This window comes from Homalodisca vitripennis, chromosome 3 (genome assembly GCF_021130785.1).
Source record: "Homalodisca vitripennis isolate AUS2020 chromosome 3, UT_GWSS_2.1, whole genome shotgun sequence".
Lineage (NCBI taxonomy): Eukaryota > Metazoa > Arthropoda > Insecta > Hemiptera > Cicadellidae > Homalodisca > Homalodisca vitripennis.
The window spans coordinates 165,400,558-166,553,990 of record NC_060209.1 but is presented as its reverse complement, the minus strand read 5'-3'; the positions used below and the strand labels follow the sequence as shown (position 1 = coordinate 166,553,990).

General features: G+C 34.3%; 14 protein-coding genes, 2 non-coding genes and 1 pseudogene across 23 annotated transcripts; 10 read left to right on the top strand and 7 right to left on the bottom strand.

Annotated features, from left to right (window-relative positions):
- Positions 1-6,894: 6,894 nt before the first annotated feature.
- LOC124357755 (signal recognition particle receptor subunit alpha homolog) lies at positions 6,895-32,023 on the bottom strand. Its single transcript, XM_046809789.1, has 12 exons — positions 31,815-32,023; positions 21,281-21,478; positions 18,381-18,555; positions 18,084-18,231; positions 17,213-17,348; positions 16,636-16,784; positions 12,883-13,027; positions 11,897-12,088; positions 11,554-11,725; positions 10,344-10,471; positions 8,164-8,340; positions 6,895-7,245 (listed from the first exon to the last, which is right to left on the bottom strand). Exons 1-12 carry the CDS (start codon positions 31,929-31,931, stop codon positions 7,120-7,122), a joined length of 1,863 nt encoding a protein of 620 aa, XP_046665745.1. The 5' UTR covers positions 31,932-32,023; the 3' UTR covers positions 6,895-7,119.
- Positions 32,024-32,162: 139 nt separating this feature from the next.
- Positions 32,163-58,887, top strand: LOC124357756 (upstream stimulatory factor 2). 3 transcript variants are annotated; one of them, XM_046809790.1, is made up of 7 exons: positions 32,163-32,464; positions 37,085-37,260; positions 38,907-39,050; positions 44,845-44,978; positions 45,134-45,271; positions 45,836-46,056; positions 52,754-58,887. In XM_046809790.1, the coding sequence occupies exons 1-7, from the start codon at positions 32,433-32,435 to the stop codon at positions 52,836-52,838; spliced, it is 930 nt and encodes a 309-aa protein (XP_046665746.1). In that variant the 5' UTR covers positions 32,163-32,432; the 3' UTR covers positions 52,839-58,887. The 3 variants fall into 3 exon arrangements, with proteins under 3 accessions (XP_046665746.1, XP_046665748.1, XP_046665747.1); XM_046809792.1 differs by having other exon boundaries at positions 32,167-32,464; positions 45,836-46,060; positions 52,757-58,887; XM_046809791.1 differs by having other exon boundaries at positions 32,171-32,464; positions 45,836-46,060.
- A 3,713-nt stretch (positions 58,888-62,600) lies between these two features.
- Positions 62,601-104,312, top strand: LOC124357754 (alpha-L-fucosidase). Its single transcript, XM_046809787.1, has 10 exons — positions 62,601-62,934; positions 65,863-66,009; positions 66,186-66,327; positions 71,150-71,256; positions 77,477-77,646; positions 79,679-79,880; positions 94,664-94,804; positions 100,165-100,330; positions 102,048-102,186; positions 103,915-104,312. Exons 1-10 carry the CDS (start codon positions 62,883-62,885, stop codon positions 104,089-104,091), a joined length of 1,443 nt encoding a protein of 480 aa, XP_046665743.1. The 5' UTR covers positions 62,601-62,882; the 3' UTR covers positions 104,092-104,312.
- A 1,012-nt stretch (positions 104,313-105,324) lies between these two features.
- Positions 105,325-124,087, bottom strand: LOC124357753 (U3 small nucleolar RNA-associated protein 15 homolog). The gene is made up of 11 exons (XM_046809786.1): positions 123,773-124,087; positions 116,328-116,420; positions 114,728-114,912; positions 114,304-114,427; positions 113,315-113,498; positions 112,172-112,392; positions 111,349-111,549; positions 108,691-108,821; positions 107,479-107,612; positions 106,252-106,506; positions 105,325-105,816 (listed from the first exon to the last, which is right to left on the bottom strand). The coding sequence occupies exons 1-10, from the start codon at positions 123,860-123,862 to the stop codon at positions 106,274-106,276; spliced, it is 1,596 nt and encodes a 531-aa protein (XP_046665742.1). The 5' UTR covers positions 123,863-124,087; the 3' UTR covers positions 105,325-105,816; positions 106,252-106,273.
- A 5,206-nt stretch (positions 124,088-129,293) lies between these two features.
- On the top strand, positions 129,294-159,250 carry LOC124357751 (tyrosine--tRNA ligase, cytoplasmic). 2 transcript variants are annotated; one of them, XM_046809784.1, is made up of 11 exons: positions 129,294-129,337; positions 131,215-131,436; positions 144,940-145,115; positions 146,682-146,803; positions 146,910-147,050; positions 148,147-148,332; positions 148,982-149,203; positions 149,765-149,875; positions 150,612-150,762; positions 155,288-155,432; positions 156,538-159,250. In XM_046809784.1, the coding sequence occupies exons 2-11, from the start codon at positions 131,221-131,223 to the stop codon at positions 156,646-156,648; spliced, it is 1,581 nt and encodes a 526-aa protein (XP_046665740.1). In that variant the 5' UTR covers positions 129,294-129,337; positions 131,215-131,220; the 3' UTR covers positions 156,649-159,250. The 2 variants fall into 2 exon arrangements, with proteins under 2 accessions (XP_046665740.1, XP_046665739.1); XM_046809783.1 differs by having other exon boundaries at positions 129,322-129,454.
- Positions 159,251-159,965: 715 nt separating this feature from the next.
- Positions 159,966-178,089, bottom strand: LOC124357752 (cytochrome P450 4C1-like). The gene is made up of 12 exons (XM_046809785.1): positions 177,856-178,089; positions 170,783-170,995; positions 170,542-170,648; positions 169,595-169,685; positions 168,551-168,806; positions 167,189-167,315; positions 165,894-165,981; positions 164,692-164,801; positions 163,615-163,683; positions 162,888-163,056; positions 161,714-161,893; positions 159,966-160,556 (listed from the first exon to the last, which is right to left on the bottom strand). Exons 2-12 carry the CDS (start codon positions 170,988-170,990, stop codon positions 160,390-160,392), a joined length of 1,572 nt encoding a protein of 523 aa, XP_046665741.1. The 5' UTR covers positions 170,991-170,995; positions 177,856-178,089; the 3' UTR covers positions 159,966-160,389.
- Positions 178,090-230,123: 52,034 nt separating this feature from the next.
- Positions 230,124-232,329, top strand: LOC124357750 (beta-1,3-galactosyltransferase 5). The gene has a single exon (XM_046809782.1). It carries the CDS (start codon positions 230,496-230,498, stop codon positions 231,561-231,563), a length of 1,068 nt encoding a protein of 355 aa, XP_046665738.1. The 5' UTR covers positions 230,124-230,495; the 3' UTR covers positions 231,564-232,329.
- A 5,856-nt stretch (positions 232,330-238,185) lies between these two features.
- Positions 238,186-288,393, bottom strand: LOC124357749 (acid phosphatase type 7). Of its 3 annotated transcripts, none has more exons than XM_046809779.1 (10): positions 288,270-288,393; positions 280,636-280,799; positions 275,181-275,372; positions 273,809-274,017; positions 271,278-271,375; positions 270,847-271,024; positions 269,924-270,066; positions 247,188-247,359; positions 243,257-243,394; positions 238,186-240,059 (listed from the first exon to the last, which is right to left on the bottom strand). In XM_046809779.1, the coding sequence occupies exons 2-10, from the start codon at positions 280,787-280,789 to the stop codon at positions 239,985-239,987; spliced, it is 1,359 nt and encodes a 452-aa protein (XP_046665735.1). In that variant the 5' UTR covers positions 280,790-280,799; positions 288,270-288,393; the 3' UTR covers positions 238,186-239,984. The 3 variants fall into 3 exon arrangements, with proteins under 3 accessions (XP_046665735.1, XP_046665737.1, XP_046665734.1); XM_046809781.1 differs by lacking the exon at positions 288,270-288,393 and adding an exon at positions 288,201-288,260; XM_046809778.1 differs by lacking the exon at positions 288,270-288,393 and adding an exon at positions 288,150-288,168.
- Positions 288,394-385,073: 96,680 nt separating this feature from the next.
- LOC124357748 lies at positions 385,074-913,941 on the top strand. 2 transcript variants are annotated; one of them, XM_046809776.1, is made up of 11 exons: positions 385,074-385,129; positions 549,004-551,873; positions 553,145-553,418; positions 808,449-808,505; positions 860,937-861,653; positions 897,995-899,113; positions 900,203-900,387; positions 904,420-904,582; positions 907,135-907,303; positions 908,430-908,660; positions 911,338-913,941. In XM_046809776.1, exons 2-10 carry the CDS (start codon positions 549,138-549,140, stop codon positions 908,629-908,631), a joined length of 5,622 nt encoding a protein of 1,873 aa, XP_046665732.1. In that variant the 5' UTR covers positions 385,074-385,129; positions 549,004-549,137; the 3' UTR covers positions 908,632-908,660; positions 911,338-913,941. The 2 variants fall into 2 exon arrangements, with proteins under 2 accessions (XP_046665732.1, XP_046665733.1); XM_046809777.1 differs by lacking the exon at positions 808,449-808,505.
- Positions 390,421-390,492, top strand: Trnag-ucc. The gene has a single exon. It is a non-coding gene; the product is annotated as a tRNA-Gly (tRNA).
- Trnat-ugu lies at positions 833,392-833,463 on the top strand. Its single transcript has one exon. It is a non-coding gene; the product is annotated as a tRNA-Thr (tRNA).
- Positions 913,942-946,555: 32,614 nt separating the features above from the next.
- Positions 946,556-976,915, top strand: LOC124358447 (cytochrome P450 4C1-like). The gene is made up of 12 exons (XM_046810743.1): positions 946,556-946,649; positions 958,617-958,829; positions 958,989-959,095; positions 963,308-963,398; positions 965,154-965,409; positions 966,360-966,486; positions 967,647-967,734; positions 970,121-970,230; positions 970,497-970,565; positions 972,565-972,733; positions 973,761-973,940; positions 976,383-976,915. Exons 1-12 carry the CDS (start codon positions 946,556-946,558, stop codon positions 976,547-976,549), a joined length of 1,671 nt encoding a protein of 556 aa, XP_046666699.1. The 3' UTR covers positions 976,550-976,915.
- Positions 976,916-991,284: 14,369 nt separating this feature from the next.
- Positions 991,285-991,765, top strand: LOC124358446 (cytochrome P450 4d1-like). Its single transcript, XM_046810741.1, has 2 exons — positions 991,285-991,477; positions 991,632-991,765. Exons 1-2 carry the CDS (start codon positions 991,285-991,287, stop codon positions 991,763-991,765), a joined length of 327 nt encoding a protein of 108 aa, XP_046666697.1.
- Positions 991,766-991,863: 98 nt separating this feature from the next.
- Positions 991,864-1,009,625, bottom strand: LOC124358445 (annotated as a pseudogene).
- Positions 1,009,626-1,014,327: 4,702 nt separating this feature from the next.
- On the top strand, positions 1,014,328-1,029,748 carry LOC124358444 (cyclin-dependent kinase 2-interacting protein-like). Its single transcript, XM_046810740.1, has 4 exons — positions 1,014,328-1,014,350; positions 1,014,523-1,014,742; positions 1,015,546-1,015,666; positions 1,029,490-1,029,748. The coding sequence occupies exons 1-4, from the start codon at positions 1,014,328-1,014,330 to the stop codon at positions 1,029,684-1,029,686; spliced, it is 561 nt and encodes a 186-aa protein (XP_046666696.1). The 3' UTR covers positions 1,029,687-1,029,748.
- Positions 1,029,749-1,039,587: 9,839 nt separating this feature from the next.
- LOC124357746 (39S ribosomal protein L14, mitochondrial) lies at positions 1,039,588-1,054,207 on the bottom strand. The gene is made up of 3 exons (XM_046809775.1): positions 1,054,110-1,054,207; positions 1,049,349-1,049,528; positions 1,039,588-1,039,892 (listed from the first exon to the last, which is right to left on the bottom strand). The coding sequence occupies exons 2-3, from the start codon at positions 1,049,524-1,049,526 to the stop codon at positions 1,039,639-1,039,641; spliced, it is 432 nt and encodes a 143-aa protein (XP_046665731.1). The 5' UTR covers positions 1,049,527-1,049,528; positions 1,054,110-1,054,207; the 3' UTR covers positions 1,039,588-1,039,638.
- A 13,595-nt stretch (positions 1,054,208-1,067,802) lies between these two features.
- On the bottom strand, positions 1,067,803-1,136,405 carry LOC124357745. Of its 2 annotated transcripts, none has more exons than XM_046809774.1 (2): positions 1,136,148-1,136,405; positions 1,067,803-1,071,998 (listed from the first exon to the last, which is right to left on the bottom strand). In XM_046809774.1, the coding sequence occupies exon 2, from the start codon at positions 1,071,943-1,071,945 to the stop codon at positions 1,071,067-1,071,069; it is 879 nt and encodes a 292-aa protein (XP_046665730.1). In that variant the 5' UTR covers positions 1,071,946-1,071,998; positions 1,136,148-1,136,405; the 3' UTR covers positions 1,067,803-1,071,066. The 2 variants fall into 2 exon arrangements, with proteins under 2 accessions (XP_046665730.1, XP_046665729.1); XM_046809773.1 differs by lacking the exon at positions 1,136,148-1,136,405 and adding an exon at positions 1,089,769-1,089,941.
- Between the last annotated feature and the right edge of the window lie 17,028 nt (positions 1,136,406-1,153,433).

The window sequence follows — 1,153,433 nt, the reverse complement described above, 5'->3', positions numbered from 1 at the left end:
CATTGCTTGGAAACCTGTATCCATCTTGACAGATGGATTGTTTTGTCTGGTGATTTCAATATAGATTTTTCCACCATTAGTCAGTCATCTAAAATTTTTATCGATCTGATGAATTCGTTCGGCTTGGTGAGCACAATAGACACTTTCACTCGAGAATTTAATGGTTCCAGTTCACTCATTGACAACATATTTAGCAATATTCCAAAGGAATATGTTTTCACATCCTCAGGTTCTAATTACTGGAATTTCCGATCATCATGCGCAAATTGGAGACATTGCCTCATTTTGTTCCTTCAACCCACAATATTATTAAATTTACATTCAAGCGGTGCTTCACCCCGGACGGCATTCGGGTCTTGAGGAGTCTTCTGGAGGGTGAATCATGGCATGAGCTTTTTGGAGCCGCTGATGTTGATGAAATGTTTGACTCATTTCTTGCAATTTTGTCATTTTATATTGATTGTGTTTTTCCTACAAAAAAGATTAAGTTCGGTACATGGGGCACTCAGATGAGGATTCCTTTGGATGAAGATCTAAAAAAAACTTCATAATCGCCTTTTGTTTCTCTACTCGCTGTCTAAGCATCTTGACTCTTCTCATCCTTTGAGAGTTTCTTTTATTCAAACCAAGAAGGAGTTTAGGAATCGCATCCATTCCGCCAAAGCGAAAAAAGTATTGACCTACATCAGCGGGGCTCAGAATAAAACAGCGAGCTGCTTGGAATGTGGTTAAGGATCTCATTCCTGATAAGAAAGCTAATGCCTTCACACATATTACGCTTAATGACGAGAATGGCGATTTGATGAACAATCCTAGGATGATTTCAGAGAAATTCAACATCCATTTTTGCAGAAATAAGCCAGAGTTTGAGAGATTCTGAGGGTAATTCTTCATTTGTTCCTCCAAGATCATTGTCTTCATCAAGTATGAGTTCCTCTATATTTTTTGCTCCAACTGATTAAGAATGAAATCATCTCAGTCGTAAAGTCCTTGAAAAACAAGCAATTCAGCAGGATTTGATGGAGTTTCATCCAGGATTTTGTTGAGCTGTATAGATATATTGGCTGGATCCTCTTGCACAGATTGCGAACTCGTCATTTGAATCTGGGAAGTTCCCATCACACTTGAAGCTCTCAATTGTAAAACCTATATTTAAGAAAAAAGGAAGTCCAAATGAACTTAGCAATTACCGCCCCATTTCGATCCTTTCTACATTTTCAAAAGTTCTTGAAAGGCTTGTGCTGACCAGACTTTCCAATTACCTGTCTGTCAATGGGAATTTTACATGACCATCAATATGGCTTTCGTGAGGGGTTGTCTACAGTCAATGCAATTTTTAGTCTTCTAACTGAGGTATCAAAACTCATTGGATAACAGGAATCACGTGTTTGGCCTATTTTTGGATCTTACGAAGGCTTTCGACGTTGTGAATCACGGGTTGTTGCTCAGAAAACTTGAAAACTTGGGTATTAGAGGGAAAGCTTTTGATTGGGATTGCTTCTTATCTCCTGAACCGAAGACAGATTGTTGAAATTCCTTTTATTGATGATACAGGGTGCTTAAGAAAAACAACTTTCTGAGGAGCGAGAAGTACGCACTGGAGTTCCCAAGGCTCCGTACTTGGTCCTTTATTATTTTTACTATTCATAAATGACATCCATCGAAGCGTGAAAGGTTCCAAGTTGTTTTTGTTTGCTGATGATACCTCTTTGGTCATCTCTGGTTGCAATCGAGCCGAGCTTGAAATCCAAACCTTTGTTCAGGCCAGTAATTTGCTGCAGTGGTTGGGTGAAAACTCTCTGTTTGTAAATACATCTAAAACCAATTTTCTTGATTTTGGAATTAGAAAGTCTGCTAAAACGTTGATTGAATCTCAAAACATTATGATTGGAGAGTCAGAAATGTGTCCTTCTTTGAATGTTAATTATCTTGGAATTGTTTTGGATGATCAGCTAAACTTTTTTAGTCACATTGATAAAGTCACGAAAAAAACTAAGCAGCTGCATATTTTTGATGTATAGACTATCCTGTTTTGCTAGTGAGGAAATTCTTTGCTTACTTACTATGGCTGTTTTTATCCTTACCTTTGCTATGGAGTCTCTATATGGGGATACGAGAGTAAGAAAACTCAATATGTTTTTCGTCTCCAGAAAAGAGCTATACGGATTATTTTCAAGTTGAGTCGTTCCCAGTCTTGTAGAGGTTTCTTTCGCAGTAATAATATCCTTACGTTCCCATCCATTTTATATCCTTCAGTGTCTTTCTTTTTACAAAAAGTATCCCACCTTTTTTCAGTCAACGTTAATCCAGCCCATAATTACTCCTTAAGAAAAAGAAACAACCTAATCCTACCCTGCCATAAAAACATCTTTTTTTGAAAAACAAAGTCTTTACTCCTGCATCCGCCTTTTTAACTCTTTGCCATCCTGCTTGAAAATTGTTGTGGACGATAGGGAATTTCAAAATCGTCTGAAAAAAATTTCTTATTTCGAGAGAATATTACAGTGTCCGGGAATACGTTGAGGATAATAAATTGTAGATCACTCCTGTTATATGATTTGGTCTTGTTGTGTTTGATCTGTCAGTAGTCTATACTTTAAGTTAGGATATTATAATTTTCTTGACGAATGCCTATGCATGTTATGTTTTTGGCAATAAATGAATTGATTGATTGATTGATTGATTGATTCGTAGTTTATTTTTGTTTAATCGAAGGTACAATGGTGCAGGCTACTCAAAAAGCTCACTGTATAAAGAAACCATTATTATTCAACAGCCTGCTTTCGATGTTTGTTACAGAAAAATGGGGTTTCTTTGATTAAAGTTTATTTTCGACGATGGAAGGATTGTGAAGGAAACAGGATTTTCCCGGACATTTGCCATCATTCAGTGAAACAAAAAAATCAGTAACACTACGTCTCGAGATCTGGAATCTGATCTCTTATTCAATGGCAAATGTCCGGAAAATCGTGTTTCCTTCAATATGTGGTTGTCAACGTTATATAATTTTATATTAATAACCTATATGGACTTCATAAATGTTATTCCAGTATAGTTATAATGACGGTTTCTTTATACTATAGGAGATTATAGAAGATAATTTACAATAAAAGTTGCGTTTATTCCTTTTAAAAAAATCTAGGAATGATTGGATAATAACATAAAAGAGTCAAATCCGAACTCTGAGGACAGTGAAGGAAATTGAGATACTGTGGATAGATTAAGAACAATAAATTCGGGCTCTGCTAACATTAAAAACATTTTAGAGAGACAAATCAACTAAGGATAGAGGCGTGTTAGGATTGATGCCGACTCACCAAGGTGGTTTTCCTCCTCTCTCTCACACACACGGCACGGCTGGCGTTGTACTCGTATCCTACGGCGGAGCGCCCATGGGGTTGACTCAGTGTCCATGTGTGGATGGGCAGTTGGCTACACTGCTAAGAACTCAGCAAAGTCATTGGCATCGGGGGATGACACGTGATACAATGAGAGTCACTTGTCTCGAGCCAAAAGTAATTCAACCACAAATATAACGAGTTTAACAGTATCTGACGGGTGGAAAGAGTCGAATATCCCATACCTTGATAACAATATACCGCTGCCGGGGCTTGGTCATATCATGAACAACGACTTCAAGCGGTAGGGAGATAGATACCTGTGTGTATTTCGTAAGAACCAGACATATCTGCATTGGCCCTCCAGTTTACCGAGGACGCTATGCTTATGACGCTGTCACGTGATTTTTATTTCAATTGGTTCAACCAATGCGGAGCATCACCTAATTCTATAGCAAAGTCCATGTGCAACTCTACGCAATTGATGAATTATTTTATACAGAGAAGACAAATGCTAACTAAATTATTCTAAGTAATAACATTGAATCTTACTTTAATAAAATATAAAATTAGTTTTTTCTGAAATCCATACAATTTTGATAAACGTTTATTACATTTGAAATAAATTAATTTCTTTTTATCACTTTTCGGGTCGGAATATATATTTTATCTGTCCGTCTGTCCGCACGAAATTACGAAAACATATATACTTAAAATTTTGCATAAAGCTTCATTTCTGTATGATGAACGTCGAATTCGATTATTGTGCCTGTCATTCCATGGGATTTGGCTGAGTGTTGGCCATAATTTTTACTTCGTCTTACAGGAATACAATGTTAGCAACGAGAAACTCATAGAATACACAAACAATGTTAACAAAATTGAGTAAAATATTATGCCACTTTAACATGTGACATAGTAACACTTGTAACATAACAAGCCCAACTTATAAAGAGTTTTATTTCTTAAATGCTGCCATCAAATCCAACTTTCGTGTTCCTCTTTATCTATAGACTTTAAAGTTTGCATAACATTTCATTTCCACATAGACAAGAATGATTTCCGTTATGGTCCATGTCCATCGATGGTATATGGCTGTTCATTGGTCTATCACTTAGTAGGGCACTATTTCTCTTTTGTCTGCCGGGAGATGAAAACATGTTTCTGTGTGATTGTCTGTCTATCAGTCTGTCTGTAATTACACAGGACATATGAAGAATGTCCCCTTAGCATAGGGTTCCCTTATAATTGGGCTTATGCCTGTAAGGGCTACCTTTTGCGGGAATTTACATATTTATAGTATATATTTTAGTAGTAATTATTGTTAGTTGTAAGTAATTATTGTTTATTTATAAACTTAATTTTGTTATTTGTTTAATTTCATTTGAAATTGAGTTTGTATATTCCTGCAATAAAGAGAGTTTTCTATTCTATTCTATTCTAAATGCGCTGTAGATTGAAATGTTCCATGCAACCTTACTGAAACCTGTTACGCGACACGTTGTGCTCCTACCTCGTTATTAAAAGATTACACTCATATTCTGTGATATGGGGTTCAATATAAACTTTATTATCAGCGTTTAACGTGTCCCATACATGTACTATACTTTCGTCATGTAAACTTAAAATCAGTGCCTATCACATTGTTATCACTTCGTAAGCAGAAACGACAGATACAGCAATCTCGAACGCATATGTGAAGCGGTGAAATTGAACGAATTTAAAATCTGTTTTGTTTTTATACGAGGGAAATATTTTTTATGGTCAATGAACTAAATAATTGTTACAGTACTCTCCTCATCATGTTTTTTACTCACGTTCATAAACGTTTTGACCAACGGGGCTAGATTGGGTTTTGTTACTTCGTCCCTTAGTTTGACCTTGTCTGTACACATTATTGGTTGTCATATTTGTAATTATTAATATACAAACAATTATGATACACATTTGTTATTGCCAGAGTTAATATTCCAGGACGTCGGATGAAAACCAACAACAATGTAATTACAATAGCAATATCCTCCATATCGTAGCATATGCGTTTTCCAATTAAACAAACAATCTGTAATTGAACTTCCATACTTGTTTTCCCGTATTGTGTGGTGATATTATCCTTCTCGTTCTTTCCTCTTCCATCACTCTTGTGGCGATAAATAGTTTTTATTGTCCATTATGTCCTAGTGTCCTGTTTGTTATTCGATGGGAGTTTCAGAAAAGCTATTTCTACAGTTAAGTATTCTCACTTTACAAAAGCAGCATAGAAATTATACTCAGTTCTTACGTATTAACCTTGTGAGATAGCGTTGACACAAAGCCTGAAGCACTCTCATGTCGGGTCGCCCCTAGTGGCTGCTGTACTTTGGGGGGGGGGGGTGGGGGGGGGGGGGGGTGGGGGGGGGGGGGGGTGGGGGGGGGGGGGGGTGGGGGGGGGGGGGGGTGGGGGGGGGGGGGGGTGGGGGGGATAACAGGTAGCAAAGAGCAAAGAATAAAGGACATCTGTTGTCTGACATTCAATCAACATTCCAGTGCATTTTATTGCCGATTTTACAAGCAAAAAAGTTCAAGACAAAAAAATTTAAAATTATATGAGATTTCAAAACTGCATACGTGTTTTGAGGAACCATGCGAGATTTCCTTTAATATGTGTGGGAGGGCTTAATACTCACAAAATAACAATCACAACAATGTATTTCATAACAGATTAATCATGCAGTTTGCTGTGGGACAGTTATCATGTTTGAAATATTGAAATATTTAATAATATATGTTACAGGAATCTTTATGCAGTATTATAATGCGTCTTATTTAATACGGAAAAATTGTATAAAATCATGCTTCATATCACAATTACCGAAACAAGCTGACAAATCGACCTGTGGTATTTATCACATAATTTATCAAGGTCGAACAATTCACTGGTCCAGAAGAAAAAAATGCTACGGACAATAATTAACTTTTAGTCCTCAAAGAGTTAAGTTGAATAAAAAGATCAACATCAATCATGCACGTGGAACTCTGGAGATTCACAAATACAATAAATAAACACTGATATTTTTCCATCAATAAGGAATTCATGGTATTAACGATAACTTTACATTACTGGTAATGTTTTCCAACTGTCTAAATAACATGCACTGTTTTTGTGATTCAAAGTGTATTATTTTAAATATTGTATCATAATAGACTTCTATGTAATGTTAAATAAATTAAAATGTTTAAAACATTATTCAGTTTTCTTAACACAACATTTTTATCAAATTTTAATATTACAATTATCTTAATTTATCTTTAAGTAAAGTACATGACCTCCTTCTCAACAACATTAAAACTGGGGAAAAGTCTTAAAACCAATTCAATATTCTTGCAGAGTTCTAATGCAGTACTGTAAAGATTTTAACTAATACTGAACATTTAGTGTTATTATGTACATTTCTCACTTTAATTATAAACTGAATTTACATATATGTATTAATCTTTCATGAAAAAAGATGAAATAAAGGATAAATACTCAATATGAGAACTAGGAGTTCGGTTAGGAATACCAATAACAAACACAGGAATTTCAAAACCTTTATATATACTTTCAAAATTAATAAAATTTTAATATTCCCAATAATAAATATTTTCTTGATCTTGTCATGATATAATAAATAATGGTATCTCATACCCAACTGGTTGCAAAAGGTCTATTAAACTGGCAGAAAATTCTACAAAAAATAAAAAATCCACATGGTTCAAGTGAGAGCAGCTCAAAGGCAAGATCAAGTCTGAGGGTGAATAATTATTTCATGAGAGCGTGGACAACTGCTTTAGCATTGAGAGACTTGAGGTCAGTGTAGGTTTGACCAGTTCCCACAAACACGATTGGTTGCCCAGTGATGTAGGTCATGGATATGGCTGCTCCCACCTGAAATATAAATACTTTTATCAAAGGCAATATATGATCACCAATTATCAACAAATACAGTTTGACTATTCTAGTCAACACTTCATCACCATACAGTTTGCTCTATTGTATTTTGTTAATAGCAAACAAAGATTTATTGGAATTCGTGTACATTGATAATAAAAACTGGCTTCAATTATTGATACCTTATGGTGTGAAAGTAATACAATGAAAAGTGGACTAAAAGGCTTTTAAGAGAAAGAGAGATAAACTACACTAACTGTTTCTCTCGTGGATTTTTTGAAATGTATGGTTTATTCCGATAAAAAATGGACTTTTGGTCATAAAACCAGTTAAGAATATTATGGATAGCACAGTTTCTCACATACTCTGTCTGGATCTCCTTTCTCCCTCACCACATCTAATGCCACTGTTATTTGATGTAAGTTGATTCAACACTAACCATGCTTGAGATCCATACAGGTAACAAATTACAAGAACTGAATTATATTTAAATTTTTAGCATAGAGTATATTTTATGTTCCTATTTGACAATGTCTATTACAATGTTGTATGTTGTTTAATGACAATAAAGAATTGATTGATTGATTGAAAGGATAATAGGATTTAAGATATTTTCCTCTGTTATATGTTACAAAAAAAGTATAACACTATTATAATGTGTCAGTTTCTCGTAACACATAACAATGACGTATATCCAAAATCCTATTATCCTTTCAAACCTTCCATCGTCAATAACAATGTCTGTTAGAAAAGAATCTGACCTTACTATTCTGCAAATTCCTGATGGATATGAATCAAGAGGACCTTTAACTTAATCAGTTGGGATTGATTGGTCTAGATTGGGTAGTGCCTTTATTAATTTTGGTGTGTGATAATTATTGCACGAGATAAAAAAGATTTAACCAGATTACTTACCTTATCATCAATTGTGTCAAACTTGGTAAGTACAATGCCATCGATGAGGTGAGGGTTGATGGAGCTAGAGTAGTCAGCCATAGCCTGGTTGAACTTGACCAACTGGTCCACTGCTTCATTGCCAACCAAAGCCTCTCCCACAAACAGCACCAGGTCTGGCTCGTTCACTTTCACCAGCTGTCCACCAACAGACAATTCATAATTTTATCAAGCATATGTTAAAGATTATAACTGTGTCTCTCATACAAAATTGTCCTGACACTTTCATAATAATTAAAAACTTTATTCTTACAATCCATTATAATTTTTCTCAATAAAAGCCCAAATTCACCTTTTAATACATAAGAAAGACATAGAAAAGTGTTAGACTTGTTTATCATTTATAGTTTTCCCCATAATAGATACTACTGTACCTTGAATACTCCATAGACCAATGAAAATAATTTTTGGTGTGACAAATGATATTATAAAATGTTGCCGTATTCTTCTCAACTACAAGGACAAGCTCGGGGTGGCTACAATTTGAGGAGACAATAACTGTTCCAAGACTTCATACATGTAGGCCTACTAGGTAATTAAGAAAGCAGACTACTGAAAAACAACAACGATGAGAAATATATATAATCAGAATATTTTCTTATCATCACTAGTAGTTTTGCATGACAAGAGAAGCGCATTTAATAATGATTTGGTTATTTTATTATTAAGGAGCAGTCTGTCAAAATTCACTCCTAAATTTCAGTACTAATAGGTATTACCAGAAAACACTAGGGTGGTGTCCCTGATTACGGATTGTTCTTATACAAACGGTTTTCCGTTGTTAAAGGCAAACACATCAAGTTTTCACTTATATAGTTTGCTAGTGCAGGATCGTGCAAGCGGCTGTTACATTAAAGATAGCTGCATTTACTCTACCAGAGGGTGCTGGCTGTGTGTGGTTTGAAGAATCAAAGTTGGCAACAACAGTTCAGTGTAATTTTCGTACCAAGTACACACAAGATTCTTCTAGTAGGCCTACAATTTATGAGTGGCATAAATGTTTTGTAGAAAAGGGGTGCTCAGGAAAACATAAGAAATCATCAGGTCATCTAATCAGATCTTGCGAGCAAGAGAGAAAGAATTTTGTCAATAGCTCTACAAAATCAACTCTGCATGTATCTCGTGACCTGCAAGTCATAGACCTGGTGCTACAAGTCTGACGGTTTGGTGTGTGTTGAGAAAACGTTTGCATTTGAAACCTTTCAGATTGTTGCTTTTATAAGCAATTTAAAACACTGATAAAATTGCCTAGAAGAACTTCTGTGCGGATATGTTAAATCGATGAAAATGGATGATGAAGATTTCTTAGATAACATAAGACAACATAATCATTTCTGACCAATTAACTTTTCACTTAAGTTTAACACAAATAACTGTATGATATTTAAGGCAGTGAAAATTCACATGAAACATTGCAACATGCTTGCCCTAAGCTGAAAATGTTTTGTGCATTGAGCAAGAAGAAAATGTACAGCCCCTTTTTTTCTAAAAGAGAAACATCAACAGGACAGTGTATTTTGATATGTTGCAACAATCTTTGATACCACAGTTTGATGAAGATCAACAAGAATGAAATGTTTCTTCATGCAATATGGCACCATCACACTCTATCTGACTGTTATTGGGTCAGTGTTTTCCAGGATTGCATGGCCCCTGCGTTACCCAGACCTGAAACAGTAAGAATTTTCTTCTAGGGCTTCACCAAGTGTATGGTGTATGTAACTCCTTTGTCAGCCACTCTACCGGAATGCGCAAGAATCTTCACCGCCGCTGAGAAAGTTATACCTGCAATGAGCGAGATTGGGAAGAAGAATTTGGGGTAGTGCATACCAATGGGATATCTCCAGGGTAACCAACAGAAGTCACATAGAACATCTTTGTGAACCTTAGTATAAGGTAAAAAACGTGATATGTTTTCCTTTAAAATAACACTAAAACCAGCACTGTACCTTTTTTGAATAAATTTATACGAATTTTCAAAGTTGTATAGTCCTTTTGAAATACCCTGTATATAAATAAATAAAAATAAATAGCTTGATCAACTTCAAGACGTAATCCCTATCAATATAAGAGATTTGGTACTGGTGTTTGTATTTGCAACAAACAAAATGATGTTCAAACAAGTGAGAAAAATAATTTACCTTAGCCAGGGCACGCATGAGAGGTTCATTGTCCTGCATTCTGCCAGCAGTGTCCACTAATACCACATCGATGCGAGAATCTCGTGCAAAGTGGATTGCTTCCATTGCAATACCTGCTGCGTCCTTTCCTGTCAACACACATCAGATATTCTCCTTTAAAAAATTCCACCTTAGCCAGGGCACCCATGAGAGGTTCATTGTTCTTCATTCTGACAGCAGTCTCTATTAATACCACATCAATGCCAGATTCTCGTGCAAAGTGGATGATATGATAACATGATATTTTGACCATAACATTAACAGAAAATCTTTTTATTATCTCTGCCTTAACTCAAAATTTAGTTAGTGAAAGTTAATGAATTACTAAAACAAATATAATAAACAACTTACTATTACATAAAATGTATTTATGAGTAATCAATAAAGAATATTTTCAATGGAATATCTCCATTGGCAATTCCAATCAATTTCTTGAAATATGAGGATTTAATCCATTACCTTCTTATCAAGACAAATTGTGCAGGATGATCAACTATTACAATAAGTAAATATCTGAAATATGAGCATGCTATACACTTGGAGTTCCAAAAGAATATGAAGGTTTAGATCTTAACGTGAAGATCATTTCAGTATTCAACCAGAGGTCAGAGACCATCTTTTATTTAAAGGAGATACCTTTTAAGCCTATCCTCATGGGCCATTGGCCTGTGCAAGGATCTTATCAAACAAAACAAGGAGGAGAGTCGGTACAGTACAAGGTCAATGGTACTAATAAAAAGTACTACCAGCACTATCTCTAACTCGGATATCTCTTTTAGGCCGTGCGACCATCGATATCTATTGATGGCCATGTTGTATAATATAGAAATTCCAAATAAAGACAGCCAAAAGGAAGGCAGTGCTTTAATTCATAGTGCTGGGAAAATAAAGATTTTTGCCTTAAAAATATTTAGCCTCAACACAAGACACAGAGTTCCTTCAAAGGACAATGAACAAACTTGTATCCATGTGTTTAAATATAAAAAAGTTTTGCATCAGAAATTCCAATTACAAAAGTTCAAACCACAATGAAGATCAACCACAACCCACATAAATTGTGGCTTCTGATAATAGAAGAACTTAGAATGCAGAATCCAGAAATACAAGAAACTTACTGTATGGGGTGATTAAATGGTTCCATTAATCACACAAATCAGACTCTTTAACTTACCATAGCCTTTCTCGTAGAGTTGTACCATCTGCATGCCATCATGTTTCTCAGGAGGATGGAGAGCGTTGAGATGTCTGGTGTGGGTGCGCAACTGTTCCACCGCTCCAGCACGGAAAGTGTCGCAAGCCGCGATCAACACACGCAAGTTGTTTTCAATCAGCCAGAAGCAAATCTATTATCAATTAAAGTTGTTAGTATTTTAAACTATTTTCTACACTTGATATTCTTCACAAAATTATTAGTGATTCCTAGCCAACTATTTTTGGAATAGTATTTGTAAATTAATGTCCATATAAAACATTCATAAAAACATAGCTGTGAGAAGAAAATTTAAAATTATCACCTTTGCCAAATTGGTAGATTTCCCAACTCCATTGACACCACAAAAAGCCATAACGAAAGGCCTTCCTTGTCTCTTGGCCTCCATAGCATCTCGAAGTATATCCACCCTACGTCTGGGAGACAAGATTTGCACCAAAGATTCGGTGAGTGTGTTCTTCACTGTGGAGGCAATGGTTTCAAATGTTCCAATCACCTTAAAGAAACAGAAAAATATTCAAATCATCTACTTAAAATTCAATTAATTTTGATGTCATGTATGATTTATGTACATGGTTCTCAAAACTTAGCTGGATATCTTGAACTGTGTTATACAGATGAAAACAGTTTAAAATTCTCAGTGAATATTTTTACAAAACTTGTTCTTACTAAGATCTCTAAAATCGCTAAATATATTTTTGAGTCTAATCCTCTTATATCATGTTTTTATGCATATTTTAAATCAAACAAGAGATCTGTTCAAAATCGATCTGTATTTCCGATTTACCGACACTGAGAAGACAGTGAAACTGTACACATTCATGGCTGACAACTGATAATATTAATCAATGAGTCAGTTTCATCAAACTAATATTTACTAACATGTTTGGAAATTTTAAATATTTGAATTTAGTAGGACAATTATCAAATATTAAAATATTTTAAAGAGGTTTTGAAATAATTATACTTTTGAACACAGTACCAAAATTGTGGGTTACAGATAAACTAAACTGAAATACAAAAATTTTACTGGATAGCTAACTTTCTCATGAATATTTGAGTTTATTATAAAACCTCCTATGTGGCATATGAAAAACTAACTCTTCATAGGGAGTAAAGACAATAATTAACTAAATAAACATTGTTAAAACAAGATAAAAGGAAGATAAATGTTCTAAACGTGAATGCTATTATCTTAAATAAATAACCTATTTTAGTGTATGAAACAGAAACAGATTAGAATAGGACCAGAACAAATGAAGGTATATGAGACAAATGCTACGGACTCACTTTCCCTTCCAGTTTGGCAGCCACAGAGTCGCACAGTTTCATAGAAATGTCAGATGCCACGTTCTTGGCAATCAGGTGGTCTCGCAGCTTCTCCAGCACTGGCTGCATCCCCTCCCTGGTCAGACTCTTGTTTCCCACCAGCCCTCTGGAGAGAAGTAATGTTGTAATTAAGTATTTCATAATGTATTATTTCACTGATCACAAGTACAAAGTGACTTATTACAATACAATACAACATGTACCAACAGTTACAAACTAAATAATTCATTATTTATTATGCTATTGTTATAAAGATCTAGAAAGCATCCTAGCAGCAGCAGCTTTGGACTAGACTCACATGAATTACATGATAACAATAAAATGTGTGTTGGGCTTTCACTTTTTCAAATAATGAAAGAGCTGTTTACAACTTAGTATTAAAATTACAAGGGAAAGTATGAATATAGCATAGTGTATGGCAGAAATCATAAAGTTTATATTTTTGCCATTAATACAATAGGTAAAATTTTTTTGTTTATATTTCTGTTAAAATAGTGCTTTTTATTGTATTCAACACTTAAACACTAATGACGCAAGAGTCAAGTTGCCTACATGCCACTCGCAGTAATTACATTACTCTTGTGTTTTTGTATTTATCTTAAAGCTGTTTGAATGTATGTGTTGCGATCTACTTATTTTTTTGGGAACCACCCTGCCAACCCTCAGTGAGTTTTAGAAGTAAATTGCAAATAAATATCAATATAAAAAAGTTATTTTACAAATTTGTTGAAATCACTTACTTGTTGGGCATTGTTAGATGTTTAGTATGTCATTGTTCATTGGGTTAGTTCCTAGTATAATATTCCTATTATATTATTCCTTGCATAACACTGTACTTGAATTATATTATGTTTGGTGTGCTTAAAAAATTATAAAATAATTTAAACAAAGTTATTCCAAGATTATTTTTGTCATTTATTTATTGTGTTTGGATGTATTACCTTTCACAATGACGACACCTAGTCTTGCGAAGGATATAATTTTATGACTACTACATGAAATTTAAAGGGTTAAATAATGAACATCTACGAGGGCTATCTAGAAAGTAGACTACGTTTTGCCCTATAGACGGTGGGACTATCGTGGCCATTTTGATGTTAGGGCGTTTCTCGGTTCAGTGGCTATCCAGCCGTGCTAGTGAGAGGTTACAGTCACTGATGGTTATTTTACAATAGCAGTTTTAAATGTGTGACGCAAATGAATATCCCACGAGTTGTGAAGTGCGGTCAGTAATACAGTTTTTGTGGGCTAAGCACAATAAACCAATTGAGATATGAATATCACCAACTCTGTGAAGTTTATGGGAACAATGTGCTTACTGAAGGTGGAATGTGTCAGTGGTGCATTAGGTTTAAAAATGGCCGAACTAATGTACATGACAAGTGCCTAAATTTGTAAGTTCACTATGTAGAAAAATGTTATTTTAATGTCACTTTCAAATGTATATAATAAAATCTTTTTCTTTTACTTTATTTTTTGTTTATATTGGAACGTAACCTACTTTTTTGATAGCCCTCGTATGACATGCTCACTACTAGGGCTGGCAGAAACGTTATTATTACACTATTAGAACTGTGCCACTTAGTAGTTGTAAGTTCAATATATACGTTCAATTTCATAGATATATTTATTTATTAATATTACTTACCCGGATCTCCTATTTGTCAGACAAGGATGCTAATACATATATTGTTATACTTTGATTTTTATTAGTTTTATGAACTATTTTATGCTTAATAAACTACAACACCTTGGAATAAATGGGATACCAGGAAACTGGTTCAGGAGCTACCTCAGTGGGAGAAAACAACTAGTGGAACTGAAACACAATTTAAATGGAACAACTAGCAAATTTCAGTCTGAAACACTCCCCATAAACCGAGGAGTGGGATCGGTCCTTGGGCCAGTTCTTTTCCTCTTGCTTACAAACGATTTACCTAAGTGCATGGACAGGTTCTGCCAAACAGTAATGTATGCAGATGATACTGTACTTACACTAGCTAACACACATAAAGACCACCTTAAAGAAGAAACACACATGGCTTTCAACTTAGTTAAACAGTACTGCAATTCAAACAACCTTGTTCTAAATGAAAATAAAACAGTACAAATTACATACAGCACAAGAGGAAGGGAAATTGATGGCCTACCCACTGTAAAAGTGGATAAAAACACAAAATACCTTGGTATTACCCTTGACATGAACCTTAAATGGGATGCCCACATTGACATTTTATGTAAAAAAACTCGCATCAGGCATTTTATGTCATAAAAAAGAATTTAAAAAATATCTGGAACACCTGCAGCAAAAACTGCTTATTTTTCACTCTTCGAGGCCCACGTAAGATATGGCATTGCAGCATGGGGTGGAACAAGTAATCAAAACATGGATAGAGTATTTCTGCAGCAGAAAAAGGCAATGAGGAGTCTAGCAGGCATAGGATACAGAGACAGTTGTCGACATTTCTTTCAAGAACAAAAAATACTCACAATACCAGCACTGTATATTGGTGAGGTGATTCTACTGGTGGTATCGTCAAACAAACCAAAACTTGGAGACTACCACCAGTATAACACCAGAAATGCCTCAAACTTCTCACTCCCGTCACACCACCTCAGTCTATCAGAGAAGAAGCCAACTTACAAAGTAGCAGTCTACTTCAACAAGCTACCTGATCACCTTAAGCAAGTTACTGGAAGAGGCTTCAAAAAATGGCTTGAAGACCACCCGTTTTATTCAGAAAAGGAATTCCTGGAATGGAGAAATTAACTGGACAGTTTCTTAAGCACATACTCTTCTTTATAGTCTAGTCTTTAAAAACATAACTTTAGTAATATGCTTTTACTTTTTGACGCCAACACCATTCTCTATGATTGTGTGAATAAAGAACTTTTTGATTTGATTTGATTGATTAGTAATCTGATTTTAAACATAAATTCAATTTAAAAATATAAACTGTCTGTACTGATATTTAAACAGAGAACTTAGGATACAAATACACAGGCATCAACACAATGCAACGCAACACAAAAATATCAAACAGATGTTTTATTCCATATGTTCACTGTATATGATATTTTATGATGAATCACAATGCATTGCGTAATGTCACATCGCTGTCTATGTATACAGGATGATTATTATGTCTTAGGACAGATTTTAAACTACATAAGATATCACAACCAAAATCGGCAAACCATTACTAGTAGAAGAAAATCTTGTCATTGTCAATCCGATTAGCACATTGACAGACAGCCGAAGGAGGACACTTGAACACCTACTTTAAATTAGTTCACTCAAATAAGTATTACCTTCAAAGTATTAAACATTTTAAAAACTATAATAGCAATTTCTACTATTATAGTTGGATCATCCTTTTGAAGACTGGTTTGCGGCATTGTTTTAGTTCAACTAAACATTTAAAATTGTGTACAACTCAACATAGGCTATCACTAAAGATTTTCTTGTTACCCCCAACAGGCTGTCCCCCATAGGTGACATCCAATCACCAAGTACACAGAAATGTAGCTTACTATTACCAGTAATGGTTTGCCAAATTTGGTTCTGATATCTCTTGACATTTGAAAGTCTATACAGTAGTCCTAAGACTTAATTGTGACCCAATATACATACCCTTATAGTATATAAATTATACAACAAATTTGAGAGAAGATTTGTTTATCATCCTCAGAGATATATTTTATATGCCACACCTGAACATTGAGAAAACACTAGAAGATTTCGTAGAAGCCGCTTTCTGGTTTTGAGATCCAGAATCTTCTTCATCCTCAATGTCTTCTTCATCTTCAGAAGAACTATCGACCTCCAGATCTTGAATACCTCCTTTCATACTGCCAACGAGCTACAAAAATGAGCACTATTTGAAGAAAATAAGTTACCTTGTACATATATAGTAACAGTAGGGTTTCCTTTACTCAACCTAAATAAGCGGCTTCAGATTACTGAAAATGTCCGATAATCTAATCAACAAAATAGATAGAAGCAAACAAACTACAATATATATTAATATGTTTTTAATACACAAAATATCATTTAAATTATTTAATCAAAGTTTTTATTGAATTCAATTGTATAAAATGGTAAAGATTTTAATTTAATTTCCAGACACTTGCCACACTTTTTTATATTAAACAGTTTGACAACATAAGCTGCTGTATAAGTAAAGAATGGATAAGCAGGACTCTAATGTAAATAAGATAAGAACAATCACCCTTTTTATGCCTCTCAATACGGTTTTCAACAATAACTCAGATAATTTTTAAAACTTACACTAATATCAGCCTGTACGTCTCCATCCTCCTGAGGTTTGTCCTTGGTACGGTCCAAGTCTCCGAGGTCCTTGTTACCCCCTCCCAGAGCCCACACTCTTGGCTTCTTGCCTTCCTTGGTTGGCTTTGGACTCTTCCTGTCAGCAATGATTAAATCCTTTGATACAATTGAAACAATTTGACAAGCGTACTTTACATTCTCCCTTAGATATCATGTTAGATATAAAACTTAATTTTTAGACTTTGGTAGATTTATCTACTTTAAGATACACATAGTTTAAGAGAATAAATCTCATCCAAAAAATATCTGTTCATCTGTGGTCACTGTAGAGACCGAGATATGTTCAGAGTTTGAAGACATTTGGTATCTAGTTGTAGATTGAGAAAATCCCTTAATATCCTTAAGCAGTTTTTAATTTTAAAATTGTACTTAAAATGTTTCTAGAAAAGAAACAAATTTCTTAAATATAACAATAAACACTTTTATTAATTTAAAGAATTTAACTTATTCTATTAGATGCTTAACAAATGCACAAACCAAATCACCTTACAGTTCAAAAATAAAAGACTGAATTTTAATTTCGGCAAACATATAATTTCATGATAGAAACCAAATGGTACAATTTTGTTGTTGGAATTTTACCAAGTGGGTCTGGACTGTATCTTTCTTTATACTATTCAATCATTTTCAATAACTGTAAAATTTATTAGATTTTAAACACAATCTATGGTTTTGTACCAAAAACAAGAAAATGCTTTAATTTTTTTTGACAAAAATTGTGTTGGATAATACTGTTATCACATTATTAATATAATAGCTTGAGAACTCAGTTGAAATATTTCAAAACCTTAAATTGTAAGTAAATACTAACGCTTTTGTTTTCCTTGAATTAGGAGAGCCCATCTTTTGCGCAAACTTAAGACGATTCTGTATTATAATTTCTTCGCTTGATAACTCTCCATTTGTAGCAGCAACTTCTTTCACCACTTCTTTTTTAACTGGTTCTGCGATCACTTTCACTGAAAGTATTAAAACACTATAAATGTTGATATTGTGGTTACATTTTTAATAGAAAGAATTTTATATAAATCAAACACTCTAAACGTACATGTCATTTCAATCATCTCATTAACCTAAAAAAAATATGTATTACGATTACACTATTTACCTTTCTTTTTTGATTCTTTCTCGTCCCCTTTCCGTTCGATCATAGATGCCACCGTTTTCTTCGACTTCTGGGACTCCTCGAAGGTGCGCATCTGTTTTGGAATGCGTGCTTGCTTCTTACTCCACTGCTCTGCAGCTTGCAAGACATCTGAGTAGTTGCTTGAGAATTCAAATTCCTGAACAAATAGAACAGTGAGTTAATCTGGAATCAAGGTTAGACTACTGCTCTCTCATATTGGTAAATCAAAAGTTATTTTCCTTTTTGTTATGTTTTTATTATTGTAATTCTTGAGGAATTCTTTTAATCACTTTCTGAATCAACAAAAGATAATATTTTATAATTAAATATGTTCAAAATTTGTTACTGTTCTTCTAACTTTTACAAGTATATATTAATTTGTACTAGACATTGCTTACAAATATATAAAACTTTATAAACACAGTATGCCATGTAATAATTTGTTTCATAAAACTTAAATCCCTTTATAAATTAAGTGTTTTAATATACTTTGTGACACGTACCCAACAACAGATGATTAAAGTAATGTAACACTCTAGTTTTGTGAATAATACTTTACTTGAAGTTCGTTTACAGTGTCTATATTCTTGTATTATCATATCCGCTCATTAAAAACCATTTTCAGCAGGAAACAAGAATATCACTAAAACATGCTTATCTCTCACTTTGTGTAGTTGTATTTGTATATCCTCTAAAGTAATAAAAAAGGTTTATGCCTTAATAATTTATTATAATAGAGAAGAACAGTTTTAAAATTGTTTTAGATTTCAAGTATTTAGTTCACATTATACAAATACAAGTAATATAAATACACACATACATTTTTTTTTTAAGTAGACACTTATTTTGGAAACCTATTTCGTAATATATTAAATTAAAGTAACATGCAGATGATGAGCAGATAATAAAATGTCTAAGCCATTATTTTGAATCTCTACAAATTAAAAAAAAAATAACTTCATGTAACGATCTAAGGATTGCAAGGATAATTGCTAATTGTGTTCGCCGCATGTGTTAATAGCTAAAAGCTTTGTTTATAGTCCTAATTTAAATTTTTTATACGCATATCTCAAGCGTTAGTTTCCAGTACCAAGATTCACACCACAAACCAATACTGTAAAATTTAGTAGCAAATGTATTGAATAGATATGCAATTTAATCTGTGTTTACATCTCAGTATTTTCGAAGAGGTTTATGACTGTCACTCTTAGGTTCAAGTATGCTAAAAGCTCTACAGTAAAGACATACATGTACAGTATACTACTAAATTTTAATACTCAAACTGTTTGCTAATTTAATTAATTCCATATTTATTTACAACAATATTCACACGAAGAATTTACATGTATAGTACAGTTTTATGGTTGGTTACAAATATTTAGTCTCAACATATTATAAACAATAAGATTCCAATTATAGAACTGATAAAATAACAAATAAGAGTTAAATAATGTGCTGAATAATTGCAATAGGTATGACAAGTCATAACATCTAAAGGAGGCAAATCAACATTAAAATCTTTATTGGATATGCATAACATTTGTCTAATATTACACTAATCAAAAGTAGTTACGTAACATCAACTATGTCTCATGTGCATCAATTATTCTTATCTCTCAATCATATAAATACAACTTTAAATAGATACTATGTTGTAATTTTCAAGAGGAGTAACAAGTAAAAATACAACATTTTCTTCAGAAAACAGCTTGTTTTTATTTCCAAAAGTTAATTTAGAAGATGTTGTATTTTCAAACCTTAATTGTATTGTTATACCTTTGACAGCCTAATAATGGCTTAATAAAATCAGTAAACTAATTTCGCTTAAAAAGCATAACTACAACTCCAGCACTACCAAACCCTTTTGTAATACAAAAGAACCTGCTCCATGTAGGAGCAAAATATTTATTCCAGGGAATAATAAATGTACATCAATAGAATAATAAATAATGGTGCAAGGCAGAATTATTGATCATTCTTGCTTTTTTTATTGTCCTGTTGTGGATATTTTGTTGATGAAAAAAATTTGGGCCCTAAATGTGGGCCTTGAAAGTTAACCCATCTATATGCAGTGTTCTTGATGGTAAATATAATAAAATCAAAGTAACTGCCTCTTCTATGTTAAACTTGGGTGAAAAGATGCATTTAATCCCCAGATACACTATCTGGACTTGAGAATTTTTTCTTTCTTTTTCTTTTCTTCTTCACAATAGTGTGTATGTGCTGTATAAGTGTTTAGTATTGGTGTACATTATTAGATGGTTATTCAATTGCTAAAAGAGTATATTAATGAAAAATAGATAGTTGGTCTTCCCTTAAAATTTTTCCAACCAACCTTATGCTTGTGAACTGTGGATAAAACTTGAAACAATAGAACAACTCATGTTGACGCTGGTGGTAAATTTAAAATACAATGGAATTCTTAGCCATGCTCTGAATACATAAATAGATTGGCATTGAAATATTTCAGTAGTTATGACAAATAATTAATGTATTTGTAAGAATGTTAAAATTAAAATATTATAGGAATGTATAATTATGTAGTTCATAAAGTTATTATGACTTATTACATTTATACAGAGCTTCAATCAAGATCTTTTTAAACAATCAACAATAGGACAAAATTAGTCTTAGTTATTATTGATCAAGAATGTAATAATGCTTTAAATAAAAAATTATTATTGTTCTTATTAGACATTGCTTTTATCTTTTATTAAACCCAAATTGGAAAATTAGCCAATAATATAATGATATATTGGTACTTCTGTACATGAACCTTTATAAATAATCTTGAGGTTATACATGTATTATTTACAAAAGTAAAATGTACTTAAAATTCTTAGACAAAATTCCTAAAGAAAATTCACAGTCCCAATCATTACCTGGAAATATCTCCCGTTCTTGAGGTCATCCTTGTATTTGTCCCGGAACTCTAGATGTACGTCATCCAAGAACTTGTCTACATATGACAGTTGGAGAATCTTCTGGTATGCCACCACAAACACCAGTTCAAACTCATTGTCGAGTTTATACTGCAGTGTAAGTGCATTGTGATCAAAAGAGTTACTTCCTGTCCGTTCCTATAAAAAAGCATTACAGTCTACAAAAAGATTTCAAATTGCTAGGCCTAATTAAATAAATCTTCACATAGAAATTGCCTCTTGAATATAATTCAACAAATAATACATCTCAGAAAAACTTCTGTAAAATATTTTATTCTACAGGTTTCTAATACTACTCAAAATTAAATGTTTTTTGTAGTGACTGACAATAGGCTACTATCAGAAAATAACAGTTTTTATATTGAGAAAACTCTATGAAATGGCTAAGTGACGAGAAAATAATGGATACTGGTTGCTGAAAGTAAAACAATGGTTTAATCAACCATTATTATTTTATCTTTTATTCTTAATTTCTTGAACTATTTATGAACCACTAGCTGTTCCCTGCGGCTTCGCACGCTTTTTATAAGCTTTGCTCATGTATGAGCACTTCTGGTTCTGGAATTATATTGTCAACGCCGATGTAGAGTTTACCTTGTTGACACTATCTGTAAAAAGTGTATGTTTATAGCCATTGTACACGTACATGTACTTAATAATAAAGTGGTCTAACATTCAAGCTATAAGGCGAAACAGAAATTCATTTGAAAGACAAATATCCATAAAAACTTAGCACCTCCACACAGTGTGTGGTTATTATACACAACTATCTCGTAATTGTAGTTTACAATGTGCAGGCGCTTTGATAACTTATATATTTTGCAGCGACTCCTGGTGGTGAGTTACATTAATGGGCATAGCATATAAACCTTCTACATGGAAAAATACACATACATACAAATTTTCATAATATCGGTCAAATAGTTTCTGAGTCTATAAAGGACAAACACACAAACATTCATTTATATATATATATATATATATATATATATATATATATATATATATATATATATATATATGTTAAATTGTATAAATGGCAATAGCCTTATTTTAATTTCAATAAACATTGAATCACAAAAAGTACTCCCGGCGGAGCGAGTACTTTTTTGTGATTCAATGTTTATTGAAATTATATATACATATATATATATATATATTATATATACATATATATATATATATATATATAGAAGTGTGCAATACATTGTCAAGGCCAATTACAGGATACTTCTTTATTGTAATGGGATTTTGTATAGTTGGCTCAATCAGTTGTTGAAAATGTAAATTTTCTGTGTAAGAAATGTAAAAAATCTACCAGACTGTATTATTTATATCTCTGAATAGCAGTGGCAATACCGAATTTTGTAGTTCATTAATTTATTAGTTTCTTGAGACCTGAAGAGAAGGGTAGTCTTCAATCCTCAAAATCTAGTATTATACTTATATGTAACATATAAAGATAACAAATATCCAAAATGTTACTATTCTTTCAAATTATAATCAATAATACACAACTAATTAAGCCACGTGATATCTGCTGCTTCTTATCACATCCAACCTAAAAAGGGGTTAAGGGACTTATGTGGTCTGGGTTTGATATTTAGATTGGTGCTATCTCATGTGATGGTTTTTTTTTTCTGCCTGCACTGATAACCAGAGAATTTGTGATCAATAGTTTCCAGTAATCAGAACACAATGAATGATTTGGCACGGGGAAGTATTAATCACAAATACTAGATACTAGTATGGGCTTCTAACCCACACTTCTGGTAGGAAAAAAAACATCCCTTACAGTAATACATTAACTAAATTCAAACTGAGATCATGTTAAGCGCTCTAATGTTGTTGATTGGTACTACACTGATTAATTAAAATAAAATGGGTAATGATGAGAATCATCATCACAGGACATATTTGACTGTGTCCCTTATATACTAGTAATGACATTTTGACTCTGAACCTTCCTATACCTCAGGACCGTCAACACAGCTCTTCAATAATTAATTTTTGTGTTTCTTACTTTCCAAGAACTGTTTGGTCAGCATACTAAATTATGAACAAATCTGAAGTTGACCTAATAATTACTCAGAATTATATATGGCCTGCAGTATAATAAGTGACCCCCAAAACGATCAAATCATCGATAATCATGAGTAACAAATCCACGATATAACAACTGAAATACAATTTCTGGGTACGGTACGATAAGCGGACCCGGTTTTTTATATCGAAACTGGCAAACGATATTACTTAATCATAACCATCGATACAACCAATCGATACTGATTAATTATTTTGAACAATTAACTTAATCTATATCAACACTTCTGTAATATAATTTGTAAACACTTTCAAATAATACACGTAATCGTATTATTATATATATGATTACGTGTGTATAATTATAAACAATTCAATAATTATGATGAATTGGGGTTCACAATTATTTATGAGTTTGCCTGTTTGATCGATCTCGTTCTGGTTCGTTTATTATTTATGTGATTTCTTAATTATTTATGAGTTTTCCTATATACTCATATTTTAATTTAAAACATATGATTGTTATTTAGGATTATAGATACTTTTATATCAATTGATAGTCTAGGATTCGATATGCGAATATTAGGAGTCGATGATTATTCAAATTCAAATTCAAATTCAAAATTTCTTTATTCAGCCATGTAAACAGATTACAAGAATAGCGTCACAATAAATCTCAATATAAATTTATAATTGTATATTAAAACATAAAAAATCAGTTTGACACTCACTGAAAAAGTAAGATTTGGCTATGTAGCCTTCTACAGAGTAAGTTAAAACAATTTTTAAAATCAAGACAGTTATTAGTTAAGGTAATTATTAGGTAATTTAAGGGGATTTTATACATTTCTAAACATACCCAACAATACTTTAAATGTTTACTTACATATTGAAACAAAAAAAGTCTTCAAAAAGAATACAAGGATAATGTTAATAAATAATTTTTTAAGTAGTTTTTTGAATTTTTTCATAATTTTGCTCATTTTGAATATTGAGAGGAAGGTTAAACAAAAATGTTGTGCCAATGAAACCAGTTTTCTTTTCATAAAACTTCAGCCTATGTTGTTCCACATATCTGCTACGTCTTAAATTATGATCATGATGATTTAAAATACTAATTGGGTTGTTGTATTTTTTTACGTATAAAAACAGTTTCATAAATGTATAGATTCATATACAGTTAAAATTTGAAGTTGAGAAAAAGTATGGTTTCACTGTATCTCTTTGTTTTAGGTTAAAAATTATTCTTAGAGCTTTTTTTTGTTGTAATAAGATTCTGTCCAGATTTCTTTTAGTTGTGGCTCCGTATATTCCTATATTGTAAGACATATGGGAATTTACCATAGCAAAGTAGATGGCTTTCAATGTCTCAATTGCTACACACCCTTGACATTTGGCGTAAAGCAAATAGACCGGAGGACATTTTTTTTACCACATAATCAACATGTTTTCTCCCAACCCAAATTCCGATCTAATATTATTCAAGAAACTTTGTATTGTCTACTTGATTCAATTTTGAATTTTCTAAATATATGTTAGGCTCAAAATTGTAATCTTGATTGTTTAGTACTGAACGATACAAAATTTGATTTATTTGGGTTTAGCAAGAGATTCTTGGAACTCAGGAAATCTTTAACAGTTAAAAGGTTTAAAAAGACAAAAAGCTCAATGTCTTCCTGTTTATTACCTGAAACCGTAATACTTGCATCATCAGCATAAAGGCATATTGAGCTCCACCTGGAACCGTCCCAGGGTGCCCCTTTAAATAACAGAGAAATAAAAGAGGGCCCAGGATAGAACCTTGAGGAACGCCATGTTTAAACTAATTTAAATTTTTGAAAAATAGGTTCTAATGTAATTATATTGACTTTCAGCATAGTTTAAAATGTGTTGGATTTGAGTACACTGCTGTCTATTCTTCAAATATGACCTAAACCAATTGTATTCCTTGCCTTTTATATTAAAATCACTAAGGACATTGAGCAACCCATCATGTGACACACTGTCGAATGCTTTGGTAAGATCAAGAAAAAATTCCAATAACTTTTTCATTTCTGTCAATTGAGTCTATAATCGATTCAATAAATTTAACACTTGCTGTAGCTGTGGATCTGCCTGGTCGGAAAACCATGTTGCTCGTTATCAAGTAACTGATTTAGTTCCAAATATTTCATAAGCTGGTTATAAACTACTTTTTCATAAACCTTTGAGAATACGGGTAAACAATGATATAGGTCTGAAACTTGATGGGTCATTTGTGTTTACTTTTTTATGAAGAGGTATTACCTTAGCAATTTTTAATTGACATGGGGAAAAAAAACCAGAAATTAATGATGAATTAATAATTGTGCGTGAGTGGCTGAGTGAGTGGCCTGGAGATGAGCGGGGAACGATTGTTTTACCAAAGCCATTGGAATTATCATCAATACCAGTTGAAAATTTATTTTTAAAAAGTCATAACAATTTTTTTTACTGCATCTTCATTAACAGATTCAAAAGTGAATTTTCTTGAACTTTTGTGTTTTAAAGGACAACTCACTAACAATTTTAGGTTGGATGTTTGGAATTACTAAATTATCTACAGCATTTACAAAATAATCATTAAAAATATTGCTGACAAGGTTTGGCTCTGATACAGTTTTGCCCTCTACAACAATATGTATATTTTCATTTGTTTTAGTAGTGTTGTCAACTTCAGATTTTATAATTTGCCATGTAGATTTTGATTTATTTGTAGAATTCATTATTTTATTATCCAAAAACTGTTTTTTTTTTTCATTATCAATTTGCAATTTAACTTCTCTTTTTAACTGTTTAATTTTCTGTTTTAAAAACTCGGTTTTTCAGCAATCTATACTCTTTTTCAAGTTTCACAATTTCATCATTTTTAATTTTTACATCATTTGAAATCCATTTAACATTGTTATTTTTTTTTCTATTGTTAGTAGTTTGGGAAAGCTAAGTTTCAAAGGCATAAGCAAAATTTACAATAAAAAACATTGTATTTAGTTTCAACAGTAGCTTGATAAACATCTAACCAATTTTCGTGTGCCAGAAGTTTAAAAAATAAATCTGTGTTAGCCTTCGTAAATTTCCTACAGTATTTTTTTAGTTTTTATGACCAAACTCATTTTCCAAACCATAAATTTCCAACAACTGTCCATCATGGTCTGATAAGTGTGTTATTATACCCGATTATTTTTAACTTTTTACATTTAATGTTAGTGATAAAGTTATCTATTGCAGTTTCAGATTTATGATGTAACTCGGGTAGGAAAATCTACTTTATACTCGAGATCATAAGAACGTAAAATATTAACAAAGGCATTATAAGTTTTATCCTTATTCAAAACATTTATGTTTAAGTCACCTGCAATAAGGATATTTTTTGTATTTTTTGGCACAATAAATCACAAAGGAAATCAAATTTATAAAAAAAAAGATTCAAGTAAGCATTGGTTGGGGGGATCTGTATATACATACCAAGATAAATGAAAAATGTGTTTACAGTTATTTCTGATAAACAGCATTCAAATTCTTTCTCCACCAAAAAGATTTTGTATGGGCAGGAATTGATACTTTTTTACTCTTGATGCAATTTTTAACTAATATCAATACACCACCGCCCAATGAATGACATCTACTAAAAAAGGAAACACTTTTTTGTAATTTTGTACATTTAAATAAGTAATTTCTGTTTCGGTCATTTTATGTTCAGATATTGCGACAATATCAGGTTGAATTTCCTCTAGATTAATTTTTAATATGTTTAGGCGTGATGATAAATGTTGAACATTGTGATGTAGTATTTTTAAGAGATTGAAGTTGAGTGCCGTTTAGATTGTTGTTTAAATTGTAATAGTCTTTACCAAAAGTATTATTGCTATTGTTATTAAAATACATTGAGTTTAAATTGGTCTCTACCTTATTAACATCTATACCAAGATTATTATAAACAGATGCAGAAGCGTCTTCATTGTCATAAAACATTAGTTTAAACCTAAAGGAGAAGAACATAAATCAATAACACTAGATTGCCCATGAATTTTTTCCACTTTCAACTGGCCACTTCTTCTAAACATATCTAATGGTGGATCTGCACTGCAGTCCAAAGGTGTCTCAGTCGGTGAAGTGGTTTTCCAATGTTTTATTTGGACTGTCAAACGGTTGGTTCCTCGGCGTAGCTAACCTCACTTCGCTCAGATTCTGCTCATCGAAAGGGTTTGTTGGACATGAGATAATGCAGTCATCAAAAGAATTCACACAATGGTTTGCTCTTCTAGATGATGTTGAAGGCTCTTCTTTTTGTGCTGTCATCATGGAATGTCCTTGAAGATGTTGGATGATGGTTTCCATCCTCTTCATTAAAATCAGGATGCTCTAAAACCATTGTATAATCTTCTTGTTGATCTTTCTTCATAAGACACAATTGTGACATCTACTCCAGAGGATTTTTGAAATTCTATGAGATTTGATAAGAAATGTTCCAGTTGTATGTTATCCCTAACACAGCCCATTGGTGAACAAATGAGCTGTTTGTGTCCTCTATTTATGAAGTCTGCAGCGAATTGATGGAAAGCTGTGTCATAGTCTGCAGAGGTTGGTTTCTCAAATGTTTTGTCTTTGTAACGAGACCATAAATACCAGCTTTGCCCTTTTCTTGTTGGTAGGTTAAGTGGGAATTTAAAGAGATGAGCGGTTGATGGCTTGCCAAAGTTTCTGCCAATAACTACTGCAACGCCTGCTGTCATGTGTCTGTCCGATCCAATATCCGCTGATATACAATGGCTGAAAAGCTGTGTTAGGGTCATTTCTGAATTCTTTTATTACTTTACTCATATCTTCTTGTATAATTTTAATTTTAATTTTGCTAGATTTGGTGATGATTGGGTTTCTGTTGGCTTGAGACACTTGATCTTCTTCTATTAGTTCATGAAGTACAGCACGACTAGTGATGGGGGTTTGGGGGTACCTGGTGCAATACGATATCTGCTGAAGGGTTTTTTGAGCTCAGCAGCCACACTCAGTGATGTTACACACAGCTGCTCTAATACCATACGATGTTGCCTCATTTCTCTCGTAGCTCCAACAATCATTTGACAAATCTTTTCCTTCCCAAGCTTGTTGAGGTGAAGACGTGTTTGGTGTAGAAATGTCTAGGCAGTCTGTGAAGAGGCAGTATAGAGACAGCTTCAGCACCAGTAGACCATTTCATCAAGTTATCATTGATGTGTGAAATTTGTTCATCTAAATGTGGTTATTGTCGTTTGTCTCATTGTTAAGGTTGCCAGTATGAGATTTGTATGTTTAGTAAAAGAATGTACTTCTTTAAGTTGATTGACGATGCTATTAGGTTGTTTTTTTCCCACAATCATTGGTTCCTCCAATGACCACTACATAGTCGTTAGCGGTGAAATCATGTGTAAGCTGCTCAATGTCACTAGTCACATGTTGTAGTGGAGCTCCAGGGTCTCGTTATCACAGTCACATTATCGAATGATCTACTTTGGACCCCTCTAAACAAGTTTTTTACCATGACTGTCTGATAGAATCAAACACTTTCCTTTGGAGTTTCTGTGTTATGTGCAGAGGTTCTTTGTGTTTCTTTCTTTTTATTAGTGTTAATATTGTTAAGAGATTCAATACCTGTAGAAGTTGTATTTTTAGTTGACAGTGGGGGAAAGTCTCTCCATATTGAAAACATTTAATGTCTCTGAGTTTCCATTGTCAATTTTTGTTTAAAATATTAAAACTATTTTTCAATTCTATGAGTTCTACTGTTGTTAGGTAAAGCTGCTGCTTTAAAAGTTTTGCGGGGAACAGTAAAACTAGATTCCTTGCTTGGAGGTGTAGGATCTTCATTTCTGTTATCTGCTTGTAGTACTTTTATAACCGTTTGAAGATTTGTCACTTCATTCTTAAGGGCTTCATTTTCTTTCTGTAGAACTTGATTTTCTTCATTAATAATTAAAAGAGACTGGTTTTCTTGTTCAAAAACTTTCAAACGTTCAGTCATGTTTTTAATTTCTTCTTTGTAATTGATGCATGTCTTACATGGATATTTTAAAATTTGGATCTCACTTTTCAGATTAGAAATTTGTTGTATTCAATTCAAGGTTTACCATATTACATTGTTTTCAATTTTTCCTCCAAATATTCAGTTTGTTTATTTGCCAGGTTGAAGTTTTCCCAAATTTTCTGTTTTTTGTTTCTCAAAATAATTTAATTTAGCTTTTAATTCGGTTTTCTCCGTATCACTCTGGTGAATCAACTCGTTTCTAATTTTCCTTTCCTGTTTAAATTTATTTTCTAAGACTTCAATTCTCATCATAAGATCCTTTTCTTTCTCGTTTGCTTCATTTATTAATTTTTTAATTTGTTTGCTAGATTCTTCTAATTGATCTTCCAATTCTAATTCAGAGTAGGATTTTTCAAACTTTGTTACATGTAATTGTTGCCGAAGCTCATCATTTTCCTGCAGAAGAGCAGTGCCCACCTCCGCTGCCAGTGTCAAAGATTTTTCTAAGTTAATCTCTTGAAAATTTGAAATTAAAGAGAGTATTTCTTCCAAATTATTTATGGAAGAGTTTTTCTCATTATTTATACTTGAACATTGATCTTCCAAACTTTCTTTACAACTTAAGCATGTCCAATTTTCTATACTATTATTTGGGATTTTTTTTCACTTCAGCATATGACATTTTCAAACATTTCAGATGAAGCCATGATTTGCACTGGACCATTACAGTAAATAGCTCCCGGATTTTATTCCCTTTTTACACATTTTTACAATGTATATGTTTTCCTGTTAGTTAAAACATTCCATTTTTTCAAAAAAAGTATTTTAAAATTGTAGAGTAAAATTGTCTTTTTAATTTACTTAATTGTGAATCAAAATTCTGAACAAAAAATATTAACTAAACATTCTTCAGTATTCAGCACTAATATTAGATCTCAAAGTACCTTGCAAAAAGTTATGCCTACAATGTGACTTGAACCCTGGACCTTCAGGTTGATAGTGACAGATGATCAACCAACTGAGCTATCAGTAGTTGACAAGGTCAGTGACAAGTTCCTGCCTCCCACCTGTCAGTTCAAGTTCATGTAATGTCAGTTTAATTGGAGAAAATTTTCAATATTTCTTGTAGGAAGCTATTTAAAAGTTGGTAATTAAATGTATTGTATAATTTCTTGTTTAAACTACAACTTGCCATGCAAGTAATAAATAAATTATAATAAGACAACAGAAATTATAACATGACTATTCTGGTAAGCCTAGGTTTACACGTTATGAAAGTTTAATCCCTTATGTGCGTACTGATTTTTAATATTGTTAGCCTTGGCACTTTTTTAATTCTTTGTCACAGTGTTAAAAATTAAGTGGTTCTTGAACTTAAAACTCTCTGCAGCACAAGACATTATAAACTTTAGCATTTAGGTTATGTTAGTCAACTTGCAGTTTAATAAAATAAATATGAAATCATGACATTAAAAAACTATAAAAATTATTTATTCTTCGATATAAAAAAAACCGGGTCCGCTTATCGTACCCTACCCCAATTTTTTATATTTTCTTTTCTCCAGCCAACAATTATTTTGCGGCCTAGATTTTATCCTAACCCGAAAAGGAGAGGCCACGGATGGAAGAACCCAAAACTGGATAAACAGTATTTAATGTAATGTGTAACAATTTACGTTATGGGTATTTGAAATTACAGTACCGGTAACTTATAGTTCAGCTGTTTTATAGGATAAAACGTAATATTTTAATGATGAATAAAAAATCAAATGTTACAAATAAAACAGTGTACCATTTAGTTACTTTATACTATTTTGAAGGATAAACGTGTTTTGACTGCCTGCGACACAAATAACACGTTTACTTGCGGCCGGCCATTAGTCAAATGTTACATACGATTTTACTATTTGAATTAAATTGGAACAATAACGTCAATGTAGGCTCAAGGTTGTATCAAACAATATTGTTGTACTGTAAAATAAAATAGGCTTAGTGGTAATTAATAAATTATTAATATATAGGCCTATAGGCCAAATGTTGTTATATTCGATAGTTAAAATATTTCTAATCAATAGTAGATTGGATTGTTGTGGTGGCCACTTATTATACTGCAACCTTATATTTGTAAGCCTGATGAAAATTGTCAACTATTTAAAAAAAATAAAATATAAAATTATGTTTTTAAAGCCTATAATCTAATGTGTTAACACTATTTTTTTGCAAAATGATATTGTCTATATTCACGAAATTTTAACTAATGTTTCAACTGTACTACTATTCAAATTTAATATAGACTAAATTGAACTACTAATAACCAAACATCGATTAATTCCACGTGAGGAAGGCCTCTACCATGAGTCCAGGCCTAATTTTATTCTAATATATTGATTATTACAAATTGGAAGAACTAACCTGAAGGAGAACAGTTTTGATTAAGGCATTCACTGATGGAGTAAAAATTTGGCTTGTTCCCTGGAAACACCAAAGAACAATTCCACCTTTACTAAAAATTGTAAATAAATCTAACATATTGAAATCAAATACCTGGTATACTACTTTGCTACACAGCTGTTTGTGTTATGTGTTTTACGTCGTTTGTTGTGGAATTTTGGCAACATCACCACACGTCATCATATGTTAGTGTAGACAACGTTCGACAGATAGCAGCAATTGTATAGTGCTGCCGTCTACTTTATTTGGAGGATTTATTTGAAACTAAGTCATATTTTCATTATTGACAAAATAGATCTTAGTTTAACCAATAATTCTTCTTTTAGTATGATTTTTGCTAATTCTAAAAAACTTTATTTTGGTGAAAAAATATTTTGAATTGTTTTATTTCTAATAAGATATGAGATAATTTCGTTCTAATAGAATACACTGCGCATGAATTTTAATTTCAGTGGCTCAGTTGGTACCGTTGAGGCAGCCATTTCACGATAGGCCTAGCTTGCTCACATGACCTGTTGTTTGTTCCCGTGATCAAGTTTTAGTTTTCTGGCAAATTCAAAACTTCACCTTCGAATTGTAATGGATATAATAGATCACTCCTTGGATACCAGGTAGTTAAATAATGAGTTCTTAACACATCCGTTGTGACACTCTGCTGCTGTTATCATAGTAAACCATTCATTTTATCAGTAGCATAATCTTATGCTTGTAATCGTTTGATTTAGTAACCTGCCTTTTAATTTCCCGTTTTTTTTTTTCGATTTTGATTTGTCAGAATATTTCTACCGGTCTTATTTAATTTATTGGTAACTACATGATTAATTTATTTTAGTTAAAGTTAGGCTATGTGTAACTATTTATAGGTTTGTTGAGGTTAACCCATTAGTTTATAATGTATAGGCTAAGCTTTGTTCACTCCCTAAAAACTTTTTAACTTAACTTAGAAGCTCTGCCTAATTTAGGCATAATCTTCTCCACAAAACAGGGGCTATATGGTTGCAGGTCTGTATCAGGCCACTAAAATATTTTAATATAATATGGGTACAGTACAATGAGTGGCCACCACAACAATCTAATCATCGATATTTCTGATTATCTAAACTACCTAATAAACTTGCAGTATAATAAACATCCTAAACTCGAATCATCGATATTCATAAGTAAAACATCCTCGATATAACTACTAGTATGAAACGAAATTACTTGATAGGTATTTCAAATTCCAGTATAAAAAGTAATAGTGTTATTGTGAATAAAAAACAATCTAGGCTATGTGTATGTATAAAATATAACAATCGAAACAATATAACATTTACTTTTTACTATTTTGAAGGATAAATGTGTCTAACACAATAATAAAACAAGTAACCATTTTATGTATTGCCATTACAGATGAACAGTATTAGTGTCAATAACAGGTAATTCAAAAGTAACCTATTACCGGAATTTCAGTAACAGCTTGGCTAAATGATATGGTGTTCTCATAATGATGTTCTGGTTTTAGGTTACTCTGTAACCAGTTACAGGGCAAGTCCATTTTGTGCAAGTTTTTTAAAATTTTTTTTTTAGGGAGAGGCAGGAAAAATGCTTTTGCGCACACAGGTGGCCAGCCTGTAGTGTGGGACTCCTACTTACGTAGAATACCCACTAAAAACCTCCTCTACTCTTAGGATTCTAGCCTGGAAACCGCTTATCGCTTTAAACTTCGGGCTAGGCCTAATTTTGGCTTACGCCCAGAGGGCTCGCACCTATCTAGCCGTTCGGATCTTGGATCTGTCCCATGTTCCGGTCCAGATCACTCTTTTTGGCGCGGAGTATACCCTGTGCAAAGCTGTGTCCACCGAAATCATACCGAAAGTGTGAGTCACTTCAAGGCGGGGCCTTTCCCAACGTGGGCAGTGGAAGAAAGTGTGTTCCGCGTCGTCGGGAACGCCTGAGCAATAAATGCAATCCGGCGAAACAGCCTTGCCCATTCGGTGTAGGTATGACTGGAAATAGCTGTGACCACTCAAAAACATTGTGAGGTAGAAATCCACCTCGCCATGCCGCCGTTCTACCCAAGGTTGTTTGATAAGTCTGGCAGTCCAACGTCCACAGGTGTCTTGTTGCCAGCTGTTTTGCCATTGCTGGTACGCAAGTAATGAGACTAGAAATGTAAATATTACACTATGGAATGTTACCATGCGATATAAGTAACTTTAGATTAGGTTATCGTAAATATGTTACTAGTAGTACCGAAGTTAAACATAATCTTTACAAGCGCCCACATGATCTTGAATTTGGATACTACCTATCTTGAGGGATGTTTTTCTTATTTTGCAAGAAGTAAGTCCCACCGAAGCACGCACTGATGGCCAGGGGCATTTCTTATCAGTAGTTTTGCAACCTCAAATTACGTCCTAGATTGTACAATGTGATCTGACATCTGAGAACTTTGATGCTCTAGGATGTGATCTGAGGTTGGGAAAATGATGATGATCAGAAATGCCCCTGGCCATCAGTTTGGGCTTCGGTAGCACCATCCCGCACTTCTGGCGAAGTAAGAGAAACATTCTTCAAGATAGTGTGAAAACTCAAGCTGAAATCACATGAGCACTAGTAAATATTACTGTAACTTTTTATATTTATAATATGTACGTATGTATAGCCTAATAATAAATAGTAGATACGGACTTTGCAGTATTCAATAGTTGTGTTTTATAGTGAAGATTTGAATTAACCCATTTATAATTTTATTAGTTTATCAATGTATGTTACATTGTAATGAATTAGTTTTGTATACTAAAGTGACACCACAGTAACAGGTTACTGGAATTTAATTCCTCAACAAGTTATTTTATAATATTTTATAGACAAACAACAGTATTTCCTGGCTCTAATGGCTAATACTCAAATACCAAACACATGATTTAACTTTGTTTGAATTAATTTGAAATAATAGTGCAACACTGAATTACATTCTAGACTTTTAAGATTGTATTATAGTGAAGCTATATTTTTGTATGTCAAAAAAGTATACACATTTTAGATTATATAAAATTAAATTATAATTAATATTTTTTTGGTAGGTCAGTTGACCCAAGGGTACAGTGGTTGACCCTAGGTAGGGTGGTTTGCCTTTGGGTAGGTCCTACAGTCAGTAGTTATGTTGCAAGCAGACCTTCACACCTCTACTCCATATTGCATAACAGAACAGTAATAAAACATAAATGATTTATTAGTGTTAAAATCAGTTGTATAATCCCAAGTATTGACATTCAAAAAAATGCTGAATTGCTTAATTTTTCAAATTTAATTTCCAATTTAAATTAGGATTTTGTTAGACTTAGTAATTTTTGTGATGAATACATGGAGCTTAGCCAAAGTGACTATAAGTTATTTCTGCATTATTCTTGCAATTAGTTTTATGGGGCACAAAATGTCTTCTGAATAGGTCTGGATCCTTTACAGTTGAGCGGCCATCCCTAGTGACGGTTGAGATTGGTTCTCATAGTTAATTGGCTGTAGTTCTCCAAAATTCTCCTTTTGAAGACGACAATGTTTCTCCAGTAGAATCCAAAACTATTTTGCAAGATTGTTGGTATCGGTATAATGGGACTGGAGTCAATCGTAATTTGGTTTAATAATTTGTATTTAAATCAATTTTAAAAAAGGGAAATATAAGAAATGAGGATAACAGCTGAAGATTATTGCAGAGCCATGGGAATTAACTTCACCAAGTAAATATAATTGTTTTATGAGATATATTTTTATAAGGGATAAGAAGAAAAGCACATTGTTGTATGAATAGTTATCAAATGAGCGATTGTATTTCATAAGTGTAATGCAATATTTATAAATCAAAGGTGTGTCTTTTATATTACATGATGGAAAAGTCGTTAACGGTACAAATTTCTATGAGGAATAATAATAAAAGCAATAATTGTGTATGCTTATTTCTAAATAACTTGTTCATTTATTTATAAATGAAATATATATTTATAGATCAGTGATGTGAAATGGATAAATTTGTTTGACAATAGTTTTAACACCCTTACCAAAACACCGATTTGTGAGACTCCCTTGGAAATTTAACTTTATTGTATTGACAGCCCTGCTGTACATGTGACACTGTCTGCCACAAAAGCTGCCCTCCTAACTTTTCTTTTCCACTAGAACCTGTTGTGGTTTAGTCACGCTTGACCTTGACCACATTGGACTATTGAACCATTACTGACCATGCGTTTTGGTTACTGAGTACGAGTTGTGAGTCTGAGTGACCGGGTATTTCTGTTAGTGTTCTTTGACTACAAGTGAAATATCTCAGTCACTGGGTGTTTCTGTTGTGTAGTTATATACTCAATTTATATTGAATACTAAGTATTCAATTTACAATTCAAGTCTACATTTTGAAAACATTACTTTTCCAATTTTGTGTATATTTAACACTTTTTATTTGTATTTTTGTTTTGATTGGGTTTGTTATATCAGTGCTCTATTACAATTTTTAACTATCTTCCGGGTAATCACCTCGACAGGGAGCATGGCGCTAAAGTCCAATATTTTAGAAACTACCATATGAAACTTCTACGTACAGTATTGTTGTCATTCTTTGAATGGTTTTTTGCCTAGGGATTCTATTAAGAAGTAATGTACAAAATGTTTGTAAAATCGTAATTATAGGGGATTGGTAATTTTTTATCTGAATTCCTTTTGACTTGTGCCCCTATCCTATAGAATTATAGAAATGATTAGTAACTTAATGCAACGACTGTTTTACTGACATCATATTTTTTTCACACATTTTAGTTAATTCGTTCTTTACTTTTAGAGTTTAATAATGTTTGCAAAGATGTATAATATGTAACAACTTTGTTCAAATAGAGTTATTAAAATAATAAAAACATCAAAGTATTCTGCCATGACAGAGCAGCCAAATCAATTCAGCCTGGTAGTACCAGAAGCGTGTCACAGTAATTCATCCAGGAGAGGATTGATTGGTAATACATATGAATGACATTTCTAACTGTTACAGATTCTCGTTAAATTTATTCGAAAATATCCTTTTTTTACAAGTTACTTGAATTGTCAGTAATTTAAATATTTGCCAGATAATTCATTTTAGGTATCAAGAGTGAAGGCTTTTTACATTAGTTAGTTAATTAGATTTAAGTTTCAATTATATTATATCAAAATATATCTTAAAACACAGTATGACAGCTGTATTTTTATCAACTTGATTATTTTAACAGTGATGAAAAAGATGTGGATACAGAATTGCTTGGGAAAGAGTTGGTGACTGCCCAACCATTAACAATAGTAGAAGAAGATGCATCTCTGTCACCCGACGACTCAGGACAAATTCCTCAGAGTCTGTTAGATAATGGTGACGAGGAAATAACATACCAACTGCGAAGTGCTGAAGGAGGTACAAAATTATTTTCTTTCTCATTGTTGAAATATTTGTATATAGTTTTGTAATAGAATAACAGAACTATGTGTTAACCACAATTTAAAATAGCTGTATTATCTACTAGCAAAACAAATAATTAAGAAGATTATTATATGGCTAATAATTAACAAGAAGAAATACTTCACAGGCCAGCCTTGGCTACTTAGCTTTCCTACCTCTTTGGTATTGCAATAGCCATAGTCACTAGTTTCTCATCTACCTCTTTGGTATTGCAATAGTCATAGTCACTAGTTTCTCATCTGTAGTTACTTGGTTGCGCCTTTAGACAATTAATAGTTAAAAGCTGAACACTACAGAGTTGCACTGCTTTTTTTTTCGTAAATGGTACTGTGCTTTGTTATTGCTGTCTTTATTGTACTGGTTATAACATTTAAATACTTTATTCTCAGTATGTATTTTCATTGTTAGCAGTTTATTTTTTATATTAGTTTTATATTTAGTAATTTTATTTTGTTGCTGTTGTGTAGAAACTTTATATTCAAGGTTCAGGTATTTATTTTAGGTATTACTACGGTGAGTAAAGCTCAGATGTTGGTTTTACTGTTATGTTTATAAAATAACTCGTATGTGATTTATTATGTGATCAGTAATTTATGTATGTTGCCGTAATCCTTCCAATATTTAAAATGTGAATGAACAGATAAATCAATAACTGTTTGTTAACTATAAAAAAGTGGCTTCCCTCAGTGTTGAAATAATATATTGTGTACCAAGTGGAAGAAACACATGGGATTGGAGATTTCTGAGATCGTAGTTAGTAATAAATACTCAATATGAAAAGTTTACTTATAAAATTATGGCAAATAAAACCTACAAGCACCGCTTTTATATGTTAAAATAAAATGTGACTTGCCACATTGCTGCCAATATAGATTAATTATTAACTAAAGTAATATATGGGGGTGGGTCTAGTGTTTCCAATGTTCTTTGGAATTTTGCCTTTGAACTTAATCACTTAATAAAACTTAAGTGACTCCTTCACATTGACATCGACTCACATACCTTAGCGTCAGCATCTTAACTTGACATTTCAGTTGTATTCACATAAAGGAAGTTTGAATCAAAGTAGTCCTCAAAGAAGAATCATTGTAGGACTCAAGATCTCGCCTAAAACAAAATCGCAACGGTATTAGCCATTTATCGAAGCAACTTGTAATTACAACTACGTGGTCTTGTCAGAAGGACACACCAGAACTTAATCTGGCAAATAATCCATCATATGTAAGTTACTTTACTATTTATACATTTACTTCATAATACATTAAAAATGATGTTGATGAAAGGGCTAGTTAATAATACAAAAAATGTAAATTTTAATTATAGACAAGGCACGTGAGGAGTTGATCGACAGCAAGATCTTCAACTACAAAGTTCAAAAGAGAATATATTGACTAGGTTATTAATCCGCCAAGAATTTAGTTCCAAGAACAACGAAGAAAAATAATAGTAACGAGTAACAGGGTTGTGAAAATATATATATATTATTATAAATAACGGTACAATTCTTTAGTATTCGATTACATAATGTAAATGGTTTTCACTGAAAATAAAAGTAAATTCTGACGTATTCAAAATTTAAATACCCTTACTTTTGCTTTCAGTGACATACAGAGTTGTGTCTGTGGGAGCAGAAGACCTGTCTGATGCTTTGCCGCAACTTGTCACTACCAACGGAACCAGTTTTAGTAACTCCTCCTCACCCCCTCCTGGTGTTCAAGCTCTTCTGACAAACTCTGTTAATGGAGGTAAGTGGTATATGACTTGTTGAGCTTTTACTCTTTCTAATTAAGTGATAAGGAAGTCCACTAGTGTTCATCTCTAATATGTGCTGCTACTTTTAGGTTGTTTCATAACCATTTAAACACAGTTTCATTGTTAAATCAGTATTATAAACTTGAAATACGAGGTATGGCTATTAAATAACGGGACTGACGCTGCAGAGGAACGAGTGCGCATACGCCAACCAACAATGACCAACAGCTGTGTAGTTTGAGACTTCCTCTTCAGAATGCAGTTAGTCTCGTTTCTGTAAACAACATCGTTGTGTCATAACCTTCATTTATGTAAGTGTTGTTATTTTGTTTTGTCGGAAAAATGGTTAGCGTAATAATAGAGCAACGAATTGTTATTAAATTTCACGTTAAACTTGAAAAACCGCTACCGAAACCTATAATTTACTAAAAGAAGTGTATGTCAGTGAATGTTTATCGCGGACTCGTGTTTTTGAATGGTTTAAGCGTTTTCAAGATGGTCGACAAGACGTGGAAGATGATTCGCGGCCAGGTCGTCCTTCAACATCAAAATCTGAAGACAATGTCGAAAAAGTTGCTAATTTGATTCGGCCTGACCGACAATTAAGCATTCGTGCAGTTGCTGAATCTGTAGGCATTGACAAAGAATGTGTACGGAAAATTTTACATGACAATTTGAACATGCGAAAAGTGTGTGCAAAAATTCTTACGATTGATCAACAAGCAGCTCGTAAAAATGTTTGTACTGACACTTTGAATGCCATTGAAAATGACTCAAATTTATTGGAAAGAATAATAACATGTGATGAATCGTGGTTTTTTACTTATGATCCGGAAACGAAACGCCAATCCATGCATTGGAAGACCTCAACTTCACAGAGAGCCATAAAAGCAAGAATAAGCAAGTCAAAATTTAAAGCAATGATGATTGTTTTTTTCGACATTCGTGGGATTGTGTACCTTCACTGGGTTCCTGAAGGTCAAACAATTAATCAACATTACTATCTTGAGGTACTTAATAAACTATGTGAAAGAGTAAGAAAAAAACGACCCGAAATGTGGAAGGACAAATCATGGATTTTGCACCAAGACAATGCGCCAGCTCATTCCGCGTTATCTGTCAAGTGGTTCCTGACCAAGTACAGCATCCCAGTGTTAGAACATCCACCTTACTTGCCAGACCTAGCACCATGCGACTTTTATCTTTTCCCTAAGGTGAAATCTGCATTGAAAGGTACGAGATTTGGATCCGTAGAAGCTGTTCAAGAAAAAGCGGCAAGACTCCTGAAAGAGTTGACAGAAGATGACTTTCAGCATTGTTTCCAACAATGGAAAATTCGCATGGAGCGTTGCAGGGATAGAGAAGGGGTGTATATTGAAGGTGATAATAAGTAATTATGTTTAAAATGAAAATACATTTTTTTACAATATCAGTCCCGTTATTTAATAGCCATACCTCGTATTGTTGTCTGATTTGTTGGTAAAATCCTTTAGCTCAAACAGCTGTCTGCTCGCATTTATATTGTTTTTACATTCAACCTGTACCTGATGTTTACTTTTGTTAATATTGTTGTTAATTGTTCTTATTAGTGATTCTTAAGAAATAATATGTATGAAGAGTTGGCAATATAAATTGAGGAGTAAATGTGTGCTTTTCTTCATCCCCTTAGCAACAACTTCGCATCTGAGATAAGACAATTTTAATAGAAATGATTTTTTTATGTTTCTATTGTAAATGTGTTAAAAGTAAAAATATTTAAAATAAAATAATAATGATTATTAAAAAATTATACCTGTAAAAAATAGTAATTCAACAAACTGTAAACCACCAGAGAACATTATAGTAGATCTGATTTTCCGGCCCAATGTGACGGATAGGAGGCCAAACAATCAATCATATTCCATTTTGAGTGGGAACATTTTTAATGTTAATTTTAAAGTGTTTAGTATTGATGATTGGTGGTTTGAGAGTATCACAAGATTATGTATGTTTGCTGTTCTCTTTTTTTCATATTATTAACATTAAGATTTTTTTAACTGAACAAGAGAATAGAGATTCTAATCTTTGAAATATAGTGTTCAATTTTTGTAACAGATCTGTGTTATAATTTTGTATTACATAGATGACATTTTTGTAAAGTTTTACTTTTTTTTATTATTATTATTATGCTAAAAGTACCTTTTTTGGCTAGCTTTTTTCAGTTAACCCAGGATCGGTAGTGTCTTTAGGTAGCGCCTAACAAAAATATTTTGTTATATAGAAATTTTTTTTATTTTTGACTCAAACATTTCAAACTCCAGCTATTCTTAAATGAGTGTGTGATTCCGATTTTTGACGTTGTTATGCAATGTTTCACATACACATGGTTTGTCAGGGGGAGGGGGAAGTGCACCCTGCTGGCTTTTTTAGTCTGTGCCTCGCCACGATACTGATCGCGTCACTGACAGTGTTAGCATTCTAACCTCCATACCTTTGACGTTATTGTCTTGTGCGTTTCACGCATATTTTTTACCACAATTAGTGAAATTTATCCCAGAAAACAACCCGCCGGATGTCCTTAACATACACATAAACTTGCAGCCGCTGTTGTAAAGAGAATATTCTAACCGATTGACAAATCTGGCAGAAACATTACTATAGATAACTATTTCACTTTAGTTCCACTTGCCAATGATCTGTATGCTAACCATAGGACGACAATAGTAGTCACAATTAGAAAGAACAAGTTAGTTACCAGCAGAATTTTTGAATGTTAAGGAAAGACCAGTTGGAAGCAGTATGTTTGCTTTCAGCAAAGAACCTAATAATACGTTGTTAGTTTCATATGTGCCAAGCAAAATAAAATGTTCTTATGCTTTCCACCCTACATGATGATACCATTGACTCAAACCGGAGATGACAACCAGAAGTCATTACTTTTTATAATCTAACGAAAGGAGGTGTTGTTGTTGATAGGAAGAAAAAAAGACTATGATGTCAAAAGAGTTAACAACAAATAGCCTTTAGTAATCTTCTGTGGCCTTCTTGATCTGACTACTGTCAATGCCTAGATTATTTATTTCCCAAATATGGGAGATTCAATTTCTAGAAGAAATTTCATCACCAATCTTGCAATGGACCTGGTTAAACCAAATCTTTTGAGACGTGCCTCAGTCGTTGTGCCGTCAGTTGGACTCAGACAGTCAATCAAAAACGTACTTGGCCAAGATCACCCTGTCAGGATTGAGAGACCAGTTCATTATTGCTCAATATACTTTATGTTTCAAATGAAAATTTAATTGAACCCCAAATAGTATTTATATAAATATAAACACTAATCAGTAATTATAAACATAATTAATTATTACTAAAACTATTATTTGTCTTTATCTTTGCAGAAACTCTCGGGCAGAAACCAAGTTGTGCCTACTGCCTAGTCCGAAAAAAACCAATTTACCTCAGTCTGCTGTGGTCAATGCAGAAAATCTATTTGCAAAGAGCATACTGGTCAAACAAAAATAATATGTGTAAAATGTGAATGTGTTTCCCAACAAGTCCAAACAACTCACTGAAAAGGGCAATGTTCGAAAAGACTTTGTAATTGATGATTTATTTGAGCAATTTTGATTGAACTTATACTAAACTGACATGAAATTTAATTGAAAAATTCAAATTATACTTTCTCTTAGCAATGCTTAGATTACTCAGTTCTCTCATGATATTTACTGTAATATTTACAAAAATCTAATAATTTGAAATAGTTTCTGATCATGTCACAATGTAATACCAGATATAAATACACACAGGTATAATGGATGTAATATTTGTTAATATTTATATGAATACTATAAATGTTATGAGAATCGATTCAAACAGCCTGTAAGAAGTCTGTGTAAGCACACTTACCTGATGTTAGGGAGTGCCTATACGCGCTACCTCTTGTGTTCTTTAAGATATCACTCCCGATCCCGAGTTAAGTAGATGAATATATAGCATGGTTATGAAATTCATATATTTAGAATTGAATTTACAATTTTGTTATATGTTTAAATATCTTATAGCAATTAAATAATTTGTAGTCAATTTTTATTTCGTAAAACACTAATACCAGGGTGGCCACCCAACCGGAAATAAGCTGGGAATTTTTCTGAGAACCGGGAAAATTTTGAAAATAATATTTCCGTCTCCAAGAACCTACAAAATCAAAACATAATTTAACAGTTTCTTGAATCAAGAACTGATTAACCCATCGCGGATCACTGACGAGCTGGGCTCGTCACGCAGCGGCCAGGCCTAACGGCACGATGTCGAACTCAGGTTGCAAAAGCGGTCTGTTTTTAGGTTTCCCTGCAAATAGTTCTATTAATGTCTGATAGATCGGGCGATCGTCTTCACTTGTCAACTAAGAGTGTTTAACAACGGTCTACGTTTAGAGTTTTCAAAAGTTTTATAAATATCCTACAGATCGCAGTTGTATGTCGAAGTTGAAAAATCATTCCTATGAGTTTACTCTCTGCTTATTAGCGCTTCTGATTGGGTGTTTCCCTCAGTTGTTATTATAATACTTTAGAGGTTAGTGACAGAACTAAACGACGCAGACGTACATATTGGCGGGTTTAGTCTAGACAATGGCCCGGATGTTGTAATCGCTTCGCACGAGCCGCTTTATTTAGACTATGATTCAGACATCATCCCTGCTACCCCGGAACCTTGCTTGTGTGTTATCGTTCCTACATCACAGATACCCCAGCATGCCCATGTTCCATCTGAACGAAAACCTTCACAGCTGAATTTCCTAGTATACAATAGCGAGCGATACGTTATGGCTTACCATTGCTGTTCGTGTGGCCGCTGACCGTAAATTAATTCGTGCCCGCGCGCCAAAACAATACGACCCGCAATGGGTTAATCTCGAAACATTGTATTTTACGCGACGGGTATTGTGAAATTGTCAATGAAGATCGACATATGTTCATGAGAAACATCTGACGCCGGTAGATCTAAGGTTACCTCCACCAGTGTAGTGAGTTTATCTTGGTTAGTTCTACTCCTGTGCCGCGGCAAGCCTCTGCCCCCCCCCCTCACCGTCAACCCTAAAACATAACTATACATTGGGCAATTAAAATTGGCCGACCGATCGTTTCGGATTTCGGCATTAAACGAGTGGTACGCTTTAAGCGGCAGAGCGGTAGTAACCGTGATACAAACGACACATCAAAAGACACAGAGATAAAAATTAAGGAGCTTATATTAGGTAATTGTCACCCAATTTCTCTCATATCGCTAGCGAGAAAATGCTAGAGCACTATTGTCATTGACGATAAAACGTCATCATTGCACTTGGCGTAAGAGTTAAATACAGAACTACAGTTGTCTATTTGGTTTTAAAATAGACTAGATAAACAGAAATTTTCGACCACGAAAAAACAGAATTTGAAAAGAGATTTTGAGTGGCCACCCTGAATACTTATTTTTTTAAACTAATGAAACCTCAGAAACATTTTGTCTAAGCAAGTCTATAAACATCCTGTGTTTTCAGGGCAATTATATGTGATTGGCTCCCCTCAGGAAGTGTTTGGTCAGCAGAATCAACGGAACATTGTAACTCTATAAACATTCTGTGTTTTCAGGGCAGTTATATGTGATCAGCTCCCCTCAGGAAGTGTTTGGTCAGCAGAATCAATGGAACATTATAACTCTAAACATTCTGTGTTTTCAGGGCAGTTATATGTGATCGGCTCCCCTCAGGAAGTGTTTGGTCAGCAGAATCAATGGAACATTATAACTCTAAACATTCTGTGTTTTTAGGGCAGTTATATGTGATCGGCTCCCCTCAGGAAGTGTTTGGTCAGCAGAACCAACGGAACATAGTACCTCGTGTGCCTCAAAACATACAGTTGGAGACAATGAGAGGGGGTTCATCATCTTCTCAGTGCAGGCCTGTGAGTATTTCTCATGCATAATTTTCTAATTCTAGGTCAAATTTGCTCATTTAAAAAATTCTTCTCTTTTTGTAAAAATACTAGCATTTCACTAGGATAGCTAATGCTGTTATTTTATAATATTACTTAATGCTTATGTTTTGTTTTTCATTCAGAGAGATGATAGGCGAAGAGCGACACACAACGAAGTGGAACGGCGAAGACGAGATAAAATTAACAACTGGATTTCAAAACTGAGTAAAATAATTCCCGATTGTTCTCAAGACACGGGTAAAGGAAGTTTTGAAACGCAAGTAAGCAATTTTTTTATTTCTTGTTGTGCAAATGTTTTACTCTTCTTCTGTATTATGTATTTGTATCTACTTTGTAATTAATGTTGTACAGCTGAGTATACAAAAATTAAAGTTTGCAGTTTTATTAAAGAATTGGTGTTTAATATTTTTTTAAATTGTTAATGTTTAACATTGGGTAGTAATGTATTGAAAATAGTGATTACAGAAAGTGAGTTATTGGTTAATTTTGGTCCTTGCTTAACAAAATGATAAGATTATGACACATGAAAACAGAGTTGATTATAGGTTTTCTGAACACTATGTTTAAGTTTTTGTAACACATTAACTGTCAAAATCTTCATTTGTTTACAAAAAGGAATGCAATAGAACGAATTTCATACCTTTGCAGTATTCTTCTGTGAAGTATATACTAATTTGTTATCATTTTTAATGCAACAATTATGATTTGCGAATATTTGCACAATATGTTTCTGATTAAAAAAATACTATATGTAATTTGCTGTTTAGTGCCATATGGTGCAACAATTAACAAGCTTTTCTCAAACCTGAAATGTTGGCTTCCAGAGTAAAGGTGGTATATTGGCAAAAGCATGTGACTACATAATGGAGCTGAGGTCATGTAATCAGCGACTGCTGGACTATGGAAAGGAGAATGAACAGCTGGTGTCGGATCTGGAGAACATGTCCCGACAGATCGAGGAGCTCAGGAACGAAAACAACCAATTGAAAGCTCAGCTGGCTGAGCATGGCATCAGTCCGTGCCACGGCTCTCTCTCCATTACGTAGTAGGTATGTTTTATAACCAGAATATTGAGTCTTTCATAAGCTTTCAGTGCCATAAACTGGAATTTTACTTTACTGAAAACCAATAGATTACTTACACAAATATCCATAACGTCATTAATTATCGCCCGATTGACAGTACACCAAATACCAATCGCTAAAATGTTTTTATGCGTACTTTGTAATTTTGTAAACTATAAATACATAAACTAATCAAATATTTATCTTTGGATGGTGGTTGACAGCTGGACGTCATTATGCAAATTACCAATCCCAAAAACATAATTTTGTTTTACTTTGTGTGTGTTAGATATGTAACCTAATTAACAAATTATCGTACATTTGTAAATAATATTTTGATTGCAGTTAGTATTTCATATAATTATTTTTATACGTTGCTGCATCTATTTGTAGACGACTGCTGATCGGTATTACGTAAATTATTGATCGCTAAAACATGTTTTTATTGTATTTTGTTTATGAATAACAGTAAATATATAATGTAATTGACAAACTGTAATTTTGTAAATAATATTTTGCTTGCATTTAATATTTTCTAAAATATGTTTTGTGCATAAGTCTGATGCTTGTATGTGCATCCGGATGGCAGAAGCAAATTTTTGTTTATTTCACAATTTTGTAAGTTGTATGAATATTTTTCTCTGTAAAATATATTTTGTTTTTCATTTTATTTTTTGATCGTTATTAAGAGTGGTTTAAATGTTTTAAAAACTTAAGTTTAAAATATGTGTCGTAAGTGATATAAATGTATGCTCATATTTTTGCAAATTAGAAGCATATTCTGGAAGCTCATATTTAAATGTATCAAATTACTGTATAATCTATTAGATTATGTAAAAGGTAAGGAATATGACTTGGTTCTTAAAATGTAATAGCTATTTCTCTTAACCTCTGCTAATCCACTTGCAACAGAGCGGTCTTCTTGAATTACTTTGCATATTATTAGACAGACACCAAAGATTTAAGAATGACAGAAATTGGATTGGGGCTGATTTTGTTTCAATCATACTTCGGTTAAAAATAAGCTCTTTAGGATTCAAATTTTGAGAATCAGGAATAGATATTTTAAGATTTGGAAACAAGATTTGTGATTAAAAAATTTTAGATTTTTCCAACACTAAAGAACAGTTAGTAAGATAGCAAGTCCTAGAATTATAGAACAATCAGCTGACATAAGTCATTGATTTATATTCAGTAAACAGCTAAATAAACAAAAACATGCTGATTAAGTTAATATACCTTGTGTTAAAAATGTTAAGCACACTGAAGGATCTTGGAAATAGCAAAGATTAAATGAATAAATTTGTGCATAATAAGGCCAACAAATTAATGTAGTTAATCTAATTATAGGTTGCATCATTCACTTGTTGTGCTTAAAAAACTGTTTTTGGTCAAAATATTCAAACTGTCACAGTTCTTTTGTGAGTACCTATATTGTAACATTCTTACATGAAATGTCTTTTAATTTTTTAATATTATAATGAAAAACCTTGAAGACCAGCAAGCTAAAGGTGTAGGGTTTAAGTACAGTTTTCAATGCCACAACCCATTTTTTACTTTATTAAAAGAAAGTAGGTTTTTTTATTGATTTCAAAAATACCACACATATATATCAGGGTGTTCTGAAAAAAGGTGCCCATAAGTCTGGGGCGTGATTCCTCACATCAAATAAGAAAAAAAGGTCTAATTAACATAAGGGTCCAAAATGCTTAGGTACCAAGTTATACAGGGTGAAAGATTTCGGTCTGAATTTCAGGTCCCCTGCTGCAACGAAGCCCTACGGGTATCTGTTTGGCTGTTAATTAAGTGTACAATTTAGCGTACTTTATGTAAATGAACTGAACAATTGAATAAACCGTTTCCAGACCTGTTGCTTCAGTAATTTTTAAGATATGTGCACGAAAATACGCGAAACTTGGTCCCGAAAAACAAGTTACATTTAGGTTTGAAGCAGATTTACTATGTTAAATGTACACTATACACAAAATATTTTTTCTCGGTTCTTGTTGATAATTTAAGTTCGAAGAGGAAAGATGTAAAATAAGTCTTAATAGACAATACGCAAACTTTAATATAATAATCCTTTAATTACATACAAAAACGCATGAAAAATAGACTAAATCTGTTAAGCTCCTACAAATGTAATATTGAAATTAAAACAGCTGTTTTATTAAAACAATTAATGAGTTACTATTATTTTTTTATCAAGTAAATAATTTTTAACAATCATACATTATCATTCATTAAAAAAAGTTATCTGAATTATCATGCAACAATAAAGTTACCACTTGTCCTAAAAAACTAACACCGCACTCAGTAGATGTTCAATATGTTTCCCCTCATCAATATACAAGCATCCATGCCGTCTTCATCATAGACTGCCGAAACTCTTTCGATGATACCACGGTGTCTCTCTTATCCTTTGAATTCCCGTGTAACAATCCTTTTTCGCATCTACTTCTATGGTATCACAGGCGAGTCGTAGACAAGCGTCTTTATGTCCCATAATGAAAAAGTCTAGAGGTGAGTCAGGTGACTTGCAGGCCATGCTTATGGGGCATCCTCGACCTTTTCCATCTGTTTGGATTTCTTCATTTAAAAATTCTCTTACTTGTAATGTGTATTGAGCTGGAGCTCCATCACTGCATGTAACCACTGGTTGGTGGTGTGTTATAGTGGACATCTTCGAGTAAGCTTTTCTGATTATGTCGTCAAGAAATGTTAATAATTTTCTCACAAAGCAAAATAATAAAAACCTACAAGTTATCTTGCATGGGAATTCTTTGAAATTGGTTTGGGGATTAATTTTATTTTGTTAAAGTTAGTCGTATTTTTGATTGGCTTGAGTTGGGTTAGTGTAGTTGTGTGTTAGAGAGAGAGTATTGATGAATGTTGGGTGCTGGGATTGATAGGGGTTTTTGGATTTTTTTTAGTTGTGATGGTGTGATGGTTGTGGGTTTGGTCGTATTTCGTATCGTTGATTTGTCTGGTTGTGTGGGTTTTTTGTTTAAGGATCTTGTGTGTTATGGTGATTAATGGTTTGGGTAGATTTTTTTTAATGTTGATGTGTAGCAATTCGTATAGAGGATGTAGCGTTGGATTTGGACTGGTTTAAGTGGCATTTATCTGGGTGATGTTATAGTGACAATATGTGTTGGAGGTGTGTTTGGATGGTTGTTTTAGTTATGAGGTTTACGTTTTTGTGTTGATCAATTTCGTGTTTGTTTGTTTATGTGTTTTGGTGAGTTAGACTGTGTTGGTTCTATCGTTGGGGGTAGGTTATTAGTTTGTGTGTGTATGGCGTTGTGTTAGTCTTATTATGAGTGGAATTGTGGTTTTGCTTATTTGTTTCTTTTTGTATTTCGTTGAGTTTGAGGCATTTTGTTTATTGGTTGAGGATTATGTTAGGTTGTTGTTTTTGGGATATTTTAGTTGGTTAACTGTTTTGGTTTATGTTGTTGGATTGGGTTTTTTATTGAATTCTGGTGGTAGGGTGTATATTTTGCTAGTGACAGAATGATGAATGATTGACATGATTTAGCAAAAACACACTCTTGCCAAGTCACCCACACAATACATAAAACCCCAAGCCACAAAACCCAACAATCAACTGACCTTGCAAATGGAGGAACAACTTTGTGACACTGAACATTTTTTTGGGTGTTTTTTATGGAAGATATTGTTAGTAAATTTTTTATTTCAGGGTTTGTTCTTGTAATAATATCGAGGAAGCCACGCTAGATATTAGAAAGAACAGAGATCATATGGAAATGCAAAATTATTAATATGAGAAATAACGAATAATATACCAATTATAATTGATTGATGATCCTCGGATCAAGAATATAATTAGAGAGATAAGCACAATACTAATTACCTTACTCAATATAAGATATGAATTACAATTCTACTGAAGGTAACACATTGATAATGAATTCGATTGTGTCAATGAGACACATACAAATAGATACTTGAGCGTATCAGGTAAAAAAACTAATAAAAATTTTATCACCCAGAATAGAAGCCCATAACGTTTATTAGAAACTGATATTGGTGACGGCTTCTTTTTGAAAATAGCACGTGGATTTTCAATTGCCCACATTGTGAGTATTGTGGGTGTTAAGAATAGCAATTCTTGAAAAATTTTGCTCATCAGTAAAGATATTGTAATTTTATAAAATGTGGATTTCTGCACCTTTGGATAAGCCATTGGCATAGCTGAACACGAGGTAAGTAATCTCGAGGCAAAAGAGCTGGACCTTTTGATAGTTGACATAAATTAATATAAAAATATTAATGTTAAGAATGCATTCTGCTGCTCGTGTAAAATCTTCTACAGACAATTGAATTACTAAACACACGAAATCCAAGGCTAAGTCTCTAGTACTTCTTTCCAGGATGATTCTCTATTTCGTCCAACACGCCCTCCTCCAATTCTGCTGTAACGTTGTACGTGGCCAGTCCTGATCTACAACTTTTCCAGATTTAAGGGTCCCAGTCTCGCTTAGCCTTCCATGAATGGAAGAAAAACATTTTATGAGTCGGAAAAACTGTCCTATGTGGAATTGTTCCCCTTACTGATAGAGTCGTCTAGCCTGGACGTCTGTTGCAATGTGCATTGAACGTACATTAAATGCATGTCTGCACATTTCACCATTAGTGTACTATTATTCATATTACCTGACATTGATGATTAAGATATTATTAGCTATCAAAAAATTAACTTCCATCGGCACTAGCACTAACTTGGATTTTAATGTTAACAGATTCAACACACGCACTTTAATGAGCAATGGAAAAAAATAGCTGCTTGGAATGTTTATTTTAATTATTATAAACAAAGTTACATTGTAAAAAAATATGTTTTAAATAGAAATTATTTTGGTTCTCAAATCAAATATTTTAATTAAAACAGCCTGTTTTAATTTCGCAATATTACATTTGTAGAGTGCTTAACAAGTTTTTGTCTATTTTTCATGCGTTTTGTATGTATTTAAGGATTATTTTTTAAAGTTGACGTTTGTATATTATAGACTGTATTTTTACATCTTTACTCTGCGATATTAAATTTTCTTCAAAGTACGTGAAAAATTATTTTTGTTGTATAGTGTAATTTTAAACATAGTAAATCTGCTTCAAACCTAAATGTAAATTGTTTTTCGGGACCAAGTTTCGCGTTTATTTGTCACATATCTTAAAAATTTACTGTAGCTTCAGAGTCTGAACTATACGGGTTTTTATTATATATACTGGGTCAGTTAATTTATACATAAGTATCGCATAAATTGTTACATCTTATTAACAGCCAACAAATTCCCGTAGGGCTTCGTTTGCTGCAGGGGAACTGAATAATCAGACGAGTATCTTTCACACTGTATAACTGGTTAACTAAGCTTTTCGGACCTATGTTTTTCAGTCATTTTTTTCTTATTTGATGTGAGGAATCCACGCCGCTGACGTGATGGGCACCTTTTTTTCAGAACACCCTGTATAATATATATATATATATATATATATATATATATATATGTGTTATACTTTATTTCAGGTTTTAAATAATAAAAACCCGATTTTGTATGGTCATTAAATAGAAACTTTATTCTATTACTCGGGTGGTTGGTAAACCTGACTGATCACCTCATACTGCACTGCACTTACTGTTGGGATCAGCTGTTACAAAATACACCATTCATTTTTTATTATAAGGGATTTTTTATTACAATAATTGTTGGGTTAGTAAACTTGTAAGGTTTTACAATCAGCTGTTTAACAATGTATAAATATATACAAATATCAGATGATCAATGTAAAGTGTGTCTACTAAATAATAATCATTTGATTTGTTACTTTAGTCACCTTCACAAGTATACATTATAAACATACACTGGTTGTGCAATGGAGAGACGGAAATAAATTTCAAATTTACTGTCGGAAATCTTTACAAAATATTGACAATCACATTGATCATTTGTTGCGTCATATTGATGAAAAATATTATCCCAAGTTTTATTAACCCTAACTTTGCCCATCCAATTAAAAGAGCTAGCTCAAATAGGGTATGTATCCTTTTGAACTACACGTGTCATGTTGCATTATTCAATCAAGTCAAGAGACCTGTGATATGGTATAGTGATATTGCACAGCATCCATTTAATATAACAAATATCAACTCTATCAAGAGTATTAACCCAGTTTTTTAAAATTAATAGACATGGGGTTATTTCATAAATCTCAGTCCATGGTACATTGTACTAGAACGTGTGTTTTTGATAATAAAATCGCTTTTGTTAGTAAAATTATGTTAAAGAAAGTTACTCTTGATTAATTTGGGAAGTAAGAGAGCCACAATCCTATTCAAGATTTCCTATTTGATGTAACCTTTTCTAGTTGGTGGGAGTTAAAAGTACTGTAATTTATCTAATAAGTCACAATCAACTTGATGTGATCGTACATAGTTAGTGGGAGTTGACTGAATTATGATCTAATTAAGAAGCCACAATCCATTTTGATATAATTTTATCTGGTTAGTGGTTTCAAATTGAATCAATTCCCGACAAATCACCTGCATTAAAAAGTAAAACGGTCAAATTATTCGAATTTGTTTGTATTCAAATGTTATGTTTAAATCCACTTCAATGTTTTTCCATGCAACATTGTAATGTTGGTTTTACTTTGCAGCAGATCATCCTCATGCAATGTTTATGGTGTAGATCCAACTACAAACAGTGAGATTTTGCAACGTGGACCGTCAGCAGTGAAATAAGTAATTTAAAAAAGTGAACATAAATATTTTTATTAGTCCTGTAAGAAATCACAAAGTCAGATTTCTTTAAGTTTAGTCACTGTATTATTATATTAGTTCATATCAACATTTAAAAATGATGTTGTTCTTCCTTACATCACAAAACACAGCTAAGTCATAGTTACCATTATATGATTATTCATCGACTGTTATGTTATTTTATACGTAAATGAAGTTTGGTTTTGCACGTGGTTGAATAGTGATTTAAATAACCTCCTTATATATTAGGTTATTTTGGCAGTGTTACTAGTTCTGTGGCTTGTAATTGTTCTGTTTCTCAAGCACTGTATTTTACTAAACTTCATTTGAAGGCTGAATTTACAGGATAAGGAATAACAACATAATTGTTGTAAATTTGCTAACTTGCTCAACACAACATGATTAAGTTCTTGAAACGGTGAACTACTTACTTAGTGTGAACTTTGGTGTAATATGAAGCTCACAAAGCGTTTAGATTTATTCTTTACTTGTTTTCTTTTCATAGAACTGATGTATCGTAGTTATTTTTTCAGTTGTTGGTTCCACAAATTGAAGGGAACCAGCAAGATTCACCTAAATGGAGATTAACAGTTACAAATGGAGTAAACACAAATTTAAATTTGTAGCAACTTCTGAGTCACATGAATTTTAGTGGTAATTTCTAAACCTATATGACGTGTTTTTAGAGGATTTCAAGTCATCAATTTTTTTAGGAAGTTGTTCAAAAAATAGTTTCCTACAGTTTTTGTCTTTCCGTATAAGTGTCACAGACTGACAAATTTATTCTTTTTCCTGGTGTTATAATTGTGTAGAAAATCGTACATAATATTTTAAAGAGTGAAAATTCCTTATTATTTGTAGCATCTAAAAATGGCTCTCTATTAATTTACTTTGGAGTTCAAATTTAATATTATTTTTACTGCTTGTTTTTTGTGATATTACTGATGCTGAGATTTCATTGATTTTTATGTACACTTAACATATTCAGTGTGTGTGAATGAATAAAAATAAATGTATTACTTTCAATATAGAGAAATCATATAAGAAAGGTCATAATATTTTTCTCAAAGAGAATAGGCATAAATTTTATTTATTTAACAGTGTTCTTATGTTCATCTTATTATCAGTAGTCAATCTAGCGAATTCTTTTCCACTCAAATATATCGTTTGTCATTCAGTGTGTGCTTTAGATTTGTTATTATAACTGATTAAATGGGAAATTGTTCATTCACATTCATTAATCATCTTTTTTACAAATTTTCAGATTTGTTTAAGGATCAGAATATTACTGTTTTTATTAATTTTATTTATCAGTGCAAGCCGTTACTTTTGTTGGATCTTTGGCAACTATTCAGAATTATATTTATATATACTCCTGTCTTCTTGCTTGAGCATTCTTTCTGAAACACGAATTGTTTGTTGAATCTTTTGGATAGTGTACATTATTTTATTTTTGGTCTTTTTGGTTCAGAAACAGTAAATGGAAAGATTATCCAACTTTAAACATAAATTATGTTTATTGTATTTGTAACTATCCCTAATGCTCCCATTTAGATGAATCTCCAATTTCCTTTTAATACATCTTGAATTTTTTTAATCCTTTATTTCTTGAGCAAAAGTTTGTGTTGTGTATTCATTATCCTAAAGAATATTCACTATTGCCTTTCAGGTTAGAAACACATTCCATGTACCATAACTATTGTTAATGTAAGTTGTTAAATATGTAAATAATATAAGAAAGTTGTTAAGGTAATCAAAAAGTGTCTTTAAAATATTTTTTATCATTATTTCTGATTAATCCGCCATCCGTTTTTAATATTATTGGTATGCTGATAAAAAATAAAATTATAAAATAAGTTTAAAAGTTGGGTTTTGATGTTCTTAATTACTATTATAGTTTAATGTTACCAATACATTAGTTTTAGCTTATTTTTAATGTTATAAGCCTGTTTTATACCCCAAGAATGATGAATTTAATTATTACATAATGCCTGAATTTAATCATTTATGATTTATCTTACTATTTGTCATTTTTATTTCAAAATAATGTTTAAAATATTGAATCTGCTAGCAATACTTAACAGGCTCACTATCGTTGATTTTATTCCTTTTGCATTTAGCATAAAGTGACTGAAGACATCGTAATAGATGTATATGCATACTAAGCTCATTTAGTAAATGTATCTAATTGTAAAACTATATCACATTTAAAGGCAATAATCACATATGTTATTGTCAAATAAATTTTACCTAATAAGTTCAACTAATGACGTAATACTTGCTTTTAAAGACAATTTTATACCAATGGAGTTTAATAGTCAATTTTCCAATACAATATATAAAATAGTAAATCATATAAATTTACTTTACATCCCATATGTTATAGGCACCTGCTTCAGCATTACTGATAATTCATTACTATTCCATGAATAACAAACTAAGAGAAACTTAAAATTTTCCCAAAAACTAACTATATGAAAACCAACACCTGTATGTAAAAGATTAGACAGCAGCGTACAAACTTTGTTATAATTTGTTTCACTCCTTAGCACACACAGGGGCAAATATTGAACCCTTTTAATGCCAGGTATCTTGCTCCGAGACAATGTAAAAAGTACGCTTAAGCGCCGAGAGTCTCGCTCCAAGACAATACGTACCTTTGGGAAAGTACCAGATTTCTATGTCATTTGTAGTAACTCTATAACTTATTCCATACTGGCTGACATCATACCAAAGGCCAATACATGAACTGAACTAACCTTTTCACTTGTTATTTCTACTTTGTATTGCTGTTAGATTATGTAAACAACCAAAAATACAACTCTCTCGTTTAGTTGGCAGTGTCGTAATGAATGTATTCTAAGTTGTATTGTTATTAGAATTTTTTTAAAGTGATGAAAGTCAGATAAGAACACTTTTAGAAGATGTCTGTATAGATGATACATCCAAGTGTCCATGTTGTAGAGTTTGTTTGAAAATTGCCCAAGTAAGGTTATGTTTGAGTTTCGTTTTAGTAAGTAATGTTTTATTACACATGTTTTTACATGCTCTTTAGCAGGAAAATTTTAAAATTTCAAAATAAATTTTTGTTGTAGTAGCCTATATATTTGACTTAAAAACTGGATTTTTATTTTTTTCCGTGGAAATTTTGCTGTCTACAGTGATTTTTAATTTTTTAAATTATATAAAATCTGAATGTTACATAATTTCTGATACATCATTTAATTTATCTTTAAAAATGATTAAAAAGGAGCTTTTTATGATAAAAAATAAATTTTAGGTGAATGTTTTTCTAAAACCTTGCATTTTCATCCAAAACCCACTGGTACTTTTTGCGCAGTCACACAAAAAATAATTCAGCATTTTTCAACGTGGATTTTTTCTCCTCTGGCACTAAAAGGGTTAAATTTCAAATTAGACAGTATAATTTACTATATTTTACTTCTGCTATTATCACTATAGTAAGTACTAATAATCAATTTAACACGAATACACTTCAGCATGAAATCTATGTGTACATTCTGTTCATATAATTTAAACCTTCTTGCCTTTTGTTTGCTCCTACATAATTTATATGTATGCAGCATCAGATAACACAATGGTCATTATCATGACTTTTGTGTTAGATACTATTGAGCAATTGTGCAGACTCTGTCTGGCTCAGCCGCATGGCTCAACAGCAAACTAGCGATTATTAAAGCCACAAATATTTGTGAAATACATGTCAAAACTTGTTCACACACATATTAGTGGTGTCAATGGCAAATATTGTCCCAGTGGAAATGGTACATTATATGCAGAAATGATGGTAAACCATTTGTGGGTATAGACCATTGGTTTACATGACATGGTAAATGTTTACTGTACCTTATTGAACATTTTCAACAGGCATGTCTGAGTGTCATCATGCAAATAATAGCAGAATGATGGGGCACCAGTAACAATCATTTGGTTTACTGAGCACAAGAAATTGTATGAAACATAGCAAATAAATACACCAGACCTGTAAATATATATAAGGTCTGTGAAGTGTATATTTAAAACCTTATGAATATAATGTGACATGGTCACAAATACTTTTTTCATATCTGGAGCACCAAACTAATGAACTCAACTGGACTATAGCACCAGTACAATAGGCTGATATCAACTAGCATTTGTGTTTGTATGTCAAACAAATATAAACATCAGTGCCATGGTTGGTGATGTCGGGCTGACTATCAATGTAAATTGTGTTGTAGGTTTAAAACATTATAAGTTATATAGGTCATCTTGGATTGTACTGATGCTTAATTTAATGTCATTGCAAAGAATTTTTATATGGAGACCATTACATAGGATATACATTTGGTACTGTTTGGAAAATTTTGCATTGTAAAATGAATAGGCCAAAACTATAGCATTTGGTGATTTTTATGAACATTATTTTATTAAAGATAAATATATTGGAAATTTATTGTACAATATGACAAATCTCTTCTATTTATAATATGATTTTTTTCAAGTATAGAGGTATTTTTAAACTCTGTAGTGCCTGTATTAAAAAAAATACTACAAGCAATATACAAATCAGAATGTGGTCTCTTCTACTGGATCAATAGTTTTTTTGGGTTTTTTTCCGTTTAAAATATACATAATTTGTTAACGAATTTATTTCTGGTAGAGTGAGGTTTAATTATGATTTCTCCTAATAAACCAAACCAAGACTTGGAGGGATTTTTTTTAGTTTTTTTTTTTACTCAATATTATGATTTATATTTTTCAATATTAATCTGTTCATAGTTGTGTGCTTTTTAAACTAGTTAATCATAGCTAAATTAATATACAAATGTATTTGAAATACCACAATACAAGCCTATATTACCATGAATCTATGTGTTGCTTTTAATTTACAATGATATTAATTTTATTATATTAAAAACAAATTGGTTTAAAAAAATACTTGAACTAATGCTACATATAAGTTATTAAATGTTGATATTTGTTTATATATGTGTAACGTTCATAGAAAAATTAAATTTGTAAGTTATGTACACAATGTTGTAAATTTTTCAATCTTAAACTATATTTATTTTATTTTAGTTTTATATTTAAATGTCATTTTATGGGATTGTTATCTCTTTACTATATACTTTTTATTTGTTTTCAGAATGTTTTGTTTACACACTTGTTGATATTTGGTTTTCATTAAGCTTTAAAATGATCTGAACATTGTTTTACTTGTTTGTTTTAGATATGTTATGCTATGAGAGATTTGTACAACTTTCATTCAGTTATACGGTTAGCTCTTTATTTATTTGTTCTCGATACATCAAAACACCAATGTTATATAAAAATACAGTGTTATAATTTTTATTTTTTTGGAAGATGTTGAACTTATTATTTTTACTTTTGTTCTGTATCAAAATTCATAATGAAATGTTACACATAATATGTAAGTTGGCATCTCACAAATTTAAATCTGATCTAGATAACTTATATATCTAAGATTTAAAGTTCAAACTAGGTTTGTGTTGGTAACAAACATTTCTATTTTTATTTGTACAAGTTAGAATTGATTCCATAGATATTAATATTTCCATTAAGATTAACATGTTATTTATAAGTAACAGTTTCAACATAGTATAGTTTTGGTGTCTCAGGGTCATGATCAGCAAAAATAGAAGTTTTCTACAAATGCTCATTTGACAGTGAATGTAATTTATAAATAATTACATAATAATAATAGTTTACATAATTACCTAAATGGTGTGATAGTTCTATTTGTGTTTTTAATTCAATGTTTACTGTTATATTAATAAAAGTTGCCTTAAATATTAGCTTTTTTATTGTTTTTTCTTATCCTTGTTGATAATTATTTATGTTAATTAGTTACTTTTATTTATTATGTCTGCAGTTTTAATTCCAAATCAAACAATGAAATGTTCAATAATGTTAGAAAGTCAAGTCAATGTAAAGCAATCAAGTGTATATAATATAAAAAGAGTGATAAATGTTAAATAATATAGTAATTAAAGTGTTAATAAGACTGTTTTGTAGTTTTATTTAATAATCTCCCACTCATTTCTTTATACAATAAAAGCATTATATACTTCTATAATAGTAACAATTGTTCAAATAAATAGTCACAGATTTTTATTAGAGTCTATCTTCTGGTACTAGTTCTGTGAGCCTAAGACGCAGTTTAGTGTGTGATAAAAATCACATTTATTGTGCAATAGAATTCATCATATTGGGTCCTGAGGCTTACATAATAATGGGCTAAAAATCGTTAAATTTCAAGAGCCTGAATATTCAATCTGGGTTTAAATAATTTAAATTTTCCTGTCAAAAATATGTGTACGATAATTAAACAAATTAAGTATCCTCAACAATGTTGTTATTCAAAGAAAATATATTTTCAGTGTTATAATAATTTTCTATTTGTTATTTAACCCCTTAACTGTTTTATTATTGTACGTAAAATTGTTAAATTGCTGAATTTTTTTTACATAACAGGTTTGTACAGTTTAGATTTATGCTTTTGTAGGTGAAAAAGGTTGCTTTTATGTAATTTTCCAATTTTTTGTTAGTTTTGCTATATTGTCAGTCACCAAGTCTTTTTCACTATCCGTGTCCAAGCCATCAAACGTAGCTGGTATTGCTATTTTGTTTGTTATCAAACAAATTCATCACAAGTCACTAACAGGTAAATCGTAATCAATGTTTAAATTTAATAGGATTTCTCAATTTTAGTATATGGTACCTCTCACTATGCTATTTGCCTAAGCGTAAAATAAGACTTCCTTTACTTTTACTTTCTTTTATTACACAGAAAGTGTTTTCAAAACAAGTGGTAGACACTTTGGAATGCTCTAAGTAAGGCACGGATAGGAGAATACAATGACTTACTGAATGCAAGTAATGAAAATTAGTATTTTTTGTGCCATGTCTAAAGCATTCAAGATAAAAATCAAACTTGAAATACAAAAAATTTTAGTTTTTAAGACTGCTCTTGATAGGTGTAATAAAAGTATTATCTTGCTATTTTAAGTTATTATATTTTACAAATTTGAAATAACCTTAATTTCAACTATTTAAAAAAAAATAGAAATTTGCTGAAAAGTAACAACTGTAACATATTTTTAGAAAGAGTACTTCTTTGGTAAGCTTGAATAACATTTTGTATTTGCTGAAAGTTTAAACAAGTAGCAGCAAAAAAAAAAAACTGTGAAACCATACTACTGACATTTTGGACCACCCTGTTTACAAGCTAAATAAATTTAAAATTTTTTCAAAATGAACGGTGAATTTTAGAGATCTTTAAAATGAGGTACGACTCGACCTACCTTTACATTTGGAAATTTTTTAAAACTGACCCCTACTCCTTCCTCTAATGTGCCATTTTAGGGTTTTCAAATTATTTGCTGAATTCTTCAGGGTCGAAATATGGGGGTTTTCGTTTAAACGAAGAAGGTAGGTTTCTCGGTTCAGCCACTAACCATTGCGGGGTGGTGTACCTCAACCTGTATTAGAAAAACGGCTATAAAAAAGAAGCAAAATGCAATGCCCCTAAATTATATACAGTGAACCTTTAAAATAATTCCATCCAATCTAAGGAATATGGTGTATCAAAACTTGGGTTTACGGGTTTGAATCTTAAAATTTTTTTAAATAAACCTATGGCATTGCACATTTAATAAAAACTATTGACTAACATTTGGTGAAGTTTGTTTACAAAACACTATACTGTTTCAAAATTGTGGATCAAAACATAAAAAAATGTATATAGAGTTTATATAAAAACCAGTATTAACGTCTTTTAAAATGATATGTCACATGAAACATTTACTAAACATTCCCTCTCCCAAAAAATAAATATTTTGAAAAAGTTAAAATCGGTATAACTCAAAATATTTAAAAGGAAAGTTTTATGATGTACCTAATTTGAAATATCTTTGGAAAATAAATGTTTTCTGTATTAAAACCATATCTTTTTTGTGAGAACTAAACATCTCTTTTTTAATGTTATATAATATTCAGTATTATTGCTGTCGATTATAATTACTATATTTGTTTTAACGTAATACCACTATGTCACATGGTATTGGGTTTAACATTTGTAAAAGAAATATTTTTGTGGAATTTGTTCAATCAATAAATATTTGAATTTAAAAAATATCCCCTATTAAAATCCTTTACAACTGTATAAAGTATAAAACATTAAAATAATTAATATGCTATGAATATCTTTTATAATTACACGACACATAAACATAATTTACACAATTTCCCAAATCCTAAAAATTAAATATTTTGAATAAAGATTGAATGGCCGTAACCAAATAAAATTATTATTTGCAAGGCTTTACAAGTTGTTTTTACTGTAAAACCATAAGAATGATGTAGCATCTTGGTGGACAGCATGTAGTATGTGTGTGTTCGCTTCTCTGTGTATCACAACTGGATCACTGATGCATTTCTGTTTGGTAGATCACAAATAATTATCTGTGAGTTCTCCAGACACAATAACTTTGATGGCCCCAAAGCCATGTTAAAAAAGTTCAGGAAGGAAGTAGGTATAGTCGGCCTTGTTTTATTACACTTCTAGAAAATTCTTCCAATATTGTGGAACACAAGAAGTGTAAGGAACATGGCTATATTCACACAAATTTTAAATTTAACTATCTCCGGACTTTTTATAAACAAAACTTACAAGTATTTTGTTCTGAAGGTAACTTTTAAACTTTAGGGGATTCTCCCTAGTTTGTCTTAGATGGTAACAAACAAGAGTTATCGATATGTAATCTTCATTTCTGGTGGAAACTAGAGTCTAAAAGTATTTCCGCTTGGGAACGCCCAAATTTAAAACAATTTTAGCTCCTTACTCATCGAAGAAATAGCAAATTAATTATAAACTTAGTGAGTATCACGTTTTTTAAAAACGATTATCTCAAGTAAATTTATTGAACTTTTCAATGTTTTTAGGTGAAGTAAAGTGATTTCGTTAAAATTTTATTAACATCAAGTAAAGTACAGAGAAATCAGCCATATGTGTATTACCATAGTTTAATTATTACTAGAGATCGATTACTCAGAGCAGTACCATTAGTAAACGCACCGGCTGGAGTAAATTAATACTCGTATTATTAAGTTTTTACTACAAAAAATTACTTTTGCTATTCATTCAGGTTTCTTACTTTGCTTGCTTCCATATACTAAGGGAAAGACGAGAACCACTGTCTGAATATGTTAAAATCGGTTCAGCGGATGATAGCACGTTTTATGTTATATATTTAACAATTTCTACAGTTTTTGTCAGTATTTTCCCAACACCCTGTACTTTTAACCAATAATATTAAAAAGAAAGAGCTCGAACCAGCCATAATCTTCTTCCCGTCGATGAAGTATAAGATCGTTACTTAAGAAATTCCTCTAGCGGAGGAATCTTTGCTACGCAATTTGTGATAACATTAACTCTTAAGACCTGTTGCCACTTGAAACTAGTTGCAACTCATCTAGCTGCAAACAAAAGCCTCCGTGGTTATAAATACATTTCAGAATCGTTAAATATATAGAGGAAACTGACAACAATAAACAATTATCTTAAATTCAATTCAACAACTTTAGGTACTTTTACGTAATAGCTCGTGTGTAGCAGTGGTCACAGGCTAGTCTAGATTTTTACGGGTTAAAACAGCTGGCACATTGGTCAGCTGATTTTGATGGAGCAGACAAGCAATAGGCCCTGGTCAGCCGGCTGTGTAATGTACAGTCGTCACGTCACTCGGCTTCAGTCATAATCATTTCTCAATCGATCTAACGAGTGAGACTGGTCTGGGAGCTCTTACTTATTGTTTACTCTGTAGATGACTGATAATCTGGGAGTTGATGTGTCGCTAGGAGCGTTGTAGTCGCTAGGCGTACATTTTCTGGAGAAGTGACGCTCCTACAATAATAGTGTGTGTGAAGGATTGGTGATTTTCATCCAATAGATATATTGCTATCTGCTTAGTCAGTGGTTGTTTGCTTAGTAGGCGAGCTGTGATGGCAAGTGTAGCCACTCTAATCCTGATAATAATTGGACTCCAATTCTCCTGTAAGTATTTATAGTTTGTTAGCTGTTAAATAATAAACTAGTAATTACACGGTAAATACAATGTATTATAAAAATTCATTATTGCATTATGAGTCTATAACTAGTATGATAATTTTCGTAGTAAGTTTTTTACAAACTGGTTAATATAAATACATGTTAAGTAAAACTAATTTGCACATATTATACAGAGTGGCTGGTCATCAGTGTTACAAAAATGTTTGGGTGAAATTACAAAGTAAATGAAGTGTAATGATGCATGTAAGAGGTTCCAAGTCAAAAAATTGGCTTCACAAAGAATTATTTTAATTTTTTCTAAAGTAACCATGTTTTTAAACATATTACAGCAATGCCTCAACTACCGGTACCTGTTAACGGATTTGAGGATTGATTTGAGGATTTGAGTAAATGAGTAATTTTCATATTCTACATTAAATTTTGAATAGGAATAAGTGAAAATTTTAAAGGATCAATAATAAAAACTGCATTGTTGATAGTTGCAAAGTTTAAAATTTAAGTATCTGTTAAAAATTAAAAAAAACATTGGTCTATTGTATTTTTCTACACCCTGTATACAAGAAGGTAGCTAAATATTTTTAAAACTGTGCCATTTTATAAGCTTTCCAACCATACACTACACTATTGAAGTTTGAATCAATTATTATAATTGCCTTGTGGTCACTCATTTCAAGTTTATTCATTTACAATGTATTAATTGTTTAAAATTATAAGGTAAAACTCAATACTGTATGTATTTATTAAATGAGTGCAACAAAATAAGTAGTCGGAAATAATTTCCAAAATTAATCTATTAAATAAACAGAACAAATGGTTTATTTAACTTGTTTGAACTCTGTTTTCATATTTTATATCAGGATAACAAAGAAATTTTGAGATTCGTCCCATTTTGGATTATTTACTACAGGTTCCTTTGTTCGCCGAGTTATAACTCTTATAGAAAGATCCAAGAGACTTAAAATTTGTTCCTAGGTTTCTCTTGGTTAAAGGAATATCGTTATTGGTCAAAATGACTAAATTTGCCTGTTTGTTCGTCTGTGTGATAACTTTTTTGTTAAGTTGCATTTGGTCCCTTGATACTCTGTTGTATCAGTTTATTCACTACATGATTTTGCTTGCCCGAATAATAATCACACTTGTGCCCATATATTTACCCTCTCATTTTAAACATCTCTTTCCAACAATTTTCTTTTTCCTGTGTGGAATTTTTATGGATTTTTGGAATCTTAGGAACTTTTTTTAAATTATTAATACAACAAAATACAGTAATAGCAATTCCTTCTTCAACCTCTAATCCGTGTAGTTGAACTGCTAGTAACACTTAATACTTTTGTACTTTTTTTACTTTACAGTATTCAAAGCTTTGAGGGCTTTTCCTTGAAAATATGCTGGAACTTAAAATGTACAAATTTGATTTCATATTTCCAATAAAAGATAAAGATAAAGTAAAAGATTTTGTCACATTTATAGGGAAATTCCATGCAAGGAGTCTGTAAAGTCTCAAGTTGTAATGTGTCTATATTGGAGGTTTTTAATTTGGAATGGCTGTTTTACGTTTTTGCTTAAACATTTTTAGAACATTGAACATTGTTTATTTGCTTATCTTTCTTATAATTGGATTAGTAAATTTTTTCAATGTATCCAATTCAACTTTTACCCTAGACTAGCTGGAAAAACTAATAAATTTGAAACCCCCAGTTTTCAAATGAATCACATTGAGAATTTTCTATTTGAAACTATGACCCATTGACCTGAGAATATGGACACAAATTAAATTTGGATTAAATATAATATTCTAGCAGGGTTGGTTTTTTATCATCTTGAATAGATTAATCGAAGGATTCAATATTCTTGAATTGTTTGTTCAGTTGAAAAAAGTAATGTATATAGAACATAAGTGATAGTGCCCACTGCCTCAGCGATTGATAGTGTGTCACTGTTGAGAGATTAAGAGAGATGTTGCTGTAAGTCATGGATATAGAGAAGATTTGTCAAGACTAACAACACCTGAAATGTGCACAAGTTAACTGTCAGCTGCCGCTATAAACATGTGGTGCAGGTTTAATTAGTACTTTTATTTCTTTGTATCATGTGACTTAAGAGTTTTCTCACTTACAAATGCTTATCAGGCTGTGTTATACATTGTTCCTATTTGATTAGCTTACTAGCTGCTACTCTGTTAGTTTATAATTAAGCATAAATGGTGTTTTAATATTCATTCATAAAAAATGTTGAGCTTAAAACCATTTTAAAATGTTAGAAAATAACATTTAAACGTTTTACAGGTGTCACACATGTGCCAGAAAGTTTTGTTTCTCTAACAGACCACAATTTTTTGAGAAAAACACATAAAAAATTAATAATTTCAGTTGTAATTTTAGTATATTTTATATGTTCTCTCTTTTATACATTTTAGTGGATGTGTATACTGTACAACAAATGATTTTTTAGGAATATTTTTGGATTTCTAAATTTATTGCAACTTATTTGTTATTAAAAGGGATTTAGCAAGAAAATATGTTTTATTTCATAAACCATTTGAGCATATTTAAACATATTTAGATATTTTTATAAATATTTGGGATTTATATAAAAACAAAGTTTTGAAAAGCTATAGAAATAATGTTTTTCTCTAAAATATGTTTTTAAATATTATTTTATTCATTCACAGATAGTGAGCACAGTTTTAGATTCTTATGTTTTTCTAAACAAGCTGCATTACTTTGGAATCTGTGATGCCACATAAACGTGTTATTTTGTCAAAGACTTTTATGTGGCAGTTTACGTATGTTCAATGTAGCCAATCAATCATCGATACCAGATATATGATACAACAGTATGAATAAATATATTTTTATTACTATGCAAAATGTCAGTATTGTTATGAATGAAATCTTGTTCTCACTGTGACAGGTGGAGAATACAAACCAACATGGGATAGTATAGACTCTCGTCCATTGCCGCAGTGGTATGATGATGCAAAACTGGGTATTTTCATCCACTGGGGTGTATTTTCCGTCCAGAGTGTAAGCAGTGAGTGGGCATGGAAAAACTGGAAAGGTAAGGCTGTTTGTTTACTTTACTTTATATTCATTTTAAACATATAATGACGTAGTAGTTAAGTATTTTAGAAAACTATGTTCTAATTTGGCTTAAATATGGGAATAAGTAGAATGTGGTTATAAGTTATGAACACATGGAAGCTATAAATCAAATACATTATGTTCATTTTCCAGAAAACCTGAGTCAACCTCTTATCAAATATATTGAAAATAATTACCCAAAGTATATGACGTATCAGGACTTTGCGAAAGAATTCACTGCAGAATTATTTAATCCTGAGCAATGGGCGAAGATTATACACTCATCAGGAGCTAAGTAAGAGCTAAAAATGTTTTACAGATTTTTTGTTTAATATTTAAGACCAGGGATGTATCAAGAATTGCAATTCTTGGGGCAATTACAGTATCCATCTATTTAACCTACGATATTTTATATAGTGTTATTAATAGCTTTACTGTTATTAATAAAATTAGTGTTATATGTTCATAGTAAATAAAAATTATTACTAAAGTTAAATACAAACTTAATCATTAGTTGAAAAAGAAACAATTTAAACCGTGTTGAATGTAGAGCTTATATTGGCTTTTCTTAATTCAATAACTAAATTGAAAAATCACAAACAACCAATAATAATAACTTTTATATTGTGAGGCCTTTCGATAGCAAGGCCTTATTTAGATACATTAAGAAATTGTGGTGTGTCTGAAGAAGATATCATTGCTATCGAAAGGCTCATCAGTATACAAAAAATTGAAATTCATCAATGTCAACAATTTTTCCCACAGTTCTTATTTTCCACAGTAAACACACACATTTCTCTCATATAATCATTCCGATTGACAACAGTTTTGCCGGACATATCCAACTGTTTCTCACATCATTTTGTTCCTCAACCCATAAATAAATAAAACGTACCATTGTGGTGTAGAATAATTTACTATCTTCGAACCAAGTACCGATTCTAGGAGTAATTTTTTACGACAAGATCACTAATTATACTGCTAGAAAGGATATTCTTTTCCAAAATACAATAGAAATAGAAATAGAAATAGAAACATTTTTTATTTCCAAAAACATATATACATAGATATTACATTTATTTACATTTTAAGTATAGTATTTGGATAATATTATTTATATAATTTAAGTATTTATTACATATTAATATATATTCTAAATGGAAATTAGCCTACATGGGCAAGCAGCCTGTGCGTAGGCTAGAGTTGTACTAAAAAGTGTATGTTATCTAGATGTCGAAAAAAAGTGTTACTGTTAAGTGTCGGTGTGTTTTAAGGCATAAATGTAGAAATGTAGTTGTGTGATGAAGGAGATAAGAGATAATATTGTATTAGACAAAAAGAATTAAGACCACATACGATATGACGAGCGCTGGGGGATGAGGAGGGGTTAAGTGAATGAATCACGTCAGTTTGGTCCCCAGTCTGAGTGAATGAAAGTCTCGGATCCTTGGACTCCAATTTGTAACAATAGTTCTGTGACATTATATTTAAATTTTGTAATACTACCTGATTCAAATAAATTTAAATGCTGAAATTTGTTACATATGTTTCTAAATAGAATATGTGAAATATAGTAAGAATTGGTTTTTGAAAAGGATTTATCTAATCTAATTACATTAATACCAACATGTTCTGAATATCTTGTTTGGTAAGAGTGCACAATTTTTGGTAATATTGTATTAGCATTTTTGTAGATGTGAATTAGTACATTTTTTATATATAACTGTCGTAGTGAAAGTAGGGAGGATTCCTGAAAGAGAGACTCAGTTGGATAACGCACATTTTTCCTCAACCCTGCCTTTAATATACTCTTTTGCGTAATGAAAAGAGGTTCGAGAAGAGTTTTACACGCACCGCCCCACGCAATGTTACCGAAGGAAAGAAGTGACTGAACGTAAGCATAATACACTAATTTTATCTCGTTTCCGTCTAAAATTTCACTTAGTTTCCTAAATGCATAAATATACTTTCTAATTTTGTTAAGGACATAATCAACGTGCTCAGACCATTTTATGCGAGAGTCAAAAACAACTCCTAGGTATTTATAGCGTTTTACGAGCTCTATTTCTTTGCACCCACATGTCGAATTGGAGTAACTACCGCACTGATGAATTATTAGATCTGTCAAATTATATTCTGTACTAGAATGCAGAGAAATAGGCATAAATTTTGTTTTGGAAATATTCAATGAAAGAATATTTTGGTCAAACCATTTTTTTAACGTTTTTAAGTCACTCATTGCATTTAATTTAACATCTCGCCAGTTTTTTCCTGAAATGAAAATCAAACTGTCGTCGGCAAACAAATAAAGCTTCCCAAATAAATTAATTCTGGAAATATTATTGATATAAATTAAAAATAAAACTGGTCCTAACGTACTGCCCTGGATTACTCCGTAATCGACAGTTTGTTCGTCACTATTATGTCCACAGATTGAAACCACTTGACGCCTTTCTTTGAAATAACTACTAAACCAAGCCAAAGCAGTGCCGCGGACGCCTATAGCTACTAATTTGTCTAATAAAATACTGCGATCAATTGAGTCGAACGCCTTTTTCAGGTCTAAGAATATGAGCATGCATCTATTGTTTTTAGATAGATTGGTATTTAAATCTTTATTTATGTCAAATAAAGCATCATTTATACATTTGTCCCGCCTAAATCCATACTGATTTTCACTTAAAATGCTATTGTTTTCCAAGTAAGATACTAGCTGACTTTTAACTATTCGTTCTAGTACTTTAGAGAACACACTAAGCAAAGAGATTGGACGGAAGTTGCTTTTATCTGTAAAGTCGTTAGATTTGTATATGGGAATTATTTTTGCCAATTTAAATTTATCAGGGAAAATTCCTGTTGAAATACTGGTATTAATTAAATGTGTCAAAGGTTTTAAGATAAAGTGAATATTATTTGTAAGAAGGTTAGCCGATACCCCATCAAGTCCCGGGGCAGACCCTTTCCTAAGTGCAGTCACCTGTCGTAGTACATCTTGTTCCGAAACAGTACACAGTGTGAAGTGCGTGTCCAGTGTGTAGTCAGAGTCCCTCACTACTAGCTCCCCTCCTGTGTCTATCTCTGTTGCCAGGTTACTTCCAACAGCGGAAAAAAAAATATTAAAATCATTGGAAACTTTTTTTAAGAGCATTGGATTCATGATGGCTCCTGGAAGATGCTTTGTAATGGGAAACGAGTCCTTGGTGTTGACTCTTCCAGCTAACTCATTTATAATACCCCAAAATAATTTTGGATCCCTTTTTGTCTCATTTAATTTTGTTCTATAATATTCTCGCTTTGCAAATTTTACAGAGTTGGTTAAGTGTTGTCTAAGATCAATGTATTGTTTTTTCAATTCACGGTTAAATGGTTGCCTTTTCAAAATTTTGCTCATTTTATCCCGTTTACGTATCAGGTTTATTAAATCAGTAGAAATCCAGGGCTTAAGCTTTTTCTTTCGGGTGGTCACGTTTTTTATTTCTTTTTTTGCTTGTGAAATTGAATTATTTATAATAGCATAAAAATTAGTAGAGCACTCATTGACATCAAAACTGTCCAGGACGGTTTCCCAGTTTGAGTTAGAGAGCATGTTAGTGAGCAATGTTTGGTCAATGTATGTGATAGGTGGTAGTAGAGTATCAGTAGACCTACTGATACTATTAATAATAGTATTATTATTATAGTATACTAATAATAATACTATTAATAATTAATAATAATAAATAAATACAGTTTCATTTCGTGATTATTAACGCACACTTATGTTGAAGGCACTTTTTTTAAGGAATTGAAGACTTTCCTTTTCAGTTTGAAGTAAATTCCAGAACCAAACATAATTATTCATGATGGAATTTTGCATTAAGCAAGTGCACGACAAGCAATGAAAAAAAAAACTAAATGAACAACAATTAATTATTCATTAGTGACAGGTGATTTTTGCGTCTAGGCCTACTTGAATGGTCGCATATCTAGGCCTACTTGGAGGCGATAGGAAGTATGACTCATCATCGGGTATTTTTCGATTCGTTATGAAACAAGGGAAGTATTAGTAACAAATAATGAAGTTTATTTTGGTCCCTGATAAGGAAAACTTAGTGCCCTCTGGATAATACCAAGTACCAGATAATACCAAAGTACCAAGTACTGGATAATTCCACAGTACCAAGTACTGGATAATACCAAAGTACCAAGTACCGGATAATACCAAAGTACTGGATAATATTAAAGTACCTGCAACAGTTAGAAAAGATTGTTTTCATATTTGCATTTTGGGTTAAAGGTGCTATTATGGTTTATTAACAATAATTTTACAATCCAGAAAATATTAACAGTGTGATTTTAAATGAAGTATGATTTTTAATAATAAGGTCAGGCTCAGAATATCCATGGTTAAATAAATGTGCAAAAAAGTATGTGCTTTTATTGAAAATGAAAAGAATTTATTTCAAATCTATGTTGATCATGCTACTTTATGGTTTGCACAGGATACACATGCTAAAATTAATTACTAATAAAAATTATAAGATTTAAAGTTAAAGTTTTATGTTTTTTAACTTAAAGTTAGTTTAACAATTTTTTTATGGAAACAAATTTTGTCAATAGTGTTCTATTTGCACCAGAGTCAATGAAAACCTTATCTTATCTAAGAGTCAGATGTGGTAAAATAATTTAGAGTTTTACACCGCAGGAACAGTGTTTCTTCAAATTCAAACCCTTTTACACCTTTATTTTTGTTTGTGGGATTATGATAGATGTTTTAGTTTAAGAAATGATTAATATACATTAATTCTTTTTAGTTTTTCTTATGAAGAGGGAGCCCAAGGGAGTAACTATCTTTTAGTAGGAATAAGTAGTAACTATTTTATTCAGAGAATAACTTTTGGAGTAATTATTTTCAAAGCATTCTATACCTTTTGAGTATATAAGCAATGAAGTATGATTAAAAATAAGCCTGTAAAAAGGGTTTGAAATTTAACGTTGTCCTTATGAAATTAAAATAAAGATGGTTGCCAGTACAGCTAGTTCATAAGATTCTTATGATGTTGGATAAGAGGATGAATATATTTATACTTTACGTTTAAAGAAAATTGAATGTACTATAATGAGATATTTGTTCAAAGGTATGTTGTGCTTACCAGCAAACATCATGAAGGTTACACTCTATGGCCATCTAAGTACTCCTTCAGCTGGAACTCTATGGATGTTGGACCACACAGAGATTTAGTTGGTGAGTGACTGAAAGTGTTTTTAATTATTACTTTCTTGCAGAATGAGGTATAGTTATTATTTATAACTGAATGATTGTGATATATATTATATACTAGCTGGTACCCGTGGCTTCACACGCATTTTCAAAATCGAAGTTCTGATACTAGTCAGTAAAAGTTCTTATGTTGCAGTATGATTACGTCCTATGACATTTTTCAAATGTAAATAGGCATAATCAGGCATATATTATTTGAGTAATCATGGTTAAGAGGATCAGTGTTTAACTTGACTCTTAAATCATGTTTTATATGTGTAGGAGCATTTCCGGTTTGAATTAATTATATTACCATTACCATAGCTAAGTTTGCCTTGTTGCTCCAATTAAGAAAATACAAATACATAGGTATCAGAAACCTACTTCAGTCAAAAAGCATTAGCCCTTGTCATATACTTCCAAGATATTTCCAGTGTCATAGTTGAGTTTATCACTATGAAAAGAATAAACATATGTAGAAATGAGAAACCTATTACGGTCTAAAAGGAATTTCTATCTTTTTTTGTTCTCTTAGGACAAGAGGCTTAGAAAATATAATCTAATCTTATAAGGACCTTTGCACTGCTTCCGGAGTGACAGAATATCTTGGATGGGTAAGGTTGGGAGTAGGGGCCGCATCCTGTCAAGATTCAAGAGGAAAAGTTTAGGGCACTAATTTCAAGTCATGTCTTCTAGAAATAAGGAGATGCCAGCTCTGAACTAGCCTCTCCAGTCAAAGCAGGCAGGGAGTTGTATACCCTTATATATAGGGTCGCAAGATCTCTTAATGAATGAACTCTTAATGAATTTAACAATGTTAAGGACATTCACCAGTTTAGAGTTCCTTATGTGAAAACATTCACAGCTTTGTTCATTAAGGTTGGTTAATAACAGTATTTGAATAGTATTTACAATGGCATTAAATGTTTTTAATTCGTCACTGACACAATCTGGAGTAAAAGTTGGATATTAACATTCTCTTTGCCATCTGCATTATACTACTTCTTTAAGTTAAGAGGACTAAATACAGTTGGCTAGGCTTGTTAGTAGTTGTGACTTATTTTGTAAGTTTATCAGTACAGTGATACAAAAGAAGAGCCTTGAGGGTTCCATCATCAGTTATCTAATCTGAATAAAATCTGTTTGTTCTCATTCAAAAGCTAAGAAATGTTGTGGGGTAGACTTTATGGACAGCCTATTTACATACTTTTTTGTAAGCATAGTGTTTTAAATGAAGCCTATTATAATTAATTAGTAAATTTTATAATGATTATGTGTGTTAGTGAAGTAGCAGAGCGTATTTCCTCAATGATTTATATCACTATGTTATGAAACTCAACACTGATAACTTCATGAACCTTGCAAATTTTGCTCAATCAGTCAATTATCTATTGAACCTTCTAAAAATATGTATTGATACAAGCTTCTATACATGAATAAGAAATACACGGAAACACTTAAAATACGTTTAGTGTTTTAACTTACAAAAGTGAAACTCACCTATATACCAGGCGTGATGAAACATTCCATACTATTATATAATACTATTCCATACTATTATTATGATATATTAAAGGGATTTATAAATCATTTCCTATAATGATTTATAAATCGTTATTATGATGTATTGGTGGAAAATCATAATATGATAACAATGCAATTTCCTTATTACTGATTAAATTTAACTCAAATAAATTGGCTTAACACAAGACATTAGGTACCTAGTTATGTTAACTGACTAAGTGTACTTGACCAACCTTAACAGATTAATGAAAATTTAATCATCACACTAGGTAAATTCATAAAAAATCTTAATAAATATTTATTTTTTATCTTAAATTTTACACTTAAAGATAATGTCAGAAGTTTCTCCTTAGATCCAAGCCTATTAATACATAAGCCTAGGTTTTTTAGTTTCACATCATTTTTGCAATTCACTGCCTAGAAATGCCAGCTTTCTTTGGAGTGTTTGTACAGTGGTGTACTAATTTGCCTGTACTTTTTTGGTATTTAACAATATTTTATTATTTTTTGTTTCGTTTGTCTACTAACAATATTTACTACACGAATAAAATACCAAATAGTATTTCAATCCTAGCACTTTTTTAACTGTGGAAACAAAAATAAATTAAATGTTTTTTACTTTGAACTAAAAACATTATAAAATTTAAAAAAATATTTTATTGTTAAGAACACTTTTTATTTGAAAGTATACTTTGACTGGATACAACCTCCCAGGCTATAGCACTGACTACTGTGGATTACAAGGAGGTGCATGAGGCTTGTCAATCAGAAGTAATACAATATGACATATCATATTACATCTTACCGTCCAGCAGAGGTGTATTCCAGGTATTGTTTAGTATCTCTTGTAAATTGAATTTAGAGGTATTGTGGGACTTATTCAGATGAGTTTGCTAGTGGTAAGTATAATATCTTTTGATGAGTCCTAGATCAGTGTTAGCTAACACTTCTTGCCACTCTATTATTTTTTATAATATCAACTATACTATAATATTGTGCCTAATTGTTTGGAACAAACCATTAGAAAGCTGGGTATTCAGTTTACTGTTTGCTTAACCCTTTGATTGCCAAGAGCCAATGAGATCGGTCCGTAGGTATTTCCAAAAAGTGCCAAGAGCCAATGAGATCGGCCCATGGGTTTTTCCAAAAAGTGCAGAGGGCCGATTAGATCGGCTTTTTGAATATTTATTACTCTGTTACTAAATATTGGCATAATATGTCATTGTACTTAGTCTCATAAATCAAATACATATAGATTATCTATCTTGATTTGATTTGTTACAGCTGGTATAAGCTCTCTGCCAAATGAGAGACAATTATGCGAGTGCAGATTTTCAATATTTTGCACTAATATATATATACAGGGTGTATATTATGTCTGGAAACACCCAAATATATCCTTTAATAATTTAAATATAAATTTGTAACCTCTTACAATCGTGATAGAGATTGGGGCATCTACTTTTTGGAACAATGTTTTGTTATGTCACACCAACGGGGGACGTCCTGCCGAGGGTATCGTGAATATTCTTAATGGAAGCCTATACCTTGTGATACATAATTTTAAAGGTAATAGCTTACTGAATTGAATGCCACAAAACCGCATCTCAAAGGAATTATTCTATCAGAAAATAGAGCATTTTTAGTATTGAAAAATTTACTGATGTTCAACAATGTAATTTTAACATGGTTCTTGCCACAAAAATGTGTTACACTAATTTTTTAGCATTTTTTAAAATGTTCAATTAAATTAAAACAAAAATTTCAATTTTAAGCTGGTTCTATTAGCACAAATTTGCCAGTTTTTATTACAGTACAATTATGGAAATACTTATGTTATTGATTTCTTATTACAAATAAAAAATAATGTATGCTATTAGAAAAGTCTTACAACAAACGTTTTACCTGCATTTGGTGTCAAAGCAATTGTTCGAACTGTGTTCCTTCTACGGTTTGACAATGAGCCAATCTTGTGTAAAAATGATTCGACAGAGTTGCCCTAACATTTCTTCAGTTATCAAAGCAATCTCCTCTATAATCCTGTTTCTTAGGTCTTTCCAAATTATGAGGCTTTCTTCTATAAACATTGGATTTTAAATGACCCCATAGGAAATAATCGATTGGTGGACAAATCCGGAGATCTTGGGAGGCCATTCGATTTCTCCTCTTCGGCCAATCCATTTATGAGAAAACCTTAAATCCAAATACTCTCTTACCTGTCTCCCATAATGGGGTGGAGCACCATCCTGCTGAAACCATACATTATCAAAGTATTCTCCTGATGCAATTTGAATAGCTGGGATTATTTCATTTTGGAGCATATTGTAGTAAAGTTCGGCATTTAAATTTCCATTGATGAAAAAAGGGTCCAACAATTTTGTTACCTAAAATTCCACACCATACGTTCAGTTTTTTGTGGTTGCTGTGAATGGGACTCAGTAATCCAATGTGGGTTTTCACTAGCCCAGTAACGGCAATTGTGCCTGTTAACATTGCCATTTAGGAAAAAAGTTTGCCTCATCAGAAAATAGTATGTTGGTCAGAAAATCTCTATTGTCATCACATTTGCGCATCACAAGTTCACAAAACTCAACTCTTCTGTCGTAATCATCCTCACTTAACTGTTGGACTAAATGAACTTTAAATGGTTTGTATTTATTAATTTTCAAAATCTTACTCACAGACATAGGGTGCATATCATGTTGCTGTGCAGCTTTTCTGAGCGATGTATGTGGGTCTTCAATAAATGTTTGCAAAACATCTAGTGCATGTTCTTCATCTGTTGCAGATTGTATCCTACCCGACTTTGGCCGATTACGTACACTCCCTGTCATTTCAAAACGCTCAATAGTTTTTGATATTGTTGAAACACTTATGGGATTCCTTTCTGGGAAAGTGTCATTAAACAAATTACAACTTCCCCATAAGATCTTTGACGATCGCCATATCCTCGCATCATCAACAGAGTAATTCGTTCTCTTTCAGACAATTCCATTAAAATGCCAAATAAAAATGAACTACTGTAATTAGATAACTTGTTGACAGCAATGCTTCAGAGACATGATTAACTCGACAGGGAATGATATGACCTTTGTCCATTTGTAATTCCCAAGCTTAGACCTGTCTAGTGAAAGCTCCATGCTCAACAAAAACTGAAACCTGTAGAACCAGATGATTAATAACACAATAATGTTTCTCATAGGCTAGTGACCTGTGTCTCTTTTAAACCTTCCTGCTGACTGGAAAAACACCAAGTACAGATTCATAAGTAATCAGAGAAAGTGACTCATAAGTTTTATTCATTGTAATAAAAACTGGTAAATTTGTACTAATGAAAACCAGCTTAAAAATAAATTGTTTATTTTATTTTAATTGAACATTTTAAAAAATGCTAAAAAATTAGTGTAACACATTTTGTGGGAAGAAACTATGTTAAAAATTACATTGTTTGAACATCAGTAAATTTTCAATACTAAAAATGCTCTATTTTCTGATAGAATAATTCCTTTGAGATGCGGTTTGTGGCATTCAATTCAGTAAGCTATTACCTTTAAAAATTATGTATCACAAGGTATAGGCTTCCATTAAGAATATTCACGATACCCTCGGCAGGACGTCCCCCGTTGGTGTGACATAACAAAACATTGTTCCAAAAAGTAGATGCCCAATCTCTATCACGATTGTAAGAGGTTTCAAATTTATATTTAAATTATTAAAGGATATATTTGGGTGTTTCCCAGACATAATATACACCCTGTATATATATATATATAAGGAAATTCCTACTCAGTATTACAGATACTTACTATTTTCAAACTTGGTAAGTTATACTTGTTCATACTTACATAGAGAACAATAGAAAAGTTGCATACAAATGTATTAACATAAAAAAGTTACAAATTTTCTTTATCAATGCATAAAAACAAAATTTTATTGTGTTTTTTTTTTAATTAAAAAATTTCATTAGATTTTACCATACAAATAAATATTATGTCATATCCTACGTTTCCCCTAACACAATATAACAAAATCATCCCATTATGTGTATTTTTGAAAAAGATTTGAATTATTTTGTGGAATGCTACACAATTACCAAATTTAAAAACTCAGTTATACAAAAAATCTCAACTCAGTTATACGGATACTTACTTTTTTGAAATTTTGTACGTTTGTTCCTATGCACATAAAGAACAATAAAAAAGATACGTATAAATAAATTAAGTATCATAAAATTACAATTTTTTATCCCAAAGTTGTACAAAATTGTATTTGTTTGTTATATTTTTTTATTTTAAAACGTGTTATCGTTCATATACATATTACAAGATATGGCTTATTTTCTTCCCTACATAATAAAAGAAAAATCATGTAACTATATCTTTAAGTTTTTAATTGTTTGGCTGAACATTACACAAACACCAAAAGAGTGCTTGGCACTGAGATAGGTGACCTGTTATAAATGCTTGGCACTGACAGCACCACCTCCTCAAAAGTGCTTGGCATTCAAAGGGTTAATCTTCACAACATTCTGTATTAGAGACATCATAAACCCTTTGGTCTAGCCATTCTACACTTCAAAAATTCAGCATCTATTTTATAAATGCTTGTATCTGTACTTAAATCCCTATTAGTAATTTTTTTCCTGTAACTCTATTCAGTGAAATTTGTGCTTTATTTTCAGGTGAACTGAAAGCAGCCTTGGAGAACTATACTGATATTACATTTGGTCTTTACCACTCAATGTTTGAATGGTACAATCCTCTCTACCTTGCCGATAAAGCTGCAAACTATTCAAATTTGAGTAGTGTAAACTTTGTTGACTCCAAAATAATTCCAGAATTGGTTGAATTGGTAAGATATTGACTATGTATTTGTATATGAAAAACTTAACTGTGTACCGTCCTTTCTTCCCTCTTAGAACATATTAATCTAGTAGTGTAAAGTCCACACTTAATATTATAAGATATTCAGAACTGTGTAAAAAATGAATCAGAAAATGTATGGAATGATAACTTAAGATTCAAGCCAATTTATTTGACATGTAAATCTACTGGGCAGAGTGGGTCACCGAACATAGTCCATCCTAATAAAATCCTTCCTCTTAGTCACTGCAAAGTGGCTGCCCGGCATACACATGAACATGTGGCCACTGTGCCATAGTGTTTGTATTTGATTTTTTTAAATGTTTTAATTTGTTTGTGTCGTGTATTGTGTATTTTCATTTAAACATACACACACACACACACACACACACATATAAAAGTTAAAATGAAACTTATATATAAGTTACATTACATACATATATATAATGTCAGTGATCCCAGCAGCTACTGGTGATTACTGTCATTCCTTGTGTGGCTATACAACAGTAGCCCTGTTAAAGACACTGTTGTATTACATTACAGGTAGAGATGTACAAGCCACAAGTACTTTGGTCTGATGGTGATTGGGATGCTCCAAGCAACTATTGGTGATCACTGTCATTCCTTGTGTGGCTATACAATAATAACCCTGTTAAAGATACTGTTGTATTACATTACAGGTAGAGATGTACAAGCCACAAGTACTCTGGTCTGATGGTGATTGGGATGCTCCAAGCAACTATTGGTGATCACTGTCATTCCTTGTGTGGCTATACAATAATAACCCTGTTAAAGATACTGTTGTATTACATTACAGGTAGAGATGTACAAGCCACAAGTACTCTGGTCTGATGGTGATTGGGATGCTCCAAGCAGCTATTGGTGATCACTGTCATTCCTTGCATGGCTATACAATAATAAGCCTGTTAAAGATACTGTTGTGTTACATTATAGGTAGAGATGTACAAGCCACAAGTACTCTGGTCTGATGGTGATTGGGATGCTCCATATTGCACTGTCAAAGGTGATTACAGGTACGTACTCTGGTCTGATCATTGGTGATCACTGTCATTCCTTGTGTGGCTATACATTACAGGTAGAGATGTACAAGCCACAAGTACTGTTAACTCCAAGCTAATCACTGTCATTCCTTGTATACAATAATACCCTGTTAAAGATACTGTTGTATTACATTACAGGTAGAGATGTACAAGCCACAAGTACTCTGGTCTGATGGTGATTGGGATGCTCCAAGCAACTATTGGTGATCACTGTCATTCCTTGTGTGGCTATACAATAATAACCCTGTTAAAGATACTGTTGTATTACATTACAGGTAGAGATGTACAAGCCACAAGTACTCTGGTCTGATGGTGATTGGGATGCTCCAAGCAACTATTGGTGATCACTGTCATTCCTTGTGTGGCTATACAATAATAACCCTGTTAAAGATACTGTTGTATTACATTACAGGTAGAGATGTACAAGCCACAAGTACTCTGGTCTGATGGTGATTGGGATGCTCCAAGCAGCTATTGGTGATCACTGTCATTCCTTGTGTGGCTATACAATAATAACCCTGTTAAAGATACTGTTGTATTACATTACAGGTAGAGATGTACAAGCCACAAGTACTCTGGTCTGATGGTGATTGGGATGCTCCAAGCAACTATTGGTGATCACTGTCATTCCTTGTGTGGCTATACAATAATAACCCTGTTAAAGATACTGTTGTATTACATTACAGGTAGAGATGTACAAGCCACAAGTACTCTGGTCTGATGGTGATTGGGATGCTCCAAGCAGCTATTGGTGATCACTGTCATTCCTTGCATGGCTATACAATAATAAGCCTGTTAAAGATACTGTTGTGTTACATTATAGGTAGAGATGTACAAGCCACAAGTACTCTGGTCTGATGGTGATTGGGATGCTCCCAGCAGCTACTGGCGATCACTGTCATTCCTTGCGTGGCTATACAATAATAAGCCTGTTAAAGATACTGTTGTGTTACATTATAGGTAGAGATGTACAAGCCACAAGTACTCTGGTCTGATGGTGATTGGGATGCTCCCAGCAGCTACTGGCGATCACTGTCATTCCTTGCGTGGCTATACAATAGTAGCCCTGTTAAGGACACTGTTGTCGTCAACGACAGGTGGGGCAGTGACACTCTTTGTAAACACGGTGGCTTCATGACATGTGCCGACAGATTCAATCCTGGTAAGTACCTCCATTTTGATGTAATCTTAAGTTGGAAATATATGGAAAGGCAGTCGCGGGACTAATCAACAGAAGTGACTACTTCTTTTAACAGACTATAAATATATATATATATATATATATATATATATATATATATATATATATTGAAAATATTTATATTTTCTAATAATTTTATACATATTTTTGTAATAATTTATAAATTTCCTATATTACAATGACCGCTGTCTTCTAAATATTAAAGTAATAATTATTTATACATTTTCATTATTATCGTTTATATTAGTTTCTATAATTTGGCCAGTATCATTTTCACTAACTGCAATCTCGTATTTCCGAACTAATTACTTCATTTTCATTGCCATTATATTCTAAAAATGAAATTATAGGTTTATAATAACAGAAATAACAATTCTGGAATCAAATCTTGTTAAATATCTTGTAAACACAGCATCTATTGTTGTTCCGTATCTTCTTGTATTTACGTTTTTATTGTTTGACATTGTTAAATTTAACGTAACTTTAAAAAAAAATCAATTAATGGTTTTGACGTTTCTTCAGCAAAATTTGTAATAAAATCTGTTTTATGTAATTTATTTTATTTGTGGGCAAGAACCAATGTAAGTAAAGGTTATAATTATAATCAACAGAAAGACTAATTTTCTTCCAGGATTAGAATACTAATGTTTACATTGCAATATTGTTTACATTTTTACTGATTGACTTTGCAGGAATTCTTCTACATATTCCCTAGAACTATTACAATGGCATATTTTTACTCAATTTATTTATAATAATATATTAATATTATTTACAATTTATTTTGCGCTAATTCACAAAAAATAGATCTGAAGCAATCAATTACCCATTATGACCTCAAAATCAAAACCAACCAGCTACTCAGCTGGAGATATGGTTTTCGCCAAGGTAAAAGGCTATCCTCATTGGCCCGCTATTGTCAATGATGGTGACAATACTGGCAATAACACCAAATACAAAATCACCTTCCTTGGAACTTTGGAAACCGCAGTTATAAAACCGGCAGATATGTGTCCTTACCTTAATAATCTACAATTTTATGGACAGAAAAAAATAAAAAATTCCAAAAATAAAAAATTTAACCAAGCCCTCATTTATGCCGAAAATATGTCAGCGGCTGTTTACAAACAGACCGAACAAGCCCATGAATGTAACACCGAGACACCGGCAATGGATGACTCAGTACAAAGCCTAGAACAACATCAACTAAATAATACTCCTCAAACCGAAAGAGATAGCCTAACCATGGCAGCAAAGCTGGGTTCGGCCCTACTAGAAGAAAACGAACTTCTTAAACACCAAAACAACATAATGACCGCCAGGCTACAGGGTTTAGAAGCAAAGATTGAAGATTTGGAGAATGAGGAGAACAAACATCTTGCCAAAAACGAACACCTTCAACGAATTATTTTTGAGCTTGAGGCACAAATGGCCAAGGAGAAAGACTGTATCTGTGACATAAAATCCATATTTGAGGAGCACGACGAAAAACAGGAACTTAAACTACAGGAATATGAAATCAAGTTAAGTAAGCAAGAGGAAGAATTATCTGCCCTCCGGCTAAAACTAAGAAACAAAGCCCACTTATCCGATGAATATATGAGTACAAAGGAATATAAACACTCCGAATCACAAACTGATTCCGCCACAAACTCCAATATGGCTAGTCACTCCATGCTCATAACGGAAGTAGGCCTCCTAAAAAAAGGCCACAGCTTACTGGAAGAAAAGATGCAAATACTCGAAACGAAACTTCTCAACATGCAGATAGATAATGACAAGGGCGAAGCAAAACAGGATGATAAAGAACATCCTCAACCTCCAGCGGACAAAACTTTATCGAGGGTAACTGAAAACGATGCCCCACCATGTAATAAATCACAGCATGGTGGCACACTTTGAGGAAGAAGAAAGAGCACCGACATGAGAAGAAATACTTTTAGCATCTCACTACAAGCTCAAAAATATAAAAAATTTTGCTATGATAAACTCAACCCGTCATCCGAAAGTTATAAAACATACAGTAATTTTCAGGACCCCAGACCTAACCTGAAGAGAAACCCACCAATGACAGCCAAGACTCGTGGCCCTACAGAGAGTGCTGAGGACTTCTTAAACAACTACCTGAGAGAGCACCAAGTGAAGGCATCCATCTGCAACGATGCAGGGAAAGGCGGCTCAACTGCTGATCTGCCACAGTGTGACAGCCCAAGCAGCATTGTTGATGCATCAACACTACCACCCGAAATCTGTGTGCCCCCACAGGCAGGCACAAAAGCCGGCTCTCTCTTGACTGATTTTTTAGATGTAATGGGAGCAAAAAAAGCAAGACACAAAACCATCCAAAAAGGCAGAATCTACCTAAACTCCACACTGAAAATGAAAATGAAGAGCCACCAAAGAACATAAAGAACGGACAAAAACTGAATAAATTGACCATCCTTCATCAAAACATAAGAGGACTAACAAAAAAGGTTAACAGACTTAACCATATCCTCAGTGAAAGATCCCCAAGTCTGCTGATCCTGACGGAGCACGGTCTTAGTCGAGGCGAACTTGAGAATACAAATATCACTGGATACTCGCTCATAACGGAGTATAGCAGAACCAATCACAGGCTGGGAGGTGTCGCCGTTTACTCTGCGGAGTCTCTGATGAGCACTGTTGAAGTCGTTGATGTGTCACAGCACAGCCTGGAGCTCATCTGTGAGGTAGCGATGATCCGAATCAGGGTTAGAAACCACAACATAAACATACTTGGGTTGTACCGCCCCCGGGAGACAACATAGATTCAAGATTCAAGATTTATTTCTGTCATTAAACTTTAACAAGCAATAGACAATGTCAATATAGTAATTCAGTACAGTATCAATGTACCTAGAACACAAATTAATATAGTTGCATAACAATGCCTACATGTCATAACTATTTACATAAATGGTTGATTTGTCGGAAATTTAAAACAACATTTACAATAAAAACATCTAACTGGTTTAAAACACTAAAATATAGATCAGGCATACATGAAACATTTACAGTACAATAAAATAGACATTTTAAACAACACATCAATAAAACAAGGTAGCCTACAGAAAAAAATGGGCTAGCCCGAACTAAAAGCAGTAATGAATTCCCTAGATGGTAACTCAAAAAATTCCTTAATATCATAAAATGGCCTAACCACTAGGAAATTGTACACGGAAGACCGAAATTTGCAAAGGCTTACTTGATGAACACAAGGTGGTAACTTATTGAACATTTTAAGACTGACACTATCAAGCCAATTTTTTGTTAGACTTAGCCTACAGAAGGGTTCTTGCAACTGATAGTCATTTCTGGTGTTATGTTGGTGGTTATCACAGATCAGCTTAAAACTATCAAAACTTTTCCTTAACTTTACTAAGACATACATATATATATATATATATATATATATATATATATATATACATTTACTACAGTTAAAATTCCCTCAGCAATAAAAAAAGGTTTACAATGAGCATTTAATGACGCCCTTCTCATAATTCTGATTGCTTTTTTTTGTAGTAACAATACACTTTTTAGATGGTGACTTCCACCCCAAACACTTATCCCATACAACAGAATGCTATGGAAAAAAGCAAAATAAGCATTTTTTAATAGTGGCTCTGGTAACTTATTTCTTAAGTTTCTTAATAAGTAGATTACTCTATTTAGTCTAGCACAAACCTTTTGGATGTGTGCACTCCAGTTTAGACAAGGGTCGAGTACGAAGCCAAGGAGATTTACATTACTGTAATTTTCGTGACTGACATGGGCTCTGCTTAGAGTAAAAACTAAGTGTTGTGTTTTAGTTTGGTTCAAAGATAGGCCATTCGCTTTAAATCAATGTATGCTTTCTTCAAGAGCGTTTGACATAAATAGGCTAAGATTGTTTAGATCCTTATTTGGCATACTATAGTACAGTGTAGTATCGTCAGCAAAAACTACAGAATTACAGCTTAAACTAGATGGTAAATCGTTTATCAGGATTAAAAACAGAAAAGGGCCTAGGACCGATCCCTGTGGCACGCCACTTACAACCTTCGCAATATCAGAGAGTGAATTTTGAATATTTACTCTTTGTGTTCGGTTTGCCAAATATGATTCAAACAGTTTGAGCTCCACACCTCTTACTCCATAAAAGTGTAATTTTGAAAGAAGGATGTCGTGCGGCACACAGTCGAAAGCCTTAGAAAGATCGCAAAGGATGGTGTGTGTACTAGCATGATTTTCAAAACTTGTAAGTACAGATCTTATAAGGCCCTCGACCGCGTCAACCGTCGACCTACCTTGTCTAAAACCAAATTGGAATTTAGAAAAAAGTGAATTACTTTCAAAAAACTCACTTACCTGGTGTTTCATTGCTTTTTCAAGGATTTTTGAAAATACGGGTACCATCGAGATGGGCCTATAGCTGCTAGCAGATGACTTGTCACCCTTCTTATATACGGGTACAACTCTAGATTGCTTGAGGGAGTCTGGAAATGTGCCAGCTTTTAAACACTGGTTTATACAAACCGTTAAGGGGTAAACTATAACAGGTAGGACACTTTTTACTAACACTGCACTAATGTCATATATATCTCTACTGTGACTGCTCTTCATGCTATTTACAAATTCCACCACCTGCTCACAAGACACTGTCTTCCACTGGAATTGATCCGTGGCGTCTTGGGTACTGGAGAGGAAATCCATAGCTGTAGTAAGTGATTGTCCGACTTCCTTCGCAATATCAGCCACTGCAGAGATGAAGTACGCATTGAAGTCATCAGCAGAGAGAGAGTGAGTGTCTTTGTGGACAGTCTCTTTTCTTGAAGAATTTATTATTTCCCATGCCTTTTTTACTTTGTTAGGCGCTGCTTTTATTGCTTCTGCATTTGCCTGTATCTCCGCTAGATGTAACGATTTTTTGTATTTTTTCCTAACTGCAGTATACTTATTTTTGGTTTCCTCCACAAGCAGGCGGTAACGGAGGGCCCATTGTAGCTTATGAAACCAGCTTTCCACTTCTCTCTTCATTTTTTGATGTTCGCTAGTATACCAATTTTTGCGATGTAAGGCTGATTTCTTCCTATTTATTTCTTTAATGGGGAAGCATTCATCCATTCCAAAAATAAAGACTTTTATGAATGAATCAAAGGACAAAGGTGGGTTTTCCACTATTCTATTCCAATCTATCATACTGAGGAAATCCATAAATTTGCTGATATTTCCTTGAGTAAAGCTGCGGGATTTAATTTTGTCAGGACCATTTTTATCTCTCTTCTAAACAGTTTGGCTTACACAAGATCCTAGCTGCCAACGCTAAGTGATCTGAGATTGGTTCCTTAACCTCAACAGACACATATTCCCTAGGAAGGTTTGTAATAACATTATCCAAGCATGCAGACCCTCTGGTAGGCGTATTGTTTCCAAAATAACAATTTACGCTTCGTAACATGTTTTGAACTTTAATGTTGCCATGTCGTTTACATTTAGGACATTAATATTTATGTCACCACAAATTAAGATAGGCCACTTCTTGTTTGACATACTTAATATCAACTGTTCAATCGAGTCTAAAAAAACTTCAAAGTCACCATTTGGTATGCGGTATACTGATACAAGTCTTACCCTGCAACTGTTGAAACACAAAGTCACAGCCACCACTTCACAATGACTTTCCACACAGAATTTTTCTACGTTTATCATCTGGAAATCAACGCCATGTTTAATGTAGATTGCAACCCCTCCTCTCAACTTGTTGCTTCTACAATATGCTGCTGCTTGAAAATAACCTCTCGGCTGTGCATAGGCTATGTTCTCAGAGGAACACCAGTGCTCACATACACAGATAGCGATATAGTTTTCATTTTCAAGGATATGTTCTAGTTCAGCCAATTTATCAGCCAGTGACTGTGTATTAATTACATATATGTCATATTTTAATGTCTGGCCACTAATACTAGGCTTATCTACAGATAACGTCACTTTTGGACCTAAGTTCCGCTTTGCATGCAAATGTCCTGTGAGTTTAAAAGCTCTGGTGTGCTATTTAAATTATTCTTTTTAATTTTGTGTTTATAAACAGCAATGTAAAATTTTTTAGGCCAGAACTTAGGATTGTAAATGTCTTCAAATAGGTCTACAGGTACGCCTATTTTAAAAGATGAGTATTCGTCAGGATACTTAGACTGTAATTTTTCAACTACATAGTTTGCCTCTATCTTACCTTGCATAAAAGATTTTACACTTTCACAACTTATTTTTGGAGCCATGCGGGAGACAAACAAAAACTTTTTTCTGTCAGATGAGGTTAGGTTGTCATCAACATCTGACTGACCAATAATAAAATTTTCCCTCTTCTTCCTGGGAAATTGTGTTAAAGAAGGCCTATGTCTAGTTTCTACATTTAAGCTATTTTTTTGCTCTTGATACCGATTTCGTCTCGTTTGAGCTCGTGACTTCACCAACTGGAAAGGAGGTTTACCCAGTGATTCTTTATTGTCTTCGTCCACAAGAGTAGGCATAATTAATTTAGCATCGAATCTTGCCCTAGGCTTACCAGTGTTTAAGTTTGCATCTGGTAAATGGCTTGCATTACAATCAATGCACTTACTAACCTGCTCGACTTTTTGAGGATCCACTGATTTCACTTTCAGAGCATCTGCATATGATTTAAAGTCTTTATCATACCGATTTTGTATCATGTCACTGATAACCTCTGCTTGGGCATTAAGAGCTGATTTTAAGTTAACATTTTCGCCTTGAAGACTGACAAACTGTAAACTAAAGTTTTTATAGTTTTCTGAAAGGTTAAAAATTTGATCAGTAAGTAATTTTAAGTGTTCTGGATTTGTAAGTCCATTGTCATCATTTGCTATTTTCTCATTCACACTACAGCACAAACTTACTTCAGCAGTCGCCGGTAGACGACATCTGTCACATATGTACAAAAAGTTTACCCTTGAGGGTTTTAATTAGTTCATACTCTTCATTCGATATATTTATGCAAGTAATATGATGCCAAGAATCACAGTTTCCAGCACATAAAAGCACTTTGCTATTCTTGGCAACATTTTTATTACACGAACCACACTTTGACTGTTTACTATGTGCCGCCATCTTGATGTGATATGTCAGGCACAACCAGTTGTTATTGTAAATAGAAGCAGCTCTTCTGGGTGACAAAGTCAAGTTATCAGTAGTAGTTTATAGCCAGGTTCAAAGGTGAGCACTGTCTTATCTACAGAGAGAGCCCTTCTTATCTATGACCCATCTAATCTTGATTCCAACAATTATGCCAATATTTTCAGAAACTTTTTGTGAAAAATATAAAACTGTCAGATATTACCTTGCAGCCATTTAAACTATTTACTTGTAACTGTTCCTGGTGTCAAACTGAACACTAAGGTGTAAATTTAGTTTACAATTTCTTTAAAAAACTAGTGAAATTTCTTCATAAATCACAGAGCACAACATGATCACAAACATCACCCATTTGAAGCTTCTCAATATTGCATAGGACCTGCAATGGAAATTTTGTCAAGTATCTTGGAGGAAAACCAGTCTCACAACAGGTACACAATCATTATTGGTGACATCAATATTGATAACCTAAAACAAGATGTAAAAAGTAGAGTCCTCGAACAAGAACTCACCACACACAATATAAGAAGGCTGGCCCTACCCGCAACTCGAGTAACCCCTGAGTCAGCAACATCAATTGACTGCATATGTTCTAACCTCCCACAGACCAACATCAGCGCTGAAGTTTTTCAAACAGGCCTGTCAGACCACACTGCACAGCAGTGCTGGGTGAACATTCAACTTGAAGATAACAGTATAGGGGCCACAGTGAATAGAAATCTATGCACTAGGAACTTGAACCGACTTAAATCACTCCTTGCACAACAGAACTGGGACAGTGTACACCAGAGCACTGATGCAGAGACAGCTTACAACATATTCAATGCAATCCTACAAGCAGCTTTGGAACACACATGCCCTAGAAGAAAATCAAACAACAGATACAGAAAAGCAGACAAGCATATCATGTACTATGATCAAGAAGTTAAAACTCTCAGGGAAGACTTCATCAGAGCGTTGAACAAACATGAAACAACAGGCAACATACGGGACAGAGCAGAGATGATCACCAAAAAGAAAAGTTATGATCTGAAACTGAGAAACCTAAGACAAACTTCAACAGCTGAATTCATCGAACAGTCCGACAATAAATCAAAAGCCTTATGGCAGATAATAAACTCAGAAAGAAGAGGGAAAAAAGAAAGGAATACAAAAATACAGCTGAAAATCAACAATCAAATGACCAGTGATCCAGCAGAGGTGGCTGAACACCTGAACACATTCTTCACCTGGATAGCTGAAACCACTTTTCAACAACACTCGGACTTACCAGAGAAAGTCAATGATGTGATCAACCTACAAACATTAGGAAACACCCATCAAGAGCTCCTTTTGAGTAGAACCACCCCTAAAGAAGTGGAAGATATAATTGACTCCCTAAAATCCAAATCCTCAAGTGGTGTCGATGACTACTCATCAAAGATGGTGAAACACCTCAAACATGAATTGACAGCCCCCCTGGCAGGCATAATAAATAAATCCTTTCAAAATGGTCACTTTCCCTCAGATCTCAAAATAAGCAAAGTATACCCTCTGCACAAAAAAGGAGAAACGACAGAAACCCAAAACTATAGACCGATCTCTTTGATATCGACATTCTCCAAAATAATCGAAGAAATAGCACTGAGAAGACTTATGAGCCACCTCAACCACCAACATCTTGTAACAGAAAGCCAACACGGATTTTTAAGAGGTAGGTCAACGACCTCTGCCATAGTGAGCCTGGTAGAGTTTCTTGTAGAACAAATTGACAAAGGAAATTTTGTCACAGCTGTATTTCTAGACTACAGCAAGGCCTTCGACTGCCTAGGACATGAATTAATCTCAGAAAAACTAGAAGGCCTTGGAGTAAGACATTTGTCAAAAAGCTGGTTCATAAGCTACCTGAAAGGGCGAACGCAGGTCACAGAATTGCAACAAACCAAGAACCGTGTCACGAGCAAGCACCGCTCCAACCCATTGCCAGTAACACGTTGTGTGCCCCAAGGATCCGTCCTGGGACCAGTCTTATTCATACTGCTGACAAACGATTTTGCTAGCTATATTCAGAACCCGAATACAATGACAGTAATGTATGCAGACGACACAACGATATTGCTCAAAAACACCAGTGCAAATGATCTTTACACAGACACAGCAACCGCTCTGAATAAAGCATTTCAATACTGTAAAGCAAATTACCTAGCAGTAAACCCCTCCAAGACATCCCAGATGAATTTCAGCAGGAAGAGAGAAGAAATTCTTGAGACCCCAGGCGTACTGATGGAAAGACATATGAAATTTCTCGGGCTAACCTTGGATGATAAGCTTTCCTGGAATCACCACGTAGACAGCATGTGCACGGATCAGCTCAGGTATTTACGTTGTGCGAAGGATCAAACAAATTGGTGGCCCTCAAGCAGCAAAAACAGCATATTATGCACTAATAGAAGCCCATATCAGATATGGCCTCATTATATGGGGAGGAACATCAGCTGCTAATGTCAGCCGAATACTTATCCTTGAAAAAAAAGCAATAAGGGCTCTTGCAGACCTTGGGCCGCTGGAGTCCTGCCGAAAAGCATTCGAAACACTAGGAATAATGACTGTGGTGGCTCTCTACATACAGGAAGTCATATTGCACGTCGACAGAACAAATGTCCCTACAGGAAGAGACCTCCACTCCTATGATACCCGGCATGCGTCACAATGCATCCTGCCAATACATTGCACATCCCTTAAGGAGAAAACACCAACATATGCTGGCCGAAGACTGAAAAATCTGCTCCCGCCAACCCTGGGAAGCCTGACAGGACTGGAGCTGAAGAAGGAACTTAAGAGGTGGCTGCTTGAGAGACCTGTCTACACTCTTCAAGAATTTATAGAAAACACCAACTGCATCAGGACAACATGAACATTTGAAGCAGAATATTAAGCCTTTAGTTTGAATCACTAATTTTGTACCTTGACTCTATCACATGTCTTGATGATATTGTAATAAAGAATGATTGATTGATTGATTAAATTACACTAAGGCTTTGTTAGCTAAAAAAGATCTAATCAATTTATTTTTAATCAGTTTTTAAATCTCGTTAGGACGAAACTGGTAGTGGACTGGAAAAGGAATTAACATTAACTGTGCTGAAATTCAATTTAGAATCTGATTAGCTTTAAATACTGCTATTAAATGATGCAGTAAGTTAATAAATTTTACGTTGGATTCATTAATGATAGAGCGTACAGTCCCACGTCCTGCTGGAAGGACCTTCCGGAAGTACTTTTGTACGCAGCGTTGCGTCCTGCCAGCAGGACTTAAGGCACTTATGGCGAATGTTTCAACTGTCCTTCCAGCAGGACGCGTCCTTCCGGCAGTACTTTTGGTAACCAGAGCGCATTAGTGGTAGTAATACTTCAGATATGGTGTTGGGCGAACAATAAACTACTGTAAATTTTGTAAAACTGTTTAATATGACTCTTACTGACTAATACAACAACTGCCTTGTAATCTATTTTATAAATGTAAAATAAATGTATAAACATACGAAGTATAAACTTGTTCCGTTACACAACAGAGAGAGAATACATGAATAAATTAAAAGTATAGAATAAGTAGTAAAAATTAAGATCTACCCAAGAAAACTTTATTAAGTATTTCAACTAATTAGTAAAATTCATTATGTATTCATATACTTAGGAAAGATATTGAAAATCTTGGGACTTATTTTCTAATATGTTTAGCTATCTCAAAGAACTAAATTTAAAAAAGTATGATTTCTATCTTGATAGCTACATAGTCATCTTTTTCAATACATATCTAGTTCTTACGACGTAAGGGTATACCATTTTTTATATGGTATTCAAAACAATCTCTGCCAGTTTGTGGGCTACACATGACAGCATTAGGTCTGCATTTCTTGCAAAAGTAGCTTGCTTTCATTTGCTTTCCGTGCACTCTCGAGCAGATTAGACACTTCCTTTGAACTCGCTTCCGTTCGTCTTCTTTAGAAAGGTTAACAAGGACGTGCGAGATTACCTCCACAGGTAAATTCACTTCATCGATTAACAAAGGTTCTGCAGGTCTTGTTTCTGGTGGAAGGCCAAATTGGTTTTTTTATTAATTGCAAGGCTAGTGCCTTAGTGAAGTCTGTGTGAGACTTCTTTTCAAGGGCAGGTCTGTGAAGGCTATATACTAAAAAGGCATTAGTTTCCATAATACCAAATATACAAGCAAACATTCTATGATGCCACTGTTGATTTTGCCACACCGTTTCTAGTGCTAGTCCATCTTGGCGAATGTGGTTATGTATGTCTATGGCAGGAGCTCCCATGAAGTAATCTTCTACTAGTTTTGGACGTGCTACTTCTTTGGTGTAAGGTTTTCCGTCGTCATCATATCTTTTTTTTGTACATGGTTTTCCAGGTAAAGTTGTAGAGCAGGTACCTACAAACGTATGAACCTTACGGTCTCTCCATCCTACACAAATAAGATCTACATTTTCCGAGCTTGCTGTAGCTGATATAAAAGACCCCTTTTCCTTAGGGCACCTCAGGACAGTTTGCTTCAGAGGATAGTTTCTATAGGCGGTTTTAACCATCCCTAAAAAATACAAACCTCTTTCCTTTAACTGAATACTGGTCTTTACAGAAGAAAACCAAGAATCTCCTACAACTATTCGACCAGTTCCATGCCACGGTTCAGTCAATCGTAGCGTTGTTGCAGTTCCGGCACCAAAGTCCTTTTGCCATTTTTTATTTTTCATTTCTTCTTTCCCCTCATTGATTTCCAACCCAATCATGATTCTTGATGTGCTATCACAAATAGTTTTTACTTCACAACCAACTCCTTTAGGTTTCCTTTTAATTTTCATCACAGCAGGCATGCCATTTTCACGGTAGTTGCCTTTCCCGTACCAAGCAAACATGGATTCATCTACAGTTAATTTGAAACCTGGGGAAAAACTCTGCCTCCAATGTGTTACGGACATGTTGATGAGAGGCCTAACTTGATACCACCTATCTCCATTCCTTTTATCTTCAGGCATGGCAAATGCCATTGCCATTAAAATTTCTTCAAAACGATGCAGACCAATCACAAACCTAGAACCAAAAGCTGGAGCAGGAAAGAGGCCGTCGGTTTCCGTAGACCAGTAGTTGCGGCGGATCCCTAACATATTTATACTCATGTCGTACAAAATACCAATTGACTTGAAAAACTCATGTCTCGAAATTGGTTTTCTTCTATCCCTCAAATGAGCATTTGAACAAACTAAAATATGGGTTATATCATCAATGGGGAAAAAAATCAGCCAAAAATCCATTTCATTCAGGGATAGAATTTCTCGATTAGTATTGAGCAAGTGAAAACGAGGTTTGTATTGATGGTCCTTGAATTGATCAATATTTATATGTTTACCAAAGTCCCATTCAGTGTCATTAACTAAAACTAAGTTTGAATTAATATAGATTTCCTCTGCATCTGCAGGTAAATCAATAATATTGTTTGATCCGCTATCAAGGTCTTCATCTTCATCATTAGATTCATCGGATGATGATGACGACGAACTGTTTTCAGCACTGGTCAGTTGAACGGTAGTCTTCCTCCTTTTACTTTTCTGGGCATCATCTGAAACAAATAAATTGTTTCACATGATGCCTTTTTAATAATAAACAAACATTTATACAAACTTTTAATGTGACAAATATTACGAGTTTTACGTGTGCCAAAAGTCCGTCATCTATACTTGTCCCCTTTGAAACTATCCTGGTAATGAATACCGTTACTATTCAAGTACGACCTAAATATACTAAGAAACCCAGTTTTAATTTATCAACTATTATAAATGGTAGAAAGTGAAAAGTTTTCTCTTACATGATAGCGTTGCAGGTGATATGAGCTGGCGGGGTAGGCCTATAGCAGCGCTGGCAGCAGGCGTCACACCGGCAGCGATGACAGCTCGACCATCACTCGAGAACAAGTCTTTTAGCAAACATCTAGTTGTGTTTTTGTCAATGTCCCACAGAACTGTTGCACAACTACACGTCACTTTAATTACATTACCATTACACTTAGTGGTATCATAACTACTACCAAATAACGAGCGACTCCATGCATTTCCACTATTTGGAGTATCAAAATAAGTAGCGAAAACATACACACAGTCACCCTTTCCTATAATCGCCGCCATTTCTGAACGGTCAGAGCTACCAACTTCAGACTTGTATGCGCTAATTAGTTACATTTCCCTCTTTCTAATGGGACCAAGAACGGTCCTGCCAGCAGGACTTTTCGTCCTCGTGTAAGCAGTTGAATTACGTCCTCAAATGAGAACGTAACGTCCTGCCGGCAGTGCCTTGTACGCTCTATCATTAATAAATAAATTAGTAGTTCGTAGATTTATTCAAACCAGTATTTTATCATATATTTTAGTCTCTTTGCAATGATTGTTTGGCGTTGGAGGTTTTTTAACGTGTTAAAGTCAACATAGCTACTGATAGCAGAGTATGAATTGTTTTATAAATTTTTACAGCTTTTAAGCTTCAGTAACCTAACCTGAAAATTTCGTAACCAGGGTAAGTCTGCAGAAGCAGGGATAGATCCAGATGATGCGATATTTTGGACATTTACGTCAATAATAATATGAGTAAACTGATCAAACAGTTAAAAAGCAAATCATTGTAAAACAATACTAGATTAGAGAAGCGTTTCATTATTTTCCTTATCATATATAATGTTATATTTTATTGTGGTTTTATTTCCCTTTTAATCTCTCCTAACAGATTTTTCATTAACGTCAACTTTTGTTAGTTCAGATCAGATTTTTATATAACGGTTTGTTTACATTTCGGTAAAGCTGTCTACTTTGAAAGCATGTTGAATACACATGTAGTCCGCAAAAGAAGTAGTCATTTCAACAAAGAATGATAGTAACCTTTCACTAGCATGTCTGGATACCCACTGAACTGTTTTAATTATTTTTATTACTCTAATTCACACTTTTACATGGTAATAATCAAATTTTATTTATACAGAATTAAATGCAGCACCATATGATGTAGTAGTACATACATTGTAGTAGCATATCTCGCTAAAGTTTATGTATTATTTTAATTTGTTTTTAAGAAAATCCATAAATACTATTACTTATGTTGTGCATTTTGTTTTGAATGCTCTTAATTTCTTTTTCACTGTATTTTTACAACACACAAACTTGAATGAATGATGATAATTATATCTTGTTTATAATTGGCAGATAACATTAATTTTTCAATTAGGTAACAGAAAATCTCTTTAATGTATAAATCTTTGACTTTGGTCCTATATGTTTTTAGAAGTGTAGCATATTGTTCTACGGTAAATTGTGTTACATTAACTTGTAGTAAATTAAATTACATTCAGCTCTCAGTATTTCTTTTATTTTTGTGAAAAAATGTTTGAGTGTCACACAGTAAATTGTGGAAATAATGATCCTCAATGACTCATATCTATTATTTGTTGTTATTCTTGTATCCACCTATTTTATTTTGCAGTGTTGAAAGTAAAATACATTGTCATTATCTTATAGTTAGAATTAAAATGAGAAAATAGATTTGAACTAATTCAGAGTTTTACTTTTTAGGAGTTCTCCAAAAAAAGAAGTGGGAGAATGCAATGTCAATTGATAGCAAATCCTGGGGCTACAGAAGAACTGCATCTTTAGCAGATTACCTTTCGATATATGAAATCCTTACAAACTTGACTGTTACTGTTAGTTGTGGTGGTAAGTTTTGTACTTTTGTTTTGAAAATAATTATTAAAACAATAGTTGATCCGGCCACTACTGGCTTCAATTGGCTTCGAATTATGCATTATTATGTTAAATTCAAGTACAATAAATAATATCAAAATTTTGTATTGCTTATATATATATAAATTTACTTTCGTTTGTACTGTTTTCTTTTATATTTTATACAATTTTTGCACCTGAAGACGGTTTTCACCGAAATATAGTGCCAATGTTTTAAAAACAATTTGTTTTAATTGTAAAGTAATTCACTACAAATAATATATATATATATATATATATATATATATATAGAGTGTGCCCACAAATTCATGTCATATTATTAAATTACTTTATTTATAGAAGTATTTACAGTAAAATAATAAGATAAACATATGATTAAAGAGTACTTTAAGCAGTTTTAAATAAGTTTATATGAACTCGACCATGAATAGACCTGCAGAAGTACAAGCCAACTTTCATCTCCTCCCAAACCTTCATCAGGATTTCTGGGGTAAATGATCGCTGCTCGGATTAGTTTCTTTAAGCGTCAATATTTTGAATAAGTTTCTTATATAAACTTAACTTTTAACACAGATCCATAAATTTAAATCTAATGAGATAATGTCAAGTGAACGTGATGGGCAAGTCTTCCACTCACTTTGACCTTTCCAACTTCCAAGCAATTTCTCATTAAAAAAATCACAAACAATTTTTTTATAGTGGGAAGGTGTTCCATCGTATTAAAAAATCTAACCCCCATTTCATGAATATAGTGTTCTAACATATCAAAATAGATAAATCTGTTGATAGTGTTTTCAGCATAGTAAAATGGACTAAAAACATAGTCTAGGGGCAAAGCACACCAAATGTATATTTTAAGTAAATCACGCTGATGTTACAAAAACGTAACCAGACATTACTAGATGTCAACAGTTGTTAACTAAGTCAATGAAAACAAAACTTTATGAACAGCAGTTTTAATTTAAACCTATTTCACGGACCTGTGATAAATAACTATTAAAAGTGTAACATGACTTTATGGGCACACTATATGAATTAAATTTTATTAATCAGGTATGGTTATTAATAAAAAGGTTGATCCTTACTCCAAACAACTACTCCTAGCAGTTACCCACGGCTAAATCTGCAATTTCGTAGGCTTTGCATGTGTCTGAGCATTTCTCGTTCGAGTGAATTATATTTCCTTCACCAATATTCAAGAAAATCTGTCGTGTAAGTATAAAATGTATATTCCTTTCCTTGAAATTCCTTTTAAAAACAAGATGTAGCCACTGGTCTGAACAGAAAGTGTTATCCCTATTAGGCAGCCATTCCTAATATACTTGTGGATGCTTTGGATGCTTATGATTTTGATTCTCCATACTCAGCTCCTTTATTAGACATTACTAGTAGACTTGATTAGTCACTAGTAGAAAAGATAATTAGACTTTAAATTATATCATAAATGGGATTTGTTTGATACAGTTCTACTTCAGTCCTTCCCTCTTGCTTAAAATTCAATATTTTCTTAGGTGAATAGTAGCACAGAAATTTTCTTTTAACTTATCTTAAATTTGGTATTTTAATTTTTTTGAACGATATATTAAAGTTATTATGACAGCTTTTTAATAATCAAGATTTGAAGAGTTGGTGCTCACACCACACAATGCTCCTATAACTTTTGGTAGCAAACATGTTAAAGAAATGTTCTTGTTCCTTGCTCTATTTTATCAATGCCTTTATTATGATACAAAATTTGACTTACCTATGCTTACTTTCATAATTTTCCACAGACTTCAATTGCAGCTGAGTAAGTGAAAAACATAATGGAAGATCTAAAGCAGATATGTGAATGTTTTATTTCATAAGTGAATATTCAGTTTAAAATAGTAGTAGTTTTCTAAATACTACTACTGAAGACTGTTAAAAAATTATGTCCTTTTTTCATCATTTCTTTATATTTATCAATTACAGAAGTAGATTTAATTTACAATATAGCTGTAGATAACATGTCAATTCAATTCAATTCTCAATTCTTTATTCAGTTTGTACATACATACAAGAATAGTGTCATATATGTAGAATAGTACATAAATTATGTATTTAACCCTAAACTACAATTTAGTTAGCCTATTTTAAATCAAATAAATAAAAAATGACATTTCTGAGTTAAGATTATACTAAGTCCTATTATTTTACCAAAAAGCATCTCAAAATATAAATATTTTATTGGGATTTAGGAAAAAAAACTCTTCCAATGAGTAGCAGGGGCGTTGCAGCAAATATTTCTTTAAAAAACACCGGAAGCCCTTTTCATAGATTTTGCTCTTTATATTTGTCGGCAGGTGATTTAAAAATTTAATGCCCATATAAGTGGCTTTCTTTTTGTAGAAACTAAGTTTGTGTTGGGGTAAATCTAGGTTGTTTCGGTGTCTAGTGTGATAAGAATGAATATTACTCCGCGTATCTAGTTTGTCAAGATTACTTCCTACACACATAATGCACTCTAAAATGTATTGATCATATATTGTTGGGATTTCTAAAGTGGAAAATTTTTTCTTTTACCGAGATTCTCTCTTCTAAATTTTAGAATTGTTCTTAGTGCTTTTTTTTGAAGTATCAAAATTGTGTCTAGGTTTTTTTTTTAGATGTTCCACCATAAATGGCCAACCCGTAAGCTAAATGAGAATGCACGTGTGCATAGTAGATTGACTTTAATGTCTCAGTGCTACACAGTAAAGACATGCGCCTCAAGATGTAGAGCCCTGATGAAATTTTGCTCGCTAAATATTTTATGTGACCATCCCAGCTAAGATTATTGTCCACATTAAGTCCTAGAGAATTTGATACTATTAATTTTTTTCAATTTTAGTTTGTTTAACTGAAATTGGTATTTCTAAAAATATCTTTACTTTGTACAGTGGAAAATATCATTTGATTAGTCTTGCAGCCATTTAAAAATAGACTATTTCTTTGAAAATAAGTTTGAATGGTTTTTAATTGTTCTTTACAGGCTATTTCCAGATTTTCATAAGTTTTAGCAGTCACAATTAAGTTAGAATCATCAGCATATAAGATCAAATTACTTTTTGTACCATTAATGGTTGTTTAAGATTGAGGGCATTCCTTGGATGTAGCATAAAAAACAGCAATGGTCCCAAAATAGAACCCTGAGGTACTCCATGCTTGATTTTTAGTGTGCTAGATTTATGTTTTACTACTAGAGTATTTTGTTTTGACGTAATCTCAACATACTGGGATCTGTCCGAGAGGTATGATCTAAACCAGTTTAGAGAAAGGTTTGATAAACCCATGACTTTAAGTTTGTCAAGAAGGACTTGGTGAGAAATACTGTCAAATGCTTTTGACAGGTCCATGAAAACCCCCTATGGACTTGTCCCCCTTGTCTATAGAATCTATTATAGTTTCCGTAAATTCTAGCAGAGCTGAAGTAATGGATTTACCTTACTCGGAATCCATGCTGCTGCCTATCAAATAAATCATTGTTTTTTAGATGATCTATAATCGACTGTACATAACTCGCTCATAAATTTTTGACAAAGAAGGTAAAACCGATACCGGACGATAATTATTCATTTTAAATTTTTCTCCCTTCTTAAAAATTGGTATTACTCTAGACACTTTTAAAACTTCAGGGAAATTTCCAGTTATAAGCGACGAGTTAATTAAATGAACTAAAGGCTTCAACAAGGACTTAACCAACATACTTAATTAGTTTCAGCGGAACTTCGTCATGGCCCCGACGATGATTTATTTTTTTAATGATGAAATAATTCTATCTAATTCCTTTTCATCTACGGATTACACCGAAAAGGGTTTTGTATAAGATTTTGATCTAGAAACATTTGCACCTGAATGATTGCGGACTGTGGTTCCTTAGCTGTATTTTTTGGATTTAAATCTCCTATTACATCTATGAAATAGTTATTGAAACAATTTGAGATGCTTAAAGGGTCTGATTATTATTACATCATTATCATTTTTTATACAATTTATAGAACCCTTTAGGACATTAGAACTTTTTCCAATCTCTTTATTTATAATTTGCCATGTTTTTTCTTACTGATATTATCTGAGTTTCTAATTTGTCTGTCATAAAAGGTTTTTTTTGCATTAAAACTAGCTTAGTTTTGTAATCTTTGGTTTTCATTTACAATATTTCATGAAATCTTCACTACCACTACGTTTAGCTTGTTTTGTAAGCTCAACAATATCCTTCTGTTCCATAATCAATTTGTCACTAATCCAGCTGCATTTACTTTTACCAAGATATTTTTTTACTTTTTTTTTAGGAAAAATTAAGTTAAAGTTGTATTGAAAAATACTGTTAAATACCTCAAACTTTTTATCTACATCAGCTAAATACATTGTCAACCAATTTTCATTGGACAAGACATTCTTAAAAACACTCATATTATTTTTCGAAAAGTCCCTAAACTCTACATATTCAAATTTTTTTTCAAGACCATTCACAACTGGTAGATTGAGTTCAAAAATTTGTCCATCATGATCTGACAGTGCAGTTACAATACCAGTCACCTGTGTTAGAGACTTATCAAAATTTGTAACAATATTATCTATAGCAGTAGATGAATTTGAAGTAACTCTTGTTGGAAAATCTACTAAGTAATAAAAATTATGCCTTTTAAGAATATTCTTAAAATTTTTGAATTTCAGATGAAGTGTTTTAGAACATTGAGATTAAAATCTCCGGCTATTACACTGTTTTTTACATCCTTAAGACCAGCTAAGGTTTCAAATAATTTGTCTAACCTATTTAAAATTCGAGAGTTTGTAACTGTGGCTTCCTGTAAATTCCCACTAGAACAAAAGATATTTTATTTATTTTATATTTAGCCACACAACATTCAAAAAGTTTATCTTCTGTCAACTCTTCAATCTTTTCAAGTCTAAGAGCCTTTGAATTTAAACTCCTCTCCGACAGGATGACCACCCCGCCTCCAGTGGTGGTGGTACGACTGTACTCAGATGTAATAGAAAAGCTTTCCAGATAAAATGTTTGTAATTCATTCGGTTTCATATTGTGCTCGGTCAATACAATTAATATTCGGTTTAATTAGATCTAAAATGATATCTAATGATTCTTTTCGCGATTCGAGGTGCTGAATGTTTTGGTGAAAAAAATTGAAAGAATATTTGTAGATTTATGCTCAGATTTACTTTTTAATGAAACATTTTGAAAGTCTAAATTGGACTTCTTTGAGCTATCAGTGGGGAGTTTAAATCCAGAGTTTGGTGTGGTGTAAAGTTACATGTCATGTAATGAAATGTTTAAAGATTAAAATTAAAATTAACACTCCATTTGTTTTTAGGAAATGTACTATTGAATGTGGGACCAACCAAAGATGGAATAATTACTCCTATTTTTGAGGAAAGGCTGACCCAACTGGGGACTTGGATGAAAGTTAACGGAGAAGCTATTTACAAATCCAGACCATGGACTGTTTGCCAGAACGACTCTATGACATCTGGGGTCTGGTGAGAGCCAGTTCACTATGTATAACAAAGTTAATTTTCATACTTTGATGGTATCTCACGTTAGAATAGGTTAGGTTAGGTCTTTTTAAGAAGTGATCATAAGTCCAAAAACAGTATATATCGAGATGTCCCATTAATGTCAACATTTTTGTTGTGTTGGTATGGCTTGCTATGACCAGTTGCATCTTTGTATTATAAGACAAATAACAAATACTGGGAACAAATTGTAAAACATGTCTTATAATATTAGGCCTACTTCTCTTATTTCAAAGGAATAAGCTGTGCATGCAGTACATACAGTTCTTCTACACTAGATCACCTGGGGTTAAAGAGGTGCTATAGTGCTATAGCGTCTACGTCGTAGACGCTGCTTTTATGTCGAAAAGTGCTAGCGTCTACGTCGTAGACGCAGCGTATTTTTATATATATTGGTTCAGTTTATGCAAGTTACTGGCTGCAAACGATGACAGTTCATCCAAAAGCCATAGAGTAACGATATTTGTATATTTATTTGCCGACGACCAGCTGTTTATACGTCATTGGCGTGAAATAAAAAGGTCAGTTCGGATGTTTACGTTGCGAGCGAACTAACGCTGTGCTTTGTTTACTCTGTTTTATCTTATTTTATCCATTAAATTGTGTTATAATTGTGAAATACTACTTCATTAGTATTCCAAATCATTGCATTACTTCATTTTTCATTTGTGTTTTCCGTGTGTGTGTGTTATATTTTACTAAGTTACAATGTTTAATAAGAACATTGCAGGTTATGATTAGTTACTTCACCTTTTTTATAGTTTTATTACTGAATAAAACAATTATTAAGGTAAAAAAAGTGTTAACTGTGTTTGAATTTCTTCTCTTATAAATAATAATAAAGTTAGTAAAACATTTATGCTAATAATAGTAAGTGTATTACTTTTTTTTCTTGAGCATTTCAAACATTAGGCCTATATGTAGGGCAAAATTTGGCGCGGACAAGTTATTATATTTTTAATCCACACTTCTTATTTATTGTGTAAAAATAAAATCAAATATATGTAATTTGTTTAGTTTAGTTTTAGTTGCTCTTTCCGATGGTAGCCTCAGAAAAATAATATAAGATTGTTTACATAATAAAATTGTATGCCAAAGTAAAAAAGAATTATAAAAAAACATTTATATTATAAAGAAAAATTTTTTATAACAATCCAAATAAGTACAAATGTATGTTTTTGTATTTATTTCGGTTTATTGTTTAATTATCTTCAATACAAAAAAAAATTTAATAAGATGTGACCTCAAATAAGGAAATAGTAAAGAATTTACTAAAACTCTGCATATATGCACTAAAATGCATAGCACTCTTGGGTATGGCAATGTGCCAGACCCCTTAGCACTAAAAGGGTTAAGGGGATGATTTCACTAGTTATAAAACTATTGAATCTGTGCTAATTCATGGGCGGATGTATGCAGGAGATGCACTGCATCTTTAAATGTTTTATATTAAATTTTGCAATAATATATGAGAGAGACATGCATGTAAAACAACCAGTACTAAGGTAATTATATGACTTACCTTAATCAATACTGAGTGCACATATAGCGCGTTTCTGTGAAGTATAAAGAATTTTTGCTGAATAAAATAAATTAAAATTAGTCGGCTTAAAGTTAAATTACGTACTTTTGATGTGTACATTTCAAACACGTCAAGTTTTTACATGACTTTTTTCCACAGGTACACAACAAATAAGAAAATGACTGTTCTATACGCCACGTTTTCCCCTTGGCCAAATGACAATTTTATTAAATTGGGCTGTCCAAAATTTACATTTAGCACAAGGGTCCAGTTATTAGGACATTCTGAGTACTTGGAAGTAAGTATTTAGTATAATATATCTTATACCAATTAGTTATTTTTAATAAGAAATAGGGAACTATCTCCAGTAAAAATTAAAATGTATAATTTGGAACAGAAGACCTCATTAAATTGAATTAGACAAATTTCATAATATTAAAAACAAATTAAGTTTTTGATTAAATAGTTCACACATTTAAACCTGTATTATTAAAAAGACAACAAATTATCCTAGATCTGTCATATTGACACTCACATGTTGCTGGTTACAGTACCAGGATCTGTGGCATCAACACGTGTTGTGTTGGTGATGTTTTTTCATAATATTAATTATAATATTATTTTCAGAATGGAAAGTCCATTTATTTTGGTACTAAATCAACTAAAAAGTTCCATAACATAACAAGATTTTTTCACTTACCTGGATGCCTTACATTTATAGTTAATAGAGTAGAATGAAAAAAAAAAGATTTTTTTTTGTGTTAAAGTTTTACTGCTAAGCAGTAACACTTTTGCGTTGTTTTGGTTGGTTATAGTGTCAGCTGTTATGTTTCAGTAAATAACCAACATCAACACTGCAAAGTAAGATTCTCCTTCTTTCTATTCATGCGAAAATATTTATAATGGCTTATGCTAGTGATTTTATAACAATTATCTTGCTAGCAATTACAACTTGTAGCATCCATCAATACATGAAAACGGTGATTAGTTGAAGATTCAGAAAGGTTTTAAATGCAATTCTTATTGCATGATCAAATGAGCAAAGTTCAAATATGATTATCCCAATCGGTAATAGTTAATAATGAGCCAATAAATAAAGTCCAAATTTACTATCTCACTAGTTAGGATTGGTTAAATAAATATATTAATTGTTCAAATTCTTAAACTTAACACAAATTTGTTTGTATTCAAATTAAATTACTTCAGGAGTATAAATAAACAAATACAAATATTTAAAACTGTAAATTAAAGAGCTTCCTTGAAAATTAAGGCTATTTGAAAATGTTATCATGCTGTAGAAAAATTTCAAATAATTATTTAAAATAGATTTTGTGCCAGAAGTTGCTCACACAATACACTAAAGTGGTGTCTTGGCTTTAATATATATACTTTCTTTCACTCCACCTATTCCTCTGATAAAAATTGAATTGTCCTTCTTCTTTAAACATTGCTAGTACATGTCTCTAGCATTTCTTAAACATTTCATTACTGTCTCGACCTATCCGAGTTAATGCCTTCAACGTAAAATATTTTTCAGTAAAAACTATATGCAACATAATGGTGTCATGGCATCTTTTGATGTGTGTTGCAAAAAATAATACTACTTTAGCATTTTTAATTTTACATAATAATTCTTTTTAGTGGATTTATTTTTTTTTTTTAATGTAATTTACTATTGTTTTAATTGATTAGAATCATTGTCATCTGATTAGTAAAAGCAGACAGTACAGCCGAATATTATTATTCAATGTAGAAACATTAACAGTTAAAAGTAAATACTAATTATAATAAATTATTCACAATTATTTTTAAAATGATACAACTTTGTTTTAGGATGATTTTATTTTATTAAAACTTATACTTTATTGTTTGAGCTTACAAAAATAAACAGGAATACATCTATATAAGATTTGGAATTAGATTCAACCATTACAAATAACAAATTTTAATTAACGAGAATGTAAGAAATCATGTTAATTATTTAAAAGTAAACATACTATGATATTAATTTGGTTCTTTATTTCAGTACCTGAACTCCAAGCCATTTGTGGAGGTAAAACTTCCAAACAAGGCAAACATCACCAGTGAGTGGGTGTGGACTTTGAAGATAACTGGTGCAAAGAATCTGAACAAATACTACGAATACACAAGCGAGAAGAGTTTCCAAGATGAAATTTCCGTGACAAAAGCTGTAGATCTGTAAAGTCTTTGCATAGCTATAAATTTTCTGGATATGAGAGTTATTTAACTAGTTGTGCTTAATATAGTAATTAATCCTATTAAAACTTAGTAAAAAAACTAAAGAAGCTTTGAAAGTGAAACATTAATTTTTTATATAATTTCGTAGGTGTTTTAGTAAAAGATTTTCTGATTGAATGCTACAAAATTGTTTTGAATAAAAATAAATAATTATTTTTAATAACAGTTCTATTAGTATTTCCTGATGTACAACCAAATGAACAAATATTTTTTTTAAGCTTTTGGATCTCTCAACAAAGAACTCTTCCACCTGACCATTTTAATAATAGATGGTGATACAATATACATATAATGTCCTACAAAAATTTCACATAGATCTTTTAATCTTCTATATATATATATAAATGAATGTTTGAGTGTTTGTCCTTTATAGACTCAGAAACTATTTGACCGATCATTATGAAAATTTGTATGTATATGTATTTTTCCACGTAGAAGGTTTATATGCTATGCCCATTGATGTAACTCACCACCAGGAGGCGCTGCAAAATATACAAGTTATCAAAGCGCCTGCACATTGTAAACTACAATTACGAGATAGTTGTGTATAATAACCACACACTATGTGAAGGCGCTAAGTTTTTATGGATATTTGTCTTTCAAATGAATTTCTGTTTGGCCTTATAGCTTAAATGTTAGACCACTTTATTATTAAGTACATGTACGTGTACAATGGCTATAAACATACACTTTTGGCAGATTTTCTTGATAGTGTCAACAAGGTAAACTCTACATCGGCGTTGACAATATAATTCACTTGAACCAGAAGTCCTCATACACGAGCAAAGCTTACAAAAAGCGTGCGAAGCCGCGGGGAACAGCTAGTGTTTGATAAAAATTTGTTCATTTCTGTAATACTTCAATATATTACTCAGCAAATCAATTGGGAAGTCTGTAGACTGTTGGACATTAGCTGTGTTTATCAAATATTAAAAATATGATTACATTATTTTTAGTATATAAATGATTTTATTATTCTACATTATATTCAAAACTACTAAATCCAACCATTGTAACTATATTTCATTTTTGAAGAATTTACAAAGTACAAGGTGTTCTAACAATTAAACTTTAGTTAATTAGACTTGCTTGTTCTTTACATCGATATGTTTTCTAAACATATTTTCTTCTTATTTGTACTGGAAATTAGAAGGTGACAAATATAGTAACAAACAAGTGATGTCATAAAAATACTTTATTTGAAAATAAATTACAGTATATATAACAAAAAAATGAAAAGACAAAATGTAAAAGTGTTATAAAACAAATCTATATAAATTTGTTTAGCAAATAAAGGGTTCTCTTTTAGAGTTATGTGTCAATGCAGTACATATTTTCAAGAAGAGTGAAATTCGTTTACTGCATTTTGAAATTATATTTGTTTTAAATGCAAAAGAAGCACAAAATGCTCAGTGAATGTTTGAGGTGAGCTCACCAGCATTATGTTGTCTGCATGTCACAAAAGTTTTCAACTCTAAAACATGCATGACTTTCAATGCTGTGTCATTGCATGGTTTTTGTTCTGAGGTTTCAACTGAGCAGCAGATCAAGATGGAAGGAGGAGGCAGATGGATGCTCCAAAACAGGTAACAGGTGGGTTTGATTCATGAACCATTGAGTTATTCTGGTGACCTGCATTATCATCTGATCCTTGAAGTTGCTTAGCAACCTGAAAAAAATCATTACATTCTATCATTTCTTTACTTCACAGGCATGCAACTACAAAAAAATACTTAATAAAAAAAGAGACGAAATTGACAAATTTTAAAGTTTATAAAATATAAGCGTATCAAAAGCACTGTATATTTATTGCTGATTGATTCACTATAAAATCCAATAAATAATCAACTGATATGTGACTACAGCAAGTAGTGCTTTACTTGTACAGAGAAAATAACATTTTCTTTATTCGCCTTTGTAGTTCAAGTTAGATAAACTTCAAAGGCATTTTAATCTGTAAATAGAATTAGATTATAAAATCCCAAAAATATAATTTTTTTTGTAAAATGCGAAAAAGGTTTGCAATTTGTAAAGGTACTTAACCCGCTTTGTGGAATGTAGCTTTATTCCCCCTTCCCAACTCAAATGACAATTATTACATTACCTGATCACTACCATTAACTTTGTCACGAGACGCTGATAACCAAATTCTGTCGGGCCATGTCAGAGGGCTGCATGGTCTCCATCATGTCTTTGTTGGCCTCCCCTGCACTGGAGCCTGCCAGGAGCATCTGCATGGCACCCTGCAGTGACAGCAGAGTCATGGTCAGTTGTTCTTCTTCTCTCAGCTTCTTGGCCAGCCGGACAAACAGCTGACATGCTTCTGGCCCTGTGTCTCCCAGGTGGTCACCGTAGATGTCTGTAGAGAACATTAAGACTGCAATTAATATTTCAACTTCTGGGAACTTAATAATTTGGAGTGTGATATTATAATCATATTTAACCCTTAAAAGATGAAGAAGTTTTGGCCTGTATTCAATAAGCATGCATCTAGAGATTTTAAAAAAATTAAAATTTATTCCCTGTTTATTGGAGGAAGAAATAACAAGAAAATCTCTACTGGTACGGGCAGCTACATTTTACATGTAGCCATAGTGTACAGATATATCCGCAATCCACGCCACATATTGTAAGACAAAACGACAGAAAAAGAATAGCAATGGTTATTGATGATTTGTTTTTGGCACCTTTGCTTTCTCAAGGTCATAAATCAATACATTTACACATTCCTACATATTCACGGCACTTTTGTACGTTATAATGTACACAATAAAACAAATCAGACAAAACGGATGCCGCGTTAAGCGCAATTTCGATAGTATGGAAATATCCTTATTCTGCTTTTAAGGTTAAACCATATTCTGTAAAATTAAATAACCAGTTTTTTTCTCAAGAAGCAGTGAAACATGGGAAACTGACACATCCCTGTGACATTGAACTATGTCTTAAACTGCTTTGTGTTTTTCAATAAACTATATGGGTTACAGTATGTTTAATTGATTAGTTCTACTTTTCCAAACCCATCAGAACAAATATTACAAGATAGCTTTACAAAGCACTACAAACAAGAATAGTCAATTGAAGAGGGCACCATAATGCTAAAAGGCGTTTTCAACAATAACTGTTTGAATGTTGTTCCAAATCAAAGAAAATGTTTTAATTTTTCATTAACTTTGCTAGAATCAGATTGTATAAAATATTTATGTTATTTACGAACAATTATTATGCATACAACCATGGAAAATTCCTTCACAATACTAAAGTATATTTTTAATTTTAAAGTAGTTAAAATAAATAAACAGAAAATGAGTATGATTCTACAGTTACTTACCTAATACACAATTAGCAACTTCTATGAGAACTCTGGTAAACCTGTAGTCTCCTATAAACCTTACAAGAAATCTTAGAATAGATGCAAGAGATTTGCCATCTCGACCTGCTAGTGCGTTTATCAGACCTTTCCGCCTGCAACAAAATTACATTATAAATTTTATTGTAAGTATTATTACAATTTTAACTTTAGAAAAGGTGCTCTGGTACTACCAAGATAACTGTCATGAACATGCTTGTGATTTATACAAGATTCTACTCCTATTTCAGAACAAAAGTAAATGAAACACACTTATTATAGAAACAAAAACTGATTGTATAAATATGGCACTAACTGTGATTAATACAGAAGAAAGAGATTAGTATGCTTGATAGTAGGGAACTATTTTTATTTTTCAGTAGGACACTTTCGCAACAGCAATATTGTATGTAGCTGAGTAATATCTTCACTGTATCTAAAACCATTCTATACACTCAGACAGCATTTTTCAGCCTCTAATGGCTTGCTTTTCATTATGGTCAGAATCTTAGCCTTTATCAGCTTCTTCTATGGAAATTGCACTGAGAAACATTTAATTGTCATTTAACTGATCAAATCTTGTATTTACTTTCATCACATTCTAATCAGTCTGACACTGTGTATTGCTTGGTACATTGTAGCAGAGCTATACCATTTCGTTCAGTATGCCTCATCTCTACCGTTCCTTAGATTTGACACTGTAAAATCACCTATGTACTGATAATATAAAAGTCGCATTCTTTACCTTAAGAGATGTTGCATTTTTTTGTATTACTTAAAAGAAATGAAATTTCAATAAACTTTCACAAAAAATTTACAATTTGAATGCCCAGTTTTTATTTTCTAATCAGAAGCGGGCTTAGCATATGGTTTAACTGCTATTTGCAACTACTACAGTGGTATCCTTCCGCACTTTAAAGCCTGGGGTCATGTTTTTCAAAAAAACGATTCTATTGTCTTTTGTAATCCCAATTATATATGTGGTTGATGCTGCACAAGTCCACTTGTTAAGTTTTGTCATACCATGTACTATTGCATGTCCTCTCTATAGATACTCAAATACATTAGGTTGGAACAAGGTTATTTTGTTCCTTTTAAGATGATTACTAAATATGGTCATACCTATTATCAAAAGTCAAGAAACAATAACTAAAATACAGTATCTTAGTCAGATTGAAGGAACAAGTTACTAACCTGGATAACTCTTGGAAGAGTGTGACTGTAACGTGAGGAGTCTTGTTGACAATGTAAGATGAGAGTACACTGTCCAGGGCTTTGGAGTACTCAAACTTCCGCAGGTGGGTGTCATGTTTTGACTCTTTTATCTGTATTGCATATTAGAAAAAAATAATAATCCAAATAAAGCAAGCACTAAAGTAATACTTAAATTTACTTAACTACGGTTTAGGGATAGACGAATTTCGATTCTTGATACCAGAATCATTCAATTCAAAGTGCTATTAAGGTTTGAATTTAAATTGGGTTCATATATGTTTATTCCAAAACCAATGACAAAATATAAACTAAAATGGTTCACAGTTGCTTCAGTGCTTTCTAATGAGAACAAGTAGTAACAATTGGACAATCAGACTGACCCGACGGTTAAGTAAAAATGTGACATATATTGAAACAAAGTATTATTTTGACTGTACTGCAAGTAGATAAAGGTATTGATGCAACATACACTATTGAAATTTCACAGATTTTTCTTAATATCAGGAACTGATTACATAGTATGAAAGGTGGGTGGATAACTGAATTAACCCTTTGAGTGCCACAGCGTCGCTAATTTTGACGCTACGAAAAGTGCATAAAGTGCCAGCGTCGCCAATTTTGACGTTTCGTATTTTGATAATATTTTATATAGTACAAGATTATTTTGGCCAACAAACCAGACAGCTGTATTCAATAGGTTCCAAACTATCAATAAATACGAGTTTTATGTTGTTTCTCTACTATTTTATCTGTGAAACTTGTGTTGTTTGGGTACTTATCAAGAAGCCACTATTTTTGGACGAGTTTTTCTTATCGGGGACAAAATAAATTACAGTAGTAAAAATAACTGAATTTATTTAACCTATTTTGGAATTTACAAGTTATTACGACAATCAATTAAATAAAAAACTACAAGAACAACGTTTCATTATTTGAAAATGTCAGGTCATTCGTGTGTCTATTTGGAGACGATTTGGAGATAGGAAGTATGACTCATCGAGTATTTTTCGATTCATTATGGAAGAAGGAACGTATAATGAAGTTTATTTTGATCTCTGATAAGGAAAACTCGTCCAAAAATAGTGGGCTGTGTTAATACCGAAGTTCCTGTGTGATGATTCAGTCTTCCAGTCACGCGACGTAGCGGACGAGTACTGTGTTGCATAACGGACTTTCTTGTTGTTTATGTCCCGATAACCAAGCATTTGAGTAAATACAAAATAAAATAGTAACTTTTACAGTATTTTACTGTATTTCTTTACAAAATTAATGTAGTGATTTGAGTTGTGTCCAAGCGAAAAACGTGAATTTTCAGTGTAAATATTATTAGGGTTATTATTTAGTAAATGTAATCTTTTATGTAAATATGTTAGCAAGTATTTGTTTCTATATTTACTAATCAAATTTATTTGTGTTAGTTATATTGATGTTTTATTAGATTTATTGGGAAAACTACATCATTACTAAGTAATTTCTAAACTCTGACAAATGAAGTACAGTTTATAAAATGTCGGTACCGGGCAGCATTTTGTTAATACATATAATACCATGTTTTTAAAATTCTAGAATAAGATAATATTATACATGGGTTTTATTTAGAATCATATGGCCTTTATCATGGTATAAAGAAAAAAAAATCTTAAAAATACTGTATACACACAAATTAGGTTGAAACTTAACTTTTTATACAAAAGTAAAAAACTGTTTTCATAATTACTGAAATTTTCATATTTTTATAAATCAAATTTTATTTGTAACAACATGTATCATATTCTGCATTTTATAAGAAAAAAAACAACAACAAAATGATGGAAATCTGTTTGGTAGTTATTTTACAACAGCTTTTTTCCCAAAAGCTTACAAATATGCTTACAACGCTGTTTTTGGCACTTTATGCATATGCCTTCGGAAAATACCTGTGGCACTCAAAAGGTTAATGGTAAGAAAAGAAAATTATTCAATCTATAAATTTTCAGCATCTTGCAAACAAAATTTTACAAATTGTATTAGGTAAGAATGTACCTATGTAAGAACTTAAGGTACAAAAGGCCTGGAATCGCTATTAGTTAGCTAACTGTGATACTACTACTGTATGAATTACTTTCACCCTGTAAGCGTTACGAAACATGACATATTTGAGCATTACCATAGTGATAAGTGAGTGAGCGTTTCTGGAGTGAAATAATTGTTAGTGGCCTATCTGCACGTCCGTATTTATGGATAAGTGTACCAGACCCAAAACACCCATTTAGCATTTTTATCTGTTATTAAATAAAACCACTAAATTACATTTTTGTTTCACAATTTTCACTATGGTGAATATAAAGTCTGCTACCTGTGCAGCTCACTTTCACATAAATCGGAGGAAAGATATACATCCTGGACTGAAAATCTGGTGTGTATGTTAATGATTATCCTCATATTGCATTCAATTACAAAAGTAACTTCGTGTACAGTGTGTTGTTGCAATTGAAATATTAGGTGATATAATGTGAGTTTTAGATAGAGATGAAGGGATAGGTAGAGGAATGGAACCAATTGTCTACTGTAGTTCAAAGTTGATTTAGTTTAATGAAGTTCCGTATTATTAATTTAAAATTGAAAATGTTTCTGGCATTAGATAAATCTATCAATTACCTTGGTGGGATTGGACACCAAAACCTGGTTACCAGCAGAAATAATTGTGTCGTGTGAGAAACTTGAAGATGGCAGAAAGTCTCCAACATTACGATAGGTGACTTTCTTGCGTTTAGTGGGACCTGTGGCTACATCTTCTTCCCGCCTCCGAATTGACACCAGACCATCCACTGTTCCTGCTACCACAGTGGAGTCCCTTTGCTATAAAAAAAGTTATAAACGTTAATAATAATATAAAACAATGAACTGTCACTTCCTCTCTCAAAAAGTTAACATAATGTTCAAATATATTTTTTTTTAAAGTAATAACAAATAAAGTAAATAATTCTCACAGACAACACTCCTTAGACCAGAGTCAGTAGTATGTACACAATAGTAAACAGTAAACCAGCACTTGAAAGGAATTGTTTCCTTTGTAAAATCTTATATTTACAATACCTTCAAAAATAATGCTTTAAATTACATGCACCCCACATGTAAAAGATTTCTCAAAAATAAAAAACTGCAGTTGATCAACTGTTTCAACAATTTAAAATATTGAGATTTTACAATTATGACTGAAATTCAATTGAATGTGAGCTAGGAATGAAACAGTGAAATATGCAAGTAAAGTAACTTTTAAATACTGAACAAAACAATTTTCCAATTAAAATTTATAATGTTTAATATTAATTAACAATTAGGAATATAAATGATTTTATCTGGATGTTTACATATCTTTAATAGTTTTTGACATTTTAGAAAAAACTTACGGATGTTTATAATGTTCTTAGATTATCGGGTAACATTTGTATTTAACAGGAGAGATATGTGGAATACGTACACTGACAGCAAGACTCAATATAGGACTGGTGTAGTCAATGGTGTGTACAGTGCGGTAGGAGGAAATGTCATAAACTTTGACATGACGGTCGAGAGAGCCGGAGAGAAGTCGCCGGTTGTCAGAGGCCAGATGCAGACATGTGACTGTCTTGTGGTGTTGACAGAGTTTGGCCAGTAGTCGGCCACCAGCCAATGCGTCCCACACCCTCACCTCTGTGCCACCTGTAGGGTGAGTTAGTTCAAATAGTTACATTATATTTCAAGGGGATTTGAGTCGTAAATGAATGAAAATGTTACACTCGTTTTAAGTATATTATGGAATAGATACCAATCATGTATTTTAAAATAATTTATCTTAATGAATATTAAAAATAGATAATACCAATAACCAAGTAACTGGTCTTGATCACTGCCCTTTTAGATGTTTATTTTTAAACATATCAGTACACTGAAAAAAACTGTTTTATTTCAGCCTAGTTTAAATTTTTATTTTGATTGCTTATATGAATAAAATTGATTTACTATTGCTTAAATATGGTCAAAAACACATTTAGTTTACTATCTAACATTTATCTTTTTGAGTTATTATGACAAATAAAAATTATTCTATTTTAACTTTGTAATTATTTTGAACCTCCATAGGTTTTTATGCATAACAATAATTTGTATGAAATTAACAGTCTCAGACAATTAAATGTGTGTTAATGTTTCAAAATTTTATTGGTAGGTTGAGATTAGGTATATACGTATGACAATTGAAAAGGTTTGCAAAATTATATAAACCGTACCATTTTTATTGTTCAACCATTGTACTGATCTATGGTTTAATTGTTGTACACCCAAAACATTTCAGTTATTGCTTCGTCAATTTATCAAATTAAATATTTCTAAATTTACACACATCACTAAAGTTTGTAAAATATAACAGAATAAGAGTATATTTGAAAGAAGTATGTACAAAATAAGTCAATAACAAAGAAAAATATTAACTACAATATTAGCATTGAGTTAAATAAAGGAAGGTAATGAATATGTTAGAAAACAAAGTCACATCAACAAGTATTACTTAATTATTTTATTTTCACCTTGTGGTTTATTCCATAATAATGATAAATAAAATTCAACTTATTTAGAATATGCTTACCTGCAGAGACGAATATTCCACCAGAAGGTAAGAATAGAACACTTTCGACTGGAGCACCATGGTCTACTGTGAATACAGGGTCAGTCTTGGTGCGTGAGTCAAACATTCGAACATGCCGGTCATAGCAGCCTGACAGCAGAATGGAGGGGGAGACTGGAGACACAGCCCCTGCCCTCACATAGTCCTGCACATTGACTAAAGTTGAGGTATAAAAACTAAATTCGCTTTAGGCAAAATAGTTAATTAACCCTTTAAGGAGTATGGACGTCTTCTTTTGATAGGCTAAAATGAGTAATGGATAAAATCCAAAAAATTACCAAAAGGAGTAAAACATTAAAATCTTTAAAATCTCTTAAAAAAATGTTTATTTACATTTGAAAGTTTAATAAAAAAGGACTACGTGTTCTACAAGTCAATATTTCAGTACTTTTTCATAATCAAATGTCTTATTTCCTCACTACGGTAGACTCAATAAATACTGTCTGCCATTTGGAGAACAGTAACAAACTTGATGGTTGCTCAACAAATATGTCACTCCCACAAGATAAATATGGGCACAGTATGCAGTATACAAGAAATGGCTAGTATAATGTAGCGGCATATTCAGACAGCAAAGCGATGTGTGTGCGACGCGACCTTGAGTCAGTGGCTTCTACCAGGTGGCTACTGCGATCTGGTGGTAAAATCAGATTACAAGTGAATGCGAGCACAAACATGGAAGTTAAGTATGTTGCCAATAGATGGAACCACTTTACAGACAAATCGACTTAAAGGCAATCGGTAATAGCAATGCATTTACGATAATACAAAAATACAGAGGCTAAACGTCATATAACGTCTGTACTCCTTTGGGCCACTATAAGAATATATGTCATATATTACGTCCTTACTCATTATGTAGAGTTTACACGTACTCCTTAAAGGGTTAATTATATGGTTTAATTGATGTAGGATAGTTCAAAATGGAAGCAGCAAGAATGTCTACTTACATTGTGATCTGTAAATGTGTGCAGTTTCTTCTCACATGGGACGTCCCAGAGGGCTACTGTTTTGTCATCGGAGAAACTGGCAATATGGGTTTTGTCAGAGGTAAAAAAACATCTATGAACGGCACTGAAAAAAGATTAATTTATTACATCTAGATGGCAATTTATGGATTTTGTAATTCATATTTAATTGATAAACTTTTGAGAAACAGCCCATTAAAAATTGTAATTATGGGTGTAAACTATAGTTTTTCGGGTAAGTTTAATTCGAATTCTTGGTTTCCTTATTAACTACTGTATATTGTAATCATGTTAAATAATAGTGGCTCACAATATTTCATGAGAATGCAATCCTAGAACTGAATATCAATTGACTGCTCATTAATCTGTTTTAAGCCTAAAAATAAAGTGTAAGCTAATCACTAACCTTGTGTGGCCATGGAAGACCCTAAGTAGAGACTTGGACTCAACATCAAAAAGCTTGACTTGAGATTCCTCACTTCCTGCACACAACAAGAGTCCGTCTGAGCGAAAACTTCCACCATAAGCTACGTCTCTAAACTTGTTCAGGTTTTTCACGGGTAATTTCGTCAAGGCACTGTACACTTGAACCTTTTTAACAGAGTACAAATCATTTAGTAAGTAAATATTTAGTAATAAAATAACAGTAATAAAATAATTATTAACAGATTGGCTGTGGTAAACACAAAAGTAATATGGACCTCAATTTAGACCAGCAGGATAGGTGTAGGAAATAATATAACATAAAAAATTTAAAGTTTTGATGGTTTAGAGAAACTTAGCTTGCAAGTTATATAAAGCTAGCAGTTACAATATTAATGTGATTATTTCATTCTAAAAACAGTATCATTAATATTTCAAGGCTACAGTATAAAATTTACATTAAAAAAACGGAGTGGCTATATGCCCGGTCACCGGTCTTAGTTTCAAAGGACGGGAACGACTATGACGTCACAGACTGTGACGCCAAAGGTTATGAAGTAGCTCTAGCACTGTGCATTGTTATTAAAATGGCGGGTTGTAGAAAGTTTAGTTCTTTTGACCAGTTGAAAGCTTTTATCAATAATAAAGAAAATACGGACCATATTCAATTAAGAATAAGTGATTCGAGGTTTGCTATATACTTTAAACTGTACCAATATCCCTTCTATAAGAACCTACTGTCCTGATAAAGTCCGATAATACTTAAGTGATTAATAATAAAACTATTTTTAATTGGTAAATGGAAGAATTAATTTTCAAATATCTCAAGACGAGAGACTAATTTCCCTCTTACCACTTACATACAATATACAATGAAATCATAACTATTTGAGTGTTATTAGTAAATAAAACAAATGTTCCAGTTATTTTATGCTATTAAATGACATACATATTTAATATGACAAAAATTATTTATAATTAATTATGATTTCTCTTAATGACTATTAATTGAAACATTCCAGTAAAATTGCGAGAAACAAAACTATATCTTAATAAACTACGAAGTGTAGATTGTGGTACATGGTTAATTTTTAGTTGTATATTTTTATTCTTTTTTAATTTATTTAAGCGTACACTTTTATTACATTAACGTTCAATACATTAGCAATGCATAATATGCAATTAATAAAATAGTCTACAAATTGTGTTTTTTATATTTCTAAGGCACTGGTGTTAATGTGACAGTTATGGCTGCCCTTTCGTTACGTCACGGTGACGTCACCACTCATCGCCCGTCTGTCTAATCTACAGACGGTAGCCGGCCATATAGCCACAGCGTTAAAAAAATCATATGGATTATTTTTTAAATGTTATTTACGATTCAGAAATGTTTTCCGTTACCAGAAATTCACAAAAAATGTAAGATTTTTAAGAATAAATTAACAAACAATTCTCAAATGATTATTTTCAAAGTTTATTTTATATTTCTTTATAAAGTTTTCTGGGTTATTTCACTCAGTCTCTAAAGTTATGTTAAAATCCTTTTAAACATCAAATACTAACAGCCATATCACAAAACTTACCCTCACTGAACATGTCACTGCAAAATAGTTTGGTTCCAAAGGTGAAAAATCTATGTAGTCAATAGCGCCAAACTCTTTAAGCAGAACTGGAACCTGAACAAATTAACAGTTTAAACCTACTTACAACACAGATCAGAAAAATTGCTTGAAACACAGAGGATAACCTCCTATTAACTCATAAAATAGTTGTGAGTACCTAACAAAGTATCAAAAATTGAATAAGATAGTATACAACATGGCAAGACACCTAAATGCGAAAATCAAATAAGTTTATTCATAGGCAATGATTGTCACATCTAGAAAATTAAAAGTTATTACAACTTGGTTAATCTAGTAATTTCCAAATTATCATCCATCCTATAGCATAAAAATTTACTGGTTAAAACTAAAACATTGCTGATAGAGTGTAAGATACAACTTATGCCAGATACTGTTACTTGATGCTCATAATTTTTAAAGGCAGTTATAATGAAGGCAGATTCAGATTGTAGTGTCATGAATGTAATTTAATTATGGAGTACATCTTAATTTAAATAGTTAATATTTTTACCAAAATTTTTAACTTTTACTACTTTTCAGCATCAAGAAAAAGCCAAAATGTGTAGAACAGAAAAAAAGTGTGATTAGTTTACAATAGAAATAAAATTGGAATTTCTGCAATGTGTTTTGTAAAAAAAATGCAGAAGTTACAAAACTGCAATGTGTTTTGTAAAAAAAAATCCAGAAGTTACAAAACTTATAAACAGTACACTAAGACCAGTGTTTTATAAACCATTGTGTAAGTGTAAAATAAAATAAAAAATGTGTATACCCTGTTGGGAAATAACACTGTAACTAATGTTGTAAAGATATAATTTTTACAGGCAAAAAATAAAACAACTGTGGAAAGCAAATCTGTTGTGAAACCCCTGTTAACAAGCTACAAATTAGGCCTTACACTGAATTTTTATATTTGTGTTGAAAATATATTCCACATAGGAAACTAATTAGGTAATAGAAAATAAGTCTAAAATAAAAGATATTTTGAGTAATAAATTAAATATAACATAATATGTAAAGGGCCGCTCATTGTCATGTATTTTTATTAAAAAAATTTTGTTATCTTGGAAAAATAAATCATAAAAATATTTATTAATTTTTGTATAGCATGTTCTGTTAGAACACAAATATGTGAACAAACAAATATAAAATATGTTGTGATATACCAAAAATAGAAAAGATACAATGTATACCTAAACATAGCCTTCTTTTTAGAAAGATAAAAAGCAGTTTATAAATAATGAAATAAGACCTTTTCTATTCTATGAATAATTTTTTAAAAGCATAAAATGTAATCCAAATTATAAGAAACAATGAAAAAATCATTATAAAATTACGTATTCATCTAAAGAAATGTTGTAAATTAATATTCCGTTTTGGGAGAGATAGGCATATAGGCCACAAAAAAAGAACTTTGTTGCATAAATAAATTATGGTTATAACCCTAAAACATGCCACTTTGGAAGAAGTTTATTGTAAACAAAGTTGGGCACGCAATGAAATGGCAGTCACAGTGCTGAAAAGATAATTAATTTCTGTATTTTCTGACATTTGGCAATGATGTGTCAGTTTGGTCATATCAGTCCTTAGTTTCTTCGGACCGCTGACACAAGCTTTCAAAATTATACTTTTGTTATGCGTTTACCAAACTAGTTAGATTACAAATACAGATTTATAAAATATATATATATTTGTATATATACAAATACGTAGTTTAGAACTTCCTGAATACATCTGTATAAATATCATCATAGTCATTTTATACAATAATCCTGAAGCGCATTAATGATGTCTTTCCGCACGACACACAGATTTTCTAAGTGTATATGATGTGCTTCACATGCTGCTAGGGTTAAACCAACTTATTCAATAGATTCCAAACATTTTATTTGTCCTATCATTGTCTAGCAAATTATGTTACCAAACTGTGTTAAGTGAGTTTAGTAAGAATTCAATTAATTAGAAAGAATCTTGAAAACCTCATCTTGAGGTGACTTTGGCTAGACTTTAATAAGCGGCCTACACTCGTCATTCGATTGTTTTGATTGAACGTTTCGATTCTAGATTTAGAATTATTAGATATTGCAATAAATTAAATAACATATGTTTTTAACTTATTAATTAATAACGTTTAATGAAAACATTAAACAACAATCAGTACCTTTCTGAGAATTTGAACAACGTGAAAATGGCAATTAATATGAGGAAATTGTGTGAGATATCATTACAAAGTGACAATATTTGTTTGAAGTGGCTGCAAGATGTGGGTTTGGCTCCTGGAAACCCATTTTGTGATATCTGCAAAAATGAAGACTTGTGACAGAGGTGCAAACATGGTGGTGTTTAGATGCCAAAAAAGAGATGAAAATGCTCTACTGTCATGAAAAATGCTTTTGCCAACACTTTTCTTGAAGGTTCTAAGTTTGGCATGAGAAATATAGTTACTCTCATGTACTATTTCTCTATGAACCAGACAAACTATGATTTTTTTATGTTAGAATGCAGTGACGAAAAGTATAATGTGTCGAGCAAAACTATTTGTGACTGGCTTTCTTCCTGTAGAGAAGTATGTTTTATTTGGCTAGATGATAAGTTTGACAGGGAGGAAAAGTTGGGTAGCCCTGGGGTTGTAGTATGAGTTGATGAATGTAAAATAGGCAAAAGAAAGTACAACCGTGGGAGATTAGTTGAAGGTATTTGGGTGTTAGGATTAATAGAAATTGTACCTGAAGGGAATAGAAGAGGGTATCAATACAGACTCGAGATCTGTCTTGACAACAAGAGAGACGCAGAAACTCTGATATCTTTGATATTAAAACATGTGAAACCATAATAGTCACAGACTTGTGGAAGTCTTACTTGATCATCGATTTGTACATTTTACCGTAAACTGTTCTGAAAAATTCATTGATCCATTAACCAGTGCAAATACCCAAACTATTAAAAGTTCTTTGAGCAGTAAAAAGAAGTTTAAGAAGTGGAATACCAGCAGACTGTCTAGCGAACCATGTCTGTGAATTTTTTCCAATGTCTGGGGAGAATCCTTTCATTCATTTTATAAAAGCGGTTGCTCACTGGTATACGGGAAAATAAATACTGTATTGTAAAGTTTATTTAATATGTTTTATGTTATCGTTAGATTTAAAAGTCGTATTATTATTTTGGTTAATGAATTATAATTCTTGTTGCTTATCCTGGCAAAAGTAAATACTGTATTGTCAGGATTATGTATGTAATATGTTTAAAAGTTTTATGTTAATGTTAAATTTAGTTTATTAAAAATTGAACTATTCTTGCGGCTAATGAATTATAATTCTTGTTGCTTACAATTAACAATGATATTGAATTACAATTAATTATATAATATCAAAGTTTACAATATATCGAAACGTTCGATCAAAACAATCAATTGACAAGTGTAGGCCACTTATTAAAGTCTACACGTGACTTTAATAAACAGTTACACTCGTTATTGTTGAACCATTCAGTATATTATCTAACCTTTAATATTTAAATATAAATGTTGTGTTATATTATGTAATAATAATCGTACACAATAATTATTATATAGGCCTGTTAACAAGAATGTTAGTGCATATAATTTTTAATAAAATAACAAAACCAACAGTGGCCTACAATAGTAGAGTAACTTTACAATATTTATAGTTTGCCCGGATAGCAGTGAGCACCTGCTTTTGTGAAATGAAGGATTCCTTAAGGGGAGTCCAACACTAAAAAATTTTAAAATTTTCAAATTTAGTTTTTTTGTTTTATTAACAAATTTAGTATTTTCTGAACATTTTAATACCAAAAACATGGTGTCAACTTGATTTTAAATATTTTTAAATAATTTTTGAAAACATGCCATCGCACATTTTGATTGCTAGAACTTCAGCACCAATTGCCTCACATCAGTGGGTTTTCATGCAATAGCTATTTATAGTACATGTATTATTTGAGTGGTTTTAGTTTGTCGTTTTTGTTTATCAGGTTGGCAATAGTTATTGTTTCAATTACCCAGAAATCTGTGTTGAATCAGCTGACGACTTTCAGTTTCAACAACGTTGTGTGGACCAGGTTGCCGAAAAATGTTTTTGTTGGGCGTAAAACACTCGAACTAGGGGTGTACGATGCCATAATAACTTGCAATAATGGAAACCTGGGTAGATTAGAAGTTTTTAAGCATTTGGAAATCTCAGATATCGGCAGCAGTAACACAATAGACGCTTTGAAGGTTGCTGACAAAGTTCGAATCAGAAAATCGGAGGTTACGCAGCGGGGTTAGCCATCCAAGGAGTCCAGGGTCAAGAGAAGAAGGGAAAGATTAAGAGAAGAAGAAGTGGATGATACTGAGTACTGCCCTGGAGGATTTTAAAAGTGTGTGATCAAAGATTATCAGTAAATTGTCAAATTAAAGTACAATATTCAAAGAATTTTTTGTTTATCGTTGATTTCCGAAAATAAGTTTTTTTTCATACTTAAGTACACATAATCTTAAGTACCGTTGGAGATATTTTGATTGACATTTTTTCTGCACTTCCTTTATTCTATAAGTAAGCTTTGGACCTAAAAGATTTTAAATTGGTAGAAAAACTGAACAAGGAAAAAATATTTTTATAAATAAATTAATTGTAAAAAACATGTTTTTAAATAAAAATTGTTAAAAACTTTTTTTATGTATTTTTGAACATATATTTTTCGTCCAATGCCTCAGCAAACCATACATAAGTAACTGCAAAAAATTTCAAAAGTGTACTATTAGTAGAACAGGAGATAATGGTACCGAAAATATGTCATTTTAACATGGGCGGTATAGGGACTCCCCTTAACCCATTTGCGGAATCAACGACGTGAGGGTGACGCGGAGCGAGGCGTGGACCAAAAGCACAATGACGTGACCCTCACGCGGATGACATGGTACGGATGACTCATTTGTTTTGAACGCTTATCGCTGTTATAAGCCTCGGAGAGATATTTATAGTCAGTTTTCCTGGACTGGCTTCCTATCTTATCTCTGGTACTCGTCCACAAAATACTCCCCTCGTTATCGGTCAATAATGTAATTATTTGCGACAAATTGTTTGTCTGAGGCGTACAGTCGTGGCGTTCGATTTTCCTTTGCCTCGTGTGCGTGTACGTAAATAAAATGGGTGACAATTTACGATCATCTGAATAAGATAGGACTATTATTAGAAAAGTGGGGTAATTCTAAGCAATATATGGGTCAACCTCGATTTTTCCCATATTACAATATAAATGTTCCAATAGTCAATTAGAAAAGGAAATGACTAGAATTTCTTGCCGGAAAGCAGTTATAGGGAGGCAGGCAACCGCCAGACGGTCATATATTGCTTAGAGTTACCTAATTAGTGATCAGGGGCACTGACGTGATCTGGGCTTCAAATTTGGAACTACTCGAGTTAATTTTGTCTTAAAGAGCAAGAAGCGCGAAGCGCTGCGCAGCGGGCAGGTATCGTGCGCGATCCTTTTTTTTATTAAAAATTTCTGATAAATTGTTATTACATATTACAATATAATGTATGTAATGTGTGTACAAACAATTTTAAACACATAATTTACAATGCTGGTTTACATAATTACAAAGTAAACCAATATAATCCGCCCAATACAAAAATCTCCGTAAAAATCTGGTAAAGGAATCTGTGTCATTTCCTTTGGCCTGAATCAATTCAGTATAAGACGAAGATCACGCACAATGCTTGCCCTCTGCGCAGCGCTTCGCGCTTCTTGCTCTTTTAGAAAAAAAATTAACTCGAGTAGTTCCAAATTTGAAGCCCAGATCACGTCAGTGCCCCTGATCACTAATAGGTAATTCTCGCGGTTGCCTGCTCCCTATAACTGCTTTCCAGCAAGAAATTCTAGTCATTTCCTTTTCTAATTGACTATTAGAACATTATATTGTAATATGAGTTGCCTGCTCCCTATAACTGCTTTCCGGCAAGAACTTCTAGTCATTTCCTTTTCTAATTGACTATTGGAACATTATATTGTAATATGAGAAAAATCGAGGTTGACCCATATATTGCTTAGAATTACCGAAAGTGGAAGTGATGAAAAGTGATATCGATAGTGTTATTGAGGATGGAGACGGTTTCTATCACGCGTATTTGTCCACGTTTTCATAATTACGCGGATACTAATGTTGACAGTGACGAGCGGGCTAGTGACCATGATTCAGATGTTCAGACTATTTCAGACATTGTTCCTGGGACACCACCGGATGTGAAAACTCTATTTCAACATCATTTCAATATCAATAAAAACGCTCAAAGTAGTGCTTCCGAGGATATTTATGAATATACTTCTAGTATAATATACTTGTCTAATATGATCTGTATAATGTTTATATAACATAAATAACAAAACATGTATAATTAGCGAGCGCGCTAAGCAGGCAGGTAGGCGTGCAAACACTGCGGGGTGCTGCGTTGTAATACGGATTAATTCGTACTCTAAGGCCCGCGCTGCGCGCCTTTTTCACGATCTGCAATGGTTAATGGGTCAAAAGGAGCCAACTCACATCCTGAAGCTACTAGAAACAAATCTCGACTTATTAAGATAATTTTCAGGTAGGATACGATAAGCGGACCTGGTTTTTTTATATTGAAGAATATAATCATCGATACCTAATATTCGCATCTTGAATCCTAGACTATCAATTGATATAAAAGTATATAGTCCTAAATAACAATCATATGTTTTAAATTTAATTATGAGTATATAGGAATATAGGAAAATTCATAAATAATAAAGAAATGACATAAATAATAAACGAACCAGAATGAGATCGATCAAACAGGAAAACATATTAAAATAATGATGGGCCACTATTTGTATGGGTTATGTCATAATTATTGAATTGTTTATAATTATACACACGTAATTATATATTATTACGTGTATGTATAATAATAATAATTATTGTTATATACACGTAATCGTATATAATAATAATACAATTACTATTTGAAAGTGTTTACAACTGTTGATATAGATTAAGTTAATTGTTCAAAATAATTAATCAGTATCGATTGGTTATGATTAAGTAATTTCGTTTGCCAATTTCGATATAAAAAACCGGGTCCGCTTATCGTACCCTAACCTTAATTTCCTTGTATTCAACCCATGTTCAAATTTAACTTATTCTACTATTCTGCATTTATACATTGAAAATTATTGTAATTAATAAATTAAAATCATATATTAAGTTAAATTATTCATTGGATAAAGACTACAAAAAAAAAGGAATTAACCTCACCCCTCATCTTAAATAACAATACATTGGATATTGGGAAGTAGGGATGGAATTAGGCTATATCCACTCTTAGTTTAAAATACATTAAGAAACTAATCATGTATTGTACTGAACTCAAAGTTGTACTTACACCAAGTTTTTTCCAGTATTCAATATCAGGTGTTAACTTCTGGGTTGGCTTGGAATAAAGCTTTGAATTTGTTCTCTTAAAACTTGCCATTCTTACTTTAATAATAAATATTACACCATATCAATGAAACTACAAATCTATTGACATATTTTTTGTATTGATTATAATGTATGTAAAACATCCAATCACTAATTACAGAGATTATCTAAGCAAATCCACTACTGCATACATCACCATTAGCACTTGCAGCATAACATAAGTAAAGTAAATTGCCAGCCACATTATTTATTCAATCTCCATGTGTTCACGTTCAAACAGTTGATGTCTAGCTCTAGCAGTGATGCCAATGTAAACTTCAAAAATATTTTTATTGAATCAAAACCTATAACGTATTTCCGAATCGAAGCTTATTTTTTTTACATTTTATTTATTTAAACTCTGTTCAATTTCAGAACGATAAGTAAGTATTATGTACAGAAACAACATTAACAATTAAAATTGAGTTAGATGTTAACAATTTTTAACACTAACTCAAGAACCAGGATAAAGGGTAGTTCCAGGATAGCAGATCGGTGGAGTATGTACACAGTTTTAGAATTATCAAGTAGATTTACCGCAAGGTGGTTTGGATGATCTTTTAATCTTGAAAGATGATTGAGACTAAATGTGATAATTTCTTCTTTGAATGTTGGGGTGGTGAAATCTTCACGTGGCGTTTTATTGGAGACATACCAAAGTGCTTTTGCAATTTTGATTGATACTGTTGAAGTTTTTCCAGATTTTAGTTGCTATCTGTACCCTCATAACTGCACACCATATGTCCATACGCGTTTTAGTATAGTTTAATATAATAGTATCTTGTTCTTCAAACTAAGTTTTGATTTAGATCCGAGTAGCCAATTCATTTTATGTGTTGTTTTTTATTTAACTGCTGCCTCTGTCCAATTGTGAGATTTTCATGTAATCCTTCTGTTTAAGTGTATAGCCAGATAATTTACTTCAGTTACTTGTAGTAAATGAACGTTATTCAGTGTAACTGAAGGACAAGAATGTTGATGTTATTAAGAAGTGAATGTTGTAAAAGTTATGTGAATTTATTTATTTTCGTTAATTTTGATTTCTCATGTCTTTAAATCATGTACATATAAGCTCTGTTTTAAGTAATGAGATACTCGAACAGAATCTTTATGGATTGACAAAATTGCAGTAGGTATCATCTGCGAATGTTGTAATTTTAGTATGTTCATCTTCAGGGAGGTCAGCCGTATATAGTAAGTATAAAATTGAACCAAGTACACTTGCTTGAGGAACTCTGGATTTTATTGAATGTAGCTGAGTATGAACATAATTTTATTTTAAAAGATCGGTTTAAAATATATGATTTTAGTATTGAAAAAGTAGCATGAGGCATACCGACTGACAAAAACAAAATTGTCCATTCTCCTGAATTATTAGCATCGGAAAAGCTTAGGCATTAATGTTAAATTTCCATAAATATGCTTTAAAACAACCTACCTATTTCAAATAAATATTACAACTATTACTATTAATTTCTATTGCTCTTATCAGGAAATACTGATTATTATACCTCTGTTTACCCAATTTTCAAATGTCTAAGAATATTTAGTACAGTATATTTAGACATTTTCTCTCTAAATATAGTGTGTAATCAAATCTTCGGATATAAAGAAAATCTACGAACGTTCAGAAAATCAAGTATTAGAATAGTACCAATACTTACGGAATGTGAGTGGCACTTATATAACACGTCCATCCCGATTTGTTAAAATAAATATATAAACAAATCAATATGCCGACCTAGGAAAGGAGTTGTTAGTGATCAGAAAGCTCGAAGGATTTATTAAATATTAGTGGCAATAAAATGTTATGGGTAGTCTTAAATAAAAAGTATAGTTTTAGTAATAAGATTACGTTAGTAATGGTTATGTATTATAAGCTTTCCATAACGATGCATGTGGAATTGATGAAGAACATGCGTTTCTTGTGTGAGAAATAGTCTTTCTATTCCACTAAGTTAATAACTTTACAACCCGAATATGATGGGGTCTGCAAAATTTGCTTTGTAACCAACGCCAAGGATGGCCATAAACCAGAGTTTCTGACGGTGTTCTCAAAAGAACATTTACCGCTCCAAGGTACAAACTAGTACACTACTGCTACTACAAGCCATAGATATAAGTACTCATTGTTTTAATGTTTATTTTACATTTATTATTATCATTATTGTTGCTAATTGTAATATGTGTACTTTTAATTTCTATTACGAGCTTAAAAATATATTTTCCCTCTAAACAACATACTGAGCTTTTGTCCTTTGATTCGGTTTCTAGCCTACATAATACCAAAATCACTAAACTGTACCACTATTTTTTTAATAAATCCCGGCCCAAACTGTTTAAAACGCTTTCAGTTAAAGTGTAGTACTGTATTCGTAGATTTATATAAATTTAGTTTTGTTATGATCTATGCGTTTTGCATTGTTGCGAGAGTAGTAACACGTACAAAGTTTTCATTATGTTACAGTCTATTTCAGTAGTCTATTACAGTCTAATTTCTCTATACTAGTCTATGAGAGACAAAATACATGTTTACTTTCTACGTCAGCTGTCATTCTGCAACAATCCACGTCGTTACAACAGAATTTGGTGTAGACTGTTTTCTTGTGAGAGACAAAATACATGTTTTCTTAACTACGTCAGCTGTCATTCTGCAACAATCCACGTCGTTACAACAGAATTTGGTGTAGACTATTTTCTTGTTCTTCCTAAAGTATGGTCAGGAGAGGGTAGATGTGTCAAACAATCGATATCACTGCATTCAAATCGATAGTATCATAGTCCATTTATATTAATTCGAATTTCTATACTGAATAATTATTGTTTCAATTATAACTAATAGAGAGGAATTATTTATTCTGATAAATACCTATTATTTTATACACCAGTAGCTAATAGCCCAACGCTTGTTTTGGTTCACCTTGATGTGGTATCCACGTTAACAATAGCCTTGCAACTCATTCCTCTAAATCATTAGTGGAGGGGAAACATCAGCCAATTCATGGCGCAGTGGTTATTTATTATATTTCCTTATTTGGGAGAGGAATGATCGAGTTTTAAATATTCCCCTGTTTTTTTTTTTTTTTTTTTTTTTTTTTAGTCCACCAATGGTATGGTGCGAGGTGAAATTAATTAACTACTGAATAATCTCTACTTGAGAAAACAGTTCTTTTATAACATTATTGGTAAATTTAATGAGGTAAGTTCACTTCCTACTAAGTTCTAAAGATCTATTATAAGAATTCATTATTCCACGCAGATAGAACGTTTTTGTGACTTCTTTGAGCCGCACACCTTGCTGTTTCTAACTACCTTAGTTTTGGATTTTTTTAAATATAATATAAGACAATCTCTAAAAAAAGTAAAATTTAGAAAATAGCCGATATAATTTAATCGTCATAAGCCTATAGAGGTTAGACAAATAATTAGGCTAGACACAGTTTTCTTAACAATTTTTGTTAAAGCATTTTTAAGTTAGTAAACAAAATTGTATTAATAATACTTTGTGTGCATGCCCTTGTTGTTTATTAATATTTTAACCCAATTTGGTAGGCTGTGCACAGTATTGCACACATTTATTTTCATTCCTTCGTCATGGTGCCACACTTGTACTAAAATCTCAATTAGCCCTTGATGCGTAGTTACTCTTTGCTCTAGCATTCTTCTCTTCAGCAAGGACCAACAATTTTAGATCGGATTCATGTTATGGCTATTACCTGGCCAAGGAAGTACATTAACCTCTGTTTCATAAAGAAATCTAGTCACTATCTTTGCTTAATTGCATGCATCACCATTGTTTATAAAAATGTACTCAGAACCAGGAAACTATTATTTTACTTTTGAAATTGTCCTCCTTTGCAATACTTTTAAATATTGATTCTATCTCTTTGTGTTTTCAACAATGTATAGCCTTTCTAGTCCACGTACAGACATTATTCTCCCTACCATAACTGACAATGGATGCAGTTTTCATTAAACTCTTTTGCAGAATTTCTAGGCATAACATGAGACCTTTCATCACCGATTTGGAATATCGACTCATGAGAGAATCACACCTGTACTGTAATAGGACAAGTAACTACACAATATGTTAGGTTGGGCTAACTTATGTTAAGCTAGGATTGGGTAGATTACGTTAGGTTAAAATAGGCTACCCTTTAGTTTCCTGACCAATTTTCAAAATTTTCATTCATTTAGCTCGTTAGGAGACTTGCCAACTCGATGCAGCTCATTATTCAAGTTCCAATATCACAGGCTAACTTGATTGAAGTCACTGACTTTAGTGAAATGATTCCTTTTGGCTGTTGAGTTTGTGAACAACACTTTTTCCAAAAGGAGCTTTACCGAAGCTTTTTTCCTTGGAAACATATTTATGCCAATGGTTGGATAACAGTTCGTATAATCTTAAATTAGCCTTACAATATTATTGTCACAAAAATCATGGACATTGATTGTTTAAAAACCCTGAACCCACTAGAAACACTCTTTAAAGCTTTTATGTCAGTGAGAAATTACTAGAACGTGAACATTAAAAGCATTAAAGGGAAACGTACGAGGAGGTTACGTTAAGCTTAAAATCGGTAAAATACGTCAGCTGATTTCTGTGACTGCAACTGCTGCAACTTTAACTGCAATGTATTAAAAAGTAATAAAGAATGATAATATTGCATTGAATACAAACGTATGTAATTATAAAAATATAATGCAGAAGAACAAACCGTCATTATTATAAAACTTGACTAATTAAGAAAATTTTAATGCCTTGTGTAACAATTTTGCCATCCTCATTAAATGTATAGTTCCAACAAGATTTAACATACAGTATTCCAGTTTAACCCCTGTCATTTATAGTGGAAATGCAAATCACGAAGTATAGATTTCATTAAAATCCCTGATGACGGTTTTAGAATACTACTGTGATAATTATAAAAATGTGTATTTTTCAAACTATTTTTGTATTTATACAACTCCTCTATCATCTATCTTTCACAAAATAATATTAATATTCTTAAAAAAATAACTACATTGAACAGTATAGGATCAAAAAGAAGGAACACTCGACAGTGCATACGCTCTACGAGCTTAATTCTATTTAATAACCCAAAATTAATATCTGATAACAGATTTATAAAATAAAACAACAGCAATATGTAACAACAAAACGTGTTACAATATGATTTACTTTTATGAATATCACAACAGCTTATATTTTTATTTGATTTGATAATATTATGCCTTAACATGAATGGCGAAATACATATACCTGCCCCAAACTATCAGAAAACAGAAGACAAATCCTTGTTACAAAATTATTAATAATTAAGGCAAACAATATTAATACAGAGTTATTAAAGCTATTATTTTACGAATATCATGTCTGCTATCGATTGTCGTAGATTTTCACTCTCCCCGAGCCGTATCACTGACAGTGACAAGTGACAAGTGTAAGAAGAAGAAGAAGAAAGTTGAGAAATCGTCTGTTCGCTTGGTGAGTTATTCTAACAGATGTTTAAATTTACTTCTGGTGTTTCTTGGTTATAGAATTGTTACAAGTGGTAGAACTTCTCTGACAAAAAGTTTCAATCCTACTAAAATTTGTATACTTGTAAGAATCTATTAATTAACTGCATTCCTTCACATTATCTGAATTTATTAATTTTAAGGACAACACAAACATAACCTCAAAATATTGTTCTACACATGTTGCAAGTTCTCAAAATGCTGATACCTACTATAATAGAATAAATAAAATAATTTGGACAAGAGCTGGCAAATTTGTAATAAACAAAACTGAAGTAAATGATTAAGTTATGTTCAAATTAATTACATTAATTGTGTAGATCTAACTTATTAATCAACAGAGGAAAAAAATCTAGTTTAGTAGTGAAAACTTAACTATTGCACATAATTATTTAAATTAACATATCACATTCACAGCAGTTTGTCACACTTTTTGGAAAATTCTGTTCTGTTAGTTGTGTAACAGTGATAGCAATATTACTTTTCGTATAATCAATGATTGGCTTGTATCATAATATGTATCATTGGCTTGTATCATTAACATGATATTATCTCTTCAAGGCTTGAAATTGAAATCCAAAAACCTTGTGGATATCGTAAACATGTTTTTGACTGCATTGTGTTGACAGGCTAGCCTTTAAAATTCTGAACGTATGTTATATGGTACTGTTACTTGCTTTACCACTTAAAATAGTTCTTTGCATTTTGTAGTGTGTAGTAATCCTTTTGCCCCGGTCTATTTTGTAGAACTTGCTAAAAAGCCCAGGGTGAAAATTATAAATGGTTTAGCGTTGATGATTCAGATAATTTTCTTATGTTATTATACAAAACTATAAATTAAAACATGTAGGTACTATTCTACATAACTTATATAGCTACACATAGAAAAGCTGTCATAAAAATATTATATTTAGACATTTATAAAGAGCAGATAAAAATAATTATCTCCAAAAATACATACATTTTGTTTTAAAAATAAAGACTTCAGTATAATAAGTGGCCACCATGCCAGTTAAATCAACCTATCTCAACTATTGTTTAGAAATATCTTAACCATTGAATATAAAAACATTTGATCTATAGATATTTATAATAATAATTGCCTTTTTATTTTTATTTTGCAGAATAATAATATAGTTGAAAATTAAGTTGATTAGAACAAAATAAAATAATTTGCGTAGTGATTAATGACATCGCCAGGTGATGAATATTTTCTATACCAAAATGTATTTTTAACATTTTAACATTGGACAATTTTTTATATGGCTATGAAATTATGATCTTGCTTCTTTAAATCCAACATGTTCATTTTTATAGTGAGGAATGAAAGCTAGAATTAAAGATGGAAATCAAATAGTATTTTGATGCAAGAAAAATCACAACAAACACGATGTTAAATACATCACACTTGAGAAGACTTTTTGAACACTCAAAATTTTGTTTAATGAATATATTAACAATCATGTACTTTATTTTATTTTGAACCAAACCAACTATGACTTTTTAATAAATAAATGTAGGTATGGAAGTATCAGTACATGCAGAAATACCATTGCAGATTGGCTATCGTTTTGTAGAAATGTTTGTTTTGTATGGATAGATGACAAGTTTGAAAATGAAGGGCACTTTGATATTATACGGAAGCCACTCTATCCCATCAAATTACACTGTTACTTTAACCATCAATGTTTTATGACAGATTGTTCAGGTAATGTATGATACTGACATGAGCTTACGGTCAAGACTAAAAAGTAAACTAGTCTAGTGAATTTTATTAAACTTCATGTAATGTTATGTTATTTAATATCACATTAATTATGTCTGATTTTTATCATATCTGTTTAGTTACAAATGGACGCTGTAAACGGAGAGAATATGGGTGTGGAAGATAAACAACAGCTGATCACCCGTAATCTGCAGGAGGTCTTGGGAGAAGATAGACTGGCAGCTGTACTTAAGGAGAGAGACCTCAAGATCTACTGGGGCACAGCGACTACTGGCAAACCACACATTGCCTACTTTGTGCCAATGTCGAAGATAGCTGACTTTTTGAAAGCTGGCTGTGAGGTAATTTGTGCTTATTTTGACGGATTCTGTGTTCTAAGTTATAACTTCAAATCGTATATAATCTTATAAATAAAAATTAATGGTAAAATGTGTTGGTAAGCGCTAATCTCGATAATGGCTGGACCAATTCGGTTAATTCTTTTTGTAATGTCACGGAGCTGGCCGTCGCGCGGCGGCTGCGGTGGCGGCCTGGCTGTTGACGTAAGGGACCGCCATAAATCCTTCTGCGAGAGCCATCAACACCCTCATAAATGGCTGGGCCAGTCCTTTCTTCTGAATAGGCTGATGACAATAGAAAGTCTAGAGCAGTCTTCCTGGTAAAAAGACTCACTGCCCATTAACTCCGGAATCTTCTAGACCTTCCAGAGCCCACCGGTATAGACCCTTCTAGCAAGAATGCTAGAAGGTAATATAAGGCCGTCTACTGGGGAGCCGGGAGAGTTTGTGAGTACCAGTGAGGCAGTGTAGTGAGTGTCGTGACACGATCCTGTGATAGTGAGTGCCTGCGGAGATACTGCTGTGAGAATCGTCGCATCGTGGGATCGACCGGAAGATTCAGCGCAGTTTTGGACAACTCCTGTGGAAGGATACGACACCGGGGAAACCGTAAGCAAATTGGACTTAAGCAGAAGAGACAGTAAAGCCACTTGTTAATTAGCTATATTTGTGATTGCAAATAATATTAGTTTTGCAGAAGCCATCTTAGTCATTTAGCAAATATTAATAATAGTAATTGTAATTATTGGAGTTGTAATTAATAGTAATAATTGTAAATAGTAATTTCTTTCAATTAAAGTAATTATTTGTCCTTATTGTAAATTAGCTTTAAATAAACATTATTAATGGTAACTAATAATCGTGTTGCTTATTTGTAAACCCACATAAGAATTATTTAGTTTGTAAAAAAACGTAACATTGGTGTCAGAAGTGGGATTGATTTGTTAAAAGCAACACTTTAGATATTATTTATTATTTATTTATTGTATTAATATTATTTTAAAGTAATAATATAATAAAACGATGGCTTCTAGTGGGTTTAAGTTAGCAGATTTGAAAGTGGCTGATTTAAAACGGGAGTTAGAAGAAAGGGACTTAGATACTTCTGGGACAAAAAACAGTTTTAGCTAATAGACTTAAACAGGCGATGATAGAAGCAGGTGAAGATCCCGAAATATTAATTTTTGAAACTGAAGCAAGTAAGCTTACCAAAGTGTTACAATCTAACTTAACTAAAAACATTGGAAGAAAAATTAAATAGTAATTGTGAAACACTTCAAAATGACTTGAAAAGTATGAAAGATGAATTAGCTACAGAGTTTAATTTAAAAATTTGTAGAGTTGAAGAGGAATTTAAAAAGCAACTAGAAGCAGGTATAAATGGTTGCTCCAAACAATTAGAAGACAAGTTAAATGATTATTCAAAAGAATTTGGTGATAGAATTAGGATCTTAGAGGAAATAGCTCAGAGAAACAAGGGCTCAGAAACCTGCACAGAATCCATTGTTAGCCCAGAAGATGGAAAACCAGAATTAATTACGGAACCTCAGCTTAATTCATGTCCACCAATGAGTAATGCAGGGGTGCCAACCTTCGACGGTAAGATGACCTGGGAGGATTTTCGGACACTGTTCGAGACTGCTGCCGCCGTCCACCGTTGGCCGTCATCAACAAAAGCGTCCATGCTCTGCCTTTCGCTGCGTGGAGACGCGCTAAAGGTCCTGCAGACTGTGCCACCTGCGGAGCGCCAAAAACTATGGAGACTGGTTAGACGACTGGAGATGCGGTTCGGACATAAGCACATGGAACTGGTCTACAGGTCTCAACTCAGGAGTCGCCACCAGAAGTCCAATGAATCACTGCAGGAATTTGAAGCTGATGTCGCACGACTTGTAAGAGGTGCTTTACTCTACTTGTGATGAGGCTGTCTGCGAGAACTTATCCATCGACAAATTCCTCGACGGCCTTCGAGACGCTGAAACACAGCAGGCTGTAAAGTTGGCTCGTCCTAAGACATTACACGAGGGCGCTAACACAAGCACTAGAATTTGAAGCAGTAAAAACAGTCTGTGCAAGGACATGCACGTCTTCGAGGGGTCTGCGTGGAAGAAGGTTTTAAGATAGAAGACGTAGTCCAGAGAGTGCTGGATGCGCTGAAGAACAGGAAGAAGGAAATCCGCTGCTGGAGTTTGTGGAGAGTTGGGCCATCCCCGAAAGCAAGTGCCCAGATAGAGCCTCTCGGGGGCAGATGCAGGAAAACTAAAAAGGGTTGACAGGAAGGGGCAATTTGTCAACCCAGCAAACTGAGGCCCCAGCCGACAGCATTATTGTGGCATCTTTGTCAGGACAGACTAACAGCCTCTACATAGATGATTAGTCAACGGGAAGCCCAGAAGCCTTCTACTAGGACACTGGGGCAACCGATGACCATAGTAAATAGAGATGTTTGTTCACCTCCCAATAAAGTCACTCCAACAACCTGGACATTGAGGACTGCGACTGGGGACTTGGCCAGTGTTCACGGGGAGACAGTTGCCACCTTCTGCATCGGGAGTACATGCTTTAAACATCGCACTCTCGTTGCTAACATCATCGAGGAGGACGTTATACTCGGCATGGACGTAATGATGAAACTTGGCCTTCAATTAGACCTCAAGAAAGGGGTGACGACTGTTGGCGGAGAAGAGAAGTCGTCCTTCAGCTTAGAAAAAATCTTACTTCTTCGGTGCGGTTATTAAAAGATACCACACTGCCATCTCATCGTGCTCAGAAGATCGTGAGAGCAGAAGTCGACAGAACTGTACCGGAAGGACAGAACTTAATGTTAGACCCAGCTGTAAACGAAGAGGAGCTTGGCCGAGGTGTCCTTGTAGGGAAGACACTGTTTTCAATCTTCCAGGGAAGTTCCAGTCTGCATAATGAAACTTAAACGACTATCCGTTACTTTAAAACAAGGCAAGCTCTTAGGTACCTGTTACTCAGTTTTCTTCTGTATCGCAATCTGTTAGACAGACAGCATCCTGCCACAAGAATCTTCCAGAAGACATAGCTAAATTTGTGAGAGATGCTTGCAAGGGAATGGACTTAGAACAAACTAAACAAGTAGCTAAGTTAATAACAGAGTACCAGGATGTTTTCGAAACTGCTACAAGGGCCAAGAGGGCAGGACGACTGTAGTTCAGCACAAGATAAATGTTGGAGACGCACAACCAATCCGCCAAATTCCTAGGAGACTACCCTGGGCGAAGAGGGAGGAAGCTGAGCAAATAACAAAGGAGATGGAGCGAGATGGGGGTGATCGAGCCTTCCAGCAGTCCATGGAATTCGCCGGTGGTACTAGTGAAGAAGAAGGATGGGACTTCTAGGTTTCTGCGTGGACTACCGACTACTCAATAACGTCACCAAGAAGACAGTTACCCTTTAACCGCGGATCGACGACACACTGGATGCTCTGGGAGGCGGCAAGTTCTTCTCGACCCTGGACATGAAGAGTGGGTACTGGGCAAGTAGAGATTGCTCCAGAGGACAAGGAGAAAACGGCATTTTCCATAGGGAATGGAAACGGACTGTGGCAGTTCACCGTGATGCCTTTTGGACTATGCAATGCACCAGCTACCTTCGAGAGATTAATGGAGAACGTGCTTAGAGGTCTAACTTGGGAAACCTGTCTAGTGTATCTGGATGGATATCATAGTCATTGGAAAGACATTTAAAGACCATCTTCAGAACCTGGAAAAGATCTTTATAAGGCTTCGTTCTGCCAACTTGAAGCTTAACCTAAAGAAGTGCAACTTATTTAAAAATAAGGTAAACTATCTCGGACATGTAGTCTCGTCAGAAAGGAGTCTCTGTGGATCCAGAGAAGATACGAGCGATAAAGGAATGGCCCACACCACGTAACAAACATGAGGTAAGAAGTTTCCTCGGGCCTGTGCACCTATTACCGCCGCTTCGTGAAGGGTTATGCCGATATTGCTAAGCCACTGACCAAGCTCACGGAAGAACAGCGCAAGTTTGAATGGACCTCAGAGTCGAGTGAAGCATTTGGGATACTCAAGACTGCTCTCTGTAGTGCTCCGATCTTGGGGATTCCCTCGCTTTGGAGAAAAGTTCATTGTCGACAACTGACGCCAGCGACGTGGGCATAGGAGGAGTACTCTCGCAAGTTCAGGATGGCCAGGAAACCGTGGTAGCCTATTTCAGCAGAACACTATCTAAGGCCGAAAGGAATTACTGCGTCACAAGGAGGGAACTGCTAGCAGTCGTGAAGTCCCTAGAACACTTTCATAAATACCTCTATGGACAACCTTTCCATTTAAGGACAGATCACTCCGCCCTGACTTGGCTACTGAACTTCAAGAACTTGGAGGGGCAGACAGCGCGATGGGTGCAGCGGCTTCAGGAGTACAACTTCACGTCTGAACACCGACAAGGGAAGAAAAACATTCCAACGCTGATGCTCTGTTCACGTCGTCCTTGTCCAGAAGGCTGTAAGCACTGCTCCAAGGTAGAAGAAAAGAATCCTTCGGCAGAAGTACGTTGTGTCACCGTGGAGCCTGCTAGTGGATGGGAAATGAGTGAACTTCGGAACGAGCAGCTAGGAGACACGGAGATCGGACCACTCCTGCGAGAGGTGGAAGCTGGAACTCGACCTAGTTGGGAAGCACATCGCGGCTAGAGATCACCTATACAAGAGCCTACTGGGCACAGTGGGACTCTATGAAGATCAAGAACGGAGTACTAATAAGGATCTGGGAAGCTCCTAACGGGAAGAGGAAAAATCGAACAGATCGTACTCCCAAGAAGTAAGAGGTGGGAAGTCCTTATGGAGTTTGCATAACGGAGCGTCTGGAGGTCATCTTGGTGTCAACAAGACAGTGGAAAAGTTGCGACAACGGTTCTCTACTGGCTGCACCTTAGGGCTGATGTTGAGAAATGGTGCCGTCAATGTGATGTATGTGCTGGAAGCCGAGGGCCCTCAAACAAGAAGTCGAGGCAGGATGCGGCAGTACAACGTTGGATCACCCTTCGAGAGGATCGCCATCGACATCGCTGGACCATTTCCCGTGACAGACGCAGGGAATAAATATCTCCTGGTGGCCATGTGATTACTTCACGAAATGGCCAGAAGTATATACGCCATACCAAACCAGGAGGCATCTACTGTGGCAGGATGCTTGGTGAACGACTTCGTCTGCCGGTACGGGGTACCCCGTGAGCTACACAGCGACCAAGGGACGAACTTCGGTTCTATCTTGATGAGGGATGTTCTTCAGCGTCTGGGAGTGCATAAGACACGGACAACCCCGCTTCACCCGCAATCCGATGGGATGGTTGAGAGATACATCAAGACTCTCGTCGGTCATCTCAGGAAAGTTGTCTCCACCAGCCAGCGGGATTGGGATAAAGAAGGTGCCAGTTTTTCTGCTGGCCTACAGATCTTCTAGCCATGAAACAACTGGTGTTACCCCAGCAAGAATGGTCTTCGGAAGAGAACTTCGGCTACCAAGTGATCTCATGTTCGGCCTACCACCTGACAAGGAGAGGCCAGCGACTGACTTCGCCTCGGAACTCGTTGATCAATTGCACGACACTCACGAAGTTTGCTCGCCAGCACCTGAAGGTCGTCAGTGACAGTATGAAGGCTCGCTACGACCGACTAGCCAACTCAGCTGGATTCCAGGAGAACAACTGGGTTTGGCTCTACAGTCCCCTGCGGAGGAAGGGAAGGTGCCCAAAGCTTCAAACAGGACTGGATTGGACCTTATCGTGTGGTGACACGAATCAACGACGTGGTCTACCGAATCCAAAAAGACACCCAAGAGGCAAGATGCTCGTCGTCCACCTAGATCGTCTAGCGTCTTACCATGGTTCCAACACTGATCGGGACGATCAGCCTTAAGGAGAGGGCAGTGTCACGGAGCTGGCCGTCGCGCGGCGTCTGCGGGTGGCGGCCTGGCTGTTGACGTAAGGGACCGCCATAAATCCTTCTGCGAGAGCCATCAACACCCTCATAAATGGCTGGGCCAGTCCTTTCTTCTGAATAGGCTGATGACAATAGAAAGTCTAGAGCAGTCTTCCTGGTAAAAGACTCACTGCCCATTGACTCCGGAATCTTCTAGACCTTCCAGAGCCCACGGTATAGACCCTTCTAGCAAGAATGCTAGAAGGTTATATAAGGCCGTCTACTGGGGAGCCGGGAGAGTTGTGAGTACCAGTGAGGCAGTTGTAGTGAGTGTCGTGACACGGATCCTGTGATAGTGAGTGCCTGCGGAGATACTGCTGTGAGAATCGTCGCATCGTGGGATCGACCGGAAGATTCAGCGCAGTATTGGACAACTCCTGTGGAAGGATACGACACCGGGGAAAACCGTAAGCAAATTGGACTTAAGCAGAAGAGACAGTAAAGCCACTTGTTAATTAGCTATATTTGTGATTGCAAATAATATTAGTTTTGCAGAAGCCATCTTAGTCATTTAGCAAATATTAATAATAGTAATTGTAATTATTGGAGTTGTAATTAATAGTAATAATTGTAAATAGTAATTTCTTTCAATTAAAGTAATTATTTGTCCTTATTGTAAATTAGCTTTAATAAACATTATTAATGGTAACTAATAATCGTGTTGCTTATTTGTAAACCCACATAAGAATTATTTAGTTTGTAAAAACGTAACAGTAAAATGTCCATTGAAATCCGAGGAAGTTTTTATAAAGAAAAAGTTAAGATAAGTTACCTGGAATATTTTGGAATTCAGAAAAAATTGTAGTTTTTACGTTTCATAATTCAAATTAAACTGGCACTAAACAGCTGTTAATAGCTATAGTTTGACAAACTTTCTGAAACATCTGTTTACATTGAAATTTTATCAATAATAAGTAAACAGTGCTTGATCGGTAGTGTAATGCAGATAGTAAATAAAACATTAATGTATAAATTTTACTCCAGATTACGTCAGTGACGAATTAAAATCATCTAATGCATTAAAAACTGTTATAAAACTAATCTTAATGAACAATGATTATGAATGTTTTAACACAAGTTACTTTAAACTGGTGGGCTTCCTTGACAGTATGATATTACATTTTAACAATGGCTAATGGAAAAACAGAGAAATGAATACTAACATGCCTCAACGATTCATTCTCTCCCTGGCTACAGTTCAAATAACAAGTGTAATGCAAAACTTTAATAACGATTATTTTGGAATGTTGCATAACCTTAATAAGGATTTCCCCCTTATACCGAAAGTGCATAAGAAGTAGGTAGGACTTCCCCCTAGGTCGTAATAGGCTTTTCAGTCCTACTTATGTGTGTATTTTCTTCAGGACAAGGCAAACTCAACTATGTCAACACGATTTTGACCAAAATATATTTCCGAGAAACAGATAATCAAACATATTATACAGTATTTTTATTGAGGCAATATGGTAAGCTAAACTGTGACATAGTGGGAAACTGAATTTAAACGGTTTTAAGTAGGCACTTTTTAACCGAAGTAGGCATCTCGGCCCTGTATAAGTATATATATTTTTTCTTCGTCAGAACAAGGCAAACTCTACTATGGTACTGGAAATATCTTAGACCTGAAATATATGACAGGAAATATACGCTTTTTGACCGAAGTAAGTTTCAGAGATTTGTGTTTTCTTGATCGGGATGACAAGGCAGATTCAGCTGTGACGTTATGTATATAATTATATAATATATAATATATATAATATATAATATATAATTATATAATATATAGTATAAAATAGTGTAAATTACACAACAGTATGCAATGCATCAGGGAAATGGTATCAGAAGTCAGTAAACAAACCTAAATTGGCAGTTAAGTTAACTAAGAATAGTAACTTTAAAGGAGGTAAAGAAACCTTTGCTCGTGGAAATGTTTCCTTGCCAAGAGAAAAGGTTTCTAGTGGCAAAGTCAGTGCTGAGTCTAGAGAGGAATTAAATTTAACATATCAGGAAAAGACCATGTCCAATGTTTTGCTGATCGGTGATTCTCTTTTACGTTATTCGGGGAAAAAATGTGAAGAGAGAGGGCTATTGTGGATATAAATCCAGGGGCTAGAATATCTCACATCAGAGATAAGATCAGTAAGTATAAATCAGCACAACCTGAGATAATATACATTTTTGTTGGAACTAATAACCTAGTTCGCGGATACAACGGTGGCCCTGGATACAATGGGGGCTGTGGCAAGAGAGCGGTGCTCCACGCATTCGCGGACCTGTTGAGTACTGCCAAAAGAACTTTTCCTAATGCTACTGTTTATTTTAAATAGTATTATTACAAGGAGGGATATCAAAAAGCAAGCACTTTTCCACTTAAATGAACAGTTAATGCTCATGTGCAATAACTTCAATGTTGAGTTTCTCAACAACAGCGATGTTATCCGAAACTATCATCTTTCCCGTGACGGGAGACACCTCAATCGAAACGGGAATAATCGTATGGGGGAGTTGATTTTTCAGTCACTGAAAATAGTCTATGAGGCCTGTCACGCCCGGTGTGGAAGTGAGATTGCTCCGGATGTCATCCTGTCCCAGTCCTCAGGTGTCTCCTGTTAATGATTGTGCCCCGGTGAGTATAATCCAGTCGGGAAACGAGATCGAACGACTGCCACTTGTTGTAGAGTAGCGCAATGTAAATTTTAGATCGCTTAACACAGGTTTTGCAGAGTTGTGTTCGGTTGTTGATGATTTTCAATTTGACTTGTTGGGGTCTCTGAGTCATGGCTATCCGCTGATGTTCCCTCGTATGTGTTCGATGTGCCGGGCTACACACTTCATCGTTGCGATAGGCCGTCTCTGATGGGTCGTGGAGGAGGTGTAGTTCTGTATGTAAGGTGCATTAATTAAGTTTACTCCTGTTAGACTTCTCAACGTGGATACTGACATTGAATATATATGTGGCTTGGTTTGTCTGAAGGGTCAGAAGCTATGTGTCTGTATTGCATATAGACCACCAGCTGCGCCATATTCTTGCATAAGTTCTTTGATTCATGCTTTGTTTATTGACATGTCACCCGAGGTAGACTCAGTGATTTTGTTGGGTGACTTGAATGTGAATTTTCCTGGACAGGAGAAGAGCAGATGTGAAATATCTCGAAAAAAATTAATTCAATCTTTGGGTCTCGTCCAAATAGTTAGGGAACCCACTCGCATCACTGAGAGTACATCGTCTCTTATTGACGTCATAATTGTAGATAAGAATTTTTAATCCAGATGTAGGAATAGTCGACACCTCCAATATCTTGGAGCACAATGGTAAACGTATCACCGACCACAAGCTGATATACTGTGACGTGTTATGTGAGAAACCGAAATCCAAGGTTAAGTTCATATCATATCGCAATTTTAGAGATTTTGATTATGAGAAGTTTATTGAGATTGCCTCTAGTTTTTGTTGGAAGACATAATAACCCTGGAAGACGTAGATGACATCACTAATAATTTAACTTCAAATATTATTCAAATCTTTTGACGTGTGTGCCCCTATGGTGCGAAAGAGAATAACCAGGAAAAAAAGCTCCTTGGAGGGACTCCAACCTGATTGACCTTACACAAAAAAGAAGATAGGTGTAAAAATGTCTATCTTTCCCTAAAAACCCAAGAATCGAGACTCGAAATACTGTAAGGCTCGTAACGCACTCAATGTGGCTGTAAGATTGGCGAAAAAGAAGTTTTTCGCCGATAATTTAAACATAAAAAACACAAAGAAGTTTTGGGCTACGTTGCGGGCTGGTGGAATTCTGAATGCAAATGAAGAAAAACCTCATCAATTTTCACCTAAAGAGCTGAATGACTATTTTTTCAACCATGGGTTGTGGACGAAAACATAAGCATTGGATAAACTGAGTTTCTTTAGCCAAAATATGTGTGCAGGTGTAAATTCCCCTTTCACCTTTATGCGCGTGTCTGAGCAAAAGGTGAGGGAGCTTATGAACACCATTTTAAGTACTGCTTTTTGGCGTGGACGGAAATATCCATCGCTATGGTCAGAGGCTTAAGCCCTTTTTGTATTGGAGCAATCACCCATCTAATCAATGTGTCTCTAACTTCTGGGAAATTTCCTTCCTGCTGGAAGGAGAGTTGTAGTGATCCCTCTTCCGAAAACTAACAATCCTACTTCGATTTCTCAGTTTCGACCAATATCGATCCTCCCGGTCGTCTCTAAAATACTGGAGAGGGTTGTGTCAGAGCAGATGGTCAGCTACTTGGAATCTGAGGATTTACTGCCTGAAGCACAATCAGGTTTTAGACAGGGTTTTAGCACCTGCTCCGCTCTTCTCAATGTCACTGATGACCTGCTTTCTGCTAGGGATAGGGTTTTTCAGAGCTTGATTACGGGATTAGACTTTTCGCAAGTTTTCGATTCGGTTAATTTCGATTTGTATTAGCTAAGCTTAAATTCTATCATTTTTGACGAAAATTCAGTCCGATGGTTCTCGTCGTATTTATTGGGAGAACCCAGCGAACAAAAGTTGATGGTCGGCTGTCTCCTGCGTTGCCCCCGTTTTGTTGGTGTCCTGCAAGGTAGTTGCCTGGGGCCAATACTCTTTCTTGTATACACTGCAGACTTGAAAGACCAGCTGGAGTTCTGCTCTCTCTTCATTGTTATGCAGATGACTCACAGCTATTATTGTCTTACAATCCTTTGGAGAGAGAGCAGAGGCTGTAAGGAAGATAAATTCAGATTTGGATAGGGTAAAGTCGTGGTCGGATGATCATGGGTTTCTGCTTAACTCGGATAAATGTGCTGTTTTGCAGGTGGGATCATCTCTGAACTGTCAGCCACATGGTTGCATTAGTCAGTTTTAGTCACTTTGGATGGCAAACCTTTAGTTATGAACAGTTCTCTAAAAATCCTTGGAGTTACTTTGGATTCCAATCTTGATTTTGCGAACCATGTAAAATCCATATGTAACAGCGTTGTGACCAAACTGAAAACCCTTTATAGATGTGTAAAAGTACTGCCTGTGTGTCTTCTAAGCTAGAAATTGTCCGCTCAATAATTTTTCCCACTATATATTACGCTCTTCCATCTTTTGCTCGTTGTTTGTCTCAGGAGTATGTCACGGTTCTTACTAGATTGCAAAACAGAGCTCTGAGATTTGTTTATAATCTCAAGAAATTTGATCACATCAGTGAATTTAGATTAAGCTCTAAGATACTATCAATTGGAAATTGCTGTGACTTACAGACTGCCCAACTAATCCACAGGGTTCTTCAGACTGGCAAACCTAAATATCTCAGGAATAAACTTATTTTTAGACATGAAATAAATTCTCGCAGTACTCGGCAGGACAGCCTACTTCATTTGCCTAGGGTCCGCCTAGAAATTGGCAAGAAAGGTTTTAGCTACTTTGGACCTGAAATATATAATGCTTTGCCCCCTGCTTTAAAGACCCTTAGTTATAGTACATTTAAAAATCATGTTAAAGAGATTTTTTATATAATTTTTATAAGTTAGAATAATTATGTAATTTTATATCATTTAGAATAACTATTATTACCTTTAATTTATGTAATATTACCTGTAAGTTATGACAAAAGTTGTCTTGTAAACCAGAGTCTTACTTTGAAGAACGCTTGCTAAATAAAGACGTTATTATTATTATTATTATTATTATAATTAATTAGAACCAGAAATGCTCCTACACGTACCAAACACGATGTAATAATTAAGTTAAACTCTGATACTATTTACCATGAACTTAAATAATATCTACCTGATGTATACCTACTTAGAAATCAGAAATCAAAATTCTTTATTACATGGACTTTGAGAACAGTAATAGTGTCAGTTAATACAAATACATACATACAATGACAGTACGTGTTTTCCCAATGGAAATCAGAATAAAAAGATATAGTCTTTATGGCAGTTTTCTTATAAACTCCTCCACTGTGTAGACTGGATTCTCGGTCAACCAGGCATTAAGCTTGCGTTTCAAGGCATCACTTGTCACTCGTTTAAAGTCTGCAGGAAGAAGGTTGTACAGTTTGGCACTAATAGAAGTGGATTTCTTGTCATGAAGGGCCGTAAGGTGTCTAGTGACTGGGATTCTTGACGCATGTCTGGTGTTGTAATGGTGTATTCTGATGTTGTTGGGGAGACCAAGTCGGTCTACGCGGAGGATTAATTCTTGAATGTAGATTGCTGTGGCAGTTTTAATTTTTAATTCCTTAAAAGCATCTCTACAGCTGTCACGTGGTCCCAGGTTGGCTAGGGTTCTGACTGCTAGCTTTTGCCCTGTCAACACTCTCTTGAGGTTATAGGCTGATGTACTGCCCCACACTATAATGCCATACCTTACATGAGTTTCTAAGAGAGCGTGATAGGCTACTTTTGCTGAGTCAAGACTACATATATGCTTAATTCTGCGTATTACGTAGACTGCAGAGTTGAATTTTTGCAGAGAGCATTGATGTGTGGTCCCCAGGTGAGATTGGCATCCAAGGTAATTCCCAAAAGTTCTGTTTTTTCTACTTGAGTAACATCAGGTAGAGGAGGAATTTGGCTTCCCCGTCTTCCAAAGTTTATTTGTTTGGTTTTGGATGGGTTTGCAGCCAAATCATTCATCGAGCAGTACTCATACGTCATATTAAGGGATATTATATGCTTATTAAGCATAAGCATATATGCGCTTATGCTTAGGTCTTCAGGATCGTCATTCTGAAAAAGCAGTGTTGTATCGTCCGCATACATTACTGCTGTACTGTAGTCCTTAATTATATTGGGGAAGTCATTGGTCAGCAAAATAAAAAGTACAGGCCCAAGCACCGATCCCTGGGGAACTCCTCTTGTTAGGGGCAGTAGCCCAGACCTTGTAGCTTGAGAGACTCCATTGATATTGTGCCTCAGCTCCACTAGCTGACTTCTGCCAGTCAGGTAACTGTCAAACCACCTGTTTGCAATTCCTTAAATTCCCATTGACTGAAGTTTAGCTAGGATAATATCGTGCCCTAGGCAGTCAAAGGCTTTAGAGTAGTCCAGTAGGACAGCTGAGGTGTATTTGCAGTTGTCGATTTGGTCAATGACATACTCAACCAGGTCTATGATAGCCGTGCTGGTAGACCTGCCCTTGATGAATCCATGCTGATTTGGAGTTAAGAGGTTAAGGCGAGTGAGATGTTCTACTAGTCTTTTTAGGGCAATTTTTTCGATTATTTTTGAGAAAGTGGGCAGGATTGATATTGGCCTACAATTATTTAGATGAGTTTGGTCTCCTTTCTTAAGTTTAGGGTACACTTTTGCTATCTTGAGTGCAGATGGGAAGACGCCACTGTGAAAAGACTTGTTGATTACAATCAACTTACGTTTTAAAATTTGTATAGGACTCCCATCATATTACATCATAATTGCTTTTACTAAGGATTAATATAAGGACTTCTGTTCTAAAGATTTGCATGCAAAGCTGCGGGTAACAACTAGTTATAAATACATTTTTATATTTATTACATTATTCAAACACTGTGCTGTTGTTTTCCAGGTAACAATTCTGTTTGCTGACTTGCACGCTTACCTGGACAACATGAAAGCACCCTGGGAGCTTTTATCTCTCAGGACTCAGTACTATGAACATAGCATCAAAGCCATGTTGGAGTCAATTGGAGTGCCTCTTGACAAGCTAAAGTTTGTGCGAGGCACAGAATATCAGTTATCCAAGTAAGACCACTTACAGAATGTATTCTGTAACAGATTTCTAGATATTCTTACAATATAGATAGACTAGAAATATTTTTAAACTCCCCTATTACCTTGAAAAGTTAGATTACAATCCTCCAAAAGTTAGATTACAGTCCTTGAACAGTTGTTTTCTATTTTAATAATATATAACAATGGCAAATGTCCAAAATCCCATTATTCTTTCAAATTATCCATTGTCAATAACAAATTTCAAACAAAAAAATTGTACTATACTAAGCTTTTAATACTTTAGGCATTAATTTATTTAAACATGTATTTTAAATGAGTATTGGCCATTTTTAGTGGTTTTATAAACATTAGTACTCAAACAAATCTACTAAAAAAATAATTTCATGCTAAAATCTCTTACTTTATTATTCTCATAGTACTAAAATGATTGCACTGTCTTAAAAGTTTGAATACTGGTATGGAATAATTCTTTTTAAGTGCATGTTGTAAGAAAATATGTTTATGAAACAGATTTTATTACAACCAAAGTAATTTAAACACACTAACCATATAATTTAACACATTTTTGTATACATAACAATTTTCTGTTTACTGTACCAAAAAATTGTTATGTTTAAGTTAGTTAAGCCTACAAAAGAAAAACTGACGGAAAGCTTAAAGATTCTATGTTATAAACAAGCTGAATAAATACAGTTTATGCCTTCTAACGGTATATTGTGTTAGTAACATTCTTACAGATAACACTAGTGAGCAAAACCCGTTCAGATAAGACCATTGCATTACAATGTTATATTAATGCATTATTGTTATAATTAAATTGAAATCATTAACCTCATTCTCTAGAAGTTTCGTTATGATGTTTTGAAACATAATCCGCTCTTAAAGTGTTAGCCTTATAGGAGGGTCTTTTTTGTTTTCAACTTCCGATCTCACGCCAAGACGGACAGACATGTGAATCTTATACAGAGATCCGTGGTGTGCACAGTAGTCGATTATGCATCTTCCCCTCCACAACATTTGTCACTGTCGAGTTCAAGTAGTCAGTTTGCGCTGAGCTGCAGTCGCATAAACATGACCATCTCTATTGATTATCCTGCCAAACGTAAATTGAGAAGTGCTATTTATTTCCCGCAAGCAGAAGGGTATAGTGCAGCAGAAATCCATTGGAAAATGTACCGAGTTTGCGAAGAAAACATGAGTATTGGTGATGTAATTGAATCACATCAAAAGTTTGAAGATGGCAAAGTCTCAAATGTGAAATTCAAGGATCAATTCAAGAAATGTCATAGCAGAAGCTTTATACACCACCAATGTACAACACTATCACTTAATGTCACTATAACTAGCCGTCGTGGTGTGAGATCGGAGGTTTAAAAAAAAACCCTTCGTACTATGAAAATTAATAAAGACAAAGTTAACAGTATATTCATTAATTAAAACAATTATACAAACCAAAGTTTTATATTAACTTTTTTAATGTGGTGAACTCAAATTTTATTTTAAAAGAAAAATGAACATAAATATTTTTATTATAAACATAGATATTAATTTTTATATGTAATCTTTTTGTTAAAGGGAATACACTCTGGACGTATACAGACTTAGTTCAGTGATAACTGAGCATGATGCCAAGAAAGCTGGTGCAGAAGTCGTCAAACAAGTGGAACACCCATTACTCTCCGGACTCTTGTATCCTGGTAAAACTCTCGATGTTCTCTCTAGGAATACTTTTCTATGTCCAATAGTGGTACTGTTTATTCTGTGGCTGTCTATACAGATTGCATATTTGTTTTGTTCTTATAGGATTGCAGGCTCTTGATGAGGAGTACCTCAAGGTTGATGCCCAATTTGGTGGGGTGGACCAAAGAAAAATATTCACGCTTGCCGAAAAATACCTTCCCAATTTGGGTTACACAAAAAGAATACATTTGATGAATCCAATGGGTGAGTAAAATAATGTACTTTCATATAAATTTGAATTAATCTTTAGTGACAAAATATACGAATAGATGCTACTAATTAAATGACTCAGTAGCTACTCAAGAACTACGAGGAATTAATACTTTTGAGAGTACTACATTTTAACAGACATAAGATTTTTGGCCAGTTATTTTTATTATACCTAGGTGGAAGTGCCTTTAAGAAAGAAAGGATTATAATAATATTGCGAAGAATTATGCTGTAAAAAACTTAATGAATGACAGTTTTCTCTTGATCTATCATCTTTTCACCTGTTGCTACCTATTGAAAAAATATTTTTCGTACCATATTAATCTTTTCACAGCAAGACATAAATTGCTGTACACCATGTTTCACAGACATATAAGCTGTATAATATAAATATAATTCAAAATGGTTTTCTCTTTATAATGTAGATTTTGATACACATAAGTAAAAACTTGTTAGAAAAACTTTTTTAAGATAAACTCATAGAGCAATACTAATCTTTTATATTAAAATCCAAAATATATAAAATGATAGATTTTTGTAAATATGTATAAACATTTTAAAGTTATAATATATACAAATAAAATTAAAATTCTTCAATAAAAATCGCTGCCATAGAAGACGAATAAAAGTAGAAATATGTATTCCAAGTCATTTCTGCTACCAAAACTTGACAATTGCTCAATAAAAATCGTAGATCATCACTAAAGGCAAATCATGATCCATTGCGGATCACAGCATAACAAGAAATGTAAAATAAGAACGGAACAACTAAAACAGCAGATGCAAACAATGACAATTGGTGAACTCATGTCAAGCGTGTATGAGTCTTTGGTTTTTTAACGACTAGTCATCGAAAAAAAGGAATTTTAAATAGAAAATAAATAAAATGTGGACTCTGCCAATTAAAGTGATATAACTTTTAGCTTGAATTACAACGTAATTGGCAAAATAATGATGTTTTTTGAGTTTGGCGCTATCCATTCTGCCATTTGAAAAGTGAATAAAATGCGTCATAATTTACAGCTTAGCCAGTTCTGGGGTTTAACAATATTATAATTTTATAAAAGCCTTATTTGATGGCTTTTTTCAGTTCCTGGTCTGGCAGGAGGTAAAATGTCATCCTCAGAAGAGGACAGCAAGATTGATCTGCTAGACGCTCCGGCAGCTGTCAAGAAAAAACTGAAGAAGGCATTCTGTGAGCCAGGCAATGTAGAAGACAATGGAGTTTTGGCATTTGCCAAGCACGTGGTGTTCAGTCTCTTCAAGCCTGGGGAGAGTGAGTAAACCATCTAGTTTTTCTTTAAGTTTACGTTTTCTTAATTGAGTTTTAACATTTGTAGACATAATTAATAGAACTTCACTCTGAACTAAATAATGGGGTTATTTGAAACTGCAACAAAATCTGATAGTTGAAAAACATAATATACATAATTTATACAGGATGATTGAAAAATCTACACCCTTTCTACTAGTCTTTGAATGGTTGTATATTTAAAGAGGAAACTTGGGCAATATAACTTTGTAATAGGACCTACTTTATCTCTTAATTCAAAACTTTTAGAGGATGTTCCCCTAAGTGGGGTGTGGAATTCCACTTGAGAAGTTTTGAAGTTTTAAATAACAAACCTTTATAGTGATACATTACTAGGAAATAAAAAGTGAATCATTTTGATGTTTATTAGATGCCTATATTTAATCCTTTTATAGATATGTAAGAACAACTACTACATTTTAAGTCAAACTGCTTTTCATTGTTATTTGTTCTCTTTCAAATGAAAAATCTCAAATTGATGTTGTCATTTGAAAATATTGTGTCCCTTATCTAGAGAAGACATTTAAAATTTTTCCCATATAGATATAGAAATTTAGCTTCTACGCAAGAGCACAGATTCACTACTAGTTACATACGTGTTTACTTATTTTAGAGTTCCTTATTAAAAGAGATGCTGCTCACGGAGGAGATCTGTCATTTGACACCTACCAGGAATTGGAAGACTCATTTGCCAAGCAAGACCTTCATCCTGGAGATCTCAAGTCAGGGGTTGAGGACTATATTAACAAGTTATTGGAACCCATAAGGAAGAAGTTTGAAGCAGCAGACTTGAAGAAGCTCACTGAGAAGGCTTACCCACCTCCTAAGAAACAAAGTAAGTATTTTCTCTTGAACCATAATTTATACAAAAGACAAATTACTAAGTTCTTATTCTCCATTCAGACAGATTTCATTTTCAATTTACTGTGTTCTTCTTGACAGAGTAAAATGGGAAAGTGAACATTATTGTCATAGTATTTTCATTCCATTAAGGACTTTTCTAATATATAAATTTCACTTGATTACTCTAAACAAATACAATTTTGTTTTCAAGAAGGTTGTTTATTCAATTTGTTTCCTTCATAGCTAGAGACTTAGGCAAAACAAACATCTTCATATTAATAACATTTGTGGTTTTGTAACAAATTTTGAACTAAATTCATTGTAGCTCCACGGCTTATGAGCAGAAACGGTTACACCTTCACTACTGCAGCTTACGCAAACTTCCTTTTGCTGATGTTAGTACAGTACATGAGACACTGCCCTGTCCAGTAGTCAAATATTAATTATAAGTTAAAATAACTGAATAGAAAATTAATATAAATTTATTTTTGGCATAGTAAATATTTGTAGTGATGCAACTGCTATTGAAAGTGGTACCGTGTTATGATTTTAGCTGCAGCAGATGAGATATTGCCACATCGTCTGGATATTAGAGTGGGGAAGATAGTTGAAGTGTCGAAGCACCCTGACGCAGATGCTTTGTACGTTGAAAAAATCGATGTTGGTAAGTACTGCAGGCTAATATTACTTTAAAAAGTATTACTTACAAAAATAATATTACTTTAAACTTTACTTGGAAAGAACAGATCATGTTCACTGCTGCAAGGTGGGTAACAAAAACGTAAAAGTGTAGCCGATGTGCTGCAATATTTCTTCACAAAGTTTATTTTTTGGGCTTATAATTGTTGAAAGTGCTCAAAAAAGTATATAATTGAAAGTAATGTATTTGTGATTACCAAGTCATTTGCTTCTGGAACAAACCCTTAGTGTCAAATAAGTTCCAACAGTGCTACTTGGCTGATGTGAATGTGTGTTTAGTCTGTACACATCACGATTGTCAAAGGGCGTAGCATGTTATACACAGTATATAATTCCTTCAACATTTTAATTTTTTAAGTAAAATAATAAATTATCTACATTACACATAAGCATTTTGTTAACATTATAAACAGCTTTTTGTTTTATACCATACTATCACTCAGGTTGAGTGTAAGAAAGGACCATGTAAACCTAACTTTGCCTGGATAAATAAAGAATTTTTAATTTAAAGAATATAGCTGTACTTTTGGCCAGTGATTCCTTACTTCCCACAGTCAGCATCTTAACTTGTGATTAAGCCAAAGGTTTTCGGAATATCATTATGAAATTGTTGTCTTTGTGATTGATATTATAAATTTTTGTTGGGAATGCAGTAACTGGATAATATGAAACGCCAAATGTCTGTACAAGTTGATGTCCAGGTGACAAGGAGCCTCGCACTATAGTGAGTGGGCTGGTGCAGTATGTGCCCATAGAGGAGATGCAGGGCCGCAGTGTGCTTGTGCTGTGTAACCTCAAACCTGCCAAGATGAGAGGGATTGAGTCCTGTGGTATGGTGCTTTGTGCCTCCCTGTGAGTACCTTTCTGCTTTAACAATAGTACATTTCTACTGAACTCAATGAACCCTTAAAGCATATGTCGAATTCCGTACTATTGTAATCGCTCTATTTGCGGCTCATGAACATATCCGTATTTCAGTTTATAACATTAAATTTCAAAGTACAATTCACAAAAGTCCTGTGAATATTCAGGAATACATAAAGGTATTAATTTGTGCCCGTCTGGAACCAAACTGGAATGCTTGTCACTCTGACAATAAATTAATAACCAAGTATTATTATCTATGAGTTGTTTTGTCTTTTGATGCATAGAAAGGTATGTGGATATACATGTACAATGCGCCTATACAACTGCGACTGTCAGCAGGTGGTCAGCTAGGAGCAACCCAACTGTCACAACTGAATGAACTTTTTTGTAAAAAAAAATGTTTTTTTTAAATTATTTTGTGTTCCAATCAAAAGAAAATATAATGAATGTTGGAAATAACTAGGCTGTATTTCACCCAGGGCAAGAATTTAATTTGACACCCTCCCCTCACCTAGGCCTGATACCAATGACCCAAAAAATATAAATATTATTTATTTCATTTTTCCACAATTTAAATACTCTTATTTTAATAGGAAGAAGGTATGGTAAATAAGTGCTTTATGTAAGGTATCAAATTACCATTATTTAATTTCACAATGAATAAATATTAAATCAATTGTACAAACTAAAAGCCCTAAACAAACTTTGAAATGAATTTTTTGGGCTTTTTTACTGCAAATGTTTTAACAATATCATCAAAAGATAGTGTTAAAGCTATTTTGTGCTCTATTGATATGATGGTCAAGTTGGTTAATCGTTGTTGTCCTGTCAAGTTTCTGATATAGTTTTTTACTATCTCCAGTTTACTAAAACTTTTTTCATTTGATGCAACTGACACGGGTATTGTAAGAAAAATTCTTAAAGCTGTGGTAATATCGGGATAGGTATCAAGGAGACTGTTTAGGCAAATATATACCAAAAGTTTGAGTGGAGTAACTTTTTTTATGTTACGGCTTAAATCCAACCTGTGGTATTTGAAACTTTCCACTTTTATTTCCAACTGGCTGTTATCTAAATCATCCTTGTAAGTGACAGCCAGCTCATTTGCATGGTACTTTATTTCCTTTTCAGACATTTTTTCAAGTCCAGCTCCATTCAAGAAACCAAATAACCCATTCATATGTTGGATGGCTTCAAACCTTTGTCGCGGTTCAGACAGGATCCTATCTATTATTTGAATAATCAACAGTTAAAACAGAGTGGGTAAAACAGTTTGCATGTTTATTTTTGCCAAATTAATAAAACAAAAATAGTATATCTTTTTAACTGTTTCTAACTGGGCAAGTTTTTTGATAACAACAGCCCACTCGCATATAAACATTTTACTCAGGTTTTTAATTGACAAATAGATTCCATATGGTATCAACCCAGTGCCCTTTGGTCGGAGGTTAAAAAAATATTATGCATTTTTTGGGCGTGAACTGCTTGCCTAATCTAATGGATTTAACAAGAATCAGATTCCAATAAAGATAAAGTTACTGTTTTATTTAGTTTAGATGCAGAAGGACATCATTTTACTGAAATACAATACAATAAAATTGAGATATCTTACTCACATTTTCCCTTCAAGTCGTTAACATTAAGCCATGATAATAACAGGGCAGAACATTTTTGAGCTACTTTTTTTCTTTCTTTAGCTCTTTTACAGGACTCTGAGTCACATAGTTTTTTAACATGATTTTAAATATTAAAAGGGGAGATGTCACCGAAACGTCGCTCCATAAGAAACACATGTAAACTTAAGGAACACTTTTCTCAGCTTTAGATTGTCCTAGAAGCTTGAAATTTTTACCACACAACAATCATGTTGTTTTGCATGCTCCGTAGCAAAATTATTACTCTATTATAAAAATAATCAGTTAAAAAAATTTTTTAAATGTTGTATTTTTTTAGTCTACGTTTTTTTCTAAATATAAATTTATAAATGCAAAATTTATGAGGGAAAAATTGTTATTTTGCTACCCAGCCTAGGCACTAAGTCAACATATAAGCACAAAAAATTTCAGAGATCTATCTATTATAGGTTCTGAGAAAAGTGTTCCTAAAGTTAAAAAATACAACTTTCGAGAAATCAAGAAAAACTAAAAATTTTTTAATCTTACTTTTAAAATGCACCAGGTTCATAAGATTGAGTGTCTGCTGATTCCTTATCTTCACATTTTCTCTTCTGGGATCTTCTTTTTTGCCTAGCTTCTTTTGTCAGTTGAAGAACAGCAATTTCAGCTTTTTTTAATCGATCAGTGTCCGCTTTTGCGAATCTGTCAATCGCGTTGACACCTGGAGTAATTCCCATTTCTTTAAGAACTTTTGCACGAGCCATTGCTCCATCATTAAATGTAATTACTGCATCTAAGACTCCTATTCTTAATGTGTTTAGACCAACAAATGTTGACTTTGGAATCCTAGACCATATGATGTTGTTTAAACTTTCGTTTGGATTTTGCATTTTCCCATGCTTACATTTAGATAGTAAATCTTTATGGGACAAATCTCTAAATATATGTTTTATACTTTTTAAAACTTCTGGTGCAAGAGCATTTTTGTGGTCATAACTTTCATTTGCATTTGTTGCTGCCAATCTATTGTATTTGCACCAACTTTCTTTTCCCGTTGGGCAAAGGCCATGTTCTGGTTTGTCGTTTGTTGAGTTCTTGTGAAAATATATCGCCCACACTTCTCTTTGCATTTTTTCAACATCTCCAGCATTTCTCCTAATTGCCAGTCCATAATAGTTTTGTAATCTATCAATTTCTGCGTCAGTTAATCTCCCCTTACCCTTCCCACCTAATACTTTACCATCTGCTAATTTTACACCTTGCATTTTAGTTTTAAGTCGCCTCAACCTTGAGCCTAGCCGCTTCTGCACGTGTCCGATACATTCTAATTTGTCAACAGTAACTAAGTTTCCATAAGGTTTTTTTTCACAAACTAAATTATAACTGTTCGAGTCACCGTCTCCCAAGTATTTTAAATATCGAACACCTCGAGTTTGTTCTGACCGTGAAAAAATTGTAAGCACACCTTTACCTTCCATGCCGCCACTTGAGCCACTATAATTTTTTATGCAGTCCTCTTCTTTACACACAGTTTTATTTAATACAGTAATAATTTTTAAATAATAGAGTAATAATTTTGCTACGGAGCATGCAAAACAACATGATTGTTGTGTGGTAAAAATTACAAGCTTCTAGGACAATCTAAAGCTGAGAAAAGTGTTCCTTAAGTTTACATGTGTTTCTTATGGAGCGACGTTTCGGTGACATCTCCCCATATGATTTAAAAATTTAAAACGATAAAAACAAAGAAAAAACAAAACTATTACAAATTACACATGTCCCTTGCTACTGATTGTTTTCTATAGGATATAATTAATATGTGGCCATGACAGTGGAAAACCCATGACTAGGAGACTGAGGCGAGGGGGCATGCGCGGCGACAGTGAAAAGTCCTTGACGTGGGCAAACAGTGACGTGATTTGCCTGTTTGGCGTCCCTCTAATTTTGGCACTCTAAAAATAACAGACATAACAAAAAACTGTATGCACGTAAACTGTATCTAGGTTAAAACACTAATCCTTTACACTATAATTTTCTTTTACCAGCTCGTACTTATTTAGGTATATTTATAGTGAATAACAGCTGTCTAGCAGCAATTACTTACAGGCATATGTATACTTATATTTAATTTAAAATTCTTAATACCTATGTATTATTTTAAGATATAAAAAAATACTCAATAAAGTTTTGTATTTCACCATGGTGTGAATTCTATTAAAAATATGTCTCTCGAAAATACATTTACAAAAATTTGTTGGTGAAAAACCCATTCAGACGAAAAATAATCTTATATAGATGGAGTTGGATTCAGTGCCATGTTTAGGATAGTGACATTCAGTTGATGATGTCACCAAATGAGGTTAACACACCGACCTCATGTAATAAAAGTGAAAAAAAAAACAGCAGATGACGATTGTTTTTGTTCAGTTGTTAGTATTAGTTCCTAAGAATGCTGTGTGATCGCAGCACCAATCGAAGACATCGTTGACCGACTGGAAATAAAAGAAAACTGACGTCATGGCGATGTCGGATGCTGTCTGACACTCAAGTGGAACGGTGAAATTGCAATGACGGATGCGGTCTGAAATATGAGTTGTAAGGGTTAACTAAAAAAGTATCAGTAAATAAAAAATAATAGACTCAACTCTCCAAGGTAATGAAATTTAGATATATCTGTAATTTGGCAATTTATCCGTTAATTATGTAAGATTCTTCACATTTATCTCAATTTTATATCAATGTTGATTTACATTCCATCCTTTATAGCCAAATACTAAAGCGTGTTTATAAAAGGTATTAATTAAATAAATATTTGACAGTTGCTAATTGTGTAAATACATGACATGTAAATATGTCAAATTATAAAAAATTAAAACTTTATATTATGTTTGTAGAGAAGAAGGAGACGTCAAGAAGGTAGAACCTCTTAATCCACCATCTGAGTGTGCTGCAGGAGAGAGAGTATTTGTTGAGGGATACGAGACTGGTTCACCTGATGATGTTCTTAACCCGAAAAAGAAGATCTGGGACAAACTACAAGTAAGCTTTTGAACAAATTTAAAAGATTTTTCATAATATTATTAGTTTAAATAAAATATTGTAATGCATTTATAATTTTCTTCCTCTCTTTGGACCAATGAGAAAGAAATGATAAAAGACCAAATGGGTGGCAGGCCTTTATATTTTGATTGATTATTCTCTTTATGATTCATTTTATATCTCCTTATTTTATAAGTTACTCTTACAAATGTATGAGAGTTCAAAAGGTCTTAAAATTCTCAGGGCCACTTTGTCACAATAGGGAATTTCATGGAGTAACTTTGGGGAGTAAAGATACTTTATTACTCAATATACATGTATTTTAGAAATAAATAAAAAACCTGTAATAAAAAAAAATTGAAAAAAGAAGAAATCACAAATTTAATAAATTACTTTCCAATTTGATATAATAATGAATTTATATAGTGAATTTATTACATAACTCATTCAAATTAAACATATTTAATCCCTTGATGAAGTCACTTAGTATGCATGGTAACTGCTGTACACGACTTTTTGAACAAAGCTACCAATATTAAAAAACACATAGGTTCAAGTATATATATAGCTTAGTATTGTAGAAGAGTTTCTTCATGCTTTTTCACAATTTATATTACTGCCCCAAGCTGTTATTCTCACAACTTACAATTTTGAGACAACATATCACTATAAACACATTTTGAAAGGAAGTACATTTATTAACGTAAAAAAACATGCATCCTAGTAAGCAATCCTCACTGCTTTGTTCACTTCCGCCACCATAACTGCAAGCAGCTGACAGAAGCCTATTGCATACTGTCATTATTCAGCAAGTAAAAACGCGATACAAACATGTGCTACTTGTTTACAACATTCTTTATTGGGTACTTAAGTCGAAATTATTAAAGAATCAACCGTAAGAGAGAACCATATGACAGGCTCAGAAACATGCACATATTAAACCTTATAATGGGTTCATAAGTCAGCCTGTCCATATTACATAAACTCTTCATTGTTGATCTTAATCTGTGAAGTTGAACTTGAATGTTGTGAGGTGGTAAATGTTGGACCAAGTTATAAAATTGCAAATTAACGAGCAGATTCAGTTGAGATTGTTGTGTTACAGGTGGACTTGAAAACATCATCTACCTGTGAGGCTCAGTGGCAAAGCAATCCCTTGGTCACCAAGTTTGGTAACGTCACCTGTAAATCACTCAAAAATGCTCCCATAAAGTAAATGATTCTTTTTGATTATCAGTCATGTGTACAATAAGTTACAATATTTCTTTATCTGCAAAACGGTCCAAAAAGAGGTTGCATTAAATTGTATCACACTTTCACGAATCATGTATTACATGAGGAGATTTACTTACTATATTATTTATTAGGTTTCTAAAATCTAATATCAAGGGATAATAAGATGTGCAGGAAGTAGGCTCAAAAAAAATAAGTTATATTGGTTTTTCACGCATGTAGGATTGTTCACCAATTTTATTATATTCTACATGTTTATATAATTTTAGTACTCTATCGTACTGTACTAATATCTAAAAAGAAATCATAAAATCCAACAGAGCAGCCAGTGCAGGCTAAAAGACAAGGCATAGTTCCCATAATAACCACTTTACTTTGTGTTATTTTCTCTTTATGATTAAATTATTTTGATACTATTTTTATTGGACCTGTGCTCACCTCCTACTTTCCTTACAGATAAAAATATATTTGAGTCTAAGAAAAGGAAAGTTACAATGTTAGGGTTTTTTAGAAAATAAGGTCCAATGTGTTATAAAGAAATAAATTACTATGGATTTTTCTCTACTAATCGTTTTATCTAATTTTTTGAATCTATTTTCTGCATAGTTCAAATTTTTGTTTCATTTATCATAACGTTCAAGCTTTTGTATGTTGAATTGCTAGAAGTCTGTGAGGATGGTCAGTAATCAACTGCTTCATTCACTTAGGTAAAGAAGCAGTTAGTGTCAAGGTCAAACAGACAATCTCAGTAGGTAAGGTTATGGCAGTTGTGTTTTTAAGATGGATAAGGAGTCTTTAGTGGATAGTTAGTTAAGTTTATGCAAGAGGATAGTAAAAATGCAGCCACTTATTGTACTATTGAGAATAAACTTAAGTCCGGAGGTTTGTTGCTGCATGACAATGTTAGATATAAGTCTTCAATTAAAATCCGAAATGTAACAAAATCTTTCGAATGGAAACAGATAAACCATCCATGGCACAGTGCAAACTTGGCACTGAGCAATTTTCACTTTTACCGCTATATGTAGGAATTTCTTAGCAGCCAGCACTTCGTCACAGATGGGGTGAAAGGAGGAGTTAAAAACAAGTGGTAGACTTCTACGATTTCAACCAATTAAAGCTTGTAGAACGTTGTGATAAATGTTTAAAACAATGAAAACTATGTAAAAAATATAGGATATCTTATTAAATACAAACTTTTTGGAGAGTTTTCATTTATTTTTCATAAAATTGGATAATCTTTCCAAATAATCCGTAGTAATTTATCATGTATGCAGACTCAACTAATTGCAAGGTGTATGGTTGTCTTGCTCGATATTATACTACATAATAATTATTAATGGCAATATTTAGTATTGTATATAACTATAAACATGTGCCTTTATCTACTTATGTTGCAGTTTTAAATTTCTGTACAAGAAATGTTACATGTAATTTGTTTAAAATTTATTTGTATAACTTGTGCTGTTATGTACTTTATTTTATTTATTTATTTTAATTTTATGAGGGCTGTCCTAAGAAAAATGTCCTAAAATGTGTACGATCCTTATTAGTTATTAGTTCTAAATATTGAATAATGACATTGTGAAGTGATTGTGTTACGGACAATGATCTTCCTGCTACTTTCACCTCTTAGCATCAGTCTTGTGGTTATTCATTGGCTTTATCGTACAATATCAGAATCTATGGTTATCACAGTGTTGATCTATCAACCAGTAGTTTTTTATCAAGGCTTATAATCATCCCTAACCCATCCAAATTTCTCAACAACGGTATCAAAACTCAGCAGTATATTTTTTCTTATGGAGAGGTTGATTTCCCTTTTAATCTCATCTTCCCAATTCCTAAGAGTCACTGGCCTGTGCTAAGATCTTATCAAACAGAATAAGAGGAAGAGTCAGTCCAGGACAAGGTTAACAGTACTGATAAAAGCGCATCAGTCACAGACAGGATTCACTAACCTCCGCTATCTCTAACTCTCTCAGTCCTTTCCCTTAGATTGCTCGGCCATCAGCTCTCCCGAGTGAGTGACTCAACCCAGTCATGTTTTATATACAATTTTCAACTGCTGAAAAATCAAATGCTAAATTTGTCCATCATTTTCATATTTTGATAAAATTTAACCTGTAACATCCAAGTGTAACCATATGGTTACAGCAGTGTCTACAGTAAGAATGTTCATTCTCAATCTTTATTATCTGGGCTGATACAGGTTAAAATAATTTTTTCCTTTACCAGTTCCAAGATTATTACCAAAAAATTAAAAAACTTTTATGGCTCAATGTTCTATTAAAGTTAAAAATCATACTTTTTTGACAATTCTGACAAGTAATCCTCCATCTGTCGAAAAACCCTTTTACTAGGAAGTATTGCATGGTGAATAACATTTTTAAAAGTAATAAAATTATCATTTACTTACAAAATTGTTCATTCAAAAATAAAATTATTTGATTTTTCAATTGCAAATTAATTAAATTTGTTTAGTCTTGTTCAGTTGTTATGTACATGAGTTTTTATGAAAAGATGTTTTATACTTTATTTTTTACTGTACATTTGATTAAGAATAAAAATGATCAAAATATGAACTTTTGTCATTAATTCACCCCATGTGTAACTTAATATATATAAATTTTGCAAATCCTAGTAAAAATATACTAATGAAAAACAAGAAATGATTCGCCTTGGTAAGCTTATGACATACAACTAATTTTTAAGTGAAATGCAGATTATTGCAGTGGAACAATTGTGGTAAATTTAAGTACGTAAAAAAATATACTCTCTGTTGTTTCAGGTTAATTCTGTAACATTTTGATATATGTGTAACACAGATCTGAGGCAATAGCATGGTATGGGTTAATTTTTTTCATAATTAGATCAATTTACAGAATGAAAGTACTTTTATTTGTGTACAAATTAAAAGAGGATATTAAATGTGATTTATATACTGAGATTTCACTTACCTGAATTCATTAGAACGATCATACTTAAAATAAAAATAAAGGTTTTTTTTACTATCAAATTGTATTTAAAGCAAATAAAAAGTTGCAATATTTGGATTGGTCGTTGTTGATCCATTATATTTCATAATACTACTATCAGAAATTGAAATTCATCCACTTCATTCCTGCTAACAAAATTCTGATAGTATAAACTGATGATTTAACATGAGATAAACTTAAGAGAATCCCTATTGATTGGTACAAGTACATGACAATAGTATTTTTTTTATTTCTGTTTGATACTAAACAAACTACAAGGAACTGAAATAAATATATTTTGTTTTGTTTTTTAACAGTTTTATTATAATTAAATTTAAAAAAAGCTAAGCTTTTAAATATCTTAATGTGTTATTTACACACATTATGGCATAAGATAACATACATAATGGTTTTAAAACTACAGTTATTATTATCAGATTACAAATAAATATTATTACCTTAGAGTATTTTCAAAAAACTTCTGTTGGAAACCAAAAATTAAATTTTGAATTGTAATGTTTTAATACTTTGATATATTATTTACTAAAAGTTTCAGTTTCATCTAGATGACACTCCAAAATATGAATTTATTGTCCATCCTTGAAATTATGAAATACAAAATTACAAATATAGTAAATATGAAATAATTTACCTATTATTAAAACTAAAATATTTTACAATATACAGTACAATCTAAATCTGTCATCAGACTCTTGTAGGACTAAATGTATACAGAGGATTCTTTGTTATGAGTATTGTCTCGGCTCCAGTCTCAGTCTGAAACCATCAACACTCTTCATCAAAAATTCAAATTTCAGTTTGATGTCCTCCATTTTGACAGATGTGGATAGTTTGTAGTTCCTCAGTATTGTGGAGATGGTTGTCTTCATGGACAACATTGCGAATTTTAAACCTGTAATTTGATAAAATCTTGTAACTGATATAAAAAAAATCTGAATGATATTGTAAGCGTTATTTGTGAGAGGGGAAGGTGTTAACAATTAATTTAGTCCTTAAATTTAATTTTAAATTAATTAGATGGCTCTCATACATTTTTCCATTTATAATTAGTTCCAAAATGAAACTAAAACCTTTGGAAAACATTTATTATTTTGAAGATTTGTGTTTTTTAACCTAATTATAAAGATAACTTTTCTTTGTAGAATTATTAATATTTTATTCATATTACTAATCTCAAAGTGTATATTTGGATGTTTTTTAACAATTAGATCATAACTTAGTATCTCTTAGCTGATATTTAGCTTCATGAAAGAAGGAAATAGTCAAGTCTGCCTGCGATGCTTAATTGTTTGGTTACCGATAATTTTGAAATTATGTGTGCAAAATTTTTGTTACATGAGGTTACTTAACATCTCTTAAAATATCTACAATTAACTGCAAGTTAATCTGTGTTGTTAAATGTGGAGTTCCAGTAAATGTTTTTCCTGAAATGTGCAACTAATCTTGGCCCTAGCTTTTCAATAAACAGCATTAGACATTAATTTTATCCATGTCTTTTGTTCAAAATCCACTGTACTAACTTTAAACCCACAGCATCTATGGCTGTGTCACATCGTTTGCTTAAAGCTGCATGAGGGATTCTTACTCTGTTGGATTCCGCGGCCTTCTTAATCAGCCTCCAAAAATTATTGAAGATGGGTGTAAATATTTAATAAAAACGAAATATTTGTACAATTTCAAGATACTCCCAATGATTACTTGTAATTCTTATAACTCCTTCTTTAAAAAATATTTGTTTATTTTTCTGTTCTTCAGGGCAATTCTTAAGGGCTGTGACTGCACCTTTCTAAACATACTATTAATAATACAGTTAAATCTATTTTATGTATTAATCAAAATAGAATAACAGTTTTGAATAGTGTGATGATTATTAATGGCAGGGTATTTGTGATAAAGACCCTTCATGCATTTGTGAAGATGATTTGTAAGTAGCAGGTATTTGATGGATTGTAGCAAATGGTGAGCTTACAATAGGCTGGTGAGCTGGTAATAGTGTTTTCTCTACAATAGCATTCACACAATGTCATCAACATATGAACGTATTATTACCTATACATCCCCTTGGTCCACCACTGAAGGAGATGAAGCTGTAACGGTGCCTCATGCTGAGATTCTCTGGGCTAAAACGTTCAGGGTTGAACCTCTTAGGGTCAGTGTAAAGGGTAGGGTTCATGTGAGTTGCTATGGGGACAATGCCCAAATTGCACCCAGCAGGCAGAATATAATTTGCTGCACATATTTCAAACATATATAAAGTAAAAAATTATAAATAAATAATAGCACCGTTTTATCACCATTAGATTATAATCTAGGAGCCAAGAGCCAATATGTATAAGTACATAGACTGGTTTTTTTTAAGTCAATAGAGGAATATTATCTGAGAGAGAAATGAGTTGTCAGTCACACCAATTTTTGTAGGGGTGGAAATTGGAGGGGATCAAATATGAATCAATAATTTTTCCTTAGAGTATATTTTTCTTAGCGTGACATATTTAAAACTAAACGTCAGATATGTAAATTATTTTCAAATCACAGTCAGCTAACCATATACAGATCAACTAATTGTCTGAAAGTATGACTTTCAATATCTTTTTTTTATTGTTTGAAGATGATACAATATTATTTATGATTATAATGGTTGGTTTTATTTATGTCAAGCTAAAAAGTTATAATCTGTGAAAACATTTATTATCTCATATTTTTAACTCTTTCAATACACATCCATTTTGGTCTTTTATTAATTTCAAGACAAACTAGGTTGTTTGCTATTTCAATGAAAATTAGCTCTATACGACTAGCTAATTAACATTAATAATGAAAGTTTTGTTGTTACAAGGTGCAATAAATAAAAATAAATACCAAATTTTATAAATTTGTTGTTGAAAATAACTTTATATCCAAATACAGTGGGAGGCATGTAGCAGTGCCAGCAACCTTGGCCATTGTAGGTAGTAGCAGGGCATGGTACGGGACAGAAAACTGCATGCGTTTCTGCAAACTTAAACTTGGCACTGCCAGCAACTAATCTTTCCCGCTCACTGGTCGATCTTATTAGACATGACTATACCAACTTGGGCATATTCCGTTGCACACACGGTTAGATGCCTCCTACTGTATTTCTTTAATATATATGTAATTTAGATTAATAAGAAAAGAAACTTGTTTTTGAAAGTTTAACAGGCAGAAAACTTTTAATTTTTGTACAAATGTTCAAAATTCTTACTCAGTTCAATGTCCTCTTTGACTTGTCGAAGAAAAACTGGTGCAATAGGGAACATGCGAAGAGTTTCTTTCAAAACCATCTCGAGGTACACCATCTGGTCCAGATCTTCCATTGTGACCTCTCTGCCAGAGTTCCCAAAAATGTTGTATACTTCTTCAAATACTTTATCCTGCAATGAACAATTCATGATGACATCCAACAATTATAAATTTAGTGAGCACTTACTATGTAAGGTACCTAATAGAGATTATTTGTCCACATTTGGTTTCTCTAACTGAGTTGTTGAGAGTTGTACTCCCCTTTCTTTGATTTCAATGAAAGTGTTGTTTCACTGTATTACTCATAATTATCAATATTAAATTACTGATTCTAATGATAATTGTGTTTTCCAATGTAGAAAAAGTTAATTAGAAATTATATTAATATTTATTCTCTCTTATTAGAAAACATCTCACATTTTCGATATTTTTGTATATAAGTGGCAATACATTTTGAACAATCTATTCACCATTGCCTTTCTTAAGTATACTGCCACCATTTTAGGAAGCCTTTTTTTCCTCCCATGTGGCATCATGGTGCAGTGAAAGGGTTAGACAAGGGCCACTCAGGTAGTTTTAGAGGGAATCTAACATGTGAGTAGTCATGTAGCTCCATATGTTAGTAAAATTCTAACCGCACAAATAATAGACATTAAAAAGACTTATAACAGTAATTTAAAGAAACTAACTTGGATATCCTCGTGCATTGCCAGCATTAGAAGACAGAAACAGTCAGTCATCGCGCTGGTCTCGCTTCCCTGTAGACAAAAGTCATGACGATATGTAATAGTGCAGTTTCCAGTTTTATATTTTCAAATTACTCATCTACTATGTAATTATTTAGTACATTTTATTTTAAACCACATTATTTCTATTAAAACACAGTGATAGGTTTCTGAGTTAGAATTGCTGGTGATCTGACCAAAGTGTATTAAGCGAAATATATAGGTCCATATATCATGAAAGTAAATAGTAAGAAGTAACATATTGATTTAAAGAATGTAAAGTTTTATGTTAATTACTTATTAATATAGATATATTTTAGAGTTAATTCATTGCTAATGCTAACATGTAGTTTTCTAAATACATCATGATTATTTGAAATTGAGAGCCTTAATTATTATTATCATTGTAAAAATTTGTATACAATGTTAGCAATAACATCAAGTTCAGTTGTAATTCATTTATAATGATGTAAAATAATGTATAAATAAATGCAAAAAATCAATGCAGAATTTAGGAAACAACATGTAAACGGACAAATATAGTTATACCAAACTTGTTTCCTCATAAAACACTTGTATTCTTGTATGTTTTAACAATAATTTGTGAGTTTCATCTTCACGTTTTGTGGCAGTAATTATGTGTAGTTTTATAGCACAGACAGTTATGTACCATAATTTGATTACATAGTTAATTTACTCACTGAAGACACTGAACTACGATTGCCAAAAAATACTGGGTCTCTATAATTAATGTTGCAAGAGGTTTCTCTTTATTAATTAAAGTAATCCAGAAATATGTTAATGACTCCCTTATTTTTTGGAACAGTACACTAAATTGAAATTCTAATAAAATTTTTGTCGGAAGTAACCCAAATAAATAGTTGGTTTCTATTTTACCTGTTGTTTTGGTTTCTCAAAATCGTTTAAACATTAGTTTTTGTAAACATTCTTTATGGCACTATTTTAACTTGATTTTAAATATGAAAATCTTTCCTCTAACATTTAAATGACAGATTTACTGCTTAATTGGTCTTCACTCACCCCCACCATCATTGTAACAACTTCATCCCTCAAGTCATCGTCTGTGAATGTGTTTCCTCCGTCATTCAGTTCCAGCAGAATATCCAGGAACACTTTCAATCCTTTCTTGCCTAATTGGCATAGATAATATTTTTTTAGATGCTTTGTACAGCTTTGTAGCTCATTGGAGGTTTTAGTATAGATTATAGTGATTCACAATTTGATTAGAAAGGTAATGTGTAATTAGCCAAAGAGCTCCAATTTTTACTGCTTCACAATTTAACCAAAATTAAAAATTAAACCTTTGATATGTTATTTTCAATGAACACAAGCTAGTGAACAAAAACAATATTATGACTTAGGATTTTAAATACCTTTGAGATATACGTGACTATGGAAACATGTCATCAACGTTAGCTGTGACACTGAATAAACAAATGGTTGTGAAAATATTTGAACTTTCATAATATATTGTCTTCCACAGTGAAAATTTATACTTCTAAATTTCTAATTTTATAATTTGTCATCAATAGTAAATTGTTTACATTTTTATTACAATTTTAAATAAGTATAATTTTTTAATGTTTTTGGAAATATTATTAAAATTTTCATAATTTACTTAGGACAACACAATCCCATTCTTATTGTCATTGTGTTACATTTTTTATATAAATAATCTGGTACTTCAATTACCATTCCATGGAGTTGAGTATGGAACAGCCAGTCAGAAGCCTTTCTACTCTCCGCAGTTCTTTCATAACACCAGAGCGTCTGATGTAATTATACTCAGAATATGAGTTACAGAAAGTCACAAACTAAAGCCAAGAGTAAGCAGAACAAAAATGTAGCTTATAACTCACTATTTACCTTCTGTTTCCTGCCCATTTTTAAACGCTGGAAAACAAAACAAAAATATTTTTCAAGTGTAAATTATCTGTAAATGTGATTATCATCACTGATAAATATATAAACTAATAGTTTGTTTAAAGTTTGTTATTGTCGATGGATGGTTTTTAAGGATAGTAGGATTTTGGACAGTTGCCATCGTTAAATGTTACAATCAACATATGAGCATAGTTTTATACATGTACAATATTCAATTTAGTGTTGTACATTTTGAAACATATAACAATGTCCTAAATCCTACTATCCTTATAAACTAATATCCGCTGTGTAACTTAGGGTTGAGAATAATCCTTTAAAATAAAGATTTTGGGCTGGACCTTTATCATCTGGGTTTTCTATTTGTTGAGGACTCTTCAAGGCTGCTTCCTTTTTCTTTCGAAATTCTTCCTTCTTCTGTTGAATAACCTAAAGATATGGAATATAATTATAATAGTTAGTTATAACGCTAAGCAATAGAAGTTAATTGTTTATTGTATTGTAAGTAAATATATTATGTGTAAATGATTGTTTATTTGTAACCTAGACTTATGATTATTACCATTAGCATTTGAACTTTTTTTGTAAGGTAAGTTTTATCTATAAACAAGTTTAAGGATAGATTTGATAGTTTTATTTGTTGTGGGTTTTCCTCAATGAGGTTCTTATTTCCCTCTTTCACTTATTGATGATTCCCTTTACAAAGATAGGGGGTACCTCAGGTCGAGGTTTTCATACCAGCCAATAAAGTGGTTAATTCTTTTTTTGCCAACAGTTCCACTTCCTCGTTTCCCCCGATGCCCTCATGGCGTGGCACCAATATTATCTGTAATTAGTTATGTTTTTCAGTTCCTCCAGTACGAGTATGTGATGGCAGCTTAGCTCTAGCCTTGAATCAAACCTGTGCACTTGTTGTATAATGCTTACAACTATTTTTTATTAGCATAAGATACTAATTTGTAATTTCATTGTTTAGAATAATTTGGTTTGTATTTGTATGCTCTGTCTAAATAATCAATAAGCTAGGTTGATTTGGATAATGGACCAAGCATAAGATCTTGTTATTGCTCCTCACTAGTCGAGATGATTTAATCTGATATCACCTGAGATCACATGATCGCTTGATCTTTTAGTATAGCGTTCTCTTTACGCTGCCAGGCACAGTTTGTTCATGATGTGTACTAGGGCCAAAGGGTGAGGGTCTCTCTCTCTCTCTCCCTATCCCTCCCCCTATCTCTACTCTCCCTCACTCTCTCTCCCTCCCTCACCCTATCTCTCTCTGTCTCTCACACCCACGAAGGAATCATGTAAGCGTAAATTTTTGTTTAACCTTACAATAAAATTATAGGTTTATCCAACATCCAAACATTGTAATATTTTAGGCCATTCAAATTATTTATGAATATTTATTATGTATCAAGACCTATAAAATGATATACGTACAACTTGACCTATGGTTTTAAGATTTTCCACTGACTCGTTTCTATCTCCTATCGAATAGATGGAGAATTGAATGTGACGTAATAAAAAAGTATGCCAGGCTCTCTATTGATGTGCAGGGTTGATAAGCTGAACTATAATATTTAATAATCTGGTGCTTTCAATAACCTAATCCCACACCTCACGTTATACTTACCGCATTGGGCAGAGCATGCAACTGCTTGTAGGCTTGTCGAAGCTCCTTTCCGTAACTCATTCTATTGAAGATGAAGTTGGGGTGAAGCCAGAATTTATAAATTCTCTTGAAGCCCAGATCTATTACTCTGGAACATTTATTTGTCATGACATTTATTTATGTTCAATAATTGAAAAAACTGCAATTAGGAAATTTTTTTCAACTAAGATGGCAGCAAAAAATTATCAAAAGGCTGGCAACCTATTATAACTAACTCAATGTTGTTTAATTGGTGGTTTTTTTCATCGAGTTTCAGCCAATCTATTTATGTATTCTTCCAATGGAATTACACCAGTAGTACACATAAATAATTGAAAAAGACGACATAAATAATTTAAACGATTAATAGGACTAATAATATTTACATATAATTAAATACCAAACAGTGTTAAAAATAAAAATCCACAAAAAAACGAACAAGTAAGAAATATAAGTTTACAAATTACAATTACAAATAATCAACAAAAATTTAAAAAAGACAATAATAAATAGTTAAATATAAAAACGAGCAGCAGTAGTAAATTTGTGGTTTATGATAAGAAATAAATAACAACAAAGTGATAAAAAATGTGACAAATAACCATGTGCAAAAATAACAATATTTAACCAGCAACATGCAAGAAAAGATAAATAATCAGGGACATGCGTGAACATAAATAATAATCAACAACATCTTAAATAATTAAATAATTTAAAATAAACATGAACTAAATCCACTACATGCATACCAGAGTGACGTCCACTCACTTTTTATATAAGCAAATTTGGATTACTTACTCTGCCAGGTTCATTTTAACGTAATGTATTTAAAAAAATGTCTTAATAACCTGAACGTCTTAAGAACCCACTTCTTGCTCAGTAATAATCAGATAACGCACAGATAGCATAACAATCAATAGTATTACCTTTGAAAGAATTACAGTATTTCGTACATTATCCATCCCTATATTTTACAAAAATAGAACACAATGTTTTGAGGACTGAAATCTTTCCTTCTCATAAACTGTTAAAAACACTAATAAATAAGATTAATCATTCACAATAAACACACAAGTAAAAATGGACTAGGAATTTGCAATGAACTTGTAAGAGGAAGGCATCTTAGGAAGAGGGTAGATTTCAATCTTCTAAATGTAATGTTTTATTTTTGTGATATGGCACACCCTGAAATCCTATAATCCTTTTAAATTATCCATAGTCTATTTGGTAATGGTTTGATTGTACCTAAATATTTCATTGATCAAATATTTCTAAAATCAGTTTTACCAGGTTTAGAGAAGACATTATTATCTCACAAAAGGTATAACTGGGGTATCACCTCACCTCGACAAGGTTTGTGCGAAGTCAGACTCCGGGTTGTCCTGAGCCTTGACGTCCACCCCCAGAGCTGTCTGACAGATAATGTCAAAAGTAGCAGGACTGACGTAGTCCCAGACGTCGAAAAGCCCATGGCCCACCCTCTCGCCCAGCTTGGCCACTAACAAACGGTTCTGCTGGTTGAACACTGGCATAAACTGCTCCAGCAAGCGAGTGTTGAAGGCTGGGGTAATCGCTCGTCTGTTCCGCTTCCATTTATCTACTGGGAAGCAATATTGATAGTAAATAATATTTACAAGTGGGATATGGTAAGTGATCAAACACAATTTTAAGCTGCAAGAATAATTAAGACAACCTGACTTTTCACAATATCCCCTAATGAGTGAGTTTCATAATTAATGTAATGTAATTTTTTTGTGTTATAATAATTTAATTAGTACTGTAGTTCAGCTCATTCCATTTAGTATTTGATATTGGAAAAAGGAATCTTACTAATGTTATTACTGATTGTAACTCATTTTATGGAATTGAACTGTTGATGTCGAAAGACATATATCTCAGGTATTTCTACAAATTTTGGATGAGCAGTTTTTATTTGTAGAATATTAATTTATATAGTTTTGGAATAACTTATCTTTTTTTACGGTCCGTAAAAACCGAAGAGCCAGTATAATTAATCTAATATCATGTTGGGGGAATTCACTCCCATCATGTCAAAGCTTGTGAACCCCAAGACAAATTATGTACCACTGTACCCCTCAATTACGTTTTATACACAGGTAAACAGCATTCATTCACAACAGCGATTCCTATAGGATAGCTTAGTGTCACTTCACACCAACAAACAAACATTGAAGCTGTAAAAACCAAGTGATCCAAACATCTGAAAACAATGTGTTATGTTATGTCAGTGGATTTGTTAATAGCATAAATTCTATTAATAATAATAAATTGTTGATTTAATACTTAACAATTTATGTGTTTTATCCGAAGTTCTCAGGTAAACCCTGTTTTGATTGTTTTCACTATGTTAATGAATGCTACACTTACCAGGAGCTGTGAAAAGTCCTGTTCCCGCAGCGTCCCTGAAGAACCTGTAGAGTGAGCCCTTCTCTAATGTCTTGGAACTGTTCAACACGATCTGTAATAACATGAAAATGTTATTTTCTCAAGTGAGTATATCGTATGAACAAAATATGGGTTATTATTTAAAGTTAGAATTAGGAACTTCAAGCCCCGCTCCCATTAAAGCTAACGCTGAAAAGAAATTAGCCATTTCGAATTACTCTAAAGAAATTAAAGCTTTACCTCTATCTTAAAATATAACGTCTCAAATGCAATATGGTTACTCTAAACCACTACATCTCCATAAGGCATGCTCATTGGAAGAACAATACACTTGTACGACCTACACCGCCTATCTGCTCAATGCCATGTTTGAAAGGACTCCCTAAGGAGGGTATCTAGAGCTCTGGCATAGATTGTTGTTAATCTATTTTAATTACCTAATGTCTATTGATTGTCAAATTTATAAATGGGGAAGAAAACTGTCTTATTCATGCCATTAATTGACCTTGTCAAAATTATTTCTGGGTATGCAGGAAGAATTTACAACAAAACAAAATAACGATCAAACTTAAATTTTTGCAATTTTCGGACCATCGTATAGACAGAGATAATCACAATTTAAAACTTATTCCGAAATTATTATAAAACGAGATGGTATATAATCTATGTTTACCTTTGGAAATTTTTATATTCTAAGCCTCGCATCCAAAGTCTATGGCGCTATGGGGCTTTCAACAGCTTGTTGCGCAGACTGTGGCTACAGACCACCGGAGGCGAGTGATTTATTTATGATGGTAATGGGAAGGAGGGCGGGAAGCGATGGGTGTATTTCTGGTGTGTAAACCACTTCAGATCACCTACACTGAAGAAGGTTCTTAAATGCGAAAATCCACGGTTCTAGTTAGAGTCTAGAGTTGGATTCTACTGACCTGGAGGTTGTCCGGATCACTGACCATAATGAGCAGGATGGGACCCATCCAGATGCGGAATGGCGACTCGTACCTGCTACATAGCGCGAGTATCTTCGCCATCACCTCTGGAACAGTCCAACATTTAAGGGTGGTTTTCAGTCGCACAGAAGAAAATTATTGTAATTGTTATGTGAAACAATAATACAGCTATCAAGCAGACTGCTTTAAAAAAATGTGTAGTATAATTATCAGCACTGACCTTCTGGACCTCCCAAGAACTCGAGGCCGTTGCCGATGACAGGAAGGGCGGGCGGGCCCGGCAGCTGTGAGGCCAGCTTCTCCAGACGACGACGCCTCCACTTGAACAGCGCCACGTACACGATGCTGAAGAACACGGCCAGAGTGGTCAACACGCTGAACACGTTGACGGAGGCCGACCTCACAGAGTGCAACTGATAGCCCTCCATCTTACCTATGCCATCACGACAGTATTTAAGTATTAGAGATCTACATCGGATGAAAGGCACTTAGAATTTGAATTCTTTGGCACAGTAAATGGATGAAAAATGCTTGGATGGAAACTAAGGATACTGTCATTAATACAGTGAATGGGTTATCAGAAACATCGGAAAGGTACAATAGACGCCGTTTATTAAACAGTAGACAAATTATGAATAGCTTCCTTAAGCATCTCAAAAATGACTTCTCCTCCGGGTCGAGGAGAGGTCCAAAGGGCAGTTTTTCATTTTTTTTTCTAATTTGGGGAAAGGAGTTATGATTTGGACTACCAGCTAGTCAAATAAAAGAATACCTCAAACGATTATGTGAACCTTTAGCAGGTAGCTTCTATGCTTAAAAGTTTAAACTGATTATCCTGAGGGTTCTGAACCAAAGCGAAATTTTAAGTTGGTAGCCGATAATAGTACCGTAATTTATTAATAAGTCTAATTAAATGTATCGGGGTTGTGGGTAAACTGAAATTTATATACAGTTAACACCAATCAAATTAATTTTAGGAATTCAATTAATAACATGAAAATATAATGATGCTCACGGATGTTAACTTAATGTTTCTACGAAATATCGGTGTTTTCAAAATAATTCCAAATTACATACATAATTTTAAGAGCCAATACCAAGTGGACTAAGGCATCGGAGTTTGGGTCTAAGTTACAGTAGCACAGGTTAAAATCCTGTCTCTTAAAATGAATTGCACTTTTATTAGTACAGTTGATCTTGTAATGTACCGACTCTTTTTTTCCTTTCACTGAGGCAGTCTGGCGGACGGTGTGTTCAAACGAGCAGGCGCTGGCCGCGGCAAATTAATAATTTTATTCAACTGTGTCAAAAATTAAACATTTTAAATAGTGGTTATCAAAACTACACTGCTGGAAAAGACGACAACGGATTTTGAACCCCCTAAATAAATACCTACGATTGTAATGACCAGATCCTACGAAAATACCAGAGAATCATAGTCTAAAGGTGTCGTGACGGGAGATTTAGGTTTGCAAATAATGACCAAGAAAGATGAAGCAATAAAGGCGTGTTCCACGACAAGCTTCCCCTCTCTGGGTTTTATCCAGTCGTGGGATGGATATATGAACTCGCCAAACTCAATATATAGCTAAATTTTGTTCTTACTGTAAAAAAAAAATAAATTATTTGTAAATAACTTGATTTATATGTCGATATTGAAACTTCAAATCAAATCAAATCAAAATCTTTTTATTCATACACATAAAACAATTAAAATATACATTTCCATAATTTAAATGAATAATTCCCCATATAGACTATAGGTCTGTGTAAGGGGAAGAGTCCATCAATCAGTCTTTTCTTAATTGTACTTAATTGTTCTTAATTGTAAATCGTAATTGTAATTGTGTACCATACTTTTAACCTAAAGATTTACCAAAGATCTGTTTAAGTAGTACAAAATACATTGTTGTAAAAATTGTATATACATATACTTACATACATGATACGCATACACACCCACCCACACACACACACACACACACACACACACACACACACACACACACACACACACACACACACACACACACACACACACACACACACAACACACACTCACACACACACACACACACACACACACACACACACACACACACACACACACACACACACACACCCATCTCTATACAGTTTAGGCACCGCTTAAACCACCATATTACTATTAGATGGATGGAAAACAATCCAACAGCACCACCAAACCACATCCCACAACAATAATTCCTACTTACACAAAATTCCCAAATAATTTGCTATTAACAGGCTTCTTCGTAATTTTATTGGTAACTGGAACGAATCAGTGCCTCTGCAGCAGCATCACCAGGCTGAGCAACCACCGACCCACCTACGCTTGTACTCGACTACACTTCCACCCTCTGCCTCCAATATGTGCTCTGGTAGATTTTTATAAAGCACATGAGCTATGTAAAAAGAGTTAAATTTTTCTATGCAACAATTTGGTCTTGGTATCTGATATCCAAACTGTATTCTATTTCTGGTAGTATAGTTGTGGTGAAAGCGCTATAAAAATAAAATCTTTGTATTTTTGTATATCAGTAAAAAGGATTTTTTATTATAAAATTGCCTTACACTTAAAACAGGAAACTCATTATATAACAGATTAGAAGGATATCTGCGGCTTTTCCTCAAAATGATCCTTAATATACTTCTTTGTGTGACCGCAAGTGGTTCCAGTACAGCAGACGGACACTCCTCCCCACGCGAGAATACCATACTGCAGAACCGACTGCACGTAGGCAAAATAAACTGACCCTAATACGATCCCCACTCAATACCGCGCTAAGCTGATTAAATGCAAATAACAACTTTCTAACTTTTTTCTTCACGTAATGGATTTGAGGTACCCAGTTCAATTTAGTGTCAAAAATTACTCCCAAATAGTTGTATTGGTCCACACGACCAATGATACCACAACCGCAGGACTCGGAGTAAGGATCACCGCAGGAGTGCAGTTTGAGGCATCTCTGACCCGGATTAAAATCTATTCTAGAAAACAAATGGTAAATATTTTGTTTTTGTTAAGTTAATAGTCAGAGTATTGTGATCACACCAATTTTTTTTATTTTTGACAGATCTAAGGAAGCTTGTTCAAATGCCTCCTCCCACGTACTGCCAGATGACACCACAGCTGTGTCATCAGCAAAACAGAAACAACTTACTATTTATGTCAATTTTTTGTTATATTATTTATATAGACTAAGAACAAACAATGGCCCAAAGGTGTGCTTCCCTGCACCACTCCGTAGTCCACATTTGTTTGGCTACTCTTAACTCCATTAATTGAAACAAATTGCTGGCGATTATTAAAATAACTGACAAACCAATTGAGCGTTACGTTTTTTTACTGCAGCATATTCTAATTTTGATAGTAGTTTCCGCCTATCTAAAGAGTCAAAAGCTTTAGCAAGATCAAGAAAGGTGACCAGGACTCGCTTTTTAGAACCAATTTCTGACGATATGAATTTAGTTATGTCATAGAGAGCATCTGATGTATTTTTACCACTCCTAAAGCCATATTGGTTATTTGAAAGGAATAAATTCATCACTAGATAATTCATCAATTTGGACTTTGATACATTTTTCAAGTAGCTTTGATACAACAGCAAGCAAAGAGATCGGCCTAAAATTATTCATTGCTGATTTAACACCTGACTTATAAATGGGAACAACTTTGGCAACTTTAAACGCATTAGGGAATTCTCCTGTTCTAATACTACAGTTAATGATATGATAAAGGGGTTCCGAGAGTGCTTGAATATTATCTTTAATTAATTTTGTAGGAATGTTATCCCATCCTGGTGAAGAAGCTTCCTCTTAGACCAGCCACTATATTAAAAATTTCCTGCCGTGTAACCGGGCGGAAATCAAACACAGCACTCGCGGCGTGGTCCGCGTCGTCCACCACCGCAGGGTCGCTGGGGTGCAAAGCTCCCGCCAGCATCGGTCCCACAGAGGGCAAAAAAGTTATTAAATGAATCGCAGACATTTTCCACAGATGGCGATGTATCAGAGTTTTCCGGATCACAGAATGCCTCAAACAGGAAATCGCTCCTTATCAGATGTCCTACCAGCCACCTCATTAACCACGGACCAGAACTTTTTCATGTTACCTGCAGTTTTTCAGCAATTTTATTATTGTAAATAAACAAATTTAGCTCGCTTTATCGTCGAGTGTAACGTGTTACGGTACCGAAATAAATTTATTTCGCAGTTGAGTATTAAATGGGCTCTTTTATTAACGATCTACTGAGTTTATCCCTATATCGAATAGATTTTAAAACAAACCCATAGTTATCCATGGTTTTAATTTTTTATTTTTTTTTGCGTTTATCTTTACTTTTCTAGAATTAACGATTAATAACCGAGCGTAGAATATCAATAAATGTATCAACAGAAGCATTAACACAATTGCTCTCTAAAACAGGTTCCCCAATTTGTGTCCAAAAGATCTTTGCCAATATTTACCCAGTCATACGTATTATAAAACGGTTCAGGCATTGAGTAGTGTGTATGTTTTTGTAAATATAGCTGGGCCAATACTGGATAGTGATCAGTCACTGTAGTTTCTAGAATTATAGAATTAATTTGACTCAAATTATGAAATTTTACAAAAATGTGATCGATACAAGTGTTACTAGACGGTCGCGTTACTCTATCTATACACCCCACGAAACCTGCATCGCTCAGAATATCCATGTACCGTTCTTCCTGTGAATTCGAATTAATATTAAGAATATCACAATTAATATCCCCTACTAAGAAACAAAGTTTGTTTCTGTTGATATTATAGTACTCATCCAAGGCGTCATTAAAGAGGACAATGTTTGAATTAGGACTGCGGTAAATAGCCAATAATTGACAAGGGAGACCGGCCCAATTGAAGTCAAGAGATAAGGCGGTGGCCACCCCTCCAAGTCTCAGCTCACCGCAAGACACCGATAACGCACTATCTATATAGATAACAAGCCCATCTGATCGATTAATGTTGTTGTAGGATCTAAATAATTTGAACCCATTCAAATGCATTAGTTCACTTTCGTTATCAAGCCATGCTTCTGTTAAGACTATGCAGTTGAATTTAATTTTTAAAACTATCCAATAAAATTAAAAATTCATCTATATTTTTATTGTAACTTCGAATATTTTGGTGTAATATATTGAATGTGGTTCCGCGGTTACTAGTGGACCGCTTGAAATATGTCGAATTTTTAAAATTTGTTGATATCCGAACAGGTTTCAATTTTAATTATCGGCTCGTCGAGGGGATCGTCCTCTAGAATCATTCTGTTATTTCGATGCCGCCGTCCGGTGTTAGGATTATATTATAGATAATCATTTGGCGATTGAAATATAATCTCTAATTAATTGTAAATTTATGTATCTAACAATGGCATATGTAGGCTGAAATCACATATAGGTATTTATATTTTTTAGGTGTATAGCTTGTGTTTGAACACATCTCTAAGAACAAAAGCTTGTATAAAATTTTATTTTTAATATATAATTACTCTGTGGATTTAGATTAACTAGTTAATGTGTGGTTAATGATCAATATTAGGTATCTATACTTTTTAGACTAGTTAGATTCAAGGTGTTTTAAAATATAACCCGCTCTAACGTTTTTGAGACGTTTGAATTTAGACATAGAATGTTATGTTAAATAATTAATGTTTACTATACGTTTTTTTATTACTTAGTAAGTGAAAGTGATATTTTTTGTTCTCATGTAATGTAACAGACAATAGTTTTATATTTTTAAACAGCATCTGCTATAAAAGAGAAAATTGTTTAAGAAAGGATATAGTATCTTAATTATTATTCACATGTAAAGTCAGAATGGGTTTAGGGAGAACGAAGGCTGGATTACTGGAAGCTGTCTCAAGTCAGTTTCAGTTACAATGATGACAAGGTCGCTTGGGCCTGAGGTCAACTACATCGATATAGCAAGTTCCCATCGACTGACTACCTGTTGTAGTTGGCGATCTCAAGTTATAATGCTGATCATTTGCATTACTTTTTACACGTTAATGTTCGTAACTATAAGTATTCTTATACCAGTATGTTCGAAATACATTAACTGTTGGGATATAAATGTACTCCTTATAATAATAACATTTTTGATTTGCAGGACTCTGGCTCATTAATGAGTCATATTGATTAGCCAAATTGGTGGCACTCTAGCTTTCACCGATACTTTTATGAATTACATTTTTTTAACATATACATCGCACAAAAGCATCGCAATAAACTACTGTAGTTAGCCTATCAATTTGTTAAACTGATTTAAAAATACCATATTCTCCACACTGCAATTTATCCATCATTTTTTTTACTGAATTTGATGTCCGAAAGTAGCGTAGACTTTTTTTAACCTTAGGGTCTTAGGGCTGTAAAACCAGCTGTTTGTTTAGTTTAAAACTTCAATGTAAATACTGTATGTCATAAGTTATAATACAACCAACAAATTAAGTAATTTTCGGCATTTGTTACGAAATACGCTGCGACAGTTGTTTTCTTTCTTTTCTTTGCAGACAGAAGTTGGGCCGGAAGTGTTCGACGCACTATTTGTGTTAAACAAGGTCGTCGATGAGGCACGAATCAACAAGAAAAAGCAATCAAAGATAACAGATTCTTTCAATTAATCATTAGAAATTAATGTTCTTTAAGTTTTGATAGTTTGCCGTATGACATTGTGTGTTTAATAAAAAAACTCTTGGTAATTCGAATAGTTTTCCTTTCCTCTCAATAAATCGAAACTCTCGGTAATTCAAAACTCTCACTAATTCGAATTTTTTTGCATGTCCCGCCAATTTCGAATTATCGAGAGTCGACTGTATATACAAGGTTTGTATTAGAACTCCTATGTTGTAAACGATTACTTGAAAATTCTAATTTCATTGTTCTATTACTAGCGGTCTCTTTCTTTACTCTGATTTTCGCCGGTAAAACTTCCGGTTTAATAACAAAAATTATTATTATGAGAGTAATTTGGGTTTTTAAGGATTATAATTATAACATTTAAAGGTTTTCTGGACTAAAATATTAAATTAAGCGTCACTTCAAATAGGATAATTTAAAACAGGTAAATTATTTATTAATGTAGAACCCATAAAGTTTTATTTTACTTTAGTTTTATGGAAACCGTTAAAAATAATTCTAAACTAGAAATTGTAGTTGAAATATTTTGATATAATATATTAACGAGGTTCACTGCATTAAGTAAAGTCGTGCGATGTTATATATTATATATCAATCATAATACATTATTACCTGAGTTTCTGGATCTTCACACCTTTGATAAACTGGGACAACAGCTAGCTCGTTAAATAGTGACCGTATATTGGCCAGGTTCCTTACATGCAATGGTGTCGAGTGAAGTAGTACATTAAAAATGCACTTCTTTATCTAATATATTTAATAACGTTAGAACAGAGGTTGTTTGTTAAACAATGTGTGATAAGTAATATGATAATAATAATATAGTGATAACAATTACACTGCATTGAGAACTATATCTTGTCATCTACACAACTAGGGACATGGGTTAGTTCTCTAGAAGTTCATTGCCTCTTCACCAGTGGTGCGGATAAAGTGCCTGAGTTGGTCATACCCAGGAATATATCGACATAGCTGAATATTTAAACTGCCTGAGTGATTCTGCCTGGAGGTAAAGTTTCAGCCCCTGGACATGACAGGAACTTGTGCTTATACTACCTGAGGAGTCGTGTCATGACCTCAAGTGTGGTTATTTTCAGGTTTTTAATTCAATGTTAGACACCAGGCTAGAGAATTTCATTGCATTCTCACCCGTGGCGGGGTGTAGGGCAAGTTTGCCAATGTTTTGCCAATTCCGACTCGGTATGTTTAATCAGTTATGCATCAATGCACTAATTCTAGTTCTGTCACGTATTGTACTGGCAGGGGACTAATTTTCAACTTATTTTCTAGCTTTAATTGCTCCAACCACTCACTTTTCACTCCGAGCTAGCTATAGGGCAACGATTAACTAATTAATGAACCCGCTAAAATAGCACAATAACTAAACGTCAGGACTTTCAAATCAGCCCTTTTGAGTAGAATGTAATTAACTTTAGACAATCGTTTTGTAGAAATGAGTTTTAAACCACTAACATAAAATTTCAGATTACCAGAAAGATTTAATATTTAGAAAGCCGTAAAAGAAGTAATAACTTCAGAAACGTGCTTGCCAATTAGAGAAGCAAGAATGTGACGCAGTTGTGCAGTTTACGCACAAACCATCTGTATAAGGAACAATTATTTGAAATTTTATTGTGAGGGTTGGCAAAACGGTGCAGATATTTAGTTGTTTTGTGATGCATATAAACGAAAATATAACATTTTGCCACTTATACTAATTAATAGAAATGCTTACAAACTTGCTCTGTATTGTATTGTTCAATTTATTCGTTTTATTTTGCTTATTTGTAATCTTCATTATCTTTTGAAATATTGTAGCATGAGGAGGTTATTTATAATTGATCTTGAGCCAGTGAATGTAGCTCAGAGATCTATTTTTAATATAGAATTTGGAAAATTGTGATGATTCTTCAGTCAGCAAGCTCAATTCGAAAACAACATCTGTTATACGTTAAAACTCTATTAAAATTATACATCTAACAAAATTATAACAGCATTTTAAGATATTTGTTATTCCCACAGTATCATTTTTTTCTACAATTGGAAGTACTATGTTAAAATTAATAGAGTAACTAATGATTTATCAATAACAAATTCTAATGACCCACTATCACGGCTCGTATATAAATCCATTGGTGTGTGTTCTTAATTCCTTGTGTTCTTTGTCCCTTCCTTATCGAGCCTTATAGGTCGCAGTAGGTGCATGATGTTCTACCCAATCTCCAAATATGCAATTCAAATAGTTAAATGATCTACAATTATTTAAATCTCCTCTCAAAACATTTCTATTTTAGACTAGCTGACTAGTTTCGTACGGGTACATAGCTACATATATTTTCTCAAAACGAACGGAGGATTCCTTATAGCGATATAGAAAGAATTACTTAACTATTCTTTAAAACGTGGGATTCGGTAAACGTACATGACAATAGTTTTTGTGTTTCTATTTGATATCAAACAAACTACAAGGAACTGAAATAAATATACTTTGTTTTGTTTTTAACCGTTGGAATGTAATTACATTAAACAAACTAAGCTTTACACATACAGGGTGTCAATTAAGTCTGGAACCTCTTTTTTAATTTTTAAACCACAATATAAAACAATACCAAAGTTCACACGTGCTTACTGGTGATAGTAACGCACATATCTGCCCAATTACCGACCAAATAATCCCTTTGGGGGACGGTCCACAAGGAGTCGGACAAAATTTTTAAATAGCAGCATAGGTCGAGTTTCATATCAAATTAAAGGTGCTACTTAGCAGAGTACAGTGCCGCAAACCGGACTTCAAAAGGTGGATTCATTCAGTAGTTATAGCTATTTGAATTTTAAAACAATTGAACAATGTAAATTATTAAGTATTACAAGTAAACACCAATTTTTAAGTACCTGTGATCAAAGTAAGTGTTCAAAATGTTCCCCTACCATCGTCTGGCAATGTCCTAGGCCAAAAAAAGGTAAAAGCCATCCACTGCATTTTGAAGGTAGTCACGAGGAATATCTTGAGCTTCTTGGACTATGAGATTTCTTAGGTGCGCCAAATCTCGAGGCTTAGTACGATAAACTTTATCTTTGAGGTATCCCCAAAGAAGAAAAACCAGCGGAGATAAATCAGGGGAACGAGCAGGCCACTCTACTGCACCACGTCTTCCAATCCATCTGTGAAGGAATATTGTATCCAAGTATTCTCTAACAGGGAGAGCAAAGTGTGGTGGCTCGCCATCTTGTTGGAAATCAATTCTTTGAAATTGTCGACCAAGAGCAGCTTGTAGTGCATGAATTATCTTATTTTGGAGCATTGCTAGATACGAGTCACCATTTAAATTACCATTGATAAATAATGGGCCCATAATTTGATTTCCTATAATACCTGACCAAACGTTAAGTTTCTGTGGATGCTGTGTATGACTCAATCTGCCACTTTCACATTCTAACAGTAGTTGTGTTATTGGTAATAATTATTGATTCCTGGCTTCGATTACTACATTGTCAGATGATGGGAGGGGAACATTTTGAACACTTACTTTGATCACAGGTACTTAAAAATTGGTGTTTACTTGTAATACTTAATAATTTACATTGTTCAATTGTTTTAAAATTCAAATAGCTATAACTACTGAATGAATCCACCTTTTGAAGTCCGGTTTGCGGCATTGTACTCTGCTAAGTAAGACCTTTAATTTGATACCAAACTCGACCTATGCTGCTATTTAAGAATTTTGTCCGACTCCTTGTGGACCGTCCCCCAAAGGGATTATTTGGTCGGTAATTGGGCAGATATGTGCGTTACTATCACCAGTAAGCACGTGTGAACTTTGGTATTGTTTTATATTGTGGTTTAAAAATTAAAAAAGAGGTTCCAGACTTAATTGACACCCTGTATAATGTGTCATTTAAAAACATAAATAAAGGTATAATATAACATAATAGTTTTAAAACTACAATGGTTATTATCAGATCATAAATAAATAGTATTATTTTAGAATATTTTCAAAAAGCTTGAGTGTAGCAAATTAAAAGTGCTGTGAAATTTTGTCTCCTTGTGAACATTAAATTTCAAGTTCAATGCATTGATATCACGTTTACTAAACATTTCAGTCAGCCATCAAGATTTTATTTCAAAACACGAATTTGGCATCCAGTCATAAAATTATAAAATTCGAACTTAAAAATATTGTAAATATAAAATAATTGACTTATTATTAAAATTAAAATACTCGTACTTTACAATATACAGTACAATATAAACCTGTCGTGAAACTATTGTAGGACTACACTAGGGTCTACTATATACAGAACATTCCTTCTCATGAGAGTGTCATGAGTATTGTCTCGGCTCCAGTGTCAGTCTGAAGCCATCAACACTTCTCATCAACAAGTCAACTTTCAGTTTGATGTCCTCCATTTTGACAGACGTGGATAGTTTGTAGTTCCTCAGTATTGTGGAGATGGTTGTCTTCATGGACAACATTGCGTATTTTGAACCTGTAATTTGATAAAATCTTGTTACTGATTTTGTTGAATTGTTTAATGATATCGCGAGGTTTATTGTGAGACGTGAAGGTGTTAACAATTGATTTAGCGTTTAATTTTATTTCAAATTGATTAGCTCTCACAATTGTTATTTATAATTAGTACCAAAAGAAAACTAAACCCCTTGGAAAACATTTGTTACAGTGAAGACGTGTTTCAGTTTAATTTTTATAATAATTATAAAGATAACTTTTCTTTGTGGAATTAATAATAATTTATATATATCACGATATAAAATTTTTGGGGGTTTATTGTAACAACTAGATCATGACTTGATATCTCTCAGCTGACTACACGTCTGAGGCCATTTATCAGCCATGATGTATCCTTAGCATCATGGAAGAAGAATACAGTCATGTCTGCCTGCGTAGCTTTATTGTTTGGTTACCGATAATTTGGAAGTTACATGTGGAAGATTTCTGTTACATTACTTAGCAACTCTTAAAATATCTGCTATTGGCTGAGTTAATCTTTGTCGATAAATGTGGAATTCCAGTGCTTTTCCTGAAATGTGCAACTAATATCGTCTTCAGCCGGTCACTTAACATCATTAGAAATTCATGTCAGTCTTGTTTCTTGTTCTAAATCCACCGTTACAACTCTAACCCCACAGCATCTATTTCTGTGTCACATCGTTTGCTTAATGGGGGGGGGGGTGGGGGGGGGGGGGGGTGGGGGGGGGGGGGGGTGGGGGGGGGGGGGGGTGGGGGGGGGGGGGGGTGGGGGGGGGGGGGGGTGGGGGGGGTACTATCTATTAATTTGTGTAATTAAAAAGTACCATCTTATTATTTTGTGATGAATCCCCCTTTGGGGTGGGGGGGCCCCCAAAAAGGATTTCGTAATAAAATAATTACTGAGATCATTTAACTAACAGTTCTTATACCTCCCATAGATAGATGCAACCTGTTCAGGCTGAAAATAATATACACTTCTTGAAAACGTTGCTTACCTTCAGAATCTGTTAGATTATTGGCTCGTATCTAATCGGCTGAGAAGTCCTGTTAGAAACATGCAACATAATCCGAGGCCAACCAGCATAATGGAAAGACATCATCCTACCCCAGTCCTACAGATCAAGAATAACAATTAAATGCATAAGTAGAATTGTTGGAAAACAATAACTAATTGCACACTTTATTGGAATGGTTTGATAAGTATCCTGATATGTCTTGAATTGTATCGTAACATCCACATGTTTTTGAAAGTCATACAAAAGAATGATTCATCGAATGCACCTAGGTACTTAACAATACATAATCTTTGATAAAAGTTTAATGAATGTTCTGAAATTTAAAGTAATGTTTGAAGATTGATACATGTACTTTCCTAAACTTTAACATTAAATGTCCAAAAACCAGTGGTCCTATAAAAATATCATTTCTAATGTGAAAATTATTTAAAATACAGACGACTATTATGCTATTTAAGTAAATATTTAAGATTCCTGTTAAGTTTTTTTTTGTTTCCGGAATATTTAATAATAAAGAATTTCTGAAAATATTTGTTGTGGAATATACACAAAGTGGCATATCCTGGTTGCTATAATTACAACATTACTTGTTTTCCAGAACTTTATCTAAAACTATTCAAAAGAAGGTTATCAGTAATACGTAATAACTTTGTCTGTATACTGCATACACAAGTAAACACATCCATGGCTACAAAAGATGTTCACATTAAGGCATAATTTTATTTTATCTCCCAGAAAAATTATCTTTTGGCACATACTCTATTCCATAGCGCATATATATATTATATATTATATATTATATATATATTATTTAGCGCCTTATCTCAGATTTATACAGGAGCTTCAATGTGATAGTGTATAGTAGTGTTGTGCTGGTATACAAATATGTTTTGACAGTGATGATTTACAATTTAAAAATTAGTTTATTCCGAGACTAATTTTACCTTTCAAACCAAAAATTAATACGCTTCTTTCCTTAGACCAAGAGGAACCTTTTATATATCAAGTTTCAAGTTTTGGATCCTTACTATAAAGACAATCGCACAAACTGATAGACAGACTTTCAGACAGGCAGGCAAACTGCCTTTTGACTCCAAAATCAATAGACCTCTTCCTTGAATCATGAGAAACTAATATACCAAGTGTTAAGTTTCTCAGACATTTCTATCAAGACTAATTGCATAAACAACAGATAGTACTAATTCTAGAAGTACTTACAATTAGAATAAAGTGTACAAAGTGCTGTCCTGTTGTTTGGCAGGGTAGCACCCTCAGTTTTGTTTCTCCTACCAATTCTAATTTATTATTTATGTCCAGTTAAAAAAAATATATATTTGAACAACATTTTGTAATACACCAGGAGACATTTGCTTTCAGCTGTTAATTATTAAGAAGATTTTAAAAAGTGGCTTGTTTTGTATTTTTTCAAGCCATGTGTTGAAGATAAATATGATATTCAGTCTCATGTTTGATGTTGATATTCAGTTTAAAAGTTAATTTTATGATTAAGTGAAATGGAATCAATAACTCTATTTATGATGAGGGGATATCATGCCTGTGTATGATCTTTTTAAGAAGTTGCTTCTTTTTTTTAATTACAGGTCCCCATATTGAAGTCTACTACATTCAAAACAGCACAACATTTTGAGGAGACTAGCAGTAATTAAAGATGGTCAAAGAAGGAGTAGACCCTTATCTGCTATGAATAAAGGTGAATCCTTAGAAATAATAAACATCTGTCAGAGTCTACATCATCCGTAAGAAATGCTGTTTCAGATCACGATATAACCCTTAAACAGTTCTGAAAGTGTTCAAGAAAACTCAAATCATGTATAAGGTTTAATTTGGCCTCAGAGCTTTCAGATGATTTCAATCTGAAGACTTCAATTCTCTGAAATAATGATGCAGATAAGTAATGATAATGATGTGAATAATAATAAGTGTGATGATTCACACAACTATTTAGCTAACATTGTGTTTTCTCACAAACCCATCTTAATCTGAATTGAAATATAAGTAACCTTTGCTAGAACCGGAAATTTAATAGGTTATGGGTTTCAGCACGATGATGCAACACCTCATTAGAGTGTACACATAAGAGTAATGCTGGATGTAGAATTTCACCGTCATTGGATAGGACGTGAGGGGGAATAGAATGGCCACCTAGATCGCCTGATCTAAATCCTCTAGAATTTCTTATTGGGATATTTGAAACAAAACCTTTAATTTACATACATATGCCAACCATATGACAGCTAACCCAGCACATTACTGAAGAAGTTCAACGGAGGTTTCCTGGTGTATAACAAAATGTTTATTAAGGGATTACCCCCAGAGTAGCCACTAGTTTTTTTTGTACAAGGAGAGGGAATGAACCGGGAGCTTATAGCTGTCAATGATAAGATATCTCCCTACACACATTGCTCAATTTGTGAAACACTCTCCAACAAAATTGTCTAGGTTTGTTTCTCCTCTGTATTTTTGTCCTGGGGACACACTGATGATTAAAGATGGAGTACATTCCACAGTCATTCCATTGCTCAGAAACTGCATCCAGGTGTTTCAAGAATTTTCTAATAGGATTTAGTAACCTTTGACACATCTAACAGTGAAGAATTGCTTCACACAGAATAGTTTAAAGGTATAATGTTGACAAGATTACTAAGATAAACTCCCCTGACTTAAAATCCCACTGATAATCTTTGAGCTATTTCCAACTGAAGACTCAGGAAAGGTGGATTACACAAAAAAAGACTAAATGATTTTTACACTTTTGAAAATCTGGTTCCAGGATGAAAAGTTCCTTCAATAGTGCCTAACTCTTGCCAATTCATTGCTTAGATGTGTAAAAATGGTAATAAGCTGGTTGCAATATAATAATCGGGCCACCACACCTATTGAATCATCAATTTTCATGATTATACCGAAAACCAAAAATGCTGTACCAAATAGGACAGGAAATAGTAAAAAAGTAACTAAATGCCACACTTTGTTGTTAGTTACATTTTATAAATACATATATTCCAGATAGTTTTTATTCATCATTAAATTATTATTTTTTTAGATATAAAAAAAGTTTGAACTATACTGTAATTTGAAACACAAATAATGTAATTTGTTTCCAACAGCATTAGAATCATTGAGGATTGGAAACAAGAACCGATCATCATAAAAGAGATGTAATTTTCCACAGTAAGTTAAATAAAATAAGCATTTAAAGCCGCCGGTAAAATAAACCCTTGCAAAAAGAGGCCTCCAGATAATACCAAAACTACTAAAGAACAATAACAACTTATAACAATACAGATAACCATTAACAACAATAATACAAGGACCATATTACCAAAAATAATTACAAGGACAACACTAAAAAATAAATAATAACAAGAAGAATGACAAGTAAATTCTTAGTTTAACACAAAAAGAAGCAAAATCATTGAAGATTCCCGGATGATTGGTTGGTTCTAATTTTCTTTAGCCATGTTAGCTATAATGATTCAAACCACTTTTATCAATTTCTTAAAATAGTATGTTTTTCATTTCCAGAAGGAATTTTTAAGCAGTCACGATCCATAACTGCACAATAAACTGATAATACGTTTTAAAATTTAGGTTATATCTCAAATAGTCCATCAATCTAAGGAACCAAGGGGAATCTGGGTTTCTGGGTGGAGGAGATAATAGTTAGAGAGGGGTAAGCATTTGTGGAGGAGAAAATCAGAATACTAACATTCAGGCGACGAAAAAAGTACAATGAATTTTAGAAGGCCAGGTTTTTTCCTGTAGTTAATCTGTAAAATCGATATATCTCCAAAAATAGGTGCGACGAATGAGGGTTATATTGTAGTATAGTATACCATGTATTGAATGTGTATAGAAAGTTTTTATCAAAATCGGCTTGTACATTTTTAAGGAATGGCCACCCATAGGTTATTCCTGTAGTTATCCTGTAAAATCGATATATCTCCAAAAATAGGTGCGGCTTAAGAATGAGGATTATATTGTAGTATAAGTAGACCATGTATGGAATGTGTAGAGAAAGTTTAATCAAAATCGGCTTGTACATTTTTGAGATAAAGCCATCCACAGATTTGGGTTTTTATTATTTGACATGCAAACTCGATAAATCTCCGAAAATAGGCTCAGCCTGAGAATGAGGGTAGTAGTATTAATATATCGTATGACAGCAGCACAAAGCAAAGGGCGTTGATAAAGCAGCTGGAGGCGTTTGGACTTTAGCACCAGGCGCCCTAGCGAGGCGTTTGCCCGGTGAGAGTAAACTTGAGCAACTATTTGTAAAAGACAATTTTCTATTTTTGAAATCCCAACAATGATCAATACATCTTACAATGCATGTGTGTAGGAAGTAAACTCAACAAACTGGATACATACAGTAATATTTAATCTTATCATACTAGACACAGAAACACAAACGCAATTTTCACAAACAGAAAGCCACTTATATGGGTGCTAAATTTTTTAATCACTTTCCTTCAAATATAAAGAGCAAAATTTATGAAAAGGCTTCCAGTATTTGCTAAAGAAATATTTGCTTCAGCATTCCTCCTACTCACTGGAAGAGTTTTTTTCCTAGATCTTTATAAAAAATTAAGATGCTCAGTAGACACAAAATTTACTTAAACTACTTAGAAATTAGGCTACTTAATCTGATTTTTAGATTAAATACATAATTTATGTACTTTTAAACGTGTTCAGACACTATTGTTGCATGTATGTACAGACTGAATAAAGAAATTTGATTCTGATTCAGATTGGATGTAAATATAATTCCAAGGTCACAGATCTCCATGCATCACTGAAGAATGTTTGAGACAACCTTTTCCGTTGTTATTTAAAGCATAACTGCAGTATAATAAGAGGCCACCAACACAATCAGATGATGATTATCGAATGACATGGAATCTTCGATATCCATGACCATTCACAGGACTGAAAGCAAAATGTCGGACCAAATTCGTAATAGATATATTTCAAAGAAAAATATGGTTTTACTTTTTTTAATGAAAAAAATTTACAGTAAAATATTAATATAATTTACAAATTAAAAAAGTAAATAATTAAGATAATTACAACAAAAAAATAACATTTACTTACATAATTTATTTTTAAGGTTAAACGTGACTGCTTGTGAAACAAAGAAAACGCGTACAGTCACTGTTCTTGCCACCATTAGTCAATAACAAAGCATGATTTTACTTTTAAATTTATTTCTAAAGAAGTTTTTACTTTAAATGCATTTTAAATTATGATGTCGAATTGAATTAAGCTTTAAAATGTTAATATAGAGATATAATAATTTATATGTAAAAGAAATGAATTTGTTTTTTAAAATGTATAAAGTAGCTAAATTGTATTTAAAGTACTCTTGAGCTGCCATAGTACTACTACTTCACAGGATAGACATGTGTTGTAGCATTTTAAAAAATGCTCCAATGGATCACCACAAATAATTATAATTTCTTGTTAATACATATTCTGCAAAATGGTTGGAAATGCAGATAAAGACCAGTTTTTAAGATTTCTTTATTAATAAAAACATTTTGAGCCAATATTTGCAAATTCACTGCCATCGTTCTTGTCATTGTCACTAACCTTCTCCTAGGCCTACATAAACGAACTGCTGGTAAAGACGTCACTAGCAACAGCTGGTAATGATGTCACTAGTAACAACTAGTAATGCCGTCACTAGTCTAAATAAAGAAAGCTTGCAATTATTAATTATGAATCAATATCTATATGTTCAAATGTCGTATTCTATAGTATCAATATTTACAATCGATAATCATAATCCGATTGTGTTGGTGGTTGCTTATTATACTGTATACCTACCCTAAAGCATTAAAAAGAGATGACAATAATTCATTGCAGTTAACAAACACAATGTTTTTTTATTCAATAGCTTAGGCATTTCTAATCGATAATTTGGTACACTGATTCAACTGTAATGGTGGCCGCTTACTATACTGCAGCCTACATCTCTATGTAAATGTTATAGGACAAAGGTTATTTTGTTTAGGAGGATATCCTATATAAATATTATGTGGATGTCCCTAAATTAAATTAGTTATGACACAATATTTACTAAACATGATGAATTTCATATTTCATTGATGTTTTTATAGCAAACGCCTTACTAGGCAATTAAATGATTATTTTAAAATTCCTTTTATGTGCTATACATGCACACTAATTAGGTCATTTCATAAGTAGCTAAAATATATAACACAAAAATAAAGCCTAATTAGACTAGGTCAAAGCTTATGTCTAAACTGAATCGGTTAATCTTGAAAGCCATATAAATCCAAGGCCTAAATAAATTATAAAAAATAAAATAAAAATAAAAGTGCATAATACATTTTTACTTAGATCAAATAAACAACGTCATTGTCTTTACAGAAAATATAATAATCTAATAGGCAAAACATAATTTAACCGACGTACATTAGACAATTAATAATTTGGTATTTCTTCCACGAGTCACTAATTACCTACTTATAATTTTATAACTTCGTTCTGCTGCAGATCTAATCTATTTACACAATTTGATTTTACTAAACTAACCTGTTTCAAAATAACGCCCCCTCTGTTGACTTTTCTTTGTTGTTATTATTCTTCGTCTTTTGCGTCTCTTCCTATTGTCCTAAACAATACAATCATGGTCAGGTCAGTGTCGTCGTCTGTTGTTGATTCTAATGTTGTACGCACACGTCAGTAAGTGCCACCTTAACAAATCATAAGATCCTAAAAACTTTTGGATTTTAAATTACCCTTATAATTCACTAGTAAGTTAATAAGAATATTCCACTTGAGTTTCTCGTTATTCGTGTTTTAGGATTGATTGATTCATGTATAAGTGCTTGAAAAATTAAAAAAATGAATTAAATAAAGGCTTGAAACGGTGTTGATGAGGCGACAATATTCACGAAAAATAATAGATATATACCAATTTTTATTTCTAAAAATGTTTTCAATTTCAGTAATCTAATTAGTTATCCGAATTTGGCTTTTAATGAGATTTTTATCGAAAATAATAGTATTTTAAACGATTTGAGAACGTATCTAGTTACGTTTCAGTAATAATTCACAATAAGAACTATACAAATCTGAACTTTCCGTACTTACTTGCTGCCCAACAAATGGCTGATACTACAAAGTTTAGTAAAATACATCTTAGTAAATCTCGCAAATACAAGTATGTTACTACTTCTCATAATGTTTCAACCTTTATTTTATTTTATTTCTTTTAATCTTCAAACTAAAAAGGCCGTTTCAACTATTTATCAAGTGGTAACGATCAATAGTGTAAAAAATAACAAATATTCAGTTTTTCAATTTAAAAGATCTCTAATTATTCTTTATTTTTGTAAACTAACTTAAAAAATTTACTTATATCAAAATTTATTCTTCAATATTAGCCTAATATAACGATACAGGTCTTAGACATGCAACATGATTATTTATGAGTGTGGTGATTATATAATTATTGCTGGTGACCTGGCTAAACACACATCATGCGATGCACTTTTGTATTATTGCCTGGACTTTAGTGAACTATCATTCGCGAGGCTGGAAATATTTCATTTCTGTCTATCTATCTGTCTTCCGCACGATATCTCGAAAAAAATACTCTGTAAACTTGTAAGTTTCCATGAATCTTCATTTTTATATGATCAACACTGAGTTTAATTATGGCGCATCTCACTTCATGAGATTTGGATGAGCGTTATTAGCGAATATCTTTACATCGGTCTTATGGGTAACCACAATGGCAACGAGAAAATTACAGAATAAATAAATTTGGAAAAAAGCTGAGTACAGTCATACGATGTTCAACATGTGACATTTGATTTTGGAGGCAAGAAAACATAATAGATTAGAAAGCCAATGTTATAAATTTGTGACAATATTTCTTTTCGGTCTACTCTTTCGTTTTAGTACCATCCTTAGATCAACGAAACCTTTATTATTTTAACACTGATTTGAAACATAACTTATAGAATAAAATAGTGAATTATCATGTACCAAGGTATCATGAGAAATATTTCATATGTAAGCTTTAAATTTTGCATTAAACTTAATTACTACATTGAATTTTGCTGAGTATTATTGAAGTCCTTTACTCACTGGATGAAACCATATCACTTGCTAATGGATTTACAATTTCTGTTCTGTCTGCAGGAGAGATGCAAAAATTGATGTTATGCGTGATTCTCTGTATGTTTAAAAATCTATATTTGTTTGCAGGACATCTCAAGAATGAAATTAGCTATATATTTGATATGTCAAGCAACCTCACTGAAGTCTGTTATGCGACACGAGGTGAGACGTTCTCCTACCTTGTACTGTAGAAAGTTTAAATAATAATATAGATCGCTTCTAATGGTTTTAAGAAGTTTAAGATATGTTAGGCATATCACAACAGATCAATCAATTAATATATTCTTACATATTAACGATTTTCATTCACATAATTTCACCCTGAACTTCCGTCTTGTTGCAGTATTTTCTAGTTATAAGAGTATTGCGGATTGCAGTGTAGTATCAATTTCAGAATTAAAGGCCTTCAATGCAATTTCTAAATTATAACTCCATCGCATCGTTCTCTTTAAGCGCCATATTGACGTACACTTCAAAATACGTAGTGGTTGAGCGTTAGCGAATCATATCATTTGACGAGCTGTACAAATTTAATTCATGTCTATTTCTGCTAACTGACCTATACACTTGGAAGTTTTGCATGGAGCTTTATTTCTATAGGTTCACAATGTTCCGTGAGATTTGAACGAACCGTTAGCAATTATTTGTTCATTGGTTTTACAAGTAACCATGATTACAACTAAAAAAATAACATCTATACTATTATATACAAATTTAATGGTTTCTATGTGGGTGTCTTAGCGTGTGTTACTCAATTACGAAAAAACTACTCGACCGATTGTATGCTACTGTAATTTTATATGGACATTTTTAGGGTCCCTGGTTGTCATAAAGGCGTATTCCTTTTTTTAACCCCTCCCCCCCCTAGAAAATGTTTTTTTTATAATCTACCAAAATCAAGAATAATAAGTATAATAATTTATATACGTAAAATTTTATAAATGGCAATAGCCTTATTTAATTCAATAAACATTAAATCGTATAAAGTACTTGCTCCGCCGGGACTCGGGCCCGGATCTCTCACTTGCTGGGTGAATGTGCTACCATTACACCACAGAGCCCTCACTTTTTACTACTCAATTATTTTGTATTTTTAAATAACCGTTTGGTTATTTAAACGCATATGTGACAGATACGGCCAAAATACAAAATAACTGAATCGTAAAAAAGTGAGGGCTTTGTGGTGTAATGGTAACACATTCACCCCGGCAAGTGAGAGATCCGGGTTCGAGTCCCGGCGGAGCAAGTACTTTTTGCGATTTAATGTTTATTGAATTTATATACCATTTATTTATATACGTATAAACAGATGATAGTAAAATGTTTGTTATTTATCTGTCGGGGTCAGTTACACGTTATCATCAGCTGTTTCATTGTAAAAGAACGTTAGTGTTTATTTATAATATTTTAAAAAGTGAAAAGCCTTTGTTTGTTTGGCTTTCACGCGTAAACTATTCAACAGATTGTACTGAAACTTTACAGGCATTTATAGACATTTTTACGGCACTTGGGATGAATATCCTAATTCAAAGAGCATGTCTAATGTAATCAACTGTTCCGTGCAAAAATGGTTTATTATTTTAAATTTATTTACATTTAGAGTGAGGACAATCTATACAAAATTCCAAATATTTTGACGCAGTTTTAGATTTCAGCGATTAGGTAAGTTCTCATCTACCTTACAAAACACCATAAAACATATTTGGAAATTTGACACCGAAGCCTCTATCGAAGCAGTCGGTAAGAACTATGTTAGTAAAAGTTCGCTGGACTGTACTTTTCAACTAACTGTTACATCCTTACTGGATATAATGTTGCCTTTCACTTGGAAATTACTGGGGTTTTAAATAAGACAGTTAGTTGTATATTAAGAAACGCCACTCGTTTTTCAACTCGTGGCAATGCATACACTCTGCAAAAACATTTTCCCAACAATCAACTATTATAGAACAAAATACACCCCGCTTCCGCTCGCCCGTACCAAGCTAGCCAAAGAACGTGCTCCCATTGGAGCGGAGCGGGGCCCGACTCACGGAGAGAGAGCAAGGAAAGGCAAAGAAAGAACGTGGATGGCCAGCCATAGTGAAAATATATATATATATTTGAGAAGAAAAAAAAACAAGGGGACAAACGCAGACAAAACTACCCAGAAAGGTGGCCTACTCAGGTGCACCTGGAGAACAAAACTATAAGTGGTCAACCCAGACTTATGGATAAAATTAAAAATCTTTATAAATTTAAGTTAGATAGAATTTAGAGCGCCAAATTTCAAACAGGACAAGCCAAAATCACCCGGAGTCCTGTGGCACAGGGCGGGTTCCTGAAAGGATAGAATTAACCTAAACTTAACTACTTAAAACTAGATAACAAACTGGATAACAATACTTAAATAACAGGCACACTGAGACAATAACACAGCAGGGTATCACAGAGAAATAATGTCCTCAGGTAGGAAAACCTTAGTAGCCCGCCATGGCACCGGTGTAAGGACCCGGCCCAAGAATCATGGGAGAGGCGGACATTGGAGCTGGAGCTCGTGAACCTCGTCAGTTGATACAGCCGTGTTTAGCCAGACATTTGGGGCAAAACAAAACCCAAAACTAAATAAAAGGGTAAAAACAAAATAAACTTCACTAGTAACGGTCTGAACAGAAGTGAAAGTCGCTACTCTCTCGATCCAGTCGCAGACGACACCAAAGCCTCGAAGAGTCAAAGAGAGCAAACACCAACAACAAAATAAAACACTATAACAAAAAAGAGTCGGGAAAAAACCGAAAGGGGCACGAGAATTTGACCCAGCTCAGACACCCCCCCCCCAAAAGGGAGACTCCCCTCTCCAACAAGGAAACTCAAGAAGCTCTCCCCAGTTAAGGAATTCCCCGGCAAGGCTTTAGATGAGAAATATGTGCCTTTCGATAAACCTTGCCGGTTTGGGGATCTCCCAACAGAGCCGTCACCGGAGTCAGAAACCTAAAGATACGGTGGGGGCCCTGTCCACCGATAAGACAACTTTGCAGCCCTTTTGTCCACGGCCGAACTGGTCGGATGAGCTCTACAATATACAAGTTCCCCCTCTCGGAAAGGGTTAGCCACACGCCCCTTGTTATACTTCCTCCTCAGCAATTCCCTAGCCCTGAAAAGATTTCGCCGGGCAGCTGCCCAAGTGCTAGCAACATCAGGAGTACCAGGCGGTGGCAGAAGGTCCCCAATCCTCCAAATATTAGCCAAAGGGTTGTTGGGTGGAAACCCAAACAACAACTCGAAGGGCACCGCCTTGTGACTTTTCATGAACAGCTGTGTTAAAAGCAAATTGAATCCAAGGGAGTTCTTGGTCCCACGTCTCGTGATTTTTTAGCATGGAAAGCGATGAGGGCTGATCGCAGATTACGGTTAAAACGCTCTGCGTGGGGAGGGCTGTGGGTAGTAAGGAGAAGTCGTCACATGGCGGATACCGTGCCCAAAGCACATTCTCTTGAATTCATTGGACAAAAACTGAGTTCCATTATCGGATACTATAGTGGCGGGAATTCCGAAATGTTGGAAAAAGATTGGTACGGAGCACCTTAGTCGTGAGCTGAGCTGTGGCGCTTCGTAACGGAAACAACCAGACGAACATTACCTAACTTGCTACGAGGGAAAGCCCCAACGTAGTCGATGAAAAAGCTTCTCCAGAGGTCTCTCCGCCACTTCAGATGACAACAGACCCAGCTTAGCGTTCTGGGCGGGCTTGCTTAACGAGCACAGTTGACATGACCGTACTCGAGCCGCAATGTCCCGATCCATGCCCTTCCAAATGAAGAGGTCCCTAATCTTCGCGATGGTTTTATGTATACCTAAATGACCGCCCACGGGAGAAGTATGGAAATAATGAAAAACCATCGGTACAAGAAGACTTGGCAGCACTAATTTGGGCTTTCCCCGCTGCCTAGCTCGACAGCAAAGGGTACCTTGGGACAGAAAGTACGGGGGGTGGGCACCTCCCCCTTGAAGCTCACAGATAATATTGGCCAGCTCGGGATCATTTAGTTGATGAGGGAGGATATCCGAAAAGGCCAGAGGACAGTCAAGCAGCACAGCCCCACATACCGGCTCCAAATCCTGAAGTTGGTCGCCGGGAGTATGGTACATCCTAGAAAGCGTATCGGCAATGATATTTTGCGTGCCACGCACATGTTGCACAGTAAATTTAAGGGAAGATATTTGAACGACCCAACGACCAATTTTCCCAAGCTGACGAGGATGAGCGAGGAGCCAAGATAGTGCCTGGTTGTCGGTTTCAAGGAGAAAACTCTTTATGTTCTAAAAAACCTTCGAAATTTATTTATCCCGAACACAACAGCCAAACACTCCAGCTCATAAACAGATGAAACTCCTTTTTTCACAGGGTGTCAATGTGCGTGAAGCATAAGCAATTGGCTGTCTGACGCCATCCACCTCCTGAGACAACACCGCCGCAATAGCCAAGGAGGACGCATCAGTTTGTAAGACGAATTTTCGACCAAAAATCCGGCATAGCCAACACAGGAGGCCGCATAACAGCTTCTTTCAACAATTGAAAGGACGTCTGCTGTGTTTCACCCCATTCAAACTTAGCACCCTTCTTGCGAAGCAGATTAAGAGGAGCGGCCAACTCTGCAATATTGGGTATGAAACGCCTGTAAAAATTTTATCATTCCCACGAAACGTGCAACTCCCTTTGCATCTTTGGGAGGAGGAAAATCCCTGATCGCCTGGGTCCGAGCTGGATCTATGCAGACGCCCCGGGTGGAAATAAGGTGACCCAGAAAAGAAATCTCACTTTGGGCGAAACTCACCTTTTCCGGGTTGACGGTAAGGCCAGCACCACGCAACCTAAATAAAACTTCCTCCAGATGGGTCAAATGTTCTTCAAAGCTCTCACTGTATACAAGAAGATCATCCAAATGGTTAAATACAAATTTAAACTTGACGTCATGGAAAATAGAGTCTAATAGTCGGGTAAGAGTTTGAGCTCCCACAGCTAAGCCCATTGGAACACGGGTAAACTGATATAAATTCCAGGGAACACAGAACGCAGTGAGAGGACGAGATTCAGGCTTCAAAGGTATCTGGTGGTAAGCCTGGTTAAGGTCAAATATGGAGAAAAATTTGGCCTTACCGAACCAATCAAATGCCGAATGTAGATCGGGGAGAGGTACCGAGTCAATCTCAATCTGGGAATTAAGCTTTCTATAGTCCAGGACCATTCTGGACTTACCATTTGGCTTAGGGACCAGGAAAGCGGGACTGGCATAACCTGAGCAAGAAGGTTCGATAACTCCATTCTCTAGAAGTTCATTAATGATGCTCCTCAGCGTTTCCATTTTAGGTGGAGCAAGTTTGTAGGCAACAAATGCCACTTATAGCCTCAGCCTGCTCCACGGTCAGATGCCCCAACGGATCAGGAATGGAAACCCTATCTCCCTCCGCTTCGACTGCGGCAGCCCCATGAGAATATTCATCCGAAAAAGGTATTGACACCCGCCGAGAAAAGCGAAAGAAACACCGGCCATTGCCCAAGTCCAAAATCATGCCAGTCCTCCGAATAAAATCAGCCCCCAAGATAAAAGGAAAACACAACTCCCCCTGCCACCAAAAACCGCCACACCCAAGAAAAATGGTGGATTTTGATTTTAAACTGGACTTCATGAGTGATGGGCAAAGGAGAGCGAGACGCCGTCCAGCAAATTAAAGAACTAGGTTCAACCTGTCGGATGAGACCAGAGGCTGACAACTCCTGGAAAAAACGCAAGGATATTCAGGCTGCGTGCTGAACCAGAATCCACAAGGGCCTTCCGGTTCACATCTCCGACAAGGACATCTACACGTGGGCAAACCGAGCAACCCGCTCTCACACCCAATGCAGCCAAGGAAGCAATGGTCTCCTTATTGGTGGATACCTTACAAGATTTGACTTTATTACCCCTGTTCTTCACCCTAGCAGACATATTTAGTCCGGCAACTATATTATTACTAACAATATTAGGTTTTCTTGCCGAAGTGACGGAGTTAACAAGGAGTCCAGTTCCAGGTCCCGGAAGATTAACTAGTCAGGAGGAACCAAAACTCCCACGTGCCCGAGGACAATCCCGCCTCAAGTGACCCCTCTGGTTACAACCAAAACAAGTTGGGGGTTGCCCACGCGGGAGTTGCACCCCCTGCCCTGACCCTGCTGAAACCCGAACCTTTCCAGGAGGTTCACTGAGCAGATGTCCCATCAATCTCTCCCTTAGGAAATCCGCATCCTGGACTCCTCTGGATGCAATGCAGAGACGGTCTAGATCCGCCCAAGACGTGGGTCTTGTGCAGAAAACCAAACGACAACGGTCCTCCAGGTTGATTCCCTCCAGAATAATGTCCACCAGTTGCCTTTCGCTTAAGTCAAGACGTAGTATTTGGGCCACCCCTCGTATCTCGCCGACAAATTGACTAAGCGTCTCTCCCGGGTGCCTGTGGGCGATAAATACGTTCAACTCGCAAACGCTCCATGACACGACCAGGTATAAAATATTCAATAACTTGAGCATGAAACTCATCAAAAGGTGCTCTTCGCTTGAGACAGTCAAGTAGGCGGTCACTTAGTGGTCTCAAGCAAAAGGGGGCTAAAATTTCCATAAGTACCAAATCGGTCATTCCAGGAAACTCCTGAATTTTGAAAGCTTCCTGAAGAAAAGCAAGGAGGTGATTTAACTCCAATCCATCGGCCTTGGGGCATGCTCTTAAGTATAGGTGAGAGTGGGTGGGACAACTTGGCAAAGGCTGAACTAAATAGACCTGAGACATCATGGCCATCAACAACCGTCCCACAACCTACATGATCCATGAACACAGGATGTACCGAAGACTTTGAACCTCCAATTGCAGCAGAAATGGCAGAGGATACCAATTCCGAATCCCGGCACCCTGGAGCAACACCCTGAGGACCTGCAGCTCCTCCAAGCTCAGCAATACGAGAATCCGAAATTGACAGAGTAGGAGGCTCCTGAAAGGAGGCCCCTCTCTCTCTGACGGACCTAACCTCACCTAGACTCTCCAGGGCTGACTGTAGTTTTTCAGAAGTAGTAATGGCCCATGCACCAATATCAGCGGTGAGTCCAGGAGCCTTATTAAGCAGTTGCACCCTGGCGCACCAGTGAATAATCTGGGAGCCCAAACGAGCCTTGGCCGACCCAGTTAAAGGCAGTGACCCACTATCAATGTCATCTTCTAATTCTTCCATCCTAGTCTTGCAGCTAGCTAATTCATCTTCCAAACAAAATGATTCCTGCCATGTCCTCTCTAAGTTCAAACAGGCCCTGAGCTGAGCTCTCAACCCCTTTACGTCCTCCCGAGCCTGCTGCCCCCTAGACACGACCTCAAAAAACCAGCTCCGGCTTCCGGAGATACTCAGGCACCAAAGAGACGGCCATATCAACTTCAAGACAAACAAAATCTAACTTACTAAACTTAAGTAGTCTCAACTCAAAAGGCAACCAACTGACGAGGCTCAATAAGAGTACCCAGCTCCTACTTCCCTGAGGCAAAAAAAAAAAAAACCCAGTAAAACCCCGCACAAATACAATACTATAAAACACGGAATAACTAACACACAAAACTCAACATTACATGCTCCCAGCCCGGGAAAACCGCTTGGCAAGCCATAACCACGCTCTGCTACCATCTGAGCCACACCCCGCTTCCGCTCGCCCGTACCAAGCTAGCTTAACAAAGAACGTGCTCCCATTGGAGCGGAGCGGGGCCCGACTCACGGAGAGAGAGCAAGGAAAGGCAAAGAAAGAACGTGGATGGCCAGCCATAGTGAAAATATATATATATATATATATATGTATATATTTGAGAAGAAAAAAAAACAAGGGGACAAACGCAGACAAAACTACCCAGAAAGGTTGCCTACTCAGGTGCACCTGGAGAACAAAACTATAAGTGGTCAACCCAGACTTATGGATAAAATTAAAAATCTTTATAAATTTAAGTTAGATAGAATTTAGAGCGCCAAATTTCAAACAGGACAAGCCAAAATCACCCGGAGTCCTGTGGCACAGGGCGGGTTCCTGAAAGGATAGAATTAACCTAAACTTAACTACTTAAAACTAGATAACAAACTGGATAACAATACTTAAATAACAGGCACACTGAGACAATATCACAGCAGGGTATCACAGAGAAATAATGTCCTCAGGTAGGAAAACCTTAGTAGCCCGCCATGGCACCGGTGTAAGGACCCGGCCCAAGAATCATGGGAGAGGCGGACATTGGAGCTGGAGCTCGTGAACCTCGTCAGTTGATACAGCCGTGTTTAGCCAGACATTTGGGGCAAAACAAAACCCAAAACTAAATAAAAGGGTAAAAAACAAAATAAACTTCACTAGTAACGGTCTGAACAGAAGTGAAAGTCGCTACTCTCTCGATCCAGTCGCAGACGACACCAAAGCCTCGAAGAGTTTTTGTTATAGAGTGTTAAAACACTATAACAAAAAAGAGTCGGGAAAACCGAAAGGGGCACGAGAATTTGACCCGGCTCAATCCGTACAGCTCTCTTTTGGATCAAAAATGGATGTTCTGCAGGAGAGGCACCACCCCAGACCTCAATCCTATACGCCAACAACGAAGCGAAGCATCCGTGGTAAGTAGTCACCAACCCATCTCTGTCCATAAATGTATTCAGAGTTTGCAATGCAAAACACGCTTGACTCAGTTTACCACACAACCTAGATACATGAGTCAACCTACATACTGCAATCTACTATCGATGGTTACACGCAGAAAACACGTAGCTTGATACGGTTCTATTGAAGTTTTTATGTTAACCTACATACCAGGAGGGTTGTTTATCGTTTGTTAGAAACTGAATAAAGGTGACTTTCTTAGCATTTAACATTAGGTTACTTTTCGAGAGCCAACTGTCAATATTTACGAGCCATCAAGAAGAACAGTAGCATCATCCGCGTAGAGTACCAAATTGGCGTTCCCCCTGCACACATGAATCTCGTTGATGTAGTGGGCCCAGAATGGAACCCTGCGGCACTCCATACTTGTTCTCAATTAAATCTAATTTCGAAAACTCAAGTTGAACGAACTGTTTCCTGCGAGAGCAACGCCTCTAACTCCATATCCTTCGAGCGTAGAACACAATATGCCATGGTCTACACGATCGAACACATTTGAAAGGTCGCAACAGATCCCTAAGGCTGTCTGGCTTTTTCTAGGTGGTCAATAATTTGGTCAACAATAGAAATCACTGCGTCAGCTGTTGAATGATTGTGTCTAAATCCAAACTGATATGGGACCAGTACATTGTGGCGATGTAAAAATGCAGACAAACGAGAACAAACCGGCATCTCCAGCACATTAGATACAGTAGGCAAGAGAGACACCGGTCTATAATTGTCCGCAGATTCCCGATCAGCTTTCTTAAAAAACTGGCACAACTTTAACTATTTTGAAAACAATTTGGTAAAACACCACCTACAATTGATTCATTGAACAGAATACGTATCAGATTTAGAAAACAACCGTAATGTTGCTTCAACAACCAAGCGGACATTTCGTCAACACCCGAAAACTATTTGGTTATCATTGATATGATGCTTTTGTTCTGTCTCATCCGGTGTGATTGGTGTAAAAAAATTATGGTTGCCTGTAAAGTCGGTTTTACGGGCGAAGATTTTACGTGACAACGTCTTTTTCTCGGTAGAATATTTATTGATATGAATATTATTAAATTGCACAATAGGAACTAGGAATTGAATGAAAATAAGAATTGCACAAATTTTAAACTATAGAAATATATTTTGTTTACTAAAACATTGTACATAATTTGAAATTAATTATAAAATTTGTTATTGTAAAATGGTAAAGTTGAATAAAACATTTACTAAAATTGGAATTTGAAATTCTTGCTAAACACAGTTAAATTCTAACTTCGCGCGTGGTGATTGGTCGGTTTAGTTCGTTTGTTTGGTCGCACTGTTATGACAGGTTAGAGGTTATAATTTGTTATTTTAAATGTTTGACTAGCAATACGCGCTGTTTCTTCTCAATCGACTGAATTACGATTGATTGCAGAGTGATTTAAACTAATAATGTACTTAACACTATCAAACATTTGTCAATAGTATGACATAACCTATAAACTCAGTTTCTCAACTTTTTTGTGTCAATCTAACAATTAATCAATCAATCATAGTTTACGATAATGAAATATCAGTGTACAATTATTTACCTTTATTGTTGTAGTTGTTGTAAATGACGAATCTAAGCACTCCACATTTTTCACGAATAAACATAGTTATCTGCTTTATCCCGTGCGGATCCCGTGCGGTGGACCCAACTGGGACGGGCATCGTAACGTTACCGGGCGTTACACTTTTTCATGAGTGACTCCGAGCCGCAACCTATTTAAAGACGTTGTCACGTCAAAAAGAAAGATTGAGGGACTACTCTTCCACTTGAACAGCTTCCAAAAAGTTCTTTTTTCACCTTTTCTTTATGAAAAAAGGTAATGGTCTTGGTTTGAAATATGTTGGTGAAACATCAGGTTTTAAATTAAGTTCGATTAGTTTATGTTTATAATTTCCTAACTTATCTGTAAGTACATTTGAGTACTCTTGATTATTCACTACAGAACTACTTTGACTGTTATTTATATCTGGTTTGTTCAATTTTTCCATTAGGCCCTAGTTAGTTTTACTATTCTAACTCCTTTAACCAATCTCTCCCTAGAAGAGGATTCACTCCATTAGCAATAACATACATGGTTAAATATTGAAATTGATTTTCAAACTCTACTTGAACATTCAGTTCCCCAATAATTTGATTTGGTGGTTAGTACAAGAGCTCAAAACAAGGTTTGTTGACAGCAATTCAACATTTCAAAAATTACTTTGATAATACTTGTCGGAGATTACACACACACACACGCTTCCGTGTCAATTTCAAAGGGAATTACGTTGCCCTCTAATTTTAAATCAATTTCAATTGGCTCAACTCTCGGTTTTTATTTTTCAGTAGGTTTTACACTGTATAACCTGAATTGATCAGACAAATCAATCTCGTCCCTGACTGGTTTATTTTCTACATTTAGTCCTTCCCCATTATCAATGAAGTTTTGTTTAGGCTTAGGCCTATCCTTTCTGTTGTAAACACCTGACTGAGGCATGATCTTACTTTGTAATTGAACATTTAATTGAGCTTTGTTTTGGCTTAGGCCTAGCATTGGACATAATTTTACATACTTTAAATAGATTCCCTATCTTATTACAATTATTGCAAATGTACTCACGGTACATGCACACTTTGGCCACATGCCCAGTACTACCACAACAATAACAAACATTGCCGCTGTAACCTGCACTTGATGTAATACCGCTGTTGTTGTCATTTACTCCCCTCGTTGATGATATGAGACGGTCATTGCGGGATTTCTGTTGTCCACTGCTCCATGTGATGTTCTGCACCCTCGTCGACTGCGATGTGGATTGAAACGCCAAGGCTGCTGTATCGTTGTCGGCTGCCTCTGCCTCCAATGCCAACGAGATCTGCCACCGAAGGCAGTGGCCTTCTCATATGTCAAGTCTGCCTCTCCCAATAAACGTTTTTTCATCGAGTCACTTTTTAAAGCAACTCACTAAACTATCCATCAAGTAATCAGACAATTTGTCTTTGAACGCACAATGAATTGACAAATGTTTTAAATGAAGAATGTATTCCGCTACAGACTCATGTTCATGTTGCATTGGTCAACCTTAATATAAACTTATAAAATGATGGTTTCGATGATAAACATTCACTAACTTGACTAAATCATCATATGATTTAGTACTTGGCTTGTCCAGAGTACACAGATCTTTCAATAGATTGTAGGTTTTTATGTCAACCACAAAAAAACAGACTAAAGTACACTTTTTCTGTGCCTTTATGTCATTACACTCAAAGAAAAGGTCAAAGCGTTTAAATATATGAAAACCATGACTCCAGCACTGTCAAAAACACCGACATTGCCGATAATACCTGCAATTTTGTTTCCGCCAAACAAAGGGTCGAGAAATAATGGACTTGGAATGGCCATACATTAAAATTAATTGTCGTAAAAGTGCACCTTCCTTCACTATACGCCACTTAACCTCACACAGTGCACGTGTTCATACTTGTCGCAGTAAAAGTGCACCTTCATACACCTTTAAGCGAACTCTCTGTTTGTCCTCGTCGCCACTGTTTCATCCTTATTGGATATAATGTTGCCTTTCACTGGAACATTACGGAGTTTTACCGGCAATAATTGATTCAACTCGTGTAATTGCATACACTCTGCAAAAAACATATTGCCAAACATTCAAATGTTATAGAATAAAATACTAAAAGTAAGATACATTACACAAATGTACAAATTCCAGCTCTAAATGTTCTAAAACATTAACAATATTTGTCAGTTTATAAAACCCAACAAACGCATAGTATCAAATATTAAGTATTATATCTAAAAGACAATGTTATTATCTAACTTCTACTATAAATTTAAAAACGGATAAAAAACCCATCTTACTTCGCTTTTGACAGAAGTAGGTTTATATTATATATCATGTACCTGTGTTTAGTTACCTCAGCGGTGACAATAGACGTGAGGAAGATCTCCTCTTCATGCTAGTACACAGCACTCTCTCCTGGCCTATATACGAACTAATGGTGTCATATCTTCAATACCGTCGTTTTGCTGGGTCAGTAGGGCTAACCATATCAATTGATCCAACAGTCTCTGCAGGTATGTCACATGGATTACTACTTGGATCCATATTATACCTGTGGTACACCAATGACATCCCGCTATCTCACAGAATAGACCTCGAACTCTACGCCGACGTCGCATTATTTGTTAAGCGGTCAGCGCATCTTTATCAATCGTGCATGTAACTATATTGAACTCCTGTAACTATCGTTCAAGAAGTGGAGAATAAAGCTGAACATTGCCTTAAATGTGAAGATATATTCTTCACTAGTAAGAAGTGGGGACCAGTTCTTCACCTCCATGGTGAAAGACTACGGTGGACCACCAAATGCTTGGGAATAGTATTAAACCACATTTCTACCACTAAATCAGCCTCATCTGGGAAAAGCCTCTCACAACGATATCTTTTAGCTGCTTAAACCAAGATATCATCCTTCAGAGAAGACTAAGTTGCTGCTGTATATAATCATCATTGGTCTAGTACTTACTTACGCCGCACCGCCCTGGTACCCTTTACCTGTCACGACCAGGAAAAGACTAGAAACCTTTCAAAACTCCACATTGCGTTTTCTGATGAATCGCCATGGTACGTCAGGAACATAGTAATACTTCGTTCCATGGGTCTACCTTCGATCCACGTTAAGGACCAAGCTCGTTAGCTCTACTCAGCCGCTGAACAGTCTGAGTAGGACTACTCGTACATCAAAGAGTGGTTTTCCTGGAAGTGTGTCCCATCCAGAAAACTATAGGGACTTTAGTAGGGCATGTTTTGGACGACCTGCTCTTGGAAAAATCACATCCAGAATACTACTGACCCAACGACCCCTCTTCTTACATGACACACTATATTGAACTCCTCTCTCCAGGCAAACGTTCAAGAAGTTTGTCTTCCTCACATGCATTATTGCACAAACGCTCCTCTGTGAGCTAGGAGCTCTGACCCAACGACCCCTCTTCTTACATGACACACTATATTGAACTCCTCTCTCCAGGCATACGTCCAAGAAGTTTTTCTTCCTCACATGCATTACTGCACAAACGCTCCTCTGTGAGCTAGGAGCTCTGACACAATGACTCCCCTTCTCACCTGATACACACTGTATTGAACTCCTCCTCTCTCAAGGAAAAATCTTCAAGAAGTTTGTCTTCTTCACATGCATTATTGCACAAAAGATCACCTGTGAGCTACGTGTTCTGTGTCCTGCAGCCATTGGGATTATTTCTAAAGAGAGGATTAAAACCTGCCTGGAGCTTGGAAGAGTTACACTGTACAAACGATATGTTGCATGTAGAAGTTTTTATTTGTCTGGGTTTATTATTATTGGGATTTTGAACAATTACAGTAAAATGCCACAATTTATTACATGATACTTGTGTTAACTCAAATGATAAGGATTTTGAGTCTCCCTTTAGATTTATGATTTCTCATACAACACCGGCTTAAAAAAAATTCAATTGTTACAGAAATAGTTGGAAATATTCAATATCATGAAATATTGGAGATAAATTCAAGACTTTCAGAGGTACTTATAAAAAATGTTTACCCTACGACTTCAAGCCCTCATCTTTAAACTCAAATCTAAAATGAATAAATAGATTGGAATACTTTTCAGTGACTATAACTTATCTCAGGATTGTTTGGAATGCCGTTAACAAAAACTCGTATACTAATGGTGTCCCTGTTTAAATAAATGAAATTTCGTGCGTAACTGCAGGTAACTGCTAGTATAAACATCACATTTGTAAACAAACTGAGTACAATCATATAAGATTATTTGACATGCGACATTTTTCGCATTAATTATACAAATTATACAAAAATTATGTACAGTAAACGAAGGTGACAAGATTTTATTTTAGCGCACTCTTGCGCTGTAGTAGCTTTCCCGGCCTACAAGAACTTTTTTTTATTTGAACACTATGAAACGTAATTGTATGAATAGAAAGATGAATGTATCATGTGGTAAGATATTTAGAGAATATTTCATCTGTAGACGGAGCTTCATTGAAGCCTATCACTCAGCAGGCTGACAAAATAAATTTCTCCTTTGTATCGTATGAAATATTGTATTGGAACCCTAGCGAAGCCTGTTAATCGCCATGTGGCGTAGCGTACACCCACCTGGTAATATATCGTACATCTTACACATAGTAAAATACAATAGGTACTTCTCTACAACTTCATATGACCAGTATTGCTAAATCATTTATGTGACTATGTATCGTACTTTCACCCTTTGCAAATTCTCCAACAAATCGTACGAAAAGCATTTATGCTGAATTAAATTAATAGATAGTTTTAATTAGTTATTTCAATAATCATGTTTACGTAATCAATTAAGCTTACTATCTGCTAACTGCTACATGTGTTAGTATAAAAATACCGTAATGTGATTCCATATGAAATTAAGAAGAACGTCCACATTATAGTGAAAACTATATTTATTAACAAGTTAGCGATATATTGTAATTAAAACCCTTTTTCAAAAGCTGTAATTAATATAACCAAAATATTATAATATACCATTATATTATTTATACGGCGATGTCAAAGTGTATTATACAATATTATAGTTTTTTTAGAGAGAATAGCTTTTTATTAAGAAAGTTTAATTCATTACATAGCTAACCTAACCTAGTAATTTGGTGCCAGTTGAAGTAAGCTCTGTCGGGTCCTTAACCGTTGACAATTTTCATAATAATTTAAAAAGTTCCTTGTTTTTTATAATGGTTTACAAAATTGTATGTCAAAAAACTATTCTTTTTTTTTTAATTGTCTCACCGTTTCTGTGGCTCTTGAAAACGTTCAGACGAAGCAATGTTCAGAATTCTGATTTTATTCCCGTCTATTCTAACACAAGTGGGGCACATACTTTAGTTTATCCGCAAAAACAAACGGAAATAACAAGTTGCATATTCAATCTTATGACTTCCGTTGTATCCGTAAATCTTATAATTTTGCTCTCTGATATTAATTTCTAGGTAGGTAAAGATGGAAAATATTATACAACTAAAAAGCAGCAATGTCTTTAAAACCTTCATTTATTTAACTAAGTAGATTATACATGTCAAATATAAACTCATTGTATCTACTTCTCAGAAAGTGGGAGAAACAAGTGACGTGTCACTTGGATATATTTGTGTGTGTGTGTGTGTGTGTGTGTGTGTGTGTGTTGTGCGCGCGCGCGTGTGTGCGTGTGCGCGCGTGCGCGCGTGTATGTCCATTATATCTAGGATAAGTTTTTGCCAAGAATATTTTAAAGAAAGTATTATTATTAATATATTTTACTATGCAAAACTTATAGGAAACCATGGAGTTTTCTGATAATGTGATAATTACATTTATGTTTGTCAAAATAGTTTGTGCGAATAAACCTTACAAAAATATTTTAATACTTCGATTTATTAATTTTGTAATACCAGTTGATTCCCTAAAGGTATGCAAATAGTTGTTGAAAATGGCATGGGGGAAAGATGACAAATGGTAAAATCGGAGACTTTTGTTAAATTACTCATTTTTTTCATATGCATCAGCAAGGAAAATGTCGATTCCTGGAATTACTTATAACGTAACACCATCATTATCTGACCTCTACAGAACATGATCCGAGAGCAATTTGCATAAGCACACTACCTAGTTTTCCTCCAAATGTAGGCCTATAGACAAATTTCTCCTAAGAATGAAATCGATCGACAGACGTACTATTTTATGTAAAGGTCGAAGTGGGAAGTTGTCAAAAAGGGGTAAAGATATGAAATTATATGTTTTTTGTCCAGATCATACTTTTTTTAACTTTACATATTTAAAACCAATCCTTAGACTCGCAAATGATTGTAACATCTGCGTAGTTAACCAAATACATACCCTTAAGTGGCGATTTTGTATATTTATCTAGTTTTTTACTGTTGTACAACTATTATGTATATGTCTGGTGGTCGGTTTTAAGTGTATCAAGCTAAGAAAAATATGATCTGAGGAAAAATATTGTTCATATTTTTATTTCTTATGATACCCTCCCATTTCGAGCTCAACCTAAAATAGCGTGGCTGACGATTTATTTCTTTGTCAGTAAATATTCCAGTATAGGTTTTAAGAAAGCCAGGCTGCGTGCTAATACCCTTGTTCCTAGAAAAAAGCAAATTTGTGTTTATTAAAGGCCTGTAAATATTTGCACAGTTTTTGCACCAAAAACCGTCAAAATTTAGATTTGGTTTTATTGCCGCGAAACTTTCAAGAGTTTTCAAGGAATATACCTCTTTTTTGGCATCATTATAAAACCGATAGACCTATAAAAAAGTTGAACGAAGTTTGCGTCATATTCTTTTTTAATCAGTTAATTTCCTAAAAGTCTATAAATAGTTAAGAAAGGGTCGGAAGGAAAGCACAAGGATGGATCGGAACAATAATTGGAAATTATACAATATCATGTGTTAGACTACCAACAGGAAAGAATCAGCTCTCCGAGAACTACTTGTCAGTGGCATACTCTAGCGGGAATAGCGGGTATTGCATGATCACCGAGTAAAGCAACGAACGCCGAGTTATCCTGTCCTTGCAAGCAGCCTACATGCCTAGCCATTGATGGTGGTTCCAGGAGTCACCTTTGGCCCCCAGGTTGTGTTAGAGAAGGCTGCTTAGCCCTAAGGTTACCTGAGAAAATAAGAACATCATTTACATATTTTATTTTTTTAATTACTTCCGATGCGACATGGGGCCAATCTCAGTCTTCGACTGGCATAACACATACGTTCCGGCGCGGTCACCGACATTAAATATAGATTTCGTAAAAACAATTTCGGTAGGTGAGTTTTATATTTAAAATTATGATTTCCACGAATTAAACTTTATAATAGCTTGACAATATAAAATTTATTGCGATACATCCTTACAATTATTATTAGCAGATATACAATAAACAAAAGCATTCCTTCTTTTCTTATACGACTTTCTGAAACGCATACTAATAAAATAATAATAGGAAGAATTGTAAAAGTTCAATTTGTTATACAATTTGTTCTTATAATTAATACGGCTATGTAACAGACAAATACACCTCTTCTAAAAAGAGATGTAATTGAAAAGTTTGAGTCTAGAGAAGTTCGTAAATTTATAGTGGCTCAAACTTTATTATGTAGCACTTTTCAATGACCGGTGAAGAGCTAAAATTATGAGAGCTTACCAAATGGCGGCACTCTACCTCAAGCTTGAATACTAGCCTTCTATCATCACGTCTATTCGAGCTTTTAATACAATTTTCGAGAGATTAGTGATAAAATTAAACCGTGGAAACTATTCTTTTATAAAGTATATGTTTTTTCTGGTTGGTTAAGAAAATATTAGGCGTACTATTCTACAACTAGTGTTGAAATTTGATGTTTTAGAACGTTTCAATACCCCTGTTATTGTGATTGTCACCAAAACCTGCGAGACTGATGATCGAATACTTAGGGAAAATTCCTCCATCGATTTCACGAAAAACTACGTTTTATATTTAGGTGTCATAACTCGGAATGAAAGGCAAAACTTTGCGTTTAGTAATAAGTGTTTATAATAAATTATTTAAGAGATTTTTTTAAATTTTTAGTGTAGCAAAGTAAAAATAACATTGTATTAAACTTAACTTCAATGAAAATTGGCTTTCGCCCCCGGACTATAGCCCTCTTTATCAGCGGGACAATCTTAATCTACCTTCAGCGCTCTCAGTTGAGGGAAGTGAGACTACTACCTCTAAACATCCGGCTAAGGAATCACTCTCTCGGGATTGCTTTCCCTATTACTACAAGAGAGAACTCCTTAGAGAGGATTAGAACATTGGCTCTCCATGTCTCCTCTTCACCCATTCTTCAATAAATCTTAACCTTGCTGTCCATTTACTTCTTATCTTTTGGGAACTGTCTTGCCTGTTTTGGAATTTAGGTCTTAGGATTTAGGACGGTTTAGCTTCACTGAATGTTCAAATCGGATTCAGCCCAGTCGGAGAAGACCGACCTACTGAGTGACTACCACATCCCTGACTACAGTTTGAGATTGCTTCATTGTATGTGAATGGTAAAAACTTATGTATATTATAGCACGGACCAAGATCACGGTAGGCACAATTTAAGGATCGACTCTTGTCCCGGATCTATAGAACATTGCATACAATGGAGTCCCCATATGGAAATGTCCAAAGAGAGGTTCCCCTTGGAGCAATATCGCTGCTGTAAAGCAGAGAGCATGAATGTAGAACGTATATCTTAAACACACACACACACACACACACACACACACACACACACACACATGCCCACACCTACGCACACACACACACACTCACACACACACACACACACACACACACACACACACACACAAACACACACACACACACACACACACACACCACACACACACACACACACACACACACACACACACACACACCTCATGTATAAAGCCAAAGGATATTTCGACCTTGAACTGAGTAAGGCACATGACTTCTGTAGACAATCTCACTCCAAACCCAATATTTGATTTTTCTTAAATTGTGTGTAAATTGTATTATATGTTGTGTCTGGATTGAGAAAATCCTTATACCGTATTATGTAGCAACGTAAAAGACGAAAATCGTCCTTTTCATGAAACGGAGGGTAAACATTGACATTTAAATCCGAGTATACAGGGAAGACATCGCGACCAAGAACAGGAACGTTGCGACAAATGTTGACGTGGGTCCTGGCATCATACTCGGGTTCCAGAGTAAATTAAGCGGATTCACGATAAGACACCGGTCCACAATATATTTTAGTAATTTAGTAGGATTTAACTTAATTGTGAATTAAAAGCTTTGAATTCTATTCTGAACCAATAACTTAAGAAAAGTCTGTGGATCAGGAGTCATCATTGTTTGGTTAAATGTTTACATTAACAGTAAAAATTAAGATAAACCAAAACCGGTTTGTTTGAAATCGCCAGTTGTACATTCGAGTATTAAGGATATCGGAAATAGTGATAAAGTTTAGTTACAAAGTCTATCTGCGTCCCTAACGTTTATTGATGTTTATATTGTGTTAGTATTAAGAGTTCGGCTTATTCGATATATAGTTTTCTTCATATAAATAAGTACGGTTTAATGCACAGTGTGAGTATAATACGGTTAATTCAAGTATGAAGGACTGGATTGACGAAATTGAATCACGAATTAAATTGAAATTAAAAACTTGGATCCAGTAGTTCGAATTACGATGGCAAGAAAGCTATTGAAAACGGAATTTTTTTAAGCAATGAAGACTGGATTTTTTTATATGTACTATATATAGGCTCTTAAACCGAGGCTCAACCTACAACCTGTACTGCCAACGCCAATAAATTTATGGACTTTCATAAAAGCAGAGTTTAACAGAATGGACGAGAGAAAAATCTTTGAAGATAAAAGCTATAGCCGCTAAATTATAGTTATTTGAAGGAAGGAAGCGGGATCCGCAAAATGTTAAAGCACTCTCCCAAGCTTCACCTGCCTGGGTGGGCTACTATTTTTATTATACGGAAACTATGTTCATTAATAAGTACTTGGCAATGTTTATTGATGCCAATTTTTCTATATAACATAATGGGAAAACAAAGCAATAATCATTATAGAAATATGTATCCATATTATTACAACATAAAACAAGCAAACAGCAATTTTATCCTTTAGATGAACACAAAATACCTCTGGTCGCAGTGCATTGGGCCTATTAACCATACCATAAAAAAAACGCTATTCTTCAGTAACTGATGTCACGGATACAAAAGCCGAAATTCCCTTATAGTAATTTTGTGACCATAATATCCCAAGTTTATTGTCCATGATTATAGCCCCTGAGCTGTTGGATATAAATAAGACTGGATTACTTACAAGACCGTTGTTCATCTCAATTGAAATACGTTTGTAGGATATGTTTCTATACCACTGCGTCCATCTATGTAATCAACCAATCTTGTTCGTCATATTGTTGATTAATCACGTGACATCGACAGATGAATTGTAACAAGATATTTAGGCTAACCAGCCTTAAGATTCATGTTCATTTCGGTTGAATTTAGTAAGCCTAGAATATTAAAACGTCATTGAACAACCTGGTTCCGTAAAAGTCTCAAAAATGTACAGTATACTAACTTTGAAAAACCCTAAGCTCCCGTCTACTTGAGGCTCTGTCAGGCCCCTGATTTTGGGACCTCAAAATTCCGAAAAGTTTTCAGCCTCTAGGCTGACTTCTCCAAATGTCCTGACCTTTAGGTTCTCTCAGCCCCTGGCCAGTCCCTTCTCCAGCAGCTCCCCAGCTTTGGTAATTCCCGGACTCTAGCAAGCTATGGCCTCTGGGAGCTATCAGCCTCTTGTGATTTCCTGGTCACTAGGACTTCCAGGTCTCTAATAGGCCCTGGCCTCAGGCCTTTGGCAACCCCAGATAGTCCTGGCTTCTTGCACCTCTCGGTCTGGGCGCTCCGCATCCTTAGCTTAACTACGGCTGTTTGCTCTCCTTGGTATTTTTTCTGGAGAATATTACAAGTTAATTTTGTCCATGCAAACAAAGTGTTCAGAGTAACTGTACATATTATGAATGTAACCCTAGAACTCCACCCCCATTGTTTTTAGAGGCACTGAACAAACATCCTTGATTAATATTTTATTATATAGAACGTTCCTGGCAATTATGGTTAAAATACATCGGCTTTTGCTGAAATCTATCTTACCAAGAGTTGTTCTGAATAATTATGCACATTATTGATTTTTTCCTAGTATTCCGCTCGTGTTTATGATCGTGCTAACTTTATCAAAACATATCCAACCGCAAGGGGTCTACAGTAGTTATCGATAAACTGTTATGTTTTGGACTGGAGGCTTTACCTTGATGGCTGCAAAGCCGGTAATGGGCTACCCTTGGTTTAAAACTTACTCTACAAAATATTCCTGTAAATTTTGGCTGAAATATATCCAACTACAAGGCGTCTAGCGTAATTGTTTATAATATGGTGTTAACTCTAGGGCTTCGCCCCTTGCTTTAAAAACTTATCAAGACCCCATCAAGGGCAAACATTTATCTTGTAGGACCTTCATCCAATTCAGATTTAAATTCGTTCTACATAATGCGTATGTAGTAGTCATGTAGAAAATAGGCTTTATCCTGAGATTCTGCCTCCCTTGCTCCGACTGGCCCCAACAAACAACTTAAAGTTGCCAGTCACTTGTATAACGGTATATATATTTGCCTATTTTTGTTTATTAAATAGATAAAAAAACACGACACATTTAATGAATAAATGGCACGAAATTCATGATGTAATAAAATAGTTTACAGGACTGTCGACACAAACACGATAGCGGTTCGGCACGCGGGAAAGGGTGGTACAAACATGAGCTACTTCAATTGAGCTGAACGACGATACTCGTAAGTAATGTAGTTTTACCTATCCAAAGACAAGGCACAGCCCAAGGAGAGGTTTTAGCAATATTCTAGAAGTTGGCAATATTGAAAGTTGAATTAAATTGCGATATTATAGGGCTACAGAAACTCGATATAAAGCCGACCTTCTACCCCAGGGAAAACCGATCTGTGGTGAGGTAAAAAAATTAAGAAATTGTAATAGTATAATTCTATTCCATGGTTAACTTGATATTGTAGACCAATAAGTTTATTTTTGTAAAAGAATCGACAGAAATTATAACAGATACACGTCACAAAATTAAGTAACAAATAGAATTATTCATCCCAAACTTGCTTCTTTTGCTACGCACAAAGTAATAAATAGTCCAAGAAAACAAACACTTAAACATCATTGTAGATGAAAATCCCTAATATGTGAGTGACATACATTGAGCTATGTAATAGCTTGGATCAACTTCATTCATGGTTTCCAATAAATAATCTACAATTCAATATTGATGAGATTAAGATTATACAATTTGAACTGATGAATATGCTTCACGAGGCATTTCACTACAACGGGTAGTCACTCGCACATCCAGAATGATAATGTATCGTTTATAGGATATTAATATTGATTCTGATCTAAGATTCTGAAGATTTCTCAAGTTTATCAGCTTTACAGGGCGCTTTATTGTTTTCGGTATATATAATTTGTGGGGGGGGGGGGGGGTGGGGGGGGGGGGGGGTGGGGGGGGGGGGGGGTGGGGGGGGGGGGGGGTGGGGGGGGGGGGGGGTGGGGGGGGGGGGGGGTGACTTTAAAAATATTTGATACCAGTAATAGCTTTAATTTATTTTAATGTTGATTTTTTTATTATTCAATACTAAATAATTGTATGCGACACGGAAACGTTATAAAAATGCAATAACATAGGCCTGGATTTTTTTGAATAGTTGCCCTTCTGTTTAGCCAAAGTTTCTAAGTTACATTATCCTACGTATCGGTGAACCTACTATTGTCACCTGTAGAGTACGCACCTGAGTGTACTCCATGTCGGTTCTGTTACTGACTGATAAGCCAAGGCGGACCAATCGCTTTTATAACACATGGTATGTTTCATAGAAAGTCTAAACGCCGTTTTTTTCGGCAGCTGCGCAACTGGACATGCGCTGTGACTAAAACGGCTCACACCGTTCTGCTTAGCGACCTCCCAATAGCCGTTTGGCCACCCATGCATTGCGCATTATTTGGGCAATAAACAGTATACTGTTTCCACCTTCATTTAATTGTCCCTTCTGTTGATCAGCGAGACTTCCCGTGGGCCGTAACAAGCATGTTATTTAATCTTGTTATGCTTGTCTTTATGAGTCAGTGATTTAATAATGTTTTACGTTTCCAAAAATGCTAAACCACCGCTGAATTCAAGAGTACTAGATAGATAAGGACACCATTCTCGCTAACTGAAATTTCGAGAGATATTTCATAGGCATAAACATTTCTAAATCCTCACGTTCATTTAATTGGCTGAGCGTTAACAAAGTGTATGGCTCGAGGGGCTGGAAAATATTGATTACCTTTTGTTTTTCACCACATCTCCAGAACGAACTGACCTACCAGACATTAACAAATTGTATTAACATCATATAACATAGCTAGAAATGTGTCAAATCTTAACAACATATCATAAACCTGAGTACAGTCATTTGACATTTTAACATGTGACATAGAACATAATAATATGTAATGATGCACTTGGTTGATTGAACTGTAGAATTTCGTTACCTTTAGTCGGGTCTATCAACATTCTGTTTTAATCGATTTATATATGGACAGAGAACATAGAATTCGAAGATGGCGCACGTCCTTTCGCGGGTTTATGGCTGGGCGTTAGTAAAGCTAACAGTTCAGGGTAGCGTTGCTATATAATCGGATTTCCCTGGAGATTACCGGATTTTTGAGGTTAAAAATATAGCTCTGGGAAATTTCACAAAAATACTAAATTGGACTCGAAATTCTAGCATGCAACTTCAACGAATTCTGTTTTGCAACATGTGGTCTGGCGTACCCTTGCCTTGGATATTACGTGCTTTCTAAAGACACATTACATTAACTCTCTAATTAACACAAGTAGGCATATCACTGATTTTCAAAGTAAATTGTTACTTCCAAAATTATTATATACTAACGAGATAATAATTTTGGGTTTATTGCTTTCAATGTCAATAAACCCATGAAAACAGTATGAACTGTATGTCGAAGAATACAAGTCCAATCAATATCTGTCGTATATATATATCGTATGGGGGACAAAGGCAGCTATCCATAAATAAATAAATTAAAAATTACAATTATTAAAAAGTACGTAAGAACAAAGTTCTTGAGTCATTAAATTAAAAATAATATTAAAATCCTCCCGTCACAAAGCTAAAATCCAAATTTACTGTGAGCCAGTTTAGAGACCCATCCTCTAAACCACTCAGACCAGCCAGACCACCAGAAAACAATCGCAAAGGGCAGTCGTTTACAATGTGCTCAATTGTCTGAGAGTTTGCGCCACAATCACACGTCTGGTCGTCAGTAAATACCCCACTTGAATTTCCAGTGATTGCTTCTCCCAACCCCAGTTTCGAAAACGATTCAATAAAACGCCATTCCTTTCGAGGAATTTCCAAGCCACCCGCTGCTTTCGTAGGATCGGATATCAAGAACTTGTTCCGTCCATCGAATGATTCCCAGGATGACGCCCAGTTTAGCATTAGGCGTAAAGTTCTCCTCTATCAACTGGGATGCTGTTCGTAGTGATGGCTTGCGTGATTTGAGCCGGCTATCTTGCTGAGGAAGGTCGCGCGTAACGGGCAATTCGGGATTGGACACGATCTTATTGAACTCTCTCAGAAGAGCCTCTTTGCGTCTAATCTCAGGTGGTGCTATATTGCTCAGCACTGGGAGCCAAGGTGTTTGGTGTTGCCATGAGAGTTCCAGTTAATTGTCCTCATGGCCCCTATTAAGAACGACATCGACCTCTCGCACATGTGCACTATTAAGCCACACAGAGAGCACAATATTCAGCAGCGGAGTACACCAAGGGACAAAGAAGTGGTACGCAGTACTTTAGCGTTGGCTCCCCAAGTTGATCCAGCAAGATGCTGTACTATATTAGCCCTTGTTTTTCAGCTTTGCTGCTTGTCCCTTTTGAAGGTGACTTTTAAAAGTGAGAGATCGGTCTAAGGTAACTCCCAGATACTGCGGATGTTCATTATGTTTCAATTTGACACCATCAAGAGTTTATATTTAACTTGTAGTTCGCCAGTCTGTTATTTAGGTGGAAACATGATACTTCAGTTTTATTAGGATTTGGATTTAGCTTCCAGGCTCTAAAATAATCTGCGAGGACTGAAAGATCATCAGTGAGTGCCTGTTCTGTTTTCTTTATGTCATTATGTTGGTATGCTAAGGCAATATCATCCGCATAAATAAAACTTTCTGGATAAACGTTGTTGGGATGTCGGCAGAGTACACACGTTGAACAACAAAGGAGCAAGTACTGAGCCCTGTGGAAGGCCGTTTTTAAGTTGCCTGAAAAGAACTTTCCTCACGGCCAAGGCATACTTTTATAAGCCTGTCGCTAATCATTGAATTAAGAATCCGCAGAAGGAAAGGGCAAGGAATTAGATTATAGAGCTTTTACTAAAAGGCCTTTTCTCCAGACAGTGTCGTAAGCTGCAGTAAGGTCTATAAAGGCTGTAGAGGTTTTTGCTCTCCTTTCAAAACCATTCTCAATAAAAGTTGTTAGCGCAAGCACCTGGTCACAGCAGTTACGACCAGGTCTAAAGCCAGCTTGATCTATAGGAATGCTGGCATTGAGAATGGGAAATATTCTATTATAGATCAACCTCTCCAGCAGCTTATAACACACACTCAGCAGGCTATGGGCCTATAGCTCTCAATACGCTCTGGGTCTTTGTTGGGCTTCAAAACTGCGATTATTTTAGATCTTTTAAATGCTGCAGGCAGGTTACCTGTAGCCAGTATTTCGTTGAACACTGTAAGAAGCCAGTATTTAACTTTGATTCCTGAGTACTTTAGGAATTCTGGGAAGACATTATCGATACCGGCTGCCTTCCCAACTGACAGAGCGGAGATGGCCACTTCAATTTCATCAAGTTCAAATGCTCTCGATATTTCCAACGGAGCTTGCCGACTGCTTTTAAATTCGTTTAACTTGTAGTTAACCAGCTTGTCAGATGGGTGGCGAACTGACTTTGGACAAAGCAACAATACGCTTTGCTATTGCACAGGGTTTCGGATGTGACAAAGAACTGTTCGTCGAAGGCTTGCCGGTGGAGAGCTTTCTCAAGAGGGACCAAGCTTTACGGCTACTATGGGTGAAGTTAAGGTTTTCCATTGTGTGTACCCACTTTTCTCTTCTTGCTTTGTCAAGAGATTGTAGCAGCCGATCAGCTGTTTCTGTGTTCCCGGTGTCATTGAACTCACTGTAAAGGTCCTCACACTCTTGACTCCAACCTGGCACATAGCTCTTTCGAAATCCTCGTGGAATGCACAGTTTAGCAGTAGCCAGGACTAGCTTTGTGAACCGGTCATAGTTTCTTATCGTGGGAGGGATGAACCTGATGCCATCATCAAGTCTAGATGTAAAGGCTTTCCAATCAGCTTTGTTAAAATTCCAGCGAGGCCGAGGGAAGGATCTTACAAGAGGAATCTTGATTCCGACTGAAATAAGCACAGGCCTATGCTGAGAATGAGGAAAGGCACCAAGAACTTTCCTCCCAACTGCTAAAGGCTTAAGAGAGCGGGCACAAGAGCAAAAACATAGGTCTGGAGTATAACCACGACGCCAGCGGGCTGAATAAAAAGTGTGGGCGTCTTTGGCATCATGTATTAATATTAAGTTGTTATTTTCAGCCCAACTAGTTAAACTCGTACCATTGTCGTCATCCGATGAGTATCCCCACGAGCTGTGATGACTGTTAAAGTCCCCAATGTAAAGGACGGGGTGTCCAAATATGGGAAGTACTGTGTCAGACCATTGTCTATTAGGTGGTTTGTAGACATTTACTATAGTTGTTTCTGACACTTTCACCACCAGTACAAAAATATCGTCATCACAGCTCTTGTAAATCGGGACACATCATCGATGCCCTGCCTAACATAAGTTGCCACTCCGTATTTTCTGTGGCCAATGGCTTCTACAAGTGTATATCCAGGGATATTGCCTCTTGCACAGGTGTTAGAATTCTCAATGTGAGTCTCCTGGAGTGCTAGGACATCGACGTTGTTCTTTATCATAATTTTGCTTAGGCACTCACATTTAGATCTGCTCAGACCCTCGGCGTTAAAATAACATATATTTAAAAGAGAGCCAATATTTAAAAATCAGTATTTGTTTGGCCCTGAGAAGGACCGTTTGTTTTGGTCTTCGATAGCTGCCATAACTGGGAGATCACAAGAGTGACGGTCCAGCTACCAAAAATTGCTGTTCGTTTAGCGTTACCCAGGGAGCACGTGTAGCAAGCTACGGACGCGAACAACTTCACCCCCCAATATCTGTCGTGAAACACCCATTGTACTCGTACTATTGTGTGTGGTCGGTGGTTTAATTCAACTTTAATCTAATGTATTGATGTAAACAACATTATCTGTGATAAACTAATTTAAATAAAACTTTATAAACCGAATATAAATTTAATTAAACGCGTATCGAGATTTTTTGTAATGACTAATTCATAGGTTAGGAATGCCAAAGGACCATGAGGTCATGAAAACCGATCGCAGAAATGCTTGAATGAAAATTTGTTTATATATTACAATTTTTTTTTATAAATTATAATTTTAATCATATATAGTGAGTATATAGTTACTGTTCCTACAACTACACAATTAATCTTGTTACTTTGGTTATCTAATTTCGGAGTTGTATACACAAAGTATGGCACAAAAACAAGTAAGCGATGGGAAAATAACTTACGTAACAATGAGCAAACACCATTTACACAAACATAGATCGATGAAAATCAAATCTATTTCATTTGGATTTTTTAATGTTAGGTTAATTCCTCATAACAAAGACTCTAATACCATATTAGATATTCTTTTTGGTCACAGTTTAAAAAACCTTTTTCAGGCATATAACCTGAGATATGATAGAGGAACCACAGTACTGTTGCTAACATTATTTATAACATCTTTCACATAACAATGTATTAACTCTCTTACCTTAGTTAATACCACAAGTTAATTACTACATATTTTCCAATATTTGTTTTTATATTTTAGAAACCTTTCATAATCGAAGATTCCATCGTCAGGCAACTTCATAAAAAAAATTAATATTGGAAAATATGTAGAAATTTACTAATGGTATTAAATTAAAATATTTCGAATGCTCCAATAATCATCATTCTCCTACCTCACTTATCTGACCACAAATGCTTTTTATTTGGCAGTTTCTCAGTAGCAACTATGCTTAACCTAAATAAATCAAAGCAAATCCTTTAATTAAGAAAAACAAATAATACTTACGTAAAATATTGACACCTTGAGTTTTGGAATAGTGTTTTCAATAAAGCAGACGTTGAAAAACCTTTTAACAGTGCGTTCCCTTTAATAAATAAAACAATATCAGTGTATAACAAGCACAAACTGTTTTAATCATGATATTAGAAAGAAAAGACAAGAACTTCAAGATGCTTATATTGTACAGACTAATGGCCCAGATTTAAGAATTGAAAAATTACTACATATTAAGGGGGAAGGGGGTCGGTAGACACAGACATTTATTTTAATTTTTTGTTTGAAATTATTTTATAAATTCTTAGCTTTAATTTGATATAAGGTTTATGCTGAAATATTATAGGGAAGTATTATAAATGCTTTTTCAAAGAGAACGTGTCATGCAAGAAAAGGACGACGTTGGTCCTGGGCTAGTGTGAGGAAATTCGTTGTAGTGCACACTATACTTCGTAATGTTTTTTGTTTTCATAAGTTGGCAGCTTGCTTAGAGGCTTTGACAGTCAAGACAGATGATTGGTCAGAAGATTTGTTTTCTTGTTTGCGTCTAGAGTATTGTTTACGTCTTGTACATCTATTCAGTGTTTGTTTACAAACCGTATTGAGTATTCTTGTGCACCTATACAATTATATTTTGTGACAATGATAACACCAAAAGGGGATTTTAAAAAGAGGAAAAATGTTGGTAAAAGGAAACTCATGGTTATAGTTAGTCCTGCCAAACCAAGTTCTTCCAGCCAAGATGAATCAATCCTGCCTTCACAAAACTAACCTACCAAAGTACAAGTGCGAAAAGCGGAAACGCTACTGAAGGCATTCAAAAAGAAGCTAGACAGAAGAAATTATTTGCTAAGAGAAAGCTGGAAGATGAGTTTTAAGCTGAAGAAGGCCCAGATAAGCTTTCCTATGGCCTTTGAATGTTTTAGGTATCTAAAATAAAATTGTAGTCTCTATATTCTTCTTTTGTAGCTGTTTTCCTAAACTTAAATATTATAACATAAATAACCCATTACCTCAGAAACCAATCAATATATCCCAATGAAATTTTGTGTGCTTATGCATACAGTATAGATAAAACTTTTAACTGAGGAATTTGTTGTAATTATTATCATCAAAAATACTTTTTTAATTATGTAAATTTAAAAAAAATTTAGATACGTAGTAAAATTTAATATTTACCAAAATTACAAGCTTAAAATTCAACCCACCTATCTTTGTAATATATACAGTATATGGTTGAAATTTGGAAGTGATCGTTAGATCGTGGTTACACTATTTCAGGGTCATTAACATTTTCAAAATAATATGGGGTAGATAGGACCTAGCGACTCCCCTTAAAGAAGTTTGAACATAAAAAATTACTGCTAGAGTAAAATCGGACCTTGCGAGGGACTACTCGATTGTTGCTAATTGCAACCCTTTGGTATAACCTAGAAAATTATCAACAGTTAAAAATTATCATCTTCGTCATCTAACCGAGAGGTGGGTGAGTTGAAACTCAACAGTATATCATACACGATAGCCAAGAAATCTCTACAGAATTACTTTATTGGCAACTGAAGTAGATTAAAATCTAAATCCTCTTCTTCCAGCAAACAGGTAAGTCTTACAACTGTTCCATCTAAGTTTGTGAAATTCTCTATTACTAATTAATATGTCAAATTTAATTTCCTTTCACAAAATCCAGTTCTTAAAAAATCTAGATGAACTTACTTTTCTCGAAAGAGTATTTCCACTGACTTTTCTTGTTTCCCTTACTTGTCAATGAAATAAAATGACAAAAACTATAAAAATAAACTGTTAAAATACTTATACTTTATAATACAACGTAATTAAAAAGACTTGACTATCTTGACTTTCTAGACTAGTTCCTCTGCAACTCAGAGTGTCTTTACAACATATTTGACGATTAATAAAACTATTCCCATTCTAAAAACATAACAATTTTAATCTTGATAGTTTGAGACTAATATCGAATACTCAAAACTTCCCCAAAATATTTTAGAAAATTGTATATTCCTGCATAACGAACATACTAACGTGCATTATTGTAATACAGTACACTAATTTAGTTCTTTACTGAACTGTACTTCTTTATTGAAACAAATAATATATGTTAATCTCAATTTAAGTTTCATCATAATCCCCCCACAATTGCCGCTGTGTCTTTATTTTTTCGGAAAGCTACAGCACTTTTGGTTCTCAACAATCTAAAAATGTAGAAAAGAAATTTATTCTTTTTCCTGAGATAAATAAGGCTTTTGGCGTTGTGGACTACAGACTGTCAGGGTTTCTTAAGATAGTGTAATTTGAGTCAAGACTAAGATATGAAATAGTTTTCCGGGGATTCTTTCTTCGAAATGTCAAAAGAATTTTTGTTGCGCATGGTTCTCCGTATAGTCTACAGTGTCAGCCAGCGAGAGAGTTGTAGAGGTTAGTTTTCGATCAGATAGTGTCTTAACCCTCCCCTCTTTATCGACTTATCATTGTATTAGTTTTGGTTTTAATAACGACGATGTGTTTGAAATACTAGGTCATATAACAATATAAACTGAAATCTAAAGATTTATAAGAATTCAATTCTCTATTTTCGTCCTAAATAGTTTAAACCTGTTTCTTGAAATAAAACTGCTTCAAGTTTACTGTTATTAAGGGCCAAATTTAAACGTTATCGGTAGGTCTGATAGATATTTACTGTTTGCTGGCAACTGTCGCAATTATTTGGAAATGAGTGTAACATTTACTTGCTAATAAAACGTTTTTTATTTGTTACTATTTATTTACATCACAAAAACAACGTTCCCTTGTGTAAATAAAAAAGTTTCAAGAATACGAATCTCAAGTCAGATTAAGAGACCACGGTATTTCCTTATTTTGGTAGTACATACAGTTGTGTTTTAAAATCAATTCAACACATCATTGCATAACTTTAGCACACTTAGTGGTAATTTTATTTCTATATATAGATCAACTACAAAAAAACACGTTTTGAAAAATATCAAATGTTCTATATGTCCCTATTTTAAGTTTTTTGTAGAATTGTCTACCATAGTTTGACAATTTGATAGAAACTTGGTGAAAAGTGTAACAGTAACAATGAATGAAATAAAATATTTAAAACATTAAAATCGGAAAACCAAAAGCTGTGCTTTTATTTGTTCGTTACTACTAACACTGTTAGCACTTATCATTAACAAAAGTTACTAATATACAACTACTTTCAACGTTAATAGAGACAAGAATGATATTAATCAAAGTGATATTAACAGTGATTATTAAGAATGATATTAACAAACTAGCCTTTCAAAGTGACGATCGATCGGTAAGTGTTCAATGCCATTACTCGTAGTCTCTCTCGCTCGAAGCGCGGGAAGTGTGCGAAAGGGGCTGTTTTTATTGTATTTCTTAGTCCCTACTGGTTGTGCTTGAACTCTTAATTCCGAAAAAGTACTAGGCGCAAGTTTTGTATTGTACCATATGTTATCTGTTATAGATAAGAATCCATTTAGGTAAGAATAAATCAAAACAAATAGAAAGGAAACTGAACTATGAGTATGGTTTGACTACGAGTGTAATTTTAGTTTAACACAAGTTAAAATTTACCTCGAATTCCACTAATATTATAAATGCGAAAGTTTGAATGTTTGGATATTTGGATGTTTGGAGGTTTGTCCTCGAATCACGCTGAAACTGCTATACGGATTGTGCTGAAATTAGGAACAGGTATAGCTTTTGGTCTGAATTAACATTTAGAGTGCTTTTTACCACCCACAACACATTCATTTCACCAAATAAAGTCGAATTCAAACTTATATATATATATAGGCTATATATATTTCTCCTTCGTCAGAACAACAAGGCAAACTCTACTATAGTACTGGAAATATCTTAGACCTGAAATATATGACAAGGACTGGAAAAAGACGCTTTTTGACCGAAGTAAGTTTCCGAGACCTGTGTGATCTGAGATTTGTGTTTTCTTGATCGGGATGACAAGGCAGATTCAGCTGTGACGTTATGTACACAATTAATTAGAACCAGAAATGCTCCTACACGTGCCAAACATGATATAATAATTAAGTTAAACTCTGATACAATTTACCACGAACCTTAATGATATCTACCTGATGCAGTCGCGTAGTGAGGATTTTGGCGCCATGGAGCGACTCAGTCCCTGGCGCCCCTCCCCCAACTTTTTTACCTACATGATCAATCAGTGCCGACAGTTCACCTCACTACCGTAACAAACGTTTCTTGGCCATAATTTATCAGCAATGTAAGGCGTCTTTGACCAAACATCATTTTTTTATAATAACTTACAGTCTACTATTCTTTATAAAGTTTTGTTACTTGTAAGAGACCTAGTTTACGTGTATAGCAATATGTATTTAAATCTCAATTCAATTCCATAGGGTTTAGAATGAAAGTACAAATTTCAATATATTTAATAAATATGTATTGAAAACCCTAGTTTAAATTTGAGTACATTATCTAAAACGTGAACATAGTAGTTAAGTAGTTACAAAACCAACTCGCATATTACTATCTTAACTAATCTTCTTTCGTGACTTCATGCTAGCAAACTGTGTTATTGTGTCGTCCAAGTTGATGTGCCTGGCTCTGCTGCGCTCTATAAATATGGTTGCTAAGGCACTCAGACGTTCTTGGGACATGGTGCTGCGAAGATAGTTCTTTATCAGTTTAAGTTTTGAAAATGATCTCTCTGCACTTGCAGTTGTAACAGGTAGTGTCAAAAAAATCAAAGAAGCATTCACAACATCTGGAAAGCTGGAACCAACTTGAGCACGCACTATTAAAGTATCTGCAAGATCCCTTATACTTTTGTGTTTTTCCACGTGACTTAAAAAACAAGTTTTTAGCCTTACAAGCTGTGGACCTAAGTTAAGGGAGACGTCATCTTGGTAGTTTAATATCAAAATTTTGCTTGATTCTAAGATTTCTTCATCACTTGCTCCAACTAAAAAAGAAGGCTTCAGACATTGGAAACTACTAGTAATGTGAGTAATAGCCTCAAAACGCTCTGTCAGCTGTGTTGTGATTATGTCAAGGCTATGGTTGAACACCTCAACCCGGAAACGTTTCTCATTGTCTTTAATAGGGTCATCAACTTGCACTTCATCAAACATTCTTGCCTTCTTTTTTGTTCTTGAGTCAGTGAAATGTGGTACAACTTTCCATTGCAAACATAGCTTAGTTGCATCTGCTTTAACTGTTTGCCACTCATTCCTAAGTTTGTTAATTTTTGTTTTAAGATTTAAGAGCATTTTTGTTGCGTGTTCCAAGTCTTCCAGCGTGTTCCAGCCGCCCACCTGTCACCCCCCCGCCCTGGAGCGGTCGCTCCACTCGCTCCTCTGTCGCTACGCCACTGACCTGATGTATGCCTACTTACGTTTTAAAATGTTTATAGGACTCCCATCATATTACATCATAATTGCTTTTACTAAGTAATATAAGGACTTTGGTTCTAAGATTGCGTGCGAAGCCGCGGGTAACAGCTAGTATTTTAATAAATAAGGGGGTTACGACCCCTAACACTCCCCTCCCTCCCGAATACTTCTATAGCATTAAGTGCTCCAGAGTTGACACAGTCACAGTGGTTGGTTCAACATGTTAACCGCATAGCCCCTACTGCCACTGCACTACCAGCATACAATTCTGTTAACAACTAGCTGGCTAAAAATTAATACTTTTGTAAACAGAAAATCTAACAATTAGAAACATTTTTCATTATTTCCATGGTAATCAAAATTAATTGCTCATTCCAAATTCAAAATTAAACCGTTAACATGCTACTAGGTTTAGGCCAAATTTATTTCGATTTATAAAACCCTAGCTGGCACCTCCATATTGGATTTTCCTCCATAAGGAATGATAGATTGTTAAAGAGCTTGTTAATAGCATGTCGACCAGACTTATACCCCGTTTGGGCGAAGAAGAATGAGCCACCTCTGGCTCAGTTTGGCCAGAGGTGAGTGTATGGTACTTTGGCAGAGAATGCAGTATAACGAAGAGTGGACGATGATGGCTATTATTATGGACACCGGCCGGGTCGAAATTGTACGTTCCTGTATCTCCACATTTGACTGCTGAAGCCACGCAGAGTGGACACCGGCTGGGTCGAATTTGTACGTTCCCGTATCTCCATATGTGACTGCTGAAGCCAAGCAGAGTGGGCACCGGCTGGGTCGAAATTGTATGTTCCCGTATCTCCATATGTGACTGCTGAAGCCAAGCAGAGTGGACACCGGCTGGGTCGAAATTGTATGTTCCCGTATCTCCATTATGTGACTGCTGAAGCCAAGCAGAGTGGACACCGGCTGGGTCGAAATTGTATGTTCCCGTATCTCCACATTTGACTGCTTGGGCCAAGCAGAGTGGACACCACCGGCTGGGTCGAAAATGTACGTTTCCCGTATCTCCACATTTTACTGCTGAAGCCAAGCAGAGTGGACACCACCGGCTGGGTCGAAAATGTACGTTCCCGTATCTCCACATTTTACTGCTGAAGCCAAGCAGAGTGGACACCGGCTGGGTCGAAATTTTCCGTGACGAATCTCCGACATTTTACTTCTGAGGCAAACAGAGTGGATAGCTACCGCACATTACGCCTTGCAATCATTATGAATTCCTTTCGGCTGGACCTTCAAATTGTACGAAGTAGCATCGTCTTAGTCTTGTAACACAAGATTGAGGGGTGGCAGAGGGTTGATATTATGTAACTATATTCATATTGTTATTTTCATTAAAATTTGAAAAAATGTTTCTGTGCTTTAATGGTTAAATTTTTTTATATAAAATGGTTGCATTTGCTAAAGAGAGAAAAAAGCGTGTTCTCAAAGGAAAGTTGTGGTTGGTAAGAGTCACATTCGTCTTAGCTGTAAACATTAATTCTAATTAATTGTAAAATTAGAACAATTGCTGACACAGAAGCTAAGCTGATTATAATTGAACATTTCATTTCCTATAGGACCTGGCCATTTTTTCATTCACAGAAAGTGTTACGGAATTGTAGAGCAAATTGTTGTATAAGTTTTACTTTTAGTTGTTGGTCATTTATTATGGGGGTATGTGAGCTATTGGTTGTTGGTTCTATGTTAAAACAGTGACTGCACCAAAGCTATTAAACTCTATTTCCATCATCATGCTCTACATATATAACAAAATTCAAATTATGGCACATATTGTACAAAACAATTTGTGATAATAACCATAATGATCAAATATACCAAAAAATCTTTTTAACTCAAACTATTAAATATTAATTTTATATTCTTAAAACATGTGTTGAACATTTCCTATAGGACCTAGCCATTTTTTCATTCACAGGAAGATTCATAGTTTTTAATTTTTATATAAATCAGTGATAAAGAATTATAGAGCAATGGTAACTCTTGTTTCATACTAAATTATTATTATAAATATAAACATACCTAAGTAGAATATTATATTTGGTTACTGTCAATTTCTAAAGTTAGCATGACATGGAGGGAGTTGATTAAAAAGAAAATAATTTGATACAGTATTTATTTTTAGAAGTTCATGGATTTGGGTCAGAGACCAATATAACAGGCTTTGGTAAAAACTTCATAGCCCACAATTAGATAGTGGGCCATTTCCTTAGTGGGTCTTTTAGTATAGGACTTTAATTATTTTCATTATGAAACTGAAGAATGTTTTATTGTGGTAGAAGTTTTACTTCTTGTTGGTGGTGAGTTATGGGGGTATGTGAGCTATTGGTTGTTGGTTCTATGTTATAAACGTGGCAGTGGCAATGACTGCACCAAAGCTAGTAAACTTCTATTTCCATCGTCATTGTCTAGATATATGACAAAATTCAAATTATGAAACACATTGTATACAAAACATTTGTGACAATAACCATAATGATCAAATGTACCAAAAAACCTTTTTAACTCAAGCTATTAAATATTAATATTATATTCTTAAAACAACACGTGTTAAATTCAACATTTCATTTCTTATATGACGAAGCCATTTATTCATTCACAGGAAGATTCATAGTTTTTAATTTTATATAATTCAGTGTTACGTAATTATAGAGCAATAATATAATATACCTACTACAATAATACACATTTTAACAATTTTTGATAGATTTCATCTTGTCCAATGTACATTTCGAATTCAATGATTTCATCAGGTACTTGTAGGTTAAGGTAAATGAAATAAATAAATAATTGATTTATTTACTTCATTTACGTATTTTTAATTCCATTATTATTATTAAAAACAAAATTTCACCCACGTAAGTCAAATACTATATTTACAGAAAATGAAACAGAGCTTCCTAACAAGGGACATATAATTTACACCTAACAAATAGAAAAGATTACATAAGCAAACTGATACTGAATAGTGAAACAGTAATTACAAGTTTACCTGTAGACAAACAAAATCAATCAAGAGTGTTAGTCGATCAAACAATGCACAATAATTATTTTTATTATGAAACTGAAAAATATTTTTTTGTGGTAGAAATTTGACTTCTTGTTGGCATTCCTTTATGGGGGTATGTGAGCTATTGGTTGTTGGTTGTATGTTATAAACGTGGCAGTGACTGCACCAAATCTAGTAAACTTCTATTCCCATCATCATGCTCTACATAAATATGACAAAATTCAAACTATGACACACATTGTATAAAAACATTTGTGACAATAACCATAATGATCAAATGTACCAAAAAACCTTTTTAACTCAAACTGTTAAATATTAATATTATTTTCTTATAACAATTTAGATAAGGCACTCCCCAATTCAATAAAACCGCTTCTGAATCAGATAAACCATTGATTGCTTATTGAAAATGGATCATCTTTTCAGTATTATGGTTGAGGGAGAGGGTTTTCTGGACGTAGCTCCAGAACTTTAAGGCAGACTAGTTGTGGGCGTGTTGCAAAATTCTAACGATATAGGCCAACCATAATGCGGTACAATTCGCTTATTTACAGGTATAATAAAACAAATTTAAAGAGTACTAAGGTGTTGAGTCCCAAACAAGAAGACCATACTGTAACACAACCTGTTCGAAGTATATTACCTTAAGTAAATCTATATAGCAGTATCTTTCAAACTGAGACACAAGGTAAGATGAACACAAAGATACAAAACATAGCTAATGTGAGACTTCCAAATCAATTATTGTTACAACGTTGGTAATGGCTGGTGTAATGGGTGTGAAGATTTCAAACACTATTCATTGAATCCTTAGTAGACAAAGGAATAGACAAAACTTGAAAAAAATAATATTTTAAAAAATGAAAAGATTTCTTCTTGCTTCTTCCATATTAAGAGATTTGTGGAAATTTTAAACAGATTGGCATAGACATGTTCATTTTTACAGTCTTTTTTTACATCCCATAAATAACATGTTTTACCTAAAAAATCATGTTTTTGTCTAAAATAACTTTTTTAAAGGGCTGTAGCTATTCTGGTTAAAATTTAACAACTTACAGTATTATAAATGGTTAAATATGGGCCTACACCTGTAACAAAATCAATCCTAACAAAACTTCTAATCTAAGAAATGAATTTGTCTGAAATGTAATTGAAAACTGACTTTCCATGTTGTCTTAAAGGAAAGATATAAAAATTACTTTTAATCAAAGCCTGTAATATTTTTATCTAAAAGTTGAAATAAAGAATAAATCTATATGTTTGACTTACTCAAGTTCTATTTTATATGAATACAACATATGCTGTTTTTACCAAGGAAGTGCATGCTTAACTGTCATGAATATTAAGGAAAACTATTTACCTGATTAACATTTATTTATATCATAGAAAAAATTATTTTATGTAATATACAATACAAGCATTATTGTATGGTGTCTGTGTTACAACTACTAACATTTATCATTGTTGTATTGTATATATATACGTAATTTAACCTTTTTAAGTCAATAACTGTTTTAACACTCCTGTTTGTTATTGTGTTAGCACCAGAGATATAAATTAAAGAATTCAAGGATATTCCTATTGTTGTATGAAATTACATATGAAATAGTATAGTAAACATGAGATAGGTCAAGGTTTCTGACACTTTTAGTGAATATGTGTTCAATTTTACTTTTAGAAATATTTAGGTAAATAGATGAATTAAACCCTTCTCTGTACCTTACTATGATCAAATCGTGATTTTCTGTTGTGTTCTCAAGACTGTTTAGTTATGAACATTTTTATTGTGATATTTAGTATATTTTCCATATACCTAATTTAGTGGAACAAATATTATTGCATATAAGCATCACAGATGTTACAAGATTTGAAATAGTAATAATTAAATTAACAGTAAAATTATTTTTTGTCATAAAATAAAGATTATTTTTAATTTGAACATTCTATAATTTAATACAATTTTTAAATCTAGTAACCACAAACTTGTTGTTTGATATATTTATTATGTTGAAACTATTATAGTAGTAACAGCTGTTGGTGGGAGAGAAAGAGTTGGGGCCCCAGTGAATGACCTTGGAGTTGACAGCTCAGGCAGAGGGGGGGGGGGGGGGCAGTGGATATGTGGGTCTTACTCAGTGAGGTTATAACTAGTTGCATCAGTGGGTGCTGTTTGTTATTGTCTACCTGTGATAGTGCACTATTTCAGTTCCATTTTAGTGGACAAGTGGGAAAACATTTCACATTTTCAGTGCAATGCAACACTCAGTTTTATACTCTTGTTGACCTACTTTCCTGACTTTCACATTCAATTGAACAATGGTGTATGTAAACAAAACTCAATCACATTCTTTAAACAAAATTAAATCAAAATCACTAATATTTATAACAATTAATTTACTACGTTTTAATTGTACTTGATTTGTATGAGTAAAAATGGTGCAGATGTAATAAAAAAATGATATGACATAGCTTTGATAATGATTTTCAAATATAGGTATATTCTCATGAGTTTAACTACAATAATAATTGTGGTTTATGTGTTTTTTACTTATCACACTGAACCTCAGTACATGCGATTTGTAAAATATACAGAAACTTACAATTCCACACATATATTTGATCTGAAATTTAACTACATAATCAGTAATAATTGTACAAAAGATGGTGCCATAAGAACAATTCAAATAGTGACATCGTTTACTGGGAATGTTGAGGCTAGAAGTGCTCTAAGAAGGGCTTATCCTAAGGAAGAACTTGCAAAGTTGGGAGTGTACCGAGTATTTCTTCTTGCAATGTTGAAACCTGGTGTGAGCGAGGTTAATCAAAATGCAGTCCTCCACGAAAACAATCGATATAACGACATTGTGCAGGGAAACTTTTTAGAAAATTACAGAAATTTAACTTATAAACACATAATGGGATTAAGATGGGCTGTGACACAGTGTAGGGCAGATTATATTATTAAAATGGATGATGATATTATCACTGATATGTATTCGTTAATGGAACTCATACACACTAAAAGTAATACAAATTTTGACTTGTTGGGTTACGTATTCAAAGACATGAGGCCTATCAGGATAGAAGCTAACAAGTGGTATGTGACTGAAGATGAGTACAGGTCTGATAGTTACCCTTCATTTGTCTCAGGATGGATGTATGTCATAAGGAGCGGTTCAGCTAAGAAATTACTGACCGCATTGAAGTTTGAGCGATACTTCTGGATAGATGATGTGCTTGTTACTGGCGTCCTAGCTGAAAAGGCTGAACTAGGCTTTGAGGACATGCAGGAGTATTTTACTACAAACCCTGAGTATTTCGAGTGCTGTATGAGAGACAAAGTGAAATGTGGTTTCGTTGTTGGTCCAAGTGGAGGAGATTATAACATCAATATTGATTTCCAAGTACATTCAAAAATGTGCCATGAACAAAACAACTGTACATCTTACAAGAACGGGAAAACCTTCCGAAACTCTTGTGTGGTGAGTAGAAAGTTCCCTCCAATAGGGAAAGGGTTTGCCAAACTTGATGTGATAAAGTTGTAAAGTATTTTTGGTTGTGAGTAAACAGTCAAACTCATTTTCTTTGCTATGTTTTGTAGTTGTTGATAATTATAATTGTGTTTAATGTCCATTATCTTCACTACTAGTCATGATTGGTGATCATACTAATTACTAATGCAATACTTGTTTATCTTAAGCTCATCAAAGTTCACTGTGGTGTTGTTTACCAAAATATAGTTTGTATTGAACAAAACTCATTCTACATTAAAACCTAGATATATCAAACCTCAATGTACCAAATTCTTTGATTAATCGAAGTTTGTTTTTATTCCCTTGAAAGTGCCATTTACTTCAATGTTGTTTACCCCTATGTAACTACAGTTTAACGTAAATAACCTCAATATATCTAATTTTTGCCTTTAATTTTGCCTACTGTTAACCTCTATATATGTAAGTTTTAGTTTATCAGCACAACAAATCAAAGTACAGTACTATATTTTACATGTCAAGTCTTGGATCCACCACCACCGACAATCCTTTATTTTCTGTTGTTGCCACTGGTAAATCACCACTGCACCCTCAGTTGGTAGTTGATGTGGACTTCTATATATTGAAGTCTGCCAATTTAACCTTGATATAATTAACATCAGAACAACAATTTTAAATCTTTTATATATCAAAGTTTGGCCCAAACAGCCTTGATATATTGAACCTCATTATATCGAAATTCTCTATATATCGAAGTTTTATATTTCCCCTTCAGGTTTGATACACTATACCACTATATTATACATATTTATCCTAAAAATCTAGCTTGATTTTTATATTTCAGTTGGTTTTACAACAAAACAAATATTTTGCCCAAGATTTAGTTATGCAATTTTTTCAATTCTGTTGAAAGAGAATTATCATAAAAAAATAAAATAGTTTAGATTTGGAATAAAGTTAGGCTATATTTGAAATTATGAGAAGTAAACTGAAACAATGTTAAAAATAAGTGTAACAGTGATAGGAAATTTTTCGTCTTTCATATGTTCATAAGAGTATGGTTTTTACTAATTTTACTGTCCAACAACATACACTATAATGTGTCAATAAACAAAAATCTTAAAAATTAATCTTATTAAATATAGTTTAAATTGTTAACTATGCAGTAATTGTTATATTAATTAAATGTATAGATTAATCCCCATTATATGACACCTATTGTTTAGATAATAATAAAAGAAGATGAATGTTGAAAATTAGAGATCTCTTAAAAAACATATCAGAGCTTTTGTCTCATCCAGACTTTATTTTAAATTTTATTTTGTGGGTCATCCTAGTTTTGGAGTTGCTCCTCCCCCTACCACTTCCTATTTTTGAGGAAGAGAAATCATTTTTAAATTTCTAAAATAACTATTGTTATTACATATTCCCAAAGGAGATTCAAAGTCCTTAACCGTTCAATGGTGAGGTGTTAGGACATGATACAGAAACTAATAGAACTAACTAACACATGCAGACAGATAACACTGTAAAAAGTATAAAAGTGACAGAGCAACTAGCTTAACACCTTTAGTGTATGTTTAACATAATTTTGTGCAGAGATAAATATAATGTACGCATAGTGTACAAACTTGTTTTAATGTTCTTTTATTATTATACAATTATTTATTGTAATTATTAGCAATTTGTCAATTAAACATCATTAATTCTGCTGTGTATGCATGTAATTTAAGAAAATCAATGTAATTGTAGCCTCAGTCTTCATTGGGGGAACAAATCATTTCATAACTACACAAGTTAGTTATAGTGACAAATTAGGCACATGAAACGTCAGAATACAGAAAAACCAGCCATAGAAGAACACAGTTACCAAATCAAACATGCAATAACTTTGCTGGTTTGACGTGTATTTGAGCTACCTGACAAAACAAAATTACTAGCGAAATTTGATATTACTAACAAAGGATAGTATGATTTGAAACAATAGAATTAGTAAAGAAAAACTTCAACAAGAAAAATAATGTAAAATTATCCAAAATCTGGCAGACCGTAAAGACACATTGATGACTCTTTTGTCATATTGCTTGTTAATTGTTAATTGGTAAAATAAATAGCAAACCACATTACAGCCCCACCCCCTTAACACACCTGTATAAGCAGATACGTTTACTGGCAGTTTCAATTTAAGAGCTGGCTGTGGTGAAACAAACTTGAATTGTTCCTTCATAAGAACAATGTTAAACATCAATACATTTTTGGGCAATTAATTACTGGAGATATATTGTTTTAAAGATGTCTTTACCAAATGTTTTTACTTTTTTCTTGATATGTGTACAGTTTGAGTATTTATTCAAAAGAGAGCAAAAAACCTTTTCTAAATAGTCAATAAAAATATCCAAAAAAACTAAAAAGCATTTGGATGTTTATTAAATATATCTTTACAATGACACACCTCCAATAATTCTATGACCACAATAAGGGCGTAAGAGTATTTGATGTTTAACACTGTTCTTATGGATTTTAAATCAAGATGGTCATCATCATACTCGGCTCTCACATCTGTTGGCTTTGGACAGCTTTTCACATGGAGGTTTGAAATATATCAACAATTTAGTTGCATTAATAATGTTTCGACACAGTGTGAACCAGTAGACTTAGATGATAGCCATCAGTACATGATTGATGTACTAATTAATATATTTTATTCCCATTTCATGAAAAGTATATTTCAAACAGGTGAGTGTTGGAAATTTAGCTCCAACCACTTCATTGTGGTGTTATGGCAAGTTCCACCCGTTTACATGTCATAAAATGGTAAGAGTAACAATCCTAACTGTTGTGATAACATCTTTGATCTACTCCTATTATTATCTGTTGTGTATATATCTGTTGTTGGTTGTTAGCTTCATTGTTTAATTTTCTTTAGTTTTAATTATTGTTAAGTTTTGTTAATTAATTGTTGTTATAATTCTCACCAATTTACTATTGTATAGTTTCATGTAATTACTTGTATTAATTACTAGCTATACAACTCAATTGATATAACAGTCCATAATAGCCTCGACATAGTCTTTAATTTTATATAAAATACAATTATTACTCATATATTTTTATATCAAAACCATTATTATTTCATACCAATCAAACACATATGGTTTCAATTTTCATATATAAAAGGCAAAGCACTGACAGACTCTCACACTTATCACTATTCTCCAACTTACTTTGTACCTGAGAGATGGCATTTATAAAAACATGTATCACTGGCTGCTAAAAAATTAATTTTATGGGTTATTCAGCTAATATTATGATTTAGACTGTTTAATACATTGATAATTCCTTACTTGGTTTTTGTTTTGATTCTTATATAATAAATCTTTACATCTTCACTTTTACATATAATTTATTACACATTATTTGTTATTATTGTTATTTGGTATTGTTAATTTACACCTAAATACCATACATTATATTATCTAGCTATTTATTTTCTTGTGTATTTCAACTAATTCATTATTTATAATTTAACTTATCACAGTGATATGGTGATACGACGACACTTAACCTTCATGGTGCACATAATACTAGAAAAAGTTTCATTTTATTGCATTTATTCACCACATGCATATTTAGATCCCTAAATTACAAAAGTAAGGCACTAAATTGTTCATACTTTTAGTTTTAGTAACTTCAAAGATATTAAAATTTTGATTTTCTTAATACTGGTCATACGTGTAGCTACAGAAAATGTGAAATGACAACCATGTAAGCAATAAATCTTATACACATCTGTTGTTAGTGTCTCTTTTAATAAATTGAATTCCAGTATAATTAAATGGTAATCACGGTAATCTCTACGCCAGGTAAGTATTTAACAGTATCCCAGAAGAAAGGTTCACTTCTGGCTGGTTTATAGCTTCCAGTTGAATTTACACTAGGTACACAACAAAAACCAGTGTTTCACTAATACCTGAGCAACACCATGGATGCCCGGGAGAGGCTCATCACTAATCACAAATGTCGATGTATTGAGATAGAAGGTGGATCGATAGGTCTAATCTACTGCGGAGGATGACTATTGGAATGGGTGTTAAACTGTTGACAGTCTGAACATGGAGTTGTTCCGAGTGCTGTCTTCTGTCTGCTTTGATGGGAAGATGCTAAAACAGATCAAGCATCCTCTTCTTCCAAGGTGACATTACTGGTAGTGCTCACTACCATCATGGGATCTCGACAGGATATACCCTCAACTTTACCCATCCTCAATATCCTATCACTATGGAAGCAAGCACAAAGGTGCTTTTAGTACTGAGTGCAACAAGAAGTAATTCAGCTTCTTGTCCTAAGTGAACGAAAAAACAATTAAATGGTGATCTCTGTAAACGCTTGAGGTACAATAGTACCAACAGTTGATACCTAATAAGATTATTCTCACTGTAATAATACAAACCATTAAACTATTCACTATTTGACAACAGATCCAATCTCAAGTAGTGAATTAAATGAGATGTATAGAATGAATATGTAGGTTTAACAAGTAATTCATTTTTAATCAATAATTGAAACTAATTTATTGAACACAAACATAAAATTGTATGCTTTAAAATACAGGCAAAACCCAAAATCTTGTAATCCCCCATTTCAAAACTTGTAATCTGGTAAACAATTTTAAGTTTTCAATGAAGTACACTTTTATTGTTTGTAGTTAAATTTTGAAATGGTAAAAAGCAAAAGTAATATTTAAAAATAGTACAAATTACAATGAAGTAATACAATTTTAGTTTATAAGATTTGAGGGGCCCTGTTCTCTTTAAGGGGTGAGGAGATAAGCTCCTAGGAATTTTTCCTGATTTTGCATATAGCAGGATAGTTTATCCATATATGTTCCACTGATTCTTCTGCTTCTCTGCAGTCTGCATTCATCTGTCTCTGTTACACCTACCTTCATCAGATGTTTGCTAAGAGTGCCATGTCCTGTCAGTATCCCTAATACTAGTTGTATATCCTCCTAGGAGTACTTCCAGATTCAGATTCAGATTTTATTCACCGTTAAATAATATCTTGTATTACAATAGGTTTCGTCATTGGTACATAAAAGTACTAAAACTAGGTTAAAATATCTAAACAATCAGAAATTAAGAATTCATGGGTAGTGTAAAAGGCTTTAGAGATAAGCCACTTAGAAATAGAAATTTTAAACTTGTTAATAGGCTGATTCTTAAATAACATTGGTAACTTGTTAAACATCTTTAACCCTCCGAGCGTCGGCCAACTTGTTTTAGGTCGACGGCACCTTTCTCTAAACGTCGCCGTCTTATTTTAAGACGATCAAATTAATTCAACCCGCACTATTATTGGCGTAATATTATAATATTATATTAATATATATATAATATTATAATAATATAACAACAGAGTGTTTATTTTAGAAGAGGGCCTGTGTTAGCAGTAGGGTACAAACAAACAAAAAACCCCGAAAACCAGTATACTTTTTGTCAACAGCTTGTCATGCCCAAGACCTACGGGTTCAAAAGTCACCATGAGGCTGTAAAGCCATACATGATACAGCAGTATAATTTATACATGGGTGGAGTGGACATGAAAGATAAATCCTCTATCACATATCATGCTCGCGGACCACCACTCGCTATTGGAAAAAAATCTTTTATAATCTCCTTGACATGGCAATTTTTGACTCCTTCATCTTATATTCAAAAAAACACAGACAAGCCTATGCCCAGAAGAAAATTTGTGATGGTTCTAATATTGATGAACTCACAAGAAGAACAGCACCAGAAGAAGTAGCCCCTCAGCCTGCCCCAACATCAGTAGAACATTTTATTGTTGTGTTACTTACTTAGCAATACCAAATAGGCAAAAATTCAAATTTGTGCATATCCAAGTAAGTTTGTATAACATTATGAATATATTTACAGAACCCTATAACCCTGTATATTTATGTGTTCATGACTAAATTTGCTATAGTTTGCCTATTATGAAATTGTTCTAGAAGTAATATAATAATAACATGTGGATACTTTTATATTTTAAAAAATTTTCTAAAATATTTTTTTCCCTTTCACAGGCTTTTGCAAAGAGAAAATTTCTCTTTTAATTTTAATTTTTATATAATCATATTCTGTGATTCTTTACAAGAAAAATGATGTATAATACTCTATATTTAAACCATTCTTAAAATTTTTTATGAATTATGCAAAAAAAAGACTGCAAAACCTATAAAAACCGGTGGACGTTTAGGGAAATATGATGGACGCTCGGAGGGTTAACTGTTGGTAGCTAAAGCTCTTATGGCTTTTATCAAGTCTTATTCTAGGCAAGACCAAGTTAGACTTATACCTAGTGTCATATTCATGTATTGAACTCTGACTGTCAAATTTATTTATATTTTCTCTAACATGAATTAAATTATTATAAATATATAGAGAAGCAAGGGTCATAATATTCAAGTTTGTAAACATTGACTGTAGCAAATATCTTTTGGCATGTTAAGTCCGATGAAACCAGTCCAGATCACTCAGTATAGATCAGATGGTCCGCTGAAACCATTTAAACCAATTATTTTCACAAACCGTACCAATTTAAATAGCTTTTTATGACTAAAATTAGAGCTTGTTTGCGTTGGGAAGGTTAAATCTTAAATAAAATTAAGAAGACATTTCACCCAATAATTTTTATTGCAGCAAATATACAAACATAATTGATAAACTTTTAAATACTACTTTTACAAGTTAAATGTAATATCTGAAGAAGATCTACATGTAATATATTGCTTTTATCATTAGTACAAGAGGAAGTTAAATTATGATCTATATATCACTTTCACTTTACGCCAGTTGAAATGTTGCAGTTGACTAGAGCTAAATCACAATTATTCTATCCTCGGTTGAATATTGATATGTCAGTTGTTAACTTAATCTAATAAAAACTAAGTTTACAAAACTAACTCAATTTTAAGTTTTGATCAAATAAAGGAATATGGTTTCATTACCAATTTAATAATAAGTAAAGGTAAATGTTTGATTCCATTAGTAAATAAATATGAGATGGTATTAAAAAGTTTCCAGTATATACCAGATTTCTGTTTAATTGAGGTAAACTTGCCTTCATACATAAAAACTCTTCACAATTCATGACTTTTACTGCAATGTTTGCCACTGTTAGAATTTACTGAGATAAAATCAAGTACAAATAATGTTTGTACGGTATCCCCTTAAACTAACTAGTATATCAATTGTTTAATCAGTAACAGTCTAATGGTTCTATATGGACACAACAGTGTGTATAGCATTACTCCCAAGTGTGATACTATCACTTCATTAGCTGGGCAAATAAAGGTTAAATTAGCTAGTACAGCAATTTTTTAATGAATCGTTTAAGCAGATTTTCCTTGAGGAAGAGGTGATCAGATAAATATGGATTACGATAAACATTGGATTTTTGCAAAATATCTGTTAAATTTCTTTTTTGAAGGTAAACCATCTGTGACAAACTGTAACAATACACAACTGAAGACATTGATATGTTGTACAACATAGCATTAGCAATCGACATTGTTCTAATAAAAAGTCTTCCATCTGACACGAGGCAAGAGGCACTGTTGGTGTTTTTTCGGTGCACTCGGTCCTGCCAAGTGATGCTGGATGCTCAGGAACACTGGGCCTGTTTGTTGCACTTCGTCCAGGACATTCTACATACAAAGAAGGCTGATCTGGATTGTCATGTGGTCTGGAGCTTAGTTCTTAGAGAGCCAGTTCGGCACAAACCCTGAGGGCTTAGGTTAAATCAAAATCAGACCTAACTAAAGTAATGTGACAAACAGTTACCGGGTTGGAATCCTGAAGTATAGAGGAGGTTTTTAGTGGGTAGTTCATGTCTCTTGTGAGAATGCCACACTACAGGTTTTCCTGCATCTTCCTCAAAAAAAGAGAAAATAAATTGATCTCCTCCCGACACTGTCACTGGTCCTGTAAATGATATTGCAAGTTTCCAAGTCTAATGCTAAATTTAATGCTTGCTTTTTTCAAATATATGCTCCACATGCAAACTTTCAGGTCCCCTCCTACATTTTAACAAACCTCAGAACTGGCTGCGATATTAATGAAACCATCTCATTGTTTATTTATTGCCAAGTAATGCGTGATGTGCCTTACAATACAATGTACATATTACTGTTTTAAAAATAATAAATAATTACGTAATCTATCTGATATTAAACTATAACTAATCAATTGTACACTCATACCATAATATTATCAGGAATGAAATATTACCCTATAAACTGAATATTTATCACAAACATGTTTTAACTGTAATAAAATGCCATTTTCTAGTAAAATGCAACGGTTTAAAGATAGTAAAATAAAATCATGGTACATTTATTAAGGTACTGTACATAACAAGGTACATGTATTTTACATGTTAAAAGAGCAATTTGAGCAAAATATATTATATATTCTATATATCTACATCGAGCTCATACTTTCCATGGTGATCTTTGATAAGCCAGATGTGATCCAACACAGCTCCGCCCTACACAAACATAAACATATTAAATGTTATACATCAGAACAGTCAGTTCACATTAGTTAAATTTTAACAAGTTGAAAATAAGAAAAAAATACAGTAGTTTCATGCTTACAACCAACGTGGAGACATTGAATACAATTGTAGAAAACATATATAAATTGATTCACAATACACTTATACAAAGTAATTAGATAACCAATAAAAATTATAATAAATGGAAATTCAGTCATTTCAGCGGAATTTTACTCCTCAGCATTCTTTGAAATTGGTAATACAAGAAATACTGAATTACCTACAATTTTATGCAAATGAAGCAATTAAAGATTATAAGGCAGGATTTCTTTAGGATAAACAATCTGATATGTATTAGAAAAGATATTGTATCCACATATTATCAGGAAATCTATATTCCAAAAAGTAAATAAAAGAACAGATGTAAGGGACTCAAGATAACTATTTTGAAATGTTTAAAAATTACTCATCCTTCTCACCATGTAGAATGGACAAAGTAATATTTTGGAAATAGTTTTCTAATATGGTTTTCTAATATGCCTGTGGTGAGTAAACAGTCCTGCTCATTTCTATTATGCACTCCATGCTTTAGACGGGTACAAGACATGGGAAGATGTCCAGTGACATTAGACACAATAAGAAAACACATTAGAACCAGCTGTCCTCGTTGCATGAGATATTCCCATCAATCTGCTAACTTTCTAGAGAAAGTAGGTTTACAAGGGAAGGACACTCATCCAGTCCCAAAGCCTGTGTATGCACCACTATAAGAGACTGGTATAAACAATGACACCAAGACATAAGTCAGGCGAGTGATTAACCAGTTTAATTGATCAATGCGAACCTTTTTTTTATCAATCAAAAAGGGACATATAAAAATACTATTACAGAATTTTAAGAAGGAACTTTCATTGTATCGTCCGGTTTCATTGTTACCAGTGTTTTCCAAGCTATATGAGAAAGTAGTAAACCATCAATTACTATACAAATACCTAGAAAAAATAGTCTGATTACTGGATGTCAACATGGCTTTAGAAAAAATTAAAATTACTCGACTGACACTGCACTTACCAACCTTGCAGAGGAAGTTTACAGTGCTTTGGATGGATCCCAGTCTACAGTGGCAGTGTGCTGTGATTTTTCAAAGTCATTTGATTGTGTAGATCATGACATCTTAATGAAGAAATTAGAATTATATGGAGTGGAGGGCACATCTTTAAATTGGTTTAAGTCATTAAACGGAGGAAACAACAACTTTAGTATCAGACTATAAAATGTATCATTCAGAGTATAAAAATGTAGTGTTAGGAGTTCCACAAGGATCAATTTTAGGACCATTACTATTTACATTGTATGCAAATGATCTACCACAAGACATACACGAAATTAGTCTTATATGCTGACAACACCACAGCTATAATCAAAGAGAAAAACTTACATGTGATGAAATTATTGGTAGAACAAACTATAGTTAAATTAGAGAAGTGGTTTAAAGTTAATGGAATGATTCTGAATGCTACAAAAACAAATATTATTCACTTCAAAAACAGACAGCAAAAAGAAGACATGTTTACAGTCACCTTAGATAATGAACAAATAAATAGCTGCAAATATGTAAAACTATTGGAAGTTTGTTTTGATGAACATATGATATAGACAGGACAAACACAAAACTTATGTAAAAACACTCAGTTCTATTTGTTTCAATATGAGCTGTGTTACACACATCACAAGTTTAAAAACAAAGATGACCCTATACTATGGCTATTTTTACTCAATTATGAAGTTTGGAATTACATTGTGGGGCTCGGTAGAACTAGCTGAAAAAGTGCTAAATATCCAGAAAACGATTATAAGAATAATGAAATTTTCATCCAGAAGTTCTTGTAAAGAAAAATGATAGAAACTGAAGATACTCACTGTCTCTTGTGTGTACATGTATGAAGTACTGAACCAAGTTCATCAAAATTTGAACTGGTTTTTTAAAGAAAAAACTATTCATTACCACAATACTAGAAATACCAATTTGTTAATATATCCCTTACACACCACAGCCATATTTTAAAAAAGTATTTGATTATATGGGTATAAACTTTACAAGAAATTGCCTAATAATTTCAAACAAAAGCCACAGGTCAAATTCTTAGATAGAATAAAAAGTCTGTTTGTCGAGAAGGCCTACTATAAGATTTCCGAATTTCAAAATGACAAAAACATAATAATCTAGTTATGTAGATCCAGTGTTTTCTCCTAAGAAATTTAATTTTATATAATAAGAAACTCAATACTTAATCCCATTTTGTTATTTTGAATATGTTATATTGCTACCAATGTTATTGTTTTATTTATTAATAGTTTTACTATTTTATTGTTTTATTTTTTAATAGTTTTACTAATTGTATTGTTTTATTTGTTACTTGTTTTAATGAATGATTGTTATTACATTATAGTGTGCTACAATTTTAACGTTATCTGACTCGGCAATGCATTACAAAATAAATCTTTGACATAGGTTTTAATACTGTTAATTAGTTTATAGTTAATTTATTCATAACTGATAATTAATTGTAGTACTGTTATTTATATTAGAGCTTATTTATTTGTTAGTAAATCTTTTGAGCTGGAATCTTGTTTTTGTTAAATTGATTACTAACCAAAGAAAGGGAATTGTTGGATCTATATGTTTACATTTATTAGCAGCGTTATTACTGATGTCAAAGTTTGACAAATTTCATTGTTTATCCTGTTAATGTCTGACATCTTCGTAAAGCTTTGATGTGCAGTTTATTAATGGTGTTTAATTTTTAATATCATATAATATTAGGTTATATTATGTAGCAGTGACAATATTTATAATTGTTCTATTTCTGACTATGTCATCTGTCTTACCAGCATAGCTGGATATTGTAAGATGTATTATGACAATAAACGTTCATTCATTCATTCTTATTGATAAAAGTATTGGACATCAGAAATATTTACTTATTACTAATATACAATCCAATACTTGTACTTTGACACTTCATCATCAATCAAACTCTATACTTCTCAGTCATTACATTTTTTTCATCCAGCAAAATATGTTTTGCTGGAATATTTAACAACAGAAATATTTAACAACAGAAATATTTAACAGACACTTAAAAAGTAAACTATCTACTAGTGAAGATGTGCGTGTTCAAACTCACCAAGTTGTCGGACACCTGCTCCAGGTAAAGATGGGAAGAGTTGAAGATCTGCATGCGAGCATAGCCATAATCAGACGTTCGGAAGGCTGACCAATCTCGAGGATGAGGAATGAAGGGATCTGTCTTTTCCTCACAGCCCTAGAGAAAACAAATAAACTTTGTTTTATCTACAAAAAACAACTTTTATTTGGTGCTAGGTGAAGAGAATGACTTGAAAGCTAATAAGTAAAAAAATTCCAATAATAAAAATCCAACAACACAACAGTTTTATGTTTAGTAAAGAATTTGCTTTAATTGACTGTGTTGCTATAGTATATGAAAATAGTTCAATACTAGTGCAGTCATTGAAGCATTGTTACTCCGAATTTTTTTACTGTGAACCGAATTGGCATACAATTTTGGAATTAGGATCATCTTACCCTTAACTTCAAAAGTGAAAATTATTTGAACTCCGCAACCACCCTGGGGGGTGGTTGCTACCCCTTCTCGGGAGTGAATTATTTTTTTTTCAAAATAACCTCGGATATCGATAGAAAGCCTAATTTTAAGCAAAAAATCATCTATAACGTTTTTTTCGAAAAAATCCAATACTTTTTCAAGTTATTGGCAATTGAAAATTCGCAATTTTTTCACGTTTTTCATCGTGTTTTGCAAATATCCCCAAAAATATACGTTTTATCGAAAATTTTATAAAGAACATAAATTGTAGCAGATAAAACAATGAACAATTTTGTCTTTTATAAAGTATTCTAAGTGCAATATGAAGCTAGATATTAAAAATCAAAACCGTTTTTTATTTTGTCTGAAATTTTAAATCGATGTGGTCAATGCCATCTAGCGGCGAGCAGATGCATTTTAGGCATTCTAATAAAAAAGGCTTTTGTAGTGCTTGAAATAAGCTTTAAAATGAGCACTATTAAAAGTCTTTTGCACGTAAAAAAGTGAGCTGTATTGCAATAAGAGGAGCATCTAATGTTTTTTCTTTTAAATCAACGGGTTTCATAAGTGCCATTTCCACCAAAATTAAAATTAATCGTATTCCGCCTAGAATCAACTTTATTATGAAGAGTTTTGATAGATTGTATCAGTTTGGCTGCTTCAGGACACATATTTTTCAAAAAAAGTCACAATAAAAAAAATTCAAATTTTTAAAAAAAAACTACCTTTTTTCTTTAATATCTCAAAAATGACGACATATACGTATAAAAGTGTAGGGATGAAAAATGTAAGTATATTTCTGACAAACAATTTGGATTTTTTTTTGATTTTTCTGTCAAACAAAAATTGACAGAAATATGATTGTTTTAAAGAGCGCGTGGCAGCGCAATCACAGCCTCTCTTAAGCCCTTTAACCCTTCAACCGTTTGAGAAAAAGGTTTTTTATTATATATTGCAATGAAGGATGTTGTAGCTCTCTTAATTACCTTTTACAATGGTTTTTTATAAATTGTAATAGCATGAAAATTGAAGGAGTTATGATAAAAAAACATTTTTTTTCTACTTAGTAACTGTAAATTTCGGACTGTGAATATTTGGAGCAAATGTGAAAGTACGCAGTATAATAGGGATCCAAAAACTATTGTAATGTGTATATATATATATATTTGTGTGGCTCATATATTTTGGAAACGTAGGCATGAATACATACCAACGTTCTTATATGTATATATAACACATTTGAGTGAATTTTATATAATTTTGTAAATATTTTTATTCAATAAATAGCAATTTTTTACTCTAAATTAAATTATTTTTTAAATATGTAATCATATATATTTACTGTTTTAATTTAGGGGTAGTTTTAAGGGTAGAAAAGCTTAAGAATATGATAATCATTTTCGAGAGTGTGGAATAATATTTAAATTCTTTTCATTTTATTAAAAAAATTTTTAACAATTTTTTTATCAAGGGGTAGTTTTCAAGGGTTGAAATGGGGTTAAAAATTTGATAATTATTATAGAGAATATAAAATATTACTTACTCTATACTTACATCTTTTATGTCATACCAAAGTATTTTTTTTGAGATTTTTTTCAATTTAGGGGTTGTTTGCAAGGGTTGTAAGATTTTCAAGGGTTGAAAATGATTTTAATATGAGGTAATTGTGTTAGAAAACACTTTTACAATTTCACCACTTACTATTAAACATGTTTTCTAGCGATTTAAAATGGCTCAATGTCGATTTTTCCATCAAGGGGTTGTTTACACCCCTTAAAAATAATAGGCGGAGTTCAGATCATTTTCACTTTTGAAGTTAAGGGTAAGATGAGCCTAATTTCAAAATTTCATGCAAATCGGTTCACAGTAAAAAAATTCGGAGGTAAGACCGTATTTTTCGCTTCAATGACTGCACTATATATTCTTTATTTCAATTAAATTCATAAAATTATTTTTGTATAAAAAAACTCATTAAAGATGGTGGAAAGTCTTGTACTTTGATTCTCAGAGAAGGATTCAGTAAAAGCTTTTGCTATGTAGCAACCAGCCTAAATAATGAATTTCAATATGGCAGTTTATAACGCAACAAAAGATAGAGTTAACTCACGCTTACATCGTAACATGGTCAATATCCCAACACCACATTCAATCCCACAGGTTTCCTAAACTCATGTGGTTTCTCAGTAATTGAAAATCAATCATCAAAATTATTGACATGATGAGCTTTTAACTAAATTTGTTATTAAAACTGTAGCATTGCAGCGAGTGCCACAATAGGTTTGAATTTGGCATGTAATTTATCAGTAGCCGTGGACATGATAGCCAGCTGGTCCGACCAATTAATTATGATCTCAACAATGGGAGCCTCCTACTATCTGAAATACTGAAGGACAGGTTCTGAGCAGCATACGAGTATTCCTACCAAGGATAGGTAAGCTGCCAGGGCGGATGTTGTGTTAGGTCGTTGTGCAGCTATTGTGTAGAGTAGGACAGGTAGCAGTGTAGGTTCGGTGATCAAATTGTAATGTTAGGGAACAATTCAAAATTATATCATAATAATTAACTTAAGTAATTATCTCATCAAGGCTGTTTAGTTTTGAATACAGGAAATTTAGTGGTGGATCCGCAGTAAATAATGTTCTAATTAGTCCCCTGGACCTATGTCCTCTTCTGGTTACGACAACACAAGGTTGTAGCACTTCAAATTGTAGGTTTATCATTAGTATTATGATCATGTTGTGTATCACACCATATTAAAGATTAAGTCTACCATGGGAGATAGTATCACCGATGAGACAGGATGTGCACAGGATCCAGAGGGTTGCGGTAAGGCTTGTCCCAACAACCATTGTACACCTTGTGATTGTAGGCAGGCCAGAGTCTCTCATACGAATGCTCATGGGCCCAGATCTCCAGGTCCACCAGACTAAGAGTAGCTCTCTCATGTGAGATAGTACTTACCGCTGAACCAGTAATAATGTGCACAGGAGCCCCAGGGTGGCGGTAAGGCTAGACCCAACTACCATTGTACACCTTGTGATTGTAGACAGGCCAGAGTCTATTGTATGGGTGCTTACAGGCCCAGATCTCCAGGTCCACCAGACTAAGAGTAGCTCTCTCATGTGAGATAGTACTTACCGCTGAGCCAGTAATAATGTGCACAGGAGCCCCAGGGTGGCGGTAAGGCTAGACCCAACTACCATTGTACACCTTGTGATTATAGACAGGCCAGAGTCTCTTGTATGGGTGCTTACAGGCCCAGATCTCCAGGTCCACCAGACTAAGAGTAGCTCTATCATGTGAGATAGTACTTACCGCTGAGCCAGTAATAATGTGCACAGAAGCCCCAGGGTGGCGGTAAGGCTCGACCCAACTACCATTGTACACCTTGTGATTGTAGACAGGCCAGAGTCTCTTGTATGGGTGCTTACAGGCCCAGATCTCCAGGTATACCAGACTAAAGAGTAGCTCTCTCATGTGAGATAGTACTTACCGCTGAGCCAGTAATAATGTGCACTGGAGCCCCAGGGTTGCGGTAAGGCTCGTCCCAACTACCATTGTACACCTTGTGATTGTAGACAGGCCAGAGTCTCTCATATGAATGCTCATGGGCCCAGATCTCCAGGTCTACCCCATATTTATAAAACAGATCTTCCAGTCCAAACCTACACATAGAATAGATGATGGAGTTATCTGATGTAGACATCTAAACTAAATGATATACTGCAAAATGTATCACAAAAATTAGGAGAGGAAGATTGATGTGTCTTTAAACACATGTTTATATTTATCTAATATGATAACATATGTTTATATTTACGATTTTGATCTATGTTGTTTTATTAAAAGTAAACTGAACACTATGAGTTTTTAAGATATTTTAATTTTACACTTAAGTAAGATATAATACACTCTATGAAATGCATTGTGTGAAATCCTGTCTCTACAGAAATTCCAAGCCTATTTCATACTTTAGGTTTTTGTTTACCTTAAGTTTGATTCATAGACATGTAAAATATACAAATATATTTGCCAGAACTTAATAGAGACCAACAATGATCGTTTACCAGACAAAAGTCAACTCAGAGTGTAGAAAACCATAATAATTGCAGAAATGCTTGCATTTCTAGCTGTTCTGTGCAACATGGGTATAATAAAAAACCCACATTAGCTTTTTATCGGTCCACTACTCTAAGTCAATATAATTCGTTGGTTCAGTAATATAATGCTCATAACTGAGTTTTCAGGCTTTCTTGACAGTTTTCATTTATATGACATACATTTAGGAATGAATAGGTATCCATTCCTAAATGCTCCATACCAAGAAATTATAACAAAGTTACTGTCAATCCTGTAATGATAAGGAAGGAACTACAATGGTCAAATGAGGTAAATTGATGTATTTGACCTGTAGCTTTACCAGTATTTAGAGGAAAGGAGAACTATTAATATGTAAAATAATGGCATCAATATTATTGGAAGAGTGGTGCTGAATTCCTATATCCTCTATAAACAGAATACTGATAAACTTATAGCCAGGTTGAACTTCATTTTATCTGTAATAGAAGACCTTTTCAATGACTGGTTAAGAAGTAGAACCATGCAAAACTATGACTGGTAAGCCTAAAATGAGAGAAGAATAATAGAATAGAAGCGGTGTGGGAGGTGATTTTCTGGAAAAGCTTCCAAATAAAAAAGAAAATTGATCATTTTGCAAAATATTTTTTCTACAAAAAGAAGACTTCTTTTTTTATACTTTATATGTTTGCTAATAAATTTAAAATTTTATTTTCTAAGTATACTGATTTTTTTAAATTTTTTAAGTCTTTTAACTATTGAGGTTTTAAATATTTGACAACTTTATAAATATATATATATATATATATAAATGTAAGTAGATAACAAACTGGCGGTCCTGGACCACTTTTGGAGCCAACAGTAAATTGAGTATAAAATACTGTTTGAAGGACCATAAACGAATCTGTAATAACCAAACAGGAAAGCACGAATGGAAAACCGAATCTACAGCTGTTTGCTTCTATTTTCTTAAGCAGTTTTAATGTTAAATCTCCTTAGAATCAATTTAAAATCTTCGAAATCTTTATTCTACAAAGTTAATTGTAACACATTCTTTATCTTTTATTGTCTTTTTCCCAGTAACAATCAAGTGTAATTTATCATTTTTGTTCAATTCTTTAACCCTCTCCCGCTCGCATTGTTTCCAGGCTCTCACGGTGTTTGTAACCTCAATTAATTCGCTCTGCCGGTCGCGCTCGGTCAAAATACGTGGCGCCTCAACTTACATATGTTCTGTAATTTTAATTAACTATAATGATATATATGAATTATTTTACTATATATTGGTTCAATGAAGTTGATTGTACGAGACCAGGGAGGGGCACATGGACAGCTGGGCGCCGGGTTGTTTGTTGCGCAGTTACTTGGTGAAGGTCATTGTCTGGCTCGCCGTCACTGCCCCTGCCACTGTGATCACTCCGAACTACATCCTCAATGCCACCAACCACTTCACAAAGCTCTGATACATCACTACACTCAATTGAATCGTCGCAATCACTACTAATAACGAGATCGATTTCACTGTCACAAAGTGTACGACTACAACCCGCCATTGTTTCCGCACAACTAATATAAAAAGCAAAATAATGGAATAAATCTACTGTAGAAGTAAAGTAAATGGTCTCCTGATAGCAAATAACCCGTAGTAGTACAAACTATTGCTACTCGAGAGCAGCACGAGTGCGTGCCGATCTGTGCCGTTTAGGCTGCAGTGGCTACGTTGTGGCCGTGCCGATTCATGCCTTGCGAGCAGGAGAGGGTTAATCTTTTTTTCATCCAAAACATTCAAAAATCTGTTCGGCAAGTGTACTTTACAATCTTCCAACTCTGCAATTATTGTCATCCCAAATTTATCTTTCATTTTCTCCAAATTCAAAATTTTATATTTCTTTTTTTCTTTTAATTCCATTAATTTCTTATACTCTTTGAATCTTAGTTCACCAATCTCATTTAATTCCTTTAGTAGCTCCATTTAGATAGAAAAAAATTGGGGGGAAATCGACATTATACCACCACACAAAAACCTTGATTTTGATCCTAAACTGTGATTTTGACTCCCAAAATCACAGTTTTAGGACCAAAATCAAGGTTTTTTAAGGTACATACAAACTGGTACTAGAGTTTTTTGAAAAAATCCTGAAAATCTACCGAATTATCTCAAATTATTGCCAATTTCAGCATTTAGTTAGTAAAAATATACTAAAAATATTGAAAAAAAGTATAAACAATTTAAATTTCATCCTACAACCCGATATTTGAAACATTCAAATTTTTTCTAATTAAATGGAGTCAGAAAAAATATCATGTCCGTTTTGTAAAAAAGAAATTTTAAGAAAGAACTATGATCGCCATTATAATTCTAATTTTCATGCCAAAAACAAACAACTTTACGAAAACGAACTAAATTATTTAAGACAATGGGCTAAAGAAAACCAAATCGATAACTATCAAAACATGTATAATATAGAGAAATTAAGGGAATTAAAGAGAAACTTTAAGGAAGATAAAAAAGATCTCAATCTATTTACTGACGAAAAAATTCATTCAATCGCCGAAAAATTGTCTATCAAAACTAACGATAAAACTAAGTCTGAAACGATCGAATAAATAGACAAAACTCTTAACGAAAAACCTAAAAATATCATTGATGTAGGAGTTTTATCCTCTATACAAGGTCTATTTAAGCAATACATTTTAACGAATTTAAACGATAAGTTCATGTCAATTTACAAATATCTATCAATTATGAGGCCTGAAATTAAAAGTTTAATCGAAAAATTTCAAGAAAATGTTAAAAATATGAAGGGCTATCTCTCTTTAGAATGTGAATACGAACGAACTTTAGTTAACGGTGAACCACAAATATGTCCAATGTACTTTACTATAAAATCCGATGAAGTCTTTGACGTAAACGATTTTATCACTAAACAATTTAATAAATTAACGCATCGTGAACAATCTAATCATCCAAATCGAGGTTCTGGATGGACATTAAAACGCTGTAAACAACTGATTTTGAGCCTTAATAAACATGAATTTATGAACGCAGGATCATATATCGATTTGCCACAAGAGATAAAGGTAAAGAAAGCTTGTGTAAATATCAAAAATAAAGATGATTTCTGTTTTGTTTATTCTATTCGATGTGCTATTGAAAAACCCGAGACTCATGTTGATAGAGCAAAGCAATACGAGAAATTTGTAAATGACGAGATATTTTCGGGATTTGAGTATCCAATGTCTTTAAAGGATATACAAGCATTTGAGAAACGCAGCTATAATTCCAAGTACAACTATCCAAAAATGTCTGTGAATGTCTACAGTTACGACGAAAAAATTAACATTGTTCCGTTACAAATTTCTGAAAAATATAATGCAGAATTAAATATTGATCTACTGTATGTAAAACAAGAAGACAAATCTCATTATGTTTTGATAACTGATTTAAATAAGCTAGTTTCTTCTCAGTTATCTAAGCATGAGCACAAAAAATTTCTTTGTAGAAGATGTTTAAGCCATTTCTACAAATATAGTGCTTTATCAGATCATTTAGAAATTTGTAAGCAACACGAAGTTTGCAAACCAATTATGCCGTTTCCAGGACAAAAAACATCATTTATTAATTATCAAAAGAAATTTAGCCATCCGTACGTTATTTATATGGATTTTGAAAGCATATTAGAAAAAATTCCGACATGCAAGAAAAATCCACAAAAATCGACTACAAACAAGATTCAGAAACACATTCCTTATGGTTTTACTCTATATTTAGTGTCGAATGTTACCAATCGCATGTACAAACCGATATGTTATCGAGCCAAAAATGAAGAAGATTTACCTAATGTTCCAAAACAATTGTTTGAAGAACTCAATAAATTATCGAAATACATAGCGAAAAAATATAATTCAAAGAACATGAAACCTATGAAATTGACTGAAGAAGAAGAAATTTCGTATCAAAAATTCAAACGTTTGTCATATCTGTGAAACAGAAGGTTTTGATGAAGAAAAAAGATTAAAAGTGAGAGATCATTGTCATTTAACCGGCAAATTTCGAGGTGCTGCTCATTTATGTTGTAATCTGAATCTCAAATTTCCTCAAAATATTCCAGTTTTCTGTCACAATATGAGTAACTACGATACTCATTTGTACATAAAAGAATTGGCTAAACAATATGGAAACGTTGATTTGATTGCAAACACCGATGAACGATATATAAATTATTCTGTAAATTCTGGATATGGATATGAATTCGAAGGTAATAAACCTAGAAAATACATTAAGTTTTCTTTCGTAGATACGTTCAGATTTATGGCCTCATCTATAGAAAAGTTAGCTAAAAATCTAAAGACAGAAGATTTTAAACATACAAATCATTTTATACAGGATGGAAGAATATTGAATGAAATTCTAAAAAGACAGCCAAATGACGACAACGAGATTTTTAAAATTCTATCTGGAAAAGGAATATTTTCCTATGAATTTATCGATAGTATTGAAAAACTTGATTACACAGAAGAGCTAAAAATTCAAGATTTCTATTCACTTTTAACAGATGAGAGCATATCTGAGAAAGATTTTCAACATTATTTAGCTGTTTGGAATAAATTAAAGGATAAAAATCTTGGTAATTACTCAGATCTCTATAACATCCAAGATGTTTTATTGCTTGCTGATATTTTTGAAAACTTTAGAAACATTTGCTTGAATTGTTACAAACTCGATCCAGCACATTATCTGACTGCTCCAAGTCTCGCATGGGACGCTATGTTAAAATTAACGAAAATTGAGCTTCAGCTAATTAACGATTATAATATGTATTTGATGATTGAAAAAGGTATTCGCGGAGGCATTTCTCAATGTATTAAACGATATGTTAAAGCAAATAACAAATATTTGAAAGATTTTTATGAATCAAAGCCTGAAAACTATCTGTTGTACGTCGATGCCAATAACCTTTATGGTTACGGGCTTATGCAAAATTTACCATATAACGAAATCAAGTGGATGAACCCGAAAACATATACAAAAGAAGAGTGGCAAGAAACAATTTTGGAACTCACTGGCGACGAAGATTATGGCTATATTCTCGAAGTTGATCTTGGATATCCAACAAATTTACATGAACATCACAAGGATTTACCTCTTGCTCCCGAACATTTTAAAAACAAGTTGTGCACAACTTTATTAGATAAAACTGAATACGTTGTTCATTCGAGAAATTTGAAATTCTATCTAGAACAAGGTATGATTTTGAAACATGTGAATAGAGTTATTGCATTCGATCAGAAGCCTTTTATGAAAGATTACATTGATTTTAATACTAATATGAGGACCAAAGCTACAAGTGACTTTGAGAAAGATTTTTACAAGCTTATGAACAACTCAGTTTTTGGAAAAAGTATGGAAAATGTGCGAAATAGATGTGATATCAAACTAGGAAATGAAGAATTTTCAATGAAACAGGCCAAGAAAACAAACTTCAAATGCTTTAATATCTTTGACGACAACTGTATAGCGAGTCACATGTATAAACAAAAGGTTAAATTTAACAAACCGATCTACATAGGATTTTCAGTTCTTGACCTATCAAAATTGCTAATGTACGAGTTTTATTACGATAAATTAAAGAAGTTTGACCCAGATTTGAATCTTTGTTACATGGATACAGACAGTTATTTTCTAGAATTGAAACGAGATCCTTTTAAAATTATTAAAGAAAATATAGAGGACTTTGATACGAGCGATTATCCAAAAGATCATGACTGTTTCGCTACTAAAAATAAGAAAGTTATTGGTAAATTCAAAGACGAGCTAAATGGTGCAATCTTAGAAGAATTTTGTGGATTGAGATCGAAAATGTATTCGTACAAATATCTAGACAAAAATCCAGTTCGGTGTAAAGGAATTAAGAGAAATGTTGTAAATAAAACAATAAATATCGAAAACTTGAAAAGATGTTTGTTCGAAGATAAAGAGGAATTTAGAGAGATGACTGTAATAAAAAGCTATAAACATGAGTTGTACACAATTACCATAAACAAGCTGGCACTGAGCGCTAAAGAGGATAAAAGAATTGTCCTAGAAAATAAGATCGAAACAGTACCGTATGGCTATAAAAATGAAGCAAAATGTGGTATACTAGACGAACTAAATAAACTTGGAAACTTTGATATGTAAATGGAAGATGATTTAATTCACTGTCACAAATGTAAGAAAAAAATGAAAAATATTGATGCTAAGATTGTTCAAACTCAAAACGGATTGTATAGAACTGCTGCAAAATGTTCAAAATGTAAGACAAATAAGAGTAAGTTTATAAAGAATCCAAATGAAATACCAGTTAAAAAAGAATTAAAAGATAAAAACGAAATTGAGATTGAAGCTAAAGAAATTCATGCACCAGTACGAAAGAAATTTAAAAAGAGAAAAATTATAACTTTAGGAATTGACGATTTATGGGCAGCAGATTTAGTTATAATGTCTAACTATTCAGATCAAAATGATGGATTCAAGTATATGTTAAATGTTATTGATACTTTCTCAAAATATGCTTGGTCAAGAGCTATCAAAAGAAAAAACGGCAAGGATGTTTCAAAAGCTTTCGAAGATATAGTAAAAGATGCTATAAAGATCGGGCATAAACCTCCGAATCTTCTTCATACAGATAAGGGTTTAGAGTTTAAAAATAAAGAATTTAACGATGTTTTGAGGAAATATAACATTAAGATTTATCATACTGAGAACGAAGAGAAATCAAGTATTGTAGAGAGATATAACAGATCTCAAAACGAAAGGATGAAAGTTATTTTTGAGTTTAATAAAAACTTTAAATGGATCTATATTCTTCAAAAAATAGTCACAAATTATAATGATACGGTTCACAGTATGATTAAAATGAAGCCCAAAGACGTAGATAAGGATGCAGAAAAGGAGTTATTAGAGACCGTTTTCAAGTATGTTCCACCTGAAATTCACACGAAAACTAAATTTAAAATTAATGATCATGTAAGAATTGTTAGTAAAAAGAAACATTTTCGAACAAATATAAGAACAATTGGTCAAGAGAAATCTTTGTGATTTATCAAATTAATAACACTGATCCTGTAACTTATAGTATAAAAGATTTAAACAACGAAGAAATAACTGGAAGTTTTTACGAATATGAATTGAGAAAGTCAAAGCTATAATTTTTTCTATATAAATGGAGGCTCAAAAGAAATGTTCAATGTGCAAGGAAATAAAAGGTTTTGAAGAATTTTATAAAAATAGAACTAAAAAAGACGGATTTGGACAATATTGTAAAGATTGTCATAATAAATATCAAAAAGAATTATACGATAAAATAGAAAAATTAACTCTAGAGGAGAAAGAATGTTACTTTTGTAAAGAAGTTAAGAATGTTTCTGAATTTAACAAGTGGCATTATAGTAGAGATAAAAAACAAGCATATTGTAAAGATTGTACTATAAGAATTCAACGAGAAAGTCGAAAAAAAGAGACTCATTGCGAATGTGGACGAATTATTCAATGGTTACCTAGTTATGCTAAACATTTACAAACAAAATATCATAAGTCAAGAGTTTTTAGTAAAATTTAGAAACATTTTCATTCCTTTTTCAATCTTAAATAAATTGTTGTTTTACTCTCATTTTTCAATAAATTTCCATCAGAGTCTTGAACAGTTAAGGCGATTTTTTGAATTCTTGTAATATTTGTTCTAATTGGAATATAATCGATTTCATTCGGTTTTTCACTGATTTTTGATCCATAAGCAACATTTGGAAAAAAAGTGTACAAAATTTCAGATTCTTTGTGTAAATGTTCGGTATGATTTTCAAAACTAGGTTCAACGAGATTACAATGTACTTCAATTACATCGAACGGTCTAAATTTTGGCGTTTTATTTCCTAAATATACCTGATTTGGCTCAATAGTTTCTTGAACAAACCCTAATAAATCTACTATAATTGCTGAAAACATTATTCTTACTGGTGATTTTATTTGAATTTTATTAGAGAGATAATTTTTTTGCATTTCAAACTTGTTTTCGTCAAAGTTTAAAGATTTATCTGATTGTTTGAATGTTTTCAGATAATTTTTAAGGGAATTTTTTATTTGATCGAAGGTATAATATCCTTTGTTTAAACCATAATATTTTGTTATGTTCTTCTCACTAAATCCTATACAATAAGGAGAGCTTTCACTAATATTTATTACAAAATTGTCAGAATAAAAACCGCTTAAACCGATAAAATAATTTGATTCTTCCTCTAAATGAATAGGATGTTCCAAGTTTAAAACTAATTTAGAGCTTTCTGAAGTCAACTTGAACAGCTTCATTTTCGCTATTTAAATGGAGAAATTTTTAAAGCAAAAAGATCAGATAAAACTTCAAACGTTTGAAGAAAATAAGAAAGATCAACCAATCAGATTGTTAATTGTTGGTTCAAGTGGATGTGGAAAAACAACTTTATTATTGAATTTTATCTACAATAGGTTGATTCCTTATTCCAATTTGTATGTTTTTAGTAAATCTTTAGAACAAGACGCCTATAAAAAATTACAAGAAAGATTTGAAAATATTGAGAAAAACTTAAACAAAAAATATCACATTTTTATAATGCTTCCGAGGACATAGTTCACTTAAGCGAATGTAAACCAAATTCTTTAATCGTTTTCGATGATTGTATTTTAGAAAATCAAGACGTTATTAAAGAATATTTCGTAATGTCTCGTCACAAAAACATATCTTGTATCTATCTTTCTCAATGCTTTTCAAAGGTTGATAAACAAGTTATAAGAAATAATTTGAATATGTTGTGTGTTTTTAAACAAGATGATCATTATTCCAGAAAGATTTATAACAATTATGTGGGATCTGATATGAGTTTTAACCACTTTATTGAGTTGTGTGATAAAATTTGGAAAGAAGACTACGGTTTTTTTAACTATTAATCTAACTTTGAAGCCTAAAAATGGAAAATATTTGAATAAATTTTCTAACATAAATGCTGCTCAGTGGTCTGACAAATCTACTTGATAAAATATTTGTTACAACTATTTTTATATTATCTTTAATTTTTATTTACATTATGAAAATAACAGAAAAACGGTAAATCTGTTCATGTTCCACGTTCACGTTCATGTTTCACGTTGGTGTTTACGTTTCACGTTCATGTTTTACGTTTCGTGTTTACGTTTCAAAATTTTTCTTAATAAATGGCGAACGTAACTTCTGAAGAGGCGAAAAAACTTGATCAAATCGAAAAAAGATTAATCAAAGAATTTAAAGAACAGATTCGAATTGATGAAAAAGAACAAGAATTTATTCAAAAAATCAATCAACCTGTAACTTCTGCAATAAAAAACGTTGAGGGCAAAATTGAAAATGTTTTAAGTGATAATCAAAATTTGATGAATTTGGTTCCAGTTGTACGACAATTTGCCGATATTTCAATTCCAGAATCTGAAGTGGAAGAGTTTGAATTGCCAAAATTACCATCTTCAACACCATTTAGACCTCGAATCATTGAAGACTCTACCATAGTTGAACCAATAAGTCCTGGAACAACGGATATAATAATTGGTGAAATTGGTAAAAAATTTCTTCCTAGAGCAAAGGATGATAAATTTGGTTTGTATTGGGACAGAAAAAAGAGAAGTTTTATGATTGGAAATTTACCCGTTAATTTTGAACATAATGATATAATTATTGAAGATAAAACATATGAAGGAACTCAAGGTTTATGGAGATTATTAACAGACTATGACGCACCAAAAGATAATTTATATTCTGAAGAAGATTTGAAAAAGTATACAGAAATTTTATGGGAATCTGATTCAATTTACAAAAATAATGATCCATCTACTAAGAAGCCTAAGTCAAGTAGAGGTAAAAAATATATGAAATTAATTAAACCAATTTGGGAAAAAAGAATCGAAGGATCAGGTGTGAGAAAATACAGTAATAATAAGATTGAATACAGATATATCGACGATTTGACAAAACTCGATGGAATTATTAATTATATTTATGCTCAAGAGAAGGCTGGAAATAACAATTTTTTGAATGAAAAGAAAGCAATTAAAGATTTTATTTCGAACAAACTTGACGAAATGATTGAAAAACCTGATGGAATTAAATATTTAAAACGAATTTTGCCGGCAATAAGTTCATCTATGATTGAGGGTAGTGGACTTTTGAATGATTTTATCAACAATTTACCTTTCGAATTACACGTACCAGGCTATGAATATCTAGGACCTGGCACAAGACTCGAAAAAAGATTGAAAAGAGGTATAAATAAATTAGATCAAGCTGCTATGGAACACGATATTTTTTATGCTAAACATAGAGACACAAATTCAAGACATATTGCAGATAAAATTTTGCAAGATAAAGCAATGGATAGATTTTTATCAAAAGATGCTAGTTTAGGTGAAAGATTTGTTGCACTTCCAACGGCTGGAGCAATGTTTATTAAAAGAAAATTAGGAATGGGTATCGAAGAGAACTTGAAATTTTAGCTATATAAATGGAGGTGAACGTAAATTTCAGCAAAAATCAAAAAGAAAAAATAAAATCCGCTTTTAAGAAAAAAATACCCGTTAGTATTCAATTTAAAATAGATCAACTAAAAAATGGCGAAGATAAGATATTTTTAACAAATAGACAATACAATAAACTCGAAAAACATAAGAAAAACGATAAAGGTGTCAGAATAGAATTTTCTTATAATCAGTTGAAAGAACTTAAAAATGGTGGACTTTTAAAAGATTTATTAGATTTTGGAGAAGACATTCCTATCGTTAAAAATGTCGTTCCTTATGTTAGAAAAGCCGCTCCAATTGTAAAAAAAGATGTAATTCCTATTGTGAGAAATATTTTAAATTGGTTGGATAAAGAGTTGGAAGATGTTACAGGATCTGGATTAGATGAAAAAACTTTGAATTACGTGAAATCAAACATTTAAAAAAAATTTGAAATAAAACCATTAACATTTGGAGAATTGGAAAAAATCTGCAAAAACATTAAACATTTTAGAGGAATATTCATGAGAGATACATTACCTGAAAAAGTTAAGAAATATGAATGTGGAATTGTTAATTTAGACTCGATGATGGGAACTGCAACTCATTGGATTTGCTATTATAAAACTGATAAGAATGCATTTTATTTTGATTCGTATGGAAGAATTGAGGACAAACCGCCGATAGAATTGATCCAATATTTGAAAAAATCAAACGTCTACTACAATGACTCTCAGATTCAAGACTATAAAGATCCCCCAATTTGTGGTCATTTATGTGTTTTTGTTTTGAATGAACTGACTGATGGTAAAGATTTTAAAGACGTTGTCAACAAATTATTGCTTAATAAATATGGATTCGCAAAATATTTTTGACGTATTTGGAACACAAATTATTCAAAATGTAGATAATAGTTTCAATTTTGATAGTTTGAGAAATGAGTTTGATAACAAGTTAGAAAATTTATTACAAAACCTTCCAGATTTAGATATGTTTGCTGTTGAGATTGAAGATTTTAAAGCAGAATATGATAACAAACTTGCAAATTTCATGAGTTCAAATGAAGTTGCTGATAAAATAAAAACATTGGAAAATGAATTTGATGATGGTGCAAAAAAATTATTTACCAATTTAATGTCTCATATCGAAAAAGCTGATAAAATTACTGAAGCGATCAAAGTTGAAAAGAATTATGTTAGTTTGACTAATAAGAAAAGAATTGTCGGTGTTCGACCTGGTATTGACAAACATGATGTTGTTGTTAAAGAACAAATTTTAAAACCTCTAAAATTATCAGAAAACATCGATATTGTTGATTTACATGATCCGAATGTTAAAAATGCCTTAGATTTTAAAGGAAAAAGAATTAGCAGTGTTAGTAAAGGAATTAATCCATTTGATGTTGTTGTAATGATTCAATTAGAAGATCCTATTAAAATGTTTAATGAACTAAAACCAAATTATGAGAATCATAAACAGCATGTTAAAGATTTTACAACAGAAGTCTATGGAAAACTTGATGAAAGAAGTAAAAGATCAGTAGACGATGTTGGTGAAATTAATGAAAAACTTACTAAATTTAAAGTCTTTTGATAAGTTTAGTTTAGATGCTACGAAAACTTTTGAGAATATTGGTCATAAATATGTTGAATACAATGATTCTTATGCTGTCAAATTTCAAAAATTAGAAGAAAAACTTAATAATATGGAGGAAGATCTTACTGAAATAGGTATTCGCGTAGGGTTTTATACATGATAAAATTTCCTTATATAAATGGCGCTTATATACTGTGTGAGATGTAAAGAAAAAACTGAAACAAATGATATAAAATACTATGCAAACATCAATGGAGTTAAGAGAATATCTGGAAAATGTGCTGAATGTAACGCTAAAAAGAGCCAATTTATAAAAACTTGAAATTTTTTCTTAATAAATAGAGATGGCGGGACATTACAGTGCTTTCGATCTTTTTATAATGCAACACGAAAGAGATTTGAAAAAAGAACATTGGGATGATATTTCTCAAAAATATGAATTATCCGAAGATATGATGAGATTATACGTAAACAAATTGAATTGGTATAACATTGCTAAATATCAAACTTTATCATCAGAGTTCATTCAAGAAAATATACATTATCAATTAAAAGATCATATGTCTGTTCTTTGTCTCTATCAACACTTGAGTATAAAATTTTTGGATGAAAATAAAGATACAGTTGATTGGAATAATATTATAGATAGTGGTTACTATCCTGTGCAGATTTTATTGAAATATGTGGCCGAAATTGCAAAATTTAAGGAAGAGAATCCCGAATATGACGAAGTTGATCATTAATAAATGACTAAGATCTTTTCTTATCGACTTATACATGATTAAAATTTTCGTAAAAAAATCTTGAAATTTTTTCTATATAAATGGCGGACTACAAAAAGTATGCTAGTGATATTGAAAGGGCAGAGTTTAAAAATTTCTATCCAATTAGTAAACAACATTTGAATGAACCGAATAAAAGAACTGAGTTCAATATTGATTTTGGAGATAATTTTTGCTCGTCTAACTTCCAGTTTTATATTTCTGGAACTTTGACAAAACAAGATGGTCAAGCATATCTTGGAACTGATAATGTTAGATTAATCGATAATTTTATACCGTTTTTATTTTCTAAGATTGAAGTAAGAAAACACAATAAATTGATAGAAGAAGTCGAAAACTGTGGCCAATTAAGCACAATTAAAGGAACTATTTCGTATTCAAAAAGTGATGTTATTTCTCAAACTTCTAATGGCTTTGAATCAGATTTTAAATTTGGTGTTTTTGAAGCAGCTGGAAATTTATCTCATTTTGGATTAGGATTTTTTGAAAATGTTACTATTCCGATCTATAAAGGAGGATTTTATCTAAGTTTTATAAGAGCAGAAGACGATGATGTGATTCTGAAGACTGCAACTGGAAATGTTATGCCTGTTGATGGAAAAATAACAATTACAGATTTTTTTATTAGAGTTCCAATGATTGATTATAAAACCACGAGTAAAATTAGATTGATTGATGAAATTACAAAAAGTCAAAACATTATGTTTAATTTTCTAGATAGGCAATGTATTGAACAAAAAGGTATTTCCGGAACAACTTATTCGTTCGATATTACAAATATTTATAGAAATATCTTCAATCGCAAGTTCGTTATTATAGGTTTTCAAACAGATAGACAGAATAATCAAGAAAAAAATCCTTCAAAGTTTGATAGTTTGAATGTAAAAAAATCAGAGTAAAATTGAACGGTTCTTATTATCCAGATGAATTACAAAATTTAAACATTTCAGGAGGTCTTTTCAGAATCATGTATCAGATGTATCAAGATTTTAAGAAAGTTTACTGTAATAATAAGGAAATGTATTACAATCCTAAAGAATTTTTAGCGAATAGACCTATTTATGTCATTGATACAACAAAGAGTTTGACAAATATTTCTAGTTCAAAGAACGATATAATTATCAATATGGATTTTCAAAATGCTGTTACAAACGCGATTTGTTATGTGGTTGTGGTTTCTGAGAAATTTTTATCATATGACGTGATTAAGAACGATATTAGAGAAATTCAGTAAAATTTTAGATTTATGGATTTTTCATTCCATTTCAGAGATTTTTTATTAATATTTTAATATATTTACAACAGAATTTTCATTGATTAGAAGCAGATATGAGATCAATAGATTGATTCGAAGCAGATTTGACTAAGTTTCAGCTCAAGAAAGTAGAAGCAAACAGCTATAGATTCGGTAATTTTTCATTCGTGAGTTACAGATTCGTTTATTGTCCTTTAAACAGTATTTTTCCCTTGATTTACTGTTGGCTCCGAAAGTGGTCCAGGACCGCCAGTTTGTTATCTACTAATGTAAATATTGGTTTCTGGAGTATTATAGAATCTCCCACGGAACACCAATGCTATCACAATAAGTGCTACAAGCCAAATATTTTTGCTAAAATGTCTAAGAGCTTGTAGCATTTTTGATAAGAAAATTTTTATCTCAGCTTAAACCCTAGTTGTATTTCTTTAACTTACAATCAAATTCTTCAAAAATCACATTTTTTAAGCTTGAATGTACTTTTTTTTCGAGAATTAAAAGGGATATCTGGATGGCTTTTTGTTTCTTTAGTTTAGTTTACTAACCTCTTTAGTTTAGTTTACTAACCTCTTTAGTTTAAGCAGAATATACAGGCCCATTTTACACCCTGCCAGCGCCCTAGGTACAATGAAGAGTTGCGCCTCTTTTTACACCCCTGCCAGCTGACTATTCCCCCCCCCCCAACCAACGCCAGCTTTACTATAACGCATATACCCCGTAATTTAGATTTAGTCTGAAATGTTAGTTTTGATTCGGGAGAGACTTTACACTTAATGTCCCTTAACACATTCAGTGCTGACGACGCGTAAACGCGTCTGCAGGTAACCGAGTCATGTGCGGGAGACGCGTAAACGCGTTCTTGCGCGCGCACCTGCTTCCTCCTAATTGGTAGCTTAGCTGATTGGTTTATTGTAAATCAGACGTTACGACAGTGAAGATTATAGGTTACCTTACTCGAAAGTTAGTTTCGTTTTTGATTTATGTGATTTTGAAGTGTTTTAACATGAGTGACAAAGATCCAACATATTTTCGTAATCCTGATAATTTAACTATCAGTGAAATCGACAGATATGCTCTTTACGACTTTTAATCTGATGAGTATAGTAGTGGCGATAGTTTTAGGCCGAGTGGAAATGAATCAAGTGATGAAGATGAGTTTGATAACACCACGCTCGAGAACAGTTCTGTCCTTGACATTACTTCAGCCGAGCCCAATAATGCATCACCTGCTGCCAGTGATAACGATCTTGCTATACCTGGTCCTAGCCATATAAACAGTCTACCCTCAGCTAAACCAACTTCTCGTCGAGGGAAAAAAGCTTCTCGTCCTGTTTTGCAATGGAGTGAATTGCCCCAATTAAAAACATTTTTATTTAATGAACCAACGGGTTTAAGAATTCCTCCACCAGGTAATAAACCAATAGATTGGTTTAGACTTATTATTGATGATGTGTTTCTTCAAAGTATTATCAAAGAAACCAATAGTTACGCAGAAAAGGTGTTCTTATCTGAACAAACTAAAGAAAAGTCACGAATATGTCAATGGAAAGATCTGACTTTGCAGGAATTTAACATATTCCTTGGTCTTTTATTTCATACTGGAATTGTCCGTTTGCCACAACTACAACATTATTGGAGTACAGACAAGTTATTCAAAACATTATTTGGTGAGTACATGTCACGAGACCGGTTTTTGTTAATTTTAAGATGTTTACATGTTGTTTACTGTGATGAAAATAATGATCGATTACATAAAATAAACCTGCTGTTGATTATTTCAACAACAAAATGTTGTGTATAAACTCACCCAGTAAAGAGTTGTCGTTAGATGAGTCTATGGTTCTATTTAGAGGCAGACTTAAGTTTAAACAATACATTAAGAATAAAAGACATAAATATGGAGTAAAGCTATACATTCTTGCTGAACCAAATGGACTAGTAATGAAGTTTGCCGTGTACGCAGGTGCTATGGACATTTTGTCTGGAGAAGGACATGCCGAGAAAGTAGTGTTACACTTGATGGAACCATGGCTTGGAAAAGGGTATTCAATTTTTGCTGACAACTTCTACAACAGTATTTCTCTGACAAAATCTCTTATAGAGAAAAGAACCTACATTACAGGAACCCTACGATCAGACAGAGTAGGTGTATCAAAAGATGTGATAACTAAAAAACTTAAGAAAGGCGAAACGGTGGCAAAATACCATGATGGTATAATGGTAGGGAAGTGGAAGGAGGTAAGAGAGGTGGTTTATATTAGTAACCAGTATGAAAATGACATGAATCTGTCCGTGAACCGATGGGGTAAGGAAAAAATTAAGCCCTTACCTATAATAGAATATAATAATTATATGAGTGGAGTGGATAGGAAGGATCAGCTCATGAGCTACTATCCATGTGAGCGGAAGACCATGCGATGGCACAAAAAGCTGCTGATCCACATTTTACAAATGGGTATCCTCAATGCTTTTATTTTGTATAACAAGTTTGTTATTGGCAAGAAAATGACAGTGCTGGACTTTAGATTGGATATCGTGAAAAACCTTCTAGGGCCTGACAGGGAACATCAACATGAAGAAGAGGAAGACAACGAGGGGGAAGTGAAGCACCTACCTACAAAGCTGCCTTTGAATGACAAAGGAATCAGAGCAAGAAAAAAGTGTAAAGTGTGTACTCGTAACGGACGAAGAAAGGATACAACATACCAGTGCAAAGCTTGTCCAGAAACACCAGCTTTGTGTCTTCAAGACTGTTTTGCTAGTTATCACGCCTAGAAGAAACGTTCTGTATATAGTGTAAATATTTGTAGTAATGAATTTATTATTGTGTTTCGATCCAGAGATGTAAGTAAAAGAAATTCCATTCTATTATTATTATTAAATCAAGTGCTATTTGTCACTTAAAGCTCCTGGACTCGTTAACGCGTCTTCAGCACATAGCGTCAATATGTGATGCTATATGCTGCCGACGCGTTTACGAATCCATTATTAATTTTTTTCTAATAAGGTAAAATTCGTAATAAAGTTTATTTTTGTACCCAAGACAAATATTTTTGAGTGTCTACACATCGAAAAGTAAAATTTTTCTTTTCAGCACAGCCCAACTCATAGGTAAAATTAGTCAGCAGTTAATGTGTTAATACTCCTTTACAAATTATCCTGATTCTTTTCGAGAGCCTTCCCATTATCCACCACCTATGGACCCGCCATGTCCCAGACTGGCAACCGGTAAATGTGAGGTATCTATTGGCCTCCGGTGGGAATGCGTGTAACATACCCCATGGAAAACCCACCCTTCCTTCTTTACATTTGAAGTATTTACATTATTTATAGAATTCGTTTAATCAAATTTTCTTTGGATTATTTTTGGTTTGTTGGCTTACCACTAGACTGACTAGAGATTCATACAATAGCTTTTTTCTGGGCTTCCGTGTTGCAAAGTCGTCAATAACGTTTTTGTAGTCTAATTTTAAAGGTATGTCGTTTTTGGTGCACAGCAACAACAAGCCATTAAGTTTTTCATCAACCATCGACGATCTAATTTCTGACTTCTCTCTTTTCAAAGCTGAAAAGCTAAGTTCAGCTGTGCAGTTCGTCACAGGTAAGGTTAGAAATGTCCTGAGAGCGACCTCCAAATTGGGGAAAGTGTTCTCTAACTGTTTGATTTTATGTAGGCTTTGATCTTAGAAAGGTTTTACAAAACCATGTATTTTTTGAAATGGTTACCTATTAATATCGTTCTTGTATACTTCTCCTAACAATTTAGCTTCACAAGCCACCACTTTGGAATTTTTCTCTTCTAGATTTTGTAAGATCTTAAATCTTGTGTCGAGATTTTTACAGGCCTCCCTTCTTTTGTTCTTATGTTGTCAACAATGGCAATAAACACACCAGTGCAAAATCTTTCTCGAGGAGATATTTCTTCCATGCTTCTGTTCTTCTTTTCATTGGGCAATAACTTTATTTCACTTACTTTGTCATATACAGCTTTTGCTTTTTCTGCAAGTTTCAATGCTTTGAACCCGAAATAATCAAATAAATCTCTCTTTTCAGTCAAAAACGAGGATAGTGTTTCAAGTTCCTTTCTAGTACCATATAGGTCTAAATCTTGATTCTGAAGATTCTTACTTGTTTTATCAACTCTCTTGAGAATTTCATCCCAGATCACAGTTCATAACGTGCTATGGAAATTTCCAAGTGTTTTTAGAAACCCAGCGGCTGTGCATTGTGTTTCTGGTGTCTGAGTATCGTCTTTATTTAGCTCTTCAAGAGCATCTTTTAATTCATGACGACTTATTTTTAAAGCTCGAAGTGAGTCTGCCTTAGTAAACCATCTTGTATCACTCAGGGGTTTTACCATTAGCTTTCTCTGATATTTCTTTCATTTTCCTTCGTTACTTCTTTCAATATGACTTTTTAGGATGCTCCACTTGTAAGTGGATGCCGAGAAAAAAGAATACAACCCTTGTACGAATGTAAAAGATATTATGTGTTACCCGCTTTCTCGGCAGCAAAACACCCAGCAAGGTTTAGTGAGTGAGCTGTATATGGTATATAGTCAGCAAGATCATTTTTGCTGTTAATCCTTGCCTGAAGACCTGAGTATATGCCTGACATGTTGCCCGTAACTTTGTCCACGACACTTATCGACATCCAGCTCAAGTAAACTGAGGATTGCTTCTTCCAAACTTCCAGATTGGTGGCATACAATTGGTAAGAGTTGTATCAGGCGTTCGTTGGCACAAACATTGGGCAATGAAACATACGGAAATACTACAGCTAATTGGTCTGTGTGAGACACGTCAGGTGTAGAGTCTATGATTAAAGAGAGATAGCGAGCTTGCTTTGATTTCCTGTAAGATTTGTTTTAGTACTTCTTTGCTCATAATCTCAATAAATTCACTGCAAATGTCAGACGAAAGGTATGATACACTACCTTTGCCTTTATTACCATGTGTTGGATGAGAAATGGATTAAATTAACTTATCAACTCAAGACAGCCTAGAAAAAGGTCCATTTGATGATGATGCATGCAGACACAACCACAGCAATTTGTTTTTCCATTTTTTGCGCCCTCCAAAAACATCAATTGCCTAGCGCCCTAGGCACGTGCCTACCATGCCTATTCGGTAAAACGGGCCTGAGAATATATACTGATATCTTTCTTATTTTCTTAGTTACAGAAGTATTGAAAAACAACTTTGTCCTCAAAAAAAAGAATGAACAAAAAATTATAAATAAAACAATTTTACTTATATCAGTAAAGTCTTCATTGAAATTATAGCAAAAGAAAAGCTTTTATACAAAAAAAATCAAAACAATGGGACATACTTTTTTTTTAAAGTACTTCAAACATGGCTAATTTAAATTTAACATTGGGAAGATAGGGACACCTAACTCACCCATTAACTCAAAACAAATGTTTTCTTACAAATTACTGTAATCATAAAAATTGTACTCAGAAAAACAGACTGGGTAGAGTGTCAAAGAAAATTTAGTAATGATAATAAAACTAGGAGATAACATTAATGTATTTTTGTTATGGATGGTAATTTCTCTCTTATTGGTTTTCCTAGAACATTGTCAGCAATGAGTTTTAAAAATTATTAATCTCTAAAATTAGGAAATTCTTAATAGCTATCAACACAAAATATTTCTGAGTACAACACTCTGTGAATAATCATAATTATACCAGATATGAAAACATATTTCCATATTCAATTATAGATACAACTAAGTTGCTTAAACTGAGCCCTTAATATAGTAAGGTAACATTTTAACACATTCCCAAAATATAATATTTACTGCTACACACATTTTTTTCCATTCAGTTAAAAAGTATTCTGATTGAGAAAACATCTTACTCTGAAAGAATAATTTTCTGTAAGACACTGGTTTTTGATTTGTATAATATATTTTCTAATATAGTTTTCTAATTGTATTATATGGCAACTTGTTTAACTAATTTTAGGCATGTTTAGAAATGACTGATAAAAAAAGTATACCTTCTTATTTAACTTTAGGATAGGTACTCTCTGCATGGTATGAGTCACCAGTTTACTACAAAATACCTAATGTAGATACTTCACTGCAACATGACTCAAGTACAGAATTTAAGGACTTCAGGACAGTGGAAGTAGTAGTAGTGTGCATCCCCCACAGTTAATGTTATATGACAATAAATATTAATTCTGATATCTTGTATAAACTGATTACATAACCTAATTGATATAATTTATTTGACTTTACCCACATACAAATGTTTAGGAGGAAGTATTTCTAATGTTTTAGATTCATTAGATAGGATTCCTTGCAAATAAATTCTTAATACAGCCATTTCACAGTGAGATAAGAGTTTTACTGGTAAAACTAGTGTATTTCACTTCTTCTATTTCACCTGACTCAATAGCTCAATATTAGCTTCAAGCTGATGAGATGTGTTGCTGTCCAAGTCATATATTTATAATTACACTTTGAGTCTGGCAATACTGAGTTGATAGCGACGCCGTTACACTAAAAATACTGCCTAGAATTTGGTAGTATAGTCTTTCTGGAGAAACTCTTATCAATTTTAGGGAAGCTTAATAGCCTATTTCCAGTAATGGAAATGAATTTTCAATTTCAACATTGACATAGTAAGATTTCTAGAAGCCAACAAAGACTTTACATTTTTTATTCCGTCTTAAAGCTCGTGCAATACATTTTCTTGTTAAGCTAGTGCCTTTAAATACAGATTTAACTCTAGCAAGATAAGATTGTTGGTGAAACTGGTATATTTCCAATCCCATAAAGAGGTTAACAAGAAAGGATTATTTGCAAAGCCTGTATATTCCAAATTCCAACTTAAGGTTGAAAAGATAGAGTTATTGATAAAGCCAATGTATTTCTTACTCCATCTTCAAACATGGGATTCCCTGTACGGTAACAGTATTTCAATTAATGCCTTGAGACTGATGAGATATGTGGTCTGCTAAATTTTGTGTATACTCAATTCCTCTATGAAACTGTTGAATCTTCTGGATACCAATCCCAGCAAAGCCGGTGTATCTCTTTGTCAAGAGACTAATGCAATAGTTTTTCTGAGAGCATCACAATGTTGATGAAATAGGGTTGTTGGCAATTTCAATTTATTCCCAACACTGCCTTGAAATAGATAACATTGAGTTACCTGGGATAAGTATCAACTAACTATCTTCAGATTAGTAACTTGCCAAAGGTGATAACGAAACATATAGCACGTACCACTCCATAGAAAATAAATTTCTTTTATGGAGAGGTATAACAAATTACTTACCAAGCATAACTATTGGCTGACACTAGTGCAATCTAACTCAGTTTATTAGTATAATAACTATTTATAATGTATTCTTTATTATTTATGTTATTAATTAACACTAATAAACTTCATGACATTGAGACTGACTTACACTCAAGAAGATTTTGGATAAGTAATGATATCACTTTAGGAACTGGGTATTTATTTTGTTTATGGCAAAATGTTTCCCTTTGAGTATGTCAACATATGTGTATTAATTGGTACACATAATTACTGTTTCGTCAATTATCAACATTTATTGTTGTTGTTTTGGGAATCATTTGTCAAACTTGTATTTATTTTTGTTCATTTATTTTCTTATAAATATGACAGCCATTTGTAAATATTAATAAGTAATCTTTAAAAAAGTTATGAAAATTGTTCTATCAAAGGAATGAATCACACATGTCCTTTAATGAGTTTACTAAGCATATGGATATTGACATTCTAAGCAACAAAAACAAAGTGGGTTAGTTAAAAGAGATATCATGAATTTGTGTAACATCTTGTGCTGTTTCATAGCATGACTGACATTGATATATCTGCTCAGGAGACTGACAAAATACTACACATGCACCTGGGTTACTGTTAGATCATAACTGACATACAATGTTATCATATCTACGAGTACATCAGCAAGAGTATTTAAAATTTGATATAGTTCACGTACCATTTGACAATAGGCAGCCCAGATCTAATGAGAGACTCATCGTTGAGACAATCATCTTTATCATCGTCAGAGCAGTACATGGGACGATGGCCAAACGTGATTATCCAAGGTCGCTTGGCCCTGTTCTCTGGCTTTGTGGCTTCCTGAAATAAGCTTATTGTCAAACTCTAGATATGTTATTAACAATAAAATTGTATACTGTTTATAATACAAAAACTTAATCCTATATGATAGATGGTATTATAAAGTTACTAGGCTGACGAGAATAATGTAAATTATACAATAATAAAGGCATTAAGTTTGACATTACAAAACTAAATGAAAAATCTTGTTCGTTATAAGATTTTGGTTTCACTTATTGTATTCTCTAACTGTAATATGTGTTTTGAAAGACAACATTTTTTTATTGGTAACATTATATTTTAACAAGACAAACCGTGTATAACAATATCTTATTTGCCCAAAACTTGTTGACGATTTAAAAAAAAGTTTTTTAAGTACTGTTAACAAATTGGCTATTTATACCTTTTCCAAACCATTATTTACTAGTATATAGAATGCTAGACCACTCTGTATAAAATTATAAAGAAATAAGAGAAATGTTATGCAGTTATTGTAGCATTGTATTTCTTTTAGATCTGATTATTAAAGTTGTATTCTAATTCTGACTGTTCTGGACATGCTATTACAGCTGTATATTACAACTAATACACTTTTTTTAAACAAAATAAAATATATTAACTGACATGTTTAATTTTTGCTTACTTTTTAAACAAAGTACAGTGTAAATTCTGTTTTATTTGATGTTTTACAAAATCATGTTTTTCCACTCCTACCTGTTACTGATTTATCACTATATACAGCAAATCTTAGGTGTTATTTCATTTTTGACAAAGATAATGTGATGGGTTACAAAGCCATACCTTGAGGTCATCCTCCAGCCACTGGTATTGTAAGACAACCTGTTTGATGCCATAGTTCAGGAAGTAGTAAGCCTCTGTGGAGAAGCCGATAAAGTGGGCAGGACCCAGGTTAAAACTGTAGAACATGTTGTCCTTGGTCCTAGGCATGGAAAAACGCTCACTGTAGTGGCTGAAGTTGCTGTGGACAAATGTTACCGGATCATTATGAGGAACAAAGACGTGATAATTATCCATTACGGTATTTACTGAAATTGTTCCAAATTTTGGTATAAATAAGCATTAATGACTGATTTCTTTTGTTAGGCGGTCAGAACAGAATCCTTGACAGTCTTTACTACATATAACAAAAAAACATAATTACTTTGTATAAAGATATAAAATTAATGTGTACCACACACTTAACACACTAAGAAAATGTAATTTAAACTTACTATCTCTCTTCATGATTGCCAACAGCCACCATATAGGGAGCATATGCCGCAATTGGTTCTATCTGCCTCATGAACTCATTACCAATCTCTCCATTCTCCTGTACAAGCGCAAAACAAGAGTAATAACTTTAACATTCAATTCTGCTGTATCATCTACTACTCATATTTTGTGTTTTGTAAAACCACAAGTTCATTGTAAATATTTGGTGAAAATTATTACCTCAATCTGTGAATCAATAAAAAACATGGTCACCATTTGTTAAAACAATTTATAACTAAATGAAGTATACACTGCCCATGCATGCTTGACTGCATGGGTATTAATGACTGGAAAGAACCAAATAACACATGTCCGATGTATCAGGTACTTATCAACACGGATGTTTCAGTTTACAGTCAATCGTGGTGAGTATGATATTGACTGACAAGACAGACTGATGTTGGTACTGAAATTGCCTTTACTAAGACATGCACTGTGGTGATTGCTGCCACATCTTCTCTTTTTTTAACAAAAACTTGAAAAAGAAGGCTCTTTAGCGAGAAATTAAGCTTCTAAAGGTAGTAAATTACTAGACTCAGAGTCCTCCAAGAGGCAAGAACTACCAGTGTAAAAAACTCTTATAAACTGACAACTCTCAGCAACTGGGAGCTCTTAAGAGGGTAGAAGCTTCTAGGGTCAGAAACATTTTATAGACCTCTTTGTCCAGGGGTAAAGAACTTTTCAGAGGCAAAAAAATGTAAAATGACAAACTTCCAGTTGTTAGAAGCAGCTAGTAGCCAAAACCTTTTAAAAGGTTCTTAGCTTTCAGAGGATGACAATCTTTAGAGGAAAGCAGTCCTCAGAGACAGCCTTCTAGATACAAGGAGCTACTAGACCTCCAAAAACCCAGAGGCCTCCAAACTTTAGGAAGTGTTAGAAGCTGGCATCTTCCATAGACCAATACATTTTAGAGCACAAGACATTTTTTGAAGATGGGGAGATTGTAGAGATCAACCCTTCTAGAAGCATGAAGCTCATTGTGGTTGGAATTGCCCAGAATACCAGAACTTGTAGAGGCGGAAAACCTTTAATTATTACAGACAGATCTTGTATCTTTTACACAAAAAGAGCTTCCAAAGGAAGAGAGATTTCAGACACTGGGAGCTGAGTCTAATTACCCAAAACCTCTATTAGTACAGAAAATTCTAATCCTGATTCCATAGCCTGATGCACAAATTGCATATATCAAGATTCTCTTTGGAAGCTCATAACATCCACACCATTAGACTCTAGAGACCTAAAGCTTTTATAAGCAAGAAGTTTCCAGTAACCAGAACTCCTTAAAGCTCTGAAAAGTTTAGAGGCTATAAGAACAGGAAGCTCATTTTAAGAAATAAACATCTCTTGAGATAAGAAGATTTCAGAGTTCACTCCCTACGTTTAGATCTTTTAGAGGCCAAAAACATCAAGATATGAAACATTTTGAATTTTTTGAGTTTCCAGATGACAGAACTCACTTTGACCAAATAGCCAAAATCTTCCTGAGGTTCCAGATTCCAAGAGTATTACATGGTCCGGACATTTCTAGATGAAGAAATCTCAAGAATGTCAACAACTTACAAGAATATCAGCATCCAAAGTTAAAAGGATACTGGATATTCCCTCGACTTCTGTAGTAAAAGAATAATAACTGTAATTACTGCAAAGCACAATGTAAGTAAAGACCATATTGTTCATGTGCTTAGTAAAATTAGAATGTGTTTCTTACTCTAAAGTCGGAAGGAAGAGAATAAAAAAATTATAGAAGGAGTTGATTGAACGGATCACTTCATTTCTAACGACCAATTTATAAGAAGAACCAAAAAGTGATACCGAAATCTCTATTTCAGTCAGATGTTGAGAAGTCCTACGTTCTTTACACATGTATTTGAGAACACCATAACATTAGACCAATAACTCAAAACATATTCCGATACCATATGATTGAGGATTTGGTCCAAAGTCACCCCACCTCAAGAAAGAATAAAAAAATTTGAAGGAAACCCACATTTTGAGGCATATATCACACTAAGATGGATTATTGAAAACCACTGAAATAGAAGTATGCTGTGTAAATTAATTAATTAATCTAACAAATTGTGACATTTACTTCTGCAGTTATAAATAAATGTTGATGTTTTTTCTAGGTACAATGTTTTTTATTTCACCCATGTTTTTCAATTATATTTACAACATTAATACCAAAAATAACATAAAATTAAAATTGTAATTTATAACAAATAAATATTTTAAGATTAAGTTTTCACAAGCAATGGACGAATATATATATATATATGTAACAGTGTGTTTTATAGTGAGCCTTAAACACGTATTACTAATTATGGTTATTAAAGTTATTTCTGTAATGAAACCATATCTAATGGTCTTCTGTTATGAAACAAAATTTTGACATCTAATTTGAAACCCAATCACTAAATGAGCTTGCGTACTAAGTAGGGCTTCACCAGCCGGTCACTGCTCAATAAGGGTTAAAACATTCCATCACACTCACTTGATACATGTCATATGCAAAATCGCCAACGTGTAAGAACATATCATAACGATTTTTAACAGTCTCCTCCTGGAGTCTTGGTAGTGACTGAGCATTATCGTTGCCCAGATCTCCATACACGGCGAGACGAGGTGACCAGTCCGTGCCGACAGGCAAGGAATTGAAATAGAACACTGGAGACCAACCCAAGTCACTCCCACAGTGATAAACTGTAAGCAGACTTTACAATTAATACAACTTGTCAATAACAATACACAGCATACATTTTTTAAATCTTCAGATATAAAAACATGAATAAATATTCACTTTAAATTTTTCACTGAGCAACAATAAACAGTGTATAAGCAAAAACAATCTGTGTCTTGGTATATTAACTTTCAATGTTTTTTGAGACATTTGTAAAACATTAATTTCAACAAGCAACAGTCCTAATCCAAGCCATACACTATATTGTTTTTCACCTAGTCATCTTTCTGTTACAATGCAACCATTCATACCATAAAAAACTAGCTCCACTGTTAATTTTGCTATATTTCCATTATTACAATGTTTTTTTTTTTAATTTCACAACTGATGCTCAATTATCTCTAATTACCAAGACCATACTGTATCATATTTCTACTAAACATGGATTTAATAGGGGGTTTTACAGCTCATTAGACCCAAATACATTTTAGATCCTTCTGTGATAATTCTCTAAAGTTTTTAAGCTATACTAAAGCTTAAACATTGCAGTTACTACTGTGATAAGTGCACTTGACAACATGTAGGAACATATCACAATAAGCTTTAAGATTCTGGGATGTGTTTACTCTATTAAGTATATTTAATTAACACGTAAAACTGAATAATACACTTTTTTACCTTGAACAACAGTTCATTTATTACATTTATGCGTACAAAATAATGTGATTTTACAACATTTTTAGACAAAACTATTCACTGGAGAAACTCCTAAAACAAATGTTTTATGATTTTTGACACAAAACTACAAAAGTAAAAAAATAACTACCAAATTTCTTTAGTTTGTTTGCTATGTAACTGCAAACTACTGAATTCCTATTCACCATTCTTTTGTGCCAATATTAGCTCATTTGGCACAGTTGAAAAGATTTGTAATTTTAGAGTATTGAAAAATATTTATTACATGACTATAAATCGTTCTACTTTTGAAATTATCAAAAGTACAAGTGATTATGTGTAAATTTGTAGAATTGAATATACCAACTGTCATGGCAATATAGGAATACATGGTCAGACTAATTGCCAGTGGTCTACATATTATCTATCCACGCCGATGGCCCTTGGCAGTTAATACACCAAAATGTGGCTGGTAAGAGCATTAATTCAACAAAAATGCATACTGACTTACTGTAATGAGTTTTAGGCAGCAGCTTGTTCAGTGTGACCCTGTGTATGTACTGAACCCGTTTGAGCGTTCCTCCATCTACAAATGTGGTAGTATTCCCTGTGGCTCTCAGAACTAGTCCATTGATACCGTACTCAACAACGGAGTCAGTGTAGTTAAACGTTGACCAGGTCACTACTATAGAAGATTCATTTTCTAAAATATAACAAAATTGTATTAACTTAAATGAAATGTAATTTCATATTTTGGCCGATTATAGCATCTTTCCTTTTAAGTCCTGCGCTTAAAGTTTAGATACATAGTCCATATATAGCAGATGTGTAATGTAAGTTAGCTCGAATTGGTTTCAGAAAAAAATCGAACTAAACTTATATATTACCTCTCCTTCCACATCATATATGACAAATGCAGTTATACAATGTTTAACTGCATATACGACGTTATACGATGTTGAACACTAGGCATACCAGAGAGTCAAATTTGAATTATTATTATTTTATCTATATTTCTTATACATTATAAAGAAAAACTAACTTTTCAGTCTATTCTTCTAACTAAAGTATTTAGAGTTGAGTCCTATAAAAATAACACTCTGTTGTTCTAATACATGAACATAAACAATGCATGGAATACAAGTGAATACACTTGATATTAAAATATTTAACACGGCTAGATTAAATTCACAGTTTTGGTACATTTTAAAATTTGTCACATTAGGTCAATTGGAAATAGAAAATTGGATAATGATTGTATTGTATATTGTCTAAAAGTTCATCCATATAAATAATTGCCCAGCACAAGTAATAATTTCAATTATTTTCTTACGAATAAGTATAAATTGTAAAATTTCTATAACATCTCTAAAAGCCACCTATAAGTTCATAAAGAAAACAAAATAGGAAATTAAAAAATATTAAGATCAGATAACATCTGATCCACCCTAAGAAGTTCACTGTTTTTTTTTGTTTTTTTTAACAAAAATGTTATTGCTATGGTAAATCCGATATAAATAGGTATAAAAGAAACTAAAGCTTAACTAAGCAGTATATTTAAGTCTTTTCCAAGTGACCCAGATGTTTATTTAAGGTAAACATATCAATTTGAGTATCAGTTATTTCCATTGTAGTTATAAATCATCCATACATTTTCTGCTATTTACTGACTATCATATAATACTGAGAAAGTAATTGCATCATTATAAAGAAGAAAAATATGCAAGAACTGAACTTTGGCTCCCAACATTTCAAGTAATATTAAATGCTTTCTCCTAATAACTTCATACTGATTGCAGTTTACTACATATGCAACTCATTATTTTAGAATTTTTTAATAATTTATCATAGAAACTTCATTTTTCATGGATACAAAAAGCCTTGTTTTAAACAAATATAGATAAAGCAACTGATTAATATCCAAAAGGTTAGACCATTAACATACATTACTACTATAATTGTGGGGCACCCAGTTCTACAACCAAATATTGAAGAGTTTAATTAAATTCATCAAGATAATATTCATGTATGAAACTGTGCTATTTGTACACGTCAATGGGTTTAATTAATGCATGAGTAAATTACTAATATATCCATGTTAAATTAGGACCAAATGGTCCTTTCTTACATTTAACCTAATGTTTTGACACCTATAAAAGTTTTATACGTATGGTACCTAGAATTGCCAACATTAAAGTTGCTGGTTTGTAGTGTGAAACGAAAACAAATCAAAACTTCCTCAACATAGCAATAATATGTTTTGCTGCTCTAATCAAAAATATGGTTCTTATGTAATCCATGAACAAAAGTGACTGTTAATTAACATAAATGTATGACTATGGTAAAACAAAAAATTGATATGACTAACAATAGGTTTTTAACCTCCCGAGCGTCCATCATATTTCCCTAAACGTCCACCTGTTTTTATAGGTTTTGCAGTCTTTTTTTGCATAATTCATAAAAAATCTTAAGAATGGTTTAAATATTACAAATTTTCCTTTTGCAACAGCCTGTGAAAGGGAAAAAAAATATTTTAGAAAATATTTTTTTATATAAAAGTATCCACATGTTATTATTATATTACTTCTAGAACAATTTCATAATAGGCAAATTACAGCAAATTTAGTCATGAACACATAAATATACAGCGTTATAGGGTTCTGTGAATATATTCATAATGTTATACAAACTTACATGGATATGCACAAATTTGAATTTTTCCCTATTTGGTATTGCTAAGTAACACAACAATAAAATGTTCTACTGATGTTGGGGCAGGCTGAAAGACTACTTCTTCTGGTAGTGTTCTTGTGAGTTCATCAATTAGAACCATCTCAAATTTTCTTCTGGGCATAGGCTTGTCTGTCTTTTTTGAATATAAGATGAATATAGTCAAAAATTGCCATGTCAAGGAGATTATAAAAGATTTTTTTCCAATAGCAAGTGGTGGTCCACGAGCATGATATGTGATAGATGGATTTATCTTTCATGTCCACTCCGCCCATGTATAAATTATACTGCTGTATCATGTATGGCTTTACAGCCTCAAGGTGACTTTTAAAACGGTAGGTCTTGGCCACGACAAGCTGTTGACAAAAGGTATACTGGTTTTTCGGGTTTCTTTGTTTGTTTGTACCTGCTAATACAAGCCCTCTTCTAAAATAAACACTCTGTTGTTATATTATTATAATATTACATATATATTAATATAATATTATGCCAATAATAGTGCGGGTTGAATTAATTTGATCAGCAAGTGCCCGCCATCTTATTTCAAGACGGCGACGTTTAGAGAAAGGTGCCGTCGACTTAAAACAAGTCGGCCAACGCTCGGAGGATTAAACAGTATAATATTAACAATGTTGATAACTGATAAGAAAATATCAGAAGTGCATATGATACTAAAATACACCGCCCATTTATTAACCCTTTGAGTGCCGGAGCATCGCTATTTGCGATCCTGCGTTATATGCAAGAAATGCCAGAATCGCTATTTGCGACTTTTGCAGTAACCCTTATATTTTTTTATATAGTATTTATCTAAATTGGCTCAATGACTATACATACGCATTCCAAAGGCTTTAACGTAACTTTTGATGAAGGTTTTGTTTAATTTTGGGTAGATTCTTATTTTTACGGTGGTTGTAAAGAGAGCGCATCCTAGTCGAGTTTAGAATCGACAGAGACACGGACGAGCCGTCACATCTTTTTTGATTGCGCTGGTGTTTATTTCACAAATTATTGTAAATATTGAAAGTTTTTAAGTGTAAATGGGTTTGTAGTGTTAGTATCTTCATATTTTTTTGTTTGTTTATGTTGTTCTAGTCTGTGTGTAAGTAGAACAATGACTTGACTGTGAGTTACGGTGATCGTAAGCGGCTAATACTTTACTAAATACATTTGTATATTTTTTATGTTTTTTGTGTTTGTTCAGTAATATATATCAAAAATGAGTCGTAAAAGCATTGCTGACAATGAAGACCTAGTATTGCAGGCATTAAATTCAAGCATTAGCAATGTAGACAAGACACAGAGTGTTAGGTTAGGTTAGAAACTTTCTGGTTTTGTAGTGGTTCATATTTTCATATTTATTTTCCAAACTTTAATTATAAGTATAAAAAAAGTTGTTCTATGTTTGTGAAGAATTAAATGGAGTATAAGATAGCATAACTGAAAATGAAAAAAATAAAATATTTCAATAACACTATGTTGTGTCAAAATAAAAAACAAAATGTTTTTGTTAAAGTTTTTTTTTATTGGTATAAAAACGTTAAATTACTAATGAATGTATTATATTTATAAAGAAAATATATTTATCTACAAAACAAACAAAAATCCAGGACATTATACCAATAAACAATTCTTTTATAAATTTTTAACCAGACCCTTGCAAAATCAGGCATTTTGGCTCGGGATTTCATGCATACCATATAGCAAAACGCCGTGGCACTCAAAAGGTTAAAGAAATTCCATTTATACATTCTAAATTACTCCTGTAGTAAATGACATTATGGACAAAATTTGTCTAATGTTTTATTAAACCTTTTATCACAAATATTCTTTCAACTTTGAATGTGTTAATATTGATGAAATATTATTAATAACCATACAATTATATTTATAACCCTGATTACACAAATAACAGATTCACTGTTTTCCTTGAATAGTCTTAAGTGGTTTTATCACCAAATATACCAGTGAAAAGTAGCGTTTCACAATTCCAAGCGCACTATCTACCAGCATTATCCAATTACCAAACTAACAAGGTAGGAAGTTCACCACACTATATGTCACGTGGCAGGCTTTGCTGAGATTGCTTGCTAATTTCAAATCTATAGCTCATTTCATTCTTGAGATATCCTGCAGCAGACGTCTTACAGAAAATAAATGTTTAAATCCCCATTATACAAAAGAGAAATAGTATCAGCCAACTGAGTGGTTGGCATCAATGATGCTAAGACCAAAATTCCACGGTTGAACATGTGGCTTCTTAGAACTCTCTCTTGTCTATATAGGAATGAAGTTTTATGGAAAAATTCAAGTTTACAGATAACATATTTCACCAGGCATCTCGCCTCATGATATATTCACATGTCTGATCATTGAGTTAGGTTTCAAATAATAAAAGTTCTGGTGACCTAGGGAGGGTACTACAACCCTAGATTACACTGAAATCAAATCTTGTCACAGACTTTTTATCACCGACTTTTAAGTCTATTATTTTTTTCTTTTTACTCTTCAATAAAAAAGTCACATCTTAAATTATCATATCATTGTACAGTTTGTTTACAAATTTATTATACTGCTATATTCTTGTTGCTATTATGGTAACCCAAAAGACCACTGCAAAAATATTCCATAATGCTCAGCCAAATCCAAGGAATGACATGCACCATCATCAGTCAGTGGTTGTCTATACAAAAATAAAGCTTCATGCAAAATTTCAAGTCTAAAGGCCATCATGTAAACAGAGAGCAAACAGACAGACAGACAAACACAGACAAAAATGCATTTTTTCTGCCCTTTGAATGATAGGCTTCGCTAACGCTCAGCCAATAACACACAGATAACTACTAAAATAGTTACTATTCTAATATAATATTTCTTTAATCACTTAATTAGCCAATAAAGTCAGAGTTACATGAAGAAAGTTAGTGATGAGCAAAATTTAATAGGCTTTGCAAAACTTATAAGTTTCACCGCAATATTTAGGCAAACTATACGAGTACAAGTTTACCTTGTCTATTTAAGAGTGTTTTTGACACAGTTAACATGAACAATTTCTTGAAGAGCGAGTACATCAGTCAAGTACTCAAATTTACCAATCCAGCCACTATTTAGCAGGTCAACACTACCCTAATAAGTGTACTATCTATTATTTGTGTAATTAAAAGTACCATCTATTATTTGTGTGATCAGGATTTGTAATAAAATATTACTGAGATCATTTAACTAACAGATCTTACCTCCCATAGACAGATGAACCTGTTCAGGCTGAAAATAATATACATTCTTGACGCTGCTTACTTCAGAATCTGTTAGATTATTGCTCGTATCTATCGCTGCGAGTCCTGTTAGAAACAGCACGTATCCGAGGCACCAGCATAATGAAGACATCATCCTACCAGTCCTACAGACAAGAATAACATTAAATGCATAAGTAGAATTGTGGAAAACAATAACTATTTGCACACTTTATTGAATGGTTTGATAAGTAACCTGATATGTCTTGAATTTATCGTACACAGTTTTTAAGTCATACAAAAGAATGATTCACATGCACTAGGTACTTAACAATACATAATCTTTATAAAGTTAATGATGTTCTGAAATTTAAAGTAATGTTTGAAGATGATACATGTATTTCTAACTGTACATTAAATTTCCAAAACCAGGGTCTATAAAAATATCATTTCTAATGTAAAAATTATTTAAAATACAGACGAATATTATGCTATTTAAGTAAATATTTAAGATTCCTGTTAAGTTTTTTTTTTTGTTTCCGGAATATTTAATAATAAAGAATTTCTGAAAATATTTGTTGTGGAATATACACAAAGTGGCATATCCTGGTTGCTATAATTACAACATTACTTGTTTTCCAGAACTTTATCTAAAACTATTCAAAAGAAGGTTATCAGTAATACGTAATAACTTTGTCTGTATACTGTATACACAAGTAAACACATCCATGGCTACAAAAGATGTTCACATTAAGGCATAATTTTATTTTTATCTCCCAGAAAAATTATCTTTTGGCACATACTCTATTCCATAGCGCATATATATATATATATATATATATATATATATATTATTTATCAGCCTTATCTCAGATTTATACAGGAGCTTCAATGTGATAGTGTATAGTAGTGTTGTGCTGGTATACAAATATGTTTTGACAGTGATGATTTACAATTTAAAAATTAGTTTATTCCGAGACTAATTTTACCTTTCAAACCAAAAATTAATACGCTTCTTCCTTAGACCAAGAGGAACCTTTTATATATCAAGTTTCAAGTTTTGGATCCTTACTATAAAGACATCGCACAAACTGATAGACAGACTTTCAGACAGGCAGGCAAACTGCCTTTTGACTCCAAAATCAATAGACCTCTTCCTTGAATCATGAGAAACTAATATACCAAGTGTTAAGTTTCTCAGACATTTCTATCAAGACTAATTGCATAAACAACAGATAGTACTAATTATAGAAGTACTTACAATTAGAATAAGTGTACAAAGTGCTGTCCTGTTGTTTGGCAGGGTAGCACCCTCAGTTTTGTTTCTCCTACCAATTCTAATTTATTATTTATGTCCAGTTAAAAAAAATATATATTTGAACAACATTTTGTAATACACCAGGAGACATTTGCTTTCAGCTGTTAATTATTAAGAAGATTTTAAAAAGTGCTTGTTTGTATTTTTTCAAGCCATGTGTTGAAGATAATATGATATTCAGTCTCATGTTTGATGTTGATATTCAGTTTAAAAGTTAATTTTATGATTAAGTGGAATGGAATCAATAACTCTATTTATGATGAGGGGATATCATGCCTGTGTATGATCTTTTAAAGAAGTTGCTTCTTTTTTTTAATTACAGGTCCCCATATTGAAGTCTACTACATTCAAAACAGCACAACATTTTGAGGAGACTAGCAGTATTAAAGATGGTCAAAGAAGGAGTAGACCCTTATCTGCTATGAATAAAGGTGAATCCTTAGAAATAATAAACATCTGTCAGAGTCTACATCATCCGTAAGAAATGCTGCTTCAGATCACGATATAACCCGTAAACAGTTCTGAAAGTGTTCAAGAAAACTCAAATCATGTATAAGGTTAATTTGGCCTCAGAGCTTTCAGATGATTTCGACTGAAGACTTCAATTCTCTGAAATAATGATGCAGATAAGTAATGATAATGATGTGAAATAATAAGTGTGATGATTCACACAACTATTTAGCTAACATTGTGTTTTCTCACAAACCCATCTTAATCTGAATTGAAATATAAGTAACCTTTGCTAGAACCGGAATTTAATAGGTTATGGTTTCAGCACGATGATGCAACACCTCATTAGAGTGTACACATAAGAGTAATGCTGGATGTAGAATTTCACCGTCATTGGATAGGACGTGAGGGGGAATAGAATGGCCACCTAGATCGCCTGATCTAAATCCTCTAGAATTTCTTATTGGGATATTTGAAACAAAACTTTAATTTACATACATATGCCAACATATGACAGCTAACCCAGCACATTACTGAAGAAGTTCAACGGAGGTTCCTGGTGTATAACAAAATGTTATTAAGGGATTACCCCCAGAGTGGCCACTAGTTTTTTTTGTACAAGGAGAGGGAATGAACCGGGAGCTTATAGCTGTCAATGATAAGATATCTCCCTACACACATTGCTCAATTTGTGAAACACTCTCCAACAAAATTGTCTAGGTTTGTTTCTCCTCTTTATTTTTGTCCTGGGACACACTGATGATTAAAGATGGAGTACATTCCACAGTCATTCCATTGCTCAGAAACTGCATCCAGGTGTTTCAAGAATTTTCTAATAGGATTTAGTAACCTTTGACACATCTAACAGTGAAGAATTGCTTCACACAGAATAGTTTAAAGGTATAATGTTGACAAGATTACTAAGATAAACTCCCCTGACTTAAAATCCCACTGATAATCTTTGAGCTATTTCCAACTGAAGACTCAGGAAGGTGGATTACACAAAAAAAGACTAAATGATTTTTACACTTTTGAAAATCTGGTTCCAGGATGAAAAGTTCCTTCAATAGTGCCTAACTCTTGCCAATTCATTGCTTAGATGTGTAAAAATGGTAATAAGCTGGTTGCAATATAATAATCGGGCACCACACCTATTGAATCATCAATTTTCATGATTATACCGAAACCAAAATGCTGTACCAAATAGGAAGGAAATAGTAAAAAGTAACTAAATGCCACACTTTGTTGTTAGTTACATTTTATAAATACATATATTCCAGATAGTTTTTATTCATCATTAAATTATTATTTTTTTAGATATAAAAAAAGTTGAACTATACTGTAATTTGAAACACAAATAATGTAATTTGTTTCCAACAGCATTAGAATCATTGAGGATTGGAAACAAGAACCGATCATCATAAAGAGATGTAATTTTCACAGTAAGTTAAATAAATAAGCATTTAAAGCCGCCGGTAAAATAAACCCTTGCAAAAAGAGGCCTCCAGATAATACCAAACTACTAAAGAACAATAACAACTTATAACAATACAGATAACCATTAACAACAATAATACAAGGACCATATTACCAAAAATAATTACAAGGACAACACTAAAAAATAAATAATAACAAGAAGAATGACAAGTAAATTCTTAGTTTAACACAAAAAGAAGCAAAATCATTGAAGATTCCCGGATGATTGGTTGGTTCTAATTTTCTTTAGCCATGTTAGCTATAATGATTCAAACCACTTTTATCAATTTCTTAAAATAGTATGTTTTCATTTCCAGAAGGAATTTTTAAGCAGTCACGATCCATAACTGCACAATAACTGATAATACGTTTTAAATTTAGGTTATATCTCAAATAGTCCATCAATCTAAGGAACCAAAGGGAATCTGGGTTTCTGGGTGGAGGAGATAATAGTTAGAGAGGGGTAAGCATTTGTGGAGGAGAAAATCAGAATACTAACATTCAGGCGAAAAAAGTACAATGAATTTTAGAAGGCCAGGTTTTTTCCTGTAGTTAATCTGTAAAATCGATATATCTCCAAAAATAGGTGCGGCGAATGAGGGTTATATTGTAGTATAGTATACCATGGGTAATTCTAAGCAATATATGGGTCAACCTCGATTTTTCTCATATTACAATATAATGTTCCAATAGTCAATTAGAAAAGGAAATGACTAGAATTTCTTGCCGGAAAGCAGTTATAGGGAGCAGGCAACCGCCAGACGGTCATATATTGCTTAGAGTTACCTATTAGTGATCAGGGGCACTGACGTGATCTGGGCTTCAAATTTGGAACTACTCGAGTTAATTTTTTTTTCTAAAAGAGCAAGCAGCGCGAAGCGCTGCGCAGCGGGCAGGCATCGTGCGTGATCTTTTTTTTTATTAAAAATGTCTGATAAATTGTTATTACATATTACAATATAATGTAGGTAATGTATGTAAAACAATTTTAAACACATAATTACATGCTGGAAAGCAAAGTAAACCAATATAATCCTCCCAATACAAAATCTCCGTAAAAATCTGGTAAAGGAATCTGTGTAATTCCTTTGGCCTGAATCAATTCAGTATAGAAGAAGATCACGCACGATGCTTGCCCGCTGCGCAGCGCTTCGCGCTGCTTGCTCTTTTAGAAAAAAAATTAACTCGAGTAGTTTCAAATTTGAAGCCCAGATCACGTCAGTGCCCCTGATCACTAATAGGTAATTCTCGCGGTTGCCTGCTCTCTATAACTGCTTTCCAGCAAGAAATTCTAGTCATTTCCTTTTCTAATTGACTATTGGAACATTATATTGTAATATGAGTTGCCTGCTCCCTATAACTGCTTTCCGGCAAGAAATTCTAGTCATTTCCTTTTCTAATTGACTATTGGAACATTATATTGTAATATGAGTTGCCTGCTCCCTATAACTGCTTTCCGGCAAGAAATTCTAGTCATTTCCTTTTCTAATTGACTATTGGAACATTATATTGTAATATGAGTTGCCTGCTCCCTATAACTGCTTTCCGGCAAGAAATTCTAGTCATTTCCTTTTCTAATTGACTATTGGAACATTATATTGTAATATGAGAAAAATCGAGGTTGACCCATATATTGCTTAGAATTACCATACCATGTATTGAATGTGTATAGAAAATTTTATCAAAATCGGCTTGTACATTTTTAAGGAATGGCCACCCATAGGTTATTCCTGTAGTTATCCTGTAAAATCGATATATCTCCAAAAATAGGTGCGGCTTAAGAATGAGGATTATATTGTAGTATAAGTAGACCATGTATGGAATGTGTAGAGACAGTTTAATCAAAATCGGCTTGTACATTTTTGAGATAAAGCCATCCACAGATTTGGTTTTTTATTATTTGACATGCAAACTCGATAAATCTCCGAAAATAGGCTCAGCCTGAGAATGAGGGTAGTAGTATAATATATCGTATGACAGCAGCACAAAGCAGAGGGCGTTGATAAAGCAGTTGGAGGCGATTGGAGGCGTTTGGACTTTAGCACCAGGCGCCCTAGCGAGGCGTTTGCCCGGGAGAGTAAACTTGAGCAACTATTTGTAAAAGACAATTTTCTATTTTTGAAATCCCAACAATGATCAATACATCTTACAATGCATGTGTGTAGGAAGTAAACTCAACAAACTGGATACATACAGTAATATTTAATCTTATCATACTAGACACAGAAACAACCTAGATTTACCCCAACAAAAACTCAATTTTCACAAACAGAAAGCCACTTATATGGGTGCTAAATTTTTTAATCACTTTCCTTCAAATATAAAGAGCAAAATTGATGAAAAGGCTTCCAGTATTTTCTAAAGAAATATTTGCTTCAGCATTCCTCCTACTCACTGGAAAAGTTTTTTCCTAAATCTTTATAAAAAATTAAGATGCTCAGTAGACACAAAATTTACTTAAACTACTTAGAAATTAGGCTACTTAATCTGATTTTTTGATTAAATACATAATTTATGTACTTTTAAACGTGTTCGACACTATTGTTGTATGTATGTACAGACTGAATAAAGAAATTTGATTCTGATTCAGATTGGATGTAAATATAATTCCAAGGTCACAGATCTCCATGCATCACTGAAGAATGTTTGAGACAACCTTTTCCGTTGTTATTTAAAGCATAACTGCAGTATAATGAGAGGCCACCAACACAATCAGATGATGATTATCGAATGACATGGAATCTTCGATATCCATGACCATTCACAGGACTGAAAGCAAAATGTCGGACCAAATTCGTAATAGATATATTTCAAAGAAAAATATGGTTTTGCTTTTTTTAATGAAAAAAATTTACAGTAAAATATTAATATAATTTACAAATTAAAAAAATAAATAATTAAGATAATTACAACAAAAAAATAACATTTACTTACCATACATAATTTATTTTCAAGGTTAAACGTGACTGCTTGTGAAACAAAGAAAACACGTACGTCACTGTTCTTGCCACCATTAGTCAATAACAAAGCATAATTTTACTTTTAAATTTATTTCTAAAGAAGTTTTTACTTTAAATGCATTTTAAATGATGATGTCGAATTGAATTAAGCTTTAAAATGTTAATATAGAGATATTATAATTTATATGTAAAAGAAATGAATTTGTTTTTTAAAATGTATAAAGTAGCTAAATTGTATTTAAAGTACTCTTGAGCTGCCATAGTACTACTACTTCACAAGATAGACATGTGTTATAGCATTTAAAAAATGCTCCAATGGATCACCACAAATAATTATAATTTCTTGTTAATACATATATTCTGCAAAATGGTTGGCAATGCAGATAAAGACCAGTTTTTAAGATTTCTTTATTCATAAAAACATTTTGAGCCAATATTTGCAAATTCACTGCCATCGTTCTTGTCATTGTCACTAACCTTCTCCTAGGCCTACATAAACGAACTGCTGGTAAAGACATCACTAGCAACAGCTGGTAATGATGTCACTAGTAACAACTAGTAATGCCATCACTAGTCTAAATAAAGAAAGCTTGCAATTATTAATTATGAATCAATATCTATATGTCAAATGTCGTATTCTATAGTATCAATATTTACAATCGATAATCATAATCCGATTGTGTTGGTGGTTGCTTATTATACTGTATACCTACCCTAAAGCATTAAAAAGAGATGACAATAATTCATTGCAGTTAACAAACACAATGTTTTTTTTATTCAATAGCTTAGGCATTTCTAATCGATAATTTGGTACACTGATTCAACTGTAATGGTGGCCGCTTACTATACTGCAGCCTACATCTCTATGTAAATGTTATAGGACAAAGGTTATTTTGTTTAGGAGGATATCCTATATAAATATTATGTGGATGTCCCTAAATTAAATTAGTTATGACACAATATTCACTAAACATGATGAATTTCATATTTCATTGATGTTTTTATAGCAAACGCCTTACTAGGCAATTAAATTATTATTTTAAAATTCCTTTTATGTGCGATACATGCACACTAATTAGGTCATTCATAAGTAGCTAAATTATATAACACAAAAATAAAGCCTAATTAGACTAGGTCAAAGCTTATGTCTAAACTGAATCGGTTAATCTTGAAAGCCATATAAATCCAAGCCTAAATAAATTATAAAAAATAAAAGTGCATAATACATTTTTACTTAGATCAAATAAACAACGTCATTGTCTTTACAGAAAATATAATAATCTAATAGGCAAAACACAATTTAACCGACGTACATTAGACAATTAATAATTTGGTATTTCTTCCACGAGTCACTAATTACCTACTTATAATTTTATAACTTCGTTCAGCTGCAGATCTAATCTATTTACACAATTTGATTTTACTAAACTAACCTGTTTCAAAATAACGCCCCCTCTGTTGACTTTTCTTTGTTGTTATTATTCTTCGTCTTTTGCGTCTCTTCCTATTGTCCTAAACAATACAATCATGGTCAGGTCAGTCGTCGTCTGTTCGTTGTTGATTCTAATGTTGTACGCACACGTCAGTAAGTGCCACCTTAACAAATCATAATATCCTAAAAACTTTTGGATTTTAAATTACCCTTATAATTCACTAGTAAGTTAATAAGAATATTCCACTGTTTTCACTTGAGTTTCTCGTTATTCGTGTTTTAGGATTCATTGATTCATGTATAAGTGCTTGAAAAATTAAAAAAAGGAATTAAATAAAGGCTTGAACGGTGTTGATGAGGCGACAATATTCACGAAAAATAATAGATATATACCAATTTTTATTTCTAAAAATGTTTTCAATTTCAGTAATCTAATTAGTTATCCAAATTTGGCTTTTAATGAGATTTTTATCGAAAATAATAGTATTGTAAACTATTTGAGAACGTATCTAGTTACGTTTCAGTAATAATTCACAATAAGAACTATACAAATCTGAACCTTCCGTACTTGCTGCCCAATAAATATGGCTGATACTACAAAGTTTTGTAAAATACGAGTACATCTTAGTAAATCTCGCAAATACAAGTATGTTACTACTTCTCATAATGTGTCAACCTTTATTTTATTTTATTTCTTTTAATCTTCAAACTAAAAAGGCCGTTTCAACTATTTATCAAGTGGTAACGATCAATAGTGTAAAAAATAACAAATATTCAGTTTTTCAATTTAAAAGATCTCTAATTATTCTTTATTTTCGTAAACTAACTTAAAAAATTACTTATATCAAAATTTATTCTTCAATATTAGCAGAATATAACGATACAGGTCTTAGACATGCAACATGATTATTTATGAGTGTGGTGATTATATAATTATTGCTGGTGACCTGGCTAAACACACATCATGCGATGCACTTTTGTATTATAGCCTGGACTTTAGTGAAGTCTATCATTCGCGAGGCTGGAAATATTTCATTTCTGTCTATCTATCTGTCTTTCCGCACGATATCTCGAAAAAAATACTCTATAAACTTGTAAGTTTCCATGTATCTTCATTTTTATATGAGCAACACTGAGTTTAATTATGGTGCATCTCACTTCATGAGATTTTGATGAGCGTTAGCGAATATCTTTACATCGGTCTTATGGGTAACCACAATGGCAACGAGAAAATTACAGAATAAATAAATTTGGAAAATAGCTGAGTACAGTCATACGATGTTCAACATGTGACATTTGATTTTGGAGGCAAGAAAAACATAATAGATTAGAAAGCCAATGTTATAAATTTGTGACAATATTTCTTTTCGGTCTACTCTTTCGTTTTAGTACCATCCTTAGCTCAACGAAACCTTTATTATTTTAACACTGATTTGAAACATAACTTAAAGAATAAAATAGTGAATTATCATGTACCAAGGTATCATGAGAAATATTTCATATGTAAGCTTTAAATTTTGCATTAAACTTAATTACTACATTGAATTTTGCTGAGTATTATTGAAGCCCTTTACTCACTGGATGAAACCATATCACTTGCTAATGGATTTACAATTGCTGTTCTGTCTGCAGGAGAGATGCAAAAATTGATGTTATGCGTGATTCTCTGTATGTTTAAAAATCGATATTTGTTTGCAGGACATCTCAAGAATGAAGTTAGCTATAGATTTGATATGTCAAGCAACCTCACTGAAGTCTATTATGCGACGCGAGGTGAGACGTTCTCCTACCTTGTAGGCTACTGTAGAAAGTTTAAATAATAATATAGATCGCTTCTAATGGTTTTAAGAAGTTTAAGATATGTTAGGCATATCACAAAAGATCAATCAATTAATATATTCTTACATATTAATGATTTTCATTCAAATAATTTCACCCTGAACTTCCGTCTTGTTGCAGTATTTCTAGTTATAAGAGTATTGCGGATTGCAGTGTAGTATCAATTTCAGAATTAAAGGCCTTCAATGCAATTTCGAAATTATAACTCCATCGCATAGTTCTCTTTAAGCGCCATATTGACGTACACTTCAAAATACGTAGTGGTTGAGCGTTAGCGAATCATATCATTTGACGGGCTGTACAAATTTAATTCATGTCTATTTCTGCTAACTGACCTATACACTTGGAAGTTTTGCATGGAGCTTTATTTCTATAGGTTCACAATGTTCCGTGAGATTTGACGAACCGTTAGCAATTATTTGTTCACTGGTTTTACAAGTAACCATGATTGCAACTAAAAAAAATAACATCTATACTATTATATACAAATTTAATGGTTTTTATGTGGGTGTCTTAGCGTGTGTTACTCAATTACGAAAAAACTACTCGACCGATTGTATGCTACTGTAATTTTATATAGACATTTTTAGGGTCCCTGGTTGTCATAAAGGAGTATTCCTTTTTTTAAACCCCCCCCCTAGAAAATGTTTTTTTTATAATCTACCAAAATCAAGAATAATAAGTATAATAATTTATATACGTAAAATTGTATAAATGGCAATAGCCTTATTTAATTCAATAAACATTAAATCGTAAAAAGGACTTGCTCCGCCGGGACTCGAGCCCGGATCTCTCACTTGCTGGGTGAATGTGCTACCATTACACCACAGAGCCCTCACTTTTTACTACTCAATTATTTTTTATTTTTAATAACCGTTTGGTTATTTAAACGCATATGTTCAATTTCAAGTTCAAGTTCAAAAGATCTTTATTCAGAGAATTACAAAAGTTGAATACATGCAAAACATTAACAGTACATGCAGTTTATATATCTATCATTACATGCATTTTTAACCGTACATTCCCAATGCCCCTATAATGGCGCGTGCGGGAATTAAAGTTGGCTTACTAAATTACATTGCTTATTTTTTGATATGTGGCAGATACGGCCAAATACAAAATAACTGAATCGTAAAAAGTGAGGGCTCTGTGGTGTAATGGTAACACATTCACCCGGCAAGTGAGAGATCCGGGTTCGAGTCCCGGCGGAGCAAGTACTTTTTGCGATTTAATGTTTATTGCATTTATATACGTATAAACAGATGATAGTAAATGTTTGTTATTTATCTGTCGGGGTCAGTTACACGTTTCATCAGCTGTTTCATTGTAAAAGAACGTTAGTGTTTATTTATCTTAATAATATTATAAAAGTGAAAAGCCTTTGTTTGTTTGGCTTTCACGCGTAAATTATTCAACAGATTGTACTGAAACTTTACAGGCATTTATAGACATTTTTACGGCACTTGGGATGAATATCCTAATTCAAAGAGCATGTCTAATGTAATCAACTGTTCCGTGTAAAAATTGTTTATTATTTTAGATTTATTTACATTTATAGTGAGGACAATCTATACAAAATTCCAAATATTTTGACGCAGTTTTAGATTTCAGCGATTAGGTAAGTTCTCATCTACCTTACAAAACACCATAAAATATAAAATGGTCAGTATTTGACACCGAAGCCTCTTTGAAGCAGTCGGTAAGAACTATGTTAGTAAAAGTTCGCTGGACCTGTACTTTTCAACTAACTGTTACATCCTTACTGGATATAATGTTGCCTTTCACTTGGAAATTACTGGGGTTTTAAATAAGACACAGTTAGTTGTATATTAAGACCGCCACACGTTTTTCAACTCGTGGCAATGCATACACTCTGCAAAAACATTTTCCTAACAATCAACTATTATAGAACTAAATACTCAACGTTAGATGTTCCTCCCCTTTTAAATTCTGACTTACATCCTGTCAGAATATACAATACAGCAATGTAGTGATAACACAAAACATGGGCTATTATTATAAAAGAGTACAAAGAATATAAACAAGCTTTACTTAATAAGTGATACAATGATATATTAATTAATATATCAATTAACCAAATTCGTATGATGAGCATGTTGAAATAAAAAACTTAAAATTAAACACTCTACTCAGAAAAATAGTCTATCACAAGTTTAGTCGATCTACTGGTTTCCTAAACCTACTTGGAAAGCGGCTCTGTATATTGCCCGGTCAGCTTGCGGTGACGTCGCAAGTGGCGTTGAGCGTACAGGGGTGGAATGAGTGTGAGAAGGACCCAGCTCTATTCTTGGAGTTGACCCAGTGGGTCTCGGGGTGGAGGAAGGGGAAGTACCGTTCACTGGTGTCCCCCTTGGTCCAGGTGATTGCTAAAAATACTCGTCAGCTGACCTGTTACAGACTGGGGTAACAATAAATCTTCGGGGTGTACTTGCCTTCCATTGTTAAGATTTTCAGTTTGTTTTAATAACAATTAATTGATTAATGTGTAGCGTTTCCATACCATTTCACCGTGTACTTTTACTAAATACGAAACATGACTTAACATCTTTAATATTGTCCTCTCAATCCATTTATTTTGTCTCTAAAGTCTCGCACAAGTAAGATTTATCCTAAAAAAAAACTCTGACACTACTCCCTCCTACATAATTTAACTTGTTTATTCTAATTTTTAAGTACTGTTTTAGATACAGAGGGTCTAATTAAATCTAGTCTGCTTCGCAACTATCGACCAAACATAAGTTCAGCCAGTAACACTTGCGTTGTACTGTGGATAGCAATTCTATAGGCTAACAACAAAATTTATTTAGCACTTGGTCTGCATTATCTTTACAGCCTAAGGTATGTTTTAGTAATTTTTTAACAGTTTTAACAGAATTTTCTGCTTGGCCATTGCTGGTTGGATGATACGGTGGAGTAAACATGTGGTGAATACCATATTTGCATTCAAGAAACACATGGGAACAAAAGAGTGGACAACTATCCGACACAAATTGTTCAGGAATTCTAAACCTTGCAGATAAAGGTCTTAATTTAGATATTGTTTATTTAGCTAAGGTTGATGCAACTTCCTCTACTTCTAACCATTTAGTGTGAGCGTCTACTATTATCACATACAGTTTGGATTTAAGGGGTCCTAGAAAATCTACATGTAACCGTAACCTTTGCCACAGTTTTTGGTGGATACTCTACATGCAGAAATACTTTTCCCGGTGCTTGGCGTTAAAAAAAGACATAATGGGCAACTAACTGCCAGCAATAAATTCAATATCTCTATCAATACCAGGCCACCAAAAATATGACCTAGCCAATTTCATTTTCACGACGCCCAAGTGTCCATAAGGTATAATCACGCGGTGCCCTCACATTAAAATTTCTTGTTCCACAGTTAGTTCACTCTGTCTCAGGAAGTAAGGCTTTAGTACACTGTTTTTATGTTTTACTGGCCAGCCGTGTAAAATAAAGCCTAAGATTTTATTACCGAGGTCTTGTCTTTACTGGTTTCTTTCTTTACATCATGAACATTTAAAGGGATTTCATTTCCCTTTAAATATATAATTCCTTTTAAGTACCAGTATAATACATATCATCAGTTGTGCCATACGGTTGATTTTAGGTTTGTACATTTAACGGTAACCTAGATAGAACATCAGCAGGACCATTCGTTTCAGATCTTACATATTCAATGTTAAAATCGTAACCATATCAAAATAGTGCATAGCGTTGTAATCTACTTGTTGCATACGCAGATAACCCTTTGTTATGACCAAAAATGGGTAAAAATGGTTTGTGATTAGTCATCAATTAAATTTCTTACAAAACAAACACTGGTTGAATTTCTTAATATCAAATACAATTCCCAAGGTTTCCTTATCAATGACTGAGTACTTGAGTTCGGCTGAGGTTAATGACCTCGATGTAAAACTGATAGGTCTTTCAGTACCATCGGCTTCCTGTTAGAGTTAAGAACACTACCAAAGTCATAGCTTTGAACTATCTGTATACAGGCGTAATGGTAACTCTGGATTATAATGTGCTACAATATAAGCGGTCACTGATTTTTGTCTTCATAGATTTAAACGCATGTTTACAAGCAGCTTTCCAAATATATACAGTGTCCTTTTTCTATAGTTTAAACAATGGTACAGCTAAGTTAGACAAGGTTGGTACCGTATAGACTTAGCATAATAGTTTACTAAACCTAAGAAAAACCCTTTAAGTTTGGTTACATTCTCCGGTTCCGATGTCTTCATAATCGCTTCAATTTTACTAGGTGAAGTTTTTTTACCCTTCATTTTAACCCTAAGTACATAATATAATTACTCTACAGACTCACAAAAAAACTGACAATTGTTTTTACTGACCGTTAGGCCACTACTACTTAGCCAGTTATATACTTCTCTTAGCCTAGCTAAGTGTTCATCTTGAGTTACTAGAATGTCCTCCAGAAAACATACTACTTCTGGGATAGCCATTAATAACTGTTAAATAATCATTTGGAATATTCCTAGCGTAGTGAAAATTCCATACGGTACTCGGTTGTCTAAGCTAATTTGAAGACAGATCAATTTTAGAATACGTTACACCTTACTGTAAAAATTCAACAAATCCTCGATCGTAGGAATAGGATGCCTGTCAACTTCTAAGTAAGGATTTAACGATACCTTAACATCTTCACATATTCATTACTTTTTAATACTGGAACGATAGGCGTTCAATTCAATTCTGTTTTCTTGCACAAGATATACAGAAATAGCAATCGGCAATGTAGAATAAATCTAAACATAAACATAAAAGTGCTATCAACAAATCAAATGTCATAGTACTCAAAAGAAAGGAATAAGCATAGGTACAAACAACAATTATTTACATTCAAATTTAAAAGCCACTGTGAGAGAGGAACCATTTACATAATACCATTCCTTTACTATTGAGTACCTCCTCAGGTTCCTTTTAAAAATTGTTTCCTCACAAACACCTTTCAAATTTTGAGGGAGAGCATTATAAAAAACTAGCTGTTTCCCGCGGCTTCGCACGCTTTTCGTAAGCGTTACCCGTGTATGTGCACTTCTGGCTCAAGTAAATTATATTTCCAACGCCGATGTAGAGTTTGCTTTGTTGCCACGATCAAGAAAATCTGTATATGTTTATAGCCATTGTACACGTACATGTGTTTTATTATAAAGTGGTCTAACACTCAAGCTTTAAGTTCAACCAGAAATCTATCTTCAAGACAAATATACATCATAACTTAGCGCCTTCAACTAGTGTTTGGCTATTAAATATTCGTAAATGTCTCGTAATTGCAGTTTATAATGTGCAGGCGCTTTGAAAACTATTATCTTTGGCAACGCCACCTGGAGGCGAATTACATCAATAGACATAGCATAAAAACCTTATTTGTGGAAAAATACATATACATACAAATTTTCGTAATGATCGGTCAAATAGTTTACGATTCCATAAAGGACAAACACATAAACAATAATGTATATATATATATATATATATATATATATATATATATATATATATATATATATATATAGACTAGCTGTTTCCCGCGACTTTGCACGCTTTTTGTAAGCTTTGCCCGTGTATGTGAACTTCTGGTTTAATTGAATTACATTTACAACGCCGATGTAGAGTTTGCCTTGTTGCCACGATGAAGAAAATATGTTTATGTATATAGCCATTGTGCACGTACATGTACTTTATTATAAAGTGGTCTAACACTAAAACTTTAAATTCAATCAGAAATGTATCTTAAATACAAACATACATAATAACTTAACGCCTTCAAATAGTGTTTGGCTATGTAATATACGTAACTACCTCGTAATTGCAGTTTATAGTGGTATGTCTAATATTTTGCAATTCTATAAAGGACAAACACACAAACATTCATATATATATATATATATATGTGTGTGTGTATGTATGTGTGTGTGTGTGTGTGTGTGTGTGTGTGTGTGTGTGTGTGTGTGTGTGTGTGTGTGTGTGTGTGTGTGTGTGTGTGTGTGTGTGTGTGTGTGTGTGTGTGTGTGTGTGTGTGTGTGTGTGTGTGTGTGTGTGTGTGTGTGTGTGTGTGTGTGTGTGTGTGTGTGTGTGTGTGTGTGTGTGTGTGTGTGTGTGTGTGTGTGTGTGTGTGTGTGTGTGTGTGTGTGTGTAAACGATGTAAGGGAGTACGAAGCAAAATGCCGTGCCTTGTCGGGTAGGCATGAGTGCTTCTCACTAACGGAATCTGACACAGATGCTTCCTCACATACATGAAAACTCTAAAAATGTAAAGGGGTGTCATTGTCAGAATGGTGAGATTCCTAAATAAACCATGCCATGAATGAGGATTTGGGCCCCTACATATGATCCGTACAGCTCTCTTTTGGATCAAAAATGCATGTTCTGCAGGAGAGGCACCACCTCAGACCTCAATCCTATACGCCAACAACGAAGCGAAGCATCCGTGGTAAGTAGTCACCAACCCATCTCTGTCCATAAATGTACTCAGAGTTTGCAATGCAAAACACGCTTGACTCAGTTTACCATATAACCTAGATACATGAGTAGATCACTGCAATCTACTATCGATGGTTACACGCAGAAAACACGTAGCTTGATACGGTTCTATTGAAGTTTTTATGTTAACCTACATACCAGAGGGTTGTTTATCGTTTGTTAGAAACTGAATAAAGGTCACTTTCTTAGCATTTAACATTAGGTTACTTTTCGACAGCCAACTGTCAATATTTACGAGCCATCAAGAAGAACAGTAGCATCATCCGTAGAGTACCAAATTGGCGTTCTCCCTGCACACATGAATCTTGTTGATGTAGTGGGCCCAGAATGGAACCCTGCGGCATTCCATACTTGTTCTCAATTAAATCTAATTTCGAAAACTCAAGTTGAACGAACTGTGTCCTGCAAGAGCAACGCCTCTAACTCCATATCCTTCGAGCGTAGAACACAATATGCCATGGTCTACACGATCGAACACATTTGAAAGGTCGCAAAAGATCTCTAAGGCTGTCTGGCTTTTTCTAGGTGGTCAATAATTTGGTCAACAATAGAAATCACTGCGTCAGCTGTTGAATGATTGTGTCTAAATCCAAACTGATATGGGACCAGTACATTGTGGCGATGTAAAAATGCAGACAAACGAGAACAAACCGGCATCTCCAGCACCTTAGATACAGTAGGCAAGAGAGACACCGGTCTATAATTGTCCGCAGATTCCCGATCAGCTTTCTTAAAAACTGGCACAACTTTAACTATTTTGAAACAATTTGGTAAAACACCACCTACAATTGTTTCATTGAACAGAATACGTATCAGATTTAGAAAACAACCGTAATGTTACTTCAACAACCAAGCGGACATTTCGTCAACACCCGAAGACTATTTGGTTATCATTGATATGATGCTTTTGTTCTGTCTCATCCGGTGTGATTGGTGTAAGAAAAGAAAGATTGAGGGACTACTCTTCCACGTGAACAGCTTCCAAAAAGTTCTTTTTCCACCTTTTCTTTATGAAAAAAGGTAGTGGTCTTGGTTTGAAATATTTTGGTGAAACATCAGGTTTTAAATTAAGTTCGATTAGTTTCTGTTTATAATTTCCTAACTTATATGTAAGTACATTTGAGTACTCTTGATTATTCACAACAGAACTACTTTGACTGTTATTTATATCTGGGTTGTTCAATTTTCCATTAGGCCTAGTTAGTTTTACTATTCTAACTCCTTTAACCAATCTCTCCCTAGAAGAGGATTCACTCCATTAGCAATAACATACATGGTTAAATATTGAAATTGATTTTCAAACTCTACTTGAACATTCAGTTTCCCCCAATAATTTGATTTGGTGGTTAGTACAAGAGCTCAAAACAAGGTTTGTTGACAGCAATTCAACATTTAAAAAATTACTTTGATAATACTTGTCGGAGATTACACACACATAAGCTTCCGTGTCAATTTCAAAGGGAATTACGTTACCCTCTAATTTTAAATCAATTTCAATTGGCTCAACTCTCGGTTTTTATTTTTCAGTAGGTTTTACACTGTATAACCTGAATTGATCAGACAAATCAATCTCGTCCCTGACTGGTTTATTTTCTACATTTAGTCCTTCCCTATTATCAATGAAGTTTTGTTTAGGCTTAGGCCTATCCTTTCTGTTGTAAACACCTGACTGAGGCATGATCTTACTTTGTAATTGAACATTTAATTGAGCTTTGTTTTGGCTTAGGCCTAGCATTGAACATAATTTTACATACTTTAGATAGATTCCCTATCTTATTACAATTATTGCAAATGTACTCACGGTACCTGCACACTTTGGCCACATGCCCAGTACTACCACAGCAATAACAAACATTGCCGCTGTAACCTGCACTTGATGTAATGCCGCTGTTGTTGTCATTTACTCCCCTCGTTGATGAGATGAGACGGTAATTGCGGGATTTCTGTTGTCCACTGCTCCATGTGATGTTCTGCACCCTTGTCGACTGCGATGTGAATTGAAACGCCAAGGTTGCTGTATCGTTGTCGGCTGCCTCTGCCTCCAATGGCAACGAGATCTGCCAACGAAGGCAGTGGTCTTCTCATATGTCAAGTCTGCCTCTCCCAATAAACGTTTTTTCATCGAGTCACTTTTAAAGCAACTCACTAAACTATCCATCAAGTAATCAGACAATTTGTCTTTGAACGCACAATGAATTGACAAATGTTTTAAATGAAGAATGTATTCCGCTACAGACTCATGTTCATGTTGCATTGGTAGACCTTAATATAAACTTATAAAATGATGGTTTCGATGATAAACATTCACTAACTTGACTAAATCATCATATGATTTAGTACTTGGCTTGTCCAGAGTACACAGATCTTTCAATAGATTGTAGGTTTTTATGTCAACCACAAAAAAAAAACAGACTAAAGTACAATTTTTCTGTGCCTTTATGTCATTACACTCACAGAAAAGGTCAAAGCGTTTAATATATGAAAACCATGACTCCAGCACTGTCAAAAACACCGACATTGCCGATAATACCTGCAATTTTGTTTCCGCCAAACAAAGAGTCGAGAAATAATGGACTTGGAATGGCCATACATAAAAATTAATTGTCGTAAAAGTGCACCTTCCTTCACTATACGCCACTTAACCTCACACAGTGCACGTGTTCATACTTGTCGCAGTAAAAGTGCACCTTCATACACCTTTAAGCGAACTCTCTGTTTGTCCTCGTCGCCACTGTTTCATCCTTATTGGATATAATGTTGCCTTTCACTGGAACATTACGGAGTTTTTACCGGCAATAATTGATTCAACTCGTGTAATTGCATACACTCTGCAAAAACATATTGCCAACATTCAAATGTTATAGAATAAAATACTAAAAGTAAGATACATGACACAAATGTACAAATTCCAGCAGCTCTAAATGTTCTAAAACATTAACAATATTTATCAGTTTATAAAAACCAACAAACGCATAGTATCAAATATTAAGTATTATATCTAAAAGACAATGTTATTATCTAACTTCTACTATAAATTTAAAGACGGATAAAAAACCCATCTTACTTCGCTTTTGACAGAAGTAGGTTTACATATATATATATATAAGTACAGTATATATATCACCATCACCAGCTACCTTAACGTCATTATAAGGTCTGAGAGAGAAGACAATTGAGACACAATTGGCTGCTCAGTTGACATCATGTACCTGTGTTTAGTTACCTCAGCGGTGACAATAGACGTGAGGAAGATCTCCAACCGCTTGTGGAACGAGGGACTTTTCTTCATGCTAGTACACAGTACTCTCTCCTGGCCTATATACGAACTAATGGTGTCATATCTTCAATACCGTCGTTTTGCTGGGTCAGTAGGGCTAACCATATCAATTGATCCAACAGTCTCTGCAGGTGTGTCACATGGATTACTACTTGGATCCATATTATACCTGTGGTACACCAATGACATCCCGCTTTCTCACAGAATAGACCTCGAACTCTACGCCGACGTCGCATTATTTTTTAAGCGGTCAGCGCATCTTTATCAATCGTGCATGTAACTATATTGAACTCCTGTAACTATCGTTCAAGAAGTGGAGAATAAAGCTGAACATTGCCTTAAATGTGAAGATATATTCTTCACTAGTAAGAAGTGGGGACCAGTTCTTCGTGAGAGCCTTCACTTCCATGGTGAGAGACTACGGTGGACCACCAAATGCTTGGGAGTAGTGTTAAACCACAATTTTTACCACTAAATCAGCCGCATCAATCTGGGAAAAGCATCTCACAACGATATCTTTTCGCTGCGTAAACCAAGACCTCATCCTTTCTTCAGAGAAAACTAAGTTGCTGCTGTATATAATCATCATTGGTCCAGTACTTACTTACGCCGCACCACCCTGGTACCCTTTATCTGTCACGACCAGGAAAAGACTAGAAACTTTTCAAAACTCCACATTGCGTTTGCTGATGAATCGCCATGGTACGTCAGGAACATAGTAATACTTCGTTCCATGGGTCTACCTGCGATCCACGTTAAGGACCAAGCTCGTTAGCTCTACTCAGCCGCTGAACAGTCTGAGTAGGACTACTCGTACATCAAAGAGTGGTTTTCCTGGATGTGTGTCCCATCCAGAAAACTATAGGGACTTTAGTAGGGCATGTTTGGACGACCTGCTCTTGGCAAAATCACTTCCAGAATACTACTGACCCAACGACCCCTCTTCTTACATGACACACTATATTGAACTCCTCTCTCCAGGCAAACGTTCAAGAAGTTTGTCTTCCTCACGTACATTATTGCACAAACGCTCCTCTGTGAGCTAGGAGATCTGACCCAATGACTCCCCTTCTCACCTGATTCACACTGTATTGAACTCCTCCTCTCTCCAGGAAAAATCTTCAAGAAGTTTGTCTTCTTCACATGCATTATTGCACAAAAGATCACCTGTGAGCTAGGTGTTCTGTGTCCTGCAGCCATTGGGATTATTTCTAAAAAAGGATTAAAACCTGCCTGGAGCTTGGAAGAGTTACACCGTACAAACGATATGTTGCATGTAGAAGTTTTTATTTGTCTAGGTTTATTATTACTGGGATTTTAAACAATTACAGTAAAATCCACAATTTATTACATCATACTTGTGTTAACTCAAAAAATAAGGATTTTGACTAGAGCCTCCCTTCATATTTATTATTTCTCATACAACCCCGGAAACTTTTCAACAAAATAGTTCAATTGTTACAGAAATAGTTGGAAATATTCAATATCATGAAATATTGGAGATAAATTCAAGACTTTCAGAGGTACTTATAAAATAGGTTTACTCTACGACTTCAAGGCCTCATCTTTAAACTCAAATCTAAAATGAATCAATAGATTGGAATACTTTTCAGTGACTATCACTTATCTCAGGATTGTTTGGAATGCCATTAACAAAAACTCGTATACAAATGATGTCCCTGTTTAAATAAATGAAATTTCGTGCGTAGCTGCAGGTAACTGGCAGTATAAACAAATTTGTAAGCAAACTGAGTACAATCACATAAGATTATTTGACATGCAACATTTTGTTCATGGAGTAAAGTGTAAGAATTATTAAAGTTAAATTAAAGTTAATTGTAAATGTAGGTGACAAGATTTGTTTTTGCGCTGTAGTACTTTTCTCGGCTTACAAGAACTTTAATTATTGAAACACTATGAAACATAACTTAATGAACAAAAAGATAAATGTATTACGTGGTAAGATATGTAGAGAATATTTCATCTGCAGACTGAGCTAGTTTGAAGCCTATCATTCAGCAGGCTGACAAAATAAATTTCTCCTTTGTCTTGTTTAAAATATTGCATTGGAACCCTAGCGAAGCCTGTTAAGCGCCATGTGGTGTGGCGTTCACCTCCCTGGTAATATTCTCGTAAATCTTACACATAGTAACTTCTAATAGGTACTTCTCTACATGTTCACATAACCAGTTTTGCTTAATAATTTATGTGATTATGTATGGTAATTACGTTCTTTGCAAATACTCCAACAAATCCTACGAAAAACATTTCTGCTCAATTAAATTTATAGACAGCTTTAATTAGTTATTACAATAATCCTGTTCACATAATCAAAGCTGCCAGCTACATGTGTTAATATAAAAATACCGTAATGTGTTTCCACATCGAATTAAAGAACGTCATATTTTAGTGACAATTATCTTGATTAAAAAGTTAGCAATTTATTTTTAGTAGAAAAGGTATAAAACTTGTTTTAAAGCTTTAAAAACTATAACCAAAATATGATAATGTACCATTATATTATTTCTAAGACGATTTCAAAGTGTATTATACAATATTATTTCATTTAAAAATGAAAGAGAACAGCTTTTTATAATTAATTCATACATAGAAAACCTAGAAATTTAGTGCTGATTCACGTAAGCCCTGTCGGGTTCTTAACAGCTGATCATTTTTATAATAATTTAAAACATCTCCATGCTTTTAATTGTTTGCGAAAGGCTATGCCAAAAACGATCCTTTTTGAAAAATTTGCTCGTCGTTACTGTGATTCTTGAAAACGTTCAGCAGAAGCAATGTTCAGAATTCGGATTTTATTCCTCCCTATTATCTCATAAGTGGGGCACATACTTTAATATTTATCCGCAAAATAAAGGCAAATAACAAGATGTATATTCAATCTTATGAGTTCCGTTGTATCCGCCAATCTTATAATTTTGTTCTCAGATATTAATGTCTTGGTGGGTAAAGATGGAAAATATTATACAACTTAAAACGCAATGTCTTCAAGCTTTCATCTATTTAACTAAGTAGACTATACATGTCAAGTATAAATTCATTGTACCTACTCCTCAGAAAGTGGAAGAACAAGTGACGTGTCAGTCAGATATTTGTTTTTTAAGAGTCAGTCCGTTTTAAAATTATCTATAAAGTTAAAATACAATAAGTTAACTAATTATAGCTGGCTGCACTACCACCGAAGGATATGAGTGACAGCATATATTCACTTGAGATATATATATATATATATATATATATATATATATATATATATCCATTAGTATCCAACGATAGTTTTTGCCCAAAATATTTTATAGAAAGTATTTTTTGTTACACTTATAGGAAACCATGTAGTTTTCTTATAATATGACAATTATATTTATTTTTGACCAAATATTCTATGCTAACATATTTTACAAAATATTGTAATACTTCAATTTTTTTACTTTTGTAATATCAGTTGATTCCCGAAAGATGCAAATAGTTGTTGAAAATGGCATGGGGGAAAGATGACAAATGGTAAAATCGGAGACTTTTGTTAAATTACACATCTTTTTCATAGGCATCAGCAAGGAAAATGTAGATTCCTGGAATTACTTATAACGTAATACCATCATTATCTGACCTTTACAGAGCATGATCCGAGAGCAATTTGCATAAGCACACTACCTAGTTTTCCTCCAAATGTAGGCCTATAGACAAATTTCTCCTAAGAATGAAATCGATCGACAGACGTACTATTTTATGTAAAGGTCGAAGTGGGAAGTTGTCAAAAAAGGGTAAAGATATGAAATTATATTTTATGGCTCAGATCATACTTTTTTTAACTTAACATATTTAAAACCAATCCTTAGACTCGCAAATGATTGTAACATCTGCGTAGTTAACCAAATACATACTCTTAAGTGGCGATTTTGTATATTTATCTAGTTTTTTACTGTTGTACAACTATTATGTATATGTCTGGTGGTCGGTTTTAAGTGTATCAAGCTAAGAAAAATATGATCTGAGGAAAAATATTGTTCATATTTTTATTTCTTATGATACCCTCCCATTTCGAGCTCCACCTAAATTAGCGTGGTTGACGATTTATTTCTTTGTCAGTAAATATTCCTGTACAGATTTAAAGAAAGCCAGGCCTCGTGTTAATACCCTTGTTCCTAGAAAAAAGCAAATTCGTGTTTAATTAAAGGCCTGTAAATATTTGCAGTTTTTGCACCAAAAACCGTCAAAATTAGATTTGGTTTTATTGTCGCGAAACTAAGAGTTTTCAAGGAATATACCTCTTTTTTAGGCATCATTATAAAACCGATAGACCTATAAAAAAGTTAAACGAAGTTTGCGTCATTATCTTTTTTAATCAGTTAATTTCCTAAAAGTCTATAAATAGTTAAGAAAGGGACGGAGGGTAAGCACAAGGATGGATCGGGACAATTTTGGAAATTATACATCATGTGAAACTACCAACAGGGAAAGAATCAGCTCTCCGAGAACTACTTGTCAGTGGCGCACTCTAGCAGGAACGGCGGATATAGCATGATCAACGAGTAAAACAACGAACGCCGAGTTATCCTGTCCTAGCGAGCAGCCTATCTGCCTAGCCATTGATGGTGGTCCGAAAGTCACCTTTGGTCCCCAGGTTAAGTATTAGAGAAGGCTGCTTAGCCCTAAGGTTACCTGAAAAAATAAGACATCATTTACATATTTTATTTTTTTTATTACTTCCGAAGCGACATGGGGCCAATCTCAGTCTTCGAATGGCATAATACCATGCGTTCCGGCGCGGTCACCGACATTAAACATAGATTTCGTAAAATCAATTTCGGTAGGTGGAGTTTTATATTTAAATTAAGATTTCCACAAATTAAACTTTATAATAGCTTGACAATATACAATTTATTGCGATACATCCTTATAATTATTATTAGCAGATATACAAATAAACAAAAGCATTCCTTCTTTTCTTATACGACTTTTTGAAACGCATACTAATAAAATAATAGTAGGAAGAATTGTAAAAGTTCAATTTTCTTATAAAAATTGTTCTTATAATTAATACGGCTATGTAACAGACAAATACACCTCTTCTAAAATGAGATGTAATTGAGAAGTTTGAGTCTAGAGAAGTTCGTAAATTTGTAGTGGCTCAAACTTTATTATGTAGCACTTTTCAATGACCGGTGAAGAGCTAAAATTATGAGAGCTTACAAAATGGTGGCACTCTACCTCAAGCTTGAATACTAGCCTTCTATCATCAAGTCTATTCGAGCTTTTAATACAATTCTTCGAGAGATTAGTGATAAAATTAAACCGTGGAAACTTTTCTTTTATAAAGTATATGTTTTTTCTTGTTGGTTAAGAAAATATTAGGCGTACTATTCTACAACTAGTGTTGAAATTTGATGTTTTAGAACGTTTCAATACCCCTGTTATTGTGATTGTCACCAAAACCTGCGAGACTGATGATCGAATACTTAGGGAAAATTCCTCCATCGATTTCACGAAAAAACTACGTTTTATATTTAGGTGTCATAACTCGGAATGAAAGGCAAAACTTTGCGTTTAGTAATAAGTGTTTATAATAAATTATTTAAGAGATTTTTTAAATTTTTAGTATAGCAAAGTTAAAAATAACATCGTATTAAACTTAACTTCAATTAAAATTGGCTTTCGCTCCTGGACTATAGCCCTCTTTGTCAGCGGGACAATCTTAATCTACCTTCAGCGCTCTCAATTGAGGGAAGTGAGACTACTACCTCTAAACATCCGGCTAAGGAATCACTCTCTCGGGATTGCTTTCCCTATTACTACAAGAGAGAACTCCTTAGAGAGGATTAGAACATTGGCTCTCCATGTCTCCTCTTCACCCATTCTTCAATAAATCTTAACCTTGCTGTCCATTTACTTCTTATCTTTTGGGAACTGTCTTGCCTGTTTTGGAATTTAGGTCTTAGGATTTAAGACGGTTTAGCTTCAATGAATGTTCAAATCGGATTCAGCCCAGTCGGAGAAGACCGACCTACTGAGTGACTACCACATCCCTGACTATAGTTTGAGATTGCTTCATTGTATGTGAATGGTAAAAACTTATGTATATTATAGCACGGACCAAGATCACGGTAGGCACAATTTAAGGATCGATTCTTGTCCCGGATCTATAGAACATTGCATACAATGGAGTCCCCATATGGAAAATGTCCAAAGAGGTTCCCCTTGGAGCAATATCGCTGCTGTAAAGCAGAGAGCATGAATGTAGAACGTATATCTTAAACACACACACACACACACACACACACACACACACACACACACACACACACACACACACACACACACACACACACACGCACACACACACGCACGCACGCACGCACGCACGCACGCGCACACACACACCGCATGTATAAAGCCAAAGGGTATTTCGACCTTGAACTGAGTAAGGCACATGACTTCTGTAGACAATCTCACTCCAAACCCAATATTTGATTTTTCTTAAATTGTGTGTAAATTGTATTATATGTTGTGTCTGGATTGAGAAAATCCTTATACCGTATTATGTAGCAACGTAGAAGACGAAAATCGTCCTTTTCATGAAACAGAGGGTAAACATTGACATTTAAATCCGAGTATACAGGGAAGACATCGCGACCAAGAACAGGAACGTTGCGATAAATGTTGACGTGGGTCCTGGCATCATACTCGGGTTCCAGAGTAAATTAGCGGATTCACGATAAGACACCGGTCCACAATATATTTTAGTAATTTAGTAGGATTTAACTTAATTGTAAATTAAAAGCTTTGAATTCTATTCTGAACCAATAACTTAAGAAAAGTCTGTGGATCAGGAGTGATCATTGTTTGGTAAATGTTTCCATTAACAGTAAAAATTAAGATAAACCAAAACCGGTTTGTTTGAAATCGCCAGTTGTACATTCGAGTATTAAGGATATCGGAAATAGTGATAAAGTTTAGTTACAAAGTCTATCTGCGTCCCTAACGTTTATTGATGTTTATATTGTGTTAGTATTAAGAGTTCGGCTAATTCGATATATAGTTTTCTTCATATAAATAAGTACGGTTTAATGCACAGTGTGAGTATAATACAGTTAATTCAAGTATGAAGGACTGGATTGACGAAATTGAATCACGAATTAAATTGAAATTAAAAACTTGGATCCAGTAGTTTGAATTACGATGGCAAGAAAGCTATTGAAAACGGAATTTTTGTAAGCAATGAAGACTGGATTTTTTTATATGTACTATATATAGGCTCTTAAACCGAGGCTCAACCTACGACCTGTACTGCCAACGCCAATAAATTTATGGACTTTCATAAAAGTAGAGTTTAACAGAATGGACGAGAGAAAAATCTTTGGAGATAAAAGCTATAGCCGCGAAATTATAGTTATTTGAAGGAAGGAAGCGGGATCCGCAAAATGTTAAAGCACTCTCCCAAGCTTCACCTGCCTGGGTGGGCTACTATTTTTATTATACGGAAACTATGTTCATAAATAAGTACTTGGCAATGATTATTGATGCCAATTTTTCTATATAACATAATGGGAAAACAAAGCAACAATCATTATAGAAATATGTATCCATATTATTACAACATAAAACAAGCAAACAGCAATTTTATCCTTTAGATGAACACAAAATACCTCTGGTCGCAGTGCATTGGGCCTATTAACCATACCATAAAAAAACGTTATTCTTCAGTAAACTGATGTCACGGATACAAAAGCCGAAATTCCCTTATAGTAATTTTGTGACCATAATATCCCAAGTTTATTGTCCATGATTATAGCCCCTGAGCTGTTGGATATAAATAAGACTGGATTACTTACAAGACCGTTGTTCATCTCAATTGAAATACGTTTGTAGGATATGTTTCTATACCACTGCGTCCATCTATGTAATCAACCAATCTTGTTCGTCATATTGTTGATTAATCACGTGACATCGACAGATGAATTGTAACAAGATATTTAGGCTAACCAACCTTAAGATTCATGTTCATTTCGGTTGAATTTAGTAAGCCTAGAATATTAAAACGTCATTGAACCACCTGGTTCCGTAAAAGTCTCAAAATGTACAGTATACTAACTTTGAAAAACCCTAAGCTCCCGTCTACTTGAGGCTCTGTCAGGCCCCTGATTTTGGGACCTCAAATTCCGAAAGTTTTCAGCCTCTAGGCTGACTTCTCAAATGTCCTGACCTTTAGGTTCTCTCAGCCCCTGGCCAGTCCCTTCTCCAGCAGATCCCCAGCTTTGGTAATTCCCGGACTCTAGCAGGCTATGGCCTCTGGGAGCTATCAGCCTCTTGTGATTTCCTGGTCACTAGGACTTCCAGGTCTCTAATAGGCCCTGGCCTCAGGCCTTGGGAAACCCCAGATAGTCCTGGCTTCTTGCACCTCTCGGTCTGGGCGCTCCGCATCCTTAGCTTAACTACGGCTACGGCTCCTTTGTATTTTTTCTGGAGAATATTACAAGTTAATTTTGTCCATGCAAAACAAAAGTGTTCAGAGTAACTGTACATATTATGAATGTAACCCTAGAACTCCACCCCCATTGTTTTGAGAGGCACTGAACAAACCCCCTTGATTAATATTTATTATATAGAACGTTTCCTGGCAATTATGGTTAAAATACATCGGCTTTTGCTGAAATCTATCTTACCAAGAGTTGTTCTGAATAATTATGCACATTATTGATTTTTTCCTAGTATTCCGCTCGTGTTAATGATCGTGCTAACTTTATCAAAACATATCCAACCGCAAGGGGTCTATAGTAGTTATCGATAAACTGTTATGTTTTGGACTGGAGGCTTTACCTTGATGGCTGCAAAGCCGGGTAATGGGCTACCCTTGGTTAAAACTTACTCTACAAAACATTCCTGTAAATTTTTGGCTGAAATATATCCAACTATAAGGCGTCTAGCGTAATTGTTTATAATATGGTGTTGTTAACTCTAGGGCTTCGCCCCTTGTCTTAAAAACTTATCAAGACCCCATCAAGGGCAAACATTTATCTTGTAGGACTTTCATCCAATTCAGATTTAAATTCGTTCTACATAATGCGTATATAGTAGTCATGTAGAAAATAGGCTCTATCCTGAGATTCTGCCTCCCTTGCTCCGATTGGCCCCAACAAACAACTTAACATTGTCATTCACTTGTAGAACGGTATATATATTTGCCTATTTTTGTTTTTTAAATAGATAAAAAAACACGACACCATTTAATGAATAAAACGGCACGAAATTCATGATGTAATAAAATAGTTACAGGACCGTCGACACAAACACGATAGCGGTTCGGCACGCGGGAAAAGGTGGTACAAACATGAGCTACTTCAATTGAGCTGAACGGACGATACTCGTAAGTAATGTAGTTTTACCTATCCAAAGACAAGGCACAGCCAAAGGAGAGGTTTTAGCAATATTCTAGAAGTTGGCAATATGGACAGTTGAATTAAATTGCGATATTATAGGGCTACAGAAACTCGATATAAAGCCGACCTTCTACCCCAGGGGAAACCGATCTGTGGTGAGGTAAAAAATTAAGAAATTGTAATAGTATAATTCTACTCCATGGTTTAACACGATATTGTAGACCAATAAGTTTATTTTTGTAAAAGAATCAACAGAAATTATAACAGATACACGTCACAAAATTTAAGTAACAAATAGAATTATTTTGTCCCAAACTTGCTTCTTTTGCTACGCACAAAGTAATAAATAGTCCAAGAAAACAAACACTTAAACATCATTGTAGATGAAAATCCCTAATATGTGAGTGACATACATTGAGCTATGTAATAGCTTGGATCAACTTCATTCATGGTTTCCAATAAATAATCTACAAATTCAATATTGATGAGATTAAGATTATACAATTTGAACTGATGAATATGCTTTCACGAGGCATTTCACTACAACGAGTAGTCACTCGCACATCCAGAATGATAATGTATCGTTATAGGATATTAATATTGATTCTGATCTAAGATGTAATTCTCAAGTTTTATCAGCTTTACAGGGCGCTTTATTGTTTTCGATATATATATAATTTTTTAAACAAAGAAACATTACAATTTGTTTTAATTCGGACAAATTTTTCCTGTTATCAGCTATAGATTCAAGTTTGTAGGGGCCTTCTCTATCTTTTTTTGGCAAGAGTTTTCCTTCAAACAATGTGCTTTGGATTATTTGTGGCCTCAGAGGAATAAGTTGTAGATGATATATTCGGCGAGATTGAATCTTAAACTTTGACCTCCATTTGTTAAATCTGTTTCCATTTGTGTTTTCAATAATAAAAACCTCTTTCCTGAATATTTCGATCGGTATAATACAAGAAACAAAAAACAGTTGCATAATTCCTAAACATTAAAGCACTTCAAAAAACAATTACTATATTTGGGATCACAAATATTAATATCTTTTCCTGACTCCATAGAGCACTGCCTGAAAGTAGTCCTTTTAAACTACCGTTGGTATCCTTTCTTATAAGTGGTACATTTTTCAGAATAGTTTATCTGGTATTCATATTCTTCCATAATTGTAATAATTGTATGTATGTTAATATTATTTTAAGAAAATAGTAATTTTATTCATCGTGACTATGTTCCAAGCATCGTAATATGTCAATAAGCAATGAAGTATTCAATTATGAAATAACTAATATATTCTTTATTATTATTCATAACATCCCTTGTCACTACTTAGCGTACTAATCTTTCATAGTTCTCCACACTGTGCCTTTGGGCTTTTCAAATCATTTTATCTTATGGATTTTTCCTTTAGGACTGTATATCGTAAGCTTTATTTAGGTAGGTATGTGCATTTTCGTATATTATATTTACTTTCTATATAGGTGTATTAGAGATTTGATGATAAAATCTATTTAAAGTTAAAATTTGATCATTCTTTCTTTCTAGTTTTTACATGGGATAAAAAGCAATACAAAGTATCGTGTGTAATAAAAACGTTTTGGATCTGAACCGGGAAAGAAGTGAGGAAAATGTCACTATTAAATATCTTGACAATTTTCTAGGTGACATCTTACAACTCGAGAGGAAAACACTTGTAAAATAAATGTACTGAGGAAGCTCTTTACACAAACTTCACTACTAGGTACAAGACTATTTACTTGCGATCTACAAGGAAAGTGCGCGGCTCCAAGGCCGGCACGCCTCTATCCAGCCGAGTCACCAGCAATCATTAAACAATCATTACCTCAGTCATAGAGAATACATACTAATACACATACATAATATGTATAAAACCTGTACTGTATCATTTCATAGATAAAACTGCGAAGCACAACTTTTGTTCACGTATCCTTTTACACAAGTTGTGTAAAAGGATAGTACGTCACACCAGGTGTCGCATAACGGGTTCCATGCAAAATTTCAAACCTACAGCTCATTTCATTTTCGAGATGTCCTGTAAACAGATAAACGGACAGACTCATACAGAAAGCATGAAAGGCTTCAATTAAGCTTAAACAAATTCCATGGTTGGACATGCACCATCATGGAACCCATTCCTGTCAATGCAGAAATGAAGTTTCATGCAAAATTGGAAGTCTACAGAAAAAATTGTCTTTCAAGTTATCTTGTCATATGATACATTAATATTTTTCAGCAAGTTCAGTTGAGGTAGGTAAGGTAGACCTACTAAAACGCAAGAGGGCATTGAAAACAAACCTTGTCTTCAACATCGACTTTTCACTCTATCTTTTCAATGAATAAACATGTCACTTGTCAAAACCACATATGATTGTACTCAGTTGCTATTTTGTCGTCGCCTTCATGATTATTTATAAGGTCAATGTAAACATATACGCTAATGCTCAGCCAAATCCCGTGGAGTGAGATGAACCATGATCAAACTCAGTGTTGCTCACATAGAAATGATGTTTCATACAAACTTACGAGTTTATAGATTACTCCGTTTTCTAGATATCTAGATATATAGAAAAGAAATTATTCCAGTCCCTCGAGTGATAGACTTCAATAACGCTCAGCAAATCAGAATAAAAAAGAGATAGTGAATATTAAAAAAATAAATAATTTGGTCTATTATTTCTATGCCATTAATCTTTACTGCTTAAGAAAATATATATCAGAGTTTAAGTTAGAGGTGTTATAAAGTAATAAAATAAAATAAAACCAGAAATAATATGAGATGTAATAACGCATTTGCGGAGGAAATTTAGGTTTTTTTCCAGAATTGTTTATTACATTGCGCATTTAATTCACTTTTATTGACTTTGCAACACCATATAGTCTTACCGTGCGAAGATATATTCTTGAGAAATCCTAAAGTGAATGATGACCAGCGATATAACATTCTGTATCCGCACCTTGTCCTATATCACTTTAATTGGTTCTCTATGCTCGTGTTCTCAGATCAATTACACAATTTAATTATTCTTCTCGCCACACAAGAATTGAAGCTCATTGTTATGAATATAACCCTTTTCTCCGGGAATACCTAAATTGTGATACATGACTGGGAGTAATACTGAAATAGAACAATAGAACAGCAATTTGTATTGTATATGCTCATAGTCTAGTCCTTCATAAAACCGATAGAAGAGTTTCACCTAAGAAGAAAAATCGATCGTCAGCTGCACAAGTTTTGGTGGGGATTGAAATGGGCAAATATGATAAATTGTTAAAAATATCAAGCGATAGTTATTTCCTCATACCATATGTTTTTAGTATTACAAAACTAGCAGACAGATAGTACAAGTTAAATCAGTTCATCCATATGAACATACTAGCCTTAGCAGTATTTGTTTATCCTTGATAACGCTCAGCCAAAAAAGTTTATTTCAAAAGTCATAAACACCTGAAATAGTAAGATTTAAAAGTTGAATGTATAATTTCATTCCTATATTTATTTGTCGAGTAAATTACACAATCTAAAATTATTCTGTTAAGTTATCTCAACAATGGATTTGAATTTGATAATGATGACAAATTAACCCACAATTTTTTTACTAATTTAATTAAAATAAGTAATATTCTTTGTTTTAAATTTTGTTATAGACGGACGATTTGAAAGGATTTCAGACATTTACCATCGTTCAGACCTTTTTATAACGTAAGGTTATATGTTATAAAAAGTATAACCTTACGTTTCGAGGATTGTAATCTACCCACTTTTTCAGGTGTAAAAAACTGTAATACTTTAAACAAAATTAAATTTTCTAGCCGTACTTTTTTGGTTTTTTAAGTTTCATTTGTAACATATAACCAAGGGAAATGTCCAAACCCCCGTTATCCTTTCAGAAATGATACATTTTAGTGACCATTTGATTTTTTTACTCTCTGAAGCTACTACGATGAATGCGTTCAGTTAGTTTTTTGTTAACTAAAAAGATAGGGTTTATAGATTCCCATCGGATTGTATTCTAGAGTTAATCTGTTAGGGAGTGAAAGTACTTTTTCGATTAATTTCAAATGGAATTCGTGGGTATAACCAACCTCATTAAGGTACGAGTATTCAATTGGTTTTTTCTTTAATTTTAGTTATAGTTCACAAACAAAATTCTCCTGAAGATAGTAGCAATATCTTTTGATTACTCCACGACATATTTTATATATATATAAAAGAGGGAATTTTGAGCAATTATGTGACCGTGCTGAAGGATGAACAGTTGAAGATAAGAAAAAGGACTTTAACATTAAAAGATATGCAGACAAGACTCCAGATAAAGATTTAATGATTTATTACCTCATGTTTTGTAATAAAATATTATAAACATACCACTCTTTATAAATAAACAAAAATATATGCAACTGTTTTCTGAGGGTCTATTATAAGATAACTAAATAATAACTAAATATTATACTTTATATTACATCTAGTGTAATTATGCACATTTGTTTGTACATTTATTTTCTTCAGAAGAGGTTATATTAAAAGGTTATAACTGAAAATATTTAAAAATTAATCTAACAGAATGCTGATTGCACTGCCAAATAATTAACTCCCATCTGCCAGAAATTAAAGCGACCATGATAACCAAAGATATTTAATACACAATACCAGGGTGTCCTACAGGTACCAGTAGGAGCATGTGGGCTAACTTCTACATTAATAATATATAATTTTCATAAAAAATGTAGTTGAATTTATCATATTAGATGATATTTGTGACTTCAGCACGCGTAAGGCGATAAGCTAAAATAAAAATTTTAAATAGCCTGACTTTGAGAAAAAACCTACATAAAAGACTTATTTGTGTATACAGGGTGAGGCAGACCACCCGTACAGTACGTATAGCGGCCAAACCAAACGAGGTAGATTATTCGTAACAAACCCCCCTATTTCCACCCCAAAGAATTGGGAGAAAATTCATTTAATACACACATACTACCAATTACCCCCACCCACCTTTAAATAAAAATTTTTTACTTTTATTAAAAATTCCCAAAACCATTACCCTTACATAATCTAAAACCACCTAAATAACCATTACAATCAACCCCATAACAAAATCATCACCCCTAAAGCCCACAAATCCCTCAACATAACTTTACCCACCCACTTAACCCAATTTTTATAAACATTTTACCCAATCAATCCCACCATCCCCACCATACTCATCATCATCACAAAAAAATCACCACCCCCCAACATCTCATTCATCACTGTGTCACTCCCACACAACTCCATCCCCCCTCCCACCAAAACCCCCCCCCCAATAAACCACCAACACCACTCCAAAATCCACACAAACCCCCTCCCCCCATCACCCCCACCACCAAAATCCCTCTGTAGTATATATCACCACCAATCACTGTACATATCCCACCACACCCCAAAAATCACCCAAAACACATAATACACTCACACCCCATTAAACCCACACCATATACCCCCCACTACAAAAAACCACAAACACATACCCTTAATTAAATCATACACCCTACAAGTATGTTACACACAAAACACCACTTCAACACCAACCAACCAACCAAAAAACATAAACCACACACCACACTTAAACCATCACATCCTAAACAAACAAAAACCCCACTAGATAAACACCCTACTACCCCCACCCCCCCCCCACCCCCCTTCAACACCCACCCACAACAAAACATTCCCACCACCCACCCAAACACAAACCCCACCACAAAGTTGACTCATTAATAACAACCCTAAACCCCCTCAAATCACCCACCAATGTACTTAGCTCCATCCTAATCAAACATCAACCACATACTACCTCAAAACATTACTAATCACTAAAAAACCAAACATATATAACACCCCTTTTATAAAACACCAACAACCACTATACAAATCCTATCTCATAAACCATATAACCATAAAAATCCTAATACAAATCAACACACACATACAAAGTCTTAATGTCCAATACCATAACTTGGAGATTGTAAACATCAATAATCACACAAAAAAATTACATTTACCTCTAATACTTATATTATAATACACCACACCCATCCTAACCCATAACCTATACCCCCACAAACCTAACACACCTAATCAATACTTACACACCATCACATATCACACCAACCATCATCTACATTTAAATTTATCTTAAACATCATTTGTATTTAAAGTTACACTTTAATCAATAATAAATACACCTAATTAACCTATGAATATACCTACTAAACCCTAGCCCAAATTACACCCAATACCCCCATTGAAAAAGCCCGAAATCAACAAATACCTTACCTCTCAACAATACCCTAATAAAACACTTTAACTGAACCCCACCAAATGCAACCCCATTTAATACAAACATAAACACTAATACAAAAAACAAAGCACCATACCATAACCCAACCCCCCCAAAATACTTGACTACCTCCATAACACCCTATACCATATAGGCTATTGATTTCTGTTATCCCATCAATTACAATCTAATCATATACTATCCTCTAAATACATCACATTCCTTCCCCTCCATCTTGGATGATGTACCTCAATATTTATATTCACCCCTATACAATATATTTACTTGTGGTGTTATCAATTGCCTACATCGGTATGTGGTATATTTCTAAGGTACGTTTTACAGTTTGATTGATGAATTAGACTACAAATGTGTCAATAGGCTAATAAGTATCCGAAACTAGATTCACTATTAGAGCGGGAAAACGTAAAGTGACTGTTTTACATTCAGTTGAAGTGGGGGTGAGGATCGATTTCTCGCCTCGCATACAACTAGACCTACATACAATAAACATTTTAGTTTACTTGTTTGTACAATTAATTTATTAATTGCCCAAGTCTACAGTGAGTAATGGTTAGCTCAGTTTTGGATTCTCAGTTTTAAAATGAGCTCCCCAGCAACATTGTATTGATAAGGATGTCATCCAGTAGATAAATATTTGTTTAACGTGACGGACTGAATGCACTTAATTCCATTGACCTACTAATATATTTTATTTGCTGTGCCTCGAAAACGAGCCAACTGGTCCATATACATTCTACCGGTCCCTAAATATAACATCAATCACCTTTCATATATTCAGTCGGAATTTACATTGATGAAACACAAATAAATAAATACTAATTCCGTTATATTGTACTGTAGGACCTTTCATATCAATTAAGTGCATTAGAATATTATTTTAATGCTATAATAATGGTTTAATATTATTGCTAGGTTTTAATAATTACCACTTAGAATTTTTATAGTGATAATAATTTGAATTTCAAATGATAATTAAATAGTTGTGTTAGATAAGTTTATTTTATATTTTTATTATTTTGGATAATTAAACGGTTTGTGTTCTACACCTGTAGGCTTTTGTATAACATTGTATTTGCAATATATGAATTAATTTTGATATGACAGTTTAATCATCAATTTAATCAACTATAAAAAACAATAGGATAACAATTAATGCCCAAAACTAAGTTAATAGCTTTTTTTATTGTGACGATCATCATTAACGATTCACAAAATGTGACGGATATTAATTTTATAATATAAAATATCGTCTATTCCTAGGGGACGTTCCATGTTTCAGTCAGCGAATTGCAATTTTATTTATTATTACTTTTGGGCAGTAGAGTATTAATTTACTAAAAGGAATGTGAGCCCTAGGTCTTACATTACAAATGAAAACGAATGTAATGGTATAAAAACTGGCTTAGTTTGTTATTTATGGCACAACGCCCCGTTACATAAATGATGTCCAAACTTGGGACCGAGGATGTACCGGTAAAATTGCCTTAATTGGTCATACCTTTAGTACTTGAAGGTGATACCGGTTGTTATTTATGGCTTCTAGTTTAAAATGCGCTGGAAATCTAACCTAATAATTTACTGCGTTGTGGTTTTTCTTCTCAGTATTACATTCCTTTCTATAAAAAAGCTGTCCTTTGAAAAGTAAGATTGGTCTTATTGTTTTTTTTATTATGAAAATATCATAGATTTATGTGTATGTAATAATTAATGCAGTAAACATAAAAGTAGAAACAGAGTCTCTCGTTCTAGTTCTTTAACTATTAATAATTTTTTTGTTTGGGTTTTCACTATTAGTGATAAGTTTTATTTTATAGTATAATACATCATCATTTTTAGAAGATGTATTTAATTTTATTACATTGTCAGACATTTTAAAATAGAGAATTTTTATACGTTTTTGTTTCATTGTAATATTCTTACATGGACGGCAGCAAAATAGTTTATCTTTTACTGTATTCACTCAGTTTCGTTTTATTCTATAACAAGTTAAGCTTATAACAATATAAACAAGTTTTTGTAAAAAAATTTATGTTTTTTAAAATATGTCAAAATACAAATACACGTTGAATTAATTGTTCAGTTAATCCACCATTTAAAAATGTTTTTTTTTTTTTTAAATGAAAACAAAATTATGTAGTTTGAGCTATAAGCCTAATAAACCGTCCCGTATAAGAATACAAAATCGGGGATTACAAAACTGGCGTGTCAGTGATAATTTAATTGGGGAAAAACTCTTTTTGCGTCACCGAGGTATTGATTGGATAGTAAAAAATTATTCTAATATTGTTCTTTTTAGATAACTTTTTCATTAACATTTTACTTCTGCAGCTATTCATATACAAGTAAATGTCTTAATTACATCTATTGAAATTCTTACTCATAGAATCGTATGTACATTTACTAGAGTCTATTGTTTTTTAGAGTTCTTTTAAAAGTAATTAAACATGAACGGAAATGTTGACATTATCTCAATCAATAAATATTTTCACACAGTAACTAACGTTCAGGAACATTGGTATTGAATTTGCCTAACTGCCACAAAAATATACAACCTTTTCACGCGGTTTTTTGCCTTGTTTCCGTAGTTACTAGGGATTGTAATTGGAAATTATGTCATCCAATATTATGCTAACATGGACTCATGAAACACGTATTTAAAAAAAATATTTAAACATAGTAGAAATTATATATTTACTTAAAATTCTTGCAGTAGATGCACGTTATAATATCAAAAATATGTTTTGTGAAAATGTTTGAAAACATAATTATTACGGTTAAAAAAATCATCGCATGAGTAATAAGTCCCTAAATATAAAGTAAATAGGCTACAACTAAAATGTTTCTATTATGGTTATCTCACCGTAAACAACATTAATCACTTTATTCGTATAAATAATAATGCAACTAGTTGTTCGTAAAAATTTATGTTAGCCATTAGTAATTATTTTCGTGGTTAATGTCTTGTTATGAAACATCATCGTATCTATACTTTGTTTGTAAAATAACGACTAATAAAAAAAACAACGGCTTAATCTGGCTCGTTTGGTACTTAACACATCTTTGATTAAAGTCGTAAATAACATAGATAAACAAGATCTTTTGGAATGAATGACTCTCTCCCTCCACCGAAGGACTGATCAATACACGATAATAATTCGAGCTCGCCAAGAAAAAAAAAACGGGATGCATAATGCCGTAGGCGTGCACTGGATATTTCAACTCCATCCTTTCAGGTTATGGAGCTAAGCCGGGAAAAATGAATCACTATTCATTTATTCAATAGCGGGTTGAACTAAGAAAGTGTTCATTTTTGTGCGGGACCACGGTGAAAGTGAAAGTGTGAATGTGGGAGTGGCAGTTGATTCTGATCCGCTACATTTCATAGTCACCCACACCACAGAGGAATCAGTGTATTCGTATTATCCTCTGTGGCTGTTTAGTGTGAACAGGTCACTACTCTGTTGATATGTTCCCGTTTGAACTTTCAATGGATTGTGTTTTTTTAGTTAAAATGTATCCAATATCTGGTATTATATACTTTTTAAAACACAAACAACCATGTTTTTTTAAAATGTTTGGAATTAAATTGACGTAGGTAAATTAGGTGCCCATTGCTTATTTCAAATCCAAAATACCAACTTTGAAAGTCTATGCCTGTAGTCTGAGGGAATGTTGTGTACTGATTTTGGTATTTAATATAGATGTAATGTTGCCTAATAATTTATTATTTTAAATCAAGAAAATTGAAAATGTAGCCGACAGTTTAATTTTTGACGGGAGATAATAAATATGTAGGCCTACAGAATGTTTCAATTACTAAACTAGCAAAAATTTGTTTAAAAACTGCAAAAGTACTTAAAATATTTCCTTTGCAGGTTTGTCCCCAGAACTCTCTACCATACTTAATATTATTCCTGTATACTAAAAGTCAAACCAAAATATCATATTCAATCTTTCGAAAAACATAATAGTTCCCGTATAGCCGCCATTTTTTTTTTATTTTTTTTTTTTCTTACTCAACTGTTTTTTTAATTTCAAAACGGCTTGTTGTAATAAGTTAAAATTTGGTATATTACCTTTATAACTTAAAGGCTCTAAATTTCAGAAGCTATTCCATCTTTTTAAAATGGGTAGATAGTTATTAAATTTAAGATAGAGAATTTTTATCAAAAACTCCAAATATTCCAAGTGTTAAGAAATCTAGTATGTGAGTAAGTAAGGAGAGATTTGTATAATTTACTTTTTTTATTATCAACCACTTTTCTTGAAATGGGTATCGTTGGATTTTTAATTAAAGTAAAAAATCTTACTCAAACGTAACAACATGTCTCTGTTGTATCATATTGTATTTTTCAGTCATCAAAAATTAATTTTAGTATACCGCCATTTTGAAAATGAAGATTCTAAAAATTGAAATATTTTTTGTGTGAAATGCTTCTAGGTCATAAAGATATATACAAAATTCTCAACTTAAAACAAAGCCGTTATCATCATAAATTAAAAAATACTTAAGTTTAAAAGTTCGAACAATATGGTGGCTATTTGGGTTACTTTTGGCGTTTTTTTTGAAAGTTTGAAATATGATATTTTGATTTATTGTTGGATTCCAAGAATTAATACCTGAAATATATATTAGAGTTCTGGGGACACCTTGTGTGGAGAGAAGGAAAAACGATAATATAACCATGGGTGCGGGAATGTATATTAAATTTACAGCTTTGGTCAACTAGTATGAATTCAGCATGTTGGAACAGTAACATCCTGTTAGCCAAGGTGGAACACTCAGGAATATGCTCAGTTACTTTCCCTCCTGTCTCAATACAAGCTCTCCGCTCATCATTTCATGGAGTCACAAACACACACACACACACACACGAGCCCAACATAACCCGGTGTGGTGCGCCTGTCTTAGTCCACTAGGTTTGTCACAGTGTCCGACTAGGAGAGACGGCAACGGAGTCAATCTACGAGAGAATCTACATTCAAATATCATTTTACATGGAAAGGATACAATAGAGTCTGTTTTTGCTAAATACAGTGTTTATTTCAGGACCAACAGTGTTTCTTTTTCTTTTTTTCTTACCCTCTAGACCGAGGGGTCTGTTCAGGAATGTTTGGCGTTGAGTTTTGAAAACGCTATCTTACTGTATCCATATAGTAAAAAAAAGTCATACCTCATTAAACTGTCTATTGTTACCGCCTCTGTGATTTCGCATTATGAGTCCATTAGTGCCTGTCATAGGTGGCGAAAGGTTTGTTTCAAAATGGCGGGTATCCTAATCGCTGAGTAGTGGTTTCATGAAAAAAAACGACATAGCAAGGAGAGATGTAGGCTAATAAAAGTATATAAAATAACAAACCATTAACCAATTACAATGCATAGGTTTGAATGAAAAAAATGACTAAAACAAAATAAATCAATACAATCGAGAGTCGAAGGACTTTGGAAAAAGGTAATCGAAAGTTATTGGACATTTAGTCAGAACGGAAGTTCCCCTTTTTAGTCCCTTATTTTCAAGAGGATGCTAATACCAAGTTTCAAGCCCTCTTTAGGATCTTTTAGATAATTTGGGATCAAAAGGTAAAACGTTACAGTCTAGCTACTCCGCTTCCATCTGTACGATATTATAGTTTGTGATCATAACAAGGTGTGACGACTGCAATTTTAGCCTTCTGACCTACTGTTCGATGAGTCAATTAAGTGTTGCTTCTCTCCGATGAGGTTCAAAAGACAATCTTAATGTTTACCTATTTTTGACTTGAAGTATAGGGACCTTTTCTTTTGTATCAGAGAGAACATTGCATCAGTCGTAAACATGAAACAGGACTAGACACAAATTAGGAAGGTCTAATTGGTGTCCTTAAGGAATATGATTGGCTGTGCCTGCCTCTCCCCCTCCCCTTAAATACTCTGCCATCCATCTCTGTTGTCGCGTCTATCATGTGGTAGGAACTGTGACCGTACTGGACTTATAATTCTGCTTAAAGATCAGCAAAGGAAGCGCACAGTCTACTCTGACTGCTCAGACAGTAGAATTTGGACTACTTTCTGCGGTCAAAGCAAGAGTTACCTAATTATGTAAAATCTTCATGTACCAACAATTTTTTAGTAAATGTAAATTATTGGATTATTTTGTTTCCCCGATCAACCATTGTTTCCATTGAATCAATAGATTTCTGAGCTTCTTTATTTCTTTCTTAATGTTTCCTTGTTTTTAAAGTATCTGCACCTAAAGAAGATAGTTGGCTGCTTCATTGTGGACATTAACTACTATTATTTAATTTAGCTTAGGTCCACAAATTTTATGGCAAAAAATCATGTTTTTTCATACATTATGCTTAATATACTCGAGTTATATGCAGACGGAAAATTGGATTTTGTGAACCACAACTAGCTATCTCGTGCCTAATTGGTCGGTCAGGAGATAGGTTTAATTTGTGTATATTATAGATTAATTATCCGCGAATATCAGCCGAAAACTATATTAAGAGTGGTTCTAAGGATAGTTTTGCCTCCTTAATTTACGTCGTAATAAGAGTCATCTAACCTTCTTGCGCTTATGAAACTAAGGCAGAGACTCGATTAAATTGTTCTCCATTAATATTGAAATATTTATATTTTATTTATTACTTATTTTTTCTGCTGCTTCTTAACAGATTTTCAGACGCAGTTTTCGCATACATGTTTAACCACCAAGTGGATCGCATCATGAAAGGTAAAAAACCTGAAATTATCTAACTCCATGTAATTGTACATTACAGAAACTTATTATAAAAATATTTTTTTTGAAAGGGACAACTCTATTTTGTAGTGCTTTCTATTAGAATAGTAAAGTTCCTACTAGCCTAAGCGTATAATCAAATTTCTAACAACTGTGTCCTTCGCTAGATAGAAGTAGTACGATATACGTTTTTTGTGTGCCTAAAAACCATCGCTCAGCAGATATTTAAAAAGTTTAGAACCAACATCTAGTTCACCGATTTACTTTCTAACAAAAACCAGTTACTGTACAATGTTACAATTGTGATTTTTTTTTTTTTTTAATTAGATCATTTTAATTGGACTGTGTAATCATTTGGAAATCAGTTCAGTGCTTTATAATTTAGGGCCTAACAATATATATTTTAAACCCCATGCATAAAGAATATAAGCATAGTCCAGGATGAGGCGGTGAAGCCAATTTTGCATTTGTATAAGCACACAGACCTGAGTTATTCCTTGAATATCGGTAGAGAAATTTGTATTGTAAGATAAGAAATTCCATCAGACCAACTTTATAGTTTTAGTGGAGGTCGTATATGAGAGGTCTAACCAAAGGGTTATACATATATAAAATGAAATTTTTTGACAAAATCTTTTCTATAGATTTTACTCTGAAAAACAACCCGCGGCCGGCAGTGTTACGCACGTGAGCTTGTCAATCACTATCTGGAACAGTGATATCTAGACTAGGGAAAAAAATATCAGAAAAAATGTATATAGTTTCATAAATTTTTGGGAGGGTACCATTTCGACATTAGTTAACCACCAAAACTAGCATGGCTAACAGTCGATTTCATGAGAGACCACGTTGTGTGCTTGTACAGTGTAAATGGACTCCTACTTTTATTCTCTGCAATATCACCACGAGTATTATCAAGGATAGAAACATAATGACCAGGTGACGGTTAATCATAACGATAAGGCATCTTTATTTCATGCAACGCAGCCTTAAGATGTCGCTGGCGGAAAAGGGTCTCTTGGTTGCAGTTCAAGGACCCGAAACTACTTGACTAGCGGGGTCACAGAATATTTGGGCAAACGCAACGATAGTGGATTGAAAGGAGAGAATGTGCTTACGTCCTGCACAGTCTCACGTGTCGGGCCACCATTATCGATTGCTTAGTAGAGTAGAATACCATCAAGAGTATATTCAGTTTTCTGTTGGACAAATCACGTTAATTAAAATAAAATACAGTGTAAAGACGTATACATCGGGTGTCTGGATAAATACTGGTTATTTTGTCTTTATATATAGACATACAAATTCATATTACAAAAAGTGTGGGGTTTTTATTAACAACTAACAAGGTAGGTAAAAGTTTCATGTATGCAAAATATCTCATAGCCGCATTATACTAGAGTAGCCTACATGTGTTACAATGTCATAAGGTTGTACTCAGATTGTTTATACTTTTATTTATTCCGTTACCTGTCTCTTTGGCCATCATGATTACCCTCAAGGGCCAGTGTAAAATATTTACTAATGCTCTAAATCCCATGGAGTGACATCCACCAAAATCAAATTCGATGTTGCCTATATAGAAATGAAGCTTCATGAAAGGCTTCAAAGTCAATAGGAGAGTTCGTTCTCGAGATGTTTACGTGAGGAGAAACATACGATAGGCAGACTGACAGAATGAGATTTGTATAGCCCCTCGAGCGTTTCCTAACACTCAGTCTATTAGGGGCCCGATAGGCCCTTCCTAAATTTCGTGTAGTTGTTTACCGCCTGTCTATCTGTCTGTGCGATAACTCTTTTCTGATTGGTCCTGGAGACTTGAAATTTGTTAGATACGTTCATCTTGGTCCAAAGAAGAATTCTATAATTTTGGCGTAAAATAGTCAAAATGAAATGTAAAAACCGCATTTTTTTAAGTTTGTTGTAAGCAAACATAATACAATCTTGTGGACATTTTACCGTGACACAGTTGCACATGTGGTAAGTTACTTTGTTACATTGTTTGGTTAAAACGTTCATTAAGTTCGCTACTTCCCGTTATACTAGGTAATTAATTAAGGAAAATTTAAATTATTTTAAAATGTAACTTTACTACTGTAGTATAGTATCTCCAGATTTTAAGATTGTGTTTTGTACAGTTTTCCTGCTACGCTATAACTGATTGTTGTGGGTCCTCACAGTATCGACGGTCACATACTGTGAGTGACGGGTGATGTGTACAACACGGACGGCCGGACTCGGACTCGTCTAAATTATTGTTTGTTTTATTGTTACACAATCTGCAATAATATCATTATTCTTTTCACATGTATTTAATGGATGCGTCATAGCTGGACACTAATTGCTATATCACTACGTTTTATAAACGACCGGTTAACAGTGGTGCATCTATCAACATGTTATGTCCGGGTTTTATTTCTAAAATTTCGTTGTAAAACATTTGGACACGAAACCTACAGTCAAACCAATTATTCTTTGTACGCACTTGGATGTTTGACCAAGCGTCGGTAATTCCACTAAAATATTGCCATTTTAACGCTGCATGTTTTCGTATATGCGTTTTTAGAATAGTCATCAAAGCATTTCTTCTTTTTCGACCTTTGCTAAATTCAAAACGGTTATGCAGAGCAGTAAAAGACATTAAAAACCTAAATACGGATTAACTTGAGTTGTGAAACTGAGAAATATGTACTCAAGAAATATTCTGAACAGAAATTGTGTTTTTATGGAAAATCCTATTAGTTTAGTATATTGTGACAAATAATGATAAAGTAACGTTAAATGTTTGTTTCTTTTATTAAGACGTACAATATCTAAACTATTAATGGGCACTATATATCACATTGGCAATCGTCTATGTTTTCATAACAAAATGTATTTTATTTTTGCAGTTACAACAAATTTCAATATTCTTCGACATTTTAATTTATTCTGATTTTTTTATGTTTCTGAACTTATAGTTTATAAATGATTGATATATATGTAATTAAAGGAAATGTATTCAATTTTTGGTTTATTTTATAAACGTATTGTTATTTTTAACGAATTAATAATGTAATGTAACTACTTTTATTGTGCCTTCGTTTTCGGTCCTATTTTTTATAACATTAAATTAAAAATATAAGCCTGCGTGTATATGTTGATTCCATAACGATCACTTGAGAACAATTTCCAATGACCCAACAGCGACAAATTTATAATTGTGGGCAAGAACAGGCGTTTTCTCTATCAACGTATTGTGAACCATATAAGTTCGGGTTTTTTACGTCAACGATTTTGTCTTACAAATTTTGTTACCTTTTATAACATTTGTTGAGATAAAAGTTTTTTCTGAGATAAAATCTCCATCCATGGATTTTAACTACATAAAATCTTATCATATAGTAGACAGGTTGCAAGTAAGAAGCGTCCATTTTTATTACATAGAGCGTTGCGTTATACTTGTATTATAAGGACTATTCATTTTTAGAGATTTTTTACTGGTACAAATTTCTGGCGGTTTTTTTTGTCCCGATGAATAAGAAAACTATTTAAAACAATTTCCAGTGTTAAAAATTGAAAAATAATGCTTTTCTGAATGATAAAGGATATATTACACACGGCCTTCTAAAACCAATGTCTGTTTGTCTTGTCTATATGTGCTGTTAACTCTTGATTTGGGAAATGTTCTAAGGACTTGAAACTTGTACATAGGTTTTTTTTGACCCAAGGAAGAACTGTTTTGATTTTGGAGTCAATATTTTTAAGGGCTGTTGCGTTTTTCGTATTTGCCGCGCCTGAGCGACAACTCCTAACGTTCTATCGGACTGCGATACTTTGTTGTGTGTCGGTTTATTTCCGTTAAAATATTTCAAATGGATGCCTTAGTGTTGGAACTATTTTCTTTTTTAAACTAGATTATCTCTTTGTGATAACGTACAGAATGTAATCTGGGTTGTTTGATCTAGTAATTTGTCAATGACAAGTATTCGCTCGAAGTAATTTTTGAAATACTTTTATCTTTATTAAACAATGTTTTTTAAAAAGTCGGATACCACAAATTGTAACAATTGCAGCATTATGATTGTAACATTATGAAGTAAGAGCAAGTACTATACGACACGACGTAGTATACAGTGAGAGAAATCCGTAAACCCTCTCAAACAATAACAAGAGAAGACAAGATGGACGTTGGCGCGGGTAAGTATAACATAACATAACGTAAGTTGACATAACGTAACTATGTGAGCGAGTCGGAGTCCCATACATAATACATAATGTAGCAGAGCAGCCTAACTATGTTCTGTATGCAGCCGCAGGGCATTTTCTGCATCTATAGCGTTACTCTACCAGTTCCCGCTCCCCCGTCTCGGTAATCACTATCGTTGTACCACTCTTCTATCTGTTATTTTACTGTTACACACTACAGGCGTTCTCTGCATTATAGCGTTACTCTACAGTTCCCGCTCCCAAGTCTCGCGTAACTCTATATCGTTGTACTCTCTTCTACTGTTATTTTACTGTTACACCACTACAGGCGTTCTCTGCATTATAGCGTTACTCTACCAGTTCCCGCTCCCCAGTCTCGCGTAACTCTATCGTTGTACCACTCTTCTACTGTTACTTTCACTGTTACACACTACAGGCGTTCTCTGCATTATAGCGTTACTCTACCAGTTCCCGCTCCCAGTCTCGCGTAACTCTATCGTTGTACCACTCTTCTACTGTTATTTTACTGTTACACACTACAGGCGTTCTCTGCATTATAGCGGTTACTCTACCAGTTACCGCTCCCCATGTAAGCCTTCGCGTAACTCTATCGTGTTGTAACCACTCTTCTACTGTTATTTCACTGTTACACACTACAGGGTTTCTCTGCATTATAGCGTTACTCTTACCAGTTCCCGCTCCCCAGTCTCGCGTAACTCTATCGTTTGTACCACTCTTCTATTGTTATTTTACTGTTACACACTACAGGCGTTCTCTGCATTATAGCGTTACTCTACCAGTTCCCGCTCCCCAGTCTCGCGTAACTCTATCGTTGTACCACTCTTCTATTGTTATTTTACTGTTACACACTTACAGGCGTTCTCTGCATTATAGCGTTACTCTAACCAGTTCCCGCTCCCCAGTCTCGACGTAACATCAATCATTGTACCACTCTTCTAATGTTATTTCACTGTTACACATACAGGCTGTTCTCTGCATTATAGCGTTACTCTACCAGTTCCCGCTCCCCAGTCTCGCGTAACTCTATCGTTGTCACCACTCTTCTATTGTTATTTTACTGTTACACACTACAGGCGTTCTCTGCGTTATAGCGTTACTCTACCAGTTCCCGCTCCCCAGTCTCGCGTAACTCTATCGTTGTACCACTCTTCTATTGTTATTTCACTGTTGACACACTACAGGCGTTCTCTGCATTATAGCGTTTACTCTACCAGTTCCGCTCCCCAGTCTCGCGTTACTCAATCGTTGTGACCACTTCTTCTAATGTTATATTTTTACTGTTACACACTTTTTTATATTTGCATTCATATAAATTCAATTCCAATGAAGATTGAAGACAAATATACTTTCTCTGTCTTGGACTCGGACCCGGATCTCTTACTTGCCGGGGGAGTATGCTACCACTACACCACAGAACAACATACTTTTTATGATTCAATTATTTTGTATTTGATTGTTTCTGTCACATATGTGTTTCAATAACCAAACTAAACATATGATCGGAAGACCAAATAATTTTGTATTTACATTCATTAAATTTGTATAAACGGTAATAGCCTAGTTTAAATTTCAATAAAGATCGAATGTACAAAATGTACTTGTCAGCCCGGACTCGAACCCCAATCTCTCACTTATATAAAAAACAATATATAATAATATAATATGAGATGCTGAGCTTTTTATAACATTTGAAAAATAATTATTAATTAAGTAAATAATTATATAAATTAATTACTTTGTAAATGTTTCTAGCTCAAATTTCTCCTCCAAAAGTATTAGTGTTTTAAAATATGTAAAGGTATTGCATTTTATATCTAAACGATTGTCCGTAGTTATTTTAAAGCTACTATGTCCATTAAAACAAAACTAAATGTTACCTATTTGGTGCTTCTATGTAACTGGTTTTTATTATTGAGTACATGTTACTAGAGCTTACTCTATTTTATTAAGACGGTAGGCAATTTATTAACTATCAGTATATTATTTGAAGATTACTACTAAATGTACTCCTGTATAAAACTGTGTTATTCCACACTGATGTACCCTATATTGAACAGTTACCGCTAGAAGTAATGCTGTTTATCGCAGCAGTTAGCCAAACCGCAATAATATTAGCCTTATCGCTGTAAGAACACTTCCTTGTCCGGCTTCAGCACACTGTTGCCAAATATACGACTGTTATTATCCACTTCAGCAGACCTTATATTTACGTTACTAATTCCACATTTCGGAATGGTGGTATTAGGGTAACATTGGAGTTAGCGTAACATGGTATGCTCTTGTTAGTAACCGTGCAGCAATATCATCATTGCCGCATTTACAGAGTTTACAAAAACCTTTATTTAAAAATTAAATTATTTTACAAAGTTAGTTGCTTCGAATGACGTGTGAATTTATTACTACAATATAACATGCATAAATTACAAAAAATATACATTCATTTCTGTTGACAAGTAAACGTTTTTTTATTATTTTTTGTACAAAAAATATATAAAAATAATGGAATAATGTTTTTCCATTATGGTTCAGAATACCTTATTTATACTATCATGTCCATTACATATAAATTAGTTTACTACTTGTACTATCGAGATTGCTAACACGAAACATCTAACAAAAAACAAGGAAGAAAATAACAAGTTGTAAGAAATAAATAAGTATATAAAATATATATATATTTAATATTGGCCAATCAACACTATATATCTCCATCAACAAGCAAAAATGGTAAGATCAACAAATAATATTTCTAAATATCGACAAGGATAAATATATTTACCAAACAAATACGTATTCAAACAGCAACACATCGATATAAATACCAATGACATACAAGACAGAATCAGACACAACAACAATCTAATATTGTATACAAGTATTAATATAATGTATAATTTTCATTACTTTATGTTAATATTAATTCCTGCTAGTATATTTCTTGCTGCTGAGTCAGCTAATATACATTGTTGTTGCCTTTATCGATGAATTATGTTAATTAAGGATGAATTTCACTGTGGAGGAGTTTGAGATCTTCCATAGAGTAATAAACTGATATGGTGTATAATCTTCCTCTATGCTCTTACAAATGAAACAGTGTAAAAAGGTTATTTAGAATTTATATACACACATCTATTGTAAAGTATCTTTTTAAATTGTAAACGCTATACATTTAGAATCCAATGTAGTTGGATAATCGTTTAGTCTAGAGTAATTGCCCACTTCAAAATGTTTTAAAAATTAAAAATTACAGTCTATCATAAGTACATATTTTTATATTATTGGTCGGTAATATGAGAAAAATGAGAAGTTATGTGTGTGTAGTATATGGTAAAAAATGGAAACTATTATTTTTAAAATGCATTGTACAAGCGATTTTAAAATATAACAGATATGTATATAACGTGTTTGTGGGAAGAAAACAAAATATTCACATTTACCATGATGTCGAAGGTCTTTATAATTGGTAGCTTTTCAGCCTTAATATTAGTCATTTATCATTCCCTAAGTTCGGTGAAAGTGTAAGAATTATGAAGCACTGAAGGAAAACACACAAGGAAACTTTCGCATTCAATTAGTTTTAATTTATTGTTTACATTCCTCCCCCCCCCTCTCTCTCGTAGCACACAATTCATAAACAAATGTCGGGAATGACTACGCGAGTCACAAAGTCGATCTTACTCGGTAATCCGATGGTTATAACAACAGCTTATTTGACTTGAGTGGTGCAGACGCGACAACAATGGGTTTGGACAACGAATGAACAAAGAGTGTAAGCCGTCCTACAGTAACTCGGCCAGGCTTAGAGCGATTATCTGTGATTAGCGTTCGGGCGTCTCCGTGACAGTTCGGCTCTCCGAGGGTCAACTCGGCTATTAGTCCTCACATTAGTTATACTCGGTGATGTTGATGGCTGGACATGGCGCTGTCACTGTTGTGTGTTCTGTCACCTAAATACAACTGACACTTGCTACTACCTACTAACTAACATTCACCGACGTGTTGTTACAAATTTATGTTATAACTGCTCAGTTTCGTGTCTTTAAAATTATATATAAATTCGTAGCCCTCATTTCTTTATCTTTAGGACCTTCTCATAGTATTTTGTTTAAAACGATTTATAACTTAAATGGTTTATTAAAATAGAGTAATTGATTGTACATTTAGATTTACTCTTTGAATTTACCAGTACAGTATACAATACGCTGTTATCACGTCTATATCAGAAATTTATTTCTTTACCTTCCAACATTTGGTTTACAGACAGTATTAACAACTTTAAATTTGCTCCTCAATTTGTAGCCTATACATAATAATATTTCCTATACTTTATTGACAATATTTTGACAAATATTATAAGAATGATTTACTCAATGTGATAAGGAGAGCAGGACTTCCGAAACCTTTTGAGAAAAAATAAAATCCTCAGAAAAGGTTTACATTGAAATAAATAAACATTAATGTTATTTTTACATTTCATGTATTTTCAGTTTTGATTAGTAACCTAACAATGAAAAGTTGGTTTGAAATTGAAATGTGATAGATATGCATTTGTTTATTTACACCCTACCATATTGGAAATTTCTTATTGGAACAACGACTGGGTTTATTTGATTTTAGATTATTACAACTGGAATTTTAAATTCACATAAACAACCGTAGAGAACGTAACGTTTTATAAAAGTAAATAGCCTAAGAAAAATATTTAATTTTATAAATACATTACAAAGGCTGTAGGCTATATGAATCTCGCTTCTAAATGAATAACGAAAGAGGACAATCAAATCTTTAACCATATCTTAAAATTTCAAAGTTCATTTTAAAAACACGTTCCAGGAATAAGAAAGAAAGATTGAATAACCTCCCCCATTTATGAAATTTTAAATGATAAATTTAGAGCCCCAGACACCACTACTTAGGTGTGCTAATTGTAGCGGACTGAGCTAGCCATGGCTAATATGACGTAGCCATTTGTGTTTTAGAATATTCGATACTAAATGAGTTACACAAGTTTTTTTACTGGAAACTTGTTAAAAATGTTTTTAACGTAAATGGTTGATAGTAAGAACAAAAAACGTTTACACTGCACCTGTATACTGAGTGATCGAGACTAGTCTCATGATGCAGCACGTTTTGTGGCGTCTGTCGCATTCAGTGTCAGGTATAAAAAATTACTTAATTTTAAAAAATACCATCGTAATATTTTTTTTATTCCTATGTTATGTTTTCTTAAATTTATGTTGAAATGCATTATTGTAAACGACTCCGCAAAAAATTATATGATTTTACTCGAAGTTAAAAAATAAATGGCGTAATTTTTTCGTTGTCATCCAATTTTGTTCTAGTCCGATATAGGTATTTTCGTTTCACGAAGGTATTTAAAATAATTGTATGTACTATGCGTGTGGATTTCCTTCCAGCTCCTACAGGGACATCCCAACGAAAAAAAGTTGAAAACTACCAATTTGAGAAAAACAGAATACCTTGTTTGAAAAAGATAAGTACTTACATTTTTTTATCAGCAGTACAAAACAATAAGGCATGCATATCCTTTTGAAGCAGCCTGTAAATCACATACCTCGTTAGGCCTGATGGCAATCAGCTGATAGTATTGCCCTGTGACCTCGTCGAATCAGGTGATGAGGTCTGGTGCCATGATTGGCTCCGGGCAAATTGAGGTTAGGTAATGCATTTGTGGCAGTAGCGACAGCGTCACTCCCAGCCGTTGTTGCCTAGGTTACACGTGCCAGCCATAGATTATACAATACAGGTTTGCACGGTACCGCAACCGGTTTACAAAACTGATCTGCCGCAAACTACTCTTCACTTGGTTATTAAGAGAGAACACGAGGTACTGAAGAGTAGCTGTCCGTCAGCCTGCTACTGTGTGTACTAATTATTTTCTTGCTCGTTTTTTATCTGTACTAATATGTCCATGTACAGAACCCAAGAGCAGGGTTTAGAGTTGCGGCAGGCTTTTTTATAAGTAATTTGTATACTTTTGAAATATTAAATGCTCAAATACAAAAGGTTTTGAGATTTTCTAAAAAAACATATGGAACAAAAAAGAGTTTTTGTGCGTATTAATCATGTCTTTAAAATAAGGACATCTACCATAATTCTATGACTAAAAGTAAGGCCTTTAAAGTGCTTGAGGTTAACATTGTTCTTATGGGGTTAAAATCAAGATGGCCACCAGTGCGGCCAGTTGTATTGGAAGCCATCTTGATTTGTATTTCGTAAAAAAAGATTATAAACCTTTGAATAGTTTTAATCCATATTAATGTTCATCTTAAAGTGTTGTCTGGCGTCTCGTTCGTTGTAAGGGTGTAATTCATATGTATCCAATGGTTTTCTTTTTTTTCACAGATTCAATTGTTCGTAATAAACAAAAATGTCATTCATTTTAACAAAAATTTCTGTTATGATAAAAACACCTACATGTAGCACAAAACCGCAATAGCAGTTAGATGGTAGCAGTTAGAACGGGCGCCGCTAATTTGGGAGTAAAATAGTTTTAAGTCGTGCATTGTTCTCGTGTGAAAAAGTCAAGGCCGTTTCCGTACATGGTTCTGAGGAACCGGTTTACTGAAGACTGTCATTATATGCATCTCAGCCAAATATTGTTACACCCGCTATTATAATATTTTATCCGTTTACAGTAAATTATTATCTATTCAATACAAAACCGTATTTTTCATTTAAACTTTCAATGATAAACACATCGTTACCGACGTTTATGCTTTTTAAAATCGGGTGTACGTTTATTACATAAAGCATAAGTCAACATTCCTGGAACCAATTTTAAGGAATAAAATTCTGTCATCTTTTAAGGAATATAGCCAGGTCATATATTTTATAGTCTAACTAGTGGATTATGGCCCTTTAAGTATTATGAAGCCTCTCCGACGTCACTCACGCACGCGCACCGACATGCCCTAATACCCGGGAAGCCCTTTGATCCATCGTACAGACGGACGGACTACCCTTTGATCTGTAGACTCTTTCAAAATCAATATGGTCTACCTTGGACCAAGAGGATCATGGACGAAGTTTTTTTGACAGTTCTATCAAGAGTTATCCTACAAACGGGCAGAAGTACGAACTGCTTTGTGACCTTTTGACCCAAAATGAATTATTTCTTATACAAAAAGGAACATATGTTACAAGTTTGAAACCCCTGAGACCTTTCTATCAATAGTTATAGAACAAACGGGTGGGAGGGCTGTCCTTAATCCCTTTGACCCCAAAATCAATAGGGTTCTTTCTTGAACCAAGAGGGTCCAATATACCGAGTTTTATGTCTCAATGGCATTTCTAACAAGATATTGCACAGATGAGCAGAGGGACGGGCTGCTCTTTGACCTTTTACCCCACAGTGAGTTCTTCCTTCTACCAAAAGAAAACTATGTCACAACTGTCTCTATGACCCTTCTATTACTAGTTATCAGAATGGCGAGCAGACGGACTGTCCTTTGTCTATCAATATTTTAATTCCACATTACGTGTGTTTAAAGGGTGGCAGTATTCTACACGTTTTACATTTTCACTCTTGTATAGTGTATATAATTAAGGTTTTCTTCGAGTTGTGGTTGAAATCAAATCAATATATTATTAAATTGAGCAGTGAGGTAGCCTATGTAAGGTGTCGATTTTGTCGTAAGCGCATAATAATATTCTTGTGCGTGCGTTGTGTATAAATACTCTTAGTTACCTAAAAGAACGGGAAAACGTGCTTAAAATGTGATTTTATACACTTGTAATAAACATTCCAGAGAACCTATAAAGAAGAAAAATTAATAGTTACGGTTTCTTATAATTAAAAAGATTGTAGCTCATTGTTTAGTAGCAAACTTGATTTTTCTGTAAAAATATATTTTTATTGGAATATAGTTTTTCCGTTGCGTCAAGAGTCCCAGAGGATTACAAGGCGACCCTTGGACCCTGAAAGAGAACACGCCGCGCCGTCGCGCAGTCCCGACCTACCTGCCGCCCTTTATAGCCGATGACTCACATAGTAGCCTTTGTCTGTTGCACTGCTTTTGTTTATTTTTTTATGATGGGTTAATGTTTTTTATGTAAAAAATCTACGTTTTATTTAATGAAAACAAAGAGTCCTAATTCCAATTTATTACGGTATTCCTGACGTATCTTACTAATAAATACTTGTAAGATGCGTCAGGAATGTCGTAGGCATTTCGAGTTTGGACTCTTCATGAAATAAAGTTCAGAATTAAAAATTAAAAGAATATTAACCTAACAAAAAATATATAAAAATTAGCAGTGTCAGACTAAAGGCTAGTAATATGTGTGTCATCGAAACAAAACTGAAAGTAGGTAGGCCGGGCTGCGCGTGTGACGGTGTGTGCGCGTAGGGGCGTGAGGGTCGCCAAATATTTAGGGCTCTTGGGACTTTGGACAAACAATAAAGCGCAAAGGGTGAATTGATAGTGAACTAAATTAATCAAAATAAAGAAGAATATTAAATGTGATTTTAAATATTAGATATATTTCTATTAAACACAATTTGATTTAAACACAAACGATCATTGGTACTGTAATTCTATGAAATTGAGGAAAGTTAGAGTTGAAATTGAGTTTGAAATTAAAGTTCATTATGATTAATTTTATTTTCCGAGAAAAGTTAGTTTATTACAATCATCGCTGAAACCGAGAATAACTAGAGCCTTGCTGGACGCGTTGCCCTGACACCGCTGCTTCTATTGATCATCGGTGATACACGGTAAGAGCTGACGGCCGTTCTCTAATGTTCCACGCGTTAGTTAAGTGTACGTGTGTGGCACATCCTTAGGCCAGTACCCCAACAGAACGTTACGACTCTGCGCAGATGCGGAATTAAAATGTTCGGTCTTTATATGAAACCAACCAATGCAGCAAAGTAAATTCATCGCAGGAGTATGATAGTGTGAAACTTACTGAAATGTAGCATGATCTACTTCATAGCTAGCCCGTTTGTTAACTGTAAATCTGCCCGCACCAAAATAGTCCAATGGTGGCTGTTGCGTTTCAATCCCCCCTCTCTACTCCTTTTCCAGCGCTGTTGCCAGTTTTACGTGTTTGAAAAATTACTGATCCGTCTGATGCAATAAGCAAACATCATTAAATGTTACCATACAAAATATAAGTACGTTTGATTTCAATCAGTCATCTGTTTTACAGACACCATGTAAAAAAAAAAAAAAAAAAAAAAAAAATATGTAGACAGTAGTCACCGTAAACACGTCATTGAGGGAACAGCCAGGGGTGCTCAGCAGCGATATGGCAACATTGCCTCAATGACATCGGACTATTTTGTTGCGGATTGTTCTAATCGGTTTATCCCGCGTTTTTCTCGTTGCGATTATACGCATAACACCAATGTAAAAGTCGGGTATACCGGACTCGTTGGGCTGGACAATTTTTATTTATGTCTGTCTGCCTGTCTGTCCGCACGATGTATCAAACTAACCTATACTTTAAATGTTGAATGAAACTTCATTTCTATGTTGGCAACACTGAGTTCCATAATAGTGCGTGCGTGTCAGTCACTCCATTAGATTTGGCAACTATTTTGACATCGGTCTTATGTGTAGCCATGATGAAAACTAGAGAATAGCTAAATAAATAAATTTGTAAACAAACTTAGTACAACCTTATGGATTTCAAAATGTGACATAGTAACACATAAAGCTTATTCATAAAGTAAATAATTATAAAATGGAAAGTCAATATTAAAAGTCGGTGAGACAATTTGATTTCAGAGAGCGTTGTTGTGTTGTATTACGATATCTACCTCGTAGAACTTTTGTTATTTAAATTCTGGTTAGAAACGTAGGTCAAAGGACATAAATGTGAATTAAATGAGCACTTTAAATTTTGCAAGCAACCTGAGCGATGCATGTTTGCGACACTTGGTGTGGTGTACTTCTACCTGCATATTATAAGGCTTTTAATGAAAAAGTTGACATAGACAAACTGGAAGTATTAATGTTTAAGCTTTCAAATCAGTCAAGGCTAATATTATAATTTAAAAAAATCAAGAGCTGGTCAGAAGGAAAGCAGAACGAGTGGTTAGCATGCACACTTGTGACAAGATTTACAAGTGGTATATCGAGTTATGCGTCTGGTGTCATTAAACAAACCGGTCACCTGGGAATCCCATATTCGGTTAAACTCTACGTGCGGCTGGTCTCTGCTGCACAAATTATTCTCTCGCAGTTCTCTCTCTTGACTACCCTTTGACAAAGGTCTGCACAAAAAACTGTTTAAGAATGTCAACTTGTTTATTTATTTATTTATTTTTTAGATTAAATTTGAGCTAAGTATGTGTGTAATATGGTAACTATTCTATGTTATGTGACTGTAAAAATATGAAACAAAACTTATCTCTAAGTAATATTTTTAGCCAAGAAACAGTTCATGAATAGCACTAAGAGAAAATATGAAGATCAGGGGAGGAATTGGGGAGGTTTACGTTATTGCTAAATGGTAGGTAGTGTCATTCTCGTTTGAATTAAGAGTAATTCTCGTTTAAGCTTTTATTAAGTTTCCTAAATTCACAACGAGATGACAGCTATCATATAGCCTAACAGCATAAAATAAGAATACGCTACACCACGTGTCGCATAACAGGCTTCACCGAAGTCCCATCCAAAATTTCAATCCTGTAAGTTATTTTAATTAGGCTAAATGAGTTACTAAGTCACAGTCTACAACACCATATGATTGTACTCAGGTTTTTTATACATTTATTTATTCTGCTATTTCCTAGTTGCCATCAAATAATCATTTTGGTTGCCAATTAGACCAATAGGAAACCTTTTCGCTTACACTGCCAAATCCCATGGAGTATGCTTCATCTTTGAATTTAATGTTCCTTGGATAGAAATGAAACTTTATTCAAAGTCTATAGGTCTGTTCGTTTTTTATATATTGTCCGGATAGACAGACAGACAGGCAGACATAAATGACATTTTTCTAGTTTCTCGAAGGATAGGTTCGACATCGTTCAGCCAATGCTTTTTGTAGAGATCTCTTAATTTTCAGATAGAAAAGTATTTTTATTTGCATAGTTGTTGCAAGGGGAAACGGAAGGACTATAACTTGTAATGAAAAAACAATTTAAAATTTAATTTTAAACATTTTATTATTTATGTATACAACTTTTTTTGTATTTTATGTTTTGTATACAACTAAAATATTGAGTAAACACATTAAATAAACGCATGCCTGTTTCTACAGTATAAGTACTGTGTAAGAATGTCAATACAATATCTTTAGTAGTACCTAAGAAACTGTCCCTTTTATGTGGAAAAAATGTATTTTCGGAAACTCATGAAAACTAAAACTGTTACCATTTATTCACTTACGTCAATACATTCCTGCTTCTTAAGGAGTATGTATGTTGGTTGTATTCTTGCTCTAGTCTCCTCCTCTTAAGCCTGTCCTGTCATTTTTCATATTCAGAAATAGAATTTTCTGCTTTACGAACACGTTCTTAGTAAAAACATTTCATAGTTTCCACAATTCTCAGTCCTGGTTGAAGTTTCCAGTCAACCCTAAAAGTTTAAACTTGGTGATATTTTCCATCATGAAATTTACACCACGTGTCTTCGAATTTCTTCGAAACTTAATGCTTCGAATGTCCTAAATTTAGACTTCTGATTATCGCATAATTTGGTTTATTCGAACCTTAGTCCATATAACATTATTAAAATTGTCCTTGACAATTTGAGAATTGTTATGAAGGTTCATTCTTGATAAATTTATACCCAGAAACGGCTTTGAATATCGCTGTAATTTCATCTGTAATATTTTCAGGAAATGGTCTTGTGTTTAAATACAGGTAGGTCTATTTTATTTTCTTTAAAATTGGAAAGCATGTATCTCGAAGAATGAAGAATCAACCTATAGTGTTAACATTGAAATCCGCGTTTGTGGTACACTAGTATATTGAGGAAATACAAGTTAGGCGGTTTTGGACAAATTAGGAGATTTTAATCGTTATTACTTCTTTTTTTAAACATTGAAAAGACTTTAAATTAAACACAAAAGAAACATTTGTAGTCTTACCTAAAAATTCATAATAAGACCATTAGTGAATACTCAGAGATGCGAACTCCATTTTGAGGGCCATTTTCACAAATTTGAAATTAAAATAAAATTAGATCCCACTGACTTGAAAATATTCTCTAAGGTTCCTTTTGTTAATACTGTCGTCCAAAGATTATAGCTTAGAAGATAATTTTTATTATCATATTAGATATTGTTATATGGATAATACTTAGTACACTTATTCATATTGGAAATCCATGCATCCAGTTTTGATGTAATTAATAGCTATAAAACTTGGCTAGATGCTTATTATCGCGTTCACTGGCAACCCCAAGGTGTATTAGATATAAACGTCATTGTACATGGTAGACCTTAAATACATTAGCTATGGAGAAATGAGGTTTAATTGTTGAGTCAGAGAGTTCTTAAAATATTTTCATTGTCTATCTGTCTTAGCGACAACTCTTGATACAGAGGTGTTAGAGACTTAAAATGTGATATATGGATTTCGATAGGGCCAAGTAAAGGCGTTATAGATTTTTGATGAAAAATTCAAAAGATACTCCGTTTCTTTGTCTGTCCGTCCAACTGTGCGGTAACATTTGATATAAACGTCCTAGAAACTCAAAATATGGTACTTTTTTTGGGTTCTTCTCGGTTGAAGGGAAAAACTATATTAATTTTTGAATTAACAGGAATTACACTAGTCCGTCCGACGTCTGTCCGTATGTGCGATCTGTATTTCGTTACGTTCATGTCAAGTTCTTCGATACTCTGTAGTATCGGTTTGTATTCTCGTATTCAACATCAGAACCGTATTGAGGGTCACCTGACCCAGTGGTTAACAAAAGTGTTGGGTCAGGGTCTGTTGACGTTACCGTTGTTTTGTAACGTGGATTTACCACGCCATGCAAATGTGTAGGACTAATCTGAGAAATTTTTGATTACAAATAACAGAGTTCGTTGGATTTTGGTAATTGGATCCGTCCGATTACTCATAACAATGAAGTGTATAAAGAATGCTAGGAGGTGGTTAATAGCAGAATAACAATAAGGGGAATACGTTCCAATAAGTATTCATGTACAGCACGTAATCATTGATTAAATGCCACGCTTATCGGAACTTATAAATTATACTTCACACTCATACTCCTAAAAACAAAAGTCACTCGGCTTTGATCTGTTGTCTGAAAGGGAAAGTACGAGTTGAGGAAAGTTCAGCCAACAGACTGTGTCAAGTAATAATCTCTCCGTGTTGGCGTGAGAGTCGAGTGCTAGACAAATCCACGGCTGCCGCTGGAATTAGTTTCCTGCTATGTCTTAATCTCTCCATCTACTTAATTTAATATTTATTTACTTCCTCTCTACGGCTTCCACGTTTTTATCACATCAGTATTACCATCTCTCTTAAGAGAGTTTAAAACAACAACACTACTATTTTAACGATTACCAATTAATTCTCCTGGAAGTTTAGGATAATGGTTTTGGGTAAAATACTTTAAAACAACCACCGAATAGATCCTTCACCATTCAGTATCTCGGACAATATGCTGGGAGGGAAAAATGAATACGGCCTGCCTTAAAAGTAGAATACTTGCTACTGTGCAATAAGTTTACAATGGGGTTTCGGACTTTTGCCATCGTTATATGTTACAAAATATCATTTTTTCCCTATGTTTATATTTGAAGAAGTATGTTTGACCTCTTTTCATTCTCATCTTATTTCATGAACTGATTATATCATCACCTGACGAAGAGGATGGATTACAATCGACGAAACGTTGTGTTATTCATTTTGTAACACATACTAATGGCAATTGTCCAACACCGCATTATCCCTTCATACTTTCCATCGTCATTAACAAACTTGAAATACAGAAGTTTACGTTACGTTAGTACTTTCAAGTATAATTTTGTTGAAAACATCTTTAAGATAGATAGAATATTTATGAGGACAAGAATAAGATAATAACAGGTTTTCGGAATGTGTAATCGTTAATGCTACGAAAATAGAACACTTCTATCCAAGGATTTAGATACTATCCCCTTCTGCATTAGTTATCAAATCTTACGCCATCCAATCATTGGGGACTCTCAAGTATATACTATGTATGAATGTGAAGTAAGTACATTTGTTGTACGCCATGTCTAAGGCAAGTTCGTCGCCACATTGGATTAATTTTATATTTTTGTACACTTATCCTTATAACATTAGGTTTTTTATCACCTGAAGAAGAGAATAGATTACAATATTATAAACATAGTGTTCTATTTTCGTAACATTAAGGATAGCAAATGTCTGAAAACCTGTTATCCTTTCAAATTACCCGTGTTACTTAATACACTTTAAACAATGATGAATATTAAATGGTACAAGAACAGAACATGCTTTATTTACATTTGGTTTATAAATGCCATAGCTACAAACTACCAACGTGTCATTTATCAGAGAGACTTTCCTGGGTTTTTCATATGCCGTAAAAACCCAAGGTCACGTTTAATTCTTGCTCGTACATCTGTCTATGTATCAGTTCTGAACAGTGTGATCTTTAACTGTTAAAATAGATTTTTTTAATTAAAAATGTGTGATTTAACATGATTATTGGCAACGGCAAGACAGATAGAGTGGCTGAAACCAAATTTAATATTCAATGAAATTCCTTTTATTAGCCTACATTGCGTAAATCCTGCGGCCTTGAGGTTATCGCATTTGGCCTTCTAACTTACATGCAGCTGCCTCCGTGGACTTAACTCGCGCTATTCCTATGCACATGATACGTCCAAACATAAATATTCTGCTCTCCGCATCAAACAGGTTTAAACGATGGAGATCTCAGTTACAAGACTTAAGAGTTTAGTTCCTAACAGGGTTTCCGATGACGCAGAGTAAAATGCAAAGTGGTTTATCGCAAGATAAGCGATTCAAACAACAATGAGCGTGCTGCTCCTTGGATGGGTGACCACTGATACATCCTGTCCTTCAAAGCAACCAACCCGGGAATTAGTAAAGTTATCTTTAATGTGTTTGTACTCAGAAAAAAATTTTACGTGTTAAATATGACATTTATGAATTTTTATTTCTTTTATTTTACGCACTGAATTTATTGGGGGTTTAAATTTAAATGTATTATAAGAACCTTTCTTTCACTGTCTGTTTAATTTGTACAAAAGGTTCATTTAATTGACAGTTTTCCGTTTACCAATAGTTTGATGACGGAAGTAAGTCCGAACGGACCGTAGCCGGAGGAGGCCTGTCGAACCGAGTGGCGGGGCGGGGGTTTCCACAATAGAACGGTGAAAGCGGCTCGCGCTGCTGGAGGAAGTGTGACAATAGTCGCCGCTGAGACTTCGGCTACCATTCACCCCTAGGTCCTCAGCCATTGTGAGAGTGGGGCGGTTGTAAGGGTGGTGGTGACCCAACTGTTCTGCCTCCTAACCCTTTCTAAACAACGTGATTTTCTGCTTTTGCTGTCATCAGGATGTAAGCTGTGGTAAATCGTTTGTGTACGTAAATAAAGCCTTAGGACAGCTCTTGCGTTTCCTAGTGTTTTGACGATGAATAGTTAAAACGAATATTTTATAATAAGGATTTCAACAAACTATCTTGTGTTCGAAAAACCATTGCCTCTGAAGAATTATAGGTCGTTGACAAACACCTCCCCCTCACAGCTCTTTCAGTCATCTACTATGTTCATAATGCTGACATCTATTACTATATTCCTAATACTGTAATCTGCTATGTCCCTAATTCGGTCATATAATATGTCCATAATGCTGTCATATATTACTATTTTCTTAAGACTGTCATCTATTAATGTTTTCCTAATGCTGTCCTCTGCCATATACTACTATGTTCCCAAAGCTATCATCTACTAATATGTCCCTAATGATAAACCTGTGGTAAAATTTTTGTTAAGCTCTCTACTTATATTGCAGGTACTAATTAACCTCACTTAACACACCTTATGATTAAAAAACACCAAATACATCTGTAGCAAACGTTTTAAAATCTCTGTACAACCACACGTATCCGTTCTGTTACGATCATTTTTCTATTCACTACTGGCTTATTGCAACCAAAAATATACAAATAAAAGCGTCCAAATAAAAATTGTTAATGTTCGCTGCAATTACAGTCTTCGTTCATTTGAAATGTTATTTGTGTCAGTAAAAAAAATGGCTTGTTCACCCTGTGAGTGCCGTACTGGGAGTATTGATAAACTAGAAATCGAATTAATAATCTGATATATTGGTAATGTACGCAAGAGTACAACTGTTCGAATGAATACTCTATTAGTAAAGTTTACTTATATGTTTTAATTGTGGCAAATAAAATTAGAAGCACCACTTCTAGATGTTGAAAATAAAATAATGTATTGCCACGTTGCTGCCGAATAGAGTGATAATGAACTAAAAGACATCATGAAGGGCCTATTGGTTCAAATGTCGTATGCGAATTTTCGCATGCGATCTTAAAAATTGATTAAACTTTAAGATTGACTTCCTTTCACACAGATGTAGGGCGTCAGCATCTTGGCTCGACATTGAAGTATTAAATCCAATGTATATATGCATATACTACACAAATTAGAGTAATTTGAGAGATTCGAATCATATCATTTTGCTGGCCCCTTTTTCTACTGTTAAAAATCTTATGGTAACACGCTTCTTGAAACTTTTATATGATTAAGCTATATTGCATTCAATTCGGCTGATAAACTTTATTTTTATTACTTGTGTGAAATGGAATAATTAATATTCAAACATAAGTGTAATTGGTTGCATTGCAAACAAGATTCAGTGAAAAACTCTGCTTTCAGTATAACACACAGCAAAATAGTATGACTCCAAGTATAATATGAGAATTTGTACGGAGTTTTAATTTTAGGTTGTGCTCAATACAAACATAATATAATATTACGTGTAACTTTTTAAGTCGGACACTCTATCGTTCTTTGGTATTTGTTTATTAAGATTTTATGTTTATTGTTGTTTGTTTATGTCCAAAACTACGGTTGTGGAAGAAGTATACATAAGAAAGGATTGTACTTGTAGTGGTCAAAGCGCCTTACGAATGGATGAGTAATAACCAATTTCTGTATAGAGCCTCAAAGCGTACGATAGGACAGCCTAATCTATAAGCAACTTTCAATTAAAGTAATTTGAGATGATTATCAATCGATATACTTAGATTTCATAATCGGTCTTGCGTACGAAATAAATTAAGTTAAAGAGCCGAACATTTATTCTTCAGGTAGATCTAGGTTTTAATTATATTACAGGTATTATTGTTAGTTATGATTAAAACACCAAATAAACCTGTGGTGAACATTAAATAAACTATGTGCTTGCATTGCAGGTAATACTCTACCTCACTAACATACGTATCCGTTCTGTTACTATCATACTTCTAGTCACTACTGGCTTATTTCAGCAAAAATATAAGCATACAAATAAAACTTGTTGGTTTTCGCACTAATTACACTCTCAGTTTTTTAAATGTTATTTGTTTCGATAAAAAAATGGCATGCTCACCCTGTGAGTGCCGTACTGGGAGTATTCCTAAACTACAAGTCGAATTAATAATAATCTGATTTTGCTAATGTACGCTAGAGTACAACTGTTCGAGGAGCCCTCATTTATTACCAACCGTTCAACCAGCGCACGGGCACCAGGAATTCGTGGTTTTAGTTGAGCACTTCTAGAACATCCGCGAATGTTACAAGTTTTTGATCTTTTGAACGCGTTAATAACTGTGCCATCGTGGCACGCACTCCCGAAGACTGCTGAGATAAATTTCGTATATATCCTTAGGCGAACAAAAGTGTATCTGTTAGTGTCTTAGGGCCGATTTCATTGATATTAATAAATACTAACGGTTTTATTTTTAATAATAAACACTTTTTTACATATAAGTATGACATGTATAAAATGTAACGCGGAATCCTATATAAATGTAACAGACAATATAATGCTGTTATCAGCATCGTAAAGTGTAGTGCCTCCCGTGATGTCGGGCGATCAGGCGACGCTACTACTATCTAGTGAGAATAACTGGAACTACTAGGAGGACGTACTAAACCGACCGGGATCTAGAAAGCTGCACAACCTTTCAGGGCTAAGTTTCTGTGGTCTTACAACATGTGTTGGTAGTTGTCTCTTGACGGTTATATGTCATTTGTATAACTCCTTTCCATAATGATGTGTGTGTTCATGAGTAATTGATAAATGTTCTTTTTTTTGTAGAACCATAGTTTTATTTTATATTGTAGGTGACATTTTTTAACAGTTATTAGACTAGCCTAAACCGTGTTATATTACACAATTGTGTTCTTTACAGTATGTACTATATTTTCTCTTGATGGAATTTGGCTTATATGTAACATAATAGTACACAAACATTTCATATAACTCACAAAATCATGTAATTGTTCAGTAAATAAATCAAAAATAAATTTATTACTGATGTGCATGTTTAATAATCATTAAGTACCTTTAGAAATTAATGAGAACTTCCTTATTTTAAACTTCTTAGATCAACTGCGCCTGAGATATTTTCTTTCTAAGTACCAAAGTTGACTTTTTCACATATTTAATTTCTCATGAATCTGTGCTGTAAATAGCTAAATTTAATTTTTCTCATACAGTTGACAATACTGATAGTTAAACAAATCGGGGGGCCACTATTTCCAGGTTCTGGTAATATCCGATTGGTTGATTTGACAATTAATTGCACTAAGGTATGTACCGTGTGGACGATGCACGTAGGGTTGGATACCGCTGAGGTTGTAGTAATGAATAACTCTATTAGTAAAGGTTACTTATATGATTAATTGTGGCAAATAAAATTAGAAGCACCACTTCTAGATGTTGAATATAAAATAATGTATTGCCACGTTGCTGCCGAATAGAGTGATAATGAACTAAAAGATATCATGAAGGGCCTATCGGTTCAAATGTCGTATGCGAACTAAAAAATCAATTGAGCTTTAAGATTGACTTCCCTTCACAAAGATGTTGACTCACATGCGCAGGCGTCAGCATCTTGGCTCGACATTGCAGCTGTAGTCGGAAAAAGTGAATATTAGTAGGTTAGAAATCTTAAAAGCGTAGTTAAAATAAGAGACTCGAAGTTAAATCAGAGACTCGGTTGAACTCCCTAAAATAAAATCACGCTGGTATTAGCCATTAATCGACAACTTAAATTTCATGACAAAGTGATCTCTTCAGAAGGACATCACTACATTATTATCAATATTAATCTGCCATATAAAACATTAACCTAGGTCAGTTACTTTACATTTTACAACTTTACTTCATATTACATTCAAAATTAGATTTCCCGCATGTAAGGGCTCATTTATAACACAAAAATATAAATTTTACATACGGAAATGTCGCGCGAGATATTGCTCGGCAGCAAGATGATCAGCTACAAAGTTCTCGAGAGAAAAGATTAATACGCGTGCCAATTAGGTTATCAATCCGCCAAGAATTTAGTTCCAAGAACATCGGATGTAACTTATACAAACGACTAACGAGTAACAGGGTGGCGAAAATATGTATTATATAAAATACAACTTAATAACGGTACAATCTACCATACGGTTTAATTAAAAAGTTCAGTCGGTTGTTTTCAAAATGTTTGACGTAATTAGGATTTGATAGAACTAGATAGCATTAGAAGTATTAAATCCAATGTATATATGCATATACTACACAAATTAGAGTAATTTGAGAGATACGAATCATATAATTTATCTGGCCCCTTTTTCTTCTCTTAAAAATGTTATGGTAGCACGCTTCTATAAACTTTTATATGATTAAGCTATATTGCATTCAATTCGGCTGATAAACTTTATTTTTATTACTTGTGTGAAATGGAATAATTAATATTCAAACATAAGTGTAATTGGTTGCATTGCAAACAAGATTCAGTGAAAACTCTGCTTTCAGTATAATACGCAGCAAAATAGTATGACTCCAAGTATAATATGAGAATTTGTATGGAGTTTTAATTTTAAGGTTGTGCTCAATACAAACATAATATAATATTATTACGTGTAACTTTTTAAGTCGGACACTCTATCGTTCTTTGGTATTTGATTATTAAGATTTTATGTTTATCTTTGTTTGTTTATGTCCAAAACTACGGTTGTGGAAGAAGTATACATAAGAAAGGATTGTACTTGTAGTGGTAAAAGCGCCTTACGAATGGATGAATGATAACCAATTTCTGTATAGAGCCTCAAAGCGTACGATAGGACAGCCTAATCTATAAGCAACTTTCAATTAAAGTAATTTGAGATGATTATCAATCGATATACTTAGATTTCATAATCGGTCTTGCATACGAAATAAATTAAGTTAAAGAGCCGAACATTTATTCTTCAGGTAGATCTAGTTTTAAATTATATTACAGGTATTATTGTTAGTTATGATTGAAACACCAAATAAACCTGTGGTGAACATTAAATAAACTATGTGCTTGCATTGCAGGTAATACTCTACCTCACTAACACACGTATCCGTTCTGTTACTATCATACTTCTAGTCACTACTGGCTTATTTCAGCAAAAATATATAGCATACAAATAAAACTTGTTGGTTTTCGCACTAATTACACTCTCAGTTTTTTAAATGTTATTTGTTTCGATAAAAAAAAAATGGCATGCTCACCCTGTGAGTGCCGTACTGGGAGTATTCCTAAACTACAAGTCGAATTAATAATAATCTGATTTTGCTAATGTACGCTAGAGTACAACTGTTCGAGGAGCCCTCATTTATTACCAACCGTTCAACCAGCGCACGGGCACCAGGAATTCGTGGTTTTAGTTGAGCACTTCTAGAACATCCGCGAATGTTACAAGTTTTTGATCTTTTGAACGCGTTAATAACTGTGCCATCGTGGCACGCACTCCCGAAGACTGCTGAGATAAATTTCGTATATATCCTTAAGCGAACAAAAGTGTATCTGTTAGTGTCTTAGGGCCGATTTCATTGATGTTAATAAAAATACTAACGGTTTTTATTTTTAATAATAAACACTTTTTTACATATAAGTATGACATGTATAAAATGTAACGCGGAATAATATATAAATGTAACAGACAATATAATGCTGTTATCAGCATCGTAAAGTGTAGTGCCTCCCGTGATGTCGGGCGATCAGGCGACGCTACTACTATCTAGTGAGAACTGGAACTACTAGGAGGACGTACTAAACCGACCGGGATCTAGAAAGCTGCACAACCTTTCAGGGCTAAGTTTCTGTGGTCTTACAACATGAGTTGGTAGTTGTCTCTTGACGGTTATATGTCATTTGTATAGCTCCTTTCCATAATGATGTGTGTGTTAATGAGTAATTGATAAATGTTCTTTTTTTTGTAGAACCATAGTTTTATTTTATATTGTAGGTGACATTTTTTAACAGTTATTAGACTAGCCTAAACCGTGTTATATATTACACAATTGTGTTCTTTACAGTATGTACTATATTTTCTCTTGATGGAATTTGGCTTATATGTAACATAATAGTACACAAACATTTCATATAACTCACAAAATCATGTAATTGTTCAGTAAATAAATCAAAATTAATTTATTACTGATGTGCATGTTTAATAATCATTAAGTACCTTTAGCAAATTAATGAGAACTTCCTTATTTTAAACTTCTTAGATCAACTGCGCCTGAGATATTTTCTTTCTAAGTACCAAAGTTGACTTTTTCACATATTTAATTTCTCATGAATCTGTGCTGTAAATAGCTAAATTTAATTTTTCTCATACAGTTGACAGTACTGATAGTTAAACAAATCGGGGGGCCACTATTTCCAGGTTCTGGTAATATCCGATTGGTTGATTTGACAATTAATTGCACTAAGGTATGTACCTTGTGGACGATGCACGTAGGGTAGGATACCGCTGAGGTTGTAGTAATGAATAACTCTATTAGTAAAGGTTACTTATATGTTTAATTGTGGCAAATAAAATTAGAAGCACCACTTCTAGATGTTGAAAATAAAATAATGTATTGCCACGTTGCTGCCGAATAGAGTGATAATGAACTAAAAGATATCATGAAGGGCCTATCGGTTCAAATGTCGTATGCGAACTTAAAAATCAATTGAACTTTAAGATTGACTTCCCTTCACAAAGATGTTGACTCACATGCGCAGGCGTCAGCATCTTGGCTCGACATTGCAGCTGTAGTCGGAAAAAGTGAATATTAGTAGGTTAGAAATCTTAAAAGCGTAGTTAAAATAAGAGACTCGAAGTTAAATCAGAGACTCGGTTGAACTCCCTAAAATAAAATCACGCTGGTATTAGCCATTAATCGACAACTTAAATTTCATGACAAAGTGATCTCTTCAGAAGGACATCACTACATTATTATCAATATTAATCTGCCATATAAAACATTAACCTAGGTCAGTTACTTTACATTTTACAACTTTACTTCATATTACATTCAAAATTAGATTTCCCGCATGAAAGGGCTCATTTATAACACAAAAATATAAATTTTACATACGGAAATGTCGCGCGAGATATTGCTCGGCAGCAAGATGATCAGCTACAAAGTTCTCGAGAGAAAAGATTAATACGCGTGCCAATTAGGTTATCAATCCGCCAAGAATTTAGTTCCAAGAACATCGGATGTAACTTATACAAACGACTAACGAGTAACAGGGTGGCGAAAATATGTATTATATAAAATACAACTTAATAACGGTACAATCTACCATACGGTTTAATTAAAAAGTTCAGTCGGTTGTTTTCAAAATGCTTGACGTAATTAGGATTTGATAGAACTAGATAGCATTAGAAGTATTAAATCCAATGTATATATGCATATACTACACAAATTAGAGTAATTTGAGAGATACGAATCATATCATTTATCTGGCCCCTTTTTCTTCTCTTAAAAATGTTATGGTAGCACGCTTCTATAAACTTTTATATGATTAAGCTATATTGCATTCAATTCGGCTGATAAACTTTATTTTTATTACTTGTGTGAAATGGAATAATTAATATTCAAACATAAGTGTAATTGGTTGCATTGCAAACAAGATTCAGTGAAAACTCTGCTTTCAGTATAATACGCAGCAAAATAGTATGACTCCAAGTATAATATGAGAATTTGTATGGAGTTTTAATTTTAGGTTGTGCTCAATACAAACATAATATAATATTATTACGTGTAACTTTTTAAGTCGGACACTCTATCGTTCTTTGGTATTTGATTATTAAGATTTTATGTTTATCTTTGTTTGTTTATGTCCAAAACTACGGTTGTGGAAGAAGTATACATAAGAAAGGATTGTACTTGTAGTGGTAAAAGCGCCTTACGAATGGATGAATGATAACCAATTTCTGTATAGAGCCTCAAAGCGTACGATAGGACAGCCTAATCTATAAGCAACTTTCAATTAAAGTAATTTGAGATGATTATCAATCGATATACTTAGATTTCATAATCGGTCTTGCATACGAAATAAATTAAGTTAAAGAGCCGAACATTTATTCTTCAGGTAGATCTAGTTTTTAATTATATTACAGGTATTATTGTTAGTTATGATTAAAACACCAAATAAACCTGTGGTGAACATTAAATAAACTATGTGCTTGCATTGCAGGTAATACTCTACCTCACTAACACACGTATCCGTTCTGTTACTATCATACTTCTAGTCACTACTGGCTTATTTCAGCAAAATATATATAGCATACAAATAAAACTTGTTGGTTTTCGCACTAATTACACTCTCAGTTTTTTAAATGTTATTTGTTTCGATAAAAAAAAATGGCATGCTCACCCTGTGAGTGCCGTACTGGGAGTATTCCTAAACTACAAGTCGAATTAATAATAATCTGATTTTGCTAATGTACGCTAGAGTACAACTGTTCGAGGAGCCCTCATTTATTACCAACCGTTCAACCAGCGCACGGGCACCAGGAATTCGTGGTTTTAGTTGAGCACTTCTAGAACATCCGCGAATGTTACAAGTTTTTGATCTTTTGAACGCGTTAATAACTGTGCCATCGTGGCACGCACTCCCGAAGACTGCTGAGATAAATTTCGTATATATCCTTAAGCGAACAAAAGTGTATCTGTTAGTGTCTTAGGGCCGATTTCATTGATGTTAATAAATACTAACGGTTTTATTTTTAATAATAAACACTTTTTTACATATAAGTATGACATGTATAAAATGTAACGCGGAATCCTATATAAATATAACAGACAATATAATGCTGTTATCAGCATCGTAAAGTGTAGTGCCTCCCGTGATGTCGGGCGATCAGGCGACGCTACTACTATCTAGTGAGAATAACTGGAACTACTAGGAGGACGTACTAAACGGACAGGAGTCTAGAAAGCTGCACAACCTTTCAGGGCTAAGTTTCTGTGGTCTTACAACATGAGTTGGTAGTTGTCTCTTGACGGTTATATGTCATTTGTATAACTCCTTTCCATATTGATGTGTGTGTTAATGAGTAATTGATAAATGTTCTTTTTTTTGTAGAACCATAGTTTTATTTTATATTGTAGGTGACATTTTTTAACAGTTATTAGACTAGCCTAAACCGTGTTATATTACACAATTGTGTTCTTTACAGTATGTACTATATTTTCTCTTGATGGAATTTGGCCTATATGTAACATAATAGTACACAAACATTTCATATAACTCACAAAATCATGTAATTGTTAAGTAAATAAATCAAAATGAATTTATTACTGATGTGCATGTTTTATAATCATTAAGTACCTTTAGAAATTAATGAGAACTTCCTTATTTTAAACTTCTTAGATCAACTGCGCCTGAGATATTTTCTTTCTAAGTACCAAAGTTGACTTTTTCACATATTTAATTTCTCATGAATCTGTGCTGTAAATAGCTAAATTTAATTTTTCTCATACAGTTGACAGTACTGATAGTTAAACAAATCGGGGGGCCACTATTTCCAGGTTCAGGTAATATCCGATTGGTTGATTTGACAATTAATTGCACTAAGGTATGTACCGTATGGACGATACACATAGGGTTGGATACCGCTGAGGTTGTAGTAATGAATAACTCTATTAGTAAAGTTTACTTATATGTTTAATTGTGGCAAATAAAATTAGAAGCACCACTTCTAGATGTTGAAAATAAAATAATGTATTGCCACGTTGCTGCCGAATAGAGTGATAATGAACTAAAAGATATCATGAAGGGCCTATCGGTTCAAATGTCGTATGCGAATTTTCGCATGCGAACTTAAAAATCAATTGAACTTTAAGATTGACTTCCCTTCACGAACATGTTGACTCACATGCGCGGGCGTCAGCATCTTGGCTCGACATTGCAGATGTAGTCGGAAAAAGTGAATATTAGTAGGTTATAAATCTTAAAAGCGTAGGTAAAATAAGAGACTAGAAGTTAAATCAGAGACTCGGTTGAGCTCCCTAAAATAAAATCACGCTGGTACTAGGCATTTATCGATAACTTAAATTTCATGACAAAGTGATCTCTTCAGAAGGACATCTACATAACCTTTGGAAAGCATAGTTGTATAGTCCCAATTTTAATCACTTCCTTTTTGACACTGCTGGTTTTCACAACTATACTTTCATAACAACTAACAATTTTTCACAAAACAATACCTCCCTTTATATGAACAATTAGCGTAATGTAAAACTGGTTCCACAAAGATTGACACGCACGAAGTGTATCACGACATTTTGGCCAAGAACATGTCAATCAGTGTTTACAAAATTTAATTTATTAGAATCTTATCCTTACAATGAAATTTGCAATGAAAGCACGACTTTTGACAATTTTTATAGTATTTGAATGTTTGAAAATTTTCAAAATTATTGTTAGGTCTTACATCAGTCCTTTAATTTCTCCTACAATCTCCCACTCCTTTATAACAAATCGCGATGTTAAATAGAAAACTGTATTTGGTGTAATTTACCAACCAACTCCAAATTCTCCGTAAATATCAGAGTGTAAAATTTAGGAACGTAACTTTAAGCCGCTATTTAGTCTACATATGTGTTTAGAGGATAAGGTTATTTCATTACATTCATGTAAATGTGGGAACATATTTTGTCAGAGTGGTATGTGTCAGTATCTCGGTTGTTGTAGTCAACAATTTACACATGCTGTTGTTACTGCTGAACTGAATATCGCCAAACCTCAAAACGCGCTCTAAAACAGGTTTGCTATCGGACCTCAAGGCTCCGCCTATTGGCCTTGGAAGTGTTTATAGAAACTACCAAATATCAAATAACTACTGACCTAATAATTTCAATTATTGCTGGGAGGACATTTATGTCACCTTAGTTACTAGGTAAAACATTGTTTTATCTCCGAACTCCGAATTATATCTCGTCCCCAAACATTAAGATTTCTGTAATCGGACAAAACCTTAGTGTTTTTCCCCTCCCCTCACTCCACCAAACAAACGTAATAAACCAAAATACTAGATACTATACATAATCAAGAAATTATGCAACTAATATGTCAATTGAATACCTACATAACCTTCAAATGCAATCAATCAAATTTTGAAGTAACTCTGTACTGTTCCTGTTATGTACTGTTATGTAACTATGTACTGTTCTGCACTGAAGACGTGCGAAGTCGTTGGTAACCAATGATTACTATGTAATCATTGTTGGTAACAGCTATAAATTTTACAAACCAAGTAGAACAAAACCTAAAAAAATATGCTGAATAATAATAATTGCAGAAAATTCCTGGTTTCGCACTCACAGTTTATAAACAACACTAAATCATTGAAAAAACTTTTAAAGAAAACGAATCACGGTTACAAGCTATTTTACGGAAAACATCGTCAACAGCTGGCAATAAAATGTTTAAAAAATGTATTCAAGGTCATTGTACAATCTCCACGTGTTCAAATTATCATTACTTATAGTAGGTCAACCGAGTATATTGTCTTCCACTGTGACACTCAATACATACAGTAGGCTATTGGCCTTCTCCCATATTTATCCTTGTTGTAAAGCCAATTTTAGGTTTAGGGAGAAATTCATTATTCCATATAATTATGAAACATTGTCATCGCCAACTGCCAATGTTACTTTATTTTCGCAGTGTTGAAACCGAATATTTTTATCATATCCCGGCTTAACTTCAAATATCCTTTGGGACACATAAAAAGCCATAAGAGTTAAGAATATCATTGTAGTCGACTTCTAAGTTAGGTTAATGGTATTAGGTTTAAATTAAGGCTTGAGTAAACCTTTAAGATATATGCAGTACCAATTACCGTTGTGTAATATTCGAGCATTGTAGATATTATAAGACATCTCAGTACTCGATATTTTTTTTTAATTTAGGCATATTTGAAAAATTCATCACTTTCTGCTGGTGTCATACATTGAAGCGATAGGGGAGTTGGGAACAACTTGTTGAGCTATATCTTTAGCCTAATTTTTGTCCGAAGTTTTGTGATCTTCAACAAGTAAACGATATTCTGTCACCTTTATCAAATACTTCAATCCTGAGATATTATCCAACAAGCAGTCACAAACAAAAGATTGAACGTTAGGTGACTAATCTTTATCCAAAATTTCATTTGATAAATTACATTCGGCGTGAGAGTCGAGTGCTAGACAAATCCGCGGCTGCCGCTGGAATAAGTTTCCTGCTATGTCTTAATCTCTCCATCTACTTAATTTAATATTTATTTACTTCCTCTCTACGGCTTCCACGTTTTTATCACATCAGTATTACCATCTCTCTTAAGAGAGTTTAAAACAACAACACTACTATTTTAACGATTACCAATTAATTCTCCTGGAAGTTTAGGATAATGGTTTTGGGTAAAATACTTTAAAATAACCACCGAATGGATCCCTCACCATTCAGTTTCCCGGACAATATGCTGGAAGGAAAAATGAATACGGCCTGCCTTAAAAGTAGAATATTTGATACTGTGAAATAAGTTTACAATGGGGTTTCGGACTTTTGCCATCGTTATATGTTACAAAATATCATTTTTTCCTATGTCTATATTTGAAGAAGCATGTTTGATCTCTTTTCATTCTCTTCTTATTTCATGAACTGATTATATCATCACCTGACGAAGAGGATAGATTTCAATCGATGAAACGTTGTGTTATTCATTTTATAACACATACTAATGGCAATTGTCCAACACAGCATTATTCCTTCATACTTTCCATCGTCATTTAGAAACTTGAAATACAGAAGTTTACGTTACGTTAGTACTTTATAGTATAATTTTGTTAAAAACATCTTTAAGATAGAATAATTATGAGGACAATAATAAGATAATAACAGGTTTTCGGAATGTGTAATCGTTAATGCTACGAAAATAGAACACTTCTATCCAAGGATTTGGATACTATCCCCTTCTGCATGTGTTAACAAACCGTACACAATTCAATCATTGTGGAATCTCAAGTATATATACTATGTATGAATGTGAAGTAAGTACATCTGTTGTACTCCATGTGTAAGGCAAGTTCTTCGGCTCGTTTTATAACTTGTACATTTTTTGTATACACTTATCCTTATAACATTAGGTTTTTTGTCACCTGAGGAAGAGAATATATTACAATCTTATAAACATAGTGTTCTATTTTTGTAACATTAAGGATAGCAAATGTCTGAAAACCTGTTATCCTTTCAAATTACACGTGTTAATTAATACACTTTAAACAATGATGAATAATAAATGGCAAAACAACAGAACGTGCATGCTTTATTTACATTTGGTTTATAAATACCATAGATACAAACTACCAACGTGTCATTTATCAGAGAGACTTTCCTGGTTTTTCATGTGCCGTAAAAACCCAAGATTACGTTTAATTCTTGCACGTACATTTATCTGTCTATGTATCAGTTCTGAACAGTGTAATCTTTAGTTGTTAAAATATTTTTTTTTTATATGTAAAAATGAGTGAATTGACATGATTATTGGCAACGGCAAGACAGATAGAGTGGCTGAAACCAAATTTAATATTCAATGAAATTCCTTTATGAGCCTACATTGCGTAAATCCTGCGGCCTTGAGGTTATCGCATTTGGCCTTCTAACTTACATGCAGCTGCCTCCGCGGACTTAACTCGTGCTATTCCTATGCACCTGATACGTCCAAACATAAATATTCTGCTCTCCGCATCAAACAGGTTTAACGATGGAGATCTCAGTTACAAGACTTAAGAGTTTAGTTCCTAAAAGGGTTTCTGATGACGCAGGGTAAAATGCAAAGTGGTTTATCGCAAGATAAGCGATTCAAACAACAATGAGCGTGCTGCTCCTTAGATGGGTGACCACTGATAATTCCTGTCCTTCAAAGCAACCAACCCGGGAATTAGTAAAGTTATCTTTAATGTGTTTGTACTCAGGAAAATGTCATAGAAGGCTGCATGCCTTAAATATACGTGTTAAATATGACATTATTTAATTGTTATCTCTTTTAGTTTACGCACTGAATTTAATGAGGGTTTAAATTTAAATGTATTTTAAGGACCTTTCTTTCACTGTCTGTTTAATTTGTACAAAAGGTTCGTTTAGTTGACAGTTTTCCGTTTACCAATAGTTTTATGACGGAAGTACGTCCGACGGATCGTAGCCCTGTCGAACCGAGGGGTGGGGCGGGGGTTTCCACAATTGAACGGTGAAAGCGGCTCGCGCTGCTGGAGGAAGTGTGACAATAGTCGCCGCTTAGACTTCGGCTACCATTCACTCCTGGGTCCTCAGCCATTGTGAGAGTGGGGCGGTTGTAAGGGTAGTGGTGACCCAATCGTTCTGCCTCCTAACCCTTTCTAAACAACGTGATATTCTGCTTTTGCTGTCATGTTAAACAAATCAGGGGGCCACTATTTCCAGGTTCAGGTAATATCCGATTGGTTGATTTGACAATTAATAGCACTAAGGTATGTACCGTGTTGACGATACACATAGGGTTCGATACCGCTGAGGTTGTAGTAATGAATACTCTATTAGTAAAGGTTACGTATATGTTTAATTGTGGCAAATAAAATTAGAAGCACCACTTCTAGATGTTGAAAATAAAATAATGTATTGCCACGTTGCTGCCGAATAGAGTGATAATGAACTAAAAGATATCATGAAGGGCCTGTCGGTTCAAATGTCGTATGCGAATTTTCGTATGTGAACTTAAAAATCAATTAAACTTTAAGATTGATTTCCCTTCACGAAGATGTTGACTCACATGCGCGGGCGTCAGCATTTTAGCTCGACATTGCAGCTGTAGTGGGAAAAAGTGAATATTAGTAGGTTAGAAATCTTAAAAGCATAGTTAAAATAAGAGACTCGAAGTTAAATCAGAGACTCGGTTGAACTCCCTAAAATAAAATCACGCTGGTATTAACCATTTATCGACAACTTAAATTTCATGGCAAAGTGATCTCTTCAGAAGGACATCACTGCATTATTATCAATATTAATCTGCCATATAAAACATTTACCTAGGTCAGTTACTATACATTTGACAACTTTACTTCATATTACATTCAAAATTAGATTTCCCGCATGAAAGGGCTCATATATAACACAAAAATATAAATTTTACATACGGACATGGCGCGCGAAATATTGCTCGGCAGCAAGATGATCAGCTACAAAGTTCTCGAGAGAAAACATTAATACGCGTGCCAATTAGGTTATCAATCCGCCAAGAATTTAGTTCCAAGAACATCGGATGTAACTTATACAAACGACTAACGAGTAACAGGGTGGTGAAAAAATGTATTATATAAAATACAACTTAATAACGGTACAATCTATCATACGGTTTAATTAAAAAGTTCAGTCGGTTGTTTTCAAAATGCTTGACGTAATTAGGATTTGATAGAACTAGATAGCATTAGAAGTATTAAATCCAATGTATACATGCATATACTACACAAATTAGAGTAATTTGAGAGATACGAATCATATAATTTATCTGGCCCCTTTTTCTTCTCTTAAAAATGTTATGGTAGCACGCTTCTATAAACTTTTATATGATTAAGCTATATTGCATTCAATTCGGCTGATAAACTTTATTTTTATTACTTGTGTGAAATGGAATAATTAATATTCAAACATAAGTGTAATTGGTTGCATTGCAAACAAGATTCAGTGAAAACTCTGCTTTCAGTATAATACGCAGCAACATAGTATGACTCCAAGTATAATATGAGAATTTGTATGGAGTTTTAATTTTAGGTTGTGCTCAATACAAACATAATATAATATTACGTGTAATTTTTTAAGTCGGACACTCTATCGTTCTTTGGTATTTGTTTATTAAGATTCTATGTTTATATTTGTTTGTTTATGTCCAAAAACTACGGTTGTGGAATAACATAAGAATGGATTGTACTTGTAGTGGTAAAAGCGCCTTACGAATGGATGAATGATAACCAATTTCTGTATAGAGCCTCAAAGCGTACGATAGGACAGCCTAATCTATAAGCAACTTTCAATTAAAGTAATTTGAGATGATTATCAATCGATTTACTTAGATTTCATAATCGGTCTTGCATACGAAATAAATTAAGTTCAAGAGCCGAACATCTATTCATCAGGTAGATCTAGTTTTTAATTATATTACAGGTTTTATTGTTAGTTATGATTAAAACACCAAATAAACCTGTGGTGAACATTAAATAAACTCTGTGCTTGCATTGCAGGTAATACTCTACCTCACTAACACACGTATCCGTTCTGTTACTATCATATTTCTAGTCACTACTGGCTTATTTCAGCAAAAATATATAGCATACAAATAAAACTTGTTGGATTTCGCACTAATTACACTCTCAGTTTATTTAAATGTTATTTGTTTCAGTAAAAAGAAAAGAAAAAAAATGGCATGCTCACCCTGTGAGTGCCGTACTGGGAGTATTCCTAAACTACAAATTCGAATTAATTCTAATCTTATATGCTACAATTTTTACCTGAGATCCAATAGCAAGTCTAAGCAAGAGTAATCACCAGTTTCTTTATCCACCGTAATATACGCAAGAGTAGTGTTCGAGGAGCCCTCATTTATTACCAACCGTTCAACCAGCGCACGGGCACCAGGAATTCGTGGTTTTAGTTGAGCACTTCTAGAACATCCGCGAATGTTACAAGTTTTTGATCTTTTGAACGCGTTAATAACTGTGCCATCGTGGCACGCACTCCCGAAGACTGCTGAGATAAATTTCGTATATATCCTTAAGCGAACAAAAGTGTATCTGTTAGTGTTTTATGGCCGATTTCATTGATTGTAATAAATACTAACGGTTTGGCTTTTAATAATAAACACTTTTTTACATATAAGTATAACATGTATAAAATGTAATGCGGAATCCTATATACACATAACAGACAATATAATGCTGTTATCAGCATCGTAAAGTGTAGTGCCTCCCGTGATGTCGGGCGATCAGGCGACGCTACTACTACCTAGTGAGAATAACTGGAACTACTAGGAGGACGTACTGAACGGACCGGGATCTAGAAAGCTACACAACCTTTCAGGGCTAAGTTTCTGTGGTCATACAACATGAGTTGTTAGTTGTCTCTTGACAGTTACATGTCATTCGTTTAACTCCCTTCCATATTGATGTGTGTGTTAAAGAATAATTTTGATAAACCGATTTTTTAGCGGTTGTTGGTGTAATTGAGTTATATTATAAAATTTATTGTGTCCATTACAGTATGTAATATATTTTCTCTTGATAGAATTTGGCTAATAGGTAACATAAAGGTAAAAACATTTCATTCCCTTCCAAAGTCATTTGACAGTTTAGCAAATGAAGCAAAATGTGTTTATTACTGGTGTGCATATATAAAGTTAAATAAATTTAGACAATGAAGAAAAATACCTGATTTTAAACGTATTAGATCAACTGTGCCTGAGTTATTACCTTTTAAAGAAGAGAAAATGTCTTTCATTTAGATTTCATGGTACTTTTGTATGTTTATGTCAAAAACTACGGTTGTGGACAAAGTAAAGATAATAAAAGATTGAATATGTAGTGGTCTAGGCTCCTTATGAATGGATATATGATAAATAATAATTTCTTCATAGAGCCTGGAAGAGTACGATAGGAAACCCCAATCTATAAGGAACTTTCATTTAAAGTAATTTGAAATGATTATCAATCGATATACTTAAATTTCCTATTCGGTCTTGCATACGAAATTAATTAAGTTCAAGAGCCGAACATCTATTCTTTAGGTAGATCTAGTTTTTAATTACATTACAGGTATCATTGTTAGTTAAGATTAAAACACCAAATAAACCTGTGGTAAACATTTTTAAAACAACTCTGTGCTTGCATTGCAGGTAATACTCTACCTCACTAACACACGTATCCGTCCTGTTACTATCATATTTCTAGTCACTACTGGCTTATTTCATAAAAAATATATAGCATACAAATAAAAATTGTTGATGTTCCCTGTAATTACGGTCTCAGTTTATTTGAAATGTTATTTGTTTCAGTAAAAAGAAAAGAAAAAAAATGGCATGCTCACCCTGTGAGTGCCGTACTGGGAGTATTCCTAAACTACAAATTGAATTAATTCTAATCTTATATGCTACAATTTTTACCTGAGATCCAATAGCAAGTCTAAGCAAGAGTAATCACCAGTTTCTTTATCCACCGTAATATACGCAAGAGTAGTGTTCGAGGAGCCCTCATCTATTACCAACCGTTCAACCAGCGCACGGGCACCAGGAATTCGTGGTTTTAGATGAGCACTTCTAGAACATCCGCGTAATTCTTCCTTTCTTTGTTTCTTTTGACCGCGATACTAACTGTGCCATCGTGGCACGCACTCCCGAAGACTGCTGAGATAAATTTTATATATATCCTTAAGCGAACAAAAGTGTATCTGTTAGTGTTTTATGGCCGATTTCATTGATTGTAATAAATACTAACGGTTTGGCTTTTAATAATAAACACTTTTTTACATATAAGTATAACATGTATAAAATGTAATGCGGAATCCTATATACACATAACAGACAATATAATGCTGTTATCAGCATCGTAAAGTGTAGTGCCTCCCGTGATGTCGGGCGATCAGGCGACGCTACTACTACCTAGTGAGAATAACTGGAACTACTAGGAGGACGTACTAAACGGACCGGGATCTAGAAAGCTACACAACCTTTCAGGGCTAAGTTTCTGTGGTCATACAACATGAGTTGTTAGTTGTCTCTTGACAGTTACATGTCATTCGTTTAACTCCCTTCCATATTGATGTGTGTGTTAAAGAATAATTTTGATAAACCGATTTTTTAGCGGTTGTTGGTGTAATTGAGTTATATTATACAATTTATTGTGTCAATTACAGTATGTAATATATTTTCTCTTGATAGAATTTGGCTAATAGGTAACATAAAGGTAAAAACATTTCATTCCCTTCCAAAGTCATTTGACAGTTTAGCAAATGAAGCAAAATGTGTTTATTACTGGTGTGCATATATAAAGTTAAATAAATTTAGACAATGAAGAAAAATACCTGATTTTAAACGTATTAGATCAACTGTGCCTGAGTTATTACCTTTTAAAGAAGAGAAAATGACTTTCATTTAGATTTCATGGTACTTTTGTATGTTTATGTCAAAAACTACGGTTGTGGACAAAGTAAAGATAATAAAAGATTGAATATGTAGTGGTCTAGGCTCCTTATGAATGGATATATGATAAATAATAATTTCTTCATAGAGCCTGGAAGAGTACGATAGGAAACCCCAATCTATAAGGAACTTTCATTTAAAGTAATTTGAAATGATTATCAATCGATATACTTAAATTTCCTATTCGGTCTTGCATACGAAATTAATTAAGTTCAAGAGCCGAACATCTATTCTTTAGGTAGATCTAGTTTTTAATTACATTACAGGTATCATTGTTAGTTAAGATTAAAACACCAAATAAACCTGTGGTAAACATTTTTAAAACAACTCTGTGCTTGCATTGCAGGTAATACTCTACCTCACTAACACACGTATCCGTCCTGTTACTATCATATTTCTAGTCACTACTGGCTTATTTCATAAAAAATATATAGCATACAAATAAAAATTGTTGATGTTCCCTGTAATTACGGTCTCAGTTTATTTGAAATGTTATTTGTTTCAGTAAAAAGAAAAGAAAAAAAATGGCATGCTCACCCTGTGAGTGCCGTACTGGGAGTATTCCTAAACTACAAATTGAATTAATTCTAATCTTATATGCTACAATTTTTACCTGAGATCCAATAGCAAGTCTAAGCAAGAGTAATCACCAGTTTCTTTATCCACCGTAATATACGCAAGAGTAGTGTTCGAGGAGCCCTCATCTATTACCAACCGTTCAACCAGCGCACGGGCACCAGGAATTCGTGGTTTTAGATGAGCACTTCTAGAACATCCGCGTAATTCTTCCTTTCTTTGTTTCGTTTGACCGCGATACTAACTGTGCCATCGTGGCACGCACTCCCGAAGACTGCTGAGATAAATTTTATATATATCCTTAAGCGAACAAAAGTGTATCTGTTAGTGTTTTATGGCCGATTTCATTGATGTTAATAAATACTAACGGTTTGGCTTTTAATAATAAACACTTTTTTACATATAAGTATAACATGTATAAAATGTAATGCGGAATCCTATATACACATAACAGACAATATAATGCTGTTATCAGCATCGTAAAGTGTAGTGCCTCCCGTGATGTCGGGCGATCAGGCGACGCTACTACTACCTAGTGAGAATAACTGGAACTACTAGGAGGACGTACTAAACGGACCGGGATCTAGAAAGCTACACAACCTTTCAGGGCTAAGTTTCTGTGGTCATACAACATGAGTTGATAGTTGTCTCTTGACAGTTACATGTCATTCGTTTAACTCCCTTCCATATTGATGTGTGTTAAAGAATAATTTTGATAAACCGATTTTTTAGCGGTTGTTGGTGTAATTGAGTTATATTATACAATTTATTGTGTCCATTACAGTATGTAATATATTTTCTCTTGATAGAATTTGGCTAATAGGTAACATAAAGGTAAAAACATTTCATTCCCTTCCAAAGTCATTTGACAGTTTAGCAAATGAAGCAAAATGTGTTTATTACTGGTGTGCATGTTATATAAAGTTAAATAAATTTAGACAATGAAGAAAAATACCTGATTTTAAACGTATTAGATCAACTGTGCCTGAGTTATTACCTTTTAAAGAAGAGAAAATGTCTTTCATTTAGATTTCATGGTACTTTTGTATGTTTATGTCAAAAACTACGGTTGTGGACAAAGTAAAGATAATAAAAGATTGAATATGTAGTGGTCTAGGCTCCTTATGAATGGATATATGATAAATAATAATTTCTTCATAGAGCCTGGAAGAGTACGATAGGAAACCCCAATCTATAAGGAACTTTCAATTTAAAGTAATTTGAAATGATTATCAATCGATATACTTAAATTTCCTATTCGGTCTTGCATACGAAATTAATTAAGTTCAAGAGCCGAACATCTATTCTTTAGGTAGATCTAGTTTTTAATTACATTACAGGTATCATTGTTAGTTAAGATTAAAACACCAAATAAACCTGTGGTAAACATTTTTAAAACAACTCTGTGCTTGCATTGCAGGTAATACTCTACCTCACTAACACACGTATCCGTCCTGTTACTATCATATTTCTAGTCACTACTGGCTTATTTCATAAAAAATATATAGCATACAAATAAAAATTGTTGATGTTCCCTGTAATTACGGTCTCAGTTTATTTGAAATGTTATTTGTTTCAGTAAAAAGAAAAGAAAAAAAATGGCATGCTCACCCTGTGAGTGCCGTACTGGGAGTATTCCTAAACTACAAATTGAATTAATTCTAATCTTATATGCTACAATTTTTACCTGAGATCCAATAGCAAGTCTAAGCAAGAGTAATCACCAGTTTCTTTATCCACCGTAATATACGCAAGAGTAGTGTTCGAGGAGCCCTCATCTATTACCAACCGTTCAACCAGCGCACGGGCACCAGGAATTCGTGGTTTTAGATGAGCACTTCTAGAACATCCGCGTAATTCTTCCTTTCTTTGTTTCGTTTTGACCGCGATACTAACTGTGCCATCGTGGCACGCACTCCCGAAGACTGCTGAGATAAATTTTATATATATCCTTAGGCGAACAAAAGTGTATCTGTTAGTGTTTTATGGCCGATTTCATTGATTGTAATAAATACTAACGGTTTGGCTTTTAATAATAAACACTTTTTTACATATAAGTATAACATGTATAAAATGTAATGCGGAATCCTATATACACATAACAGACAATATAATGCTGTTATCAGCATCGTAAAGTGTAGTGCCTCCCGTGATGTCGGGCGATCAGGCGACGCTACTACTACCTAGTGAGAATAACTGGAACTACTAGGAGGACGTACTAAACGGACCGGGATCTAGAAAGCTACACAACCTTTCAGGGCTAAGTTTCTGTGGTCATACAACATGAGTTGATAGTTGTCTCTTGACAGTTACATGTCATTCGTTTAACTCCCTTCCATATTGATGTGTGTGTTAAAGAATAATTTTGATAAACCGATTTTTTAGCGGTTGTTGGTGTAATTGAGTTATATTATACAATTTATTGTGTCCATTACAGTATGTAATATATTTTCTCTTGATAGAATTTGGCTAATAGGTAACATAAAGGTAAAAACATTTCATTCCCTTCCAAAGTCATTTGACAGTTTAGCAAATGAAGCAAAATGTGTTTATTACTGGTGTGCATATATAAAGTTAAATAAATTTAGACAATGAAGAAAAATACCTGATTTTAAACGTATTAGATCAACTGTGCCTGAGTTATTACCTTTTAAAGAAGAGAAAATGTCTTTCATTTAGATTTCATGGTACTTTTGTATGTTTATGTCAAAAACTACGGTTGTGGACAAAGTAAAGATAATAAAAGATTGAATATGTAGTGGTCTAGGCTCCTTATGAATGGATATATGATAAATAATAATTTCTTCATAGAGCCTGGAAGAGTACGATAGGAAACCCCAATCTATAAGGAACTTTCAATTAAAGTAATTTGAAATGATTATCAATCGATATACTTAAATTTCCTATTCGGTCTTGCATACGAAATTAATTAAGTTCAAGAGCCGAACATCTATTCTTTAGGTAGATCTAGTTTTTAATTACATTACAGGTATCATTGTTAGTTAAGATTAAAACACCAAATAAACCTGTGGTAAACATTTTTAAAACAACTCTGTGCTTGCATTGCAGGTAATACTCTACCTCACTAACACACGTATCCGTCCTGTTACTATCATATTTCTAGTCACTACTGGCTTATTTCATAAAAAATATATAGCATACAAATAAAAATTGTTGATGTTCCCTGTAATTACGGTCTCAGTTTATTTGAAATGTTATTTGTTTCAGTAAAAAGAAAAGAAAAAAAATGGCATGCTCACCCTGTGAGTGCCGTACTGGGAGTATTCCTAAACTACAAATTGAATTAATTCTAATCTTATATGCTACAATTTTTACCTGAGATCCAATAGCAAGTCTAAGCAAGAGTAATCACCAGTTTCTTTATCCACCGTAATATACGCAAGAGTAGTGTTCGAGGAGCCCTCATCTATTACCAACCGTTCAACCAGCGCACGGGCACCAGGAATTCGTGGTTTTAGATGAGCACTTCTAGAACATCCGCGTAATTCTTCCTTTCTTTGTTTCGTTTTGACCGCGATACTAACTGTGCCATCGTGGCACGCACTCCCGAAGACTGCTGAGATAAATTTTATATATATCCTTAAGCGAACAAAAGTGTATCTGTTAGTGTTTTATGGCCGATTTCATTGATTGTAATAAATACTAACGGTTTGGCTTTTAATAATAAACACTTTTTTACATATAAGTATAACATGTATAAAATGTAATGCGGAATCCTATATACACATAACAGACAATATAATGCTGTTATCAGCATCGTAAAGTGTAGTGCCTCCCGTGATGTCGGGCGATCAGGCGACGCTACTACTACCTAGTGAGAATAACTGGAACTACTAGGAGGACGTACTGAAACGGACCGGGATCTAGAAAGCTACACAACCTTTCAGGGCTAAGTTTCTGTGGTCATACAACATGAGTTGATAGTTGTCTCTTGACAGTTACATGTCATTCGTTTAACTCCCTTCCATATTGATGTGTGTTAAAGAATAATTTTGATAAACCGATTTTTTAGCGGTTGTTGGTGTAATTGAGTTATATTATAAAATTTATTGTGTCAATTACAGTATGTAATATATTTTCTCTTGATAGAATTTGGCTAATAGGTAACATAAAGGTAAAAACATTTCATTCCCTTCCAAAGTCATTTGACAGTTTAGCAAATGAAGCAAAATGTGTTTATTACTGGTGTGCATGTTATATAAAGTTAAATAAATTTAGACAATGAAGAAAAATACCTGATTTTAAACGTATTAGATCAACTGTGCCTGAGTTATTACCTTTTAAAGAAGAGAAAATGTCTTTCATTTAGATTTCATGGTACTTTTGTATGTTTATGTCAAAAACTACGGTTGTGGACAAAGTAAAGATAATAAAAGATTGAATATGTAGTGGTCTAGGCTCCTTATGAATGGATATATGATAAATAATAATTTCTTCATAGAGCCTGGAAGAGTACGATAGGAAACCCCAATCTATAAGGAACTTTCAATTTAAAGTAATTTGAAATGATTATCAATCGATATACTTAAATTTCCTATTCGGTCTTGCATACGAAATTAATTAAGTTCAAGAGCCGAACATCTATTCTTTAGGTAGATCTAGTTTTTAATTACATTACAGGTATCATTGTTAGTTAAGATTAAAACACCAAATAAACCTGTGGTAAACATTTTTAAAACAACTCTGTGCTTGCATTGCAGGTAATACTCTACCTCACTAACACACGTATCCGTCCTGTTACTATCATATTTCTAGTCACTACTGGCTTATTTCATAAAAAATATATAGCATACAAATAAAAATTGTTGATGTTCCCTGTAATTACGGTCTCAGTTTATTTGAAATGTTATTTGTTTCAGTAAAAAGAAAAGAAAAAAAATGGCATGCTCACCCTGTGAGTGCCGTACTGGGAGTATTCCTAAACTACAAATCGAATTAATTCTAATCTTATATGCTACAATTTTTACCTGAGATCCAATAGCAAGTCTAAGCAAGAGTAATCACCAGTTTCTTTATCCACCGTAATATACGCAAGAGTAGTGTTCGAGGAGCCCTCATCTATTACCAACCGTTCAACCAGCGCACGGGCACCAGGAATTCGTGGTTTTAGATGAGCACTTCTAGAACATCCGCGTAATTCTTCCTTTCTTTGTTCATTTTTGACCGCGATACTAACTGTGCCATCGTGGCACGCACTCCCGAAGACTGCTGAGATAAATTTTATATATATCCTTAAGCGAACAAAAGTGTATCTGTTAGTGTTTTATGGCCGATTTCATTGATTGTAATAAATACTAACGGTTTGGCTTTTAATAATAAACACTTTTTTACATATAAATATAACATGTATAAAATGTAATGCGGAATCCTATATACACATAACAGACAATATAATGCTGTTATCAGCATCGTAAAGTGTAGTGCCTCCCGTGATGTCGGGCGATCAGGCGACGCTACTACTACTACCTAGTGAGAATAACTGGAACTACTAGGAGGACGTACTAAACGGACCGGGATCTAGAAAGCTACACAACCTTTCAGGGCTAAGTTTCTGTGGTCATACAACATGAGTTGATAGTTGTCTCTTGACAGTTACATGTCATTCGTTTAACTCCCTTCCATATTGATGTGTGTGTTAAAGAATAATTTTGATAAACCGATTTTTTAGCGGTTGTTGGTGTAATTGAGTTATATTATACAATTTATTGTGTCCATTACAGTATGTAATATATTTTCTCTTGATAGAATTTGGCTAATAGGTAACATAAAGGTAAAAACATTTCATTCCCTTCCAAAGTCATTTGACAGTTTAGCAAATGAAGCAAAATGTGTTTATTACTGGTGTGCATATATAAAGTTAAATAAATTTAGACAATGAAGAAAAATACCTGATTTTAAACGTATTAGATCAACTGTGCCTGAGTTATTACCTTTTAAAGAAGAGAAAATGTCTTTCATTTAGATTTCATGGTACTTTTGTATGTTTATGTCAAAAACTACGGTTGTGGACAAAGTAAAGATAATAAAAGATTGAATATGTAGTGGTCTAGGCTCCTTATGAATGGATATATGATAAATAATAATTTCTTCATAGAGCCTGGAAGAGTACGATAGGAAACCCCAATCTATAAGGAACTTTCAATTAAAGTAATTTGAAATGATTATCAATCGATATACTTAAATTTCCTATTCGGTCTTGCATACGAAATTAATTAAGTTCAAGAGCCGAACATCTATTCTTTAGGTAGATCTAGTTTTTAATTACATTACAGGTATCATTGTTAGTTAAGATTAAAACACCAAATAAACCTGTGGTAAACATTTTTAAAACAACTCTGTGCTTGCATTGCAGGTAATACTCTACCTCACTAACACACGTATCCGTCCTGTTACTATCATATTTCTAGTCACTACTGGCTTATTTCATAAAAAATATATAGCATACAAATAAAAATTGTTGATGTTCCCTGTAATTACGGTCTCAGTTTATTTGAAATGTTATTTGTTTCAGTAAAAAGAAAAGAAAAAAAATGGCATGCTCACCCTGTGAGTGCCGTACTGGGAGTATTCCTAAACTACAAATTGAATTAATTCTAATCTTATATGCTACAATTTTTACCTGAGATCCAATAGCAAGTCTAAGCAAGAGTAATCACCAGTTTCTTTATCCACCGTAATATACGCAAGAGTAGTGTTCGAGGAGCCCTCATCTATTACCAACCGTTCAACCAGCGCACGGGCACCAGGAATTCGTGGTTTTAGATGAGCACTTCTAGAACATCCGCGTAATTCTTCCTTTCTTTGTTTCGTTTGACCGCGATACTAACTGTGCCATCGTGGCACGCACTCCCGAAGACTGCTGAGATAAATTTTATATATATCCTTAAGCGAACAAAAGTGTATCTGTTAGTGTTTTATGGCCGATTTCATTGATTGTTAATAAATACTAACGGTTTGGCTTTTAATAATAAATACTTTTTTACATATAAGTATAACATGTATAAAATGTAATGCGGAATCCTATATACACATAACAGACAATATAATGCTGTTATCAGCATCGTAAAGTGTAGTGCCTCCCGTGATGTCGGGCGATCAGGCGACGCTACTACTACCTAGTGAGAATAACTGGAACTACTAGGAGGACGTACTGAAACGGACCGGGATCTAGAAAGCTACACAACCTTTCAGGGCTAAGTTTCTGTGGTCATACAACATGAGTTGTTAGTTGTCTCTTGACAGTTACATGTCATTCGTTTAACTCCCTTCCATATTGATGTGTGTTAAAGAATAATTTTGATAAACCGATTTTTTAGCGGTTGTTGGTGTAATTGAGTTATATTATACAAATTTATTGTGTCAATTACAGTATGTAATATATTTTCTCTTGATAGAATTTGGCTAATAGGTAACATAAAGGTAAAAACATTTCATTCCCTTCCAAAGTCATTTGACAGTTTAGCAAATGAAGCAAAATGTGTTTATTACTGGTGTGCATGTTATATAAAGTTAAATAAATTTAGACAATGAAGAAAAATACCTGATTTTAAACGTATTAGATCAACTGTGCCTGAGTTATTACCTTTTAAAGAAGAGAAAATGTCTTTCATTTAGATTTCATGGTACTTTTGTATGTTTATGTCAAAAACTACGGTTGTGGACAAAGTAAAGATAATAAAAGATTGAATATGTAGTGGTCTAGGCTCCTTATGAATGGATATATGATAAATAATAATTTCTTCATAGAGCCTGGAAGAGTACGATAGGAAACCCCAATCTATAAGGAACTTTCAATTAAAGTAATTTGAAATGATTATCAATCGATATACTTAAATTTCCTATTCGGTCTTGCATACGAAATTAATTAAGTTCAAGAGCCGAACATCTATTCTTTAGGTAGATCTAGTTTTTAATTACATTACAGGTATCATTGTTAGTTAAGATTAAAACACCAAATAAACCTGTGGTAAACATTTTTAAAACAACTCTGTGCTTGCATTGCAGGTAATACTCTACCTCACTAACACACGTATCCGTCCTGTTACTATCATATTTCTAGTCACTACTGGCTTATTTCATAAAAAATATATAGCATACAAATAAAAATTGTTGATGTTCCCTGTAATTACGGTCTCAGTTTATTTGAAATGTTATTTGTTTCAGTAAAAAGAAAAGAAAAAAAATGGCATGCTCACCCTGTGAGTGCCGTACTGGGAGTATTCCTAAACTACAAATTGAATTAATTCTAATCTTATATGCTACAATTTTTACCTGAGATCCAATAGCAAGTCTAAGCAAGAGTAATCACCAGTTTCTTTATCCACCGTAATATACGCAAGAGTAGTGTTCGAGGAGCCCTCATCTATTACCAACCGTTCAACCAGCGCACGGGCACCAGGAATTCGTGGTTTTAGATGAGCACTTCTAGAACATCCGCGTAATTCTTCCTTTCTTTCATTCTTTTGACCGCGATACTAACTGTGCCATCGTGGCACGCACTCCCGAAGACTGCTGAGATAAATTTTATATATATCCTTAAGCGAACAAAAGTGTATCTGTTAGTGTTTTATGGCCGATTTCATTGATTGTAATAAATACTAACGGTTTGGCTTTTAATAATAAACACTTTTTTACATATAAGTATAACATGTATAAAATGTAATGCGGAATCCTATATACACATAACAGACAATATAATGCTGTTATCAGCATCGTAAAGTGTAGTGCCTCCCGTGATGTCGGGCGATCAGGCGACGCTACTACTACCTAGTGAGAATAACTGGAACTACTAGGAGGACGTACTAAACGGACCGGGATCTAGAAAGCTACACAACCTTTCAGGGCTAAGTTTCTGTGGTCATACAACATGAGTTGTTAGTTGTCTCTTGACAGTTACATGTCATTCGTTTAACTCCCTTCCATATTGATGTGTGTTAAAGAATAATTTTGATAAACCGATTTTTTAGCGGTTGTTGGTGTAATTGAGTTATATTATAAAATTTATTGTGTCCATTACAGTATGTAATATATTTTCTCTTGATAGAATTTGGCTAATAGGTAACATAAAGGTAAAAACATTTCATTCCCTTCCAAAGTCATTTGACAGTTTAGCAAATGAAGCAAAATGTGTTTATTACTGGTGTGCATGTTATATAACGTTAAATAAATTTAGACAATGAAGAAAAATACCTGATTTTAAACGTATTAGATCAACTGTGCCTGAGTTATTACCTTTTAAAGAAGAGAAAATGTCTTTCATTTAGATTTCATGGTACTTTTGTATGTTTATGTCAAAAACTACGGTTGTGGACAAAGTAAAGATAATAAAAGATTGAATATGTAGTGGTCTAGGCTCCTTATGAATGGATATATGATAAATAATAATTTCTTCATAGAGCCTGGAAGAGTACGATAGGAAACCCCAATCTATAAGGAACTTTCATTTAAAGTAATTTGAAATGATTATCAATCGATATACTTAAATTTCCTATTCGGTCTTGCATACGAAATTAATTAAGTTCAAGAGCCGAACATCTATTCTTTAGGTAGATCTAGTTTTTAATTACATTACAGGTATCATTGTTAGTTAAGATTAAAACACCAAATAAACCTGTGGTAAACATTTTTAAAACAACTCTGTGCTTGCATTGCAGGTAATACTCTACCTCACTAACACACGTATCCGTCCTGTTACTATCATATTTCTAGTCACTACTGGCTTATTTCATAAAAAATATATAGCATACAAATAAAAATTGTTGATGTTCCCTGTAATTACGGTCTCAGTTTATTTGAAATGTTATTTGTTTCAGTAAAAAGAAAAGAAAAAAAATGGCATGCTCACCCTGTGAGTGCCGTACTGGGAGTATTCCTAAACTACAAATTGAATTAATTCTAATCTTATATGCTACAATTTTTACCTGAGATCCAATAGCAAGTCTAAGCAAGAGTAATCACCAGTTTCTTTATCCACCGTAATATACGCAAGAGTAGTGTTCGAGGAGCCCTCATCTATTACCAACCGTTCAACCAGCGCACGGGCACCAGGAATTCGTGGTTTTAGATGAGCACTTCTAGAACATCCGCGTAATTCTTCCTTTCTTTGTTTCGTTTGACCGCGATACTAACTGTGCCATCGTGGCACGCACTCCCGAAGACTGCTGAGATAAATTTTATATATATCCTTAAGCGAACAAAAGTGTATCTGTTAGTGTTTTATGGCCGATTTCATTGATGTTAATAAATACTAACGGTTTGGCTTTTAATAATAAATACTTTTTTACATATAAATATAACATGTATAAAATGTAATGCGGAATCCTATATACACATAACAGACAATATAATTCTGTTATCAGCATCGTAAAGTGCAGTGCCTCCCGTGATGTCGGGCGATCAGGCGACGCTACTACTACCTAGTGAGAATAACTGGAACTACTAGGAGGACGTACTGAACGGACCGGGATCTAGAAAGCTACACAACCTTTCAGGGCTAAGTTTCTGTGGTCATACAACATGAGTTGTTAGTTGTCTCTTGACAGTTACATGTCATTCGTTTAACTCCCTTCCATATTGATGTGTGTGTTAAAGAATAATTTTGATAAACCGATTTTTTAGCGGTTGTTGGTGTAATTGAGTTATATTATACAATTTATTGTGTCAATTACAGTATGTAATATATTTTCTCTTGATAGAATTTGGCTAATAGGTAACATAAAGGTAAAAACATTTCATTCGCTTCCAAAGTCATTTGACAGTTTAGCAAATGAAGCAAAATGTGTTTATTACTGGTGTGCATATATAAAGTTAAATAAATTTAGACAATGAAGAAAAATACCTGATTTTAAACGTATTAGATCAACTGTGCCTGAGTTATTACCTTTTAAAGAAGAGAAAATGTCTTTCATTTAGATTTCATGGTACTTTTGTATGTTTATGTCAAAAACTACGGTTGTGGACAAAGTAAAGATAATAAAAGATTGAATATGTAGTGGTCTAGGCTCCTTATGAATGGATATATGATAAATAATAATTTCTTCATAGAGCCTGGAAGAGTACGATAGGAAACCCCAATCTATAAGGAACTTTCATTTAAAGTAATTTGAAATGATTATCAATCGATATACTTAAATTTCCTATTCGGTCTTGCATACGAAATTAATTAAGTTCAAGAGCCGAACATCTATTCTTTAGGTAGATCTAGTTTTTAATTACATTACAGGTATCATTGTTAGTTAAGATTAAAACACCAAATAAACCTGTGGTAAACATTTTTAAAACAACTCTGTGCTTGCATTGCAGGTAATACTCTACCTCACTAACACACGTATCCGTCCTGTTACTATCATATTTCTAGTCACTACTGGCTTATTTCATAAAAAATATATAGCATACAAATAAAAATTGTTGATGTTCCCTGTAATTACGGTCTCAGTTTATTTGAAATGTTATTTGTTTCAGTAAAAAGAAAAGAAAAAAAATGGCATGCTCACCCTGTGAGTGCCGTACTGGGAGTATTCCTAAACTACAAATTGAATTAATTCTAATCTTATATGCTACAATTTTTACCTGAGATCCAATAGCAAGTCTAAGCAAGAGTAATCACCAGTTTCTTTATCCACCGTAATATACGCAAGAGTAGTGTTCGAGGAGCCCTCATCTATTACCAACCGTTCAACCAGCGCACGGGCACCAGGAATTCGTGGTTTTAGATGAGCACTTCTAGAACATCCGCGTAATTCTTCCTTTCTTTGTTTCGTTTGACCGCGATACTAACTGTGCCATCGTGGCACGCACTCCCGAAGACTGCTGAGATAAATTTTATATATATCCTTAAGCGAACAAAAGTGTATCTGTTAGTGTTTTATGGCCGATTTCATTGATGTTAATAAATACTAACGGTTTGGCTTTTAATAATAAACACTTTTTTACATATAAGTATAACATGTATAAAATGTAATGCGGAATCCTATATACACATAACAGACAATATAATGCTGTTATCAGCATCGTAAAGTGTAGTGCCTCCCGTGATGTCGGGCGATCAGGCGACGCTACTACTACCTAGTGAGAATAACTGGAACTACTAGGAGGACGTACTGAACGGACCGGGATCTAGAAAGCTACACAACCTTTCAGGGCTAAGTTTCTGTGGTCATACAACATGAGTTGTTAGTTGTCTCTTGACAGTTACATGTCATTCGTTTAACTCCCTTCCATATTGATGTGTGTGTTAAAGAATAATTTTGATAAACCGATTTTTTAGCGGTTGTTGGTGTAATTGAGTTATATTATAAAATTTATTGTGTCCATTACAGTATGTAATATATTTTCTCTTGATAGAATTTGGCTAATAGGTAACATAAAGGTAAAAACATTTCATTCCCTTCCAAAGTCATTTGACAGTTTAGCAAATGAAGCAAAATGTGTTTATTACTGGTGTGCATGTTATATAAAGTTAAATAAATTTAGACAATGAAGAAAAATACCTGATTTTAAACGTATTAGATCAACTGTGCCTGAGTTATTACCTTTTAAAGAAGAGAAAATGTCTTTCATTTAGATTTCATGGTACTTTTGTATGTTTATGTCAAAAACTACGGTTGTGGACAAAGTAAAGATAATAAAAGATTGAATATGTAGTGGTCTAGGCTCCTTATGAATGGATATATGATAAATAATAATTTCTTCATAGAGCCTGGAAGAGTACGATAGGAAACCCCAATCTATAAGGAACTTTCATTTAAAGTAATTTGAAATGATTATCAATCGATATACTTAAATTTCCTATTCGGTCTTGCATACGAAATTAATTAAGTTCAAGAGCCGAACATCTATTCTTTAGGTAGATCTAGTTTTTAATTACATTACAGGTATCATTGTTAGTTAAGATTAAAACACCAAATAAACCTGTGGTAAACATTTTTAAAACAACTCTGTGCTTGCATTGCAGGTAATACTCTACCTCACTAACACACGTATCCGTCCTGTTACTATCATATTTCTAGTCACTACTGGCTTATTTCATAAAAAATATATAGCATACAAATAAAAATTGTTGATGTTCCCTGTAATTACGGTCTCAGTTTATTTGAAATGTTATTTGTTTCAGTAAAAAGAAAAGAAAAAAAATGGCATGCTCACCCTGTGAGTGCCGTACTGGGAGTATTCCTAAACTACAAATTGAATTAATTCTAATCTTATATGCTACAATTTTTACCTGAGATCCAATAGCAAGTCTAAGCAAGAGTAATCACCAGTTTCTTTATCCACCGTAATATACGCAAGAGTAGTGTTCGAGGAGCCCTCATCTATTACCAACCGTTCAACCAGCGCACGGGCACCAGGAATTCGTGGTTTTAGATGAGCACTTCTAGAACATCCGCGTAATTCTTCCTTTCTTTGTTTCGTTTGACCGCGATACTAACTGTGCCATCGTGGCACGCACTCCCGAAGACTGCTGAGATAAATTTTATATATATCCTTAAGCGAACAAAAGTGTATCTGTTAGTGTTTTATGGCCGATTTCATTGATGTTAATAAATACTAACGGTTTGGCTTTTAATAATAAATACTTTTTTACATATAAATATAACATGTATAAAATGTAATGCGGAATCCTATATACACATAACAGACAATATAATTCTGTTATCAGCATCGTAAAGTGTAGTGCCTCCCGTGATGTCGGGCGATCAGGCGACGCTACTACTACCTAGTGAGAATAACTGGAACTACTAGGAGGACGTACTGAACGGACCGGGATCTAGAAAGCTACACAACCTTTCAGGGCTAAGTTTCTGTGGTCATACAACATGAGTTGTTAGTTGTCTCTTGACAGTTACATGTCATTCGTTTAACTCCCTTCCATATTGATGTGTGTGTTAAAGAATAATTTTGATAAACCGATTTTTTAGCGGTTGTTGGTGTAATTGAGTTATATTATAAAATTTATTGTGTCCATTACAGTATGTAATATATTTTCTCTTGATAGAATTTGGCTAATAGGTAACATAAAGGTAAAAACATTTCATTCCCTTCCAAAGTCATTTGACAGTTTAGCAAATGAAGCAAAATGTGTTTATTACTGGTGTGCATATATAAAGTTAAATAAATTTAGACAATGAAGAAAAATACCTGATTTTAAACGTATTAGATCAACTGTGCCTGAGTTATTACCTTTTAAAGAAGAGAAAATGTCTTTCATTTAGATTTCATGGTACTTTTGTATGTTTATGTCAAAAACTACGGTTGTGGACAAAGTAAAGATAATAAAAGATTGAATATGTAGTGGTCTAGGCTCCTTATGAATGGATATATGATAAATAATAATTTCTTCATAGAGCCTGGAAGAGTACGATAGGAAACCCCAATCTATAAGGAACTTTCATTTAAAGTAATTTGAAATGATTATCAATCGATATACTTAAATTTCCTATTCGGTCTTGCATACGAAATTAATTAAGTTCAAGAGCCGAACATCTATTCTTTAGGTAGATCTAGTTTTTAATTACATTACAGGTATCATTGTTAGTTAAGATTAAAACACCAAATAAACCTGTGGTAAACATTTTTAAAACAACTCTGTGCTTGCATTGCAGGTAATACTCTACCTCACTAACACACGTATCCGTCCTGTTACTATCATATTTCTAGTCACTACTGGCTTATTTCATAAAAAATATATAGCATACAAATAAAAATTGTTGATGTTCCCTGTAATTACGGTCTCAGTTTATTTGAAATGTTATTTGTTTCAGTAAAAAGAAAAGAAAAAAATGGCATGCTCACCCTGTGAGTGCCGTACTGGGAGTATTCCTAAACTACAAATTGAATTAATTCTAATCTTATATGCTACAATTTTTACCTGAGATCCAATAGCAAGTCTAAGCAAGAGTAATCACCAGTTTCTTTATCCACCGTAATATACGCAAGAGTAGTGTTCGAGGAGCCCTCATCTATTACCAACCGTTCAACCAGCGCACGGGCACCAGGAATTCGTGGTTTTAGATGAGCACTTCTAGAACATCCGCGTAATTCTTCCTTTCTTTGTTTCGTTTGACCGCGATACTAACTGTGCCATCGTGGCACGCACTCCCGAAGACTGCTGAGATAAATTTTATATATATCCTTAAGCGAACAAAAGTGTATCTGTTAGTGTTTTATGGCCGATTTCATTGATGTTAATAAATACTAACGGTTTGGCTTTTAATAATAAATACTTTTTTACATATAAATATAACATGTATAAAATGTAATGCGGAATCCTATATACACATAACAGACAATATAATGCTGTTATCAGCATCGTAAAGTGTAGTGCCTCCCGTGATGTCGGGCGATCAGGCGACGCTACTACTACCTAGTGAGAATAACTGGAACTACTAGGAGGACGTACTGAACGGACCGGGATCTAGAAAGCTACACAACCTTTCAGGGCTAAGTTTCTGTGGTCATACAACATGAGTTGTTAGTTGTCTCTTGACAGTTACATGTCATTCGTTTAACTCCCTTCCATATTGATGTGTGTGTTAAAGAATAATTTTGATAAACCGATTTTTTAGCGGTTGTTGGTGTAATTGAGTTATATTATAAAATTTATTGTGTCCATTACAGTATGTAATATATTTTCTCTTGATAGAATTTGGCTAATAGGTAACATAAAGGTAAAAACATTTCATTCCCTTCCAAAGTCATTTGACAGTTTAGCAAATGAAGCAAAATGTGTTTATTACTGGTGTGCATGTTATATAAAGTTAAATAAATTTAGACAATGAAGAAAAATACCTGATTTTAAACGTATTAGATCAACTGTGCCTGAGTTATTACCTTTTAAAGAAGAGAAAATGACTTTCATTTAGATTTCATGGTACTTTTGTATGTTTATGTCAAAAACTACGGTTGTGGACAAAGTAAAGATAATAAAAGATTGAATATGTAGTGGTCTAGGCTCCTTATGAATGGATATATGATAAATAATAATTTCTTCATAGAGCCTGGAAGAGTACGATAGGAAACCCCAATCTATAAGGAACTTTCATTTAAAGTAATTTGAAATGATTATCAATCGATATACTTAAATTTCCTATTCGGTCTTGCATACGAAATTAATTAAGTTCAAGAGCCGAACATCTATTCTTTAGGTAGATCTAGTTTTTAATTACATTACAGGTATCATTGTTAGTTAAGATTAAAACACCAAATAAACCTGTGGTAAACATTTTTAAAACAACTCTGTGCTTGCATTGCAGGTAATACTCTACCTCACTAACACACGTATCCGTCCTGTTACTATCATATTTCTAGTCACTACTGGCTTATTTCATAAAAAATATATAGCATACAAATAAAAATTGTTGATGTTCCCTGTAATTACGGTCTCAGTTTATTTGAAATGTTATTTGTTTCAGTAAAAAGAAAAGAAAAAAAATGGCATGCTCACCCTGTGAGTGCCGTACTGGGAGTATTCCTAAACTACAAATTGAATTAATTCTAATCTTATATGCTACAATTTTTACCTGAGATCCAATAGCAAGTCTAAGCAAGAGTAATCACCAGTTTCTTTATCCACCGTAATATACGCAAGAGTAGTGTTCGAGGAGCCCTCATCTATTACCAACCGTTCAACCAGCGCACGGGCACCAGGAATTCGTGGTTTTAGATGAGCACTTCTAGAACATCCGCGTAATTCTTCCTTTCTTTGATTCTTTTGACCGCGATACTAACTGTGCCATCGTGGCACGCACTCCCGAAGACTGCTGAGATAAATTTTATATATATCCTTAAGCGAACAAAAGTGTATCTGTTAGTGTTTTATGGCCGATTTCATTGATTGTTAATAAATAAATACTAACGGTTTGGCTTTTAATAATAAACACTTTTTTACATATAAGTATAACATGTATAAAATGTAATGCGGAATCCTATATACACATAACAGACAATATAATGCTGTTATCAGCATCGTAAAGTGTAGTGCCTCCCGTGATGTCGGGCGATCAGGCGACGCTACTACTACCTAGTGAGAATAACTGGAACTACTAGGAGGACGTACTAAACGGACCGGGATCTAGAAAGCTACACAACCTTTCAGGGCTAAGTTTCTGTGGTCATACAACATGAGTTGTTAGTTGTCTCTTGACGGTCATGATGTCTTTTTGTAAAAGACATCATGACCGGATGACATAAAAACGGTGACAACCAAACTGTGCGTGTATCTTGTGTGTGTATAGGGGGCCTTTTGGCAAAACGCTATGGTTGGTACGTGTCATTTTTTATGTGAGAGACTTTCTATCGTTCTGTGGTCTGTGTATTAAGTTTTTTATGTTTAATATTTTTTTTTTTAACTCCAACCCTAAGGTTATGGAAAGAAGTACAGCTTAAAACAGTTTCTTCTTGTTCTGGTCTAAACGCATTAGGAATGGATCTATGAATAGTAAGCAATTTCTTCATAAGGCCTGGGAGCGTGGGAAAGGAAGTCCTAAGCAACTTTTATTTTAAGTGAATTTGACAGAATTGTATTAAATCTAAAATTTCGTACATATTCAGTTCGGTGTTGTATACGAAATTGATGGTTTTCAAGAGCTTAAGATTTTAGTTTTGAACATACATTAAAGACACACCCATAATTGCAGAAGGATTTTGTACGCTAATTAAATAGTTCTAAGGCTTTTTCAGTGGTCAAAATGATTAATTATTGCAGTGTAACTATTTAACTGGCAAATTACAAGGAGTAAAAATATTTAACCGACTTATATTTACATAACCTATGGAAAGCATAGTCTGTAGTCCTAATTTTCATCACTATCCTTTTTGACGTTGCAAACTTTCACAACAATTCTCTACACAACAATACCTCTCCCTTTAATTAAACAATTACAGATAAACTGGCTCCACAAAGATTGACTGCTACGAATGTTTATCAACGATATTTTGACCAAGAACATAGCAATTAGTGTTCACAAAATATAATTTACTAGAATCTTATCCCCCCACATAGAAATTTGCAATTAACGTATCACTTTTGACAATTTTCATAATATTTGAATGTATTAAAATTTTTAAAATTATTGTTAGGCTCTACATCAGTCCTTTAATATTTCTCCTAATACGACAATTTCTCACTCCGTTATAACAAATCGCAATTTTGAATAGAAAAAGTGTATTCGGTGTAAATTTACCAACCAACTTCCAAATTCTCCGTAAATATCAGAGTGCAAAAAAATTTTGAAACTTTGAGCCGCTATTTAGTCCTACATATGTGTTTAGAGGATAAGGTTATTTCATTACATTCAAGTAAATGTGAAACATATTTTGTCAGAGTGGTATGTGTCAGTATCTCGGTTGTTGTAGTCAACAATTTTACACATGCTGTTGTTACTGCTGCTGAACTGAATATCGCCAAACGTCAAAGAGAGCACTAAAACAGGTTTTGCTATCGGACCTCAAGGCTCCGTCCATTGGCCTTGGAAAGTGTCTATACAAACTTACCAAATATCAAATAACTACTGAACTAAATAATAATTCTGGTTCTAAAACAACTGGTAAAAAAAAGTTGTTTTCTCTCCGAATTATGCCTCGTCCACAAATATTAAAGTTTCTGAAACCTGGCAAAACCTTGGTGTTTCCCCCCTCCCATCACTCCACCAAATAAATGTAATAACTAAAATATTATAAACATAATCAAGAATTTATGCAATAATATGTAAAATGACATCCTACATAACCTTTAAATACAATCAATCTAACTTTTGGAGTAGCTCTGTACTGTTCCCCGTTATATGTCTGAAGACGTGAGAAGTCGTTGGTGTAACAGCTATAAAATTACAAACCACGTAGAAAAAGACTGAACAAATATGCTGAATAATAATTGCAGAAAATTCCTGGTTTTCGCACTCACAGTTTATACACAACACTAAATCATTGAAATAATACTTTAAAAGAAAAGGAATCACGGTTACAAGCTATTTTACGGAAAACATCGTACACTGCTGGCAATCAAATATTTGAAAAATGTATTCAAGGTCATTGTACAGTCCTCCACGTGTTCACATTATCATTACTTGTAGTAGGTCAACCGAGTATATTGTCTTCCACTTTGACAATCAATACAGAGGCTTCTCCCATAATAAAATTATCCTTGCTGTAAAGCCAATTTTTTAGGTTTAGGTGAAACTAGTCATTTAACCACTAATTTATTAGAAAACCGAATTTATTAAGAAATTCATTGTTCCATATATTTTATGAAACATTGTCTTCGCCAACTGCCATTGGTTGTTTATTTTTGCAGTGTTGAAACCGAATATTATCATCATATCCCGGAAGCTTAACATCAAATATCCTTTGGGACAACATAAAAAGCCATAAGAGGTAACACAATATCATTGTAGTCGACTTCTAAGTTAGGTTAATGGTATTATGTTTAAATTAAGGCTTAGTAAACCTTCAAGATAATATGCCCCCCAGTACCAATTACCGTTGTGTAATATTCGAGCATTGTAGATAATTATAAGTGACATCTCAGTACTCGATATTTCTATTCAATTTAGGTACCCACCCAAAAATTTTAAAAATTCATCACTTTCTGCTGGTGTCATACATTGAAGCGATAGGGGAAGTTGGGAAACAACATGTTGAGCTATATAACCCCCCTATAGCCTTATTTATGTCCGAAGTTTTATGATTTTTCACAAGTAAAACTATCTTTTTCTCACCTTTATAAAATACATCAATGTCTGAGATAATTATCCAAAAAGCAGTCACAAACTAAATATTGAACGTAGGTGACTAAATCTTTATCCAAAATTACATTTGACCTTGTAAACTCAGCTTATCTTTCGTATTTAGATATTTGAGAGTAATTTCTAGAAAAGTGTTCCTCTACGAAGTTTTGAAAAATAAGCAAACCCTAGGCGTATTTCATAACGTGCAAAGTGTCTATTAAATTAAAAAATATTTTACTACTACAAAAAATTTAGTTTTCTTAGTTCCAACTTTCATAATAGACCAGTTAAGACAAAAAAGTTAGTAAAAAATTAAAATGTTTTAATTATTATTATAATGAAAAGTATTGTCTCATTACTCGTCCAAAACAGTTGACTTTTAAATATTTAAGTAAATATTATACTACTTGAAAATAATAATAACTATACAACTTATTGAAATTTTCTTCTTCAATTTAAAAAATAAGAAGAGTTTTATGGGACATCGAACATCGAAGATTAGACTGGCATATCCGCAGTCTTAATATCAAAATTCATCGTAAACACATATAAAGCTGCAAAAACATCATAACCTGTCAATAATAAACATCATAACTGTTAATTCCGAAAACAGTTTATTTTCATACCCTGTTTGCTACACTTATAACTGGAAATTTACTTTTATATTTATATCATCTTAAGAAATCTTTACAACTCGGTTAACCTTGAGGTATTGTCTTCTTTTTAGTCCCCCAATTTTAAATAGTGACCTCAGGATATGTCAGGTTGTTTTTGTGGACACTTTTGTAATACTACATAAGCAATCTCGGCCGCGATGTGCCTTAGCCGAACCGGGCGAACGGATCCCGGCCAAGGTTGATTGAGTTTACCTTGAACACGAGCCGCGGCCACTCGTGCTATACCCTGGCTACTATCTGCTACCTTACCTGATAGCAGAACTATTAGGCAGCCTATCAAGGCCACTTACTGTATGTCAACATAGTCCTGGCTATAGAGCGACGAATCCCGGCCAAGGTTGATTGAGTACCTTGAACACAGGCCGCGGCCACTCGTGCTATACCCTGGCTACTATCTGCTACTTACGTGATAGCAGAACTATTAGGCAGCCTGGCAGGCCACTCACTGTGTGTCACATCGTGTTGCTATGGAACGGCGAATCCCGGCAAGCGAGTTTTATAATAGATTTAGAATTTTAAAAATATTTAATTTTAACAGGCGCCTGTAGTGGCGGCCATCTGGATTTTATCGTCACAAGAGCAGGTTTAAACCTCATACACTTTTACTTACTGTTTTCAGCTGAAGGACTAATGAAGGTTTTTATTTTAAAATTATACACATCCAAACAGATATTTGTATAGTTTATCCAAAGTATAAAACTCACACTTTTTTATGTCCCTCGTCTAAATATTCGAAAAGTATACTTTACAAAAGAAAACAAAAAGACAAAGAAGTATGGATGCGTAATAATAATATGTTTAAAAAAGAGATTTCCCATAATGCTACGTGCAAAACTCAACGCTTCAAAGTTTTTGATGTTTAACATGTTTCTCATGTTCACTACAGCTGGCTTTTATTGGAGCCTTTTCAAAGTCAAATGTATTTTTGTTTGAAGTAACCCTAAAAACGAGCATTAGATTTAATCAAATAAGAATATATGAACATAATATTTAATTTATTAATAACTAACCTGATACATAAGATAGTCCTGTACAGAATAAAAACATTTTTCTAGTTAAAATATCTTGAGCTTCCGTAAAAACTATCTAGATTTATCCTGATTTAAACAGTCAGATAGGGCGTTGAATAATACTATGGAATTATAGAAGTTGATTGATTAAAAAAGTCTGTAGTGTGGAAAGGAATATTTAATTTATTTTTGTTTCTAAAAGTGTATTTAAATTGTGGAATGAAACTAGAATGTTTGAAAGAAAATTAATTTGTAAAGTATATGAATGCAAGGAAAATTCTTTGTTTGAAGTTTATTTTTGACGACGGAATGATTGTGAGGAAAACAAGATTTTCCGGACATTTGCCATCGTTTAGTGATACAAAAAAATCAGTAACACTACGTTTCGAGATCTGCTATCTGATCTCTTCCTTAGGTAAATGACTGACCTAACACATAATTACAAACTAGGTTAAAATAAACAAATCATACCAGAGCGTAGTAACACGCGTATGTCAGGAATCGCAACCACCATGTTGTGTGTCAACTTCACGAACTATAAAACATGCATTTAATAAAAAAAAAAACTAAACACAACACTAATTATTAAAACTGAACTACAGAATACAAGTCTCAATAGGTCTGCATCCGTAGACCAACCACCTGCGACTAACCAGAGGCCAATAGCAAATGGCCATCGTTTAAGTCTTAAAAAAAGTCATCAGTTGTTTGCATACATGAATGGTTATCGTGTCCAAAGTGAAATCTAACTTGAAGATAAGTCGTGGAATATAATAAAACGAAATTGTTCACTACACTTTCATCTAAACAATTTTTCTCCTCGAAAAATATTTTAGTACATCAATAGCTTCTCTTGCGTCTTTCGTTGACAGCTCAGGTCGATCACTCCTCCTCTGTGCACCCTCCTCATTATCTTCAACTGCTTCATATTCTTGAGGATTTTAGGGTGGAAAATAAGCCAGGACATCTTTATCCGTTCGATCTCCACATACTACTACATCATCATTGAAGTAAACCAATTCTTAAAACTACATTTCTTGGCCCCCAGTACTTCGCTATCTTTGCTCCACTTCTGAGGAAGTATAGGTAGGGTGCCTCAGCTGCGATTTCATGTTAAGACACGCGTTTGAGTGAGTTTTTTTAATACGTACTATAGAGGTCGAATGCGTAAACTATTCGTCATATAGAGGTCGCGATCGTCTTGTAGAGGTTCTGTGCTAAAATATTAGTTGTGTAGAGGTTAATCAGTCTTAGCACAAATCACAAACATCCGTCTTATAATTATTTTCATCTAATTATTACGTTGTATATAAAGTGTTTTTAGCAATGAGTGTTATGAAGGTTTCAAGGGGATTTATTTAAAAAAATTCATCTTATCCAGTAATTCGTTTTATTAAGGTTTGTACTAACGAGGTTCGACTGTATAGAGATGTGCGGACAGACATACAGAAATTAAATGTTTCCAGCTCCTCGAGTTTATAGGCTCCACTAACGCTCAGACAATAAATGTCTAGCTATGAAACATGTAATTAAACTATTGTACAATCACTGTCTACTTGTAATTTACGTAGTTAAGCGTATTTTTTTGAAGTTTGCAACTAAGTGAAGTAAATGAATAAATCAGAAACACGGCTTGGACTGTGCCATACAAGTTTGACTCGTTTTGGTTTCACTTTAAGACGTAATTTAAGATGTCTCTGTGCAGTATACGAGTCCTTGTGTTATAAGTTTCTATATTGTATTAATACACGATTATCGTCTGTTTCAGCGATGGGCTAACCACAACTCACAAGCTCCACTGCGGTGCTTCTTTAAAAGGTATAATTTACTAATGTTTATTAGTTCAGCAATAATTACATAGATACATAAATACATATTTAAACCATTTTTGTAATTATGGTGTATATGCTACTACTTTTAGGTGATACGCTTATGAGGTACGCGTCATTAATACCTTCTAAAGTTTTCCGGTCATACAGCATCGAAACATTGTTATCACAGTTGAAATATTTAAATATTTCAACCTCGCTGCTTCATCCAACACGTTAAACTGAAAGGTTTAAGGTCTTGGTTTGACATATATTATTAAACATTTATTACAAAACCTCTATGATTACTCACATTTTGGTCCTCAGAAGATATGCACCACTTTTCCTGCGTTTTGATATCATATCTACCTATAATATGTTATCTTCTGCACAGTTCAAAAACTATCCTCGTGCACTGATACCATGAACTATCACAGTTCAAAACCAGTTGACAGTTCAAAACTATCCTTGCTGAGAGATATTTATTTCCAGTATGTTCAGTGTAAATATTGTTTATATTCAGAATTAACTTTAAGCAACATTAGATGATATGAGATATATAAACAGAGAGATCTTTTTGAACCTACGGAATATCTTTTTCTCTATCATACTTTCTTATGATCTCGTTTTTGAAGTTGTTAATTCACAATAGAATGGCAAAGCGCCTGTGGCACCAAGCGCAGGTGAGTCGTACACCAGTGAGGAGCGGGTTGCCGGTAGGCCTGCTGCAGGCGCCACCGCCACAACAACCTTGCACTGAGCCTCCTAGCCTTGACGTGCCAATGACCCCGACCCCGAGTAACGGACCCATTCATGTTTTTATGTTCTCGCACGACGACGGACGCGGCTCACGCACGCAGCCCCGCTCGTACGCTCGTACATTGCCGTAAACCGCTTAGCTCCTGACTGCTACCTCCTTCTCATCTCCTGGTAGCAGTTTAGAAATTGACTCCATACATTTAATCTACTTAGGATTTTCCAACTTCATTTTTATATGAATTTATGTAACTAATAGATTTATAAATAATAAAAAACCAAAAAAACAGGAAATTATTTCCAACCACCTTACCAAGATTTACGAATCTTTTATTGTTCGTTACAATGATAAGCCAACACTTGATAAAACCGACAAAAAAAAAACCTCAAGATATCCTACAGGTAACGCAGCCGTATCCATTGTTCACGACAGGTCAACTATGGGTAGAACCAGAGCAGCGCAGCGGCCCATCACTAAGTTCCTTTGACCTTCGCTTCGCATTGTTCTAAAAATAATTATAACTTTATCAGGATTTTATGATCTTCCTTAGGAGGTTACGCCACCACATGAAAACATTTAAGCAATAGTCTCCTTATAATCCTAATAATATTATAAATATAAAAAATTGCCTTTGTATTATTCAACCGATTGTACTGTAATTTTACATGGAAATTCTTAGGGTCCGTGGTATGAATATAGTCCTTTTCTTATTTCGAAAATCCCTCTAAACCTCGAACTCTAAATCTCTTATTTCAAACTGGTCTCTAAAGTAGCAAAAAGTTCAAACTTGGTCTCTAAAGTTGTGAAAAGTTCAAACTTGGTCTCTAAAAGTTGTGAAAAGTTCAAACTTGGTCTTTAAAGTTGTGAAATATTAATTAATTGAAAGAACCTGTGTAATGTGATCAACTGTTCTGTAAAAAAAAAACTTTGTGAAAGCACAACCATACGCATGTTTAATTAATTTAACAAAGATTTATAATTTGCTTACATTTATATGGGAAAGCATAGAGTAAACTTTATACTAACATCACTTCTCAGTAAGAAAATATCCAAATAAGACAATTAAAAGTGTCAGTACAAATATACTTTGAACTGTACATTTTATAAAATAATAAGTATTAGATATAAAAGACCACGATATTATCTAACTTTTACTATAAATTTAAAGACTGTTACAACTAATCTTAGTTGTCTTTTGACCGAAGTTCGCTTCCCACATCTATGTAGGCCTGTCTATTTACACATATTTCTTGATCGGGAAACAAGCCATAATCAATTAAAGGAATAATAAATACTAAGACCAGAGTAAATTACAACGGAGATAAATATACACTTTTGGCGGATTATGGCCATGACAACAAGGAAAACTCAACATCAGCATCGGAAATACACTGGAAGTAGAGCTTATAGACACGTAAAATGCCTACGAAATTGTGCGCGAAGTCGCGGGTAACTGCTAGTATTTATATAATTTTTACATACACATCTTCAACATATTCCTGTAAATTTGTATGCATATCTGACCATATTTTCGCTAAAATAAAAAAATTTGTTATTTTGTTTATAAATGTATGAACATTACTAAACACAGATAAGTTCTTTTGGTATAGCCTACTATACAACAACCATATAACTGTTTATTATTATTACAGCCATGTAATACAATTAGTTATTCGCAAATAACAGTTTTGATCTGGCCTACCTAATTTTAAGCCACACCACTGAAATTAACCTTTAATAATTTTAATAATACAATTCAACTTTACACTCCATTAGCTTTCCTTTTTCTAGTTGATTAAAAAAAGAAGTTTTTTACTAGTTTCTACCCTACGAGTCAATATAAAATAATGCCGTTTTGCCTAAGAATATATTTATAGAGATATTTGTATATATATTTTTATTTGATATATTTATAGAGTTTGGATAAAATTTCACAGCCCTAACTTAATAAAATCCAGTAACTATAAAATATGAAACTTTCATGCATGAAAATACTACCATGATATTTTTCACATTTTTCCTTTTTTTCCTCTTCCATTATTATGTAACTGCCATATTAAAATTTATCTTGATAAATGTTATCATGTTAAATATATACAGAAGGAATACGAAGTGAATGTTTTCTACCAACATTGCATGTAATTTTTGGTTGGGAAATAGGGAATTATTTTGAAAGTTTATACATATTTTTATTGGTTTAAAAAGTGTACCGTATATTTTTTGTTCCTATACAGTAATTGTAGAAGAATTTTGTTAAGTCAGCTATCGGCATTAATTTTTCTAATATTCTTAGTTTTGCCTAATGAACTTTCATTTGAACCGTTATATGATAAGTAATGCAAGAAAACAGTGTTTAATTGCCCCCAGGTATTTTTTATTGAATAGAAGGCCGACATTCTGATAAGGTGAGCGGAAATTGGTTTCCTTTGAGACCCCGCAGCCTCGGTTATTCTAATTGGAAGTGTCAGTCGATAGAGGTTGTCTCATTTACTGTTTTCTAATTTCCCCTTTGTCCCTCTTAGGACAAGGGTGAGTTAAGTGAAAAACCTTTAAAGTACTACGACTGCTTTATTTTTCATTAGTCTCCTAGTTTGTAATGTTGGCAATGGTGCATGTTATGGAGTCAGCTTCATTTCAACCTATCTGAGAAGTACAAATAATTTTCTTTAGTTACTTCGGCACCTTACTTAGCTAAGCGGTAACCAAGCTTATCATTAGATATGCTGTAAAAAATTCATTTTTTGTCTGGCTGTCCGCACTATATCTTGAGAAAGATCCGACTTGTGTACTTGCAATTTTACATGTAACTTCACTTCTCAATAGGCAACATCGAGTGCTATTCCGAGTCTATGGAACTGGCTTAGCGTCATTGCAGCCTATCATTAAACAGGTTGACACAAGTACTCTTATCGGCCTAAAGGATGTTTTTTTTTGTATGATTGTCTGCCTCTCTGTCCACAGGACATCTCAAAAATGAAGTAAGCTAATAAGCTTGAATTGGGCATGCAACCTCAGTGAACCCCACAGCAGTGATGAGGCGTACTCGTACCAAGAACGTAGCCAGGAAAAAAATTTGGGGGTGGGGTCCAGACAATAGATATTTCCCGTAGTGGACAGAAAGAGTAATACTCCATTTTGTTGTTTAAAAAGTTCTTGACCCGTTTCTTTGTCGATAACGATATGTCATCAGTACATGTCAGTAATACTGAATTGTTTAAATAATAATAATCGTTTACTAAAAAATTAATTGACAAAATTGAAAATTAGGAGGTTGCCTGGACTCTTACCTAGTGCGTACTATCTATAGACAAATATCAACTATAGGAAAAAATTTCTATGAATAAAATGTACGTTTCCAGGATTAGCCTACATAAAATGCAAACCTTTTTAATTGGTATATTATAAAAATAAACGATTCAGTTGTTTAACAAGTTACATAGTTTTTTTTTGACGTGACAACGTCTTAAATTAGGTTGCGGCTCGGAGTGACTCATGAAAAAGTGTAACGCCCGGTAACGTTACGATGCCCGTCCAGTGGGTCCGCCGCACGGGATAAAGCAGATAACTGTGGGTCCGCCGCACGGGATAAAGCAGATAACTATGTTTATTCGTGAAAATGTGGAGTGCTTAGATTCGTCATTTACAACAACTACAACAATAAAGGTAAATAATTGTACACTGATATTTCATTATCGTAAACTATGATTGATTGATTAATTGTTAGATTGACACAAAAGTTGAGAAACTGAGTTTATAGGTTATGTCATACTATTGACAAATGTTGATAGTGTTAAGTAAATTATTAGTTTAAATCACTCTGCAATCAATCGTAATTCAGTCGATTGAGAAGAAACAGCGCGTATTGCTAGTCAAACATTTAAAATAACAAATTATAACCTCTAACCTGTCATAACAGTGCGACCAAACAAACGAACTAAACCGACCAATCACCACGCGCGAAGTTAGAATTTAACTGTGTTTAGCAAGAATTTCAAATTCCAATTTTAGTAAATGTTTTATTCAACTTTACCATTTACAATAACAAATTTTAATTAATTTCAAATTATGTACAATGTTTTAGTAAACAAAATATATTTCTATAGTTAAAATTTGTGCAATTCTTATTTTCATTCAATTCCTTGTTCCTATTGTGCAATTTAATAATATTCATATCAATAAATATTCTACCGAGAAAAAGACGTTGTCACGTAAAATCTTCGCCCGTAAAACCGACTTTACAGGCAACCATATTTTTTTTTTTTTTTTTTTCAGAAATAGTATCAATTAGATTGTTGTTATGTAAATAAATCTCTAAGCCTAATTGACATTTAATTAGCCTACATTGTTTGTCAAAGAAATGAGATGGTAAATCAGTATTAGAAACTCTATTTTATAGCAATTTTTAAAGCTACATAAACTGGAAATAGTTTCTTTCGATTGTGTTTAGATAATTACAATATTGCAAATAGCTTATATTCAGCTTTTATATCTTCTAAAAATAGCACATTTGCTACAGTCTTAGGAAGATTACACTACCTCGACGTGCGATGGTGGTGTAATGGTCAGCATAGTTGCCTTCCAAGCAGTTGATCCGGGTTCGATTCCCGGCCATCGCACTTACTTTTTGCGTGTTCTTAATAAATCACAATTTTAATATAATAATGATTTATGTTATTTCTAACATTTTTCTATTTATCGTACTTGATTTGATCTAATTGTTCATTCGCTAATTATTGTATAAAAATTCAAAAAGCATACTTTTGGTAATATTTATAAAATTAAATTAATGTTTTAAAATAACGTTGTAAGACAAAACGTTTTATTCACTACTAACAGCTACCCGTGGCTACGCACGCAATTTCGTAGGCTATGCACGTGTATGAGCACTGCTGTTTCGAGTGATTTATATTTATGTTTTTGTGTATAGTGTTGTTACCTTTAGTAAAATTTAGATAGTAACTTTGTCTTTGATATCTGCATTACATTACTGTCTAAGGGCTGCATACTTAATATTTGCTAAACATTTCCAGTTACAAATATATTTGTACTAAAAAGTTTAATTTTCCTATCAGGACACTTTCTTAGTCTGAGCTCAACAGAGATTGGAGAAAAGGTTGAAATAAGAATTGTTACTATCAAACTTACTCTATGCTTTCAAGAATAAAAATTTAAAAAAATTGCAATAGCGGTTAAATTAATTTAACACATGGTTCTGCTGACAAATCACTGTTTACACAGAATAGTTGAATTACATTCAGCAGCTCTTACACTAATAATATTTGTTTGATATAATGCAAGTTTAGAGACTAAGATGGAGTTTTCGCGACTTCAGAGACTAGTGGGGCCTAGACCGGAGCGATTTTCGAAATAGGAATAGGCCTATATTTTAACCAGGAATCCTAAGAATATCGGTATAAAATTTTATACAATTTACAATAGTACAGTAGTATTTTGATGTGATTGAATAACACACGATCACGTACTCATACACACACATGCCATTTGGCTGTTATATAATAGTATAGATTGAATACATTGTGTAACACATACTATGATGAAATAAGGGGTATGGTAAAACAAACACTGATTGAATATAAACTGTGCACTGAAAGATGAAACGATTTTGTTCACAAAAGCCGCCAATAAACAAATCTGGGCGGTCGAGTGGAGGAGGCTGCCATTGTAAATAACCGATGGCGACCCAAACAATGCAGATTCAATATTGTCTAAATCTGTATTTATTTGAATAACAACAGCAGCCACTTATACCTTTCCTTTCTCCATTACTCTGAGCTTGGGGACACGTTGTGTAATCGAGAGAAATGTTTGTTTACTTTTTGTAATTGGAAACATTACAGCTGTGGCCAGTGTTAAGTCTGTAATTAAACTAGGATCTAATCCAGTTCCTTTTATTTCCAATGTTATATATATTACATTCTAATTAATTAATCAATGAACTATTATTGTCAGTTAGAATTAGAAGTAGGCTACTACATCTAAATTAATCCCTGTTTTCTCTGTATCCATTTCAAACGCTACTATTTTCTCAAGACAACTAATTAAAAATCTTTCTTTTACCATAGAAGAAGAATTTTCTGTTTGCTGTGGTTTGATAGGAAATCCCTGCACTGAAAGAAATAGTAATAGTTTTGTCGTAAATTGCAGAATAATGAAAACTGACCCAAGGCTTCTATGTTTTCACTTCTATCATTTATATATTAAACATTACTACTACACAAGTATTATGGGTTAATAATCATAGTTCAGATGGTTACATTAAAGAAGGTGAGGTAAAAATTTGAATTGATTTAAAATTGTTTTTTCAGTTATAATTTTAGAAAATTGGTGATGATATTACGTCATTTCTATGAATCACAAACACATTCATTCCCATGATCAGTGCGTTTCACAGTTATCAGACAGGACACTATCAAAATTAAATCCTTAATCTTTAACAGTATTTTATAAATATTTTATTCTGTGGACCTTCAATGTGGTGTACGGCTAAGATCGAGGCAATTAATCAAGAGATCATTTGTTCGAATTCCGAGGAGATCAATACAATTTGCAGATTTCCTTCTATGTCCTGAAACACGTTTAGAATAACACTTAACAGTATATTGGCGTAGAAAGGACTCAAGTTAAGATTCTAAACAATATCGAATACCTTACTATGAAATTCCCAACTTTGTCTGCCCATCCAAATTGAAATATTTTGGATATAATACCCATATTTATATAAGTATTTTATAGAATCGGACAAATATAATTCAACTTAAACATCATTTAAAGAGCCGAAATGTCTTTCATATCGTGTCGTTGCTGCCCGTTAGTCTGCTATAACTCTCGATAGAAAGGTCCTAGAGATTTGAAACTTGGTACATTGGTTCCTGTTGGTCCTGGGAAGAACTATTTTAATATTTATGTGAAAAGACGTAAGGGAAGTCCGTCTTTGTGTCCATACGTATGTCTGTGCGATAACTCTTTCGTTACGTTCTGTCCAGTCCTTCGTTGTATAGGTTTTTCGTAATGTATGTGCAAGAACTGTATTATTATTACTAAAATAATCATTTCATATAAGTTCGTAAATGATAGTTGTATAACATTATCCTGCTTACATTCTACGAATTTAGAAATATTTATTTCACTTTCGGCGCTGATATTTATCAACTTATAACTACCAACAGTATTATTCAAGAAACTGTAGTTTATAATTATTATACTGTTGTGGAATTTTTTTTAGTAATTTCTGGTGCTATGAATCCTCAATAAACTATGTCATTAGAAACGAAAAGGCTTAAAGTCCATTTTGAGTTCGGGTACCTATTTAAATAAGTAGGTGGCATTTCACTGAGTGCCTGTTGGCAGCGATCGAACATTGTATTTGTCTTACGACTCACCGAGTTATATTTGTTTCTGGGAATAAGAAGTGTCATCTTTGGGGCTCATGGGCCTGCATAAAACTGTTGACTCACAACAATTAAGTGATTTAAAAATGGCACATCACAGGTAACGAGTTGCTATACACGGATAGAACAAGTTTGTGATGACAATATTCTATTTCGAGGTGGATGGTGTAGGTGCTGAAGAGGGAAAATATATTATTTGGTTAATTAATCCCCAACCAAGCTATTTGGTTAAATTTATGGTGTTTTATTTAACTTTTATGCGTCAACGATAAAGTAACAGAAATTTGATGAACGTAATATAATATAACGATAAGTATCGTTATTAAACACTTTTAATGATCTTGATTCAGTCATTTACTATTTTAGAGAACATCAGCAGTTCAGTATGATACTTGGTACCGAATCCCACTAACAAATGTTTTAATGTACTATTGTGGATAACGTTATTACGTTAGAATGTCTTGTTCCAAAACCCACTTAATAGTTTGTAGCGTCAGTCCTGAAAACAAACATTTTTACGCAAAGTAAAAAATAATATGTACCTACCAAGTTTTATAATATAACGTTATTTAGTCATGTTTGTTGAAATATTTTATTCAGTTTCCTATGAGGATACATTGGCATAAACAATTGTCTATTACTCTTTCGTCTCTGTAACATGGCGTACGTTGAAACCATGTTCTGCGAAGCACATTATAAATACTGTTTTCACCATGTGAAAGAAAATTGGTTTAATATACAAAAATACATAGTTCCACACTAGTTCTAAATAGTTATTCCTGCTTTCTTATACAAAGTTAGATTAGTTTTAAGCTAATATATAAATCCCGAATTGTAGGAAAATTTTTATTCCAAAAGTTCCAAATACAAATGACATTCATAGAATATTTGTTTGCAAAAATTGTAGATCTTAAAAAAATGTTCCAACTCTTGAGATTATGTCATGTGATTAAATAATTAAAATTCGTACTACGATTCTCCTAGGATTTTACAAAATGTTAAGAACGAACAAAGCTATTATTTTCTAACTTTTATTCAAAAGCTGGACGTTTTAAATATTTATAAGGTGTTTTGATGAATAAATTCTAGTTTGTACTTATACAGTGTACATTATTAAAGTACGCTTACACATACACGCACACAATTTAAAAAGTTCCTTTTAAATAAAATATATTCCTTATTGTTTTCGCAAAGCTCATTGACATAAATTTTAGTTTCTTCAGATGAGTAAATGTATTTAACAAAATGAAAAATGGATTATTTAAATCATACCCTGACTATGTTGATAAATTAAAAGATAAAACCTTTCAACCGTTAATATGCAAAAGCCGCCCATAAATAAAACCTGGCCAGTGGGCTATCAATGTAAATGTACAGTAGCGACCCAAACAATGCAGATTCAATATTGCCTAGAACGACCATTTATTGAACGACAGGAGGTAGTCATCCCTTCTCTCAGGCTACCCCACCACTTTAGTCGGCCACGTTCATCTATACATTCTGGTTAATACTGGAAAGAGAGAGAAGTTATTTTGAGAGAGAAAGCCCTGCAACAATTTTATTGCTATAGATTTTCAAGTTTGTACGAAACATTATCTCTATACAAGCAACTCGAGTTTGATGATGATGCATGTTACTGAATGGGATTTGGTGGACAGATAAAATTTTTCCATTGAAAAATATTGGCAACAAGAACATCGCTGACTAAACAAGGTAGGAATACGCCAGACCAAGTGTCGTGTAACAGGCTTCACTGAGGTTGCATGCAAACTTTAAATTTATGGCTCATTTTATTTCCGAGAAAGATAGAAAGACGGACAATTATAATGTTTACATCCCATCCGGCAGGGAAAGGAGAAACTGTGCCAGCTTGTTGCGTCATGTCCTTCAATGACGCTCAACCGAATTCCATGGACATGCACCATCATAAAAAACATTCTTAGGTATGTAGAAATTAAGATTCACGCAAAATTTTAAGTAAACAGATAAAACCCTTCTTGATATATCTTGTTATGTAATGCATTCCCATTTTTATTTATTTAATTAGGTTTCATAGCAGTGTTACAACAATAACAGTTCAGATGATTTAAGGAGGGTATTACAACGCAAGAGGGAGCTGAAGTCATATCTTGTCACCGAGTTTTAAAATTCACTTTCCACTATTTTTCTTTTCACTTCATGAATAAAAGTCACTTGTTGGAGTCTCAAGTGATTGGGTTCAGTTTGTTTACAGATTTATTTATCCTGCTTTATCTCGTTACCATCATTGTTACCCATAAGACCATTTTAAGAATATTTGCTAACGCTCAGCCAAATCCAATGAACCTATCAACGAACTCAGTGTTGTATACAAAAAACTTCATGTAAAATTTCAAATTTATTGGTTAGCTCGTTTACGTCCCTTATACATACCATCGTCCGGACGGACTGATAGAAATTAAATTTGTCCAGCCCAACGAGTGATAGGCTTCGCTAAAGTTCAGCCAATAAATTCGTAAACAAACTGTATACAAGTATATAACTTTTAACATGTGATATAGTACACATGTAGCCTAATGAAATCGAGCTCGGCATGGCGTGACAGTACACTTCTTTTAATTATGCTGTAAAGAGTATACTGTCCGATTGAATCTGTTGTTTATGTATAAATACTGAATAAAATTAAAATTTACTATTCATTTAAGTAATAATGTTGTAATTTGTTGCTACAAAATTTCTAGGCAAGCGCTAGAAGATATTGTATAAATCCTGGATAACGTCGTCCATATTATTATTATTTAACAAATGTTGTAAAAGTACTTAACGATGTTCAAGTTGTATTCATATATGTGTGAGTAAACCCATATTTGTCTTCGATTGTGATTTTTTGCGTTTAAACGTTAAAACAAACGCTACCGCTATCCGGCGATATGTGGGGGGAAACAGCAAGCAGGTGATATTGGATTGTTTTGTTTGAAGTTAAACACAGACAGTTTAGTGGTTGTGGAAGAGGGGTTGGGGTGTCAGAGGCGGTGACAAGTACAAATAAATTTCTCTGCCGAACTGATCGCTTTACCCAATTTAAGTCTTAATACCCCCATATCACCTATCATATTTTATAATATGAACATCGTCTAGACTGAGTTAACGTGTACAGAATAACAATAAAACACAATAGTTGTGGTTTGAACAGTTTAGCCTTAGCATCAGACTTTTTCTCTCCTTTTCTCCTATCTTACTCTCAACTCCCTCCTCCACGCATAATAAATAACACTTATTTTGTTCTAAAAAACCTTACGGAAGGAAATTTCACTAAAATTAATGTTAAAAAAATAAACGAAAGTTGTATTAATTCTACCATGTTTCACGATCGAATATCTCATAACATTTTATGTGCGTTCTCCTCTGGTAATATCCTTCTTGCTCCAAAATTCAAAATTTGATATCGCTACGTTATCGCGACAAAACGCGCCTTTTATATTTTTTGTTGTGGATAGATTTGTTATAAACTGATTTTTAACATGGGACATATTGACCTAGTAACACATGTATGGGCTTGAAATGTTGCATGCAATTACAGCGAAGCACGTTACGGGTCACATGATGTGGGGTACTACTACCTTGTATCATAAATGAATTCAATTATTAGCCCTTTACATGGCAAGTATACAGTTAGATACATCATCTTAGTTCTGTCTGCTCTCACTCATGTGTCTGTCCATACTCGTATGTACTGCATTACCGCCAAGACAATACAGTAGGAATTTGAGGAAAATAATAAATATTTACCGCACATGAATAAATAAATGAATAAATGAATAAATGATTTTATTTCCATCAATAAAATAATTTTTAAAGTAACACTTTTATAACCCAGGAAATAATGCTGGTCAGTATCAAGTAAGCGACCAGCATGAAAAAAATATACATCTAATTTAAAAAGAAATTAACCAAATTTGAGTCCAGTTCTACTTTAAAAACTAAGAACTAAGAGCTCTCCGCAGCGTCCAAATAACACCATGCATCTAATATAACTAAAAAAGAAAACAAACTAAATAAAAAATAAAAATACAAAGCATTTCTTCTTAAACTAAATAGGTCTTTTCCAAAGTATTATCTTCTTATACAAAATAATATATATGTGTAATATTTGTAATGATTTTAACATAAGACTTTGTAGTTGGTTATAATTTAAAAAAAAAGAGAGAATAAATAAATAATAAAATGAAACTATGAGAAATACTATTATTATTGTTGGTTTTTTTTTTTTTTTTTTTTTTTTTTTTTTTTTTTTTATATATATATATATATACATACATATATAAGTACAAAACTAGACTAAAAAGGAGTTTAAGAACTCAATGCACTTATTTTTAAAAAGCCATTCTTTTAATTTTTTTGAAAATAATTTAACATTGCTAATTTGTTTTTATTTTAAGCGGCAATTGGTTGAAATACTTGGGTCCATTATAAAGAAATGATTGTCTGAGCACAGTTTTGTTGACCTTTGGAATTCTATAAGTTATTTTTTTGAGTGTTTCTTGTAGAGTAATAAAGGTTGTTTGTCCCCTGATTTCCGCTTCTAATGTAAAATAATCTTAGGACTTTGAATACAAAAAGATGTTGAACAGGTAGAATATTTAATTGTAACGAATAACGGAAATGAACTTTCTTGTTTTTGTTTGTTTAAGATTATTCGCAAATAATGGTTTTGTGTTATTCTCAGTCTATTTAACAGGTATTTTGAAGCATTTCCCCAGCAAATTATTCCGTATTGGATTACGTGACTGAATTAAACCAAAATAAAGTGATCGTAAAAGAGATTCATTACAAAAATTCCTTAAAAAATAAAATTTTCGAATACTGATGGAAATAGATTTATGTAATGCAAATATATAAGATGTTGCCGTTATTTTTCTTTTTTCATCTAAAGTTATTCCCAAATATTTGACAAATTTGACTTTTTCTATAGATTGACAGTTACAATCGATTAATCGATTTGTACATGTGTAATCGTGATATAAAATATTTTTTTTCAAAGTCAAAGCCTCTTAAATCGAAATTTACATACTTTGTTTTGCTGACATTTAATTCCATTTTATTTAATGTACACCAATTTCTCAAAGTTTTCAAGTCTGTGTTTTATATTTTCGCAAATTACATTAATGTTGCTATGCGAATAGAATAGCGCAATGTCATCCGCAAAAGCGTTTACTTGTCCAAGAAAAATTTTGAGAGATGAGATCATTTATAAAGATCAGGAACAGATTTGCTGAAAGTACAGCTCCTTGAGGCACACCTACAGTGACCGGTAGTGGCGGGCTTAAGGCTGTTGCCGACCTTCACCCTCTGAGTGCGGCCTGTAAGGTAACTTCGAAACCAGTCCAAAGCCACACCTCTTACACCCATCGCTCTCTTCATTTCTAATAAAGTGTCATGGCTTACTAAATCAAATGCTTTTTTGAAATCAATAAAAAACACCTGTTATTTTATTATTTTGATTAATACTACTATAAAATGCTATCAGTTACTTTTATTAGTGCGTCCTCCGTGGATTTTCCTTTTATGAAACCAAATTGGTTGTTACTTAATAATGAATTTTTGCTTATGTAATTAATTAATCTGATTCTCATGCTTTTTCAATTATTTTAGAAAATACTGATAACAGGCTTATGGGTCTTAGATTATTTACATTGTGAACATTTTCCTTTTTTAAATAATGGCACAACTATACTAAGCTTTAATTTGTTTGGAAATACTCCTGTGGTAAAGCTCAAGTTGATAATATAGGAGAGTAATGGAGCAATTTCATCTGCAATACGTTTGACTAAAACTATATTGAAGCTATCATATCCCGAGGATTTTTTATTCTTTAAACTGCTAATTATATTTCTACTTCATTTGTTGTTACTACTGGGCTTAAAAATAAGAGTTCAAAACTGGATTGGGGATTACTTATATTGTGTAAGTGGAACGATATTGTTTGTGCCTATTTGTGATTGTATGTTTACAAAATGTTTATTAGCCTCTTCAGCAATCATTTCCGGATTTACAAGAATTGTTTACCGTCTTCAAGTATTAGCTTGTCCACGGTTTTTACCACCCGGCCTCCAGTTAAGTTGTTTATTATTTTCCATTGTTGTGAAGCGTCTCCATTACAATTGGAGAGTTTATTAGAATAATATTCATTTTTTGTTAAATCAATTTTTTGTTTTTTAAATCTTTACAAAATGTACTATAGTAAGTTAAAAAAATGTGTATCGTATGGCCTTTTTTTTGATATTTTATACAAACTTTCTTCTTTTTTCTATGTTTTTTAACAAATTGTTAGTTATCCAAGGACTTCTAGTTCTAGCTTTATCTATCTTTTCACATTTACTTTGAGACTTTGTATTATTGTTAACAATATTGCTTAGTGTTTCGTGAAACTTATCGTAACATTCATTAACATTATTCATTGTGTAAAACTCATCCCAATTAACATTTTTTAACTGAAGGCTAATACTATCATAGTCAACTACTGTTTTTGTTTGCAAGCTGAGATTTTTATTTGTTTTCAATAAGCTAACTTCTTTTTGTTCCATGATTAGTCCTATAATGTAGTGATCTGTGATATTTATATCAAAAGTTGCATATTTAAATGTGTTTTATATTTCTGTGTTTTATAAAAATGTGGTCAATACAAGACTGTGTTGTTTGCGTAATTCTAGTCGGAGTGTTAATTATAGATGCAAAAACCGTTATTATTCATTAAACTTAAATAGTGTTGTGTGTGTGTGGATGATAAGTCTAACAAGTTAATGTTAATATCTCCAATAATAATAGCGTTTTTGTTTATATTTGACAATATGACTTCTAGTTCCGTGTTAAAAGTATTTTCTGAGAAATTCATGTAACCTATACATACATAATAAATTGAAGTATATTTTGTTAAGTTTTATTTCAAGTAAAAGTACGTCAGCCGTTTGCATATTTACGTTGTAAATTTGTGTAACATTAATATTATTTTTTACAAAACAGACAACGCCTCCAGCCCTGTAATTGTCATTGCAGTGATAAAAACATGTCGTAAGCCCTCAATTGTGTATAAACTAGTTTCATTACTACTGATCCATACTTCACTTAATACTATAAAATCAATTTTATTTTCTAATTGGCATAATTCTAATAAAAGTTGTTAAAATTTTTTCTCATGCTTCTAATGTTGGCATATATGAAAAATAAGTTATCTTCATTACTGTGAGACGAAAAGAAATCGCATTTTAGAGAATTAAAAAATTTGTGTGTTTTCAGTACTCATAAGGGGACACATACCTTAATAAAATTTGTGTCGAATCTGAAACCTCAGTTCTACATATTTGTAAATTTTCGATAAATAGGCTTGAGCGTGAATTAATTTTAGAAAATGAAAAATCCGCGAATTAGATTTGACGATTAATGTATGTCAAGTTGTTTTATAATCTTAAAGTTAATCTTTCAGAGCTCGCCCAACTATTACATACCCTAGTACATTGGTTAAAGCATTATACTTAGTCGGACAACGGCAGCATGAGATTCTTGTGGTTAACTAGCAAATCAAGGAATTGACAACTTATTCTTGTTAAATAATGATGACATTGCGAAATATTTTGGGTTTGTTTAAACAAATTCTGTCAGTACCACAGAACAGATAGAGCATGTGTCACTGGAACACCGCTCAAGCACCACCTAACGGCCAGGCTTAGTATCTACCATTGATGGGACATTGCATCACTAGCGGATTCTCTTAATTGGTCCTACTCTGGGACCAAAGAGTTTTAATACCCGAGTTTAAAATTTAACCTCAAACTAACCGGTATATCTACAATTATGGGCTACAATGAGATTAAATTTAGTTATTTTATTTAGAGTTTCGAAGAATAAAGAAACCATTTAAAAACGTTGTATGTCGTGGCAAAACCGCCCGGGGCAGCCTGGCGGTTTGCATGTTCAGACGAGCTGGCGGTCGCGGTAAATTAACAAACCTGCTCAGTTAAATCGTTGTCAAAAATTAAACTTTTCAAACAGTGGTTTACTTTAAAAATTCCATATAAACTCTATAACCAGTACCGAAGTTTTACTGACCGGCTGATTAGAAATAAAAGTTAAGATGGTAATTTAATAACCATTTTCTTCATAGGCCTATAACTCTGAAATAAATACCCAAAATAATAAACTTGTACCCATCTTGTATAAAAATGTTGCCTTAAATAGATTAAAAGTTTACAAATGTTCAAAATTGCAGTAGTCGAAAAAAAATAAAATAAAAAGCAGTGCTTTTTTGATGTTATTGACATAAAAACCATAAGTTATTTATGCATCTAATCGCAGAATAACATATTAAGTTAAATTGTAATGTAATTCAGCTCCAATGTTAGTTTTTAACCATCATGTTTTTAACCGTGAGTAGTTTCCAATGTCAGTGAGATGTTTAGATTTGCATTGTATTGATCAACACTGTTGTAAAGGGGAATCGCCACTCCGCTTCGCTTTCAGAGTAAAACTTGACTTTCATAGCACTAACTCGGGGAGTGAATGGGTTTATGGATTTATACCACGGATTTACATTTTTATGCTTTTGGTCAAATTAGTTACATCAGTCACAAAACTTTTATTTTGTTTCCCTTCAAGGAATATTTCAGCTGAATCATTAAACGCAACAAATTATTACTGTCTGTAATATGTTGTGTATACAAATTTAGTTTTATGTATTATTTTGTTACTTGTTAGTAATTTAATTATTTCACATTTAACTTAAGTAATATTAGGCTTTAACATAAAGTAGGTGCTACCAAAAAGTATATCTTGTTCATTTGCACTTTTCTGACCGGTTATGTATATAATTGTCCAAAACAATTAATTTAGTAAGGAACATTACCTAATAATCACACCAAAGATAATTTATTTATACATTTTTAATCCCCGAAATCGAATGTACAAAATGGTGTTCATCATTTTACAACCTGTCCCCCACGGCTACGATCGTTCTGTGTAAAACCATCAGACAGAATAAACAGTGAATTGTTTTCACTGTTTCTATTGCCTCATTTTATTGACTCTCCGCTAAACTTTCAATCATTGCTTGAACACGATAAAAGTTCTGACGCGGACAACAGCTCGCCGACAAAGTACTTTGAACTGTAACTTCAGTAAAAACCATACATCTCTTGTTGTGCAGGAACGTTGTTTAAAACAACGTATTGTTGTTGTTAAAGTTACCTCAGGCAATTCAAATAACTGAAACTTTTCGAATGTGATTAAATATAAATCAAATTTATGCCACGGATTTACATTTTAATGCTTCTTCTGGTCAAATTAGTTACATCAATCACAAAACTTGTACTTTGTTTCCCTTCAGTTTCACTAGCACTGGAGTTCCGTCCCAGGACGGCTATTTTCAAGTACTTATATAAAGTATTTTTCCTTTCAATATAGCAACTTTGTTATAAATTTTCAACTTTAGAAAACTACAAAAGATTCTCTTAAAACAATACAGACATGATCTTTAAATATTGCTTCGTTCAAAAATTATGATGCGAAACATAAATTTGTGCATTGCTCATGAACTATTCAAAATTGAACCGGTTCGCTTAGGGTCCCCGCGCAAACAGCTGAAGCGGCCGGAGCAAGGATAGTTCTACAGTGTGTTCCGTGGTAGTGGAGTTATCAGCAGAGTAAGTACCATAGACAGGGCCGTGCGCAGAATTTTATTTAGGGGGGGGGGGTTCTATACTTATTTTATGAAATAAAAAAGAAGAAACTTAAATAAGTAATAGATTAAAAATTAATTCGTATGGAAAATGAGTTTATTATAAAATTTTAAAACTACATACTTTTAATACATTTGTAACTCATTCTTTAAACAAAGTAAAAACTTTTTCAAATAAAAACATATGTGATCTACTCTTTCAATAAGTTGATGCGTCGAGGTACAGAAAAAAATTCATCTAATACTGAGTTCACATCTACTTCAATGTCTCGATGAATGTTCAGTGATGCCGCGTAAACTGACGGCGCAATAGAGCACAATTAAACTGGTATATGGAAACAATATGATATATCCCAATCTTCAAGGGGGGGGGGGTTTGAACCCCCAAACCCCCCCCCATGCGCACGGGCCTGACCATAGATATAATCTTCTTGGGATAATTAAATTACAATAATATGCCACTTCTAAAACTCTATTAGTTTCATTGACATGACAAGCGGTAAGGAGACAATCAAATAAATTATTGTAGATCATTGTGTAACAGTCATAAGTACCGAATTAAGGATACTTTCAGTTCTGTATGATTATTTCTTTACTTGTAGTTTACTGATCGTTGTTCCATTGATTGGTTACAGTCTTAAAGTGCCGATATAAGGATGTTATAGTTCTTTATGCCAATTCCTCTACTTTAAAAGTACTTAACTGAGTCTTGGTCTGGTACGTATTGATCGGTCATCTAGTTCACCGAAAAAATATCACCAATTATTGTATTTTAATATATGGTATTCAATCTGGACATTTATTTAATTCCATATTGAATACAAAAAAAAGGAATAACCACATTTATTTTAATATAATGATATTGTTTATGTCAGCACATGAAGTAGTTTAAGGATTTATTTTTAATGTTATTTGTTAACGTAAGTGACAATGGCAAATATTTCCGCAACCATACTATTAGGATCTATAGTAGTTTGATACCACTCGCAAATATGAATATTATAAGACTTTATTCAGCACTTATTTTCTGATATCACCACACGTATGAAATGACAATAAAAACAGAAGGAGAAAGTAAAGTCAAGAGTGAGAGTTGATGGCAAGGATGTGTTTGGAAGTCAAATGTTGACTGACACTGAGAGTTGACACCGGCAATTGATGGCTTTGAGCAAACTTAATTAATTTATCTCTGTGTCTTTGCCTCAAGGAGTTCCATGCTATCAAGATGATCAGTCAGATATACTGAACTGATAATGTTTGGAAGTCAAATGTTTGCTGACACTGAGAGTTGACACCGGCAATTGATGGCTTTGAGCAAACTTGATTAATTTATCTCTGTGTCTTTGCCTCAAGGAGTTCCATGCTATCAAGATGATCAGTCAGATATACTGAACTGATAATGTTTGGAAGTCAAATGTTTGCTGACACTGAGAGTTGACACCGACAATTGATGGCTTTGAGCAAACTTAATTAATTTATCAATGTGTACCCGTCTCAAGGAGTTCCACGCTATCAAGATGATTAGTCAGATATACTGAACTGATAATGTTTGGAAGTCAAATGTTGAGTGACCCTGAGAATTAACGCTGATAATCGATGGCTTTAAGTAAAATTAGTAAATTGTTCTTTGGGCGATCGTTTTTTTTTTACCTCCAATTTCAAAGTTTTGGGCGTAGGGGTCTTATTGTCCTCTAGCGTGAACGCCCAATTTTGTTGTTGTATCTTATTGTAATTTTATGTAGCATTTACTACATGTTAGGGATTGCATTCCAAATTAAAAGCAGTAATTTATATAACTTAATAACAGTTTGTAATTGCCTTTAAGACAATTATTTTGGTATTTATATGTTTTGTATTTAATTACTACTCAGGATAATTAAATACTATAATAACTAGTTTTGTTAGAAAAGAGATATAAATAATTTATATAGCCTATTGCGTTTCAACATGGGGCCACGTAGAAATTTTATTGTTTTGTAATTACTAATTATTTTTACATATAGAGCACACACGCCAGTATTAGTATTTATTACTTTGAAATTCGTGTTTAAATTAATTTTTCACACGTTAATCATTTTACATAAAAATTCTTTACATTATTTCTATTTGTAATATTACTGATGGTAAACTAAATGTATGTATTATATTCTACTTTGGTGTTCTAGCCTTAGAAATCTAATTAGCCCAATGTGAAAAATCTAATTAAAAATAAGCTCTATCGAACTTTTATATGGGATAACAGTTTTTTCTAATTTACTAACCTAATCACTTGAATGTAGAACCACAAACAGATGAAGCCGATATCAGGAACATATGTTTCCCGGAAAAACAACCGCCAGCGCGGGACGAAACGCTGCGTCGCTTACTTTGTTTTCATTGCCTCGTTTTATTTGTTTTCCCATATACTTTCAATAACGGCTTCAAATAACGATAAACCTGTACTCTGTCGAGCTGAAAATCACTCTACTGAAAACAATTTCCATCTCGGTTTATCTAAATTACGTTACTGAAACCTATATACCTAACACCATTTTATATTCTGATATGTGTATTTACGAGTCATTAGGGAATAAATGAATTTTATCTTGGTCACATTTAAAATTAAACTTCTCAAATAGTGACTGTAGCTTGGGCTCAATCAGATCCGGATTTTTGTTATTTTATCCAGGGGTGATTAGTATATATCGATTGTAGACATCATAACAAGAAAAGTGATACTAAACAAATTATGATACACTTAAGCTATCACAGTGTATTGTTTTTTTTATATATCTAAGACGAATAACTTGGGCAGGTGCTAGATCCACCCCTCTGCGCTCGTGTGGGGGTGTGTGCGTGCGAGGCGGCTACCTGGCTCTTCAGCCCCAATCCCTAATTGCCAATACTGTAGACAAAGATATTCACGTTAAAGTTAGTATCAGTTAGGAAGTGGATAATAATTTTCAACCTGGACTGGTATTTTTCCATAGTATTCGGGTAGTATTTCCCGTTTTATACGGAAACCAGCTGTTCTTAGGCTTACGACTCAAAAGTAAGAAACATTTCTTTTGTTCGTCTTGAATATAGAAGTGCTAAAATCTGTTGTTCATAAAGTTTGTGAAGGAAAGTTTTTATTTCTCTGATTTTAAATTTTATTTACCATGCAGAGCGCAGTGAGCAGTATATTTGTATTCCTAACGTTAATTTGCATTGCATAGAATTAGGGATTTTTGAAAATTATTATTTTTGTTATTAGAAAGCTTAATTCATGTAAACTGAAAAAGAAACTGTATCTTTCAAACTCTATCAAAATAAAGAAAATGCGAGTAAATTAAGTTTTTTAATTACTTACTTAATGTTAGGTTGAAGCAGTCAATTATCAACGTTTTTAGTACAGTTATCATTCATTCTTACGGCATCTGATGGTGTTTCGGCCGTCGAAGTAGTCTACTTTTCGGTAATTTCTGAATCGGCAAGTCTGTCAAATCTGAACACAAAAGTTTGGGTGTACTAAGTGGACAATCCAATAAAATTAGTTGGATAAAGGTCTTTGTTCTCAAGGTTATTAAAATGTAATATGAAATTGATCAACAATGTGATAAAATGGAACATTTAAAACTATATTGTTTAGTTATCTACTTAAATATTTAAAAGGGTTTAATAAATGTATATAATGTGATGTTTGATCTAGTCATATGGTATTGCAGTATTTCTACTAATAAACTTCAAGATTCACCATCTGATTGCTGATTAATAACGACTTATAAGGCAATCAGAGAAAGATCGTAGGTAACGTTAGTTGTTTTACACTAAGTATTCGTACTAATACGTGAATTAATTTTGTATTAATATTGGTAAGTTCAGGAATTATACGAGATAAACCTCATAAATAATAAATAATCTGTGTTGAAAATTACAGCACAAAAGAATATTACACGTACACTCGACAAACTTCCCAAACAAAATCTGAATAGTTGTCAATACCAGTAGACTACCAATAACTCAATTCTTGAATTAGAAGAATTTCAAAAGGAACTAAACGAAATCATACTGTTACAAACAAACCATAAGTCTAAATTTTAGGTTTTAAAACTATGTTTACAACTTAGATGTCAAATTTAAATGTTTTATAATATATTTTAAGTTTCTTTAAGGTAAATCCAAAGTTCAATTACACAAAATTTACTGATTTTTTCTCATCATAAAAAAATATTAGTGCTACTATTGGCAAATCAGGAATTTCAATCGTTTATAGCGTACAGGAAAAGAGCTGTTCGTTCATACAAGGAAATTAATGTTTGGGATAGGGAAAATCAGATGACATAGCTACGAGGAAAACTATGACTTTCAGCTTTATTGGAAAGTATAGTCCACCTTAGAGAGTGATGAAAATAATATTGTTTTATATATATATATATATATATATATATATATATATATATATATTGTGGTTTACAATTAAGACACATTATAGTATTAAATATTAAACATACTATATGTGTTAAATGACTACACAAGTGTAATAATTAGTAATCACTTTAAATTAGAATAATGTGTGGCGTGTAACTGCGATGAAAGACAAATGAATCTCCCTCACCACTAATTAACTCTTGTTGTCCCCCAAACATATTTCACACGAGGCTCTTTTACTTTGTTCTTTTCTTTTCAAAGCTGCCTCAAAACCTGTTACATTTTCTTAGTGATTATTTTTCAAAGTTACAGGCACTTAAAGTAAAAGATATTCTGCATATTTTACATATATTATGCGTTTGATATATTTGCATTTGAAACTTAGTTCATTGAGAAAACCTCAAGTATAAATAATATTGTTAAAGAGACAGGAAAGACTAATTGTCAGATCTTGAGCAATTCAGAAGTTTGAGTTACTCGTGAGTTGTACAGACGGTCTTAATTCCAGTGCTTAAAGTCTCATTTAAAAGTTTAACGGTAATTTACATTAGACATAACGTCGTTTTGTTGATAGAAGTTCAATTTGGCTTACATTATGGGTAATTGTCATTAATATATGTGTATACTGTATACATTTCTTACATTTTTCTACAACTAACTTGAAGGCGGAGGGATTTTAATTAATTAAACATGCATATTACAACAAAGTGCAACTCCTTTATCGAATCATTACGTTAATTAATTGTTTAAAATAGTTAACCTATACATATAGACTCAACAGAACGTAATTACAGATTAATGCACATCCGGACAGAAAGACTGATGGACTGTTCAGCTTTTAATACTAAAATGAAACACCTGTTATTTAGACCATGGAAACATGTTTCAATCGTGAAGTACATTACGTTTAGTTTAGTTTGCGATCTTTATATTAAGAGTAATCGTACAGACATAAGGATGGACTGCTCTTTGATTAGTAGTGGGTTTCCTTGGGCTAACAGGAACGTACGTACAAAGTTTCAAGTCTCACCGTTTTCACATCTCACCACCTTATGGATTCAAAAATTAGTTACATGAAAGCTCGTAAAGTGTTTTATTTTACGAAGATCGAGGTTCAAATATATTCGCAGTATAAAACCTGTTGAGAGCGCCTTATAACCTTATATTATTTGCAAGTCAATCGAGCATGTTACGGTTGGTAATAAATATTGTTTAGAGACCATAACCATCCTTTAGTGACGTCACATGTTATTTGTTCCTATTAAGAGCCTGGTAGTATCTGCTCAAAACTGTTTCGTCACGTCTCTGGCTGTCTGTATAACCTTTGATGGAAAGATCTTAGGAACTTGAAACTTGGTATATAGTTCTTCTTGGTCCAAGGAAAACAGCTACTGATTTTGGGATCTAAAGTCAAATGGCGATCTGTCTGTACGTCTGTCTGACCATCTACCCGTCTGTACGACAACTCTCGATAGAAAGGTCCTAGGGACCATTGTACGTGGGATCCTCTTTGTCAAAAGAAGAAGCCTATTGATTTTGGAATCAATCGAAGGCCTTCCGCTTGTCTGTCTGTTCGTATCCACGTCTGTACGACAACTCTCGATAGAAAGGTCCTAGGGACCATTGTATGTGGGATCCTCTTTGTCAAAGGAAGAAGCCTATTGATTTTGGAATCAATCGGAAGGCCTTCCGCTCGTCTGTCTGTTCGTATCCAAGTCTGTACGACAACTCTCGGTAGAAAGGTCCTAGGGACCATTGTACGTGGGATCCTCTTTGTCAAAGGAAGAAGCCTATTGATTTTGGAATCAATCGGAAGGCCTTCCGCTTGTCTGTCTATTCGTATCCACGGCTGTGCGATAACTCTGTACGTTGTTACGTTCTGTACGTTTCTTCGATATTTTGTCGTATAGGTTTATTTTCATTTGCTAAGATAAATAGAATAGTGTTTTTAGTCAAATTAACCGTATTGAAACAGATCCCACTATCGAGTCCGAATCAGATAATGTGAGTCCATTAGTTGGTGGTTAGTGCAGCAAGACCATCATCTGAAAATAGTCACTACTCGAGCTACGTATATAAATAGGTCGTACGAGGGTTGTTCAATAAAGACTGAGACTGGGCCCGGGATTTTCCCATACTGCTCTGATAAGACATGATGCCAGGTTTTTCCAATACCTTTGGACCCTATTGTTTACCAACAGACATTGAATTGCTTTATCTCTATCACAAAGCCATCAGTGCTCATTTGAACATCAGCTTGGTAAGTGCCGCCTCCAACGTCTTATCATGTCCAGTTTGCGTGAACAACGATATGCGATTAAGTTTTGTGTTAGACTCAACAAAACTGCGACTAACACTTATGAAGACATAAAGCAAGCTTTTGGGGATGACGCAATGTCTCGTGCTTCCTGTTTTCGCTGGTTCAAAGATTTTAAGGAGGGAAGAGAGGACCCAGAGTTGCAGGGAGGAGATGGTGCCCCAGTTACTGCTCTCACTGAGGAAATCATCAATACAGCAGCGGCAATGATCAAAACCGACCGACGTCTGACCGTCAGACAGATTGCTGAACTCCTTGACATATCGGTAGGTAGTACTCACACAATTTTAAAAGACAATCTTAACATGTCTAGAGTGTGTGCTCGTTGGATTCCTCGTTTACTCACACCTGAACAAAAACAAAACCGTGTCGATGTTTGCCTTGAGTGGAAGCGGTTCGTTGAAGAAGATAGGGATTGGTGGAAGAGTGTAATCACTGCTGATGAGTCCTGGGTTTATCAGTATGACCCTGCAATGAAAATCCAAAGCACTGAGTGGGTAGAAAAAAAATGAAGGTCGCCCGAAGAAAGCTAGGGCAACCAAATCTGCAAACAAAGCAATGGTCATTACTTTTTTTGACTATAAAGGAATGGTGTACACTCATTCAGTTCCACGTGGACAGACAATCAATGGAGACTATTACAAACAAGTTTTGGCTACATTAATGAATGATCACATTTCTCGAAAGCGTCCAGAACTTCGAGGAAACTGGAAATTACATCATGACAATGCGCGGCCTCACATTGCACACGTTGTGACAGAATATTTGGCCAAACGAAACATTAAGGTCGTGCCCCACCCACCTTATAGTCCTGACCTTGCGCCCTGTGACTTTTTTTTGTTTCCTACTGCAAAAAAGGAATTAAAGGGACGTCGTTTTGATTCGGAACAGGATGCAGAAAAGGCTTTGGAGGTGATCCTGAAGAACATGTCAAAGGATGGCTTCTCTAACGTTTTCCAGGCATGGCAAAGGCGCTGGGACAAGTGCATTTCACTTAATGGGGAATACTTTGAAGGTGAAAAATTTGATGTAGATCAGAATTAAATAATAAATGTTTTATAGACACAGTCTCAGTCTTTATTGAACAACCCTCGTATATAACCATGCGAACTAAAACAGTTATGTGGATTGAAAGAGGACGCCGTGTTAACCTCTTGGAAAACGCTGCTGCTGAAACAAAGCTGATAGAGTGGGGGCAGGAGACCAGTAATGCAAATCTTGGATGTCCGGGATTAAACTGATGTTGATTATCAAAAGAGGTTCAACACTGAAATATTCATTGCTGTCAGACATTCTTGTTTTCTTCTCCCAGACTTCATCCCTTCCCGTGTCGTCTTGAGGTAACAAACGTTTCTTTAATGTCTTTTCAACAAAATTTGAAATTGTTTGATATAGCCACATTATTATAAATTAAGTACCGTGATGAACCGACGATGCACATGTTCGCACTGTTTTCGGTGTAAAACTTACTTTCCTTTAGGTTTTATTATAGGCCATTTCTCACATATTCGTGACCGAAGAGTAATTGTAATTTACCTTAAATAATGCTAGTAGTGTCTCTTCTACGGTATACACTTGTAGGCAAACCGTTGTGGGAGCCCAAATTTCAGCATTAAAAATTATGTTTCAAGCACATTTAATCTCTAGGTCGAATATGGCACATGGTATTTTCGTAAACATAAATATTATGTAAAAATACACAGATACTATTATGAGACGTAGCCTACGGTTTTAGTTCTTGCATTTTCCTAACTATTGTTTACTCACCCAAAGTAATGCCCATTTATGCTCGTAGGCTATTTTAATGGCATAAATAAGGCAAGATTGTTATCTTGATCTTTATCACCGATGCCCCCAACCTTCGGTGTTGCCTCGGGGGTGATACCGACGAACAAAAATCTACCATCGAGATATTACTTAACACTAAAGTATAAAAATCCTAGACTCTGAATTTTCTTTAAAAAGAGTATTGTGAATGCGGTGGTAGTGAATTTAATGAAAAGGTTCAGTATGTTTGCCATGTGTGAGCAGATACTATGATGTAGGTATGACCTGCTGTAACATGTTATTGTCTTTGTTATTTATCTGATTTGTACACGTATTCCGTAGAACATATTATTAACAAATTCTTAGTTAGATCTCACACTCTAGACGGTATATAACAAGTGTTGTTATTGCGGGAACATTCTGTAAATGATCACACTTATCACCCTCCTGCAGGATTTGGTGTGCCTACAATGGTGATCACATTAGTTATTTTCCCCTACAAAAAATCGCTGACACCGATAATGAAATGAACCCAACAATGAATGGAGTGCTAAATAAACACTGAAAACATTTAATTTAAATCATTCTCTCGAAGCTGCCCGCTCGGAAGCCGGCATTGTTGATACAGGCCATACGTTTATACAACCTCTTGTTTAGGAAATGGACGGTCCGCATATTGAAAACAGTTTAATTAATTTTTGGCCTCCAGTTTAACGAATCAATCTACCTACACTCATAGTGGCTGTCTCGCCAACACAATTTTGATGAAGAAGAAATGTGTTGTAAAACATAACTCATACATGTTTCTAGTGACATACATATTTGGTGAGGGAAATTACAAGTTAATATTTTATTTCTGACTTATGAAATTAATTATTTGTAATTACGGTGCATCTGTGATTGGGTTTTACAAGATAGAAATAGTGAAATTATAGTTAACATTTTATTATTCCACTCGCTGTTGTTTTATTATTTGATAGATGATTTGAAAGGATTAGTCCATCTTGCGTGCGCTTTGGTTTGCTCTCATATTCTTGTTTTAAATTCCAATATCATGTAAGTAAGCTATTCAAACCCATCATAATGAGCATACCAAAGAAAAGTTTGCGATAAAAAGGTTGTAAGTGGAAGAAATCATAACAGAATCCCAACACCAAAGAAGGGATTCACAAATTAAAACCAGAACACACAATAAAATGCATCATTTACACATATAATACACGCATAACGTGCCTGAGGTGTGTTTTAGTGGTACACCTTCTAACTTGATACTTTGATTTCAGGTATACGTTCATTTTTACTTAACTTTTCTATTGCGATACTTGACGAAGGTATTTAATTGTATGTTTAAACTTACGTTTTAACATTTTACACCTGAAGAGGAAAGAAGATATCGGTTTTCGAAACGTTGTGGTTTTTGTCTATTCACAAACACGGGATGTCAAATGCCCGTAATCTTTATTACTCTAGGGTGATAAATGGAGGTTAACTAAGTAACATTATTCCATCCCCAGTTTGTTCTTACTAAGGTCTTTTCTGAACCGTCTTAAAATGTCTGTTCATCTGTCTGTGAGATAACTGTTAATAGAAGTGTCTTTTAGAATTGACTCTAGTTATATATATATTCCTCTTTGATCAAGGCAGAACGCTATTGATTTTGGGGTTCAAACGGCAGTACGTTGGTTTGTTTACTTGGCTGTGCGACAACTCTTCATAGAAAGGTCACAATCTCGACACTTGTTACATAAGTTCCTCTTCTTCAAAGGAAACCCTCATTGATTTGGGATCACAACGTCATAGTGCAATGTGTTCGCCTGACCCTCGGTTTGTGTGATAACTCTTGATTGAAAAGTCCAAGAGACTTTAAACTAGTAGAGGATTCTTTTGGTTCAAGGAAGAACTGTATTGATTTTCAGGTCTAAAGGACAGTCCGTGCAGACCAAAACTAAGCCGTGCTTTATCCGGGAAGTATAGACGCATTTACACAGTCATATTGTACATTTTTCTATAGATAAGAAAATGTAGGTAAAAGGTAATCCGTAATAGTTATTTAGATTTTTTTCAATCATGGAGTGAGTTACAATATTAAAAGCCCGGGGGACGCGGCAGGTTGCGCCACTGCGCCATTAATTTACTGAATCTACAACACGGTTCTGGCAGGTCCAACCGAGGGTTGGCGATTGCAGGAATTAAATACAGCTGCTGGCTTAATGGATCTGGCGTTTAGCTGTGCATATCCACTTTATTGCTAGCTCGTTAGGAGTCGGTACAATCTGTGGGCGATTTATTTTGCGATGAACAGTTGTTGTCTTGTCACAGCTTTGTCATTTTCTCCCTTGATTGAATACTCCTAGCAACTGTAATACAATAGTTAGTTTTTTATATAGGGTAGAGTTTAAAGTAAGTTCTCTACGTGAACGGTAAATCTCTATGGAACTTGATTGTAAATTACTATTTACACAAGTGATGTAGACTCCCGTACCTAAGTATGACCTGTTATATCACACTTTTAACTTGATATAACAGTTCAGAAGCCAGGCCCAACTAGCAGCCAGTGAAAGTGCTCTTTGTGTTTCAAATGCAATTGTAAATCTTGGCTGAAAGTACACACTCGCGCCCTTGGTTTTCTGTAATCAATACGAATGACAGTCCTTCTTTCTCCAAATTCAATTACTTTTGTCTTGTAAATTACGAAAATAAAATTTTATTGAACCTAATCAGGCGCAAGGGAGTGGAGACTCATAATAAAAACCACGTTCAGCAATGTTTATAAAGTATTTAAAGTTTTTAGTTTATCTGATAGATTGATTCAAAGATCACGGCTTGAATTCAGTCAAGTATGTCTAGTCGAGGCAACATTCTAGGATGGAGGCAATGAATCAAGCGACTGGTCTGAATCTCTGTTATTTATTGGGCAGATCTTGTCCAAATCCTTGGAATGGGTGTTTTATTGTTTATTTTATCATTCAGAATTGGTACTGAAATGTTAGAGCCCAAGTTAAAAACTGTACTGCGAAAACAATACACACCCGGTTGATAATATGTACTTAATATGGTTGCAATTAATACAAAACCACTTTTATTAACACGGCTTCATCAACTCCGTTTGGTAGGTTTGTAAATTGTCAACATTCCAGTGGCAAACTAATTTGAAATTCACTCTTAGTTCAGTCTATGGCGTGATCCATACTGCATACATAGTTTATAGCAATATCTGGGAAAGTTTTATAATGTTTCATTTGCTCGTGTTTCTAATTAATTGGCTGTGTGGTAGCGCCGAAGAACTAGAAAAATGTCTTTCTATCTTATCTATCTGTGGGCACCATGTCTTGAAAGCAAACTCACCTTTTGACTTGAAATTTTGCACGAAGCTTCATTTATATATAAGTTTTTCATTATTAAAAATAAGTACATTCATTCTGTGTGTTTGTTACGGACAAGGCACTTTTAACAGTAGACATTTAACTATTTTTTTTTCGAAAGTTAATATTATATATCAGTAAAAAAATGACAGTTTTGTAATGAAAAAATTAATGTTGTATATTTACTATGTATCTATATTGATGTTAGATACTAATTGTAATGCTTTAGTATGTTTTTAACTCTATATTATTTATTATTTTCTAACATGGAAACACCCCTATAGAAAAAAAAAATGGTTTCTTCTTGTACTTTTTCTCTCTAACAAACATTCGAGGTTTTAATTTAATGCCTAGTACCTAGTTTTGTTAACGTGAACATTTTCGATGAGTAGAATTTTTTGCCCTCAGATTCAAGGGGTGCTTTATCATGGCATGGCCGCTGATATAATAGCCCCTTTCGTGACGTTAAATCGACGTCCAGAGCAATAGTTACTTTTATAAATAAAACTACAGTGTACAAAACCTACCTTTCTTGAAAAATTTGTAATTGAAGATAAACTTGATAATATATATTGTTATATAAAATATCATTCATGCTAAATTCTGTCACAATCGGTAATTGCATTTGATCGTAACTGTGAGATTGACAACCGATAAAAACAAATCGACAGATTTGAAAACAGCACCTCGCTTTGCCTGATCATTTAATCTACTCAGTCTTTGTTTGAATAAAATAATCTGTCAGCAGCACTTGAAGGATTAAATTCGTAATGGATTAAATTATACATAGTACGAGTATGCAACTCCACATGACTTTGCTGAAGTTGCATGCAAAGTTTTTAGCTCATTCATTAGGCTACATATGTTAATATGTCAAATTTTAAAATGTCATATGATTATATTCATTTTATTCATCCGACGGCTTCACGTTAACATGGTTAACCATAAGACCTATGTAGAAATGTTCGTTAACGCTCAGCCAAATCCCATGGTGACATGCAGCTGCATCGAATTCGATATTCCTTTTATGAATATGAAGTTGATACAGAATTTCGAATCAATAAGTTCCTTCTTGAGATATTATCCGGGTGGACATAATGGAATTTTATCAAAACTTCGCTAATGCTCAGCCAATTAATGTGGTCAGTGTGGGGATAATAATAACAGCTTTAAACAACAACTCATTTGGTTTAATATTTCTGTGTAAGAGACCATGGGATAAAATAAACGGTGAAGCTACATGAATGCATCTTTTAGGGAAATAGACCGTAACCTTTTCACATAATAAGTTGGATAGACACAGAGATAATTACTTTCATAACCCTTAATTCTTCATCGAGCTATTTTACAGGAAGCTTATACAATTATGGTTTACTTGAAGGTTCCTCAATTTCGTTCATAAGAAAATATTTAAATATTTTCACGTGTCAAAAACGGAACTTCATCTACCCAGAATTTTAAGAGAGCGCGCGTGAGAGCTTTGTGAGTATTTATAATTTATTTATTTACATCACGTTTTCTACTTCATTGGAACCTAAATCTTCCAAATACCCATAGTCTCTTCTACATTTACATTCTACAAGTAGCAGCACACTTATGGACCATAAGTAATGCCGGTAGCCATAATTTCTTGACATGGCGCCACGCGGGATGAGTTACGACTTCCGGTTCCGTTCATGAAGTCCGGCCAGTTTGTCCACTCAAAGCAGCTACAACATTCAACAGTGTATTTTTGTGTTGAAAACATATTTTCACATTTGTATTTTATGTGTCAAAACGATCATATTTATGGATGATAATATTGTTAAATCTCTAACAACAAAGTATACATTACCTAACTAGTTTATACATAAATTCAAAAGGCAGAATCGTGATAGTACAAAACTATGACGCCAATTTTATTTTCTCACATTATATTACATTTATTTTCACTTTATTTGAGATTCTCCACAAATGCCCTTGTGCCGTTTATGTTGTAATAATTGCTTGAAATACATTTTTACTCTAATTCAAAATTAGTACCACGTTTTAAAAAGAATTGGTTTTGCAACAGGTTTGAATGTAATATGAATTTTATTTTGTCTTTTAACAAAATCGAGCTTTTTAACAATTCATGCCATAAACTTAATTTGTTTGGGGATTTTTAATAAACTTTTTAAACCACATAATTGGATCTAACTAGTAGAGTAAAATTAAAATTTTAGATTAGCGGTTTTTTATATTTTGTTTTGTGTCAATAAAGTTTGTATATCCTAACATTTTAAAAGCCATGCGTGTCCAATCCCTTGATGACATGTATATTTTTCATAATCCACTCCTTTTACTGTACTAGTTTTAAAACAATATTAACTATGGATATGAACTGGTTGTTTATGAATGAATGATCCTCATCCACTATTATTTTTTAAAGCGGCGTTCTTAATATATTTGTACACTTTATTAGCATATATATATTTATTTGTAGTTACGGTTATTTTTTGCGTTGTATTTCATTGTTCTATTTAAATTGTATTTCTATATTTTTGGAATCAATTTGGGTACTATTTAATTATAAAGGTGCATGGAGTTTTACTGGGGAAACGACAATACACTATTGTTGAATGTCTGCATTGTTGTACGGTATTGCTTACGTGATATAAGCGTGAATTTATGTACTGTTTCAAAGGATTAAATTCTTTTTTCACCAGAAGCGCGGGGTGGCGCAGCAGGCACTTCTACCAAAAAAAAGAAAAAGACCCCTCGATATGGTACCTCAGGTCACTTAAGCGCTCGTAAATGTTAAATTATTAAATATTGAATCACTGGAACAAACTGAATGGAAATAAATTGGAGCAGGCGGTAAGACTGTAGAGGATGCGGTGTCGTAATCAAGCTACTACTGGCAGCTGCGAGAATTATCGGCGTTATCCGATATAAACTGGCTCGCGTTATCTGCGTACGTTTGGCGGTGACCTTGAATGTGCTATGTGACAGTATAATAATTAAAAAAATCACGCACCTTTGTAATTATCACGTGCATCAATCTCATAGTTCAACAGCAAAGACAAAGTGTAATAGTAATATTGACCCTTCTCGATTCTTCAGTTATGACTGTGCTAGCGGCGATAAGCCCCTGCCTGGGTTGCTAACGACATGCGATCGGATCTGAGTATTGACATTGACATCAGCGGAGGACGGGATGTAGCGCCCCGGCGAACACCTGTCGCCCTCCAGCCAAGTAATCGCTGCAGTTAAACACAACGACTACCCTAATGGAACTGACAGTACCGTTACTTATGTATACTAAGTGGAGAGAGCTTCATACAGGCGTCTTATATTTTCCTTATCCTGTTGAGGTAAAATTGACAGAATAATCCTTAAATACACCAAAACTCAATCTAGTGAGAATATTTTAAAACAATTACACTGCTTGTCACTCTGATGATAATGTACCTTTAAAATCATTTGAGATTATATATTGCAATTATAAGTTGAGTTCTCTTGTCAGATTTGATCTAAATCAACAGATATCTCATGGACTTTAGAATTAATAAAAATCTTTGGGTAGATTCGTTCAGGAAGAGAATATCTGGTATCCTAATAAATTGCAATAAATAAAATCGCCTTCATAATCTAGGAAATGGTCCCTGTGCATTTATTATTGGTAGCAGTTTAGTTCACGGCACTGTTGTATGCCTCCTTTGGTTCAGAGTTCACTGATTCTGCCATCGGTAGTGTCCTTAACGCTGATTCTGCCAGCATTGGTATATTTAACACTGATTCTGCCAGCAGTGGTATTCTTAACACTGATTCTGCCAGCAGTGGTATTCTTAACATTGATTCTGCCATAAGTAGTGTCCTTAGTACTGAATTTGTCGTCACTAGTGTCCTTCAGTCCTCAGCACTGATCGTACCACAGTAGTATTCTTAACTATGATACTGCCATAAATAGTGTCCTTAACACTGAATTTGTCGTCACTAGTGTCCTTCAGTCCTCAACACTGATCGTACCACAGTAGTATTCTTAACTATGATACTGCCATAAATAGTGTCCTTAACACTGAATTTGTCGTCACTAGTGTCCTTCAGTTCTCAGAACTGATCGTACCACAGTAGTATTCTTAACTATGATACTGCCATAAATAGTGTCCTTAACACTGAATTTGTCGTCACTAGTGTCCTTCAGTCCTCAGCACTGATCGTACCACAGTAGTATTCTTAACTGTGATACTGCCATAAATAGTGTCCTTAACACTGAATTTGTCGTCACTAGTGTCCTTCAGTCGTCCTCAGCACTGATCCTGCCATCGGTAGTGTCCTTATCACTGTATCCGTAATCACTAGTGTCCTTCCGTCCTCAGCACTGATCCTTCCATCCTTAGTGTTCCATCCGTTGGTAATGCCTTTACATTAAACCTCCCAACGGTAGAGTTCTTAGCGTATTACAGTAATGATTTTTTGTTTAAAGTATGGAAACATTTGAAGGTTACTTACCATAATCAGTGTTTTCTTTAGTAAGTTTTAAATTTCAGTCCCAATTAATATTAACTATTGTGAATTTTTCCCTAGCATCCCACCTATCACCCACCTGAAAAGATGAGTTCATTATTTTGTTTTACTTTCCTCGTCAGTGATGTCTGGATTTTCCTTTAGACGCTCAGTCTTTCCTTATCCGTGTCGCTAAGGTTTCCCTGTACGGCTGTGTGGGCTGGCTTGGCTCTTTAATAAATATAGCCTTTACTCCAAGCCTCTTATCCCAACTCGCAAGTACGTATTTAACATCAGTTGGTCACTAAATCCTGTAATATACAAAAACCTACGTTTTACGAACAAACCCACAATCTGATAAGAATGCAATGTATCACGAAAAGTGCAGCAGAAGTATATTTAGGTTGAGAATGATCCTGTGAGAGGATTATGACGTCTCAGGTATTTTTACGGGTCAGATAATTTGTGGCTTCCTCTCCGCGATTATCATTTGCGATCAACTCTCGAGTAGCTAGCTATTCCTTCTTGTACTAATGAGAGTTTAGAGTGCCTAAAACTCCCCCGTTATGTTCGGATCAGTTTGTTTATTCAATAGAAATTATTAATTTAATTCGTAATTGTGAATAAGTTCATTCGTGTGGATATACAAGATTCTTTTAATGTCAATTAGACTTTCAGAGTGAATAATCCTGAATAAATTGTTTTTAAAGGTAAGACATGGAGGGGTAGAAAGATTGAGGGAACTAAAAGTTTAAGAAGTTAAGATAAAGCTGGTTATTTTAGCAAAGTAACCGTACAATTACCCTCAATTGCACTTTGCATTAGTGACTATTAGGGGCTGCTACCCTTTACCTGCTTTGAATAATAAAGTGCTACCACACCTTTATTGAAGAATAGTCTTAACTCCTTATTGCGTGGATCTAATATGTTCGAGTAATTTAGTATATACACTCGTATTACGACGAAGAAGTGAAGATGAGCGATTCGGTTATTGTCCCAGGATTTCACCGCAGGGTCCCGAGTTCAAGTCCCGGTTTGTGTACGACATTTTTGCTCCAGATAAAAAAACCACCTTGCATTATAAATGTATTAGTAGGTTATTTTAGTAAATAAAATCAGACTATTGCAAAGGTCCTCATCGTTGCACTAACGGAAAAATTGCTATATAACTTCACTGAACATGATCTCCAGAGCCGGCAACCACCCCCCAGTTACAACGTTTATATAATATCCTATCGCATTTCAGTTTAAACCGCATCTTGCAGGATAATTGCCCCTCAAAAGCCTAAACGAGTTGGAGCTTGGTATAAAAATTTACTTTTTAAATATATATCTCGTACTAAACCGTTTTTTATCTCTAGCGGTTTGAGACGTTGATTGCATAAAGATCCCATAAGAATGTTTCGATCGCTAAGAACTAGGGAATTAAATACTGAACAGCGTTCAAATTTGGTACAAAATATTATATTACGTACATTTGACTAAGTTCATTCGTCAGCTTTAACGCAGTTTCATTTCAATATGGCGGCCATAGAAATTTAAAAAATACAACTCTAATGTTATGTTATTAACTCCACATTACAGGATTATCTTCATAGTAGTATAATGCATACTACTGTCAACTAGAACCCTTTTTAAAATTATATTATTGCCATACACGTGTTTCGGTATTCAACCATCATTTGTGTAAAATTTAAAATGGTTGGGTCATAAATTCACAGATGTAGGGAACATGAATTCTCCCTAAAAGACTTGCTGGATCATTTGAATCGTCCCCGCACACGTTTTCCTCACAAGAGGCAAAGATAATTACCGTATGGGGACACACCGGACGGTGTTTTATGAACATTTACCCTCACAGACTCATCTGTTCATTTTATAAAAAGATTGCCAAACTCAATTTAAAATGCCTCAACGCCCAAGGTGTTACAAACTCGTATCAAACTCTGCCTGGCGTCAAACGCTTTTTACAGTGTTGATGAGTTTCTGACATTTAACTTGTAACTGGAAAACCACGCGATGAGGAAACTTGACTCCAGCGGAAGTGGGTGTAATTGGCAGGGGATGAATGGGGTGTGAATGTTTGAATGCTGTAAGTTTAAATGTAGCTTGAATTTAAAAATTTTAGTTTTAATAAATGAGGTTTGCTATGCAAGGTGCCCGTATGTTGTTGGTTGCAAAAAGGCGATTTGATTTGAAAAAAAACGTAAAAAAATTTCCCGAATTTTAAGTTTCGTAATTTTTGAGGGATAACTGACTAAGGCTTGAGAAACACTCGCACTGTACACTGACAGCCGACTTATTAAGGTATGTATGAATGAGAGCTATTCTCGGTCCAAGCAGGAGAGTACAGAAATAGTGCATGCTGAATCTGACAATAATAGGTTACAGGTTACGTAGGCTTTTAGTTGCAGTCAAATGTCTGATGCTTTCTGGATATAGTTACGGTGGGCTCATAATTTGTATTGTAAATTAATAATGAATTTATTGATAAGAGCATTGTATTAATAAAATTACGGCGTAACCTAAATAATTCTATAGACTTATGTGAATGATTAAGTTAGTGTAGACTGTATTCGATGGCAACAAAACAAATGACGGCAGCGACCGCCTCGGTGGGGTTAGTATTACATCATATATCACGGCCACTCGTTAAATAGAGCTGTAAGTGGTTGTAATTGCTGCAATTTTATTGCTAGCCTCTCGAGATGGTTTTGTTCATTGTCAAGTGCCATTGTGGGATAAAGGATGAAATTAAATTCAATTGAAAACAACGTAACGATAGCTAACTCGCGCCGTCTATTACTTGATTGATGGCGGCCATTAGCTGAATTGCAAACAATTCAATTATTTATCCTTTTATCGATAAATGACAGATCGTCTAAACTTTACTCACTTAAATAGATTCCATAAAGACCTTCAGTTTCCTAATAATGTTTCAGTACAGGTCAGCGACTTCGATCTATAATCTATTTTGTCGCTGCCGTAACATTCGTTCAACGTTGTTTATTCGTTACTTTATGCAATTAAGCAATTTAGAAATGTTGCTCATAGTAACGTTGAATGTAACAGGCTATTTAAAACATTTTAATTTACTCACCTTATTGTTTATCCGTTCAAGCGGAGTATAAATTTCAAACTATCTTCGCGAAGACCGACTTGAAATTTTGAAAGTAGTTCCAGTGCTAGAAGGAAATGCAATAACATTTAATAATATATTTTTCATTGACAATTAAAAATGAAATTCTCAAATTTGTACTATGTGTGACTATGGATGATAGTGACAACAACACAGAATAAAGAAAGTAATAAACAAACACAGTGTGAAGATTCATCACTGTAAATATTTTAGTGTGTTACCAAAACACGGGTTACATTGCCTTGTGGGTTTGGTTTCTGTCATAAAAGTTTTATCTTAAACTGCAGTGTCGTTTTCTTAGTGCATGGCGTGTTAATATTTTTACTGTGGATTGATTGTTAACGATTATTAATAAAAAAAATAGATGGTTGTTCATGTTTAAATGTACGTTAGTATGAAAGGGCATGTTTAATTTTTTTTCCTGCCACAAAGAATATAGTAAGCAATCTATAAAGTTTTTAATTAACATTGCTACTTTAATAAAATCAATTATTATAATTTCCTAATGCAGTTCTTATTTCGTTGCTTCGTTTTGCAGATGGAATGGGTCTCGGTTTCACAGTTTGTGTCTACTTGACAGAAGGTACACAAAAGATGTTACTATATAAGTTCAATGATTGCTACATCTATGTTTGCTCTATCAAAACATACAATTGTATTCCTAAACTTGGCAATAAGATAATAAACTTATCATGATATATATAGTTCTTCATTTATTGAATGTATAATTTGTGTTGATATTAATATTGCATTAAAAAAAGTTCTGAAATTAATCTTGTTTATTGTTTCATTTTTATTTTAATAAAATAACCACTATTTAACTAACTAAAGATAGTTTCTAATTTAATATTTAAAAAGTGGTGACTACCAGACTGAATAGCAGAAAATAATTATAATCATGAACTCGTTTTTCAACACACTAAAAAGAGTAAAATATTTGTTTCTACTTTCACATGGTTAGAATGAGGTTATTGGTCGAAAGTTCATGAATTCAAATTTCAATTTTTACATCCGTTTTCTGATTTAAACATTTACAACTATGTTCATATATGTTTAATTTTACTATTACAAATCTTTAGTACAATCTCAGTAGGATTATGAATGTGGTTGAATGTTGAAAAATTGTCCTGCTTTTAGTGGTAATTTTAATTCAATTTAATATTTTCTTATTTTTAAATAATTATTTAAAGTTTGTACCGACACTAGCTTATTTCGAAGCTTTAGAAAGAGGACAGTTTACTAATCCCTTTGAACAATAATGGTTTCATTGCACTTTATAATAAAATTATGTACTCTTTGTTGATGCATAATCACAGTAAATAACAAGTCTTCCCCTACAGTAATTATTCCACCTGATCTAGGATTGCCTTTGCATTACAAATGTAGCTAACAACTGTGGAAAATCAAAATGTGAAATTTGAATATCACTTTAATTTAATGCAATAACTCAAATACGCTTCACGATCTCAGTAGGAATGTTGGTTTGATCGTGTTCCTCTTGTAATAGTTATTAAAAATCACTTAATTTTGATAAATTGAGTTACAGCCTCTTAAGATACTTTTATGTAAATGAATTTTAACAGTGTATACATGAAACAGAAAATTGTATGTATGTTATTCTATAAACGAATTAATTACCTAAATACTAAATTTACCATAAACGTGTTTTTTAGTATATAGTTCATTAAAAAGATATAATTTCCTTCTCATAAAAATTCATCCTCTGAAAATAAATAAAACAAATACGTACTATTAATATTTAAATATTCATATTTAACCGTGCTTATTTTGATAGCGTACAAAACGGCCTAAAATCTCCTTCAATAAGTGCCTGCAAATCCTCTTGGACTGATAATTGTTTGATATGTTTTCTGTTTTTAGAGAAGTTATCTTAATTGGCCATGACTTTGAAATAAGATAAAAGCATCGTATCAAGTAATCAATTGTACATCTAAATACGAAATAAATCCATAAAATTATTGGACACTTTCCGGAGGCCACTATTTTTCCAAACATGGTGGTCTCCGAATAACACGAAAGTACCAAGTAATGTCTACCTGGAAGGTGACGTGAATACACTTTACCCTATTCAAATGCACCGTGTTACCATAATGCAAATATTGATAGTAGTTCAGCACAGAAGTAATTAGTTCAACCACGCAAGACCTTTTTACTCTTATCAGACATCGAGACAGGCCAGCTTGCAAACTGACTGTAACCAACACTAATGGATTTAGAACTTATTTCCAAGTATAAATAAAATATTCGTATTCGCCATGCACGCATACTTCAGACACAATTTCTTACGCACGTTTCGCTCACGAGTACGGTTTCAGAGTTACTGTTAATGGTCATATAATTCATTGCGATTTACATTGAATAAACAGAAAAAAACCACAGATGGTCAGATAATTACAAACATTTACAAAATTAAAAAACTCAGTCTCGGTGTTCAACCTCAGTTTGCATCGAAGCGAAACTACAGTTCATCTACTCATGTTAGTATAGAAATTGCAGTTTTCTTTTATTTCTTGTTAGCATACATTATGACGTTTTCGAAGTTAAAAAATATGTTTTAAAAATGTTAAGTCGTTCTTTGTAGTTAAGGCAACTGAGATGTTCATCATTCCTTATGATTTGCTTAGACGTTCATCACAAGTCATTTCCTTAAGAAACTAATCCTTATTGCTGGTTAACACGAATTTAATTGGAAATATCCCACGTATTTTCAGTGGGACGTATTAAAGGTGCTTAATGTATTAAAATGGGGTAGTCTGTATTTATTTTGTCTGTCGCATTGCCAGTCGTTGTTGATATATGCTTATTTTTGTAATGTTTATTTACTCAAAATATTTACACTGGTGGAAATATGTTTTTGATTGTCTTGGTTCATAACACATTTTAAACACTTAACAGTTAACTGGGATTGTATGCTACTGTACTTCAATGAATGTTGCTATTTTATGCAATGGTACTAATACTATGTCACAAACACATAGCGTACTGACTAAAACAACTGGCTCAATGGTCGCGTACACATTTGTATAATATCAGTAGTCCCAATGGGGTGACGTTGGAGTATGATTTATTTATTAAGAAACTATTTTCATTTTTGTGCTTGGTAAAAATTAATTAGTCTTTACCCACTTAAAAAAATGTAACGTACCGGATGTATCTTGCACCAAGTAACAAAATTCACTTAAATATTCCATTACACTAATTTCCAAATAATCAACTCAGAGTTCATCTCGTTGCGCCTGTTTTGTTCTCTCTTCGACATTGCAAAGGTGCTTTTTCATTTTCTGCTTTGTATCCTTGGTGGAAGTAAGTTGGTTTTAATGGAAAAGACATTTTTTGTATACTTCCACATTGCAAAGATGCCTTCATTGAGGCTTGTAGTTACGGGACATTTATGTTGATCTTATAAATATCTAATGTAAGGATATTCAAGTTTAAAGTGATTTATTACAATCCTTCATTTCTAAAACCTCCTAATCCAAAACTTGGCCTTACTCCAATATTCCTCGCAGATTTTAAATACATATCGTAGTGTAATGAATCAAAGGGGTATGTTGGGAGGTGTACGAGAACTGTGTTTCCAAATAAGAGACTTCAGATCAGTGTTTCTTTAGCACGTCTTGAAATATAGCAATAATTATCTTACACTACATAATAAAATGACTTGAGCATCTTTGGCATAATTGTTATACGAAGTTGTAAGCCGAAAAAAACTTGATGTGTTGAAATTTGTAGTTAATTGTTAGCCACAGTTGCAGGCTAAATAGACTTTGCTACTTGTGTTTTCTTAGCATGAGACAAAGTATAATTTGGTACTATAATTCAATTTTCGTCATGCTTAAATTTTGTGTGTTGTTCTACACACCATGTATTTGTTAACATTAATTTAAAAATTATATATTTAGATCAGTTTCAAGTAAAAAAAAAGATATAAATAACCGTCACAAGAACCGAGGACAAGAATCTTCTGATTAATTAACTAAAATAAAACTTACCATTAATTTAGTGCATTGTTTAGTTAAAAATGGCGTGACTAAAATTACAACAGAAATAAATGTGCATGAGAATAACCTAAGAACATGCTATTACTGCGAACAATATTATTGCAATGGTGAACATCACCAATCACGTACTAGAACTAAATTTTAGGATCTCACGTTATAAAAGAGCTAAGATGAGTATCGTTTCTCAGACTTGTTAAGTATCGATACGTAATCCCTCAACTAACCTCAGGGGACAAATAAAGATTTGTCAGCCACCTAACGATTCCGATACGATCGTTGCCCAGCCCGGAGGATCTCATAAAGTTACTATCAGGTGGAAGTAGTAAAAGAAACTACCATAAACTCGAAATTCCTATACCAAAGTGAAACCGGAGTAATGCTGCGGAAGCAGACGTCCAGAACCAAAAAAGTAGATTTAATCAACCTTAAAGACAAGCGATAATGATTTTTATTCTCAGGTATGGAAAATAAAATATTGTGTCGACCTTTAGCCAGTTAAAACATTTTGACATTGAATAAAATTATATATTAAAAAAATATTTATACCGATATAGGAAAACGTGGTCATTATTCTAGGGTTGGGCAAACGAATTACATCGTATAAAAATCATACTTCATAGGTGGTGGTTTTCAGATTACTGAGACAGAGAAACTTGATACTTAAATTGAGTTTGTAGCTTTAGTTGAAACCTTAGTTATTGTTACTGTATTGTTGCAGAATTACAATACAAGTAACTTCAAGATAAATAGGTATACAGTATTGGAAGTAGAGAGTTAGGGTGGAATATTGTACCCGTACATGTGGTAAATCTGAGATACCAAGAAACATTCTCATGTTATGGACTTATCCCCTATAATACAGAGCAAAGTTTTTAAGATGGACATAAAGCTGTTCAGTCCTGGAAACGTTATCAAAGCCAGAGCTGCTTCTACCATTACATCTCCCTTCTACCAACCCCCCACAACCCCCATTCTCCATCAGTGAAGTCCTCCTTTCATTCTGCGGTCGTCACAGAAGCGTTTGACACCAAAGTTTCATCTTACACCCCTTCAGTGATTTAATTTTGTATTCATTAAGCAACTGTAATTTGGTTTATTCAGTAGAAATCAATTTAGAAAATGAAATCTCACAGTTCAATTTCCATGTACCAATTTTCATCGGTTGGTTGTATTTTATTATATTTGTGATGAAAAATACCGAGATGTCAACAATACATTGGCTGAACGTTAGCGAAGCTTGTCACTTTTGTGTTGAAAAATGTCGTTTCTGCTTGTACTCTGCACTACATGGGATTTGGCTGAGCGTTAGCGAACATTTTTACATTAGTCTTATAGGTAACAATGATGGCAACGATTTGTGAATAAACTTAGTTCAATAATATGATATTTCAAACATGTAACATAATAATACATGTAGGGATGGACATGAATTGTTGCAAACCAACCTCAGCGAAGCCTTTTATACGAAACGTGGTGTAGTGTACTCCTGCATTATTACTCGTAGTGTACTAATCAGAGTTAATATGTTATTATCTTTATCGTGTGCAGTGTCTCAGACCACCTGGGCCAATACCTGTATCGGCCAAGCGAGTTGAAATAGAATTTTAGTTAGTAACTCCGATATGTAAACCCCAAACATTCCAGGAAGTATGTTATATGCAGGTAAAAAAAAGAAAACAAATCTGGTTTCTTCAAGTAAGAATAGGTTTAAAATTTCGTCTCTTTTCAGTCACATTTCTAGTAGAAAAAAATAAAATAATAAATAAGGTACTATGACTTTGGTTGAAGAGCCAGTATGTTGGTGTGCATTTTAAATTTTAACGTATTTATACATATATGTTTCAAAATATTCGTATGTTACTATTTTACTCTATGTGCCTCGAACGTTGTAGAGAAACAAATGTTGATTTGTGAAGACCGTGTCAAAATCTTATGACATTCCCATTCTGAAAACTGAAGTGAGGCCGGCACTTTACTCCATTAGCCCATTTTGAAAAATGTATACTCCTTAGGAAAAAATAAAAATAATATCTTATGACTAAATTTTTAAATAAGTATTCGTATTGCACATCCAGATTAACGATAATAAAACACATTTGTATATTTAAAGTTTTGTCATATCTCCAACGTTTTTGATCAAACAATTAAAATGAATCGCAACGTGACATTTTAAATGTATATTTCACTAAGTCATTTTGGGCCATGTAAATAATTTAACTGACTTCTTAAGAGCATGTGGGGTTAATGTTGGAACAAAGAATCTATTTCGCTTATTAATTTACGTTGAGTAAATTACTATCAATTTTACAGTAGTGAGGACTTGTTGTTTATCGGCTAATTAGGTTAATGATTGCCCAATTGTGGCACTAATGATTGTGTGTATGTGGGCGGCTCCCTGCATGCCAATGATAGCTCTATGTTGATATTTGCTTTGATGTATTGATACAGCTGTGTCGATTGCAAGCTTCGTGAAACGTTAATTAGTTTCATGCTGAAGGAGAGATTTCATCATGTAATGCCTACAAATTACCTCTACATAAGATTTAAATATACAAAAATTAACGGTTAAATTATGAATAATGCTGTTTGTAATTCTTACTGTAGCGCTTTTGTGAAAGGTGGATAACAGCTATCTTTGAGCTACTCCAGCTTTAATTGTACTTTTTGTTTAGAGAGACTTTAATCAACTAGAAATTAATTACAAATTTAATAACACATAGTAACATTGAATTCTGTCTGTGCTCTTCGAGCCAGACATTTCTTTAAATGTAAGCTTTAACGTAGATACCATTTCCAAATTAGTACTGCGAACTTCTAAAAAATTAAATCTGTTATGTGGGTCACATAACATTTTCTCAGAGATTTTATTCGTTTTATATGTAATGCAGTAATGTTAGGGATTAGCCCTACCATTCCTTTTATTTAAGATTGTTTTGTAGCAAAACCTAATAACAAGACAAAATATTGTGATATTTGTCATTATGTGATTCTTTCTCTATCTCAAAATCTATGTATCTTCTAACTTACGGAGGTTTATGATAGGTGACATGTACTTTAATCATTAATAATTAATTTAAAAAAATCTTAAGTAGTATTACGAAATAGTCTCTTTATTATCCCATACTACATCCAAGAGGGTAAATTGTTTGATCCTTTACGTACGCCAGCTCTCTCCATTCAAGATGAAATCTAACAAAATATGATGTATTCGATTTTTGCAGCAATCATTCAACTTAATCATTCAATATTAGAGGCGTTAATCCGTTGTGTGTAGCAAAACAAAAAGGAAAGGTGGATTTTTAAAGAGCCTCTATCTGTTTTTAATTGTTACACAGATAAATCATAATGCTGACATTTTTGTAGGGAAAGTCGTTATTTACTGATTGTTTACAGTGTACGGTATCACCCTGTATGGTTACGCTTAGCCCATAGGAAAAATTGTGTAGATGATGGGGATCACAATTTATGTAGTTTTTACATTTGTGTTGTGGATAAACATGATGGAAACGTGAAAAACGTAGCATAAACTTTTTGGAACGAATTAAGTAAATCATATGACAATTTTCATTAAGCTAAATATGATGAAATTACTATCTTGGATTCTTTTGTGAATGTAAAGTTTCGTTACTTTCTGTCGATTGCGTCGTTATTTCATTATATCGGTGTACTATAACTGAAGTTTTCTTTTTAAGTACGAGTACATAATCTTTACTATCCCGAAAATTCTATCTCTTCTAAAAGTATACCTAGTTTGTAATTTGTGATTTAAGGTATAGTACAGAATGAATAAACTCGAACACAATTTTAGTAATATGAATGTTTGTTTCAGGTTTGTTGCAGATTTAATGGGTTTAATCGGTAAATATGCAATTAAAATATTTACCTAAATAGAACAGTAGTAAATTAATTAATTGTTAACCACGGTTTACCACTGATCATTGCAAGTACCATGAATTGTATGTTTGCAGATCATACTATCTTTTTTACAGAAATTATTTTTGTACTGTAATAAATAAATTTTATTAATGTTTTAAACTTTTTTATGTCTTGTTAAAAAATTCCTTGTTTTCAAACAAAATTTTACTATGCACTTTAAACCATAAAAGGCAAGACATCTTCCTTTTAGCACAGTAAAGTATTTGTATCCAAATAAGTGTATTGATTGTATTCATACACCTTAACATTTTTCTTCTCTTGTATTGTAATCAGCTAGAACCAAAAGCGAGGTAAAAGGATAGATGAAACCTATCATAGACCGTAAATGACCGTGAAACAAGTTAAGATATGTGCACTAAATATACAAAAGAACAAACAACTACATAAATATCATCATAAGTCGTGTGAAATTTTGTATATAAACATGGTATTGTTATGAGAGTTGCATCGCAGAGGTTTGTTTTCTTGGCAACTTTACTTCTAAGAAGTACCAGATGAAGGCGTTACAGCGTCACACAGTATGGCAAAGCGCTTTAAACTTCAACACCAATCATATATTTTTATAACATGTTCCTTATTATTGTATTTGAGGCTCGTGGTTACGAATAACTACTTCGAATGTTTTTAAAACATAATGAAAAGATAATTTATATGCATGTTACCAATTTAAATTATCATTTACTTTATCAGAAACTACAGATGTATCATGTTAAACTGTACACTGTTCTTTATTGGCTGAGCTTTAGCGAAGCCTGCTACCTGTGGGGCTGAAAAAATAGCATTATTCCGTTTTGTCTGTCTGTCTGTCTGTCTGCACAATATATCTAAGACGAAGTGACCTTTAGACTTCTAGGTATTCTGAGTTCTATGATAGTACATGCCCAATCATCGAATTCGTCTGAGCGTTATTGAAGGATATGTTTCAGTAACCGTTAATATTAAATATAGTAAGGAACATATTTTCTCCGACATCCCATCAGGAGTGATATTAAGGATCGCTATTCGAATATGTTAATCAATTTGTTTCCGATTAGGTAGTGGTTATTTGAAAAACATGTAGATTTAATCTTTTAATTTTTCATCTATATACAAACTTGATTTGTTTGCCCAACATTTAGTGCTTTTATAAGCATTTACATAAACGGAACTAAAAAATGAATTGTGTAAGATGGCTTTAGTTTATTGTGAAAGTTTTTAAAAAGAAGTAGATTATATCATGTTTAGTTTGTAAATTTACACAAAATACGAGTTTCTAAAAATTATTAATTCAAATTTGACAAATGAAAACTTAAATTGTAAAATATTTTTGAATGAAATACACTAGACATACTTAGAGAATATATACATATGGCATGGATATCGTTATGCTATATAATGTAAAAACCAGGCAGTTTTAAACTTTTACAATATTTTTCACCGAATGGACCGATTTCTTTAGGTGTGTGCTTTTACACTGATTTCAAGAGAGCCCTTAAACGAAAGTAGGCAAAAACGTCAAGAACCGGAATAGTATGCGAGGACTTCCACCGTTAAGGATAATTAGGTTCTAAAATACTGCAGGCTTACTTAATTTTTGAGTATTTGTCACCAATTGAGTAGTTTTGCCACACTGTGCGGCGTGTCACTGGGCTAACTCCAGAAGTAGGCTGCGACGTAGATTCTGCCAACATAACAAAACAGAAACCTTGGATGTTAGAGAAAGTTCATTGTGGGCGGTACGGCTTTTTATGTTTTGTGTACTCTTACGGTTCAATGTTTTCTCATATTAATTTAAAATATTTTTAGAACTTATCAAGTACGTGAGAGTAAAGACATACATAATGTAATTATATTTGGGTTCTGTTCATTTCAAACGTTACATATCTTTGTAATAGTAAAGATTAAAACAGTTCTTGAAAAGTGAATTCAAATGTTTGTTCCCTTAATGCTAACTGTCATATATTGCTTAACGTAATTTCTTAATCTAACACCAGGTCATTACGGAATTCATGTAAGGGTGTTGTGTATAACAAAACAAAAATATTTCGGGACATTAAGTTCTAATAACACACTAGTTACGTGATCTTACTATTTCATAATACAAAGACAATAGTCGTTATTTGTAAACGCGTGCCGATTCCCCCTTTTATATACCAGTGTTGATTAGTAAACAAGAAACTCCTATACTATGTGGAAATTTATCCTTGCCTCAGTTGTAAAATACATTTTCATGCATTCTGGGGGGAATTTTAAAAACAGTTTGTGTCCAAAAGGTTAATGAAATACACTTTCTCTGTTGTCCTTTGTTTATCTACTAAGTAGAATTAGACTTTGTAGCTCTGTATATTTCTGAAAGTGATAGCTTGTAATAATTTTACTTTTTTTAGAGTGACTTTTTACTAGTGACGAGCCAGTAGAGTTAGTCATTGTTAGGAATGGAAATGGAATGTGGCAATGGCTTACGTATATAAGTATGAACCTATACCAGCAGCTTACTCATGGTACGTGTCCTTCAGTCCCCCTTCCCTAACCTTCTGATAAAGTAATGTCAAATGGAATTTTACATAAAATTCTTTTAGTTTTAAGAAAGCATATGGGTATAAATATTGTTTTTTCCTAATAATGAGTATAACTTTTATTTGTTATTTCCAAAGTTTGAAGAAAAACCCATCGGTTCATTTCCGGAAGAGCTGGTTTGCACGTAAAAAAGTTCAAATATTACTCGAGGCTGTGGTATATTCATACTTTAACCCCATACATTTAATTAGCTCGTTATACCCCTCTTTCTCTGTACTATAAATATGTTTTCGAATTCAATTATGAAATAAAATAAGATATGCATTTAAATTTTCACTACCAAAGCCTACTTTGTCAATATACCTTGCATTTGTTGAATTTAGGAATTTTACAGCTGTACCCATTTCCAGAAAGGTCTGCCAGTCGACAAGTTTAGGAAAGTAAGTATCCTGGTTATTACAGGTTGTTAAAAATAAGTATATTCTTAAATAGATGAAGGATAGACCGTAATCCCTGGTGCACCTGATGAGACAATGAGAACACCTACCTATTCATCTAGATTACACTGGATTACCGTCTGGATACCAGACGTAGCTCGTTTGTGCTGTAGGTGTCTCTGATGTCAAAACGATGTAAAGACTTCATTTGAATGTCTTCGTCGCCGACTTTTTTTTATCTCTTCAAACATACTCCATACTCTATGAGTCAAGTCTGTGACAGCGTCAGATTTCAAACGCTGCACTGATTGGAAGGTGGAATAGAGTTAAAGTCAATATTCATGATAACGTTTTGTTAGAAGAAATGTTTGTTAATCAATAAACCATTTTAAAACCATTCTCATTTGAAGCTATTCTTCGTGTTTTATTCACTCTTTCCAAACTGCCTATATCTTTAAAATATCTATCCTTCCTTTCACGGTGAATACACAACTGTTTATAATGATTACGATTGAGAAAATTGTGTACTGCCATTATAGTAGTTTATATTAAATCACGTAATGCATATAGTAGTAAATTATGGAGCCAGTTAAGTGGAGACTACGCCGGCTGTTGCGACAAGATAGGATAGGGTATTGTGACATGTGACCTCGACACGGTGACGTGACCTCCAGTGATAACACAATCAGCTGACGTCACGCCTCATCTCAGCTGTTTATGTGACTCCCGGCTCAAGTGTTCTGTATATCCTGACACTCATCAAGTTTATTTCCGCAGTTGGTAGTTCTGTCTCAATAAAAAAACTGTGAAATTGTGTTCTGGGTCCTGACAAAAAGAATCACTAAGTAACTAATTACACGCAATAAACACAATATAATTGTTATATTCATCAACTTAGGACCGATTTTATTTGGATCCTAGAAGAAGCTCATTTTAATCTGGTACCAAACTGCTTTGTTTTTTTTTTAAATTCTTTAATTAGGAACACATTTCAAAAGCTATGTACAGTTGTCAATTCAATGTTAAAGTATATCCGTATTTATTAGTCATATATGTCCGAACTTAAACTGTTAACATTGTCGTTTTATGTACTAGTCTGAAAGCCTAACAACATTAAAAATATTTTATATGTATTAATAATTCATTAACTCAATATATTTTCAATTTTTATTCAATTATATATTTATTATTTTCAATTTATATTTATTCTTGGTTACCATTATGATTAACTATATTTATATTGAGAATCGTATTTATAATAATCAAATCTAATACTCTAATACGAGCCTATTCTTCTAAATGGATCCCAAAACACATTTTGCAAGTTTGCTAAATATTTTGTTTACCCATTTTGTAAGTTTAGATGAGGCATAATATCATTTAGTGCAGGTGATTACTCATAAATTGATTAGTATGATCCTTAAGCATAGGAAACTATTGATTTCTTTGAAATAAAAAAAAATAGAATTGTTACATTTTAACATTGGGTTTATTGGGTTGGCAGCTATTCAAGAGCAGAACAAACAAGTGAGTAAACATTACACTGTGATTTGTAATCATGTGACATTTTCCAGTTAGTTGCCAACACGTGGCGAGGTTGTTTTGTAGAGAGTTTGTTTGATAAAAACCTTCAACATATTGGTTTGGATCGCAAAAACAAATTGTGATGACCCTCTATCTCAGGAAATTAATTTCGTAATACCCAATTAAGCATTGACAGAAACCGACATAGCATCGCTAATAACATAAATAAAGAATTGCCTGAGGCTACTAATATCATTTCGTCCATAAACTCGCTTTTAGTACTCTATGGTATTACAGGCTACCGATTTAAAACAAATCTAGAAACATTGAAGTTAATATATACATAACAACCATATGTACTGTAAAACTGCATTGGTAACTAGATGTGATTCTGTACACAAGTAAATAGATTGACTGCAATAAAGAATTTATCAAAATACTCACAGTTTTATGTATACCCATTACAAAGACAGGTGTAGTCCTACAAACGTGGTATTGTAACCACGATGTATCTAACTGATTGTGCACTTATCAAAAGTACTTTGTAAGAAAGTATTGTACATTTCCCAGTCTCCAAACTTAACACGTTCATAGCCCACAAGTGGTTTTCTTTCAGCACCTCCCCCTTTCCCCCACAGTAGCTGATTAATGGTCTGTACCAGACTACGCGATATAGATACATGTCCTCCTCATGGTTGGCAATAATAGTTATAGTTATTATCGCTACGCTTGACACTGGTCTATAAAATAATACCGTAATAATGAAACGTACAATACCACACACTACACTGGAATAGATTAATTATTACAGTTCATAGTTACATTACTTAAGGTCCCAATATTTAGCAATAGTGTTTTTATCATCATGTTTTGTAGTTAGAATAGAGCTACATTAAAAAAAGATAAAAAGAATTTATATAAAATTGAGTTGGAAAATGTTCCATTTTTTTATAAAAACCTTTATACTGTTATTGTGATATTTATTATTTATAACAGAAGTCTTATGTAAATTCTACACAAACTAAAAGTTGAATTTGTTCACACTGAGGAAGTGTAATTAAGTTATTTACGAGTTTCAGTTACTTTATGCAAATAAACTGGAGATTCCAAATATTGAATGAGACTTACCAAATTTTTAGTAAGGCGGTGGGTTTACAATCAAAGTAATTTTTACATTGTAAAGTTATATTGGGAAAACTATAAGCATTGTTGACTAGAATATCAATATTATCAGTCAGTGTGTCTGTTCTATTTCTACAAAATAACGCGGTCATTGGAAAGACTAAATGTAAAATATTTTCAACCTCGTGTTGAAATAATAAAAATGTATACATTTCTAAAATAAATACTTTAATTTGACTTTTAACAACTCAATTGATGCAAAGAACATTATTAGTAGCATAATTGTACCATAAACAAAACATAGAAGTCGTGATGATTCCAGCGCCTGGGTTAGTGTGTTGATTCCACCGTCTCCACCATAACTTACGGGTTTTTTTATTAGAATTCACCATAGCACGTTGTATTTCTCACTTCAACGCAGAATGAAGTCCTACGCTGTATACTGTGAATATAACAGATGGATGGATCCCAACAGACTTTGCCACTAGACACATTATTGTAGATTATATTTTAGCTTGTGTGCATTTTCAAAATTTACAGAAATGCATATCAAAAGTAAATTGTTAAATGAAATTTTCTGTAGCCACATTTTCCACAGCATATTATTTCCGCTCCATTTGAAAAGTCTAAGGAAATGTTAATTTTAATGTTGAAAGGAGTAAAAGCAACAACTGAGTTGAGTCGTAGAGTTGGAAGAAATTCCATATCTAAATAAAACTGTACCTTTTCACAACTGGTTTTAGACGACTTCCAGAAAAGGAGCTGGAAACTGACGTGTCTGTCATGGTAATTTTAGAAATCACAATCTCTACACTGCATCTATCTATCTCACTGCTCCAGGCCAGACAGATTACACACAGCCTCGAAAAGGGACATCGTCGGGAACTCTGACGCAAACAGGGAATATTCTCCTACCATATCTGATACAAATTATAGCTACTTGGACAAATCCCAATTATGGAACTATATCTGGACTTGTTCCATCCCCTCATACACCTCGATATGTTATATTTCTTTCACTCCGAAACATCGCAAGAACAATTTGTTAACCGCAACGTCATAAATTCTGTTTCTATATCATAAAAAAACAATTTCCTTGATATTTTAGATTTCCTAGAACCACGCCATTACTGAAGGAGAAAATCCATTAGGCATTTCCACGATTTTAGTTCCATAATGACGAAATTATTATTTTGATTTTTTAAATTTTAGTTTACATTGTTTAGACAAAACCTGTGAACGTGACACTACTTAACTTTGTACAAGCTTTTTGACAAAAGTAATATTTTTTTCCTAACAAGACCTTTTATGAATTTATGTGACTTAATTATAGTTGTTACTTGTTACATTAATATTTTCAATTGACGCCTATGTGTGTTTAACATGGTTTATAAAACAAATACGTTTAGTGGGGGATCTGGTGTCCCTTAAGGAGGTACGTTGGGACTTGTATTATTGTATTATATAGATAATAGAGAAACACGATATTTGTTTTTCTTTCAATACCAAATATAAATGTACGCCGACGATTTAAAAACATACAATACCTTCAGAACAGAAGAACATTGTTTAGTATTTCAAGATAATATAAACTTACCGTATTGTTTCGTGGGTGCCAATAAATAAGTTTTTGATTGCTTCTAAATATTGTGTTGCGCAAATGTATCGGAAACCAAAACCGCCTTTGTTTACTTTATAACATTGGTAGTATAAGTTTCTAAAGTGGACACATTTCGCGATCTCTGGTTTTGTGTTGATGAAATACCATATTTTACACGCAGGGAACTTCGTTAACAGTGCTGTGTGACATGTAGGGCTTCATTACCTACACAAACAGATTATTTAATGGTCGTAACACGTTTGTCAGGATGTACAGAGCTTTAGTTCGCGCGTAAATGGTGTTTAATAGTGTCAATTGGCCTCATCATACGACGATACACGAGAGTTAGAACATTTGTTACACCACACAACTGTAGTTGAAATAACTGGTACATTTGTGATTAAATATCAACTAATATGTGTTTTATTTTGTATACACAATACAATAAATCTTTTTCAGATTGTTCTAGAAGAAAATTTTATTCGTGAAAACCATTTCTCTCGTCGGTTAATGTCATGCTTCAAACGTTTTCTAGACGGTCGTTTAGAACCCTTACGTTATCAGGAAATTGTTCTATATTAACTCTGAGGTTTGGGTTATGCTTTATCCAAACGCATAATCATTTGGAAAGATCCTCTGTAGTTGTTCCAACGTGGTTCTCCAGAAGCTCAAGTGTGTTGTCGTACAATACAATTTTTTCGTGAGCATAATCAAAGTAAGTCGTGGTCATTTGAAGAAACCTGCATCTCTCAAATGTACTATGACCGGTGTTTTTACAACGATTGTGAACGACTTCTAAAGGGTCGTCTTGAACCTAGTTTACTACCTAATAAACTGTAAAATGACATACTTCTATCTCATGGCCAGAGCTTTCATCTTTTTCAAATCTCTAAACTTTACATCTGCAGGAAAACATAATTTAAACAATACCAAAAATATTCATATACGATTTAATTTTAAATTTTGGAAAATGCTAGTTTAATTTTTCTTATTACTTTTCTTAAATTCAAACAATACAAGTGTTCATTAACTCAAATTAAAATGTCTGATTCACTGAGTGCACATAGATCAAAACCAACATCACATATTAGTTATTATTATTAGAAATAAAACATGCAATTTACACTTAGAGCAACAGAGCTCGTAGCTGAATGCAGCATAGGTGGAACAAGTACAAATTTGAGAACTTCCTGTTTTTTATTACATATCTTTAAGAATGAAATAAACTCCTAAAACATCCAATTGTGATATTTTTTTATAAATTATATTAATATATATTTAGATGGATAACATTATTATTACTTTGTGTTTATACTATATTTGTAAATCTAGTACATTTCACTACAAACCAATAATCTGTTCCAATTTTGAGAGCGAGTAAATAAATAATTTGTCTTGACAATCTAGAAACTACATAATCCCGAGCAAAGATGACCTAAGCTGCTAAGCCCAGTGTGTATTAATGCCAGGCTTAGTTGCTCCTCCTTTGCTCATCGCTCTCATCAGGGGGTTTAAATATTTATTACGCCCTTACCAATACTTTTCTTGTATGTATTGTATCAGTAAAACATATTGTAACTGGTATTAAATTCAGAATTTCACAGTTAATTTCCAAACTCTAGTATATTAATGTGTTGGCTCGTAGACGAACTCTAAGAGTATTTTATACTTAAATAGTGGCTGCCATAGCTTAGACTAGTAAATATTTAGAATAAAATGGTGTGGAAAATGAAAAAGTATTTATTATTTACACGTAGGAACTTGAAATAAAAGTTTGGGACTCCTTAACAACAGGGCCAAATAAAAACGTTTGAAGGTGTGGTTATTAACGTCTTACAGTATTTAAATAACAGATAACCGCAAGGAGTGCAATGATTTTTATTATTATTATCCTTATGAAAAACATTTATTAGAACAAAAATCATTTCTTGAAATTACACATAATTATAAATATAATTTTCTTAGGTCTTACATCAATAAAACAATCTCACTCTCCCATACAAGCTATAACCCATGTACGCACTGTAACAATAGCACAAGTTATATTCTCCCAACTTTATGTATCCCGAAGGTACAACATTACGAAATTTCCTAATTTAAGGGTCTTGTGGTTCCTCGTAGTATAAAAAACATGATCTACTTATGTTGTTTTCTACGCAGTTATTTTAACATTAAACAATTTTACCCAATATCCATTGTACCCCCTCAATTACTAAAAATGTCGATTAAAATACAAGGTCCATATCCGAAAAATTCCTGTTTCCGTCACAACCCTCCGTCTACAAAAACAAAGGACTCCATAGTTAATCTGAATAAATATGTAAATCTACAATTCTTCAAAACAATAATATTAATATCTAATTTTAGAAAGACTATAATGAACAAATTTCAGATTATCTAATTTTATTGATTTAGCTTATGTTTGTACTAAATTTGTATGAAAATTATTTTATTAAAATAAAATTTTTGCCGCTGAATATCTCTTGCTAAAAATTATTAATGCTGTAAGTACATACTACGACCAATGAATATTGCAACTGTTTATTAATGTAATTAAAAATATTTGTTATCGCGTGATGCAGTTGACCAACTCTCGTGAGTGCGACGACTGGTCGTAGTGCAGTGTCGCCAACACTACAATAGCAATGCTATGGTAAGGGCAGTAATCTGTCAGCCAGCCTGGGGCCATCAATCAGCCATTGTGGGGAGAGGAAGATTATGGAAGGCTGTGAAAGGATATCGCCTTCTAAAGTGACAGGGTGAAGAGTCTATTATTGGTGTTCTCTTATTGTAAATGTTTATACCAAAGAAGATTACTCAAAGCGTATTTCATATCTACACGATGTTATTTTAGTGGGAAATTCTGATCATCCTACAAGTTATTCTATCCAAACAACAATGTATTCATAATATAGAACGTTTTCTACTATTTTCCCTTTGTTTAATAATATAACTCTTTCAAACAATCATTTTAACTCACTGGTAATAAATTTTAGAGATTTACGTAGCAAGAGACGTGGCATGTAGAACTTAACACAGTCACTAGGCTACTGAAAAGCTGTGGTCAGTGAGTGTTCAGTACTTTACACTTGGACGACCTAAATTTTAGAAGGCCACTGTATATAAAATCTACTGCCTGATAGAATCATCGAGCAAATGCTCTTTCTAGTCTTATGCTGTACAATACAGTTTATTTTGTGAATACAGAGTTTGGTCAGAAAATATAATTTATCGTGAATGTTGAGTTTAGCTGCAGTTCATCGTCCTCTTAGTGCTGCGTCTGGAATATGACGCTGTTTCAGATTGCTACAGTCGTGTTTACCTAGAGAGATCCGTAAAAGTCGGCGACGAAGAAACCCAAGATGAACTCCGTAAATAGCTTCGACATCAGAGACAACTATGCTACAAGATATAGTGTAATCAAGGTGAAGAGGTATTCTCATTGTTTGATCAGGTGCACAGTTGAATGCACTACGATGTTTTAGTAACGGTCTCTTAAACACGGCGGAACAACCTACTTTCCACCTTCCCACCATAATTTATTATTTATTTATTGAAGAAAAAATTGAATTAATTGAAGGTTTTAGCCCATTTTATATCTCTATGTGTTCTAAAATGTATGACGCCGCTTTTAGAGAACATCTGTCCTCTTCTTTAAGTGTAAAACATAAACAAACAAATCATATCGAGAAATGATTGTCATAATTAATAACATAAATTTTACATAAAAAAAAATCAAACGTTCTTAAATCTTGAAGCCATTAACCTATTAGATTCTATTAACCGTTTTATTAATTCTATTAACTAGTCGTTGACGGCTTGCTACCTAAACAGACAGTAGACAGGAGTTTGCTAGGAGGGGAGCATGAGCACATGCTTTTGGTCTTACCTGTTATTTCTTATCCTTTTCTCTGTTTTTTTCGCCTATATTGTGTAGTCGCACAGTATTTAAATTCCTTACACAGCCATGGCCTAAACTCCTTCCAGAATCTTAGATGACCATCGTCACAAAAATAATGGGATCATCACCACTACATAATGCGTCTACCATTAGTTTTTTAACAACTTTATATTTCTTGTGCGGTAACGTTTGATACGAGACAACCATTTAAGTTTATTCCGATGTGTGGCAATCCGAAGCTGGTATTTCTAGGGAGTAATGTCCATGTAGACTGTCGAGGTGGTGACGTTCTGACTCTTCCACAGTGTCTGATCTACCACTTATTCCGCAAGTACTCACTACATATTTGCTTTCTGTCTTGGCGAGGGAACTGTACCTTGAAAAATCCCCAAGGGTACAAGCCCAAAGCGAGAACAAATTGAACAGTTTTAACTGTTCCAAAATTTACTTCGCCATACAAAAATTGTGGTAACAACAAAGAAGCATCTAAAATTGTAATAGCAGCTGTGATATAATGGAGGTTCTTTCAATATCCGATTAGTCTGTAGGGGAATGAATATATCCGTTCACATACGAGTCGGTCCCGACTTGACCTTGCGAGATAACGTCAATGCTCAAAAGCAAATATCGTAGTGGAATATACTCACCTTCACCTATTACGAACTCATAAATATAAACTACCTTTATCTTATTTGTATATTTTCACACCACTTCGTGCAGACTTTGATCGTCTAGGAATGCGGAGTATAGACCGAAGACTGAGAGTATTTTCTAGATACTTTGTTTGTGTCGTCAATTTTGGTTGGTAGAATGAATTTATCCTTAAGGCTGCAGGTGCTTTAAGTCGATCCATTCAAATCACCGTTAACATTTTGTCTGTTACTGTTATGGCAGTGTAAAAATACAACATTATCAAGATTGAAAGCAACTCCCTGTCATACGACTGCCTAGTCTATCTGATCCATAGTATTGTGGAATCTCCAGAAAGAGAAGATTGTGACGATTCCGCAATGTAGAGAATATCTTCAAAAAAAGACATTGACATTAACGGATTGTTTTCATTCTCTAAATTCTTGGATCACGTGGGACAACAAAACAACATTCACAAAGAGGTAAACCAAACTCGTGATTTGCTTATAAAATTATCTAATTCACTGAGATTGAAAGAAGTTTACTTAAAGAGATTTTTACCCTCTCCAACAGTTCAGCCAGCGTCATTCAATTAACCTTTCATTAAACCCTGTGAATATTCATCAGTAAGGCAGCAGAGTCTGTCGATAAAGTGATTCTATTTGCGTAATATTGAGAAGTTAATCTATCGGGTGTAACAGGTAGATCAGAAGCAATTATCATCAATACTTTAGATCCATATCATTTTGTTATTTGTATTTTTAAATTTTGGAAGACTCCTAATCGCTTTGCTGTTCTTCTCATAGGCCAACGATATCCTACTACTTGAACTTTGAAAGTGTCTAAAACATTATTGAGGCTCACACATGCAACCCTAAAAAAAGTCTTACAGTCACTGCTCACATGTTCCTCCTTGTATACACTTTCCAAAACCTGAATTCAAAAGTCTTTGTAGTTTGCAACTATATGTACACACACACACACACACACACACACACACACACACACACACACACGCACACACGCACGCACGCACGCACGCGCACGCACGCACGCACACACACACACACACACTTTAAACAAATTATATTTTTCATAATATACTAGCATGGTCATATAAGAAATACATATCAAGTTGCATTTCAAAAAACCAATGTTATATCTTTTCTAGATTGTGGCATGGCAAATAGAAACCTTTCGCACATTTCACGAGGTAACGTGTTTAAAATCCTGATTTTACCCGTTTACATTATTTCATTTATGTTGTACGGCTATTGGTTTTGCGAGTTGGATGCTGTGAAAGGGGAACATTCTCACGAGATTTTGGGAATTCTGTTGTGAGCCAGATTTTTATTGTCTTTTTTACTTCATAACTGATTTTTAGAGAGAAATACAACTTTTAAACAAATTGTACGCTTTATTTGATTTGACATTTTCCCATTAAGGTCTTACACATATCAGATAAAATACATATTCTGTGCAACACTAAAATCTCGTTGATTCTTTTTAAAATATATATATATAAATATTTCATTAGTTTCTTATATTATGATAGGTTAGCTCCAAGCTATGAGTTAAAAAAGTTTAAACTCCTCTGCAGGCTCAAAATTGAAAAGTGCATGGTAATTTTAAATAGTTATTCTTTTCGGCTGAATTCATTTTTAAAAGCTGTATTTTATGTTCTTTTACATGATAACATGTCGCTCCCAGACCATCTTAGGAGATAACAGAAAATTAACAAAGATTAAGATTAATTTTGTAGGGTTAAAGAGTTTTTATTAACTTTTGTCTCATATTTCATAGATTTTAAATTAATTTTTTGACATGTATTGTATTCGATCTTAATAGAATCGAATTATAAGTTTGTAATCAACTTCATCTCTTATCTTACGGAAGTTCCTTTTATTACGCTTCACTATACATTTTTAACGCCTTGCTGACCTGAATATTATGATGCGCTGTTTACAGTAAAGGTCCTAACTAATATGTAGTAATATACTATAAAGCCTGTACGGTTAGTTATATGACAATGAAACATCATGATGTAAAAGAATATGTAAAATGGCCTTGGCCTCCAAGCGATAACGTAATCAGCCGATACTACGCATTATTACTCATCTTTAAGTGACACTTGTGACGGACAAGTGCATCTTGTTAAGCTTGGTTTCTTCGTATTTTATCGCTTCCTATTTCCATTTTTATTTAATTATATCCCATATCCTTAATGAGGTCATCATTCATAATTATTAGTCTTTCGTTAGCATTAACCTCAAGTTTGGCATAAGCTATCTAGAATCTAGGGAAATGTATAAAAGACACTATTGTTAAATGTACGTTATCACAAAATTAGAAATATTCCTGTATTTCAAATAATTAAGGTGCAAAAGAATATTACACGTTATGGTGGTCATACCTTATACAAAATCGTAATTATGTCATTTAAATTAACTGTTTCTACTACCCCTTCCTACAATCATGTCCCTACTGGACAGAGTACATGAATTTATGAACCAATTAGTAGTGATGGGATAACCGATTGCATTTTTCAACCGCCTTTTCAATCAGTTCTGTTTACATTTAATTGAATAATACCCTTTTGCCTATTAAGTTTAGCTTCCACGATTACTCCTATTTACCATACGAAATTAATATATTCACAATAATACTTCAAACCAATTACCAAATTTAAAAAAAAATTGCTCAAGGAAATAGAAATTTCGTATTTACTAGTGTAGATACGAAAATTACATTTAACAATAAACAAACGTATGTTTTTGAAACTAAATAGGAAATTAAATTTACTGAAAACAATTGGTGGAATACGTAATCTGATTGAAAATTCTGGAGTAATTTCGGCAAAATACCGATATAATGTAGTTGACTTGTATCGTTCACGTTGTTACTGTTAGAACAGAAGCAACCGAATGAAACTGCCGATTAACTCATTTCCAAAGCAATTAAATGATCCATTCAACACATACAAAAACCTCTCACCAAATAGATCGGAATCAAATTTCAATCAGTTTTCAATCGGTTATAGCCATCACTGCGTATCGGTTACTACTCGGTTGAACTCGAACTACAGTATCCGCGATCTCTGACATATCAAAGAATGTTAATTAATTTCTGGTACACGTGTAATTATAATGCTGTTTGGTACTCTATATTTGTACTAGCTGAGAAAGCTGCTAAGCTTTTTTTGTCATGCACCATCTGGCTAGATAAAAAAATTTAATTTATTTCTAGTACACCGGTGCATCATTTATATGACAGCTCCGATTTATTACATTGAAAGTATTATTATAAACTTGTGCAATACTGAGTTTACAAAACATTAATTCCACATTGGGGTATGTGGAGTTTAATATTATTCTACCATATCTATTGTGGCCAATTTCTCTGTGATTTCAAGGTATACAGATCGAAACGTTACAGTTTCATTTTTAATTCTCCCATTTTCAAATACATTTATGGGTGTGGATTTATGTAGTTTTCTCTAACTCTTCTACTTAGAGTTTTAAGTAGAACGTACATTTTCGACTATTTTGTATGTAAAGAATGTAATCCGTGACCCCCAAAACAAGGCAAGCTATGAGTTTGGACCTTGAATTTCAATTAGCAAAAAATTGTTGAATAGCAAACTTGTTTCCGCGTACCGACAGTATCGATAACCGAGTGCTGTGTAGTTGGCCGTGTTGACAAAGAACCTGGTAACAATGCTGTGTAATGAGAGCCGTTTGTCGGGTTTGGAATTTAGTTCAGCACATCGCGTCGCATCGTTGTCGTTACTTCTTTTCCGTCACTATTGATACAGACTATTTGCTTTTCATCTAAAACTTGTTTTGCAGTGTCCAACTTCTACCTAGAATTAAATACACTAATGATTTGGTTTCAAATTGAATATTATAATTCTTCAATTTATAACAGTCATGTTTATTTCCCTGTTTTATTATTTTGTGAATGCTAGATTATTAAACAGCAATACTAATATGCCAAATGCAAGTTAAGAATACAATGGAGAAAATATTAACAGACAAGCACCAGCTATGTTATGCTTTGTGGTGAGCATTTTTTACCGATTTAAAGGGAATAACAGTTTTAATCTCTAGAAGTTCAGATCATTGGATTTAACAAACAATATGGCCAGGAGTGGTCCATAATACTCCTAATTTAATCTTACACGTAATACCATGTGAGTGTAATACTACCTCCTGCATTACAGGTAACACCATGTAAGTGTAACGCTTCCCCTCCTGCAATACTGTACCAATAAATTTCAAATTCACAAACACAATTTCAATTTTCATAAAGAAATTTTAAGGAAATAGATACTAAACATAAAAGAAACTATATGTTACTTTTAATGTGGTGTTTATAACATATCATGTAGCACACCAGTAATTAAGCATAACTTTATATTCTTAATTCGCCCAAACGTTTTAATTCTTTTTTTACATCGTAATAAAATATGCGTTATGGTTAAAAATTTGTAGTTTATATAATATCATTGTTGCACCTAGGGCAACTAGCAGTATATAATTACATAATACAGCTATTAGATGTATTCACTTGTAAATTAATGGCAATCGTTTAGATAGACAAAAGTGTTACAAGTAAATTTGAGTTGTAGTTTTATTTGTAGCTTAGCAAAGTACCATTTTATAATTCAAGAAATAAAATTTAAAATGAATAATAATGTATTGTAAATAAAGTTTATTGTAAAAATTTTCGACTTTTGACGATAATTTTTGTATTGATTAACGTAGTTTATTTATAGGGGCATAAATCTGCAGAAATAACACAATTTTGAACTCTAATTTTCCTGTTTTGTTTGCAATGCAGATATTTTGTTTTTATCACCCTAAATAATAAAAAGAAAGAGTTCAAATAAAATCCTTCGCCGTCTTATGCCGCTGAGTTTCTTATAAAATATCAATAATAAATATTTTTATTAAATAGATAGAACAATGTGTACATTACAACGCAATTTCAACACATTTTATCGCACTCTCGCTGACAACTTGTCTCACTTCATTTTTATACTGACACCAGTGTTGGGTATAGTTCAGCACTAATTCATTTGTCAAGAAATCTGGAATTCACAGCCAATTATTATTACACGTCTGTGGTGTGACAAATCACAACTGAGTTCGGAATAGAGCATATATTTATTAGTGGCGCCAATAATTCCAGCTTCCTGAAGACGTCCGTACATGCCTTGCTTCAACGGCCTTGGGCGGTCTGTTTTTTATGTTGTATGAATAATTTTCCGTTTGCATTTGTCTCGGCTTTCCCATAAAATACAATAGAACGTATTGGACCTTAATATCAATTTTTAGAACTCATAGAAGGACCAGAATTTTAAAGATTACGTAACGCATAAATAAAATTATACATGACACCGTTATTACGTTATAATAGCTTAATATTGCACAATTATTATTATAAACACGGGTTCCTTGTTATATATATATATATATATATATATATATATATATATATATATATCCTTTACATCTCTATAGACTTTACAGAATTAACTTCCTCTAAACGAGTATAATCGTATAACACTGCATATCGAATGTCATAGCCTCCATAACGAAAGGAAAGGTTATAGAATTAACCCTTTGTGTTCGTGTTTAGATTTACTCATAAAATCTACACTTGAATAAAGGATTGATCCTCAGTTCTTGTGCTGTGCGTGCTTTAAAACGGAGTGTCGTGACATCTGCACACTGAATTAATTATCTCTCCAGGCGCCGGATCGAAGAAATCCAATTGCCAACATGCATGCATAAGAAACAATAATGGCTTTATATAAGGTTTCTGTGGGACATTTTGAATAATATTATTCTACAGAGGACGGCACTTCCTCCTTGCACAAATTGGTTTCCCTGCCTCGGACACAGCGAGTCCCTATGCCATATGCTTATATAAGTACACGTCCCTCCAAGCCATTTATTTATTTATTAACATTAACTGTAATACACTATTTAAAATCAAGTCTAGAAACTAACGGAAATATCTGGAGAAGGCAGCCGCACAACAAGAAACTATGATATTCAAGAGCTTAAAAGCTAAATAATAACATGACAACAATAGGTTAATAACCATAATTATACAGGAAAATGCGATAAGAAAACTAAATTAAGAATGATGCACCAGCAAACATACTAAAATAATAAAACAATCACCAACACAACAAACATTCCTCACTTTGTAATACATTTACAGAACTGATCCGTTTACAAACCAACCAGAACTAAATAACAACCTGTAGGTAACGTTGATACAGGTTAGAGGCAGAGCAATGGATCAAACATTGTGCAAACAGATATCTCACTTAACTCGTAATAACAATAAAATAAGTAATAATACACAATATTAACAACACCAAGACAGATTTATATAATAATTGGATAAGATAGCGCCTCAATAATTGATATGTTGCAATGAAAAGAATAAAATATATAACAATAGTAAGTCATATTAACATGTGATAAATTATTTTAAGGATTGACCTTGTGCTAAATAATAAAACAAATTAATCAAAATAATTCTGTAGTTGATCCACAGTTGGTGACACGTAAAACACGTGATAAGTAGTTGAGAACTGGTTGAACAGTTTTCACAAGAACAATAATTTAGGACCAGTCTGTTTATGGTAGATGAGTAATTTAGTCCTACTCCCATAAAAAGATGGCCAGTTTCCTGCGGAAGAGCTATAACAAAACACCTCTTCAGATTTAACGAGCCAAGGGTGACGTTACGCCGTGCCCATGGCAACCAGTATACTACCTCAGTCTGGGGTGCGTTACGTTCACAGCGGTAGAGGGCGCCATTGTGCACTATACTCATTGTCTTTCTCTCAGTCAAACATTTAGGGATTGGAATGATGACGTTTAACAGCGGTAGTGATACGTAACCAACTTGCTGGCGTAATATTTCTCTTCAATTTGGATGTAATCAGAGGGGGTCAAACGGTAATTGTTTAGAACCAGCTATTCCAGGCTCTTTCACGCTCCATACTTTTGGAACTCAGTTTAGATATTTAACCGATGTAATCAATTAGCCAGGTTTCAGATTCCTCATTAGGTTTTTTTGTCTTTTGTGGATGCTGGAATTGTTTGTTGATGAAGAACCTGTCGATGAGAAGTAAAACTTTCTAGTGAATGCTATCAGTAAATGAACTTGATTGCCATCAATAATATCACGTATTGTATAATTCAAATATAATAATTTGAATTTAATAATATTTAATCTAATTTCTTTAGTCACTTAAAATAAATTACAACCCACCCTTCAAATCAGTGATTTTAAATATGTCTTTTCACTGAAACATTTTGTATTTATAAACGTATATATTTGAAACTCCCCCCACATATGTTATACTTTGGTCCAAAATTTTGAAATGGTTGTCTTTTTAAAGTAATTCACAAACATGTTTAAAAAAATTCAAGTACCAAATGATTCCAAAAACGAAAATTTTGATCCGAGAACGGAAACCCCAGTTGGCACACTTTGTACATAAAACCTTGTGATACTATATTAAATGTATACCCAGTATTTTAATGGTTGTACCGTTTCGATCTGGTTTAGCCATAACTTACAGTTCTCTGTTTTCATGGCGAGGGTAAAAATCTATTATAATCGATGTATAAAAGACTGGCTAAGGCTATTCAGTAAAACAATCCGTTCTGATCACCTCAGTCAGGTATAGCTCTGAAGGTAGTGAGTATAAATGCAGTGCGGGTCCCAGAAGCGAATATGATACTGTGTGATACTGATTCTTTTAGTTGTACGCAGTACGAAAGCAGAATTGAGAAATTATTTAGTTATCGATGATAACTCATGTCATTCGGTACTTCCCCACTTTAGTAGTTTACAAATGGTCCCTTCACTTCCCTCTCAACCCCTCCCCCCAATACACTTGCCAGCTGATTGATCGCTTATCGTTTCCAACAAACGATGTGTTACTCGTAACAGACTGTGACGTCATAATTTCATATAGTTTGCTCCTTATAAACATAACCAGCCGTTAAAAGTGGAACTTGTAAAATAATTGAGTAAGGTAATAATTAGATTTTAATGAAATTTGAATCGGTCAGTGTATTATTGTTATCTAAACGGCATTTATTGTTTGAACAGTGAAAGAGCTTTCCTCATTTATGTGAGCTATAGAACGAAATAATAACAGGACTTATGGCGATTGAGTCTTCAATGTAGCCTAGCGGAAGTTTGCGGCCTTCTAACCGATAGGTCACAAGTTCGATTCTCTGGGAGTGCAATACAAATTCACGAATGGTTTTAAACCTATCCCTTAGAAACCTTACACTTAATTAAAATTCCATTAGAATTATAAAACCACTAAAGAGATTCAATGCATAAGATTTGAAGTATTTTTCAAACTCATGTTCGTTCAAAGACTTTTATGAAAGAAATCACAAAAATTAACGCATCACTCTACAATAAACGACTGAGCGCAACAAATATTATACGGATAAACCCTCAGAAAGCTTTTGTTTGGTAATGAATGGCCAGAGTAAAGTTGGGATTAGGTTTGTCTCCGTCAGACAGGAAACTCGTCCAGTCAGTCCCCCCCCCCCCCCACAATCACTCCCCTTACAACACCTCTTTGTCACGTGACCGATTGCTGCTTTTGGAGTACGATTGTTTGTCTCGTCATTGCAGCAATAACTTTGACAAACCATTGGAGATTCCTATTGACTTTTTTGTCTCATTAAACGAAAGATTCTCATTAAGTATCTTTTTTAACTGCATGTCGATAATTGGTATTTATTAAGCGTTTGGACGTTTGCAAATAAGTACTTTAAATGATTAAATTTTGTGTGTGTGTGTGTGTGTGTGTGTGTGTGTGTGTGTGTGTGTGTGCGTGTGTGTGTGCGTGTGTGTGATATGATATGATTTTCTACTACAAATGTACAATTAGAGTTGGTATGAGATGTAGTTGTGATGCTATGTATGAATATGGTGAGCACAATGCATGACGCCTACATACTAACTAGGATTGACATGTTCACTGTCAGACAGTTCATTAAAGATAAGTTACTGGTAGTAACCCCAGGACTCGTGACCTCTTACGTTTGGTTCCGGCTACTTATAAATACTACATTTCTGCGTCAGATATCACATTAAAACTAAACGTCACGGACGAACTATTCGCCCACAATAAAAGCAGCTTTTATTAGTCATTGTCATCATCATCGTCATATCATCATTAACTGCACGGCTTATGGGGAAAGTATACTCAATGTTATAAGTGTAGTTCCTCTTCATTAATTCTACTTGAAGCGATTTGGATGATATGGAGATGAAGGTGAATATTATATTTGACCCAACCGCCTAAGTAATATATTAAGAGTCGGTTGCACTGGTGGCCATCTCAATTTTTGCCCTTAAGAACAATGCTAAACGTCATGCACTTTTATCACGTTATTTTTAGTCGTAGAATCATAGATGTCTCATTTTAAAAATATACTATTGATTGGCACCAAACGCTTATATAAATTAATATGAAACTTAATATAAAGATAAAATATGGACTTTTTAAAATATGTATACGAGTTATAGTATAGCTTCCAAGGAGTATCATGTTTTAATTTATTTCTGCCTTATGCAATTTAATGTTTAATAACTATAATGTAAGACAATTTCGTGTTTTAAATAATTTTTACAACGAAAATAAGTGTTTACAAATAAAAACATACCTCTCCATCAAGCTATAACTCAACTCATATTTTACATTTTTATCTTTGGCATTTTTATTTAAGCTTGATTTCAAATTACCTACTTTTTCTGTATTTAGGGATGTAATCTAAAAGAGCTATACATTTTTAATTTAACATTAAAACATGTCAATAACAAATTCGATGGCACAACCTTAAAGACGTCAAAAAACTGATTCCAAGATAACGAACATGTTCAGTACAATTTGTAAAATCAATTTGAGGATGCAAATAGGAATATAGTTTTAGATATTTTTCTGTCTATATATTATGATTTACTAACCCTATCCAAAATTTGTCAACAAGCGTAAAATAATAAAGCAAATGGGTGAGAAGGATGGACTAAAAGACTAACTTTTTACTGTAGCTTACAAATTAATATAACTGACAAATGTATTGGATTTATCATAAATATGAAAATGTTGCTTTTACAATTATCTGGATACAAATTTAGGCATTGTGTTCATATCTATTTGGTCTTCATTATATATAAAAAATTAGAACATTTCCATATTTTTATTATTTTTATTTTGAATATTTTTGAACAAAATTGTCTTGTATGTACTTCTTCAGGCGTATTTACTTTCTAAATAATGTTTTCCGGACATTTTGATTACGATAATATGTGTAAAATAATGCATAATTCCCCTAAATAGTATTCACAAGTGTACAAATATTTTTATTGTGTTCCATTTTCAGTTTTGTTTATTGTTTAATATTTTAAACGAAACGTTAGGTCAATACACAAAGCACGCTTTAAAATTATGTCTAACGCGATTTAGCTGAAAATGTTGAGAAGCGAAATGTGATTGTGTACATCCTGTAATTTGAAGTAATTAAACTACAGTATTTGTACTACATTCCTCACGGGACTGTTTGAATTAAGAGTGGATTTAATCAATTTTTGTAAACTATTTTGTTCTCGTGTATTTTATAATGCTTTACGTCATTATATCTGTTATTACAAATGTAGCCCTACCTGATTTTTTGTAAGCTATGCAACTGTGTAAATAAATAGTCATAGATGAATACCACTAACACAGATATACACAATGGGTATACAATACATTCTGTTCCAGGTATGTCGCAGTTGGCATCCGTGCATGTCGGGTAGATGTGCTTTATCCACAGTCGAAGGGAGTGTCAAGTGAGTTATTATACCACATTGTCACAATCCGTATATAATCGTTTTGTTTGACAACAAATGAAACAAGACACAGTTGTAAATGATAAACAAGTTAAGAGTATTCCACACTTCGTTTGACGTAAGAGGCTACTCTGAGATTGCATACAAAATTTCAAATCTGTAGCTAAATGTGTTACTATGTGACTTATTAAAAATATCATCATATTGCACTTATTTATGTATATAATATTATTATTATTTATACAGTTTCTTGATGTATCTAAAAATATTCACTAATGCTCAGCCAAATCTCGTGGAGTAGTAAGTACCACCGACGAACTTGATGTTGCCATAATAAAAATTGAAGCTTCATACAAAATGACCAAGCCTATAGTTCAGTTCTTTTTTTTAGAAATAGTGCACACAGACAAACAGAAATACAATTTGTTAAGCCCGTCGAGTGATAAACTTCGCTAACGCTCAACCAAGTATTGGAATGATCTGGATTATACAATCGGTGCATTTCGTATTTAAAACAAATAGGTGAGGACAGAGTAATAATGGTAAATTTTATTGAATTGTAATTGAATTTTTGTCGGTCGTATGATATACAAGCAACATCGCGTGATAAGCTTCGTTAACGCTCAACCATTGATTGGAATGGTCTGGATCGTACATTCGGTGCATTTCCTATTCAAACACAAATTGGTCAGAAAAGAGTATTAATAATATTTTTATTCACTATATATTTAGAAGTTTGTTTTGATCATCGTCATCATCGTATTTTTAAAACATTCTTCCTAAAAACAATAAATCTTCAAAGAAACTGCAAAATTGTAATTGCATCCATTGTGTGTATTGTATAATGATCTATTATGATACTGGAAAATTATATCGAAGCTATTCAAGAAAAATAATTAATTAATATTTTAACAAAAATGGAACAATTAATTCCATGTAACAATTAAGATATTCGAGTTGATAAATTAATGTTTTATTGTATTCAAGCGCACGCACCGTTATTTACGGCTCATAATGTAAAATTAATATTGCAAAGTTCCGCTGCCGCGGGGTAAATTGTACAAAGCTAAATACAAGTCGGTAGTAATTAAACTAAACTGCGGTAATTTAATAGACTGAAACAGAGCCGGGATATTCCCTCTCTGATAATGCTAAATAAATGTTTCAATATCATTCACTGCGTTTATAATCGGTTTGCAGATTCTGACTCAGCCGTTTAAGCGGTCCGCGTAATTAAAAACAATTACTAGATTTTAATCAAGAATCAGATAAAGGTTTGTTGATGTAAATTTATTAATTTTGTTCCAGATTACTTTTTAACTTAATGGAGGCGTTCGGAAGTTACAACGTGGAAATTAAATGGAAATCTTTAATTAAAAATTCACAGTTAACTTTATAGGCAATATACGTTTACACGTAAATAGTAGAATGCCTAAAGATTGTATCAGTATACTGTCGGTTAATTTCTTGTATTATATAAGTGGACAGTAGAACTTATAAATACTACGAGTCTACCATTTTACCACAATATTAGTGAGGCTTTTTAACAAAGACTATGTGGTCGTGCTTTTGGTGGAAGACGACATTGATTCAGGAAATCACAATAGTTACAGAGACACATGTTTCGACAAACTTCTTAAGATACTTCTTATTGTGGTACTAAAATCGTACCTTGAGTAAAGTAAGTAATTACTCAATATAACTCAAGTAACGTTATCAGAGTCTCAAATCCTAGCTATGTTGTGATTAGTATTTCGATATGCTTATTAAAAACTATCTATAGTTTTATTAAGAACCTGACAGAGCCTTGTCGAAATATTTTCGTCATCTGTGCGTCTTTACGATAACTCTTGATATAAAGACACTTTAGACTTGAAATTTGTTATACAGGTTCTCCAACGTCCACGGAGTGTTTATTGTGAAGAAAAAAACGTCAAAATTATATTGCTTTTATGACTAGTCCAGATAGCGACATCGAATAATAAAGAAATTTGTTCAAATAAACAAACTGAACATAATCATATGGCATTTAATCATGTGAAATAGTAACACATGTGATAAAGTTATTTTGTTGGTTCCGTTTCATCGGATCCTTCGAAGGATGGATATGTGACATTGCGGACATATAGTATTTTATCATGTGAAATAGTAACACATTTGATAAAGTTATTTTGTTGGTTCCGTTTCATCGAATCCTTCGAAGGATGGATATGTGACATTGCGGACATATAGTATTTTATCATGTGACGTAGTGACACATGTGATGAGGTTACTTTGTTGGTTACGTTTCATCGGACCCTACGAAGGATGGATATGTGACATTGCGGACATATAGTATTTTATCATGTGACGTAGTGACACATGTGATGAGGTTACTTTGTTGGTTACGTTTCATCGGATCCTTCGAAGGATGGATATGTGACATTGCGGACATATAGTATTTTATCATGTGACATAGTGACACATGTGATGAGGTTACTTTGTTGGTTCCGTTTCATCGGATCCTTCGAAGGATGGATATGTGACATTGCGGACATATAGTATTTTATCATGTGACATAGTGACACATGTGATAAAGTTATTTTGTTGGTTCCGTTTCATCGGATCCTTCGAAGGATGGATATGTGACATTGCGGACATATAGTATTTTATCATGTGACATAGTGACACATGTGATGAGGTTACTTTGTTGGTTACGTTTCATCGGGCCCTACGAAGGATGAATTTGTGATATTGCGAAAATATAATGTGACATAGTAACACATGTGAAGAAGGGTCGCATGTAAGCGATCCTGCGAAGAGCCTAGGAAATGTGACATTTGCGGACATACCTTTGCTGACAAAAGGGAAAGGCCCATCACTTATGGTAAGCAAACACTGTAATGCTGATACAGTTTTTTTATAAACTGAGTTTCGTAATATTTTGACTTCTTCAGTAAAAATAAAATCCTTTGGTCTTTTAAGAGGAGGTCCACTGTTTGTAGTTGAAATGAATTTGTTCAAAAAAAGTTAATTTAATTTCATGTTTCATTAAGAAACAATTCACTTCAAAAATATATCAGTGTCAGCATTTGTTAGGACAATAATTCGGCTCTCCGTTGTTCTGGTTTATAGTATTGTTATGTTATTTTATAGCCGAAAATATCACGTTCTATTATACATTATAAATATTAATGTTGGTATTTTTAAGTTTTCCTCCTGCTCTCTTAAAATTAACGTAATCAACCAAAATCATACAATATACTTATTATTTCTAAATTTAACAAATTCTTAGCATACTATTTTATTAGTAATACTGTCATATAAAAATTAGTGTTCCATATAGAAAATATTGGAACTAAGAAACGTCCACAGATATACGTATTGAGGCAGGAGCTCAGTGAGCTGCCCAGTACAGTTACAGTAACTGCAATAGTATGAGATATTACTCGGTAGCACACATCTTAACAGTGTCGTAAAGTTAATTCTGTCGATGGTGGGTGATGGAGGGCGAGGCTGGGGCTGGCCTGTGGCCAACACATACTGCCGTAGTACCGTACAGTCACACCACACCGTGTGTCAGCTGTCACTTATCTTTATGTTATCACTGTATTACTGTTGTCACTTTACACACCAATCAATCCGGTTACAAGAAAACGTGTATTTAATTAATTCAATTTAAATACATGTGCTTGAATGATATGTCTATAAAGTTATTAATGTAATCGCGTTATCTAATGTAATGCGGTTGCAATTCGTATCAGAAAGATAAACATCACAACCTCTGACAGAGGTATTGAACCTGTTAACAATTCACATTCCTATCTGATCACATATCCAATAAAATTCTTTTTATAACATGAAATGTGCTGTTATGTGGTTAATGATTGAACGTACTTGCATAGAAATTTATATTAATACATACCCCTCCCGATCGCCAATCTTGAACTGTTGAAAATATATAAATAAGGATTTGAATTTTTCCAAAATTCTGTATTTGAGTAACTCGTGAAAAATTTAGAAGTTCCTTCCGAAAATTAAGGAATGCCATAACTCGAAATACTAAAATAATATTTAAATATTGAATATAACAACCACTATGCATGATAGATTTTAGGAAGAGGTATACATTTAAGGGCTTTGATGGAAACTGTAAGTGTTGGGTGCGCATCAAAAACGTTTCAAGCCCTTTTAAGATAAAATTACGATAACATTTGCACAATCCTTATCAGGAAGTGTTATTACCAGCGTGAAACGTTGTGGCCCTCCTTGGTTCTTACAAAATTATTAAAGCACTATTAGTTAACACTTCGTATCGGTGTGCGGGCCCCAAAATTTTGAACTCGAAATGTGGGCCAGTGTAATGCAAAGCCATCACAAACTATTTCATCAAATTTTTATCCAACAATCATTCTAGCGGTACCATACTACCTATCATGGGGCAAGTGAACTTTGCGAACGCTCTGTAACGTACTCATCATGTCTACCTTTCTTCTTGCTTACTTGAAGGTTGAGTTGTCGTTAAACACTTTCCGGAAAACATTAAATATGTTCCTTGCGGCTCGGTCGTTTTACAGTGTCTGAGCTGTCGTTAGAGATATGTTAAATATTTAAGCTGTAATTCACTGAAATAATGTGTAGAAAATTCTATTAGAAATTAAGGACTTAGCTTTTGCTGCTTTTTTCATTAATTATGTAACGTTAGCGTCTTTTCGTCTCTAATTTCGTAAGTACAGTGCTGTTTGTTCAAGAAATTGTCAATGAAAAAAATACTAGTTTTTCTATTTACAATTACTGGTAATTTAGTAGTTTAAAATACTGTTGTATTAGACATTATTGGAGAAGACAGAGAGTTTTCTGAAAGTTTTTAATATTACTCAGTATACAGTACAGGTACAGTTGCATTGCTAAAGTTACATTAAACTAGACAATTTCTTTTATCTGACAACACATTTAATTAAGATACACAGTTATATTTTAGGAATACATATACATTGTTTGATAATAAGTACTTGTTAAAATTATATTAAATTTCAGTTTTGCATTATATTATGTCAAATGACATCATACTACAAATAGAAACCAAAAACCTCTCCAACCCCTTTCTGTTGAAAGAGTTGTTACTGAGAGGAAAATGAAAAACAATGTTTTTGGCATAAAGTGACATTTTGGGAGCGGAATAATATCAACACAACTCTTTGTGATAAATGGTGCACACAGCGAGTTTGAATAGGTGTTCCTACTGGTTTAAAAAGTTTTTAAACCAAGAGTGATCTCAATATTTCGCTAATGGGATAAAACATCTGTTTGGGGTTGTTCCGAGGCTTCTCCGGCAATTTATCCTAAACAGGTTTGAAGTTGTGCTTCTCCTTAATTTACCTTTTTATCCAAATGTTGGTTTTTCTTGTAACGTCTCTATCAAAGAATCATAAAGGTGTTAATATTCGAAATTAAGAATTGGAGCACCTTCAGAAGGCACAAAAAACGCATGAGTTCACAAACAATAGGATCATAGATATACAATATTCCAAAAATTGATGTTTTTTATGCCCCGCTGTGTAATTTATTGGTGTAACGAGATGGATAGTATGAACATCTAAGTTATTAAATCAATCAAATTATTAATCGTTGTTTAGCACAGTCTATGTCCTTCAAGAATAGAGGTTATGATTGGATTTCAATGCAAGGTTAAACGCCAGACTTATCTGTTTAGCAGTCAAAGTGTCAACTACCCTGTACATGTGAATAACAGCAAAACTATGCCTGAGGTTGTACGTGAGGTTTCCTCCATTTCGTTATCTGTCGCAACTGCAGTGCATGTTTTCTTGAGCAATCATAGGCAACTAAAATAGTTCACTTGTGCTGGCGATGGCTGGTTCCTAACAGATCGCGTGTTTGTGAGGGAAACTTTAGTGGCTGGCAACCAAATCGCTTACACTATCTTCACCCATTCAACACGTAAAGTCCGCGATCAGCTAACTGTAGATGTAACGAAATTCATTATTGTAAACGTAGATCAGAGTTGTTTCTGCTGCTGATTTGAAACTGTAGTTGGGAACTGTTAATTACGTTACTTCAGGTTTAAATAGTTATTTGGTGACGTTTGCCCAAACAAGACTCGAACACGGGGCTTTGCGTGAAAAGTTTAGGTGCAAATCACTCATCCACCATTGACGGTAATAGCAAGGAGAGAAACCAACTGGTGACAAATCTATCACAGGACATTGTGAAGGATAACCTCGAGACAGTCACGTGACCTTCGGCTGTCAGCTGACGTCATAGCTGAGTTGTGACATTGCACACAGATGAGTCGTGAGTTTGTCACACAGAAGGTCAATAATAATTCAAATATTTCTAAAATTCGTATTGATTCAATTACCAAATGGTACAATAAGTATAATACAATTCTTATAATTATCTCAAATAATATTAATTATTTATAAATCGTACAATTGTAACTTTCTTCCCAGACATAGTAACGGAGAAACAATCAATTCAGTACCATTCCCTTTCCCTTTCTTGTTTTTTTAGTAATAACACCTTTCAAACGTGCACTGTAAAAATTGTGAGCGGATTAATAATAGTACATAATTTAATCGTTAAAAGAGTTTAATGTGTTGTGGAATTCGCAGTAAAATAAAAAAACAACACGGTTTCTTTCCGCATCAAAGTAAAATTAGCCGCCATCAGCGGCGGTGAATCGCTTTACGAAGTGTTCTCATATCCATAAATCGATGCCAATTAAAACACGATTTTCACTGACTGACGTGGGTGGATTTATATCTGTATTTAGTTACAAATGGAATTCTACATTTATGCTTTTCAGAAAGGGAAAGTGTGAACATGATAACTATACATAACTATGCCTAAATTCTAGGTTTTTTATCATAGTTTTTAATAAAATACCTTTACTAATTGTTCGAGCGTTAGTCTCACTCGATGGACAGACAAAATGTAATTTTTGTTGGACTGTCCGCGCGCACTATATCTCGAAATATAACTGATTTATAGACTCGGAATATAACATGAAGCTTCATTTCTATATATGCAACATTGAGTTCGATGTCACTACTATATTAAGCAAATATTTTTACATTGTTCGTATGAGATTGAAAATCTTGCAGAGTAAATAAATGTATAAAGAAATTGAGTTTGGTAACTTGGTGTGAAAACTTTTATTATTTGAACACTGCTATGAAACAAAACTTAATGAAAAAAAGTATAAATGTATTATGTGGCCAGATATCTCATAAATTTCCAAAAAAATCATCATTTATACATTGATAAAAATAAGTTCGTGGTGTGGCGTACTTCTACCTTATATATGCATAATATAAGCAGCAAAAAGTACATTTTAAAACTGCAAAACTTTTCTTAAAATAAAAAGTCGATATCACACGTCTGGAGATTTGTTTGAATTGCATTTAAAATGAGTTCTTCTTTGTAAATATTTTAAATTGTTTTCATAACATCCTAATATATATATATATATTAAGCTTATCTGATAAATAACGTTTCATGTTATGTAAACCACTTAGATATATAAAATAAAAACATACACATCAAAAAGGAATGAAAAATTCAATTTGTGTAAACAGCATTACCCAAAGCATCATAAACCAAGTGGTGAAGCATAAAATTCATGAAAACTTTATAGGAATTTTAATCAATGTTACTGGAATAACATCTTCATATTCTGGTGAACATTACAAACAGTTTGATCCGAGACCCTTGCAATCAGCACATCAAATCAAGAAACTCGGTTGAGATTAGACATTTAATTTTTACTTCAAGTAAATTTTAATCTTTATTATCACTAACGTTTCGAAACATGTGTTTACATTCTATGCCATTCATTTTAAATGTATAACTTTGTAAAATATTTGAAAATTTATCATGATTCAAAGGCATCTCGGCTCGATGTGCTCGTTTCTTTTCACACTTTTGGTAACCTATATGCAACGTTATTTTTGTATGAATATTATTTACGATGTAAAAAATAACGTCTTAAAACAATAGGATTGTTGCTGTTACATGTAAAATAATAAAAATAATTATTTAGATGCAAGCGAGATCGTGTAAGTAATTTCATTATGCGATTGAAAATTGGAAACATAACAAACATAATATTTTATAACCCAGTAAAGAGTGAAAATTGAAACCGCATGAAATGGAACTAGATAAGAAATAATGAAATATTAAATAACTGTAAGTAATATCATCGTGTACTGTTATACTTGTGGTACCGACACGTAAAGTTAAAAATAATATTCATTTTTGTTTTTTATTAAAAAGTGAAACATTTGTGAAGTTAAAATGTTGAACTTGACGTAAACTAAACAATAATCTAATAAGTGCAACGATTATTAATATTAGAGTTTGCAAAAAATATATATATATAAATATATATATATATATATTTGCAATATATATATATTGCAATATATACATACAATATATATATTTGTGTATTTGCAAACTCTAATATATGCGAACTGTAATATTAGTATAACCGTAATATTGTGGATGGTATTATTTATAGTTATCAATTACTTCAGCATTTTTTTCACCTACTGACATTTGATATAGTCTAAATTTCGCTTTTTACTGAGTTAGATCATATTATTTTTTTATTGTTTGAAAAATTTTCAATCCCATAATAACATCACCAACACAACCTTCTTTGACTCGCTTACGTCTGAACTTAAAAATGCAACTGTTGGTAAAGTAAATTACGTCATAAAGACGTAAATTACATCCCATTACGTGGCGTTAAATTGTGGCCAGTTAATAGTTATCGCATCCATTACTATTATCAACACGTTTAGGAGCTAAAAATGATTACACCATTACCGACGTAATGTGCGGATATTCCCACAATGTCTGGTGTTTTTACAGCGTTCAGTCTCGCTCCAGCTCAATCTACCTCATTCATGGCTCTTGATGTTTAGCAGCAGAAGCATTGGCTCATTAACAAAGCTCTTAGTTGTTTTCTCTGGCTTTTTGCGTGTTTAACTAACGCGAATATTTGTATCGACCAGCGTAGTTTACCTCATTCATGGCTCTGTGTGTTTAGCAGTAGAAGCATTGGCTCATTAACAAAGCTCTTAGTTGTTTTCTCTGGCTTTTTGCGTGTTTAACTAACGCGAGCCATGAGTATTTTTAGACATTTGTATCGACCCGCATAACATGGCTCTTGATTTTTAGCAGGAGAAGCATTGGCCGATAAGTTCATTAAGTTCTTAATTGTCCTTTCTGGTCTTTTGCGTGTTTAACGTGAGTAATTAGTACTTTTAGATGTTTGGAACGACCTGTGTTTGTTTACCGAGTATTAGTAAAATTTACTTAGACTAAACGAGTGTAAACCATTATCAGTTGATGCTAAGTTGCTTAGTGGATTGATAATTGTCTGAACAACACGTAAGTTTTAATTATCAGCTGTTGTAAACTTTACAAAAATATCTTCATAAGATTAAGAATTAGATTTTCGAAGTTCGTGGAATAGACATAATAGCCGTTTATTAATAACGTTGTTGCAAAACAAAAGCAAATCTAGAACTTTCCATCCATACCAGTTATGTATACAAAATTATAGCTTCAGATACTCATAAAATGTTCAAGCATGGGCTATTAATTAAAAAAAAATGAAACCTTTTTATTTTATCCTGGTAGTTTTGTCTAAAGAAGTATTTTCCTTTATTTTGCTATATTTGACACTCTTCAATTTCATGAAATCTTAACAAGTTCTTTTTAGACTTTTTGAAAGTGATTTTTATCATTTATAAACAATATTTTTCTGTACACATCGAAACTGCGAAGAAAATAAATAAAAAGAACCACATATATTAGGTGTCTTGTTTATGCCATATCACAAAAAAAGCGTTTTTAATGATAAAGTAACTAAAAATCAACATACCAATTATTGTAGTTTTGTTTTATAAAACAGTTTAATGGGGTGTAATTTTTTTTTAATCAGAATAGTTTTAGGTTGCTCACAACAATTTTACCATTTATTTATTTACTAAATGTAAACATTGTTTATATTTTTAGTTTTCATAAAAAAAGTGTAATTGTATGAACGGATCGAATAGGATAATGTAAACGAAGTTCTGAATATTTTGTTTAATAAATCTAGGAACAAGTTGTTTGTTTGGAAAGAACCCTTTGGTTTCTTGATTAATTAGAACATTTTATCTTGTTAAGGATACCATTGTGTGATTTTATTCGATTAACTTAACTCCAAAATGTTTTTGTTGTTTATTTGCCGTTCTTTACAAGCTTCCGAAGCTCTCTTGCTGTGAATTTTCTGAATTTGTACAGATTATATAAGTTAAGTGTTCACTTGTTAAGAATCTATCGCGGACTACTAAGAGTCTCAGCACGCCATAACACCGCACTTGGTGAAATCCTAGTATCATTTAAAATACTTTTACAGACATCTTTGTGGTATCATGAGTGCATAATCTAATGCTTAACATTAAAAAAAAACATGTTTTACTCAATAAAAACTTAATGTTTTCATGCATGGTGATTTTATTGCGATTCAATATGCAGATAAAAAGTGAAAATCAATTACTGGACATAAAAACAGTGTCCGTATGCATGGAGCCGGTCAAGCACTCAGTACATGGGCGGGCACTCGATTGTATTTGACTCGTGGAAGAGTTGTACACGTGCTTGACTCGTACTCGGGCGGTGTCTATTTTAAGCTGCGCTTGATTAATAGTTTCTGCGCTCTCGTACACGGGCGATGATAGCTGTAACCGCGACAGCGAGTTATTGGCCGTGGGATATCAAACACTTTAGATTTATACATAGACTGTGAATATTCGACTCAATTTCACTTTCAGTTCTTATTCACAAGGCTTTAATAAAATCGCTTGCGTAATTAGAATAAGTTGTAGCAGGAATAGAACGCCTAAATTTCCGCCAATCTCACTGTAAGTTTATGTACAAGTATACTTATAATAATAATGGATCTGCCTAGTGTCTGTATTTTGAGGGAATTTAAAATCTGTTTAGCGTCCTACGAATTTTATAATTTTGACGAGTTTTTGGCAATAAACTGGGATACCACAGAATCATTACAATGATTGCGGATCGAATTGGGAATCATTGGCGATGAATGAATGGGAATGAGCAAAAGGTAAGTCTGTGTGAGAGAAATGTGGTACGGAAGTCCTGGTTATTCTACCTATATCAATTTGCATTGAAGTAGTGGCACTATTGAGATTTTCATAGATTCCATACTTTATAGGCGCATTGTATGTAATTTTTATGTTAAATACATATTTACATAAATTTAATTATGTATAAAATTGCATGTAAATAAATACTGGACAATCGACTGTAACAGGGATGCTGTAAAACACAGCATATATTGAAGATAACACATTCTATCCTTTGAAATCTCACGGGTTTGTGATAGTTTGCGTATTAATGAAATTAGTTTTGTGTATAAAATAATTCGATGATTCCAAGTTATTTTCAAAAACAAAAGGAAATAATACGATTGAAGATAAAACAATTGTTGTTTGTTTATGTTATGTATTGCTATCATTATACTTATATGTACCTGTAGTATTATGCCGAGAGCACTGTGGAACGATCCACAGAAGAAACTGTGTTGAAAGGTCACCGGTGTAGCTTTCAGAGTATTATGAAACGTACCAATTTGCTATAAAGCCGGTGGCTCGTTGTCATGGCGACCAAATGGACTGGACCCTCTGACTATTACACAGGACACCAGTACCGCTCCTCTTGCCAGGCGACAGCGACATGGTTACAATATAATGACGTCGTTCTCACCACGAAAATTGTATTCGTTGAAACATCCAATTAGATTCCCAGACAGTAATGGGCTTATATTTCTAAGATACGTGCAGACAAAGAAAGATTGGTTTATTGTTTCTCACATTATGTTACTTAACGGTTTGCGCTTAATACACTTAAAACAAAAATTATGAACTGCATTAAAGTTGAAATTTGCATTTCAAACTATCGATAAGAAATATGTTGATATGAAATGGTTTCTGGATTAAGAATGAATGTTCGAGCTTTACGGTGTTTTTGTAATCAGATGTCTTAAACTAAGCAAAAGTAATTTCATACGATTAATATCGAAACTTTGAAAGCCCCTAGGGTAGAGCCTATAGACGAATGCATTTCCACAAACAGCACATCTAGAGTGTCAGAACTTTTGATTTATACCATATATGAATTCAAATAATCGTTTTAGATACCTAAAGTCACTGATACAAAAATCAAGAAATTCTTTGAATCTAGATAGATTTTGACGCCAAGTAAGCTACAGAATGCTAACTGCTACTTTAGTACTAAGGGTGAAGCAGATGACCCGTCTGCGATGTGTAACGGCTGAAGCGAGAAACTTACCTTCTTCGTTTTAACAAATCCCCCATTCTTCGACAGTGAAGAATTCGGGAAAATAGTTTTCAACACCCAAAAAAACTCGAACATTGTCCATTGGAGGGAGGGGATAATTTTTTTAAGATCTATAAATGTAAAGGTAGGCCGAGCTGTACCTCATTCTAAAGGTCTCTATTTTGAAAAAAATGTTTTAATTTATTTCGTTTCTTGTATACGAGGTGCCCAAAAATGATTAAGTTGTACGGTTTAGCTTGTTAAAAGTTTTAGAATTTCTTGATATTTGTTTCTGTAACTGTAGTTATCCAACGTCATTATTTCGGTATCAATCAACTCACATTTGGTACGGTATGCCTCTCCCTCTAATTATTACGACACTGACCATAACTTTTTAAACCGTGGGGAGGGGGGTGTTGTCAATTTATATTATGCAGATATTCTTAAACCTTTCCTGTCGCAACTTTTCAAATGCGAGCCCTTTCTTAACGTTCATGAAAGACAACCTATACCTTATTAAAATCAAAATGTCTACAGTGTGAAACGATATCACCATTCAACGGTCTTCTTCCAAGCTATTTTCACTCCTCGTGTTGTTTATCTATACGATATAATACATTTAATGAATCTTTTAGGACGCATATATTAAGAAAAGGCCATTTTAATAGGTAGGTATTGGTCTGTTAGTTTCTAATTTAATATTTATTAATGGTGAATTAGAAAAATATCGCGAACTTGCGTTTGTTGTGTAGCGTACAACATGGTTGGTAATTTCAATACTTTAATACAAAGGGTTTTATTGGAGTAATTTTAGGTGTTCCTGAATTTATAACAGCTTTGAGAAGTGGTTTTAAATAAACATACCTATTCAGTATGCTGGAGTATATTTACTTGGATGGCAGATCCGCTTTTGTTCGTGATGTAAACTGAACAGTATACGAGGATTTGTGATCTAGAATACTTTGATTAATTATTGATTTACTTAATTCGTATGACTCTTATTCTATAGACTCACGGTAATGGGCTCAACTGTGGTTAGTTTCGTGTCAAACACAACACATGATAACAATTACTTAGTACACTGATTACAATTGTTTTTTACACATCTGTGTTCAGTTGCCGTCAAGTGGCGATAATTTATAACATAGACATCAGTGAAGTTCTTATAAACGTTTATTATTAGTGGTGTGCACAGAAATATACAATCGTTTATAAAATAGTGACTTGTAGAAATTGTTGTAGTACAATCGAGTGCGTAACGGTTCAATTTGTCATTATTAGTAAGATATTGTTTTTAAGGTCACGGTCGTGTAAGAAGTTTACTTGCATCAAGTTTTATAATCGTGTTTAATATGACCGCGGTCCTCCTTTTTTCTAAATTTTTTATCCAATCAGCACACGATTGCTTGCATTCGGTTTACAAACAACACAATGTTCAGTAAAGTTTGGACTTGTTGTAGGACTATGAACAATGATAAACGTTTTACGTTACGTGGTGTTTCTGTAAACATTAAATCGAATAAATTTGAACGCGGCCTTAAATCTCAGCTGGTACTAAATATTCTGAACGCGTGCTGGTGAAATATTTGTCATCTGATTTCTTCGCCGGGCATCAGGTGGCTGTTCTTGTATAATCTCATACCTACACACAAGAGTTACTGACGTTGCCGTCACTTTTATACTCTACAAAAACGTGTCCCCCTGTGTGTTCTTGACGTAATACCAACACGTGACACATCACGTCATGTTCTTTATGTGTTACCGGGATTTTCAAAGAAGAGAGTGGATGGTAAATTACGTTTTTACCTTTGACACGACTGTTATTAAAGTTTTTTATATTTAAAAAAAATAAGTTAAATACTTGTAAGATATTGTGGATAATATTCATTTCCACAATCATGCTTCATATATTTATTAAAAAATTGTAAAGGGTAGTCGAAAAAATTACGTTTCAATTATTAAATGGTTATTTATGTTTTTTTTTTTAATGGAATGGGGCACTAAATTCTGTTATCATAAAAAGTTTTATATTTTCTATTATTTGTATACATATTTTGTAGTTTTTTTACATTTCATGTATTACAATGATCACTGAGTTCTAAATATTAAATCAATAATAATATATTATACAACAAATATTTATACATTTCCCTTATCATCGTTCATATTAGTTTCTATAATTTGGTCAGTATAATTTGTACTACAATCTTGTATTTCTGAAATAACTACTTCATTTTAATGGTCATTATATCCAAAAAATGAAATTATGGGTCTAGGAAATAAGAAATAACAATTCTGGAATGAAAATCCTGCTAAATTTGTTGTAAACGCAGCATCTATTTTTGTTCTATATCACATTCTTATGTTTTTATTAATTGACATTGTTAAATTTAATTTATCTTTTAAAATATCAATTAATAAGGTAAGGCCCAATTTTAATTATAAGGTAAAGGTTATAATTATGATCCACAGAAAAGACTAATTTTCTCCCACGATTAAAAATTACACTACGGCTTTGTTAGATAGGAAAAATCTAATCAATTTATTTGTAATACTTCATATATTCACATCTTGAAATAAAATGTCATTTATAAATTGTTGGACAAATTTAAATATGAATGTGGCTGTAATTGATAAAAATTGTTAATCCATTTTTACTGTTGTTTTAATAATAAAAATAATTTATAGTGTGACCCGTGAGTTTCGAAACAGTTGTTAAATTAAAAACGTGCAATCAAGTCGATTTGGGAATCCAGGCCATTTGATAAAACCACTTAACTTGTCGATTAAATTGTTGTGAGTGAGCTAACATTCGGTGTCGAAACTTTAGCTAACACATTACTAAGTTTATGATTGCGCTAATCAGAAGGGCGCCAGTCAACTGTTGTTCCAGATTTGTTATGTTTACTGAACACGAGAAATGATACGGAGAATATTGACGGTGATAGTAATTATCTCAGTGTTAATGTATCGACTCATTGACGGCCGTTCCACGCAATGCCACTGTTTCAATTACGGATTGACGCCATTGGAGCGGCTCAACTACACATCAACTTCAATCGAGCGTTTTTACAAAACAATTTAACGCAATTTGCTGTCGTCATACAAGTATAATTAAATACTCATTTCCTAGAACGCATCATTGATACGAATAGTCATCAGAATTAGTGTTGAACAGGTCAATCCGTATTTATCTACACACGGCTTTTGTAAATTCTGTGGGTTGAAACGAATATATTTCGTGTAATCTTATCATTTATGCCAATTTTCCGTCTGTATGTTGTGTTATACATTTTGTTAACTCATAACTCATTTGCAGTAAGGTTTGCAGTATTGCACTTTGACATATTGGCAACTATTTAATGTTAAAACAATGCTTTTGTGATCTAAATGGTGGCCAACTTCCATACATCATAATAAAGAAATGAGTCTTTAGCACAAAATGCCTAGTCCCTCATTTTTAAGACATTAGCTTCTTGTACAATTAAATTGAAAACATCTTCAAGTAAATTTGGTTGCATATTATTTAAAAACATAATTTAGACTTATTGGTCACCAGATATATGAAATGGGAGGTTTTTTCTGTATGTATTACAACCATTTTTAACTATTGCTATTTGAAAATCAGGTCATAATTCATTTCTATCACCTGTTAGGCAAATACCCACCATGAATTTGTTTTGTTGTAACGTAAATGGTGTATGACCTATGGACTATAAATAATGAAATCACAGACGGGAAAAATATGCAAAGAACACTGCTATTTGCTCTTAAATATATTTATTGTGTGCAAAGAAATTCTCTGAAAAGGAGATAAACTAGTTCTACCAATTGTTTTATTTTAAAATTAGCTCATTTCCAGGTAATCCTATGGAATATCCCGTCAATTAAGGAACATTTTCTTTACAATCTACATAGCCAGATTTAACTAGGAACTTGTTAGTATTTAGTTCCACCGATTACGTGTACTTATCAGTTAGATAAGAAAAGTGATAACTCTTATCATGTTGCGGTAGGCCATACAAACATCAAAGTACACTCCGTTCACAGATAACAAATATAGTGAACCTTTGTCGTTAATACACTACGACCGCATTTACATTACTTCGTGTTTTTTGTTTATTTTGTTTTTTTAAGTAAGATTTAGAATTTATATAGTTTACTAGTGGGTACTATCTCGAAGGAATTTTCATTCGCCTCTAATATCCACGGTACAACACCCTCAGCCGGAGTCGTCGATGATGAAGATTGAGATAACAATTGCACCTTATTATATGTAATTAAAATAGACAAGGCTAAAATAAACAAATATGGACAACCCTTTAGTTGCGTTTATAATAATGTAAGTATGAAATGGATTGGTAAAGGCGGGAATGTTTAAGAATAAAATTAATATTTTAATAATGAACACTTAATCCTTTGTGTTGCTAACTAACATTTTGGTATTCAACTGTCAATAAATAATACATTGCACACTCACATACATGCGCAGGATCCCGAATTCCACTGGTTCTCTGTATAGAATGTGTTTACAGATGTGCTAATCCTAGGATTGCTGGAACATTCTTGTTTTACATTTGTTTTGTAAATTAGTGTAATCCAACAGTTTCTACTCTGACTTCAGTTTGTGTTTTAAGTGTTGTGACGTACTACTTGATATGATATAGCAGTTTATAGTGTAATGGTTACATTGTTCGTGCATTTTTAGTAATGTTACTTAAATAGCGTATTCCGTGTTGGACTCTACTTTTTAGTGAAATATAAATTTAATGTATAATAGTGTAAAATGTTTATTAAATAGTTCATTCAAATACAAGAATAATTTAATTAATTGCACGAAATTCCAAAGACAAAGCTGTATGTTTAGATATAGTTATGGCGTTTTTACTAGTTTATTATAACTACTGCAATGTTTATGATAAATCATGACATTAAAGTATATTACAGTTTATTGTTAGTTTTTAGTTTTAACTGCAAATATTGTACAATCCCTCAAGAAGAACAAATTGGACTTATTCAAACATTAGTAAAACTAACAATATTGTAAACTCATCGAATACTGAAACAAAGTTGTCTCGTTGAGAAGCAAAAGCGTAGTTAATTTGTTTTGGTAACAAGCAAAAGTGTAGCACATCGAATGTCTAAGTACGTAGGCTAGTCTAGAGGACAAACAGAAGCGTAGCTCAGCAAGTTTTTTTAAGCACGTAATCTAGATGAGAAACAACAGCGTAGCACTGCGAGTATCTAAGTACGATGTGTAGGTGAAAAACAAAAGCGTAGCACAGCGAATATCTAATTACGCTGTCTATGTGACAATCCAAAGCGTAGCATAACAAACTTTTAAGTATGTTGTTTATCTGAGAAACAAAAGCGTAGTACAGCGAATATCTAAGTACGTTGTCTAGTTGATAAACAAAAGCGTAGCTTAGTGAATTTCTATGTCCGTTGTCTAGGTGACAAACAAAAGCGTAGCACAGCGAATATTTAAGTATGCTGTCTAGGTGACAAACAAAAGCGTAGCACAGCGAATATTTAAGTCCGTTGTCTAGGTGACAAAAGCGTAGCACAGCGAATATTTAAGTATGCTGTCTAGGTGACAAACAAAAGCATAGCACAGTGAATTTCTATGTCTGTTGTCTAGGTGACAAACAAAAGCGTAGTACAGTACTGTTACGCCACCTCCTTTGTTGTGACGCATTGAGTCGCCGTGGTAGCCTATCCATGTAACTTTTGTGTTGCCGTTCATTGTTGCAAGCCGCCTGTAAGCCGAACACTGTAGTTAAGTTGGGCGGAGAACATAAGCCGAATGTAACGAGGCGGCACAAGTGACAGCTCGGCTCGCCTCTCTGAGGTCCAATCCCACATTCGCTGATAGATTCTTCCTTTCACCATTTAAATTGGCGCATTTTCATCAAAACTGACTTTTTACATCACAACTTTAATGTCGTATATAAATGATGCATGGACATTAAACACTTCCACACAGGCAGGGACGCTTTTACGATTACTGTAATTAGACTTACTTTATTATAAATGTTACTTAGCTTGTTATTTCTCATATTGTAATCTTATATTCCTAAAATAAACATCCGATTAATATTGACAGGAGTAATCGTTAAGGTTTTCAATTTTTACTGATTTCTTTGTCATATACACCTCATAATCTAAAGCAAGTAGTGGCGGCCATCTTGATGAGAACATCGTTAGACCTCAATTACTTTTACTACCTTATTTTTAGCCGCAGAATTATTGAGGTGTCACATTTTGAAGATGTTATTAATACTCATTCAAACTTTTTACTTATACAATATTTTTATTTGTCATTCAGAAAAAATCTCAATCTGTTATGTGCTTCTAAAAAAGTGTAAATTAAAAAGCGTTTAGATACTTATTAACAATATCAGTTCATATATCAACAATATGAGGTTTTGTTTTGTTCTTATGGTGTTATAACGTCTTGGTAACCAAAAACGTAATCGTAAATTTAATACTTTTTCTGTTCATCGTACGACAGCCATCTTGATTAAAAAAGAACTTTCACAAATTTATTTATTACTGCATTTTAGCTGTTATGAGGTAAAATTTTGGATATTTTAAATTGTTTAATATGTTAACAATTGTTCATTTCCATTATTCGTATCTACTATGCTTGTTATATTTGTCTCGATAAATGGTTATTGGATATCCAAAACAAAATAAAATATTAAAAATATTAAATGAAGCTGTGAGCATGCGGAGCTGTTATCAGGGATTGATTAATTAACACCTCATAATCAACAGAGACTGTCATGAGCTAAATGGTGTTTGTTCAACTGCATTACTAATAATAGATAGTCTACGATCAGGGAACAAGCCGGCAAACACAATGAAGCTGTGAGCGTGCGGAGCCGTTATCGGGGATTGATTAATTTACACATCATAATCAACAGAGAATGTCACTAGCTCAATTTTGTTTGTTCAACAACATTACTAATAATAGATAGTCTACGATCAGGGAACAAGCCGGCTTGACACAATGAAGCTGTGAACGTGCGGAGCTGTTATCAGGGATTGATTAATTTACACCTCATAATCAACAGAGACTGTCATGAGCTAAATGGTGTTTGTTCAACAGCACTACTAATAATAGAAAGTCTACGATCAGGGAACAAGCCGGCTTAACACAATGAAGCTGTGAACATGCGGAGCTGTTATCAGGGATTGATTAATTTACACATCATAATCAACAGAGACTGTCATGAGCTAAATGGTGTTTGGTCAACAGCACTACTAATAATAGATAGTCTACGATCAGGGAACAAGCCGGCTTGACACAATGAAGCTGTGAACATGCGGAGCTGTTATCAGGGATTGATTAATTAACACCTCATAATCAACAGAGACTGGCATTAGTTCAATGGTGTTTGTTCAATAATAGAAAGTCTACGATCAGGGAACAAGCCGGCTTAACACAATGAAGCTGTGAACGTGCGGAGCTGTTATCAGGGATTGATTAATTTACACATCATAATCAACAGAGACTGTCATGAGCTAAATGGTGTTTGGTCAACAGCACTACTAATAATAGATAGTCTACGATCAGGGAACAAGCCGGCTTAACACAATGAAGCTGTGAACGTGCGGAGCTGTTATCAGGGATTGATTAATTTACACATCATAATCAACAGAGACTGTCATGAGCTAAATGGTGTTTGGTCAACAGCACTACTAATAATAGATAGTCTACGATCAGGGAACAAGCCGGCTTGACACAATGAAGCTGTGAACGTGCGGAGCTGCTATCAGGGATTGATTAATTAACACCTCATAATCAACAGAGACTGTCACTAGCTCAATGTTGTTTGTTCAACAACATTACTAATAATAGATAGTCTACGATCAGGGAACAAGCCGGCTTAACACAATGAAGCTGTGAGCGTGCGGAGCCGTTATCAGGGATTGATTAATTAACACCTCATAATCAACAGAGACTGTCATTAGTTCAATGTTGTTTGTTCTACTGCATTACTAATAATAGATAGACTATGATCAGGGAACAAGCCGGCTTGACACAATGAAGCTGTGAACGTGCGGAGCTGCTATCAGGGATTGATTAATTAACACCTCATAATCAAAAGTGACTGTCCTTAGCTAAATGGTGTTTGCTCAACTGCATTACTAATATTACCAAGTACACGATCAGGAAACGAGGATGCTTGACATAATGCAGCTGTCTACAAGTTGGCTTTTTATCAGAGATTTAATAATTTACATCTCATAATCTACAGAGGCTGTCATTAAGTTAAAGGTGTTTGCTCAACTTCATTACTAATAATACGTAGTCCACGATCAGAGAACAAACAGGCTTGACACAATGAAGCTGTCATCGAACAGGGCTGTTATCAGAGATTGATTAATTTACACCTCATAACCGACAGAGGCTGTCATTAGCTAAATTGCGTTTGCTCAGATTCTGATTAACCATTTAAGCGAATTCTCTGATAATATGATATAAAACTGTTGTTAAACGTATTCAAGTCGTTTAGTTATCAATTATTCTCTTAATATTATTTTTATTATATGTTTTCAACAATATATGATTGCAGATTTAATACTTAACGGCGGTAATAATTCTGATTTCTCTATACTTTGTAGCATAATATTTGGTATCAGTTGTTTGCACAGAAAACCAATATTTTAAAATAACGTGAAATAAAAAAAAAATAATAATAATGGCTGCATACAAAAGAATGTATTGTTATCCCTAATTTATATGGCCAGTTATGGGAATTATTCATCTTATAAATTTTATCATTTGTTAACTACCAAGACATTGCAACACCTTTATGAATGTAATCATTTCACCTCGTCCATTCATATTGCCGACAGTCCTTATTATACTTAATCCCGAAAGTACCTTTGCTCATGCTCCGGAATAATAGAATTTTCCGGATGGGTAAGTTTGGTGGTAGAGGCCACCACTTGTCGAGATCCCATGAGGAAGGATACCGGGGTCTATGTATCAGTTATGTGACCTTGAAAGAAAGGGAGACTGTGTTTCAGCCTGTTCCTGACAAAGCAGGTAAGGGAAGATACTCCCTCATGTTTAGGCTAGTAGCTGCTTTTAACACCTTGGAAATTCCAACAGCCATCCTCCACAGTAGGCTAGACCTATCGATTCACCTTTTTACCCCGATATCTCAACATTATTTGCTCGACATTGTTTATGGTGTACCGTAAATAAACAGCCATGTTATTAAGTAGATGTAAGTGACAAATCGGGTTTTCTCTGAGATAGTGTAGGTTCAACTGAAAGGTATAAACCAGCCAGAAGTGAGTCCACATTGGGATAGGGATTAGTCACATAAGATATTATAAGAAGAACAATATACATAGTGGTTAAAAGAAGTGTAGAGTTTTGATAAATTATTAAATGGGTAAAAAACCAGAAAAATCAATTGAACAGCTTAATTGAATGTCTGTTAAAAAGCATAATCCTAAATGGTCATTTAATATTGTTACGTTGCTATATGATTATATACCCTACTCTAATTTAACTTATTATTGTTAATTTTTTTTGACGTGACAACGTCTTAAATTAGGTTGCGGCTCGGAGTCACTCATGAAAAAGTGTAACGCCCGGTAACGTTACGATGCCCGTCCAGTTGGTCCGCCGCACGGGATCCGCACGGGATAAAGCAGATAACTGTGGGTCCGCCGCACGGGATAAAGCAGATAACTATGTTTATTCGTGAAAATGTGGAGTGCTTAGATTCGTCATTTACAACAACTACAACAATAAAGGTAAATAATTGTACACTGATATTTCATTATCGAAAACTATGATTGATTGATTAATTGTTAGATTGACACAAAAGTTGAGAAACTGAGTTTATAGGTTATGTCATACTATTGACAAATGTTGATAGTGTTAAGTAAATTATTAGTTTAAATCACTCTGCAATCAATCGTAATTCAGTCGATTGAGAAGAAACAGCGCGTATTGCTAGTCAAACATTTAAAATAACAAATTATAACCTCTAACCTGTCATAACAGTGCGACCAAACAAACGAACTAAACCGACCAATCACCACGCGCGGAGTTAGAATTTAACTGTGTTTAGCAAGAATTTCAAATTCCAATTTTAGTAAATGTTTTATTCAACTCTACCATTTACAATAACAAATTTTAATTAATTTCAAATTATGTACAATGTTTTAGTAAACAAAATATATTTCTATAGTTAAAATATGTGCAATTCTTATTTTCATTCAATTCCTTGTTCCTATTGTGCAATTTAATAATATTCATATCAATAAATATTCTACCGAGAAAAAGACGTTGTCACGTAAAATCTTCGCCCGTAAAACCGACTTTACAGGCAACCATAATTTTTTTATTATTGGTTTCAAAATTGTGTCTATTTTAAAACTGTCATGCTAAACTTCACCAAAAACTATATATATTTTGGAGGACCTAAAATAAGACTAAACGTTTAATACCTCATTTGTTATCATCAAGTGATAAGAAATAAAATACATGTGTAATGCGAAATTAAATAAATTGACGTAAGATTGCTCTTATTAAACATTAAAACCTGCTATAATTTTGGATTCGGGAATTAAAGAACAAATAATCTAAAAGTTTTCTCTTTATGTGTACTAGCTTGTTTACGTGTAGATAATCATTTGTTCTTAGATCGGGCAGGGCTATGAAACTAGGGAATTATTTGTTAAATGTTTTAATGTAACTAGCTCTTAGTAAGATGGCCGAAGTGCAGTAATACAACCATTTGGATCAATTAATTACTCGATACATAAAAGAGTTAAACGTTAAATAAATAGTCTACGGAACTGTATTGCTGATTTTAAACATTAAGTCATTTACAGTGTAATCAAATGTGGGGAAGTTCTCCTCTTCATTTTAGTTACTTTTTTACTTCACGGTACAACATAAATTGGATGACGAAATAACGCCAAGTGGAACGGCAAATATTATAATAGTATTAGATGAAAACCAGTAATGGCAAACATTCATCGGTTTACTCAATTAATACAACCCCATTTCTGTTTATTAATATCTCTTGATAGGAGGACTGTGTAGCGTTCATACACTGTTGTTGTCCATTGTTTATCGAATACCGATATTTGCACGTACATATTACCTGTAGCAATGATCTAACTAATACCTGTGATTGTAGGAACTCTCTTCAACGTTTCCATTCAAGGGTTCTATAATACTCACTGAACAGTTTCTACAATCCAAGTTAATAGTGACTATAATCCTTCAAAATATATGCAAATAGAATTTTTAATAATATATATTTATATTTTCGATCATATATTAGTTATATAAATTAAACTGTAGACTACGTAGAATAAAGTTTATACGTCAAAACTCAACTGTTTTAACAGAATAATATTTTCCACAAAATGTTATATACTTATTTGTACAAACAACTCCGAAAAGTGAATTGCGAGTTCTATCTTTTTCAATACATTTTATTTCATTCTTTAAGAGTGTCATGTATTAGTTACTTTGTTTAAATATTCGTGAGAGTTATTTTTCTTATTTTGTGTTATTAGAAATAAGCATTATAAAATATTTAGAAAAGTTGCTAGCACTAATTTGGGATATGTAGCATGTGATTAATATGATGCTCTAACTAAAAGAATTCAAGTATAATATGTTATATTTGGACAATAGGATTGCAGATATTTGCCATCGTTATACGAGTATGTCACAAAATTTTTAACGTAACGTTTCGAGAATTGAAATCTATCCTTTCATCAGGATTTTTCTCTTATTTTTTCTTTCTTTTTAAATGGACTAAATATGTTTTACACGTAATGAAGAGGATAGATTTCAATCGTAAAAACGTTGTGTTTTACATGTAACATAGAACGATCGTAAATGTCCGAAATCATATCTATTCAAACCTTCCATCGTCAATAACAACTTAAAACAAAGAAGAGTTAATTTTAATAATAATATCAGTTATTCATTTTTTTTTAAATATTATTTAAACTATTTCAAGGTTTTCTTAGTTTTATGTTGTAAACCTAGACAGAATTTGTAATCTAATGTATTATTAGCGTAAGTTATGCGCCTTGCTTCTGTATTGAATTACTCATGTATTCATGAATGTTTAATGCACTCTATGAATATGCAAAACTGTTTTATACAATACAGGTGTGTTGTACGTGTGATAAGTATTAGTCTACACTTCTTATTGTCGAATATGCAACGATGTCTTTAAGGTGGTCCAATCTGTTATTGTTTGGAATATGTTTTTAACGTCGAAAGAAACTTTTAGCAACAGCTCTTTATGGTAAATTTCTTGAAGACAAATTAAATTTAAAAAACAATGTGTAAATTCTAAGAGGAATAGTTGAAATTTGAAGCAGAATTAGGTGCATCTTATAATCCGGCCCAAAAATCCTATCGGTAAGGATTTGAATTTTATCGCGTATTTATTAAAATAATGACTGGGGAGATGAATATTAAAGTATAAAATTTGATGAATTATATTTAACAATAAAAATAACCTCAAGTCACAGTAAAACCACGTCACTTCCTAACACGGTGTCTGCGAAAATCGTCCTAGTGCGTTTGCTCTCTTATGAGAATACTTCACTCAGTATAGACAAGCAGTTAAATTGTTAAAACTAAAACTATAGAACATACTGCCTTGTTGCTAAATTGTCTAAAAGTCATAGGCTACTTTAAACGCTTCTAACTCTTCTTGGAAAAATCAAAAAAAGGTTTTAAGTTGTTCTGTATTCAGAGATGTCAATTTGAAGGGCAATGAGTTTGAAATAAAAGAGTTATCCCAACCTTTACATCGATACTCTCACTGTCAGGGTAGTTTTGACAAATTGCGTTATACAGTGTAAAATATATCGAGGCTCAATATTCTTGATTGCTCTTTTTGATTAAAATCTTTTGAGGTGGAGGATTTTTTAAGTGCATTTGTAGCATGTACGTTTTTAAATGGAGAAGTCAAATTATAGTAAATATATTTTCATAAATTGTTAGATAATCCAAATAAACATATTTTTGGGTATTGTTACCCAGCAGCGATCCAGTGTAACTAGACCTAGAAGTGTCCTCATTGTCCTGTCAGGTGCATAATTGAGTTGACTGCGATGTTTTAGACACGATCCCATTGCACGGTGGAGCAAACGAGTTTTCTACACATAACATAGCTATGGTGAAAGGATTGATTGAGTAGATTCATTTCACCTACCGCTCATTTCACCTCCTTTAAACTCAACATTCGCATTGGCTCAACCCATCGCACCACAACATAGCACGTGTAGAAAACTCGGTTGCTCTTTCGTGCAGTGGGATGTAAAAATGGAATCGAATTAAGAAGTCAAACTATGGAGTAATTTGAGTTCAGAATTAGTTGTGTGGTTATAGCTCAACATAAAGTGCGGCATATTAAAGTAGAAGACTTGTATCATATTGTTTCACTATTTTTATCACCGTACAAAAATACTTTATAAATGGATCACAAAGGTTTGTCATAAAAATGTATAATAACAGTAGTAAAAATGTGTGTTTTTAAAATTTATCTCCATTTATAAAAATATGTATTTTTATATCATAATGAAGTAATATATTTACAATGACAGTATTCCACGTTATTTTGTGCTTTCATTCTAAAATTTCGTACAATGAAAAATTCTGAAAACAATAAATAAACAAGTGTGAAAATATTCATCACAAGCTTTTAACGGGGACTAATTAATGCTATTATAATGGGCGCCATAATTTCCTAGCTGAGATTCCATTACATGTTCACCACAATTATATGAATACCGGAAATGGGATAACAGTGGGAGCGTTTTATAGATGCAATAAAGTCCTAATTAAAATCCCCTGTTCAAATCAAAACAGTTTATCAATATTGGCTTGAGTGTTAACGGTTAATATGTCCCTCGTAAAATGCTCTAAATAGCTGTTTAACAACGATTTTAAAATAATTTACTTAACATTTCAAGTCCCACCCCTGTTCGTCGAAGCCTGTGAAAGGGTGCTCATGTACCCCTATATACGCAATATCATTGCAAAGTTCCTTTCGTATTCTCCTTCAAAACAGTCACAGTGATCATTCAGTGGCGATGGGTAGAGATTCCTACCTAGTGAGATGTAATCTGCATAAAAGCGGATAGGTCTACCTACTTATAATTACCATTTATTTCTAACCATTATGTTTAATGCGAATGTCGAGTTTAGCTCCATCTCACTTTCCGCTCAATGGTCGTCTGGTCATTGCAATGCCACAGACTCGACTCCTGGAATCTGGAGTCCACGTCCGTCTGAAGAGGTCCAAAAAGGAGACCAAAATGAACTCTTTGCATCTTTTGGAGCTCTGCCAGATATATCCAACAGCCGTCCTGCTACTGGAAGAGGAGGTTCCATTATCACATCACATATACTATTAAGTGCACTACGATGTTTTAGGCAGGAGCAACCGAGTTTTCTTGCACATAACGAATCTATGGTGTGAAGGATCGATTTAAAGCGAATTTCGAGTTACCCTCCTTTTCACTTACTGCTCACCTTCCAACTCAACTATGTTGTTGTCTTTTCTGCCAAATAATGATCTCATTCCGAAAGTATAGTGGTGTAGCCTACTCGTATATAGGTATTATAGAATATAATAATATATTGATAAAGGATTTCAAAATTTTGTTGTGATTTATAGCACCTTGAATAAACGATTTAAATATAATATTATTGAAACATGAATATGATTAAGTATACTAAATAATTTATAATGATACATTTTCAAACCATTTCAGGTGGAAAATTTTAAAATTTAATTAACAAATCGTGAAAATAATTTTACAAACGAGTTTAACCTTTGTGTGAAAAATATAATTTTTGTATGAAACATGGTTTTAATTAGAAATTATGTACAATATTTTTGTAATGTACACAGTATAAAAGTTTAAAAAGTGTTAAAAGGTTTATAATTATATACATATTTATCAAACACTTTTCGAGGTTACATCTCTAATACAATACTTTGCTTAAAATTTGATATAGTAAGTATCATACACACGCCATGCTTTAGAAAAATGTGCCCTGTTAGTGTTTTGGTTGTCCACGCACATCAAAACTGTTTGAAAAAAAATCTTGTTAGGTATTAGGAGACCTTAAAATTATTTTTAGAAATTTTTTCGAGGCTACATCTCTAATACAATATTTTGCTTAATATATTTTGGTTACTCCGCCGTGCTTTGGGATTCATAAGTGCAATCGAAACTGTGAGAAGCCATACGATGGACTAATTTTAGTTCAGAATTGTTAATGTGGGAACAGCGAAATATAAAGTGTGGCATATAAAAAAGAATACTTGTACAATATTTTTGAACTATTCTTTTTGCTATAGGTTAGTGTGATACAACAACACACCAAAGTGGTCTATGTTTATAACTTATCACCTGTACTATAAATTAACATATCATCGGATCACTAAGATATATTCCACCAGAGATTTACTGGAGTAGTTCTAGGTAAGGAACCCATTATTTCATACAACTATAAACTTAACCTTGACCATTTTCAAGATTTTTAAAATGTTAAATGTAATATAAATAATTGATCAACTAAAAATCGTAATTAGTGATTTAAAATAAGTTCTAAAGGGTACAAAATTATTTAGTGCTCCTCGAGTAGTATGACTACCCAAGTATAATTATTTTATAGAATAATATATAAGTATGACTACCCTGAAGGAAATTATTTTAAAGAAAACTTTTTATTCCTTAGTTATTCTTTCCCCGGTTGTAAATATTGTTAAACTGTATTTAAATTTGCATTTAAAAGCCATGTAACGACTTTGCGTCATTCTGAAAATGTTTTTAAAGAACTACACCTGAGCAGGTTAATATTTTGGTAAATATTAAACTGATGGTTATTAACAACAGTGAGAGCAATACCGTTAGTAATAGACAACTGTTTTAGTCTATTGTAACGTATATTTATCACCAAACCAATGTAACGAGCCATTAATTTATAACATAATTATTAATTTAATTCGACAATTACCAGCAATAAGCTGCAATTTATACTTATCATTATCACAAACACAGTCCTCCACGGAAGAAAGATAATGGGGGTTTGATACGAGTTCTGTTGTGTTCTAGTTGGCAGATTCTACGCTAATTGAATTTTAAAACATGCCGACATAACACAGTTTTCAGTGCGATTAACATCAGAGCGTGATTAATTGGTGTCTCATATCGCCCCTTTGAGTGATGCCGACGTGGTACTGTTAAGCGAATCATCACTGAAATCCTGTAACAGTGATATCATCCTATTAGGATGTTTCACACTATTTGTCATCTACCTACGTGTATTAGGGTTAATCATATTTTGTACACTGACCTTTTTCTGTTTGAATATATTGGATCTGGCAAATTTCTTCAAAACTATGGGTCGTCGCCAAAAACTTCAAACCTAGACTTGAATGTTTTCTCTTTTCTGTGGTCATGTCTAATTAATACAGATGTCATGAGGTTAGTTAAACAAATTTGTACGACTACAGTCCATTTAAAACAAGGTAGGAGTATATTACAGTATATTACACCACGTGTCGCATAACAGGCTTGGCTGACTTTGAGTGTAAAATTTCAAACCTATAGCTCATTTCATTAGGCTACATGTGCTACTATGTCACATTTTCGTATGAACGCACGGTTCGGTTCAGTTTGTTTACAAATGTATTTATTCTACGATTTTCTCGTTACCATCCTTATTAACCGTAACAAAATTAATAATGTTCGCATAGCTCAGCCAAATCCCATGAATTGACAAGCACTCACCTCTGAATTCAATGTTGCTTATGTAATAATAAAGCTTCATGCAAAATTTCAAATGCATAGGTGAGTTCGTTCTCGAAATATCGTGCCAGACAGACGAAGAAACAGACAGAAGTGAAATTTGTCCACCCTCTCGAGGATTTGTTAACGCTAATCCAAAAAGTAATCTCATGTATTAGCACATATACTTATGGCCTTTATAGTTTTATGTTCATATTTCACACTACATACAGTATTTAGTACAGTGGAACAAAATTGCCGAGTTTCTTCCATTTGCTTACCGTGTTTTACATTAAAATTTAACTACTTTAGAGAATTGAAAGAATTATTTTTTTGCGAAACAAAAACTATTCATACGTTATACGGTTATATGTGCTTTGACAACAGTGTCAGTAAATACATTTTTTTTAAATCATTGGATTCATTAACAGATTTATTTGCTAAATATTCATATTTGTGGTAAGAAATTTAAAACGATTGATATAACAATAAGAAATTATGTTTAGATTCTTTTCAATATTAGACTGTTTTTAGGGTTATCCCCCACTAAACAGAAGTTAGCAATATAATCGTAGTAACTTTTTCATAACGAAAAAGTTGGTTTGTAATGGGATTGATGACAAATCTCATTGATTTATATTTCTGTAAATGTCTAAAATATATATATATATATTTTTTTTTTTTTTTCAAAGTAAGAAAACTTTACTTGTACTATTCGTGAATACGATACCAAATTTAACGAGAGTTAAACTCATACAATTCCTACCATTTCAATTCAGGTTTTACCACCGGAATAATAAATTAATATTTCAAAGCATCATTAGAAAAATAAAGTTTGGAAAATTAAAAAAAAAACTATAATCACAAAAACATAGTTTAAATACCAAGAAATTGAAGTTACAAAATATAAAGTACACATTAGCGTACGCGTAACTGTACCATGCATAAACATAAATGAAACAAATATTTTCTGTCAGTATTGTTAGAGTTGTGAAATATTGAATAAATAAATTTGTATAAATAAACTTTCGCTATTTGGGTGAAAATAAAACATCTCGTAATTATGCTACCTAAACTGTCATGCCCCTAAACGTGTAGCTCTATGCATTGACGGCTTTGCTTCTATTGATATTAAAAATGGCACTGTTTCTATGCTGTGATACATACCAAAAGCGTCAAAAGCGTCTACATACCACACAGATAGGATAAATCAATTAGAAGTGTCTGATTACATACACACAATTCATCCAATAGAATGAAAAATAGTAGCGAAGTGTAATTAATGAATGGCTCACTTAATTCTTAAAGTTTTTGTGTGCGTTTCATTGAGCAATGAAAGTTCTATATCCCTGATTAAGAATAGCCGGCATTCTTCATACGGTATACCTAACAGATTGGTTCAATCAATTACAAGTAGCTTAATTTGAACTTGTTTTCATCTAATGGAATGAGAATTAATTATTATTGGATCACTAGTAATTTGTTGCGTAATTGAGTGTGTATCTAGATATAAACGTAGTCTGAATGTGTTTGTGCGTTTATGGCTATATATCTCTGGTTATGAAATGCTGTTGTGGGTTAACAAAAGATTCATTATGGTAAACCATAAGAAAGGTTTTTATATATGTTACTTGGAACAGTATGATAATTTTTAGTACTTTCAAAGTGGGTTAAATATAGTTTTAAAAACTGTTTTTATAAATGCAGTATAAAATGTTTTATACAATATGTATTCTAAAATAATGTGACGCGCCAGTTTATAACAGTGTTTTAAAACTTCTAAATAAAAGCAAGGTTCAAAATGTTGTTTATTCGTTTAAGATAAGAACTCTTTCGAATTGTGCCAAAATCTTAAAATTCATTGTTTAAAAGATTTACCCCATGCAATTTTATTTAGCGTCTCTATGTGTTTTTGACTGCATAAAAATAAATATAAAATCAATGTTTTGACGGCTTTTCCCATCCTAGTAATTCAACACAACGTAGAGGTTCCTCTCCTGTAAGGGGTTCCCGAGTACAGTCACTGCCATATTTCAAGCTCTACAAACTCGTTCACCGTAATTCTCAGTCTGACTTGACATCGCCTATAATTCATCTTAACTTGCCTTTAACGTTTTCATTTGTTCAGATAGAAAACATTTTCGACGTGAAAGAATGTGTTCATTCAAAGCATATTCGTTTAAAAACATGTACAGTTTTATTAAGTGGATTTAGTTTTATACTCCATTCAGATTACTAATTACTGTATTTGAGCAAGTGGGTTCAAATTCCGTTGGAGCTCGAAACATTTTTCTACGATACTGTAAATACTACAATAGCAAAGCAAACCAAAAATGGTAGTCATCAATACTAGAAGCAGACGTGGTTGTTTTCTGTGCGCAATCTTGTTTTACGAATGAGGCGAAGCCAAGGAACCTAAAGAAATTTTGCTCCGTGTAGTGAAAAACGGATTTTATCCTACGGAAAACAAAATTAAAACTTACTCGTTTTACTTTATTTTGAATAAATAATAACTCAGCATAGGAATATCGCCAAGTTCTAAAATAAGCTGTGTTTTGTGCATTTATTTCTACTGAAACAATAAAAAAGTGTTAGGTTTGCGCACAGAAAAATAACTGAATTTTGTTCGAGCTGATTTTTCAGAAGTCTGTTGTAAAGTAGTCAAAAATAAACAATTTATGGGCCAACTTTAGTATCACAAACAGCTATTATTTGTGCTGTAAGCAATTTTTATGGTTAAACAGTATTTCTAGTTTCGGAAAGGTCTGACATATATGGCGACCAACGAAAACGTTCCCTCGAGATAGTACGTATTAAATAACATGTAAATTCTAAGATTTCTGATCACTAATCTCTGATGGAACCATCCAATATTATAAAATTATTTGCGGAGATGTATTTTTATAGAAATAAGTTGGAGTTTCAAACCCGGCTGAATGATTGTTTATTGCCAGTGCTCGATATTTGATTAAAATAACAAAATAACTGCAACAGGTATTCAGAGAACGAGTAAACGTGAACATTACATGTTTAACGACAGATTCAGTTGTAAACATGATTATACCGGCTGTTGATCGTGATTATTATCTTTTGCGGTGAACTCCCCGCCGATGCTCAATCCAAGCCTGTTGCTGGCGGTGTTTGTCCACCGCATTAACGGACGGATCAGTGATCACTCGCTGTACGGTTTACGAGTTATTTGAATTACCTATCAACACTATGCTATATTATTCAGCACTTCAGAACGTTAATGTTGGGAGGGTTGTTGCGATTTCCAGTAAAAATTAATCGAGTAATTTCGTTTTTTTTTTCGGAAATTTCATTGTTATTTTGTATCCCAAATTGATAATTTTTTTACAGCATAAGAATTAAATGTATTTATCCAGAGATTCGTTTACACATGATTGTAATGTGAATGTTATTTAATTTAGTTCTTTGAAATGTTCGAAGGGAAATCATTCCTTTACAAAATTTTTATATTTCTTTTATCCGTAATCCATTCTTCACCTTTTCTTAAAAAAAGTGTGATTAGCCTACGTGTTTAATTTGTGATTAGCCTACATGCAAGTTATATCATATTTTGTCCCTAAAATAACAAAATAAATGGCTTAATTAAAGTACCATTACAGTAAGAAATAATTTTAAACATATATTTTTCACAGTGATAATAGGAGAGAAGACGTAAACGAAGAGAGATGACGTTTATGAACTAATTTTAATCTCTCGCTGCCTTAAGTTAATTTTACATATTTTCTTGTAAACCGTATAAATAAAGCGATTGGCTTACGCAATACCTTTGATTGTATTAGTTACACAAAAGCTAACTAATTCAATACAATAAATTGAGTCAAGGCAAATATTAGCACTAAAACTGTTTTCTGTGGAGTGAGAAGCTTACAGGTAGATAGCAAACATTTGAATGGTTAAAATCGAAGTTACGTGGCGCAGCCTAGCTTCGGACCTCAGAACTAACTGAAATAATCCCCCGGACCACCACATACCTTGTCCAGATGAGCGTTTTATCTCCCTTGTAACTGATACAATCATAGGTAATAGCTACCAATGTACTATTTCAATATAAAATAATTGCTAAAGTTGCTCAAAGGCAAATTCCTTCTTGTCGTCACATTAGGAATTTTAACACTCAGTATGCTTGATCTTAGCTTACATAGAACATTTTCTATCGCACTCTCAAGAGTTCCCATGGCGTTGATTGAGATTCACTGTTGGAGATTAGCCCGAGCCTCTTATATTCATACTTGTCCCAACAATCAGTTGCATTATACACTGTAGCAATATTAGCTAATATTAGTTAAACAAGCATTCAGACTGATTACTACATAATCGCCCGGTATTCACAAAATACTTAAACCATTGTTGTTAATGTGTTACTAGGTTTAATGAGATTATTAAATGTGGTTCATTGTGTGTATGGTATGTTAACGGACCACATAGCAATGTGTTGTTGTCTTATTGTAAATAGAATAATTCAGTATGTAATAGTTTATATCGATATTTGATGTGTAGTAGCCTTCATAATTAATGTAAATAAGTATCAGATTTAATCATTTGTTAATAAACGTTATAATTACAGATTTGTGATTAATTGGGGTGCTTTTATGTGCATTTGCGGTGCAACCATAAGTGAAAAAGTTAACAGTTCTCCTTGAAAGCGAGATATGTTATTGGATATTTAAAGGTAATTATTACTTTTAAAATACGTTTGTCATGTCATATGTGTTGTTGCATACTACATGTAATACACAGAATTGTTTCATCATATTGATGTTGAGCTATTACTTGCCAACCCTATTTTTGTTGAACTCGATTTACGATTGTAAAGAAAAAAATAATTTTAAAGACACTCGTACACCTTAGTCAGTGTCACTAAACGCATGGCTTAGGCAGATGATAACTTTACATACAAACAGTAACGTTTACTATTTCCACAAGGCAAGAGTACCTACCTTACACATGTGTTGAGTAACAGGCTTCACTTAGGTTGCAAGCGAAATTCCAAGTCTATAGCTAAGTTACATGTGTTGCTATGTCACATGATTGTACTCAAGATTGTTACAGATTTGTGTATTCAGCGATATTGTGTTGCCATCACGATTACCTATTAGACCAATGTATGACTGTTCACTGGCGCTGAGTCAAGTCCCATGAAGAGTAACATGCACCATCATCAAACTTGATTTGGCCATATAGAACTGAAGCTTTATGGAAAGCACCAAGTCATTAGGTCAGTTCGTTCTCATCGTGCAAGCAGGTAGGCAGGCAAAAAAATTTCCAGTGCTAGGTTTTGTTAACGCTCAGCCAGCGAGTTTCGGAAAATACCAGTTATTAGTGTTTCTATCTTCTCCTATCGAATTATTTGTCTATAACAAGTACTTAAACATCGTACTGTGTTTTAATAAAGTAAACCATTCATAATTCCAGAGCGGTATATTTTAATGAATGAAAGCTCCTATTTAGTGTAGTGCCACAGCTTGTAACAGCTTGGCCTATGACAAATGACCATGTATGCTCTCCATAGGATGGGTGGGGGAGGGGAAATAAGCCGGTATAAATGGACGCCGACACGGGCGGCTTTACAGCTCAGGTAAGTAGTCCTTTACTTGCTTGTGTGGCGAGAGACTCTAGCCTCGAGTGAGTCTTTAAGTACTATGTTGTGTTTAATGAAAACCAAGAGTGAATGAGAGAATTTACCTCCTCCTAGAATGTTTCAGTTTTTTTATTTAATTGGACCAAATATTTAACATAGACGGTACGGTCTTGTTTTATCTTTCTTGTTACTCAGAAACATAATGTACAGATTTCTTTCTATAGCCTATTTATATTAAATGTTAACTGTATTATTAGTAATGTAAATTCATTATACAGAACTTACAAATATACTTTGATAACTTTTCATTTTAACACCTTTCCCTCTCCTCCCGAGATGACCAGTGTATTGTATGTAAACTGATACGTTTGAAACCTCTAAATTAACATAGAAACCTCTAAATTATCAAATTTGCACTATTTTGGCATCTGAAACGTACCGAATATATATGTTAAATTATTTATTCCATTTACAATGGTTAAATTAAGGAAAAACTGGCATAAGCGTAAAAAAATGGTTAAAAACTATTTTGTACTTATGTATAAGCTTTTATTTCACAAAGTGCGCAATTTGCAAAAGTGAATGATCTATTTTTCCTAAATTATAAAGATTTATTAAATGCCCATTTAGAAGTAGTGTAATTGTTTTATACTTGTCTCACTTTTCATTTTAAAACACACTCGTAACTAAAAATGACCAATGGATTACAAACTGATAAATTTGAAAAACACTATATTAATTTGTAAATTTGCATGCATTTTAAGCATGTAAAGTATTAGTTATGTATCTATATTTATTTTAGCGTGTACCACATACACTGTTTAAATTAAAAATTGAGGGACATTATTTTAGGGAATTATTGAAAATTACTTTTTAGCTTTGATACAACTGAGGTTGAGAGGAAGAGAGGTCTTGATAACCGCAACTCTACATCCATAATAATGGCATTTTTCATTCATAAATAATATGTGGTACCTCATATTGAACAGTAATACTAAAACAATGCTAATTCCACAGATATTTTTGTACACTGTTACCACAAATAGTGCCAGAGACTATTTGTAACCTATATTATATACGATACTATTTCGCTATTTACTATTGTGTTTGGGATATGGAATGTACATTTTAAAATATTTCATTGATCCTTTTACAACCATTTTCGTGATTAAGAGCCGTTATACTGCGGTATAGGTTGTTCACACAAACAGTTTAAATGTGAAATTTCCTATTAAATTGTAACATTTTTGGCCGTAGATTGAAATGATGACTAAATTTCCAATTTTGCCCATATTTTAAACCGTCCCCGGATCGTGTAAATTTATATGGGTGTATAGAAGTGAGATACGAGGCTATGAATATGATATTTACTAAGTAAACAATGCAGGGTTGGTTGTTTAATGGCTAATTAGGTTAATGATTACCCAGTTGTTGTTGGCTAATGATTGTATCTCTGTGGCACCGAGCACATTGGTTATAACTCTTTGATGTTGATATTTGCTTGTTGTACTAACTAATACAGTTGCAGTGATTGCAGACTTTCGTGGCAGCGTAATGCAATAATTACTTTACAGTCCAGAACCAGTGAGCCAATTTGTCCTGTACAAGCACACGACCTGGTTTTGGTGCAGGTCGAATCAAAAAAAGTATCGAAAGGGTTTTAAGTACGACATGGTAACTTTTTCCCAAATAAATTTAAAATCATTGTTAGCTAACTATATATAGATCCTTAAAGTGGTGACTTATAGTTTCTTCATCTAGTCTCAACATATAAGGAAAATATAAACTGAGTCAAAATTATCATTTCATATTTTTAACCCTTTTTGATACCCTCTCATTTTAACCTCAACAACAATTAGTGAGGCTGAGATAGATTTTTTCTTAAGAAAAATTCCTACATCGATTTCAAGAAAAAGAAATTTGTGTACAGTTATTACTTTGCAAATTAGCTTTAGGCTTCTACACTTTCAGAACATTATCATTACGATTAAGTGCTAGAAAATATGTTCCTAAATAAATTAAACAATATTATCATAACATATTTCCACTACAACTTGTTTCCATCATACCTTTACATTACCTAATATGACTGCCTGAATTGCAAGCAATCCTATTTCTTAAAACCCGTTTTTTACCTCAGCAATTTTACTGGGAGAATATTTTACATTTGGTTGCAGCGTTTTGTTAAATATCTGATGATTAAATGCATCTATCTGGTATTTAGTTGTTTGGTGTGAGGCTCCATTCACACCTACGTCTCACCAATCCATCCATTCGTTAGTAATACTCTATCAGCTCAACACTAAAAAATCAATTACACAAAACATCCGTAAGGCAAAGTTTGCAACACTTTAGGAAAATTATGTATTACTTAACAAACTAAGGTGTTAGAATAAGGTATGTCATTGATAACTAGCAACAAAAAAACGTAAGCCGTGACGTTTTCCTTACCTACACCACAAATTAATCAGCAACGACATTTTCAGAATACAACCTACCATATCACGAGAAAATAAAAACCCTTAAGTAGTGATTAGGTGCTTATTAAACACATTTTGGAAGTGAACACGGATAATATCATAATCACCTCTTTGCTTAACCACAGCATCAAGTACAGACAAAAACCAAATTTTTCGGTATTCTTATTGGTTAATTAATGTCCCAAATATTTGTTTGCTCGTGTTCAAAAAAATTGTGAACACGTGGTCAAAAATGACAAGTACATGGCAGAATTATATTTCTTTAACATGTTAATATCTCTAAAATCTGTACGACCAAAAGTAAGATGGTTTATGGCATATAAAATGGTTTAAGGTCTAAATCTATTACTTTTTAGTCAAAGCTAAAATTCGATTAAATATATATCTTCATCTAACAGACAATTTTATAGTTAGGAGGTACTAAATTCATCTGCAAATTCATGCAAATATTGTAATGTTAATTTTTGTTATTTTTCATTTAAGGAGGTGAGGAAACTGTTTATTGCGTAGTCCTTAAAAGACTTTTTTTCTTGTTTTCCGAGTAATCGGAATTTAATGATGGGTAAGGTCGGTGGTACGGCCCGCCTCCTGTCCAGATCCCATGAGGAGGGATAGCGGGATGTATTTTAGTCATGTCACCTTGTAAGAAGGAAAGGTCAGCTTTGTACCAGCCTCTCCTGTCAAAGCGGGTCGGGGAAGGTAATTCCTTATGTTTAGAATAGCAACAGGCTTTAACACTAAGAGAGCTCAAACCACTCCAGCACTCAGTAGACTAGACGTATCGATTCACACTTTTTCCCCAAAATCTCTAAATTTCGGTTAGTGATGTGCCCCTCTGGACATTCAAGGGATGCCCAGATAAAAGTGACGCATCGGTTTTTGCCATGCCAGATTTAGGTTCTTCCGGAAGGTATAAGCCAGCCAGACGTGAAGCCTACTGGAAAACCGTTTTGTCACAGTAACGATGATATCGTAAACTAGACGTTTGTAAATAGGTCTTTTTACTATATTGGTCGAATATTTGTCAATTTCATCCCACAAACAATGAAAAGAGTTCTACTCTCGTACAAGATAATGTAAGAAGATATGAGTGTAATTTCGAGTGTTTAAAAATGAAAAGGTTAGCTACATCTCAGATTGGACAGGTAAGAGTGAGGCATCTGTAACCAGCTGTGATCTACAGAATGAGTCGTGCTCATGAATTATTAATACAAGTCATAATAGGCTTTGTATGTTTCAGTACAGTGTACTGAGATTCTACAATGGTTTCATCAAGTAACATCGTCCCTATGTTTATATTGTGGTTCACATTGATGGTTACTAACGATAACGACTCAGTCTAACTGAATGGAATAAAACCAAAATGAATTTCAGTGACAATACTTAACTTTGGTTTTTGCCATATCCATATTTACTTCCATTTATGGGGTGGTGGGTGGGGTGTTAAATAACAATAAAAAGGGTTGGTTTAATGCAATATATTGATGTTTCCTAACACTAAAAAAACAAAATTAATTTGGAAAAAGGAAAAATAACAAAGTAGATTATACAAACATTAAATTAGATCAATAATGATGGCAGTAAAACAAGTGTGAAATATGACTATTCCAAGAGTTGGCTGCACTGGTGACCACACATGTTGATTGAAGCCTCATAATAAGAATGTTTTATTACTCTCATGTCATTTTTACTCTCTTGTTTTTAGTCATAGGATTATGAGGAATGTGTAATGTTAAAGATATACTTAATATGCATTCCAACGGTTTTTTTCCAAATTTTCGTTATTCTTATTGGTTATTCAGAAAGCCCTCCAACTTTCTTGTACGTTATCATTGAATATTAAAAAATTATACGCTAAACGAGGAAACATAATTAGTATTTGGATGCATATCGATCAGAGACATCCCTTAACTCAAAAATATGAAATAATTCCTTAAAAATTATTGTAGTTTAAGTCTGTTCTTGTGACAAAGTTAGGTTCTTTAACTACAGTCGGCTTTAGACATCTAGATTGTATTGCATGCAAAGACAGGATAAAATTTAGCTATGGTTGGACAATTGGACAAAAACTTCACGTGAAAGAATGATGACTGTTGTATGTATCACTCAGTTTTACAAATATGACCACTAATCACTTGGATGTGATAGCATAAATTTGTTGACAGTTTAGAGAAGTTTGTGGACAGCAACTGTAGGAGGAACGCGCGCATCTATCAGTGTCCTCCCACGCAGACACACATTGTAGCCCCCAACTGGTACTGTTTATATCTGGGTATTTATAGCAGTGTTGATGTCGTGTTTACTGGAACATTAATGTTTTATTCGGTTGCGTTGTTGACTTTGTGTGTTGTTAATATACCCATCAACCAGATTACTGTAGGGGAATAAAACATAAATTCACACGCACACTTTGGCTAGTTTTGTGTTTCACCTGGTAATCTTTTTTGTGTTTGTAATTTTTTACTGTGTTCACTTTTCCGATCAAGTGTCGAAAGTTCGTGTGAATTGTGAAGGAGAAAATATCTGAGTGTTTTGCTATTTATTGGAGCAATTTTTGGATGCTGTATTAGGCATAAAAGGTTTGGATGAATTCAATACTTAGGTTCTTAGAAAAAGAACCTACTTTCCTTCCTACTTAGAAAAAGAACCTACCTAGGTACAAAAAATAATCAATCTTAGCAAATTAGTTTATACGTCTGAATTCCGTTTTTTTAGTGGTTTAGACCAATTGAGATTTTGACTAATTATCTAATAAAAAGTATCTTCATCAAATAAGATTAGCTGTTTAAAAATTATTTTCGTACGATACGTAAATGATTTTGGCAGAGACTATATCGATTTCAACTAATATGGTAGAAAGTAATAGTAAAATGTTTTATTTGTATTTGAGCCTCCTTTTAAAATTGTAATTTAAGAGACGATTTTTGGTGAGAATAACATGAGCTGTACCCCATAACATCTGTGTTAAACAGTGTTATTCATATGTAAATTAAATCATATGTTTACTGTATGTTTCACTTGTCATTACAAATACAAAATTACAAATATTCAAGGTAGTTTAATAAATATTTGTGCCACTATTTATTTTACTTATATCACAGTTAAATTTTTAAATCGTTTTTCTCGTATAGTTTACACTTGTTTAACGATACAGAATATAAAAGTTCGAGATATTGTTTGAATAACCGATGAAATATAACAAAATTAAAAAGCCTTTGGATGCGTATGAATTATATCTTTAACATTAAACATCTCCTAAAATCTTACGTTAAAAAATAATGGCTTATCAGTATTTGAAGTTTACATTGTCCGTATAGGGTTAAAAAGTAGACAGCCGACTTTTTAGACTTATTAATAAACACGGTAGATCTTAAAATTTACAAAACTAAAGGAAGGCTTTCCTTTTTTTTATGTTACTATTTTAGATGGTTAATGTCCTTTAATTATACTAGATAGCGGTTACAGTGAAATACTCATAACATATTTATATTTATTTTAAAGCAATTTTTGTATTTAGATTAATATTTGACACCTGATAAGACTAAAACGCTAACGTAGCCAGCAGAAGGGCTCAGCGTAGATTATATTTACGAGTATGTCTCGCCTGAAAGTTCAGCCACAAAGTGGCAAGTACCCTCGTGATGAGACACTAACCCGAGTTATGACGCTCACGCCCACTGCGGTTATTGGGTCCATTGATTTGGCTCTCACGTTCTCTGCTCGCTTGCTCCGCACTCACTATCTATTTAGAGACCTTGCCGTCTTCGCGTAGTGTATGACCCTTCGGTAGCCTAGGCCGATGTTATCAACACAATACCGTCAGTGTGTTAAACTGTGGTTATGATAACTCGTATAGCCATAGTCATCAATTTCGCAGTTTATAAAATCTGGGATTGTTAAGATAATGAAATTCTTTAAAGCAATAATTTGAAGTAAAACATTCTTTTGGTTTGAATGATAACTTACATGTAGCATTATAATGAAATCATAAATTGTTAAAAATAGATTGAAATAGTAAGACTTGCTAGGTAATTAAATCTCTTCACTCCTTTTGTTGGGAAAATGATAGTGGGGAATGTTTCTAGATCAATAGTCTTTAATTGAAAATCCCTGAAGTTCAAATTTTAACCACTTCCTCTAATGTAACACGTATTTGGTAAGAGAATATAAAATTGTGATTTTGATGTAAACTTCTTCTTGAGGTATTCGGGATCAAAGTTAAAATTGGAACCATCTCCACAAATTTATAACATTTATTTATTTTACTTTCGACGGTAAACCAAATGTATAATAATATTAAAAAAGATCTATTAATATAAACATAATCATTTTGTGTTAAATAAATGTAATCAAGTAATTTATGTAATCAGGTTAGGTTTACGCCGGGCCAAGTGTCGCTTACCATACTTTGCTGATAGAAAGAAAGACGTCTCGTGGAGGATCTATCTCGATCCTTCTTATCTTGAAATAAAATATCTTTCACAAAATTCGGGAAAATAAGATTGTGCTAAATACCAGCCATGTTGAACCACAGAATACCAGATAAACCCTTAAAGCGCTCAATATGAAATATTTTAATAATTTATTGTTTTAAATTGAGACTCAATGGATGCCATAGTAATTCACTTTTTAGAAACGTTAAGAAAATCCTCTCAAATAAATTTAAAGAGCAAAAAAGTTAAATATAATAAAAAAAAACGTAAAAATGGAAAATGTAAGTAGTTAAAATGAAAGTTTTGAGCATTATCTTTACACTGTTATGTGTTAATAAATGTTTTACTGGTAATAAAAATCTGCTCATGCAATGGTAATGAAAACATTAAAGTTTACTAAATATTCATGGAAAATAAAACAAGTTTAGAACAAAAAATAATGTGTTACAAACGAACAAATTATTATGTACATAGTTGTTTTACAATGCTAAGCCGTTAATGACCGGTGATAAAATACTACACATTAATTGGCCTTGAATGCGTTTTACATGATCATAAACCTAACCAATGTACGGGATATGAATCAACTACCTTACACTTTTAACTGTGCATTCTCGTTTAAAACGGACACACTGGGGCTCATTCTGGCACAGAGGACTGGTGATAAAGATCCTGTACATTGAAAGCCAAAGCGGCTGTGAATGTGAATAGAGATGATAGGAGGGAGGGGCAAATAACTCTCCCACTCTCGGTGCAGTGACCCCCCTCCACCCCCCCTGGGTCGATACCGCCCCTTGATCTGATGCACTCTGGGCTGCAATCTGTGTGACGTCAGACGTTCATAGCAGGCGTGGGACTCACTCTGGGAATTCACTTACTTTTTCTACTGTGTGGAAAAGGTGGTAAATGTTTAATAGCTCCCTCCCCTCCACCCTCCAGGGTGTAATCCAATACACCCCTGTTGTTGCATATGGACTAACCGGCACTTATTGGTCGATATTAGACTTTCTTCAAATAAACTAAGCTCTATGTTTTGTTAATACATTGGAAAGTTATTAAATCCCTTTAATTTTCGGTAAAATTCTATAACAAATTGGTTTTAAACAAGTTAGGGGTTTGCCATAACAGGCTTCGCTGAGATTGCATGCAAAAGTATATGGCTCGTTTAATTCTTGAGATGTCCTGCGGACTGAAAGACACTGACATAGAAAAAGATTACATCCTCCCCGCAGGCAAAAGAGAAACTGTGCCAGCTTTCTGAGTGATAGACTTTAATGGCGCTCAGCCAAATCCCATAGATGGACTGCACCATCATCGAATTCAGCGTTGCGTTCATAGACATGAAGCTTTATGACAAATTTCACGACCATAGTTCACTTTGTTTTCGGATAAACAGAACAAATTGTTCTACCTTCTTGAGAGATAATATACGCTAACATTCAGGTAATTAAATATGGTGCATAGTTTCTTCCCTCAAAGTATACGACTAACCCTTACTGAAATATACTCCATCGTTTCAAGAGGTGAAATACACAAAAATAGAATAATTTTTCAATACTTAAATTTTTATAAAGCACTCAAATTTGGATTTTGATATTTTTTTAAGTTTTTAAGTGTACGACTTGAAAAGAGTAAATTTTCCTTTCAAAACTAAAACGCATTCAAGAGTTAAAAAATTTGCTTTAACTTTTTTTAATAATAACAGTTTTAAATTTACGCTTTTTACTTTCAGGTAAACGACGTGTAAAAAAATCAAATCCATAATATTAGCCATATATAAATACTGTACTATACGATATTAATGGCAATTTGTTATGCAATGATAAAAAATAACTGATTTAATCGATTTTGTTACTTTGGTTTAGTAATTCTAAAAGGGTTTTCATTAATTTTAATTTACTATAAAAATAATTGTTTAGTTATGTTTTACATGATTTTCTTATAATTTTATAATTTTCTTTTAATTAATTAATTTTCTAATTTTTTATCGTAATGTACTTTGAAATTCTGGAATAAAGTACCTGAATACGTAAATAAATTTAACTAAACATGTCTTTTAAAGAAAGTATGTAAATGTTACCTTAAATTAACAGAGTAATGTATAAAAACTCGGTTCTAATCAAATGTTCCCTCTTCTAGAACAATAAAACTTCCTTTGAATAAATATGTCTAGATTCCAGTGAACTACCTGACAAACCTTATGGATTAAGAGTGAGATATTGTCTTATTTTTACATCATATTTGAGGAGAAAGAAAGTAATTGTGTTACTTGAATCAGGGAGACGTCATTTTGTTTGCGACTCTGAACTCTCACTTCTGTAATAAAATTTAAGGTACAGTACGTATTTCTCAATACCATTAACAACAGTAACACTTTGGATGCATGTGCGTTTTCAGAATATACAATATATGGGAGAGATAGAGTTTATAAGTCTTTGTATATTCGGGTACTTTGAATATTGTTGGAGGGACTTTAAATCGATTTTAATTAATTGATGGTGAAGATTTTAGCAACTGTATTCACTATTTTTGTGTTCTTATGATGTAATATAAACAATTTTAGCCCTTCTCAAACAATGTTTTTTATTAGGCAATTCTCAAAGCAGCTCGATAGCAGTCTCTTAAAAAATTAATTAAAGGTACTCACGGATTTTTATATTTAGTGGTATATGGTGTATACCACCTTCTTTTACAGGAGAATCAATGCAGGATTGAAAAGGTAAAAGATAGGGAACCCCAAAGACGGAGAAGAGTTATTTTAATAATAGTCTTCCATAGAGACAGTGAAGAATCTTGGACTTGATAGTTCACACAATGTTGATGTGACCAAAATTCAAAAAGCAGAGGGCCTAAAATAGAACCTTGGGACTCTCCTAAATTAGTGATAAAAGTAGTATACAATAGTAGAGGCCTTCCAAAATTATAGAAAACGAATAAAGCCAGAAGAAAATCAATAGCAGGAAGTCTCAAAATAAACTGATGAGGGAACTTGTCAAACTTGTTTACTCGATGCGAATGACAGTCTAGGGAGGTATCGACTTGTCACTCAACCACAAAATCAATCATTCTTTGCTAAACCGACAAGTTTATGGCTGTTTTGCAGTCTTAGATGAAGATAACATGGAAATATATCTTACTAGCAAAACTCCATTCAAACTTGAGGATAACTTTGGTATGACTCATATAACATAAATCGATTTAAAACAAGAGAGAGCGTTATTTTTTAATTAGCAGATCACCCGTTGAACGATAATCAATAATCAAACTCCTCCTGAACATAAGTACAGGATGTTAGATATGCCTTTGATAATAAATGCGGGAATATCATTAATTCCATGAAAAGGGTTAGCGGGTTTTTAGGCCCCCTAAATTATTTACTAATGGCATTCGTGGACAAATTTAGCATTAAGCTCATTGCAAAACCCAAACCTAATCTAAGTATTAATTCCTAAACACGCTCTAATGGAGTTGATAAATAGTGGTAAAATTATGTACCTATTTAGATCCCGATTTTATTGCAAGCTTTTATTTAGCATTAACTTAAAAAATAGTCATATTTCAAAAATAATGTTATAATTATCGAACTTTCCTCTATTTTACATAAACATTATAATGTTGTTTAGTAGCATTTCTAACTATTCAGGAATTAAAAAAATGAAGGTAAAGAATATCCTATTTCACTAGACGAAGAAGCAAGAAACCCTATGTGACACAACCTGGCGGACACTTAGCTGGGACTGGCGGCTTAAATGTGACTTCCGAATGTTCACAACCAATGGTCGAGCAGATGAACTGGTTGCAAAGGGTCAGTCATCGTTCACTCATAAAAGTAGCAACCAGATTTTTTAGAGGAGAGGATACTTTCAAAAGGTACCGGCGTCCCGATTATGTGGGATTCCCACCCAAAAAAAACACTGCTGCCAGGTCCATTCGTACCCGTAAAGTACCCGGACCCTAGATCCATTGTATGTAGTGTGCGTTGAAAACAAAATTGTTAAATCCATAGACAAATTAAGATTATTGGCCGGGAATACAAGATGAAACATATTTCTGCTTATTTCTGATTCGTGCTCTCCCATGCATTAGTTAACCTACGAAGGTTTGTCCAAAATTGTAGCGGAACATCGCCTATAACATCTGCGCCGTCGTACGGCTCTGTGACTTTGTGAGGGTGCTTTGGAGCTACTACCGTCCTGGAGAAGTTCCCTGCTGACGTCCTCGCAATTTCTATGATTTGAATCTGCAATGAATTTCGAATTCTCGCATGGTGGGTTGTCAGGTGATGGAGAGAGTTCTTTTTTTGTTGGTTTCGAAGGTTTTACGATTCGATCGGCTGCAGTTGCTCACCAAGCCGCGGATACATACATTATTACAGATATTAGGCCGCAAGAACATGGTGCCTTTGACGATCGTAGGCGACGAGTCGAGCGACGATTTACTTACACAACCACGCTTGATATTGCTTGAGTCGGTGATCTTGTGATGACCGTCGTACCCGTGACACTGCGTCATATCATATTTTTAAATATAATATGTTATGATGATGACTAATTAGGAAGTACCCTCGTTATTTTTCACATACACTCGTTTTAAAAATATCTAATCGTAAAATTTGTATTTTAAACGTTTTAGAATTGAAATTCGAGTACATTGCTAGAAATTTTATTCAAACAGTAAATTAAAATTATATAGGCCTTCTAGGTTTCTCACACACTTATTATTTACATGACTTTAGAACAGATTTGATTAATAAAAGTGACTTTTTTGGAAGTAAGGTAACAAAATCCATATTATTGAGAAGTGTTTTAAAAAATGTTGTAATTTTTAAAGCAAATTTAACAATACTGAGTAAAATATTTTTTTATTATAAATATGTTTCGATGAAAAATAAAATTACTAATTGAGTAATAATAATAATAATAATTTAATGTATGTAGTTGTTGAAAAATTAGCACCTAAAAGAAAACAAACAATGAAAACAATACTATTAATTTTCTTAAAATTATTTGTTTCGTATTGAAAATCTTGTGGAACACAGAATAAAAACTTGTGAAACGTATACAATTTGTGAAATGCACAAAGTAGCATGTTTAGTCTATTTGTCAAACATTTCACAGCAACTGAAACCGTGTTTGCGTTAACAACGTAAATATGTGTAGGAACTTTAATTTATGAATGTCGGATCGTGACATAAGTTGTATGTTACTCCGTATACGCAATCAACATCAAAGCTCGTATTAATATACCATGAACTATATTAACATTTGAATAACAAAGTCTGCTGTATTACAATATTGAAACTTAATAATACACAAATTGAGTGTATTTCTTTATTTATTTATTTATTTTATCTTTACCACATCCGATAAGAATCAAAGTAAAACATTTCTCTTCAATTTGATAAAATAAACAAGTTGACTTGAGTAAAGAAGTCGACGTCTACAGAAACGTTCCACTTAACCACTTAAGCCTAAGAGAGTTTTCTCAGGTGAACTCGTTTGGCGCCAAAGTAATCAAGAAAGTAATAAAAAGATGTAGAAGTTTGTCGAGTACTCTCGTGGATCCAGTGAGCGGGATCGAGAGGCGAGAGGCAGAAGAAGCTCTCCAGCTGAGCGAGCGCGGGCGAGCGACCCGTGTGTCTGCCTGCACTTATTGAGTTTATTGGTCGGACAGCCTGCCTCCTCCAAACTGGAACAAATTGTTCTCTTTACATGACATGTCTTGATCAGTTACACTTCACTGGGTCTGGTCGTGGCCACTAATGTTTTTGTCTTTTGTAATACTTCATCTATAGTATGTTTTTAAATTTTACAACAATCAAAAAATATTGTGTACCACTACACAAAATTTTGCACGACAGCTATGTGGAACCCATGAGGGAGATTTCAATAGGCAAATTTTTCTAATAGTGGATTTTTTTTGGTGTTGAAAAATCCATTTGCAGTCAGTCAATACATATGAAAATGGAATAATTCAATTTTTATACTAGTAATTAAATTTAATAATGTTATATCGACGAATACTACTTTTATTATTAATATAGTTTAAAATAGTGGACAAACCACCGGTTACTATAGCACCGCTATAATATGTAACGTTTTGTGTCAAATTTGAAAGATTTGAAGATTTGAATTTGAACTCATCTCTAGAGTTCAAGTTCAAGAGCGCGGATGTGATAGGAATGAGTTCTCTCTCTAGCATTTCTTACCAGCCGTCTTCGTATCACTTCCTGGTAGTTTAATATGCGTGAACATGGTATATATATATATATATATATATATATATATATATATATATATATATATATATATATACCATTTATTATAATTTTTATATTTCATTTTTTAATTTTACATACAATTTTGAAATTTCTTGGTTTGAGTTCTGTAATATTAGAGATTCCTATAATTTGTTTTGAAGCTCCAAAAGGATATAAATCGAAGAAGATAAACTGTTAATTAGTGAGGGAACATATATTGTGTAATACGAATGTATATGCAAAGTAGTTCAGTAGTTTATGACACTTAGAATTTAATTTGTTGCGCACATCATGATCTGAAGTACAAAACTGTCTCCAAGGCAACGTTAAATGTTGTAAACCTGCAATTAAACGTCACGTTATTATTTGGCTTTAAGTGTAATACTGATAACGTATCAGTGTAGTGTGTATATCAGTTTTACTGCTTTAACAGCAATATATATTTTCTTGATATTTAGTAATCACGGAATTATAACCATTATCATTCACTTTGCTTGAAAACTGTTAAAAACTTGTGGGATTTAAAAATATGTTTATAATTTATTGGGGTTTTACGTGGATTTAAAATAATTTCTCATATTAAATTTTATATTTTTTAGGAATTAAATTGTTTTAAACTTATCCTTTTTAATAAATACTGACAAAATTGTATTGTTATGCAATACAAGCTGAAACCCCAAAGGATTGCTTTAGATACAGCTGTCATCAAATAGCCTTGAAATCGTAATTTTGGCATTGAGGATGAAATCTACCAAGTGCTTAGATTACATTAACTTCATAGTTCAACTATGTTGGATTTATATCCTGAACATAAAGTAGCAGTAACAAAATACTGCAAGACATGTTGTAACCCTAAAGGATTGATTTAGAATAAAGCTGTCATCAATAACCTTGAAATCTTGATTTTGACATTGAGGATAAAATGCACCAAGTGTTTAGATTACATTAACATTATAATTCAACTATGTTGGACTTATTTCCTGAACATAAAGTAGCAGTAACAAAATACTGCAAGACATGTTGTAACCCTAAAGGATTGATTTAGAACAAAGCTGTCATCAATAACCTTGAAATCTTGATTTTGTCATTGAGGATAAAATCTACGAAGTGCTTTGGTTATACTAACTTCATAGTTCAACTCCATTTTCTTTCAAAACTAATTGTATTTAGTACAGAAGGTGATCAGAACTAATTACGGGTAAGTAGTATGTTTAGAACAATAATGCTCTTGTGTATTACTAAAAGACTGTCAGTAATTTATAAAACGCTATTATAAGATAACTAACAGCAATAATGTTAAACAGTTTTATGCTGTTTAAGATTGTGTTGGTACAAAAAAATAAAATAATAAAAATACCTTAGAAGCCGCAAACAATTAATTAATTTTAATACAGCTTATTAGTACACTGGATCTACGAAGACTCTTATGGAGTTTGGTAGCTACACTAAGAGTTAAAATGAAGGTTTTCATTGTTCATCGGAAGAATTGTAAGCTGTAGAACCTCTAGTTGTCGTTTGTTATGACACACACCGGCATGCACGAGACGTAGTTCAATGAACCACACGAGTAATTGGATGATTGACTCGTTAACAATGACGGTATAAACCCGTCGTTACAAACAGAAGTAAAGTGTTCGACGGGATAAATTCGCCGGCTGTAAGGTTTAAGCGGGATGGATTGAAAGTAGCTCTCAACGAATATTTCCCGAGAGGCTAAAAACTCTGTCAATAATAAATAGTGCGCTCTCTCCTGCATGATTCCCTTCGGCGCATTGTGTAAGTGTGACGATTGGCCTTCAACTGTGTCTTTTATTTACGTGGATCGACTGATTACCATTTCAATTAGCTTAGATATTTCAGTTTAATTAAAATATATGCTCAAAATACAGGCGATACAAATGTCTTGCGTTTAACTGTGAAGTTAATTTGTTTATTTTATAATTTCAAACTTAATAATATTATAAATGCGAAAGTGCCTTTGTTTGTTTGTTTGTTTTACTTTCACGTGTACACTATTCAATTCATTTTACTGACATTTTATATGGACATTCTTACGATCCCTGGGATGAATATAGGCCTATTCTTATTTCGAAAACCCCACGCCCCACTGGTCTTTACAATAGCGAAAAATCCCGTCTTGGCCTCTAAACTCGTGAAATATTAATTGAAAAAGCCTGTAAAATGTAGTTAAATTGTCTGTGTAACATTTTTTTTAGTACATAACAACTATATATTTAATTAATTCAACCAATATTTTTAATTTGTTTTCAAGTAGTGTTTCAAGAAGTGCTCATACAGGTGCAAAACCTACGAAACTGTGTGCGGAGTCGCGGGTAACTGCTATTATAGTTCATAAATTAAGGAGATATTTTTCTGATCTCTTAATTTCCACCACATCATAATTTGCAGTGTCGACTCAGTAATTATATAGTTTTTATTATATACAGAAAAACTGTTGAAAATAAGGGTATTCACTTTTTATATTTTGTTAACGACGGAGGAGTATAACAGTAGCCTAGTTATTATTAAATAAAAACATTTCCCTACCTGAAGTTATGTTATACATTCAAAGAATTTTGCATTTTGATGTTTAGTAGTTCTTATTTTAGCCATACGTTTTCTCAAATTTCTACTTTAAATTGCTATAATTCGTAATAAATGGTTTTTAATGTTTCTGTCATCAGGGAATTAATTTTAATGGCCTACTAATCTCAAATAAAAACGTATTTTTCCAACAACAATAATTCATTGCATCACCTAACCGACACTGCAGTCTGTTCCACCTTCTTGTTAGATGAAAGTGAAAAGCCTAATTAGTGAGCGATAAATAACATTGTAATCTAATAGAGATACAATTATGATCATACGCTACCAATCCAGCACCTGCATTAAGTGGGACTGTGTTTATATTAAAGCGTGATCTGATAAGCGTGGTAGCGATGCATATAGGGTGTAGACACACGGTCCTCTATCTGTATCAGGAAAACATTTTTTTCCAACTGTACCCCACATTTACGAACCCAAATTATTTTAATTCTTGTTCGATCCAAAATTGGCACTTTTGAGGAACTGGGATCGGTGTTGGAAAATATCCATATGTGTGTTACACCTACTTCGTTACATTTATTTTATTTTATTTATTTACACCTAATTAAATTGGTCGTATGTTACACCTCATGTTAAACATTTTCGAATCTGGATTATTTTAGTAAAGTGTATAACGATTAACAATACCTACATGGTGCACCTACTCGTTAAACTCCATTTTGCATTTTATTTTACTGCAACCTTTTTGTGCATTGCAGAGAACAAAGATTTTCTAGTGCTCTGGATAACATACATTTTTGTAAATCCCAAATGTAGGGTACGTTTTTTGTTATTTTCCAACTTAAGAGTTTAAAACAGTGCGACAGTACCAAGTTTGAAATCAAATTAAATTAAATGTAAATAAAACAGTAATCTTGTGTCTATAACAATTTTTACCACTTCTTTGTTAGTAATTATTTTCTGTAATCATTTTGTACTAACAACAACATTTTAAACAAAGATTCTTTTTCAATTCGTTTGTCCTATACAGATGGCCTAATACATCCTGTAAAAAACCCAACGATAAAAAATAGTTCTGTTATACAAAGTTAAATCAATTCACCATAGTAACATTTATAATTTTGTAATATTATGAATATTCAACTGTTACTGCACTATCATATCGTTAAAGTTTGGATAATAAATAAATCTCTAGAATAATACATTTTTATCTAGTTTGTATTTATGTGTCAGGTTAGTTATTTACGTGAAGAAGAGATCAGATTGCACATCTCAAAACGTAGTGTTACTGATTTTTTTTTATCGCTGAACGATGGCAAACATCTGGAAAATTCCTGTTTCCTTTACAATCCTTCCGTCGTCAAAAACAAACTTCAAACAATATATTTTAGTCATAGAAGAATTAAACAGTGATACAATAATTAACTGATGATCCGTCTGTTTATAATAAATATACATGTAATTTCCGGACAATTATCAATATATAGAAGTGTAAAGGTTGATCGATAGTGTCAAACGACAAACATAACGACTTTATTGTTATTGGATATACGGATATACCAGTGTATTGGATATCTACTTACTGTCACTACAAAACTTGTTTCTTTCATGAATCCCACGCCTTTTCTAAAAGTCTAAATCTGGAGTGAAGAACTCTTATACTGTGCTTATTCCAAGAACTAGTAGGTCTCGGTGAAAAATTCGTTCCCAGTTTCTTTATTGTTTTGACGATCTAAAATGGTCTTGTTTTAAAATTAACTTCTGCTTTAAAATAATTTTAATAATGACACTATTTCCGCGAAGAGGTAATTGTAATGATACATCATTGAGGTTTACCTCGTAAGAACATAGTTAAACATTTTAAGCCCTAAGTTTTGTTTCTATAATTATGGGAGATGAGTCTATTTCAAAGTATAGTTATTACGCTTCCAAACGCATTATAAATTTTCTTGTAAAGTACAATTTTTTGATCTTTAAACCTTGAGTACATAGAAATTTGCGATTTTTTATAAATAACCAATCAAAATGCCACAAGAAGTAAAAAGAGTTTTAATGTGGATTAATAATATGTAAAATAACACATCTTTCATAATTCTGTGACTAAAAATATGTAAATATAAAAATATGAGTTAATGAGTTTTACTTTGTTATTTAACATTGTTCTAAATCGGATAAAATACAGTGGCCCGGCACTATAACCGGCTGTTGGATGGAATCAGGACATATTTTAAAACGCTGATAGATGTATTGGGCGAAACTTTTGTTTAGCGATATTTTGATATTAAAGGTGTAGAATACAATTGTCTTTATTTGATAAAAACAGCATTTTTTATTTTGAAAATATTAAAAACGAAAACACTCTAGATATTATACTCAATATATTCTATATTACGCCAGATCATTCGTAAATGTGTATAAAAAGTAAGATAACTGTTGCCGTAACGGTGGACAAGTGTTGCGCGAGTGTAATGACAATGTTTGTCGTTGGCTTTACACAGCAAACATCTGATTCATTTACAGTCGATGTCAAAACATGTGACAGAGGATTATTGGCCACAACATGTGACACGTCTAAATATTTAACTGGCCACACATCGTCCACAAATCCACCGACTCCTATCGCATCGCGGTATCATATTATACTTCACAATCGCAATCATTTACAGTCGACATCAAAACGTGTGTCAGAGGATTATTGGCCACAACATGTGACATGTCCAAATATTTAACTGGCCATACATCGTCCACAAATCTCCTACCGCATCGCGGCATCATATTATAGTTCCCAATCGCAATCATTTACAGTCGAGATCAAAACGTGTGTCAGAGGATTATTAGCCTCAATGTGACAAGTCTAAATATTTAACTGGCCACACATCGTCCACAAATCTCCTATCTCATCGCGGCATCATATTATAGTTCCCAATCGCAATCATTTACAGTCGATATCTAAACATGTGACAGAGGATTATTGGCCACAACATGTGACATGTCCAAATATTTAACTGGCCATACATCGTCCACAAATCTCCTACCGCATCGCGGCATCATATTATAGTTCCCAATCGCAATCATTTACAGTCGAGATCAAAACGTGTGTCAGAGGATTATTAGCCACAATACAAGTCTAAATATTTAACTGGCCACACACATCGTCCACAAATCTCCTATCTCATCGCGGCATCATATTATAGTTCCCAATCGCAATCATTTACAGTCGATATCTAAACATGTGACAGAGGATTATTGGCCACAACATGTGACATGTCCAAATATTTAACTGGCCATACATCGTCCACAAATCTCCTACCGCATCGCGGCATCATATTATAGTTCCCAATCGCAATCATTTACAGTCGAGATCAAAACGTGTGTCAGAGGATTATTAGCCACAATACAAGTCTAAATATTTAACTGGCCACACATCGTCCACAAATCTCCTATCTCATCGCGGCATCATATTATAGTTCCCAATCGCAATCATTTACAGTCGATATCTAAACATGTGACAGAGGATTATTGACCATAACGTGTGACACGTCTAAATATTTAACTGGCCACACATCGTCCACAAATCCACCGACTCCTATCGCATCGCGGCATCATATTATACTTCCCAATCGCAATCATTTACAGTCGAGATCAAAACATGTGACAGAGGATTATTGGCCACAACGTGTGACATGTCTAAATATTTAACTGGCCATACATCGTCCACAAATCTCCTATCGCATCGCGGCATCATATTATAGTTCCCAATCGCAATCATTTACAGTCGAGATCAAAACGTGTGTCAGAGGATTATTAGCCACAATACAAGTCTAAATATTTAACTGGCCACACATCGTCCACAAATTTGCCGACTCCTATCGCAAGGCTGCATCATATTATACTTCCCAATCGCAATCATTTACAGTCGAGATCAAAACGTGTGTCAGAGGATTATTAGCCACAATGTGACAATCCTAATTATATTTAACTGGCCACATATCGTTAACAAATCCACCTACTCCTATAACATCGCTGCATCATATTATAGTTCCCAATCGCAATCATTTACAGTCGAGATCAAAACATGTGACAGAGGATTATTGACCACAACGTGTGACACGTCTGAATATTTAACTGGCCACACATCGTCCACAAATCCACCGACTCCTATCGCATCGCAGGCATCATATTATACTTCCCAATTGCAATCTTTTACAGTTGATGTCAAAACATATGACAAAGGATTATTGACCACAACGTGTGACACGTCTAAATATTTAACTGGCCACACATCGTCCACAAATCCACCGACTCCTATCGCATCGCAGCATCATATTATACTTCCCAATTGCAATAATTTACAGTTGATGTCAAAACATATGACAGAGGATTATTGACCACAACGTGTGACACGTCTAAATATTTAACTGGCCACTGATCGTCCACAAATCCACCGACTCCTATCGCATCGCAGCATCATATTATACTTCCCAATTGCAATCATTTACAGTTGATGTCAAAACATGTGACAGAGGATTATTGACCACAACGTGTGACACGTCTAAATATTTAACTGGCCACACATCGTCCACAAATCCACCGACTCCTATCGCATCGCGGTATCATATTACACATCCCAATCGGATCCATTTATTACTTTAGACTGATTAACAACATTGAAATGATTGGATATTAAACATTCGAATACTCTATGATAAAGAAATTTGTTGATGTGAATTAAACCATCCTCACATAATTATAATCATAACCAGGGACAGTGATAATCATCTAAGGCTAGATGTAGGCTACAATGTAGTAGTACCCCACACCATGTGTGGCGACACACGCTATACTAAGGTTACATTAAAGTTTGAAGTCTATATCCCATTTCGTTCGTGAGATTTCTTACAGATAGACAGACAGAAATGAAATTTACCCAGCTTCACAAGTGTCGGATTTGCTAACGCTCAGAAACAAATGTACATGTTATGCATAAAACCTTACCCGTCGGCTTGAAAATAAAATGTTGAATATTAAAACTGTGGTGGCCTCATTTATATAGTTTTATAATTGTTACTAGTATGAAACATTTTAAAATAAATAGTTTTAACTGTTTGATAAGTTAATATGTTTAACACATGTTTGATAAAGGATATTTTTTAATTTGTATAATATATATTTCTTTTATTACTACTTTTCTATTTATTAAACGATTAGATAACATGATGATTCCGTAACTAAAATATCTCGTTACCAACCTTTGTACATAATTAAGTTAAAATTCCTCTTATATGTGTCCAAATGTATTTCATATAAACGTAATGATCTAATTCGCAATGAGTAGTTGAATAAGATTGTTTTTAAAGTAAAAGTATTTCTTAGCTCTCGAAAGGTCTACCACTAGTGTAGCGGGTACAACGGTTATCGCAAGATAACCGGATCAAGCAACGTCGAGCGTGGCTGCCGCTTGGATGGGAGACCGCGGAGCGATCCTGTCCTTGCAAGCGGCCCGCCTGCCCGGCTGTTGGTGGTGATTCGGAAGTCACCTTTATACGTTGGTCCCCAGGTTGTGTTAGAGGGAGCTTCTTAGCCCTAACTTGGTAAAATAAGACTACTTTACTTATTTACTATTGCCTCCGGCCACCAATGCAGTTTGTGCTTTCGTACACTGATGGCAATGAAGTAAAATAAACCTCGCTCGAAATAGTGCGTGTTAACATGTCACAGAAGACAAATACTATAGTGTCTGGTCACAAACGCCTGTAATACCTATCAAATATTATAAAGCCATCTGCATTGATGTATCCTGTAGGAAAACGTTGGAGTCCAACCCCAAGTGACCTGATGATCTTTACATATTTATAGCGATAAAACGTTTGATATGTTTACTGATAACGTCGATTTGATATGCATACGATTAACTTATAGTAGTCATTAACAACAATATCGAATAATATAAGAAATTGTTGTTAGATCGTTATTTAAGTATATACACAATTTCAAACTTAGTGGAATACAAGTGGATTTTGATGGGTAATTGTGTGTTGTTAGTTGCCATATAATTATGTACATTTTTAAACAAATAGGCAATATATAGTAGTAGAGTTGTATTATCAGTTTAAGCGGTATTGTATGTTTTTAAACAAATGTACAGTTCTAGTTCTTAACTAGAAGTCATAACTACTATCCCAATTTTTACGATTCACACCGCGTAAAGATTGCTTACCGTTATAAATCCAATCGACTTTAGGGAGGTAAGAGTTACATTATTAGGTATGTAACGGATGGTAAATTTCAAAATCATTCAAATGTGCTTTATAATTGTTATCTAATAAATCGAGATTCTGTCTTTAATACTTGTGCAGTTATGTGTGTGTGTGTTGGGATCGCCAGAGAGAAAGCGCGAGAGAGCAAGAGAGTAAATATTTATCTGAAACGCTAAGCGGTGTCAAAACGCAGCGGGCGGCGCGTCGCGTGGGGGAAAGTTGAACTAACATAGCGCGAATTGTCTGAATACCTCCAGCGTTACTGATATCGAGTAGTCTCTGAAGCTGGTCACGTCTGCATTTGTGAGTTTTTACACACAACACTTGGCCTCTTGCACCACCTTTTGTCACACGTTTGTTGTTTGACGTTTGTTTGTCGGTCTTGACTTTGAAGAGTGAATTATAAGAAATCACTACTTTTGTTTATCCTCACCGTAGGCCGCTACATGTCATAATTAAATTTAGGCTTGCGTTTGGCTTTGTTACTGTTTATCCAGGAGAAATAAAAAATTTGTCTTCTACTATTCATATTTTCTTCCATTACTGTGCGCTAGTTCACACTAATTCTTTAAATAATATTACGGGCTCGTAGTGTGGCACGTAATTGAGATCTATATAAAACACAATACTTACAAACATCACAAATTTTTGCTATGCAGTTGACAATTCTGTCAATTAGTCTGATGATAGAGTAATTTATTATATGCCACTCTGGTAAAACACCAGAATCCTAGACTACCACCTCTAGACGTCAAAACAATAAAATCTGCATGTTACAGAATAAATGGGTATCCTCATACTTTTAAGATTATTTTTCAGTTAAAACTAAATATATTTGTGTACATCATGTAACTGTCACACAATGAAAACAATAACAAGATGTTTTTAAAATGTTTAACTCAAAATCATTGTTGTTTCAACTTTTTTGCTCGTTGCTCTTATAAATTGCACACGTTGTTCATCCAGCTACGATAGATTGAATGGTGAGTTTTCTATTGAGGCAAGCGTTCAATAAATTTGCTGAAAGATGAAAACGAGTTACACAGGTAGTATCTGTAATATACGTCACAATTACAGTAGTTGGTCTACTACACCAAAATAAAGGAATTATGTCTAATAATATTGTGCCCAAAATTGCTTCATTCTCTGACTGTCCGTTTTTCACACAAAATCTTATATTTTACAAATAAATTTCCATTTTTATGTATAGAACAAAGTTTTAATAGCTCATGATTATTCCACGTAATTCTCTCATTTTTGGGAAAGAGAGTACTGCTGGAGTTCGGATATCTGTCTCATTTGCATATATCTACACTTCGCTCAAAGTTTAAATAAAGTATCCTACTACGAACATCACTGCATGAATTAATGAAGTAAAACCAACATGAAATACAAAACATCACCATCAGCATCTACTTATAAAGGATAGAAAGATAAATTATATTGCTGGCATTATATATGGCCCTATAGTGTGATAATACGTTTATCAAGAACAGCAGCAGATAATAGTTTTATAGTGCGACGGTTGCAACGCTGATTGGCTAGACATCTGATAGGAAGTAATATCAGCTGTTTGGCGGGAACATCATCATGTGACAACATCATGTGGCGGTGATGCCTCGCCTTGCTGGATCCAGTTGGCACGACGATCAGGCTTTTATCGTTATCCATTAAACGACACTGTGTTTCATGTAACAGTTTTATCTGTGTATCATGTTTTAGTATTCACACTAGTTAGTTAATTGTATTACATGTTGAAAATTATAACGAAGAAATCCACACAGGTTATGAAATAATCGCTTATAGTGTATCAAGGGTTAAACATGAATTTAAAAAAATAATCTGTTTGTAAATATTTAAAAACTTAGTTTAACACCGGTTTTCATTTAACACCAAATATTTATGAACACAACGGATATTGTATTAAAAAAGAAAACTATTTAATCATAAGGGTGATAAATTTAAGGTTTGCATTCTTTGAAGTGTATTTTTGACGATGGAAGGATTGTGAAGGAAACAGGATTTATCCGGACATTTGCCATCTTTCAGTAATACAAAAAATTCAGTAACACTGCGTTTCGAGACCTGCAATCTGATCTCTTCTTCAGGTGAATAACTAACCTAACACATAATTACAATCTAGGTTAAACTCAAAAAACCATACCAGAGCGTTGTAACACGCATAAGTTAAGAATCACAACCACCATGTTGTGTGTCAACTTCAGTAACTCTAAAACACGCACTTAATACTGGCTGTAAACTTAACTATAGAATTAAAACAACAGATTCGGTAGTTCAGTTTTAATAGTTATTGTTATATTTTGTTTTTATTAAGTACATGTTTGATCAACGTGATTCTTGACTTATGCGTGTCACAACGTTCTGGTATGATCAGTTTATTTTAACCTACGTTGTAGTTTTGTGTTAAGTTATGAATGGACCTGAAGAAGAGATCAGATTGTAGATGTCGAAACCTAGTGGTAGTGATGATTTGTATCAATAAACTATGACAAATGTCCGGATAAAGCTTGTTTCCTTAAGGTTTTCATTGAAAAAAGTTACTAAAGGTATTTTCTTGTGTTTTTCTATCATCATATTTATATGAATTAATTCGTATTCGTATACATAAAACCTTTCATAATTACCGTTAACACCTTCAGAGTTTGAGTGATACTACCCTCTGTTAAGTAGTAGTACCTTTAACACCGCGTTGTAAGGCGGCTGCCGTAATAAACGTTTTTAAATTGTTGTATAATAACTATCTAGCTATAATACATGTGTTTAAGGAAGTCAAGGCTTGGACAAAAAGAACAAAACAGAGCTTAAGAAAAAATGTGTATCTTTATGTATAAAAGGTTGACGAAATAGACAGTTAGCATGAACTGAAGATCCCTGAAGCGTGTACTATAAGTGGAATTTAAGCTCTATGAAAAAATCCAATTCAAGTAATATCATCTATTAACTAAAAGTACATGACTTTACGTATTGGCTACGTATCTAGCATTGTTTGTAGAGGATGGTCACCTGATCGTATATACGGTATGTTATGGAATACTCTGGGGTGTAATACTATATTGTCACCACGGCAACACTGTAATAGCACATGAGACAAGTAGATCACGCGCTCGATAGATCTACCTACCAAATACTCTAACCTCACTCAGCTGACTCGGATGCGTTCAGTAACGTTAGTTTTAATGGATGTCGAAATGAGAGGCTATCAATATGTTTAAAAGTATGAAATGATAATTTTATCCCATTTTGTGTTTTTTTTCTAATTTGATACGCTTAGAACCGACTGTCAGGCACATAAATAATAGTCATATTGCCGTCAGACAACTAAATAAAGAGACTGAAGGTTGCCACTTTAAGACACTGTATATGGTTAGCTGACGTGTATTTAACATTTTTTACGTGGCTGATGATTTTAAGTATGTCAAGTTTAAAAAACATTACCTAAGGAAAAATTACCGTTTCATATTTCTAACCTTTATGATACCCTCTCATTCTGACCTCCACCAAAATTAGCGCAGCGTACAATCAATTCCTTTCTTAGGTAAAATGTTTAAATCGATTGCAAGAAAACCAGGTAGTGTGTTTATACAGTTATGATGACCTTGACACGTGTGAGCAGCTCACTTGTTCACTTCTCACTCTGGCGAACTTCAAAACTCATAATTCGTAATTGCTGGCATATTTATGATTTAAAATATTTATAAGCGTATTTTTACTGAACGGGCATCTTTCTTGTATGATAATAAGGTTCATTGTGCTATAATTAGATGTTCAACCGAGATGGTCGATGACCTGTGGATGCAGCTTAGCCTGTGTGAGGTTGGTTTGCTGCTCAGTAGTGGATGGGTGTGGAAATGCAGAGAATTGTGATTATCTAACAAAACAGTGCTTTATGTGTTCTAGTTTATGTACGATGTTAGTATAGTAGTTAGTGTAACTATGATACTACTAGGTTAGCCAACTGAAACTAAGTGTGTAATGTGATAATATCTGTGAAGATTTATCTGTTAACACTTGGAAATTATAATATTTACTTGTAGAACCCAACTTAATTTTATAACTGTAAATAAAGAGGTTTTTGTACAAACAAACCTTTATTACAAGCAACCAATGGTAGTTCTGTAACTGTAGACTGTTTTGTAGTATATTTTCTTGGCACAATCATTTTATTTATGATTGCAGGAAAGTTGTGTCATCTACTCGTACTATAATTTCTAATTTATAGGCTCTTAGTAGCCGTAGTAGCCGAGCAAGGTTCGAGTTTAGAACGACGTTGGTACGTGTTGGTTTTATAATACCATTGTACAATAAAATATATTTAGGTTCAAATGCAGAGTGACTTTCTTTCGGTCCTAGGCCTATCCTACGACATTGGGTATAGCGAGAGACACTTGATCTAATACGTGACTTCTGGACGTGGGACACACGGCCTAGCAAGAGATAGTCGGTATAATATATGACACTTATAAACATTAGACACACGCCCTACCGTGGTTACTCGGCAAAGCATGTAAAATTAATCCTAGCAAGTGATACTCGGTCTAGTAAGTGACACTTTGCTATGCATGGGACACACGCTCTACCGTGGTAGTCATAGCATGTAACATTAAGCCTAGCAAGTGATACGGTCTAAGTGACACTTTGCTACATGGGACACACGCTCTACCGTGGTACTCGTCATAGCATGTAACATTAAGCCTAGCAAGTTGATACTTGGTCTAGTAAGTGACACTTTGCTAAGCATGGGACACACGCTCTACTGGTAACTCGTCATAGCATGTAAAATTAAGCCTAGCAATTGATACTCGGTCTAGTAAGTGACACTTTTCTAAGCATGGGACACACGCTCTACTGGTACCTCGTCATAGCATGTAACATTAAGCCTAGCAAGTGATACTTGGTCTAGTAAGTGACACTTTGCTAAGCATGGGACACACGCTCTACCGTGGTAACTCGCCATAGCATGTAACATTAAGCCTAGCAATTGATACTCGGTCTAGTAAGTGACACTTTGCTAAGCATGGGACACACGCTCTATCGTAGTAACTCGGCCTAGCAAGTGACATTGTGGGCCTAACATGGAGCATTCAGCTTAGCAGTATTTTTTGTGTGATTTGTGATAGCGGTGTGATTTGTTTGGCTTATTTACACACAAATGTGTGACTGAATAGAGCTACAAAACAAGTGATAGACAAAGTGATTTAATTGTCAGCAACTCTCTTGATATTACATATATTTCTAGCTTTATGATATTTAATAATTTTATATATTGGGTTTCTCAAGAGGATCAAGCTGGTGGATACACATTGCTCGGTCACTCGTCTTATAACCAAGCCCTCTTCTCTGAAGCTTACGGGAGTGGTTGTGAGACAAAGGAGTTTAGAACCACTCGTTGTGTCTTTATCTCGGTTAGTTGGTGGTGAAATTTGTATTGACTTAGAGACTATGTGCGAGTTTACGCACTGTTAACTAATGTTTGTACGGCTTCAGTGATGATCCGACACACGTAAACTGTTTATTCATGTTCAACTACAGAGTTTTGATGTATCATTGATCAATTTAAGTGCTCATCGCTACAGTCACGTTTGTATTTAATTTACACGTTTTCTGAATTTTCACATAGATTTATTTTATTTTCTCTGTTTCAGGTATCCTGGATGTTCAAAGATTTTTCTAAAAAGTGATTGTAAGTGATATAGTAAGATTTAATAGTAGGTCTACTTTTAGGGTGTATTAAAATTGTAGCTTAGTTTCACAGATAAACTACCATTATAAAATGTGCTATAAAGGGTGCGGCAAAGTTAGCTGCTATTGGCTGGCGACATGGTTGTAGTTTTGATTTATTTTTGTCTAAGTTGAATTGGTCAGTCAGTCACAGGCAACCCTGAATTTAAGTTGTCGAGGGTTTTATTTAATTTTTTAAATAATAATTTGAACGTTTGCTAATATGAATAGTAAGATATATCTACATCAACGAATTTTCCTTTAGAGAAAGTGGTGGTAGTTTCATCGAATTGCATCAATGCTATTGAAGCATTAGAACATTTTTCTTGAGCTCAACTTTTTGTCGGCAAGCAATTTATAAATGAAACAAAATGTTTGAAGAGACAGTCAATGTAAATTATATACCGTGAAGTGCTTACTATGGATCAGTATAATATACCCTTAAACATAAAGAAGTTATTGCTCGGGCATTTATAAAATCCTCACAAAAAAATAATGTAAAAGGTATGGCTAAGCTGCATTTTCGGGTAACTGACAATTTCCGCATACTTATTTGTCCCTAAAATCAAGTTCCAAAACGTGAACTACAAAACGTATTTGGATTTAAACAAGTTTAAGACTACAGCACAATAGATCCAAATTATAAACGCAAATAAGCTGCTTATAGGTGAGAGCACACAACCTGGTTCTTTTTGAAATCGATAGAAAAAATGTTTCATAATAAAGAAATTTTTCGTCATCCACACTAGCTTTGGTGCAGGTTGAAATTTGGGTGGGATGGGAAGGATAAAATATACGAATTCCTAAATTTTCTGAGATTCTATTTTTTCATATCATTATATACTCAAAACTGATCGTTGGACATGTAAATGATGGTTATATCACCGTTAGATTACTAGATTAAGAAATTGAAAGTTGAAAATGTAAGGGTCTGCGTATGATCAACTGACGTATGACTGATTTAACAGCTATTAACGTGTCTGATATTTGGTCAATAAATGTTTTCACAGATTAAATTTTTTATTTAGCTAACATAACAAAACTGAACGTCAGATAAATAAAAGTTAAATCAGCGTTAGTCATCAACATCAAAACTGACTAGTGTACTGTACAGAAAACGACGATTATCAGACTCTTATCTCGTTAAAATTACCCCGCTGCAATTATTATTTAGAAATCTTGCGTTTGGTTATAAGTGTGTAAAACAAAATACAATACGACCCCATGAGAATAGTTTGAGTTAGTATTGTTATTGGTTATATATATCCTATTTCTACTCCTATTGATTACTGTGGCTGAGAATCAATTTTTAGTTGAATTCCTCTATAGATTTCACAAAACAGTAGGTAGCGATAAAATGTAGATCTGGTTTTGACTCTCTGAATATAAGTAGAGATTGATTCGAGAAAATTAACAATGAAAATATTTTAACTTAAATGTATGGATTTTATGCTTTTGTTCTCCAACCAACATAAACGAATAGATTTAGATTATATTGGCATACAACATGGACAAACTGTTGGATATTGTGAAAACTCCTACAGCGCAGTCAGATGTCACTGTAGTAATACAATCGTTGCGGACTTGTTGCACGACAACGTCATCCGCTCCAGTCGTTGACTGCGCCTCTCACTCTCTAATCTGAACCCTCTCACTCACCGCTCTCAGTCTCAGCTCAGCACTCAGCAGTGCCGGGATGATATCGACCCGTTGAGGGGAAGTTCGTGGTGGGGGGTAAGTTGAAGAAGTGGGGGGCCTCCCCCTCTCTTATCTATTCACAAGCCGCTTTGGCTTTCAATATGCGAGATTTTTATCACTCTGTGCCGGTCTCTCAGAAATATGTTTAGTGTGAGCAGCTTGCCGCTTGTTCATCTTTTATATCACTTTCAAAGGCCTCTTTCCCTTTTCATTTCTGTCGCTTTATTTAACGTCTCGTCTTTTTTCGCGATCGTTTTTATCATCTCAGTTAAAGAGGCTCTGGACAGTTTGCGGCGCGGTGAAAGCCTTTTGTGGATTTTAATTTCGCAAAAGCCAGTTTTTGCGTAAATACAACCCTTTTCATATCTTAAATACGTTCTGTCTGGGGGGAAGCTTATTTGGACTGTTGTTGTAAAACAGTTTGTCTCCCATTTGTTTTGGTTAAAAATAATTCTGGAGGTGCTGCTCGTTGATTTTGAACCCTAATCACACTCCCTTCTTATCTAAGTATTTTGTATTGATCATTTGGTATTCATTTAAACGCTCGTTTCAAATGTTTGACAAACACTCACATTAACTATAAATTCCGTACGTTAATTACGTTATTCCATTTTTCTTTGATAATTGGGAAGTAGTTCAAAGCCCCTTTTCGATAATTATATATAATAAAATAATAATCATATATATATATATATATTATTATTATTATTATTATTATTACTTTATATATAGTTAACATATCTGTGCGCGTGTGTACAACGTTTTAAAATTCCACGTGTAAAGACTATTGGGATAGTTTTCTTACTACTTTCATAATATAGCTAACATTTAACTTTAATTAAGACATTTTATTGGCCTTTGTTAAGTAAAAATATATTTTTTATTGTTATATGAAAATAACAATTTTAATTTTTACGTTATGACGCAATAAAAAATTGATATTTGTTTGTGTAATAACTTCTAACACTAACAATTATCGTGCTCACATTAATTGAAAATTTAATATTATTTATACATTTTAATATTCTATTTTGTTTAAGAAAAAGGAAACTAAAAATCCATTATTAATAAAACTTTGCCAAAGCTCAGCCAATGATTATGGCCAAAGCTACATATAAGGTTGATATAATTGTCGTAGTAGGGAGAAATACATCAATTTTTCATACCCCACACGAACTTGTGCCTCACTAACTGAATAAGACATGCAATACTTGTATACAATTTATAACATAAGGGAGGCTCTTAGCTTTTTATAATGGCTCATAAACTATCATAAAACTTCGTTTAAGTGGATAATGCGCCATAGACACCACTCTAATATTTAAATTTTCAGTTTACATGTTTTTATAGTTATAGCACTATTACAAATAATTTAAGCAAATTGTATAATGTTTTTAACTGGTAAATTAATATCTGAGTAAAATCCTAACTTAGTTTCAACCTTACACAAAACAAGTTTTTATGGCATTTAAGCTATTAGTTTATGAGCATTCATATGGTATAAATCAATAACTTTCTAAAAATCGCATTGTCTCTATTTCTTCTTTCTAACCAAGGAAAACAGAAATCAGATATGTTACCAATCCAATGATTTGGGAACAACAGGTTAAACTATATATCCTACAAGTAAAGACAAAAAATGTATTGACATGGCTCAAATTATTAGATCGAATGTGGTATGAAATATTTCCTGGTGTCACATAAGTAGATATAAACATCGAATTTGGTTTTGTTCATCATATTTATTTTTAAAAGTGTTGGACAAGTTACAAATGTACTACTATCATTCTTAGAGAAAGGCCATTAGTTTCCTTTCAGGTATTTATGATTCTTTTCCTGGCTAACCTAGTTTACTTTAAGAAGAGAGTTAAACAAGCTAAGTTATGTTCATCAATATAATTTCGCACAATTTCAGACCAGTAGAAAAATTAATTATTTATCATATACGAATTTGTCTGATATCATAGTTTCTTTATAATGTTTATAGAATCATCTTCAAATAACAAAACTATTTTTCAAATTATTTATATTATAATTTACTTCTTAGTTTCGTAAACTTCCAGTTGGAATAATACGGAACATGTACTTTTACATCCCAAACAAAATGTTGTACTTTTATTTGTGGTAATAATTAGGGCCTTAAGAGATATTCGTTAAATAAAAGTTTAGTATTTATCTTTTTAGTGAAGGTTTTTTTCATATTTTGAACGTTCTTTTATCCATACATCAATATTATAAGTTCGTAGATTTATTCGAATAGTGCTTGTATAAATTATACACCCACTAATTAAAATTTTGCCCAAAGCTTCATTTATATATTAGCAACACTAATCTTGATTATGTCACTATATCGGATTCGGCTGAACGTTAGTAAATACTTTAACATTGCTATTATGGGTAACTATGATGGCAACGAGAAAATGCAGAATAAATAAATTAGTAAACAAAGCTATGAGTAAGAAGTACAATCATATGAGATTTTAACAAGTGACTTGTACATTTAAATTATTCGTAACAGTTTTAAAAAAAGTGAAAAATAATGTTAAAAACTTATTATTTAAACGCTGCTTTGAAACCTAACTCAATGACCAATACTTTGAATGTATTATGTGCCCAGTTATCTCGAGAAAGATTATGCGTATGATTAAATTTTGCATGAAACTTTCATTTCCTCATACATATGAATGAGTTCTATGATGATGACCCAACCAATAGAATTCGGTTGAGTTGAGGTTTCATTGAAGCACATAGTAGCCTAACAAAATCTGATCGCAGGGCATGAATGACATATATGTTTTAGACATGAAATTGTTGTATTCAACCTCAGCAATATCTGTTAACGCGACACGTGGCGTGCCGTACTTTTACCTTGTTTTATTATAATATTGTCGAGTCGAGACTTCACCAAAGTATCAAGTTTCATTTCTATCTCTTCTTCAATATTTTTTAAGCTGTTATAAATTGTTTCTTAAACTATTTAAACAAAAAATAAATATAAATTCAGAAGATTTTGGAAAATTTAGTACAATTTCCAGTTCCCAATCGCAATCATTTACAGTCGATATATCTAAACATGTGACAGAGGATTATTGACCATAACGTGTGACACGTCTAAAATATTTAACTGGGCCACACATCGTCCACAAATCCACCGACTCCTATCGCATCGCGGCATCATATTATAGTTCCCAATCGCAATCATTTACAGTCGAGATCAAAACGTGTGTCAGAGGATTATTAGCCACAATACAAGTCTAAATATTTAACTGGCCACATCGTCCACAAATCTCCTATCTCATCGCGGCATCATATTTAGAGTTCCCAATCGCAATCATTTACAGTCGAGATCAAAACGTGTGTCAGAGGATTATTAGCCACAATACAAGTCTAAATATTTAAACTGGCCACACATCGTCCACAAATTTGCCGACTCCTATCGCAAGGCTGCATCATATTATACTTCCCAATCGCAATCATTTACAGTCGAGATCAAAACGTGTGTGTCAGAGGATTATTAGCCACAATGTGACAATCCTAATTATATTTTAACTGGCCACATATCGTTAACAAAATCCACCTACTCCTATAACATCGCTGCATCATATTATAGTTTCCCAATCGCAATCATTTACAGTCGAGATCAAAACATGTGACAGAGGATTATTGACCATAACGTGTGACACGTCTGAATATTTAACTGGCCACACATCGTCCACAAATCCACCGACTCCTATCGCATCGCAGCATCATATTATACTTCCCAATTGCAATCTTTTACAGTTGATGTCAAAACATATGACAAAGGATTATTGACCACAACGTGTGACACGTCTAAATATTTAACTGGCCACACATCGTCCACAAATCCACCGACTCCTATCGCATCGCAGCATCATATTAATACTTCCCCAATTGCAATAATTATACAGTTGATGTCAAAACATATGACAGAGATTATTGACCACAACGTGTGACACGTCTCTAAATATTTTAACTGGCCACTGATCGTCCACAAATCCACCGACTCCTATCGCATCGCCGCATCATATTATACTTCCCAATTGCAATAATTTTTACAGTTGATGTCAAAACATATGACAGAGGATTATTGACCACAACGTGTGATACGTCTAAATATTTAAACTGGCCACTGATCGTCCACAAATCCACCGACTCCTATCGCATTCGCGGTATCATATTACACATCCCAATCGGATCCATTTATTACTTTAGACTGATTAACAACATTGAAATGATTGGATATTAAACATTCGAATACTCTATGATAAAGAAATTTGTTGATGTGAATTAAACCATCCTCACATAATTATAATCATAACCAGGGGACAGTGATAATCATCTAAGGCTAGATGTAGGCTACAATGTAGTAGTACCCCACACCATGTGTGGCGACACACGCTATACTAAGGTTACATTAAAGGTTGAAGTCTATATCCCATTTCGTTCTTGAGATTTCTTACAGATAGACAGACAGAAATGAAATTTACCCAGCTTCACAAGTGTCGGATTTGCTAACGCTCAGAAACAAATGTACATGTTATGTATAAAACCTTACCCGTCGGCTTGAAATAAAATGTTGAATATTAAAACTGGTGGTGGCCTCATTTATATAGTTTTTATAATTGTTACTAGTATGAAACATTTTAAAATAAATAGTTTTAACGGTTTGATAAGTTAATATGTTTAACACACGTTTTGATAAAGGATATTTTTTAATTTGTATAATATATATTCTTTTTATTACTACTTTTCTATTTATTAAACGATTAGATAACATGATGATTCCGTAACTAAAATATCTTGTTACCAACCTTTGTACATAATTAAGTTAAAATCCCTCTTATATGTGTCCAAATGTATTTCATACAAACGTAATGATCTAATTCGCAATGAGTAGATGAATAAGATTGTTTTTAAAGTAAAAGTATTTCTTAGCTATCGAAAAGGTCTACCACTAGTGTAGCGGGTTACAACGGTTATCGCAAGATAACCGGATCAAGCAACGTCGAGCGTGGCTGCCGCTTGGATGGGGAGACCGCGGAGCGATCCTGTCCTTGCAAGCGGCCCGCCTGCCCGGCTGTTGGTGGTGATTCGGAAGTCACCTTTATATACGTTTGTCCCCAGGTTGTGTTAGAGGGAGCTTCTTAGCCCTAACTTGGTAAAAATAAGACTACTTTACTTATTTACTATTGCCTCCGGCCACCAATGCAGTTTGTGCTTTCGTACACTGATGGCAATGAAGTAAAATAAAACCTCGCTCGAAATAGTGCGTGTTAACATGTCACAGAAGACAAATACTATAGTGTCTGGTCACAAACGCCTGTAATACCTATCAAATATTATAAAGCCATCTGCATTGATGTATCCTGTAGGAAAACGTTGAAGTCCAACCCCAAGTGACCTGATGATCTTTACATATTTATAGCGATAAAACGTTTGATATGTTTACTGATAACGTCGATTTGATATGCATACGATTAACTTATAGTAGTCATTAACAACAATATCGAATAATATAAGAAATTGTTGTTAGATCGTTATTTAAGTATATACAAAATTTCAAACTTAGTGGAATACAAGTGGATTTTGATGGGTAATTGTGTGTTGTTAGTTTGCCATATAATAGTACATTTTTAAACAAATAGGCAATATATAGTAGTAGAGTTTGTATTATCATTTTTAAGCGGTATTGTATGTTTTTAAACAAATGTACAGTTTCTAGTTCTTAACTAGAAGTCATAACTACTATCCCAAGTTTTACGATTCACACCGCGTAGAGATTTGCTTACCGTTATAAATCCAATCGACTTTTAGGGAGGTAAGAGTTACGTTATTAGGTATATAACGGATGGTAAATTTCAAAATCATTCAAATGTGCTTTATAATTGTTATCTAATAAATCGAGATTCTGTCTTTAATACTTGTGCAGTTATGTGTGTGTGTGTTGGGATCGCCAGAGAGAAAGCGCGAGAGAGCAAGAGAGTAAATATTTATCTGAAACGCTAAAGCGGTGTCAAAACGCAGCGGCGGCGGCGCGTCGCGTGGGGGAAAGTTGAACTAACATAGCGCGAATTGTCTGAATACCTCCAGCGTTACTGATATCGAGTAGTCTCTGAAGCTGGTCACGTCTGCATTTGTGAGTTTTTTACACACAACACTTGGCCTCTTGCACCACCTTTTTGTCACACGTTTGTTGTTTGACGTTTGTTTGTCGGTCTTGACTTTGAAGAGTGAATTATAAGAAATCACTACTTTTGTTTATCCTCACACCGTAGGCCGCTACATGTCATAATTAAATTTAGGCTTGCGTTTGGCTTTGTTACTGTTTATCCAGGAGAAATAAAAAATTTGTCTTCTACTATTCATATTTTCTTCCATTACTGTGCGCTAGTTCACACTAATTCTTTAAATAATATTACGGGGCTCGTAGTGTGGCACGTAATTGAGATCTATATAAAACACAATACTTACAAACATCACAAATTTTTGCTATGCAGTTGACAATTCTGTCAATTAGTCTGATGATAGAGTAATTTATTATATGCCAACTCTGGTAAAACACCAGAATCCTAGACTACCACCTCTAGACGTCAAAACAATAAAATCTGCATGTTACAGAATAAATGGGTATCCTCATACTTTTAAGATTATTTTTCAGTTAAAACTAAATATATTTGTGTACATCATGTAACTGTCACACAATGAAAACAATAACAAGATGTTTTTAAAATGTTTAACTCAAAATCATTGTTGTTTCAACTTTTCTGCTCGTTGCTCTTATAAATTGCACACGTTGTTCATCCAGCTACGATAGATTGAATGGTGAGTTTTCTATTGAGGCAAGCGTTCAATAAATTTGCTGAAAGATGGAAAACGAGTTACACAGGTAGTATCTGTAATATACGTCACAATTACAGTAGTTGGTCTACTACACCAAAATAAAGGAATTATGTCTAATAATATTGTGCCCAAAATTGCTTCATTCTCTGACTGTCCGTTTTTCACACAAAATCTTATATTTTACAAATAAATTTCCATTTTTATGTATAGAACAAAGTTTTAATAGCTCATGATTATTCCACTTAATTCTCTCATTTTTGGGAAAGACTGCTGGAGTTCGGATATCTGTCTCATTTGCATCATATCTACACTTCGCTCAAAGTTTAAATAAAGTTCCTACTACGAACATCGCTGCAAGAATTAATGAAGTAAAACCAACATGAAATACAAAACATCACCATCAGCATCTACTTATAAAGGATAGAGAGAAGAAATTATATTGCTGGTATTATATATGGCCATATAGTGTGATAATACGTTTATCAAGAACAGCAGCAGATAATAGTTTTATAGTGCGACGGTTTGCAACGCTGATTGGCTAGACATCTGATAGGAAGTAATATCAGCTGTTTGGCGGGAACATCATCATGTGACAACATCATGTGGCGGTGATGCCTCGCCTTGCTGGATCCAGTTGGCACGACGATCAGGCTTTTATCGTTATCCATTAAACGACACTGTGTTTCATGTAACAGTTTTATCTGTGTATCATGTTTTAGTATTCACACTAGTTAATTGTTTACATGTTGAAATTATAACGAAGAAATCCACACAGGTTATGAAATAATCGCTTATAGTGTATTCAAGGGTTAAACATGAATTTAAAAAATAATTTGTTTGTAAATATTTAAAACTTAGTTTAACACCGGTTTTCATTGAACACCAAATATTTATGAACACAACTGATATTGTATTAAAAAAGAAAACTATTTAATCATAAGGGTGATAAATTTAAGGTTTGCATTCTTTGAAGTGTATTTTTGACGATGGAAGGATTGTGAAGGAAACAGGATTTATCCGGACATTTGCCATCTTCCAGTAATACAAAAAAATTCAGTAACACTGCGTTTCGAGACCTGCAATCTGATCTCTTCTTCAGGTGAATAACTAACCTAACACATAATTACAATCTAGGTTAAACTCAAAAAAAACCATACCAGAGCGTTGTAACACGCATAAGTTAAGAATCACAACCACCATGTTGTGTGTCAACTTCAGTAACTCTAAAACACGCACTTAATACTTGGCTGTAAAACTTAACTATAGAATTAAAACAACAGATTCGGTAGTTCAGTTTTAATAGTTGTTGTTATATTTTGTTTTTATTTTAAGTACATGTTTGATCAACGTGATTCTTGACTTATGCGTGTCACAACGCTCTGGTATGATCAGTTTATTTTAAACCTACGTTGTAGTGTTGTGTTAAGTTATGAATGGACCTGAAGAAGAGATCAGATTGTAGATGTCGAAACCTAGTGGTAGTGATGATTTGTAACAATTAACTATTACAAATGTCCGGATAAAGCTTGTTTCCTTAAGGTTTTTCATTGAAAAAAGTTACTAAAAGGTATTTTCTTGTGTTTTTCTATCATCATATTTATATGAATTAATTCGTATTCGTATACATAAAACCTTTCATAATTACCGTTAACCACCTTGAGAGTTTGAGTGATACTACCCTCTGTTAAGTAGTAGTACCTGCAACACACCGCGCTGTAAAGCGACTGCCGTAATAAACGTTTTTAAATTGTTGTATAATAACTATCTAGCTATAATACATGTGTTTAAGGAAGTCCAAGGCTTGGACAAAAAGAACAAAACAGAGCTTAAGAAAAAAATGTGTATCTTTATGTATAAAAGGTTGACGAAATAGACAGTTAGCATGAACTGAAGATCCCTGAAGCGTGTACTATAAGTGGAATTTAAGCTCTATGAAAAAATCCAATTCAAGTATATCATCTATTAACTAAAAGTACATGACTTTACGTATTGGCTACGTATCTAGCATTGTTTGTAGAGGATGGTCACGTGATCGTATATACGGTATGTTATGGAATACTCTGGGGTGTAATACTATACTGTCACCACGGCAACACTGTAATAGCACATGAGACAAGTAGATCACGCGCTCGATAGATCTACCTACCAAATACTCTAACCTCACTCAGCTGACTCGGATGCGTTCAGTAACGTTAGTTTTAATGGATGTCGAAATGAGAGGCTATCAATATGTTTAAAAGTATGAAATGATAATTTTATCTCATTTTGTGTTTTTTTTCTAATTTGATACGCTTAAAACCGACTGTAAGGCACATAAATAATAGTCATATTGCCGTCAGACAACTAAATAAAGAGACTGAAGGTTGCCACTTTAAGACACTGTATATGGTTAGCTGACGTGTATTTAACATTTTTTACGTGGCTGATGATTTTAAGTATGTCAAGTTTAAAAACATTACCTAAGGAAAAATTACCGTTTCATATTTCTAACCTTTATGATACCCTCTCATTCTGACCTCCACCAAAATTAGCGCAGCGTACAATCAATTCCTTTCTTAGGTAAAATGTTTAAATCGATTGCAAGAAAACCAGGTAGTGTGTTTATACAGTTATGATGACCTTGACACGTGTGAGCAGCTCACTTGTTCACTTCTCACTCTGGCGAACTTCAAAACTCATAATTCGTAATTGCTGGCATATTTATGATTTAAAATATTTATAAGCGTATTTTTACTGAACGGGCATCTTTCTTGTATGATAATAAGGTTCATTGTGCTATAATTAGATGTTCAACCGAGATGGTCGATGACCTGTGGATGCAGCTTAGCCTGTGTGAGGTTGGTTTGCTGCTCAGTAGTGGATGGGTGTGGAAATGCAGAGAATTGTGATTATCTAACAAAACAGTGCTTTATGTGTTCTAGTTTATGTACGATGTTAGTATAGTAGTTAGTGTAACTATGATACTACTAGGTTAGCCAACTGAAACTAAGTGTGTAATGTGATAATATCTGTGAAGATTTATCTGTTAACACTTGGAAATTATAATATTTACTTGTAGAACCCAACTTAATTTTATAACTGTAAATAAAGAGGTTTTTGTACAAACAAACCTTTATTACAAGCAACCAATGGTAGTTCTGTAACTGTAGACTGTTTTGTAGTATATTTTCTTGGTACAATCATTTTATTTATGATTGCAGGAAAGTTGTGTCATCTACTCGTACTATAATTTCTAATTTATAGGCTCTTAGTAGCCGTAGTAGCCGAGCAAGGTTCGAGTTTAGAACGACGTTGGTACGTGTTGGTTTTATAATACCATTGTACAATAAAATATATTTAGGTTCAAATGCAGAGTGACTTTCTTTCGGTCCTAGGCCTATCCTACGACATTGGGTATAGCGAGAGACACTTGATCTAATACGTGACTTCTGGACGTGGGACACACGGCCTAGCAAGAGATAGTCGGTATAATATATGACACTTATAAACATTAGACACACGCCCTACCGTGGTTACTCGGCAAAGCATGTAAAATTAATCCTAGCAAGTGATACTCGGTCTAGTAAGTGACACTTTGCTAAGCATGAGACACACGCTCTACTGGTAACTCGCCATAGCATGTAACATTAAGCCTAGCAATTGATACTCGGTCTAGTAAGTGACACTTTGCTAAGCATGGGACACACGCTCTATCGAGGTAACTCGGCCTAGCAAGTGACATTGTGGGCCTAACATGGAGCATTCAGCTTAGCAGTATTTTTTGTGTGATTTGTGATAGCGGTGTGATTTGTTTGGCTTATTTACACACAAATGTGTGACTGAATAGAGCTACAAAACAAGTGATAGACAAAGTGATTTAATTGTCAGCAACTCTCTTGATATTACATATATTTCTAGCTTTATGATATTTAATAATTTTATATATTGGGTTTCTCAAGAGGATCAAGCTGGTGGATACACATTGCTCGGTCACTCGTCTTATAACCAAGCCCTCTTCTCTGAAGCTTACGGGAGTGGTTGTGAGACAAAGGAGTTTAGAACCACTCGTTGTGTCTTTATCTCGGTTAGTTGGTGGTGAAATTTGTATTGACTTAGAGACTATGTGCGAGTTTACGCACTGTTAACTAATGTTTGTACGGCTTCAGTGATGATCCGACACACGTAAACTGTTTATTCATGTTCAACTACAGAGTTTTGATGTATCATTGATCAATTTAAGTGCTCATCGCTACAGTCACTTTTGTATTTAATTTACACGTTTTCTGAATTTTCACATAGATTTATTTTATTTTCTCTGTTTCAGGTATCCTGGATGTTCAAAGATTTTTCTAAAAAGTGATTGTAAGTGATATAGTAAGATTTAATAGTAGGTCTACTTTTAGGGTGTATTAAAATTGTAGCTTAGTTTCACAGATAAACTACCATTATAAAATGTGCTATAAAGGGTGCGGCAAAGTTAGCTGCTATTGGCTGGCGACATGGTTGTAGTTTTGATTTATTTTTGTCTAAGTTGAATTGGTCAGTCAGTCACAGGCAACCCTGAATTTAAGTTGTCGAGGGTTTTATTTAATTTTTTAAATAATAATTTGAACGTTTGCTAATATGAATAGTAAGATATATCTACATCAACGAATTTTCCTTTAGAGAAAGTGGTGGTAGTTTCATCGAATTGCATCAATGCTATTGAAGCATTAGAACATTTTTCTTGAGCTCAACTTTTTGTCGGCAAGCAATTTATAAATGAAACAAAATGTTTGAAGAGACAGTCAATGTAAATTATATACCGTGAAGTGCTTACTATGGATCAGTATAATATACCCTTAAACATAAAGAAGTTATTGCTCGGGCATTTATAAAATCCTCACAAAAAATAATGTAAAAGTTATGGCTAAGCTGCATTTTCGGGTAACTGACAATTTCCGCATACTTATTTGTCCCTAAAATCAAGTTCCAAAACGTGAACTACAAAACGTATTTGGATTTAAACAAGTTTAAGACTACAGCACAATAGATCCAAATTATAAACGCAAATAAGCTGCTTATAGGTGAGAGCACACAACCTGGTTCTTTTTGAAATCGATAGAAAAAATGTTTCATAATAAAGAAATTTTTCGTCATCCACACTAGCTTTGGTGCAGGTTGAAATTTGGGTGGGATGGGAAGGGTAAAATATACGAATTCCTAAATTTTCTGAGATTCTATTTTTTCATATCATTATATACTCAAAACTGATCGTTGGACATGTAAATGATGGTTATATCACCGTTAGATTACTAGATTAAGAAATTGAAAGTTGAAAATGTAAGGGTCTGCGTATGATCAACTGACGTATGACTGATTTAACAGCTATTAACGTGTCTGATATTTGGTCAATAAATGTTTTCACAGATTAAATTTTTTATTTAGCTAACATAACAAAACTGAACGTCAGATAAATAAAAGTTAAATCAGCGTTAGTCATCAACATCAAAACTGACTAGTGTACTGTACAGAAAATGACGATTATCAGACTCTTATCTCGTTAAATTACCCCGCTGCAATTATTATTTAGAAATCTTGCGTTTGGTTATAAGTGTGTAAAACAAAATATAATACGACCCATGAGAATAGTTTGAGTTAGTATTGTTATTGGTTATATATCCTATTTCTACTCCTATTGATTACTGTGGCTGAGAATCGATTTCTGAGGTAAATTCCTCCATGGATGTCACGAAACATTAGGTAGTGGTAGAATGCAGATCGTCTTTCGACTCTGAATATAAGTGGAGATGATACGAAAAAATTAATCATGAAATTTTTTTTAATTAAATATCGATTTTATGCTTTTGTTCTCCCACCAACATAAAAGAATATATTTATATTATATTGGCATACAACATGGACAAACTGTTGGATATTGTGAAAACTCCTACAGCGCAGTCAGATGTCACTGTAGTAATACAATCGTTGCGGACTTGTTGCACGACAACGTCATCCGCTCCAGTCGTTGACTGCGCCTCTCACTCTCTAATCTGAACCCTCTCACTCACCGCTCTCAGTCTCAGCTCAGCAGTGCCGGGATGATATCGACCCGTTGAGGGGAAGTTCGTGGTGGGGGGTAAGTTGAAGAAGTGGGGGCCTCCCCCTCTCTTATCTATTCACAGCCGCTTTGGCTTTCAATATGCGAGATTTTTATCACTCTGTGCCGGTCTCTCAGAAATATGTTTAGTGTGAGCAGCTTGCCGCTTGTTCATCTTTTATATCACTTTCAAAGGCCTCTTTCCCTTTTCATTTCTGTCGCTTTATTTAACGTCTCGTCTTTTTTCGCGATCGTTTTATCATCTCAGTTAAAGAGGCTCTGGACAGTTTGCGGCGCGGTGAAAGCCTTTTGTGGATTTTAATTTCGCAAAAGCCAGTTTTGCGTAAATACAACCCTTTTCATATCTTAAATACGTTCTGTCTGGGGGAAGCTTATTTGGACTGTTGTAAAACAGTTGTCTCCATTTGTTTTGGTTAAAATAATTCTGGAGGTGCTGCTCGTTGATTTTGAACCCTAATCACACTCCCTTCTTATCTAAGTATTTTGGTATTGATCATTTGGTATTCATTTAAACGCTCGTTTCAAATGTTTGACAAACACTCACATTAACTATAAATTCCGTACGTTAATTACGTTATTCCATTTTTCTTTGATAATTGGGAAGTAGTTCAAGCCCCTTTTCGATAATTATATATATAAATAAAATATATATATCATATATATATATATATATATATAAAATATTAATTATATATAAATAAAATAATAATTATATATATATATATATATTATTATTATTATTATATATATATAGTTAACATATCTGTGCGCGTGCGTACAACGTTTTAAAATTCCACGTGTAAAGACTATTGGGATAGTTTTCTTACTACTTTCATAATATAGCTAACATTTAACTTTAATTAAGACATTTTATTGGCTTTGTTAAGTAAAAATATATTTTTATTGTTATATGAAAATAACAATTTAATTTTACGTTATGACGCAATAAAAAATTGATATTTGTTTGTGTAATAACTTCTAACACTAACAATTATCGTGCTCACATTAATTGAAAATTTAATATTATTTATACATTTTAATATTCTATTTTGTTAAGAAAAAGGAAACTAAAAATCCATTATTAATAAAACTTTGCCAAAGCTCAGCCAATGATTATGGCCAAAGCTACATATAAGGTTGATATAATTGTCGTAGTAGGGAGAAATACATCAATTTTCATACCCCACACGAACTTGTGCCTCACTAACTGAATAAGACATGCAATACTTGTATACAATTATAACATAAGGGAGGCTCTTAGCTTTTATAATGGCTCATAAACTATCATAAAACTTCGTTTTAGTGGATAATGCGCCATAGACACCACTCTAATATTTAAATTTTCAGTTTACATGTTTTTATAGTTATAGCACTATTACAAATAATTTAAGCAAATTGTATAATGTTTTTAACTGGTAAATTAATATCTTAGTAAAATCCTAATTTAGTTTCAGCCTTACACAAAACAAGTTTTTATGGCATTTAAGCTATTAGTTTATGAGCATTCATATGGTATAAATCAATAACTTTCTAAAAATCGCATTGTCTCTATTTCTTCTTTCTAACCAAGGAAAACAGAAATTAGATATGTTACCAATCCAATGATTTGGAACAACAGGTTAAACTATATATCCTACAAGTAAAGACAAAAATGTATTGACATGGCTCAAATTATTAGATCGAATGTGGTATGAAATATTTCCTGGTGTCACATAAGTAGATAAACATCGAATTTGGTTTTTCATCATATTTATTTTTAAAGTGTTGGACAAGTTACAAATGTACTACTATCATTCTTAGAGAAAGGCCATTAGTTTCCTTTTAGGTATTTATGATTCTTTTCCTGGCTAACCTAGTTTACTTTAAGAAGAGAGTTAAACAAGCTAAGTTATGTTCATCAATATAATTTCGCACAATTTCAGACCAGTAGAAAATTAATTATTTATCATATACGAATTTGTCTGATATCATAGTTTCTTTATAATGTTTATAGAATCATCTTCAAATAACAAAACTATTTTTCAAATTATTTATATTATAATTTACTTCTTAGTTTCGTAAACTTCCAGTTGGAATAATACGGAACATGTACTTTTACATCCAAACAAATGTTGTACTTTTATTTGTGGTAATAATTAGGGCCTTAAGAGATATTCGTTAATAAAAGTTTAGTATTTATCTTTTTAGTGAAGGTTTTTTTCATATTTTGAACGTTCTTTTATCCATACATCAATATTATAAGTTCGTAGATATTCTGATTTATTCGAATAGTGCTTGTATAAATTATACACCCACTAATTAAAATTTTGCCCAAAGCTTCATTTATATATTAGCAACACTAATCTTGATTATGTCACTATATCGGATTCGGCTGAACGTTAGTAAATACTTTAACATTGCTATTATGGGTAACTATGATGGCAACGAGAAAATGCAGAATAAATAAATTAGTAAACAAGCTATGAGTAAGAAGTACAATCATATGAGATTTTAACAAGTGACTTGTACATTTAAATTATTCGTACAGTTTAAAAAAAGTGAAAATAATGTTAAAACTTATTATTTAAACGCTGCTTTGAAACCTAACTCAATGAACAATACTTTGAATGTATTATGTGCCCAGTTATCTCGAGAAAGATCATGCGTATGATTAAATTTTGCATGAAACTTCATTTCCTCATACATATGAATGAGTTCTATGATGATGACCCAACCATAGAATTCGGTTGAGGTTCATTGAAGCACATAGTAGCCTAACAAAATCTGATCGCAGGGCATGAATGACATATATGTTTTAGACATGAAATTGTTGTATTCAACCTCAGCAATATCTGTTAACGCGACACGTGGCGTGCCGTACTTTTACCTTGTTTATTATAATAATTGTCGAGTCGAGACTTCACCAAAGTATCAAGTTTCATTTCTATCTGCTTCTTCAATATTTTTTAAGCTGTTATACATTTTTTCTTAACTATTTAAACAAAAAAATAAATAAATTCAGAAGATTTTGGGAATTTAGTACAATATATAAATATAAATTATCCATAAGTTTTTTTTATGGCACCTTACGTTTTGTTAGCGGGCGTTTATTATGTTTTTTTTTGTTACAAAATATTTATTATTATTTCAAAACCTTTTGTTGGTAATTATTTCACAGATTTCGGTCGCCTCATGCCATCTCTATTTCGGATAAAATGACAAATTTAATCAAATTCTTCGTAAATCACTTAAATTTATATAACAATTATGTCCTAAAAAGGCCTTTTGTTTCATTGTAATTACAGAAATAATTGAAAAAAGGAATAAATTTATGTTTTTCAAATTTTAAATGTCCACTATTTATTAGAGCGATAACGTGTAACGTTAAGCGTTTAATCTGAGTAGCCTAAAAATCAAAGGTTAAACTCTTTCCAATGCTTACCAGCTTGGGAGAGACACAGGACTGAATAGTTGACAGGTACTACAGTAAACACGTGTCGCCTCACAGTACCTCGATGTTAAGCGTATAATCTGAGTAGGCTTAATATCAAAGGTTAAACTCTCCCCAATGCTTACCGGCTTGGGAGAGACACAGAACTGAATAGTTGACAGGTACTACAGTAAACACGTGTCGCCTCACAGTACCTCGATGTTAAGCGTATAATCTGAGTAGGCTTAATATCAAAGGTTAAACTCTCCCCAATGTTTACCGGTTTGGGAGAGACACAGAACTGAATAGTTGACAGGTACTACACTAAACACGTGTCGCCTCACAGTACCTCGATGTTAAGCGTATAATCTGAGTAGGCTTAATATCAAAGGTTAAACTCTCCCCAATGTTTACCGGTTTGGGAGAGACACAGAGGCTAAAACACGCCGGTAATACTTAATGGTGTTAATGACTTCCACATTTTATTTACCTCTTTTTACGAGTGAGAGATTATACTCGCTTTGTTGCGTTTGTATTTTTAAACGCTTTTTATTTTGACAGTTTTTCGTGGAAGCCTACATTAAATCATTGTCATTTATTTAATTATTATGACAGAATGGCCATGACAACATCGCGCCAGGCTGAGCCGGCTGGAGTGAAACATCTTTATCTAATTTTCAAACATGAAATAATTTTACAATTTATTTTAGTTTCCTAGAATCATGGTTGGTAACTCTTTTTAAAAATTTGATTAATACGTATCCAGACGTTTATTCATTTGTCTTATAAAGTGCAATAGAGTAAAAAAGTTGAGATTGTTTGATGGAAAATCAATAAATATATCCCAAAACTCAAAAGAGACTAATGCGTATAGATTATATATTTTAAATGTTAAAGCTCTTATTAATCTGTGATTAAAAATAACGTAATTCATGTTTTTGAGGTTTAACTTTGTCCTTATGTGGCTAAATTCAAGATACTACCGGCTCTTAAAAAACCCTCTAGAAAAGAGCTACTTAAAGACGATGCCTTGTAGTTGTATTTCCTGCTTACAAATATAAATAAACAATTAAGAATTTCGTTTAGTCTTTGTGATCTTTGTAAAATATTTAATTGTAATTATCATTCTGTTATTCCATAATTGGTTCAATCCAACAATGTTCAAGGACAGTATATCGCCAGTTGTTCATTGGAAATCTAAAATAAGAACCTAGGGGAAAAACAGTACGTGAGCTACACAATACCAATTAGAGAGATAAGAAATACTGGACCAATTACCAATACGTATATAGGACGTGATATTGTTTTATGGTTCTTACCAGGAACCGACCGTGTTAGTCATTTCAGAACGATAATGACGTGATTGTTGTTGCTATATATCCCAACTCAAGATGTGTTCTAATAACCAGTCTGTATTTTGTTCTTCACGTTTTCCTTTTCTCTTCCAGAATAAAACACAACGTGGAGTACGATGCACAACGTGTCACAGGCTTATGTCCTGTAGAAAGACAGTCATACAGAAAAGAAATGATTAATTATTCCCAGGAGACAAAAGAGAAACTGTGCCAGCCCATGGAGTCATAATGATTTATCACATTAGTAATAATTTTTATTTATCTTCTAAATGAATTTTACTATTAAATGTGTTCTGCCAAGCTATAGTTGTTGAAATTGTTGTTAAATAACTTAATAACTTTGTTACAGTTTGATTCATTTTTGTATTTAATCATGTATTACTGGTATGATATATTTTAAATCTGTCTAGGCAGTCCTTAAATTTGTTAAGTATTTTACAATTAATTGGTTTTGTTTGATTTATGTAATGATTTATTTATTTATAATATCTAAAATTTTTGAAACATGTTATTTATTTAAATTTAAGGTCACTCTCTGCTAAAAGATGACTGGATAGGCTTTGGATATACTTTGCCTACTGTAGTATATAATGCCAGTAGGCTATATTAAAAAAGAATTTTTTTCTCTTCCACACGTGCTCTGTATAGCACATGGAATAATTCAATACAATTATTGTATTTTTTTAATATTTGGAAAATAAAGTTGTTGTGAACTGTGAACTGACGCTCAGCAAAATCCGATGGCTGGATATACACCATCAATTCTTGTCTAAGCACTATAATGAAATCATTCTTGTCAATGCATAAATGAAGTTTCATGTAAAAGTTACGTGTACGGATGAAATGTTTCTCGAGTTATCTTGCGGACAGTTAGGCTACTTGTGTTACCGCATCACATGTTAAAATGTCATATAATTTTACTGCAATTCCCCTTGTCTTCATTGTTACATTAAAACCAATGTAAAAATGTTCGCTAAAGCTTAACTAAATTTCATGGAGTAATATGCACCATATCGAACTCGATGTTGCCTACTATTCGCTCTCGAGATATCGTTCGGACAAAAAGACAAAGAAAACATTTTCCAGCCCCGCGATAGATATGCTTCGCTAACGCTCAGCCAATAATGTTAGTGCCGAACCACCACCCACGTGACCAGAACGCTGCCGTGTCAGATCCCTGACACTGAAGTGATACATCAAATAATTGACACCATTGGCAGCCATTTATGCTGCGATGATGACTGCCGAAAGCTCCACCGTCCAGTAAATTGTTGTTTCAGCAGTCACCCATCCATCATGTTAGCGCCAGGGCCGCCCCGACTGTTCCGCGGAACAATAAATACTCCACGGATTAAAACAGCTGTTGTGTGCTAATGATGTGATTGATGAATTTACCGCCATTGTTAACAGTGATGGTGTTGCTCCCCATATGATACTACTGCTGGCAGTGTTTATTGCTAAATAAACTTTTTAAATTGAGTCATTGTTAGTGTAAAACCCAACGGCTTAACTGCTTTCAGTCTAATCAGACACTTTTACTACAGGTAAATACATGGTGAAAATATCAGGAATAAAATGTTTTAAATTAGAGTAGTGTAATCGATTTTGTAAATTTTATTTTTTAATATTACGTTTGTCACAGCCCTTCTAGATCAGTAAATCTTTTATTTCGTAAATAAAAACTCCCTGCAGTCATCTTACATGTCCATACTGTAAAATGTTGGTTTTCAAATTTATCCCAAAATGCTAGTTTAAATTCCTACCAGAAATAAACACCCATACATATATATATTTGCTTTATTTATTTATTTGCTGCTTTGCTTCGCATCATATAAATAATCCATTACAAAGCAGAAGTTACGCCAAATGCTGCTTCAATTACTATTAACAGGACAAACACGCTTTGATTTACGCTCCAAAACTGTTCTCGTTAAACGAACGGCCTTGATCCATGATCCAAAGTGCTTAAGTGATTTCCTTGTTACTTAAGTACTCACCTACCTGTATCCGTAATCGAAAGTACTTCAGTGATTACCTTGTTACTTAAGTACCCACCTACCTGATTCTGTTTTCGAAAGTACTTCAGTGATTACTTTGCTACTTACACACTCACTTATCACTATCCGTGATTTGAATTACTTCAGTGATTACCTCGTTACTTAAGTACCCACCTCCCTGTATCCGTTATAGAATGTACTTCAGTGATTATCTCGTTACTTAAGTACCCACCTCCCTGTATCCGTTATAGAATGTACTTCAGTGATTACTGTGTTACTTACGAACTCATCTACTGTTATTCGTGATCGAAAGCACTTCATTGATCACCTTGTTACTTAAGAACTCACTTATCACTATCCGTGATTTGAATTACTTCCTCGTTACTTAAGTACCCACCTCCCTGTATCCGTTATAGAATGTACTTCAGTGATTACTGTGTTACTTACGAACTCATCTACTGTTATTCGTGATCGAAAGCACTTCATTGATCACCTTGTTACTTAAGAACTCACTTATCACTATCCGTGATTTGAATTACTTCAGTGATTACCTCGTTACTTAAGTACCCACCTCCCTGTATCCGTTATAGAATGTACTTCAGTGATTACTGTGTTACTTACGAACTCATCTACTGTTATTCGTGATCGAAAGCACTTCATTGATCACCTTGTTACTTAAGAACTCACTTATCACTATCCGTGATTTGAATTACTTCAGTGATTACCTCGTTACTTAAGTACCCACCTCCCTGTATCCGTTATAGAATGTACTTCAGTGATTACTGTGTTACTTACGAACTCACCTACTGTTATTCGTGATCGAAAGCACTTCATTGATCACCTTGTTACTTAAGAACTCACCTATCTCTATCCGTGATTCGAATTACTTCAGTAATTACCTTGTTACTTAAGTACTCATGTACTGTCATTCGTGATCGAAAATACTTCAATGGTTACCTCGTTACTTAAAAACTCACATCACTATCCGTGATTACTACTTGTGACGCAGACTGACCGGGAATGACAAGTTTTCCCTGTACATTTTATTTGCCAACATTAACTGACCACGGCGCAGTTCGTATTTTCTGTCTGGTTGGTTATAAACTTATCATACAAAAATGTTTGCCATAATTGTGCACACATTTCATTTATACACTTCGTTCCAATATAAACGGTTTTTGTACAAATGTTTGAAATAAATCTCATATTTTAGAAAGGGTTACTGAATTCACGCATTAATTAGTATTGTTTGATGTATGCAGTAATACTCGTAGGGCCTACTATGTACGTTAGTGAACCTGCAGTTTTCATATGTGCACAATATTAACCATGTGATTAGTAATAATGTGATATAAAACTTGTCCTTGTTCACTAACATAATAAATAAACTATGATGTCTCTGGTATAAATGATTTAAACCAAAACCAGTATCTCTACTTTCCTATGCAGAAGCCATTGCCCATAAATTTTAATTTTTAATATATTATTTTATTTATTTAGTTATAGTGAGACCCTTGCTTTTTGTTAACAACCAGTTTTTTTTCTGTAAGATATCCTTTCTCGCCTACCCATGAATGATAACTTTTTACCGAACACAACTGAGGTCGAGTGTGAATCAGTGTTTGCCGATTATGACTAGAGCTACACCGCAGTTGCGTCGAGAATGTTCGACAATCACCAGCGGGCTGTAAACACGTGCTGTACCCACAAGGTCGGTTCATGTTATGACTCTGACGTCATAGCGCATAACGTTAGGAATTCCCATCCCGCTTTACTACTCGATTTGCAAACTATTTTAAGTTTCCAATTGGCGTTTGAAATTGGATTAAGTCATTTTGAAATACACAGCACATAAATTCGAGAAAATTATTTTGAAGCAGTAACTGCGGACAGACAATCATGTAGAAATTAATTCCTATAGCACCCAGACAGAAGAGAAATTGCGCCACTCTCTGAGTGATAGGCTTAATGCTGCTATGCAAAAATAAATGTATTATTTTAAGAATATTTAAGTTCTATAGTTGAAATCTGAATACGTTACTACGCCAGGTGTTAAAATGTTTAATATCTGTACCTAGTTTTTCACAATTATTTTAATTCTACGATTATTTCGTTGCCATCTTGGTTCCCCATAACACCAATGTAAAAATGTTTGCTGACGCTTAGCCTAATCCCATGGAGTGACATGCTCCATCGTCCAACTCAATGTTGCCCAAATAGAAACGAAGTTTCCTGGAAAATATCAAATCTGTAGACAAGTTCACTCTGGAGAAAATATATTGCAGAGAGACGGAAGTGAAATTTTATTCGAATTATAGGGCCAATTCGAAGGGCCCTAAAACTAATTCGCTAAAGCTCACCAATTAGTAATGCAAACCTCAAACTATGACACCTCTTTTGGTTTTCCTAACTTATGAAACCCACTTAAACATTAATTTGATGATCATTTGGTCAGTTAAATATAACTTAATTTTTGTTAGTTCTATTTGTATTCGAACAACTATTATCAGAGAGACTCTTGATTTCTCGTGGGTCAGTCAGTCGCAAACCTATAATTAGTTGGCAGTTTTACCATACCGATCAGTCATTGTGTCTCAGATTTTTTCCGTAAAAATACGTATACTCACCCGTTATTATTGAATAACTTATACAGTGACGATGACAAACAAACGATAGTTTTGTGTTTTCTGTGTTATGTTGCGCAATCTTTACTGCAATTTTTTTTCATTTGATGCATGTAGTTTCGTACTAAGGTCTGATGATAGACTGTTACCACGAAACACGTAACTACTAGGAGTACTTTGATAATTAATCGTACATTCAATCCAACAAGGGTAAATAGTGATGAATTTTAATACAAAACAAATACTTTACTAACTGTTTACTATAAATACAAGTACAAAAAACTTGTTCAACTATCGCACGAAATGAAATCTTAAGTCTGAATATAAGTTCAATTAGACAGATGATCGTTGTTTTAGAGTATATCACTATGTTAATTGACTGAACGAAATGTTTTCAAAATTAAATATATTACTACTGATATTCTTTAACGTCTTAAAAAGTTCTTTTAAAAATCAGCTGAAAAATGACAAAGTTTAATATAAATGAGCGTGACAGAATTGCTATTTATCTATTAAAATGCTTTGAAACAAACCTAGTGGTGCAATTAAAATTTAATGCAATATTACAATTATAATATTCTACCATATAGCAACTCCACTGCTTGTCCCATTTTCATTTTAAAAGGATAAAACATTTTAAAACATAATATGATTCAATCATAACCAGGAAAAGAGGCTCTCCATGATTCGAGTGATACGGTGTTTAAGTTGTGAATCAATTCCGATTTGAGGAAGGATTTGCGCAAGATAGCAATCTGAAACATTGAGCAGAGCCTGATTGATATGGTTTCATATATTGGGAAGAGATTGTGGCCTACAATGTTGGTCCTATTATACAGCCGGGGGGGGGGGGGGCTGCCGGTAGGGGTAAGTCGGGTGAGACGTGACACATATCATGTCATCGGATATTCCTGTGACCCCATCCGTGGAACATTGCCTATTTGCGCTAATAGCTTCATGATCAAGTACGATAAGTAATCCACACATAGATGCATATACATGGGCTTTGGTTGATCTGTTACCATTAATTTGTTTAAATAACCCGTTCGTACTGACAGTTTAACGACCAAGCATGATGAAGAAATCATAAATGATGCAAATATATGGGCTTTTGTTGATCTGTAACATTAATGTCTACAATAACCTATTTTTAGTAACAGTTTAATGATCAAGCATGATGAAGAAATCACAAATGATAGATGATGCAAATATATGGGCTTTGGTTGATCTGTAACCTTTATTTCTTCAATAACCTATTTGAACTAACAGGTTATGATTAAGCATGATGAAGAAATCACAAATGATAAATGATGATAATATATGGGCTTTGGTTGATATGTAAAATTAATTTCTTCATATTCTTCAATAACCTATTTGTACTAACAGTTTAATGATCAACCATGATGAAGAAATCACAAAATAGTAAATGATGCAAATATATGGACTTTTGTTGATCAGTAACATTAATTTCTTCAATAACCTATTTGTAGTAACAGCATGATAATGAAATTACAAATGATAATGATGCATATATGCGGGCTTTGGTTGGACTGCAACACCCGTTTGTTTAAAATAGGCTATTTTCCCTAATAGCTCAATGACTATTTTCAGAGTTTTAATAGATGTTGAGTTTCTTCTTTAGCGAGTTTTTAGTTACATCAGTTCCTCTGAGTTCGATCTAAAAATCTAAAACGTTTTATTAATTCCTTGGATAATTATAAGGTTAGGTGGTAGCTAGTCGTATAAGAAAACAACCCTATAACCATAATTGTCTTAGAAAGGAATTCGCAGTTCAGTCGAAACACACCGCCCTACGGTGCATTTAAAGTTCTTTGCAAGTTCGAGTGGTGTCTGTTGACTCAAGAAACGGCTTGGGAGAGTGCAAAAGTTGAAAGTATTAAGAGGTGCAAAGTTAAGTCGCTTAGTGGCAAACAATGGGAAGTGGGGAAAGTTAGACTGCAGAGCGCCACATAAATACTTCCGTATCTTATTTACCTTCAGGATTTCCACAGAGGGTGTGCATGAGCCTGGGAGAATAACTGGCACTGATATCTTCTGCTAGCTAGTAAATATTCTCTCTCGGAAACATTCCATAGAATATTGCACTAAAATATTCATTTCGGTGCTGTGTTTATACGTGGATACTGTTGGTGTAAATTTTATGAAATAATAGAGAAGGGTGAGTTTTATACAGGGTCAATGAAAAGTCAGGGGCCACCCCGTAATTTCTATGCGGTTGGACCTATTGAAATAACATTTTTGGGATCTTTATAGTTCAATGAAACCTACTTTTTAGCGAATGTGACTAAGGGGTGGGGGCGCACTCCAGCTTAAAAATTTCAAATGGCAACCCCTCCCCACACATCGCTGGACAGAGTTATAGTCGCTATATATGTATCACAGTTCCAAGATGGTGGCCGCTAAAAGGCAGAAAATAGTATTTCAGCTATTTAAAAAGGGTTTGCACAAAACTTATTAGCCAACAAAAATCCCAATTTTTTTATTTAAATCGGTGAAAATGTCTAGATATGACAAGGGTGGTCTCTGACTTTTGGGTGACTCTGCCTTTCTAGTTTTTATGAAATTATGTTGTGTGTTATTTTTTTGTCATGAAATTATACGTTGTAAGAGCTACTTCTCTCACGTTGGTTAGTCCTGAAGGGGGATGCAACGTGTATGGTTGTCCGCACCATACTATAGTTTTGCATTGGTGTTTTCACATTTACCTATACTTTAATAAAGGTTTTTGCCATTTTGAGATTAGTAATTTGCTGAATTCTGCAACCTTATCATGACAGTATCTATGGTAATAAATGTAAAAAAGGTCAGGTTTTTAGCTTTTTCTGGTGAAAAGTTAAATTTTACAAAATATTAAAATTTGGAAAGATTGAGGAACCGCGTACACAGTTCAAGTTGTTTACCAAGTTAAATATATTGATGGAAAAAATAGTTTTACTCTATAGAAAACGGCAATAAAGTTAACTGTTTTTAGAAGACTGTGAACTAGTTGTGTAGTCCAAAATTTCAATTAGGTTTGTTTAAGAGTTCAAATAATCAACTAAATATTATAAAGACAGAAAACTGGTGATTTTAAGCTCAGATACATTGAGCCGAATTCACTTAACAAAAATATTAAACCATTTATTTTAATCTTGCTGGACATACACAACTGTGCCATCCATCATTATGAACCATAAATGATGAGAAATGTTACTCCTGTTGGAATCTTGTTGGATCATATTCAAATCTTGTCTCTCGTTCTAGATGAGAACTGCTTTGTTTACATTATTTATTTCACCCCTTTCTCCCTAACCTCTCGCCCTTCGCAGCCCTCCAACCTCACCCCTATTGTTTAACCTTTACATTATACCCACAGTGTTGTTCATTATACTGCGTTATTTAATATTTACAACCTTGCTTATAGTCACTGCAATAACCTCTTGTTTTGTTTGTTTTCGAAGTCCGATTGCACGAGCGGGTAAACAAATCTTGATCAAATCAAATCGTATAAATTATCACAGCTTTTAATCTTAGGATAACTCTGGAAACAAAATGTTCTACATTATAAATTAGCGATTCATGACTGTCACAACGATTGTAACACTCGAATAGTTTTCATATCAATTCCCAGTTTTGGTTAGTTTGTATTTGATCTTATTTTGTTCTGCTTGTTCGACTCAAGGCGCATTCCCCAATTCCATTTATGTATTAAATAGTAGTAAAATATTTATTCAATTGGAAATCTATTCCTGAAAAACTGATACTAAATCTACTATAGCATTATGACCTGATTACCACAATTATTAACTATTAGTGTACCCTATTACCCAGAGAGGTTGGAAAACTCCATATCCATCTGCACGATACTGATCTATAGAATTGTTTGTTTGAACGATATCTCGAGAGCGAACTGACGTCTAGAATTGAAATTTTGTACGAAGCTTTATTTCCATATCGGCAACACCGATTTCGATGACGGTGCTTGTCACTCCATAGGATTTGGCTGAGTCTTCGAACACTTTTTACATTGATCATACGGGCTACCAAGATGGCAATGAGAAAACACATGAGTATAAATCAATGTGTACAAAAACTGAGTACTTTCACATACGATTTTAATATTTGGCATACCCTTTCTTGTATTTCTTGATAATCTTCAACGTAACAGATGAACAAGCTGCGTAAGTTTCAGTTAAAAAAATAAAAATGCTTGTACATTTATCTTTTTTATTTAGGTTTTATTTGACATTTAAACATCAGTTGTAGATTTTAATCCTGTAATCTGTGTTTGTTATAAGCTTTGATTAGTTATAATCACAAGGCTCTGTTAATTTTCCTTTCAGTCGCTGACTTTACGACTCAATTTTGATGGGATTTAAATTTTTTACCGCACAATAATATGAGATTTACAAAACCGATAATTATGAAGTTTTACAACAATTTGGGAGTGCCATTTGCTGACCGGTCTCAGACGCAGGACATTGAATCTGAACTAGAGATAGTGCAGGCTCAAATCCTGTTTGTGACCGCAGTAGTTTATATCAGTATCATTTACCTTGTACTGTATCGACTCTCTCCCTAATTCTATGTAATAAAGCCAGTGGCCCATTGGGACGGGGGGAGAGTAACGCTTGAAAGGGCTTGAAGGCCCCTCATTTTTTTAAAATAAAACAAGAATAATTCTTATTACCTTTTAGTGTTGTCTTAGAAAACCTTGCTATCTTTGATTTCAGGGTCCCACCCTTCTTGTGATTCATTCTTTTTTTAAGCTGAAAACTATTGAATTGCATACATTAATGAAATAACTACAATGTCTTACTTCCACATACTTTCATACTCACAGATACTCACTAAGCTCAGATAATCTCCCACTTCAGCTACCGCTCTCTAGTAATATTAAATATGTTAATGATTACTATCGAAATCTTCGCAACTATTCATGTAAATCCCATATAGTTTTGAATATAGCTCATGTTTAATTGTTGCAATAAATTACATCTTAGGTGAAGGAACTCTAAAGGTCGGGGCACACATACCCGCTCCGCGCCTGACATGTGAATCGCCCGAGTGTCGGGCGTCATACGGTAAAAGAATTGCAGCGCGGTATTCAACCTGAAAAGTCCATAATGTCAGCAACGAACCGGGCCGTCAAAGCCGCACCGTCACCGTTACGCTCCTTTCACATAGCACGTTTTCGCCTGTACGGGTAAAACTGTACGGTTTAAAGTAGCTTAAAGTAGTTTTCACACTGGACTGTCTCGCGAGCGACCTGAGTTGAGCATTCGCAGTGTCGGATATACATTAATGTACTTGTCTGTGTGTTGTGCTAAACAATGAAATGCAAAACAATCCATTAATTGTATAGTAAAATATCTGTTAAATTATTTATTGTTTAATAGGTTTGACACGGAGTGTGGTCAGTGAGCAGTAGATTGAGGAGGGCTAAGTGAGTGGGCAGAAGGGTGAGAATAGTAGCAATGAGAGTATTCTGTAGTCATTGATAGTAGATAAGGGGAGGTATTTTGTTAAGATTGAAAACTGTGCTTTTACATACTAAAGAGATATTTTCCTTATTATCGATAACATCGAAATTTGGTATCAGCGTCAAACATACTGCAAGAGTCTCGTCCCACAACACAGGCTTTGATTCTACCAAAGATATAAGCACCTCAACATCAATTTCATACACTATCTACTGAACACTGAGCAACATGCACTTGCCTGTGAACAGACCGCACGATTGAAACCTGTCTGCAAGGGGCTGTTTACTCCAATGCGCTACTACGCAGTTCGGCGGGGACGGCGCGGTGCCCGTATAGTTTTAGTGGCAGACGGCAGCTGCTTCACGGGGAGGAACCGTCGCCGTGTTTGTGTGAAAGATCTATTGCGATTCTTCGCGCCACTATTGGGATGTCTCCCGTACGGGTGAAACCGTGCCGTGTGAAAGGAGGGTTAGTTTAGGTTTGAGTTTTGAAGGTATGGTGCAGTCTGAGAACATCATCAATCACGGTTATAGAGAAACTTGTTGCAGAAGTGAGGAAGACTTTTTTATAGTAAACTAGTAATGTTTTCTTACTGTGCTAAAATTACTACAAAACACATTAGATAGTATTTTAATTTTTTTTTACTAATACAAAATTATAAAAAAATGTACCGTACACTTAGTGATTTTAGAGCAACCAAATTAAAATAATGTAATTAGAATGTTTCTATGACATTTAATATTTGATTTATTCTTCTAAAATACAGTACAGTCTTAAAATAAAAATATTTTTTTTACAGTCTTAAGGTTTGAGAGTACGACCTACAACAACATTTTACAAATATTTACTGTTTTGTTAGTTATTATAAAAAGACTTACTAATGATTGTCACTCCTTTTTAACTTGACGATCGTTTTTTTAAGTATCTTTCACTATAAAATCCAAAAGAATATGCTCTAGTACAGAGATATTTGCGCTCGGACAGCATACGGATATGTGTGGCTTCACAGTAACCGAGCCGGGCCCGCACAGACACTCGGCCGACTCACGTGTCGGGCACGGTGCGGCTGTGTGTGTGTGTGTGTGTGTGTGTGTGTGTGTGTGTGTGTGTGTGTGTGTGTGTGTGTGTGTGTGTGTGTGTGTTTGTGTGTGTCTACCTACTGCGTGCACAAACATAGTGAACTGTTTGATTCAGACTCTTCGTTTTCTTATAGACATTTTACAATACGGATATTAATGATAATGTATTTTGTTTAATTAACAATAATTTAAATAGTTGTACGAATAGAACGTTTTAGAACAGAAAATTGTAAATCTATTGTAATTTACTTAATTACATTATAATTTTAAAATTATACCACTTGATTTGCTTTTATAGTAGGAAAATATTTACACAGTTAGCAAAACAAGTTAACACGCAAACGTAATTTTAACTCATAATAAAGTCGGCGAAGCCGCAATATCACATTTGCGTAATAACAAATGGCATATTAGCTAAAGGGCTGCGGCAGCTAATAAATATGCACAGCTTAGTTTACATGATACTCTCCCCCTCCCCTCACCATTCTCTGTCCTCCCCGTAGTGTTTGTGTTAACCTGGATTCCCTCGTGATGCCCTGATAAGCCATCTCTTTAACATAATTGCTTACCCCTGCTTTTTTGCTCGTTGACCTTTTTGGGTTTATGAGACGTTTCAGCATTACAATATTTACACTTTACAGTATTCCTTTAAATGACAAATTATCACTGTACTTCTTGTATTTTTTCAGTTTAAAAGAACACAAAAGAATCTATTGTACACAATATCTAAGAATAATGCCTTCATGGCTTATTAAAATATGTGAATTTTCCACTGTAATGTAATATATTTTATGAATTTATGCTGCTTCTTACTTTATTACGTGTTTCTTTTGTCTAAATAGCCATGTACTCAAACAATAAGTCATTTTTGTCTATGACAAAATTTAATAAAATATTTAACACATTTTTGTCAATTTCCTAATCATATTCTTTTAGTGCGTTGGTGAGCTTATTTTCAATTTTTATTTAATTCTTACATATTACTTTAATTTTCAACATTTTTCAGGTTGCTTTATTGGATAAACCTTAACCACTTTCAAACGTAATGAAATAATTAACTGTCTGTATTAACTTTTTTATATAGCTGAAGTTACGTTGGGGGATGAAGGTTCGGCTCATAAAACAAATAATCCCTTGGTCTTATGTGACGTGTTATTAACGAGAATATATTACAGTATTAAAATGTCCCGGGCTTAAAGTATGTAAACGACCAATAACATTCAAACTGTACATAGCCCCTCAGTAGAGGGGACCAACTTAGATTTCAAAATTCCGAAATAGCCCAAAAATACTTTAGAGAAATATTTCAATATAGGATAGTTTAGATGTGATAGAAATTTGCTCATAGTATTGTACGTGGAAATTTCTCATTTCATTCACCTAAATTGGAAAAAAATCATTTATCAAGGGGTTGTATACATTAAAAAAAACTTTACTGAGACGGCTATTTTAGATTCAATGACAAATAATACTTATGTAAAAAAATACATTCTGAGTTTGACCTGTTTATTAGGTTCTTTGAACTCAGCGATGAGATGTGAGCCAATGTTATGTCCATAAGCCGAACAATGGTGCCAAGTTTGGTCAGACTGGTAGTAAGGTTTACCTAGTTTGGGCAAAATATTGTTGGATGTATCCAGAAACGCCAATTTACCCATAGAGTTTTCAAGTTAAATTAGATCCGTATCATAGACATACATATATGGATTTTTGAACGCAGAACCTTGGAACTTGGAGCCTTGGAAGGGTTGTTGTGAGGAATGTTTAGTATACTGCATTATACTAGCATAATGTCTTGTTAATAATACCTGCCTTCAGATTTATCATTTATACATAGGAATAGTTCATTTACAGGTAGTAACATGATTACAAAGTCTCCTTGTAAATGTATGGTCAGCTGTATGTGAGGAATTATATGACTATTCAATACATTTTGTAATATTCCGTTCATTAGCTATCAGTAAATCCTCCGGTGCGTATGTGTATATATACAGAGTTGGTTAATTACGACTATGGTACAACAATAACAAGTTTTGCTGAGCTGAACCGATACGATTACACGGTTACCGCCAACAAGTCAATCCTCACGTTAGTCATTTAAATTATATTCATAACCCCCAATTCTCCTCAGTTGTTATAACATTATATTACAATAATAGTGTAATACTGTAACCTGTAATACTGTTAGGCTTAGTGTAATGTGTAAAGACAAAAAACAGTGCAAGAAGATTCAGTGTTTTCGAATATTGGAAGGTTAGATATTGTAGTGTAGTGTACATGGATAAAGCACAAATATATAGGTGTAGTGTACATGGATAAAGCACAAATATATAGGTGTAGTGTACATAGACAGATCAAAAATATATAGCTGTTGAGTGTACATGGATAAAGCACAAATATATAGGTGTAGTGTACATGGATAAATCAAAAATATATGTGTGTAGTGTACATGGATAAAGCACAAATATATAGGTGTAGTGTAGGCCTACATGGATAAAGCACAAAATATATAGGTGTAGTGTACATGGATAAAGCACAAATATATAGGTGTAGTGTAGGCCTACATGGATAGATAAAAAATATATAGGTGTAGTGTACATGGATAAATCACAAATAAATGGGTGTAGTGTAGGCCTACATGGATAGATAAAAAATATATAGGTGTAGTGTACATGGATAAAGCACAAATATATAGGTGTAGTGTACATGGATAAATCACAAATATATAGGTTGTAGTGTACATGGATAAAGCACAAATATATAGTTTTAGTGTAAATGGATAGATCACAAATGTACAGGTGTAGTGTACATGGATAAAGCACATTGAAAGTAGAGGTGTTTGTTTCCCGCCTTTACACCAACTGCAAGGGGTTGTAAGCCGGTAGCTCTATTGTTCGCTCTCAAAGGCTCTTGTTTGGTTTCAGATGCGTGCGGTTCCCCTCTCGGCACTCCCCGGCCCCTGTGCTCCGCCCCGCCGCCCCGCGTCGTGCCCCGGGTGTTCACCAGTGTGCTAGTGCCGGTGTTGTGTTCGAGACCGAGGTAGTCGGCTACTCCAGAGATGCGGAAAGAAGTCCCGCGTGACTCCGCACCCAACCGTACATCGCGCGCTGTCAACAAACCGTCACCGTCCTCCGGCAAAGGACAGAAACGCGCCGCCGCGGCCGCGCCGTCCGTCGGTAAATCCATCAAGAAGAAGAAACCGTCTACGAAGTCCTCGGAGGGAGAGTCCAGCAAGTCTTCCTCCGGCCAGAACCAACAGAGCGACCCTAAAGGGAAGAAAAAACTGTTGAAACCCAAAGTCGTGCTAACAAAACTGAACCCCGGTAACTTGCACCAATTAGCGAAGGTAAAACCAGCGAAAGAGGCAAAAAAAGAAACGTGCCCTAAGCAAGTGAAATCGAAACCAAAGAAAGTTATTGTCAGCAAACCAACCAAAAAAATAATAAAAGTAGAGAATGATTCTAAGCGAGCGACCGCAGCTAAGATAGTTCGAGCCGTCAAAGACGTTAAGAAGGCAAGAAGTGTTGTCGCTTCTAAAATTGCAAAAACTGTACCAAAAAAGCTATCAGATAGCGGCAATGTTAGGAAAATATCTAGTAGTGGAATAAATGTAGTTAAAAAGCATAATATTGTTAAAAGTGTTAACAAAATGTCTGGAAAGAAACCATGTGTCGTATCGGTTAAAATTAGTAATGCTCACAGCACGGTGACCTTGTCCGTTAAACAAAACAAGCAGATCGCTAAGAAAGATTCTACGAAGAGTTCTAAATCAAGTGGAGGAAGAATTACAGACAGAAGTACTATTTCAATTGTTAAGAAAGGAATTGCGTCGAGACGGAAATCTGCATCGAAAGATTGCACGTCACAGGAGTCTACTCCTTCTCAAAGCCCCACAAGAGATACTTCACCGGTTAGAAGTAAAGAAACTAAATCTTCTACAAAAACTAAATCTGTAAGATCTGAAAATAATAAACCACAGAAAAAGCTTGTAAAGCAGTCATCACTAGAAAATAAGAAAGTTACAGAAGAAAAGGGTAAAGATAAGCAATGTGAAAGCTTACAAGAACTCGAGGAACATAATCAAAGTGATAAGACAGAAGTTATTATCAACGACACACTGAAAATAAAAACTGAAAATGTGGGTGAAGACCAGAATATGGAAATAGAGTTTACCAACAGTTCCGAGAAAGACCATTCCGAAGATAAGGACACCAAAGATAATTTAAGTGTTCATAAAGATGATGTGGCTAAAGATTTGAAATCAAAAGCTGATGAACACTTAATGGAGACGAAAGCTAAATCTCCTCTAAATGATTACAGTAATCTCAAAAGCATTGACTCTACTACTTCGGATGAAATTCCACTTGAGGATCTTAAATTAAAACAAAAAATCAAACAAGAAAAAGACAGTGAATGTGCGTCCCAAGAATCTACTCTATCCGAAAAACATAAGAAGGGAAAAGAATCTCCTGTATCGGATGCAACTGAAAATATTCCTCTTAGTGAACGCGAAGAGGTTAATCTTGGGCCAAGCATCAACTTGGAGAAAAAGAAATCCGAAGTAGAAAAAACGGTAAAATCTGTTCGTATGTCTAAAACTGCGTTAAAGAAAGTAGTGGATCAAGAATCTGTTGCAAAATTGAAAATATCAGCCAAAAGCAAGGAAAAGCTGAAAGATCTAGCAGTCAAACAAAAAGTTGCAAAATTAGTTAGGAAATCCAGGCTTACAGAACAAAAACAAAAGAAAGTCCTAGTTAAAGAGGATTCTGACAAAGATCCTGACGGTGACTCTGATCAGTCTCGTAAAAGATTAAAATTGTATAAGTTTTGGAACGGACCAAAGAGACATCGAGTGGCTTCTCTGAACGCCATTGCCAAAGTACACTGTCTATATGAGAATGAGAGTAGAGGTGCTCTAAATGACGTGATAAGTTCTGCAGCAGCGTTACAAAGAGCAATACAGGAGTCAAAGAAAATGGCTAGGATGGAAAGTAAAGATAGAAGAGATAAGAAAGTAGTCAAGAAACAGGCAACAACGGTGGAGAAAAAGACGGTGGAACCAACAAATACTAGGAATCTCAGAACTAATCCCGGAATAAGAAGTGTTGGAAGAAACTTCGATATCCTAAACGTCATTTCATCGACAAGTTTATCCTCGAGCTCATCATCTGAAGAAAGCAGTGACTCAGGAGAAGACAAAAAGCAGTTGGTTTTGCTTCCTTCGGTAAAGCAAAAGCAGCAGCAGATAATTAAAGAAGAGTCTGAACAAACAACTGATGACGAAGCTGTTAAAAAACCCCAACCCACGCCGAATGAAGAAAATAAGGATGGGGTGAAGAAAGTGAAGAAGAGACGAAGAAAAAGGAATGAATTGACGATGGATTTGAAGGATATGGTAGTACGTAAGAGGATGGCGTCCTTAAATGCGTCTGCAATAATGACTGCAAGTTATTCAACAGAGAAAAAAGATAAGAGGAAAGATGAAGAGCAAGTGAAAGAAAAGAAGGAAAGGAAGAAGAAAAAGAAACCACCAGTTTCTTCTCCGGCAGAAGAATCCAGTGCTGACGAGGACGTTATCGTTAGAACAACGAACAATAAACAGAAAGTGGCCGTGATCGTGAACCAAGATACGGACGTGACTATCACGGGAGTGTATGTCAACAGCACGACCAGATCCACACATCATGAGGGCTACTGCAGCATCGCTGGCATGCAGTATCGGATCAGCTCGACAAGCCACACACAGACAGAGGCAACTGCCGTGGCAACAGAGACGGTGCTGCATGCTGAGCATGTGAGTATTACAGCCACCCGTATAGCAATAGTCATTATTGTCATATTAGCTTAAAGAGAATATATTAATTATTTAAATATTTAATTAAATACTAGAAAGTAAAGAAAAGCTTAAAGATTTAGCTTAGTCAATAGGAAATGTAGTTTTCCAAAACAGATACAAAACAATGTCCTAGCAGGTTGTACAGGTTTTCTATTTTTACAATTTAGTTTTAACCTTAAGCGCATAGTTATAAATTAACATTTTGGTTTTATTACTACTATATACTAGTTGAGCGCAGCCATTTCAGAAGCAGATTGAAATGAGTTCTTTTGAAGCATTGGTAGTTTCACATCGATTGGGATAAAAAAAAATTTATTTATATGTCATAAATAGTATATAAAATTGATTAAATAATTTATTTCTTTCATTGAATCAAAACTAGATATGTCCTACGGTTTTGTTTTATTGTTGAAAATTGTTTCCTTGTTTAAATAGTGTTGTATGACTGAATATTTTTATAATTATGCATGTTTTATTTATTTAACTGTTGCAGCTTTGATAATCAAAAAACACGTGGGTGATTAAATTAAATTAATCTGTTTAGAATATATGCACGACTAAACAAACTGTCCACCGGGAATGGAAGTTTTGTGGTCTTTGAAGCTTTATATTGTTCAACCTTCCGTTGACCGTAAGCTGCCTCAGGCTGTGAATTTCCATAGTTTCTAAACTCCCATGAGTGTACAACTAGAGGATACTCCCGTTTAGGGAGCGTAGAGTGGTCAGCACAGTGTGAGAAGTTGTATCAGCAGGTAGCCTCTAAATACAGACTTAGAGGTTTAATGGGCAGGTGGCTTAGTGCTCATAAATTTCAAAATGTCATGTTTATAAGTATCAAAACTTTGCTTTAATCTTTTGGGCAGTGTTAAAAACTTATTTTTTTCCAATTTGGACTTCAATTAACAGTCGACAAAACCTTTTGCTTGATGTCTAAGGGATGTAGAAGTATTAGTTACTGGTTTCCGTTAGAGAGATAACGATAATATTTTGTGATGTTGTGTTTCCAAAGGACATTCATCAGCACCCCAACATTGTGCTCCATTATACATGCTCTTCTACTTATGTGCAGCTGCTTACTTGCAGCTACGCTCCGCTGTTTGGCATGTATAATGAATCTTAGAATCTTTCAGTCAGTCGTGAACTTAATTTAAATAAAATCATATGTAGACTGATCATTTTGGTAGGTTATATGAACATTTGGCCTATAATTTGTACCTGTTACTTTGCAGCCGCCATGTCTACCAGACGCTGGACCTGCTCAGACCGTGGTCACTACTGCCCTCAGCTCACCGTGCAAGTCTTACACTCCTCTGAGTGCGCTGAGCAGCATGCAGCCCCCTGGGCACCACCATCCGCACCCCCCGCCGTGCCAACCCCCGCGCGGGCCCCCCCTCAGCCCTTTGCAGCGCCGCCACGGCTGCAGTAGCGCCTTCACCGCGCCCCCCAACTACCCGCCTCCCACGGGTCCACCTCCACCGCCGCCCCCGCATCCTGACGTTCATGGTAAGTCCACAACTGTCAGTGTTATTACCAATCATACTCTCCATAAAACTACAGCATGGAGTTTTGGAAACGTTTTACCTTTCACAAGTGTTTGCTCATTAAGTTTATCTGAATGATTCAAGTTTTCAATCCAGTAAGTAACCAGATTGAGCATAATACTGAAATCAATACAATAGTGACAATTTTCTTTTAAATCCAACATCCTTTCCTTTCAGCTTCTTTTTCTTTTATCAGAATTGCTTTAAAAATAGATCAGTTAATTTTAAAAAGATATAACAAATTAAGAACAAATGTCTTCCAAGAAGAACAATTTATTACATAACACATTTGGTAAAGTAATTAATTAAGCACGAATAAAATATAAACAGTATGAATCTTTTTGTAATTGGAAAAGTCTAATGTTTTTGGAAGAGAAAACTATGAAGACTATCAAATTTAAAGTTGGAAGTAAGCTCTTTTGCAAGAGTGGAAGTTTATTATCGTAATACTCACTATATTGCGTTCTCTACTACATATTATATGATAGGGTGTACGATGTATGCATGATGGGTGGAGACTCTGTAGCTAACAAGTAATAAAATTATATAAAAGTGATGTATGCATTTCACTGACTGGAATAAAGGACACTTACTTAACTGGTAAGAATGCTTTTTATTTACTTTAAACTCAAACAAGCTGAAGTGGATTCAACTCAAGTGGCAGTTATAGTGTTGAAATGTAAAAGTTGAGGATGTATTAGCTAGCAAGTCGACCCACTAATACTTGTTCTTATAGCACTTGTTACAACACTGCCAACTTCGCGCCAACTTTGGCGGAGTCCAACTTTTGAGATCGGAACTCGATAACAGTTTTTGTGACTGATTCTAAATCAAAGACAGTTAAAGTCAAACATACAGATTGAATTATAACTTTACTTCTTTCCAGCTCAGCTTTTTGTCCGGGAAGATCTTGATACTTTGCACTGTGACGTTTTTATGTTTTAATTTAAATGTATTAGTTAACATTGTTGTAAACCGTGCTAAATTGATTGAAGAAAATAAACTCCGTAAAAGTTTATTAAAATATTATACATTTTGTATTGTATCTGTCTCAGTACGCCATGTAAAAGTTCAAGTCTACAGCTTATTTCATTCTTATGATGTCCTGCAGACAGATATATAGTCATACAGAAAAGAGACTTTTGCATCATCTAGCAGACAAAAATAAACTGTACCAGTCAACTGAGCGTTATCAATGACGGTTAGCAAAATAACCATGGATGAGTATGCACTATAATAGAATTCACTCTTACCTGTACTGAAAGTTTCATGCAAAATTTTAAAATCCGATTACATTTTTCCTCGAGATGTCTTGCGGATAGTTAGGCTAAGTGTGCTAATATTTCATATGTTACATGATTGTACTAAGTTTTTACAGATTTAATGATTCTCTGATTTCTCATTGCTATTATGGTTAGGTACCCATAAGACTGAAGTAAAAATGTTTGCTAACGCTTACCATAGGTCCTCCTTTATACAACTCTATGTTGCCCATATAGAATTGAAGCTTAATGAAAAATGTTAATTCTATAGGTCAGTTTGAACTCGAGATATCGTACGTAGAGTCAAAATGTATTATTTTCTAGTTCTCAAGTGATAAGCCTTCGCTAACGCTCAGCCAATAATGCAAACACTTATGTTTCATTTTGATAAATATCATATATAAACATGGATAATGTTTATATACAGTGTGTTCCAAATTATTTGTGTTCCATTTAAACCTTGCTTTATATCTCATAGTTTCCATGAACCCTTCATTGTGCATTAAATTTGGAACACACTGTGTTCATAAAGGCATATAAATTTGTTGATTATTCTAAAAGTATTTGTGTCTGAAGCATTTGTTGTAGTTTCAAGATGGTCTGTAAATGTGCTTCATGGATTGGTCCAATGTTGCCAATGTATTGAATAAATAAACAAGTAGCCCTAGAGTTTGAAGAAACCAAATTGTGTTTAAGAATCGATAAAACATTAGCTCAAGTTAAATATATATATCGCCCCTTTCAAGCCAAAAGGGCGTATCTCACTTTTTGCGACTTTTCAGGAGAGTCAATTTTGTGATTTAACCCAAGTTAATGAAATTATCATAGACTAATGTAACTCAAATGATTTTTCTCAATTATATGCAAAATAAGAAGATTATGTTGTAATTTTAACCTTTTTATTTAAAATTTGTATTTATATTTTTTTCTGTTTTTTTTTATATTGAGATATAAACTTATTGTCCTGAAATATATTGAATAGTAATCATACGAGTAAGATGCGCCTTTTTCTAAATAACTAATATTGTACTTAGTTTATTCAGTATCGCAAAATAATGGCCACTGTTTAAATCATTTGGATGAAAATAATTATCTGTGATATTGTTTATTACAAAATTGTAATTTAAAAGAGTTGGTATGTTAAAATAGGAACTCCATTGTCATCACTGTGGAAAGAAAATATTGAAAATATAAGTAGTAATAAACGTAAAACTTTATTAGCAGAGTAGTATGCATCATAAAATATTGCCATAGTATTATGGTAAGGCAATGTTTTCTTTATATAATATAAAGTAATAATTTATAATGCAATAAAGTATAAAATGTCATTAAAAAGACGACTTTCTTTGCTAAACATGGCTAGAAATGGTTAACGTAGGGGACCATTAAATCATCATACTTTGCCTGTGGAAACAGTGAGGTCTCCGCGTTCAGTTTTTGGACGGTGATGCTTGAAACGGCAGAAGGTTTGGCTTGTTTTGAAGATAATGTATCTATAACATCTCTAAAGATGTCTGGTTTAGAAGAATATCTTACTTATGTCAGCTTTCTTAACGATTAGTTCACACATGGTTGTCCAGTTGAGTTCCTTGTCTAAGTGATCTTCTCAGACTTGTAAAAACTCCTAAGGTTTTGTAACCCTCCTTAGAATTAAGGATATTTTCTGCCATATGCTGGTTTACAATGTATGGCGTAGATATTCAGACCAAAAAGTGATTGGTACCAATTGGGGTAGTAAAAATACGAAAAAGCGATATACAACTATTTGTAGCATCTACTACGTTCTGACCATGGTATGATTCAAAGAAGATGAGGGAAGTTGTTTTTAGATTTTTGACGGCGTTTAGGGAGTCTGAAAACTCGAGTTTTTGTTTTGCCCGATATAACCGTTAGCAACCAAATCAACTTTTTTCACTTGTTTATTATCTAAGTCTGCCAAGTACATGAACTGGCTGGTGTCAATTTCGCAAGAGCCTCTTTTTGCCAGACCGTCAGGCCAAACATATAAAAGTGGGTCTCTTTAGACATGCCTATATAATAAGCTACGTAATCAATAACATTATTTTGTTGGAAATAATGAAACGTGATTGATCAAGATATATACTTAATGGGGGTATTACCTTCTTTTTTTAAATGCTAAATTGATTATAATATACATTTAAATTCAAACGTTATTGCGAAATTTCAAACTTTGATGAAGCTAACCAAGTTATGAGTTTTGTTCTGTAAAAGCACACTACGATTCATTATCCAAAAGCTTAATTTGGTAACAAAAAATTAAAAATATGACTTTCACCTCAATATCATCTCAATTTTTATAATTATCAATCAATTCACAATCGACCCAATTTGGCTTCAGTGAACCGTATGTTTATACCACCTCTAATGTTGGTTGCTCAAAAATGAGTGTTGTAAAAACAAACCCCTTTTCGACAACGAGTTGATAAAAGAAATAAAATTAGGTCAAATAAATAAATTAATTCCATGAGCCGAGAGGCTATTTGTATTGTATAGGCTCTAAACTTGGGTTTTCGAGAAATCGATAGAGGAATTTCTCTTGAAGACATCGATTGTCAACTGCGCTAGTTTTGTTGGAGGCCGACATGAGAGGGTATTAAGTGTTAAAAGTATGAAACCAAGTTTTTCTCATATCATTATTTTTAGCTTGGCTCATTTAAAATAAACCGTAAGACACCTAAATATATTTTAATCAGTGCCGAGTGACCATGTACAGACCCTTCGGTCTCTTTTTTTGACGGTGATATAACAGTTATTTATGCGTCAAAAGTTCGGTTTCAAGTGTGTCCAGCTAGGAAAAATATAAAACAATAACGTTTCATATTTTAACCCTTTTTTATACCTTTCCACTTCGACGGTGCCAAAGCTAGCTAACGATCAACATCTCTGTTATAAAAATTCCTCTCTTGATTTCAAGAACAATCAGGTTGTGTGCCTAAACAATACAAATTTGCTGTCGGCCCGTGTAGGAAGATGGTGCACTCAGTTTGTTTGTGATTTTCGAATGAAAATGTCCGGCAACAAAAGTGATTGTTGAAACACGCTCACAGTGTGCTTGTATGAAAGATTAACGCTGTCGCCATCAAAGTTTGTCGCCATGCGGAATGACAGATCAGTGGCCGAAGTTGTTAACTGTAACTGCCGTGGTGCGGTGGCAACATTGACGGTGACAGTTGCATTATTGAGCAGATATGGAGGCCGTTGCCGATAACAACTGAAGTTGTATTGGCTCAACATTGTTGTCGCTTGCAGTTATGTTTGTTTAATCCGCCATGATATTTTAATTAACTTTCCTCTGACTTTATTTGCACTCGTGTTGTTTTATGACTAATGAAATGCCGAACTTGTTAGACTTCTCGTGTTGCCCCACCCTTCAAGTGTTTGTAGCCAAGATAAATATAAATATTAGGCAAATAATGATTAGCAACTGCCTTGTTTTCACATTGAGTGTTGCCATGTAGATGAATCATACCGCAGTGCGACCACGTGCAGCAACTCAACAACGTCATGTCAAGCTACTCATTCTTCCTCTGTAACGTATGGCTTATTGTATGAGTGATGTGACCTACACAAATCATCGTACTGACAATGACTATAACAGTGTATTCACAATTGTGGTTTTATTTAATTACAAAAATAGGAACTTGATGTAATTTTTATCTGCAGGTATCTTCAAAGGGATGGTCAATTAAATCTTAATACAGATTAAGATGTAGGTTTGCAAATTCGGGGGGGGGGGAGGGGACAGCAGTAGCACGCCTTTTTAAGTAAATACCATTTTAGCCATTTTTAGGGAGCCAATTTTTCCCATCTCAATTTTGCAACTAAATGATTAATTTAATGAATTTATTAGTTAATATAAGTTGCTTATACTTACATTTAAATACCGTCGTCTCGTGGGCCATCATTTCCAGTAAGGATAGAGTCGTTTAGTATGTATTACCAGATTTAATTATTTTAAAATCACATTGTAAAGGAAACAGGATTTGTCCGGACATTTCCTAAATTTACCTGAGGAAGAGATCAGATTGCAGATCTCGAAACCTAGTGTTACTGATTTTTTGTTTCACTGAACGATGGCAAATTTCCGGAAAAAATCCTGTTTCCTTCACAATCCCTCCATCGTCAAAAATAAACTTCAAACAAAGAATCACATTGTAGTTTGCAAAGTGTCCGAGATAAGTTATCGTGTTGATGTATCATATATCAAAATAAGATAAACTCTATGGTTTTTTCAGATAAAGTGACGTAAATGCGTGGGTATCAGGTGTATAATCCCCTCCAGTCAAACCGTATTAATTAAAACGTAGTATCAAAAACATTTCGTGCGAAGATTTTTACAGTTTTTAGTAAGCTATACTTCGTTTCTCGTTCAGAATGCAGTACTTCTCGTATAGATAGGTTCACTGTTGTCGTTTAAAATGTCGTTGTTTGTAGTACTACTGCTACTATAGTATTAGTTTTAATATAATTTGTATTGTATCGAATGGGCAAAGAACTCTCCAAGGAGTAGACCCAAACCCTTATATAAAAAGTACAGTATCACATGTCACAACACCCCTCCCCCAATGGAAAAAAACCATATTCACGCTACTGCTCAGGTACGTAGTAGGTCAATGACAGAGAAACTTTAGTAATTCTACATATTCTTACAAATAATATGTTTACTAGAGAATAAAAGTTACGTCCTGAAGTGTTATGATTTAACAAATCTCATAACGTTGCACTTAACTTTGAAAGATATAAAAATGTGTTATAAGAAGAATGGTGACGACATATTTACATGACTAATTAATTTGTACTTTACATGTAATATGAAATTTCTCATTTAAGGCGAATCAATAATCCAAGAAATCCAAGTCAAGAAATCCAAGCCTGTCTCCAATATTTCCAGACAACCTGATTGTATTTTCTGATTTCGTTAATACAAAGAGAGATCACGATTTCTTGTAAGGATAATCTATTTTCGATTTAGTACTCTCCAACTTGTTCCAGCTAACGGCAGGTAGAATCTACGTTTCCCCGTCTCATTATGAGCTAGTAAAGCCATCCAAGTAGTACACGAGTAGGTCGTTTGAAATTCCAGCAAATTGTCAGACATAATTTGGGGAAACTGTTCATAGGTTTTCTATTTATTTTTTAGCTACAAAAGTATTATGACGGTGCCACAAAATAAATGCAACATATTCGTATATCCGTGAAATTGTGTTGCATTATTTGATGTGTGTTTGCGGTTTAAACATAGAAAATCCTCAACCTCCCCAAAACTGCACTGAGGTGTCCTGTACGTCAGTATGAAGTACCATCGTCAAAGCCCAATATAATGATGATGCCGAACCACCTTTAGTATTTTTTCATATTTTTAAATCGGTATAGTAAGAATAGTTAAGAATCCACAAGAAATATTCCGAATAAAATGGTATTACCATTACAATATATTGCGTAGGTTTTCACGTGTTTCTCAAAATCATGTTTTTTTTACATAATTTACTGTAATTTATTTAAAGAGCCATGTCAAAAACCACATGTCAAATTATTAATGTTTATTAACCACATGTTATTAATTGTTATACTCCTCTTAAAACATGTTTGCGTATGTTAGTTACAAGTGGGATTTATTTTTGTTTCTGTTCATAAATGTTTTATCATATTTAAAAAGTGTTGATCACGTTTATTAATTTAGTTTAAAAATTCTCCTTTTAGTTTTAAAATAATGTTATTTTTTATTACACCCCAAAATGCGTTGAGGGGAGTTCGAAATAATTATATAATTCTTAATATTAAAACAAAGAACACGTTCACCTATTTTATATATAAATGATGGTAACACACCTTCATTATGTACTTATTAGTACGTGAAACAAACTCATGATTTCTATAATCGGATATATTTATTGATTTACGATAATGATATTATCCATCGAAGTAACCGACGCGTCGGGAACAGAAGCAGGAAGCCAGTGAGTGAATGAGACGAAGCAGGAAAGGAGTATGAAAAGCCCACGAAAAAGAATGCATTGAGGAGTCGGTGGGTGAACGACGCGACGTCAAATCGTGGTTGTTGACCCTGCCGCACGCCGCGCCACAGTCAATGTCGCAGCCGCGCATGCGCATCAGACCTTCCCGGCGAGTTTACTACATCGACAGTGAAATTGTCCGCGTTTCTCCGTTTTAATTCTTGTGTTTATGTGTGTTTTGTGAGTGTCGTGAGTTGACAACTGCCCCACGACGTTGCGGCCCACGTGGTGTATCCTGTGGCAGGACGTGGTACAACCAGGACAAGCGGCAGATGTTTATTTACGCCGCTACGAAGGCTTAGGCAAGCCCTCTTTCTCATTCTTACTTAGTTTTTGTGGTGCAATCTAGTCACTTTTTTACCCGAATACGAAATGGGTTATAATAAATCAAGGAATTATACGTAAAACAGGGCTTATCCAATGATTTCAATCTCTGAAGTAGTTAAATTCTCTCTGTAGTTAGTTTTAACATATGTGTCACGAATTTCAAGGAATTCTAAGACATACAGGATAGGGAGTTTTATGGAATTCCAGGACATAAGAGGACAGGAATTAAACAATTTTACTTTATATAAACGGTTTTATCTTGAAATAATGAACTCAGATTTATAGCCTTAAAACTTCATTTGCCTTAAAATTAATGCTTTTTGTGTTAAACCGACTATAATCTGAAAGGAATTCCCCAAATCTTACATTTTATAATATATTGTCACACTTCTGATGTTACATTGTACTATCATTCTTGGATTTTGAAATATTTAATAACGATAAAGTTGGGGGAATTTTAAGTACAGCCTATGTTGTACTTACTGATATGTTTTAAAACTGGAAGTTTCACGAAGGGCCATCATTCATAATTGCAGAGCAAGCAATCTTGAACTTGGTCGCTTAGATGCATTGTCCAACAAGGCATTGCATAATATTCCTTCACCCTCCATTTAAAACGCCCATTTAATTATGCGGTGTACTTAGCTAGTATACTACTGCACTTAAAAATTTCAAGTAGTTTATTACTTTTGTTGTCATTTACAATTATTTAGTACTTTGCACGTATTTGACGATTTTTACTATTTACTCCATTGTAACAATTTCATATCGAAATCTGAAATAATAAATAATAATAATAATAATATTATCTGGGAATAATTTATCATTGTTTTAAATTATTCCCAGTTTTGATATATTTTGAATACTATATATGTGTTATTTTAAGGCAGTAACTTTATTTCAAATCTTAAGATGTAACTAGTTTACCAGATGACACATTTTACGACATCAACAATTTGGTCTCCGGGAACTCAAACACGAACTATAGCGGTCATCATATATGTCCACTATGAACGTTTCAACAGAAATAATTTAATTTGCAGTTAAGTATGAGAACATTGATTAATGTTTGGAGACTGGTTGGAAAGTTTGATTCCGGTTTGCCCTGCTGCTCACACACACACGATGGCAGTCAAGCAGATTGTGCTGCAAGCTTGAAGTTCTGCTTGAATGTGTCTCACACCGATCTATGTTGGCGAATTCAGCCCTAACAAAAGCACACATTTTAAGGTTCAGAATTCCTTATTTACATATCAATGGTAACATAAAAATTGTTGAGATTTTCAGTATCAGTTAATGTGGCTACATTTACAGATTTTCCATTTAATGATAATTCCGTTTTATGATAATCCTGCAAGAACTGAAATAAAATTTAAAATTCTATTTTCAAAAGTGGGCGTGCATGTACTTCAGGAACAGGTGGTGGAAGTACGGGCACACAATCTAGATATTCGTGAAATGGACAGAGAAATTTTCCCCAAGAAAGTAATTAACAGTCTGGCATAATTCTGGTGGGAATCAAAATATAAGGTTGAAAAATATCAAACAATACTTTTTTTCTTAGATAATTTTTTTTAGTTACACACATTTAAAAACAACCGTCAAACGTCTTTAAATAAATGTAAAATCAATGTAAGATAACCATATACCAACTGATTAGTTATCGAATTTTCTGCCAGTTGTCTGGCTTCGATAGAAATAATATTTATTTGTCTGGCGGTCGATTTAAGTGTGTCAAGGGAAGAAAAAATATGACGAGAAAAAATTATCGTTTGACTTTTGTATACCTTTCGAGCTCCACCGAAACTATCGCGGTTAACGATCATTTCCTTCTAAGTGAACATCTTATATCGATTTCTCGGAAAAAATTAGGATGTGTGCTTACACAAAACATTGGCTCTATCCTAAGCTCTTGAACTATTGAGATTATAAAGTGGCAGTGAACACCTCTAAATCCAAATGAAAGCAGATTGTTGTTACATTACTAAATGCTGTAGATTTCGAGGATTGATTACAGAAAAACAATCCCCCAAGCTATTAATTATTGAACTTTTGTTTTCAAGTTTTACTTTGTAATGGAGGTTTGGAAAACATAATTAATGTAGGTACCGTAAATAAATAATTCATGTATTAAAACTGCAAATTTATATAAATTCTAAAATAGGTGGAAAAACTGTATGAGATAACTATAACATAAATACAAATGTATGTGCTAGACCCGACTTTGTTCTTATAACAGTTATTGAGATGGATGATGGTCAACAGTTGTTCTAGTATTATCTTGACCAGTTCACCTTTATTGTACGTATTCGTACCTATACGTACCTTTACCCTCTATTCGTGTGGGTAAACTATACGTGAATGCATGTGAATTGTGATCAGTCACCAGGAGACTTACTTGCAAGTTCCTTTTACTTTGGTGAATCGATATAAAATTAACAATTTTATTTTTATAGCCACTGTTTCAAGATGATCGTGGAAAATGTGTCTGTTGTAAGTGGAATTCAAAATATAGATGTGTTTACTACAGATTTACTTTTACAGAATTTGGAGATACTCAATTTCTTAACTTTGAGTTGTTTGCTTGAGATCTTAAAAATTTATGAGAATGATAAAAACAACCTCGGTTGCTGTTTCACGCAATTAGCTAAAAATTATTATGGTTTTTACCACAATCTTGATGAGTCTCAATACTCAAGAGCAAAACTTAGTTTAATTGTGGAAATATAAAACTAAAACAGCAATCATTTTATGCGCTGTTAAAGCACAGCAATGTTCCGAGGCTTCTAAACTTTAAATTTTATATACCGGAAGTTCCAGAATCAACGATAGCAAGACGTCAAGTCTTGGGATCTTGCAAACTATGAAACGTCATTAAACCGTGACACTGTCATTGTCTTTCGTGATCTGTGAAATTTATCACCTCAACCTGCTGCTAATTCTGAATCATTAATACTGTATACGGTAACCCTTTGTTCATTCTATAATTCATGCGATAATTGTATTTCATACAGGCATCATAAAATGAGTACTGAACAATGGTTGTGTAAAATGACTGTAAATTTCAGTAGCCTGCATAAACAATACGATAAAGCTGAAACACTGTAGAACAAAAATAGTAATGTTTACGAGTATATACGAGTAGCTCCGCTGTCACATTACACAACTCTCATGGTTGTATGGATATTTTCAGACGCAAAGATTTCAGAATTTGTATGATAGTGACTTGCTGATACCTCTGAGGTTGTCCATAATAATCCGCAGTACAATATGTTTTCCTACAGTATTTTAGCTATCCACTGAGATAAGCGATGGACACCTTTCTATTCTATTTCTAGGCGTAGCCCAAGAGGTCCTTGGCCTCCTAGAAGATTTTGGATTTAAGATTTTATGATAATGGTCTTCAGTCTTTAGTGGCCGGGTATATTTTTAAGTATAGTCATAACCATTTTTTTTATTGATATTTAAACATAAATTTATATAAGGAGCTATAGTAGAACATTGCTTCTTAGATTTAAGACTGGCTACATGCTGAATATATAGTTTCAAGATCAAGACCTACAATTTTGCAATTTCATCCCACTATTTTGGAGACAAATTAGCAAAACAAGAGATTTTCAAGTAAAGGCTGGAAAATACTAACTGACAATTTTCTAATAAGGTGCCAAAAATTATGGTCACGTGGACCTGTATCTAAACCTCAAATAATAGTAAAATTAAATGTCTCGTCTAGTGATTTACAACTTTTATTACCCTGTGGATTTACTCTGTGGTAGTACCATTATTTACAGGTATCAATGTTTGCCTAACAACATAGCAATGAAAGGCTTATAATTAGAGATTTTCATTATTCACCTTGAAGTGTCCGTCTTAAGTCCACAAACTCAATTATGCTTTACATGATTATAATGTTTACATTGTAGGCTTAGCATCGATCACTTACGGCTTGAAGTGTCTGTCCTAAGCACACAGATCCTTCTCAGAGCTATCTCTTGTTGTGCCGAGGTTGTATCAAATGATGCTTCACATGATTGTAATGTAGATTTACAATGTAGGTGTAGCGTCGTTTACTTACGGCTTGAAGTGTCTGTCCTAAGTACACAGATCCTTCTCAGAGCTATCTCTTGTTGTGCCGAGGTTGTATCAAATTATGCTTCACATGATTGTAATGTAGATTTACAGTGTAGGTGTAACGTCGTTCACTTACGGCTTCAAGTGTCTGTCCTAAGCACACAGATCCTTCTCAGAGCTATCTCTTGTTGTGCCGAGGTTGTATCAAATTATGCTTCACATGATTGTAATGTAGATTTACAGTGTAGGCTTAGCGTCGTTCACTTACGGCTTCAAGTGTCTGTCCTAAGCACACAGATCCTTCTCAGAGCTATCTCTTGTTGTGCCGAGGTTGTATCAAATTATGCTTCACATGATTGTAATGTAGATTTACAGTGTAGGCTTAGCGTCGTTCACTTACGGCTTCAAGTGACTGTCCTAAGCACACAGATCCATCTCAGAGCTATCTCTTGTTGTGCCGAGGTTGTGTATCAAATTATGCTTCACATGATTGTAATGTAGATTTACAGTGTAGGCTTAGCGTCGTTCACTTACGGCTTCAAGTGTCTGTCCTAAGCACACAGATCCTTCTCAGAGCTATCTCTTGTTGTGCCGAGGTTGTATCAAATTATGCTTCACATGATTGTAATGTAGATTTACAGTGTAGACTTAGTGTCGTTCACTTACGGCTTCAAGAAGTGTCTGTCCTAAGTACACAGATCCTTCTCAGAGGTATCTCTTGTTGTGCCGAGGTTGTATCAAATGATGCTTCACATGATTGTAATGTAGATTTACAGTGTAGGTGTAGCGTCTTTCACTTACGGCTTGAAGTGTCTGTCCTAAGCACACAGATCCTTCTCAGAGCTATCTCTTGTTGTGCCGAGGTTGTATCAAATTATGCTTCACATGATTGTAATGTAGATTTACAGTGTAGGCTTAGCGTCGTTCACTTACGGCTTGAAGTGTCTGTCCTAAGTACACAGATCCTTCTCAGAGCTATCTCTTGTTGTGCCGAGGTTGTATCATATGATGCTTCACATGATTGTAATGTAGTAGTATCTTTACAGTGTAGGCTTAGCGTCGTTCACTTACGGCTTGAAGTCCTGTCCTAAGTACACAGATCCTTCTCAGTGCTATCTCTTGTTGTGCCGAGGTTGTATCAAATTATGCTTCACATGATTGTAATGTAGATTTACAGTGTAGGCTTAGCGTCGTTCACTTACGGCTTGAAGTGTCTGTCCTAAGTACACAGATCCTTCTCAGTGCTATCTCTTGTTGTGCCGAGGTTGTATCAAATTATGCTTCACATGATTGTAATGTAGATTTACAGTGTAGGCTTAGCGTCGTTCACTTACGGCTTCAAGTGTCTGTCCTAAGTACACAGATCCTTCTCAGAGGTATCTCTTGTTGTGCCGAGGTTGTATCAAATGATGCTTCACATGATTGTAATGTAGATTTACAGTGTAGGCTTAGCGTCGTTCACTTACGGCTTGAAGTGCCTGTCCTAAGTACACAGATCCTTCTCAGAGCTATCTCTTGTTGTGCCGAGGTTGTATCAAATTATGCTTCACATGATTGTAATGTAGATTTACAGTGTAGGCTTAGCGTCGTTCACTTACGGCTTCAAGTGTCTGTCCTAAGTACACAGATCCTTCTCAGAGGTATCTCTTGTTGTGCCGAGGTTGTATCAAATGATGCTTCACATGATTGTAATGTAGATTTACAGTGTAGGTGTAGCGTCGTTTACTTACGGCTTGAAGTGTCTGTCCTAAGTACACAGATACTTCTCAGAGCTATCTCTTGTTGTGCCGAGGTTGTATCAAATGATGCTTCACATGATTGTAATGTAGAGTTACAGTGTAGGTGTAGCGTCGTTCACTTACGGCTTGAAGTGTCTGTCCTAAGTACACAGATCCTTCTCAGAGCTATCTCTTGTTGTGCCGAGGTTGTATCAAATGATGCTTCACATGATTGTAATGTAGATTTACAGTGTAGGTGTAGCGTCGTTCACTTACGGCTTGAAGTGTCTGTCCTAAGCACACAGATCCTTCTCAGAGCTATCTCTTGTTGTGCCGAGGTTGTATCAAATGATGCTTCACATGATTGTAATGTAGATTTACAGTGTAGGTGTAGCGTCATTCACTTACGGCTTGAAGTGTCTGTCCTAAGCACACAGATCCTTCTCAGAGCTATCTCTTGTTGTGCCGAGGTTGTATCAAATTATGCTTCACATGATTGTAATGTAGATTTACAGTGTAGGCTTAGCGTCGTTCACTTACGGCTTCAAGTGTCTGTCCTAAGCACACAGATCCTTCTCAGAGCTATCTATTGTTGTGCCGAGGTTGTATCAAATGATGCTTCACATGATTGTAATGTAGATTTACAGTGTAGGCTTAGCGTCGTTCACTTACGGCTTCAAGTGTCTGTCCTAAGCACACAGATCCTTCTCAGAGCTCTCTTGTTGTGCCGAGGTTGTATCAAATTATGCTTCACATGATTGTAATGTAGATTTATAGTGTAGGCTTAGCGTCGTTCACTTACGGCTTCAAGTGTCTGTCCTAAGCACACAGATCCTTCTCAGAGCTATCTCTTGTTGTGCCGAGGTTGTATCAAATTATGCTTCACATGATTGTAATGTAGATTTACAGTGTAGGCTTAGCGTCGTTCACTTACGGCTTCAAGTGTCTGTCCTAAGTACACAGATCCTTCTCAGTGGTATCTCTTGTTGTGCCGAGGTTGTATCAAATGATGCTTCACATGATTGTAATGTATCTTTACAGTGTAGGTGTAGCGTCGTTCACTTACGGCTTGAAGTGTCTGTCCTAAGTACACAGATCCTTCTCAGAGCTATTTCTTGTTGTGCCGAGGTTGTATCAAATGATGCTTCACATGATTGTAATGTAGATTTACAGTGTAGGTGTAGCGTCGTTCACTTACGGCTTGAAGTGTCTGTCCTAAGCACACAGATCCTTCTCAGTGCTATCTCTTGTTGTGCCGAGGTTGTATCATATGATGCTTCACATGATTGTAATGTAGATTTACAGTGTAGGCTTAGCGTCGTTCACTTACGGCTTCAAGTGTCTGTCCTAAGTACACAGATCCTTCTCAGAGCTATCTCTTGTTGTGCCGAGGTTGTATCAAATGATGCTTCACATGATTGTAATGTATCTTTACAGTGTAGGTTTAGCGTCGTTCACTTACGGCTTGAAGTGCCTGTCCTAAGTACACAGATCCTTCTCAGTGCTATCTCTTGTTGTGCCGAGGTTGTATCATATGATGCTTCACATGATTGTAATGTATCTTTACAGTGTAGGTGTAGCGTCGTTCACTTACGGCTTGAAGTGCCTGCCCTAAGTACACAGATCCTTCTCAGTGCTGCCTTATGTTGTGCCGAGGTTGATGCTAGAAATTTCGTAATGTAGGTTTACAGAGTAGGCTTAACATCGTTTGCTTACGGCTTGAAGTGTCTGTCCTAAGTACACAGATTCCTCTCGGTTGTGCCTCGAGTTGTGCTGAAATTGTATCAAATTATGCTTCACGTGGTGTAGGTTTACGTTGTAGGCTAAGCGTCGTTCACTTAAGGCTTGAAGTGTCTCTCCTACGTACACAGATCCTTCTCAGTGGTGCCTCGTGTTATGCTATGGTTACATCAAATTATGCTTCACATGATGTAGGTTTTCAGTGTACGCCTATCTTCGTTCACTTACGCCTTGTAATATCCGTCATCCGTCAAAAAAAAGTTTTAAATTCAAATAAGAGCAGACCCTGGGAACCTCAGTTGTCTAAGAAGCTAAAAACCCTCTACTGTATTTCGCGGTCTCCTGCATGACTTATAGGGGTCTCCTGCCGTGGTCACATGGTATAGTCATCGCGAGGAGGGAAACTAAGTATTAATTCATCCAAGGCCACTTGGTTTGAAGGGGATCTATTCCAATCTCTTAATAGTTAAAGTGGACAGAGGGATTTTCCTCAGCTGCCAGCTAGCTAAAACCTTTTATCACTAAGGGAGCTCCACCCCCTCCAACACTCATTCTCGGCACTGAATTAGACCTATCAATCAGGCAATCCGCCCACCCCAATGTTTTGATATCTGGTTTTGTTAACGTTTTTAGGTTGTCCAGAGGTAAAATCTGTTTTTGCTGTATCAATGCAGTTTCTACTAGTAGGTACCGACCAACCATAAGAGAATCCTTCTCAAGGGCAACAGTGATCGACTGGTCTGGAACGTTTGAATTCCGTGATGGTCTATGATTAATACTGAACATGTTTAGAGACAAAAGATGCACAGCCTCAGGGAGAACAATGTTTAATATCACTGTTCTAGGAGCTTTGTTAGTGATGGCAGCCTTACAAACTTGACATGCTCCACATTTGGCGTAGTCATTCTTTAGTTTTAATCTCCCAACCCTGAGTTGGTACTTGCACTTGGTACTTGTATAATACACTGGTCTGTCTAGAGTGACTAAATCTTTTCATGGTGATTCCGTAGATATGTAATGATATATTTTCAAACAACTGTGGTCAAACTTTTTCGTCGTCTTTATTCATCATTCAGCCTATTAGGACGTCACTAGATCGTGCTAATAAAAGCACAATATATTTCATTCATAAATTGGGATTTTTAAATTGATAAACCGTTTTAACGAAAAGTCATTAGTATTAATTAAATTTATTGTAAAATTACAAGGCTTGAAATGAAAGACGATGTGATTTCCATATTTGAAAGAAGGAATCAATCTAGTTCATTGCGAATGTATGCTATACCAAAATTTCGACAGCCAAAATTCCGGATTAAAACTATTTATAACAAATGTTTATACTATACGTTATAAGCATTTGTTAAAGACTTAATTGTGATAGTCGCTCATATGTTGTGAACTGTAGATGTCCGTAAGCGATATATTCTCATTCCTAAATGATTGAACCAAACTAGATATATATTCAGGTGTTCTTCAATATATCTCAGACACGTCCCCTGCCAGAACTTTAAAATATCCCCGTTACAAGTGGGATTTTTTGGTAACATTTATGTGTATATGGTGTCTTTATATGACCTAGAAAATGAACAATTAATATTTCTAAATAATTTTTGTGTAATGAAAAATTACTGTAGTGTTTTGTGTTCGCTACTTCCGAGACAAATGAAACATATTTCTTACTAAAGTGTTTTACTTCGAAGAGCTTTTTCTGCTATAATACTATTGTATCTTATTGAGTCTGCCATTTTGTGCAATAACATCCTGCCTCAACTGAGAATCGCTTTCAATCATCATTTCTTTCTTGTTTCTTACCTCATTTTTCAGTCAACATTATTCCAGTTTCAGTTGACAGTTTAAAAATAATACAAACATATTTTTAACTGATATCTAGTGTTTTGGAAATTTAATTCACAGAATGACACATCTTTACCATTATAAATTTAAAAAATCTAATAATTGTCTTTTTCTTTTGTAAAGTTTACGTTGTTCTTTTGCTTAGTTTCTTGGTTTTTCATGTGTATTGCTGTAAATTCTGTCGGATCAAATTTTCTGATTAATGAATTTCATGCATCAATTATTTTCAAACATTGTTTCTCTCTTTTTTAACAAAATTTTCTTTCCACCTGCGGCGTATTTGTTCCTAACATAAGAACTAAGTCAAGAATCTCAAGTATCTTCATTCATTTCTATTAATAACGAAGTATTAATGGACTAGATTTATACATCCTTCAAGTACGCTCTAGGTTTATGTTCGTCGTATTTTCGGTGGATAGGTTTTCAGTTGTAGCCTAGGAATCTCTTCCACATTAACCACTAACTTTTACCTCACCAAAAGTGTTAGTGCCCGTACTTATTACATAGTTTGAATAATTGAAATTGTTTACTTGGTGAGTACTAACAACGATGTTATTTACAAAATTAATACAGCACACAATTAGGCATTTAACAAAATCTGAAAACACTTTACTTTTATATGCAATACAATGCCAGTTTTGTTGTATAATATATTTATTTTTGTACCTTTAATTGACATTTGCTTTACGTTGTCTTTTCGTCTAAAATGTTGATAAAAAGTCCTAAATTACTTCCTTATCCCTGTGCTCATAAAACACCTAATATTCCCAAAAAAACGCTTCAACGTCAGTTTTACCTTTAACCAATTTATATTTTTAATACTTGTAAGATATTTATGAGAAAATAATCGCATTCAAAAGAATACATGTGACCAAAAAGTTATAGTGTAGAATGTTTTGTTTCTTTACATTCTTTGACATTTTCTACAGCTCCATGGTACGGCCGTATACAATTTTGAAAAGTATACAGACAAGTATGAGCGTATCGTACATATAAATAAGACTGAACCCTATCAAAATCTCTAACCGATTATAACCAACAAAAACGCTACAGCACAAATTAACATTTAAAACTAATAATATATAAATCCATGCTAATAAATTCACTAGTTAGAATATTTAAGATATAACTACAGATGAAACCTAGTTTCCACCCTAATATAGATATTGTGAAAATCACTGTATTTGTGAAATAGTGGATTATACACTTCCTCTTAATGCTAGTCATCGCTTCAGTACTTTCGGAAATATGAAAAACTGTTCAATAAAACCGACATTTTCCTTAAAAGTGGTGCAATTGGTTTATGTTTGAAATGTTTCTTAAAAAGAAATATTTTTGGATACGGCCCTTAAGGGTGCGCTCTACCACAGGCCAGAAATCGCAGTACGTTGTAGAAGACAAAGCGAAGGAAAACTTTCTTTGCGATTATTCTACGAGGAGTGGTTGTAATTTTAAGAAGAATTTTAGGACATATTATACTCAGATTCAAATAAAAACGGTTGAACGTAAGGATATGAATGTTTTACAGTATGTAAATTAAAAATTACTGCTTAGGGTGACGTGTCTTGTATTTGTAAAACATTTTTTTTAAGAATGGATTATTGCAAAATGTACTTTTCAATAAACTTAAATAAATGTGTATAACTTTCTGAAGTTATAAATGAGTGAAAATACAAATCCAAAAAAGCTATAAACCCGCAAAACATTTTTTTTATTTAAAATTTTTATCTTTAGCCGTTGTTATAAGCTAATTTGCCGACATTTCCTTCTTTAAATACTTGTATGGAGTGACAAAACATTTTGCAATTTTTCTGTCTCTAGTTCAGTGATCATAAAAGGATATAAATTTAAAATAAAAGTATACGTTCCCAGCCAAAAATCGATTCCACCACTTTATGAGAAAGACAAGAGCCAACCAGTCCTGAAACAACGGAGTGTAGGAATACAATACGACAGCACAGTGTGGAACACTTGAGAGGGGAAATCTTATACAAACCTTTTCACATTTGCCGCCAACTCCACCTCCTTCCCCTAACCGCTACGATGTAAGACGGTTAAATTGTCAGTTAACAAGCTGCACTCGGGGCTTCTCTCTTCCACTACTTGTACTTTACTCGAATCTTGAGCTGTGGCACGAGTTGGAGAATTGTTTTGTTTTAGTTCCAATTTGGCTCTTGCCACTTGGATACCAGAGTTTGTTACACATGTATGTTGTATTCATTACAGTAACAGAGGAGATTTCAAGTGGAGAGGGAGTATCAAGAACAATTTTCCTGTCTACAAACGAGAAACAAAAGTGGAAATAGCCGAACTGTTTAATTTTTCAATTATTTCAAAACGAGGCAATCCAAATGCATCCATCCAATTCTTTGTCTTAATTCCGTATTTGAAAAAATCCAAATAAGTCCTTGTTTTACAAAATTCTCCTTTTGGTGGTTGTGCTCTATATCTAATTTTACTTTTTTACGTGTTCGGTGCTCACGGATAGGATTCTACATGTTTATTTTTCAATCGCCATGTTTGAAGTGTTTTGAATTATCTTCTGTTAATTTTTAACTTTTACATTTTGTAGATAATTTAGTAGTAAATTTATATCTCCTAATAACGCACTATTAGGACTTACCAAAGTAAAACGTTATATACATAAATCAATTACTTTTTTATGTATTGAGTACTGAGATGATTACATGATTTGCTTAATTGAATAAAATTCTAATTTGGGTTTTTTAATTGGGTTTAAGAAATGTTAAGAAGTAAAAGGTTTTTATGTATACATAAAAGTATCTTTCCTGTTTTAATGGCCATTAGTAATTGAATTTTGAAAGTTGTTAAAAATATAAACTCTTAACCTTTTAATTTGGAAGTTTTCTGCAAAAAAAAAAACATTTTAGAAACTAGACCACTCTCCGTTCGCACGGAGAGGCTATTCAATCCATAGCGCATGTATCAACTGAAGCACGTCGTTACTGTGTCGGCGAGAGTATCTGCTCATACCTGGCTCGCGAGTATCGAGTGCATTATCCTTATCTCCGCAGGAAATTGTCGCGATACTCTCTAGATACTCCAGTAGGGGACACTACAATGGTTAGTCATTAATGGAATGGTGAGCGTTAGTTAATGCTACCACTTTTTCTCTCCGCCCAGTCCTTTGTCTGCGATGTCACGTCCTTGGAGCATGCTCCTACTGCAACTCCCTATTCACGCTGCCATGCCCCATCACGCCTTTGTCTTAATGCTTCTCATGCGAATTGATTTTCCCCACCCTCCCATAAATCTCTCTCACTATGCCTTTATTAGATTCCACACATACACAATATAATACTTCAGTATATAACTTATGTAAAACGTATGTATGTGTACTACAGTTTTACCCTAACGTAATAAATTCAATTCAAATATGTAATTTCTTAAAACTTTACAACGAATGTCTTTATTTGAATTTCATTGTTGGTCATGGGTGGTTTGACAGAGTTAAATTCAACATTCGCCTAAAATAACGTATTACGGACATTATTACCATCGTGTGATGAAACACCTGAAACACTACGTTTCTGTGACTGGTATCTACTCTCTTCTTCAGGCCCCAATCTTAGTTAATTATGCGTGAAAGCTACGTTTAATTATGAAGCATTCTCTCCATGGCTCTTGTGAGAGTCCCTCCTGCTCTCTGTCGTTTAATGATAGCTCTGTGCTGTTAAAGCTCGAAGTTACTTACAGATTTCACTTGAAATCTCTCTGTTATACACTTTACGTATGCGTGATCAGAGCTTTGTGTCTTGTTTCGTTCCCTTTGCATGATAAGTCTTGTAATTTAGTATTTGAAGAAAGCAATTGATTACAGTATACGCAACGTCACATATACTTTCTTATAGCACAATGGACGTAAATAACTATTTCAATAAAGCTATTATACCTTTTATACAAATTGTAAGACGGGTGCACCTCAGGTCATGATTTTTAGATGTACAAGTTAGTTATATCAATTGGTCCACTGATTATTTTTACTTGTGATAAAACCAATTACAGTCCAAGATGATCGTATGTATACATTATTGTTTATGATATCATTTAACAAAAAAACTAAGTACAACTGTCTTGATTACTTATTTATCGGAGAATATAGTCAACTTGTGCATTTTCAAGCTAATTGTGGTTTTTTAAATTTAATCCTAAAAGTAATCCAGAGAATGTTACACAGCAAGCCAAGACGTATTTGCATCGTCTATGTTTAGCAGAAAATTCTTAAATAAATTAAATTTGGCCTATAGCGTTCGTTACTTTGAGAAACTGGAAATTGTTAATAGTTTTATATCCAATACTATTGAAATAATGTTATTTAGTATAAGTTCTCGTTTATATTTCAGAATACGATATACTGGAAAACCGTTCTTCTGTTTCCTATAAAAATTCTTTGTTTTAATTCTTATACTTTTTTATTCAAACCGCATTCAATACTTATCACGATTCAGATATGAAAACATTTCGCCCTCGCTGTGGAGAGCCATCTTAGTTAAGAAATAGCTAGGACTTAAATGTTTAAAGATCGTTCTCTACAATATTTCAGATGGAGACTACAGTATTTCAGAATTTGAATTGTGATAATAAATACTTCCAACAAAAAACTATAAACAAGTCTGGTACAAGAATTTCTGTAGTTATACTAATTATGTTAAACAAGTTTTTTAATTAGAGTTATAATTTCAAAGGGTAAAGTGTAAAAACATCACGTCTTGCAAATCAACCTATAATATTTAATAGGGTTTACATTTATTAAGTAACTCTTTTAAAAATTGAAATATCATAAATGTAATAAGCCCTACGTTACACACTTTATTAAGATCTCATATTTGAAAAATTGATCATTATTAAAACATTAATATGCTATTCATTTAGTTTGTGTTTGCCATATTTTTTATTTGCGATACACATAGTTCCATGTAGTACATAAATGGAGAATTAAAATCTAGTAACCTCCAAGGGTACCAGACCCGCAAATCTATCAAGACATTCCTTGGACTCTTATATACAAAATAGTTCTGGAACACTAAAGAAGTTGTTTCTCGTATAAAGAGTACTGTTGTTGAAAAGATATAGGGTAATTAATATGTTGTATGTTTGGATTAACGTGTAACTGTAAGGCTCTGAGCACCTGTCATCTAAAGTGCTGGTACATGTTATATTCGAGTTAATCTGCCCAGTACCTTAGTGCGGACGAGCAGGGGCGAGATAACACTTCATGGCAGGGCGGTGCACATTAATCTGCTCTTTAGGTAATATGCTCCAAGATGACAGATGTACCCTTGTTGTGGTTTAGTTTTTAAATGCCTTTTGAAATGTCATTGCGCACTTTGATGCAAAATTATTCCCGATTTCTGTTTAATTCTGATGGAATGTTGTATCCTATCGTACAGGATATTTTTTTATTTCGTTATATGCATCATTTCTAACGCTTTTATACGATATTTTCAGCTAACTACTGCAGTAATTGTGAACAAGATTTACTATTATATAAGAATTGCAGATGTGGGAAAACCACTAAAACTTGACGCGATAGAATTTGGGGTAGTAATCCCCAAACAGCCTTGGTGCTTTGTGGGGGGACAATAATGGACTTACAAATGTATTTGGACTTCGAATTAGAAGCAATAAATCTAATACAATTAATTCCTTTTAAAAGTAGATTACTTTTTAGAATTTACATTAGAGGTTCCATATTGTGAGGCCCACAATTACTTATACAAGTTATAAATTTAATTTAATTTTTAAAATTTGTTCCTAAGGACAAGGCTAAAACCGTATTAATTATTCCCAATCAGGGTAAGGCTTCTTGAAAATCAAAAGTTAAATTAATATTCTTTGCGAAACTTTTTCTACCGTTTCTCATTTTCCACGTACCATTTATACCGTCACATTATTGGGGGGAATTCTATCGTTCGAGTGCCAGCTTATACGAACAAGTAACACAACATCGCTGGCCTTACTATGTTGGACAATCACGAAAATCATTATACTACAATTTAGTACCCATTTTCTACTAATTTGTACACCAGTATCAGCATTTGTATCCTACAAAGTAAAAATTCGCCATGCCATCAACCCCCTGTCTAAGATCATAAATTCTTCATCAACTCAAACTCTTATTGCAGCTGATTCGGAATGTCGCCTATAAATATCCGAAGCAGGCCATGACAATCGCTAGGCAGTAGTGACGACCGCTATGAATAGGAATTACCAATTCTATATTACCCGAGCCAGCCGAGACAATCGTAAGGACGGAATATGACTCACGACTAAGATTACTTAAGGTAGCCGTGAGGACCGCTAGGATTGAATAGGAATCACCAATTCTATTACCCGAGCCAGCCGAGACGATCGTAAGGACGGAATATGACTCACGACTAAGATTACTTAAGGTAGCCGTGAGGATCGCTAGGATTGAATAGGAATCACCAATTCTATTACCCGAGCCAGCCGAGACGATCGTAAGGACGGAATATGACTCACGACTAAGATTACTTAAGGTAGCCGTGAGGATCGCTAGGATTGAATAGGAATCAACACTACGGATATCCCAGGCAGCCATTGCGTTTATTAGGAGCGATTAGAAATCACGACTACTGTTACCCAAGGCAACCATGATGTTCACTTGTATGGCTTAGGAATCACGATTACAGTAATGTTATCCGAGTCAGCTATGACGTTATCTATGAGGATTAAGGAATCACGATTACGGCTTTCCGAGGAAGACATACGGTCATTAGGAGGATTTAGGAATCGTGACTATGATTAGCCATGAGGTTCAATAGGAGGAATAAAATTGCACCAGAGCTGGGGATACACCTGCGCGGTGTCAAGTACTGCGTCCGTTTGTCCCAGGTGTGCGAGTTTGATGAATTAAAAGACGCAAGTATTGTGTGTACCAGGACCTATAATTCTTTTACTCTCTTATTTACATACTTGTACCCATCCATATTTCTGGCAGTGTGAAAAATATCACTTCACGTTATTTCTAACTGTTGACTCCCTACAACAACTCCGGTCTCTCTCCCTCTCTGATCACTGACCATGTAGACCCACAAGTACTTCGCTGTGAACTGTGTACCAGGGGAGGAAATGTTAGCCAAGCCAAGTTCGACCTTTGACATTTGCCGCCAACTCTACAGCTACTCCCACTGCTGAGTAAGGTTTGTGTTGGGCGGTTCAATTAACAAGCTGCATGAGCACTTCTTTTACTCCGATATTGTTTAACCCCATTACTATTTTTAAGCTTACACATTACACAATTCTTTCTTTGTATATTTTTTAAAATGTTTTGAGATTATAATTTTGTACATTTTGTTGATAATTTTTATGTGTTGACATTTATTTGGTTTGTTTTAATTAACCACGACTCTGCAAGGAAAACAATGAAGTGAATTATTCAAAATTTGTTATTGTTTTATTAGTATGGATATTAAGTTTCGCTTCATTAGTAAACAAGTTTTGTTGGACCCAATGTTAATTTAAATTTTCACTATTTATTACATCTGAACGACTCCTGATCACGAGAGTCTTATAATAATACAATGAAGTGATAACTTAATATACCGGTTGTCTTAAAAGTCGCCCCTCCTGTTAACTTTCGTATGAATAGAAATGGAATGATTTACATAACAAACAGCGAATTTTTTTAATGTATGGAAATGTTTAACTCACACCCCCAAAATGGGTTAATGTAAGTCAAAATGTTTTAAATAGGAACCCCTAGCAAAGTGTGTTGACACAGTAACTGGACTGAATAAGTCTCACATACTAACTGGTAACTGATAAGAAATTGCTTGGCAAAACCAGCTTTTGGTATTCCCAAGACTTCCTAATGGGCTTCGGTCAAACAAAACAAAATCTAATAAATGCTATGTTTATTATAGTTTTTTATGTTTTTTTTATTCTTGTAAAAAACTGTTTTTATAATTTCTGTGTCATAAGTTCTCAAAATAACTAGTGAGGGAATGTTTTATCTGCCTTAAAATAACTTTAAATGTAACTTAAACTCTAGGGGTTTTATAAAAAATTCAAACTTTAATTGGCCACTAAATTTGATACATCTAGTTTGCTCAATTCTTCTTCTTTTTATAATACCTTTAAAGTAAGGTATCACTTGCTAGGATTTCCTATTTAAAACTTTGACACCCTATTTTGGGGGAGGGGGGTAGTTAAACATTTTCATACATCAAAAGACACCTTAATTGCTGATATAAATATCCCCCGAAGTAAATCACTCCATTCCTATTCATCAGAAAGTTATTAGGGGTGGGACTAGGGTGGGACGTATAACACACCCGATATACTTGTTATAGATCATACGTAAAAGTTCTTAAATTTAATGTCCCATCTTGTTAAATTAAAACTTATTTTGATTCAAATATTATACCTGGCATATGAGTCAATTATTTAAACATTTGGGGTTTTTTGATCGGACTTTTTATTTGTTTATTTAGAAATTTAGCTGGATTTTACAAGATACGCCTCAAACTGTGACTGTACAGGACAAATTTTACTATAGAATAAACATTTAAGTTAGATTACGTTATTTATAGTCTGAATCGTGAAAGGCAACTGCGTATTTGGACGTTATTTGAAACTAAAATCTCTTTTTTCTCTAGAGAAATATTACAATTCATAAATTCAGCTCACACCTCTCAGTATCACACACTAAGGTGGCGTCATTAAAACTTCAATAGCCATAGCTAATCTTTTCCAGTTGCAAAATGATAAAATTATCTATCGTTTCGTTTTTCACTTAAATCTGTCCTCTGATTTTTGTATGTTTTCAGCGCCTGAAAATGGGCATTTCCTTCAATAAAGGAAACAATGTTGGTCCTCATATGATATAAAAACAACATTATATGTAAATGTAAGAATAAATTCAGTAAAACAGTATGCTTAAACCTTCAGTAAGTAAATTTAAGATGAATAAGCAAAAAGATCGAAGTAGTTGTAACTCAACACGTCCGAGTACTACGTCTAGTTTTATAACTAGAAGAAAATAGGTTACGTGGAAACTGCATCTTCAAAAATGAATACTTTATGCTTAGGCCTATTTACACCTCGTAGTAGTAAAATGACAACAATTTTTAGTTTTTGATTTGCTAATGCAGAGCATTCCCTCTGTTCATTCTCATGGTTTGAACTACTTATTATTATTAAGTGGTGAATTCTTAAAAAAAAAAAAAACAAAAAAAAAAAACAAAAAACACACACATTATTCGTAAACATAATTTATTGTTTTGCAAACTTGACAGTAATAGATTGTTCACATCCTCTGGTGTTTGAAGAATAAGAAGAGTAAGAACCTCAGGTCATTAGTATTTTATGTGTCTTCTAAGCCTACAACTACTCTTTTCTTTCTTCGCTTGATTGCGGAAAATGTGCAAAACTACTTATGTTTTTACCTTTGAATTGTAACAATGTTATGTTATGCAAATTTCGTTTAATAAAATAATTTTCCTCTACTCTGCTATCCTGAGCAAATTTTCGAAAGGTTGCGCTGTTTATTCTGTACTTCAACATCAGTTTTTTTTTTTTTTTTTTTTTTTTTTTTTTTTCCCAAGTAAATCATAACTTTATTTTCACAGCTTGAGTGCCACAACTCTAATTTAACCACTAATCTACCACCCAAGAACTATAATTCTTTCTCTTATAACCTAAAATTTCCATAATATTTCCATAATAACTTTGTTAATACGTCCTCCTAAAACCCACCTATAGTTAAATTAGGTTGTTTAACAATATTTGTGCCAATACAAATAATGTGTGTGTTATGTTTCTAGTTTTCGCTATGAAAAAGTGAACAATAATAAATATTACGTACTAGAATATAGTGTTAGTATTTAATAACTTCGATTGTAAGTTTTACTTTTAGTAATACAGAAATATATAGTAAGAGGATTAATTGATATTAACTTTTTTAAATCTTTACAAAGTTGTTAATAATACATTTTTTATAATTTAATTTTTACATGTACAAATAAAATTAAATAAATAATTAATTGTATGTTTGTTTAATTTTTGTGTAAAGCTCTTGGCTCAATAACACCATGTATGATGTAGCCTACTATTGAATAATAGCGTCAGTTTTAGCCCCAATCGTATAGAGGTGGTAAATCTCTGTGCAGTGTACATGCCACGATGTGACCAGTGCAGCGCTGCGTTTATGTAATCAACTCTGTTTGTATGAACAACATCACGTGACGATGGTGACGCCTTCACTTACACTACACCCGGATTATCGTTTCTATATTGACACTATCGGTCTCACCGGTATACAGTTGTAAATCTCTGTGCAGTGTACATGCCACGATGTGACCAGTGCAGCGCTGCGTTTATGTAATCAACTCTGTTTGTATGAACAACATCACGTGACGATGGTGACGCCTTCACTTACACTACACCCGGATTATCGTTCTATATTGACACTATCGGTCTCACCGGTATACAGTTGTAAATCCCTGGGCAGTGTACATGCCACGATGTGACCAGTGCAGCGCTGCGTTTATGTAATCAACTCTGTTTGTATGAACAACATCACGTGACGATGGTGACGCCTTCACTTACACTACACCCGGATTATCGTTCTATATTGACACTATCGGTCTCACCGGTATACAGTTGTAAATCCCTGGGCAGTGTACATGCCACGATGTGACCAGTGCAGCGCTGCGTTTATGTAATCAACTCTGTTTGTATGAACAACATCACGTGACGATGGTGACGCCTTCACTTACACTACACCCGGATTATCGTTCTATATTGACACTATCGTCTCACCGGTATACAGTTGTAAATCCCTGCGCAGTGTACATGCCACGATGTGACCAGTGCAGCGCTGCGTTTATGTAATCAACTCTGTTTGTATGAACAACATCACGTGACGATGGTGACGCCTTCACTTACACTACACCCGGATTATCGTTCTATATTGACACTATCAGTCTCACCGGTATACAGTTGTAAATCCCTGGGCAGTGTACATGCCACGATGTGACCAGTGCAGCGCTGCGTTTATGTAATCAACTCTGTTTGTATGAACAACATCACGTGACGATGGTGACGCCTTCACTTACACTACACCCGGATTATCGTTCTATATTGACACTATCAGTTTCACCGGTATACAGTTGTAAATTCCTGGGCAGTGTACATGCCACGATGTGACCAGTGCAGCGCTGCGTTTATGTAATCAACTCTGTTTGTATGAACAACATCACGTGAACGATAGTGACGCCTTCACTTACACTACACCCGGATTATCGTTCTATATTGACACTATCAGTCTCACCGGTATACAGTTGTAAATCCCTGGGCAGTGTACATGCCACGATGTGACCAGTGCAGCGCTGCGTTTATGTAATCAACTCTGTTTGTATGAACAACATCACGTGACGATGGTGACGCCTTCACTTACACTACACCCGGATTATCGTTCTATATTGACACTATCAGTCTCACCGGTATACAGTTGTAAATCCCTGGGCAGTGTACATGCCACGATGTGACCAGTGCAGCGCTGCGTTTATGTAATCAACTCTGTTTGTATGAACAACATCACGTGACGATGGTGACGCCTTCACTTACACTACACCCGGATTATCGTTCTATATTGACACTATCAGTCTCACCGGTATACAGTTGTAAATCCCTGGGCAGTGTACATGCCACGATGTGACCAGTGCAGCGCTGCGTTTATGTAATCAACTCTGTTTGTATGAACAACATCACGTGACGATGGTGACGCCTTCACTTACACTACACCCGGATTATCGTTCTATATTGACACTATCAGTTTCACCGGTATACAGTTGTAAATCCCTGCGCAGTGTACATGCCACGATGTGACCAGTGCAGCGCTGCGTTTATGTAATCAACTCTGTTTGTATGAACAACATCACGTGACGATGGTGACGCCTTCACTTACACTACACCCGGATTATCGTTTTCTATATTGACACTATCAGTCTCACCGGTATACAGATGTTAAATCCCTGGGCCAGTTGTAACATGCCAAGATCGATGTGGACTTGCTAGTGCACGCGCTGCGTTTAAGTAAATCAACTCATGTTTGTATGAACCACCTCACGTGACGATTGGTGAACGCCTTCCACTTACACTTACACCCGATTTATCTGATTTCTATATTGACACTTATCCGGTCTCGACCGTAATACCGATTGTTAAATACCACCCTGGGCAGTGTACATGCCACGATGTGACCAGTGGCAGCGCTGCGTACTTATGTAATCAACTCAGTTTGTGTATGAACAACATCAGCGTGACGATGGTGAACGCCTTCACTTACACTACACCCGGGATTATAGTTCTATCTTGACACTATCTCAGTCCTCACCGGTATTTACAGTGGTAAATCCCCTCTGCGCAGTGTACATGCCCCGCATGTGACCAGTGCAAGCGCTGCGTTTTAATGTAATCAACTCCTGTTTTGTATGAACAACATCCACGGTCCCCCCCCCCCCCCCCCCCCCCCATGACGATGGTGACGCCTTCACTTCCACTACAACCCGTATTATCGTTCTATATTGGACACTATCAGCTCTCATCACCGTTTGATGAATAACAGATGTCAAATCCCTAGGCAGAGTACGTGTCCGACGATGTGACCAGTGGCAGCGACTGACGTTTATGTAATACAACTCTGTTTGGTAATGACCACAACATCACGTGACGATGGTGACGCCTTCACTTACCCTACAACCCGGATAATCGTTCTATAATTGACAAATCGGTCTCAACCGGTATACAGTAGTAAATCATGGCGCCACAGTGTACATGGCCAACGATTGTGACCAGTGCAGCGCTGCCGTTTATGTAATCAAACTACTGTTTGTATGAACAACAACACGTGACGATGGTGGACGCTTCCACTTACACTACTACACCCGGGATTATCGTTCTCTAATATTGACACTTATCACGGTCTCACCGGTATACATGTAAAATCCCTGGGCAGGTGTACATGCCACGATTAGGTGACCAAGTGCTGCGCTGCGTTTTTATGTAACTCAACTCTGTTTTTGTATGAACAACATCAACGTGACGATGGGTGACCGCCTTCACTTACACTACACCCGGAATTTATCGTTCTATATTGACAACTATCAGTTTCTCAATCACCGGTAAACAGTTGTCAACTCCACTGCGCAGTGTCCAAGCCACGATGTGAACCAGTGCAGCGCTGCCGTTTTTATGTAATCAATCTCTTGTTTTTTGTGATGAACATCATCACGTGACCTATGGTGAAGCCTTCACTTACACTACACCCGGATTATCGTTCTATATTGACACTATCAGACTCACCCGGGTATTACAGTTGTAAATCCCTGGGCAGTGTACACAGCCACGATTCGTGCAAGTGCATGCGCTGCGTTTAATGTAATCAACTCATGGTTTGTATGAACAAACATCAGGCGTGACGATGGTGACGCCTTCTCTATACCACTACAGCCCGGATAATCGGTTTCTATAATTGTGACAACTATCGGTCTCCACCGGTATACAGTTTGTAAAATCCCTGGGCAGTTGGTACATGCCACGAAGTGACCAGTGCAGCAGTTGCGTTTATATGGTGCGAGGGTCAACCTCTGTTTGTAACTAGATGACCAACATCACGTGGACTCGATGGTGTTACATACCGCCCTTCACACTTACACTACACCCGGGATTATGCGGTGTTCCTATATTGACACTATCGGTCTCACCGGTTATACAGTTGTAAATTCCCGTGGGCAGTTGTTACATGCCACACGATGTGACCAGTGCAGCGCTGCGTTTATTGTAATTCAACTCTGTTTGTATGAACAACATCACGTGACGATGTGTGACGCCTTCACTATACACTACACCACCCGGATTATATCCGTTCCTTAAATATTGGGACACTATCGGTCTCACCGGTATACAGTTGTAAATTCCCTGGGCAGTGTACCCATTGCCAAGAATGTGACCAGTGCCCGCGCTTCGATTTATGTAATCATCTCTGTAGTTTGTATGAAACAACATCATCACGTGACGATGGTGACGGGCCTTCCCTTACACTACACCCGGATTATCGTTTCTATATTGACACTCATCAGTTCTCACCGGTATAACACCAGTTGTCAAATCCCCGCGCAGTGTACCATGCCACGATGTTAACCAGTTGCAGCGCTGCGTTTTTAATGTAATCAACTCGTGTTTGTATGAAACCAACATCACGTGACCGATGGTGACAGCCTTACACTTACACTACACACCGGATTATCGTTCTATATTGACACTATCAGTCTCACCACCCGGTTATACAGTTGGTAAATCCCCTGGTCAGGTGTACATGCCACGATGTGACCAGTGCCAGCGCTGCGTATTAATGTAATCATCTCTGTTGTGTATGAAACAACATCACGTGGACGATTGGTGACGCCTTCACGATTACACTACAACCCGGATTATCGGTTCTATGATTGACACTAAACGGTCTCACCGGGTATACAGTTGTAAATTACCCCTGGGCAGTGGTACAAGCCACGATGTGACCAGTGCAACGCGTTGCGTTTTATGTAATCAACTCTGTTTGTATGACGACCAACATCACGTGGACGATGGTTGACGCCTTCGACTTACACTACAACCCGGATTATCGTTCTAAAATTGACACGTATCCGGTCCTCACCGGTGTATACAGTTGTCAAAATTTATTTTCACCTGGGCAGTGCTACATGCCAACGATGTGACCAGGTGCAGCGCTGCGTTTATGTTAATCAAACCTCTGTTTGTTAGATGAACAACATCAACGGTGGACGATGGGTGACGCCTTTCACATACACTACACCCGGATTAATTCTGTTCGATATTTTGTCCACTATCGGTCTCACCGGTATACAGTTTGTAAATCATGGGCAGTGAACATGCCATGAATGTGACCAGTGCAGCGAGCTGCGTTTATGTTAATCACTCTGTTTGTTGTATGAACAAACAATTCACGTTGGACCGATTGGTGACGCCTTCACTTACACTACACCCGGATTATACGTTCTATATTGACACTATCAGTTTCACACCGGTATAACAGTTGTAAAAACCCCTGCGCAGTGTACATGCCACGGATGTGACCAGTGCAGAGCGCTTGAGCGTTTTTGTAATACATCTCTGTTTGTTATTAACAACAATTCAGCGTGCCGATGGTGAGACGCCTTCACTTCTTACACCTACACCCGGATTTAATCGTTTCTATATTGACACTATCGAGCCCATCCATTCTCACCGAATACAGTTGTAAATCCCTCGGGCATTGTACATGCCACGATTGTGACCATTAGCATGCGCTGCGTATATGTAATACAACTCTGTTGTGTCATGAAACAAACAACACGTGACGGATGGTGACGCCTTCACTTACACTACAACCCGGATTATCGTTTCTATATTGACATCTATCAGTCTCACCGGTTATACATGTTGTAAAATCCCCTGCGCAGTGGTACTTGCCACGATGTGACCAGTGCAGCGTTGCGTTTATGTAATCAACGCTGTTTGTATGAACTACAGCACGTGACGATGGTGACGCCCCTTCACTTACACTACACCCGGGATTATCGTTTCTTATATTGGAAACTCTCAGTCTCACTCACCGAATTACATGTTGTAAATTTGCTCTTTTAAATAGTAACCTATATAAGACATTCTTAACTTGAATTGAAGAAATGCTTTGTGAAATACATTCAATTATTAGTGTTCCCTCCTTTATCTTGGACGATTTTTTTTTGCATCACAGTATTTGAAAAATTTTTAGACCTAACTATAATTTTAATTATGTCACTGTTTTGATTAGATTATTTTAATAAAGATAGCACATCGTTTTATATAACAAGCAATTTTAGGTCCTGCGCAATTAAGTTTTGTTTTCTAATTGTACTTTCTTCCCTCAACTATGGATTTACATGTTATACTTTGATCCGTCCCCTTGTTTTTGGTGTATATGCTATAGTTTCTTTTGTGTGTAATTATGGGTACGCTTGATGTTTGAGATGGTACGTAATAGTTTATTAGACTTAATGATGAGAGTCGATGTATATAATCATATTAGATCATATCTATGGTATTTATTTAAATATATATATATATAACCAAGGGTACACCCAAATAGAATTTTAGATACTAAGGATCCATGTATAGTGCCAAAGGAATCGGGAGAAGGTTGATACAGGCAAAGAGTAGTTTCATGTTTGTACCTGAGTTCCAGGATAGGAACCAAGATTCAAGGTATGGTACAATGAATCGGGAGAGGTTGTACAGGCAGAGAGTAGTTTCATGTTTGTACCTGAGTTCCAGGATAGGAACCAAGATTCAAGGTATAGTACAATGAATCGGGAGAGGCTATACAAACAGATAATATTCTCATATTCGTACCTGTGTTTTAGGACGTTTAAAAACATATATGTCACTTTTATTAACGATTAATATAATTTGATCATTCATACTCTGCAATTTGACGTTCTTTTTAATCAACTATTTATAACTAAAAAGACATACTTTTTTTATTTAATATCATTATTTGTTATCATCATTTATATCGCTAAACTCAAATCATTGATTTAATTTAGTTGCTGGCGATAATGCTACTTCTGCATTTAGGAGGGTATTAGCTGTCGGTGAACTTGAATATAAATAGGCACTTTAGCTAGGCACCTTAGCGGTTATGTTTAGTTGTAATTATATTTTTTTAATTCTTCTTGTGGTGAAAGATGTAGTGTTCATACACAAATCTTGATTTTCACACCTAGTAGTATTAATAAGATTAGAGCGATGCAATAGGAGCAATATATCAGTTAGTAAACTATATATATATATATATATATATATATATATATATATATATATATATATATATATATATATATATATAATGGTAGCACATTCACCCGGCAAGTGAGAGATCCGGGTTCGACTCCCGGCGGAGCAAGTACTTTTTGCGATTCAATGTTTATTGAAATTATATATATATATATATATGTCTTACTTCTAGAGATTTTTTGACAAATTAGGTTTTTAATTTAGTTTACACCATTGATACGGTTATTGAAAAACGTTTAATATATGCGCTCCTCTATAAGTTAAGTTTAAAATTGTTTCTTTCTTTTAACTGTTACATTTAAGTTTAGTCGGTATTTTGTTCTCTTTAACACTTCACTAATTATTATTATTATTATTAGAGTGTTAAAAATTCATTTTTATGATTATAAACTTGTGTGACTTGTTTATTTTGAGAATTGTTAGTTTTTAAGGCTCCCAAATTATTTGATATTGGTATAAATAGGTGAAAAACAAATTTTGGTACCACAATAATTACGTGATTTATATAACAACATTGAAATTTACTTTAAGCGGACAGCCCACTTTGAAGAAGTATATGCTTGTTCTCTGCCCACGGTGTGTCTTCAGAACGTCCACACTCTATCATAGTCCCCAGAGAAGAAAGCGAGAAAAGATTAAACTTCAACAGCAACCAGTACAGACAAGTAAAATCTACAGATACATTCAGCTACGAGGTTGGAAATCTAGAAATAGCATACAAGACCAGATATAGTTAAGATTAGAAAAAAAGGCTCGCTCTGCTACCGGCCCGACCACCGGCCAACAAAATAAAAGTGCAGACGCCAAAAATTTGTCTAAAGTTTATTTATGGTAATTGTAACTGTTAATTCTTAATTCTTGTAACTTAATGTCTTTTACCCACCGGGGATCACTTCTGGCTGGTTTATACATTCCAGTTGAACCTACCACTGGGTACAGCAAATACACCGATGTGTCACTTAAATCTGGGAAACCTTGTGGGTATCCATGAGTGGCACATCACTAACCACAAATGTCGTGATTCTGGAGTGCAAGGGCAATTCGATAGGTCTATTCTACTGCGGGAGATGTCTGCTGGAGTAGGTTGGGTTCGTTCCCTAAACTCACAGGTTCTTACTAGCCTCAACATAAGGATGTGCCACCCCCTGCCTGCTTTGACTGGTGAAGCTGGTTCAGAGCTGGCATCCCCTTCTTTCGAGGGAACATTACCCCCAACCTTACCCATCCAGAATATCCTGGCACTTCGGAAGCAGCGGAAAGGTCCTTTTTGAACTAGATGCAATTTATAAGCTTCTTGTACTAAGAGAATAAAAATGTCAATGTGTTAGTTTTTAAACTTCTTTTTTTATTTACATATCTGTTACAGGTTTCCGTGCATAACTAGTCTGGTCACCTGTCTAACTAATGTACTTGCTTATCCAGTATAACTAGTAGCGTTACAGATTATATGAGGTTAGGGTGACAAGTACCAGTTTTTCAAATGCCAATAATTTCTCACCTCTCAATAGGATTACAATCAACATAATCACATAGGTCGGTGTGGGTCAATGAAAGTTAGATAAGCAAGCCACATCATCACTAAAGTGATAGAATCAACAGAATGTAATCAGCTGGATGTTGTACGGTTCTCCTCCCTTATCGCCCCTGGAGGGCCAGTTTTTGTCGAAGGCCGGAAGGGGAGGGTGACAACGACCCCCAATAACTCTCGCCCGGTTATATTTCATTGCCCACTGCCAATTTGTAAATATTTATCGGCTTTGTTGTGGCTAACCTGACCTCAGCGCCGCGCCGCATATATTCGCCCATTTACCACATATATTTATTGGACAATCTTTTTTAATAATATTTAACTTTTTTATAAATGTCTGACACCCTTGAGAATACAAAATCATGGTGAAAATGTATTGGTTTGAACTACGCTTTTGTGACAGCGGGTTTCACCGGGTCTCGAAACGCGACTCGGTGAAAATGCGCAAGAACTGCCGGAGACTGGTACCAAGACTTTTGGCATAGTATTTTCAAAATATTTATACATCTATGATATTGGCTGAAACCATGCAAACTGTTTTACAGTGGTCCGAGTTAGCCTTTTTAGTTCGTAGTTTGCTCTTGTACTGGTCGGATACATGTAAAACCCTCCTAAAAACGTCTGACTTAAACTTAAGCCAACATTTTATTTTAAAATTTGTTTGAAACTTTTAAAGTTTGTAAATATGAGCAGTATATCAGTTTTAATTGCAATATGCTCTACAACAAGAAAGAATTAAAAAATTTACGTATACAATATTTTTCCATAGTCATTTAAGTTGAAACTTGGAATTTACGCATTTAATGGATGTTCCCTTATAAATTAGAATGTTGTTTACTTCTTAAGACAATTTCATCTATACAATCACAGAGATCATTATAAGACAAATTAGTTTAATTAATTATTTTTAATAATCCTTTGACCAAAACCCTTTGATATTGCTAAAAATTCTACGCCGATTAAAAAATTTAACGAATTTTTTCATTTTATATTTCCAAAATACTTCATTTTGATTAAAATTTCCTTTTAATGCAGTACAATATGAAAACATTAAAAATTACCATAATATACTTTTGAAAATAGTTATTACAGTTCAAACTCAATTTTTATTGTTTAAAAAATTTATTATGGCAATTAAACATTTTAAAATTAAATCCCTTATATTTTCCCATACAAATTTAATAAAGTTTAAAACGACAAAAAGGTTTCAGATATCTTCATAAATAATAAGTTAATAAATTTTCCCCTAACACCTTGCGTTTTTTTTTTTTCAAAATCCTTTAAAAATATAAATATGTCATTTCTCGCACATTGGCTCCCCAAATAATATGCCACTTTCCAGCATGTACAATGTTTTAATGTCTGGCACTAAAAGCGTTAATATAATAGAGGTGAGTGTGTGTTATCTGTAGTGGAGGTGGTGGTGAGGATGACGATTGTAGAAGTGGTGAGTTTTTAATCTCTGCAGTGGAGGTTGGGATTGGGAAGACGGTAGTGGTAGTGGTGAGGGTATTCTATCAGGTGGAGGCAGTTTTGGAAATGATGATTATGGTAGTAGGGAAACTATAACGTAGATCGTCCAGATGGTGTTGCGGAGGACTTTGTGGTAGTAATGAGTGGTTAATATATGAAGTGGTCGAGAGGGTAGTGGGGAGGGGAAGCTATAATGTCATTGTCAGGTTGTACCTGTCACGAACTCCACTATAATCAGGATCACTAGAGTCCTTGAATACGAACACGGACACTGGTGAAGTTATTAACTATTCACACCAGCTTGTCTATTTGTGTACAAGTATGTGTACAGTTGATAAGGTAGTTTTTTGAGAACAGAATCACGAATACTGTATTTTATTTGTAGTATTCAAAATAAATTCACAACGCCTATATTGATAAGCCTAAGCTAGGAATAAAAACTCCTCTGTTTAATATATAGTAAACAGAGATGTTGTGTATGTGAACCCTTTTTTAGAAAATGGAAGCTTATTTTGAAGTTCGGTAATGAAAAGTACCTAGCGTTTTATTATCCATGGCATCTGTACCACCATTGTTTGTTATATATTTTGTAAAGAGAATTATAAAGTAGTTTTGAGGTTATGTGCGGTTGTTAGCGGTTAGCGGTGGTCGTAACGAGCAAGTGTCCGACCTGGTTAGGTCCGCACCGCATATAGCCGGTCACACCCGAGCCTATTTCCTTCCTGACCCGCCATTGATTAGCCTACTTCTGTAGAGCACCACTGCCACATTAACCTCGTTCCATACTTTTAGCGCTATAACGGGTGTATACCTCGTACATGTACTTTTTGTCGCAATACAGGTTTGAAATCTGTTTTGTAGTTGGAGTTCAAATTTACAGTTCATCAATTAGAGTTCATACAGCCCTACTCTATATTTCTCTTATAGTTAACGTGAAGGGCTCTATAATATATATGATCGAGTTAAACCAATTTATGTCTTAATTTCAAATTATTATTGTAAGACATCTTAACATGTACTACACTAACATAATGACACCAAGAGCGTAGTCGGTTCGGAAAATTTGTTGCACCCACATTCTATATCTACGGACCGGTGCCGCGTGACTACGTAATGAAGACTTATAATAGGATTAAAATAGCGATACGTCGTATTATATTAGCTTGATTACATTTAATCAACCGCGAGACACGTAAATTAAAATTATTCCAGCGTAACGCTAACTAATGAGGTACTTATCAATGACTGTTGAAAATTGACGTTCAAGTCTTTGTATCTCGTTAATTTCCTTGATTTCTTTAGGCTGAAATTTACGCTACTTTGCCTAGCGCTAGTACTGACTAGGAACTATGTCGATCAAGGGATAGTGATACTGTTTGATAGCCAGGCCACTCCTATGGCTCTTAACTCGACATGATTTACTTCAAGGCTGGTATTGAAATGCTTTAAGAATGTATCCGTTCTAGCTAGTCGTAATTCAGTACATCTCAGCGGGATTTCTGGGTATGGTGATGTAAAGGCAATTTACTCGCTAACAAATAGGTGAGAAATAGATCAAAGAAGCACTTTTCATGGACCTGAATCAGCCTGTGGCATAAGCAAGTCAAATTGCTACCAGTTATTGAGTTATTATTATTATTGAGCTATCCGAAATCTGGCTGATGAAGCTAAACAAAAGCCTTTTGCTCGTGGTAATTTGTTTTATTAATGGACACGCTTAATTCAGTGAGACTATAGGTGAAGACTATTTAATCAGCCGAAGAAAACTGCTAGACCGCTTATTTGGATTGTGTGAGGCTTGAGGTTAGGAAAAGAAGAACCTTATTTGAAACAGTCAGGTGAAGTATTGGGCAAAACCTCTTGGATCTCATTGAAGGTACAGGGCTAGACAGACCCTGCAAATGGAACATTGGCTGTGCAATAAGGTTAAGTTGACGCGTTGGGAACAAGAAGTAATCTATACCCCTTTTTAACTTAATCTACATTCAATACTCTGGCGGTTGGCTATGTGTGACAGTGAAAAATTTATTATTGAGTAATACTTTTGATTCTCTTCAATTTTGATCTGAACCAGAACTAAAACAGTTGACGATAAGTGTCAATACAGTATAATGTTGTCAAAATGTATTGAGTCGTAGATTCTGAGTTTCCACACTAGAGATATGTAACCAAAACTTTGTCACGCTTGAAGAAAATCCTTATATTCATTACTTTAGTACCTTCTAAGTTGTTGATTGTGTCAGGAAGCACTGAGATATGTATCCAAAACCATTTGTATACATGACGAGGTTCTACTTATACAGTAGATCAGTAGCATCTGTTGAAATTGTGTTGATAATTAGAGTTAGCAACATACCATGATATGTAACCGAAACTGTCTGACAGATCATAACGCATGTAGTAAGATCTCAATTGTTAATTTGTGACACTAATACACCGAGATTTGCAACCCAAATTATGTCATAGATGATGACGTATGTAGTAATGAAGTAACATCGCAATTGTTATTTGTGACACCAATACACCGAGATGTGCAACCTAAACTACGTCACAGACGATGACGTATGCATCAAGTAGTAACATATAAATATTTAATTGTGACAGGATTACAACGAGCTATGTAACCAAAACTGTGTCACAGAAGATGAAGTTTCACTAATGCAACAATGCAGTTACATTTCAGCTGTTAATTAATTGTGACGCTAACAAACTGAGATGTACAATTTAAACGATGTCATAGATGAGTGGCTTCACTTAAGCAGTACTAACACATGACTGCAGATATTTCTCACCCTCTCTTGCCCCAAACCACAACAGGTAGCATAGCCGTTGCTAAGTGGGGCATCACAGCCGTAAAAAATTAATTGTCCCGCAATAGGGTGGGATCTTGTCACTTGGCACCCTACTACCAGGTTGTTGTTTCCTCCCTTCTACTGTAGGGTCTATTGCGTGATCCCATAAAAACGTTACCACCACTTTGTGGGGCATAACAACCGGGGGAAATAACGTATTACAATTATGGAACCAATTACTGTTTATGTTAACAATATTACCAAATTTATGTGTGTCAGTTTTATTTAAATGGAATGTATTAATTAGATGTTGAACTTTTTACGTCTCTACCCTTCGTCGCTGTTCGTTTTTAGAGGTGTTTTCGATAGGATCTTTTACGATAGTTTGATGTTGACTTATCTCTGTATATACCTTATTTTTTCCTTGTGAAGATGTTAGGAAACGGTCCACATTTCATGGAATTAAAAATAAATTAACAAACAGGAATATAATTAAATCCTCATTCACAACAATCATTCGAACTTGCTTACATATAGCGAAAGTTTTGTACGCAAAACTATATTCTCTCTTTCATTGGAATGACACTCGTGTTAAAAGTAGCAAAAATAATATAACAAAGCAGTCAGTGTAAATGAATGATGTAGCAGGGCCCATTGTGTGATCTTGGCAGCTCACGTCTTGACACAGACGTGCTAACATCTTACAATAAGTGTACAATTATGTAAGTCTCGATAGATTCGAGAAAACCTTAATCGTGTAACAAAATAGAATGTAACTGTTAAAAAGAACGTTACATTTTATTTTGTTACACGATTGATTCATTAAACCTTAACCGCGTATCAAAATAAAATGCAGCGGTCGTTTTAATAACGTTTATGGATGAAAAGTGCAGATTTAATGATCTTATACGTGTAGTAGAGCACAAAAATGAGAATATTAATATGAAATTAGAGATTCGCTACTTTTGTACTAGACGCCTGCTTGCAGTTCGACATGTAGGGAGATCAGAGTATAAACGGATTTTTAATATTTAAAAATAGCTATTTTATAGTTTATTGCGGATTTTTTAAATATTCTTTGCTATATTTCAGGCTGCATTAACCATCACTTAAATTAAAACGGCACAAGAGAAAACATGCTATGTGTGAAGACTAACCGATGTATCCAATATTATACTTAATCTTCTGTAATGAAGCAAAATGTTACATTTAATAGGCGAAAACCAAAAAGAAATCGGAGATAGCATTGATGTATAAGTTGGTACTATAAAGTTGATCCCAAATGAATAAAATGATTGTTGTATTTTAATTCAATAAAAATTATCCATTTTTCTTTACTAAAATAATTCAGATGTTTTACATTTATTATGCACATAGCACATTTTGCTACATAGTTTTAAATGTAACTTAAGCCAAAAACATAGTTTATTAATTAATTATATAACATATTTATTATTTAGTGACAAATTTTTAGTCATGCCTGAGGAACATAACGTAGTACTGTGCATGCGCCTGACTAAGTTAATCCTGTCGCTTGCGTGAGAGCCGATCCTGTTGCTGCCTGTAGGATGATGGACATGTCCAAGCAGGATGGGACACGCGGCTGCAATACTTGTCTAATAACCCTTTACAAGGCGTCCTCCGTCGGATAATGTATATCTCCTCAAACAAACACTGGATTTGCTGTACGTGTTATTTCTCAGCGTTCCACCTAGCCAAAGCTTTTTTTATTATTGTGGGTTAACCACTGATCCGTAACTAGACATTTGGATGATCAAGAGTTCTTGTGCAGAGTCGGTTTTATGTTAAAAAATGTACTACCTCCGACACCATCTCCGGCTATGCCCCAAATCCTCCTTATTTCAATAGTTCTATAAAGATTTAATGTTCTACATAATTCTACAATTCTACATAAATTTATAAATTGTAAATGTTTTATGTAGTAAAAGAACGTACATATGCTGAATCCATAAAAAAACTTTCGGAAGGTAATGTAAATGTGAAACGTGATGTTTGATAATCCATAACAGAATGGTGATAATAAGGCATTTATCCTTTAGTATAAGTCACGAATACAGTGTATGTGAACTTGACAGTTAACTGTATGTTGTTTCGTAAATGTTGGCCGTCACAGAGCAGCGTTTTTATATGACTTGTATATTTTTTCTAGTAAAATATTAACTGTTTTACGTCACAGTAGTAATTTATCCATCAGTTGAAAAGACGAAAATAAACCTGTTACCTGGGCAGATATAAATTTTCAACCCTTTCAGTGCCACTTCTGGTTGTTCATGTTTTAGCCACCATTGTATCTTACACCATTACGTATATGGAACTATACAACCTAAATACATTTCCACTAAAATATATTATAGTTCTCTGTCCCTTCGTCTGCGTTTACCAACATATTATTTTCGGTGTGCCTTTTTTATGCTTTTCTCTCCAAACTTCCAAATTTGCGTTCCGAGTATAATGCTATTGCTCATTACTAATCCTTGAAATCTTCAATGTGTATAAGAAAGTATTACCAAGATTGATTATCTTCCTTAATTGATTGAAAAATCTGAGAGACAAATCAGATAATCAAAGTTGCGGCGTGCCATTCCAGACTTCGGGGCTGTTCAATGTTTAATGCGGAAACTCGAGTTCTGTTGCCATTCAACTTGATCTTGTGTACAAACTCGGCTAACTTGCAGACTTGTGTTGCTGTAAAAGTTTCCAAACAAGGTTCACTTTGTTTCACACTTTAAATGGCGTTTCTCAGATTGAGATTTAGAGCGTGTTACTTGATGGTAAAACTTGGGATATCTCCATGTCACACCACCAAGTTGGCTGGCTTCCTCTATGTAAAACTTTGAACGCTTCATTTATTAATTCTCAACCTACGGTGGGAAATAAATTGAAAATATAATTGCATGTTAAACTATGTGATAAGTTGTAATTTTTCCTGTGTGTATATTTATTTTATAATTTAATTTCACTACGACAAGTGTATTAAAAATTAATTCAGATTGTTTTGGGGAAAATAAATTTGTTGGGCCTTCTAATCGTGAATTGGGCTTACGAAATGGGATGAGATTGTTGGTTACTGATACTGTAGAAAATATAAAATAATCACATTTGAAGTTGTTAATTATACGGTAACGCCGCTTGTACAGATTTAAATTACTGTACATCACATAGGATGTCCCATGGTAGGCGTGAATATCTATCAATATATAAGAACGTTACTATGAGATTTTATAAATAGTTTATAACAATAAATAGTTGATTAAATTATACCGTAGTGTACGTACGAGCTAATTCTGTAGAATTAACCTTGAAATCCAGCGAAAGGTTTTTGCCCAAATCATTAGAACAAATGTTTTTGTCCCCATTAATCGATCAGTGCATTCCTTACCCCACAAAGATATATCATTGATTTGATAACTTAGAACATTGATAATATTTTTATATTAGGATAACTATAAGCAATATTATCAACGATACCGCACACGGAAACACAACGAAGACGGAAAAAATAATATTGATGTTGGTTTCCGGTCAGTTACCAGCACATATGATTTTGTGTGTGTGTGTGTGTGTGTTTTTTTTTTTAAGTGCATTGAATAAAATGACTCAAAATCCAGTTAAACATGTATTTAAAATCTGTAGTTAAAAACTAAGCGTTACGTTTTATATTACACCTGAACCTTTAAAATAAGGATAGTTTAGACACATAAATTAAATTGTGTAATCAATCACTCCCAAGGAAGGGTGTCTACCTACTTTTCTATAACAAAATTGATTTGAGATTTCAATTGGTGCCAATCCTTTACCGTAGGACACAGACCGTAGGATTGGTGTGGTAATATCTTAATAAGAGCTAATTTTGCCAAATTCTTTAAATCTAGCAAAGATGATTAAAGCAAGAAAAAGGTCCACCAGATAAATAAAATAAAACATAATGTGTTTTTTATTAATGGTTTTATCAAAAGTGGAACAAATGTTTTCATAAGCAAAAGTCCAATACTACCCGATGTGTTTTACATCCCGCATTTATTTACAATACAGCTTCTTGTTAATTCTGTGTTGGAATTAACATGATTAGCTGTAACAAAGCTGAACGATCTGATGTAATAATTATCATATATTGGTTGTCATGAGGTCTTATACATAAAGAACAGTTCAGCGTAGTGACATCTTATTTGTTGAGTGAAATGTGTTAACTTCGTAGTTTATCGAGTACAGGATGTATTCACATAGTTGTAGTTCACAACGGATGATCACAAGAGTGGTCTCTAATTCGCCGGCCTAGTTGAATCGAGTAATTAAGCCGCCAAAATGTCGTGCATAGTCTGTGGTCGGGTGGTGTGTACTGTGAACTGTACTAGTAATAGTGAACTGGTAGCGAATATAGGTTGTATTCACACACACGGTCTGGTTTGTAGTTCACAACGGATGATCACAAGAGTGGTCTCTAATTCGCCGACCTAGTTGAATCGAGTAATTAAGCCGTCAAATTGATTGCATAGGCTGTGGTCGGGTGGGGTGAACCGTGAACTGTACTACTAATAGTGGACTGGTAGCGAATATAGGTTCTATTCACACACGGTCTGGTTTGTAGTTCACAACGGATGATCACAAGAGTGGTCTCTAATTCGCCGGCCTAGTTGAATCGAGTAATTAAGCCGCCAAAATGTCGTGCATAGTCTGTGGTCGGGTGGTGTGTACTGTGAACTGTATTAGTAATAGTGAACTGGTAGCGAATATAGGTTCTATTCACACACGGTCTGGTTTGTAGTTCACAACGGATGATCACAAGAGTGGTCTCTAATTCGCCGGCCTAGTTGAATCGAGTAATTAAGCCGTCAAATTGATTGCATAGGCTGTGGTCGGGTGGGGTGAACCGTGAACTGTACTACTAATAGTGGACTGGTAGCGAATATAGGTTCTATTCACACACGGTCTGGTTTGTAGTTCACAACGGATGATCACAAGAGTGGTCTCTAATTCGCCGGCCTAGTTGAATCGAGTAATTAAGCCGCCAAAATGTCGTGCATAGTCTGTGGTCGGGTGGTGTGTACTGTGAACTGTACTAGTAATAGTGAACTGGTAGCGAATATAGGTTCTATTCACACACGGTCTGGTTTGTAGTTCACAACGGATGATCACAAGAGTGGTCTCTAATTCGCCGGCCTAGTTGAATCGAGTAATTAAGCCGCCAAAATGTCGTGCATAGTCTGTGGTCGGGTGGTGTGTACTGTGAACTGTACTAGTAATAGTGAACTGGTAGCGAATATAGGTTCTATTCACACACGGTCTGGTTTGTAGTTCACAACGGATGATCACAAGAGTGGTCTCTAATTCGCCGACCTAGTTGAATCGAGTAATTAAGCCGTCAAATTGATTGCATAGGCTGTGGTCGGGTGGTGTGTACTGTGAACTGTACTAGTAATAGTGAACTGGTAGCGAATATAGGTTCTATTCACACACACGGTCTGGTTTGTAGTTCACAACGGATGATCACAAGAGTGGTCTCTAATTCGCCGACCTAGTTGAATCGAGTAATTAAGCCGTCAAATTGATTGCATAGGCTGTGGTCGGGTGGTGTGTACTGTGAACTGTACTAGTAATAGTGAACTGGTAGCGAATATAGGTTCTATTCACACACACGGTCTGGTTTGTAGTTCACAACGGATGATCACAAGAGTGGTCTCTAATTCGCCGACCTAGTTGAATCGAGTAATTAAGCCGTCAAATTGATTGCATAGTCTGTGGTCGGGTGGTGTGTACTGTGAACTGTATTAGTAATAGTGAACTGGTAGCGAATATAGGTTCTATTCACACACGGTCTGGTTTGTAGTTCACAACGGATGATCACAAGAGTGGTCTCTAATTCGCCGACCTAGTTGAATCGAGTAATTAAGCCGTCAAATTGATTGCATAGGCTGTGGTCGGGTGGGGTGAACCGTGAACTGTACTACTAATAGTGGACTGGTAGCGAGGCGAACGTTAACCATCGCACGGCATAGAATTGCTATTCATTTACTCTTCAGTGTTGTTCACGCTCTAATATATTTCGTACTCGGTGTACGTGGCTAATGTATTTCGTAATAACTATATATCTATCTAATCATTAGTTTAACTTGTCCAAACTTGTAATTGTAAGCCGTTTAGCAACGTTTTGGACCGATTATAGATTTTTTGTTTCGTTTTAACACTAACTATACGAGGGTTGCTTTCTGGGTGGTTTATAACTTTCAGTTGAACAAACACCCGGTACAACGAACAGATGTGTCACTTATATCAGGATCACCCCATAGATGTACAAGAGCGGCTCATCATTAACCAAATATGGAAATATTGGGCTAAAAGGTTTGATTGTAAGGTTGTCTGCCGCGGATAACTGATGGAGCGATTGGAGATTCATCAGTGTTAATGGCTCTTGATACCCTGGACATGAGGAAGTGACGTTCTTTACCCGCTTTGAAGACAGGCTGAAACAGAGCTGGTCTTCCCTTCTTCTAAGGCGACATGACTGAGATATAGCCCTCTATTCCTCCCCAAGGGATTTCGACAGGAGACGGCCGTTACAACATCTAGAATCCTGTCAATGTTAGAACTGAAGGTGCTTTAGTTCTAAGTGCAATGTGGTGTCTCAGCTTATTATTCTTAGATAACAAATGTATATTATAGAAACCAAAGTTTACTTATACAGATGTTATGTTCAGTATGTGTTTTAATCTGTGTATTAAGTGAAGATTCCTATGCCGTTCTTCCATAGCGTTTACAAATTTATGAGTGTGTCATTTTTTCTCATTGCTAAATTTGCTTAAATTTTGCTATGTTCGCAGAACATAACAGTTTGTAGAAAATAATTTATAATTCTAACCAACCAACAAACAAACTTGTAAAATTGGCTTAAAGAAGAGGTTCCATTAAAATGTTACTTTTTCATTTCTTACCTTTATTCCGCTTTGTGAAAAAGTGTGTAAAATTGAACATGTAAAATGTTCTTTTATAAATGTGCGTTGCTTCAAAGGCATGTAGAAATAGTCGTAGTTGAAATAAGTAGTTGTAGTAACGCAAAACAATTTTTTACATTTCATCAAAACCAAAGAGTTGATTAGTTGGACATATTTTTGTATGGGTAAGTACTCCAAAGTAGGGACTTATGATTGCCGCTAACGCCTACTAAAAATCCACCGACCGACCAACAACTCTACCTCATGGGACCGCTTCCACATTCAACGAGTGAAGCTTCGTTCTCCTGTTGACTCTTCGAAATAAACAACATCGATACCGCATCACATTGGCTCATCTTCTTTTACAATACCCATTTACTTATTACTTATGCAGAAACAGCGATCAGAGCCTGTAGATCAAAGATAATTTTGTTCATACATGGTTAGTTTCAATTATTTTCTTTCGTTTACCACCTTAGTAGAATTAAAATGTCTCTCGTCTTCTCCAAGTCCCTGGAAGGGTACTTCGAATTTCCAAATTTTTCTAGACCTTAAAAAGGGAAGGTTTGCACAATCTGACAGTATTTTGATCATAGAGACTGTTAATTATTTATTTCTTCCTTCTTGCCGTCCACGTTTCTGCCAAAGTAGGGCGCTTTGATTCATAGCTAACGAGCTCTCTATTTCCCTCGAAACTCCTATTCCCTTCAAGGAATCTAAGGAAATGGCCCTTTGCAATCACGAAGCCAGCTTGTACTATTACTGTCTCATAAATTAATCTCTATCCCAAGAACAGTTGTTCTTGTACATCTCTGTTCTGTACAACCTTGTGCCTAAAGTGCGAACATTATGTGAGGAGATACGGTAACTGAATACTTTTTTCTAGTTATTCATCCCTATTATGAGATGGTTTTTGTATGTAAAGTGCTAACACATCCCATATACAATCGTATCATTTTCATATTATACATTTTTATTGCAAAATTATTCTTTTGAGTACACATAACTTTCATCAGCACAGATTTTTAAACGTGTTACAATGTATTAGAAGTTTTATTAGCTCCTTATCTGCGATTTAGTTACAGTTTATTGATCAAAATAATTTCTTTAACGCCTATAAATTTTTAAAATCCCAGTTAACAAGGTTGTTCCGGGCATTTTCCATCGCTTATCGTAACTGGTAGGAAACGGGTTACTCATTAATAGAAAATAAAGTGAAACATTTAAAGTACGATATCAAACATCCAATTCATATTCATCAACAGATATTACAACAATATAATATAAGGGAAGGAACTAATAATAACGTTTTGTGGCGTAAAAATAAAAAAATTGTGGATTATGTAAATAAAACGAGGTATATACTCGTAATTACTGGCTGTTACCCGCAGTATGTATTAGGTGTGTTAGCCGACCAATTTTTAGCGGCTTTCCAATAAGTCCGGGTATGAGTAATGGTCATTGGAAGATAACTCCATCTCCAATACCACTTACGAGTGTCAGGTTGGTAGGTGGCAGCAGAAACCAATAATACAAGTCCACTGATAATAGTACATGTCCAATACTTCTATTATTTGTCTCTGTAGCAGCCTCAAAGTAGAGGAGTAAACATTGTTTCTTAGTGAGTTTATATGTGTAAAATGACTGGATCACGAAAAATCTTATTTTTCAAAAAAGATTCTAATAATTGATTTGGAAATTATTACGCGCTTCCGTTAGTGCCCTGACAATAAGAGAATGTCAGTTTTTTCAGTACCTTTTATGGCTTAATGTGAATTATTGGATAATTTCATGGTATTGAGCATTTCCATTGTTGAGTTCAGCCCTATTTCACCTGGGATCTGCTACTGGCTGGTACTGATGATATATGAGCATGTTTTGTACATTGAGGGTCGGGCGCGGAGGCCTGGAAACATAGCAGTTTCTTAGTAACCAAATAAGGCAGTAGAAATGTCGATGCAAAGTTTATATCACGTTTGGATTAATTTAATTTAAGAGATTTCAGTACATACATAGTAAATCAAACAAAGTCCCGTGTTTTTAATTGTTCCGAAAATTAAGTGTTCTGATTTGTGGTTACTAAATTTGTCTCTTAAAATAACATAGCAAAGTAGCTTTTGAATCGTAGTAGTCTATCGGGTTCTTTCCGTCATCTTATACACCGTGCGTTGCCATAACGATGTTTGGAAGAACGATGAAAAACTAAAATGTGCCAATTATCGTGTTACTCACTTCATACGTCATCTTCAGACGTGACAGAACACAAGTTCTAGCTATGCAACAATAAGCACATAGTCTATTTAGTCGCTGTAAGGTTAGAATTGCGCATTTTTATTTATTTCAAAATACATAGCGATGTCAAATTCCTACACATTCATTCACTATATTAATTCAATTAGTTAAGCAATATTTTATTATAACCCTAAAAAATTGTTTAGATTAATTGTTTTTTTTTTCTTTCTTTAAATTGTAGATCATTGAACAAATACAAAAGCCCTCTTCACTTTTGAAGCTGTAGCGCATAACGTATTCGCAAAATGTTTGAGATTTAATTGAGGATAACGTTACCTCATTTTGTTACCAAGGCATCCGTCGTTCCTGTAACAGGTTTGGATTACAGCCTGCATATTGTATTAGAGGGTGTTAACTGCCTCTCCCTTACACGTGGCGGCTGTATTAGTGCATTAGTCGGCTCATCTTCAGGTTTTCAGGCCGAGTACTTACTTCACTAACCCAGTGGTATGACGTAATCCTACTGTCTCATCCACTTCGTGTATGTTTTATGAATTATGTATGCTTTCATTCGTATAACTTTCCACCATAGGCTCATATCAATATTGGCTCCGAACTAATTTTGATAAAAACATGTGGTTTTTTTTTTGTCTCTAATACCTTAATAAACTTCATTAATTCGACAAGCCTAAACTCTCTTAATATTGTCCCTCATACAATTTAAATCCAATACTGAATTTTTATTTTACTATAATAATACGAATTCGTTTTCTTTTCAGTTTATACAACAAAAATTACTCATTTTCCAAGAGATTAATAAACGTCAAAATTGGTTTCTTTGGTAACATGAATTGTACCATAATAGAAATAAGTTAACTTATTATGAATTAAATGCAATTACTGTCCAATAATTGTATGCCTTCTAATTTGTATCTATTGTACAGAATTATATTTTGTTAATAAATATATCAAATTAAAATCATGTCAAGTTTAATTAAATTAGCATTATAGTTATAAAAAACTATATTGAATACAAGTTATATTGTTTTCACCAAAAAAGAAGGAAAAGTTTTAAGTACATTACTTTTCAATTAATAACTCGAATCGTTTTGGCATATCCACCAAAAATTACAAGAATCAATCAAATACCTAGCTTTCATACAATTTAATACATGAATTGATTTTAAATGTTTATTACGTTACTAGCTATTATCCGCAGCTTTGTACGCAATTTTAAGCACTTGCGATGTAATATGATGGAGTCCTTTGACATTTTCCAAACGTAAGTAGGCATCTATAAAACATATATTATTGATTGTTCATGGTTAAGGGGAATTAGAGTTTAACCTGACTAATATATCACGTTTTTCACATGTAGGAGCATTTCTAATTTGAATTATATACAGTTATAGCGTATAGTGTTAACAACGCCGTAACTAGCATTTTTGCCTTGTTACTCCAACAAAGAAAACACAAATATCGAGGTCTCGAAAACCTATTTTGGTTTACTTCTAGCTCTTGTCATATACTTTCGATCTAACACATTTCTGAATTATCACAGTTTATTTTGTCTTGTAATCCCGATGGAAAAAGTATACCTACGTAGCACTGGCGAAACCCACTGCGGTCAAAAGGTGTCTATTTCAGGCCGTTTAAATCCACTCACGGTGTTACAGTTGAGTTTGTCTTATTTCCCCGAACCAAAATCTGTATGTATGTATCTGACGAAAATCTAACATTTTTTGGTAAAACAACTGTCTACTTTTTGTTCTTGTATGTTTATTCTACTTCTTTACTTTCAGTTTTAAGTATTTAGGCCTAAGCATTTTAATTTTGTTAAAATTTATACTAGTTGTTCTATTCCTTCATACTTTTTTTTAGTACGGTAATTTTCACGAAATTGTTCATACTCATATAACAAAACGTATATTCATTCAAAATAATATACTCGTATCCATTCCTTTTGTAGGTACACTTTGATATCGCAACGTTCTCTCCAAATAAACAACAGTTTTTGAAATTTAAAACAAAATAAATTACATACATAATGTGATCCTATTGAAACATTAGCGCATAATTCATATGTCAAAGCTTTTTAGTATTATTCTGTAATGCATAAACTAATGTACATTGTAAACGCTTTCTACGCAACAAATTTTGAGAAGCTTTCCGACATATATTGAGGATTTAGAGTAACAAAATGTATTTATATTGATATTTTACGTTTTTCAAAAAGAAATGTTTCTTTCAATTTTCATCTACAAAGCACTTATTGAAAATTAACAAGTACATATTTAAGCTACTATATATTGTTTTATTGTCTATACAGATAATATAAATTGCTCTGTTGTACGCTAAGCAAATATAGATATTCTTGAGCATTTTGGTTATTATTCACTTTACATGGAACACATTTTTAAATAAAATGTGTCCTGAGGAATTAAACTTTAGAAAAGTCCAAATGCCATCCGCAACTTCAAATTGCTTGGAATCGTAACACCTTGTTTACTGAAATATAAATAATAAGGGTGAATTATATGCGTTAAAATGCTTTAATACATCTGAATTAGGAGTCTAAACATTATTCTAATAAAATATTTCCATGTCGAAATAAGTAACACATGTTATATAAAGTACAATCCTATGTTATTTAATTGAATAATTAAAGTGGTAAATGTTCAATTTTTACTAACTCATAAACGTGGGATTGTATTAACAATTATAAGAATAGTTAGCGTGTTAGATGAAGACTTGAAGACAAAGTTTACTGCGTTCCAGCAATAACAACGGAGTATTAAGGGTTTAGCTCAGCTCCTTCCCTCACTTAAACACACAATAATCAAGTTATTAATGTTGTTTACCTGCTAACTCATAATTACGAGTTAATTTCGTCTTCTTGTAACTGTTGCTTCTTGTTGACACTGTAACGTACTCGAGATGGAGAAATTTTCAAACTCTATGTTAGCTGATATCTATGTTGTGATTGACAACATCAGTTCAAGTTTAGTTGCTAGTTGTAAGTATTAAGCATATCACTTGCCATGTAGGAGCCATCAAGGTTACAATGCTTTTATCTAAGTTCATTATCCAAAGTGGACAATTTCCAGGGAATTTATTGGTAGAAGTCGAGGTAGAACAATTCGTTTGGTAAATCTTGAGTAACAGATCTTGTATCAGGTTCAAGAATATTCGAAAACGATTCGAAGAGTGATATCAATGAGTATGATGAATAATAATACCTTCAGAGTATGGCAATCTTTCCACAAACATATTTGACATCCTTCCTAAGTGCAAAAAATTACCAATTGAACTTTTTTAAGTGTAATGTACACGTTAGCGTACATTTAAAAAGATAATTTTTTTTAATGAATAAAGGTAGGAATAATTAGTCAATTACGATTAATCAACATGTAAATTTGAATAGTGTATTTAATTGTGGTAGATGGATCCTCATGATACTTAATGATCTGTAATCTGTCGCTACGTAATAAACTTGGACTTAAAATTCTTCTCGTTTTGTCCATAACCCCAAGACCGTTATTTTTAATCTTTATCAGATAATTTATTAGACTCACATTGTGTTTGTTTATTTATTTACCTTATTTCAAAGGCAATACCATTGCATATCAAAAAAAGAAAAAGAACATGACTAAAAAGGTGCAAATTGAAATCAATAAGCAACAAATTCTAGGAGGGGGTTATTAAGTTTAATTTGCGTACCTTTATCCTTTATCCAAAGTTGATACAAACATAGATTCCAAGCTAAACAAGGTCAATTCTACTTAAACATAATGTATTTATAGTTGTATGTATGTATGTATGTTGTAGTTGTTGTATGTATGTTATGTATGTATATACAATTGGAGGGCTAAAACATGAGATCATCCTAGCGTAAACTAGTACTCTGTTGTTTTTACTGAGCTTGCAACTTAATTGCAGGCATTTGGCCGACCTGCCATTTAACAAGTCGCCGGCCGGTAGAGTTGGATTAGGGTCTGCATAATGTATTAGAGAGGGTGTTAAATAATAACACCTCACCCCCCCTCCCTCACCGGGCCACCCTGGGGGGAGGATTACACGCAATTAGGTGGCGCCCGCTCGTGTCTGCCTCGTACAAGCGCCAGATTTCATTCCACATTTCCCGCCATCGCAGCTTTTCTTTGCCAAAGGGTTGGTTTCAATTGCCATATGTAACATACTCATCCCTACAAGCAGCAGTCCTCACTCGTTTTTAGCGTTTGAGATCTCTTGGTCGTGGGGATACTTCCTTTGCAATCCAACGCACTTGATTTCATTGTATGATAGATCGTTTTCCTTTTAGTTTGTTGGTAATATTTGGCCCGGATGAAGATGGTTTTTCAAAATAATATATCGATCGCTTGTTAGAATTGTCTAGTTATACAACAATTTTTCAATTCAGTAGATACTCGGTTTACTGTGGTCAACACTGGACATAGAATAAGGTTTTATTACAATAGTGCTGAGAAATACTAGAATGTATTGTATCCAGAGCAAGCAATATCCATCTTAATCCTTGGTGCTTTTTATATCTTCCAGGACAAGTTTTGTAACATTCTTTGCTCAAAGCTAGTTTATGACGATGGAAGGATTGTAAAAATAACAGGTCTATTCGATATTTGCCATCTTTCAGTGATACAAGAAATGAGTAACATTGTAGACTGTAGACGATTTCCGAAACGTTGTGGAACATCATGATGTCCAAAGAAGACTTTATCCTAATTGAGCAGATATACCCATTATGTGAGTGGTTTAGTCTTTGACTTGACTGAACGGTGATTCAGAGTGACATCAAACCTATTAATTAATGACGTTTTTCTTTCTTATCTGACAGTGAAGTTAGTAAAATTGGAGCCTTACGGCCAGATTTAAATTAGTGTAACTTATAAACTGAAACTTGATCAAGTACGCCACGTTCAGTATCAATTGTCATCATTACAATAAGGCAAGGTAAACCGCTACATTACACTGTACTGAACTGTTTACTACAAAACACTTGGACAATAGTAAATCACAAGTACAAAATGTGCATAGTAGAATTAAAATATGGTAAACGTGTATAGGTGTTTTATTTTCTAAAATTATAAGGAATAAAAATATTGTGTGAATAAATATACGAGTATAATCAAGTTAGCTTACTATTTAAAAAGTCACTTATAACAAAATAAGTAGTTGTCAATTACTAATATAATGGGAAGATTAATGTCTGTAGTACTTTATAGAATTAGTAAGTAACTTATTTTACTTTTTTGTAGTTTCAATATTGTTCATCTTCAATTTAGCAATTGATTCGATGATGTGCAAATATGTTCATAGTTGAAAACAAATTGGAAATTAAAAAATCATGTTTTACAAATGTTAAATATAATGTAAATCAGATGTAATGTGTAATGATACTTTAGGGAAGAAATTCCTACCGACACGCGGCGTCGTAAATTGGTTAAGTTGTCCTTTGACTAATCTTGTTGGAAAATTTGAATCTGTACTGAGTGGGTAAAAATCAATTAATTCCCTCAGCTGCCTGGAAAACCTTTATATGTACTGTCTGCTGACCGAGTGATGTATTGCAATTACCCAGATAACAAATTTCTTTACTTTCTGACACTAATTTCTTTGACAAGACCACTTGGTATTTTGGCAATTCAAAGTTAAATTGAACTCTTTACTAATCGAAAGAGATTTTTTAGTGTCTCTGCCGTCTAGGCGACATTTGTTGTCAGTTGTCGGTTGACCAGTCCTAATTCTAAATTTCGATTAATATTTTACTCACCTACCCAAGTCCTCAACTGCTGGGGTTACATTACATAAATCTTACAAGGAAAAAGTATTTAATACTTTAGTTGGATATTTTAATTCGTCAATTTAACACCTTGTACCTATTATAGGCCGGAAAATATGTATTAGGCTGGAGTTAATACGACCTACTTCTATAGTAGACCTAAAAATGTTTGTTATTAAACTAAAACATTTTAGGCATCAACGTAAAACAGGACGACAAAGAAAATACGTATACTCATACAGGATTCAATAATTAGTCTAATTTAAATGTCACCACTTACACTTTATAAGAGCATACAATCTGAAAAAATTTCCGAAGTTTATACATTATTTGAAGAAATCCGTTGCGATCAATTTGTTAGAAAACCACACGTTAAACCGGCCTAGTGTAACGAGTAACGTATTGACCTACATTACATCTCTACTGATATACTGAATCCATAAGTTATGATTAGATAACGCTTCAATCAGCTATGAGTTATAGTGTCACTGGCAGAGTGAGGTCTCTAGGAATGAGGACGATATAATACATCATTATAACCTTATGTGATCTGGTAACACAAAACCGGAATTCTAAGGCTCTTGCACGACAAGGCCTTCTTCAAGGGTCCTACAGCATCGAAACTTGGTACATAGTTTCCTCTTGGCCGAAGGGAAAACTCTGTTGACTTTGGGTCCAATACTTAAAGGGAAAAATGTATTTCTAACGTTTTTACATCGGTCTTTCAATTCAAATTTTTTATTATCGTATGCGATATATATTTTATGGCCAAAGTCGGGCATTTAATATACAATTTTGGAATTATACCACTGTGTAACGTTCACACATACAAATTTTGCACTTACTCGCTCAGTCACTCACCAATCGTCAACGCCAGGTTAGTTTTCAAATTTCTCTCAGTTACATGCTAAAAATCTCCCCGACATTGTAAAATGCCATTAAAGCTTTTAAGACGGGTTTTCAACGCCTTAGGCTTGCTGAGGCAAGTGTTCGAAAACTAGCGTTCTTTGTCTTCCAGATCGGTAGTTGTCGATCATAGATAGCATCATTTAAATATTGCTATGATGCCAAAATTGGTCAACAAAATGAGAATGCAATATTTTTCAAGAAAGATTACATATGTAGAATTTAAATATTGCATGAAACTTCGTATTTACATAGACAAGACTGCTTTTGTTTTGACATACGTAGTTGGTTAGTCGTATTGTTGGTTACTTTGATATTATCGAATTTAGTATGTATAGGTTTATTGGATATCGATTTATTGAATTATCGATTTATTGAATTACGTTGGCCAACACATGACGTCTTATTACTTTAATATACTCCATTAAAACTTGTTTTTAAATAAATTAATTTTGTTTTAATATTTGCTCGTAAAATATGCCTTTCTTACATAAATAAATCTTTCTTGTTTTACATAAATAAATGTGATAAATCGTCACATTTGTGTCTTATTATTTTTGGAGATGAAAGGCGTTGTTTAAATACCTTTTATTAGGAAGTAAAACTTCCTTCTATACTCAGAATAGCATAAATCACTAACATTATAAACACAATTTGGCTTCGCCTTTGGTTACGTAACCACCACATGAGGAAGTGTTATAAATTTGGCTAGAAATTACACCTGCATAGGTTTTCTGCATTGTATTTTTTAGTTTCACGGTCCAACTTTTTTATCCACAAACTCTTGTTCCTCGCGAAAATTATTCTGGCAAAATACAAACCTGCATAAATAAAAATTAAGAAGTTATATTTTACCAAAACTTCGAACATTTCATTGCACGTAACCATATGCAACAATAATTAATCTGAACTCATGATTCCAATGGTGGTGACATCTATTGGTGAACTGAGGGTGGGTTAATAATTAAAATTATCTGTTGGTGTGTGGTGCATTGCGGATTGAGGTTAATGGAGCCTTCTCGTTGATACGCCTATCGCACTACAGTATGTATGACCTATTACACTGGATTTATTACCAATTTGATGGTTTCAAATTAAATTTTGCTGTAATTTTGTATCGATACTTAAAAATATAAGGATTTTGCTACTGGAATCGGGACTATTTACATTTAATGTATTTGTATATACTCCGTATTAATTTAATGCGAACGATTTCAAGTAAGGACTAATTGCGTGCAACATTATATAATGATCTTTGAAGGTACCCTTTTATTATTTTAAACGTATAAATGAACAAATATCTGCACAAAGAATCTCGTGAAACCCGAAAAGTCCCGTACAATTGATGTGGCCCTTCGTAAGAGAACATGAGAGAAGAAAAGGAGTGCAAGATCTAGGGGGAGTTTTTAGTCGACTTTCAAGTTTTTGCTTTGATCGCGAAACTTATCGTAATAGTTTTCCCTACAGGGAACGCACTGAGCTTTTGTTGTCTGCTAGTCCTGTGTCCTGTTTTAGTACATGCGGTTTGTAATTGTAACCTACATAATCATGTAGGTACATAACATGTAGGTTACAATTACAATTAGGTTACAATCAACATTGCCAAACCATGTGAATGTTGCAAGTGGTTTGGCAATGTTTACAAACAGTTTCAACAGACTTGAAAGTTAATTAGTAAAATCGAATTACATATATACTATGTTAATCAACTGTACAAATATTCTAAATTAAAATAAATTGAAATTTTCGGACAATTCCTCTGTCATGGACTTTGGATCATTTTAGTATTATTAGAAATTTTACAGATTTATTTCATTTTCTTATTATTATTAATATGTTACTGAATTCATGAAAGATACCTACAATAAAAACTACTCAGTGAACTGCAACAATCCACTTAAATTTAAAGTCACTGTTCACAGAACCAAATTCAAATAGTTAACCAATACATACATTAACCAACAACAAGCGAAGATATGTTGTACCAGGGTATATCAAGGAGCCATAAAACACACGTGTTGCTCAAGCACGTATTCTCAATTCAATAACCAACTTAATAGCCGGTTTTAGTGATAACAATCTTGAATTTTTCCCCATTTGTTAAACCTCGTGAACGTCTCCTACTTTCCTATTTTTATCGTAGCGTTATAGGAAATGTCTTATTTTGAAGATTTTATCAATACGATGTAAGAGGTGAATTGCAAAAGTTTGAGATTTTTGTCTAGATAACCAATAAAAATATCAAAAACACTTTAAAAAAGTTTTGATGCGTATTAACATCATTAAAATGAGACACCTTCCATTATTTCACTGCTAGTTTGGTTGTGTTATTTGATTTATTAATGACATAAATAAATCTCAGTTGATAATGTTAATAATAGTGAATGAACTTCTATACTCATGCGATTTAAAACAGAATGCCTGAGGCCTAAGTACAATCACGCTAGTTTATTAGCCACAATCCAGGCTTACAGTGATGCCTTGTACTATAGTTACCATTAAACTTATTATAACTCTAAACAGTTATAGAACTGTCTTAAAATGTAGTAAATTATTAATAGTTGCCCTTTCAATGCCAGACCTTTTTTGAAATTTTACTGAAAAATACCAAGGGTATTTTTCAGGTGTTATCGAAAAGTGGCGTGTCATTTTTAGCAATCTGCATACAGTTACCATAAAATGTCATAACTTTGTTTTTTTTGTTCAATTTTTATAGTTGTTGTTTTGTTTTGTACAAATATATATATATATATATATATATATATATATATATATATATATATATATATTAACACTAAATGTACTTAAAAACTTTTTATACTTCTAGAAACACAAAGACGACAATAATAAAATCTTAAAAAATTATTTTTTTTAATTTTCAAAATTTTGAAACTCAAATAAATATCACAAAACATTTTCTCACGCTCAATACAGCCAATCACACTAATAGAACACTTTATTTCAAACATATCCACAAATTTTTATAAACTTATCACAAAAAAAAAAATACTATAAGACTTTTTTAACGCTGCTCACAGGAACTAAAATGCATATCTTGATTAACAAAAGTCCATTTCCTTTACTGATTTTACTACTTATGTTATGAGTAATAGCGATAATAATAATTATATAATATTGTAGGATGTAAGAAAAAAAAGAATAGGCCTAACATGATTTTGGCTATTCAGAAATATTTACCAGATAAAAAAAGAAATCAGTTACAAAGTTACCATGTAGGTGCTATTCCTCCACTACTCATCTAAGAGTATTTTCATTCAGTGGGGACCTTGGATGATCATAATATTATACTACACGCCTAAATTACACACACACTATTTGGCTATATTATAATTATAAACCAACATAAACATAACCACAACATTCTAACACCGAAATATTAGGCTGACAACTATGAAAAAGAGGATCTCGGCTATGACGTCATGGACGACGGGCCAACTTAATCGTAAACTTTTGTCATTGTTACTAATTAATCAGCTATGCTCGTGCATCACGTAGGCAATTTATTTACGTTTTTAAAACGTCTGATTACCCAGACGTTGACACGAAAAGGGCTTGCAGTGATATGCCTCGTATTATAGTTACCATTAAACATATTATGACCCTATAAAATTATCTCAAAATGTATGTAGTATATTATTAATAGTTGTTGATAAATATTCATCTTAGAAGTTACATTGTTAAATTGGTTTCCCGTTAATATCACAAATAAATTATTATCTCAGTCAATTGTGTGCAGACAATATATGAAGATTTGTACACGTACAGTCGGTGACCCGGTGGCCAGACTATACAGTGTCCGGTATTGACAAGTTAGGTGGAGAGGGGCAGCTAATACACTGCCGATTGTGGAAGTTGATGTATTATTCATGGGAGCTCCGGGACTCGACGATTGTCTTTGTTCAATTTGGAACTAGCGGAGAAGGAGCGCGGGCTATTTACTTCTATTGCTATTGACATTTCAGGCCGCCTTCGAGTACTTTATGGGTTTGATTTTACAAGAGTGGAGGGAACCCGCTTGAAAAACTCCAGTGCCACTCTCGTCTCGTTTGTCTACCATAATTTGGTTTCTTAGGATTGATCGGTACTTTCGCATGAATTTATGCTTTTATACAGTAATTGTTATGTTGTTTAGATTCATATATCTCGGTTAGCTGTTTTATTGTGCCTCTGTGTGCTTTGCAGTTACGGGCCAGCAATGCTGTCCTTATACTACACCTGTTCTGGTCTGTAACTAGTAAAATTTGTTATTCACAACCTGAAAACCGTAGTAATATCCAAGTATGATTGTACCCAATCGATTTGAGAGCCGGCTATTATAGTGAATGACCTGACGATGATAACCCCCAAATCCTATTGCACCCTTATTTTTTGGCTCAGGCATATGGGAGATCTCATTTCACTTAAAGATACAATCCCAACTCTTTGTAAAGTTTTTACTTGTAGTTTTTTTTTTCACTGTCAAATTTTAACTATGATAAAAGAAAAAGATTTTCTATGACTGTTCAATAACAATATAAAAAACGAAAAGTTGTTTGAATTCGTGTCGATTATATATTTTATACTAGACAACAGTCATAACTCTGAAAAAGAAAAGGTGTAAATAGGTTAAGGTTAACCTAGTTTTATGAAGAATAAGATCAAAGTGATGCAGAAAACTTTCTAAGTAATGCTTTTACGTCTTTCATTTACGTCACCTCGTTATTCCAGAATCAAAATAAGTTTGGCTTCGCCTAATGATCTTGGTATTTTATTTTTTTCAGAACTAATTAACTAGTTTGAAGCCGATAATAAATGTACAGGCAGTTTTTCCAAATAAGGATAAATAACATTGGCCAAACAAAGCATAGGTATTGTTAATGTACGTAAGCAGACTTTTACACTTTTAACCAATTACCACCCGATCTCCATATATAGCAGCTGACCTTTATTTAGCTTACCTACCATTCTGTAAAGGTAAAAAAGAAGAAATGTTTTCTTGCAAGAATCAATTTATTTAATTAGTTAAGAAGTGGTGTTAGAAAAAGTATAAAAAATAAAAAAACTTATTAATCGAATAAAAAATTGTTGTACCATTATCCAATGTCAAAGACAGGGAAATGATAGCAGTACATTTCAATCGCCCCTGATCAGTAGAAGTGGTTAGTCCTTTTTTCCACTCATTCTATTACAAAATGATCATTAGTGTAAGATTCATTGAAAGAAAAATGAACTGGATACGAAGTGGGTTGTTTACTATCACAGGCTTTTAAACTTATGTCATAATACTCTTCATGACTATTTTCTTTTCTGAAAATGACTCCGATATCTCAGCGGAGGATATGGCTCCATAAGTGCTTATCTCGGGAGCGTGTCGCTCTGTTGTATAACTGTCACGACGGTTCATCACCTTGAAACTGTCGTTTGTCACCACGCTACAGTCCGCCTTCATTTATATGCTTTGTTACAAGAGGAATGCGTAGGCTCTAGGTTTTAACATGGAATAAAATCAGTCTAATTCGTGTCTTTAAAGTTTTTATAGGTCAAGATATGTCATTTTCAAATATTTACGTATGTACGGAAATACAAACACCTGGAAGGTACGGCTCCCCTACATTGAACAATTATATGCTTTGTTACAATAAGAGTACGTTTATCTACGTTTTAACATGGTATATTAAAATTATCGGACATAAAATTCAGTCTAATTCGTGTCTCTAAAGTTTTTATAGGTCAAGATAAGGCATTTTCAAATATTTACGTGTGTACGGAAAACAAATACCTGGAAGGTACGGCTCCCCTAAGTTGAACAAGAAAACTGTCCGTCTCATTAATTTCAAATAGGACTTGTTTTTTTTTATTCTGTGTTATTAATTTTTAATTAAAAAATAGAATATGTTTAGTTATATAATGTAAATACTTGTGTTGATTATTTTTTTACTTTAAGAAGTGGACACTTTTATTAAGAGACTACTTCTCTTCTAAATAAAGTAATTTTTAATTTCACTTCTTCATATTATGAGCGCTGAACAATGTCGTACCCAACTATTAAAGTCGCACAGTGCAGCGAACAATGGACAGATATGAAAATAGCAACATATTATGAATGAGGATATTATATCTGTAAATATACGTCAATAAACACTAAAGATAGTTACTAGTTTTCCTTGTTTGTGACCAGTAGGCTTCAGTCGTTGTTCGCAGTTAGTAGATAACGGGTCGCTACCCTCATCAATACCGATAAATTAGTAAATGGCCTAGGATTGTTTCAAATTACAGCAATATCTGTTGACGATAAAGGTAAGTAAGTACTAATAGTTACAAATGTTATAGAAAAAAGTAGGCCCTATCATGAATTTTTTTCGGATTTTATTCCTCTTTTATGGATCGGAATATATGTAACATGTTTGATTACAAGATCTAAACTTTTACATGTGTGCTTACAGGTGGTTAAACTTTTAGTAAGTTTTAAAAACATAAAATAAAATTTTGTAATTTTTGTATTAAAATTGTTGTAACATCATTCCTTTACTGATTGACATGGAGTTTGCGACTAATTACATAATTATTTCTGATTCTAAAAGTTTTTATAAAAATTCCTACTTTGCAGAAATTTGGTTTTCAAACGAAAACAGTGACCGAATAAATTTATTTATCACGGAATGTATATAGTTTTGAATTTAGCATAAAGTACAAGCAAACTTACCGAAGAAATAATCACAACCTTTTTTTAATATGGACAACTAGTGGACGGATGTGGGCAGAAGCGTTTTGAATAAAGCTACTCATAACTTGTGGCTGTGGCAGGAAGTATCTTTACCACAAACACTCACACAAGTTATAAAAGAGAACAAATCCTCTAGGCAACCTCGAGAAAGGCCTCAGAAATATTTTGAACTCTGTTGCTCTAAAATCAAGAAAAGGCTGAAACTAAGAAAATGCGCGAGGCAGAACTTGAGTATGTTATTGGTATAAAAACGTCAGCTAAATGGAGTTCATATTTAAATCAAATTTCTTAAATTTTACATTTACAAAACATCTTTATTCCTTTATTTTTCGAGAGTCTACAGTTAAGGACATAATGTGAGTTTTAATATTGAATATCTAGTTTTCGTAATTAATTATTTTCTATTCTACTGTGTCTCAAAAGTGTTTTTATTTTGAAGCCTAAGAATACCTCCTTTTACTTTGTTCTATGCCACAAATTTTACCAACCATATATGATAAAACACATATTTTGCCGTCAAAAATAAAAAACGTTACATGAAATGAAGAATTTATTTATTGTAAGAATTTATTACTTTATTTCGTAGTTTTAATATAACAACAATTTATATTTATTGCATTATACTAAATAACAAATAACCCTGCCTTAAACTTCAAAGAAAACATTTATTTTGTACGAAATTATAAATATTGAAGTTGTTAATAAGTCAGTTGCGTGAATCAGAATCTTGTCTGGTTACCTCTAAAAAACGATGCAACTTTAGTCGGTCTAAAAAAGAAGTAGCATACAGTATTTAAAGATCTGACTAATTGTTCATCTCGTAAGAAACTAAAAATTGTGTAATCAGCTAAATTTACTAAATATTTTTGTTTACAAGGAAATAAATTATTATTAGCAAATACAAATGGAACATAGTACGTGTATTAATTTTATAGAAAATTATTAACATAAAAATGTATAATCATTGAAAAAAACATAATGCAGTTAACAGCAACAGATTGTCGATTCGGATGCCTAAAACTGTAATTAATTTTAATTCGACATTAAAAATTAAAAACTATCCAAAAATCTGAAAAGTATACAGCTCAGTTCGCCCACTTCACCAAAGATTCCCATTCGTAAAACTTTCAGCAGTTAAGACCAATCGAGGAATCAAATTATTAATTTTTTTTTACTTTTGATTACTTTTTGCTTTAAACGGTATTTAATTGGCTCGCAGATATTTGATGCCTTTTTGTGAAAGAAGCCAAATCACACCACAACTTTTACTATCTATTGGGCCTAATCAGATATAGAACTAGAACACAGATTACTAAAGTGGGTCTTGACACTTCTGCTCTAATTGAGCCCGCATGATGTATTATGACCAGGCGGCCATTTTCCATGTCAATGCTGATCTAACTGTGGGCTTCTGGAACGGTAATTATGAATAGAGATAATTATTGCTCGGGATTAATAATAAGTTCATGTAGGGTGCCTGTCATCCCATCAAAGACGTAGGTACCGTGCTGGACTGTGTAGGTACTTATGTTCATCATCCGCGTCACATACATCGTATTAAACTGCCTCTACATCCTTGAAATTGTGTCATTTTGCTTGTCTAAATGTGCCTTAACACGGGGAAGAGACATACACAGTCACAACTCCAGAGGCAGGAATAATCTCCGTACTGGTAGGCACAGGACGGTAGCTTTCGAACACTTATCCTCGCAAGCAGGCGTTGTACTGTTTAATGATCTGCCAAACTCACTCAACATTCAAGAAATTCCCAAGGTATCTAAGACCCTCCTCAAACGAATTCTAGCCTCAAAGGCTTTTTACATCGTGGACAAGTTCCTGGCATATAACTGGGACACCAATGATTTCGGAGAATGATAATAACCTGGTGTCGAAGAGGGAAATAATTGGCGAGCAGATGGAAGCTGAATGAATGCGACTGTGTATGTTTGACTGGATGAGTAGTTTTAGCATATTTAAAATTAATACAAACCTTTGCTATACAATTCATTGTAATTGTCTGACAGCAATAAAATGCATTATTATTATTATTGTTGTCCAGCGAACAGACTGAGTGGTCTGTACATATTCAAACTATTCTTGCTGAAAGTTTCGAGTTCAAAACTATGTACTCAAATTGAATCCTGCAATTTGTTTATTCTGAAGTATTCGAACATGTGTCCTCACGTCAAAATGAAAAGTTGTTATGTATGGAGTTTTTTCTGCGTGGAACAAACTAAAAATTACCCACCTAATTTCGTCAAATTACAACCGCTTTTCATTTTAGCAAAAGTTGGCAGAATAAGTTTCTCTTATTTATTACCTATAAAAAATGAATTGCCTACTTCGAAAGTCCCGTAAGTTTTATTTCAATGGTAAAGTGTAATTTAAATATTCGTGTTCGAGCTGGAGTAATTGTCATGATTTATTTTATAGTTTTAATATTTATCGTAATTTTAAACAAGTAGGCATACTAAACATTTCTTTCAATAATTCAGGCAGTTGTATATAGTATTTATGTAGTGTAAACAATTTCCTTGCATGCGATTTATTCCTTATTTTATATAAGTTTAAATTAATTATTCATTCTAATTATAGGATTGTGTAATGTCTTGGTGTAATTAATTGAGACACGTATTTGTTGTTGGCCTTCAATAAAATAATTACTTCTGGACGCCAAGTCAGGCCATTTATGAGATGGCAGTTTAGTTTCTTATAACTAGTAGTATTTAGTCTCTATTTATATTACATCATTATAAAACATGCTACTTTTCCCAGTGGTCAAAGTTAAATTTCACGCAAATTAAACTAAAATTCTATGGCAGTTAAAAATTTTCGAAAGAAAACATCCAACTTTTGATATAAGTATTATATTCTTCCATATTTCCAAGTACGGCTATTATTACTTTCGTAAACATCCATGGTTGAAGGCTAACTAGAATTATCAACTGCTACCAGGCTGAAGCGAATAATTGTATTTAATTATTAGGTTACCATACATTTTGCAGACAGGCGTTAAGAATAAGTAATAAAACACGATTAAGTGAAGTGATGACAAGTTAGGAGTATCTAGGCTTCCCTGTTGTATGTTTTAAGTCTTCAGGTCATTTTCATAAGGCTACATTTATTACTATGTCACATGATACAGTGTCAGCGATTATACTCAGTTTGCTTACAAAAGTTGATTATTGTATTATTTTATCATTGCCATCATGGTTAACTTACGACCAAGTAAAAAGTGCTCAGCCAAATCCTATGGAGTAAAATGCACCATCAACGAACTCGATGTTGCTTATATAGAAATTAAACAAAATTCCAAGTTTATAGATTAATTTAGTCTCAAGATATCGTACGAACAGAGGGACAGACAGGTTATATATATATATAATATTGTCAATATAAATTTCGAATATACAAACATATCTCATACTAAGGTACTCAGTATAATTTACTAATGTATCAAATGTATTTTCAGTTATTTGTTATTGCTATTTTATCATACCTAAATTGTAATTTTTGTTGCAATTTGCAAAGAATTATATTTAATAGCACAAGTATTATACTTACATTTTATATAGAAAACAAACATTGACTATTCCTTTAGTGGTCCTTTCTACACAAAAGTCGTACTTTTTACAAAAACGTAGGCTATGTTAATTACCGAATCGTTGTTTTGTAACGTATGCTTCATCTCATTCAACATGTAATCACATCTTCCTGGTATCTCTCCGTACACTGCTGTATTGACGATATTGTTTACTTAATGTGGTGCAGTGGGGTTGGCCGTAAATATCTGCTCAGTAGGCCACTGTACTCAATATCGGAACCTCTCTCGGAATATCGCTTGTTGCTCGCTAACAGGCCACTAGCCAAGAGCCAATTTCAATTAAATATGCAACCCGATTTTTCGTGAAATCAATTCGCTTATTAAATAAATAGGTAGTCAGGAATTTCGTAGAAGTTTTAATGAGAGAGTTTCAAAACTATTAATAATATCAAACTATATAGTTTTTAGTCTTCATATTTTTTAGCTAGACACGTAAGTAAAAGTTTAATAATCGTCAATCAACGAGACATAAATGTAGCTGACAATGGCGATTTAAAACTTGAGATATTTTTTTTAACTTTCAACCCATCGAATTTGACCTCTAACAAAACCAGGTTACGTGTATATTCAATGCAGATTCGGTCACAGGTACTTGATTGTGATTGTGATTGTGATTCCTATAAGCGACTGGTCAATTCCTAAACAACCAGACTTAATTTGGAATACAATTGTTTAGTACAACATGCTATAAATAAATATGTTAATATCATAACACAATATCGTAGTACATTATATACATCGAGGCCATTAAGGATAATTTTATTTTCAGTTGTTTTGAATGTTTAAAAATAAAAAATGTGTAATCAATCTTTTAGTATGTAAAAAATTTAAACTTTAGTTAACATTGACATAGGTACAACTTGTATAAATATCATTGTTTACCCTATATATTCATGGTTAAAATCTAATTTTATAATGTATTTAAAATATAATTTATATTTTAAATTTTGGTATAATTTTCCTTCAATTTACTATATTAATTATTATCAAAGGATTTATGTTAATTTATGTCAAAATCCAGTATATCTAGGATATTTTTTAAGGACTCTGAAGTTGATTAATTAATTCCATGATTTGATAAATTACTACTTCAGTAGATTATCAATCAACTCATTTATTTATCGGAATAACATCTGGGCCTCAGAATTTTATTTCAGGATTAGACAACAGAATCTTCCTAAATTCTTTCCAACTAGACAAGTATTTGACTACAGTTATTTCAGAAATTTTACAGTTCCAAATTTATATTAGTTTTCATTATATTTGTAAACTTTAAAAAGTATTACAAATACATAATGTAAATATTGCTTAATCGTTGTAAATAAATATTGATTTGTTGCAGGTAAGTGTGACAGATGACACAACTCTTTGCTGTCTGTGTAAGTACTACTTTACTAATTATAATATTCACTACAAGTAGGTACTGTCAGACAGTAGAATAAAATAGTTTAGTCTTCGGAGTAAGTACATTATGCAATGTCTAAAGGTAAATTAAATAAGTAAATTATTACCAATTTTAAATGTAATGGAAATTCGTCTAATATTAAAGTGTCGTGTCGTGTCTAAGGAGAAATCGCGAAATAATATCAAAACATTATTTGTATTTAATTTCTATATAATTCCCGCATATTTCCGAGTTTCCATTAACTAAACAAGGAGTACGCCACGCCCCGTTTCGTGTAGCTTCGCTGAGTTTGCATGCAAAATTTCCAGTTCTCAGATCATTTCAATCTTGAGTTGTCATGCGGACACAATCATACAAAAAAGAAATGTTGACATCACCACAGCAGACAAAGGACAAATTTACCAGCTTACTGAATGATAGGCTTTAATGAGGCCCAGCCGAATCCTAAGGTTGGTCATATACCAACATAAATCTCATTCTTGTCTACGTAGAAATGGAGTTTCATGCGACAATTTAAGTTGTACAGACGGAATTTTTGGTTCGTTAAGTTGTATTTCATATCAGAGTTAAAAGTTTACACAAGTCAACGAAAGACTCAATGTGGTGAAATATGTGTTGGTGTAGTTAGGCTACATGTGTTAGTTTGTCACATGCGGAAATATCATACGAATGTACTCAATTTGTTTACACATGGATTTATTCTTCTTTTCCTCGTTGTTATCAAGGTTATCCATGAAATCAATGTTAAAATATGCGCTGACGCTCAGCCAAATCCCTTGGAGTGACATACACATATCATTATCGACCTCAGTGTTGACCATATAGAAGCTTCATGGAAAGTTTCAAGTCTACAGGTTCGCTGTTTTTCTTAACGCTCAGCCAATTAGTAAAAATAATAATTTGCAGGATATATTGATAAGGAAATTTGTTCTTTAAATACTGTATGTTCGAAATTATTTTCAGAGGTTTTAGATGAGAAAACGTATACAATGTATTATTATATCAAACAAATGGACAGGATATACACTCTAGGCTGGGTTGGCTACTTGTTACCACCGGGGTGGACTTTTAAAAGCGCGATATAAACAAACAGTCCTCCCCTAAATAACTGGGACTGACACTTCCCCCGCACAGTCAGCTGATGTAATGATAACAATCATTGATAATGGAGCAGAGCCCTGTAACAGCTTGTGTTTGCTGTAGCGTGTGATGGGGTTGCTCTCACCACTTGTCTGACTCAATGCGAGTATTACGTGTTACACTGTACAGTTAGCTTTTGTAACGATAGCAATCATTGATAATGGAGCAGTGCCCTGTAACAGTTTGTGTTCGCTGCTGTGTGATGGGGTTGGTTGCTATTACAACTTGTCTGACTCAATGCGAGTATTACGTGTTACACTGTACAGTTAGCTTTTGTAACGATAGCAATCATTGATAATGGAGCAGTGCCCTGTAACAGCTTGTGTTCGCTGTGGCGTATAATGGGGTTGCTATTACAACTTGTCTGACTCAACGCGAGTATTACGTGTTACACTGTACAGTTAGCTTTTGTAACGATAGCAATCATTGATAATGGAGCAGTGCCCTGTAACAGCTTGTGTTCGCTGTGGCGTGTAATGGGGTTGGTTGCTCTCACCACTGACTTGTCTGACTCAATGCGAGTATTACGTGTTACACTGTACAGTTAGCTTTTGTAACGATAGCAATCATTGATAATGGAGCAGTGCCCTGTAACAGCTTGTGTTCGCTGTGGCGTGTAATGGGGTTGGTTGCTATTACAACTTGTCTGACTCAACGCGAGTATTACGTGTTACACTGTACAGTTAGCTTTTGTAACGATAGCAATCGTTGATAATGGAGCAGTGCCCTGTAACAGCTTGTGTTCGCTGTAGCGTGTATTGGGGTTGCTCTTACAACTTGTCTGACTCAACGCGAGTATTAAGTGTACACTCTGTAGTTAGCTTTTGTAATGATAACAATCATTGCTAATTGCAGTGCAGTGCCCTGTAACAGTTTGTGTTCGCTGCTGTGTGATGGGGTTGCTCTGACAACTTGTCTGACTTAACGCGAGTATTAAGTGTACACTGTACAGTTAGTTTTTGTAATGATAACAATGATTGATAATGGTGCAGTGCCCTGTAACAGCTTGTGTTTGCAGTAGCGTGTGATGGGGTTGCTCTCACCACTTGTCTGACTCAACGCGAGTATTAAGTGTACACTCTGTAGTTAGCTTTTGTAATGATAACAATCATTGCTAATTGCAGTGCAGTGCCCTGTAACATTTTGTGTTCACTGCTGTGTGATGGGGTTGCTCTGACAACTTGTCTGACTTAACGCGAGTATTAAGTGTACACTGTACAGTCCGCTTTTGTAATGATAACAGTAATTGATAATGGAGCAGTGCCCTGTAAAAGGTTGTGTTCGATGTGGTGTGTGATGGGGTTGCTTTCACCACTTTTGTAACTCAACGCGAGTATTACGAGTACACTGTACAGTTCATGTGTTTCAATGTTGAGCTTTTGATGTAAAGGGCATTTCATTCATACGTATATCCGTTACGTTCTATCGAACCCTTAAATACTCCGTTGTGCGTATAATGATTAAAATACATGAGCGCAGTGTGTATTATTTAATAAATTTTTTATGTTTTAGTGTAAAACTTTTATGATATTGGATTTTATAGTAACGAAAACTATCATGTAAAACTTTCCTGGTACAAACTATTGACAAAACCACATTGAATGAAATGTCGTGGGCTTAAAGTGAACACAATATCTGTGCGCCATAAACTCTGAGGTACTGTATTGTGTGGGCTTATTGCCGTTTCCTTGAGTTCAATATTTAAGGGTAAGGTCAGGATCAAACCCGTGACGCTCCGTTGAACCCTCAATTTATCGTCTCCCCCTCCCTCCCAGCACTGTCATCGCCTTCCCACCACTTACCACCATTTCTTCCCTTGCTCTCTCCTCCATCTTCAACAGTTGTGCTACTTTGTTGTTCCAATACAATTCATTAAGTCGTTTATAGGAGCATTTTCGCTTCTTATACTAGATGGCGGAGTATATCATACATTTATTTCTAAGCTTTTTGAAAGAAATGTAATTATTTTCTTTTTTATTTGTGGTAAAGACATTGGATAGTGTCTGACTAGTTCTTAATATTCCTGGAAACAATTTCGAACTAGTTTACGATTTATATTGCTGTTGGTTCGACAGCCCCAGTGCCAGTCGGAGGCAGGCAGCCGGTAGGTGTGGCGACAGAAGTGAAGCAATAATATCTCCTAATCAGGACGAGCGTCCTGTTTGTCGGTTTCCGGGTAGTCAAGGTGAGGCCGTGTCACGTGTCTGGCGCCTGCACTCCACGGGGAGGCAATATTGACACAGCAAAGTGTTGCGGGAACGGCGCTGCCCACGGCGCGACACCTCCACGTCAACATTCTAGTCACCGTTGTCAGGGGAGGGGCTTGACTAAATGTAATGGGCGCCATTTACAAGAAACAAAACGCCTTAAAGGCGGAACAAACAGGCTTTAAAATACAGCTTCAGTGAAACTATCTTGATTCTTCCTCCATAAGAACAATGTTTAACCTCAAAACACTTTTACTCTACTTCCAAATGATCATACAATTACGAGAGATAGGGTGAAGAAGAAACGCTAGTCACCCATAAATGTGTCACTTTTGAAAGTAAGAATTCTAAACATTTGAATATTAAAAAAATATATTATTTATATGCTAAATGCAGTTTCTGATAGGAAAGCCCCATTTCAATGTAGATTATAAACACTTAGTATTAACAGACAATCGTATTTTAAACAATACATTGGTATATACACACTAGGTTTCTGAAGTGAAATATTTATGTATATGACACTATGTATAAAGCGGTTTTTAACTTTAGCCCCTTCTTAAAAGGGGAGTTTCAAATGCATAGTTGAAAACAGACTAGCGTTACCTTGTTGTTACCCATTCAAATGCTTTTTAGTTGATTCATTTTTAAATGATGGATTACAAACATATTTGAGAGTATTTTAATAAGCAATAAAAATATCAAATAAATTTTAAAAATTTTGAATGGGAATTAAGTGATAATGCCTTTTAAGCTTCTATTATCCAAAATATCACAGTTAATTTACTGTTTCGAGTTCAGTATTCGGATTCAAAAAACCCTATATATTGTCTGTTGCCAGCTAACGTACGGCCCTAGTAGCCGTACGCAGAAAACGGTATTATATTGTTGTCAGATTTGCCTCACAAGAAAATCTAAATTACTGTACATAGTAAGTCCGTCAATTACGGAGTGTGTAGGTATACAATTGTTAATTTTATACACTAAAATTATTTTATTCAAATTATGAGGGTAAATGTATAACAAAAACACGTACTCCCATTTTATGTGCTTATTTAGGACCCTACACTTTAGAAGTATTTAAAACGATTGCCGTGTTAATTACTTTGCATCAAAATAATAAAATATTTATTCATATTGCTAATGGCATATAGTAAGACTACTAGTTTTAATGTAGTAAGTCATGTGTATGAAATCCGGAAACTAGAAGTGTTGAACTAAAATCGGATTTTTTATTATGAACCAGACTGTACAGCGAGAGTGTTGTACTTCTCTAATCAGTATTAGAAAATATTCAAATATCTGTGTTCTTTCTTTAATAAACTCCACAGCCATATATAATTTGTATAGTAGGAGTAAGTTTGTAATGTGATTGGAAATTTAAAAGATTTTAAATGTGTTTGAAACAAGTGAGCTATAATAACAACAACAACAACCGAGCGGTGTTGGAGACATTTTTACTTATTCACGAGGTCGTGTTTTATTAAGCACTAGCTGTTACCCACGGCTTCGCACGCAAATATTAAGAACCGAAGTCCTTATATTACTTAGTAAAAGCAATTATGCGCAATTGGCTGCGGGTAACAGCTAGTTCGTCAATAAATTCGTAGTATTTTATAATGATAACTCTTCATTTTCAATAAAATACCAATTACAACCAAATACCCACGGCTTCGTACACGATTTCCTACAGAAAAATTGGGACATAGGAGGCATATTTCTTTTGAATGTCGTTATTACCCTTCTGAGATAAATGATAGTCACTGAAAGATACTCCAAGCTTATGATCTATTTAAGATTTAAATTTTAAAACAGTCTCAATATGCACCTGTGAAATAACTGGAATTTTTCTCCAATATTCCATGATTTTTGTATACAATTGAACTATATTAAACCATCGTGGACAGAAGTCAAAAAGTCGGAATTCATTAGCGCACATACAATGTAATAAATGAAGGCGCTCAATGTAATTTTGAAACGAAAATAGGCGAAACGAAAAAGTGTAAAGAAATTTAAAATAGTAATTAAATTATATAAACATATCTTTTGTCGCATTATATATGTTTACAAAGAACAGCTGATTAAATTTGAAAAGGCTCTTTCACTTAATAACATATGTTTGCTGCAATGCATTTCTTACCGATATTTCTGTAACTTTTAGAGACCAGTGAGGCGGAATCCTGAATCGGGAACGGGATAAAAAGTATCCTATGTCCTTCTCCCAGTTCTTAGCTACCTCCCTACCAATTTTCAGCCAAATCGGTTCAGCCGTTCTTGAGTTATAAATAGTGTAACTAACACGACTTTCTTTTATATATATATATATATATATAGATTTTGATGATAGGATACCAAACCGTAATGTAATTAATTTTTAGCTTGGGAAAAAACAATTGCAAATATGGCTTTGGTACTTCACGAAAATACTTTTCGTCATGCTGACTGTTTCCATATAATAATCATCACAATAACATTTGTGTTTGAAATAATGTTGTAGCTTAAATACAAGATGATCCAACGACCTTAAATCCGAGAATGTGGGTGTTTAGTTGTGTGGTAAATCTCTCCCAATACATTTATAAGGGTATTCCTCATCCAGCGTTTATCGCACACGGTGAAAGTTTAAAAAAATTTAAAATATTTAAAGAAATAATTTACCAAGAACCTACGACTAATGCAGGAGTTCAAAATGCTGTAATGCAAGAAAACGTCATGAAAATCATAAATGTTCCAAGATAAAGCCAAACTTTAAATATAAATCTCTTTATTTTTAAGAAAGGTAAGTATAATAAAAGACATCTCGCTGTTCCTTTTTTGTTGTTACAAGTTTTAATTTATCCTTAATTTGGACTATTTTTAAAAGTGGGAATGTGATGAGAAGTGACAATTGTAACATATTTTTACAAATAGTACTTCTTTTGTAACCTCGGATAAAAACTTTGATTTGCTAACATTTTTAACGAGGCATCAGTACACAAAAGTATGAAACTGTATTAAATTTGACATTTGTTACAAACAAATTTACGCTTTTATTCAAAATCATAAGCGAATAGAGACCTTTCAAATGAGATTTGGCTCGACCTACCTTTTACATTTGGAAATTTTGCCTCCAAAGTGCCATTATGGGTTATTTTTTGGCATTAAAATTTATTTCCCAGAATCCTTTGGGATGAAATATAGAGGTTTTCGTTAAAAGGAAGAAAGTAGAATACTCGGCTCAACCGCTATACATCTTATAACTCATTTCCCCAATAAAACACTGAACATGTAAACGATATTCTCCGTTAAGAGCTTATTCTCTCGATTACACGAGTGGTTTGCCTCACACTCACACTATCACGTGTTAATTTTAATAAATTGTAATGCGGATTGAAATTGTTTCTTCTATACATCGACACAAATCCTAACGTTGATTCTTGAAAAAAGGTATGTAAAATATAAATAAATAAAATTTGCGAAATTCCAACTGTAACTAGTGAGATGCTACAGAGAAACGGTTTAACATTATTTTACGGTTGTCTCTGTGGATCTACTTACATCATATTGTAATCGTACAAACTCGCAGAGAATATCGTTCACTTGTCCAGTGTTTTACTGAGGAAATGAGTTAGAAGATAACTGGTGTGTAACAAACACTACAAAGTACAGTATAGTATTTTGACAGTCTTGAGATGCATATTTATCGGGTGTTGATAAGATAAGAAGTGTGACACATCTACGTGCATTGTCAACAGCGAATAGAGCGGTTTTAAATTATCCGTGATTAAAGTTCGCAACCCAAGGATATAGCATAAGTATGTAGTACCAGATTGAATATACTGTACTACCCATATTACCCACACTGTTAATCAAGTAATATGCATAAAGTATATGTAATCAATTTTTTTATAATTTTGTTTAGTAGTTATTTTTTGTGTGTACTTGAAAATGTTGTTAAAATATAAAACATTATGATTATATTATATTTATTTATTAAAACTTTTGTGATTCGAATACATTCTGTTCAAATCCTTTAACACCCCTCTAAAATTGTTAAATAACAAACCACTAAGTGTTAATGTAATAAGCTCCGTGTTTATTGAATGCATTCAATTTATTTTATTTCCATCGATTGTCGGTGATATAAGAAATCAGCAACACTACCTTTCGAAATTCACAACTTGATCTCTTCTTCAAGTAGATAACCAACCTAACACATAACTACAGTCTAAAATTAGTAAAATAAACAAATCATCCCACCAGATAAATCGGATCAATAATTTGTTTATGTAAACCTAAATTGTAATTAGTTTAGTTATCCGCCTGAGGAAAATATCAGATTGGATATCTCGAAACTGGAAGTACTCTCGATTTCTTTATCACTGAACAATTTTCCCAAAAAAAATCCTTTACAATCCTTTCATCGCCCTAAGCGAACTTTAGGGAAAGACTTCCTTTTACTGAAAGCTGCGTAACCAAGAATTGTTTCATTGGAATGGGTTTACCGTCAATTTAAATTTCATGAGAAGAGAACATATACATATTCTTTTATAGAATATCATGTATTAAACTTATACAAGAGTGTTTATATCTGAAGGCCTGCATTGAGAAATTATGAAGCAATGTTTCTGCTCGCATTATTGCTTGTCGTCCATGTCGTTTAAATTAACAACAACATGTCCCTGTATTCTATCGTGAACTAAGCAACATAATACGATCATCATGGTCAACTATGGCAATACATCCGAATTGGGTTATAGCTGTAATGTATATTTCTAAATTGTAATTAAACTTATTAGGTCCATTTGAATATAAAAAGGTTTCGAAATTGTAAAGTATATTGTAGAATAACCCTTATTTATATTAAGAATATCTCTTTAAATAAAATAAGTCAATAATTTGAATACTTTTCATTACATCAACGAGATAATTTAATCCCGAATGACGTCTTACTCTAAATGATTCATTGAGTTAATTTTAAGAACAATGAACCGTATCTCGGGAGAAACGCAATTTTCGTTCCACGACGAATGTCAAGGATTACGATTGGTCGGTTATCTGTTGTGCTACTACACTGATAGCGACAATCTGCATGACGCAAACAGTCATGTTGTAGTCGGTAGTTCCCCACTAGTTCACCAGAGCGCAGCAGTCGATGGGCGTTCATGACTCACCCCTCCACTCCGTGCCCACTCCACCAATCCCCTCTCCCCCTCTCTGCTATTCTGTCAACACAACATTATTTTCTCCCCCTTCCACCCTACTTGTTCACCTAATAATGATAGCTTTTAATAAGGGGGCTTTATAATATAGAAAGGAAAAGTTATTGTAATTTTATAACGCGCCCATGAAGATATCAGACATAGGTAACGTATACGAGGTGTAAAAAGGCTGGTTAAATTTTTTACTACGCTGCCTTTATACGTCTAAATGGTGTATAAGTTTAATGTTTAAGAATTATAACCAATTGTTAATACAAGGTGTTGCATAACAGTCAAAGATAACACTCTTATCGCTATAGTGACATTAATAGCCGTAACAATACCTAATAAAATATACACTGGTTTCTCATTGGTGATTTTCTTTTACTAGATCGTCTATGTTTTTCAAAGATAATATTTATTAATAATCTGCATTTTAAATGTAAACAATGCAGTACAACATTTTGATAACACTTGGTCTATGCTGTCTTCAAGGTAATAAGTAATAAACACACTTCTTAAACACCCCTTTTATTCAGTAAAGTTGGATAAAGTCTCCGTATTGCCCTGAAGGCTTGATTACTCCTTATTCCAGTTTGTGACATCAGTATTTTATAAAACTTTAAGAAAGAATGTTCAAGAGTTTATTCAATCGGTTTCGAATACTTAAGTGATTCAAACTGCAGTTTGAAGCTATAAAAATTATTGCTATTCCAATATTGTTCTTAAGCGCTTCATAAATTCTTTGTAATATGTTCTAGTATTTTTATGGTCAACATCCAATTGTTTTAATTACCACCACTTTTTCAAATTCCTTGTAAAATCGAGATGTGTGGATTTACTCGTGTTATTACATGTTTTTAAACAGTGTATGCACTTATTATTTGTACTATTACAAATGTTTGAGTTATATCATCGGGAACAGTTTTTAAATGAGCTCTAAGATTTTACTAAGGGTTAAGAATACGATTTAAAATAACTGGTTATGTTAACTTTTGTCTCAACCAATCAAAAGAAGGAATGGAAAATATTGGCAATGTATCAGCCGCTGTATGTACGAGTTGTTGGTTTCCTTGCAAAGCTCTTAGTATCGCGCACAGAAACTGCCAACTAATGTTACAGAACTGTTACTCAAATTGATATGGAGTACAGGAGAGAGTGGAGTAGGCAATTGACGCCATCAGTATCACTCTGGTATATGTGAGAGCACATAGAGTATGAGAATGACTACGTACAGTACCAGTGTTAGCACATTACTCAATCCAATCGCCTACATCCCACCAGTATCACTTTGGTATATTGTGAGAGCTCACAAAAAGTGACTAGTACAGTACCATTGTTAGCACATTAGTTAATCCAATCGCCTAAATCCCATCATTCTCACTCTGGTATGTTGTGAGAGCTCACAAAAAGTTATCAAGGAGGATAACATACTATGTACAATACCATTGTTAGCACATTTGAGTTAATCCAATCGCCTACATCCCATCATTCTCACTCTGGTATGTTGTGAGATCTGCCCAATTGAGTATCAAAGAGAACAAATACGTACAGTACCAGTGTTAATGCAGTAATCAAACCATTCACCGACATGCCATTATTCTCACTCTGGTATGTTGTGAGGTCTCCCGTATTTGGTATCAAAGAGAAAAAATTGCGTACAGCGCCAGTGTTAACGCAGTACTCAAACCATTTATCGAAATGTCATCATTCTCACTCTGGTATGTTGTGAGATCTCTTGAAGTGGATATCAAAGGGAACAACAACATAAAGCACCAGTGTTAGTGTACTAGGATTGTGTTATGTAAACATCCGTATTACATCAAACTGAGACGTTTTTAATTGTATAACATTAGCATTACTTCCATCAAACTACTATTTACTAATTATTGGAAAATAATTTATTACCCCTGTAGGTAGAAGTTTGGAAATCTTCAAATTCTTGACAGCAAATTATCACTCGTGCATAGTTATTCTCGGCTCTGAGAGTGTTGAGATCTTAAACATTCTAAATACTTTAAATTTTTATCATTGTTATAGAACTTTAATATAAGCTGGATTGGATGAAGTTTTCAATGACATGTTTCACATCATTTCAAATTAGTTACTTATAAAGTAACATAAAATAAACATTTTGAAAATTTGTACAAGTACGAATAATGTGCGAATAAATCATGTACAAATGAATCAATTCTAATTTTATTCTAAAACAATAGCTAATCTTCATACTTTAAACACAATCGTATACGTAAATAAACGTAGGTCTTTATTTATTTCTCTTTGTTATTTCTGTGTATAGTCATTCTCCCTGTTACATACTGTTACATAGCTTTTCCTCTGTTACGCTGTTACAAATAGTTTATTCTATGTTACTTTGTTAGGTATTTAAATTATGTCCAGTTTTTTTTTCGTGAGGAAAATGTTTGAAATTATTATAAATTAGAACGTGTATGCTTGGTGTGAGCGTTATTATTCTATTTGTGTTGCAACTGACTTGCTTTATTATGGTGTGTATCACTTGGTAATATTATAATTTATATTTATAGTTCAGTAAGTATATTATTGTAGTCTTTCTGGTCAGTTGTTTCTATGTCATGTATTGTTAGCTATGCCATCTTATTGTGTCAAATATGTTGTAAAAATTATAATGGTTTACCGTTGGGAATGAATAAATAAATAAGTATGTTGAGTAAAAACCAATAATCAACGAACTTCTCTCAACAGGTCTTGGGTTTACTAAGCTTGAGGTTTTAAACCATTTCGATACTTAACGTATGTTTAAATAATAAGAAACAAACACAAAAATATCAATATCTGAAATATACTTAGTCTAGAACGTAAGTTGTGTGTCTTCATGTTTACAGCTTGTATGCTCTAAATCCTCTTTTTGTTTTGGAAGATCCGTCTATGTATTGCTTGGTGTTATCAAGTTTCAATTAACAGTTACAGCAAATAATAGTAAAAGATATGGTTTGTGAATTACCTTACTTTAGGTTTTATATGCGACAAGAGAATGTATATGTCATATCAATGATGTAATATTAATAAATGTGTCAAATTATCAAAAATCTGGCAGCCTGTGATAAAGAAGCCGTATTAAAAATTGGTGGTTGTTGGTTGGTTAAACTTCAGCCAACCACTATTAAGCTCCGCCCCTCAAACTCACCTACAGACGAATGCTTATTATTGGCAGTTTCGGTTTAACATATGTTGACTGAAGGTGGTTCTTCATAGACACGCCGAAATATTTCAAAAGTTTAAAACTATGTGTAACAATGTTTCTACGCAAATTTAATCAGAAAATTTATATGATATTCTAGAGGTTATGTTATGATCAACACGGATTAATGCTTGGATTCAGAAAAGATGGTTGGGTCCTCCAGAATAAGATTTAATTGAATCTCTTGTAAGTTCTTTATATTTCAACAATTCGTTCAAACCCAAGGACTAAAATGTAGAATTTCAAGGAATTTTGAAGGAAAGGACATGATTATTTTTTTATTTGTACACCTATCAATGGGCTGTTTGTGACTGTCCCCATTTTGCCAAACAAAAGGTGAACGCCCCCCTCGTCACTTTCTCTCAGCAGAAGCATTGACATGTCGCCACGCCACGACGAGACGGTGAGCTTTCTTCAGCTTTCCATCCACCTCCGAGTCATTGTACCTCTGCCCACACATGCGTTTGTCCACCTCCCGTAGTCACCACACCCCTCTAGCCTTGGTCGTCTTGACAGTGGTTCGTTGTGCCTGCCAGCTGCACTACGTTGACAATAAGAAATATTAATTAACTCTATATATTATTGCGTCTAACCACGTTGACACGTAGTTTCATTCGCGCTGTGACCTTTCCAGCTCTGCAGAAATCATAAAATTGTATAAATTATGACTTTAAAGAAATATTCGGAAATTTGCCATCGTTATGTATTAATTAGGAATTCCCAATGGTTTCACAAGGCAATAATTTGTTAGACAATGAAATGATTGGAACTTAAAACATACTTAATCAACTTCCTAAAACTCGTACTCTAAGTTTTCTGTTCACACCCCGTCGAAATATTGTTTAAACGATGAAAAGTTGGAGATATTGGGATTTGGGAGCCTTCTTCGGTCAACACGTGTTATACTAAAACTATTTGATTAAAGTCGTCTGTTGTTATTTAATAAGTAAACTTCAGGTTTGTCTGTGTCGGGTAATGGATCTGAAAATTATCTTGTCAATATATATTCTGCTATGTGCTTCACTATTGGGTGGAAAAAGGTTCAAAACTATGTATTCATCCTTTTGATAGGTTTGTGACTGCAAAAGGACAGTTCTAAATATTGAAGATTTGCTTCTCAGCCCTAGGGGTTTTCAACTGACATTTATTTCAATTTCAGAGAATAAACTGAAAAGTTTCCCTTTTGAGAAGTAAATAAAGAGGTGAGGGGATGCATTCTAGGGAGGATAGGTGACATTTCAAGAAGTTTACTTAACCACAACCGACACAAAAGTCAGACAAATAGTCGTTCGACTATCTCGCGGCTCTGGTCGGATCTCAATCATATGCAATTTTTATTTATACTAAAAAAGTCTATGCTAATATTCAAATATTATTTTTTAGCTAAGAATATAACTTGTTTGTATTTTGTAATCAATTGCAGTAATAGAGCTACCATCAATTTAATTAAGGAAATATATATAATATTATTACACGTATATTAATATTTACACATCTTGTGAATAATCTGCCTGAATCTTGCAACCATTCCAAACCGACGTTGGACACTTAAACGTTCATAAAAATGGTAAAAATGTTAATAGTGTCTCCATATTTAAAAAAACCATATTATTGTAAACCATTAATTGATTTGTATGATACCATTCCTTTTAGTTATAAACTAAAATTAGTTTATAAAGTAGTCACAAAAATTTAAATACAGATGGACGTCTAGTATTTTTGTACTTCTCCAGACTTTAACCTATTTAACATATAGATCACGCTAAAGTCAAAGTCCACAAAAAATGTGTACGGAAAACATTATACTTGAGACCGGGATTACCAATGACAAAAGAAATGAACTTTTAATACACCCTTTATGGATACCATGGCGTCCTTCACGGTTGCCGAGATCTGGCAACGAAGCCTCTTCACATGTTGACTTTTGGTACTTCCCTTTCAGTTTTTAGGTGACAGCTATTAGCATTCTTCACTGCATGAGTGTGGCATGATTACGTTATATTTATTTTTCATTGTTTTGTTGCTGTTTGCATTATTTTTAGAGTATGATAGATTAATCTTACATATATATTAGTTGTATTGGTACATTTTTATATAAGCCATTTTTCTCTTGTTATTGGTTATCTAAATGTTTAAATTTTTTCTTGGACTTGTTTAATTATTTGTTTTCTTAGTATTCGTTTTTTTCCATCTATAGTGTTCTACACTGCATTGTGATATGATTTTGATATATTTATTTGGTATTGTTTGCACTATTAATTATAATTCAGTCTTACTTTATTTTGTTGTACATGTACACATTGTATTGTTTTTTTTTTTTTTTTTACTTGTATATTTATTGTTTGTTGATATTCATATTTGTCTATTACTGTTGAATGTTTACTGAAATGTTTTCCTTTTGTAATAGTTTAGACTAGGTTGTAATAAATATTCTGTTTTACAGTTTCTGTTTTTTCTTTGTTTTTGCACTGTTGCGCTTTATGGCTTCTTTTTATGCATTGTTATTTTTGTTTACTACTATGTACGATATTGAAGGATTATTATTAAGTGTACTGCTTTTTCATATACTGTTTGTTTGTATTTTCTTTAATACATTATTGTAAATGGCACGGAGCCTTGGAGTATAAATGTTCTGGAGAATGGAATCTATGTCTTGTTGGACATCTATTTGTTGTAAAATAATTAGACCAATCTGATGCCACAATGGAAACAATCGACTTCTTGTCAAACACTATTTTCTAGCCTGTGATGTCACTGATGTGCGATTGTAAAGTTAACACTCGAAACTCCACAAGTAGGAATATTTATTGGGATAAGTAAAGAGCGTGTAAGTGTAAGAAGTAAAAGGCGGGAGAAATGCTCGAGTGTTACCGGTCCCTTTCACCGCGAGAAGCAGGCGTGCACTCGCATACGATAAAGCCGCACCACTTGAATAAAAATGTAAGAGTTGCTCAATTTGTGAAACCCCTGCCGCCCTCCCCTTCACCCTCCCCATCCTCCCACTCCCGTCTTGATTTACATCTTCTTTATATTCATTCTATTTTTGTACACTCGTTTAAATAATACATTGTGCTTTCATGCAATCTGCCCTGTTACTGAGGGTCGTCTTCTGTTGCTCTTGTTATCCGATTTATTTTTGATTGAATAGATCTTACTTGTTGACTTTTACAGCGTAGCAAATCAACTTCAACTTGAATGAACTCAGTTAAGTTTCTGGAATCGTATGGCATGGTATATTGACGGTTTTGTAACCTATTGAGAAATGTTGAATATAGGCTCTATCAATATATGCAGTACTTGCCATATATTGTCAAGAACAGCTTCAAAGTTTGTTTGTAGATAATAAAAAGGTCTGTACTTCGGTCATTTTGCTTTTCGATTTCATATAATATTAGGCAGCACCAGGTCATTAAATACTATCCTGGTTTTCAATTTCATTATTTAATAAGTTAAATATTTATGTTGAGCTTAACATGCTCACCTTCATTGCAGTTAATGCTAATTTTTAAGGCTCGCTTCAACTTAAACAACCCGCTTGCTTCATGTTTAAGATTAAGGGGATAAAAGTCCAAGATTCTGGGGCAAATAAAACCAAAATAAAAATTCAAATGAATTGTTGATAATTTTGTTGTTGTTAAAATATTTTATTGGGAGCCTGCATTTTTAATGGAGTGTAATTTACTCACTGGTTTATATGTTTCCAAACTGTTAGATGTTCGCATTCTTAATGCTTAGTGTAGTGGATAGATTATATGATACTGAAATTACCACACAAAGATTTAATACTCCATTTAGCCATCACATTTCAAAATTTTCTTTATATTTTGAAATCGTTAACAATTTACTAAGAGTTACCATCACACATAATGGGATTAGGTTATTCTTGCATTAGGATTGTATAAATGAGTTGATATTTGTTTAAATTTAACAATACTACAGATATTTTTATAGCATGTTAAATATTTAATTTATGTGTAAACGCAGTAATGTTAATTATTTTTAGTATACAACAGTCATAAGAGAAAGTCTATATAACAGACTGGTTTTGTTATGCTTTCTTCGCCTTCAGGACAGCTTACTTCATTGCATTAGCTTTACTTGGTTGTTGATTACCTTTTTTATATGAGTACAAATCATGGTACAAAAATCCAAGAATAAAAAAACATCTTTACACCATCTGATATGTTATTCAATCAATTATTTTATTCTTCTTTCATGTCAAATTATTGCAATCTGTTATTACAGCACTAGAGTGTGAATGTGAATTATTAAAATATTACTTTAATATAAAACATAATGGAAACATTAAAAATGTTATTAATATACGAAGCTCTTTTAGCCAATTGTATAATATTGTTTTCATTTCAATATTTATCCTGTACGAGGTACAAGAGCTTGCTGTGAGATTTGTTTCTGCTGACGGATGAACACAACATCCTGTCAAGTCGTTGTTTATTTCCTCAGAAACCATAAGTAAATGTGTATAGACAATATGACAGTATGCTTGCTTACTTTTAAGTATGTCTATGAATCAAGTTAAAAATAACTGTCAAGCTATAGCACACGTAGTTAACACCTTCACTGTTGCTCTATAGTTATTTAAATTTACAAGAAATATATCCAAATGTACTAACTACTACATTACTTCTACCGTGCGCCTATTGCTCAATATTCCACTCGATTGTTTTTAATCCAAACCTTACAGAAGAATGTGGAGGGAAACATCCTAAATCAGTCACTAAACCATTAATTAAGTCGTATTTACTTTTGTTATTTGTTGTAAATTGGGATCATGTTCAATTAACATGTTATTTCTTTATCGGGTTTAATTAAATATGAAATAGGTTGTTTAGTAAAGTAACGAATATGTTTTATTCGTTATTGCAATGTAAGGTGACAGAGCCCGTAAAATGTCGTTTTTCTCTCTTCACACCTTGATGGTTGAAACTACACTAAAGTTCTAAAAAAATAGTGTTAAGATCGCCACTGGTGTTAAAATCAATTACTAAAATAAACGACATCATCGTCACATTTTCTACAATATTGCACAATTGGACGGCTTCAAATACAGGATAAGGCGTTGCCCCCGATGGAGATGTTGCGATGTCTCCCGAAGAACTTTCTCGCAGCAGCGCCTTGCAGCTGTCTCCGACAGGAAGCCTCACAGTGGGAGCAGTTACTACGGTGCGTGCGTGGAATAATTGTGAACGTATTTTATACCGGTTACATAATAACTGTTGCCGGGATAATCAGGTATACCAAGCATGTGCTCTTAGTTTCCAGAAGATCCACAGTGCAGACTTGATACGTGTTATTTTTTATTAAATCAGGAGTATATTTCAACTCAACATTTTTTCATGAGATTTTAAATCGTAAATACTGTAGCAGCTTTGCCGATCATTATTCGATTTACGCAAGATTGCTTGTAAAAATTGTCCAAATTACAAATTGCAGGACGAGGATGTCCCTTTGGTTTTGGACTCTCAGTAAATAACACATCTAGAATGTAAATTTGGGATCAATTGATTGTTGATTTTGCACTACCCGAGCACACAACAGAATAGGAAAAGATAACTTCTGAAATGTCTGCCTTATTGAGTACCTTTAACCACATACATGACAAGGTGAAATCTTCGTTACGATGGAGCTAATTTATTATTTTCCACCTCCGGTTGATTCGATGAGAGTACATAACCTTCTCCAGCCAGATTCTCCTTCCTGTTTGACTTTCCCTCTCGAGATTGTTTCACCTTCACCAGAAGTGTCAGCGTCCCAGCCTGTCTCAGGGTGAAGGGAAATGGCGACGATGCTTTAATCTTCCACCTCACCAGCTCCGCCACTCCCCCAGCGTGATGTGATTAACTACAGAACTATTGGTTTTAATTTCAATAAACCGTTAAGCACCAAGGCCTACATTGTGGAGACCACAACTTTTATATATCAGTTTTCTAAATATCTATTTTGGAATAGTGAGACGCCAATACGTCATTTAATGGAGCCAGAAAATGTTACGTAAACGACTAAATACAGTATTTAAGTAATTAGAATTCTGTGTAGAGATCCCTTCAATGGGAAATTCAGATTATTCAGTAATGAAGGGTTGAACAAAATATGTGCATTTCTTTTTAGCAACAAAGATTAGCATAATCAATTATATTTTATTAAAGTTGGATCAATTTAATTAGTTCATAAATTCATTGTGCTCGTAACATTTTGATGGCATATTATAAAATACTGACTGTACGTGAAGGGTGTACGTGGCGGGGAGGGGTGGGTCGGTGAAGGGAGACCGAGATTTTTATAAAATAGAGCAGCGATTAGAAAAGCAGTTAAATGTTTATTGATTAATTGAAAGTTGTGATAAAAAGCTTAAATTTGAAAGCCTTTACTCCATACAATATTGAGTTTAGAAAATTAACACTGATACTGGCTTATCTCTCATAAAAAAATCTAAAACTGTTTTTATAGAGTTGTAGTAAGTTGTCACAAGAATAAATTTGCATAGATTAACTGAAAACCATGAATTAGTGCATCTTTAATCTGGCGGTTCTAGATGCAACTGCACGTGATAATCTACTTTTCTCCCGATTATACCAAGTGTAACTTTCCTTTTGCTGCTTTTTTGCCTCCAAGTTTTGGGGAACAATTTATAAACCAATATTTCTTGAGAGAAAGTTTAAAACCCATAATTTCAATTCAGAAAGTACATTTCACGTGCTAATAGAACCAGTTACTATTAGTAATTTAGAGGATTTTCAAAAGTATAACTATTTTAAATGATTGTTAAAAGGCAATTGTTATTGTTTGGCGTATGAAACAGTTGTAATCTTAACTTTATCCAATGGATAACGCTTTTAACTTTATAAATTGGTTAAATATATAAAAAAAACTATCAATTAAATGCCAGGATAGTTGCATATATGTTACGTTTATACATTTCACGTGCACCAGTGGCGGCTACAGGATTAGCGATCCTGTCAACGCTAACGAAATATCTTAATCCTTTAGGCACTCCCGTTATCTAAACAGGATGCTTAAGTAACTAAGCTATAGGAGGCGAGTAAAATTAAAGAAGTGATTCATATTTTTATATGTTTAGTATTTAGTCCAGATGTTTTATTATTATTAATTCTTTTTAAGAGCCAGTTTCATTAGTAAAGAATTAAAAAAAGTAAGTTCCCGTATCACATTACCTTTAACCTTTTCAGTAAAATGTCATGAAAGAGTATGTGATGTGCACAGTTGGTTTTCTGCAGTCAGTGTTTAGAATTGTCCTCAAGACAACTACATTGACTCGGTGAACATTAACTTATAATTGGTCAGCACACAGTTTCCTGCACTGTACAGGCGTGTGTTTTAAACCTGTAAACCTGTTAACATGCTTCGGACCTAATGTTTGATTACACAGTATTGTTAACTTGTTTATCAACAATTGATTTATACTATGCAGTATTTCTCTCTACATTTAACAATGAAAAGCGATGGGTAGGAGAGGGTTGTGGACGAGTGCGAGTGCGTATAGTAGCCATAAACAAAGTCAAAGTGTGCGTATCCCGGCCCAGCCGCCTGTCAGAGGAGAATTCCTGGAATACCGGAGCAACAAGTAGCGGCAGTTTGGTTAGCTGGGCGTGAAACACACACAACTATGCTTTACTTGGGCGAGCCGTCAGCGTGGAACGCAGCTCGCTGGATGTGGAATTATTGAATTAAGGAGCGCAGCCACTTGCTAAATGTATTAAAATTGTGAACCTCCAACGTGTCTTCCATATTTCTCTTTAAGGTTCTCTGTTTATTTCTCGCTGTTCAGAGCGAATACTTATACGCATTTAGACAAATCTTATCACTTAAACATGCATTACATTATCACACAATTACTTTGAAACTTAACCCGTATAGCTTAGTAGCTACAGCATTCATGATTGCAGCCCCACAGGCCCCGCTCTAGTGGCGGCCATATGTGTTTTAGCCCGAACGGGATAATGTACTATGTTAAACACTTTTACTCTATTTTTATCCTATAATTTATTGGAAAATATCTCATTTTGAAGGTGTGATAAATACGAACACAAACAATTTTTTTTAAATTGTATAATGTTTTAGTATTTAAACGATGAAGTACAAACATCAAAAGAAAAAATCGTAAAACTTAACGTTACATTTGGATGCATATTAATTATATCTTAAAACAAGACACCTTGCAATTTTATACAGTGGAAAGAACAGTGTAAGGTGTTTGAACCTAACGTTGTTCTATCGGATATAACAATCAAGATAACCACCAATATTGTTGGCTTTTAATAGTGCAATCGATTTATTATTGTAAAAATATTTTGATATAAAACATTATTTCAACTGGAAAAATATTGCACTTCTTTAATGAAGTAGTGGACACTTATATGAGTATAATTAGCAATAAGGATATATTATTTAAACAAATTAACTAGTTTTGAATTCAACTGTAGTTGAAGTTATTTGGTCTAGCATATTGTACACACACACGTAATATTACAACGTCAACAGACATAGTTGGCTATAGTGTGTAATCAATTGTAATGCTGCGTGTAAGGAGCATTTGGCTGAGGTTAACCGGTGTGTAAATGTCTAGCCGTATACAGGATGTTTATGTTTTTATAAGTGCCGAACAAGCAAATATTCCATCTCAACTATTTATTTAGAATAAATTGAAATGTTACAGAGCTTCTTGTCTCCTTTTATTAATGCTGAATGAATTACCCCCCGCATACATTATGCCTCAGCATTATCAACTTACTATGTGAGGCTCAATTTTACAGTCATTCCGTTGTTCTTGTTTGGTTTTTTATAACTTGAAAGGTGTAATTCATAATATGTTCGTTTGCGTTACTGTTTTTGTATTTGAACAGTGTGGAATAAAAACTATAACCACAAAAACAATTTAACACATGTTGTATGTCGTGTAACTTAAAATGGAAAATAAACTATATTTTATAATGAACTTTATATCATTGATTTTGTGTACGTAAACATATAATTTTGTATGGATAACGGTAGCTTAACGTAGAAGAAGAGGATGATGAGAAGACAATGACGTTAAATATACAAAAGGTAGTATTATTGTATAACATTGTAAATTTGGCTTTTACAATACACAAAGCACATAATGTACAACTTCTTATTTGCTTACTTTGACAAAAAAACGATTTATTCACTTTACAGTCGCTATGTTAATAGAAATTATGGTTCGAAAATTTTTTAGGTGTAACTAATCTGTAGTCAAGATTACAGAATATGTATGTTGCGCTGGGTACACTGAACAAAATGAAAAATTATCGAACGTTATGAAAAGAAATTGTGTGTCAAACCCATTACGGAGCCTATACACCAACACAACATATGATCTACTCGTGTCAAACCATTATTGAGGCCAAACACCAACACAACACATGATCTAGGTTCGATAAATCTACTGAAAAATTAAACCTTATTTCCGAATTTGTGTTTTGTCTCAACATTTTGTTGTCTGTTGTTGCTGTTGAGTTTTTTTAGTGTTTTATACTATATCAGTTTGCGTTTTACACTAGCTTTAGTTCTCATTGCACTTAAATGTTTTAATGTTTTTAATATATAACAATAATAATTTTTTCAACGATATAATTTCATTTTTTTTTATTAAACTCAATAAACGTGTCAACAAGAACCTATAGGTCATTTTAGGTTCCTGCATTTATGTCTAAATCCGGAAGTACCAACCCACATGATTCAAAACTTTAGCGTAATTTCCGTATCCGTATTTGGATATTTTTACTAATAAAAATGATATACGTAAATAGTTCTCAATGCATTAAATGTTTTAATGTTTTTAATATGTAAAAATGATCATTTTTTCAACGATATAATTTCCTTTTTTTATTAAATTTAATGAACGTGTCAATAAGAACCTATAGGTCATTTTAGGTTCCTGCATTTATGTCTAAATCCGGAAGCACCAACCCACATGATTCAAAACTAGCGTAATTTCCGTATCGGTATTTGGATACTTTTACTAATAAAAATTATATACGTAATGCATATAAAGTGATTGTGGGATTTTCGACCATTAATTGTTTTATACTTCTATTAGGTTTATACAAAGTCATGTTGTAGTTTTTCCTGCAATTTCAATGTAATGGTATTGTCTCCGCAGCTTAGACCAGGTTGCGGCAGTAGACATGCAGAACTTCGGCAGTCTAACTGTGTTGTCGGCGAGAAGGTGAAGGCCACCATCGTCTGCCACCTGGCCGCTGCATGGGAGTTCTAAATGTTTCCGTAATGAAGTAGAATAAGAGGAAACAGAGGCTCGCTGTCGTGCGTCTCACGGAGAGCGCAGCGAACCTTGCAACGACCCACATCAGAAGAGAATGGTCGAAATCACGAAATGCTTAAAATGCTTCGGGTGCCAAGCAGACAAGGCAAACTCTCTTTGTGGCACGAGGGACTGTTCAGATATCCATCGTGTTTTCCAGGCCAATCCAGTAAAAAAGAAGAAAGAGTAGTCTTCCATGAAAACCTCCTCCGTAGTATACATGGGCACAAACGATATTCCCTCCCAACTTGTCTGGGCATGAAGTCGATGTGCTAATAATCAGCAACAAGTACTGCCACAAATGAGAAGAATGAGATAATTGTATCAATAATGAATCATTGAGACTGATTATGCAGAGCCGCTTTAGACCTGTAAGTTCAGTTAATTTATATTTTATTAAAATTATATGGGGTGTAATTGTAAAATATAAAATGAACGCGAAAATAATTTATAGTAGAATATTACCTTTAAATGCATAATATTTTATGACGGTTTGGAATTTGTGACCGATGCTAAGATTTGTTTCCGCTATAAAACTGGATGCGTAATGTTTACTAGAAAACCTATAGAACCGTAATTACAGTAATTATAAATACATTACACAACAACGTTAAACGCTCTGTATTGAGTAAACCCTTGATATAAATAACAACAAATTGCCAGTTTATGTACAATGTTATGCATAAAAATTAAGACAAAGTTAAATATTCATATTTTTCAGCTTGGAGCCAAAGCTTTGACACTGTAGATATCTCCAAGACACAGCATAGTATTTATACAATTCAGTGGATTATACTCACGTAGAGCGGATTCACCTCCATTACTACACTATATGAGCCGTGGTGTGAGTCGTACTAATTAAGTATTCGTTATGGATTGGAATTAATATAGTAGACATTATAAAGACATCGTTATATGAATCATGCTGAAACAGGTGCTGATGAACTGGTCTAATCCGTCATCAATCTTAAATAAGGTACCATTGCGAGTGGAGTGTCTTCAAATCGGGCTAATTGAGGACTATCATCAGTCTGTCATCTGACAATCATCTTTCTGGTCGTTGTTGAGGCAATAAGGATTAATTATCGTAAAATCATCATGCGTTTCACGACATATTGCGGTTGACAAATCTGTAAATCATCACACTAACCCAAATATGGTTGAATGTAAAGTGCTTAGTTCTGAAGCTACAATGCAATTTGCCATGTGTAAAGACGGCAAAGTTTTTCGAAAAACTTTAGAGGAATTTTCCATAGCAAAGAAAGTGATCGCTATCCTTGCTGGTTTTGATGGTTCTCGAAATAGGAGGGTTTCATAAGAGTTAAAATGCCAAATTATAATAATTTGATACTACATATTTGTGTAGATTTACACAAATACAAACCAAAATCATCATAGAGCTAAATAATACTTTGTTTAAAGTTTGTTATTAACGATAGATTATTTGAAACGATAATATGATTTTGGACATTTTCCATCGTTTGTTACAAAAACGCTAGTAAACATATAACGATGACAGAAGCCAGAAATTGTATTATCCTCCTAAATAATAGATAAATTCAAGGATAAAGAGATTGAAAACCGCTATTTTCAGCAAGTAGTCGGCCTTATCGTTGGCAGACGCCTATTGAACTTTATTCTCCAGTTAACATTTGCTTATAAAATTTTAAGGGGATAAAATTATCTGTAAATAATTGATTAAGTTGTGATTTAAAAATCTCTTGATACAATCCCGTTTCGAACTAGCGCGGGCGATGATCGATATATTTGTTAGAGGAATTCCATCGAAAGCTATATTCTATGTATATCATATAATACTAGGCTTGATGCAAAAACAACAAAAAATATTTCTCAGCCTCTAGTTTGTTAATATCTTTAACTAAAAGAAAGTGTGGAAGTATATACATACTCTCGTGTGAAAACTTTATATACCCGGGAAAAATCCAATCAGCTAATCTGAAAGTGACTACCGCTACTCTACTCTGCAAGAGTTATCCTTCTATCAATCCGCTACTCTGCAAGAGTTATTACCCGTCTCAGCTAATCTGAAAGTGACTACCGATACTCTGCAAGAATTATCCTACTATCAATCTACTACTCTGCAAGAGTTATCCTTCTATCAATCCGCTACTCTGCAAGAGTTATCCTTCTATCAATCCGCTACTCTGCAAGAGTTATCCTTCTATCAATCCGCTACTCTGCAAGAGTTATCCTTCTATCAATCCGCTACTCTGCAAGAGTTATCCTTCTATCAATCCGCTACTCTGCAAGAGTTATCCTTCTATCAATCCGCTACTCTGCAAGAGTTATCCTTCTATCAATCCGCTACTCTGCAAGAGTTATCCTTCTATCAATCCGCTACTCTGCAAGAGTTATCCTTCTATCAATCCGCTACTCTGCAAGAGTTATCCTTCTATCAATTCGCTACTCTGCAAGAGTTATCCTTCTATCAATCCGCTACTCTGCAAGAGTTATCCTTCTATCAATCCGCTACTCTGCAAGAGTTATCCTTCTATCAATCCGCTACTCTGCAAGAGTTATCCTTCTATCAATCCGCTACTCTGCAAGAGTTATCCTTCTATCAATCCGCTACTCTGCGAGAGTTATCCTTCTATCAATCCGCTACTCTGCAAGAGTTATCCTTCTATCAATCCGCTACTCTGCAAGAGTTATCCTTCTATCAATCCTCTACTCTGCAGGAGTCATCCTTATATCAATCCGATACTCTGAAAGTGGCTCATTCTATCAATCCACTACTCTGAAAAGACTATCCTTCTATATTTATCTTGAAAAGTTCCCAAGTAATATTGTACAACTGGCACTAGATTTCAAACCGAACAAAGGAACATGAAATCGTGTTATAGCTGTTTGTCAGTGTAACGAAGGCGCGTTGAAACGAGTGATTGATGATGAAAGTGGGTGAACAATGGAGAGCGGTTTATCGCAGTGCATGGCTTATCACTGTCATATACTGTACTGCTGATAAGAGCCTAACAGCTGGAGGTCTGGCTCGGTCGGTGCTGCTGCTGTAATCACTTACGTTTATCGGATTAATTCGCTCTGGCAATTCTTAGTTAAGGAAGCACGAAGCACCTGTGTTCTTGTGGAGTAGTTGTTTTTTTATAATCAGGTGCTTTCAACTGGGAAAACATACTTTTTCTATAGTAATTAGGCTTATGATGCTGACAGATTTACAATTTCACTCGTTTTATTAATTTGAGGTTTTAGTCTTTAAGAACGTTTTAAACTGTTATTAATTTATTGCTATCAAATAAATATGCGTCATTTCTTATATACATAAAATCTACTCTTGTTTTATTATTTAACGCACTAAACTTACATCTTAAATTAAATATTTCCTTTTGTACATATAAATCATATACGAAATAAATATAAGGAATTCGTATATGGAAATTGTAGTAAAATATTGGTAACAAAATGGTTGAATAAACGAGTCTACAGTATATCCACCAAATTAGAATACTCGTAAAGTGGAAATAACTAATTTGATTCGACTAATAAAATTAATTAATTTTTTAAGTCAAATGGTGTTTATTTATGAAAGCAATTAAGATGTATGTTAAAAATTAACTGAAACCTTTGTGTTTAGTTATTACATACAGCATGTTCTAATACTGATTGGTGAGGAACGCATGTTGCTTATGTATTAATGCGTAATCCATTAAATACAATTCAGTTTGTACTTAATTTTTTAGGCAACATACGACGAGTGTATATGAGTGTATAACGGTCTATGTGGGATTATAAAGTATTAAAAGTCCCCTAGGGCGTGGTTAGCTTTGTATAGGGCGTGCGGTTAAAGATTAGAGTGTAGTGAAAAGACTTGTGAGTGTTGTGTCCTCCTGAGAGCAATGTTAAACAATAACAATTTTTCCCTTATTTCTGGTTGCTGGAATGTCTCGTTTTAATACTAAACACATTCAAATGCGTCTGGATTTGTGTGAAATGTTTGTAGCTGTTCATGATCAATCTTTCTAATTTCAAGAATGGTGAGTTCTTATGAGTATTACTAATAATTATATCGTGACAAGGCTATGCAATGCGTTTGCACTCATAGGTAATATAAGTATATAAAATTATATAAACGAAAGTACAAAAATCGAAGGGGTTAGAATTTTATTTGGACATTGTTGGTAAAGAACAGAACTCAAAGTTGCTTTCGGTAGGTACAGCCGGTGGTACAGTTTTAGTTATCACAGCAATTATTGAGTCCAGAATTAGTTTGATCTCACATTTTGGGCTTGAACCGTATCTCAATTTATTTTACATAGGTGTTGTATTAAGTGTACTGCGGTTTAATTAAAAAAACATGACCCTTGGAGAATAAGTGTATTGTTTGTGTTATCTGCAGTGTATTAAACAAGTAAAATTTTATCACTAACATACGTAAGCGATTATATGGGGAATGAAACATTATTAGTATTTCACCTCAAGGTTATAAACGTTACTGTGTCACTTATTTCAGAAATGTAAAACATTCAATACCCGTGACACAATCAGCAGTGACATATTAACGATTGGTTTGTCCGATGACTCAAAACTATACCAAGCCGTGTGCCCATAAACTCACGTTACAGCCTATTGATGAACACTCTTGTACATTATCGTTGGTTGATAACTCGCAGTAAAGAAGTTTAATGTTTTCTTAGTAATTGTCCACTTTTCCTCATCGATATATTCGACTGCTAGTTATGCTGACGTTTTTATGGTCTTAAAGGTAATACTGTTGTTCATGATTCATAAACATCGGTTCGTGGAAAATTCATAAAACGTAATTGAATTTGCACAGGTTGTTTCGTGGAATAAGATTGGAGTTTTCTGATTTGTTCCGTTAATAATCCCGTCTTTCTTGTTACCTCTTTTCAGCCCGACAGTATGTCAAGAAAGCCTTCCGTGAAGATGTTTGGAATTGAATAATAAAGGTGGCGGTCCGCGGTACAAGAAGATTTGTAACACCTGCCTGCCCGCGGCCCGACCGGCACGAGCATCTGCCCCACCATCTGTCGGGTATTGTCAACAATGAGCAACCGTTGGCGCTGCCACAGCTGCTGGTTGGAGTTTTCGTTTCTGGAGGCTCCAGCCAGCGAACCTGGGTAACTTGTGTGCGAGATGCTAGCAGTCCACAGATTCTGCAAAAGTATGGGACTAAGTGGTACGTTCTTGTTAGTCCAGAATAGAAGACAGAAATAACTTGACATATTTTCAGGATTTTCTGTCAGGATTGGGAAATAGGAATCATGTCATTCAACCTGAAGTTGCAGAGTCAGTGCCCACAATGTTGGAGTACGCTACACCAAAATCACGTATCAGGGCTAAATAACGCTTCAAGGGAACGTTCAAGTCTATTACTTTATAGCTCATTTCATTATTTGCTGTGCACAGCGGAAATACAGTCGTACAGATAAGAATCTTTTACATCCCCCAGCAGGCAAAGATACATTGCGGAAACCTACCAAGAGATAGGCTTCAGTAGCGCTCAGGTAAATCCCATTGATAGCCATGCAATATAATATAGACAGATCTCATTTTTGTCCATGTAGGCATACAGTTTCGTTAGAACTAAATTCTTGAAATCTTGAGATATATTGCAAATGCCTAGGCTACATCTACTACATGTTAAAATGTCAGATGATTTATTTATTTCGACGGCAAACGCCAATTTTATACAGAAATAACAAAAAATAGTTATGTACAAGATGTACTAATGTTTTCTTAGGAGCTAACAAGACAGAGAGCAAATAGTAACATACAACAAGGAGGCATGACCAGCAAACAACACAGGCAACAACTGTACAAGACTGGAAATTGTAAGGCTAGTACTAGGACTAGGACACTTTATAGCAATAGGACATAGAACATATAGCCTAAGGAGAGCTATTAAAATAAGAAACAACAACAATTAGTTAAATACTATGAAGAAAAAACAGTAAATAAACTATAAAAAAGGACTAACATCAGTAAATAATCTAAGATAACAGTAGGATAAACTAGAGTGGGATTGAGTCAACAGTGTATAGGGCTGCAGTTTTTATAATAACTAAGAAATACACTATATATATATATATATATATATATATATATATATAGTTTGTTGTTAGTATATATATATATATACTAACAACAATAGAAATATCAGGTAACAATCAGGTATGATTGTGCTCAGTTTGGTTAAGATTTATTTATTCTACAGTGGTCTCGTTGCTATCATGGCTATCGCTAAGACCAATGTTACAGTATTCACTAACGCTCAGCCAAATCCCATGGAGTGGCATGCACCATTATTGAGCTCTTCACAAAAATAAAGTTTCATGAAAAATTTCAAATCTGTAGATAAGTTTTTTACGATATATCGTGCAAGATAAATGTATATATATAGACGTAAATGAAATTTCAGCCAGTCGAATATGCTTCGCCAACAATGTAATTCAGTTCCACTATATGTTAGATTAGTCATAATATAACTCAAGATTCATGTTGCCTCTCTACACTTTCAACCTCTTTCCTGTTGACATATAAATGTAAATGTGGATGAATTTAATTTTAATGTTAATCCTTTTGTGTAACACCTGTATGATCGTACTGTAGCCCGCAGGAAATGTCACATCAATAGGGTTTAATCATTCATCCTTTTAAAACAGTATAAGTATTAATGGTAGATTTACTCCGATAATTTGAAGTTTCAACAACACTGAATCATACGCTGTAGTATGCTGTGAATAATTTTGAAAATCTTTTATTCACTAATTAATAGTTATGTTTTCAAATTACTACCTGGTTGGTAACAGTGGAATATTTTCTTTGTCGCCATCAGTGCAGCCAGAGGCAGACTGTATCGGTATCGGAAAGCAATCAGGAGATATTCATCGTCACACATCACTGAAAGAGTTATTGAAGAACGGTTTTATTTTACAGTTGTTAAATTATCATTTAATGAATTTGTAATTCATAGCGAAAAAGATTACGGTTTTACATAGCTACGGATTATCTTTTCCTCTTGTCAAGTAATGCGACACAGTTAATAATTAACTCTAGATGTTATGAGTATTTTCTACTGTATACATGTTTTCGAAACTAGTACACGTTTTTTTTTATTTAAAACTCATTATTATAATGGATAATTTGAAAGGACAGCAGGATTTAGAACGTTTACCATGTCTTACAGTAAACTTTAACATTGCGTTTCGAATAGTGATATTTTTCCTCTTCTTAAAATAAAAAAAATAACTTTAGAAGCAAAATATGAATAATATTGTTTAAGAGTAGTTATTACTGAGGAAAACCAATTTTAAACCACAAGCTTTAGCATGCACTAAAGTAACAAATCAACCGGAAAATTGTGATTCATTGCTTGTTTGTTTTGTTACGTGCATGTTATTCAGTTAAAACCTTATATAAGTTTACTACTCCTGAAGGAGAGAATATATACAAGTTCTTGAAAAATAGTGTTTAAGAATTTGGTAATTTGCTGATCGTTAGCGAACCCTTTCACTCAAGGGAGTGAAAAAAATTCATTTCTGTCTGTTACTACGATATTTTGAGAACGAATTAAACTGTATACTTGTGTATAAGTTTTGCAAGAATTTAATTTCTATATACTGTATTTACATTCATTTTACATTGGGTAACCATGGTGGCAACAAGAAAATCTCAGGATAGATAAATTTGTAATCAAACAAAGTACAATCATTGTACCGTAAACCGGCAATATTTTGTATACATTTATTTATGTTCCAATCTTAACTTTTTCTTTAAAAATTTACCCACGTCATATAAAAATAATCTTCACATCCCGGGTCTAACTAATGCCTTCCAATTAATACTGGCCACGCTATCTATCGACAAAGATAAACAACAATAGTTTCCTACTTAAGCGCCTTTGACGGCATATCAATGCAAATTATCTATTTCCTCTCCGCTATCCAAGTGCATAACACGCTGACTTACTACTCACGTACTTATCAAGAGGTCTTAGTTATATTTTATTTTTCTATTTGCATTCTTATATTGAACTTTTATAATTTTTTAAACAGTTAATTACAAAGCGAGTGTGTATGCCATCACCTCTTCACTTCAGCCTCTGCACATAGTCTCAACAAAGGTTAGCTACGCACGCCAAACTATTCCTTTTAAATTATTTTTAGATTTATTTGTTACAGTCCACTCCTCTTAAAGACTCCACAATCAATATTTCATTTTAACATGTTACATATTACACGTCTAGTCTGAATTCGAGGAGCAATAGACTTTAGACTTTGCATGCAGCCTCAACGAAGCGAGTTACGCGACACTGTGACGTATCCCTATCTTGTTTAACATCGTTTTTTGTTACACATAATTAAGACATTTTTTAAATACTCTTAGTAGACAAATATTAACATTTCTTGTGTGTGATGCTGTGTGTGTTATTTTATAATATCCCGAGGAGTTTCTCGCATTATCGATACCAATGTTGAACTGTGGTGTAGCTGTAAACCACACGATCAGCCTGAGCAGATTTGTAGAATACACGGTGCGAGAGGCGAATGTTCGCTTGAATGGGTGAGACATTGCTGGGCAGAACTCTAGAGAAGATGCGCACCTTGGCACGTGACCAACCATCGGCAATGTCCTGAGGTGCATTCCGCGCTCCTCGCTTGTGTTCCAAGGCCCAGAGTGGAGCGTTTAGTGACTCGGCCTCAACGAGCCAATAAGTGACAAGGACTGGCATTCAACCAGAGCCATTCATAGTCCGTCCTGAGTCCGAGCATTTTATTCATGTCGAGCCACGTCTCGTAGTGTAATGTGGGATTTATAAATTAAACTATGATCTAATTAATATTAATAATTGCAACGTTTTGGTATGTCGCCTACAAGTGGTATTTGCAAGTGCTTGCATTTTCAGTGCACAATAGCACTCTCATATTCGATTCATTAAAGACACGCTATTGTTTAAAAGGACATAATCGAAAGTTTTGCCTGCAAATGGCGAAACTTATATTTATTGAGTTGTTAACGTGCAGTATACGAATAGGTTAACACGATTAAAGTTCCCATGACACGCTCATGTACCGGTTGATAATTTTGAAACTCTATACACTTTTCAATTGGAATATCAAGGATGGTGTATAAAACTCTCATATTCGCAGAAGCGGAATGGTGGTTGAAAGAAAAATATTTAAAATGAATCGTTAAATCGTTTTATTATTGCTACAAATACAATTCTATGGAAGCTATTTTATAAATACTAAATACAAATGAAAAGTGTATTATTTATTCAAACTGTAAACTATCTACAGTGACACTGGTAACAACGATAAACGTGTAAACGTCTTCATGGGGCACACTCTATACTTATAGTCGCCTATGAAGTAAACACTGACAATAACGTTAATTGTAACAATAATAATATGTTGCAACTTGTCGGTAACATATAATAGAGTACATCATTTATTGGAATATAATTTTTCTTCTGGAAAATATAATAATGTCAGTAACAACATCGAAAGGTAAAATCAATGACCATTCCTCAGGAAATTGGAATAGAAAACTATAAACAACACTGTGAGTCCCAAAAAATGCGAATAAAACATTGTAATAACTTGGTGTTGGAAAGTGTGCCTAAGTCGATTTTGTTCTAAAACTAAACATCGTCCGGAGTGGTGTATTTTGGCTCATTAATATAGATCAGTCTGGAATGAGGACTATGTCGTAGGCAGTGAGATTGATTGAAACGTCTCAAGGTGGAAGGTTAATAGACAGGAGATCGGAATGCAGGAGCAGGAACAAGACAGGAAAGTTATCGGACGGTCCAAGGTCATCTCTGTCACAGTCACAGTCACAGCCGAGCATTGTTATCAGCTGTCGGCTAATTAATTAACATCAACACGCGCGTCCGTGCGACCGCAACGCTCCCATCCACGGACGGGTGAGCTGACCGCACACCAGATCACCGTAATTAAGCGGAGAACAAGACTTACAGTATCTGGTGGACAGACGATATTAGTGTGATCCGTCAGTGAAATGCGACGACACTAGCTAATTAACGAGTAAATTAACACGTAACTAATATAATTTCAGTATTCAAAATATTTCCCCCTGAGATTGGTGACACGACTACACCTTATAAATGCTTCCTAATTAAGAAGATCAATGTAACACCCGACAGAACCGGTTCTGAGATATTGCCAAGGCACTGTTCGTGGGCTTTACGTTGCGTAAATTTCTCTCCTTTTCGTACAACTTTTTTGATCAGTTTTGTAATCTGATTGAGCCGTCACATATTAGCCTTCCCTCCCTTGAATGTTATTTTGTTTCATAAGCTTCCTGCTCACATTTATACCATAAGGAATGGTTAAGGACAAGAACTGTGTGCAACATCCATCGCCATGGGTTCAGAATAACTTGTGATTTTTTTAGTGGTGAAATAGAACACATATTTTGTCGGTCAGAGACCGATGAATATGAGTTCTGGACTGGTTAAGTCAGGTTTTTGTCAATATTTCGCGTGCACATCGCAGACTTACACTCAATTCTGCTAAAATCCAAGATTACATTTCTTATTTAATTGAGTGAACTATATCAAAGCTAACCATGAGATATATCAAAGATTGCAATGACGATGAGAGTCTAACAAATATATGAATATTAACATGATTACAATGATCACTTTGTGAAGAGATAAGTAATATCAAATCTTTTTCAAAAATAGAATGTGAGAAAGTTCAACTTTAAAAATTTCTGCATCGATCTCAATACTTATGATTCTTAGAATGTTGTTAATGTTGATATTTTGGAAAAATATATCACTGGTCATATAGATTTTCAGTTCAAATACATTTTTTGCCACGAATCTCATTACCTATGGATCGCATTATCAGTTGGTACGTATGAGTATATTGACCACTTTAGGCAATTTATTGAATCATTTGGGATGTTCTAACATCGCGTTACAAAGTGTATCTACCAGAATTATACTACAGACATAACTAGGCAACAAGCTAGCAAACATTTCACTACAAATGAGTCATTCATTATGTTTATTGGAATAAAACCAAATACTAATCTACTCACCATAATATCACAAAGAGAACTATACATTTTCACTTGCGTTTATATAGAACACTTACTTGTAATTGTATGTTCGTTTTGTATTACTAGTTCAAATCTATTTCAATTGTAAAACTCAATTACAATTTCCAAGCTATTTCCAATTCAAATCAGATCGTGCAGACCGAGTAATATGCACGCCCATGTCCATAAAATGTCTACTAACTTAATCCGATGTAGGCCAAGGTCCCTCGCCGTTACAGTCGCACTAAACGAAGTACTCTAAATAAGTAACCGGCCGTAAAGCTAACCGACCGTGCATCTGGAGTGCGTCGTATAACTGTCGTTAATGTGTGAAGGCCGTTATGCGAGCAACAGTCGCTGAAACGTCTGCCTTGTCAGCTCCTATCTCCCTGTGTCCGACAGCTCAGTCGAAGGTGAATCACGGATATCAATACAAATGTGTTTACCATAAATAATGCAGTGCGAATTCGTGAGTTTTGATTGTTAAAGGAATTTTTGCAGCAATGAGAACAATACTTGCGTTGTCAAGATAACAAAGCATTAACACAGTTCATAACGTAAAGTCTGATGCTGGGAGTCTCTTAGCACCTAATCTCATAACACCTAAACGTTTATTAGTGTCACAGATTTAAAATCCAACTACCTAATTAGACTGATTATGAAATATGTCTCCTGAAACCGAAAGTTAACATTTGACATATTGACTAACTATTCATCACTTCAAATATATTAATAATAAACAAAGTAGTATCTGTTTTCTGGTTCACATTGTGTGCAAACAATGCTAATGTAATTATAGTCCTGTATACTACGGTCCTGTTGTGCAGAGCCGACTTTAGTGAACAAATGATAAACTAAAGAGAACAGGTCTAATATGACTGCAGTTTTTAGTGGTGATATCAATGTTAGACTGAGAGTGAACTGAAAAACCTATGATAAATATGATACCTGCAGTAAGTTTGAGTAGTTTTAAATTTTACCTCTCACCTCCATCTATTATATTTCTCTCCTTACGCAAACAACGTACAATTCCAAATTTGTAACATTTATATTGTCCAAATATTTATGGAAAACGGCAGGTGCTGGGCTAGCCCCAAACCCTCTGCCCTCGTGAGTGTGGGGGTACGTGCGTGCAGGTCGACTACTTTGCTCTTCACCCGCAATCCCTAATTGCTAATACTATGTCATATGGTTGTCTCGCTTTCTTTATGAATTTTATGTATGCGATTTTCTAGTTGCCTTCGTATATACCCATAATCATCATCATCATCATCATCATCTGACGTTTCCGTTATCACGGGTCGTCGTGCACAGCAGCCTCCTCCACTTTTGTCTGTCATTCCAGGTCTCCTCTTCCTCCACCTGCATTTTCTGTAGTCCCCTTCTCTCTATGTCTTTCCACACTTGATCCTCCCATCTTTCTCTCGGTCTTCCTCTTGGTCTTCTTCCTCTTTCCTCCTTCTCCAGTGCTATTCTAGGCATTCTATTATCTCCCATCCTCTTCACATGCCCCATCCACTGTATTCTTCTTCTTTCCATTGTCTCTTGCAGTGAAACTACCTTCAATCTTTCTCTGGTTATTTCGTTCCTTATTCTATCTCTTCTTGTAGTCTTCTCTATCCCTCTTAAAAATCTCATCTCTGCAGCTTGCAATCTGCTTAAATCATTTTTAGTCCACGTCCACGTCTCTGCTCCATATAATAAAATTGGTTAGAAATAAGATTTATACATATTCTATTATCCATAATATTAAATTAAAATATTCGCTAGCGCTCATACAGATCCCATAGTAGTAACATGTTACCATCATCGAACAGCATTCTGTATGTATGGAAATAAAGGTTCATGCAAAGGTATGTAAAGTCCATAGGTTAGTTTGTTCTCTAGATTTTTTGCGGATAGAAGGAGAGACATAAATGAAATCGGGCAACACTTTTGACTGATAGGCTTCTCTAAAGCTCAGCCAATGATGTTAAAACTTGAATGCATCCTCTTTGTTTCAAAAGTTCACCTAAAAGCCTTGCTCTGTGTACCCAGTACGCGCCGACTCGAGTGCTACTGTTGCGACAAGTGGAATGCCGCCGGGATTCACTCTCCAAGAATCGAATTACTTTTGGCCCTAAAAGCTCTTGTATCGGATTTAAGGGTTGTTTGCCCAGTAAGATAAACTTGTGCAACGTAACTTTTCCCGGGTTAGTACTCGCGCTTCTTTATGTTTCCCCGAGTTAGTTGTTGAAGCAGTTACATCTAAAGAGAGCATTAAAGCTCTTAACTTTACTTTCAGTGATTTCTATTTGTAAATGAGAAGTCTGTTTGTCCGTAGTGTTCAGGTTCGATATTAAATTTTTTGGGTAGAAAACCTTTATAGATTTGTCTTCCCCTTTTTCACCTAAACATTTTATTTTAGGCTATTAAAAAAAACAACTTCAATTTTGATAGTAAATAGGTTTATAATATATCTAATTACATTATAAAGTGTAATGAAATTGGGTTCAAATGTACTCGAAATGTTAGTTTTTATGTAGATGATAAATGACTTTGTGCGGGAAACCGCAAAAACATGTGTTTATAAAACATGTTATGGGTGTGATACAAGCACGCAAAACCAATGACAACCGCTTAACCTGTCACTTGTATTCGATTACACCTCTTTATTTTGTATCTTGTCTAAACACTCTTTCAGTTGATTGAATAAATGAAAAACTATATTTAGTTCCAATAGACTATAAGACTTACTTTAGAAATATAAGCTGTAAAAATATTATTTTATATGTAAGAAATAGACGTATATAGGCAGGAATCTATGCGTATATCTCAATTGCTTTAAGTAAAGATAATAGTGTCTAATTCATGCATAATTTTTACCCTGGAAGCATAATTTATTATTCTATCATAAAAAAATCATGATAACAATAGTAATAAAATTTGTTTATCAATAAACTTAAAAATTCAAAATGTAGTAATTTTAGATACATACCAACAAGAATTGAATCGAATTACTATCAGGTGAGGCTGGTTCCCATCAATATGTTACCTAAAAGTTAAATCCGCCCACAAAAGGATATTTTACAGTCAATAAAACACCCAAATTCAATAAATTGAGGAGTTATGTATGACAACTTTCGTCACAAAATTACTGATAACAAACGTAACCATTGTATACAGGATTGCCATTTATCACGTCATGACATTGTTTGTTTCGGCCTGATTGATTCTATTTATGCGCAAGGAATCTGTTGATACGTACCTATATGATTAACTCTCTCTCAGCTGGTATTGTCAGTTGAAGTATTGTTGATAACAAACGAAACATTTGTACACAAGATTGTAACGCATCATGTTATGACATCGTTTGTTTCGGCCTGATTGATTCTATTTATGTGCAAGGAATCTGTTGATACGTACCTATATGATTAACTCTCTCTCTCAGCTGGTATTGTCAGTTGAAGAATTATTGATTATTGATAACAAACGAAACATTTGTACAGAAGATTGTAACGCATCATGTTATGACATCGTTTGTTTCGGGCCTGATTATTCTATCTATTTATGTGCAAGGAATGTTGTACCTATATATGATTAACTCTCTCTCTCAGCTGGTATTGTCCAGTTGAAGAATTATTGATAACAAACGAAACATTTGTAACACAAGATTGTAACGCATCATGTTATGACATCGTTTGATTCGCCCTGATTGATTCTATTTATGTGCAAGGAATCTGTTGAATACGTACCTATATGATTAAACTCACTCTCTCAGCTGGTATTGTCAGTTGAAGAATCTTATTGATAACAAACGAAACATTTGTACACAAGATTGTAACGCATCAGGTTATGAACATCGTTTGTTTCGGCCTGATTGATTCTATTTATGTGCAAGGAATCTGTTGATACATACCTATATGATTAACTCTCTCTCTCTCAGCTGGTATTGTCAGTTGAAGAATTATTGATAACAAACGAAACATTTGTACACAAGATTGTAACGCATCATGTTATGACATCGTTTGATTCGCCCTGATTGATTCTATTTATGTGCAAGGAATCTGTTGATACGTACCTATATGATTAACTCTCTCTCTTAGCTGGTATTGTCAGTTGAAGAATTATTGATAACAAACGAAACATTTGTACACAAGATTGTAACGCATCATGTTATGACATCGTTTGTTTCGGCCTAATTGATTCTATTTATGTGCAAGGAATCTGTTGATACATACCTATATGATTAACTCTCTCTCTCAGCTGGTATTGTCAGTTGAAGAATTATTGATAACAAACGAAACATTTGTACACAAGATTGTAACGCATCATGTTATGACATCGTTTGATTCGCCCTGATTGATTCTATTTATGTGCAAGGAATCTGTTGATACGTACCTATATGATTAACTCTCTCTCTTAGCTGGTATTGTCAGTTGAAGAATTATTGATAACAAACGAAACATTTGTACACAAGAATTGTAACGCATCAGGTTATGACATCGTTTGTTTCGGCCTGATTGATTCCATTTATGTGCAAGGAATCTGTTGATACATACCTATATGATTAACTCTCTCTCTCAGCTGTATTGTCAGTTGAAGAATTATTGATAACAAACGAAACATTTGTACACAAGATTGTAACGCATCATGTTATGACATCGTTTGTTTCGGCCTGATTGATTCTATTTATGTGCAAGAATCTGTTGATACATACCTATATGATTAACTCTCTCTCTCAGCTGGTATTGTCAGTTGAAGAATTATTGATAACAAACGAAACATTTGTACACAAGATTGTAACGCATCATGTTATGATATCGTTTGTTTCGGCCTGATTGATTCTATTTATGTGCAAGGAATCTGTTGATACATACCTATATGATTAACTCTCTCTCTCAGCTGGTATTGTCAGTTGAAGAATTATTGATATAACAAACGAAACATTTGTACACAAGATTGTAACGCATCATGTTATGACATCGTTTGTTTCGGCCTGATTGATTCTATTTATGTGCAAGGAATCTGTTGATACATACCTATATGATTAACTCTCTCTCAGCTGGTATTGTCAGTTGAAGAATTATTGATAACAAACGAAACATTTGTACACAAGATTGTAACGCATCATGTTATGACATCGTTTGTTTCGGCCTGATTGATTCGGTTTATGTGTAGGTAATCCGTTTATAAGTTCCTTATTGGATTGTTGAATCCCTCACTATTGTTATTGAGCTAAAATATGGTAAAGAGAAATATGTGTTTTTGTAAATCATTTTTGTCGATACTGCAATAAATCTAATATTCTCAATAAAGCCCTCCTGGTGACTCTTAGCATAAACATTCTCGCAGTAATATTTTAAACGGCCTGTAGCTTAATTTTACAAGATATGCGCATTATGTTACATGCAGTGAAAGGAGGACAAGTTGTTATAACATGTAACATATACCTCATTTAGTTTAATATTTATTGGGCAGGAAAACCGTTGTCAGTTGTGTAAATCAACAAGGAAAGTAGCACTAAAACGAATTTAAAAAGTCTACTTATAATTGAATATTTAATGCAACTAACTATACATTTGACGTTCTTACACATTATAACTTTCTACAGATCGTCCTATTTTCAAAACTGTGGAAATCTAAACTCATCTTTATATATAAAGTTTGTGCTTCTATTTAAGCCTCTGGAGAGGTATCAAGTTAAAGTATACCACTTGATATGTACGAGAGCGGTGTAGCAAGTCAGTAAAGTGGTCAGTGAGGTGAGGGAGGAACAAGGGAACAGAGAGGGTCCAGGGTGGGCCCGGGGGATGAGGTCAGATTGAATTAGTTCCGCAACACTCCTGCAGGAGCAGCACAGGCAACCCCTTCCCTCTTTACCCTCGCAGTAGCCAACTCCTCTTAATGGACTTCTGTAATTGGTTTGTAATATAAACTGCTTTGCGAAGTGAGGGCAATCTAATTATAGTCACATGGAAAGGGTTATTAATTATTGTTCCTGCTAGATGAAAATACAGTCTGTCAACAAAGTCGTGTCACACTTTTAAATAAACGTATTTGCAAGCGCATACACATCACAAGAATGAGATTAAAGTAGGATTAAAGAGTTTTGTGTCAGTTAAACTGAGCTGAACATGAGCATCATGAATCGCCCTGCAGGTGTCCAAGCGAACCTTTGATCTCCACCATACTTATTTTGCAAGTGCATACACATCACAAAGAATGAGATTAAAGAGTTTTGTGTCAGTTTATCTGAGCTCAACATGAGCATCATGAATCGCCCTGCAGGTGTCCAAGCGAACTTTGATCTCCACCGTACTTATTTGCAAGTGCGTACACATCACAAGAATGAGAATTTAAAGTAGGATTAAAGAGTTTGTGTGTCAGTTTATCTGAGCTCAACATGAGCATCATGAATCGCCCTGCAAGTGTCCAAGCGAACTTTGATCTCCACCGTACTTATTTGCAAGTGCATACACATCACAAGAATGAGATTAAAGTAGGATTAAAGAGTTTTGTGTCAGTTTATCTGAGCTCACATGAGCATCATGAATTTGCCCTGCAGGTGTCCAAGCGAACTTTTGATCTCCACCGTACTTATTTGCAAGTGCGTACACATCACAAGAATGAGATTAAAGTAGGATTAAAGAGTTTTGTGTCAGTTTATCTGAGCTCAACATGAGCATCATGAATCGCCCTGCAAGTGTCCAAGCGAACTTTGATCTCCACCGTACTTATTTGCAAGTGCATTACACATCACAAGAATGAGATTAAAAGAGTTTTGTGTCAGTTAAAAACTGAGCTGAACATGAGCATCATGAATCGCTCTGCAGGTGTCCAAGCGAACTTTGATCTCCACCATACTTATTTGCAAGTGCATACACAATCACAAGAATGAGATTAAAGTAGGATTAAAGAGTTTTGTGTCCAGTTTATCTTGAGCTCAACATGAGCATCATGAATCGCCCTGCAAGTGTCCAAGCGAACTTTGATCTCCACCGTACTTATTTGCAAGTGCATACACATCACAAGAATGAGATTAAAGTAGGATTAAAGAGTTTTGTGTCAGTTTATCTGAGCTGAACATGAGCATCATGAATTGCCCTGCAGGTGTCCAAGCGAACTTTGATCTCCACCGTACTTATTTGCAAGTGCATACACATCACAAGAATGAGATTAAAGAGTTTTGTGTCAGTTTATCTGAGCTCACCATGAGGCATCATGAATCGCCCTGCAGGTGTCCAAGCGAACTACTTTGATCTCCACCGTACTTATTATTTGCAAATGCATACACATCACAAGAATGAGATTAAAGTAGGATTAAAGAGTTTTGTGTCAGTTTATCTGAGCTGAACATGAGCATCATGAATCGCCCTGCAGGTGTCCAAGCGAACTTAGATCTCCACCGTACTTATTTGCAAGTGCATACACATCACAAGAATGAGATTTAAAGTAGGATTAAAGAGTTTTTGTGTTAGTTTATCTGAGCTCAACATGAGCATCATGAATCCGCCCTGCAGGTGTCCAAGGGAACTTTGATCTCCACCGTACTTATTTGCAAGTGCATACACATCACAAGAATGAGATTAAAGTAGGATTAAAGAGTTTTGTGTCAGTTTATCTGAGCTGAACATGAGCATCATGAATTGCCCTGCAAGTGTCCGAGCGAACTTTGATCTCCACCGTACTTATTTGCAAGTGCATACACATCACAAGAATGAGATTAAAGTAGGATTAAAGAGTTTTGTGTCAGTTTATCTGAGCTGAACATGAGCATCATGAATTGCCCTGCAAGTGTCCGAGCGAACTTTGATCTCCACCGTACTTATTTGCAAGTGCATACACATCACAAGAATGAGATTAAAGTAGGATTAAATAGTTTTGTGTCAGTTTATCTGAGCTGAACATGAGCATCATGAATAGCCTTGCAGGTGTCCGAGCGAACTTTGGTTGCCTCCCATACTTTGACCAGGTCTTCTGGAGTAACTGATTCAATCGCAGCTCTGATTCATTGCTCCCAGTGTTCAATATACGAACGTTATGACGTTGCTCATTTCTAGATAAATAAAAGGTCACTTTACCACAAAACACTATGCGGTTTATAACATTTTAATCCAGTCCATTTTCATACCGAATATCAGAAGCAGAGTCATAGCATTTTAATTTGTCATCAGGCTTTATAGCAGACAATAGTTGATGCTATACTTATTAAATTTAAATATTTTCTTCGAAACTTTGAAATCTTTAAACTTAAAGACATGTAACTCACATCCGTATTTACACGCAGACTTTTTGAACCTCTTTAAATTCTGTTCTGAATGTTCTCGGCGGTTTCATGTACTGTTTTAACCTTCCTGTCCACGTTTTGTCCTATAAGCTGCGTCTGTCAAGAGGTATTTTCATGAAATACTCGACGATATTCGTGTCGCACTGAAATTACAGAATTAACTTTATTGGCCACAAAATACACTGCCATTTTCTTTGCAAAGTTGCTACACATTACTAGATGACAATGATGGGTAACTCAACTAATGAAAACAAAAGTTTATAAGCAGCTGTTTTAATTTACATTTGCTTCGTAGACCTACGAGTCCCTCGAGTATAAACCATTAAAAGTGTGACATGACTTTGTGGACACACTATATTTGTACCGTGGTTCATGTATGGAAATAAATTACCTAAATGTTATGTATTTCGCATTATGTAAAATTATTAGAAACAATATAAATTAGTACAGCTGTTTTGAGGTGGTGGTGCTATCGGTTTTCCTTTAATTTTTTCAAACCCCTTTATATACCACTTCTGAAGACAGGAAATATATATTGATTATTCCAATAGGAGTGATTCGAATGAGAAGCATTATTTTGGGACTTATAATCAAAGAAATTTACTTTTTAGAGTATGTACGTATGAGATATATAGAGAGAGTATTTTTAAATTGTATTCTTAAAAATAGATTATTACAAAAATGTGTTATTTCCGTAAAATACATTTAGTTAATATAATTTCCTTCCCATTCGATAGAAAATACATGTCACTCCCTGATCCTGTAAAAATAATGTTCCTACTAAACAGTTTTTTTTATTTTCAGACGTTTGTATGTAGGGCTGATTACCGAACTGCCTGAAATTCCTACTTCAAATACATGTCACTCCCTGATCCTGTAAAAATAATGTTCCTACTAAACAGTTTTTTTATTTTCAGACGTTTGTATGTAGAGCTGATTACCGAACTGCCTGAAATTCCTACTTCAAATACATGTCACTCCCTGATCATGTAAAAATAATGTTCCTACTAAACAGTTCTTTATTTTCAGACGATTGTATGTAGGGCTGATTACCGAACAGCCTGAAATTCCTACTTCAAATACATGTCACTCCCTGATCCTGATCCTGTTAAAATAATGTTCCTACTAAACAGTTCTTTATTTTCAGACGTTTGTATGTAGGGCTGATTACCGAACTGCCTGAAATTCCTACTTCAAATACATGTCACTCCCTGATCCTGTAAAAATAATGTTCCTACTAAACAGTTCTTTATTTTCAGACTTTGTATGTAGGGCTGATTACCGAACTGCCTGAAATTCCTGCTTCAAATACATGTCACTCCCTGATCCTGTAAAAATAATGTTCCTACTAAACAGTTCTTTATTTTCAGACGTTTGTATGTAGGGCTGATTACCGAACTGCCTGAAATTCCTGCTTCAAATACATGTCACTCGGTGATCCTGTAAAAATAATGTTTCCTACTAAACAGTTTTTTTATTTTCAGACGTTTGTATGTAGGGCTGATTACCGAACTGCCTGAAATTCCTACTTCAAATACATGTCACTCCCTGATCCTGTAAAAATAATGTTCCTACTAAACAGTTTTTTATTTTCAGACGTTTGTATGTAGGGCTGATTACCGAACTGCCTGAAATTCCTACTTCAAATACATGTAATTCTTCGTGCATAATATTCTCTTTTTTTGTCTCTAGGAAGTTATCTTAAAGAAATCTGAATTACAAAATTGTCTCATCTTAAAATTTAAAACTCTATCTGAAATTAGCTCTGCCCCACAATCTCGAAGACTTAAAAATATATTTAAATTATTTAAGATCTACCCAAAGAAAAAGTTGATCGTTGCTCACTTCGACAATTAATGAAGGTGTCCCCTTTTCAAAGTATTTGTGAGAATTCGCTATTGATTTATTTTTCTAACATGTAAAAAAAAGGTATAAAAGGTATAAAATTAGAACTAAAAACATTATGTGTTCTTAGAATTTAGTTCCCTTCTACCGTTGGAATATATTAATCAATTATTGTTAATTAATTATATATAATCAAAATAAATTACTACGATAATTTTACTACTCGTATCTTCACTATGCTGTATGTAATCCGTAAAACTACAAACTGGTGTAAATTCGACTTGCAGAAAACATTGTCAATACATCCCATGCAGTAATTGGGCTGTCCTTATCGTTTGCAGAAAGATAAAACTGGGGAACGGGAAGTCCGCCTATCGCTCGGGAAACCCAGCACAGCTTGCTGCTACGTGACGTTTGCCGCAACTCAGATTAGTTTCAGTGTTTCACTCCTTCATCACGTTTTGAAGGTTAGCGGACTGTGCAATACAGTACAGAATATCAACGTATGTCAAACTTTGCGTCATAAATTCTAACGAGTTTCCATAATTACAGGACAATTAAAGCGTATCTCTGATCGTTAAATAGTAGAGCATTGAGGAAATTATGAAAATGAGTGCCGCAAAACATGTTATCACAAACAAGAGATTTCGAATTCACGTTATTAAGGTGTATTATTTCCCTCATTCAATGTAAATTTAGCTTATTGATAGCTTTTAATTACGATAAATTGTGTAAAAGAGATTATGTTCATGGGGGATTACGTACATACATGGAATTTTAGAAGATCTGTTCTTTCAGGAATTTGATCTGTTAACGTTCCAACAGACGTTCCATGTAGAACTACTCTAGTATTTATTAGTTATTGTATCAAGTATGATGTTCATGAAAAAACCAATTTAAATTTCAATCTAAGATAATATGTGTATCTGACTAAACATATTAAAAATGCTTCAATTCCAGAGTGGAAATAAACGTTTTTATCATGTATTTTAAATACATTTTGCCGTGGAATTAAACATATTAAAAGCCATCATTTCCCTACCTGAAGTATCTGTCGTTAACTGAGTTTTGGAACTTATGTTATTCATATTGGTTTAAAGTTGCATTTTAAGGTAATCTAATGTAAATAATTACAACTGTGGATGAGTTAAATGTTAAGTTTTAAAGGACCTAACGTAATAGAGAGACATTATATGTTTACTATGGATGTATCTAAACGTATTCTTTCATTACAAATTATATACATTTCGCTTTCAATATCATGGTTATTAAGAACGATTAAGAAGTGTTCAATATCGATTATTATACCTATGGTACATTCATTATGAATTATGAACCACCTCCCCCAGTTTATAGAGTCTATAATTTAAGAAAATGCTTAAATGGGTATTTAACACCGGGCCGTCTAGAACCTGTCTTGTAACGTTGGCAGGGAAGTTGCCTGATTTATTTGTAAAACAAGCAAATAAATCAAAATAAATATCACTGGTTTAACATGTTTAGCTTATCTTTTCGTTACAGATTAAACCTGTCTTGATACGTGTGATCTGATTCCTCATTAAATGAGGAATATCATGCAGTTTTGAAACGGGTTCTTCCAACAGTGAGAAACTGTCGTATTGCATCTGATCTTTGCCATCAACAGTGAATTACAAATAAATTGGAATTTTTTTAGTAATTAAAATTATTTGTTCAGTTGCAAAAATCTCAGTGATTTTAAGTTCGTAGGTTTTTAGTTGATTATGCTGTTAATACTTCTTAGGATATGATATTTCAAAAGATAAAATGTAGAGTGCATCACTACCGACTTTGACTACGTAGAATCGTGAAACTAGGTATACGTGTTTCTCAAGTGCCTCCTGCTTATTTTATAAACTTCCGTCAGACAAGGGTGTAAAGGGAACAGGAAAGTAAGGATATGACGATCCCAGAAGTAAAGAGATTCACTTATGGCTGGTTTATATCCCCCCAGTTAACCCTACACTGTGTATAGGAAAACTTATATCTAGGTAACTCTATGGATATTCAGGATTGGCACATCTCTAACCGCAAATGTCGAAATATTGGAATAAAAGCACATAACCAGCTGAGGCATAAGCCAAAATCACTAAGTATATTTGCTCTTGATGTTGTAATTAAAAGACAAAGGAAGATTCTATAACTAGTAATTTCTGTCCTTAATCATTTTCGCTGAATGTAGATCCCATAACACAGGAACTCCACGTATCTCATGAAGATCAGTGACTTAAAAATTATCGCCCCTTTGACATACCACATATAGTCTGCGGCGTCCTTCTTCAGTGTGTAATAACTGTCCCTGTGTGACAGTCTAATCAGCATGAGATATTATGAGTGTCGCAGACAACATAATGAATTGTACTGTGACCACTTGACATTACTGGACATCCTTCCTCATACCGTGCATGTCTTGTTCACTGGCGATTTGAGCAATGAGAAATATAATGCCTCACGATTCTCAGGGGATCTGAATTCAACCATAAAATTGACGCATTGACATTTGAACTCTGGTTAAGTTCAAACCGTCCGTCGAACTACTGTAAAGGTCTCTAAGGCACCACTTTTCCCTTACATACTTTGTAAGTAGCTTCAGTTATTACAATGAAAGGTAGATGTTAACCACCGTCACGAATAAGATCATTCAGAGAATGTGGGCAATTTAATCTGTGAAAAGTTGTGAAAAAAATGTTGTGCAAGTAAGAGTCTATAAAGCTCCTTTTATATTTTGTATTTTCTCTCATTCTTGAATTTAGTATTTTAATGAATGCTTCGTCAACCAGCCAAGATTGATCACCATTAGGAGGAGTTTTTCGTGAATCTGATTGTTCATGTAACGTTGCCCAACTACAAGTTTTCTGATTAGAAAAGAAATCCGTAGTTATGTGTTAAAGATTACATTACACGTGTGTAATATATAGCGTAATATGAATGGTTCAAAAGATATATTGAGAACATTGTTTGTCATTTTATTTTTTTGGCAGTTGGAAAATGTGAATGGAACGTTTTCTGAACGTTCCCTGAAATACGTTTAGTTAATTCAACTACCGATGGCATAAAAAGAAGAAATTGAAAAAATTGTAGTATATAGTATTACTGGCAACTTCCGAAGTTGCTGGAACTGCAGTGAGTCTACAAATCGCCAGGTATGTTATGGGTGAGGTGGGGAGTCATTGACCCGTACATCCAGACACAGTTACCCGGTGGATATAGCGGATTGCCGGGAAGCGATAAGTTTATTGTGCCAACTCTATAATTGTGTAACGGAGACAAGTATGATAATGAGACGCCAATGAGACCTCCCTTTCACCGCCTGCCGCGGAGCTCCTGGCCCGGCCGGCACACCTCGACTCTCCGGCATCTCTCGCCTTACATAACCCTACTACAGTGGTGTTATATCACAGGGGTGGACCAGCGGCTCTTACAGTGCAGAGTCACTATTCTAGCCTTCTCTATGAGGTTCCGAATAAAACAATTTGAATACGGTTGATCAAGAGAGTGATTGGAACTATTAACATGTCTCAAATAAGCACTCTGACTCGAGGTCTCAATAATTTACTCTTCAGTTTGAAGTTTGGGCTCCAATTCTTGTGTGAATATAAGAGCAATATTGCTATAAACCCATGATTGGGTAGAAATATTTTACTCAAATGTATTACAGAAATAATATATTAAACGATAATTTTTATTGCTACCTAATTAACACTTGATTTTAATCGTGTTTACTTACATTTTTACGTTTTTAGATCATAAGTGTATACTTCATATTCACTATGTGTTTGAATCAACTTATGGTTAGTAGACCACTATATTAAAGTCCAAAATATAGTAACCCCGGTTTTTATCGGTTCAAGGATACCTTCCTGATCCAACACCGCCCTGCGCAGTACAGTGGTGTCTGCGTTCAGACGAGCAGGCGCCGACCACGGTAAATGAACAAAAAGAATGAACTGCTTAATGAAATTTGTGTTAAAAATTAAACATTTCAAATAGTGGTTTACAAAATCCCAAGATAATGTGAATTTAAGATCTCCATAACGAGACCAGTGCCCAATTTGTTAACCAAGTCTATAACTTATGGTAAATAACTTGTGTTTATACAATTACAAGTATACGAAATCTTGTGCTGAAAAACAGTACACCTGTAAGAACGTCTATAAAAATTTGGTCTTAATTGGATAAAAAATTCCGAGTTATGAATATTTAAAATTTCAGCTTGGTTGAAAAACACCGAGAAATTGTACCTTTTTTGTTCTTAATTACACAAATACTGGAGGTTATTGTTTCTAAATTATTTGCTTTATATAACTAAATGCAGAAATAAAAAGCTTAATTTTAATTTAATCTTCGTAATAGCTCTATTGGTTAGTTTGTTACTAACTTTCAAACTCGGGTATGTGAACCTTTAGTTCTGAGAATAGGAACGAGTATTTCGAAGCTCGGAAAGAGTCCTAATAAATAATTAGTTTTTCAATTGGCCAAGAAAATCATGCATTAAACTATTTTATTAGAAGCGATTGTGATTACTAGAGCCATTGGCTGGTTAATATTTTTCCTACTGTGCCTTTCCTGCATATTGGTGAGAAACGTTTCATTCTGTTTGTATCTCTAAATTAACAACAGAACGGTTTGATCTGTAAACTTAAAATGTTGCAAGAATTGTGTTGTTCAGGTAGGAAGGAAAGAATATTTGTGCAAAGCTTACCATTCAGGCCGATATGTACGTTGCATTAATCGATGCTCTTTTCTAAATTAACTCGATGTTAGACATCTGTAAATATTTGTTGACACCCGTATTTATTCTTAAAATAATCCATTTAATACATTGGCTTGCAGTAAAAGAACAAAACGATAAGATTTTGGCATTTAAAATAATTAGTTTAAAACACAAAATTAACTAAAACACAATTATTTAAGGGGAAAGAATAACAATGCATAGTTAACAACAGTTTTGGTTTTAAGACAGATTAGGTTTAACTAGTAACATGCCAGAGGCCAGGCTTAACTCAGTTTCAGGCGCGGCGCCGTGTTACCTCGTATAAGCAAATATTGAGCTACACACAATGCAGCTCCGCCCGCTCAAATTCAGTAAGTGATTAATAATACGCCACTCTGCGGTACTGTTCTACGCGATCGTACTTGTACACTATACCGTCATTACTGGAAACGGATATTTTTACTTTTCTCTTTTTTGTGGCTTTAATCGAACTCCTGGCTTCATTGTGATATCCTTTCATGGCAATACGATTACTCGTCAGTGCCGCACGTAAGACAGTCAGTAGTAAGGTAGACAGTTACGACCGTACCTCTCTCGTTCGTTCGCTGCTGGCTTACTGACCTTTCGTCCCGACCGCGCCAGAGAGAGTTGTCCAACAGCATTTTGGAAACTGGGAGAATAGTGTCAAGGATTTCCTGATCGGATCGTTCCGTCTTGTCTACACATTCTGCCGGACACCCCAGATCTTATCTCGCCGGTATAATAGCGCGCTTTAAATGTTAATGTGCTGTTCACACAAATCACGCCTAAGGATGACCGGTGTTTATGTTACAAGATGTTTGCCTAGCTCGACACACGTAAGTGCAACTGGCGCTTCCGAGAACCTGTTATTTTACTGCCGTCACAAACGGTGTGTCTGATTGGTTCGCACAAAGAAGGACTCAAAGCGTGAAATGCGTTAACAATTGGCACGGAATGCTGGAAAATTTGTGGCACCTTGTGGGTTTCGGACACATGCTACCTTGAAAATGTTAAACGAAAAATTGGTAAAATTGCAAATGTGATGAGATGAAAATAAAAATGTTTAACTAGAACGTAGTCATAGGAATACGTAGTCTTTTTATAAAGTAGACGCCTATGCCCTCTATGTTCAAATAGTATACCTGTAATTTGTCGCCCCTCTGTCGAACCTATTTCACCCGTTAATAAAGTGTTATTCCAGCATCAGTGTTCAGTTTGGTTATATAATAAGTCGCAGTATCATATAACATATACTGTTCCAAAATAATTTTTGAAGAAATTGTATGTCTTTTATTGCGTAATCTTTTCAAAATAAGATGTTTTTATCTTCTACATCCTTTGTATATAAAAGTTCAAATGCAACAGAAATATCTACCAAATATATAAAAGAGTTTATATAATTATATCTGGATAATTAATAGATTTCATTAAAATAATCCTTACTATAACCTTCATTAGAGTTGAAAATCGAACATTTTCTCATCAAAATTCTGAATATTGAAAGGCTAATCTTACTATTAGGATAGTAAGATCTACGTAATGAGAGAGATCTGTGAAATCAATTTTCTCTCTTTTGTCTGGTCCATTACTACTAGGTGTTTCATCAAAATGACAGTTACCCACTTCATAAGTAACTCACTTAAACAAAAACACGTAATAGTCGAGTTTTATTTTTTAAATAAATTCAACTGCAAGTGTCCAAATTCCAAACCTTTGTCCTTCTTTTACTGTTTCATTCCTAAGAAACCCTCCCTGGATCTGGTGAAGGAATAGCCAGGTGATTGTCAGTCAATTAATTCTCAAGAGTTAATTGAGATTGTAGTATTCCATTAATAAAACAAATGTTAATCGATATCCTCTCGTAATTTAGTGACAAATCAATCCATATATTATTAAGTTACACTCCACTGAGTTGTCTATCTATTTGCAAATAGTGTAGAAACTTTAACAATCAACTTGCATCTGGGTGTTAAAAAGTAATCGCAGGTAAACGTGCCATCTTTTTGTGGAAGGCTAAGAGTTTGCTCTATATAATTATTCTTGTCGGGCTATTTTGCAAGAAATTGTTAAATTACGAGTGTTTAGAAGAGCGGCAAGAACCCGAAATTCGGTTTGCGTCTAGCTGAACGTGGATCTAAGAGGCAAATCGTCACATTCTTTACGGACGTTTTTCGTGGGATTTACTATAGAAGAAGAATGTTCATTCTGTATTGAAAATTTTAATTCTAGTTTGATTTTGTTGCTCCAAAAGGGGAGGGAACTTGTAGTGTTTACACCTTTCAGTATTTATTAAACCAACTAAAACATTCAACGTTTGGATATTTTCATTTGAAGAAGAGTTGCAAGATTACAAGTACCCAAATTTTCTATAAGTAATACATTGGTAAAATTGCAAATATTACAAAATTCTAAAGGTGGAAGTGAGTACAGACAGAAAGTTTACCCATAGCTTCAGGTACATAGATTATTAAAAAATCTAATGGAAGAATGTTTTTAACCCTAAACAGTCAAATCAGCAACAATAAAGCATATTGGAATGTAATTTTCTATTTGAGGTCCAAAATATTTGTTTGAACACATTTTTAGGGTACAAATCGTGACTATTATTTATTTTTTGATGACATTGAAGGGTCGTCTTAGATTTAACATCCGGTATCAGGACTAACATCCCAGTTTTCCAGTTTACATCGCGTAGAATTAATTATATCTAAAAAAATAAGTCTTGAAATATTTCACAATCGCTGTGGATATAGTGTTAAAAGCAGATATTAAACCGTAACTAACAAGTCTACTAAAAGTTGCAAACCTTGAATGCCTAGTTTAATTAGCCGTCTGTGTTTAGCAGAGTTGAGATGTGTTGACGACTCCAGGGTCTGCCACTTGTAAGAACTCGGTGAGGCCAGATCTGCTACATAACCGCGGGGTGATACGTGAAACCCTAAATTATCTCGGAACCGGTGATCAGGACAGACTCCGGGCTGTCACCAGCCAAGGATATCCTGATATCTGGTCAAGGATACACTACGCTGGATATCGTCCAAATCTCTTACTCTTGTAGTTATGTTGTAGACGCCTTCATCGAATTATTAATGATTTAATTACTCATTCGTATTGAAAAATATATACTTACGAATTTAATTATTCAAGATTGCGGACTTTCGGAATACTTTAGTGTTAAACCCAAAGAAATGGGGACTTCCATTAATGTTTGACGAAACAGAAATATAGTTCTAGTTAGCAGTCTATACATTGTGTACAAACAGTATAGTAAATCTGAGTCTAGTACTTCGTTTTGTTATGACTTTTTATTTATAAACATTTTTTACTCAGCTAAAAAAGGGCTTAAGTAACTGACCTTAACTTAGCTTATATTGATGTGTCTAATAGTTGGTTTTAAATGTGATAAACAAACATGATCTGTGAATAAGTATCGTTTGATATTTTAAAACCTTGTGGATGCCGTTCTATTTGCCGTTCTTTGACTCCCGCCAAAGTAAGGACGTCTGAGGTACGATTTCTTTCTTAGGGGAGTTCCTCCATTGTTGTCATGAAAATTGTGTACATACATAATGCAAATCATATATGCTTTTGTGAAGAATTATAAACAAATCCTGAGTTTAGGAGATTTACAAAGTAGGATTTCGTTACACCACCTTTAGTGTAATAGACTTCACTGAGGCTGTGTGCAAAATATCAACTCTACCTTCTTCATAGTTTTACTATGGCAAATGCTAAAATTTCACTCAGTTTGTTTACAGGTTCTGTGATGAAATCTCAGCCAATAAATAAATGTTACATACGAAGTAACTCTATATGTTTTTAATTATAAAAACGCACAATTAGAATACATGTGTTATTATAATTAATAATAACACATTATTAAGGGTTTTAATATATTTAAGGTATTAATATATGTAAAACCTGTATTACATTATACCTGTTTACATTATGTAAAGTTAGTTCATATTGCAGTATTTTCTATTTGTAATTAGATTTCACCATAATAAAAATGTGTGTTTTTTTAGAGATTCAAATATAACTGTCGTTTAAAGTCTATAAAACCATCGCTGTGCTGTGATACAGTTATGTATTACGTAATTTTATCAGAATAGTTACCCACAGAAACTAATGGCGTAAGAATGATGTCATCTGATCTGATAATCCTATGACCCCACTTCATGGTTCTAGCTTCGTCACACTCGCTGTTTACATTCCTTATTTTTCCTTTGTAAAACTATTCCTGTCGTGTTACAATTCCTTGTTTCCATTCGAACACAATTAGGAATAAATCACCAGCGCTTACCATCTTTGTCTGGGAGAGTAATAATAGTCCAGGAGCATAGAGCCAATTTGCATTGTATGATGACACAACCTAATGGTGTTCTTGTGTCGACAGAGGAATATTTCGCAAGAAAGAAAACTATCGTCAACCGCGGTAGTTTTGATGTAGGTCGAGATATTGTCAAAAGGGTTAAAATATAAGATATATTATATAAATATTAACTATATATCTTTCACAAATCATGCTACAAAAGCTTGACACACTTGAAAACAATTACTTGACACGCAAATACAATGTTATATCAATCTCGGTTACCATATGTAAACCCTCTAAACGGCATATATATAACCCCCAGTATCCTTATCGAGCTATTTGGCTCAGATATAAGTATAATTTATGTGTTTGACGGCCAGTTTTAAATGTTTAAACTAAGGAGATATAATCTGAGAAAAATAATCGTTTCTTATTTTTAACCCGTTCCATAATTTGATACCCCCGGTTAGACCTCCAACAAAACTCGCGTGCCTGACGATTGATGTCTTTCTTAAGAAAATTTCCTCTATCGGTTACAAGAAAAAAACGTGCTATGTGCTCAGAAAATAAACAAATAACCTCCCGGCTCCTAGACTTAAGTGCTTAAATTCACAAATTGTCAGAATTTTCGAATATAGTGAACAAGGGTGGTCGATTGACCTATAAGTACACCTTAAAACAACCAATGAACTACACGTCGAGCCAAGATTATCACCGATATTACTTGTTTTGTGAGTGGAAGCCTGCAGAATGTCAGTGTCAGGTATCATGTAGGCCTAGGCAATGATCGCCGAGTCCGTGTTTCTAAGGTATAGGGCCACCACACTCAGGTCAAGGAAAACTGCTCGCGATTCCCGCACATGGGGATTCGATGTCTTGCAGTGGCTTTACTGTCACACCCAGTGTTCTCCTCCTTTTCATTTTAACTTTTAATACATTGTCTTTATAAACCACAGCAGATAAATTTTATAAACTTAGCACACTTGTATACGGCAGTCTTAACTACCTTTTTGTGGCAACACTATCACACTCCTTCATTAAATGGGGGACGATCTGTGGGGAGTGTCATGCAAAATTTTAAATTCATGCCTAAGTCGGTATGTATATAATTTAAAGGAATTTCTTATTAGAACGTAATGTCGCAAACAAAACTGCAAAAGCTTTATTAATTACAAAATTGTATTAGTTAAAATAAAACCAATATTTAACCACAATCGGTAGCCACTATGTTTAGGTTTTTTTTTTACATAGGAAAATGCATTATGCACCGTCAGGGACAGGTGTTCGCCCCTGGTGTGTGGGACTCTCACCCACTAAAAACCTACCGGTCCAGGCATTGGAAACCCTCTCGGGAACGCATCTCTGCAACTACTTCAAGAGGGTGCCATCGTTCGCCCAATGGGCATTACTTCATTCTAAAAATCCACCAGCATGAGCTATTCTGGTGCTTTATAGCTGCTCTCTTCTTTTTTGCCTTAGCACCCTCTTGCAGAACGCAGCGACAGCGTCCACGATTCGGGACTGGCAACATCTCTTCTATAAGAGTCTCCGGTGAAACATGCCCGATAGCTGCCTCCAGCTCCCTTCTCTCCGTTTCCCACCTTCTACATTTGAAGAAGGTGTGCAAGGCATCGTCCGCATCCGAATCCCCGTACTGGCATTCCGGACTCGGGATCTTCCCCATTCTGTTAAGGTAGAAGCCGAAACAACCGTGCCCAGTGAGAAGCTGGGTAAGGTAGAAGTCTACCTCTCCATGCTCTCTTTCGGTCCATCCCCTCAGATCACCTATGAGCCTAAAAGACCAACGTCCTCGACTCTCCGTCTCCCATCGAGTTTGCCACTCATCCATTGTGTGCGAACGGGCAGTAGCACGGCTGACAGTGCCATTCCCATCGTATACACGCTTCCGCTCAAAAGCAAGAAGATCGATGGGGAATTACCCCCGCAATCACAAGGACGGCTGGCTCCGAAACGGTACGATAGGCAGATGAAATCCGGAGAGCTCCTCTCCTCTGCACCGCCACGACCTTCTTCCTGTAACGCTTCTGCCGCAAGGCATCCGCCCATATCTCGCAACCGTAGAGGATAACCGAGTTCGTCACGGACATGAGGACTCGGCGCTTAGTCTCTGCGGGTCCACCGACGTTGGTCATGAGCCTACTTAGATTGGCCACAATCTTTTCAGCTTTCTCGGCCGCACTGGCGATGTGGTCCCAGAATGTCATACGGGAATCCATTCTCACTCCTAGATACTTGACGCAGCGTTTGGTATCGATGAGTTCCGTGTTGACGTTTAGCTGCACGACGGGATCTATCATCCTCCTGGTGAGAAGCACGATCTCTGTCTTCTCGGTGGCCAAAGACAGTCCATGCTCACCCATCCAACAGAGTATTCGCCTCAGAGCTAGACTTAGCAATCTCTGGGCCTCATCCCAACTCTCTCGCGGGTTATGACTACGGCAATGTCATCTGCATAACCTACGAGGAATGTGTCGTGCGGCATCTCCATACGAAGAACCCCGTCGTACATGATGTTCCACAGGTCTGGGCCAAGAATCGAGCCTTGGGCAGCACCTGCCGTCACTTCCCTACTACGAGGTCCGTCAAACATTCCAAAGACCAGTTTGCGATCCCTAAGGTAGTTTATTTAGCAGCCTCAAGAGATACGGTGGAATGAAAAACGTGGACTGTAGGGCACCGAGCATGTCAGCCCAACTGGCCGAGTTTAAAGGCCTTCCTTACGTCCAGTGTTACCAGCATTACCAGTTTACGGTACCGATGGTCTCCCTGCTGTACTGACTCGAACGCTCTGACAACCTCACCGACAGCACCAATCGTAGAACGACCGCGCGGAAACCGAACTGGCGGTCAGAAAGTCCTCCAGCCGCTTCAACAGCCTGGATCAGCCTAGGTTTGATCAAACGCTCGAGGAGTTTTCCCGCTGTGTCCAGCATGCAGAGGGGTCTGTATGCGGACGGGCTTGTGGGGCCTCCTTTTCCCTTGCTGATCAACACTAGGCGCTGGATCTTCCAACGAGGAGGGAACACGCCTTCCAGCAGGCAGCGGTTATACATATTAAGCAGCAGCTGCGGTGAACCACTGGCCACTAACTCTAAGCACTTCCACTGGGATTCCATCGGGCCCGGGAGCCTTCCTACAGCGCATCGAAGCAATGGCGCTTTTCAGCTCTAGTTCACTGAACGGAGTGGTACCTCTTGGTGAGACGGAAACAGAGCATCAACTATTACCTCCAGTTTCGGCTGCGCTCATGTTAGGGCTAGCAGATTGGGCACCTAGCCGTCGCATGATGATTTGGTAGCCCAGTCCCCAAGGATCGGCGTTTAGATCGTCCTTGAGTTCCTTCCACCTGGAGGCCTTGCTCACCGTGATCGCCTGCCTGAGACCTCTACGGGCATCCCTGTACTCTTGCATTAGAGCTTCGGGAACCAGACCCCACCTCCTTCTTCCCCGGGTGACCTTCCGTCTAAGCCTCAAACAAACCCTCCGTCGATTGGCGATATCCTCCGTCCACCAGTAAGCCGAGCGTCTGTTTCTCCCCAAGGATCTTTTCCCGTGGCATTGCGGCGTCACAACCGCGCGCAATGAGACTCATAGTGGCGTCAACAATGTTTGTGGTACTATCCGCTAAAGAGAGAACTGTCTCCTTGCCCTCGTCAATCGCCAAGGACAAGGATTCAGCACTGAGCCTAGAAGCATTCCAGCCTGAAGCCCGAGTTGGTACGATTCGGCTCAGTCTGCTTCCGATAAGACTGAAGGTGATGTACTGATGATCGGAACCGGTATAATCCTCGATCACCCTCCAGTCCGTGATTCTTCCTGCGAGTCCCTCCGACGAAAAAGTGACATCAGGGATGGTCTGTCTGTCTGTGGGTGCACTCCCCACATTAGAGACCACTAGACCGGTCCGGGCTGCCATCTCCAAAATCCGGAAACCCCTTACATCCGTCGCAGGCATGCCCCACTCTACAGACTTGGCGTTGAAGTCTCCAGCTAAGATTATCCTACTGTTACCTAGGTGTGAAGATAATATCCTCTAGGTCATCCAGCTGATTCTGGAAATCTGCTATGTTAACATTTAGGTGAGAAAATAGCAGCTCACAAAAATTGCGTCGCTGGCATTCACCCATACATATTCCTCTGCTCCTACCGTGACCTTTAACCAACACGTTGGTATTCGGGACCCAGATGGCAGTGGTCCCCAGATAGTCCGGGGAAACCAGTTGGGTCCAACCCGGTCACGATAGTGCTCGCTTAAGATGAGCAGATCGATCTGTTTTTCCAGAATAAGCTGGGAAAGAAGATCGTTAGCTACTCGACTACGATGGAGATTGCCTTGGAGGACACGCATCACTTTTTTGTTCTAGAAGCCTCAAGAGCTCTCTTAAACGTGAGACAGGTTCTCGAGCCAGGAGTGTGCTTGGTGGTCAACGGTGTCCTGATCTTCGTTAGCACACAGAAAGCACTTTGCTTTAGCAGCACAGGTTATCTCGCTTGTGTCCGCTCTCCGCTCTCCCCGCACTTCAGGCAAAGGTTCAATGCCTTCCTGTCGGGTCCCTTGCAGTCCGTCTGCAGATGGCCGTAGCCGAAACATCTGAAGCATCTGGTCACTTCCACCCTTTCGACGAATCCTGCAATTGACCCACCCAATTTTGATTTTTGAATTCCTCAGCAGCTGATTAACTCCCCGCTCAGACAGAGAGACAACTGCGAGTTTCTGCTCCCCTTCTGTTTGGTTGTGTCAGGAACACCTTGACCACCCCTGCGCTAGCACCGAGCTCCCTTTCAACAGCCTCCTGAACCTCCTCCGCCGTAGAGAGACTGTCCATGTCTCGGATCTCTATCGAGGCTCTAGGCTCTAAAACACTGACGGTGCCGCTCTCGCCAATGGCCGTCTTCAAAGCCGAGCTGTACCCGTCTTTGTCTGTGGTCTTCGACCCGAGCTCCACCAGAAGACCGCCGGTGCGGGTCGGACGAATAGCCCTGACTTCCGCCCCCGAGTCCTCCGGCTTTATCTTTGAACGGATGTCCTTTAGCAGGTCCGCATACGACTTACCAGTGGTTGGTCGAATGAGGACTGCATCCGGACGCGTCTTCCTACTCTCTTCTTTCCTCAGCTTTGCCGTTGCAGAGGAGGCGGCAGGAGCTGCCTGTTTCTGCACAGCCTCGGAATTCTTCTTTACGGTTCTTCGCAGCTTGCTTTTCTTTTCTAAGCCTTTTCTTCCTATTCTGACGGTCTTCTTGCCAGAGTTGCTCCTCTGAGTGGACCCGTTCGGCGTTAGATGGGCCCTTTTTCAGGTGTGGGGTGACCGGCTCAGGACTTGCCCTAGCCGGCGTGCCACTCCCCACCGGGTCACTTATCGTTAGAGGGGGCAAGTTGACCTCCAGTCTTGCAACTTCACCTGGCATTGCCCTCTTCCTCTTACCACTCCTCATCTCGACTGGAGAGGTAGTGGCGCCGACCAATTCTCGTTCCGAGGTGACTGCGTCACTACGCTGCTTCCGGCTCGTGTGGATTCCGTACAAAGACTCCCTGATCCTCGCCACGCCACTCTTAATTACAGTGGGACTCGATGGTTCGTCTTCATAACGGCTTCAAATTTTATCAGGACTTCTTCAATGGCTTTGAGGCCCTGTTTCCTCTTCAGTGTTTGCCGTGTCAGCCAATTGCCTAAGAGATTCTAAATTGGAGACTGCTCTCGCAAGACTCTTAGGCTGCTCCGTCACTTCGTACTCTCCCTGTTTATCTTTCCCATGTAGGTTCTCATTGAGAAGTGTACCGTCCTTATTGAACGTGCTTTCAGAAATCTCCATGAGCGTGTATTTTTCTTCGGGACGTTGATGACCTAGCCGATTGAGCTCCCGAAAAAGCACCTTGAGGTGGAGAACGAATGGTTTTCGAGCTCTTCCCAAAAGGCATGGGACCCGCCAGAACCGGCGTTCCTTGTCCTTCCTTCTTTTCCTTTGTCGAAGATGGTCCAGATTGACCATACATTATGTTTATTGAGGCATTTATCCCCATTCAGGTGCAGGGGCTCGTTCCCGAACCACAGCCGGGGCATAAGCAGCGACCGGCCAGTGGGTCCTACCCAGCAGGCCAGCATTCCGCCTCCCGCTCCCCTACGACTCCATAGGAACCTCCAATCCATCCTTCCGTCCCTTGCCCTCTTTAGCCGCAACACTGAGTTTAGGATAAACGTTGTATGAATCACTCTATTAGAAAATCGTTTTGCACTGGGTAAAGTACTCATAAAATGAGTTTATAACAAAAACAAAAATGTTAAAATAGTCATATAACATAGTGCACATTATAAATTTTATCTGCCAAGATTAAAACAATATTAAGGTTTTTCCAGACATTTTACTCGCCCTAAATATATGTAACTATGCTAGTAATATAACTTTTGATAAAAACTAATACAATCAAATTTTAATTGATTATTAAAATTCGGATTTAGAATCAAGCTAAGATCTACACTGACTAAGTTTACCAATTATTAATCTCCTGCAATCGATCAGTGATCAGTCACTTTTCCGGAGATGCGTTGTTTTGTTTATATATAGATAATATGGGTCAGCAGCTTATGATTTTTAATTAATCAGCGAAGAAAATTTGTGATTTCAGGTATAAATACATAAATAATTATTTATTTCCTACAATGAGTACAACAAGCTTGTTATCTTTAGATAGACTTTAAAAAGTTTTAAATGCAATTTTTATAATATTAAAACTTGTTCTAATTATTAATGGACCCGAAAAGTCCATCTTAAAATTGTGTTGATTCCAGAAAGAGTTCTATTTATATTGGGGTCAAGAGCCTAAAGAATATTTAATGCCTATGTGCTATAAATTCATAGGACGATCTTGAAAACTTTGTATCTAGCTTCCTTTTGGTCCTGGGAAGAACTCTATTGATGTTGGGGTCAACATATCAAAGGGCAATCTGTCCGTCAGCGCGATATCGCATTGCTTCCGTGCAGTCGGGTCCTTCTGTACTCCGTTGCATCGGTTTATTAATATGTTTTTTAGTTGCATCATGCTATATACTCCACTTATGAAGAACCCAAAAGTTTAGGGGACTACAATAAAGAAAATAAACTGGTTAAACATTAGTTTCTATTCATTTTTGTATTACAAAAATAAATCGTAGGAGGTTTTATTCAAACTTTAAATAAACAGTGCAGCTGTGATGAGCTTAGTGAGCTCATACCAGATAACATCCCACAACGTTATATCTAGTACTCTATTATACTGCAGTAGCATGTCTAATAATAAATCAAAAAAAGGTTGTTTTAAACCATAGCCAACACTATGTGTCGGTACAATACAAACAGCGAATGTGTCATAGCGATTCTTATTGCACTAATGGCAAAAATCCCGTTTAAGCTCGAATCCAATTCCCAACTCCCTGAAGTACGTAATTTTTAAACATCAACATATCCATTTAAAAAAGGTTATACAGCCTAAGGGCTTGAACAAACTGGCATTCAAAGTTAAAATGAATAGTAAATGTTAATTCTGGAAATTCCGAGATTTACTAAAAACATCTTACTGTTTTTTAGTATAACACTAGTTAATACTAGTACTTTCTGTACTACTTAATCAAAATAGCTGTTGCTTGGTATTAGCAAGGCTGTAGTCAAGAAAGATTTACAAAGTGGGGTTATTTCGATGTGAAACCTTAGTCTTTTAAAATCACATGTTAACATCAACATTATTGTCATGGTTTTCCGTGGGGGGAAGGAGTGTGTTGAATTTTTAAACCCTGTTCTTGCTGGTTAGTAAAAAAAATGTTTAATGTTGTACTAACAAAAACATTTATGGGGACATTGCGGGGTCTATCAATCCTAAATTCGGGAATTATGTGAGTATTCCAGTTACCAGCGCCCATGACCCTCCCCCCCCCCCCAAATGTTCCGTCTATGTAGCTGGTAATGGTAGCTAGCACAAGTGCGGTAGCCAGTAGCCAGTACAAGTAGTTAGGTGGTACAGCAGGCGCGATCATAGAAGTGATAGCGTCCGCGCCTTCTGTGAACCAGTTGCCGAGCTATCAGCGAGCCCCTGTATTATTTAAATAAGGGGGCGGCTCTATTAGGCTGCATACTGATCGCCTCATTACCCCCCCCCCCCCCGCTCTTCTGACACTGTATTCGCAATTAGGTTAGGTCAGGCCGGGGTGCACCTGCTCATAACAGGTGATACCCCTTTGTACGCGAGTCTCGGGCCCGCTACAGCGACAACATCTCTGGTGATTGTACCGTTTTGTTTATGTATCCGCTGCCGCCGACCTCTCTAAGTGATATCGTACTTCTAGCGTTTATAGCGTACATTTGAATTTCTATTACTGCGATCTGTTTACATTTACAACTCCATCAGCGTCTTACCGAGTTGGAGTTTGATTGCACTCAATACTTTACTTCAATTGTGTCGTAACAATCCCGGACATGTGTTCATATGAACACTGTCAACAGCTGTTCTATCTGGTGCCAATCTGCAGTTCAGTGTGGGGTTGGTGTCAGCAACATTGCAGCGCAACGTAGCAGCGAGCGTCCGTCTGTCTATCGCGGGTTTGCAAGTGCACGTCCTTAGGAATCTCTTTCAAAATCACAAATTTAATATTTTTCTGTTGCGAAAATTTGTGTTTCTTAACGTGACATTATGACACTGTTTTACAAAATATGTAAAAATAATTACAATTAGGTAATTTGTAGTTAAAACAATTGGTAACTGTTGAGTTATTGCTAACTTAAAATATAACTTCGAACTTTTACTATTATCTCAGGATTATTACTTTTTCGACAAAACATATGTATTTAAATTTAAAATCCTACAAATATCCTCTTTGGTGTTTGTATTTTTAATTAAATATTATTTCAATTTTGATGGAAATCGTTTAGAATTCAACCCTTGCTTACTAAGTAGTGAACTGAACAACTACTTACAATATTGCTTACATCCCTCAGCATTAATCAACCTGCTGTCAATTTTGTTAAAAGTTTTACAAATTCTGTAATCGCCACTAATTAAATAAGGATGCCGCATTCGTCACAGATACCACTTAACACCTTTAGGCTGCTTACTCATTTTGGATCATGTAAACGTCTCCCCAATTCGGGTAGACCTTTACAGGAGTCTTCTACAGATTTAATAATAACACAATAACTCTTGTTTATAATTAAGGACGTCATTATGATGGAGTTAGCAAACAACTATATAATTAATTATAAGTTAATTACAGAAATCATAGTGAGATCTTTAAATGGCCTATATTAGTGGACAGGTCATTAATTACTAACATCTATCGTTTGTCTCATATCAACCGAAACGATCGCTATCAAAATATTTTTACAGGCGGTATGATGTTGATCTTGATTCCATTTGATTGAGCCGTTGCTGCTAAGCGCGGACTGAAGTAGCGGGTCCCAGTCCACTTTACACTGAAGTAGAATTAGTCCTTATCGGTCTCTGGCAGCAATATATCATTTTACTCTGAGTCGATTAGTCACACCTGGTTGATTCCCTCTCTGCCCAGCGACCTGATTAATACGTAGGCTGATCTATCGTTTGACCTCCTATATTTGACCCGTCCATCTTTGTATCGTCCAGGTTGAAATTGGGAAACCGATGTTGAGGATGAACAATGAAATGTAATGCCCACTTCTCCGTCGTCCTATACTGATCCTTAAAACTTGTCTGCAGATATATATATATATATATATATATATATATATATATATATATATATATATATATATATATATATATATATGGTACTAAATGTATGCACATCGTACCTTAATATTCTAAACTGAATTGTACAATTGCTAAATTATATGCAGTTGATAGTTTACAAAATAAGCGTACTATGAATATATATTAAACTTTGAACAAATATTGAATAGTTAATGTCAAAAAATAATTAAAATTTATTTATTAACTACAAGGCAGTTCCACAAAACTGACTGTATAATTTTGTTAAGTCAAAAATAAAACCCCTATATTGAAAACGTATTTAAACTAAATTGGACATACATTTCATAAAGGTTCTACTAACCAAATGCCATACTTTAATTAAAGATAGTATGTATATATATATGTAATTTTAAATTTATTGCATATATATAATTTTATATATATATATATATATATATATATATACGTTCATTAAGTTTGTATAAATGGCAATAGCTTAATTTAGTTTCGATAAACATTAAATCACAAAAAATACTTTCTCAAAGTTTCATTTGCCCGGTGAGTGTGCTACCACTCCCGTATATATAAATTAAACCCGTTCTTTATAATAAAGTATTACCATCTTTACAGTTCCGTTGTACACCACATATACACAATTTATTACCACTCTACAACTCATAAACTTTATGTATATAAGTTAAAGCAACGTATGGTTTTTTATAAAATCTTCCAACATATTATATACGTATTACAATTACAGTTTTTAAGGTGGAACAAATCACACCACGTGTCACTTAGCAGTCCTAGCTGATGTTGCATGCAAAATATCAAGGCAATCACATGATAAAATGTCATATGGTTGTAATCAGTTTGTTTACAAACCTATTTACCCCGCGTTTTTCTCGACGTCGTCATGGATGTAAAAAACTAAATGCCTTTAAAAACTTGCAATAACCGCCCGTTAAATCGTATTGAGTGACATGCTCTATCATCGAATTCACGTTGCCTATTTATAAATGAAACTTCAGGCAAAATGTATATTATAGGCCAGTTCGTTTTCGAAACATCGTGTGGATAGAGAAAAGAAATGTATCCAGTCCTTTGAATGATAGCCTTCAGTAACGCTCAGCCCATAGTTGTTTCACAGGTACACAAATATTACGTTAGGATTTAACTAATATTAGTTACTCATATTTGTGTGTATTTTTGACGTGACAACGTCTTAAATTAGGTTGCGGCTCGGAGTCACTCATGAAAAAGTGTAACGCCCGGTAACGTTACGATGCCCGTCCAGTGGGTCCGCCGCACGGGATCCGCACGGGATAAAGCAGATAACTGTGGGACCGCCGCACGGGATAAAGCAGATAACTATGTTTATTCGTGAAAATGTGGAGTGCTTAGATTCGTCATTTACAACAACTACAACAATAAAGGTAAATAATTGTACACTGATATTTCATTATCGTAAACTATGATTGATTGATTAATTGTTAGATTGACACAAAAGTTGAGAAACTGAGTTTATAGGTTATGTCATACTATTGACAAATGTTGATAGTGTTAAGTAAATTATTAGTTTAAATCACTCTGCAATCAATCGTAATTCAGTCGATTGAGAAGAAACAGCGCGTATTGCTGGTCAAACATTTAAAATAACAAATTATAACTTCTAACCTGTCATAACAGTGCGACCAAACAAACGAACTAAACCCCGACCAATCACCACGCGCGGAGTTAGAATTTAACTGTGTTTAGCAAGAATTTCAAATTCCAATTTTAGTAAATGTTTTATTCAACTTTACCATTTACAATAAAAAATTTTAATTAATTTCAAATTATGTACAATGTTTTAGTAAACAAAATATATTTCTATAGTTAAAATTTGTGCAATTCTTATTTTCATTCAATTCCTTGTTCCTATTGTGCAATTTAATAATATTCATATCAATAAATATTCTACCGAGAAAAAGGACGTTGTCACGTAAAATCTTCGCCCGTAAAACCGACTTTACAGGCAACCATAACTTTTTTTTTATCAGTAAGTGTTATGTTTATTCCAAGACTTTCGTTTGTGTCTCCGCAAGTTCCTTCCATGACAGTTGCCATGATTAAAGCTTTTTTTTATTTTACGATGGAGGATTATAAAGGACAATTCCGTTTGTGTATATCGCCCTTCTAAATTTTACTTTGTGATTGTCCTTGCATCGTTCGTTGTTGGTTCCGAATAATTTTGTGCACAAAATGACTTAAATAATGGATTTCAATGATCTTTTCAAAATTTTTTTACACGAACATCAGTATTCTTATTCTATTAGTTTCTGACACTCGGTAAAGAACCCATTATGTAATAGTTGTCTCATTAATATATGTTCGTTATGAACGACTGAACATTGATTTTTTTAAATGTTCAGTTGTTTAGCTACCGGTTTATGTGAGGGCAGGTAACACGCTGGAGAGTGTGCAACTCCCGGACACCAAGGCGACACGTCCGGGTCCGTTAATCGAGAAGGCTAATCGCGCGTGATGTCCGCAGACGCTAATAGACCGTGTAGTGTTGCCGCTGCCCGCTAGGTGTCGTCACGCTCGCTCGCACATGCACGCTCTTGCCAGATCTGCGGATATCCACACACACACTCACACACGCTGCTGGTATTTAACCACCACAGGTCGGTTACAACTTTCAAACATTATGTGCTTGTTGAGAGATATTTTCACAGCAACGTACTAAAAACTGGAAGTGTACATTGTCCTAAACAATGCAATCTTCTAGCACAATGTTTACGCAATAACATAAAGTTTATATTTGTTTCAATTTCGAATATATTCTGAACGTTATTGTACCAGTTACAAATATATTCTGACAGTAACTCTCAAAGGTGGGTGGGTGGAGCACTGAAAGTACGGAACATACAACTCTTAGTGAAACATAGCTATATCTGTTCAAAGGTACAAATGTATCTAAAGCCACACATTTGAATTAATTTAGGAGTCATAGCGTAATGCTAGTGAATTCTGTAGACTGATCCTAGTGGGATATATGGGTTTAGATTAGTTTTGGTTTGAACTCGTTTTATACAACCTGTAATAATAATAACGATACGTTAAGGTCGAAAATAATATGGAGACGCTTTGATATTTATTTAGCTAGATAACGCAGATTCAAAAAATGTGGCTTTATTCTTATCTTAAGGTCAGTATGTTCATTGATATTTATAACTCACGCGACGTCCTGTCAAGGAATGGTTTTAATTATTTAGTGTATAACATAGGTTGCAATTTAAATTGTATAATACATAGCTAATAGCAGCACTGACATCAACTTCGTTGTGCAAACTTTAATAACTAAAATATTGCGACCTGTGCACGGAGATTGGCATGCGATCTGGCGGGGGAATGGAAAAGAATTATTTTAGTGTTGGCTGCAAGTGTATGTAGAGCACTTGCGTCAGTGCAATCATACCGTAGTACATGGTACTGATGTAGTCATGTAAGAGCTTACAAACATGATTTATTTCCATTACTCTGGTATATTGCATGGCATGTATTCTCGTATTTGAGGATGAATATAAAGTCAATCGTTAATACTTCCTGAACAATGTTCAGGTGTTTTGTGTTCCCGTAAATTCTCAAAATTTGTCGCAAACTACAAAGACATGAATAATAGCACTAGAAGTTGTATCCTGGTGTATGAAGTATAGGATGAAAGATGTTATTATAATCATTTGAATCCATAAATATAATAACTATAATGTAGTAACAAAATGTACCCCAATATACTTGTAGCGGACCCTAAGAAAACAATTAAGGCTGTAGAGGCGGCCTCCTTAATTTTTGTTCCACTAGGACAATGTTAAACCTCCACGCACCTTTACGACCTTGTTTTTTATCACAGAACTATGGGAAGTCACATTTTAAAGATATAATTGATACGCATTGAAACTTTTTTTTTTATACGTTTAAAGGCTATTCAGAAAGATTCTCAAATTTTCTTAAACTTCTTGAAAGTTTAAGTATTAACAAATTTAACCTTTTGGGTGTGTATTAATTATGTTTATAAAAACTCACACCTTCCAAAACGCTACAACCAAAAATAAGGTGCATAACATTAAACCTTGTTCTTATGGCCAAAAACTTAAGCCGTTTCAGTAACACCGGTTCCTAAATAAAGATTTGTAATAGATAGGAATTAGAGCTAATATTTTAAATAAATAAATTCTGAACCAAAGTCTTAAAAATGTGTGAGATTTTTGTCTGGAACAATGGTTGAAAGGATCAAAATCTTACCTCATTTATGTAAAAAATTAAGGAAACAGAATTCTTTCTGAATATTTTCCGTCGTTCAGTGATACAAAACCTCACTGATTTTTTAATATCACTGAACGATGGCAAATGTCCTTAAAATCCTATCTCCTTCACTCTTAATTGACTATTTACAGTATGTTGTCGCCTAAGTAATTTTTATAAATAGGCAAAATAAAATAATACGGTCATTTTACATTGTTACGGATAACCTCATCTATACAAGATATGAGGGTAATTTAGCTCAAATACATTAAAAATTAGTGTGCTTATTTTCCTTGTTATATCGAAACTGACTAATATAGAGTATAAATATGTTACCATATTACAATATAAAGCAGTATTGACTAAATGTTGAGTACGTTATTGGAATTGTAGTATTTTATTGTATCGGTTTCCTAACTTCGGCCAGATCCTCCGTTGAGTAAGTACTACCAAGACAGCTGTATACGAAGAAGACGTGTTGTTTAAAACATCAAGGGAATACCAAGGAGGTACACCAACAAACAACTCTGTTATCCGCTCTATCTTTGCCGCATATGATATTGACGCCATCTTGTGTTTGTATTATTTTAAGTAAAACAATATTTATTGTTTGCTAAGTCTTTATTGTAAAGTATACAAAATCTTATAGAAGTTCCGCATGTGAATAATTAACTTGTAAGAACAACATATTGTAAATAAGAAACAGATTTCGTTCAGGTACTTAACGGTACATTCTTTAGAACTTTTATGTTTAGTTCCGTTACACGCATATGTAGGCATCTTATAATTTATTCTGAAATGTTTGACTACTTTTATTTAAATTATTTTACTGCTATGCGTCACATTTCTTGTTTGAATGTATGAACGTTCTGAATTCGTGTATTTATACTGGTGATAGCCAGACTCGGAAAAGAAAAATACAAAAGGAAAAGATGTGAAAATTCGAAAAAAAATTCTGAAAACCAATAGAGTTACTTCCAATATAGAATGGTTTTATTGTTCGATAATGTGGTTTTAAAATCTCACATCAATCATTGACAATTTGAGAGACTTGATTTTCATCTACAACATTGGCTTCAGTGTGGAAGTCCGAAATCTTAATACTCTGCATAAAATTTCTTATAAATATTTATGATACCTGTCTTAAGTGTGAAATACCTCTAATTTAAATGCAAATTTTTATTTATTGTATATTCTTATAGTGATTAATGGTAAATATAAGCTCAAGAAAAAAGTTAGAAAATAGGATGTTTGGTATAAAAAAGGATTAAAATAAACTATTTTACGTTAGGAATAAATCACATTTTTGCCAAGAATATATCCCAATCACGTAAATTACGTTGACCAATTACTTGACACAGGTAAAATTCCCTAAAATATTTCTAACCTTCTAAATTCCGCCAACTCTCAAAAAATTCCTTAAAACCCGTGTGACACAGTTTTTGTCTATAAACATTATCCATATAACATTGGATTCAAAGAACACTTTGCACATATAAAATATGGAAGAAATGAAAAATCTGCTGTGGCGAATCACTGTATTGAATCTGGACACACCATATCTAATAAAAATTTACGATTATTAAAAGAAGTTACCAACACAATACACTTAAATGCTTGGGAAACATTTTACATTAACACAAATCAAGAAAAACTTATCAACAATGAAGACGGACCAATTCAAAATTCAGTTTTACTCTCATCTCAATTTATAAAGGAATTAAAAATGTAATTCTGATTAAATATTTTATACTGGCTAACCATACATCCAAATTGTTAACCATATGTTATTATAAAATTAATTATTATTTAAAAATTTAAACATTTGATAATTTGTGAAGTGCCTGATGATGGAATCTTTGATTCAGAAAGGCCGTGCACAAAATAAAAATTATATATTGAATTTGTTTATACTAGTGATAGTACGATTATCCACATACATTTAAAACCGAATTTATGATTCATTGGAAAATTGTACATAAGTAGTTATGATCAATGTTGGTTATGTCAATAGATTTTTATTAATACCACATATATAACATAGTCGACATGCAATACAAAGGAAATTGACCTTTGTTGTGATTGGTATTGCTAGTACGTAGATGTTTCAATAGCTTATCGGCGCGGATGTCAAGCAGAGTGGATTGTTGGTAAAGGTGACCTTCATGGCGACTGACGCGGCGGGTGTGACAGTAGTAGTGACATTCCACTCTGGCACTCACACTAACGCGCTCTCGCCTCCACCCTCACTGACGCGTATATCGTTCCTTGTGGAGGTTACTGGTTCTGAGCATTTGTCACTCATTATTGTATGTATAAGGTATTTAAAACTAGTTTTCCCCTTTGAGTGGTAGACTTTAGAATGAATCTATTCCGAACGAATGTAGTGAAACCATTTTGTAATCTTTGACGTGCAGGATAATTTGACCAAATTTTGGTTAAAATCTATAAACTACGTCTAGGATCGTGTTGTGTACATGTATTCTCTAGGAGCTCTACCCCTGTGCTCCATAGGGTTTCTGAAAACATTCTTGGTTAACAATTGTACCACACAAGTCCATCCCAGTTTTAAATCAAATCCACGCAAACATAAGAATTAGTAATGCTGAAAACTAAATGTTTTAGCTTTAACTGTCGAAAAAAACCACTCAGTAATTATTCTGAGTATACGAATGGGTTGTGTAGTAAATCGGTCCCTTGGCTCCAAAAGTGCTTAAGAATTAACCTCAGTAAACGTTTTGCCCTTAGGATATGAATGTTTTAAACCATGCAACCAGAAGGTGATTCAAATATTTTGGTAAAAAAACAAATATTTACCGTTTTTCATGAAAGATTTTATGAGAATATTACTGGCGTTACGTAAAAATTAGTTTATACTATTACGATGCAGTTCGTACGTGTGTAAAGTCACATCCGTCATATTAAGGTGTGAAAATGTTTTTAAATTACAATTTTATTTATATCCTCAATTTCAAATAATCTAAATTCAATGTAGACAAAATTTCACGAAACCAAAAATTTGTCTTTATCTATCGTGAATATATATTGATGGTTTATTAAAAGAGAATTAAACAGTGAAAACAAGAACATTCACACAGTTTCTTTCGATAACTGTAGTTTATCTGTATGACGGTAAATTGTCTGAGCACGTCAGTGTATTGTTGTGAAACCATCTATCAGCATCAATTCGGAATATAATTCTGATTAGGTTATTATCCTTTCATTCATAGTAAGAATGTTAATCAATATTATTTTCATACGTTTTGTCAGCGGGTGGTATATGACTGGATAAATTCATACACTGAATATTCGTGCACTGAAAACGTTCGTCTGATTGCATAGTGAATTAGGGGACGCATTCTAATAATATTATAAATGAGAAAGTGCCTTCGTTTGTTTGTTTTCTTTTCACGCGTAAACTATTCAACCGATTGTACTTGGACATTTTTGCGGTTCCTGGAATAAATTATAGGCGTATACTTATTTCAAAAATCCATTCCACTGGTCTTTCAAGTTGCGAAAATCCCATCTTGGTCTCTAATGTTCTTTAGTATTAATTGAATGGGTCTGTCAAATGTAATCAACTGTGTTGTATAAACATTTTTTATTATTTTAAGTTTTTTACATTTATAGTGAGTACATTTTCTAATAAACATCCTTAATTTTTAACGCTGTTTAGATTTAAGTGATTAGGTAATCTATCTTAGAAAATGTCCTAAAACATAAGAAGGTCAGAAATTGACTCCGAAGACTCTTTGAATCAGTTGTTATTTGATAAAATTATGTGTTTTTCAAGAGTTTGGTGTGTATATATATTTTTTTGATCGGGAGAGAAGAGGCTTTGAAAAAAAAATTAAAACCGGAGTAAATTTAGATAATCATAAATATACACTTTTTAACATAGCTTTTCTTGGCCGTGGGAAGAAGGCAAACTCAACATTGGCGTCGGAAATATTCACTCAAAACAGAAGTGCTTATAGAGGTGCAAAACGTGAAATTGCGTGCAAAGCCGCGGATAACTGCTAGCTCACTTAATAAAGGTAGCTTAGCTATTCAGTGTGAATTAGCACCACAACTTTAGTTTGTAGTAACGTAATTAACACATTATTTATAGTCTTAGCCTTGATTATCTTGATTGCCTCCAACTACTGCGTCTAGGACAGATAATAAGGATTAGCTAATGTGCACTAACGGAAATAGTTAATGTTTACGACTAAGTTAACACGAACTGAGTTTATCGTACATATAAATTTAACTTTTTTATAAAGAATGTCTTGCAAGATTTTATTAGAACGAGATCACACGTGAGAGAGTGGTTAATTTATGTTCAAACCACCTTGCCTTGGCGTGGCTGGACGGCTTCTAACACACCCGTGTGAGTGATCGATCCAATGAAAGTTGCTCTGAATGATATCTCCTCTTGGAAGAGTTTAGAGGGAGAAACGTTTTGTTGTATACTTGGCTTCAAGAGCAGTAGCAAACATGTTCGTGCTGGACCAGTTTCAGGATAAGAACCGAACTTGATAAATGACCGGAATAAATATGTGTAGAGTAATAATCCTAGTAAGTAAACAAATTAACTAGTCATTTCATCTCATTTATTGCTTATTTAAATGTCCACTCAAATGTATGACTTCTTTCGTAGTCATAAATTAAAATTTAGTTCCCTTAATGATTTTTGGATAGTTGATTATGTTCCCATTTAATTTCGTAGTCATAAATTAAAATTGAGTTCCCTTAATAATTTTTGCGGATAGTTGATTATGTCCGCATTTAATGCACATATTGATTATAGAATATCCACTTTTCATGAAATATTTGTTAATCGGAGATACAAATCTTCATCACCTTTGTATCACCACTAACACTGTTCTCTACTAGTAAGAGGTTGGATGTTCGGTGAAAACTCTTAAATCTACGCTGGTCATCTTATGGATGTAATTTAGTGAACCAAAATTTATATTAACTATAATAGAAACTTTAACTGATTTATTGTTTGTCATTGAATTCAACAGAGAGGATCACTAGGCTTTAACCCTTTAAAAAATCTCTGAATTTTTTATTTAAACAACTTACAAACTACATTAACACATGAACCTACAGAAGCCACGTACTTCTTTTGGCCAAAGTTGGGACCAGGTGTTATCTAATATGGTCTTCTACTGGGTTCAGAGTTCAGGGGAATTCACTAGTTAATCGTAGGACCTAGTTCTTAAAGAATAGAGATACGGTTGTCGATTAGAGACTAGAAGTTTTCTCAGAGATCTCGTTTGGACCGGTGAGTTTTCAGTTTGTTGTCCAACACTGGCAACAATTAGGACTTGGGCTTTCGCTAAACACGGCGATTCAGTGGTCGGATGTTATCAATATCACCAAATGCAAGGCAAGACCAGAACAAACCAATTTGAAGTGTTCGTGATATATTCTAGATGTCTAAACAGTTCAGAGACTGTTCCAGATAGGATGCCTCCAGAGTAAGGATGCTCCCAGCGGTAGCATTTTATAAGCTCGCGGGTGCTTTGAAGGTTCCAGAGGCAGGCCTAATATTCACTACCTGGAGGTTTTAAAGTCCAGGTTTCTTAGGATTACATTAGACTGTGGTCGAGCCTAAACTATTCGTTTATATTAGTATAGATAAATGTGAAAGACAGATTCAACTATTTCATGTTATTTTTGTCGGTTAATTTTACTTTTACAGATTTTGCATGCGTGACTTAAGGCTTATACACTGCAATCTGAACTGATGATATGTAACACTGATATTACTCACATGTAATAATTAACTGTGTATGTTTCAGGTATGGCATACTTTATACTGCAGTAGACGTATCGTGAGTACTAATCTTGCACTAATTGTGATTTTAATTACTACTTGGAATTGTTGTGATCCCTATTAAAATTTATCTGTGTATTGTAACGAAAGTTGTTAAATTTGAAATATAACAAGGGATTGAGAGTAAAAGAACGTATATCCTGATTTGTCAGTATTTGCACATAATCTGCTTTGCACAAAACTGTGTGAAGTGAAGATGTAACGTAATATGTAAAGGTTGTTAGTTAAATATTTTCTTCCATGTAGATATTAATTTAAGTTTTTGACAATTTTCGCTAACAACGACTCAGATAATATCATGAACAAAAAACATTGCTCAAAGAAGTATTAAACAGTGTTGTACCACTGGTTAAAAACGAGTGAGGAAACACACAATTAACCGTCAGAGAAATAAATAAATGGTAACTCAACGTCAGCTAAGTATACAGACCAACTATTTGGCAGACGATTTGCAGTCTCTAGTTGTTGGACGTTGAGGTAACTATGATGTATGTGTGTGATGGTCTGTTGTGAGTCCCAATCTAAGAAAAGTATGATAAGTATAATATTACCTTTAACACTTTTAACTTATTGATTCTTTTCCATTTCGATCTTCAGTAAAACTAGGGAACTCCATTTGACCTCCAGACTGATTTCCTTCTTAAGGAAAATTTCTCTATAGTTTCTAAGAAAAAGCAGATTGTTTGCTAATACATGAAACTTTGCTCTCAGTTACTAAGATTATTTATGTTATCGTGTTGGGTAATTTTAAAACAATTGGAATTTGTGTCATAGTATTATTAGCTAATCATACCGAGGCTTTCACTAACAAAATTACTGGTAATAAAGTTAACAGATCACACCAAGTTTCGCAATTGTATATCAGCGGGGAGCGCGCCTACTGGTTAGATAGTAGGCTACTGATAACTGTTCCTCACCACACGTGCACGCAACATGTATGTGATAAGCCTTGCATCTTGCTCGGTAAGCTTACTTACCACTTCCTCCGATAACCGCTTCCTAGATAAATACATCAACTTTACATACATTTAAATTTTAGATTTGTGTTTGCAACACTTTATATTTGTTGCAAAAATATAAAATACATTTGAAGTGTGTTTTTACAATTAATGGTCACATCAACATTCTATTCCTGAAGCAATCGGAGAAAAAATATCCAGAAACTAACGTGGTACACGATATACGAGCGCCATTTTGAAATAATTTACTAAGGGTATGTTCAATTTCTTGTTAAGAGTGTAGCGCTGTCTCTCTAGCGCCTCATTTCGGATGCGGTTCAATCAGTTTTCGGTTAGGTTTTATATATATATATTTTTTTTTTTTTTTGTACATTTGAAAAAGTGTTTATATTAAAAGTAGTATTTGGGATTTTCTCGTAAATTATTCGGACATTAAAACTGATATGAGTTTTTTACATTGTGTATATAAAACAATGATCAAAGGAGTTTTATTGGTTTTATCATTATAATTCTTATCATTTTCCATGTGATGCATAAAGTGAAAATGTATTTACATATTCCAACAAAAATTGAAAGTCTTATTCGCAGCCGGATTTCTTTGTGTCTGGTTACACAATTTCCCGCAATTCCTACTTTGGATACATTTAATTACATGGTAAGAGTACGCCACACCACGTGTCGCGTAACAGGCCTGCAACATTCTGCTGCATGTGTTGTCCAATCTATAGTTATTCCACTCTTGAGATTTCCTACGGATAGACAGATGGACCGTGTACAGATAATCATACAGCAAAGAAATTGCTACATTCCTTCGGCAGACAAAAGAGAAGTGTCAGACTCCTGAGTGACAGGCTTCAGTAACGCTCAGCCAAACTTCATAGTTAAATATGCGATATCATACACAGGACTATTTCTTGTCTATGTAAAAATGAAGTTTCATGCATAATAGAAAAAGTACAGGTGAAATCTTTCTATGAGATATTTTGCCACGTGTTAAATTCACATGTTTGTTCCTTAAGGTAAGTTTCATAGCAGTGTTCAAATAATAAAAGTTTTGATGGGCTAGGGAAGGTAGTACAAAGCAAGAGTGCGCTGAAATCAAATCTTGTCACCAATTTAAAAGATTGGCTTTCCCCTTTATTTTTGATCTCTTAAAAAAGAAAGTGTCATATGTTGAAACCTCACGTGACTGTACTGAGTTAGATTTATTTAATCTGCTATTTTCTTGTCATCGTGATTACCCATAAGACCGATGTGAAAACATTTGTTAATGCTCATCAAATCCCATGCAGAGACATGCAGCATCAACGAACTCTATTGCTCGTATAGAAATGAAGCTTTATGTAAACTGTAAATCTTTAGGTCAATTCGTTTTAGAGATATCGTGCGGACAGAGAGAGAAACAAATAGACTGATAGACATGAAATATTTACACCCTCTAGAGTGATAGCCTTCGCTAACGCTCAGCCAACTTGTAGAGAGGTCAAAACAGTTTTATTTTTCCGCCTTTAAAGACATTTTTAAGGCCTTCAAATACATGTTTCGATATTTAATATTGTATTAATTTAAGTGCTTTGTAATTTACTTTAAATTAATGCTAATTTCACGAGTCGTCGAAAGTTTCATTTCCTCAAATTTAGATTTTGCTTTGCAGTTTATGTATAGTGAATACCCTATGCTCATAAGTGTAGACCGCTTGTGGCGCAAATCGCAATGCCAGGTTTCGACCAACATTGGAAGCCCAAGAGGTTAACACTTATATGGTATATATTTATATACAATATTGTATAAAATATATATACATACAAGAATAATTAATTTGAAACTTTTAAACTTAACGCACTTTTAGTGATAATTAGACAGTCCTTAGAAAATTAATGTATCTGCATGTGTAATTACATAATTTTCTTAGTTTCAAGTTATTGTTAGAATAGTCCCTAGTCTCATTGCTAGTTATATTGACCGGGTGGGGGCGAAGATGACATCATAACTACTCCAGGAAGTGTGGAAGTGTCAGAGTAGTTACGACATCCGTCCGTTTGTAACTCCTTCTCCCTGATTGATTTACGGCATAACGTGAATACCGGACACTCCTCACATAATCAGGCCTGGTCGTCTTCACTTTACATCCTCAAGAAGCAAGTCCATGAGTACTGATTGATTTACGGCATAACGTGAATACCGGACACTCCTCACATAATCAGGCCTGGTCGTCTTCACTTTACATCCTCAAGAAGCAAGTCCATGAGTACTGATTGATTTACGGCATAACGTGAATACCGGACACTCCTCACATAATCAGGCCTGGTCGTCTTCACTTTACATCCTCAAGAAGCAAGTCCATGAGTACTGATTGATTTACGGCATAACGTGAATACCGGACACTCCTCACATAATCAGGCCTGTTCGTCTTCACTTTACATCCTCAAGAAGCAAGTCCATGAGTACTGATTGATTTTCGGCATAACGTGAACACCGGACACTCCTCACATAATCAGGCCTGGTCGTCTTCACTTTACATCCTCAAGAAGCAAGTCCATGAGTACTGATTGATTTACGGCATAACGTGAATACCGGACACTCCTCACATAATCAGGCCTGGTCGTCTTCACTTTACATCCTCAAGAAGCAAGTCCATGAGTACTGATTGATTTACGGCATAACGTGAATACCGGACACTCCTCACATAATCAGGCCTGGTCGTCTTCACTTTACATCCTCAAGAAGCAAGTCCATGAGTACTGATTGATTTACGGCATAACGTGAATACCGGACACTCCTCACATAATCAGGCCTGGTCGTCTTCACTTTACATCCTCAAGAAGCAAGTCCATGAGTACTGATTGATTTACGGCATAACGTGAATACCGGACACTCCTCACATAATCAGGCCTGGTCGTCTTCACTTTACATCCTCAAGAAGCAAGTCCATGAGTACTGATTGATTTACGGCATAACGTGAATACCGGACACTCCTCACATAATCAGGCCTGGTCGTCTTCACTTTACATCCTCAAGAAGCAAGTCCATGAGTACTGATTGATTTACGGCATAACGTGAATACCGGACACTCCTCACATAATCAGGCCTGGTCGTCTTCACTTTACATCCTCAAGAAGCAAGTCCATGAGTACTGATTGATTTACGGCATAACGTGAATACCGGACACTCCTCACATAATCAGGCCTGGTCGTCTTCACTTTACATCCTCAAGAAGCAAGTCCATGAGTACTGATTGATTTACGGCATAACGTGAATACCGGACACTCCTCACATAATCAGACCTGGTCGTCTTCACTTTACATCCTCAAGAAGCAAGTCCATGAGTACTGATTGATTTACGGCATAACGTGAATACCGGACACTCCTCACATAATCAGGCCTGGTCGTCTTCACTTTACATCCTCAAGAAGCAAGTCCATGAGTACTGATTGATTTACGGCATAACGTGAATACCGGACACTCCTCACATAATCAGGCCTGGTCGTCTTCACTTTACATCCTCAAGAAGCAAGTCCATGAGTACTGATTGATTTACGGCATAACGTGAATACCGGACACTCCTCACATAATCAGGCCTGGGCGTCTTCACTTTACATCCTCAAGAAGCAAGTTTATGAGTACTGATTGATTTACGACATAACGTGAATACCGGACACTCCTCACATAATCAGACCTGGGCGTCTTCACTTTACATCCTCAAGAAGCAAGTTTATGAGTACTGATTGATTTACGGCATAACGTGAATACCGGACACTCCTCACATAATCAGACCTGGGCGTCTTCACTTTACATCCTCAAGAAGCAAGTTTATTGATTGATTTATGATACTGATTGATATAACGTGAACACTCCTCACATAATCGAGCCCGGGCGTCTTCACTTTACATCCTCAAGAAGCAAGTTTATGAGTACTGATTGATTTACGGCATAACGTGAATACCGGACACTCCTCAGGCCTGGGCGTCTTTACTTTACATCCTCAAGAAGCAATTTTATGAGTACTGATTGATTTACGACATAACGTGAATAACCGGACACTCCTCACATAATCAGGCCTGGTCGTCTTCACTTTACATCCTCAAGAAGCAAGTTTTTGAGTACTGATTGATTTACGGCATAACGTGAATACCGGACACTCCTCACATAATCAGACTTGGGCGTCTTCACTTTACATCCTCAAGAAGCAAGTTTTATGAGTACTGATTGATTTACGGCATAACGTGAATACCGGACACTCCTCACATAATCAGGCCCGGGCGTCTTCACTTTACATCCTCAAGAAGCAAGTTTATGAGTACTGATTGATTTACGCCATAACGTGAATACCGGACAATTCCTCACATAATTAGGCCTGGGTGTCCTCACTTTACATCTTCAAGAAAAAAATGGTTCTTTGTGTTATGGTGTATAATTTTCATTCAAAGTTACATCTTATCGAAATCTCTGAATCCACCTAACGGACTGACACGAATCTCTACACACATTTTCGAATTACCTCTTAGATGCTCACCAATAACAAGGTTTTAACATTTTGGAACATAACCACGTCAATCTGTGGAAATCCGCAATGCGCTTAATGACCATGTTTATCACATTCAGAACTGTTAAAACTTTTAAATTAGAGCGACATATCCTCCTAGTCTTATAGCTATGTTCAAAACAAATTGTTCCATGTTCAATCACGGGAATTCTTGGATCCACGCAATATCACCTATTTCAACTCACACCTATTCGTAAATACCTTTTCGTATATGATACCGGCATGAAATATAGACTGAAAACTTGATGCTCGATAATATCCATGAGACTACGGCTCTGATGCAGGGAGGAGAGTTAGAGTGCGGAAGTACCGAACTATTTCTATGTTTATCTCTGATTTTAGCGATGTTTGAGAACAGATCGACACCAACTAACAGGTACGCAACAGACCAGAAGAAAATAATCACAGCTTTACTCGTTCTTATGTACCAAAAATTGGACGTACATAATGTTAAGATGTGTGTAAATAGAGTATTTTACTAGTTTTTGTACAGATTTCACGTTTATTTTTTAGTAGTTTTGATATCTAGGATATTACATTCTGGTCTGGAATGCAAGTTATACATTTTATGTAATGGTAACCAAACATAGAGGGTGTTTCTTCCGTTAACACAATCTATAATGGTGGAATACAGAAGGGAGCTTTCCATTTATAAAGTTTTGGTTGGCGAAGTGGACGTGTTTTCACGCATTAATGCTGAAGTCAAAAAGGTCATCACAAGACAGTAAACCAGTACGATATCTCACTCCAACCTTGGTATCACTTGCTTCAGATTCAAATTTTAAGATCCTTTCAAATTCTCAACTTTTGTTAGTGATGTACTTATGCCAAATTATTTGCTCGTAATGTATAGAAATAAAGAAGAAGGGTTTTGTACAATAATATCTGTTTTAGCGTCAGTAAATGTATATTCACTTTTATTGTTCTTTGATCAGTAGTATAAAAGTCTCACGAATCTCACTAAAGACCTCTCATGGAGAAGGCTGCACGTTCTTTTTCCTCAACTTCACTATTTGATACCGTACATATTCATCATTGAAAGTGACAATAAGCTTTCACCTATTGTGGTGAAACTGTGAAAAGTTGGTCAACTGATTTTATACTTGCACGCCATGATGTGTGCAGAAACGAGCAGCTGCAGGTAATTACTTACTTTCCTCCTTGATTGAGGACTCAATTTACGGGAAAGTTCTACTGTGCATTAAATGGCTTCATTAGCATCTTTCCACAATTTTGATTCATTCAATGTTTTGATACATATGGGTAGTTTTGCCGTTATTATTCGGGACAAGTTTTAGTTTTTTGAACTACTCTTTTTTGTTGTTACTTCTGTGTCATAAATTTAAATTTGGCAACAGCAGCGAATGCTGCAACACCTCGTCAACATTTGGAGTTATTCCAATTTTGTGGTGAACTTGACCATTATCCGTATATGTGTTATGTAGGCAGCTTATATTCGTTTTAGTATTTTCGCTGCCAATTACCAATGCAAAGAAATAATGAAATTGTTTTGTATTTGCCCGAAGTTTGTTTACTAATGTGACATTATATAAATCATTTAAATTTCGGTAATACGTGTTAGTTTAAACTATTTCAATTCTTTTCATTGTGGCTCCACGCGTTTTATAATGCATTAGATTTCTTTTTGCAACTGAAATAAAGCGTCTCACAAAAGCGGTATGTATTTGTATTGCTAATTAAATCTGGGTCTCTAATTGAAGAATTTCCGCCAGTTTTTACGATTATTACATGATTAGTACCTATTATGTCTTATTATTAATAGGTCACACACAAATATTATCGTTCTTCTTTCTATCTTCCATATTCTATTCTATATTTTGGCATACTGTAAGTTATTAATTATAAAAACTAATTATAAGTTTAAATTATAATAACTAATACAGTCATAATTAAGTTTCTCTCTTAATTTGCTAATGCAAAAAATAAGAATGTTTCATTAATAATACATTTGTTTATTGTGTACCTGTATTTCACTAAATGGACATATGTTTACGATGCAACTGTAATAAAACTGATTTGGTTGTCGCCAATCTAAATTTTAAAGAACGTGCAGATGTGTTAGTAAAACCTGTTTTGGAATAACATTTATCCTCGTGTTATCCTTACGGGGAAAACAACACTCTGGAAACGGCGTATACCCTTCAGAATTGTAATAAGGAATACAACACACCATGTGCGACGTAACAGGTTTCGCTCAGGTCAATAGCTCAGTTGTTTCTCGATATGTCCTGTGGACAAACAGACAGGCAGGGAATCAGACAGAAAAGACATTTTTACAGTCCCTAGGCACACGAGAGAATCTGCCAGCCATATAAGTGATACACTTAATGATACACTCAAGTTCATATTCAATTCTCGTTAAGTGATGCAGTTTTATTCAACTAATTCTTATCTCTGTAGAAATGGTTCATTCTCCTTGTACAATTCCACACACAATTTAAAACTCCATAACTGAATTTGCTCTCAAGATATCCAACGGAGACCAGCTTCACAGGCAGATAGACATCCAGACAGACAAAAAAAGGAATTTTGTCAGAACCCTTAATTACAGCTAAGCAAAATATAGAAAAGTTTAAGTTTATAAGCTTAATTCATTCTCGAGATATCAATCTAAGTTACAGAACTTGCTAAAGCTTAGCCAATTCCCATGCAGGGAAATGCATATTCCTTGTATGTAAATGAAACTTCATGTAAAATTTTAAGTCTACAAGGTCTGCTCGTTTCGTGCGTACAGACAGAATGACAGACATAAATTAAATGTTTCAAAACCGTCAAGTGGTAGGCTTCGCTAACGCTCAGCCACTAAGATATATTAATAACCACTTTACATAGCTAAGATGAAGGGCATTTTTTAACACCTCAATCGTCAAAATTAAGTCTTAAATAGCGGAGGGGGTTTTCCACAAAAATCGGCATTGGTAGAATGTGGTCATAGCTTAAATGGCATTTTTTTTTATTTAACTTTAAACAAGTTACAGTGGTAATGGGTTAAGTACACTTGGTAGGGAGTACATATATGTAATATATATATATATATATATATATATATATATATATATATATATATAATTTAATGTTGCATTAGTTATATATATATAACTAATGCAACATTTGAAAATTACCATACTATTTATTTCCATTTCAAAGTAAACGGAATTTTATTGAGTTGGCGTATAACAGATAACAATATGCCTATCATAAAATAATTGGTCATGCACCATACAACGGCACAGGTAACGTAACAAGACAGAGGCGAGAATGTCGCACTTGTGTCGCGAGTGAGTCGTATGTGTCGCAACACGGGCGTAAATGGCGGTCAGCCAGTCCCTGCGTGCTCGCCGGCGAGTGGCAACTGATATCACCGTCAGATTTACTGATAAAGGCAGGAAATAACGTCACCTCTGTCCCCACTGGCCGATGATTTAGTTTCTTTTGCTGCCGAGTGTTTGTCATTTCTGTTCTGGATGGTGAAGTAGGCTATTACACACGTTTCTGTCCACTTCAGACGTCAAAACCCAAGACATAAAAGTTAAGCATGTGGACATTTATTAACATACCATAAAACACACGGATGTGACCTTCTGAAATTTGGACCTCAAAACAGCAACAACGATAGCAGCTGCACATTGTCACCTCCACGTACAGGTACTGCAACCATACGCTGTGTAGCAAGTTCGTCACTAGTTGTTCAGTTGATTTCTTATTGCATAAGCATGATTAGTTTTATGTCCCAAGTTTTATGACACCGGAAGACAAGAACACATGCCACTTTTCAAATAGTTCTTTTACAGTTTTAACCCATAATAATTACGGTAAATTTTTCAAATTCTGTTATACTTCAAATCGCGAAACGAGCGGGATAATAACCTTTAGCTAAGAATAGAATCTTCGTTAAGCAAAATGGTGTCTGTTGATAACCTGTTAAAACCCATACATGTATCATTGATATTTATGATGCCATCAACGTTTGAAATAGTTAATGAATGTGTATTCTTCATTCCGCTCTATATCACTTAATTAGTTCGACCTCAAATTCTGTTATCAACAGAGTCAATCTTCGTGTGATGAGTAATAAATAATATAAATAATTTTGAGTTCAGTATTTCTGGAATTTGTGGTAACTTGAAGTAACTCGTCACAGCTTTCTCGAGTCTATTTATGTTTACATATAATATATTTAGTACACTTTATGTCATATTTGTCTACGACTTAGAAAATATTGTTATTAATGCAAAAATACTAAACATCAACAAATAAATATGTAATATATTTTATTATACCATCCACACGTCATATCCGCTGTTAATATGGTTACATCGGTTTTCGGTTCGATAATACTTTTGAATTTCCAACAACATTTACTGCTCAAGTCAGAAGAATGTGGCAAATATGTTGCTATTTCACGAGTTGTAAGAATTTGAAGTAGAATTTTGGAGTATTGAATTTTTGATAAAAATGATTGAAGTATAAAAAGTTATTTCAGCATATTCAAGGAATATGACTGGAGGGAATAACATGTTTTTCATTTATACAAAACGTTAATCTCCTTAAGACAAATTAACTGAAAACGCTTACTTTCCTAATTTATGTTTAGGCTAATTTAAAATATTATTTCTTTAAGTCATAAATCAGTAAAGTAATAATGAAAAGGATACATTACTTCCTGAAGTTATATCTCATTTATATACTATAAACATTTTTGTCTTCAACCTTTTTTATTTGAGCCTGATTACTAAATTAATTAAATTTCCTAATTTAACGTCTGTAATTTAACGCATTCTGGAGATGAAACTGATTGTTTTGTCTGTAGGTGACTTATCTTAAAGTGCTATATACACTAACGTGCTCGTGGGGAGTTCTCCGAAAATATATGAGAAATAGGTGAATATTGAAAGAAAGATATGAGTTACACAGCTATACAGAAAATAGTGTAGAACGAATGGAAAATTATTTTTTTTTAGTAATACTCAGAAACTAGAGGTAGTGCTTTTGATATCTAACAAAGGATGATGTTATATTTGCAACTGTTGGGGGTCCTGGGTTTCGTAAATGGCATTACTGAGTAAAGTTACATTGCTGAGTACACCACAGTTACATTTCTGAGAACGTCACAGTTACATTGCTGAGTAGATCAATAGTTGCTAATACTTTTACACTTAGTTTTGGACAAGTTTTTAGACCAATCTAAGAAAAACTGACGAAGCAACAATGGATTGGTTAATCTCCTTTACAGTTGATGTTAAGTGATCTATCTGTTGACACTGCAATAAGGGCACGGTCAATCGTTATTGGACGGTTGGATTTTATTTGTTTACAAAAATAATAACTTTAGTTTCTTCTGTTAATCCTTAAATATAATTTCTTTATTAAGGTCCCGACAAGGTTTATTACAATTTTTCTCCGTCCTTAACTCTTGATTTCGTATGAAATGAAAAGGTCAATAGACTTGGCAAATTCTGTAAGTTCCTCTTGCTCTAAGGAAGGACTCTATTGATTTTGAGGTCAAAAGGTCGAAGAGCAGTCCGTCCGTCTGTCTGTCCATCCGCCTGTGCGATAACTCTTGATAGACAGTTCTTAGAGACCCGAAACTGGGTAAATATGTTTCTGTTAATTCAAGGAAGAATTCTGTTGATTTTGAGGCCAAGGGGCAAGAGGGCAGTCCATTTGTATGCCTATCGGTGCGATAACTGTCTCAATAAGCTTTGTGGAGTCCTTCGATACTAACATCCTGTTTATTTCTAGTAACGTTTTGATAATTTTTAACTACTTTCAGCATTTTTTATGAAGCTTTATCTCTTTTCAAGCTATTCTATCATTCCTTCAGAAGTAAGTATGGCTTCCTATGCATATTATTACTTTTCTCTTTTCATTATATTGGTGATTTATTAAATACGATGCAACACCCATTCTCAATTGCCGTAAACGGTAGTTTTAATTTCCTATCCATCCATTTCAAAGCCTGTTCTCACTAGATCTCCTTATCAGTAACAGATCAACAGTACATTTTCAAAAAATTAACACACAAAAAGGAAACAACCGTGTTTAAAAGGTCTGGATTAAAATGTCTATAAGACATAGTCCAAGATTTAAAAAACATCATGACAAATTATTCTCAAAACTACTAGGAATTGCTTGCAGCAAAACGTTTTCCTTTAAGAAATTTTGATTATACTCGTACTAAATACTATTAGCAGTTTATTATAAATCCAATTCTATCAGATTTCGATGAGAATTAACATATATCGAGTATGATTTTTAAAATTTTATATTGTTTTATACCCAATATGTATTTCACTTTAAAAAATTATATTTTAAATTAGAATTTAACTTACAGTTTTTAAGGCTAAATGAGATTTTGTCCGCTTGACGCTAGAGTTTCTTCCTCGTTTCTATCCCTTCCTTATATACTGGTCTGAGTGATGCTAAGTGGGTGATTGGGTATAATCATTTCTGAAGTACGTGATTAAATAACAATTATGCAATAGTAGTGTCGATATTGTGTGCAGAATCACTGAATAACCGGTCCAGCACGACCATAACCGGTGGCTATCGGTGTCGGGAGCGTGTCGAACAAGATCGGTCCCAAAAGAAACAGAAATCGCGAGGTTATCTCGTCGGAAAGCTCGGATCAGACACTTGTCGCGATCGGACCGTAGCCGATACGGTAGCGGCGAGGCGACAAGTGTGGAGTGGAGAGCGCCTTATCAGCTGAGAGGTTGTTTGTCATGATAATGGCATGTATTTAGCGTGAGCGCAGTGCGGCGCGGCGGTAGCACGGCGTATCGAGGCCATTCCCTCTCTCCCAGAACCAGTTGGCACCGACACCGAGTGCGAGCGCTCGCTCGGCAGTCGAGAGTGGGACGTACGCCGGGAGAGTCGTGCGCGGTCTAGCCGTTCTCCGGTATCGTACTCAGTTGTTTCCTGATTTGTGCGAGTCTCCCAGTAGTCGTCGGATCCGGTCCTCCAGTGTTCGCGTCAGTTGTGTTGTATTGATGTTTGACGCGAATTTGTGAATTTCCTCGCCAGAAGTGATCGGTGTGACCAGTGTTATCGAGAGTGAGTGACACCGGAATGATCTGACCTGTGACCTGCACCATGTTCGCAGAGAAGTCTAGGTGTCGTCTGTGCGACCTGCTGTCGGGCACTCACAACCCACAGCTCGGCGACCAGCAGCTCCTGCCCGCCTCACCCTCCCCGTTCAACGTGTTCCTCCCCCAGCTCCGCGACATGATGCTGGCTGCCTGGTTTCTCAGAGGAGGTACTGTAGTACGTTACGCTACCATTCGCGCCATTGTTATTCTATTAGTTCGAGTGGGGCTGAGCCGAGAGCCCCTTCACGCCACTGTTTGGAGGGAGGGCGTTTCGTTCGGTTGTTACGTTAAATATTTTGATTCCCTCCGTCTCAACGTGGTATCAATCGTCGGCTGTCTCACACTGTGGCTGAGCTCACGATCTTTGGCAGAACATCCCGTCCATATGTGCCTAACAACCATTAGAAAAGAACAATAAACCGGGTTTATTACAAATAGTCATACGCATGCAGGAATAAAATGTTCAACCAATAAAATGCGAATCGTTCTTTGTTGTTAATTTCATAAGTTGGATTGAATTTCGTTCCAGTGTTACGTTAGATATATCGATACTCCCTGTATCAACGTGTTATCATCATCAGCTGTCCAGTAGCTGTCCCACACGGTAGCTGAGTTCCCGATCCTTGGCAGAACATTTGTGATTTAAAATCATGAGAAGAGAACAATAAAACGGGTTTATTACAAATGGCCATACGGATACTGGAATAAAACACTCAACAAATATAATCTGAATCATTCTGTGTTGTTAAATTCATAAGTCGGAGTGAATTTCGTTCTGTTGTTACTTTAGATATATCGCTACTCCCTGTATCAACGTGTTATCATCATCAGCTGTCCTGTAGCTGTCCCACACGGTAGCTGAGTTCCCGATCCTTGGCAGAACATTTGTGATTAAAATCATGAGAAGAGAACAACAGAACGGGTTTATTACAAATGGTCATACGCATACTGGAATAAAACACTCAACAAATAAAATCTGAATCATCCTGTGTTGTTAAATTCATAAGTCAGAGTGAATTTCGTTCCGTTGTTACTTTAGATATATCGCTACTCCCTGTATCAACGTGTTATCTTCATCAGCTGTCCTGTAGGTGTCCCACACGGTAGTTGAGTTCACAGTATTGGGCAGAACATCCCGTCCAAGTATCTGTGCCTAACAAACATGAGAAGAGAGCAACAAAACGGGTTTATAACAAATGTCCATACCATACTGGAATAAAACACTCAACTATAAAAATCCGAATCTTTCTTTGTCGTTACATTAAATAAAGTTTTTATTAAAAAGAGTAAGCGTTATTTCTGTTTAACACGTTGTCTCATGAAATTAGATTGGAATGGTCAAGAATTTATGTGTTTATCTACATTATTTCACAACATACTTTACCGAAAAGTATCTAACACAATGATTAACACAATTTCATATAACAGTATACTTTTATATCCACAAGTTGTCAAGCGGATCTACACTATTTTGGCTCAACACAATAACATATGAGACAATTTGAACTTTTTACCTCAGAAATTATGAATGGTTAAAGTGGATCCTTGAATTTTTATCTCTTACTGGTAATCTGACGGATGGTCCCAACCTGTTCCTAACGCCGCATTATTAGTGTATTAGTGTCTACCCGTTCAACTATTCCTTTTACGTGGGGTTTTTTATATTTTGTAAATAAATAAAATAAAGTAATTGTTTTCTGTTGCAGTACTATTTATTTATTCTCCTAAGAATTTTCCATTTGAAAATTGAAAAAGATATGCAACGTTATTAAGTAATATTTACCCATGAATCTAAAACTTATACAACATATTGAGTGGAAATCGTTACAGGCATGATTGATTCTTCATTGTGTCTTGAGTAAAGGCTATTAAAATTGTAAGGGTATATAACAATTGGTGTACCAATGTAATACAATACAATAAAAACAGATATTGTGATTGTGATTGATATTGTAAAACTGTAATTAAGTTTATCTTATATCCAAAGGATAAATAACGTAATTTATATAGCAGTTTGTTTATGTTGCATTATCATTTATGCCAGCGCTCCCGTACTATTTACAGTACTGAAAAATGTTCCACCACTTGTTGTAAACAATCCTTAAATGCCAACACGGCTCTGGGAACAAATAAAAGCGCCAGCACAATCCCGAAAGCTGCAGGTAAACAGAAGATCTGTGTACAGAAGCTACGGAGTGAGTCAATTAATTACCTGTGAATCCTGTCTATCACGAGATGATCCCTTCCCCCGTCACCCTCTCACACCCCTCTCTCTCTCTCGCTCTCTGACACACGCAACTGCGCATCTCTGCCTCTCTCTCGCACGCACACAGCCACGGGGTACAGTGTGCTGGCCTCCTCACATATTGACTTGCTAATAGCTTAGGTGCCTATAGCAAATGAAAACAACGTTGTGGAACCATCAATTATACGGTGAACGCGCGGTGTCTCATTTCTCTTCCGATAACGATCGACTCTTAGTAGTTTTAAGTAGTTTACAGAGGAGGTAAACCTAGATTTCTTCCTACCTTAGCACATATATCAGCTATCGGACCCGCTTTGACTAAAAAATGCATATATAAATGCAAATATAACCCATCACAAATCGAAATCGTAATCTCGTTAAAGGATTAGTGGACACAGAGAAAAGACATAAATGATCTGTTGTAAATGTCGCAAATCCAATTGTAATTGCTAAACGTAAAATATTAATTCTCTTAACGTTTTAAACGTATATTCTGTGCCACAAATATAATTTCTATCTAATGAAAACCCCAATGTTGTATCCTTTACAAAAAACTGTTTAGCAAAATACATTCCAAAAAGGATGTAGTTTTAAACTGGCCAAATTACAGTGTAATTAATTATAATAAACGAGGAGGGCTTTACGCATTTAGAACTTGGCACAGCATTCACTGTATCCGAGGATGGTTGTGTGTTGTTCTGCAACAGCGGCTGAAGAGCCAAACGTTAACCGCTGAAATCGTCAAACAATAGTTATGTTCTAAGAAATTATCATATTTTATCTACGATTTCAATACTAAAGTTAGCTTTTCATAGGGAAGTGACTCGGTTGTACGAAAGTACTTATAACTTTCAGTGCCGAGCCGTAAACTTATGATGTGACATTTTGACTTACGTAGGAGGAAAACCACTGGCCTAGGAACATCGGTAGAATTTTAAAAAGTGTTAACTACTGTATATTACCATAATTACATGCCTACTAATGCACATAGTGTCTGTTTTCGAAGTTTCAGTTTCAGACAAACGTGGTTTATGTTACCTATTCTACGTGTTTTACAGGTTTGCTCTAAACATTCATTATCTTTAAAAATTATTATTATCTAGCTTTTTCCTGACAGATTGTTGGGATACACTTTCTGAGGGTTTTGGTTCTAAAAGTTTCCTAGTTACATAATACTTTGTTAACTAATACCTTCACTGCAACACGACTTACGGACAGAGGGAAACAACAACACGACAGAGGGAATGGTTGTAATATGCGCCCGCCGCAGTCAATGTATTAAAATATTATTTTCTGTTGGTTTCACTTCTTTGCCTTCATTGATGTATTTTAAACTCGTGTATTTCTGAAATGCGTTTGAAAAGTTTTATATCAATGTATTGTGTAATTCTGGTTCCTAGCTGGGTAAACAAAGATAAAATATATCGTATAAACACTAACTAATTTCGATCATTTATCATTACAGTCAAAACAAGATCTGCGATAGACACAATAAAGCACGGAATTACACAGATTACAGTGAATTGATAACAATTCAATAAATAAGGGCGGAACGCGCAAATAAAGCACAATAAAACCGTAACGCGTTAAAAGTTCATTAATGTTTTACCGTCAGCCGGTTACACGAGATCCGGTTGAGTGTGGTTTAGTCCGCTGAGGGCAAACACTGACTGTACTCGCCTGTCGCCTGTTGTCCTCTCCCTATGGCTGTACTTGCCTGTTTAGCACCATTAACTCTGCTGATTCCCTTTGGCTCCTGTTTCTCCGCCAGGGCCGTAACGTATGACCATCACCCGGAGCAAGAACTACTACTGAGTACGTTTAGCATCCTTTCCCATTGAGAGGTTTTAGCTAATCTTACCTAATCTCTATGCTGCTGTGTTCAAATTAATTCTTTTACGGTACATTATTTTATTGAATATTTAAAAAAATGTCATTACTTAAATATATATATGTATAAATAAATAAATAAATATATTAGTATTATGTGTGTGTGCGTGCGTGCGTGCGTGCGTTGCGTGCGTGCGTGCGTGCGTGCGTGCGTGCCGTGCTGCGTGTGTGTGTGAGTGTGTGTGTGTGTGTGTGTGTGTGTGTGTAGTTAATGTATATAGGCTGTAGCAAAATCGTTAGCTAATTCCAAGAGTGTTTTCTAATTTTTAATAACATTCTGTTAGAATGAAGCTCTCCTTATATTCTTGCATATAATTAACTTTGCTTTTTTCACTTTACCTGGTGATACATTCATGTTAAAATTGTCTTTTTTTTTAATAAATCCATTATACAGTTTGGAATATATAAGATTAACTCCTTATGGATATAGCTACGTATACAGACAGCCTTACGGTGCCTATTACGCGTTTGTAGTTAGTTGTGTTACCAGATTTGTCAAATACGCCTTTATTTACATGTGTTTGCTGTGCGTTATATAGATTTTGTTAGCTTATCCATCGATGTATACTTCAAATATTTCAGAAACTGAACTGGAGGACGGAAGGTTGTTAGAATCTATCATCGTATTGAACAACTGTGGTGTCGATCACTGTTGCTCCCCCTACCTCCAAATCCAAATTCTAGAACCAATCTAGAAAAGAGAATATGGTGAACTTTAACTACAAATGTTGGCTATGCGGTTTTGCGGGAAGAAGGACTCTGATGGAGGAGTGGTGGTATGCTGTGGAACCAAAGCGAAGATTGGTGCACGGGAGGTGCGAGCAGTGAGGCGCGGCGATCTGATTGTACTGCGGTACGTGCCGGCGGCCGCGGCCTCACGGCTGATGGTCGATTGGGGGCGCAGCACGGACTGATTGATTGATTGTCTCCACTCTACTTCGTACACTGCACAGTAGCTATATAGATTCTTTTAATAGTATTAATGAATTATAACTGAATATAGTTGGAAGTTATTGAACGATTATACGTTTAGATTAATGATACTATTTAATAACCCCCTGACCGTACTGGTAAATATTGATTATAACCAGCAAAGAATGGCGTTGAACCTCACTTTTGCAACCATTTTTCATCGTAGCGTTAATAGAGATGTGTCGTTTTTAAATATAATTAGTAGGACTTTGCATTATTTTTTATAAACTTCTATTAGTTTCTCAGAAAAAATCACAAACTTTTTGTACTTCATAGTTTAAAACATTCGAAATTTTACATTTTGCTATAAAACCTAAAAAGCGTCTGGATGCGTAATATTGTGTCTTTAAAATTTGATATCTCCCATAACACTACGATCAAAAAGTGCTGGAAGTTTAAAATTGTTCTTATAGGGGGTAGGACACTAAGCTTTTCATTTTAGCTTTATGATAGCACTTTTTGACTTTAGATCCACGCAGTATGAATAGTTGATAGATCAACACATTGTATCGGTTTACCATTGCTGATCAATTAACTTGGCCTTTGTCGTCAGTCACAGTTACATTTAGGATCCAACGATACCATTAATGTGATATTGCTTGTCACGTTTTTCATGTTTGGCTAATGTACCTTCCAAATCTACTGTTAGTAATTCACTTATTCTTTCAGGTTTAACGGCCTTATAATGGTTACGTACTTGAGTATATTTGTTTTTGTAAATGTATGTGCCTACAACCGAACGTTGCCCTTCTTTAATTCAGTTTCTAACATTTTAGACAACACACATGGATCGATTCACACACAGCTGCAGCCAAGGGGTGTATATGAAAGCGTAGAATTTAAATAAAAAATAGGCACCACAAAACTGTATTCGTTGATTATCATCCGGTATGGCAGCTGGTTCATAAACAACACAGTTAGTTATTAGTTGTCCAGGAGCCAAGACCCCATTTGCAACCTGGTATAAGGGCACAACCTGGTGTTTCTTGAAATTAATGAGATATATACTCTAAGAAAGCTATCGATCGTCAACCACGCTAGTTTTGGTGGGTGGCCGAAATTGGAAGATCTGAAAAGGGTTAAAACATGAAATGACTGGCAAACTTAAAACCAACATAAATAAATTATAAGTCAGCGTCAGCTAACAGACCCTTGATGTGGCAAATTTGTATCTCTTTAAGGGGGCAACGTACCCAAAAAATTGATTTTTTTCTAAAAAAATTTTTATTTTATTTTTTAGCTTCTAAAATGTTTGGAAACAATAATCAATTATTGGTTTTGCATTATCATTGCCAAAAGTGTGTTTTTTTAAATAAAATCTATTAGCGTGTAGAGCTGATTTTGTCTCCTCCAGGCGGCCATTATAAGTGACAAGCTTCATATCATATATATATTCATAATATATAATATAACTATTTATTACTAATGTTTTTATTGCTGTATTCAGTATATTAGAATGTCATAGTTTCAGAACTAAGATCCCAGCTTTTTTATGTGTGGTAATCACTCAGTAGATCAGCTGTTGTCAGTGATCAGCTGTTAGTTCCAGTTACTTTACTCTAACCTCACTTTGTGAATAACATGTGTTTTTTGTGTTTTGTTGAACAATTTAGTGATTTAGACTATTAGATTTGATTTAGTGATGAAGCAATCAACTAAAAATTAATACTAAGAAGAGTGTTGTAGTCAAAGAAAAGACTGAGCTTGAAGTATAAAAAATACCGTCAGGAAGTTAAATTGAAAAAGATGAAAAAGGAAGAAAAGATATTAAAAAAAGAAAGGTGTTACCTATGGGACTGGACTCTTTTGAGTGTAAAAATATATTTACACTAAACACAAAAACAATGAATATGTAAATAGTCTTACTTTTCATGGTATAGTAAACATATGAAGTTTTTTGCCTTTTCCCGTAAGTTTGTTTTTTCCGTGTTTTTCAGCACGTTTTACAACATAACTTCTTTATTTATTGACCTAGAGACCTCATATTTTGTACATATGATCTTCAATACATAGTGCACAAAGTGTAGTATGGGATCAAGTATATTTTAAATCATACTCCTAATATAATTTTTTCCATTTATAGAAAATTATAATTTTTTTGAAAAAATTAAAATAAAATGTCACTTACCCATTTTGATAACTACACAAAATTCAATACTACACTTTGTATTAGCTTTAAAACTATATCAAAAAAATTTGGAATAGGTGCAATACAAAAGCAGCTATGGTGTAAAACAAGAATTCTAATTTTCTTGAAAAACCCCCTCCCTTTCCCCTGAAGAGGGGTGGGAGGGGGTTAATAATATATTTTCTTTAAACCCTGTCCTAGATAGACACTTTAATGAAAAAAAAGATTAATTAGTGGCAGAAATTAAAAAACATATGTTTTGGGTACATTGCCCCCTTAACAAGTGTCTGACGATGATTTAACTATAATTTATGAAAATCAGCTAAGAGTATCAAGCTGAGGAAAAATTTATTATGAGAACAAAATGATCGCATCATGTGTTTTTTTGTTTTTTTTTTTTAACTCTTTCAATACTACTCTTCCATTTATCTAGACTTCACTAAAACTAGCATCACTGACAATAGATTACTTTCTTAGGAAAAGTTTCTCTACTGATTAAAAATACAGGTTTTGTACTTATACTCAGTCCCAATTGGCTCTCGGATCTTATACCCTACTAGATACTCCACACCACGTGCCACGTAACAGGCTTCGGTGAGGTTGCTTTTCAAATCTGTAGCTTATTTCATTCTGGAGTAATACGCTTCAATGACACTCAGTTAAATTTTAATAGACAAGCACCTCCGTATGCAGAAATGAAATGTACAAAATTAAAACTTTAATCGTGAAATTTTTCTCGAGATATCTTGCCACATGATAGATTCACATTTGTTTTTTAATTAATGTTTCAAAGCATTGTTTAAATAAGTTTCGGTAAGCTAAGGCTGGTGTTACAACGTTAGAATGCACTGAAATCAAATCTTGTCACCGATTTATAACGTTGATTTTTTCCATTCAAATTTTATCTTTACCTCGATGAATAAAACTATCACATATTTAAGTCTTTTATAATTGTACCCACTTTGGTTATAAATGTATTTATTGTGCTGTTTTCTCGTTGCCATCATGATTACACATATGACCAATGTAAAAATATTCGCGAACGCTCATCCAAATCCCATGGAGTGACATGCACCATAATCGAACTCAGCGGTGTTCATATCAAAATGAACCTTATTTGCACTTTCGAGTCAGTTTCTTTACGAGATACCGTGCGGACAGTCGGGCAGAAATGTTATTTTACTAGCGTCTCACGTGATAGGCTTCGCTCACGGTCAGCTAATAACATATTAAGAATATGACAAGCGTACAGCCGCATCAGAAAGATGCTCAAAATTGCACTCAAGTGCACTGTTGAAGGTTAAGGGCGGTCATGATGTGCGAGATAAGGATAAAAGGGATGTAATGGATTTTTTAGTAGAAGCCTCACTGCTCAGCGTAACATGAATGTATCATCCGCTAAACTGTGATTACGTTCAAGGAAATAAGGACGCGTTCTGATATTACGTACTAACATGACTGTATCATCCGGTAAACTGTAATTACGTTCAAGGAAATAAGGACGCGTTCTGACATTACGTACTAACATGACTGTATCATCCGGTAAACTGTGATTACGTTTAAGGAAATAAGGACGCGTTGTGACATTAGTAACATGAATGTATCATCTGGTAAACTGTTGATTACGTGCAAGGAAATAAGGACGCGTTCTGACATTGCGTACTCACATGAATGTATCATCCGGTAAACTGTTGATTACGTGTAAGGAAATAAGAACGCGTTCTGACATTACGTACTAACATGAATGTATCATCCGGTAAACTGTGATTACGTTCAAGGAAATAAGGACGCGTTCTGACATTACGTACTAACATGACTGTATCATCCGGTAAACTGTGATTACATTCAAGGAAATAAGGACGCGTTGTGACATTACTAACATGAATGTATCATCCGGTAAACTGTTGATTACGTGCAAGGAAATAAGGACGCGTTCTGACATTACGTACTAACATGACTGTATCATCCGGAAAACTGTGATTGCTTTTAAGGAAATAGGGACACGTTCTGACATTACGTACTAACATGACTGTATCATCCGGTAAACTGTGATTACGTTTAAGGAAATAGGGACGCGTTCTGACATTACGTACTAACATGACTGTATCATCCGGTAAACTGTGATTACATTCAAGGAAATAAGGACGCGTTGTGACATTACTAACATGAATGTATCATCTGGTAAACTGTTGATTACGTGCAAGGAAATAAGGACGCGTTCTGATATAACGTACTAACATGACTGTATCATCCGGTAAACTGTTGATTACGTGCAAAGAAATAAGGACGCGTTCTGACATTACGTACTCGCATGAATGTATCATCCGGTAAACTGTTGATTACGTGCTAGGAAATAAGGACGCGTTCTGACATTACGTACTAACATGACTGTATTATCCGGTAAACTGTGATTACGTGCAAGGAAATAAGGATGCGTTCTGACATTACATACTTAAAAAGAAACAAATGTAATAGAAATGGCTAACAATTTTTCAACAGTATAATTCTAATATTTTAACAACTGAAGACATACATGACGAATAAATACGTCCAAAGTATGTATAACTTTATTAACTTTGCTAATGTTAAAGTGAATGGATCGTGATGTTGTTATGAACTACTCTTTCGAATAAAACAATGTAATCATAATGTATAATCATACCGCGACACGTCCAATTCACTGGGATGAATCACAATTTTATCATCTTTCCACGGAGTTATATTTTAGTAGGGACATTGTATAATACCTGATTAATTCTCACAACGATTAAAAGTCTATTTTAGAGTGTCTTTCATAAATCATAATGTGCGTATTTCTGACATCCAAGAGCTGCTATTTAGCCTGCTGGATAATGTATAAATTTGAATTAAAATTAAAAACCTTATTGTATTTAATTGTAATCCTCGAAATTTTAAACTGATATTGAACTTAATATCATCATATAAACCCCACATTTGGGGTTTTCTTTAAATCTATCGAGGAATTTCGCCTGAGATAATTGATCGTCAACCGCGCTATTTTCGAAAGGGGTCGAAATGGGAAGGTATTAAAAGTGTTAAAAATATGAAACATTTTTTTTCCTACAGATCTTATTTTTATTTACCGTCTTCAAACTAACCGTTAGGCATGTTAAATCAGCGTTGGCTATCATTTACATCCAAATATTAGGTTAAAAGTAACAACTCACAATATATTTAACTAGTTGTCTGACGCTCTCCATTACTTATGTGTCTTACGATCAGAGTATTGTGTGTGTCAAGCTATGAAAAACATGATTTGAAAAAATATTATCGTCTTATAGTATTAACCCTTTTGACACCCTTCTTTCTGACTTTGACCAATACTAATGCAGCCGATGATTGATGTCTTTCTTAGGACAATTTCCTATCGATTTCAAAGAAAATATCTTGCATCCTTCAAATTGACTGTCTGTTCTCAGACTATAAAACCTACAAAATTTGCTTAATTTAACGGTGGTTATAAGTATTGACTAAAGTCAGTGTGTTTTTGTTTCGCAACGAGGGAAACAGAATCGTATGACTCCAGGTGTGCCGTATCCAATTCGATAGGTCACGGTCTGTGATATGAATGAGATTGTGTATTCGTGTCACGCCGTGTCTGACGCTCTCTCCCGCCTATCGCCAATCATTGATTGATTGATTGGTCTAGTGATTGGCTACTGTACCCTACATTGTAGCTGTAACCCCTGATTGATTACTCTCCCCCTCCTCTACGCCACCTCGTCACTTACTCAGCCCTTTATCGCCTCTCTTTGTTGTCTTTTTGTCGCAGCACCACAATGATCGAGTGTTAATCTTCTCGCTGACTCAACTTTAATAAATCACTGAACGTACACTGTTCAGCGACGTCGGCAGTGTTTTCACAACTGTTCTTTATTCACAACCACCATTTACTCTTAAGGTGTCACCTGGTTATTAGTAAACAGGTGCGGTGGCATGTGTTATTCGTAAGGCTGACATTGGGCAATCATCCTTTATTGCAGTTTCTATTTAACTTTGTAAATTATTGAATGTTGTGAAACCAGAGTACGCTGATTGGTTTCTTTGTATTACTGTATTTAGTTCTAAACATTCATTAGAATAGCATATAGTGCCACACTGTATAATATCACTAAATATTTTAAATTGTGAACTAATTATGCGAGACAAAAAGCAGTATTGCATTTTAGGCGAGACAATTTGTTATATACCTTAAAAGTTGGTTAGTAGTAAAATTTATAAGTTAATAACTCAATATATATATATGTAATAAAAAAGTAGATATCAATATCAATCTTTTAATGCAATAGCTAATTAAATCCTTTTTTTAACTACTGGTAAGAACGGCTAGGAATACAAATTTCGCTGGTTTGTCATGCCTTATAACCTGGGCGGACAATATATTGACCGCCGAATACTACGCGAAGCGTACGGGCGGACAATATATTGTCCGCCGAGTTACTCGCCAAACGTACGGGCGGACAATTTAGTGTCCGCCGATTTCATGTTTTGAAATAAAGTATATTGGCTCAAGAAATATATATTTAATTGTGTTTATAGTTTTTTGTAGTTTATTGGTGATTTAGTAATCAATATAAATCATCTATTTAAAAGTCTTTGACTTTTTTTATTCTATATACTGAGTCGTCCACAGCTGATCAATGCGTCTTGGCAGTCGGCAGGCGATGCTGTTTTACTCTAGGCTTAGGGCAGGACTTTTTTTCTTTGATAAAATTACCCGGTAACAAAGTGAAAACTTGTTGGGTTTGTTCTGATAAGGGCACCAAATGTAACAAGAGTAATAGAAAGAGATCTAGAACTGTATGTTCTCTTTGCCAAAAGGGCTGCCATCCAATGTGTTTGCCAAAACACATTTGCAATTAGGCCTACCAGATTAAACAAAATTGTAAATATATAAAATAGTGTTTGTAAAAATGTGTAAATAGATTTTGTGGCTTAGTGATAGTGAAAAAAACTTCATTGGTTCAATGATTGGAACTCCTTTTGATGCTATTGGTGAGTGATTTGTATTTGTTTTTATTTTTCCAAAAATTGGCACATAACAATTTTATTTTATTTTATTATAAAATTATTATTCTTTCCCCTAAGGGTATGACATTTTGATATGTTATAGCTAATTAAATGCAGAACTGAAATATTTGGCTATCCATAGTAAAGTTTTTTATTATTTCTTGTAGTTTTAAGGCTTAAAAGTTATTTTTTAACATTTTTCAAAGTTTATAAACATAAAAAACATATAATAGCTAATTATTAAATTGCTTTGATAAACTTTAAAATTCTTTATTTAGTTAGAAAATTTAATTCTGCAAATTTTGGTACCAGAAACATTACAATAGCCTGAGTAGAAAATGATTAATTTTGTATTTACCACAGTGAAAATTATAAATAAATTTACAGTTTCAATTACATTATTGTTTTAAATTAGATAAATAATCAGTTCTCTTAGTTTATCCCGTTTGGGGTTACCTTCATAATATTACAGTAAAGAGAGAAGTGATGCCACCTGTTATTTACGTGTCCATAAAAAAGTTAATATTACATTACATAAACGAAAGTTACAGTTCAATTTTAGTTATTTAAGAATTATTCATTGTAATGTGTACTTTCCTTTCTTATTTTTCAGAGTTATTTTTCCCATTTGTTCGCAAATAATTCCCACACATATGTTGCATCGCCCAGGCTGTAGTACTTAGATTTAAAACACGATTAAACACTACGTTCCTTTTCGAATACGACATAGTAGTTTTTCCAAAGGGAATAGTCTCTGGCAGGACGTGGATACAAACGTTGGAATGTACCCGGTGCGGTGTGAGAAAGTTAAGTAACTGGATTTTAGTGTAATTGACCAATCTTACTTATGTCCCGAGCTATTACATTAAGCGGTGTAATAAAGATGATAAAACGGCTCTACTAATTTATCATGTTGAAGTAGGAGAAAGGAATGAGACTAGGCTGCTGGCGGGCGAAGACGGTGATACCTGCGCGTTCTGTCTACCAATTAAGCAATTAGTAACTAACGACGACATCAGTTTGGAGTAATTAAGTGTTCGACGAGGCATTAGTTTCGTGTCCCCCTCCCCGCTACCCCCACTATCGCTCGCCGACCATCCCACCCACTACTACAACTCCTCTCTCTCTCTCTCACTCTCTACAGCTAGTTCACTGTTACGGTGAAACGTTTGATTTATCGACAGCACTTGTGGCTCACTATTAGAGCATATTAATTACAGACCTATAGCTGTGATCCGCCATTTTGCTAAACACACAAGGAGTGATTCATGCCCTTTTGCAGTACACCATCCCGTAAATGAATACGGAACAATCTGGGACAACGTCTAGTAACAAGGCGAATTTGGTCACTGCCTCAAGTTATAGAGTCAAAGGTTCAGTATAATATATTTCTTTATAGATTATTAGATATATTAACTAGTCATTGTCGAAATAGATGAATTAATTTCGAAATAAGCATAGTTAAAGGCAAAAACAAATTGAAAAAAAAAAAATACATAGCTGCTATAATGTAATTATTGTGTATGCAGTTTTGAAGGTGATGCTCACATATTGATAAACATTTAATTGATAGGAATCGTCCGATTTGTAGAAAAATGATAGAAAAATATAAAGTTGTGGTACTCGTTTTGGAATAGTTGGTGAAAGTTTAGTGAACGAGAACCAGAAACATATAATGATTAGTGTAAAGTATCTTATAATTATAGCTATAAGTAAAAACAGAGAGAATATCTAAGTTAATTCAGCAAACGAGCTTTTTTTAACTGATTGCTGAAATTAACTTAAAACATTTACGAGTTTTCTGCGATTTTCTCATAACGTATATGTATATAGCCATGCATTAACATTTAGGTAATTGCAGGTTTTTAGAGTAAATAATGAAAATTTGCGTCTTTTACATGCAACTATGTCATTATTTCGAAAATGTCTGTAAAAAGACAATGTTTGAACTGTGATAAAAAAAATTTCATTTTCACCAATTCTAGAGAGGAATTTCTTTACCATGCTCTTTACATTCAACCGCGTACATATAATTTCAAGAATTATAAATCATAGTTTATATGTTTACAATAATTGTTATTTTATGAGACATAAACGCGTCACTTTTGTGAAACAGGGTGCATAGTAAAAGTAACGGTATGTCGATTCAATATTGAAAAATGCAAAGGTGCAATCGACAAGTGATGTACGTACCGTACAGAGTTATGTGCCCCGCCCACTCGGACACGGGCTGCTATTATGATGTTAATGCGGTTGTAGGTTGTGCAGTGCACGGTTGCTTTCACTTGCTAATATAGCGCTCCATAACAACATAATGTGTGTAGCCACAATTCGCTGCTAACTGGACACACCTCGCCGTGGTCTCACTCAGCAGTAGTAAGTAGCCTACATGTCCGTGCCTGTCGGCCCAGGGTGTGGTGTTCAATTATACATCTGCAATTTGTATGATTTAACTGCTTATACAATAAGGCGGTACGTGTCGTACGTCCCACTTGTTTGTTATTGCTACTGTGTTTAATTTTGAAATGTGAATATTGCATCATGAGTAATTACACAGTTACAAGTCAGTCTTACGATTCCGTAATGTTCCTTCCGTGATGAAATCAACATCAGTTAGATATCTGTCGCGTGTATTACGCAGAATCTGGAATATTTTACAGAATAGCGCATATTATGTTTTCTATTATAAAATATGATTGATCATAGAATTTGGCGCCATTTACGTACTTTGTGTAGAAGTACGCCTAGTCCTCGTGAACAAACGAGAGAAAAGGAAATCATCCACGTGACCAGTGAATGTTACGTAACTAATTACGTATTACCTGGACGAATGTTTTATTTCCTGGTGAATAAATAAAGAAGCGATCATTTCAGATCCAGCGGCTTCCAGTCACAAACCGGATATATTTGTTATTGAAATTTGTAGTGAATATTCAATAAACATTGTATTTCTTTCATGAAGTAATAACATATAACTTCTTTTAAAACAAAAACTATAAGCCTATTCAAAAACGTGTTTAAGTTTTAATAAGTTTCAACATTGTATTATAAGGATTCCCACAGAAAAATATTTGGAGCCTTAATTTTTTCGAAATATTCGTGTATACAGTTATATTTTAGATATCGGAGAATTATTTTTAAAATATTACGACGAAGCTAAGAAAAGGATGAAAGGTGAAATCCCAAGATACGAAGCCAAATTAAATAATAAAATGTAATTCAATTTAATTGTCATGTTTTGGTCTTATTCTTTGTAGTGTCCGAGAAGGTGAACTTATAATTTCTAAATGAATTTGATAATTTATTTTTAATTGTGAAAGCAATATCCATAAACAAATAGTGCATTCATCAAGTCCACCCTTCCCCTCAGTTGCCATTTCAGAACAGTTGAAAAATCAAATTATTCGTAATTGAATAACTTTTCATGTTTTAATTGGTAACGAATTTCGAACACTTACCATAACAAACAGGAGACAAGCTATTCGATTGATGAATATACGATTATCAATTATATTATCGTCATGTTCTACAAACAGTAAATTGTTATTGTTTATATTACTACGACTAACCTCATTATTAATTGACAAGTTTTAATTTTACGTTCAGTGAAATTAATACGAAAGATACGCCATTCAATATTCTTAATATTTGCTTTTCCTTAGAGAAGTGGTTGCCGACTGTAATTTTGCTGCGGTGAAAACTTATTATACTTAAACATACCGTACTTATTTACAGACCACAAACACAAGTTTTCTATACTACATCAGCAAAATTAGCTTGAGAATAGTGCAGTCGATCTTTTGTTACGAAATCATTTTTCATTTGGAATTTTTATAATTGTAAGATAGCATCCGTAGAATAAAAACGGCTGGAGGTAAAGCTTTGATATACATATAACAATATTTATAAGAGTATTATTATTTAAGGAAATTATTTTTATTTTGTTATTAAATATGTTGTTTAGAGAATGTCGTGTTTATAATATTTTTTTTTCTTGATAAATTTAAATTTCTTGGTAATAAATAAGTGTCAATCCCACCAGTCGTCTTTTATATAAATGCTTTAAAACGTTCATATCCTTAACTCCATTCGTTTTACAAGATGTCCTGAAATTCTTCTTCAAATGCTTATCACACTCCGTGGAAGGATACAAAATATTTCTAATTTTTCGTACTTTTCGAACTTAAAAAATTAAAAGAAAAATCATATTCCAACCGTAAACAAATTGAAATGTAACAGATTGGTACCTGACAATCCGTGGGTTTTCGAGAACAAATGCTACAATTAAACATCACAATTAGGTTTTCAATGTGCAATGTTCGGTATGTAGTGTAAACACCCAAAAATAGTCAACAATCCTAACTAATGCAGTTTAGCGTTAACCCCCAAAATAAAACGCTTAACGGTAAATGAGGGAATTGTCAGTAATGCATAGTGTGAGAATATAATATTATGAGAGATTGAAATCTTTTAAATTGACTCATTATCCGTGTTGTTGATAAACAGAAAATGTATTGATTGTGTATTAATTTGACCATCTTAACTGGTTATTTGATTCGTTAAATATCCTTATATTATTGTTGCCCTTTATTATATTTTATTATGAAGTCGGATACAATGCAACACGCTGTAAAAATACTTCCACTTAATAAGTGTTTGGCAACAATCTTGTGGAATTATTCAGCCGCAAATCATCGAATGATATGACTGTAATAGCTACTTGTGGCATTAGGGTTTAAGCTAACACAGTCGTCGCAGATTGCCACTTGCCTATAGTATTACTTGATAGAGCTTGACATCAAAGCCAAAGAGGATTTCTCGTTCAGTGACTGTTGCAGTGAGTAGGAAACGAATCTGTTTGTCGCAAAAGTATTACGTCACCTTGTATCCTTACTACAAATTATACATCTTATTATATATTTATATTATGCTAAGGCTTTCCTCCATCTGCATAAATGAGTGCGACTCAGTTGTCGGTGCTTTCAACATTGTTAACATGGTATTCTTCTTTTTGTACGTTTGTTCTGTAAAACACTTTTTCGAAATTCTTTAATTAAATTAATTACAGTATGAGTCCCAACAAATTTTGAAGATTTCGGCAGTGCCTATACATATCAAATCGTAACAGGTTTTATTGTTTATTCCTTTATGACTTATTCATACATAAGATTTGGATACAACGCGTTGTTTATCATGAAAGAACCTGCACCACATATTGAGCCTTGGGGAAGACATGAATTTAAGAAAAGTGATTTCCATTTGTAGGCGCTACCCGCACTTCAACACCATATCTTATTGAGGGGTTCAAACGTATATATGAGTTTCAGAGCTGCTTTTGGTAGTCATTTTATTAGAAAATACAATGTTGTCGCTGCAACTACGAGTATTAGTCTATGTTTCATATTATTTATATGGCATTCTTACTTTATTTCATAACCAAACATTACCCCTAGGTTTCTATTTGGAAATTGACAGTTATTCAACGCATTCATAAAAAGAATATCACAAAACTACTACGGATATTTGATGACTCTTTTCGGCTGATTCGTGATTTTAAAACATTAATTTCTTTATTTAGAGTGATATACAGCTAACTAAGTGGTGGCTTATTATTCATGGGTCACACGTTAAAAAAAAAACCAAACACGGTTTTTATGAGTTTGTTATTTCTATCATATGTGTTGAATAAATGTGTGTGTGTGTGTTTTTTTTTTAACTGTATTGGGTTCATTTGTTTTTATTTGCCCACTCCATGATCGTTGTTGTTTCTCTGAGTGTAACTGTATTCAAGTATACCGGTATATGGCAGGTGGTCAGCGAGTTACAGTGTCGGACCCGGGCCACCGAGGACACTGGCGGCGGAGCTGCCCCCGCTATTACACGGATGTTTGCCGACCGTATTGTCGGCGCCCGTCATTATTCGGGAGTGTGGGCTATAATAACACCAATCCCCTCTAAACACCAGTCCCCGCTCACTCCAGTAACTCGCTTTGATGCAGCATCTCTATCCCCCCCCCGCCCGCCGCGCCTCGCCCGTCACACCACGCGGGCCTACCCGGTCACGAGGTTATTAAATTACCCTTGATTTTAATTATTATTTGCTCAACCCGTCCTCAAGTGGTCGCTCAATTACTTTTTTATTGGAGATTACCGGCTTTTATGTCTCGACACACGGGCCCATTATGGTTATAAATTGCGATGGCTTTTAAATGACAAGGAGAGATTGATGGATTGCCGCGAATTAATGGACCGTCTGTTGATTATTGCTGGCCGTTAATTTGTTGTGCTAGAGGTTTTCGTAAATACCTATCCATCTACGATAGACTATATTAAGAGACTAATCACATTCTACCTTTTAATCATGTTTTCTTACTGACATGTTTCGGTGAATCATTCCATTTGGATAGTAAAAATATAACCTGAACACAACAAATTGTAAACACATAAAATTCATAACACAGGTCCAGATGATTTAAGATAAAATAAAAAAACTTTGTTGGTTGTGTTCTGAAATTCGTCATTATTATTATTTTTTTTTTTTTTCATTTTGAAACAAGAAATTATGGATAATTGAAAGAACAGGACGAAGTCGATATTTCGATTATATGAAAAGAGCCTTTACCCATGCACAGTGTATTGTAGTGCTTTTGATAAAATCTTCAGAAAACTGTATTTACATAAAAATCAAACAGGATGCATTCCGCTGGTACTTCCGGAAGGTTTCATTCAACATCAATATGTTATATAGTCAGGAGCAGGATGAATAAATTAGGGCGTAACATTAAAATTGACCACAACATTTTTGAGGTTATGTTTTTAAAAACTTCATAAATCATCTACAAAATTAATTAGTACTTAACTAATACGAAAATATAATAATTAATATTCATCCATAGATTTAGTTGTATCGTACTTACATTTGCCAGACTAATTAAATAATAACCACGTACGTTTAGAAACTAAGTGCTAAAAGGTACACTAATTACTGCACAATTAGTGTCAGTTAGTGCCAGAATTTTATAATTAGTAGGACACATCATGTTCACGTGTTCATGTTCCGTGGACCATGGTGGTCTGTGTTTTGTCCTGGAATTACTGAGAGTCCTGAGTTATTTATCCAAACTGTGATGGGCACACCGTCTCATATTTGGTACTTCTAGCTTTCTGTATATTACAAGGTAAGTTATCAGTAAATAATCGCTCTGAAATGTATAAAATGACATAGTAAAATCAATTAAACCCATTCCGAGTTTCATTGATATACTGCACTAATTGTTTTAATTCAGTGGCAATTGCATTTTTATGTTTCCGACTGTCCCGTGATCGTTATACCTTCATTTAGTTTGTGAGCGTAATATATTTGGAGCTACCGGTTACTGGGATATCTTAAAATCTGATGAAGATATTCATGTTCAATATTAACTTTTTCTTCGCTTACCACATTTTACGGTACTTTAAAATATAGTTCTTAATGTAAACGTGTTCTGATTAATTGTGTGTATTGTATATTTTGTGTTACTATAACTCTGAGGAATCCCATTTTAAGTACTTTTTATGATCTGGTTCATAATACATATGTAATTTATGCTAACCGTTGTTACATTACAAATGGATCGATTTGTTTGGATTATTACTGTCCCAAACAAATACTTAAAGTATAGATGCTCCCTTCCCAAAATGTGACGAGTGGGGGAAGTAATTCAAATAGTGAAACGGCAACCCCAATGTTATGTGACACGCCAAATTGGAGAACCTCAAAAATAAAATCGAATGCCGTCTATAAAATCTCTTAATACTTTCTTTGTTCAAAAGTGGAGTGTTTATTGTTTTAAATTTGGTATTAATTGTTAGGTAATATACAGCCCCGTTCCAAACAAAAAGTATCGAAACAATTGTTGTACATTCTTGTCGGAATGATCTGTAGCACATCACCTTATTTTAAAGTAATATATAAGTAATAAAAAAATTCGTCAATTAATTGTATTCCTCTAAAATGGACATAATCTTTTATTAATTATTAAGTCATTCAAACATCATGTTATCTTATGGGTATCAAGATGGGGAGTACTATTTTATAATTCCGTTTTATGCTCTCTATCCAATGTCGTTTTGAAGAATGAGTAAAATTTAAAAGGACATAAAAATATAACATATTGTTTTCTTAAATTTTTATTAGTTAAAAACTTATAGATAGTCTAACAGTGTATTATGTTGGATTTACAAAATACCAATATCATACAATAATATTATCATCAGCACTCATCTTTGTCTACATTTTCTTTCCTGCTTGGATACATTGTTCCATTTGTTGCTGTTTATGATTCTGGTAATGTTGAAAATATAAATTCATTGATATTGGAAATTCTTCCTAGAAAAAAGGCTGTGAACTCCGTTAGTTACTTTTAAATAACAGATAATAAGTGACTTGGGCAGTATATTTGCAGTTGTAATTAGCGGAGAAGTCATGCCAGAAGCTTTACTGAATGTATTTGAAACGTCATCCAAACATGCGATTTAATTGAAATGGCTCTTCTAGCAAGCCTAATAGAACTTTTTGAAGCAAGCATAACATAAAGAATTCTATCTTTTCAGTCAATTGTTACTTTTTTATTTCCAGTAATTTAAACAGGGGCGTAACTAGAGAGACTTGTCTTTGAAGTTTATTGTCCGTTACAGTAGGGGTATGGAATAATATAAATCCGAATAAACCTACATTTGTATAACTTTAATAGTCCTAATACAAAGTGAAACTTTTAATTTAACACCTATTTTAAAATTCGGATTACTGTTGGGCGTTTATTGTTTTTATTTCTGGGCTCTTGAAATAGAGGTGTATCCCTTCCTCTCTTTTCAAAGTTGCTTCTACTGAAGGGTTTACACGAACTCATTCAGAAGTATAACCCGCTTAATTCACTAGTTGTAAATATTTCGCTTAGTGGGCTCTCAGCAGGGATTTAATACATCCTCATACTTTCCTGCAAAGTCTGGAGCAGCAGCAGGTGGGGCAGGTGCCGAGTCCAGGGAAGGTCGGAGTTGCGCAAGTCAGGCTGAGGAACAAAGAGTGCTAGCGAATATGTAAACAAGATGGCGACCGGCCAATACTCGCACTCGCACAATTAATGTCACCTGAGGAGGGAAAGAGGCAGTGCGCTACCTACTATCCAACATACGTGACGTTCGCCTAGGCTTTGTCATTTGTGCGCGATAAACTCTCAGCCATTCCTGGTACAGAGGTACTGATTCAGTTTCTCCAGGGTTACATCAAAGATTTATTTCTACGATAATAGTAGTAAATTCATCTATCTCTGAATCCTCCAGAAACCAATGTCCAGCAGAATGCTTAACAAATCTATGAACGAATAGATGTGTTAGCTTAGTTATTTACTACGTATAGCAAGGGTTTGATAGCTTTTTCAAATGCTCTCATGGAAACCTGATACGTGTTACGTGTTGCAAAAACTACACGTGGTTGAATCTTATCCTTGAGAAACATCAGCTTGATGAACGTGATCCAGTTCACAATGAATGTTTCCTCATTCGCTCCTGATCTACTCTTCTTCTTAGAATGTCTAGCAATTATTCGAGACATTATCCGATCGTACACCTCATGTTTTGTTTAAAGTTTATTATTGACGATGGGTAACTGTATAGTATAATTGAATTTCGAACATTTGTTATCCTTATATGTAAAACAAAGGACAGTAGTTGTAAAAAATAGAGCATGTTGTTGGATTTAAACTTAATATATTTCACCTGTTACGTCAACGAATCTTAAGACAAGATTAAACATACCCAAGAACTTGAAAATGAAATGTTTGTCGATAAACTTGCCACATAATAAACTAAATTTGGCAATAGAATAAGTTGTACATAAACAAAAAACAAGTATACATCTGATTGGTACTACAACAGCATAAAATCCAGATTGGTGAGAATAAACCCAAGCTATATCACTCTCAGAAACAAGATCACACAACACTTCGCACGTACTACAGATAGAGAAGTTGGAAGATTGGGGTGAAAATCAATATCGGCACTTCCTGTAGTATCGGGGCGATTTAATTGAAACAAAGAGAACACGAATGCGATTATCAGGAGGGTAGGGGTTTAAGACAGACTCCTTCGGTCTTATGATTTGGTCCTGGATCTTAGAGTCATAGTGTGTGTATGAAATTAGTGTTCTATTTTATTTCATTTAACGATAGCAAATGACTGAAATTCGTTATCCTTTCAGACAACTCTTCGTCTGCTTAACCGTGTCAATCTTTATCTGTAGTGCGTTACCAAACAATGTGCTATGTTTCTTCTATCCAATGTTTTAATCCGGACAAAAAGCGTCCGCAAGGTTGGCTTTTTCTGCTGGAACACTTCTATAAATTGATACTACTATCCCGATCTTGCACCTGTTCTCTGCAATAAAAGTACTTCCAAAATTCACAGTCACAGACGGCAACACAGGCAAAAGTAACACTCCCCACGACCGCACACAGCGTGGAGTTGTTGACAAGTGAGTGCCAGAAACTGCTTATGTAGCAGATGCTAGAAACAGATCACGGGTATAACATTACCACAGATAAATTTAGCAGATTTTTCTTTGATCTTTAACGACTCTGAATGGAAAACATTTCTTCTGCTGCATATAACAGTGTTGTATAACATTTACCCCGTATGCGTTTCGCTACACGCATCAAGTTTTGTTTAATAGTTTAACAACTTGTTTTACTGTATAGTGTAAACGCTGTACTGGTAGTGTCTAGTATTTTCATATAGGAAGTGTAAAACGTTTTTCTCCTGAATGAATTCATTATTTCTCCGTTATTTTCTTAACAAAAAGAAATTTATTGAATTTTACCGTCTCGTTTCTTTTACCGCGTCCTCAATAATTTCTACACTTTAGTGCAATTGCTGGTTAGTATATTTATCTCCCATATTTAGGTACCAATAAGCACTTAGGGGAAACTTTTTATAGAGCCGTAAATTCTTGAGGCCAGTCTGACCACGAAGATCTCTTCCGAGAAATGCGACATGGCGATGGGTTAATTACAAGCAGTGAGCTCGTGACGGCAGCAGTGCGGTCATTTGGTGAGCGGGGCCGGGCCGTGTCGAGCCGAGGCACTCACCGGGCCTGCACCGTTAAGTGAAATACCTCCTCTCCTCTCCTTACCTTGCCACGCTGCGAGCGTATCGGACAATCTGCACTCAGGCCGTGGACAGGCGAGCCACGGCTTTGCGGTAGGCAGCGTTCATTATCCCGTTCTGGACGACCATTAGGATTATACTGATGTGGGAGGTTGTTCAACTAATGTACGTTTTTGGTCGATTTTGGATTTGCTCAAATTTCAATGAAATCAACTCAGAGCAACAGTTTTTTTCTGGACAATGGTTTTAGCTTTATGTGTTGATAGATGAAGTGCATGTGTCCTTGCCAAGGCAAGAGGGAGTGGTATTTTATCTCATGTAATACCAAGAGTGAGGAAGTGAAAGGGGAAATCATTTAAATCAAAAAAAATCTTTGCATAGTTCTTCATTCTCTGTTTACGCAAAAAAAGAAGTAACGTTGTAGTATGAGTGTTTCCTTCTTTCCATCTTGGTTCAATTATTGGAACTCGATTATATTAAATATGCGCGCCTCATGGGACCCAATGGATTCGGAACTATTGTGGCTTGGTTCGATTAAACGTCAATGGTAATTCTTAAGAACATCTTGGACACAATTGCATCAATAAAGGTAATGAATTGCTTCACATCAAGTTACATCGACAATTGTTGGAAGGGAGAAGAGCTTTACCTAGCTAGTTCGAGGTTAATTTTTTGCTTGTGGCTACCCTTGTAATGTTTACTTATGACTTCTTGGGTTGTAAATAACTCAAGTGTTTCAGATGTTGCGGATTTTTATAAGTTATTTTTTTATATTCTCAAATGGAAGACTTTTTCACCATAGTTTTTAAATTTCTATAAGAAGTTTCTTCTATGAGAAAAGTCTATAAAATACTGTCATTACTACTTGATAGATGCATATTTTTTCACTTTGTATCAATTTTCTAAAATTGGTTAATTTTTTTAATTGCTGCTATACAATTATACACACATAGTGGGCCAAAAGTTCCTCGACATTGGAATTTCCTCAGGAACGAATTATAGAGGAAGAGTTTAAAAAATATGCAGTTTGAAAAACTATCCGCTTGTGTTATGGGGCTTTTATTTTTATTGCGTTTCACTTTGATTTTTTAAACGGAACCCCAAATTTATGCTAAGGATTCATGTTCTAATATCATTTGCCTGAAATTATTTTTGTAAACCTCAAGTGTTTATTAAAAGAATAATTTTATTGGCATCCATAAAAGTTTGCGAATAATCAAATTAAATATAGACTTTCAGTATGACACTGTCATATTATTTCCTGTAGAATATGAGTTCATGTAAAAATGTGCCTTAAAGAAATGCTCCCTAACATTCCGTGAAAATAAAACCCCTAACACAAACCAAGATTTGCATTTGAAAGGTTTTCTCCAAGTTTGGTCCTGATGAAATCTTACGGTGTTGCTGGATTTTGGCCCTCTCAATATATTGGCAAGAACCAAACTCAATCACATTAATTTAAATTTTGACCTTACCGATTTTTTGGGATAAAAGAGATTGCAGATAGATATATCCATGCGTAATAAAATCAGACAAGTGATCATGACTTGCAATGTAAGCAATAGGACCAAATCATTGATTTTGTGTTGTGTATCCAAACTTTATTGTAATGTTATTCCCACAAATTCTCTGTGTAATGGCTGAGCAATATCGTAGACAGCGCCCAGGCCGCCAGATAGTCAGGAAGTGATGAGCAGAGAGAGTGGTGATTATTGCTGACATTTACTTGGTTACGCACGGCGCGGTTCCAAGTTAGAAAAGTCAACATTTCACGTACGTTACGTGGCACCTTTCAGCGTACCCTAGCACTAGGCTTATACGCGAACGTATCCTTTGAACCACTCACAAACTTCCACGAAGCGTCTTTTTTACAACCGTTCGATCTCATTGCATTTTATCGGGCTGTCTCATTTAAAAAAATCTCTAAAAGATTCAACAATATTGTCTCTTGTTATTGCGTTTGAAAATATAATGAATATGAAACGTGTATTAGGAATAAAAGTAAGAATGATTTATTTGTTCCATATCAGTCCATAAGTAAATAACTATATGTGCAAAAAAATATAACGACATTTGGTTCAACTGAGGTAAATATAAAAAGTAAAGTAAAGTAAAGAATGTCTTATTTTACCAGGCGAAGTTAGGGCTAAGAAGCCCTCTCTAAACTTAACCTGGGGACCAACGGCTTAAAGGTGACTTCCGATCCACCACAAAAAAAATAGCCCTTGGTTTGAGAGGATAGTAGGATTACGGCATTTGAGATCGTTATAGGTTCCAAAATATATATAACAGTACGTTTCGAAATTGAAACCCACCCTCTTCCTCATGTGTAAAGGATTACATAAACGTGCACTTAAAACCCATAAAGTGCGGCAATGGAGTCTCAAAGGAATGTGTATCATACTTAAAATTGTTGTATTTGTTATAACATGTAGAGATGGCAAATCTCCGCAATCTTATTATCCTTTCAAGCCATCCACGTCAATAACAAACTTTTAATTGAGTAAAGATTATTGAGTAGCGTTGAATAAGTGTTTTACGTGTATTACACACTACAATTTGCAGTGTTAAATTTCCATGCCAATCGTAACATAAGCTTTTGCAATTTTGAGGCTTTATTTCTACAAGTATGGTTCTAGAACGATCTCTTGTGTGTTATTCGTTAACACGTAAGTGTAACGATGTATAATAGCACGTAAATGTAAAGTGCGATTAAAGACATATTTGATTGGTCATAGCAAATCGATAGACTAAGTTGAAACATGATTGTTGATATACCAAATGCTGTATTTTACTAAGAAGTTTTCAATAATGAAGTAGGAAAGTAAGAGACTATTAACAAAAAAAGGATAATTTTCAACATCTTAGTCCAGTATGTCTGGAACAGTTGAATGATTTAATTTTGATGTTGATCGTGAACCGGTAGTTGGTAGTCAGTGGTTGTGGATTGCCTTGTCTTGTGCCACAATGTGGATGTCCTTCGCCCAACCGAGGCCTGGTGAGACAATGGAGGATAAACGCATCAATCTCTTACGAGTAACTTTGCCAATTGAGGTCTGATTACTTTATCTTTCACCGTGAAATTGGATTTCGGTGCGTCTGTGCTGTCAGTATTTACACATTTCTCTCAGATCGTCTGCTGTTTATTCTGCCTGCTTGCAGCCCAACCAGGGTCTAGTGAGACAATGGAAGATAAACGCATCAATCTCTTACGAGTAACTTTGCCAATTCAGGTCTGATTACTTTATCTTTCACCGTGAAATTGGATTTCGGTGCGTCTGTGCTGTCAGTATTTACACATTTCTCTCAGATCGTCTGCTGTTTATTCTGCCTGCTTGCAGCCCAACCAGGGTCTAGTGAGACAATGGAAGATAAACGCATCAATCTCTTACGAGTAACTTTGCCAATTCAGGTCTGATTACTTTATCTTTCACCGTGAAATTGGATTTCGGTGCGTCTGTGCTTTTAGTATTTACACATTTCTCTCAGATCGTCTGCTGTTTGTTCTGCCTGCTTGCAGCCCAACCAGGGTCTAGTGAGACAATGGAAGATAAACGCATCAATCTCTTACGAGTAACTTTGCCAATTCAGGTCTGATTACTTTATTTTTCACCGTGAAATTGGATTTCGGTGCGTCTGTGCTTTCAGTATTTACACATTTCTCTCAGATCGTCTGCTGTTTGTTGTGCCTGCTTGCAGCCCAACCAGGGTCTAGTGAGACAATGGAAGATAAACGCATCAATCTCTTACGAGTAACTTTGCCAATTGAGGTATGATTACTTTATCTTTCACCGTGAAATTGGATTTCGGTGCGTCTGTGCTGTCAGTATTTACACATTTCTCTCAGATCGTCTGCTGTTTATTCTGCCTGCTCGCAGGGTTATCACAGCTGCAATGAAATGTCATTTTAGGTTATTCTTAATAGAAACCTTTGTATATGTTTCTCTTCTATATAAAATCATTCCGACATTTACACTAGCTATTTATTTGTTACGTAAATTAATAAACTATAATTAATTGATAAAGAATATATTTAAAAGGTAACCCAATACTGACTAGAAGTTTTTACAGTTTTTCTATTTTAATACCCATTATATTGACGCTTGCTATAAAATGTGATATATTTTTGAGATGTAAAAAAAGATGCTATTATCATTATAATTAGCTGAATTATAATAAATTCATTAGTAGATATAAAATTATTGCATTAGTATGATTATTTTATTTTGTATGAAATAAACATGATTGTTTACAATTGTATAGTAAAAATGGTGTTTTTATTAAGCCGTATAAAGTCCCAAATTGACTTACTTAAGTAAATATGATTTAAGTCTGTTATAAATTAGTAGAACGTATTAGTGCGAAGTGTCAGCATAAATTAATAAATTTATGCTGCAATCATTGAATTCACCTCATGCTGAACGAATGATTTCTCAGTAAAGCTGCATCTAAAATTTTGTATATGGATGTACAATAAATGGTAATGTTTGATAGAATAAAATTCCACGTTTATTTTTACCAGTAATATATTTATTTATTATGATGTAATGACCTATATCTTTATAAATACTACAACCATTTTCCCCTCCCCCTCATTAAAGTTCTCGTACAAGAGCCCTGTGATATGATCGAAGAAATCAGTATTAGAATTTACACAACAATCAGTTAAAAACAACTGAATAACTCTAATTCTATGATTTTGCTGGAGTTATTCCATTATCTATTTAACAAACAACGAATCTAATCTCCACACCCATTGAAATCCTAGCTACGCTAATGTCCACTTATTTGAGGTTTCTTCAGATTGCTAATGGAGTAATCAGTACTTTACACACAGCTGAACGCTTAAGTGATATTTAATACGACGCACTTAATACACAATAAAATACTTATTGGACGTTAAACCATCAAAACTTTACTATAAAGTAGACATTATCCTTGTCGTTTATGTGCGGAAGAAGATCTTGTTAACACGAAATATCGAGTCAAGTATTGTTGCGTGTTCACAGAAAACGGCCAGCCGCATTAAACGTAACTGGTTTATCTGATATGGTGGGCCAAACTATTAATTTACATCCATGTTGACAGGTTTACGGCATCTGATAAGACTAATGTTTAAATCGCCGTAACAACTTTGGTTTTCTCACTTTCTTGTAGCTGATTACAGTGATTTAGTATATTAAACTAATCAATCTTGCTCGCTGCGTGGGTATAGATTTATATAAAACTAGTGGTTACTTTCAGTTTCGCTAGCATTACCCATTAATTTCATTCACTTTATGGTATAATTGTTTGATTATATATTCTTCATTATCATCGTGATCTACAAAGGTGGTATCATCAATCCTACATCTAGAATGATGTTCCAGAATATTCTTGACGTTAGTGAACATATTCTCATCACTGTAAATGTTGCTGTTGTGTTGGAACATATTTAGTCTTAGCCACCATCCAAGCCGTATTAGGAATGCATTACTGGATGGCAGTTTAACAAGAACGATTCGAGAGAACCAATCATTATCTCTGCAGCCCATCTTGTCTCATTGTATGGGGCTTGGCCTAAAAGGACGAATTTTTGCAATCTTTCTCGTGATTCCCAATATCAGTTGGGGAAATCCCAAATCCTTATTCCTCTTAGTTTCACTGATTACCTGTTCGCAATATCAAAAAAGTCGTCTTTGGGAACTCCGTTGCCACATCCTCTCCGAGGCAATGCTACAGTCAGTGATGGTTGTTGGGATAACAATGTCTTCACTCTAAACATACTTAAGTGATGGAACGTAATATTTCATGAGTACAAAGTGACTACCCCTGATAAACATTGTCGTTCAAGACAAGACCACTTGTAGCACAACCATTCCCAAGCCTTTGTGGTCACCATTATTATAGACAGACCTACGGCTAATCTCATGTTCCATTGCAACAACTCTTGTGACCTCCGTAAAATTCTTAAAATATCCAGAATGTAGAATGGTGAGATGTCCCCAAGCACTCCTAAAAATCAGTGATGATCTTTGGAAGTGAAGCCGTAAGTACCTAGTATAATGCTGCTTTACAATGGCCAGAAACTCAAGGTCCCCAACAGAGACGCATCCGCCCCAAGTATAGAAGCAGGTTTAAACAGACTCAATGGAACGTATTTGTACCTAAGACCGAGAAATATAAAAAAATTTAAATAGATCGCTGACAGTGAAGATTATGTTGTAAAACTGCTATGAACTATACGTGAAGTAAAGCAATCGGAAACATAAAAAAATTGAACCACTACCATCGGCTAAGACAAATCCAGTACATTGTGCCGCCTCAGGAACCAACGTCTACTGTGGATCCCAGCACTGAAATGTAGAATATTGTAGTTTTAATTATTCGTAACGTTTAAGGGACCTTCTGACCCATAGAAGTGTGCCCATACAAACACAAATCAATGGGAGAAAAGCTCATCTATTTTATTTTGTTATGAGAGAAAGTGTAAGATATTTGGCAAAACTACGACATTTATCTTATATCTGGATTGTATCTAATTCCTTTACCAATTCCAGATCTACTAATTACTCTTAAAACCACGTCCAAATTAGTAAATTAGCAGAATTAATGCAGAGTCAATTGACAGTTATTGTAAATGAGATCCCTACCGATTATATCAAACTTGTAAGATACGATTCTATCTTGACCATTATCGTGCTCTAGAAAAAGTAGCTGGCTGTAACTCCAACCTTTTTATGCCAGAAGTTTCGATTTTTTTGGCAATCTAAATGGTTACATTTTTAAATGTTTCTAGAACGTTCGAACCTGTGGCTGAGAGCATATCGTTATTGTGTGTATTACACTTTTTGGTATTTTTAGCTGTGTGAGATAATATGTTCCCGTTAAGTTGTACTTAACTGTTTTAAAGGGAGAGTTCACGGTTTTTAAAACATAACTTATAATGTTGTATTCATTATGATTTTAGTCTTTTCTTAGATCCTAAACATAAACCTGGATGCAACAGTTACAACGTTTACATATTTACTCTTTACAAGTTTAAGTTATTACAAGAATAACAGAATGACGAATATTTGCCATTTTCATAGTACACTACATAATGATGTCGAGTTTGCTCAATTCCGCTATCCTTTCAAAAGATCTACCGTCAATGACGAACAATGGACGGAGAAGTTTATGCTGCCTGTAGCGAGTGACATATTGTTTTCGCATTTGGACTTGTGCGCCAGCCCTGTCGGCCGCAGAATGACGGGTTTGTGAAGAGCAATTCAGGAGAAACAATCGCGACAGGCTTCTCGAGTGGCGGACCGGCAGCGGCATTCCTCCCAATTAGGAGACAGGAATAACTGCAAATCGGCCAAACCGTCCATCTCTGAGTTATTAGTGCTGGCTTACTACCAAATCCATTTATCTTCGCTTACATCTAGTACGATTATTACCCATCACGTTGATTAATAGTTCTCTTCTTCATGTAACGTTCTTCATATATATGTCCAGGTCGGTTCTGTGTGATTACCTTACTTGATTATGGAACTTCATGAGGGCTATACTATTTAATGATGCGGGAATAGGACAACAGCGACTCCTACCCGTATTTTGACGAATGTTCAGAAGCTTAGGATGATACAATATTTCTTCTACCATTCCTAGTAATGGCTTGCTTGCTGCTAAATTGAAACCGGCTTTATATTATTGGCTTCCCAGGATGAATTATGCAGTACATCTTAATGTATCCTTATTTGTACAATAATTCGTAGATGTGGGATAGTAAATGTCATATTACTGTGCCATGCAGTATTGCCTCTGAATTATACATAGCAGCATTGAAAATAAATTATTATTTTTGAAAAAAAAAGCAGTTTAGTAATTAATATGTTGTGTAGTTTTACGTATGCTTATATGGAGTAAATTTCACTTGTACGGGTAATAATTCATTCGGAATTCTTTCTGTAACAACAATTCTTCTTGTGTTTTTTTTAGTACATCAAACATAATGTTATGTCTCTTCGATATTCAACACTCAATAGGCTATTGCCATTTCTTCCAGGGGCATTAGTTGCAGATTTTCTATACCATTGATATTTAGCTAGTTTCATACAAGTCTTCAAACAGTTTTGAGCCTAATACATGCCCACACTAGAATCTTCCGCCTATCCGATGGAAACTCTTTGGATTTTTAATCCATATTATGATCTACGCATTTTTTCACTGGACTAATGGATAATCTATCCTCGTCTACTTATTTTTTAGCAGTCCGCCTGCCCGGAAATTGGTGGTGAAGGTTAAGTATTAGAGAGGGCTAGCCATAACTTCGGCTGGTGAAATGACACCCTTTACCTTTTTTCCTCTTTATTTTCAGTATTAGCGCAACATTCTTTAGTTGGTATCTATTCATTCCGAACAGTTGGTATTCCACCATGTTTAATTGCATCACTCTAAATGCAACATCTTAAATGTTTTCTACACGGTCAAATTAAATATAGTATCTTGCACGTTCTTATCAGTGCACGTGGGGCTCGCCGGTATCTCTGCTGACAACGACAGAGAAACCTGATCCGACTTGAGCCGTCTATTAACCCCAAATGAAGCGATCCAAGACGTTACCGCCTCGACCACAATTATCGCAGGCCCGGACCCGTTATGGTAATGTGGGGAACAGCGGGGTCGGTGGCTAACTGAGGCAGAGTACCCACCTCGGCCGTTGCTCCTCGGCAACATTATGCTGTATTCTAAGCGAAATTGATTCGGCTGTCACGGTACACTGCTCGGATTATGGTAATTCCTGCCCTCGCGTTGGAATTGAATCGTTAAAAGCGTAGTCGTGCCCCTGGTTCCTACATAACGTGACGTCTTCTTTTGGGACAGTTTAGTTCGGTTGGCTCCCGTGGGATCTGGACTGAGCGTTCACTGGGACATGTATTTCCTTGGGGAAGATGTAATCCATATCGTATTGTACGAGCATAGCGCCAGTAATTCTGTAAGGTCACAGCCTGATTTGTCTTAAAAGCAACAGATGAAATCGATCTTCAGCCACGCTAGTTGTGATAGAGGTTGAATGATAGGAGGTTGACACACTTAAACTCAACTGTCAAACACATAATTAATAGGTATATAATCGTCAGATAAATAGATAAAGAATACTGCAATACGCCATTCTTAGCCAAATAGCTGGTCTTATATAGTTGCTGACACGATTTTACGTTTATTTACATATTATTGATTTTACTGTGTGAAGCTAAAATTGTGATCGGAAAAAATGTATGTAACATTTTTTACCCTTAAGATAAATTCCTATTTCGACCTCCACCCAAACTAGCGTGGCTGACGGTTGATATCTTGCTTAGGTGGGATTTCTGTGTTGATTTCAATAAAAAACCTTATGTGTTTGTAAATACAAATTGACAGCTCCTGGACTATTATTAGAGTTGTACATTTTAAAATTTTATTCCATACATTCTTTGCCAAATCGGTGTTACATCATTGAAAAACCTTTAAAGTACATTTTCATTTGGAATTACTGTGTCTAAAAAGAAACAATGGTCAAAAATTACATTTAGACATATCCACATAACATTGAAGTAGCAAGTGAGATTCACAATTATTATAAGACACTCTTACAGTTAATAATTTTTTTGTGTTAGAGGTCAGATTTGTATTTTATTTCTAAACGAGTAATACAAGGACAGTTAAGCTGTTAAATAAATTAATATCTTAATACCACTTATGAATTACATCAAAGGTTGATTTTTCTACTAATGAATGTTAAAAATTGCCTTTATCCCAAACCGAGTTACAACGTTCACTCTGTACATTAAAAACATCGCATTCTACAAACACACAAAAATACACATTAAGAATGCACCTACTAACCTAAACGTGTGCAAGCATGAAGTAACAAATATCGTACAGTGTTAGGAATCATATTACAAGCTATTACCGAGGTTAGCTGACCTCTGGTGGGCTCTGCGCATGCGCCGGGTCGGCCTGCCCGCCTCGCTTTGTATGGTAATGTATGCCTCGGTAAACAGCTCTCTACACCTCCTCTTGTTGGTCCTGGGTATCATCACAACTCATCTTCGACTAACAAATTGTGACCGGACGTCCAATCACCTAATTAAAGCCGCCTTCGTTCTCGCCTCCGTTTCCCAGCGGCGGCGTCGCCTCGATTGGCTAAACTCGACTATTTATCTTTTCAGTTGAATGGGGAATGTTGGTTTTTAGAAAGTGATTCAGTAATTGGAGATGTGCCAGCTCCATGTGGCCGAGGAATTCAATCGGTTCGTATTGAGTGCAAGATCTTGATTTCCAGTGATGATGAAATAATGCTTCACACGGAGATCATATAGTTATTGTTACGCGTTGACATGAATTCCAAAACACCTCATGGTATATGAGATGGTCAATTAATACACACCATTAATTACACATCACGTTATAGACTATATACCATTTCTGTACTTTAATATTAAATTTGATCTTTTATTAGGAAGTTGACAATAAGTTATTTAAGTGTAAATCAATTTCAAGCAGTATAAATGTAATATATTAAATATGTGATTTATTTATCCCATAAATATTCTTGGGGAAAATTGAAATAGGCTACATGTCGCTAAGATAATATTTATTGGTTCAATTACTCGTATATTTGAACAGCTCTAAAAATTCAAATAAATAAATGTTGGAAACAACCAATTCTTTATAAATTCAGTACCTATTAAAAATAACCAATACATATATATTAGTCTTTAACATAAAAGCAGAACATGTACGGTTGACTTTAGACAATTATAAAGACATTTATAAATGATATTACTGTCAGAGAAGAAATAACTTGACGAGCTTCCATATACTGAAGTTGAAAATAAAAGGACATAGCGTAGCGACTATCAACAATTAGCGAAAATAAATCATTAATTATTTTCGTTGGCAACCTTGTAAATTTGCAAGTCAAGAGTAAACTGCGCATTACGCTAATTAGAGTAGCGACATGTATGGTACAAAAGTGAGGCAACACTGATGAACATTGTGGTAGGTTTGATTTGAAGTAGTTATAATAAGTGTAATTTGAATAAGTAATTATATAAATTGCAAACTTCTAGGCTTACAACATATAATTAAGGAAACTGATGAACATGAGTAGAGAACAAAATCGTTTATTACTACAAGAGTGTTTAACTAACCAAGGAATATAATGAAATCTAATAGAACTAGATTCGAATACACAAAACCAGACGCTGTATTCTATTGAATAGAAATAAAAATAACAGTTCAGACGTTTTAACATAGGGGTGGTGTTCTATAGGAAACAATGAACAGTTTTTCGCCACCAACAATTCAAACAATTGTCTTTACTGGCAAAGTCTAATATTCTGGGGAAACTGACCATTTGTTGTAACCGCTGCTGGCAACAATAGAGATTGTCCGTCTGCCGGTGCAAACATTGAGATCGTCTATTATTTTGGAACAAACAAAACTGAAGAAAACTGAAACGCTGTTCAGATATCTGAAATCGTCCTACTGCAGGTGCAAATATGGATGTGAAGAATATTCTTTTGAAACAAACTAAGCTGATGACCGCTGTTCAAATATCTGAAATCATCCTTCTGTAAGTGTATAAATGTATGTGATGAATATTCTTTTGAAATAAACTAATCTGATGATCGCTGTTCAGATAACTTAAGTAATCCCACTACAAGTATAAACATGAATGTAGAGTTGTCATTTGGAAAAAAACCTAAGCTCGTGGCCGCTTTAACATCTAGAAGCTCGGACTCAGAGATCGGCCTGATCCCAGACAAAACACTGGTATGCCAAAGGTCACGTCTGTTTTATTTTGGGTATTCCCTAAGGCCTGATATTTAAAAAAGGATACATGCCATCCAACTTCAGATCGTGAGGCTCTCTTAGTCTGTAATCCTAGAATCAGCGTTCTGGTGCTCGCAAGGAACTACCAGGTATTTTAAAACATTTTGATGTAATAATCATCGCTGTATCTTTTCCTTTTCACAAAAAGCATGTAAATGTCGAAGATATTATTGATCCAGTTATTTCCCGTATAATTATTCTAGGAATTGTCATCTCTAACCCAAGAATTCCACAGGGATAGAGGAGAAACCTATCTTGTAGATTAATATACAATTCAAAGACAATGACTGATTCCACCTTTTGTGTGGTACTTCAGGACATCGTTGTGGTCAATGTAATAAATTTATTGGCACTGAAAATTGGTCAAGGACTGTATAGACAACTGATTCCACCTTTTGTCTGTACTTCAGGACATCGTTGTGGTCAGTATAATAAATTTATAGGCACTGAAAATTGGTCAAAGACTGTATAGGCAACCCAAAGTTGAAACGTTTCTCGAGCTGAGGCCGCGGGTGCCGAAGACCGCCCGTGCAGATGGCAGAAGGCACTGGTGTTGGTATGGTGACACGGCCGCAATGACGGAAGCAGAACTAATGTCGGACCAATGTCTGGGCTGTGGCCAGTGACCTCCCCCCTCCACCTCCCCCCTGTCCACCGCTGCCTTATTGAGCCGGTAATGCTTATGTTCCGCCGTAATCGGTTTCTGTGCTAACTCGATGTGTTTTAAATCACTTGAGGCGCGTCCCGTCCCGTCGCTAATGCGCTCTTAGTAATCCAATTACCGCTTCTGAGAATTGTTTGGACTCTTTCTTCCGTCCCTCCGATATTCTGTACTCCAGTAATTGTGTGCGTCCATCCTTTTTACCAGCATTTGTAATTTTTCCTTGTCATGACTGGAATGGATTTGAAATAGTTGTTAGTATAGAGAAAAACAGTGAGGGATGATCTCTCTTAAATGATGGTGGGTAAAAGTTGGTGACTAAGTTTATCTACAGAACCAGGTTGCTCTTTAATCTTTTTATTTGTTTACTGTAGATTAAAGTTTATTTATTGAACTCTTTTCCCAACAATAATCTGACCAAGAATCAAGAACCAATAATTGCCTTTGAAATGCTGTGTACAACGTGTTATAGTTAAATTTATAAAACGAACTATTTCTAGATAAAATTAATTATTTTAACACTCTAAAACCGTCTCGCCACAAATAAAATAAAATACGTTACAATTTTTACGCTACAACTTGGTTGGAGTAGTCAATTTTTGGATGGAAAAAAGTTCAAAAATATTACTCAACACGACATAAAAAGATTAAATTTATAAACATATGAAGATTTACGAGATCTTTAAGTTAAAGAGTTAATGATTTTTAACTTTTAACTTGTCACATGTTTGTCTTATTTCTGTATCAATTTAATAAACTAGTGACCTAGCCAGTATATAGGAGTTAAGTAGCAGATCCTAACATTAGACCCACTTAGTCCAACGTTGTTTTTTTTTTTTTTTTTTTTTTTTTTTTTTTTTTGCAAACCTTGTCTTTTATCGGATGGCCTTCAGGTAAATAACTATTTTAAACACAGCCTTGGAGCGCCATGCTAGTGCCACTCATAGCCCAGCTTTTACTTTTATGTTGGCTAATTTATTTTTATGTTGCCTTGCTACTTGTCAGCTGCCAGTGCATTGTCAATCAATTCCAATATGTTTGAAAATGGTATTTTTTCGATTTCTTTAGTAGAAACTACGTCACAAATAAAACATGGGTTTTTTGTCTTAACAACGTTATACTAATAAACAATTAATATTAGTTTAAAGAAATTATTTAGATCATTTAGCTTAGCACAATAAAATCTCAAACTCAGTAACTTTTGAGTAGTATAATAAACATCTTCTTAGCTGAATGAAGAATCTTTTAGCATTCGAAAAAAGGTATATTTTACGTTAATTGTACATTTGCCAAACAAAAAGGAACATTAAGACACGATTCAAACACTTTGCACATATAAAATATAGAAGAAATGAAAAATCTGCTATTGCGAATCACTGTATTGAATCTGGACACACCATCTGTTATAAGACTTTTACGATTATTGAAAGAAGTTGCTAACACAATACACTTAAATGCTTGGGAAACATTTTACATTAACATAAATCAAGAAAAACTTATAAATAATGAAGACTGACCATTTCAAAATTCAATTCTACTCATCTTAATTTATAAGAAAATTAAAATGTACTTCTGTTTAAATAGTTTATACTGACTAATCATATATCCAAATCTTTTACCATATTATAATATCTGTTATTTAGAAAAATGTAAACATTTGTTAATTTGTGAAGTGCCTGATGATGGAATCATAGATTCCGAAAGGTCTTGCGCAAAAATAAAAGTTATATTGGAAAATGTTTTATTCATTTATACCAGTGATAGTAAAATAAATCCTCTTAGCTGTTTAAGTATGTCTATTACAGAGAATCGTAAAAATATTTACAAATCTTAAACTTTGCATTAAGGGCTTGAAACTGCAAAGTAGCGAGTTTGTAATTAATTAGCTCTTGACATACCTGTTTTTCTGTTTAGTCCCTTTACACGTCGCATGGTGTTGAGTTATTGGTTGAATCGAGGAACTAATAAGCCAGCGGAGACGCCGCTGTCGGAGGTATCGGGTCAGGCTTCCTATAACAAACTGCCAATCGGTGGCGAGATTTACGATCACTAAAAGTCAACACATAATTAAACCATCGTTTCTCCAAATGACTCGATTTGAGTCGGTCGAGTTGAGATTTCAATGACCTTGATTGGTCTGTTATTCGACGAAGAGCGTTTGGATTGAGTAACTTCCTGAAGGCGTGTTGCATCAATACTAGTCCTCCTTACTGACACACCAGAAGTGGTTACAAAGTAAAACACACTCACAGTCGGCTTACCCCACAACTAGGTAGGGAGTTGGCTCAATTCGGATATAAGGTTTGTCATGTTCTTAAAAATCTCAACGTTTCGAGGATTGGAATCTTATCATCTTCGTCAGGTAGGGGTGGTATTAATACATGCAAAAATAAAATAAGAAAAGAAGGATAAGAAAAGGGTTCAAACATACCCAAAAGCTGCTCGGAGTCCAATGTAGGCGTTGTCACTTCACAGGATGCAAGTCCCGAGCACAAATCACAAATACGAGAATCACTATCACACCAGCACAGGTTAAGAACCCTTTTCTTTTCCTTCTTTTCTTCTTTACGCTCTTTATTTTGGTATGTATTAATACGACCTCCACCTGACGAAGAGGATAGATTCCAATCCGCGAAACGTTGAGGTTATTGCAAATAACTGTTATGGAGATACAACTGTTGTGTTTACTAGTCGGTTATCCAATGCTTTTCAATTTAACATGATGTTCCCAATCTTATTATAGGGAGGCGAGTCATCGAAGAAAATCTGTACATAATACTCGGTGTTTAGTATTCATTTTGCAGGCCACCTACGAGAACAGTATAATATATAATTTTATTTTCCCACTTTGTATGAGCTGAGGAATTTTAACAGTTTAATTTAAATAAATATACTGTGTTCATGACATGTATTTTCACCATTTACCATTGTTCTCTAACGTTTGATTTTTTTCTTTTTGTTTCAGGTGAGGAGCATTTTCTTTAATAGTATCTCTCTGGCATGTGAGTACGCTAGCATTGTACTGCTTATACCTAACTCATAGCGTCCATTTAGGATTAAAATTCTTTCCATTTATTACTGGTATGATTGAAACTGATGTATGAATACTCAATGTTTGAATTTCTAATTTAGGAATTAACTTTATTTGTTGATATCACATCTTTAAATTATGTTAATATGAATTTCTATCACTACTTTTAATATCTGTTATTCTATATACTATATTGTGGAATGTATATAGAACAAACTTCGTGTCGTGTCAGTATCTTATCTAGAGAGTTTTAATGCTTAGATTTATATTATTCCCAGTCATTCCTATTCTTAACAGGGATCTTTTTAAAGGTGTCAAGATCATATTTATTTGGGAGATGGAAGGGGGAATTTGGCAATGACAACTTTATTTCAGTACTTAGCTACGGGCACTTAAGGCCGGAGTCTTTCTCCTTTGAACTTAGTTGGCATCAAGATTGAACCACCACCACCAGTTATACCCATCTTTCATTACAATAGTAGATTTATTAGCTTCAGTTGATTATTCACGTGCGATGGCCCAGTCTACTTAATAATAGATAAGAAATTTGACGTAGACTTTGATGCCCAGTCTACTTAATAATAGATAAGCAATTTGACGTAGACTTATTACAAGAAATATCAGGATCAGTTGACAAGATTACCAGCAGCTAGTCAATGTTAATCGTCATACGATTAAAAAAAATTAATTTCAATTCTTATTTAATCTTTTAAAATCGTTTTGTAATTATCAAGGAATGTTTTTATTTTAAATTTCTGTGTGCAGTTTGAAGTGCGTGTTTTGCCATGGCCGATCTTTCTTCTTGTTGATATTTTAGACATGCTTTATGTTTCTAGACTTTCTTTTTTATCTTCCTTTTTTGGTGAATATATTTTAGATTACTATTGTCACAATTAATTTGATAAATTTAAGATTTTTCCTCATTATCTACTGTAGTCTTTGGCTTTTTCTAATATGTTTTTAGTTTAATTTTGGAATGTTATGGTACATTAATATTGGCATGATTTTCAAAACGTTGTAGAAAACAGATATACATTGTTAGTAATTTCAGTTTTGTATCCATTAAATTACGCAATTTCCTTAGTTTTCTTATCTTCTTTTTTTATTTTTCCGTTGATAAAGGAGTAAGTAAAAGCCTGTGAATTAATCTGTGAAAAGCTACTCTTTTTTGTGAAGAAAGATATCATTGATCTTATGGTCCATCTAGGATTCCTCTTGGTCATATTAATAATATATTTTGTTTATTAAGAAATTAAAACTTAGTCTGTATGGTGAACACAAGGATTTTTTTATATTAAAAATTAATAACTTAAACAATGGTAGTTTTTAGGTTATGAAAGAGTTGCTTCAGCACTAAAAGTTTTTTATAGAGAGATAGAATCGACGGAGATACTGACAAGTCACATTACGACAGTGGAAGTTCGACAGCTGTTTTGACGCTCAGCCCCCCTCCCGCTCCCTCACTGCACTACTCCCCTGACACCATCCCGCGGGTATTTCTGCTCCTGTCGGCTATCGGTTATCCGTGTCCAAACACTCGCCACAGAATCCCTGACAAGCCTCCAGCCACCGCTATCACTACAGTTCACTCGGGGTTTAGTACCATTTGTCACCTGCTGGAAGGCTGTTCAGGAGTTGTACAAACGCGTTAATTTCCGGAATTATAAACGTTTCATTGAAAACAATTCGTGAAGTAAAAAATACGCAATACGTGTACTGCCGTAAAACGTGTTGGAAATTCGATTTGCCACGCCTAAACATAAAAGAAGTCTACTATTTAATGTTTGTTCACATTTCACATTACGACTTGTTGACTGATATTGAATATTCGAGCAGAACACGGAACAGATGTTGGCAGACGAATTATGCTGATGCTGATATCGTAGTTTCCATGTTTCCCACGATCTCGGCCGCGCCACCTCCCACTCGCGCTGTGGAAGTGGCCGGTCTCGCACTGTGTGCCTGTGCCCACGTCCTGCTCCTTCCACTGCGGCTCAGTTCCGATTTTATAGCAGAATGAAGTTGTTTTATTTGAAACAAATACTTTATCCTTGCTAGCGTGTCATCTCTGAAGTAATAATTACCCAAAAATTGTTCCAGACAGTAAACGTCAACTGAGATGGGTTAGTCCATTGGTTCAATTAACACATTACTGTTATGTTGCTGTTAAAAATGAATGAGTCAAATGGAGCATCGGTAACTTGCGATGAATAACAACTTAATCGTCATAACCTCCATAATGTAAGTTCTCCCGTACATTATTCGTCCAATAGCTAATATACTTTATTTCAAATTTTGAATAACTCGAAGTATCCTGCTCTCTTGTCATCCCTACACAATACAGTAGGAATAAAGTATGCATAATTAAAAATCTTGAACAAACCGAAGTATCCTGGTCCCTTGCCATCCATATACTATAGGAATAAACTCTGTATTATTCGATATCTTGGATAACTCGAAGTATCCTGCTCCCTTGTCATCCCTACACAATACAGTAGGAATAAAGTATGCATAATTAAAAATCTTGAACAAACCGAAGTATCCTGGTCCCTTGCCATCCATATACTATAGGAATAAACTCTGTATTATTCGATAGCTTGGATAACTCGAAGTATCCTGCTCCCTTGTCATCCCTACACAATACAGTAGGAATAAAGTATGCATAATTAAAAATCTTGAACAAACCGAAGTATCCTGGTCCCTTGCCATCCATATACTATAGGAATAAACTCTGTATTATTCGATATCTTGGATAACTCGAAGTATCCTGCTCCCTTGTCATCCCTACACAATACAGTAGGAATAAAGTATGCATAATTAAAAATCTTGAACAAACCGAAGTATCCTGGTCCCTTGCCATCCATATACTATAGGAATAAACTCTGTATTATTCGATATCTTGGATAACTCGAAGTATCCTGCTCCCTTGTCATCCCTACACAATACAGTAGGAATAAAGTATGCATAGTTAAAAATCTTGAACAAACCGAAGTATCCTGGTCCCTTGCCATCCATATACTATAGGAAAAAACTCTGTATTATTCGATATCTTGGATAACTCGAAGTATCCTGCCTGTCCCTTGTCATCCCTACACAATACAGTAGGAATAAAGTCTGCATAAATAAAAATCTTGAACAAACCGAAGTATCCTGGTCCCTTGCCATCCATATACTATAGGAATAAACTCTGTATTATTCGATATCTTGGATAACTCGAAGTATCCTGCTCCCTTGTCATCCCTACACAATACAGTAGGAATAAAGTATGCATAATTAAAAATCTTGAACAAACCGAAGTATCCTGGTCCCTTGCCATCCATATACTATAGGAATAAACTCTGTATTATTCGATATCTTGGATAACTCGAAGTATCCTGCTCCCTTGTCATCCCTACACAATACAGTAGGAATAAAGTATGCATAGTTAAAAATCTTGAACAAACCGAAGTATCCTGGTCCCTTGCCATCCATATACTATAGGAATAAACTCTGTATTATTCGATATCTTGGATAACTCGAAGTATCCTGCTCCCTTGTCATCCCTACACAATACAGTAGGAATAAAGTATGCATAGTTAAAAATCTTGAACAAACCGAAGTATCCTGGTCCCTTGCCATCCATAGACTGTAGGAATAAACTCTGTATTATTCGATATCTTGGATAACTCGAAGTATCCTGCTCCCTTGTCATCCCTATACAATACAGTAGGAATAAAGTGTGCATAAATAAAAATCTTGAACAAACCGAAGTATCCTGGTCCTTGCCATCCATATACTATTGGAATTAAGTCTGTATTATTCGATATCTTGGATAACTCGAAGTATCCTGCTCCCTTGTCAACCCTACACAATACAGTAGGAATAAAGTATGCATAATTAAAAAATCGTGAACAAACCGAAGTATCCTGGTCCCTTGATCCATATACTATAGGAATAAACTCTGTATTATTCGATATCTTGGATAACTCGAAGTATCCTGCTCCCTTGTCAACCCTATACAATACAGTAGGAATAAAAGTCTGCATAAATTAAAAATCTTGAACAAAACCGAAGTATCCTGGTCCCTTGCCATCCATATACTATTGGAAAAAAACTCTGTATTATTCCATATCTTGGATAACTCGAAGTATCCTGCTCCCCTTGTCAACCCTATACCAATACAGTAGGAATAAAGTATGCATAATTAAAAATCTTGAACAAACCGAAGTATTCTGGTCCCTTGCCATCCATATACTATAGGAATAAACTCTGTATTATTCGATATCTTGGATAACTCGAAGTATCCTGCTCCCTTGTCATCCCTATACAATACAGTAGGAATAAAGTATGCATAATTAAAAATCTTGAACAAACCGAAGTATCCTGGTCCCCTTGCCATCCATATACTATAGGAAAAAAACTCTGTATTATTCCATATCTTGGATAGACTCGAAGTATCCTGCTCCTTGTCATCCCTACACAATATCAGTAGGAATAAAGTATGCATAATTAAAAAATCTTGAACAAACCGAAGTATCCTGGTCCCCTTGCCATCCATATACTATTGGAAAAAACTCTGTATTATTCGATATCTTGGATAACTCGAAGTATCCTGCCCCCTTGTCAACCCTATACACAATACAGTAGGAATAAAGTATGCATAATTAAAAATCTTGAACAAACCGAAGTATCCTGGTCCCTTGCCATCCATATACTATAGGAATAAACTCTGTATTATTCGATATCTTGGATAACTCGAAGTATCCTGCTCCCTTGTCATCCCTATACAATACAGTAGGAATAAAGTCTGCATAAATAAAAATCTTGAACAAACCGAAGTATCCTGGTCCCTTGCCATCCATATACTATAGGAATAAACTCTGTATTATTCGATATCTTGGATAACTCGAAGTATCCTGCTCCCTTGTCATCCCTACACAATACAGTAGGAATAAAGTCTGCATAAATTAAAAATCTTGAACAAAACCGAAGTATCCTGGTCCCTTGCCATCCATATACTATAGGAATTAAAGTCTGTATTTATTCGATATCTTGGATAACTCGAAGTATCCTGCTCCCTTGTCAACCCTACACAATACAGTAGGAATAAAGTATGCATAATTTAAAATCTTGAACAAAACCGAAGTATCTGGTCCCTTGCCATCCATATACTATAGGAATAAACTCTATATTATCGATATCTTGGATAACTCGAAGTATCCTGCTCCCTTGTCATCCCTACACAATACAGTAGGAATAAAGTATGCATAAATAAAAATCTTGAACAAACCGAAGTATCCTGGTCCCTTGCCATCCATATACTATAGGAATAAACTCTGTATTATTCGATATCTTGGATAAACTCGAAGTATCCTGCTCCCTTGTCATCCCTACACAATACAGTAGGAATAAAGTATGCATAATTAAAAAAATCTTGAACAAACCGAAGTATCCTGGTCCCTTGCCATCCATATACTATAGGAATAAACTCTGTATTATTCGATATCTTGGATAACTCGAAGTATCCTGCTCCCTTGTCAACCCTACACAATACAGTAGGAATAAAGTATGCATAATTAAAAATCTTGAACAAACCGAAGTATCCTGGTCCCTTGCCATCCATATACTAATAGGAATAAACTCTGTATTATTCGATATCTTGGATAACTCGAAGTATCCTGCTCCCTTGTCAACCCTACACAATACGTAGGAATAAAAGTATGCATAATTAAAAATCTTGAACAAACCGAAGTATCCTGGTCCCTTGCCATCCATATACTATAGGAATAAACTCTGTATTATTCGATATCTTGGATAACTCGAAGTATCCTGCTCCCTTGTCAACCCTACACAATACAGTAGGAATAAAGTATGCATAATTAAAAATCTTGAACAAACCGACGTATCCTGGTCCCTTGCCATCCATATACTATAGGAATAAACTCTGTATTATTCGATATCTTGGATAACTCGAAGTATCCTGCTCCCTTGTCAACCCTACACAATACAGTAGGAATTAAAGTATGCATAGTTAAAAATCTTGAACAAACCGACGTATCCTGGTCCCTTGCCATCCATATACTATAGGAATAAACTCTGTATTATTCGATATCTTGGATAACTCGAAGTATCCTGCTCCCTTGTCAACCCTACACAATACAGTAGGAATAAAGTATGCATAGTTAAAAATCTTGAACAAACCGAAGTATCCTGGTCCCTTGCCATCCATATACTATAGGAATAAACTCTGTATTATTCGATATCTTGGATAACTCGAAGTATCCTGCTCCCTTGTCAACCCTACACAATACAGTAGGAATAAAGTATGCATAATTAAAAATCTTGAACAAACCGAAGTATCCTGGTCCCTACACATATACTATAGGAATAAACTCTGCGATATCTTGAACAAACCGAAGTATCCTGGTCCCTTGTCATCCCTACACAATACAGTAGGAATAAAGTATGCATAATTAAAAATCTTGAACAAACCGAAGTATCCTGGTCCCTTGTCATCCCTACACAATACAGTAGGAATAAAGTATGCATATTAAAATATCTTGAACAAACTCGAAGTATCCTGGTCCCTTGTCAACCCTACACAATACAGTAGGAATAAAGTATGCATAGTTAAAAATCTTGAACAAACCGAAGTATCCTGGTCCCTTGCCATCCATATACTATAGGAATAAACTCTGTATTATTCGATATCTTGGATAACTCGAAGTATCCTGCTCCCTTGTCAACCCTACACAATACAGTAGGAATAAAGTATGCATAATTAAAAATCTTGAACAAACCGAAGTATCCTGGTCCCTTGTCATCCCTACATATACAGTAGGAATAAAGTATGCATATTAAAAATATCTTGAACAAACTCGAAGTATCCTGGTCCCTTGTCAACCCTACACAATACAGTAGGAATAAAGTATGCATAATTAAAAATCTTGAACAAACCGAAGTATCCTGGTCCCTTGTCATCCCTACACAATACATAGGAATAAACTCTGTATTAATTCGATATCTTGGAACAAACTCGAAGTATCCTGCTCCTTGTCAACCCTACACAATACAGTAGGAATAAAGTATGCATAATTAAAAATCTTGAACAAACCGAAGTATCCTGGTCCCTTGCCATCCATATACTATAGGAATAAACTCTGTATTATTCGATATCTTGGATAACTCGAAGTATCCTGCTCCCTTGTCATCCCTACACAATACAGTAGGAATAAAGTATGCATAGTTAAAAATCTTGAACAAACCGAAGTATCCTGGTCCCTTGCCATCCATATACTATAGGAATAAACTCTGTATTATTCGATATCTTGGATAAACTCGAAGTATCCTGCTCCCTTGTCAACCCTATACAATACAGTAGGAATAAAGTATGCATAATTAAAAATCTTGAACAAACCGAAGTATCCTGCTAAATCCGTTGGCCTTTGAAATACCTAAATCTTCGTCAAATTCCATCCTCTGTAAAGTACCTTGTCACGACTTTCCTGTTGAACGTTCTAATAACATTTTCGTCTCAATGATTTAACTTCGTGGATCAGATTTAAGTAGTCCATACATTTTGTTGCGTACGATAAATGGGAAACAGTAGCCGTGTGTGGGGCATACGTGTGGTCGCATTCCTAATGCCAGATTTACCGCCACTTCGCGCCACGCCGCGCCGCCAAGCCGTGCTGCGCTATTTCCGTACTCAGGCTACTCAGTCCCTCCCTCTACATGATGCATATTGTGGAGTGTTGGCTATACTGATACCGCCTGAGTATCGTTCATAAGGACATCGTTAAATATGCAGTTGATTTCTGCCTTGTGTAAAAAATCTTACTTTAAAGGTACGGTGTCCATGAGATCAAATGCTTTATGGTGTATTGTATAACGCGTATAACTTTTTCACATTTGACGAGGGACTTTCAAATCCATTTGGAATTCCGACCTAGACAGCATTTTATAATCAAACATCTTATTTTAAGTTGGTTAGTGGATTGAGAATAAGTACTGCCACAACAGCACGTGTGTTTTAGTAATCAGCCGGTTTAAGCAAAATAAAGTATTGTCATCAATACCTTTCATCATTTTACCTTTGGAAGCAAGTGGGCAGAGCCCTAGATTCGAATGTGTTTCAAATCCATAAAAGGTACATCTAGAGAGTTATAACTTTCGACTGATGTCAAATATACATTTAAAATGATAATTTTAAATACCTAAAATCGCCGTTTAAAAATAAAAAAATGTTTTTAATAATATAAAAATTAATTTGTTTTTAATACTTCGAGTTTCTTGCTTAACGTTAAACAATAGTAACTTAAAATTAAAAGACATGGAATTATACTATAATCAATGTTTCTAAAATAAGATATCGAACAAAACTGCTAAAGTTGATTAGGGCACAAGTTGATTTACGATTTAGCATAATTCTTACAAGATGAAAATGAACGGCCGTCAGTACAGTAGGTTCTTAACATTAACTGAAACTTAGTCTGAGCGATTCAATATATACAGCGTACTGTTTTCAAATGCTATAAGTTATTGTAAACTATTGTATGATAAATTATTAAGTTATTATTACAGTGAGCGTCGCAACAATGTTTTTGCAAATTTTTGAGAAAAAATTCAGGTGCAGTCGCAACAGATGTTTCGGCCCAAGTATTTCAACTTTCATTTCCTTCATACATCTATAGTTTAATGCCTCAGGAGATCTAAGTGAACTTCACAGTTTTCTGACGTAACACGGGTGGGTGGTAAGCCTGCATAGACATGCCCAACGTTATTACACCACGACTGTATCGATCCATCAATCTTATTCTAAACGTTGTGATTTGAGAAGTTGTAAGTGGATCACTCCAAGTGGAAGTGTCAGAGTGTTCTAACATGCCAACTGGCCCAATAACGATATCGGACTCTGTAAGGGCGGTGAAGCCTGGATATACATGCCAGCGTTATTACACCACGACTGTATCGATCCATCAATCTTATTCTAAACGTTGTGATTTGAGAAGTTGTAAGTGGATCACTCCAAGTGGAAGTGTCAGAGTGTTCTAACATGCCAACTGGCCCAATAACGATATCGGACTCTGTAACGGTGGTGAAGCCTGGATAGACATGCCAACGTTATTACACCACGACTGTATCGATCCATCAATCTTATTCTAAACGTTGTGATTTGAGAAGTTGTAAGTGGATCACTCCAAGTGGAAGTGTCAGAGTGTTCTAACATGCCAACTGGCCCAATAACGATATCGGACTCTGTAACGGTGGTGAAGCCTGGATAGACATGTCCAACGTTATTACACCACGACTGTATCGATCCATCAATCTTATTCTAAACGTTGTGATTTGAGAAGTTGTAAGTGGATCACTCCAAGTGGAAGTGTCAGAGTGTTCTAACATGCCAACTGGCCCAATAACGATATCGGACTCTGTAAGGGCGGTGAAGCCTGGATAGACATGCCAACGTTATTACACCACGACTGTATCGATCCATCAATCTTATTCTAAACGTTGTGATTTGAGAAGTTGTAAGTGGATCACTCCAAGTGGAAGTGTCAGAGTGTTCTAACATGCCAACTGGCCCAATAACGATATCGGACTCTGTAACGGTGGTGAAGCCTGGATAGACATGCCAACGTTATTACACCACGACTGTATCGATCCATCAATCTTATTCTAAACGTTGTGATTTGAGAAGTTGTAAGTGGATCACTCCAAGTGGAAGTGTCAGAGTGTTCTAACATGCCAACTGGCCCAATAACGATATCGGACTCTGTAACGGTGGTGAAGCCTGGATAGACATGTCCAACGTTATAACACCACGACTGTATCGATCCATCAATCTTATTCTAAGCGTTGTGATTTGAGAAGTTGTAAGTGGATCACTCCAAGTGGAAGTGTCAGAGTGTTCTAACATGCCAACTGGCCCAATAACGATATCGGACTCTGTAAGGGCGGTGAGGGTTGAAGGGGTATAAGGGGGGGGGGGTTATCGACTGATGGCCGGTCGTGTGGATGTGACAACCATTCATGTTAGACACGCTGGACGTTGCCAAGTGAACTACATTAGGACGGTGAATTTGTTGGTATCTCTCGGAACATGATGAACTTGGCATTTACCTGCCTTTACAAGACACGTACATGTTTTATCTGAACTATTTTTGAATATAAGTGTAATTGAATTTTGGTAACGTATCACTCCTGACTAGGATTTGTATATTACAGTTAGACCAGTTCAAAATAATGTAAAAAGAAAACACGCATGAAATTAAGCCATGGATCAAGGGAGTAAAATGCGTATCAAGGACGATCCTATAGTATTATCAAATACGGAGTGCGGCTGTTTCCAGGTAGTTTCACAGTTACACACAATTGTAGAGGTTTAGGACCGGTAGGATTTCCGTTCAGTTAGTTCTTTTCTAATGTAACCCAGATTTTTTTATTTGTAATTTTATCCTAAAGTGACTCTTATAAACGAGAAAAATGATACCAAACAATGTATAATGCATTGAAATTGTCACACACAAGTATTGCTTGGTCTTGAGTCTAAAGCGTCACTGAATAACCCCGACCCCTAGGGTTGACCCCTACATCTGCGCTCGTGAATATGGGGGTGCGTGCGTGCGAGGCAACATACATGGCCCTTTAGCCGCACTCCCTAATTGGTAATACTATAACAGTGTTGACAGTTTTATAAGTTGTTCCTATCTTAAAACTTTAAAAAATTTTAAACGCCATTTTGAAATTTTATCAAATACTGTTTTCAAAGTTTTACTCTAAAAAGGACTGTGTCATTTACTCAGTATTAAATTTGTTGAATCACTCATTAAATGAATGAATGAATTATATTTATTCACATATCTATAAGTGACAATCAGTTGACAAAATATATATTTACAGTGAAAAGTCCCCACAAAGACTATATAATCTGTGAGTGGAGACGAGTACCTTTATCAGTCCGTTGGTATCTTAATTATCCATGAATAACTAACTGTACAGTACTATTACACAAATAACAACTTAAATCTATTACAACTTGATTTGACCATTTGATTAACGGTAGTCGATGTGAATGGATTAATGCATTGTTTCACTCTCTAATTGATTAAAGTAGTCAGCTTTTTTATAATTGTCATAATTGTGTTTGGTTTAATCCATGGTACTAAATCAAATTATAAACTAACTATTTAACGATTTTGATTTTAATTTACTTTTTTCTTGGATTAAATACTTAATTATTTATAGTAATAAATTGATGATTCTTATACCTTTCTTTTTTACTTTTAGAGTCTCAAACCTATGGAGAAGGCAAGTGATTGTAGTAGCGTCAGCATAAAAGCATAAGCATAAATACGTTAATCCTTGTTATCGTAACTCACCAGAGATGCTACTCAAAGTTGGTTCGGTTACAGCCTAACACCATTTAGGTATGGATTAATAATACAATAAATGTTAATTTCGAACAAGAAAACGTATTGAACTTAACTGAGTTAAACAAATGTTCTGCTTTAAAGCGATGTAAACGTAATCGTGAGCGATCTAAACTTGTTCGGCTGATAGGTTGAATCTCATTAGTGAATTGAGTAGATGAGTTGTAATAACCTCATAAAACACGTAAATGTTGAGCTACATGTCATCTTCAGCTAAAAGCAGCGTATGAAATCTCAATAATGACTTACTATTGTACGTACGTTCATTATACTACTGTTTGCGGTCGAGAGTGTGGCGACACAATGAGCCCAGTTTAGCACGCCCGATAGTGTGAAGCAATAGTATTATGATACTAAATTGTCAATAGAAAAATGCCAGTTTGGTATTGATAAAGTTGTCTAAATTTTGTGCTAAACTAAACCATATTGCAATCGCACAAGAATTGGAAGGTTGTCACATATATTTTAATCCAGTTATATAGAATACTAGCAGTTGCCCGCGGCTTCGCACACAATTTCTCGTTGAAAGACAGTACACTATATTCATGTATTCTTTTTCTATCATATTCTAAACATAACTGAGATAATTGATAGTCGTTCCTTCGTGAGCCTCTTGGGCGTATTATGAAGGTATGTACCATATTTCCTGCCTCTATCTTTTGTGGTTTTTGCTAATCTGGTTATAAAGAATCGAATTCGGTCTGTTGAAATTAATTTTCTGTCTAAGATATGTCCAGTATTATTGTGGAGTTTGCCTTGTGCTCCGATCAAGAAAATGTATCGACGAAAACCAATTTCGATCATAAAGTGTCTTCTTTCGGCTCTTTACATTTATCTTCGATCGAACCAAATTCGATTATCTAATTATCTAATCTAATATTCATGGCTTTGTACAATGAGGTGGTTTTTATAACAGCGTTTAATAGTATTGCCATTGCATTAGATAGTTTATTAACCATTGGTGATATCTAAATTTTAAATTAGCCAATACCTTCGTCTATATCTGCATCACACTACTGATCAAGCAGTTTACAATAATACAATATTTTCTTAAATTTTAAATGTAAACAAATGTTTTTACCTCTTTGATAAACTTCAGCTGGAAGTATTAACGGCTGTTAAGTATCAGTCCACTTTGTATTACGTTTCGTAGCGCAGTCTGCCGAATCCAATTTAAAACGCTCCAAAATCAACAAATCTTTCAAATGAAAAATTAATTAAAAAAACATTTTCCAGTGGAGAAAATTGTGAATCTAAACCATTCTTGAATTCCATTGAAAACACACACAAAATTTCATCAAAGTCGGTCCAGTCGTTTAGGAGGAGTTCAGTCACATACACAAGAAATATATATATATGTATATATATATATATATATATATATATATATATATATATATATATATATATATATATATAATAGTTTAATAATTGTCTATAATAGGTGGCCAATTTCAGGACATATTTAACAATATTGTACAATAAGCAAACTATCCGAGATTTGCATGTTAAAATAAATATTTATCTTTTTATTAATTATTATAAAATTTTATTATTACTCAATAAGTTGGCGATAAATTTCAATGTCCTATTTTATAAATAAGTGTGTTTTATTTCTGCATTTGTCTTACTAAAATTAATATAAAACATTTTTTTGTACATGATATTACAATTTAATATTGACATTTTTGGAAACAAATACAAAAGCCTTTAAAACAAACAGTAGGAAAATAAAATTCACAAAATCATCAGAGGTCGCTTTCTGTGTAGTACGTCATGTCACTGGTCTGTGCGTCAGTTGTCATACGATATAACGCCTTTACATCGGCTGGTGAAATTAAAGGGACCTTGTGAACACAATTGTCGTATTCTTATACTGATCCAAAGCAAATTTGGTGCTAAAATACTACTTGAAGTATGGAATCAGTGTTAGCCAACTTCAAACATTGAACAGTTACAATAAGGCGTCTGTTTAGTTTTGTTAATTTCTACCTTACATAATATATCGGTAGCATAACAGTAGATTTTGGATACATATAAACAAAAATACAACAAGCTACATAAATGAGAGTAGATAAAAAATTATTAAAAATGTTTACTTTTTTGTAATACACATTTAACGAATACGTCATCATCGCCGTTCTCGCCCAGCGAACTGTGGATATCACACGCTACACCTAACATGTATATTATGTTGGAATTCTGAATGAAGACACAATACAAGTTTTCAGAAATACGTAAAATGTTTAGAAATTCGACGCTATATGTACGTGAAGACTTGTACGTAGTAGGTAGAAAAGTATAACTTGTTGCCTATTAGGAGAGAATGAAAAAGGGAAATATAGCAATTGGTAGCAATCACCTACACCTCCATTGGCACACCAGTAACGTAACGCTGTGCGTGTACAGATCGGGAGTGAGCTCGTGTAATTACTAGCGAGCTCGGTTGTAAAGCCGTTTATGAGCTCCGTTTGCGGGAACTGAACTGCCGCATTGGCACTGCGACCGTGATGTCAACGTGCACTCGGGCTTTGATTGTCTCGTACACTGGCAGATTTGTTCCTGAGCTGACCTACCGCACAGACACTACAGCCGTAATATTAAATTATATAACGCTTTTAGATGTCTCACATTTCGTATTCACCCTTTCACTACCACATTCTTTATGTCTTCCGATCTCTCTCCACTGACATTTATGAGCAACAAACTGAACTACGTACAGTACTCGCTGGTTCTACAATCGCGTGTCAACTGTACTTGGACTATAATCGTCTTTTATCCCATATCGGACTTTACTCGTATATGAATATTCGTCATCGTGATACTTGGATATGAATTGGAGTTAGCCGATTGAGGTTGAGAATGTAGCGATACAATGACACGAGCTGAACCCAGTTTATCATAGTCGATCGTTGTGAAGCAACAGCAAAATACTCTGTGTTATTAGAAGAATGCCATTTTGCGGTTGAGATTGTGGCGACACAATGACACAGGCTGAGCCCAGTTTATCAGACTCGATCGTTATGAAGCAACAGCAAAATACTCTGTGCTATTAGAAGAATGCCATTTTGCGGTTGAGAGTGGAGCGACACAATAACACTGGCTGAGCCCAGTTTATCAGGCTCGATGTTTTAAAACGTTGTAGCACACAGCAGGCTCGATGTTTTAAAACAGCAGCCATGGTACTCTAATGTCAATGATAGAATGCCGGTTTGCGGTTGAGAGTGACACAATGACGCTGGCTGAGCCCAGTTTATCAGGCTCGATGTTTTAAAACAGCAGCCATGGTTCTCTAATGTCAATGATAGAATGCCGGTTTGCGGTTGAGAGTGGAGCGACACAATGACGCTGGCTGAGCCCAGTTTATCAGGCTCGATGTTTTAAAACAGCAGCCATGGTTCTCTAATGTCAATGATAGAATGCCGGTTTGCGGTTGAGAGTGGAGCGACACAATGACGCTGGCTGAGCCCAGTTTATCAGGCTCGATGTTTTAAAACAGCAGCCATGGTACTCTAATGTCAATGAAATAATGCCGGTTTGCGGTTGAGAGTGGAGCGACACAATGACGCTGGCTGAGCCCAGTTTATCAGGCTCGATGTTTTAAAACAGCAGCCATGGTTCTCTAATGTCAATGATAGAATGCCGGTTTGCGGTTGAGAGTGGAGCGACACAATGACGCTGGCTGAGCCCAGTTTATCAGGCTCGATGTTTTAAAACAGCAGCCATGGTTCTCTAATGTCAATGATAGAATGCCGGTTTGCGGTTGAGAGTGGAGCGACACAATGACGCTGGCTGAGCCCAGTTTATCAGGCTCGATGTTTTAAAACAGCAGCCATGGTACTATAATCTCAATGAAAGAATGCCGGTTTGCGGTTGAGAGTGGAGCGACACAATGACGCTTGCTGAGTCCCAGTTTATCAGGCTCGATGTTGTAAAACAGCAGCATGATACTCTAATGTCTATGAAAGAATGCCGGTTTGCGGTTGAGAGTGGAGCGACACAATGACGCTGGCTGAGCCCAGTTCATCAGGCTCGATGTTTTAAAACAGCAGCCATGGTACTCTAATGTCAATGAAAGAATGCCGGTTTGCGGTTGAGAGTGTGGCGACACAATGACACTGGCTGAGCCCAGTTTATCAGGCTCGGTTTATCACGGCAAAGCTGTTGTGTTGGAGCGAGCCGGTCCCGTTGCCCAGATTTACCGCCAGTCCTGCTCTATTTCCGGGCTCTCATCATTGTTTGCCCGCAGTTTGACTTTTCTCCACTCCCCTCACCGCCTCTTCGTTTGCGTTTGTCGTTTCTCATTCTTCTACTCCTTCTCATTGTCGACGTCTTCACGCACTTTTGGATAAAGAATTGTTATAGCTCTGCTGACAGGATACAATACATATTTTACTTGATTATTTTTATATTTCATGAGGATTCCAAACACAGGAAATACAAAGTTTTGAGAAATATAAAATAAAAATCATATAAATAATTGCAAACACATTTCCAAACATAATTCTAAGTTTATTACATACGCATTTTACTAAAGGTTTAAGGGTGAATATTAATTTGCATATACAATTAAGATTCAAAAATTATTTTAACATTAATGTTGTAGCTATTAATCTCGTACATATTAACAGTGTTTAAACACATTTAGAAACATTTTTGAAATTAATATTGAAATTCTGCAAGGTTTCGTGATGGTAAAGTTTCTAAACCTGTGTTGTTATATTAAAATGCCAATTACTTAAGAGTCGGCATACTATACTCATGAAATCTAATTTTCGTCTAATGTTACTAAAGGGATATTTGGATTAAAAAGTTTACTGAAGAATATATATCCGTACGAGTATCGGAGTAACTGTTATGTGAATTTCCAGAACAGATGTTGTTTAATCACTTCTAACACTTGAACTAAGAGCGGTTTTCGTCACTAAGAGTAAAAGTGAGTGTTTTCTTTCACCATCGCCGTTTATGAGCTATGCCAAGCTTACAGTGGAAATAGAAGGATTCAATAAAGAATTAGATGATTTTAGTAATTGATTCCATCAGGCATTGCAATATTAATATACTTATTTAATAGCTGTTACCACAGATGTGGTCAGTGGACTGGTAAGGACCAATAAACGATGGTGGTACCCATTTCCATACTGATAACCTTAATTTTTATTTTATCACAACTATCCAGGACGTGTTTTAAACTACCGTAGGATCCATGGATTTCAAATAACAATTCTTAGAACTAAATGTTCATTCAGGATAGTTATCCAACGTCTTTAAAGGGAATAATAAATTTCAACCCAATTAATGTAAAAGAAACACACAATTAATGTGGATCTCTAAAAGAAAACTAGCGGTGACATACCTTTATCCGCTGTTAATCCGGGACGGTCATTGAAATCTATTTGTAGTCAGGTTCATCGAGGTGAGGTTGTTGGATAAATAACAAAAACCTCTTAATCGCTTGCCGTAGTTTCTTTTGTACAAATGAATTGTGCCGAAATTGCAGTGGACCTTCTTACAAAACAAAAGTTAATCCAGAATAATCGTTTTGCGCCTTCAGTACCAGTGCTATATAATGATGTTCTGCTATATATTATTGTTCAAATTTACAACCCGTTTATAGGTATTTTATCCATTGTATCTTAAGCTATAGACATTATTGTAAGAATGTTATGTTTAGATTGTGAAGGTTACGTTTGTTGGCCTAAGAATCATTAAAGTACTGTAACAGTAACCGATACAAGTCTGGAGTATATTGTTGATGTTGGAAGAGACGAGTCGTAGTTTACCCAGGAAACTCTTTGTTCTGTAGCCAGTAATCGGTCCCCGGTAGTCCGATAATTGTGGCTTCTACTTGCCGGTAATTGTCGACCACTTGGGTCGCTCGTAAACTGTTTTATTGCTCCCACGATTTCGTCCTGTTCCGGTTCTTTAATAGTTTCATTTGTATTAATACGTAAGTAGGCATTTGGACTTTTTTGTTAATGCCTAAGTAGGATTTTGTTAAGTCTTCATCAATAGCAAATTAGCACTCGCTGTTTGTACCAGTACTTAAGTAGAATCTTGTTTGTCTTTATTAATACGTAAGTAGACACTCGATGTGACCATGTAAGTGGCTCTTGTGGTATTAATACGTAAGTAGGCACTTAGATTTTTTTAAATTAATGCTTCAGTAGGATCTTGTTAGTAGTCTTCATTAAGACGCAAGTAGATGGTCGGTGTGAACATGTAAGTAACCCTTGTATGTTTGTATTAATACGTAAGTAGGCATTTGGACCTTTTCATTAATGCATAAGTAGGATCTTGTTATTCTTCATTAAGACGCAAATTAGCACTCGCTATTTGTACAAGTACTCAAGTAGAATCTTGTTTGTCTTTATTCATACATGAGTAAACACTCGGTGTGAACATGTGACTCTTGTGTGTTTATATTGATATGTAAATAAACACTTGGATTTTTTTATTAATGCGTAAATAGAATCTTGTTTGGCTTTATTAATACGTAAGTACACACTCATTGTCAACGTGTAAGTGTCTCTTGTGTTTGTATTAATACGTAAGTAGGCACTTGGATTTTTTTTCATTAATGTTTAAGTAGGATCTTGTTAGCCTTCATTAATACGTAAGTAGACACTCAGTGTCAACATGTAAGTGTCTCTTGTGTTTGTATTTATACGTAAGTAGGCACTTGGATTTTTTTATTAATGCTTAAGTAGGATCTTGTTAGCCTTCATTATTACGTGAGTAGACACTCGGTGTCAACATGTAAGTGTCTCTTGTGTTTGTGTAAATACGTAAGTAAGCACTTATTTGTTTTATTGGTACGTAGCAAGACTGTTTTATTCGAACATAATTAGGCTCTTGTTTGTTTCAAGTAACACATAAGTAAGCCTATAACTCGAGGGGTTGGAAATATGTTTTATCTGTCTATCATTCCGCACATTTGATCTGTACATTTGACTTTTTGTCACTGCTTGGAATTTGGCTGATCGTCAGCGCATTTTTAACATTGGTAACCGTGATGATAAAGAGAAATTCGCAGAACAAGTTTCTAAACAAACTGAGTACTCTCATATGAAATTTAAACAAGTGATAAGCAGTCTAAGAAAATAGGTTATTAGCTTTAGATTAAATTTTGCTTGCAAAATTCAGCGACGCGTGTTACGCAACATGTGGTGTGGTGTACTCTTCCTTGTAATTTATCGCAACATAAAAGGGATATAGATGGTGATAATAGTATCCTTTACATCTCTTTTATTTGTTATCAGATTTCTTAATTTTTTTTTCAAATTCTGATGTATAATCCAAATTGGAAAACCAGTTTGTTTGCAATTTCTTCTTGTATCCAAAAATGGTAAAGTTTAAATTAAACATTACTTTGCACTAATAGAATCGGGCGTTTTTATGAAAAGCTCAACAACACATAAGAACTCATCACACAAATCATTATGCTTAAGAAGGTAGTTTCGAAAGTCGTTCTCAGCACTACACCTCGGTTCGTTAAGCAAACTGGGTTAGTAAATAAACGTTTATCACTCCACTAATTGCACCACACAGTTCGCGGCTTCCTTTCATGTACGCTTCCAGTCAGTGAAAAAAATGTAAATACATACTTGTAAACGCAACTGAGCCGCCACCAGGTGTAGATAAGGTTACTTGCAACCATTTTGCAGACAAAAACTTAAAATTTACTGTACATTTAAATGAAGTCGGATATGAACATATTTTTCCGATCGAAACCAGAATGTTCATTGGAATTTGATCATCAGCGATCATTTTTACATTGGTCTTATGGATAACCATGATGGCAAAGAGAAATTCGCAGAACAAGTTTCTAAGCAAACTGAGTTCGGTCATATGAAATAGATATTCAAAAGAGTTTCCTTTATAACTTTACTACCCTTTGAGATAAGTAATAAAAGTAAATGTTATCTAGATACGAGGTGCTGACATTGGTTATTATTGGTAAGATTTTGGTTAATTTTTACTGGGTGAATGCGAAAAACAAATTTTAAATCAATATTTAAGTTTGTACTTTAATAAAAACACAACTATATTCATATTGAACTAACCATGAAGATTTTAGTTTTTATTTTAGGTTACATATGTTCTAAATAATTCATGAGAATGTGGTAGTTGTAGGTCTGTTTTTGATTCATGAAGAAACTAATCCAAAACACGAGTTTCGGAAGAAAATTCAAGTTCAAGTTTTATTACTCAGAAGAGTAAATGACATTAATACTAATAATAATAATAGCGAAGACATTCTGAGCTTATTTTAAAGTTATTTTTTCAAATTACACTTTAATTAAATTTACAGTAATTAATTAAATTTGAGTCAGCAAATTGGTTGCAACTAACCTCACCGGGCCCCTTCATTTTCGTACAAAAAGTGGAGATAAGTGTAGAGACTGATAAGTGTATTGAACATGTAGTCGGACCATATACAACCTTACTTGTGCAGTATACTAGGACGTGTAGTTGGGCCCCCCTACACAACCTTAGAGTGCAGTAGACTAGGATCGTGTAGTAGGGCCCCTACGGGCAGATACCTTTTACTCGCGATGCAGTATACTGAGGCGCGTGTAGTAGGGCCCCTAGTTCACAACCTTACTTGTACAGTAATTAAGTTTGAGTCAGGACGGTTGCAAGTAACCTCACCGGGCCCCTACACAACCTTACTTGTGGAGTAAGTGTAGAAACTGATAAGTGTATTGAACATGTAGTAGGGCCCCATACACAACCTTACTTGTGCAGTATACTAGGACGTGTAGTAGGGCCCCTACACGAACTAGAGTGGCCTGAGACATTATCGTGCAGGGTGACGGGCACGGGCAGATATATTTATCGCGATGCGAGATGAGGCGCGCCTCGCCTGACGGCCGGCTATACCTCTAGTTCACACTATTTCCGCCTCTTCCGCTCAGTTTATCTTGCTTGTACACGCCCGGCTCATGATTTCTCACGGAGCATTCGTCGCTCCGACTTGTCACCGGCCTGTCAGGTCTGTTTCTGTTCCATATTTATTGGGTTTGTAGTGAAGTGTTGCTTAACACGACACCAAGAGAGTTGCGAACTTTAGTAGAACTGGAATTATGACGATAAAATATAGTGTAATATCTATGTCCTAGTCTGATTTATAAAGTTGTATGAAAGATCCACTTGATAGCCCCTACTTCTTGCTATTTTTTTTGTACACTATTTATTATCGTTTTGTGGAACCACGGATGTTTTTTGTGGGTGTTTTTGCTTCGCTGTGTGTATCATTGAATGATACACGGACATTGTAGTGTTATAGTCACCATACATAGTATTCTTATTCAATTTTGAACAATAAACTAGAGTTTTGGCTACATTTATTAGTGAACTGCCCGTAGGGTCTATTAGTCACATGTTCTTAACTGTGAGACTCCAAGCCATTGCCATTCCAAATAGAATTACATATTTATTATGCAAATAAAATATTTAATTTCACTGTAACATATCTTTAAATTAGAAATGGTAACTAGTTTTAAAGGTGTCTAGATTGTAAATATATTTCCAATTACTACATAGTGTTTGCACAAATTCTGAACACTAATAAATATATAAACAAATATTTTATTTTCTACACTCGATTTGGAGTGTAAGCAGTAAAGGAAAACCAGAAAGAACTTCCCATTTGTTCTTATTTGAGATAAGTATACAGTCCTCAATGCAAAAGATTGCCAATTGTAAGATCAGAAAGTGTCTACATGACCCAAAGATGCTAACTTCAATAGTTTCTTTCGTTCATTTACTTGACATTTCTCTTAAACTTGTAATTGAATGCCCCGTGGGAATAAATCACTAACCAAGTTATGGATGGACAAGAGATATAAGAATCATGTGATTAAGTAACACCACAGCATCATGTGGTTAAGTAACACCACACATCACGTGATTAAGTAAGGCTACAAAATCATGTGTTTAAGTAACGCTACGGCATCTTATGATGAAGAAATGCCACACATCATGTGATGAAGGAACGCTACAACATTACGTGATTAAATAACGCGACAACATCACATGATTAGGTAAGGTTACAACATCATGTGATTAAGTTAGGCTATATGATGAAGAAATGCTACACGTCATGCGATGAAGGAACGCTACAACGTCATGTGATTAAGTAAGGCGACGGCATCTTATGATGAAGAAATGCCACACATCATGTGATGAAGGAACGCTACAACATTATGTGATTAAATAACGCGACAACATCACATGATTAGGTAAGGTTACAACATCATGTGATTAAGATAGGTTATATGATGAAGAAATGCCACATGTCATGTGATGAAGGAACGCTACAACGTTATGTGATTAAGTAAGGCGACGGCATCATATGATGAAGAAATGCCACACATCATGTGATGAAGGAACGCTACAACGTTATGTGATTAAGTAAGGCGACGGCATCATATGATGAAGAAATGCCACACATCATGCGATGAAGGAACGCTACACATAATGTGATGGCTATCAGAGCGTAATATAGGCTGGACACCACCTGACTTGATGTGCTCACTCAGCGGTTACTGCCGCCTTTTTGTGCTCGTATAGGTACTTCTGGTTTCTTGCCACTTGCTCCTTACTAAGTGATTTGCAATCCAGTCCCGGTAGATCTCTATCGACAATCGCCGCACGTCTTTGTCCGTGGATACACGTCTTAGTGTGCTCAATCAGGTCCTTGAGTTAGATGTTTCACTATTTGTGTAACTACTGATGTGTCAGTAAGTTCAGGGTGACAGCGATCTGAGCAAGCGTGTTGTGCTTTATAGCCTCAATATAATACTTATATATCATAGCAGTACATTAATGAATAACCTTTGGTAATTCTAAGCAATATATGGGTCAACCTCGATTTTTCTCATATTACAATATAATGTTCCAATAGTCAATTAGAAAAGGAAATGACTAAAATTTCTTGCTGGAAAGCAGTTATAGGGCAGCAGGCAACCGCGAGAATTACCTATTAGTGATCAGGGGCAATGACGTGATCTGGGCTTCAAATTTGGAACTACTCGAGTTAATTTTTTTTCTAAAAGAGCAAGCAGCGCGAAGCGCTGCGCAGCGGGCAAGCATCGTGCGTGATCTTCGTCTATATTGAATTGATTCAGGCCAAAGGAATGACAGATTCCTTTACCAGATTTTTACGGAGATTTTGTATTGGGTGGATTATATTGGTTTACTTTGCTTTCCAGCTTGTAATTATGTGTTTAAAATTGTTTTACATACATTACCTACATTATATTCTAATATGTAATAACAATTTATCAGACATTTTTAATAACAAAAAGGATCACGCACGATGCCTGCCCGCTGCGCAGCGCTTCGCGCTGCTTGCTCTTTTAGAAAAAAATTAACTCGAGTAGTTCCAAATTTGAAGCCCAGATCACGTCAGTGCCCCTGATCACTAATAGGTAACTCTAAGCAATATATGACCGTCTGGCGGTTGCCTGCTCCCTATAACTGCTTTCCGGCAAGAAATTCTAGTCATTTCCTTTTCTAATTGACTATTGGAACATTATATTGTAATATGAGAAAAATCGAGGTTGACCCATATATTGCTTAGAATTACCTAACCTTTGCTGTATTGCAGTTAAATCTGTTGAACTGGATCGATAAAATAGTGAACCCCCTTACCTATTTTGTAATCTTTCATAATAAAACAACATAACATCCACGATATATTATCAAAACGATAACGTTCTATCGGCCGAGTTCCTTAGCTGCAACAAAACCTATTTTTTAGAAATACATTTATATAAATGATTCTATAAAATGTTATAGTTATCACTGGAGTTTGTGATCAGACAACGTAAATTTTTATTTTATTTAGTTATAGGGTTGTTTTTGTTCCTCTCCATCAGTGCGGCAAAGTATCGGGACAGGCCGATTTGACCCCATCTACGCAATCACATGTTGTTTACAACAACAACAACAACAACATACTTCATCACAGATAGCAATTCGTAACGTATTCATAACGACCAGAATGACTTGGACGACAAAAGACGAGAAATGAAATAATTTTAGTCTTTTGATTTTTTTGTTCCGTTATAAAACGTTAAGTCTGATACCAACATTATATGCTTAATTAATGCGTATTTTTATATTCTACCTCTCATCTTAATTTGGCAGGCGAATGGTTCGGACCCGAACTAAAGTACATTATGATCATCAGGACAATTATTTCATAGTTGTTTCACCTTTATAATACCTCAAAACTGATTTAATATTTTTAATTTTGCGCATCCTAGAAAATTATACTAGTCGGTAGTCAAAGTAAAATGCACGAATCCAATATCGTAAGTTTTCACAAGATTGCTGAACCAATCTTCAAACATCCATGAGAAATATAACTTGTGAGGGCAATTAATTTTAAACCCACGTACAAAGTCTACACTCAGTGGCTAAAACAAAGGACAATCCAAACCCAAACATTTCACTGAGATGGGTAACTAGGACCTACAGAATTCGGAAACGATGCCCCGCGTCCCGCCAGTGGGGTATAATTAACTAGGTCTGACCAGTGGATGGTACTGTGAACATTATTCCATTGAGACTTAAGCGTCCTGTGTCTTTTACGGTGAAGACCAAAGACGAGAAATAAGGAATTTCTGTGAGTCATATTTCTCAAAGTGTTACAAAGTTGTATCCCAGACAAACTTCGGTATTTGTTGGATCGGTACTAAGTTACAAACAATCCTAATACCGCCCGTGAAGTTTGCAATTTCATTAAGGAAAGGGTAAAGGTTGCCCTAACTATAAATGTTGAGATCAACAGACAGGCAACTGTTAATTGCGATGTTGTCACTCCGTCGACTGTACTTAAAAACACAAGAAATTAGCATTGCGCAACTTCAAACTGTCGGCCGCGAGCAAGGGACCTTTTAACTGACTAAATAAAGGCGGTAATTTAGAAAATAAAATCTATAATGCCTCTGAATTGAGCTGTATTCTGGTTAATTAATGCCATTAGCTGCTGGCGATATCGGGTGTTTTTGCCTGCCGGGACGAGGCGAGGCGGTCCATCGCTTGTTTACTCCACTCTCCCTGATCCGGTCTACCTCGCTAATTGGGACATCGGCGACCTATTACCGCCTTGATTGTTTTAGTTAACCCGACATTACCTCGGCATAACGTCCGTCCCGTGTTATTACACGGCTCTCAAGCATTAAAATCGTGTTTTCCATGGACGATTAGTTGGAGCATTTTCTGCTGTCTCTTACAATCTGGCGTTTCTAAACACGTCACCTGAACAAACATTCAAAACTGAAACCTGTTAGTTATTTTAGATCAAGTGTGTTCGGCCTATGAACAGTGATATATTATGAATCCGTTTAAAAACACAGGCCTACCCTTATTTGAACATGTAGACACATAAGAATATTCTAATTAAACAAAAATATGCAAAATTAGACATAGGCCTACATATGGACACGATTGTATAGGCGGCTATCTTGATTTGAACCCAATAGTAACAATGTTAAAAACTCATACACTATTACAACCTTTTTTGTATTTGTAGGACAATGGGACACGCCTCGTTAAAAAAAATATAAATCATAAGCAAATAAATTTTTTTAGCGTTTTTTTATATTTTTATAGATTATTGAGATAATCACCTTATTGTACTTCGTCTTTCACAATTACCTTGACTTTTCCTTCCTAACAACAATGAATATCTCATGCACTTGTATTGTATTTTTAGTTGTATAATTATAGGAGATCCATTTAAAAGCATAAATAATACGCATCCAAACTTTTTTTTTTGGATTTTACGATATTTTTTATAAATTATTCAGAAAAAATGTCCATATTCTTTGTATTTAATTATTTATATATTCAAAAAGAATAAACATTACTTTAAAACATTATAAAGTGATGTGATGCGTGTATCATTAAAATGAGACATCCCCAGTAACTCTTCGACCAAAAATAAAGGAAAATGTATATGAGGTTTTAAATTGTTCTTATGGAGAAAAACTTAAGGTAGTTTCACCAAAACCTGCTCCTAAGATGGTGTAATTGATTTACGGTTGAGTTGTTTTTTATTTCATAGTCACAGTCCTTAGGCGTACATTCTGTAGTTAAAATTAATTATCATTCTGCGAGGAATTATACGTATTTAAAGTATTTATTAGGCGCTTAAGATAATCTTCAAATCAGGTTCACGGTAATGGAGAATTTATACTTATGTATAATTTAATTTAATTTATGTATGAGTAACAAACACGACTAGAGGGAAAGAAACGTTCTGTATATGAAAAACACACAATGTGTTTACATTATATTTAATAGAGAAACGTGTCATTTCTTTGTCATATTTAGTTTATCAATGTAATTTTTCATAAAGAAGTCATTCCTAGTTGTGATTAATTTGCATTCTGTAAATTAATTATATCCTTCAAGCATTTTCCCTTGGAACCGGTTACTTAATTATCTAAATGACTTTAAATACTTGTAATTACGTATGAAATGGTCAAATATGTGTCTATTTTAACTATCCGATTTCTTCAGGGAAAGGCATCTATCTATTTTACAACATGGAAATGCGATCTACTGTGAGCGTAATAAATTAAACGTCCGTAAGACGAAACTTCGTTTTGTGTTAAAATTAATTAATGTTGTTGAAATGTAAGATAGTAAAATATCTGAATACCGTCTTTAATTAGAAAAATATTTCAAACCAATTTATTTACCGATTATTGTGGCTAAGTCCGTACTGCTTTAACTATCGACTATTTCGAATTAAATAGCACGTCGTAGGAACAACCAATTAATTGGTTAGTTAATTATGTCCAGCTTTAGGTTAAGTGCCGTGTAAAGTCGCTTTAGTATTTTCCTCTTTACATTTATGTTTTTATGTTTTGACTCGTGTTTAATTAGCTGAGGTTTACTTAATGATGTGATTCCCACATGTTTTAATTGCGATAGTAAATGTAAAAGTTTTCTTGGACGTAGTTAATTGTTTTTTTACTTGTCTCCAAATGTAAAATTGTGCGAATTTCAGAAATGGCGCTCACTTCCGCCGCGGTCACGGACGCAATGGGATGGAAGTATTTGGAACTGTCCTAAGGCCAGCTCAGCGAGGACAGAAACCTCGCGTAGAGCAAAAGGGCAAATGCTGGCTTGATCCCGATGTTCAGTACGCATAGGGACTGCGAAAGCACGGCCTATCGATCCTTTTGGCTTGAGTCGGACCTCCCGTTCGATCAAGAATGTCTAGTCACTCTGTCAACAGCGTCTCGTGATTAGAACCGCCTCGCCGCGCCTTGCCAGTGGTCCCCGCGTAGCGCGTGACGAGGCCGCCGGCAGATGAGACGATGACGGCCGGATATTTTGAACTCGTGCTCGAGAGCGATATGATCAAGTGGCGCGCGTGCACGCGCACATCCGCGCTCACACACGTTAACAAGCAGTCGGCCCGGCGGCGACGTGATGCGGCCGGAGGCTCCTGTAGATTGACGACAAAATACTCTCGTGTTTTCTGTCCAATTAGGAGTAACGATTACAGTCGGGTATCGTACAAACAGATCCTAATACGACGCGTTGTACGATACTGTTTTTGTACGATACTCGGTTTCCACGGCTCCGTGTGAACACGGCAGGTTTTGTCGTCTTGTCTTCTTTCATGTCGACATTCTTGTCAGTTAGTAACGCATTTAGAGCCAAATCAGTGTTTGATCTATTTTCCTTATTCTACTAGCAGTTACCCGCGGTTTCGCACGCAATTTTGCCTGATTTGCACCTTTATCGAACACCTCAGTTTTCAGTGAATTTAATTTTCGATGCCAATATTGAGTTTGCCTTCTTTCCACGACCAAGGAAGTATGTTCACAAGTGTATATTTATAGTGATTGTAATTTACTTCAATCTATTTTTGTTGCCTCTAACCCAATCAACAATATATATATATATATCACAGATTAGAGAAGCCTTTTCTGTCAAAATTAAACTAAGATGAGTTATACAAGTCCTTAAATTTATAGTATAGTTACATAGTAACATTGTCTTAAATTTATAACACAATAAATAAAACACAATAAATACCGATGTTTTTTAGTTTTATTTATTGTGTTATAAATTTATGACATAATTTGCTAATTAAAAAAAGTCAGTGAAAACACATTGGTTAGTAGAGTGAAACGCCGCCAACCGCATCAGAATACGACGATCCAGTCAGAAATGGCAGCGCATAATGTACTTCACAATGTGTACCTAAAACAACCCGCCATTTCTGATTGGATAAACCTTTTAAGATGCGGTTTGCGGAATTCAACTCTACTAAGTGAGCTCTTTCAAATGAGGTATCACTCGACCCATGCTTCAATTTAAGATTTCCATGTTTTCCTCTGTGGGCCGTCCCCCATGGTTGGCATGTCATGGTAATAGCAAGGAAAAATAGTTTACATAGCCATATAACATTGTGCAAAGTTTATAGATGTAATCTCCTATGGTTTTTAAAATATTAAGCCGTACCCATACTTTTCAAACACCCTGTATAGTTTATAGGTGTAAAATGGTAAGTAAATTCAAGTACAGTACAGCAGCTAATTATAAGTGAGTTGCTACTACAAACACAAATAAAGCACTCTCCGACGCTGTGGTTTGTTTACCGCCACGGTGAAGTTGTCGAGTGCGCAGTTACGTCTGTGGCGCATGCATAGAGACGCAGTAGCGGCGCCGTGTAATGTCACAGCTCTCTATCTCGTGTCGTTTCATTCATGTGTGCTTGTTCATCATTACAATAACTTTCTTCAGTACTTTATTATAATGAACAATAATTGATTATAATGTCAATTTTGTAATTACAATATTATGAATATGATAAGAGTTGATATTCATTTTTCTTTTAAAATTACTAAGATATTACAAACTGTCTTACGATTGTAACAAAATATTGATGATATGTGCTTGTAATATATTGAATTTATAACTAACTTGTTTGAGATTAATACCTTTTATTACTGAACCAGATCATTAGATTATACAACATAATCACCAAAGATAATACTAACCTGAGGAATTTGTTATTGCCGATGGGTTATTTGAAAAAATAACTGAATTTCGGATATTTACCATTATTTTATTATTACTAACCTGAGGAATTTGTTATTGCCGATGGGTTATTTGAAAAAATAACTGAATTTCGTATATTTACTATTATTTATTATTACTAACCTGAGGAATTTGTTATTGCCGATGGGTTATTTGAAAGAATAACTGAATTTTGGATATTTACCATTATTTTATTATTACTAACCTGAGGAATTTGTAATTGCCGATGGCTTATTTGGAAAGTAACTGAATTTTGGACATTTACCATTATTTTATTATTACTAACCTGAGGAATTTGTTATTGCCGATGGGTTATTTGGAAAAGTAACTGAATTTTGGACATTTACCATTATTTATTATTACTAACCTGAGGAATTTGTAATTGCCGATGGCTTATTTGGAAAAGTAACTGAATTTTGGACATTTACCATTATTTATTATTACTAACCTGAGGAATTTGTTATTGCCGATGGGTTATTTGAAAGAATAACTGAATTTCGGATATTTACCATTATTTTATTATTACTAACCTGAGGAATTTGTTATTGCCGATGGCTTATTTGAAAAAATAACTGAATGTTGGACATTTACCATTATTTTATTATTACTAACCTGAGGAATTTGTTATTGCCGATGGGTTATTTGAAAAAATAACTGAATGTTGGATTTTACCATTATTTTATTATTACTAACCTGATGAATTTGTTATTGCCGATGGGTTATTTGAAAAAATAACTGAATGTTGGACATTTACCATTATTTTATTATTACTAACCTGAGGGGTTTGTTATTGCCGATGGGTTATTTGAAAAAATAACTGAATGTTGGACATTTACCATTATTTTATTATTACTAACCTGAGGAATTTGTTATTGCCGATGGTTATTTGAAAAAATAACTGAATTTCGGATATTTACCATTATATTATTAATAAATAAATCAATTATAAATAACAGAAGATTACGTCTCTTGAAATTCAATCTATAGTATTCTTCGGTGCCAATTTCAGTGTTTTGAAGCGCTTGTTCAAAACGAAAGGCTTGTTGACGTTATTGGTGATGTGTTATTTGAAATAACTTAATACACATGTATTTACTATTACTTTATATAAATATTTTTAAAGAAATAACAGAAAACTACGTCTCGAGAAATGTAGCTAATCGTGTTCTTTTGTTGCCAATGCAGTCTTTTTAAATTCTTCAAATTTTGATACGTGAAGAAAGGGGTGGATTACAATCCCCGAAACAGAGCGTTCCTATTCGTAAAAGGTTAGAACGATGGCAAATGTCAGAAATCCAGTTATTTTGTAATTACACAGATTTGAGGCGCACGACAAACATGAAATACTGTGATTATTTCCTGCAGGCATTCATTTGTAGAGCAGCTTATTATTATTGGGATGGTTGTGATGTTGTATGAAATGCGTATTTCGTGTCACATTACTTAATTGTCACATAGCAGTGAAAGCGCCAGGACGAGTAGTAGAACTAATCTAGTGAGTGTTAACAGAAGGAACACAGTGACAATGAAGAGGACAGCGGCAGTAAAGGACTTGTCCCCGAACGGCTTTTTGATCGGCACATAAAAACGTGTTGCTTCGTCTCCCCGACCCCCCCTTCACCAACCATGAACCGCAGGACACAATACAACAGACATCTGTCTGCCGTTTCACAACTCAGCTTCCGGAAAGATAACTATTTTATGAGATGCGACAGCTTCTGAAAGTACGTGATATGTCGAATAAGTTAGGGGATTGTTATGACGTCTTAAGTGTAGCAAGGAAACAAAAACATCATTATCTCTATTGAGATTCTGTTCTTTACCAATCACCGTATCTTTTCTAATTTTCCTATTGTAAAAAATGAACTACTAAACGTGAATTTTGTGTTATGTTGAGGACTTTTTGTAAATAATAATAATTTATTGTGTACTGTAGCAAACATTTGTGCCTTCAGTTGGAGCACCAAATGGAGTATCTCCGTATTTACTCTTAGATTTCGCTTACAGGAATGCTGATTTGGCAATAATTTACCCAGGTTTTTAAGTTTCGTTTCACTTATTATTTGCAAACAACACTTGTGCCATGTCCATAATAATTCCTTCAGCACCTTTTTTTTTATTCTATAAGATAATACATTAAATTTACTTCACAATTTATGCCCGAATCTGCTCCTAAAGTCTTTCTCTTATATCATCGTATCATTTATTGTGTTCTATTTTCATCCCATGAGGACTAAAGAACCAAAATTAAGCAAACCATTTAATTCACTTCCTTCACTTATTTTTAAGAATTTTTCGCTAAAGTAAACGGAGTTTAAAAACAAAAACAGACTTTTCAGGAGAAACAACACTTAGATAAAAAAAGTTCTTAAAAATACATTAATGAATATGTTTAAATTTGTCTGTTTTTGTTGCAAACAGTTTTATTTTAAATATTTTTATTCGTTGAGTTTTTACCATATTTCAATTATAATTTACCTCATAAGTTTGAGGGCTCGTGCAATTCTGTTCCTATTCAAGACATAATAAGACACCGCGTCATCTTACGCAGAGTTTCAATCTGACTGACATGTTTTTTTTGTACCTAATCACTAAATTGCATTACTCTATACAATTATTGTTTCTTGTACCTCGCCGGTTCCTGATAATTATTTAATCTGTCCATAATTGGTTTCGTTCTTCAACAAATAGGCTGAATTTATGTACACACCTGTCCAGAATTGTATTAAAAAGATTAATGTAAATACTGTAGAGGAGTCGATAAGTGATACATTGCGAGAGAATATATTTCAAGGATCGTATTAAATCGGCTCTCGTAATCGTACGTAATGTACGAGGTAAAGTAATCCAATCCGGTTAGTAACTGTAAACGGCCTACCATGCACGGTCAGGTCGGTGGTTAGTCAGTCACTGCCGTACACGGGCATCTGGCCACTGGAGTCCTCAGTCCTGCACTCCTGGTGATACATGTAGTCAGTCTCAAGAGCGACAGCTGCACACTCTGGCGGCTGGTTCAATAATTCTTGCTAATTAGCGAAGGAGCGCTACCGCTGCCGTTCTGCACTGTCCGCCAACTTCCGACTTTACGGGCCATATATTTTAAATCTAAGAACCATAGATAAAATGTTAATTCGATATATTTAAAATTAAAATAAAATTCACCACCCAGGGTGCCTATATTAATTATTTTGAATTAACTAGATTTTTTGTTGAACATGTTGTAATATTCAGGTGATATGGGTGCATACTGTTTAAAATACATCGGCTAGACGAGGATAACCAAAAACCTATGAAACACATTTAACCCGTTGCGGGAAAGGAGCTTTGGCCGAGGACCTTTGGATTGGTTTTGTGGTTTTGAAAATACGATATGTACAGACTTTTCCCGGATTCCACTCCTACTGCTTTCTCTGTTTTGCAGCACATTGAACGGATATTTTGATTTTTGTTTAGCAAGTTGTCACATATTTGGTTTCTTGTTTGTATTTTATTCTAAATTAATATAATCTTTGTTATGGTATACCCGAGAAGTTATTTGATATATTGTTATATTCTTTCTCTTACTAAATGAGAAAATAGACAATTTTTCTTTGTCTTTAATACTTGTTTTATATAAAATATGAGGATAAGAATATTTAAATAGGATTGTGTAATTTTTCTACGACAGTTTGATATTTTTATATTTTGTTGCCTAATTTAATCTTTTATTTGTTTGGAATTTTTTATTTAATCAATAAGTAAGTTTTATTTGTCTCTGTAATCATTAGTTTATTGTAGTTTTACTTTGCAGATTATATTTTATGTTACTCTATTACAATGCAAGGACCTAAAGTTGCAACTGGAAGCAGCTAATTTTTTATGTTATTATTCATACTTTATAAGAACTAATTTAAATACTTGGCTTCTTCGATTTGAGATAAACTTCTCCGTAGATATTGAATGACGTGAAAGTGAAATTCGTTTACATGTCGAGCAGATATAATTTATAACATGGGTTTGAGTCCAAGAGGCAACCCCGTTTGCATTGTTTAAGGACCTAAATCTACTTTTTAGTGAAATCGACAGAATAATTATTTCTAAGAAAGAAATAAACTATCATGTCATTAGTTTTGGTGGATGTTGTCATGAGAGGATCTCGGAAGGGTAAATACATCAAACAACTAAGCTTTCTCAGATCACGTGTTCTTAGCTTGGCATATTTACACCAACTGCAAGACACGTAAATAATGGCTGGACTACGAAGAATACAACGTAAAAAGACTGAAAGTCGGTGCTTTTAGGCAAAAGACAAAACCCTCCAGTACAAGAACTAATGACAAGTGGCAAATGATTTCTTTCTTAGCATATCTTCTTTCTATATGTTCCGGAGAAAAAAAAACAAAGTTTTGTGGTTGTGCAATGTAAGTTGACTTGGCTCCTGCAATACTCACATGTCACAACCTAAAACATCGCTATTCGTCAACTATACAGTTCAACTGTGTACGGAAGACGCCGGCAAGTTCGACAGTACTGTACGTAGGTCGGCAATCAACCCAAGTGGCACCTCTATTGGGAGTGCCTCTCGATCGGTCGTAAATTAGCTGCTCGCCTATCCCGTTGTGCAGCGGAGTACAAAACAGTCGCTGAATAATAAGTACACTTCCCTAATGTTATATGTAAGACGCCGGAACTACACTAAGTATTACACAACTATCATCGACAGGCATAATATATTCACGTGTGGGACCGGATTGGATTTATGAGTTATCTACTGACGCCAAGCATCATTTGGAACTTTTTCAAATCTCGATTCTTGTATAATTTCAACAGGATGTTTGAATCGAGAAACTAGTTTTCAATTTTCCGCCTTTTGTGTTTAGTAAAGTCAGGCACTTGTTTTAATCCTCCATTAATATTTTACACATACAAAGCGTAGGTAGCCTCAACATTTACAAAGTCAGTATGGTATAATAATTAAAACTACATTTTTGTACATTTTTGTACATTTTTATTTCTTTTTAACATTGTCCGTGGTTTATTACTTTATTACTATGTTAAATTCGAACTATTATTGCTCAGTACAAGACTGTTCTTCTGTGTGCTAAGTATTCGTCACAAACAACGACTTTCTTCTAGCACCATCTTTTAAAATTAACGTGCTTTAAGGTTTAGTTGAAATAATCATTAGAGATTAAACCGATATAAACATGTCATAAGTAACAGAAATACAATCTGCGACGATAAGGCAAGCCACGGAAGGTGCCGAGCTAGTCGAGCAAATGTTTGATTGATTATCAAAGTTCACCGACCCGTATCAAGATAAACTGTTTACACCCCCTACCCCTTGTAACGCACCCTCTGGCTACTCTCCAGACATTGTCAATAGGAAGTAAATGGGTAATTTAACGATTTCGAGTCTGAGGTTATTATTCCAATATTGCATTCCCTTAACAATCATTATAAATTTGGATTGAAATTCTATAATTAAGTAATTTTGTATGATTCTGTATTAATTAATTATAATAATTTGTAGTCAATTGAGACACAGCATCTCCAATACTCCCTTTCAAAGACATCCTTCAAGAAATTTTCATTTGAAACACTTACTGCACCTTTGTTGAATAGCCTTCATAAAAACGTAATTATGTAGCCCAATCAGCCAGTAGAATTGCACAATAATACTGGAAGCAATTAATCTATACTTTATGTATTTTGTGTGGTTCAAGCAATTGTTATTGTACTTTTTGTGATAAAAAATATAGTTCAAATAAAGTTTATAAGAGACGTGCATGCAAAAAGTGCGTTTCTAGTGTTGACATCTAAATTTTCAAACCGTTGAATACTGTTTTTCTTAAAACAGCAGCCTTAAAAATTCAAACTAACGACACGGAAAAAATTTATAAACTTAAGTAAGTTTTGCAAATTTTTATTTTATGTAGCTTCAGGTATAAAACGTGGTTTAGATTGGAGTCAGCTTATTAAACCTTTCTCTGGATTTCAGTTAGGAAATAGGTAGTATGCTATCCTAAAAAAATTTACCGTACTATATTTTTCTTTCATTATGTGTAAGCTTTGATTATATATAAAAGGTGAAAGCAAATGGTCCACTCTTGCCACATAAATAAAGTTGCAAATGAGCTAAAATTCAGCACTCATTATAATATTTAAATACTGTATGTGTCATGATTTGTCGCCACTTCCGCATAAACGGAACGCACTTTGCGGCCGAGGCATGACGTCATATCCCACAACAAGTAGAGTTCTTTATTAGACGATCAAAAACATATATAACAATTTTAAGGCTCCAGAACCTTTCTAAAAAAGTTATAAAACGAACTGAAATACGGCGACACGATTAAGATTGAGAAAAAATGATAATAATAGTAGTTTAAGTATGTTTAGTTGAGGTAGTACGTATTCTACAGTCTATATTACAGTTGAGTATGAGGTGTTCTAGCCAGATCAGATCAGATCCGATGTCATCAGACCTCGTAGCTAGCAACCATGAGCCGTGGCCGTCAGTACACGGACATGTGACGGTATATATAACGTCTCACAGAGTGACAGCGACACACTCTGGCGTATGATTCAATAAATACTGTACGGGTAATTAGCAGGAGAGTGCCACACTACCAGTTGAGTATGAGATGTTCTAGCCTGATCAGATCAGATGTCAGATCTCACAGCTAACAACCATGAGCCGTGGCCGTCAGTACACGGACATGTGACGGTATATATAACGTCTCACAGAGTGACAGCCACACACTCTGGCGTATGATTCAATAAATACGGGTAATTAGCAGGAGAGTGCCAAACTACTAGTTTACTATGAGAGGTTCTAGCCAGATCAGATCAGATCCGATGTCATCAGACCTCGTAGCTAACAACCATGAGCCGTGGCCGTCAGTACACGGACATATGACGGTATATATATAACGTCTCACAGAGTGACAGCCACACACTCTGGCGTATGATTCAATAAATACGGGTGGTAATTAGCAGGAGAGTGCCAAACTACCAGTTGAGTATGAAATGTTTCTAGCCTGATCAGATCAGATGTCAGATCTCACAGCTAACAACCATGAGCCGTGGCCGTCAGTACACGGACATATGACGGTATATATAAACGTCTCACAGAGTGACAGCGACACACTCTGGCTTATGATTCAATAAATACGGGTAATTAGCAGGAGAGTGCCACACTACCAGTTGAGTATGAGATGTTCTAGCCTGATCAGATCAGATGTCAGATCTCACAGCTAACAACCATGAGCCGTGGCCGTCAGTACACGGACATATGACGGTATATATAACGTCTCACAGAGTGACAGCGACACACTCTGGCGTCTGATTCAATAAATACGGGTAATTAGCAGGAGAGTGCCACACTACCAGTTGTTGCTTAACAATTTACAGTTTGTCGCTGATGTAAAGCAACGCCAATGTAATGGTTTCGTAAACACGTTGATGTATTTTGTTTGCTCTTGTAAAACAATAGAATATTGTTTCAGTTACAACAGCCGTGTGGTTTCTTCAAGAGTAAAATAAGAGCCGGTTGTAGTAAAATTACTTTGCGTTTTACCCCATAAGATCAATGTTGAACCTTGAGCAGTTTTGTGCTCTTATTTTTGACCTTAACGTTATAGGAGATGTGATTAAAAAATATAATTAATACAAATCCAAACGTTAAAAAATATATTTTTGTACGTAACTTTTTGAATATAAACGTAGGATTAAGTGAAAATATTGAGAAAAACTAAAAAGCGTTTGGATGCTTATAACTTATATATTTAAAATAAAACATCTCCCATTGGTCTACAACCAACCGGGCGTAAAACTGGACCAGGTATAACATTGTACTTATTGGAAAAAGCTCAAAGTCACTTTGATACAGCTGGCTCGCAATTACGGGGATTGTGGGAAATTAAATTAAACACAAAATTATCGTAAAATGTTTCAATTAACATTCATTCCTTCAGATTAAATGAACTTTCTTATAGACAATATTGCAATGCAATAGTAGCATGGTGCTAACATTGAAAATTCATTTATTGGACAATTAAAACTTTAAATTTGTCTGCACAGTCATATTACACGTGCAATACATACATACAATAATTTTAATATGTCTAATTGTTTATAAAAACATTAAAATGCAAATAAATTAAAGATATATATTAAAATAACTAAAGATCTGTATTAAATAAAACTACATTAAAATAAAAATATAGCAATAACAAAAATCAAAGAAGCTACAATCGGTGCCCCCTTAAAGGGAGTAAAAAGTTATCTCAAGAGCAACGTAGGATTTTGGACTTAAATATTTTTATTTTTTAAAGTATTTTCGGGTTTACAGGAAGGATATTAAACAGTAATATTATGTTAAATGGTAATACGTTAATTTTAAGAAAATTTATATTTCTTTGATATCAATAGAATAATAATTGCTTCCGTATTCAGTGATCTAATACAATACAAACTGCCAGGAGACCAAATTTTGCTGTGATTCCTGGAACAGTGTACCGTACATTATGTCAAGAATGATGCAATCGTCATGCAACTGATTGTGCAATCGACGCCCCTCCTTACTTGCACACGTGCGTCCGGTTCTGAATTATCTTTCGTGACGGTCCGTGAAAGCTAATCAGTTCACAGTGAGGGACACGATATGTCGACCGTGTTGTAGCAGCCACGGAGGTGCTGGGATATTGCTCGGGAATCCTTACATCGCACTTCCGGCTGGGAATATCCGCTATCTGATCATCGATTGACCCGAGCCTGTTGGAGAGAACACTAAGGCTAACTGATAAATTGAATTGCTGTGATACTGTTCGAGTAGGAATATTCCACATTTATTTACCTCGTTGCCCATAGAATCCAGCATGAGATCGAAATTCTACACGTAGTCTGGTACGGAGTTGCATCATAAAAATAATCACTAAATTAAAAGTTAAAATTCAATTTGGGAATTTTTCGTAGAATGCTTATATTTGACAGGTATGCATTTACTGTATATTGCATTAAAAAAACTTTGGATGGAAAGGATGGTAATCACTGATTTCCAACAAATTTTGAAGTAGTGAGTAGAATAAATATTGTATTATTACCTGGCTGAGAGGAACTAATAATTGCATATTTTTCTCTCGGATTATTTGTGAATGTTTCCCCAAGTGTGAACGAAACGGCAAGCAGACTCTCAGTACTTCTGCAATTTATTTCAGCTTCCACTGATGCCAGAGACGTAAAGTATGTTTATGAATTTGAACAACCTAGTTAGCCAATAAAAATATGGTAGAAAGATCTTTTATTTGTAAGAATTAAAAGAAATAATTAAAAGAATTAATTCTATTTCGACCACATACACGTATTATAGTTATAGTGGTAGTATTATAGCTGCATTTTTAAAAACAAGAATAAAACCATTCTGATTTGGACCAAACAATAATCAATTGATCATTAAAATTGAATAAATACTTTTGATTGTTTTTATTGTGTAATTATTTTTATATGTGTTTTTTTCTACATTAACTTAACAAGATGTTTATGAAGGCCTTAATTTTTTAAACAATGCCCATACACACATATATATATATATATATATATATATATATACACACACACACACACACACACACACATATATATATATATATATATATATAAAATAATAATGTTATATATTATTACGAATGGATAGTTTAGCTCTGGTTCAAATAACAAGGTCTACAATTTCAAAGAATTAAATGTACAGTATTTACATATTTGCCATTTTTAACACCTTTTTTATTTTCAGGTAAGCCGAAAGAAAATGTCTCATAAATGGTGGCAGTTGACTGTAAGTTGTTTGTCTCTATTTCTCTTCTTCTAGAATATTTACCTCTAATCAACTGAACGTTTCGAATTCCAATAGTATTTCAACACACATTGACGGATGCCTACAGTCGGATACTAGAGAGCTAAGTAACGAGTTAATGATGTGGCGGTGGCCATATTGGTAATGACAATGTGGCGGTTAGAGCCGACGTGATGTTTCAGTTTAACAAGCTAAATAATAACCCCATTACATTTTAATATCCAGGAGTGTGGCGACCACACATTAGCCCTGCCACGCCGGGCCAGCTGCTACACAATACACTGTGTAATTATTGTCTCGGCGCTTCGTGATGGTGCAAGAAGGGATAGGGCAGAGCTTACGACTGAGCATAGAATCCCTGTACATTTCATTATTGTAATGATATTGTGTAAAAACCCTTTTAAAACCCCCTATTGTTTGGTATGAGCCCTCTAACTCTGATGGCAGTTTACAAACAAGCTACGCCACACCACGTATCACGTAACATACGTTTTTCTGAGGTTGCACGCAAAATTACAAGGCTATAGCTCATTTCATCCTTGTGATATCCTGCAGCCAGACATGCATTCATACAGAATAATTTCTCAACCCCCCCCCCCTCTCCACCCCCCCCCCCATCCGGCCGATAAAGAGAAATTTTGCCAGTCTACTTAGTGATAGACTTCAACGACGCCCAAACATGTTACATGGGTGTAACTGCTCCATTATAAAACGGATTACTATATGATTGTACTTAGTTTATTTTAAAATTTGTTTATCCTGCGGCTTTCTCGTTGCCATCGTAACTACCCATAACACCAATGATTGCGTGTACCATTACAAGACTATGTTCCTTGTGTAAAAAAGAAGCTTCATGCAAAATTTCAAATCTGCAGGTGCGTTCTCGAGATATCGTGTGGAAAAATGTCTATATCTAGACATAAATGAATTGTTTTCAGTCTCTGAAGTGATAGTCTCGCTAACGCTCAGCCAATTCAAACTTTGTAGTATATGTTAATAATAATTTAGTTTAATTCTACTTTGAAAACCACTGCCTTGTTGTAAGGCTAAAAGATTAAAATGCGATTACAGCAGCTTCAAATTTGGTTTTATCTGTCCGTTTTTTGTTTTGTTTTGTTTTATAGGTTAAAAGTCGAGGGTTTTCATTTTAAATCAAGCTGTCCTCCACCCTAACTCTAACACAGTGAAGAAAAAAGTTTTAATAAGAAAATATGTCTACTTTAACTATCCTAACAAACAACCCCCAAATCTTTCGATTGAGTTTTCAGTATAGCCTATAATACCGCAAGAAGTAGAAAGTTTTTATGCAATGTATTATTGCGTGTTTATTCAAAATGTAACTTTTTATAAATATTGAGGGAAGTGACTATATGAAAGAATATTAATGGCAACTTTGACCAAACTATAGCTTCATGAATTTAATGAAACCCAATTAAATGAATTATGATTATGTTTTCCCTCTCTCTTTAAAATAATTGCAGATTGAATGAACAACGTTTTCAAGCAACTTTACCTAACCACGATAAAATATTTTTGCATTATTGAATGCGTAGTTCCATTAAAATACGAACAAAACATGTACACATATGTTACATGTATAGATTATTATGTAAAACAGGTACTAATGATGTCTTGTAAGAAGTGCTTTGTGCAAAAAGCATTGAATCTGTTTAACAATTGCAGTACAGTTTCACTTAGCAATTCATATAGCAACACAGAAACTATATTGAAGGCGAGTAACTACTCCTTTTGTCAAAGAAATCTTTCAGACAGGTAGTTGGGGAATCTTAATTAAGTATCATATTGATTTAGTAAATGATCATTAAAGGCATCCGTTATACAACTTAACTTGAAAATAACGTGTGTCTAGGATTATGAATAAGAAATTAATATTAATATTTATACCATCCAATATTTATAAAGTGATAAATAATATTTTCCTAAATTTTGGATAGTAATTATCCTAATTTATTTTTTACTTATATTGTACTAAAACAATTTTAAAAATCCAGCAAAATAATTATGAACGAATTTCATCCTAACAATGTGGGGAATTGTAATGAGTGTAAAGGGGGAATATCAAACAAATCAAGGATTTTCGGTCTCACGTATTTTAAATTGTTCCCCATGTCCATAACAAGTACGTAATGTGTATGGTCGCTATAATCGGTATGAAAGTCGCCCGCCAGTGTTGACTGAGGTGCTCTTTTACGGGTTACATTTTGATTCAATTGCAAGAGCTGTCACTTCACTTTAATTAGTTTACAACTTCGCCGCTAGGGCTCGCCTCTCGACTCACCGTGAATAATCGTTTAATCATCTTTATTAAGTTCTTGATGCTCCTCACTGTGTTAAAGTAAAATTTTAAGTGGCCTGAATAGATTTAGTGAATGAGCGACTAACTTAATAATGAACAGTAACTTGCGTGATGAATTAAACTATACTTTATTTACTTTATTTTCACTTTCAATAAAACTTGCATAAAACATCCGTATCATTCTGCAATACGTTTAGGGATCCATTGACATAATATTAGGGAACGCCAAAATCCATGCTAAGTAGCCAAAATAAAGAGATTATTTAGTAAAGAATTCTATATTTTGTAAAAAAATGACTTATTTTTAGTTTAATCTGTTGTTCATAAAATATTAATCCAGTGTTCAAGTTTCTTTCAGATCCAAATATATTAGCTTTTAAATACGATTTACGATGGAATAATAGATTTTCACCTTAACCCTTGTTCTTGTAAGATCCCGAAGGAAGACGCAATGCGGTAAAGACTTGGTTCAACACTGTCCACATAGAGAGCTGATCTCTAGAGTTGTATACAGTAATCTTTCACTGTCTTTGTCTGCAATCGTTCATCATTGTTAACTGTCATGAAGCCAATGACGATATAGTGTGTCTAGCGGCATACACTTGCAACTGTCTATATCATTTTCTGTTATCTAGATGAATAGGTTATAGATGAGCATCAAGATTTAATGAAAGCTGTCGTCACCCATGGTCTAAATCATAGTGACACTTTCGATAACACATATTCTCTCAAACTTATTCGGCAAGTGCATCAAAATTTAAACTCAGTTTACCTCAAAACACTAGAACAAGCACACCAGTTGGTTTTAGAGAGCAGAATTCCACAGAGACTCAACATCAGGTAACTTGGTCAAAAATGTCTAGTTTCTTATATTTGGAAGAAATATTTAGTTCATGCTATCTTATCTGTATTTTGTTCACTGTTTATTAACTTTTGTTTGTATTATATTCTTTTATATTTTACACAATCTATTACGGTTTTTACTGACATATAGTACTAATGATTTAAAAATAATGAATTTGTACAGTTGTGCATCAAAAGTAATATATTTATACGTTTTAAGTGTCCTAAAATTCTCACAACCCCTTAACTTTTGAACAGAAGTATATGAATCAATATCCGATGGGGATCGTTATAAGAATAAACATCAGGGGGACGTGTGAGAACATTAACCCCCAACCATGAATGGAGAATTGGAGGGATGAGTTACAAAATTGTAAATCCTCTTCAAATGATATCTCATTTTAAAGGTTCTTGTAAAGAAAAATAACGGCGCAAACCAAAAGTCTCATCTCAATCAATAATAAAATGGCGATCTATCAAACTTTAAATTTAAAATAAGGCGAGTACGCCACACCACATGACGCGTTACAGGCTTTGCTGCAAGAAGTTGCAAGACAACATTTCAAGGATATTGTTCATGTTATTCCGGGAGTGTTTTGCAGTCACATAAACAATCAGACATAAATGAAGAAAATAAACCTTTTCATCCCCGGCAGACAAAAGAAATTTAGTCAGCCTACTAAGTGTTTCAATGGACATGCACCATCATAGAAATAGTTCTTGTTTATTTTATACATAATTGAAAACCAGCAGATTTTTTTTTATTTTTCTCGAGATATCTTGCAAAATGATACTTAAGTGATACATGAGTGCATTGAAATCTAGTCACCAACCTTTAACATCGACATTTACTCAATTTTTTTTTGTTCCTTGCGAATAAAAGTATAATCTGCATGTCTTAATAGTAGTATATCACATGTAAAAAGCTCATATGATTTACTCAGTTTGTTTACAAATTTATTTATTCTGCCATGCATAGCCGTCATGGTTACCCATAAGACCAATGTTATAATATTTTCTAATTCTCAACCAAATCCCATTAAGTGACATCCACCACCATCAAACTCAGTTTTGCTAATATAAAACTGAAACTTCATGAAAATTTCAAATCTAGTTCATTTTGGAGATGTCGGCGGGCAGACAGGCGAAAAACAGACAGAAATGAAATGTTTCCAGCCCCACGCTTCGCTTTTGCTCAGCCAATGACACAAGAAATATATTTCATTAAATTAAAGATTTACAGTTACAGAGTTATAGCAGCTGTCAATTATCTTGGTATGAAATTCAGACAGTTAGTTTCTGTATAACACCGCGCTGCGTCACACGTGTTTAGCTTTTAGAGACCACTATTCGATGTAATAAGCTTAGTTACTGACTAATACAAACTGTATTACTTACATATTCGGCTGTACTACAAATTAAAAACCCTTGGTAAATGTTATATTTAAAATGACATAAATATGAACCATAGCATGTTTGTACGTGTATGGACCAGCGCTCGCATGTGTAAACATTTATCTGAAAGCAGCTTATCAATACACAGGCTCGGCCAAGGTGCGTGGGACAGCAATCAACCCAAGTTGCACCTCTCTCGGGAGTGCCAGGTGATTGGTCATAAATAAGCTCCTCCTGCCGAAGTCGTGCAGGATACAGGATATTATATGTACAATGCACACCGTACTTGTTATATTTACGACAGGCAAGGATTGGTTCATCGATGTTGATGGCTATATGTTTATTATCTAATATTAGTTCTTCGGGGTGTTGTAAATAACTTGATTTCCTATTCAAATGCATTAGTTTACAAAATTTAACAATTTTATCTCATTTAGGTAAACTAAGAATTTACATTAAAACCTTACATTTTCATTTACTTGAGATCGAGAACTAATTACTCTTTCGTAAGATATTCTTAAACATATTTACAGACATTTTCGTGGTCAAGTTGGTAATTAATAACATAAATTGTTGTCCACTATAGCTTTAACCGATAGTATTTTCTTGTGCCCATAAAAATGGTACACTGATTAGAAATAACATTGCTGCCAACTGCAGCATTAACCAGCAGTGTTCCATGTTGTCCCTGTAAATTAGCACATTGATATGTAATAACATCGTTTTCAACTGTTATTGAATCGTCGTCGTTGTTTGACTTCCTAGTAAAGTGGTACACTAATGGCATTGTTGTAAACTACAGCATTAACCAGCAGAGTTGTCTCTGAAAATTGGTAGACTGAGTAACATCGGTATTAACTCTCATTCAACCATCATTGTTGTTTGACGTCCAGGTAAGGTGGTACACTAATATCATTACTGTCAACTAACTATAGCATTACTTAGCAGTGTTATCTGCTGTTCATGACAAAATGGTACACTGATGTGTAATAACATTGTTGTAAACTGTAGCTTTAACCAACAGTATTGTCTGTTGTACCTGTAAAGTGGCACACTGATATCTAAAAACATCTTTATCAACTCTTAGTCAACCATTAGTATCTGTCGTTCTAGTAAAGTGGTACACAGATAATATTGTTGTTAAATGACATTTTCCAGTTGTGTTGACTGTTGGACCTGTCAATTTTCCTGTCAAAGTGGCACACTCAAATGTAATAACATTGTTGGCAACTGTAGCATTAACGAGCAGCGTTGTCTGTTGTCCATGTAAAGTGGCACACTGATATCTAATATAATCTTTATCAACTCTTAGTCAACCATTCGTATCTGCCGTTCTAAAAAAGTGGTACACCGATAACATTGTTGTTAAATGTAACATTTTCCAGTTGTGTTGACTGTTGGACCTGTAAAGTGGCACACTAATAACATCGTTATCAATTCTTATTTAACCGTCATTGTTGTCTATTTTCCTGTTAAAGTGGTACACTAAATAACATTGTTGTCAACTGTAGCATTAACCAGCAGTGCTGTTTGTTGTCTGTTTTCCTGGTAAAACAATATACTGGTCTGTCCGTAATACCGTTTGACGAGCAGGATCGACATGGGTGGTGAAGGGGGGGCGGTTCTCTCAAAATAATTAATAGCTGCGGGATTGTGTTTAACAGTCTGTTATTTAATACAGTGTTTGCCCGATGATGCTCCGACAACACGTCCGTCGATCTGCCCTCACAATTAATTCTTGTTTGTGGCCGATGACGCAGTTTTGTGTGCTGTGACACGTGGTGTCGGTCGGATCTGTATTAAACATAAACAAACCGACGTGTAAATGTTCTACGTTTTATATTCACTGCATCACATCGTCTAGAGCTTTGGCTGTGCACGTATTTTACTTTAATCATAGCTCCTGCCCTAGACGCGCCATTTGTTAAGCGATTACCCTCTGGGTGTTTGTGAACGATTCTAAAATAATAGATTGAAAGATACGTTACAGAGAAATATAGTTTGAATGTCGAATACAGAATGATTCCGATAGTTTAATTATTTCGCACCTAGGAAAATTGACACAATGCGTCTTTGATAATTTTGTGTAAAAAATGAAAATTCTTGAAACATTCTCATAAATTAAATGTAGATGTCCATTATTTAAAGAGTAATATTAATCCCTCTAGCATTTTAGGCATCAGCTTTAAAAAAGAAAGTTGTGTTATTACGATATTCGAGAGTGTACAACTGTAATAAACCATTTAACTTTATAAACTAAATGGAAATCAACTTTGGAAGATGAAAGAATTTAGTTGTGGTTTTCATATTCATTAACATCAAAGAAAGCTTTGAAGTGTAGTAATATATTTGGCGTACAATAATAATTTAGATACATATTACAGTGATTCATCGGCCACTTTAATACCCACCCGCATGGCGGTGTGTGACACATCCATTAAATCACACCTCTCAATTGGCAGGACTGAATCAGTTGTAACAACTTTAATTTATGTAGGATTTTAATCTGCGTGATTGACACTCTGAATGGGTTGTCACAAATAATTACTACTCAGGTTAAATGCATACTCCTCGTGTTGATGGCTGTGTTAGCTGTCACAAAGTTATTCCAAACGTTTGCAGCTTTTTTTGCGTTGTTTTCAATCGCCTTGGTTTCCGCCAAATCGAAACATGAGATGTGTTAATACATATATTTGTTTAAGTATTGGATTTTGGGAAGTGAGAGAAAGAAAAGTAACATTTCTTTTTGCGACATTATGTTCTATGGACCAAGGCTGACAAATGCACTGTTAACGTCTGTTTGTGGTGGGTGAGAAATTCATGAAAATAGTCCGTCCACTTCAGTCGGAAGAAGTCGATAAATTTTGTGACTGAAATTTTAATAATTTATTTATCATGTGATTGATATTTTCCCTAACCCGCGTTATATACCAAACATATATTTACGATTATAAATACATCTAAACTTGAAAGAAAACTGGAACGGGGAGTAGTTTCGAGTTGGATGTCATGTTCTGCGAAGTTAAGCATACATTTTCGGTAAGTTCAACCATGATAGAACTCATGATGAGCTTTATCATGAGGCCTACAACAAAATGTTGAAACTCCTGAATTAGTTACAACAAATATAACGTACTTTGTTGGGTCCAATCCATTTTACAGAAAGGATAAACAACTAAAATGTATCCCACGAGCTCGAAAATGATTTGTCACATGTTGAGTTTGTCATAAAATGTTCCTTCCAATATGAATTGTCAAATTGAGGTATCTTGTCCATATTTGAAGCTTTAAAGGCAAATAGGAGGTAAGGATAAATGGAAACTTGAAAAGACCGATTGAACAAGCGCGTTCTATAACATCGAATTGCATTGCCAACTTGAGATTAGCCGTACATTTTGTAAGGTTTTATGGCGAATATGAGGTAAGGATAAATGGAAACTTAACAATTTCGATTGAGCAAGCCGGTACTATAACATCGAATTGAATTGTCAACTTGATATATAACGTACATTTTTTAAGCTTATAAGGTTAATATGTTAATGGAAACTTAACAAGACTAAACAATCCGGTAGTATAATATCGAATTATTTATAATTCCTCTATACTTATGTAAACCATGTCAATTTACTGTAGGAAATCGCTCCTGTGAAACATTATTTTATAGATCTCCCACTTTAGTGGTATTTTTTTTTATTATAACTCATTTTGTAGCCAAAATGAACATTATTTTCTAAGACTGTTTGAGACTTATTGGGTAGTTTCGTCCTCCTAATCAGACCTTTGAAGTACTAGTGTTAAATGTTGTCTATTTGTCAAATTTGGACATCTCACTTGCTGGGCGTTGATGTTATCACTATATTCCGGTGTAATAAAAACTTGAAATACAAAATTGTTGATTAACAAAAAGTCAGAACCATGTAACACACAAGTTGTTCGTATTGTTTTGTTCTTCTTGCTGTCAGAAACAAATCCCTGGCACTTTATATTTAGTTCCTTCTGCGCAATATATCCCACAAGTACGTACGTAAGAGGTGTTATCGGTAACTCTCATAACTCCTCTCGTGGATGGTTAACGGTTTACGGCTAGTGTGCCGTGTAGGACGAGAAGTGAGTCGGCTGATGTCCAGGCACAGGCAGGGTAGTAGTGGTAGGTGGTATCTGATGCTATCAACATATAATTGCTACGGTGGGTAATGAATGCCCAGCTACCGGCAGCGGCGAGACCCCCCCCCCCCCACACACCCAGTGCTGCCTCGGCGCGGACCCCTCCATCACAGGTGAATTGTGTATCGGCGTAGATATGTGGCTGTCCCCCTTCGTTTACTCTTCTCTCGATTTATCTTTTAATTAAAGCCAACAAATATTACATCTACTATGTCTCGTCAGCTGTGCATAGTCTAGTAGTATGAAATTAAATTAATTTACGAAATTATATTAACTATGGTAAAGGATATATATTCTAAATTGAGTATGATAAAAACTCTCGGTGATCGTGAAAAGTTCTCTTCTGTCTGCCTGGGGATTTTTCTTTTATATACTCGCCTGCTGTAAACGTCGACATAAAACAAGCAAAATAGTTTTTGTTTCAGTAATCAATCTGTTAATTATTTCCATAAAATATAAAACATTTTAAATGTGTATTGATACAATGTAGTATCGAAGGCCCAGACATTACGTAACGATAGTCTTATCAACCGATCTAACTAAGTAACTTCATTACATTTGCCACAATGTCACACATTAAAACTTCAAATTAATTAATTAATGTACTGAGATTCATTATTCTGCGATTTTCTAGTTGCGTCATGGTTAATACGACAATGTTATTTAATTTTGACCCTAAAATTAAAATTAAGAACGTTCTTCCTTGAACCAGTTGAAACCTGTGTACTAACTTTCAGATCTCCAGGACCTTTCTATGAAGAGTTATCGCACAGATGGTCTAACAACTACACAACAGTCCTGTAGGGTCCTTAATAAATAAAAAGCATTCTTTAGAATACATTTGAGTACAATTTCAAACACGTTATATATCCGGGTCCCATACTTGGGAATTGTTGGGATTTTGCCATGGCTTCAAAGTAAACATCGCTTACAGCAATATATTCAAATAAATAATTACATTTAGTTTCTAACAGCTGTTCCTGTTCTAGAGAAAGGGTTGGAATTCAGTATCCCGTATATTTTGGGACTCCCTTCCACGTGTTTGCATTTCTGAGACTGAGTATTTGACATTCAAACTGCTCAGCTACGTATTGCGTTACACGGAGTGAATGAGGTCTCTTGTACTGACACGCGAATGCTCGTAAATAACAATTAACAAACGAGCGGAGGAGCAGTGAGCACCTGGCAGAACACCTGTAGAAGGAGGTCAGCCGCGGATACAAGGTGAGCCAAATGTCGCCGTCCTGTAGCCAGAGGAGGGCTGGAGCCGAGACGCACACAAAGGTCAACCACTGCTACTACAACATTACTCACACCATCTCGGTCGTTACATGGATGGCTTACTTTCACAGAGCGGCTGCGGCCGCCACAGGTACAATTACTACTAAAGAACACGGGTACTGGTACAATAACAACCGAGGAACACCGGTAATGGCATAGTTACAACTAGGGAACACCGGTACTGGTACAATAACAACCGAGGAACACAGGTAATGATACAGTTACAACTATGGAACACCGGCACTGGTACAATAACAACCGATGAACACCGGTAATGACATAGTTACAACTAGGGAACACCGGTACTGGTACAATAACAACCGAGGAACACCGGTAATGGCATAGTTACAACTAGGGAACACCGGTACTGGTACAATAACAACCGAGGAACACAGGTAATGATACAGTTACAACTATGGAACACCGGCACTGGTACAATAACAACCGATGAACACCGGTAATGACATAGTTACAACTAGGGAACACCGGTACTGGTACAATAACAACCGAGGAACACCGGTAATGGCATAGTTACAACTAGGGAACACCGGTACTGGTACAATAACAACCGAGGAACACCGGTAATGGCATAGTTACAACTACGGAACACCGGTACTGGTACAATAACAACCGAGGGACACAGGTAATGATACAGTTACAACTATGGAACACCGGCACTGGTACAATAACAACCGATGAACACCGGTAATGATACAGTTACAACTAAGGAACATCGGTACTGGTACAATAACAACCGAGGAACACCGGCAATGGTACAGTTACAACTAGGGGGCACCGTTACTGGTACAATTACAACTGAGGAACACCGGTAATGGTACATTTACAACTAAGGAACACCAGCACTGGTACAATTACAACTAGATAACACCTACGGTTACAAGTTACTACTGATACGGTTACAACTATGAAACATAATTAATGGTACAGTTACAACTAGGGAAGTATTGCGGCGGGAGATCCTCTATTTATTATGTATTTGCGCATCTTGGCTGTTTCGGGTACACATCAGCAGGGGCCTCTCTTAGCACAGATGAATAATATATTTATATTAAAGAAAGTAGGAGAAACAGGATTATGTAAAGATACTAAGGTAATGATGGAACAGTTGTTTCCCATGGATATGTAGATGATATAGAAGTACTGGCGCGGTCGCCTCGCTTCTATTTAGCCTCCTGCTCTACTACAAAGAACAGAAGGACGATTCTCAGAACAGTAGCTACTTCACTCCATTCTAATTACATACTATTACAGCTTGTTGGAAAGTGATATAATTATTACATGTTCTTCTTTTCGTAGCTTTATTTCTTACTCAAAAATATGACAGCCAGGAATTTCGGGTATAATAAAGGTATCCTAAACGGCACATTTTTAATTGATGAGACACCCGGCTGTCCCAAATTCCGGTAAAATATGTATAACAATTATTGAAATACTTCTGAGAATAGGCGCGTCTGTAATTGAGCGGCGAGGACGCGATACCCGTACAGTACATCACATCTACAACCTTATACGGTGGCAATACATCCAGTCGCGTCCCGGCCGCAGCCGCTCCCACCTCTTCTTGATTTGTGTCCTTCACTCCTCTTGTCATTGGTAATCGATTGTAACAGCAAGCCGGACTCGCATCGCTTGTCCTCCTGGACATCCTGGCCTGTCCTCTCAGTTTCAGTAGAGCAGAGTAGATTCAAGTAATCTGTAATTGCTGTTGGTGGGAAATTATGACATATAATACATCTATTTTATTAGATTCTAGATAATCGAGTATTGCTCATAAATTTTGAAAATATTAAATCAATACAACTAAGTGATGTGTGTGTATTATATATATATATATATATATATATATATATATATATATATATTATATATATATATATATATGTATATATACATATATAAAATCTCATAATTGACTGTGATTTCTACGATACTGTTATAAAAACTGTTATATTTAAGTCTTAAATAATTATAAATCCTTACTTTTTATTCTTATATAGCTTATATTCTCTCCATTGGGGTTTCGCAAGTTTTTAGTCCTGGCTTAGAGTAGTCGACTTTGATAAAACAAGTCAGTATAATGGTTTTTTGCCAAATAAAGTCAAGGCCTTATTATCTGTGTGTGGTGATGCAACACTAGTCGGGTCAGCGTGCAGTTATCTACATGTTTTGTGCGGTAGCTCGGTGTCATAAAAACCTATATTATCTGGATCTTCAATAAGCTTTTTTGTGAAAAATATCCCTTTATAAAATAAGTTCTATGTTGTATTGCCATCACTTCGAGAGGTAGTCTATGCACATGGATTGAAATAACATAATATCATTACTAGTAAAGTAATGCATACTTCGTAGTCAAATGAAATGGTTTTATCTCTAGTAGTTTTCAATAAATGATCGAGTTCATATTTTTCAACGAACAAAGAAACGTTATTGGATACTAAAAACTGCAAAACCTTTGAGCACTAATTAATCAGATCTCCAAGTTGAGAGATCTGGAATGACACTCCTGTCATTGGATTGTACCTTTAAACGAGTAAGCACTTCCTCACTGATGCAAAGCGTTTATATGTGAGTGATTTGACTACATGCTGCCAGTATTTGTAACCATTAGCCAGTGCTTTGTTATCCACATGGCCGTGTATAAATAATACCTTGTTAGACATATACACAACATAAAACTGTTGTACGTTGAGGAGCGTGTTTATTTCGTAATGAATATTACGTAATACAAAGAACCATAGTCTTTATTATTTGTTCGTTTTTTTTATTATGAGTTAAAACTAATCGGACAAAAGATTGAATTACGAACTGGGAAAAAGAAATTTGGTTTGGGTAATACTTTACAATTTGTATAATTAGCGCTTTATTTTATGAATCAAAATCTTGATGACCGTGTAAAATTAACTTTGCTAAACTGTACCTGATCATGGATTCACTGTATATGAAATGCACATAGTATATATTAAAAATATAATAAGTGTTAAAAGTGTACTCGTAGTATTTTTGTTAATGTAAAATTAAATCCTAATTACTATCTATATAATTATTATTCTTCTTTTGAAACTGTTGAAAAAATAACCATTATATATGATTTATAACGGTCTTACTGTTTTAAGTGTTAACGGCTTTCACCAGGCTTTAAAACTGAAGCGATTAACACAAGTAAGTCGGAGCATGACAGATGTAAAGCCACGAGACGCATCTTCCCACACAAGCTGTACTAACAGCCAATGTAAGTCGTGTGTCGATAAATACAGCACAACAGCTGTATTGTGTCTGTCAATGGCAACTCGTGATCTTGTCTAACATCAAGGCTTTTCTATTGACAGATTGCCAAGTAATTGCGATAGAATCTTAAACGATTAGGTTTTCTATGTCGCGGTTTATGAAACGGTTTAAAAACTGGATTTCTGGTTGTTCCTCAGTAAGATTATTTTGATACCAACATTTTGTATTAGCCATTATACATTTTCCTACAACATAAATTCAGTGATTGATTCAGAAGCCCTATTCGGCTCAGAACACAATGTACTGTCTGTAGCTTCTCCGTATCATCTACGTAGTTGCAATATTCGCCGCATGTAGTGAGCGTAGTAGTCGCCTCCAAAATTAATCTTCTTAAAGCAGGGACAGTTTCTTATACGTCAGTACGTTCGTTAAACTAGGCAAATGAGTTGGGAATAAATAAATCCTTACTTTACAATTTTGTTCTAGGAGTCAGTATGTTTTCTTTTGTAATATAATATATGGGCCAGGTCTGTACTCTAAATCTGTACAAAGGTACTGAAATTAATTTTTTTGCATAGAGAAAATTTTAACCTATAAACTTACACAAGTATTTTTAGATCAAATAATTAAGTTTATACTACATGTTAATTGATTTTTCAGACTAGATTGTTTTTTTTACGGTTAAATATTTATTTTTAACTGTGGCATGTAGTTTCAGCAGTACTAGTTTCATACTACTTATGGTAAAGACACATGTGTACTGTATATCCATGTAAGACATTACCCACGCTAATAAAACATCCAGATAATTCACGCAACATGCCGATAATGTGCAGCGGTTGCCCGGACGACCCGCGGTGTGCGAGTAAACACTTAATATATCCTGATGCAGAGTGTTTTGTTTTTTCTTTGTCGAATCCTTGAAGGTTGGTGGGTAAGTGGTCGTCAGAAGTGGACATTGTTCAGCACAAAAACCTCGGTAAAACGCGTGACTGGCGGATCTAATGGGATCAGTGGAGACCACACGGCGCTGCGCGGCACACGGCGGGCGGAGGCGAAGCGGGCAAGGCGGGGTGAGGCGACGACATGTCATTTAGATTGGACTGATATGGGAACAGCATGTCACTTTACCCTCTCTTACAAAAAACCAAACAACAACAAACACTCATTGACTTTTTTTAGACATTGTGTGTTTAAAACGCGTAGCTCTACGAACTCCTCTTCGGAGTACCTTTGTAGCTTCAGGCTCGGTGTTGGAAAAAACAACCAGTTGCAAAAGAGCGGTCTTTTTCAGTAATCTTTATCTTTCAATTTTGTATTCGCAGTTGAATAGGAGTACATAAAGTTACGCATACTGCACTGCTTCTTGTGCTTTGGACGTTTTTTGTCTTTAATGTGATATAGTAGAAAGTATTAAAACTTCTTTTTAACGACACGTTAAACACCGTTTTGGTCCAAATTTTCCCGCTTATAATGGAATTCGCGACCTCCTGTTCTATCTAATGCCAGCCTTTATTGTTTTATTTACTAGTCTAAGCAATGGAACATTAAGTATCCCATGTGTCACTATCATGGTGTAGATTAATATAAACTGTCTAGGAATGCAGGGTTTTGATCAATCTATCCATCTAACTTAGTTTCTCCATAGTGTGAACTCAGGATATGTTTTTATTATTATTATTATAACAAGGTGAGTTCCGGGTACTAACAGCTATATGGATACAGGGATAAGTAGAATACTCGCACGGAGTTTTCATTTCTCTCTTCAACGTCTGGGTTGATACGTCTTTCCTTTATACTCTGCACAAACTTTGGATAGCGTCGTGTCAAACTCCTAGTGTATAACTGAATTTAAGATTTTTTAAATCAACTTAATTTAAAGAGATTATATAACAGAACAGACTCACTTGGTTCACTTGGGAAGTCATTCTGATGTTGAAGAATTAACCCATGTTAGATCTTCATCCCCAGATATTATGTTGACTCCTTAGACAACCTCTGCGATGATCGTGTAAATCTTGTGGTACCTCGTGACGAAGTAGGCTATTTGGATTTTACCATAATTAGTTCCATTAGAGATTTTTTATGTGTAAACTAAATTTCTGGATTAGATAGAAGAAATCACTGATTTATTAAAATCATTATCCATATTGCTTTTTAATTATATAAAATAGTTGTTTAATACTTATCCTGTTTGTAGATTGCAAAGTGTGAATTAAATTAATACAATTTCAAACGTTTTTGATTGAACCTTTATAAATACCGTTTTAAATAATTTTCTATCAATGATGTTCATTTGAGATGAGTATTCAATTTAAGTATCAAATTTTGTTTATTTTTTATGAAGTGCAAATAATAAGTATTCTTTATTAGTTGTATTGATTTCAAATGTTATTGTAATAATTTTTAATTTGTAAATATTTATTTTAAAAAATTTATATAAATAATTAAACTGTATCAAGATCGTAGAATCCAGTGAAGAACACAATAAATGAAACTTGATGTCACAATATTAATTTCGAAATATTTGGTTGGTCTGTGTAGCCTTATATCTTTCCTGCAATCGTCTTACAGATTGAAGTAAACAGTGGTGAAGTGGGTTTCATAGTGACTTGCTAAAAGTGTCTATTTCACGTCTTCTTGTCAAGTAGTTAATGTCGGGGGAAATAGCCAGAACTAGTACCTGGCAGTAGATAAAAAAATCAATATTCATTGTTTATTTGTTTTCTGTTCCCTGTTTACTAATCTGGAAATAATCCTTCAACAGTTACTTTATATGATCGACTGTCAGCGGAAGAATCTTGAATCTAATTAATCTCGTCCTCCTCCAGCTGGTCCAAGATAGGCCCGCCGCACCTTTCACTGTGGAGACTTCTATTGCCAATTATTGTACACTCCCTTTTCAATTAATTTGGGCCTCGAGCTATGTATAGTGAGCCTTATAAAGATAATAAATATCGTTTACGCCCTAGCTCTTTTTAGAGCCATCAGAAGTACTAAAATAACAACAGCTGCAAACTTATTCATTTTAAGTCACTCGTGATGTATAGACACACAATTCACCTCCGTGTGGAAACAGTAATACATTAATATCTATCTCGCGGAAACTGGAATGGGCTGTTGGCAGCACTGCTTGAGGGATCATTGGTGGAATAAGTGGTTCCTCGAGTATTGCTCAATGGTGCAACATAATTGAAGTTTTCTGTTTGAGAGAATACGGAATACCTCAAGGTTCAACTTTAAACCGTTAGATTTTTTTAAAGCAAACTTTTAACCGTCCACCAGCAAGTGCTTCTTTATTAGAGGTTCGAATTGCAGGTAAAAAATTCGTGCAAATTAAATTAATTAAAATTAAATAAAAAAAAATTAAATTAAGTGCATTTTTACAAAATTAAAACATTGTTGTGAAAAACGTGTACCGTAGTCAACTTTGACTGAACATTCGATATTACTGTTTATAAATATAGGATTACCAATTATATTTGAACTTTGGTTCTATTTTTAATTTTCTGTTACTGTTATGTTGTTGATACATGTTTTAGTGTCTAGAGGTTATATTTTCTTAGCTAGGCTATAGAAACCAGAAATACGTGGGGTGCGTGAGGGGAGCGAGTTCGTGTACAGGCCAGGGCCAGGTGCTAGGATATCGTCAGCTGCTTCCAACCCATTCCTTCCTTCCTTCCTATTATATTTTTGTCCTTGTGATGTCCTTGGCAGTAAAGTTTAGAATTAAATTACAACCTGGAACCTTCTTGCTTTTAGATTTTAGATAAATATTTTTTAAATCATGACATTTCCCAATTTATTGAATATTGGTGTTGTAATAGGTATCTAACGTTATACAATTCGACTTAAAAATATTTATTCGAGGATGCTGTCATGAATTTGCTGCTGTCACGATTTATGCCACATACAGATTTCTTTCTTCGTAGTTTTAAAGATTTGGCTTGCTTTTTGGAAATTATATTACGAGTTAAAACATTCCACCATCGTTATACAGAAATATCAAATATGTTGCTGTCTTTGCCAACATAAAATCAACTCTACAATTATCTATTAATTAGTAGCTGGCTGCCTTCTTAAGAATATGAGGTCAAACTATTTTACAAATTTTCGTAAAATACCGTACGAAATTATTTGAAGATAGTACAGAGGTTTTCTTTGGATTTAAAAGGTTAATGAAGCTTATTATGTCATGAATGATTGAAAAGTAAGTTACACCCCTCATCAACCTTTTTGTTATTTTAGATATGTGAAATCTGTTTTTGGCAATCATACTAGCTACATAGGGATAGTTAATTACACAAATATGATAGTTTTCTAAAAAGATAGTTACTAAAAATGTTCAAATAGTACTTATAATCCTGTAACATGTCATTTTGAAGGCCTTGGTTAGGAAATAAAAAATACACTTAAAGAATTGAAATCGGACCACACTAAAATAAAAGGCAGCCCTAAACATAATTGAGCTTTATTGTGATTCATGACGTTCTCAAATAAAAAAAACTCATATTTTAAATGTCCAAGAAACTCAATTATTAAAAGTGTACACACAACTCTGAATAAAACTAAACTAAACTCACTAAGCACTCCATATTTGGTGACTGAATAAACCAGACCTCTCAAGGTAACTGTTAGAAATTTGGGAAAACCTCTCATAAACTGGTTAAGTTAAGATTAAGAAAAGATTAAATCTTGTAAGATTAAGAAATTTCCATCTTGTAACTTAAAAAGATTAAGTTACAAGATTGAAATTTTGTATATAATACTTATCAAAACTAATGAAAAAATAAATAAAAATTTCAAATCAAGTTACTTATTAAAAGTAAATTACCGAAGAATGCGCGCAAGGTATGATTTCCTGAAGAAAATAATATTTCGGCATGAAAGAAATATGTTTGTGTAGAGGGTGTTGTAACTGTTGTAAACCATTAACATGTACTATAAATAAAGTGTAGCTTCTCCCTAAAGTTTGCACGTTTTCAGTGATGTTGATAGATGATAAAGTTATAGAGCTTACTTACTCTTGGAATACTTCTTCCTTTTAAAATAAATATATTACCTACCTGGGAATCGAACCGGTGATTGAAGGTTAGCCCTCCGGCCGGAGGCCTGCCTTATTTGTTCGTTACGGAAGTACTGTCTTCATTTACGTAACTGGTTTTTAATAAAACGAAAAATAACTGAAACTAGTCCTATCTTCAGTCAAATGTCTTCTGAGTTTTCGCATTATCAAATAAGACAATTCTCACACGTCATTATGACATTGTAAGCGAAATAATATAAGATGAGATTGTAGCAAGTTAATAAAATAGTGTCTTTATATTTTAAAAAAATTAAAAAAAAACTATTGTGAGACATTATAGTAACTAATGTTGTTTTCCAATAGAAACGTAATGCATATAAATAAGAAAGTTATAGATTGCGCTTGAAGATAATACGAAGATAGTTAAAAGTAATATTTAAGAACAAACCCACTACACGAACAATGACGTCTTTCTTTACTGCGTTACTAGTGTGTCTAATTAGGTTATCTTCGATTATATTAACACATAAAATGTTTTCTTCTTGATAAGCTGCCCGTGAATAAAGATTCGATTTTTCCAACTGACACAGAATTTCATCCGAAATCTGTTGAATTGTGTCAGCACATGCGATAGTCATAAATAGTGTTAAAAAATAAATAGACACAAGAGGTCAGAGACAATGATAATAAACATCAAGGGATGAAATACAAATCGTTGGGGGCGCCCTTGTGCAAACAACTGAATTTCTGAAAGAATCTTGTTTAAAGGCATCCATCCGTGTTCAGACAAAGAACTTTAACCATTTGCCCACCCTCAATTACATAAGAGTGTAGTCAAATACCTTTCTTCCAATCAGAGACATGAATGTTTTCTCAATAACAAACAGTGATTGAATACTTTAAAAGCTTTATGGTACAAACAAATACCAAATAAAGATTTTACAATATCTGATAAGTTATTAATAATGAATCATTCGTGAAAACTCTTTCCTTTATCCACAAAAAATACAATTTTGTATGGATTTATAGTTTTATGCGTTTGTTTAATCGAATAGAAAAATTAATTGGGCAACTATTGGGTTTTCAAATTTTGTTTAAGAATTAGATAAAATTTAAATTCGAACGACCATTACACATTATACTGCATACCGCAATCTCTTGAGCAGTAGGTTTCGGTACATTGTTTGGAGGTTGTGGTAATAATTCCCGAGTTAAACAGTCCCATTCATTAACCAAAATAGTAATTGGGCAACTGAAACCACGTTCGTATAATGCTTAAATATTTCTTGCTTATCTAAAGATATGCAATAGAAGGAACTATTGAAGAAGTTATTCTTCCAATAGGATATAAAATCATAAGAGGCAGTTGAAGGACCAATTTCTGTAAAGGAGGTACTATCATTGTAATTTAAGGCAGGATTTTTTTGTGTCTCCACATTTTAAATAATATATTTTACTGGAAGAGCATCATAATCTTATCATCACTTTCATCACTGCACTAAAAGGTAATATTAGTTATCTATTTGTTATCTATTTGAACGATTCTTGGGTGAGTGCGTTAAATGGCCCGCATGAGGGTTTTGTAACGTAATGTCCCTGTCCAACGACAACTTAATTCTCTGGTACAGTTTTTGCTGCAGGCCGTGGAACTCTTTCCTTGATAACATGAAAGCAGATAAGATAACTGCGTTTCTATCGGGCGGGTTTGTTCGCGGCGTGCGTCGAGATTAGTGTTGTTTATAGTGGCGATGTCATCAGTGTGAATCGGATAGGTATGTTGGTTTATGGTTTAAAAGTAGTATATATTTTATTTTATTAAGTTGTATCATAAGGGACTGCTTTAGTTGTATAGCTTTTTCATTTTGTTTTGACTCTGAGTCTTAAGTGGAACTGTTAATACTGATTCCGCTTCAATAAATAAAGACCATTTCATTACTTTCTAGTAAAACATTTTACTCGTAAAAAGCTATAAAAGGAAACCCTTTTCAGCAAGTTGTTTCCTTGTTGTGAGCATTGTGTAAATTGGTTATCAAGAAATACAACTTCCGCAGATTTAAATGCCTTCTACATGTATTTTTTAAGCTTAATCAAAATCTAAGAAAAAGATTCGCCTCGAGATCGTTTCGAGCATTGTGTAAATTGGTTATTAGGAAATACAACTTCTGCAGAGTTAAATGCCTTCTACATGTATGTTTAATCTTAATCAAAAATCTAAGAAAGAGATTCGCCCCCAGATCGTTTTAAAGGTTATTGATAGATAACTAGTAATAAAAATAACATTCCGCAGACTCTCTAACTTTGGACCTCCATTGAAAAAGTAACGTGAAATAGATTCATTAATTAATTTCAACCATTCGTTCCCTGATTCTTTTAGAAGACGATTATTGCATGAAATCCAGTTTATCATGGTTGTGTGACATGTGTTTTGAACTTTTTAATAAAAAATAAGATTTTCTAATGTTAAAGCGAAAAATCTGATTCAATGACACAGAGGGAGTGCTAGAAATAAGATATCCATCCTCTAATAGATAAAGAAATGGTTCTAGAAAATAAAATGTATAAAATCACTTTTATAATCCGACATAAGATGTATCGCTGGCAAATCCGTATCAGAAGTTCCAATCGAAATCTTTTTATCTGCATGAACTATACCAGATATTTGAAAGTCATAGGTCCTCTAAATGTACAGAGAGGGCAATCTTCTTTTAAGCCTTATTCTGCCCTTTTATTAAGCCTTATATGGTCCACTGGCCTTTGCGAGGATCTTATCAAACGGAATAAGGGGGGGAGTCGATTTATTACAAGATCGATGATAGTGATAAAAAGTACAATTGTCACAGACAGGATTTGAATCTGCGCTATCTCCAACTCCGCCAAAAGTCCCACGTCCTAGACCTCTTGACCATCGGCACTCCCAAGTTAATCATATACGAGCATTTTAAACGTTTTGTGGATGAGAAGTGTAATAGAAAATGAATTATCTCGATCGAGAAGCAGTGGCGGAGAAGAAGAGATCGGAGAGAGAAAGAGACGGCTCCTGCGCTTGTGGTGACCCGGACCTTCTAGTGTTTGTAGGTCACCAATCATCGGCGCTACTCTTCTTCCATCCTCTTCCCTTCTCCGGTCTGCTGGTGATCGATTTACTCTCCATTACCTCCACAGTTTCCCACTGGAAGTTCCACTGAAGTCACGCTTGAGTGAAAGCGTGTACATTACCCGATGACAACCTTCACTTTTTCTAGGATACTATCTGGCATGAACAGAGATAGAGTGACAATTCTTCTAATTTAGTTTTTGAGCTACTGAAGGCCGACCGGTCTACACAAGGCTACTTTCTACAGAATATCTATTATTTTCCATAGTACATATTTAATTATTGATCCAATTAGATTGTGATTTATTGTTGTCTCTGCATAAAAGCTCCTGATCACGGATCATCCATGTTCAAAATTCAACCTTCAATAGTTCAATAAAGAAGCATTTTATAGTCAAGAGTCGTGAACATTGATGTTTCATTATCCTTTCAATACAACTTCGCTTTTGTAATCACCATAATTCAATATACAGTTTATTTAAACATCTTTAGTACAAAAAGGAGTTTTTTTTTTTATGACATGATCGTATAAAAAATAATTAAGGAAAAAATGCCTGCAAGATTAATATTTCTTTTAAAAGCTCGCCCAGATTCCTCATCGAATGCTCGGACTTAACCTGTTCCCGAAATACGCTTATCCTTGAATTTGCGAACACCCTACTTAGGGGCCTGGCGAGCCGAAGGCGAGTTTAGCCTTATGCGCTCAGTGTCATAGCTAACATCGAAATCTTCCGGTTCACACCGCGAGAGTATTAATTGTTAAGGATATGTTTAAAGACGGTGTAAACCAGAAGACTTTGATGTTAGTACATAGTTTACAGCAATTTTCTTTATTGTGATAAACACTATAGTTACATAGAGTAAGCCACTCAGGTAATTGCCTCACTGTGGATGTTATAGTGAGTTATAGTGACCCGAGTGAGTGACGGGTATCACAACAGTATTATGATCCGATCTGTTTATGTGCCGGCCGTAAATCTGCAGCGAGTTGCCGGTGCGCATGCGCAGTGGCTACGGTGTGGAGTGCGCCTGCGCCTCGCTCGCCGTGCCACACCGCGCCGCGCCGCTATAAACAGGCGCAATAAACATTATTTATACGCGGTCGACAAATGGGGCCGCGACCCATCCATTGTGGCTGGCACCTGCTCGCGCTCGCCACACACTCAACTCTCGCTCGGCTGCCTACTTAGCACCTCGTTTGTGGTGGTGGCGGTTCTCGGTCGTCATCGCAGATTGATAACTGGGGCTGTTACCAACATCTGCGCTTTCATCAAGAAAATTTTTATATTTTTAATACTGTCCCCAATATACATTTATTACATGTCCCCGATACGGTTTGTAGTAGAATGTTGATTGTTTTAAGTGTGCAAGTCTAAAAATTCAAATCAAGTTTTAAATGTTTGTTAACAATACAAAATGCATAGAACATTGTCATAATCGTATACGTGTTATATTTATACAAACTATATTACGTATAATATTATTTACACATGCCGTTTCAAATTTAATTAAATCCCAAAAAATCACTTAACATGTCTATTGAAAAATACAATTTATAAACTTACACCGTCAAAGACAAGCCTCCCAAGAATTCCCCCATGGTATAACATTATCTGTTCATGAGATAATATTATTTAGGCCTTTTTTATATTGAAAGGGTTTTACTAGTTTTTTATATAGTCTGGTAGAGCATTAAAAGCATTTTGGCCCAAGATTTGTGGTTTTTTTAAGAATTCAAGATTGATATAGGATGTTATAAAATCTGACATTTAAAGAATTGTCATAATTTAAAATTGTGTAAAGTGTAAAGAATACATATCTCTCCTACATCCAGCGTAAAATAATCTTTTCTTTATGCAAACCGCACAAGACACTGTTGATCATAAGTTTGCATTACAGCCATGACTCTTTGTGGACAATATTATAATGATCTTTAATTTAAAGTTGATCTTCGTTATTAAAGAGAATTCGTTATTGTTTTTATTATAATTCTCGAAATGTTGCTTAAGAATCGCCACCACCTCTCTCCCCTAGTACGAGTTTTTTTAGTTAATATTTCAATTTTTTGTTCTATAATCTTTACATTTTAGAGGGAAATGTAATTTCTAATGTCAATGTTTAAAATTTAAGTCTCTCAACACATATTTAAATATTTTTAAGAGACATCCATGAATAACAACATCAAAGCAGAATAGTCATCATTATTAAGATTCTTAACCCCAGAGATATTAAAGAGTTATTGAGTGGATATGGGCTTAGAACTGATCTTTATAATCATTTCAGTTCGGATTATTTAACATTCCAAAGTTTTTTAAACTTACTAACATATTGATGTTGCTGTTTGGTTCTGTATTTCATTTTTTAGTTATACGACAAAGTATGTTTAAATACCAACCGATACAAACAGCCACGATAACTGCAATTTGTTATAAAGCTAGATTCCAGTTAGTGGACGGTTCTGTCTCTCTTTGTGTTAAAGTTTCCTAGTCACGATGAGAGAGCCACGGTACTAGCTGCCGAGTGTGTTGGTACCAAAATGGATTGTCCAATTCGGCAGTGGTTGCGCAAGACAGCATTGCGCAATTCCACTGTACAGTCGAGGCGACGCGATGCGACGTTCAGTAGGGAAACTGTCACGACCTTGAAGTGGCCATGCACTGTTTGATAACCCTGTACCAATTAGGACAAGCTCACCAAACCGTCTGATAAGATATCGCTGATTGTGGTCATTTGTCATCCGCTTCACCCTCGACCTCGGCGCCTATCTTCACCAATTGTTTTCTCTTTGAAACCATAGATAACCGATTTGTTGTTTCTGGAAGGGTTATTTTCTGCTGCCTTTGGAGAAAACCAAACAGTAATCGTTTGTATATGCCCGCTGCGAGATAAGCGTGTAAATACATAACAAGTCAAAGATAGTCAACTGTTATCGTTTCCTAACACTTGCACAACGGGTTTTTTGTTTGTTTTATTTCTTTCACGCAACGTGTTTACTGTAAATCTAGCTTGTGTCCTTCTCTGATATTTTTACAAGTTTTTATTTCCCCAATGGATACATCGGTGTATCAAGGGATGACGTGTTATTTTGTTGAACTGCAAGGAATCTTTGATTGCATACGATGGGGCTGGAGACGCAACTCGCAACGATGACCAGAACCTCTCCTTCACGATGGACATAGTTAAGTCCATATTTTGATTCTCCATCCATAGCATGTAATAATTCAAGAAAATTTTGATAGCAATTACAGTATTCAGTATTTATAAAAAAAAACGTATTTTCCTTTCATTCGAACGTATTTAAAGTTTTTATTTTTTTAGAGAGAATAAATAAATCATTCTGTGAAGCAAATTCTACCAGTCTACTGTAATACTTTAGATTGTTTTTGTCATCCTTTGCTATTTTAACCGAAATGTCTCATTAATTGCACTAAACTGAGCTTAGAACATGTTCGTTCAATCATTGAGTTATAGCTTCTAGATAATTTGCAACTAATATTGTAATAACCAGGTATTCACACTCTTACATTTTTCTAAATTTGCCGTACATCGTCGCCAAAGATATCATAACATATCATATGACGTCATATTGAAAGTGATATGAGTGTAGTACGTTGAACGCAAACGAATTTATCTCTCATTTATGATGTCCAAATGATTATTATATATAATTACCTAAGTTCCATTATAAACTGTATAACGCATTAAAAAATTCATCTTTATTTATACAGAAAAAAACTAAGAGATATAAATACGAAGTTTATGGCAAACATCTATTTCCAAAAGTTGCTTATTATTAAAAGTCAAACCACATCCAGACACCGTTCCTCTCCCATCTCAAACTTAAAATATTCAAATGCATACATTTCACATTAGAGAGGATTATAAGACACTTTTTGTGACAAAAGAAATTGAATGGGATAACTCTTCTTTGAGATATTACAGTATTTTGTAGTATTTTGTGATTACGGTTTAGTTTTCGCCAAAGAGAATCTAGATTAATACCTTTTAATTTGATAAGCCACAAGGGTTACTTTGCTATTTGAAGTTTACGGCGGGAGGAAGGGGGTTAACTTTTAATGTAAACGACTTTCCTTCACGGAAGTAGATGTTTGCCGCAAAACTGCTTTCTTTTTTGGTTTTTTTGTCACAAAGATGCAAGTTTGTAACTCACCTTGTATAGCTTTGATTGTGGAGACCCTAGTAAATCCCTCTCTTAGAGTAAATGAATGACAAGTTTAAAGTTTAATTGATAAATGATACATTTTTTAGTTTTATATTTATGGTTGTCATGGTTACAGGTAACTATCGTTGGGAGATAGAAATGCCTTGCTGCAGTATCCAGCCGAGTCGGCTATGTAAGTTTTATTTTCTTATGTTTGTTATATTTGTTTTAGTTCATACTCATGGTTAATAAAAATGTTGATTGACCATAACTCTTTCGGTGTTTTATTTAATGTTACTTCATTTTATCGATGTTCTCGAACTGACATTTTGATGTTTTTTCTTCCATACATGTTAATTGTAATTCGTATTTGGAGATAGATATTTTAATAATTTGTGTGAATTTATGTTTATGTATGTTAATTTGTGTCGTTGATGCACTTATTGAGTTTCCGTTTTGTTAATTTTATACCTCTTTTATTTTGACGCGGCTGGGAACACATAAGCAGCTGTAAATATATTATTTTAGTGTTAATCAATGCTTAGTCTGTCTAAGGTTTTGTATTTCCGTTCAGGTAAGCTCTTTTAAAAAATCGAAACTCAATGGACTTAAAGCATGCTCTATTGAATGTTCTAGATTTGTTGCCTTAAGGCTTTGGACATGTGTGGTGATACAGTGTAATATTTGAGTGTGCGTTAGGTAGATCAACAAAATAATCCAGTCGCAATCCTGGAATGCCTCCTGAAAATAGAAGCTATGAAAGGAAGTACTATCGCCCAATTTAAAACAACCTAAGAGTGTCCAGTGGAAAGCAAAATGTTTGTGTATTAAAAGTAATAACGAGTTATTTAAATCCTTAATTTCTTCACCAAGAATCAGCCGTTATTGATCACTAAACGATATGTTTAAATCTGCCAGGATCTTCATGCTATTTAGAAATATACTTTCATTAAATAGTTCATGATACAGATCAAGCGTTTCAATAATGTACAACGACAAATTAGGAAAACTGTTCATTAATTTTACACTCAATACAATAGTTTTCATTATAGAAAGATATAATATCAGTTATTAATATAATAATCAGTTATTAAATAGTGTCGTTAAGGGATTAAGGACGACTCACCAAACACGTTTTCTTGCAACCCGTCAATGCAATCTTTATCAAATTTATTTCACTGTCAATCTTAATTCCTAATTTCTTACTACTGTAGTGAAATCTGATTATTAAACGTATATTTCATTTATAATGAATCTTAGATACTATAACGTTACGATTCTAAAGGGTAAAACAAAGCAATACCATTTCATCCAGAGTAATGGATATATCTCCTTATCCATATTCGATTGTTAAATTAAGACAAATATTTTTAACACATTATTTCACACAGTAATGCGTGACGATGGTTGTATGATAAGACTTATGCTTGATTTATTCTTAAACCATGGAGTGTGGTCTACTTATTTTGGAGACGACATGTCTCTCATATCTGTTCAAATAAAAAAAAGCGTATACCATACAATTATGCACGAGACGATGTTTATTTTCAATGAGCTCCGAGTTGGGGAGATATGTTACAATATTTGGTGCAAAGGATAAAATATTCATTGCAGGGCAAGATAATCTCGAGGAATGTTTCTTCACGATAGAGTCCTTGGTTAAGATAGAGTCCTCCTTCATCAAGATAGAGTCCCCGTCATCGTTTTATGTTAGTAATTCATTTTGAAATATTGTTTGTTTCTTATGTTCTGTTCTGTAATGGTGAGGCTGGTGGTCTATAACAATCTTGTGAATGTAGCTTGCATACGCAATAGTGTTAGATTCTTTAATAAGATATGTTAATGATATGTACGTATGTATGGAGCTAGTATTTGCTAGTCGATAGCGTTTCTTGCAACCTTCCCTTCAGTATTTCGATGTACACTTTGTACATATATATCTTGTACATATATAAGGCTAAGCACTACTTATCTACTTGTAGCCTTACGAGAAGTAATTTAGACCACAATGCATAGTGATACTCACAAGTAAAGAAATGACATTGATCTCACGTAATCCTCCACAGGGATCGGTCGCAACAGAAGGTTGTAACGGGTTCGCCTCCGCCCGCCCCTCCCCACCCCACCGCTGATGATGGTCTAATTGTCTCCCTCTTGTCAGCGCGTGCCCTTGATACCTTTGGCCTTTGCCGATCTGCCCTACTTCCTCGCCGCTTCTCGTCTCTTCCGCCTTCCGCGCCCCGCCGCGCCCCTCCGCCACCGTCCGGCCCCCCACATCCGTTACCTACTGGTTTCTGCTCACTGGTCTCTGGTAGAGAGAGAGAGGGCTCTCTCCTTTTCCTCAGACGGTACACCCATCTCTCGTAATGTCAGATGTCGGACAGTATATTCAAATATAAAGTATGCCAAATGTATCGTAACTAATCCCTTTGTAGTATCGGAATTAAAAAAATAACCTAACGTTGACCATAGATTAACACGTTGGTATCAAGCTGATTAACTGGGTTATCTTGAAGTCGATATTTGTCTATTGACACACTGTAGGTTCTAATACTCTTACCGTCAAAACATATTATCTACATTGCAGTTTGAATGAAGTTTTCTTTTATATTTTGTAGTTTCTGAAATCAGTACTATTCTGATATTTAACATCTTAAACTAAGGTTACTACATTGGCTAAATTGGGCAATACTGTTACGCTATATTTGATTTAAGTTATCTTAAGACACAAGGTAAGAAAAATAACCACTAATACTGTTTTATTGTGATTTTTAATGTTTGCCACATTTTCGCGACCCGAAAAGAGTGAATTTTTTACACAAGAAATAACTCTGGTCACCGGGTTGAAGATGTCTGTTTATAAATAAATTATGTAAAAGGTTCTATTCAATTGTGTATAAATCCTGTTTTCAAGTATTGATTGCATCGGTGTATTTCGTTAGACAAATGAGGCCTGAGTATCTAATGTCAAACTGTGTTATTGTATTTGAGCAGTCTTAACAACTGTCTAAATTATCTTTTGCAGTTCCTAGTGAGCAAACAGAGAATTAGTGCATTGTTAAAAAATGGTTATTTCCTTAGTGTGATTAAGAACAGGTGCAGGGCAGCATTTTCAATTAGATTCTAACAACCATAAAGCCATCTTTATTTACACTTTGTTTGTGTAGACTGTTCTATATAAACATATATACATATAACATGGATTAATTATTTGTAGCGTTCTTACAACTAAGTGCATAGCCTAATAATTTTTAACATACAGGTATCTATACAAAATTTGACATTGATATTCCTCTAATAAACGACAAGAACAAACATTTGAACCAATCGCATCGAAGGTGTCGGAGCCCAGAACCGGAACTATTCTACGCGACTAGTCTATTGGTCTTGCATTGAATCGATTTTATCAGAACAATTTTCATAAGTTTTATTGAAGAAATTTTAACATAGAATCAAGGCGAAACTCTTTGTGTACAAATCTACACAGGACGTTATGGATGGGAAGTTGGCAAACCCATTAACCAAAATTAGCTTGGTCAGTTTATACAATAAGTGGTTACTAATGATTGTCCTTTGAGACATTGAAACGACCTCAGAGGTCCATAAATGTGTCCTCCACATCAACCTTGCACGTATGACACATGTATGGAATTAATGTGAACAGAGAATTGCATACATTCTGTGAATCAAATTTTATTCAGTAAAAGTTAGTGTTCCCCTTTGAATGTAAGAGAAGAGGCCCAGCCATTTACGATTTCACTTTAATTCGAATTACTTCATAAATTCATAACGATATAAAGCCAAGTTTTTAAGTAGATCCATTGCTAGGAGCTACCACAGACTGGAAGTTCAGTACATAAGCCCATATATACATATATGTCGTAGTTCTTAATAGATTCAGACCAAATGTGATACAGAAACAGTATTTACACATAGCTTGGTTGAGTTTGTGAGCTAGTTTTAACAAATAAAACTGTTCAATATTGCGCTAGTTCACATTTTCCCACAATGTTATCTCGGATATTTCGTAACATTTATTAAAATTGACGCTTTTCTTAAAATTTCACACAATTTCAAACAAAATTTAATTTTACTTGTTTTCAATAACTCTTAAGGCTTCAAAATGGTGGCCATTTAAAGTTATAGTATATGCAATTGAGCCGTTATAAGAAAATATGTGTACAAACGTAATTTCAGATGAATTGTTACTATATCAAGTCCACGTTTCTGAAAAGTAATGTATATGTTATAAACATTATTAAGATTATATTAACATACCAACATTTAGAGTTATTGTCCTATCAGTGTTGTGCAAATTAAACATCTACACTAACAATGAATGTTCAGTTTGAAATTGAGAGATGCCGGCCACATGTGAAATCAACTTTCTTCCGACTGAGACGGAAGGGATATTGAATTGTATTTCTATTGGAATTTAATAGCCTATGTTAGTTTTAAAGTAAGTTACACTACTTTTTAATATTGTTATTTTTATTCCATATTTCTGATATACATATAGGATTTGTTCAAGAATTGCATATATTTGGTGATTAATTCTACGGTGAATCAGCACAATAAAAAATACATGAATGCGCCATACACTTATGTAAGTATTATTGGCCAATGCTAGGCCGCGGAGTGTGGAACACCCTAATGGCGTAATTCATGTAATCCCTCAAGGGTCATTAATTTAGATAAACGCCGGTATGGCAAAGCCGCCGACAAAATTGGTGTGATTAATTTATCTCAAAATTGTTATTTCGTGGGGCGTGACCCTCACGCGTCGACATTCAAATTTATTCACGACGCCGCACTCAATTGAATAGCTTTACTGAAGCGTAAGTTATACTACCGGGCATTCGAGTCGACAGACAGTCGTTAACAGGTGCAATTACAGCACCGAGAAGCTAATGTGCGTTCCTAGTACGTCTATCGTTATCGTTGAACAAGTTCAAGCGTGTGTTGAATAAAATACTGGGTTTATATTAACAGGTCTAACTAGTGAAATGATGAAAGACACGGTCTGATTTAATTAATTATATTAAATCTGGAATAATAAACTGGAGGTCAGTTAAAGAAAACTTCTAGCATTCCAATTAGTATTTCTAGAATGTATAGTACATATTTTTGAACATGGTTTTTTCATAGTTACAAGGTCCCATTGAAGATATTGTGAAAAAAAAAAAAAACAAAAAAAAAAAAAAAAAAAAAAAAAAACTATATTTATTCACCTATACACTTTAAAATCCCTTCCAACCACTTCGGGTTAACCAACTGCGTTAAAATTTCCTCTGAAAAAGTACACCCCCAATGGCTCAAACATAATTTGTATATACAAAATGTGAGGGGGCAGAAAAGTAGGAACTTATTATACAGTAGTAAAGTAGTGGATATATACAGTCCTCTAAATCGAAGACGTAGCCAGCGAGAGAGTCCAAGGAGTCCCAAATTTTCAATTTTGTTCAATTACTTTTTTAGTAAACTATTTTTGTTATAATTTAGTATTACTGACATGTACTGCTGAAAGATCGTGCTCAACAGTGAAACGTTTCAAGAACTGTTTAAGGGACAAAATGGGACCTTACTATCTGTCCATTACGGGACAATATCATTTTTGTGGACACTCCCCACCTAATTTTTTTCCTGGCTACGTTCTTCCCCGAAATAACAAGTACCAGGAAACAGGATTTTCCGGACATTTACCATCGTTCAGTGCAGAAAAATCAGTAACACAACGTTTCGAGATCTGCAATCTGATCTCTTCTTCAGGTAAATAACTAACCTAACACATAATTACAAACTAGGTTAAAATAAACAAATCGTACCAAAGCGTTATGTGGCACGCCTAAATCAGGAATCACAACCACCACGTTGTGTGTCAACTTCACTAACTCTAAAACATTAACTTAATAAAAAACTATACACAACATTAATTAATCATTAAAACTGAACTACAGAATACAGGTCACAATACGTCTGCATTCGTCTACAAACCACCTACGACTGGTTTAAACGACAGTTAAAAATAAACTTCAAACAAAGAACAAGTACCAGTTTTGTACTTGCGTACTATTAAAACAATATCCTCCAGCTCTAGTTCTCAAGCTCCTGTTGATTTATTTCACGTACCGATACACTTGGATCACGTCTCCCCTCCCACATACTAAGTAGTTATTCAAGTCCTTAGTAGTGATACAATCCTGGTAGTATGTGCTCCTTGTGGTATTGCATTCCATCCTCGGCTGTCCAACAGTCTAGATGCCGAAGACAAAAATGTCCACTTTTGAAGAACATTTTCGTGAAATAAATAGAGGAGTTTCCTGTAAGAAAGGCATCTATTTGTCAGTATTTGTTTATACAGGGTCAAAATAGAAAGGGAGCGAAATAGTTGTAAAAATATTAAATTATTAACTATTTCGTAAGTCACATATTTTAGCTTGATATACTTAAAAATTATCGCCTTACGCCGTAAATCATAGTTACAACGGTACAAAATCAGCCAGCCAGTCAGATAAAACCGACTATTTGGTTGAAAACTGCGACTTGTTCATTTTATTGGCTGATGACAATATAACTGTGTTTTCGTGTTGTGTAGGAATAAAGTACGACCTGTGAGAAAAATTATCGTTTGGTATTTTTAACCGCTCTTCATTTCGAGCTTCCCATTTAACGTAGCGTGCTAAGATATGTACAGTTTAAAGCGAAATATAATACAAACCTAGTTTCTTTTATAGAAAGGCGAAATGCTTAAGTATTTACGCCAAATTATTTTAGATACCCAAAACTTATTTTACAAGTTGAAACAAAGCCTTTTGCCAGATGTTAATTTTACACGCATTTATAATTAGATAATGACCAGCACTTAGAGGTAATAAAATAAGTTTATCTGTCAAGAGTTTTCTAAATCAGGATTCATCGGGTAGCAAGGAATTCGGTTACATCTAGGCTAAAGAAGGGGTTCCGTAACTAATTTGTTTTAGGGGAAGACAGGTTGATTTTTTGGAAATTTGTTTCAATTTTCTATTTCATGGAAAGTGTTATATGTCTCAGGATTGGCTATAAAATAAAGCAATTATAGAGTAGTAGTAGTTGAAGTGTTTCACAGCAGAGTCCAGTATGCAGCACAAGGGCGGCCGAAGTATTTACAGAGGCATTTTGGCACCGTAGCGCGACCGCTCACTAGCTTCCCGCCAAAACAAACACCTCAACATCTAATCCTACTGACTCACTTCTGGCGGCGCTGTTTGACCAGACGTGCGCCAGACATTGAGCCGAACAGTTGTAGTTGGAATTGTCTTTACCACAGAGTAGTACACGCCACAAGGGCGGCAGACGTATTTACTAAGACATTTTGACACCGCCCGCTCGCTTCCCGCCAAAACAAACACCTCAACATCTAATCCTACTGACTCACTTCTGGCGGCGCTGTTTGACCAGACGTGCGCCAGACATTGAGCCGAACAGTTGTAGTTGGAATTGTCTTATACCACAGAGTAGTACACGCCACAAGGGCGGCAGACGTATTTACTAAGACATTTTGACACCTACTCGCTCGCTTCCCGCCAAAACAAACACCTCAACATCTAATCCTACTGACTCACTTCTGGCGGCGCTGTTTGACCAGACGTGCGCCAGACATTGAGCCGAACAGTTGTAGTTGGAATTGTCTTTACCACAGACCGGTACACGCCACAAGGGCGGCAGACGTATTTACTAAGACATTTTGACACCGCTCGCTCGCTTCCCGCCAAAACAAACACCTCAACATGTAATCCTACTGACTCACTTCTGGCGGCGCTGTTTGACCAGACATTGTTGTCTGATATTGAGTCATGGAGTATTAGTTTGAACAGTTTTACGGCACAAGGATATCCTGAGTATTTACAGGGACATTTTAATACCGTGGCGTGGCGCGATCGCTCGCTGGCTTCCCGCCCAAACAAACACCTCAATATCGAATCGTACTGACTCACTTTTGGCGGCGTTGTTAGACCAGATTTTCGCTAGACGTTGAGCGGAGCCTGTTGCTTCTCTTGTACTGAATTTGTAAATAAATCAAAGCTAATGGACTGTAGGAAGAGACGTGTAATATCCTGGTCCTTAGAGGTCAACACCTCCCCTCTCTTCATTATTCTTGTTTTGGCACTTCAAGGAAGCGTGGAACAACATGTTGCTATGCGTCGCCTTGCACGTTTCCGTTACCCACCATTCCGGAATTACTGGTACCGGTAACATTTAATTAGTACAAATATCATTTGGTCTTGGATCATGGACTGTGTTACATTTTACAAGAATGCCTAGTTAAAATTATATAAGTATAGATATTCCATTACTTTAAATGGGAATTAATATTAATTCGATAAGCATTAATAATTCACATGTTCGTTTTCTAAGACGTAAGACAAAACTTCTAAATGTCCATATATCCGTTAATGAGTGGATTCGTCTTCATAGCGCGTTTTAAAATGAAATGAGTGAGATAAATAAACATTCCGATAACATCAAAAATCTCTATATCTTATCATAAACACACACATAGAACCGGTGTTTTAGACTTGCTGAGTGGGATCTTAGTGTAGTGAGATAGCGATCTACCTATCTTGTGTTTAGGTATTGAGTTCTTGCTTTCAGTGCAGATGACATAATTAGTCTGATAACAGTGTTCCAAAGCGAGTTATCAGAGTGACTGTCAGTATCGGTAGTTAAATTATCATGTACACTGGTACCTCGTATCAAACATGTCTGTACCGTCATTATTAGCGAAGCTTGTCACTTGTGAGGCTGGAAATGTTTTATTTTTCTTTCTGTCTGCGTATTCGTCTGTCTGTCCGCTCGGTATCTCGAAAACGAACTGACCTAAAGACTTGAAATGTTGCTTAAGTTTCAGTTATATAGGCAACACCGTGTTCAATGACAGTGTAATTCATAGAAATTGGCTGAGCGTTAGCGTTTAAGGGCAACCATGATGGCAGAATAAATAAAGTTGTAAACAAAGTAATATTATGATGTATTAAGATGTGGCGCGTTAACAACTGTAGTCTACCTACCGCTAAAGTACATTACATTACACATAAAACATAATCTTTTGATGACTTGGTATAAATAAAATGCGAGTAGGTAGACTTTTATTATTTAAACTCTGCAATGAAACCCAACTTAATCGACAAACTTGTAAATGTATCATGTGAATATCATCATACTTCATCTGTATACGTTATATTTTGCTTGCAACTTCATTTCTACGTAGAAAATAATGAGTTTTATAGACGTGTATGTCTAACCATGGAATTTCCTACTGTCTGTTGTGTGATTTAACCATTTCTGTTCTGTATTTCTGCATGTCTATCGTGTCCGCAGGAAATCTCTATAATAAACATAATGAGCTATAGACTGTAAGTTTTGCTCGCAACTTCAGCGAAACCTGATACGCGACACGTAGTGTGGCGTACTCCTGACCCATGGAAACAGGGTTCGTTTGATAAATGTTTTAAATTATCCTACATCTTATATTGTTATCAGACCGGATCGTATACTTTACCTTGTTTTGTGTTAAAGCAAACACCGCTGTGTCTAATAATCCTACACAAACAAGTGAAAACTAAACACAATATTGATTCGCGGTATTCACTATTAATATGAATGCCAGACTTACCGACAATATTGATAGAGCAACACAAGATTTTGTTAAAGAATAAACCCAAATGTAGACGTGTCAGTGTTAGTAATTGTTAGTAATGTGCAAACGATTGCCCGTACTGGAAGTACCAGGTCTGGCCATCAGCTCGCGCTGTGAGTTTTTGTTCCAATAAAACAACTCTGTTTTTCCTACGTTTTGTTCACTTTAGTCTTCCTTCAGTGAATCTGGTCTTCACTCACTGTACGTTCAGTATTAGTGTCGGTGAACTGGATGGAAGCCAAAGTAGTGTCTCAGTTGTTGTCAATAAACTGATCACTTAAATCGAAAAACGTATTTTCAACAGTACTTAAATAACAAGGTAGGAGTAACGCCATGTGTCGCGTAACTGGCTTCGCCGACGTTCAATGCAACGTCTCAATTATATGTATTGCTCATGTCATTATCGACAGGTAGGACGATAGACAATCATGGAGCATCCACCAACATAGAACTTATTCTTATCTATGTATAAATAAAGTTTCATGCAACATTTCAATCCTATAGGTCGGTTTGCTTTCGAATTATCATGCTGACATGTTTTAAGCTCCTGGAGTGATAGGCTTCGCTAACGCTCAGCCAAAAAGTGATCCATACGTAACAAAATTGAAACTAGTTTTACCGTGTAAACATTAAACGACACTATAAATGTTCCGTGTGCTAGCGTGTCGAATTACTTCTGGTTTAATTTATTCCAAATCGTTATTAAATATTCAACGAGCTGAAACGAGTCAGGTGGTGTTATTAATTTCCCTCAAACTGTAATTTAATTATGCGTGACACCCGCGTCACCAACCGAATGTATCCATTTCTGATAGTTTATACCATGAGTGGCGCTTTTGATGATTTACGGACTCATTTATTTTTGTTGTTTGATAGTAAACGGCGGTACAAAGTGTGATGTTGTTCAATTAAACTTATTTATATACTCATCCAAAACTATTTAGGATTCAGTAGTGAATAACATTCGTAATCCTACTTTACTTAACGCGTATACGTTAGTAAAATATGGCTAATTTGTTATTAATTAATTAAGTAATGTACTTGTAACAACATAAAGGGTTTCTTTTAGTTGGTAACATAACTTATTAAATAATACCTGCAATATCACCATATGTGTTTGGTATTACGTACATGTTGTATACGGATTAAATATATTGTTTATGGTTCATAATAAATATTAAAAATTTTTAATTACGATGTCAAGTCTATTGGTTTGTTGTTTACGAGATATCGTACGGACAGACAGAAATTAAATTTGTCTAGCCTCTCGAGTAATGTTTCGGTAACGCTCAGCCAATAAGTGAAATATGTTTAATGCCAGTAAATCGTAAAAACGAAGAATTCTAGAGTGGAATTCCAGGAATTTTACATTTTTTGGCGTGGTTGTGCTGTATGTTATATTTTGTTTATAATCTCAAAACTGTTTTTAGTTTTTAACGTTGATTGAAGCTCTTTAACTTTATTTACGAATGTTATTTAAAAAGCGCTTGAAACACTCCTTGCAATTTTAATTATTAGGTGTTACGTATAATGATTACAATAACAAATAATTACTACAATCCACGAAACTTGTAAGGTAACAGATTTTCAAACAATATTACGGAAGAGAACGCCGCGGTGTAGAAGCCACAATTATAGGTGTGACATTAACGACTCCTCTCTCGTAGAGGGTAGATTATTAACGGCGGAAGTAGATTAGAGGCGAGATGGCTGTGTTTCCGGAACAGTCGCCTCACAGTGCACTTGTTACCCCGAGTGTGACAGATGGAACAATCCTGACTACTTTGTCTTAATTCACTTCCATTATGATACCGTGTATTATTGTGGCCCTCCCTTTATATTAGAATAAGCATCACGGTAACACAAGATTGTTATTACCTTTTTATTACTTTTTCCTTGTAAAGTAATAGAAATATGTGAATGAATGATACGGCGATTAAATCGGATTGATATCTCGCAATACAATTAAAGTAAATTAATGTTATTTATTCATTAAAATTATTAAATAAACGGCGTGCCACCATATACCATTAATAATGTAATAGCTTTCATTTTTATTAGGATGATCTAAATTTGTATTTTCTTATCACACCTTTTTGTTTCATAGACACAATTAAAATAAACAAGACATATTGTAACATTGCGTTATTAGGTTCATTATTGGTGATGGATGGTCTGAATGAAAACAGTTTATGGAGATATTCCATCATTCTGTGTTGTGACAAATAGAAACGCTACGTTTCAAAGAAATGTATACACCTAATAAATGAAAAGCTCACGCACAAGTTTTTGAAACATAGTGTTTCTGTTGTAAAAACATGACTATATGTTAGATTTTCGTAATTGTATTATATGCATACATTATTGCTGTTCTTAGTAATTCTGTTGTTCTGAGAACCGGATGTGTTGCTATTAAAACATCGTAAATTCGACACTGAATTTGAGAGTTGTAGTTTAAATAGTTATCTAAATACAGCGCGTATAGAGACAGGTATTACATGGTTTCTTTAGTTGTTAGTAGTAATTAGTTGGCTCCACAAAAGGGAAAGATGGGACAAAATGAGAACGAAAGACACGATTAAAATAGACACAACACGACGCTGTATTAGGAGTATATTTCATTTTATTTTTTGTTGAGTCGTTTAGCGCCTCCAGACGTATCGTTTTTCTGTCGTGATATAAAATTGATCATCAGAGTGTCAAGTGGCTGGAGCAGAACATGATCGGTATGTTATCATGTGACGATCTGCGGTGATCTCGTGTCGGAGATGGCGATGGTGTAGCGGTGCGGGAGTCATGTTATCCGTGACACGGTGGCGTGCCGTGCCGCCTATCAGTGAAGTGATCACGGCAGCCGTGCCATCTCTGTGATAATCTCATCTCGCATCATCACATCTCCAGAGTGTTGCCGAGGGTCAGTGTTCTCAGACACAGTAGCAGCTTTAGCACAGTTCAAGACTGTGCTTTCATCTCACATCATCACATCTCCAGAGGTGTTGCCGAGGGTCAGTGTTCTCAGACACAGTAGCAGCTTTAACACAGTTCAGGACTGTGCTTTCATCTCGCATCATCACATCTCCAGAGGTGTTGCCGAGGGTCAGTGTTCTCAGACACAGTAGCAGCTTTAACACAGTTCAGGACTGTGCTTTCATCTCGCATCATCACATCTCCAGAGTGTTGCCGAGGGTCAGTGTTCTCAGGCACAGTAGCAGCTTTAACACAGTTCAGGACTGTGCTTTCATCTCGCATCATCACATCTCCAGAGGTGTTGCCGAGGGTCAGTGTTCTCAGACACAGTAGCAGCTTTAACACAGTTCAGGACTGTGCTTTCATCTCGCATCATCACATCTCCAGAGGTGTTGCCGAGGGTCAGTGTTCTCAGACACAGTAGCGGTTGCGGCACAGGTCTGGACTGTGCTTTGGGCGATGTAAAATAAGTCGGTCTTGGTTAGTATGCCCTTTAAGGTATAACTTTTAGGACTGGAATATTTAAAATAATTTTCATTATTTCACGGTAAATTATAGGAATCTGATCGAGAATGAACCTGCTTGGATAACTTGAAAGATATAGTAATAAATAAATAAAAAAACATGCCCCTCTCTGAAGTTATAATTTATGTACTGTACAAATTTAGTATTTTTATCTTCAGGCATTTTTATTCGAGGCTGGTTACAACATTTTCTAAATTTCCTACTTTTAATTCTAGCTGAGCGATTAAAATTGTTCTACTTTTTCTGCAATGAAGGAAATTATCTTAAAAGGCTATAGGTTTAAACATTTTGTTAGTCGTAAAAATTGCTTGAACCACTCTTATTTGTTTTGGAAAATGGTGTTTAATAAGATGTTATTCGTGCTTTACATCTCTGGCTCTATGTAAAAGAAACATCGCAAAAACACGAGAAAGTAATGGGAAGAATCACCAGTAGGTACATTCAGTGTATGCTACTTTATGGTTTCGCATAAATCTCAAATTCTACCGTTCGTAAATTGTGGTCTAAAGTTAATAGCCAACATAAACACTTCACAACATACCTAAATTATTTACAGCAACAGAAAGATGTCACTCAGTTGGTATAGCGATAGGGTGTGGTCTGCATAATTTGTTTAAACTTATTCCTACAGCCGTCACTTAGGTTAATGCAGTACAAATTACGTAGTTATATATAACCCACAAGTAGTCTCTAAGTAGTGTTTAAATTATTAAATAATCTAGTCCGTTCCAGGGCAGTGATGACCGAGACACCATTTGACGTAGGTGATATTTGCTAGGTCTTTTCGGAACGATGCTGATTGTCTTTTCTCTGTATAACCTATTTAAATTTATTCCAATAAGCATCACATAGATTCATACGAATTACATACTTCCCAGTCGATTCAGAACCAACAGTGTTTAACAATAAAGTAATCTCGTTCAGTCCCAGAGGCGGTGATGACTCATAGAGACCTCTTGACGCATTGACGGTCGCAATGATTGCTGTGCGGATGCTTACAAACATCGGCTCCCTGCCAACTGACATCGTCATTGACACTTGAAGTGGACGGTCAGTTCACGTCATCCTTTGGTGATGACAACGATGACTTGTGAAGCCGTGTCATCGCCGGAACATTCATGAGTCATTTCACTCGTTTGCGTTTGTTGGATTCGAGCTGGTAATAAAGTATTGTACGTTCTGTACATTTGCAATCAGGTAGGTATTTTGTGTTTAGGAAGGGAGATGTAGGAATAAATTCTTCTCCCAATAATCTTTGAGGTCTTAATGAATGAATGAATGAATAACGTTTATTCCAGCAGTTTATATGTAACATATATACATTGGTTCTTAAATGAAATAGCTATTATTATATATACAGCAGCTTATATAAGTAGAAGAAATGTAAGAAATATGTAACGAATAGCACAATAAAAATAACAATACTGGAAAGCCTACATGAGCAATATGCCTGTGCGTAGGCCTAGTTGCATCTAGCCGCCAACATAAAATTTAAATAATACGCTGGAATGTTAGTAATAGAGTAAGAATAAGGTAAAAAATATAAAGGGATATATGTCTATTGCTACTTGAATCGTGTTTTGATATCAATAATTTTGGAACTTTTATAAATTGTAAGAATTTATAATGAATTTTAAATGCACAGGAAGAATATTTCTTCAAAGTAAACTATGTATTTGTATACTTACTTTTTGTTGTTGTTTTTTACGGATGATTTTCTTAGATATATAAAAGATCCACTTCATGTTGTTTATACAGTCGTTCCGTATTGAAAAATTGACAGGAGAGAAAAAAAGCAAAATAACTGCTTAGAAATACTGACCAATGATATAAATCTCGATATAGTTTGATCTAAACATAACTTTACTGCGGTCTGGAGAATCAATGCGAAATAAGTCAGTGGCGCTGTGGTGTAAATAAGTATACAATAAAGAACAAATCCTTTGAGTTTGAGTCTATGAATGGAAAATCCCTTTCTAGAAACTGGAGAATATACCATAAGATATAACAGTTCAAAATGAAAGTAACTGTGACTAAAACTGTGTTGTCGTATTGAATATTGTGTCGCGTCAATGGTGTACAGTGACGGGTCTGTCGCGTCGCACGTCACGGTCCGCTATTTGGACAGGCGGTGTTGTGTTGTGATGCCGCTATAAACACAGGCCTGACCGCTCACGCACGTCCGTCCTGTCCTGCTCCTCACTTATTACCAGGGTGCGTGTAGCGCAGGCCATTGCTCTCATGTTTTGGGCTGAAACTTCGTGGGGTTCAATTCAGAAATTATTTTCGTCTGGTGGATATCGTACATTTCGGCCTTGAGGCCCAGTGGCGGAAGCACAAAAAGCGCAGTGAGTATGCAAATGGTGGCCAGAAGAGCGCAGGCGGCGCGGCGGAGCGCAGAGGTCCAAAACCAAACAAGGTCAGAGTGGACCGGACCCAAGGCCCGAGGTGACGCGGTATATTTACATAATGGTATTAATGCCTGTGTTGTATTGACAACACTGCTCTACTGGCTGGCAACTCTGGCTCTTATCTGTCTGTAATCGTGCACGGATCAGCGCAGCGCATTGTTGCCTCGTCTGTTATCTCAATCATGCCGTCAATTAATGCCGCCTCATTTTAGTCCTCGATTTTCCGTCACACGATTAGTTTTTCTTGATTATCCACTAAACTACTCATAAACGAAAATTCATTGTGATACTTTCAATGGACTTTCACAAATACTCAACTGTTTTTGAGTTTGGGTTAAATTGGTCAGAATGCCAAATGATTTTAGTCAGACTCAAAGTAATATATATGAGTAACATTTGATCAAAGTTGCATACAATAACTTTAACCACCTATAAGAAGAAAGAACATAAAAAAGAAGAAAGTACATTACTCAAATGGCGTTTGCTTTGATTTTAGTTAGAACAACGGATCTTTTTTTATTCTAGTACAGATCTATTTAAAATAAACTGTTTCAGTAATATATAGAATGAGGCAACTTCTCGGGAATCCAATTTAAAATTACTCTAACCCATTCATTGTAGTATTTTGTTTCTTTATCATATGATAGTACACAGAGAATTCAGGTTTTTTAGTCTTTTTTCGCTTCATATTGCATTTATAACCCCCTCCTCCCACGTAGTTGAATGTTCTGGTAAAACTTTTGAATCTATTCCCCAGCCAAATGAGTGTAATAAGTGGAACTTTCTTAGTAGTGGAGCCTTTTAATCTTAATTAAGCATTTAGTTTCAAGCTCCGCTAATAGCCATAAATTCCACAAGAACGGTGTTGTGACTTTGTGACTTTTTCAGTGTGACAATTTACAGTTTTCAGAAAATCAGTCACATTTTAGCTCGGCAAAAATAGTCCCAGTTTGGCCACACCTTTCCTGTCAAAACATTATTTGAATTAAACAATAAGCATAATTTATGTTATTATACGTTATTACTGTATATACGCTATGTTATATATGGTTAGCGCTTTTTTGTCAGAATGCTGTAACGTTACAAAATCAGGAGTCTAAAAGTCACGCTTAATAAAAGTCCGGCTTGTACATAAACTTTACTTAAATCCATAAGACTTTACGCAGTCTCAAAACTATGAGGCTTGTGTTTGCGCTACTAAATGGACAAGTAGTGCTTCTTTGTGTCATTGTAAAGATAGCCTCCTCACATACGATGTTTTTAAGGTGGTGCAGTCGATTTTCATTTAAGATAACTTCTCTGAAAACAAAAAAGTGGAACATTTCTTGATTACCCTACAAGTAATTATTATTGTATTAACAATAGAAAATTTAGGCAATATTGTAAAGGCCGGTATCGACAGTGCGAGGCTGCTCGCTGCAAATGCCTCTTGGCGAATGCTCGGCTTTGCCTCGGACTGTGGATACCGGGGTTGCTCGCTATGAGGCGTTTGCGTCACACAATGTGAGGTGAGCCGTGTGCTTGTCGATTTTAGAGCAGTGCTCAAAGGTGCCTCGCTCCGAGCTGTGCGTCAAGTGGATACCTGCGCTGTCTGCCTCGCACCGTACAAGACACAATTCTGCACTGCAAACCAACAAACCTCCACAACGAAACTGTCATCATGGATAATCATGAAATGATCAGACAATTAGGCTCTATCAATGTAATTAAATGTTCAAATCTTGCTTGGACATTCGCAAGAAATTTGGCACTTCTTCTAGGAGTCTGTTCACATATTTGAACCGATTTCGATAAATTTTTTTGACCCACCAACGGGGTTTACGTAGCTTTTTTCTGTAGTTTTTTCCTGATAGTCGTCGCCATCACAATAAAAGCAGCGGCAGCAACTTGCGCATTTCTAAAAAAAAAAACAAATTGTCCCGACTGTCTTCACTACGAATGCGAGTGGTTCGCGTGCTCGCAGTGAGCATTCGTGGTTACAAACTAGCTGCTAGCTGAAAAGCTCACCCTGAGGCAGATGGCACGAGGCATTGGCAGCGAGCAGCCTCGCACTGTCGATACCGGCCTTAATAAGGTCCAAATAAAAACTCATTACATTTTTTTTCTTATAGTACATATACGAGTTATAGTTTCAGGGAGTAAGTTAACACGTTTTTATTTCTATATGTCTTAATGAAGTTTTATTTTAGCTAAATATAATTTTACAAAATAACATGTATTTGTAATAAAAAATATTCTTAACCAAACTAACTATTTTGATAAATAAGAACCATATCATTCCCTCCAGTCATATTTTATTGTAAATATTGTAAAAAAGTACTTATCATTATCTTCAACCGTTTCCTCTGAACTTGATCGTAAGATACTCTTCGTGGAAGTAAAACACTATTTTTAAAGGTATTTTAAAATCCTGCAACCAATATTTTCTTTAAAAGGTATAAAAAACTATTGCACCACAATAAATATTGGCGTTGAATTCGTTTCACTCTGCGTGCCATTCCAGCGTTATGGTTTGAAGAAAGAGGGGCACGCTTTTTGTCCAGTGCAGAACGAGGTAGCTGTAGTACAGTGTACAGATTTAATACTCTGCGCCATATGTTTTTGTTTGAGTTCTTCTCCACTAAGTAGTTGGCTGGGCGACGCTAATAGTGTGGAGTGGTGAGCGGTTTAACACCTGTGCGAGGCGCGAGCGGGCGTGAGTAGCTAGAGCAGCGGTAGCGGTGCGATCTATAGCTCCTCGCTCACACATCACATACACGCCGCAGTGTCTACACGCCGCAGCCAGGAGATCACCTTCATGTGACCTTGCGCCGCTCTTCCGCCATGCCACCTACCGGCGTAATCGATTATTCACAAGGCAGCGTCGGCTACGTTGCGCTGTAAAAACTCTAAACCTGCAGTCTTTGTCTCAATTGTCCGCCTGTGGTAGTAAACCAGGAGAATACTCGTCTGATATTTACGGTAGTTATGGTATTACAAGGGGGGGGGGGTACGCCACGTCAAGTGTCGTGTAACACGCTTGAAGTCTTCACCTCCTTTCTTTAGGCTACGTGTGTTACTTTGGAATGTAAATGATTGTACTGAGATTGTTCTGCAATGTTTTCGTTATCATCATGGTTACTCATAAAACCAATGTAAAACTATTCGCTTATGTTGGGTCATTTTCTATGGAGTGAAATCATATACAACTCGATGTTGCCTATACAGATATTTTTTAGGTCGATAGGTCAGTTCGTTCTGGAGATATCGTGCGGACTGACAGAGAGAAATGTAATTTTCAGTCCTTCGAGTTAGTGGCTTCGCTAACGCTCATCCAATATTGGTATTAACGGTAACGCCAAGAAAATTTTACAAATTTGCAAAAAGAACAGTCAATAACTGTGGAAGCGTGCTCAAACATAGCCTGTTGGTACTTTTAAAACGTTCCGGAGAAAATTATACAACGTATGTTTTGTGAATGAATGAATGAGCTCCTTATTTTGTAGACGAAGATAAAACCATAAGTTAGGCCATTTTGTGGTATCTCACTACCTAATCATAATACTAGCTTTCAAAATAGTTAAAATTGTATAATCACCGGAGAAACACTACTACTACTAAATACTGTGTCCATTGGCTTAACCTAGTCCATGAAATGACTGAATTGTGAATTTAGGATATAGTTAATATTTTTATTAAAAGTGTAATTTTAATAAAATCAAGTGATAATGATCCATAAAAATGTTAGTCCGTATTAGATTATCCATTTTATATATACTGTCAACAACACAGGATTTCGGAGTCACTAAAATAAACGTTCAGGTTACCTGTCAAGATAGAATCAGTACACATTTTGACTCGTGTGGCTGGCACACTCGTATAAATCATAAGAGCCGGCGCGAGAAGTGTTAGTGTCGGACTATTCGGGCAAAACCTCCGAAAGCTCGCTTGAAATGTCGAGAATGGCGAGCTGCAGCGATCCCGATAACAACCGGTTGGCCGGCACCTCGTTTAGTAACTGGTTGTCCGCGACTTATCGCGAATATCTAGCGCCATCGATTACAAGTGGTTTACAAGATCGGGAGAAAGCTGAGATAGCCCGGTATCGGTCGGTGTTCCGCCGCCCTTCTCCACCGCGCCACGCCGTAACCCTACTAAAGCTTTATCTTAGGCAACGAATTAAATATTATTCGTTATCCATTGTTGTATCTAATGGAGATGATAGATTCTTTAAATAAGTTGTTTGGAAGTTATATTTAGAATTAAATTGTAACAGTGTGCCGCCTTACATAAACAGGATTGTGAACATGCTATAATAATTAATACACATAACATAGCTATGGTAGAAAGGGTTGATTCAATTCAATTTCGAGTTTAGCTCCAATTAATCTTCCTTTTATTGCAGCGTCTGGTATCTGACACTGTCTCAGACTTGACTCCTGGAATCTGGAGTCATGTTCGTCTGAAGAGATCCAAAGAAGGTCGACGAAGAAAAAGCTCAAAACGGAACATTTACATTGTTTCGACATCAGAGACATATAAATAGGTGAAGTGGTAGTCTCATTGTACACAATTGGGTGCACTACGATGTGATTAGACACAATCTCTAAGCACGGTGGAGCAACCGAGTTTTCTACATGATATTCCGTTTTGAGCTTTTTCGTCGTCGAATTTCTTTGGATTTCTTCAGACGGAACATGACTCCAGATTCAAGGAGCCAAGTCTGAGACAGCGTCAGATACCAGACGCTGCAATAAAAGGAAGGTGAACTGGAGCTAAACTCGAAATTCTATCATTACTTGTTACAACGGAAACAACGTTTTGAGACCTAGAATCTACTCCCATCTTCAGTTTTGAAATCGTAATACATGAGGTTAAATGATTGGTTAAGCTCAGGGCATGCATATATACCAAAGTCAATGTTTACAAGAACGTTGTACGTCATAATTATAAACTGGTCATCCAGCTAGGAGGCTAGATAAACTAAAACGGAAAATCATTTCACAACTCAGATGTATCACTCAAACATAATTCACACACGTATATCATTCATGCATAGTTTTAACACAACGGTGAAAATGTCCATAGTCCATCGTTTCAAATGACACACCGTAATATAATTTAAACTAATCTTGCGTATTTCTTTAAATATTGACTTAACTACACTTTGACTGTAAGTTTCAAAGACTGTCAAAGTCTCCTCCGCACGTTCTGTCTAAAGAATGCACCAATATCTCACACTTAATAAGGATCGAAAAGCAAATTTTGAAGGTGATTTAGAAATTTTGTGACGTTAAAACTTTTTCCAATACGTTTTGTACATTTCAAAATGGCGGAAACGGCCATATGACATTTTTAGAGGTCGTAAACAGTAACATAGCAGTGATACGACTGTTGACGAAATTGGTTGTAACCGGATTTTGTACAGATACACCTTGATATGGTTGGAGGTTGGTAAGTCTGTATTCAAGAAGGAGTTTTTTTTTATTTTTGGCCTTACATTTTATACAAGAACTTCTATCTAGAAGGACTTGTGATTTGCGGTCCACCTCGGATGGTGACCGGAATCTGTCACCAGACCCGTTAGGTAATGGGATCTGCTACTAATAAACTACAAAATTAGTGATTCAGTTCAGAATGTTATATGTATCGAGGTATAATATATGTTTTTGTATACCTCAACACGTCTTAATTTTTGACTTTATATGTACATAACACTTTGTTACAATTATAAATTTTTAAATTAGTCGCAACTTTCAAGATTTTTGTGACCTTTCAAATGTTTGATAAGCGTGGGGTAACACATCATATATGTTATAATAACTTGCATGAAGAAACCGAAATAATTATTAGTGTGTCCAAAATTTGACATTTAAAAATTATAGTTGCACACTAAATTTACATTTGAGTAACTGGTGAATAGGATATTTATTTCGTTGGTATATTAAGTCAAATAATTAATTGTAATTTCTAGAGAGACCTAGGGATGATTCCAATCTTAACAGTTTAGCTGACCTACGCGTGTATAATATATTCATTATTATACAGAAATAGTGTTCATTTGTGTAGTTAATACTTTATGTCTCTGTTTGTCAACAAAATTGTAATGGTCAGCTATAAGGGAAGTCAAAGTTTATCTATTACCTATTTAATCAATGTTATGAGTTTAAATGTTGTTATTTTTTACATTATTCAAGTGTGATTGTACAAGAGTAATAATTGCTACAATATTTATTGATAATTTAAAAAGATCGGAAGTAGTAGTGTTAATACCAATTTTATGGCAATAATCCCATATACTCATGCGAAGTTTAAACGATATAGCATATCTCAGATCTAAATGTACAATAGTTACAGATACAATAGTTTATTTGCCACAGGCCACACTTGCAATATTTGTGTTGTAGTAAACTACACCGTGTTCTTGGATTCTCTCTTAATTTATAAATGAGAACATGTTACATCATTACTCGTAACAGTTAGATATTTTATTTATAGTAGCCTAATATTAAATAGCCTAAATTTATAAATATATTTAATGGCCTAATCACACTATTTTCATGAATTTTGCAAATTACTAACTAAATAATGGGTTACTTTTTATAATTATCTGTAGTGTTGTGATTGTTAAAATACAGTTTGTACACTAAGTTAAATTAGTATTTGCTTTATTAATTACAGTTGATGTTTTATAAGTACTGTAGGTCAGTGCCAAACACAAGCTAAGGTTTATACTGGCAGAAGAGTGCCGAAGTCAGATAGGATATGTGGGGCGGTGTTAGAGATCCTCACCGTGTTATTGTTATTACCTCTTGAAGTGCTCAATCATCGCAATAACACTCCACGAGCTGTTTGTTATTGAGGGGATAGTTCTCGAGTGTTGTTATTGCAGTTGGAGAGCATCGGTTTCGTACCTCTTGCGTCAATTTGGACGCGAACAGAGACGCTATGTTCAATTTGGTGCATCCATATTTAGTTTGTTATTTTTGTAATAAAGACTGGTGTTTATAAGAATTCTATTTTACTAGTTTATACAGCAAATTAGTTATAAGTGCAAAGTAAAATAGTTTTCTATTTGTGATAACAATTGGTCTTGTATTCCGTTATAAAAAATAGGTACTGGATTTTCGGGAAAAGTTAAAAAAAATTATTATGCATGTAAAAGTAGATAGAAAACACTGTAACAAACAAACAATATTTTAATTAAATCCTCTTTTACTAGTTTTTTTTTTATCATTTCAATCATACGAACTAGGCTTTTAATTTCAACAATTAAACGTACTTTTCAAACAATTTCAGTTTTGTCCAAAAAATGTTCTATTGATTTGAATCTGTTACAATATTATTTTGTAATAAGTTTCACAAAGTTGTACAAACCCCATCTACCTAAAAACCTTGTTTCTTTTACGAAAATTTGGCTCTAGTGCCTACGTTATCACGTGTTACAGGTATTTTACACATTACACTGCTTTACACATGCTGTTTGCTTATAGACCATAATATTGTTGAACAAGCAGTGTTTTCTTGGAAGATGATTGTTTCACTATTGGACCGTACATAACAAATTATATTTTTGTGACATTTCTCGTCCAAGTATGGGGTGTATTTCTTGGGGAGTACCGAGCGGTTTTTGGAACTGATCATGACTGTGGTATGACTGCAACCATTAATAGATGAGTCTTGGAAAATGGGCCTACATTATAGGAACACAGTGTATGGGATCACTGTAGATAAATCCCAGCCAGTTTTGACAGAGCGATTTTAAAGTTATGTCCTTTTCTAACCCCTTACGCTGGCGCTTACGATGTTAAGTTGTTTCAGTTTCTATTAATAGAAGTCAGTTTACAATCACGTAGTAGTTGTGGAGCGGCAGATATCTTCCAGCCGTGAAATTACTAACTGCGCCGTTAGCCGCCACACAGCGAGCGAGGCGCCACTTTCTTCTCTTGATTTCTCTCGACTTAACCTCTTTCGGAGTGCGTGGCCGTATCCCTCTGTCGCCGCCCGCGTCAGCAGACACCGCGCACTTTCTAAACACAATCTCCTCTCTGGGAGCGCGCACTTTTCAATTTGGCCCACATTTGGGGTTTCGTGCGGTGTCAAGCCACTGTCAGCTGTGTCCTTGTTTACAACTTCGTTTACAAGAGTCGTTGAAAATAAGTTATCGAGGATAGAAGGAGGGACAGCCTGTTTGTGGGTTTATTGTAAAAAAGTGTTTTCGGAGATGTTGTGTCTGGGGTTGAGATGTTTATTTTGGCGGGACCACAAGCCGCGCTGCCAAAATACCTCTGCAAATAATCCCCCACTTCTCACTTGCTCGCAGTACAAAGTGCCGCAAGCGCCGTGCCGCGTCAGCATTTCCGTCACTTCCAGCCTTTAGTTTATTTATCGTGTAATGTGCCAAGCGCGGCGTAGCGTCTTACTTGGATTTAATCGGGAACACTTGATTTAAAGTATAAAAAATATGTAGTGGAATAATAACGACATCAATAGCGAGACATTCGAAGGAATGGAAACAATTATTAGGCAATTTGAAAGACAAAGGTATTTAAGAGTTGTAAACATTTGAATTTTAAATAGTTTATTAATATGGTCAAATGTTATTAAATATTCTTCCCGAACAGAGCAAGATGCCCTAACACTTTCAAAGCACTAATTATTCATAAAAAATAATAAAAATATAATTAGATTGTTTGGGTAAATGAGTCAAAATCACGTAGCAACCTTTGAGACAACCCATTTTTAAAATCATAGATACTGCAAGACACTTTCTCAAATAATGTTTTGTGTCATTTGGGAATGTCTTTTAAAACTTGGAGAGGGGATGGATAGTTTGTGCGAATATGAAACAAAGTAAAAAATAGTGACGCATCAATGAAGCAAATCTCGAAGTATTAGAGTAGAGATTTGTCCCAAAACTCTACAACTTAGTACTCCACGCGTTCATCTTTCTGCGACCGAATGTAAAGCCTCCATCAATCACATCCGTGTCCCGTTATTGCCGTGTGCTGCAGGGCGTGGGGAGTCAATCGCATTTCAATAGACGTGTTGTCAACCTGCTCAGCTCCGCACACACTATCAGTGTTGACTTAAAGCCACAATTTGCATTTAAATTGCCACTTTTCCACATCAACGTTCGATGTCGCTTGTATGTAGGCGAGGGGGGGGGAAGGTGTCACCAGCTGTCCTATTAGAGGGAGGGGAGCTTGCTCGCAGAAAAATTCATTTATAGCACCTTGATTTAATATTGCAGAGGGTCCATAAATGTTATTTTAGTGCAATTCAAAGTGTTTAAATATTAATTTTTCAATAATTTCTTCTATAACTTATACATCTATAGTAAAAACCCAACAAATTTATATTTTTTAAGTTTCGTGTGAGACTGTTCATTTTCAGCCCCATTCCAAAACAGCAATAAATTATGTTGTTACGTACGTATATCGCTTATTCTACAAGTCTTTCAACTTCATAAGATGTATAGCCAAATCTGAACATTATAAATAACTCGTCTTCTCCTCAGCGCCTCTTTAGCTCAGTGGCAGAGCGCTGGTCTTGTAAACCAGCGGTCGTGAGTTCGATCCTCACAGGAGGCACTTACTTTTTGCGACTGCATTCAGTTTCAGTCCTTTTACAATAAACAGTTTACCAAACTTTTAAATATTATTATTTTAATTAAGTTATTAAACTACATTTTCCATAATATTTTTATATTTCAAAAAATATGACATCTATATTATTGTTGTAATTTTTCTTCTGTTGTGTTCATCAGTTGATTGATCTCGGAGATTTGTTCCATTGCATGGCTTGCAGAAATCGTTAAAAGATCTATTAGGGTTTTAAAATCATTTTATTATTAGTTTTACAGTAATATTAATATTGTCTATACTATTTCTACACAATATTTAAAACCTCTCCTGCTCATTTCTCAAAGTTTGGTGGATGTCAAGTGCGTACTTAAGCTGCCTCTAATTTTCCACAATGATTTCGTATCGAAACCCCTTCCAGGCCATGTTGTGAAGATTATGAGAACATCGGCTCTTGTAGGAAAATGGAGCCAATCGTCTTGGTTATATCAAGATATCAAAGAAATAATTAATTGTAAAAGAATGCAATGTCAAGCCCAACCACGTGATTAATGCGGATGGTGACGCTTTCTTTTTTTTCATTAATGACATATTCTTTATTAAAATTATAGTACTTAAATCAAGAAATATACTAGAGTTTGGACCTTAAGTTTCAAGAATCGTCATGTGTTATAAACACAGAATTCAATCGATGGCACATCTCACTTCACTAGCACTATGGCAACAAGAGCAGTGCGACAGCACGCCTAGGTTTTGGAATTTGCAACTCTGTGAAAGTTCGTAATCCGCTGTCGATGTGATAAAAACTCCCATTTAACTCAATGTAGTTAGCAACTGCCTCAGCGGTCAATAACTGCGGGCGGTCGAGGCTGAAGCCGCTTTCGCTGCGAATAAACTTTTGATCTGTCAACAATTAAGGAACCATAGCTGATACTTCCAATTGGCTCTTAATGCTTGAAGAAAGCATGATGGGTTTTTGAAATTAATAATTTTTTAATTGTGGAAACGAAACGCAAAACAATTTTTATTTTTACGTCCTGCAGTACATGTTTTATGGAAGGAAATTTAAGCAACTTTGTAACCAGGCCCAATTAAATTTTTAATGTTTTTGGTGAATTTGTTTAAAGATTAATATTTTTTATATAAAAAACATATATTTTTCCTTCTGGTGGTCTTTTATATTCTGTGAAAAATACATATCCTTATTAACTTCAACTTTTTCAGCCATTAAACCTGATTATAAGATAAGGTGCCTGTAAATCCTGCTTCTATACATATAGCAAGCTTATGAAATAATAAAAGAGTTTATTTTTTTGTTTTAGAAAGATTATTCAAAGGTCTTTTACCAATAGTTTTATACATATATATCCGAAATAAAAATTAATTTTCCCTACCAATGCATTCCTGTACTCTAAATTCGAAATCTATACTGCAAGCATAATAGAAACATTCTACAACATGTACATTTCTTGCTATTTTATTTATGTCCTACCAACTACCATGCCAAGGAGAAGTAAATTGTCTGCAAATGTGCGATGAATTGATTATATTATTTTCGAACTCTTTAAATACTCTCAATTATATAATCTTCCAAAGATTTACGCTAGGGTACAAACAAAATAATTCATAATCTGTTCATGCCTACTTATGCCGTGTCCACATTTTGTATTGCGTTAAGTGACAACCATATGAAGTTAACACCATTATTGTATTTTTAAAATAATTAAGCACAATGCAATCGGTCATGAACCAAGTCATAGTCATTTCACTCTTCAAACCATAATCCTCGATTAATTTCTTATTTCTCTTATTCCTCACGAAAAGGATCTCGTGTCACCCTCAGGATGTGTCATATTGTGATTACTCAGTAGTATTTCAGACAATTACTCGTGGCAATATAGAAATTATTAGGTCGTTATCTTATCCGATAATCAAGATAAGCATCTGTTGTGCAGGCTATTATTCAACGCAAATGGGAACCGATTAGTAACGTTTATTACTAACGTATGGTCGCCGCCACAATAGCCGTTTAGGTTTGTAACAATATTACAACTTAGTCAACCAATCAATCACTGAATTAGATCGTCAGTGCCAGACACAGTGGGTCTACTGGAAATTATAATACTTGTACAGACTGTGCCGTAAAGTGTTGACGGTAAGTAGCCAAACGCTGTATAAGTTTGTCACCCAGTCTATGTTAAACCTCAGAATCAACACTGTTATTAACTGCTGAACTGCGAGGGTAATCTGCAATTTAACGCTTGTATTAGGGATCCAACCCATAACAGTTCACTTTTCTGATTTGTTCCTCTAAGTTTATTACCATAATCTATTTACAAACTTGCTCAACAATTTGGGATCCAACCAATTCTGAGTTTTGCAGTCAAGATCCATTAGTTGATTCCAACATGCAAGTTGGATCCTGAACGTAAAACTGCACACGTTGATGGTGAAGACTCACAGTATAAGGAGCAGGCTTCGGCGGTGATGGCAGATCAAGAATACCTTTAACGGGAAACAAGGTAAAGGATTTATGCATCGTATCTGTCCCAACTTGTTAAAATAGTCCCAGATAAATCGAAATTTATCTAAATTACTTCAGATTTGTATGTACTGAATTTTTACTAAGTACATCATAGTATGAAAACCACAATAGTAGGATACATATCATTGCAAGCCTGGACATTTGGATTTATTTTTTACTAATAGTGTACTGCGATATCAATAATTTTAATATTAGTGTTATCACAAGAAATTAATCTGCTACACTCATGCAGTTTAAACAGTAAATACAATGGTGTGTTTGGTTAAGTGCCTTAAACAATAGTTTATTTAATAGGTTATTGTTCACAAGCCAGACTAGCAATGGTGTGCCTCGTACGGCAGTATAGTTCTCTAACAAACTCTTCGTCGGGTTTTCCTGTACCGTTTATCCCCAGAGTCATTTACTGCCTTGCAGTATTTTTAAATATACCACTTGCCTATGTGTGTTCAACAGGTATCTATGCTCTGCGCAATCTAGCAAAATTTTGTTCCCAGAATTAAAAAAAAGGCCTACTATGTTTATTCTTATTTTAGGTATGGAATAGACTTTGGGGAGGTTGAGCAGAAACACAAAATGTAGCGAATCTTTACACTCCAAAAAAGGCTGTCAGAATCATTGGAAATTTGAATTACAGAAAATCACGTATGGAATCTGTCAGGAATTTGAGATTACTGACTTTGCCCTGCCTCTATATTTTCGATGTGATCATGTACTGCAGATCAAGGTGCGCCTTGATTAGTGGCAGGAACGTTCAATATTAAACTAGAGGCAGGGACAACCTTCGAACTCCTCAACGCAGACTGACATTAGCGCAACATCTACAGCACGAAGTTGGTGTCAGATTAATCAAAAGGCTCCCTGAAGAAATACAAATTTCCAATAACCAAAATCAATTTAAAACGCGTCTCAAACTCCTTTTGATGTCCAAGGATTTCTACTCTGTTGATGAATTCATGATCCGCTGGGATATTTGAAATTGCTGGATCTGAGGTCAATGCGACTGTGTCTTGAATGATTGTATGAACTGTGAGTACAAAGGTGTGCATGTGTTGATGAAACCCTGTGAATTGACTAAAATTATTGACGATCGTGATGTAAAATTGTTAAAATAAGGCAATAAAGAGATTATTATTGCCAATGATGAGGCAAGTGACCTCTACTGCAGCGGTGTAGGGAGAAAGCCCGAGGTAGCTGTAGCTGATACTGGCTCCAGTAGTGAAGCCGTGCGCAGTGCAGTGCAGCGATACCGGGATATAATATGCGCGATAACTTTCACAGTAATTAGAAGGGCGGGAGCGCACCGCGCCTGTACCGCAGCCGCTGCCGCCGCCGCCCAGTCCGTCGGCTTTCCCGGACCAAATGTCAGCTTGTGTAACTTCCGCACACTCGCTCACCTCACTACAACACTTGATATATAGTTATCCTTAAATATGGATGATAGTAATTTATCCGCAATAACCGTAATGTTATACTCTCTTATGTACTTCTCACTGCACGTAACTCTAGATAATCGCTTCCTGCATTTCGGCGGTACAGTATCGTGCGTTTGATTTATTAGTTACACAGAAGATAAATCATTCATACGGAGATATGCTGAGGTCCGGGAGATTATTTCAGTTAGTTCTGAGGGCCGATGCTAGGGCTGCGCAACGTAACTAGCGCTGATGTTTCCCGTAGTCTACTATAACATTGGATGAGATTTCTGTGTAACTAATACAATCAAAGATCATGCCTACAGAGAACTCGTTAGTTAGATAGGAAATTGTGGACTTACTATTAGTTACATTTAATTTTAAATTTTCCAATTGCCCCAAGAATCTTTCATAATATTATCATGACATTTTGTAACATAACTACCACTGAGGTGTTCATGTAGCTTTTTAAACTTTATTAAAAGCGATTTTGTTGTGTTTCTATTGTGTTTCATCAGAGCTTTCAAATTGGTTTAACTCAGACATTCTTTCCATTTATGATTGCAATCAAAATTACTACAAAAACGTAGAGCAAGCTTAAGAAGTAAATTAAGATTTTCTCTATTAGGAATAAGAATAAAAACCTTTCGTCTGTGAACGTCTAGCTTAGAGCTTGAATTTAGTTTGAAGCACTTACGCTACGTTGTCCACTGTAAGCGCTTTTGTTACATAAGCTAGTTTTAGTAAAAGTTGATTTAAATCTTACTCGTTTATTATTACAATAGAGACTACTTATGCTGTAATTACTAATCAATATATTCACATATAACTATTTAAATAAGAACCCAAGCATAATGTTGACACTTAGAATACGAAGGTTTCTTCTAAATCTTGACATAATTAAACTGTCTAAAATAATTTTAACAGCTGTTTTCATTTTGTCACGTGGGACGTAATTTGAACCTAAATTTACATTTATTATGTTGTAATATTTTAAATTTATATTAATATTTGTTAATTATTTATAGGTTTTTAAAAGTATCAGGTTAAAAGTTGTTTATAACAATGCCTTATTATTGAAAGAGTAATCAAATTAAATTGTATATAGCCTATGTTAAAGTAAAAAATAAAGTAAAGTAGTCTTATTTTACCAGGCGAAGTTAGGGCTAAGAAGCCCTCTCTAACACTATGATAGATAAAACATGGTATGTTGATTGTTATTAAACATTTATTTGTTTTTTTTTATTTACGGTACATTAGTTATAACTTATCCGCTATTAGGAATATTGGTCAATCATCTAGGTAGAAAATTGAAGTTGAAGGTGGACAAGGGTGTAGGTGGAAAACACTGTCATTAGTTTTGTAAGTGTTAAATGGAGATTTTTAAATTGTAATAATAATACGGGTTTGGCCACTAATCTAGTGTACATCTTTACTTTTATCTGATGGTCCTTACTTATCTTATTGGTCCTTATTTATCGTAATGATAACTTTTCCTATTAAATTAGTGTTTAGTAAAAATAACCTTCCTTCCTTCCTTTGTTTCAAGTTTGTTATTGACAATAGAAGGTTTGGAAGGATAACAGGATTTCGGACATTTGTCATCGTTATATGGTACAAAATGTATAACACGATTCGAAGATTGATATCTATTCTCTCCATCAGGTGGTGAGGTATTAATGTGTCTTGTAATCTTTGTAATTTTTGTATTTGTAATGTATTAAATACCTCCTAACCTGATGAGGAGGATTGATTTCAATCCCCGAAACGTTTGTGTTATAGGCTTCATTCTGTAACATATAACGATGGCCAAAATCCTATTATTCATCCAAACCTTCAAACGTGACGTATTAGATATTGTATATATTCGATTTTGTTCAAACCAATACCAGTTACTGACGTTGAACTTTAGGTATGTATTTAACGTGTACAGATCATTGAGTGAGAGCTATTACTATCATTGATTTTCTCGTCATCTATTTATCAAATGGGGCAGGGATAACAAACACAAGTAACACTGCGGGCTGAGTGTGGCGCGGCGCTTATCAGAGTTGAAGATAAGAGCGCGTGCCGGCCACCGGGACAGTGAAGGCCACACGTCCGCCGCGCCGCGCAGCCACCGACCAGAGGCCACTAACAGCCGCGCGCTGAGCAGAAGCTATCAATCAATCAATCAGTGGCCGTCAGTGACCACTCAGCGCTGCGATGTGTGGAGGTGGTGATTAAACATCGATTTTAAGTATTATTTAACACGCCTATGTAATTGTCTAATTATTCCGGCCCGTTCATTATCGTAATTGGGATTGTAATTTGATCTCGACAAATTTTATGGACCTAATTATTATTAAACGTGATTTAATTTGCGGTACTATTTCGTTGAGTAATCCTCGTTACATAGGCTCGGTATATTTGCATAATGTAATTAATTATTTCTTGTTTTACAGTGGATTATAATGGAATTGCATAAGTAGATGCCATAAAAAATAAACGGTGGTGAATGGGGTTTCCAATTTTTAATTTTTAATTCTGTCGATCAGCTTTGTGTAAGACAATTACACAATTTTGTGTGTTTAGCACAACAAAATAAGTAACGAAATTAACATGGGCGTCCACCAGTTGGAAATCCTTTAAACTCCACTAACTTGAAATACGTTACTATTAGGATATTAAACATCCCCGTAAGGATATATTAAACAAATTGTTAATGAATGGCTAGAAAGGATGATAAAAATACAGTTTACAGCTTCTTCTAAAACCACAAATATAACAAATAGAGACTATTTTAATTTCAAATTTATTTTGGAAGTCATTAGGGGAAAAGTTTGATTTATTATTTTTACACTATAATAATACTATTATATGCTTATGCATGGTGTTTATTTCTATTAAATGTCATCAAATATTGTCCTCTGTTATTTTATGTTTATAAATTCGAAACAATGAACTGATTTATAAAAAATCAATAAAATCAGGGAGAGGTCATTAAACATAATTATTAAAAAAGATTAGCGCAAATATTTAGTAATTAATAGAGGTTAATATAGATTATATGGTGAAAATATATCCTATACCGAGATGATCTTTTCAGCTGGAAGTGAAGAGACGTGAAATTCTTAGAAAGGAGTTGGTTGATCGTGTCGGCCATTTTGGATTGTTTAAAGTTTTGAAAAGATCGTTACATAAAATAATCAATTAACGAATAATGAGAGTTGAAAATATGTCTTCTGAATGACACTGAATGCAATTCACTGGACAAAGTCCTTATATAACTTCGAATGTTAATTGTCCAAAGCCAAAGATTGTTCTAATGTGAGAATAGAGAATGTTGAGATGTGACAAATGTTCAATGTTGGGCTGTGGTGCACAAACCAACATTTTAATGAGAATATTAATGGTTTGGACAGTTGCCAAAGTTGAGTCATTGAGGAAGGTGAAGCAGGGTGCTTGTAACAGAAAGCATTCAACAATGTCTAAAAATGTGTATCCGCAGGGTTGACGTTTTTTGTGGTTGGTTACATACCATAACACTCTAAGGATTAAAGATTTAAATTTAGGACAAACATGCTATTAGGTTCGTTTTAGAACAAATTTAATGAATTTGTAAGGAATAATGATTATTTAAACAAAATGGTTTTCCATTTTTAGACAATCATAAATAGGCTAATGATGTGTAAATACATACTTAATCAAATTAAAATAAGTAATAAGCAATTAAATAAACATAAAATGTGAAAATTACTTTTGGTACCTTATTATTTATTATAACTTAAAATATTTATGAAATGTTACTACGGGATCCAAGAACACCTTGTTTTCAGGAATTCGGAGACCTGTGAAATGTTTATTAAAATCTTATGGTTTGTGAAAAAAATGCAAATTATCAATATAATTAAATATGTTCGCTATTATTAATACTAAACGCTATCTCCAGACCATGCTACATACTTTTCGGTCGGCACGTAATGTTGAGAATTACGTAAGATAACCTAAATGACTAATATTTTGTTACCATAGAACAATTAGTTGACAAATTAACAAAAAGCGAATCCACGATAAAGGACTATTAAAATCTCGAAGGTCATATAGCTTCCATTAACTTTTTTATCCCTCGACTGAAGTGAATTTATCAATCCAGAGGTGGGCATAAGTTTTCTTTAAGAGGAATTGAATTTTTGCATTTGCTGTAATCATATTCTCCAAAGACAATAAATAATAATTGCAAAAATACACAGTTTGCGTGAACGTTTTAATAGAAAAAAGTTGCAAGTAGAATATATTTGGGTTCGGCCTTGTTATAAATGTTTCTGCAATTATTGTCAACTACAAATGAGACGATTCAGTTATAAGCTTGTACAACTAAATACTTTATTGAAAACAGTATTATGTTACGCTTTTTACTGGTATAAGTATCTGTCTTGATCTCAGCAACATATCAATTACAATAGCAGTTGGCCTTAACCTATTTTAAAGTTAATCCTTTAGGTAGAGTCTTGAACATATATAAATAACATCGTTATCTGACAATAACAAAAATCACATAAGCTAACCGTTACTCCAAACCTTACCAATATCAAACAAAGTTATGATATTATTATTCTCGGACAGCCTACGCCTACATGCCCGGTGCTGGGATGGGCAATGAAACAACCGACTCGCGACTGTGGCCAGCGCTACCCACGCCATCTGTTAGTAAATCTCTCAACTACTTCAACTCCTGCTGCCAGCAGTACAATCAATTTTCACACTCCGGTAATCTTGTTTAGCTGCATTACATAATGGCTGATTTACTACATTGAATTAATTATACAATGAGTCCAGTTTGTATTGAAATATTTCGCCACTGTGTACCTCTGACAATAAGTATCTTATTTAGTAACAGTTAGTGAATGCTTTGTTCAATTTCTAACCCATAAAATGATTATGCTAAAGTAACGACAATAAGTTGTTATGGTAGGTAATTAATACAATTTACAACGTTTGTAAATATATTTTAACAATTATTAAAGATCATGTATTATAAGCATTAATCATTATCTTTCTAATAGCTACCAAGTAAATGTGAGTTTGTGTAAAACCCAAGGGATTAGACCACATACAATGCTGTTAAAACTATTACGCAGAACGGTTTTTGGAATATCCGTGTATTAGTCTTGTTCAACTTTTGCGTCATGTTAATTTTACACCGCTCGTCAACACCATGCTATAATTCACTTAAACGTCGTGTGTAATAGTAGTCATAACTTTAGTAGTGTAGCTTTTAATTTTCTTTTATCATGAATAATTAATTAACCTCACTGGCACATTTTTCAAATTTCGCAGCTAACACAGGAATGGATGGCATTCAAAATGCGAAAGACTTTCTAACAAAGTGTAGTTAAATGCCTTGTTCTAAGTAGTGTCTTTGTTTTGTACGATTTTCGTTTTTGCCTATTTATTTATGCATTTTTTTTAGTTTTGTTATTTATCTTATTTTTAGATTTGCCTCTGAAGGAAAATAGTTATTGGCTGACCTTTAACGAAGCCTATCACTCGTGAGGCTAGAAAATGTTACTTATGTGTGTCCCTCAGCACGATATCTCGAAAATGAATTTACCTACATACTTGAAAGTTTGCATGAAACTTCCTTTTTATATGAGCAACACTGAGTATTGATGATGTTACATGTCACTGTATAAGATTTTACTGAGCATTAGCAAATATTTTACACTGGCCTTATTGTAAAACGAGAAATAGATTTGTAAACAAACTGAGTATAATCATTTGAGATTTCAACATGTACAATTTTTACTTTACACTTTTACGTTGTAGTACCACCCTAGCTCTCGGGAAATTTTATTATTTGAACACTGCTACGAAACCATATACATTTTAAACAAACCGAGCACCAGTGTGTCAATTGTGCACCTGATGAGACTAAAAATTACCTTTTCACCGAGATTGCACTATGTTTTATAGTCTGGGTGTCTTTGATGTAGAAAGGATGCTGGTGATTCGTTTTAAGCTTCTTCGTTCTTCGTCGCCAATTATCTTTCGATCCCTTCAAACGAACATGACTCCAGATTTCAGAACTCAAGTCTGCAACGGTATCAGATTTCAGATGCTGCACGCAAGAGGAAGGTGCACTGGAGCTAAAATCAATAATCGCTCGCATATCTGGCTGGATATTTCGAGATAAATTTTATCTGTAAACTTTACATTTTGCGTGAAATTTCATTTCTACATGGAGAAGGGTGTGTTCAATGTTGGTGCGTGTCTAACCATGGAACTTGGCTGAGTGTCGTTGATGCGTATCACTCAGAAAGGCTGATTTTTTCTTTATGATTGTTTGTGTGTCTATCTGTCCACAGGACATCCAAAGAATGAAATGAGTAGATTTGACAAGCTATTTATTTTAACAAGCTCAGCGAAGCCTGTTGCGCGAAGCTTAGTGTGATACTCCTACCTTGTTAATATAAATAATAGGTAAATTACGGTCCTACTTTAACAATGACCATTATAATGCTGTATTCGACTCTGGATAGTAACTGGACATGAAACGTCGACAGCGCGAGCAGATGATAAGCAGAATATTTATACGTTACACGAGCATCACCTGTAATATCTCTCGTCGGTCATTTGATTCGATTTCTCCAAACCCTACTCCCGATAAACAAAAAATTGTTTAAATTAATTAAACTAGAACAATTATTAGTTATTATTATTGATATTATTTAGATAGCCTGTTTTTCAGCAAATATGATATCAAACTGTAAGACATTTTTTCGCTCTTCGTTTTGTTTTAATATAGTGACAAAATTATCATTGTTTTGTTTTATTATCAGTGTTAATATTATATGAGAATTGTCATATTTAAAAAAAAATATCTCATGTGGTTTATCCAATATTTTCATTGTAATTTCAGAAAATTCCAGAAATTTAAATATTTAGATATATAATTTGCAAGAAAGTGTTGTTAAGTGCGGGATGTATTGGTGGCCATATTAATTTTAGCTCAATTAGAAAAGCCTTAAACGTAAAACAAATTTACGACATCATAGAACAATGGGATCGTGTTTTTTTAATAATATCATGATAAATACATATCTAACTGCATTTTAGTTCTTTTAATATTTGTATTGGTTATTAAAGAATGTATAAATTTATTGTATTTCATCGTTTAAATGCTCACAAAGTAAAAACTTTGCGAAAAAACTAGATAGGTTTCGATGCGGATTTATGATAAGTTTAAAACAAGTCTGACTCATTAAAATGTAAGGTTCTATGGAGGAATAGAAGAGAAAAGTTGGAATGTTAAATAGTAGATTTTACATGGATTTACGATGGCTAATCGGTTTTTTGAACTGTTCTAGTATCTATCTCATTGTTACACAACGATGTGATATTAATACGTAACGTCTTGTGTGGATCAGTGAATTATAACTCGATAGACTAATCGGCTTATTTGACTGTACTAGTATCTCTCTGATTGTTACACAACGATGTGGTGTTAATACGTAATGTCTTGTATGGCTCAGTGAATTATAACTCGATAGACTAATCGGCTTATTGGACTGTACTAGTATCTCTCTGATTGTTACACAACGATGTGGCGTCAATATGTAATGTCTTGTGTGGATCAGGGAATTATAACTCAATAGACTAATCGGCTTATTGAACTGTTCTAGTATCTCTCTCATTGTAACACAACGATGTGGTGAGTACGTAATGTCTTGTATGGATCAGGGAATTATAACTCGATAGACTAATCGGCTTATTGAACTGTTATTGTATCTCTCTCATTGTAACACAACGATGTGGTGAGTACGTAATGTCTTGTATGGATCAGCGAATTCTAAATCTATAGACTAATCGGCTTATTGAACTGTTCTAGTATCTCTCTGATTGTTACACAACGATGTGGTGTGAGTACGTAATGTCTTGTATGGATCAGGGAATTATAACTTGATAGAATAATCGGCTTATTGACATGTTCTAGTATCTCTCTGATTGTTACAGAACGATGTGGTGTGAGTGCGTAATATCTTGTATGGATCAGTTACAATTATAACTTGATAGACTAATCGGCTTATTGAACTGTTCTAGTATCTCTCTGACTGTTACAGAACGATGTGGTGTGAGTACGTAATGTCTTGTATGGATCAGCGAATTATAACTTGATAGACTAATCGGCTTATTGAACTGTTCTAGTATCTCTCTGATTGTTACACAACGATGTGGTGTGAGTACGTAATGTCTTGTATGGATCAGCGAATTCTAAATCTTGATAGACTAATCGGCTTATTGAACTGTTCTAGTATCTCTCTGATTGTTACACAACGATGTAGTGTGAGTACGTAATGTCTTGTATGGATCAGTTACAATTATAACTTGATAGACTAATCGGCTTATTGAACTGTTCTAGTATCTCTCTGATTGTTACACAACGATGTAGTGTGAGTACGTAATGTCTTGTATGGATCAGCGAATTATAACTTGATAGACTAATCGGCTTATTGAACTGTTCTAGTATCTCTCTGATTGTTACAGAACGATGTGGTGTGAGTACGTAATGTCTTGTATGGATCAGTTACAATTATAACTTGATAGACTAATCGGCTTATTGAACTGTTCTAGTATCTCTCTGATTGTTACAGAACGATGTGGTGTGAGTACGTAATGTCTTGTATGGATCAGTTACAATTATAACTTGATAGACTAATCGGCTTATTGAACTGTTCTAGTATCTCTCTGATTGTTACACAACGATGTAGTGTGAGTACGTAATGTCTTGTATGGATCAGGGAATTATAACTTGATAGACTAATCGGCTTATTGAACTGTACTAGTATCTCTCTGATTGTTACATACATATGGGGTGTGAATAAGAAGCCACTTGTACTGTTCAGAGCCTGATAAATAGTCTTCGCCTATCTGTTTATTTTGATACAAACAAATTTTCAAGTAATAAAACACACTATACGTTTACCGGTTTCGGTTAAAACCACTGTAACACGGAACTGTTAGGGTTGCTTTATAATAAAACAAATCATATCCGATTTTTTAATTTCGTTTTCTCGTATATAACGAAAAATTACCAAAAAAGGACCACGAATAAAAAATAACACTATTTTTATATTAACTAATTTTTGTTTATTAAAAAGCTAACAGTGGATATCATAATCCTGAAACCTAAAATGTATATCCTGAAACTAATGTTAATGATGTTAGTAACTACAACACTTGATACACACAGTTCTATTCGATGTCACCTCAGAGTGACATTTTCATTAGTTTTCGCCCGTTAATTAATAAATTATATTTAAATGTGAGATTGTATTGGTGCATTAATTCATTCTTATGAACCAATTTCCGATTTCTGTCCGTTAATTGCAAATGTATTGAGTGAAGTTAGTCCATTTAAACCGTTACATCTTAAATGTGTATGATGGGCACACACAACTTGGCACACCGGCCCAGAATGATTACTGTATCTGGTCGGCAACTTGAAAACTTGAAATCCCGGTAAAAATACAAAAACCGAATAAAATGGTTTAAAACCATTTAAAATATATTGTGCAGGTCACTTCTGTACTTTGGGAGGGCTTTGACAACTATCAACCTTTAACAACCAACAGTACTGCGATCGTCTTGCTATAAATCCCATAAAACCATGTTCAGTCCCAAACCCATTTTCTCACCTGACGAAGAGGATAGATTCCAATCCTCGAAACATTGTGTTATACCTTTTGTAACATATATAATTTCCAAAATCTTGTAATCCTACCAAGTAAAAAGCGTTCGAGGTATTTTTTTAATGGGGCATCACCCATAAGTCCATAATCATACATGGCGTAAAAGTTAAAGTATTTGAGGTTAAATATTGTTCTTAAGGCGTAACATTCCAGAAGATTTCACTAAGCACGTAACGGGCCAACGTGGAGGGGTGGCCATGTTACCGTTACTTAAGGTTATATTTATCCAGACTTGGGGGAGGCACAAATTGGCGCGAACGCTCAAGTGGACTAACTCTACAGACGTCTCCAGATCAGAAGTCGCGAGAACAGATGAACAGATTGGAGAGACTTGCCGTAATTGCTAGGAAACTTCGCTCGGCGCCGACATCAGCTAGTGTTGGCGGGTCGGCTCCTCGCTGGTTATTGTATTGCTCGCCATTTCCTCTTCACGAGGTTAACTTTGCTCATCGCCCTCTTTCATTCGTCCTCTGCAACGAGTGATTTTTTTTCTTAAACCTGAGAAAACGTAAACAGTACAATTATAAATCACTATACAGTAATTACACGACTCGTAGAGCAGAAACTTTCCCATCTGTTGTGAAAAGTTTTCCCCTAAACAAGGAGCAGGATTTTCTTTACTCCTAGGTAGTAAACAGTTGTTTTACCCTTTAAGATTATGATCGAAGTTCGTGTGAATTACTACGTAGCCTATAATGATACAGAATATAGGCCTAATTGCGTAGTTTACGTAATGTATTTCGACCAATATGTAATTAGGAAAATTGCACCTTTATCACTCAAAATGTTCTTGAAGCCATTCGTTCAGTCATACTTCTATCTCACTGTGACAAGTATTAATACGTTCCTTTCTTGGTACTAAAATGATAACCACTGTTTTGATACGGAAGTATAATAGCCTCTGTACTTATCATGTGGACTATCACACGGGTTATGAACCTGCTATTAATGCCACCAATACAGTTCTTAAAAGTATTTAGATGATAATATCAGCCATGTAGTATTACAGATACCATATTATACGAATGAATAATGTATATTCACAATCATACCATGTAAGTTACGTAAATTAGTTGACCTAACCACACGTTTTTCTTCACTGATGGCAAGAAGCTGAAGAAAGCTCTCATTATTGTACTTAGTACTAAAAAGACTGAGCTTGCTTCCAGAGTGACATTATTTGCAGGATGGATAAGGTTAGGATTGCCTCTTGTTGAAATACTGTGAAGGGTATAGCGGACTCTCATTCATGCCTCACCCATTCTAACAGTCATCCTACACACTAGACAATACCTTTCTATCAACCTTTTTACTCTACATTTGCGGTTAGTTATTTGCCGGTCCTTGACATCCACGGGTTTTGCCCAAAATTAAGTGGCACAGGTTCAACTGGAAGATATAAACAAGCCAGAAGTGAACGCTCATGGGTTATCAAATGAACCACACATATTAATCCGTTCAGTTACGTAATGCTCCGCATTACTTCACTAGTATGGTAATGATGTCATAAGCTACGATTACTGAACGCGCCTATCAGCTGTTATTGCCAATGGCCACAGCACCACTTCTCCATACGGCAATGACGTCATAAGGTACGATTACTGAACGTGTCTTATCAGCTGTTTCAGCAAATGGCCACAGCATTTTCCTGGAACAATATCTCTTACACTGTTAAATCTGTTGGTAGAATTAAGAAAACCACGTTTTGTATTTGAGCATTTACTTTGTTACAGTAATAAGAGTATTTTATGATAGGAACTTGTCATCAAATGGATTCAATATGAAACAGGAATAGCACTAGACACGTATGAACCATTGCCTAAGTACTCTCCTTGATAACATAATCACATGTACGGTGTTAGTAGAGAAATAGTGATGTAATCGTTAGTTTTTGGAATAGACTACCTTAAAAAGTAGTTAAAAATGTCTATTGCATTATGTAATGTATTTTGTGATCTTAAACACTCAGATGATTTCTGCAACTCGGTTTGTCGTGTTGTACTGTAGTAAGCGCATATTTTTTTAAGAACTCATGAGCCACGCACATGATTTGGCCCATGTGTCTATTTATTTATATTGTAATATGTGTTTACAAATAAAGAGTTCTGGTATTTACGGATTATTTATAAATATATATTATAATTACAGACTATCAAATCATTTTGAATTAAGCTTGACCTTCAATTGATCTAAACACTACTACTATAATAACGTTAAATATGTTTAATACTTAAATATTTGTCTATTTACTGTTACTTCTGTGTGTAATGTAGCTTTAAAAAAAATCATCTAGGCGCTCCGAAATGAACAAAATGTTAACAGCAGTTTTAAAATATTAATACATTTGAAGTTAGTTTTTTTTAATGTTTGATGGGTTTCTTTTTTTAGTTTTTTTGTAAACCTAGTTAGCACGTTGCGAAGTGATTGCGTTTAATATGTGACACAAATGGTATTATAAGATGATTGGACCACCCAGCGTAAAATAAGAAATCTCTCAAATTTACAAAAGTTAAATATTTGATATTTGTTTTCTAACCACTTAATTAAAATAACTATCCAGTTCTTCTAACGGTCCGTTTGTTGCTCACATATTTTGCATACTTTTACCAGAGAATAAATTGTAATAACTTCTAACAACGTGGCAATAACTTGCTAGATAAACGCCTCATATACAGTTTAAAGAAGGTTTAATGTATGATTTAGAGGTTCCTTTCATGACTGGACACTGAACACTATATAATTCGACTTCTCCATAAACTTCATGAAACTCACGCGCTGATATAAAAAAATGGAGACCTGTGAAGAAGTGATATCTTTTGGTATATCACATTTAGATGTGGATGTTTATTATATGTCCCTTTTTAGGAATAACGAGTTAAATTAATAACTTAAATACATGGATGTTTTTTCTGGAATCACATTGTTTTCATTACATTACTTTTGAATCTAAGCTAATATTATAGTTTGTTACATATAGATCATGTCCAAATTGGAATTACGGAATTGTTTTATCGTGGAAAGGAGAAAGCCTTAGTTATGTCGAATAATCTAAATTTCATTAGTTTACAAAACTATTCACAAGCAATGGGGTTTTATAAATCAGCCACCAAATTTGATAGATTAACATTAGTATCCTCTACTTTTTGTCATTATTCTTATTATTATAATACCTTTAAAATGATGTGTCACTTGCTACGGGTTCCAGATTAAACATCTTGACTTACCCCCTAAATATCCCATTTGGGGGAGGAATCAGATTTTCATATATAAAAAAAACTCCTCAGTTGGTCATATAAACATGCTCCAAGTTAAGGGCTAGTTATGCTCCTGTTTAAAATTTAAGAGATTGTTTATCACGTATTTGAAGTATTAAAAAATACAGTGATCGCATCTTTTCAACATTTAAAAGCCTACGGTAGTGAAATGATATTATTTTTCCCCACAAGACCAATAATGTTAAACATCAAACATTTAAAGACTTAACTGTTGGTCGTAGAGTTATGATTGATGCATAATTTTTAAGATACGGTTAATTTGCATCCAAGCCTTTTTGTAAGTGAATAGTTTTTAAGTATTAAAATAATAAAGTACAGGAAGTTTGTATGCAAATCAGATTAAAATATATAAAAATTTAGAAAACCGTTTGGACTGTAACAAAATGAGACATCTGCAATAATTCTATGACAATAATCGATCTTAAAATATTTAATGTCAATGGTTTAAAACGTTCTTAGGAATAAAATCATGAGGGCCGCCATTACAGCCGGCTCTTAAATTGAAAAATAAGATAATAGTTCATATGATTCCTTTAAAAAGTGAATCTTTTTATAAATACATGTTGAATCAAGATCTTTTGTAAAGGTGTTAGCTGCTGCATATTCCCCTTCACGTCATAAACCTTAGGGAACTGGGAAAAGGTGTTGACGCTTATTTCTAGAGGAATCGGTGATATTAGGCAACGATCGCTATAGTAAGGATGGAAGCAGAAAGTGAACCAATCCTTGTATGTGTCAAATACACACACGAAGTGAAGTGTTGACACGATTGTTATGACACAAATATCCAATGTTTAAAGAATCAAATAGATAGTGTGCTTAGTCATTGTTTTGGGAACAATTACTAACTATTACCTGTATGTTTAACATTGTAAAACAAACATATCATGTATGTGTGTTTTTATAAATTATATTAAAAATGTTTTACACAATTTTACACACATCTTCACATTTTTAACAAATCAAAATGTTTTGCCCTCTTGGTGCACAACATATTGTGCACATATACTTATGACGGATAAGGTTAGTTTGTGAAATATCATATTGAAGAAAACATATCATTAAAAGGTCATTTAGAAAGAACGCATACATATTAGATTTGATTGCTAAACACGACTAAGGATCATTCCCAGCTCACTGTTCTCGTTCGTTTTCTCTCATTTGTTCATTAACTTAACACGCCGGAAGGAATGTTTATTTTGAGTTGCCAAAACGTTGAAAAGGAAATTTGAGTTTTAGCTACTTCTTATAATCACATACGTATATGGTATATATAAATATAAGCCGCATCAACTGTATTTAACTAATTAAGTCTGAACAAATTTCAATTTACTTGTTAGTTCACAAATAACACAAAATTGGTTTTACGAATTATCCATTTTCATTACAGAGGTTTTAAAAATGTATATGATTGGCGTAATCTCTAGTAACATTATTATTAATTACATTGGACATTATATTCAAATGATAATGAAGTCTTACCTCAATCAGAGATGTAGAAAATAGTCTACTTGGTGAAAGATAGACACATGACAGCGGTAGTATTTTATTCGTTAAGGGTAAAAAGCAAAAAAGTGTTTTTGGATTAACTGATACAATTAGAGTACATCATCCCCACATGAGAAATTTACTCCCCCGTGAGTATAAAGATCAGTGAACACTCTCGGGTTGATCCAGAATAGGGTTGACAATTGCGCGTTGACGGGATTTAACAGAGCCGTTTCTAGTACCCCCCCTTCTCCCCTCACCACCCACACACTTCAGCCGCCAAACCAAATTGGATTGACGACAAATTGGCTCGGGGACAAGAACTGACAACAAACTGCCTTTAGGCGTGCCTGGAGGAGCTAGGCGGAGGGCAGGGGGCTGAAAGTAAATGTATGTACTGACAATATTAATTGACGGTCTGAACTAATGCTTCTCCATTACGATTTTATCCTCACTGCCAACTATCGATCTATAACTTTGCTGCTCCCAATTTCAAAATGTTTATTAGATCAGTGTTAACATTCCGATTCTGTGAATACACATGTTCAGGGATTATAACAATTTCTTTAGTATTTTTGGTCCAAATGGTGACTTTCGTTGTTGCAAGATGTTTGCTCCCAGTTCGTGAAACGTCTTGTACAACAAAGTAGAAGTACGGCAGACCACATGACGTTTAACAAGAAAACATTTTAAGTCTATAATTCATTTCGCTCTCGAGATGTCCTGCGGACAGACAAGAGGAGATATTGACCGCCCTCTAAGAGATTAAGACTTCGATGTCGCTCAACCAAATCCCATGTAGAGGCATGGTCATCATCCAACTTAATCATGTCTTTAAAAAAATAAGTTTCATGCAAAATTTAAAATTTAGACTTGAAGTAGTTCTAAAAAAATATCCTGAATAATACTACGCTAACGCTCAGTCAAATTCCATAGAGGAACATAAAAAACTATTTTGTTTACGTACAACCAATTTATTCAATATTAAAAGTCAATATCTCAGTTCGTTCAAGAGGTATCCTGGGGGAAAGAGAGACACAGAAGAGAATTTGTATCAGCCTCTAGGCGATAGGCTTCGCTGGCGCTCAGCCACAAACAAAAGTTTTATACACTCCATACTGTTTGAAAGGCGTGGTCATGGTGTCGATTGAATTGAAAAAGGCATAGACTTTGTATAAATTTAAATGTTAACTTATTGCGTCTTGGTGTTCTCCAACAAGTTTTGTGTTTTCAACCAATTAAGCACCAGTAGTTGATTTTACGAGATAACAACCATGTGAATAATGTAGTTTCGGCGTGTGTTTCAATTACGTTCCATAATTACATTGTAGTAAAATATATGGAATTTAATATTTGTCTTTGGAAAGTTAACCTGATATTAAACATTACGAGCATACAGCAGACACAGAATCTTATATACAGATATAAAGTCTCGGTGTGTTTACTGTCAGTATGTTACAAAGAAGAGCGATAAATTCAGCTTTACACGGCCGAGGACACCGTGGTAGCTGCTGCCACATCAGTCACTGCGGGCATGGCCAATTAAATGTAAATGGGGACACAATTGATTTATAATGTAAATGTGCGTCAGCCGTATAAAATGTGGACAATAAATGGCGATTGTGACTCCCCTCCTCTCGCTGGAGTTGCGCGGTAACAGTTAGCCTATATTGTGATTAAAGAGCTCATTGAAGATTCCCTGCTCGAGTCTGTCGACAGGTCCAAGTGGTTTGCATTTCCGGAGGAACAAACGTCTTTGATCACTTAAACGTCGCTCTAGAACCCTTCAGTGAGGAGCAATTAACTGATTGGTTTATCTCCAGGGAAACGTTTCAGGTATCAGAAAGTGTTCGAGTAGAAAAAGAAAAGCTGTTTTCTTTCTTAGATTGCCACCTTGAGTATTTGTTTTATCTCAACGTAATTACAAGGTACGTTACATAATGTCGCGTAACGGGATTCACTGAAGTTAGACTAAACATTTCAAGACTTAGTTTGTTTAGTTTGTTTTATTCTTCTAGTTTGTAGATGTGCTGCGTACAGAAGGACAGAAAAACGTATGGGAAATAAGTTTTTACATTCTCTGGCACACAAAATAAAACATTGTGCAAGCCTACTGAGTAGGTCTTAATGGCCCTCAGCTAAATTTCATTAATGGACACTTTTCACCAGATATCTTTCCACATGATACATTTACATGTTTATTCATACAATTTGGTTTCATAACTGTGATTTAAATAATAAATCTACACAATACGATGGTGTATGTTTTGGAGTTGCTAGGCTACATGAGTTACTATGTTACATGTTAAAATATAATTTGGTTTTACTCAATTTGTTTACAAATTTATTTATTCTGAAATGTTCTTGTTACCATCATGGATACTCATAAGACCAATGTAAGAATGTTCGCTAACGCGCAGCCAATCATCAACCTTAATGATTCTTCATGCAAAATTCAAGTCTATAGGTCAATTTGTTCTCAAGATATCGTGCGGACAGAGAGACAGATAGACAGGCAGAAATGAAATTTTCAATCCCCTCGAAGTTTAGGCTTCGCTATCGCTCAGTCAATAAAAAAAGTGTTCAAGTTAACATTAGTTCCTTTTCATTACAAGTGTTGTTTGCATTTAAATTTTCAAACAAGTTCTTAAAACTCTTCAAATGATAATATGTACTCTTAGGTCCGTTATCTCTATGAGTTTGCAATTCTGTATAACTGTTCTTGTTATACTTCAAAAATTGCAGTTGCTTTTGATACTTAAGTTGGCCCATAAAGTTTTCGTTACCCTATAACAGAGGTCTGAAATATCAGCTGGCGCACAATTCGTTTTTTCAGTGCGCTAACTTTGTTACTGTTTCAGCAGAAGTACATGCAAAACAACAGCTGTTTTGATATGTTACCTTAACAGTATTACTATGTTGAGTGGTCATGTAAAGAAAAATAAAATAAAACGTGTAAGTTTTAATTTTGTTTTCCGTATTTCCTTGAAATTGTCTACGACCATTGTTGGCACCTTTATCAGTACAATCGACATTGTACTGTATCGGCTTTCCCAGTATTCTATTTGATAAAGTCCACGCACAGGCCATGAAGACGAGCAAAATAGGTCTTAAAAGAATTAATAGGTCTCTCTCTTTTTGGATTATATAAACAGTTGTTCGCCACACGGAGCAAAGGTGTCTTAAGGTGTTTAAACGTATTCTTGATCTCGGCTTTACCTCGTTCGTAAAATACTATCGTGCACCGAAAACAGCCACTTTTTTCCTAATAATGAAACTATTCCAGAGTTCTTTAATGTTTTTTTTTCTAAAATCTTAATTAAAAAGCTATGGAAAAAGAACAAGATAGGAGGACGAATGAGAATGAGGTGCTTAGGAAAAGCACTGGTTCCATGAGTTCCTATGACACATATGATGGTCGTGAGTCACGCCTGAACTTCAGACAGGCTGTGTTTACAGTGACCACTCTGACAGTCAACTGTTTAGAGGCGCTGGACGTGTTTGTGCGAACATCCGGCTGTAATCTCCTGTCATCACCGTCAGAAGACACTTAAACGACGAGCGTCAATTCACTAAACTATCGATCAATTCAGTACGTAATATTATACTGAGAACTGATCCTCGCTGATTCACCGCTAACACTGAAGACATACGTGAAAGAGGATTGGTCTCAACTCTAAGAACTAACTTTAACTTGATATCCAGAAATTAATACGTTATATTCTACTCTAAATTCCTCCCTTTTTAAGTGAATAGTGTAAAGTAAATCGTACACAGTTTCACAAAAGCGAAATATAGAGAAATGGGTTTAAACATTGCTTGCAGAATAAAATAAATAAATTATTTTAACTACCAAGATATATAAAATAGATGCTACTAACAGAGCTGCTCCAAAGACCACACCAAAGACTGTGTTTATAAACTCTAGAAAAGGCTGTCGGAATTGTAATGAATTTGAAATTTACAGAGTCGTGTTGAGAAACTTTCTGGGAAGTTGGATTTTAAATTTTAATCCGTCTTTATATCCTTAAGATGATATTTAACTTCTAATCGCATTCTAAAATAGCGGGAGGTAAGATGTACGTGTACGAGGAGGCTAATTATAAGTTTTTGTGTTCAGCACAATTCCAAGAACTCACAATTTGGTGTCGGTATAATCAACATGTTTCCTGAGAGCGTGAAACCAATTTAAAATCTTAATCAGTTTAAAACCCAATTGAAATACCAACAGGACGGTGTCTAAGGCCATCAATTCTGTTGACTAATACATGATGAATTCCTGGGAAAATTTAGAATGGGCCAGAATCAATGTAGTAATTTGAGATTTTATGTGATGAAAGAGTTTTTCCATGTATATGAATCTGGATGACCGGTTGGTTACATATGCTTTTTTTATTTTATTTGACGTCAAAGTGTTCATGTCAGCAAATTTTCCAAGTTTATTACTGCTCACATGCAATAAGAATTATTATTACTTTGGAGCATTGCATGACAGAAGGCTATTTCCACGATCATGACAGTGCCACCGAGTACAAGCAAGTTTAAGGTAGTGTGAATTATTTTTTCCTCGGATATACTTTCCATCTATTTTTAGTTCCTAAGAACGATTATAACCGTAAACAATAATCTGCATTCCCTTATTTTAATCATAAAGTGGTATATAGAGTCTGCGGGTGGTGTTTTTAAATTCCATAGAACAATTAATTGTTAATCTTAATCAATACATTTTCAATCATTAATGTTATGAGTTTTCTCAATTTAATTCATACACTTTTTAAAGTTTAAATCAGTTAAGCAACTAAAATCATAAGGGTTTGTAAATTAAAGCACTGAATGGCTATTGATCACTTGGATTAAATGATCACCGCACACAAAGTTAGATTTGTGTACATCATCATGCCATTGGAGAAATCCTCTCATAGTTTGTACCAAAGATTAAACTTTAGATGTTAAGCTCAGAAGTACACCAACCTTCGTAAATCATAACATGAAGAATTTTTGTGTAATGCTAGTGTAATAAAATTAACGATGTGTGTTACGATCATGTAATTAATTAAATGATTCAATCAAAATAGAATTTAATTGTATTTGTTTCACTAAATACTTCACATAACTATGTTTCATGAGAAATCTTAAGCACTTTTCTTTTAAAATAGTATTCTTAACTAGGACAAGTAACTAAGTCTACATCTTCCTTTTTGTTTTACAAAATTCCAATATGTAAATAAATCTTGTGAATAAATAAAGCTATAGTGGGAAAGGTTGATTCAGTGTGAAAAAAATCAATTTCTGGCTGTCTGTCCGCGTACGATGTCGTGAGTACAGTTCCAGTTCACCTTCCTTTTAGTGCAGCATCGAATATGACGATGTCACAGACTTGTCTCCTGGAATCTAGCTAGAGACATGTTTGTCTGAAGAGATCCAAAAACTACTCTTTACATCTTTTCGACATCAGAGGCACATAGACAAACTATACAATGTAATCTAGGTGAAGAGATATTCTTATTGTTTTATCGGGTGCATAATTGGACATCAGAGGCACATAGACAAACTATACAATCTAGATTCTTATTGTTTTATCATAATTGGACATCAGAGGCACATAGACAAACTATACAATGTAATCTAGGTGAAGAGATATTCTTATTGTTTTATCGGGTGCATAATTGGACATCAGGTGCACATAGGATCCATAAATACCGTGTCATACTATTATAAACTTTTTCCTGTACAAATAACTTGTGAATACAAAACGACAGTGAGACCGCTCTTGAATGCTAACAATCTGTAAGCTTAATTTGTTAAGTCCAAATTTTCTTTATTATTATTAAAATATCTCTTTGTTAAAAGTATCTGTGCATTAACGTTTATTTTACACAGTCAAAGAAGGCGCATGCTCTTACTTGTTATTTAGCTACATTTTATATTATTATTAAAGAATTTTCTTCGTTCATACTAATCCATATGTATTTGTTTGTAATATATTCTTAACAAAAATTAATTTTAATCGATGAACAACTGGTAGTAAATAAAGCGAGGGAAGCATGACCGTAGATGGACATTTTTCTTGACTCTAAACATGAATTGCCAACAACCATAAGATAAATTAAATTTTACTGAGCTGAGAAGGCGAAAGTGATCCTTTAAGAAGACAGATTTACCCCATTATTATGATTGCAAGGGTTTCCTGAACCAGAAGTGTTGAACCTTCAAGATGGCAAGATTTCAAAGTCTGAATTAGTTTAACTGCCGATAGGGGAGCAATCCTCTCTGGCTCGTTTAGCCAAAGGATTGTCTACTTATCTGGAAAACAATTAGAGAATTGGGTTCTACATAAATAAAATGACCGAACCAACACAATTGGAGGAATACGTATATCCCGAGAATTATTTTTAGTAGAACTATCAATAGCCTTTTTCAATAATTTGTAGTAGAGGAAATATTGATAAACTTTGGCTAGAGTAAACAAATTAATTGCACATCTTCACGCAGTTGTAAAACATAAATATGAAGTTAGTCTGTATATCGAGGTTTGATCTAAGGTCTGAGTTAATTTAAGTTATGTCTAGAATGAATGGTTTTGACGCAGGTTTAATACAGTCCTGATGTTCTGTTCTTCTTTCTCGTTGTCTTCCAGCTTCCCTATGCACTCAATACATTGTGGAAATAAATTGTTCTCTATTCACCTATGTAACAACACTATACTTACTGTAATATATTGTGTGGAGATTACTGTATGTTGGCACAAACAATACATGGCTCGTTTTTTACTAGATGTTTATAAGCGCAGAATTAGTAATACTAGTTGCTGATCGGAAGCGAAGCCAATGTATCAATCACTCTAGGGACTACAAACATTTCATTTTTGTTCGTACGATATCTTGAGAACGAAACTAACGCATAGAGTTGAACTTTTTCATGAAACCATATTTTCTACGATGGCGATGCATGATACTCTATGGGATTTGGCTGAGAATCGGCGAACATTTTTATATTGGTCTTATAGGTAACCGTGATGGTGACGAGAAGATTGCAGAATGAAAATTTGTGAACAAAGTGAATACAATCGTAAGACATTATAACAAAATACTTAGTAAAATGAAATGATCTATACCCTTGACATTTTTGCTTACAACCTCAGCAAAGCCTGTTACGCCATATCCTATGGCGTACTCCTGCTATTACTATTTACACGTTTGGCAACTTCGTTTCCCGCTTATATTTTTATAACAAATAATATTTAACAATAATAAACATTACGGACAAACTAAACGCCATTCTTCGTCCCATTGACACTAATCAGTTGTATGTACAAGACTTACTTTATGACTGAACTGTTCCGTCATTCCATTCAATTTATAATCATTTTCATTCATAGAATTTATTAAAGTACTAAAGTTGTAATGTTAACAATAATATGATAAAAGTTTATGTATTGAGTATTTAAATTTATTAAACTTACTGAACGTGCAAGTATAAATTAGTCGCAGTATATTATGTCCCCGCATACTAAATGAAGGATTGATTCATAACTTTATTCAAATGCGACTTCTGATCACTGTGTACATTTTATTATTATTAATTCCTTTTCTGCGTGTATAATTACAGCCAAGTACTGTTTGACGATTTGTGTTCGTAATTCATATTCCTTCTATCGTTTCTAGTATATAATCATTTTGTTTATAGATTTTTGTTCGTTAGTCATTTTCTATAGATTACAGAGGGATATATTCAGCATATTTGATATAAAATAGACTTTTGTTTCCAAAAATGAACTGAGGAAAATCCTTTGTTTGAAGTTAGTATTTGACGATGTAAGAATTGTGAAGGAACAGAACTTTCCGGACATTTGGTATTGTACAGAGAAAAAAACCCTACAGCACTATGTTTTAAGATCTGCAACCTGTAATCTGACAAATCGCTTGGTATGGCTTGTTTATTTTAATCTAGATCGTAGTTATGTTTTAGTTTAGTAACTCAACTGAGGAAGAGATCTGGTTATAGATTTCGAAACTTAGTGTTACTGATTTTTGGTACCACTGAATGATGGTGTCCGAAAACCCCTGTTGTAGGAGTGTATTTTATTTCTGTAAAGAAATTAGTTGTTGCTTAATGAGCAGCCTAACACTGGTTTTCTTACCTCGATGTACTTTGCTACATATTTTACAAAATGGTGATGACTTGACTGAAATAAGATAGTAATATTAGTGAATAAAGCCTTGACTTTGAAACACAATTTAGTGGAAAGTATAAACTAAAAACTCTGGTGGAATGGTGTTGTCAATTAAGGTGGCAAAAACTTGAACAAAAATAAAACTAGTTCAGAATTTATCATTGTGAACGTGTGAACTCTGACTTGGCGAGCTCTAAGTACCCAGATCTCCTCGTACCCATCTGACGGAGGCCCCCGATGGGTTCGTGCCGCCCGCGCGTGCAGGCCTCTAATTGTCCATCACGAGTCTCTCAAACATCCGCTTTTTGGCATCTCCGGGCTCAATTGCAGGGTTCGGCCGAATGTCGTCCACGACCCGTGTAAATTACCGCTCGGCCTCGTTTTCGTAGTAATTGAACACGCAGTACAGTGTACAACTGTTGCCGCCGCGCCGCGCCTCCTCCTCCGTGCTCTACTGATAGTCTACTAACATTGACTGCTTGCAGGTTGTGACCGGAGATGAAATTGTGTAGAGGGAACATTGAGTAAGTTAGGAAATTATGATACTTTTCAATGCCACTTGAGGTAACTTATTGGTTTCAATATTTCTCTGAGCAGGCACTTGTCTGTCGAATGGTTTGATATTATTGGTGGTGACCGTAACGTATTTTATCGCTACATGTAGGTGCTTACAAGATGTAAGAACTATGATTAATTTAACAATAAAATGTTTTAACAGTGGAATCTGTTTTAATTATCCTCTTCTTGCAAGCATATACCGTATATTCGCATGGTTTATGAAGTGTTTTACTTTACGTCTTATCATATGACTTCTGAGTTACAAGAAGTTGTCGACTGACAAGAGTGCTATTGTTTCAGGTTACTATCAGCCGGCTGGGCCTCTCATCTCCACGCATCATCACCACCATCACTCTACCAGCGCCAGCGTCACCGCCAAGCTGCCCCCTCCACCCACTCCTTCTTCGCTACCCACCCCCACCCCACCCCCTTCATCTGCTACCCATCCTCCGTCGGAGTCCTCGGACAGCGAAGTCGTTCTGACCACGTCGTCCGACAATCCACCTCCCGTCACCTACCGTGGTTATCCTCCCCACGGTGGACAACCCTACAACTACTACCAGTACTATCCTTCCCCGCCCGCCTCCAGCCTTCAGTACCCCGGCCAGCAGTCCCATTACCACCAGGATATCTGCTACTCTCCCTCTGGATATCCCCCTGGATACTTCCCCAAAGGGCACTACCCCCCGCCCGCCCCTGCCGGCTACCCCAGGCGGTATGGTCCCGGGCCCCATCAGTACTACCCGCCTCAGGACTTCTACCCCAATCCTCCTCCCAACCCTAACTCTAATCCCCCTCCGTCCTCCAACAGTCAACAGATGATCGTGACCGCGTCACCCGCCGGAGGACAGACCTCCTCCGCCTATCCTCCCTCCGATAGCAGCTACCCTCCCCCCGCCCCAATAGTGGATCCCTACCCTCCCCCTCCACCGCAGTCCTACTACACTGGGTACAGTGCTGGACCTCCGCCTCCGTGCTATTCTACGCATTCCCCCTCATCAAGAGGATTATTTATAGGTGAGTAAACTTAAGAAATATCTAATATATGCATAATAGATACTTAGTGTTTCACAATCCATACATCAATAATAATTACCAAAATATAACATTTCATTCGCGCAAAAGCTTTATTGCTCAATTCGTAATTACTTTTATTATAGTACCTCAACTTTGAAGTTTATTATGATTGAGTTGATTGGACTAGGTATACTATAACTAACAAAAATTAAAGCAAGCCGTCCTACCGCCTGAGCCTCGCTAAGATGATTAAAAGATTGGTCATGAAACATCTTACAGCTTTACAGCTTGTTAAGGTAAAGATGACCCCGTTATTTGTAGAAGAGAAGACAGCTTTATTCAGCAGTTTTATTCTTTTTATTGGACTCCTGTAGGAATATTGCTTGTTACTGGTCGGAGTCTGTAGTCTTCACCCCAGTGGAGTACCGACCATCAATGTCAAGTGCAAGGTGCAGCTCTCTCTTGCTCAGTCATTTTAAATTGGACTTTTTTTATAAAAATCTGAATAACCTGAGAAATATAGCTTTATAAATTAGAGTTAGATTATAGTTCATTAAATTAGCAGTCGCGTTAATTACAACGCAAATATACATATATAAATGGTATATTTTTATTTTCACAAGGTCACGAAAACTGTTGAGTTTAAATAAAAGCATATAAATGTGTTAAGCCTTTCTAGTATATTTATTTATTGCTAATTCTTTCGGATATTTTCCGTTAGACAAATGATTTTTAAAACACACAAATACTGTAATAATATTAAGTACAAATGTTCTATACTTTGTCGTGAAATATTTACTCGAATTATATATACATAAATAATGGATGTAAATTTTAAATAAGTGATTTTAAAATACACAAATACTGCGATATTGTTAAATACGAATATTTTATACTTTTTAGTGAAATATTTATTGGGATTATAGACAAATGATGGATAAACATTTTGAAAAGACTTAGTAGACATGTCCTTATTGTAGTAATTTACTATACGGTTATAACAACTTGACTAGGTAGTATAACATGAATTAGAAATGATTTAAATTTTATTGAGAATAAATTATTCCGAGATTGTATTAGGATATAATTATTTACAATAGAACTCATTGTGGTTAGGTACTGCAGAATTTAGGAAATATGCAGGTTTAGCAGTCAACTAAGAAAAACAACTACAAAAGTAATGTTTTTTTGTGATTAGGCGGCTCTTATGTGTTCCTAATACGAGACACGAGCGACAAACCAAAACCAACTCCCCGAGACGATCCTAGATCTCTCCAGGAGTATACGAGAAGGAATTAGTTTTGCATCGTCCCTCTGTTAATGGACCCTGCCGGGACACTATTGGCACACAACCAATGCTTGTCCCTAATGTAAAACATGTAGTTTATGTTGCCAATAGACGGGAAAATCCGCAAATTCGAAGCTTTCTGTTGATTTTCCCCAGTCACCATACTTGACTACTACTATTCTGTAATGCGTGCAGACAAATCACTTCTAGGGATCAGTCAAAGTTAGTCCACATGTGTGTCAAAATAAATCCCCCCTGTCTATGTTTATGCTCTGCTGCTTACTGATTTTGGCCGCTCCATACCTTATGTGGACCATCATACGTTCTAACCATCTTTTTCGGTAAATAAGTCCCTAGCAACAATCCCCGTGTGCAATAATTAGTATACAAATCGTCCTTCGATGTTTTATTGTAACCCGGCATTTTGAATTTGTCGGTAGTACACACGCTCAACGGTTAAAAATATCATCAACTACTATGAAGATCCAAATGTCCACTTTGGGCTCCTGCCACCGGTTCATATTATGAGTGACTTTAGCCGGTAACTTTAGTCCGACAATATTCGTGTAAAAATCCGTCTAATTGCCCTCTGTGTGAGGAAGAAGTTAGTGTTAATTGTGTTTAATATGGGAAATATGTTATTTCAACCTCTTTATACAAGTATTTTTGCGATTTTTAACAAATTGAAGAGAGAGCAATAACGCTTCAATTATTAAAATCACTTCTGTGGAATTCGAGATTTACCTTTCAAAGTTTCGTTGACGTTAAGCGCAACATTCCGATTTTCGGAAGGTGCCATTTCAAACAATTTACGCCATCGTCATATATGTTAACTCAGATGTTTACAGTTAACACTCTCCAACCCCTTTCCCTTTGCGGATAACATATAGAATCAGTATACATGCATGATCGAATTTTAACACTTAAAATAACTCCAAAATCATTAAACATTTCTTATTGGTGTGGGGTCAACCGGAGATTCCAACATAACGCTTTTTTATTCATAAAGTTAAAAGAAAAATATAACAGAGTGGAAATGTAGTGTACTTACATTGGTATTGTGGGCAACCGTGATAGCAACGAGAGAATCCTAGAGTAAACAGAAGTGTTAATAGACTTACACCCAAACCGAGTGCACTCATGTGACATTTATTTCTTTACACGTGATATTTGGTGGTTTGGTTGGTAAACTTTCGTTACATTCTATCGTCCATCGATACTCTGTACTATCAGTTTATTTGTATATACACAAGATAGACTTCGACGCCCGTATGTGTCCGCTGGTACAGTATTACATTACAAATTTACTTGATATTTGTATTAAAAGGGATTTTATTTTATCTAAGAACAAGTGGGTTAGGATAAAATTTAGTGTATTGGTTCAAATTTTTGCAACATTTTTGAAAAGTTATGTCCCATATTATTGATAATATGCACGAAATCGTGCACCCAAAAGTGAAGCATGGACTATCTAACTTCAGTGTCTTAGTCTGAACATACTGTATTTGAATTGTTAGGCTACGTAGTTACGAGATACTCTATACTGGTTTATAGTCCTAGTTTGAATCTAGTCTATGCAGAGTTACTCTGAAAGTTGTACTAGTACAGTGACAATCATTGGGTTCAGATTAGATTACGGGTCATAGTTTGCCCTTACTATTTTATACGAAGAGTATATAAGCAAAGTAGTATTTCAAAGTGGTATTACGTCACGCCACGCGACGCGTGACAGGCTCAGCCAAATTCCATTGTTAGAAATGAAGTTTCCAGCCAAATTTGATGTCTGCAACTGATCTTTATCTTGCCAAATCATACATGCACATTTCGTTCGTTGAGTTAGGTTACATAGCTCTAAATATGTTACCTAGGTAAGAGTTTAAATGATAAAAGTCTGGTTAGGATAGTACTACAAAGAAGGAATGAGAACTTGTCACCAACTTTTAACTCTTATTATTTCTTTCACTCTATTTTTATTTCTTTTTACCACACGAGTAAACTATATGTGTTAATATGTCACATGTTTAAATTCCATATGGTTGTACTCAGCTTGCTTACAAATTTAATTATTCTGCTCTTTTTTTGTTGCCATATCGGTTACCCATAAGACCAATGTAAAAGATTTTGCTAACGCTCAGCCAAATCCCATGATGTGACATGCACCACCATCGAACTCAGTGTCGCTAATATATAAATCAAGGTTCATTCGAAATTTCAATCTATAGGTCGGTATGATTCCAAGATATTATGCGGACGGGACAGACAGACAGACAGAAATGACATGATAGCTGTAATTGCCGTTACAGTGTAATACACAGTTACTGTATTTCAGTCGTGTAATTGGAAGGATTGTGGCTAAAAGCAAGCCTCTTGTTTAGTCAAGCGGATTACCTCTGCGTGGAGACAAAAGGATTCACAGAGACAGGGAGATGTTTGACTTCAGCGCTAACTGTAAAAGAGTAAAGTTCTGTGGGAAAAGAGAAAGTGCTTTTCCAGAACCGCCTTTGTGATCCGTGGTCGACTCGCCGAGGCAGTGCATGATTTACAACCCTCTCTGTAGACGCGTTCCACGTACAATAACCGGAGTCGTGTTATTGTTACCTGCTTAGGATAGATTTGACAGCGATATCCTTCTTGCTTTAGATTTATACGGGGGCTTAAACTGAGGTTTTGTTTGTATTCCAGGAACTTCAACACGATGTGCAGTAGTCTAAACAATACGAAGTGCAATATTCTCTTACCTAACTTGAACATTTTTCATTACTTTCGACTTTTATTTGTAGAAAAATCATCCTATACAAACTACACTGAATCGTATAAACATATATCATATAATTTGTTAATTAATTTATAAAAGAAGTAAATCTAGATCAGAAGCATTACGGTAACAGGAAAGTAAAGGACTATAGTAGTAACGCAGATCCCCATTTTTATTCATTCGAATCCCTCAATGCGACACGGCTATACCGAGTTGCACGAAAGAAGGCCGTTGAAAATGGCCAATGGCAGGGTAGTGCGTGTTATTTACACGTGTATTTAAAATAACTGACCCCTATTGCCAAGATCTATTAAAAACCCGTAATATTGATATATTATCAGTGCGTTATACAATCAACGGACTAAGTACTCATGTGATTTCCATACCTAATTTATTTATTAATGTTATTTTTCCTGAGTGTTTTAATTTTAAACTTGTTCGTGAATGTTATATCTATATTTTTAGAAACAATCGTATTATAATAACATAATGGTTATTTGTTTGCTAATATGTTTAGTAAGTAAGCTTCCACATTATATGAAAATGTCAGATTACTTAAAAATATCTTAAGTAAATTATTAAATAAGTAATAATTAAAACGTGCCGTCAATAAATAATAGTTAGCCATCACTAAGATATTCATTAAACATTTTGACAACAAAAGTTAATTCTGATAAAGATTTTGTGTGGCGATGACGTTAAATTGCTGCAATTAAAAATAATTTTTACCGTACAAAATTATATACCAAGAAATTGTGTTTTTGCTAAATATTAATATCAGCAATTTATTTTCAAGCTACTGATAATGTGCTGAGATTATACGTACTATTACAGTGTAACCGGACAGTCTAAGAATCCGAAATTATCTCATTCTCTAAAAGAGTTTCTTTCTATAAAAATCGTCTTTGTATTTATTTTATTTTATTCTTTTTAAAACTATTTACTGCCTCCTTTAAATAAAATCAATTCATCAGTCGATAGATTTAGTAAAGTGAAACTATGTAAAAAAAGTAGGTAATATTATTCTTATGTCAAAAAAATAAAATACGTTTTTAATTTCTATCCGCAGTAATAAATTATTTAATATAATATTATTTTATTCTCTAATTTAACAACTTATTCAGGAATAATCCTATTTATTTAAAAGAAGAATTGGTAATGAAATCTGCACAATATAACTTGCTTTACATATTTTGTAGTATTTTTCCATCTTACTTAATCAAAATTAAGGCAATTTTATGATAGATTCAATGTACTCTATTATTTTTGCTAAAATAAACTTAGCTATGTTGTAAACATCTGGTATAATCAAGGAAAACTGCCTTGCCATTTTACACACAATGGCTATTACTCTAAAGATTAAGTAATATATATTGAAGCTCCCATATACGATTTATCCAGGTGGGTTAATTGCCGCTATTCTTCAAATAGTGCAATCGTATTTCAGTCGGATTGTTTTAAGTTTGTGAACAAAGTTTTAGTCAGATCACTTTAAAGATACCTTTTCTAAAAACAGGAAAATGGAAATTCTTCATCATACCACGTAGGTAGGGTAGTCATTTGAGGTAGACTTTAGGGGCATCTCATAACTAAGTCGAATGAAAATGGTTGAAAAATAATAATATGCATTTTTACATTAGCCCACGTACTTAAAAGTTGACTGAATGTAATAACACGATTCTTATACACAAAATAGAAACCTCCCCTTCGGATCCGTAACTCTGTGACTATAGACGGGTTTTAAGAAAAATTCCTTTCTTTAAAAAATCATATCTCCAAGAAAAACTTTATGAAAAGTGTCATTTCCTTACATTATATTTCATTAAAAAGTTTTAAATCATTAAAACACGTTACTCCTCAAAGCTATGTAAAATTCTTTATAAAATTAATAAATTCAGTCTTTAAACGTTTTTATTTGGGCCTGGTTTACAAATAACCACTGCATGAATTTCGCACTTGAAATGTATGTAACGCCTCGTGGAATGAGAAAAAACCCTATTGTACTTTTTTCCAGCTTTGGGTGGGGGGGGGGGGGGGTGGGGGGGGGGGGGGGTGGGGGGGGGGGGGGGTGGGGGGGGGGGGGGGTGGGGGGGGGGGGGGGTGGGGGGGGGGGGGGGCAAATCATTTTATCTTATGGATTTTTCCTTTAGGACTGTATATCGTAAGCTTTATTTAGGTAGGTATGTGCATTTCGTAGATTATATTTACTTTCTATATAGGTGTATTAGAGATTTTATGATAATATCTATTTAAAGTTAAAATTTGATCATTCTATCTTTCTACTCTGTACATGGGATAAAAAGCAATAAAAAGTATCGTGTGTAATAAAAACGTTTTGGATCTGAACCGGGAAAGAAGTGAGGAAAATGTCACTATTAAATATCTTGACAATTTTCTCGGTGACATCTTACAACTCGAGAGGAAAACACTTGTATAGTAAATGTACTGAGGAAGCTCTTTACACAAACTTCACTACCAGGTACAATACTATTTACTTGCGATCTACAAGGAAAGTGCGCGGCTCCAAGGCCGGCATGCCTCTATCCAGCCGAGTCACCAGCAATCATTAAACAATCATTACCTCAGTCATAGAGAATACATACTAATACATATACATAATATGTATAAAACCTGTACTGTATCATTTCATAGAGAAAACTGCGAAGCACAACTTTTGTTCACGTATCCTTTTACACTATAGTACGTCACACCAGGTGTCGCATAACGGGTTCCATGCAAAATTTCAAGCCTACAGCTCATTTCATTTTCGAGATGTCTTGTGAACAGATAAACGGACAGACTCGTACAGAAAGCATGAAAGGCTTCAATTAAGCTTAAACAAATTCCATGGTTGAACATGCACCATCATGGAACCCATTCCTGTCAATGCAGAAATGAAGTTTCATGCAAAATTGGAAGTCTACAGAAACTTTGTCTTTCAAGTTATCTTGTCATATGATACATTAATATTTTTCAGCAAGTTCAGTTGAGGTAGGTAAGGTAGACCTACTAAAACGCAAGAGGGCATTGAAAACAAACCTTGTCTTCAACATTTACTTTTCACTCTATTTTTTCAATGAATAAACATGTCACTTGTCAAAACCACATATGATTGTACTCAGTTGCTATTTTGTCGTCGCCTTCATGATTATTTATAAGATCAATGTAAACATATACGCTAATGCTCAGCCAAATCCCGTGGAGTGAGATGAACCATGATCAAACTCAGTGTTGCTCACATAGAAATGATGTTTCATACAAACTTACGAGTTTATAGATTACTCCGTTTTCTAGATATCTAGATGTATAGAAAAGAAATTATTCCAGTCCCTCGAGTGATAGACTTCAATAACGCTCAGCAAATCAGAATAAAAAAGAGATAGTGAATATTAAAAAAATAAATAATTTGGTCTATTATTTCTATGCCATTAATCTTTACTGCTTAAGAAAATATGTATCAGAGTTTAAGTTAGAGGTGTTATAAAGAAATAAAATAAAATAAAACCAGAAATAATATGAGATGTAATAACGCATTTGCGGAGGAAATTTAGGTTTTTTCCCAGAATTGTTTATTACATTGCGCATTTAATTCACTTTTATTGACTTTGCAACACCATATAGTCTTACCGTGCGAAGATATATTCTTGAGAAATCCTAAAGTGAATGATGACCAGCGATATAACATTCTGTATCCGCACCTTGTCCTATATCACTTTAATTGGTTCTCTATGCTCGTGTTCTCAGATCAATTACACAATTTAATTATTCTTCTCGCCACACAAGAATTGAAGCTCATTGTTATGAATATAACCCTTTACTCCGGGAATACCTAAATTGTGATACATGACTGGGAGTAATACTGAAATAGAACAATAGAACAGCAATTTGTATTGTATATGCTCATAGTCTAGTCCTTCATAAAATCGATAGAAGAGTTTCACCTAAGAAGAAAAATCGATCGTCAGCTGCACAAGTTTTGGTGGGGATTGAAATGGGCAAATATGATAAATTGTTAAAAATATCAAGCGATAGTTATTTCCTCATGCCATATGTTTTTAGTTTTACAAAACCAGCAGACAGATAGTACAAGTTAAATCAGTTCATCCATATGAACATACTAGCCTTAGCAGTATTTGTTTATCCTTGATAACGCTCAGCCAAAAAAGTTTATTTCAAAAGTCATAAACACCTGAAATAGTAAGATTTAAAAGTTGAATGTATAATTTCATTCCTATATTTATTTGTCGAGTAAATTACACAATCTAAAATTATTCTGTTAAGTTATCTCAACAATGGATTTGAATTTGATAATGATGACAAATTAACCCACAATTTTTTTACTAATTTAATTTAAATAAGTAATATTCTTTGTTTAAATTTTGTTATAGACGGACGATTTGAAAGGATTTCAGACATTTACCATCGTTATATGTTATAAAAAGTATAACCTTACGTTTCGAGGATTGTAATCTACCCACTTTTTCAGGTGTAAAAACTGTAATACTTTAAACAAAATTAAATTTTCTAGCCGTACTTTTTGGTTTTTAAGTTTCATTTGTAACATATAACCAAGGGAAATGTCCAAACCCCCGTTATCCTTTCAGAAATGATACATTTTAGTGACCATTTGATTTTTTACACTCTGAAGCTACTACGATGAATGCGTTCAGTTAGTTTTTTGTTAACTAAAAAGATAGGGTTTATAGATTCCCATCGGATTGTATTCTAGAGTTAATCTGTTAGGGAGTGAAAGTACTTTTTCGATTAATTTCAAATGGAATTCGTGGGTATAACCAACCTCATTAAGGTACGAGTATTACAATTGGTTTTTTCTTTAATTTTAGTTATAGTTCACAAACAAAATTCTCCTGAAGATAGTAGCAATATCTTTTGATTACTCCACGACATATTTTATAATATATAAAGAAGGAATTTTGAGCAATTATGTGACCGTGCTGAAGGATGAACAGTTGAAGATAAGAAAAAGGACTTTACATTAAAAGATATGCAGACAAGACTCCAGATAAAGATTTAATGATTTATTACCTCATGTTTTGTAATAAAATATTAAAAATACCACTCTTTATAAATAAACAAAAATATATGCAACTGTTTTCTGAGGGTCTATTATAAGATAACTCTGAGTATTATACTTTATACGACATCTAGTGTAATTATGCACATTTGTTTGTACATTTATTTTCTTCAGAAGAGGTTATATTAAAAGGTTATAACTGAAAATATTTAAAAATTAATCTAACAGAATGCTGATTGCACTGCCAAATAATTAACTCCCATCTGCCAGAAATTAAAGCGACCATGATAACCAAAGATATTTAATACACAATACCAGGGTGTCCTACAGGTACCAGTAGGAGCATGTGGGCTAACTTCTACATTAATAATATATAATTTTCATAAAAAATGTAGTTGAATTTATCATATTAGATGATATTTGTGACTTCGAGCCGCGTAAGGCTATAAGCTAAAATAAAAATTTTAAATAGCCTGACTTTGAGAAAACCTACATAAAAGACTTATTTGTGTATACAGGGTGAGGCAGACCACCCGTACAGTACGTATAGCGGCCAAACCAAACGAGGTAGATTATTCGTAACAAACCCCCCTATTTCCACCCCAAAGAATTGGGAGAAATTATTTTTAAATCTCTAAAACTCCCCAAAAGGGTAGTTTTTTGGGGGGTAGGGGTGGTTTTTGGAAAATTTTCAAATGTAAAGGTATGTTGAGTTATACCTCATTTTAAAGGTATTTTCTTCACTGATTATTTTGATGCAAAAATTTTGAACCTATCTTGCCGCTTATGTACAGGGTACACAAAACGTAAAAAATCAGGGGTTTATGGGTAAATTTATTGCAACTACCTGCACAAATGTAGAGAGATGATATTTTTATTGAAAACCAATTATGAGATGGCTTATCGAAAAATATCATCTAATGCCACCCTCCCCCAAAATTTACACATTTTAAAAATACATAGAATTTTGAAATATTTAACAGCCCCAATCTAAAAATAATCAAATAGCAACCTAGGTTGTGTTGCACATCATTAGAAAGGTCTTTAAAACATAAACATTTTCTACATTTAAAGTTTGTCTCTATCTCCAATGGTTTCAAAACTGTAGTACAAAAATAGATTTTTTAATAATACGTACTGTACGGTTGGTTTGCCTCACCCTGTATAGTGGTAAAATTTTCCACACGGATTACTTAAAAAAATTATTAATATTAACAATAAATCATAAGGTTTCCTAAAACGTTTCATATTTTTCCAGAAAATGTGTTTCTTAAAGTAGCGGTTAAAATAACAAATATCACCTCTAAATAAAAATTATCTTAAAAAAATGTTTCTTATGTTATTACGTAAAAAACGCAATTAACACAACAGAGGAGCGAATGAAGTATCAAACTAAATATTTCAGAGCTATACTGGAAGTAGCTATGCATTATTTCATTTATGTATATCAAAAGGTTTACATTATTAATATTTTATTTTACGTGATATTTCATTATATCAATAACATTCAGTGAAATTCATAAATCCATCTTAGCTTTTATGCATATTCCAGAACATTGGAGATTGTAACTCATAAGCACTCTTATAATTTATTGACTAAGTGTCGGTAGTTTTGTAATCCTATACAGAAGAACATTTAAGTGTACAAATAAATCAGTTCTAAAACTTGCTTGTAGTCTACAAGATCTGTGATACAATTCATGATGCTTCTGGGTTATTAGCTTAAAATCATTTGTATTAAAGTGTCGGGTTTGATAATTTTTCTAATATTATCTATGATGTTCCGAATTTACAGTAAAATGAAACATTCAACAAAATTGTATAAAGCCCGATTGACTATTGTCGGAATAGATTATTGTAAAGTTTATTACTTAATGTAACTGAACCCACAATGCAAACCTTTTATTTCATATATGTTTATAGTAGTATTTTTCATACACTGTAATGTATACGTAACACCAAAATATCTGGAGTAAGCAATGTTCTCAAAGTGACAAGTGAGAGCGAATTGATTACTGTTATCACTGCTAGGTAGCGTTGCTGTGTCGCTGCAGCCGATCTGTCTGCTAGACGGCCGCCATCTTGGAGGAGGGACCAGTGGTGAGTATTCCTCAGTGATTGTGTGGTGTGTTATAAGTGTCTCTCGTATTTTGGACTAATCTAAGGTACGTTTACAGTTTGATTGATGAATTAGACTACAAATGAGTCAATTAGACTAATAAGTATCCGAAACTAGATTCACTATTAGCGCGGGAAAACGTAAAGTGACGTTTTACATTCAGTTTGAAGTGGGGGTGAGGATCGATTTCTCGCCTCGCCTACAACTAGACCTACATACAATAAACATTTTAGTTTACTTGTTTGTACAATTAATTTATTAATTACCCAGTCATACAGTGGTAATTGGTAGCTCAGTTTTGGATTCTCAGTTTAATTGAGCTCCCCAGCAACATTGTATTGATAAGGATGTCATCCAGTAGTAAATATTTGTTTAACGTGACGGACTGATGCCCTAAATTCATTGACCTATAATATTTTATTGCTTGCCTCGAAACGAGCCAACAGGTCCATATACATTACTACCGGTCCATATAACATCAATCACCTTTCATATATTCAGTCGGAATTACATTGTGAAACAAATAAATAAACTACTAATTCCGTTATTGTACTGTAGGACCTTTCATATACAATTAAGTGCATAGAATATATTTTAATGCTATAAAACTGGTTTAATTTATTGCTGGTTTAATAATTACACTTAGAATTTTTATAGTGATAATATATTGAATTCAAATAATAATTAAATAGTGTGTTAGATAAGTTTATTTTATATTTATTATTTTGGTAATAAAGGTTTGTTATACACCTGTGGCTTTTGTATAACATTGTATTTGCAATAATGAATTATTTTGAAGACAGTTATCATCATTTAATCAACTAAAAAACAATAGAGTAACATTAAATGCCAAACTAAGTTATAGCTTTTTTATTGTGACGATCATCATTACGATCACAAAATGTGACGGATAAATATTTTATAATAAAAATAACGTATTCCAGGACGTTCCATGTTTCAGTAGCGAATTGCAATTTTATTTATTATTATTCTTTTAGCAGTAAGTTAATTACAAAAGAATGTGAGCCAGTCTTACATTACAAATGAAAACGAATGTAATGGTAAAAACTGGCTTAGTTGTTGTTATTTATGTCACAACGCCCGTTACATAAATGATGCAAACTTGGGACCGAGGATGTACCGGTATTGCCAAATTGGTCATACTTAGTACTTGAAGGTAAACCGGTTTTATTTATGCTTCTAGTTTAAAATGCGCTGGAAATCTACCTAATAATTTACTGCGCTTGTGGTTTTTCTTCTCAGATTACATTCCTTCTATAAAAAGCGTCCTTTGAAAGTAAGATTGGTTATCGTTTTTTATTATGAAAATATCATAGATTTATGTGTATGTAATATTTAATGCAGTGAAACATAAAAGTAATAACAGAGTCGTACTATTCTTTGCTATTAATAATTTTTTTGTTGGTTTTCCTATTAGTGATAAGTTTTATTTTATAGTATATACATCATTTTTAGAAGATGTATTAATATTTATTACATTGCAACATTTTAAAATAGAGAATTATTATACGTTTTGTTTCATTGTATATTCTTACATGACGGCAGCAAAATAGTTTATCTTTTACTGTAGTCTCAGTTTCGTTTTATTTATAACAAGTTAACTTATAACAATATAACAAGTTTTTGTAAAAAAATGTATGTTTTTAAATATGTCAAAATACAAATACACGTTGAATTATTGTTAAGTAATCCACCATTTAAAAATGTGTTTTTTTTTATTTAAATGAAAACAAAATTATGTAGTTTGAACTATAGCCTATAAAAGTCCCGATTACAAAATCGGGATTACAAACTGGGGCATCAGTGATATTTAATTGGGGAAAATTCTTTTGCACACGAGGTATTCATTGGATAGTGAAAAATTATTCTATATTGCTCTTTTTTATATATGTTTTCATTAACATTTTGCTTCTGCAACTATTCATATACAAGTAAATGTCTAATTACATTATTGAAATTTTTACTCAGAATCGTACATTTACTAGGTCTATTTGTCTTTAGAGTTCTTTTAAAAGTAATTAACATGAACGAAATGTTGACATTATCATCATAAATATTTTCCACCCTAACAAACGTTATGAACATTGGATTGAATTTGCTAACTGCCACAAAAATACAACCTTTCACGCGGTTTTTTGCTTGTTCGTAGTTACTAGGATTGTAATTGAAATTATGTCATCCAATCTTGGGTGCTACATGACACATGAAACACGTATTTAAACAAATATTTAACATAGTAGAAATTATATATTTACTAAAATTCTGCAGTAGGATGCACGTTATAATGTCAAAAATATGTTTGTGAAATGTTTGAAACATAATGATTACGGTTAAAAAAATCATGGCATGTGATATTCTAAATATAAAGTAAATAGGCTACAACTAAAATGTTCTATTATGGTTATGTCACCGTAAACAACATTAATCACGTTATTTGTATAAATAATATGTAACTAGTTGTTCGTAAAGTTAATGTAGCCATTGTAATTTTTTCAGTTATGTCTAATGAAATCATCGTATCTATATTTGTTTGTCAAATAACGCCTAATAAAAAAAACAACGGCTTAATCTGGCTGTTGGTACTTACACATCTTTGATAAAGTCGTCAACATAGATAAACAATATCTCTTTGGAATGAATGACTCTCTCCCTCCACCGAAGGACTGATCAATAACGATAATATTCGAGCTCGCCAGACGTATGCTAATGCCGTAGGCGTGCACTGGATATTTCAACTCCATCCTTTCAGGTTATGGAGCTACCGGATGATCCTATTCATTTATTCAATAGCCGGTTGAACTAGAAAGTGTTCTTTTTGTGCGGGACACGTGAAAGTGAAAGTGTGAATGTGGAGTGGCAGTTGATTCTGATCCGCATCATTCATAGTCACACCACAGAGGAATCATGTACTCGTATTATCCTCTGTGGCTGTTTAGTGTGAACAGTCACTACTCTGTTGATATTTTCCGTTTGAACTTTCAATCGATTGTGTTTTTTTAGTTAAAATGTATCCAATATCTGTCTTATCTACTTTTAAACACAACAACCATATTTTTTAAAATTTTGGATTAAATTGACGTAGGTAAATTAGGTGCCCATTCTTATATCAAATCCAAAAACAACTTTGAAGTTATGCTGTAGTCTGATGGAATGTTGTGTACTGATTTTGGATTTAATAGATGTAATGTTGCCTAATAATTTATTATTTTAAATCAATAAAATTGAAAATGTAGCCACAGTTTAATTTTTGACGGAGATATGAATATGTAGGCCTACAGAATGTTTCAATACTAAACTGCAAAATTTTGTATAAACTGCAAAAGTACGTAAATATTTCCTTTGCAGGTGTCCCAGAACTCTCTACCATACTTAATATTATTCCTGTACTAAAGACAAACCAAAATATCATATTCAAACTTTCGAAAACGCAATAGTTACCCGAATAGCCGCCATTTTTTTTTTTTTTACTCAACTGTTTTTAATTTCAAAACGGCTTGTTGTAATAAGTTAAAATTTGGTATATACCTTTATAACTTAAAGGCTAAATTTCAGAAAAATTTCAATTTTCAGAAGCTTCATTTTTAAAATGGTAATAGTTATTAAATTTAAGATAGAGAATTTTATCAAAACTCCAACTATTCCAAGTTTAAGAAAATCTGTTAGTAAGTAAGGAGAGATTTTTATTATTTACTTTATTATCAACCAATTTTCTTGAACTGGGTATCGTTGGATTTTTAATTAAAGTAAAAAATCTTACTCAAACGTAACAACAGTCTCTGTTGTATCATATGTATTTTTCAGTCATCAAAATATTTTAGTAAACCGCCATTTTGAAAATGAAGGTTCTAAAAAATTGAAATATTTTTTGTGAAAAGCTTCTAGGTCATAAAGATATATACAAAATCTCAACTTAAAACAAGCCGTTATCAAATTAAAAATACTTAAGTAAAAGAAACAATATGGCGGCTATTTGGGTTACTTTTGCGTTTTTGAAAGTTTGAATATGATATTTTGATTTATTTTTGGTCCAAGAATAATACCTGAAAATATTATTAGAGTTCTGGGACACCTTGTGGAGAGAAGGAAAACGATAATAATAACATGGGTGCGGGAATGTATATTAAATTTACAGCTTTGTTCAACTAGTTAATTCAGCATGTTGACAGTACATCTGTTACGCCAGGTGGAACACTCAGGAATTGCTCAGTTACTTCCTCCTGTCTCAATACAAGCCTCCGCTCATCATTTCATGGAGTCACAAACACACACACACACACACACACACACACGACCCAACATACCCGGTGTTGGTGCGACTGTCTTAGTCCTAGGTTGTCACAGTGTCCACTAGGAGAGACGGCAACAGGAGTCAATCTACGAGAGATCTACATCAAATTCATTTACATGAAAGGATACACTAGCGTCTGTTTTGCAAAATACAGTGTTTATTTCAGGACCAGTGTTCTTTTTCTTTTTTCTTCCCTCTAGACGAGGGGTCTGTTCAGGAATGTTTGCGTTGAGTTTTGAAACGCTATCTTACTGTCTCATATAGTAAAAAAGTCATACCTCATAAACTGTCTATGTTACCGCCTTGTGATTTCGCATTATTGGTCATTAGTGCCTGTCATAGTGGCGAAAGGTTTGTTTCAAAATGGCGGTTATCCTAAATCGCTAGTCGTGTTTCATGAAAAAAAACGACATAGCAAGGAGAGATGTAGGCTAATAAAAGAATATAAAATAACAAACCATTAACAATTACAATGCATAGGTTTGAATGAAAAATGACTAAACAAAATAAAGCAATACAATCGAGCGTCGAAGGACTTGGCAAAAATGTAACGAAAGTTATTGGACATTTAGTCAGACGGAGTTCCCTTTTTTAGTCCCTTATTTTCAAGAGGAAGCTATACCAAGTTTCAAGCCTTTAGGATCTTTTAGATAATTTGGGATCAAAAGGTAAAAGTACAGTCTGTCCGTCCATCTGTACGATATATAGTTATCATACAGGTGTGCAGACTGCAATTTTACCTTCTGACCCATGATCAATAAGTGTTCTTCCTCGGTTCAAAAGAAATCTATGTACCATTTTGACTTGAAGTATAGGACCTTTCTATCAAGAGATATTGCACAGTCGAACATGAACAGACGACACAAATTAGGAAGGTCTAATTGGGTCCTTAGGAAAGAGGCAGTGCTCTCCCCCTCCCCTTAAATACCGCCATCATCTTTGTGCGTCTACTGGAGGAACGTGACCGTACTGGATATAATTCTGCTTAAAGATCAGCAAAGGAAGCACAGTCTACTCTGCTGCTCAGACAGAGATTTGGACTCTTTCTGCGGTCAAAGCCAAGTTCTAATTTGTAAATCTTCTGTACCACAATTTTAGTCAAGTAATTATTGATTTTTTGTTCCCCGTCACCATTGTTTCCATTGAATCAATAGATTTCAGCTTCATTATTTTCTTAATGTTCCTTTTTTAAAGTCTGCACTAAGAGATAGGTGCTCATTGTGACATAACTACTATTTAATTAGGTCCAATTTAATGCAAAAATCTGTTTTTCTATATTATGCTTAATATACTCAGTATATGCAGAGGAAATTGGATTTTTGAACACACTAGCTATCTTAATTGGTCGGTAATAGGTTTAATTGTGTATATATAGATTAATTCGCATATCAGCCGAACTAATTAGAGTGTTCAGGATAGTTGCATCCTTAATTACGTTCGTAAAAGAGTCATCTAACTCTCGTATAAATAAGCAGAACGATAAATGTCCATAATATTGAAATATTTTATTTATTTATACTTATTTTTTCTGCCTCTACAGATTTCAGACGCAGTTTTCGCAACATTTTAACCACCAAGTATCGCATCAGAAGTAAAAACCTAATTTCTAACTCATGAATTGTACAAACAACTATTATAAAAATATATTTTATGAAAGGACAACTCTATTTTGTTGTGCTTACTATTAGAATAGTAAAGTCTATAAGCGTATAATTTCTAACAAGTGTCTCGTAGAAAGTAGTGATAACGTTTTTTGTGTAAAAACCACCTCAGCAGTATTTAAAAAGTTTAGAACCATAGTACCAATACCCTTCAACAACCATTACTGACAAGTTACAATTTGATATAGATCATTTTATTGGACTTTGATCATTTGGAAATCATTCAGTGCTTTAAATTTAGGCCTAACAATATATTTAAACCCCATGCATAAAAATATAAGCATAGTCCAGGAGGCGTGAGCCAATTTGCATTGTATAAGCACACAACCTGGTTTTCCTTGAAATCGGTAGAGAATTGTATTGTAAGAAAGAAATCCATCAGCCACTTTAGTTTTGGTGGAGGTTGAAATGAGAGGTCACCAAAGGGTTACATATATAAAATGAAATTTTTTGACAAATCTTTCTTAGATTTACTCTGAAAAACAAGTGTTAGGCACGTGACTTTCAATCACTATCTGACAGTGATATCTAGACAGGAAAAAAATATCAGAAAAAAGTATCGTTTCATAATTTTTGGGAGGGTACCATTTCGACATTAGTTACCACCAAAACTAGCATGGCTAACAGTCGAGTTCAAGAGAGACCACGTTGTGTGCTTGTACAGTGTAAATTGACTCCCCTCCTCTGCAATATCACCACGAGTATTATCAAGGATAAAACATAATGACGGTGACGTTAATTCATAACGATAAGGCATCTTTATTCATGCACAGTAAGATGTCGCTGGCGGAACGGGTCTCTTGGTTGCAGTTCAAGGACGATACTACTTGACTAGCGGGGTCACAGAATATTTGGGCAACGCAACGATAGTGGCTTGAAGGAGAGAATGTGCTTACGTCCTGCACCGTCTCAACGTGTCGGCCACCACTTTATTGCTCAGTAGGAATAGAAATCCATCACAAGTATCATTTCAGTTTTCTGTTGGAAAATCACGTTAATTAAAATAAAATACAGTGTAAAGACGTTACATCGGTTGTCTGGATAAATACTGTTTTGTCTTTATATATAGACATACAAATTCAAATTACAAAAAGGTGTGTTTTTTATTAACAACTAACAAGGTAGGTAAAAGTTTCATGCAAAAGTTGCATGCCGCATTCTCATACTAGAGTAGCCTCATGTGTTACAATGTCATATGGTTGTACTCAGATTGTTTATACATTTATTTATTCCGTTACCTGTCTCTTTGCCATCATGATTACCCATAAGGCCAGTGTGAAAATATTTACTAATGCTCTAAATCCCATGGAGTGACATCCACCAAAATCAAATACGATGTTGCCTATATGGAAATGAAGCTTCATGAAAGGTTTCAAGCTAATAGGAGAGTTCGTTCTCGGCAAACAGGACAAACATACAGATAGGCAGACTGACAGAATGAGATTTGTATAGCCCCTCGAGCGTTTCCTAACACTCAGTCTATTAGGGGCCCGATAGGCCCTTCCTAAATTCGTGTAGTTGTTTACCCGCCTGTCTATCTGTCTGTGCGATAACTCTTTTCTGAAAGGTCCTGGAGACTTGAAATTTGTTAGATACGTTCATCTTGGTCCAAGGAAGAATTCTGTAATTTTGGCGTAAAATAGTCAAAATGAAATGTAAAAACCGCATTTTTTTAAGTTTGTTGTAAGCAAACATAGTACAATCTTGTGACATTTTACCGTGACACAGTTGCACATGTGGTAAGTTACTTTGTTACATTGTTTGGTAAAACGTTCATTAAGTTCGCTACTCCGTTATACTAGGTAATTAATTAAGGAAATTAAAATTATTTTAAAAGTAACCTAACTACTGTAGATAGTATCTCCAGATTTTAAGATTGTGTTTGTACAGTTTTCCTGCTACGCTATAACTGATTGTTGTGGGTCCACCCGACTCGACGGTCACACTGTGAGTGACGGGTGTGTGTACAACACGGACGGCCGACTCGGACTCGTCTAAATTATTGTTTGTTTATTGTTACACAATCTGCAATAATACAATATTCATTTCACATTATTAATGATGCGTCATAGCCAGGCACTAATTGCTATATCACACTATACAAACGACCGGTTAACAGTGGTGCATCTATCAACATGTTATGTCCGTGTTTTATTTTCTAAAATTTCGTTGTAAAACATTTGGACACGAAACCTACAGTCAAACCAATTATTCTTTGTACGCACTTGGATGATTGTTTGACCAAGCGTCGGTAATGCCACTAAAATATTGCCATTTAAACGCTGCATGTTTTCGTATATGCGTTTTTAGAATAGTCATCAAAGCATTTCTTCTTTTCGACCTTTGCTAAATACAAACGGTTATGCAGAGCAGTAAAAGACATTAAAAACCTAATTACGGATTAACTTGAGTTGTGAAACTGGAAAATATTACTCAAGAAATATTCTGAACAGAAATTGTGTTTTTATGGAAAATCTATTAGTTTAGTATATTGTGACAAATAATGATAAAGTAACGTTAATGTTTGTTTCTTTTAATTAAGACGTTACAATATCTAAACTATTAATGGCACAATAATACATTGCAATCGTCTATGTTTTCATAACAAAATGTATTTTATTTTGCAGTTACAACAAATTTCAATATTCTTCGACATTTTAATTTCATCTGATTTTTTTATGTTTCTGAATTATAGTTTATAATGATTGATATATATGTAATTAAAGGAAATGTATTCAATTTTTGGTTTATTTTTAACGTATTGTTATTTTTAACGAATTAATAATGTAATGTAACTACTTTTATTGTGCCCTTCGTTTTCGGTCCTATTTTTAATAACATTAAAATAAAAATATAAGCCTGCGAGTATATGTTGATTCCATAACGATCACTGAGAACAATTTCCAATGACCCAACAGCGACAAATTTATAATTGTGGGCAAGAACAGGCGTTTTCTATATCAACGTATTGTGAACCATATAAGTTCGGTTTTATACGTCAACGATTTTGTTACAATTTTGTTACCTTTTATAACATTTGTTGAGATAAAAGTTTTTTCTGAGATAAAATCTCCATCCATGGATTTAACTACATAAAATCTTATCATATAGTAGATAGGCTGCAAGTAAGAAGCGTCCATTTTATTACATAGAGCGTTGCGTTATACATGTATTATAAGACTATTCATTTTTAGAGACTTTTTTACTGGTACAATTTCTGGCGGTTTTTTTTTGTCCCGATGAATAGAAAAACTATTTAAAACAATTTCCAGTGTTAAAATTGAAAAATAATGCTTTTCTGAATGATAAAGGAATTTACACGGCCTTCTAAAACCAATGTCTGTTTGTCTGTCTATATGTGCGTTAACTCTTGATAGAAATGTTCTAAGGACTTGAAACTTGGTACATAGGTTTTTTGACCCAAGGAAGAACTGTTTTGATTTTGGAGTCAATATTTTTAAGGGCTGTGCGTTTTCGTATTTGCCCGCCTGAGCGACAACTCTACGTTCTATCGGACTGCGATACTTTGTTGTCTCGGTTTATTTCCGTTAAAATATTTCAAATAGTCATCATTTTCAAATGTGTGTGTTGGAACTATTTTCTTTTTTAACTAGATTTTCTCTTTGTGTAACGTACAGAATGTAATCTGGGTTGTTTGATCTATTTAATTGTCAATGACAAGTATTTCGCTCGAAGTAATTTTTGAAATACTTTTATCTTTATTAAACAATGTTTTTTAAAAGTCGGATACCACAATTGTAACAATTGCAGCATTATGATTGTAACATTATGAAGTAACAAGTACTATACGACACGACGTAGTATACAGTGAGAGAAATCCGTAAACCTCTCAAACATAACAAGAGAAGACAAGATGGATGTTGGCGCGGTAAAGTATAACATAACATAACGTAAGTTGACATAACGTAACTATGTGAGCGAGTCGGAGTCCCATACATAATACATAATGTAGCAGAGCAGCCTAACTATGTTCTGTATGCAGCCGCAGGGCATTCTCTGCATTATAGCGTTACTCTACCAGTTCCCGCTCCCCAGTCTCGCGTAACTCTATCGTTGTACCACTCTTCTATTGTTATTTTACTGTTACACACTACAGGCGTTCTCTGCATTATAGCGTTACTCTACCAGTTCCCGCTCCCCAGTCTCGCGTAACTCTATCGTTGTACCACTCTTCTACTGTTATTTTACTGTTACACACTACAGGCGTTCTCTGCATTATAGCGTTACTCTACCAGTTCCCGCTCCCCAGTCTCGCGTAACTCTATCGTTGTACCACTCTTCTACTGTTATTTCACTGTTACACACTACAGGCGTTCTCTGCATTATAGCGTTACTCTACCAGTTCCCGCTCCCCAGTCTCGCGTAACTCTATCGTTGTACCACTCTTCTACTGTTATTTTACTGTTACACACTACAGGCGTTCTCTGCATTATAGCGTTACTCTACCAGTTCCCGCTCCCCAGTCTCGCGTAACTCTATCGTTGTACCACTCTTCTACTGTTATTTCACTGTTACACACTACAGGCGTTCTCTGCATTATAGCGTTACTCTACCAGTTCCCGCTCCCCAGTCTCGCGTAACTCTATCGTTGTACCACTCTTCTATTGTTATTTTACTGTTACACACTACAGGCGTTCTCTGCATTATAGCGTTACTCTACCAGTTCCCGCTCCCCAGTCTCGCGTAACTCTATCGTTGTACCACTCTTCTATTGTTATTTTACTGTTACACACTACAGGCGTTCTCTGCATTATAGCGTTACTCTACCAGTTCCCGCTCCCCAGTCTCGCGTAACTCAATCATTGTACCACTCTTCTATGTTATATCACTGTTACACACTACAGGCGTTCTCTGCATTATAGCGTTACTCTACCAGTTCCCGCTCCCCAGTCTCGCGTAACTCAATCGTTGTACCACTCTTCTATTGTTATTTTACTGTTACACACTACAGGCGTTCTCTGCATTATAGCGTTACTCTACCAGTTCCCGCTCCCCAGTCTCGCGTAACTCTATCGTTGTACCACTCTTCTATTGTTATTTCACTGTTACACACTACAGGCGTTCTCTGCATTATAGCGTTACTCTACCAGTTCCCGCTCCCCAGTCTCGCGTTACTCAATCGTTGTACCACTCTTCTACTGTTATTTTACTGTTACACACTTTTTTATATTTGCATTCATATAAATTCAATTCCAATGAAGATTGAAGACAAATATACTTTCTCTGTCTTGACTCGGACCCGGATCTCTTACTTGCCGGGTGAGTATGCTACCACTACACCACAGAACACATACTTTTTATGATTCAATTATTTTGTATTTGGTTGTTTCTGTCACATATGTGTTTCAATAACCAAACTAACATATGATCGGAAGACCAAATAATTTGTATTTACATTCATTAAATTTGTATAAACGGTAATAGCCTAATTTAATTTCAATAAAGATCGAATTACAAAATGTACTTGCTCAGCCCGGACTCGAACCCCAATCTCTCACTTATATAAAACAATATATAATAATATATATGAGATGCTGAGCTTTTTATAACATTTGAAAAATAATTATGTAAAATATGTAGGCTATTAAATTAATTACTTGTAAATGTTTCTAGCTCAACATTTCTCCTCCAAAAGTATTAGTGTTTAAAATATGTAAAGGTATTGCATTTATATCTAAACGATTGTCCGTAGTTATTTTAAAGCTACTATTCCATTAAAACAAAACTAAATGTTACCTATTTGGTGCTTCTCTGTAACTGTTTTTTATTATTGAGACATGTTACTAGAGCTTACTATTTTATTAAGACGGTAGGCAATTTATTAACTATCAGTATATTATTTGAAGATTACTACTAAATGTACTCCTGTATAAACTATGTATTCCACACTGATGTACCCTATATTGAACAGTTACCGCTAGAAGTAATGCTGTTATCGCAGCAGTTAGCCAAACCGCAATAATATTAGCCTTATCGCTGTAGAACACTTCCTTGTCCGGCTTCAGCACACTGTTGCCAAATATACGACTGTTATTATCACTTCAGCAGACCTTATATTTACGTTACTAATTCCACATTTCGGAATGGTGGTATTAGGGTAACATTGGAGTTTGCGTAACATGGTATGCTCTTGTTGTAACGTGCAGCAATATCATCATTGCCGCATTTACAGAGTTTACAAAAACCTTTATTTTAAAAATTAAATTATTTTACAAAGTTAGTTGCTTCGAATGACGTGTGATTTATTACTACAATATAACATGCATAAATTACAAAAAATATACATTCATTTCTGTTGACAAGTAAACGTTTTTTTATTATTTTTTGTACAAAAAAATAAAAAATAATGGAATAATGTTTTTCCACCATGGTTCAGAAATACTATATTTATACTATCAGTCCATTACATATAAATTAGTTTACTACTTGTACTATCGAGATTGTAACACGAAACATCTAACAAAAACAAGGAAGAAAATAACAAGTTTTAAGAAATAAATAAATATATAAATAATAAATATTTAATATTGGCCAATCAACACTATATATCTCCATCAACAAGCAAAATGGTAAGATCAACAAATAATATTCTAAATATCGACAAGGATAAATATATTTACCAAACAAATACGTATCAAACAGCAAACATCGATATAAATACCAATGACAACAAGACAGAATCAGACAACAACAATCTAATATTGTATACAAGTATTAATATAATGTATAATTTTCATTACTTTCTGTTAATATAATTTCTGCTAGTATATTTCTTGCTGCTGAGTCAGCTAATATACATTGTTGTTGCCTTTATCGATGAATTATGTTAATTAAGGATGAATTTCACTGTGGAGGAGTTTGAGATCTTCCATAGAGTAATAAACTGATATGGTGTATAATCTTCCTCTATGCTCTACAAATGAAACAGTGTAAAAAGGTTATTTAGAATTATATACACACATCTATTGTAAAGTATCTTTTTAAATTGTAAACGCTATACATTTAGAATCCATGTGGTTGGATAATCGTTTAGTCTAGAGTAATTGCCCACTTCAAAAGTTTTAAAAATAAAAATTACAGTCTATCATAAGTACATATTTATATTATTGGTCGGTAATATGAGAAAAATGAGAAGTTATGTGTGTGTAGTATATGGTTAAAAATGGAAACTATTATTTAAAATGCATTGTACAAGCGATTTAAAATATAACAGATATGTATATAACGTGTTTGTGGAAGAAAACAAAATATTCACATTTACCATGATGTCGAAGGTCTTTATAATTGGTAGCTTTTCAGCCTTAATATTAGTCATTATCATTCCCTAAGTTCGGTGAAAGTGTAAGAATTATGAAGCACTGAAGGAAAACACACAAGGAAACTTTCGCATTCAATTAGTTTTAATTATTGTTTACATCTCCCCCCCCCTCTCTCTCGTAGCACACAATTCATAACAAAATGTCGGAATGACTACGCGAGTCACAAAGTCGATCTTACTCGGTAATCCGATGGTATAACAACAGCTTATTTGACTTGAGTGGTGCAGACGCGACAACAATGGGTTTGGACAACGAATGAACAAAGAGTGTAAGCCGTCCTACAGTAACTCGGCCAGGCTTAGAGCGATTATCTGTGATTAGCGTTCGGGCGTCTCCGTGACAGTTCGGCTCTCCGAGGGTCAACTCGGCTATTAGTCCTCACATTAGTTATACTCGGTGATGTTGATGGCTGGACATGGCGCTGTCACTGTTGTGTGTTCTGTCACCTAAATACAACTGACACTTGCTACTACCTACTAACTAACATTCACCGACGTGTTGTTACAAATTTATGTTATAACTGCTCAGTTTCGTGTCTTTAAAATTATATATAAATTCGTAGCCCTCATTTCTTTATCTTTAGGACCTTCTCATAGTATTTTGTTAAAACGATTTATAACTTAAATGGGTTTATTAAAATAGAGTAATTGATTGTACATTTAGATTTACTCTTTGAATTTACCAGTACAGTATACAATACGCTGTTATCACGTCTATATCAGAAATTTATTTCTTTACCTTCCAACATTTGGTTTACAGACAGTATTAACAACTTTAAATTTGCTCCTCAATTTGTAGCCTATACATAATAATATTTCCTATACTTTATTGACAATATTTTGACAAATATATAATACAATGATTTACTCAATGTGATAAGGAGAGCAGGACTTCCGAAACCTTTTGAGAAAAAATAAAATCCTCAGAAAAGGTTTACATTGAAATAAATAAACATTAATGTTAATTTTACATTTCATGTATTTTCAGTTTGATTAGTACCTAACAATGAAAAGTTGGTTTGAAATTGAAATGTGATAGATATGCATTTGTTATTTACACCCTACCATATTGGAAATTTCTTATTGGAACAACGACTGGGTTATTTGATTTAGATTATTACAACTGGAATTTAATTCACATAAACAACCGTAGAGAACGTAACGTTTTATAAAAAGTAAATAGCCTAAGAAAAATATTTAATTTTATAAATACATTACAACAGGCTGTAGGCTATATGAATCTCGCTTCTAAATGAATAACGAAGAGGACAATCAAATCTTTAACCATATCTTAAAATTTCAAAGTTCATTTTAAAAACACGTTCCAGGAATAAGAAAGAAAGATTGAATAACCTCCCCCATTTATGAAATTTTAAATGATAAATTTAGAGCCCCAGACACCACTACTTAGGTGTGCTAATTGTAGCGGACTGAGCTAGCCATGGCTAATATGACGTAGCCATTTGTGTTTTAGAATATTCGATACTAAATGAGTTACACAAGTTTTTTTTACTGGAAACTTGTTAAAAATGTTTTTAACGTAAATGGTTGATAGTAAGAACAAAAAAGTTTACACTGCACCTGTATACTGAGTGATCGAGACTAGTCTCATGATGCAGCACGTTTTGTGGCGTCTGTCGCATTCAGTGTCAGGTATAAAAAATTACTTAATTTTAAAAATACCATCGTAATATTTTTTTTATTCCTATGTTATGTTTTCTAAATTTATGTTGAAATGCATTATTGTAAACGACTCGCAAAAAATTATATGATTTTACTCGAAGTTAAAAAATAAATGGCGTAATTTTTTCGTTGTCATCCAATTTTGTTCTAGTCCGATATAGGTATTTTCGTTTCACGAAGGTATTTAAAATTGTATGTACTATGCGTGTGGATTTCCTTCCAGCTCCTACAGGGACATCCCAACGAAAAAAAGTTGAAAACTACCAATTTGAGAAAAACAGAATACCTTGTTTGAAAAAGATAAGTACTTACATTTTTTTATCAGCAGTACAAAACAATAAGGCATGCATATCCTTTTGAAGCAGCCTGTAAATCACATACCTCGTTAGCCTGATGGCAATCAGCTGATAGTATTGCCCTGTGACCTCGTCGAATCAGGTGATGAGGTCTGGTGCCATGATTGGCTCCGGGCAAATTGAGGTTAGGTAATGCATTTGTGGCAGTAGCGACAGCGTCACTCCCAGCCGTTGTTGCCTAGGTTACACGTGCCAGCCATAGATTATACAATACAGGTTTGCACGGTACCGCAACCGGTTTACAAACTGATCTGCCGCAAACTACTCTTCACTTGGTTATTAAGAGAGAACACGAGGTACTGAAGAGTAGCTGTCCGTCAGCCTGCTACTGTGTGTACTAATTATTTTCTTGCTCGTTTTTATCTGTACTAATATGTCCATGTACAGAACCCAAGAGCAGGGTTTAGAGTTGCGGCAGGCTTTTATAAGTAATTTGTATACTTTTGAAATATTAAATGCTCAAATACAAAAGGTTTTGAGATTTTCTAAAAAAATATGGAACAAAAAAGAGTTTTTGTGCGTATTAATCATGTCTTTAAAATAGGACATCTACCATAATTCTATGACTAAAAGTAAGGCCTTTAAAGTGCTTGAGGTTAACATTGTTCTTATGGGGTTAAAATCAAGATGGCCACCAGTGCGGCCAGTTGTATTGGAAGCCATCTTGATTTGTATTTCGTAAAAAAAGATTATAAACCTTTGAATAGTTTTAATCCATATTAATGTTCATCTTAAAGTGTTGTCTGGCGTCTCGTTCGTTGTAAGGGTGTAATTCATATGTATCCAATGGTTTTCTTTTTTTTCACAGATTCAATTGTTGCGTAATAAACAAAAATGTCATTCATTTTAACAAAAATTTCTGTTATGATAAAACACCTACATGTAGCACAAAACCGCAATAGCAGTTAGATGGTAGCAGTTAGAACGGGCGCCGCTAATTTGGGAGTAAAATAGTTTAAGTCGTGCATTGTTCTCGTGTGAAAAAGTCAAGGCCGTTTCCGTACAGCTGGTTCTGAGGAACCGGTTTACTGAAGACTGTCATTATATGCATCTCAGCCAAATATTGTTACACCGCTATTATAATATTTTATCCGTTTACAGTAAATTATTATCTATTCAATACAAAACCGTATTTTTCATTTAAACTTTCAATGATAAACACATCGTTACCGACGTTTATGCTTTTTAAAATCGGGTTGTACGTTTATTACATAAAGCATAAGTCAACATTCCTGGAACCAATTTTAAGGAATAAAATTCTGTCATCTTTTAAGGAATATAGCCAGGTCATATATTTTATAGTCTAACTAGTGGATTATGGCCCTTTAAGTATTATGAAGCCTCTCCGACGTCACTCACGCACGCGCACCGACATGCCCTAATACCCGGGAAGCCCTTTGATCCATCGTACAGACGGACGGACTACCCTTTGATCTGTAGACTCTTTCAAAATCAATATGGTCTACCTTGGACCAAGAGGATCATGGACGAAGTTTTTTGACAGTTCTATCAAGAGTTATCCTACAAACGGGCAGAAGTACGAACTGCTTTGTGACCTTTTGACCCAAAATGAATTATTTCTTATACAAAAAGGAACATATGTTACAAGTTTGAAACCCCTGAGACCTTTCTATCAATAGTTATAGAACAAACGGGTGGGAGGGCTGTCCTTAATCCCTTTGACCCCAAAATCAATAGGGTTCTTTCTTGAACCAAGAGGGTCCAATATACCGAGTTTTATGTCTCAATGGCATTTCTAACAAGATATTGCACAGATGAGCAGAGGGACGGGCTGCTCTTTGACCTTTTACCCCACAGTGAGTTCTTCCTTCTACCAAAAGAAAACTATGTCACAACTGTCTCTATGACCTTCTATTACTAGTTATCAGAATGGCGAGCAGACGGACTGTCCTTTGTCTATCAATATTTTAATTCCACATTACGTGTGTTTAAAGGGTGGCAGTATTCTACACGTTTTACATTTTCACTCTTGTATAGTGTATATAATTAAGGTTTTCTTCGAGTTGTGGTTGAAATCAAATCAATATATTATTAAATTGAGCAGTGAGGTAGCCTATGTAAGGTGTCGATTTTGTCGTAAGCGCATAATTATATTCTTGTGCGTGCGTTGTGTATAAATACTCTTAGTTACCTAAAAGAACGGGAAAACGTGCTTAAAATGTGATTTTATACACTTGTAATAAACATTCCAGAGAACCTATAAAGAAGAAAATTAATAGTTACGGTTTCTTATAATTAAAAAGATTGTAGCTCATTGTTTAGTAGCAAACTTGATTTTCTGTAAAAATATATTTTTATTGGAATATAGTTTTTCCGTTGCGTCAAGAGTCCCAGAGGATTACAAGGCGACCCTTGGACCTGAAAGAGAACACGCCGCGCCGTCGCGCAGTCCCGACCTACCTGCCGCCCTTTATAGCCGATGACTCACATAGTAGCCTTTGTCTGTTGCACTGCTTTTGTTTATTTTTTTATGATGGGTTAATGTTTTTTATGTAAAAAATCTACGTTTTATTTAATGAAAACAAAGAGTCCTAATTCCAATTTATTACGGTATTCCTGACGTATCTTACTAATAAATACTTGTAAGATGCGTCAGGAATGTCGTAGGCATTTCGAGTTTGGACTCTTCATGAAATAAAGTTCAGAATTAAAAATTACAAGAATATTAACCTAACAAAAAATATATAAAAATTAGCAGTGTCAGACTAAAGGCTAGTAATATGTGTGTCATCGAAACAAAACTGAAAGTAGGTAGGCCGGGCTGCGCGTGTGACGGTGTGTGCGCGTAGGGGCGTGAGGGTCGCCAAATATTTAGGGCTCTTGGGACTTTGGACAAACAATAAAGCGCAAAGGGTGAATTGATAGTGAACTAAATTAATCAAAATAAAGAAGAATATTAAATGTGATTTTAAATATTAGATATATTTCTATTAAACACAATTTGATTTAAACACAAACGATCATTGGTACTGTAATTCTATGAAATTGAGGAAAGTTAGAGTTGAAATTGAGTTTGAAATTAAAGTTCATTATGATTAATTTTATTTTCCGAGAAAAGTTAGTTTATTACAATCATCGCTGAAACCGAGAATAACTAGAGCCTTGCTGGACGCGTTGCCCTGGACACCGCTGCTTCTATTGATCATCGGTGATACACGGTAAGAGCTGACGGCCGTTCTCTAATGTTCCACGCGTTAGTTAAGTGTACGTGTGTGGCACATCCTTAGGCCAGTACCCCAACAGAACGTTACGACTCTGCGCAGATGCGGAATTAAAATGTTCGGTCTTTATATGAAACCAACCAATGCAGCAAAGTAAATTCATCGCAGGAGTATGATAGTGTGAAACTTACTGAAATGTAGCATGATCTACTTCATAGCTAGCCCGTTTGTTAACTGTAAATCTGCCCGCACCAAAATAGTCCAATGGTGGCTGTTGCGTTTCAATCCCCCCTCTCTACTCCTTTTCCAGCGCTGTTGCCAGTTTTACGTGTTTGAAAAATTACTGATCCGTCTGATGCAATAAGCAAACATCATTAAATGTTACCATACAAAATATAAGTACGTTTGATTTCAATCAGTCATCTGTTTTACAGACACCATGTAAAAAAAAAAAAAAAAAAAAAAAAAAAATATATATATATGTAGACAGTAGTCACCGTAAACACGTCATTGAGGGAACAGCCAGGGGTGCTCAGCAGCGATATGGCAACATTGCCTCAATGACATCGGACTATTTTGTTGCGGATTGTTCTAATCGGTTTATCCCGCGTTTTTCTCGTTGCGATTATACGCATAACACCAATGTAAAAGTCGGGTATACCGGACTCGTTGGGCTGGACAATTTTTATTTATGTCTGTCTGCCTGTCTGTCCGCACGATGTATCAAACTAACCTATACTTTAAATGTTGAATGAAACTTCATTTCTATGTTGGCAACACTGAGTTCCATAATAGTGCGTGTCAGTCACTCCATTAGATTTGGCAACTATTTTGACATCGGTCTTATGTGTAGCCATGATGAAAACTAGAGAATAGCTAAATAAATAAATTTGTAAACAAACTTAGTACAACCTTATGGATTTCAAAATGTGACATAGTAACACATAAAGCTTATTCATAAAGTAAATAATTATAAAATGGAAAGTCAATATTAAAAGTCGGTGAGACAATTTGATTTCAGAGAGCGTTGTTGTGTTGTATTACGATATCTACCTCGTAGAACTTTTGTTATTTAAATTCTGGTTAGAAACGTAGGTCAAAGGACATAAATGTGAATTAAATGAGCACTTTAAATTTTGCAAGCAACCTGAGCGATGCATGTTTGCGACACTTGGTGTGGTGTACTTCTACCTGCATATTATAAGGCTTTTAATGAAAAAGTTGACATAGACAAACTGGAAGTATTAATGTTTAAGCTTTCAAATCAGTCAAGGCTAATATTATAATTTAAAAAAATCAAGAGCTGGTCAGAAGGAAAGCAGAACGAGTGGTTAGCATGCACACTTGTGACAAGATTTACAAGTGGTATATCGAGTTATGCGTCTGGTGTCATTAAACAAACCGGTCACCTGGGAATCCCATATTCGGTTAAACTCTACGTGCGGCTGGTCTCTGCTGCACAAATTATTCTCTCGCAGTTCTCTCTCTTGACTACCCTTTGACAAAGGTCTGCACAAAAAACTGTTTAAGAATGTCAACTTGTTTATTTATTTATTTATTTTTTAGATTAAATTTGAGCTAAGTATGTGTGTAATATGGTAACTATTCTATGTTATGTGACTGTAAAAATATGAAACAAAACTTATCTCTAAGTAATATTTTTAGCCAAGAAACAGTTCATGAATAGCACTAAGAGAAAATATGAAGATCAGGGGAGGAATTGGGGAGGTTTACGTTATTGCTAAATGGTAGGTAGTGTCATTCTCGTTTGAATTAAGAGTAATTCTCGTTTAAGCTTTTATTAAGTTTCCTAAATTCATAACGAGATGACAGCTATCATATAGCCTAACAGCATAAAATAAGAATACTCTACACCACGTGTCGCATAACAGGCTTCACCGAAGTCCCATCCAAACTTTCAATCCTGTAAGTTATTTTAATTAGGCTAAATGAGTTACTAAGTCACAGTCTACAACGCCATATGATTGTACTCAGGTTGTTTTATACATTTATTTATTCTGCTATTTCCTAGTTGCCATCAAATAATCATTTTGGTTGCCAATTAGACCAATAGGAAACCTTTTCGCTTACACTGCCAAATCCCATGGAGTATGCTTCATCTTTGAATTTAATTTTCCTTGGATAGAAATGAAACTTTATTCAAAGTCTACAGGTCTGTTCGTTTTTTATATATCGTCCGGATAGACAGACAGACAGGCAGACATAAATGACATTTTTCTAGTTTCTCGAAGGATAGGTTCGACATCGTTCAGCCTATGCTTTTTGTAGAGATCTCTTAATTTTCAGATAGAAAAGTATTTTTATTTGCATAGTTGTTGCAAGGGGAAACGGAAGGACTATAACTTGTAATGAAAAAACAATTTAAAATTTAATTTTAAACATTTTATTATTTATGTATACAACTTTTTTTGTATTTTATGTTTTGTATACAACTAAAATATTGAGTAAACACATTAAATAAACGCATGCCTGTTTCTACAGTATAAGTACTGTGTAAGAATGTCAATACAATATCTTTAGTAGTACCTAAGAAACTGTCCCTTTTATGTGGAAAAATGTATTTTCGGAAACTCATGAAAACTAAAACTGTTACATTTATTCACTTACGTCAATACATTCCTGCTTCTTAAGGAGTATGTATGTTGGTTGTATTCTTGCTCTAGTCTCCTCCTCTTAAGCCTGTCCTGTCATTTTTCATATTCAGAAATAGAATTTTCTGCTTTACGAACACGTTCTTAGTAAAAACATTTCATAGTTTCCACAATTCTCAGTCCTGGTTGAAGTTTCCAGTCAACCCTAAAAGTTTAAACTTGGTGATATTTCCATCATGAAATTTACACCACGTGTCTTCGAATTTCTTCGAAACTTACTGCTTCGAATGTCCTAAATTTAGACTTCTGATTATCGCATAATTTTGGTTTATTCGAACCTTAGTCCATATAACATTATTAAAATTGTCCTTGATAATTTGAGAATTGTTATGAAGGTTCTTTCTTGATAAATTTATACCAGAAACGGCTTTGAATATGGCTGTAATTTCATCTGTAATATTTTCAGGAAAACTGGTCTTGTGTTTAAATACAGGTAGGTCTATTTTATTTTCTTTAAAATTGGAAAGCATGTATCTCAAAGAATGAAGAATCAACCTATTGTGTTAATATTGAAATCCGCGTTTGTGGTACACTAGTATATTGAGGAAATACAAGTTAGGCGGTTTTTGACAAATTAGGAGATTTAATCGTTATTACTTCTTTTTTTAAACATTGAAAAGAGAGTTTAAATTAAACACTAAAGGAAACATTTGTAGGTCTTACCTAAAAGTTCACAATAAGACCATTAGTGAATACTCCATTTGAGATGCGAGAACTCCATTTTGAGGGCCATTTTCACAAATTTGAAATTAAAATAAAATTAGATCCCACTGACTTGAAAATATTCTCTAAGGTTCCTTTTAGTTAATACTGTCGTCCAAAGATTATAGCTTAGAAGATAATTTTTATTGTCATATTAGATATTGTTATATGGATAATACTTAGTACACTTATTCATATTGGAAATCCATGCATCCAGTTTTGATGTAATTAATAGCTCGGCTTGATGCTTATTATCGCGTTCACTGGCAACCCCAAGGTGTATTAGATATAAACGTCATTGTACATGGTAGACCTTAAATACATTAGCTATGGAGAAATGAGGTTTAATTGTTGAGTCAGAGTGTTCTTAAAATATTTTCATTGTCTATCTGTCTTAGCGACAACTCTTGATACAGAGGTGTTAGAGACTTAAAATGTGATATATGGATTTCGATAGGGCCAAGTAAAGGCGTTATAGATTTTTGATGAAAAGTTCAAAAGGCACTCCGTTTCTTTGTCTGTCCGTCCAACTGTGCGGTAACATTTGATATAAACGTCCTAGAAACTCAAAATATGGTACTTTTTTTGGGTTCTTCTCGGTTGAAGGGAAAACTATATTAATGTTTGAATTAACAGGAATTACACTAGTCCGTCCGACGTCTGTCCGTATGTGCGATCTGTATTTCGTTACGTCATGTCAAGTTCTTCGATACTCTGTAGTATCGGTTTGTATTCTCGTATTCAACATCAGAACCGTATTGAGGGTCACCTGACCCAGGTGGTTGACAAGTGTTGGGTCAGGGTCTGTTGACGTTACCGTTGTTTTGTAACGTGGATTTACCACGCCATGCAAATGTGTGGACTAATCTGAGAAATTTTTGATTACAAATAACAGAGTTCGTTGGATTTTGGTAATTGGATCCGTCCGATTACTCATAACAATGAAGTGTATAAAGAATGCTAGGAGGTGGTTAATAGCAGAATAACAATAAGGGGAATACGTTCCAATAAGTATTCATGTACAGCACGTAATCATTGATTAAATGCCACGCTTATCGGAACTTATAAATTATACTTCACACTCATACTCCTAAAAACAAAAGTCACTCGGCTTTGATCTGTTGTCTGAAAGGGAAAGTACGAGTTGAGGAAAGTTCAGCCAACAGACTGTGTCAAGTAATAATCTCTCCGTGTTGGCGTGAGAGTCGAGTGCTAGACAAATCCACGGCTGCCGCTGGAATTAGTTTCCTGCTATGTCTTAATCTCTCCATCTACTTAATTTAATATTTATTTACTTCCTCTCTACGGCTTCCACGTTTTTATCACATCAGTATTACCATCTCTCTTAAGAGAGTTTAAAACAACAACACTACTATTTTAACGATTACCAATTAATTCTCCTGGAAGTTTAGGATAATGGTTTTGGGTAAAATACTTTAAAACAACCACCGAATAGATCCTTCACCATTCAGTATCCCGGACAATATGCTGGAAGGAAAAATGAATACGGCCTGCCTTAAAAGTAGAATACTTGCTACTGTGCAATAAGTGGGGGGGGGTGGGGGGGGGGGGGGGTGGGGGGGGGGGGGGGTGGGGGGGGGGGGGGGTGGGGGGGGGGGGGGGTGGGGGGGGGGGGGGGTGGGGGGGGGGCTATATATTTTACTGTAACCTGTGCAGTTTAGCCTCTCACGTAGATAATAGTTAATTTATTGTTGTCAGCCAAGGAGGTAAAGAGACCAAGTAGCTATTTTTAGCAGAATACTTGTTCCCCCTAAGGTTGGCTGATGTTGATTGAAGCTAAAAATTCTGATCTTTTATCAACTCTTTCAATGAACTCCCACCACATTTAGCTAGAATCTCAGAAAATTAATTTCTTTGTATTCAGGAAATATAACGGATTACTTATTTATTTCACGAGAAACTAGGTTATGTTTTATGCAAGGCAAAAAGGCCTTAATAGTTATACAAAAATAAACATATTGAAATAATAATTTTTGTGTGAATTTGCAAAGAGTACATGCTATTTTCGTTATACTTAGACGTTTAACTAAAAACCAATTATTATGGTTTTTGGTCATTAATATTAAAATATCAACGGAGTGGAGTTGAGTTGGAGTGGAGTTGAGTTGTCCTCACCACCGTTGTCGTGAACTTTTTATTGACAGACAAAGTTAATAGACAAATATAGACTCGCAAAACTCTTTGATAACTCGAAATAAATTAATTACATACAAATTAAAAAACTTTAAATAAATCTCAGCAAATCTAACAAAGTGCCATACAATATTAATTTATTATAACAAAGACCCAGTGCAGTCCTTTGCGGTTCCAACAGTAGTATTGGCAGCAATATTTATGTTGGTGTCAACTTGTTCCCAAAAGTCACTAAAATCTGTGATAGTCATTAGAGTAAGTCATAGTTTTCCCATCTCTCCCCACTGTATCAGACCTTAATCTTGTGAGTTAAATATGGATATTATTGAGCACCATTACATTCATCATTGTAAGCGAAGGTTTTCAATTTTCAATTCTTATTGCAAACCTTGGTATCCAATATTTACAAAGACTTAAGTTCACGTGAGCGATATCACTGTTTTCCATTAGCTCTTGCGATTTGTTTCCAAAAATCTGGTCTTGCGTGATGTTATAGAACATATGTGGTCCTCTAATGGTCATTTCAATATTTCTGAATGCAACAAAAAATTATTATTAAAAGTTTGGATTTCCACGAAACGAACATGTTTGAAGCTGCAGCGTTCCTTGTAAATCGATATTGTAGTTTTGAAAATTTCTTGGTGGAGTCAGGCAGTGGTATTTCGCTTTTATATATATATATATATATATATATATATATATATAATATATACATATAGTATAATATTATAAATCTATTACATAATAATACAAAATTGAAATAATTAAATAAATTTCAATTTAAGAGTCACAATATGTAGATTTGAAATTTTATTTTTATTTTCTTATTCACAGGCAAAGCCCAAGATTAATACAAATAATGGTAATGTGAATAAAATGGAGTGATTGCCACATGATCACCACTACCCATGTCAGAGTATTTTGAAACAATTACTCAATTTCCTGTGTCAATTGACAAATTAAATGTATTACTCTTAGGTTTGGTCAAAGGGGTAGCTATAAAGTATATAAAATTGACTGCTGTATGAAATATGAACGATTTTAGTTTGGAAAAACACAACCTAAGTGTTACTTCTGTATTTGCAGATGCGGCTTACCAAGGCTGCCCTTGTCCAATGCAGTCGTGTCCAAAAAACGTCCATACTGGACCTCTTACTGGTGCCAGTAAGGGGTCTATGAAGAATCATCAGTCAGCGCCATTGCCACCAGTAGCGCTAGCCCTGCCACTGGAGCCCCCCGGGGCCCTGGGGCCCCCCAGCCCCGCAAGGGGCAGTGCAGGTATGCCTCCACCACCTTCCCCTGCCCTAGCAACGGCACGCAATCCTCCGCAGTCTCCTCCCGTCAAGCCCAGTTTGGAACAGACGGGTCTGCTGACCATCAGCAAGATGGTGACCAATGCGGTGCTGTTGGCCGATCAGGTGGACACCAACATTGCGGAACTCATCCCGAAGACGGAACAAATCAAGATGGAAATCGAAGACATTGTCAAAATCGAAGCAGCTGAAGATATCAAGTGCAACAGGAAGAGGAGAAAAGTTATAAAAAATTCGGCTGATGTTAAGAGACAAGCTTTTGATGTACCAAGTGAACCTGAAACTAAAGTCAATCTTGAGCTGCAGGAGAGGCTAATAACACCCAAAGAGGAGCCTGAGAAGACACTTCCAGACATCGAGAGACCACCTCTAGAAAAGCAACTTCCACTGACAGATAACTGCGCTACTACTCCGGTCAACAAAAACAATACTACAATGCCAGTGCTGAACGGGAACATTTCAAAGGCCCGACCGAAGAAGAGAAAAACGGAGTTAAGTAGTGAGTGTGAACCCGCAACAAAAGTTGCCAAATGTGTTAAAAGTCCAAAAGTGTCAAAAAATAAGTGCGTTCGGAGGAAAAAGTGCGTTGCAGAGGAAAACATTGCCCCCGATACAGAAGTGGGTGGTGTTGAACCTGAAAAAGTGGTTTGTAGGCGGAACAGCAAGCCGATGGAGAGGCGGAAGTCCTCAAGTTCACCACACGTTGCAGTAGTGCCTCCAGAGGTGGAAAGTTCCCAGGATGCCTCCTCTGTCGCAGAAGTGGGTAAGAAGAAGAAGACTGCTCGTACTAAGAAAGTCCAAGTAAAGACAAAAGCAGATCATTTGCTGAGAAGTCATGGGAAGGCAGATCTCCCTGCACCTCCAATAACCAAAGAGAGAAGACTTTCAAAAGGTAAAACACTGATGTTTTATTATGTTATTACATTATTTATAATTTTCAGTTTTATTTCCAGTATGATTCATAATTTTGTTGACTAGGTAATTTTTATTTATTATGTTCCATTCATTCATTCATAATAATAATGATTTACGTAGGCGTATGTAAGTAAAGGTTATTGGGGAACTAACATCAGAACGCCAAGGTACCGTTTAATACTGAATGCCAACGTAGCGTTTAATACTGAAGTAAATTTTTAAAACTTGTTAACAATAGATTTTTTGAAAAGCTTTGTAATAAATTTTAGTTTTATTGCTTTATTAATAATGGAACATTATACAACTTAATTCTTTAGAATTCAGTGTACTATCTATTTGATTTACTTAAAAATACATCCTAACATCACTTCAAATAAGTAAAAAAAGATGTTTAATGTAGGAGCTTGATCAAAGCTGTGTACAGATTTTTAAAAGATATAAACATATAAACATAAATGGAGTAGTAATTGGATGAAAATGATTGTATTAAAGTTTGGAAAGTTTCCCACATAAATGGTGATAAACAGCTGGAAGCATATAATGGTTACAGTGGTAAGTTGTCAGGGTGAGATATGTGAAAAGTTTCTCCCACTGGCCGAGACAATAGAGTACACTTGGCTGTACTGCCCCAGTACGCTAGGTCTCAAATGTTCACTGCACGGTTTATATTCATACGACGCAACAGATAGGCCTACACATAACCATTTGTATCCATTTGCAGTTTATATCGCCATAATAGTAACAGCATTGTAATGTAAATTGGCTTTCTCCACATCTTGTTTCTTTCAGTGAATTTTGTTCATTTAGTGTAGTTGTTTTTACAAGGTTTGTTTGTTTGTTTTTTTTTTTTTTTTTTTTTTTTTTTTTGAAAGATAAAATCTAAATTTTGCCAATGTTAATATCAGTGTTATTAAATTAAATTTTGTATTAAAACTTTTTGGTTATCTTTGATTTAAAAATATTTTATTGTGTTATTTTTTAAATGATTGTCTAAAAATGATAAATGAGCTCTTCCTATTTTAGTTTTAAAAAATGAAAGCTTAATAACAATATGTCAATTGTACAGGGAGCAGGAAGGCAGAAGCTTCGTCTGCGGTGGTTGCCCCAAAAAAGGCTCCGCCCCCGGTTGTTGTAGACCCCTCGGCAGAGAGCCAGATCTGTCTACCGGGCTTGCGCCGGTCCCTAACCCCCAGATGGTCCAACGGCTGGTCCTGGGAAGGCACTCCTTACAGGGCCAAGGTCTTCCTCAACGTAAGTCACATTCAGTATATTTATGACTCCGTGCCCATTCATAAAATATATAAAAGTTTCTTAGTTCTTAGACTTAAATTTGGTTTTTTTATACACGGTGTTCTCACCATCTTATACTCTCTGATAATTTTAGAGAATCACTAGATTTTTGTGTGTTATATTGTATTGTTAAGTATACCTTTACATTTAGCTTCAATTGATTGTGTCAATTGAATAAAACATTCTTCAACTTTTTCAATTTAACATGGTTAACTATTTTTGTGAGATTCTGAATAGTCTAAAAACAATTGTATACATTGAACATAGTACCACATACTTTGTAATAATTGATGAACGAAAAGTCACAATTCTCCAATAGTTTTATTTTTATACACGAGGCCTTTCAGCATCAAAGATGCCATCGTCAGGTGTGAAACAACAATTTGAATAATATAAATATTTAACATTTCAAGTTAATTATCAGTTGAGTAAAGCTTAATACAAGATTTGTTTAATTTAAAGTAAAATAAAATAAATATTAATATATGTATAAAAGTTTGGGTCAAAAAGAATTTTGTTATATTTTAAAGGAACAGCAATGGGGAACCCTTTATCATGTTTCATTGCAAACATTTTCCTAGTACATTTTGAATTAAACACAAAACAAAATATGACGTATTTCCCCAGAGTGTGGTTACGTTATGTTGATGATATTTTTGCCATATTTAATAAAAACCAAGGTCTTCAAAATTTTATTATCCAATTAAACTCATTTTATCCGTCTATTAAATTTACTTATGAAATTGAAACAAATTCATCATTGCCATTTTTAGACGTATTAGTAAAAAGGAATAATGGCGACATAGAATATGACATTTACAGAAAACCCACTTGCAACAACAGATACAAACCACACAATTCGAACCATCCACCCTCCCAAAAAAGAGCTGCTTTCCTCACCATGATTAATAGATTACTTACAACACCTTTAAAAAATGATGAATACATGAAGGAACTAAGAAATATAAAAAGTGTAGCAGTTTTCAATGGATACTCAACAAAATTAATTGACAGTTTATTAAAAAAACAAAAGAAGAATTTATTTAAAACATCAAGAACAACTTTAAAAAGTGAACAAGAAAAAACAAACTGGCAATCCATGGGTTATGGTCCATTTTATAAAGAAATTGTAAAAGCATTCAGAAAAAATGTTGACATGAACATAACATTTTGCACAACGAATAAGATAAACAATCTAATTGGAAATCCAAAAGATAAAATTTTAAATGAAAATAAAAGTGGAATTTACTAAATTAACTGTGAAAAGATTTACAACTCAAAAATCAGCTATTGCCAAACATGCATTAGAAACAAATCACATTTTTAAAAATTTCACATTATTAAAACAAGTCCATAAGCAAGAAGAACTTGATGCTTATGAAACATTATACATAACAAAATATAAAGATAAAATATTGAACAATGATTTTGGACTGATTCAAAATTCACCCTTCCTTGAAAATATAACAAAATTCTTTTTGACCCAAACTTTTATACATATATTAATATTTATTTTATTTTACTTTATATTAAACAAATCTTGTATTATAAGCTTGACTCAGCTGGTAATTAATTTGAAATGTTAAGTATTTATATTATTCGAATTGTTGTTTCACACCCGACGATGGCATCTTTGATGCTGAAAGGCCTCGTGTATAAAAATAAAATTATTGGAGAATTGTGACTTTTCGTTCATCAATTATTACAAAGTAGTGTATTCCAATAAGAAGAGCTCCTCCTTCAATAAATAGTACCACATATCTAAATAATAAATAGTTCCAACAAGGTATGCAGCTGCATCAATAGTCAGCTGAGTATCAGGGTACCAGAATAGACCCAAGTCTCAGGCCAAACTATTCTGGTGCACAGATCAACAGGTGCTGTCCATTCAATTCTGTAGTTGCCAGTCACAGTACAGTTACATTAGCCTTCTCTCTTTGGATTCTTTCATTTCATCAGGGACCTATACGTCATAGATATCTAGTTACAAAATGTATTGCTACATACATTTATATGCACAGACTGCCCATGAATCCAAGTAAAACATATAATATATTTGTATTTTGTCTTATTGCAAGGTTCATCAATGACAAAATGGGAAAATTAGAGGTGGAGAAGGAGAGACTACAGGGATTCTGATGAGACAGCAGTAAAGAATAGATAGGTTCCAGTATTTAAAATATTGACTTTCATCCAATTCACCTGAGTCGACATGTTGAAAGCTTGACAATTACCTGAACTAGTGCAGTCCTTGCTTTAATATTTTAACTCCACAGATGCTGACCTTTCTGTGTAACTCTAGACTAGACACTGTGCCTCTTGGAAGTCAAAGTGTATTAAACATGGAAAATGGATGATATGAATGTGTTACTGCACCTTTGAAACAGTCACAATTTTCATAATTCATGATATTTTCATGGCTAGTTAATATCAATGTATTAGTACCATTCAGTTTCTCTATTGTATTTGTACTGATTGATTTCTTGCTTTATGCAAACACACTTTCAACACAGGCAATACCACATACACAGATCAGGATAATTTCCTCTCATTGATGTTATCTATAACCACCCACCATTGCCATTATTCATCTTCCCCTATTCACCATTTTATTATCTTGTTGACCATTATCCTATCTTTGTCTTAGCAAACTCCTTGGGCTAAGGTGCCTAGTCAGTATAAAAAACTGTTCCTTTGCCATATTGTCTACATCAAATAACACAACCATCATATGATATTCAACATTATTATGTTGCATGTTTGATAGATCCCTGATTTGGAGTCTTATTTAATCTGGAAAAATTGTATATGCAATATATGTACAATAATATATTTTGTCACTTGTTTTCCATATGCGTTCTGTCTCCTGAGTCACATATTTAGTTTAAGAGGTATGTTTGGTAATTATTAGATGCAAAAATGTTAGTTCCGTTGTTTAAGACTCCTTATTTAGCAAGCTAGAACTCTTTTTGTAATTTTATGTTTTAGAAATTAAATTTAACAACTTAATTATTAACTGCATCATAGAATATAAAATTGTGATGTGTATTCTTCTTCCATCTCAAGTTTCAGACAGTTTCACTTATTGTCAACTGGTTTAACCATGAATATGTCTTGCAGATGACTGTTTCAGTTGTGTGTGAACTAAGCCTTACTACCGATGTTATACTATCATCTTACTTACATTATCATCTTGGTATTTATTTACATTAGCGTGACCATGGAAAATGGACTTTTTTTCACGGGTTGGGCATTTATAGCCAAGTATTATCATCACAGGTGCATATGAACTGGGGGAAAGTATATTATTGTATTATATTGATGCCTTTCGGACATTATTGCGTTAAGGAGCAGGGGCATCACGTGATCTGGGATTCGACTTTTGCAAGCTCGAGTTAATTTTTTTTCTAAAAGAGCAAGCAGTGCGCAGGTATCGTTGACAGGATTAACGTATTAGTCAGCATAATTTCAGTAACTTATCACTTACCTTGATGTTCAGGTGGGTACAGTTTTGCAGCCGTAAGATACACGATGGGTAGTCATTATCGTACCATGAAAGATTTTTGACAAATGTATACAAGTAACAAACCAAAAGTTAATTATAACATAATTTATTATATGAACATAACATACTTTTTCATTAAATGTGTTTGGTACGATTATTTTATATGAAAGTACGATAATTTCTCGTTGTTGGTATGATAATCGGTTTTTAAAATCAGGCTATACTGAGTTTGAGCAGACGCGGAGTTATAGGAAACTGTCAAAAACGAAGTTTTCAGAGGATTTAAAAAATCGTAACTCCTTTGATTTTCGTTGCCGACGAATTTTTTTTTTCAATATTGTTTTCAGGAAAAATTGTAGTTTTCAGGAAAAAAAAATGAACATACCTTTCCATGGTCACGTTAATGTAAATTGATACCATCATCTTATACATTCAGTTAAAAGCAAGAGGTGTATGGTTGCCAGTAAATGATGATATGTGTTATGCAGATTGATGATGGAGCCGTGGTGCGCACTTGTTACCCAGCCATGAGGCATGTGCAGGGAGACGTCATCTGTCCTCGTGACTGCATCCTGCTCAAATCTGGGCCTCGCAAGATCGACCTACCCTTTGTCGCCAAGGTGGCAGCAATGTGGGAGAACCCAGAGGATGGTAAGTCACTTGACATTCTTTCAGTTTGCCGGTTTATTGTTATTTCAATGTCAACAATAATTACTAATATGTGATCCGACTGCCTTTAGTATTTTCTTTAAATGCCAAGCCGGTTTTCTAGTTTTGCAAGCTTTCTTTCTAAAATCTGTAGAAAATAATTTTTTACTGCAAACCTAAATATATTTGGTATAATTTTGTTCAGAATTAACAGTGTAATACAATGATAATAAGTAACTAGGGTCTTTGTTTTTCATGTAAAAAAGGGGGAAGGGTGGACCTGGAAAATATAGTTAAGTATATACATTTGAGATTCCAAGATAGCCTGAAGGTCACAAATATAGTCTAGTTAGAGAAAATATACAGTTTTGTATGAGTCTTTGAGTAAATAAATTAGTTTTAGCAGAAAAACTGAAATTAGTACAAGAAGCGTGGATATTTATAAATTAGTTAAAAACTGTAAACCTAACTATATTTGGTAATACAATACAATAAACTAGAGAACAATATAATAATCAATATTGTGAGAAAACCTATGGTTTTTTTATAGTTTGTAGAAACAAAAGTTATATATATATATATATATATATATATATATATATATATATATATATATATATAGAGAGAGAGAGAGAGAGAGAGGTATTTATAGTCATATTTTGTTATAAAACACTTAAAAAAGTAGGTGAAACTATTTTCTCTGCAAAGACGAAAATACCAATGTTATTCTAAAATTACACTGCTATCATAGAACAATAAAAAACCAGTGCTGTGTTCGCCAACTCTATACCTTTCCAGTGGTATGTGAATCAAATTGGTACTTTTGTTTACGTAATATAACAAATGGAATTATGACATATCCATTTAATGGCAGTCGGAGGGTTAATCAGTCTTATGGGTTAATCAGAAATATTGTTATTCTCGGTTCCACGTTCATCACGCCATCCTTAAGACATAGACTCTCCAGGCCACACTTTGTAAAAACATACTAAATGTTTGTCCATCTCAAATTTTTTTAAGTTTATGTAACAAATTTTGTAAGAAGCAGATGTCTTGATCCAGGTATAGTCTACTTGCATGTTATAATTTTCAATAATTTTCAGATTAATGAAAATACTGTGATAAATTTAAAGTATAGCATAATTATTATTAAAACATTTTCATCTTAAACTACATATCTATTTATGTATGTAAATTGAAAATGGCAGTTTATAGGTTACCTGTACATTATGTACACGTTAATTTAATTTTACAGTTGTGTAAAAGCAATAAATTTTAAGTATTAAGTAGTTATTAAGACTAAATAATATTAAACTGCGAAAGTACTTATTTGTATTAAAATTTTCAGTCAATTTTACTGTTAATTTTCTTTTTAGTATTATTTTATGCTATATTTATATTACATGTTTCTATGTTGATTACCTTGCTGATTAGTAAGACAGGAACTCTCTGAGTTTGTTGAAGATCCAGACAGTTGAATAATTAATTAGTTCCACATCATCTTGTAAATTATCCATCTTCTACATGCTTGCAGTAATTCGTCCATTGCTTCTTTGTGACAGCCTTAAAAGTGTTTTCAATCAATGGCTCTATTTGCTTAATGTTATAATATGTTTTGTTATTTATTACACTGAGCACTGTAAGCTAACATTGGCCTTAAAAACATGTCCACAAAGGTACATTACTTCCACCAACCGAATACTTAAACTTTTAACTTGGTTTATAACCCCATCCTATCTGCAGCCATCTGTTATTGTTGTTTTTAGGCTGAGGAGTTCTAATAACAGATAGATAAGCTTGAGTCTCAGATAACAGATTCTTTCCTGTCCTGCCTTTACCCTGTTCAGAACAATGACATTTTGCAATACAAGTTTAAAAATGATCGGATTTAATCGGTGGATAAGCTATACAATATAAATATACATTATATTTGTACCTATATTTGCACGAGCAAAGAGTAAAATCTTTTTACTATCACTGCGATAAAAATTGTCTCTTAAAAACACTATCATACCAAAATCATACTATTTTAATGTTTCAGTATTTAAACATCAATTCGTTGTAAATTAATTTACATAATGTTTTATAGTAAACTATAAGTTCCTCTCACACCTATATTTGTATAAACATTTTATAGTGATACAAACTATATGAGCTACTGTACAAAACGTAGGGTACAATCAAATCTATTTAAGCGCCTTCGCGAGGACAGTTGACACAACCCGCATGACACTAGGCATGATGTTCCCAGTATGACCCATTAGACCTGTACTGCACAGTGAACATGAAACCGAGTATAGGTCAAAATTAATATTACAAGTAAAAAATATTATATAAACTGATCAAGTATGTATCAATTCAAAATGTCTACAATTGATAATTTCTTAATTGTAAAATATTGATTGTATAACATTTATCCCAAAATAGTTACACACTGTCATTCACTTGAATTTCCTTCATTATTCCATCTGCATATTTCTCTGATATTTTTATTTGAACTTAAGTGAAATCAAGTAAAAAATTGAGTTATCATTATTGTTGCTATGTCTGTGCAGGAGAGATGATGGTGTCGCTCCTATGGTACTATCGGCCTGAGCATACAGAAAGAGGACGCCAGGAATGGGATCCTCCCGATGAAATCTTTGCCTCCCGACACAAGGATACCAATAGCGTTGCCTGTATTGAAGACAAGTGCTTTGTGCTCACCCTCAACGAGTACAGTAGGTAAGTGTCTTATTTTCATATATATTTCCAAAAAATAGTTTTTTGGGTGCAAACTTCTTAATAGCAGTCATAGGTTTTTTATAATCTCATGAGTTTAAGGAAATCACATTCCGAATCATTTTTTTCCTTCTCTCCCCTGCATAATGCTATTATCTTGTACAAATACAGATGGTATTTTATACAGTTTATTAGATATTTCAGCTCTCTTTTAAATGCTGCTTTTGTTCAAAGTTATTCTAGTTATGTTTACACAAAGTTTTAGTATTTTTAGTTCTTTGTTTTGATTATTAGATTCATGGGATGTGTAGATAATAGTGTATCACGGAATTGATTGTGGTATACCAGGTTTAGAGCAGGTTCACATCACGTATGCCTTCTTTTTTGTGTAGGAGTTAACTGGCCTTACTTGTTAGAGTAACAGTTTCTTATCGGAATTTCTATGTTTATTGCTTCATGATCAAACTGTTCACTATTATTTTATCTGATTAAAATTACTTCTTTAGCTTTGCAAAAACAGTTTCCGCAAGAGAGTTATAATGATTTTATCACTTTGTCTTAGAAAAGGCTAAAATTAACATAAGCCACAAAAAATGTCTTAAAACTTAATATAACATGCCATCCAAAAAGTAAAAAGTTATAGGTAAACCGAGTCTATTCAATATTTTGGTCCATAATTAATGAACTTAATTCAATATTAATTTTTAGCAGTTATAATATTATGGAGATGGGAGGTAACTTTTTGATAAAACAGATATTATATGTTTTTTTCAAGTAACACGCTCTTCTATTGATTATTCTACCTGCGTTAGTTTAATTGAACATAAATGAAATATTTTAGAGGCTTGCATCCCCTTTTTCTGTCAGTGGTAACATATTTTTATTATTTTATATTTCCATATAATAACAGTTTTAACATTTTTTGAATGCTGTGTATAAAATGTTTGTGATGTATTTGTAATGAGTGCATTTTGATAATCTTTTATTTGTACGGTTTGTAAACAACCGCTCACGTTTTAATCTAATTATGGCAAATTACTTATATTTACCATTAGCTATTTCCCTTACACTTGCTCACTCAACATAATAATTAACAATTGATATTAATAGTTAAACATTGTTGTTTCAGGTACCGTACAGCTCTTCAGGTGCAGGATGAGGGACTGTCGCCCCGTCAAGTCGTTCCCCCGTTGCCTGAGGGTGTCACCTACCCTCGCTCTCACCGTCAACCCCCAGGCAGAGTGGCTCCTGATATTGTCTTCTTCTGTCGGAGGGTCTATGACTTCAGGACTAAGAAGATACTCAAAAATCCCACTTCCAGTTTCGGCTAGTCTTTCATCACCCTTTATTTTTGATAATGGTGAGTACATTGTGTGTGATTTTTCTGAAGGTCATCTGCAGTCACAAAATTTTTTCTTTAACTCCTTTATGATGATCATACTATTTATAGCCCACAAAATTCTTCTTCCAAGAACCCTTCACAAGACCCCCCCTCCCTCTCCCCACCCTATAGTAGTTGTTTGCCTGTACTAGTCTTGTCGAAAAAGACTGTATCCATAGCTTGCTTTTTTTATGTTTGAGTCACAAAACATCGTAAAATCATGATTTTCTATATTAACATATATTTTATGACCTTTCTACTAATTTTATGTGCCCATATAAGTCATCTCTATGTTTTTCACATTGCGTAACAACTTATTTTTATCTGAAGTCCACCTTCGTCATCATACAGGGGATTTTGTTAGGTATTTTTGTGTAATTGTGTTTTTACCCGTATTTTTCAAATAATCAACATTTGTAGTCTTATATGAAATAAAGTAAGTAGATTGTTTCCTCAGTAAAATTATTTTTTGTGCTTGTAGTAAACTAACATTTAACAAACAAATTAAACAAAAGTAAATCAAAGTAGAATTTGATTATAATACATGTTTTACGATTTGAACTGTGAACATGTATGTAGTTTATAACATACTGACTGAGAAGCAAATGTATGTTAAAGTGGACAATGTAAACTGTGATCTGTCCACTGTTTCTGGAATATGAATTAATTCTATATGTCCATTGACAAAAATGTACAGTATAGTGTAACCTTCCATTACTCAATCAGACAGTCAGGACTTCAGGATCATTTTAAAAGTAATTAATTGTTATGGTTTTGGATCAGCGCAACATAGTGGACTGAAGGGAAAAGCTAATTACAAAGGAATTCAGTAGTTTCTAATGACTAAAAATATTGCAGGGGTGGAATTTACAACTCCTTGTGTTGATGAAAATAGCCCTTGTAATTTTAGATTACCAAATAACAATGTGAATTAAATATTATACTAATTTAGAGGAATCATCTGTAAATACAATTCTAGTGGAACATCTGAAAACATTCTTCTGAGATGAGAACTCTCTAGAAAACCCAATCCAAAATAATGAAAGGCTTTTAAAATTATCCCTGATTTTACTTTTTAAATTGAATGTCACTTTGTTGCCCAGTAATTTCATCAATCATTAAGTTGACTACCAGAGAAAATGAACACAACAATTAGGATTAAAACTATAACATGTTAATTGGTAAAACCTCATATTGACAAAAAAATTGTTAAATTTATTAATATTTTTATTATTAAATTATTTAACCCTTAACTGTGCCAATGCCTGATGTGAGATTCTTTAGTGTGTAAATGTAGTCTACTAATAACTAATGTGTCAGAATATTGGTAAATAAAAATAAAAAAAATTATAGTCTGTACAACAAAAATTATAAACTAATTCCGTATTATGACAAGTGAAGAGTGGCGGGAAAGTGATGAGAACCTCTTGTGAAACTGTCTACATAGTTCAACTGCTGTCTGCTAGATAGCAGCACTGAACAGGCTGTAAACTCTTTCTAATCTTATTATTTATAATATATTTAAAGTTTCTGGTTGGTATAACTGCATAAAATGTGCTTTTTCTCTCATTACAACCAGCTAATGATTATTGTTTTGGTGATCATGAGTAGGACTCTCACAGCTATAGTCGCTGTAATATAAAGTGGAAAATTTCCACTGAAAGCTAATTATATTTCATCTTGTTCATTATGAATAATGAAAATAATATTGTTTCTGAAAAACCTTTTTTATAAATACTTATGTATGCAAAAATATGTGGAAATCTATGTATTAGTATACATAGAATGTGTATATATATATATATATATATGTATATATATATATATGTATATATATATATATATATATATATATATATATATATATAGTCCTAACTTCGCCTCTAATAAATACATTTTTCATTTCATTTCATTTTCTACTTTTTGTTTTTAAAGTATTGAATTTAAAGTATTTACAGCATATTTTGTAAGTGCAAGTTTCATAACACTATATCTCGTATATAATTCAAGCAATTACAATTTGTTTTTTAAACCAGCCAAACCACAAAAATAACCAATTTTTAGCCAATACAATGCTATTAAGAATTGGGATGCAAATGGTTAGTGGAAAATTTGTTGACTTCAATCTTTCTTTTTTGTTTATAAATTATTACTGCTTTACACAAAGCTTATATGCAAGTAAAAGTACAACTCTGTCTTACGATTATGGTAAATAAAATAATGGAACACTTTTGAACCATTTTATTTTACACAATTAATCTTTTTAGGACAACAAAAATGTTTGAATTCATTCTGGAACTTTCTTTTAAGACGACTACTTTTTTCTGAAGGATGTACTAAATAAGACAAAATGTGAAAATAGAAAAAATGCAAATGTTTTATAAATATAGTATTATAAACAATATACATATAAATTTTTATCCTATTAGTCGCAACAAAAATTTTGATATATTTAATTTCTTAAGTCAACAGAAAATAATGGATTACATGCATATATGTTTACTTATCACTTTGAGTTATAGTTTTTATAATTTTTGTTATCTGTTTGATTTTATTTTATGTATTTATCAGATCCTAACATGTATGGTTAGTTCTTGTAAGTGTTATGTACATCTGATGAAAGTATCATATTACTAAACTCAACATATTTCCACAGGTACTGACAAGGTGTTACAGCAACCAGTTACAGCACTAGTGACTGTTGGACAACCGATTGTTGGTTACAAAGTGACCATCGTATTGGCATCATCGTTGCCTAATTCTAAAAGCGGACGAGTAATGTTTGTGTATTTTACAAAAGATTTACTACCATAATAATTTGTATATGTTGGTCAGTCCTCATATATGTACATGTTGTTTGACTCATATAGGTATACGTGATTTTATCACTGTCGACTTAGTTTTTAAGTCTTAGTTCCAAATGTTTTTATAAAACTAGAAAGTTTGTAAAATATTTTATTAAAATTTATCAGACATAGGTATTTTAATATTGCCTATCGAGAAACGTGCTTGGATAAATGGAGGGATGGTAATATGTTTCTCAAATAATTTACTACTTGTTTAAAACTGGGACGGTTTTATTTATTTAAAAAAATAATGCCCCAAATAAGCCTTTAAAGCATTATAATTTAACAGTTGACACCAATTTAATTCACCAATATTTTTTGTAGTCGATTATGTGTTGAAATTATTGTGTATTAGTTAAAAGATATCCATTAGATTAAGTGTTGTTTGCTGTTTAATTAATAGAAATTAGGACGGTAAATAATAAAAAAGATAGTGTAATATTATTATTATTTATTGTTTTGTGCTTAAATTAGTAAAGTTGATTGTTATATATTACGGCAAGTTAATTTATGTATCGTTAAATTTATCATGGCTGTTGTGAATCATGCAAAATAATCAAATGTCTGAAGTAAGGTGTACTTGCAATAGCAATATAAGTAATAGGATGTATGCATGTCACAGTATGTTAAAGTACACGTACGCAAGACAAAACATGTTCCTATCCTAATGATGTGCTTCTTATAACACAGTGAAAGACGTTTCAATATTTTATTATTTTTATTTGCTTGGTGTTTTTTATGATAGAGTTATATAAAAATCTATTATTTAATTTTTAATATACCAAGGAAAAGTAAATTCACTCAGTTCAGGTTTCTTGATAACGTGAGATGAAAAAAATGTCTTAGCACTACAAATTATATGAATAAAAAAGTGAATATTAACATTTTTAAACCACAACATATCAGCTGTTTTATGTTTATTCTGTTTCTTTATTAAGAATTTTAAAATTTAATGCATTACTTAAATTTGTAATATTTGTTTGTATTCATAGATACACTATCACAGATGAGCAAAGCGAAGCATGGAGACATTTAATGTTACTTATATGTATTTATTAAAAATACAATTCACTCTACAACTACACAAGTAAATTTACTTTCATTTGTTTATTTTTGTATCTTTGATGATGCCAGTAAGCAATTTTAAGTAATTGTTGCCTCATTAAATTTAATACTTTTATTTATTTTTGCAAGTTTCCTAATTTAATTTAGGAATATAGTGGAATATTTTCTTACATACGGTGTTGAACTCCGATAGTCTATTAAAGAAATTAGTATAATAATTACATATGCAAAAAACATACAATAGTTCAGTGATTGGCCTAACTTTGTTATAGTAAGTAAATAGATTATGGAAACTAATTTATACAATCATAGTTTTTAAGATTATAATTGGTATTGTTTAATTTATATTTTCATTGTAGAAGTGCATTTTATTTTCTGTTCAAGGATTGAATCATTCATATTTTAAGTTCAATTTAAGAGATTTTTAATTTGTATGATATTTTATGTAAAATAAAAGACTTAGTGTTGTATGTTATTTTTTGGTAGTTTTTGGTTACTGAGCGCATTTTGTGAAAATTTATACTTTTCAACCTAGCATTTTCAAAACAGTGGATAAAAATTTGTTGGGTTTCCAAATAATATTCTAGTCTTGAACGCTAGCAGTTTGTTGACATTAATGTGGCATTCTTGCAGTAAATATTGTTGTGAATGACCGTTGGGAAATTCAGATTAACCTAAAAAGTGTTGTTATTTCTTGTAAACATTTAAGGAACTTTTTGTCAGTACCTTATCATTTTTGTATTTTACTGTAAATTTCAGCATTATTTATTGTTTTGTTTGTAGATATATTTCCTGTTACTATTTATTATATTAGTAGCACAACCTATTTAGTACCAACTCTATTTCACAGTGTTTTTGTTATTAATAATTATTTAGTTTGATAGTTCTAACGTTTAGATTCGGACCAATTGATAACCTTAGTAAGGCCAGTCTTAGGCCACAATTAAGTTTTTAGTTCTTTTATACTTTGAAACCCCCGTTTTAAATATTGCAAAGTGTACAAGTTTCATAGAGACAAGTGATTGTCAATTCAGCCAAAGTTGTGTGACATAGTACTGTACTAGAGGTAACTGCACGCAGGCAGGCGTCTGTAACAGTGGTATATTTTTTATTACAGTGTTGATAAGATATCAGTCAGTGTCAATCTGTTTCTGTGTTGTGTAAATCTGAACTAAAATGAACAAAAAAAAAACAAAGTAGATTGGTAGAAAGCCTTCTTAGGTGCCTTTTTTGCATGCCTTCGATCCGTGCAAACTAAATGGTGTGTGAAAAGGGTTTGAAAAGTAAAGTATAAATATATATTATGATATATTCCATGTATTAAATAAATAAATGTACCAACACCTGTACAAGTTGTGTTTTTATTTCACTGAAATCTGTTGGATTCCCTGTGTAACTTAAAATAATAAATTGCAAACCATTAAGATGCATTAGTTATCTAATTTTAGAAATTGGATTCTTTACAGTCCAATTAATTGTTTTCCAAGCAATATCTCAAAGATTATTTACCAAAATAAAAGTTCGTTTCAGACAGGAATTTACAAAAAATATTTAAATCTGAATTTTTTTATAAATTCAAAGTTTAGCTTAGATTTAAAATTTGTATTAAAATGCAACACTTAACTAGTTAGTAAAAACTCACTATTGTAATAATTAAAAAATACAGTCAAAATAAATAAAATTTGTTAAGCTCTATAAAAAAGAGAAGTTAATAGTTAAGTGGTTAAACTTTAGCACTTTGGAGATTTTGATCAAACCTATTACAGCAGATCCCTCAATAAGTTCTCCTTCTCTTGAAATTTCTTTACGTTTGTGCAAGTCCACATTGGAAGATTTAATGAAATGAAAAATGTCATTATTTACAGAGGCGAAGTTAGGACTAAAAAGTCCTCTCTACCACTTAACCTCCAGATTTTTTCTTAATCTGGGAGACTTAGAAAAAATCGCTTCCTGTTGGTTCTAAACATTTTGCAAATAATTAATCTTTTATTAGCTGGCAATGATCCTGCCTTATGTTACAAACTTACACATATATGATAAATAGTGACAGTCTTTTTTTAAAGAAATAAGGTACAAAGAACGAGTGACTACATTTGTGTTAGTAACTTCTGGTAAGTGTGGAAGGCTTCACAAGCTTGATGTTGGGTGCCTTATATGAATCGCCATCCATGTGTGAATCTCTTCAATAATATTTTTTACCCTGATAACTACTGTCTGCTGTGATTTACCTGGCTGTCAAGCAAGTTCGAAAGAGGTCCTTACAGACACATCATCCCGCTTTCAATTAAAATATAAATAATGCTTTGTTGGAAAAAATTTTATTTCAGTTGTTGATAGATTACATTAATTTAATGACCATGTAGTTTATATGTACCTTAATTCTAATTTATAGTATTACATTCAAGTAGGCAATAAGGTACAAACTTCATTCAAAACTAAATTGGAAATAATGACATACATTGGTGGTTCTTTAGTACTATAAAACAGCTCTTTGGAGGTTCTGACATAAAACAAATTCTAAACTACACTTCTGTGTGGGTCTTATGTTTCATGACCAGTTATTGTACAGGGTAAAAATTCTTCATAAAAATTACCCTGGATTATAGAACCTGGAAATAAATAACAATAAAATAATCAACATAACATTATTTATCAAGCCCATACAAGCTGTATAGACGTTTTTAAATCTATTATATCGGTCTAAAATATTTTCACCAAAATATAAAATAGTTATCTTCAATATAAAGTGTAAATTCAATAAAAAAATCATATCATTGGAACTGTACTTGAAATTTTTATAATTTTCAATTTACATAATAATTAACTCACTAAATGTACGGGCATATTTACACAACAAACAATATGACAGAATAATGTAACTAATTTTTAAAGTCTTAAATTTATTTATTTACATTTATATTGTGGAAAGTAACAGATACTAGATAATGAATAAAAAGTATTTTTGAAATCAGTTCTTGGCAATCAAAGTAAAAAAAGAAGGAATTATATTTAAAACATTTATTTTTCTGAGCTATCTGTCTACCTGTTTTTATAAGAGTCAGTTATTTAACAATGGTTTGAGACAGTCCAGTGAACTACAGGGTGTTTCAAAATGAATATACATAAACTTTAGACATATTTACAAACCTATCGAGTTCAGAATACAGATGTTCAATATGTCCTCGATCAACGACATGAGCAATATCACATCGATACTCAAATTCCTCCCATACTCTGGCAAGCATGTCTTTCATCACTGATGTTATGGCAGTATGGATCCGGTTCTTCAATTCTTCCAGGTTCTGTGGGAGCGGTGGTGCATAAACGTTATCTTTAATGAAACCCCACAGGAAGAAGTCACAGAATGTCAAATCCGGTAACCCATGAAACCCAGGTGGGACATGCTGTCGCCAGTTCCCTGACGACCAATCCAACATTTCAGTAGTGTTTCATTCAGATATTCATGCACTTGGCAGCTCCAATGAGGTGGTAGTCTTGTTAAAAATTAAGTTGTTTTTGTGCAGCCACAATAACAACCAGTTTTGTAATATACCAGGATTTTTCTGACTGTTAACCATGTTTCCATTAAAGGAGATTGGGCCGTAAGCAGATTATTGGGATATTGCACAAAACACATTGACTTTGGTCGAATCTTGTACATGTTCAATGGCTGTATGTGGGTTCTGCAGGCCCCAAATTCTAACATTGTGTTTGTTTACCTTACCACTAACTAGGAAAGTTGCTTCATCACTGAATACAATGCGTTATACTAAAGCGTTATTATGCTTAAAATGCCACATGTTTGCATTTGTCATTAAGACGCAGAGCTTGTAACAGCTGTAACTTGTACGGCTTTATAACCAACCGATGTCTTAAAACATCAGATTGTTATTGTAGGCAGTTGTAACTCCCGACTGGCACAATGAGTTGATTTTGAAGAACTATGTTGGAAAGCAGTTTAAAATTTACAAATGTTCCACCCCTTCAGAGGATCAATTTGGTATCTCAACCTGAAAGGTCTTTGCACTGTAATTACGGGATTGCACTTTGCAAACTCAAAAACACAAATTGATTTCTGCTGCGGAGTAGCAATTTTAAACATTGACGGTTACCAAGCAAAACAGAAGACAAGTGACGTATAGAAGCTATTAATATAAACTAGACCATGTATTCGTTTCTCCAATACCTGAGTTAAGATGCAGCAATAGATAGTTTGGACAAAATAATACTTTGTAATATGCGTATTCTTTTTTAAACACCCTATATATTAGTATTGGTATAACTCGTCATAATGAATAAAGTGAATAAGAAGTAGAATCTAGTACCTAGACTTAGCAAGAACTATTTGTGTGGTGGATAAACAAGAGTTAGTTCTAAGTAGTAGTAACTTACCCAGTGCAGAACTGCATCTCAAAGTTGTAATACACTTATTTTTGCTTTTGTCAAAAATCAGATGTAGCGATTGCCCACACATTTTTGGTTTGCTACTACAAATTATTATTTATTCTCTTAATTAAAGAATGAAATTACATTTTTGTTATACAAAGGTGTATTATATATGTTTTTATATCTGCTACTAGAATACAAGACAGCATTTATGGAGGCTGAACATACACATATTCCAGCACTAGAATGATTTTGTCTTTAGAGCAGAAAATTTGTTTTCCAAGCTTCAGCACATTTTAAATTAGGATAAAATATCCTTTTATATTAAATAACAGTTAACCTTAAACATTAAAAATTACATTGTGCGAGTACATGTTATTTTACAATAGTTATATTTGGTGAAGTAGATGTGAAGGAAATTTGGAAAACTTCAATTGTTACATTTGAAAATGAATTATAAGTATTATATACACATGACTCTCTCAAAAGGGTTTTCAGAGTTTTGATATACAGGGTTTTCATAAATGACTGGTGCAATTTTGAATGCTTATAAACAATTTGCTATGCAAGGTAGAAAAATATGGTTGGCACCTCTGAATTCTTCAGCTCAATTAGTTTTATTTCTCTAATGTCAATATGGTGTATTTTCAACAAGATGGTGCGCCACCCCATTATAAGGACTTTGTTCGTGATGCTTTGAATGACAAGTTTGGACAAAGATGGATAGGTCGAGGTGGCCCAATAGCATGGCCTCCTAGAAGCCCGGATTTGACTCCATGCGATTTTTTTTTTTTGTGGGGATACGTGAAAAACATTGTTTATTCTCAGAAGATCCGTGATTTAGCTCATTTAAAGGAAAGGATTTATGAGGCAGTATCATCGGTTACAAGAGACATGCTGCACAGTGTATGGGCCGAGATCGACCATAGATTAGATGTCTGCAGAGCTATCGGTGGTGGACACATTGAAATGTACTAAATATATCAGTATAAAATTGTTTTTAACGAGGATTCTAATGAAATAAATATTTTTAATGTACTTCGTACGGTTCTCTTTTTATTTTATGTTTAAATTGTACCATTCATTTATGAAAACCCTGTATTTCCTTGGAATTATAATACACCCTCGGAATACAGTGCTTTCAGGTTTGTACAGTCAGATCAGTATAACAAGAATCGCTGGCTGGATGTGCGGTGGACAAAGTGGCTGGTCACATGCTTCAGTAGATGAGAGCTTCACTTTCCACTGCTGTTGATAGCTATGGTTCATGGCCAATGAGTTGCTACATGCCATTCTGAAAGGATTAGCTGTTATTACTTATCTATAGGTTTGTTTTCACATTCTTGAGTATTTTTAACTATCTAATATTTCAGTGCAACAATGGATATTGTCAGTAATTAATTTGCTTGTAGTCATTTTGCGTTAGCTGTGTTCTGTTTATGTTTATACTCCAGACACTCTGCAACATGTGTGAGGTGATAAGGCTCTCTGCTGCTCATCCATATGATTTATGACTACTGCTTAAGTGTCAACACTGACAAATAATGGAATACGTTGTCCTCAAACACATTCTTTACAAATTCTAATATTTAAGTAAATAATAAATAATTGAATCCTATCTGAGGAAGCTAGAGAATTTAAATTAGTTACATGTTTATAAGAGATAAGTTATACATTTTGAGAGCTCTAATTAGATAAAGTGATATTGCTTTTACTGTACAGTACATATATAACTTTCAATAATTATTAGTAGCTACCTTTTAGTCACACATAAATCAACCAGAGATTAAGTGGAATTTCTTATTTAAAATTTACAGAAAGAATTTTAATAACTTTGTTAGTTTATTCGACATGTAATCAGTAAACAGACTGGTTGATGTACAGAGTGGAGTGGTATAATTTCATCAACTAGCAAAATGTATGCTGTCATGCTAGTAGTGTGATGTTCTGCTTTGTTCCCCACTCCACATCAAGGTCTTATAACACTCACCTGCACAAGATATTTCACATTGTGCATGAGCTATTGCGTTATAAGCATAAATGGTCAGTTGCATAAGCATCATGAACATAACGTTGCTGATTTTGTAATTTCTTTGTGCACCATGATATATCTTTATTTTATTTTATTTTGAGCTTTTCCTGAAAAATATTGTAGTATTTTAATTTTAAACAAATCTTATTAAAAAATTAACAAACCTAGAAACAAATTTGTACAGAATGGACGAAACACATGGATGGGGTTGGATACCGCTGAGGTCGTGGTAATGAATACTCGATTTGCAAAGTTTACCTATATGTTTAATTGTAGCAAATAAACATACAAGCACCACTTCTAGATGTTAAAAATAAAATAATGTATTGCCACGTTGCTGCCAAATAGAGTGATAAAGAACTAAACGATATCATGTGTGTATTAACATACCTACAAACAAATTTGTACAGAATGGACGAAACACATGGATGAGGTTGGATACCGCTGAGGTCGTGGTAATGAATACTCGATTTGCAAAGTTTACCTATATGTTTAATTGTAGCAAATAAACATACAAGCACCACTTCTAGATGTTAAAAATAAAATAATGTATTGCCACGTTGCTGCCAAATAGAGTGATAAAGAACTAAACGATATCATGTGTGTGTGTGCCTAAGAGTTCCAATGTTCTATGGTGATTTTGTATACGTGGTTATTAATCCGCCAAGAGTTCCAAGAACATCGGATGTAATTTATATTAACCAGTAATGAGTAACATGGTTGCGAAAATATGTATTATGTAAAATACTAAGTAACGGTACAAATAAACTACAGAGAACAATAACAATATAAAGATAAATTACATGCATACTGTAAACACATTAGTTCTAAATGTTACAATCTGGCTTCAAATTTAAAAATGGTTTTCAGTTTAAATACATTTTTCTTTAACTGATATGATATATTGCTATAAAGAAATTTTACATGAATCTCAAAAACATTTGAGTCTGAACTATGCTAAACACTACTATCGGTGCACTCACAAAGAAGTTTGTTATGCAACATAAAGAAATTCTGAACTTTGGTTCCCTGGATGTAACTTTGAAAGTTTACCTTTCTTTTCTGGGTCTCTTAAAGGCTCCTCGTTTTGCTTTTCAATTATACTGTCAACTATTAAATTATTAAAATTTGTATTATTAAATAGTAACATGCGATAAGATGTTACTATTTAAGATAACATAAGATTAAACATGCTACTAAGAATACGTTTAATAAAAAATGTCTTTCAATAAATTCAAAATTAAGACACTACAAAACAATTGCTCTGCCACAAATTACATACGCAAGTGAAACAATATTTAAAACAACAAATACTATTGCAATAGATAAGGTTCTTAAGATGGAGAGAAGAATAGTCAGAACTTGCTTAAACAAAAACTATCAAGTAGACGGAGTTTGGAGACTAGCTTCCAATGAAACAGTCTACAAAAATATAGAACCCATTACAAGTATAATTAAAAAGAAACGAATATCATTCCTGGGGCATTTGTTAAGAACACCTGAAAATAGAATTAGCAGGAAAATAGTAGAAAAACTGTGGTATAGTAAAAGTGACATTAAATGGATCACAGAATTAAAAGAAGATATGAGAGAGTTACAAATTACAGTAGAGGATTTAAAACACAAGACAAACACATTGAAGATATTGAATGACAAATACTCTACACTACAGCTGAAAAGAAACAAACAACGAATAGGAAGAGTGGTTCCGGAGGAGGAAAGGAAATTACGCTCGGAAAGGATGAAGAAATATTGGGTGGATAAAAGAAGAAAGACTAGAAAATATAAAGTGACTAAAGTGGTCCAATGTAGGCCATAAAATTATAAATAAATAGTAACAATGGACACTATCAAATATGGTATAAATGTTCATACTTGACATGCACAAACTGATAATCTAGTACAAATTATCAAGTGCCAAGAAAAGTTTTGTGCACAAACAACCATACATAGGCTTAAAATTATGAGATACAACTAGACTGAAGAACTAGCAACTATTCACTTCAATTTTAAGTTTTATCTATCTAATCCAGACACATGTAACCTATAACTAGAAGATACTACTATTTTTATTCTTAACGTACGTTTTTCTTTTTTGTTTTTTGTTCTCCTAGGCCAAGAAGCTTATAAATTGCACTTAGCCCTGTAAGAACCTTTGCGCTGCTTCCGGAGTGACAGGATATTCAGGATGGGTAAAGTTAGGGAGTAGGTGCCACCTCCTATCGAGATCCATGAGGAGAGACAAAGGATCTTCTTAGGACAATCTTAGTTAAGTAACCTTGGAAAAAGAAATACTATAGTACGAGATATATCAATGCAAGCTTGGGTTTGGCCGCGATGTTGCCAGCTGTATCGAAAGAGTAATTTATTACTGATGAGCTAATCGACTGAATTCAACATTCTTGCAATTATATTTGGTTTTTTTCAAAATTACTCGAATTACTTGTTTGGCTTCGATTCTTCTCATCACTAAGAATAACGAAAGAATGTCTGCTTCTGGGGCCAAAAAGCCTTAGTACACAATTTGAAAATAAACTGATGTTTAATACACTTAGGCGTAAGAGCACATAAACCTCCTGTAAGATTTATGTCGTAGATTTAAATATTTTTTTCTCACTATTATCTATAATACTTTTTAAAGTTTTGGGTAAATAATAACCTTCAACTCTTAGCGCACCAAGTCATTTTGTAGTCAAATTGCTAGCTAGTGAGTGTTACAGTGGCGTTGGTGAAGTAGAAGTATGTGACGAGGTCAAGTTAATATGTCGCTAGCGTGAGGGGAGGGATCATGGTGTTATGCTACATGTGTCTGTCTTGTATTGAAGAATTAGGGCTCTACGTCTCAAAGTCATGTCTCCCCGAAAGAAGGGGAGGCCAGCTCTGAACCAGCCTCTCCAGTCAAAGTAGGCAGGGGGTGGAACACCCTTGTTGAGGCTAGCAAGAACCTCTGAGGTTAGGGAACAAACCCCACCAACTCCATAACAGTCATCTCCCACAGTAGGCTAGACCTATCGAATTGCCCATGAACCCCAGAATCTCGACATTTTCGGTTAGTGATGTGCCTCTCCTGGACATCCATAAGGTTGCCCAGATTTAAGTGACACATCGGTTTTTGATGTGCCCAGTGGTGGGTTCAACTGGAAGGTATAAACCAGCCAGAAGTGATCCCTGCTGGATTCATAACATACTTAGTAATAATAAAAAAAAATAGTTAAGCATTAGCAACAACAACATTTTATTCACTTTGCCTAATGTAAATCATCCATAGCTATGTGTACACATTTTTTTCATAATTGTTCTGTTTTACACATGGTGGTTTGGCCACTTTTGTTGTTATTTTCATATCTTAAAAATTTGAAATTCTTTGTTTATTATAAAACATTTGCTTATTGCATTTGAAAAAAAGTGTTCTAACAGTTACATTGATGTACCAAATAAATAGTTAGATAAAATATTTTGCAGCAAATATATGTAAAAATAGTTATTTTAGTAATCAAATTTTAATTTTAGTATTACATACTGTATTTGTGAATAAAAGTAATGAAATATAATCAATACATGGCACCTCGCATGTATTTAATAAAAATACTTACCATGACAATCAGTTGTAATTAATATTGATATAACGCTGGTCTGAATTCAATGTCATTGAAGGCTTCTGCTCCCTCCAAATTTTAAATCGGAGAACGAGTTAAAGGAATAATGAGAATACAAATTCAAAATTGTCTGGTATAACGTTCTTGAAATGAGAACACATCTATATATATTAGAATTTTTATTTCATACATCATAAAAATGAGATAAGTAATACAATAACATAACATAAAAATCACAAAAATGAACACAGGGCAATGTGAGGTATGAGGTGTTAGAAGGATCGTACATTCTTATGTAATAAACCATATAAAAATTGTTCTCTTTAAATAAAAAAAATCCTGTAGTAATCATACTAGACGTAGAATTTAAAATTGTGAATAGTTAAAATGTAAATTTGTATTGCTGAAAATTTGATTTTTTTAACTAACAATTACAATTAAAAACATTTAATAATACAAATTGTGGAAAAAAGACGCCTATAGAGCCAAAATAGGGTAAAGTTTAAAACTAGGTTCAAATTGGATTTCATTTCTGATGGAAGGCATAAAATTCTTACAACAATGGACCCAATGCCTCAAAAACGTAAGGACTATTAACATTTTTCAAAATCATAACACCATTGCAATAGGTTTCCTGACTTGTGAGAGTACAGGTTATCATTGTTATCGATAATTAATGTTGTTAATACATTTTAAATATGGCAACATGGACAATTAGCTCTTAGCAATGTTTATCTCCATCATTTAAATTTCATACCAATTTATAAGGAAATATGAGAATCGAAAGTTTTCAGAACTATTACATGTATAGGGAATGATATGTTACTAAATAATTCCCTAATTAAGAAATTAAAGGTATGTAATTAGTCAAAATAATAGTATTATATTTACAGAGAGAGGATGATGGACTAACTGTATAATAATGACCAAAACAAAACAGGTGGTCTATATCTTTTAAATCAGCTGACCAGCTGAGACTACATGAGCCCCCTAGGGAGACTGGAAGTCAGGGAGCAAGCCGTAAACGCACATTGCGACCAAATTCTGGTAGCGTACTCTGGTGTTGCGTTGTCCGTGTCTGCAGCAGGTGTACCGATGCTGAGTGCCGGTGTGTGGGCGCTTCTTGGTTGAGGCTGTGGGGAAGGGTTCAGGTAGGATGTAAGCAGGCTTCACTCTGTCAATGCTTACTTTAGAGCTTCTATCTGCGATCTGGATGGTCACAGTTTTGTCGTCACGGCTGAGCACTTTGTGAGGTCCGCTGTAGGGAGGTTGCAGGGCTCGACGCACAGTATCGTCACGTAAGAAAAAACATGAGTGCATGTTGATAATTCCTGGAAGACAAATGTCTGAGGTTTGCTGTGAGCTGAGCCAGAGACAGGTTGAAGGCGGATTGTTTGACGTTGCAGCCTGACAACAAGGTCAGAGATGTCTTCACTGCGTCCCAACCCCGGAGGGGCTGGCAAGGAGTGATCCAGGTAGACGTAAGGGTTTCTCCGTTATACTAGTTCAGCAGAGGACGTTGTTAAATCTTCTCTGTATACGTTTTCGGATACCAAGCAGAACTAGGGGGAGGGGCTTGGAGCCAGCTTGATTCCGGGTGACAGATGATGGCCGCTTTTAGATGACGGTGAAAACGTTCGACCATACCATTGGGTTGTGGGTGATAACTGGTGGTCCGTAGACGTTCAATCCCAAATGTAGAGGTGAGACGTTTGAAAAGTCCAGATTCGAATTGACGACCTTGATCCGTTGTGATACGTTCTGGCATCCAAAAGGGATATCCAACAGTTTCACCAAAGCTTCGGCGACTTCCTCAGCAGTGATTTGCTGAAGTGGGTGAACTTCTGGCCATCTGGTAAACCTGTCAAATAACGGTCAAACAGTATCGGTACGGGCCAGCTGGTGGGAGTGGTCCAATTATGTCTACATGAATGTGACGAAAACGGAGCAGATGGTGGATTGACTGTTTCCAAGTGGGACTGTGAACGTGACGTGAAACTTTGGCACGTTGGCAGAGCTGACAAGCTTGGTCCCAAGTGCGGCAATCTCGCTGAATATTAGGCCCAAACAAAACGTTGAGATATGAGGCGAGCTGAAGCTTTGATGCCGGGATGACTTAAGTTGTGTAGAGAGTCAAAAACCAGTCGTCTGAGAGGAGCAGGTACAAATGGTCGGAGTGAAGGATTAGAAGTGTCACAGAAGAGGTCAACGTTTGAACCAGGGACTGTGATTCTCTTGAGCTTCAATGCTGTGTCACGGTTCAAAAGATCTTGAAGTTCTGTGTCCTCTCGTTGAGCCTGTGAAAGAGTACAGTTGGTCGACAGTTGTGATTCCTGAAATGGCATCGACACGTGAGAAAGTGTCGGCAACGATGTTTGCAGATCCAGATATGTGCTGAATGTCAGTAGTGAATTGGGCAATAAATGATAGTTGATTGACTTGAAAGGAGGAAGTTTATCCTTTCTCTGTTGGAAAGCAAATGTCAATGGTTTATGATCAGTGAATATAGTACACAACGTTGAGCTTCTAAAATGTGTCTAAAATGATGTACTGATGAGTAGACGGGCATAGAGTTCACGGTAGTAGGCGGGCCACTCTATTTGTCTTGCAGTAAGTTTTTTGAGAAAAGAAAGCAAGTGGTTGCCATTCATTCTTGACGAGTTGTTGAAGGCATGCCCCAACAGATGAGGTGCTGGCGTCAGTGAAAAGTCCGAGTGAAGCGTTTTGGGTCAGGGTGATTGAGCAGAGTTGCTTGAGAGAGATTCTCCTTGCAAATTGATGAAGGCCTGTTCTAACTCGGTGGTCCAGGTTATCTTCTGATTTCCTTTGAGGCCTGCAAGAGCAGAGTGAAGAGGTGCTTGGTGTTGAGATGCAGAAGGAATGAATCTTCTATAAAAATTAATCATGCCCAGAAAACGACGTAGTCCCTTGGCAGTTTCCGGGCGAGTGAAGTTCTGAAGAGCGGTGATACGATCGGGAAGAGGTCTAGTACCACTGGCAGATACTTCGTAGCCTAGAAAGGTAACTATTGGAAATCCAAAGACACATTTGTTAGCGTTGACAAGGATTCTATAGTCTGCGAGTCTTTGAAAAAGGATACGGAGGGTGATCTTGATGTTGTTCGGATGTTTGTGAGAAAATAAGTATGTCATCAATGTATGGGAAACAAAAATCAAGTCCTGAAACCACTTCGTCGATAAATCTCTGAAATGTCTGTCCAGCATTTCTGAGTCCAAACCCCATGAAGGGGAAATTCGAACAAACCGAAAGGTGTGGTTATGGCCGTCTTAGGGATGTCGTCAGGGTTTACTGGTATTTGGGTGTAAGCTTTTTACTAGATCAATGACCGAAAATGTTGTGCACCCACGAATTTGATGATTGAAGTCATGAATGTGGACGTACTGGATAGCTGTCAGGAATGGGTTCTAGCGTTTAGAGCACGGTAGTCACCACACGGTCGCCAACCATCAGTCTTCTTAGGAACTAAGTGCAGAGGAGACGACCAAGGTCCATCAGAGCGTCGGGCAGTCCCTTCTTGAACCATACTATCGAATTCGGCTTTGGCGATGTTAAGGCGATCAGGTGCAAGACGGCGAGGTCGGCAAGAGATTGGAGGGCCAGGCGTCGTCTTGATGAAGTGTAATGTATTATGCTTCACCTCACGAGGTGTTCCAGCCGGACGAGTGAGGGGTAGGAAACTCAGCAAGCACAGCGTGGAATAGAGAGGACTCGGTGAGGGTCTTCACACTAGGAACAGAGGCATCAGAAGTTTGACATCTTACTGGTTAAATAGTTGTTGAGTCAATCAAGCGTTGATTGCGACAGTCAGGAAGAAGTCCGTAGTGAGCAAGAAAATCAGATCCAATGATGGGCATGGTGACATCAGCGATGATGAATTTCCATGCAAAGATGCGTCGCAAACCTAGATTTAGACCAAAATTTCTAAAACCGTAGGTGTGAATTTGTGATGAGTTCGCTGCAACCAAGTCGTAGTCCACGCGTTGTGGTCTGTTTTGTAGTAGGTGACGTGGGTAGCAGCAGAGATCAGAACCAGTGTCTATGAGAAATTTAGTACCAGTAACCCGGTCACTGATGAGAAGGCGTCGTCCTCCAGTTGAGCAGCCAGTAGACGCCATTATTGACTGCTGTTGGAGTTTAAAGAAAATTTACAGGCTTGATACATTTATTAGCTTTTTTTACCATATTTTAAAATGATACCAACATATATCGGAGGATCTAGATAATGATTTAGAACCATCCTGGCCGTGTAAGTCTGAGCCAGATCCAGGATGATGGGTCGAGAGTGCTGTCTCGATCTGAGAAAATCCTATCCGTCAATTCCTTTATGACCAAGGTGAGTTCTGAGTCAATATTTACAGTTTTACGGTTGAGAGAACACACTGTAGGTGGCAAAAGTAAATACCCTTACATTCGGAGTTGCGGTGCTTTGAACTGTACTCAAAGGGATTGATGGGCTTACCTCAAATATCTTGTCAGCAACATGAGCTAGTTGCTCTAGTGACTGTTCTTGAGGTTGTGCCTGCAGTATTGCTTGGACTTGCATGGTAGGCGAGTGATCCATAGTTTGACGAATAAGATCCTCATGTACTGGAGTGTTACTGAAAAGTGATAGTAGATGACGAAGGAATTGAGATGGTTTTATGAGATCCCATTTCTTCCTCCGTCAGAATTTGTTTTAGTCGTTGGTTGGTACTGAGAGAGATGCCTTTGGATAAGTTCGGTTTTGAGACGCGTGTAAGGGTTGGCTACAGGAGGAGCTTTAATTATATCCCTTACCTCATGAGCGTAGCGACCTTCTAGCTGACTTACAGCGTATGCAAATCTTGTATTCTCCTGTGTAACATGGGCGATGGTAAACTGAGCTTCGACTTGTGCAAACCATAGTTCCACATCTTCTGGCCAAAAGGGTGGAAGTTTGACACTTACCCGATTGACGACACGTTGGGGAGAGTCTACAGTTTGTATATCAGGTTCCGCATGTTCATTGTCCTGGTTATCAGGATGGTGAATCTCTTCAGCATTGTTTGCTTGCTGACCTTGAAGATGACGTTGCAGATCTTCAACTTGAGTCCGCAAAATGTCGTTTTTGCCTTTGCAAATCTTCCATTGAATGTGAATAAAAGCGGGTCTTGAATAATTTTGTCCTTTTTTCGGGGTCACCAATATAGGGAATGATATGTTACTAAATAATTCCCTAATTAAGAAATTAAAGGTATGTAATTAGTCAAAATAATAGTATTATATTTACAGAGAGAGGATGATGACTAACTGTATAATAATGATCAAAAACAAAACAGGTGGTCTATATTCTTTTTAAATCAGCTGACCAGCTGACACTACACATGTATCGAGTAGCTGTTTGATGAGGATTAGTTTATTCTTCCTAAAGTTGACAGTATTAGTGCTGAGAGTGTCTGTTCTTTATCTCAAAAATTTCCTATTTTCTTTATCTCCCTTTCCTAGATTATTTAGACATCAACAGTACAAAGAAGATTGCTCTTTTAGCCACTAACTCAACAGAAAACCTATTGACACCAATTAAGCTTCAAAACAGGCTTCAATCTTGAATAAAAATTTCTTGCTTTATCAGGCGAATTTATGGTGAAGGTTTTTCTGACATAACCTCGGACCATTGTCTTAAAGATGACCTTGGACCAGCACCAATGGTTGGGTGGACTACTTACAATGACAAGATTACTTAGCGGTCACCCATCCAAGGAGCAGCCATTCTCAAAGTTGCTGGACTACCCTAGCATAACTGCCATCAGTACCCATTATACTACACCTTAAGTTTAGACAGTTACATTGTTATTTATATATCCTTGGACACTGGGTATTGCAATAATTGGTCAAGTGACCAGTTAGCATATCTGGTGTTTCAAACTATATTTATAAACACAATGTTCAACAAAAAATGTAAAACACTAAAAATATTTGAATAGTTTTAAAATCAGTTAAATTATGTGATGAAAGAATAACAAGTGAAGACTCCTCTGAATAAGATAGAAAAGATTCCTTTCAAAGACTAAAGTCGCATAACAAAATTGCCAGAATCATGAAAAACAACATTTTATACAATTTATTATAAAATGAGACTAAAAGATGATCTTGGGCACTATGATGTATTGATGATTGATGTACAAAATGTCAATTGCAACAACTGTAGCTGTGCATTACGTTAAGTACGAAACTAACAACAAAAACACAAGATGTTCAAAGAAACAAAACTAGTGCCTTATCCATGATTAGATGGGGGAGGAGCAAAACAAACAAATTTTGTTTTTTCCACTAAAGAAAAGCAGCTATATAATCTTTTCTTATTTTAAATAAGTTGTGTTGAAGGTACAGAGTGTTTAGAAACATGGACTAAAACTATGAGAAATTGTAAAATACTATGAGAATTAGATTAAACATCAAAACTTATTCTACCATTTGTAAGTACTTGTCACTGGTGTGCACACAGGGGGTGCCACAGGTGCACAGGCACCTACTAATAAGTTGGTTTTGTTATATAACTTAGGTGCGAAAGTCATACTACTACTGAAGTACAAGAGTTATGTTATTCAGCTTGAAGGTGCAGGGTTTTACGTATTATTTATATTATTATGTTTGTAATGCGTTGTTCCTCTCTGTCCTAATTCCTACCGCCCCTCCTTACCAGCTTTAATAATGCACAGCTCAATAGTCAAAAAGCTTCAAAATCCTTAATTTTAATCACAATTTTCAAACATTTTCTGCCCAGATCCCTCTTTTTGTTGGAACAACCCCTCCTCAATTCCCCCGGTTTTGCCAGGCATCTCCAAATTATGAACCCTGTGCACGCTTATGGTTTTTGTATCACAAATGAAGGTACATTGTATCACATAATACACCATGAACTTAATTTCTTCAAAAGAACATTAATCAGGATTTATATATATTATTAGCTGGACCAACCCATTAGTCTTTCATCAGTTTCAATTAGGGTGCTTTGGTTGACAATCTAAAATAAAAATGTTCAGAGAAAAGATGTTCAGAGATTTAAATGATTGTAAGAAACTAAACTACGTATTTGAATTGGAGATTGGGTAGAACGTCATGCATTTACTGCAGCCTATAAGGCTCGAGAAGGAAGAGGAAAAGAGTAAGGTATTAAGAACACAATGGAATGAATTTACAAAATTGTGATGGATACTATTTGAAAATATAATATATATTTCTTATTGATCAGGCATTACTTAGTTTATTATTATTTTGTAATATAGTACTTCCAATTATAGAACAATTTATCATATTATTGGAATGAGAATATCTTAAAATACTGTTATAATGTTGTTATATGTATACTATTAATAGATTCACAACAGATGTGTTAAGTGACTGACATATCCAAATCCAGTTTCCGAATTCTATATTCAAAATGTATCTATGAGCAACATTAATTGGCTTAAGCTCACTTCTAAAGTTATCTCCCCATGCTACAATATTCCAAAAAGTAATAAAATTATAGATAAATAGAATAGGACAATTTAATTTAATAATACAATATAGAGCACATTGTTAAGCAATTCTATTAATTGGTACAGGTGGAAAAATGATATATTACCTTTGTTTGTGTGCAAACAATAAGCAATAAATTATATGTTTTATGAAAAATACAATTTTGAACAAAATACCTGCACAGCTCCTTCAACAGTAGGTTAGGTCGTAAAATGCACAACTGTGTCACATGCTTGCTTCTCTAATTGGCAGGAGTATTTCTTTAACAGTGAATTTGATATTTCTTGTATGGCTTTCGTAATGTAAAATCTTTCTGAAAATGCCAAATTTTATGATAGCAGGTTAAAAGTTAGTTTTCAAAAACAATTTTTCATAGTTAATAATATGCTCTTCCATATCAATGCTGATTGTTGGCCCTGACATTTAGTTCTTGTGCTATTTTAGTGGGTCCAATAATTAGTTAATCGGTGCATTATAGCTGTCTCGGAGTGACTAGTGAGTGGTTGGACAATGACAGTCAGAAAATCAGCTGGTTTCCTGCCCCCCACACCCCACTTCCAGTGTCAGAACTAGAACTGGTGTTGGTGCATAATTGATTAAAAATAGCCCGTCAGTCACTTGCTAGCCTTTTTGGAATTGGCTAAACATAGAACAAAACTAATCAAAATGATCCTCTCTTTTCTGTGTACAGCTTATCAAACCTGGATAACACAATACAATAGCAGTAGAAATAGTGTCAATACCATATATGTAGGCATGAAAAAGTAAATTAAATCTTCTGTACTCACCAAAAAAAGAAACTGGCCTAAAAGCGATCCTTGTGGCACTCTACAACTTCTCCCCTCCCTCTCCCACAAGTCCCCATTTACAAATTCAATTGCCTGCGGTTCTCCAGATGAGAATAAAGTAAATGTAATTATGTGGTATAAATTTAATGGAGCTCAAACTTTTAGGATGATAAATTCGAGATCTACACGATCAAATGCTTTGTCACAGAAAAATGACCAACAAACTCTTTTTTTTCATAATAATTCAAGATTTTTTTTCAACAATACAATCAAAGGCACCAGCAGTAGAACAATTTATCATAGTGGCACTTAATGAAAACACTAACGGATTTCATACAGGTATATTTACTTCCGTTAACTATTTAAATATATAGTTAAATATTTAATTTAACTGATAAAACAAATAACTTAGACAGATTATTTTTTAGAATGCTTTATAAATTGATTACTAAATCAAATGAATGGAGATTTGTTTAAAAACATTTTCAAAATCAGATGGCTGCTTATTCGTGAATGGGATTTTCTAGCCGGATAGTACAAACGCAAAGTCCTGGACATATCCAATGGCTGAAAATATACCCCCAAGGAACATCACTCAGGCAGTGTACATGTTCAGCCGGCTGAGGAGGGGATGTAGTGCCATTGCTATATGCTACATGTACATCACTTGAATAACTCCCTGAGGGTACAGTATCAATGCGAGGTGGCACTACTTCCCTCTGCGCCATACTACCTTGCTATCTTCTATGAGATCTGCTGATTCTGATATACAACTGAGGGTCTCAGAACATTTTCGTTGAATGATCGAGGTGAATATTTTAAAACGCTATTCTTAAAAATAATAATATGTGAGGATATCAAACTGTTAATCCAAATTTATCAAGTGTGAGGGTAACGAGCTGCATATGTACTTGCTATCAATATATTACTTCGCTCTACTCCATTGCACTTAGGAAACACGACAAATATACACGATGCAGAATCACTGTTCTACGAACTAACCGCTGTACAAGTTTATGAAACGTGCGATGATAACGAACTGTAGTTATCAATGCACTCTAATTGCTATCAATATATTACTTCGCTCTATACCATTGCACCACGGCAAATATACGATGCACAATCACTGTTTAATGAAGTAACCGCTGTACAAGTTTATGAAACGTGTGATGTTAGCGAACTGTAGCTATCAATGCACTCTAATAGCTATCAATATATTAATTCGCTCTACACCATTGCACCACGGCAAATATACGATGCACAATCACTGTTCAATGAACTAACCGCTGTACAAGTTTATGAAACGTGTGATGATAGCGAACTGTAGCTATCAATGCACTCTAATAGCTATCAATATATTACTTCGCTCTATACCATTGCACCACGGCAAATATACGATGCACAATCACTGTTCAATGAACTAACCGCTGTACAAGTTTATGAAACGTGTGATGATAGCGAACTGTAGCTATCAATGCACTCTAATAGCTATCAATATATTACTTCGCTCTACACCATTGCACCACGGCAAATATACGATGCACAATCACTGTTCAATGAACTAACCGCTGTACAAGTTTATGAAACGTGTGATGATAGCGAACTGTAGCTATCAATGCACTCTAATAGCTATCAATATATTACTTCGCTCTACACCATTGCACCACGGCAAATATACGATGCACAATCACTGTTCAATGAACTAACCGCTGTACAAGTTTATGAAACGTGTGATGATAGCGAACTGTAGCTATCAATGCACTCTAATTGCTATCAATATATTACTTCGCTCTACACCATTGCACCACGGCAAATATACGATGCACAATCACTGTTCAATGAACTAACCGCTGTACAAGTTTATGAAACGTGTGATGATAGCGAACTGTAGCTATCAATGCACTCTAATAGCTATCAATATATTACTTCGCTCTACACCATTGCACCACGGCAAATATACGATGCACAATCACTGTTCAATGAACTAACCGCTGTACAAGTTTATGAAACGTGTGATGATAGCGAACTGTAGCTATCAATGCACTCTAATAGCTATCAATATATTACTTCGCTCTACACCATTGCACCACGGCAAATATACGATGCACAATCACTGTTCAATGAACTAACCGCTGTACAAGTTTATGAAACGTGTGATGATAGCGAACTGTAGCTATCAATGCACTCTAATAGCTATCAATATATTACTTCGCTCTACACCATTGCACCACGGCAAATATACGATGCACAATCACTGTTTAATGAACTAACCGCTGTACAAGTTTATGAAACGTGTGATGATAGCGAACTGTAGCTATCAATGCACTCTAATTGCTATCAATATATTACTTCGCTCTACACCATTGCACCACGGCAAATATACGATGCACAATCACTGTTCAATGAACTAACCGCTGTACAAGTTTATGAAACGTGTGATGATAGCGAACTGTAGCTATCAATGCACTCTAATAGCTATCAATATATTACTTCGCTCTACACCATTGCACCACGGCAAATATACACGATGCAGAATCACTGTTCAATGAACTAACCGCTGTACAAGTTTATGAAACGTGTGATGATAGCGAACTGTAGTTATCAATGCACTCTAATTGCTATCAATATATTACTTCGCTTGATACCATTGCATTACGGCAAATATAACGTACGATGCAGAATCACTGTTCAACGAACTAACCGTTCTCCAAGTGTATAAAATGTGTGAAAATAAAGTAACTCGTGTAATAATGTTTTATAATTTCTATCAAAATATTACTTCGTTAAACATTACTGTATGCAGTGAAACTGGTTAATATATTATATCAATATATTTTAACTAGCATTTATAGTTTACATTTATAATTTCAAATTGCTTTATTTTTAGGTATACAACACCAATATACCAATGAAGACTTTAAAATAAGTCGTATTATTGTTTAATACCGTTCGAAAAAATATGGTTTTGGACATCAATTATTTTACTAAAATCTGTTTTTTATTTATCTTTTAAAATGACATATTTTTATTCATCGGGACAAAAATGTTTCGTAAAAGATGTAGATTGCGAGTAACACACAAGTGGATAACTAATCGATATGGAATTGCTCATTATAGTAAAACCACGTTTCTGTTGTATTTTACAATAATATCACGAAGATTTAAAGCGTTATTTTGTAGAGAATTCCGTAAAAGTCACGTAATTATGTTTTCGAATAGAAAAATTAAATTTTTTGGTGTGTTGTCTAGTAATAGAAGTTGCTAAACAAACACCTACCAGTTCATTAGAGTAGATATTAGACACAGATATTGCGAGCGAAACCAATGGTAGCAGCTATTTACTTGAGAAGATCTTTCATCAATTTCCTTCGCTTACAGCAGAGCAGACAAGATGAGGCTACAGGTGGAAATATATCGCTTGGAAAAGACATTGTTACGTCGATATCAGTGGAGTAGCGGAAGATGACTTTAAAAGCTCCATAACGGGTCCAATGTAGAATATTTTGAACTGCCCGGTCAAGCATAAAAGTTAAGATGGTAATTTAATAACAACCTTTTCATATAATTATAAAACTATTACACCCCAAACAGCACACACCTTTCTTAAAAATGTTCTCTTAATCGAACTACTATTTTCTGAGTTATACAATTTTGTAATATGCAGATTGCAGATTGGTTAAAACGCGATAAAACAGAACCTACAGTATTTTCGTATTTTTTCCAATTGATAAAAATTAACTTTGTTAGCAAATAATTCCATTTATGTGTCTAAATGCAGAAATAACAAGCTACATTTTAATGTAACTCTGGATATTGTAGCTCTACTAGTTAATGTGTGGTTAACTAATAAGATAAAATATTGACAATCAACATTTATTATTTAAAATAACATTTCATGCCTAAATTCAAGCTGCTTTGCAAAATTAAAGCACTTTATTTAAGGATTATGTTTGAAAAGTCCCTGAATCTAACTAGTGTATTTTCGGATCAACAAGTATATATATATTCTTTAGTAAATGAAACTGATATTTTGCGTTTTTATGCATCAAAAAATGGTTTTATATTTTCAAACACCATTTACTATAAAAGAGAAATTTGTTTAATAAAGGATATAGTATATTAATTATTATTCACATGAAAAGCCGGAATGCGTTGAGGGAGAAGGAAGGCTGGATTACTGGAAGCTGTCTCGAGTCTGTTTCAGTTACAATGATGACAAGGTCGCTCGGGCCTGAGGTCAACTACATCGATATAGCAAGTTCCCATCGACTACCTGTTGTAGTTGGCGATCTCGAGTTGTCATGCTGATCATTTTAATTACTTTTATGCGTTAATTTTCGCCTCCTATAAGTATTCTTATACCAATATGTTCGAAACAAATTAACTGTTAGAGTTTGAATATAACTTTTTACACTAATAACATTTTTAACATCTGTTGGTTTTGTTAATTTGAAGTGTTACTTTTGAAAATGGGAACTTTTCATGAGGTAATGTTTTGTCATAACTTAAGTTTGTCTCTATTGTCACGTATTTCTCGTTATATACGTTTTATGATATTGAGCATTGATCATTTAGTAAAAGAGGCTTAATTTAATAATATTTACTGTTTTGGCTCTGAACTATGCCTTGATATAACAATTCACCAGTAAGAATTGAACACATTGAAATGAACCACATAACTGAAGAAATTTATCAGTTTGATGTCATGCCATAAATGTTAGCAAATGGACTTTTGACGCACAAGAAAAAATTCGTCCTGCGGATCTGCCACCATTAACGTAAATAAACCGACAACGGAGTATCGAACGACACAACAGAAGGCAATGAAGTTGTAACAAACATTCCAACAAAGTAACTTTATTACATAGGTAACTATCTATGTGACTAAATTTAATCCCAAATGATCGTACTCAGTTTATTTACAAATGTAGTTATTCCGATTTTATCGTTGCGTTCTTGATTACCATCTTTTACGTAACACCAATGTAAAACTGTTACAATTTAATTTTTTATTTAAGTTTGATCTTTTGATACCAAAATCAAGAAGTTCTTCTTTGTATTAAGATGAACCTATATACTAAGTTTTAAGTCTTTCAAGTTCTAGTGTCTAATTATTTGGTCTTCTAAGAATTATTTTTACAAGATTCAAAGTTTTTCTTGACAAAAATATAAAATTGAAGTAACTTAAAATAGGATAATTTAGAAAAAGATAAATCCTTTATTTACTTTATCCAAAACCAGAATCTTGTTTATTCGTGAGTAATTTAATATATAAGCGATCAAACTGAACACGTTCTTCAATTGCACAGTACGTCGAGATCCAATATGGTTTAAGTAATCTTGAATGCTTAGGAAAAAAAATACACAATTTGCTGGTAATTTTTCTGGGATGAGGCTTTGGATCGTGTAGATCTCTTATCTTTAACACTTTTCTTTGCTGATTTTACTGATTATAAGATGTCAAATTATTCTGCTTAAATTTTCAACTAATTCCCGTGGAATAGTAAAAATAGTTTTTATATTTTTCCTGTTTTCAGAGAAGTGGTGTTTTAGAGAGCTGAGATAAAAATTCTTTAAATATAAAAAAACCTGGTACAACCGAAATCCTCAACACTTATATTAATCTTCCTACTACACAAGCATTGGTCCTTTCAGGGAAAACAGTGGGCCTTCACTATAATCAGATGCGGTCTCAGAAGCTGTGGTACGTGTTATGGGCTCAGGTGACCTACAACAGGTCCAGTCCAGCTTTACTTGTCATTGCCACCGCTGACACCACTTGCCGTTCAGGAAATGTCTCGGGGACTGCTTCATCTGGAACTATCAACACTCATCACAAGCTCATTAATCCTATTTCTGTTGTTCAAATACTGCTGCAGAACCCCATGCTGTGTTTTAAGTAATGTACTGTATATGATAGGAAGTGGTAATCTTGGCGTCTTTTGTTTTATTAGTAATTCGAACTCAGAATAATTTTACATGTAGAAACAAATATCCAAACATAGGAAGTTTGTCTTTGCATGCTTAAGGTTTACTGGTGTTTTATTATTTATTTCTTTGAGAGAGTGTAAATTTATGGTAGCCGATATGTCTAAAACAAAAATGAATAAACTTTTTTAACCTGGTCACAATTTTGGACACTATCTAAGCGCATTATTTGTTTTTTTCTTTTTTCAAAGGAAATGTTAGTTATAATATTGTACTCTATATACTAAAAACTAGGATACGCCTACATTTAGTAAAATAATTTGTTCATAGAAAGTATTATATTTAATACAAGTTTTTTTTTTTTCAAAATGATCGATCTTACACGAACTATGTACAAAACCATGACTGGTTTTCGACGTAGAGAAACGGCGGCCGGTTGACCTTAATTAGCTTGTCGAATGTTCCCTTCGGAAAAGGTTTGACATGTTTGCTGTGCTACTTAAAATCGGTATTAATTAAAGGCTTTGGAATAAAATGAGGTCAATGTCTCACATTCAAGAGCTGGTTGTAGTGAAACGACCATGAATTTTTTTCTCATTAGAACAGAACCTCAAAGAAACTTGACGTTCTTATTTTGATCGCAGAAGTATGGGAGCTGTCTCATTTCAAAGATATAATTAATGTGCATTGAAAAACTTATTGTTTGTTTTATGTACACATTTGTAACATTTATACGATGAAATGAAAACTCTATTGAGTTTTATTTTCGGAATAACTAAAACAAATATCGAAAACTAAAAATAATTTTTATGCTTATTGGACTTGTATGTTTAAAACGAGACGTCTCGAAATAGCTACGACTAAAAATAAGATCGTAATAGTGATTGAGGTTTATGAAGCTTTTAAGAAGACAGCCACCAGTACAACCGGTTGTTAAGAAGATAGCTCGATTATGAATGTTGTAAGCAAACTTACTAACTTCGTTGTATACTTGGGGGCGAGAAGAATGAACTTAAGTACACATGAACATTATATTTTATGGACCTATTACAGCTTTTATATTTTGTCAGATGGTCTACAAGTTTTTACTCCTAAATACGTTTTTGATCTAACGCAGCAACAGCAGTCTTTGTACTTCAATCTAAAAGTGGATTACGCTGGGAACAATTTTAATTTTTTTAAGAACAAATGACACAGATTAATCACGCTTTATCTTAATTTAAGTCTTAGTGGAACAATGGACTATATCAGGTTACTTGGACAAATATATGAATACATAATTTTTTTATTAAAAAATATTCATTCTGTTGATAACTATTTTCGCGACATTTATTATTGTATTGTTAACAATAGAAACAATATACTGATTAATGTACTAAAAGTTGATTGCAATTCAGGCACTAAATCTTTTACGGATTATTATTAATTAAAAAAAAAATCCGCTAATGTTTTAATTATTAATTAAAATTACATCACTATTTTGTGCTATCGAGTAAACATTATTAGCATTTACGATATTTAAAACAAAATTTTAGTGGGAGAGTTGTGCTAGCCCCTCTATTATTGGGCCGTCTTCTCCTCTGCAGCTGTTTCTTGCGTCTCTCTTTAACGCACATATCAACGTATATAGCACTCTTTGCCAGCATTTCTTTTCAAATAAAATTATTGAAATTTTAAATCGCGGCAACTGTAAGACTAGTCACGATTAAAAAAGGCAACTTTAAACCATTGAATTCGCAATAAAAATACCTACATTTTCATATTTGATTTTTTGAGAAAAAGAATGATGGAAAATTTTTACACCCATTTACCTGTTTACACCTAGTTGCCAGGTGTCATTGCCAGAAAAAAGGTAGGCAATGGTGTTGTAGTATATTGTATATGTATTGAACTTTCCATTCGTACTGAATTTAAAATGAAAAAGAATGATGGTGTTCAAGTAAAAAATTGTAATTAAATAATTTTTAATTAAAAATAGCCTTGCCAGGATATGACATGGCAACTGACCGGGTTTGTAATTATTTATTAATTTTAAAATTAAAAAAAAAAATTTAATCCTGTAAAAGAATAAGAGGTCCATGTATAGAGCGGGATCTTAGACTATAGGGATCTCACTGGAACATACTACTCAAAGAATGTTATGGTTCTTAAGAGCTGATATTTTTCCATCTCTCACCAATAGTGAGAAATATCTAACTCTTAAACGTAAATGGAACTATGATTGCGCACAATAAACACAGTACAAGCAAATATTCCAAAATTTTCAAACAATTCCATTTTTCAAGTTAATTTGTGTCAATTTGATTGGTTTGTGACGCCACAGGCAAAAGATTCGTCAAAGGGGTGTTTTGACATAACAAATGAAGAAATGACATATGTAAACGAAACCACTGAGAATATATTCGAATATTCAAATGACGAAATTGTTTTAGTGGGAAAAAATTTAATGGTGATGGTGGATGCTAGTCCTGTAATGCAGTCACATAAACAAACAGTAAGATATTATATTTGCAAGGAAATATCGAAGGATTTTAATAAACTGCAAGAAGAAAAGGTTTTTGACGTACACGCTTTTTCCTTTGGATTATCAGTATTGCGTCCCAGAATAATGGTATTCGAGATTCTTTTACATCTAGCATAATAAAACCTCAGTACAGAAATGGCGGTTTGAAAATTAAAATCAAGAATTTGTTAATTTAGTCGCTCAAAAAAGCACAAAATCCAATAATACTTTTAGTATAAACCAGGGTTACTTGAATATATACCCAAAGCTGAATTTGGGAACACAAATGATGGCAATACCAGTAGGAGGTGTTTTGCTAACGCAAACCTTGCATCCAAAATCACAGGTATTGGTGCAAACCTTGATCTACAGATTGAAGGTAATACTTGAGACAATATCGAGTAGAAATGTCATTGGTACCGACAAGCTGTCAACGTATGCAAGAGAAACTCTATGTTACCTTGTATCCTTGGTGTCCAATGTCACCAAAATTGCACAAGATTCTTATCCACAGTGCAACTACTGTAGAACATGCTTTGGTTCCAACTGGGCAATTGTCAGAAGAAGCCGCTGAATCCCAGAACAGGTACTTCAACCAGTACTGGTTAAGCTATGCACGGTTGTTTCCAGAAAATCATTCGAAAAAACATGGATGTGCTCAACAGGCTAGTTCTGACATCAGAACCTTTCCTGTCCGGATTTAGGCTAAAAAAGAATTTAAAAAGACCAGCCTTTCTTGGAAGAAACTACTGAAATGCTCCTACCAGCTGAACCAATTGAACAATCAACATCAAGAGAACCAAATGAGTCCTCCGAAGACAAGATCTACTGATAAAGCCTACAAGTTTAAATTAAGAAAAACAGCGAGTTTTATTGTGTCTGAACCAAGCAACATATTAAAAAAAAAAAACATTATTTTTTGCGCCAAGAATGTTTAATAAATTACCAGTTGCAATTTAGAATTCAAAAACGTTTTCTTTCTGTACCAATAAATTAAGACTATTACAAATATAGAAGGTAGGTTGTTTCATGCAGTTCAATAAATAGCATATTATGTTTTATAGTAAATATAGCCATTACACGATAGTAATATTTTATTTGCTTTGTGTATGTGCATGTATGTCTACATAAGTATATTTGTGTTTCATGTATGTATGTGGAATACAATGATTGCCCATTAATAAGTGAAGTAGTAATTTTTTTCATCATTTTAAAAGAGTAGTTTTTTGTAAAAGGTTTGCAGCATTATAATAAGTAAACATTATATTTAAGTTATAAATTAAATTATTTAGGCAGTGAGAGTATCTCCAATCAGGTATTGCCTCGGAGTCCTTTTTTCCAAATTATATGTATCAAGGAATAAGTGTTCATATACTTTGTACAATTTATATTTGAAACCCTGTGATTACTGCAATTTATGTTCTTGTAAGATTTTGTTGTTGTGTTGTGTCTGCATGGACCTGTAAAGTCAAACTTGGAATTTAGTTTAATACAAGTTATTATAAATGTTTTTATTACTAATTGATTTTAAGGGTACAGATTTAAATAATGTTTGCTTTGTTTTGTATATTTCTAAAGCTGTTATTTAAATTAAGAAAAACAGCGAGTTTTATTGTGTCTGCTCTTTGTTATGCTATTTAACATTAGAATTAGGTCAATGCAATTTTGTTTTGTACTGATCATGGGTTATTTTTGGAAATAAATAAATATTATTATTATTATGAGATCTATTTCAGGCAAATTCACAGTATTTTCTTTAAGGTAGAACTGGACATTGTTAATGTCACTGTGAACATGTTTTATTTCATATTGCTGCCTAAAATATTTTTAAAGAGTGCAATTTTTCTGAATTTTTGTAGTAGTTGTTTTTGTAGTATTGAATTTCATTCAGTTGTCAGGTCACTAAGGAAACATTATTATGAGATGGTATGTGTAAAGATAAGAAGAAAGGCAATTTGATATGTCTGAAATAATCATATGATCCTAGTAATACTATAAATAAGAAAGTTTTGCTTCTTTTTCACGCGAAAACTACTCAACCGATTATACTGAAATTTTACATCCTTCCGGGTTGCGCCCTGCTGGTCTTTAAAGTACCAAAAAAATCCCATCGTGGTGTCTAAAGTTGTGTAATATTAATTTAATGAGTTTGTCAAAAGTAACCTACTGTTCTGTATAAACAGACGGTATTATGACAGCACGGCAATGTGTTTATTTAATTTAACCAATATTTTATTTATAACATTTATACCAATGTTTATGTTTTATGATCAAAATTTAATTTACACTAAACTAAACTCCTGATCTCAATCCTCAGATGTACGTACGAGGATATTTTCTTCATCGTGGCAACAAGGCAAACTAGACTATGGCACTGAAAATATCTTAGAACAAGAGAAGATTGCAAGAGACATAAGTAGATCCTTTTTTGATAGTAGTTTTTTGAGATCGAGATATGAATATATTTTCTTGATTGGGACAAAATAATAAACTCAAATTTCACTACATACATACATACATTTTATCGTGAATTTAAAAACAGCCTGAAGTAGACACTTTTTTGTTTTTGGCCGAAGTAGGCTTCTCAATTCTACATGTTTACATATTATAGTGTTGGGAATTCTAAATGTGGCACTGGAAATGTCTTAGATCGCCAGTCAACGCTTTTTGACAGGAGTAGGTTTCTTAAATCTTCACACACACACACACACACACACACACACACACACACACACACACACACACACACACACACACACACACACACACACACACCTGCGGCAGAAGAGACACTGCTCACTGCTACCAGGCGCGTCTCCATGGGAATTGGAGAACGCCCGCTGTCCTTGGATGACACTCTGAGACTGAGTTTCTTAATTGACAAGGTACAGAGGGTAGGGGTCAAATAAAATACGCCCCCGTGAAACAAACTCCCCTCTAAAGGGTTGGTCATACCATCTGATCTCAAGAAGGCAGGTCATTTCATCTGACGCTGCACAAAGAAGATCGTCCTCTGCTGTGACCCACTGGGAGTGTACTGAACCGGTATCGCAATTTCCGACGATGCAGGCTAAGGCTGATGTGAGCTTGCTCTGCCGAGGTGTAAGTTGCAGTAGATGAACAGGAGCCAGTAACTTCGGGCCTTGATCAGGAAGTACGCCGTGACTGCAGAAACGGAGTCTGCAGTGCCCCGAGCGAGTCCAGTCCGTCCGTGTATTCCGGGACTGGCCAAGTGTCGACTAGGCCTCAGGGAACTGGGGTAGGAGTATTATCTCCGAGGGTACACCCGTTCCTAGTCCATGGCAACCCGCTCCCCCGCGCGTATTATGCACTGGCGAAATTAAAAAGTATGAATAAATTCCTTACAATCAACCAAGACGGAAAAGCAGGAGAAGAAGGGCGTCATACCCGACCAGCTGCACTTGAGAAAAGCGCATGAAAAGAGACTCATAGAGCTTCTGAGAGTCAAACCAGACGAACAAATTCCTGGCAGCGGCCGGAGCAATCTCAAAGCTGCAGTGAAAAGTGGAACACGAATGACGAAGGAGCAGACAGTTGACGTGATGGCGGAGCTGATTGCGGACCTGTGGGGTTATGCTGAACCGAAAACTAACGTCCACAAGCCAATTAAGAAGCAGGTGGAAATCATCAAACTGGTTTTCCAGGAACTTAGAAACCTCGAGGCCTGGACGGAGGTTGAACACAGGCCTCCTCCTAGTGAGGTCAAGCCTAGAGATCTGGTGACTACTGATACCCAGACAGACATGGAGCTTGAGACGGATGCGGACACTGAATTACTCACTACTGAAGACCGCCAGAAGCGGAAGGCGAAGAGAAAGCACTGCTCCTCAGGAACAGTAGCCTCTCTGGCGAAAAAGCTAAAGGGCTCAGGACCGAGTTATCCTAACAAAAAGAAGGACGAAGCACCAGAGCCCCTACCGAACCCCTCCAAGGAGAAGAAGACAGCCTGGGAAAAAGTGCTATCAAGAAAGGAAAAGAGGAAGCAGCTCAAGGAGCAAAACCTGAAGCAACCTCCAAAGGGGACCCGACCTGAACCCAAGCGAAAAAAACCACGTAAATGTGTCAGACCGGATGCTCTTATCATCCGACCAGCGGAGAAGGACAAGTACGCTGAAATTCTGCGTCGCATTAAGCAGGACGTCCCAGAAGACCAGGTACGCAATACTGTCGAGAAGATCGACAAGACCACGACTGGAGAAATGAGGATTACGCTCTCGAGGAAAACCACTGACAAAGGCCAAGCCTTACAGAAGGCCATCACGGACATCCTCCAAGCAGACGCCAAAGTAATCTGCAAAGGGCCACAGGAATTCCTCGAAATCCGAGACCTTGACGATGTCACAACCAAGGAGGACATTCAGTCTGCCCTGAAAAAATGGAACTGGAGAAGACTGTGAGATACCACAGGAGGCGATCAATATCCGTAAAGCCTACAGAGGCACACAGACTGCTACAGTGACTTTACCAGCAGAAGTAGCTCAAAAACTGCTAGGTAGAAATGGCAAAATAAGGATCGGCTGGGTCAATTGCCGAATAAGAGCAACAGAGAGACCCTTGCAATGCTTCAAATGCTGGAACTTTGGGCATTTGGGTTCCAAGTGTAAGAGCGAACTAGATCGATCCAAGCTATGCATTAGGTGTGGACAAGAGGGACACAAGGTTGCTGATTGTAAAAAGCCAGCGAAATGTGTATTGTGCGCGGAAAATAAAAGCGCGGAAAACGCTGCCCACCATGCCGGCAGTTGTAGGTGCCCGGTATTCAGAGAGGCACTCCAGACGTTAACTAGCAAACGAACATGAAGATACTGCAGCTCAACCTCAATCATTGTGAGGCTGCGCAGGACCTGCTAATACAGACCCGATCACCCCTGGATGCGTGGAAGAAATGACCAAGGGCCTGATGAAGAAAATGACCCAGGCCTGCGATGCTTGTATGCCCCGGAAGCGTGGCATGAACCGAAGACCTTCAGTGCACTGGTGGAATGATCACATCAGCGCTCTTCGTACAGAGTGTACAGAAGAAGAACATCTCAGCGTGTCTCGCGGCGACCTAACTCTGCAGAGCTGGTGGCAGAGTACAAAACGGCCCGTCGGGAACTGAACAAAGCCATTAAAGATAGCAAAAGACGCTGCTGGAAGGAGCTCGTCGAAGAATGTATTGTTTGAAGTGTAAACAGGCCATATTTATAAAAATAAAAATATCATAGCAAGAAAAAACAGTAAGTCAGCAGTAAATGGACATACAATTATCTAGTTTTGGTTCTCGCACGCACCTTGCAGGGTGCATTGGGACAATGTATTGTGACCTTATATTAAAATGAATAAAAAGTTTGTGAACTGTGAATTTGTGAACTGTGAACTGAACTGTGAACATAATTACATATATAATATTACATATATAATATAATTCAAATTTCTAACGTTTGCTATGCGTGTTACCATGTTTTCGCAATAATCAATTTGACTTTGACTTTGATATAGTATATATATATATATATATATATATATATAATATAACATATATATATATATATATATAATGGAATTTAAATACCATACATATATATATATATATATATATATATATATATGGAATTTAAATATACCATATATATATATATATATATACATATACATATATGTATTTAGTTGACAGAGTAAATAAAGCACAAACTCAATCATAGCGCTATGTAAATAAATTAGACTAGGAACGAATTGAACGGACGTAGGTACTTTACACCAAAGTAGGCTTCTCAGTAGATTATTATATTTCATTCGCCGGGCCAACAAGGCAAACTGGCGTATGGCTGGAAATATATTAGACCGAAAGTAGATCACAATAGCTGGAAATAAGCAGTTTTAATTCAAAGTAGTTTAATTTTAGACCTATTATATATGTTATTGATGAGGACAACGAGGAAAACTCAATTGTGGTATCGGAAATATATAAATGCTCCTATACACGCCAAACCTGATATACGAGTTAGTTCCTCAACCTCTGATCGTCTAACCATGAACAGTTAAATAATATGAAACTAATCGCATGCCTAATTGCATTTGAAAAATGTCATATAGGACCATCATATTACATCATACGTGCTTTGGCAAAGTAGACTACGAAGCCTAATTAAAAAAATCAAGTTCGAAGCCGCAGTTAACGGATATTATGTTTATAAACACACCTTATATATATATTTTTTTTTACATTTACCCAAATTATCAATTAACCTAGTTGTTAGTCATTCATAAAGTATTGTTTTTTATTAACACAATTTTTTATGATTAATATTAACAGTATGTGTATGTTATTTAGTATGTTTGTTTTGTGTACTAAACTTTAAGTGTCCGGGCGTGTGCGTGCGCGTGTGTTTTAAATACAATTAATTTATTTTTACATCCTATCTTTCATCATGTTCGAATAACAGCAGTATAATGTCGTATTCTTTCAATTTAATTTATTATCATATAAGCTTAAATAGCACAGTTTTAATGTTCTCATTAAATCTATTTTTAGATTAAACAGTAAAAAAACGTAGTTTTGCCTTTACCGACAGTTTAGTAAAGACTTTCGTTACGTGTGGTCGAGCCCTCGATACACCGTTGCATCGATTTCTTTTGATTGCAAAGCACGCAGGGTCTCCTTCAGTACATATTTACTGTCAAAATACAAGCATTGGTTTACAAGGACAAGTGCTTTAGTACCATCACAGAGGAACAAAACTTACACACCGCTTGTCTGTGGTACCATGTTTCAATAAGTGGCGCTACAATACTAAAACGTTAGCTTAAATAAAGGGAGCTCAGTTTTCAGTCTAATACAAATATATTTTTATTTTATAAAAATAAAACAAGATCAAATTAAATTATAAACGTATATCTGTTTTATACAACCAGTTGTAAACAAAAGAAACCTAAAAAAGAATCTAGGAAAAACGAATAAATAGGAAGAGTTTGGTGCTCGCAATGTTACTTCTTTTAATTCACTCAATTCTCCTGGGATGATGAACAGATTACCTGATTCCGCGCAGCCCCCGCAGCTCTGGTGATCATCTTGTTCCACCAAGTGAGGATCATCCTACGCTGTATTCCAAGAGGTTCAGATTCTTCGCAAAATGATCATGAAAGACTAAATGACAAAGACTAGACAGTTTTTGGCAAGCCTATTACTTAGTGGATTAAAGAAAGGTCGAGGAAGTCGCCCAACGGGCCATGCCACACCGGTCCAAGCGAGGGCGACCTTGGGCCACTGTCCGCCGGTCGCCGGAAGTTCATATCACACAGTTATCGAATTTGGTCCCAGTAGGTAAGTACATACTTGATTGTTTGATTATATTCATTTTATAATCAATATTAATTTTTATCATTGATGTTAGTTTTGCTTGGTTGATTATTAACAGATCGGGTTTTAAATTGTTCAATTAAGTTATTATTATGATTATAAATATTGTTATAAACTGTAGCTATCCCAATGCTAATGCTACTTCGGATAAGAGCTGGCTGTAGTGAAACAATCTTGAGTTTTACCTGTAACAGTATGCTCTATAAAGAGCAATATTTCTCAAACATTTTTACGCCCTTATTTTTATCTGTAGAATTATGAATGATGTCATATATTAAAAGTTGGATTATATGCATCCAAACGCTATTTAGTTTTCATTGTAAATGTAGAGTGTTTAACTTTTGCATATTAAAACAATAAAGTACCGTACAAAAAGGTTTGAAATGTTTTTCGGAATAACCACCAATATTTTGAGAATAATAAAATGTGTTTATAAAATCGTTAAATTGTGTCAATTTTCTTAATTTTACTGGTAAAAATAAGGGCGTAAAAGTGTATGAAGTCTAGCATTGTTCTTATGGGCGGGTAATCAAGATGGCACTCATTACAATTCGTGGCTCGAAAGTCATTAATGTTCTAATGAACTAATAATATCATAAATTATTTCATTAATACTCCATTGTAATTGGTTACCAAAAAATATAAATTTTGGTTAGTTTAGAGAATAATATTACCAGTACATAAATTACGAATTTTACGAAAAACTGTGAACAATACTTGCAACTGTTAGGCTATGTATAGTTCATATATTAGACCATACAGTTATCCGTGCAGTAATGTATATAACAATACAACTTAAATATTAACACATTTATTTAGACCTGGGAAATAATTAAATATCCTACATTTAACTATTCCTTCACTGAGCGTAATTTCTACTGTGTTTCAGCATCAGCGCTTTCGCGTTGGATACAGAACCCTATCCAAAGGTATGTTGATTTTATTGTAGTTTTAGGTATATCAATATCATATCCAGTGATCGATATTTTACATTTAGAGCTTTTAGGAGAAACATTGATATGACTTAATTCAACACATCTATTGTATGGTTATTTATTGTATTTGTTTGTGTAAAATTCTTGAAACTTTTGCTCACATTGACAGAACTTTTAGTGTCAGAAGTGTGAGAGGGAATATGAATCTTTTAATAGATGACTAGGATAAATTCAATGCTTAAAGATATCAGAGCTAAAATGGTGGCCCTATTACAAAAATTTGAAAGGCACGTTTTTAGTGTCCTAGATTTCCGACATGTGTCCAGAGCGTAACTCCGTAGACCCCTACCCATTGGCGTAATCTTGGATAACAAAGGAAACTTGCACTGCAACTTTAGTCTGGAATGTGAGAGGGATCGTGAAACTAATTGATGACTAGTTTAAATTCAATGCATACATACATAAGATCTAAAATGGTATCACCTGATGAGCCTATAACAAATATTTGGTTGAGAGCAAATTTTTAGAGATTTCCGACCAGGGCTAAAAATATTTTGGACTACTTAGACCTACCCATTATAGTCTTCTAGGAAACGTGAATCTTAATTTGCATTTTGCACCCCTTTGAACCCTTTCTATTAGCGTCTTCTAAGGTAGCAAAGGAAACTTTTGCTACAACTTTGGCCATTCTTCCAAATGTTTCGGTCGTCTTAGTTCATGCATGTGGTAAACAGTAACTAACTATAGCTACTTTTTATTAACAAATATTGAAGATACAAATAATATCGGTCCAGTCGCAGTTTAAGCCAATTCTTATCAATCAACATCAGAGAGAAACAATGGTGTAATCGTTTATCTGCGCTAACATAAAACTCTAGTGGGGTTTATTAAAGTTTTATTTTAATTTTAAAGGAGAGCCCGGATAGTTCTTTTGTGAATTCTGTTATGAAAGATATGCTTCATTTCATGAAGAGTTAAATCTGCTAACAAAGAGTACGATATGGAATAAAATTAAACATACCCCTATATTACGAAACTAAGCTGCACTTGGTTAATTTATTAAACTCCATTTTGAATATTTTTTTAACATTAGAAAAAATAACCTACTTCTGCTTTACTGACGCAGAACAAATTATAAATTTATTTGAAATATAAAATCTCTATACATAGTATTTACTCTCTCTCATCAAATTAATGGATAAAATAACAAAATGTAATAATCTTCTTATGTTTCAAAGACAAAAGGAGGCTAATTTATATAAACACCACAATAAGTCGAACGGGCGATTATTTAGTAGTTCAAGCATTTGAGATTCGCATAACTGACCTTTTCATTTTCAGAGTCGTTTTGGCCCAAGTTCAGCGTTAGCTTTATACTGTATTTTGAAAAAGTTACAATGAACTGCACAGATTTAAATAAAATAAATTTCAGATTACGGTACTACTATCCACACCTATTAAATTGTACAGAAACATTCAATTGTAAAGGAAAATTCAAGAAACCTATGTCAAATTTTAAATCAACCAGAAATTGACAAATAAACGCAATCATAACAAAAATCTAAACTTGGTTGTACAGCAAGTGTTTCTACTCGTATATGTGCTGTCTCATCACGTGCAGCACCCGAGTCTATGTTAAAAAATAAATTTATTTCAACTTGCATAAAGCTCTTTAAAATAACAATGCATTGAAACCATTTATAAAACTTACAAGAAGTAAAAAGTTGTATGATCTTCAAAATTTAATCAATCACTTCTCTCTTTTACTTTAACATTAATTACATTAACGTTACTCCTTAAAATAATCGTGTATATTTGCACAGAGTATCCTATAAACACGATCTTGTTTGAGCTGGTGATCGTCTAAAATACAATAATATTGTGATTTTTTGTAACTCCTTTCATTATCGAAATGTCCTTCGGGTAGACAATCAGACAGGATATACATTTTTACAGCCCCTAAGCAAGCAGAAGTTAGTTACGCTCAGCCAAATCCCATCGATAGACACGCTCCAACATCGAACTGGATGTTGCCTACGTAGAAATGAAGCTTCATGCAACATTACATGTCAGTTTGTTCTCGAAATATCTTGCGGACAGACAGACAAAAGTGACATTTTTCCAGTCCCTCCAATGATAGGCTTCGCTAACGCTCAGTAAATATAAAACGATACGTTGATAGCAGACAAATTAATTAATTGTATTTTGCTTTAAACTGTACCATTTTGCTTGATAGAGGTGCGTCTTTGTATGATTATAACAGAAAATAAGGAAGAAAAACATAACAGCACTCGGAAAAATAAACTGTATTAGAACGGTCTGCATTCATAGTGCGTTCTGAGAAATATTGGTACGTGCTCTCCGGCCGTGTGTCCAACCATGGTCGTGGTCGCGGGTCTGGTCTGTACCAAGGTCTGGACAGTACACATGTCCAGAGAGCCAGGCTAGTCGTCGTCCTCCTTTCGTTGTTGTGCGTCGTCGTCCGGGTCGAGCCGCTTGGCAGGTAAAACAACTTTTTTGGTTTAAAATACATATATGCCCACTTGTAGGTAGGCAAATGTACATAAATGATAAATTTTCCATACAAATAAAAATAAAGGATTTTTAGAAAAAAACATTTTTATTTGAATAAAGATAAAGTATTTAGAAAACTGACCAATATAATACATGTATTTATTTGTACAAAGTACAAATTTAGAACTGAAATTTAGAAGTAATCAATTTTTTTATTCTAAATTTATTACTTTAATATCTGCAAATCCAGTTGGCGTACATCATGTCCATTATCGTCGAGCATGCGTCTACTCTTGCATGCAAAATTTAAATTCTATAGCTCGTTTCATTCTTGAAATGTCCTGCGGACAGATAAATTAATACTTTCCAGCCCCTCCCTCACTGACGTCCGAAATTGCGTCATATTCCACTAATTTTTATTTAAAGGAAGCAGCGCGAAAGATGGGGATATCTTTGTCCTGTAAATATAGCTGATTAGCTGACAGCTGATTATACGAGCAAAGAAATTATAATGAGAGTTCCTTACAAAATTTATGAGCCACATGTGGATGTACTGCTAGTTATATCATGGAGGTTGTGATTACATCTCGATGCCTGTAGGAAGAAAACATTTAACACAATAATATTTTTTGCCTACTTGTGGCGTAGTATTACGTAAGTTAACTCAAACTCGCTGCCGACCAAATTCCACATAGCATAGAAAAAATAAACTATACCAGATCGTTATAGAATAGTATAATCAATCAAACAGTATATAAAAACAAATTAATTTTACTAATTTATGGTTTGTGCATTTAAGAATGGATCAGTTTAGTTATCGAAAGTATATAATGATCTTAACTCAAGTATGTACTAAAAAATAGCTATATAGCTAGATAAGAATCAGAAAAGAGTGAGCATGCGTAAATTGAACTCAAACAGGTTAAAATAATGTAGAAAGAAACACTATTATAATACGGTACTGGTTGAAATGTGAAGATAGCGAGTTCCAAAGAACCAATATTAAACCACAGATATGGTTTAGAAAATCTATTCTTCAATGTAAATGTGCCAAAGACGGTGTATTTCTTTCAGTCTTCTTGCACAGGAATGGCCGATGAATGTGATAACTGCTCCTAATGAACATTGCAGAATACTCGTATAGGGGTTCCTGGAAACATTTTTCGATCTCTAATTGAGGACAACAGTGTAGAGATAATACACATCTTTTTTTATTTGTGTATTTTGTGTTGATACACAAATAGGACAAAAAGTGGAGGATTTTTACGAAACACCATTATTGACCCATGAATGGTTTATTGAGCATAGTAGGTGAACTATATTTCCTAACTACGAAATACAAGTTTAATGAACATTTTATTAGCTTATGTGGTTGAACTAAGTCATATTCCACTAATTATTCAAAGTCATATTCTTAGCGCTTGGTAGAATGAGGCTGGATTTATTACGAAGTTAGGGATTTCCTTCATATTCTACTAATGACCACAATGCGTGCTTTGGAATGTCTTCTACCTATGTTAAGGATACCAGATCACCTTTTCCTTGGTTGTGGTTACAAGTGTGATGCAATGGAATAAAATTCCCTGGAGAGCGAGGGGAGGATTTCTCCCATTGGGCACAACGATAAACAAACGGAGGTCATTACAAATGTCCCCATTTTTGATCCTTTAAGAACATAGATCAAGATCACTCGACTTTTTTAAGAGATCACGAAATTTACGCCTTAAAAGTGTGGAGTACATATTTAGGTGCAGAGGCGGAGATTTGTGAATGATAATGTTCTTTACGTCTAATCAAATGGGTGTTTGAGGTATTTCCCTTTCAGATGCAGTGTTAATGAGCTATATATTCCATTATCCTAGGTTACAAGTGACTTCAGTTACATTGAGAAATTTCAATGTCCAAAAATAATGGATGATGACGATACTAATGTCTTTGGTTTTTGGAAGTTGTTTGTACAATATAAATGATTATTTTCCTGCGATTATTTTAACTTTTAAACTAATAAACATTATAAACATAATTATTTATTTACCTTTCGTAGGTAACCTACTGCTCAGCTTTGCATGCACAGGTTTGCAATTATTTGTATAATAATACATTAATAAATCAGTGTCATATATTTTAAAAACACGATAAAAATTGAATAAATCACAATTATGCAGCTAAGTAACCATAAATAGGTAATTTAATTTGTGAAACTATAAAAATATGTAATAGTTGTTTGGCCTTATAAAAATAAATTACTTTCATACACCTTAATTTTCGTAATTGGTTATATTGAGCCTTTTGCAAATTTAATTTTCTTAGTCTAAATATACGCGACACATTACTGCTATTAAACTATTACTATTCTATATAAAATTGGAATTTTAATTATTGGTATACTGAAAATGGACAGATGGGCATTTATTTTTATATTTTTTATTTAAATTTTCATACAGTGGTTGTTACAGGAAATATTTGTTTACATTTCAATTGTTGTGACTACGGAGGAAGCTATTCATTATCTAAGTGAAAAACATGGCATTCTTTACTTTGATGGCAGCCAGCAATTTAGTTGTATGAGAATAAGATAACAGTTTCTTTGTATTGGATATTGTATTTTAAAATTCTTCCATGTAATATGTTTAATTTTGTATTCAACATTTTGAGTAAGAGGCAGCGTTTAAAAATAATTACCACAAGCTATATAAGTCTGTAAAAGTTTCCTACTGTTCGTTTACTTAGTCGTTAAAAAAGCTAAAAGATAGAGATAGTTATATATCCACCCTGTAGATAAGTTATAAGGAACCACATCTTCCTTTATTCTCCTTCATGTAAATGAAGCGTAATTTTTTTGACGCACTAAGGTTATTATGTTAAGGAGGTTATAATTAACATCATAACTGTAAGTACATGAAAGTCAGACTTATATTGTACACAACATGCATTTGTTTCAATAGCTTCTGTGGTAAAATAACTGAACGGATATTGTATTATTTGGAATCTATATATTCCTGTTTCTAGAATAGAACATGAATAGTTTGAATTGTTTTCTGGTGTAATTTCACTCCTATGGTGATGAACACCCCTTCTTTCGTACAAGCCGTTAATAAGCCATAACTCGTACAAGCTCCAAAATATGCTTGCTCTTGTCTAAATATAACTTGCTATTCCACTCAAAGAGAGAAGATTCCTTCGTTTATATTATATGCGCAAATGTCACATCATTTTAGTTAATGCTTGCATGTGAGAACTCAACACACAAAGCCAACAATATTATACAGACTCAACAATGTCAGAGGAAATTTCATCTTTGCAAAGTTGTCGTTTATTGCAATGATTGGTATACATTTTGGATCAATCTTGCAACTCGCGAAAGACAGCAGGGTGGGCAAGACAGGAGTCTAAAGAGACGTTATTGTGTCACACGTCCTTGACCTCCTACACGTTGTATCATAATGGTGTATCGTTATGGTATGTAAAAAGAGCGATTTAGTACATAAATCTGTATATAATACATTATATAATTGTAAATATACATTATGTACAATTGTACATAGTATATTTATGTATACTATATTTTAACAAATCGTGTGGCCGATATTGTGTAATTTACGTTATTATCTGATTTTATTCGCAGTACTAAGCAGGAGAATATTAGTTCACTTCACAAATGATTAGTAAAGGAAATATCTAGTGTGACTTTCATTCATGATAGTTGTAAAGGCTGGACCTTGTTGGTGTAGCCCGGTGCCAAGATAATCGTCCCTCCAAACGATGTATATTTTATTTCTTAATCCTGACGGTTACTCGGTGGTCCCATGTTTATCATAAGGTTTCCGGTTCAAACGGCGTCAAAAAAATTGCTACCATAATTCCACTATGAATGATTCATTGATATGAGTTCTTCAGATATTCCAGCCTAACTGTGGAGAGCCATTCATATTCAGTCAAAAATATGTTAGACCAAACTGAAGTTTAATTATAAAAAAACAAACCTTTTGGTTCAAAATTTCTTGCCTGAAATTGGCTGAGGCCATAAAGATAATTTTGTGCAAGCAATTATTTGTGGTGAAGATTAAGATTTTTGGCATAATACATTACAAAAATGTTATTCATTAAAAACGTTGACAAGACAGTTTCAAATATTTAACAAAATTAAAATACGTGAATTTTTATTACGGTTTTATGGACACTGTTGGAGTTTTCAAAATAAATGCTTTCATGATGAAGTCATAAATATTAGACCTTGATAGTCTAATTTCCGACTTAATAAGTTTTGCGTGAAAACTACCAAAATACCGTTTACCGCCTAAGAGGAAATGGTTTAGGTATATTGAGGAGCGTTGTATTCCGGTGAGATTAGGAATTAATACTTCTAATAATAGGAATTTATGATAAGGGGGATGAAACAAAAATTAATCTATGCATTTTTTGCAAACAAAATTTATGATATACTTGGAAACTATTTCTAATTTGCTTAGATTGCATGAGTGTGCTGAATTTTTGAGACACATTTACGAATACTCACACTTGTCTCAATACAATGAAAATAATAATAAAATTTAATAATCTGAGAGCTTTTTGTTCTGAGTTTGTTTTTGACGAAGGATGATTTGAAAGTATAATATGATTTTCGACATTTGCTATCATTATATGTTACCAGAATGTACAACTACGTTTTGCGAATTAAAATCTACCCTCTTCCTCAGATAGAACCCTTAGGACATGTACAACAATGAAATAAATAAAATATATGGTGATGAACATGTCAAATACTAAGGTAAATTTTACAACAGAGTATGATGTACGTTACAAAATAGAATAAGAAATTCTTTAAAGCTCAATCTAAGTATATTTGTTTGTGTATAAGTAAATCTTATACTTATTGTGTCATTGTGTACGAGTAGTAAATGGAGACGTGATGTATTCTTAGCTTAGTGTAGTTGGATTACGGTTAAAAGCTAAAATATCAATAAACTCGTAAACGTTATCAAAACTTTTAACTGACATTAATTAAAAACGTCTTAATAATTCAAACGAAGCCATAACTACAACTATATTACCGTTATCCAGTATTTCATTAAACTTCCTAGAAGAAATAACATTCACTTCTGCAAATCGTCAAATGAAAAATTCCAACTGTCCACTTTCTAAATTGTTCTACGTAGGAGAAACAAGTATAGGCACGTTCCTCTTTAGTTACTCCAACAGGAAAGCTGCTACCAGTCGTCTTTTGGAAGTGTAGGATAATTAATTATAGAACCACCGATTACGGAAGGGCATTGGGTGTCGTTTCGAGGTCAAGTAATCGTTAAAACAGGTCGCACAATAGAGGATCTAGCAGGAAGCTGAACGCCACTTGTTACACGGTCAGCAGGTACTGGTGGTACTACAGTTTACTGCAGTGTCTCCGACATGCCTTGGCCGCCCTTCTCAGCCAAACAGGAAGACAGTTATACAACCTGCTTCACCATTTATCTACGGTAAAATACGACATACAGTATAAGTTGTACATAGTGAGTGAATGTTGGTAAAATCCTAACAACAAATAATAATCTTCGAGTGTAAATCTTTGACTGAATAAACGAGAGGCCGAACTCTAGCCTACCTCATGAGCTGAATAATAGCACCATCGTTGAATGATAGCAACAATCTTTCACAGCAAGATTGAGTCGACTTTCATCAGCAATATACAGGGTGTGACAGAGGAACTTGCTTATTTAGAAATTAAATGTATCATACTCTTATCAAACAATAAGGAGAAGAGTCTGTACAATACAAGTGCAATTCATTGTGCTACTTTAACTCAGACCCAAAATCCGTATATCATTAGAAAAGTTCAATTACTTGGCACCGGCTCTTCCAATTATGTGTGTGATTTGGAAATATTTTTATAGAACCAATCTTTCACAGCAAGATTGAGTCAACTTTCGCAAACATTATTCAAGGTGGGGTAGAAGAACTTAATTATAAATTAAACTGAAAATAAAGTAATAAAGATGTATTTAACGTTTTTATACAATAAAATACTACATTTATATTGTAACTTGACGGTCATTATAAATCAGTAATCCACCCACTTTATTGAGTGTGGGAAAGAAAAATTCTTCAACTATACGAATGTATTGGTCAGAATCCTCCTAAACCACATATTCGTTTTACTAAAAAAAAACCATGGACTAATAATTTTCTTATGTGAAACATTTTCACCAGTTTCTCTGAGGTTGTTTACCCATGGAACAACTTTTGGCGGGCTATGGATGTATGTTTTGCGCAGGGAAAAAGTATGTCTCGCGTCACGGAACGTAACGTCACGTTCATTTGCTCTATAGTCGCTTGGGGTGGAACTATCGTGGTCAATTTGATGCCAGGGAGGCCGTTTCTCCGTTCAGTGGCTATCCAGACGTGATAGTGAGAGGTATCTTGTCGCTCTTGTTGAATTGAATACTGCTTTTGGCGGGCTATGGATTTATGTTTTGCGCAGGGAAAAACTATGTCTCGCGTCACGGAACGTAACGTCACACTCATTTGCTCTATAGTCGCTTGGGGTGGAACTATCACGGTCATTTTGATGTCAGGGAGGCCGTTTCTCCGTTCAGTGGCTATCCAGACGTGATAGTGAGAGGTATCTTGTCGCTCTTGTTGAATTGAATACTGCTTTTGGCGGGCTATGGATGTATGTTTTGCGCAGGGAAAAACTATGTCTCGCGTCACGGAACGTAACGTCACACTCATTTGCTCTATAGTCGCTTGGGGTGGGACTCTCACGGTCATTTTGATGTCAGGGAGGCCGTTTCTCCGTTCAGTGGCTATCCAGACGTGCTAGTGAGAGGTTTCTGTCGCTTCTTGTTAAATTGACTACTGCTTTTGGCGGGCTATGGATGCATGTTGCACGGTGAAAAAGCTGTCGGTTCGCGTCACGCATAATTATGTTTTCCACATGCTTTGAACGTAGAATGACAGCTTTGCCGAAACTTAAACAAACCATTATATAAAAGTAAAATAGTAGTAAAAAAGTAAAATATAAACCACAATAACATATAACTTTGTATATGATAATGGAAATTAAGAAACTCTTCCCTAATCTAGTAGTATTTTACATTGTCTAACTGTTCGATCAGTTTACTCATATTATTATTGACGTAAATATCCGAAATATCGAATTATTTGTATCTATCCCTTTTTCTGCAGACTTTCCTTGGTTATGGAATTTTTCAGGTTAGGTTGCTTAAGCTTCAATTTAAAAGCTATCAGAATTTACAAAATCAATTCATACTGTGTTATTAGTAGCTATGTTGACTTTAATAAACTAAAAAACGTAAGACGCCAAACAAGGTAAAATACTGGTTTGAATAAATCTATGAACTATTAATTTATTTATTAATGAAATCAACGTGAAACCGATTTTACTTAAAAATAAATTACGGTACGTAAAACAGATTTTAATACAATTTTTTCTGATAAACATAAAAACCATTAATTGGACTTTTAAAGGATAAATTAAATGTAACAATTTCAAACCATACATCATAAGTACAATTTGATATAGAACAACAAATATATTTAGAAAGATTTTATTAATTTCATATTTCAGTTATTAAAAACCCATAATTTCATTTCTACGATATAATGACAAACAAAATAAAATAATTATTTAATAAAAACGAGATATTAGTAAAGAAAATACTGAAAAAAATGTAGAAACTATTATAAACAATAATAATGAAAATGTATAAATATTTATTAATTTAATATTTAGAAGTCAGTGATAATTGTAATATATGAAATGTAAAAAATATTACAACCTTATGTATAAAATCAAAACAAAATACAACTTTTTTCTGATAAATAACTTGAGTATCTCATATTATTTAAAAATATAAAAAGAACCAAATAATAACAATTAGCAACTAGTTGCAAAATGCACAGCCTTTTTATCGGTTAGTCCCACGACTGCTTTTAATTTTTATTATTCCTAAAACTATTTTTATTTGCTGTTTCACTGTATATTTTAGTTTATCACAAATCTTTACATTTATCCAGGTTAACCGATGATTCTTAAAATAACTTAAAATACTGCGTTGATTCAGAACACTCAGTTAGATAAATCAGTTTGGATTCTTTAAGTTTCACATAATTCTCTGAGGTTTTCTTTTGTTAGGATGGCTAGCAATCCAAATCACAAATATGTTCATCCAAATTAGAATAAATCCCAAATTATCATCGATTGCTCAGATGAAAAATCCTTTTCGGGAATTTTGGAAGGCTGATATTTTGTCAAAAGGTTTAATGCATTGCGCTTATCCTATAATTCCGGTTGCTCCTGGTATTCCATCCATTTCATTTATGGCATTATCCTTAGTTACCATCCAAACATCTTTCATCCACTTGCTATTTATACAAATTAAAATTGATACAGATTAAAATTCGAAGTTTCTTATTACCAATGTCTGAAACTCGTATTAAATATTTAAATATTGTCGTGGTGGCACAGGTAAGATGGAGGGCTATCAGCTGCACTCTGTGAGGTCGGCCTCTGTCAACGTGTTCAGCGTGTTGACCACTCTGGCCGTGTTCTTCAGCATCGTGTATGTGGCGCTGTTCAAGTGGAGGCGTCGTCGTTTGGAGAAGCTGGCCTCACAGCTGCCGGGCCCGCCCGCCCTTCCTGTCATCGGCAACGGCCTCGAGTTCTTGGGAGATCCAGAAGGTCAGTGCTGACAATTATACCACAGCTTTTTGACAAGCTGTGTGCTTGATAGTTGTATAAGTGTTGCATATAACAGTTACTATGCTTTTCTCTCGTGCGACTGAATACCACCCCTAAATTTCAGACTGTTATTTAACTGTGCACTGATCAATGTTACAGAGGTGATGGCCAAGATACTCGCGCTCTGTAGCAGGTACGAGTCGCCATTCCGCATCTGGATAGGTCCCATCCTGCTCATTGTGGTCAGCCGTCCGGACGACCTCCAGGTCAGTAGAATCCTTGACTTTAACTAGAACCCTGGATGTTTGGATTAAAGAACCTCCTTCAGTGATTGGGCGTAGTTTGCATACTTGTTATCAGAGATAGAATCATTGCTTTACGCTCACCAGTCGCAGAGCAACGAGAGGCAATCCACATTCTGCAGCAGTAAGCACAATATTTGCTCCCAAAGGACACTTTGGATGCGAGGCTGGGAATTAAAAATGAAACTTCAAAAGGTCAATGTAGGTTATACGACATCTCGTTTTATCGCATTTTAATTAAATTGGAACAGTTTTTAAAATATTATTATTTCTGTCTATACGATGTTTCAAAACCCATATATTTAAGGTTTGATAGTTTATTTTATTGTAAATGGCCGGAAATATTTTTGACAAGATCAATTAATGACATTAATAAGAAGAAAATAAAACATGTTAACCTATGCCCGGATTCTAGATGATCCTCTTTTAAGAGTTCTTTTAAGCGTGACAATAGCGTGACAATGAGCAGATAGGCGAAATAGGTCGCAGAGGTGTATTTTGCTTCCAGTGACCATGACTTTTGAGATGAAATGTTTTCTATCTCTTACCTCACGAATGCTACGGAATATTTCCCTTTTCCTGTTAAGATTCCAATTGAAGCCGCCATTAGAGACAATGTGGAAATGTATACTATAACAAAAAAGACATGTTAGAGAAGAGAGGTTAAATGTTTTCAAGTAAATATAGCTATTCCAGAAATACTTGGTGAAATTGATCTATTTATATCAGAATTCCTCTAGGACGTCATTGAAACATGAAACGTAGGAGCGACAAGAAAAAGGAAAAGTATGAGATGAATCTTAATATTTATAGGTCAAGTGTAATAAAATGCTGTTTCCATAAAACTAAGTATACTACGTACAGAAGAGCCCACAGCAACTATTCGGTTTCCTAGCCTGAACCGTTGGAACGCACGCTGCTAGGAAATTCTGAAAATGGTCATGAGCAATAACTTATACAACTCTATACTAATGAACGCGGTAGCTGCATGCAACAAGGAACACGTGTTTGCATATTGACACACGTGCACTTGAACTAGTCAAGGACGAAAATAAGTTACAATACAAGTCCAGGTAGTTGTCGCCAGGTCACTAAGGATGATTGAGGATCTGCGTGACTTGTCAAGTCTCGAAATGTACTAAGCTAGGCGTACTAAGAATAACAGAAACATGCAATATAGAGACACACGTTATTAATTAACAGGTCGATAACATTCGTTTTTCAAGTACCATGAGTTTATTAGGCTATTTTTTTTATGTTTTCTTCGTTATACAGTTCAAAAATTCCATTGAATAATAGCCTGGGACTAATATTTTTATGCTATAAAAAGAATAAAAGAGTAGGAGTAAATGTTGTATATTGTTGGTATGATATATTTCGGTTAAAACACTTACTGATAAATAAATTAGTATATGAAAATTGTTTATGTATTTTATCAATATAAAAAACACACAATCAGATTCAATCTAGATTTCGTCCCAATAATTTATTTTTTCTTTTTACATGGTGTTAAATCTTTTTTTTTTTTCAAAAACCAATAGTTATCCCTTATTATCATTATGATACCTTCGTGAAATCATCCTCCCTGCTCATCACTTACTGCACCAAGGTTTACAGGTAAAAAAGTCAAAATGGTAATAAAGAAAATATATTTTTAGTGACATTTGGCATCCTATTGCTGTATACGATTTCAAAAGATTTTAATCATAGTTTTTTCCATTTGCATCTTTTTTACTGTCCAGAAAACCTTGAACTACTTTGATAAACACTTTCCAAACTAAAAGTTACTTTTTGTTAAGTTTTCGCTAAAATTCAGGAATTAATTTTCTGATGTCAGGTCCAGTAAAAATGCGCTCCTTTAGTTTTGCTTCACTTAACTTAGGGAAAAGGTAAACCAAATGCTTCCTGCTCTTTCTCTATCTAAGGCCTTTATAAAATATTTTAACAACCCAAGCTTGATATGAAGTGGGGGAAGAAGTACTTGCTTAGGGTCAACTTGGGGGTGTTACAAACATTTCTTTTGCTTTGTAAGTAAGAAGTTTGGTATTCAGTTTGATTTTTGTTCTTTTTTTGAATAGCCTTGAGTATTAGCCAAACAGAAATAGCAGTAACTGAAGTGATTACTTGGCTCACGCCAAACCATAGGTACAGCTAGTGGCATAGACTATCTATTGCAATTCATTCATTGAATAAGAGTGACGCTGGAGCTGACAAAACAAACATGAGGAGCCCAATGTTTCTCTTGAACTCCAATCTTAGACCCAAAGTACAAAAAACCATGCTTTTTTACATCTTAGTCATTAGCCTTTCTGGACCTTTCACTAAAAACCGGCCACAAACATAACAACATTTATCAGATGAAATTTTACACCTTCTTCGTGATGTATCTGTATCTTCTTCTGATGACTAATATAAAAAGAAAAAAATCAAAATTTAAACCATTTTTGTGACCTAAATTTGAAACAATTTTATGCACTTAAGTAATCAAACGTAACCTCTTCTCCACTACTACTGGAAGTGAACAAACAATAAAAAAACATCTGCCAAATCCCTTACCATTGGCTGACCAGTGCTGGCAACAGTGTTCTTGGCGTTACGAAATAAACGTATAAATGTAGAAATCTAGTTTGGATGCAACAAACAAATGTGACGTGCAGGGACATTTCCAGTTATTTATCAAAATATATGTGACCGAAATGAGCAACAAAAATGATAAAACGATTCATACTATAAAACACTGCTATCTGTATTATTTATGTTTTTCAAAGTATAATTTAGCGATTCCTGTATGATATTATGAAGTACCCGACAGGACCTTTTAAAATCAAGTCGTCCGTCCGCCAGTGTTATATAACTCTTGATAGAAAGGTCCTACAAACTTGAAGCTTGGTTCTAACTTGGTATTTAATTTTTTACGAGCTTTGTCTTGAACCAATTAAAAGCCTTATTACTTTTTGGGTCACATGGTCAAAGGGCAGTTCGCTCTTGATCTTTGGATATTTAAAATAACATTTAAATATTACCAGGGAATTTTTTATTGCATTTGATGTCACAAAACTAAAATTCATTTTGTATACACACGTTATCACAATGCACATAATATAAAGAGAAGAGAATGGGAAACTAATGCTATATTAAAGAAAGCCAACAATAAATTATTAACAAATTAAACAAATTTTAGATTCTAGTACTTCTCAACCAGAGTTTTATTTACATTTGTGAAAGCCAGATCGTGGAAAAATATGGATTATATACCGGGTGAGGCAAAACCACCCGTGCAGTATGTATAGTGGAAGAACGGTTTGGTCTATTGACATAAAATAAAATGGTTTCCCCATAAAACGCCCATGGGAGTCCATTTAAAATATGTTCATCAAAATCTATGTACAGGGTGTTAGACAAAAATGATGAGTCGAGCGTTCGAATCTAACCATTTTTAAATGAAAATTAATTTTAATATCTGAGGTCAAATTAAGATAAACTATGATTTAAAACTCCAATTTTTCTTTTACTTAGAAAACTTTTATTCATAAAAATAAAATAGTTTAGAATTTAAGTCAGTACCTTCAGTTTTGGAAGTCAATGGCCACATGGAAAAACAGATTTATGCTTATTACAAAAACAATTGTTCGTCTTAACGAGATCTTTAAAATAATATATAATATTATGCATGTTGCTATTTAAAAATTTGATATATACGAATTTTTAATTTTTCTAAATTTGGGTTTGGAGGTCTACACCGAAATACTATTATTAGTAGCCATGTGACTTAACAGAGTGAAGCTGAGTTTCTCGTGAACAATAAGTCGGAATTATAATAAACAAAACTTAAACAGATAAAACATTACAGGGTGTCTCGTAAATTGCAAGGCCGCCATTTTCAAACGGATTAATATATTTAACAGATTAACAGAAATTTTTACATAGGATGCGGTAAATATTACAAATTATGGATATGCACACTAACATATTGTTTAATTAGGTCAATTATTTTCTAATACTCTCCCATACAGGAGCATGTTAAAATTATCGATGATTGTAGTTCGAAAATGCTAATGTCTTTCCAGTGTTTGCCTTAATGCAAGCGGAACATGGGGTTCTTAATTATAATTTAGGAAAAAATGTTGTTCATTATATATAATCACATTATAAAATAACATTTTCATGTTAATACAGATCGTGTTGAACAGCTCCAAGACATTGGAGAAGGATCCACTCTACAGGTTCTTCAGGAACACTGTGGGCACAGGATTATTCTCAGCTCCTGGTAAGTGTAAAATTCATTAACATAATGAAGTTCAATCAAATCAGGGGTGAACTTTACATTAAGGTAAATCATGATTTAAAACCCAAATTTATATTTTACTTAGTAAATTTTATTCATAGAAAGAAAATAATTTAGACTCTAACTCAGTATCTTCAGTTTTGGAAGTCAAAAATGTATGGGATGTCCAAAAAGTCCTTTTAATTTTTACGTATATTAAAAGTAAAATCTTCAATTTTATACAGTTGTATACATTCTTGTACTGTTTCAACGTTCAGAAAAACTCTAAAAAAATGTTCAGAGCATTGCAAGTGTTTTAGGTTTAAAATACAGCACAAACAACCTATAAATAAAATGTTATAACTAACAAAAAGACGACCAAATAAAATTGTATGTATCTTTAAGAAATTGACAATTTACTATTCTCAATAGAATTTACTTTATTAAAAAATCCACCGACACAGTATAATTAAATGTGTTCAGATGTTTCGCTTTCACTGCTTCATTATTTGCTGTTCGTGGTAAATTCACACTGAATTGTTATACAGGAATCGCTGTTGCCAAAGAATGCTGTTTACCTGAGTGTGAATTTTAATTGAAAGAGAAAGTGGTAATTAATTCGCGTCGGGGTTGAGAACCTCTAACGTGATGGGAGTGATTCCACAACATAATAATATTGAATTAATTATTAATTATAGTGGCTTCAGTTTCATGGACCGTGAAACAGGATAAGTTATTCCAAATGTAATTTAAAAAATACATTACTTAACAACGTTTTCTACTTCAAATTTCCATCAATGCCCTTAGTCTCTTGGCAAAAATAGAGAATTAGTTTTACTTTGGTATTTATGGGATTTTAAAATTGTATTTTTAACCGACTTCACAAACTTAATAATCTTTCCAACCCGACTTGTTTCTATGCTTTTTGCAGATTTTTAAACCACAAAACAGTTGTTGATGAATTTGTTAGTGAAAGAGTTTTTAATGTTCGCTTTATTAAGACCCTCTCTCAGTTTGTAACAGTTGGACATGAAAACCGTAGACAAAGTATATTTGGGAGTGCCTATGGTCGAGTGTTCTAAGATGTAAGACTTTGGGTCTGAGTTAGAGATAGCTCAGGTTAAAATTCTGTCTGTGACTGAAGCAATTTTTATCGGTACAATCGTCCTTGCACTGTATCGACTGTCCCCCTTATTCTGTTTGATAAGATCCTCGCACAGTTCATTGGCCCATGAGAACGGACAGAATAAGGCTTTAAAGGGGATCGACCACTCCTGAAAAAAAATATTGTAAATTTGCAGGTGTTTTCAATGAATTAAAATTGACCTTAGTCATTTATTGAGGTAAGAACGTTACCAATTGCACGTTTACTACATCTCTGATTAGTGAAAGTGGCTCGTGTACTAAAATGGAGTAATTGGCTGACATAACACCATTAACAGTTAACCCTAGAAAAATATAACTTTAGACATAAATATGCCAATTCCATAAAATAAGTTACAATCAGTATTCACATTAGTAGATTCTATTTGCCATTGTCGAATGCAAAATGGAATCAGCCAGAATTACAGCAGCTTACTATTTAAATTACATTACACGATTAAATTAGCGCTCACAAATTACATTACATCATTGTTATGCTCCGTCATAGTAGGGATATTGTAAAATATTAGGCAATCATCTTGCAGATTAAAATTATGTTTTATCACTTCCCGTATCCCACTTGTAAATATTATTAATATCAATGTTGCTTCACAGTGGATAAATGGAAGCGGAACAGACGAGCGATTACCCCAGCCTTCAATACCCGCTTGCTGGAACAGTTTGTGCCGGTGTTCAACCAGCAGAACCGTGTGCTAGTGGCCAAGCTGGGCGAGAGGGTGGGCCATGGGCTTTTCGACGTCTGGGACTACGTCAGTCCTGCTACTTTAGACATTATCTGTCAGACAGCCCTGGGGGTGGACGTCAAGGCTCAGGACGACCCAGAGTCTGACTTCGCACAAGCCTTACCGAGGTAAGCCGATACCCACGCCAGTTATCCCTTTTGTGAGATAATATTGTAGATCTACTCTGAATTAGCTGAAACTTCTTGTAGCAATACGAGTATTTTAATAATGAGAATTTTAAGTGGAACCAAAGGTTATAGACCATGGATGGCTAGATAGGATAATAGGATATCAGACGTTTTCCATCTTCATGTATTATAAAAATAAAACTCTGAGTTTAGAATATTGAAATCTAAGTTAAATATTGTTTAAACTTTAAATTTATTATGAAAGTTTAATCTTATTTCTTAGGGTTTTGGAAAACTGATAGAGAGGGTAGATGTCAATATTCGAAACGTAGGGTTCTATTTTTGTAAAACATAGGGATGGCTAATGTCCGAAATCCTGTTATTTTTTATAAAGGATATTTTTGCAGATCCTATATGCTATATGTGCTTTATCAGATTATTACTGAGCAAGAAGTGGGTTCTGATATTTCTAAACTATAGAAATAATTTAAAAAGTTATTTGTGTTTATACAGACGTTTTAATAATGTAATCAGGTTATTAACACTTGAAATATATTTAAGTTTTAAAGTAATACCTTAGCAAAACATCGCTAAAACAATTAAAACCATAAGATATTTTGGCCTTACTCTTGATCAATCTTTAGAAAGAAATGTTTAATACATTTCTTTCTAAAGATTTGCATAACTGCCAGGTTCATTTTAATAATGAACCTGGCAGTAATGCAAATCAAGCGTATAAACGTGAATGGAGTGGCTGAGCTATGGTAACCGGCTGAAGATCAATAATAAATATGACTAATAAGAGAGCACTATGGTTTAGTTATCACTGCTTAGATGCTAGTATTTTGATAATGTTACGCTTTCATCTTTATTATTAAGTAATTTTATTATTTTCAGTTCTTTTAGTTACGGAACAAAAACAATATTGTCATGACATATTAATATTTCAGAGCGTCAGAGCTGGACTACATGAGAATATACAAGTTCTGGCTTCATCCTGACTTCATCTTCAATAGAGTGAGTTACGCAAAGGAGCTTCGACAAGTCTATAAGCAGTTGCATGGGCTTCCTAATGCGGTAAGTATAGGAGGGTGTATGGTATTAGGTTATTGAAAAAACTAGGTTGATTTATAGTTCAGCTTATCAATCCTGCTCATTCCTGCATATAGCCGAGCATACCGTTTCTTTAGAGCACATGTCATTTTCCATCTTTTGAAAAGGAATATAGTAACGAGCCAGTGGACAATCTTAAAAGCATTTGCCAATTACATACCATTTTAAAGATCTTGTAACACAATAAATATTATGAAATTAGAATTGGATAAACGTATTACAATGTTTTGACGTTGGATAAACCTGTAATTTTCTTTTAAGTTTTAATGAAATTCTGTTTCAGAACTTTGGATGGGTAGATTGCATATTATCAAGGATGGAACTAACAATTACTGTTTAAGCTCTTAGATTAGGCGTAATTTGTATAACGTTTTAGAAATGTACAATATGAATTTTGAGAAAAATCCATGTTCGGAAATCTTCCTTTGTGACAAAACAGTCACAAATGAGTCATTATAAATAAATAAATAAGTCACATTTGATTAGTACTCATTGTTCTAATTTCATCTTGTAAATGCATATACAATTTATTTTGGATAGGTTCTGACACTGCTTTTCAGTAAAAGTTGGAGGTCATAGAGATCTGTTTACCGATAGTGATATAAGAAAAAACAGAAAACCAAAAATCTTATCTTATCAGATAGCTCTAAAGAAAGGCTTTACAATTGAATAAGTTTAATTCAAGACTAGATATAAGCTGTCATATTATACTATAGAGACACAAAACATAACCAGGTACAGATAGTATGTGTCATGAGGGCATCAGAAAAATGTTTGGAAGTACGCCTATTAGCAAAAAAGGGAATGTTCTTTATTGCCAGTTTTGAAAGCCTTGAACCCCTTAACTATGCCAAGGAAACCATGAATACGTGGAAAAGGGAAATAAGAACCTCATTGGGGGAAAACCCATAGACTAAGACAATTATCGCTGTTCTCACACTCTATTGGGGATAAAAATTTACCTTACGAAAAGTTCAAATATTAATATGAAGTTTAATTCAGAAGTACAAAATTATGTACACTATATATAATTTTAATAGAAACCATTAAAATACAATATACAATAATTAACCTCTTACGCTTTTCATTATAACTAGCTTTTATAATATTTTTCTTATCTTTAGGTTATTCAACAGAAGAAAGAAGAATTTCGAAAGAAAAAAGAAGCAGCCTTGAACAGTCCTCAACATGTAGAAGAATCGGATAGCAAAGGTAAGCTTATAATGTTTTGCTCATATACTTAAGAGAGCGTTCTACCCCAGCTCTCGAAGTCGAAAGCAAGGTTTTACAAATCATGCCCTTACTATTGCGATGATCTGTAAGACGTATATAAAAATTAACATGTAGTCAAATTAATACTAATCTTCCACGAGAACTGTAGGCCTGTTTCCCAAATTTAACTTTTTACTATAGAAATCATATATTAATACGTAGACTTACTTATCTTTTTATCGAGCACATTCCGCTTTACACAATTAGTTTTCGTAAAACAGTTAAGAAACGAAAAGCATTAGCTCTGCATTTGGTCAACTTGTAATCTCCAAAAAGCTGGGACGAGTTAATTTCGCTGATAAGTGGTAAAACAAACGTATTTTGTAGATTAAATAAAAGTGAATGAATTTGATAGAAAATAATATGATGAAAACCTATTATATTTTTTTATTTTGCTATTTGGTCCTGCCAATTCTGTAGTTATAGAAATTGATCATTATAATATTTTTGTAACAAGGTAGCATGAGAAATTAATATAAAATAATATTTTTCCAAATATTCAAAACCTATAAAAAGTAAAATTGGTAAAGAACCTTTACAAAGAAGGGAGTTTAGTAATTTTTTCAACCGCGGTGCGGAACCTGCCTTTTGCGGCAGTCGGTCTAGTAAGGGTATCGTCCATGGTACTTTCTCCTGCTAGCGAGAACGAGGTGGCGGGGTTGATACGGGGGTTGAACACAGAAAAATTGCATGTCAAGGTGGCTACTGAAACGTTGCCTAAAGCACATTTTGAAACCACTCACAAGACTGATTAACGTTTCCTTCGAAATAGGAGTGTTTCCAGCATAGCTAAAAACAGCCAAAGTGACTCGAATTTTCAAGGAGGACGACCCTTGCCTCGCAAGCAACTTGTCCTATTTCAATTCTGCGATTTTTGAACAAAGTATTTGAAAAACTTTGAAAAGACTCATTCCTCAATAACTTTTTTCATTTTTTCTAAAGTTTGGATTTCGATAAAAACGTGTCAACAATTAATTGATACCATCACAAACCTTGTGGGTGCTTTCGTGGAGGGTTTGGAGGGTCGTGCACACAGTTAGTGTATTACTCGATCTTTCGAAGGCATTTAATCGTATTCACCATGCCACTATATTGCGAAAACTGGAATTATATGAGGTGTGTGGCCTGCTACTGAAGTGGTTGAAATCATACCTCAGTGATAGATTTCGGTATGTAGAAATTTCCAATGTTCAGTCACAGAGAGTTCCTTTAAACCAAGGGGTCCCCCGGGGATCTATCCTTGGACCTGTACTTTTCTTGTTTTATGTGAACGATCTTGGACTATCAATTCAGAATGGAAAGATGGTTCAATCGCGGATGACACAACTCTCTGCGTCAGAGAAAAATCAAACATCGCTCTGGAAATAGAAACTTTTGTTGAAATGAATTCATGTATTCAGTATATCTCTGCCTTACACCTTAAAACTAATAATAAAACATTTGTTGTCTCCATCAACAAATTAACGAAATTAGACCCATTGTCATGGTAGAGAACAACCTTCTTGGGGAGTGGAATCGACTCGTTGTTTAGGAATGTATCTCGATAGAGGATTAACTTGGACCGATCATGTTGAGCATGTGTGTGCAAGGGATGCTTCAGATGTCTTTGCCGTGAGGAATTTGGTACAGTATTGCTACTTTGGCGTTTTAAGGACGGCCTTTTATACCTCCATTAGACCTACGACATACACCTCTGGGATGGATGTGCCAGGATCAGATTCAACAGTTTTCAGGCTTCAGAAAAAAGTCATTAGAATCATGTGCATATTAAAAGCGAGAGATTCGTGCCGCGATACTTTCAGGGAGCATGGTTTTCTGACTTTACCCTGCTTCTATATCTTAAATATAACTCTGTATTGCCGATTCCGATGTGAGTTAGTGCGGGGCAGAGACATCCACAGTTTTGATACTAGAGGTGGGGACAGCTAATGTATGCAACATAATATAACACTGATATTTGAACAACCCCCTTCACAAGCTGGTGTCAGGTTAATTAGTAATCTCTTTGAAAGCGTACAAAATGTCAACAAGCCAGCCATGTTTAAAGCTTGATTAAGAGACCTTTTAGTATCTCAAGTATTTTACTCTATCTACTCTACTATCAGTGTGTCTACTTCGATTGATCTATCTTCCTGCATTCTCAAGATGTAAAACACCATCTTCTATTCTTAATAAATTTCTTTACCTACTTCAACTAATTATCCTTCTTCGGTTGTGTGATAATCTCTTCTATTGTCTTCCATATAATTAAGTAGTAAATCTATACCTACAAAGAGTTTTAAAGCTGTACAAAGGATCTAACAAATATTATATATACGTTTTTTAGGCGAGAAAGGATTGAAAGTGTTCCTGGACATTCTGCTGGAACTGAAAGACGGAGGAAACACATTCACGGACGATGACTTGAGGGATGAAGTTGTCACAATGATGGTGGGGGTGAGTGAAGACCAATGACACAGTAAAATATCTGTCATTTAAATGTTACAGGAAAATTAAGGCTCTTAGCTAGATCACCAACAAATCTAGCTCAGAAACCTACTAATGTGTTTTAATTAGGTTTCAAATAAATTTAACATTTTTATCTACTCTAAAAAATTGTAATATTACTTGGACTCTATACTAAATAATTATGATGTTGATTAATCACTTGAAAATATAAAGCTGTAAACTGCACTATTAAATGTCTTTACTTTTGTCTACAGGGAAGCGAAACCAGCGCGCTGACTAACTGTTTCTGTCTTCTGATGCTGGCAATGCACGAGGATATCCAAGTTAGTTCAATTAAATCACTAGTTTAAAACTTTTTAATATATGTTATTTCTTATATCACCACGACCCGCGTGTCTCAAACGAAAATAGTTACTCGCATTATAATTGTATATATATGTAGGACCTTGGTTTAAAGAAAACTTGGTACAAAATTAATTCATTTTTTCACAGAAGTATGCATTTATTGTCTGCGCCTTATTTCGTCATTTTGTAGAAGGATATCACCTCTGGTTTACAGAGAACCTTTGTCAATGGTATATCTATAGAATATATCACAAAATCTTTCTTTACTTTTCAGGCAAATAAGAAGAAAAAGGCACTTTTTAAGATATTTACATACAACAATAAAGAGCTGTTTGTTAGACGATCCTTGATAAGGGTGATCTAACATGGCAACTGAGGTTTGTTCTTGAGGAGGGTGCCAACTATCTGTTGTTCATAAAAACATAATTTGGAAGTGGAATTCCAGTAAAATAATGCCATTTGTAACATTTTGTCTAGAATTACCTTTAGGTATAATTAATCGTTTCACAGCACTAGCGGCACCATCAGCTACCAAATTGGCATGGAGGTTTTTTTTAGCAACATTGTGTGTAAAAACGCACGAGAATATACCATAGCACAAATATTGATCCCGTACTTTGCGCCTTTATTAGGGATACATTGGCGAAACTTGCAACGACCTCGAAATCCATATACACCTGGTCGAAGGTTGAGTATTCACTTTTTGTATAAGAACTCTGACACAAATCACGAAGAGGAGCAATATTACCATATCTTTGCCATTTATCATTTAATTCATGCCATTTAAAAAAGCAGTGGCTTTGAAGTAAAGTTTTCAACCGTCACAAAACATTCTGAAGCTGTTCCATCTCTATGCCACAACTCTTCAACATGTTAGTGACAATTTCTTTTACACCCATTAAGTGCCTATCACATTCCTCACACAACCAATAACTCAGAGGTGGCAGGTTGAGGACACTTTATCTTCTTGCGTAAGAGGCACTCATGAAAATCACTCATGTGCCAAGACCTAATGCCATCATTCCAACAATATTGCCTACAGTGACATTTTTGATATTGACTTTATTGTGGATCAGGTTGAGGCTAGGTTGATTTGTTAAAGGTTAAGTTCTATCATCTTATATACGGATATAAGATGACGTACGGACGCTGTATACCATGTTCATCACTCGAATGTTCAGAAACAGTGTCCACATCACTATGTTTACTGTATGCATCAGATATGGTTCCATGTGAATCTCTGTCAACAACTTCATTCTAATCCTAGTCTTCGTTCACCCACGATAGTATTAAAAAATCACTATGTGGAAGTTTCATTATGATCTTCACCCAAGTACAAAAACAATAAGTTTCACAGTATTAAAGTATTGATAAAACAGAAAACTGTGTGGTTACTTGTGCTGTTAGATCTTTACTAACATACTCGCGTGTTAGATTCCTACTAACACTAGTTGCACGGCGTACTTCTATTCCCTAAACTGCACTAAGACGCCACATGGGAGATAAAGAATCTTCCTAAAATGGCGGCAAGATGCATTGTCACTTTTATACAAAACACGTAAAAATGTTAGATGGTTTCTAAAGCGGGAGTAATGCTGGATTTATATTAATTTATTAGTTCAATACCTATTATCTTTCAACTCTGTTATATTTGTCATACCTTATTGCTCCGACACTAACAATCATTGAACTTTACTTTTTTCTAGTTTTTCTTTCTCCACAAGTGATGGTGAGAGGTATATAATTTATAATAATTTTTTTCTACATTGAATAACACAATTATTATTATGATATTTTTTGTATCCTGATAATAATATGCAATATAGTGAAACTTCAGTTTAATATTGAAATCCAAGAAGGGGGATGTAGAACTAAATCAGTAAGCTAAACCAAATGCAGACAAACAAAAAATAGGTGCTCTTAAAGAGTAAGTGCTGACTAAATTTATAATTTGCTGAATGTCATCTTTCATTTCAGGATAAAGTATTTGAAGAAGTATACAACATTTTTGGAAACTCTAGCAGAGAGGTCACAATGGAAGATCTGAACCAGATGGTGTACCTCGAGATGGTTTTGAAAGAAACTCTTCGCAGGTTCCCTGTTGGACCACTTTTCCTTCGCCAAGTCAAAGAGGACATTGAACTGAGTAAGTAGTTTAAAAATTTGTAAAAAACAAGAGCTTTCTGCTTGTTAAAACTTTGTCTTTTTTTCTTCTTTTTATTTTAATCTCGATTAGATTTAAAGAGGCATGTAACTGTGCGCGTGACTGATCCGAAATTTAGACAGTGATATGCAATACAATCCGTCTATGTATAAACCCCAGTGAGCGGATAAGAATAAGGGGTGTCATTGCCTAGTCTATGCAGTTCTGCCCCGCACCACTAAACACTCTGGCCATGGTTGCGGGCACATCTACACGCCTTTCACTGTACTTGGATATAAAGTCATTTTTTTCAACAAAAAGTTACATTTACAAAATTTCTATCGAATTCAGTATTTGTATTTAATGATTGCATCTTGTTGATTTTATATTAGTAATGTTAATAATCTAGTAGTCTAGTGACAATTTGCATTGAAATAGCACAAAATCTGGTTTCTCTTGAAATTAATAAAGGAATTTCTCCTAAGAGAAAAATGACCTTAATTTTAGAGGAGTCTAAATGGAAGTGTAACGAAAGGGTTGAAAATATAAAATAATAATTTTTATCAAATTATAACACTTTTAGATTTACATCGTTAAAATGACCATTTTAATCATAAATAATATTATATAAATATCAAACAATTAAATAAACAGACTGAAAGTAGTTCTGAGCTTTAATATAATTTACTTACCTGATCGTTGATTTTAAATGAGCCAAGCTAAGAAACATATAATTTGAAAAATCAATTATTGTTTCATATTTGTTTCTCTTTAGATACCATTCGTAGGACAAAGAAATCACTACCCCCCCCCCACCATAAGTAGGGGGGGTAGCCCTAAGAAATGAGTTGTTTCCTTAGGGAACATCCCTGTATTGATTTCAAGAAAAAAAAAACAGTTATGTGCTTAAACAGTGTAAATTGGCTTCCAGCTCCTGGATTAAAATGTATCTAATATTGTTAAAAATTAGTGAAATAATATTGTTGTTTATGAAGTATTTTTTACTTACACATGTTTGAAATCTGCGCAGCAAATTATATTCTGCCTGCTGGATGCAGTGTAGTCATCGCCCCTATAGCAACTCACATGAACCCTACCCTCTACACTGACCCTGAGAGGTTCAACCCCGAACGTTTTAGCCCAGAGAATCTCAGCATGAGGCATCGTTACAGCTTCATCCCCTTCAGTGGTGGACCTAGGGGTTGTATAGGTAATAATACCTTACTATCTATTATGTTGATGATATTGTATGATTGCTGTTGTAGAGATAAAATTATTACTATTGGTAAAGTCTCCATTTAAATATATGCTAATTGCTACTCCATCTTCAGAAATGCATGAAGGGTCTTTATCACAAATATCCTGTCATACTATTCCAAAATAATAAAAAATAATAAATATCTTGATTAATAAAAACAAAATTTATGTGTTATAATATTAATACTTTAACAAGATGGCACTTTAAGCAGCGAGTTCAATGAGCTGTTTTAAATTAAAATAATGCCTTAGTCACAGCCCTTTAAAATGTTTCCTGAGGAATGAAAAAATTAAAAGCTTTTAGACAATAAGGAATTATTGGCTTTAATAGTAACCATTAGCCCTAAATGCTGTTGTAGAGAAAACCCGATTACTCAATAGTAACAATTTAAAATCTCCATTTACTACAATCATTTAAACATTTGCTATTTGCTAAATCATCTTCAGAAATGCATGAAGAATCTTTATCACCGGTACGGTACGCTGCCAGTAAATAAATCACCACACCATTCCAAATCTTAATATATCTTGACTAATACATAAATTAAATTTTACCAAGATGATGCAGTAAGTTCAATGAGTTGTTTTTAATTAAAATAATGTTTTAGTTACATCTCCTTAAAAAGTTTCATAAGGACTGAAGATTTTAAAAATTAAGGAATTATTGGAGTTAAAAGTAATAATTGGAGGCATCTTGATTTTCTACAACTATTAAGTTTCTATAAAATATTCATACTTATTTTCATTAACTTTTCCTTGTATTGGTTAAAAACATGCAGACAAGTTTACTTTAAATGTTTACAATTTTCATGGAGCGATCGGGAGATTTGTTATTTATTTTCCTGTTTTCATCAAGGTTACTAGGCTACAACTCTGAAATTTAAACACATCCAAAAATTTGATTGAACCACTTTATCTAGTTTAAACCTATCGTTGGGGATGATGTATTATGTAAACTTATGTAGCCAGTGCAGTGACTGTATCGTGTACACACAGGTAATTATGTTACATAAATGAAAAACACACAGCAATTAAGACCTCGTTAATTCAAGGTTTCATGTAACATTGTGAACTGAATTTGTTGTATGGATCCCTCATGTTAATTACTCCTTTATAATACATTATTTTATTGATTTACTTAACGGAAAATCCATTTGTACAATGTGTAAACATAGTAAATGTTACATAAAGTACTAAAAGAAAAAAATGATCAAGTATATACCTACATACATACGACGTATATATTCATACATAAATAAGTTCATACTGTTATAACGAGACACGCACGATAAGGTAAGCGTGCAATAAATAAAAAAAGTGTTCAATTCAGTTTCACAGAAGTAAGAAATACTTAGTTTTTTATAGAAATAATATATATGGTAACAAACAGACTAATATTATGAACTAATGTAAATAATAAATAATAGTGCCTTTTTGTGAGGATGATGGAGAAACGATTGTAAGTTTTTATATTGTATGATTATTGAGTTTATGAGCAATAATGTCTCTTCATCTTTCTGCAACAGGAAATTTTCTTTTTATTATTGAGTTCCATTCTAAATACGACACAATTTTGCAAAAGCTTTTAAATCGGCCTCAAGATACGACGTATTTGAGCCCAGCGGTTCAAAATGAAGTCATATATTAATTAGATTATCGTATTCCCAGTTTCAGCCGAGTAAGGATCTTTCATGCGGTTTTAAGCAGACGATGTGACACAGAAATAGATGCTGTGGTTTAGAGTTGAAACGGTGGATTTAGAACAAGAAACAATACTGAAATGAATGTCTAATGATGTTAACTGACCGGGTAGGGACGAGATTAGTTGCACATTTCAAGAAATACAGTTACTGGAACTCCACATTTATCGACAAAGTTTAACTTAGCCAATAGTAGATATTTTAAGAGTTGTTAATTGATGTAACAGAAATCTTCCACATGTAACTTCCAAATTATCGGTAACCAAACAATAAAGCTACGCAGGCAGACATGACTGTATTCTTCTTCCATGATGCTAAGGATACATCATGGCTGATAAATGGCCTCAGACGTGTAGTCAGCTGAGAGATATCAAGTCATGATCTAGTTGTTACAATAAACCCCCAAAAATTTTATATCGTGATATATATAAATTATTATTAATTCCACAAAGAAAAGTTATCTTTATAATTATTATAAAAATTAAACTGAAACATGTCTTCACTGTAACAAATGTTTTCCAATGGGTTTAGTTTTCTTTTGGTACTAATTATAAATAACAATTGTGAGAGCTAATCAATTTGAAATAAAATTAAACGCTAAATCAATTGTTAACACCTTCACGTCTCACAATAAACCTCGCGATATCATTAAACAATTCAACAAAATCAGTAACAAGATTTTATCAAATTAACAGGTTCAAAATACGCAATGTTGTCCATGAAGACAACCATCTCCACAATACTGAGGAACTACAAACTATCCACGTCTGTCAAAATGGAGGACATCAAACTGAAAGTTGACTTGTTGATGAGAAGTGTAGATGGCTTCAGACTGAGACTGGAGCCGAGACAATACTCATGACACTCATGAGAACCAATTTTCTGTATATAGTAGACTCTAGAGTAGTCCTACAAGAGTTTTACGACAGATTTAGATTGTACTGTATATTGTAAAATATTTTAGTATTAGAATTAGGTAAATTATTTTATATTTACAATACTTGTAATTTCGCATATCATAATTTTATGAATGGACGCCAAATTTATGTTTTGGCGATAACGAGATAACATCATCTAGATGACACTGAAACTTTTAGTGAATGTGATATCAATGCATTATAAACTTAACATTTAATGGAGGGCCAAAAAGACAAAATTTCACACAACTTTTTGTTTGTAAACACAAGTTTTTTTAATATTCTTAAATAATACTATTTATTTATAATCTGATAATAAAAATTGTAGTTTTAAAACTATTATGTTATATTATGCCATTATTTGTATGTTTGTAAATAACACATTAATATGTTTAAAGCTTAGTTTGTTTAATGTAATTACATTAAAACAGTTAAAAACAAAACAAAGTATATTTATTTCAATTTCTTGCAGTTTGTTTAGTACCAATACTATTGTCATGGACTCGTATAAATATATAGGGAATATCATAATTTAGCAGGTGATCTCTTATAATCTTTTAACTTCAATTTAAATATTGTTCTAAACTAAAAATACGTAATTTTTATAGCACTAATAAATTATATAATCTTCATTTTTAAAGAATAGGGCAAGCAATTCCAAACCTAGTCCAAATTGTGTACTTACTTTACCTAAAAAAATGCTAGCAATGAATAGTTTAAATTTAAACTTAGTTAAATTTACTAACCTATGTTCAACTTTAACTAGGAGCAGCAATCATTTGTTTTGTACTTTAAAATTAGTTGTACATCATTAAAAGCTTACCAAAGTGAGTTATTTCTTGTTTTTTAATTTTATATACAGTTTGATTACCTTAACTTTGAGGAATGTTGGTAAATTGTGATTGCACACAAATAGTCACTAACATAATGTTAGTAATGTGTGTATGTAACTTCATTTTTTAACAATAGGGCAAGCTATTTAAAACCTAGTACAAATGTTGTAGATACTTTATTTAACAAAATTGTAGCAAGGAGTAATTTTAAATTTAGAGAATAAGATTACCTCCAAGGAAATGGTACAGCAATCGGAACTAGGGTGGCACCTGCGAATGCGAACCTATTTATGGGTAAGCTGGAAGAGGATTTTCAGATATCTCAGTCACACAAACTTCTTGTTTGGCTGAGATTTATAGCTGATATTTTCATGATCTGGAAACGTGGTATCCATACGTTGTTCAATAATTGTATTGAAAATTATTGGACACATTTTTAAAACATCTACCTAAAACAACACGGCTACCTTAAAACGAATATTCATGTAAAGGAAACAAATACCAATTTGTGTGGTGGTACAATTATACCAAATACCAAATTATATTGTAGGAAATGCATAGCAGGTACGATCTAGTTCACATTAAAACGTTCACACCAAAAAGACCTATCGATCCGAGCAAAACAGTTATATACAAACAGTTCGGATTACCAAAATTATATTGAAATATCATTTAAAGCATTTACAGCTAGGTAATATTCTACAATGATTATTAGAAATTAAATTCACATCTAAAAGTAATAACAGCAGCATCAACTTGAAAAACTATTCTGGTGATTTAAAATGTGTTACGTAATAATTCCCGGGGCTACACTAATATTTGTTTCTTACTGCTGACAGCATTTTAGAATAATCTTCCTTGACATACAATTTGTTTTCAAAACCACCGGGAATTATTTTTAGTAAAGCCTCTAATCTGAAGAATCTTATGGTAAAATCCAAATTATTGCCTAATTAAATTCCAAATTCAGATACTAATAAAAGTTTTTTGGGTAACCATTCTTGTGACAAACGTTTTGCTACGTTCTAAGTTCTAAATCTTTCTAAACATTTTACAAATTTAAATAACTAATAAAAAACAACTAATTAAACATTTCCAATTTTTAATTAACAGCAACTGTAAATCAACGAATGCAATTTATCATGTATATTGCAAATTTTACTCCAGACTATACTGTTTAACGAAAAATCCCTTAAATATTAGGATGAATAACCATCGGTCTTCATTCAACGGAAAACACGACAAATTGGTTACACAACGCGCATTGGCGCAAACAGACATGTTTATTAGCTGTTACTTATTAAGAGGGATTTGTAAAGTACCAGAAGATTCTTCCAAAATTGAGTTAGAACATTTAGAACAAGCTTATCAGTAACTTGTACTTTTGGTTTAAATATGAAATGATCTGTTTAAAATAGTGTAAAACAATATTTGTAGTCTGTATTCTTTTTCAGAATGCATATTTAAAAAAACAACAAATTGATTTTTTTTTTAATATTATACTATTTAAATATACAACTACAATTATAATATAATAAAAATATAAATTAAAATTTTGATTAGAACAATTGAGCTGATACTAAATATATTTATTACATGTTTACTTGTACTATATGACAGTGTCATATATATATATATATATATATATATATATATATATATATATATATATATACTCTCTATTCCTGGAAACAAAATTGTGATAATCAGAAACAAGATTCTTAATGTCATCGAGTGGCAATACGCCCTCCCAATGTGAGGTGGAGAGTTAGAGAGTTTAATGAAGATAAAAACTCAAAATTGTGTTGCTTAATGTTCTTGAATTGAGAAAACATCCATACATATTAAAATTTGTATTTTACACATTATAAACGTGACATAAGTAATCAAAGAATATCATTTTAAAATTCACAAAAATGTGACGTTGGGTATGAGGTGTTAGAAGGAAAAAGATTAGTGCATTCTTGCATATTAGAAATGTATACAAATAGGCATAATAATTTAATAAGTCATCAAAACATTGTTCCCCATAAATTAAAATGTGCCTATTGAATTTATGCGGGATGAAGAATTTGAAGTTGTGAATATATTGCTGACGATTTATTTGTCAATACTAACAGTTATAATTAAAAAAGTAAATTGTCATATTTTTATCTCGCTAAGCAATATCATTCAATAATACATTTAAATATGTTATTTAAACAATTTTCACCTGCCTACATATGCTTTTGTTGTATCAATTAATGAAACTTTTGGAGTGGGAGTAAAAAAGTAAAAAAGAAACACATTTGGATTTATTAGAACATGTAATAATGCAAACAATGTTACGAAAAGGAGTATATGGTGCAAAAAGTAGGGCAAAATTGAAAACCAATAATCGGATATTATTTCAAATGGAATCATGGAGTTCTTACAACAACAGAGCAATGCTTAAACAATTTACGATCTATCAACTTTTTTCAAAATCAGAACGGCACTCCAATAAGTTTTATAACTTACAATAGTACTTGATATTCGTCAAACTTCATTGTCAATAGATCTCTGTGCAACATTCATTGGCTCATGCTGCCTTTTAAATATCCCTCCCACACTAAAATACTCCAAAAGATAATAAAGAATAAAGATAAGCATAATGGAACAATTTACAATATAATACAGAGCAAATTATCTATTATTATTAATATTAAAAGTATTTCTAATAATTAATACAGGCGGAAAAATTATTTTCGTTTATATGCATCATAAACAAAATATGTTATATAAGCGTAAAAAAAACAAAATATCTGCAATGATGATAAAAATCATCACCCACAGTAAAATTACAAGCAATTGCTCCTTCAACAGTAGGTTAGGCCGTAAACTGCACAACTGCGTCACAATCTAAATGGCAAGAGTGTTTCTTTAAGTGTGAAATTGGAAGTTTTTTTTTTGCTTTCTTAATATAAAATTTTGTTGAAATATAACATTTTTTTAAACCAGTTTAAATTTAATTTTTCGAAAACATTAATTATATGCATTCTCTTCTATACCAAAACTATTACTGGTGGTCCTGACACTTATTCTTGTACTATTATAGAGGGTCTAATAATTAGTTAATCGGTGCATTATAGGTGTCTCGGAGTGACTAGTGAGTGGTTGGAAGAATGACAGTTAGAAAATTAGTAATTTTCAATTTTATTTTTTTCAACTTAATTTAAACCTTCTTCTCTGTCATTCTTGAAGGTTGGAAGAATGACAGTTAAAAAAATAAGCTGGGTTCCTGCCCGCCTCCCTCATAGTACAATATGTGTCACAACTATGACTACTGTATTGATTCAATAACTGGCAAAGCATAAAACAAATCTTATAGAAATGATCTCTCTCATCAGTGTCCAGTTTATCAAAACAGGTTAAAGGCAATTACAATCGCAAAAAAATACTCTCGCTGCCCTGTGCATATCTTGTCATGTTTGTTAAATAAAAATATTGGTGTTGGAAATTAAAGAAATGTATGTAGGGGCAATACCTGATAGATATGCATGAAAGAATAAATTACAAGGTAAATCTTTTGTATTCGTCAAGAAAAAAAAATTGAGTCGATCCTTACAACCATCTTCCTCCTAGCAAGTCACTTTTACGCATTCAAATTCCTATGTTTCTCCAGATAAAATGGAAGAAATTGCAATGCATTACCGCAAATTCACTACAAACTTGCAATATGATCTCGCCTCGGGTAGAGGGGGCAATAAACTTTTCTAGTCCGGGGACTAACATTGTATTGAAAACCTGGAGATAACCTCACCAGAGGTCTTAACTCGACTCCTCGGGTAGTATAAACGCCAGTTCCTGGTCATGTCCAAGGACTGAACTATGTGCGTGGATAACAAACTGTATTTCTCAATGTTCTTTAAATTTTCACGTCACATCATCATCTAAGCATTACTTATCACTCATTGTTTAACAAGGAAACCTTTGCTCTAATTTTATGAAATATGTGAAGATAACGAAGTGCAATATTATAAATGCACTATATTTGCTATCGGTATATTGCTCCAATTGACACTATTGCATGTAGGGAACCTGGCCAATACACGATGCAGAATCACTATTCATAGAACTAACCGTTGTGCAAGTTTATCAAAGGTGTGAAAATAAAGAAACTCAGGTAACAATGTACTATAATCACTATCAATATATTACTTCGTACCACTTTACTGTATATAGTGAACCTCGTTAATATATTGTATAAACATATTTTAATTGCCATTTCTAGTTGAAATGATTTTTTAACAACTCTTATGTTTTATAAATAGTAAATATTCTAATAAAGACATAAATAAGACGTATTGTTGTGTATTGCCGTTAGAAAACAAATATGGCTTTAGACATAAATTATTTTACTGAAAGCTGATTTTAATGTTTTTAAAATTACATATATTTTCATTCATCGGGAAAAAATTTTTTCTAAAAATATGTACATGTGGACTAACACACAATTTGAAAATTAAGCTATATTAAATTACTCAATATGTTAATTACCATCTTGTATTTTAAAATAATATCGTGAAATAATTGGATCGTTAATTTATAGAGAATTCCGTAAAAGTTACTTAATTGTGTTTTTCAATATAAAACCAAAGCATCTTGTTATGATCTTGTGTTATGAGGTAGTAACAGTAATTGCTAAACAAACAACTACCTTTCATTAGTATCGGTATTGGGCAGGACGAAATAGATTGGATTTTAGATGACACATAGCATTCTGATGCTTTTTTATGATACATTCTTTTGAACGTCATCGTATATTGCTCTAAATGATCCTGAATTGATCCGGAACCAAAGGTAGTGATTTTTTGCTACTTAATACCACAAATGTTCAAATTTAAATAGGACCTACAATAATCCGTCTTCCACTTAAAAGTTAGATGTCATTATAATCATCTTAAGGAGAGTATTTTTCTAATTTTTACTAGTATCTGCAATATTTAAGAAATTGGTGAAGTATTAAATTACACATAGTGCGAATAAATTACACAAGAATAAAAAAAATCTTTTGAATATGAACGTATTCAAAAGATTTTTTTTATTCTTAAGCGCATGTACTACAAAAAGTTTAAACATCTTTTCATAAAAGATTCATGTATATAACAAGTAAACAAGGCCAAAATATTAAACACATTAATTTGAAATTGATTTATTTAAAGTATCTGTATTATTGAGTTAACGATTTTTTACAGTAAAAACTATTTTATTACATTAAGCTTTTCAATATTTGGGTCCAAATTGTAAGGGAACGCACTCGCGACACTGAGAGTACATCTTCTCTTATTGACGTCATAATTTATTGTTAGACAAGAATTTAAAATCAGATGTGGAAATAGTTGATACTTTCAATATTTTTTAGCACAATAGTAAATCAAGGCCATAACTGCTAATACGGGGGACCTTGGGCAAGCCTTGATAGGAAGCCTCATTGGGAAAATGTTAATTTAATCACATAATTGTTCATCAACTTTTAAACTTTTGAAAAGTTTTGTAATTTCAGTTATAAAACTTTGTTCAATACATTTTACATTTATTCAGAATCCATCCAGCACAACTGTTATTAACAGTTTTTTCTTGCTTTTGATGAGGAAAAATCAACGATGACATGATCGAGAAGTTTATATTTTGGCATGCTCATTTTCAATAGAAAGAAATGCTAAATCGATTAAACCTTTCTTGTCCCATCGAGTTTCGAAGATAATTCTTAATGAGCTTCAATTTGGACAATGAACGCTCGAACGCTGACGATTTTTTGGAGCTCTTTTTAAAAGTAGTCCTTACATAGCAGATTTGCCAAGAGAAGGATCTAGAAACATCAACAGGGGGTTATTTCATAAACTTAACTGCTTCCTTTTTGGATATCTTTCTCATCAGCGTTTAGGTGAAATTTAAGCTGAATTATTTTGCATGCTTCTAAGATAGATCGCATTGTGCAATTGGCTACACAGTGTGTCAATCATCATGTAAAAGACTGTTACTTTAAAATGAGATTCAGGCACCTACAGCCTTTCGTCTTCACAAATTCCATGAAATTGTTTTTTTTTTTCTTTTAATTCTTTTCTGATTAAACTCTTGTGGTATGTCCCTTTTACTTTTAAAGATTTCTGGAGCCTCAGAAACATGTTATTTGAACTTATCCATTAATTTGTGATATTTGCTTGTTGAGCAACTTCAAGCAGTTTTTTAGACGATAATAGATCTGTATTTTAAGAATGCAAGACCTTCGATAGTATATTAAGGATTTTCAGAATCTAATGTTACTATATTACACTAGCAATATTACAAATTTGAACGATTCAACCTTCTTTATTAGATCAATCGCTTCATCTACTTCCTTCTTCTTTTTGCTGGTCATAATAAAAATTGAAAGGAACTTTAAAATGTCACAAAATCTATGCTTTAAAGTATTAACAGCATCACATCTACCAGCTCAGTGTTAGAATCGCTTGAAAATCAACGCTGTTAATAATCTATGAAATATATAAAAATTAAGAATAAATCAACAAAATTTAGTTTATCAGTGAGGCAAAAAAGTTAGGAACATGCGGTAACTATCGTCAGAACGTAAGATAGACATGTCGGCGATTGCCTCCACAAGAGAGACACATGTAGCATAACACCATGATCCCTCCCCTCACGCTAGCGGCATATTGACTTGACCTTGTCACATACTTCTATTTCACCAACGCCGCTGTAACATTCACTAGCTAGCAATTTGACTACAAACTGACTTGGTGCGCTAAGAGTTCAAGGTTATTATTTACCCAAAACTTTGAAAAGTATTATAGACAATAGTGAGAAAAAATATTTGAAAACGTTTATTCTACGACATAACACAGGAGGTTTATGTGCTCTTACGCCTAAGTGCATTAAAATATCAGTTTATTTTAAGATTGTGTACTAAGGCTTTTTGGCCCCAGAAGCAGACATTCTTTCGTTATTCTAAGTGATGAGAAGAATCGAAGCCAAACAAGTAATTCGAGTAATTCTGAAAACATCCGAATATAATCGCAAGACTGTTGAATTCAGTCGATTAGCTCATCAGTAATAAATTACTTTTTCGATACAGCTGGCAACATCGCGGCCCAACCCAGGCTTGCATTGATATATCTCGTACTATAGTCTTTCTTTTTCCAAGGTTACTTAACTAAGATTGTCCTAAGAAGATCCTTTGTCTCTCCTCGTGAGATCTCGACAGGAGGCGGCCTGTCGCCTCTTCCTCATTTTACTGTCCAAAGTTGACAAAATCCGATTCTTGTCTTAGAGAAACCAGAAAGAAAAACATAACATAGCTATGGTAGGAAGGGCTGATTCAATTTGAATGTTGAGTTTAGGTCTAGTTCGCCTAACTTTTATTACAGCGTCTGGTATCTGACGCTTTGTCAGACGTGACTCCTGGAATCTGGAATCATGTTTGTCTAAAGAGATCCGAAGGAAATCAGCGAGGAACAAGCTCAGAATTAACGTTACATCGTATCAACATCAGAGACACCTATAAATATGTAAATTGGCAGTCTCGTTACCTCATCATGTGCACAATTAAGTGTACAACGATGTTTCTAACACGATATCTAAGCAAGTTGAAGCAACCGTGTGTTCTAAATAATAACGTAGCTATGGTAAAAAAAGATCTCCCCCCCCAAAATTTTAAAGAGACACAAGCTCGCAGAACATTTAACCCTTTTAATACATTTTTAAGTGAAGAGCCTTGGTCGTTTTTAGTAATTTAGAAAGTGTGGATAAAGCTTTTCATGAGCGTTTTATTTTTTACTTGAATGTAACCATTCCCTTTACTAACTTAAGAGAACGGTTAAAATTGTATCATTCCATTCAATTTATGTCCGGACTGAGAATAGAGCATTCATGTTTTTCGAAATTTCAATTAGATATTGTATTGAAAAACAATAAAATCTTCAAAATCACATAAAATTGAAACAAAGTTAAGAATTGCGATTTGTTTTCAAAACTGCCTAGGGCATTTATTAAATATGCAAAAACGCAGCCCAATGGTTCAAACAGTTAAAAAATTCCAAATCTCAAAATTCAGAACGAATTAATCATTGACAACACAGTGGTAAATGGAATCCAATGAATATTTCTCGTATGTTGCGTCACCTAATCCAAATTTCAAAAGCCCCACCCGAAGCGTAGTGGCATCGATAAGACCGGTCTCATCCATGGCACTGTCTCCTGTGGGTAAGGACGAGGTGGTCCGTGCGGTACAGGGATTGAAACCAAAACAATCATTCATATTGACGGCATCTCTGTGTGGTTGTTCAAACGTTGCTTATAGGAAATCTTGACTCCACTCTCAAACGTGATCAAATCTGTCTTTTGCACAATGCACTTTTTCTTCCCTCTTAAAAATTGTAAAAGTCATGAAAAAGACCCTTTGAAAAGGGACGATCCTTGCCTCGAAATCACTACCATCTCAAGGTTTTGAAATTATTTTTCTGACAAGATTCGGACCGTTTTGAAATCCTTTGCTCTGAACAATGGTTTCAGAAAAACCAAATTTACAATCGATGCGGTCACAGATCTAATCAATACAGTTATTGATGGCCTGGAAAGGAAGAGAATTTGTGCTAAGTTTATTTATCGACCTATCTGAAATATTTGACTATGTACACCATGAAACATTGTTGTGGCAGTTTCATTGTCTCATGAATGTTAGAAACATCTTAGTGCACTCAATTGTGCGTCCATGCACTAATGAAGCAAATAAACACACGTGTAAATCTCAACAATTACACTGTTAGCAGCACTAGTAATAAAGTTGAATAAATACACAAACAATGGCAGATTACAGTATAACTGGCAGATGGCTAATGCAATAATTTGTTCTTAATGGTTTATTTTTTGTACGTTGATCATAATGGTACCATATAACTATACAATATCAGAAAAAATTTATTGTAACAAAAAATACTAAATTTTATAATTGGATAATTGAAAACGTTGGAATTTGTAACGTAATCTGCTGGCACACATTTGGTTTCCAATTAAAACAAGTTAAATATTTATCAAATTAGAATCCGAAATAAGAGAAAAGCATTGGTTTAGGGTTGTAAGACCAGACAGATGTGGCAATCGGTTTAGTTTAGGAAATGTTAGGTACTATTAGGTTAGATTATATCCCAGAACCTAGATCTAGTTTGTGATTATAAATTTGAGTTTAATTCTAATTAAAGTTTGAAATCTAAGAGGTACATTTTGTGCAGTAAGTTTGATACAGCTGATGTAAGTAAAAGTGAGAGAGATTGAAAAAAACTGTAATATCATACTAAAAGTATTAAATATATATAATATTTTTATTTTTTTATATTTGATTCAACTTTTTTCTCTTTAAAAAGTTAGAACATAGATTCAATGCATTAGTATTTTAAAAATGTTTATTAAAGTTTAGCAATTATTTTTTTCAATGGCAGACTCGGGTGCTGCTCGTGTTTGCACTTCCTCGTTGATCACTGGCCTGTGTGAGACTCTTATCAAACAATAAAGAGAAGAGTCGGTACAGTACAATATCAACTATACTGATAAGAGACTATTCATTATTACAGACTAAATTTGAAATTGCGTGCTACTGGCTGAACAGCATATGCTACTTTAAACTAGGCCCAAAGTCCGATGTCTTAGACCGTTGGAATCCAGCTCTTGAAATATTTCAGTGCCCCGGAGGTAAAGAACACCATGTCCATTTTTTTTTTCAAAATAGAGTTAGCACCATGTCCTGAATATAGATATTTTTCTCTATACAGAGGTATATGACACTATGTCCTATTCCCATTAATAGCTTAGATAAGGCAGTGGAATATGACATTATGTCAATACTTCTTAGAGGAAAAGGACACCATGTGGACTTGGTTTTGTTTACCTCAGAAATGTTGAGAAGTATATAACACCATGAGGACATAGTGTTGTATTCCTCTTTGTAAGGTTGCAGTTGCACACCTGGTGAATGGGACATGTACTAAATTGTTAGAATTACATTGTGTCAATTTTACTAATACTAGATATGGAGTAGTTTTACTCTGAGAATATTTTTAATTGTTCTGATTATTAGAAAACAATATGGATTGTTTAAACTCTAGAGGGAAAAGAATATTAAGTTTACTTCAGTCAAATGTTGAGAATTCAACAAAAAACAAAGGTAAGTACAGATTCTTCTTTTCATAACCTTAAAACTGGGTTTTGTAAAAAATATACCTTGAGGCCCAATTATTTTTGTTCCTTTAATATGTTGTTTGTGACAGAATACTAATACTAACCAAACCCGTTAATGGGGATTTTTACTTACTGCATGACCAATTTAGCCTACTATAACCTAATAACCATTAACAACCTTCCTATATCCAAACTAACTACGCAGTACATTCACATGTAATAAATCATTATTATTCAGCTAATCACTCTTTTTTATTTTAGGCCCAGATGAAAACAATGAGGAAACACAAGATATCAGAGATGGCCTGGATGATAGTTTCATAAGCAGCGATGAAGTTGATGACTCTGACAAGGACAAGCACTATTTTCCAAACAGTGATTCAAGCTCTTCTGACTATAATATTTCTAAGCCAACTACTTCAAGTTAGGTAACTAAATTAAGCAAAGCAACAACAAATAGAACACTGGAAAAAGACCTATTCCTTACAAGTGATGATGAATCGATTACATCAATTACTTTGGACAACCTACAAAAACCCGTAAGAAAAGTTAAAAATAAAACAAGTATTAAACAAAACGGGAGAGTAAGAGTTAGAAATACTGATGCATGGCTTTGTAATATTCGTAAAAGAAAATTGGCTGCAGGTGAACAATACTGTAGTAATAAAGGTAAGTTAGTACCTGCTAAGGTTATGAAACCACCTTGCTCATGTCGTTTAAAATGTTATGAGAGGTTGACACATGATGAAAGGTTAGATATTTTCAATAATTATTGGGACAAAGACAAAGACTCTAATGTAAAGAGGCAATTCATTTTATCTTGCCTAACTAGTACACCTACTGAACGTTCAAGAAAGCGAGAAAATGTTCCTAAGAAAGCCAAACATAGTACTATACACTATTCTTTTACAATTGACAACAAAACAATTAAAGTGTGTAAGTTGATGTTTTTGCACACTCTTGCAATTTCAAACACTGTTGTGGTAAATTGTTTTAAAAATAGCCAGGCAGAAGGGGTAACTAAACTTGACCAGAGGGGGAAAAGTACTCCAACAAACAAAATACAACAAGAATGTATAGCTAATGTTGTTCAACACATTTCCTCAATACCATCTTATGAAAGCCATTATTGCAGAGAAAGATCACAGTATAGATATTTAGGCCCTCATTTAAATAAAGAGAAGTTGTAAAAACTGTATCAACAGTTTTGCAAAGAAAACAATATACCAGAAGGACAAATTTCTCCGAAATGGAAGTATTTTGACGTTTTCGATAAACATTTCAAGTTATCTTTTAAGCCACCAGAGGTAGATACTTGTGACACTTGCGATACTTTTAAAGCTAAATTAAAAGAAGTTTAAGCCAGTCAGAAAGAGAAAAACTAACTGCTGAATATGACGTGCACCTTAATTAAGCTAGTTTGAGGTACAGATTAAAAAGTCAAGATACAACAATGTCCAAAACCAACTCTAAACATAGAGTTTTAACTGGTGACCTCCAAAAGTGTTTGCCTACACCTTTATTAACAACTGGTTTATATTTCTACAAACGCAAACTTTGGACTCTAAATTACACAATTTATGATTCGTCTGATAACAGTGCACATTGCATGATGTGGGACGAGTCCAAAGGTGGTAGAGGAGGAGAGGAAATTTCATCAGCTATTTTTAAGTGGGCCAACAGTGTACTTCCTACCTCTGATGTGAATGAAATAACACTGTGGTCCGATAACTGCTTTGGGCAGAACAAAAATATTTCAATTGTCCTATGTTTTTTTTTTTTATTATGAAAATATATCCTCAAATACAATGTATCAACATAAAGTACCTTCTTAAAGGACACACCCATATGGAGGCGGACACTATACATGGCTTAATAGAAAAAAAACGTAAACAATCCCTTGAAGACCTAACAATCATTACTCCTTGGGATTGGCAACAAATGGTGCGTCAGTGTTCTAAGAAATTTCATGTCTATAATATGGAACAAGATGATTTTTTGCAATTCAATGCCCTGTGTAAAGGCCAAAACGTACCATTTGTCCATAGGAAAAAAACTATTGAAAATGAGAAATTTCTGATGTCCAGCTGTGTCTACATTCAGCTGGAGAGGGAGCACATGGGGAAGATTTATTTAAAAACTTCATTTGAAGAGGAGTTTCAAGTGGTTGACCTGAATAGGAAAACAAGAAGTACTAGGGTTAATGAAGTGGGGCCTACATTTCCGCCAAATCTTCCAACCAAGAAACCCGTCCCAATATCTGCACTGAAGTATAATGACCTCATTTCTCTCTTACCTTTCATACCTAGTTGTTTCCATGCATTTTATAAGGACCTTCCTAAAACCAACGCTGATAACCCAGACTATCCAGCCAGTGACAATGACAGTGACTCATTTGATGATTAAAGAGCTTCATCTACACTGTACTGTTTATGTATTTAACTTTTTAAGATTTTTCATTCTTAAACAGCTAACTCTACTGTAAAAAAAATATTTACAGTATTATTTTTTGTATTACTTTAGTTACAATGATAGTGAATCATTTGGGTGAAGAAAGGGCTTTATCATGACTGTACTGTTTCTGTAGGCCTATTTAATTTTTTTGTAAAAGTGTTTTATTGAATAAATTAGCTATTCTGTAATTACTGTATGATTTTCCTTTCACCGTACTTATTCCTATAAAATGAACAACCCAATAATAGGAGAAAATACCTTTAACTAATACAACACAGTTGTATTATGTCCATAAAACATAGTTTCCGTCTAGAGGTACACAACACTATGTCCACAAAATATTTAATATTTTTAGGTAATTGAAAATAAAAAATAAAATATTTAATATCCCCATGTACCTTAGACTACTAGTACCAATGTGTAAAAGTTCTATTAAGTAGTTACAATTAGTAATGAAGTAACGAATTTTATTAACTCAAAATTAGAGAAAATCTGCTCTTCTGAAAAATTAGGAATGTGTGTGTTTTACCTCCGCGGCACTGATTTTGAAAACACCTACCTCCCATAGAGTTGAACTTGGTACATTGGGACAACATTGGGTACAACTTGGGACATTGAGTTAAATTTGGTAAGCATTATATTTTTATTTTATTAATTGATCTTTCATTCCTAAAATTACTTTTATTGGTCTTACACTGTATGAAAAATTTCAATTTAATCACAATTCTTACTTAGAGTTACCAATAAATTCTTATTGTTGGTTACCAACTTAAAAATTCGCTTTAATTGAGGACACTCAGTTAAGTTATTCAGTTTGGAATATTTGGCGTGGAACCTAACTAATAAAGGTTCACATAATGCTCTGAGGTATTCTTTTATTTGATTAGCTACGACTACTCGTAGTAGTCCAAATCATAACTCGTTTCACCCAAATTAAGAAAAAAATTAAAATTAATTAAAAATTCTCCTCCGGGTCGAGGAGAAGTCCTTGTTGAGATGTTTAAGAAGGCTATTGATATTTTGTTTGCGGTTTAATAAACTGCGCCTATCACACCTTTCCGATGTTTCTGATATACCATTCATTTTATTTACGGCATTAGTTTTACTAACATTTTTCATCCATTTACTGTATCAAAGAATTCGAATTCTAACTGCGAAGTTCTTTCAATGTCTTCAATATCTCTAACTCTCGTGGCATAGATAAGATGGTGGGCTATCAACTGTATTCTGTCAACGTGTTCAGCGTGTTGACCACTCTGGCCGTGTTGTTCAGCATCGTGTACGTGGCTCTGTTCAAGTGGAGGCGGCGTCGTTTGGAGAAGCTGGCCTCACAATTGCCAGGCCCGCCTACCCTTCCTGTCATTGGCAACGGCCTCGAGTTCTTGGGAGGTCCAGAAGGTGAGTGCTGACAAGTATACCTCAGATTTTTGACAAGCTGTTTGCTTTATAGCTGTATAATTGTATCGCATAACAATTTCAATAAGTTTCTGCGACTGAAAACCGCCCTTAAATTTCGAACTATTATTTAACAGTGCTCTGATCAATGTTACAGAGGTGATGGCCAAGATACTCGCACTCTGTAGCAGGTACGAGTCGCCATTCCGCATCTGGATAGGTCCCATCCTGTTCATTGTGGTCAGCCGTCCGGACGACCTCCAGGTCAGTACAATCCTTGACTTTAACTAGAACCCTGGAATTTTTGGTTTTAAGAACTTTCTTCAGTGTACTTGATCGGTCGTAGTTTTTGCATACTTGCATTCACACATGCAACCATCGTTGTACACTCACCAGTCGCAGAACAACAAGCGGTAATCCACATTCTGCTGCTATAAGCACAATAATACAAAACTATTTGATACCAATGAATAAGTGTCTATAAGTGTGTGTAATAAGTGTCTACTTTGGATGCGAGGCTAGAAATTAAAAAAAAATATTAAAAGGTCTAAGTTATATGACATCTCGTTTTATAGGTATTTTGATTATTTTGGCACAATTTTAAAATTGTGATTATTTCTTTTTATACATTGACTTATGAGATATCGTGTTTTCTATCACTTACCTCACGAATGCTAGGGAACATTTTCCTTTTGTTGTTTAGGTTTTCAAATGAAGCCTCCATTCGGGACAATGTGGAAATCAGTGACAAATGTTAGAAAGAGAGATTAAATATTTTGAAATAAATAAAGAAATTCCAGAAATATTTAGAAAAACTGATCTATTTCTATCAATTGATCATATAAATATCTCTAGGACGTCATTGTAACATGAAAAATGGGTGGGCAAGGAAAAGGAATACATATATATATATATACTTGACAAGTCACGCAGATCCTCAATCATCCTTAGTGACCTGGCGACAACCACCTGGGCTTGTAATTGTAACTTATTTCTGTCCTTGACTAGTTTAAGTGTAGCTACGTTTGTCCAGGTGCAACGGGTAATGTACAGCAAATTATGTACGTAGTATATTTCTTTTTATGGAAACTGCATTCTATTGTACTTGATCTACAACAAGAAATATATATATGAAAAGGAATAAAATGATAATATAATATATAATATCTATTTATATCAGAACTCCTCTAGGACGTCATTGAAACATGAAAGGTAGGAACGACAAGAAAAAGGAATAGTATGAGATGAATCTTAATATTTATAGGTCAAGTGTAATAAAATGCCGTTTCCATAAAACTAAGTATACTACGTACAGAAGAGCCCACAGCAACTATTCGGCTTCCTAGCCTGAACCGTTGGAACGCACGCTGCTAGGAAATTCTGAAAATGGTCATGAGCAATAACTTATACAACTCTATACTAATGAATGCGGTACCGAGCTGCATCCAACAAGGAACACGTGTTTGCATATTGACACACATGCAATTGAACTAGTCAAGGACGAAAATAAGTTACAGTACAAGTCCAGGTAGTTGTCGCCAGGTCACTAAGGATGATTGAGGATCTGCGTGACTTGTCAAAGTCTCGAAATGTACTAAGCTAGGCGTACTAAGAATAACAAAAACATGAAATATAGAGAAACACATTATTAATTATGTTTTTGAAAGTATACTTTAGCTATTCCAGCAAGATACTTATGACGGACCAGAGTCGTCCGTCAGCCAGTGTTATATAACTCTGGATAGAAAGGTCATAGAAACTTAAAACGTGGTTCCTACTTGGTATTTAATATTTTAGTAGCTTTGTCTTGAGCCAAGGAAAAGCCTTATTACTTTTTGTGTCAAAGGGTCAAGTGGTCAATACCTCTCTGGATATTTAAAATAACAATTAAATATTATCTAGGAATATTACACAGCTTTTGTTGTCACAAAACCATAATCTATTCTATATTCTATAATTAGAAGTGTGATAACCGACGTTGGAAAATGGGAAAAATTGGCATGAATGAATGATGTGCGACTGAAAATACTGTATGTTTGACTATACTATGGGCTTGACGTGTAGAGCTTGCTCAAAATTGTAGAAAATATTACTATTTCTATACATTTTTTATAACGTCCTGGCAATAAAAGATTTGAATTTGAATATACGTACGTTATGGGAAACTAATGCTACATTAAAGAAAGTAGTAAATTATTAACAAATTTTAGATTATAGTATTTCTCAACCAGAGTTTTATTTAAATTTGTAAAAGCCAGATAGTATAAAAATGTGGATTATATATAGGGTGTCCCATAACTTTCTGTACAAAGGTATACCATGTTTTGCTCAGGTCAAGACAAACAGATTTCACCCTATTTCATATGGTGAAATGTGTGTGGTGTATGTAGTTTCTGATGCTTAGTTTCCTATTTGTCTTTCTGTATATGCTCTTGTATACCCACATTGGCCCTTGTACGCTTTCTTCGCAAGTATCAATATCTGCGCATTTACTGAGAGCTTTTATCGCCTAATTTACTTATCACTCACTTTTGTATCACGTTTTATTTTGTTCACTTCTTTTTACTCAATTTTAATTTTTTCACTTCTTCCAAACAGTCAATGTTGTACGGTTCCAGTTTTTTTTACTGTTACTTCTAAACAAATCCGATTTTTAGCACATATACAATTTGTTTAGTCAATTACTTTAGAATATTTTAAACTCATAAAACCTAAAATATTCTAATAACTAGGTATGATTTTCATTAGTAACCTATCAATAGTTGTTTTAAAACAGAAATAATTTGTATTTAAAGATTGGCTTTCTCTTATATGGTTGAGATATAGCACTAAATCATTTACTTTCACGACGTTTTGTTGCATTTTGTGGGGGGGGGGGGGGGTGGGGGGGGGGGGGGGTGGGGGGGGGGGGGGGTGGGGGGGGGGGGGGGTGGGGGGGGGGGGGGGTGGGGGGGGGGGGGGGTGGTAAGAGGTTAATTGTGTATTGTATTTTAATTGTTTCTATTGAAATCACATGATGTGTACGTAATTGTGTTAAACATAAATTAAACATCATATTAATGTTTGAACTTTTCGTAAGGTAAATTTTTATCCCCAAGAAAGTTTGAGAATAGCGATAATTGTCTTAGCCTGTGGGTTTTTCCCTTAATGAGGTTCTTATTTCCCTTATGAATATTCATGGTTCCCTCTCTGCAAAGTTAAGGGGTTCAAGGCTTTCAAACCTACCAATAAATAACAACCCCTTTTTTGCCAACAGGCTCACTTCCTAACTTTTTTTCTGATGCCCTCATGACCCATAGTATCTGTACCTGGTTATATATTTTGTCAGTGCCTCTATAGTATAACATGACAGCATAGATCGAGTCCTGAATTAAACTTGTTCTATTGTAAAGCCTTTCTTTAGTGCTATATCTGATAAGATAAGATTTTTGGTTTTTCTGTACTTTTAATATCACTATCGGTAAACAGATCTCTATGACTCCAACTTTTTACTGAAAAGCAGTGTCAGAACCTATCCAAAATATATTGTATACGCATTTACAAGATGAAATTATAACAATGAGTACTAATAAATGTTTTGTCACAAATAAGGATTTCCGAACATCGATTTCTTCTCAAAATTCATATTGTACATTTCTAAAACGTTATACAAATTACACGTAATCTAAGAGCTGAAACAGTAATTGTTATTTCCACCCTTGGTAATATGCAATTGTGGGGCCTTGTTGAGTGCTTTGGGCATGGCCTAAATATGTTTTTTCTTTCTTTGCATGAAGTAATTAATTTATTTATAACGTTATGTAGTAATCACTTTTGCCAATTTATTGTAGCTCTTCGTATTTCTTTATTTATATGCATTTTTCAGTTGTTATTTATTTATTTATTATTGTTGTATTTGGCATTTGTTACATTTACAGTTTTTTGCACTGTTACTTATTTACGGATAGTTTATTTTTGTATTGTTATTTATTTATAAACTGCTTATCTGCTCAATTATTATTTATCATTACTGTTATATTGATTATAATTTATACATATTTTATACACTGTCAATTATGTCTAGGAATATAAAGTCCAATTGCATGTTTGGCTTTTCCCTGTCATGTTTAAGCACTGTAGTAATTAGCTACCTTGCAGTATGTTTATAGTTATAAAGTGGTCTTTGACCGTTGGAAGGAAGTAAGATAAATCTAACCATTCAAATTCTGAAAACAGAATTTGATTGAACCTTAAAAAATGCAGATTTAAGATTTTCTGCTGACTTGTTACTATAATATGTCCTTTTCAAAAGATGGAGAGTGACATGTGGCTTAATGAAACAGTATATGATATATATATATTTGATGTGCAGGATTTATAAGCTGAACTATAAATCAATCTAGTTCTTTCAATAACCTAATACCATACAGCCTCATATACTTACCGCATTAGGGAGACCGTGCAACTGCTTATAGACTTGTCGAAGCTCCTGTGCGTAACTCACTCTATTGAAGATGAAGTCAGGATGAAGCCAAAACTTGTATATTCTCATGTAGTCCAGCTCTGACGCTCTGAAATATTTAAATATCATAACAATTGTTTATGATCAGTGATTAAAATAACTGAAAATAAGAGAATTGCTTCAATAGAGATGAAAGCGTAACATTATCAAAATACTAGCATCTAAGCATTGATAACTAAGCCACAGTGCTCTCTTATTGGTCATAATTTTATTGATCTTCAGCCAATTACCATAGATCAGCCACTCCATTCACTTTTATACGCTTGATCTGCATTACTGCCAGGATCATTTTAATACATTTCTTTCTAAAGATTGCTCAAGAGTAAAGCCAAAAATATCTTACGGTTTTAATTGTTTTAGCGATGTTTTGCTGAGGTATTACGTTAAAAATTAAATATATTTCAAAAAGTGTTAATAACCTGATTACATTATTAAAACGTCTGTATAAACACAAATACTTTTTAAAATTATTTCTGGTTGGCTTAGAGAAGTGAAAATTTGTATAATACAATATACAGTTGAAGAGTGTAAACATAATTTAATAAAATAAATATCAGAACCCACTTCTTGCTCAGTAATAATCAGATAAAGCACATATAGCATAACAGTCGATAATAGGATATGACATCTACCCTCTCTATCAGCTTTCCAAAACCCTAAGAAATAAGATTAAACTTTTTTAAAATTTTTTTTTATTACATTCCAACGGCAAACAAGCCAAAGTAACAAGGCGGGTAGTATACATATATAAATATTAAATATCAACTGAAAAGAAAGAAACAATGAGTTAAATAACAATAAAGTTGACAGTGATAACAATCTAACAAAAACAACAACATAAATTATTAAATATAACAATTAATAATACAAGTAATAGTAACAAGAAACGGCATAATATACATAACAACAAAGCAGTAAACTATTCAGGAACACAACAATCAATATGAGGGGTAATAAGCCATAACAATGAAATAAATTACCATACAACATGTAAAGACTTTCTACTCAGGAAACCGCGGAGGGATGCCAGCACTCTTCCCCGGATGGTCGAAGCACTGTCGTGAAAAAGATCGACAAGGTGGCAGAAGTTATTTCCCAGCCTCAACTTTCATAATAAATTTAAAGTTTAAACAATATTTAACTTAGTACTGGCAAACAATTTTGTGCAAACAAGAGAAAACCACCTTAGGGAGAGGGTAGATTTCAATATTATAAACTCAGAGTTTTATTTTTATAATATATGAAGATGGAAAACGTCTGATATCCTATTATCCTTTCAAGCCATCCATGGTCTATCTACCTTTGGTTCCACTTTAAAATGTTATTATTAAAATACTCGTATTGCTACAAGAAGTTTCAGCAAATTCAGAGTAGACCTACAGCATTATCTCACAAAAGGGATAACTGGGGTGGGTATCGGCTTACCTCGGTAAGGCTTGTGCGAAGTCAGAATCCGGGTCGTCCTGAGCCTTGACGTCCACCCCCAGGGCTGTCTGACAGATAATGTCCAAAGTAGCAGGACTGACGTAGTCCCAAACGTCGAAAAGCCCATGGCCCACCCTCTCGCCCAGCTTGGCCACTAACACACGGTTCTGCTGGTTGAACACTGGCACAAACTGTTCCAGCAAGCGGGTGTTGAAGGCTGGGGTAATCGCTCGTCTGTTCCGCTTCCATTTATCCACTGGGAAGCAACATTGATATTAATAATATTTACAAGTGGGATACGGTATCAGGACTATGAAAATTATAATATGAAAAGTAATAAACATAATTATAAATTGCAAGTTGATTACCTGACCTTTTAAAACATCCCCTTATGAATGAGTTTTACAATTAGTGTAATGTAATTTGGTGTATTATAATAATTGTATTAGTACTGTAATTTTGGCTCATTCCGTTTAGCATTTGTTAATGGAAAATGAAATTTTCTTATGTAACCTATTGTAACTCATTTTATGGAATGAAATGTACATTATATTATTATGTATTATTTATTATTATTATATATTATTATAATATAAATAAGTAAAAACTGGAGTGTTGTACAGAAAATTTCCACGAATGACCCCCATCAACAATTCGTTGATGCTAGTGATGTTCTGTTGGCGATGCGGTTCAATTCAAATTCAAAAAGATTTATTCATTTTATGCCTACAAAACTGATCTACGCTCAAGTAAACATATGAAACGTTAAAATTGGGAACATTACATCGCTTGTAACAAGTCAATCATTTAAAACGCCTAAGAGCTATACTAAATTAAAATATTTGTAGCTGTGAGTGAAAAAAAATTAAATTGTACATTATTGTTACCAGTTTAAAATCTTCTCAGCCGTGCAAGTAAGCCCGCTCAAGAAGATCGTGTTTTAGGGAAATTTTGAATTTGTTGTGGAAATTTTAAATTTGTAGTGGAAATTCTAAATTTGCTGTGGAAATTTTAAATTTGTTGTGGAAATTTTGAATTTTGAGATGTGGAGGGAGCTTGTAATACAATTATTTCAGAGTTGACTAGTACACTCCAGCTTCATCAAGTTTAATGGGTGCACTGGATACGAAGGTATCCAGCTGTTAGTTATGTTTATAATGGTGGTTATTGAATTTTGTTGTATATTTTATGTAAATGCAGAGAGTTTAATAAATATTTAGGGAGGCCAAAGTCATAATTCTAAATTGATTAAAAAAGGGTGTGCAGGACTGCCTGTCTTTCAACTGCAGAATAATTCTTTTATTGAATTATGATAATCTTATTACAGTCCTCCGAGTTTCTCCAGGGCACTAGTCCATATCTCAGGTAAGAGTAGACATAGGCTTAGTAGACAGTCCATAAAGCTTCAGGGTTAACGATTTGAGAAATAACCTTAATCCTAAAGCAAGGAGAGCCTAATTTTGAAGCCACTAGTGCTATTTGATCCTTCCACTTCAATGTGCTGTCCACCACCACGACCCCCAAGCATCTCGCCGACGACACCACAGGAACATCTATATTAGCAGGTGCATACATTTGGTTTTTTCTTGCAAAAATTTGTGAGGTGGCTTTATTCTCTGTTTAGAGCTAGACCGTTTAAAAATCCAACTTTCTGCTTCCTCCAAAAGTTGTGTACAATGAGTTATTGACCTCTTGGGTATTTTTATTGGAAACATTCAGTGTAGTGTCATCGGCAAAGAGGACTACCGATGAACCCCCGAAAGCCAGTAGCAGGTCGTTTACGTATATCAGGAATAGCATAGGGCTTAATATTAATCCCTGGGGTACCCTACGATTGTTAACTTCCCAGGGGGTTTGACTCGTAATACCAACAGTATTTACATGAGCAAATCGATATTTTCTTCCAGAAAGATAAGAATTTAGCCACTCTTTAGCTTTACCACGTATCTTATAATGTTCACATTTCATTAAGAGAAGAGTGTGATTGGACGGAATCACGATCTTTCTAAAACGCTTTTAGAAAGATCGCACATAACAAATGCTACGTGTTCTTCTTATTCGAGTGACTGTAAAGCTGTTTCAATAAATAAAATCAATGCATATATTGTTGAACATTTAGAACGGAATCCGAATTGAAAGTCTTTGAGACTTTAAAATGTATTTAAGAAAGTAACTAAACGAACCAAACAGATTTTTTTTCAAAAATTTTGGACCGTACAGACAAAAAAGATATTTGATCAATCAATCTTCCACTTTAAAAAAATATTTTTTACAAAGGTGTTTGCTCTAGCGTACTTCAAATTTTGTGGAAAAGTGTCATTTGCTAAAGAATAGTTTATTATATTAACCAAAAGCTTGGAATAAAAATTTACAGTAGATTTTAAAACTGCTCTTGGTATACCATCCCATCCTGAGGAGTTTGTGTTTTTGAGTGACAAAATTACCTTTGCCACTTCATGCCAATCAGAAGGATATAAAAACATCGAGTTTGGTCTGGCAATACCTGTTCGATGTTTGATTTGGAGTAGCATTTTTAGCTATAGGCCTTCTTGTGAAAAACTATTTAACTGTTCATAAACTCTTAACAAATTTGTGATATCTTCTCCGTTTACGACTAACTTTATATCTTTACACTTTGGATTTTTATTATTACTAGTTTTTCTACGCAAGACCCACACATGTGGCCCTCGACTTGTTCACTGCACCCGAGATAAACCTGGCATTCACCATGCGTTTAGCACGTTTAATTACTTTTTGTAATAATAATAATATATACTTTCTCAAACAAGTATAGTACAAACTTAACTTAATCTAAATGCCAAGTCTGACCAGTACAATGGTGCCGAAAATACTAATGTAACAATGATATAAAAACACAAAAAAGCTTGAAGAGAAAATAAAGCTGAACCTCCAAGGCCAAGGCAATTTAAATAAAAACGTTTTAAATAAGCTCATACAGTACCAAACTTATAAAACAATTTGATTATGCAAAAGAGAAACAACTCCCAAACTTTAAACAATTATATTGAAAATTGTATTGCATTACTGATTATTTCGTTTGTAATTAACAAAAGGCCACTAGGTCTACATACAAAGTGTCATAAAACAATGAATACAATCAGAATTAAAAAATAAAAACAAAATACAAGTAAGAATACATTGCCAGGAAGGCTTAAAGATTTCATACCGTGTTTATTTACTAATTCAAGAAATCTTCTACATTGCCCTTAGAAAATAAGAAACTTCTAATTAGTTTACAAGAAATATGAACTTTTTCCAGCATCTGATTTTAAGGAAATTTTATTGAATAAATAAAGTTCAAAGTAATTATAAGACTCTTTAAAAGCAATACTTATTGGTTTAGGTACGAAACGTTTTAGGCATTTCTTCATTTAGATTTATATTCATTTTTGTAATTTGCAGCCCTGACTTGTTAAGAAAAATACTGTTAATAACTTTTACACGTACAAGTGTTTGATTGGAAGAATCTTAAAACAATACTGCGAGATATACCTTAGAGTATACCTTTTAGTGTGCTATAAGGCGATGGCATTTGGAGATGCCGCTGATCCTCCAGGAATCTTTTCCTGTTACAAGAAGTTTTTATGCCCAGAGTCATCCATGACGAAGAGCTCGATTTTTTTATTTTGTTTAATTGAGACCAGGGGAAAAGCTTTTTTTAAAGACAGACTGGAGATTTGTAAGAACAGATGAAATTTATCTTTTACATAAAGTAATGTATTGATACCTTATCCGGTTTAACGGTCCATGAAACTGAAGCTACTTCTGAAACCCGAGGCTAATTATCTTTCAATTAAAATTTACACCCGTAAACAACTTGCATTGACAATAGCGATTCCTTCACAACAGTTCAGTGTGAATTTACTACGAACAACAAACAATGAAGCAGAAAAGCCAAACATCTAAAATCAATGAATTAGATTGTGTCAGTGGATGTTTTTAAATTATGTAAATTCTATAGAGAATGTTAAATGGTTGATTTCTTAAAGATACATACAATTTTATTTGGCCGTCTTTTTGAGAGTTTTAAATATGGGCTTTGTGCTGTATTTTGAGCCCAAAACGCTTGCAAGGCTGTGAATTTTTTTTTACAGGTTTTCGAATGTTGGAATAGGACAAGAATATTTTAATTTATCAAATTGAAGTTTTATCAATAATATAATAAAAATTAAAAGATATTTTGGACACCCATTTTCGCCCTATATTATTAAGGTTTTGTTCCAAAGATGTGTCACAAAGAGCGTGTGTGTGGAATTTTTTAAATATCCGTTTTGATGTTGTGTAATCCTCTTCGAGGAATATCTTCTCAAATATTTTAACACTCTAAAATGTATTTATCTGTTTCCTAAACTTTACATGTAATAAACCCTGATTTGATTAAACTTCATTATGTCAATGAATTTTTACACTTACCAGGAGCTGAAAATAATCCTGTGCCCACAGTGTTCCTGAAGAACCTGTAGAGTGGATCCTTCTCTAATGTCTTGGAGCTGTTCAAACACAATCTGTATTGAAATTAAAATGTTATTTTCTAATGTGATTATATTATATAACATTATGATTATATATATATATATATACAATAGAAGAATATGAAAAATAATTTACCTATTTAAAACAATATTTTTAGTGTGTATATCAGTAGTTTGTAATATTTTCCGTATCGCATGTAAAAATTTCTTTTAAACTGTTTAGTAGGCGATGAAGGCGTAAATAAATGCATATGAATCTGTTACTTTTTGAAGCTGTTAATGTACCGTAAACAAAATGTAACGCGGGTAACTATTTTCGTATATTGTGAAAACTTAGTCATATCGTTAATAATCTAATACTTATAAAAATAGTTTTTTAAATAATTATGCAAAAAAGAGAGTGATTTAGATGCTGCCGCCAAATATTTATGATCCATCATTGTACACTGCATATATAAATTGTATGTACATTGAAAAATTTATGATTTGCACAGGGCTGTTACAATTATTTTCATTCTACTTTTTTGTATAAGTTAAAAAAGTATACAATTCTAGAATAAACTAAAATATTTTGCGCGTTCTTGTTACCATTATATAAGTGGCTTTACTTTGCGTTTTGATTATGACGTATATTTCATAAAGAGGGCTAAATAGTACAAAACTGCCATGGGTACAAGCGATGACAATGGTAAAATTTCCATATAACCTAATTAATTGAGATTAATTGAGACCTTGAACACTTGAAAACTATTGGAAAGCGTGACCACTTAAAGAATAGGCTACCAATGTATAGATGATTCGGAATGAAGATGTAGACACCAGTCTGAGGCATTAAGCACTCGCCTAGCCTGTAGTATATTTTTAACATTCGATTGTTTTCTATCGTAATGGAACAAAGATCGTTGTATACAGGAGGAAGAAGACAACACATCCACAATGTATAACGCCTGAACCGAGAACCCACCTTCTTCATTTTAACGAAGGATGAAGAATGGCCACACTTCGACCATGAAGAAATTGGAGGAAAATAATTTGTAACACTCAAAAGTACCACAAAATGGCACTTTGTGGGGAGGGGTAGGGTTCATTTTTCAAATGTAGGATTTCAAATTTTTTCAAATGTAGGATTTCAAATATTTTCAAATGTTAAGGTAAATCGATCCGTACCTCATTTTAAAGATTATTCAATGATCATTTGAAAAACAGTTCTTTGTAGCAGGGTGATCCAAAATGTGAAAGTTGTACGGTTTCACAGTTTTGTTACTGTTACTTCGTTAAAAATTATAGTAGATCCAAATTTTTACCCAAAGTCAACAAAGAAGTACTCTTTCTAAAAAATATGGTAGGCCTACAGTACGCGCGCTGAAGGTTCGGCCCTGTCGTTGCCCTACTAACCAAATAAAAACATTGACTCTCCAATGATCCGTCACGGACGGCAATGTTCAATTCTCGCTCGACAATCAACTTATGGTTAGACCAACTTCCTGTACAAATAAAATTCTGAAACTTCGCAGATCTATTTTCCTGTTTATTCCAATGCTAATGGATGTATTAAGTTTCAATGTCTTATTAATTTTCTGTAATAAAATATATTTTAAAATTAACTGTGCCAAAATTGTGATACAAAAAAGTTTGTATGTGAGGATTTTTTTTATTATTTGGTCAGGAAACTTTCACCAGCAGGAAAGTTTTTCTGAATGAACTGAAGTTACTTTTAGATTTAACTTTTTTCAGATACATAGTTTAGGTTAGCCGTAACTTAGTCTGAAGTGGAATGTATCACCGACACCGCTGCCCTACAGTTCACGGCCCATTCACGTAAATGCAACACGGCAATACCATTTGAAAGTTTAACATTGAATCACTTTGCAATAGTTTATTTCTGAAAAAAAAAAAAAAAACACTTTAGGCCATAGTGATGATCTGTGATAAACTAAAAGTTTTAAACTTTAATGAAATTATGTTGAATTTCATTGTATTATATTCAATGGAAAGTGATTTGGGGTGTATTGTTTTATAAAATAATTTTATGACAGATGAACGAATACGAAACACTGTTGTATCAAGAATCCTGTTTATGAAAACTTAATTATTAATTATGTGGCATGACAATAAATTATTTTTTTAGCATTTCTACGAATACACTATACATATAGGCATTGGTTATATATGGATTAAATCGTATTACATTGTAGCATTCAATTCAAAATTCGAATACTACCTTAGCAATACATTGTGACATTGTATCAAACTCCAGTCCATGATCTTGTAGCCACTTGATCATTTCTGCTTTTTTGGAACCTGAATTAGGTGCTTTATTAACTTGGACGTTATGATAGGCGGCATTATCAATAATTATTAGAGAGTTAACTGGTAAGTTTGGAATGAGCTGAGTTCTTGCCCATGTCATGAAGTTCGCATGGTTCATCTGATCATGATAATCTCCTTCGCTCGTTCCCGCTTTCCAGATTAAGCAAGCTCCAGGAATAAAACCCCATTTCACCCCCTGCGTGCAGTATTATGGCACTCTCGTCCTTTACTTATTTTCTTTTTAAAACCTTGAAGACTGGCGTCACTCCATCCCTTTTCACATGAGATGATAATATATACGATTCATCAATGTTCTCTGCTCGCGCTTGTTTTATACTTCGTAAATAGTTTATACGTTTTATTCTTATGTCACTAGCTTCAATCAAAATTTGCCTATTATTTTCAATTTTTTTTCCACCGAAATCCTAATGATGCTAATATTTTTCTGAGGCTAGTTAAACCCCCTTCATAGTTGATTTTTTCATTCAGCTTGTTTTTTTAACAATTAAAGAGTTGGCAGGCAACTATCAGTTTTATAAAATTCATGGACGGTTTTTCGAACGACACATTTATCAAAGTCGTCTAGTTCTACTATTTTCTTTTTTCTTTTGTATTTTTTAGGGGTAGTGAACGAACACTCCCCTTCAGTGGAAGAATCCATAATTTTTTCACGGCGAATCTTCTTAATCAGTGTCTTTGAAACACCACAAGCCGCGGCAGTTCTTTCTAAAGATTTATTTATAGGGATTCATTCATCATTAGATAGTTTCGACTCATTTGCCATGAATTCACTAACCCTCCATATAATTTCTCGAGCCTGGCTTCTCGTAGTTTTTCCTCGAGCCACTTTGGAAACGTATCGGGCCATTATACCGACTGAGATGATGAATCAAAACAAAACTACTAAAATTTGTAATATAACCTTAATAGCAAGGATATTATTAAATCATTTGTAACGCCTTACAACTACCAAAATTCACTAACCTCACTACTAACTAAAATAATGAATTGTGTAAAACGCACTTAAACCACTTGTCCAATTCTAACAACAGTGAGTACTCGACTGTGAGGGAGAACAGGGACAATAAATATTCAGACTGCAGCGGGCCAAACATTGGCGGATGTCTGCAGAACAGTTGTTATATCGGGCAATCCACCCGTCCCCCGCCATAGTCCGCTCGGTTGACTCGGAGCCGAACCTTCAGCGCGCGTACTGTACAGATGTTATTTTTAAGCGCATTTCCAATTTTTTTAATAGTTCAAATTTAGTTTATTTCAAATTAGTAAAAATACCGTTTATTTAATTAAAATAAATCTATAAAATTCAAATAACAAGGCATAACTTTCATTAGACCTATTAATAGCTCTCTTATAAACTGAAATGTGTTGTATTTTGGCTTTAACTTGGATGGTTGAGAAATGGTGCCAAAATACTGATATTCACGACGTTTTTGTTGCATTACAGTGTTTTGAACTCCTGTATTTACCCTAAGTTCTTAATAAGTTAGTTTGTCTTCCATCTTTAAAACTTTTGTATGTTTTAACTATTTCGGTCCAACAATTATGTTTTTCAGGTATCTGTATTTACAAGTCATGTGTTCTTATGTTCTAAATATAATCCGTTGAAGTTTGAGCTTAACTCCAGTCGACTTTCCTTTTATTTCAGCGTCTGGTATCTGGCGCTGTTTCAGACTTGACTCTTAGAATCTGGAGTCATGTTCGTCTGAAGAGATCCAAAGAAAATCGAGGACGAAGAAGCACAAAACATTTACATCGTTTCGACATCAGAGACACCTATAAATAGGTGAAGTGGTATCTCATTGTCTCATTATGAACACAATTAAATAAACTACGATGTTATAGCCACGATCTCTAAAGACGATGGAGCAACCGAAGTTTCTACACATAACGTAGCTATGGCACGAAGGGATGATTCAATTGAATTTTGAGTTTAGCTCCAGTTCACCTTCATTTTATTGAGATAGTACAAAACTGACTGAATAAATAAAATCTTATAAGACATTGACTATCGTCTCTTATCATTTCATACAAACTTGTTCGAAAACATTTAGTAGTTGTAGAAGGTATCTGAACGTGCTAACTAATTCATGTTCCGGTTAGTTAAAAATATGTTAAAATTTAGATGGCATTGCTATTTGATTTGTTGTCAAACAAATCCATCACAGGTAAATTGTACTTAACGTTTAAACCTTATATTAATTCGCACATTTAGTATAAGGACCCTCTCAGTACAAGAATAGTGTTTTCAAAACAAGTGGTATATACTTTTGAATACCCTAAGGGAAATGTAAGAGAACAAAACGTAAAAATGCAACAAAACGTCGTGAAAGTAAATGATTTAGTGCTATATCTCAACCATATAAGAGAAAGCCAATCTTTAAATACAAATTATTTCTGTTTTAAAACAACTATTGATAGGTTACTAATGAAAATCATACCTAGTTATTAGAATATTTTAGGTTTTATGAGTTTAAAATATTCTAAAGTAATTGACTAAACAAATTGTATATGTGCTAAAAATCGGATTTGTTTAGAAGTAACAGTAAAAAAAAACTGGAACCGTACAACATTGACTGTTTGGAAGAAGTTGAAAAAATTAAAAATTGAGTAAAAAGAAGTGAACAAAAGAAAACGTGATACAAAAGTGAGTGATAAGTAAATTAGGCGATAAAAAGCTCTCAGTAAATGCGCAGATATTGATACTTGCGAAGAAAGCGTTACAAGGGCCAATGTGGGTATACAAGAGCATATACAGAAAGACAAATAGGAAAACTAAGCATCAGAAACTACATACACCACACACATTTCACCACTGTTTGTCTTGACCTGAGCAAAACATGGTATACCTTTGTACAGAAAGTTATGGGACACCCTATATATAATCCACATTTTTATACTATCTGGCTTTTACAAATTTAAATAAGACTCTGGTTGAGAAATACTATAATCTAAAATTTGTTAATAATTTACTACTTTCTTTAATGTAGCATTAGTTTCCCATAACGTACGTATATTCAAATTCAAATCTTTTATTGCCAGGACGTTATAAAAAATGTATAGAAATAGTAATATTTTCTACAATTTTGAGCAAGCTCTACACGTCAAGCCCATAGTATAGTCAAACATACAGTATTTTCAGTCGCACATCATTCATTCATGCCAATTTTTCCCATTTTCCCAACGTCGGTTATCACACTTCTAATTATAGAATATAGAATAGATTATGGTTTTGTGACAACAAAAGCTGTGTAATATTCCTAGATAATATTTAATTGTTATTTTAAATATCCAGAGAGGTATTGACCACTTGACCCTTTGACACAAAAAGTAATAAGGCTTTTCCTTGGCTCAAGACAAAGCTACTAAAATATTAACTACCAAGTAGGAACCACGTTTTAAGTTTCTATGACCTTTCTATCCAGAGTTATATAACACTGGCTGACGGACGACTCTGGTCCGTCATAAGTATCTTGCTGGAATAGCTAAAGTATACTTTCAAAAACATAATTAATAATGTGTTTCTCTATATTTCATGTTTTTGTTATTCTTAGTACGCCTAGCTTAGTACATTTCGAGACTTTGACAAGTCACGCAGATCCTCAATCATCCTTAGTGACCTGGCGACAACTACCTGGACTTGTACTGTAACTTATTTTCGTCCTTGACTAGTTCAATTGCATGTGTGTCAATATGCAAACCACGTGTTCCCTTGTTGGATGCAGCTCGGTAGCTGCATTCATTAGTATAGAGTTGTATAAGTTATTGCTCATGACCATTTTCAGAATTTCCTAGCAGCGTGCGTTGCAACGGTTCAGGCTAGGAAGCCGAATAGTTGCTGTGGGCTCTTCTGTACGTAGTATACTTAGTTTTATGGAAACGGCATTTTATTACACTTGACCTATAAATATTAAGATTCATCTCATACTATTCCTTTTTCTTGTCGTTCCTACCTTTCATGTTTCAATGACGTCCTAGAGGAGTTCTGATATAAATAGATATTATATATTATATTATCATTTTATTCCTTTTCATATATATATTTCTTGTTGTAGATCAAGTACAATAGAATGCAGTTTCCATAAAAAGAAATATACTACGTACATAATTTGCTGTACATTACCCGTTGCACCTGGACAAACGTAGCTACACTTAAACTAGTCAAGGACAGAAATAAGTTACAATTACAAGCCCAGGTGGTTGTCGCCAGGTCACTAAGGATGATTGAGGATCTGCGTGACTTGTCAAGTTATATATATATATAATATATAATAAATATATATATATATATATATATATATGTATTCCTTTTCCTTGCCCACCCATTTTTCATGTTACAATGACGTCCCTAGAGATATTTATATGATCAATTGATAGAAATAGATCAGTTTTTCTAAATATTTCTGGAATTTCTTTATTTATTTCAAAATATTTAATTCTCTCTTTCTAACATTTGTCACTGATTTCCACATTGTCCCGAATGGAGGCTTCATTTGAAAACCTAAACAACAAAAGGAAAATGTTCCCTAGCATTCGTGAGGTAAGTGATAGAAAACACGATATCTCATAAGTCAATGTATAAAAAAGAAATAATCACAATTTTTAAAATTGTGCCAAAATAATCAAAATACCTATAAAACGAGATGTCATATAACTTAGACCTTTTAATATTTTTTTTTAATTTCTAGCCTCGCATCCAAAGTAGACACTTATTACACACACTTATAGACACTTATTCATTGGTATCAAATAGTTTTGTATTATTGTGCTTATAGCAGCAGAATGTGGATTAACGCTTGTTGCTCTGCGACTGGTGAGTGTACAACGATGGTTGCATGTGTGAATGCAAGTATGCAAAAAACTTACGACCGATCAAGTACACTGAAGAAAGTTCTTAAAACCAAAAATTCCAGGGTTCTAGTTAAAGTCAAGGATTGTACTGACCTGGAGGTCGTCCGGACGGCTGACCACAATGAACAGGATGGGACCTATCCAGATGCGGAATGGCGACTCGTACCTGCTACAGAGTGGCGAGTATCTTTGGGCCATCACCTCTGTAAACATTGATCATAGCACTGTTAAATAATAGTTCGAAATTTAAGGGCGGTTTTCAGTCGCAGAAACTTATTGAAATTGTTCATGCGATACAATTATACAGCTATAAAGCAAACAGCTTGTCAAAAATCTGAGGTATACTTGTCAGCACTCACCTTCTGGACCTCCCAAGAACTCGAGGCCGTTGCCAATGACAGGAAGGGTAGGCGGGGCCTGGCAGTTGTGAGGCCAGCTTCTCCAAACGACGCCGCCTCCACTTGAACAGAGCCACGTACACGATGCTGAACAACACGGCCAGAGTGGTCAACACGCTGAACACGTTGACAGAATACAGTTGATAGCCCACCATCTTATCTATGCCACGAGAGTTAGAGATATTGAAGACATTGAAAGAACTTCGCAGTTAGAATTCGAATTCTTTGATACAGTAAATGGATGAAAAATGTTTAGTAAAACTAAATGCCGTAAATAAAATGAATGGTATATCAGAAACATCGGAAAGGTGTGGATAGGCGCAGTTTATTAAAACCGCAAACAAAATATCAATAGCCTTCTTAAACATCTCAACAAGGACTTCTCCTCGACCCGGAGGAGAATTTTTAATTAATTTTAATTTTTTTCTTAATTTGGGTGAAACGAGTTATGATTTGGACTACTACGAGTAGTCGTAGCTAATCAAATAAAAGAATACCTCAGAGCATTATGTGAACCTTTATTAGTTAGGTTCCACGCCAAATATTCCAAAACTGAATAACTTAACTGAGTGTCCTCAATTAAAGCGAATTTTTAAGTTGGTAACCAACAATAAGAATTTATTGGTAACTCTAAGTAAGAATTGTGATTAAATTGAAATTTTTCATACAGTGTAAGACCAATAAAAGTAATTTTAGGAATGAAAGATCAATTAATAAAATAAAAAATATAATGCTTACCAAATTTAACTCAATGTTCCCAAGTTTGTACCCAATGTTGTCCCAATGTACCAAGTTCAACTCTATGGGAGGTAGGTGTTTTCAAAATCAGTGCCGCGGAGGTAAAACACACACATTCCTAATTTTTCAGAAGAGCAGATTTTCTCTAATTTTGAGTTAATAAAATTCGTTACTTCATTACTAATTGTAACTACTTAATAGAACTTTTACACATTGGTACTAGTAGTCTAAGGTACATGGGGATATTAAATATTTTATTTTTTATTTTCAATTACCTAAAAATATTAAATATTTTGTGGGACATAGTGTTGTGTACCTCTAGACGGAAACTATGTTTTATGGACATAATACAACTGTGTTGTATTAGTTAAAGGTATTTTCTCCTATTATTGGGTTGTTCATTTTATAGGAATAAGTACGGTGAAAGGAAAATCATACAGTAATTACAGAATAGCTAATTTATTCAATAAAACACTTTTACAAAAAAAATTTAAATAGGCCTACAGAAACAGTACAGTCATGATAAAGCCCTTTCTTCACCCAAATGATTCACTATCATTGTAACTAAAGTAATACAAAAAAATAATACTGTAAATATTTTTTTACAGTAGAGTTAGCTGTTTTAATAATGAAAAATCTTAAAAAAGTTAAATACATAAACAGTACAGTGGTAGATGAAGCTCTTTAATCATCAAATGAGTCACTGTCATTGTCACTGGCTGGATAGTCTGGGTTATCAGCGTTGGTTTTAGGAAGGTCCTTATAAAATGCATGGAAACAACTAGGAATGAAAGGTAAGAGAGAAATGAGGTCATTATACTTCAGTGCAGATATTGGGACGGGTTTCTTGGTTGGAAGATTTGGCGGAAATGTAGGCCCCACTTCATTAACCCTAGTACTTCTTGTTTTCCTATTCAGGTCAACCACTTGAAAACTCCTCTTCAAATGAAGTTTTTAAATAAATCTTCCCCATGTGCTCCCTCTTGGGGGGGGGGGGGTGGGGGGGGGGGGGGGTGGGGGGGGGGGGGGGTGGGGGGGGGGGGGGGTGGGGGGGGGGGGGGGTGGGGGGGGGGGGGGGTGGGGGACACTCCTGGTCACACCAGATCGGAACGTAATTTGTGGTGTCTAATGACATTGTGTATGCACTTTGTTTTTTTAAATTTTAAACAGACTGTTCTGATTAAAAATACAATGTTTCAATTTGTTTTGATTATTTAAAATACGTATAATTACAGATTTAGTTTTCATTTTTATATTATTAAGTATAATATATATAAATGTCTATTGAAAAAATTGAAAAAGTTCTGGAATGAAAAACCAGTTTTTCAAAACACATGTTTCAATACAAATAATTATTAAAAATAATACAAATTACTTTTTTTATACATATACTTACCAATGAAATGTTTTCAGTTAACTGCAATTAATGAATTATGATCATAACCTATTTAATTACTATTATTTACATACATACCTAATGAGCGTCAAACTAGCATCCTCAATTTACCACAAAACCTGTTTTTCTTATATATAATAAAATAGTTATTAAGTGTGGTTTTAGATTGAAATAATAACAAGTTAATTTGTAATAACACGATTTAATTAAGTTAAACACTGGACATATTTGGATTACAATCTTATTGAAAATTGTTTTTAAATTATAACATGTGAAGTTATAACAAATTAAACACACAGAAATTAATGGTTTTCATGATTTGAGTCTTTGGTCTGTATGTACATGAATTATTCTTTGAAATTTTTTTTAGTGTGGATACTTCTCAAAGCATTCACCAGGGCAAATCCCTGGGTTTGCAGTACAAGTTTTGCAGAAGTATATGGTGCGTTTTGCGGACTCCTCCTACTCCTCGATCACTACAAACAATACAGTCTCTTGCTTTCTTGTTTTGAAGTGGATATATCAGGTGCAGTTTATTGTCCAGTCGCTGTTCATCGACAAGATCAAGACGGCCTACGCCTTTTATTTACATTTCTGACCTCTCCCACCAGTTGTTTTACAAGGTTTTTCCGGAACTTTCCTTTGTAACACTTTTTGATTTGGTGGCTTGTTACTATTAAATAAGATCATAGAATTTACAATCGCCGTTTCAACTAGCCAAAAAAAAATTTTTCTTCCACCATTTAATACTTTTACGGATGAATGGGTATGAAGAAATATAGTGATCCATTAAATCCACACCCCCCATCCATTCGTTGTACTTGCACACAACGGTAGGTTTTTGTACAGTTTTCTTGTCGTCCACCTTTTTTTATCCTGCTAACTTCCTGCGTTGACATTATCATATAAGGTTGTTAGCATAGTTTACTTCGTTTGTATCTTTCCACAGTACGAGCGAATATTTGTCATCTTTCCTGAATGCCCTAATTTCCCCCTTCTTCAGTTTTATTGGCTTGACAACTCTTTTTTTAGTGGATCTTTTTCCTTTTCTGATAGGTTGCACTTGGGGAGGCAATCCTCTCCTATTTCGCTGAATAGTCCCAGTTAGGTGAACTTTTTTATCATGCAATGCCAGATGCCAAATCTAAGCTGGTATACAGGCGATCGGTGAAAACATGTAGGCCTTCTACTGTACCATAATCTTCTTCAAGTTTTTTCAACTAAATGCAACACCACTCTAGTGGTAACTCCTACGTCTTGCCTGTTCATGTTATCAGTTGTTGGTTTGCCTAGATATGGCTCAAGAGCACAAATATATCCAGTTACTGAATCAGACAATACCCATATCCTTATTCCCCATTTATTTGGCTTGTCCTTATTATACATTTTGAAACAAACTCTCCCTTTGAAAGCGACCGTACTTTCGTCGACACTGACGTTTTCTTGAGGCACGAAGTATTGCCTATACTTTTTGTCTAGGGTACATGACTACTCTTCGCACTTTCCCAGACCTTGTCAAGAATCCTCCAACAGGGCCACTTGAAGGGGGACTCACATGTAGACTCCAAAATATTTTGGTGGAATCTATCCCTTGAAAAAATATCTTTAAAAATGGGTTGGTAGTCGGTGTAATCGGCAGAAAAGTAGTCCTCAATTTCTGGTTTAGGATTAAGGCCCATATTGATTAACACTCCTAAGAATGCTTTCATTTCAGGAGAGTGTTATATCTCTCCAGGACCACCAGATGGACTTTTTAGGTAAAGGAGTATTCTTTTGAATATTCAATTTGGCATACCTATTTGTTTCATTCACAATTTCGTTGATTAAACTGTCTGTGAAGAACAACTGAAAAAATTCTAATTCTGTTACCGGCATTGGACCACGAGGTGGCTTAAAGCCACTTTCGTTCACATAAATATAATTACTTAGTTTTAGGATCATTGTCTCTCCACTCTCTCCATCCATCGCCGTCTGAATCGGTGTCATGTCCAGTTACGTCTCCTGCAAACTTGGCTCTCCTCCTCTTCCCCATCTCCTTCTATCTGGTCTCCTCTCGCCCCTTCAATTGTGATATCCCCTTCTTCGTATACATTGTCTTCGATCTCATCTTCACATTCATTGTTATCTAATTCGACACCAATTTCTTCATAAAACTGTTCATCTATGTTTGAATCAATATCACTCAGATGAGGAGAACTACAGCTAACAACACTTATATTATCATCTTCTAAAAATGTACCTTATATCATCTGATTTTTCAAGGTATTGATCGCTCATGTTTGTTAATAAATTATAAGTTTATTTTAAAAAAAAACACAAATCAAAGTTTCTCACTGTAGTTTTTACACACCAAAATGAGTGCATCCAAAAGATACACTAAAATACTAATATTTACATAATACTAACAATTCTTTATGGCAAAAATTGAATATATATATATATAATAATTATTTATTTTAGTAAACAAATGACTTCACTACAATAAAAGGTACGCACGATGAACAAGGATTACATTCAACAGGTATGATAGACCTCACTGCATACCTGTTCTAAACTAAGTTTCTCACTGTAGTTTTTACACACCAAATGAGTGCCTCCAAAAGATACACTAAAATACTAATATTTTACATAATACACAGTTCTTTACGGCAAAAATTGAATATATATATAATAATTATTTATTTAGTAAACAAATAACTTCACTACAATAAACGGTACGCACGATGAACAAGGATACATTCAACAGGTATGATAGACTCACTGCAACAACGTGGGCTCTAATTGCGGATGTCTGGGTATTGACACGTAGCAAAACGGAAGGAACTAATGTTGCCAACTTGTAAAACGTAATTCTGACTATATCAAACAGCTGTCCACTTTTTTTGTTTTATTAACCAATCAAACAATGAACAACACAGAAAACGTGTCAAGTGTCCACCAGGGTTGGCCAGTAGAGTGGGTAGGGATATTTTCATCGGCCACCAGGGTTGGACATCCGATCTGACAGGAAAAAGCAATGAATACTTATCCGAGCTGAGAACGGAAATGGTGGTGGCCACCAGGGTTGGACATCCGACATCAGAGGACAAAGTTAAAAGATCTTTGCTGACCTGGCGTGGAATTAGCGGTGTCCACTGGGTTGGCCATCCGAGGGAAAAGGGTTAATGCATTAATTTTAAAATGTTATGTTTATGTCTGCAAAGTGTTGAATATGTAAATTTACAAAATATTATAGTTGTTAAACAGTTAAAAGCACTTATTTAATAGAAAATTAACTGAATTGAAAAAGACATTTGTGACATACTAACTTTAGCTAACAAAGAAATAAAAGTTATTATAATAATATAAGAATTATGGATGTAATGGTTAATGGATGTCTCTTTTAGTATCAGTGTAGTAGTTTTCTATGAAATACATGTTTTAATATACAATTGTTGAGTTCAGTTCCACTTAACCTTCCTCTCAGTACAACCATAGCTAAATCATATTTTAGGTATTTTTTATAAAATACAATGATTAATCACTAAGTGATGAAATCATATCTGTTCTCAGTGTGATGCAGCATATTCAAGCATCAGAAGAGTCCTGCTAACCATATTTTGCAGTTTTGGGCCTATAAATATATGTGGTTTAATATTTCATAATTACAAATAAATACCATACTAACTAACAAAATATAGCACTTTTATTTTTCTCCAAGAACACAATTTTTTTGGGTGTGAATCATTTATCTCATATAGTTGGCTTATAAAATAACAAATAATGGTATTTCTATCAGCCAAGATAAAGTAGAATAATTTAATTCAGAAACGGTTTTTAATTATTTACTTAGGATCCTGATTATTAATCTAAATCATGCCTGTTAAAACATTGTTACTTGCAGAGCATCTAAGAATATTTCTCTCAAATTACAATAGAATTTAAACTTGTGTTTGTTCTAGTCCAAAGTAGTCGAAAGAATGTTAACTACGAAGACAGAAGTTGGAGGAGTTGTGAAACTGGAGACGCTCAGGAACAGTTCCGACTCTCCCATGTTCCTTACTTGGCCAGCTGATCGTTTTGGTACTATTCAGCATTCTTCAGTATATCTTTTTTACACTAAGCTTTTATAGCATGATGAAATTAACTTTTAGTGTACTTTGGCCTCTTAATTGTACAACTACTTCTAAATACTTTAGTAATATGTAAGCGTCCACTACCCATAAATCAGTTTATTTGCTGTAGTTTTTGTAAGGCATTTAACATGTTCAATACCATTGATGCCACAGTGACGTTGAGTGTGAAATATTTTTAACTGCGGAAATTGTTACTATTTAATAATAAATTGTCATTATTGATATATTAAATGTTTATTTAGTTGTCTAAAAATACAAAATCTACCTTGATTTCAGAAAATCAGTTTTTAAAGTATTGATTATATTTTTAATGTTCAAAACTTAAGTTTCAGTTGTTCTGATTAGTTGACCTCGATTCACACCACTCTCTCTCATGTTTCCATTAGTATTAACTGACTCGGACTCACACCATTTTCTGACATGTTTCACTATTATTATTTGGGAGATGAGTGAGTTTAGGATTATGACGTCCTCAACACCATTAGTACTGATGATGCAACGGTGGCGTCATAGTACTTTTTATTTAAAAAGTAACATTCCATCTACAAAAATGATCTTAAAGTCAATTGTATTATTATTATAATATATATATTATATGCATATAAAATATATATGGCTTATATTATATATATATATATATATATATATATATATATTATATATATATATATATATATGCCTAAATAACATAAACCACAGCATAGAAATGTATAATATCAAGAGTTTCAATACAACTATTTGGTCAAATTTTTGTGTGTCCACACTGTTAGTACTGATGGTGCCATGGTGGCAATCAGAGTAATTTATATATATAAACATTTTTTTCATTATATATATATATATATATATATATATATATATATTATAATTATAATGCTAAATTAATACAATAAGTTAAAAACTAAGTTTGGGTTTTACAGGTGTTATACCCCAAAATAGGACTGAGCTTGGTCATTTTAATTGAATGTGGCAGGAGCCTATCCATCCTATTTAATGTTTTTGTATATTTTCAAAAAGTAAATTTTATAATGGTAGAAATTTGTTTTAAATATGGCCATGCTATATTTGATAGCTTTTGTCATTAAGTTTCTGAAAAAATTTATTTTGGTGTAGGTTTCCATCACAGGAGTGGCAATAAAATACAAAAATCACTTTTCTATGCTCTATAGAAACAAATATAGATAATTCAAGTTTTTTCTTTGCTAAAATGTTTAGATTGCAAATACTTTTAAAATAATGTAAATACAACGTGACATGTATTTACATTTGAAAGCATTTTTGAGATTTGAACATGGAACCCTCCACTTTTGGGATACCCTGTAATTTTACAGAGATGAAATTATTTTAAATTAATTCTTTAGAGTCAATGTAATTGAGAATCTGTTTAAACTAATCTCTGGAGTTTGCTATTTAACCTCTAAACATTTGAGGTGGTTTGAAACACCCTGTATATCTCTAGTCTGGAATAGAGTTTATGGAATGTTGGCCAGGAAAAATAGTCTTGCTTATGCTTGTCTATCTGCATATACAAACTTTTATCGATGGGTTACAACTTTCATACTTATTATTTTATTGTATAGTTGTACATACAAGAATGTGTTCATATTATATGTAATGTATTTAGTTTAGAAGTAAGTCTTTGGCTAGTGCATCTTACTCTATAAAATTACATGCATTATGATAAGGCCATTGAGAATTAATGATTTTTAACAGAAGTAGGCAATTCATTTACAAACATTGAGCAGCAGTTTTAGCCCATTGCTGATTCCAATTATTTTTATTTGTTAAAAAAATAATATTTTATCTATTACATTAATCCAATTATAGACAATAACTACTGTATTTTAATAGAGGCTAAAGTAAATACACCTCCATGTTAAATCTTTGAAGGGTACATATTTCCCTTTGCCACCATTTAGTGATACAAAAAATCAGTAACACAATGTTTCGAGATCTGCAATCTGATCTTTTCTTCAGGTAAATAACTAAACCTAACACAAAATTAAAATCTAGGTTAAAATAAACAAATCATACCAGAGCATTATGACATGCATAAGTCAGGAATCACAACCACCCTGTTGTGTGACAAACTTCACTAAACTCTAAAAACATGCATTTAATAAAAACAAAATACAACATTAATTGGTGAAAACAACTACAGAATACAGGTCAAAATAGGTCTGTATCAGTTAATCAACCACCTTCGACTGACTAGGGACCAATAGTAAATGGCAGAAACAAGATGGCAGCAAAAATAATAATACAAAAAAATTTCAATTAAAAAACAAAATTTTATATTTAGTGCAAATTGATATGAAATTCGTGTAAAAATATAATGATTTGGTTTTTATTTTTTATTTATCATTATTATTTATATTTTATATCAGCAATTTATACATGTTTGTAAAACGTCCAGTATCCGGATGTTGGCACTGAAAAGGTTAAACGTGATTAACAAAAGCAAATATAGCACTATTCTGATTTACTGACTGGAATTATTCTTCTGGTTTGTTTTCACTTATTTATTACTGATTGAGGATATCTATTGTTATCTGAGCATAAGCTCTTAGCTTTATCAAATAACGAATAGGCCATATTCTTCCTTGACAGATTTTTGATGGTTTTGATTGACAATTTAAATATTTTGTGTGTGTGTGTGTGTTTTCGAAAAAACAGTAGTTTAAGGACATCCCTATCTCTTAAAAAGGGGGAAAAGGGAAGATTGTTTTGAACTTCCACTTCAGTTGTGAGGGGGATGGAAAAAATAAATACTATTAATATGATTCAAATTGTGGATTTTGGGAAGGCCATAAATTTGGGGAATTGGAAGTGGTTGGGAATGGTGAAGAGTTAATTTAGATCATAAATTATCTGAAAAATATATTGTGTGTTTTCTGAACCTGTTTGCTACTTTACGTTCAAAAGAATCAGTTGGGTTTTTATTTAAAACTGTATATTTTCCAGTGTTTAAAGTTTCCGTAATCTTTTCTTCATATATACTGAGTCCAAATACAACAGTAGTGTTGCCTTTATCGGCTGGTAAGATTTTGACTGGCAAGGTGTCGTCTTTCCCAAAAGATTGACATGGTCTTTTCCTCCTCTATTGTTAAATTAAGGCTTTATGGGAGGAAATTTCCTGAGCAAAAGACTGGCCTCACAACGAAACTGGTCACCCTGTTCCTCAGATAACTGTGCAACAGCCGACTCAATTCCAGTTACGAATACAGTACCTTTACCAACTTTTGTGTCACTAAAAAAGTTTAAACCTTTAGATCATGGTTGTGATTTCTGACTGATGCATATCAGAATGCTGTTGAATGATTTGTTTATTTTAACCTAGATTTTAATTATGTGTTAGTTTAGTTATATACCTGAAGAAGAGATTAGATTGCAATCTTCAAACATAATTTTACTGATTTTTGTATCACTGAACGATGGCAAACATCCAGAAAAATCATGTTTTCTTCACAATCCTTCCATTGTCAAAAGCAAACTTCAAACAAAGAATATTTCCCTTTTCTCAGTTTCTGAATTATTATTTCATTATTCTAATTTAGTTTTCTTACAATATGTCATTAAAAGTAGTGATTTTTACTTTCAGTGAGTTTCTGGTTACTGATATCTGTGAGTCTTTCAATGATTATTGTTACAAAATTTAAATACTGTATTATTTTTATTGTAACAGATTGAAACCTGGAGTGTGATTTACAAACGCATATGAGACTGAGCTGGCATTGAAGATATATATCAAGGAGAATGTGGCCCACACAACAACAGAGGCTAACCTCATGTTCCTCCTGGCTGCATGGGCACATCAACCGTATGTGGAGACAAGCGTAGATGTAGCACTAGAGGCTCTGCTCAAGGAAACGGGTCACAGATAATGCATGACCATAGTTTTTCACTTTGTAAATACAAACTGTACATTAAACTGTATAAATACAATCATGTACTTTATTACTGTTGCCTAATTTTACTACAGTAGAAGTTCAACTAACCAAACTAAAAGACTACTTCGGATATGGAAAAAATCTGGATTTGAAAAGTGCAATAAAATATCTTAACTTATAGATAAATTCAATATTATTATTAAAAATTATTTATATAATTATGTTACCCAGCTGTAACATACAGGTATAATCTAACTGCGTACTGTTATTTCTTGAGTTTAACATCGAATAGAACCATGCAATGTTCCACGTCCCGCACATCAAAAAGAGATGTAATATCTTCAGTAAAATTTTGTTCATGCTTTCTAAAAGGTTATTAATTTTTTTTAACTCAGTTAACCTAGTGGCTTGATTAGTCGGAACTTCGATAACCAGACTTGTACTGTAGTTTACAATCTACTGAAAGACCTTTTAAATTTTTATTTGATGTATAAGTGTAAGATTGTTGTAAGGATCTTAAAATACATAAAATAAACATATTAAACTGTCATAGGCACCAATACAGACTGCTCATACTTCTATATAAGGTGTATATTTTAATAATGCCACCTTTGGTGTCTCAAAAACGATTAAACTTACAGGGAAGTTTAATTTGGAGCATTTCACCTACTTTCAGTAACAATAAAAAAGTTTTTAATTTCAACATTTTCTGCCATTTTTCCAATATGGCAGACAATTTATAAATTTCTTATAAAACATTATATTTTCTTCACTTTTAGCATCTAAATCAAAATTATAAAATGCTTTTGTTCTTTGTATTTATTCCTTTTCACTTACTTGTTACAGCCTTCGTAAGTATTTAAAACTTTCAAGTTTTGACATGTTTAAGAACTGATGAGTAGTTAATTTTGAACATAGTAAAATAGGAAATAACTTTATTGCTAATTTTAATCATAATATTTTTTATCTTAATGCACATAAAACTTTAAAAAAAATGTAATAGTCAATTAATTCAGCAATGATAAAAACAATTTTTTGTACTAATGGCCGTATTTTTTATTGAACCAGAAAATCGGTTTCCTTATATGTCAAATTTAAATTAAATTTCCAAAATGAGAAGCAATGTTAAAATTTTCTATTTAGAGAATTATTAATTCTCCTCTGTACTACACAATAACTGCATAGGTAATATCATTTATTTACAATGAAAATATAAAGAATTGCAAGATTTGAAAATCATCATGTAATGGAATCAATTTTTTACAAAATTAAATTTTTGTATTTTATTTAAATTAATTGGATTTTAGAATTTGCTCAACTTGAATGCATCAGCAAGTAGTCATAGAATACAGCAATAGTTAAACTTGAAAAATAATGGTTCCGTCTCATGCCCAACCATAATAATAGTCCATGCCATGAATAACAGTACTTAACCCTCCTCTGCCCACCGAGTCAGAACAAGTTGGTTGCAGTTTTACTTGACAGTGCCCATCAGCTTGGAGTGATTCTGTTTGTCGTCTTTATATATACCACATAATAACTTCTTGAGCCTACTAAGCCTCTTAGTATATTTTATTTAAATGCCCAGTCCATATAAATAAATTAGATTTATTAGATATATTTTTAAGTAGTATTTAAATGTGATATTTTTATGCAAAATGAGCATTGGCTCTATGAGGAAGAATGTTCTCTATATATACCACAGATCTATGTAATTGCAAGTATGTACTGTAAGCAAAAATTAAAAAATAGAGGTGGTGGTACTGTTATATTTATAAAGAAATGCATTGAATTCAATGATATAAATTTTTATATGAATTTTGTTCTGACAGTGATTTTGAAATTACAGCTATTATCCTGCCTAAAAATAATTTAATAATTGCCACATTGTATCGTAAACCAAATTCCAATACATCTTTATAATTTTAGATCAATTAGAAACATTTTTATCTCTATTTTAAATGATAAATACAATAACCTTTCATTAAGCAATTACAGCAGATTTATAACATCAAAAATATAATAAGACCAAAATTACAGGGAGATGCTCAATTATTTTTTTAATCTGTTTATGGATTCAATTTAACACATATTGGCTCACTCGAAGAGCCCAACAAGAGGCGATTGCATGTTTAGATAACATATCGTAGTTTACAAATCGTCGCTAGAGATCATACCTGGACTTGTCATGTAATAGGCAGTCTCATCATATCCGATCATGCAGTGAGTATTTTGTTAGAGTTTCCATACACCATTTGTAATTGATGATAGCTGTTATAGATAAACTTAAAAATACTAAGTACTCAGGAGCAATTTTAAATTGCGTAGAGAAAATTATATCACAAATAAACTGGATGAAGCTTAGTAAGTTTCCCTGTGATAGACGAATTCATACGACTATTTTAATTTAATATTGGACAAATTCTCTTTCGAAAGAAAGACTGCCAAAATTTAAGGAACACTAAAATGTAAGAGAGTTCTAATAGATTGAATATAAAATTGTTCACTCCCAGAGCTGAAAAAGACCTTAAAAGAATATGTAATTACTTTATATGATAGCGTTATCTATGAGAACAAATATAAATACAACAAATTGAGGATTTTAATATAGAAATAATTATTTTACCAGGCTAAATAGATTATATAGCGTAGGAGAATAACTCATGCTAAGGAAAAATAGCAAATAATAAGGACTTTATCACAAACCTATATCCTTTTTTTATTCCCTCAATTTTCAGTTAAGATTTTTGAATCGTGTATCAAAACAGCAGCGTTAATGCTTCTATTTACTCAATAAATGGACATTATTTATGTGATGAGCAGTTTGGATTTATGTTAGGACAGAGAAACACTGTCAAGGCTGTTAAAGAGTATAGCTAGTGAATAGTATTATTGATGGAATTTTTGAAAAAAGCCAATGTATGTCTTCTGCAGTGATTGATAGGACCTTGAGTAAAAGCATTTGGTTGCATATGTCACGAATTTGGCTATATTTTAAAAACAATTACCTATGGTATTTAAGGGCAATTGAACTACAATTATTTTAATAAAAAAAATCCTAATTTAAAACTAATAGAAAAACAAATGGTTGTTCAGGACAAAGATAAGTCTGGATTTTTACGAGTTAATTGAAGTTGGAGTACCATAAGGTTCTTGTTACTGGTGGCCTTTTTTATTTTTGATTTGCTGTAAATGATGTTTCCTGCCAACATATGTTCTCCTTGTTACACATACGATGTTATATGCTGATTATACAACTCTCTCTGAATTATAGTTAGAATGGCTTAGATAAAACTGATAAGAGAGGAGAGGAGGAACTGGTTTTAAGAAGAAAGTCTCTAGTTAATGGTTTGAAGCCAACTTATTACTTGTTTAATCGATAAAAACAACTGAAAAAATAATTGTTTTCTTTAAATTATAACAATTTATATAAAGGATGTAAATAAAACCTGTTTAAGTTTATTAGGAATTACATCTGGATTAAGTAGACTGGGTTGGGACCATCATATTGAAACAATTTAGTGTAAGAAATTGTCGAAGAGGTTGTCTATCTATTATGGTTAAAATTAAGAAAACTGTATTACCTTAGACATGCTAATTTCAACTTATTATGCTTTTTTTTCACTCACATTTAAGATATGCAGGGCCGCATTTAACAAATTCGGCTCCCCTAGGCCCTACAGACCAAAGAAGCGCACACCCCCCCCCCCACCCCCCCCCAGAGGACTCTTGATTACACTGACGTAGAAAATCCAAGTAAATTTCTTAATTAACGTTAATTTTGTATGAACGATAATTACAATAGTATATATATATATATATTAGAGGAGTGTTTTGAGAATAAATAAAAGCAATGATGAACCAATGAATGAGTCAACGCGTCGCACCCCGGAACCCTAGTTGACCATTGGCCACCCGCCCCCGACCTGAGCGCGCCACCACCCGCCGCCGCATACTTCTTTCTTTTGTGTACTTAATAAAATTTTTATGGCGCCCCCTAAAATTTTGCGCCCTAGGCCTGGGCCTAGTAGGGCCTATAGGGAATAATACGGCAACTCGAAGATACTGGAATAACATTTTGGGGCAATAGTCAGTGGTGTAAAAAAAGCTTTTTAAATGGCAGAAAAAAGGCATTGGAGAGCTATTAAGGAATGTACCTGAAAGAGGAAACATGTTGTACACCAATTTTTAAAGAAACTAATATAATAATTGACAGAAAATTCAAAATTTGGTTATGTCTTATATTGTTGTTTAGTGGAAATGTTAAAATTAATCATTATGTAATTTTTTATACTAGAAAGGTAAAATTCATAGTTTATTTTACCAGAAACAATACCATAATTCTAGGATTTTAACCTTCTGTCAAAACTTGAAAAACGTAAAAGCAGCCACATATATATGAAAATTTAAATAGCACTATTTAACAGAATTCACCAAGGAAACAGCTTGGTCGTCTTTACCTATAAAAAGGATTTGAAAAATAGTAGGTGGAAAAGGCTAGGTGTTAAAAAGAGGAATGTATTTTATTTATCTGTTGATAGTTTTTTTAGCTGTGATACTAGCACTATACATTTTTTAAAACTACATTGATTAATATTTGTTTTTTATTCTATTTATTTTCTGTTGGGTTTGTGTAATTAAGTGTATATTATTGTTTTATTGGTTATCATAGTGTTTAGTACTAGATTATTTATATTAATTATTTATTTAATTATTATGAACTAACGTGTTGTTACCTGTTATCACCATTATAGGTTACTACTGAGTATTTGAACATAACTGTCCTTTAGACAGAGATTTATATTTATATTAAGGAAAAATAAATGTTAAATTGTAAAATCTGACTTTTGTTCAATTGCAACATTATTTTTACAAACATGTATAATTATGTTTTTTAAGTAACTAAAACTTTACACATCAGTGGTTTGTAATATAAAATAAATAAATTATAACAATAATAATTTGTCAATAAGTAGGTCACAGTTACTTAAAAAATTAAACTTATAAGTATTTCAAATTTTAGATCTATTTGTTGATATCTCACAAATATATATGATGCGTCGGCAGCCTGTTACTAACATTGCCACGCATAGTATAATATGGACCTCCTTTTTCAAACCTGGAAATTAAGGACATGTCTTGGCTCTCTTATAGGATATTGAATGAAATGAATCCATTCATAGGGAAAAAGTCAAGCAGCCACATTATCAATAAAACCAAGCTCCACAAACACGGCGGTCTACAGGAACTCCAAGTCCGCTTTATTGCCCGACGAAGAGAAATGAAAGGCACCATTTCTGTAGGAATTCAATGAAACTCTTTCAAAGTTTACCTACAATTAAGCATGCCCCAGGAAACAATTTTTTCCGTAACTCCAAAGATAGATTCTATGTGATCAAAGTAGATGGTATGGGGCGGAGGATCTCTACACTACAAACCCCTGGCAAGACGGCTGAGGAGCGAAGCACATCGACCAAAGCCTCTTGCAGATCCTGGTCCTAACATGAATGTGTCATGTAAGCTTGTCCATCAAACATGAGAAGAGGCACAGGAATTTGTATGAAGAAACTTGCCTTCAAATTATATTACTGTCCAGTTTTAATATTGGACTATGGAAGTTTGATTTTTTGTGATTATTGCCTTTCATTGATACTTAATCACTTTTAGTTTTTCTTTTCTATTTAACTTATATAATGACAGTTGACATGAAACCATTTTTTAAGGTCTTTTAAATGGAGGGACTCAGTTCTTAAGGCCACAGGGGTAATAGGGGACTGTGGCTCTGGTATGGATTTAAATTTAAGAAAGTGTTTTAAGCCTTATATCAAAATGAAAATAAATATTCTGTTGACTTCTTTAGCTTTGTGTTATCTATATTTTGTTTGTGTGTTTATTATTGTTTTATTTTCAAGGTTTAATACTTCGTGATTCTTGTATTGAGTTTTTTTCAATTTTTCATTATTTTCATTTACGATGGTACCACCATATTACTTTTGGTTTGCTTTTGCTTTTAGAATCTAGTGTTTTTGTCACAAAATAGATTCTTTTTTCAAAATTGATCCTTACTCTGTAAAGCTTTTTTTACATTCATTCGATTTGCTTGTGTTGAAGACTGTCCACATTTTTAAAGTTGATCCTTAAAACGTTTTTACGTCGTTACGGTTTCTGATCCTTTTTCAATCCTGCAAGCCTCCACTTATTCTTGGGTTTTTTACTAATGTTGATTTTTTTTTTTTGTTTTGAGATTGGGGATTTCAAGTTGAAATGAGTGGTTAAATCATTTTTAAAAAATTCATCATAACTTTTTCATTTGTGATAATGTGAATATGGAAAATCCCAAATTTTCTCTTTGAAGTTGGTTTTATGGGAGTATTCAGGAAGAAAAAAGTGTTTGCTAATAATTTTATTGGTGAGAAAAATTTGTAATTCAACTTTAAAGAAAACTTTAACGAGCTGTGGTCCGAGAGAAAGGCATATCAATGTATGTCAGCCATTTATTACTTTGACCAGGAAATTAAACAGTTTGTCAGGACGCTTTTAATAACCGTTTTTTAGATTTTCCCGTCGGATTCAGTGAAAAAATTTCAAATGTTATGTTGCATCCTAATTATATCACGAAGAATGGCTGTCTTCATTACAGTTAAAATTATTAAAATACAACACTTATAAATTTCCACAAATAAAAAGTTATAAAATCTGGACTCTTCAACAAATTAAAAATTTAAGGTATATAATTTGAACGAAAAATAAGATCTCACATTGTGAGATCTATATGGAAACAACTGTATCTAGTTTTTTAATACACAGGTTGGGACACAACTGTACAATTTCAACATTAAAATTGATAGTGCTCACAATATAATTTTAAAATTCTTTACTATATTTATATACTTCTAGCTCTCTTAATTTCATCATATTTGTTTTTATCACATTACTGCACAGACCACTCTCCAATTCAAATCGTTTCTAATACGGACAATAAATCTTTATTTGTTATATTTCTTTAAAGAATTACTAATAGCGTCAACATTTAATACATAGTGAGTATGGTTTAAATTTAATATATTTTAGTGTGAGTCAAATCTTTCAAATTGATGGTTTTTGACCGTTGGACAAACGTCCTTAAATTTAGGTTGCGGCTCGGGAGTTCACTCATGAAAAAAGTTGTAACGCCGGACTGGGGTAACGTGTACACATTGCCCCGTCCAGTGGGTCCGCCGGCACGGGAGATAAAGCAGATTAACTATGTTTTATTCCGTGAAAAATAGTTGGGGCTGTTGGGGTGGTAGTGCTTTAGATTTCGTCGATTTACAACAACTACAACAATAAAAGGTAAATAATTGTACACCTGATTTTTCAATTATCGTCAATACTATGATTGATTGATTTAATTGTACTAGATTGACACCATAAAAAGTTGAGAAACTGAGTTTATAGGTTATTGTCATATTTATTGACAAATGTTGATAAGTGTTAAGTAAATTTATGAGTTTAAATCACTTCTGCACAATCAATCGTAATTCAGTCCGATTGAGAAGAATACAGCGCGTATTGCAAGTCAAAACCATTTTAAAATAACAAATTATAAACCTTCTAACCTGTCCATATACAGTGCCGACCAAACCAAAACGAACTAAACCGACCAATCACCACGCCGCGAAGTGTGATGAATTCTAAACTGTGTTTAGCCACAGAAATTTTCAAATTCCAATTTTAGTAAATGTTTTATATCAACTTTACCCATTGTACAATTAACAAATTTTAATTAATTTCAAATTATGTACAATGTTTTAGTAAACAAAAATATATTTCTATAGTTATAAATTTTGTGCAATTCTTATTTTCATTCTATTTCTTTGTTCCTATTGTGCAATTTAATAATATTCATATTCAATAAAATATTCTACCGAGATAAAAAGACGTTGTCACGTAAAATCTTCCGCCCGTAAAACGCGACTTTACAGGGCAACCACATAAAATTTTTTTAAGCTTTTAAAGGTTTCACTGGGTCCTCCAGTATAATTGAATTCCGTCCCAATTGTAATAAAAGGGGGAGTGTGGTTCAAGTAACACATCTTCTCAGCTACCCTCTTGATCGAGCATTGCTCCTCTTGCTTTGTGATTTTATGTATATTCGGGTAGGATGTTGAATGAGCTTGGCCACCCATGTATGCATGGTTTCTACTGAATACAATGCGGTTCTATGTGCTCGGTAAAGTGAAATTTGCAGCCCGGCGGGTGGTGTTTGTATGTATAGCAGGGTCTCTTCCCCTTGTCAAGTTGTTATTGTTTTACATACATTATTAACTTGTAGCATGTACATGAGATACTACAGTTAATATAATTAAGGCTCAATGAAAGCTATTTCGACAAGTATTCTTCTGGGCTGTAAAACCTGCAAGAATTCGGATGCACTTTTTTTATAGAATAAAAGAGGTCTTTGTAGACTTTATTATTACTTGAATACCCCCAAACTGAAAGACAATATTTAAGATCTGAGAGTCAAAGATCCTGCATAGGTAAAGCCATAATTACAGTTTTGTTTATTACACTCAATGGCCTTAATCCTCTTGACTACATAAGATTCCCCCCTTTTCCCGAAAGCCATGCTTTCTTACAGAGGTTTGTCAACATGTGTGGTCCATTTTTAGGACCCATTGTCAAATTCTGTAACACCTAGATAATTCTGGCTTCATTCTAGGTTAATTTTTAAAGAGTGGCTAAACATAGGTACTATGTAACCAGTGCATGGCTCAGCATTCAGTTCCAGGCTGGCAGCCTTGTATGTCTTGCCCCAATGGGTTAAATCTATTGTGACTTTTAAATTATTTTCTTTATTCAAGTAAACAATAAAAATTAATTTTACTATAAGCTATTATTAACTATTAATTTAAAAGATCAATTCTGTAAAACATCACGTACTTCATGCAAACAAATTTTCATTAAGACACAAATGTACAAATAATTGAGAACATGAGCTAGTAATTTCATGTGTTTAAATACAACCAATCAGCTGATTAATCAACAGGTAAAAAATGGGGTGGGGGGGGGGGGGGGTGGGGGGGGGGGGGGGTGGGGGGGGGGGGGGGTGGGGGGGGGGGGGGGTGGGGGGGGGGGGGGGTGGGGGGGGGGGGGGGTAGCCAATTTTCTTCTCGCCCGCAAGGAAGGAAGGCCAAAATCCTTTCTCAAGCTCTCAACCGGAACGTCCAGATATGAGTAGCCAAGCCGCAATCCCATCAATCTTATGAATTTAGTCTGCAGCCGCTCCAGAGATTCAATGCTTTTATCGGCCTTTTTCTCCTCTATTGTTAAATTGGGGTTTGTGGGAGGAATTTTCCTGAGAAAAAGACTGCTCTCACAACAAAACTGGTCATCCTGTTCCTCAGATAACTGTGCAACAGGCGTCTCAATTCCAGTTATGAAATCCAGTGCATTTACCAATTTTTGTACCAAGTAAAGTTTAAACCCTTAGATCATGGTTGTGATTCCTGACTTTTGCGTGTCAGAATACTCTGGTGTGATTTGTTTATTTTAACCTAAATTTCAATTATGTGTTAGGTTAGTTATTTATCTGAAGAAGAGATCAGATTGCAGATCTCGAAACGTAATGTTACTGATTTTTACTGTATCACAGAAAATGTCCGGAAAAACCCTTTTTCCTTTGCAATCCCTCCATCGTCAAAAACAAACTTCAAAAAAAGAATATTTCCCTTGTCTCAGTGTCTGAATTATTATTTCGTTATTCTAATTTAATTTTCTTATAGTATCCTATTAAAAGTAGTGATTTTTACTTTCAGTGAGTTTCTTGTTACTGATGTTTGTGAGTTTTTCAATGATTATTGTTACAAAATTTTAATACTGTATTATTTTATTGTAACAGATGAAACCTGGAGTATGATTACAAACGCATATGAGACTGAGCTGGCATTGAAGATATATATCAAGGAGAATGTGGCTCACACAACAACAGAGGCTAACCTCATGTTCCTCCTGGCTGCGTGGGCACATCAACCGTATGTGGAGACAAGTGTAGACGTAGCACTAGAGGCTCTGCTCAAGGAAACGGGTCACAGATAATGCATGATCAGAGAGTTGTTCACTTTGTAAATACAAACTGTACATTATACTGTATAATACAATCTTGTACTTTATTACTGTTGCCTAATTTTACTACTATAGTAGTTTAACTAACCAAACTAAAAGACTACTTCAGATATGGAAAAATCTGGATTTGAGGAGTGCAATAAAATATCTTAATTTATAGATAAATTCAATATTGATTATTAAAAAAGATTTATTTATATAATTATGTTACCCAGCTGTAACAAACAGGCATATTCAAACTGTGTGCTGTTATTCCTTGAATGTAATATCCAATAGATCCATGCAGTGTTCCACATCCTGCATATAAAAAAAAGATGTAATATCTTCAGTAAAATTTGGTTCATGCTTTTTAAAAGGTAATTTTTTTCACCCAGTGGCTTGATTAGTCGAACTTCGATAACCAGACTTGTACTGTAGTTACAATCTACTGAAAGAACATTTTAATTGTTAATTGATGTATGTGTCAGTTTAACAGGGATAAAGTTTGTTGCAGGATCTTACATTTATTATTATTTATTAAACAAAAAATCAGTAGCACTTTGTTTCGAGATCTGCAAACTGATCTCTTCTTCAGGTAAATAACTAACCTAACACATAATTACAAACTAGGTTAAAATAAACAAATCATACCAGAGCATTGTGACATGCCTAAGTCAGGATTCACAACCACCATGTTGTATGTCAACTTCACTAACTCTAAAATAAAAAAGGACTTAATAAAAAAACTAAACAAACACAACACTAATTATTAATACTGAAATACAGAATACAGGTCACAATATGTCTGCATTCGTCTACCAACCACCTACATCAGTCATTAGTGCAACCGTGATATCAGAAGATGGTTTAAAAGTTACGTATACTTGAAACTATCGTGCAAAAGGGAATTTTTTTTTAAAAGATGTACATTACTGAAAAACCTAATTCTTTAAGAATAAATGGTTTCTTTTTTTGAAGGTAACATAAATCTAGGTTTGTAATAGCCACAAAACTATAATTATAGACAAATATATAATAATTAACCTTATCAAGAGTTCCATTACTAAAACAAATTGTGGAAATGTTGACAAATTAAAGTACTATATATTTGTCTAGAGGGTTACTTTAAGTATTAAAAAATTTGGAAATTGAGAAGGAAACAGGATTTTTCCGGACATTTGCCATTGTTCAGTGAAACTGTTCGAACGTTTCACTGAACGAAGACAAACGTCCGAAAAAATCCTGTTTCCTTCACAATCCTTCTATCGTCAAAAACAAACTTCAAACAAAGAATTGGAAGTTGAGTTACTCCACAATGCTTGTCTACCCATAGCAATGCAAATAAAAATAAACTGTTTGTTTTTTATGCAGATCAATCTTTTTAAGGAAGTAATGTATTTTGGGAGGACAAGAGTTAACATTCTGATTCAACAGGTTGTGCATACTGCTTGATTTTAGTGTGGCTCAAAGTGACAATGAAAGTATCTTGTCAGCTGTGACAACATTTTATAAATAAATGTTGTGCAACAATAAATAATGTTATCTACTCAAAGCGACTGTTGCATTGTTTACTTTAATAACTGTAAACTCTTTTATGTGAGGTTTAATCCATTGGAGAAGTATTTATTGAGGCCTCTGCAATACCAGTGGTGGCTGCAATTAAATTGGGTAAAAATGAAAGACTAGTTAAAGCTTTATAAAATTAAATTTTAAATTTTTGTAAACAAGCATTTGTTTTTAGATTTTTCTTGGTATTTTTCAGTTACTTCCTAACTAACTTTAACATACTTTACCCACAATATTACAATGTTTTTACATAAATACAATTGTCATGCATATGTCTAAATTAATAATCTCAAAAATAAAATAAGCTCAAGAAATATATTACGAGTAAACTTGTTCACTACTCAAGATACAGACACGGACAAAGAAGCCAGTTTGGCTCTCAAGGTAAATTTGATTAGTAGACCTGATTTATCAGAAAATAGTCACGTTACTATCGACAATAATAAAGTACTGTATTTTATTAGGATTACGAATACGGATAACGGTAATAAATGGAAATCGACCATTGTGTTTGGAAGAAAAGTGACTTTTTCTAATGAACTGGTAATGAAATAGTGATATCAAATGAGAATTATTTTTTATTCACTACACACAACATTACTTAACAATTAATTAAACATTCTGTACAATTTGAAAATAATCCAATTACTTTCATCTTCATGTTCTTCATTTCATGTTCAGTGTTTCATTCTCGCACAAACCATGATCGACAAACAGTTTTAGTGCACGGGAAATAATAACGTCTTCCACATTTCCATCACTATCAGTATAATCAGAATTGTACTCTTAACTAATAACAAAGCAACTACTGAATCTCTCAGTTTTTTTACACCCATTACGATCAATTTCACAATACAAAAACAAACAACATACCTAACCTCGCATTTAGCAGCTGACAAACAAAAACAATGACAGAATGTTTCAACAGGTTGTCAATTCATTGCTGCCAGTAACAAAACAAAATGAAATGTATTATTTACTTAGTAAAGGAACCAGTAAAGATCATTGCAACAGTATATGTTGGATATTTTCAGAACTATAATGGCCAATTCAATTTTTATTCGTACAGTTATATACAGAACTTTGAACACGTCAGCATGTATAACATAATATAATGCAACAAACATGTATATTATTTTTAATAACTAAACTTACACATCATGTTTGTAATATAAAATAATATATAAAACCGTCATAATTTGTCAATCAAGTAGGCACACTTACATAAAAAATAAATTTTTTTTTCAATTTTAGATTTATTAACTGTTGATATTTCACGAATATGTTGTGGCAGCCTGTTAGACATTGCCACGCATATATAATACAGACCCCTCTCATACCCACCGGTGGAGTGGCTGGCAACAGACATGTCTGGCTCTCTTGTAGGGTATTGATGAAATGATCCATTCGTAGGAAAGTTAGCCACATTATCAATATACCAAGCTCCACAACACAGCGGTCTACAGGACTCAGTCTACTTATGCCCGACGAGAAAACAAAAGCACCATTTCTGTTGAATCAAAACTCTTTCAAAGTTACCAACACTTAAGCATCCCCAAAATAATTTCCTGTACCTGAATATGGATTCTATGTAAGCAAACTAGATGGTACGGAGGATTTCTACACTACAAACCCTGGCAAGATGGCTGAGAGCGAAACACATCGACCGAAGCCTCTTGCAGATCTGGTCAACATGAATGTGTCATGTAAGCTTGGCATCAACATGGGAGAGGCCCAGGAATTTGTATGAAGGAACCTGTTCAATTATATTACTGTCGAGTTCAATTTGACTACGAAGTTGATTTTTGTGATTATGCTTTAATTGAAACTTAATCACTTTAGTTTTCTTTCTATTTAACTTCATACAGTTGGCATGAAACCATTTGTTAAGGCTTTTAAATGAGACTCGGTTCTTAAGGCCACAGGATTCATCTGAAATATGCAAGCTGCAATTGTCTGCAAACATGACTATGTTACGAGAAATATTAATATATATTAAAAATAACAGTGACCCACGAATTGAACCTTGAGGCACACCGGACGTTATGTACTTGATGGAGGATTGAACTGAAACATTGTTGTCGATAACCTGGACCAATTGTTGTTTATTTGATAAGTATAACTGCAGATGAGATAAAAGAAGACCACGTATACCATGCTTCTCTAATTTTTTAAGAAGAATGTTGTGATTTACTGTGTCGAATGCCTTGCTAAGATCACAGAATACACCGAACATATGTTGTTTTCTGTCAAGAAGACGTGTAACCACATCATTAATTTAAACTGTAAAATTGAGAGATAGTGACTTTTTTCAATTTGAATAATTGTTTTTTGTACTCCAAAAAACGTGACTAGTCTTTTACACAGAACAAACTCAATTATTTTTGAAAAGGAGGGTAGTAGTGCAATTGGTCTGAAATTCTCAGGTGAATGTGGATTTCTATTTTTGTAGATCGGTAAAACTTTGCTAATTGTGAGCTTGAGGGAAAATACCAGAACCAAAGCATGCATTACAAATGTCAACAAAAATGTAGCTGATCATAGGGAAACAATTATTAAACAGGGAATGTCGTCAACACCTGCAGCTATCGTGCTCTTAAGTCACCTCACCATAGCCTTGACGTCTGCAACTGTGACACCAGAGAGAGACAAGCTGTCCATAACACAACGTATATAGGGGACCGTGGCTCTGGTTTTATTTAAATTTAAGAAAGTGTTTTAAGCCTACATCAATGAAATAAGTATTCTGCGACTTCTTTAGCTTGTGTACTTATTGTTGTGTTTATTATTAGTTATTTCAAGTTTAATAATAGTGTTCCTTGTATTGTTTTTTAATTTTGTATTTTCATTTACAATGTCCCATATTACTTTTGATTTGCTTTGCTTTTACAATGTAATGTTTTTGTCATAAAATGACCTTTTTTCAAAATTGATCCAGCTCTGTAAAGCTTTTTTACGGTCATCGATTGGCTTTGAAACTATCACATTTTTAAAGGAAGTGATCTTAAGAACTGAATAAGTTCCTGACCTTTTTTCAATCCTGCAAGCCTCCACTTATTCTTGGGCTTTTTTCTAATGTTGATTTTTTGTTTGAATTGGGAATGCCAAGTTGAAATAGTGGTTAAATCATTTAAAAACTTCATCATACTTTTCATTTGTGATAATGTGAATATGGAAATCCAATTTTCTCTTTGAAGTTGGTTTAAGATGAGGGTTATGTGAGTTTCAGAAAAACAGTGTTTGCTAATAATTTGATGGTGAGAAAGATTTGTATTCAACTTTAAAGAAAACTTTACGAGCTGCGCTCTGTGGTCCAAGAAAGGCATGTCAATGTTGTCAGCATTTATTACTTGACCAGGATAACAGTTTTTCAGGACGCTTTTAATAGCCGTTTGACTATTTAGTTTCCCTCGTCAGATCAGTGAAAAATTTTCAAATATATGTGCATCTATTAGATCACGAAAAATGGCTGTTTTATTACAGTTAAAATTATTAATATCCACACTATAATCTCCACAAATAAAAGTTATAAATCTGGAATCCTCAACAAAATTAAAAATTTAATGTAATACTTGAATGAAAATAATAAAATCACCATTGTGAGATCTATACGGGTGTACATAAAGTCCTGCACTGGTATAATATTTTTCTAAACGATAAACAGATATATGAACAAGGTTTGGTACATCAACACTACACCTAAAAATCTACTTTTTGAAGGAACTATCAGTTTTCTGTAATATCATGGGGACGTCCCGCAAGGAGTCAGAAAGAAATCTTAAATAGGAGCATAGGTCAATATGCACATCAATTTTAAAGGGCTTATCTAGCAGAGTTTAATGCCGCAACCGCACTCAAAAAGATTGATCCAGTACAAAATGGTGACTGTACAAAGTTTTTACTTGGTTACATTTCATTAGTAGCCATAACCCCGGTAAAGCAAAACTGCAACCAAACGAATACTGCAGATAAATACTACATTGTGATTGTCAGTTGTACAGAAAGTGAATTAACGTGAATTATGACGTAGGTTATCCTCAAGGGTTACAAATTTGGTCCTAATATATTGGTAACGGTGTTTAAATAGGCTCTTACGTCAATGCCGTAGTGTGGGGGTGCTCCGTCCTGTTGAAAACCAGATATTCTGGTAATGTTTCTCCAAAACATGTTTCGAAGTGCTGGTGTAATTTCATTTTCTAGCAAACGTTGGTATGATATTGCACTTAAATTTCCTTCAATAAAGAAAGGACCTACCAACTGGGTAGGGTACCTATCACACCAAGCCAGACATTCACCTTATAGTGGATACTGCGTATGTGCCTCCCGCATCCAGTGAGGATTTTCGCTACTCAGTAACGGCAATTGTGCCTGTTTACGCTTCCATTCAGCATAAATGAACACTCGTCTGAAAACACAATATTGTTTGCATCAATTTCGTTGCAATCTATTTTGGCCATCATAGTTTCACAAAATTCTATACGTCGATCAAAATCATCTTCTTTGAGTTCGTGCACCAAATCAACTTTATAAGGCTTAAAATTAGACCCTTTCAGAATCTTTTTAACAGACGTAACAGAGATGTCATGAGTTTGTGTTGCTGAGCGTAGGGGGACTCTTGCGGATTCTCAATAAATGACTGCAATACATCCTAAAGAGTTGCCTTCAGTTGTCGTAGTAGCGGGCCTTCCCTGTCCTATGACGATCGGAAACACTTCTTGTTTCCATAAAGCATTGAACAGTTCTCCCTACAGTTTTTCTAGAAATTGGCTGCCTCTCGTGAAAGTAGTCATTCATGAAATAAATGGCATGCTTCCTCGTGTGATCGTCTGTTTGTTTCCCCAACCAACCATCATAAGAAGTGTTATACGTTCACGTTTGTCAAGCGACATAGTGTAGTTGAAGAACTACAAGCAATACGACAAAACTCTTTTGTACTAAAGTGCACTGATAGAAAGGTTGGACAGCACTACTAAAACAAGAAAACTAGAATAGCCTACTATGAATAGACTGGCTAATTGGAAAGTCCAAACTGTGACCCATAGATAAGAGCTTTCTAATTGTTACTGTTATCAGGTTTTCCCCGTTATCAATATATTAGGACCAAATTTGTACCCCTTGAGGATAACCTACGTCGTAATTCACTTCTGTACAACTGACAATCAAATTGTAGTATTTATCTGCAGTATTCGTTTGGTTGCAGTTTTGCTTTACCGGGGTTATGGCTACTAATGAAATGTAACCAAGTAAAAACTTTGAACAGCCGCCATTTTTTGTACTGGATCAATCTTTTTGAGTGCGGTTTGCGGCATTAAACTCTACTAGATAAGCCCTTTAAAAATGATGTGCATATTGACCTATGCTCCCTAAGATTTCCTTCTGACTCCTTGCGGGACGTCCCCATGATATTACAGAAAACTTATAGTTCCTTCAAAAAGTAGATTTTTAGGTGTAGTATTGATGTACCAAATCTTGTTCATTTATCTGTTATCGTTTAGAAAATATTATACCAGTGCAGGACTTTATGTACACCCTGTATAATACAACTGTATTCATTTTTATAGACAGGTTGTACATACCTGTACATTCAATAATAAAATTGATGGACAAATTCTTTGTAACTTCTAGTTCTCTTATTTCATATATATGTTTTATACATACCGGTACTGCTTTGCCAATTCAATCGTTTCTATTTTGAAAAGAAATTAATTCATAATTACATAAACAAGCGATTCCCATATTATTTTGATTCAGCCAAGTTTCCTATATGCACACTATGTCGGTATTTGCTCGATCTAAGAAAATAATTATATCTTGCTTATTACATATATTCTCTACATTGAAATGGATTAGAAACAAATTGAGAATTGATATTTTTTACAACTCCTGGATACGTTTTAAAAATCCTATTTTCATTTTTAGAACAGGTTGTATTCAAAGATGTGTATTCTGTAATAAACAATAATTTATTCTTTTATTTTTCTCAGACGTGTTCAGCCCTTCATTACAAATAACTACAGAATGAGAGCCACTCAACAGGTTGCTGATCTCTTTCTTCCGGTTTTGTATTGGGTCCAAGAAACTACTACTAGCCAAAACTGGACTCACGCCGGTATCAGAACTGTCACTGTTTGGTGAAGTTGGCAGTAGTAGAGGTACTCCCTCATGAAGTGGATATCTGGGGGAGTAGCACCAGGAGGTGAGGGAGACAGCAGAATCCCCCACAGTCGCTCCCTGGTGTTACCGATCTCACAGAGGCCACAGCAAAGCCTGGAGACAGAATTGTATGGTCCAGGCGCGTGTTGTGAATATCCCAAACTGTAGTTTGGTGCAGCGTAGAAACTGACCCATCCTTTACACAAAGAGCTATCCTTCGGCTAATCTCTTCTTTGCCTGCTCTATTTAAATGAAGGCCATCAGTAAAGAGTGGACTATGTAGCCAGCGGGTGGCTCAGCATTCAGTCCAGGCCGCTCGGCACGTAAACAGCATGTATGTCTTCCCCAATGGGTTAAATCTATGTACTTTCAAACATTTTCTTTATTCAAGTAAAAATAAACAAACTAAACTTTAAGTTATTATGAACTATTAATTTAAAGATCAATTCTGCAAAACAACATGTCCTTCATGCAAACAAATTTCATAACGAGTATACAGAATGGCAACAATGAGCTAGTAATTTCATGTGTTAAATACAACAATCAGCTGATTAATCAACACGTAAACAAAATTAATAACTTGATAAGTATATTTTAAGTGGGGGACGGAGTTCAGTAGAACCTTTATTTTATTCATTTATTATTTGTCAGAGCGAAATAATTGATAATTTCTTTAGATATTACAGTTTGAACATTTTGTATGGCCACCATTTTAAAACCTTATGTGATAATGTTCTGAAGCTTTTTTTAAAAACAAGGTTTTATTAACCAGAAACATTTTTCAAAGTTTGAACTTTATAACTTTATTCAATTTAAAGATAGGACTATAATTTATATTGCATTTCTTTCTTATTTTGACCTGACAAATTAAAAGATGAAATTTGATAGATTAATTTATGGACACCCTGTACAAATGCAAATCTTAAGACGGACTGGCTATTTGATGAAAGTACTGATGTTTTATTGAGGAATATCCTGTTATATTACCTACAGATCATACTCTGTGGGAGAATTTGTGAATCTAGAATTCCACTTAGGTATAAGATGAATAAACTCTATGGTTTAAGACTAATCAAACGTCAGGATAACAAGATTTCAGACATTTCCCATTGCTATGGTTACAAAAGGTAGGTATAACACAACGTTTCAAGGATTGGATCCATCCTCTTCGTCAGGTGGTGGAGGTATTAGTACATACAAAAATAAAGAACAGAAAGAAGAAATGAAAGGAAAGGATTTAAATATACCCAAAAGCTGCTTGGAGTCCAGACGTTGTCACTGCAGAGAATCCTCGAACCTTTGTAGTATACCTTTTGTAACCATAACAATGGCAAATGTCCGAAATCCTGTTATCCTGTCAAACCTTCCATCGTTAATAACAAATTTTAATCAAATGTCTTCTACATCTTTTACAAAATAATATATTGACTTTTATAGACCAGGCTCTCAAGGGAAATGCTCCAACTCATATTGAAACTTAAGAATGTCTGTTTGGTGTTGGATTTAAAAAGGCAAACATATTAAAAAACTATTATTAATTCTTTTTAAGTGATGAGTTTTCAATGGTTTTGCTATTAAAGACTACTGCCGGGTTTATCTGCCGCACACAGAGCTGCTCCAGTTGGCACAAATGTAGCGTTTTCTTGCCCACCATGATGAACTTTAGTGATATCTTCATTTACCAAACTGCAATTAGAATCTGATAATTTGTCACGTCAGGTCATGGTTGATAAATTGAGTCTGCATCCCGATCTCCATTATTCTCAGAAAGATACACTATTGAATGCCTATCTCACAACAATGCATCCACACAAATTTAAAATTGATACAATGTCTTTATCATTATTACAACTAATTTCTGTCATACCAACTGAACCACAATCAAAATAGAAAATAATATGAACTTTTAGCAGCAACTTCACAAACGTAATTTTTAAAAAAACAAGAAAAAAATAATGTTCTTTTTTTTAACAATAATGTTCTTTTTTAACACTTGAAATAAACATTACTATAAGCCAATGAGTGCCATCTTACAGCTCTCAGGTGAAAGATGACACTCATTGGCTACATCTGCTACACCTCACTTGTACATAGCGAAGCATTTGTTTGGAAGGTGATAACAAAGGCATGGAATTTGAATGCAAAGTGGGAGTCGAGGGGTTAATAAGAAACTAAGTTATATTTTCTTATTTAATTTACAATCTATATACAATTAACACTTGGACTGTTAAACATAATGGGTAGCAATAGCTAACAACTTAGTATAATCTACCCCTTTGACAATATTTTTCTTCTTGAGGATAGTCCGTAGCATGATTGGTATTGGTAGGTGTATCCGGGTGCCTAGAGGCGATCCTGTGTCATCGATCAGTACCAGATTGTTGGTGTCACACGACGGGACGTTTGGAGGCTGCTTCTTCCTCACTCCTACAATTATACCTTTATGTTTCTCTCCCTTGATTGCTACCAATATTTTATCACCTGGAACATAAAACCAGTAACAATACATGTATCATAATGTATATTTCTAACATTTAATTTAGGTAATTTAATAAGTACAACTGGAAATAAAAGTGGAATACCAAATAAGCTTATAAAAACTGTTCTTATTTCTTTTCCTTGGGTTACACTGCATTCATTTTACAGAGTGTATTTCAGTAATGTACTAATAAAATATTACTAACAAAATTACGAGTATTGTGATTTTTACACTCGAATACAATTAAAAAATTTTAAGAAACATTCGATAAAGAATACAGTTTTTACATTTTAATGGAGAATGTAGTTTTTATTGACAAATGTTTCGTTTTCACATTGCATCAATAGGATGAAAATCAACAATACTATATAAAAGTGACTTGTTAGGGTAAAAGAACCAATTTGTAAACCTGTCAAAAAATACTGCCAATGAAAATTCCCTATCGGATATGTTCTAAGATCAAAATTTGAAAGATGTGGGAAAAGGGTTAGGAATTTGTTCTTGTACACTATACGTAAATAATGATGGATCAACCCAACATTATAACAAGAACAACAATTGAAACCAACAAACTCAAGCACTTAGAATATTACTTTACCTCTTTTCAGCTTGCATAATGGTAAACTATTACCATGCTTTGACAGGATTGTATAAACTATTTTGCTTTAAGGATTTGTATTTGCTTGAAACTGACATTTACTAAATGATCATTTAAATCTCTATTTTTGTTAGCAAAAGGTCAGTTACCACCACCTTTTCACATAGTTTCATTTTTAAATATGGTGATGCTTTTAAAATGTGAATGTGAAACATATAAAATAGCTCAGGAAATCAACATGTGATAATTAACATGGGCAGTGACAATGGTTACATCACCTTCCAGTTTGATGAAGGTAATAGCAAGTGACAACACAGGATTCTGGTGGTACAAATTCGATGGAACATGTCAATGCTGGATAAAGGAAATTTGACCCATTATCTCACTGTGAGTACTTGCCATATAATTCATGTAAATGAACCAAGAGAATAGCTTTGCTTTTATTGCCAGAAGGCTATCAGCAGCAAGTCGTGCCTCATCCAAAGAGCGTGTGATATTGAAATGTCTCATAAAAGATCACCACGAGACAGCCATGAGGCTGCATACTGGTAGACTGTACAGTCTACTGCAATAAGAATTCGTTGCTGGTGAGTAAACCTTAAAGTCCAAAGATCCAAAAATAGGTTGACATTGCTTGGATCTCCAAAAAATAGCACAATAAAAGCTTGTATATAATATCCACAAACGCAAGGGGTTTATACAAAATATTGGATATTGTTAACATAAGCCAAGTTACCTAAAACAATCAAAAACCACCTTTAACAATTCTTTAAAACAGTATACTTTCATTTCCAGAAAGAAATTCTTTGGCAGTTGAAAATCATATACTACACAACAATTATTAGTGTTTTAATATTAAGTTATATCTTAATTAGACCATCAATCTAAATAACCAGGAATCAAGGTTTCTGGGTGGGGAAGGTATAACAGGAGGGAATAACAGTGTTGCTAACAACCAAACAAGAATTTGATCAGGAATATTACTCTTCGGCTCTTTTTGAAGTAACTACTTCTTTTGGCAGGCTATGGATGTATGCTTTGCATGGGGGAAAATCTTTCGTTATGCATTACACTTGTTCGCTCTGTAGCCGCTAGGGGCTTATCATGGCCATTTTGATGTCAGGCAGGGTGTTTCTCCATTCAGTGGCTATCCAGATGTGCTAGTGAGAGGTTATTGTCGCTACAATAACCTTATTGTGACTACTTCTTTTCGCAAGCTATGGATTGGTTTGAATAAATCTACAAACTACTAATTCATTTATTAGTGAATCCAACATAAAATTGATCTGACATAAAAACTTCCCACCTGTTGGCAGTTTGTGAGTGTACGCTACGTAGTGGCCAGGCCTGTGAGCTACAACTCCCATTATTGTGAATTTTCTTCCACATAAAAGTAACTGTGATGGGAATTCCTTTTAAAGCTTAAGGTCTACAGTTTCCTGACGACAACGTGAGCGTGCCAACCTCTTTGTTACTAACGAACTCCACGTCGACAATCACAAAGAAACTCATTGTGCAGTGCACTGTGGCTTTTCCCAAACATTCCTGAACACATACTGCTTTTATAAAATATTTAGTGTTTGCCAACTTCTCATTAAAAACTTAATTTACTGCACAAAGATGAAGAGATACTAGGAGAGCTTTAGCTATGGAAGAAATTCCTTCACTAAATACTACATTGGAATTTACCTCAACAATATTGATTATTGGTTTTTTTTTCTTTTACGCAGTGGTCATAGTGCAGTCTCGTTCCAACACATTTAGACTTTGGTCCTTTAGCATCTCTTTTGTTAATGTTGGGACGTTACACCAAGCATCATTCTCAAGGCCAAGTGTGTCACATCTCTTTCGGGGATGTATGATGTGGAATGAACTTCTTGGTTTCAAAGTCTTGCTTAATGTTTGTGCTCACATCCGTAGAGTTTTCTGCGATGCACCATCAAGCGCAAGACTCATGGTTGTCTGAAAAAGGTGGTTGTAAAACCCATTTATTATTTTACGACTTTCTGGGCTATAAATATGTATTTCAGCCATTATTTGGCTTACTGAACCAAACCTGCAAGTGTTTACTCACAGATATCTTTGAGTCTTCATCTACGTCCTCAAATCCTGCCAGGCTTTCATTAACCAATAAAATGTTTTAAGGTGTCCTAGCCTACTGGCTTTTACTGCTACTTCAAAATGTGGAGAAGGTGCTATTTTCCATGAAGTTCAAATCATATGGAGCTTCAGAGATATATCGTTTATTAGAGATATAGACCGTATTAACGAATTGCCTCTCCTCATCACAGCTAGATTTGGTTAATGGCTGTCTATACAACTTCCTTCAATGTTTTGTGTCTCTAAATAAACTTTTTTTTAACACAGGCTGTAGAGACGAATCTCAACAAGGTTCTTTCTTCCTTGTTGTGGAAAATATGCATCTCATTTCTTGTAGCCACCTGTAAAGAACAAGTTCCATTTTAAAATAAACAGATCAAGAAAATTCGTACACTGGTAAATATTCATGATAAAGCAGTTTAACATAAGTTTATTAAAAAGTGTATATTTTAAATGTTAAGCTATTATATGAGCTAAACTACGTTAAATTGCAATAAATGGGTGTTTTTGTCTAGGTACCTGTAAACTTGTAATAAAAAATTATAATAAAAATTATATCACACAATTGCTTCAAACAAAAGAATGCATTGCCTTCTGTATTAAAATTTATATTAACTTAACACTCTGACAAAACAGGAAAGGTTCTTTTTAATTTAAATCTCAGCATTATTATTAAAATATGTGGGCAGCTATTAATATATAATAATATTAACAATGATTAAACAGTTACCTGGGGTTTCTCTTGAGACTTTCAGTATGTTTTGGCACTCCAGCAATCCTACAATATCCTTCTACGGAATCCAAATATAGAGCAACAAATCTGTTGATGCGTATTGATTTAGCAGAAACTTATAGAATTCGGTTTTTCAGGTTAGCAAAATCACTTTCTACTGGTGCAGACAAAACTGTTATGTTTGGTGATTTGCATAAATTCACCATAACTGTAGTGAGAGGAAATTCCTTAGCTAGTCACTTAATTTCCACCGCTACATTGAGACAGTAATAAGGGTTAAGCCTGCCCTCACAGTTTAAGATCTTATGATCTACATCTTTATAGATTTAGTCCAACCAAATAGTTATACAGTTATTATAATCAGCTATTTCATCTTCACAATCCTCATCAACCCACCACTGGATTGTTGTTCTAAAAGTGGAATATCCTCTTCTTCGCCTTGATATATGTTGCTCTAATCTCCTTTAATTTTTTGGATAGTATAGCTAGACTACTCTCAACAGTAGACAGAGTTGATAATCCTTAAAGCGAAGCTAAAGCAATGACCAAGACATCACAAAGAACTTCCTGGAAGTCTAAAAAGGACTTACTTTTTATCAAAAGCCCCAGACATCTTTAATAAAAGTCCTTCAGTCTATGTCTCTACTTGTTGCTCTAAAGCTTTCATTTTTTGGCACTCAAGATGAAATGGGCGACATCTGGCCTGAGGTAACATGGAGGTAATTAATCACCTTCTTCACTAAAAAGCTTTTTTGTGGATGTTGTTGATGTCGAACAATTAGCCAAAAGATCTTGTGTTTTTAAGGCTGGCAAATTATCCACATTGACTTCCTTTGGACATGGAGTACCCTTCCTTTCCCACTCATTTAACCAATACAATATTGTATTTGCGTCTTGTTTTTCTGACATTTGCAGCACAAGTAATTGAAACTCGCCTGTATTCTAACCAACCTTTATGACCAGATAAATAATTGAGTCTTACAATTTTCTTAACCAGACTCTCCATCGCATCTAATGACAGAATGCTGTATTTTTTTGCAGTAATGTTTATAAAGCAGCATTTAAGCTGGAGTAGAATAGTGTACAATGGTTTTATCCAAAGCAACGTCATGAATTAACCCAGCATATGGCCCAGCATGTTTCATAATAGCTAATTTCATGACAGAGTGTACACCCTCAACAACTTCTAATGCAGCATCTCTTTGAATTTGTTTTGCTTTTCGTAAAACATTCAAGGTGTAAAGAATAGGAGGCTCAACGTCTCCTTGGTCTATTAGGTTTTTTTGGTCACTCTTCTATAAACTGAAGCTGATACATTTTTTAAATGTATTCCTCCTATATCTTTTCTGACTTCACCTACTAATTATCACAAAGCTTATTATTATTATTAATGATCGTTTTCTCATTGAGAAATTTTACCACATTCTTCACATTCTGCTGCAATTCTAATATACCCCAAAAATCTGTCTTTATAAACGGTGGCTCTTTTGAAAGTACAAGGACAAGGGAGTTTGTGTTGTTACCATATATATTTTGACAGCGTCTGTGTCCATCGTAACTGTTTTGTATTGCGTTAATTTACTTTGATCTTTCTGTTGATTTCTTTGATTTGACTGTTTGTCTATAGGCTTCAACTTTTCCCATTTGCTTTGAGGAATATTTTTTTTTAAACGATTTCTGAGGCAATATTTGTTCTACTGGAGTCAGACGAGATCGATGATTGATCTGTACTTCCATTACACTCAGAACTGTTGCTTATCAATGTTCTTGGTTCAAGAGAAGATATTCCTTTATACCTTTTCAATTCAGTGTAACTATTATATTTGTTCTCCTTGACGTACTGATATACATAAGAAGGTTTGACTAAATACCCTAATGATTCACTTATCAGTGTCCATACAGAATTTGAAGGCCCAGGTATTTTTCCATTTGTGTCAATCAAGCCTTCTGCATTCAAAATTGCAGCCTTCGAATGTTCATGAGCAACTGCAGAGGTCTTGCCATCTAAAAAACCATAAAGAAACCTATAAGTTACACATATATTTTGAATAAATATTAAAAGACTTAAATTTAAAAAGTTAAAAGACTTAAAACTCCACATCAAATGGCAAAAGAAACTTGCCTATGTAGATTTGCCGAACTAGAAACGTACTATGTAATTGGATAATGATATTTAGTTTTCATGTTTAATCCTCAACCCAAGGAAATGTGTAAATTATAAATTTAAAATTAAAAATTTAACTGTATAAATGTACTTTATATTGATAGTTTATTACCATTAAAATTGTATACACAGTTTTTGTCGACACAGGATGTTAAAAGATGGCCAAGACTTAATAATAAGAAAACACACGATTTTACTTTCTTCTTACAAGCTGTTATTATACTATATTTCATACCAAAATAGGTCAAACTTAACGTAACTCAGACAGCCCTTCTTTTGGGAGATGTTGTTAATCAGTGCGTGGAAAGTGTACATCGTCGATTGAAATATATGAATAATTTAGAGTGTGTGTTCAAACAATGTAATATGGCTCTTCGGCTCTTGGTCTATGTTCCATGTGTTTCAAATTACAATGGCCATAACAGTACATTTTTAACAAATTTTCTTGATTAACTTCGAAAATATAATTCACTTAAATCAAAATTGCTCATAGACGATAAGCCTACGAAATTGCATGCAATGCCACGGGAAACTGCTGGTCTTATAAATAAAAATGTATCGATAAATTATAAAATCTGAATAAGGGATGGTAAGATGCACTCACTCTTCCCAAACCATTTGTTTATAAAATAATGCAATTTATAAATAACAAGATTATTAATCAATCTACTAATAACTTAACATAAAGTAACATTTTTTCAGCTCATGTAATATCAGTTTAAATACTCAAAGACAAACGAGTTACTTTTCAATATACTCATATATATTTGGATTTTTTATTTCCCTCTATAACAAGTTGGTTGGACTAAAACTTTCTGAAGTTCTGATTACAATTGGTTCAGCAGCAGAATCCTCACATGAAATTTGTTTGGCTGGTAATTATCCATGATTAATTGAAGTGTATGTTTATTTAGGCGTGAAGAATATTACTCCTATTTTATGTACTACGAAAACAGCTATAACTTAAGTAAAAATTTCACCTTTTGCAGACCACCTAATGACACAAACAATTACTCAAGAATATAACGCTATTTTAAAGAGATTTTCAGAGGCTCTGGAAATGGCTATATCTTAAGAATTATATGTTAATACAAATATACAGAAATGAAATTAGATATCTATTACGAGACATTCCCAGAGAGTATCTCCAATAGTAGATAATAGAGAAAGAAAATTATTATAATTGCTCATATTTTTCTTAGCATCTTAGTGGTAGGGCTATAGGTCAAGCTAAGTACGAGATTGTATAGATTATATAGATGATATAATGGTAGATGAATCTGTTTTATTTAGTAAAATTCGTCTATACATTTCTAGATATTTTTTTTTAATAAACAATTCCTTTTATACATCTTCACATCCCTACAAATAACATTTGAGTACATAGATTAGGGCCTCCCCATAATGAAACAAACTGCACCGGTGAATGATTCTTAAAAAATAAAATTTTTAAGTATAGGAACACTAGTTTCATACTAATTCAATAAAAATTATTCAAGTAAAAAATACCTATTAAGTAAAGTATAAAACACCTATAGAAAATACAAATGGTTATTTGCTTACCTTTGTTGCAGGTGAAACTCAGGGAAGATACGTGGGAATTACTTCAACTGAACCATTACGCGTTTATCACCATTGTTCATTTGACAAACGTGTCGATTTTGGATAAGAATGTAAAAGGCATGCGCACACACCATCCCCTATGCAAGTGCACCTGACCCTTTTTTTTGCTATCGAGCTTCATGATCCCCCAACACCTGCATGGGGCAGATGTGTGAAATGTAAAAATTAGGTATCTGCTCATAGATGGCAGTGCGAGATCAGATTTATATAGACCAAACATGAATAGTGAAATATCAGCACTATTTTAACTATCCATACACATTATTCTGTTATATGAACAAAATCTAATTTACTGAATTACATTCATTGGTAGAAAATAGTTTATTATGAATTACTTGATTTGAATGTAGTAGAGAGTATATTACACCCTAATATATTTTATATTTCCTAATTTCTAAAGTAAGCAATCTTTTGTTTAAACCAGTATTTAATTTATAACGTTCATGTTATAATAAAGTATAAACATACTAATAGTGCAATTTCTTCATTATTATACAAATTCAGTGCTACACTCTTGTGTACAAATAATACAACATTGTTAAATTCTTAATTGTAATTTAGAACTTACTATAAATTTGAGTTATAGTGTATAGAATACTACAAACTTGTTATTGATAGTTAGATGTAATACAACACTGTATTTTGTATTCCAAGTTTTTTCTCGATCACTACCATGTCAAAAAATGTAACACATAATTACACTATTTATTTTGTGTTTAACTAAAACAAAGTTTCTATGGATTTTCTCATAATATTTGAAAACGTTTTATTACAGTGTACTTTTTATAGACTCGAATAATTTAAAAAAAAATAGCAAACAACCTAAACAAATGTCAGTAATGACCAAACTAACTAAAGTAATGAAAAACTAACAACTGGCATGTAATTTTCCCCAAAGTGGCGTAGGGGTGGGTTACAAGGAAGTTGAGCATCCCGCGAAATTGGGACTTTATCGTATTTTTATTAAATAGTTAACAACATAAACAAACATCGGGAATTACAAAACTAAAGGCTGGCATGAATTTAGTCTTGAACTTACGTAGTGGGTGGGCTACTGTGAAGTTGGTCCACCCATACAGTTATGTCCAAAAACTAATAGAAGAATATCAAAACAAACATCAAAAATATTTAAACAAATGTAAACTAATGATTCCAACTATTTTTAAGTGGGTGGGCCAACTTTATATACATGAAGAAGAGGCTTCTCTTATTTTAGTTCCCTTACATATTACATGAATCTTTTCTATCTTTTAAATATAAGATGAAGGACATTTTTGTCACTACCAACTAGTTTTTCGGAGCTGATTTGTGATCTAAGTAGTTTTTTTTTTTAATTCTAGTTAGTATTCAGTGTTGACCAGAGTTAAATTGTTAAAACAGTTGTTTGCTAAATTACACTCATGAATAAAGGCATTTTTTTATTCATTTATTTTTAATTGAGAGCAGATCTAACAGGTATTTATTTCTTGTCGGATACATATTAACATCTTGTCCATTTATAAAGTTATTCAAATTTTTTACTAGGAATAACATACAATAGATTTTTAGGCTTGGCAAAGTCATAATTTTAAATTCTTTAATTGAGCAACAAAATATTAAACACTCAGGGCAATGTGAAAAAATGTACTGTTTCTTCTGTGCTGTTGTCCTGAATCCTTACCAGACCAGTGAAACCATGCTACAGGCCAAGCCACACGGTTTATTATGAGGTTTAAATTATTTCGTATTAAAGAAAGGGGCTTTGAGTCGATCGCCACATCGAAAAGAGGGTTTGTACATGTGATATGGCTAGGTTTCTCGTCTTTAAAAAAAATATCACTAAAACAATAAAGATAAACTTGTGGGTATCATAATTTAAAGGATGTGAGAATACTTAATTTGACACCATGAAAACATAAAAAAGCTGTGCTTTGGTATAAAACTAAAATCGTTGCTAAAACAAGTTTGACTTTTTAAATTGTTTTTGCTATTACATACATTAAAAAATACACAAATTAAAAACAGGTACAGCCTACTTATTGAACACTTTTGCTGAAATTAGAAAGTAATTAAAAGGTTAAGATATAAAGTACCGTTTCTATTTTCCAAATTCAAAAAACAATTTATCCACTAAACGTAAATTTTTCAATTAGAAACATTCCTTACTTGAATATTTGATAAAACAAGCAAAAAGAATGGACTAGAACTAATAAGTTATAAAAATGAACTGATTATATATAAATAATGTTTAAGTGACTTACCGATTGTTCCTATTCCAGTTTTATTATAAACATGAATACATTTGGGAGGCTTCCCCTCTGCCATTGCCTTCATCCCAATCTCACTGTTGTCAACAACTCTAAGACGAGTCAGCTTCATTACATGATGGCTTGGTGCGGATACATGAAGTCCTCTAGAGAAAATACTTGAGAACGCCATACCTAGAAAATGTATTTTGTAAAGTTGCATTTTCATAAAAATTATTATTTTAGTGTATAGACTTAAAATTTCAAATTTAAACAATTCATAAAAAATTTAGGTAACATGTTTTAAGGGTAAAACTCTATTTTATATTAGTAAGCTATGGCATCTAACTGCACAAAAAATGTTAACTATCACATCCCATCTATTTTTTTTAAGCTTCCAAAAAGTTAGATTTCTCAATTTTTAACACCAAACTCTGGAGGAAATAAAACTTTGCATTTAGAGCTATGGAGAAGATAGCAAATATTGCAGAAGAGATCTTTCTGAAAAGAAAGGTGTTGGTTTAAAAGGTCTGGCATAATCCAATCCAGAGATAATCAATTTAACGCTAATGTCTGCAAAGTTTAAAATCGCCGGGTTCTTGTGACCAAAAATGGCCGCCATGCATAAACGGTGGAATATAAAATTCTTTAAAAATAATGTTTTAAACTATAAGCATGATTAAAAAATATAAAAAATTTAAATATTTAAAAATGATCAAGCAACCATCATTGGATCACCTCTTATGGATTGACCTTCTTGTTAAAAACTGTTACCTAAGAACTTTAAAATCTGACTCCATCAAATTCTGCACCAAATATCTTTGACTAACAAAACAAATACTTCATTAATGCTAAAATTGTACTTTCAGAACAGAATAGAAGCTAATCCTAATATTTTATTTTTTCAATACTTAGCTCACATTTGTGGCAAGCAAACAACTCACACAAACACTCTGTGTACTATGAGAAGGAACAGTGGGCACTACCTCACTCATGGAAGATATGTCCCTTTTTTATGTTTCAGCCAGTAAAAGTAGGTAGAATATTTCTCTCTCACATTTAGGTTTACAAAATCTTTAACCCTCCACTGTTTCACTGATTACACTTGGCGGTTAAGCCTATTTGGTGGCTTCTGAAGACTTGTTTTTAAAAATGTCCAAATAAAATATTTTTCAATTTATGTGAGTGATAATATATATCATTTTGTTTAGGAAATACTAAAGTATTATAAAATATCGTAAAAAATGACAAACCACATATTTGATGTTGTTCATTTCAGGAGAGAAAAAGAAATGTAAAAAACACTTTTTACTTTTCACTCCCACAAAATAAAAACTATACACTCTATACTATTTCAGAAGTAGCCATTTTAAAACCAATTGATTACTGAATAAGAAAATATTAACTTTTATAAACTTACAAAAACAAAAAAGATAAATACAAAGAAATAAATATGTGCAATTTTGTGGGAAACCGTTCATTTTAACAAACTCCCACTTTTAGGAGCTACTCATTTCCTACCTCCCTTCTTGGGTCTCCAGAAGTGTTGTAGTTGGTGGTAGCACTCCCTGTGGACACCACAATTACATCTTGGACACCAGAACCTGGACCTGCCCCTTTTTTAGTGGTTTGCAAACCACAGAACGTGAACCTGCCCCTTTTTTTAGTGGTCTGCAAACCACACAAGTCCACACTGACTTGCCTGGCAATTTGTCAAGTTTATGGTTTCCATCTCCAGTAGGACCAGGAGTGTACTCGGTATCTTCTTCAACTGCTGCCAAAGATTCCACTACATTAATTTATAAAATCTCTGTGTTGAATAGACTTACCCGTGTTTCGTTTGTAAAGCACATAGGCATTGAAGAGAGCAATGTCAATTATATTGAAAAAGATTTTTTCCAGTATTTCTTTGTGTGGCAGTTGCAGGAGTTATGGTACACTGCCTTGTTATTTGCATCCACACCACCCATACACAGATTATATTTGTGAATAACAATAGGCTTTACCCCTCTAATGTTGGTTTTCTTACTCTACACTATTTTATCTTCAACATGGGTAGCCTAGAAATGAGAATACCAGGGTTTCAGGTTGCTGTCTGACTAAAGTTAACAACACATCCCTTTGCCTGAAATATAAGCTTTCCCTAGCAGGTAACTTGGCTTTTTCACTGTTTCTGGTAAATATCTGAATCTGATATTTACGTATAGTACCTGTTAGGTAGGTATTTCTGTCCATGAGTTTGTTACTAGTGGTATTTTAGTATGTACAAGTTATCAGTAAATAAATGATGACCTTTGTCTAACAATGCACTCTTTGCCATGATTTCAATTATAACTCATTCCGTAAAAGGCTGATCATCCTCAGTTGTTAAATAATCTTTTCCACTATAAAGCTCAATATGATGTACATTTTGTTAGGCTGTTGCAACACTCAAATTCTTTTATGCCATATTGCTTGTGTTTCTTATTTGGCATGTACATGATAAATGGGCATCTGTTTTACATACCTAATTATACGAATTTCGTCAATACAAACATTTTTCTAAGGATGAAATAGTTCTTTTTTAAATGCTTTTGAAATGATACAAGAAAAATCTTCCTTTGATCCAAGGATCACAGCCCAGTTCGCATTTGTGAACTCCTCTAAATGTAAGGTGAATATTAGACAAAATTAGTTCAAATCTATTTACATTCATTGTTTGGGAAAAGAAGGAATTGTGTTGAAAACGCCTGGTATCCCAAAAAGCCCCTCTAGACTTAGTACTATCATCATTCAATCCAATGTTTATCAACAGAGAAAAAGCTTTTTCATGTCAGTAAGTGAAACATCAACCCATTTTTTAATTCTGCTAAATCATTTCATCTTGCCAGAGCTTCTTTTGGTTTCAATAATTTTATTAGCATACTTGTTAGTTTGGTCTACAACTCCAAAAAGTAGCCGTAAAATTAACAATGCATAGGAAATGGGTGAACTGTAAATAGGTACACCATGTTTTAGGACCTGTTTGTCTCACTCTTAAATTTTGGCATATTCTATTTCTGGCTCAGGTGGATATGCTCGGATCCAGGGAGTCGAAGCAGGATTGTATGTATAGGCATCAAAAGGGCTTGGGGGATCATTACTCACATCTTCCCTGTCTGAAGTTTCCATTTCATAAAAATTCGGAACATACTTCTCTCCCCTTCCAGACGGAAAATCAAAGTAGCCTAAATCGAAGTCCAAAGGCACATTTTCAGCACCAATGTCACTTTCATCATCACTTGAATCAATTAGATGGTTATCTAACTCTCTGTCAATTTCACTGTCTTGTATGTAAATTATCCATTTTCAATCACCATACAAACACAGTAATAACCACGAGTCGACATGAATGCGGGAGCATAAGGTAAACGAAGACGGGCGCAATCAGTTGGTAAGTTTGTATTGCAATATTTTTGTCTGGTCAACGCCAGGAGCTTAGAATACTCACTAAATGAAGAGTGAATACAAAAAAAAAAGATACAAAGCAGCTAACCTATACTATTATTTGAAATACCGGTACTTTGGGATTATACCGACCACACCCAGACATGAATCGTTATTTAACATTTTGCTTCTTGATTACTAGATTAGCGTAGAAGACTATTTCGTCAGTATAAAACAGGAATTGTCTTATCGCAAACCCCTCCCCATCCTCAGACAGAGGTCAAAGTCGAGCGTCTAGTAGATAACGTGATTGCAGAGCCTCGCCGCCCGTTCAGCTGGTGCATCGCTTTGTTGTACTTTCGTGTTTTACCTCTACATTTCTCCAAACACAAAAATTTAACAAAAACAAACATTTACCAAACTAAACTCTTTATTAAAAAAACACTCAAAACTTGTTTTTATTCTTGATCACATTCCGCCACCGAAAATGCGAGTGCCTCCGGCCATCAGCGCGGGCTTCGACAGCACCTTCGGTGCTGCCCCGCGCTGATGTCGACGAAAGAAAAACATCCCTCGAGATAGTACCTATCAGTAAAATATCAAATTCTAGAGGGGCTAATCAGAAATATAAATTGAATTGAAATGGAAAGGCAATTATGTACCGTGCAAATCACGTGATGCCGCGCGGCCTGCCGTAATCAGGATTCTCGAGAAAGATAAGATAACAGCGACAACAATACCGATCACAATACCTGGAAATGCTTGTAAGTTTGTAATTTTGTAATTGAAGAGTTGTTTTTTTCGTTCTATCATGTTTGTTTCTATAAATTTCTATTTTTGTGTTCTTCATACTGGTGTGGTCGGTATAATCCCAAAGTACGAAATACCTATAAAGCAATTTTATTTAAGTAGTTTAGATTATCATCCATAACGATTATTATTGTGATTGATTATTATTGTGATTGTGGTCGCTTATTACACTGCAGCCATTAAAAATAAAAAGTGAAAATGAGTCTAAGCTAGTACCACAATAATCAGTTAATCACATATTAATGGCAACGAGTTATAAAACATCCTTCTAGGTTACATTTGACCTCTGTTGATTCATGTCCTTTGCCATGGTCAGTTTCAATTAATAAGTGAAAGTGGCAATACAATTAATGCAATAGCTTCCTTCTGCTTTTCTAGTTCTGTTATTCTTGGGAAATTTAATACATTTTCTAAATTCAAGTATGACAAATATTTCCATTTTTTAAATCCATGTCACACCGTAAAACTATCATTTGATTGTTTGAATTTTTTCCCTTAATAACATAAAATACAAAATTTATATAATGCAGGCCTACTTTAACTATATATACATACGCTTACCTTGCCTGGCTAAAAAGTAGTTTAATCAGTCCGTGGGCACTATTTGAGGTTATGTTCATGTTGTATTGTTTTAATTTTTTTTACTAGAGAAACAGAACAGGCTTTGGGATATTCCATGCAACCTCACCTCAAAGTCCTATATAATTTACTTTGTTTATCTCTTGGTTACATTGAATAAATTTGGTAACATGTATTATATCAAGTTAATGAGCGTTACAAATATTTACAAAATATTGATCTTATCTGTAGGGCGTCCCTAGTTTCTTGGTAGTTGCAAATTTCAAAATCTTTTAATTTCAATGTTCATAACAGAAAAGGATATCTGGTGAGGATTAGATTGCTTCTCGCTATGGACCTATCTGGTAAATAAACGTGGGCCACACTTGAATTATCTTTGCCAGGGTTACATGTCGATGCCTACGAATAAGAATATTGTAACTAAATTTGTTTTTGTTTATTCGTGTTTTTACACTTGATTATGGGGGAAATATTTGATTTATTGACTTCCAATCAATCAATTCCAAACTATAAAAGTAGTTGACTTGCAATGTTCCAATTTCTTTTGGTATTTAATTAATGATATTGAAAATAATTAGAGATCCACTAAATTATAATAATTAATATGAGTGTTGGCTCGATATGCGTAATAAAGTTAAGAAACAGGGCTGATGAAAGGTCTCTTCCAATTGCAGTTTTCTTTACTGTCATACATCTTGAGCTTTAGTAGGCATGCCTATGTATATAGACACAAATTTAACGGACCTCGACTGAGACTAATGAGTTGAAACTGATATCAAAATAAAGAGGGACATTCTAAATGCTGTATAGTATATCCTTTTACATTATGTTATCTTTTAGGTATAAGTTAATGCCTACAAAACTACAACCCGGTGCTCTCTGTTGGAATCTCCTATATGTATAGCATTTCTGTTTAAAATCCAAACAGTCTAACAAAAAACTATAACATTACTTAAATGAATGAAGACGAACCTGGCATTATCTATAAGACTAACCAAGACAATTTAACTTGATTCGAGTTAGATAACAATATCCACTTATCGTCTCTAAACCCAGAGCAGACTGCAGCTGCAGAAATTGTTGAAAGTTTTGTAGAATATCAAAGGAGTACATCTAGTAATCTTAAAAAGATTCAGATTGGTAGCTACTTGATAATGAAAGTGATAAACTAGATAATAAATCCATCAGCATTAAAAGAGAAAAAAGAGAAAAGAAAGTTGAAAATTATTTGCTGCAATGAGAAAAAAAGCTAAAACGACCATAACAGGCCAATAAAACAATCTCATACAAGTGGCATATCAAAGTAACACTCAAGATCCTTTCTTCAGTGATAGAATACTCAAAGAATATATTATTGATGTACCAGAAGTTAACTTCCCCAATTCAAATAACAAAGGTTGTGTGTACTAATGCCGAAACATCTAGTTATCTTAAATTAAAATACAAAAAGGCTTGAGCATACAATATTATTCACAACTTAAACTCTATCCACAATTACTTATTACACTTGCCGTCTTACTATGCCATACGATTGAGCACGATCCGCTGTTCAGAAATACGAATGATTTGGTTCCTCCTCCTCCTATCAATTACTACATTCATATAATGACCATTCCGCGTGTGCCGTTTTTCTAAGAAGCGGTGAGTGGTCGTTATTTCCTGAGTACATAGCAATGAAATATATACTGCAGTTTTATATATACTGTATATGATTTCTATTTCTGATTTGGATAGGGCAGGTATATGAGTAAGAAGTACATTCCTTGACACCACATTTCACTCCAGATATACTAGTCATAAATTCATTAAAAAAAATTAGTGAGATCCTTGGAATCGTTTTTTCTATTTCTTTATGCCAAACTAGCTATATATTTTGTTAATATGCTACCAATATCAAACATTGTAACAACCACACTTTCTCTTGTAATAAATATGCTTACATCAGGCTGAGGGATATATAAGGTCTTCTGTCGAATATAGCTAAACTGACTTGTCACTTTGGACTATTTTCCTATCTCTGTCGTCCATTTATCATGCAGAATGTTTGTTTTTCAAGTGGAATTCTATTTCTTCAGCTATTTGTTGCTTTTTGTCTGCATCACATAATTAAAAAGCATTAAATAACTCACACTGATCCTTCTTTCTCACATTGGAATTAGATCAGTTCGTGGTATACCATGTTCAAGACATTGTCACTTGTTTTCCTTTCGTACATAGGACATACACTTTAAAATATTTAAAAAGGCTTCTCAGCCTTTTTAACAAAATTCCTTACAATTTGCTTGCTACGTTTAGTATGTTTCCCCCTTTTATCTGAAGTTAGCGTAACTTCATCGGACCTTTAATGTTTGTGAACGCTGTCCTAACCCATATATAAGTTATGCTTAATGTATCTAAATTCATTTTTTTTAATACTTGAACAGAACTACCTTGAACTGGAAGAGAACATTTAATTGAATAATTTCTTCTTGATTCTCTATTTTCTTTAGTATATTGTTTTTTGTCTGTGTTGGTAGTATTCTTTACTATAACATTCCAATGCCTTGTACCTGATTTCCTAATTTTCAAAAGATAACAAGACGCTATTTTTTGTTTATCTGGTTGTTTACCTGGTTTGATATTTCAACCACCATTATAATTGCAACCATTACCCACTGTTTTAGCCAAAATATATTTTTGGTAGCAGGGCTAACATACTCCAAGTCAAAGTAAATTGTTGTCTGTTTATAAGCCAGTTATTAATGAATTATGACGATGAACTTAGTTGTATCTATCTATTTGCACATGTACAAGACACACAAGTTCATAAGCATTGAAAATATAAAGCGCTGTAGTAACTCTTGTTTCCTTACAAGACATTGCCAATTATATGTCTGATATAACATTGATTACATAATCACTACGACCTTTCCTTTTCCTAAATCCATAATTATCATTTGAAATTAAGTTAAATATTTCTACTACCTATTCTAATATGACTTGATTATTGAGTTGATGGTTTTAGTAAAACATGAAAATGGAGGGGTTAGTCTGTAAGACTTCAGATTTAGAAGGCTCAAACAGCACCATTGTTGATGTCTACAAATCCGTTCCAGATATTGGTAAAGACATTAGGAGCATGTTAAGGGCATCCTCCATTGGTAAATATTCAATTATTTTATATGATATTTTATCAATACCATAATAGATCTGTGTCTAACTAATATTCTTCCAAATGACCTTTGTTCTTGATGTTGTTGGCAGGCTCGATGCTCTTCTAAGAAGGGTTATTAAAATTGACTCTATTTCTTGGAAGATTTATTTTATAAATATTATATCCCAATTATACGTGCGTAATAGTTTATCTGCTCTAGACTCGAGCCACTTATCACTGTTGCTGAGGAAAGAATAGAAAAACTTGGAACAGGATGTCAAGAATGCTCAATATTGAACTATGTTTTGAAAAAGTGAATGATAGGCTCTCATAGCTAGGAACCTAATGATATTTGCTCTATCAGAAAGGCCAAAAAGAAGTTTCAGATTGACGAAGAGTGGTGATGAGTATTATATTGTACTAATCCTTACTAAAAAGTTTCTTAACATTGATGTATCCTCTTTCAATTTTTTCTAGTCAGCAGAGGATCGAATAATAAATCAAAGACGATCAAGAATAATCCTGCTTGAAGCTTTCAGTGCTTAGCTTCCTGAAGCACTAAGTATGGTGATCGAATGTTACGATCAAATACATAAATAGTGTCCCAAAGTTAGTGTCATAAAAAACCTATCTGATTCTGACTTTAACCCCGACCCACATAATTTTTACCAGAACGTAAATTGACTAGGAAAAAATTCACTTGTTAAATCTGTACCACTAAGTGTACCTACATGATATAATCGTATTTATTAAGGCAAATTTAATTGTAGCTATCAATACATCCGAGGTGTGCTGCAATGTATACCACAAGGATACAAGGATATATTGGAGGAAGCTAGTTGCAAAAGGAGTGACGGAGGAAGGAATCCTTGTCAGCATTACAATCCATCTTTTATAGTTTGAATTAATTAGCCTCTATGCCTGATTGGAAGCAGTATTTGTTTCGCTGAAATTGTATGCGGCTTCTGGGATATTGATTGATCTGCGCTGCTTATATCACTCCTTAGCAACCAAAAGCTCACTATACTCTCTTTTCCAATACGGTGGTGCATGTAACATCATGTGGAACATTCTACGATCATCATTGGTGATTTTAACTGGCCCAACTGTGATTGGATTAGAAATTCTTTCTCTGGAAACTGCTTAAGAGGCCTAAAGTGCAGTGATGAACATGGTTTCAACATCCATCAACTTAGCCAGGTGAAAAATTGTCTATAGCTGCAGTAGGACTTGGAATTTAAGACTCAGACCCGACGATAGAGAGGGGCAGAAGGGAAAAATTCTTCGTGGATCGGACCTAGCAACTTTATAAAATACTCACCGCTAGTATGGAATGAATATATGTATTATACAGTATATTAATAGCTAAAAATCAGTTAGGGGGTTTACACTCAATTTATTGCTAGGCTAGCTAACATAAGTTTAATAAAAATTACTATTGATTCAGCACGTTTTTATAAGTTTGCATCCACCAAAGATAATTACAGTTAACACATAAAAGTCAATGCGTAGTCGTAGTTCTTATTTAATAAAATAAAATTATGACAATGCAAAATTAAGAATAAAAAATCTATTAGGTTATAAACATCAATATACTAATGGGCTTTTGACTTTTTCGTTTCGTTCTCAAAATGTATGCCTTACTGTTTTCCACACCGTGAAAGTAAAAGTAGTCACCCTTTTGATATATTACATGTACCATTATTTGTTAAATTATCAGGTTATTTGTACACTACGTTTCTCGTGGTTTTGTACTTTGAATTCTTTTGTATTTCACTCTTTCACAAATCTTAATGTTATGTTAAAGGTAAAGATGTGTTCTATTCTCTGATCAAAAAGTATAGACATCCGAATTTGAATATTAGCCACTAACTAACTGACTAGTAGAGCTAAATTACGGAAATTAAATTAAGAAATATATTGTTTATTTCTGCGTTCAGATCCTTAAGCAAATTATTTACACTTAATAATATAGGAAAATACAAAATAAGGTGCCGGTTTTGACACTTTTTGACCAAAGTGCAACGTTGAAGATTTAATTCGGAAACTTGTGATTCTATTTAATGTAGGTATACGTCCACTGTTTTGAGTAGCCTGTGTGTTTTTAATTTTTTTTTTTATTTTAGAATTATATAAAAATGGTATTATCATATTACCATGTTAACTTTTATTCGTGACCGGGTGGTTAAAAATATGTGGCAATGGTTATGTTATGGATCTATCATCGTAATTATCTTGGGCGTGTAATTAGCAAAGTACAGTTTAAAACTTTAATTTTTAATACTGGTTTAGTTAAACAGACTTTGTTGATTACCTCAGCCGACACCTGATCATTGGAACATGCAAACCGCCAGACACCAAGGGTATTATTAAGGGGGTTCGGTATGCCCTATCCTTCCCATGTTAATTTGGCCAATTTTATGTACCTTTTTTTTCTCAGAAACCTTTAAAGCTATCATCATCAAACTGTAGGACACTACTATTTAGACCTCTGTTAACATTTAGAGCGGAACAAAGTTAAAAAAAGAAGTTTTTTATTTAATTTGTTGTAAATAAAAAATTTATTAATTTTTGTAAAATAATTTATAATTATAATTTTTTTAATAAAAATTTAAAATAGATTTTTTATAATGTCTTCCACTCTAAATGTGTGTACTGGTCTTAAGTACATGTGTATTTTCTATGTTAATCTGATCAGTGGATCTTGAGAAAAAGGTACATAAGTGATAAAAAAGTTAATTTTTCGGGAAATCGCAGCTAAAGGCAACACACATCAAATAAGTGAATTCACTGACCTTTATTATAATATTAATGACATCCAGCTGCATAACTAGGGTTATCAGGATCCTCCAACTCTTCCCACTGATCTTCCAGCTTCCTCTTGGCACTTGAAGCGAGCTTGCCTTGATTTTTTTGCGACTTCGGTAGCCATGCGTTTGAGCTTTTTGTAAGCGAGCTATGTCCAGCTTTTTCATTGCTTCACAAAAATTATGTCCAACAGTCCATTCCAAGATGTTGTAAAACCATACATTTTGCCATATTTCCTTTATTGAAGGAACTTATGGCATCATACACCTCCTAAGTGCAAGGTGTGTATGCCAACAAAGACAGTTTTTGGCAGGCGAGACCAGATTACTTGGTTTACGGACTCATTTGGGTTTTGTGACTTACCGTGGAGACATTTACGAAGCAAATCAGGTGCACTTAGGTCTGTAAAAATAGGCTTTATCTTGTTCATGATGACACCAGGAAGGTGAAAATATTTGGAATGGTCATAAGTTTCATTACAAGCCATAGCCTTTTGGTACTTGCACCAACTTTCACTCCCTATTGGGCAAAGTCCGTATTGAGGATTTTGTATTGCTGGATAGCAAATAGTAATACTCAGCTAAACAGCTTTTCGCATGTCTTCTAAATTTACTTGCATTTCTTCGAATTGCTAGACCATAATATTTTTGTATGGCTAATATGGCAGCTTCAGTCAGTCTGTTCCGACCGCCTATTGTTTTTCCATCGGTTTGTTTGTTTTTTCCCTCTTTTAACTTTAAATTCTTTAGGCGAGTCCCCATGCGCTTCTGCACATGCCCAATGCATTCTAGTTTTTTCACCAGGCACTCATCACCAATAGGGCTTTGCTTTCCACAACACTAAAAAAACCCTTTCGAATCCCCCATCACCTAAGTATTCAACGTAGCGAACATTGTAAGTGGGTAGGGGACCGATGGAAAATCGCACGAGCTCCGATAACTTCCATGCCTCCGCTTACTCCCAGATAGTTTGCACTGCACTGATCACTATGTTGTCCAATTAATTTGTCTTTACAACGACAATACTTAGATAAAATCTCTCCATCAATTACCTTACCGGTATCCACAGATGTTGCAGTGATTATACCATTTTGTGATGTATGGCCTCGCTTTGCCATGTCCCCGTCTATGGCTACTGTCAAATCTCTCCTACCTTCATTTATAATCACTGATTCTTCTACTGCTTCCTTCATAATCTTAAAAACAAACATCTTCAGTCACAGACCCTAACAGTTGTGTGTAATTTCATAAACCGTGATGGAGGAGAGGGCAGATTTAGTACGCCACATAGTGTAGCGGCAGCCGTCTGGCCTCTGCCAATCGTACGCATGCCATACACCAATCTTACATTTATGTCATATAATTTTGTATAATCATTAGGTCTATTTTGCAAGACTAAGGAGTTTTCATAAGAGGCCAGTGTCTTTTCATTGCAACCTTCACATGAAAAGTTCCCCGAGAAAAAAGGCCTACACGATTACTTGATTTTAAAATCGATCGGTTAATGACACTGTTTGCATACCACTGCTATTTGAGAAATTACATTTATAAGTTTTTTTTAAAATCAAACAATATCATTTTGGAAATTAAGCTCCTTATCAGTTATGTTTTTATAATTTTGACTGATATTACCTAGTTTCACTTTTGAAGCACTAACAACATCATCTGTGTCATTATTCGCGTAGGACTAGCCTCAGTTTCACTCTCAACTAACCTATCTTCCACAGTTTCTTCCAAAACAACACCACTACCACTGCTTTCACACTCTACAACTACTTTCTTTTTGTAAAACTCACTTTTTCTCTTTTTAAAAATTCTATTACTTCTAGGCATTTTAGAAATCAAATGCGTTCTACAAACAAAATAACAGTAACTACAATCCACCAAACAGAACTTGTTTTGTTTACAAACACAAAATTGGTTTATTGTAACTGAAGACAGTTATAGACAGCTGTATTTTTTGTTAGTAGACAAGGCAGGTGTACCAACCCATAAATCTACATCATAGTTTGGAAGAATACAACTGTGTTACTATAACAAATACTTCAGTTGCAATGGAAACACTAAATTGTTGGCATGTAGTATATTTTTCAAAATAAAAATAAAAATAGTTCCCATCATCGGATTTTAATAGTTTTTGCATTAAAATGTCAGGAATTAGTCATAGAATAATAAAATATTTAAAACACGAAAATTTATAAAAATTTCATTTTTTGGATACCGAACCCCCTTAAGTATTGTTATTTTTTTCTTAGCTGCTGCATCAAAATTGCAGCAATTCACAAAGAAATTACGGTTCTTTACAAACGGTTTTAGTACCTAATTAGTAAGTACATTCATTTTAGTGCATAAAGGTAGGTGAAAAATTTAATTACAATAGTGGGAGGCCCTTACCAGTGTTTTTGCCCCAGGGGCCCTCACTGGCTCTCGGTTGCCCTGTCAGGACTTTTCCCCCAGTTCGATCTACATACAGTATCTTATAGTCATAAGCGCCAGATCCTCTCTTACCTCCGAAAGAGTGTCATCCGATACTGTCCTTTTTAATACAATGTTCTGTAAGTGAAAAGCCACTGGACTATAACCCAGTGCCTATGTATTCATCACAACTTAAAAAAGTGCTTGGTAATTTGTATAGTAGACATTTGCTATATAATTATACAATTTTTGATATAAGATTCGCCTACTATAATGCTGAATGATTGTAGATTGTCAACTAATAGTAGTAGTAAACGTTGCTATTTGTTGTTGTCGGTGTTAATGATGTAAATAATTCTTAGTATTGTTATCGTTATGAGTTTGATTAGCCTACAACAGGCTATTTATTCCTTTCATGTGTAATGAAGTTTAACTTTAATATATATATGGCTCTAATCTTTCTACTTAAGTAATGTCATTCTAGTTTTAGATGGTATTTTTAGTCATTGTTTTTAATAGATAATTATGATTAATCCATGTTAATGTGTGGTTGTTTTGAATTGTAATATTCGTTTTTTTAGTCTTAAGTTGTAACTTTTGCTTTTAATTAGGTTAATCTAGTATATATTCAGGAGCAGCGGCCTTTTTAACCGTGTTTTATTGATAGCTCTGCTAGATTCCCTGTTTTCCTTGATGGTGTACGTGATTAATATTGAATTCAAATCATAGGTAATGTATTTGCCACCTATAGATATAAAATGGCAGAAGCAGTATTTTTATTACTAAAATGTAACATTAATTCCTTAATAAGAAAATAATAATAATACGGAAATACTCGTACTAGTTTCTTTTCCTAGATGATCGTTTGTAGGCATTAACAATTTAAGTAATTTCTTACTATTCATAAACATGAGGAACATGATGTGCAACGTGTTACATAAATCCTTCACATAGTTCCTCATTGTTGTTTATATAAATGTTTCATTACCTCCATTGCACGTGTTACCTTTCAACTAACAATAATAATCCAGGCAAATTAACTAGACCTTTTCTTACCATTATATTGACGTAGCTCTAGCCTAATCTTTGGCCAACTGAATTTTCTCTCTCTATTCTTAAATTGAGCTGTTTTATAATTAGTTACATTTATTTGCCTTTCAAAATTAGCCATATTCTTCGAGTGACAGCCCGAAAACAATTAATTATATTTTGGGGAAAAGACTTTCACTACCAGGTATCTAACCTATTGTAGGTGTAGATATTTCACAAGTCTGCGTAATTGTGCTATAGCGTTTGCTTATTTTATTTTAGGATAATTAGATTGTAATTCATTATTTCTTTCAGTAAAGTAGTGTACATGGGCCATTTTACATTGTTATTAATTTTGAACCTATCAATGTAAATCATTACAAAAATCTAAGTTATAGCTATACATAAGGTTGTCATATAACTCATGCAATAATTTTAAATTGAATTAAAAATATAAAATAGTTAATGTTATTTATTGTGTGTATATTGCGTATTTGTTATGTGTTAGTATTTATTGTTATGTGTTTTTATTTACGTTTTAAAACATAGTTTGTTTCCCAAATATTGTTTTTAGCGTATTTCATAAATTAAAACTTTCTAAAACCGTCTTTTTGTATTGGATTGAAATAGAGATCTCAGGTTGGTGGCATTATTATCTTTTACAAGGGCCCTTTACAAGCTGAGACGTCACTCGATGGGGTTTACACTTAAGAGTTTTAACTTTACCTCCCAATTCTTCATTAAGGACTGTGGATTGAAGTTTTCTCATATCCCAAAAACCCATGATTTGTAGTCTTATAACGATCCTCCAAGGACATTACTTGATATATTTCTGTTTTAAAAATTACTGGGGAGGGGGTGTTTTAGGGATATTTGAAAATATTGTATAAATAAATAGACTGTAAAACATTTTTCAGTTCAATGCTAATAAGTAGTATTATGTTATTATTAAATCTTGTTACTTTATTATAGGCTACCGAATTTATCTATACTACTATATAAAAATCTAATGGTATCCTCAATCACGAAAAACTACTAGACTGATTGTTTTGAAATTTTACATGAACAACCTTAGGGCCCCAGGTGTAGGGTTATTCTTATTTTGATAATCCCTCCAGGGCTACGCCCTACTGGTTTCCGAAGTTGGGACAATCCCTTCTTGGTTCCTAAAGTTGCATTACAGCAAACCAATGTTATTAATTGAGAGATCCTGTTAGACATAATCAACTGTCCTGTGTAAACATTATTTTATAACAGCACAAACACACGTTTAATTATAATTTAACCATTACTTTTAATTTGTTTACACTCTATAACCTTGAAAGTTTAAAGAAAGGGCTATTCATATTCTGAAAATCCCATTAGGACTACGCCCTACTGGTTACTGAAGTTGGGACAATCCCATATTGGTCTCTAAAGTTTTGTTACAACGTTGAAAGAGATATAATCAACTGTTCTGTGTAAACATTGTTTTATAACAGCACAATCACACGTTTAATTAATTTAAACCATTATTTTTAATTTGTTTACACTCTATAGCCTTTAAAGTATAGAGAAAGGGCTATTCATATTCTAAAAATACCTCCGGGCTACGGCCTACTGGTTTCTGAAGTTGGGATAATCCTATATTGGTGTCTAAGGTTGCATTACAGCAAACCAATGTTATTAATTGAAAGAGCATGCTAGATGTAATCAACTGTCCTGTGTAAATACTGTTTTATAACAGCACAACCACATGTTTAATTAATTTAACCATTATTTTTAATTTTTTTACACTCTACAGCCTTGAAATTATAGAGAAAGGGCTATTCATATTCTGAAAATACCTCCGGGCTACGCCCTACTGGTTTCTGAAGTTGGGATAATCCTATATTGGTCTCTAAGGTTGCATTACAGCAAACCAATGTTATTAATTGAAAGAGCATGCTAGATGTAATCAACTGTTCTGTATAAACATTGTTTTATAACAGCACAACCACATGTTTAATTAATGTAACCATTATTTGCAATTTGTTTACACTCTATAGCCTTGAAAGCATAGAGAAAGCTTGATAGAAACAACACTTCTTATATCAGCATGTTACACAACCGATGTTGAGCACAGAGTAAGAAAGTATCCAGATGAGGAAATTAAGTATTCGTAAACATACACTTTTAACTGTACAATTTAGCACATATTAAGTATGCAGTGCTTGGTCATTACTGTAATGCAGATATCAAAGACATAGTTATTATCTAACTTTTACTACAAATTTAATGACTGTTATAAAACCCATCCTAGTTATCTTTTGGCAGAAGTAGGCTTCTCAGACCTACGTTATGTATACATTTTTAGATCGGAGAAACAATGCATAATCAACTCTGTCGCAGAAATAATACTAAGACCAGTGTCAAGGACGTAGCCAGCGGGGGTCCGGATTCTCCTCCCCCCAAATTTTCAATTACTTTTTTGTAAACGATAATTATTATTTAAATCATTCAGTAATACTCAATGTACTGCTGAAAGATCGTTCTCAACAAAGAAACGGGTAAAGAACTTTTAAAGGACCAAAATGGAGCCTTACTTTCTATCCACTACGAAGAATTATCAGATGTCTGGACTCCCCTAAAACTTTTTCTGGCTACGTTCATGACTAGAGTAAATTACAATGGCCATAAATATATACTTCGATACATTTTCTTGATCGAGGCCAGCTCAACATTGGCGTCAGCAATATAATTCACTCGAACCACAAGTGCACATACACGTGCAAAGGCTATGAATTGCGTACGACGTTGTGGGTAACTGCTAGTGTGAAATAATTACGACTCATCCATACCCACCTGTACTAATAACAGTTTCTATATTATAATTATTATGATTTTTAATATTACCATACTGTAGTCTGTGTGCAAAGTTTTCTGTATAGTGCAAACGTGTATATATGTTTTTACTGGATGCATACATGCACGCCACTTTAGAGTTGGTTTAAGCGATTTAGAGTACCACTAGAATAAGATAAACTCATTTAAGTTGTCCTATAATGCTGAGGGGCGATAATTACTTGTTCAAATGAACAGAACCGAAACGGTCTATGTAATAACGACGAAATCGATAGTCCAGAAGCAAAAACCAAGATCCATAAGCTTTTGTACGAGCACACAACCTGGTTTTTTGGAACCTATAGAGGAACACTACCCTAAGAAATCGATTGTTTTAGTGGAAATCGAAATGAGAGTATATAAAAGATTAAAAATATGAAATTAAAATTGTCTTCTCACATTATAGACTCCACTGTCAGTGGAGATGTTTATTTTGTGTGTAGAGAATTCTGATGAGATAATGAACAATGGTTGTGCCTGGTGCTTCAGTTGGAGCCACAAATGTTGCAGTGGTTGAGATTCTCCGTCATTATTACATTTCATTTTCTATAAAATACAGGTAAATAGAAAATACTTGTTATTCAACATGTTATTTCTACAGATTTTTTATGCTTCTACCCATGTGAATGGTGAATGGTTAACAAAATTTGATCATACCTTAAACAAACAGTATGCTTGTATGTCAAAAATATCTTCTTAGATTCAAAAAAATGTCTGTCCACAAATAAAAGTTCGCCCTATAGAAAATCACGGGTAAATTTCAGTTACATAAATTACTTGATATCATACTACGTTATAGAACTTTTGTTTTACCTTAATTTAGTTATTTACTTCTGAAGTGGAAATTAAAATATTACTGTTATTATTAAACATCATATAGGGTTACTTGTTTCCTGAATCAGTATAATCACCCCTTGTTGAGATATTTAGAGTTCTCTGCCCTATATCCCAAATGTTTGAAGGGAGAACTTGTAACACCCCCCCCCCCCACACTAACCCATGCTGATTAATAAATTCATAATTCTTGTTCCAATTTCTAGGTTTTTTTTGCTCTTAAACCTTGAAAGATTTTATTATAATGATAGTCTACAAATTTTTGTACTATTGTATTAACTCAATGAGTTATTTTTCAGTTTGGTGGTGAAATCTCCAAACCAAATATGCTATGGTAGCTCTTGATATAATATACTTATTTGTAGTACACTTGTATTTAACTCAATGAGTTATTTTTCAGTTTGGTGGTGAAATCTCCAAACCAATATCCTATGGTAGCTCTGGATATAATATACTTACTTGTAGTACACTTGTATTTAACTCAATGAGTTATTTTTCAGTTTGGTGCTGAAATCTCCAAACCAAATATGCTATGGTAGCTCTTGATATAATACACTAGCACTAGGTAATACAGGATTGAATAAAAAGAGTTTCATGCTTTTTGCAGGTACTTTTAATGTCATATAATTATTGGTATATGCAATATTTAACATAATATTAATATTGTGACGATCAAATTACTATACAGGTTTGTTCGTCGGTAACCATTTAAATTTTGGTACTTAATAAAGTCTTTCTGTACAATAGGCTATAGTTAAATGAATCCATTGTAAAAATATACAGTATTGAAACAAAATATATGATAAATTGACAGAACTATACAAAATTGAAAGATGCAAGGGTAGCACAATAGAAGAGTGCTGTCTAGGCGCATATCACAGAATGCTATAAGAGGAGTTGGAAGAGTGGGGGAAAGGGGGATAGAAAATTGCACTGAATCACTGTTCATTAAAAGCTTGGGTAAATGGATAACGTATTGTACAGACTTGTAAATTAACCACTTAAGCTATAAAATTAAGCCAAAATGACTTTAACGAGTAACAACCAAAAGATAAAACACTGAAATAATTAACATTGCAAAAGAAAAATAATAACACACTTGATTTACATAAAATATAACAATGGTAAAGTTTCGATTCAATTTTATTCGTTGAATAAATTGTTATTGTTATTTTTTATATTGCTCCTGGATTACACAAGCATGTTCATTATTGCTCTTGTTGGTTCTATATGAATTCATAATACCCATATTGTAATAAAGTTCTGTTCAGTGGCATAGCCAGGACTTTCAAAGAGGAGATTTACAAGGTGTTTTAACACAGTAAACCGAATACACAGCAAAAAGCAGTAAAAAAATTTTGCACACAGAATACACCCTGCAAAAACGTATTATTTAAGTTATATCACATATAAACCAGATGGTTGTCAACTGATTGTTTTAGGAATCACTTTTTCTCTTTGATTGTACTTTGGAGTCTTCATGAGGCCTCATTAACGAGTTGTTAATAATGTTTTATGCAAAATGTTAACAACAACATTGCCTAGTCCTTTGCAAACAAAACGTTTCCAAATTAATTACTTACTTATGCTTTCATTCCCCCTCCTGGATATGCCATTAGTACTGTTGATAATAAAGTATCACACAATATGAAATAGAGTGTTATTACACTTAAAAAATAAAATTCACTATCAATTTTTTAAATTACAATTAGGCTTTATTACATTTTGGTTGCTGAATGTCCAATATATATTATAGGTGATTTAAACACTAAGAAGTCTTCAAGTTTCTTTCATCTTTATTATTTCAAAGTAACATTATCTATGAAGATTTCAGTATATAGGGTATCATGGGTTGTTGACAAACCAAAACATTATTTAGTATGCTAACATCAACATTGCTTAATCCTTTAATCGGTAATGTTAACAAAAACTTTCAAAACGAATGACATACTTATGCTATTATAATACTCAACTTAAAATAACATTAAAACACAAACACAATGTCAAAAACTACGTTGGAAAATATTGCTTCAACAACGTTTTAGAGTGACAAATGCACAAGTTTTGAATACCCACAGTGGTTCAGTGATTCAGTGATTCCTTCATAGGTATCGTGAAAGAGCTCGGCTCAGTTCATAAATGAGAAAATAACGGCACTAGGCCTAAACAAATACCACACACTTTGTCCTTTCACTTTACTTTCTGTACAGATTCGTGTTTTAGGCACCTTCCAAAAAGAAAAAATATTCGAGTGAAATCTATCAATGATCAAAAATACACATCTCATATTGGAAAATGCTATCCACAGTAAAAAAGGCAACAATTAAAAACGGCTAATGACTACAAAATCGTAGTTACTTTCTGCAATTTCAAAAAATAACTATGATTTATTTTCAAAATGGACATTGAAAGCCATTTCACTAAGTCATCTAAACAATGAGATGGTCCGCAAAATGGGGAGCCCCTAGGTACTCCAAGCGTGAGAAAAAACACTAACAGCCTTGCTCTTGGTCCACTTTCCAAGGAAAACAGAAAGAAAAATCTGGATCAGCGGATAGCTTCTATCATGAAAATTCCATTAACATACTGTTTCTTTAGAATCTTTCATTTTTAGAATTACTTTAAATACTATCTTTCCAATTCACTGCAGGAAAGTGTACCAAAAATATACAAATATATACACTTATTTTACACTCTACACTCATTTATATTTTCATATATATATATACATTGTATATATTTTATATAGACACCAGGGCACTTTTAATAGGCTAACTAGGAATTTGTGTTAACATCAAATAAAAATACAGTATGTATCAGCAGCTTCTACAAATAAAGTTACATTTGAACTTTGTTCCCTTTCAGATACAACAATCACAGATCGTTAAAGAGCCAATATATTGTTTCCATTTTAATGTAACAAAAGAATGAGAATACTCCATGAATGTCAAGAGGGAGGCACTTGTGAGACGACTTAATTTAGTCTATTGATTTAATAATTTTATTTTACTTAAGAATTTTCTGGAACTCTTCAGTTTGACACAATTGAGATTTGTTTTTACTGGCATGAAGATAAACTTCATCATCTCAAAACATACAAGTAGTATCATAAGTATGTAAAACCAAAATTAAAATCGATTTACACACATATGATATTGCAGTAGAAGCTGATGGTACAAGTAATTTCAATTAAGTTAACATTTAATTCACACAATGCCTAATTGAACAATAATCCAAAGGACTATTGAAGTTTAATTTCACTTGTATAAATTAAATCTAATAGTAATTTCCTCAGAAATGGTGTTCCCTAGGATAAGGCATGGGGGAATACAAATATTTAAGTAAACAAAAACTATTTTAACACATTGTATACAGTTATTGTGGTAAAGAAAACATATAAAAATGGGCAAGGTGCACCTTTGAGCTGATATAAAATAAAAAGAAAGAGGCAGTCTTCCAAAGGGTTTTAAGCTGAGGTTTGATAAGGGATACTTTTTTCTCAGTGATTTGTTCTAGTATTCTTCTTTCTGGCACAATTTGGTTTGCGGAAATTAAATGAATAAATTTTAAGTAATCAAGCATTGGTTGAATACTTTCTATACTACATTTTTAGTCTTAAATTTTTTTTTATAAAGCACATAAAATAAAATCACAACCCCCCCTGACTATACAAGTTCTTTTAAAAACAACAAATTAAAGAACCTTAACATTATTTCTAAAATTTCTAGTAGAGTGTAACAATCTTAAACTAAGCAATAAAATGTATCACAACAAACCTCATTCAACACATTGAAACTCACTATGAAAGACTGCCTCTGAACATAAGTACGAGGGCGAAGGATTAGTTCCAAAATGAATGCTACGTTTCCAGAGAGGCTATCAAGCTATGGTACACAACAGACTGGAGTTCATTGAAGATGGAAGAGTGACCACAGGAATAACTGGAGTCACTTAACCTTCTCTCACTGACACAGGTAGCGGGGGTCTCCCTAAGTCTATCAGCAGCCGACTGACCCTCCAAGCGCGGCCTTTTCTCCGGCATATCCAGGTCGACCACGTTCAGTTCTTCCTCTTCATCCTCGTCCAGCGACGTGACCATCCTGGGAGTGGGCGGCAGGTAGAACTGGCTCAAGACGTCCTGGACGTCACAATCGTCCACTTCGTCCAGGGATCTCTTTCTTCCGGCGGCACAACGACTGGAAGGGGTCACTTCTTCGGGAGATAACAAAGTGTCCATGAGTTCGGGCATTGACTCGTCACAACCTAAACTGTCTTCCACACTTTTCGTCACGGCGGCCTTGTGGTTGGACTCGGGCAGGTTGGTGATGTCCACAAGCTGGTCGGAGGTCCTCAGAGGACTCGAGGTGGTGGTTGTGGCGGTGGACAAAAGGTCGATGGCGTTTTCATCCTCTTTGAACAGATCAGCGGTATAACATCTGTACGATTGCTGTTTGTTCAACTTCTCCTCTCTGGACTCACGCTGTAACTTTCTCATGGTGTTGTTAATCAGGACAGATCTTCTCAGGGAACTCTCGGGGTCCTCTATCTTCTTGAGCTTGTTGATCGAGATCTTCAAGACCTTGCGGCGCTCTTCCTTCTGGCGGTACTTGGCACTGATCATCGTAGGCCTGTTGGGTCTACTTCCGCAGAAGCTCGCGGTGTAACTCCTCGGGGCCCCGAACATGTCGTCGTCGTCCTCTTTGGTCGAGCTGTTGTGGTTTAATCCGTTCGACTTCATCCCTGCGGCTGATGGCGCTCCTTCGTCCAACAAGGGAGCTAGGGCGGAGCCTTCTGCAACAGAAAAACAACTTCGTAAGTAAAGTAAATCATCATCCAAGCTTTATAAACACTTAACAAAAAATGCAATGTTACACCAGCACATTTCACAGGCTTAAAATTACTATCTCGTCTGAAATTGTATATGTCAAAGCAGTAAATGTGATATTTTGTTTACTGATGTGTGAGGAAGGGAACAAGGGACAAATGGTTTAGTATGCGATAATGAAGACGGAGATGGAGAGTGAGAGCGTGGCGTGTGGCGGCCAGAAGCAGGATGTCGGTTAATTGGCATGGTAGTGGCAGTGGTCGCTGTGCCCTCAATTATACCGGACTACAGAGTGCTGTACGGTACGTGTATTGTCTCCAGGGTCCTCACCTCACCTTCAGTTCACTTCCCATCAGACGACGTAAAAATACATGGTTTACTATAATACCAACGGTTTAGCACGTGATCTGAGGTCGGGAAAGTACCGACCGGAAATGTCCTTGGTCATCAGTGCGGGCTTTGGTGGGCGTTAAATTTTGCCTTAGAAAAAAAATCCCTCGAGATCAAACCTAAATTCAAGCTCAGACTACGTGATCGCTAGTAAACGATAACTTTAACTTAGTTACTACTAATAACATAATTATGATAACCTGATCTGACTTATCCACCGTAGTGGGCTCCTACAATACTAAAGTACCCATGTAACTGTGGATGCTACAAAATTAATAATTTACATTTATTAATGTAATGAAAAGTAACCAAAACCCTTTTAAAAATGTTTTTATTGACATACACGTGTTTCGGTTTTCAAACATCATCAGTGTATATTAACCTCTAAATAAATAAAAGATAAACAATTAAATATACACATGTGGACCATTTAAACATATGTTAAATTTAAGTGACACAGTTGTAATTTTGGATTGGTAATCTGTATTTAATAATTTAATTTTTTTCAAAAATTGGGTTTGTCCCAACTTTACATTTAATTCATTTAAACACAGACCGCGTTTGAGCAACAACATTTTAATCAAACGCATTTGCAATAAATGTTACACCAGTGTGTAACATACAATTGCAATTGTCTATACAATCCGAGTCGACCCGTCGTGATTGAGACATTCAATAGGGTGTATAAACAGCGAAAAGTGAACAGCTTTAAATAAATAAGACCATTACTCACAATTAGTTGGGGATTGAAAGGATTAGAGTGAGGCGACCAGTGGCTGGAGGGAGGGAGGGATGATTTGATTTGCATACATAGGAGCGAAACACCCCTTGTTTTTGAATTCATAAACCATTATAGAAGGGTGGAGGGGGGTGGTTACGATCAACCGATAATGATGCCCTCAGAATTGTGCAGCGGCGCGAACTATGCCCCTGGGGGCGGTGGCTTGGTGGTGGGGGTGTATTAGCTACACCTAATTTAGTGCGCTTAGGTAATTTACATGGACACATTAGCCGAACAGCCAGTGCATTGTTCCATCACATCGCTGTTATCACTCGACAATTTGCTCGTTCTTAGAATACGGATTATTTTATGTGAAATTTGTATTAAAATATGAGTTTTATGTAAAACTAAGATATATAAACATGTATTATATTATCGGTGGTTGTTTGAATAAACATGAAATTGTTCATTTTTCTTAATGTCTACGTTATATCATCTCTATGGTAAAATAATAAATAATACTAAGCATAAACAAATAAATATTAGAAAATGACATAAAATATAAATCTGTTAATCGTAAACAACACAAATATAAATCGGCTTCACCCAAGAACTACCAGCAAGTACAATTGAAAACCACTGCATTGAAATAATAAAAACACTACAGTCAAGGAAACTCACAACAGGAAATCACAAACCACAAAAACCAAACACGTGTAAACAGTGTATTATTATTTAATTTGGGGTTAAACATTGTTCCAGTCGAAGAGGTTCCGCCGTGCACCGCGAGAGTGCAGTGCACTGTCCGTTCCCTGCCGCCTCTAGCGGCCTCCGCGCGAACCACAACTATCAACAACAGGCCATGTTACAACATTGATCATGTTATGTAATTAGCGCTAAATGACCTTGTTGATTTACTCACGCTGCTCAAACCAGACAATCTGTTAGTAAAGTCTTCTAAACGTTGCTATCTCATCGTAAACACATTAATAGTTTAATTATGAGCACGATTTACGTTTATTACTTCCCTTCACGCTTTGCTAATTTTATACTTGACGTTTATATTAGAATTTGTATTTCCGTCCACACAAATTATTTTTAACCGTTCTTATACAATTTTTGAAAACATTAATTTTTTCCGTCATGAATATACTTTTATGTCTACATTTATTTGTATTTATAAGCAATGTATAAATCAAAATTAAGTGATAAAATAAGCTAGTTGTTTTGCATGTGCATCATGAAATAACTTTTATAAGTCGACACAGTTTCTATTTCATATATTGTACAAAACGAATTGACCACTCGATGCGCCGTGATCCACAACTAATCAAGTAGCGGTATTTGTACTGTGAGTAGTATTTGTTTATCGAGTGCGGCTCCGCCCCGATAGAGCGCTCTTACTGCACTTTGAACTGCCAAGTCATTTGTTGCTTAGCAACCACGTTCGGGCGTTTGGCAGCTGTTTAGCGTTTTGAGATCTCTCTTGACAGAATAAACAGTTCCTTCAACAATATTTGTTTTGATGATTCGTTCTTGTTATTTCTGACTAATCTACTCTTAGCTTTGTCGAAACCATTAGATCGTTCTTATTGTCACCCATCACTGTTTGTCACATCGAGTAATTAAAAGGCAAGACTTCTTCATGTCAAGATACCGAGCGGTCAAAACCAGTTTATTTTATTTTTAGACCCGTCTTTGGGGGAAGTGAGGTGGGGGGCAACATGTGGGCTATTAGATCTCTACACGTGATCCACAAATCGGTAGCAGAGCACAGCGAGCGGACAGACAGACAGACAGCTGTGCACAAGCCACGCGCGTCACCTGCCCTCCTCACCCTCCCCCTCACCCACCGGCGGCAATTGCGGTTATCTCCGCTAGAGCTCCCCACTTGCCTTATTACATAAACACAGCTCACTTCCCGTCTGAGCTCCCGCATCGCACCGCACACTACAGGATACACAGTGGCTGTGTTAACTGTTCTTTGTTTCCTTTCACACTTAACGCGTCCAGTTATCGTTTACATTGTGTTCTTCCAAGCTGCTCGCTCCACCCTGCACTACAAATTGTTCTGCCCGAATAGATAAAGGAATAATTACACTATATAAAAAATGTATAATAAAATTTAAAATAAGATTTTTCAGACTAGCTCTCAAAAACGTAAATTATTGTATATCAAATTAAATTATAGTAGAAGTCAATGTCTTATTTAATTAAATTTTAATGTAAAATACATAAAACTACTCTCCAACCGATAGTCGAATTATTGTTAATACACTCCACTTCACTTTATAATGAGAGTACAAAAAGGAACAAATAAATCATTGGCACGTAGGACAGTTACGTCCAAAAGCAGCTCATTGAACTTTCAATAAAAATTACGAATTGTATCAAACACTTGAGCAATAAACGAGAACATGTACGGCACAGTTGACTATAGGCAGTTAATCGGTGTGGGAAGGGATGGTGGGGGAGGGGAACGTACCCTTGCTGCGCCATTGAAACTACCCTCGATCGGTTTCTGTTAAAAGGTTTCTCGGAGAGCCACTCAGCTGTTTTGTTTCTTGGCTACCGGTCCTTGTTGGCCTTTACAGATGTAAGGCAGGCACTCACAGCTACGGCCAGGCAATCTACGGCCGACTTGATTGCTTTAGTTACGTTTGCGTGTGTCTGTTTACACCGCGTCAAGAAGTGTATTTACACTTCACCCTTGGCAATATTCAATTAAATGAAAGTCGACTACAAATTGAATAAAAACTGCGTAATAAAATGTATGCCATATCGATACCGAATTAAAATTCTAAATGTCTTTTAGAAAAAAATATAAACCGATACAAGAGAATATCGAGGTCAAAACAAATGTTGCGAAATTTTTTACAAAAGTGTCTCTAACTAACTTACTGTAAGGGCAACTTTGCTGTCCCTGTTGACCCTAAAATTAGTAGAGTACTTCACTGGACCAAGGAGGAACTTATGTGTCAAGTTACAAGTGCATAAGACCTTTCTACCAAGAGTATTCGACAGACGGACAGACAGACCGACACGATTTTAATAAGTGCCGGATCCTTAATGCACAACACATACGTTTTACGATTTAAAACAGTCTTTCTCGTTGCACAATTACAATATAACTGAATAATAATGTTATGTATTTTTGTAGTTATTTGAGCGATAATATCGGCATGCAATAGAAACCGAAAGAAATATTCAAAATTGAAACACTGCAATTTTCAAAATGCAACAAAGTTTAGGAGGAATTTAATACAAAGATGTTCACGTTAAAAGATAATAAAATAATTTAAAAAAAGGCTAACGATGTTTTGAATATAATTCGCTCGTTAAAACGAAAAATCCACTTGTGACGCATGAATGCGAGATAGGCCGGCGACACGGAGATTATTACGGACACAGTAGCTAACACGGGCTAAACAGCGCCCCCCTCCCACCTCCCGTCGAGCTCATTCAACCCCATTTCAATGCAGGAGAGCGCGGAGCGCGCGGGGGGGCGGAGGGGGGAGCCTGAATATTTTACTCCGCCTTAACTTTGATATTACACTGTTTGATCTTATTGCAGTCAGATGCCGCTTTTATCCTGCCATCGGCGCTTCAACTCGGGTAGCCTGTCTGTCATCGGACTGAATCGTTGTTAAACGTTAGTTGTTCCGCTCACCCACAAGAGCTATTACGGAAGTGGTCCAATCCATCAACCATGATCTGTCAATAATGCTAACAGTGCACTTCAATTATGACTAACCAGAACTTTACACGCGGGCTTAAATACTTGAAGAAGAGTAGTTTAACTACTAAAGTTTGATAAGTCGATTACATGTGAACGGGATTAGATAAAAGATGGCCGACTGTACTGAAGTAATGTTTAGTATCGACCCACCGCAATAACAGTGTTAATTTATTCTGAAATTGTTTTACTCTATAAACGTTACTTGTTCAGAATACTCAGCTATTTTTTAAATGAGGCTGATACGTTTTAAGCTTCTTATAATTCTTACGGCTAAAGGTTCTATTGGAAAAAATCACTCTTAATTGAAAAGCTAAAATGCATGTACCTACCATCATAAATCCCGTTATTTTCACACATAAAATAATGTGATGTTAAAATTTAAATCTCCCGTAGGATAAAAGAGAAATGTATGTATCTGTCAGCACATCGAAGCCAGTTAAGCAAGAACGACTATTCTTTTGGCGAATGTACAGGAGACGGCATCAAGTACAACCTTAGCCACTTACAATTGACGTTAATTCCGCATATCCTGGACGTCATCGCTATGGAAAGCCCTACGGCAACGTTGCCGGCCACACACAAGTACTAGATGTGTTCTATAAATAAACGGAAAACACCCGCACGGTGTCCTGACCGGAATGGAAATTAACACGGCCGTTAAATTGCGGACAAAACGGCGAATAAGTGAAGAGTGAGGTTCTAGGAACTGATGTATAATTGAGTAGGCTCCAGGCGGGTATGTTACGTGCGGGATTGGGTCACTGTCAGCGGCTCGGGACAATATACGGGGAGCGAGAGAGAGCGAGAGCGTGAGGGGGGAGGGGGAAGACGAGACAAAGCTGCGATAGAGAGAGCGAGAGCGATGTGGCCTGGCCTTAACATTACAGCCGTGCTTGTGAAAGATGAGCCCGCAAAAATACCTCACTCGTTTCACTATTTATGTTTCCACGCTCAGCTGTCTTCCACAACTACTACATTGTTTTTTATGGTTATAGGTTTTTATTTGCCGCACTGTGACACAAACCTCAATTTTTATTCATGTGAATATTGATAAAGTTTATGATGATTAAATATTTAGACATAGTACTGTTGACTGTCCCTGACATTTTTGTTACAGATGATAAAAAGAATAATAATGTATTGTCAATATAAATGTACTTTTTTGTTGTGTTTAGTTTATATAATTAAAAATTATAATTTATTTGTTGATTTTAAATAGTAAATCAAATTATATAAATTATTAGTATAAAAATATAGGCTAACTTAGCATTGTGTCATACGTGGATTAAAATAATAAGAAAATTATAGTATTCCTTCGCGTCCTATTAAAATTGTGATGTACTTAGACAATTTTCTTAACGTGAAAATTGTGTAATCTAAGGCATACAAACTGTTATTTAATTCTCATCGCATTAATTTCACCTTATTTTACATTCTACAGAATTACGTTCATGTATAAATGTTAAGACAACACACAATTTTCAGATACAAAATGCAACCTATTACGGAAATAAACGTTGTATGTAAAAAAACTAATAACCACAAAATGTCGAGAGTGAACATTAAAGAACACACAATCGAGTGAAGAAGAGATTATGGCTACAATGGGAGTTAAATGGACTATTGAGGTGGCTGTGGCAGAAGCGGATCCAGCGCTACCTTGATACAACAGGAACTGACGCCACGGCCTTCGTACGACAAACCGAAACCAAATACCAGCTGAGCTCTTGGTCTCAATAGCGGCCTTCCTGATCTCGTTCCTGCCCCCGCCCCCCTCGCCAAACCCGCATTCCGACACCTTGTCTTCTTGGTACATAATTGATAGACGTGGGCGATATGACTTACAGACAACATTCGTCTCCAATTAATGGATCTTATTCTCCATAACTGTGATCAACTCCTCAACTTATGCAACTAAATTAGTTTTGGAAATATTAAAATTACTTATCGAAAGCTAGGCATACCCGTACGTCATTACTGATATTATTACAAATACGATAAACTTTTGGATACATGAAAATACCAAGCATTCACAAGGATTAATAATAATACAACAGATTACTAAATTGAAGTAATTATATAACGTTACTGTTTTAAAGTGGCTTTTGTATTAATGTGTAATTAAAATTGAATTAATATTGCAACATATTTACTAGCTAATTTATTTTAAGTAAGATAAATTGTTATTTCTTTTTTCCCTATTCTTGTTTCCTTATTGATTTTACAATTCAACTTCCTTAGTTAGAACTCTATAATTACAATATATTTACGTTTGAAAATACAAAAATATATGTAATTTTAACTATTGTACTCTCTGATTGAAAATATATAGCATGTTAAATATTTAACACAATTCCCAAATTTACCACTGTCAAACAAAATAGTTATAGGCTTCTGAATCTCTGCAAATTGATGACGTACTCGCTAGGAAAAATTGATATTATTTTGTACCGTCGCCGTAATTTAAATGCTATTTCTGTAGTGTTATCCAAAAAACTTAGGGTATTTCTAATATCTAATTTGGACATGTGAATTAAAGACGTTCTACATCATACTTTCTACAAACTTAAATATTACTTCCTAACTCGGGTTATTTATTATAATGAATTTAGTTAACTCAATCTGTTACAAAACCCATTTAAATAAAAATTACAACGAACAAACGGACCGGTGGGACATACGCTCAGGAGGAAATCGAGAAGAACACTTTATCTGCAACAAATTCTACAAACCAATTTTATTGTGACACTTTATAAGGCGGATTGCTCTTAATCAAATGCACGATGTCGATAAGGGCAATCATCTGGTGAAACGGATGTAATTGAAGAGAGTGGGTGGGGTTGGTGGGGGGAGGGGTTGAGGGTGTCACAAGGGGTGACTGAGGGGCTTCACAATCAATACAACCCTTACTTTGGTCAATCCATCCCATAAATAGAGGGATCATGCTTTCCTTCCTGTCCCGGCCTTGTTTACCACATCGCCGCTCTACTCACGTCTGGTTTCTTTGTCACACTCGGCGAAACAGCTGATTTTTAATGCCAGCTGTTAACTTAATGTGTCTCTCACAGCAGCAGTTTCAACATTAACGCGTTATCTTTCCAATGAACGAGTTCTCTTGTTATTAGTATAATTAATTTGTAATTACGGAACGCATAATTGACTTACACCAAGTGCATTTAACCGCTTTGATTCCAATTAAATTTACTCGTTGGAGCTTAAAAAATGTATTTCCATAATGTTTTTATGACCAAAATATCATTGCTCGTTAGTCGTTCGATTTAAATTAAATGATCTATTAATTATAATTGAAGTGGTTTGAGAAATTAACTAATGTACACAATTATCACTCCAATACGGCAGTGTACAGATATGAAACATTCCCAATAGCAAGAATTCACGAATACGGATATATACAACTTCAGTTATAAACGATCAGGAAATAAGTGCCAGTCATTTAACAATCCGTTAAATTACAATCACTAAGAAAGGAAATAGCTCTCGGGCTATTTATTATGTCGTAAAAAGGACCATAAATTTGTCTCCAAAAGTTATAAAAGACCGACCTAAGAAATTTAGACGGAAGAGAATTAGAAAAATAAATGCCGAAGAAAGGTTTTGGCAACAAAGTGAATAAGCAACAAGACTTGGATGAATACGAAAGGAAATGAAACAAAGAACGAGATAAGAGATATTGGGTGACGACCTTGACTCGCGACGTGTTATCTTATCAATTAGCAGCAAGTCACGTGATGGCGCCGCCTGCCGTGCTAACAGCACCGTTCTGTTTGGGAACGCAAATCAAAAATGTTTTGAGGAAACTACTGCGGACAAACAAGGTCAAATCGATCAGCCATGTGAACAAAATAAAGAAAAAATTGAATTAAACATGGAAATGAAATAAACATTTAGTTTACTATGTTTCATACAACATAGACATAAAATTTATTACCTAACACCATTTCGTCCGCCAACTCAAGGAACGCATTCATTTATTCAATTCTGTTGGGTAACACCTAGGAAATATCTTATGAAACCGAGGAAAAGGTTTAACAATTGAAAGATTTTATTAAAAATGGTTTCTTAGAAAATTAGGCCCAACTTTATTGCTTAAACGCTGCTGCACATTTAGCCCTAGTTAGGCAATTCAGCAAAGTTATTACAAATTTCGATTCAGAAGCGAGTTTAAAACCATCTGTATTAGTAACAATACAATGAACTGACATGACGTAAGCTTATTCGCAATCGCTGACTAATCACAAACAACAGCCATACAACAAGTCATTGTGATCATACAACAATTATTTATTTAATAAATAAAACTTCCTCGCTCAGAGGGATCATAATAAACGGGAGCAGGCCTACGATTTCAGAAGGCTAAAAATAAACAACAATCACTGCCATATCTCAGTCGGTAGCGTGATTGTACATTCTCTGGCCACAAGACAAATCGCAGCACACAGCCTATAGATAAAAAACCGGTCTTGCCCGTCCAATGGTGTATGGATTAGTGTCCTATCAGCATAATATGAGAAATATCCACATGCGCAACTGCTACTCATGAATATTTTATGATTAAACATGTGGTATTGCGTCTTATATAAGGGGGCATCACTAACATTCGAAAAGATCGCTGTTTTTATCATTGTACCATATGGGTTACATTTTTGAGGGCTCCCATAGGAAAACTTTACTGACCTTAGTGCCTTATAACACTCTACGTGCGACACGTATCCTCTAAGAGGCTATAGCACTGTGAGGGTTGGTAATGGGACAAGAGACTGAAAATTAGGCCTACCATCGCTCATGGGCGTATATAGTTGGGGTGGGAGGGCAAGGAGGGCTCCAGACTATGAAAATTTTGAAAGACTAACAATCAAATTGCGTCCAGTAGTTACTTTTGACCTAGAACTAAAACTGGACAATTTCCCTGGAAGAGATTCTCGAGCCCGAGTGTTTGGGGGTATATTTATCTTTCAAAACCACCTAATATGTCAGCGCCTTCCAAAATAGTCTTCTATAATATGAAGGTTATATCTGTTAATGTGAGACTAAAATTAGGCCTACTTCAATGGACGTATGTATAGGAGGGGGGGGGGGTCATCGAAATTTTGAAAGACAATATTAAAATCACACCCAGTAGTTGGTACAACACATTTACGAGGTCTTAAAGCTCGACAATTTCCCAAGGGAAAATTCCTGAGCCCCCGTTTTTGGAGGGTATATTTATCCTCCTAAACCACCCAGTGGGTCAGCCCCCTCTGGAATAGTTTCCTATACACGCCACTGCCATGGTTGTTTAACCAAACTCATTATTGAGCACAGGTTGTAAAACCATAACGTGAAATTACTGTCGTATAAGTAATTCGACAAGGAATGGGTAAGCCCATAAGAAGGCCTACACCTGAAGGTATAGGAGCAGCAAGCGGAGCTGCCAAGCGCAAGTTCAATGCTAGCCCGGCCCAGGCAGTGTGCCTGACGCAACCCGTATTGGTGCCGTGGCCTAGTTGTTCAATGCTGTTTCACAAGGCGTCTTATCCATGCTCTCTCCGCCGCAGCGCCGCCGCCGCTGACTTTCGCCCTCTACCGAACTCCTGGTCGCTTTGCTCAACTACTGCCAGTGTCGTCTATTCGCTCTTATAGCCCAAACACAATGAAGTCCCAACAATTGTTATTAGTAACTAATCAATTTACTAAACTAAACCGTTTTTAAAATAAAACGCAACCCAAATACCGCTGCATTAAATGGAACGTTGTACTATTTTTTCTTATTTAACCATCAAGATAATTTGTACGGCGTATAGTTATTAAAATGTGCATTTAAGATTACGCAGTCGGCATCTTGCTTTAAGCCAATACGAACAGTGAGCAACACTTTTAAGACCAATTTAGTCGTAGAACAAGTAAAATATATAAACAACAAGCGCCCAAACGATTTTAAATAATTTTCATTGGGTTTTCGTTTGAGAATTAAAAAGTTATACGCTCAAGAAGAAAATGAACAAATTAATCGCACCTTGAAAATAAAACAACCCCCATTGTACATTTAACAAACATAATGAGGGTTTAAAGAGTATTACTATTTTACCATTATTCTTATGAGTAATTCTGATAATTCGAATTCAAATGTAGAGCTGTGTAAGATATAACAATAATTTATGTTGTAAATATATATATATATATATATATATATATATATATATATATATATATATATATAAACACACACACACTTATAATTCCTTGTACATTTTTTATCTATGCTTTTACCTTGTAGACTATTTGAAATACACATTTCTAATTATATAATAAATACATAAATTACTATACAGCACACAATGTGCGCATACTACAGTTAAAAGATGACATAATCTCGTTTAATAGACAGGTGCTAACGTTAAACACACGTATCAGATAAATCAATTAGCTAATTACCCCACAGACCGCGGTAACAAGCACGCTAAGCCTGGTGTTAATGATCAAGATTTGCGGTAAAGTAATCAATCATCTCCGAGTCTATTAGGCGATTGGTCCACGTGATTGTTGGCGGACTACTGCGTCGAATGCAACATTTCATCATAGTAAACATGTTGTATCGTGGCAAGGTCACGACACCCTATTAACATTATTTTGCTGAACATCCGAATAGCCTACATGTATTCGACCAAGCAAGTCTTTGTGTTCTACTCGACTGGTGTCGGCTAATGCTATTTCAATTGGCCATGACTCCGAGCGAATACTAGTACAAGGTTGTGGGTAGTTGTAGGTACCGTGGAGACTAATTTCATGTGATTTCAAAAATGGTTGTTACTAGCGCTATTTATATAGTATCATTGTAATACAGAGCACCTGACGTAGCCAATAGCATCGATCAACCAACATCGATTGTTAACGATTATCATAAAAATTTCCGATTGTTACAATCGATTATCGAATTGTAATTGGATTCAGTACGAACTTGGTATTCAAGAAACTATCGGTTTTTTGTCCGGAGTGGCGGCCTTGCGCGACAACCGGCAGCCCAGATACGGTGAGAGTGTGTGACGTCACCAAGTCCACGGCGACTTTCAAACCTGCGGAATGTCGCATCTGCCGCGCGGAGCACGCTCCTGCCCTGGGCGACCGGACTGTGCCACACGCCTCACTGGAGTCAAGAGGATTACAGATAACGGGCGGGCAGCCCATTGTTCCAAGTCCTTCGTTTAGTCGAACGGATTTATGACACTCAGGTAGAGATGTGACAGAGGGTCTAACTGACAAACAAAGCCTGGGAACACCGCTTCGTCTCACTTCCAAATGTCCAGAAATAGTCTGACTGTAGAGGTTACAACAGTAGAGAGTGAGAGGTGGCCCTTCCTATATTAAACGCTAAATAAACAGTTCACGCTTTGCAACGAAATTTAATTTCTCTATCACATTAAACATGCACTGCTAGAGAATCCGAGCCGGTGGTCACCTCAATTGTAAAATAGATAGTTCCTACGGGCCATTCCTTATTTCGGAGTCCTGCCGCATGTTTCCGCACTGACGAGGAGTGGGCTAGGTGTGTGGCGTGGCGGTGTACTTGAACAAGCCCTCCAACATTACGTAGACAGTAGACAAGACTTCCTTGGCGGGAAGGTCGCCTTGCAAAACCGCAGCCTTTCATTGCCACCTGAGTCTATAAGTCGGCATTGTGTAATAGACACTCGAGAAGAGTCCACTTTTGACCGACAAGTTGATGAAGATCCGAAATTCCGGAAGCATCAGTATTAGCAACTTATTCAGCTCAGGTTGTAATTCGGCAACACCGGTTCGGAAATTACACCATACGGATTTTTGGGAGAAGCCATTCTGTCAGTAAAAGGACAAAGGCTGGCAAAGCGAGCAGGAGTAATTGAGCGAGAGAGAGAGCCGAAGCCTGGCCCGTGATGTAAGCCGGAATGTGGGCCGTATCCCAGTGGCTTTCACCGCTCCGACAACGTACACACCTTCACAACACAGAACTCCACTTGTCCGCTAGTCCAGTGTCGGGCGGACACACTGGGACATCCTGCCCAGCTCTAGGTAATACGGCAGACTGTAGTCTTAGTCACTTATGTACTACAATGAAGATTGGCATTAACAAATCTACGATAGAAACACGAATTGTCACGCTGTCGAGATACATACCTGTAGGACATCACGAAACTCCAGAAGGAACAACAATTAGGAACGCCAAACGTAAAATTACCACTTTAAAAAATACCACTATTATAAAGTCAAACTAATAAAAATAGAAGAGACGTTAACAAAACCTATGGCAAGAGAAACCCCCAATTCTAAAGAAGTCGACAAACCAATAAGCAAAATTAATCCAGTCGACCAAAATTGATACAGAGATTATACGGGATTGAAGTCCAAAGAGAATAGGAGGGTTGGCGTGACAAGCACAAGCGAACAATTATGCAAATGATAGAAGCCAACAAAGTGATAAATTTAAAGCCTATAAAATATTAAGGTTGTCACGGGGTTGCATGTGTTTGGCGGCATCGATTCTGCGACTGCTGTTCAACACCCTCCGTCAGTCTTCCATCCCAGATAAACCCCGACAAATGCCGCCCTTCCTCCCCTAATCTCTTTGTCATGTGTAGGCAGGCGTTCTTACTTGAAAAGGTCACGAATTTGTTGATTTTAGTCAACTATCCAGTTTTTGTAATTTCTTGCAATGAGCTTTAAGCTACACTGGAAAATTACTGACAGTTGTAAAATTACCTCATCCGAAAAGACTGAATAATACAACTTATTATGTCTTGTAAATTACGGAAAGTCTGCTCATAAACAAACAGGTAATTCCATTGACTACGGGTGAGTCAGCTCAGTTGTGAAATCAGCTATTCTGTAAGGGCAAAGTATTTATCTGACTCAAACTAATGACATCGTGTAACTGCATCGCACTTTGGCGATTACACAAACAAAATTGATTAAAAGCCAATATAGAAATACGCAAAACCGACAGAAGTCATTTATAAACATGACATATGAATACCAAATGACGGCGGGTCACCAGCGTGAGATCGATTATCATACTCGAGGCATTCACTGTGAGTTGACAGCGACTACAGTACGGTAGTTTAGTGTTGCCTACACCACAACCTGTGTTAATGGTAATATTGTTACACTGAGTGTTAATATCACCAGCGTGAGATCGATTATCATACTCGAGGCATTCACTGTGAGTTGACAGCGACTACAGTACGGTAGTTTAGTGTTGCCTACACCACAACCTGTGTTAATGGTAATATTGTTACACTGAGTGTTAATATCACCAGCGTGAGATCGATTATCATACTCGAGGCATTCACTGTGAGTTGACAGCGACTACAGTACGGTAGTTTAGTGTTGCCTACACCACAACCTGTGTTAATGGTAATATTGTTACACTGAGTGTTAATATCACCAGCGTGAGATCGATTATCATACTCGAGGCATTCACTGTGAGTTGACAGCGACTACAGTACGGTAGTTTAGTGTTGCCTACACCACAACCTGTGTTAATGGTAATATTGTTACACTGAGTGTTAATATCACCAGCGTGAGATAATTATCATACTCGAGTGAGTTGACAGCGACTGCAGTACGGTTGTTTAAATTTTGTGAGTTTAAATACTTCCACCATACAAAGTTAGCTTCAGTCACTTCAGAATGACGATAATGTTACAGTTGGAATTGTCGCCAGATACAATTCCATTATTTTCAAACCAATTATAGCCTGCCCTACACAGAAGGAATCTGATCGGTCCTTTCGGAAAAGGTAGAACACAGTTGAGATAGCGAAAGCGACAAGACAAACTAAAATGTTGACCAAACTGAAAAGAGCCCTCAATTAGGCGGACTAAACCCCAGATCGAAAGTTATTGCCGATGTTTTTTGTTCAGTAGGGGAAGCGGCGGCGGCGCGGAGCGGCCATGTTGTCGGCTCTATATGGCGCGGCCGCACATAACCTATAAACAAGAAGGTGACGGGCCATTTGACACACAGATCAAGCGATGATAGCGTAGGTGGGCGCACCGCCGCTACGCGCGCCACGGTGCTACGTGCTCGCTGTCTGCGGTACGTCCCGGTGACATATGAACGGGGTCGGCACCACCTACTATTCGTTCTGAAAATACTTATCGAGGTGGCAGTGTAATTATACTCTCACTCTTCCCGGTACCGGCCCCTCACTTTCTGTTGCATCTGGCTCCGGTGTCTATTGTTGTACACCCGAAAGGAATTGAGCACACTTGTGACGAGTACACCCGATACCACGACCCGTGGATTCAGGAGCGGTTTGTCGTGAATACCGCAACACAATTAGTGTTGCAATTCCGAACCGAAATAATAATATAATTGCAACTATAAATGAAATCATCTGTAAATTGTAAAGAATAAAGAATATTTAAAATAACTGTTTAATTGTTTATAATAGGATACATTGAATTGTTTAATGTACTTTACACAGCTTTTGGAAAATTACAGACAGAGAGAGAGAGAGAGAGATGACTACAATAAACCGACTCGAGGAGACAAAACGTCCCTTGTCAACATAATATGGCCACCAGAGCGATGCATTGTTGATGTTGGCCTTGATAAAACAAAGTTTGTGGAACACGGCACAGGTTAAACAAGGAAACCCGTTGGCTTTACCTCGCGTGTCCGATAAACAGATCGACTTCCGGTGCGGAAATATGCAATCCTTCAGCTGGGAATGAAGAAGTTCAGTGCCGTTTGATGAAAGTCTGTCTACAGTTTATTTTAGAAGCTCCCGATGGCTGTTTACTTTTATAACGTGAGAACTATTTACAGAACAAATATGAGGCTTCACTTACATCGAGTTGTAACGAACACGAGACGATAAAAAAACCAACAGCAGATAAGAAATAAAATATTAATTTCCCAAACAAATAAATAAAAGGGAAAGAAAACAGAATTATAAATAAGTAGGGTATCATTTAATACGATGAGGAGGCAGAGTTCAAAAGTCTGGCGAGAACATACTACCACGGCCACTGATAACCCTGCGTGATAATAAATCAATACTCAGATATCTCTTATCTCTAGTTACACTTGCTTGCCGTCGTGTCGCCCTGTGACTGCTTCCAGTGTTCCTAACAAAACCGCCCCAACTCTGGTCTTTATCTTACCATCAATTTTTATAGAAGACAGATTTGACGAAGAACACAAACATAATTACAGTGGTTATCGTTATCGTAGAGGACATACTCCTTGGATGTAATTAAATGTTAATGTGTTGAACCAACCGGCAAAAAACATAATTATTCAGGAAATTAATTTTGTTGGCTTACGCACGCATACCACCGCCAAATATAGGATTCCAACTTTCTGAAAGTTTTCTTTCCGCTTCTCCGCTTTTTTACCTCGACTTTCTAGTCTCGCTTCCATTTCTAGAGATGGCCACCGCTTGGTGTACGAATTTATAAATAATACAAGACAGGACTCTTCTTGTGTCATTTTAGAGAACATTGCTAATATTATCATTCCAAACCTTAACACAAATAACTTCTATGAATTATACGGCATAAATGCCAAATTTTAAATGTCCAGATTACTAGTCAAAAAAGATGTTAACGGATAGTTCCGTTTTATATCTGTGGCCCTTAGTCAGGTCTTGCCTTTCAGACAGAAATCTGAAGTTATTTGTAGTCATAAAACCAATACAATACTATTGACTAACGCCTCAGAATTCTGAATGCAATGAATTAGCATTATAATTGCTGTATATTAACCGACATAATTTTAATTGCGATTTATAGGCACGTAGGCCCAAATATACAGACAGCTATTTATTAAATGGTTGTATTTTTAGCTATTTAAATGGCACGTGAAACACGGCCTATCACCACTACAATGCCCTTGGACCCAGAGCGAGAGAGAGAGAGAGAGACAGAGTAGGGTAGACTACGGCCTTGGTGGTCTTGTACCGGAATGCGTGGGAATACAAAATCTAATTGTCGCCCGGCCGTTTATTGCCTGACACCATTTATTACAGAGAAAATGTACCTACCTCGAGGTGTTACTTATTTAGTCCGGTCCGGCGCCACATATTTACTAGATAATTAAAAATATAATTTTATTAATTAATTTAATTATAAATATTTGCACTCTAAAAAAACCAGTACTTATTGGTTAATCATTGGTGCAAAATAAATGTACGTAAAAAATAATTAATTTATTAAATTATAACACATTTCTAGTCACATTCTCTAGTAGCAGGCAAGCATTACATTATGTAATAATGATTAACACTAAACAAAATCAATTGTTATTCGCCTAAGATGCTTAATCAATTTAAAGAACTAACTAAGACATTTCAACGAAGTAGGCTACACAAAGCATACTTTCTTCAAAGTAATTTTCTACAAGTATCTTAATAATAAATTATTTACGCTACAGGATTATGAAATAAAGAAACTAAATAATCAACGGATTAAAACACTAATTAATAAAAACAACGAGATCAAAATTTTAATTATTAGCAGAATGGTACAATGAATGCAAGCTATTGCCGGGGCAGTTTTCTACCTGTTGAAAGTGTGAAAGGAAGAAGATTAATTACAAGATTAATCTTTCGCCGCGTTGCCCCTAACTATAATGCATAGACTTGTATTTACACCACAGGAAAAAGTTTAATTAATCAAAAGAGCTTTAAGCATCGTGTTAATGAAACCCGAGTGACTCTACAAAAATAATAATGCAATAAATATTTTTATAGACTTAAAATGTTTCAATGGTAAAAATACAAATTATTATAAATTTATAAAAACAGTTATTAATTATTCTATTTTAAGTGGAATTATAAAAATTATGTAAAAAAAAATTAAATAAATTCCATTAAAATAATCACAAAATATATAAAGTAAATAATTACCTTAGAAACGGTGTAACAAAAGACGGAAGGGTTATCCTTATAGATGCGCACACATGACACACTACACACTATAAGGCACAAGTAGGTGACTGGAGACACGCACACACACGACGACCACACTCTACGGACGGTCGGACCAGACTGGCTGAGTGACCAGCTGTTTGGCTGTCGTACCTCCCCCCGCCGCCGCTAGGTCGCAGTCTATGCGTTACGTCACTGGCTCACCACTTCAGTGGAAAGGATGCTTCTGATTTCAAGAATTGTTTGACTTATCTCCCATTCATTATCTTTGTTCTACGTCGTCACTGAGCATAATCTAGAGTGATTAATTATTTAAGAGTCGTTGCCGGAATCGAAGTTCTTGGAAAACGTGTTTCCGCTAAGTATTTTGCAAAGTAAATAACAATATAAGGGTTTTAAAAGAATTACTTTAACAAGAATTTTTAATAGTGAATACATTTCTTAGTTAACTCGTTCACTTTTGGCGACGCGTTTTACATTTTTCGTTGTACGCTACTTAATAAAGAAGTAGGCCTAGTATTTTGATATTTTTCATCAACAAGTTCAATTAATTAATTAAATTACTGTATAATTCTACAAATCAAAATTGCATTTAATGTAAGCTTTGACTTTATAAAATTTGCATCCATATAAGGATTTAGTGAGACATTTTGTTGTTTTTAAAGCACAAGATAACACTAGTATACTAAATGTTATGTTCATAGTTTTAATACATTTTATTTTTATAGTAATTACCACATTGTTATGAATAAAATTGAAAATGTTGAGTTATAATTGTCAGAGTTTTATCATTATAAACATGTGTTGTTATATAGTTTTCTGTAATGTATTTTACTATCGCTTTTTCCTTTGTGAGATAGCATACAACCACAACATTTCAAGTGGCAACAGATTAGAGCAATGGTGCTCTATCTTCTCATTAATCGATACATGTTCAAACATAAGTCACGTACTACTGAAATACAATACACTTTAAACCGGAGGAATTTACGAAAACATCAACTTTGCAGTAAACTTGGATCGATATAAACTAGTTAAAATGTATCCGAGAACCGCAAAAGAAACAGAGACTTATTGAGGCTGTTGTAATAAATGGGCTGTTAAATATAAACAAATGGGATCGAGAGAAGGGAATGGCATGCGTGGGGAGAAGCGGGCGACAATATAGTGGAGGCAGTGGCATGCCGCCAGTACAGCCATAGTATTCTATACTATCGACACTGCCTACTGTATATCACCTACCGTGTGTGTACAATGACTGTGCTGTGATGAGTCACACACGTTGTCCTTTGATGTTGGCGGCAAAAATAAAATTATATAGTACGACTAAAGTAAACTTGTCCAAAATTAGGACCGAGCCAACCCCATCTGATAACTGGGTAATACGGTGATAAGGGTGTCATCCCTTTCATGAATCATCGGCCAAAGTCCAGCAAACACTTGGGAGACTTACAAACTCTCCTTTGTATCCCTTCTTCGTTCTTCCAAGAACACAATGATTGATTGCTGACAAATCATATTTACCCTAAACTGTTTACCCCCTTGTCCACTCTATCTTTGTTTGCCCGACTTCGTTCATATTTAAATATTAGCATTTTATTCACCCATTACAATTGTGCGGTTGCGAATCGCCAGTCATCACAGGCTGTGTCTGAAAAAGAGTAAAAACTGTTCTGTACAGAGAGACATTTGTATTATCAGAATTCAAAGTAATACAACAGCCTTCAGACAAAATGTCTTTACGTAATTCTAGTAATTTTTCTGCCTAAATAGTCTACACCCGCAAAAAGACATGATTAACATATCCTGCAATAATACTTAAATATGTAACGTGTCCTGTCTTTGAAGGTCAAATTTAGATGTTGTTAGAGATTGTGGTTTATCACCGATTATTAATCGGCCGAGGTATGTCGGCTTCAGGTTAAGTGTAAGAAAGGGCCATGCGGCCCTAACTTTGCCTGTAAAAATAAAGAATTTTTCATTTCATTTCATTTCATTATTGAAAAGGAGTAACAATTAAAATCCTTGGAAATTTGAAATTTTTATATTTCAAAATTGGGAAAGACGCAATTGATGCACTTTGTTTGCTTTTTTTTAAATATTGTACACTGTGAACAGAAAGTGCTGAAATGGCAACGTAGAAACTTAATACATAATCCACGAATTCAATCATGGTAGAATGTCCTTGATCTATAAGGTTAAATAAAAGTATATGTGACTACTAACAACATAGTTCAGAATCTGAACACTGTTGGGACAGCACATACAATATTTAATAACCAAGTGTGACCTGAAGCATTTTTTAGGCCAGATGTTGAGACACTCAAGACTACAACGTCTGCCCAACCTAAACAAGTCAACAAGTAGTGGATGTCGGGGCTCCCTCACGACAGGCATGTGGCCGCCGAGCTGGGGAGGAGTAGGACCGGAGCTAAATGATTTCACAACCGCCCCTCGCCCTCCCATCGGCTACAGGGTCACAACCCTCGCTGGTAGGTAGGTGCACAGCGCCCCACTTCCCTCAGACCTATTATACTACGCTATAGTTCATGTATAATCCGGAGTCACGTCAGCAACAACTACAGTTTAAACTGTCTCCAAAGTGAAGAAACTCGTATACAGAAGTGTAAAACGCAACTATTTCGCAACATTAAAAAACCCAACGCCCTGTCAACGCTGGGTTGTAAACTTTGGAAGTCTTCGGAAAGGCGCCTTCTTTGCCCATAAGATGATAACAATATTAAAAATTGTCTTGGTACACTTATTTGAATCTAGTGTTTCGCACTTAGCGACAAATAAAAGCAAATAATCTACTGGTAAATGAAGAATAGACGTTTACTAAGTGTCGAGAATCAATAAGAGAGAACTGCCACGTGGGCGGCGGCGCGGCGGTAGTGCACGGGTATGGCAGCGGGAGCCGGTGCTTGTTGAAATACCAGAACAGGTTTATCCGATAAGACAGCTGGAGCTAAGAGAGACAGAGACCAACAAACAAACAAATCCTCACCGCTGTTACAGCAGCCTCAGTTTACTTTAGCGGCCTCTGAGTTTAACCATAGCGTGGGGGGGGAGGAGGAGACGAAGATCTGGTGAAACGTCGCCGTGCCTAGCCGTTCCGGTAGGAAGCGCAGCGCATAACGTAACGGGTCGCGCATGCGCTCTGCCTTGCCGATGTGTCGCTCGCCCGGCTTTGTACGTGTCTCCACCGGGACTCGTCTCTTTGTTGTTTTTGAGATATATCTAGGCAGGCCTCTTACAGTCCCAAAACGTTTAATTTGTAAAATTCCCACACTCGTATTCGTGACACAGTCATACATAAATGCATAAACAGATAAAAGTAAAATAAAACATTTTTACACCTGTTACTCATAAGGAATGCAACATTATAAAGAAAGAAACCCTGTTATAACACTACATACCCAACAAATTAGACACACAGGCATCTGTCATGTACTGTGGGCTTGCAACCGTATTACCTTGCGACTGTATACCACTAAGAAACAAATTGTCGGACACTCTTTAGCGGAAATAATTACTTCTAATAAGACCTTCAGAAACCTATAAAGCGTTTATGAGGTCTGATGCTAATGGTTGTAACTTATAATGGCAGCTGTTAATACTCGAACTATTGACTACTAATTTAGGTCGCTAACACGATTGTTACGAAGTTCTATGGTCCGTAGCTATTCATATATAAAATATGTAATGGATCGAACACAGATATATTTGTCAAACAATCATGTTTGAAATGTGACAAAATAAAAGTCAGAGACCTCCAAACCAACTATTTGTGTCAGTGTAAGACATAGAGGAATAAACTAAAAGTCCCTTCAGTACCAGTGTCCCCCCTCTCTGAAAAGATAGGCTAATTTTAATTCTGATATAAGTGATACCTCAAACAACCTATACAAAAGAATGTTTCTCTTCTTGACAAGAAAGAGTATTGAAGAAAGGGATTGTTCAAACAAGAATGGATTTATAATTGGGTGTTCCATCCCTAAGAAAGGGACTGGGCAGGTAGAAAAGTGTAGGTGACACCATTTAGGAAGGCCAGGGGCAATGTCACGTGACGAGCACGCCGTGTCCACAGAGGCTAATGGGTCGATAATTACCATCTCACTCTCAGGGCACACTAGAAACACCTGACGGTTCACTGTCATGCACGGTCGAAAATTAATAATTCTGTAATGTTTAATAATTCAAAATGTGTAGTTTAAAATTTTACGTCCAAACTTTTTTTTTTATTTTTCAATGAAATTTTGGTTACACCCTAAAGTTATAAGATATGACTTTCCGAAGACAGTAAACTACTGTATAATAAAAATGTTCGATAGTCCTGGAAGAGTGGCAGGGATTTGCTTGGAATTTCGGGAATCTTATAATGAGGCTCAAAGAAAAACTGTTAAAAATATGAATATAATTTTTTACAGACTTTACATGAAAGTTTAATTAAAAAATACTACATTAAAATGATATTAATTGACAAGAAATACTTTCTTTGCGTCATTAATCAATACAAATCTATCCACCACTTGAATATATAACGAATATACATAGTGTAAAACTTTCACATTTTGCAGCTGTTTTATTTTGGATCTGATAACAAAATTTCCCGAATGGCATACTTTAAATGCTTGTAATTCCTAGTGGATTGACAAAAATATTATATATTTTTATTAAAAAATATTTCCAACCAGAAATTAATCGCACCATGTGTGCCACTTTATTTTAGTAGTGGTTTGTTAAAAATATCACTATGATTGAACCGGTTTTAGATGATGTTTATACATTTGTATGCCTGATAGCTCTTCATGTTCCAGCTTAACCCGTGGCCAGATATTAGTTTGTAGACGAAATATATATAAATTTTATTAATTCGTCATAATAGAGTCAAAGTCTACCAACGCCTTAATATTGTAAGTTATATTATAGTTTATGAAATTTAATTTCGTTTATTTGGAACAACTAACAATCCCCAGAGTTCTGAAAACTATTTGAAACTGTACATATTGTAAACCACGGGTCGTATAAACTCAAACACAATTTTGAAAAAGAAAATTTTAATTGGCGATTGATCTTGGTGTTTCATACTGTACTTATTTGTCTCCTTGTCAACAAGCGAAACAATAAAAAATATAGTACCATATCATAACACTGGAATATTCGCCCATTCGACATATTACCTTCAAATTACTTGATAATATATATGGTTATGAAAGATGAACTCCGTTATAACGTTATATTAATACAAATATGAAATTCACTGTTAGAAGCTGATGGTAAACTTGTGTGTGTGTGTGTGTAGAAAGAGTCGTAAATGCCGAGCAACGTGTTGTAATATTTACTTTGTCTGCACGTCCGAAATGTGGCCGTGATGAGAAAAATGGGCCAAGACAAGTTTCTCTCCGGCCGTCCTTGCCCCCACCACACCCCTTCACTAGCTCGCAGATCCAAGAATGCTTCCGCGTCCCCCCCTCCCGCCAGCGCACGGACGCTCTTCACCACAGCCCGTGATGCTACTGGCAAGTGGCAATAACTCACGGCAAACTAATCGCCAGTCGATCCGGCAACAGGTTGTAGCAACATTACTCCTGCTGTGAGATAATCAGAGTAAACAACAGCGGTCACGTCCTCAGGGAGGAAACAAAAGCACGCAAACATTCAAGTTCGCACTCGAAGTACCTATTTTTGTAGTCAAACAGTTGTTTTAATAACTGTTGTTACTAAAAAATACAATCTTTCTTTTCCATCAGTATTTTTATGACTCAATAAACGTCGCCATAGTTGACTAAAATATTAACCATATTCCTTATTTCAGTGCTTATTCCATAACCATGTGCTTATTTCAGTGCTGCAAAGATAAAAGAAGTACGATCAAATAATGATAACAGAGTTATGTTGCCAGACTTGGACCAAATTAAACGTTACCACAACGAAACAATCACAAAAACAACTAAAAGGTGTACCCAGTGGCGACGACGTTAACCACATACCTTCCCAGTCAAGCAGAACACCTTCTGAACGCCACGATAGGAATACTTGTTGACATTACTTGGTTTATTCACCATAATTAATTAGTTATGGTATATACAAAAACGTTTGGTGGGAGATTTGGTACACAAACTCTGTGTGGGCCAAGCCCAACACGAGCAAATACAATCGGTTTAACTAAACTCGGCAATTAGCGTGTCTAACGACATCGCTGCGTGGAGAACTGCGGCGTGGGAGGTAAGTACAAGTAACCAAGAGATGGCGGTAGGTAAAAAATCTGCTGCGTTTAATGATCAATAACACTAAAAGCTATTAACGGCGGAATAATTGCGGAGTATTCCGTTAAAAATAAACCGCACTACTTGGAGTACCGGTTATAAGGGCTTTTATGCGTTCCTTGCTCCGCGGCCAGGCGTGCAAGAATGCCGGGAGTAGAGACAGAGATGCGCGGTCTGCCGGGACTCTGGACAACCGGTCATCTGTCTGTACTCTGTACTCTGTAGTCTGCAGTTGAGGTAAATAACCGTGTACAGTGATCAGCCGCACTTCTGCTCAACTTTGAAATTCCATCGTCTCTAAATAGAAACTCGTGATTTTAACGTGAACACTATAGCGAGGAATGTGACATGTCCCTGGACAAAGAAGTATCTAATAAAATGAATTTTGTCACATATTCCTCCCACCCCCTCAACGTTCAAACTATCTCCAAAATCTCCGTGGAGCAACTGCGGCCAAATAAGTCAAGCATAAAATAACTCAAGGCACCAAATCTACTATATAATGTGTATTCAGAGCCCATTCATGCGCTACTAAAGATGGGGAAACTGCCAAACAAATTGCGACGGTTTTGGTCATTAAACACGGTATGCCGCGATGGACTGCTGTTTAACTTTGGCTTGCCACTGAACATAATAGGCACTTTACAATCGTTCACACACAAACGATCTTTATCTGTGACGATGAATTCCTGTAGCTCAACCGTTTATATTGAGGTAGGTGTACCTCAAGGATCAATACTGAATCCTACACTATTTAATTTCTATGTGTTTGACATTATTATTCCGGTTGTCGCACAAACTTCTTAAAAATGTATTTTGTACCTTATATTATATGTAATATACAGTTAGTTGAATAAGTTCGTGATCCCAATATAGTGAAATTTATTGGAAATAATGGACCGGAAACTTTAACAAGCGACGTCGTGGTATGTACGTCATGTAACTACTTGACATATAATGTTCCAAAAACTATCTGTTTGAATCTATGATGTTTATATTCATGAATATTTATTCTGTCACTTGATAAACTGTATGATTAATATGAATGTTAAGTTCAGCTTATTTCACCTTCCACTTTAGTGCTGCGTCTGAAGTCTAACGCTGAGACAGACTTGACTGCTGAGATCTGGAATCAGCATCCGTCTGAAGAGATCCAAAACGGTGGGTGACGAAGGAACTTGTCAGATTCCAGGAGTCAAGTCTGTCACAGCGTTAGACTTCAGACGCTGAACGAAGTGGAAGGTGAAATAAGCTGAACTTAACATTCGTATTAAATCAACCATTCCCACCATTGCTCTACGTTATGTGTATGATTAATTTTGTAATTTTTACGAATAATGATAATATTATATATTATATTGTGACTTGTGAATTGCACAATTAAATTAAAATAATCAATGAGCTTTAGTGATGCCACTGCTGCAGGCCGATCACAGTTGAAAACAGTTGAACAGCACCGACCTTATAACAGCTGTTTGTGGTCTGTGGTCCGTCCTAAAGCTGAAATCACGTTCTGGACGAAACCCTTGTTATAAACCCTTCAAAGCACACGTATAACACGTGGGTTAAGAGCATACTAGAGGGCCGTATATAAAATACTAACAAATTGTTATTAAATTACAATACCGTGGAGGGAAAGCTAATAAGTTAAAGTTCACCACCTGAGGTTATTTTGTTAAAAATATGGAAAAAGTTCAAATTACGATAGAAATTCTAATTTGTCTCAAATTATACGTGTTTTACTATAGTAATTTATATTTTAGTGTTTCAATGCCAATAAATTGTTAAAAAAAGGTGAATAATAATGTTTTATACTTTATATTCAATACAGTTTTGTATGGAAAATCCATACTGAATATAAATTATAAACTATTAGTATATTATCATTTAATCGTAATTTTTACTATTTAGTTCAATATTTGAAACCCTTAACTGGCATCCCGTCTTAAACTTAGAAGCCAAGACATTTTAAAAACTAATGTTTTTTACACCGAACTGTAGTTTCTTTTCATAAAGGCAGTAACAGAAAATACGTATGCTTAATCACATTATGGCAGCCTAATTCACATTCCTCATAAACACGGATATAGTAATTATCACCAAATGACACAGCTATTTTAGGCACAAGCATTGTAAAATTAAGCAGGTTAAGGTGAGTACAGCGGCTTGTCGTGCCCCTTGACATGTTGTGTTTGTTAATTGTTTGTTTTTGTGTACAAGCAACAATGTTGTAATGTGACAAACAAACAAGTGCGTCAGCAACTCTTTCATGCTTATAATCTTGTATGTGCGAATAAATAATGTCATCATTAAATCACCATTTCCATGTAAAATTGTTAATAAAAAAGCAGATTAATTTAATAAATATTCTTCGTTCCTAATATTTAAGTTACTGTGATTAAATTTATTAAAGTTAAAATGGTGATTTAGATGGTTAAACCGTTAATAGCATATATAATTTTACGTGACATATTATTATCATATAATTATTATTGTGAATAGTCTTTTGTTAAAAAACCGTTCACGCATTATTATATTGTTGAACCCTTATTATGTAGCGTTCATTGTTCGAATACTTGATTGTTGGTGAAACAATGACTGGCGTGTTTAATACAACTACGTTTTAAATTGTTAATTTCCTTGTACGTTTAACCCCATTTTTTTGTAGATTTTCACACTTGACGAAGAGAGCAGAGACCATTCCACGAAACGTCATTGACTGTTATTAACATATAACGATGGTTAGAGGCCTAATCTTGTTATCCTTTCAAATCACCCATCGTCAATAACAAACTTTAAACAAAGGATGATTTATGTCATAAAATATTTGTATTTGATAATACTGATTTGTTTTTTTGTTTTGTTTATTATTACGCCTTAAACTTCTTTATGTATATTTCACAGAATAACTTTTAATTTTGTTCGTATATTACTTTTATGAAACTGAAAATCAATAAATGTAGTGTTTAAGTTCTTGTTATTATTTGGCTGTTATTGTTACATAGTATAGTCTAATCATAATTACTTGTTTTATACCTGCAGCTGGTTTTTAAATGTCATATTAATCCTTAAAGTGGAATTTATCTAAATCACTTGTAAATCCCATAAAGTAAAAAACGAACAAGCTTTCGACATGATACTTAAACTCTTGAAAGAACAAATGTTTAACTCAAAAAGCCCGGCGAAATTGATTGGACAGGTTCAAGAAAAACCTTTAACATGTTTATACAGTCGAGGTAATTGATAATTAATTCGGCGACAAAGCTTTTAGAGAGTCGAGCAGGTAGAAACCCTTTTGTTAGCTTTACGCGGCAAGGCAAGGTACCGTAACAAGTTCGGTATTGAAACTCAATCGCAGCCGAGTTTGTTCATACATAGTTCGTTAGTAAAGTGAATTTAGCGGGTTACGAGTGGGGGATTCACTTTATCAGCCGGTTGTTTAAACTTCTGTTTGTCCACATCAAACATTTAGCAAGAAAACACTGTTGGTAGCACTGTGTGCTCGGGCATTTGTAACCTCCAATGTGTGGCTACAATACAGTATGTAGAAAAACAACTTACCTGCCGTCTATGAAATACAATCAATCCTTTGTATACAATTACAATGACCCTTCACTTTTTTAATTAGACAAGTTTTAAAAGTAAAAACTGGGTATTTATTGGTCTATCAAGAATGTGTGACATTTTCTGGATAAGCAACAGTCAATACTACGTAACATTAGTCTAATAAGGATAAACTTAACCAATTAACGTAACCAATTGCATTTTAAAAATATGTGAGGTTGTAAAAGTGTTCGAAGTTAAAGAATAACCTTATCAGGCTAAAAGTTAAATGGCTGGCAAAACAACCTGCTTCAAAAAAAGCCTGGCCAAAGTAATACCTGTAAGATACTTCATGGTTCTATGTTTTTAACTACTACAAATAGGCTCAGAAATACTATAAAATTATAGTCAACTAAATTTACATACCTAAGAAACGTTTTCTATTTACATTACTTTGTACAGCAATAGTTCATTGTAAACGATGAAATTCAGAGAGAAAGTACTTCTCTCATATAGAAATGAACATCGATTATGCTAAGCTATCGTGACTCAAACGATTGTAATACTATGAGGTTCGATAAAATTGAATTGTTTCATATCTTGCACCTGGTTGCGCAACACCTTCAAATTACCATTTTTTTTTTAACAATACAATTTAGAAGTATCAAAAATTAGAGCAAACATGGCCAATTATTTAAATGTAGGTTAGATTAATCATATACAACTGTAAATTAAATCTCAATATTTTTCAAAGAGTAAAATTTAAGTGATACCAGGAAAAAATAAAATTGATGACGGAGGATTAACTATTGCTAATTGTGTGATTGTTAAATATAATGAGGTTCAGGCTAGAAGGATGATGGGATGGCCAGCCAGCGGAAGCGGACGCGGTGACATCGCTGCTACACCATGGCGATGGCAGTGTCTTTATCAGCTGTTGATAAGGTTGATTACATAGAGGCGACTAATTGATATGCCTGTTTGGTTAGCGAGTTGACGCGGTCTGTCTCTCCACATCTGCTCTGCGACATACTCCACATTACAAGGTGGTGCAACCGAGTTTCGGTTTACAAGTTTTCAGTTTTTTTCAATAAACCCTATAAAAGCTTTTCCAGGAAACAGGGCCCATCTTGAAATCAGACTCTTGAAAAACTTGTATAGGGGATATGATTATTCACAGAATATAAATTAGATGAAAGATGGGCGGAAATACAAAAATAAAACACTAATTTCCTATATTACTATTTCATTGCAAAACTTGTGATTTGTCATTACGAAAATGTATTTTTTAAAGCCTAATTCTTTATCACTTTATTGCCTTTAGCCATAATAAATAACCATGTAAAAAACCATATCCTTGACATAAACTGTTTTTCCTAGGGTCAAGTTACAAAATAACCCAAAACTATTATTAAGATGCTGATAACTCAAACTGGAGTAGTCAAACAGTTTTCTTTTCCGGTCTTCAGGAAAGTCATATTAATATAATAAGATACAAGTTTTTTTAATGAGATCCAAAACCCAGCGACATCGCCGTCATGTGAACAAATCTATTCATGCGGAAAAAATCTAACTTAATTAAATAATAATAGCACTTATCATTACATATAAGTCATGCAAGTTTCACAGAATTGAAGCGGTGGAAAACGATGTTCTACAATACTTATCAATGAACATAGAGGGATAATGTTTAATCATAATGTACCATATATATATATATATATATATATATATATATATATATATATATATATATATATATATATATATTGAACAACTAAACTGACTTCCCTTAAATGAAGACGTAGACCGACAAACCACGAAGACATCAGAGCTCAACGTTTAGTAGTCCCCAAATAATCTAAGTGAAAGCGAGAAGGATATAGAATAGAAGAACTATTGAAGAACGGGATTAGGGATTAGGCTTTTATCGAGACAACTTACAATCACGGCAATGTATTCTTGTCAGAAAGACATCACTTCAACTTATATTCATTCAAATCTGGAAAATAAAAGGTAATTTACTTTACTATTTACAAATTTTCTTTACAAAGAGTTTAAAATTGATTTCTCGCATGAAAGGGCTAATTTATACTTAGAAACAAGAGAAAAGATTCGACTACTAGGCGTGCTAATTGAGTTAACATTCCGTAAAGAATTTAGTACAAATAACATTGAGAAAATATGAATAAAAGGGTAACATAAAGAGTAACAGAGTTGCGTAAATACAAATAAATAACGGCTCAAGACAAAGGATGCGTTTGTCTCAATTAAACTTGGCAATTACACAACATTAATTTGAGATACATTTAAACTAACCAAATAGGATTTCAGTCACAAAGCTAACATATATTTATTCTGTATCTAGCACAAGAAGTTAATATTCTAAATTCACTATATAAATATTTGCTTCCGAATACGGATTCCTAGATTAAATTTAGTTTACTAAAATACAAGCAAGCAACTTAAGTTTTTCCTAATAGTTGATGGTGCACACATCCTACGGTTTAACATACTCATTCAAATAATCACAGTGCTAAATATTTTTGGGACGAAAGTTACTGAGTCTTACTCGACTTCGGACTCGGTTTCGTTTTCAAACCTAGACAGCTAACGGTACCCACAAAGCCAGTGTTTTCCCCGAAGCAGACCATAAAGGAGAAGCCAACTAGTAAGAGTATTTATTTTTAAACACAATGTAAAACCTGGAAGTCATTCTTCTAAGGGTCATAAATTGACCTGACAAGTTAAGCCCCAGGATTCTAGGAAAATATCGTACCCCTTTTGGGCTCCAGCAGCAACACACCGCGCACATTGTTGACACTATTCACTCCAACAGAAAATCAGGTTCAAAATTTAGAATACTCTTCAAAAGAATTAATTTTTTATATTTTGATTGCTTCTTATAACGTAAATATCTGTTCCAATAAATTATAAAATCGTTTCTTGATGAAACAATATAACTGACGTTAATGAGCGTTAATCGTCCTACTTACGATTTTTGTTTGTTTTTAAGGACTCAATGTCAGCATATGTGAATGTTATGAAATTATAATAAGCCCATTATCACCACCATACAAAATATTTATTATTATTTTTCTGTTCATTGTTCTCAATGTGCAACATTACATAGAGGAGTGAAATATGCCATGTCAGCATTAGATGGAAACTTTCAGCATTCCAAATAGAGGCAACAGTATTTTCTTTATGATGACAACTCAGCAATACATCGCAATATTATTATCGGTTCGTACACCAGATCCGATAGTGATATAACGTGATAACTATATGAATATTGTGAAGGTTATATTTACGAGTATGTCTAACAATATTTGGCAGAAACAGTAGGTATATTTTTCTTTGTGATGACAACTCAGCAATATTATTATCGGTTCGTACACCTGATTCGATAGTGATATAACCTGATAACTATGAATATTGTGAAGGTTATATTTACGAGTATGTCTAACAATATTTGGCAGAAACAGTATTCTTTTTGTGATGACAACTCAGCAATATTATTATCGGTTCGTACACCAGACCCGATAGTGATATAACCTGATAACTATGAATATTGTGAAGGTTATATTTACGAGTATGTCTAACAATATTTGGCAGAAACAGGATTTTTCTTTGTGATGACAACTCAGCAATATTATTATCGGTTCGTACACCAGACCCGATAGTGATATAACCTGATAACTATGAATTTTGTGCAGGTTATATTTACGAGTATGTCTAACAATATTTGGCAGAAACAGGATTTTTTCGGACATTTACCATCATTCAATGATACACTATTACTTAACGATGGCAAATGTCCGGAAAATTCTGTTTCCTTCACAATCCTTCCATTGTCAAAAACAAAGTTCAAACAAATAATATTTGTCACTTATACGATATGTCTATTACATAGCTAAATCGTTTTGCTGTTTTATTGGTAGTTATAACCTAGGAGCTGAAAGGCAATTTGCACTTTCAAAACTCATAGAAGAATATTTCGTAATGAATAACTCGACCATATCAAGCTAAAAAAGTGTGATCTGGGAAAAAAATAATCTCACATATTAACCCTTTTGATTAAAGAGTTGCATTTAGACCGCCATCAAAATTACTGCTTTATGATCGAATCTTTCTTGGGGAAAATTCATTTACCAATTTGAGCAAACCTAGGTTATGTGTTTATACAATGAACATTGGCTGTTGACTATTAACATTGTCTGTTAGGACTGGAGTATAAATGTCACTGTACTAGTTGTAAAATCAGTGATATCCTGCACTAATTGCGATGTGCCGTAAGTTGTGAGGTATGGCGCGGCGGTGCGGTGGAGAAAGCAACACGAAGCGACGATCTGCCCGCGCCAGAACCGCACCGGGACCGCGCCACAGCTGGAGACATTGCGGTTGCATCAGACGCCTCGGCCACCGTTGCACCATTTTTAATACTTCACAGGTTAGGCGGAGTGTGCTGTGTGCTTTCCCTTTCTCGCCATTCGCCGTGTGTTTATGTCTCTACTACAGTACAGTTTACGCAATCTGTAGGCGGAGAAGCGAATTTGGCCGATTGTGACTTATATGAGCGATAATCCTCTGACAATGTTTTTGGGCGTGGTGTACTGTCAGCTGTTGGGCATACGTTGCAACGTAACGCTAAACACCTTTTACTTTGGAGGTTTGTAAGCTTCGATTGTGTTTTTTTTTCACTAAGAGGTTTTGGTAGTCTTTGTCAGCCAATCGAAAGAGGTCACAATATTAAAATACGCTATGGATTATAATTCTTACAGTTACTTCTATTTTTCTCTGTACAGTGCGATCAATAATCCTGTAATATTTTTCAATTTTTTTATGAGGTGGAATGCTGCTGTCCACAAGTATTTAGACCCACATACTGAGTTTTTTTTTTACTTTGGTACTGAAATATTCAAATTCTAACGGTGGGAAAGGTGGACAACTCTGTTGGATTAATTTTGTCAATAAGCCCAAACCATACACTACTGTACTTTGAAATGACCAGAACACGCACCAAGTAATCAAGCAAGATGGACATATGACGACTCTGCCTTACGATCGTAGATAAACCAAGCTCAAATTACTGGTTACCATGACGACTTACTTGGAGTGCAAGCGCTGGACTGTTGAGTGTCAATAATACACAGGTCGTTGCTTCTTTCTGTGCCATGCAACTTTGCCCTGTATCAGTATAGAGGTCGCAGTCTATGCACTTTAGTAGGCTACTGTAGGTAGCAATGTCATCCTGGTGCGAGGTTTTCGTGACTTACTGCTCTATGTACTAAGATGGTGGCACGATCACCCAGCTGGTTATTACATGGGGCGCCTGGACCGGGTAAGACCATATCGAGGATCAGCCGGCCACATAACAGTTTCAGTCCCAGTGAACCGTGAAACATGCTCTGCTCTACATAAGCATTGCACAACCCGCAATGTCCGGCATGAGCGTGGTGAGTAGCTTTCACGTTTCACGGGCACTTTCTCGGTGGATCTCACAATGTGCAGGAGCGAGTGTACCAGTTCTGTACAAAGAGACCGCTATGGCGTAATTGTGCGCAAACTTAACCGCTCTTTGTCTTCTTTCGCGAGCAGAAAGACTATAAGTCACTAACTACTGATATCGCATTCGTTAAGGTGTTGAATATGTGTTTTCTAGTGTTTAGAATCGGCCTTCACCAACTTCAGCCAGACCAATTTAAATTGCCGAATTTGAAGTCTCACTGCTTAATTACAAAGCCATTTAAACAACCGTCATCACTCATGTTTTCTGGTGGTACACAGAAAGTATTCAATTTGTTATCAGTCGTTAGCTAAATAATGAGTTTTTCATTATGGATGATCAAAGACTTTGTTGTTACTCGAATAAAGAAACTCAGAAAACACAAAGATCCTGCAGCGTCGTTTCCTTGAAACTTAATGAACCAATTAAGCATAATTGGTCGGTTCATTAGGCACACGGGAATAACGATAATCCTCGACACAACTGTTGACTCGGCGGTGACACTGATTCTATTGTATTGTGAAGTTCACCTGACTACAACAGCCCAGTCAGTTGACACAGCCTGACTCAATTGTTGGGAAAGAACTGGATTGAGAGGTGTTGTAGAGGATGCGAGACAAAGGTAGCTAATGGAGTGATAAAGGAGATAAGAGCGATAGTGGAGAAACCTTCCCGGCAAGGTCACGACCCTCGGCCCGTCCCTTCCGGTGAAAGTCGACAAGGACGCCCCTATCGCTGCCGAAACTGTAGGCCACACTCGGCAGCTCCTGCTGCAGCTACTGTAACGGCTACTGGCAGTCATCTGTGTCTCGTATCACGCAGAATCAATGGTCCTTCTGATCCTTGGTGTCTCGTAACACGGGAATGGATTACTACGTGGAGTTACATGGAGACACAGAAATAGAAGTAGAAAAACATTATCTACGCTACAGCAATTCTCATTAAACCATTCAATTCTCAATCATACAGTTTGTTTTATTAAGTATATATAGAAACTAATGGTGAACATACTTTTTGAAAATTATGATTATACTATTCCGCATCGTTAGTTGTCAAGTTAAAATCCCGTACTTAGAATTTACTAACATTAATGCAAACCCCATTTGAAAACAAACACAAGTACTTATTCGGCGAAGAATTGTTGCTCTCACCTTCCCAAACAATTTCAGTTTGTTTTAATCTATTTTATAAAACTGAATGTAACTCTGAATAATCTCATTAAACAGTCTAGTAATCTACTTGAGTATACTCTTGCTCGATAAGGTATTTACTGATTATATAATAATCCTTCAAAACAATTATAGTGAGTGTGGATGAAAAATATACGGTAGTAGAGTATTTAAAGAGGAAAAACGTTTTAGATCAAACTAAATTGTATTTTACGTAATGGCAGCAGTTGGGTCAGTGTCTTAATGTGGATTAGTAACAAAAATGTTGATACTCGTATCTGATGTGGTTTAGACATTCCTAATTGTCTAATAACAGGAGAAAATTAGAAAACAAAACTTTTTATACTTAAATTTTAACACCAGGAAGGATTGGACTGACTAGTGGAAATTTACTGGCATTGTGAAATGAAGAATGGGGATCAAGAGGCAGAGTGTGGAGGCCAGAATGTCGACAACAGCAGACCTCGGTGATGGACAGTCGCTCAGCTCAACTCCGACTTTCTACTCGCCAACTCTTTCACTTTCTGTTCAGGTGACCCCGATAGCAGAAGAAGACACCGGCTAGGCGCTATTGCCGGGCTCGGCTAGCAGCGGTTGTCACACCTTTAGAGAACTGTACGAGCTGGAGCTCACACGTCTACTATGTCATATACACCAACACTTCAGGCAAGAAAACTAACTATAAAGAGTGTTCGGGAAGAACTCTATACAATTTCGCAAAATGATTCGTTAGGTTAAAGTGACAAGAAAATCACATAATATGCGGGACCACCTTGCTTCACATAGTGTAGCTTTGGTGGGAAGGGTTGATTCTATACGAATAGAGTTTAGCATCAGTTCACCTTTTTTTGGGTGCAACACGCTGGAATGTTCGTCTGCAGATATCCAAGAGTTAGTGACGAAGAAGCTCAAAACAAACTCTTACATCGTTTTGACATCCCGAACCGGACTCCAGATTCCAGGAATCAAATCTGCGATAGCGTCAGATTCCAGGTGCTGCAGTACGAGGAAGGTACTGGAGCTAAACCTAACTTGCCTATTTTCTCTCTAATTTTCTCTTCTCTTGCCTAAACCTAACGTGACTCTCCTCTGATAAAAATCATACATCTTGAATGATATAAATAATAAGGTTGTTTTGTTTTTTAAGAACTATCAATCACGCCAATTTAAAATACTTTTCCTGAAGGAAAAGTAGAAAATGTAGACATGTAGAAACTCCATGAGAAACTGTAGACATCAGGGGTTCTTATAATCAGGCCGAAAAAAATGCCTGAAGGTAAAAATATTAAACCTTGACAGAATGCATACTAAAGATGGAGAGGATAACAAATTCATTACTTATAATAGAATAATAATAAATAATAATTAGAATAATTTAACGAATTAATATATTTTTATTATAATATATTAAATAAAATCTTTATTATATGCTTTCTTATTTTTGTTTTAGGGAAGTTACTGACAGACTGTGACTCAGACAAAACCAGTAAACGTAACAAAAAAAACCGATTATTCCACATTAAATCTAAAATATATTTCTAGTTTCAAAGTAGCAATAGTTTGAAACTTTCATGCCAAGTCAATAAAATGTGATATACGTATTAACGAACATTATCAAGGTATGGAAATAGCTCATAAAAAGGCAAAACGTTTAGTGCCTCATTGGTAATAATCGGCTCATAAATAACTAAGAAATGCAACTTACTCCTGTTGTGTAACCATTTTTCATATACTTCTATAGTAAAATTGACAATCATCTTGATCTATTAATTAAATTTTACATCAATTTATGAGATTGCGTTGGTGCAGGTAAGTGTGACGTGTATCGCAGCGCAGCCTAGTGGCGATCACCTGAACTGGCAAACAAAAGAACAGCTGTTGACTGGCGCTGCCTTCCGCATCTCGGCAACAATGTAACCCGGGTCCCGTTACACAATTAGGGTTAATTCAATCCGCGGGTTGAATCAACGATTGGCGAATGCTTTCGGCACGGTGATTGGGTGTCAGTCCAGAATTGAAGTCCTAATTGAAATTTGAAGGGATTAATGTCGACTCTACATTTTTTGTTTCATTTGCAATATAATAGCAAGATCATTCACTAAGTTCTACGAAATGTCTTGGAGTAAAAGCATATTGTACATCCAGGCGGAAATTTTGCAATATATATTCCGACATCGGTGAGCGGTATATAATGGGAACAACCAATAATTTGGGAAAGGAAACGGAACACTAGGTCTCATTACAAGATTTTCGATGGTGGATTGTGGATATCTGTGTCGGGGAGAAAGCTAGAAGGCCGAAGCGTGTGGTCGTACTAAATCAGCACATCATATAACAGCAGAGAATGTTCGTGGGCTCAATTAGTAGTGACAAAACGCTCCGTTATCATTGTGAGCCTCCGGCCAAGACGGAGTTTGCGGCGCCTTATGTTCGCGCCGCGGCGGATAATTTCGCGAACGCTCGCGGCTCAGCTCGGTTTGCACGGACTGTGACGCTCTAGCCCGTGCCTCTTGCTGATTGACGCGGACTCGTAGTGACGCAACAGTTCTTCACCTCGGATTAGTACTTATTTGCGCAACTAGCGTCGTGACCTTGGCAGAGAGGGGCCGCCTGGCCGAACCAGTGACGTGTTGTTGGCGTAGTCCCGAGTAAACAATGGGACGAAGCTGGTTTCGTTTAAATTCCCTCCTGGACTCCTTCCACTTGCTGATGCGTTGTTGTTCAGTTCATAGGTCGATTCCATATTTGAATTACGACTATTATCCGGACAAGCGCGCACTAGAACTTTTGTTAATGGTGATACAAGTTTCTCTGTCTATTACCTCGTCTTTTTCAGTGTCAGATTTCAATTCACTTTTAGTAATAAATTCGTTTGTTGTGACACTGAGTTCTATTAAAACAGTGCCACGATTACTGATTGCTAACTTTTAAACAACTTATTATGTTTTAGTATTTAAATTTGAAGAAGAGAATAGAAGATAGCAGTTTTCGATAAGTCGTGTTTTAACAAATTCTCCATTTATTTGCATAATAAGTTCATCACTTTTATTTCGTTCGTATTATTCACTCCCAAAACCAAGTCGTGTAAAATTACAATGTTCGACAGCGAACCTACAAGCCAAAGAGTTCCTACAAATTCAAACTATTAGTACAAGATAATATATGTACACGATAATGGGTCTAACTGCGCAATTTAACACGGTTTACATCAAGAACATTCCGCATAGGCAACCAACTTAGGGTTGTGACAACGATTGTTGAAGTTACTTCAGTAGAAATAGGCTATTTGCTCGCCAATTATCAATAAAATGTGGAATAGAATCTTAAAGTACTTGTTCAAGTTTGAAGTTTGAATCATTTAATATTTTACATTTTGTTGCAAAACGATACAGATAAGTAACATTAAGACGACATTTCTTTACAATTTTAACGTATGTATTTTAACTTGTAACATTGAAACTACCGAGTGAATAAAAACCAGGTACATTAGAAACCTCTGCTATTAAATATGTCACGGTTATGATGCACCATACTTTCACTGAACATATATCTTTTAAATTTCGAAACGGACGTCAAGAACAAACTGATAGCATATATGAAGACATTTTTATCAGACATATAGACACCAGGTCATAATAAAAAATCTAATGCTGCTTACTTTTTGCTATAAATGGTATGACAACAGGATTTCGGGAATTGTATCGTCATATGTTAAAGCACTGAGGTATTATGTTTCAAGAACTGTTATTTTTGTCTATTGTTCAGGGATCAAAATCCAAAATACAATATAATATATATATGTGTGTGTGTGTGTGTGTGTGTGTGTGTGTGTGTGTGTGTGTGTGTGTGTGTGTGTATATATATGTGCTATTATTGGTCTACGGCTAGCATATGTAATTTTATTAATTTTCTTCCACCTAAAATTCAGTCAGCTTTTGACAAAGATGATGAGCAATTTAAGGTGAACCCAAGCACGCAGTAGTATCGTGTGAGCACAAACATGCAACAGTGTAGAATGTGCACATAAACATGCAGCAACATGGGTAAGCACAAGAAAGCAGGAGTGTAGGATGAGCAAAAGCACGTAACAATATCTGGAGATCACAAGTCAATGTAGGGTGAGCACAAGCACGCAGCATTATTGGATGAACAAGAGCACGAATCAATATTGTGTGAGCAAAAGCACGAATTAATGTTGGGTGAGCATAATCACGGAACAATATTAGGTGAGCTAAAGGACGCAGCGATGTTAGATGAGCAAAAGCACAAATCAATCTTGGGTAAGCAAATCACGAATCATTGTTAGGTGAGCATAATCACGCAGCAGGTTTTTGTGAGCACAAGCACGCAGCAATGGTAGATGAGCAAAAGTACGAATTCATATTGGGTGAGCAAAAACACGAATTAATGTTGAGTGAGCATAATCACGCAGCGGTTTTTGGTGAGTAAAAGCACGCAACAATGTTGGGTGAGCACAAGCACGCGCAGGCGAGCACCGCGACGTCACAAGGTCTCAAAACTGCAGACGAGGGTCAAACATTTCGGTCAAGAACGGCAACAAGGTCACGGGGAGAAAGTCCCGGTAAAAACACCTCTCGCTGTCCGTTCCTCGCCCGCCTCCTCTCCGCCTGTACCGCGTACTCTACCAGCCTCTCGTCTGCTAGTGCTTGGATAATTAACACCTCTCGAATACAATCGAGAGATAACAAGATAGATGAGGCGAAACCAGCTTATCTGTTGCGACATTTGACTCAATTACTCAAACAAGGGGATCAGTCAAATAGGTAATGATCTAGTCTTCAATTTGTAAGTTCTGAAAATGCCATACAAATATTAGATTTTTATAAAAATCGTAATATCTTTGCTGGAAAAATGTAGCCCATGCGTATTTTCTATAATCAAGAGGAGCACATTAAGGCTTTTATTGGATGGCAAATTCAATGTTATTAAACATTTTCCGGATATTAAAGTAGTCGACAAGTTAACTGTGTGTAAACAAATTGAAGGATTAAAGAGCACCCGTAAGGTTCACGACTGGAATTATCTTGATATCCGGAAAATTCTAATTTTCAACAATGAATGTTTTGGTTGGTTCGAACCATATGTAAATCCTCTTCAGTACGGTTAACGATGAAAATGTTGTTGCACGAGTAAACAATAAATGTTTATTGTAGAATATCGAGTGGGACGATAGCGTGAACAGTCCCGTGACGAGAGACACGTCCGCCCCGCACCACAGCGCGCTACACCGCGCCATGGAGAGGGAAACTTTCACTTAATGTAGGACAAAGATCAATGTTATTTGATGTAACTCTTTTATTTCTTAACGCGGCACGTTTGTCACCGCTGGGCCTCCAGTCACGGTGTCTGCCCGTTGTCGAAACTGTCAACAAGACGGAATACCTTGTCCCACATAGCTACAGCTACAGATTTATTGTTATTTTACTATGGATTTATCTTCGTCTCCGACGCTTGACTTTGACGCTTCAAACTCTGTTTTTAGAATACTAAAAGAAAAAAGAATATTTATACTGTTAATTAAAATATAATTTTTAAAATTGTTATATTTTATCTACATTCTAATCTCATTCAAGACATATATTTTTCCCTAGATTTGCTCTTAATGTTAAATATATATATATATATATATATATATATATATATATATATATATATATATATATATATATATATATATATATATATATATAATAAAGTAACCGCATTAAAAGTGTTTATGTTATATGATGTATGATTGTGATGAATTTGTTTACAAGTTGAATACCGATTCAACGATTCTCTTGTTGACACCATGGTTACCCATAAAACCAGTATAAACAAAATATACCTAAAATGGTAGAACTGTTTTACCAGAAATATCTGTTACTTGATAAATACAACAAATGCATTATATACGTTTTGAGCCCAAAATCAATATGGGCCAAGAGAAAGTTTTGCACGAACGTACAGAAGAGGCATATCCTAATTGAGGTTTAATGTTATATTTTAGGTGATATTTTTTAAGTGCTACCTACGGTAAGTTCATTAAACGAATGAGCGAAGCACGTTTATGTAACAACCTAACGAGTTATTGTCCGTTGTGGTTGTCCACGCAGAGACAACACGGAGAGTTGAGGTGGTTTGTCCGTGCCCGTGATATCTGTGAACCGCTGATAAGAGCCTGGTTGCTGTGTGCACAAGCAACTGATATGGGCCGCGTGAACACCAACACTCTGATAATGTCAAATCTTTGTTCGTCGTTGGGTAAATCTGTTCTATTTCTGGTCTCCGCTTTATCTTACTGAAAGTGGAAATATTTCATCTTTAACTCTCGTAAATCACTTTCTTTCCTTTCCTATAGCTACTGTTACTTTTTACATGGGGATATTGTTTGTTTCATTTTACCCTAACGTAGGTGAACGATCATGTACAAAAAAAGGCCTAATATATAAGCACATGTAATATCTTATTGTATTGAGTCCGACATTAAATTAATCCTTTATACAAATAGTCCTTCCGTGTTAGTCGGAAAAGGTACGTAGATTTTGTGACAAAAATATATTTTAATTATTATTGTTATTGTTGTTATTGAATCTACCTAATATTGTTCGATCATAATTGACTTATAATGAAATGTGTTGCGTGAATTTTAATTACTGGGTGTTGTTTATTTCCTTTGCTTGATTTCACACTCGTCAATCTCGTATTTATTGTGTTGTGTAAGTAATGATTAAATCCAGATATTTCATTTAGTAATTCGTAAATTATTATGTCCCTCACGTGTCAAATCTATCATCTCAAAATTTCTTTTCTTCATAAATTGTAATGATTTAGAAAATTGTATAAATATAAAGGTTTAAATTTTTGCAAAGGTGATTGGATACCATAAAAATGTACGTTTTTGGATAATCAATATTGCCCCCAAACCTGATTAAGTAGAAATAGACAAAGTCCAAACAAAGGCATTAGGCTACCAGCAGAGTGAGTACAGCAGCAGACGATACACGGATGCAGGATATGTAGGCTATTGTTTGAGCAGAGAATTGTTTACGGCATCCTGCTAGAGCTGGTAGTCCCCCTGTGGTGTCCTGGAGGAACGCGGATCCCGGGCCACCTCTGCCGCAGCCACGACCTTGGAGTTTCCTCACACCTCCTGTCCTGGGGATCCCAACTCCGGGAGTGAACTTGTTCGCTTCGCAAATCTACTTTACGATTTCAGATTAATATTAAATTATTCAGAATACCGGATACTTCAGATGGGCGTCTTCAGTGCGTCACCATCCGTGAGTCCGTGAGTTCGTATCTGGTGCTGTCAGTTCCGTACGTAATTAGTAATAAATACATACTAACGTAGTGCTATTATGTATATACAGTTTTAATAAATTCCGTGTACGTATAAATGAATATATCATGTTTTTAATTTGAGAAGTTAAAAGAGATTTACTTGATAAATACAATCGCATCAGTTTAAACTTTATAGTCCAACACCGTTGTCATTATAGATAAGCTACATCTTGTATTTGGTTTTTTTTTTTTGTGAAATACAAAACACAAAAAGATACAAATAATTGGATGGTAAGACTTCATTACGTTTTGTCAGGGTTTCGATACTCTGTGATATCAGACCTGTTTGAATACAATACAGAAGTGTTATAATATTTTGCTAAATAGAAATGAATCAGAGGATGTTTATTAAAGTAGATCCCTATCTAATAATGTCATGAAATCAATGTAAATATAGATAAAGCAATCTATTCTGAAAGATATAAAACTTAGATCAAGACTGAAGGAGAAACGTGAAACTATTATCTTGCTGGGGGTTATATTCTTTGTTTGGTGAAATCAGTTTACACAGTACAAGAGGGCGAAGGTGGTTGTTACGAAGAGGGGCGGTTTGCCAAACAGGTTTGGCCGAAATGGGGAGTTCCGGCGGTGTACAAGGGGAGGAATCTCGCCGGCGCAAGGACAATGAAAGCGTGTCCATGAATAGACCCTTGCTACGCCCTTTAGTGCTCTTTTGTAGGATAGACTCAACTATGCGCCCTAAACATATAAGCCTGCCTTAACAGGACTAGAGCCGAGTCCACTCCAAGAGCTGGCCAGTTTCCCTTAACACTTGTTTACACTTGAATAATGTCGCGTTTACACTGAGAGGCAAGTTATGCGTATATCATTACAAAGTGACTTTGCTACATATAATAAAAGTTATACATTACCAAAAATAGCCTCTGATACTTATGTTACATTACAGAAAAATTATATCACCACTCAAGAGCGTACCCTAAATTTATTTTGGGAGTAAGAACGTATGTATACTATTAAGAAAATATAAAGATTATATAAAATGCGTATGCTAACATATTTTTAGAAGTTATAACAGTTTTAGTTGTATCTGACAGAAAATAGCCTACTATTAAGGTAAAATCGGCTAAATTCCGTTATATCCTCCAAATCGAAAAATGTTCACAAGTTTATTATGGATAAAACAATTTCATCCATTATTCTATATTGTTACTACTTTTTACTGTATTATCAGTGAAACTACGAAATATCTTATCGCTGCAGAGATAACCGATTTCCAATTGGTCAGCTGATGTTGGAACCTAATGAATTTTCCAGAGCTAATATTTTAGACTCTTTCAGGAATTTGTGATCAGACTCTCTAGAATTCTATTCTGTGATGTGGTTGGCACATCTCGAGGGATGGTTTAGTTTGTCACCATCAATGAAGCAGCACCTTTGTACCGGAGCCATTTGCAAACTTTTTATTCTTGTTCGAACAAACATAACGATTATTTTTGTTTGTTTGTATTACTGTTTCAGATCATTACTAGACTACAGAAAAGTTTAGTAATTTTGGAGGCTTATGACGAAATATGACCGGTTAAAACGGAATTTCACTATCGGGGAGGGGAGGAGATTGATCCCAATACTACCCTGGGGATGCCCAACTAGTCAGAATAATTGTGAACATAAATGATGATGGGAATTACTCGGCGATCACCTCAGCGGATCTTCACACCATAGTAAACATCAGGCATGATGATGTTTTTACGACTTTTTGAATATAAAAAAAAAAGAATTTGAATACTTCTCTGTTAAGTGCTTGTGACTACGAGGAGAAATTACTACAATGAAATTGCTGATTATTACCTTATCGCAGATGATTGTTTGACATTTCTATTGCCATTGAGTATTATTCATGTTACAAATACCTAGCGGCCTGATTCAAATTTCAAAGCCTGCCTTATCGCATTTTATCTGAAGAACGTAACAAAAAATGTAAGAAATGTTAAAAAAGCGAGACGTTGAAACAAAACAAGGGTATAGAATTGCGAAATAGTATGCAATAGATTTTGCTATTAGGCTACATTTTCTTCAATTACCTAATGCACATGTACAGCATCCTTTCGGTAAATAACCAGCAATTTATGCTAGATAGCATCGATCTATAGCATTCCTCCCGTGGTTGACAGTCATATCAGTTCCTATATAGCACGTTCAGCTGCACGACGCTAGCCACGCGACGTGTGCGCGGAAACCACTACCTACGTGGCGTGAAGTAGCGCATCCGGCGAGATATCTAGGCTGAGTCGAGTGGGCGATATTTTTAATAATGACATTCGTTAATGGGCTTCGTTACGGGCACTCCACAATTGTAAGAGCACGAGGAAATCTCAAAATCGATTGCTGTGAATTGTTCTCGGGTACCCGAACGTCATAGGGCACCTGATAGGCGAGTGAGTGATAAGGCTGTTATCTGTAGCAGCTTTATCGCTTTGTCCTACGCCAGCATACATGGTGCAATAATACATTTGTCATTATCATAAAATGATTCTTGTAGCTTTTATTAGAATTTATGGTAATGTGTAAATTACTTCGTGCGTAACATTAAAGTACAGCATTAAATAGATAGTATGTAATAGGCAACATTTATTATAGTACAAATTAATATTATGAGAAGATATGTTTTTTTAATGGAAATTCGTTGAATAATTTGGGAGGAAACCACTACAAACCACAAATTATTGGAGAATTGTGAGTTTTCTTTTGTAAAATAATAGAAAATTCATATTCCAATAAGAGCTCCTCCTGCTTCACTACAAACCAGTATTGGTAAAGAAATCACAGACGGTGACATCACTTAAAACTATTTTTAAGTATAAAACAGTTACAAAACTTCCATCACATCCATTTGATATTGTAACATAACATGTAACTGTACGTTCTACATTATCAGCAAACAATACGCTCAAGGACCGTACAATAAATACGTGTTACTTTATTGTTAACGTTCCCTGCATTTACAAACACGACTGTGAAACAATATTTATCTGTATAAAACCCATGGATTACTACTGGCCATTGAAATGGAACCCAAAGCCAACGGTGGTGATTGTTTAGTTGGCGACAGCAACAGCTGGTAGTAGCTCGAGTCAGCAGTGGGGAACCTGGTGAGAGAGTGAGAGAGAGAATGAGGGGAGGGAGGGAGAGAGAGCGCGAATGAGAGAGATAACCTGTTTTAACGACCACCATCAGTGAAATACGACAATCCGCCTTCTATTCTATCCACACGCCACATTACATTATTTATCTTGGTGACGCCCAACATATCAACAAATAATACAAGTCGAGTAGTTTAATTTTCTTTAGTTTTAATAAATTAAATACTTAACACTGCCAACCTGCAAAGGTTAAATGGCTCACTAAGGAACTATAGGCTAATTCAAAGAATCACTTTGTCTTTGTGTACACAATAAGTATTTTATGCTGACAGATTTAAATCAACAGAGGTTAATTTTCCACGACAAATTCACGACCCGCGAGAAAATCAGCTGTTAAATGGAAAATCTAAGCAATGCTGTGCATCTCAGGGCCCAGACACAGTAACATTGGTATCACAACTGCGGCACATTGCTCCGTACTGATAAGATAAGATAGGCACTAGAGCAGCTACCTCTGATAGTGACATACAATTGAGAATTAAATTCCTCCATTCATTACCCATTGATATATCCACGTGACTAAACTACCTGACTTTAAAAACACTTGTTAACACCTTCGCACCGAAAAAAATTAAAATATTAGAGCACTGTTAACGAAACAATGGATGTTTTCCACTTTTGCACTGATTACACCAAAATTATATAAGGTGAGTACGCCACACCCGTGTCGCGTAACAACAGGCTTCGCTGAGGTTGCATGTATCCTTTCAATTGTATAGCTTGTTTCATCCTCGAGATGTCTAGTGGAAAAATAGACAGACGTGTACATAAAAAATAGAAATTGGCACAAAAATAGCACTCAGTCAAATTCCATGGTTGCCTAAAACCACAATAGAACACATTCTTCTCTATGCAGAAATTAAATTTCATGCAAAATTTTATGTCTACGGGGGAAATCTTTCTCAGGATATCTTGCTAAATTATAAATTCACATTTTTTTTCATAAAAATTAGGTTCATATAATTAGAGTTCAGGTGAAGTAGAGAGCATATCCCAACGCATTCGTGCGCTGAAATGATATATGCTCATCCAGATTTAACATTGACTTTCCATTCTTTATTTTTACCCTATGAATAAAATGTCACATGTTCAAATCTCGTCAACTCGGCATGCTTACAAATTGATTTATTATGGTATTTTCTCAATGCCATCTTCGTTAACCCATAAGCCCAAAGTACAAAAAAAAAAAACACTAACGCTCAGTCAAGTACCATGGAGTGACATGCACCGTCATCAAACTCAGTATTGCTAATGTATAAATCAAGCCTCATGAAAAAAAATCAAATCTATAGGTCAGCATGTTTCCGAAATCGTGTGGACAGAGAGGCAGAAAAAAATCCATCCCACGAACAATGAGCTTTGCTAAAGCTCAGCCAATTAATAACTTGTCCCATCCCTCCATGATTCCTCATACTACATAAACCGTGTGAAAATATACTTTTGAAAGTGATACTAGACAAGAAATATAGCTGTAATTTGTGGTAAAAATTATAAATACTCCAAGGTCGGATTTAGTGATAAGAGAAAGTAAGGAAACCAAATGCAATGTTAATTCATAAAAGAATATTTATATTTATTACTGTTGTCCAATATAATAAAAAACATTTTGAATTATGAATAACACTTCATTTATTAGCGTTAATTGATATCATTACACCTAGCTAACCCAATAGGAGCCCCAACTATGAAGTGATTACATCCCAATCCCAAATTGAACATGACCTTGAGCGTAGACCCACTGTTATTATTTACCACTTTCCTTTATCCACTTCAGAATCTTATTTAAAGCTCGCAATTCCCTAGTTATGACTGTAACAAAACAACCTCTCGTACGAGGACGAGTATCCTAGGTTCGATATCAGTTTCTCGAGTGTATTTACTTCATGAAGAACAAAATATATTCCAGCGTACACACGGAGAGTCAATATTGGCACATGTAACTCCAACCTCCACTTCCGTATTGATTATTCTGCGACACACATGTGGCCTACTTTAGTATAACATAAAAGTATGATAAGTTATGACGTCAAAAATGACCATTAATTTTAAAATACTCTCCAATTATTTCAATAATGTAAGGGGATTGGTTTTGTACGGTTCAAAGGAGGATAACCGATACTAAATCACTATTACCTGCATAATAAAGATGATTTATTGACTTTACTGATGATCCTGACAATCAGTTTGATTATGATATAAAAATCGTTAATTTATAGTATAATGCAGGTACTTTACTATGAATATGTAAAATAAGAGCATAACCTCATCCCACATTCAAATTTAAATATTCGTGTCTTTTTTGGTAAATCATGATTTTTGTATTAAAGTTTTCTTAAACATTCTACATACCTCCCTGACCTTGTAGCTAGCTAGTAGTAGTTTTTTATAGACCCTTGATATTTTTAGTAGGTAGTTAGTGAATAAAAGTTACTACTACTACTACCTTTTTTCCATATATTTTTTTACTGCCTGTAAATAAAATCTTGTGAAATGAAAGCCTAAAGTAAGTTATACGAGGGACTGAATCAGCGAAAATATTCTCTAAAATTAAATTAAAATATGGTTTGCTCTCTGTACAGCTTGTGGATTTTAAAAGGGTTCTGCAAATAATATATATTCAAATTTTAAATTTTGTGATAACTGAAATATTAATACCATTTATTTTAGAAAGACAAGATTCCATTTGTACTACATTGTATAGTAAATAATCTTTCTCTAGATCCGTAAATGGAGTTGTGGATTGTTTTAAAGTTTAAAGGGCCGCCATATTGAAACGAAATTGTGTGCCAATCTGGTCAACGAACTTAACCGAGATATTTATAAACCAAGTTTGGACTTTTCAGCATTCCTCTCGCAGGTCCTTGTTGATCGAAATTGTTGATTGAATTTATATATAAGCGATATCTGTAAACCATTCAGGATATAACAAGTTGTTTATAAAAAATAATTGAGAAAATGTTTAGGGTATTCCAAAACACTTTTTACTTTTTCTCCAAGTTTATAAATTACGGAGTTTTTTATTACAACAAAATACCAGTAAACAAATAATTAAAACTAAAATAATAATTGCAGCATATTATGTTGCCTAAACATATTATTTTAATTTAAACGTGTGCCATATTGTGGTCAACGAACTTAGCTGACATATTTATTTTTCAATTTCCACAAACCGCATTAAATAGCGTGGCGAATATATTTCGTGTATTTTTATAGCGTATTTAAACGCACATATTTGGAACTGATGGTACTTTTTGAACCTGGGAATCTTGTCCGGTGAAGTTATGAAATCAATTTCCGAAAGTGCTACCACGATGAGGACAATTGCGATAGACCAATTTCGTAAATCCACCTAAAATGTAGAGAAGCTCGGGGAGCACCAGAGACTAGAGACTAGAAGCCGGCGAGAATGGAGTGAGGCCTCAAACTCTGAGAGGAGCCAGACACCCAAGGCCAAGCAGGCGAGGCAATGATGCCATTTGCATGTCCAAGAAGGCGATCGTCCGCCATATGTAATTCGATCCGACTCCGGGGTCGGCAAAAAATGAACACTTGTCCGTCACCAACACCCGCCGTACGCGTGCGAGACTCTACTTGCCATTCTGTCCCATGTGTTACATTCAACAACACACGGGAACTAATGTGTCGCGTTATAAGTACGTCATTCTATTTTTAAAATATTGAACTAAATTTCAAGCACAGACGTTATAAGGTTCACGAAGACAAACAAAGTTATGGATAGTAGGCGATATAGCAGTTGCCTTTGACAATTTTGAGATATAATTTTGAATTTTCAAAATACCAAAATAACCCTTAGTGTATTACAAAAGTAAATATGTAAGGTCTTACATTTCAAAAGTTTTCTGCCGCCATTTTAAAATGAAAAATAATTCAATTTTGTTTTCACTTAAAGAATCTCAAAAATTATTTATAACATAAAATTGTTTTGAAAAATTCGAAAACCGAACCACAGACCTGTGGATATTGGAACACTCTGTATTTTAAAATGAATATACTTTTAAACTGATCTCAAGGGTTGATTTTGTAAGCGACCCCTTTGATACACTGTTCTACAATAATTTGGTCTCTCACAACCAATTCGAGACAACTTAAATGAATCACCTGTATTTATTAATAGCCACTTATAAATGCAATCTATGGAATGGGGGCACACACATTCTCAAAGAAAAAACCAAGAAAATGTTCCCAAACTCTGTTAGCAAGAAAGATTATGCAAACTGTTTTTGGGATGCTAAGGGTGAAATTCTGGTTGGTTCCCTTGAACGAGGATCTACAATCAACGCAAAGAAGTACTGTGAAACATTGCAGAAGCTACGGCGAGCGATGCAAAACAAGTGTAGGGGAAAATTTAGCTCAAACATTTTGTTTTCCACGACAATGCACGTCCCCATACTGCCAATCGTACACGACAAGTCTTGGATGATTTTGATTGGAAAGTGTTTGATCATCCGCCTTATAGCTCAGATCTGGCACCAAGCGATTACCACATCTTTCCAGCGATGAAGACCTGGCTCGCAACGCAGCGCTTCGATAGTGACGCTGAACTTCACGCTGGCGTTAATCAGTGATTAAGATCTCAGACGGCAACTTTCTACAAACCTGGAATCGAAAAACTTGTGTCACGTTATGGAAATGTGTCAATTTGGATGGGGGTAACGGCGAATAATAGCCTAAGAGTGTAGCTTTAAAATGTATATAATACAATGTTCCTATTTCAGTATTAAAACGTTCGTTACTTTCTGGATAGCTCTCGTATATTCATAACGTCAGACACATTATTAGACAAGAATGTTAAGAACTCAAATTTTGTATATGTACCTTTACAAAATTACATTTTTATTCCATAGTTTTAGAGCATATCACAGGATTGAGTCCAAAATTAAACCAATATATTGGTTTATACATTTCGGTCGGTGAGTGGTTGAGACGAAGACCCGCCAGCGCTGATGCGAGAGGGACGTGCTGGTCTTGAAGACCGACAATAATCAGCTGTTTTCTCTCAACATCGGTCAGCTGACCTCCGCTCTGCCCGCCAGCGAAGAGCCAACCACAGCCAAACGTGTCGCTGTTGACGCATAACTCCACAGTCACTAGCGTGTTGTTTGTAGTACCTCTAATAGATATCCATCTGTGTGTGATTAGACACGATCTCTATCGACATCAGATTTCTACTTTCGATTATTAAAACTTTGAAGGGAAGGATACAAATTGATGTTATGTTTCTATTAATACCCTGAAGATTGGGTTATTTATTAGGCGTGATGAAAAGGCATTTAGTCAACAGTGTCAGTTTCAGCTGCACTAAGATGGAGATGAAATGGAGCTAAACTCAACATTCGCACAACTCAGCTTTTGTTTCGAATTAGATTCGGATTAATAATATTTTCTTATTGAAGGTGTTGGGCATATAGTAGAAGAAGAAAGACGCTAATTAAATGTTTTTTAATTGAACGAAAACTTCTTGTTAAATTATATTTTTTCATCATATTCCCAAATTTAACGAAGATCTGCATTGCCCCTTTAGTTTTTCTATAACATTGTTAAGAGTTTATTTTTATTTTTTATTCGTACGAAAAGGTTAAAATAGGTTGGAAACTGAAGTTTAGTAAAAGGCGCGTGTTATAATGGTTATTAACCTATTGTTAACGGCGTCACGATGTGGGACTAAAATATTTTACCTCCACTTAAGTCTCAGTGATGCTAAAAAAAGTACGACATAACGTCGACGTTTATTTAGCACTGACCTTTATTTTGTTTCAGGTTATATGTAACACATAAGTATGTAACCCGTTCTTTCGGTGGAATATACAAATAAAAACAAATTCACGATAGTTTATGAAAGAAATTTTAATTTTAAATACCGTATCATATGATCTATATTTACATGGGAGAATGAATCAGAATGTGTTGGTGGTAGGGCCACAACAAGAGGAGCATTATTCACAGGTATATCAGGTGAAGAGTAGGTAGACCAGCTGTTACAGTCCGGGGCCAGTGCCAGACATCGTGGTCCAGCCAGCTGTTCGACGGCGGGGGGAGGAGGGGAAGAGGAGAGAGGAGCCCGCGCTGAGAATACATTAACGTTAATTAAACTAATTATTTGCTCAAGTCACTGTCATTAATCTCGGTATGACGGCTGGAAATCTCCGCCGCGCTGCACCGCCTTTCTACGCCTCCTACAACAATTTGCTCGTCTATTACAGCTCGCCCAGTCCGGTCTAACAGCTCATTGTGTTTGGCGTGATTTGTAATACCGGTACATATGATATGTTCTCGTCTTGTCTTAATATCAGTACATACATGATATGTTCTTGTCCTGTCCTAATACCGGTATATACATGATATGTTCTCGTCTTGTCCTAATATCTGTACACTCTTGATATGTTCTCGTCTTGTCTTAATATCGGTATATACATGATATGTTCTTGTCCTGTCCTAATACCGGTATATACATGATATGTTCTCGTCTTGTCCTAATATCTGTACACTCTTGATATGTTCTCGTCTTGTCTTAATATCGGTACATACATGATATGTTCTTGTCCTGTCCTAATACCGGTATATACATGATATGTTCTCGTCTTGTCCTAATATCTGTACACTCTTGATATGTTCTCGTCTTGTCTTAATATCGGTATATACATGATATGTTCTTGTCCTGTCCTAATACCGGTATATACATGATATGTTCTCGTCTTGTCCTAATATCTGTACACTCTTGATATGTTCTCGTCTTGTCTTAATATCGGTATATACATGATATGTTCTTGTCCTGTCCTAATACCGGTATATACATGATATGTTCTCGTCTTGTCCTAATATCTGTACACTCTTGATATGTTCTCGTCTTGTCTTAATATCGGTATATACATGATATGTTCTTGTCCTGTCCTAATACCGGTATATACATGATATGTTCTCGTCTTGTCCTAATATCTGTACACTCTTGATATGTTCTCATCTTGTCTTAATATCGGTATATACATGATATGTTCTTGTCCTGTCCTAATACCGGTATATACATGATATGTTCTCGTCTTGTCCTAATATCTGTACACTCTTGATATGTTCTCGTCTTGTCTTAATATCGGTACACACATGATATGTTCTCGCCTTCTCTCAGTTAATGCAAGTAAGCGTTCTCTTCCTTGATAAAAAAATGTGTTCTTTATACATTAAAGTAAATTTCCTTTGGGAACATATATGATTTATCTTAATAACGAAATCATTAACAGTATTACTTGTAATGAAGAAAAACACTCACAACCACGACAGGACAAACATAAATGATTCACGTGTTGATGTCCAGCTCTTAATGTACTCGGGGTGGAACTAATTACTTAGGGAAGATAAATCTTATCTCGATACTTCGATTCCACTACTACAAACCCGGTATCTACAAACTAATGAAGAGTTAAGACTGTATAATCAATGGGAATCAGTATTTATCTAAGCGTCACAACCTAGTACGATAAACTTTCCTTAATCCAGGATCACGAAGAAAAGGGTTTACCAGTCCAGTAGGAATTATAGGGATTTCAAATATAAATTCATAATCAGGTCCAACAATTTTTAAGGTGTTATGATAAATTGTTTACAATATGAATAATGGTCTCGATAGAATTACATAATATTTAGAAACATAAAGTAATGTAACTTAGGGAATTATATTTTTTATTTAAAAAGGTTATTCTCTTCTTTAATTTATCGTTTTTATACAAATACTGTAAGAATAAAATCTTTATTTTCAGTAATTTTTCAGTATACCTAATATTACAATGGTCCTGATTATTACTTACATTAAATGCTTACAATTCCTCGAGCAGTTATCACAATCTTTTTTATGTTTTTATTGCCTTTAGAAACGGTATTTTAAAGGGTTAAAATTATCAAATAAGAAATGACTCTCCAAAACCGTGTTAATCCAAAACAAAAATGGAAATGTTTTGCCTCACGAGTTTACTCGGGTCATCCCATGTTATAACACAATGGAAAAGAGTTGATTCGGGTTAACTCGCTGTTAATTATCTTTTATGAGGAACGGTAATTTAACAATATACACATTGTTCATCTGATATACAAACTATTAACCGCTGATTAAAATGCCATTGACGTGTTTAAACCCGGGTTCGGACAGTAGAACGTTTGGAACGAGTCAGTGAGATTTTGCGGACGCCGCCGTTAAACTAACTGTACCGACATTCGCCACTCTGCCGACATAATCACGACGTCACGCGAGACAATGCAGAGATGATGTTGCAGTAATGACGTCAGAGCTTTCTTAATTATGTGCATGGTCGCGGATATAGGGCATTAACTCTCATGCTAATATATCATACTTTTTTTATTATACTTTTTTTACAAATAAGGTGTGATATTCTCCGTTATAGTTTGAACGCAGTGGGAATTTTGTAATCTAATTTTTAAAATAGAGATTAATAAGGTATACAATGAACCAGAATTTTCAAAGTGGGGTTTACAGGAATTTTGGACATGAACAAGTCAACCAAAACCCCATGATTGTAGACCAAGGCTTTAGCCAGAAAAAATGGGGGGGGGTTTGGTTAGATTTGAAAGCTTCGTATTATGAGACACCACTATTATTTTCCAATTTGGGGTTGGGGAGGGGTTGAACCCTAAAACCCCCATGTTGGGCTAGAACGTGAATAATTGTGTTAAGTATAAATTGAATTGTTGAAAAGTATTTGACTGCTGTAGCGTGGATTACTTTTTCCTAGTATTTTTTATCATCAATTAATTAGGGACCCTTTATTAGACCTCTTGGGGAGTGACTGTAACCCTTCCTGCCCTTGGCTATGTTTCTGAGCCACACCGAACATTATAATTTAAAGGGACTTTAATCTTGAGATGATTAATCACATAGTTGAATACATTATTTGTTCGTTTTATGAAATGTTGTTTAATACTTAAGGATTTTTAATTAGAGCTTATGGTTACTTTTTTCGGGTTCTAATGGATTAGCTACGGTTGTTTGAGAGTTTAACAACAAGCCACTAAGGTGTGTCTAAGCTCAGACCCTTTCTTTCCACCCATTTCCCACAGGGTACAAAAGTCAGTTTGGACGCGCAGACCGCACTAAACAACATAATAACAGAGGTCGGGCTAGTATAGCCGCAGTGGAGAAGAAGCGAATTCGGCACGAGGGGTGATGTCGGGCTAAATGAATGGGCCCGCACCCTCACCCTCCCCCTCCAGCCCACCGTGTGACAGCGGTGTCGATATTGTATTACGGTCTTTTAAACAGACGACGGGCTGTTTCCTTCCAGGTGCGCGACCTGACACAGACAATAGCGCGGTCACCGGTGACCTCTCGGACTACAACTCCCACTTGCTGCATGGAAACATCTCTCGTACTCGAGCTATGTATGGATACACTGTCCTATAACATTGAAAGTCTTCTCTTGTGCAATCAATACACTGCAATATTATTTGCATTCGCAATTGAACAGTTTAGAGTTATCTGAACTGAAAATTACAGAGGTCTCTCCATAACAATTTGTAATAAAAAGAACGTTATACTTGTAGTTTGACGATTAATTTACCTAAATAGCACCATTTGCTATCCGCACGTGGCACATTTATCGAACAGGCCATATTTTGTGAATACGTTTTTTATACCAGTTATATACTTTTGTTATGATTCTGGGTGCACATACTTAATCGGAACAGGTAAAGTACTACTGAATGATGGGGTTTACTGGGGTGGTTCTATTTCTCATACGTAGCATACATGTACACCTCCCCCTTTTTGAAAATCCTGGTTACACCAGTGATCAGTAATTACCTCCCTTCCCAGATTGGTCTTTGTTGTTACGTTGTAAACGCGTTTTGGGATAATCGAGTAATAGTATCGTATACGATTATTATAATAGAAAAAGACATTTTGGGAAGTTCACACTCCAGAGTGGTCTAGTAGGAACTTGACTCGTACAAGAAGTGGACTGATGTCTTCACCTCCGCCTTCCCTAGTGTTTTCTCACCCAAACAGGCCGAGAGTTGTCAATACTCACAGGAGGGGCGTCATAAAGCTGTTAGTAGCCTCCCCTTCCCCTCCCGCCTAGCAACAGTTCAGGTGATTTACAGCTCGGAGCTGGTCGGGCCGACCGGTGTCAAACAAGAGCCTGGGGACCACCCGGGCATCGGCAGTGTCTGCTGGGCGCACTCGCCGTCACTACTCGGGCTGGTGTTTTTGTCGGCCTCTTAGCTGTGGGGAGACAATGGGGATTTCACGCCGACAGGGCGAGGCACTGGGGAATCCTCAGAAACAGTTGTCCAAGACCATCGTCGTGTAGGCGTCCGTCACGTCCTTTCCAAATACAGATGTTTTCTTTAAAATTCAATGATCAGTGTTTTTGGTATATCCTGCAGTGATGATTTAAATGCAGCATCTCAAGACCCAAGACTGACCCTAACGTTATAGTAATTAACCATATCGACATTCTTAAACACCACTAAATAAGCGCCGAAAGTACATTTCGTATTCATCGTAAGTTATTATTTTCACAAAAAATAAATAAATCCTATTGTCCGCACTTTTCCCACTGCTGGTTACTATATTGTCTATAATATGAAAGGAAGAATAGTTAATGTCGTTCAAGTTTCAGGCTGAAGAACGAGAGGTCCACGTTTGGTACGGGGAAGCCACAAAATCCAGTCACAGCGACTTAACTTGTACTAAACGTTTCCAATGGAGTTAATTTTGATGTAAGTTTCAATCTCTATAGTGTCTAAATGTGTTTAATGGGCATACATGTACTGCCAATGATTTTACCAGAAAATTTGAAAAGATCAAAGTATTTGCGTAAATTTACGGCCAACGAAATTGTCCCAAGGGTGCAGGTTACACTGGCGTTCCTAGGGGGCAAACACTCCAGGTGGAGTTGAACAAGGAGGGTAGTCTTTTGCCTTTGTGCCGTGACAAGTACACAAAAGACCGCCAGAGAAGGGGGCTTAAACTATACACTGTAGACCTTAAGTGGGATTCCCTTACAAATCTTTGAAATCGGTCTTAAAAAATATTTGTTCAACATTGATCACCAATCAGTCAGGCTCATGAGATCGATAAGAGGGCAATAAACCAATAATTGGTGTGATGAGATAAAACAAGAAACGGAACATCATTATGTAGATGCTTGCGCAAAGAAAATTACACGCCACTACGAACGGAGCACTAGCGACACTCGCGGCAATTAAATAAACTGTGGATACGCAAGGCAACCTGCGGCGCGGCCAGGCGGGCAGTTTTGTAACCCACCATTGTTATACTACATTAGCTGAGGATGTTTATGTTTGGGGTGGTGTGGTGTTGTGACATGTAGAATTAACTTTATTGTGCTGAGCCGTCGTAGGCTACGTGAAAGGAAACGTCTGCAGTTGAAATATTCCAATTGTAGCAACAGAACGTTCTATTACTTTAGTTATTATCTATTGAATATTGGCCAGTGTGTTGTAACAGTGCTCCTTTCCAGTTACGAAAGTAACAAGGAAAGAATATGGCTGAAGGTTGTTGTGCTGTGAACCTTATGTGGAAATCTATTATATGTCCATATATTTCATATGAAGACTGAAAAACTAAGACCAGTTTAAATGATAAAGTGTTGCCCATTTGAGAAAATGATAGAAGCCCTATCTTCAGTGGTGTAGCCTATATAGAACATTATTTCGGCTGACCCACCAGAGGTTTGTGATTACGGAACAACACACCCAAAACAGAGAGTTCGGGAGCATCCATCTCTCGGAAATTTGTTGATTTTTAAGGCCCTATAAACGCACTTTAAAGCTGTATGTTAATGTACCTATATGGTTATATGAATTTTGGAGCACTCCCGTACTGAAAGTACCTAACATAAATGCTTTAGGTGTTTTATGTAGAACACAAATTCACGATTTGCAATTCAAAATGTTAGGACAAAGTGCGTAACCGGATGAAATTTCTTAGTTTTAAACTGCTCCGTAAAGATTCTTTGCACTGTAGTTTTTTAATTCATTTTTTCAAACTGAGATGAACACAGAATACTACGTACTGTTTTATAGACGAAGCTAAATAATTGTTAAATGCGGTTTTAAAATAACAATTTATCCTAAATAAAGGAATAATTATACAAAAATAATTAGATATTGGTGAAAATAAATAACTTTAATAACATTTAGAAGAGATGTTAACATCGTAGCAAGAGCAACGATCAGCAATTTTAATATTTGTCTTTCAAAATGCCCGTGGGGGAGGGGCGGCCTATTTAAATTAATAATCTTAAGAAATACAACATAAATATGTGTATATAGTTAGTTAATTTTCGATGCTATATTTAAGAAACATTAATTGTTGTTTGGTAAAAAAGGGTACCCCTCACCCTCAAGGAAAAATATACTCTTTTACACTAAAATCAGATTCCATTAGTCTCCATTGAAACTGTAACACAGATTTTCTGATGAATCCGAGCAAACAAGATGTGTGTCAAAGTCAGTGGGCGGCAGGCGGCAAGTGGATGTGGTATGTGAGAGGCAAGGTCGTATCGCGAAATACTAGAGGAGGGAGAGACAGAGACAGAGAGAGCTAGAGAGTGTGTATGAGGTAATGTAGCTAGGTGTCCCAGTTGAGGTAATTGTGAGCGGGTCACCCCGCTCCTGTGGCTGGCCAGCCCTAGAGTGGTGTCACCGCACTCACCGTACACTACTAGTGACATAGAGTATACACTAGCCGTACACTACTAGTGACATAGTAGTGTACAGCTGCTTGGCACGAGGACATGTTGTTTGTCATTGGCAATGGTTGATTTTGACAAATGATAACAACACATACTCGGACATTTAAAGTCGTTATATATTTACAAATGGAAGTTTCTAGAATAGGACTCTATTCTCTGCTTTAGGTACATAAAAAAAATCCAAATTCACTTTTTTAACACCTGAGGAAGAGTATAGATTCCTAACCACGAAACGTACGCATGAATGGAAAACCTCATGCATTAGGTTTTATATAAACCACGATGTTTATAAAAAAAACAACGTGGTTTAGTACGTGGTCTTATGTACTCCAGGGGCTCATGCTCAAGGGAATGTTCTATATATGATTTATTGCATGAAAAAATTGCTTGGAAAAATAAGCAAACCTTGAAAAAGTTCCTCTATTATATTTTTAGAAAGACAGTTAAAATCAACCACCAGCTAAATTAATTAAACTGCCAACAGTCAGATTATTAATAATGCAATAGCCTGTACGTTGAACTATATTTAATGTTTGAAATGTACATTACATCGAAGCCTTTACACGCTAAACTTAGGGTTTACCGCCATAGACTCATAATTTAAAGTAATCTTTAAGTATTGAATTTATACCTTTGTGAGGTCTTAAGACATTACATATTTTGTTTATAATTCAATACTGGCGGTGGATGATCAAAGGTATAATATAAATACGTACATTTGGCATAGTTAACTGTTACAACAGAAACGACATTTCTAGTACTAGATCTGCTCTCTTCTTCAGGTTTCAAAGCCTGCATAAATTAAACAATTCAAAATCATGAGATAATGGTGTGTCATAAGAATCTCTCCAACAATGATTTTTATTGTAGCAACACAAATATCAGCTATTAAATATGTACTCGATTGAATAAACTCCGTGCTTGAGTCGCCATTCACAGCTAACGATGCATTAGGGAGAGACAATAACGACATGAGTCATAGATGTCCAGTCATAGCGATGTGATAACTGCAAAGACATCACATCCTTTCAACATGACGAAGCAGGATCGTGATTGTTGTGGAATCACTGAAGATATTCGTAGCGCTGTATGCAATGGACTGTTTTTGCCAAGTGTAAGATGAGACAATAGGTTCGTTCGACCTTGTAAATTTATAACGCCGAGCTCTAGCCCTCTCCATTCTAATGGAGAGGGCAAACAACGTCGCAACATACTGTAATTGTTTAGGAGTCATTACGGTCGTGGTAGTCAACAATTAAACATATGATCGCGTGAGTGTTGGCTGTGGAGGGGGGGGGGGGCAGACAAAGACAGAAGGCGGCAGGGCCGTGCTGTGCTGTACGGTGTGAACGACCCACCTCAGCTCACTGTCCGCACACCGCACACTCGCACACGCCGCACAGCACACCGCACACTGGCACTAAATTGCCCACATTTTATCACAATGGGGCAACGCAAAATAAAAGCGCCGCCAACGTCCGCCTCAGGATGTTCGGTTTAGCGGGCGACTCGGTGCGGCGGCAGCGGCGGCTGCTTCTATTCAAAGTTCGACAAACTGCCAGTTATGCTCGCGGACCGGTATGTAGCGGTACAGGCACACCGCCGGATTACCTCTACCTAGACCTACTACCCAACAGAGGTGGTAATTGAAAAATCGTACGTTACTGGTTCTGTAGCCGTTTGACAGAATGCCGATGGCCGACCTTTGGATCCGAGTTAAGAGATAGCGCATGTTCAAATCCTTTTTGTGACGTAGCAATTTACCAAGTAAGGTATCGGCTCCCCCTCTTATTCTGCTTGATAAGATCCCCAGACATAGTGGCCCATGAGGACGGCCTAAAAGAGGACAGGCATGTCCTTAAAAGAATTAAAAACCGAAATTTTTCGACACTTAAACAAACCATTATATACTAACCAGCTGGGAATCTCGCTTATCCACGATTTCAGTCATAGATCACTTCCTATATTTATGAGGTTTCAGTAGTGGCGCCAGCATCAGAAGCATGCTCTATTTGTGCAACGAGAGAGAATCAAAAATGGCTACAAGTAGTTCAATTTTAATTCCCACGAAGATGTAAAAGTTGTAAGAGCCTGAAGCTTGACCAATAGTCCTTTGTCATTCTTTGGATAAAAGTGAACGAATTACATAGTTATTTACGTTCTTCCAAAATACATCAAATTCAGTACTCCTCAATTTTTTTTCATTTAGAGATAATTCAGCATGAATTTTCTCTCAATATATTTACTGTACTTAATAATTCACAACATGAGTTTGAATGCAGATGTGTAATAAGTGCTCTATAACAGTCGCTTCTGGCAAACTCACCCTTGGTAGACGTTCTTTCTGTAGAACACAAGCGCTTACAGTGACTTTATAATTGGGTTTCATGACGAAAGAGATCATCATACTGATCCAGCGTATTAGCCTTCATGTGGCATTAGTTAGCCAGAAACCATACAGCCACCTTTAGGTTCCAAGGAAAAGGAACTAAAAACTTGACTGTCATTTTGACTAAATAAAATGCTACCAAAATAACGTGAGTTTCATTTTATGTATGGGTGTAAATAAAAAATGGTATAGGAAAAAAGAATTGGATATTTAAGTGGCGAATAAGTCAAAACATCTTCAGTCATCTTGAATTTTAAGAGAAGACAAATTACTAGCTTATCCAACACCCGGTTTGCAAGAACCGGTTTTGTTGTTTGGATGCGGCTTGATTATTGACTTTACCAATTCATTTTCAAGGATACGTGAAAATTACCTACATTGTATTGTTCAAACTGTTCTACATTCAACTCGCTGCTTAGAAACAGACTACGAACTTGTCATAAATATTTCGCACAACCTTTACAAATTTAACAAAACTTTCTCTTGCAACCCGAATTCTTCTTCACTCTTTCCTATCCTACTTCTTAGGCTAGATTGTGTCACGCCAAATATTTGAGACAAATAGAAACTTTGAAGATGCTACATGAATTTAACACGGTGTTACGTTCGATGTTAATTACCATGTTATTACAAATTTTAACAATAAAATATACTTGTGAATTGTAATTGCACTGTGAACAATAATACGTTATTGCGTGATTGAATAACATTCATACTTTTACTGTCGCTTCTCAACCATAAAATAGTTTTATGTTACTGTTATCGCATCAACTACTGACGCTCTTAAAGAGGCGCGTTGAAATTTAAGTCCTTTACGAGTTGGGAACAAGAGAAAACATCGCAAGCCTGGTTATGCAACTATGTACACTTATTGTGGTGGTGATGATGTCAATATTGATCAGCCGCGGCAACGGGTGACGAGATTGAGCAGGCTTTGGACGTGAACTGTTCACTTGTTTTGTCCACAGATAAGATAACAGGGCCGCTATCTGTAACCGCAGATACCAATATGTCATTGGTGTTTGGGAGCTCGACAGTTCCAGGAATGGTTTCCAAGACAATTAGATAAAACGACATCTTCGAGATTTGTTACTCTATGGACACAAACAAAGAGAAACGGATATTCTTGTCGATGTCGCTTTACTCATTTTAAACCAATATGTGAATAGCTAGTAGTATTTTTTATTAAATTATGTTTCCCTTCGTTCAGAATATATACGCGGCAAAACAGCTCGCTAAGTCATAAAAGACTCTTTATAGCTTTAGAGCTTACAGCGCCCTACATCACTGGTAAAGCAAGAAGACGTCCGCTGTTTTAACATCCCACTTATTTTGTCCTTTTGAGTGGATTTATTTATAATATCTTTTGTTTGCTTAATAATTGAATATTTTATTTGTGAATACAGTTCGTATATGGTTAGCAAATCCAAGTATTTCAATGTATTAGTAACTTCAAGTATTCAAGTAACTTCTCTCATTTATTTCATAATAATTCATATCCTTGCCAAAATCAATAATTCCACACTCAAGCAGAGGTTTATACTTGAACATACCAACAAATACATTTTGCCTAAAGTAAATTTGGCACATGGTAGGTTGTTATTTTACAATTTTTATTACATGCAATATTTTCTGTAAGTAATTAGAATTACAATATTAGTAATGAATTCAAGTGTGATGCTAAAATCTAAATTTATTGAAACGGCGATTTACAGAGTTATTGCAAGGGAATGATAGATCCATCCCGTATTTAAAAGAGTACATGTTTCATTTTTAGTGTTTTATGGAGTATCAGCTTTAATCACAACAATAACAGGTAAACTTATTAGTAGTATGAATATGCCTACTATACTAATTCGCACAAAATTGATCCAATAATAATAATTTATCTAATAACATATGTTTGTTGCCAATCGAAATAAGTACTCCTTTATTTAAAGGGAGCTCTCTGTGATTAAACTGTATTAAAAGATACGGTATGCAGACAATGAACAAAGTTTTGACATCTGCACAAAAGTTTTAGGTAATAATTGTAGTACAAACCCCCCCCCCCCCCCCCCCCAAAAAAAAAAAACGAAATGAGCACCACCAACTAGCAATTACAGAAATATTCCATGACCACATTAAAAATCAGAATAACGTAAATCGTTTTATAACAAAACGGATTCCTGGGCACAGGCAGCCATTTTGTTTTCGAATCGCGCAAGTGGTAATTGACAGCCCATATTTACGGTACTATTCCACTTCTCATTTTATCGCCGATTATGAAGAAACACTTGTACGGAATCTTTCGATTGTAAAAACATTTGTGAGGTAGCTATAGATTATTGTTTTGTTAGTTATTGACAAGTTGTAAATTAACTCTTTCAAAGTAGGTCAATACAGTATACTTACTTCCTCTCATTACCCAGACTTAAATAGAGACAATTTAAGCAGATAAAATGGAAGAAGAAATAAATTGGCCTCATTTTATTGCAGTAGTTTAATCGGTTGAGTTGAACGTGTTAACATTAAAACGGTTGGCAGCGACAAGCGGGGAGCCAAAACCTGTTTCGTACCGTCTTGTAAAAAGTGACCTGGATCCGAAACGGCTCGAAGAGCAAAGGTAAAGTAAAAGGTGCGTTTGATAAACAATCGGAAAGCGGAGTTAATTGTGGGGGTATGTCGCCCATGACCGGCAGCAGGGCAGTCACGTAGCGGGGAACGAGGGGGGAGGGGAGAGGGCCCTCGTCTCTGACACCCACTCTCTTATAATACTGATTGGTTACAACTGCCGCGATCTAGCGGCTGGCCGCTCAACTACATCCACAAACAGTTCCTAGCAGTACCTCCACTTCCACTTCTCCCTGATTGATTAATCATCTGCTCGTGTTCGCTGTTTAGCCTGCTGTTATTACAGACCCATTAAAATGCTATCGCCCCATTATATAATTGAAGTGTCCGTGTCATATTAAATTTATATGAAAGCTATATAAATTGATCACAGCTTGTTAACTTCTACCGTGTAATATTGTATTGTGACAACAAAGAGGAGTCTGTGACAGTTGCGGTTTCTTTGTGTCCAAAGATAACAAAGACATCTCATCAGACTGTAGACAGCGACGTGAAAGAGTTTGTTTACACAACTTATGTTTTTATTATTAAAAGTAATGAAGGTCAAATTTATATATTTTTATCTACATTATCTCTTGATTTGCAAGAGAGACTAAGGTCTCTTAATTATATTATTGAGATAATAAAATATTTTAAGATAAACATACATATTGTGACTAAACATACCTATATTATTGATTTAACACTAATTAATGTTTAGTTTGGATTAAATACCCTGTAATTTCATTCTTTAATTAAGATATATATTTTAAGATTTACATAAAAAGGGTTCGTTTACAAATTATTTTTCAAAGCTACAAAACGATTTAATTTAAAAAAGCACATTAAAAAGTAAATATTTCAGGTACAAGTTCAAATAATCTAGTAATAAAATATGAAACTTGTTGACTAAAAATAGAAACAAATATTGTTTCCTTCTTAAGTAATAACGGTTTAACAAACATTCTTTCACAACCAGCGAAGTAGTGTTATTTTTACCGCATTGTTAATGTTTAAAAATTAAAGACGTATTAATTGGAGATATACAGAATTTAGAAAGCGCTGTGCTCACATTGTTTGAGATAAGAATAAATAATGCGCGTGTTGTCTGAATAATTATGTTCACTAATTTTATTACAAAGGAAATAAGTCTAATTATTAATAAAATAAATTACGAGACATTATCAACTTTAATAAGTTTTAAGAATTAGCTTATTCCGAATACATTTAATTCTTTGGAGTTTTGATTCAGCCACCATAAATAAACTTAAACTTAAACTGGATGTTACAATCGACTGTTTACATACCAGAATTACTAGGCTATTTATAATAATGTATATAGATTTTTAAATAAGAACGATCTAGGTTTTATATTATTTTCAAGACATGTATATATATTAACAGTGAACACTAAAGAACACCAATAGATCGGTTTATCGTAATAAATTATTTTTCAGTTAACTTATTGAATTAATTAATAGTATAATAATTTATTAATTTTATTGGTTGCATTATTAAATAAATGCCCAATTATAAAGTTATCAGACTATTCAAATGGTAAAAGAATTGGTAACCCAACATATTTGTCGTAATTTTATACACTAATAAAATTACAATATATGCTAATTATATTACTTACCAAGGTCGAAATCGAAGGGTTCGGAAATCCTGTAACAGTGATCGGTATCCAGTTTCACTGCACAAGCAAAACACAGTCAAAATAAAGAAATAAAAAATAATGTTTGGTCGGTGCGGTGTTCACATCACATGTCATGCGGTATCCAGACTGACGTAGTAGTGGCAGACGACGCGACGCGAAGCAACACACGATCAGCTGACGGACTGGCCGACGCGGCGAGCGACTGACTACTCTGCTCTAGGTGGCAGTGGCACGGCGGCGCGACATCTGGTCCACTCTCCCGCCACCCCGCGCCCGCCGCGCGGCACCACGCCGCGCACCGCCACATGCGCCACCGCCACCTTCACCACGTCCACGTTCACGTATCCACTGGTTATCCGTCACCATCTGATAACAGTTGACACGCGTCATAATTAATTTTCTCTCGGCTTTATGTAAACTCAATTGTGGCAGTTTTTAAACAATCGCCCTCTTTCTCCTGACATGATCAATATTGTTTTAAATTGAAAAACTGATTTGTTTGAAATAATCTAATTAATTATCTCTTCATAAATGTGAATTGAACAAATTCATTCTTGTTGATTTTCAGCAGATTCGGATAATACGCGAGTGAATAGCGGTTCTAATTCTCGTATGGTAGGTTGATTATCCAGTCCGAAATATTAGCCAGGATAATTGTTCAATGTTTTACACGAAGTCTGAAAAGAGGGATTAATAATATTTAGTCAACTCTAGGTAGATACGTCTCTGGATCGTTGGTTTAATTTTTTACTAACGTATATCGTACATATACAGAGTTAAAAAACTGTGGGGACATATTTTGAGACATGGATACGTTAAAACCAACTTCCAATAGCATTATGGCATATTTCGCTTCGTTTACCGTAAGTATTAAAAAAAATAGAAATGTAACTCAGAAACGGTGTTACTGTGCTACTGAAAAAGGCCATTTTTAAGATAAATTTTCAAGAAACCCTACTGAAATATAAATGCGTGTCCCCACTCTTGTGTAATGAAATTCAGTCAATTATTGATTTAAGTGGATTTCATTTGAGTACTAAACGTGCATTTATTATGTTATTTATCTCCCGTTTATAGCAAATAAAAAATAATAGTTTTGTCTTCGTACAAGCTATCTTCTGTGTTTTGTCGATTTTTATCTTCTCATCGGTTTCATGGAATTTTGCTTTTAAAATGTATAAGGGCCGCCATTATAAATATATTTTTTAGGAGACAGTAACATCCTAATTAATAAAACATGCAAAAATTAACACCGTAGCATAAACAGTTTATGAGTGGCAGGTTTCTTATTAAACATATAGGCAGACACTAAGCAAAGCGAAATATACAATATGAACTTTTTATTTCGATTTTTCACCAATCAACTATATCCCAAAATAATTCCATGCATTTTTTAAATGTCACATATAGAAGCGGTTTACTAGTATTGAAACTATTGTCAATGCCTTCTGATTGTGTTCAATACTAGAATAGTTCGTTACTCCTATATATAAACTAATAAAAGCGATATACATACACTGAATACAGATAACCAATGGTAGGTTACTTATACACCAACTATGCAAACAGGAATGCTTCTGATGCTGCCATTATTTTGTTATTACAGTATGGCAGAGAGCGTGACTCGTTTAATTTATTTTTCTGTTTGTTTAACATTACAATCTTTTACAAACTCGGTTCGATTAATGGAAATAACTGATCCTATTCTGAACTCCAAACTTAAGTCTTAAGAGCCGAGTGGCTGGCTTGGCGGGTATCTCGATTTTAACTCCATACGAACAAAATTTAATCTCGGGCACTTTTACGTCCTTTTGTAGTCGTACAATTATAGGAAGTATCAAAATTTGAAAAACAGAATTAAAAAAATCGAAACACCTTTTTTAGTGTTTTCATTCTTGTAATACTTACTCAAAATAATATCATTAACTTATATGTATTTCACCATTTAAACGCAAAAAGTTATAAAGTTTAGAATAAAAACAAACAAGTTTTGAGTGCGTATTAATAAGATATTTAAAATGAGACATTCTTAATAAACTCTACGAACAAAAATAACAGCGTAAAATTGCAAGGAGTTTATCACTCTTCACTACAGCCGGATGTAGTGGCGGCTTCTAATCTCGGTTTTATCCAGATTAGAACAATGCTAATCTAAGTACTTTTACGACATTATTTTTGCTTATAAATGTTATGACATATGTCTCATTTAAATATATAGGTAATAGAACTCCAATCACTATTTTAACATTTTAACTAAGTTAAAAAAACAAAAACAAAAACGAAAAAACAAACTTATATGTGCTTTATGTATATGTACTTTATTATTTGAATATTAAACAAGTATACGCTCTATAAGAAAAACGAACATAGCTTTTCGGTGTGTATTAATCATATCTTTAAAATGAGACACCTCCCATAAATCTATGATAAAAAATAGTGGCGTAAACGTGTTTTTAACCTTGAGGGAATGACGATGCCCAAGTGGTCTAAGACGTCGGATCAGAGTAGAGATAGTGCAAGTACAGATCCTGTCTGTAACCGTTGCATTTTCATCAATACCATCGCCCTTGTACTGTATCGACTATCCCTTTATTCATCCCAGTTTGATTAAGATACTCGCACAGTCAGTGGCCCATGAGGACGGTCAGAGTATGCCTTAAAAGGGGATCGCTCTTAAAAAATCTTTTGGAGTAAAACTCAAGGTAGCTTTTCAACTGTCCGCTCTTAATGGATACTACGATGTTTTGAGGTGAGTGGACTAAATCTTGCTTCAAAAGAGTACAACTCTGGAGGTTTTCATAATATGGTCAACAAGAGAGTTTCACATATCCATAAGATTTGGAAGGCAATTGTGCAGAAAACTGGTGCTGCAGCTTAATTGGCCTCAGCATCATAGTGATACGTAAATAGATATTTGTTTCTGAAATATACCTAAATATATTGATTAAAAAACGACCTAATAGTACATTTTGGAAATGTATGTTGAACCATTCATTATTGGCTGAGCTTTAGCGAAGCCTATCACTCCAGAGGCTGGAAAAAAATCATTTCTGTCTGTATGTCAGTCAGTTTGTCCGTACTTATCTCGAAAACCAAGTGACCTGCAGGCTTTAAATTTTGATTTGAGTCTGATTCGAGTTGACTTCATTTAAATATGAGGCACGCTGAGTTCGATGATGGTGCATGTCATTCCTTGAGGTTTGGCTGAGCGTTAGCGAATATGTTTACATTTGACTTGTGGGTAACCATGACAGCAGCGAGAAAATAGCAGAGTAAATAAATTTTTAAACAATCATATGTGGTTTCAGTGGGTAACAGTTTCATTCAAAGGGAAAAACGAAAAATAATGATGGAGTGGAAAGTTAATGTTAAAAGTCGGTGACTATATTTAATTTCAGCGCACTCTGGTACCGCAATACTCTCCCGAGCTCAAAGGAAAATTTATTATTTTGACAGCGACTATGAAACATAATTTAATGAAAAAAATGTGAATTTATCTTTTGAAGGAGATATTCCGAAAAATATTTCATCCATAGACTTTAAATTTTGCACGAATTCGCAAATACACATAAACAAGAATGCGGAATGTGGGAGAGAGAACTTTTAAGTCATAACTTCGCCTCATTAAATAAAGACATTTTTAATTTAATTTAATTTACAAGAATGCGTTATAAAATGGTGCATTTCCAACAATAGAAGTTGGCTGAGTGTATTTTTGAGTCAATTTATGTTTTTTAATAGTGTGTCTGTCCATCCGCCTACAGGACATCTCGAAAATGAAACGAGCTATAGATTTGCAATTTTGCATGCAACCTTAGCGAAGTCTGTCATGCGACAGTTGGTATGGCGTACGCCTTGTTGGTAACACAGTTATCAATAAATAATGTGAACTGTATGAATACGAACGTTCCGCAACCTTCTTCAATAAAAACCTTTCTAAAACAACTTGTAGCCTATATTCTCAGTGGAACCGGCGCGGCGTCAGTGCGATACCAGTTGACAGTGTAACAGGATTCAGCAAGTGGCACTTGTTTACGCGTGAAATAAACTTAATGTATTCATAATTCAGCGTAATCCAGTATGGAAGTAATTGGCACAAATTGCACCGTTAATGAATAATTATTTACTTTTTGACGGGACGTAACGAATTCCCCGAAGTGCACACATTATGATAACTGATTGAGAGAAGTGACGCTGTTTCGATTTTAGCGACACTAATTTATTCTGTCATTAATGTAATTGCAACTGTTAATGAATATGTTAGCATGCTACTGGTACGTTTCACGAGCTGAAAGCTTTGTGTTACGGACAGTAAATAAACCGTGTTCGACTTGATAAATTAAAATTGTACTGTGTTAAACTCCATGGTTAAATCTATTTTCCAACTTGAAAGCAGGTGAGGTTACACAACTCTTTTACAGAGAGTCCTATTTTAATTGGAAACATTTTAATTCCACGTCTTTACCTTGGACTCAAATCAAAACTGTTGTGACGTTTCTTTGATAGACAATTGAAAAGTGTTGTATTTAGACTAACGCCTAGCAGTACTTTTTAATTATTTATATAATACTGTAGCAACTATTTGGTTTGACCATTAGACATACAATTAGTTACACTCACATATTTTGTAACACGTAGGCTATACCGTAACTTTCCAATGTTTTATAAATCAATTATTTAATGTATATTAATTTGGTATTATACCATTACATTATTATTACTAGCTGTAAAAGTTGTAGAGATTCGAGGTCATGTATATAGATAAGAATACAGACCGGAATGAGACAGTAATCGCTCATGTGGGAGTGAAAGAACTATAAGATGATAGATATACAAAGTTCCTCTATGGGAAAAAAGGAAATAATAAGCTGTAAAAGTTGTAGAGATTGGAGGTCATGTATATAGATAAGAATACAGACCGGAATGAGACAGTAATCGCTCATGTGGGAGTGAAAGAACTATAAGGTGATAGATATACAAAGTTCCTCTATGGGAAAAAAGGAAATAATAAGCTGTAAAAGTTGTAGAGATTGGAGGTCATGTATATAGATAAGAATACAGACCGGAATGAGACAGTAATCGCTCATGTGGGAGTGAAAGAACTAGAAGATAATAGATATACAAAGTTCCTCTATGGAAAAAAAGGAAATAATAAGCTGTAAAAGTTGTAGAGATTGGAGGTCATGTATATATAGATAAGAATACAGACCGGAATGAGACAGTAATCGCTCATGTGGGAGTGAAAGAACTATAAGATGATAGATATACAAAGTTCCTCTATGGGAAAAAAGGAAATAATAAGCTGTAAAAGTTGTAGAGATTGGAGGTCATGTATATAGATAAGAATACAGACCGGAATGAGACAGTAATCGCTCATGTGGGAGTGAAAGAACTATAAGATAATAGATATACAAAGTTCCTCTATGGGAAAAAAGGAAATAATAAGCTGTAAAAGTTGTAGAGATTGGAGGTCATGTATATATATAGATAAGAATACAGACCGGAATGAGACAGTAATCGCTCATGTGGGAGTGAAAGAACTATAAGATGATAGATATACAAAGTTCCTCTATGGGAAAAAAGGAAATAATAAGCTGTAAAAGTTGTAGAGATTGGAGGTCATGTATATAGATAATAATACAGACCGGAATGAGACAGTAATCGCTCATGTGGGAGTGAAAGAACTATAAGGTGATAGATACACAAAGTTCCTCTATGGGAAAAAAGGAAATAATAATAATAAATGAATAAACTTGCATTTTTAGCAAGCATTTAATTATAATAACTAATAAAGCACTACTTTAGTTATATGTAATTTTCTGAAAAGTTATGGTTCTATTAACTTCTTATTCGACCTTAGCGCCCCACGATTTTAATTCTTTGTACGCGTAGTTCTTTGTAGTAAAGCTGAAGCCCAAGGCCACTAAGCGGGTAATAAGTAAAAAACAAAAACTATTACCTGAAAACGTCGTTTCTAATTCAACACAACAGAAAATGACATAGGTGAGTGTCGAGTTATTAATCAACCCTCAGAATACATCGTTCAACATTTTACATGTCAACTTGTCAGATTCTGATTTTGAACGAAAACAAAATCATTTTGGTTTGCAAATCGTGCTCAAGTGGTTTTATTGGTTTATGTAAGTGACATTCCTCAACTCTTTATTTTATAATGTCATAACGACCTTGAGGAATAATCGACACACATTCTTACATAAATGAGCTGTCCGACGAGTGAAACACGCGTCATCAAGCTCCGATTGGGTCACTAATGTGGCACATTTTAAAGCCATTAGTTAGCAATAAGCGGTCACACATTAAGTGGACCTAATTGCGGGCCTGGCGCTGCCATCTAGATAAGGATAACCACATTACATCTTGCTCTACAACCCTTGACTGGTGGGGGAGGAGTGGGGGTCCTGCCTATTACACGATCATCACCACTTCCGCAACTCGTTTCCTGGTTCCTTTGAGCGAATACCCATAGAGGAAAAGCTATTACCGTGATAACAAACACACGGCTTACACACATAAGGTTTGTAGTTTCCAGATCCGGAAAATATGATTAAATTATAGTGATACTGATATCGGCGTTCTCGTAAATTTATATTTAAATTTTCTTGACGCGACTAGAAGTTATTTTCAACAATACGTCTGTTTGACTTTAAAAAATTAGCAAGAGTTTTTTAGTAAAGTCGGATTTTAACATTAATCATATATGTGTCATTAACCAACACACACGAATTGGAAATGTAACTTCTTTATAATTAAAAATTAAATCATCTGATTTATTTGAAAATATTGTTTACTAATAACAGTAATCTTTTTATAGGTATAAAATACACTCTTTGTAAATGGATAATTATACAACAATATTTAATCATATTGGACACTTTAGAACGGACCTAATCAGTTGTAAAAATATAAAAAATATACGAACATTCAGGGTGTTCGGTGAAATTGATTCAATACTTTAGGATTTGATTGTATTTGCAATAATAATTATATAAATAATAAGTTATTAAATTATTATTGACATAAATTTCACAAATTATCAATCAAATAACAATTTGATTTTATAAGCAATAATTATTCTGTGAATACATATTTTAAAACCGATAATTTCCCGTCAATATGTTTGTTATTTATAAATATATTTTAAGAATATAAAGAATTACAGACAATAAGACCACCATTTTGAATTGGTACAAATTAGAAACTATACCACACCGAAATATGTTTTTTTATTAATAATAAATCTTCCAAGTTTGAAGTTGATACCTCAATATGTTAATAATATTTGTAAAACGCACACACATAGGAAGAAAGATAGACGGAACTCTAAGAGTTGAAAACTAGACCATTATATCGTGTACGATATATTTGCTTATTTTCATAAGCACAATCACATCCTAGAGTATTAGAATACTCTGTATAAAAAGATACCAAGGAATATGTTTTAATGTGTTTCTTACTCGGTTTTTCACACAATATTACCATATAATTTCTGAAGTATTGACATAATTTCACGCGTAAACACAATGAAATATACCAAAGTGTACAAACTGTACGTAGTATCAGACCGATAAAGGGGGATTCCATGAATAAAGTTCGGTACGGGGGAAATAACGTTATCAGAGGCACGTGTTATAGAGGCCGTGACGTCACCACAACAAAACATAACACAAATACAACACCAGCTGTTTGCTGATCTATGGAGGGTGATTGGTGTGGTGGGAGGGGGAGGGTCAAGTGACGGCCGCCATGTTTTATGTTGCCGTGTCAAACTTTATTGTGCTGCTTCTTCGATTGGGATTTATACCAACGCGAACTTATGAGGCTATATGTATCAAATCGGTTCTTTGTAACATTTCACTGGTTCTGTATTAACATTCTTCTCGTGTTAACTAATTAATTAACCCACCACTTATAGCTGGGCAATTTAACATAAGTTAGGGGACACTCCTCTGCACTCTGCAGACCAAAACTCAGCCTCTCATATAACCGCCATTACCAAGTAGCAACGGAACTTCTAAAAAGCTCATTGATTTAATGCATCCAGAGAACTATTATTTTTATACATCTGTATGTATATAACCAGTTAATTACAGTTCTGGTGTTTGTGAGCAAACAATAAAAATGGAAGGATAACAGGATTTCGGACATTTGCCATCGTTATAGGTTATAAAAGGTATAACACAACGTTTCGAGATTGGAATCTATCATCTTCGTCAGGTGGGGAGGTGTTAATACATACAAAAACAAAGAGCAAAGAGATAAAAACGGAAAGAACAGGGTTCAAACATACCCTAAAGCTGTTTGGAGTAAAAAATGGCTTTGTTTAGAAATTATTACAGTAAATATAACTCTATATACAATTTGTGAATATACTTAAATAATTAAATAAGCAATTTTAAATCTGTATTGTTTACATGATTTTATGTACTTAATATTTTATACTTAAATCCATTAAAACACCAAGATTGTAACATTACTTGGTGTGAAAATTATGAAAATCGTGTAGCGTTTTAGCATTAAAAGCCTGCATTAATAAATAACTTTGCAAACATATATCTGCAAAAACTCATTTATGTCACGGTGTAAGTTATGAAGTAATTTTAATTAATTAAATACGAAGACGTACGTGTTGTTATATGAGCAGTGTAGCGTTTCGTCCTACGATGTAGTGCCATCGCTTGTTGTCTGCAAGAACTTATCCAGGATTTTGTTGGGGGTGGGGGAGTCCAGACAACTAATATTTTCCCGTAGTAAGGCTCCATTTTATTCCTTTAAAAGTTCTTGACTCGTTTCTTTGTTGAGAAAGTTCTCTCAGAAGTACATGTCAGTGGTACTGAATTATTTAAATAATAATAATAATAATCTTTAACTAAAGAAGGAATTTAAAAAATTGGGGGGTTCGGACCCTTTGGATCCCCTCGCTGGCTACGGCCTTGGTTGTCTGGTAAGACAATTAGTTCGGTTTTATTTTATCCAGATTATATCTTACCTCGTATACATCTGGTACAAGAGATAATTTAAGTGATATAAATTATTATGGGATTTGGGGATGATACTGAAACGATTAAATTCTATTGATTTCCGTAATTTTAAGACCAAAGCACAGTAGTAGAACATAATACACAACATACATTCTTGATGTTAAATAAATGACACAAGGCTCAGGGATTTAAGTATTGATATGTTGTGTACGTGGCGTCGTCCATTTCCTTAGAATCGCATTTAATAATTTTAGCATAAGTTAATTATTTTGTTACAAACGGAAACTGTAATACCAATATCAGTAAGCCAGTATGACCTTTTGAGGAGGGCATAGAAACGAGTTTAGAAGACGCGAAGTCGTTTCAAAATTGTGTTATTTTCAGGAACTCTCCTTTACTCCTCTCTCCACTCTCACAGCCTGCACAATAGAAATATCCTGAGTGTACGTCAATGTTGACATTTCTGCTGGCTCGCCGACCTGACACGACGGCGAGGTTTACAACACTGTTGCTGTTGTAAGCAATCTGCATTTGGAACGTCGTGCTTGAGGTTATACCGCCGTAGTTGTTCTCTTAATCACTGATCACTATCTTAGTAGTAAGTCTGTGAATCACTAACTTCCATCATAATAATTCGTGTCTGATCTCTAACTGCCAGCATAATATTGGGTCTATGAATTACTGACTACAGCATAGTAGTTTGTGTCTGAATCACAGACATTTAGCATAGCAGCTAGTCACTGAATCGTTGATTACTATTTTAGCAGTTAGGCTGTGAATCTCCAACTGCTAGCACAATAGTCTGTCTATAAATTACTACAGTATAGCAGTTTTTTCTGGATCACTGACTTTCAGCATAGCAGCTAGTCTCTGAATCATTCATTACCAGCTTAGCAGTTAGGCTGTGAATCACTAACTGCCAGCACAATAGTCTGTCTATAAACTATTACAGCATAGCAGTTTTTTCTGGATTACTGATTTTCAGCATAACAGCTATTGACTACACCATACTAGTTTGTTCCTGAACAGCTGGATATCTAAATTGCTGCCGTCATAGTAGTCCGTATTGTATAATGTAGTTTATGGTCAATATGTTCATCTCCGTGTTGCTGACTACCAACCTAGCAGATAATCTATGAATAAAAAGCTATATTAGTTATTGATCTCATAATCTGACTGCTACAATTGTAATAGGTATCGGAGTCACTTCCTGCCAGTGTCGTAGTTGGTATCTGAGTCACTGTCTCGCATCTGCGAAATATTGTTTGTCGAAAATATCAGATGTTAAAGTTAATTAAAATAAACATACGACATTTTGGACAAATTTGTTATTAATAAACCCTCCATCTGTAATAACGAGATATACTTGAACACGTTTAAGGATCGAAAAATACCCTGCAATATTCATTGTTCGAACTATGATTTCTCTAATAATTACTATTTCTGTATAAAATGTGTAGAACGTTCTGATCACGAGGATCCTGAAGGCTGTGGATATTTCAGCCTTATTTTGTGATTAGTCATGCTTGCATCGAAGTGCTCTAATTTTATTTCTCTACTCCAACTTGTGTGTATTCAATGGAATTGGGTCCACGAATAATACGAGTTTGACCGATAATATTACTCACACCCCAAACTGCAATTTGAATAAAAAGTAGCTTATTAGTTATGAGTTGTTTGTCGCTCCAGGGTTACTGGTGTGGACAGCTAAAGCAAGGATCTTTAGTTACAGAACATTAACTCTAAGGAGAGATTCAATGACGCCACGTACACTTGCTGTACTCGTATCCGTTACTGTTATGATGCCGTTAATTATACGAAAGGTCTTTCAAATGCAGCACATTACAAGAAGTCCAGTTAGAGTACTTAAGTGGTGGCTGGCTTTCGACAACGCGAGCCAAAACATTAATTATTTATAGAAGCACTTAAGTGGGATACTTGCTTGTAAGTAAGGGTTTTGATAAGAATATGTATATTATATCTTGCTTTACATCTCTTGAAACTGTTAAAGTGAAGTCAACTCTGAGCGCTGTATAAGTTTACTCCCTTTTTGTTTTTAAAAACAATACACACATATATAATAAACGAAGGATTTAGAGTGTTAATTAATTGAAATTATAACGGTTCCGGGAGAAGTTGTTTAGGTAACTAATTCCCTGTGTTGAACAGGGCGAGTCCCACACTCTGTGTATAAATGCATTTACCCTAGAAAAAAAAAAAAAAAAAAAAAAAAAAAAAAAAAAAAAAAAAAAAACTTAACCGTGCGGTGCAATAACCAAATAAATAAAATAACAGACAAACTGCGCTGAATAAAAAAATGCCATATAAAGTAATTAAATATAATATTTACTACTACCTAAAATCGTTGTCATTGTCACCATCTAATTAGAGATACGTATATTAAGAGACATATTAAAACAAAACTAGAGAGCGTCACTTAATGGCGGTAAAAAAAAATTGTTACAGGTTCTTATTTATGAGACAATGAAATTAAAGCTCAATATATTCACATCATTCATACATTTTCGCCTAAGCCAGAATAATTTAGAGTTTTTACGTTTTTATTTATAATCTTAAATACTTACTTCTTTAAATATACTGTAATTGTTATAGAAACAACAAATAAAAAATTGTAAAAATGCGTTTTTTACAACGGAAGTTTACGCAATATGTGTGGTTTATAGACTATAGTTAATAAATATATTTCTATTGGTTCAATATATTTATTTTCCTTTGTTTGTTTACATAATTCATACTAAATTTGGTACGTAACATTGTACATAACAAATTTTTTGTAGTTGTAATTATGTTTGTGTAGTTGTTAAAACTCCGTAAAATAAAATTGTGTGGACTCTGAAAAATCAAAGCTCAGAACAAACAAACCAGGAAAAATACTGTTTACTTCTGTGGTTTCTATTAGGATCTAAAAAAAACCTGCAGAAAAATAAAATGGAAATGTATAAAAATGGAATAATTCATACACCATTTCAACGTTATAAACTTGATAATAACAGGAGAAAAACGATGTGATACATTTATTGCTATAATCGATGTGGCGGTGGAAACAATGTCATCAGAGACAGCGCTGTGAATGGTAACATTACCTCATGAGAGCCTAACATAAATACAATGTCAGCAGTTTCCTGATACGATGTTTGGTTGGGGGGTGTGGTGAGGGGAACGGGGGAGGAAAGTGACGGCGGTCAGGTGACGTCGACCATGATTTACGTCACTGCGTGAACGTTATAGTGCTGTTTCTGAACGTTATTTTAGTCTGATACGACTTGACAGGAGGCGAAGTGTATCTCTTGATCAAAATAACAGATCATCACCTTAAGTTAGTTATTGTTTTATTACCTACCATACAAGTTTTAATTGGATACAATTTAATCATTATTATATTTATGCGTGACGTTATGCGAGTAATATTAATTCATTCACTAATGACTCTTGTAATACTAATAATAATTAAAATATTAACAATTAAAAATATTTGTGGCCAAATCAAGTAAGCTTCGTGAATACTGTAACCTAGTACAACATTGGAACATTCCAAGAAGAGACAGACAGTGGTTTGTAATTGTAATTGCTCACGAATGGTCGTATAACAGAATGCGATTGTATAACATAGTCGTTAATATAATGTATTCGCATAACAACACTTTCAGTACTGTACGGGCAAACATACAATTACGAGATCTTTATTGAAATATTTATTGAATTAAAGAATTAAATATTCCATCCCTCTTTGTAATCTCCGTAAGCACTGTACTATATACACAATTTATTTAAAGAGCGTGTTACACAAACCTAACATAAATATTTATTGAATTAAAGAATTAAATATTCCATCCCTCTTTGTAATCTCCGTAAGCACTATACTATATACACAATTTATTTAAAGAGTGTGTTACACAAACCTAACATAAATATTTATTGAATTAAAGAATTAAATATTCCATCCCTCTTTGTAATCTCCGTAAGCACTGTACTATATACACAATTTATTTAAAGAGCGTGTTACACAAACCTAACATAAATATTTATTGAATTAAAGAATTAAATATTCCATCCCTCTTTGTAATCTCCGTAAGCACTGTACTATATACACAATTTATTTAAAGAGCGTGTTACACAAACCTAACATAAATATTTATTGAATTTAAAGAATTAAATATTCCATCCCTCTTTGTAATCTCCGTAAGCACTATACTATATACACAATTTATTTAAAGAGCGTGTTACACAAACCTAACATAAATATTTATTGAATTAAAGAATTAAATATTCCATCCCTCTTTGTAATCTCCGTAAGCACTATACTATATACACAATTTATTTAAAGAGCGTGTTACACAAACCTAACATAAATATTTATTGAATTAAAGAATTAAATATTCCATCCCTCTTTGTAATCTCCGTAAGCACTATACTATATACACAATTTATTTAAAGAGCGTGTTACACAAACCTAACATAAATATTTATTGAATTAAAGAATTAAATATTCCATCCCTCTTTGTAATCTCCGTAAGCACTATACTATATACACAATTTATTTAAAGAGTGTGTTACACAAACCTAACATAAATATTTATTGAATTAAAGAATTAAATATTCCATCCCTCTTTGTAATCTCCGTAAGCACTATACGTACTATATACACAATTTATTTAAAGAGCGTGTTACACAAACCTAACATAAATATTTTAGCTTGTGTTATGTACAATGTTACAAACATTGATTGTTTTAAGATAAGGTTGTTATTCAATGAAAATACAGTATATAGAGAGAATTCCTTATACCTTTATAGATTCTCATAATTAGCCGTACTGAACACAGTAGACAGTTTTCGTAAATTCCGCGGCGTCTACTCGCTTTCACGCCCAGCTCCAGCTTAGAGAAAGCGCAGCAATCCTGAAAATTATACAGACCAGCTAATGACGGAACTGTCACTCAAATTGTTGGCAGACGCTATCTTCCTTCGTCGTGTTCCACCTGGAATTATGGTTAATGCCTGGGGTTTAATTGCAACAATAATGAATATTATCTGTAACCATTTGTGAGACAGAAACAAGTGGAGTGTAACAGACGTTTCAATATAGCTCGTTCTATTTCAGAATGCGTTTTTATACTTTTATACTAGGAATACCAATTGTACATTTTAAATTTATCATAATACGAGGATTGGTTGGTTTTGATGAGTTTGTGTGGAACTCTTGAACTTGTTCATAACATTAACAGACTTAGCAAGAACATAGCCAGGAAAAACTTTTGGGGGGTGGTTCAGACAACTGATATTTTCCTGTAGTGGACAGAGAGTAAGTCCCTATTTGTTCCTTAAAAAGTTCTTGACCCGTTCCTTTGTTAATAATGATTTTTCAGCAGTACATGTCAATAACACTGAATTATTTAAATAATAATCCATGGAAAATTGAAAATTTAGGGGGGTTGGGTTCGAACCCCTTGAACCTCCTCGCTGGCTACGTCCTTGAGGCAGACTGAGACAGACTTCAAAAAAGTGCGACGTCATTCAATCCTTTGTTTAAAAACTATTGTTGACCATAAATAATTTAAAGGAGCAAGAGGATTTCAGAACTTTGCCATCATTTATATGTAATATGTTCACAAAAATATATAAGAACCTCGTGTTTCGATTATTGGAATCTAACATCTTCTTCATAGTCAAGTATGCTAAGTTTTTGTTATACCTAAAGAAGAAGATAGATTATAATCACTCAAACGCAGTCTTATTCTTGTGAAGAATAAAAATATCAAATGTCCGTAATCTGTTACCTTTAACTTCCTGGTGAAATTTCGATATCACAATATAAACATTTCCGCGAATTTAGAGAAGTAACCCGAGCGGTTTATCGTTTATAAATAATTTCTTTTATTTCAGGCAAAACATACTATAACACGAAAATCTAAGAAGGGTAGACCTGTCAGAGAACTTGCAAAATATTTAAGTAACTTGAAATATAATTTATTAATGCTATTAGGTGCTATATCAATGGAATGCTATCCTACATTGAAAGGTGTTAACTGATGCTGCTAGTTTTAAAACTTAAATTTACTATAGAAAATGCAAATTTAAACTTTATATACTTTTTACGAGGTTTATCTTATCATCGGAATTTGACTAATTTTTTATATTTAGGAAAGTATCAAACACCCGTGTATATTTAACTTCGTGGTAAAACTCCGATACCACGATATAATCATTTCCCCGAATTGAGAGCAGTAGCCCCCAGCGAGCCGTACATGAACTCGTGTGTATATATATATATATATATATATATACATACATTCATAAAATTTGTATAAGAAATGTAATGAATGTAAATAGAAGTCATTTGACAGGTATTTGGTCTTCCGATCATATGTTAGTTTGGTTATTTAAACACATATGTGAAAGAAACGGCCAAATACGAAATAATTAAATCGTAAAAAGTGAGGGCTCTGTGGTGTAATGGTAGCACATTCACCCGGCAAGTGAGAGATCCGGGTTCGAGTCCCGGCGAAGCAAGTACTTTTTGCGATTCAATATTTATATATATATATATATATATATATGTGTGTGTGTGTGTGTGTGTGTGTGTGTGTGTGTGTGTGTGTGTGTGTGTGTGTGTGTGTGTGTGTGTGTGTACAATATATATAATATAATATATATATATATATATATATATATATATATATATATATAATATTCCTAACAATTAATAAAGTTGTTCTGCAGAAATCTAAAATTACGAGTACATAAAATTTTAATCCGCAGTCTGACTAACCCCCATAGCTCATCTCTATTAAATAAGCGCAGACGGAAAACCTTCAGAAAATGTGAAATTAATTGATAAAACGACTGCTCAGGACATATCTTATGTAAAGAAATTTGTTTTTAAATAAATATTAAACCACCAGTGTTTGGTTTGTATTAGTAGATTATATGATTATATAAAAGCATTATATTTTTATTTAATATCACTGCAAATATACAACCAATTAATCACCAGATATTATAGAGACAGACAGTTATCCAAAGAACAAAATACTGATGTTCACAGTTGAATTAATCTGTATAGCTCCTTTCCATTAGGTAAGTGCGTCAGCGGAAAATCTTCACGAGACCGTGAATTGGTAATATGAAGGAACATTTTATTTTCAACGCCAGTGTTTGTCCGTTATCATTGTACTATTGATTATCGAAGCTGTGCATTAATATTTTACTACAGAAATACATCCATTTACGTAATATTCGTGTTAACAATGGACTTACACATCCGGCAAGATTTGCTCACACAGGAATTGTATGGTCTCTAAAGTTTACTTTACGATTGACAAAATTGTTTGGAGAAGAGTTGAACACACATTCGTGGAGCCGGTAACATTTGCTAAATAAAATGTTTACTCATCGTCAAAACATGTACCTCACTCCCCGCCCTCCCCTCAATTCCCATTTCCTCTATGACAGCTTGTCAACCGTGTATGTTTGATGGCTCGGGAAGTAATTTTATATATGTGAGTTATCCACATTTTTACAAAATCATGTCAGCAGTTGCTAGATGTACTGCAATGACAACTAAGGTTGGGAGACTCGGTACTCCAGGTGGCCCAATCGATTTTGGCTAGAAAATATTGTTATATAATAAATTCATAGTCTTTTAAGATAACTTCATTGAAGAAAGAAAAGGTAGAAAATATTTTACCACTCCAAGGAGTTACAGGCATTCAAAGTAGGAAATTTAGTCAAATTTCAGTCAATTTCCTAAGTAGGTCCAAATAATACAGGTGAGCATAAAAATGTGAAATTATGCACATGAATTATTTTTTTTTTTAATTTATGACCTAAAGAAGCTTTTTTATTAATTTAATTTAAGGAAATTACTTGCTTTTTTATGTTGTCTTGTTATGGAAATGTCTTTTTTCACAAGTACAAACAAACCATTCTCTTCAGCCATCTTTCGTGCGCATCCTATAAAAATACTGTATCTTATCTTCAGCAGTTTTTCTGAGGTCCTGATAAGATGTCCCAAAACCAGGAAGCTTAAAATCCTCACAGTCTTTGTGGAATAATCAAAACCCTTTTCCTGTACAAAGAATTATTCCAGCCAAAATTCGATCGCATTACTGTAACAAGTAACTTATAAACTTTCATCATGTTTTTTATCTGGAGTGATTTTTTTCTTAAACGGGTTAATATTTATTAGAATTTCTGAAATATTTGAGTAATTTTACTTCATTTTACTTACAAAATGAAAGTATTGGT

Coding starts and splice junctions, on each gene's coding strand:
- LOC124358444 (XM_046810740.1), top strand. CDS start 1,014,328: ATGAACAAGGATACATTCAACAG. Junction 1,014,351..1,014,522: donor AACAAGGATACATTCAACAG/GTATGATAGACT, acceptor TGAACAACACAG/AAAACGTGTCAAGTGTCCAC. Junction 1,014,743..1,015,545: donor GAATTAGCGGTGTCCACTGG/GTTGGCCATCCG, acceptor TGTTTGTTCTAG/TCCAAAGTAGTCGAAAGAAT.
- LOC124358446 (XM_046810741.1), top strand. CDS start 991,285: ATGGTGGGCTATCAACTGTATTCTGTCAACGTGTTCAGCGTGTTGACC. Junction 991,478..991,631: donor GTTCTTGGGAGGTCCAGAAG/GTGAGTGCTGAC, acceptor TCAATGTTACAG/AGGTGATGGCCAAGATACTC.
- LOC124357754 (XM_046809787.1), top strand. CDS start 62,883: ATGGCAAGTGTAGCCACTCTAATCCTGATAATAATTGGACTCCAATTC. Junction 66,010..66,185: donor GGCATGGAAAAACTGGAAAG/GTAAGGCTGTTT, acceptor TTCATTTTCCAG/AAAACCTGAGTCAACCTCTT. Junction 102,187..103,914: donor GACATTCTGAGTACTTGGAA/GTAAGTATTTAG, acceptor TCTTTATTTCAG/TACCTGAACTCCAAGCCATT.
- LOC124357745 (XM_046809774.1), bottom strand. CDS start 1,071,945: ATGAAGTCGAACGGATTAAACCACAACAGCTCGACCAAAGAGGACGAC.
- LOC124357753 (XM_046809786.1), bottom strand. CDS start 123,862: ATGGCAAGTTTTAAGAGAACAAATTCAAAGCTTTATTCCAAGCCAACC. Junction 108,822..111,348: donor TGGTGTCCAATCCCACCAAG/GTAATTGATAGA, acceptor TATGCAATACAG/ATAAAAGAGTCAAAACATGA. Junction 107,613..108,690: donor CTCTTCCAAGAGTTATCCAG/GTTAGTAACTTG, acceptor ATTTTGTTGCAG/GCGGAAAGGTCTGATAAACG.
- LOC124357750 (XM_046809782.1), top strand. CDS start 230,496: ATGATTTTCAAATATAGGTATATTCTCATGAGTTTAACTACAATAATA.
- LOC124357756 (XM_046809790.1), top strand. CDS start 32,433: ATGGATATAATAGATCACTCCTTGGATACCAG. Junction 32,465..37,084: donor GATCACTCCTTGGATACCAG/GTAGTTAAATAA, acceptor TTATTTTAACAG/TGATGAAAAAGATGTGGATA. Junction 39,051..44,844: donor GACAAACTCTGTTAATGGAG/GTAAGTGGTATA, acceptor CTGTGTTTTTAG/GGCAGTTATATGTGATCGGC.
- LOC124357752 (XM_046809785.1), bottom strand. CDS start 170,990: ATGGAGGGCTATCAGTTGCACTCTGTGAGGTCGGCCTCCGTCAACGTG. Junction 170,649..170,782: donor GTTCTTGGGAGGTCCAGAAG/GTCAGTGCTGAT, acceptor GGACTGTTCCAG/AGGTGATGGCGAAGATACTC. Junction 161,894..162,887: donor CAAAGAGGACATTGAACTGA/GTAAGAATTTTG, acceptor AAATATGTGCAG/CAAATTATATTCTGCCTGCT.
- LOC124357755 (XM_046809789.1), bottom strand. CDS start 31,931: ATGTTAGATTTATTTACAATTTTTAGTAAAGGTGGAATTGTTCTTTGG. Junction 13,028..16,635: donor AGTGTTTTCTCAATGTTCAG/GTGTGGCATATA, acceptor ACTTCTCTCCAG/AGGGCTGGTGGGAAACAAGA. Junction 8,341..10,343: donor TCATGCGTGCCCTGGCTAAG/GTAAATTATTTT, acceptor GTTGGTGGACAG/CTGGTGAAAGTGAACGAGCC.
- LOC124357751 (XM_046809784.1), top strand. CDS start 131,221: ATGGACGCTGTAAACGGAGAGAATATGGGTGTGGAAGATAAACAACAG. Junction 131,437..144,939: donor TTTTGAAAGCTGGCTGTGAG/GTAATTTGTGCT, acceptor GTTGTTTTCCAG/GTAACAATTCTGTTTGCTGA. Junction 146,804..146,909: donor CTCCGGACTCTTGTATCCTG/GTAAAACTCTCG, acceptor TTGTTCTTATAG/GATTGCAGGCTCTTGATGAG.
- LOC124357746 (XM_046809775.1), bottom strand. CDS start 1,049,526: ATGGCGTTCTCAAGTATTTTCTCTAGAGGACTTCATGTATCCGCACCA. Junction 1,039,893..1,049,348: donor AACTGGAATAGGAACAATCG/GTAAGTCACTTA, acceptor TTTATGTTCCAG/GTGATAAAATATTGGTAGCA.
- LOC124357748 (XM_046809776.1), top strand. CDS start 549,138: ATGCGGAAAGAAGTCCCGCGTGACTCCGCACCCAACCGTACATCGCGC. Junction 899,114..900,202: donor AGAGAGAAGACTTTCAAAAG/GTAAAACACTGA, acceptor TCAATTGTACAG/GGAGCAGGAAGGCAGAAGCT. Junction 900,388..904,419: donor GGGCCAAGGTCTTCCTCAAC/GTAAGTCACATT, acceptor TGTGTTATGCAG/ATTGATGATGGAGCCGTGGT.
- LOC124357749 (XM_046809778.1), bottom strand. Junction 243,395..247,187: donor ACATTATTACTGGCTCAGCG/GTAAGTACTATC, acceptor TGTTTTCTCTAG/GGCTGTGAGGAAAAGACAGA. Junction 240,060..243,256: donor AGCAGGTGTCCGACAACTTG/GTGAGTTTGAAC, acceptor ATGTTTGTGTAG/GGCGGAGCTGTGTTGGATCA.
- LOC124358447 (XM_046810743.1), top strand. CDS start 946,556: ATGCCACACCGGTCCAAGCGAGGGCGACCTTGGGCCACTGTCCGCCGG. Junction 958,830..958,988: donor GTTCTTGGGAGATCCAGAAG/GTCAGTGCTGAC, acceptor TCAATGTTACAG/AGGTGATGGCCAAGATACTC. Junction 963,399..965,153: donor AGGATTATTCTCAGCTCCTG/GTAAGTGTAAAA, acceptor GTTGCTTCACAG/TGGATAAATGGAAGCGGAAC.